At 40.2% G+C, this 1153433-nt stretch overlaps 9 protein-coding genes and 4 long non-coding RNA genes across 38 annotated transcripts; 6 read left to right on the forward strand and 7 right to left on the reverse strand.

Annotated features, from left to right (window-relative positions):
* Window positions 1-10620: 10620 nt before the first annotated feature.
* CDC123 (cell division cycle 123) lies at window positions 10621-42168 on the reverse strand. The gene is made up of 13 exons (XM_064656506.1): window positions 41979-42168; window positions 39941-40012; window positions 37847-37901; window positions 37047-37079; window positions 34780-34875; window positions 33963-34069; window positions 27520-27568; window positions 25835-25910; window positions 22748-22870; window positions 19412-19440; window positions 13924-14052; window positions 11996-12133; window positions 10621-11176 (listed from the first exon to the last, which is right to left on the reverse strand). Exons 1-13 carry the CDS (start codon window positions 42050-42052, stop codon window positions 11150-11152), a joined length of 1008 nt encoding a protein of 335 aa, XP_064512576.1. The 5' UTR covers window positions 42053-42168; the 3' UTR covers window positions 10621-11149.
* A 4437-nt stretch (window positions 42169-46605) lies between these two features.
* Window positions 46606-54333, forward strand: NUDT5 (nudix hydrolase 5). Its single transcript, XM_064656510.1, has 8 exons — window positions 46606-46857; window positions 48923-48990; window positions 50111-50163; window positions 50833-50940; window positions 51402-51497; window positions 52475-52585; window positions 53666-53719; window positions 53987-54333. Coding segments are annotated over exons 1-7 (501 nt in total). The 5' UTR covers window positions 46606-46794; the 3' UTR covers window positions 53668-53719; window positions 53987-54333.
* A 1467-nt stretch (window positions 54334-55800) lies between these two features.
* On the reverse strand, window positions 55801-71434 carry SEC61A2 (SEC61 translocon subunit alpha 2). Its single transcript, XM_064656507.1, has 12 exons — window positions 71180-71434; window positions 69624-69691; window positions 65784-65849; window positions 64273-64351; window positions 61791-61922; window positions 61543-61652; window positions 60789-60942; window positions 59662-59822; window positions 58458-58655; window positions 58064-58255; window positions 57850-57926; window positions 55801-56891 (listed from the first exon to the last, which is right to left on the reverse strand). The coding sequence occupies exons 1-12, from the start codon at window positions 71184-71186 to the stop codon at window positions 56705-56707; spliced, it is 1431 nt and encodes a 476-aa protein (XP_064512577.1). The 5' UTR covers window positions 71187-71434; the 3' UTR covers window positions 55801-56704.
* Window positions 71435-75197: 3763 nt separating this feature from the next.
* Window positions 75198-93522, reverse strand: DHTKD1 (dehydrogenase E1 and transketolase domain containing 1). Of its 2 annotated transcripts, none has more exons than XM_064656503.1 (17): window positions 93147-93522; window positions 91010-91165; window positions 90333-90544; window positions 88529-88723; window positions 87939-88208; window positions 84674-84845; window positions 82953-83151; window positions 81807-82119; window positions 80669-80753; window positions 79893-80032; window positions 79361-79511; window positions 79051-79157; window positions 78273-78437; window positions 77814-77896; window positions 76810-76979; window positions 76197-76282; window positions 75198-75748 (listed from the first exon to the last, which is right to left on the reverse strand). In XM_064656503.1, the coding sequence occupies exons 1-17, from the start codon at window positions 93505-93507 to the stop codon at window positions 75647-75649; spliced, it is 2967 nt and encodes a 988-aa protein (XP_064512573.1). In that variant the 5' UTR covers window positions 93508-93522; the 3' UTR covers window positions 75198-75646. The 2 variants fall into 2 exon arrangements, with proteins under 2 accessions (XP_064512573.1, XP_064512575.1); XM_064656505.1 differs by lacking the exon at window positions 93147-93522 and adding an exon at window positions 92174-92763.
* Window positions 93523-98486: 4964 nt separating this feature from the next.
* On the forward strand, window positions 98487-154442 carry UPF2 (UPF2 regulator of nonsense mediated mRNA decay). Of its 3 annotated transcripts, none has more exons than XM_064656501.1 (22): window positions 98487-98685; window positions 104206-104579; window positions 106216-106995; window positions 111273-111433; window positions 112452-112649; window positions 114224-114373; window positions 117741-117844; window positions 118162-118247; window positions 124498-124606; window positions 125267-125380; window positions 126097-126213; window positions 130435-130620; window positions 131137-131340; window positions 132042-132317; window positions 133639-133822; window positions 135521-135660; window positions 136776-136880; window positions 137778-137876; window positions 138612-138779; window positions 143314-143455; window positions 147134-147254; window positions 153237-154442. In XM_064656501.1, exons 2-22 carry the CDS (start codon window positions 104224-104226, stop codon window positions 153244-153246), a joined length of 3810 nt encoding a protein of 1269 aa, XP_064512571.1. In that variant the 5' UTR covers window positions 98487-98685; window positions 104206-104223; the 3' UTR covers window positions 153247-154442. The 3 variants fall into 3 exon arrangements, with proteins under 3 accessions (XP_064512571.1, XP_064512572.1, XP_064512570.1); XM_064656502.1 differs by lacking the exon at window positions 98487-98685 and adding an exon at window positions 99002-99117; XM_064656500.1 differs by lacking the exons at window positions 98487-98685; window positions 153237-154442 and having other exon boundaries at window positions 147134-147258.
* Window positions 154443-162861: 8419 nt separating this feature from the next.
* LOC135415026 (uncharacterized) lies at window positions 162862-163793 on the forward strand. The gene is made up of 2 exons (XR_010430942.1): window positions 162862-163590; window positions 163663-163793. It is a non-coding gene; the product is annotated as an uncharacterized LOC135415026 (long non-coding RNA).
* Window positions 163794-164468: 675 nt separating this feature from the next.
* Window positions 164469-188902, reverse strand: PROSER2 (proline and serine rich 2). Of its 2 annotated transcripts, none has more exons than XM_064656509.1 (4): window positions 188745-188902; window positions 179119-179334; window positions 169097-169349; window positions 164469-168267 (listed from the first exon to the last, which is right to left on the reverse strand). In XM_064656509.1, the coding sequence occupies exons 2-4, from the start codon at window positions 179251-179253 to the stop codon at window positions 167279-167281; spliced, it is 1377 nt and encodes a 458-aa protein (XP_064512579.1). In that variant the 5' UTR covers window positions 179254-179334; window positions 188745-188902; the 3' UTR covers window positions 164469-167278. The 2 variants fall into 2 exon arrangements, with proteins under 2 accessions (XP_064512579.1, XP_064512578.1); XM_064656508.1 differs by having other exon boundaries at window positions 169094-169349.
* A 16779-nt stretch (window positions 188903-205681) lies between these two features.
* Window positions 205682-214411, reverse strand: ECHDC3 (enoyl-CoA hydratase domain containing 3). Its single transcript, XM_064656534.1, has 5 exons — window positions 214253-214411; window positions 214032-214153; window positions 211809-211906; window positions 210780-210980; window positions 205682-209282 (listed from the first exon to the last, which is right to left on the reverse strand). Exons 1-5 carry the CDS (start codon window positions 214381-214383, stop codon window positions 208953-208955), a joined length of 882 nt encoding a protein of 293 aa, XP_064512604.1. The 5' UTR covers window positions 214384-214411; the 3' UTR covers window positions 205682-208952.
* Window positions 214412-214449: 38 nt separating this feature from the next.
* LOC135415035 (uncharacterized) lies at window positions 214450-235257 on the forward strand. 3 transcript variants are annotated; one of them, XR_010430946.1, is made up of 4 exons: window positions 214450-214891; window positions 215100-215307; window positions 215446-216218; window positions 233303-235257. It is a non-coding gene; the product is annotated as an uncharacterized LOC135415035 (long non-coding RNA). The 3 variants fall into 3 exon arrangements; XR_010430947.1 differs by having other exon boundaries at window positions 216070-216218; XR_010430945.1 differs by having other exon boundaries at window positions 215100-216218.
* A 100-nt stretch (window positions 235258-235357) lies between these two features.
* Window positions 235358-856617, reverse strand: LOC135415034 (uncharacterized). Its single transcript, XR_010430944.1, has 2 exons — window positions 856412-856617; window positions 235358-236348 (listed from the first exon to the last, which is right to left on the reverse strand). It is a non-coding gene; the product is annotated as an uncharacterized LOC135415034 (long non-coding RNA).
* USP6NL (USP6 N-terminal like) lies at window positions 236782-354108 on the forward strand. Of its 6 annotated transcripts, none has more exons than XM_064656513.1 (15): window positions 236782-236899; window positions 242014-242103; window positions 290018-290091; window positions 292490-292572; window positions 310193-310232; window positions 314630-314710; window positions 322640-322747; window positions 324963-325072; window positions 327688-327736; window positions 329391-329511; window positions 333762-333856; window positions 336424-336489; window positions 336577-336676; window positions 338741-338893; window positions 350508-354108. In XM_064656513.1, the coding sequence occupies exons 2-15, from the start codon at window positions 242100-242102 to the stop codon at window positions 351947-351949; spliced, it is 2526 nt and encodes an 841-aa protein (XP_064512583.1). In that variant the 5' UTR covers window positions 236782-236899; window positions 242014-242099; the 3' UTR covers window positions 351950-354108. The 6 variants fall into 6 exon arrangements, with proteins under 6 accessions (XP_064512583.1, XP_064512584.1, XP_064512586.1 ...); XM_064656514.1 differs by lacking the exon at window positions 236782-236899 and adding an exon at window positions 237274-237355; XM_064656516.1 differs by lacking the exon at window positions 236782-236899 and adding an exon at window positions 239771-239895.
* On the forward strand, window positions 381147-391110 carry LOC135415027 (uncharacterized). Its single transcript, XR_010430943.1, has 3 exons — window positions 381147-384272; window positions 386659-386852; window positions 387816-391110. It is a non-coding gene; the product is annotated as an uncharacterized LOC135415027 (long non-coding RNA).
* On the reverse strand, window positions 409901-968820 carry CELF2 (CUGBP Elav-like family member 2). Of its 15 annotated transcripts, XM_064656529.1 has the most exons (16): window positions 968687-968820; window positions 869227-869268; window positions 868487-868522; window positions 719239-719274; window positions 543069-543265; window positions 511707-511789; window positions 489048-489096; window positions 480357-480491; window positions 469842-469921; window positions 464746-464904; window positions 462403-462466; window positions 453234-453368; window positions 434133-434264; window positions 427272-427469; window positions 423811-423954; window positions 409901-418435 (listed from the first exon to the last, which is right to left on the reverse strand). In XM_064656529.1, exons 5-16 carry the CDS (start codon window positions 543244-543246, stop codon window positions 418308-418310), a joined length of 1485 nt encoding a protein of 494 aa, XP_064512599.1. In that variant the 5' UTR covers window positions 543247-543265; window positions 719239-719274; window positions 868487-868522; window positions 869227-869268; window positions 968687-968820; the 3' UTR covers window positions 409901-418307. The 15 variants fall into 15 exon arrangements, with proteins under 15 accessions (XP_064512599.1, XP_064512591.1, XP_064512593.1 ...); XM_064656521.1 differs by lacking the exons at window positions 868487-868522; window positions 869227-869268; window positions 968687-968820 and adding an exon at window positions 791094-791287; XM_064656523.1 differs by lacking the exons at window positions 868487-868522; window positions 869227-869268; window positions 968687-968820 and adding an exon at window positions 791094-791284 and having other exon boundaries at window positions 434145-434264.
* Window positions 968821-1153433: the final 184613 nt, after the last annotated feature.

Genomic DNA, 1153433 nt, shown 5'->3' on the forward strand with positions numbered 1-1153433 from the left:
CAGCTGCATTTTTTTTGTGAAAAACAATGGTTGGCTGGAAGAAAAGCAGAGTGTGAAATTAGTGCCTTCCCTATTAACCAACAGTGTAAGGGGCATAGTTGCCTGTTCTGCTTGTCCTTCTGGCTGACCAGATAAGAGCTGGCACAACTCAAAATTATCCCCAGGAGGTTGTGCCTTGCCTTGCCCATGACTGAGGAACAGAGAGAAGGAGTTTGATGATGAAAGGACACATGGAAGGGATGTGAGCTTAATGCAAGGGACTCTGTAGACACAGGGGATTTGGAGTTTGGAAAACAGACTTTGGTTTCCTATTTTTTGCAGTGTTTGTTTTAGCCTCTGCTTTGGCTCCTTCTGGTCCTTTTTCCACAGAGATACTCAGTCCTGCAGTTCTTCCCCATGAAGATCCTCTCCCTGCACAGCCTGGGTATTGTGGGTGCAAGGCATGTGCTGAAAATACTGACTCCCATAAAGGGATACTGCAGGATACCAAGAGTGAGATACAAAGGAATGTCCCACCAGGGAAGACCTCCTCCTCCTCCTCCTCCTCCTCCTCCTCCTCCTCCTCCTCCTGCTCCTTGATTATAGCTGTGGTTTTCAGCCCATCACCCCGGAGTCCCTGGAGGTCTTCCTGAGGATGAACACTTAGGTCTGTAAAGGGTGACCAAGACAGGCAGCACAAATTTCCCATCTGAGCTTCTGCATTTCTGCTGTGACTGAGAAATGCTGAAAGCCACTATTTTCCCTTGTTTTACAGCAGCATCTTTAGTCCTGGAGACCTGAACCTCAATGTAACACACTCATCCTGCCAACGTGCCTCCTCCCTTTCCCTGCTCTCCTTCCAGCCTCGAGATGGATGGGAGAAAAACCACTTGAGGAGGCTCCTGTTGCTGAAGGATATCCTTGCAGTGGGCACTGAGCATGAGGGAGAACCTTCTGCCTGGGAAGGACCTTTTGCAGGCAGAAGTCTTTGCTGGAGGAGCCTCAGAGGAAAATGGAGCAGCACAAGCAGGACACAGTGGTGTTCTTGGGCTCCAGAGGTTCCTGATAGCTGGTTAATGCCATTCCAAACAGAAACCTGTTTCTTGAGCTGTAAATGTCAGACACTAGACTGATGGTTACACGTGGCAGTTGCAGGTGTCTGGAACAACTCCAGTTAATGTATTTCAGGGTTGGGTCCTGTTTTTCCCCTATGTTAGATTTAAAGAGGGCTTTGCAACCACAAAGTCAATACAGCCCTGATCTCCTGACACATGAAAGCTGTAGGCTGAATAACTTATTAACACCCTCAGTAATGAAAAACACTTCAATATTTAGGACTAATGCAGATTTCCTACTGAAAAAAACAAATATCTGTAAACAGCATCTGCAGCCATGTGCTCAAGGTAATAATTAGGGAGAATTATCTTTGCTATATGTATTAAAACAACATAATTGAAGCTAAGAAATTATTTGTCCATATTAGAGAGAAGCAGATACTCTTTTGCTTAGGAAATTAACATCAAGTGGAGTAACTGCTTCCATACCTAGAAGAATCTCAGGCTGAGTAAGAAAAATGAGAACCAGATGCCCAAATATTACATACCAGTTTCTGTTCCCCACCTTGAGAGCCCAGCGTGGAGCAGTCTCCATCCTTGGCCAGCACTCCAGTTTCTCCCTTGAACGCACGAACATCAGAGGCTGTGAGGGTCTCAGATGTTCACAGGTTTATGGAAAAGGCCCTTTTTCCTAAAACACCAGGAAAAATGCTGAGCGTGATCTGAGGAGTGAAGCAAAAGGGTGGTTTCTTTACTGATTGCCAGGGTATTTCAGATGTTGAGTATTTTATTTAGAAATCCACGCTAATTCCCTAATAGCTTATCCAGTAAATAAATCACAATCACTGGAAGGAGTTATCATCAATTGCCACTTAGGGCCATACAGGCCCTACCCAAACAGCAGCAATTAGCACCCATTAGCACTTATTTTCAAGTCTTCTTCGTGGAAAAGAATCATCAAAAGCAACTCAAAAGTGTCCAAATTAACCCAAGTTGTTTGACGGTTTCATGTTTCTGACTCAAACTCAAACTGTTTCATGTTTCTGACTCAAACTCAAACTGTTTGTAGTTTACCTGTGAGGTAGCAGAACATAGGCAAGGCTTGTGCAGACTTGGGTTTGGGAATTTATTTCTGTAATGACTTATAAAAGAAATTTGTGCTGAAGGTTTTCCTGCCTGCAGGGCATTCACCACAGATATTTCTCATGGACTCATTACCCACTGCTAGAGAAACCACTACTGCAGCCTTTCCTTCAGGAGGGGCCTTTCAGAGCATCTCATTCATGCCCGTCTCTCCATTTATCTGCTTATTTTTGTGATGTTTGAGAAAGCTCTTGATCAAATTAGGTTAAAAATGGAGAGGAGTTGAGCAATAATTCCATCATATGTATTTTTCTATAATTAAGAATTGCCAGCAAATGATATTAGTGCCTTTCTTTTGTTTGTTCCTTTACTAGTGGTATTTACACTCCAAAGAACAGCAAATCCCACAAGGCAAACCCTTAGAGACAGAGGGCTTCCAGCACAACAATTTCCTCCCCTTTACATGCCTGATCCCATTCTGCATCTCCTTTTCAAAAGATCCTCTGTCCCTTTTCCGGTGTATGCAAGTACAAAGGATATCAGATGAGCTTTCTTCCCCTTGCTGTGAGATAAGAGAGAAAAACCTGTCTCCAGGCGATCAGAATCTGTCACCAAGCCCACAGGGTCTTTTTGCAGCTCAGTGGTGCCAATCAAATGGTTTCTATGAGAGACTAACTGCTATTCCTGGACTCTGGCTGACTCCTTGGTGTGGATCATTGCCTCCTGGAAAAGGGAGAAAACCCAAATGCAAACCCAGTGCTGGAGCTGAATTCCCCTTCCTCCTCATCCGTGTGCACTGAGGAGGGCTGACCCACCACATCCCCAAAAGGGATGGTGGCAGCCACGTGCACATAGGAAAGCACTGAGGGCTTCCATCTGGAATCAGTGAAATCAAGCAGGATACCACTTTGAAAGGGCCTGTGGCATCCACAGATGAGATCTGAAGTTTGAGGGGGGTTTGCCTCAATGAATAAGGCAGAAATTTTCACACCATCTGGAAGGTGAGAAATAGGATGAGGAAGGGTCTCATGGAAGACTGAGCATAAGCAACATTATTCCTGCAGACTCCCCAGACTCCCCTTGTATCTTGCCTTAGGGATGGGATTATTTTCTCCTCTGAGGTCTCACTCTGCTCATCTTTGCTATGTATTAGCTGATTTGATTTAGAAACAACATGGACCTCATCCCCTTATCCCACGTTGAAGAATTCAGATTTTGTCATTTCTAATGAATCACATTTTCTTGTGATAACAACAAACTGCCCCATGGGTGAAAAATGCATGGAGAAAAAAGTCCTCCCTGACCCTGGACTCAGGACACAAGGGGCACCTGCATGCTGAAAGAGCCAGAATGCCCATTTAGGTGCCTAAGCAGAGAAAGATGGGGAGAAACACAGAATCACAGAATATGCTGAGTTGGAAGGAACTCACAAGGATCATCGAGTCCAACCCTTAGCCCTGCACAGAACCATCCCCAAGAGTCACACCATGTGCCTGAGAGTATCATCCAAGTGCTTCTTGAACCCTGTCAGGCTTGGTGCTGTGAGCTGGGGAGCCTGTTCCAGTGCCCAACCACCCTCTGGGGGAAGAACCTCTTTCTAATATCCAACCTAAGGCTCTCCTGACACAACTTCAGGCCATTCCCTTGGGTCCTATCACTGGTCACCATAGAGATCAGTGCCTGTTCCTCTTCTTCCCCTCCCAAGGAAGTTGTAACTGCAATGAGGTCTCCCCTCAGTCTCCTCCAGGCTGAGCAGACCAAGTGCCCTCAGCCACTCCTTATACGGCTTCCCCTCCAGGCCCTTCACCATCTCTGCATTTGTGGAGAGCAGGGACTGGAGGCAGCTCTCAGTGCATTCCTGACCCCAAACCCAGGACACAAGGAGCATCTTGCTGTCACAGAATCAGCAAGCAATAATTTGGAAAAGCCAGCTGGAGAAGGCAGGTCAGCCCCTTTGCTGCCTTCTACCCTCCATTGCCCTTCAAAGATGGTATCACAGGCCAAGTTGTTCCTTCTGGGATTAGAGCCTGACATCCACTGCAGTTAGAAAAACATGTTCCATTATTACAGTAATTTTCTCAAAGCTCTTGGAGTTCACAGCTGTCCTCCACCTCTGGGGTGCTCCTTGAAGCAACCTGTCTGGCACTGGACCATGTCTTCTATGAGGAAAGGCAGAGAGAGCTGGGAGTGTTTCACCTGCAGAAGAGAAGGCTCAGAGACATCTCATGAATCTGTGTAACTATGGTAAGTTGAATATGAGTCGGCAGTGCCCTGGCAGCCAGAAGGGCCAACTGTGTCCTGGGGACCATCATGCCCAGCATCACCAGCTGGGCGAGGGAGGGGATTGTCCTGCTCTGCTCTGCACTGGGGTGGCCTCACCTTGAATATTGTGGCAGTTTTGGGCACCACAATATAAGGACATCAGACTATCAGAGTGTGTGCAGGATCCCTGGGGAAGTGCTCACAGCACCAAGCCTGACAGAGTTCAAGGAGAGTCTGGATGATGCTTTTAGTCACAGAGTTTAGTTTTTAGGTAGTTTGAGGAGCAGGGAGGTGGACACAGTGATCTTTATGGATCCCTTCTAACTTGAAGTATTCTGTGGTTCTTTATTCAATCTTTGGCCGCTCTCCAATGACCGAGGTATTTCTTGCAACATTGTGCCTAAAGTGACACATGGCAGCACACCATCCCCTCATCAAACAAAATAATGTCTCATTTCTTCCATCCCTCTCTCCTGCTAGCCCAGAATGACACCTGCCTTTATCCTCCCCCAACAGCTTATTATTGCCTTGCATTTAATGGTCTCTACTGTAACTTATCCACTCCCACTGTCCTGCTGCTCTGCCAGCTCTCACCCATTTCGTACTCGAATGTCTGATTTCTCCTCCTAACTACAGCTCTTTGCACTCGCCTTTATCAAATTTCTCCTCGTTATTTCAGGCCATTTTTCCTGTGGATTATGGCCATTTCGAATTCTGATACAGCCCTGAGTGTGTTCTCAAGTCCCTGCCAACCGCAGGGTTTTACACAGACTGTTTATTTCACTGCTCCAGCCATTAATGAAGTCACAGAAAAACACAGACCCTGCAATAAAGTGCACAGGGGTCTCACGATGCCCTCTCTGGCTACATACCAATAGCCATTCCAAGTGCAATTTTTCTGCTAAGTTGTGTTACTTTAGCTCATTTCCTTCTCTTTCTTGTAAAAAGGATAAAGGATACAGTTAGGCAAAGGAAACATTAACTGCATCAGTTTTCTCTGAATCATCCGTCGTTTTTTTCTCCATCCCCTCATCTTTTCACACTTAATCATGTGCCTTTCCTTCAGACTTCTGCAGTTTTCATTTTGACTGAGCCTTAGAAGCCCTCACTATGCCATTTTCCCTTCGCATTAGGAGATCTGCCATTAAAAAAGCACCTTCCTTGAGTTGTCCCACCTATCCTCTCCCAAATGGACACTGGCATCAACCCCCACACTTAGCAAAACTGCCTTTTGAGGTCCTTATTCTGCTTCTTTCATCTTCCTGCTTTCTCCACAGCACCAAATACCAACTCCACAGCCACTTTTTACCCAAATTACCTCTGAATTTACAAGTTTTAACCACATCAAATAAGCCTGACTGTAACCCAGAACAGCCAACTCCAGAATAACACTCTGTATGTTCTGAATTACAAACTGTCCTCTGGAAAAAAAAAAAATCTATTAACTCTTTGTCTTTTCAAGGCTTTCCATGTTAGGAACTTTCCCAACAGATACCCAAGTAGTGAATATCTCCCGTTTCCACCAGACTTCATTGTTTGGGAATACCGATGGATGAAAAATTGGGCACAAGCTGGCAATGTGTGTGCTCACATCCCAGAAAGCCAACTGTGTCCTGGGCTGCATCACAAGAACCACGGGCAGCAGGTTGAGGGAGGGGGTTCTGCCCCTCTGCTCTCATGAGACCCCACCTGGAGTGCTGCTTCCAGCTCCGGGGTCCTCGGCACAGGAAGGACACAGACCTGTCGGAGCAAGTCCAGAGGAGGCCTCAAAAATCATCCTAAGGCTGGAACACCTCTCTAATGAGGAAAGGCTGAGAGAGGTGGGGAAAGCTGAGGAAAGCTCTGGGGAGACCACAGTGCAGCCTTTCAATACTTAAAAGGGGCTTATAGGAAACACAAACAGAGAATTTTACAGGGCCTGTAGAGACAGGACAAGGGGCAGCAGCTTTAAACTGAAAGAGGGTCAGTTTAAACATTAAGTAAGAAATTTTTCATGATGAATTTGGTGAGACATAGGAAGAGGGTGCCCAGAGAAATTGTGAATGCCCCATTCCTGGAATTGTTTGAGGACTAGATGACTTTTAACAGTCCATTCCAGCTCAAACCATTTTGTGATTCCATGTTACCCAAGCTTTAGTACTACAGACTCTGTTGATGTTCAGCATCGAGCCTCCAGCCTTTTCTGAGCAAAAAGTTTCTGTTCCAGTGCTGCACTTTATCTCCTGAAGTCTCTGCAATGCCCAAAAATCATTTTTTACATATATTGACAAAGAGTTCCTCCTGTATACTCCTCATACCGGTGTACAGACGTTTTAGCTTCACATGGTGCCTCATTCTCTCTCCTGGATCTTACAGTCCCAGCTCCAATGAATAATTCATTTACGTCAAGGAACTGCAACAGTCTGTCAGGACACAGAGTTTCACAGCAGAAGCTAAGATAGAACCCAAAATTTCAAGCCCCTCCACCAGCTGCATTTAAGCCCTAAAGACTAGAAATAACAAGTATTGATTATTCTCTTTCTCTTGGCCAGTAATGCTGTTTAGGAGTCACAAATCTCTCCTGAAAGTTCATTTGTAACTAGCTTGCTTCCCTGGAGAAAGGTTCTGAGCAGTCAGCATTTCTGACCGACCAGCCAAGCAAACTTTCCCTACAAGCTGCCAAAACACATCCTTGGAAGAAGCCTGGTCAGCTATTAAGAAGACCTTAGAACAGTTAAAATAGTATTGGCACCCAGATAGTACATTGCTGCAATTGTTCACACAGACAAATACAGTGGGAAATCTCTCCCCTTAACTTCCCTCCTCCCCTTCCTCCAAAAATAGAACCAAAACCCCCAAAACCAGACTTACTGCAGTGCCAAAGTCCTTTTTACTATAAAAATCCATAATCACACATAACTGCTTAAGGGCTCTGTGTCTTTGAGAAAGCTTCAGGTCTCCACAAAACACCCCAGTTATGGCAACAAGTCTTACTTCAACCCTATATAATTTCAGGATGACCCCAAGTTGGAGACTTTCTCTTTACAGAGGTCATCAAATTCAAATAGAAATAAAACACTGTTAATTTAACATCCAGATAAGCTTTTGCTAAGATAGGTTTATTAAGCCTCTAAACATCAGTGTTAACAAGTATCCTTTTATACTCCCTGACAAACACCCTGTGGTCCACCAGTTTGTGAAAGCTGAACTCACTCATGCACAGAGGCACCAGAAGTATTTTTACACAGGTTTGTGCCTTGCTATTACCCATCTCCAGACCACCACTGATCTATTTTGGAGTCCCTTCACCTGAAAGCCTGAAACCATGGCAGTTGTCTAATGGTCTCTGTTGCTCAAATGGGCACTTGAACTGCATCTCACAGGGTACCTTTTTTTTCCACATCCTGGACATGAGCAACAGGGGAGTGCATGACAATGAGATACATGAAATTAATTCCTACCTAAGGGTGTCAGATGCAGTTATGTGCATTTTTCCAGGCCATACCCTGTGACCAGACTCCAACAAGCACTATTGATTTTACTGAGATCAGAGCTGGCTATTACTCCCCTACTCTTAGGGTTTGGGTTGGGGTTTTTTTTATATATTATGGAGCACCACTCAAAAACGTGTCTTTGTAAGAGCGAGAGAAAAGTGGACAGAAGGAGATTTTAAAATTCAGATCAGTATTATCCATGCTGCTGCTGCTGCCAATTCTGACCTTAACATTTACCCAAATAAGAGACTGGTGGGCAAGGAAAGACGTGGGCAACACTGGAGAAAGAAGGGTCAAAGGAGTACAAACAGAATGGACAGTCTGCAGCCCCGAAGTACAGGAGCGTTATTTCAAATCATGAACTAAGCCAGTACTGGTTAACAGATTCTACTTATGGGGTCACTGGAATTCTGACCCCCACTATCCATCTGGGAGATTAAATATCGCAAGCGTTGGCTGTGGAACAATCAGGATTTTCCTTGGCACTCCTGGCAGAGCTGCAGTCCAAGAACTGAATCTCCCTGCTCAAGCCATGAGACACAGACAGGCTTGTGAAGGGTTTGGCAAGCACAGGATCTGTATAAAATGACTGCACATTACCTCCCTCTAAAACTGTTCATGTTTGTCATCTAGATGAGATTGCAAGTGTCTTTATATAGTGTTTTAAGCATATAATTAAGAATATATAGTCTACAGTTGGCCCTCGCTCAGCAAACTCTGATCATACAATTGAATCATGTGAACAAGGACCTGAACAATTGGAATTCTGTATTTTTAAATTTCTGTATGATGGCTAGAGCCAGAAACTGCTTTTATGATGACCTGAAATAGAATTAGAACAGTGTCATATACCATTCAGTGTAAAACTGATCTGAAGCATTTTCAGTCTATCAACATGAGCTTCCTCGCCTCCCCAAAAGGAGTATGTTCATTCATTAGCCTTGCAGATCAAAAGGTCACATGGGATCAGAATTCTTTTAGAAGAGTATTCTTTAATCTAGCAGACAAACGAAATCACTATCTGGTTACCTGAAGTTGAGGAAAGAAGCAAAGTACATCTAAAGTAAGTATTTAAGCTGTAAGGATATGGTATTTTGGGGGACCTCATTATGTAGGACAGATTTTTACAGTGGGGACTGTTTCTGTACCAGGACCTGAACATGGGACTACTGTTTTTGCTCTGCTACCTTTTATGGCTCTTTATTGAGATTAAACCCAGAGGAAGTGGGAGAAGTTCCTGCAACTCCAAAATAACGTGGTATCAGTGTTTGGTAGCTTGGCTGAGCAGTCCATGAATTCAGATTTGGCATCTGTCAGCATATCACAGGGGAGAAAAACTCCAGCCTACTCACATAAAGGGACACTCCAAAGTGCAGAGAGTCCCAGCAAACTGGTCCCATCACTGTGTATGTTCTGGTGAATATCCATCAAAGAAAGCTGAGATAATGGTAAATTAATTTGTCGAGCCTACATGAAAGATTCAGGAAACTATCTTACAGCTTTAAACCAAGACTCTGTATTTTTAAAGACAATAATCTGTAGTTCAGAAGCATTTATGAATCCATTGGAAGTTTCAGGGCATCATGTGTATAAAGGAAGTGTGGTTAGATCATCACATCAGTTTAAGTTATGGCTAGAAACTTTAAAAGGAAAAGGAAAGCTTTGTTGATTTTTTTACACTTTGAAGTTCCTACCTGATTTAGAGACATTTATACTCAAATAATCCCTCTGATAAGGGTGAGAAACACTCATCCAAAGTCCTACAATATGGCAGGATTAGGTATAGCCCAGCCCTGAGTTAATGGTCATGTAATTTGTGTACAAAAAGCTCTTGAGAAGCAGGTTCCAGTGCTTCAAAGGCAGAGCATGTCCTGTACTGACTCCAGGAGCCTTAGTCTGTGATGTTCCACCGATGTGTTTCATAGAATGGGATTCTTAAACTGCATAACCTTCAACTAGAGCAATTTTTCATTCAAAAGTGAAGTGAAACAAAGACACTAAGTAATAATTTAACATCTAAGCTCAGATTTAACATCCAAGAAGAGATTGTAACCAAGCACCACTCCAAACTGACAGCAAAAGCAAGGCAAAGAAACATGAACTGCTTTATATACACAGAGAGTATCACATGACTGGTGTGAAACAAGAACCAATTTCCAGGGGCTCTGAGCATCTCCAAATGTCCCTTTTTTTTTTCAATGGGAACTCTGCACACTGTTAAGAAATGACTGATGCCATGCAAACACCTGTATCCAAAAGTCAACTGGTGCTTCATCTGAACCTGTTCCCCTCCCCCACCTCCCAAATCACAGCAATTGGTAACAAGAGCTTCTGTTTCCCCAAATTTAGCCAGGCTTCCACTTAGGCACAAAACACGAGCTGCCACCAAATGGATACAGCATTTTAAGAGCTGAAAGAGTAATCATGTTCTTAGGAAACTCAGAGATGTGATACAAAAGAAATAAGACTGAGTCTGAATATAAAATTACAGGCTGATGTTATGTTTAACTATGTAGACTGTCACAGATGATGTCTAGTATGTAACCCTGTTACAAAAACAGGTTTCAGGAAAGGTTTTCTATGCAAATAAAATGAAATTTCGTGAAGTTTAACAAATTTCATCGCTTTAGTGACTGTGATAACACTACTTTACTTGAAATGCATTAAGAATTTCCAAGTCCTGATATGCAAAATTTTCAAACCTTAAGTAGTCTGCTGTAGCTATACCTGTTCTCTGAAATGAAGTATTAGCCCTCAAAGAAAAAAAATCCTTTCTCCACTTTTTTATTTATTTCTTTTTTTACATAAAGGACAAGAAGTGCTCCCAAAAGAAATTCAATTTACAATTTTAAAAGGTTACTACAGATAAAAATGTACATTCCTTTTTCTTTGTGACTATATTTTCAGCAAGACTGTGCCTAAACTCAGAGGATGCTCGATGTTTTAACTGCACAAGCATTACATGTTGCCATATTTATCAGTGAAGAGTCCAAAGGCAGAGCTCAGTGGCATCAGTCTTCACAATATGAGATGGTAAAGCAGTTGTTCATTGCACTCAGACTGTTGCTTGCTTGCACCTGGAATCCAGCGAGAACTCACCCTGACCTTTCATGTTTCCCTGAAAAAGCTTTTCTACACTTTTATATAAACCAAGAGACACAGAGGATGAACAGCTCTTCAGTTCTTTCATTGACTATAAAAAGCACGTTTTCTTTAAATCAATAGTTTAATAGTTATACTAAATATAGCTTTAGCTGCATTTCTTGCTTGTAATTCAGTGTAATGCTTCTGGGTACCTCAGTCATCATCTTGCTGATTTCTCTTCTGTCAACAGAACAGGAGAGTTCATAATGTTAGGACACAGTTATCTGAAATAAGAGCACTAATAAATCATCACAAGTGTTTTCAGATACAATGGATTAGACAATGACTGCGTTTCTAAGTCATTTTTTGAATGCTGAGAGATAATGTTTCCAGAAAATGGAACAGAGCAATATCAGCTCTCATCCCAAACTACAGGATTTTATTTCCAGTAAAGAACAAGATTTGCCCTGTGCATTAACTAATGGAATATACAAGAACCAGAAAACATGACAGTGGTGGCAAGACCAATGATCAAGACGCAGATAACCTGCCCTCCCTTCCCTACCTCACAAAGACTCACATTTTCACATCACTGTTCATCAAAAGAATAAAGAAAGTGTATTGAAAAAGGAATAACTGTTTAGGGACTTTTCCTAATATACTTACCTTCTAACTTTTAAAGGGGTTCTTAAAAGCATTAGCTCCAGGCATTCAAAAAGTACATTTCTATTTGCATTACAGTTGTGTTTACATTTAAATTAGAAAAGAAAACATCTTTCTAAAAAATTAGAAAGAAAACATCTTCAGTAAGATGTGTCGAACTACATTTATTCCTTCCCATAAAGATAAAATCAATTAACTGAAGTGAGATCAGTATGAAAGCTTGCTCTCCATCACTTCAAAAACAATTAGCCCAACAATACATTGTGTGATGGCTTCATACATTACTTTTTCCATAATTACATAATCCGTGTTAATTACATAAGCACAGTTCCAGGGACTTTGATGTTTCCATTTGGCAAGGATGGCAGGTCAGGAATTTTTCCTGCCACTTCTTACCAGCTTAAGGAAGTCGATCAGTTTGTGAACATCCTCTCCTGTAGAAAGGTCCACGAAATCCTTGGGCAGTCGGTAGCTCAGGTACGGACTGGGCTGGACGGTGACTTTACTGTTCGTGCAGCGGAAAACTGGATAATCCTTTGGGAGAGACACCAAAATGTTTTGAACTCCTCTGTGAGACTGCCTGAGTCACGTTGCCAATGACTTTATTTGGCGTTCATTCAACTAAACTTGTGCTTCTAAAAATTGTAGTTTTCTTCTTAAAACCTCTGCCCACTCCAGAGCAATTTAAAATGTCAAACACATTAAACAGTCAAATTAACAGCTTTCATTCCCTCGCTGTAAAGTTCCTACAATGTATCAATTATTGATGTATTTAATATGCTGTGCTTAGAACAGTGCTGTAATAATGGAGCTGTAAGCAACTTCGGGCAATAGTAGCTACAAAAGTATCTGGATAGAGAAAAATCTTTTTGAAAGAATCCCCAAACTTGTCTTCACAGTTTCCTTGTTTAAACACATTTGCAACTATAACCTTACCGAAATTATAATCTAAACTTTCCAACCAATTTACTTACTGAAGGAAAAAATATCTCTATAAAAGAGCCAAAAATATCTCTAAATGCTCAACTGTAGCAACAGGTTTTGGGTAATTATATAATTTTCAGCTCAACACATTGACATGCAATTTAATTGCCCACTGTACAGCAATAAGGAGCTTCATTTTAAAGAGAGAAAATCAGTAACTTCACACCAGATTCTGTGATTGGATATAAGCTGAAACATGAAGACAAGTTATTCTGCTTTTCATACAGGCTTGCACTACAGAAAACTGTGTAAAGCGTCTGGCACGGAGAAAAAGAAATCCCAAAACAAAAATTTCGGTGTCCCACAGACAGCTCAAGAATTGGGAGTGTGTTTTAACAAAGGAGATGCAGCTTTTAGCAGGAAGATTCATGGAATGGGTTTTCATACAGTAACAGCCACAGTGTGAGACAGAGAAACTGGCCTGAACGACAGTCTGAGGAGTGGTGTTCCCTGTCAACGTGTTATGGAAATGGCCACAGGACTAAAGCAAAGCTCAAATGCTAAAATCAGCTCCAATAAATGACATTTCAGTTCCCTCTAATGCAGCTCAACAGCTAGAAACTAAAAGCCCACAGTGACTTAGATATCTCTCCTCAAAAACGACCAAGTGTTTCCCAAGATCTACTAACGCACTTCTTTCCATCTCCCATCCGGCTGTCAGAGCAGGTGTTAAGATGTGAGGACTCTGTCTCAAGCATGAGGAAAAAAAACCCTGGAATACAAAAAATGAAGACTATTCCTCCCTCTCTGTATGAATGGGAAGTTAACTTGTTTTTATGGAGGCAAGGCTGCTTGGAAGAGAGATGGAAAAGCCCTGCTCTGCAAGTCCAGGGAGTTCAACCAGAGGACGGGGCTTCCCTGAGGGTATTTGAGATGAGGGGGAGACAGAAGTTAAGCTTTTTTTTTGACTCCCCCCACCAGGCATGAAGCTGGAGATGTGGGAAACTGTATGACAAGACATCAGGAACAAAACAGAAGTTTGAAGGATCATATAGATAAGTAATACATTTTAAGAAAAAATTGAAAGGAGAGCATCAGAACTGCATAAAAGGAAGTTTCAGGGCGTCTTCTTTGCAAAGTGGTCAAAGCTGTGATATGGGTTCGTACTGTTTGAACTAAAAATTCCCTTGCAGGCATCTAAAACTAGCAGGTGATACTTGTGGGGATATAACTACTGGCTAATAAGGAAGATTCTGCTTTACAAAGAGTTTAGGTGTCATGAGTTAAGGACCTTCACTTACTTCAAAATGGGGTTTGCATCACAATTTGATTATAAGAGCAAAAAACAGGGAAAAAAAAAAGGCCATAACTGCTGTTGGACATTATTGAGCCTCCCTCACCTGTTCTGTTGCTTCCCCTTCACTCTGGTCTCCTTTCAGGTTTTTCCCAGAGGTCAGTTCTTCCCATGTAAAGAGCAGGGAGTCTGTTACTTCACCAAATGGGTTAAAATCTATTAACCAAATCTTACCCTGCAAAGGAACCACAGAAGAGTTAAAACAAATCACAGAATTAAAACAAAACAAAAGAACTAAAAAAAAAAAAAATCAGAATACACATACACTTGTATCATTACAGTGTGCTTAGTCTTTAGATAAAAAGATATCAAAACAAACTACCTGGTTTTAAGCACTTTAAATAGTCTAACATCTTTTACATTATACAGTTTTAAATCACAGCAAGCTATGATTTACTAATTTAAGTTTTTTTTTTAAAAAACAAAATATCAAATAGAGCTCAAATAAACTGCATTTAGTTCTATGCCAGGTGCCACAGAAGTTCTGTCTAATCTCCATGGTCCTCCAAGATCCCCAGACAGCATGAACAAGGAATAAGGGAGGACACCAACAAAAACAAACAAAAAACCCCAAAACACAACCAAACAAATAAACCTAAACCACCTAAACAAGGATTTTGCTTTCAATCAAAAGGCACTTCAGCCCTACTCTAAACTGAGTTTTCCACAAGAATTGCTGTTCTTGGTTTCTGAAGGGACTCCAAAAACACAGAGCAGGGTCTAAAAAAAGCTAATGGAGCTCATGGAAGCACAAAGATGCTCTACAAACACAGATTAATAACAGAATAACTTATAGGCATTTTTAACATAGCCATTACTAGTAGTCCAGACCAGTTTCTCGTGCCTGAACTTTAATCTTTTTGTGTTCCAAACAGTTGTGTAGTGTGCACAACAGCACTCCTGCTACACAACTGAAAAATGAAAGCAGAGACTGACATATTAAAGGTAACAGAGACGTGTGTGTGGGAGGAAGAAATTGGGTTCCCTAAGTCACCTCAAGAAACAACCCCCAGCACAGGGCCATCTTTCCTTACCCAAGGAAGTGTCAACTACTCTAACAAAACAAAATATTGTAATAAATTATAATGAAATTTGATTACAGCTGCTAGTAAGAATTTGCAAAACAAGTATTACATCTGGAAGAAACCACTTCTATCAAATATGGAAGGAAAAGGTTGCAGTCATATAAGCAGGACTGAAGAGTTTTATTGTGTTTATTAAAGATCAACTGGAATTGGAAAACAAACCTGAAGACTGTGTAGCTACTAGCCATTCATTTTGCTTTCTCTTCCTTTCCCTCATTACTGAAGGATCTTCTTTCTTTAAAAGATCTTGCCCACCTTGATTCAAACAGCAAATATCTTCAATGACTTACGCTACAGCCATCTGGTTTCTAACTCCCAGAGATGCTTTTGCAGCCTTCAGCACAGAGTAACATGGAGACTGCCTCTCCCACCCACACACCTAAGCCATCCCACAGGCACTAATACACTTTGGAAGAGGAAATGCACGGAAACCCATCAGATAGAGAACAGAAGGGCTCTGGCTGCTCTATTACCATCCACAGCCAGTTCCTCGAGCAGGTACAGGGAGTCCCAGCACAGGTGAAACCAGTGATATCATCTGCAAACTGGAGCTGAGCCAGCACCCGAGCAGCGGCTGTGTAGTTGCACACAGGGTTTCACAGGTCTCTCTCTCAGGGCAGGCCCACGGGGTACAGCTCCCCCAGGGCAAATTTTAAGAGGCCAAACCACGGCACCAGCAGTGTTGAAACCAGACAGCTACAAAAGAAACTGTGAAATGAGGGGGGTCAGTCCTGAGTGGTTTCTTCTTTGTTTTGGAAGGGTGAAGAAGCCCAAGTCTGCATGGCTGAGTTGCAACACCTCTGCACTAATAGTGACACCGTCAGTGCAGAGCCAGCAGGGCAAACATCTGCTGTCATTTCCCATCTTTGGTCCTCCTCAAAAGGCCATCACAAATTCTCATTACAAGCCATGCTTTACTTTTGCTAATGGGGATGTCTTGTTAGCTCCAAGGCAGCACGAGGACTAATCTGGGATTTTAGATTCACTCTATCACACTGGAAAAACAAGTTAATGAACCAATTTAATCACAGACAGAAGCAATGGCTGGCAAAGTTCGTTCATCGGTTCAGAGAATCTTTCCTTGGATCAGAAACAGTAATACTTAATACTTCCCTACAAAAGTTCTCAGAGATTCCTCTTCACCCCAAATACCTCAAATAGCATTTTCACAGGAACACAAGATCATTTCTCTAGAGAAGATATGTACCCTGGAAAAAACTGAAGATTGGGTTTGAGACTCCTGAAAGCAACACAGTTGCACCAGCAGTGTTCCTCCACCCCTGCAGGCAGCAGTGCCCCATCTACACCACCAGCTGTTTCCTTGAGAGGATCTTAAATCTGCACAGAGCTTTGGTAGCTGCAAATTGATGAGAAGTGGCAAAACAAACTAAATATCTCTTTTCAGGGCTCATTAAAAGGAGTATGTGTAACCCTGGGTCAGTAACCAAACTGTCTTTTCTTAAGATTAAATTCTCTTTCAACTCTTACATGCAATGTCATGATTTAAATGTTGTTTCAGATGACTTGCACTGTGTATCTAAAGAACAACAGTAAAGCTCTTTATCTGCCATCTTCTGCCTGTTTCTAGTAATCTTTGCCATGAGAAGTGCACAAGCCAGGAAAACAAAGTTGTGCATATCTGGAGCTGAAAAAAGAAATACATTTGTAATACATAAGATTTTTTTTCTCATCCTAAAAGGAGGAACCAATAGATTTACCACACCATGCCACTTCACGCTTTGTTTTACTAGAGCATTAAGCAGCACACTGCTGAAAGGAAGTGCCTCTGACACAGACTGCTTAAAGGAAGTTAAAGACAGATAAAATGCAAACTGAACTGTTACATCTCCCTAACTCCAGCTGCACCTTCCTGCACAGTGACAACACTCACAAGGCAGAGACACAAGCACTGGACTGCACGTTCACCAGAGCTGTGAGCCCACAGTGGGCTGGAGCCACTCACTGCATCTCCCTGCATTACCACAGTGACTTGCCTCAAACATGGTTCATTGGCCACACCTGGGAGACAACAAAGAACAACAGCAGAGCTGTCTCTCAGGCTTTGTCAGCTCTTGCACAGCCACTGGGAGCTTCCACCCTCCATCTCAGCGAGCAGGACCTGCGGCACCCAACTCCATCCAGTCTCCCAAGGAACTGAAGCAAGCACAGGAAGGAGGCTGCTCTCACTCACAACCATATCAAACAACAAGCTGCTTCTCCAAGCTGAATATTTAGAGCTGAAAGTATTTAAAACAAGCAGACAGTGGACATTTCTCTCATTCTGTAGGTGAGGTTGCTGTGCAACCAGCATGATGAGGAGCACGGGCTCTGGAAATTAATCACGCTCACAAACACTCAATATTCTTTTGCTGCCTGTAACTAACACACAAAGGGAGAGATGAATAATGCAGTTGCAAACCACAGAAGTATGTGTGAAAGGAGGAGGATCTGACACACAAAGGGCTATCTGGCAGTTTACAAAACCTGAGGGTAAAAGGCACCGAGAGACGTCTACAAACAGATATATTTTATCTTGACAGATGAAGAAACACTGCTCATTTGAGACCCCACAGGCTGAAATCTTTTACTTCAATAATCTGTTTTCATGCCTCAGCTATGAGGCAGAGAACCCAAAAGCAGAGTCTGGTTCAATGCTGAAGTGCTGCTCCTGATTTTCCCTGACAGCATCCTCATGTCTGAGGAGCTGAGCCTGGGCAGGTAATTTTCCTTTCAGCGTGGTTGTTCCCAGTCCCTACCTGGTTTTAGGTACCTTAAAAGCTGTGCTGAGAGACAGTACAGTAGTTGTTTTCCATGTGAGGAACCATCCTGTTTAGTTTCTGTTTTGCAAGCCATGGGCACGATTTACTATTAAACAATTCCAAAATAGTTTAGCAACATTCAAACTCAGAATCAGGAGTTACTACCAATACTCCCAACTCAACTCAAATAAAGGCTTTCTCCAATCCCATAACTGTAAACATGTTAAACAGTGAGACTTAGAAATATAGAGAACAAAAGTCTGTAGCCATTGTTTTTGCTTTTCTGGTTTAGGATTGGAAAAAAAATTAAGCAAAACTCTTAATTTTCACACACTAATGTGATTCCCTAAATCAGGTTTTCAGATTTAAGGTTAGGTAATGCATTTTTGGTTGTAGTTGCTTTTAAAACAATACATGTGTGCCTTTCAAGCACAATTCATCTGACCAAGTATTTCTCTCCACTGGCACTGGGAGAAGTCAAGGTGACTAACTCTGATATTGGCACGTGAAGTTCATAGAATTGTTAAGGTTGGAAAAGACCTTTAAGATCATAAATTCCAACCTTTAACCCAGCACCACTGCGGTCACCACTAAACCACATCCCGAAGTACCACATCTGTGTCTTTTAAATATTTGAGATGGAACATTTCTCCCCAACTCCATCACTATTTGGATGTTCAGGGTTCTGCCCACATCTCAGAACCACAGCTGGAGCAGCTGGAAAAGAAAAAATTGGCTTCCAGCTGTCACAAACTGGATATGTCACATTCATATTCCCTTTTCACAATTACCCCTTCATATCCTAGGCTTCCACGCATGAAGCACAAGTTACTATTTTCCAACCTCACACGGATAATCTGAAGAAATATTAATAAGTTCTGATGAGCTCAGATGCTATAGGGAAAAATAACACATGGTGGGAAAAAAAATAAAGCCCAGGGAAATATCTGTCTTAAAAGAAAATGCCCCAAATCTGTTTGTGTTTAAGAGACATTTGGACAATGCCCTTAATCAAAGAGTCACAGAACATCCTGAGTTGGAAGGGACTCACAAGGATCATCGAGTCCAACTCCTGGCCCTGCACAGAACAGCCCCAAGAATCCCACCATGTGCCTGAGAGCATTGTCCATAACATGCTTTAATTTTTGGTCAGCCCTGAACTGTTCAGGCAACTGTTCAGTTGGACTCAATGATTGTTGTAGGTCCCTTCCAACTGAAATAGTCGATTCAACTCTAAATTACTGCAGCAAAGACTCTCTGTGTCATAATGAAAACTAAGTTGCCTTCAGTAGATTCACAGAACCAACAGAATTGCAGCTGAAGCCAAAGTTCTTTGCTTTAGGACAGCTTCTCTGGAAGATACTAATAATCTGGAAGATGGTAAATAATTCACTGGCACAGTCATATTTACACCCCTAATCCTATTATTCTTTTACTGTAGATAGTGCTTAACACAGAAAAAGACCTGTGGAAAAGAATAACATCGAATAGGTTTGGGGGTTTTGTTTGGGGATTTGGAGGTTTTTTGTTTGGTTGCGTTTTATGTTTTGGTGGGATTTTTTTGTTTGTTTGTTTCTTTTTTTTTTCCCCCAAAACCACTTCTAGGAAGACAAAGCTATTATTTGCTTCATCTCAGCATTTCAGCGTTTTCACTGAATAAACAATTATATACAACCTATTGTTCACTTACCCTGCTGTCCCTGTACACATCAAAAACAACTGAAAAAGGAGAAAAAAAGTGTTAATCTTCAACAATATATATTTCAAGACATCTAAATCTGAATAGATACTTGTGTACACAGCACAATCTGCAAAGTCAATATGTCTAAAGAACTGCATGCCAGAATTAGGTTCATTTCCAAGAGGAGCTGAAACATTTCAGAACCACTGTTAATGCACTGGGAGATTGGCTGCCGGGTTTTTCCATTTAATGCTGGTTTCCTCTGTTGATTTTTCCCCCCAGTGAAGAACATTTGATAAACTCTAAGCCCAGAAAAGCTTATCTTTGACATTGCTGGTGTTTCATTTGCAGCAGAATGGAGAAATGGATCAAGACTCCACTGTGTTGGACATTGCACAAACATTTAACAAGAGAAAGTTCCTGCTTGAGGGAGATTAGGCCTTCAGCAGCTAAGAAGACAAAGAGGTTGTAGAACAAAGGGGTGGGTGCCACGTTTGATGTAACCCAGAGCAGACACAGCACACCTACTGATTACCAAGGACTCCTTCAAACAGCCCCCTTGACATGGTGACTGACACAAAGCTGCCTTGCCTGGCTCTGCTGCTCTTCCTCCCCTTGGCTTAATTAAACAGGAACCTCTGTACATGCAGCTTTCTATCAGCTGCTGTTCTGTGTGGTTAAACAAATCCTTGAGTTGTCTTTCTATTGAGCCAGGGAAATCCACAGATAAGCATTCAGGGCATGGCCACATGCAAAAGTTGTACCAGTTTAGCAGGAAGAAAAGGAAAAGAAAAAAACCCGAAAGCTTTAGAAAAGCCTCAGACAAATGCTGTATTGTCATTTCCTTCATGAATAAGGAAGGGAATATTTCAGCTAAGAGATTTCCCAATACATGTGGATAAACTAAACTCAGGATATGACTGCAGAACACTTGAGTCTCAGGAAGCTGCCCGTCAGGAACAGGGAATGTTGATTGATCACAACCATCCATGTAAGGCTTAATCTGACATTTCATGTGAGGTTGGCTGGGCTAAGGGCAAACCACAACTCCACAAAGCCAAAGTCAGGCACGTATCTGGTTCTGACCATCCAGCCTAAATATCCACACAGCTCCGGCACAAGCCCCGTTGCGTCAATTTAAAATGTCACTCGAGGATTAAGTGCTCTGCTTTCTCAGGAAGAGGAGCCCTCAGTGGCTAATTCAGTCATCAATGCAAAGAGGAGCACAGCAACCCCAGGACTTCTTCTCCAGCTGTGCAACTGAACTTGGTGTCTGTACCATGTCCTCTCATTAGTCATATCCCACTTGCATGGAACACTTGCATCTGAGCAAGCTTTTCTATCAAGTGAGGGCTGTCAGATTAAAGCAAGACCATGGCAGTCCATGAGAACAATGGCCTTTAGTGGGATCACATCCCTGGCAAGACTGCTGGCACGCTGGTGACTAGCTCAGGACACTCACAAACACTGAACAGAGGAGAAAACCTGAACTCTTCCCTCCTCTTAGGGGTCACCTCAGAGCAGGACTGTCCTGTGCCAGTGAGACTGGAGTAAAACTTCACCAGAAACTGCTCAAACAGAGGGTAAGCCAAGGCTCAGCTCTACAGCAAGTACCAATACCTCCAGAGCACTGTTTTACTGGGCTCTTATGAAAGGTATTTAGAAGGTTCTAACATAATTTAGAAGTATTTATAAAGCGTTCACCCATCTGTTATCCTACTGCTCTGACTCTGCAGTGTTTCAGCTGCTCTGACTCAACTCTTCCATCTGGAGATGGTACCAGACCAACTGGAAAAAGCAGAGCAAACAGCATCAAAATCCCCAACGAAACAAGAAGTCAGGAAAAAAAAAGCTGTAATACCTTTCCTTTTAAAAGCAAACAAACAAGCAAAGCCAGATTTTATTGTTAGCAACACATATGCTACCAGATCAAGGGAGATGATGGGGGATAAATGAAAGGTGGTAAAAAAAAAAACAAAACACAAAAAAACAGAAAACATTTTCTGCATGACATTTCTCTGCAGATGGACCAGCATTTAGTGCCTCAGAACAAAAGGTTAAGAAACCTTCATCCCAGAAGGTCACCCTGAAACCTCTTTTTCCCAGAAGGTAACTCAGATGCCATCCTTTACATAAGATGACACTTCAGACCTTTCAGTTCACCAGGCAGCAATTTCAGAGCCTAAATCTAGGCATCAATTTCCAAAAATAGTGCCCTGAATTCTTATCTATCAGTTGATTACATACCAGCTAAAATTACATTGGAACACAGAGGAAAATTAAAAGACAGTAATCAGAAATGTCAGATCTAAATGACTGATCTTACTTCAAAACACAAGCTTATGGACCTGTTAAATTATTGTACTGATTTCCAGACTGCTACTCTTCTCCAAGTAGTGGTCCTTGAGAACTTCTCTGGACGGAAATAAAGGAACTCTGCAGAGTTAAATTATTAAGAATTCTGATATAACAAATACTGGCACTAGAAGGTATCTTTTTCAAACAGTCAGAGGGGACAGATCTACTTGGCTGCCCTGGTGGCTCAGCAAAACAACTAACCATGTTCAAAACTTACCTAAAGGTTGAATTTTCAAAGCTTTAGAGAAGGCAACACAACTACCAGACGGCTCTTATGTTTATGTATTTTACTGAACTGAGGTTTGGTCCATGCCAGACCCAATTTAAATTTCTTCCCCATGTTTTTCACCACTACTGATCACCCATCACAATGGAACTCTATTCTATTCTCACTAAATCATGTCAAGAAACTATTTCCAGTAGAATTTGCAAAGGACTTAACTTTTAAAGAACAACACAATTTACTTGGGCTGCTTAGGTGTATCAAATACTGTGGCCTTTATTCAAAAGGTTCAGCACCTAGACTGGTGTACATTAATATTCTAAGAGAAATTATTAAAACTTCTTGAAACAAAATTTTAAAATACTTTATTCAAGAAATACACCAATAATTTAGCAGCAAACATCTGACAACATCTTTATAAACAAGTATTCTTCTTACTACTGAATGCTTTTTGTCGAGCATCTCCTACTTTACTTCTCAGGTACAAAATTTTTCAAGTATAAGGGCAAAACGTCTTAAAAAAAAATCATTATGCCTTTTGAAGGGATCTTTCACTCATTTACTGTGTTTTCCTGAAGAGCTCCAGCCTATTCCTTCAGGGTTTTTTTGCTGCCAATTTTATAGCCACTCCAAACCTCCGCTCCTCGAGATGCTAAAGCCACAAGAGCTGTAAGACTCTCCCAAGTTAAACAGGACCAAGCCCTGGGAAAGCAATAGCTGTGAAGAGAGAGATGCATATCCACAGATCTCCTGAAGATACTTACAGTCCTCATCCAAGAATTTATACTGTATGTGTTTCTCGAAGAACTCCTGGATGGCTCTGCAGATGTCCTCATGTTGCTTGGAGATGTGGTCGTAGTATTGGGTGTAGTCCCTCTGGGATATACCTGTCAATGATTTCAGCTGATTATAAAGGGCTCCAGGCATACAAAAAACCAAACCTGAAAAAATGCAGTTATCAGGCACATGCATGCCATCATTTATATTTCAGAAGATGGGGTTCTCCCAGGTTTCAACCACCACCAATGACTTACTCTTTAGCTTTATTCTCCTGTACTTAAAGTACTTCCATTAGGAATCTTGTCCTTGAACAGCCCTGTCCTACATTTTATGTGCACATTCTTTGACTATTTTTAAGTGAATTCCAGGAGGAACATTCACCTCTGTTTAAGTTTCTAGTTCCTGTCTTTTCCTTTCAGTTTTATTCCCGCTGGTTACTGTGGTCAAAAACCTTGTTCTGCACATCAGAGGTAGGGACCACAATTTGGAACCATGAAATGAAAGAGGTAGAGGCTAAGCTTGCACATTAGCAAGGATGATAGATCCTAGTGTACCACAGATTCTCATTTAACCAGTTTTTTAAGTGTGGAATAACAGATGCTTGTTTGATAAGGCACCACAGGTGAAATCTTAAATCCCCAAATCAATGAGATGGCACACAGTCAAGTACCTTGCTGCTCTCATTTACTCCCTCAAGGGCTTTCCTGCCTATCTGACACTTCCCAGCTACATCACAAACTCTTAATTTCAGACACTTGTTTGTCTACAAGACAATAGTTTAAAATGACATCAGCAGGATTATAGACTTGCATCCATCTTGAATGACAGTTCTCATACAGGATGTGTCAACACAGGCCATTGCAATACCCTGTTTCACAAAGCCAAATCCAAGAGCTGCCCCATCACTGAAGAATGAGTAACTCGGGCTAGTTACATACAGAAGAAGCCAGAATCCCCCCCAAAAGATTTATCCCTGATGTCAGTTTGCTATTTTAACCATATACAAAACACGGATTGTTTTACTGTAAGACAATGCTGACTCCCTCCAAAGATGTGCTCTTTCTAAAAAAGTTCATACAAAAAGTTTATGATGTCAGTGGAACTTGGACTTTTTAATACCAGTGCAGAGCTGAAGTTGAGTCTAAAAAACAAGAGGTGATGGCATCTCAGGGGAGGCAGATGTGTAACTGGAAAATCATTCACTACACTGCAACTATCACTCCTTAGCTTGACTGACAGGCTCATTAATTTTAAGAGCATGGGAACACATTATGAAAAATCTTGGAACTATCTTCAGAAATGCAGCTGGAGTGCTAGCTAAAAAAACCCCATATTGGCAGATCTACAGTTTCAAATCCTAGTCATGAAATGGACAGTTTTTAATTAGCCAGTGTACAAATGGTTTGAGGTATTTGAAAATAAATATTACTATGTATATTCTATAATAAAAATAAATTCAGATGTTTTAGAGGTTATTACAGTGATGTGTATCTCTGGCAGTTGTGGTGCTCACAGCATTACAGGACAGGACAGGATTCAGCTCTTCTCCCTTCAAAAAGCTCTGTCAGTAGCCATTAAGTAATCCTGACCTAATGGAGAATCCCTGCTAACAGCAACATAAACTCTGTTACAGAGAACTGTAATGAACCTGCACTTGGCATAAATGGAGAGAGAATGGGAAGACAAGTGTAGGAGCATCAGAAAAAACAGCCAAATAAAAGGGCTTAGGAGAATGGTATGTGTTGACAGCACCTGGATTAGCACAGCTCAAAACATCCATGTGCAGCTCCACAGGATGCTCAGATCGGGAAACTAAAACCAGGGAGTACATTCCTAGATTCACAGAGGTGGGACAGGATGGAGCAATGAATTACTGACAGCTTCTAACAGGTAAAAAAAGACACATCCAGAACAAGCCTACAGTCACAATGCTGAGAGGAAGACAGGAAAAACAATGAGGACTACACAGTTAATATCCCTTGTCTTCCATATCATCACAAGGTATCCTGCATAGATCACTTGTAGACATGGAGCTTGGGTTTGTGAATATGTAGGTATGAGACAGATAAAATGAGCAAACCTGGTTTTATCTTAAAGCAAAAAAAATCACCTTCCTTCCTGTAAAGTCTGGATTTGCTACATGACTGTTGTAACATTTCCTTGTTAGAAGACTTCAGGCAGAATGATTCAACCTTGGTAAGAACAACTGTGCACCAGTCCTGTGCTATTTGCATTTCTGTTCGTCTCTAAAGATTCCATGGTAGACCACACCAAAACCAAACTCAACCACAACAGTACTTAGCCTGAAATTAAACCACTCAATTCAAGCACCTGGGTGTGCACTCGATGTCTCAGCTCCTGCTGTAGTCAACAGAGAATAATCTACACAACCAGAAGAGTGTAATTCAGCTAAATTTACCCAATTACCCAAGGAGCTGCCTAAAATACATGCTCTAGCACAACCTACCTGTTCTCCAGCTGTCAGAAGTCTCCCAATGTGCCCACCAGCTCTTTGCATGCTGTGGAAGCCCTGGTTGTTCACTGCCACTTGAAATGTTTTACATTTAGGACTTCGAACCAGAGCAACAGAACAACAGGTTCTAAACTACAACAGGACTAAGCTACACTGATTATAACATGAATTCAGACACCTCAGACACCTGTGGAGATGTTCTGACCTCCCCAGCTTTCTGCATGTAATATGCACATGGGGTCATGTCTTAGCACCACAACACACAATTGGCTCTGTATTCATTCTGCAAGTCGGAGGTGTTGCAATTTGCTCCTGAATATAAAAGAATCACTCACAAAACAGCCTCTGGGTGAAGTTTCTGAATTAACAATTAAATTAAGAATATTCTCCCTGTAATGGTGAGCACGCTGTGCTCAGGCTTTCAAATACAATGGATAGAGAAATGCAGCATGCCACATTTTAAATTACAGAAAGAAACCATTCATTTCAGAAATGAGGTGTGACAAGCAAGATCTCTCTTCAGATTTAGCTCTCATCCAAGGAATCAGAGAAACTACTCAGAACTTCATCTAATAGATGTATCTAAGAACATCCTTACCTAAAAGCTTGTTTTCCTTGACAAAACACCTGAATTCTGCACCAGGGATTAGTTCACACCATTTGCGAAGAACAAGCTGCAGAGGGAAAACAAATGACAAAATATTGTCTCAGAAAGGTAACAGGTAACTTTTTGTCAACAGATCAACATCTACAGTTCTGCTGTAGTGGTAAGATGACCTATGATACAAGAAAGCAAAAGAACCTTAACCTGCAGTTCACATAACCATTTCAGCAAATACTTCCAAGCAATTAGACTTAATATCTGTTTCAGAGAATCACAGGATGCTTTCAGTTAGAAGGCACCTCTAAATACCATGTAGTCCAAACTAGTTTAAAGCAGAAAGATTCAGACTGCACATAAGAAATGTCTTCACCATGAGGACTGTCAAGCATTGGAACAGCTCCCTCACGGAGGTTGTGCAGCCTCCACCCACTGAGCTTTTCAGACCAGATTTGATAAAACGCCATGCAAGCCAATTTGAACTCTTACCTGGCTTTGAGCATGAGAATGAACTAGAGACCTCCTGAGGCCCTTTCCCACCTTAATTATCTTATGCTCTTCTACAGTATTTATAACAGTGAAATCGTTTATGAATCGACTTCCAAGTTACATTAATGATAAAGCATGGAAAATAAAAACCCTGCTGTACAACACAACAAATCTGTCATGGAATTGGCACAAAGTTGCTCCCTAGTCAAAGGAGCTGATGAGCAGAATTAAATTTATCCAAATCAACCTCTATTCTGGTACACACCCAAGCAGAGTTCTGTGACGCCTTTGAAGGCGCAAACCAGTTAAAACAAGGACACAGGACAGAAATAGAAAGCAAACTATTATAGTCCACAGGACAGACTGCCTGGTAATTAAAGCATCTCTCTGGCACTTCCTCAAGTTTCTGCATTTCCTAAGCTGAAGTATTCAGAAGGATTCATTTTTTTCAAGGCCCCAGTTACTGCTACTGGATACTGGAAACTCCCAACACCCATGGACTGCAGCAGAAAACCTTCAGTAATCAGAGATGACATTCCTAACTGCAGTGTAAACATGGAACTCTTTGTTCCAGCTTTCACATGTCCTGTATCTTTAAAGCAAACTAGATAGTGCTTTAAAAAAAAAAAAAAGGGTTCATTCACTTTTCAAAAGCCCTTTAAGCCCACAGGATGATGACAAATGTTATATTTACATAAAGACTATTATTAGAGAGATGACTAAATGTTACCATAAAAGCAGTAGCTCCACGCTAACAGTTTAAAGCATGTCTAGCTGAACATTTTAATCTGGTAACAAACATATGAAACAAGATATGACAGAACACCTCAGTTCAGGATGTCCCCAGCCAGTGCAGCGAGTTTCTCCCTCAGTAACCTCAGTGTGATGTTCACAAGCAGCACACCATCAAGGATTTATGACTTTCAGCTACTCAACTTGTCCTTCCTGTCAAAACCTGACAGACATGAGAGGAAATTGCAAGGAAGCTTCACAAGCCTGCACTTTAGCTCACCTGATCTGCAATTAAATGAACTACTTACGACCTGCAGTGCTTAACCACACTCCCCCCTCACTGCACAAGCAACACCAATAAAACAAACACAACAAATTTTATGGACGTGCACTCAGGCACAAATGGCACCCAGGCTGTGAGCATTTTTAAAATTACTTAAGAATCATGTAAAGAATCCTACCTCATAGTTCAGGGAAGGATCAGGGGAATCATCAGTACAGTGAATAAACCTGGAAAAGCAAGGCACGGGCATCAAAATCTGCTTTACGTGTAATATTTTAGCCACAGTGAGAAAAATAACCCCAAACTGTGAATCACAAAAACTACTGTTACATTGTTTCCAACATGTAAAAACCAAGTAAAGGCAATACATCAATAACAAACCTCTTTCTCACAATTATCGGGGTGGGGGGAGAAAAATCACCTCTTTTCTTCTACTGCAATTTAGAAGCACTTAAATCTGGACAGGGATGAGGCCAAAATGTGAGTGTTTATTCACTATTGATTTATTTCTGTTTGAATCAATAGTGCTGCTCCTTTCCCTTTGCATTTTTATGTTGGCATAACTGAATTCTCAAAGAACCAGATAAACTTGAGCAATCTAATCCAGTTTCATTGCAGCATGTTTTCCCGAGTACTTTTAATGTTTAACTTCCCAAACCACACAACAGAGACACATCATCATGCCTTACAGCAGCTCATTTCCATGAATAAAGGATGCAAAACAGCACTGCTGCTCTGCACTTCTGATTCCACAGCACAGGATCTTTCTAAATTAAGAGCCTTAAGAAATACTCTTACAAATCTCTTGAGAGAGGGAATAAACAAAACTATTTCCATAACTGCAAGCAGATGTCAAGGTTTTGTCCCTTGTGAGTAGCTGACTCTGTGTGTCTCCTTTCAGGAACTATCAAGAATAGAGGCAGTTATAACCCAAGTCAACTTCCATGTGCCTTTTACAGCAAACCTTGCAAAAATTCTGTAACTTCCAAAGGGAATTTGCAGAAGAACATGCATTTTCCTTCCAATTCTACTCCCCGACCTTGGCAACAAACTCCTCAGATGCACAGAACTGTGCAAAGGGTCACTGCTGAGCAATAGTCCTAAAGGCAACATTTATACCATCTCCTCTTGGCAGTGAACTTCACTGAGCAACCCAAAAGTCTCCCATGTCTCACATAAGCACTGTGTTTGTGAGACGTGGCTGCCCAGCCTTCGGTTTGAAGCAAAGCGCGACTGTAAGAGTTTGTTCTGTGAGCTGCCAGCAGAAATACACTTCACACGTTTTAGTTTAGACTTTAATATCCACAACACCCCGAAAAGTAGGGCAATAGCTTTCCAAAAGCTCTGTGATCAAACACATCATATATATCTGTAAGCCTGTGTAAACAGATAACAACCTTCAGCTCCAGTTAGGATTCCCCACAATTTAAGATCTGTCAAGGCAAGAGAACTCACAGTTTTGAGACTCAAAATTCCTCCCTTACTAGAATATATGCCTGTCATGCTCAGGAAAATATCCCCCCCCCCAAAGCCAAAATAAACAATATATAAAAAGGCAGCTAAAGTCCAGCACATGGGGGTTTACAGTCTCTGCACACTAGGACCTGCATTGCCTCTCAGACTTCCATATCTGAGACTGGGATACCTCCAATGTGCTTCAGTCCTACAACACACAGTCTTTTCCAGCAGTCAAAAAACTCCAGCCTAACGAACAATCAAAATTATCCTCTAACTCAACCCTCAAACACTTTGGACAAGAGCTGTGTGGGGAAGGATACTTCCTCTTTCCTTGAAAGTTAGAACATTAAATCCTTGGGTGCCACCCCAAGCCCCACAGACTGCTGCAGAATCAAGCAAACAGGCAAAATTATGAGTACAGGCAAAAACACTGCAAGATCCAGTACTTTTCTTGAGCCTCAATGACACAGGACTGAGTACAAATGAGGAAAAAATGGGAGAACACAGCGAAAGATAAAATAATGGTTTTGTAGTCTTATTTTCCTTATAACTAGTATCATGAGGATTTGTCAACAAAAGGACATTACTACCACTCCTGTTTTGGGGGTAAATTTTGGGCAACTTGAGGTTGCAATTTTATAGATTTTACCAGTTTCTTGTAGCATTAATTGTTTAGACCCATCTGAACTCATCTATTACAGGTGGCCCTTTGATCTCCAGAGGCAAAAGACTTAGTGGGGTTTCTTTAACCCACATCCTACTCGGGTCTGGAGGTAGTTGAAAGAACAATCAGAAAGACTTCAGGAACCCCAAATTGAGACATATCTGGGCTGTATTTTCTGAAACCTCTGAAAACTGTCATTTTCAATACTATTAAGGGTGAAGGGGTCAAACTCTTTTATTTATAGGCCTGTGCTGTGGTCAACTGCTTGTTTACAGATTTATACTTAGATGTCAAGAGCAGAAGGACCAAGGTCTCTTTACATGTAGCTGCTGCATTTAAACTCCAAATGCATATTCTCCACCACAGGACACATGACACAAAGCCACTATGTAGTTCAGTTCTCAACACTGAGAAAAGCAATTTCAAGAAAGTTTGCAAAATCCCCAGTACCTACCCTGCTAGGAAAGCCATGAACTCATTTGCAAATCACTGAGGGTATTCTGTGGATAATTAGGAACTATTATGAATATGATGAAAATTGTAAAATTTATTCTGTACCTGACACTTCCCTGCTATCATCTCATAGCTTATTTTAAAAGCTTAATTAAAAAAAGAAAAAAAAAATCAAAGGAGAAACTTCTAACAGCCTTTGAACTGTATCTTTATTCCTTGAATATTGAAACTTCCTGGAACTTTAAGGACTAAAAGAAATAGGAAATTCAAGCACCATTCAAAAGAGGATCTTGTACCACACTGTAAATTGCTCAGAAGAACAGGGTGAGAGTAAAACCTCAAGAAAAAAAAAAAAATCAAAGGCCTCATTTTCTACATCCTCTCATGTGTAATTGCCTTCCTTGAAACAGGTTATATTAAAGCCTAAGCCAACAGCTACTGTTCTGGCTAAAAGGTGTTGGAGTGCCAAGGCACATCTTGATAATCCAACACTGCCTCCTATGTTCTGTTAGGAGAACACAGGCTGTTACTCCACATCTCAGAAAAACTTCATCATTTCTTTACCATTTGGAATTCGATATTGAAAAACCCTCTTACAAACACCTAAATACATAAAAAAATAGATCTCATGCTGACTGAACGTCATAAGTCAAAGGGCAATCCCTGCAAAAGAAGTTCTCTGCATTAGTTTGCTCTTCAACAAGGCTAAACTTACAAGACTTTTTATTTCACCTCTATGGTTGTAATTATTAAACAACTGGAAAAATAAGAACACTTTAGCATTTAAACCATCCTGTAGAACAGGGACAATCTCTGGAAAAATTTTTAAGGTTTATTAATGAGCATGATATCAACCTTATCTTATAATTGAAGGGGCATTATCAGATCATTAGAAATATTGCTAATTTCTACCAGTCTCAAAGTGGGCAATCACTCATGTTTTAACAAAACATAGTCCACCCATTCTAACAATAAGGAAGAAAACTGTGCTCTAAACCAAAACACCCATCAAGGCCTTAAAGGGATTTTTGCTGAAAAGAGGAGTTTTAATCCCTCAACAGAAAACCCAGTTAGAAAGGGATTTTTTTATTAATCACACATCCACAACACTAAGTTTCTGAAAGCCCACATTAAAACCTGAAAAGTTAAGGATCACACCACCCACAAGATTTTTTGTGAACACAGCTAAGTAAAACACAATGCTGACTTTAAAGCAGAAACAACATCAACTACATTAATGAGTGCATTACTCTGAAGTCTTCGTTAATTTATACAAAATGAACAAGCAGAAAGTTGACTCATTAGTCTGAACTTTTCAACCAAAGTGTCAACATCATGAGAGAATCCAAACATTTAAAACAGTCAAAGCTTATCTGGTCATGCTCAGTACATCTGCATAAAGACTGTATTTTTGAATGGTTTGTACTGAAGTATTGCATGGCTGAAGTTTTCTCAGAACTCGAGATGGTTGAGAATCACAGCAAGGGCAGTTCCCTGACCTGAACAATGTACAGATTGACAGCAGGGAAGCAAACAGGAAATGGGAGAGGAAGGAGGAGGCAAGGAAAGCAGTTTGCCTTAAGTCTCACATCACTGGCTTAAAATTTCTGGATTAAAAAACAAATCTACAAATTGCCAGTGGAAAATGTTCATACAATTGAACAGAAAACAAAACTACAACAAAAAGAAGGGTATACAGCATTTCAGTTGTTACTTATGCAAGGCAAGAAACTTTTAGACCATGATGAGTATTAATGAAAGAAGCAGAAACAAAATGCATTTATCCTCCCTCCAAGTTGCCCTTCCAAGGGATTTGGATGTATTATGTATGCAATTTTCATTTGTTCAGCACTTCAGGTTCTTATGCCAGCTATATTTTTAATTTCTGCTTGCTAAGGACTAGGAAACTGGCAGCTAATCAATAGTATAATTAAGGAAGACCACTGTTCTGATTTAGCAATAATGATTCCACTGTTTGGGGACATTTTGTACCAATAACTTAGTAATTTAGAAATATCATGCACAGACTGGACAATAAGACATGTTTTGATCACGTACAAAATATTCATAAAATATAAGATACACAGAGATCAAAGTGATTGCCCACAGTCATGTCACAACCTTTACTTACTGACCACCCACTAGCCGAGCTGTGCTGTCTGGTGGGGTGTGTGGTCTTATCAGCCTGGACAAGGATCTCTAAATGGATTGAGCCCCTGCAATTTGAGCTGTTGCCTTTCTGCTGGAGGTTATTCTCCCACAGCAGGATCAGTAGAAGTGACTGTGCCTGTTCCAGGCTGCTCAGGCACTTCTGCTCTTAGTCTGCTGTGAACTTCAGGTGAAATCACTGATGGTTGAAGGTAACACCCACGCTGTGAACTCTTAGACCACAGGAACTAGAATGTCTTCACTGCCTCTACCACCAGGTCCATGCTGGCTGCAGAGGGCAAGGTGAACAGCTCAGCCACTTACACCTGATTGAAGATAAAACCTGACAGAAAATGCACTGATTTCAGTGTCAGTGAAGGTGGTCGGATCAGTTCATTCTGCCACACAAATGAACACACACACAGAGTTGCCACATCTTCAAGTGAGACTTGCTAAACACTTGGTTGCCTCTCAAACTCCCTAGGAAGTGGTTAACCAAACAGGAATTCTGCAAGGAGCTCAGGGTACTTTTTGCTGAACCTCTTTATACATGAGGATAGCAGAATACAAAACCTGTATTATTTAACATTCACGAAGGGTTGATACAAAGTGTGCAGTTCTTTGCAGATGCACAAAACTCAGTCCTGAAAGCCATGACAACAAAGAAGACATTAAATTTTAGCACTCAACCCTCTGAGAAAGCCATCTCCCAAGACAGTCCACTTCTCCTTAGAGGAACACCACGAAAAGCAGCTCCTTGGTGAGGCACCAAAGTCTTCTGAGAACCACTATTTACTCACCTCTGAAATGTAAACTGTAGATTTCTCATCTCCCCATCTCTTTCATTCCCTACAATCCCAGAATCATAAATTCTCAATCTCATAACTGGTTCCCAAGCCCAGCATACTTTTCAAACTGTCTTCTCACTCCAGCATCTTCTCCCCTCCTCCTCAGTCTCTTCTCCTGCACCTCACAATGTTGCAGGTTAGACATGCCATAAAACCTAACACCAGAATTGGCCTGGCAACCTCACCAGCACTCCACAAATGCAGAGGTAAGGATGACATGCTGCTACCTATCTCTTCTTGGTTTTATATGTATCAACAAACTGGGGTAAGAGAGTTGCAGGAATAAAAAAGAAGGCATGGCACTAATGCAACTGGTTTCACACTTTAAACAAGAAAATTTCTGTTGAGTCATAAACCACTTGACATGGGACTCTTACTCTTGGTGACCCTCCATAAGGCACCTGGAGCAAGGATTCTGCACTTGACTGAGTCTCCTAGATATTGCAGCAATACAAATAAGCATTGACTAACTACTGAAAAACAAGCTCTCAGATACCAAGCCATGGATTTCCCCTTTTCTTTGAAATTCTGCTTGTCTGAAAAAAAAATAGTAATCATAGTAACAGGAGTATTAAACTCCAGAAATTTCATTTTCTCTCAGAAAAATGCTGTATTTTAGAAATGAGTGGCATAAATCAATCAGATGCAGGTACTACAGGAGGAAACTGCTCCTATACAATTAAGTGCTCTTTTCATGTGAGCAGATAAAAATACACTCTAAGCACATCATATTTGTAATTTTATCTGTAACTGTTATCCTTAGTCACAGTTCCTGGAATGCATTTGTTCCAAGAGGTACAAGAACTTGGGTTCAGAAAGAGCTCTAGAAACATGTTAGCAGAATTCTCAGGCCTCTTCCAGGCAGCCACACAAACCTCAACAGCTTTAAAATTTGAAAGGGATATGGTAATCACTTGCTGTGGAAAGCAACTCAATAAAAATGGTTTTAGCCCACAATGTCATTTTGCATGTGCTACTTTATCATCTCCCTGGTTTGCCTTTGTTTTTTTGGCTGGGAACAAATAATTTTGTCACTAGGAATGTACTCACGGCTGAGTGAGGTCACGAGTAATGAAGTCTGAACTCTTGAAGAGGAGGAAGATGTCACTGAGAGCTTTGCATTTCAGAGAGCTGTTCATTGCTATCCAGTAGGCATCCTAAACAAAGAAGGAGATCATCCAACAATGCACCTTCATGAGCAGGAAGGAATGCAGCTGAAGATGTATCTGAATATTACACAACATTTGAAATACACACGGAAAATCGGTTTTTTATTTTGAGGAAAACTTCATTAGCTGTTAAAAGAGACATAATAGTTATTGTTTTTCCTACAGATACCAAGTTGAAAGCAGAGCAAATCTATTTTAAAAACTAAGTTTTTGCCTTACTGCTTCCAGGACCTTTCCTGGAATGCCTGATTGAACAGTGTCTCTTGAGAATACGATACAAAAACATTTGGGGGAACTCATCCCTATGGTATAGTTTGAGTACCTAAAAATAACTAGAGGGAAGTTTATTGTCTTTTTAAAAAATGTGGGATTTTTCATCTTCACCCAGGCAGTTTTCAACCAGTATCCTGAATAAGAAGAGCCTGATCATCACACTGTTATGTGTGATCAGGATACAGAGTTTAATGTAAGAAAGTCAGTGCTGCCTTGCATCAGCCTCACCAAATATGCACCACCACCACCTGGTCTTAATCCACCAGGACAGTCTGCTGTATCACACTCCACTGGTATCTTGTCTATCACTTCTTCCTTTATCAGAACCACTGGTCTCTTCTTCTTTTCAATGCATTGAGATAAAACAAACAAACAAAAAAATTCACATAACATCTGTTACAGCTTTTGGGAGTCAGCATTCTTACCCTTGGAGCACTCCAGTTAAGTTTAGGAAAAACACTTCCACCCAAGGAACTTATTGCTTCCTCAACTTTAGATGTGAACTCAGGGAATTCTGGTGCCTGAACAAAGAAAAACAACAAAAATATTCATTTCAACACATTTAATAGTGAACTGTAGCCATCTTCTAAATACCATTAGAAATACATACTGCAGAAGAAATAAACGTCCAAAATCAGTATGACCCCATAAAAAATAATGTCCTTGTGGAAATAAATTATTTAATAAACAAATCCGACATTCTTTCAATCAGAGAAAACTGAAGGTGTTTCCAGTTCTGACTCTCATCACTAACAAGTACCAGGAACTTCAGGAGAAAACCTGAAACTTTCTAACATAGATCATGAAATCTGCAACAGCAAAAAAAGTCAAAAAAACCCAAACCTTAATTACTTACCAGTTGTTTTATACTTAATGGTAGATTATTGTATACAAATAAGGCCCAATAATATTTAGACTTAAAAATTTATTTGAGAATTAAGCATCTCTATCAACTCACAGGCAATTTGAGTAACAGCTCCTCATTTAAGCCTTAGTTTTATAAACCCTTGTTTTATATAAAGTAATACCTTAACTAATCAGCTCTTAAATTGGGCCTTAAAACAGCTCCTTGACAATATATTGACTAAAAATAGAGGACACACTGCAAAGGTTGGACTAGAAAACCTTGCCTTGTAAAGAACATTGAAAACATAAGATGAGGGGGACAATTCCTCAGGATGCTCTAAACTCCACTCAGAATGTGGTGTTATAGAAAAAAAAACAGGTTGCTTACCTTCAAAATAATATGAAAGGATTTCAAGCATATATCAGAGATTTTTCATGAGATAAGATTTATAGCAAGAATACTGTCTGAGTACTTTTAAACTCAACTCAAACATAACTTCTAGGCTAAAGCTAATTGATGTCTCTAAAGCAACGAAGCCCTCACAGTCACACAAGTGATCAAAAAACCTCATGCATTTTGGCATCCCCTTACTGCAGCCTCCCCAAATGCAAACACTTAAAAAACCCTCTCACATTTTAGTGCAATGACCTGGACTGAACTTCAAATATTCTGAACCTGTCCTTGGTACATTACCTAGTCTCCCTGGGAAACTACACTTGGAAAAACTGAAAAAAAAAGTGCTCCTCTTATTTTTCATTATCTTTAGAGCTTCAGTCAATTCTAGAAATTGTTCCTGCAAGAAGTAAAACTCTTCATCCACTGCATTCTGATCCAATCTCCTCTTGTTTTGGCAGCAATCAGAAGTCCTACTATATAGGTAGTATCACACACTAAGCCTCCCTAGGGAAATGTTACCATCGTGTCATTTGATTAACACAAGGGAATAAATACACCCACGAGAGGAAAGTTCTATGCCTGCACAAACAATCCAGATTCTAATATTTCCTAAATTTTGAATGCCTGACATCAATACTAATGCAAGTTACTTCAAACACAGTACTTTCTATAATCCTGTATTCTAATTCTTCTTCAGAGTATAGAAGGGGCAAGGGAGACAAGTTCTACCTGACGACTCAAGTGGGTCATCAACTCAGAAAAATCCAATCAGAAAAATCCCACCTTTTTATCCTGCACCTAATCCAAGGTGATCAACCCCACCCATGAACGTTAGGGAGCTAAAGGGCTGAAGTCACAGTACTGATGGCAGAGAAGTGCCATGAGTCTGTTAACTCTGGCAGTGACAGGGCAACAGCAAGTTTCAAAAAAAATGCAAAAAAAGATCAAGGAAGCCTGGTTTGCATCCATCATGCTCCTGATTCTATGCCAGGCACCGTGCAAGGAGACCATAAAGACAGGAAAAATAAAAAAAAAATTATAGGAATAAATGTACTTAGGAGGAAATAATGGCACATTCAGAGAAGAGCTGTGAAAATTGAGCTGCAGGGGCTTCATTTCTTCTGCATCCAGCCTGATTAAATAATTGGGAGATACTCAAAGTGGTGAAAATGAAAGCCAGCTATATTTAGAGCTGCACTTCAGTTCATTTCCTATAGTCTAACAAGTGTGTGATTGTTGGGGATGAAGAAAAGCGTTTTATTTTTAGTTAAATTAAGCCAGCAAAAGTTTTTTGAAGTTACAGACACGTACACTGCCATCCATCCAGAATGGTCTGAGAGATGTCAAACACAGCAAGAGATATGTCTGACCAGCAACAAGTTTTGTATCACAAGGCTGCAAAAAGGAAAACTGCTGACAAACCCACGTTAGGCTTTTATAGGACCTTACCTTAAGTGTTGTAGTGTTCTCATCATCTGACCACTGTTAAAAACAAGAACAAATCAAAGGTTACTGGATTCCTGAGGCATCTTTTATAATTTATGAGACGATCAGGATTCATACAGCTCCTACAACACACAGATCAAATCACTACCCCAGAGAGCATAATCACCATCTTCTGATTATTTTGGCTGTAAATTAAGACAGGAGAAGTACTGTGTATTCAGCAGAAGTGTTATTCTAAAAGCATGAAAAAAAGACACCTATATATTTTAACTGTGATTTATACCACAAACTTGGGACATTTCAAAACTCAGTCTTGAAGCTTGTCTCCAGCACTTCCATCCTTAGACCCAAGACCCATTAGTTTCACTTCTATTTCTTTTTCATCGTTCTTCTGTCACCTTGTAATTACAACATCTTTCACTGTTTTTCTTCTAAAATGTTCTTCTGACTATGGCCTCAGAAACTTTCACTGGTTCCTGAAGTAACTCCTCCAAATGTAAGTCTAATTTCTCAGGGCATGAAACGGCATTAAGTTCAATTCCAACATCCTTCAAAATTCCTTACTCATTATTACAAATGCAATTATCAAGAAATAAAAAAAGTCTTCTGTGAAAGAGCACAGAAACATTTTAAACCCTCCCTGATGTCATAGCATAAATAATGATGTTTCCACGTTTTTCAAGGCAACTACCACATGATTATTATTTCTGTGAAGAACTCTCCTCACCTACAATTATGCAGAAAAGGTCATACATTTGTATTTTTCTCAAGAGACTTGACATTAAGCTGCATTTTACACTGACCTGTATTTCCTCTGTGTCATCACTCCCGTCCTGAGCATGACTTGGTGGATCCTCTCTGAAACAAAAAATTAACAGGAAAAAAAAATTAAGCACTGGAGTTTGACTTGACCATATCCATTATATTTCCACAGCATTTCCAGCTGTTGATCTCCAAATGTTTTCATAAGAAGAGTAAACCTCAAAATCCCTGGCAGAGAAAAATCAGAGCAAGTATAGAAAATTAAAGCCCGAACACCCTGCATTAGGCTGGGGCCCTCCCATAAACACTTTGCTTCTTTCATATTAGCAGATCATTTTTTCTTCTAAAAACACCCTAATCAAAGCTTTCAAAACCCTATTTATTAATGATTCTTTTCCAGGTTTACTGTACTCTGACAGAAGCACAAATTAAACTTTTTTTCTAACAAGTTTAGTTTAAATTATGCTTTGCCTCCATACTCCTTTTGCAATTAAAAATTCGTGAAACCTGAGTTTCAGATGTTGACCTGTGCGTTTCTGATTCTGAGAAGAAAATGTCCTCATACTCTGCTCACAGAAAAGAAAGTCCTATGGAAAGTGGATAAACAGCCATTAGTTTCTTCCTGAAAAGTTCCTTTTCCCACAAAGGTGAGATCTGCTGTAAACACTAAAATATATGTGAGAAAGCACCTGCCTGCAAATATTCCCTTGAAGCTTTGGGTGACTTTTGAAGTTCTTTAGCCAATATAACTGTGATCCTAAAGGATCTTAAAGGAGCTCTTGAAGACTTATTCCCATCAAACCAGGGTAGGATCAAATGTGTGTCCCTGCCAAAAGTCAACTCTAACAAGCTCAGTCTCTGCAGTCCCTCTGTGCAGTTCCATAAGGATTAAACTATCAGTCCAGCTTTTGAGATCTAGAGGTCAAATATTGGTTTACTGAACATCAGGAGTGATCTTGGCCTTGACTGCAAGAAGATCACACTCACTTCTAGGTAAGCAAGTTGAACTCAGATTAAAAATGGCTTCCAAAAAGGATTTTAAACTGGAAACATCTTAAATTTATAATTTAAGTCAATCATACAGCTGCCCATTATTCCATTAAGACAGCAGAAATTGTTTGTACAGCACAACTGTAAAGCCAAACCCTCAATTTCAGCTTTTCTGAAGGCTTATTAAAATAAGCAGCTGCTGCTAAGTTGCACAGTTCTACATGAGCAGGTGACAATACAACTTCTTATCCAAAATGGTTTAAAAAACAATTCTAATTTCCTTGATACCCTTTAATAAAAAAGAATTTAAAAATTAAAAAAGACCTTTCCTCTTTACAGGGTGCTTGAACAGCTTCAGTTTTAAATAAATTGATAGCTGATAAATCAGGCACAGCTCTGATTCCGCTCCCAGCCTGATTGGTTGGTCTGTGAGAGATGAACTACCAGTCAGGGAATTCTGGAGTGTGGGCTGATTTCTGTGTTTGATCATTAACAAGATGCATGCAACAACCATTGCACAAGGAAGCCAAAAGCAGAAAACAGAGAGCAAGGCCTAGTTTCATAACAACTTTTTCTTCCATCTATCCACCTCATTCTTCTCGATCCAAACTCTTGGCATGGGTACACACACAACACATTCAGCCATATCACATGCCTGGACTGTATGTGTGCAAATGCTTATATAAAATCTTAGGATTATTGAGTTTGTATACAGCTTATTTTATTGAGAATTAAACTCAGGTAATGTCACTTCACCCCTGGATAGGGCAGCTGGCACAGGGATGGCGTGGGACAGGTCGAGCCTCCAAACTGACCTGACCAGATCCAAGCAACCAAAGACAAACCAGCAGCTGAGCACCCCAGAGCCTGGGACACTCTGCAAGGAAAGGTGGGAAAAAATGAAAGGACTGTCTCCACTTGGTCAAGAATGAAGTTTATTACATGGATTTTAGAATCTGCTTCAGCAAACCAAGTTTCACTATCAACAGTCAGCCCATTCCCATGCTCGTACAGTGTGAGGTTTACTGCAGCCAGACTGGACAAATTTAAAAAACCTCATTATGCAAAATACAATGTGTATATATGCAAAACAGTGCTGTGAACACGAAATGGTAAAATGTAAAACGTAAAACATTTTTCTTTACCTTCCAGAAACCACGAGTGTTCCATCATCCAGCAAATATTCCTTCACGTTCTCTGGCAGGGGAAGTATAACACTGGAAGAAAACATGAAAATTTCTTTAATACCTTATTAATATTACTTGTTATAATAAAAAACTAGTTGAACAAAAGAATTTGGTTTTTTAACAGCACTTTTTTTTCAATAACACTATGTTTTGTCCTCTAACACTATGAAAAAACAACTGTCTTTCTCCCCTCTTATCCCTTACCCAAAGGGCAATGCCAATTTTCCCTCCAGGGAAGTACAGGACAAAGAGACAAAAGTTAGAGATGAAATTCATAAAAATGCCTCACTCCTTCAAAGCTCTAAGAAATTTAAAGTAAGTGTGTGGCGTGTGAAGAGAAACATGTTGCTCAAACTAAAGGTTTCCCTTCTGAGATCCAAACCAAAATTAGCCCATACCATCCTAATGCTCCAAAAATGCAGGACTATCATTAAACTGACCAAAAACAAGCCTGTGCTAAACCTTAAAAACATAGAAGACCAAATACTTTGATTATTAAAAGCCTGATGTCAGCACTTTTTGATCCCACAGGGCAGCTCCCTCAAGCTTGACTTTCCTGAGTTACTGGTAGTTCTTGTAACCATCCTGTGACCTGCAGCAGCACCTCAGAAACTGTGGGATTCCCTACGGCTTCCAGAAATACACAGAAACACAAAGTCAGCCACTTGGTTTGGATCTATTCAGACACAGCTTCTTCCAGGAGGAACAGCAGTGTGGATAGTTGGATGTGGATACTGGGAACAGTATGGCCATCAGTGGGTGCTCAGCATGGAATCCCACCAGGAGAGCAGGGAGTACAGGGTTTCTGGTGTGCCCCAGGGCTGCCCAAAACACCCCCTCAGCGTGTAGGGACAAGACCCCAGTTCTGGGGACTCCAGCTGATGGGTTGATCAAGCCTTCCCCACCTCCATCCCATATCTGCCCTGAATGGGTCCCCTCTGTTTCACCCAAACCTGTCCCAACAGAAGCCCATTTCCAACCCAGCCCAGCCCCACAGAATCACAGGTCAGGCTGGAACAGACCACAGTGGGTCGTCTGGGTCCAACCTCCCTGCTCAAGCGGGATCATCTTAAGAGCATATGGCACAGGATTGTGTCCAGACAGTTCTGGAATATCTCCAGTGAGGGAGACTCCACACCCTCTCCGGGAAATCTGTTGTACAGCACAAATCACAGTGCTCTTACTGCATGGCAAAGAAGTTCTTCCTCATATTCAGTTGGAACTTTCTGGGCATCAGTTTCTGCCCCATTCCCTCTTGTCCTACTGCTGGGCAACACTGAGGAGAGCCTGGTTCATCCTCTGACACCCTCCTTTAGATGTTTATACACATTAATGAGGTCCCCTCTCAGTCCTTACAGTACCTGAAGGAACAGATGGGGCAAGAGCATGTAGTGACTGGACAAGGGGGAATGGGTTCAAATTGAATCAGAGTAGGTTTAGATTAGATTAGGTTTAGATTTAGTTTAGGTTAGATATCAGGAGATAGGAGGGTGGTGGGGCACTGGTAGAGGTTGTGCAGGGAAACTGTGGATGCCCCATCCCTGCAAGTGTCCAAGCCCAGGCTGGACAGAGCTCGGCGCAACCTGGTCCAGTGGAAGGTGTCCCTGCCCAAGGCAGGGGGGTTGGAACGAGATGATCTTTAAGGTCTCTTCCAGCCCAGACCATTCAGTGCTTCTCGAGGCTGAACAGGCCCAGCTCCTCCCGCAGCCTTTCCTCGTAAGAGACAATTCCCTTCATCATCATCCCTCCAGCCCCTTCATCACCCTCACTCCCCTCCGCTGGACCCGCCCCAGGAGCTCAGCGTCTCTCTCGCACTGAGGAGCCCAGAACTGGACACGGTACCCAAGGAGACCCTCACCAGGGCTGAACGGAGGGGCAGGACCACCTCCCTCTACCAACACTCCTCTACCGCTCCCACCCAGCCCCACACACCGCCCACCCTCACCCCACCCCACTCCCCTACACCCCGCCTCCCCCAGCCCCGCACCGCCCTCACCTGCGGATGGTGACGGCCTTGAAGAGCGGGTACCACACGGAGAACTGGCAGTGCACCACCTGCTCCTTCTTCATTCTCCTCCTCCGCCTCCTGCCCCTCAGCGCGGCCGCTCCCGGAAGCTCCGGTTCAGCCCGGAACCTCCCGCGCAGCTCCGGGCGCCGCCCGGCGCCATCGCGGGCGCACCGGCCCCGCCCCGGCCCCGCCCCCGCCGCCTCAGCGCTGCCGGCGGAGCCGCCGCTCCTCCCTCGGCGCCGCTCTCCGCTGCCCTGCCCCGAGCCGCCGAATAGCTGAGTAACGTGTCGCTGTTTTAGGTCCTGCTGTCGTCTCTGTGCCTGTATGTCCCCCTGCATGGAGTTGTTTCGTGAAGTCATGGAGTGCAAACGGGTTGGAAGGGAACTTAAAAGATCTCGTTCCATGGGCAGGGACACCTCCCGCTCGACCAGGTTTCTCAAGGCTTTATCCGTCCTGGCACTGAACATTGCCAGGGTTGGGGCATGCACAGCCTCCATGGGCAACCCGTGCCAGTGTCTCGCCACCCTAATATCGAATTTCTTCCTAACATCGAACCTAAATTTCCCCTGTTTGAGTTTGTACCCATTACTCCTTGTCCTGTCACTACAGTTCCTGATGGAGAGTCCCTCTCTGGCTTCCCTGTAGCCCCTTCCGGTACTGGAAGGTGCCCTGGGGTCTCCACACAGCCTTTGCCCTTCCAGGCTGAACAGCCCCAATTCCTCAGCCTGTCTCCATAGGGCAGGTGCTCCAGTCCCCTTATCCCCTCCTCTGAACTTGCTCCAGCAGTTCCGTGTCCTTCTTATGTTGGGGATGCCAGAGCTGGACGCAGCACTGCATGTGGGGTCTGACCAGAGCAGAGCAGAGGGGCAGAATCCCCTCCCTTGCCCTGCTGCTCCTTTTGTCACAGTCCAGGACACTTTGGCTCTCTGGGCTGCCCGCTTGCACTGCCAGCTCATGTTGAGTTTATCATCAACCACTCTTTCCTTTTGTTTTGTCCCAAGTCAAGTAATAACTGAGTAATATGTTCTTTTTTAAGCCACGTGGTTCTGCTGTCGTCTCTGTGCCTGTGTGTCCCCTGCATGGCGTTGTTTCCATCGGGTATTTCCTCACACGCTCTCCCATCTGCTGTCTGGGGACGTCTCCCCCAGCTCTCACAGCTGTCTGGGAGTTCGATAACAACGTGGAGATACTGCCAACCCTCCTCTGCTCATGCGAGATAGTCCTTGTTGTTGCTGTTTGTCCTGCAGTTATTTTTTCATGTTTTACTTGGCACTGAGTGGGTCATGCGTGCTGCTAAATACTATGACAAAAATGAAACATTTCCCCCCCCCCCATTTTCTCCCTCTCCCTTTTTTTCCATCAACTTCTGCTAATTAATTCATTTTGTTTCTAGAATTCCTTTTTGTTTCAGCCACAAGTTTAAAGTGACTTGGGAGCTTTTAATGATGTTTGTCATCAGCACACATATCTCAAAGTGCTGTTGGGTAAATTGTGCATAAAACGCTGCCAGCGTCCCTTTTGCAGGTTATTTATAAGAAAACCTGTATTTTGTTTTATCTTGAGCTTGCTTTAGGACGTCATTGCTGAGCTTCCATTAAGTCTGGTTGCTGTCAGCTGGGATGTGTGTTTGGATCAGAGAATGTCTTCTGAAAAGTGATTTAGAAAAGCTAATCCGTATATTTAAGGGTTAATATTAAAGTTCAGTTCTGACACTTTGGCCTCTCTCTTGAGCTGAGTCATGGGCCTCAGTTGGCTTAAGATTTTTACTCCTGGGAAGAATAATTTTTGAACTGCAGAATGACTGGCTGTTGACTTCAAAGAAAGCCACTCAATAAAGGAATAAGCAATAGGAATAAAGTTACACATTTTATAAATGGCATGCCTTGTGCATGAGTTTGACCCCAACATGAAATAAATGGAAGAAGTAGCATGATTTGCCAGCAAAAGCCCATAACACTGTCCACAAAAATTGCTAGAGAAAGCAGAATTGGGCCAAACATTTGTTTTTCCCCATAATTTATAGTTTGAGTGCTGTTGGTTCATGTTAAGGCAGCTGATAAATGTGAGCACTGTGACATATTCTTAAGATTGCATTGATAACTATTAAAAATGTATATTCTTAGAGCTCATGTAATCCTAAATAAGCCAGCCAGGTTCCCAGGCTGCTGTGTGAGCTGCCTTGTGTTTTTAATTCAAATGATGCAGTGGGAATTTTGTGATAGAAGACAAACCTTCCTGTCAGAGGGCTGGAAGACAAGGTCTGTTCTGAAGCCAAACAGGGCTTTAGAAACCTAATGTTGTAGTGTTAAATTCAATTTTCAGTTGCAGCTAATGTTGTTCATGAACAAGAGGTGTTGCCACCCTTGACAGTATGACCAACGTGAGAAACCAGAACTGCAGCCCTTGTTTAACCAAATGGCATTTCAGCTTCATAACAGCAACGACTCTCACTTCTTACAGCCAACTGAATTTGGAAAAAATTACTTGTTGGTGGAACTTTTAAAACTGTCACTATACATAGAATTACTGCACCCACTTGTGGAGGAGGCCCGAACTACAGAAGCTGAGACAGAGCAGTTTCCTCTCTCTTTCAGGTGTTCACCCATTTTAGATTTTAGTGATAATTCAAACGACTGAAACTGTATATTTTTTGTTATTTTAAGTAGCAAGTCACCCTTGAATCTGTCAGCAGAGAGCAAGCTGTGTTGAAAAGCCATGAGATGAGGTTCTAGTATGTTTTTGTAACTGCTGTAGGTGAGTATTTATCCTGTTGAACAAACCATTACTACAGGTGCTTGTGGGATTTGGGGAACAACTCTGGTAGTCCACGTTTGAGAGAGATACACTGATACTTGTAAGCTTCTGCAGAAGGATTAGTGTGATCCATGGAACAGGATTTCCTGTGAGGGAGAAACTGAAAGAGGAAGATGTACTCAGTCCCATCCAAAAAAAAAAAAAAACCTCAACAAGGATATGGTTCTCTATCTACTCCTCTGGTGTATTTATATTGACAATGCAAAAGGCTGTAATTCTGTCCAAATGTGGGAGGTGAATTTGTTGTAGCTGGGTTTGTGAGGTTTTTATGTTTTTAAGGCTTTATACTTCAGGCATCACCCAGAGCCTCCTTTGTTTCCTCTGGGTGACCAGGAACCTCTTGGAACTGCTGTCCTGGGCTGCTTTTGCATAAGTTTGGTGGAAAGCTTGATCTTGTATTTGAGAGTCACAGCAAGAGGCCATGGCCATTGTCCAGACAAAACTCTTAAATCCCAAGTGAAGGGAGTTCCAGGCATTGCTGGCTCAAGAACAAATGGGTAACAACTGACTGACCTAACATGGGATAGAAATTGGAAGATAAACAAGTGAGGCTCTTGAACAGTTTTTCATACAAATAGGAGTAAGGTGGGTAATAAACCTGCATAGTTTTGAGTTGGAGCTTCACTGCTTTAAGAAAAGACTATAGAATGTATTTTTGAAGGAACAGTTGGGTTTAACAGGTCAGGGTTTCTTTTCAAGACTTATGTTACATAAAACCAACCTGAATGTTTGGCCTTGAATGTTTGGCCTGCTTCATCCAAAAACACTTTCTTGAGGAAGAGCCTGCCCTGTGTGCAGACTGAGGAAGTGGATTTACGTAGGTTAGTTTTACTCCTGCTGATAAACAGAAATGTTTAGTACTATCTATTCCTTTTAACTACTTCTTGGAATTAAATCCCAGTCCAATATTTAAGAAAGCTGATTGTTGCTCTTACATGTTTCACAAATGTGCAGTAGATGTTATCATAAAAGAATGAAGATGGAGTGAAAAATGAAACTGCTAAAATTTAGTGTGACAGAGAAGGTCTTCACACACTTCTGGTGCTCTTCATTGCTAGAGGCCACACAGCCTTATTAAACCATAGTTGGAGCATGGAAAGATTCCTGTTGACTTCATGGAAAGTTAATGGTATGGAGGATAGACATCTTTAAGATTATCTTGCCTCTCCTGGTGTTTAAACTGGTTGGCTGCTTCTCACTGGCTTTTGCTTTATGATTCATGATTTTCAAGACTTCAGGATTCCAACTTAACAGAGATGAGCTTCCTTGCTGTGTCTCTGTGCTGAAAGTGCTTTGGGCAGATGTTCAGCTGCCTTTTGCAGGGTGTTGGGCACATCATTCCCAGTGACAGACTGACCTGCTTTGATCACACCAGCTCCACATGCCTCCTGCACTTTCAACGTGTGGCTTTTTGACCTTGGTTTTTGGCGGAAGGTCGAGTCATGTCCGTGTTTATTTGTGATGTGTGTAAGGTGGAGGTAGGTTCTAGTTCTGATTCCTAATAGCACACAGTTTTCACCACTGAAATCCTCTTGGTATAAGGTTTTTTTTCCACTTCCACAGTGGAGTATGTGGTCCTGTTATCCACACACTGTTGGCAGAGGATTTGACCCAGATCAGAATGAAACAATTTGACTGAAGTGGATGAATTTTGTCTGTGTGTGTGTGTCTGACATTTGAATAGTTAAGAAGGGTGTCTTTGGCCAGCATAGCTACTCAGCAGCTGATAGGACTATTACAACTATGCAAGTCAGGGTTTTGATCCAAATTTACATTTCTCCATTGAGTTATTTGACTCTGAAAACATTGGGTGGAGCCGAAAATGTGAACTGAACTTGCCATCACACGTCCCTGGCTTCCCCCAGCAAGTTACATTTGTTACGTTAGAATGCAGAAATGAACCTTTTAACTTTACACCGAAATCAAATATTGACTTAGTTTCATATATATCTGGACTTTGCACAGGGGGGAAAGCCTGACATTCCGGAAAATGGCAGCTGAGAGATCCACAGAAGTTCCAAAAACAGCTAAACAATTCGTCGTTAAGGAACAGGTACAGAATGCCTGGGTTTAACGGGTGTTGTTGGAAATAACAATTACTTGAGACTGATCACAGTGTTTGTGAGTGCAGAGTACAAAATGCTGTAAAAATCTTTTCAATAGACAAAACACTTCTTGATGGTCAGAGAGTTTAAAAGGGGTGACATTTCTCTTTGTGGAAATAATCATACAGATTATCAACGGGGAGAGAGAAATCTACAGTATTTTAAGTTACAGTATTTTAAGCTGCTGCTTTTTGTTTCAGATTTTGCATCTGATTCTTGTATTGTCTGTTCAGGAGGTTTGCAATGTTCAGAAATAATGCTGATACCTCTGAGAGACCTTACAAATCAGTGGGTCATGAAACTCAGCCTTGTTTTCTGTTCCTTTAAGAAGAACCACTAAGGGTTTCCTTAACATTTAGGATTGTACCACCTTTCATGTTTTCTGAAAGGGTTTGAATTTAGATAATTGCTGTTCTAAAGACATGGGTGAGGAAGTAATAAGATTAATATCAGGTCCTGAGGAAGGATTCTGAAAGTACTTCTGGGTGCTTATTAGGAGCACTTTCACCCTAATTTAAGCTGCCTCTATTTGTTTCAGTTCCCTTTTAAGTGAATTCTTAAAAGTTAATCTTTGGTGTTAAGGCAGGTTTGGCAGCAGCCTCACGCTGTTGTTACAACACAGATGTAGTTTTTTCTGTTTGTTCTTCCGTGGAGTAAACACAGTCTTGTCATTTCTTTAGGTTTCAAGGTACAAAACCATTTCAGGAAATAAGAGATTTGTTTAGATTATATTTATGTCTTTTCCCTTGGATATTTTTTTAATATGAATATATCTCAAGCATTAAGGGGTTTCATTTTTGAAACTTTTTGGGTTTTCTATTAAGACCTGTTTTCTTGCAGGCAGAATTTTCATTTTATTCTCCTTTTTGTTTGTTTTTGTGGGGGGGTTTTTTGGTGGTTTTGTTGATTTGGTTTGTTGTTGTTTGTTTCTTTGTTTTCATAATGCCTCTTTGTTATCCTCTTTTGAAATATTGTATTTTTTGTGTCACCAGCAGTTTATAATTGGATCTTACATATTTTAAACCATTTAGGTTTTTCAGTCATTTTGTGGGCTTAATACAGGGAAGTATTTACCCTGCCTCTGCCACCAGCCTTTTTGTTAGAAGTGGTTCTGTAACTCAGCAGTAACTGTGTGGTCTGATGTTGGAATACCTTCTTCCATGAAAGTGGCAGCTGATTTTATTTCATTTCTCCTGTTTCTGGGAACACACAGTCAGGCTGTTGTAAGCAAAGCAGATGTTCTTTGCCCATCAAAGTAATACACAAAGCAATATAAATAACTCATTCGCAAACAAGTTACATTAAAAGAAGTAAACTGCTGGGCTAATACCTAGAGATTTTTCCCTTTTAAGTGAATTACATAAAAAAATGAGGAAACCTCATAGGGAAAACAAACTCATTCAGCTCAGAAAAGACATTTTGTCATGGTGTTAATGCAAAGAACTCAGTCAGCAGCTCTCAGAAATCCTGAAAGGACAGGTATGTATCAGTCTCACAGCTGCAGAAAACAGCAGTTACACAAGGCCACAACCTGAGATCAGGGAAAGGAAAGTTTCAGGATAGTTTGGGTTTCAGTCTTTCATTCCCAGCTGTTGGGCCATGCTCTCTGCTGAGTGGACACTCAGGAGCACCACTGTAGGTAAAGTCTCTTGCAGCCCAGAGACCCTTTTGCAGCTGGAAACATGACCCTTGCAAAATCCTTCTAAAAAATGAGGACTTTCCAGTACATAAAATCCCACTGAATTCATTGAAACTTGATTATAAAAGTCATATTAAGAAAAGTTATTTTCTTGGGCCTATTTTCTTTTTCCATTCAAGAACTTAGAGTAAATGTTTTTGGGTTTTTTTCCTGTATTAGCAACAGGAATGTTGTTGCACATTCCTGCATGTATTGTGATGCTGAAATTTTTTCCTCTAAAGAATCCAAAAATAGTTGTGTTATTTCTTCCAAAAAGCCCCCAAATCTTTGGGATTAATCTTATAATGTATTTAACAAAGAATTCTTTGTTTTAGGTAATCGCAGAAAGAAAATGGTTGAAGCTTGAAGAAACAACTTACACGGATCCCTTTGGGAAAACCAGGTAACTGCCTCTGTGGTATTTCAGATTCCTGTAACGTTCTCAGTTGTGCAGACTGGCCCCAGGCTAGAGAACATGAGCATTACAAAGCCATCACTCCACACAAGATGAGAGCTGTTCACTGTGCAGTTCCTTTAGAATTCCTGCTGTTCAGAGAAGGGAATCTCACCCCAGCAGATGTGCTGCCATGTGGGGTCAAATTTGGCTCCTAAATCCTCTTGGGCACATTGAACCTGGGATTATGTTGCATTTCCAGCTCCTTGTAAAGATGCTACACAGAAGCAGTTCTAGACTATGGCAGTCAGTCCATCCTGTGGCTTTTCTGGTTCTTCATTAAGGGCTCCTTTTTCCCTGCTGATGGCGCTGGATCTTGCATATTACTGACAAATTAATGTCCTCTTGTATAGTACCATGTCTGTCCAATTCTCTTGTACACTTTACTGTTGCTGTATTTATCCAGATGTGATACCATGGCTTTAGTTCCCTGCTCTTAATGTGTTAGACTCTGGACAGATATCTTTCTCTAATGCCTCTTAGTTCATCAGCAAAATATCCTCTTAAAAGTAGCAAGATTGGAGCTTCTGTAGAAGGATTTATATTGCTGGTGGGGTTTTTTGGTTTTACTCATCCCATTGCTTAAGTTGAAAGAGAAGCTTGTGTCTTCCTTACCTGTGTGCTCCTTATGTGCTCCAGCAACTGAGCTGAGAGTTCATAACTCACCCTATAAACCTTATGCAAAAGCAAGATAAAAGATGGAATTCACATGGTCTTGTTACAAAATTGTACTTCAAAATCTGACATGTTTTATACATAAATCGCTTTATTTTGCTCTTTTCCAAGATGACTTTTATAAGACTTGCCTGTTCTGTGACAGCCATTTATGCCTTTCCCTTGTTTTTAGTGATTTAAACGATCATTAATTATCTATTTTCTCTCTCTCTCTTTAAGTAGGCAAAACAAAATGATGCTACAGACATTTTATAGTATATGACAGGGTCTACCCAGGACCAGCTGCTTTCTTAGGAAGCCTCACTATGTGATGATATATTTTGCTTTTAAATGAGAGTAGCAAGGGTAGAAGACAAGTTACATATTCATTTGTTCTTTTCTCTGTGTTAAACAGAACTTGGGAAAGTGTAAAGCGGACTGGCAACAAGAAGGGAGTCACAGCTGATGGTAAGACATTGGTGGCTTTTATTTGGTGGCATTTTTTTCCTGTGGAAGTTCTGATAAACTCACAGTGCAGACAGAGCTGAGCTGTTTCTGAGCGAATGAGGATGAGGAGCAGGTAGCTCAGCAGAGCTTGCTATACCCCAGAGCTAATGAAATGCCAGCTTCAGTGCTGCACAATCAGATCCCAAGATCACTGGATTCACTTTAGGGTGATGGAGCAATTGCAAAGACATGATGGATGCCCTGATACAGAGCAGCTCACAGCCTGGTGGGTTGTTAGAGGGGCTGAGGACACAGTTGTCTTTGGGCACAAGAGGAACATGATTTAGCCATGAGAGCAGCATAGGAAGGTTCATAAGGTTCAATACAGAGGCTTCCAGAGAGTCTCTCCATGAAGGAGAGCCTTTCCCTAGATATTGATGGGCTGAGGGTGAGTCTTGCATCCTACATGTGCCTCTCATTTGCTGGGATGCTTTGAAGATGCCGTTTGGGGCTTTTATTTCACCTTGATATAAATGATATAAGGAGCCCAAATTCCTCATTCAGGATTCTGGAGCAGGCATCTAAATGTTTAATGCTCACAGTAGCAGTGCTTGGGTTCCTCTCCAGATCTAGCACTAAATACTCACTTTCTGCTGTACTCAGACTCTCTGTCCTCTGTGGCTGTTGCAGGGGTAGCAGTGATTGCAGTGCTGCAGAGAACTCTGCACTATGACTGCATTGTCCTGGTGAAACAGTTCAGGCCCCCAATCAATGGCTACTGCTTGGAATTCCCTGCAGGTAAGTGACTGAAACATTAGGATGAGTCACATATAGTTCAGTGTGTTTAGATGTGCTTAGAGTGTCAGCTGGAAACTGTGCTGAGCTCAGTGTGCTATTCCAAAATAGCAATATTTGATAATGAAGAAAACAAAATGAGCTTGTTGCAGCAAATTGGAGAAAATTCTCTCCACTTCTCCTTTCTCTAGGAGTCAAAGCATTCAGCTTCTTTCCCTCATGAGAATATTAGTGCCATTTCCTGGGAAGGTAGCATGATTCTGTAGATGATCAGTTAAGGATGTGAGGAGCAGCACGATGAATCCAGAAGCTGGAATCCTTCCTAATGCTTCAGTTTATCCCTCTGTAAATACAGGGCAGGGAGGATGTTTCACCTCTTCCATAACACTTGATTAGGTCTTGGGATGGGTATTGCAGTTAAGTGGTAGGCTTTTAATTATTCTTGTATATTATTTATCTCACAGGCCTCATTGAGGAAAACGAGTCAGCAGAAAGTGCTGCACTGCGAGAGCTGGAGGAAGAAACTGGGTACAAGGGGGAAGTCATTGAATGTACTCCAGGTCTTTGCTTTTTTTTTGTTTTCCCACCAAAGCTACTTCTGTCTTTGAAGGCTACTCTAAATGTCTAAAATGCTTTAAAGCATAGGTAAAATCTATGCAGCAAAGCCTACATAGATTAGCAGAGCAGCATCTCATGGCTGTACCAGTGGAACTTTGGTCCTTTTGTGAGTCAGTTGCTGAGCTTCTGCTAAACACACAGGTCTGAAGTAAAAGGTGGATGTCTGTAGGGAGAAAACTCAATTATTCAAGCTGTGATTTGGCATTTTAGTATAAATGTCTAAATTACTGGACTTCTGTGAACAGCATCTGAGAACTTAGGTAGAAAAAAAAAGCTGCATGATGCAGTGTGAGTGGAGGTCACGCTCCTGTCAGCTGTGGGGAGGTGACAGGACTTGGGTTTTCCAACTGGAAAGAAGGAGAGAATAATTGGAATAAATTCAGAGATCCTTTGGAATGTGATTATTGCCAATCCCATGTTTCCTACATAAAATGAAGGTAAAACAAGGATCAGAAATCAAACTTGACAAGGTAGAAAGGTAACTTAGATACGATTTCAAGGCAATGTCATTGCAGTTGAGACCTGATTCTCAGTTATTGGTTACAACTGCATGCTGGGCACAGAGAGGTGGAAGCAGGTGATAGCAAAATTAGACTCCAATAGACTTAGGAAGTCTGTAAGGGGTAGTTTGTAGTTAAATCTTCAGTTTATGGAATGGAAAGTAAACTTAGCTGCTGAAAACAAGTCTTACCAGGGATCTGAGAGTTACAGAAACATTTAATTTTACCTTTTCTTTTTTTTTTTTTTTTGTAATTTAATGTTACATTTAAGAACATGTGAAAGCAAAGTTTTCACAGAATGTATGACAAATATATGTTCTGTGGTATCAGATACATTTCTGTGAAAGCTTTTGTTACAATGTCAAGTTGCCTGACTCCTGCTTTGGAAAATGAACTCTCTCCACGTGCTTGTTTGGCAGCTCTATACTTGGACCCAGGTATGTCAAACAGCACCACACACATCGTGAATGTCATCATTAATGGAGATCAGGCTGAGAATACGAGACCTAAGCAAAAACTTGGTGAGTTTTGTACCACTCATTTGAAAATTTTGGGAAGATAACAAAAGGATGGGTTTAAAAGAGCTGACCCCATCACTGCATCTCTTCTGTCCCAGCTGATTTGGATGCTGCAGGTCCTTAAAATCACATCCAGCAGTGTAGATTAGCAGAGTGTGTCTCTATGTTGAATTCACTGGGGAGGCCCAGATGTGAAGTGTCAGCTGCTGGCACACTGAGAAGGAGACATTTTGGTGCCAAACTTCAGTGAGGGCCACTTGAGAACCTACATACTCCTCTTAGTTGTAGCTTCACTCTGGAAGTTATTACAGCATCAGTCAGCTATCAAAATGCTTTTTAATTGTAAACTCTAGTGTGTTTCAAATCCCTGACCTTACTACTTGTTTTTCACTTGCAGATGATGGAGGTACGTAACGTGGCTGTGCTCCCATTGGCAAGCGTGATCTTCAGATCCCAAGTTTTACTTAGAAAATGTCAGTTAAAACTGGTTTTTATTTGTGCTTGGTTAATCTCCTGACCCTAATCAAATGTGCCCGAGATTGACTTTGGCCTAGACATGAAAATTCCTGTGGGGCGTTATCACGTCAGTTAATCTTGCCAAGTATTGCACCTACAGCAGCAGCAGCTCGGGAAATACAAATCACTGAACCCACAAGAGCTGTAGGTCAAACCCCAAACACAAGTAATTCAGAGAGACAGGGGAGGTGTAAGCCAGCACAAATCCATCGTGAACAAACCCTTTTGTTTTGTGCTGATTTGATCTTGAAATGCATCTCCAATCCATTCCTGTATCAGTAGAAGCCAATCAAAAGCCCACTTCAGCCATGTATTTTCCGTTCTCAGAAGGGAAAAGGTCTCCTTTTAGCTGTCAGCTACACTTTTTTGCAGCTGTTTGCCAGCTTCTTTCTGCCAGATGTTTTTTAATGACCCCAGTCACTGCCTTCCCCCATTTAATCACCTTTTTCTGACATATGAAGGCTCACAGCTTTTGGATGGTGATGACTCAGTTTCTTTCCCCTTCTAAGTTGCAAGGAACAGGACACTGAGGGGAATTTCTCTCCTGTTCACTGATTTTTTTTTCTTCTCTCCTAGAATTTGTGGAAGTTGTTTCACTTCCAAAGAACGACCTACTGCAAAGAATTGATGGTAAGAGCTTTCTAACACATTAAATGCACAAAAGTGAGCTTCAGGCACCCACCCCTTAGCTTCTCTTCTCAGAGCTCCTCGTGGCATTTCTCATCCTAGAATACTGTATCTTAAGCAAAAAGCCATGAGAGACCTGACCAGGTATGAGAGTTGGCATTGAGAATTCCTGTCTGGAATGCTACACATCTTCATTTTAGTAAAGGACTTACATTTCTGTAGAGGAGATGTTTTGACAGCATCTCATGGTTTGTTTTGTTTTGTTTTCAGAACTAGTAGCAGAGCAACACCTTGCAGTAGATGCCAGGGTTTACACTTACGCCCTGGCTCTGAAATGTGCAACAGAAACACCTGTCCAAGTTCCCTTCATGAAGTTTTAAAGCTGGACAATGAGAAACTTAGTAGAAAACTGGCCAAGTCAGATGGCTTAGAAGCACAACTCTTCTTGTAATCAAGGTCCTTTGCTTTACTTGTAGAGCAAAAAAAAAAAAATTTGCAGGAATGATTCTGATATTTTTATTTGGAATTATGTAACTGACAAAAAGCATTTCTTTTAACTGCTCTATCCAGCCTTGACGGACTCTCCATAATAAAAATACTGTTTAATTTTCAGAATAGCTCATTTCTCACTGCATTATTTTCTGCACTTGTGGATGAGTATGAGGAAGACGCCAAGGTAACTGTGGTTGGTGTTGTACCACGTGTTCCAAAGGAGGCAAGTGGCAGGAAGAGCCACACTCTCTTGCCACACACACACACAAACAGCAGTACTCAAACAGCCTGGAGAAGGGGAGACTGAGACTGAGGGGAGAACTCATGGTGGTCTGCAGCTTCCTCATGAGGGAAGCAGAGGGGCAGGCGCTGATCTCTGCTCTGTGGTGACCAGGGACAGGACCCAAGGGAATGGCCTGCACTTGTGTCAGGGGAGGGGGAGGTTGGATATTAGAAAAAGGTTCTTCCCCCAGAGGGTGGTTGGGCACTGGAACAGGCTCCCTAGGGCAGTGGTCACAGCACCAAGCCTGACAGAGTTGAAGAAGTGTTTGGATGATACTGTGGGGTACATGGTGTGACTCTCAGGGATGTCCTGTGCAGGGCTAAGGGTTGGACTCCATGATCCTTGTGGGTCCCTTCCAACTCAGGATATTGTGCAATTCTGGGATTCTATGAACTAGAGGTAAGTCTCTGTGACAGGAGCAGTGACAGCAGCACAGGGACACTGTCCATGCTCTGGCTGCAGCATTTGAAATGGCAATTTCAGGAACCTCTTATTATGATTTAGTCCTGAAGATGCTGTTTCCTTCTCTCAGCCCAAACCAAACTATCCAGAAAGAAAAAATTGGTTTGTTGCTCTAAGAAAACAATGACTCTGACAATGAAGGTGACAACACCCATCCAGTAGTGCAAAACAGAACTGTGTGGGATCCAGCCAGGGATCCTGCTGAAGGTCTGAGGTCACTTACATGTCCCCAGAGTGCACAGCCTTGCAGTTTTCCCTCTCTGAGGAAACATCCACCATCGGTGTATTCAGGCTGCACCTTCATTCAGTCTGAGCCCTTCCTGGTAAATCTTTCCCAACCAACCTTCAGTGCATCTGCACACAGTGGGCTGCTTCTAATTATGTAAACAGCCACCACTGCTGAAAGGTCACGATCAGAGAGTTTTAATAAACACACGCCAGTATCAGCCTTGCCTCTGAAATGGATGAGGACAGGCATGAGTAATTAGGGAGATCTTCCCAGCTTAGAAAAGAAGCAAAAAACTTGCTTAAGATTTTCTTACCTTCACAAGCAACACGAAGTTACTTTCAAGTTAAGCATGAGAGAAGAAAGAAGAAATGTGACATCAAAGGGAAAAAGTAATTGATACAGTAGAGCAGAAGAGCTCAATGAATTTAAAAGGAGGAATCTTGAGGTTTGATTTTTTTAATTAAGGCTGCTAAAAACTAATCAATTATATTCTAGAAAGAGGAAGAATAAAGAGGAAAAAAGGGAGCTTTCCAAACCTACTTCACTATCAAGGCATGTTAGAAATGATCAAAAACTGCCTATGAATTACACCTGGCACAGATAAGACCCACGAGAGAGTTTAATTAAATAAGTTTATTGTCTAACGCGCACAGTTGTTACATCGCCGCTGTAAAGTGCGACAGGTTTCCAGCAGGAACTCCCCGTTCCCCTCTTCCCTCCTATGAACACACAGCTTCAGGAACCAGGCCTTGTTCTTTAGACTCACAAAAGCGAAGTGGACATGAAGTTTCAGTGGCACAGTTTTCACAAGTACATGTTTAAACAGAACTGCTGGGCCGCCCTGCCAGCGTGACAGGCGCTGCCAGGATGTCCCACAGGAGCCCAGGGCAGGAGCCCAACGTGCCCCAGGATGCAGCAAATCCACCCCAGAACCAGTTCACAGGTGAGATGAGTATCAGCCCGCGGTAAAATGTTTGCTTGCCCACCCTTGGAGCCAAGGGAAAGGTGCCTGGGTGGAGACACCGCAACGGAATAAGGAGTGCTGAGTTCAGTGATGGGGAAATGGGAGTTAAAAAAGTATAAAAAATTAATGTATAATACAGGTACAAATAAATTTTGTCAGGAATACTGGCACGTGGCAATCTGAACTCAGGTGGTTTTTTTTTTCCTATTAAGGGCAGGGAAATTAAATTAACATTTTACTGCTGTGTGCAAAGGCGTTTTTACCGCTCTCAAACTGATACATGTTACCATCTCACTGTAGTGTCTGAACAGCAAGGTAGATGAATTGTTTCCAGCATTACAGGCAACACTAGATAATAATACTTAAACAAGATAATGTAAACTTTATTCTTAAGGCAGCTGGTACTAATGCTGCACACAGGCATTGCTCAGTGCCCACGACAGGAATGGGACACGTAGCACTTGAAAACAAGTCAAAAGAAAAGAGCATTATTCGACTAAATGACGCATGTTGTCAAAATACCTTCCCTTTCACACAAACCATGAAATATTTGGACATCTAGAAAAATAATGCACCTACTCCTCCGACTTCAGCCTGTTCTTTTACAAATATTTCAAAATACTGATAAATAATAGTGACTGCAAGCAGGATGCCAGTGCCGGAGCCGATGGCTCCCAGAAAGTCGGCCAGTACTGAAAGGGCCCCGATGCACAAACCACCAAATGCAGCTGCCGTGGGGATATACCTGTACCAGAGGGAAAACAGGAAAGAAAAGAGTATTCACAACCATGGATTTTCATCTGAGGAGTCTACCAACATATCTACTACGAAAATGACCAACTAGAAGAAACTGAAAGAAAGCAGGGTTAGACTGGATATCAGGAAGAAAAATTCTATACTGTGAGAGTGGTGAGGGATTGGCACAGGTTGCCCAGAGGTTGTGGATGCCCCATCCCTGGAAGTGTTCAAGGCCAGGTTGGATGGGGCCCTGTAGGATGACACCTACACACCGTGTAGTGAGCAGCATCCCTGCCCACAGCAGGGGGGCTTGGAAGGAGATGATCTTGAAGGTCCCTTCCAACCCAAACCATCCTGTAATTCTATGAATATCAAGCAATAAATTTAGCATTGCAAATGCAACCCTGCCATGAGCTCTTACTGTCCTCCCGTAGAAACACAGTAGAAACTAAAATAAATACTCAGTGATAGGAAATCTGTGTGAATAACCAAACACAGGCAAAGCTTTTCAATTCACAGTTTGAACAACTTTACATGGATATGTGCCATGGAACCTCCACAGTACTATGAGTAACTGCTTTGACTTAAATATGTAGGGATCAATCTACCTTTCAATATAGCTCTGCAGGCTTTACTTGCTGTGTAAAATACAGCTTTGGTAGTGCCATGCTAGGTCAGTAATGGTAATAAATAAAACACTTGTGAAAATCAAGGTATCTTTCTTTTACAAACACAGAAGAGATTCAACTCAAATTCCCTCATTATGCCACTTAAAAATCGACACTACAGGTTTATCTCTATCCTACTGCTATAACATCTTGTGCTTAACTAGGAAAGACAGCTACATGGGAAGAATCTTCCCATTTGCAGTGAAAACAGGTCTCAGATTTTTCTGAGAATATATATTCTAGTTGACACTTCCCCTGCACTCCCAATCATACAGCTGGAAGTCAACATTTCCTTACCTGTTAAGCTCGTGAACCATTGAGGTATCCCTGTGGCCTCTCATCACCATTTGCTGTTCTTTGAGTTGCTTGGCAACCTGCAAAAAACATTATTTTATGAAACTGCTGCAGTGTTTCACAGTCACCTGATATTTAGTGAGGGTAAGAACTGATCAGTCAGTGGCTGGTCAGTTCTAAACCAGGGGCACTGTTTGAAAACAGGCAGAACACCTACATCTTTTGCTGATGAGCCAGACACCTCGATCCAAGTCTTGGAGAAGAACGCACAGGATCCCAACATAAATATTATATAAACTATTACATGGACAGGATCCTCAAATATTGCACCCATGGATTCTGGAGGGGACAAGTAGTAGCACAGGCCACCCACGGGGTACGAGCGAGCAGGGCCACCACCACTGACATCCTGGGAGGGGAAGGAAAAGGCAGCTGGTTATTTCTCACAGACCTCCCACATTCCTATCCTGTATTTATAGAGGAATTCCTCCTCCAGGTTTAAAACTGCTTTTATGTACAAATGTTAAAAAGTAAGTATTCCAGTTTTCTGCTGTTAAATACCAAAGTTTGACAATGCAGGAATACACACAAATAATTTTATAAGTACTTACTGCCCACTGTCCCAGTAAGTTCACCAGGAAGTTGCCACTGAAACGAACGGACAACATCTGGGAAATGACGTAGAGGTTGGAAACTAAGGCAGACTGCAGGATGATGGGAATGTTGGAGGTATAAAAGAGCTTGATGGGATAACTGCTGTACTGCCCACGGTACCGGGCAGACTTGATGGGCAAGTCCACTCGGAATCCCTGCGGAAAATAACACCAATGCACCAAGTTTATCTCCAGACAGAAGGTATTCCCAGTATGCCCCAAAGTTATTCCTGACCATGGAGTTCTTGCTAGATAAACAAGGAGGGCAAGGTCTGAGACAGCAAAGCCCAAGGGCTTTCAGCTACAGTCTGGATTACAAATTTTAAGGATTTTCTTGCTTGTATTACATTCTTTTTATATAAACATTATTTCTCATCTGCTAAATGATGCTCCTCCAAAATACATTTTATAGAACAGGGTTTGATAAAAGCCTGTCATGGCTTTTAACTGAACTAACCAGCAGGCTCTTGTGTCTTCTGTTTTCTGGGGCAGGATCCTCTCTCAGTAGACCCAAGAAAAACCACATGGACTTGAAAACCTGATAATTCTTTTTTTTCTTTTTTTTTGTTTTTTGGCCAGCACTCAGACACAACAACTTAAAAAAATCAAATTTTAGCCACACACACACACAAAATCTCAATATGGATCCTCCTTTAGTGTCCATTTTAGTAAATGCTTAGATTTACAAAGGAGCACTGGCTAAGTGTTTCAAGAAAATTAGGGAAAAAACAGTAAGCTATGCATCAATTACATGGCTGTTTTCTAGAACAAATCTGTGTCATACACACCTCAAAGAAGCAAAGTTCTCCAGCTCTGTCCAAAAGTATTCTTTGAAGTCAATGATGAATATCAAGCATATTATTGGTGTGATGCAACCACTGCAGTTCCAGAAGCCATTTTTAGTAAAAATATTCTCATAGTGTGTTTGGCATTTAATGGAATGTGAGATTACACACTGAGTACCAGTAGGCCTGGCTATAAAATTTAACAGCTGTGCTGTCACAGAAGAATGTTTCTGAAATAACAATACTGGAAATCAGAGCTCCTTACTCAAAGCTAAAACACTTCAGTTACTCTGCTTTAAACTTTCCCATCTTTTCCCAGTGACTGCAGCGTCCAGGGTCCATAAGCACTTCTACAGAGCTACCATGAGGAGTTTTACCTGGAAATATATGACCACAGCAAATACAAACACTGTAGCAATCAGGTTCATGAGATTGGGCAGGTTCTGTCGGTAAAAGGCCTCCCGCAGAGCCCGGACTTTGTCGGTTCGTGTAGCCAGGAGATGGAATAATGCAATCACAGCACCCTCAAACTCTGTTCCTGCAAGAAGCAAAAAGGGAAAAGAAACTTTCATTTCCAAGTTAAACACATTAAAACAAAAACCCAAACCCTTTCTTCTGGAAATTTTAAGAATAACATAAAAAATCTGGTACAACAGGACATAAATCCTGTTACAACAAATATGTCACAATACAGGATTTGCTTTAGCTTATGGAATGTAGAATGATCTACTGAAACATTATTCCCGGTTAGAAAAACCAAAATAAACATAAAAGTCACATTCATGAAAGAATACACTCTTCCTTTCTTTTCTGGGGGCAGGAGGATGATTGGAAGAAAGAAATAACAAATGAGGAGAAAAATAACTTTAGAGAAGCAGTAATAAAATGCAACAGAACTACTGAAAACCAGGTGCAAATGAAAACAAACTAAAAGCATGGCTCAGGATTTCAAATGAATGCAGTCACTAGTTAATTTCTTAATGCAGACAGGCTGTAGCTTAACGTGCCATTTCAGAGGTCTCAGGACAACCAGATGTTGTCAAAGACTGGCTGAGGACTGAAGAGATTGCAGCCTCTGAAGAATCAAACCAGCCTAAAGTAATTCAGAGGCACCAACTACAAAAGTGTCCTGTAGCCCCAAACAACAGCTGGAACATGAACAAGTCTCTGCATGTACAACATTTCCTATGTTCTCTTTCTATGGACTAAATGATGCTAAAAAACGAGACTATTTCAGTTTGGAAATCCAAAAATTTTCATTCAAGGGCCTTCCAGTCCCATTTGAATTTCTGCAATTCAAATCAGCAAAGGCAAACTTGTAGGTTATTAATATTCACATAAGTCAGACAACATTTCCATCTTCAGTGTTAATTGGACAACTGACTGCAGAAGTGAATCACTACACATTAAAACTTTTTTTGAATAGCCATCCAACCAACATCTGATAGTTCCTGTGTAGTTATACACCCCCTGAAACACGGTGTAACTGTAGCAGCACACGTACCTCTGCCAGTGTTGATGGTAGTGGGACTGAAAGCCTTCCAGACAATGGTTTCACAGATATTGGTAGCAATAAACAGGGAAATACCAGACCCCAAACCATAACCTTTCTGCAGCAACTCATCCAGCAGCAACACAATCAAACCAGCAACAAACAGCTGTGGGAAGAGAAACAAAACTCAGCAGAAACAAGAATAAATCAAGTCAAGAACTGTGTATTAATTCCCTGCTTCAGTATTTTTCATCGTGTTGGAGAGGGATCATTAAGTTTTTCATCTAAATATCATTTGTGCAGTAATTCTGCCACCTGCACATCTCACCTGGCCATGAGCCCTGGGACTTTTCAACGCAGAGGGAGCAAACAGATTACTCAGTAAGCACTTTTTGAAACAAAATGTTTAAGTTTGTGCATTTACTGCTTTGTTCTACAGGAGAATGTCTCAAAGCTGCACCTGTGCCATTTAGTGAGAAATCCTCCACGGCACTGAACAGCAGCTACTGCTTTCAAAGTCCACTGATTCCTGTATTTTCAATTAAGCAGCCACTCCTATCTGAAATACTTTTGGTATTAACTATCCCAGCTTTCTCCTCCTTTATGAAATATTTAGAATTTCTCATTTCTAGACAGATACAAAGGATGATGCTTTTTAGCATTAAAAGTAAATAAACAGAAGTCACCCAGACTTAGAAAGATTTTTCCTTCCAGCTACACTGTATCTAACCAGTCTCAGTTACACACAAAATAGCTCATTACAAACCTGAATTATAATAAGAAGACAAATTCCAGCACCCATTTCAGCAGGATCTCCATACATTCCAGTCATAACATACACAATGGCTTGCCCAATGGTAATAATCATCCCAAATACTAAAACAAGAGAGAAAGCAAATCCTTTAAAAAAATCTGCTGAAGTCACCTACCAAAGAAATCTCATTTCTAGTATCACTTGGCTGCTTTCCCAAGAATAAAAATATGCTTAATAATTTTGATTGGAGCAGTGCTTACATTTCTGAGCTCCATTGAACAGGGCTCTGTCTTTTGGAGTATCCCCAACTTCAATGATCTTTGCTCCTGCCAACAGCTGCATGATCAGACCCGATGTCACGATGGGGGAGATACCCAATTCCATCAAGGTACCTAAGCAGGAAGAAAAATGAATACAATTGCCATTCAAGCACCTCTCCTAAAGAATTGGGTCTCTTGAAAGGTTTCTGACATGTAAAGAATATTCTTCATAATGCTTCAAACATGCACATTCCTGTACAGGTATGACAAAACAAAGACAGTTATCCCCTCACAAAACACTGCTGGGTTAAAATCTCTAAGCTTGAAGGCAGCATGTAGCTTTTAACTACAAATATGTTTGTGGAATCATGCTAAAGGCTAATGCATAATGAAGCTCAGCTTTTGGCATATCCTCAAGAAACCAACCACTGAACAGCACCTTGTCCCTGGTTGTTTGTTCTGCCAGTGCTTCAACTGTCACATTTTCCCAAAGTTTAATTCTGCAGGTCACAAAAATATGTTGCAGATCCACAATGTCTGATAATGCCCATCTCAATACAGAATGCTTCTTCCATATCATCTTTCTGGAGCCACAGCATTCCAAGAAATTACTTTTTGAAACCTAAGTTGTCCTTCAGCTAATACCAGAAACTTTTCTCTTATCTGAAGACTCTTGCAAAACTAAAATGCTGAAAATGTGGATTAAAATTAAGCAATTAGAACTAGCAAGTGATCAAAATTCTCACATTTCTTAAGCTGGAATTTAAAAGAAAAAAAGTTTGGGTAAGAACACATTTTACAAGTTGAAAATTTAGTTAAGCCAGATCAAATTACTTGGTCTTTTCCATGGTCACTCAAAGGACCCAAATAATGCAACTTTTCTTTTCTGATGTTAAGTCACAATATCCACTAAGCAGATCCAAAAGAATCAGCTCACAATTCTTTTCAATTCTGTACATTTAAGTGCAACTCATGTGTAGTGCAGTAGTGTTCCATCATAAAATTACTCAGAAAAATAATAATAAACAATCATTTAGCCACTGAAGGCTTGTGAAGTCTCAAAGAGAACCAGAGACAGGGGAAGCATGGTCTGTAACATCCTACTGAAGATGAAAAGAAGTAGGAATATTCTATTTGTGGCACCTTACAGATCTGTTCAGACATTTCTTCTGATCTTTTCAACCAGTTCTTAAGCCATTAGGTTTTCCCTCTTATCCCTCTGCAGCTTAATTTTCTGAAGAGCCTTTAATAAATGATCTGAATTTCACAAAGGGGTTTTGAGCACCTCCCCTATTGTCTGGAGCCTTTTTTTCATTGCTGTCTAACTACCAGAGTTCTCACTTCAGCCTGAATTTTTAAGAAACCTTGAGCCTCATCACACAATTATTTTTCCTTTTTTTTTTTTTAAGTTTTTTTCCTGCTATCAAAATGTAAAATGTGAAAGCATTAAAGTCATTATTATAATTTAGTTCTTTCATACTTGTATGCTAGAGCTTACATGTTACATATTACATCATCTCTCATGGAAATATCTACTCCTCCAACAGCCAGAAAATTAGGATGTTGAAAAGCCTTTATCTCACATCCTCCAATGACTTCTAGTCATTTATTTAAATGAAAATTCACTTTCCCACTCCTGCTTTTTATTGCTTTCACAGTCTTTATGGTCTTTTCTTGGCCACTGTTCCCCTTCTGTCTGGGCAGTGGGCAGCATATTTAGTACCATACACTGCTAGTGAGACACAGACTTCTATGTGCAAATTCTGCAGCAGAGTTTGAAACAGAAAACCTATCGACCTTAATTTATTATCTTCACTGGTGTGCCAAAATTTGCCATTCCTAAATAAACAGCACCTTCAGGTTAGAGGGTTCCACTGATTTTCTTACTTCCAGCCAATTTTCCAAGCTACAGATGAGATCAGTGTCCTCATTTAGAGTCAGGCATGACAGGTCACTCATCTTAAGTTTCAGACTTCTAGCATTAGTTTGAGTCTTCTTATACATTTGGTTGGGTTCCACTTTACTACTCTAAAATTTAAACTTAGTTTGTTTTTGCTAAAATTCATGTCTAATGATCTCTGCTTTTAGCTTTCCCACCTATGAAAATTACTCACCCATAATGTTGCCAAACTATTATGAGGTATTTTCTAGTCAACACTCTCATATTGCATATCAGTGCTGCTCCTAACTGGAAAGCCAAAACATTCCCTGTCCCACATATTAATTAGAAAGAGATTCTCTATAATCCTAAACAGAATCATCCCAAAACTTGAGAATCAAGATTAATCTCATCTGCATGTCAAAAGAAATCCCACTCCTAAGGCGAAGTACTCCTCGAGTACCAGTTGTAATTACATTTGTGTTAAGAACGTTCCAACGTGTTTCACCATGACATCTGGGTTGGGTGACACTTAACAGCTGACTGTTTTTCTCCTGGTCTGTTTATCCTGACAGAAAACAGGGAGAGGAATAACCCACTAACCTCTGTTTGACGCAAGAATGACTCGCATCCAGTAGAAGGGATCTGCAGAATCTGATGACATGATTCCAAACAAGGGGATCTGTCAAAGTGCACACAAGTATCAAACAGAAACACACAATTAGCATGCATTAATGCAAACATCTTGACATGCAATGACTCAACTGTTACATTGTTTAATATCTTTTTTTTTTAATTAAACCAGCAGTACCGACACCATCTATTTTAATCCTCCAACTGGGATATGACTCAGAGGACTAAACTAAGACCCTTCTACAGGAAAAAGCAGAAACCTCTAGAAAGAAGACTAAATATTAAAGTTCTATAGCTGGAAATATGTTTTGAAATATCCCATATGGAACTGTCAAAGTTAGACAAGTTCATACAAAGCTTCCAATATTCTGTATGTCAATATTGAGGGATTTTGAGCTCTTCAAAACTCTTCTTAATCACAAAAAGAGCACCTCAGGAACCCAGGCAATCCCATAGATGAATTCCTGAAAACTCTGATCTGCACCACCTGTTTTCCTTATTCAACTCCTATAACCTTTTATATACGTTCAAAATTCTCATTGTACAAAATTCTCACTGAACATATATCCATCCAGTTCTAGGAAACACAGATAAATTACATGATCTTCCTGCTCTAGTGTCACTCCCACCTCCTCCTTCCAAAAAACAGGTAGGTACAAGAGCTGGGTTTTAGCCTTTAAACAGTCCTTCAGAGCTGAAAACAAAACCTGTTAAACTACTGCTCCACAGTCTGGAATTAATAAATATAAGCTAAAAAGATTTTAAATCTTCCAAGAGGTTCTAAATATATATATATCAGGTAATTATACATGGATTCTCACTTTCTTCAGTATTCTTTAAAGAAAAGCAAAAATACCTCCACTGTTTACAACCCAAGCACAGGTTCTAGGAACACCTACAACTATGAGTAATAAAGATCACATAAATGTTTACACAGACCTGCATTTTGTGGGGCTTTTAGCCAACAATTTTACCAGTACAGTCAAAAAAAAAAACCCAAGTTCTAAATGTCAACATAAACCACCTCCCAAAAACATTTTCCTACCATCTTTACAATCCATCACCTTGTTCAAGAGGAATTGGGTAAAACCAGTCACTTTGATTTCATTTTCACACTTGTCACTGCTAAAATTTAAATGTAGCTATGAATAGAGAATAAACAATGCATTGAATTGCTCAGTTTGTTTATGCTGCTCAGTAAATAATTAGATTGGCTGTTTACCCTGCAGCCACCACCATCATTTGATAGGACCCTTATTACAAGAAAAGAACATTTTGTATTTCAGACTCAATCAAAAGCATTAGTTTCTGAAGACATACATAATCAATAACAAAGACTATTTCAGAGAATCAGAACTGAACTTTAAATACTTAACCATAAAAATACATAACTGAAACTGGGTAGGTCAACGTGAAACAAGAACTTTTTGCACTTTTAGTGTATTTTGCATGCACAGAACACAGAAAACACTGGTCCCCACCTGGCAGCACACTAAGAAAATGAAGAGTGTGATGGCCGTCCATAGCACCTTCTCCCTGAACTGGATCTGCAGGACAGAGCGGAGAGGAACGTGTTCATTGTGGGTAGAACTTTCACTGCTCTCTCACATCAGCACTAAATGCTGCATCATTCAGAACCCAGGGCAAAGATACTGAACCAGAAGGCATCATTTCTCATTGGAATTAATTTTTAATATGATTTCAGATTACAGAGAGAGGCAAAGATAACTTTTGTGGGATCTGGCAGACAGCACAGTGACATTCAGTCAGTAGAATATATTTTATCTATACTATTCTAATACAGTGGGTATTTACAGAAAAGCAACAGTACACATACCAGAACAAACATGAAAGATTAATGCAAAAAACTTATCTTCAGTGATTAATGCTCTGGGCTACAACAGATTGGAGGCTCTTTTGTAAGGCTGGAAGTTATTAAATAAAGCACTGTTAAGTTTTTAAAGAGATTTAACTGCTGTGAAGACAAGTGATAAAAAACAGAAGAACCGTAAGTTTTGGACAGCAATTCAAAATATTTAGAATTAAGTTCTTCAAAGGGTGTTAGAGGAAGCTTAAATTCACCATTATGTTCATAGACACAGAGCACAAAATAATTTTTAAAGACTCTTTGTTTCCCTCCAAGATATTTTTATTGATGTGGAGTACACATTATTTTAAAAAGAATGCCCGATCAATGATCATTAGTCACTAATTCACTGAAGAGAATCTCAGGGTCACATCACCTGAGGCACCTCCAACTAGTGCCAGGTGCAGGAAGAGAAGAATCACAAGATTTAAATTCGAACCAGAGAATTACTCAAAGCATGAGACAGAAGGAAATGCACTTGAAGAGACCAGAGAGAGCTGAGATGCAGCATTAGGTTCAAGGTCCCACCTCTCCTCCACAGACTGTAAACCTTAGGATGAGTGTGTTCACTGTAGGCAAGAGCAGAGCAGCTACTACAACCTGACAGGAACTAAAATGCAAGAGAGAGAGAGCAGAAATGGTTGGAACCCTTTGCCTCCAACCACTGAATCTGCCTGTAGAGAAGCAACAAGATAAAGGATTAGTGCCTGGTTCTGTATGTACTGAACACCCACAAATGAGAAACTACAAACCAACACAGCAGCAGCAGCACAGCTCCTCAACCAAAAGAAACCCCAGAAGGTAGTTATGTCTTTGTAAGTGAAACCACACACTTAGAAGCAAAATAACCCAAGTAATTTAATTTATTTACTGATACTGCCTCACTCTTAAAAGAGAGCAGATGCTAAAAATACTTCAGTACGAAGTTATAAAAAGAAAAATAGTGACAGCACCAAATAAATCCAAACAATACCTTGTGTTAGTGCTGACCCATTTTACCAAGGGCTGTCTTGAATTCCACAATTCAGATTTTAAGCACAGACTTCCAAAACCAAAAATGCTTAACCAAATTATCTCTGCAGCCTCACAGTTTACCTTGGCTTTGGAGGCATCGATCAAGGTCTACAACTGCTCTGGTTCTCCCTACAGCTGTGGTGAATATGAGCATTAATGGAATTCTGCATCACCCAAATCACAGTTACTCACAAGGAAAACAGCCTCTGTGAGTCAAGAAGACAAAAAATAAAAAGGAAGCATCCAAATCCATATGCCAGGAACAGCCAAATACAGACTGGTACCGAAATATTCCAGCCACAAATGCTAACAAGCACAGGGACAGTACATTTCACCATCTGATCTGATTCAATTGGACATTTTCTTCCTTTGACATTTTCCTTAAATCGTGTGAAAATGAAGGGACTTAATCACCATCATCTTGGTGCTCTGAACAGTGTGTTCTATTTAGAAAATCTGTGCATGAGGGAAATGTGAACCCATACCAGTAACTACAAAAGTAGCAATTGCTTCTGTTAATCAAGTTGGCCAAAACACAAAAGCAACACTCCCTAGAGGCAGAAAAAACCACTTCACTCATCAACAATAATGGCAAAATGATTCAATGAGAGCCCAACTGAATCAAAACATCATCTTCACTTAACAATCAATACAGGTTTAATGAAAACAGATGTCTTCTTCTATTTGGTTATCTTCATTTCTCGTCCTGGCCTTAACCCATCCACTAAAACCATCACTCATCATGTCTGCCAGTGACAGCTTGCAAGGAAACAACAAATTACAAAGAATTACAGTTGTATGGAACGACCCAAGTCATTTGATAGACTACACACACGCAAGGAACATGACCTGAAGTGGTCAAAGGGCTCTTCAGCCTGGGAAAGATGTTCCCAATTGCATCTTCACTTCAAATTTGTACAAAGCTGGCAACTGGCAGCCATTGTCTAGACAGGGACCCAGATAGCAGCAAAGACAAAGTGACCCAAAGAGAGAGGACAGGAATCTTGGCACCTTTCTAGGCATCCTTCATCTGCTGGGGGAGGGCAAGGACAGACCAAGCATCTCTTCCTCTCAGGCAAACACCACCTGTCAGTGAGCTTTACAGAAACATCAGGATCTGTAGATTTGTTTCAGCTTTCTCTTCTCACTCACCTCACTAGACAGAAATGGGATGGCTGATAATCACAGATGTGCCATAAATCAGACCCAAACGACTGCACCAAGGTTCACCACTGCAGAGACAAACATGGGGACCTGCCATCCAGACCTGGTGCATCCAAACCTTAGCACAGGCTCTACTCTGGAGATTCCTGCTCTGAAAACACCTTTGTCTGAGCTAAATAATTTGTGTAGAAATCTGTCCCAAGATTGGAAGATGCTGGAAAGCAACAAGGTAAGACAGATGGAACAAACAGATCCCAATGTTTCTAAAAATCAATTCCAGAAAGGCAGAATCATCAGTTTTTACTGTATCTTCTCCATTCAATCCAGCAGGCTCAGCTATGGTCACTGGCATAAACCTCTCTGCATCCAATCCTAACCTTTGGGAATGTCTCATTAACAAAAGAGGATTCTCTTGGATGGTGTCATGTTCCCAGCTAAGCATTTCCTTGTAAGAATATAAAAACCAACATACAGCTTCAAAGGAATTTTCATGGAAGTCACAACAATGCATATTAGTTCAATTTGTTACTCTGATTAGAACATTTGTCACCTGAGCAGTAAGTACTTGCTTGAGTACTTGAGTTTTGGAAGTCAAAAATGGTATTTGGTTGGAGCTTTTTTGGGCAAGGCAGGTCTCTTTAAGATCTGTATGAATCATCTGATTTTAATCTAGAAAATGTGCCAAGAAATGGCAGGAGTTTCTGGGGCTGGAGGACTAGAGAGATGAGCTGTAAATGAACTTCAGGTCAAAGAGAAATGTCACATCCAGTGGGTAACAGGGAGCAGTTATCTGAACTTATCACACATCACCTTCCCACTTCAGCAAGGTGAATCACAGCTATGAGAGTAGGAAATAATATGTGGGAAAGGAAGAACTAAATTTGTGGTTCCTGAATTACAGTGCAATCCTTTTCAAAGTAATATATAAGCCAGCTCAAAGCCAACAGTGGTATCCACAGGAAAATAAAGCTTGAAAATTCTGCTTTAGTATATTAAAATATATCAAGTCACATGGAGCTGAAACTAAATAAACTCAGTCTAGAAATGAGATTTTTAAAAAGAAATAATTAGCATAGTTACTGAGGGGAACAACTTAAGAGAAGGCTGCTAAGAATTCATCAACATGGTGTTCTTTTACCTTAACATGGGTTCCCCCTCCTCCAAAGAATATGTCCTAATTTAGGGCCCACTATCTGTGTTAAAGTTAGAGCTTGGATAGAATATCACAACGTTCTCTTATCTGTGAACCAGCAAAAGAACATAACGTGGCACTCACTTTTCTTTCCGGTTTCTGGATTTCAGGCAACACTGCACAGAACGGCTTAATAACTTCTAAAAATTTTACTGTTCCAGAAAAACAAACACACACACAAAATAAGAGAGAGAAATACATTAATGAACCTTTATGCATTTATAAAACTTCATAGAACTTGATTTAGATTCCAAAACTGTCTGAAAACTAATACCCTCTTAAAAAAAGTTGAAAACAAGGCAAAAAAGTGAAAGAGAATTCTTGTTCTAATCAGAACTGACCCATTCCTTTTTCCACAGTTGGAATAATTTTAGAGAAGAAGAGGCACTGTATATATCACCAGAAGTGAACTAAATTGTATTCCATCTAAAAATAAGCGACCTAGTATCAGTCTGTGCTAGTTAAACACAGAAACAAAGGACTCTGACATGAAAAAGTATCCATGTAGAGATTAGAATCTTGTGTTTTAGAGAAGTATTTAGCTGGAAAAAATAATTCAATCGCTAAAATACATTTAGAAAATGTAATTTAAATCAGTGGGACACTTATTTTGATCACAACTTCAGGGGATTTTATTTTAGCACTCTCTTTGCTGTTTCTCCTTTAAAAACACAAAAAAGCTCAACAGTTTGAGCTCTTTTTCTGGAAAGAAAAATTAAATCAATTTTAAAAAAAAATATAAAATCAAACACACATATTTGGTGGGAAATTTGTCCTTCAAAACTTGGACATTGTTCCCAGCCCCAACACACTGGGACAGATAGAGAAATCAACCACCAGTTCCTCTTCGGAGAGTATACATTTATTACAGTGTAGAATGCGTTTATTACACTGTAAGTAACATTTGGGTCGGAATGCCACGTTTACATTTACACTTTGCTGTGACATTTCTCCCCCTATCCCAAGCCCTTGGAGAGCTCATCAGAAGGTGCACTTCACTCCCCAGAGGGTGCACGGCTCCACCTGAACACAGAATCCCAGTGGGTCAGGCTGGAAGGGACCACATTGGGTCATCTGGTCCTCCCCTGCTCCATGGGGCCATCCCAGAGCACATGGCACAGGACCGGGTCCAGACGGTTCTGGAATATCTCCAGCGAGGGAGACACTCCACACCCTCTCCGGGGAATCTGTTCCAGTGCTCGGTCACTGCACAGGAGAGAAGTTCTTCCTCACATTCAGGTGGAACTTCCCGGGCATCAGATTCTGCCCGGTGCCTCCTGTCCTACTGCTGGGCACCACCGAGCGGAGCCTGGATCCATCCCCTCGGCACCCTCCCTTCAGATACTTATATACACATATGTATGTGTATGCAGCATATAGTCTATACGCTATATATAAACTACACAGTGTGTATATAGATATAGACAGATACGGCAGGGCTAGAGGGGAATAAACCCCCCACAAAGCGGTGCCCGGCAGCCCCGCACCTGTGCGGGAGAGGCTCCCCGCCGCGCCGGCCCTGCCTGCGGCGGCACCCGGGGCACGGCGGCGCCTCCCCGGCCATCACCCGCGTCCTGCCCGCGCTGAGTGCCCCGCTGCCCCGGCCCCGCGCCCGCCGCCCCGGCCGTGCCCGCACTCACTGCCCATGGCGGTGGCGGCCCGGCCGCGGTCCCGGCGCTGTCCCCGCCGCTGTCGCCGCCGTCACGTGACGGGCGCTGCGGACGGGCCGTCCCTCCCCGCCCCGCCCGGGGCGGTATCGCCCTCACGGAGCGGCCCCTACGCCCTTCCCCCGGCGAAGGCAGCGGGATGGGCGGGCAGCGGGCCGGGATGGCCGCGCCGGGGGGATCGGGCTGCGGGCGGGCAGCCGGCGAGCAGAAGGACGGCGCTCCCGGGGTGCTCCGCGCGCCGCGAGGGGCGGGGGCGGCCCCGCACCGCCACACCTCGGCTTCTCCTGAGGGCGGGAAGCTCCCCGTCCTTCACCCGGGTCTTCTCGGACCCCAGGCGCTTTGGGGAGGTGTCCTCGGTGCTGTTGGTGCAGCAGCGTTCATGTGGAAAGCACAGGTTTAGTGGTTTGGCGCCGGAGTGTTTTATTAATACCCCAATCCACCCGTGTCGGTGGATGGACGTGGTAGTTTCTCAGGGGGAAAGGACATCGGGGCTCTGGAGCGTGTCCAGGGAAGGGCAACAGAGCTGGGGAAGGGTCTGGAGCACAAGCCCTATGAGAAGAGGCTGAGGGAGCTGGGGGTGTTTAACCTGGAGAACAGGAGGCTCAGGAGTGACTTTATCGCTCTCTACAACTCCCTGACAGGAGGGTGTAGCCAGGTGGGGGTCGGGCTCCTCTCCCAGGCAAGCAGCGACAGGACAAGAGGACATAGTCACAAGCTGCACCAGGGTAGGTTTAGGTTGGACGTTAAGAAGAATTTCCTCACAGAAGGGGTGATTAGACATTGGATTGGGCTGCCCAGGGAGGTGGGGAAGTCACCGTCCCTGGAGGAGTTTAAGGAAAGACTGGACGTGGCACTCAGTGCCCTGGTCTGGTTGACAAGGTGGTGTTCGGTCACAGTTTGGACTCGACGATCTTAGAGGTCTTTTCCAACGTAATCGATTCTGTGAATTGAACCTGACAGTGGAGACTGACTAGCAACGGGTATGATACCCATTCCAGTACCACCAAACCCAGTACCTTCTTCAGAGCCTTTAGTTACAATAGCCAGTGGTCTGTAAAATTAGGATTATCAGAATTTACTGCATTTAAATTTAGACAATTTAAAACAGTATTTATTCTCGGTAACTCACCCTATGCACAGGCTTGTATTCTTCCTGTGTTAGGCAAAGGTACTAAGAATGAACATGAGATATGTAAAGGATTAGGGCTCCTTCTCAAACTTGAATCTGTATATTGGTTTGTACTCTGCATTCCCTGAGAAATCCTCTGAACCAAAACCATGCTACAATATCTTTAAACAATTTTTTTCAATAGCTTCCCTTATCTGAAATCACTTCAAAGAGCTTTTTCTTCCAGTTTATATGGTCATAATTTTACAAATACTAATGAGCAGTTCTGCAGCAATTACTTTCACCCATAATTCTTGAATAGTTTGACAAATACCCATAATTAATAGGCCTCGCATCTTACTTGTAGATTATAATCTCCAAATAATTGCTGGGTTAATAGCTGAGTTTCAGGAAATTTCTTGTAATTAGCCTTTGTCCAGAATTTTAGCCATACTTATTTTAATTTAATGAACTTCTACAGGTCTTGTTAGCTCACTTCTCACAGCAAACTGTCCTAAGTCACTGGCCCGTGTTGTGGTGATTGATAAAAAGTCCATGAGGTTTCTTTAGTCCATACTGACACAGATGAACCACCTCAGGAATGCCGAACAAATATTTCTCTGTCACTCACGAGTGGGTTCTCAGTGACAGAAATAAAAAAATCCAAATGCAGTATTGTTTTCTTTGCTTATTCACAATATTACTGTGTTCAGAACTTTGAACCTTCAAAATTCAGGTTAGATTTTTCAAATCTAAACTAACATCCCCGTTATTAAAAAAGTTTTAAAATATTTGTTCTCCTGATGTGCCTTCCTCCTGTCACCGAGAATTTCTGCTGCTTTGAATGAGCTGCTCAACCTGAGAGCTCATTCCTTCAGTGCCTTTACTTTTTTTTCTTCTATTCTCACACTCCTCTGAAAATCCTGCCACACCACAATGCACGAGCCCTGTAACAGTCTCTCTTTTCAGTCAGCTCCTTCGCTACCTAACAGCACACAAAGCTTCACTTCTCCGTGTCTTAATAACCCACAACATTCTCCCGTCCAAGGACTGGGACCAGCTCTGCGAGCCACTCACCAAACTTGTGTACCGTTGCATCTGGCACTTCCCTGAGTTGTTTCCTGCACACTTGGGAAACTTGCTCCCACTGTCAAGCAGTGCTCACCCCTGGGGCTTCTGCAAGGAAAAGGTTCTCCAACCAAACGGTGGCTGGGCACTGGAACAGGCTCCCCCGGGAAGTGGTCACAGCCCCAAGCCTGACAGAGTTCAAGAAGCATTTGGATGCTTTCAGGCACATGGTGTGGTTTTGGGGTTGTCCTGTGCAGGGCCAGGAGTGGGACTCAATGATCTGTGTGGGTCCCTTCCAACTCAGAATATTCTACGACTCTGTGATTCTAATTTCTGCTTCTTTTCCCAAATGCTTTTTGGCGAAAGCACTCCAGCCCCGTGCAGGCAGAGCCACGCCTACCTGCAGAGCAGAGCACGGTGCACAGATGGAAAACAGCCTTGTGTGCATCCAAAATCGATGGGAGAAACAGCGTCAGCCCCTAAGTCAGCAAGTGCTTTGTGTTGCTCCTGGGAGCTGTTAGCCATCATGGAAGAGCAGCGTTCTGCAGGCAGTCTGCGTCAGCAATTCCGAGGAGAGCTCTCCCTTCCCACCCCAGTATCCCTGGGGAGCTCCATGGCACACCAAGGCTGAGCAGGGGGCATTGAGCTGAGCAGCTCTGCAGAAATAGCTGTGTCTCCCACCAGGAGCATCAAACAGGCTTGGAGCACCCGAGCATCCTTTGCTTGGTTGGATAACCTGACCTGCACAGCCTGTGGTGCACAGCAAGGTCAGGTCTAGGCCACGTGAAACTCAAAACACAGGGTCTGTTCTTCCCTTGTGTGCCCTGTCATAGTGAAAAAAAAATGTGGGTTTATGTAATCACCAGTCAAGGCTGGTGATTGTGCTCTACAACTTCCTTGGCTACAGCTGCAGCCAAAGCAATGTTTCTCTTCAGCCTCCTTTTTCTACTTATCAGCAGAAATTTAAACCAGAATATGCCTTGATTAGATAAAGCTGTTCAGGATGAGTAAGAAGTTGTGAAGTTTGCTAGAGCAAAGTGGGAGAAACATGATTTCACATCACAGGGATGGATGTGCTAAAGCAGTGACGTGAAACACCACAGAAGAGGGATTACAGAGGTTATTTCTGGGTCATATGGAGTTAATGAGTGAATGTGTGAATTAACTAGAACGAAACAGCAGAGCAGGCTTCAGAGATGATTTTGGGAGCTGCCTCCCCAGCTGAATGCACACCCTGCCTGAGATCTGCCCTTCTTCACCTGCCATGACTTTCTGTTTGGAAGTGTTGGTTAAACCCCACTTGCTTCTTTCCAGAGAAGTCTTTGGCTCACAGTGAGTTTGGATTACTCAACCATGCTCCCCCAGGTAACCTGGAGAGGAGCAGGGAGATGCCAACTTTACACTGAAACCTGAAAAAAAAAAAACTGCTGGGAAAAATCCTATTGGGATGGGAATGCTGCTGCGGGGCAGTCAACACTGGGGTCTGCCTGGCCAGCTTTTACTTCTCTCTTCCATCCAGCTTCATTATTCCCCTGCTTACTCTCAGTGTTTTGGTCATTTATCCTCTGTTTCTCAATTAAGACTGGTTTCTTTCCTTTCCCCAGATGACAGCTATGCTGAAACCTTCCCTCAGGGTTTCTCACCCTCCAGATGAGAAAAACAGTGGTGCCTGAAACCTTCAGGAGCCATCCTGCAAGGTTTCCCCCCAGAATCCTGCTTTAACAACTCAGGCACTAATAAGAGCACCAACAGCCACAACAGATTTCATTCCTGGCCCACAGGAAAAGAAAAAAGGGAAAATTCACAACACTCTGCTACAGAAATGGCTCATTCCCAGGCATGGGGAAGCATTTATTTGACCAAACAGCACTAACACTTATGTGGAAACAGAAGAAACAGAGCCTGTTTCCACGCATGCACCATCCCAGGAACTCTAAAGTGCAGATAAGCAGTGTGATATAAGGCATTATATAGTCACCTCACCAATCTGTCCCCTAGACTGGATTTTGGTTTTAACCTTAAAGAGACGTTTTGTAGAAAATACTACAAGAGAACAAGAAGTATCAAGAGTAACAGGCATCCTTTCTCATCATTAGGTTTTCCCCTACATGAAAAAATTTCTTCATCATTACCAAACTCATTCCACCCTTTTTTTGGTTTCCATTTTGGAGAACCAAGAGTTTTAAGGATCTGGCCTTTGTTCTTCTTCACAGGAGGAGGCACCAAACACGACTGGCAGCAGGAGCAGTCTGTCTGTTGAAAACTTAGATAAATGTCTTCCTCAGAACATCTTCCTGCTGCTGGTTGTGGAGGGTTCCAATGCCAACAGCTGGGGCTGGGAGGGGAGGTCTGCTCACAAGGCGGAGCTGAAATTGGAGTTGGGAGGAAATGATCAATGAAGCACAGGAACAGGGTTGTATCTTGAGGTCCTGATGCCATGGGGATATCTGCTGGCAGGTATCACCAGCTGGAAGGAATGCAGGAGGTTGTCCTCCATCTCCCACAGACCGTGGCTCAAAGGACATTATAGTGCATGATATGCCAGAGCAAATGGCAGCTTTGGATTCTTCTCCTACTCCAAGCATGCTGTTTCCTACCTGGGATCTTTCATTATCCTATCTACTTTGATTAAACACAGAGTAAAATAAGGCTCCAGTCTTGCCCATCACCAATGGTGCTATAAAGAGCAGAAGCAGCTTAAATTAGAAAGTGTTTGGTTTAGGCATCAGGATTAGGTTTTTGTGTAAGCACCACAGAATTTTGCATTTAAGGAGAACTTTGAACTTCATAACACTGGTGGACATCTTATCTTACCTTAAGCCCCAGCTGCTTTTCAAACCGTGGTGACACAAAGGACCATGGCCCCATGTTCTGTGGTTCTTCCTGACTCCAGATGAAGTCTAAAGGAAGGATAAGGGTACATTACAAATGCACATATTTATCTTTTCAGCAGCTCAAAAAGGACAGTTTTTTCCTTTTTTTAGCACCTCTACCTTTTTTGCCTTGGCACTACCTCTAAAATGAAGGCTTGCTAAATTGAATTCCCTTGCAGGTCCCAGCTTGCTGAATTCAAACCCAAAGTGTGTCCACCACAGGGGTACACTGTGTATATATTCAGTTTTTCTACTGCTGTTTTCAAAAGCTACTTAAAGGACTGAACTGCAAAGACCAATGCAAAAAAACATCCCAAATGGCTCGCTCTGATTTTCAGTCCTACTTTTTGGAAGCAGAGAGACAATAGCAAAGAGACAAGTTCTTTTAGCACAAGACAAACATTTGCATTATCCCACTCCAGAAACACTTGGATGTACGAGGGGAAGAGCAAACTGGAAAAAGCCATTACAGCTCTTTATCCTAAAAGGCAGGCAACAGATTCAGTTCAATACTTCAAAGACACCAGAAACACAAAGGTAAAAGTCTGGCTGACCTTTTGCTTGGCTGTATTTGCTCAACTCTTGCTGTAGAGCCTCCAGGGGGAAAGGACAGAGCTCCTCAAGTCTCAGAATAGCTGTGTTGTGCTGCTTCTCTCCCAGTGTCTCTCTTTGCTTCACCAGAGCATAGTAATGCTTTCCAGAACACAGCACCACTTGGGTGACACTGAAGAAAAACAAGAATGTTTCCAAGTTAAGGGTTTTACAGAAACTCGATGCAGAACAGCTTCACACTTCCAACAAATACAACCAGCCAAACTTCAAAGACAACTTTATGAAGCTGAATTGCTTCCCTAGACCATTCATTTCTCTTTTTTGCCTTCCATTGCCTCCCACTCCCCTTCAACCTTCTCACTCTCTACAGCTACCTAGAAGGAGGTTGTAGACAGGTGGGAGTTACTTCTGCCAAGCAACACACAACAGGACAGGAGGAAATGGCCTCAAGTTGCATCAGAGGAGGTTTAGATTGATATTAGGAAAAACTTCACTGAAAGGGTCAAGCACAGGAACAGGCTGCCCAGGGAAGTGGTGGAATGACCATCCCTGGAGGTATTTAAAAGTCTAAATGTGACACTTGGGGACATGGTTTAGTCATGGACTCAGTAATGCTGGGTTAAAGTTTGGACTTGATGATCTTGGGGGTCTTTTCCAGCCTAAATGAATCTATGATTCGGGTAACAGCTGCTCCCAGTGACTGTCAGCCAAGGAACATGGTGCAGAATAGTGCCCATCGGGTCAGTAACTACAGATTCAACCTCCCTGTGGGGGCAAGGGCCACCTGCCTGAACACCTCACTGTTTTGCAGACAGGTAACTACCTGGTAACTACCAACAATCACCAGAAGAAAAGGAGAGGAACAAGTAAAACTAAGCCACCACCCACAAAACAGCATTTGTCCCCCAAAGTCACCTCTTTCCTACCACTTCAAATTTGAGGTGTTAGGTGGGAGAAAGGGACAGGATATCCCTTCTGAGCTTCTCCTCTAAGCAAGTAAAGCTACCTTTTAGGATCTACTGAGGAGTCACCAATGACAGGCTTGAATGTTGTCCCTGGGGCCATTTCTTCAAAACTCGATACAGCAGCCTGCATGGGAGAGAGCTGGAAGTTACCAAGTCTTGCTACCTCTCCCTTAGGCCAGAGTCAGAAAGAATACTGAGACAGGGTTTTGGTAAGTACAAAATATAGCCTTCCCTCCCCCATTCCCACTCCCAGTGAAATGTGGAATGATAAGCTTCCCAAGAACACTGTCAGACCTAGAATCAACCCTACTTCTAGCTCACCTCCACTCAGCTTTAACCCTCAATCCATTCAGTCCCAAACAGGAAAAATCCCACTGATTTGACCCTAAAGCAGAGATCAGAGAACACAGAAAAACAACAAAAAGAAAGGGGAAGAGAATACAAAAGAGTAGGAAGAAAAAAAAAACCCAAAAAACCAGAAAAGGTATTTTTCAGCTTACTGGGAGCCTGAGTAACACTTTGGGAGATGCAACAATGAGAGGTTTCCTGAAGTTTCGGACCATTTGCCTCCGGAGTAAATGGAAATACTGTGCTGGGGTGGTGGGATGGACAACTGACATGTTGACCTGGTCCCCATCAACTCCCTCCTCTGAGCTGTCACACATCTGTAAAGGGGGGACACAGCAATGCCAAAGAAAGCAGTGAGACAAATATGCAAGAAAAAATCCAGGCACACAAGACACATCGACCTGTATAGGAAGAGGTGAACAAATATCCCAGTTCAGATGATTGCAAGGGAAGAACTTCAGAGAAGAAATGGCTTTAGCATTCAACTGGTAAGGTTACATCTGAATGCCTCCTTCCAGCACACTGCAACCAGGGCATGACAGATTTTTTAACAGGTCACGACTTCTTCATGAGAGTGGCAGCATCTCTCTAAAATGCTCCAAGCCCCTTTCTTTACTTAGATGAAACAGCTTTCATTTACTTACAACAGTCACAAGGGCACAACAATGAATTTTAAGATGGTTTTTTTTTTTAAATGTGCCACAGATTCACTGTTATTTAATAGTGTGCAGCCTTCTGTTTGTATGATCTGCGTCTAAAGGACAGATGCAACAGGAACCACAAGCACTTATCACAAGGTTCCATCACAGTCTTGCACCAGAGCAGGTACACCAGGAATCCCCACTTTGCATTTCTGCAGCACAACTCCCAGAGCACTGACTGCCAGTGCTGTGCTGGGGGACATGTGACCCCAATAGGGGTGGTGGGTACCTGCAAGAACCGTTCCAACCTGCAGGACGAGTGCTCAGGGCCTGCACCATCATAGCCATGGGGAAGAAGAATTACTATCCCACTCTGCAGAAGCCATTTGGCCTCACCTGGAAACACAGAATGAGGAGGAAGGGAAGAATGATTTCCACAGAACACATTACTTTGCAGAAACTACTCAGCAAAAAAGAACAGCTGATTTTCACATCATTAAATACAAGCCTGAAACATGCTGTTGGTATGCTGGATTTTCTAAAAATGTGCATAGTACAAATGATTCATTTTTACATGTATTATCTCCTTGTACACTCACCTCCAGAGATGAAAGTGTCAAATATTATCTGGGCTCCATTAAAGAAGTCTCCAAACTGAGCTTCCCAAATTGGCAGTAACTTGGGGCTCTCAATGCTCATTCCATATTCAAAACCAAGCACAGCTTCTTCAGACAAGGGACTGTTACTCACCTAACAAAAGGAAATTGTTGGGAGGGGTAGGCAAGGAAGAAGACAACCCAGGGTTAAGAACCCTCAGAACCAGGCACATCAGTGCGGGGCACACTGAGGACATGCACTGCTAAAGGCAACTGATGGTCACCTCTGTTTTGCTTTTGGCTGAAGACACTGAGGGGAAAAGAATAATACCTGATCTCTCAAAGAAAAGCAAAACCCCTTGTTAAAGTTGTTGTTTGTAACTACAAAGAACAGGAGTGCCCTGACAGTTGTCATGTCCCTGCATCTGGTGTTTGCCAGAACACACAGGCTACCTATGTGTATCCCAGCAGCCTTAAAACATGCATTGTTTCAGCACAACAGGAAGAAGGTGGTCTTGTGGACCACAGAACCCACCTCTAGGAAACCTTTCTGGTCTGGGGACATGTGATTCAGAGGAATGTAGGTATCATCTGTCTCTTGGCAAACCAACATCGCGTGTCGTTGGCTGAAGGTTCCTCTGCCAACATCTTGTCCACTTAGTCTGATATTAAACCCTTGCCAAGCAATAAACAAAACACTGAATTAGCAAGTCATGTAAAAAGGAAACATGCGGGACAACAACTCTCCATGTCCAAAATATTACAGCTCTTGTTCTGTCTCTTCTTGGATTTCTCTCATTAGCAACATCAAATCTGAGATTAAATTCTTAACCTGCAGCAGCTCCAACTCACAAGGACAGAGATGCTCTGACATTTCTCTTCTCTCCTCCCTGCAGCCAAGAATCATTTTGGGGTACATGGTTCAATTTACTGAAGCAAACTGCAAAAAAACATGCATTCTGCATCACAGGTAAATGGAGATAATGAATTCAGGCACGAGAGGAGGGAAAAGAAATAGTAGCATAAAACAGTGTACGTGGGAGCCCCACTGCTTTCAGGTGCATTGCTCACATGCTTAGCTCTAGGCACAAATATTTTTGGGGAGCGATAGGGAGCAACAATTCTTTGAAGACATTTAGAACTTAATCTACAAATATTAGTGACATACAGGATTCATATTTACCTTCTCTTGCAAATTATCAAATTTATACATCATATCAATCTTTTTACTTAGAAACACCTAACAAGTCTAATGTTATCCTTTATTGACATTAAAGCAAAAGTATTTTATTGTCTGCTGTCGCCTCTTACCTTGGCTCAGCAGAGAACCAAATGCTAAAGTTTCAGCTGTTGCCCAGTCCAGCTTTTTTCCTTCCTCCATTTTTTGAACCCTTGACTAAACAAGTAAAGAACAAGGAAAAGTTACTATTTTGCTTTTTTCCATCTGTAGTTCTTTTGGTGGCACAGACCAATAACAGAAGCTAGGAAAAAAAAAAAACCACTATGGAGAGAAAGGCTACATTCCTGCAGCCAGCTTAGGTTGGACTGGAATACACAGTCTTATTTAAGCACATCCTGAAGTTTGCCTGAGGGCCACAGAACCATGGATGATCCAGGTGTTCACCTACCAGTCAACAAACTGGACTGACAAATTAATCTTAGTCTGAAAATATTAAAAATCACAGCAGAGAGTGTAGTCTTGACAGAATTTTGGGTCTGTCTGGTTAGCAATGATGAAAGATGCCAGGTGTAAGTATTTCAGTCTCCAGAACTCGTCCCTGTTCTGCCCTGCAGAACTGCAGACAAATGATCACACCCAGCTGTGAAGTTCTTGCCTTGGGCTGGGAAGACAAGAACATCAGCCTTCTGAAATAATCAACTCACAGCCTCTCTACAGCTGCCAACCAGACACCTGCACATGCTCATCATTCATCAGAGGGAAACATTCACAACCCTAAACCAAGCCAAACCAAACACAAACTTAGGAGCTATCAAACCCTGGCTGTCAAACTTGGCCATGTGTTGTCTGATGTTTATATATATAAACCATAAAACACTCACTACTGGCTGTGGAAACTGTGTACGGGATTACCAGGTTCCTGACTCATTCTCTCACAAAATACTGATTCTAATCATAAAGTATATAAATGTTAGTCATTTATCATACCAGTTTCTATTAGTTGTAAGAATAATAAACTGTATTTTCTATAAGTTTTTTTCTTCATTGCAACAAAACATTGTTGAAATAACAAAATAATGTATAGGGTCAGATCTGGGGGGAGAAGACACGTCTTTCTTCAAACCTGGAGAAAAAATGGCATAATCTGAGCTTTGAAACAGTGAGCTGGTTTTTTTCCTAGAGAATACCATGCTACTCTCTAACTGGCAGTCTTACTGCATTTAGTACCTCTGAGCAATGGGACCAGAAACATCACCACCCTCTACTGACCTGCGCGTAGGTCTTCAGGAGGTGGCTGTGCATCTGGAGCTCTTCGGGCACCTCCACAGACTTGGCTCCGATGAACTGCAGCAGTGGCACAGGCATCCCTGTGTCCCAGGTGGTGATTTTAGCAGAGGGCTCCACGAAGCCTTTCCAGTGAGCCTGCAGGTTGGTGGCAGGTGGGCTGTACGACGTCATGTTGGCAAGGTGGTCGTTGAGTTTGGAATAGTACGTCGTCTTTATCTCGGACACTTCAGCCTCAGTCATGAGCCCAGCAGCTGTCAAGTGCTCTGCATACGTGTCTGGGATACTCTTACGGGATCTGTCAGGGAGGGATCAAACCCCATAGAGATGAAATCTGAAAACATTGTCACAGAACAAGAAAATACCACCTTACTACAGCCAGGTACCATGGAAAACAAAAATAAATGGTGTCCTGATGCATTACAGTCATTTGCATCAAGTCTGCTTTCCTGGGATTTTCAGAAAGATAACAGTTCTCTTGGATATGTATTTTACAGTCTTTTATTTTAAAAAAAAAAAAGGTGCCTAGAGTTGGCAGTTACAGGTAAAAATGAGTCCAAAACCCTTCTGTTTTACCATGCATATTTTCTTCAGAGAAATTCACAGCATTAGATGAGAATCAAGCCATCCATTCTATAAATGCTTTACCTAAAACACAGGAATTCACAGGCCAGTAAATTTTTGTGTATTTTGCTTTGGGGATAAGGATGGGATCTGAATACATTTAAATGCTCATGAAGATGAGCAGGACCAGGCAAAGACAAGACAAACATCACACTGGCTTCCTGCCCATTCTCCCACATTATCCACGCTTCCCCTTGGCACCCAGAAGACAACTTTGCCTCCTGATTACTAATGGTCACGAATTTGAAATCCAAGAGCTGTGTGCTCCAAGAGGCATCAAATTGCATATTTAAGAGCCAACACTAGTGATTACCCTCATTAACATCTCATTATCAGAGTCACACCTCAGTCAAGGCTGCTGACAGTGTAGCTGCACTTACATGAAGACCTGTCCATATGGTGGAGGATCTTAATTACACAGAAACTTCTGCTGCAGCAGCAATACTGAGTTGGTGTAGACCCAAGCACATTTCGGGTTCCCCACGAGGTGGTGGAACCCTCCCTTACCTGATGATTTTGTACATGCAGGGGTTGGTGAAGAAGGGCTCATCCAGCTCGTTGTGGCCCCACTGCCTGTAGCACAGCAAATCTACGATGACGTCCCTGCGGAACTGGCGCTGGTACTCGACGGCCAGGCGTGTGGCACGGACAACTTCTTCAGGATCATCCCCATTCACGTGGATAACTGCACACCCAATGATCTTACCTGCCCAGGGATTTGGAATATAACAGTAATCACATGAAACCCCTTCCAGAGAAAACAGACACCTACTCTGCTGAAATTACAGACAACTCATGCGAAGTGAATGGAACAACAAACGAACGACAGATGCTCTTTGTGATGGGAGCTGGGGTAAGGAGAGGAGTCTTCCCTGAGAGACAGTACAATTAGCCCAACCTCTTGAATTTGTGACAGTTTGAGCACAACTTCTTTACAAGCACTAAATTCCCAGAGGACTTTCTCTACACATTTCCTGCATGTTATTGATCTGGAAGTCTGCAGGGAATGGGAGAGAATTATTTGATCACACCTCTTTCAAACAAAAATTAAATTTTATTTCCTTCTTATCCTAAGCTATCACTACTATGATTTCATACAGGCCAGAAACAACCTTCTCCCTTGTCCCCTGTTCCAGAGAGGATTCTTCATTAAAGAAAACACTGCAAAATTCAAATGTATCAACACCCTCCCCTGTATGACAATTTGGCTGCAAATCCTCCCAGCAACAGTGCTCCTCCTGTACTTTATCTGTCCAAATTCTGGGAAATAAGGATATTTCAGCCATTCCTGTGTCAAGTTTCCCTCCTTAGCAAAATCCTGAAAGTCAAATGGTAACATCTTCCCTCCTACTGACAGGTAAGAAGAAAGGAAAATTGAGGATGGAGGAAAAAAAAACAACAACAAACAAAAACAACCCATAACACAAAACCAGCCCAGGGAAAAGTAGTACTAAAATATGCTATCTACCTTACCAGATTAATGAATCTACCTGTTTGGTTTGATGAAACCATAAAACAAACACAAATACTTAATGTTAAGTCTTAAAAACATACAAAAGTATATTTTTAGTTATAAGTGACATACACAAGAGAACTTACTACTGAGTCTCTAATCCTAGTGATAATACATCTGTTTATGACTAAGAAAGATCAATCCAAAACAAAAGACTTCTAGTTTAAGCTTGGAAAGGTCTTGAGCCTCATCTTTCCATTAAAAGCTCAACAAGCTCACCTGACAACAAACACAACAGAAAAATGAAGGAGTATCTGCCCTATAAATCTTGCTCAGAAAACACACTGGGATGATTTTGATGAAATTTAACAAGATGTATTTAAAATACATGTTACACACTCCATCGCAACACTTTTTTGAAAGCTGTCAATGACATGACAGAAATTAAACGAGTTACAGAGACTTCACAGTAATCTTGCAAATATTTCATAACATCCCGTGAAAATGTGATCAGGTTTTCCCTTGGTGTTTAGTCTTTGCCATAAGGCAGACGGGGGAGGGCATATTTTTAGCATCTGAATTGTTGCCAGTAGGAGGAAATAATCGATAATAATTTTAATTTCTACTCTATCATGAAACTGGAGCTATATTAGCACAACTCCCCAGAGCTGATAGGGACTTGCTATAAAAAGCCCACAGCACAGCACATATCCACACTGAAGTTAAAAATCCTTTCTGACACAACAGACAATTCTCCTGATTCAGCTCCACATACCAATGTCACTGCAGTACAGGGACGACCTTCCTCGCTCTGGAGGAGTGGTATAGCCCAGCTGGTTATTAACAATCAAGTGGATGCTCCCACCAACTCTGAAATGTGGTAGATTAGAGAGGGTCAGTGTTTCAGGAACAATCCCTTGCCCAGAGAAAGCAGCGTCACCATGAACCTACATTAGGGAAGATGGAAAAGTCTCATTAGGAAATACTGGAGGAACAGCAAAATCAAAACTGTAACTCATTAAGCAACACCTTTAAATTGAGTACATGGAACAGATACTATTCCAGCTGGACCCACTTCTTAAAACCTTTCAGACTACTGTTTTTATGATTTGAGACTTTATATTACCTTATCACTAACACAAGGCCATAGCAGCCAACGTGTGTACATGACTGCCTGATGTAATTCCTACCTGGAACTGACCTATAAACTCCTAAAATTGACCCACCAGTGTCCAGGTGACAGCAAGTGTCCTGGCTATGGCAAAGCTGCAGCAGTCAGCAGCAAGTCCCTGACCCCTGAACAAATTCAGCACTCTTTGCTGAATTTGGGTGAACTGGGACTTATGCCTACTCCTACCTTCCCAAAGACAAGAACAGACACAACAGGAGAAAAACAAGAGGAAAATTAACAGAAGCACTCAAAAGCAAATAAAAGCTTTCAGAAGGAAATAAAACCTAAATTCTTAGCTACATTTCAAAATAGGAATAGCAAATAAATGTTGCAAATAAAAAAATACTTTGGAAGGGGAGGGGAGTCCATTGTGATGTCCAAACCAGATTTCCAAAAAGGCTAGAGATACCAGCATGAGTATCATTTAGCATTCCAATGTTTCGAAACTAGAGATAGTTCTCCATTGGTCAGTATGATCACAGCTTCCTCAGAATGCAGACTCAGTCCTCTGCAGAGCAAAGTCACTATGCAAATTTATGTACCTTCTTATTGACAGTTCTACCTTCTAGCTATGGGATAGTGATGTCAAGCCTCAGGAGACTTTTGAGGTGCAAGTACACCTGCAAGGCAGTAGAGGTGCAACCAGTGAAATGGCAGCACTGGGTTTTATACAGTTCTGATATAGTTTTTAAGAGGTATCACAGAAAAACAAAGGTAACTACTGCAAGAGAGACAACCCAGCACCCCCACTCTATCCCTTGCCATGCTACACTTGCTCCTGAAGTGTTGGGTTTTCACTTTTCCTTCCTGTTTTTTTCTGCTGCATAAGAAGGCTATGTATCTCAGTGATAGCATTTCAATGAAGACCCTAGAACATCTGAGAGAACTTCATGGCCTTCAGCACATCCCAAAGCAGTAAAACCTACAGACAGTGTGGCTATCCAACCATACAAGACTCTTCATATCATCTCAAACCCCAGAAGATCCAATTCCTGTGGTGCAGGTAGGATTTTCCTCATTCTACCAGAAAGATGGAGACAGTTTTTGCTAGGACAGTCTTTTTTTCTGGGCTGCATTAGCAAAAAACATAAAAGCAAGGCCACCATTCATTAAACAGTGACCCTGACAGTAGAATGTCAAATTTGAAATTTATTTCTGGGAGATCTTATTCTCAAATTTCAGTTCAAATCATAAACATCAGTAGTTGCCTGATGTCCAGGAAGTAGAGTTAAGATATGTGAGAAGGTGAAAAATAAGCCACTCTCAGCAGAGATGGGCAATTAAATACTGCAGAGGTGTCCATGCAGAAGAGTTTTATAGTCTTCATATATTCTAAGCACACTGAATTTCCAAAAAAAGATTTTCAGACCTTGGACAACTAGGCTTACACTGGCACCTTAGCTGATCAGCACCTTAGCTGATCTTTACTCTTTTTCCCCTCAAGCTCTGCCCTCAGGCTAGTGGAAGGTCTATTCTAGTGGACAAACAGAGCAAGTGCCAGAGTAAACCTCAATTCAGTGTGTCTACACTTATATTTCTCAAGAAAAAGCACTGTAAAAACAGAAATCCCCAGAAAGCCCAAAGAGAAACTTCCAAACCAAGATTCTGAAAAAGGTGGCGTCTGCTTTCATCTCTTTCTTCTCAATTAGCTGAGTGATAGCAGTTAACAGTCATAAGTAAAAATTGGCCTTTTTTTTTTTTTTTCAATCTAACCCTTGGACCTCTTGAAGCCACAGTCACAATTCCATGAAACATTTTCTTTCTTTTAGGCATACTTTGAATCAGTTACTAACATGGAGGTCTCTAGCTCAGATTTAATGTTGTTCTTCTCTACTGTGCAACCCTTCCTACCACTTACCTGTACAAAACCCAAACAGTTAAATTTTTCCTGCATAGGGAAGGTCCATTTATCCTGAAGAATCTTTGTTTAAAGAGTTGCCGTACTCTCATTACTACATGGTGAAAATCTAACATTATTAGAATGAGAGAAAGAGAGAATCTAAGAAACAATAGTATGTTCTCAAAATGACACAACTGCACAGAAATATGAGGAGGAGACACAGTGGGCCACAAACACCTCCCTGAACTTGCATGCCCTAAACCCTTTTTTTTAATAAAAAAATATAAGAACCCAAACTTGCCCAAGATATTCCCATTTCTGCTTTTTTTCAATACCCTTTCCAGAAGGAAGCAAAACATTTTTTGAACTGAATTACGTTTTCATTTCTATATGTAACTTCCTCCATGTTGATTTAGGCTTCACAGGAGAACAGGTCTGCCCAACTCGTTTTTACTCCTGGCTTTAAAATGTGAAGAGTTTGACTCACTTGTTTTTCCAAGTTGAGCACAATGCAAGAAAATAAAATTTATCAAGGAACTATTTAGGATTGCCTCTACAACTATAAAAGTCAGGTCAAGGAGTAAAAACTAATTCCAGCAGAGTCTTCAACAGTACCATGATAAAATGACAAAATTCTAAATCCTCCTGAGGATTCTGCAACCTTGTTGACAGATCTTCTCCAAACCTATTAATTTAAAAGAAGGATTTTGGTGGTGGTGGTGGTTTAAATGCAAAAGTGGTCTGTGAGGAAAGGCACACATGGCTCCCAATGCAGAGTATTATTTAAAAAAAGGAAGATATCAGAAGCAGTTCTTCAGAAACCTTAGAAGTGCAGTTGTTTAAATGCCAGTATCATCACATATGGCACCTGGAAATCTTCCTTGCCCTCCTCTTTCCCCATAAACAGGATCCCAGTACTTGTCATTATACATCAAATCAGTGTTTTTCTGATATTTTTGTATACACTTCTGTTCACATTCTAGTCCAGCAAGTCTTACAAAGATCAGTTAGGAATTGTGAGCAAAATACCTGCAGGCAAATAACTTTGTCCCCGGGCTGTGCAGAGCTGTCTGGGGAGTAATCTCCATCGAGCAGGGTCTGCTGCCTCCCCCGTGTCTTGCCCACGGCCACTGGATTGATGGCTTCCAAATGGGAGGGGTTGGGCAGCAAGGTGACGTGCACAGGCCTGTGGGCACCGAAGTCGAGGTCTACAGAAGATGTCAGGTGGGAGAGAACATCCCCAATGGCTGCTGAATTCTCTGGGAACTCACTCAAACCACGCATCTTACGGAACATGAGCTGCATGGAAACAGATTTGGTCAAAACCCTTTTCTGATTCACTGACACGGTGAAAGAAAAGCATTTACTGAACCCCATGCTCTCCTTCTCCTGAAATTACAAGGGTGCTTCTGATAACAGCACAGAAAGCCCTGCATTAGAGTGATTTTTACAGCCTCCTCTGGACAGTTGGCTGAAGTGTTGACAGGAAGGGAAAACACTCTCACACAAGTTAACTTTTATGGCTCCAGCACTTACAACATGACAAACTTTTGGGGCTTTATTTCACCTCAAATAAACCAGGCATCAAGCAAGTGCTCATGAGATTATGAACCTCTTACCTCGGGTGGAAGCTGAAGCAGACCTGTGAGGAGATTAAGCCTTCCACGGTGAGGCATCCCAATAACAACATCCCTCACTCCGCTGTACGCACACATCTTGAACAGCTCGTGGAAGAAGCCCATCATACTCTCGGCCCCCTCGCCGCCATAGCGCTTCACCGTGGCAAACTTGGTGGCTAAGAAGTGATCAAACTCCTGTGAAAAACAGGACAACTTCAGCATTAGGCTATTTTAAGCAGCAGTCTTCTGTTTAGGATTTAGGTTTGTATCCTTAAGGCACACAAACCTAAAAACACTCCTTCAAAGTCTCGGCTCACTCTCCACCCACACAGTCTGAGACCAGAAGCTGTGATGACTACAAGAAATCAGCTCTTATCTCCTCCTAAGCAGAAAAATGTTAGGTTGAGGACCAAACTCTCTCTGTCTAATGTGGAAGGAGATGTATGAAGAACTGTAACACTAGAGCAATTTACAAATTACTTAACAGTTTACCTGTTTTAGGTGGAAATTAAGGAGTGGTGTTCTTTTACAGTATTAAACATAACTACCTTGAGATACAAAGTGCTAGAGAAGGACAGTGTTTCATTTTGATTTATATTTGGCACAGTCCTTAGTACACAGGTAGAATGCTTGAGAGAAGAAAAATAAATGGATCTGTATTTATTTCATTTTCTTCTCACTTCACTCCATTCACCTGTGCCTAGCCAGCTCTCATAAGTGACCAAGTTTTGGAAGCACTGGAAGTTTACTTAGTGTTTTGCAGCAGAAGACTGAAAATAAATGAAGTCTGTAACTGAGAAGACAGATCCACACCCAAAAATCAGAGCCAACTGCTGAACATCCTCTATTTAAGCAACATTCAGTTCTAAGGAATAAATGATACAAAAGTATTCACTCATAAAAGCAGTTTTTCTGTCAGGGTTAAATTCTACACTCTTAGTATAGTTCTGGTCATACTGAAATCAAAATAGGGCCCCAGTATCAACCTCTTGTGTCACTGTCAAATTCCTCTACCTTCCAAAGAGGCAACAAAATACAAAATGGACCATACACTTCTATTTAGTCATTGGTAAATATTACATTTAACACTCCTTCCACTTGGAAAACTGGAAACAGGGACAGTTTCACAGATCCTGCTCTTCTACCTTTCCAACCTTCACCGATCCTGCTCTTCTACCTTTCCATCCTTCTGGATAGCATGGGAAGAAAAGGGGAAAAAATTAAAATTTTTCACAGTACAGACGTATTGGAATCAATTTTCTCTACACATTTCGAAAGCACATAAATATTTCATTTCCTCACAGAATGCACTGAACAAAGGCTCCTTGCTGAAAAGCAAATTTGCCAGTGCTGTATCATAACACCTCAGTCCAGCTGTGATTTGTCCTCCCAAAACCTTGAGAGATACCATACTTTAAAGGCAGTAAAACAGATCAGCACCAGAACACTAAGATTTCACAGAGCTCTGTCCAGCCTTGTGTTCCCATCAGTAACATTTCAGTGAGCTGTCAGATCATTAGCCTCAGAGAATCTCACTTTTGAAGACTGATTACTCATGGGTTTGTACAAACCAAAATATGGCTCTTTGTTTCAATAATGGCTGCCAAGTAAATTCAGCAACAAACTCCAGTGAGATTGCTGCATTTGTGTACTGCAAAACCTTGTACCTCTTCCTCTTGCACACTGTCAAAGCCTTTCAGGATAGTGATTGTTCTTTTTCTGCATGAATAGTGTCCAGAGCAGTAAAGGATCCATGACAAGATTTCACGACTCTATTACAATCCAACAATGGGGAACAAGGTACCTGGGACTCCAGCATCAGTTTGCACAAGTGCTTTTTCTCTTCAGGTGTAAATGCTTCTTGCTTTAGCTCTTCAAACCTTTTAGCAAACCATTCCCTCTCCTCCAAAGTTGGAAGCTGGCTTGTTTCTATGGAAATATGCCCGCAGTATATATGGTCAAGGTAAGCCAGCACATCCTCTAGGGAAGATTCTTCTTTTCCCATGTTTAGAAGTCCTAGTGGGAAATAAATGTTATTAGTCACTTTGGGGGAGGAAGGGGAAGCACCAAGGCGTGTTTTGGAGAAAATAAAGCATGGAGAGAGACCTTCCTCTGTTCAAGGTCACAGCAACAGTCTAAGAGAGACAAGAAAAGATGAGTCTTGATTTCTGCCCTGTACTTTGACAGCTTCACTACAGTGTTAAGTATGTAAATCATCAAAGTAACAAGACATTAATGTTTAACATCAGTAACTGTAAGAACAAGTACAATTTTTCCTGATTTCCAAAGATGCTAGAAGGCAGCCACTCGTTGCACTGTGATTTCTGCAACAGACATAAGCAGGCCCAAGTTGACAATTTCTCATCCAAAAGTTCATTACTGATTGAACCACCACTCAATATTTGGTTCTTCCACAGAGGCCACAGCCTCCCAATAAACCACCCACGAACAGAACTCACTGTGAGCAGGCTGTGGACTTACCTGTAGTAACCAGAGGCCCTTGAAGAACTTCAGCCAGCTGTTGGATTTCAGGTACCATGTTCATAACAGCCTGGCCAGCAAACAGGGGGTTTATTTTGGCTGCTTTGTGGCCGTGTTCAGCGTACGCAGTTATTAAACGAGCCAGAGCATGGTCAACTGAAAGCAAAAAGAAAGCAGAACAGCATCACACATGTGCTCACATTTAATCCACTTACAGCACCAACACAGGAATGTTTTGTCCACTGGCAACTATCAAGGTTTTGGCTGGAAGGAGAGTATCTAAGCAGTTGGCTTCACCTTATCACCCTAAATACGTCCATCAGCAAACTGCTCGATCTGCTCACCCATCCAGTTTTCCAGCCAGTACGCTCTAGATTTTCCCCATGGCTCCCCTCATAAGTTAGGCTCCTGTAAACACATGCAGAACTACTTCACTTTGCTTTGAACAGGTGCCTCCACCTTGAGAACAGCACATCACCAGCACACAAAGTATTATTTCCTGAGCCAGCTCAATCATATCACTTATGCTTCCCTGTTCCTTGCTGGAATAACAGGAGGATTGGGTCTTAACAATAATTCAGGTCCCATGACTTCAGAAAAAAAGGCTGTTTCTGCAGGAGCCAAGAGCATGTGCTTAGCCAAATGTGGTAAAAATTATCAACATAGGCAAATGAGCAGCTGAAAGGTCACACACACACCTTACTGTCACTGAGCACAGACCACGAGCCAGGCTGATAAACTGCACACAATAAAATATACTGCAAGCAGAATCTGGTACAAATTAATTATATGAACCAGTTTACAATCCATTCCTAGTGCGGAGGGGTTTTTCATCTTGGTAAAGTGCTGACAGTATTCAAGTCTGAAGGCTTTCATTTTCCAAAACAATGCACTTCTGAGACCATTTCACTAAGTTATTTCTTTGACTTTTGTGTTTCCATTGCTGACACTCTGCTCCAGCCACTATGTTCACAAAGTCAGCCCATTCAAAACAGGCCCTTTTCTATAGTGGGTTCTGCAAGGGGGACATAACGCAGAACATAACTCTAACATTTCCCACAATGCTCTCAGCAAGAAAGCCATTTAAAATGTAACATAGAAATATGTTAACTATTAACAAGGAGGATACTTTGTGACAGGACTTGGTGTCCCTGAGCTACGAACCTGTTTCACTCCTGCTTCTGTCCAACAGGCTTAATTCACAAAAAAATCCCAGAATCATTATGTTTGGAAGGGACCTCTGGAGATCATCCAGTCCAATCCCTCTGCCAAGGCAGGTCACCTGGAGCAGGTGACATGAGAATGCATCCAGGTGAGTCTGGAATGTCTCCAGAGAGGAGACTCCATGCCCTCCCTGGGCAGCCTGTTCCAGTGCTCTGTCACCCTCCATGGAAAGTTCTTTCTCATGTTGAGGTAGAACTTCTTGTGTTTTAGTTTATGGCCATTGCTCCTCGTCCTGTTGCTGGGCACCACTGAAAAGATTCTGGCACCATCCTCCTGGCACTCGACTTGGAGATATTTATGTGTATTGATGAGATCCCCTCTCAGTGTTCTCCAGACTAAATAAGCCCAGCTCCGGCAGTGTCTCCTCATCAGAGAGATGTTCCAGACCTGCCATCAGCTTTCTGGACCCTTTCCAGCAGCTTCTTCTCTCTCTTGTCCTGTGGAGCCCATTCCTATCGAAGTCTCCCAAGCTGTTAACGCAGGGACCACACTCCTGCCCCGGAGAGTTTTGTGCACTTGAAATCATATTTCTGCACTATAAAACCGAGTTAAAATCACCACAGTTACCCCTGTGGGAGAGAGTTACCTGCACTGGTAACTATACGGCCAGTTCAAGCACCGTAATAGAAAAGGAAAACGACAAGCGCGGGGCAGAGGTACTTCTAGGGCAGCAAAACTGAAGTAACGTCGAATCGCTGAAGTAACTCCAGCAGCTGGTGCTGCCGGTGGCGCGGGGCCGGGCACCACAAGCTTCCCGGCCAAGGGCTCTGGGAGCGAGCGGGGCCCGCCGGGATCCCGCGGGGACGGGAGGCGGCGGGGACAACACACGGAGCCCCTCAGCCCGACCCCTCACGGCCCGCGGTCCCCGCCGCCCAGCCCAGCCCAGCCCAGCCCAGCGCCGGGGGTGTCCCACCTGCTCTGCCGGCTCCGCGGGGCTCCGCCGCCCGCCGCGCCGCCGCCTTGCCGGGTTTGTAGCCGTAGACGCCGCGCTCGGTGCGGTACCAGCGCTGCGGGCCGGGCGGGCGCAGAGCGCGGCTCAGGGCGCGGGCCCCCCCCGCCAGCGCCGCCATGGCCGCGGCCGCGCTGCCCCAACCGCCCGCGGCGCCGCCGCCACCGCCCCCCGGCCCGCCCAGAGCACCGGGGGCGGCGCCGGACCGGGGCCGGGCGGGGCTGCCCCGGCTGCGGACGGACAGAACAGGGCAGCGGGGAGGGAGATGGTGTGCTGGGCAGCGGGTGAGGAGCGTGTGGAGAGCTGTGTGCAGTTCTGGGCTCATCGGGACACGAGAGACCCCTCCCCACTGGAGAGGGTCCACAAAGCTGGTGAGGGGTCTTGGAACATCTCCCCTTATGAGGAGACACTGCGGGAGCTGGGTCTGTTCAGTCTGGAGAGAACACTGAGAGGGGATCTCATCAATACACATAAATATCTCAAAGGTGGGTGCCAAGAGGACGGTGCCAGACTCTGCCACGACGAGGAGCAATGGTCATAACCTAAACCACGAGATGTTCCACCTCAACATCAGGAAGAACTTCTGTCCATAGAGGGTGGCAGAGCACTGGAACAGGCTGCCCAGGGAGGGCCTGGAGTCTCCCTCTCTGGAGACATTCCAAACCCACCTGGATGCATTCCTGTGTCACCTGCTCCAGGTGACCCTGCCTTGGCAAGGGGGTTGGACACGATGATCTCCCGAGGTCCCTTCTAACCTTAATTATTCTGTGATTCTGTGAACCACCAGCAGGTTGGGGGAGGTGATTCTGCCTCTCTGCTCTGGTCTCATGAGACCCCATCTGGAGCACTGCATCCAAGTCTGGGGTCCCTGGCACAGGAAAGACATGGAGCTGTTGAAGTGAGTCTAGAGGAAGCCACCAAGATGATTACAGGGATGGAGCACCTTCCCTACAAGGAAGGGCTGAGGGAACTGGGATTGTTCAGCCTGGAAAAGAGAAATCTTTAGAGTGACCTAATTGTGGCCTTCCAATACCTGAAGGGAGCCTACAAGAAAGACTTTTTACAAGAGCATGTAGTGACAGGACAAGGGTGAATGGATCCAAACTAAAGGAGAGTAGGTTTGGATTAGGTATTAGGAGGAAGTTCTTTGCTGTGACGGTGGTGAGGCACTGACACAGGTTGCCTAGAGAAGTTGTGGATGTCCCATCCCCGGAATTGTTCAAGGCCAGGCTGGGTGGAGCTCTGAGCTGGATGGAGCTCTGAATTAGTGGAAGGTGTTCCTGTGCATGGCAGGGGAGTTGGAATGGGATGATCTTTAAGGTCCCTTCCAACCCAAACCATTCTGTGATTGCCAGCAGGTCCCCTCTACTCAGCAGAGGTGAGGCCACACCTGGAGCACTGTGTCCAGTTCGGGGCTCACCAGTACAAGGCAGACATGGACATACTGGGGAAAGTCCAGTGAAGGGCCACGGAGATGATGAAGAGACTGGAGTACAGATGAGGAAGGGCTGAGAGAACTGGGACTGTTCAGCCTGGAACAGAAAAAGCTCAGGAGGATCTTATCAATGTGTGTAAATACCTAAGGGAAGGTGCAGAGAGGACAGAGCCAGGCTCTGTTCAGTTTGTGCCCAATGACAGGACCAGAGGCAATGGGCACAAACTGAAACACAGGAGATTCCCTCTGAACATTAGGAGACAATTTTTTTCACTGTGGGTGACCAAGCACTGGCATAGAGTGAATAAATAAAATTGAATGTTGCAAAGAAGGCAAAAGGATACAACTATATGACAGTGGTCATGTGGCCAATACAGTGAAGTGTAACAGAAATTGAATATTAATTTTTTTTTCAATTAGAACAAAGGAACTTTGAAAATAATGCTGAAAGGTTATATGATTTAGTGAAGTTGACAGTAGAGAGGCATAAAGGGTTGATATAGTTAAACATTTCCATTCTATGCTTGGGGAAAAAGACAAATGTTGCAGGCACACTGCATGATGATTAAATACTTTTCCACAGTTCTTAAGCAAATACCAGTCGAATAGCAGATATCAATGTGGTTTTGCTTTAAATCAGACAGGCACTTAGCTGAATATTTCCCAATTAGCACTGATAGGAATAGGTTTGAATATTAAAAATTTTCCATTTTTTCCAATGACATGGTTCAGCCACACAATGTAGGTCTTGGAGAACTAATTAAATATTTGTATATATGAGTTCACTTACTGGTTCAATCAAGTCTAAGCAGGGGTTTATGGAATATATTTCTCATCAAGTCAAGTTGCTGGTTTTTTTCTGTGATTCGAAATCCAGTTAATAAAGATTTAAAGTCCTTTGCAGATTTGCCAGCATGCTCATCTTGTGTAGGACATGATTACACGTGGCAAAAGCCTTGCTGGAGCTGTATCTGGGTCAATAAAAGGTTTTGTTGACTTTGGCTCATATCTAAATGTGAGGAAGTGGTACCTGTGCCAGCAGAAACGCTGCTCCTGAGGATGTATCCAAGGGGACTCTCCTGGCCTGGCTATTCTGGCACAGAAAGCCTGTCCTAGAGAAGGCTCCTGTGTGAGGCTGATTCAGTACTACCTGATGTTCTCACCAAAAAAACAAGAAATGTTTCAAAACCAAGGTTGTATATAATAAATACTTTGTGTCTGACTATCTAGCAAATCTAAACTTGCAGTATTTTAAATAGAAAACCATAATCAGCTTGGAGTATTTCTGAAGGCATTATAGCCCTTGCCACTTTAGGAGTTATATCAACCCAAAAAAACTGTCCACAACTGGAGTCCTGAGGAAGATTGTGAGCTGGAGGTGTGTGGTGAAGAGAGGTTACCTTGGATCTGAGTGTCAGGATGGAGATAAACAAATGTGATTCATTGTAACAGGATAAGATGAAAGCTTGTACACCTTGAAAGAGTATGTGCACCAAAATGCAGTTCCTTTCCAGGAAATAGGGACCATAAATAATCTACAAAACTTGTGAGAAAAAAACCCAGACGGGTCTAAAAAAGTTATATCTGCTCACTTGACAAAAAAGGATGATTTCCTGGATTTAGCTACAAGGAAATAGTGAGTACACCTACAGATTCTGCATTAGGCCGGTATTTGGCACAATTTGAATCCTGTGTGCAAGTTGCATGACAGTAATTGAGGAAACATAGAAAAACTTGGGAAGAAGAGCTTCAGGAATTAAAAAAACCCCCTGCTTTATATCTGAGACTCAGGAAGCGAGATCTATGTGGTTTTGGTAAATCAGTAGAAAAGCTTGATCAGTGTGTGCACAAACCAAACAGGTGCTTTAGAAACAAAAGCTTTCTGAGCTGTCAGACAAAGGTAAAACCAGATCTAATTGTGTGGCCTTTACACCAACACAGTCAAAGGTGTGGAAGTGTGTGGTATAAACACACAAGGACCTTTGTTTCCTCTCAAAATTGTGGTGATCGTGCACTTTATTCATGTTAGAAAGGGCAGTGACATCATGCTTCAAAAGAAAATAAGCCAACATCTCCTGGTGTAATGCCACTGCCAACTTAAGCCTGATGTAACACTGAGCCTGCCTTTTCAAGCAGACTCAAAAATGAGTAATCCAAAGGCATCCATTGACATCCATTGGTGCCTTTGAAAAATTCAGTGCCAACACTAAAATGGATTTTACTGTGTCTAGGCCATGGATCTTCTCCGCCCCAGTGAATCAGTTTAATCAACTTGGTAACTCAAGATATTTTGGCAAGTAAATGAAATCTTTGTGTAGCAGGGACATATGAATGATCTCTGTCAATAACAAGCACGACTTTGTCCTTTCGAACTTATCCAGAAAGATCAGATATGTCTGCAAAATGAGCAGTGAAGTTAAACAAGAGAGAGGAGAAAAAAAAACTTGTCTAGTCCTGTCTAGTCCTGGCAGAGCACACCTACAACTCTGCATCAGTAAACAGTCTCCTATTGGGGCTGACTCCTGCCTCCAAATAAAAGGTGGCTTTAACAGCTGAATAATCTCATTATGCACATCAGGCCTGTGCCTGGTGTCACAGTCCAATATTGCTGAGGGCTTGTTCTAAGCCTAGAAGGGTTTAAATGCTTTCCCAACCTTAAGAAAAAGCTTCTGTCAGAGCCTGGATTCTAAATGTAAAATAAACACCAGATCCTCACTCTCCAGCTCTGGGCTGTGCCAGCTTTTCCCAGCTTGGGCAGCTTTAGAGTTGCTCCAGAGGCGAAGCCATGCCCAGACGTGCAGACAGGGAACATTTCAAATAAATTGGGGAATTCTGTGCCACTAAACTCACCACTGCAAAATGCCTTCTGTATCTCCAGGTGGAAACAGCGCCTGAGCAGGGGGGCAAAGTGCAAAGACCAGATTTAGACTAGAAAAGACACTCTGACAGAATCACAGTGTCATTAGGGTTGGAAAGGACCTCTGGAGATCATCCAGTCCAATCCCCTTGCCAAGGCAGGGTCATCTGGAGCAGGTGACATGGGAATGCATCCAGGTGGGTTTGGAATGTCTCCAGAGAGGGAGACTCCAGGCCCTCCCTGGGCAGCCTGTTCCAGTGCTCTGTCACCCTCCATGGACAGAAGTTCTTCCTGATGTTGAGGTGGAACTCCTTGTGTTTTAGTTTACGGCCATTGCTTCTCGTCCTGACACCAAAGAGAGTCTGGCACCATCTCTTGGCACCCACCTTTGAGACATTTATGTGTATTGATGAGATCCCCTGTCAGTATTCTCTTCTCCAGACTAACCAGGCCCAGCTCCCGCAGTGTCTCCTCATCAGAGAGATGCTCCAGACCCCTCCTTATCTCTGTGCCCTCCGCTGGACCCTCTCCAGCAACTCCTTGTTTCTTGCGCTGATGACCCCAGACCGGGGCGCAGCCGCGGACACCCGTTAACCCCCAATCCCGGTATCACTCGTTGTTAACCCGCCGCTCCCCGCGGTGTTTTGAGCGGTGACACCCGAGTGTCCCCCCGGCCGGTGTGGCACAGACACGTCACGGCGGTGACGTCAGGCGCGGGCACCGGCCGAGCCGCGCGCTGGGGCCGCCAAACAAGCGGCATTCTGAACTCATTCCTCCCATTCCCGCCGCGGCCGAGCCCCTTCCAGTTCCTTTACCTTTTCCCCTCCCCTTTCCCGCCCCATTCCCGTTCCTCTTCCCCTTCCCCGCCACTTCCGCCTCCGCAGGTCCCGGTAACCCGCCCGCCGCCAGGCCCCCGCGCGGGGCTGCCCCGCGCGCCGCCTGACCGCCGCCGCTCGCGAAGCGCCGCTCCGCGCCGTCCGCAGCCGCGGCCACGCCGCGCTTCAGCGGCGCCGCCCTTCCCTTCTCGCCCGGGCGCGGCGCGGCGGGCTCGGCCGGTGCGGCGCGGGCTCGGCCGGTGCGGCGCCGGGGCTCAGGCGGCGCCGCGGGCGGCCCCGCGACCGTGAGGGGAGCAGCGGGCGGGGGCCTCGGCGGGGCGGGGGAGGTGGAGGCGGCGACCGGGCCGGGCGGGCCCATGTCGGCACCGGGCACAGGTACGGGGGGAGCCGCGGGCGAGGGGGGCGAGAGCAGGGCGGCCCCACGGTGTGTGTGGGGAGCGTGGCCCTGGGGAGGCGTTGGGACGGCGCAGGGGCCTGGCGGGGCCGCGGGGAGGGGGGTCCCGGGGGTTCCCCGAGGCCGGGGCGGGGGGGTCGAGGCGGGGAGGGCTCGGGCGGCGGTGCCTGAGGGCGCGGGGAGAGGGCAGGGCGTGCTGCTGCTGCCAGCCGGGAGGGGCGGTGGGAGGGTGGGCTGGGAGCAGGCGTTGGGGTGTGCGGGAGCGAGCGGGGCCGTTCAGTGCCCGGTCTGTGGCCGCCGTTTGCCGGTGGAAGGCGCGTCCCCGCGGGTCTGACAGCCAAACTCTGAGTCCCGAGACGTGTGGAAGTGAAAGTAAAACCGCCCGGCTGTTCGCCAGGCCGGGCTGAGGATGGGTCAGTGCCGTGGAGTTGTGTCAGAGAGGATATCGGGAAAAGGTTGTTCGCCCAGAGGGTGGTTGGGCACTGGAACAGGGTCCCCAGGGCAGGGGTCACAGCACTAAGCCTGACAGAGCTCAAGAAGTGTTTGCACGATGCTCTCGGGCACATGGTGAGATTCTTGGGGCTGTCCTGTGCAGGGCCAGGATCTGAACTGATGATCCTTGTGGGTCCCTTCCAACTCGGAATATTCCGTGGTTCTGTGAACCTTCTGTGCCAGTGCATGGGGTGCTCCTCTCTCTGCACTGTGGTTTCCTGCTCTGCTCCTTGTCTCACCTTCCAAAACTTGTGGCTGAGTTTATTTTCTCCTCGTTGACCAGGGCATTTTTCTGCTCCACCTTCCTCGTTTTTCTAATGCACCTTCCCTTACTTTAAGAGAACCCTGATTACATTTCATTCCTTGAAACTTTTAGCTTTCCAGTGGTGTGATAACCAGTGATGGAGGAGTTTGTTGCTCTGTCAGATTTTTCAGCTGGTCAGAAGTGGGGACATCTTGCCTCATATCCCCTCATTTCTTTCGTAGTAGAATAGCTGCAAAAAGGACCATTTATGTGATCAATTTTATTTCCAGTGGCAGTAAAAACAGAACATGAAAAATCTCAATATGTTTAGTTTAATAGAGCTGTATTTCTTCCCCCCATATATATGTTTGCAAGGATTGAGATTCTGGATCATGTTAATGCAGACTGGGAGACCAGACTTTTTATTGACTTGAGAAGATTGATTTGAGGGCCACGGTGTTGGTGTTTATCCTTTATTCTGAATTGTGACTGGGTTAACGATGCTGAATACCTCATATGACTCTGGTTTCCTTGAGAGTAAGTACATAGATGCTTTTTCTTAAATGTTGCTTCTGTATCTCAAGACCTGTTTCTTAAGTTTCTGAGCTCAGAGTATCATGAACCCAGTCCCATCACTTTTTCAAATTCCAAGAATGGTATGAAGTTTAAAAAAAAGTAGAGATTTAGGTACACTAAAAATGTCTTAACCACATTTGTATGAGTTAAGGTGTGTCAAATATTGGAAAATTAATAGAAGTAGTTTTCTCTGAAAAAATAGTGTCTGTAGGCACTGAAACTAAGGAATGTCAAAGCTTCTGAGTGTCACTGCAGAAACAGGCTGCCAAAGGCATGTGGATGTTTGTCTTGTCTCTTTTTTTCCTCTGTCCTTCCTAATTTTCAGCTGTGAGTGCTGGTTTGTCTGTTGGCTCATGGAGTTCCTGTCATTATTGTGCCTTCTCATCAGTACATCTCTATTTAATAGAAGTTCTTTAAAGTTTCTGTGCCATCCCCTTAATTTGAACCAAACTGTATCTTGAATCTAATTCCCTCTGGAAATGAGACCCAGGCGAGCCTGCTGCCTGTCTTGTTTCCACTTGTCCCTGCTTCCCACATCTTTGAAGCCTTTCAGCCAGTTTCAGTTCAACAAGGCAGAAGTTCTGAAGGTCTGAACGTTCCACAGATCTTGTGATAACTGGCAGCTGAGGGAAAGTAGCGAGGTCTGGCTCACCATTCCTGCCCAGGGAACGGTGATGGACGCGCTCCCGGGACAGCTGTGGGGCAGTTCTGCACCGTCTGTCAGAGGGGGTTCCCCGCTGGATCAGCCTGGGGATCAGGGCTCAGTGTGTGTGTGGCTCGGAGGCAGCGGCTGCTCCGCCTCCTCCTGCCCGCGGGGGTTGGTGTAGGCACAAAGGAGCTGGCAGAGCCGTCGGAAAGGTTTGGGAGATAAGGAGCTGTACACGTAGCAGGCAGTGAGGAGTATTGTAACACACCTGTTCTGGGATACAGGACAGGAATCTGCTGTAAACAAGATTTTTTGGTCACCAGTGTTCATGGGAAAAAAGTGGGTAATACTGCCCTGTGGTTCAAATCATAATGTGCCTAATAATGCTCCATCCTTTACTTTTTATCCCATCTTCTCTGTTTTGCTTTTATACAAGCAAACGTCCCATACATCTCTAAAACAGAATTCTGAGTTCCTAAGTTTAATAAGAGCTTGATACCATAATGATTTTGGTGGTGACCCTGTTGTTCAAAGTCATACGTGTAGGTGGATATTTTGTTCTGTGGTGGGTTTTTGGGGTTTTTTGTTTGTTTTTTCCCAAATTGTAATTGAATTACCCTACTGACAATAGGTGGGGGGCAAAGATAAAAGCTGGAGTATGGGAATTCTGACATACTTTTCCAGCATTTCTTTAATCATAAACAACCTTTTTCTCGAATGTTTTCCTTTTGAACTTAGCTCCCAATTTTGTAGCTTTCGGAATCTAACGCTTTCTCTTTTTAAAATGAATGTGTTACTCTATTGTTTTTTTTCATTTAATTGGAGAGTCTCATGCATTGTTCTGTCTCACCTACTAGCGAGATATTATGTTGATGTTTAAATGCTGAAAGCTTTCCTTGCAAACCCCTTTTGTTAAAAATGGTGGGAGGGATAATTTAGCTGTCTCAAAATGATGGAAATTCCAATGTGGATTCATAGTGAGAAAAAATTCAAATAGTTATTGTTGATTTTAAAACAGGATGTGTAGAAGATTTTCATCTCCCAGGTGGAGCTGTGAGGAACAGGTCCCACTTGACTGGCCTGCAGAAATAGAAAAATTAGTTCAGACTTTAATATGAAGAGGTTTAGGGGGCTGGTTAGTTGTTTGGGTTTTGTTGACCCCTTCTCTCTCAGGTTAAGTACTGATTTCACAGTAACACTGTTTTAAGATGATGTAGTTCAGTGTTTTTGAAATCCAAGTAGTTCTAAGATCTTGAGATGTGAAATCTTTTAGTTGTAGGACATGCATTAGGGAGCCAAATTTGCTAGTGCTTGTTTAAGCAATGCTGATTTGATTTCCATAAATCAGTGTCAGAGACATTTCTTCTTTGGTGCTGTTGCCAATTGCTGTCAAACAGTCCTGAATAGGTTCCCAGTTGGTAAGTTGTCACTGCCTATATCTGAATACACTGTGAACTTTAACATTTTTTTCTGTAGAAGACCTGGACAAGCACCTTAAATATTGTAACACAGAGTTCCATATGGGTGGGATAGTCAGTATGTCAATCTGTCATCTTATTGTTTGGGAGGTGGGGGAGGAAATGTGAAATACTTACTTAGAAACAGAGATTTTCTTTAGTGTGGTGTCTTACTTATATTTCACAATAGTTAAAAATAATACTAGAAGCACCCTGCATTAGATTGGCATGCAAGTGTCTCATCATCCACTCCGAGTAGATGCAGGAAATCTGTGAATTTAGCACGTTTTCATCATCCAGTCAGAGTTAAATGTCAGAAAGGCAAAAGTCGGGGTGTCAGCTGGGAATCAAACTGGTGTTACTGATAAAAGCACTGATGGTTCTTCAGAAGGGATCACATGCAGTGGTGTCCCATCAGTCCCACCCATATATGCATTTAACTTGAAGCATGTGAACATGTGAAAACTATTTTTTGTTTTAAGAGATCTACGTAGCATGAAGTAAATAAAGCTTAGGTGGTTCTAATTTTCTCTTGTGGTCCTGTTTGGCCCATCTGATCCTGCCATGAGTCAGCAGAATGCCCTTCATTAGGGACAGCTGCATCTGTAGTACCAGGAGTTACCCATCAGGGTGAAGAAAGGTGAGTCTTCCCCCTCTATTTGGTACTTACAAAACCACATCTGGACATCACATCCAGGTCTGGATTCTCTGTTCCCAAGGAAGGCATTGACATACTGGAGTGCCACCAAGAACATCAGGAGGCTGGAAGACATGACAGGTTAAGAGAAACAGAGGGAACTCGAGGGTTTCTTAATCTGTGTGAATAAAAGGGGAAATCTTATTATTGTCTTAAAACAGTCTAACAGGAGAGGATAGAGAAGATGGAGCTGGCTTCTTCTCAAAGCTGCACCGGGATAGGATGAAAAGAGGCAGAATCAGGATAAGGCATAGCAAATTCCAGGGAAAGCTTTTTCAAAGTGTGGTTATTCAGGTGCTGCCAGAGGGGCCCAGAAGGGGCCTTTGCATCTCTGTCAATGGAGATACCAAAACCTTAGGTAGCCAATTCCTTGATCTGATTGGACCTGCCTGGAGAAGAGGGATGAAGGCTGAACTAGGTGCCCTCCACAGTTTCCTTTTGATCAAAATTATTCTGGGATTTTTACCCTTTCGTGTTCAGTATATGTTACCTCTTGTATCCTCAGCCAAGTGAAACCAAAGCTTAGAGGGCTGGAAACCCCAAAGAGGCTAAAGCTCCTACAAAATGTTGGTTGAGTAGAAGGAGAGAGGAACTGTAGCCTTGAATAACTCTTGATAATTGCAGCCTTTCTGATATTATTTCCATTTGTTCTGCTGACAGGGAGGTTTGTGTGTCTAGCATAGTCAGCACAGCTCACTCTGCAGCTGATACTTGTGCAGCTTGAGTGTTGGAAAAGAGTCCTGGAGATGGCTGGGGAAAGCTTGGGAAGGGTGAGGAAAGAAGGAAGCAAGTGGATGCCTTTCCAATGGCAGGCACTGGAGCAGGTTGGCCAGAGGGGTTGTGCAGTTCCCTTCCTTGGCAGTTTTCAAGGCTGGAGCTGGAGCAGTCCTGCCCGACCTCATTGCTGACCCTGCTTTGAGCAGGAGGTTCAACTACTTGAGGTCCCATCAAACCTGCATTATCCCAGGATCCTAAGCAGTGGAAGGGGGACTATTCTTACGAGATGTGTAGAAGGGTCAGTGAGGTGCAGGTGCATGCTGATGAATAAAATAATTATTTTTAAGTTGGGGATACTTTGCTTTCATCAGTTGTGTTGTTTTTGTAGGTTTTTTTCAGATGGGCTTCAGTATATATTCCAAGATCTTGTATTTCTTGGGTTGTAGAAACTTGAGATGCTTTTACTTTATGCTGAAGACAACTTTGCAGTACAACACTCCTACAAAATGGTTAGCTTTTACCTCTGAGGTCCATTCTGTAGTTCAGGAAAACTGAAACCTTTATTCTGATGAGTCAGGCATTTGTGAGTTAATTGAATATGGGTAGGCTGTGAAAAAATGACTAAAATATCAACAGCAATTTAAAAGTAGTTCTTTTCCTGTAATTCTGCAGGTTTGCCTGGGTAACACGATGCCAGCTGAGCGCAAAAAGCCACCAAATATGGAAGAAAAGGAATCTCAGCTAAATAATAAAGAATTTAGTGAAAGGAGACCAGTGAGCACCAGGGACAAGCCAAAAGAAGATGTCAAGGTTGGCATGAAGAGAGAGACTTTAAAGGTTCCTGAAGATAAAAAGAAGAAAATGGAAGAGGATAAAAGAAAGAAGGAAGACAAGGAACGGAAGAAAAAAGAAGAGGATAAAGTAAAGGCAGAAGAGGAACAAAAGAAGAAAGAGGAAGAAGAAAAAAAGAAACTTGAAGAAGAGGAGAAAAAGAAACAAGAGGAGGAAGAGAAGAAGAAACAAGAAGAAGCAGCTGCTCAACTAAAGTAAGTGGTCTTATAATGGTTGAATTGTGCCAAATGCTTTAGTTCTGCTACCAGGATTGTGGGCAGAGTTATAAAAAATGAACTGTTTGAGTTACTTTTAAGTTGCCTGTAGTGTTTTAAGTTTTATGTGGCTGGCTGAGTATGCTTTATGACTTCTACATCATTTTGAGTTTTCACTTGTAACCTCTGTTATTTTAGTCTCTGATATGGAGCTCTGTTAGTGTTCTGCATGTGATGACCATGTATCGCACAGTTATGCTTGAATAAATGTCTTGGTTTAACCCCAGCTGGCAACTCAGCCCCACACAGCCCCTCACTCCCCTCAACAGGATGGGGAAGGGAATCAGAAGAGTAAAACTAAGAAAACTTGTGGGCTGACATAAAGACAGTTCAATAGACAAAGGAAAAGCTGTGTGCTCAAGCAAAGCAAAACAGGGAGTTCGTTCCCCACTTCCCCTGGGCAGGCAGGTGTTCAGCCTTCCCCAGGACAGCAGGGCTCCATCAAATGTCACAGTGACTTGGGAAGACAAGCTCCATCACACTGAGCATCCCTCCCCTTCCTTCTTCCCCAGATTTATATGTGGAGCTGTATGGTCTGGGATGTATCCCTTGGGGCAGATGGGCTCATCTGTCCCAGCTGTGTCCCCTCCCTACTCCTTGCACACCCCCAGCCTCCTCGCTGGTGGGGTGGGGTGAGGAAAAGGCCTTGACTGTGTGTAAGCCCTGCCCAGCAGTAATGAAAACATCCCTGTGTTATCCACACTGATTCCAGCACAAATCCAAACCAGCCCATCAGGCCGCTGGGAAGAAAATTAATTCTGTCCCAGCCCAAACCAGCACAATACAGAAGCAGTTTCTTTTAAGATGGAGAGCTGTTAGCACCATAAATTTTGGAATATATACTATAACAGGTCTGCAGACCATAACAGGAGCAAATCTGCTCTGAGGGATGACTGTCATTTCTTTCAATCAAACTGATACCTGGATGGCAAACTCAGAATGTAACCTGACAGTTTAATATGTGATATTACTAAGACAGTGTTTTTTAATATGTTATCCAAGGGTACTGCTGTGTTGAAATGGCATCATTAGACTAATAAAGCTCAGATTCTGGATATTGTTATGTGTGTTAAATGTCACTTTTAAGACTGAGGCAATGTGATAGCCAAATTCTAGCTGGGACAGATATATTTCACCTATTTAAAATTTTCTGTGTAATTTCAGTAGTCTGGGAATAAAAGATTTCCCTTAACTGTGTAATACAGTGACATGTTGAAAGGCTGTTGTGTTCTTTTGTAAGAACTCCATCTCCAGTTGGAGTAAATGGAGTTCTATGTTTATATTTTTGAAGTCTGTTTGGATTAATATGTTCTGCCTAGAAGTATTTAAGAATTTTTTTTTTTGCAACAAGTAGTACTTGCCTTTTGCATTACAAAAATTAAACAGAATTTATAAAGCAGATGCTTCAGCTGTCTAGGATTAACTTGGTAAATATTTAAGAAGAGAGTATTAAAGGGAAATTTTTAGAATTGCTGAAAGGTTTCCAGCTATGACCTTTTTTCCTTTGAACTGATAACCTGCAAGCAACAAAATACTTTGTCCTGTAACAAAAATGACTAATTTTTATGTCTCTTAGGGAAAAAGAGGAAGCACATCAGCTCCATCAGGAGGCTTGGGAGCGCCACCAGGCAAGGAAAGAGCTCCGCAGCAAGAACCAGAACGCCCCGGAGAACCGTCCCGAGGAAAACTTCTTCAGCAGGCTGGACTCCAGCCTGAAGAAGAACACAGCTTTTGTTAAGAAGCTAAAAACCATCACAGAACAACAACGGGACTCCTTGTCCCATGACTTTAATAGCCTGAATTTAAGCAAATACATTGCAGAAGCAGTAGCTTCTATTGTGGAGGCCAAGCTGAAAATCTCGGATGTGAACTGCGCCGTGCACTTGTGCTCCCTCTTCCACCAGCGATACGCTGACTTTGCTCCTTCCTTGCTTCAGGCTTGGAAAAAACATTTTGAGGCGAGGAAAGAAGAGAAGACTCCCAACATCACCAAGTTAAGAACTGACCTGCGTTTCATTGCGGAACTGACAATAGTTGGGATTTTCACTGACAAGGAAGGTCTGTCTCTAATCTATGAGCAGCTTAAAAACATTATTAATGCCGACCGGGAATCCCACACCCACGTTTCTGTGGTTATCAGCTTCTGCCGGCACTGTGGAGATGACATTGCCGGTCTGGTACCCAGGAAAGTAAAAACTGTGGCAGAGAAGTTTAACTTGAGCTTTCCTCCTAGTGAGATAATTAGCCCAGAGAAACAACAGCCCTTCCAGAATTTGTTGAAGGAATACTTTACGTCTTTGACCAAACACCTGAAAAGGGACCACAGGGAGCTACAAAATATTGAAAGACAAAACAGGTGACACTTGAATGTTGTTTTTTATTTATGAATTAAAAATTAGTTTATTTATGAAATGCTTAGGTTTGTTGCAGTATTTATAAACAAAGTATGTTGTAGTCAGTGTGTAGAAGACAAGTGTGTTCTGCATTGTATCTAAAAAACTAAATTTGATCTGAATACTTGAAAAGCAAAGACAAAGCAGACTCTTCAAATATCTTTAAAGAAAAGGCAGGTTGACCTTTAGCTTTAATTCTCTTTATTTCCTTATCAGTGTGAGAGCAATGCTGCTTTCCCAGCTGGTACTGTCCTTTTCCAGTTGGCACAATCTGATTTTTCCCTTTCCACCCACATGTATCTAATGGAGCATATGCCACAATGGCTTGGCTTGTTTACTTTTTTGGTGTACCAGCATGGAGGACAAATTAGTTTACATTAACAAGGTATCCATTACACTTTAAGGTGGGCAAATTATATAGTATTATATTAAAATAGAGGGCATAGACAATTTGATTCGAATCTTCTTAGATATCTGTATATAATACTAATATTGCAGAGTATGATTATACACACCTTTGGGATCTGAATAATGTTTTTCTACAATGTTCACATTGTTTAATAATTATTTTCTTTAAGGCATCCTGAGTTCTCACTATTGGAGCCAGCCTAAACTCAGGTGCTGGTCTTAAAACAGAGTCATTCTTAAATCCTTTTGGAAGCACAGAAATGAACATGTTACTGGGTCTAGACCCAGGTTTCAGCTAAAAGGCTGGACATCAGTCCAGAGTTGTGTGTGTGGCTGGAATACATTAAAATTTCATGTTCCCCAGCCAAGGATCAATTGTGCCTGATGGATTTTGTGCTGCAGTCCTGTCTGGTCTCAGTCAAACAGGTGTTGTATTTCACAGGACTGTAAACTGACTTTTGAAGTACTGTTGTTTCTACAAGTACCTTATTAGTTTAAAGTGAGTTATCAACTTAGTTGTTATTTTTTTTGAGGTAATGAACATGAACCTTTATCCTTTCAATTGTAATTGGTTCTGGGCACGTCGGTTCTGGGTGGCATTTCAGTGAGTGGGGTTTGTGCAGCCTGTATGATAGGAAATGAAGGGAAAAAAGTTTCCAAGAGGTATAAAGTATGTTAAGAAACCAAGAAGAAGAAAGACTGTGAGTGATGTGAGAGAGGGAAATATACTTTAATATTTACTTGTAAAACTGGATAAAAGAGACTGGATGGAGCCCTGAGCAGCCTGGTCTGATCTCATCACTGAGCCTGCTTTGAGTACATCAGACAAGGGACCTCTTTATGCTCCTCCTCATCTGAATTATCCCCGGGGACATGGGTGCAAAGCTTTGTTTTGGGGAAGGAATGTGAAGAACTATCATTTATCACTGGATTAAGAGAACTCTATTATTTATCCCTCTGAACTTTAAGGTGTTTATTTTAACTTCTTAGTAAAATTGAGGACTAAGTTCTGTTAAAGAAACAAGCCATCAAAAAATTCTCCTACCAAATTTTATTCACTTACAACATGTTAGTAAGAGAGATTCTTGGCTTTTGCACAGTATGGAAATGCAAGTGAGGGCAGGACAGAAATTTGCCTAGTAGGAAGTCTGTGAATACTTCCTAAGCTGTGGATTTTGGGAGAGTCATTGTGCAGTTGGTTGGTTGCTTGCTTTTGTATTTTTTTCTGTGGATAGGTGTGGGGTTTTGGGATATTTTTGTTTGGTTGTTGGATTTATTTCTTTATTTATTTAACAACTAATAATCCTATTGGATAACACAGTTCTCCATGTAATAAAAGTCTGGTCCATTTTGCTGATAGCAGCAGTTTTTATTCATACTGTTGTTCCAGAATCAATGAAGTGAACAGGGAGTGAACTGTTCCCTCTTGTGCATCAACTGTGTCATATGTTTAGTTTATGACATTTTGTCAGGTAAATAACTCATAATTTTTTCTGTGTCAGGAGAGTGACTGTGAAATAACTCAAGCTGTGCAGATTGGTTGAGTTAATTGAAAATTAATATCCTAAATTAACAGTGCATTAGTCCTGTGTTATCTGCAAATCATTTAGGTAAAATTAAAGCATTATTATATACAGGGGTTTCTGGATAATTGGATGATTAGCAAAACTACCTTGTGTTATGCTTTGACAGTAGAACCTGGTGATCTTTTGGTTACACAGCTGAGAGCACAGCTAAACTTGTCAGGCTGTATCATTGGAAGGAAACAGCTTCATTTCCAAATTCTAGAGAGAGTTTTCAAAAATTAGTTAGATGTGGAAGAAACTTCTTTGGTCTAAATTCAGGATGTTTTTAAGCTGTGCTGAACTTGCCTTGTGGTGCTGTGAAGAGACACAAAGTAAGACAAGTGCTGTGTGCTGTGCTTTTAATTGTATTCAGAACAGAACTGTGCTTTTTAAAGTTTGCTTCGTGTGCTAGAGCTTCCTTGAATTTGTTAACACTTGTCTTCTGGGAACTGAAAATGAGAACTGAAACTCTTCTGCTGTTGTTACAGCACTTTGCTTTTTTGATTTTTTTAATAATAGCACAGAGCTTCAGTGCTCGTGTTTGTAAGGCTGCTGGTGTATTTTAAACTTAAAATATGTACATAATGGACAGCTGTCTCCATGGAAAAGCTGTGAGTTGGCACTTAACATGTTTCCCAAACCCAAACTGAACTACTGCACTTGAGAAATTGTCAGTGGTTATTTAATTTGTTAATTTTTCTTGCTCTACTTTACAGGATCAGGTAATACATTTTTATATAGGTGTCAGAGGGACAAGAAATAGAACTTTTGCCAGCATTGCTGCTTCTTGCCCTCTGGCCAGACACCTGTGTCCAGTTTTGGCTCTGAGCAGGTCTAAGGGATTTTGTTGCTCGCCCTGTGAATGTGTTGTGTACAGAGATGACTTTTGTTTTACAATTCAGCTGCAATTAGAAAAAAGCCAAGACTGATATCCCTCAACTTACGTTGCTTAAACTATTTTAGAATTTTTATGCCACAAAATATTTATCTTTTGGCAGGACTGTGACTGTAATGCCTATTGCTTGATGAGAGCCTATGGTAATGGGATCATACAAAGGATGATGCAGTGACACAACCTGCTTCAGGAATTGTGGCATTTGCACCTTTTTTCAGATTTCTGATGCTTTCATGTCAGGGCAGGGGGCCTTGTCAGTGGTTCCAGCTGGTTAGTCCAGTGTTGTTAACATTGTTCAAGCTACTGTAAAACAAATTGGAATCAGCTTCCCTTTGGAAGTCCATGTTTGATCTGAGCCCATTTGGATCTTGGCTGTAGTTGGCCTCAAACAGCTCATCTGGCCCAAAGTGTTCCTTGCTGGTAGAGAACTGAGTGTGCCTTGTCCTTGTAAGAACTGCTCCTGCAGAGGGGATGAATGGATCATGCCAGATGGGAGGAGCCAGAGTTCTGGATAAACTAGAACAGTGCTCATGAGCAACCAGATTATTCTGAGTTAACCCAAAATCAAGGATGACAGGATCAGACTTCTGTAGCAAGCTTTGGAGTACCAGAGATCAGTATACTTGTTAAATTACTGAATATTCTTGGTATTTTTGGTCAAAATATCAAGATGGTCTTAATTGTAGTTTGGTAAGAAAATACAGCTGTACTGTTCTGCCTGTTCTCCTGAAACTGCTTTATGGTGCACTTGTAAGCAAGTGACTGTTCCTTCAAAAGCAAGCTGCTTTTGACAACAGATCTCAGTTTTCAAAATGAAAATTTAAAACACGTATGAAGAGTTTCATAAAAGAAAACAAAGAGCAACTGAAAAAACCAAATGTAACTGCTCTTAGTTTGGAGCAATAGTCTTGAAATAACTTGGTTTGTTGGAAACTCAATGGGCTGCTTTTTAACATGCAATTTTTTTTGAGCCTGCTGGTGATAAAAGCCCATGTAATCATTTAAGCGATGTGGAAATGGATTGTTGCAGGTGCAAAGCAGTTTTTATCCAACTTTGATGTAAGTTGAATGTTCTAATTTAATACACAAGTTTTTTCATAGTGCAGGACTGTCACAGCATAATCATGGCAAAAAGTAAGTTGGCCTTTCTGTTTGGCCCTTGGGCTGTCCCATCCTCAGTGGGATTGAAGTTGGAAATTCGGCGTGGTTTGGAAAAATAACAGCATTGCTCAAATTGTTGCAATTGCAGTCTAAACTGGAATTCTCACAGTTCCCTTGAGCAGAGCAGGTTAACTTTGCTCAGAACAATTCACAGTGGTTCAAATACACTCTGAGGAAAAAGGTTGTCTTACTGTAACTTTGATTTTTGTAGGCGCATCCTGCACTCCAAAGGGGAGCTGAGTGAGGATCGGCACAAGCAATATGAGGAATTTGCAATGTCATATCAGAAGCTGTTGGCAAATTCTCAGTCTCTGGCTGATCTTCTGGATGAAAACATGCCTGACCTTCCCCAGGAGAAACCAACACCCGAGGGTAAGCCAGGTTCTAAAGAAGTAAACAGAAGCTGGGCTTGGCTTGGGTGTGGTGGGGAAACCAAGCAAACCTTCCCACTGAGGGGTTGTTTCTGCTGGTTTTGTTTCATTTAGGCTTTCCCCATGAAGGATATCAGTGAATGAATAATACTTCATTTTTTAATTAAAGTGATTAAGCCTAACACGAAACCATAACTATTATATATGCTGTGTGTAGTTATGGTAACTTTAGTAATATCTCTTTAGATTTGTTTCAGGTAAAACAGTAATAAATGGACAATGAAAAATGTTTTTAACCTGATCCTTTCCATTTAATATCACACAGTTTTTAGTATTTAAGAACTGTTAGAGTTTTAAAAGCTGATATTGTTCAAAAATAGGCCTGAAGTCTATTTTGGGCCATGATGTTATGAGCAGGAACATATTGTTAAGCCAGATAAGTGACTAGGTGTGGCTGTCTGACCTCCTGAGCACCAGTGCAGCTTTTAGCTGACACTGCTGTTCAGTGCCTTTAAAATTTGAGATTAATTGGGATGTTGAAATCCTAAGTGTATCTTTTGCCTAAAGTGATCTTGAGCTTAAAAAAGCTGTGTTTCTTGAATGCCTTTAAATTTAAAATTATTCCTTTAAAACTTCATTCTTAAAATTCAGTGGGGTACAGTTCTTCATACTCAAAGTGATTACTTTTATTGCTAATGACATTAAGTCTGTTATAACTTTCCTTTCTAATACCACATAATGTGCTGCTTGATTTTACTTGATTTGACTTTCACTCTGATGCCATCTGCATTTTCAATCAAAATCCAATTTACTATTTTAAGGTAACATCATGATATATCTGATATTAAGATGGAATTGTTAAAAACAGGTTAAAGTATACATTGCAATATTTAGGTGAAAACAGTGGTAGTAGTAAATAGATGAACATTTCTATGTGTATTTTTATCTTTAAGGAACCTTCCTGTAGAAGATCATAAATTTGTGTAAATAATTTTCTAATGGTTTTACTGTTTTTGCAGAACATGGGCCTGGTATTGATATTTTCACACCAGGAAAGCCTGGAGAATATGACCTGGAGGGGGGTATCTGGGAAGATGAAGATGCCAGAAACTTCTATGAGAATCTCATTGACTTGAAGGCTTTTGTGCCAGCAATTTTGTTCAAAGATAATGAAAAATATTCCCAGAACAAGGATTCCAGCAAAGATGAATCAAGAGGTAGGATGCTTAGATGAGTATTTATTTGAACATATCTTGTCCAACAGCTGTACAAATTTGATGGAAGTAATGAGTCTCTAATGGAATAATTTGTGGTGATCAGGACAGTACACCAGTTTGGATCAGTTTTAGGGAATAAACTTTATGGAATAGGGATTAGATGGGTATGGTATTTAAGGAAGAAAAGAAGTAAATGCATTTTAATATGGATATAATTTTTAATTTAAAATAAATGGAGGTAAACTAGTGTGTTGTAAACACTAACTTTTCTGCAGGAAGCATGAGAGTTTTCCTTCTCTGAAAGACATTAGTGTTTGTTTTTTCCACTGTTATTTTTTTTAGTAAACTGTTAATGGGAGCTGACTTTGTTGGTATAAAATTCCAGTAGATTAATAGGCCTGGGTGGTTCTTCTGACTCAACCCTCTGTTCACAGCCAGGCATTGGCCTTAGTTATCTTTAGTTATAAGAGGATAAAAATCAGTGGCTCAGAGTAGAACAGAAAGTACATGTTTGAATAGTTCTGAAATTTTCTTACAAGAATCTTTAAATGTTGGAGCAGCTTCCCCAGGGAGGCTGGAGTCTCTGTCTTAAGATATTTTTCAAAACAACTGGATAAATACCTGGGAAATATGATGTGAATAGTGTTCATCTACTTGGAGCAGAAGGTTGAACTGGAGACCTCACTAAAGTCCACTCCAGACTAATTTTGTCTGTGATTCTGAACAGGTTGTTTGTTTTGTGAGTCTGTATTTCCAAATGATGTGTGCACTGCTTAGTTGTCACATTTTTCTTTAAAAAGTTTAAGTATTTTAATAAGGTTATTTGCCTTGATATTTTTTGTTTGTTTTATGAAGAATAATTACAAATAAATGCTTGAAGGAGACTTGAAAGAATAGCAAAATACTTGAGGTGCTAATCTCTTGGAAAAATGTTCTATGTGTTGTGGTCAAAGAAAAATATTAGTTAGTCCTTTCTGAATCTTTATCTAGAGAGTTATAGATTGTTTTTAAGGAAAATATGGTTTTTCTTTGGCCTCCTGCATAGCACGTTATCTCTTCAACACCTTCCTCTGGTTCTGCTTTTTGCTTTTTTCTTCATCTCTCTAAAACACTTTCTGTTTACTTTGCTTTGTCAATTTTGTTACCAGCTCAGCTATGAAGAACATGCAGTGAAGACACGAAATTAGTATTTGTATGTTTGAAACTGGCTCTTTTTGAATAACGTTGGTGACACTCATTTACTAAAGGATGCTGGTTTTCTGTCTGACCTCCCCAGTATGCAAGTTGGGTTTTTTTGGCTTCACTTTCCATGTGATGGCCTGGCAATCCTTAACAATGCAGATAAATGTTTGCAGCTTTCCCATGGGTGAGTAAAGCTGTGTGAAGGATATCAAAGCACTGAAACCTAAGAGATGAGACAGTAGTCTCAAGAGATAGATATTCTTTGCCCATTTCTTTTAACAAGATAAGACACTAAAGAGGTGTAGGTTTAGATACCAGCATGATTATTCTTGCATTCTTATCATACCTGTGCATATTTAGCAATATAATGTTTTTACTTAACTTTTAAACAGATTCAAAAGATGCCAAAGATAATAAAGAAGCACCTGGGAGCGAAGATCTGGAGTTGGAGCTGGAGAATCTGGATATTAATGATGATCCACTGGAGTTGGACTGTGGAGATGAGGCAGAAGATCTTACAAAGAAGCTTCTTGATGAGCAAGGTAAAAAAAAATAGGTTTTAAGGATTCTTTTTCTTCCTTATTTGTTGGGGGTTTTTTGAGCTTGATAGTTTTTACTTCTTAGATTTGTAGAGTGCATTCAGGAGGAATGATTGCTTTATTTATTTATTATTTATGAGACTTGGTAAATAGAAACTGCTAGGATTGTGGTCAAAAATGCTTTTGTAACAGGTCAGTCAGATACCAGTGAAAGTGTTATAAACAGGTGTATGCAGTGAAAGTTACTGATTCCTTCATGCAGCTTTTAAAAATAATCAAATGTAAAGGCAGTTGCCTGAGAAGTGACTACAGAGAGGTTTGTAGACTTCAGTGCATAAATGATTTTTCTCATCCAATGCTTAAGGTTCTAATAAAATATTTTATGGTTTTAATTTCTCTTGAAATCTAAGATTCAGCTCTGCCTTTGTCTTGTTAATTGATAAAGATTTTTCTTACGATGTTAGATCTTTACAAAGCAGGATTTAAGAATTCTAACCTCTAATTACATGTAAAGGGCTGCAAATGGGATCTCTGAAAATCTGGCTGTGCTAGTTTTACTGGGGGAAACAGCAGCACAATGTTTCTTAAGACTTTATGAATTACAGAGTTTTCTTTTAGTAGTACTGAATAGGAAAAAAAAGAGAAAAAATCATAGAGGAGCAAGTGAGGTGTTTTTCTTTGAACCCAGTTTGTAAGACACATCAGGTTTGCTGCTTTGGGTTGCCAAGGACCAGTGGAGATGATTTTCTTTCATTTCTGAAACAGGAAACTTGTTGTATGTCTAAAATGTGAGGAAAAAAAAGAATCACATCTAGAGTCACTGGCTAGAGGTTCTGTGGCTTAAAACTGAAAATCCTACCTCATCTAGTGAATTTATAACTTAATCATCATAGAATGGTTTGGGTTGGAAAGGACCTTGGGGATCATCTAGTTCCAACCTCGTGCCATGGGCAGGGACACCTTCCACTACATCTGATCATCTTCCTCTGGACTCTCTCCAGCAGGTCCATGTTGTTCTTACACTGGGGGCTGGATGGCTCCAGCATGTTGACCACACCACACAGCTTGGTGTCCTTGGCAAAATTCCAATCCCGCTGTCCCAGGAAGAGTTAAACAGCACTGGTCCCAGTCCCAGCCCCTGAGGAATGCCAGTTGTCACTGGTTTCCATTTGGACACTGTTAAAGAGCAGAAATTTAAAAAAATACCTAAAAATATTAAGAAATACTTTGTGGACTTGTGGGACTGGATTCTGAAAACGTTCCTCAGTGAGGCTTTGATTCAACAGGATGTTTAACATGAGTTGTGCAGAGAAGGGGGATCCAGCCAACAGTTTGCCCCCAGTGTTGGTTTGTACCCCCTGACTGTGAGGGGTCCTGCATGATCAAATTCCTTAAGGAAACTCACCCCTTGGAGGAGGAGCTGCCAGCATTGCAAAGGCACTTCTCTTACCCCCACTGTGTGGGTGATACTGTACAAAGGAGACTGAAGCTTTCAGGCAGAGTTTCTAGGAGGGAGCCCTCTGGAAGGTTCTAGTTTTGTAGAAATTAAGATGTTGACAGCAAGGGAGTCAGGGGTTTCTCAGAAAATGTGTAGGGAGAATGGAGGGCAAGTGACTGTTGCCGAAGTAGAAGATTGTTTGGTACCAATTGTTGCAGGAAATGACTTCAGGAAGTCTTTATTGTCTTCTGATGCTTTTTCTGATGTGAAAATTGCCTGTATTTCTGATTAAATATAAAGGTGTTTGAAAAGAAAAAATACTGCTTTCAATTTCTACAGTGATCATACTGCTTTATTTGTTTTTCACTCAGATACACTATTACAGATAGTCTAACCATAATTGTTTAACATTACTACTTGTAGTAAATTTTTAAAAAGGGTTAATGAATTTTAAAATGTGATCATGATGAAAGACTGGAAAGCAAGAGGATCAGTGTGAAAAGCAAGAAATTAACTAATTTTTTGCATGAAATGCATACTTTGTTCTTTACCTTAGTGAAGGGAGCCCTGACCAGTTTAATTTCTTGTCAGTGTAAAATTCTTAATTTTCTGTCTGAAGTCCCAGACTTGCTTCAGGTACTGCACAGGAGCCTTTCTACTTGGAAAGGATCCACATACTGTTATCAGAAAATAGAATGTGAGAATATCTGTAGGTCTCCAGTGGAGGAGAGGACAGTGAAAGAAGAGATATATTTGGGGAATTGCTGAAATTTAATATGATAGCAGGACCTCTGGAAAGATTGTCTGGAAAAGTGACTGAATTATTAGAGGCTTTTTTTTTAAATTTATTTCAAGGCCATTGAGCCAGTTTCAGTAGAATACTGAGGTGAGACAACTAATTGCTGTAAGGGGAAAGGAAGGAGACAGAAAGGTGTGGCTATATATATTTAAATGGAAAAAGGCATTAAACCAAGATTTACAAATTGCTGTGTTTGGGCTGTTGCATGTTAGTGAACTCTAAATATATGAGTGAGAGAGTCAGGGTTCCATTAAACGTGTAAAACTTCATGAAGCTCTTTTGTCTGAGCATCTGGAACATCTTCCTTTTCTTCTTTTTACTCCTTCCTTAATGAACTCTTGTCTCTTGTTCTTCCAACTTGTAGTTCCTGTGCAAGAGGGGAGGAGATGTTTCTGCTTTGATCTCCAGCACCTTCAGGACTGGGTGGCTGGCAGAGCTGGCAGTGTCCCTTGGAGGAATTCATAGGGTTTCTCTACCTAAGCTCAGCCCCTGCCCCCAGCAAGTTCCAAAAAAAGGAGAGAAAGTCCTACAAGTAGCAACTTTATCTCTTCCTTGCAATAACTTCAAAAAGGAACTTGAGTCTTGCAGGATAAGGGTTGTTTGTACTGTGTAGCTTGTAAATGCAGAGTGACTCCACCAGGTGTTGGGTGTTTTGTAGTTTACTTGGGTGTGATTTCCACCCCACCATATTCTCTATGAAGTCTGTCTCCATTTTCCTTTTGGATCCCTCTGGTATCCTTGTTACTGCTGAGCATCCTCGAACTGAGACAAACCCAAACTTCATCATTCCTTTCTCAGGAAGCAATGTTCTCTTGGGTTGCTTTGGCCAAGGAAGGGTTCTTTCCAACTGTTGATGTTATAACTTGTTGTGTTATAGAGCAAATAAACTTTTCTCTAGGACTCAAAATATGGAAAGTTTCTGAAGCATACCACAAGTTTTGCAATTAGAAGGGAACTGTAGGGCAGTTGGTGTGGTGAGATCTTCATAGTTGATGTCAGAATTTTGTGTTCACCTTATATCTTACTTTTTTTCAATCTATGGATGAAGATTTAGCAACTAACCATTACAAATGCACTGTGTTTGGGGAATATGATGGTAAAGATGTCTGCTGCTTGTTTACTTATTTCTTTAGAACAAGAGGATGAGGAAGCCAGTACTGGATCTCATTTAAAACTGATAGTAGATGCTTTTCTTCAGCAGCTTCCAAATTGTGTCAACAGAGACCTCATAGACAAGGTACAGTCATAATTTTAATTTTTTTCCACTCGTAAAAGCTATAATGCTGGATCATATAGACCAGAAATAAAGATTTGAAGCTTTGAAATCTGTCAGTAGCTGGATTAAATTTTAATCAGTCTGTATTCCTGTCCCTGGACATGTTTTCTAACTGTGTCAGTTCCATACAAAAGTGAAGGTTTTATGATTGTTTTTAAAGCAGCTGCCTGTAGTAGGAATAGCTCTGTAAAAGCCACTTTTGAAAAGCATTTTCTACTGCTTTAAATAAAACCCACTCCATTAAAGGTGAAGTACTGCATTGACTTTTCTCTTTATAGGCAGCAATGGATTTTTGCATGAATATGAACACAAAAGCCAACAGAAGAAAACTTGTACGAGCACTTTTCATAGTTCCTAGACAAAGGTAAGAACTGAAGCTGGATCCATCCATTCATTATTTAACTTAGGTATGGATTTTTTAAAACCAATGTATATTCCAAGTTACATTTGCTTAGTCTACTTATGGAATGGCTTACCCTGGAGCACGAAAGGAATATTTAGGGTCAATGATCAGTGAATTCACCACAATATTTTGCCCAAAGTTAACATTTTTCTTAGTTAATTTATTTTTTCTTTGATACTTGGTGTTTATAGCAGATCATTTAATCACTTTTAACCATGAAAACAACAGCAAAACCCACCTCCTACCAGAAAGGGAGGATATATTTCATTCAGGACAAGTTGCACTTTTCAGTGTGGATAGTTAGAGCACAGTGTAGTTAAGGGAGGAGGATTTCTTGTGATATGTTAATTCTGATATAACACATAGCCTTTATAACAGCCTTGTGTCTGCTGGAACAGCCAGTCCTAGGCCAGCCAGTTTGAGCCTTGTTTGTCCATGTACATCAGTCCAGGCAGAGTTTTTGCTGTTACTCCTTGTCTCTCCTTGTGTAAGTGGGTTTCCTCCACTTACAGGAAGAGCCTTTCTTCCAAAAATGGTTGGAAATATTAAAAGAAACATTGAATTAGTTGGAAGAATAATACATTTCTCTGTTCTCTGGTAAACTTGGGCCTCAAATAGGTGAAATAATGAGGAAGTCACTTTTCTTGCTCCACCTTGCCCCATTTCTCATGATAAGTTGTTTGATGCTGCTTTTAGTTTGAAGTGTTTCATGATCATCTTGGAATTCCTGTTAGAGTTTCCACTGCTTTGATTCCATTCCCTTTTAACACTGGGGGGAAAAACATATCTTGAGTGTCTGTCTCAACATGTGTAGCTTTGAATAAACAGACTTTGGTGTTTGGTTTTCCTTACAGTTAATCACTGCTTGCACTGTGCTTTCAACCTTAATTCGAGCCTATTTCTACGTCCCATCTGTAATAAGCATCTGCTGTGCTAATAAATAACCCTTAGCTGTGTCAAACCAGTGGTTTGTTTGCTGACTGGAGCCATTAACCTGACTCTACATTAAAACTCATTTTTGCAATTAGAAGTGCATGTAATCTTTCATTCTCTTCTGTATTCTTGCCCCTATAAATTATGGGTTTGACACCTCAGTCTTTGGAGACTTTGATAGAGGCCTGATTGTGCCTGAAATATGAATTACTGACAGAGGAGACAGGCAGTTAAGTATCTTCTGTATTAGGTGTAAAAAGGTGCTCTTCAACCCAAATTTAAGTTGCAGAAGTAACATTTCTGTTCTCAGCCTGCTGATATTCTTGAAATGCATCAAAACACAATGTGAGAAGAACTTCTTTTTCACAGCCTAGAACATCTACAGCAGTGTAAATCAGCAGGACCACTTAGACTTTTGTCTTCAGCTCTCCCATAATAGAGATTTTTCCACGTTTGCAAAATGGAAGTGGCTTGTTGTGTGGTCTGTGAGCATAGTGTGATGTTTGTACCACAGCCCTGTATTTCTTCCTGAGGGTGTAGATTCTGGCTTGCTCAAACTGATCATTTACTCGTGGAACCTCTTTGAAAATCCATTATTTTCTTTGCATAAGCTACTGAAGTGTGCAGGTGATAATGACCTGGAGGAGCTTGTAGGCATTGTGCACAGCAAAAGGAGGTACTTTCAAACAGGGACAGCATAATGGCTTGTAAATTGAGCAGTGTGATTTCACAGGTGGCATGAAAGCAGAAGTTAAATTCCCAATATATTGTACTATTCAAAAAGTGTCTTTGATCAGGCTGTGATATGAACACAGTTAAGTTCCTAGAAACCTATTTAGTGTCTGCATTGCCACTGATTTCTTGTCTTCCCCATGGTAGTTCCATTATCCTACAAATTTCTTTTAAAAATAATAATTTGAAAGGATTAACTTTTCTGTAGGAAGTCAGTAGACCCGAATAGATGGTGGGGTTGGCTCGAGGGGCTGCCACCTTCATGACAGTTTTGGTCTCTAATAGCTGGGAAATGTTAACATTCCATGTACAATTCCTTTTTAATACCTTTTTCTGCTGTCTGCTCTGAGACCTACTGGACTAGTGAATCCTGGAGCTTCCAGCTGTAAGATGTTCAGTTGTATATATCTGCCTGCTTTAGTGATCCAGTGCTGGGCTACTTAGCAGGAGAAGCAGGATGTTGACTGAGATGCTTGTTCTGAACCACGAGCAGTTGCAATGTAAATACCAGCAGCTGAACTGCCCACAGATGGAGAGGATTTGAAAGGGCCATCTATCCTAATGTTTAAGTTACTGTACTACTTTAGTTGATAAAGGAGCAGTTCTGCTGTCTGTCTCGAAATCAACATTTATAATCCTTTTTGCTCTGTATTCTGTAGCACACTGCTTCGAGGCTTTGTGTGCTGTGATAACAGTGCTTGTGCTCTGGGTACCTCTTCACTGAGCCATGAGGGTATGTCTTGTCTTTCCATTATTGTTGTTCCATACTAGTTTTCACTAATTCCAGGTATTTCTACAGTATCTCTCCAGGATACCGTGGGAGAAGAAAGCTTGTTATGGTTGTGTTTTTGAGGAGGGTTTTTTGTGAAAGGTTCAAAGGAACAGTGTCCTTGTAGGATGCAGATAAAGCAGTGTGTTTTCCAGAAGCATTTAGTTTCCAAGAGTATTAGATAATGCTGTCTAAGTCTGCCTGTTTTGTTGGCAGCCATAATGAGGTATTTCAATAACAGAATAAAATTCTGTTTCTTCCCTTGAGATCACTTTTGGGAAATGTGCAGACATGACACTTTTACCAAGAAAGGGTAGAAGTAGTTTTATGTTTGAGGAGCAATACAGGCACTGTGAAATCAGTCATTATGTGATGTTGCCAGGGAGCTTTCCTGCTCCCACTAGGGCTGGATAGATTGGGACAGACCAGGATTCTTCGAGACAGAAAACTTAACTTGATAAAAAAGGCCATTTCTTCCTCAACTCACTGTAGATCAGTGTTAAAATACACCATCTTTGCCTTGTTCTCTTGAGTAGTGATGAATGGGTCACATTTACATTTTCAGCTGTGATTTGAACCTTCAACCCAACAGAACAGAAAGCCTTTTAAAAAGATTTTTCAGTGCTAGCATCCAAGTGGCTTTCAGATTTGCACTGGAGGATTGATTTAAAATTAAATATTAGCCTTTTAATTCAGTCAGTGAATTTAATGCAGGCAGTGAGTTAACCCATACTGCTTACAGCCTTAGGGCTTTTATGTGTAATTCTTTGCTGTCTAACTGAATTATCTTCCTGTACAGGTACACATAATTATTTAGGTTTAACTGCATGCTACAATTTTGTTTAATTTTTTTTAACTTCAGAGAGGGAAGTTTGAAATCTCTTTTTAGGCCTTAAATTCTAAACTATTCTACACGTATGCTAAGCAGTAAATAGGAACTGTGCTGGCTTCTGATATTTTTTGCCTTTCCAATCTATGGTGATCTGGGAAAGTTGCAAGTCTGCTGACCAAGAGATCAGTTGTTCCTGTGGAAATTTTTAGCATTCTTGTTGATTGTTCTGAATTCAGAAGTTAGCTGCTTCTTAAGGATTAAGGATTAAATACTTCTGCACATTTTAACTCACAAGTTGTAAACCTCCAATGCATCTCCCTTCTTTCTGCTCTTCATTCTGAGAATTCTCAGTGGCAAGGTCCTCTGTGTCCAATTGAACTCAGCAGTGTCTCAGTGGCCTGTCTCAGCTGAGGGTAAAATTCAGGGATGTGCTTGAGATCAAGGAGTTTATGCCAAGGCAGAGAAATAAAAAGCACTTCTCTGGTAGCATTCCCATTCCACAGCATCCTTCTCTTCCCATGGAACAGTGTGGGTGGCCCTTTGTACCTGTTCAGACCCTGTGAATGCACTGCTTTTGTCTGGATTATGATTATGCTGGTGAGGCAGGAGTTCTTGCTCCAGTGTTTTGTTCTTTGAGCTCTGTCCAAAAATCCCAGAAATGAAGAAATGTACAAAACACCCCTTCATTCTTTTTGGGTATAAAATTTTGGATGCATCCATTTTACAGAGATTGCTATTAGGACTTTAATTGAGAAAAGTTTTGGTGTGGGTTGTTTTTTGTTTGTTTTGTTTAAATAAACTAATACTTGAAATTCTACGAAGAAGACAGGCTCTTAGATATTTCACTGGAGTGCACTTCATGTGATCCTGAGATCCAGAGCTGACTGGATTTCAATCCACGGTATGTGGTTAAAATGACAGTGGTCAGAAATAGTGGTTTTTTACCATGGTGGTGTATATTCGGGGTGTTAGCACAGACTTCAGAGACTGACTCAACCCTGATGCCAGATCTTGCTTCATAATGTACCCCAGAGCAGGAAGAGAAAGCAATACTGTGGTGGGGGTTTTTTAGCTGATTTCTTCCCCTTTTCTCAAGAGGAAGAAACGCTTTTGGAGAAAACAAAGCACTGCAGGTACCAGTAGATGGTGCCACTGATACTGCCATGTCTCCACTGCTGAACGCAAACTTTGGTCTCCTCTGAGGGGGAACTGATTCAGTCTCTGATTGCCAATGTCAGAGTCATTGACCCAAGGCTTTGCTTTATTATATTTCACCTATTTAGAAATGCCTGGTCTTAGTGTGGTTCCCCATGAAGAGACCTTTTGTGTCCTGTGAGGGAATAACAACAATGTGCTCTAAGACTTTAATTTTCCCCTGGGTATGTTCAGTTTACAGAGATGAAATTATTTGCTCTCAGCAAGCAGGTACTTGTTCAGATCAGAATAAAACTTTCTGGTATTTGTCTCAAAAGAGATGCCATACAGAAATCCCCTCAGTTTGAATACACCCCCTCAGTTCAGCCACAAGTTTAGCTTTTGTATCTGTGTGTGAAGTAATGAGACTTACACTTCTTTCTGAGTTAATGGCTAAATACTTAATAGCATGTATGGTAGTAATTTGCTGTGGGTAGTCAGCCTTGAACTAGCTTGAAAAATGTAAATACTGCTTCAGTTATTAATTAACAAAAGAGATAAAAACTGTTAAATAGGTAACTGAGGTACCTGCAATGTTTCACCAGGAGTTCCATGTGTTATCAGGGGGCTGCTCAGCTATGCCTCTTTCAGAAGGTATATTCTGATGCTCCTAATCCACAATTTAATACCTCACTGTCTCCTTTTCTGCATGTGGATGTGCTCTAGTGACACAGAATTAGAAAGGTGAAAGGAGGCAGTCATGGATGCTTTGTTTTGGGGTTTTGGTCTTGATGCTTTTCCAGTTTTACTTTGTGCCAGGACAAGCTCTATGTATCAACTGTGCTTTTGGATTTTTTTGTCAGCGTTTTTTTTTCTTTTTCTTTTCCTTTCCTTAGCAGTAGGGAAAGCCTTAATCCTTCATAAAGTGTAAACTCAAGATCCATTTCTCCCTCACAGGCAATTTCTTACTTGAAGCATGAAAATCTAGGACGTTTCTCTCCACTGAAAAACTTAGGCTTGTTCTACAGTTCATCTGTTTAGTGCATTAACTCAGCAAGCTGAAAATAAACCAAAACTACTTCCTTCAGCTTGTTAAATGATATTATGAGGCCTCAGAGTGCAGTGGGTTTCTCTGCATGTAAAAGGGATGTGTGCACACAGCATGAATGGTTTGCATAAATGTGCAAAGGAAATGACTATGAAGGCATGTAATCAAGGAGAGAGAAAGGAAAGTGAGGGAAGTTCTATAGAAAACTTGGAAATGTTACCATTTGTGTGAGCTGAAGTTTTGGGTAAAGGGTGGCCACGTCACATCTGCTGAGCTTTGTTTTATGTAATAACTACTGCATTAATTTTGAAGTTTGCCACCTTAAAACTAAAGGTGTTCCTACTTTCCTGGTTATTTCTGCTGCTACAAAAAACATGTTAAAACCTTCCAGTAACCAATGGAGTTCTCTGTAAGGATTTTTTGGTTTTGCCCATTGAGATGGGTCTGAATTTTGTTGGTGTCTGGTAATTTATTGAAGGTCAAATTCTGTAGCTGAGATGGTATTTGGCATTTTACCTAAGGCAGTAGCTTCCAAAGGAAATTAACTGTGAAGGATTCCAGCAGGACCTGGTAGTTTACCTTTTTGTATTGTTTTTAAATTGCATTGCAATCTGAAGTGAGCCCAAAAAACTGCATGTGTGTAGTCCTGTCACTATATGCACATTCATTCTTTTCATAAATATAATGGTACCCACATTTGTAGACATAAATGCCTTTTTGTCTATAAATTAATTGTCTATTTAATCTTTTCCTTTGTTTGCAGGTTGGATTTGCTACCATTTTATGCAAGACTGGTTGCCACGTTGCATCCCTGTATGTCTGATGTGGCAGAGGATCTCTGTTCCATGCTGAAAGGGGACTTCAGATTCCATGTATGTTTTGATGATTTAGCTTTTTGAATTCAGATTAACCAATCTGATAAGTCATCCTTTGGTGAAAAAAAATAACATTTGGTGTTGTAATAGAGTATTTAATTCAAATTAGTTTTTACAATTTTCATCAATCAAAATTTTCTATTCCTCTTAATTGTATTTTTCAGTGTTGTTTCTCCTTTTTTCTTGAGTTTTGTACTCAAACTGGTTATGGTGCACAGAGATGATTTCTTCACCATATTCTGAGTTTTATGGCACAAATTTCAATTTTTGTTTCTAACACTGACATTACAATGTTATTTATTGCTCAGACTTACTTGAATCAACTATCTGAAGTTAACTGTTCTCAGAAAAACCTCTTTCTTTTGGGGAAATACAATTTTGTATTTTGTGGATTATGTTTAGACATGGATATGTATTTGTGCTTTGTTAGTAAAATTATGCTGGATGTCAGTAATTTAAAAAAAAAAAAGAAAAGTCTGCACATTATTAATCTGACTTGAAAAAGCCATCAATGTTTAATATTTCCTTGAGGACTATACAAGTGACCCATGTCAAACACTACTGATTTCCCAAACTGCTTAAGTATGTTCAGGTCAAAGTAAATTAGAAGAGCTGGGTATTTTCGAGGGCCTGAAATCAATTATTTTCATTTTTTAGGTAAGAAAGAAGGACCAGATCAACATTGAAACAAAGAACAAAACTGTGAGGTTTATTGGTGAGCTTACCAAGTTTAAGATGTTCTCCAAAAATGATACCCTCCACTGTTTGAAGGTTGGTTTTGTGATACTCCTGTGCTCCTGCATATTCTAATGTGTCCCCCTCCTATTCCCCCTTCATTTACCTATTGCTGATGTTTTCTGAACTTATTACATATGGTGTTTTAAACCCTGATGTCTGTTGTTACTTGTATGAGGAGACTTTTATAGCTGTTTATGGAAGTTAGAATGTTTTCATTTCTCTAATGGTAGGAATATATTAAAATAAATTTCCACCTTTGGACATAAACTGCTAACAATGTTCTTTGTAGGTATGGCAGACATTGCTGCTTATTAATCTGCTATAACTTGCAAAACTTTCATGATGTTGATTTCAATTAATGTTTTTGCAGAAAAAAATGATAGTAAGGGGGAGGGATTGGAGGCAAAAAGCTTTTCAGTGTTGCAAGGAGGGGCTTTTATGCCATTTTAGCAGGCGCTTTTGTTTGTTGAGGAGCAAAACAAATCTTTGGAAAGCATTGATCTCTGGGCACATCATCTCACTTTGCTGATAAACATGCAAACTTATCTTTGATGTCAAGTCCCAAATTAAAAAAATGTTTTTTAAAAATACAAGGTGTTTGAAGACTCACAGCTTAAGATCACTTTCTGTGAATAGTTGCTCTTCAATCAAAGCTGAATTCTTAAGACATTGTAATCATCACAACATAATGTTCTCTGCAGTTGAAAAAGATGTTTAACGAGCTGTGTTTTTATATCAATATATACCAGATGCTTCTGTCAGACTTCTCACATCACCATATTGAGATGGCATGTACCCTGCTGGAAACCTGTGGAAGGTTCCTCTTTAGATCACCAGAGTCTCATTTAAGAACCAGTGTTCTTTTGGTAAGAGAAAACTTGTCATCTTATGGGGGAGGGTGTCAGGCACTGACTTAAAGCAATTACTCCTTTTTGAAAGTATCCTGGAGAACTCCAGTCGACCTATAAATCTGTTCATGACTTGAAAGAAAATGTAAAAAAAGAATTGAATTTCTGAAGCAAAAAGCTATTGCTTTTGAACTACAGATAATTCAGAGATAGGGCAAAAGCAGAGGATGAGGTTGAAAGAATGTAGTAGCTGTATGTGAACATTCCTGAGATACAATTTGAGAGGACAACCAGACATGATTTCAACTGGAGGTGGAGACAATTGTGGAGGAGGTGGTTTCTATGTCCTGTGCAATGTCTGGGGTTTTACATTTGAAGAAAAAGTTAATGAAGGCACCAGAGGAAGCAGTTTTTGAAATAGAGATTGGGAATTAAGGTAAGAGTAGAATTGGGGTCTAGAAGTCTAGATAAGCACCGGCAAAGGCATAAAAATTAAAAGAATTGGCTTTGGAGCTTTTTTAATGGAATTGAGCCCTGAATAGTTCACTGGCTTGAGAGACAATAATAAAACTGTGTCCAAGGCAAGAGACTGAGTCAAACATGGTTGAAGAATTCCTTTAAAGATAGGTTCACTTTCTCTTGAACCTGCAGCCTCTCCTCTCAAGCTGTAGTTAATGGAGAAGCAGTTACGTACTTGGGTATATTGTACAATTTCTTTTTTCACAAAACACTTTCTTTCTGAACCTCTTTTGAATGTCATAACATCTGTTGGGGTGGTGTAGTCACAAGAGGAGAGAGATGGGCAAATTAACTGCAGGTTCTTGGCTCATGCTTTTTGTAGCAATGTACTTTGTATCTTGAAAGGTTTGAATCTCAATTTTCTAAAGGTTTGCCAGCTGACGTGTTTTATTGTTAAATATAGTCCTTTCCATAATCGAGTATTTTTCCCTTGAAAACACTATTCCATTATCTTTAAAAGACATTTTACTTGTTGCTGTCATCTTTTTGTAGTTAATAAAAATTTTAGAAGTCAGGAAAAGTTAAAAAGCTGCTTTTTGTAACTCACTGCTTTTAGTCTTATGCACTACAAAAGTGCTGGTTGTTAGCTGGGTTGCTGGAATCTGCTGGATGAATGCTAAACATGACCTAACTGTGAAGTGCAGGACAAAGCACAAACACTGTTAGAATAACTGAGGCTTAAAGCCTCACAAGGTTTCAGATAAGTAGTCTTCCTTATGCAGTGAGGAACCAGGAAAAGATGGAGGTGGCAAATAAGTTTGGAATCTCTATTGATTGAGATGTAAAATAAACTAAATAGATTTCTTTTCTGCAACCATCTCAGTAGCTACATCTTTTAACATTCCCTTAAACATAGAGATTAATTTTGACTTAAATAGTCTTATGCAAATTGGATCATAGTCTTATGGTACCAGTTAGTGTGAACTGTAGAAAAGATTACTCCTGAAGCAAGCTAATTACAATCTTGTGGTAAAAATCTAAGCAAATGTAAAGCTGATCTTCTCAATGACTCTTATGGGTAGAATTAAGGCTGTTGATCCTCCAAATAATTATTGGGCTTAGTCTTTACTGCTGACGATACATTATGTAATAAGATTCCAAACAGGCTGAGTGGCCCTCATTAAAGACAACATTGCTTTGTCCTGGTGTGGAAGAAAGTCATAGTTAAGAATGGATTTTAAAAGTAATTAGGGGAAAATTAATTATTGAGAAGTAGAGTGTTCTGTAAGAATGTTGCAAACTTAGTGGCACTAAGTGACTTAGTCTAGAGAAACATTTAATGGTCATATCCTGGTTTTGTAGAACTACTTCACGGTGTGCAAATTATTTACAGATTGTTTTATCAGGACAATGTTTATTTCTGTTAATTGTTCTTTTTGGCAAATCTTTCAAATTCAGTGTTCTTTATGTAACTTCAAATATTAACATAAAATTGACTTGGCCTTAGGATATTTGAATTGCATTATTTGAGTTGGAGCCTTGAAAGGAAGATCACCTTCATCTTGATCTATGTTTCTGTAATATAATCATGTTAAAATGTCAAATTCTTGTGTTATGTTGTCACGGTCTTGTTAAAAGGATATTTGAAGTTTTGGTATTAAAAGCCTCCTGGTGCATTTTTAATCATTTAACTTAGACAGTTGTCTTAAGCTTTAGGGCAAGATCACTTGTGTTTATAAATACACAGAACTGAAGCTACATGGTGGCTTCTTTCTTGTGTAGATGGGGTTGGAACTGTGGGAGATGTTGTTTCTACAGACAGAGCCTGTGACAAAGTAAATGCAGTTAATTTAGACTGTGTTAATTTACTATAACAATGGTGTGCTTCCAAGAAACTAAAAATTTTGATTTTGAGCTGTTGGAACAACAGGGATTGAGGTGGTGCATAATGTATCTTCTGGGAAGAAACATATTTTTAATTACAACCTATTATTTGCAATATAATGTATATCTTTTTGTAACAGGAAAATACACAAATTATGTAGGTTAGGTTTTTTTAAATTTTATTTGCAAGCCATTCTGCCATTTTCTCTAGTCTTTCACTTAATTTTCCAGTTTATAGTCAAACATGCTAAATGTCACTATGGCAGAAAATATGTATTTTCTCCTGATTCATCTAGAAAAGGTGAAAATTTTTTCAAAGGTAACATTAACATGTAGGACATGGTCAGGTTTTGGAACTTCCTGCTAGGAGTGGTTTTTCCCCACATACAGCAGTTCATGTGCTCAGTTGTCGAGGGCTGTGCATCTGTTGAGCACCTGTAGGAAAACTTGCTACTGCTTGAGAGAAATTTCCCATTTGGAAAGGAACAGTCTCAGTTAAGGAATCAGAGGAGGGGCCATTTGTGTCATGGAAAAGGTCAAAAATGCAATGCCTTAGGGTTGTTGTCAGATCAAGACCTTCCTGGTGAGAGATGACTAAAATCGAGGAGGAAAATGACATTATTAGTTGGGTTACTGAGTTACACAAAACTGCTCTTCCTCACTGAATTAGCAGCTGAAACTCAGGGTTAAGGAGCTGTTTGTGTGCATTGACATCTCAGTGGAACTGAACCACTGCCTTGGAAAAGAAATTTGAAATTACTCAAGTTTAGTGGAAAGTCCACCAACATTAAAAATTGTGCTTCTCCACCAATGATCCAAGCAGGTTTAAACTCTTGTGGTTGGTTTACTGGATGCATGAATGTATCTACTGATATTTGTGTGAGGGGATAAAACAGCACAGACATGTTCATTTTGTTTTATCTATTTGAAGCTGTACATTACTCTGTAGCCAACCTGTAGTAAATAATGAAGTCTGACTAGTACAGTTTCTTTTCCTGGTGAACCACCATAGGGTGATTTAGAATATATGGGCTATGATGATGTACATAAATATTTAATGCAACTTATATATATGCACATGTGTAATTCTGTGTATATATGTATATGCAAATAAATGCACAGATGCATATAGAAAGTATTTCATTATGGAATTAAGCTCACCCTCATCTTTACCTGTAAAAATCAGCAGCTTAGAACTGCTGCTTTAGTACAGTATTTTTAGGTAAAAGAAATTTTTAAAATCCACAAAGTAAACCATAACATACATATCCAAAATGAAATATGGAGAAAAGATTGTATTTAGTAAGGAAAATTAGGACAATCCTGACAATTAAGCACAGTAATTAGTGTTACTTGACTGATTTTTCCTGAAATATGACTTTATGGTAGGTACTGCTTCTCTTGCAGTGGATTCTGCTTGGGTAAACAGCAACAATGGAGCCTGGAGTAAAGAAAATGCCATTGCCTAAACCTTTGGGAATTCATGTGAAACCATCAAAATAGACTGGAATTGCACTGATGTGAAAAATAGATTGTCAGTCTTAGGAAGATTCACTGTGCTTGTGAAGACATCAGTGTTTCAGCTACTTTAGTTAAATAAAATAGCTGCTGATAATCTAAACTTTTGGATTTTGAGGTGAACTTTAAATACTTGTCTGAAACCTTTTTCACCCCAGGTGAACCATTATAAAAACAGGGACTGTAAAGAAAAATGACAGTGGAAAGAGCAACACAGAACCATATCTATGCTTTGTTCTTTCTTCTCTCTACCCAAGCTTTTAACTTATTTTCTGCAACCTTTCATGTTTCCTTCATCCCAAATGTAGCTGTAAAAGCCTTTGGCTCGAAAATGTGGCATGTCAGCATCTTTAACTGATCATTTGCATTTATTTCCAGGAACAAATGATGAGGAAAAAACAAGCAATGCATCTTGATGCCCGCTATGTCACAATGGTAGAAAATGCCTATTACTACTGTAATCCCCCTCCAGCTGAAAAAACTGTGAAGAAAAAGCGTCCTCCTTTGCAGGAATATATCCGTAAGCTTCTTTACAAGGATCTCTCCAAGGTCACCACAGAGAAGGTAAATCCTTTCAGAATCTTTAATAGAGTTTTTACTGAAAGTCATGCAGCAGTAACTTTGAAAGGGTTGGGGAGGGTTATAGTTTCTTCAGTTGCAAGGGATAATTTTTGTATCCCTGATGAAGATGGTTTCATTTATTTTATTGTCATGCATGGAAACTCCAACTGGGGACCTGCATCCTCTGGAGCACTAAGTGATGAACAAAGAGAGTGAGATGAAAATCTTTGTGTTGGGAGAGTAAGAGAAAAAAGGCTTTAGTTAAATAGACTGTAAGAGCAAGGAAATCATGGCACAGACTCGGACAGTTGATTAGTAGCTCAGGAGAGCAGTTGGGTTACATGCATAAGGTCTTCCATAGCAACTGCAGGTCTGAAGGATGCTTGGAAAAGGAGAATGAGGTTGTTTGCAGGTGCCTAGAGGGATTTCATCCCAGCCAGGAGAGATGGGGGGTGACAGAGGGAGCACCTTGATATTTTACCTGCTAAAATGTGAAGCTTGTCTTAAAATTTGGTTTAGGTCCTGAGGCAGATGCGCAAGCTCCCTTGGCAGGATGCAGAAGTAAAAGACTATGTTATATGCTGTATGATCAACATCTGGAATGTGAAATATAATAGTATTCACTGTGTAGCCAACCTCTTAGCAGGGTTGGTCCTTTACCAGGAAGATGTCGGAATTCATGTTGTGGATGGAGTTCTGGAGGATATTCGACTAGGAATGGAGGTAAACAACCAAGATCCCTGCTAAGCTGTACTCATTTACTTATCTTGAAAGGAAAACTAAAATAATCTTGCTTAAAGAAAGGAGTCCTTGGATTCTGGTTTTTTTTTTTTCTGATGACTTTTCTGCCTCCGTTGTTTGCTTTGTAAAAACAAAGGTTTATTTAAATTAACACCCCCCCAAAACCAAAAAAAAAAAACAAAAACAAAAACAAAAAAAAAAAAAAAAAAAAAAAAAAAAAAAACAAACAAAAAAAAAACAAAAACAAAAACCTAAACTAACAAGATCAATAGGACAGTTGTTTTGCCCCCCTTGTCATAATAAGAGCATACAATTTATTCTTTCACAGTGTAGACAGACTCATGCAACTTCAAGTAATTTTGGAAACTACTCCGTATTTTAATAGATGTTAAAATTACAAGAATTCTCTGGGTCATAAAAATTATAGATTTAAGAGGGAGTATGGACTAAATGTATTTGAACTTTATTATAAATACTAGTTGACCAGCTTTCATAACTACTTTTTAATGTTTACTTGTGTGTAATGCACTTAGTCATAAATAATCATCTTTTATTATAAAGAAATCCTATCAATTTTTCTATACCCCTTTTTTCTTTGTAAAAGGTTTGTTGGATGTGGGGTTTTTTAATGTTCTGTTGTGTCTGCAAAGTAGAGTGAATTTTCCTGTCCTTTTTTGATAAAGGTTAATCAACCAAAGTTTAACCAGCGGCGGATCAGCAGTGCCAAGTTCTTGGGGGAGCTCTACAATTACCGCATGGTGGAGTCTGCTGTGATATTTAGAACTCTCTATTCTTTCACCTCCTTTGGGGTGAACCCTGATGGCAGCCCCAGTCCACTGGACCCTCCAGAGCATCTCTTCAGAATCAGACTGGTCTGTACCATCCTCGATACCTGTGGGCAGTACTTTGACAGAGGATCCAGCAAACGAAAACTCGATTGCTTCCTTGTGTACTTCCAGGTATCCTGAATTTTATGGAGTTCTATGGAATTCTTTAGCAAGCTAATATAAGTCAATCTGGTGTATATTTTTCTCATTGTTCTCTAGCACTACAATGTTCAGAATCCTGTCTGTCTGATGGCAGTTTTATTTCCAAGTGATGTGTATGTGGAGTTACATTATACCAAAATGATCAGGAGGCTCTCAGTGCTCACACTGTGGGTTTGCTCAGCTTGGTGAAGAGAAGGTTATTTAGGTTGCTGTCCTCATCTGATAGTTCTTGTAGGGAAAGAGGCCTCCAATACTTCTCAGGCATGCATGGTGGAAGGGTCAGAGATAATGGGCACAAGCTGCAGCAAGGAAAGTTCTGACTCAATCATGTCATGAACTGGGGAGAGGATTTCATAACAAGCGTGTTTAAACACTGGAATGGGTTCCTCAGAAGATGGGGAATTTCAGCCCATGGAATTCATGCTAAAACTCTTCGCATATAATTTCTTTTTCTTTCTGCTTTTTCCTTCTAAATTATACTAAAACAAGCGTATTAAAAATTAAGGTGATAATGACTTGTATCAGACCTTCAGGATATGTTTCCTTTGCTGTATATCAGATGTAAGATTTTGTTTTGATGTATAGTCTAGTCCTATTTTTATAAACAAATTAAACTTTTCAGGGAAGAAGGTATTTTTGTTACACCTTATAATTTCAGCAAACCTTCCTTTTGACCATGTCACCTTTTAAGTAAAGTTTCTGTTCCACATACTTCATTTTCAGATGCAGTTTTTGCAGCACTTTTGCTCTCAGGTTGTACTGTTAAGTTCACTTAAGATCAGCACTTATTTTTTACAATGTCTCTGTAAGAAGTATCTGCAAACTTTTTATAAAGCAAACTGGATAAGGGACTTGAAGCTGGCTGCAGTCTTAAGACTTCTTGTGATGTTTCCCCCCTTTTCCCCAAAATATGCTGTTGGGGAATTCATTTTCTTGAAAATACATGGGGGGAGGAATTGAAAGCAGGCTGGTTGTTATGTGCTCATCTCTTTAGCAAGAGTACACTGAGCAAGGACTTTATTTTCAATGCTTTTTTGCTAAGTCTTATTTCTAACAGTACTTGTAATAGCAGAAGCATATTCTTAATGTTTGTGATATCCAGTGTTATCAATGTTCAGTGATATCAAAATATCTAACAGTTGTATAAAATAAGAAAGTAGTGATGTGAAATCTTTTGCATTTTCTGCTGTATAGACAGGGCTTTACAAACTTCAGTATTTTAACCTTCAATGGTTAAATAGTTTATAAATGTCAGTTTGCATATAATTTACTGGAATAATTTGTCTTCTAGCGGTATGTGTGGTGGAAAAAAAGTCTGGATGTTTGGACAAAAGACCACCCTTTCCCTATAGACATAGACTATATGATCAGTGATACACTGGAACTGCTGAGACCAAAGATAAAGCTCTGCAATTCTCTGGAAGAAGCTGTGAGACAGGTGCAAGACTTGGAACGAGAGTTCTTAATAAAACTAGGTAAGGAAATGTGCCCTGGATGTTAGGTATATTTGACAATTCCTGTAGTTCTTAAAATTGTCTCTTGTGTGGTGGTAATAGGTAACTATTGTTATTGTTTTATTCTCATGACAGAAATATTTCTGTAACTTCATTGTGTGTTTCTAATCACTACAGAGATCATACAGAATCTCCATAACTAAAGTAATTAAGTGTTTTAAAAAATTCAGTGTGAGTACTATTAATATAATGATATTTGGAGAGCAGAAGTGTGTGTGTATATCTTAGTTAATGGAGTCACATGGTGCAAGTGATGAGGAAGAAAATTTATGAGTTTAATCAGAAAAATGTAGGAAGCACACTTAATTTCAACCCACTTGGGAAAATATTGGTTAGTATCTAAAACTGTTATACAAAAGGTTAAAGGTTAATATGATATATCAGTTCTTACTACATATTGGATAGTACTGTGCTCATTGCTTGTTAATTGGAGTTGTTTTCTAATATCTCGTTTTTATTTGAAAAGAGGCTTGTTCATGAAAAGCTTTTATATGTAAATTTTACACTTTAGGTGTTGACTAGAGCCTTAATAGCACTTCATCTACTTGGACAAGTTCCATTTTTAAGAATAATCCTTTAATTCGTTGGGAAAAGTATGTACAATACCATGTAAAATGTTGCAACTTCTGGTTTAGGATGTCCTTATTTTTTAACATGCTGTCCATTTAATTGACATTGTATGTTAGAAGTTTGTCCTTTTTTTTACATTGGATGACTTAAATTTTGTAGAAGTGGTTCTCTAAAAAGAGATTTTTTTTTTTTCTGAATCAGAATCATGATCAATTCTTAACTATTTTCTCAGAAAACATTCTGATTGAAATTCTGTATGTGAGACTAAAGTGGGCAATGAAACACTGAAAAAAAGCTAAAACTTATTTTTCACTCCTGTGGAAATGGTATAGATAAGGGATGAATAAACATATCAGTGACACAGAGAAAGATATTTAGGGAAGGTATGTTTGACACCTTACACACAGAGTGAACTAAAATATCTTGAGGGACAGAGGTGGCAAGCAGGTCAGCAAGGAAAACTGCAAGATGAACTAAAACCACAGTGTAAGAATTGTCAGTCCTGTGTGCAAGGAGGATGAGCACACGAGAGAGCACTTCTGGAAGAGACTCTGCTTTCCCAAGGACTTCATACAGGCACCTACATCCTCAGAGGTTCAAGTGCAGGCTCAGAGCATTAGAAAAGAGTCTAAAGGTTTATTGCAGGCTGAGAAAACTGTTGTTTCAAAACTATTAATTGACAGGAAGTACTTGCAGCTAAGGCTGCAGGGGCTTGATGTCTTCTGGGTTCTGCTGCTTTAGTGATGCATCTGTAGCTTAGTGCTCATGTTTCAGTGCATGTTTCAGAAAGGTTCACATTTAGTTTGAGGATGTTTTGAAGCAGTTTGCACAGTGCAGCTTCTTGAGTGCTGTTTGCTGGGAGATTTTAAACTAAACCTTCTCTGTAATGTTTTCCTCCTTTCCTGGCAGGGAGGTTATTACCCAGTATGAGTAAGGTAACTATCTAGAAAATCTTTCATTCAGAAAGTAGAATATTATGACTCATGGGGGGTTTTAGTGTTCAGTAACGATGGGCTGTTGAAGTGATTTTCCACGTATAACCTGAATGGTTATATGTTCTGATGTTCTAAGTCTTTGTCCAAATTTCAGGAATTGTGAATGACAAAGATTCCAAAGACTCCATTACGGAAGGAGAGAATCTGGAAGAGGATGAAGAGGAGGAGGAAGGTGGAGCAGAGACAGAGGAACAATCTGGAAATGAAAGTGAAGTAAATGAGCCAGAAGAAGAGGTGAACTTAATCATTTACCTTACTTCATGTAAAAAAAGCATGAGAAATCAAGATTTTCATTGCTTGTTACTTTCTGAAGCCCTTCTAAGTCACAGAGCTAGTGGGTGAAACGTGGGCATGCACAGCCCAGTCAGTACTTGAGGATATTCCCATCCCAGTTCTGGGTATGTGGAAAACTGAGTACAGAGTTTCTGAGGCTTATTCCAGAGAATTTACAGCAGAAACTTGAACCTGACAACTTTGCTCAGGGTACGTACTGCTTCTCAATAAAAAGATGCCTTCAGTTTTTTGGCATGAAAAAAAAACACTTTAAGATTATTTTCTTTATCTGTTGTAGAGGCAAATGTATTGACTTGATGTCAGAGCAGACAGGTAGGAAAAATAACAGCTGTTCAGAGTATGCCTGTGTAATATGAATAAATAAAAGATTTATGGAGCATAGAAACCTTCCTTGTTTACTGTGCTAATAATATTTTGAATCAAAAGTGGTGGAGCCAATAAAAAAAAGACAAGTACATAGAAATTCTAACTTGTCACTATGACACAGCAAAGTTGATGTGATAATGGTGGTGTTATGAGAAAATGATTTCATCAAGGAAATAGGAAACAGGTTTTTTCCATATGCTTGGGTTGGTTAGTTTGCTAATAAGCCTTTTTCAATCTGTGTCTCTCAGTATTAAAGATCCCGAATTTTGGCTGGGTTTGTGCCTTTACCCACAGATTAGTACCATTAGAATCACAAACAGTTGTGGGGTGGGGAGGGGACCTCTGGAGATCTTTGCATTTCCCTTCTTTGAACCTGATGAGTTCTTCCCAGCCCATTCCTCCAGCTTGTGGAGTTCCCTCTGAGTGGCAGCACAACCATCTGGTGTGTTGGCCTCTGCTCCTAGATTTCTGCTGTACATTTTTGAAACTATCAGATAAAGCCCCGTGAGTTCAGACTGAACAGTAAATAAAAAACATAAACAGATTTACTAGAACTGAACTGAACAGGTTCAGATGGAGGGAGGGGAGGACAGGTGTGGAAAACGTGTGAGAGGAACCCAGGAGCAAGTGGTCCTTTTTTTTTTTTTTTTTTTCCCAAATGGTCAGCAGTTATTAATTGACTGTTTCAGGAGGGCTCTGACAATGAGGAAGAAGAAGGTGAGGAAGAAGAGGAAGAAAACACGGATTATCTTACAGACTCCAATAAGGAAAATGAAACGGATGAGGAGAATACCGTACGTATTGCAGCTGGAGAGGAGGGAACTGACCTTGGCATCTTTGGTTTTCTTTACTGAGTGTTTTTTGCCAATGCTGCTCAAAACATATCTGGGAAAACACAGCCAGAACACTCCCTGTTATTCTTTCAGATACATATTAGAGCTTATTTTCATGTTTGCAAACTTTGGTTATTACTTTCTGAAAATATTTATGCTGTCAACTTTACTACAACATGTTTTCGCAGGACTGTGCACTCTCACAGGTAGCTAGACTGGAAAATGTTGTGTAAGTGATGGTTTTGCAATGCCAGCAGTGGTAGCAAACTGATAGGATACAACAAGGTGAACTACTTACACTCCACTAGGTCTCAAAACAGAAAAGGGGACAAGCCAGGAAGTGCAAAATTCCTAAAATATGAATTTGGGATTGGCAGATTATAACATGCATCTGGTTGAGCCTGGATTGCAGTTAAATAGTAAGAAAATAATGAACATTACAGAAGAATGTGTTGGGATACTGACTTCAAACATTTTTGTTGTCATGTTGTCCTCTCCAAATACTTGAAGGGTAGTTGGTCTTGAAAATACCATCTAACTGTATGGACTTCATGGAAAAATGAGTTAAATAGGTATGTTAAGGATAGAGACTTTTCTTTGTATTGTTGCCACATCTTGAGTGTGTCCACACTCATCTGCACACGTACACACGAGTATGTCAGAATATTATGAGTGGCCAATAAATCAGGAAACACGTCTTTCAAGAAAATAATCAAGGCTGAAAACTTCTTTCTTGAACAATTTGGTTTTTAAACTTTTTATGTATGATATAGAAGCAATATTTTCCCACTTATTTCTAGACTGAATATTCACATTTTTGGAACTAATGTAATGGAAGGTTTTTTCCCATTGCAATAGGAAGTAATGATTAAAGGAGGAGGACTGAAGCATGTCCCTTGTGCAGAGGATGAGGACTTCATTCAGGCATTGGATAAAATGATGCTGGAAAACCTTCAGGTATAATAGTTACTTTCTTAACTTAATGTATAATTAACTGTAGTTGATTTTTCTTTAAAGTAAATAAGTGATTAGTGCTTAGCTTACCATACTGAAGAACATGGATGGGGTTTTTTGCTGTTATTTCCTCTTCTCTGCAGTTGGCATGTTTGGATAAGTGGCTTTTAGTAAAATAGCTGTTAATTGTATTGTTTGCCCAGTGAATATGCAACATGCTGACATATATTTTACCGAATCAATAATTACTGCAGCAGATACTGTGCAACACTTCTGACTTTATCCTAGGTTTTAATAAGTTTAATATGTTTAAAATGCAGATGCATTTAAATTTACATAGCCTTTAAACCTTTTTTTTTTTAGACACATCTGGTAAACATTTAAGTACTGAGTATACCAAGCCATGTATAATGAATATATTAATAAGATGTACCAAAAAAATCTTGAATGTAGAATGTCCATTCTTAAGTGTGTCTCATCAGATCTCTAGATTTCTTTCCATAAGAGGCTGTTATCCAAAATTCCTTTGTAATTTGAAGTATTCTGTGCCTGTAATATTTTTTTTCACAAGCAAGGAAAGCTAAAGGGAAATGTAATAAAGCCTAATAAATTTATTTATATGTTACTTGGTTCTCCTGGAAGGTTAAACCTTTTCTCAGTCATGGCAACCTGAGTGTTGCCATCCCCACTGACAGGGTCAGCATCTCAGCATTTATGGAATTGACTTTCCTTTGACAGCAACGGAGTGGGGAGTCTGTTAAAGTCCATCAGCTGGATGTTGCTATTCCTCTCCACCTCAAAAGTCAGCTCAAGAAGGGTCCCCCACTTGGAGGTGGGGAAGGAGAGTCAGAGTCTGGAGACACGATGCCATTTGTCATGTTAACACGGAAAGGCAACAAACAGCAGGTAAGAGTTTACATAAGGTAGAGATACTGTAAATAAAGAAATATAATCCTTCACTTTTTTGAAAGTCACACTCTTTAACTTTTGAAGTCACAGGATATTTTATTTCTTCATCCTTTTCTCAGAATTGGACACACACAGCTTAATTTTGATGGATAGAAAATACCACATGTAGTTGCTTGGAATTCTTGGTTGTTGGTAGACATGATGTAGAAAAATTCCATGATCAGATTATACCATTACTAATTACACTTGGTGATTACACCAGTAGGAGATTGTTATGTCTTACCTGTATTTTAAATATAGTTGTGGAAGATGAAGGTGCTGTGGTTGGTGGACTGCCAGTGAACACTGAAAGGAGTAGGAAAAAAAAAAGGAATATTCCAGAATCTTCAAGATTCTGCAGGTTTTTCTGAAAACACTTTCAGGTTCAAATCAAGATATATGGCATTTTCTAAATTCCATTTCCCAAGTAACTGCCACTTGGCTGAATTTGTTCAATTTGCAAAAAAAAAAAGTTATTGTCTCTGACGACATTTTTAGGGGACTATTTCAGAATGCACTGAGTGAGTCTCTTGGAGGAACTTAATTGGAAATGATGTTGATAAAACAAATAAACTCTTCATGCAGCCAGTCTGTGTGTTTGTCTTGGCCCTTTTCTCCAGTATATGTTTGAATTTTCCTAGCTCAGCAAATGCATCATGTGCAAATCAGTACCTCACATATTGCACATGCATTTCTCGCCAGGGTTTAGGTCTTTTAAAGAAACCTTTTCATTCTGGTTGTATAATTCAGTGATGGAAGTGAATGACACTGAGTTTATATGGAAAGCAAAAGCAAGGCATTGTTTCATTCCAAGCATCTGGGCCTTTCAAGTGTTTAGATCAATGTCATTACTTGGCTTTTACATTTGTTCCCTGAACTCTGACAGTAGTTTGACAGTTGAGGTGCATAAACCTGAACCTGTCTTTCTCTTCCCTCATATGAAAGACACTTTAAAAAAATCCATGTAGAAAGTGGTTGTTCTGTTTTCCTGGAACTTGAATGTTGTCTGCAAAGTTCTACAGAAGTTCTGAGTGGGGGATTTTTAACTGTTGTCATTGGTCTGAGAAGGGATCAAAGAGAACTCCTTTTGTAAAAAAATGGTGGTTAATATTTTCAGGTTAATTTACTAGGAGTATCTGTAGTTACAAAGAATTTTGGGATCTTCAGATTCCGTGTGAGGGGAAAATATTGCTGGTATGTGGCTTAAAAAGAAAGCAGAACTTGTTCAGGATTTTTCCCTGCTCCTCCCCCAATATTTGGTTTTGGGAGTAGGTTCTTCCTGCCAAAAGTCGTCTCAACGTTTCTAGAAATGTAGAAAACAGTTGCTTTATAGACTCCTTCAGCTCCTGAGTTAATGAAAGGCTTCTTTGTCCATGCTTCTGTATTCAGAAAAAAATGTGTCTTAGTAGTCAGTTTTAATAGAAAAATAAGCAGGAAAGAAGAGGTGGAGTTGAAAAGAAAATAATTATTCTGTCTTATGGTACTTTATTTGAAATCTGCGTGAGCAGAATGAGTGCAGAGTTTTGAAGTGATGGATGCACAGGTCACTGGTAAGGTATGGCTGTAAAGTTTCAGCTTTTTAAAAACTATCAAAAGAAGTTTGCAGCAACCTGGGGGGCTGTGAATAACTTCATCTGCAAAGTCACTGGAGTGACAAACATCACCTCCCTACACAGCAGCCTAATTTCTGCTCTGTTAGCAGTGGGTTTGGTCTCTGTGTTCTTTCTTAGTGGTACTGCTGAAACGAGAAATCTTCTTCACTGTTAGAAAGCACCTTCTGATGGGAATTGTTCATGCTGTGCTTCCTTCCAGAGGTTAATATTTGGTAGTTGAGGTCCAGTTGCCAAATACTCGGTTCACATGTCAGTGTCCAGCCAGATCTTAGTGCAGCATCGACAGCTAGTTTCTTGAAGCAACACAAGAACAACTGAGTGGTATTTACCAGCTGCAAACAACCTGAATTAATGGTCATTGCAGGCTGATGGGGACAAGGACACCATATTTTATCCTCAAAACTACTAGCAATAGAACCTGAAACCTAACATGGTTATTTGAAATTAGATAATAGCACAGTGAATTATTCATAAGCCATGAGAGAGCAAGGGGAAATAATGTTGTCATCATAAAGGATTAGAGCTGAGCTCTCTCTAATACCATTTGATTCTTTATGAAACCATCCAAAAAGTTTTATGCCAGGTAAGTGTAAACTGAAGTGAGGTTTAGACTGTAAAAAGAAAGTCACCAAGTGTCAAGAACTTTGGTTAATACTGAAGACAAAAGGTTTTCTTTTGCTTGAAAGATCTTTAGCAAGGCTCTGTAAAAGAATGATCATATTCATGGAATGGTCGAGTGTGTCCTTGAATATGAAATTCTTTATCTCGTTTATATCTTTGTCTCCTGATCTTTTTTTTAAATCTGTAATAATCTAGTCTTCTGAATAATCATTTTTGATCCTCCTTCAGTTTGCCATCTTCAGTGGAATCCTCTGTCCTGCCCCCACCTCACAGATTCTATAAGAGGTTTTTGGTGCCCCTCTTCACTGTGTGCAAATGGGAAGCATTTCAGTTGCTCAGTAATGATCACATCCTGTAGTAATTGTCATCAGTGACTTGATTTCAGGTGGCAGCTGTTTGCCTTGAGATAGTGAGTCACTGATGTTTTGATAATTACCAGGCTGTTGTTTTTCTGTATCTGTTTCTCTCATTTACAGTTCAGTTTTATTTTTTCTGCTTTAAGCATCTTGTCTGAAAACACCAATCCCATTAAGCTGATAAATCCATGGAACAGTGAAAATATAAAGGACATATTAAAATGGATGAGGAGCTTAATGGTGAAGCCAAGGAATGATTTCTATCATGAAATGCTGCTAATGGATTAGTTACTTGTGTAGTTCACATAAAGCTCATTTGCTGATATATGGGAACAGCCTGCTCAGCACTAAGTAACTAAAGCTTCCTTTGCTCTTGGAATTTCAACTCTCATTTTTATTCTTCCCCACACACCTTAATAACAAACTTGTACTTATATTCAATATAATATGCTATTACTCACAAAAAATATTGAATCTGGTTTTTCTCTTCTAAATACATCATCTAATTGGAAGGATTTAGGGAGTCACAGTACCCAGGCTTTTCTCAGGTCTTTGGAAGAGTTTGTCTTTACTGTTTCAAACAGGGTTTATTTTCAAATGCTGCATCTGAGTACTTGGAGTCTTCTCACACTCATCACTTGCCTTCTGGTAGTTGGGCACTGCTATCTGAGATACCTTGAGATTGCTTAGTAATTATTGCATTAAGTACTAACCACAGGCACTGAGGATTTTGGGTTTACTCTAAACCTTCTCAACAGAGGTTTTGATGATGTATCTTTCCATCTGCAGCTTTTGACAGTGTAAAGGAAAAGAACACTCAGGAATTTGTTTCTATTTCTGTGGAAATAGATCTCCCATGATGAGAACAAGCAGCAGGATTCAGAGCAGTTCATGAAATATTGAGTATTATTATCTTTAAATGCATTTCCCTTCTTAAAGCACAGAAATATTTATTTCTAATGGACATGCAGTTGAAGGAGGGAGTAAAATTATTATAAATATGTTCTCAGTCTTTAGCATTAAGGGTTTTCTGAGAGTTTTTGTTTCAGTTGCAGATAAGGTTAATAATCACTTCTCTGTTTGGGAACAATTGTAAAAAAGAAATAAAATCTGTGGAAATAACAACTTGGATTTTCTGAGTTTGGGGGAAAAGAAAACACCTTCTTTATACCTCTCTGAAAATCTCATCTGAATATCCAGAGAGAGGGTCCTTCTGTAGGAGTGTCAGGGTTACCTGATGTACCCTAGGGCAAATCAGATAAGGTGTTGAATGTATAGTGTGAATGAGGAAGAAAAGATTAAAATTGACACCACAGCTGTCTCCAGACTAATAAGAAGCACTGAGGAGCCAGAATTATCCATAAAAAGAAAAGTACTGGCCAAGGAATGTCAGTGGATACCTAAAATACTTGGAACATTTCATCACAAGGGATAGTAACAGGAATTCTGCTTGGGGGGCTTCATCTCTTGGGAGGGAAGAGACCTGGGGAGGGAGATGGATCTTTGTGAGCCAGCTAAGGTGTTTGCATCTCAAGACCAGTGTAATTCTCTCTTGGGCACATTGGCTGGTGTGAAGATAAGAAATAAAGCATTTAGTGGCTGTGCCTTCCTGGGGAAAGGCAGTCCCCTTTGCTCCCGTGGATACTCTGTCCAATAGCTTTTGGCCTCAGCCTTTTTTGCTTGTTTTCTGTGTCTTTGGGAGGTCTGAATGTTCTCCATTTTCTCCTGCTGCTTTATGTGAAGTAGAGCTTCAAAGCAAACCGACAAACAACACACTTTGCAGGAGAAGCTGCTGTAGAAAGTATCACAGTAACTACAGTAACTGTAATCTCTCAGTATTTTGGATGGGTTTGTGGTGTGTTTTTCCCTGATGTGTATTTAAAAGCTTGTTTTCATTTGCAGTTTAAGATCCTAAATGTGCCGATGTCTTCCCAACTGGCGGCAAACCACTGGAACCAACAGCAGGCGGAACAGGAGGAGAGGATGAGGATGAAGAAGCTCACTTTGGATATCAATGAACGGCAGGAACAAGAGGACTACCAGGGTAAGAAAATCAGCAAGGATTTAATTTTCCTTTTCAGGGCAACTTTCATGGATCTGCAGAAAATGTCATGTACGATGATCAGCAGCTGAAGTCCTGAATATTGATCTGCAGTACTTGGGGAAACCTGTATTTTGGTTTCAGTCATTCCTTGTTTACTCCCTGGTCTTTGCACCTGAAGAAGTCTTTATAGATCTTCCATGAAAGGGAGTCTTCAAGTGGGCCTCAAATTTCAGAATTTCCATTTATTTTTGGGAAAGGGCAAGAACTGAGATTGTTTCTTTAAAACTAAGATAACACAACATTAATCTGATGTTTGCTGCAAGACAATTGAGTTGAATACAAGGTGAATGAATTCTGTGCAACTTAAACTCTATTTTTAAGATATTAATTGGTATTTTAGATAGTAATAGTATTTAGACCCTTCATTAGTCTTGCTGTAATTTGCAAATACTGAGGTGACCTTCACTTGAGAAATACAAACTGTCACCTCAGCTTCATATTGTAAAAGTTCTAAGAGTCCTCAAATCCGGAGCATCAGAATATATTAAAATGAAAGTTTCGTACAAATGACATGATCTAATTTGTTTTTTGAAGATATGCAAGTCAGGCATTTTGGAACTTGGACAGTCTGAAGCAAACAGTTAATACAGCAAATCATGCAGTCCCTAAACCAGTGCATTTGATGTGCTGGGTGGTTTGGTTTGAGTTGTTTTTATTTCAGATTCAACTTCCTTTGATCTACACAGATAGTAACCAAAGCCAGACCAGTAGAACTGGTGATATTCAGCTCTTATGTTCACACTTGCATTGAACATCTCCAAAATTCTTGCTCTGTTTTTTTTTTTTTTATGAAGATGTTGCAGTCTGGAGGCAATCACAGTATAAGTAGTTAATTAGGAGGAAATCTCATTTAAGGTGTTTAGTGAAAGGTCGTTGTTCATCAAGAAATGGGAAATAACTAAATTAAAGCAGGTCTGATTGTACAAACACTATGGAATCCAGCACCACTTGCAGAACTTTGATAGTACCAGAACTAAACTTGTAATTGTAAAAGGGAGTATGTTCCAGAGTGTCTACAGAGCTCTCAAATGGTAACACAATATATTCTTAGTGTTAAACATGGTAATTAGCTTAAAACTGCTTTTCTGAGACAAGCTGCTCCTATAAAGCCCACTTATGAAAATGGAAGAGAAAGAGTAGACTCCAGAATTACACATTTAAGTGCTTTTCTCGGACTTTTTTGTGTGTTTTTTGTCATTAGATACTTCTGATACTTTTATTAGTCAAGGCATTTGGGTTTTATGCCCTGTTGTATGACTTTGTTGATATCTTTAAAATGAATCTGTTTGATCAGGGGTTTTATTGTGAGTAGTTGTGCTTCTTATCCAAAAAAGGAACACACTGATTAATTTTTGTTGGACATAATCAGACAACTGATACCAATTGATAACCAGTAATAGACAAATTTTTTTTATCATTTTCTCATGGGTTTTCTAGGTGTATAAACCATAGGAGGAAAATCAATGTAGAAGAAAAAGAGGTTTTCCACAGTTGACATCCCTTTTTAAAACAGCTGTTGGTTCATCTTATTAACCTGGGTAATATACAGAGTAAAACCAAACTAAAGAGGACCTTTTAATCAGGTTAAATTAAACAGACCAAATTACATTCCTTTTTGAATTACTTTTTATTTAGATTTTGAGCAGTTGATTGTTACTTTTGAAGAGTCACCTTGTCTGTAACAAGTAGGTACTTATCCACTGAAAGAAAGAGTTGGGTTTAAATTTCTGTTTCAAGCTTTGAAGTTACCAGAGGAGGAAGAAATCTCCATTTCTGGCAGAATGCCTGGGGGTTGTCCCAATGTTTGTACATACACTTGTGTTTTTTCATCTGCACAGGGCAGCTAAGAGCTGGAGATTCACCAGTGCACTTCAAAGTAGTATCAGATAATGATGTGATGCTTCAGCAAAGTTTATTGTATTACAAACATTATTTTAATTTAAAGAAATGATGGGAACTGGGTGGCTCTCTAGTTTAGACTGGTACTTTTCTGTGTAGGTTATTTTTTGCTTCAGTAAAACCAAAGAGGTTCAGTGCTCTGCCTTCAGCCTGGATGACACACTGTGCTTCCCTGCCATCTCTGCCTTCTGTTCCCTTCTCCAGGACTGACCTTCCCAGTTACTGACTCCTCCCAAACCCTGATACTTCCTTTCCCCAGTGCAGACATGCCTGTACTTGCTCATTCCCTGCTTCCAGCACCTGGCTGGCAGGGTACCCTCATCTGCTCGGATTTCCTTCCCGAGTCTCCTCATTGCCCCGGAGATCTCTCCTGGCACACAGGAGCGTTTGGAAGGAGCTGTTTCCTGATGTTTACAAACAGGGACTGTCAGTGTGTTCAGTGGCTTTCTTTGCCTTTGCCAGGTGTTGAACACAACACAGAGTATGAATACAAGAGCTATTGGCTGTTCACACCAATACTGGGGTTTAAATCAGTCGCAGTTCCCCAGTTAATGGAAGATGGGGTGGATAACTTACTGAGAGCTTCCCCTGCATTCCATGAGTAGTGAGAGAACCTCCTCAGAGCCTCTCGTTTTGCCTTGTGCAATTCAGGGAGAACAGTGGAAGTGTGTGTGTGGAGCAGATGATGGGTGTGTGTCTCCAATGAGATTACCAGAGATTAGAGAACCAGACAGAGCAGACTTTCAAACATAATCTGTTTAACAGCTTATTCCACTTTTCCCCTTCATTTATCCCATCTGTCTGTTTGCTGAGTAATGTAGATCCTTGCACAGGTGGACTGTCGGGAATACTTTCCATTAGGTGCACCAACATATGGGCAGGGGTTATGTGGTGGTTCCTGGGGTGTGTTTGTAATTGTATTGGCCACCTGATAACCATTAACTGAGCCTGGTAAAGAGGCATTTTTTACCGTTAAAAATTGAAATGCAATGTTAGAAATTAAGTTTTACTAAACCCCTAAATACAATACTTCTCTGGTTTAAACTGCCCAAAACTTGGCTGTCCAGGGCTAAACTGGATAGTGTGGCTGCTCTCTGCACACACCAGATTCTTCCTCCTGGTGATAAAGTGGAAAAACTCCATCCATGGGACAGCTGGTGCAATGTAGGTCAGCTGAGTCACCTTCTTCAGGTGCCTGCCTTCCCTAGGAAAGGATCCAATTATGCCAAGCTTAGACTTAAATACCTGACTTGAAATGCCTAATTTTAGGACGGGTTTCTTGCTGAGTCTTTAATTGGCAGCAGCGCTGTCCCCTTGTTACTATTTCAGGGAGGTTCGGTGTGGAAGGCCCCTCATGCCGCTGTGAGTCTTTGTCCCTGATCATCGATGGAGAAAGTGTTGGCTGATGTGTTTAGAGAGAAAAGGTCACAGGCCCTTTCTTAAGCACCTGTGATTAAACCCATTCCCGGCAGTTCCTTCTGTAGGAACACCTGGAAATGCAGGTTCATATTGCCGGGTAGTTTGGGTTTGTCAAAGCCGTCGATGCAATTTAGTAACTACTTTTAATTATCTCTTGTGGAATAACTTGAGGAGTGTTAACTCTATAACAAAGTGTAAGTAAGGTCTCTTTTACTAAATGTCAGTGAAATGTGCTTGTAAATTCCTCTGTAAAAAGATGCATAGAAAATGTACTTAACTTCCTTCTGCCTGCAATTCCAGAAATGCTGCAGTCTCTGGCACAGCGTCCGGCTCCAGCAAATACTAATCGGGAGCGGCGGCCTCGTTACCAGCATCCGAAGGGAGCACCTAATGCTGATCTAATCTTTAAAACCGGTGGGAGGTAGGACAATCTTCCTTTAAATGTGGTAATTCTGGTTCTAGGCAAGTAATTACCTTCATAATTGAAACAGATAATGATCTGTGTGGTCGAGTGGATTGGTTGTTCGTTTCCATTCTGAAGCATTCTGTTAAAAAACTGAGCAGTGTTTGGTGCTTCCAACACAGTGCTGTGAATACACAGCACTTGTGAATACACACCTCCTTGGCAGAGGTTTGGATGTGTCTGCAAATACCTCCCTGACAGAGGTTTGGAAGCCAGAGGATTATTTTTCAGTTGTGAAATGATTGGTAGAATCTGAGCCTCTTTTTGTAGGGGAAAAGATGCAAGTCTGCTTTCTTGGTGAGAGGGGGGAGAGGGTATTTTTGAGTATCTCGAAAAATTCCCATTATGCTCTTTTTGTTTGGGGAATTTGACAGCTATTCCTCTGTTTTTGATGCCCTGAATGGAAAGTAAATATAGTTAAAATGGGAGGGGGGAGGAGAACTTTCAGTTCATGGTGTGCAAGAGTGTACCAAAACCAGCATTAACACAAAAAGAATCACTCCAGATTGCCTAATAGTTGTTCTGAGGCTTTAATGTATCTCAGAGTGGCTTTTCTCACTCGGAGTAAGCTTGCAAATAAACCATTAAATTAACCCTGCAGCCCAAATTTGAATAGAGGGAGTTTCAGGTGAAACACAGACGTGCTTTCATGTTTCTCCTTTCTTTGCAAGTTCATTTTGGAGGTGGATGGATGGGAGCAGCAACTGGGAAGGGACGGTTTACCTGCTAATAGTTGTGTCTTTGTAAACTTCAGATAGGTTAATGTATGTGTTGATCCTGTGTTACAGCAGCATTGCCAACTTCATGGTACACATTTATAGTCATTTTATAGTGTCCTTATGATCACTCACTCCTCTGAGACCCCATACAGATACTGTTTGTACAAAAAAACCCCACCACCTTTTTTTTTAAAGAGATTGCAATTTAAAAGAAATGCTTTTTAGAAGTGAACCAGATATAACTCAATAAAATGAGCAGTACTTTCCATTTAGTTTTTTCATACCACTGTGGCCTAATGCTGTCCTAGAAATACAGACTGTTCAGTTACACTGAATTGCCACAATACTTGCAGGTGTCTCATAAATAACTGTGCAATCTTCTCTTCTTTGTCATCTTTCCCAAAGGCCTTGAACCTGCATGAGGAGCACACAGCAGTTATTCTTTGAATACAGCAGCCAGACCAGTAGATGTGATATTCGTAGATTTCTTTTAAATGCAGTTCTTTAGAAAACTTTTTGTTTTCAGATGTTCTGGGGAAAATATAATTCAGGACTTCACTGTGAAGTAGGTCAGACATTGTCCAGTTTGAGTAGCATTTGCCTGTTCAAATAGCTGGGCCACGTGCTTCCAATTCTGATGTAGTTTTATATTATGTAATTTGCTCTTTGTTCCTTTTAATCCATGAGCTCCTTAGAACAGAGAGCAGGAAGTTTGTTTCAGCAGGTATATTTTATTTGTTGGGTTCTGCAGTGCTCTGCCTCAGCTGAGCCATCTCAGCCCGCAGTGAGGGAATGTTACTTTTCCTAACTCCAACTGAAAGGTATTTAAGCAGAGATTTATTTACTGGAGGCTGTGGGTCCACCAGTGGCTTCCCACTGGCAGAGATAGTCATCTCCATTTTAGGGTTTCTGATTTATAGGATATATTGAAGATTGTCTTCTGCCTTTGCCTGGTGCACTGCAGTCTCTGCCCACACCACCCTCATGTTTCAGTTAAGTTACCCTGTGGATTCTGAGGACACTGGAGTATCTTGCTGGCAGCAAATAGGAACTGGGCTGTTAATTTTAGTATCTGTTTGCAGCAGGTTTCACATCCCTACATGGCAGAACCAACTCGTGTAATACAGATGTTACCACTTACATAAGTGAGCTGTGTTGTGTTGCTGCTTCTTTGTATTTGAAGACAACTGGGATGTTATTTTCTTGCAACAATAACTAAAACAATAACTAAAACTTGCTGTCCCTAAGGAGTGCAATTTTTTATTTTAAATTTCCTGAGATTAGGGATAATCTGAGCAAGTGAATTTCCTGGTTGATTCCAGTGTACAGGCTGACTGGTTCCCACAGCCAAGGTAGGGATGAGGCCTTTCTTGCATTTCAGGGAGTTAAGAGTAGAGAAATCAATTGGTTGTTTTTACCTTTGCTTTTGTGTTGCTAAACACATCCTAAGCACCGTGTTTCAAACACCTTTTAGAAAGTTAAATCCAAATCTACCTGTTGGAACAGTTGATTTCAGAAATTAAGGCAGGCTCGGGTTCTGCTTTGTTTTTGGCCTTGAAGGACTGGATCTCGTTAAGCAATTAGCTCTATATATTTAAAAAAAACCAAGAGAGAAATCTTCTGCAGTGTTCACTTTATTTGTCATCTGTTAGTGCCTTTTTTCTATATTGAAGTGAATGCAGTGAGATTTACAGGCTTTGTCAGATTTCTTATTATTTAGTATGTGCAAAAGGCTGGATCAAAAACTGGAGTGTATTGCTGTTTGTGTGGAATTGCCTCAGGTTTTGAGACCTGCTAATCGTGTAAGATAATTTACTCTGACTCCATTAAAAGTAGGGTTCCTTGCTTTGCTTCAGCAGCACGAGGAAGGCAATAATTTTCTCTCTTGCCTCCAGTTCTGTAGCATTTGTTGGGCTGTTAAACTGGTACCTTCAGGAAACACAAAATTTACTCAAGTAATTTTTTTTTGGTGATGGGTTTATCATGAAAATACACTTTTACAGTTATGAACAGACTCTCACTTCAAAAAAAGTGGATTTCCTTTGTTTGAAGAGGATTGAGATCCACTAAGTGGCTTGATTTTTAAAGTGAAATTAAAATAACCACATTATATAAAATGTATTTAAAAACATTGATTACCAAGAAAGAAAAAAATAATTACAGTGAGGAATTTGACTGTAGAGAAGCAGGACTTACCAAGGAGTTTTATCTCATTAAATCCCTCCTTATTAAAAGCAGTAACTTTAAAATTCACTGTTGCTTTGAAAGTATAGTAAAGAGGGGCCTGCCTATGTCCAGAATCCCTCTGGAGATGCAGGTGTAAGCTGGAAACTAAATGATATTCAAGTTAAGTGGTGATTTTAGGTCTCCTGTTTGCTTCTGACTCTTATTTCTCTTTAACCCATTTAATAAAGAAAAATGGAGCATAACAGTAATAACAGGATGCTGGGATTTTATTAGCTAAATATTCCCATCATATAATATTGCATTAATGCTGAAAAATCAGAGTACAGGTAATAAGGAAAAATGGGAATTTAACATGATTTCCTACTTCAGCTACTGGACAAACACATCTCATACATCACCTGTCATGCAGCTGATGCACTGACCAATACTATGTAATGAAACTTTGAATTCAGTTCTTACTGAGATGGGCCTTTTAAACACAGCTGAGAAATTCCAACCCTCCTTTTCAGCTGTTTTATGGGAGGAAAGTCCAGGGTGGGATATGGGAGCAGGGGCTTGGCTCCAAACCTGCATTTGCACATATCAGTGTGAGTCTGAGCCAGACAGAAAAGGTGGAGAGAGACCTGGTCACAGCTGTAGTTTAGAGGGGAAGGAAGGCAAAATTGTGTTTATTAGCCATATTCATTCATAAAGAGTCTGTTTTTAAAAGAGTTCTTTCAATATAAGTAAGAACAACAACAAGCAAACAAAACTCCCTGCAGTCTTGTGGCCCTCTGGAAACCAAATACCAATCCCCAAAACACCTTCCAGCTCCCAGCCCACTCTGCACACCATGGCTTTGACTTGACTTTGTCAGAGCATTTTATTTTTGATGAACAGATAACCTGTGCAAGTGATTTCATATTCTTAAGATTCTCTAACTTAACTGAGTCCAGCATTTGTGGGTTATTTGAATTTGTGATCTTCACAGTACAGAAATTTAGAACTGAGATTTGTTGGGAAATTCCATGGACACCTTGGCATTTTCTATTTCATGTTCCTGGTTTTGGTTAATGTGATTAGGGGAGAAAGAACAAAGAGCATCAAAGCTGGGATTAGTCACGAGAAGCAAAGCAGCGAGTGATGGGAGAGGAGGTGTTGGGAGAAGGAAGTTTGTGAAGGAATTTATGAAGAAATAAGGTACTGCAGAAATGCAGAGAGCCTTGGGATTGGAGGACACGAGGGGATTAGGGAGAAGTGTGAAATCTTAACTTCAAAGGTCTCTCATGTTAAGAAAAAGATGACTCTTGTGATCTTGTGATGTCAGCAACGTGCAGAAAGGGCTTGATTATTGATGTTCTCCTGGGCACTTCTCAGTTTAAACTGTGATGTCTTGCTGACTGAGCTCTCCCAAGTTCCCAGGGCAGTGAATCTGTGCTGTGATATTTGTGTCTGTTCTCACAGGTTCCATTTTCTGCTCCAGCCATGGTTTGGTCAGAGTGGTTCTGTGTGTTTCTCTACCACATGGAGTATGTGGGCAGTGCTAATGCTTAGTGGAGTGAGGAGCTGACTGTGATTTTTATACAAATTAATAACTCTGTCAGTAGCAGGAAGGGAAGTGGAAGGAGGAGAGATTGGAAAAAATTGAGTCCTTTTGTACATAGAGCTCAAGATGTTTTCAGTTACAGCTGTGTGCTAAGTCTGACCTTGCCAAAGAACAGCTTTGGATCAAGTTTACTAGTTCAGACAGAAGTGTGAAATACCTGGTTTGGGAAAAACCACTACCAAGATTTTTGGCAGCAACCCCTTTCTGTAACCACTGAAACACTGACCTGCCACCAGCGTGTCCTGGCAGCTGCTGGTTTGGGTGAGAGGCATTTGTACAAAATTAGACACGTGCAGCCACTCCCAGCTCTTCTCCTTCGCTCCTCATCAGCAGTAGAATTACTTTTTAATGGGAAATGGAGAGGTAAAAGCATGATCTTGCAATTCAATGATGTCTGAAGTTTCTTCTCAGTTGTAGCATTCTGCAAGTGAGATCTCAGGTCTACTAAAACTACCAAAATTAATTAAGGGTCCTTTCTATTGAAACCACACAGCCAGTGTTCCTGATACCCAGTGTGCCACAAAGATTTGGAATGTGACATTATTTTAACACTAAAAGGTACTTAAAACCAAATAATAGAAGCAGTTCTGCAGTGAGTTCTAGTGAGGCACTGACTCAGGACTTCCTGGCAAAAATACACAGTGTGTTTAAATAAAGCACACAAATATTGGATATCAAAGCAAAGCAGCACATACAAATACAGGATTAGTGTGAAAGCTTCATCTGGTACAAGAAATGCAGGAGTTACTGTGTCTAGTTAACATCCTTGCAATATTTTTCTTGCAAGACTTTAAGTAAAAACCAGGTTTAGGTGAAAGGACTGTTCAACAAGCACTGGAGGTTTATGCACTGGTGTAAAGAAACATGAACCGTTGTGTTTACATGGTAAAAGATCTGTGTGTCACCCTGGAGGTTTGTAAATGTTGAAGTTTTACTTGCTGTGTATTATTAATTTGTAGTCTAGAAATGAGCTGAAAACCAGCCCAGGTCCAGTAACTGGCAGTTGTTGTTAAGAGAAATAGAGGTGTCTTCTTGTGGGTAGAGATGAATGGGGGACAATGAAAGATTTTAATACAACTGCTGACTCTAAAAAGGTTCTAACTAATTATTTGCCTGTAAAAATCCCTCTGTAACATTCCTGCAGTACTTCCAGGTATTAAGAAACTGCACAGAAAGGTGAAAACTGTTTAAAATAACTTGTTTTTTAACAAATTCACAGCTCAGCTTCGATAGTTTAGCAGCTCATCCAGGAGGGTAAGATACAGGTTATCCACCTCCTTTTGGGTGATGTGGCCTTTTGAGATGTTTGTGCAGAAAACAGAAATGTGCACCTCACGTTAGAGGGTAAAGGGATGTCAGAGTGACTGGCAGGTGCTTTTGGTGGCCTCTGACTCGCAGGGTTTTGGTGCTCTCACACTGAACTGTTTCCTCTCCCCGCTCTTCCCGCAGGAGACGTTGATCCAGCAGCCGGTGTCATTTCATTAGGTCCTGTATCTCTGGTGTTGTGGAGTCCTCCAGCGATTAAACGAGAGCAGTGGACACATCTCAGCATGTCAGTCTAGAGCGTTCAGAAACCTGGGACAGGCTGGGGCCGTGGGGCAGAAAGAGCAGCCTCCCCTCTCCCTCCCCACCCCCCCAAAAAAGCTTTTTGTTATGGGAACCGCGTTGAGGGTTAATCTTCTCCTGGGAGCAGAAGTCCGAGGATGAGGAGGTGAACTTGGCCAGCTCGGTGAAGGCAGAGATCGGCCTGAAGGTCAGACGGACGACACTGGAACGGGAAAGGCCTTTGGCAGCTCCGCGTGCGGGAAAACAAAGCTCCGAACTCGCCGCGAGTTCCGTTCTCTCCAAATGGAGCACTTGGTGTTGGAAGGACGTTCTTTGGGGGCTGCAAACCTACAGTAGGAACACGTAGAGCCAACAGCAGAATCCAAAAGGAAACCCTGACGAGTGGGATAACTTATCAAACAGTCCTCAGCGAGGACGGTTTGGGTTAAGGAAGAGCCTTTTGCTGCCAGATGAGCGAGAAAGGGGGTGGGGAGGGGTGAAAACTGCAGAGCCAAGGAGGTAAAATGTCTGTTGGGGTCTAAAATAGAAAGTGAAGTTGATGAACACGGGGTGTTGACTCGTACTGCTTGGAACAGCCTGACACCAGCCTAAGGACAGGGATATAGTTGAGCCCATTGTATGTATCATTGAAAACCAAAACGTGCCAGTCAGCATAACAGGAGGATGTCAAGGAGTGGATCCAAATACCTTGTTGATCTTCATGGGTTGATAAGCCTCTGTGTCTATTGAAACCAACAAAAAAAGTTAAAAAAAAAAAAAGAGATTTAAGTCTGGAAACAAGTAGAATTTTTATTTTTTTCTAAGTAGAAATGAGGTTTCTTGGTCTGTTTCTGACAATCTGTTATTTATTAGCATAGGGTTTTGTTTGCTTTCAGGTAGAGGTAGTTCATGGAGTTAAGGAGCTCATCTGTATGTTACTACTAATTCTTTTTTCTAGCTCTTTTGAAATCCTTTTTACCACTGGTTTTGGTTTCTGCATGTAGGAAGAGACTTGTAAAGTTGTAACATTTCATACAGAAATGCCGCCCGATCTTCACCAGCTTCAGAAATCTGACCTTTGCCAATGCTGCAATAAAGTGTTGTAATTTAGAGTTGTGTCTGTCTCGTGACATTGACTTTGTTCTTTGGGAATGATGTTTGGAAGGGTTTGTGGTCTGTCCTGGGCTCTGGTTTGGACGGGAATTCCAGGTCTTTGATTCAAGTGTTGTGATGGTTTTCATATCATTTTTTTTTCACATGAAATCCATGGGTATGTTTATTAATCACATTTGTAACTCTGAGCTCCTCCAGAAATGTCTCCTACACCAGTGTGACCATATCCACTGGTCAAATCCAATTTCCACTTTCCTGCTGAACAATGCCTACAAATCCCTAATAGCAAATTAAGCATCTAATTGTGGTTCAAACTAAAGTCAACTTCCTTTTCTCAACATGCTGCTTAGTTTCAAAAGCATTTAATTTATCCAGCTTGAAGAACTGCATAAAAATAAAACATTAGCCCTGTTCTTTTTGTGTCGATCCAATGCCTTGGATGGAATTGGGATCAATGGAAATACCTTTATAAAATTATTCGCTAAAAATAGTTTGTGGTCAGCTGGGGATTTCCTTGACTTCAGACTGAAATCAAAAAACAATTCAGTGAAACCTTTTGAAGTTCAATTTTAATATTAATTATTCTCACGTCGTGCTGAATAAAACCTCGAAGACCATTGTGAGTGAAACAGGGTTGAACACACGAGGACAGACCTTTTACCAGGGCCTGTTGCAACAGGACAAAGGCTGATGGTTTAAACTAAAAGAGGGTTGATTTATATTAAATATAAGGAAGAGCAGTTTCACCTCTTGATCCACGTGCAGGTTGTTGCTGCAGGGATTGTGTGGCTCCCTCTCGTGTCATTAGAATCCTTTGTCTTCCTTTAAGGAGCGTTTAATTAAAACGATGGGGTTTGCAGCCTGGGATTAATGCAGGAATAGAGGAATAACCTATACTTTGGTCAGTGTCTGTTATCTATGGATGTTGCTGCAGGATGTTTATTTTAATTAATGAAATCACGTTTAATGTCATTGCTTCTCTTTCCCTCCAGTGCAGTGACCCTCAGGTGCACCAGGGCACTGGGGAAATCATCCCAAGTTCCGCCTGTGGCGCCGTCTGATGGGGCAGAGGATGTTCCTTGGGGAGCAATTCTCCTGGGATGCTGGTGGAAGGTGCTCTTGCCAAGAGCATTTCTGCAGCAGAGTTCCTGAGCCTGCATGGAAGGAGTTAAGTCTGGGAAAACATATGTAGGTGAAGGAGAAATTATGTCCTTGATTGCGTAAAAGATCCCAGTTATCGTTCTGTGGAAAGAATTTGGACTCGAGTCAGGCCCTGGAGTTGTGTCTTCACTGACATGAGGCTCCTCGAGCTGCCTCGCTGACAGACACAAAGTATTCAACAGTTTTTGTGCCTCAGTTTTCCATGGAAATTTCTCTTCCCACACCGCTCAAGCCCCTAAAGCTCCAGGCAGGGACTGGGGGAATTAAGTCCTTCCCATTGTAGGAGACAAGTTCTAGACCATCTGAGGAACCTGAACCATGTGTAAGTCCATGGGAAGCTGACAAGATGGCCCTGAGGGCATCCCAGAGGCTGGAGCAACTCTCCTGTGAGGAAAGCCTTGAGAGCTGGAGTGGTTCTGCCTGGAGAAGAGAAGGCTTCAGGGAGACTTGGAGCAGCCTTTCAGTACTTAGAAGGGGCTTAAAGAGAGAGACTCCTTAGCAGGGTCTGTAGTGACAGGACAAGGGGCAATGGTTTGGAACTGGAAGAGAGTAGGTTTAGGTTGGATGTAGGGAAGAAATTATTTCCTGTGAGGGTAGTGAGACGCTGGCACAGGTTGCTCAGAGAGGCTGTGGATGCCCCATCCCTGGAAGTGTTCAAGACCAGGTTGGACAGGGCTTGGAGCAACCTGGTCTGGGGATAGGTGTCCCTGCCCATGGCAGGGGATGGAATGAGATGATCTTTAAGGTCCCTTCTAACCCAAACCATTCTATGATTTATGGCACATCATTTGAAAGCCTGTTGGAGCTGAGGTGCTGTGTTAGCCCTTGCTCTGGGATGGAGCCAAGGTGGCTGGGAAGCTCCGAAACTGGAAATTGGTCCAGGAATGTCAGTACTCACATGCAACACCTTGAACCCCAGCTGGTGCTATCAGATGTCTCTCTACCTGCAGTGATGTAATGGGTCAAAAAAAGGAAAGGTAAGTCTTTTTTGTTTCTTTTCATGAATTGCTGAGTTTCCAGACTTGCTATAATTTCAACTTCCCAGGCCTTCAGTGAAAGAATTTTGTTGTGCTGCTGTTTCTGTTGTGCATAAAAATACTACATACAAGCACATCAATGCCACAGCACACACATAATGCAGATTTATGTATATTGAGGCTTAGAAAACCACCTCTGTATCGAGGACTCTGCCTGATTTCCTTACATTCTCAGCATTTTCCATTTGCCTGTTCCGGCAGGGCAGTCACTGTGTCCTCGGCACAGGAGCTGTGAGGAGCTGCCGTGTCCAGCTCCGGCACTTTGCTGACACAGCCGTCTCTGCTTTCCATGGAATGTGTTTGACTGAAGGAAATGCGGTGCTTGGGAAGTGCTGACTTGGGAAGCAGCCCTGGATGGGCTCTGTGGGCCAGCAGCACGACTTTCCCAGCCCGGACAGCTCATCCACATCGGCACCGGGGCCAAGGGCAAGCAATGAACAATCCGTGCGTGTTTGACCCAAAAATCCTCTGGCGCAGCTGGGAAGGGCAGCTTGGTGGGACCACAGTGGGGTGGGAGGTGTGAATGGAGGTCAGTAGATGAAAAAGTGAGTAAACAAACTCACTAATTACTATTATCCCCCAAAAGTGGTGCTGTAGTATTAGAACCACACGTCCTCACCAGGAGAGTGAACATTTTCCTAATAAATCCATCAATAATGTTGCCATGAGCCTGCTGTTGCCCCCTGGTAAATACATCAATCTTTTCTTTATTTTTTCCCCCTCTTTGAGCTTCATCACTAATTTGTTCCACACTTGAGGTTTTCCTCAGCTGCTCTGCCCTGCTGAAGATGCTCCTCTGAGATGACACTTTGCTCTCTCTTCGCAGAACTCCACTATAAATAGGTTTCTTTCCAACCACTCCTAAGGAGATCCCAGTGTACTGCAAGTAGGAAACTATTTGAACAAGAATCAAACAAATGAGCAAATGTCAAAATATTTACTTGTATTGTTTGAACTATAAACTTTGCTTTTAAGTTACTATTGTCGGGTTATGATTGTGCCATTGAAACACTTGGTGTTTATGATCCTTGTTAGAAGAACAAACAGTGTGCTGTAAAAAAGCCTCTCTCCCTCCTTCCTTCCTTCCTTCCCTCCATTACCTGGATCCAAGCCATCAGGCAAATAAAAAAAATGGTTGAGACACTTAAAAAGAAGGCAGACATTTAGATATTGCTGATGTTTATTTGTTCTTTGACATTTACCTGCAGGACAAAAAGTTTCTGTTGTGCGAGGGATAAAGGGGAGCAACTTTTCCTGCTGGGAACAAGTCAGACTTGAAAGCCCAGGAGCTTGAAAACTTTGTTTTATTTCACCCTTAATTCTTTTGGGGCCATTTTTTGCAATATTTTGGTTCTACCTTAGGGTTGCCTTGGTAAGGACACCCCTGTCACAGTCTCTTAATGTGTTTCACAGCCCTAATGCTCACAAGAGGGACCTGGAAGTGATCCCAGATGCTGGTGATGCTCCTCTCACTCCAGGTCCCTCCCAGCTCTGGAGAAAGGCAGGAGGTGCCATATTTTGGGTGCATGGTTGCAGTAGGTACCTGCCTGCACACTCTGCTCCATCCCTTTGCTGTCAGTCACTGAAGTACCCAAGGAGGCTGCTCAGGACTCTGTTTTCCCCCCTGCTGGTCCTACCTCCTGGGACTTACAGCCACTGATTAGTCCCGTAAAAGTCCCTTCTCTGGTTAATTTGGTTGAATCAAACCACATATCCTCATTTTGGAGATAGACATGAATTTACTTCTTGAAGGTCCCTTCCAACCCAAGCCTTTCTACTATTCTGAACCCTTGGCTTTCCCCTTGGGCAGCTCCTGGTTGAAAACAGCACTGCCATGGAAGAGCAGTGACTGGCTGACTGTGACCACCTCTGCTGAGCCCTCCTTGCTGTGCCAGTATCCCATTTTTTAAATTATATATGGGGTATATATTATAAATATACACACACCCCCCTCTGGTAGATCTGTTCACGGTGAGCAAAAGATCAGAAGTTCTCTCCTGGGAAGCAAGACTTGGACAAGTCAGGAAGGCTTTCATAACCCACCTGGAGGGAGGTCTGGTCTCCACTGTGCTAATCCAGTAAGTGGTTATTAAATTGCTACAGTTTGCTGGAAGTTGCATCCCTGGAGCGATGGAAATGAATATAAAAAGGTAGAGAGAGGGATCTGAGAGGCAGCTTTGGTTTCTATTATCTCTGCTCTGAGAAGCTTTTCATGTGGAGGTGCGGGCTGCGGTTTCCTCCTCGGGCTCAGGGCAGGAAGGGCCCTTTCCTGGGAGGAAGGCACAGCTTCAGTCCACCTCTCTCCGGGAATTCAGCCCAGCTGTTCCAGGCAGACACCGGTTCCTCATCCCTCCTGTGGCAGACTTTTTCCTCCAGTGTACAGTTGCATACAGCAGCAGGACATACACAGTCTAACCCTCCTACTGTAGTGCCCAAGAGCTGTAATTGTGGTTTATTATTCAGGCAGGTCCCAGATCCCACGCCTGTGAAACCAGGAGTTTGTTCCTGGCTGTGAGGCTTTACCTGACGTAAAACCAGAGCAGCTTTGGGGTTCAGAGGAAGCCTCAGTGCTGCCTGCAGGGTGACACTGCAGAGGAAAGTCTCCGCTCTTGGCACAGAGCCGTGGGGTTTATTATGGGATGCTCCAGGAATGGCTGTGCTGGGCACACAGTGCCCATTTCCTGGGCTGGAGTGCACTGGAAATCTCATGCCATAAACAAAAATTAAACCTAATCAGGCAAACAAAAATCCATTTAGGAGGCAGGAAATGTTCCATGGTAATGAAGTTTTGTGTCGTGAAGCCTGAAGACCCTGTTGATCCTCTACCCTTGTGCAGGGTTTGATATTGGAAATAGAAATGTGCTGACAACTGTTTCCTAATAGATGTTTAAATATGAAGAAATGACCTCCCTCCTGCCATGACAGCTTGTAGGAATTACTGTTTTCCTTCTGGTGTCATTCCACCCTCTGAGCATCAGTACAAGGGGTGGCTTATCTTTGTTAATCAGAGTATGAACAACTCATGGCACATGTGAGTCTGAGCTTCCAGGCTGATGAATTTTATCCTGGGCTGACAAGATAATTTAATGCTACCAAAGTGGTAGGTGTGGTGGTAGGAGAGGAAGGGTGATTCAGGATTAATGCATCAGCCTGGAAACCCGAAGGTCAAGCTCATCTCTGCTCTTTTTCCTTGGTTTAACATCATTGCCCTTGTTTCCCAGCTGGAAAATGCAGCCCTTGCCCTTCCTTGTGGGAATGGATAAACAAGCAGGGAACAGATAAAAAAATTACACAGTTTTCTGATGCTGGCAGTAACAGAAGCTGGGAGAGCTGAGAGCTTCCTTTGAAATGCTGGGAAAAAACACATCACGAAGGTTTGATGGTGAAGTTTGACCTCCCCAGCCCGGTGAGGAAATGAGCAATCCCGTTAGAACAGAGATCTCCGAGGCTGAATCAGACAGGGAAGTGACTTGCACGGGAAGCCTCTGTCAGCAGTGAGAGGGGGATGCTGTGATGGAGCAGGAGTGTGGCTGTGCCCAGCAGGGGCTGGGGCTCCAAGGCTCCCTGCAGCTGTGTGTGGCTCCCCAGGTTCGGGGAGGAGGCTCAGGCCCTGTCTCACAGCTGCACTGAGCTGCTGAGTCGCTCCTGGGCTGAATAAGCTGTGGCTCAAGGACCTGCCCTGGGGTCCCTGTGGGGCTTTGGCAGGGAGCGTGGGACACTGGGAGGTGGATGTGTTCTTAATGGGAGAGCTGGGAGTGGTTCTGTGCACCACGTCACCAAGAGAAATGTGATGCTCAGTAACCACTAAGCTGCTCTTCCCCCCAGGTCTGGCTGCTCTCTGGGCAAAGCATCCCTTGCCCGCCCCAGCCCTGTGTCCTTAGTCTGTGGGTCAGAGGCTTTTCCAGGAACTCCTGTAATCTTCTGTTTGTAAACTGGGAAAGGGAGCGGAAGGATGTCCTGGCTCCTCTGCTACAGCAGCACTCTGGGAAGGGAAAGACACTTTCAATGTGATGAAAGGCACTGGTTGGCCACACTTCCCAACCCCACCTGCTCCAGGTGCCTCAGAGCTCCACATGGGGCTGATAGTGAACAAACCAGGAGAATTCCACGATAGATAAGGCAAGACAACCATTTCCTCCTGCCCAGTGCAGTGTTCCACTGCTCAGGTGACTGCTGGGGCACGTGGCAGGGGCTGAACTGGTGGGAAGGGTGAGTTTGAGAGGGCAGACAAGGTGACACCACTGCAGGATCAGTGGGGACACTGCCCTGGGTCAGCAATGCCAGTGGAAGGACTAAAGCCAAAGTCTATGACAGACTCTGGGCAGCAGCTCAACAGCGTCCTATGGATGGCTGTAGCACAGGCTTTGGGACCTGGAGCTGCTCCCTAACTCAATGGTGAAGCAAAGGATTTAATATTTTATTTTAAATTCAAATATTTTATTTTAAATTCAAATTTTATTTTAAATAAAACTCTCAAACCCAAAACAGTTGGTCTTTGTTTGCCCCTGAGGTGAGGACACTGCAGCAGCTGCATCTCTTTATGAGGCAGAGACACCCATCTGAGGAGAAAATAATGGTCCTGGGTAGGAATTGCCTCAGCAGCTTTGGGAACCACTCAGAATTAGTTTGTGGTTCCTGGGGCTCTGTGAAACATTCATTAAAGCTCAGGGGCAGGTGCAAAGACCCATGAACAAGAGAAATTGAAGCTGAGTTGCTCCTTCAAGCTTGGCAGCTGGTTTATCTACCGATCCTTGTGCCTGTTCAGGGTAATCCTGAAGGTACTGAAGCCTCTCCTGGTTTTCTTTTTTTGGCCAGTTGCAAGTAGCAGCAGGTAATTATGGCCCAGTGGAAAAATCCTATTAACAAAAATAATCTTTCCTCGCGGTTCCCCTGAGGTAAGAACACATCTGACCATTTGGTGATGTAGTCAGGGATGCACCGAAGGCTTTTCAGGGAAGGCATTTCCTCATCTGGGAGGAGTCACCTCAAATGGGAAGAGAAACCCTGTTCTGAGGGGAAGAGAAAAGACCAAACAAAAACAAAACAACAACAAAAAAGGGTGTGTTCCCTGGGAAGGGCTTGGCTCCATCCAGTCTACGGACCCTCCTTACCTCAGAGGAAAAGATATTTATAGTTTGGGAGTCAATGCTGGGATGGACCCATCTGCCTTTGCCTCTCCATGGTGCAGGGATTACCTGAAAGCAAGAGCCAGTGCAGGTGGAGGGGGGATGAACTGGGTGACAGAGTCCCTTAGGAGACAATCCTGAAGGGCAAAGGAGTCCAGGAAGGCTGGATGTGTTTTAAGAATGAATTTTAAAGGTGCAGGAGCAGCCAAGGAAGTACACCAGCCTGGCTGAACAGGGAGCTTTGGCTGGAAAACTCAGGTCAAAAAGGAGAGTGTATGACCTGCAGAAGAAAGGGAGGTAAGTCAGGAGGACTACAAGGATGTGGTGAGGTTATGCAGAGCTAAAGCTTAACTAGAACTTAACCTGGCTACTTCATAAAAGCAAAAAGAAAAAGTTTCTATAAATACATCAGCAACAACAGGAGGGCTGAAGAGAGTCTCCATCCTTTACTGGATGCAGAAGGAAACCAAGTGACAAAGGATGAGGGAAAGGTTGAGGTACTTAATGACTTTTTATCCTCAGTCTATGATAGCAAGACCAGTTATTCTCTGGGTATCAGCCTCCTGAGCTGGAAGAGAGGGATGGGGAGCAGAATGAAGCCCCCATAATCCAAGGGGAAATGGTCAGTGAGCTGCTATAGTACTTATACATACACAGGTCCAGGGGACTGATAGGATCCACCCAAGGTTGCTGTGGGAGCTGGAGCCACTTTCCATCATTTACCAGCAATCTTGGCTCAGCAGGGAGGTCCCAATTGGCAATTGTGACCCTCACCTACAAGAAGGGCCAGAAGGAGGATCCATGGAACTACAGGCCTGTCAGCCTGACCTCGGTGCCCGGGAAGGTCAAGGAGCAGATCACCCTAAGTGCCATGGTACAGCATGTGCAGGACAAGCAGGGGATCAGGCCCAGCCAGCCTGGGTTTGGGACAGGCAGGTCCTGCCTGACCAAGCTGATCTCCTGCGATCACAAGGTGACCCGCTCGGTGGATGAGGGAAAGGCTGGGGATGTGTCTATCTGGACTTCAGCAAAGCCTTTGATACTGTCTCCCATGGAATTCTCTGGCAGCCCATGGCTTAGAGAGGTGCACTCTTTGCTGGGTTAAGAAGTGTCTGGATGGGGATGGTGGTGACTGGTGCCACATCCAGTTGGTGTCTGGTCTCTAGTCGTGTCCCCCAGGGATCAGTGTTAGGGCCAGCCCTGTTCAGTATCTTTATAGATAATCTGGGCAAGGGGATCAAGTGCACCCTCAGTGAGGTCACAGAGCACACTAAGTTGGGCAGGAGTGCTGATGTGCTGGAGGGGAGGAAGGTGGATCTGGACAGGCTGGATCAATGGGATGCTCCTCTCACTGGGCTGAGCAGTCACAGCCCTGCCTTCCTGCTCCAAGGCCCTGCCCTTGTAGCTCCACACCCCAGGAGCACGTTTGAGCTGTGCTTCCCTGGGCTCCTGCTCTGCCAGGAACAACAACGACCACGCAGCCAAGCTGAAGAATGGTTGGGAGTTGTAGCTTGGCGGGCTCAGTCACACAACACTTTGAGCTTCTTCAGGAGGGCTGGAACGGGCTCTCTGCTGAGGCACAAACAGGACTGAAAACTTGCTGGGCTAAAACTACCACGTGCGTTCAGCCTCCTGCCTTCCCTGACCTGTTTGTGGATAACACTTTCTGAAGTTGTTTATTTTTACGGGAGGCCCCAAATTTAGCGTGTGTGTATCAAACAAGCTCAGGAGTCAAAACACCAAAAGCTTCTTCCCAAAGCTGCAGCCACTTGAAAGGCTGCAGTCACTGAGCAGCTGAGTGAGGCTTTACCTTCGGCACAGGTGAGGCTCTGTAACCTGGTTTAAGTTTCATTACAGATTGAGCCAAGTTAAATTCTCTCTCTCTGGCTCCAGGCTGGAGCTGGACACAATTACAAGAGGCCACCTGCCCTGACCTGGTTGAGACATGTACTTGAGCCCTGAGGCAGCCCTGGAAAGCTCAGAGACAGACTGCTACACCTCCTGCTGCTTTTTGGATACCACCAACATCCAACCTCAGGGATAAAAAAGTGGCTCAAGCAAATGGGAAATAATTTTTTTTCCTAGAGCGATTTCTATTCTGTCTCTTATGATACCTGATACTTGGACAAATGTTCAACACCTGTATACTTAGAAAGAAATCCTTCTTCAAAGTCAGAAAGGCAGCAAACACAGATACACCTGCTCAGAAGGAAGGGATAAGAATATTCTCCAACAGGGAACTTTGACCTGTGCAACAAGAAAGACTTCAACATTCAGCAGGATCCAACTCTCGTATGGTAACAGCCTTGGAAACAAAGATGTGCTCCTCTTCTTTCACATATACAACATTCCTCTTGGAAAAGCCATTTTAATAATGAAAACATTGTGAGATAGGGGCTTTTTTCCAAGTCAAACACTGTTCAGGATGAACTTCATTCCTGCAAGGACCCTGGTCACAGCTCCAGCTGCCCAGCAGTGAGAATGCACATCTCTTGTCAGACACAATCCTTTTTTTTTGTTGTTGTCCCCTCCCCTCCCTGTTGTCCCAGGGTTGAGGTCTGGCTCACACACATCCACAGTTACAAAAAGAAAGGTTATTAAGGTTATTAAATTGGTATTAGTCATTAAGTCACCTCCCTCCTCCCAGAAGGATTCACTCTATGGAGTGACAAGAACCAAAAGGCCACCTGCCATCAGCAATCATTTCATTGGGTTTATCCCAGTTTAATGGATGATTTATCAGATTTGTGCAAGACAGTTACCTCTAACACAAAGGGAAAAAAGTAAAATCACAGCAACATATACACACAAAACAAGATACACAAAATAGAGCTAAATTTATATACAGGTTATTAGCAGCTAGACTTAACTTCATTTAGTACATGGCTTTACTTACTACAGTTTTAGGCACAGAGAAGAATTTATCAGTAGGATATTTGCTATAATGAAGGGCCACAATGAATACCTCGTTCCAAGTCCTCCCTGGGCAGAAACTGCTTTACCTAATGAAGATCTAACTCTCACTTCCCACCAGTTGAGGACACAGCCCTGCACAAAGGATGAAAGAACATGATCCAGCTAATTCAGCATAGGCAGCTTTATAATTTAGATATTAAACACCTAATTTGTTTTTTTTTAAATAGGGTTACATTACAGAGTTATTGAACTGGACTGCATTTCAATGAAGTAGTGTCAGGGTTCCCCCTCCACCCCCTGTCTGCTCAGCATGGACTCCAGCTGTAAACAACTCAAAGAGGAGCTGGCGAGGAATGATTAGATGTGAAGATTGCTTTGTACGCACTTCACATCCAGAATGAAGAATTTGCTTTACCAGGACTGAAAAGCACAAAGGTCATGAAACATTTAAATTTACTTAGCAGGTTATGTTAATAAATTATGATTCATCATCCACATGTAGGACTCCATGCCAGCCTGCAGTGAAGCACGTGCTTGGATGTATTTTCTGTGCTCCCCTGTCTTTCTGATTTAGGACTGGAGACTCAGAGCCCAGCAGAAGAAGCATGTGCTGTGCTCACAGCACACAGGCAGCCTTTTTTGTTCCAGCAGCACGTCTCACGTTCGGTTATGCACGCCTAAGTGCTCTGCCAGCCCAGGAATGGCCACATATTTTAATTACTGATTGCTTATGTATAGTAAGCCTCTCACAGTGAGGAACACGATCACTTCCCCAGTGAAAAGGCTGAAAAGAATAACTGCATAACAGAACCAGCCAGATACCGTAACAACACGATTAAAAATTAAAGCAGCAAGCAGATAATTAAAAAAAAAAAAAAAAAACACACACAAAAAGGCAAAAAAACTCCAACTTATGAGGCAGGTTGAGAATAACACAAAGGTTTTTCCTTCACAACAGCTTCATTTACAAGTAAAGCTCAGCAAGTTTGAAATACTTTATCACAAGAACTCCAAACTTGTTTATCACAGTTATGGCAGAGCTCCTGATCAAAGGGTGTGTCGGTTTCTGCTATAGCCACTCCCCTCCTCTTCTCCAAGGTTTATTGCTCAGCTCCTTGGGAAAAGGAGTGGGTTGCTTGAGGCTTAAAAAGTGCAGAGAATAAGTCAGCTTTTCCCTTTAGAAAACAAGCAAACACCGAAAACTCAAACATCGAGGAATAACAACAAAAAAACTGAGAGGGTTTGGAGTTTGGCATTTGATTTTGAAGTGGCCATTCTGGATGTTTTCAGGTATACAAAAAGGGAAGGAGTTTTAACATGGAAGAGCAGCTTTCCATATTAAAAAAAAATAAAATCATATCAACACACAAATATCTTTTGGGACCATCTTTAAAAGCATGTCTGTTGAACAAAGGCAAAATACCATCAACTTGGACCATTCAGGAATGACGTGCTCTTACACACAGCCCTCCTGTAACTCCACTTAACCTGCACGAATTTTGGCTGTAACTTGTTATGGATTGGCAGGGCAGAATCAAATAAGGCTGTGAACAAAGGATTCTGACTAGAGGAAGATCACATGACAGTTTTAGAAGTAAAAGAACTTACAATTACTCAGTGTAGTACAGCTACTGTTCAAAAAGGAACAGTTCCTTCCCAGAACCCCAACGTAAAAGACAAGACTTTTGACATCAGGGTCTTGCATTTGGTACAAAGTTAACTTGTTCCTATGGCTTCTCTGCTGTGAGACCATCCCTGGTACAGAACAGTTGGGGTCACAGATTGTCAGGAGGCTCTTTGGCTGTCAGTGTGAAAACCGGTGCATATCCTTGAGGCTTTTCTGGAGCCTTTCACTGGACACGTGGGTTGGTCGAGCATGACCAAGAAGCAGGTGGCTGGGAAGAAAGGCAAGACTTCAGGGGCAGCAGCAGAGTGGTGCAGTCACCCATTCAGAGCTTGGGCTGCCCTGTCCAGGAGAAGGTCAAAGCAGAAGCCACTCTGTGCACAGACTGGAGGGAAGCGCACGGAGAGCGAGGGAGCAGAAGACTCCACCACTGGGAGGGAACGAAGCCAAGCCAGATAACACAGAAAACAAAAAGAAGTCACAGAAGGGTGTCACACTGCTCAGAAATTTCAGCTTGGACATTATCTCGAGCTCCCACAGACAGACAGATAGACACGTGGGCGAGACAAACGGAGCTCTTGGTTTTGGCTTCAGAAAGAGCAGAAGGAAGAGTCGCCGCTCAGTTCGCTATGTACAACAATACTGCACTGTACACTTCATTAACGAGATGCTGCCTGACACAGTCCAGCATTAATTAAATAAAATTCCTCTTAGTCACAAAGAGCAACAGCTCAGTATCTCTGCAGGAAGGAGAGCCAGACCCCACTGCTGTACATGACCATACGTGGTGCCAGTCCCGGGATGAACACGAGTGGTCATTCCACAGTGCCTGGTACCTCCCCAGCTTGCCTGAAACAGAGAACTTTCCCTTTTTTCTTCCAATCCATCTGGTCCCAATTCTGTTGGGACTATTCCAGCACCAAGCCATGCCATGACTTCCCTCCCACTGCCACAACATTCCCATCCACGTTACGCCGTCTCTTTCAGTAGCCCCAGTTTCCGAAGGGCCTCTCTCCGAGCTTCTTCTGTTGAGCCACGGCCAGAAAACTTCACCGTTATCCCTTGGGATCGAAATCCTGAAGGTCTAGGCAGCGATCCTGATCTCCTCCTCATGTCCAGGCTTACAGCAGGCTGTTTGTAATCATTACAGCTTTTCTCTGTGTTCTGCTGTGCGCTGATGACCTTGTTAGTGGCAAGAGCGACCTCTGGTTTTATTGTTACAGTTTTGCCCATAGGAAGGAAAGGGCTGGGCTCTCTTTTTAAAGCCTCATGGATGTTTTTATATCCATTGGTAACAGCATCTGCCTGTTTGGACTGCACATCAACCTGCTGAGTGCTTGGGGCATGGTCCACTTGGTCCTGAGCTGGCTTTCCCTTAACTAGGCCGAGTTTCGTCAGGGCCTCGTATCGTGTTTGCTCGGAAGAGAGATCCCGTAAGGAAGAACTTCTGTTACGTGACAAGAAATCACTTTTGTGCAGCTTCTCCTCCAGCTCAGCTGCCAGCAAAGCTCCTCCATTGATGTTGGCCAGCACCTGGGCTCGCCGCTCCTGGACGTTCACGGCGGCTTTGGAAATCGTCTCATTGAACTCTTTGCCACTGACATTCGTTATGTTGATGTTGCTGGGGAACCGGTGCAGTTTGGGGGCAGGGGCAGGAGGGTGTTTTGGTGCCACGAAATGATCCCCATTGGCCACTGGGGTTTTCTTCCTGTCCGAATTCCTGTCCTTGAGGGCGCCGGGGAAGCGCGCCCTGCTCTCCGCCTGCTGCTCACACATCTGCTGGGCCATGATGAGGGGAGTGGGCACAGAGCGGAGCAATTTTGGGTGCTGCACTGGAGGAGGGGGTGGAGGAGGAAGAGGAAGTGCCTCAGACACTGGTGGTGGAGCAGGGGGATACGGGGGAAGGTCAGCAGGTACAGCTGGCTTGGGACTCTCGGCTCTCCAGGGAGCATCCAACACTAAAAACACAAAGCACCAATGATGCCATTAAGTCTTCACACACAGCAGAATGCAAGGCTTCCTTTCAGCATCATTTCTCCCCTCCCCCAGAAACTTTCCAACTCAAACTCAGCCCACATTGCCAGAAGAAACAATAACTGAGCCAGCAATGGCATCTTGTAGGCGACACTATAGGCCAGGTCACCACACTTACAATGCAGTCACTGGCAGCCCTCTTCCTGCCTGTCATTCACACTCTGCATGTTGCTTCACTGGGTTTCAATGGCTGCTCTTCTGCAAGAATTTTGCAGTTCTTATTTTTCAATCACAAGAGCCAGGAGAGGACGCATTACATCCCACTGGATGTACTGGCTGATACAGTGTCTTGGTGCAAACTTATTGGATAGGATTGCCTGCCTTTCAGTCCCACACAAAGTAACACTGCAAACAATCTGCCACCTTAAAACTCTTAGAGAAAGTCTTAAGAGGTCTTAGAGAAAAGCAGAGCATGAACAGACAGAATACTGTTTGCCTTGCTGCAATGACTGTGCACAACAGTGACAACTCAGTCACCAGGCAGAGGACTGAGATCACAGTCCAAAAACTTCATTATATGTGTGACCTCCATGAGAGATAAGGAAAAATGGAAAAAAAAAATGTTATACTAACAGCAAGAATTTCAGAAACCCCAGGGCAAATGAAAATCACAGTCCTTAGAGCTCCTGATGTGCAACAGTCATCCCGAGGCAGTAAGGAAGGTACAGAATTACTTTAGCTGTTTCCAATGAGAACTGGAATAGGTCAGGGATAGATCAAAGGGAAACCCACCCTTGCAAGAAATACAACTACCTGGCTCTGTATCTCTGCTAGAAGGGCCTTCATGGTCACTGCTCTCAGGTGTTGACTGCACTAAGTCGATGATATCTTCAGTCTCTGAGTGACTGGACACGTTTTCTTCTGTCGACCTTGGAGACTGGCAGTGGATGCCACTGTCACGTAGAGCCATCTCCTCCAAGTCATCTTCTAAGGCATCTATGGTTTCCTCAAAGAACATAAGAACATCCTGTTCCTCGTGAGTTAAGTATTTCAGGCTCTCATCATCCTATGGGGGGAAAAAAGAAAAAAAAAAACAGAAAGATTAATGCCTTCCCAAAGAGGCATCGAGGCACTACAATGCAAGAGGACAAAAAAATATTAAAAAACCAAAAGAGCAGCAACTGGTATTATGCCCTTTAAAATACCCAATCAGTTTTGTGTCAGATTCAGGGACAAGGCTTGGGGAGCAGCACTGGGGGGGAAAGGGTACACTCAGGACAGTCCAACAAATGGGCCGATTCCCATTTTGACGTAGTCCAAAATGGGATTGGCTTCTAGAGGCAGAGCTGGAGCTGAGAAGTGCCTCTACCACTACACACCATGAGTTATCCAGAGTTATGTGGCAGATTACAAAGAAGTAATAGTAAGGAGGGAGAGGGTTTCTAAAGATATTACCCTTTGAGTTATAGAAAGGAAAAATTAAGACTAAATATGAGGATGTGCTCCATGTGCTCCCTGGAAGTACAGTGCCTTGGGCTATTTTCTTTAGCAGGAAACGATCCTGTAGACCACAGAAGTGAGAAATAATCACCTGGATTATCCAGTCTTCATTTTCTCTGAGTCACTGCTCTTGATTAACTTGATTAACACAGTATCACTATGAGAAGCTGGGCAGCAGTGCCCTAACTCTTTTCCCTCCACCCTGGGAAACACTCACTTTTCCAGAAGCTTGGAGATGACAAAGAATGATTAAGAAAGGCACTACATTAAGACAATGGATACAGGAAAGACATTTCCCAAGAGAACTGTGTAAGTTCTGGAATGCAAGTAAGTATTGTTGAAATGTAAGTGAGGTTTTCCCTTTTCTGGATTGAATTTCCCCCCTGCCAGGCATATACTGGAAACTTTGCCCTCAGTAACTTCACAAGAAGCATCAGCAAAGCAATACAAGACTTTGTATCCTTTCTCATCTCTACTTTTCAATTCTCCAAGGACACCTGATTCATGTGCAGGCAAGGTAAAAAGGCTACTTCTCAATGGAGGGCTGGGAGAATTTAGGTAAATACATAAAGGTATGCAGTACAAATATCCAAGAGGAGCCACGTTCTTGCTAGGGCAGCACAACTTGCTTCAAACTCACCAGGCCTGTTCAGATCATCTTACAGTAGATTAGACTAAAAAAACCTGAGTGCAGCTCTACCTGTTAACTCCCTGCACAAACAAAGCTTTTATCCCCATCCTCAGCATTAAAAATAACAACAACGTACCTCTGCAGGAAAGTAACGCCTGTAGATGAAGAACTATAACGTGCTGCATTGTACCAAAATTGGTACCAAAACTGCAGCAAAACTGCTACAAAAGCTAGAATTTGGATGCCCTTTGCCAATGCCTATTTAAAGGGGATGAACTTCAAAGGCTGACGTATTCCACAGCTCGCACCCACCACATGTCAGAGCTTTCAAAGGCCAAGGAAAGTTTTACAGCTGCACTTGAAAAGCAAGAGGCAGACAAGCCTTCCTTTTTGTCTTTTTTTTTTTTTTCCCCTTAATGGATGTTGCAATCTCCTTCCTTCCCCACCCAAATACTCATAGGGCTGCTATGTCTAGTAGGCGAGAGAATGACAGGAAAGGAGTCCTTGTTAGGTAGGCCCGAGCTGGAGCTGAACAGGACTCCAAGAACCTTTTGTGGAGGGTGAGCTCATTGCAAGAGCCAGACTTCCACAGGCAAAGGAAAGAAAGAGGGGGTTATGTTTAAGAAATTCTCAGTGGCAGCAGATCCAGAGCGTGGCACAGTACAGGAATTACTGCACCACACTGTGCATCTAAAAAAACTGCTCCCACGTGAGCTTAACTCGCTTGATCAAGAGCTGAGCAAAACAGTATGTGAAGAGAAGCAAAGACTGCCAGAAGCCCTTCATTCCATCCTTTTCTATGCTGCAAGACTGAGCACTTTTCCATGCCAGGTAAGATTTGCAGGAGAGCTCCACCTGACTTACCATCCTCACAAATCTTGCTGAAATGAGCAGTGTCCCTTTAGGTGAAGGATGTGAACTGAGTAACTATCCCTTTGTGAACACATCTGCAGTAAGTGGCATACCAAGCTGTGAAAGGCCAACCCCATCTCTGTTAGCACTTCCATCTCCTCCCTCGTGCAGCTTCCCTTCAAGATGACCAATGGCACATTTCATCAGCAAAAAAGAGACAACAGCTCAGGAGAACGGGCAGTGTTAGGTCAGGTCGCTGTACTGAGATGCAAGGCATCCAGTCTGGCTGGAAACTCCCTCAGGCAAGGCATGTTTCAGTTTGCCAGACAAGGAAACAATCCCATTTTAGACACACAGGCACAGTGAAAAAAACCTACTCAAGCTGGTCAAACCAAAGGAGCTCAGAGATGCAAAGCAAGCAGTGACTTGATTTACCACTGGTCTGAGAACAGGGCTGTATTACAGAATTCTCACTTGGATTACTTGTATTATAGTGAAGCTTTCAGAGGGATGGGAGGAATTTTTTTTTGTAGTTAACAGGTGCCAATTTTAATTAAGGTTACCAAGTCTATTTGCAATTAGTTCATTTTTCATATATTCCAAGTACTGGAACAGTTCATATTCTTTCCAGGCTGGTTTTCCAGGCCTCCCTTCTCCTCCATGAATCTGGGTTTTTTTAGTAGCCAAAGAAAGGTCTTTTCAGCTACTTGAGTTATTCATCTCATACTTTCCATATACTCCCTACTCTTGATACACAAACACACCTTCCATAACTAAATTTCACCTACACCTAACACTACAGACTTTAAAACTCCTGTCAAAAGACAGGCTAAATTTGAAAGTTGAAAATTCTGCCTCAGCTTCAAATTAAATTAAATTAGGAGGATTAAAAAGATTGTTTGGACGGAAGAAATTTGGGATGCAAGCAGCTGAAATAGCTGAGTATGCTCAGCTGGCATTAATATTTTAGCTGTCTGTGCAGCCAAACATTTCCTGCTTACACCAAATAGGAAAGAGTCTGTTATGATAATGTCTGGTATAAAAGAGAGAAAAAAAAAAAGAAATAAGAAAGCAAGAAAAAATAAAAGAAGAATAGAATCAGTTTCATAGAAAAGATCCCTTTCCTACCTGTCCAAAACAGTAACTTAATATCAGAGGCCCACAATTTTTGACATGCATTTGGAGAAATTTCAGAACATCAAATGTAGACCTAGAATCCTAAGACCAGCACAGCTTTGACAGGAACAGAATAGCACAGGAAATCCCAAGACAACTGCAGTGCTTAAAAAAAGAAAGAAAACTCACTCTTCTGAGAACTGCTAAAGAACTAAACTTCAATTAGCAAAATAACAGAACACCAGATTCAACTGATTTATCAATCAGCTGGCAGCACCAAAGAACTAACAGGCACGATTCCATGGGAGAGAAATGACTGGATGCTTCTCAAAAAACAAAACAAACAAAAACAACAACAACAACAACAACAACAAATGAAGGGAGCAAACAATTGTAACATGCAGTAGAAAGGCTGATGTAGCACCACTTGGGCCCAGCCTGTTAATGACAAGGCAGTTCTACCTGTTAGAAAAAAGGGGTGCAAAGAAAGCCCTGTGTGCAGGAACAGTATCAGAACAGGTACAAAACACAGAAGGCAAGTACCTCTGACTAGATTTACAGAAAGGGGAGACAGAATGGATTATATTTGAGTTGGAAGCAAGTGCATTACAGATAACATGAACTATAATACAGGATCAGACCAAAAAGTCCCTTTAGCTCAGCATCCCCCAGCAGCCAGGGACACACAGCACAGGGGAGCGGGGCTGCAGGGGGAGAGCATTGCTGTAGGTTGGATGGATTGATATTTTTCTCCCCTCCATCCCTCCAGTTTCCAGCAATGCATGGCTTAAGGACTTCCCAGATGCATCTGTGTACTTAATAGCTCTTAATGAGCTTTTCTAGCACAAATTTGTCTTACTGTGTGAGCCCATGGAAACGACTGGCATGCACAGCATTCTGTGGCAGGGAGTTCCACGCTGTAATTGCGTGCTGTGTCAAAAAGTGCTTCCTCTACAACCCACTAGCTGATGATTTTGATAATACCATTTCATTTGGTGAAGAAGACTATAATACTGAATGTTGTTTTCTTCAGTTTATGAGCATAATTGTACCCATGTGCTTCATAATGGGTAGCAAACCATATAATCAATAGGTCCTAAGTGAGGAAACAAATTATCTACCAGTATTTAAAAGACAAACTAGATGAACCAAAGTCATAAACTGACTAAATTACTTCTAACCTATTTTTAAAAAAGCAAGCTGAAGATCTGCTTAAACTCTGAAAGCATCTTTTTGATAAACAAAGGCTGATCAGCTTGTAATTTCTTTTTTCCTTTAATTTCTATGTTAGAACAACCTTCAGAAAAATGGGGAGAAATTTCAGGCAAAAGCCACTACATAATTTTTACAAAAATCAAATAACTTCACACCAATTTCATTTCTCCTGAGGTGGTTACTGACTTGGCTGATAGGTATAAGCATGAGATGTCATATACCCAGATTTTATGAAATGGCCTCAAAAAATGCTCTCCCAGATGAATAAGGAAGCTATGCTGAGATGAAGTTACTGCAAGGTGCCTGTGTAATCTGTGATTCTCTCAGTTGCAGTGCCATAAAGAGGGAAAAAGGTGCCGTTCAGGTATGCAGAGCCCCTCCTGGGATATATTAACCAGGGTGATGACATGACAGCACATCCTCATTGAGAACACGGAGTTCAGCTTCAGCTGCTGAACTTTGGAAAGGATGCAGCCAAGCTGGACTGGGTCCAGAGCAAAGCAGGGAGTGCTGAGAGTTTAGCTGCACAGGATGGCTGAAATAATGGAGCATGTTTTATTTAAAACAGGGAAGAATGAATGGGTGGTGGGCAGAGGCAGCCCTGTGTGTAATTTAATATATAAAAAGCTGACCACCCTTATCACAGACAACAAATTTTCCCTACATGCACTGAAGGCGAGACAAGTGGAAGTTGGCTTTCACATGACAGAAACTCTAATCCAAGTATTCCAGGAAAAGTAGTGGAGCACAAAGAAAACACTTTGGAAGTTCAGGAATGCCTATCAGTGTGGGTTAAAGAGCAGACTTGCCCACCTGCTGGAATAGCCTTTATCTACCAGATCCTGCTTTGAAGCAGAATGGTGCAGTTCCTGCACAGAGCACAAATTGCCTTCAGGATCTATATTCTCACTAGCACATTTTACAGCAAGGTCATTCCTTGCTAGGAATCAGGCTCTTATTTTTCCAAGGCATACAGCTTCCAGGTCATACTAACATGAGTTTCAAGTGGATAAAGCATAGCATAGCTCTGTCCACACCCTGTAAGGAATGGTTCCACCTGCCCCATTACAGCTGTATCCACACAACACATCAAATTCTTCTCATTTTTTGTGTATTGTTATTTGGCAAAGTACTTGGACATGCTGAAAGGTCTCATAGTACAGCAAACCCTGTGGAGTATCAGTGTCAAGAGGGAAAACCACGTTCCTTTTATGAAAGGAATCTTTCTCGGCACTTTCCCTTGAACATACCTGAAAGTGCATCTCAGCATGACAGGATTCTGCACACTCAAATTGTGAGAGAACAAGGCAGCAGTGGGCTAACAGACACACCATCTGTCCTCTTCCAAAAGCCCTAAAACCACACTGGAATCCCTGGACCCCTTCAGAGAGGCTGGGGCAAAGAGATAGTAATGTGGTGCACTTAGAAAGCCAGGTCTGGTGTATTTAAATTATCTGTACTGATCCAAAAAGGACAAAGGTCATAACAACTAACTTTTAGGCTACAAGAGACATCATAACTACAAAAGAACCAGGTCAGCCCTGAGTTAAATGCTGAGTGTGTGCAACAAGACACTGAACCAGCTCAGACTACTCAGAAGATACTTGTTCTTCATGTCTATGTAACCAAAATTCAAAATGTCACCTGTACAATACAAGTGACAAACCAGCTCCAGTGACTGGATACCAAGTCTTGTTAGAGCCACAGAGGAACCTTGTCTGAAGAAATAACAAACAGAATAAGCAAAACATCTTTTTGGAATCATGGCCATCAGCCAGTTTAAGCCACTTGATTAGTGACCAAGTGAAACAGTCACTTGACCAAACTGTGGAGGTCACCACTGCCCCAAACAGAGTGGTGGTGGCAGTAACTGAGGATCTGTCTAACCCAAAGGTGAAAATAAGATAAAATTAAAAACTCAGAGTGTGACCACTGAGAATAATGAGAACTCACTATCCTTCAAACCTATCACTCAGTAAGGCATGTCCAGATACAGAAAGTACTGAAGTAGCAGCAACAGATCCCAGGCACTGACACAGCTTATTATTAGTGCAGTTGCAATTAGCACAGCTCCCTTCAGGTACGACCAGCACCTCTGCCATGGTTTTCACAGGTAACACTATTGTCCCAGCATGTTATCCCCACCTAGAAACTAAAGTAGTTACTCATGGCTGAGAATAGATACCCAGTCCAATTACCAGAGGGAAGCACTGAAAGAGAAGGATTGGCTCTTAAGAAGTCAATCTGGGCCTATTCAGTCAATGGAACAAGACAAATTGCTTCAAAAAAAGCCAAGACCCAGTTTTACCTCTGAATTAAGTGTCCTTAAATTGCTGCAACCGTATTGCATGGCAAGTTAATTCTTATACCACATGTCAGGGAGTGTCATTCAAGCATGGGGTTTGGAAGCCAGAATTGCCAAGAACAGAGTGTTTTTGTTTACCCTCTCCCTTGGATAGGGCAACCGATTCCATGTATTGAGAGAAGGTACACTTCTCTCATGCTTTTGCCAAGCAGATGTATGGAAACCACCTTTGTCAAAAAGAAACCAGAACATACATGCAAATTCATGTCCTCATGTATAACAGCCTCTGTGGTTATAAACGTTGGTGTGAGATGAAAATACCATGGCAAACATTCCTCCCATCTAAAAACAGTGTCCATCTGCTGTGTTAGATATGGCAGCACAAATCCAGATCCAAACATCCATCATTTCTAGGAAAATTATCCTGCAGTCAAGGCAGGATATCAGCACCTTGCTTTTCATTTCAAAAAAACCAAATTTGGCTTGAAGGCCTGCAATTGCCCAAGATCAGCTGAAAGCACCATGGCCTAGGTAAAAAGCAGCTGAGAAATCCGGCAAAATTAAACTGATGTGACAACAGGGAAGAATCACACACACAGAATTTTAAGACCTTTTCAGCACATGGCAGTTGATGTCCATGTCCTAGTCATTCCTAAACTGACAACCAGTTCCACAGCAAGCAATGCCAGCACAGACATGGGATGCACAACCAGCCAAGAGCCAAACCAGCTCTGAGCAGTCAGTGTAGGCTCAGGCCAGTCCAAGTGTTTGTCCCCATTATCTCATCTCTGGGTTTGTTTGACTTCCACAGATGCAATACAAAGGTTATATTTAGTGACTAATGCAGTGTGACACTGAGAAGAGCTTGCTTTTTTATAATCAAGTAGGAAGAAACCCGCAGAAGTACAGGCCTGACATAAGAAGCACTGCTACCCTGTTCCTTTCCAAGGCCATTACAAAAAAACAAACAAAACAAATCAAAATCGACCCTGACCTTCCTTGCTGTGTCTCTAGGTGAACAGACCCAGGAAAGTGATAAATGAAGAGGCAGATAAGTCTGTAGTTGCTTCTGTTTCAGGGCTTTGAAGGTCTGGTGTGCCTGAAAATACTCACCAGAATTTCCTTTCTCAGAATTTGTGTAGTAAGAAATTATTTGTCTACACAAAGTTATCTATCCCCTTCTTCTCATTAGGCCACCAGAACTTCTGCATCTTCTGAACTTTTATATCAAAACTACAGAGGCAAGAAGTTAACGTCTCTGGGAGCATGTTCCAGCAATTAGGCAGAATAGGCAGAATTTCCTTAATATTCAGTTCAACACAGACCCATTTGCAAACTCAGAAACTGAAATTCTGCCTATATTGAAGAGAGTTTGCACTTCTCAACCTATTATTCCACACATGCTAGCTGTCATCCTTATTGGACATGCCACCTACTACACTGCTGGAAGAACAACCACAGAAGGGGACCTGTGGCACCAGAATTAACTTGTCAGTACAGCTCCACTTTCTCCATGCACAAACTCAAACAAGACAAACTAAAGGCTCTTGGAACAACTTCTTCTAACACACAGGTCTGATGGGAATTGCCTAAATCTGCAGCCAACTTTTACTCCATCTATAAATTAGTGCATTACAGAGCAGGAAGGGATTCCAATTCCAGCTGATGCATCATCATATGGGTTATCACATGGCAAGATCCAGCTGGATTAAGGGAATCTACGTCATTTTCTGACACAGCAGACCCAGGATGAGACTGTACAAACAGACTGATTTAGACACAGCATTGCTATTCAATACTGATTTTGTCAAATGTCTAGCCTCATGCCTGCTTACTGCAGCTAAGAATAAACCCCATGGAAACATAACTGGCTACTAGTGTGATAACCTGGGAACCTAATGTTAAGAGTAATGAACAAAATTAACTTGTAATTCTGCATAAAATGAAGTTGTAATTCTTTAACAAAGTACCACTCAGACTGTAATTCTCTAAGATTCAACCAGTTTTCATGTAATAAACAACATACACTAACTACCTGAGTCCAAACAGTGTACTTGGCTCTTGACATCCCCTCACCCTGACCCTTCACAAATGTTTTCTAGAGCAGATCAGAAACAGTTAAGGGACTAAATTCCATAATACTTGTTTTGTGTTTTAACCAGCAACACAAGCTGAAGGATACAGCATCATATTAACAGAGCTGTATTTTCAGTAGAAACAACCAAGAGGGAACAGCTTTAGAGTTACCTCCAGCTGCCAAAAAGCTCACAAAGTAGCACAAAACCACTGAGCATTTCTGAGGTGCATAGATAAACAGAGGGGCCAACCTGCCAACTTACTCTCTCCACTTACTCTTCTACACAGAAAACTACTACATTAAAAGGCAGCTGGCAGGGAGGGCAGAGGGAAAGAGGTGGAAAGCCTAAATCCATGTTTAAGGCAAGACAGAGATTTAGATTTCCATTTAGGGAAGGCATGTTTACCAGAGTGCTCTTTCCCCAATTAAAAATGGATGCTTTTCAAATGGTTAGGATGATAAAAAAAAATCTGGAAGGAACCATACCTGCTTTCTAGGCTTAGCCTGTCACAGTACAAAGACTACTGTTGAGTTCAGTGCCTGATTCACCCTGCTAATTGGGAAAAATGCAGAAGTGCATCCTACTCCCTCAGTTACTCACACACAATTTAAATGGCCACACACTCATGCTCACTGATGTGAAGACAGCTTTGTTTGTGGTGATGCATTTGTTACTCATCTAATTAAGGTGGAATAAGTCGAGACCTTTATTCACAAGTGTCAACAAAGAGCTTAAGCAAAAAACAGTGTGTAGAACCAACACTATGCTTAAGTTCCTTTACAAGCTACTTAACAAAGCAAGGGCAGAGCTGTGCACCAAACTGTGCCCCAGTGAGGGTGACTGCACCGAGCAGCCCAGTGTAATGCCTGCTCCTTACCACCATTCCCAGCTCTCAGGGAGGAAGGGCTGGAGAGGAGCACCCTCCAAGCTCTCAGAGACAATCAGACCAGAATAACAAGCTCTTTTAACAAAGTACAGAAGTCATTTCTGGCCTTTGAGTTAAACAACCAAGACCACAAGCAACCACTCAGGACTAGAAACGGGAAAAATCACTCTTGATAAAACAAAAATCCTGTGATGTGAACAGAGCTTCTAATGTAATCTGTACCACCAAGCACAGGGCTCATTAAACACTTACCAAGGCAAGATTTCTGCACCTGGCTTGGCTGCCACGGTTCTCCACACTGCCAGCCCTCTCCATGCTCCCATGTGCGTGCTCTGGAGAGGTTTGGGAGGCCATTTCAGGAGAATCCGAGAGGAGATTTCTAGGCATCACACTTCCCTGGCTTATCAGTCCCGATGTAGCACAGAAAGCTGTCAGTGTGTTACGTGGGGCTGGTGGCTTTGTTCATGTCTGGAAACAGAGAACAACGTGGTACATTTAAATCTGCTTGTTAAAATACTCGAAAAGGAACAGAAAATAAGTGGTAAAGAAAGATCCCACACAAGTTAATAAAGGCCATATCTTTAATGCTCTGGAGCACATCTACCACTTACAGGCACCTTTTTAAAAAATGCTTTTATTCAAAAGGGTGACTTTGAAAAATCCATAGAAGGGAAAAAAGGATAGAAAGAAAGGTTCTGTACCCCCTCTTGTGTGCTTCCAAACCAGATGTATATAGGCAGCTACAAGCACAGACCCTGCATACATATTTCTATAGATTCAGTTTGTGTTTTCCAGTCTGACACATCATTAACAGTAATAAAATCCCATTGGCTGAGATATCAATTGGCCCAGCTCAAGTAGCTTTATTAGCTTTTACACAAGAATTCTATTTATTGGATCACACAAGGGAAACAGAACCCAGTTCATTTCCTAAGACTGCTGCAGATAACTCACATGTTACTGAAGCAGCTCTATGCCACCTACATCTGGTGAAAGATCCACGAGCAGAACTTGGTGCCACTTTTGCACCAACGTGTTACAAATCGCATTTTAAAGCTTAAAGAGCTTTTATTTCACTCAGCCATGAAGAAACAGTACTTGTACATTTGGAAGACACTTACTGGAACAGACAAATGCAGCAGCACTCACTGGAGCAAAAGCCCCCAGTTTTTTAAGCTATCCCAGTGCCCAGTTCTGTAACACCGCTCTGAATTGTCGTCATCTCCCAAAACACCCTGGCAGAACTTTTTCCTCTACTCTCAAGGACACAAAGACAAAAGTCATCTCAGTGCACTAACAGCATGAAGAGGGGGGTAGGCAAAAAGTAGAACCCAGCTCATTTCTCGCTCCAATACATTAAGACATCCTTTGCAACAAGAAATGGCCTTGTTTTCTAGCAGTCCATCTTTCCCCCCGCCCTGCCTGTGACCCGTGAACAGCAGTGACACGTTCCTCAAAACAGCTGGTACCACGTTATAGGCAGCCAGCTGGGAACTGGATCCCATTCCCCCGACACTGCACACTGAAATGAGATGGTCCTGCTTCCCAAGTGCTTCTCCCTTTATTATGGTTCGAGAGGCGACATGAGAAGCAGAGTCAAGCCCGCATTTCCAATTCAATCGGATTACTCCTCCTGGCTCCCCACCGCTGTGGGCTGAGGGCTGGGAAACCAGAGCCTTCTGGTAAGCTGATTAGTGTTTCAGAGCAGTGAGATAACATCTGCCAACACTGAGCAACAATTCCATCCCGCTGATCGCCTCCTCCCAGGAGAGGGCTATGACATTACCAGAGGTGCGTCGCCTACGCCGCAGCACCGACGTGTGTCCTGTGGGAAAGCTCCCACACAATGTAGCTAGGCTGCAGTCCAGCCAGTCTTGGAAGCACATCCACAATCCAGAGCGCTGGATTGCCACAACAAAAGTATCGGGTAGCTTTTCTTAGGAACATTAGGTCTAATGATCAAGAGTTAGCCATGCTTTTACACAAAAGGAACATTCTTCCTTCCCTCTATTAATAACATCAGCTATAAATAGATACAAAGCACCATCATGATGGGCTTTAGGTGATGACACAGCGGTAGAAACATGCTCGTGGTCCTGGTTTTCAGATCTGCAGGACAGAGAGACACGGGAGCACTGAGGCAGCTGCTGCACCTCTGGCTGCTGCATACCCAGGCAGAAGGATAAATGGGAAAAGAGCAGCCCAAGCCTAGAACACACTCTGCAACAGCAGCTCCATCTACAACAAACCCTGTGGTGCTGAACAGCCACACACAAACACACCCACAGAAGAAAACACGTCATTTTTAGAAGCCAACATTATCAGTGAAAATCTTGACCCCTCTGAAATCCTACACAAACACACACAAATACATATAATTTTTAGAAGGGAAGACTATCAGAAGAAATCTAGACACCTCTGAAATTCACAGAAAACTCCCACTGACTTCAGATTTCATCCTATGACTTTCAAGGTGATGTTCAGATGGAAAAGGAGCGAGTACTCCTACTGACATCACCATAAGGTAAACATTATTTATTTCTCATCAGCACTTTTAAGCTGCAGCACCCATTTTTATCCAAGTGTCCCCCATATAAACTGAACATACCATGCTTGTTCAGTCCCTCAGTGATATGTTATAGACTACTAGATTTCTAGATTTATACTCAAAACTGTGAACATTTTATAGACCACATTATGAGAGGTCATAGCTGCAGATTACAACAGATATCTGTTGTAATCCACATTTAAAGACCAACCACATGAAGATATTAATCCAAGTTACTAAGAAACCAGTCAACAGGCCCAAATTTTGAGGGAGAAGTATTTAAGAGTATTGTTCTTTTTCCAACAGCAAGACCTTGTATAACCAGGACTGAGTTTCATGCTGGGCTATCTGCATCCAGGACAGCAGGAACACCCACGTTCAGTAATAATAAACTTTAAAGCCACAAGTTCTAAATAACAACTAATAACTCTGCTCCCAGCAAGCTCCCATTATTCATCCTGGAGCTCCAGCTCAGATGTTTCATGAAGGTCCTGAACAATAACTAAAGGCAGGGAGAGTGACTGGTTCAGAGAGCTGCCCACACAAGAGCCAGTATCAGGAATTATGGCACCAGTCCTGCTTTTGTGTTGGAAGCTGTGGCTTCTTTGGGGGTTTTACTCATTTCAGAAGAGCTTGGGAGCAGTGCAATAGCCCATGAGCCTGCAGAAAGGGTGTGGGGGAAGATCTTTTTTCCTTTTTATCTCTCATATCATCTTCAACACTTCAAGGGTATGTGCCATTAAGATCATAACCCATTCATATACATTATTTCTTCTTCTCTTTCCGTTTTTTTTTGGTTTTTGTTTTTTTTTTTTTTTTTTTTTTTTTTTGTGCTTTGAGAAACTCCTACACCTTTGTACTCTAGCACAGCTCGAGCTGACGTGAGGCTGACTGGCACTGCTGCAATGCATACAGCATTTGCTTTACAGACAAATTCCCCTCCTAACCATTCCTAACACTGAAGTCCCTTCACCCTTTTCATGTCCCCTGTTATTATGTGAACAACTTTATATATTGAAGATAGAAACAGTCAAGAATCTAATGAGTTTCCAGACCCCATTGCCTGTTTCAGGAGGATTGCCAAGGAAACAAGAAAGGGTTCAAAACTAAGGTAACTGTGCTCAGAGAGAGCAGGAACAGCAGGATGACAGGCGGCTGTTCCTCCTGACCTTCGGAGAGGCATTAAATATGAAAGCTGGTCGCAATGGGATTTGTTGTTCAGTCATTGTAGTGAGGATTTTTTTAGCTTGGTTTAAGAGATGTGTGCCTGTACCACTAGGGATTCATAATAAAAAAATACCAGACCGTGACAGGAGTGCAGAAGTGTGACAGGACCAATGCTATTTGGAGAGATGATCCCAAATATTAAACCAAAAAGATATCTTAGGGTAGATGTGATTTTATCAGCCGAAGTAATTACTTCTTGCTTACACTGGAGGTAGCCTTCATGAGATATTTAAAACAATAAAAGTCACATATCACGCATGTTTGTCAGAGGATATCAGGAGGAAATTGAAAGATTCTGAAGTTAGCACTGAATTTCACCTCCAAAGATTTAATTTTGCTTTGACACAGGCACATAATTCAAACAGAATGTATTAAGTTGCCATCAAAGATAAGGTGAGGTCTGTCCTTCCAAAAAGGATATTTTTATAGTTTTGCTGACTAAGATCACTCCTTTGCTGAAGCTCACTGTTAGCATTTACAAGGGACTGTTTCTATAGTAGCAGGAGATTGAAAAAATTGTTTATTAACTATCCTGTTTGAAGACGAGCTTCATAGGCAAAGAGATCAATCCCACTAAAGTGCAAGACATTTAGATGCTAAAAAAAAAAAAAAAAATCAACTGCTACATAAGCCAAGAGCCAGCAGAGAGCATCATGCCATTAACTGCAAAATAGATTTAAGGTGAGTTGACAAAATTTACAAAATTATCATACATTTTTAAAAGGGCACAAGGCTAGTCTGTCCCCTTCACCACACACACAATTTCTAGAACACTCTTTGCATTAAATGTTTCTCAAGACAGGTTTCTAAGCCTCAACCATACTCTGAGCATCACATACACCTTGCCTGTTCTTAAGCAGCTGTTCCTTAGTGATACAACTGAAACAGAGGAACTGGCCAGTGAACTTCAAGGTTGGTTTGATGTGCCAGCTGTAAACAGACACAGCAATGCCACACTCAGCTCTGTGCACACTGTCACTCATCTTGCACTCTGTGGGGCTGGTGGAGTTTGGAGAGTTAAGCATCTGGAAAAAACATCTGGAAATACTCTGTGGTCATCTGATGTATTAACATGGGATGTTTATAAAACTGATGGTACAGGGCCAGACTAGAGACCTGTATCTCCATCAGCCTCTGACAGCTGGCAGCAGAGCACATAAAACAAGGCAAAGGAGAGCAGGAATTCATTCAGATTCCTGCGTGTTGTGGTCAGGAGACCACAGGGCTTCCCAAAACAGGCCAGGCATTTGTGTCTAATAACCTCATGAATTTTTCCTTGTATTAAGTGCTCCTGCAACATACCTTTGAACCTGCTGTACAAGACCAGGGCTAAACAAAACCAGCTGGTCCATGACATGTCTTCACTGAGCCACTGCTGTTCCAAACTCCTCGAAACTAACTGATGGTTAGTTATGGTTAGGGTGGACACATTTCCTCCTTCAGAGCTATCAGCAACTGAATTCTTCCTACCTTCCTCAGTATATGAAATGCAGAGTAAATCCTTGAGCTGCAGAGGTAACCCACGTCCTACTCTTGTGATATATAATATTTAAGCTTTCTAGTAGAAGAATAGACTAAGCAACAACTGCCTACAAAGGCCAAACCTCACAAACTCCAGGAGCATAAAGGATGGCCAAAGAGGTTTTGCTGAGCGCATGAAACCCAGAGTCAGATAGTAAATTTGTTCCTATAGAAAGAGTCAAAACAACACTTAAGTAACAATTGACATCACTTGATGTTTAGGAACCAGGGTTGTCCAGCATGGTTAAATTCTGACTTTTCTTCTCCATATCATAAATGTGGAAGCTTATGATAATGTGCTATTTTACTATGATTCACATTTTATCTCCTCATGAAAAATCCTATCTGCCTGATAGGCAGTCATGGCCATTTAACATCCAGTAACCAGGAAATGTTCCTGCCCTTGTTTGGAGAGGGAATGCCATCACAGCATGGTCAGACAAACAGAAATGCTGACCATTAATAAAAAAAGAAAAAAAATACACACACACACACAGAGACTATGACAGGATGGTCCTCTAAAGGAAAGCCAGGCCAACAGCATTTTTATAGACACTTCCTTAGACATCAGTGCTGATTGATATTTTCAGAATAGGTGACAAGTCAGATGGAAAAATGTTTAGCCAAGTATGAACTCAAGGTGCTCTCATGGCAGCCCATGACAAAACACGCAACTGCTTCCAAAGGAATTAGAGTGATAACAACCACATAGGACTCCCAGAATTCAATGCATGCAACACTGATATTTTGTTTTAAACTTTCTGGTTTCTGTGGTGCGCTTGTGACAATTCAAACTTTCCTCTTCAGGCTGGAGAGCTACAAAATCCGTTAGCTTTAAAGCTAAAAACAAAGATTCTCTCAGTCCTCTAAATCTGGAAGCTGGAGCCTCAAGAAACACACTGAATGTCATTCATAAAACTTGCGCTAGAATTTGTGAGAGCTGCCAACAGTGAAATAATTAATCCTGTGTACACAGGTTTTTAAAAGAACTAGATGGGCAAGGCACCAATTCAGTAAAACTGAAATCTGACTTCACCGGGACATTTCATCACATGCTTAAATGGTTCGGAGAATTGGATCTCAAATTAGATGTAGCAACCACTTAAAAAGAAAGGAAACAATCACAAACCAACATTTTCATTGCCCAAGTAATAATTCAATTACTTCACTGAATTCTCCAAATCATGCTTTGCTCAGAAACAATGCCTAAGGTCACACCTTTGACCACCTTAATCCAAGCCTCAAGATACCAGAAAAAGAGGATTCCATACCGTGCTGCATTCTTAACTGGTCTTTCTAGATTTTCAAGAACAGCTTTTTTACTTTTTTTTGAAACCCTATATTGTTACCTGCTGAAGACAGCCAAGCCAGCACAAGAGCCTAGATCATCAGTACCTCAATCCTTCTCTCTGCAGCATTTGGGAAACGCTGCTTCTTTTAAAGCAGACAGTGGAATACCAATGCAGGATTTGATGATGCTAAGAGTGCTGGTCCACCTCAAGACAAATCATCCGGGGAAAAAAAGCAACTGTGAAGCATGTTTTCACATGTCTTTGCCTTTTCCCTTGTAAGTAAACTCTGTTCTCAATTTACTGCATCCCCACAGCTTCACTGAATCCTGTTGCCCAAAGCAAAGGCCAGTGGCAAAGGTTCATATACAGCACTGTGGATGAAACCACCAAAGATCCCTGAAGTGCTCACATTTCCCACACCAACAGAATCCCTTCCTGCCCCAAGTAAAAATAAAACTACAGCCAGTGACAAGTAGTTACCTTTCCTCAGGTTAAGGTCTGACCCAAGGACAACCCTAAGGCTCCCACTGGTCCTTTCCAGCTGAGATTTGATGACCAGTAGCTGCTCAGTGGGAGAACTGCATGTGATACCCAGAGCTGTCTAGTCCAGTGTCATGCGGGGCTTTAAAGACATCCAGGTGATGGCTGAGCTCTCCCCTGATTCAAATGCCCTTATGCAAATTTCAACAAGGAAAGCTCCCATTCTTTTAAAGTTACTCCTTTCAAATCTCCCCTGTTAACATCAGGGTGGTGCTATCTGTGACAGCCAACACTTTAGAGACATCAAGTGTACATAAACAATTTCAGGCAGAGACGCCTCTGTAATTAGCCAACTTCTGTCTTGCTACAGGTGCAGCATCGCTGGGGTTTAGGGTTTCATTATGTAACTACTGCTACACTCATAGCAATGGTGAGCCAAATCCTGTTTTACAGAGCATTTAAGACAGCAAGATAATTTTTAGCCCCAGTATGGTTGTGTCACTGTCACAGCTGGATTTTAGGCTGCTTTCTTATGGTTTTTTTTTTTGTGACTGCTGTGCTGGTATAAGAAGGAAGGCAGACGTCATCTGAAGCACAAAGCAGAGGTGTTTACTTTAAAAATCAACTCATGTATGGACATTTCATTCCTATGTAAGTACATAAAGGTCTGCCTGCCCAAAATAAACAGAGCTGAAAAAAGCAATGGCAAACCAGAGCAGTAAAGTCTTGCCCTGGACTTTACTTGGTACAGGTTTAATCCATGCACACCCAGTTGAAAAGGATATATTTAAGCAGTTAGTTATACTGGAAATTAAAATTACTTGCTTTTATTTTTTAATTAAAAAAAAACAAAACAGAGGAGGGAGGACTTGGTAACAGTAACAGCCTGTCTAGCTGGCTTTGAAAGCCACATTCATATGCTCATTTATTTTCATGCTCCAGTATTTTAGAAGGTCAGTCAGCCTGAGACTTGTCAACTGCTCAGGAGTTAAGTTGTTCCAGTTACTATATCCAACTGGCAACCCCTCTGCCAACATTCTTGGTTAATATTTCTCTCAGAGGCACACAGAAAAAAATCAGCTATGACTAGCAGAGGAGAGGAGTTTTACTACTGACAAAACAGAGACACAATATAGAATCTCCCTGTTCCTTTCCAATGCCAGGCATTACTTGCACTTCTAGTCATAAAACTTCATTTTACTCATTCACTTTCCCTAGTAAAACCCCCAAACAAATCCTTGATAAGAAAGCCACTGCTGAAAAATCTATTCCATTTCTGAGAAATAATTAATATCTTCACTTCCTGGAAATCCAAGCGAGCAACACTTTTTCCCCCCTTTTTACTGTTTAAACACCAGTTCCCCCCTTATACAACAGTAATTACTGCAAAGGAAGGAGAAAAACCACAATCATTATTCTTTAAAGTAGTACCTGTACAAGGAAGTCCATCTGCAATGCTGCATTAGTCAAGGATCTGTGGCAAAGTCTTAAAATAATACCTTTTTATTAGCCTAAGCCAGAAATTGCAAAAGCTTTTAAAGCTAAGACTTAAGCTTAAGGGTTTGGAAAAAAGTCTTTTCCTTCTATGCCTTTCATAAAAGGAAGGGGAAAGGAAATAGCTGTTACATATCTGATACTTGTTATGGTTTAAAGTACTTGCAAAACCTTTGGAAAGATAAGACAGCCTCCCCCAAATCTCTTTCCCATTTCATCTGCATGCTTGTTACCGCAGGAATCATCTCCTGCTACACCCATGCACAGGACCAAGCACAAGAGCTCCACTTCCAGCAACCTCCTCTCGCTGCCACGCTAAAACAAAAACTATTCAGGAAACATGCCCTTGAGATCCTGGATTACTGAAAATCCCGAGAGTGTTTTTAAGGCTGTGCTTTCTCTTTGCACATACTAGACCTCGCCCGAACCACCTAAGATTAAGATCTTAAGGAGCACCAGCCATCTCATGCTTACCACCTCCAGATGGAAAAAGCACCTGACAGGGGAAGGGAGGGGGGAAAAAAAGTATTTTGAACTAGAATCTGCTGCTGTTTACACCAACATCTTTTCCAATGGTAACGTGTAATTGCAGAGAGTCAGAAAGCCAAGAGGAGGCACAAGGCAGGTGCTTCCCATCACCCTCAGTCCGTCAGGTACACCACACATCCAAAGTTTAACAGCGAACGGGTACAGAACCTTTACTTAAACATATTTCCTTTAAGCTGCCAATTAGCACAAGCAAATTGTTTTTAAGTTATCACGGGGAAGAACAAGAAACCCGTGACGGGGGGTTCGGGGGGGGTGTGTGTGTGGAATTCTTAACAGCTCAGCGGTGGGAAACCAAGCCTCACACAGAGCAGGGGAGCAGTTCGCTGAACCAAAACTAACCCAAGCCCAAAGCTGCTCTCCGGGGCTGTCCCCGGTGCCTTTCCCCGCTCCCTTGGTCTCTGTCCCCGGTCCCACCCAGAGCCCGCAAGAAGCAGCGCACGGAGCACCCGCCGCCCCGAACGCCGCTGCTCTGGGAACAGGAGGGAAGGATAATTAAAAATCCATTAGTGAGTAATAAGAGCAACGCCGGACCATTCCCCCGTCGCGGGCTGACAGGGGCGCGGAGCTCCGCGGCCTCCCCCCGAGGGGACACCGAGCCGGGGGCAGGCGGAGCGGGGAGAGATCGCCAGCGGATCCCAGTCCCGAGGGGAGACAAGCGCGGGAGCCGGGGACGGGAGGAGGGACTGAGGGAGGGAGGGAGGGAAGATCCGCTGAGCCGGGGGCTCCGGCGGGGCGAGGGGAGCTCCCTGAGGGGGGGCGGCACTCACCGGCGGCGGGGCCCGCGCCGCTCCCGGCGAAGGGCGAGCAGGTGCCGGGGCTCGGCCGAGCAGCCGCCCCGCTCTCCTGCGCACTGCGCCGGCCGCCACCCACGGCGGGCGGATAAAGCGGCCGGGCGGTGCCTCAGCCCGGCCCGGGGTGGGAGCGACGCCCGCCGCGGCCCCGCCTCGCCCGGGCGGCACCGCCGCCTTTGTCCCGGCGCTCGGGGCAGGGCGTGAGGGAGCGATTCCGCCCTCCGGAGGGGGCGGCGGGCGCTGCGCGGCGTGAGGGGCTGCGCTGCCACAGCACCCCCAGAGCGCTGCCCGAGGGGACCCCGGTGTGTGACAGATACGGAGGCGATCAGGGCTCTGGAGCATCTCTCTTACGGGGAAAGGCTGGGGGAGCTCGGCCTGATCGGCCTCGAGAAGAGGCGACTGAGAGACCTCATTAATGTATATAAGTATTTAAAGGGTGGGTGGCAAGAGAATGGATCCAGGCTCTGCTTGTTGGTGCCCAGCCCAGCCAGGCAACTGGCAGAAACTGATGCCCAGAAAGTTCCACCTGAACATGATGAAGAACCTCTTTATTGTGTAAGTGACAGTGCACTGGAACAGGTTGCCCAGAGGGGGTGTGGAGTCTCCCTCACTGCAGATACTCCAGAACTGTCTGGTCACAATCCTGTGCCATGTGCTCTGGAATGATCCTTCTTGAGGTTGAACCACATGACCCACTGTGCTCCTTTCCAACCTGACGCACTCTGTGATTCTTTGCCCCCCTGTGAGGGAGGAGAGCTGGGTGCCGTGGTGGGCGCAGTGCGGGGGACAGTGACACCTTTGGCTCCCTCAGAGAACCCTGAGGTAAAACCTTGCCCAGCCCCAGTCGTGCCCAGAAAAGTTGTTGCTGTTCCATCCCTGGAAGTGTTCAAGGCCAGGTTGGATGGGGCCTGGAGCAACCTGGTCTGGTGGAAGGTGTCCCTGCCCATAGCAGGGGGGTTGGAATGAGATGAACTTCAAGGTCCCCTTCCAGCCCAAACCATTTTATGATTCTATGAGGATAAATTGTGTTGGAGCTGGTGTCTGAGGCATTTTTCCCTCTGCTAAGGGAAGCTACTGGGAAATGATGAGGGTAAGAGATGGTAGAAAATGACTGTCCCAACCACCTGAGCCTGTGTCCTCAATGAGAAAAAGAGGTTTGTGTGCCTTGTTAATCTGTGCCACCCATATATTTAACAGCTCAATAACAAATATCACCTATTTGTACTCTTATTTATTGCTAATATATCATCATACTCACAGGTATTTATCAGGTGATGGTGTTCTCTCCCTCCTTCATTGTGCAAGGCCCTAGCAGCCATCAAATTAACAGTTTGACTTATGCTGTTAAAATTTCAAGCTGCTCTCAGAAATCATTGTTGTTCATCCACGCTGTTGTGGCTGAAATATTCATACTCAAAGTATGGAAGATGGAGATGTTTCAAAAAGATGCAATTCTACCCAAAATAAATGGCATAACAGGACTGGGAAGAGAGATCAGTGCAATGTGGGGCAGCGAGGGCGGGACAAGATTAGACTACCCCCAATCTGTAGCTTTCTCTTGAGCATTCTCCAGAGATACAGGAGCAGTGTCCAGGAGGAAAAAGAATGACTGAGATTCCAAAAAGAGACTTAACTTGGGTAATTTTTGGTTATGTTAAAGCTGATGTCTAATCTAAGCTGTTTGGTCATAGTGCAGCCAAGAGAGAGAGGTTATTTCCATGGGCTTAAGAGGAGTTGGACAAATCATGTTGTGAGGAAACACATCTCCAGTGGCTGTAGAGTGGTGCAGCCTGACCAGAGTTTTACATGTCTCTCTGGACTGGAGGGCCAGTTTAGGGCTTGCTAATGTTAGCCTAAATGAATCCCACCTCTATCTTTTATTCTTGGCTCTGCCAACAACTTGGTACAGGATCATATGACTGTTCCATGTAACACCTGTCACACAACAGCATGGGAGAGGAAAGTGCCTTATTTCATCAAGAAGCAAAATGGGAGTGGTGTCTACTGCATATAGTTAGCATGGACACCCTGGTTAAGGACAACATTTCTGTTCTGGAAACATTTAATTGAAGAATATACTTAAAGGCAAGTAGGTACTTTACCGATTTCCAGTGTGGGAACATCAATACACAGATGCAAAGGGCTTTGAGATTCAACAGTGTAGAATGTCAGATAACTTCAGTGTATTATTTTTACAATGTGTTATATGCTAACTCACCCTGCCTGAGCTACAGCTCTCCTTGCTAAGTAGGACATCACCTTGAGGAAGATACTAGACTTCTAGGGTTTTGTCAGCTCTACAGTGTTATTTTCTTTCTTTCTTCATTTGCTCTCATCACCTTGTAATATCAGGTGTAGTCCCCCATTAAAAATGTGCTCTGTTGACATTTTTCTCCCCCAGGTGCGTCCAAAAGAGTTTTTTGTCCTTTTGATCATCAATTGTGTGTTTTTTTTTCTTCTTTCCTCGTTCCTCAACATTACTGATAATCCCAGTACTGACTTTATTCTAGGAGAGCAACTGTGTGTTGACACATTCTGTCCTGAAGGTGGGGAAATTTATGGAGCACAGTTCCAAGTACACAGCCCATTACTATGTATTATAGAGAACTTGCCTCCTCTGCTCTGGTGAAAACTCGTTATACCAGTTTAAAAATATGTGAGGTATGCATCTCCTTCCCCTAACATTAATCATTAATTAACATGTGATACTGACATTTCTGGTTGCCACTTAATGTAGCAAAACAGTATTTTGTGTGTGTTTCCAGTTTCTTCTATCTCACTCCAACATCAGTGGAGTCTGACACATCCAGCTGTCAGTGTCAGCACAGTCCTGTCTGTGGGAAGCCCATTCTGCAGCCCCTGTGGAAATGCTGCCCAATCCAGAGCCACGAGAACAGGCCCGTGTTTGCAAAACTCCTCTTGCCAATCCGACTCCTTTCCCTTGTGTTACAGGCCAAAATTCAAGTTTCTTCTCACAGAATGTGCTTATTGTATTTGCTACTGCAAATAGCTGAGAATAGACACACTGAACTAAGCAACTGTGATCAAAGAGGATCTTATTCACCTGGTTTGGACTTCACGAACACTTTTCATTTTGGATCTGTCTTTTTTTTTTTTTTTTTTTTTATTCTGTATGTGGCCTGGGTTTGGTAAGAATTGGTAGAACTGAGAACTCAGAAAGAAAACACAGACTGACAGAAAGCTATCTGTTATTGACTTGCCTTTCAGTAGGCTTTGAAAGCCCCACCGTTAAAATTCAGTGTCCCTCGTGCAAGGCAGTGTGTGTAAAGTAAAAGAATAATCCTGTTTTAGAAAGCTGGTAGTTTACAGTTTGAACACAAGGCAACAGAGAGACAAAACAGGTAATAAATATGCACTGAGATATGAGATAACTGTGAAAGAAAGAGGGTTTAGCCAAAGTGAAGGTTGGGTTACATTTACGGTCATTATGGTTGTCTTAGTGTTGTGATGAACACGGTATCATCACGACTTGTTATTTGGATAAGAGCAGCCATAGGAAACCTCCAGACAAGACTGTGGCTTGTTGTACAAAGTCCTGTCCCAACAGCAGGTAGTGCACAGTCACTGTTATTGTTTGCAGTCAGTAATCCCACACAAGATGTGCTTCATGACTGATTCATACACCTTTGCCTCGTGATTGACCGTGTCCTTTTTTTTGGCAGGGCACTCACAGCCAGAGCCAAAGGGAGGCTTTGGTGTCACAGCACTCCTTGCTTTTCAGTGCCCAGCTGGCAGAAGGAATTTCCAAGCAGCACGATAAACTTACAGGAACCAAAACTTTGGGGTTTGCCTGTGACTCAGCAGCAGGCAGATATCCCAGCCCAGATGTCACTGCTGCCTCTCTCGTGCCAACTCAGTGGCTTTTATTTTGTGGCCATTCAGGTTTGTGTAGATTAAAACAAACAAGGCAAGATTGAAAGCTCCCTCCCCGAGTTTGCTGGTGACACTAAACTGGGCGGTGAGGTGGATGTGTCAGAAGTGACAGCCACCTCACAGAGACACCTGGATGGGCTGGAATAGTGGGATAGCAAGAACTGTATGAAGTTTAACACAGACAAGTGTAAGGTCCTGCTTCTGGGACAACATAACCCAGTAACCCATTAGGGGCCAGGCCACACTTGGAGTGCTGTGTTCAGTCCTGGTCTCTGCCATTCAGGTAAGGCACAGACAGACTGGAGAGGGTCCAGAGGAGGGTCACCAAGATCATCAAAGGTCTGGAGAATCCGCCCTCTGAGGAAAGACAGAAGGAGTTAGGTCTGTTCTCCCTGGAGAAGACTTTGGGGGAACCTCATCCCAGCATTCCAGTACTTAAAGGGCTGCTGTAGGGAGGGTGGATGCTCTGTCTTCACAAGGAGCCACATGGAGTAGGCAAGTGGCAATGGGTACAAGTTGCTCCAGGAGAAGTTTAATCTTTATGTAAGAAACACATTTTTTATGGTGAGAACAGTCACTCACTGGAACGACCTTCCAGGGAACTGGGTAGAGCTGGAGGTTTTCAAGATGTGACTGGGCAGGGTGCTGGATAATCTCACCTAGGCTCCCTTCCATCCTGGGCTGTTCTATGATCCTATGAACATTTTTGGAAGGAGCTTATATCTTTTCTTTGCCCAGATGTTTTTGCATTTGGTCTACAGTATCATGGGACAAACCCAAAACTTAGGTCGAGGAAGTCAGATAAAGCTGCAGAGAGCAACTTCCAGTCCTCCCCTGGGTGATGAGGGTACATCTGTGGAAAGTGAGAGATGAGTTTGAACAGAGACAATGGATTCTCCCAGATGGATGCTTCCTAGACAAGCACTTGAGATACCATCACTTGCTGTAAAAAATGGCTGAGATAGGATCTGTGGAGAGCAGAGACAGGCTGTATCTGGTACTCTCTAGGAATGCCTTTAGCATTTAGTCCTATTTGTGATTAAGCCAGAAGAATATCTGATTTCCAGGTTACATTATAAATTAATTGAGAAATAGCCCTGAAGCTGCTGTGGGCAGTGCCGTTCTGTCCCGGTATAGAAGCAGAGCTGGAGGCACTGAGAGCTGTGGTTATTAACTTCTCTCCAGCCAGCCTTCACAGTCTTCCTTTTGCCCTCTGGATACACAGATTCACCGCTGCCCCCTTCTCTCTTCTCTCCTGCCTGCACTGCAGAGGCCAGCTTGCTGTCCTCGAGCTGTTCCTTCTGCCTCCTTCCCCCCATCCCCACCCCACTCGTGCTTCTCGATGTACCCTCCTTCCCCAGAATTCTCCCCATTGCCCTTGTGGTTTCTCCTGCCTTCTCAGTCCATCCAGCCATGTTCCCCTTCCTTTCTGGCAGCTCCAAGAGCCTGATCTGATAGGCACACTAGTGAGTTGTCTAGGAAGCTGGACCTAATTTCTCTCCTCTCCTTACTTCTGGTGTTAGTGCACCTCACTGGTGAGACAAGATTTGCAGGTACAAGGAAAACTCTGCAGAGGAAGAAGTTATCTAATGAGTTGTGCTGCCTTCAGGCTTTGCCTGCAGTTTGGCTGGGGGGGTGAAGAAAAGGGAGCTGGGGTGTATTTTTGACATGCAGTATCTCAGTTTCATTTAAATTCTAGTTTTGGCTCCTAAATCCTCTGTTGGATCTAGTCTTTCATTTCTTCCTTCAGCAGACCCTGTTCTGAAAGCAAATATTTCACTTTTCCCGTGTTTTGTCTGTTTTGAGGGGGGTGGGATGCCTTTTACTGGTGTTGCAGTAGTTAGTTAAGAGTGGCCTGATTTTAATAGTTGTTCCTTGGCTTCTATTATCTAAAACATATGTTTTCTGACATTTAATAATAGTTTGTTCTCCCATACATCCCAGTGTGTATAAACAGCTGGTTATTTTCCAGTGTCAGTGAGTTTGAAATTAATGCAACTTATTTTCCTGTGGGGAATGGAGACATATGTCACTGAATTGCATTAAGTATTAATAGTAGTATTTCCAAAGGGGAGAAGTGCAACTAGAATAAAAGAAATATAGAAAATTATTTATTCCAAGAGAGCATAAAATACATACACTCAGAAATAAACCTGTCTTTTAAAAATGCTGTAGATTTTTGTGTTTTGGTTTTTTTCTCTCTCCTTTTTTTTTTCTTTTAAATTTCTTTTTTTCTTTTTTCTTTCTTAGTTTTTGGTTTTTGGGTTTTTTTGTGTTGTTGTTTTTTGTTTTTGTTTTTGTTTTTGTTTTTGTTTTTTCATTTCTGGTTTGATTCCTGTTAGAACTGCAAGTTAATTCTTCTAATGGTCTTCCATTGGCCCATGATATGTGCCTGGATGATCTTAATTCCAGTTCCAAGGACAGAGTGTCCTGTGATAGAGCGAGCTGTATTTGCATCGGAGCTGTATTTTCTGTTCCAGCAGAACTGAATGGTTTATGGAGGAGGAGAGCAGGGTGGAGGGATTCCTTATAGATCATGTTTGAGGGAAGGACTTGCCACTGTCACCCAGGATGTTCTGTAACTGCTCTGGAAAGGGATGCTGGTAGGGCTGTGGGCTCTGCCCAGGGTCAACTTCAAGTCAGTGGAACAAATCCTGGTAATTTCATTAGGAGCTGAATCAGGCCTCTACTAGATGAGGAAAGGGGTTTAGGCCTCTGTAGCAGAATGTAGATGGACTTTGGACATTCAAATTTCGTCTGCAATCCAAACAGTCTCTGCTTATCAGCCTCAAAACCCACTCCTGCCTTATCTCTGCCGGTGCCTCTCCGTTGGCCAGGAGGGTTCACCAGCCACACGTGCTGCACGAGGGCAACAGGAAAGTTCAGCACAAACTTCACCTTGTCCAGCATCGTGGCTCAGACATTTTCCATCCCCAGTGTCCCGCAGGCTCAGAGTGGCCACAGTGTGTCCAGGGACACTCAGGGGGTTTTACTCATGAACTGGGTTTCTGTGACTGCACCTTCATAAAAACTGGGCTGGTGGGTTCCCTTCATGGTTCAGAAAGTGAAAGCAGAGATAAAAACTTCTAATCAAGGCGTTCCAGCAAGAAGATGGAAGGAGGAAAGAGGGATGGGAATTGTCACCTCCAGACCTTCAGGGACAAATCATGTATTTTACATTGCCATCGATGGATAAAATGATTCCCCGTGGTGGCAATCCCCTAATCCCAGGGACAAGGCTATTAGAGGATAATCCTAGCCTAAATTGCAGCCCTATGCTTGAGCATTGGTTCTCCTAATGCTCTAGGATACAATTACAGAACAAGGCCTGGAAACCACAGCCTTTGTTCTGCCTTATTGCTTAATTGTTTAATGAAGTATTCAGTTCATCTAAGTGAGTGCTTTGTAATTTTGTACTTGCATGCAGCTGGCAGTGGCAAAGAACTGGCTTTTTTACAGAATAATTTGTTCTCTTGGTGAAATAAGGTACCATTAAAGACATCAGGCTCCAATAGTAAATAATTTGAGAAATCTCCCCATAAAAGGGAAAACTCACACTTGAAAGTGAGGAATGAAAGCACATTTGTTACTGCTGAGATTTTTTTTTCCCTCTTCCCCTTGGTACTGTGCAAAGACAGATGGAAGAGGCAGTGTGACAACTAGTACCAGATCTTGCACTAACAGGCAGTTTCTGAGGCCAGGACACTGCTACCACATGTACCTCTCAAGCTGGAATGGGAGAGGCCTCTCCAGCTGAAAAAAAATAATTACATAAATAAGATTTATGTCAAGCTAAGAGCAATTTCCAGGCCCTTAAGTAAGTGCAAAGTCACTATATACAAGTGCAAATAACATTAAAAAATATTATCATAAAAACTTCTGTGGATTTCAGCAGTGTCCTCTGTTCTACTGTTGAAAATATTCCTATGCTCAGGACAATGTGTCAGACTCTGGCTCCCAAGAAGTTCCCCGGTGAAGGTCAGATGCTCCAAGGCAACCATTTCCTACCAGCTAGTGGTAGGCAGCTCTGAACCTCCCAGCATTTTGGGTGTTTTGATCTTTTGAAGCTTTTATTTCTCTTTATAACTATAGAAGGAGCTTAGGCAATTAGCTCTGGGCTTGGATGGCATTTTTGGCTGGGGCCCTGAGCTCTGGACACTGGATATCAGAAGATTTGCAATAGGCTAGTGGGAGAATATGACCCTGGGAACAGGAGAAATTAATTTGAATGTTGGAGGCTTTTTTTGAGTTCCAGCCATGCAGGGTCTCTTGCAAATGCTAAATACCAAAGTAACGTTGCCAGTGTGTGATATCAAGTTTTTCTTTAATAGCTATGAAAGTGTTTTATGAATAACATCAGTACAAACAGAGCAGGTGAGGTAACCTGTGCACTAAGCCCTTCCTCTCTTGCCAGCCTTGCCTCTTGGGAGGTAATGCCTGTGGATGCTTTCCTGGTTCTCACAAGGAGGGGTGCTGCCTCACCGAGACCACACTGCAGAGGGAGACAGCAACAGGAGAGGTGGTTCACTTATTGCTTTCCATGCAGACTCTGCCAGTCCATGGAGTGCAGATGATGGGAAGGAAAGCATCACACATTCGAGGCATCAACAAACAGTACAGTATAGGGCACCTGTATGTATAGGGTAGATACAAATGTATGTAGTTAATGCACTATTCTTGGCCCCAAAAAAATGACAAAAGGATGACCTTTAACTGTTATGTTCCATTTGAAAGGCAGTACAGTGAAAACATTTTGTTTGTCAGGACACTTTGTAACTTGTTTTCATGCAACTGCCATTTTCAACATCATTTAACAAGCCATTATAGACCTTTTAATAAATTATAGTCATTAACCTTGCCTAGGGTAACCGAGGGCAGGATTTTAATTCAGGCAGTGGCGAGTCTGTCCTCTAGGCCTATGTTCAAGATCACAAGAGTGTCAGAGCCCACATCAATTCAAGGACCAACAGGAACACACCTGGCTCACAGCCATCTGTTGTACCTTTACAATGCTGCTGGTTCCTGCCTGTGCCAGTGTAGAGAGACTTCCCAGCCTGCTTTTATCCGTGCTCACTCCAAGCTGCCTCTGTGACCTGTTCTTGCAGTCGGAAGAGCTAAAGCGTGGGAAGCCCCTGGTTCCTTTGCCTTTAAGGATTTACCTGCCAGCTTCTCTGTAGGGAGTTTCCTGCACTGACACAGAGGCAGGGATCTGACTCATGGCAGCTGGAGACACCTCCTGGAAGAGCTGCCATGGAATAGCCACAGGCAGTCGTGATTCAGTCCTGAGCAGTCTCATTAGCACCTGGTTTCTTAATGGCATCTTGTATATACTTACCAGCTATTTTTGTACCCTCCGTGCAACCAACCACTGCCTTAACAGGAACTCTCTGTCCACATAAAAGTCTTTTGGTTTGGTTTGGGGTTTTTTTGTTGTTTTTAATCTATATGGAAATGCTTGCTTAAACTTTTGCTTAAACCCTTTAAAATTTAAACTTATAATTAAGAAAAAAAAAAACTTTGCTTAAAACCTGATGTTCTGTACCTTTTTCCTAAAACCTGATGTTCTGTGCCTTTTTCCTAAAGCCAACGCTTCAGCTTCTTTGAAGAAAAGATTCAAAAAAAAGGTTGCAAAAGTATTTATTTAGCACATTTTTGGCTTAAAGTACTGTCTTGCCAGGTCTGCTATTATTGCTGCTTATCGCTCTGAGGTAACATTTGCTTTTTGTTCCAAAAGTTTCAGGTGTTTGCTTTTAGGGATGTTACTGGTGGTGGCTCAATATCTGGTTACAGATGGCCAGAGTCTGACATGGCTCCTGCCTGAACCAGCTTCTCCGAGTCAGGGAAAGATCAAAAGTGGCAGAGGGGAACACAACCCCAAGGGCACAGGTCAGCTCTGCCTGGGCTGTGTGGGAGCACGCCTGGACAGGGGGATTGAGGCTGTCTGGTGGAAAAGGCTCTGAATCACGACTGACAGGGATGACTCTGGTCTGAGTGGAGCCTTTGTAGTGAAAACTGGCAAAGCACTTAAATGACATCTTCCACCCAGTCTGCTGGTGAGAGTTGCCCAGAAGCTGCCGGGCACAAAGCTGACATAACCTCTACCCCTTTGCTCCTGCAGGTCTGGCCTGGGCTGGACCCCACTTGCCACCTTGCTGCTTATCAGTGTGCTTGTTGACCTGGCTGTGTTCCCTGCATTCCAGAGCTGGTCGTTGGATGTTGTTTGTTTGAATTCCTCTGCAGCTTCAGCACAGCCCCATGTACTGACTCTTTTGCTGTTTGGAGTTGTAGCCTTCCATCACCGTGTCTTTGAACAATGTATGTGTTCCCCATCCTTCTTCTACAGCATGGGAATTTGGGGAGAATCAGCTGATTCCCTGAAATTCCAAATATTATTAATGGTATCATAGGTGGCCGTGCTCTCTTACTTTTCATGAAGCCAGGAGTAAAGCTGAAGCTCAGGTAAAGAGACACCTGGCATTTGTATTTGTTCATATTTACAATAGTCTAATGATTGCCTTCACAGGCTCCTGCAAAGTGTTCACCTGCCCAGAGGGATGGAAAGACTGCAGGATATCTGCATTACAATTGGAATATTGTTCCTGCTGGGAGAGGACTTGAGAGAATATTTTTATTTTTCAGCAGCTCCTGCTGTGCTTTGGCTTTTACAGTCCATCTGGACTAACACCTTCAGCAGTTTTTTCTCTGCCCAGCAGAGTCTGGGCCAGCAGTGACAAGCACATTAGTTCATCACCAAGCTGTGAGTAGCACAGTTGATTAGTTTTTATCATTCACTGCTTTTAGTGTGTCACACAGAACTTCAGAACTTCCTTTACGGGTGGGGAAACTGAGTCATAGAGAGAAGAGATGGTGCCACTTAGTTCACCTGTTAAGGAGGGTGGAAGAGGTGACACTGAGATCCTGGCTGGCTGAACTCTGGCTGGGAGACCTATCCTCTGGATTGCTACCTATTCCTGAAAATCTGGGGCATGAAGGCATGATTGTCACACTCCTCTCACCTCTTCTGCCTGGCTTGTGATGCAGTCTACTAGGAAGGCCTTTCTGAATCACTTGTTCCCCCCAGAACCTCTTACTAATCTACACAGACTCATCTGGATCTAAAACTAAGACTCCCTAGGAAAGCCAGAACAGCCAGGCTTTCCCAAACTGTGTTCTGCTGAACTGTCCAGGTCCCCAGACACAGCTGTATTTCTCACAGGTCTGTTTCTTAAAGCAGAAGAGGATCTCCTCTTGCTTTCAAAGACCTTCCCAGAATTTGGTACTGAGTCACTTGTCTTGAATCAGATTGCAACTGGTCCTCCAAGTGAGGATGCAAAGGCAGGGGCTGCAGGGAAAGTGGGAGAAGAGAGTTCAGCCCCCTGACTCGCAGGGCTTCCAGGAGTATTTTCTCACATGTGCTGTTCAGAGAGCTGCCCGAATAGACCAGGGGCTCATTCCCTGGGAGCACTGAAGTAGAAAAACAAGGCTGGCAGAACCGGCCGGACACATTACCCGGGAGCCGCTTCAAGCTGTGAGCTGTCATTGCCCTCTGCTGACAGTTTGGTGTATGGGGCCATCACCGTAAAATCGAGTGTTCTCTGGTCTAGAGCAAACAAGGGATTTCTGAGGATCAGCAGTAAACTCAAGGAACCTCCCTCAGACAGAGATTTTTGGGGTTTAGTGCTTGATTTTTTTATGTCCTTTCTCACTGTTGTAACTCATATGCTACACATCAATCGATCCATCACACATCAATCATCCCACACCAAAGACAAGCCCAGTGTAAGCTGTTGTGCCAGACATGCAGTGCACACAGAGTGAGACCCAAGTTTCCCCTGGAGTCCTTGTGGTGTACAGGGACAACACAGATAACGCATAGTAAAAAAAAATGATCAGCCCCATTTTACACTGAGATGCTGAAAAGTCCAGCTGAACCCAAAAAAGTTCAAAAAACCAAAAAAAACCCCCAAAACCCAAAAAACCCAAAAAACTCTGGTGCCCTGCCTGGAAGTCGGATGAATTCAAAGCAGAAATAAACTACAAGTCCTGACTGCAAGGAGAACAGATCACACCCTTTGCATCTTCTTTTTTCCTTTTAATTTTTTTTCCTCACAACGATAGGTAGCTCCTTAGGTCAACCAAAGCTGAAATTCAAATGCTGTTTGAGGGGTAGAGCAGGCCAGGAAGCAATGACCTATGATTAATAGGAGGTTGGACTGGACAGTCACAATTCTCTTCTGCCTCTGTCAGTTTGTCCAAGGTCACAGTGGAGTTATGTGAGAAAGCCAGAAAGTGAACCAGCAGTGGGGTTTTTTGTTTGGTTTGGTTTCTTGTTGTTTGGGGTTTTTTTTGTCCATGGCCTTAAAATATGTTTTCCGCTTATTTACATTTCAGAATTATCTAACAAATGACTATAGGAATGTCTTTAATTAAATATTATAGTGACAAATGGGACAGAAAGGTCTAGGACATTTTGACAAGTGTTTTTTCAGCCTATGAACTGCCACTGAACTCTTTACCAGGACTTTTCCTGTGGTAAATTTACTGTTTGGGTTCTGCTGGTTTGGTCCTTGTGAGTGCTGAACAAATTGGTGTTGCATTTCAACCACCCAGTGCCTCGTAAAGATTTCAGGCTGTCCATGGAAATATTCCTGGGTTGTCTGCTCTGAATAAATGCTCATGTGGAAAAAGACTAAAAGCTTACAGGAATATCCACAGACAGCAAAGAAAAAGGACTTTTATCTTTGGCAACTTCCATTTTACCATGCTGAGTATGTGGTAAGGACTAAGTGTGTTTTCACAGGCTCTGTAAAAGGATGAAAGTCTTCTCTTGCTGCCAGACAAATGCTATTCCCCCACTCAAGCAGCAAAGGCTTCTGATTTCAGCAGTTAAAAGCAGTTTCCAAGCCCAGCTATGGGGAGGAGACATCAAAATCTAAATTCCTGAACTGTAGTGGTGTCACTGCATTAAGTAGATTATAGCAAGAATAATAGCAACAATAAGTAATAGTGTTGATAATTAATAATTACCTCAGGCTAATGAATAAGGGGCTGACTGTCCTTGCATGGATATTCTTGCTGGTCCCAATGAAAAAGGGGTAAATTAGGTCAGTTTTCCACTCCTCTGTGTGGGTGCTCTGGAGAGCACCTCGGTGCTTCTCCTGAGGGGCCTCCTTTCAGAGAGCCAAATTCTCTCACTGCTCTGCTCTTTCATCCGTTACATCTCTTTCATTTCTTACAGGTTTTGCATTAAAACCTGATGTTTTCCCCCACAGCAGTATTTATGGCAGTGCTACCATGTTTTAAAGTATGATGTGGTATTTTGTACAGCTTTACAAATTTGTGTACTTGTAGAAAAATCTTGGCATTTGTTAAAAAAAAAAGATATTAAAATTAAGCCCCAAGGAGGGAGGGAAAAAGCAGAATAAGAATTCCATCAAAAACAACAACAACAGCAGACAAACAAACAAAAAAAATAAAAGAAAAAGCACACTAATTTAAAATATGTATAACCTAATCTAGTGAGGTCTTGAAAGAGAAGGGAGATTAGCTGAGAAGTATTCACCATGCCTATATTTATAGACTGTCCTAACACTCAGAACTGAGGATTTTGTTACATGATTAACTCTCTTAAACAACAGATGATAAAGTTTTAATAGCATGAAGGGTGTATTTCATTAAATGGGTACAGGGAGCAAAATATTAATTTCTAGACTGAAGAACACATTAGGAGGATGACTTCACGTGGTCACTTGCTTTTTCCTGTTCTCTCAACAGTTTCCTAATTCTTTATTGTTTCCTTCCAGAAGCATCACTCAATGTCTACACTGAGAATGATTTTGGGCCAGGAAGTGGAGAAGACGGAAGCAGGTATATCTATCACATTCTCCTTGATGCTGACAGGGCAGAGATGACAGGGAAAACATCACTCACCTTTCCAAACATGATTTCATCCACTGTAATTGTTTATAGGAGGACAGGTCTGGAATAAAACCCGAGTGCCACTTGGGAAGGCCTGACGCCTTCTCTGTCATCAGCAGCTGAGGCAGCCTGAATGTCAACATTCTCTTACTGCAGTTCATTTGTCCTTAAAAGCTCCTTCAGAAAGCAGATTATGGCTGGAGCTTCCACTCCCTGAGACATGGCCCATTACATCAGACTTCCTGACACGTGGCTCTAAAGGAGCCAAAATGTTGCCATCCATACCCATTCTGCCTTTGCAGGAGGGGATGTTCCTTCAGCACAGTCAGTGGATGAGATCAATACCTACAGCCATGGTAAGTCCAACAGGATAACTTGCACTGCTATGCAAGTTAGTTTAAAGAGTTGGTTTTGTTTTTACCTAGGCTGGAGGAATATTTATTTTCAGTGAACTTGGAGGGAAAATTAAAGTCTCTCATATTAAGCAGCTAGGAACAATAATCATGAATCAAACCCATGGATCTGGCTTAAATTTTAGTAGTACAAATTCAGTTAGTTATTTTATCACCTGGTTTTGTTTTCAATTTTTTTCTCTTAACATGATCAATAAAATATACAACAACCCTGTGATGCTCCCGTTATCACGACTCCAGGATACAAATATTCCAAATAAGTATTAATGTTTTAAAACTCATAGTGTGAAAATTACCACAGTTGGCCACATCGAAGTTGAACAAACTGTTTTTCCCCTTTCCAAATACACAGTGGTATTATGGGTACATGTCTGCTATTTTCTTTTTAGAAAAGCTATGGATTTGACAAAAATAATTGCTAATATTGACAAGCAGCCAGGAGATGGTACATTATACTATGGAGAGTGAGAAGGGTACACCTCTGATGGATTTTTCCTTCCTTTGTCAGTGTAAAACAGGATGGGATGCATTATTCAGTAGGGAAATTCAGAATTAGTATAATTGAGGTGCAATGCCAGTGGAATCAAGACAAATGAATCCTACTCGTTGCAGTATGAGATTTGTCCCATAGCTTTAGGTCTTCATGGAAATTTAACCATTTGTCTCTTCTCCTTATTGCTTAGAGAAGGCAGCCAGCATTTCCACGAGATTATTTAAATGTAGGATTATTAGAAAAGTTTGCAGCTACAGAGATAGATGGGTTTTACATAAAATCCCTGCTCTTTGTAGCAGCCGAGTGTGATATTGAGCAAGATAATGGTCAGAAAGTACATTGCCAGGATCCTAATGAGAAACTGTTGACAGTAGAATTACCCCAACATTCATCAAAAAGCCAATAAATGTCAAGCAAGGGGCCTTTGATGCAGTGGCTCATAATTCCTGTTCAGAAGCCTTTGCAGTCACTTCAGGGCACACAATCACCCTGAATTTCTGCTGATTTTACCAAAAACTTTGTTGCTGAAGAATTACAGGGAGCAGGTGTCAACGTTCCAAGTGCCCCTGTTCCAGTGCCACGGGCTCACCGTGAGACCTCAGGCACAGCTCATTTGGCCTCAATTTCCCCATCTGCAATACAGGAATGACAATACAGGAATTACCCAGAGGCATTTCTGTGAAGGACACGGCGTTGCCATCCAAATGCTCAGGAATCATGAGCTAGATGGGGAAAACTCAGATGCTGACTCCTGCCAGTGAGGTAGTCAGGCATTTTTAGTATTAACTGTGTCCCACTTTTGGGGCCTTTGTAGTTCATATTTTCAAGCTCTCTCCTCCACAGCTACAGGAGATTACTTAAAACCGATGTGGAACTAATTCTTACCCAGGTTGATGAATCCTGGGTTGGGCAGCCTTAAGGAAACTGCATGGAGTTCATATAAAAGCTTAGATAAACTGTCCTTTGGCTCTGTGGAACAAATACCTTGCTCCTCACCCAAGTGCTCTGTTTGTCTTCAGCATATATCCCCCAGGTGATGTGGTGAGGCAGGTCATTGCCTGGTCCATGAATTAGGAACAACCTTGTGCTGAGTGTTACTCTCCTTGTCTCTGGTCCCTGGCTTTAGGTTTGCCTTGTTCATGAGGGGAGCCTGAAGCTACATCACAAGTGACATGACCATATCCTCTAGATTTTGCCTGTATATATCTTTTCTAAGATTTGCAGGTAAAGGCTCAGAGCCATTCTTCTAAGGCCTCCCTGCATTCTGAGGTAGTTCAGTCCATTCATACTGGCAATTCCTTGCCTGCATTTTCTTGACTGGTTTCCATTCCAGCTGTTCCTGTCCATATGAACAGAAAACATGTGCCTGTTGGACATTTCCAGGGATAAGCTGCATCCCAGAGGCTGTATGAAGATGGGGTTGTGCTTAGTTTCCAGAGAAGGCTAAGTGTGTGCCACATGCTATTAGGGTCACTTGAAACTGGGCTAATTACCTGGCAGACATTGTTACAGAGAGATCCTTTAATAAAAATGAATGGGGTGACAAGGAAGAGGCTCCTTGCTATTTTGGGACAGACTCTTCCCTCAGGCAGCAGATAACCACGGTGGTAAGGCTCCCAATCCATCATTTGGTTTGCTGTTTCTTGGCTGTAGAACTTATTTAACAATTCTGGAACTGCTCTGTTTCCCAGGAATAGCTTGTAAGTCCATTAAATTAAACAATAAAGGCAGATGTGGGCAAAAATAAAAAACCCACACAAGTCCAAAATGAAAAATTGTTTTGTCAGTCTTCAGGGGCCAGTGCAGGAATGTTATAAAACCTGCTGAAGTTTTTCTGTCTAGTGGTTCAAGCAAGAGAGAAATGCTCCTGTGGATGCCACCATTTATGGAACTGATGATTACTAATTAAAAGGGCATGTAGTGACAGGAAAAGTAGGAATGGTTTTAAACTGAAAGACAGTAGGTTTAGATTAGATACTGGGAAGAAATTCTCTACTGTGAGGGTGGTGAGGCACTGGCACAGGTTGCCCAGAAAAGCCGTGGATGCTCCATCCTTGGAAGTGTTCGAGGCCAGGTTGGATGGGGCTTGGAGCAACCTGGTCTAGTGGAAGGTGTCCTGCCCATGGCAGGGGGGTTGGAACAAGATGATCTTTAAGGTCCCTTCGAGCCCAAACCATTCTATGATGATTCTATGATTCTATAATTACATAATTGCTTTATTGCATTAAATAGTACAAATATAGTGAAAACTGAGTTAAAACATATTTTTTCTACTCAAGGTCTGAAAGTACAAGACAAACATTTGTCATACCTGTGAATTAGACTGAAAAATACCACGAGCCTTGAAAAGAAGTGTTCTTTAGCATCTGAACTCAGTTGCCCAGATCATTGTATTTCCTCAGCTTCCACAGATTTGAACTGTGAAGGAACTCAAGACATTATAGTGCTCGGTCTTCTACAGGGAAAGCCAAGGATAAAGGTAACAGTCCTAACCTTTCCCTATCACATAACCAACCAGGACACCATTTCTGATAGTTAACTTCCCCTCCCAACATCATTTTGTCTTGCTCAGGTGTGCCTGTTCTTAACTTTACACAGCACTTCCATTAACTTCTGCCCATAGTGAAAAGCCTGAGGACACTTATGTGTCTTTGGAATATTAGTGTCCTAAAAGGCCATTCAAACTGAATGAATCCATGTGCAGGAATAATTTGATTCCACTGTGGTACAACTATTTCAAATGAAGTAATTATTCTTTTAAAATGCATTTTTTTTCCTCCAAAAATTGCAAGCATGAGTTAATAATAATAATAATAATAATAATAATAATAATAATAATAATAATAATAATAATGCCAAACCCCACCCAGTGTAGATGGCAATTAGCTGTAGAATAATTTCTAAATATCTGAAAGAATGTGCTCATCTAAACTGTCACTTATGCTTTAAGATGGCCAGTGAAACCATTTTATTACTGCAGTTAGTTGGAAAGAGCACTGTTCTGCAAAAATCAGATAATGTACTTATTTCTAAAAGCCTGGAACATAAGAGCCAGTTAAGATTTGCTGAGTAGTTGCAAGATAGCCATTAAATATAAATATTTTTTAAAACAATTTACTCTTTCCTAATGCTTTTAGAGCAGCATGTGGGAACAGAGTCAAAGTGCAGCATCTTACTGCATTAAAAAGGACATGATGAAGGTTATTGGGCTCCAGATTTAACTCTTCTATCTCTTAATTGCTCATAACAGTTCCTAACTTATATTAACTGTGTGAGTTTTTTTAATAAACTTACCCATCTTTACTGGTGGTAACAATAAAAATTTATATTTTTAAAACAACTAGTCCCAATATACCCCTTTTTTCTCTTTTCCATAGAAACAAACTACGTCCAGTGGTGAATTCAAGTTTAAGTTTCCATTCCTCAAAGTAAAAATTCCAGCAGAACTGAAAATTTCTTTCATTTCAACCTGTAGATGGGAAAGAGAATTGCTTTGTGGGGCTGGATATGTATGAATGGTAAAAGTATTTATGTCACTGGTTTCAATGAAAGGCCTATGGGGACAGTCCTGGGACTTTACTGGGGATCTGATTCACTCCAGTGAACTGAGGAATGAACTAACATTCAGACAGACAGGGAACCAAGGACATAGGTCCAACATACCTTAAAAAAATCCTTCCTGATTCATGATGCTTCCACATTTGGAGTTTTAGTAGCCATAGGCAGGATTAATTTGATCTAACTAAGTCATCTAGTGCTTAGCACTTTGGGCTACTTTTACTGTCAACAAAGAATAAAAGGCCCATCCATACAGTGATTCACCTGATCTTGCTTAGATGTCTATTTAAGGATGAGATGGATGAGCCTTCATGATTTGGCTGTGTGGAACTTCAGAAAAAATGCCTTTGCTGGGAGGCCATCCCATGTTGATCACCATGGATTGATATGAAGACTTGTATCACTCAGTATCACCATCAGTAACAGATCTTCAGCAAGTCTGCAGGTGATATGGGATTGAGGCAGTGACTGACACACCAAAGGGCCTGGCTTCAATCCCAAAAAACATAACCTAAGGAGAAATGGGAGTTTCTGCACCTGGGAAGGATAACCCCAGCACCAGTACAGGTGAGGAGAGGACTGGCAGAGCACAGTCCTCCTGGAACCAGGCTCCCAGTGGATGAATGGCTGCAGCAGAGCCAGCAGTGCCCTCTCATCCCAGACCAGACAAAATGCACCCTGAGCAGGACTCACTGGCCAGCACATGGAAGGCATATTTTGTTCTCTGCTCAGCACTGGTGAGGCCATATTTAGACTCCAGTCCAGTTTTGGCACAACCAGTAAAAAGGGATGTGGAGAAACTGGAACTGGTGCACTGCAGGGCTGCCAAGCTGGTTACCTAGAGAACCTGACCTACAAGGAGGGTGGAGGAAGCAGGGCTTGTTCAGTCTGGCACACAGGAGCATCAGTGTGGTGTAAGTGCAGCCTGTGACTGCTTGAAGACAGTAACACAGATAATGGAGTTGGAGTTTTCTCAGCAATGTCAGATAATGTAACCAGGGGCAATGGACAAAAAAATTCTGCTTCAAGGCTCAGACTGGACATTAACAAAAAATATTTCACCAGGAGGGTTGCAAAGCACTGTAAGAGATTACCCAGAGGAGCAGCTGAATCCCTGTTGTAGGAGGTTGTCAAGTCTGTAAATCCACAGCAGAACTGCTTCAGTGCTGGTAAAAGCCCAGCTCTGAGCACAAAGATGGACTTGCCAACTAATACATCCAAGATTCTGTGATAAACTGAACACATACAGCCTGAAAATTACAGCTGGGTCAAGTCACTGCCAGGTGAGGATCTCTGCTGAAGCCCATGGGGTGGCTTTTGCCCCAAGCCACGCTCATCCTCCCTGGAGTCAACAGCACAATTCTCTAGAGCTGGGAGAAGTGCTTGAACTGATAGTAGAAAATCAGGATTTGCTGTGGGATACATACAGTTCATAAGCAGATATATCCATAAGGAGTAGTGGATCACTATTACAGGCTTCTGTCTGTAACACCCAAACAGTCCTGGAATCCATTATGATATGTACTACCATCATCTCTGGAATGTGTCCAAGCCCTTCAATCTCTATTAATAAATGGAAATTCTCATCCAGAACTATGGGGAGAGGTACTGAACAGGACGATCTGAGCTCTCTCTCAGTCCCTGTGACTCCCTAAGTAGCCTGGGACATCTTAAACTGATTTTTGCAGCACAGAGTTCCTTCTAAAACCACAGATTAAATTCACTGCTGAGAAAACCCATTTTTTCTTTGATTTTTCTTAACATTTATTACATACTTAGAATAAATTTATTGTGTCTGGCATATGCAAGAAGACAAATTTAACTTTCAGTAAGAACAAAAATATAATTCCCAAAGGCAACTGTGTGAAGAATCATAAAGCACAGCTAAGGTTAGTTAAGAGGCAGGACTCATTTCTTCTCTTCCTGAGAGTGTGTCCAGACTGGCTTACGCTTCTGGATAAAGGCTTCGATACCCTCCTGCCCATCCCTCAGAGTCAGATTGTCTACCATGACCTGAGTAGTCATTTTGTAAGCAGTGTCCAGGTCCTGGGTTATCTGTCTGTAAAAGGTGGCTTTCCCCAGGGCCAGGACAGACTTGCTGCTTTCACAGATCTTGTGAGAGATTTTCATGGTCTCTTCTTCCAGCTTGTCTTCTGGTACCACCCTGCTGACGAGCCCGTGCATTAGTGCTTCGTGGGCAGAGAGAGGTTCACCCGTGAAAAGCATCTCCAGTGCCACCTGAGCAAGGACAAATTTTGTGTGAAGTCAATCCAGTGGCCTTACTGCTTTGCTTTGCTTGGGGAATTTCAGCAGCCTCCTCCTCTTCCAAGTACAAGTCACTCTTTTAACAAACATAAGATTTAACTCTTTTGGCCTCTTAAACTGCCAAGGACACATTAAGAGGGTTCAGCAAAGAGAAGGACTGAGTCTAAAGCTAGTCTCTTTAAACCTGCCTGCTGATCCCAGCTGTCCTAGGCTGACACCTCTGGCTTTCTATTCAAAAGCCCACAATCTCTACTGATTGCTGCAGGAATTAAGAGACGTGGGTCATCTACAATGTCAAATGACTGAACTTGGTATTTTAAGCTGGGCATATGTGCAGTTTTTGAAAACACCTGCCTTAGTTTTAAGTTTGGTATGGATGGTTTTAAATATGCACTTCACATAGCCACAGCTACTTCAGTCTCCTGCTGCTTCCAGCATCTGGTACTTGAGGTTTCAAATTAAAAAATCCCTCAAATACTCAGCGACTGTCCAATGTTATATATCAATAAGGATTTTTTTCCATGACTCCTCATGCAAATGCCTGAATCATAAGAGCTGATTATCCTCATTAGTATCTTTGAAACAATGGCAACATTTCACTTGTTAAAAGGTAAAACTGGCAATCCTGGGAACTGTAGGGAATGCTCTTGCTACTTTGAAAAGTGGCACAGGGAAAAGTATATCCTGCACATTTTAAAGAGGTAATCACACCCCCAAGAAATACTAATTCAGAAACAGTTACAAGTGTACACTACAGCAGACTTGGAAAAAAACCCATGGACTGTATTTGAACAGGATGGCCTTACAGATGGGAAATTTCAAGCTGAAGCTCTTATCCAGCAATGGGATTTGTGCTGCATCTCAGCAGAGCCCTGCTGGGCTTGGAGAGTCTGTCTGCATAAATCCAGCTGGATCAGAACTTAAAATTCCTGTTCTCAGTTACGGAAGCTTTACAGATCGTACCATTTTTTATGCAGTGAGAGATGTGCAGCCACAATCAGTAGGACATAAAACAGGAAGACAGTACAGGAGGGTTTCAGATGCTATTTAGAGCATCTTGATCTACAGCCAGGCAGATCACGCTGGCAGTGAAATGTCACTGCCTGGTGAGAATTGATACCTCGGTGGGATTGTTATCCTGAACTTGCAGGGGTTTCCTCCTCAGGGGAGAACATCATGGGCTAAAGCACAGAGCTGTCTGTTGGGAAGGAAAGGGATCACTGAGCTGTTGTGCTGCTGGGATGAGCTCGTGCTGGCTGGAATTGCATCAGTGGGAAACTGCTTTCCCTAAACCGAGTTCATCCCTTTATTATTTTTCCCAGTCCAAAGAGTTATGGAGATGCCTTTTGCAATAGAGTACTTTGAATGTTGTACTACAGGAAAATAAAGTTCAGGCAACGGAACTAAAACTCCTGACATGGGGACCTACTTCTTGCAAAATTACAAAGAATGTCTGGGAAGGCAGCCTACCTTTCTTGGAAGAGATCTGCCCAAGGCCACAGCTGGTGTGGAGCAAAACAGCCCAATGTTTACCCCCGGAGTAGCAAACTTGGATTTCTCACTTGCCACCGCGATGTCACAGCTTGCCACAAGCTGACAGCCTGCTGCTGTAGCCAAGCCGTTTACTTTGGCAATCACTGGCACTGGAAGCTTCTGGATTAAAGTCATAACCTGCATGTACAAAGAAAGAGATCGCTATCGAAATTTAGGAAGACACAATCCTGTTTTGGAAGCCCTCAAAAGTACCTTTCTCTCTCTACTGACCAAAAAAACCCCCAAAACTGTTGGATCTTGGCTCCTTCAGCCGTAGCTTTCACACATGGCTTTTACAGCATTCCTGAAGTATGGGTTTGGCAATGTGCATAGAGATCATTATTACTGCAGGAACTAGAACAAAGGGTTTCAAAGTACTTTCTGCTGTCACATTGAGCAGGATTAGGGATCAAATTCTAGTGCTGTCACAATCAAAGGGGGATTTGCCATTCCCTCCAAAGGCTCCTGGATTCACTTTAATATCTCAGCCTCCAGGACTGTGTCTTTGTAACAAGAACTTGGATGTTCTGCTGATGGGGCAACCTGTGAGTCAGATCTTATTTCCACATTGTCTATTTGACGTTTAAGCTGGTCTTGAGTTCCCAACTAGATGCTGGGAAACAACATTGGATCACACGTGATTTGAAGGTGCTCATCCCCAGATTTCTAGGAATGACATTGCCCAGCTACTCAGCTGTATGGAACACTGGCTAAACTAAGGAAAACACTGTGACTGTACCCATTGTTGGAGACATGCACAGTGTTATTGCAGCCCTTTTATTTACATGTAGAGAAATCCAGGGAAAACATAAATTCACCATTGAAATAGCAGAGCAGCAAAAAGCAAGGAATCTGGAGCAAAAGCCTGTGCTTTAGCAAGTAAGTGAGCAATGCTGTCCCTCCTCACACCAATGCTTCTTCTTAAATACCAAACACAACCAGTGTCACTCAAAGAGGACTGCTTACCTCTGCACATAATTCAAACACTTGGGAATGATGCTTCACATCATCTTCAGTTGACAGTTCCTTTAAATCATGGCCAGAACAAAATACAGGTCCTTCAGCTGCAAAGAATTTGAGGAAAAGTCAGTCTGAATTAATCAAGAAACCAGGGGCAATGGCACATCAATGCCCCAGCTAAAGGGATGTCAGTGAGATGTCCATGGTCAAAAAGGAGTTTGGGGAGGGAGTTTTGCACAGAGTTGGAAAATATTGTGTTCTGGGGGTTGTGACAACTTTAAATTGCCACAATGTAACATTTAACCACAGTAACACCCATAAACACTTTTCAAGGCCTAGTTTTACTTCCATTCCAGTTAACTCAGTTATATATAAGGCTCTGAACCCAATTTCTTGTAAGGATACTGTTCAAAACAGCTCCTTGGTACAACACAAACTGGTCAGCTGGAGCAAGGCTGGAGTGCTCTGCTCTCAGACTGATAAATACAGTTAGTTCCTATTTATTGTACCCAGAATTAATTATTAACGTTTGCTAAAGAAGCATCAATATTTTTAGTGTCATGGTGTTCGAGGTCAGAGTGGGGAAAAACAAAAAGAAAAAAGATTGTTCTGCTAGAGGAGAACCAGAAGGACTGCTGGGGTGTCTTTACTGCTAAAACTGTCATCCAGAGATTCCCAAAAAGTATGTTCAGGGTTTGGGCAGCAAACCAGCAGGTTTTTGTGGAATTAAGCTTTGGATTTGCTAAGATCAAAACACCTTTTGCAGGTATGCAATCCTTACAACAGTTTTCCTTTGTCATGAGGATATGTGCTATGAGAATAAACCAATGTGGTGCTTTTTAATCCTTCAGGACTTCTCAGATATTTGCATGGATATGACATTTCCAGCTACAACTGTGTAAGACCCAACCTGGACTTGTTTCTTAAGGATCAGAAATAAACACACAATTATTGTCAGCCAGCTCATGGGATCAGCAATATATATCTGGAAATTAATCACATCTGCATTTATGCCTCATTGAAGAAGAATCCACTGCAAAGTCTCTGTTAAAGACCCAAAGCATTCCCTGAGAAGTCTTTTATTTTCTTGAAATGTCTTCCTTTGCATGCCATTCAGCAAGGGAATTGGCAATCAACAGGAACATGCAATTCCTTTTTAAACTAAAACAAAAAAACCAAATGCAACTGGGCTCACCAAGTGCCACAGCATTGTACTCCCAACTTGTAACTGCTGTTGGAAATGCTGAATATGTGCATTTAAACTCACCCTTGTGGAGTCAGCTCACTTCCACTTGTGTGTGTGCACTAACACAAAGTGTTTCCCCTATATATAGGAAACAGCATCATCCTAAATTAATAACCAATTTCTCTGAGATGTTTGGAAGGGGGGCAGAGGAAGGTTATCTTAAAATAGCAAAGGAAAAAAGATGGCTTAAGAATGGCTCAGGTTCCATTATCTTCAAGAACTCTCCAGGTTAATACCTAAATGGAAGGAAACTGTAACAGGCTCCAAGAGAAACTGTTTTACATCCGTGGGTTATGGGTGACTTGTGGTATTGACATTATGGTCTCTCCTTCCTCTGAGAGTTTTAAAAATAGTTCTGACAAACCAGTGGCAATAATTTGGCTGATCCTGGCTCTGAGGAGAACAAAGCACTTGGTTTGCAGAACCCTTGTGAGCCCTGTTTACTCCAATCTGTATCTGTCACCAAAGGCAACAAGTGTCATCCCAGCTCAGCCTGTTTCTGCTCAAAACCAGTATCTGGGAATGTCACTGCTTTACTTTGGTAACTATTAGAACTCTTGTTCTGTTTGGCTTTTGGTCCGTTTAAAGTATTCTTCAGACGTAGTTTTAAAACAAATTATTTCACCTGCTGATTGTTTTTGCAAAAGTAAGCAGCTCACCAACTGTAAACACACTGCACAGCCCGACTGTGAAATATGGACATCCTGGGAGGTGTTTCTGCTTAGACATGTTGGTTAAAACCAAAACCGTAACAAAACCCAAGCGACTTGTTAATGCTGCGTTCGAGAACGGAGGAATTAAGTACATGAGAGCGGGAAGTGGGAGGAGTATACAGGAATATAGGGGGAGACCTCAGGGGTGCAGGAGACCACGGGGGTGGCAGGGACACAACCCGCAGGTCCCGTCCCGTCTCCTGCAATTCCGGGAGAGGTTCGGGTTTCAATCCCGCTGTGTGCCCCATCCCCGCCCGCGCCCCGCGGTACCCGCGATGACGATGACGCGGAGCTCCCGGCTCTTCACGTCGTGCAGCAGGTCCTGCCTCAGGCACCGCAGCATGGGCAGGGACAGCGCGTTCCGCCGCCGCGGGTTGTTCAGGACGATGGTGCTGCAAAACCCGGGAGAGACACGGCGGGGTTACCCTCACGGAGCGCCCCGGGCGCGCCCGGGCCCCGCCGGCTCGGTGCCCCCCGCCGCCCCCGCTCACCGCACGCCCCCCGCCTGCCGCCGCACCGTCAGCGGCTCCGCCGGCGGCTCCTGCCCGGGCCCCGCGGCCGCGGCGCTGCCGAAGGCGGCCGTGAGGGGCCTCCGCAGGCGGCAGAGCCGCGCGGCCGCCATGGCTGAGGGAGGGCGCCGGGCGGGGCGGAGCGGGGCGGGCGGGGCTGCCGCGCTGTGGCGCTGAGGCGGCCGTGTGGGAAAAGACCTCCCGGATCATCGAGTCCACCCCATGACCGAGCACTGCCATGTGAACTAGAGCAGGGCACCGAGTCTTTCCTTAAACACCAGGCCACGTCCAGTATTTCCTTAAATACCTCCAGGGACGGTGACTCCACCACCTCCCCTGGGCGGCCCATTCCAATGTCTAATCACCCTTCCCGTGAAGAAATTCCTCCTGATGTCCAGCCTAAACTCCCCGGTCCTCTTGTTGTGTTGGTGGTTGTCTGGGAGAAGAGACTGACCCCCACCCTCCCTTCAGGGAGTTGTAGAGAGCAATGAGGCGACAGAATCACAGAATTCACAGAATCACAGCGTCCTTAGGGTTGGAAGGGACCTCTGGAGATCATCCAGTGCAACTCCCCTGCCAAGGCAGGGTCACCTGGAGCAGGTGACACAGGAACACATCCAGGTGGGTTTGGAATGTCTCCAGAGAGGGAGATTCCACAACCTCCCTTGGGCAGCCTGTTCCAGTGCTCTGCCACCCTCCATGGAAAGAAGTTCTTCCTCATGTTGAGGTAGAACTCCTTGTGTTTTAGTTTATGGCCATCAGGTGTGTTGTCGTGTCATTCCCCCCCCCTCCCCCTGAACCTCCTCTTATTAAGGGTAAACACTCCCAGCTCCCTCAGGTGCTCGTCTTCAGACTTGTGCTCCAGACCCTTCCCCAGCTTCGTTCTCTTCTCCGGACACGCTCCAGCACCTCAATGTCCTTTGTGTCGTGAGGGGCTGAAAACTGAACGCAGGATTCAACGTGTGGCCTCACCAGTACCAAGTACAGGGGGATGCTCTGCCTCTTGTGAAAGATCGCTTCGAGGCCAAGAGTAACTGGTATGGGATGAAATTCAGTTCTGTGGGGCTTGGGGTCATATACTTAGGAATTAATAAGATTGTAGTTTACTCACTGGGAGCTCATCATCATAGTCGTGGTCATGGAGTAGACCTTGTGTGTTCTAATTGATTCCACAGAGTCAGTCTGTGGCCCCTATGATGCATGCAAGAAGAAGAAGAAGAAAGAAAGGCAAATATGATTTTAAGAGGTGATTTGGTGATTTTAAACTTCAAATGTGATTTTAAATTTCAAAGTATTTTAGAGATATATATCCACAGCTTAATTATTGCTTATGCTTCTGGTCGCCCACATTCCAGAAGCCAGGCTAAAAGAGGGGCAGAGAGAATGGAAACAGCACAGAACAGACTCTATTATGAGGGATGAGGGGAGTGTTGTTCCTTGAGTCCAGCAAGACAAATACGAAAGGATTTATGGCTGCTGTCTTGAGGACAAGCATTTGCCATCTGAGAAGACAAAGAGGAAGCTCAGGAGGCTTCTAAAGGGGGTTATATGATGTCCCTGCCTGGGTTACCAGAGGATTGGATCTGGGAAAGTGGGTCCCTCTGCACTGATATTTCTGCTGAAACCCAAAGCTCTCCTTTGCCAACTGCTGGCACGATGCATAGTAAGTCTTTCTAATTTGAGAAACACACGACTCTTTGCAGACCCCAATTACTCAAAATAGGTCTTCCAGAAAATGTCACTTTGCAATATAACCTCTCCCATTTCTTTCACTCTTCTGTTCTCTGTTCACTCCCAAGAGCAATGACCCCTCCCTGTCACACCTGGCTCAGGCAGTCTCCTGGGAAGGGAGCAGCTGTGCGCGTGAGGCAGCTGGTGAACAACCTCATCTGCCAGGAGAGATGCTGACAGGCCCAAACAGCAAGCAGCCTTGTTCCAGGAGTTACAGGTACCCTAAAATGATATATGCCCAGCATATGTTCCTTGTAAATATAGATCTGTGCTCCTGCTTCCTGACCTCCCTATTCTTGTGAGTTCTTGCCAAGTGCTTGTAGGTTCCCAGATGTGTCTCCAGTTTTCATCAGTGTCTGTTGAACCCCTGCAGTTTTTCTGACTCTAGTGGCAATGGAGGCTTCTCAGTTCTGAGCATCAGCCTCATAAAAGAACCACTTGAATTTTGTGTTTAATAATATATTTATTTATACAAACAGTACCTTAATGTGGAGATGCACTTTCTGCTTACTGATTTTATACTGTCTAACACAAGCCCTCGGATCACTGGCTTTGTGGCTCTAATGTGAGAGCAACAGTGGGTTTGTAAACCTGTTTCAGTGTTGAAGGACACTGACAGGCTTGAGAGCTAATTCTGCTCTGGCCTTTCCCCAGTTGCCCATCTTTGTTTTCTCATGGTTGTTCGTGCCTCATGGTCATTCATTGAAAAGTTTTCCCAAAATTTGCTTTTAATATGTGATAGGAATCTGTAGCCAAAAAAAAAAATCCATTTAGAAGCAAATGAGATCATCTTAAATAGATCCCAGCAGTGTTCAAAGTCCCTGCTTGGTGTGGCAAAGGCCATCACATGGAGAACACTCAGGGAAGAGTTCCCAATCCCCTGCAACTCCAACCAGTGACCTCTTTCAAGCTTGTGAATACAACCTTATTTTTTTTTTCTTCCAGTGCCTTCTCTTTCTCCATCTGCTTGTCCTTTTTCTGTCCATCTCCAAGGAAAGAAATTTTTTTGGTCTTCTCCAAAAAGCTTATTTTTATATAGTGTTTCCAGCTCCCTGGAAATTCTGTTCTTTTTCACTTTGACTGACAACCTCATGTTTCCTTTCACACCCACCCCCATTACAGACTGTTTTTTTGGCTGCAGCTTCCCCAACGCATTTAGCAGACCTGCTGCTGCCTTCTCTGAGAAAGTACTGAAAAAAAACTTTTCCAATTTCAGGCAGATTTCCTTTTTATAGCATTTGCCAGCAGCATTGTGGTTATGGCTGAGCTCACAGCTCCAACTGGAGACAATTAGGAGCCAGGGCTGCAAGTACCAGACAGGGCTTTTCTAACCTTTAGCTGTATTGATCCTTCATGTAAAATAAAAAGGGAGATGAGGAGGGATATGATCCTTACAGAAACTTTGAGGGTATCACACTGTGCAGGAAAGCATGTTTTGAGATTCAAGTGTGCTCAGCTGCTGGGATCTCCATTACAATGTTGCTGAATAGCCTGCATGGACAATAAAGATACAGGATCCCTTTCTTTATGAAGCACAGGTATTTAATTGGGTCTTTATTTCCTTGGCTTTCAGTGATCCCAGAAGGGACATGCATCTTGCAGGAGCACCTGCTGTTATAAATAGCAGCTCATCCCAGGGCAAAGGCAGAACTTGTTGGGATGTGGCTGAAATGTAAACCATGTCCACATGCACATGTGGGAATGGGCAAATATATCCATAAAGACACTTCTAGCTATCAGTTGGAGTGCTATGATGAAAAACTGGGACTATTCTATGGAACATGGGCAGACACATCCCTGGCTGAATTTCATGCAAATTATTTCTCATGAAACATTGGCATTCCCAGAGGATCTTGTGACCTGCTTTTCAACGCTGCTGAAGGCATTCAAATCCCACTGGGAGCCAGAAGGGTTCAGCACCTTTAGAACTTAAGTGCTGCTTAATTCTGGTCAGGAGTGTAGTAGTTCCAGGATAACAGGGAGAGCAGGGCCCTGTTCTTGCACCCAAGCCAAAGAAAATAATTTATTTTCCTGCTTTGTGAGTTCTGCTAGCAAAGAGATAGACAAGTGCATCATGGTCTCTCTGATATGGAACCCTCCAGCACTGACTAAAGAAAAGGTGAAAAAAGATTTTACATTTTTGCTCCCATTTAGCCAGAATTCTGAGCTGAGTCCCAGCACCACATGATGGGTGCTGTCCAGGTAATATTTTTTACTGTATCCTGAGACTATTTATGTTTTCTGTATTCGTGTTGGGATAGAAATAGTACAGAAACTTCAGGAAAATACCCACTTGGGCTGGAATTTTCTAAGAGCATGAAACTAAGGGCACTTTACTTTGTCTACACCTGGAATTCACAAGACTTTGCTACCAAACCTCCTTTGGGTTCTAGCCTTGTTTTTTTTCCTTTGAAGAGATATTATTATACTTTAGTTAGCGAAAGACTAAGTAATACCTCAACCTTCTCTTTAGAAAGGCTTTAATTACTAAAAGTAGTAATTAAAAACCAGTTATAGGATTAAAGTCTGGGAGACTATCAGAAAAGTTTAGTGTGAGAAAGTAATTTTTTAAAAAAGAAATTATTGATTATTCTGATAAAATAAAGGATTTGAATTCAGTTTTAACTCCATGACTGCTACTGAGAATTTTTTAGTAACCTGTGAACCAGGCTAAACACCTGCCACTAAGGCTCAGATGAGGTCCTTACCTGGCAGTACTGCTGCCTCCTGCCACTACATTTTGCATTCCTTCGGCAAACGGTCCAGTGTCCTGTTTGCTTTCGATATTAGACATAAAGCCCTCAGTGTCAGTTCTGCTGCAAATCTTCGCAGATGCTGCTCCTCTGTCACTGTGTGGCAGCACTGCTCCGTGGAATGGACGCTACTTATTTTCCCTTCAGCCTGCGAACCAGGTGAACGACCCTTTTGTCACTACACCCATCCCTGTTCCTCTTTATTTGCTGTTTTTCTCTTATCCTCCCCGCACTCATCTTTTATCCTTCACTGTCCTCACTTTTAAAGCAATTTATCTTTCCCTGGCGTTATCTTTAGATTTTTTTGTATGTGCCTTCCAATTGTGAGATTCTCAAGATGTGAACAATGATCAAAATTACAAACTATATGTGAGGCTATAACAGGCTTGGAAAAAAGGTGGCATTCATTCCTGCCCTCCCAGCATCTAACCTTAGGTTCCCAATTTAGATAGTTAATCCTGCAAGGCTCCCTACACGATCAATAGGGACGTGCTCTCCCCCGCAGGGCTGGTCGGAGTGTCTAAATTAGCCGCCTGCTCCCAGTGCCTCTCCAGGCTGCTTCCCGCTCTCCTGCTCTCTATTGATTGCACCAGAGTCGGGGTTTAACCCCCGCTGGCAACTCAGCCCCGCGCAGCTGCTCCTGCTCCCTTCCTCCGAGAGGACTGGGGGGAGGGTCGGAGGGGTAAAAGTGAGGAAGCTTGTGTGTTAGATACAGACAGTTCATGGGGAGAGCAAAAAACGCAGAAGGAAAATCAAACAAGGAATTCATTCCTTGGCAGGCAGGTGTCCAGCCACCCTCAGGAAAGCAGGGCTCCATCGCTTGTAATGGTGGCTTGGGAAGACAAACACCATCGCTGAACATTCCCCCCTCCCTTCTTCTCCCAGATTTACGGGCCAACCATGGTGTCATAAGGTCTGGGATATCCCCTGGGGCAGTTGGGCTCATCTGTCCCAGCTGTGTCCCCTCCCAGCTCCTTGTGGACCCCCAGCCTCCTTGCTGGTGGGGCGAGGAGCAGTAAAGGCCTTGAGTGTGTGTAAGCTCTGTCCAGCAATAATAAAAACATCCTTGTGTTATCAACACTGATTCCAGCACAAATCCAAAACACAGCCCCATACAGGCCACTGTGAAGAAAACTAACTCCTGTCCCAGCCAAAATCAGCACAGTTGGGAGCCGAGGCAAACGGGTCAGATACCTCTTGCAGGTGGTGTGAGCATTCCCCTCAGCCACAGTGTACGTTTTGTACATTGGATTTGTACAGAAAGGTACAAGCACTGATCTCAGCCCAGGGACTGGGCTGGAAGAACAGAGGGCCAGAATCCTCCCAGCCTGACAATCCTCTGAGTGTATCTCAGGATTCACTTCCAGGTGTCAGTGTCTCTCTGCTGTGGTTACAGACAAAACCACTGCTGTGAATGAAGAGGTAAATTGTAGCTGCTGTTTGGGGCTAAGAGCAAAAATTTGGCGTAAGTAGTTTATACCTGTGAACAGCCATCGTGGCCTGGCTTTGCTCTCAGCCCCTTCTGCAAATGACAGTTCTCACCCTCTACCCACCTTGTCCTTCCCTCTGTAAGTAACTTCTTTTCTGTAGCAAAATATGTTGAATTTTCTGGACTCTTCCCGTTCACCTGTTTCCTGCCCTTTGGCCAATTTTCAGCTCGTTTCATTTTCTTTCAATCCTTTTCATCTCATAACAACCATCATATTAAAACCGGGGAAAATATTTATTTCTCAATAAAATTGGACTTTTATCCTATAAGAATACTGCATGAGAAAGACAGAACCCTAATAGTTAATAGTTCCTTGGCGGCACCACCACCATCAGAAGGCCCACAGACAACATCCTTCTTGGGTAGAAAGGTTTACAAAGTCCCAGAAAAAATTAGTTCAGTCAGGAGCTGAAGCTGGGCATGTCCATGCCAGACTGGGACAAGAGGAGGAGGAGGCTTTCATGTGTCCTCAGGTGAAACATTTCTTGCAAGGGGCTTGACCCAGAATGCTGCTCATTAATGGGTTGGCAGTGACTTACCTATCTCAATGGCCTGTATTTTACTTTATCTCACCTTACATCTTATCTCCCTCGTGCTGTGACAGATGTGGCAGCCATGAGGCAGGACCAGGAGTCACCAGGGAAGCTGCCAAGTGCTCATGTGTATTTTCTTTATGGTAGGAAATGCCAGGCAGCAGTTTGGGCTCAGGGTGTGCAGCTGGCCCTGATACTCTTCCAGTGCCCTTTTATCTTATCAAGGCCACACATGTTAAATTCACAGTGTGCTGGCACTAAGGAGGGGGCAATGGCCTGATCCAACACAGCTGTCCCATATTGTGGAGAAACATCCTGTCACTCTCTGTGTCAAAGTGCTCGTGATTCCTGTTTCCAGGCAGAGGAAACATTAATACACGACGAAGAAAGAAAATTGTTCTGTATTTAGGGAATGCTAACCCACACATTAAAAGGGGCATTTTTATAATAAAGAATTATTTTACTTCCGAAGGAAAAAAGAAGCTTCGGCAAATTATGTCTGCCAGTCCCCCAGATCTGTCAAGGAGATTGGAAGAGATGTTAAAGGTTGCAGGAAAAATTATTGCTGAGGAGAAAAAAAGACAGAAACAAATGCTTACCCTGAGGGAAAGGCTGCAGCAGAAGCTCAGGGATCATCTCTCTTGTGTGACCTGCCGACCGATCCATCAGCACCTGTGTGTCCATCGATCCTCAGCTCCTGGAGCCAGACCCAGCCCTGCCTCTCACTCAGAGAGGAGTTATGGGGTGTGGAAGGAAGCTGAGACACAGGGGGTTTGTGTATGTGCCAAACAGACACACTGAGAGAGAGGGATTACATATAAGGGGAATTTAGGGTTACTGTGGCAGTGCCTGGCAGAATTCAAATTAGCAGTAAACAGTCTTTGCTAGTTCTGTAATTGGAGAAGGAACCTGTGTTGCTACACCCCTAACACAACAGGTGTCACCAACCCTCTCACTCCCCACCGTTCCTCCCGTTCCTCCCCACCATTCCCAGAGCACACGTGCTGTGGTGAGAGGAGTTTGGGGTTCTGCAGGTCGAACACAAAGTCTGTGGCTCTTCTCTTATTCGAGGTGGTGATTTGGGTCTCCAGTGTCTGTCCAGCCTTCGCTGTTCTCAGGAGAGGTGGATACTGAGGATCACTGAGAACCTCAACCTGCTGTCAAATGTAGCAGGAGACGAATAGTCTGATCACATTGCCACAGGAAACCAAGCTAAAATAACCTTCATGATCATGTTAAACTCCTACATTTAAAATTACACTGCTGTTTTCATGAACAGCCTCCTGCACAAAAACAACTACAGTAACCTAGAGATTTTCATCATTATTCATCTGTTTTATTGAGAGCTGAACCAATTAGTACTGCAAAGATTCATAATATGGCAATGGACTTACAAATTACCAGTGAATATTTTAATGAACTAATCCCATTAGTGAATTTTTAGACTTCCATTTATTTTAAACAGCCAACTGACTAGTTTATCTTTGTTTTTATTTTCACTTTTTCACACCACTCGTGATAGAAACTTTTGCTTGGGTTTCACAAGGCAGCAGAAGAGAAACGTGCAAGCCAATTTCCACCTCCCTTTTCACCAGAGGCAAGGAAATCAAATGCTTCCTCAATTTACATCCTACTTAAATAAGGGTACATGATTTGTCCAATTAGATCTGTACAGTATGCAAACACGAGGGTTTGGCTAGGTCTCTTCCAAATAATGTAGTTTAATATATCACCTTTTTTTAAACATGGCCACCTGCATTTCTCCTTCATTGGTATTTACGTGCTTAGTTCTGGAGCAGGCAAAAGAAGGCCATTTCTAGGTAGTAATTTATTTAAATTTGGACTGCAGTGATCATTGTGCTTGTGGGTCCCTTCCAGCTCAGGATATTCTGTGATTCTATGACTTTTTTTTATTTCTTCTTTCAGAAGTACCTTTTGTGCTTAGTGTGTTCAGCTCTAGGAACTTGAGCACCTCAGCTGACACTGCTATTCCCAGCAGGAACCTTCAGGAAGATGAACAGCATATATTTGGACATCTGAGGCAAATGAAATATGATTCTATGAATTAATTATGGCTGTGAAGTTTTTCTAGTTCTTCATGTTTCTCATGAACGTGCACATTTGGTTGTTGACGGTGGCACAATGTTTCATTTGGATTGCTGAAGGTAGAAGAGTTTCTGACTGTGCAAGCCAGCTGAATCTCAGTCCTGCCTGAAGCTGGTGGCTGGATTCTTATAGATTTTACTGGCACCAGGTGTCCTGGACCTGGCACAGCAATTTTCAAGCATTGATGCAGTGGCATCTCATGACAGTTCATGAAGACTTACTTTCAGCTTTTGGCTATGCAGTGCTATCCAAACTGCATTGGAACCAGATGATCCTTTCCAACCCAAACCATTCTGTGATTCTATGATAATAATATCTGTGCAATCTCAGAGCCATAACAGCACAAAATGGAATTCAGACAGCACCTTGTATCCCCAAAACTGCAGAGCAGCCTAAGTACATAATTGCACAGCTTTTTGATACTGGAACACCAACTACTTTTCTTCGGTGCACATCAGCACTAATCAGCTGCCTAGGTCTGGACCAACCTATAGAAGTGAAATTACAGGGACATTAGGATGGTAAATCATTTATTACATGAGTGCCTAAGGCTGACAAAGTACAAGGCTCCCCACTACAAGACACTGTACTCCCTGCTCCAAAAATGCTCAGAGCTGCAGAAAAGCAGCTGAATGTATTTGTAAAGTGAAGGTTGTAATTTGATAGCAAGCACGTAGGTTATGTAGTATCTTGGTGATGTGGGAGTCAATTTGAGAACACCAACAGAAAGAAGAGAGAAAGGAGAAGAGATTCTGAAAAGAGGATTGTTGGGAGTAACAGTCACAGGAGTGGAATGAAGCTGATGTAAGAGGTTTTGAGCACAGGGGCTGGAACAAACACCCAGTGAACGTGGTGAACATTGAGCCAGCACTGCAGAGTGGTTCTGGGGGTGGTTGTCAGTCCTGCCTCAGCAGCTGCTCTCAGGGCTTGTTCTTCTCCGTCTGAGACCTGGCTCCCCCAGAAATGGGGACTGCTCTCACTATAGATGTGAGACAGAACATCTATAGTTTATTTTTTTCTCTTTCTGACCTTCCTTTTTAAGCAGATTTAAGGAGTGAAACACACAGAGTACACAGAGCAATGTTTGCAGCAATATGTTGAAAATATTGGCCCAGATCTTCAAGTTTAGGTACTAAAGCTGGGTATACACAAGCTAAACTAGAGCAACTCTAATGCTGGTTTTAAAGTAAATCTGGCTGCTCACAGCCTCATTGATCACATGATAGAAAACCAAAAATGTTTTGATGTCCCCTCGTTTCTTCACTACATCAGCTCTAGGCCACCTCAGGACTTGTCCTGCGCTGGGGGAGTTCTCCTGTAACACACTGTTTGTTTCTTCCATCTGCTCTTTTCTGCTGGAGCAGGGATTAGAATTTGTCTTGAGGAATCCCCATTTTCTTTTTATAGCTTCACACTGATTCACCATGGGAAGGGGTTCAGGTATAAGGAATGTTGCAGGCTGTGAACTACATCCTGCTCAGCTGCACACCTACGGCTTCCACTCATTTGTAAAAAAAGACTGACATGCATCCAAGAGGATAATTTGGTTCTGTTCCTGTTATTAGACCTGCATGACTTGAAATTACTCAGAAATAGTTTTCTGGCTCTTGGACACCTGTTATTATCATTAGGAGACTTTATTACTGTTTGTAGGAAGAGGTAGGATGTAGATGAAGAATAATTCTCCTCTCCATATCTTCAAGTCTAATGTTCCCTTTCCAGTTATGTCCAAACATGACAGCTGGAACAATAAAAGCCAGTCTCCTTTCTTTGTATGGACAGGTAATTTGTAGCTGCATTCTGTCCAAGATTCGGAATAAACCAAGAAGTGTGGGGGATTTTTTGACCTATTTCTTTCATCCAAACAATTCCCATATCCCAAAAGGAAATCAAATATTGTCCAATCCTCAACAAAACCCATAAAGAACAAGAGATTATTTTAATATATTTTTAAAAAAGGTGTACTTAGAAACGTCAGGTATAGCTAATCCAGCTGAGGGCAGGAGAATGCAGTGGATGAGTCCATTTCAGTGTCCCTTCCAGTTCTGTTTTCTATGATAATATGATTGGGAAGAGGGTAATTATCAGCAATATCCAGTGTGAACACAGGAGCACATTTGGAGTGCTGCCTGATTACAAGGTATTTGTCTGACACTCATTGTCATTGTATGAGAATGCTTTAATTAGCCTTGAAAACATTTAGTTACATAGACCATCTCTTGCAAAAATAGACTGTGCCTGATGTTTTTTACTCTATATAAATGCTAAGTGTTTAGCACATGAGTACACAATGCCACCACCTGAAAGCACTAAAACCTATAAATCCTTGATTCTCATTTGCAACAGAAATACCAAGAATCTTTAGGATTGTCGATGTAAACATTTTCTTGTCAGGAAGGATGAACAATGACAAAGTGTGTTTTTACTACTAAAAAATAGAAAATGAGCTTATAATCATAAAAAGGACAAGTGATCCCAATCTATTTCTACAAAGGCAGATCCTGTTCTGGCATCTGAGCAGCTGAGTAGGAGGTATGTGTATATTTAAAGGCAAGATACCACACAGACAGAGCACATTCCTGTTTGGTTCTTATACAGGTTTATACTCAGTTCTCAGAGCACTTCAGATTATATTTTCCAAACACTCTACTTCTCTCCATTTGCTTCATCAAAGTCATTCAAATGTGGATTTTGAACCTGTGTTTCCACAAAGTTGGCTGGAAGCAGATTCATTTACCTAATGTAAAGGTTAGACTCAGCCAGCAGATTAAGACACCTAAATTTAGGTGTCTGCACGTAGGTGCTGACCTGGGATCTGGCTGTCACAGGCACTGGGGGCTTGTCAGCTTGAGAGGGCTCAGGATTCACTGACTGCTGCTCACACCTGAGCAAGGACTCATGGAGTTCTTTCCCAGTATAATCAATGGAGAGCTGGTCAGTGGAGCTTAGAGTGGAATCAATCCAGTCACCTGTAAGTGTTTTATAATGAGCTGCCTCGTGCCCTCAAGCCCTTTGAGTGCCCTCCAGCACCCAGGGTGGGAGCCCAGACACCTGGTTTGCATACAGGCACAGACATTGCAGACACCTCAGGTTAAGTGAGGTCCATCCCACCTGGAGTGGAGACTGGATGTGGAGATCCTCTGGGCTGACTTCCTGCAGGAAACAGGCTGTAGGACAGAGTTCAGCAGCCTCTGGACAAGCAGTGTCACAAAACCAGTGGTTAGATACACTTGTGGCCCCACATACCTACAGCTTCTCCAGAGCCTCTGCACATGCCAGGCTTTTCCCAGCTCTCCCACAGATTCTAGACAAGGAGGAAAAAGATCCTTTTATGCACAATAAAGGTGTTGGAGGGTCACCAACGATTCCATCTTCCTATGGAAAAGACTTGGGTGTGACTGGTGCAGGACACAACACGATTGTGCTTTTCTATCTCAATGCAGATGTTCCAGAACAAAATTACAAGGAAAGGCTGATGCAGCTTTTGTGACAGATATCCATGACTGTATGGCAAGTCCAGGATGTATTTGAAGTGACACATTTTGTGTCATTTAATTAACTGATACTGTGGCTATGTTGGTACTGCCAGAGGATTTCTAAACTCTTTGTACCAACTAATTTTAGGTTAGTTAGTTTTTTTAATTAAATTTTTAAAAAAATTAATTAGACATTATATATGTAATTAAAATATATAAAATTAGATATAGAATAAAAAAATTAATTAGACAGTACAATGAACTTACTCCATTTTCTATATTTTCCCAAATTCAGATTTCACCCTTTATCATAAGTGAAGCAGGAGCAGCACTATGTATTTTCCATTACCTCCTCCCTTGCTTCTAATAAAATTTCAACTATGGGTCAAATCCTTGGCTAGAAATTCTATACAGAGCAGGATCTGCCTTGTATAAAAAAGTTACAAAAACAGGATGTGTTTTATTTGACTGGAGTGAACTTGATGGTCAGGGGTCATTTTCATTTAAGACACATTTTTTCACATGGTTTTCAAATGTATTTTGTTTCTTAAATGACAGCAAAAATAAAATGCATTTTTCTCAGCATTTTTTCTTAAGGATCTCAAGGCACTTTGCTGGAAGTAATTTGCTAAATCTTGCAGCCTCCCTATATAGTGAATATGTCACTGCTGGCCTTATCTGCTTTCTCAGCTTTCAGGCTTATTTCCCTCCAGTGGGAGGGAAGACCCTGAGTGCTTTCCAATCTGGAATTATTAAGAGGACAGAAACACCATATATTTTTATGTACAACTTTTTTTTTCTCCCTATTACTTGTATTTTTCTTCATTTGTCTTCCCAAACTGAAAGCTTGGTAAAGGATTCTTCCTTTATTTCACCAGCATGTTGTTCTTTTCTCTCGTTTTCAGCTCCTCCCCAGCAAATCTCCGGTTTGCCCTGTTCCATTCATCCCCTCTGGAAGGGTTTTCAAGTCTTGAAAGTTCACCTCAGGAAGATTTCATAATAAGAACTTAAGGAAAATAATATAATCTTGCTTTAAAACACTTCCTTCCTCTGTTTTGCTGATGAATTATAACAATTCACAATACCATCTGGCCAGCAACTGGTACAGAACTTATTTCATTGTTTGAACTGTATTTGTGTCTTTTGGTTGTAGAGCACATACCATAACATGAGGATTCCCTCGCTGCTCTTTTGTGATCAGACGGACCCAGACTGCAACATGAGATCAAGATGTGCCCAAATGTCTGGAACTGGGCTAGAAAGAGCCTTGGCAAATGATCTGCAGCCTTACAGTGAATTAGAACGTGAGTCCTGTGGTGGAGGGCAGAATGCAGGTCTGAATTTTCAAGCTTGATCCATTTTCTAAAATCAGAGGAAAATATGAAGAGAAATCCAACCTTCTCCTTCTTAGGGGGATTTTGTAGAAACTTCTTAAGCTTGTAGATTGAATTCAAAATGAAAAGGAACCTGTTTTCTGAATCCAGTTTTGACATAACTCAGGATAATAAAAATAGAGCTGGACAAGAAGTCTTGAAGAACTTTCTACAGTCCCAGTTTTGAGGAACCTCACAGCACAGTTCAGGATTTGGGTGGTGCTCTGGCCCAAATCTAGGAAGGACAGCCTTAATTCCAAAACCTAAGTGACCAAATCAGCTCTGAATTTGATCACTCATGGATCAGGAGTGCTGGTGGTGATGTGGTGGGGAAGTACCACACCTGAGCTTCCCACCAGATCCCCTGAAGCACTTAATGCATGAGGTGAGTGAGACCTCAGGGCTTTCTAGATCCTCCTTCCAAGTACATTTGGAACACGTGAACATCAGACTTTCAGTACATAATTTGAGGCCTGATTCAATGTGGATCATAAGGTGGTGCAGTGAAACTACAACTTCTTGTCCTACAAAGTTAATTCAATTAACTTGTGCAGTTTTGAAAGACTGTGAAATGAAGAATTACTCAAAACAGTCTCTAGTGACTATGGATGTTCTTACAGCCCTTACTGGAAGGTGAATGTTATGGTGTAAATGTACAGACCATTCAGCAGCAGGCTTTCACTGTCTGCCCCATGAGCAGATAGATGTCAGTTCTCAGTGTCTGTGCTGCTCCAGGCACAACCTTGCTGACCAGCATTGTGTTTGCTGTTGATTTTTTGATACAAGATCTCTTGATTTCCAGCCTTTTCATAAGCTGTGGCCAGACAATAAGAGGCAAAGGCCAGCATCACATTAATGACAGAGGGTGTAAAGTTCTTAGAATTTATTTTTAGTTCACCAAACCATTCTAGGCCTCAGGGTTGGATTATTTAAAGTGAACGTTGCTGTACACCCAACACATGATATTTTCTCACATGTTGCCTCGCTCCCACATGCTCATGCACTTCCATGTGAACTCCAGCATATTGCAAAGCTGTGTCGTATTCTTTTAATTTTTACACTGAAGGATTTCAAATGGAACGTAACATAATTAGATTACTTGTAATCTCTTCCCATTTTGATCCCATTCTCAGGAGTGTTTGCAAAGGAGCTTACTCGAGTCTTAAATGCACAACTTTAAATCGCACTGACGGAGACGAACAAGAGCAGGACGCTCTTAGGAAAACATCCTGATGTGCAGGACAAAGCCCCGTGGCTTTATCCAGTGAAACAGGAGTCCCCATTGGCAGTGTCTGCTTCGAAATCCTCGACACACAATTTTTTAAACTTCTGCACAAAACCTATAACAAGTTGATTCTGAGTCTTTCCTTATCCATTTCTCCCCTGAATCAACACAAACTCCCATTAATACCTGCTCGTCCCGGGGCTCCCGCAGAGCTCTGTCGTTTCTATTAAGGTGTCAGCCATCGAGATAAACTGCAGTTCAGAAGGGTTTTCAAACAGCCATCACCTTTCTGGGAGTACATTCAAAGAGATTATGTGTTGCCAGACAGCAAGTCTTGTCAGGTCAGGGCAAAACAACATTTTAAGCCGATTGGCTCATATATCTCAAGGTATGTGTGTCCTTGCACAAATTCACTTTCCCCTCAACCCAGTATTTAAGAAAATCCACCTTTCATGATGTTGATCGATCTGAAGTGTGGTCAGACTGAATCCTGCTTATTATCTTGAGGTTACGGAAGGAGAAATAACTCCAGATGCGATAGTAAATTATTGGATTGTAAGGAAACTTCGAGAAAATAGCCTGTTCTTTGGTGGTTGATACCTCACCTTTCAGAAAGCTTTTCTTTGCATAAAAAGGATAAAGCATGCTTACACTCCAAAGGTATTTGCCAAAAGTTTGGGAAGCTTCACCCTGTTTTACAGACTAAAGCTGGCTTTGTTTGCCAAAGGTGAGGGGTGCCTTTATCAGCAACGGTGGTTGTATGCAGGGACTGTGGCTCCCTGAAACTGGGTACCTGGTGTAAACACCAGCCCCAGCAGGATCTGTGAGCACATCTCCTTCATGGGCCAGGAATGTGAGTTACCTCACGCCCCATGTTTGGGTATCCTGGGTGCCAGTTGTGCAATGGCCCCTTCCTGGGAAACAAACTCTGCTCCTCACAGGTGTGAAACAGCTTGGCCACCCTCTCCTTGGCTCGTTTCACTTTATGGTTCCATATGGGCTTGGTTAGGGAACAGATAAGTGCCATAGGACTTCCATTTCCCTGGCAAGCTATTCCTGCAGTTAAGGCTTCGTAGGAAACCTTCACTCTGCTTAACAGGAGGCTGGACCGAACACAGATGGCTCAAGGCAGAGGGGGAAGGAAAAAAGCAAAGCCCAACTTGCATCCCCCATTTCACGTTGTGCTACATAAATTCTGCATGAGCAGGGAAAAACTCTAAATGCCACATTGCTGGAAAAAATGATTTTGATCTTCCACAAGGAGCTTTACCTGATCGAACTGAACATATTTCTCCTCCATCAGTCATTTACTCTTCTCTGCTCATTTCAGCAGCAAATGGAAAAGGTCATAAAGATTTAACTTTTGCACTACATTAGACAAGTAATTACACCTTTTGCAGGATACACTATCACAGCACAGAGCATTGACACATTTTATTACAGGCTCCCATTTTCATTTGCTTGTAACTTCATGAAAATGAATCCCTTTGAGGATTTTAAATTTGTTGGTGTTTAAGAAATGACTCTATTTCTGTTAACTTTGAGTTACTTTTGACACGCTGGTGGTTATGGGTGACTGATAATAAACTTTAATAGTGACTGTACTCTGAACACTGACTCTATAAAATACTGTCATGAGACTCCTGGTTCTTTGTCTTGCTGTAACTCTACATCAGATCTGCAGTTTACAAAAACATATCTTTCAGCTACTGTCCTGGAAAACCACAAAAGATGAAGCTGATGCTTTGTTTTGTTGTGCATCATTGCCAATAAAATCTAATCTTCTGTCTTCTTATCCTTCCTTTTCTTCCTCTGTTTTATGTTCTACTTTTCCTTGATTTGAAAGCTGTATGATTTGATTACAGCTTTTCCCTCTCTTTCACCAAATCCCTTCTCCTTCTGCTGTGGGAGCAGGATGAAATCCTGTTAACAAGAATCTAAAATTCAGATTCAGGAAAATACTCCACTTCATGTTTTAAACCCATCCTATGCTTCAGTTTAGATACGGCCACATGTGCCTTCTTCAGCCAGGCTTTTGTATTTGCTGTGCACAGTCATCTTGTATTGTCTGTGTAGTCAATGCAGAAAAGGATCTCTGGGAAGTTCTATGATGTGGGATATACAGGGAAGTGACACATTTTTGGTGTTGGGCATTTTTTCAGTTCACTGAAAAACTACTTGGTATTAAGGAGACATTTTTAAAAGGTTTCTTTGTACTGTGTATTAAATGCTGTTCCATGTGTACTTTTCATAGATAAAGAGTATTGAAACCTAAATCAACATATAAAAGGGGAGAGAAAGAAATGAGAGAGTACTGATGTAACAGAAAGAATAAGACAGAAGGATGTAAATGGGAAAAGGCAAGAAAATGCTAGAAGAGACAGAAAATTTGGGAAAAAAGGAAGGAGATCAAGAAAATCTGACAGAAATATGCCCTTTCATCAGGCAGCAAGCACTGCACACATTCAAGTCTGATTCCCATGGCAGGAGTCACCAAAAGCAGGAAGAGAGGCCTGAATGGGTGAAACCTGAACCTCTGCAAACCAAGGGAGCCTGCAGACAATGGGACTGGGTGAGGGCAAGGGAACAACCCCAATGGAAAGGAAAACAGTCCTTTAGGCAGCCAGAAAAATGACATCAGCACTCAATAGTGAAGCAAAGGGCAAACCCTCCTGCTCCCAGTCCCACTCCCATCCCTGCTTCCAGCACAGCCCTTCCTGTGCAATGCAGTGTTTCCAGATCAGAGGGTGGCTGATGCTGTACAGGCAAACCTCTGCCTAAGTCATCAGTTTTGCTCCTGGAAATGTCCATGGCATGATCAGGCAAGTGATGGGCTGGAAGTAACACCTGAAACAGTCACCCACCACTTGCATTTTGGGGAAAGTAAATGAAAGCAAACCCGGCAGGTGGTACAGCAGCTGAGGGCATTTAAGCTTATAAAATATTGATGTCCTTCATGATACTGTAAAGAATAGCCATCTGCCAGCTATTGTTCATAGTCCTATAGCACTTCATCTCAAATCGGGTATTTGAAGTGATAGCCTTTGTAATGACTACAGTAGGTTTCAGAAGTGACAAGTCTCAGAGGTTGAACAGGCAGATGTTTAAATTTAAGACTAATAGACAGGTTTGTGTTTGTTGGATACCTGCAGGATCTTCTGAGCCGCTCACTCTCCAGGTACATGCCTGTGCATAAATGGTTCGTATTTTGAGTGACACAGAAAAACCCCCATTAGCTCATGTGCCTCGAAAACGATCTGCAAGCAGCAGTGGAAATGCCATATGCCACAGAAAATATGCTGGAAATCCTACACACCACAGAAACTAAGCCAAACCTATAGCACAAACACAGCTTGGAAAAGAATAGTCCAAAACCAGTTTTAAAAATTATTTTAGGACTAAGAAAATTCTACTAACTGCGGTCTTTTCGGTTCACAGAATGCATAATTTTGTAAAGCCAAAGTCAAGCTCTTCAGGGCTGTAGCTGTGCCACCAAATCACAGAATGGTTTGAGTTGGAAGAGACCTTAAAGATCATCTAGTTCCAACCCTCCACCATGGGCAGAGACATCTTCCCCTGGACCAGGTTGCTTCAAGCCCAGTCCAACCTGGCCTTGAACACTTCCAAGGATGGGGCATCCACAGCTTCTCTAGGCAACCTGTGCCAGGGCCTCACCACCCTCACAGGAAAGAACTTCTTCCTTACATCTAATCTAAATGTGCACTCTGTCAGTTTGAAGCCATTCCCTCTTGTCCTGTCACTCCATGCCCTTGTCAGAAGTCCCTCTCCAGCTCTCTTGGAGCCCCTTTAGGTACTGCAAGGGGCTGTAAGGTCTCTCCAGAGCCTTCACTTCTCTGGGCTGAACAACCCCAACTCTCTCAGTCTGTCTCCACAGGGGATATGCTCCAGACCTCTAATCATGTGTTCGTATGTGAATTTATATGTTTAGCCCAATGGACTGACTCAGGGAGGCTGCCTTAGGGTGCCTTTGCACCACAGGATGGTGCTCCAGAAGTTCTTGGGACTTCCAGTCCGCAATTGCCAATTCAAAGCCCGGGTCATCAAATTCATGCCCTTGTCCCATTGCTGGGCAGGCCTCCCAGGGGAGGAAGCTCATGGATACAGTGAGAGCAGGCTGTAATCACTACCTGCAGACAGACAGATTTAATTCCAGATGTTGCAGTTGGCTCACAGAACTCTGCACATGTGCTTTGTGTTCTGCTTAATTTTTTAAAATGCTGTTTTATTGAAGAGAATGGGTTTCATAAGCCTTGTAGCTAAAAATACCCCAGAGGGCAAAGCACACCGAGGAATGGCTGCTGATGGGAATCTCGTTGCTTTTGCAGCATGAATTCCTGTGTTCCTTTGGAGTCCAGCGGGTCTGTGAGGGAAAAGCTGTGCTGGGACTGGGATGGCACACGAGGAGACTGACCAGGACTGTCTTTACCCCCACCAGGTAAGTATTTTTTATTGGATATCCATGAGTGGATATCCACCTTCTGGGTCCCCCTGAGCGAGAGAGAGTGTGGCTTTGGGTCGTCACTGTTGTCTGTGCAGTAACAACATCCCTGACTGCTACACTGAACCTGTCAAACCTCACTGGAGTGGTGTTGTGATTACCACTGTGGTTAATTAGTTTTGGCCATTGGTTTTGGTGGGGACTTAAAGTTTGACTGAGTTGCTGCCTGCACAAAGCTGTCTCCCTGTACCCCTGTGGTGCATCCCAATGCACGCTCGGTGCAATGAGGTGTTAGTTTGCACCAGGTTCAGTATCTTCACTTCTGGGGCTCCAGACCCAGCTGAAGGTGGCTGCAATATCTGAACTTCAAGGTCATCTCCTGAGGTGACCCCTGAATGTTCCTGCCATTAGCAGATACTCCTGGTTCAGAAAGGAATTTTAAGGAAAGGTTGTAAATGTGATTCTAAATGTCTCTTACATGTTTCCAACTGAAGTTCACACTTGGTGAGCAAGCTGCAGGTTTTCCAAGTAGAGAGCAGATGGACTGGACCCAGGCAACTTCTCCACCGTGTATCCCACGCTGCTCACTCTGCCCACGTGACATGGAAGATAAATTGGTACGCTGGGAGTCTCATGAAGCCTGTCAGCATGGGGTCGGCTGGCAGGCTGCACACAGGACCAGTTTAAGGACAGTGTAGATACAACAGTGTAGATACAACATGGAGAACCATGTGAGGTTTCCCTGCTTCCCAAAGCACGCTCCTGGCAAAGAGCACAGGCACAGGCAGCGTCTCTTTATGTTCTTGGGATGCCACATGGACCTTTAAGCATTATAAATAACAGTGACTGGATACACTTTCTCAGACTAAGAACTGTGATAAAAAACAAAGTGTTGCTGGAAATGATATTGCAGGATTTGTATGTGGGAGTAGTGATAAAACAAGTATGATCCCACTGTCAGCCGCTTGGAAAGCTGTGATTTCAGAACTGTTCCACATCCCAGTTATAGTGGTGCAACAGGAAACAAAGAGCATATGGGGAAACAAAACCGATGATCTACAGTTTGAGAATGCATGAAATAGAAATGAGATGGTTCTGATGAAGCAGGGAGCTCCCTGTGGAAGACATTCATCTTAACTCATTAGCCATTTGGGGAGGAAACAAATCCCTAGCTGGCAGAAAGCTAAGTAATATTTTTATATCCCAACACCTTCTAAAATTTTTAAAAACACAATTAAGTCTTGAAATTGGAATAAGCCAGGTCCGACCACAGCATCCCTCTTGGGATCGATGGGATACTGATAGGTTAGTTAATCACAATTATTTTCTGAAATGTATTGCAAAGCAATACATTTCTGGTTTTTGTTACAATTTCTCTGCACAAGGAGAGGAAATTTGGACAAAAGCAATCTGGGCTGCTCTGTCTCACTGCCTTTGGCCTTTTTCTCCTACATGAAATGGGTGTCACATGCAGCCATGCTCATGCCCAGCATGTAGATTTCCCACATTCCTGGAGGCAGTGAGATGTGCTGGCATGGGGATTACGTGTACCAGGGGTGATACTTCCAGTTTTTCCAGAAGTAACACTATTCAAACTCTTTTTCATCTAAAATAAGAGAGAACTATGAGGACAGAAAGCCTATTAAAAATGGAAATATCTGTGGAGATTTACTGATCTTTTGCTAACCAGTCAATAATTATTTAACTCATCTAATCTGTCCTGGAGTAATGGAGTAATGTGTTCTACAAATTGTCATGAAATGTCCTAAGATTACAAAATTTAATAAAAATTAATATTGGAAGTCGAGAACCCCACAACTCCTAGTGCAAGTTGTCTGGAATTGCCTATTTTAAAGTGTTTATATTTTATAGATTATGCTAAATTCCTTGGTTAGTATTTGAATAGAAACTGTTTAAATATAATTGTGGCTCAAACACAGGATTGTTTAAAACACTCAAAACATTTATTTACAGGACATTGCTCTGTTTTTCTATCGTTACTGGACAACTTTTGGTACTACATTTTAGGCACTGTTTATTTTAATTCTGCTCTGAATGTAACACCCTATTTTATTGCCACTCCAAATTCCCTCTTAACCACAACAGTTTTGTTTTCAAACCAAGATTTAAACCCTTCTGGTCACGACACTGCTGTGGCATTTGAGATGTCAAAATGTTAGTTGCACTGCTGTGCTTTCTCCCTTCCAGTTTTGTTTGTGACCGGCTCCACTGCCCCATGCAAAGCACGGGGATGTAAATGCACCAGGAATTTGCACACAGGGAGTGGGAGCACTTGCTTAAGGAAGAGGCAGGGCTGGGATCAAAGCTCTTGTGATGGGTGCAGGATGCCAGGAGAGCTGGAATGAGCAATATAGCCCATCCCACAGAATCACAGAATGGGTCAGGTTGGAAAGGACCACAGTGGGTCATCTGGTCCAACCTCCCTGCTCAAGCAGGGCCATCCCAGAGCACACGGCACAGGATTGTGTCCCTGTGGTTCTTGAATATCTCCAGTGCAGGAGACTCCACAATCTCTCTGTCAATCCTGTGGTAGTCCTTGTCACACACAAGCCCGAGTTCAGCCATGGACCTGTGCTTCAACCCTCCTGTATCCAATGCTGGTGCTTTGCCAGAGAAAACCAAAACACACAACCACAGAATCGCTGGGGTTGGAAGGGACCTCTGGAGATCATCCAGTGCAACCCCCCTGCCAAGGCAGGGTCACCTGGAGCAGGCGACACAGGAACACGCCCAGGTGAGTCTGGAATGTCTTCAGAGAGGGAGATTCCACAACCTTCCTGGGCAGCCTGTTCCAGTGCTCTGCCACCCTCCATGGAAAGAAGTTCTCATGTTGAGGTGGAACTTCTTGTGTTTTAGTTTATGGCCATTGTTCCTTGCCCTGTCACTGGACACCACTGAAATGAGTCTGGCACCTGCCTTGGAGATATTTATGCATATTGATGAGATCCTCTGTCAGTGTTCTCTAAACAGGCCCAACTCCTTCAGTGTCTTCTCAAAAGAGAGATGCTCCAGACCCCTCATTACCTCTGTGGCCTCCGCTGGACCCTCTCCAGCAGCTCCTTGTCTTCCTTGTATGGAGCAGCCCAGACCTGGACACAGGAGAATGGGTTTCCATGATGGGGGTCTTCCATGATCTGGCAGCACAGCCACGATACATCTGAAGGCCACAAGACTTGCATTGTGTTTTCCCCCTTCTTTCCCCCACACGACGCCCTGTCCCGCTCTGCCCCGGCTCTCCCGGAGGGGCTCCGGGCGGACGCCTCGTCCCCAGCCCAAGATGGCGGCGGCGGGTCAGCCCTGTGGGAGGGGCGGGGGCGGGGAGGTTTCCATAGCGGCGGTGTCACACCGGGGCACTTCCTGGTCGGAGGCCGCCGGTCCCGGGGCAGCGAGCAGGGACGCGCCGCTGGGGAAGGCGGCGGAGGGAGGGAGGGAGGCCCCGGGAAGAGGAGGAAGCCGAGAAAAGGTAGGGGCGAGCCGGGACTTTGCTCCGGCCATTGTGCGGCCCCCGGGGTTGGCCGGCTGGACCCATCCATTGCCGGGGCGCGGGGGGGGGGGGCCGCGTGTGTGTGGAGATGCCGCGCCGGACCCTCCATTGAAACGGGCGGGTTCCTGCGGGCTGAGGGGAGGCGGGCGGTACCATCCTTCCCCAGGGGCGGGGGCGCGCACCCCCGCGGGGCCGGAGAGGTGGAAGAGGCGGGAGCCGGCTCCCGCAGGGTACTGGGGTGCTCCGGACTGTTCCACTCCCGGCGGAGGGGTTTGTGTCTGTGTGTGTCTGTCTTTGGAGGTTCCCTGCTGTGTCTGTTGGGGAGGGGGCAGCGTGCGGGGGGCTGTGAGGGGCCGGGACGCGGCTAAGCCAGGAGTGCTGAGGGAGCTCGGGGGAAGCCCTGTGGAGATGTCCCTGAGTCCCAGTGTAAGGCTGGTATGAGTTGAGGCGGCGGTGAGGGGGGCGCTTTCCTCAGGAGAGTGAGGGGCCACAGCCAGAGTGGGGCTGGGGCTGAGGGGCCTGGGGAGGTGTTTGGGGGGTCGGACACTGGAGGCCCCCTCGAGAAACCCCCTTTTCTGCCCAGGTGGGAGGCGGCAGTGCCGCCCCGGTCGGGAGCAGGGAGGATTTGGATGGCTGAGCCCTTGTTTTAATCTGACTTTCTGGCACCGCCGCTCTCCCTGTACCTGCTCCCTCTTCTGTTCTTTGTAATACTTCAGGTATGTGGTGGGAAGTGCCAGGCTGGCCGTGCTGGGTTGGGACAGAGGGGTCCAGAGTCCTGTGGGCTTCCCCTGGCTGTGCCGAGCCCGGGGGTCCGTGTCCCTCTCCCAGCCCGGGGTCTCCGCTGGGACTGCCAGCGAAGAGCCAATTCTCCGATGTTTTGTGTTCCTTCTGTGGCGTGGATGGCTGCTTGTAGGAAACCACCGAAGCCATTGAACTACCAGCTGAATAGAGTCAAGTGGTGACTTAAAAGTCGCTCTCTCCGAACTCCTGTACCAGTTGTTCGCCCTCGTATGCTCGAGAATAACTTTCTTTGTGCCATTTGCTGCTTGGAGGAGGCAGCTGCGCTGAGGGCTGGCTGCGAGGGGAGCCGGTTTTCAGCTTTCACTGAATTACAGTGGAGTGAAAAATCCCACATCTGCCCCGTTCACAACAAATGTATCTTGTGGAGGATCAGTTCAATTAGAATAATTCCATTAAATAATTGTTTTCTATGGTTTTCTGGCTTGCTGCCTGCCCTGCAATCTAGAGCTGCCGTGTGACAGTCGAAACTCCAGCTCTGCCAGGCGTGTGTGTGTATTAAACGCGGCGGCCAATGAGCAGCGCCTGAAACTAAAGGCGATTTGCCTCAACGCTTTGTAGTGTAAATATTCCTGCCACGAACAAAGGAGGGTGTGTCGCTGGACTTGTTTCATTTGTACTTCCATGTGCTTCCTCATTTGTGGCCAGTCAATGATTCTGTGTGGGTTCTGAAACAGTAGCAGTCTCACTTTGTTGTGAATTGTGCCCTTCGCGCTGGCTTTGGGTATTTTTCGGAGCTGGGATGCTCAGAATCTTGGTGCTGTGTTAGGGATTTTTATTGTGTTCTTTTTAACAGCCGTGCTCTGAAGTGACTTAGTTTTGCTCTTTTTAAACTTTTGTTGTTACTGATTAGGCTTTGAAGTTAACTCAACTTGGATGCAGTGTAAAATGAGTATTTAGTAGAGCTGCCTTTTAACCAGCTGTTCTTTTGCCCTCTGATTATACAGCACAGAAACCAGCAATTTCAGACTTAATGTTCTGCCAGCCAGCTATCTATACATCTCTAAAACATGTGCTTCTGAAATCTCTGTATTTGTTTTCTGTGAGGGGCCATAACATTTAATTTAAAGAAAAAAGTAAATGACAGTAAAATACTGATTTGTGCAAGGCAGGCTCTCTTCAGGCTATTTTGTCTGTGTCTTTAAACAGTGGAGGAGCACAGGAGCTGCTCCTGTGATTTCTGATTCTTGGGAACTGGGGATATAAATTCTTAGTGTTAACTCCTTAGCATCTAAGTTAAACAGATACTACAATAACATACACACTGGCTAGACCTGAATCTTTAATTGCCAATTTAAAGGGAAATCTTTTCTCTGGATCGAGTCATAGTGCATAGAATATGCTGTAATTTGCTTGCAATCTGGCTCATGCTAATTGTCCTGAAACAGAGTATTGGGTAAAGAAGGAGACCTGGCACTGGGTGTGGAAACAGGTCATTGAATGTCTTATTAGTGTGGGTGAATTTGAAGTCGCAAAGAGCTTCCCTCAGTTCTGGTGTTTCTTTCAAATCTCGGTTAAAATGCCAATAGTTTCACAGCTACTTCAGGTGAATCCCCCCGAGGGCTGGGAGATGTGTGTCAGTAGAGGAAACACAAGGCTTTGCTCTTCAGGAAAGGACAAGGATCAAAGTTATGTGTGGGTGGTTTTTTTCTTTTTTTCTTTTATAGCCTTGTTGATTGCAAGGGAAAGCACAGAGGGTGTCAGGCACTATGAATTAAAAGTTTTCCCAAGATTTGTCTTTCAGCAAGACACTCAACAAGTCATGGTTTGTCTTTCTCTGCTCTGTAGTGGTTGGTTGTGTTTCTGTGCAGGAGAAAACCCTCCATGCACTGGAATAAACCAGGTTGTTGGCTGAGAGAGCGAAGTGAAAACAGTTTAGTTTCTCCCACACTCCTTAGGAAAAGTGTTGATTTTGCAATGCAATATAAAGCAGGGACATTCTGATATTGACTTTCCAGTGCTGCTTGCTATTGCTATACTCAAAATTATAGATAAAAGATGAAAATTTCCTTTTATTTTTTTTTTGTGACTTAAGCACTTTCCAGTAGTCCAAGAAAATACCTGTCAGCGAAATGATCAAGTTGTTCACGAGGGAAATGGTATAAAGCACACAGGGTTTTTTTCTTTGAAATAACACTACCTGAATTAACCAGAAGTCTGCACTGGCTGATAAACAGGTACTGGCAATAGCTAAACAAACTATTTAGACACTGAAGGCACTGTGGGAGTAACACTTTATAGCTGGAAGCCGGAGTTGAGGTTGCTGTGGAGCGCTGGAACACTCACTTTTCATGGCCATGACACGTTTATAGGCAGCACATCACTGCTACATTCTCATCTCATTTCCTCGGTGTTACGTGACTAGGTTTTTATAAGAGATGTGCTGCATAATTATGCTATTATTAGCCTTAAGTGGTTTTCAGAGCTGCTGTTTTGTTTTTTCCTAATGAACAGCCTTTTCCTGTGCATACACACAGTAAAGTGTCGTGTAACACGATGTCTCAGAGCACAATATTGTTAGTTCATATTTGCAAAACTGAGGTGAGACTGTACCTTTGGAAAGTTGAGTAGGAGAGTCTGGTTTTTCATCTGGTTCTGCCTAAGAGTCAAGCAGAATTTGGGCCCAAAGACAGTGTGGGGCTCTGGTCAAAAGTGCTTTGGACCTGAGTTGAGGGCTGTCTGCTTGATGTCTTTGATGTTCTTAACATAAAAGCTGTTGTTAGTGCAGTAAATAATTAAACATCATGGAAGTTTTATTTGATCATTTTGACACCAGTAATCAAGAGGAAGCTGACAAGGCCGCAGTTTTAATGTTATGTTTTAACAGACACTTCATTTTTTATTGGGCTGTGTGTGCTTAAATATTGAATTTAGCAGCCATTCACACAGCACTGCCAGGGCTTGCAGTTCAGACTGTTCTTCAGTGACTGCAACTTCCCATGGCTTTGTGTTCCTCTCTGCCTGTTTAGAAAGTTTGCATATGGATTTCTCCAGCCATTTTCTTCCCCTGTTGAGCCTCTTCCCTCTGTTACTCATTCAATGCAAAAGGAATTGGTTGTAATTTTCAGTTTGCATCCTTACCAAAGGCTACCTTTTGGCAGTTGGATTTTTTTTTTTTTTGATGGTGTGTGGGTGGTTTTGTTTTTTAATTTTATTTTTATGTTTTTTAGAAAACTGGTTTTAGCAATTGATAGAGGAACCTTCTTGTGACGTGAATTCAGTCCTGGGGTAGTTCCTCTACTACTTTGCCACATGCTGTAAATCTAAATATTATGTGAAGACATAATTTAGGAAAATTAGATCACATATTTTGTCTTTTTGCATTTTATGTTGCTTTTTGTAAAGCATGAAGGGATCAGGAGAGTTGAGACTTGCAGTCTGAGTCAGCACAAGATATCTGGCTGAATTAGCACAGGTGGTCAGGTTCAGCAAGTTCTAAAAAGAGGAAATAAATCACATAATATTCCCTAATTTACAGATACTCTCTATTTGTGCAGGTATTAGAGAAGAATTCTTTATAGCTTAGTAGATATGTTTTTTTTTTTTTCATTTCAGCTGCGAGGTGAAGTTACTTTTGTTTAGCTGTTCTATCAGACTTGTATAAACTTGCTTTTAGCAGCAGGATGGAGATTATATAATAAATTTTTCAAGATGTACTTGCTGTGCTGTCGTTGGTGGAGATGAAGCCTCTGTGTTTGGCTTGGGGAGGGCCGGGTGTGTTGTCAGGGGATCCCTATCTGCCCTCTTTGGGTACCTGCCTTTCCTTGCCATCAGGAACTGACTGATCTGCTGCTTTGCAGTTGCTAGAAATGGCAACTTTTCCAGGTTTTGTTTCCGAGGAGGAAGTGTTTGGTGCTAATGCCAACCTGTGCTTATTTACTAAACTTAATTGCAGTTCTTGTGTTTTGAAGAGTGTTTTTATACCTCATCTTGCTGGCTGAGGTTGCTGAAGGAGAAAACACTGCTTTGGAATTTTCAGTTATTGTATCCATGTTGTGGTCTTGCACTTTTAACTTCTTAACTGCTCCCAAAAGATAACAAACAATATATTTTATAGCACCTTTTTGTAGCACATGCTCACAAGTTTATAATGTGATTGTTAGAAGGTACATGTTTTTATCCATAAGGAGTTAAGCTCTTCAGTCATAACAAACACATCTTTGTGTTCCTTTTTTTTTTTTTTTTAAGAAGGAGGATGAAAAGATAGTAGGAAAGACAGTGTATATGTAAACATATATCCTAGTGATTTAAAGTTGAAAAAATGATTTGTCTTTTTGTTTTCTTCCCACCATCAGGACATGTATACCTCTGAGAAACCTTCTCCAACAAGATACCTTGCTTCAAGACCTGTCTTGGATTATATACAAAGAAGTTTCCAGTCATGAGTGAGTAGATTTTTTTTTTTTTCTTTCAGAAAAAAAAGAAACCCTTATTTTGTAGTTTAGAAGAACTGTAACTTCTGTAGTAGGTTTTGGGAAGTGGTTATTCCTCAAAAATATTCATATTGAGTTTTGTCTCTTCAGTCCTTCAAACTAACCAAATGAAACTGAGACTTGGCAGATGCAATTCTTAATATGCAAATTTTTGATCACTGTGTGCTCTGTGAGACTCCTGTGTTGGTAGGCTGGTCTCATTTTCAAGAAGTTTGGTTCTGTAACAAGCTGATGTTTGTTTTTTTCAGTATAAATAAAACATGTAACTCTGAGGGGGAAATGTCTTGGGTTTGCTGAGAACTCCAAAATTTGTGGCTGCCTAGTGAATTAAAATAACTGGTAAAAATCCAACATAAAATGAAAGGACTTCATTTTGTAGAAAAAAAATAAATATGTTTCTCAAATTCCAGTACAGAGGTCTGATCCCAAAGGAATTTTGGCATGTATTGGAAAGATCTGAGCCATAGAAAACTGTGACCTAATATATCTGTTTTGGTGAAAAAAAACCCAAAACAGATGGAAGACACTATAAGTTTTGTTTTAGGTTGTATCTGATGGGTAAGGTGATCTCTTTTTAGTGAACTGTTCTGAGTGTTTAAAAGTCCCTTGTAAGTTTTGTGGATGTGAGACTTGATGTAATTGTTGGCAGCCACGTTCCCTGGCCTTACCTTGTGTAGAAATGAGGATCAAACTTCATGTGCCCAGGACCTGTGTTTAGAATGGAGCTCAGTTCCAAACCAACTGTACTGAATGTGCTGAAGAATGAGCATCTCATTCACAGGATAATTATATCCTGTGTTAGTAAAATAAGACCATTCGAGTTTCTGGGAGGAAGTGAGTAAAGAAAATGGTTGGTTAAATTTCTTGTCAAACTAAATGAAAAATGATTGTTGGTGACATCTGGAAGAAAAAAAAGGAATGGTGAAGGAAATGCTCACTAAATGCAGCAGAGGAAAAATTATACCAAACAAAGGGCTGAAAGAACTGCTGAACTCTAGAGTTCTTGCTGGTGTAGGTAGAACTACTTTAGTATTTATATATAGATTTATCTCTTTTATGTTGCTGTGTTGTGTAGGTGACAATTTTCCAGGCAGTTATTCAGGTACCGGAATGTCCTGATTTGTCCAACGCTGCTCTATTAATCCTCATTTGTTGTACAGAGCTTCTCATGTGCTGTCATTGCCCTGTGTGCAGCCTCAGACATTACCAATAACTGAATCACAGCTGCTGTGGTGTGACTGGCCAAGGTGCTGCTGGGATGGGGTTGCTTTGGGGACAACACAAACTGCTGTGGCTTGAGCAAAACACCATTGGCTTGGTCACATTTTGGGCTGATTCCAGGCTGGAGGGTTCAGCTGTTTGTTGGGAAGAATGAAGACCCTCATTCACATGCAAGACAGCACTTTGGCAGGACTTTTTGTGGTGGTCACTAATAATGCTCTGCAGTGCAGGACACCACGTTGTGGTGGGGGACTGGATGCTTCAGTCCCTGCTAAGTGATGGCCTTCAAGGGCATGATGGAAAGTGCCACTTGTTTGAAAATATGGTTTAAAGAAGATGAAATGTTTTATGTTCAGCTCATGTTGGATTTCTTAGTTTATGGTTTACTTGAGAGTAACTTGAACTATAAGCACAGTCTTTATTTTTAGTCTCCTCTCTCCTAAATATCTCATCACTAAGATATGTATCATCCTATGAAGATGTATTTACTTGCATCCCTCTGTACATGTGAGCTTATTCACAAAATCTGTGGGCACCTGTAATAGCTGGATGTGTTAAAAATGATGGGAGTCTCCAGTATTCCTAACATGTGCATCACCTAGTGTGATTCAAACCAAACATCTACCTAAAATTAGGGAATGTCAGCCTTAAGAAGGTTAGTAAAACTTCAGAATGCAGGCTACATTATCAAATCCTACTTGTTATTTGCTTGAGACACACTTGATGCAATATATATTTACATTGCTCTTTGTGAAGGGCTCTTCTACACTCTTAGTCCTAAAATGATTAAATCCCTTTTCTAATATCTGCCCTAAATTTATTCACAGGTAGTTCATATCTATTTTTTTTTGTTTGCCAACTTTATTAATCAGCTAAAGAAATTTTTACCTTATCATATTTGTTGTTTTACAAGTTTGTTACATAAAGCTTATATTTCATTGAAATAATTTGTAGAATTAAATCTGTATTATCTTGCTATTTAAGAAGCACACAGATGCTTATTTTTAAGCAAATGATCAGGTAATTTTTTTTTCAAAGTGAACAAACTTACTATTGTTACATAACTTTTAATAGTTACCAGGTGTGTAGGTAAATGCTTTGGATGCTGTTGTACTGGATCTTCCCTATTATCAGGGAAGAGCATTGACAGAATTGCAAAATTCACCATTCATGGTAGGTTTTTTTTGCTGGGCAATGCAAAGAATCAGATGGAACTGAGGCAGCCCCTGTTCAGGCTTTTATTTCTGTGGAATGCCTTTATAACTGTCTGTTTTCATAAATAAGGGTAAGACAGATCCGTGTTTGAAATTATACTTTTCCATTATATGCTCCATAGCACAGTGAGGTCATGTGCTTGAAGGATGGGGACAAGTATAAGTGAGATTGATTTTGATTTGTTTTGTATTTAAAGATAACTTGTCAAGGAGATCCTGGCTGGATAGAACCTGCCTAGAATGTCCCACCTCAGAGAGAGTTGGTTTCATCTTCCCCGTTTTCTCCAGATATTGACATTTAGCAGCTAAAAAATGTGTACTGTCGTGATAAATTTTTACTGTGCTCTCTATGTTTGGGAGTTTTCCTGTGCTTTTCTCCTTGGAAGAAAGGTCAGTTCAGTGAACTTTTTTGAGCTGCTGCAGTGAACTCTGTTTGCAAACAATTGCCCCACATGTTTGTACACTCCATTGCAGCAAGCTGGTAACATCTTCGATTTTCTTTTACCCCCTTGAATGTATAGTGCCAACTTATAATACAGAATATTTCTTTCCTGACCTTGTCTTTCTGCTTCTGGTTTTGTTTCCCACACCCTAAAAACTTAACAGTGTTCACAGTTGCGAAGTTCACCTGCTGTTCTTTGTGCCTCAGTATCATCTCTTCAGGTTTTCTTTGTCAGTGACTGAGGGTAGGAGCACGTTTTGGGTGTTTGAAGAGATGCTGTGCAATGAAATCTTACATTTTGGAAATGGTCAGTGTGGCCTGGTAATCACAGGGGGAACTTTTTGCTTCAGCAGTTCAAATCAAGACCACAATGGTGTGATTAAAGGCTGCCTCTGTTTGATGGTTGGTTATTTTTCTTGACCTCTCATTACAGCTGGCTTTCTAGTTTGTGTTCACAGGGGAACCTGAAAAAAATTTTTCCTGTCATTTTGTGTTCTTGTATTGTCTGTAAATAAATAGTTTTGGCTGTCAGTTTTCCTGTTCATGAGCAATAAACTTGGGAATCAAAACAAATATTAAGATCAGCCATAATAGATAAAGGCCAGGTTGGATGGGCTTGGAGCAGCCTGGCCTGGTGGAAGGTGTCCCTGCCCACCGCAGGGGGTTGGAACGAGATGATCTTTAAGGTTCCTTCCTACCCAGACCATTGCATGCATTATTATTCCTATATTTGCAACTGAGAAAAGTGTGTTCTGGGCTTCTCTAAAGCTTTCTGTGCTAAGGAAAGTCTGTTTGGTTAAGTCTGGCCCAATTTCCCCCCCTCGCCCCTAATCTCCCCTCCTGGGTAAACCAGAATGAATTTGCAGTGAATTAAGGACCAAGTCAAACTGTTAATAAAATAAATACTGGGAATTAGACTTTTTTTTTTGTGGTTTACCCAAAGTGTAGGTGGCTGTGCATTTTGTGTATTGTGGGTAAGGTGCTGAAAATAATTTTGAAGCTGATTGATTTGGTTTAAGGGGCTTTATATCATCAGTTCTTTGCTGTGAGCTGAGATTGAAAGAAAGGAAAAAGTCTAAGTTCTGATTCACACAGAAAACTGAATAATGGGGGAGGAAAGCTTAGAAGTAAACTAAAATGCTTTTACAATGAATTATAATAATGAATAACTAAAGGATGTCAGATTATTATGTTACATTTGAAGTTTTTATTTTTGGACCATGAACCCTGAAGGCCCATTCATAAAATGCAAGTTTGAAGCTACAGTTCGTGAGGTGTTTTCACAGTTGTTCTGATTTCACAGCACAATTATCTTCTAATCTATATAAATACTGAGACTTAAGAAATGGGGAAGAAATAGGGAAGAAGTTATGAGGTCTCCTGGGTTATCTTTACTGAAATTTGAAATAGTAATTCCTTAGGAAAAATTGAAGCTCTGAATGATAAAGATTTGTAGGACATAGGGGATAAAGAGCCATAATGCAGATTGGAAAAAGGTTGCTTTGAAAACTTGGGATGTGTTTAAAGTAATTTAGAAGAGTCAGATACTAGTAACCCCCCTGGAACTCAGCTATGTGAAATAGGGGGAAGCCCACAAGATTCTTAAATAGTAAACTACTGTGTATTAGTGACCCCCTAAAAATTGTTTCCTTGATAACATCAGTATTTATTTAGTGGTTCCACTGTTTTTTTCCTTGAAGCTGTCAGAGGGATTTCCCACTGTATGTGACTGTAGTGGCACGGGAGCACTTGGACCAGGAATAGTGTAGTAACTTTTTTTGTAGTGGGAGGTTGGAGCATGAAAAATAAATGTGTGCTGAGTTCTTTGGCTCCTGGACCTGGTGGTAGGAGAACCTGCAGGGCTGGGGATCAGTGAGCTGTGGCTGAGGCTGTGGTAGTGCTGCTTTCCCCTTGCTTGGAGTGGGCATGGAACTGTAGCTGAAGTTGGTCAGGAATGTGGTAATCTTGGGCTTCCTCTGTCCTAAGCAAGGAGAGGCATCTCCAGAGGGCTAATCAGATCTTACATGACCCAGTTTCTCACCAGTGCTGTAATTAAACTGCTCCTGTAAATACAGAGGGTGCCTGAGTAGCAATAAAATATAAACCCAAGTGCTTTGCACAGAACTGATGCATCACAGTGAGGACATGAAGGCATGTTAGTAGAAACTTACCTGCTGTTTTAATATTCCCATTTTATTATATTGGATTTCCTGACATAATGATGCACTTTCTCAGACCTTGTGGTTTTATTTTTTTTGCTGAAAGTACAGCACTTTAAATGTATCAGAACCCAGATGAAAGCTTTTTGAAATTTGTCTGTTTTTAAACAGATTTTAGTTTAATTTGTTTTTCATAATCCTTCCTTTATTTTTGGTCACTTTTTAGGATATTTAGGACTGATAAGTTGTGACTTCCCTTGTGCTTAGAATTTATTTTTAGATCAAAGGGGCAGATAAACACGTTTTGAATTTTGTTCTGTCACCTTTTTACCTGAACAAAGTAAGTCCTCAATCTCCAAAGACTGAAGTGAAGCCACTTCTTTGCAGGAGGTTGCAGCTACCAAAAATGTATTTCTCACATCCAGAAACCGTGCTTGCATGTGGTAGGTACAAGTTCAGTGGTGTCACTTTTTATTAGGCTTTGCTAACAAGCAGGTATTGTGGAATATTTAGTGTTTCATTTAAATTAATGTATAGTAAACCTAAATTTTTAAAACCCTTCGCATGTGTTTCATATACATTTATTGAAGATTTTTAAAAAAGGTGTTACATTTATTTTTTAATTTATTTTTCCATAAAGGGAACTTCAGATCTTCTTTTAGTTGGGCTTTTTCCCTGTGGGTTTAAATTGATGGTCAGGTTGATGGGGCTTCTCTAAATAAGTCAGAGCAACATGACACCTACTTTTAAAGCAATGTAATTTCTGTTTGTAAACCAAGATGTTGGCACTGGCAGGAAACTATTGTTAATTTTGAGCTGACAGGAGAGCTGTGGCAGGAAAATTGCCATCATGAATGTTATTGGAGGACCAGTCTTTTTGTATACACCCTTACTACTCCCTGAATGTGTCCTTTCTAGACACTTGCACTTCACATTTATTCTGTCATGTTTGCAATGAAAATAAAGGTTGGATTATTTCCAAAGTATTTACTTTATGACACTGTGTGTGTCCAAAACAGCAAGGATAATAGAAATATGGTTATTATATATATTTGATCATTCATTACATATTTCATTTGTTATAAACATTTTATGTAATTTTCTCTTTATATTGTAAATTATATACTTACATAAAATACATGACAGTTCTTTTATTTATGAGTTTATATGGAAAGCCATCTTTTAAAATTTCTCTGCCTCTCAGTGTTTTGATGGATGGCCAGTAAGGAGGGATGAATTATTGTGAGTAATTGGTGTACTCAGGAGTACATGCCTGTGGCATGATAATATTCTCCCATTACAGGGTTTTTTAGTCAAATCTTAGTCTTTGGGCCTCTCTCTGTGCTCCTTTATATAAAACATTGCACAATGATGCCTTTATGGTGGGTCTGTGGTGCTCCTGCAGCAGCAGAACAGTGTAACCTTGTTCTCTGGAGTGAGGATCAAATATCCAGCACTATGTAAGCAATTCATATTTCTGGGATCCTATTCACCCTGGGATAAGTTGAGGGTGGCACTCAAGTACATTCCAAAGGAGGAAGGATGCAGAAATTCCCAGGCAAAACAGAGATGAAAAGCAACAGTTCTACATGTAGATGTTTGGGTGGGCACCCCCTTCTCTGCCTAGGGCGCTGTGTAGACACAGAACGATGCTTTGGTGAGTGCAGGGAGGACTTTCCAGAGGCTGCAGTTCTGAGCTTCCTGGTGGTGGATAATAAATAGTTTTATTGACTATGGAATCAGAATTCTCAAGGCTAATGGATGGGATGAAGGATTAGAAATGGACTGCAGAAGAACTTTCCCAACAGCAGTGTTAAGTGAGATGTTCAGAGGACTTTCCTTGCCTCTTGTGAGTCATGTTGATTCTCCCTTTCCATATGAATAATTGGATAATATGCTCCACTGTGTAGGAAAAGTGAAGCTATTGCTGCTCACTGGTGTAAGTTCATCACAGATAAGAAAAATAACTGAGCTGCAGCCTCATTTTGTTATGTTATTCATGGTCACATTCAAGAAACAAAACACCTGATTTACAAGATTTGTGGTTATTTTAAGCTAAATTGATTGTGTTTCAAGGAAAACTACTCTGACATTCTTTATCCAGCTTCTGATAGGAAACAACTTCTTTGATTTGTAGCACAGACAGAAAATATTTGGGCTTGTTGCCAGAAGTGGGGTTATGCAAGTAATGTCAACCAGATTACTGGCTCCATACTTGTTTAAATTTAAGATCTTTTCTTTACTTAAACTGTCCAACCTGTTGTCCTTTAAGTGTTTAAAGGATGGTTGCAGATGTTTGTGTTAACGAAGTAGCTGCACTCAGATGATATCCTATCAATCATCCGATTATAAGGTTTGTTTAATCTCTCATTGCAAAAGACCCCCGCTATAATTAAGGTCTTTTAATTCCCAAAATTGTGTGGGAGACTGGCACTGGAATTTTTTCAAGGCTGTTGGTAAACCTGGACCTGTCCTGCTTGAATTTTCTGGAGCAAGCAGAAAGCTGGGTAGGACTGCCAGGCTGATTTGGGAACCTGGTGTGTTGTGTTTCTTTTTTTCTTTTTTTCTCCATCTTCCTTTTCCCCTGGTTTATTCTGTGGAATGTAATGGGCTCCGGAGTGGAAAGCTCACCAACACACTGTGGAATCTCCAGTGCTTTTGGGCAGTGCAGTCATTAATCTAACAGATCTCCAACGTAAAAGGGCACTTTGTTTGAAAAAAGCACTTTGATTTGCCATAGGAGAGGATTCCTGAATGCAGGCTTTCTGTTTTACCCTTGAAAAGCTCTTTGAAAACCTGCCTAATTCTGTGGTAGATGCTGAAAGGCTCACTCAGAGCTCCTTTGAGCAGGAGACAGAATTGCCAGAAGTTTTAGAGGCATAGGGAAATAAGTCTCTCACCAGAATATTCTGTTGCATTCAATAAAAAGCTTTTCCCTTCTCTTTTTTCTTTTCTTCTTTTTTTTTTTTGCAGTACTTTGTACAGCATTATCTGAGAAGTTTTATTTTGTGAGGCTGCTGTACCTGAGTTGTCCAAACCACTATGATGGCATAACCCAAACTCCAAATTTCCTGCCCTCCCCTCAAGTTGCTGTTGGAGGTGACACTTGTTGCTGCAGCTCTTGGTTCTTGGAGTGGTGCTGAGCTGCAGCCCTGCTTGTGTCCAGGCTGCTCCACAGCCCCTGCTTGTCTTGGGAGCCTCAGAACAGTTACAGTTCTGATTATTTTATATCTGACTGCACAAACTAGACAAGCTTTTAGCTTCCTCTCCCCCTGGTTACAGCATATTCCTGCAAGATGATTGAAGGATGTCAGGGTTGGTCTTGGAGAGCAGGAGAGACAAAATTAGGTCTATAGTTGGCTGTGAAAAAGTGAGGTACAAACTGCAAAGTGTCAATTTTGGTTTTTATTTCCTCCCCACTTCCTCCCCCCTCCCCCCACACTCTTTTTCTATGCCAGAAGCAATGACAAAAATATTTGTAGATTTTACTTTAAGTATGTGGTAGGAAAGTTTTCTTTTTAGAGCAAAGGCTAATGAGTCACTTATAGTGATATTTCAATATTTATTTATTTCCCGTGCATTAAAACAAACTAAAAGAAATAATACTTATGTGAAACTCACTGTAAGGTTCTTGAGTGTTTTTTTTTCCCCCTCTTTTTCTAATGCATAAGTCACTAAGTGGAACATTAATTTTGGAGAAGCAGCTCCATTTGTGTTTTTGTTTAATGGTGTATAATCAGAGGCCCTCCAGGATGATGTAGCAAGGCCCAGTTACCTGTGTTGTCCAGTGACACTGAACTGATCAAGGGTAAATCCCCTGCAGATGGGTGATGATGGCACTTCTTTTTCTGTTCCTGTAGCATTGGTGTAGCACCAGTGGGAGTTCAAATAGTGGGCTGCAGTCCCTGACTGTGATATTTTGTGCAGTGATGCCATTCAGTGCCTTCTTGTCCGGACCACGGGCAACTGTTGGCTGAAACTTGGCATGATTTTAAACTCCCTACTGCTACAGAGAGAGCAGGGAGAACTCCAGTCTTCCCTCTGCCAAAAGTGGGATTGTGTCATTAGGAGTCTGTGATTGCTCTTTCTTTGCTCATGGAACAGGTAGGTAAGGTGTCCTCCATTGGGACAGGGTGATTGTCTTCAGGTGAAGCTCACTAAAGAAGTCTAAGATGCCTGGGTATTCCCACCATTTTTTCATTGATGAGGAATACAAGAACTCTTTTCAGTAGTGGAGGCCTGTATATGTTTTATGGGAAACAGGATTGGATATGAAGTGGGAGGGACGTGCTTGTTACTAAATAATTTCTGTTACTAAATCATTTTTAAGAGCAGAGGCAAAACAGGTAACCATAAGGTAGCCACAGCCAGCCACTAAAGCAGGAAATGTCTCAAATATAACTCTGGCATTGACCTTAAGTAGTCACAGTTAACATGATGGTCATATCCAAGTGCTAAGCTTGGATTTTTAAAATACATTAGTTAAAATCTGCTTTAACAGACTGCATTTGCTGAGTGAATGTCCAAGGAGAGCAGGAGGCAGAAGTGTGACAGTGAACAGTCTCTCATTAGAACACAACTCAGTGAGCAAACAGAGCCAGGGACACTTCCTTTTCCAGGGGGGTGGATCTCTGCTGATCTGGGTGACCTGCACCTTCATTTCCTTCAGCTGCTTTTGAAATTCTTCCCTCCCACGTGTCTCTTTGTAACAGCTTCTCATCACTAAGGTGGGCTGGGTCTGTGGGAATAGATGCCACTTCAGTGTTAGATTACCCTGTTACAAAGTGCTCAAAAACTTGTTTTAAAAGTTTCCCTTTTTCCTGCAGCACAGAAAGCCCCACCATGTCCTGTTTGCTGCACAAACCACGCCTGCAAATACATGGGCTTAATAAAAGTGGTGTGTTTTGCAGGGGACTAATGAGGTTTGATGTTCTTCCTGGTGGCTGTGTACAGCTGCATTTTATTACTTGGATTAAATATCAGCATAGAAATGTTACATGCAGTGAAGGATTTAATCATGCTAACAAACAGCAAGGCAGAGAATTTTCTAGCTTTTCTTTGCCTCAGGGAGGTACAAGATTATTAGTCTCATTCATATCCTCTTCAAAAAGAAGCCAAGTAAGGGTTTAGATTACAGGCAAAGTTTTTATTTTTCTTCCTTCTTTGAATTGAACACACATTCACTTTTATCAGTCTTTCCTTGATTAAACTAATGAATTTACTTTTACTTCAGAATTAACACATGTAAGATAGTAATAGTTTTGATTTTTGTTTAATATTGCAAAAAGAAAGAAAAAGTATTTTAATGACTAGTGTGGCTTGTGTGTGCTTGGGTTTGACAGAATATTTAATAATATCCTTTAACTTGAAGATAAATCTGTTGATTAGCACTACAGGCATGACCCAAATCCAGGAGATGTAAAATTGCTGCATGTTCTATTTGAAATGCTGCCCGTGCAGGAAATGCTGCATATTGCTTGGAGAAAATCTTTTGCTGTAATTATAAATGTATAAATGTTTTATTTCTTTTTGGGACTTGTAGTGTAAAACTTTTTTTCTCAGAATAATTTTCATTTGAAATTAAATCTGTATTAAGATTTGGACTGTCATATGAGGAAGACTGAGAAGTTCTATGGGGTTTGTGCACTCACTGAGATGAGGATCTTGCACTGACATCCTCTTTCTTCCTCCCATTTAAAAAAACCCCAACAAACCTAATTTTATCAAATGTTTAAAATGGGCTTCCTAGATACAATTTTTTTTTTGCAAATGCCATTTGCTTTGTTGGTGCTTTTTTACCAGCTCCTGTGCCTTACCAAGTGGCCCTTTGGCCTTTGAAGGGAGGGCTGTGAGGGAGAGGAGAAAGAAATGGAATTAGTTTGAAGATCCGCAATAAGAACCTGCGGTTCTGCAGCTGCTCTTTGTCGTAACCTCTTTGTAACTTGCTTAACACAATCCCAAGCACACAGACCCAAAAGGCATGAAGTGCCTCAGTTGTATCTAAGGAGCTCTGTAGCCTGAGCTATTCTTTTGGATGAATCCCTACAGGTTAAATCTCTAAGAGCTTTTGGAACCCTTTGAACTGTTGCTAAATTGTGTGTTCCAGACACGCTTGTATGTCTGAATCTGATGGTACAGTTTTACAGAAAACACATGAGCAAAGACAAAGCAGTGCCCTTGTTTTGCTCATGGAGGTGATAGGTATAAACCCCACACTTATTGAGAAGAAGAAAAATAAATGATACATCTATACATGCTTGCTTTTTTTATTTTTAGAAGAGTGCATCAAGACGTGTTTGAACACAGCCTTCTGATGCTGCTCTCCATTAGTGTCTGTTTGTTATCAGGAGGGTGGTAAAAGTGATCCACAGGGGCAGTTCCCTTGGCTTCCTTGTGGCTCTCAGGGAAACTCCCTGTCTGCCTTGTTATAATCTAGATCCACTTGCAGAAATTGCTGTAGCAAGAGTTGAGGGGATAAAACCTGCTGGGAATTGAGTAAGAAGGGCAACAGTAAGAGTGTTGTGCAATGTGTAGTTTTCTTTCACTGTGGTCTGCTGAATGTGGCTGTGTGTTTTTCTGTCTTCCCTTTCCCCCAATTTTAGCATTTGTTTTTTTATTTTGGGTTCATAAATTTTTGCCCAGAACGGGCAGAATTAATTTCGTTGACCATTTATTGAAGTTCTCCACCTGAATTTAATGAACAGCTTTCTCCTATGTGTAAAGTATAAAGAAAAACAGACTTAAAAAAAATAGCTTTCTCTTCTCCAGCCTCTAGATCATGCTACTTTCTGCTCCCAGGAAGATGGCTTTTAAATGATGCTCAAATATCTACATCAGATTCTTTTAGAAACTGCAGCCAAACTTTCATGCTTTGAAATTGGTAGCAAACGTGCTAGAAATGAAGGAAAAAATATTCCTAAGTGGAAGCACATTCTATTGGATGAAGTAGTTACAGACTCTGTAGGACCAATGGGAAGACTGAGGATATTCATTTATTTTTTTGGATACTTTGCAAAATGCAGAGCCAAATGCAGTCAGTTGTGAAAAATGAATGCCTTGAATAGTAAAGGGAGTTGTATGAGTAGTGCAAACATTTTTATAGGAGAGGCTACCAGAATTTCACCTATGAATTCTTGACACCATTGGGGTAATCTTTTCATGGTTCAAAGAATGATCTGCAGAAAATAATGAAGATAAGAATTTAAAGTTTCAGAGATTTATGGGGGGTTAGTTATTGATCAGGAACTATACAGTTCTCCTCTTCCAGCTACAATAGATTGTTTAAAACTTAATGAAAACTGTAGGCTTCAGTTCACAAATTGGAAAATTAATTTAAATGTTAGTGAGAAGGAATAGATAACCTAATTTATATCTGCTTTAGTAATAATTTGTATCATGATATAGTGCCTGTCTTAACACTCAGTGCCTAATTCTTTTGAGATAACAATTTGAAGACCAGTTCTGACAGGAAAAGTCAGAGAGGAGTATTATAAACCAAAATATTTCCGTGGATACTTAGGGTATTGCCAGAACTTAGCTGCCAGGTAGACTTTATCTGAATTTATTATTTTTTGCAAGAAATAAGCAGTTTTTACTGTGAAGACACTATGCAAATGTTCTTTATAATATGCTCTTCCTTCTATTTGATACTTAAATAATCTTCTCCCAGCTAATGTGCCTTACTTGTGTTTCCTTAATCCTTTAATCTATTCTTGAAAACTTTTATCCTGCATATGAAATAGTTGTTCCTGATGAGAAAAATCTTCTTTGTTTTCTGAGCCTCTTTGCTAAGGTGGGAGGGAGGATGAAGCAGTTGTGCCACGTGTGGTTCCTGAAACTGCTGCTCTCAGAGCAAACATTCCAGTGGGTCGTTAGGAGCAGCTTCCCTGGCTCTTGGTGGCACCGGAGCTTTTATAGCCCCTGTGAAGGATGATCCTGCTGACTTTGACTTGCCAGAACACCAGCTGGGCTTTCCTGCATGGAAAGGAGTGGCCAAAGAGCAAACAGCCCCTGCTCTTGTAAATCCCCTTCTCCTGCCTCTAACCTCAGACTTTGCTCTCTTGCAGAATTAGAGGGAGCAGAATGAGTGTTTTGTGTATTTATCTGCTTTCTAGAGAATGTAAGGCTTGACCCCACTTCCATTAGAACGGGTAAAGCAGGGCTGCATCTCGGTCAGTGCCTTCCCGGCCATTTTGGGCTGGGCTCTCCATTCCTGGGGGTGTCAGGCCTGTAAGCTTGGTATCCTACCCATGTCTGGAGTCCAGCAAGTGGGGAAAAGGACACAGTTCTGGCTCTGGGGAGCTCAAGGGAGGATGATGAAGCCAAACCTGCCCGGGTTTCTGCAGAGATGTGAGGAGGAATCTGTGTGCAGAATATCTGAATTCCAGACAGCTCCTGTTGATGTGAGGTGGAAAAAGAACGGTGACAGTCACTTTGCAGCTCAGCTCAGGTGTGTGCAGGGCTGTTGTTCCTATGAATGGAAACCCTCAAGCCATTGTAGTGGGTTGGGGTTTTTTCTATTAGTAGCTTGTACATCTTTCTTTCTGTAAATGAGGGCACACAAGCAGGAGCATTTTGGGAAGCTGCAGTGCTGCCTGGGAATACCCTGAGGGTTCTTGATGGCTTTTTAATAGCCTAGACAGAATGCCATGAATATATAAACATTACAGATTAGAACAAGAGAGGGAAAGAGAAAATATTAAGTCTTCCTCAGATTTTGATCTCCCCCACCCCCAAGTGTCATTTGACAAATACTCACTGAGCCATACTTCTGCAGCATCTTTTGTGCTGTAAATATGTTATCTCCTGGCAATATGTTTCACAAAAAAGAACTGCTTCCAAAGATCAATTAATTATAATTATGTTAATGGAAGCATTTTTATTCTGAATTGTGATAGCTGGCTAATCAGGATGCAGGTCATATTTTTTTATTATGGTTAGGAGAGACCATGGTGATCCATAAAATCTCATCCTGGTTAACTGCCCCTGCTCATAGCAATGTATTTCCTTGGGTTGGTAACGTGCATGATTTCTGTATTCCCTGCAATTAAGGAAGAAAAGCAAAATCCAAGACCATCCTCAATCCCATATTGCTGAGCAAGCTCGGTGTCGAAGATGAGAAATGCTTGGCAGCAATCTGTTCTATGCACTGCATATGTCAGGCTGCTTTTCTCCTCAAACAGAATCGACTGACATGGTTACACTGAAGCCGTGACACAGTTTCTTTGTGGTTCACTCTGTTTGTTTGTGTCAGCACTGCTGTGACCTTCCGGTGGGTGTGTCTGTCCCTACCCATCTTCTCAGGATGTGGTCTGAGAGGTGGCACTTGGAGTGACAGATGGTGTGGAAGTATCAGTTGGTTCAGTATCACTCAGACATAACAGTGCACTATAACCAAGTTATGATTCATGAGTTACAGCTGAAATGACATGATTTAACTAGTTAGTGCCTTTTATTTCTCAGTAATGGTATTGCCACTGTTCTAAAGCAGGTTTAGTGTTATTGTCTTGGTGTATAGATTGATTTGGGGAAAGACAAACAGCAGCCACAAAGCTTGCTGTGTGATTCCTTGAAGTTTGAGTGATTTGTTTATTTGTTTATATGCCCGTGTCAGACTTGCACCACTTTCTCTCTGTTTCACACAGAATATTTAGTAAAGTGGTTTACATTTTCCTAAATGAATTTTAAGGCTTTGGTTTTTTTTCGGTTTCTTTCTATGTGCCAGTTGTCACAACAAAGAAGAGAGTGCATACCAGCTCTGGAGGTGATTTCATGTTGAGGAAGGCAGGTGTGTGTGAAAATGATTTCTAGTCCTGAAGTTCTTTGTGTGTCTCTCTTTTAAGAGCTCAGAGCAGCTTCAGCTGTTTAAAACCCCCCTGCCTCTGGTGGAGGGAGAGATCCTTGTGATCATAGGGGTGGAAGCCTTTCCAGTGGCTATTCTGCAAACTTTAGTAGGGACTGGTTTTGTGTTCTGACTACAGTCCACTGGACCTGCAAATCATCTAAAAGAGTCCTTTTCCAGTTAGTCATCTTTGTTACCAGCAGGACAAGGGATAGTTTGAAAGAAAAGGGAATAGGTACTGAAGTGCCCATCCTCTCCTTGTTCCAGCACTTGAGAACATTGCTGTAGAAATGAGATAATCAAGTTCAGTTAAAGATCAGTTCTGGGACCTTCAAGGTACACTCTTGCTTTGGAAGGCCAAGTGGATGTTGGTACTGAAGAGTTTATTCAACCTTACTCCTTTTTTTTTCTTGTTCCTCCTATCCATAATGTTTATATAAGGACCATCAAAAGTTTAGTAGTTCTGTAAAGGTAGTTGTGTTCTGTGATCCATAAACCTAGAAGCCAGTTTTTGAGGGGAAATTTGCAGTGTAATGCAGCTGCAAGTAATGCTGCTCCTTCAGGTTTGTGTCTTTGACTGGGGAACAGGTTGTTCGATTGCCCAACTAACTAAAGAACAAACACATCATGGCAAGATAATTGTGGAACAGTTTTTACAGCAGCAGTTTTGAGCACTGGATTATTAAGTAAAGGACCTCCAGGTAAACTTTACTGCGTAACCCTGCATTCTACATCTTATTTAAGTGTTCTGCAATTATATAGCTCTTCTAGAAAGTTCTGTTCCTAGTAATCTTCTCTGTGCCTCTCTGTGTATAGAGTCATTTGTCTTAAACCTGGAATTTAAGTTTAGGTCCAGGACTTAGAAATTATTCTTCATACAGAAAGTTGAGAGTTCTGTTTCTTTGCTGTGAAGAATCCTTTTTCAGGAAGGACAAGTTGCAGTTGCACAGTAGGTCTACAAGCTTCCTATTGGGTGGACACTTGAATGTTTGCAGGGTGGGAGAAGGAACTGGACAGCTTGGCAGAGAGAATGATTTTACTTGTCTTTGTTCTGCCAACCCAAATACAATAGGACTTTGGGTTGCTCTTACTTCTGGCAGAGATGGATTTATGGGCAGGCTGTAAAGGAGACTGACATAACAGAAGTGGTTTGTTGTGCCTGTGCTCTGTGTTTGAAGGGACTGACATGGATGTGGATAAATATGCCAGCAAATATAAAATCTGAAATGCTTGTGATGAGCAGCTGGGAATGGAAAGAGGTGACCTCTCGTCCCCCCACCCCCCATCTCACACTTAAGCAATGGGAACAGAAGGTCTAAAGGCCAGAGAATGTGGCCTGTGGTTTGTTTAAATGTTATGGTTTTCAGAACATGTAGTTGGCTTCCTAAATCAAATCTCTGTGTGTGCAAGGCCTCACAGTGCTGTGTAGGAATTTGGTTTTCCAAATTGTTCACAGAGCCCCTTCAGGGCTGACAGTTATTTAAGGTGATCACATAAAACATGATTCCTCAGGATTTATTTTTTTTTTTTTTGTTATCTCTGCAGAGGTTTTGGCAAAAGGCACTTATGAAGGGCCTTTGTACATTTTCCAGATGGCATTAAAAATGTTGGGGGGGGGCACATAGTGCAATCTGTCTGCCTAAAATTACCTGACAGAAGTAATCACAATGGCTTTGTTGAAATAGTTCTCTGGGCCTCTGGTGGTGGGAGAGAGAATGTCTGAAATACTCCCAGGATTTCCAGCCTCCCGGTGTGCGAGAATTCCCATCACGTACAGGGGTGTCAGGGGTTTGTGTTCAAGGGGGGAGAGAAGGAACTCAATGCCTGTTTCTAGCAGGAGCTCGCTTGTGCCTGATGGAGTTTTTGCAGGCTGGATTTGATTTCAGTCCTGTTGGTGGGTCTGATGTTGGCTCTGCGCTGCACCGGAGTCTTTCTGTGAGCATTACGTGGAATTCTGTGAATTGAGAGAGACTCGAAAGGAGGATACAGCCACTTCTTACTTACCCAGGGGAGCTGCTTCTGTCAGCAGTCACTGCAAGTGGGTTTTTTTTTTTCTGTAGCTACTTTGTGGCGTAATTACTTTATTACTTTAAACTTTATTTAGAGGCATCACTATGCGTTCTCTGTGGTAAATCATTTTAAAATGCTCTGTAGAAACACGTTCAGGACTGCTGGCAGTTTCTTTCCTCCTTGTGCTGAAGTCACTTTAAATCCATCACCCCAGCCTGTAGAGTCGTCAGGCAGAAATCTTCCTGTGAAGGTGGATGAGTTGTTCCTGCATCACTTTTGCTTGGGCATACTGAGGACAGCCATGTAATCAGGTGTAGTAATGAAACCTGTTGGAATTCTGGAGGAGCCCCCAGTCCCTTTGATCCTGCTGCCGAGCAATGATTCAAGTGCTACAGATTGTAAAGGATCTGGTGTCGCCAGCAAGACGGAGAACAGATGCTGCTAGGAAAGGTAAGAGCAGCACTGGGATGTATTCAGTGCTCTCAGCAATTTGCTGTAAATCAGAAATATTCTGGAGTTTGGTTGTAGTTAAATTAACTGTGTACTTGGTACTTAAACATGCTCTTTGTTGTGGCATGTACAGCTGCCACAATTTGGCTTAGAACTGTATTAAGCCTAATGATTATCGTTTCTGCAACTGCAGCTTTCCCAAAGAGAATCCTGGTGACGTTCGTTATGTGAGGATTGAGTTTGTCAGCATCTGTGACTGCTGCTGTTGTTGCTGTTGTTCTAAAGATCTTTTCCTTTTTTTTTTTTCTGTAGTAAAAATATTTTTGTTGTCTGTAGAGCTCAGGTTGTGAAAATAGCAACTGTATTCCGTGTAATCCCATCAGAACAGTTTTTAGAGTCTTAATGCTCTAAATGAGAATAAGAGCAAAAATAGGCTTCTGTAGTGCTTATGGAAATGAGAGACTGGAAGGACACAGCTGCACTGCTGGTTAGGTTTTACAATTAGATTATTTCTAGATTACAACTAACTTCAAAATCTGAAATGCCTCCTGCAAGTGTACAAAACATTACCTGAAATACTCAATTACTGCTTGAAATTAATTGATGGTAAATGCTGTTCTTGTTTACTTCAGTGTGTTGAACACTTTTTATTTTGCTAAAGTAGTGCCATCCTTTGTGGGATCTGGCACACTTATCCAATTATGAACTGATTAAACACTTCTTTCTTTTGTACTTTTACATCTTAATCATTTGCAACTGCTGAATAAATGGTTCATAGAGGAACTAAATGATTTGTAGAGATGTCTTAAAAATTTCATTCCTTTCTTGCTAAAATTAATTTTCTAGGGCCACTTTTTTTTGTATTGAATAGGTCATGAATAATTTAGGATCTACAGCATCTGTGTCTGCCTGTTACAGTGTCACTGTTCTGTTCTGCCCTTACATGTAATGTGTGGCTAAAGGCAAGTACCTTTATTTTAAATCACTCCTCTAATAACATCAGGCTCTTCTAATTTTAATGAGTCAGTTAATGAAACACCTCTGTAAGGAGACAAAAGGTAGAACTGGGCTCAGCTGTTACCTTCTTGTTCTGGAAAAAAAAGGGCAAACTTCCTAATTACTTCCTTAGATTTTGCAGTGATTGGTTGAACATCCCCCCAACAGTTGTATAATTTCATCACAGGGAATTACTCCACTTCAGTGCTGTTCACTGTTCATTTCTTGATTTGTGCTTCCACTCCACTGGTTCCAGAGAGGAATGAAGGGGCAGGAGTTCTGCTTGTCTGTTCTCCATGGAGCTCCCCAGTCAGGAGGCATTTTTGTAGGAGTACTGTAAGAACTGGGTTGAAAAGATGAGTATTTTTTATTTTTTTGGTGTTATTTATAGGAACAGATGCAGTAGAATTGGAAGGGAAAGCCTTGAAAAACATGAGGAAACGCTCGTTTTCTCAGTTCTAAAGCTTTGAGGTTTTTTTCTCTCCATTTGTTTTACTCCCTTGTTAAAAGACATTAATTTTGGGTCATTGTTTGGGTGGTATTCTCAAGCTGCTACTATCTGAGCTAATTAGATGTCAGCTCTTACAGGACTGAGTAGTGCATTTTGACAAGCAATGTTAAGATCTTAACATTAAAAAAATTCAAACATTCCCAAGAAAACATTTACAAAAGATGCAAAATGCTGCCAGACTTGTGTGATGAATACTGTCATTTGAGTAGGCATTATTATTTTTTTGCTTCACAGCATGCAACATCAGGCATCTGTGGTACGTGAAGGGCTGGATTCTGCAGAAGTGACTCATTGTTTTCAGTCCATGGAAAAATGTGTTTGTAGAGGAGGAGTTGCTGGGAAGCCCCCTGTGAATGCAGGTGAATCCATTGGGATGTGGGGGATGATGTGTGGAGTGTTCACCAAAGTGCTTTCAAACTGGAGTTACTGAACAGTGAAGGTTTAAACTCCCACTCCTCAGGTGCATCCTCTTCTTCCCCTTTAAAAAAGTGTTTATCAATTTATTGGGAGACAAATGTTGCAAAGGAACACAATGTATTGATGGTGTGTTTAATATGCAGTACCAAGTTTAAAACTTCTTTTTTAACACTGAATGTCCTAAGCATATAACTGTTTTTATAAATAGTATATAAGGTTGTGGGGGAAAGGACTCCTCTGGCCTCCAGTTTTCCCAAGATATATTTTCAGACTGAGACCTAGAAACAGGGTGAAGAGCCAAGAGAGTGTCTCTTTGCATCCATCATCTCACACCAGAAGCTTGTTACAAGGTCTGTGGTAAGAAGAGCTACTGTGGAGAAGAAAATTCAATCCCTGCAGAAGAAATTCCTGCGAAATGCAGTTTAAAAGAACCCATTACTACCATTTCATGGATTAAAATGTGGATTTAATGGGATAATTGAGCAGCCTGCCAGACGTGCCGAGTCTAATTTTGCTTTTTACAGGCCAGAGTTTTTTTCATTGTGGCCATGACCTCTGCCACCAGTTAAATTAAATTTAATTTTCTGTATCATAAGAGGGGGATAAATAGGTGGTTTACAAGACTAAATCCTGCCAAGTGAGGCAGTGTGAGGATGAGTGGCCACCTCATCTCCCAGTGGTGCTGGTTTTGTCTTCGCTCTTTGGCTGTTGAGGCTGAACAACAGAAAATCCTTTGGTAGCTTCGGGGTCTTCCTTAGTGATACAAGTGCAGGGAGCTAAACAGTGAGTTTAGAATGTCTCACTTTTCCATCCTGTTTTTTAATCTTGTGCTGTTTAAAAATTGAATTGTTTGAAGTGTAAGGAAAAAGGGCCCCATAACTGTGTTCCATAGTCTTCCAATTGCAGCCAAGCTGAGAGTGTAGAGTTTTTTGTCTGCTTTTTATGGGTTTTGTTTTTGGGAAAACCAGACCTTACCATATTTAGATAATACCAGGTCAGTTTAAAAAATTCCTCTAGTGCATTTATTGTCAAAGGGGTAACACTTTACATGCTCTAAGTCTGAAGGTGAACATGAAGTAGTAAAGAAATTTTGAAGAGGTTGCCATTATTTTATTTCATAATACTTGAATTTCTTTTAATGAATTATGAAAGTCTGTCTTCTTTGGATAAAATTCTAACCTATGCCAGTATAAAATTCTCTGGATAAGCATTCTAATGCAAAGCCAGACATTCTACAGGAGCTGAAAGCTTTCTGAATTTTAAAAAATAGTTCAAATGTTACTTCTCCTAGAGAAGTCCATGTAGAGCACAAATCTATTATTTATTTTCTTTTTTTCATCCCTAAAATCCTGGTTGAAATCCAAGTTGTTTAAAATTAAAGAAATACTCATATTTACTTCTTTCCTCCCTCCCTCCTCTTACAGATGGTCACAGCAGAACTTAATTGGCAACATCACCTTGATGTTAGGATATAAAAAGAGATGTTGTATTAAAATACTTCTGCCAGATGGGATAACTAAATTGAAATCACAGAAATAAAAAGGGATGCAGTGTTTCAATGTGAGAGAAAGGTGCCTGTAGAGAAACCGTTGGTTTGGTACTTTTTTTATGGATTGCAAGAGGAGGCACATGGTTGGTCACTGCAGTATTTGGGCCTAGGAGGTGTGTAAAGGTTGGGCCAGCCAAGGAGAACCAGGTTTTAACTCTCCAGCAATAGATAATGTGCAGTAACAAATCCAGCTGCTGATGCAGTTCCCACTTGGGAAGTTACTGCCTGGCTTCACGGTGGTGGAACCCTGGGTTTTGGACTTAGACCTGCCAAGAAATGGACAGTCTTTTTGGGCTTCTTTCTTTTGGCATGGACTAAGCTGATTAACTGCAAGATGGAGAAAATAAAAGAAAGGCCCCACATCAAGCAGCCTTGGTGTTTTCTTGTTCCCTTTGGTGAAAGTAGAGGAAAGGTATAATCAAATGCTTTCTCTTGAGGCAACTATGTCAGAAACTCTCTTCAGTCTCTTAATTTTTCTGTTTGTTACAAGCTCTTGCACAGGAGGCTGAGAATTTGCCTTTTATGGGAGGTTCCAGGGCTACCTGAATTTCTTTTTCATTTCTTCATATAATACTGTTATAATCCAGGTGGAGTATTTGAACTGATAAAAGCTGGATTAGAAGTAAGGGTTTTTGTAGACCTATCCTCAAATTGCTTTTCTTAAAGGTAGCCTGGACAGAAGAGCCAGGTTAATAAAAATTAACAAGTTCTTCAGTGAGCTGCCAGCAGGGAGGTTGGGTTCTTTTTTCCATTTAATAGGAAATTCTGCCCACAGCAGGCAAGATAATGTATTGTATTCTGCAGCTCCTCAGTACATGTGCAGCTTCAATTCATTATTTACCATGGCTCAGTTTCTACCAATGGGACAGAATTTAACTGTATTTCAACAGGTTCTTCTGACATTTGTATTAAAGTTTCAGCTGTGTTTTCACCAATAATTAATGCCAGCAGAAATGACTCCTCCTGCCTTGTTCTGCTCACTTTGTCTCCTCATCCCAGTTCAAATCCCCAGAGAGCTTCACGAGCCTTTGTGCAGCCCTGTAGTGATTTGGGTTGGGAAGCTGTACCTCTAGTTCTTGTGGAGTTCCCAGAATCCTGATTAACTGATGCAGTTGCTGCTGCACTTCCACAAAGGTTCATGTCAGCTCCAGGGAGGAGCCAGCAGTAGGATGTGAGTGAATCCATGGGACAACTTTCCTTCAGTGGTGCTGATGCTGGTGGGAAGTGCTGCTGGGGCTTCCTTCTGCAGGAGTGTGAGGGATCCACCTCAGGATGATCCAGACACGAGCAAGTAATAACACAGTTGGATCCCTGTAAAACTGGGCACACAGGGTAGTGTTTTTACCTAAAATACTCTTATTTCTGTGGCTGGCATTTGCTCTCTCTCACTTTAAGTAGTTAATACCTTTCATGGGGTGTACACACATTGTGGCTTTTCTGTTGCATTTCTTATCCTGACATTTTATTGCCTTTTTTACTTTATTTGAAGTTTTATTTTTCTCATTTGTGTGACGGCAGCTGCAGTGATTAGGAAAGGTCGTGGTGCTGCTTTGCCATATGTAGCTGTTAATGACTTACTTAAGTGCCTGTTTATTTGGTTATTAGGTAGGTGGCATCATTTAACAGAGTACGTAGATGTTGCATCTTGGGAATTGATCTGTGGCATAACAAAATTAATACAGACAGCTTGAATTCATTTAGCTATAGAGGAACTACAGGAAAATGAAGTACTGCATGTTCTCCTTTTATGCAACAATGTTAGTCACCTGAAATGAGCCAGTTACAAGCAGGTGAGCACAGGAAAGGCAACTCCTCTCCAGCTCCAGACCGTGATTTGTTATTGCAATAAGTGTTGGGGTTCTTTGGGAAGGTGTGACCCTAAACCTGTGAATCGTCAAGTGTAATATTCTCAATAATCTTAGAATACCATTTTAGCTTTCTTACTTGTAGCACCTGGGAAATGTGGGAGCTTAACATAAAATATTCCTGTAACAGTAGTTTTGAAAAAGAAGAGTAAGGAACAGTGCAGGGCAAAGCACAACAGGTTCACAGTGATGCTTCTGCCTGATGGGACAGAAATTCATTTTGGTATAAATCTGCTCAGCTGTGTCTGCATCCCTGAAGCTGATCTGACTTGCTGTGTGTGCTGTGGGATTTTTTGTGTTGTCTTTTTTTTTTTTTTCTGTAAACATGCACTGTAGTTGTTGTTTTCAGTCCGTGCCAGGACAGTCAAATGTAAAGTAAAAGTGATCTGCAAACCCCGGCCTGGTTTCACCACAACCCGAGGAACCTGGCAGCTGGGTGGAAGCAAGGTGACTTTACTGGGTTCCTTGAAAAGAGAGGACAGTTAGGGATTAATTCAAGTTTTTGCTGAACATTTGAGAAGGTTAATGGTTACGTGGTTTTGACCTTGAGCTGGTGGATGAGTAGATTTGGCTTTCTGGTTTCAGTGACTGAAGCCCAGACAAGGATTCTGTTCTGCCCGGGGCATTTGCCCACTGTTTGCAATAGAGCCAGATCTGAACGTGGCAAAAAGATGTGTGTCCTGTGCCTTTCCTTCTGGAGCAGCTCTTGTACTTCTTCACCCTGTGAATTTTACAGCTGGCAGCCCAGACATTGTAGTTTTGGTTTGGAGACTTTTGGGAAAAGGCCAAGAAGCTCTGTCTGAAGGACCTAGAAAAACAAACCTCATTCTGTGTCTTGCATTTTTGTATTTCAGGTGCACATATTTTTCTGCCTTAGGTTTTGGTGAGATGGCAATTGTGCACATGCTATTTGCAAGCACGTACAACTTTTTTCTTCTTGTTGACCCTCAAAGTGTAATGCTGATGTTATTTGACACAACAAAGTACATTCCTTTTCTTTAAGAAAAACTTGTGCCTTTGAGATGTGCACATTTAAGGAGTGAGGGATCATCTGATTTTTTTTTTTTTATGCCTTAAATTGTTAAGTTTCCAGTATTTTAGCCTCATACTTATGAAATTTGGAATTTAAAGTTAAATTTGAATGCTAGTCTCCGTGTTTTGGTTGTGAAGTTGTGAAGCTTGTACAGAATTTATTTAATACAGCTTGAAAAGGTGATGGTTTTGCTTGTTAAATTGGACTGGATAGGATTAAGCAAGAGTGTGGAGATAAATGCTAATAAGTTTGTATGTTTCTTTTCAATTACTTAAAATGTGGTGAATATTTCCAAGTGACAGGGTCCCAGCTGGACATTGTCTACAACAGATAATTACAGCACTTGGGTGGCTTAGCCAGTGCTTTGGTGTATATTGGCATTTCACAACTTGCCTGGATATCTTAGCTGGCTTCTCCAAGCATTGTTGTCCTGTTGAGCTTCTAGATCTTTTGGTACAGCTTGTAAGGAAAACATCCAGACTTCTCCAATCAGCTAACACAGCCAAGTTTTTTAGTTAATCCTGTCTAACAGCAAATAAAAATACTGGTTTCTCAGTGGATTAGATTCTCCCGTTTCATCCTTCTGGTTGTAAGTCCAGGCAGTTTCTTCTAAAGGAAATTATCTGTCAGCATTAGTATTAAACTATCCATAAAAATGTTAATTTGAATCAAATTCCAGATCAAACAGAAAACTTAATTCATGTCAGTTAATTAAATTCTTGGTGGAAATGAGAAAATAAGTACACAGATGCCTGAGACTGCTGCTGTCTCCTTGCTAATAAAGCAGCTAACGAAGCATTTTTAGCTGTACCTGGAGGGGGCAGGTCCTTGGTGGGAATGATTTCCTCAAGGAACAAATCCTACTGCCTTCTGCATCGTGTCCCAGGTGATGCAGGTTTTTTTTCCTCCTGTTGTTTTCTGTAGCATTATTACATGGCAACACACTCCAACAAAGGAAAGGATTAGATGTGCAGACACTTGACTGCAGACGCTTCTCTCTGGGAGAAGAGCCCAGACCCAGTGTCAGGGCTGTGGAGATGAAGGGGATATCAGGCTTGGAACCTGCCAGCCACGAGGGCTCCATGTGTGTGTGTGGGCTGTGCTGTAAAATGGGTCTGGGCTGAGTGGCCTCAGCTCCTGGGAAGACTTTTGGAGGTTTTGTAGCTTTAAAGCCAGGTATCATCTTGGTTCACACAGTTGACTCAGCCACATGTCCTTGGGCAGTGAAAGTTGTGTGCAGTAGTTGATATTTCTCTGTGTGTGTGGTGGTTGGTTTTGTTGTTTGTTTGGTTTGGTTTTTTTGCAAACAGTAATTTTTTGTGTGGCACTGTTGTGCTTTCAGCACGTTATCACAATCCAGATGCTCCATTTCTGTGGCACATTAGCAGCCTTTTTGGGACTATTATAGTGTAATGCAGATATTAATGAAGTGTAAGTGGGACTGGAATGAAAAGAAATCTCTTGATTTCCTTTTGGTTTAATTCATCATTGAAAAATAGGTTTCTACTTAAGAGTCTAAAAATCAAATGTCTTTTTCTCAGCATTCCTGTTAACAGTGGTGTAAGTGATGGCTGTGCCTTCCTCTCCTTCCACCAGTGCAGGCACCAGTCCTATCCAAATGTGGAATGTTCAAATGGAACCTTTCTGCCCTTTGTTTTTCCAGAAGCAAGTGGCAAAGGCCTGTGAGGTGTGGGTAAATCAGGTTGCACAAAACTTTCTGCCTTTATTGCCTGGCAAATATTTTTATTCCCTGGAAACTGAAGGGGGAAAATGGTTGTTTTTTCTTTTCCTTGTTTTTAGATGAGACATTTTTCTTTTGAGATTTAGCTAATATACCAGGCAAGATAAATGTGCAAATATTTGGAGGGGAACAAAACTGTGAATAGGCAGGTTTCACTATATCTGCTGGTCTATACTATGTGCTAGTTTTTCCCCCAAAATATTTTGACTAAAGGCACTCTCCAGTCCATTTCTTATCTCCCATGAGTCAGGAGTATCTTGCAGAGGTTAAGGCTAAGTTTCAGGCTTGTTTTTTGAAATCGATCCTTCAAAATTCTAATTTTTAATAATTTTGGTTCACTGATTCCTGTCACAGAATGCAAGTGCAGCTTTTGTTGCTAAACCTCGTTTTTGAGTGGGAAATAGCAATAGTCTGAAGGACATGGTTATAGTGCAGTTCACAGGTCTCAACTGGAATGTGAGAAGTTGCCTTGATCTGAGACTTCCTCTTGCTGATAGAAAAGGAAATACTGTTTGTGCTAATGAAGGGACTTCAGTAACTTGAATATGCTGTGATCTTTCCTAGAGAAATATTTTCTGTTTCGTTTAAAGTCACGTTTAAAGTCACGTTGTTTGGATTAGTGGAACAATTCTTCATCATTTTCAAGTGCTGGGTGTTTCTGGGATGCTTCCAGGGCTCCCCAGTGTGCTCTGTACTGCTGAGCTCAGGCGTTGCACTTTGCTGTGTGGTGGATAAATGGCTGCACCGTTGCTCTGTGTCCCAATTTTTCTCCTTCTATAAAGAAAAAACCTGACTAATCCTTTCCTTTTTCTGACGACAGCTGTACATTGAAAGGACTTCAACATGTTTTGCAAAATTTCCCCATCTATGCTGCAGCTGCACCAGGTCTTGAAGCCACTGTGTCACATCACTGGGTAAAAGAAAATGTTGTGTTCAGACTGTGGTGTGGAGCACACCCTGCCCAAGTCAGAGACACACAGATCAATAAAAATGTTTTTGTCAATTTTCTGCTGTAAATTGGTACCCTAGTTAGGTTTTAAAATATGTGGGATGAGTGCTACTCTAGAGCTTGCCAAATCTGTAGATGAAAGAGAAAATAAGCTACACAGACTCCAATTCCCATTACGATTTAGTTTATAGGCGTTGGAATGACCTTCTAATCTGTGCAGTGATAATTGCCTGTTTTACATAATGTGTAAAGCTTCACAGAAGACTATTTGTAGTGATGGAACATGTATTAAAAATCATTGTCTGGTAACTAATAAGAATGTAAAGCCATTCTATAAATAGTGCAGATAAGCTCTGAAGGGAAGAATGAGCAAACACATTTAACACAAATCAAAGGATGACTGCACTGAGGCCCAGGCTGTGCCTCTCACACAGGGAGATGTGTGGCAAGGAGTGTGGCACTGCAGGAGAGAGGAGAGCTGGGAGTCCAACATCCCTCTGTGCTTGGGCAGGTCTTCCAGGTCTAGCTCAAACCTGAGCCTTATTCTTTGGGCACAACATAACTTGGAGGTAGGAGTGTGTCTCAGATAGTTGAACCTGGAAGGATTCCAGTTTTGCATACTTCCAAGCCACTTCCCACCACAAACTGGAGAACAGTAAATAGAGATGATCTGGAGCTTTGCTCCAAAGCACTCTTCCAATTTACACTAAAATGCTATTTAGAGAATTGCATGGAACATCAGCAATCTTTTCCCCCAGATTTGTGATCTGGACATTGGATAGAATATCCTAATGAGGCTTTTCTTGGGAATAAGTGGAATTTCTGGTAGGGTTGATATGTCAGGGGCAGAAAGGGGATCAAGAGATTATGCATGAATGTATTGAAGACTGACATTTATGACCTGGGTTTGTATATGCTCTGCCTCTCGAGATTAAATGCTGAATTAATGGGAAGGTTTCTGTCTGGCCCCTGTATTGGCTTCCATGGCAAGGTTTTGGTAGCCAGGGCTGCAGACGTGGCCTGTGTCAGAACAGGTCAGGGGCTATCTCCTGTGCTGGACACAGCCAGATCCAGCCTGCTCCAAAACAGACCCATCCTTGGCCAAAGCTGAGCTCATCAGTGAAGCTGGTGGCACCTCCTGGGATAAGATATTTAAGCAAGGATAAAAACCACAGTGCAGCAGTTGTGAGAGAGGAGAACGAGAAAAATGTGTGGGAATCAACTCTGCAGACCCCAAGGTCAGTGAAGGAGGAGGAGGAGGTGCTCCAGGCCCCAGAGCAGAGATTCTCTGGCAGCCTTTGGAGAAGACCATGGTGAGGCAGCTGTCCCCCTGCAGAACATGGAGGGAGCAGAGATCCACCAGGAGCCTGTGGAGTCCCCCCTGCTGAGCAGATGGATGTGCCCTGAAGGGAGCTGCAGCCTGTGGAGAGCCCATGCTGGAGCAGCTCCTGGTCCCCGCAGAGGAGCCCACACAGGAGCAGGTTTTCTGGCAGGAACAGCAGCTGGTGGGAAGGGCCCACACTGAACAGTCTGTGAAGGACTTTGTCCTGTGGGAGGGACCCCATGCTGGAGCAGGGGAAGAGGGTGAGGAGGAAGGAGCAGCAAAGACCAGTTGCTATGGACTGACTGCAAGTCCCATTCCCCATCCCCCTGTGCCAGGGTGGGGAGAACACAGAAGGATTGGGATCAAAGGAATGAAGTTGAGCCTGGGAAGAATGCTGTGTTTCTCCCCATCTTATACTATTTTTAGCTGCCAGTAAATTAATTTCCCCAAGCCAAGTCTGTTTTGCTTATGAGGGTGATGGGTAGGTGAACTCCCTGACTATTTTGATCCATGAGCTTTTCTTTTTCCCTCTGTCCTGTTGAGGAGGAAGAGTGAGAGCAGCTTGGTGGGCACCTGGCACTCGGATAAGGATCAACTCATTACAGCAACGCTGAGGATGTGGACAGAGAGAAACTTTGCAGGCCTGTGTTCCTCTGGCTTCTCCCCAGTCCCAGTTCCCCCAAACTGCTGGGGATTTGTGATGGCAGTGGGAGTGCATCCAGCAGTTTGCCTGTTCCCCTGCTGGGTTGCAGGGCACTCACATGATCCTGTTCACCAGCCCTGCCCACAGCAGTAACTCCCAGCAGAGCTGGAGACAAAGAGCAGTGACAAGAGCTGTAAATCCAGGACTGGATGTCTGAGTGACATCCTCCTACATTTCCCTTTACACCCTCTTAATATACTACTGGATAAAATCTGTGCTAAAAAACAATTAAACATTTAATAAGCTGCTTAACATTTTTCAGCTACCGATGTTTATTAATTGGTTTTGAAACACTATTTATTGGTATGACAGTGGATTTTTCGGCAATTTTAGGTGGTAAGTGTTAAAACTACTAAAGTCATTGCTACCATTAGGAAACCTCAACATATCTCTCTTGCATCCTATCTACAGAAATGGCATGATAGGAGAAGCTTGGAGAAAAGACAATTGAATTAGGGTTAATGGGAATACACTTGAATGTGAGGTGGTTGCAGGGGGCAGGTGGATGAGGGGGACACAACATTTATTTGATGTATCTGAATGATTCCTGTTGCTGTAGAATTGTTATTTAATAGTGATTTGGTTTGAGGTTTGTTTATTTAACTAAGCTGCCTTTCTAGGCAATTTCTGATTACTTTTTAATTTAAAACAACTTTTCTGCATTATTTTGTATTTCTCATCTCCAACCTTTTTTTGCCTGCTTTTTATCTGTCATGCAGCTTTCATCAGTTGAGTTCATAGACTTCTGGTTAGCAGGAAAACAGTTGTTTCCAATTAAAAACTAAAAAAAAAAACAACTTACAGATTCATATTTGGGAATAATTTATTTTAATACAAAGATGTTACAAAACTGCTGTAACATGAAAACTGTTTCATTTCTTTTACTATTTTGAATGATTATTTTTTTTCCTCCACAATTAAAAAAACTGCAGATGAGTTTGTGTCCCAACCTGGGAAACAAAACTGGGAAACAAACTTCTTCATTCTGAGACAAATGTGAGCAGTCCTTTAATTAAAATTTGGTCTAATTCCTGCGGTCCCACATGAAAGGGACCTGTTGGGGATTCTATTTATATGAACTCAGAAGCTCCAACTTGAAATTCTGACGTATAAATGATATCTCAGGGAAGTGCCTGGTGTTGGGGTAGTAATGACATTCCAGTTGCACTGAGAAATAGTTACTTTTGAGGTCTGAATAAGAAATTTGCCTTGTTTGCCCTGAAGTGGCCACACAGTTGTATGTGGCAGTCAGGCCATGGCAGCAGGTTATAAATGTGCCACTTCCCTGTCTGTCTGGAATCCCTGGGGATTAACTTGGAGCTACCCAAAAGGCAGCTAGCATGTTTTTAAAGTGAAGCTAATTTAAGGTCACCTGACTTGTGCTCCTTTCGTGCTGATCAGTTTTCTCACAAGTCTCAGCTGTGTGGGCTTTGGGGGATAACTGTGCTTTTCTCTTTGTTTATGGGGGTTGTTTTTTTAGTTATTTGGAAAGTTATAGTTCACTAGACCCCTTCCCACTAACTCATGGCATAGCCTATTCTTATCCAACTGCTTCTGTTTCTTTTTCATCTTTCTAAGCATGTGCAGTTGTTTTGCATTCCTGTTTTGCCTTTGTGACTTTTCCTTTAGGCTTTTGACATTTTATTTTTTATTTTTACATTTCAGCATTGTCTGTCTATCCAGAGGGATAGAAAGTAGTGCTGATCTCATGTCTGGGTACAAGGCAGTGAGAAAATTGCTACTCAAACCTGATGGAATTAGTTCTACAACAAGGTAGTAAAAACTTAGAGCAGCTCAATAATTATTTTAAATTATTTAATTTAATATTTGGGTTTCTTACTTGTGGTTTTGTGCATTAAAATACCTATGATGAAAGATAGTTTTAAAATCCCTCTCTGTTGGCTTGAAGTCCCTTACCCCTTGCTGCTGATGACCCCTACATTAACTTGACAGCTTATTATATTCTAGAAGTTTTTTACATCATGCTCTTAAAATATCATTCCTTAAATAAAACATCATGCTTCCCCTCCCCTTCCCCCTCCCCCCCCCCCTTTCTGTATCCTCTTTTCATATTGTTTGCATTTGTCCTGTCATTATGGCTGACTTGTAAATTCTCTCTCTTCTGCTTTTCTAGTGCCAGGAGGTGTTAGGTTACCAGAGAACAATTCTCCGGGTCACTGCCCCGGCAGGGTGTTGAGGGGCAGGGTGAAGGTTGCAGTGTCCGAGCTGAGCCCCAGCCTGGGCTGTACCTGGAGTTCTGACTGAGTGTTCCAGCCCCACCTGCATCCACAGCACCCAAACAGATCTGCACCATCAAACAGCAGCAGCCCTTCAGGACATTCCCGCTAAAGATTTTTGATTTAGTAAAGCCTGATCAGCTGAGTGGCAAATCCCTGTATTTGTCTTGTGCTTTCACTTAAAATCCTGTGTGTTTATCTGAAAAAAAGGCCTTAGTCTGTGTTAGAGGTGATTCAGTGAAACAGCACCCAGGCTCAACAGCACCTGAAGAGAAATGGCTGTTTGTGGGAGTGTTTTAATGGAGGGGGAACTTCCCCGGGGTGTGCAGCTGACTCATTGCTCAGAGAATCCTGTCAATAATGACTCTGAGGTGGCCTCAATGTTACCCTGGGATTGAACAGCCTGTTGTGCCTCAGGTGCAAAGTACTCTCTGTAGCTTTTCTTTTCCTACGTGTTTATAGCACCCGTTATCACAGTGATGTGAGCTCTTTGTTCCTGTTGTCAATTTTTAGGTTTCATGCTCTTCCCAAACAGTGGGTGTTGGCAAATAAAGAGTACGTGTGAGTAATTTTATAGTGTTCAATGGTTACACCCCTGGATTTTCACACACCAGGGAAGAAAGTGAGGTAGGGAAGGAGAAAAGCAGTGAGCAGAATTTCTAGACTAAGTACACGAAGTTTGCACTGATGACTAACACACCCCAAGAGCTGTTATGTTTAGTGTGGATTATGGTAAAATAAATTTAAGTTGAAAATTATCTGTGCTTCTTCTCCCAGCCTTAAGGGAGTCTGAGTTGTTTATGAATTCTCTCAAAAACTTGCTGTCATAACAAGTTGTTTGTTGTTAAATTAACTGGTTTCAGAAAACTCAGACAGGAGAAATATTTGGTATTTTCCCCTCACATTTAGACTTCTGCGTTGGCAGATGACAACTGTACTGCTGAAGAGGGAAGAGTTGATGAAAGGCTTTTCATCAAGTTTGAAGCCCCTGGAGTAATAACTCCTAATCCTTCCAAAGTGCTGTAACTCAAGGAAATTTTATGATGTTCATCCTCTTCATTTCCTCTGCTATTGCCAGACCTCCTGGGAACACCTTAGCAGAGATGGTGCCTTAGTTTTACTGCATTACAATTCCTTGTTTCAAGGAGATGCTTTGGCTTTGTTTGTAGTGACATCAGAAATGCACGGTTGGGATTTCAATGTGTACTGAAGGAATGTTTTGGTGGTAAGAGGGAACCACAATTCATAACCAAGATGTTTTTCCCTTGCAAGTCATTTTGGGCTTATCTTCAGTGATGAAAATTTCAGGCTTGAATTTGCTGAACTTTCATGTGAAGTCGATGAATTTCAGAGTGAGTGTTGTACCCGGTGGGAAGGTTTCCTGCCTGACACTGTGGCTACATCTCCAGGTCAAAAGGAGGTTTTAAAAGCAGTTTGGGCAGACCAAGAGCTTTGACCTGTATGTGCAGCTGCTGGTGGTGCTTAGGGCTCAAAGCCATTCTCTTGTGAAGAGTCGAGTTCCGATGTTTGGTTGATGCCTGGAACCGGTGAGCCCTGTCACTCCTGGTCTGTCCAGGCTGCACAAATGAGAACTTGAACCCTCCCCGAAGTGCTGAATCCCCAAACTGCCTGTCTGTCCCAGTGCACACACGGGCTGGGTCCGGGTTTGGCTCAGCTGGGGCCTCACCGAGCACAGCCGGTGCTGTTCCCGCTCCCTCGTGGAGGGCGCAGCTCCTGCCCGCCCCTGGGGAGGGCTCTGCAGTCACTCTGCTTTTCCCAGGGTACAGGATGCTCCCTGCCAGATGCTGCTCCACAGGCTCGACCAAGGCTTGACTCGTCCTGTGGATTTTGATACTGTAAGGGATATGAGATTTGGAGAGTTTGACAGGGATCTTTTTTGAATGAAACAGGTTATTAGGATGGACTGAAATGTGTAAAAGGGTTTATTTGTGTATTTTCCTAGAGCTAACCCTTGTAACTTGGAATAGGTGTTGCCAAAGTATCATAGTGTTTGCATTAGATGAAGTAGACATTTTCTGTGTACTGAGTTCAGAATTGCTTTTTAGCCATTTCTGTTGAGATATGAGAGTCTGATAAATGGTCAGATTTTTCTGGGTTATGGGTGGTTTGCTTTTTTTTTTTTATTTTTTTAAACAGACTGTACTGGTTACAAAGTGGATCTTCATTAGTAGGTTTAATGCATTATTGACTTCAGCATTAAGAAATAAATGGATTTTTTGCTTGGTGCCTGTGCACCAGGCTTAGACTAAAATTAACCTCGTGTTTGTCTTGCAACAGAAAACTTGTTAAGGTGTTTGCAGTGTGTGTTTGTAGCTCTTCATTTTGCATCAGTACTTAGATAAAAGTACTGATTTTGAGCATTGAGTAGCATTGAAAACGTGACAGTGGGTTTGTGCTACTGAGGTACCTCAGCGTTTATCTTCCTCTCAACCAGTCAAGGGAAGTGTCAGTGATACGTCTGTTAATGGACTGATTACTAAAGTAATTGTTTCCATGCACCAGCAGAATAAATTAATAATTATTGTCTTAAGTGACTGCCAGATATTTGTAAAACATTTTCAGAATGAGCCAAATGGTGCCTCTCACTGTGATCTCATACTTGAAGGAGACTTATGACCTCTTTGGAACATTCTGTTCTGATCAACCTGTGTTATCTTTTCAAATCAACTGCTCAAACAAACGGCTTTTCATTTTTGTTTTGTGGTTCTGTATTACTACAGCTTTGTGCCTGACCTCACTGGTACTGGTGTCTCATGTTATCTGTGCTTAAATGCCAGACTGTCCTGAGGTGTGGGGATGAATTAAATCTAAAAACTAATTTGATGTTATGTTTAGCAAAAACTGATTGAAATAAAGGTGGTGATATAACTTAGGCAGAAGGTTTGTGTTACTGGTCCAATGTTTTGTGGATAAACTACCACAAAGTTTGAGGGATTGATCTTTTTTCCTTTGGATTATTTTAACCAAACTCTGAAGTTGTTTTATATTGATAAAGATTTTAGCTGATGCAAACTAGATGGAGGCAAACAAATTAGTACTGCTATTGCTAATTACCAGTGTGACTGTAACTGGCTTGGGATTTGGTGGGTATGGCTTTGGGATTTACTGCAGCCCCTCTGCTGTGCTTTCCCTTGGCTTCAGGCTGGGACCCAGACACGGGAGGCCCTAATTCCTGCTTCGCCTGGGAAATGCTGTGGCTGTTTACTTTGCTTTGTTTACCAGCCCTCAGTCAGTGCAACTGAAAACAACAGAACCTTCTTGTCTATCACCAACTTCCTTTTCTCGGAGCAAGGATGAAGAAACTTCCCCAGTTTCTGCTGCCGTTCAACAAACTTGTTTACCCTTCCTCTTGTTGTCTTTTACTCCTCCAGCGCTTCCTATAACCTCTTTATAAACATAAAAAACATGGATCTAGTGCATGGATGACACTTAAAATGATTTCAAATGTTCAGAGGGAATTTCAGTATTTTCCCCTGTCTCAAATGCCATTTTAGTTTTTAATTAAGTGACAGATATTAGAAGGAGCTGATGACTCAGGTTTTTTCAGAGCAGCCCCGTGCTGTGTAGACACGACTGATGTTACAAGCAGGCAGGTGTCTAAATTTGTCTTTGATGTCTTTCTGTGGACTTAGTGAAACTTATCCTAGTCACCAAGAGAAGGTTTAGTGTCATGGGAGCTTCTTGGTGCCATTCAGACTTCTCATAGGATTCGCTCAGAGGATCCTGTTTGTACTTAGGGTATTACTGCAGTTAAAATGTTTATCTGCTCAAAGATGAATAGCTCAGAGACAGCCATTGAAGAAAGCTGTTCAGCCACGGTGAGCAGAGCTGTAGTGTGTAACTCAGTACTTTTATTTTTGTGGAGACACTCTAAATATGTCAAGATTATAGTTAAAGTTGAATAGAGAAGGGCCTCACAGCTCCTCTGTGACTTCTACTGGTTTGTTCAGTGTATCCCAGTGGTAGATGGAGGGATGGGTGAGATTCACACTCTCTGGAATGGATCCCAAGAGCCTGTCCAGCAGCCTGGAGTAACTACAGTGACATGCTTTTGCTGGTATAAAGCAAGAAATGCCTTTTCATCCTGCCAGAATATTAGCAATACTTAAGATTTTATTTTCCTGATGTGTGTGTGTTGAGGTGAAACTGAGCTTATGGAAATAAATCCTGCCATGTGGAGGCTGTGCCCAGAGAGGCAGAGCAGGGACACTCAGGTTGAAGTGTGGACAGGGGCTCGGGCTGGTTTTTTGGGGGAAGGAGCAGCTCCTGTGCACTCCGTGCTGTCTCTTCCAGGAGAAGGCAGAAATTTCAGAGGCTGGCAGTGCATGTGCAGCTGGTGAGTAAAGGCTGGTGCTATCAGTGGCTGCTCATCCGCTGCTTGTTTGCAAACGCTTCCTTTTCCGTCTCACGGAAGGGCCGGCGAGCTTTGGGCAGCGCCGTTCCCGAGCAGCAGCGTGGGCTCAGCCGTAGGTCGGGGCTCAGCCTTAGGTCGGGGCTCAGCCTTAGGTCGGGGCTCAGCCGTAGGTCGGGCTCAGCCTCAGGTCGGGGCTCGGGCTCAGCCTCAAGTCGGGGCTCAGCCGTAGGTCGGGGCTCAGCCGTAGGTCGGGCTCAGCCTTAGGTCGGGGCTCAGCCTCAGGTCGGGCTCAGCCCCAGGTCATCGCGGAGGGCGCGGGGCAGGTCGGGGGGAGCCGCTCCTCCTTCCCGCGATGCTCTTCAAGTGCTGCTCCTGCCACCCCGGGTCAGTGCTGGTGTTTTTCTGAGCTGGCTTGGAGCTCTTTAGTCTTATGAACTGGCAGAACGGCGTCTATTACAAAAACAAACCCTCCTTTTCTTCCTGTTGTAATCAGTTAAATCGGCTGTGTAATTAAATGATGAGCTGGACTGTGGGTACGGCAGTGTATTCAAAGATGGGCTGTGTAGAGGAGCAAACCTCTTTGTTTTAGCCAGTAAATGATAGAGATGAATATCAATATAGATGAAATTTTGTTAATTGGGGAACTTTTGTAATTTCTCTGGCCCTACAGAAGAAATAAAACAACTTCCTCAAAAATGAAGACCCCGTTTTAAAAGTTTCTTCCAGAGTCTGTATGAGCATTGTTTTGGTGATGCTTTAAGGCTTCACATCATTAATACTAAATTTTAAAATATAATTATTGTTTGGTTCATTAATTTTGACTAATGCTGAGATAAAAATGAATAATCAGGAGACAACATAATTAGTGCAGTGTGGCAACTGACTACTTGATTGAGTCTGTTAATGTGGGAAGTATAGCTCTTGCTATGAAATGTTCTGCTTTTTATCAGGATCTAAAATATTAGAACCATTTTACTCTTTAAATTGATACTGCAAATTGCAGTGCTGTGAAAACATTCACATTCTACCACTAATGAAAATGTTCAAAACAGGAAATCTGAAATTATGTTTGAAAATAATGTCAAATTTTCAGAGAATATTTTTAATGTTCTTTTGATTTATGTTGCTGGAAAAAAAAGTGATTTTTGTTTGTCATCCTGATGTATGGCATTGGGAAAACGAAGAGGAAATTTATTGCAGGGAATGGTTGTGTTCAATCTTGCTGAAAGATTGTTTTGCCTGTATGTTTAGTAGCCTGTCACAGTTAAAAGAAGTATGAGCAGCCTCAGTGTGCAGAAGGGATATTTTAGTTTTCAAAAGCCTCTGGGAACTGCAGACATAATATACTTTTAAAGTACAAGGGATCAAAAAAAAATGGCATTTTCAGCTGAATTTGCTTATAAAATCATAACCAGTACCTGAAAAAACACTGGTATGAAAGAATGACTCGACTTATATTAGGTTGAGGGTAAAATTCCTGTAATCTTCCTGCTTTTTATCTGTCAGTACTGCTTCTGATGAGGTTAAGTGTCTGATCTTACTGTATAATGCAGCAGCTGATTTGCAGCATATTTTATTAAGACATTAATTATAAAGGCTGGGACTAGTGCTGGGAAAGGTCATGGATTTCAGGGGAGTGTGGGAGTAATGCTCATGGGCTGTAGATGAAGCAGATTATATGTTACAGCAGGATCAGTTCTAGCCACAGTAGGAGTTCCAGGAAATTTAATCTTTGGTGGAAGACCATGAAATAATTTCCATGTAGCAGAAACCCTCCTGTGTTTTTCCATGAAGGCTGGATCTTTGTCTCTCCATCGCTGCTGGGTTCTGAGGTGTTGCAGGAACAGCACTGGCTGTGTCTCCTGGAACTGTGAGATGCAGATCTGCTCCCATCACCACTGGAACTGTTCAGAGGGCTGGAATTCCTGAGCTCAGCAGAATATTTGCATCTCCTGACAGATGAAATGTGTAGGTGAGGGACCACTGCACTGGGGCCAGAACGCTGCTCTTTGACAGCAGTGAGGAAAACCAGCAGTGAACTAATGAAAAGGCCAGCTGCCAACTGCACCCTTGGGAAGAGGAGAACAAAGGATGACTTAGGCTCAGACATAAGGCATTAGGTAGTTGTTGCACAGGTCAGACCAGTCTTAACACACTGGCAAGCCCCAAATTATACCCAGCCCAAGTTTTTACATTGAAGTCTAAGAGCTGCCATAAATGTTTTTTTGGGTTGTGTTGACAGAGTCATGGGCAGGAGGGTGAGTTGGGTATTGTTTGTTTTTTTTTTCTCCTTTTCTTTCAAGAAAGCAGCATTGTTCAGAGCTGGGCTTACTCTTTTCAGCGTAGCTTGTCGCAAATTGGCAATTATGGTTTCTTCTGGCTTTGCAACTGATTATGTTAACCTTCAGCAAATTAATTATCTTCTGGCTCATGACTGCACACACAACACTTTGTGAAATGGAATTACAGTAGAACACTGCCAGATCTTGTCACTCCACTTTGTAACCCGTGTGGTGACATTCAGAAGGCTCAGTAGTGAGGTGATGACATGAGCATTCCAACTGGAGCTTCCAGCTGGTGAGTTGTAGGCAGAGCTGATGGAGATGATTCAATTTTCAGGTGTACTTATCCAGAAAAACAAATTGCAAATTAGGACTAAGTAAATGGACAAGTTGTATTCTATTAGATTATGTTCTCTTTCTGTTTTTTTTGCTGGTTTATTCTGAGTTTTTTTCTTTCAGTGCTCTATTAACTAATATGTATCAGTAAGGCTCTGTTACTAAAAATAGTGATAGACATGTTGCAGTAACTGATTAATATTGGTAGAATTCCTCTAAGTCCTTTCTTAATTGCTGCTTTAAAGTGAGATAGTTTGGGTAGTTGATTTAAATTCTCTGCAATATATAGGCTTCTAAATTCTCATTTCTTGTTTGGACACAGGTTTCTTCTGTGGAATATTGCTTAGCAGGGCTGCCTTGCTTTCCCTGCTCTTGCTTTGAGTCCTTTGGGGATCACTTTAAAATTGCTTTGAGGGAGTTTTCAGTAGCAGTTAATTCTACTCATTTCCAAAGTGACCATTTTCCACTGGTGACTGTGCAGCGTCTCAAAGGGGATGTTGCAATACTGCAGGTATTCTGCCATAGTGAAACTCGATTTTTTCACTAAGAGGAGAGTGCAGTCATCTTCAGAAAAGTTAAATCTTTACTTTCATTTCTTTCACCCATTACTCATGCTGTAAAACTACAATAGGGTCTACTCTGAAGACATGCTGATTAATGGGGGGAGGGTGCACGTATTTTGCTGTTGGCATAGGGTTTTTTGGTGCAGAGCATAGTGCAATATATTGATTTTACAAATAGCTTTGCCTTTTTTTTTTTTTCTTTGGAAGAGATAAAAAAATTCAGTTAAGCCAAAATCTTTCCTCTGTGTTAAGTCTACTTGAAAACACCCACAAAAATAGACATGCTAAACTTAAGAGATGTCAAAGAAGTGTCAGTATATACAGGTCTAGTGTAGCTACAGTGTGTGTGTGTGTGTATAGATATATATAGATAGATAGATATGTCTGTAATATGGCTTATTGCTGCCTGGGGGAAGGTGTGGTAGAAGAGCACCAGTGCTGTTAAAAAGCAGGTTGTTTTCAAGTGGTGAAGGTGTATCTGTGAGAGGGTTAACCTGGAACAAGTGCTTGTGTTCATTGAGTGAGAGTTCTTTTCATCCTCACCACAAATACCCTCTCAGGTAAAAAACCAGACAGTAGCTGGTTTTATAAAACCAGTTGAGCAGTTCTGCGATGAGCAAAGTGGAAGATTATTTCGGTCTAGCAAGAGGGTTGCTGCTGTGGGCATGGGGATGTCAGCAGTTACAGACTGCTTTGGAGGGAAATGTGCCTGGTGTTGGGTATGGCACTGGCTTAGTCTAAACTCACACTGAGACCAGGGACTAAACTACTGACACCTGGGTTTGGGTGGGATCCATGAGCAGCAATCAGTGGTAAAGACAAAGGAGCTGCTGCTCATTTCCAGGCTCGGTGCTCAGCCAGGCGATGTGGGGAGGAAGGTTAAAACAATTGAAGGAACTTAATTTTTTTTCAGTCTCTGGGGGAAAAAGAACAGTTTGACACACTTGATCAGATCTGTCTTGTGTTCCTGGCATTTTAGCACTTCTCAGAGCACAAGAAAACCACAGAATGGTTGAGGTTGGAAGGGACCTCTGGAGGTCATCTGGTCCATCCCACTGCTCGCAGAGCTGGTTACCCAGGATCATGTCCAGGTGGCTTATGACCATCTCCAAGGATGGAGACCCCGTAGCATCCCAGGGGAACCTGTGCCAGTCCCACTGATCATCTCAGTTGGCTTCACAAGCAGCTGGAAGCCCACCCAAGTCTTCCACGCTGGGGCTGGCAGCGTGTGTGCCCCGACTTCCTCAGGCTGGGCAATGGAACTGGCTGGCTCCTGGCTGCAGGCAGCAAACCCCAGCTGACTGGTTGTGGGAGAGAGATGTGTGAGGGCTAAAATCTATGCAGGAGAATGGCTTCGTGTGTGCCTGTCCTGGAATATTTGGCATGGAGATCTGTTTTCCAGGTTTTGAGGATGCAGATGAGTTCTACCAGTTTTAAATCTTGAATTTTTGTTCCTTTAGCAACAAAAATGTTCCTGTCAAATTCTGCCACACCAGGTATTTCAGGTCCCCAAGATATCCTGAACAATGAAGGAGTTTAGAGCAGAAAATATGTAAACTCTCCATTCTGCCCTCAGGGAATGCCAAACAGTTACAGAAATTGAAACTATTTTAGAGTTACTCCATTTCATAGTTTCTTAAGTAAGAAGCCAGAAATAGGGTACTTCAAGCCCCATTTCTAGTAAGTCTTTTCAGTGAGATGCTGTTCCTGCAGCGCTGGGTAAATACCAGTAAGAATTCTTAGCCGAGAGTGTCACAGGAGCCGCGGCCTCTGAAGCTGTTTGTTCCAATCCCTTTGTTTATTATGAGCTGGAATGCGGGGCTGTGGGCTGGGGTGGGAACAGCAGCGTGGTGCCTGCCTGACACTTCCAGTGACAAATGGCAGCTTTGTTTGAGGAGCTGCAGCTCGTGGAGCTGTGGAGGGGCCGTGGCTGGAAAAAGGAGCACGTGTCAAGTGGCTCAGTTGTGTGGAGCAAGTGCTGCGAGTGGAGGAGGAGAACTTTCCCCTGGTCATTTTTGGTAAACTAATTTAGAATATGGTCTAGAAACAAACAGGTTTGCTTCATGAAGACTAAAACAGAGCTCTACAAGGACTGGGAAGAAAATGACGATCTAAAGACTGGTAAAGCATTTTTATTTTGTGTACTGGTCTTTAATTCTGTATATTGTGCTTGTTTTACTTCTCTCTTATTTCAAATTAGTCATAACTGAGTTTTAAGTACTTAATACTACTAAGATAACGATGTTTAATTGTGGAAGAAATGTAGCTCAGTTAACTTCTGGAAATATGTATTTCTGAGGTGTTGCTACAGAAAAGGGATTGCTTTTCTAACTAACTAGTTCCCTTTATGTTAAAACTTTTTCTCTGTGTTAAAAGTTCTCTCTGCATGAGAAGAAAAAGAAAATATAACAAATTATGCTTAATCCCTTTTGTTCAGAGCGGGTTTAATGTTGATGTGCAGGTATTTACCAAGATTTTTCCTTTGGAACATCATGTACCCACAACAAAATACTACCAAGTGTACGTCATGGCTTTTCCTTCGTTGTTTATGGGAATGGACTGGAAAGTAAATAAACAGCCTGAGTATTTAAGGGACTTTCTGATATGACCAGAGACTTTGTTGCTCTGATATGTGCTTTGAATGTGTAGATGTGGAGCAGCTGGTGGTAGTGCCTGCAGACAGGAATTTGTGCCAGTGCAGCTCTTTGTGCACTGGAATGTGTAATGTGCAAACAAGCAAGAATTGGGGTAAAGTAATGGAAAACAAATTAGCATGTTTCAAGTCTTTTGGGCTTTTCAGAGTGCTCTGCTGTTGAAGAGACAGTATGGTAGGTCAGAGAACAAAAAAGGGAGAAATCTCTTTTCAGAATTTGGGATAAGGTTGTGGGGGATGCTGTTAATATATTGGGCCTCAGCTGCATGGGAAGAGGCATTATTTCTGTGGGTGCTGGTCCACAGCAGCTGAACATGAGCTGGAGTGTGCCCAGGTGGGCAAGTCCAGTGGCATCCTGGCTTGTACCAGCAGTAGTGTGGCCAGCAGGACCAGGGCAGGGACCATCTCCCTGTACTTGGGCCTGGGGACACCACACCTCAAATGCTGTGTTCAGTTTTGTGCCCCTCGCTCCAACAAAGACATGGAGATGCTGGATCTTGTCTGGAGAAGGGCAGTGGAGCTGGGGAAGGGACTGGAGCACAAATCTGCTGAGGAGCAGCTGAGGGAGCTGGGGGGGCTGAGCCTGGAGGAGGCTCAGGGGACCTTCTCGCCCTCTACAACACCCTGGAAGGAAGTTGCAGCCATGTGAGGGTTGGGCTCTGCTCCCAGGTAACAGGTGACAGGACAAGGGGAAATGACCTCAAGTTGCATCAGGGCAGGTTTAAATTGGATATTAGGAAAAATTTCTCCATAGAAAAGATGGTCAAGCCCTGGCACAGCTGCCCAGGGCAGTGGTGGAGTCACCATCCCTGAAGGTATTTAAAGATGTGTAGATGTGGCACTTGGGGACATGGTTCAGTGGTGGGCTTGGCAGTGCTGGGTTGGTGGTTGGACTCAATGATCTTAGAAGTCTTTTCCAACCTAAACAAATCTGTGATTCTTCTTAAATTTATGGCACATCTGTAAGAGGCAGCTTCTGCTGCTACTGATGCATAAGCACTTGTACCTGCTGCTCCTTCAGTACCTGTAAGGAGCTCTGAGGCTCTCGGTGGTACTTGTTTTGTGCTAGGGGTTTGTCCCTTGAGGAGGGAGTTGGTTCTTGGCTGTTGTTACCTTTTCCAGGTGAGGTGCTGTCAAGCCATTTTTTAGGCTGTTTCAGAGACCATATCACCAGTGGGTTTGAGTATCCCCAAAGACCATTCCTATAAGTTGTACAACTACTTTTGCAGCAACCAGAGGTGTGTGTGCTCGGTGCACTGCACATGGGGATCACTTGGAAAAACAGTGTGCCTTCCTGGTTTGCAGTTCTGGAGCTGAACAGGATTAGAAGCCGTGCAGGATTAGGGAGAGCTCAAACTAAAAGTACTCAGTAAACCTTGTAGAGAGCAGCTTTTCTCCTTGTGGGAAGGACCAGTGTTTTACTGTCTTTGGCCCTTCCTCCCTGGGCAGCAGCTCAGTCCTGTCAGGCTGTGATGGAGCCCAGGTGTAACTCTGGGCTCTTTATAAGTCACCCCTGACCAGGAGCAGCCAAGCTGCTGCCAGACTGTCACAGGCTGTTCAGCTCCTCCTTGACTGCTGGAAACACAAGGGATAGTGCTGCCATCTCCCCACTCTTTATTTTGGAAAACTGAGCTACTGCAGGGACTACAAGAAAAATCCTGTGTTTTTCTTGGTGATTTAAATGAATACAAAAATACATTATTGCTAAACTTATTTTTACCTTTTTTTTTTTGTCTTCTTCCCTACCCCACTTTAAAAAAAATGTATTTTAGGTGCATTATGGGGGGACCTTGGATCAGGGTTCCCTGGTGTCTGTAGATGCCTACATACATAGCTGCCATCCCTCCCTGGGGAACAGGAGGGAGAAGATGGCTCAAAGGCAAGAGTAAGACAGGATTGTTTCTTTGTTTTTGTTTTTTTTTTTCCAGTTCCATCAGATCTGCCAGACTGTAACTCTGCTTCTTGCAAAAATCTCTATCCTTGAGAAGGTTTACTACTACTCAGAATTTAATTTTTGCACGTATTTATAGGCCACAACCTTATTTTTTTCTTTACTAGTGTTTTCTTTTTACTTGGATCTGTTGTTTGGCTGTTGAATATTTCACTTATGGCAGTTGGTCCATTCCACTTAGTCTTGCATTCATTATAGAGCATAAAGTTATGTATTTTTTGTTTACATTGTGTCCATTAACATTATTAGTTCCTCACTTAAATGTACTGCATTTGCCTTTCTTCCTGTAGCATTGGAAGAATATGGAATTCTGGAAAAGTAAGGTGTTGTCCCCAGTATTCCTCACAAGCTGCAAGATACTTAGAATTGCAGCTTCTCAGTAGGAACTGAGAGTTCTCAGTTGGTTTTCCAGTTTGTGTAAGAAGCCTGTTTATTAATAGTCAGTTTTAGGAATTTATTTTAATTTTGTGTTATGTTTCTCCAATTTTTTGTATCAATTGACTGAGCTGGACAGTGTTTTTGAAATTTAAAAAAAAAGTTCAGCTTTAAAAATGTGGGTTTTTATTTTAAATGAGATTGTGATGCACAGAGAGACCATCTAATAGTGGATAACAGGATAACACCCAACATTCATCTGTAAATTTGTTCTTATGAAACAAAGCTGGTGTCTCCAGGTCACTCATTTCCTCTCAGAAAATACTGGAGCCTAGCAAGGATTGTTCCTTGTGTGGGACTGGGTTAATTTTTTGCCTGTGCCACAGTCCATCCTGTCAGCACTCTGTTCCTTTGCAATTCTTTGGTAACTGGTGAGGGCAGGAGAGACTCATTAGAGTGCCAGAGGAGGAAAGCTGCTACTGCTGCTGGGAGGGCTTCCACTTCCAAGGGCTGTGGCATCCCCAGGTGGCTGATTCAGCAGGCCTGCCTTTGGAGCAATTTCAAGGCAGGGAGCTGCAAAATAAACCCACTTCTAGTCCCACCCTTCAGTATGCCTTTGGAAGTTTGGATCTGGCAGTTTATCAGTCATCTCAGCAGCACTGACAAGTCAAACAGTCTGATTTCCAAGTGGAGCAGAACAGCAGGGTCTGGCTGTGGTGTTGGTCCTTTTTCACGTCATTGCAGGTTGGAGTTTTCTGTTTGAATTTCTGTTTCTAGTGATGCTTCAGTTCCTTTGCATGGTGCTGTTCAGAACTTACACATTTTGTAAGTGTGCACACATTTTGTGTGTAAATTTTGTAAATACAGCAAACAGGTCAGAGTGCTGAGGGGCAGATACTCTCTGATGGGGAGTGTTACAGGCATCAGGCAAACAGGTCAGAAAATGTTGTTCCTGGCCTTTCTTTCTAGGCTTAACCTTTCCAAGAGCTCCATGTGTGCCACCTCCCTTTTTACAAGGAGTCTCATGGAAAAGACAGGGGGGATGGTACAAATTACACCTCAGGAGATTTAGGACATATGGAAAAATGTTGACAATGAGAACAGCCAGCCATTGGAATAATCTCCCCAGGGAAGTGGGACACCTTTAAGATTCAGCTGAGCAGGGTGCTGGGCTATCTTATCTAGGCTGTGTTTTTGCCAGCTTGCACCAGAGGATCCTGGAGGTCCCTTCCACCCTGGCATTCTGGGAGTGCTGCTGGGCAGGGTTTTAACCACGCTGCTTGTGCCTTGTAAGCCTGATTGGTTTTTGGGGGGACTTAAATGTTCTGTTTACCTTGCCATCATTGGCAGATTTTGTCATCTCCTTATTGATAATATATTTCCTCAGTTTTTGGTTCAAGTCAGTTTTCTGTACTAGTTAATTTGCTATATATTAATGCCAACCTCATCTGAGATTGCATTGTTTCCTGTGTAATGTGCTGTTCATCATCTGTCCTGCTAACCTTTAATTAGAAAATTTAATCATACTTGTGTCACATCTTTAACTTTTCACTGAGATAACACTTACTGAATAAAACTGATAAGACTTTAGAATAACAGTTATTTGTCTTCAATTTTGTAGTGATGTATTTTTGTGCCTAGGAAGGTGTTTCACAAAGAATTTTCCTTGTTCCCATACTTAGCTTTTACTTTATCAGGAATCATTGTGCAATTTCTAACTTGGAGATATTTAAATATTTCCTCTTAAGAGAAAAACCATGTTTAATGCTTATCTCCCAAAATATAACCTCTTGTGCCCATCACAAGCTGTTTTCTGGGTTTTTGGTGTGGATGGATTAACGAAACATTGAACTATCTCAGTGCAGCTGGAAGGTTCAGATGGTTCTGGCAGAAAGCAAAGAGGATTACTTTAAAGGCAATGAATATGATAATTTCCACACTAAATGTAATTGAATTGTCATGAGACACAGAACGTGCCAAACCTTGATTCACACATTCCTTCTGCAGAAGAAGGGAAGGTAAGGCAAGGCACAGCCATGTTTTCAGCAGAAACCAGGAACTTGGTTTCTGGTGCAGATAACATTTTGCATTCTTTTAAGCAAAGATTTAAACTTTGTTTCAAATTATGCCACTTATTCCCTCTGTGGTGGTGAAGAGCTGTGCATGTCCTTTTGGGTACATTTTAAGATAAAGTTATAACCTATTTTTAAATTCTGTTAAAGTATTGGCTACATAGTCCTTGAATGTACCAAGTACTATAATAAATATTGTCTATTTATTATTCAGCCATACTCTTTCTCAAATCTAATCTCTCTTTTACTTGGAAATCAGTGATAGGATTTTTTTCCCCATGTCTGGAAGCTCAGCAGCAGGTGTACTTTAAACAAGGAAGCTTTTCCCCCACATCTTTCCATTGGAGAAGTGGTGGGTTGCTCAGCACTTGAATTCTCTGAAGGAATATCAGCTTTCTAAGCAGGTTTAAAGTTTACTTTTTAAAAACCCATAGTTGGTCTTCTATAAAGACTTGCTGTAAGCACAGATCTGTCTTAGAAAATAAAACACAATTTAATTTTAGCTATGGTTCCTTTAGCTTCTCACTTTGTAAATAGTACTAGGGTTCATCTACTGCTTTTTTTCAGTGTTGATTTTGTAGCTTTAGTGGATGTTGTCAGTTTAGTAGATACACTGTCAACTAGTAAAGGATAAGAACCAGATTGTTCTAATTGTGCTGGAGGGGCAATGTGGAGTTCAGTGGGTGCCCTTGGGGGGACCCAGGGCTGGGGAGGGGCTCTGGAGGGCTGTGCTTGGTGTGCAGGAGCTGTGTCGAGCTCACATGGACAGCTGGGGTGATGGAGTCCTGCAGTGGCTGTAAAGATGCATCAGAGAAAATCCAACCTGAAACCAAAGTGCTTTGTGTCTTATGCTCCTCTTTAAGCTTAGGAATAAAGGTGCATCCAGCACCTGAAGGAGCAGGAAGAACAGTGCTCTGTTTGGGCACACCAGAGTCTGAGCAATATGAAATGATTCCACTCACCCCTTGTCTTACAAGGAGGAAATTATTTATTAGTTTTGTGGCTCAGAGATGTAAAGCTTCCAGATACAGCAGATGGAATTATGATTTTTTTTTTCCCCCTCAAATAATTGTGTAATAAACACGTGTGTGCTGGTTCTGGTGCACACTGGGAAAAAATGACAGAGCATTGACATCCTCACTAATAAATGGGAGTAATAGGATTGGCAAATGGTGATGATAAGCAGAAGGGGGCCAGAACTGGGGGTAATGAAGTGTAACTCCTGGGGGTCATAAAGGAAAGCTTTCAAGAGGCAGTCAGGCTTTCCCTCAGGGGGAGCTTAGGACAGGCATTGCTGTTCCCTGAGTGTTGGTGTTTGTGGCTGTGCTGGGTCACACTGAGGTTCTCTCTGCGTTCCCCCAGAGAAAGTTCAAGTGAAACCAAGCAGAGACCATGCTAAATCTCTAACAGATGGCTTAGAAGGCACCTTGGCACAACTTCTTGTCTAAATGTTGAGAAATATGTAGGTAAAGTTTATTAAAGAAACACTGGGTTTGAACAAATAATTGTGTTAATGTCATGTGATAGAAAACTGTAATATCCAGTCTGTTTTTCTATTTCATGGCCCAGATGGTTGGTATGTACAATTCCTGAAGTTCATTATGCTGCCATGAACTAGATAGTGAGGAAAAAACACGTGCTTGGAGTTATTTTTATAACATGGTGTGCTTCAAAAATATTTCAAACCTTTTTAAAGCTTTGCTTTATCGAAAGTTCATTGCTTTTCAATAATAAAAACAAATTTAAAGTTTGTTGATTTTTAACAATTGAAACTCTTAAATCTTTCACAAACTTATTAATTAAAGCTGATTTGCCTCCTTGGTTTGACATAATCACACTTGGGATATCAAAGCTGTTGCTGGATATTCAAAGCAGCAACTCTTCCTTTATTTGATGTCCTCTTTATGTTCCTGTCCATGTCCTGGAGATGGTTTCTGCCAAAGGAACAGGACTTAGCAAGACTGTTACTCCACTGGTGTAGTGAATGCTGCATCTGCAGTGTCCTGGGGCTTCCCCACACATCCTTTTGTTCTTGCCTGTCAGCCTTCCTGTTGTCATATCCTTAGTCCAGCTCTGGGTCGCCCAAGTTGCACTTCTGACAATATGACAACATCCCTCCCTGATTTCTGAGAAGTAAGTCTGAGGCAATTTCTCAGATGAAGCCATGCAGTGTTTCTTCAGTATTCCAGTACCTCTCTACAAATCATGTAAATGGCTCACACTTCTGTTCTAAGCCAGTAGGGTACATTTTGGCTTTCTTTGACTATGAGAATGTTTGTGGAATTGGCAACTAGTAGCTTTTGCTATTTTCTTCAGTCTTTCAGTTAGTGGATTGTGAAGAATCATTATTTTACTGTATTTATTGGTGGAAAATCAGCATCATTCTAAACTTGGCAATTAAGATGCCATCCAATAACTGTATTTTACTCTGAACAATATTCAAGATGTGCACTGAGGTCATGTTTTACTTTGATACAATAGCTTTGGCATTTCTCCATCCAAATTGTCTCCCTGAAGTTGATTTTTCCAAGTATTTAGCTGCAGTTCTTTGTTCACAATGAAGCAAATCTGAACAGTGTTATTTTAATTCTCTACAGGTGCAGATGCTGAGCAGGATGCTGCTATCAAACTTGCCCAAGAACGAGCAGAGATAGTTGCCAAGTATGACAGAGTAAGTGAACTTGTTAATAATTTTAAAGACATTTTATAGTCAATCTTAGTAATATGTCTGTTTTAAAAAATGAATCGTTGTTCCAGCCAGCTGTTGTTTAAAATACTCTAGTACTAATCTGATGGTTTCATGATACACTGGCCTCTGGGTGAATTAAATTCTTCCTCCACGAGGGATATTCTGGATAATGACTCAATCAGCTAATTTTTCAGGTGCATGGCAAGTTGCTTTGGGGCTATTTAAGGGGGTGTATTGTATTAGAAGTAATGAAAGTGGGGGGGTTGAGGCTGCTTGGTATATCTATGAGATTAGAAAGACACTTTTTATTTCTTTAATTTTTGGTTATGATAATAGAAACATTTAAATCGTTACAGACAAAGTAAAAGATGAGTGAGCTGCATTGTTTGTCAGATTCTTGTGGGCAGCTGAAGTGCCCTGATCATATCCTGTTACTTCTTGAACCAGGTGTCAAGTAAAAGCCTGGCACAGAGTGTGCCTAGAGAATGCCTACAGTGTGTTCAGGTATTTTTGTAACACTTGATGACTTTGCAAGTGTTGTTGGGGTACTGGGCAATAGAGGAAGCAAAAAACTTGTTTGTAGAGTTCATGAAGCATTTTCCATGCCAGACTCACTGGTGGTTTGCAGTGTGCAGGTGAGTGGCTGTGGCTGTTTGAATAAGGAAAGACCTGCTCATGTGTGGCAGGTTGACCCTGGCTGACACCAGGTGCCCACCAAGCTGCTCTGGCACTGCTCCTCACCTGGGCAGGGGAGAGAAAATACAAGGAAAGGCTTCTGGATTGAGATGAGGGCAGGGAGAGATCCCTCACCAGCAGACCTGGCTTTAGGAAATGGGTTTAATTTATTACTAATCAAATTAGAGCAGGATAATAAGAGAATAAAAATTAAGACTTAGAACATTTTCTCCCCACCCCTCCCTTCTTCCTGGGCTTAACTTCACTCCCAGTTTTCTCTGCCTCCTCCACCCCAGCAGTGCAGGAGGATGGGGAATGGGGGCCCTGGTCAGTTAATCACATGTTGTTTCTGTGGCTCCTTCCTCCTTTGGGATTGGACTCCTCACACTCTTCCCTTTCTCTAGCCTGGGGTCCCTCCCACAGGCTGCCCTTCTCCATGAACTTCTCCAGTGTGGGTCCTTCCCATGGCTGCAGTTCTCCATGAGCTGCTCCAGTGTGGGGTGCTTCCACAGGGTGCAGTTTTCCAGGAACAGGCTGCTCCAGTGTGGGTCCCCTGCAGGGTCACAAGTACTGCCAGCAAACCTGCTCCGTGGGGGCTCCTCTCTCCGTGGGGGCACAGTTCCTGCCAAGGGCCTGCTCTGGCATGGGCTTCCCATGGGTTACAGCCTCCTTCAGGCATCCACCTGTTCAGGTGTGGGCTCCTCCAGGGGCTGCAGGTGGGTCTCTGCTCCTCCAGGGACTGTAGGGGGACATCCTTCCTCACTGTGCTCTGCACCACGGGCTGCAGGGAATCTCTGCTCCGGTGCCTGGAGCAACTCCTGCCCTCCTCGACTGACCTGGGTGTCTGCAGGGCTGTTTCTCTCACAGGTTCTCACTCCTCTCTCCAGCTGCATTTTCTGTTGTGCAGTTTTTTTCCTCCCTTCTGAACTCTGTTGTCCCAGAGACACAACCCCTGTTGCTGATGGGCTCAGCCTTGACCAGTGGCAGATCCGTCCCAGAGCCAGGCTGGCATTGACTCTGTTGGACAGGGCAGAAGCTTCCAGCACCTTCTCACAAAAGCCACCCCTGTAGCCCCCTGATACCACAGCCTGGCCATGCAGACCCAATACACTCTGTGTTCTGAGTGGTGGCCTCTCTTCATACCCAGTAACCTGTGCAGAGCCCACACCAGAAGCAGATACAGCTGAAATATTTTTAAATTTCTGCCAGCCTTAAGTAGATTGGCAATTGGAGTGGGAGAGAGGGACATGAATGAGCACTTCAGTGAGAGGAAAACTCAGTGCTGCATTCTGTCTGTGGGCATCAGCTCAGGATTTCTGCAGGATGTGCTGTTGCAGGTGATTGTTCAGGAAAGATGGACTTTGGCAATGAAATGAGTAGAAGGCACTTTGTGGGGACCTTAGTGGACTGTTGTGGAGTTTAACAACAGGTGTGGGATCACTACAAGTCTGTGGTTGAAATCAGTGGTTGAAATGTATTCTGTGACAAAAAGAGATTTCCTGTGATGAAAGTACTGTTCCCAGGGGCTGGGAGAGGTGTGCTGCAGGGCTGGCCTGGCCACTTTAGGACTAGTGTTCTCCTCCCCCTCCTCTGACCTACTACCAGCATGTCTCAAAGGTTATGCTTGGAGTGGCTGAATCCTGTCGTATGTGTCTTAGTTTATTGTGTCATAAAACATCAATTGGCTTTTTATTTTTTCCTTTAGGGACGTGAGGGGGCACAGATTGAACCTTGGGAAGATGCCGACTACCGTCTGTACAAAGTCACAGATAGATTTGGGTTTCTACAGTAAGTAGCAACTTTGTAAAGAAAATAAGATTAAGAGTTTGCTACTATTACTATTTATGCTTTTTATTGTATTGCCTATTTGGTGAAAGTAATATTATGCCTTTTAATAGATCTTCTGGAAGCTGCTGTGTGAGTGTTACTGCTTTCACTGTGCTTTTCAGTTCAGTTCCTATCTGTTTATTTATTTCTGTAACTTGATCCTGCATAGGGGGAGAAATGTTTTAAATTTTTTTGTTTGGGGGGAATGAAAGTTGACAGTCTACAAAAGAGATATTTCAAGCTGAATTGCAGTTGTGAATAACTTAGTTGGATATAAACAACCTTGAAGTTCTTGGAAGGATTTATAAAAATTTTGTTGAAGTGTTGATTTTTAAAAAGCTCCCAGCACATTGAGGTTACTTAATGGTCATGTATGAGCAAATGTATCCCAGTCCCTCAAAGATAAATATCATTTGACTTCATGTATTTAATAACCTTAGTGAAATCTCTGCTGATTTGGTACCTAATGTTGAATCCTAAAGTCAAGTCAGAAAATGCCAGAATCCAGATCCAGTTCCCCTCTAGGTACCTCCTTTGTAACACACTCTCTGTCTTTTGGCAAATAAAGGATTAGAATATTAAATGATATTAGGATTTTTGTGCTTGGCAGATGTAAATATTCAGTTTGTAGAAACTGAATACAAGCAGAGTTGCCACTTTTGATAATATCAGGACTCTGGTGTTCTTGTTGTTTGGCATTTATGTTTGAACACGTGAAATTCAGTTAAAATCCAGAAAAATCAGTGATAAGAGGAAAACTTATTAATAACTATGTAATTTATAGTATGGGGGAAGGATGTGTGTATGTTTTGGTTTTTTGGGGGATTTTTTCCCCCGTCTTCCTTTTCTTTTGCCATGTCATTGTTTTTATAAGCTGTCAGTTAAAAAGTCATCTTCACCTGCAGACTGCTTTTGCCTCACTGGAGCGAGTTAATTTGGGGTATGGCATCCAAACAGTTGTGTTTTACACAAGGAGGTCCTTGTGTGGGTAAACTACAGCTGCAGCACCACGTGCCTGGTGTTGGAGCTGCAGTTGGAGCATTTTTAATGGAGAATGGATGTCACAGTTATTCCTTGCGCAGGAGTAATGGGAACTGCTTCCGAGTTCACCACGGACTTTGGTGTCCTTATGAACTCCTGAACTTTTCCTGGTACTTGGTATTTTTGTGTGTTAGGCATGGAATATTGTTACTCCAGTCCTCCCCAGTTGCTGCTGCAGTCAGTTTTCAGGAATGTTGCTGTTCCACAGCTCCAATGCCTTGGCATGTTTGGGATGCAGTTGGGCACATCAACATGGCCCAGGCTCTGAGCTCTGTCCCTGTAACTCAGAGCTGCTGTGGGCACCCTCAGATCCCACTGCAGGCATTCCTGGGCTGTGCCAGGGGGATGGACCTCAGTCATGAGCCCAGACCTCCTCCCTAGGAACATCTTTACTCACAATGCAGAGTTAATTGTCGTTACAGTCAGCTTCAAGGGATGAAAACAGAGATCTATAATACATGAAGACTGCACAGGCTCACAGTGTATGCAGATAATCTCTTCACTAATTGTGTCTATTTGTAGCTCATCCATGTCTTGTTACAAGGCAGATTTCACCTGAGAGTGCTCAGGTTTGAGAGGCTGCTTTATGATTCTATAAGAGAAATCCATTGCAAATGATGTTTTTACTTTCCTGGGAAATAAAATCTCTCCTAATAGAAGAAATACACTCAGGATAACCATATCAACTGTCTTGCCCTGAAGAGACAGTTTATATGGCACTGGAGAGTTGAACTGTGGCCTGGGTTTGTGTGTGCTGCCACCCTGAGCCTGTGCCACCTGCTGTGTCTGAAAGAAGCTCCTGTTCTGTGAGACTTTGGGATCAAGCAGGATGTACCAACAGCTTCCAATGATTATCATCCCTGAGAGCCATAATTCCCTGTGGTCCATCAGGTGTTTAAAGTAAGTTAATTGTACATTGACAAACAGGCCTGATGCACATTGAAACCTGAAAATCTGGGGACAGCACCAAGCTTACTGTGCTCCAGTCAGAGTCCACAGTGATTTGCAATCGTTTGTATTGACATCTTAAAATACTCAGTAAAATGTCTTTTGTGTCAGAAGGCTGCTGGGTGTGAGGAACAGGATGGAAAATTAGGGCTTGTTTTCTCAATCACAATAGGCTTTTATTATCATCAGTAGTTTTCTTTTTCCTTGGCTGTGTCCTGTTTGCAGCTTTGCTGGACTCTGTGAAGGGGCTTTCAAGGTTCTGTTGATTGCTGATAAGGCAGAAAAGATAATTTTTGGGGAATGAAGCACTCAGGCTGCCTGTGTAACTTGCCACCTGTTTAAAGATGGGAGAACATAAAGGCTAGAGACACTCTAAGAATAGTTTTGGTCTAGGTCTGCACTACTTCTGGTGTCCCAGTGCCCTTATTTGTGTGTCAGGCTGGGAATTTGTAAACTTGGGGAACCTGAAGACACTTCAGTTGTCTTCCTGCCATAACAGTAGAAGTGGGCTCAGGTTTTCTTAGGAGAACACACAGAGGCAGAGGGAAGGTGCCTTTTTATTTGGAGAAATTGGGTGGTGATTGGAAAGTGATAGGACCTTTCCCTTCAAGTGAAATATCTCACTTTAACCTTCTTTTAAGACCCACAGCTGATGTACCTGATATCCCTGGTCAGTTCTAAGTGTTGTAGTATTTACTGTTTACAATAGTTGGGACCATCTTTACCCAGCACTGTCTTAAATTTTCAGTAGCTGCTGCCCTAAGAACACAATTTAATTTGTTTGCTGCAGTATTTTATTTTGGAGTTCTGCAAAATGTGTGGATGTTCTTGTTAACTTTTCGATATTAGAAGGAAATTGGTGTGGACAGGTTATTAAGATAGCTACTTAAAACAAAAGAAAAAAAATAGCTGAGTTAATACCTAATGAATTTAGGGAAAAAGAAAGGAAGTTCAGTGAGAAGTACCAAAGCATTATAATAATGAGACTTGTTTGAAATGAATAAAGAGAAGTTTTAGAGGGAAGTGTGATGTGAGAAGGTTTTCAGCAAAGCCAAGCTGTAAAATAACTCATGGGGGGCTGAAGGGTTCTGTCCCTTGAGATGTTTAGGACCAGAGTGTGCAAAATGCACCTATGGGGAGTTTGGTCTGTAGGACTGACTAAATTGTAACAGCTGCTCTACTGAAAACATAAACTGTACATGAGAGGTGTGCAGGAACCAGAAAGAGTGAAAATCTCATTATTGGCTAAAATGTAGAGAATTTGGCCTTACCAATTGCTGTTGTTGCCAGGCTGTGGTGGGTCGTGGTCTCTTTAAGCCATGTGGTTTGTGGCAAACCAGTCTCAACTTGGGGATTTTTTACATAATGTATTGCCAAAGAACACAGCTTGTGATTGCTGATTTGGATACAGGGGACACACACACTCCAAAACATGAAACTTTAACAGACACCTGAAGGAAACCCCTGTCTCCCCTCTGCCTCCAGGCCAAACTTCCCTTGCTTTGTGCTGTGGGTTACCCTTGGCTCACCCCAGTTCCTTTGCTGAGGCACAGGCAGTGCAGGAGGTCCTGCATGGAAAGGCTCCTTTCTGCTGCTCCTGGTTTCTTACTTGTTTTCATCTCCTGTTCCTTGTGTCTTATGTGTTTTCTTCTGCCCCAGAGTGGGTCTCCCATGGGCTCCAGTCTCCTTGGAGGTACATCCCAGCATGGTGTGCCTCCCTCTGGGAGTGTATCTCTGGCCATGTTCCCAGGATCTCCTTCCCTGGGTCTCTTCTGCCTCTCCAATTAGTATTGCTCCCTTTATTAATATAGATTTGTTTCTATCAAGTACTGTTGGCCTTCCTCACTGTCACTGGGTGCACATGGGGTAGTGCCTGTTAAAACTTTACTCTTCACTTCCATAATGTTTCTCTTGGAGAATCCCATGTCAGGGACTCATCTTGTCATGACCACGAGTATTGAGAGAGCAGATCAGTATATTTTATACAGGTGCACTGTGGTTACCCACAAACATAAAAATATTAAAAAAAACCCCAAAAAGACAGCAAAAAACCTTCAGGCATAGTCCTTGTTCAATACAATTTATTTCCAGTAAAACTCCTGCTGCATTGCTGATGTCACGTGATGGTGCAGGAATGCTGACCAGTAGGGGTGATGTGAAAAGTGCCACTCAATTTTAAAAGGAACATTTTTTTCCTCTGGGAAGTCCAGCACCAGTGTCTGTATGTACAGTCTGCAGGGTTTTGATAAGATCAGACACTCTTGTCTAGAAAGTGCAGGAGAGGGAGAGTTTGTGCTCTACCTGTAGTTGCTGGAAGCCCAGCAGGACATCTCAGGGGACTCTGTAGGGCTCAGATAAGCCTGAGTGTGTGATAGATGACTCTTGCAATCAAGTATTTTAGGAATGGGAGAAATGCCTGAGATCTCTTCACAGATAGTCATAACAAAAACTGGTTTAACTGTTTTTGGAAATGAAAAAGGCAGAATGTGTTTGGTATTCATAAAAAATAAGGGGTTTGTTAGTTGATTTTTTTTTTCCTTTTTTCTCCCATTTTTTGGTTGTTTTTTTGTGTTTGTTTTCCTCTTCTTGGTTATGTTGTGTCTTTTTGGTCAACATTGTGTCAAGCTACCTCTTTTTTTTTATTATTTTTCCTCCAGATTTAATCACAAGTTCGGATTTCATGCTCAGAATACATACACAAAGCACCAGAGTCTTGCAGTTAAAAAACCCAACAACCAAACTAATAGAAAACAAAAAATTAAACCCTATGCCCAAAAACCAAACTCCAAACACCCTGCACCCCCCAAAAAAGCAGTTCCTTTCTGTCCTATCTCAGAACCTGGCTAAATTTTAAAGTAAATGTTCTTAGAATTTTCACTGTGGACTGTTCTCTTCTCCACAGTTTGCCTTGTAGATACTTGTGTTTGCAGTTTTTCTAGCAGCAGTCATTGATAAGGGAATAACTTCAGGGAAAGAAACCTGAAGGAATTTCTGAGTGTCTTGAAGCTCATAGCAGGCATTCCAGTAATGCCTGGGATCTGGGATTTGACCCTTCCCCCTCCTTGAATTCTTTAGTTGATTTGTTACTGTTTTGGGATGGTTGAAAAAGCTGCTGAAATAAGTGTGTCATTCCTTGGGTGGGGGCAAGTTCCCTACTACAACGAGGGACATTTTCAAAGGTCTTTATTTCTTTAAGCTGACAATTTAAATAATATCTATATTAATTTGTCAATTTGGAAGTGACAATGATATGAATAATTTCTATAGTCTAAAAATTATTAAAGGTCTTAAAGCAGCAAAAGAAAGCAAGAAATCCAAATGAAAGTCAATAATTTGTAAACAAATAAGAATTTAAGCTTTATCTGAAGATCATTGAAGCACATACTTAAAGATTTTTTTTTTTGTGAATATATCCTTGTATTTATTTTTTGTGAAATTCTCCAGTTAGCTACGGGGACAAAATAACTTTATTCCTTCCCCTTGCTCCTTGCCCCAGATAATTTTAAGGCTGAATGACCATTGACTGACTGGGGTTTGCAAAACAGCCTAAACTTCGTATGTGGGCCTAAAGAAGGGTAGAAGCTGAGAACAGAATTTTGCAACTCTAAAGGTCAAGACCAGTGTGAAGAGCTGCTCCTCTCTGGGGCCTTTCAACCCAGGGAAAATCAGGGAGCAGGATGAGCCAAATGGCCTCTGTGTCTGCTTAGGATGGCTCAGAAAGCTGAGATTTGAGCACATGCAAACAGCTCAGAGGCATCTTCCTGTCCCAGGAGGATTTATATTGCCTGCTCTCTTCTAGGTGTCCTTGTGTGTATATTCTCAATGATTCTTTTGTGTTTGTCTCTGTGCATCCCCCAGATGTGAGGGAGGCATTTGCCTTTATAAAAAAATCTTTTCAAGGCCACAGTTGTGCTTTCCTAAGTAAGATGAAAATCACATTGCTTTTTGGAATTTGGGACAGGTACAGCTCAAGGCCAAATTTTATTACTCCTCATTGGAAAACATAGGTTCTGACTAAAATGTGCTGAGTAATATATTGTGGAAAGCATTGTAAGTGTCCAGATCTCAATAGATACGAAGTAGAGATAACAGAAGAAACTGCAATTTATTTACTGCAACTTTTCAAGAGCTTTTTTCTTTCTATTGTTCACTGATGAATGCCAGCAATGGAATTGTCCTGGTAACTTTTGCTCATGAGCTGTGGAAGTCATAAGCAGCCATGATACATTCAGAAAATTAAGAAGTTATTTCACTTCTCCAGCTCGCACTGTATGAGTTCTTTTCAGGCCTTGTTGTTGTCTGTGTTAACTTGTATTAATAATTATCTTATAGCAATAACCAATATTGTCAAGTTTTGTGTCTAACTTGGGTGATTCAGTTTAAACACTTTTTACTACCTGCTGAATAAATGGAAACTGGGGATGTATGTGCAGTGTGGCAGATGCTCTTATGGTGATAAATATCCTGGGATCAGCATAGTGATGTTGGAAGTTTGTTTGTTTGTTTTTTAGAGAATAAAAAGTTGTACAATAAAAGTACCAGTGGTAGAAAACCCAGATGTGGTCCCATTCATGAGGCTCCCTTCAAAATTCGGGTTAGATTTTCGTGCTGCTCTTACAGTAGCTCAGTGGTGATTCTGATGGAATTGTACCAATTCACAGCAGCTGAGAATGTGACTCATACTCTTAGTCTTAATCCCCTGAGTCTATTAGAGCACTGAACATGCTTTGAGAATAGTTTGCTAATGATGGAGATTACCACGATGCCAGAGGCACTTTTCAAATAGCAGAATTCCTTCTTTCCTTTGCTGAGAGAGACCTGCCTGCTCTTCTCCATCAGCTTCACTCCTTAAAACAGGTATTGCATTTTTATTAGCTCTGATGCATTTCTGCAGCATGCTCCAAAGAATGAGCTAGGGGAGCTAAGAAGTGGAGAGCTCAATCAAGGATTGTGAGATACTCTATTAAATGAAGCTATTGATTCTTTTTTTGTTGTTTTTGGTTTTTTTTCTTTTTTTTCATTAACCCTGAACTTTTTAATAGGGAGCAATATGATGAGCAACCAGTTATCTTCTCTCTCTCATTCTGTTTTTTGGTAGTTTGTATGTAGCCTTGCTGGAAAACAGTCCTTGTCTCTGAGGTATTCTCTGTGCATTCCTTAACATTTTCTCCAATGTGCCTGTTGCACCACATGTCTCAGAGCAGTAACTCTTGCACAGCTCACCCTGCTGATTTGGGTGGGTCCACAAGTGAGTTCTCTCCAGATAAGAGGTGTAAGGACTGGGCTCTGAGGGCTTTTGGCAGCAAAAGAAGTTATGCTGAGATTTTGGGTAATAGAAATTAAAGAAAGAAGCATGTTAGCTCTAATTTGATAATAATCAAAGTAGCATTAAACAAATTGAGATTTTATATTATTTTAATTTCAAATTTTTAGTAGAAAAGTTGTAGAATCATAGAATCATCAAGGTTGGAAGAGACCCTGAGGATCATCCAGCCCAACCCCTCACCACCACTGTAATCCCTAAACACATCACCCAGTGTCACATCCAGATGCCTCTTAAACACCTGACTCCACCACCTCCCTGGACAACCTGTTCCAGTGCCTGACCACTCTAATAGTGAAAATTTTTTTTTCTAATATCTAATCTGAATGTCCCCTGTCTCATCTTAGGGCCATTTCTGTTTAAGGCCATTAAATCTGCACCTCAGAGCTTAAGGAAAGAGCACCAAGGCTACTGGGAGAGTTCCACACTTGTTCCCAGTGACATGCAGCCACCATCCTTAATTTTCTTGGTGCAGTAAATATTGCCAAACCCATTACATGATCTTCTAAAAGTGCAACGAAATGTTTATTCTTAACAGTTCAATTATAAATGTAAATTTTACCGTATTTTATTTATCATGGTAATTCAGGAGGGAGTTGCTGTCATTTTCCTCTCCTCTTTTCTTCTCAGCTTTGTGAGACAGGGTCAGAACTGCTTGTCAGGAGAGTGGCTTAACCTAACTCTTCCCTCCCTTGGGAAGAAGTGTGCCAAGTTCAGCCTCTTTCAGCTGTCAAGGACAAAACTTTATTTAAAAAAAAGTTCAGATCTCAGATATTACAGAAAAGTCGTGTTTTTCTTCATTCTCTTTCTCCTAAATATATAAATGTGCCTCATTTTGACCATGTAGAGTTTTTCATGTGGCATTATAAAGATTTAACATGAGAACTCCACTGGAGTGTTATACTATGTGCTGTGGATTTTGCCCTCTAATATGTGATACACTTCTCTGGACTGATTGTGCTCTGAAATATTCATTGCTAATCATTGTATCAAGGAACTGCTGTAAAAAAAAAAAACCCCAACCACAAACTTCAGCTCTATTTAACATTCTTTCCTTTTGCCCTAATGTACACTGAGGATGTTATCTTTATTTAAGGAGAGAAGTGGAAGTTTTCCCGGGTTAGTAATTGAGATTCAAATTGCTTGTTTTAGATCCATCTTCCTGGCATTAGACAAATACTTTTTTTTTTTCTTTTTTTTTCTTTGCCTGCTTCCACAGGGAACTAGTTTTAAAAGAATATTTTAATTGCATTTCTGTATGACAAAACCTGTTTTTTGAAAACACAGCAAGACCACTATTTATTGCTTATGGAATTCCTGATAAGCTGAAATGAATCCCTGCTTACCATACAACTGTGAAGTGATGGGGCTGAGCTTGAGACCAAGGTCAACACACAGTTCTAGTTAAACATCACTTACAGTGGAAGGGCACATTGGACCTGCTGTAAAATTCACTTAGTCCTGTCCATTCTGGCTGAGTTTACAGCTCTGCTTCCGTGATGGACAGTGACCTTTGGCCTCTGAATTTGTCTCCAGTTATGGTGGTGGTTTTGTTGTGATCCTTCTCTCTGTGTTCATGCATTTGAACTCATGTCCAAAAGCATGAGATGTGTGTGGCAATTTGCTTCCTTAAAACGGTGTCTTATTTTGCAACAGCAAATGTGGTCAGACACGACGCTTTAAAAGGGGTTTTGGTTGCTACAAGGAACTTTTCAGTGCTTTTGTTGTTCACTTTTTCTCACACTTGCTGCTCTAAGAAGTATTTTTGCCAGCCTGATGGTGAAAGTGGTTGTTTATTCCAAGCTGTTTCATGGTAATTATCTAAACCAGACCCAGCAAAGGGACCTTCTCTCTTGGGTGGTCACTGGGAGCTTCACAGTCCTCCAGGGTCTTACAGTATTTGCACATCACTTGTGTTCCTGGTGGTAGGATTTCACCAGGAGAAGGTGGAAGTGCCTCACTCCTGGTTTTGGCCTGGTCACTGTCCAAGCCAGACTTACTTTAGCACCTCCTAAAGCCAAGGGGGCTGTTTGAACCCAGACTCACCTCATTTTGTGTGAGACTCGAGGTCATCTTGGACCATTTGAAGAGAAGCCAACGCCTGCAATTCAAACAGGAGCTGAGAAACCCCCTCCTGGGCTGGTATTTACAGCCACCAGAGGGAAGTAGGAGGACTTCAGGTGTACCTTGCTCTGCCAGTTTTTGTTGAGTTAATTTTGGATTCCATTGGGGAATAAGCAGCTTTGCCCACCTGCTGTGCTCTCACGGTTGCAATAATTTTTTAACATCTACGTCTCTACAAGTTACCAATGAATTTTTCAGTGATTTGGACTGTGAGTGTCAGTTCATGTACAAAAGTGTTTAAGATGTTCTTCTCTTTAATTCAGTTTTGTGCATCTTAGTTTAAATTGGATTGTTAAAGAATAACTTGAAAGGGGTTTTGGGTTTTTTTTTCCTTTTAAATTTTATTTTTCCTTTGTGTTATCACGGTGATCTAGTGTATGGCTTTTCTACTACTCTCCTTTCAGGCAGCTTCTTCCTGTGGAAGGAAGAAATATTCTGTTGTTATTTGCTATAATTCAGAATGGTGTGGACCTTTTTTCCCCTCAAACGGTGTCACAAGGGTACCCATTTCTTTAGCTTATTCTTAGGACTAGAATTGAAATTTGAATTTTAAATCCATTCTTTTAGCTGAGTTAGTCCAGGCTGTCACTTCAACAGTCCTCTGCAGATACAGAAGGTAACAAGGTGAATGCAACCCTGCAGATTTGATGGCAAACACAAAAATAAGCTGCAGGAAAATTCTGCCAACTAAGGACAAATAATGTGTTTTTGTTAACAGCTGCTGCTACTTGATTTGAGTAAAAGATCACCCACTGTGTACAAGGAATTCATAAAGTACTTCCTTGTATGGAAAGAGCTGTTAGGCAGCAGAACTGAAAAAAAAAAGATTGAATATGTTAATATGGTTTAATTTATACATTCATAAAGCAATACACGATGGCTTTGAGTTACTGCTTAAGCTCTAAAACGTGAGTATTCAGCATAATCATTGTTACCACATATATTTCCTACCAAATTTAGCATTTGTAGCAGATTGAAGTAACTGAATGTAGGGAATGGCCACAGTGTGTTTCATTGGCACAGATTAAGGATGCTGAAAGATGTCAGGGACAACAGTTTTTAGAAGTGCAAAAATGCTTCTACTCTCGACCCGATGAAGGACCCACCAAAATGGGGTTTGACAGCACCCAAGGTTATTTCCTAAAAGAACCAAGTGCAGGTTCCCAAAGCTTGGAGCTTCAGCAGTGAGCAAATCCATATTGCTGGGACCTCCCATCTTAGTTAGCTGGGGTTGAACATGCTCTGCACAGCACGTGAATTTTAACAGAGATGGAGCTGCCAGGCAGCAAAGCCTGGCTCTCCATGGATCTGTGGGGTGAGGGACCTGCACGGGAACTCCCTCCCAGCACGGCTGGAAAGCAGCAGATGTGTGTTTAAGGGGAAAGATCCCACGGGTTTTAGACATTAGCACATGTAAATTAGAGGCCAGGCAAAGAGGCTCCTTCTTTTTCATTTGTCTTTCAGACTCTTGAGAGTTTTGAGGTAGCTTAGACTAATTTTTATCTTTTTTTTAAAAACACTTGGCATTGGTTCTGGGAGGACCCTCTTAACCCCAGCGATCATTTATGCACCATTAAAGTGGCATCAAAAATCACAAGAAATGCTGATGTGCCCAATTAAGTGGATTATAGATTTTTCTCAAAGGTTTTGTGATTCCAAGCTGGGAAGACTTTAGAGTTTGCATACAGAACAAATCTCTTCTACTAAAGACTCAGGAAAGCACATATTTTAGCCTTTGGCAGTGAAATCAGAGAGATCTTTTTTTTGCTATGAATTTCCTGAACATTTTTCATATTGGCAATAAAAACTTTACAGTGAAGTCATCTTCTTCCAAGCAGCAAAGTACTTCACTAAAAAGTCACCATTTTAAGATTTAATTGAATTTGATAAAACTTTTGATTTTATTTTATCTTATTTTTCTGCACTACTTGAGACTTTCTGGACAGGAGCTGCATGTTCATGGCACTGTGCTCTGCATATTGGCAGCTACAGCCACAGAATCCACAAATAATAATTGCAACTAAAACCTAGTCACAAAATCACATGTGATCCATTTTTTTTGCCAGCATTAAATTCTTTTTGCAACATATTTCCTGATAATTATATTGTGGAATATCACATTGGCTGATCCCATATGTTAATTAATTGCTTTGGCTTGCTTAGGAATTTTAACAAAACTTCTGAAAGCTGTTTTTTAATCTGCTGTAGTCACCACCCCCATACTGTGCAGAGGTTGTTCAGTGAAAATTCAAAGTGGATGATTATAGTAGCAGAGCTCCAATTATTTTGAGAGACAGACACAATCAGAATTGTGAGTTATGTAAGTAAATTGTGAAATGGGAAGAAGTGAGTGAGCTGTAGAATTTTAGCTGTGGAAAAAAAGCAGTTTTCTTATTTTCTCCTTAATATTTTCAGAAACCTTTTCCATGTACTGTTGGTTTTGAAAATGACACTTTTGCCTTTAATTTCCTTTGAGAAGTTGGAAGATAAAAGCAATCATTCATAATCAGCATTCCTCTGAAAATTACCTTTTTGGACTAAAGGGTCTGAATTAAGACCAAGTTGTGCTTTAGATTTGTGCTATAAAGAGTAGAATAACTTAATCATAGGCCTAAAGAAGGACAAGACATTGAAATAATGTTTTATTTCTACTTAGAATGGTTAATGAGGTTTTTTTAGTTGGCTTTAGAAAAGAGTTTGCTGTGAGCCCACCCTGTGCCATACTGCAGACATAAACCCAGTCCTTACAGGGAATGATGCTGTTCCTGTGATCTCACAGTTGTCTTATTTATGTTCCCTTCTATCAGGTGATTGTCAAGCATTTTTCAGCTAACTTTAGAACAAAGATCAGTGTGCATATACTTAGAACAGGCTGTATGTATCTATCTATCTATCTATATTTATATATATATAAATAAGATGTGATTTGTGTTGCGAAGCACTGTTGTACGTATCCATAATACTGTGTATTGCCCTGACAGCTTTATGTGCCGTGGATCAGACCCTGAGGGGGAGGCAGACCTAACAAACACCTACTTAGTGTGTTTATTGCTGTAGAATTGGTTTCCCAGTGTGAATATACTCTTTTTTTTTTTTTGTCTAGTAAAGCTATAGACTCCTACAACTCACTTCTGACAAATTACACAGCCTAAAAACTGGTCTTACTTGGGAAGATTTACTCTTTCCCAATACACCTGGAGACTGTAAGGTTGCAATTTATTACTCAGCAATCTGAGTTTGATATTGTACAGCAAAACAACCCCATTTTTACTAAAGCTTTTTGTGTCCAGGTACTTCTCAAGTGAATTCTTCCCTTCTCATACCGTACCTGTGCATGAATTTATTTCAAGTCACTTTTGAGTTTTATGCCTCACTAATGGTTTTATGGATGTTTCACTCACAAATTTCTTAGTCATGAAAGTTTCAAAATTATACAAATGACTGCTTTTAAATTTTTTTTTAAAGAATTCCTTCAGACTAAGTCTTCTGAATAGTAGCAGGTGTGTTTTCTTCATGGATTTAAACACTTAATAGTGCATCACAAATGACAAACTGAATGCCCAGCATCTCTTTCTTCATGATTAACTCAATGAGACCGTGAAGATGAGTGTCCTGCAAGAAACTTTTCCCATATTATATTTACTGTGTGAAACAATTTTGCATAGGCACTGCACCACAGCCTTTATGAGGATCCAAGTTTTTTAACAGTCATGTTATACTGAGCTCAATGATGTAGGAATATTGAATTTAGTTGACTTTTTAATTAAATAATGACTTGCATGTATTACAGTTATTCCTGCAAATGTTTCAGGATAAAAAGCCTCAAATTCTTCACAGTGCACTGGCTAATTCTCCCTGGGGCAAGAATACAGCAAGTAGAGAGGGTTTTTAAGCAAGTGCTGTGTTTTGAAATAGAATTTATGAGAAATGAAAATAGAGCGTACCAAGAAATTTTGAACATAACAATTCTTTGGGCAGTTAAGCTTTGTAGTAAAGATTTTTAGTCTTATTGTGGTCAATTTTTGCCACTTTTTTTTTTCTGTTTTTCCCCAATGAAAAATTGATTGCCAGGCTTTATCCAATTTGTAACTGTGAAGAATTGAATAGATCCTCTGGAGTTTAGAGTTCTGGGGTGATCTGTGTATCAGGGCTGCTGATCATTGCACTAAACATCTTCCATCCTCAACTGAAGCTGCAGAGGATAGAGGAGGCTTTAGATTTCTTAAATTTAAGCCAAACTAGAAGCAGGAAAATGCTGTGATTTGAGCCAGCAGGGAACATACTTGGGATTTAAATACAAGTGTAAGAAAAGAGTAAATCTGATGAGTGGCTAATATAAGAACGTCTTTCCTCGTGATTGTATTGGACAAATATATCAAAGTGATGTTTAAAGATTTAAACAGCAGCAGTGGGTAGGTGACTTTAAGCTTGTTAAGTCTTAGGCTTTTCAATTCATTTAAGCTACCACTGTTACTCGAGGAAGCTAATTACAACACAGCTTAATGGTCAAAACCATAGATTGCATATTTAATGTTCTGAAGGGACAGGTATTTATGCATTTAAGATCATTATTTTAAGTTATCTTGAAACATTCATGAAACCCTGTGTTAGCCATCGTGGGGGATTTCAAGATGTAAAATCCATTCATCCCTTAAAATGCAACTTAAAAAATTTCATTTTCTATCAAGTCCTTGTTTTTCAAAATGAAATCTTGTTTCTTTGATCTCACAGCCATTCTCACCAGACAGTGGGAATAGTCCAGATGGAAAGATGGGAAGACAACTTTGGGCTGATGTTGCAGATCAGCACCAGTGAGGACCATGGGTAGAGGTCCTGAGTTCAGTCAGACCTTGGAAGGAAGTAAGCAGTAGATTCCAGTGAGATGGCTTTGAGGAGCCTCTTGCTAGAATTCCCAGCGTTCACCTGACTGGAACTGGGATTTGGACTTGCAGTGTTTTGCAGCTCCCAAACCTGGTGACAAGATCTTCACCCCTTTCTCTTAGTGCTGTGACTCCAGAGCTGCTTGGCAGTGTCAGAGCCCTGAGCTGCTGTTGGGATCCAGCGTGGGCTGCCCAGCCTGGAGCTGGAGCTCCTGCCTTCCTGCCAGAGGCACAGACCAGGGGAGTGATTCCTGATCCCTGGCTGATTCAATAGGTGACTTTGCCTAGTTTGGGTTTTTCTTTACAGTGGACAGTAGAGTGTTAAGATTTCGTTTCTGGTTAGTGAAACCTTATTTCCATGAGTTCAGTTAGAAGCATCCCTGTGACTCCTCTTTTGGATAACCAAGGATTGTGTGGTTCCAAGCTAATTACGTTAATCAGTTCTGTTCTCTCTGTATCTCCTAAATGAATATTACTTGAGCTATTAAAGGAAAACAGTCATCTTAGGGGCAGGATATTGCTATATTATGTTAATGTTGTTTACTACTTCACATTATTATTTGGTGAAGTGTGCAGATGAAAATCTGGAAAAATGCAAGTTTAAATAGACTGGGGATGATGGGAGAAGATTCAACGTTAAAAGAAATAATGAAGGTATAACAATGTTCGATTGGTTAGGCTGGGGAAGGAAGGGGAGGACTTGTCATTATAAAGAAAAAATAGAAGGTGCAATAAAATAACATTGATTAATAGGCATTAATTGATTTTGTGTCTGATCCCACCTAATCATGTAAAAAAAAAAATCCGTAAGGTTCTTCTGCACAGAAAACACATATGCTAAGGGGAAAGGTATTTATTTAAAATACCTTTAGGGACTTGAGAGAGTTTGTGTGCCCACTGTGCCTTTCTTCAGTCCTTGCAGGATAGATTTGAATATTTAGCTGGGTGAGCACATGGGTGTAGTTGGTGCCATCTCCTTAATTGAGAGGAAGATCTCCAGGAACTTGGTGCATTCCAGTCCAGGGAGTTACTGAGCAGCCCGGGGCGATTCCCTCGGCTGCTGCTCCTGCAGCATCATGGGGAATAAAAACATGGGGCTGGCTTCAAGTGCTCCTGTGGAATTCCAGTGGAGGTACATGGAATTAGGGCACAGCTGTGCTGCTCAAGAAATAACGAGGAATGTGGGCATAAATTTGCTGCTGGATGGATTTTGTGAAGGAGTGCAGTGTCTGCTTCCCAGGGCCTGCTCAGGAGGTTCAGCCATGCCTTTGCTCTGCATATTGATGGTAACTTGAAAAATTAGCTAGTGAATCATTGCAAAATACTGTGAAAAATAAGATTTGATTAATCTTTCATGTGATCAGCTTCCATGCTGGATCTGCCAAGGATAAGATAGCCTGTCAGGTGGTGCCAGTTAAGCAGAGTTGCTGCTGTGTCCAGTGAGTCCCCAGGGATGTGGAGCTGTCACACCCTTGTCCTGCACACTGCTGGCAGCACTGCAGGGAAAGGAGTTGGTTGTGTGCACAGCTGGGGGGACCTCAAAGACTGAGGCTGGTGGGGGGTGGGCAGGGCCTGCAACTGTCACTGAACAACTGGAAATTTTAAATGACGTGGAAAGGCTTAGAAATCTTTGTTCATCAAACCAAACAGCAACGACCCCAAGCAGGTTGTATAAAGTTGAATTTTTACTTCCCCTTTGTTTTTCCACCCACCCTTCTAATAAGCTGGATTTTTAGGTCATATTTGGCATACAAAGGGCCTACTTTCAGTTGTTTGGTTTAGTTATATGAGAATGTGGACAATAATTTGTAACATTAGAACCTCAGGTAGTGCTGAATATAGGCTGTTTCTGGTGTGTTAGATGGTAATCAAGAGTTTTTTTGATTTTGATGTTGCTTGCCAAGAAAACTTTTAGATACCTGGAAAGTGCTTCTAAATGCATGGACTGTGCTTTTTGCAATGCTGCTCAAAAGGAACAGTGTTTTGGTTTTAAAATTAGTCCTGGGCTGTGTGCTGGAAACTTTGACTTGTGTGTGTGGTCTCTGAAAAGGTGTTGATTGGAGCAAGCTTTTCGATTAGATGAAGTAATTCAAATGTGTTTCTTTATTCAAATATAACTTCTGAATCTGAAATGACAGCTTTTAAATGAGATAAATGAGATTGAATATAATTCCAGCCTTTTGCATCAGCCTGTGCTTGCATTAACATCTGTGGCCTTCCCCACTGTTTCATCCTGCACAGATTTGATCCAGGTCTAAAATACTGTGGTTTAATGGCCTTGCTGTGGAAGGCTGTAATGGTGTGGGTAGGAGGTTTTTTTCCATAATATCAAGACTCAGTAGGAATTTTTTTAGAGTGTTTCACATGGTTCCTGCTTGTTAGTCCTTTTAAAACACAGTTTTGATGGGTGTGTTATTTATCTGACCTCTGGAGCAGAAGAAGGGTGGTTTTGCTGCTTGCAGATGAGCTGCTGTGTTTTCAGAAGCTTTAAAGGAAGGCTCTTTTGGCATCAAAGTGGTCCAGTTACTTTTGATATGAAAAACACAAATCCCTTTGAGAAAAACAGAAGTTGGAGCCCTCAGAATGAAACTGGAGTTAATAAAAAGTCTGATTAAAAAGTCTGAACATGTATCTGTTCCAAGGTTTCTTTTTAAGCTTTCCATTCCTAAACTGCCTTTTTATACTTAGGCTAAGAAGTGTTTAAGGAAAAGAGTTTCAGTTTTAGTACTAATTGGATACCTAGTAACAAATCTGTTTTTTTTTCTTCTTCCTCCTTGTTACTGAGAGTGAGTTTTGTAGAGTTTTGAGAAAATGGAAGTTAACTCTCCTAAGTCAAGCAAAGTCTCAGCACCTTTCCTAGAGCACAGTAGTAAAGGAGGAAAACCTTTATTTTAATTGGTATTTCTCCTAATAATGATATGGTCAAATAAACAGAGTAAGTTTCAGTTCAGTACAGCACAGGGTGCTTTTACAGAAGAAAAAATGAGTCCTTGACTTTTATTAAGCTATGCAATGTTTTTCTTAAGCTATGCAACTATTTTGATTTAGAATCCTAGTTCTGTACTTAAAATATTATGAGTTTGACTTTGTTTGAAAAATAAATTCCGAGGATTTCTGTGTGAATCTTAGTTCTTTATAGTTCAGAATTCTTGTTTGCTAGTTACTATAAATTGCTGCTGTAAATGATGACTTGTAAGAACTTACACAGAAATGATTTTGTGCCAGCATTAACCAAGACTAACATGAACTTTGTCTTTGTTTTCAGTCCAGAGGAGCTTCCTGTCCACGATGCAGTGATAGAAAAGGTAAGTCCACTGCCTTCCAGGTTTTCTTACCAGGAAATAAAAGTTTACAGATTTTACAGCTTTTTAAAATATAAATCTTGGAGAAACGAGCTGATGAAGCATTTTATTGATTTGCATTGCCAAGGAAGCACGTTCCAAGTGCTGTAAGAACTGTCCTCCTTGAGGCCACATTAATTTGCCCACAGATCCCTTGGGGCCCCCTCATTGTTACATTTACAGCTGGTGCAGGTCAGAGTCCAAAATTCCTCCTGCTGCTGGAGGATTCTGCAAGAGCAGTTTGACAACTGATGTGTTGGGAACGTGGAAAGCAGTAAAAATAATGGGGAACTGAATTGCTGCTTGTCTGGGCCTGGTCACTGTTGGTATTCCCCCTTGGTCAGTCAGGCCTGGTGTTGTCTCCAAGATCCTTCTTGTTTGTTCCTATTAATAATCTGTATAATCAGGAAACTCAAGATAAACTATTTAAAGCTGTGTTTTTAAGTTACCCCTCTTGGCTGCACAAATCAGTGGAGTACATGGAAAAGGGATGGAATGACTTGTTCCAAGGCAGCTCAGCTCCTTGAGTATTAAGAGCAGCAAAATAAATTAATTATTGTAAGCTTCAATTATATCCTGAAACTAGTAAGAGATACTCTCTGTAGAAGAGTGGAACTTGTGAGTCCCTTTTGTTTTGTGTTGGTTCCTGTGTGTCCCTGCATACACAGCCTGGAATAGTTGTGTTTTCCTGCCATGTTTCATTACATTTAATAACACAGTGAGGGGATGTGTAATTTCATTTCCATCAGAAGGGCACAGCGGGGGGGAGGCTCTGAGCATAAATATTAGGCAGCTTGCAGTTGCTGTGGTGGGTGTGTTTTGAAGCTCTGATTCACTGTGGCTTTGTAGTTAGCCTTAAATTATTGAGGGAAAATTAGTCTTGGGTCTCTGTCCCATATTGTGTCTGTGCCGGCTCAGACAATGTGTCAGCACAGAAACTGTATTTATTGAGCCCGTGTTAAATTGCAAATCTGGAGTCTTTTCATAACCATCCAGTGATGCTTCTGTGTTAAACTCCTGGTTACACTCCTGATGGTATCCTGACCTCTGCTGGTCTGAGGTTTATCTGCCTCCTGTCAGCAGGATTTTCAGGATACCATTCATGGGATAATTAATGTGTCATGTTAAAGCAGGCTAAGACTAAAAGCTTACTGTACAATGCCTTTTGAAGTCACTTGGCAGAACTATTTATGCTTTCTTTTTGCCTTGCTTGTGAATTTTAAAAAATATTCTTAAGCCATGTTTTCATTTCATTTGCAGCTTAGGTAAAGGGTTGATATCCTGGTGAATTTTGAATCTTTGTTCTTCACACACACACACACACAAAAAAAAAAAAAAGCTTAAACTGGGTTTTCTGTGTGTATATTTGTTAATTTTTGGTCATAATACCTTTAGTAATTATTACTGTGAGTGTAGAGTAGTTTTGATGCTTCATTACCTTGCTGCACATTTGGTGACTTAAATGCATCAAATCATTGTCCTACATTATGAACTACTTAACCTTGAGATGAATCATCCAGCACATCTGAGAGAAAACCAGGGGAGGAAAGATTTTCTGGAGGAGGAAAGGAGAGAGAACTGACCTCAGGAAATCTGGAGTCTGTGTCTCACTCTGGATTTGAAGTGTTTTGAAAATGAATGTTTTGTAAGTAATTTTCAGTTTGTTAGGCTTTATCTTTTGTTTATTTGATTGTAAATTCTGTGGTGAACAGTTCAGCAAGTTCTGGTGTTGTCTGAGGCTTCTGCTCTCCAGGCAGGTGCAGTGCTGCACACAAGATGGATGCTTGCCAACTTAACTCCATGGTTCTTTTGCTTTCACTGGTGCATCATTTACTGACATCAAAATAAGAAACCCTCTCTGTTTCAATTAGGGATTCTGCTATTCCCAGTAGCAAAAGTGCTTCCAAGTGTAAAATGTACTCAAAAGACAGATAAATGGAATTTTTTTTCTTTTTTTTTGGTGACAACTACATGGAACTTGCCTGAAAGAGCAGCAGCAGCTCTGAACACTGAGCTGCCTCAGATCTGTCCATGTTTTCAGTGTTGTACCTGTTAGACATGAAAGGGAACATAATCCAGACTGGGAAAGAAAGAGCTAAAAATTTTCAACAACTGAACACAGAAATAATTGCTATTTTGACTACAATAGCATCACTTGAGAATGGGGATAAACTGACACAGAGACATGAAAGCTTGAGCAAACATACAATTGAAGCGAGCTCCTGGCTCAAAAGACCAAAAATCTTGAAAGCAGATCAAACATACAAACAAAAAGACTGTGGGAGCAAATAGGGTTTTATTTTTTCTTACCAATTATCTGAACAACCTGTTGAGGGCAGAGACCTTTCCTGACTTCCTGTTATTCCTGCAGGCTAAACTCTGCCTGGAGGACATCAGCTCTCAGAGATGGTAAAAATGCCCATTGCTTAAAGGGCTTGCGAGCGGGAAGGAGAATCAGCAACAGTGCTGTGAAAGTCATGACGTGTGGGAAGCAGTGGGTGTTCTACCCTTCCCCTCTAACCTAACTCTTAAGAAATGGCTTTTACAATTCTTTTTTTTAAGGGCAGGCATTTGAGATATTGCCCAGTCCAGCCAGAACAGGGACAGGAATGTGGATTGCAACGTGAACAGTTAGAGAAATTACGGTTGAAAGAGTAGAGGCACTTCTTTTCCCTACAATTTTCTTATACTTGTGTCAGGCTTACATCAGTTGAATTCAAACAAAAACAAGTTGGTTTGGGTTTTTAAGTTATTTCCAGGACAGTTCATGGACTGAATTGTGGTTGGGATGGACCTAAATGGTCATCAAGTGTTACTCCTGCTCATGCAAGGCTTTGGACTCCTGAATTAAAGAAGTTCTTTGCCCATTTTGTTGCACTAATATCCCAGAAAGAATGCACAGATTCTGATGGATAAAAGCTAGTAGTAAAATTAGGATTCTGTTGAGGTAGTAAGTAATAATTTATATATCCTCCCAAGATTTCAGGCTTTATAAATACTTAATGAAAGTATTAATAAATTTTCAATATCCTGCAGAGCTTTAAAATTAAACTTTTACATTGTTACCAGATTGAATCACTAACCATATGAATATCCTTCCTGTCTTTATTAAGCCCTTTACAACAAAACTAAATATTTGTTTATATTCACCTTTGGAGAGAAAGCAATAGCCACACACAGACATTTTTCTGCTTCAACTTTTCCAGTGTGGATCCTCAGCTCCAGAGCACTATGAAAGAGTTGGAATAGTGTCATTAAAAAAAATGTAAAACCACATAGTTAATAGTTAACTTTGTAACATAATCAGAGACACTTGTGAAATGTAAAACTGGGCTGTAAAAATGATACTAAAAATCTTATTGTTGGAACCAACAAAATACAGATTTTTGTCTGTGTAGAGCCAAAGTGCCTTGAAATTCCATGAACAAAGGTAGCTAATTCCAAGGGCTTGTTTGGTTCCCAAATTCTAGAAGTTGATGGCAACTGTACCGATATTTTCATAGACAGAATGGCAATCTCTAAGGTAGTAGGGTTGTCTCATGCTTTTAAAGCTGTATATAATAAAACTGAAGTGTGGAATTCACATATTTATTGTTACGCATTATACTACTTAATATAATGATTTATTTTGAGAAGATGGGGCTTGCTTTGTTTCGAATTCTCATTCTATCACCCTGTAACTGAAATATTCTTGCCAGTACTACAATTCAAGCAAACAGATCTTCAGAAGAAATCCCTGATGTTAAAATACAGGAAAATTTAGGTAAAAATGTACCAAGCCAAGGAAGAGAATTATGGCAAGGCTTTCCAGCTCTTAATGTCCAGAATTAGAGCTTATTCCCCCTTCTGCTCCTGCACTGTTGCTCTTGTGTGCATTTGTTTTTGTTCCTGTATTTTGTGCCCTTTTAAAGTTGTGCTTTTTAAGAAGGGGTGGTTTGTGTGGTCACTGGCAAACAGAAGCTGGTTATGTTTAGGGCAGGTCTGGGTAAAGAAGGTCATTTCAGAGGCAACTGATTTTTAAATGGCTTCAGCAGAAATTATTTGCCTGAAAACCTACTGAGTATAAAAACAAATGGAAGGCTTTTTTACCTGTCAAAAATGTGTAGAGAAGAAACTTTATAAATTTGTACTTAACTACTTCTTACAAAATACAGTTCTTCCATAGTGCTGAAAATAAGGGTTTCTGCTTATTTTCAGTTGGTTGTTTCAAGTGAACTGGTGTTACTCTTTGCTCTTCTGAGATGACTGGATAAAAAGTTGATGGTGCTCTGTTAAACTTTTTCTCAAGGTTTTTAGAAAAACATTAATCATTTAAAATGTATTCATTTTGAAAATACTGAACATTTCTAATTCCTTTTCAGCAAAAGCACCTTGAAATTGAAAGAACAACAAAATGGCTCAAGATGCTGAAAAGCTGGGAAAAATACAAGAATAGTGAAAAGGTAAAGTTCTGCATGGCTTTGGCACTGGTTGTCACTTCTGAATGGTTGGGTACCCTGAAATTAGATTGCCTGTGTTTGATACCTGAAAAACCCAAACCCCACAGTGAAAGAAAAAGGCTTTTCATTCTTCCAAAAAGCAAAATCCATAATAGCCCAATGGTAATAATAATGACCCAACAAAAGTGGTGGTCAAATGCAAGGAATTGTGTTCCCTTTGTTCATGTCTGCAAAACAGTCTGTGGAGAGAGTGGGTTGTGTCAGGTGGGCCATTGAACACCAAGTACTTTTACTTGCTTTAAAAACTGGCCAGGGACTTTGATGTGCATAGTTTATTTGCTGCAGTTGTAGTCATGATCATCTTAAAATTACAGAAAACTTTCAGCTGGGAAAAACTTGCTGGAGAGGCTGCATTCCCAACACTGTGTTCTGGGGAGGTTTTCATAGCTGGTCTTGTGGCTGTTTGGTGGCTAATGCACAGAATATGGAGTTCCCAAGTTCAAATTTCCTCTGCTTCTCAGTAGGGCTTAAAATTTGCATTTTCTGCTGGGGACTCTGTGTGTATATTCTGATGCTGCTGATCCAACTGTGTTTTGCTGAGGACTTGAGGACACCAGTTACCCACCCCAGGTTTCTGCAGATGACTGGCCTGCAGTGTTGCTTTACTCCCTTACTGGCCTTTAGCAAATTATCTGTGCAAAGTTGAAAGCTTTAAAGGGAGAGATTGAGCCCAGAATCCTTGTTAGCCTGCTGGGCAGGGAGCTGAGATACTACGAGTTAAGTACAGGGAGAAATTCTCTTGGCATGTCCCCTCATCCTGTCTGCTCACTGCCTGTGTTTTGGATGCCAGTAGCTGTGTTTGCACTTTGCTTTTGTTAAAAACCACAGCCAGTGGTTGATGTTTTTCAGGGTATAGCTAAGAAGCCATTTTAAAAGTCCATTTTATTAAAATATGACGTGAATCCATGAAAAATAATTATTTGTTGCTGAAGTTTTTCTTACGGTCCTGCTTTCTGTCCTGTCATCTCTTCTGGAAGGAGAAGCTACAGATCATAACACCTGTGACTTTGTTTCTTTACTGTGGCAATAAGGTGATTTGAAGATCAAATATGTATCCAAATCCAAAGGGATGATAAAAAAATGAAATCTGTGTAACAGCTGCTTCGTTTGCAAAGAGAATGGTAAATATGACCTTTCAGGTAACACAGTGACAACTCCAGCAGTGGTTGTGCTCTTCAACCATGGATGATGTGGGTCCATGATACACTGACTTAGGTGAATAATCCTCTCCTCACCAGGCATGCAGAAGGTGCAGCAGACCAGCTGAGCAGAAAGAGCTTCAGTTCATGTAACAAATTATAGGCTGAACTATAAATAGTGGCAGGAATAATTCAATATGTTCATAAAGGGATGAACTTTGCTTGAGGCTAGGAAAAATTCTCACTCATTGTTGAACTCTAGTGGAGCACATGAGACTTAAAAAACAAGGGTGTTTTCCTTATTCTTTCTCACATCTTGTGTGGTAAGTGAACCAGAACATACAGAACAAAGAATCAAAGCCAGACATTATTTGTCACTGCTCTTTATGAAAAGCCTGGCCACATTCTCAGGGTTGTGCAAAACTCACAATTAAAGACAGTTTTTATCTGGAGGTGTGTTGGAAGAGTGCACCAGTTTTCCTCACTCACATTCTTGCAGCACAGAAGCAACAGTCACAAGAACAGTTCCTGGCTCTTCTGTCTTCACTTGACTGGACAAAGTGGTTAATGTTAGAGGAACAAACTGCTAAAGCAAATGAACAGCCTGTGTGTTAGACTCACTTCACCTGACACTGCCATGGTTTCTGTGCAGTCAGGCTGCTCCTGAAATCAGTGTTCTTTAGAAATAGCACTGAAGGGAACATTGCAGGAGCAACAACAGTAATAATGTTGTAGGGTTATAGAATGTAATTGTAGTGATGACTTGGTTTTGGAAAATGGCATATTTGAGAGATGCTTGTGACCTTAAAAAGAGAACAAGGGAGACTCAAAGATGGTCCCAGGGATACAACAGGTATACACAAAATACAGGACTTTAGACAACCTGTTTGCAATGAGCCTTCATAATGTACAGCTGAGAGAGTTTTGCCTTGGAGGAGTCTATTCATAGTGTACACATACTGTAAATGAACCCATATATTTGGTTACATTATCCCAAACTGTCATAGGCTTAATTGCAAAATATAGTTTTCATTTAATACTCTTGCAGAGCTGCCTATAGGCTGCTGCCTTATTTTTTTCTCCTGTAACTTCACAAGAAGAATTAATGAGAAAACATTAACACATGTTAATGTGTGCACGTGAGGTGGTTCTATTTACATCTTTCCCTGACCTTTCTGGAAGAAGAATATCTCAAGAAAGAGATGAGGGCTCTGGGAACCTCACGCTGTTTGATCATGGACATACCTATAGGAGCTTGCCTTGCTGACCTTATGTCCTTGTCCAGTCTCTCTGGATTCCTCCCAGGCTGCCTGTCCTTGCTTCCCCCACACCCCACAGGTTTCCTTGTTCTGTTTGAGGTGGTCCATGCACTCCTTATTCACTCACAGAGGCCTCCTGGTGCTTTTGCCTCACTTCCTCTTTGTGTATAAAACTCCTTGATTCCTGTGTGATTATTTAGGCATCTTTTTCAGTGAAGTCATCATGATTCTTACAGACACCAGTGTCTGAAGTGTGTAACTGCCCTTGTGTCTTTGTGTGATTGATATTTGTCAAAACAAAGCTTTCATCTCCCCATCAGTCACTTCTTATGCAGGAAGTGTCACAGAGCAGCAAAGTTTGTGTTTCAGTGTGGTTTTCTCTAGCTTGTGCTTTTATTTCCTATTTGTATTCTACTGCTCAGTAGTCCAGGGTACAATCAACCACCCACAGATAGTAAATCCTTCCTGGCTTAGTATGATCATAACTTTCAGGAAAGATTAAATAAAACTGTTATATGTTGTATTCCCATTTGAGTATTTCCACCAAAGTATTTCTGTCTTTCCCTGTCTTTCCCTGTCTGCCTTCATCTGGCTGTGATTGAAGTTGCCTAAATTGAGAGGGAAAGGAAGAAGAGAAACAATCAGGGTAGCTGCCATTTCCAGCTGTTCTGGCATTCACACAGAGTGTAATAATCAAGTCTCCACTTCGTTTGGAGTCTGAACACAGAACCTTAATGAAGAACCCTCTTCGCATTCCTGGGAATTTTTGAATGAGGTGGAGCAACTGTTGTATTTGCAGTCTTTCTTCCTTTTATGCAACCCACTGAAGTTGAAGAACCTCTAAAGGCAGTAGGCTTTATAAATATATTTTCTTTTCATTATAAATATACTTTCTTGTGAGACTTCAGATTTTAATTCCTATGCTTGTCATCACTGATTCTTTTTGAGCTGCTTGTGCAGCTCTTCCTGACACAGCTGAGAAAGTTTGATTTTTAGGAAAACCAGTTTTACATCTTTCAGGAGCAGTGATGACACTTCCACTCTTCAGGCTGGTGCTGTGTGACAGTGGCCTCATTGGGTTCATAAGCTGGAGAGATGGGGGCAGGGGAAGGAAGGGGAGGTTCTATGTTTTCCAGGTTTTCTTCATAGAGGCAACATTGAATGTTGGAAGTTATGGACTTCATTATTTGAGATGATAGCTAGTTTGGAGTATTTCAAATTTGAGAGGGTTTATTTCCTTTTGATTTGTAAGGATTTTAGTTAATTCTGTATATTCTGTAAGTTTACAAGTGTGATTTCTTTTTGCATTAGAAGAAGCTCCTTTTGAATTCCCAAATGGTAGGGCCTCATCTAGTCTCCATTTGTCATATCCACTTCAGGATCAACAATATTAGTAATAATAGCAAGAGTTTACAACAATTGTACTTGGCTGAATATCATCTCAGATGTGATACAGAACTCGAACCTGTATTTCTTTGTATCCTGTGTTTATACAGCTACATGTATCAAGGATTACTTTCTTTTTTCTATGCCCTATGCTGATGGAAACATCCCAGATCCCATATCCCCATTCTTGGAATGATGCATGCTTTTATAGGTGTACATTTTTATCTGAACTCCAGGTTTATATACTTGTGTTTTGTTTGGAGCTAATATCTTAAGAAGGCCTAATTTTAAAGAATTTGTTGAAGATTGACTCGTTATTTCATCTTCCCAGAAGCAAAAGAAAAGAAAAAAGTTTCTGAATTTTCTACTTTCTATTTTAATTATTAATTCAGAGAGAGCAGAAGAGTAGATTAGGGTTCTGCAAGTATATAGAGCCAATCAGTATTTCTCAACAGAGTTTTCAACCTTGTATTACATAAGGAAATAAAAACCAGCAGAGGGCACTAGTATGGTGCTTATAGTAAAGAGATTGTTAGCTAATAATCAGTTTGCTCGTTTATATTTTGGTGACTGAATGGTTATAAGAAGTGAATTCTGCTGTGAAGTGTGTGTGGGTTCCCCCCCCCTCACTCCCCAGGATGTAGCACAGCAGTGTCATTTGCACAGAACTGCAGCATCAGGAAGGGTCACGCAAAGGCTGAGGCTGGAAGGGACCTCTGGAGGTACCTGGTCCAGCCCCCTGCTCAAGCAGGTCCCCAACAGCAGCTGCCCAGGACCATGTCCTGATGGCTTTTGAGTGTCTCCAAGGAAGGAGACTCCACAACCTCCCTGGGTGACCTGTGCCAGCACTTGGTCACCCTCACAGTGAAGAAGTGTTTCCTGATGTTCAGAGGGAATCTCCTGTGTTTGTTTGTGCCCATTGTCTCTGGTCCTGGGCACCCCTGAACAGAGCCTGGTCCTGTCCTCTTTGCACTTTCCCTTAGGTATTTACACACACTGATGGGATTCCCTGAGCCTCCTGTTCCAGGCTGAACAGCCCCAGCTCCCTCAGCCTTTCCTCACAGCAGAGGTGATCAAGTCCCTTCATCTCTGTAGCCCTTTGCAATATGTCCATGTCTGCCCTGTACTGGTGAGCCCTGAACTGGACACAGTGCTCCAGGTGTGGCCTCACCACTGCTGAGCAGGGGGGACCTGCTGGCAATCACAGAATCACAGAATGGTTTGGGTGGGAAGGGACCTTAAAGATCATCCCATTCCAACTCCCCTGCCATGCACAGGGACACCTTCCACTAGATCAGGTTACTGAGTAGAGGGAAAGGATCAACTCCCTTGACCTGCTGGGAATTCTTTTGTCTGACACTGCCCAGGCTACCCTTAGTCATCTTTGCTTCCAGGGCACTGTGCTGGCTCCTGCTCAATTTGGTGTCCACCAGGACCCACAGGTCCTTTTCTGCTTCCCAGCTGGGTGACCCCCAGCACGTTCTGGTGCCTGGGATTGTTCCTTCTCAGGTGCAGGACTTTGCACCTCTCCTTGTTGAACTCCAAGAGGTTCCTGTCAACCCCTTTCTCCAGCTTGCTGAGGTCACTCTGGGTGGCAGCACAACCCTCTGGTGTATCAACCACTCAGGTTTTTGTTGTGTATGAAATGTTTCACAGTTGTTTCCATGTTATTGTCTGTGCAGTGGAGCCTATGCCATGAAAGGTTCTGTTCTTGAGTGACTTTTCTCTCTCCTATATCAGATAGACAGTGAAAGTCTTTGGTCTTGTGTTCTCTGAGTCTCTAGGCAGGATCTGGTAATGACTTGGGATGACTGAGAGCTTTTTCTCTGCCTCAATAAAAGAGTAGTTGGAATAGCAGAGTCAGCTGAAGACAGATCTAAAATGGTTTGTAAGAAGCTGTGACTGTTATTTGGGTTTATTCTGTCAGGTAGTGCAATAATTCAGAATTTACCTACTGAAAATGTTTGCTTTCCTCCTGGGGTTTTTTTGGCATATCTGTAGTAGGCTGCTGGACTCTCTGTCCTTCCCACTCTTTTTAAAGTTATATTTGCAAACTCACTTTTCAAACTTTTCTGTAAAAAGCACCTCCACAGTTCTCTGAGTTTTTACCTACTGCTGCAAGGGCTCTTGTAGTGTTTGGCTGTTTCAATCCAGGCACCACAGAAGATGGGAAAACTGTAAATACCATAGACACCTCTGAAACTGGTGGTTCTTCTCCTTCAGTTTTATCTCCCTCAAAAAAACCCTGCAACAACCCCACACCTTGGATGGTTTGAATTATTTTGATTCTATTTGAATAAGAAGCTATTGTTACAAGGGCTTATTTCTGGCCTTTCATATCCACCTGATCTTCTCCCAAAACATAAATTTACAACAACAGTAATCCTGAGAATTTATTCTTCAGCCAGTTTTCTTCGTTAATAAACTTTTGTTCTTGAAGACATTTGAAAACAAGTTACAAAATTATAGTTCACTGACAAAAATGTTTGTTGTGAAGGTGCTCTGTTGCTGTGCCGTGGGGCTGAGGAATAAAACTACCTGTCACTGGGGACAAGATCACTGCTTTTTTTCTTGTTTGGTTTTCACAGGACTGAATTTTCTCCCACAGGCAGTTACCCCTGTGCCTGGGCTGACACACACTGAATTCTCAGTGTGACCTGAGCTCTGGGTATCCATCTACAGAGGAGCTGCTTTGTAGCTCTGTATGTTCTTTATCCTTACAGAAGAAACTGTACTGACATAACTGTGCTCACAGTACAAGTGTTGCTGCTTTAGCATTCTTAGCATTAAAGCAGCAAAGTTTTCTTTATAAAGCACAACATTTTTTTTTTGTGGACAGCCTCCAGGTTTGCTGTTGTCTCTTATACAAGTTTAAAAGTTTCATTTGAAAAGGAACAAGGGAAAAAAGTCATGACCTTACTTGTGCAAGACTTCTGGATTTTAAAATCCAGACACAAATCCTTGCTGGCATTAAAGACACCTTTAAAGATCTGATATATCCCAAGCAGCAGGAGGTTTGCAAATTTACTGCAACGAGGGGTTCATTAATTTTCCAAAACTGGAGATGTGAAATACGTGAAAAGAAAAACGATCCTGTCTTTGAGGAGGACATTTCTTTTAAAATATTTCTTATGTTGCAAACATAACTTCTATAAAAATGTTTGAAGGAAGTGATAACTTTTTCAATTGCAATTTTTAAGGTCTAACTTTCATTGTAGGGTAAATGCAAAGAATGAAGTTTTTGGAGAGCAGTTGTGTGTGTTTTATTCTCTTTTAAATCTAATTGTCTCCCTGTGTAACATTACAATGATGATAAAAACATAACTTCAGAAAGGTTCATTTTCTTTGTCAGAGTTCTCTTTTTTTATTTTCCTTTTCTTAGACATGTCTCCAGAAAGATAACATTTTTTTGGTGGTTTTTATATTGTTTTTGTGCAAATCCTTTAATGTGCATTTAGAAAACTGACTATTGGTTTAGAAATATCATCTGAGATTTACCAGCTTTAGAAATGGCAAATTCTGGTTTTTTTTGTGATCTCACAGTTTGTTTCGTTGCATACATACATTTCAGCACACTGCTGCAGTCCTACAAGCATTCGAAAATCAATTCTGCTTTTGTTTTTTTTACTGGTAATCTTTAAAGCTCTGTGATATTGCTGCTTGCTTTTCACCATTTCTGTTTACAGATTTTAATAATAGTGAGTTATTTGTGGCTTATCCAGAAATACTGTGTTGCTAAAAATTTGGGGGTTTTTTGGGTCTAAATTGGAAAATTTGCTCAGCAAAGGTGATACAATTTTGACAGACCTTCCTGCATGCAGAGGGTTTGTAAACATCACCTGCCCAGGTTTGGCTGTGTCCCCATTTTGTCCCTGTACTTCTGGATTCTGTCAGGAGGTCCCAGATGGAATCACCAGGCACCTTCACTCCCTAAAAGACACTTGAACTCTGCCCCCAGCAGGTCAGCCTTTTGCTGGGACAGCTGATGGAATTGCATTTTTCTCTTTAGCACGTTGTACCTCACTGTTCCTTTTGTTCAGAGCATTGTAGATTCTGCTGCATTCATATTTTGTTTTTCTTTTTTACAGTTTCATAGGAGAATTTATAAAGGGATCCCACTGCAGTTCAGAGGACAAGTCTGGTCTTTACTACTTGATGTCCCTAAAATGAAAGAAGAAATGAAAGACCTGTACAATGTGAGTTTGTAGAATTTCCACTTAATATTAATTAAAAAAATATCAAATACTGAAACTACAGCCTTTATTAAGCTTCGTTGTTATGCAACATTAAAAAATAAATTGAAAATTATGTTGTACTCTACTGCTTATTTTAGCTAGGGAAAAAGCTATGTGTTGAAAAGCGCTTCTCCAGCCTATTTTTTGGTTCTGAAATTCATGGAATTAATTTAGTCTTCTTTCCATTTCTTTTCCCATTCTCAAATACTTGCAAAAGCCCTTTTAAAATCAAAGCAAAATAAAGTAAGAGAAATCCCCTGTCAAGGTAAGAAGGCAGAACCCTTGGAAACTACAGCTCTTTGAAAATGTCTATTAAGGAAGTACCTTGTTAGCTGAATATCAGTAAAAGAAGTTTCAATATTCTGGAAGGGATGGTGCCTTAATCTTGGAAAAGCCAGAACAAGCTGGCTGTCTTTGTGCCATCTCATGTCCAGCTGAAGCTTAGCTTTCCAAAGCACTGCCTGGTTACTTGGTTGTATTCCCAGAGGTGCAACTGGTGACAAGGGTGTTAACCCCACAAAATTCCACAGGCATAAATCCATCACTTAAGTGCATCTCCTACTTGGAATATAAGGAAAAGAGCTGTTGCTGCCCAGCCCTCCTCCCTACCCTGAGTAGCAGTTAAAGGAAACTCTAAATTACTGTGGTTATGTTCCTCTAAATTTTTCCCTGCTACCTCTTAGTTTCTCTGTGGGTGTGACCAAGCTGTTGGCCATCAGAGCTGGACCTCAGACCCCAGAGTGGAGAGGAAGGTTCATGTGCAGGCTCGTAAGTTGGGCAGAAGGGGAATTGAGTCCCTTAAAAGTCTGACTTTTCCTCTCTGCTAAAGGATTATAGGAGAACTTGCCTAACAGAAAGGCAGTTTAGTATTCTAGAGTGTTTCATTTTTCTCCCCACAGCAATCTGAATGTTCACTGCCTTTTAAAGGAATAATGTCCAGAGTTTCAAGGAAATGCATTGCTGGTTTGATTTTGACATTTTGTAATTGCACTTTTTTGGAACTGTGCTTAGGATCTGAGTAGATGAGAAATCTTATATGGTCATGAAAGATGGATGTTGACATTGATGTTATCTAAATTTTGGTGTCTGTGATCTTCCTCTTAAATTATTTATTGCTCTTTAGTCTGACAGGTTGCTCTTTCTGACTTTCATGAGGTTTTTTAACTTCCTAAGTAAGACTAGTGGCAGATCCAAAAGGGATAAAACAGAGTTAATGCCAAATAATGTAGTTGTGGGGAAGAATGCTGAATAAAACTAGAAGTATTTAAAAATAGGTGAATTCATCTTCAGAAATGATTAATGCCATCTAATGATCAATGCAAAACAAAGAAATGTTTGTAGTTCAGATATAGAAGTAGAAAGAGTTTCTTCCATCATTATCCTGGGTTGTTTATTTGTGATAAGCTCATTTTGCTGCTCTCCGTTTTCCCATTGAATTCAGGGTCTTGTAAACTCAACTTTTAGGAACAGAAGTGAGAATAAATGAATGAATATCAAGAGAAAATTATCCTAAGTGCAGAAAATAAGGCGTCAATCTAACCTGTGCAGGCTTCCTAAGTATTCAATTACAAAAATGGATTTAATTATAAAACACTAAAGCAAGTGCTAAAGTAGACATATTCTACAGCTAAATTAGATTAGGACAGAAAGACAGGAAATTACTAGAGAAATGTCCATTATCTATACTTAGATAATAACTGGCAGCTCTGTAGCTACGACTTCTGCTTAGAGAAAAAGGCAGGAAAAGTATGAAAACCACACTAAATCATTTGCTAAAAGTCCAGTCTGGAGCACTTGGATCTCAGGTTCTTGTTCCTGAGTAGTAAAATTAATTTTCTGTCTTTCTCCAGTGCTGTACCTGCCTGAGAAATGGTAATAAGAAATTGGAAATGCTGAAACAGCCTTAAATATGGGTAGTGAATGATGTGTCAAAAAGAAGTGTGTTATGAGAATGGTCTTTTTACATCTCTGCTGTGTGGCTGTGTCTGACTCTATAGAGTTTGTGTATGTGTCTGCATATATTGGAAGTTAAAATTGGGATCTTGTGAGTTGCTGTTCTGTATTGTTATAAATCACGTTAGCAAATACTTCAGTATGGGCGTGCAGTCAGACAGGTTCCTGCTGTTTTAGAGCTCACAATTTTAGACTTAATCTGTGTTCTTTGCTGTTTTCCCAGAAATTGAAGTGGCAAGCACGAGGGTCTTCGTCTTTCATCAGGCAGATTGACCTGGATGTGAATCGGACGTACCGGGATCACATCATGTTTCGGGACAGATACGGAGTGAAGTGAGTACATGGAAAGGGTTTGTTGGGCTTGTCTTAAAAACGCCTTCTGATCTGCCCTGAGCCTCCTCTACCCGCTAAATGTGTGCTCCAGACTTTCAAAGCAGGGTTACTTGTGTGCAGTGATGTAAATAATTACTGTCACTAACACACAGCTAACTAGCTTTCCCTTACCACGAGGTGGTCAGTGGCCTTCCAAAGAAAACCATTTCTAAGTTGTTCTTATCTTATTTCATATTAAAAAAACTGTCTCAGGTATTATAAATACAAATGCATGGGAATTCCAAGCTAATAAATGAATTAAGATTTATTACACAGTTGTTTCATTTAACTATTCCTTTGCAAAAATAACTTCTTGCATCTCCAATAACATTTATCTTCCCAGAGATTTTAGCCTTCCTTTGGATTTTGTATTCCTCTTCTTCTATCTAACTCAGAACCAAATGAGGCAGTATTTTTATATGTGACCATTTAATTATTTACAAATGTAGGCCATAATGCTTTTGGATTTCTTCAACATGTTGGTTTGGTTTGGGTTTTTTTACTGCCATTGGATGAGGAATATTAGGCAGCTGTCATCTTTAAAAATGCTTAATAGTGAAAAATATTGTGGTGATACAAACATCAGCATTGTTGCTGGCTTGCAGCATCAGCACCCTGCAGAGATGAAGAGAGTATCTTCTCCCTTCTGTCCCTGTATTAGGCTCAGTTTTTAATCTCCTTTTCTTGCCAAGGCAGATTCTATGGTAGTCTGCTATTTTCCAAAAGCAGCACTCAGAGCTGTGCACTGTAATGTGATAATAAATGAAACATTTTCTTATATTATTATTCTAGGTATTTTTGTGGAAAAACTCTAAATCAGGGGAGTTTCTGTGATGGCTGTAAGGAAGGAGCCCAGAGCAGAGATTCCCAGGCTGGGCTGTTCTGTGCAGGGCTGTGTGTTCAGGGCTGCTGTGCCTCGCTCTGCAGGACTGCCACGGTGCCATCCCACAGTGCCTGTGCTCTCTGGGCCTCACTGCATTCCCACACACGCTTTTCCATGTCAGCAGAAGCTCGTTGCTCCATCAGTTTGGGGTTAACACAAGCAGAGCCAGCTCCAGTCCCTGTGGCTGTGCTGTAAGCATGCCCTCAGAGTCCACAGGAAAGCCTTTGGCTGCCTGAAGCAATTTCACACTTGGAATAGATCTTGGAATTACTGTACATATATTATACATTTCCAGCGATGCCTCGATGAAAAATTCAGAAATCATTTCACATAGCAGTGAAATAAAGTCCCCTGGGTATGTCAATAGCTTGTTTGACTTTTAAGTAGACTGTGTATCTTTGAAGGTTCGTTCTTTTACAGGTCTTTAGTGGTCTCATCTAGTGTAAATAGTACTAAAATTGCCATTATTTTATGTATGTTGCTGTGAACGAAATTGAGCTCTTATGTTAGGTTTCAAATGGTCAGCTGAGGATACAAGAGGTTCCTGTGTACATTTGGGACCTGTTAATTTGTCCTTGTAAAATAAAACTCTGGCTTAATATCTAGGACTTCAGGTTAAACTTTTCTTTGGTTCCTGAAGAATTGCCCTCTTCAGAATTCAAGTTTAGCCAACAAAAATGCCATAATGTAAAAGGTTTTGGTAAATTTTTCCAGGTGTACATCCTCTTCCCAGTATAAAATAAACACCTTTATATTTTCTTTTTTTTTAGCCTGCTAATATCTGTTTCCATACATTGATTAGTGTCAGGGAAGAAATTTCACTGGACAGGAAAAGGACAATATGCAAAACTCAGCAGTTATATTTTAGCAGTTTTACTTGCAGATGAAAGTAGGCATTCAGGTGTCCAAATTCTCCTGAACAAACCCCAAAAAGTGCGTGTCAGTTTAAAAATTCGTTATGAGAGCCCTCCACCATTACTTTGGTGGCCCAGCTGAGAAGAGCAGGGTTGTGTTGGATGGTTTCTTGGTTTCTGTCTTGTTACCTTCACAAGTTAGACAGTTTTACAGAAGGCAAAAGACTTTTACGAAGCTTTTTTCAAGTCTAACCCTGAAGTACTCGGAGATCAGCACACTCAGAGGACTGAGCACAGGATGCCAAGTCAGAGTTAATATTGCTTTTCTCCAGTTTGACAGTAGCAGCCACCAGAGCAGACTTTAATTTGGGTGCCAAGATTAAGACACCTTTGTGGCTGCTTTGTGCATTTCACATCTCCACTTCTACATATCAGTTTGGAATCAGTAACAGCTGTTAGTGTTGTGCAAGCACAGAAACAGTTCTGGAGGGTTTAAATTTTGGCATCCAGAATAAATCAGTGTTTGAAATGTAGCTCCTCCTGTGTTTCACTTTACCTGTTGGTAAAAATGATGATCTGACACCGTTGCCTTCTCAAAATTCTGTAGGTATTTTTTGAAACCTTTGAACATGTAAAACCTCATAAAGGTGCTAATTACAAAGTTAGCTTGAAATCACAAGTGCTTATCATTGTGAAGTGTGGTTTATCCTGTTCTTTAGTGCTGGACAAGTTGAATTGGGGAAACACATTTTCGAAATACAGTTCACTACTTCTAGGTTTTTGTGTTTTTACAAAAGACAATATTATAGTATTTTCCTTTTCTGCTCTTATTTCTCCAGGCAACAATCTTTGTTCCATGTTTTAGCTGCATATTCCATGTATAATACGGTAAGTTGTGTCCCTTCACACAAATCTGATTTCTCTGAATGTAAGATAATAACTTGCATCTCTATCTTCTTTCTCCCTTAAAAAAAAAAAAAAGCAAACATTTCAGAGGCCTTTGGAAGTGTACAGAAATGGATTATTTGCTTGTTGACATGTTTTGAGCTGAAGTTAAAATAAAGCATCTTGATTATGAGTATGTGATTGGACAGACTGCACTGTGCCCACAGTTGGGCTGAAGCTCAGTATCGTGTCCAGTAAGAGTAATGAATTTGTGCTGTGCTGGAGTATTATGCACTGATATTTCCCCCCATTGTATTATCTGCCTCCCATTCATTTGAATGATAGGGAGGAAAATACTGGAAAAAGATGCATGTTGGAGTTAACAGGCATATTTCATAACCTGAAAGGTTCCAGAAAATGGAAAATGTCTTTAAAGGTTACATCTTCTTTACATAAACCCTTGGTCTTGGCTGCAGTCCTGGATGGGGATTTAGTAGAGTGGGGTTTCTAGACTGTATCATAAGGGTTCAGAACTTATGTCTTTTGGCTGTATGCTAAAAATAGAAACCGAAATGCTGTTGTGTCCACATTTAACTGGGCTTTTAGTGTAATATCCCCTCATTCTTTGAGCCCATTTTGAGCATTTCCATACATCTTCCATTTTATATCCATCAGCAACTCCCTAGCATTCAGTGTGAAAATACAGAAAGTTCAGAAGAGGAAAGTGAAATTAAGCAGTTACTCAAATTAAATACCAGTTTGTTTGATTTGTTTGCAAAATTCCAAGAAATGTAACCTTTCTGTCTGGCCTTTATATACCTCCTGTAAAACATTGGACTGATGTTTTCAAGTTGCATGAAAAGTATTGTTTAAAATCAACCATCAAAGTGTAATGATGAGAATACTGCAGTGAAGTCTTTATTTTGAACTTATGTTGTTGCAACAGTGCAGCAGTTTTTATGCTTTGCTTTTATCTCTAGAGCAAAAGTTCTGCTAAGAACTTGTAAACTCGAAAAAAACTTATTCAACAATTAAGTCATTATCCTTACAAATACTTTATTGGTGGGGTTATCTGAGCAGCTGAATGATGTTGACAGTTGGTTCCTGCCATAAAAGTCAAAACTAATAGTAGAGGAAATACTCGAGTTCAGTTTTGGAACAATAAAATTTTTCTTTGGGTTCGTTACAGTTGCTGGTTATTGGGCTGCTAAACTTCAGCAGGTTTATAGCTACAGGTCACTCTTGACAGATCCTGTGCTTATCAGTAGTGCTCTGACTGTAAACCCAAACAAAACCAGATCCTCTCCTCCCCCTCAAAAAACCCAAATTACAACTAAATGGTAATATGTCCATTCAGAGAGTAAGATGATACAGTTACTTGAAGATATTAGTACTGACAAGGATTTTGTGCATCAGTAGTGAGTTCTAATGAACAATCAATACTTCCAGGTTACTTTTCAGCTGGAGGGTTGTGCATCATACCCTCTCTCTATCAGTATTTTGAATGTTTAAATATAAAGTGTGTTTGGTGGTGTTATAATTAGGGAACCTGTGCCATCAGGACAGGCATCTCCACTAACTAAGGGAAAAGATAAGAGCTCATGGTTACAAGGCTTTTGTTCCCAGCAGTTTAATATTTTCACTGTCTGATTCTCAGGAGGTTGGATACTGTCAGGGGATGAGCCAGATCACAGCTTTACTCCTCATGTACATGAATGAAGAAGATGCCTTCTGGGCCTTGGTGAAGCTCCTCTCTGGCCCAAAGCACGCTATGCACGGTATGGGTCCATGGCATTCAGTGTATTTAGGTTTCAACCTGTCCTTTCAAGCTGTAAATTATTCAGAAATTGAACTAAGCTGCTCTCTCTGATTGGTAAAAGTAAGACAAAATGGGAGCTTTATACTTGGGAGGGGTATTGGATGTTACTGGAGTTCTCACCCACAAGGGTAAGTAATTGTTTTTATATGTGATATCTTTCAAGTAATTGTAATGAAAATCAGATGGTTTCCTCTTCTCTTAGTCTCTCAGGGAATGTAACCAATTGAAGGCTGGTTATGCAGACATCTATGTGGTAATAAAATAGTAGTGGAAACCTAATACAGAATGTGTTAAATAATATTGCAGCTGTGCTATCACTTGGCAGAACAGGAATTGACAGTAAAAAATGGACTTGTGTCTAGGCATGAACTTTGGGTTTCTCAGTTTTATCTCTTCCTCACACAGAAATTCCTGCTCTTGTGCTATTGTTACTCTTAGGTTATCAGTAGTTCTCTCTTTCCTGCCAGATTTAGTGTGATCTATGCATGTTCCAGGGCTATTGGTATGGGACAAGTCCAGGAATTCCAGCATCTTTGTGATGTTACTGCTGTGGTGATTCAGAATAGCTGTAGTTATTGGAAGCCTGAAAAAGTAAATGTTGTTTAGAACTTGGGCTTTTTAGCAGATTTCCAACAACCTCCAGCTCTTTTTCCCTGCTCAAGACTTTCTCGTGCTGTGATACCTTCCTCAGCTTTTCAGTGTTCCTGGGTGTTCCCCACCCACAAGACAAAGGGCTAATTTGTTATTTTGCTGCTTATACTTCTGCAAAACTGTCACTTTTGGGAGGGGGAAAAAGTGTGATCTGATGTGAGGATCAGTGTCTTAAGTGAAATTTTGAAATCATCAAGTGTCAAAGACTTTCTTGAAGCTTTACAAGTAGTAACAGACTAAGAGCATCTTACAAAAAATCTATAGATTTAATAATAATCAGAACCTGTGCAACTGCAATTGTGTAGGATTTTGAGCTCTTCAAAGCTCGTAGGAAATTCTGGGTGTTTTTGGAAGTAAGTCAGAAGCAGCTCCTTATATACCAAATCACATGCAGGATGAACAAGAGGGTGAACACAGGAATGACGTGTTGCAGACCTCCCTCTCTCCCCTCGTTCCTGTCACACACCTGTCAAGTGATGGGAGAGGGAAGGAGGGAGCTTTGAGTAGCCCAAGGCTTGATGAGTTCCTTCTCCACAGGGCACAGGAACGTTTATGTTTTAAATGAGTTTTTGTCACTGTGCATCTGTAAATATCACTGTAGATTCTGGAAGGGAAACTTTAAAACTGACTTGACTGATATCATATAACTTTGCCCTTTTTCTGCATTCTTAGGGGAAAGTAGCTTAAAGCACTGTTTGCCAACTCTTTAAAGCCAAAATAATTTCAATTCTAAATTGCCAATATCCATGAAGAAAAACTTTTATAGTTACACTTGATGCTACTGACCATGAAATGGTTCTCTGAAATGGGCACCGCCCAGTGGAAATTATGGTAGGGGGCTGAGTAATTCAATTAGAATCATATTGACAAGAGTAGGGTGGTGAAAAGTTCTTGTTTTTCTCTTCTACCTGTGATCTGGAAACGTAGAATACTTTCTGGGTGCAGCCCATTAGCTAGACTTATTTCTAGCATAGCCCTGCTTGAAATCAAGAGATGAATTTGGCCTCTGTGATGTTTTATATTGTATGGATGATGTGAAGTCTCTAAATGATAAAATACAGATATCTGACCCTGAAAATTATCTACTTTTTTGGAAGCTCTTTCCATTGATCTTTCTGTAGTCTTAAAAATTCAAGATAATGAGTTGGTGTATATAAATTTGAAAGAGCAACCTTCCATGGAAAAAGCACCTTTGAATGTTATTGCAGACGGCAGATTAGCTTTGAAGGAGTCACTGTTTACAGTAAGAAAATACCAAATGCCTTGCCTATGTTAGTAGAATTTCCTAGTATGCAGCCCAGCATTTAAGTATGATACAAATAGAAATTCTGTCATTTGTATCTATGAAATACTAAACCTGTGTGAACCTGAGATAGTAAATTTTGGGTCTTAGTGGGCATGCACTGAATTCTGTAACCGGTAACTAGAAAGAGTTTGCTTTTTGGTTTGGGACTTCTTTAGTGATTCCTTTGTTCTCTTTTTACTGAAGTGACGTGTTCTTCCAGTTTCCATACTGCTTAAAAGGTCTTGGAGTTTTCTTTTGGTAGGCTTTTTCATCCTAAGAATGTGGAATTGCTGTACTAGCTCTGTTTAACCTGGTGTTCTGTCTGTGACAGTGACCAGCAACAGATGCTCAGTGAGGTGTCTGAAAAAAAAGCAACCAAAGATCAACACCTCCACCTCCTGGAAAATGTTCTGAAGGAACTTCTTGAGATGAAAATTTGTTTTGCCTGTAATATGGATTGTTCTTCCATTTGTGTTTTGGCTCTGCCACGTGACAGTTTCTCCTCGATTTGTCATAGAGAAGACGGTGAATGTTTGACCAGCTCCCTGCTGGCACTTGGTTTGTCACTGCTCTTGGCACAGAAGTGGTTGTATACCTTGACTTCTGTGGCTTCTTGCCTTTTCCAGACTTCCCAATAGTCCCTCAGGGTGGCCAGGACTTGACTGGTTGTTCACAGTGTGGACACATGGCACGTGTCATCAGGTCCCAGCACAGACTCCTGCACAACTTCATGGGCGAAGCCTTTTTGTCTTTTTGGTTTTGCTGTCTTTTAACCCATTGGATTGGCTGCTTTTGGAGGTGGGCTGGAGAGAGCAAGCTACTTTAGTGATAGAACCTATCAAGTACCTTTGCAAAGTTAAATAGGCAGTAGCCACTGCTCTCTGTGCCTGCATGCTCACTGATTCCTTCATGGGAGCCCGGTGGATTTAAGAGACGTGACCTCTCTTTGTAGAAACCATGTTGATTATTCTCTGCATTCATCCATCCGAGCAACCACCTGCCCCAACTTATCTTATTATGGTTTCTATCAGTCTTTTCTTGGAATAGTGATGTGAGTATTGCACAGATACTGGACTGAAAACCAGTTTAAGAAAAGCTGATGTCATTTCAGCCCTTCTCAGACTCATGGCAAGAGGTTTCATAGAATCCACATTTCGGGGAGTTCATCTGTCAGTTCTTTTTGAGCTGTTTAGGGTTTAGCAGGAACCTTTCCCCCATGTCTTCCATGCAGAAATTTAATTTGCTTTTAGTATTGACTTCATCTTCTCTGAGCACTTCTAAAAAAGTTCACAGACCTACAAGCTCGGTCAGACTTTCTGTTTCCAAGTGTTTGAAAATAGGTCCATTAGTATTTTTAATGTCTTTCGTGAGTTGTTTTTTTGGTGGGGCAGGCTTGCTTTTTCACATTTTTATACTGTGAGGGTTTGATCATCTCTGTTTTTCTGATCTGAACACACCTTCAGCTTTTTGAAGGATCTTTTGTGGATGGTTTCTTTTCCTGCTGTGTAGCTGTGCTAGCTTTCCTTTACATTTTTTTGCCTAGTATTATGTGTTTGCTCTGAGCCTGGTTTTTAACTCCACTGATAACTCAATGGAAAGGGGATCTTAGTGCTCTCCTTTTCCAGCATATGATCACTAAAACTACTAAAGATTTTTATATGCCCTCTGTCTTGGTTGTGTGAGCTCACAGTCTTTACTTATAGTGTATAATCATGATATTTGTCTTGGTAGAATATCCCTCTTGTCTTTTTTTTATGGTCTCTTCTTCAGTGCACACAGTCCTAGTAACTGCCCGTGCTGTTTGCCCTTCTGTCATGAATTTTCTGGGCAATAATTCCAATTTGTCTTTTTGCTTTTAAAATTTTTAATTGGTGTGGGTTGTGGTTCTTTTTTTGTGGGGTTTGGTTTGGTGTTTGGTTTGGTTTTTTTGGTTGGTTGGTTTTGGATTTGTTTTTTTTTTTTTTTTTAGAATAATTATAAATGTGTTTTCCACATGATCTTATATTGGGTAGACTAATGTATGACTGATGGATCTGCTGTCATTTGTCATTCTAATCTAATAATAGTCACTGAGGGGGAATGTATTGATGTTTAACTGTAGTTATTTAGGCAGAAGTATGTGCACATCTGTACATAGACATCATATTATTGTTATGAATATCTGTTTAGATCCAATGGTCTTATAGAAGGGTAATATTCTTGGAACCTCAATGCCTCTGTAATGTGATTTTTGTACCAAATACACCTTTTAAATGGTCAATTTCTTTTCTTAGGTTTTTTTATTGAAGGTTTTCCAAAACTGTTGAGGTTTCAAGAACATCATGACAAAATACTGAAGAAATTTTTGTCCAAGCTTAAGCAGCACTTGGTGAGTATTTATACTGCAATACAAACAATGCTGGTTTACAGCTTCCTACCTTGTTTCAGTTCAGGTGAACCCACTAGGTTGAGAATACTCAAACCTCAGAAAAGAAATGCAAAGCTGTAAGAGGCAGAAGTGCTGTTGTTTTCATTAGAGACAAAGTTGTGGTGCCCCTCAGCAGAGTTGTGATGAAATTGGATCATGAGAGTAAGTAAACTGGGTGCCTGTCTCACTTTGGACTCTGAGTTAAGGACAATATGTGGTTGTTCTGCTTGGCCTTGTGCAAACTGCTGCTGGTAAAACATTTTATCAAGGGTTTTTTATATGTAGAGCTTTGTGGTTCACAGAGGTGACTTTTTATGACCAGCCAGTTTTAATCTCTGTTTAAAAAATAACCTTTATAAGAGGAGTTAATGGTCCTTTTAAAATTTGCACATACTCATGAACCTAAATTTAGAGTTTTTTCTCTTCTAATGCTCTTAAGTAGGAAATAATATGCTGGTTTTTGGCTGTATTTATTCTAAGAAATATATAATTTTTCTAATGGGAGAAGAATGCCCTTCCAATAGTCATCAAGAATTTCCTTGTACAGTACATTGGCACTGCCAGAATCCATCTGCAGGTCTTAAAAGGTAATGTAAGAGATGCTCACTTGCAGCAACATCATCTGAGAGAGATGGCTGCTTACAAGCACTACCTTCTCAGGACTGTATTATTTTCTGCTTAGTGTGTTTCCCTCCCTAGAAAAAGAAAAAAAAAGACAATTTGGGAGCAAACTAGCACCTTGGCAATGGTGAATTGCATCTCATGTGTGCTTGTTGTATTACAAAATAGAATTTAATGTCTTTTTTAATTTATTTTTTTAACAGTGTGCTGTAAGAACTGCTCATAACAGGCAGTTAGGCAGATCTGATTAAAAAACCCCCACTCTTCTGTTAAAAGGTCAAGTCAGAATTAGTCATGCAAGATTATCTTTTCACATTAAAAAAAAATTCAAAACCAGTTCTGTAACTAATTTGACTCTGAAATTAAAATTGTAGGTTTAGTTTTTACAGTACGTGCAAGGTGATGATTTTGCTTAGAAATATGGTGTTATTCTCATTTTTGAGGTTGTCACATTTCAGAAAGAAAATATACAATAATCCCAAGAAGACAGTAAATGGTAAAAGGCCATTATACTTTCTAAAAATTCCAAAATCATAATACATGATTGAGATGATAGAACCTGAGGCTGGCACATTATTAAATTTTATATTATTGTTTATACACCTGTTATTACTGCAGCTAATAATCAAGAGCTTTTTTTTTGCCTGTCATCTGTCCCTGTATCACATCTCCCCCCTCTGCCTTGGGTCACTTGAAAAAAGAAAGTTTCAGACAAGTGTAGAAACTGCTTTTAGTAACTGAAAAAGCTAATTAAATTAAAATGCTTCCATAGCTCTCTTCTGAGGGAATTCTTGCCCATTTGTTTAGAGGGATGCAGAAAACATTCACTCTCCCTCTTTATTACATTTTTTCTTTTAAGTTTCAATTCAGAACTTAGTTCTATTTTTGTATGAATCAGTTTGGGGGGCATTGAATTTAATAGCAATTTGGTTTTTTTGGACCATTATATCTTATATTTCAGTAGGCTGATGGCCATTCTTACAGGTTAGAAAACTAAGGTTGTTTTGGTTCTGTTTGCTTTTTTCAAGACTCTCAACGTGAAAATCTCATTATTGCAGTTATATGAAGGATTGTTTTTCTCATCTCTTACTGTGAATGTGTCACTAAAATGAGCCCATGTTAACTTGCTGAAAGACAAAAGTAAAGCCTGCAGATAAACCAGAGGGATTGGTCCATTGCTTATTCAGTGTTTTATAACTGAAATTTTTGGAAAAGCTGAATCTGGCAAGCCTGGAATATGATATTACCCACAGTTAAAATTCAGGATTTCTTAACTTTTCATCTTTTCCTCTAACTATGCTAAGAACTTCGAAGAGCTCCATGGAACTGCAGAGAAACTTTAGCCATCTTTGAATGGGTGGCACACCACCTGGATTATCTGTGCTCTGGGGGAAATTAGGCCCTTTAATTAAGGAATAAAATCCCTTATGAGTCTAAGTCCTGTTTTGAGGCCCTGTGTTTGAATAATTTGATAGTTTTGTGCTGGTTTCTGGTAGTTAATGTATTTTTGTCACAAAATCTTTTCAACCTTTGGTGTGAATTGGCAGCCTTGCTACAGAGAAATAAAAGACTGGATGGACCCAGTGCCTGAACTTGGGTTGCTCCAGAATATGGGCTTATTTTCTTGATAGAGGATTTTATCCTCTGCTGCCTCTGTCCCAGGAACAAGATAAAGGTTGTGTTAATACCTCTGCATCTCTGTGTGCGTGTTCTTCAGGTGGTAAAGTTGATGAAGGAAAACTATAAAAGAAATTTGTTGGATTGAAGTAACAGTGTCTCATATGGTTAAATTAATTATTTATGGTGAATATTGGGCACATTGGCCTCAAGGGGAAAATGTTTCATAGACGGTGCAAGGCACTACTTGGAATTTTGTGAGTATTTTTGAACTTCTGCATTCTTTGCAGGACTCCCAGGATATGCCCACCAGCCTTTACACAACCAAGTGGTTTTTCCAGTGTTTTCTTGATCGTGTGAGTATGCTTTCCTTTCTGTTGCTGTTTTCAGTTGTGACTTGGGGCAGACTGTTTTCACAGCATCACCTGGTTCTGTCATTGCAGACTCCCTTTACATTAAGCCTCAGGATATGGGATATCTACATACTTGAAGGAGAGCGGATTCTCACTGCTATGTCTTACACAATTCTGAAACTACACAGAAGTAAGAAACCTCTCAAACATTTGAAACCTAAACAGAGATTCAGCAAGTTTTGTTCTCATTTGTGTAGTTTGACCTTTATGTGTGAAAATCTCAAGTTTCCAATTTGCCCTATGCTGCTTCTGCCAGGTCTATGCACAAAAAGTTAAAAACTTTTGCTTTATTTATGTCTGTGTATGTGGTGGGCTGACCTTGGCTGCATCCAGGTGCCCACCAAGCTACTCCCCTTCCCAGCAGGACTGGGGGAAGGAGAAATAAGGGCTGCTGTGGGGAAAATGAACTCCATCTCAGCCAGGCCCAATACAATGTGATTGTCAAAGCAAAGTATTTATGATAGTAAGAAAGTTATTTAAACATGGACATGAGGTGAGCTGTATTGCTGACTAAACAAGGGGGAATAACCTTGTAGGTCTGTGGTTTGGAAATGACTTACTAGCCCCTGCAGGATTTAAATTAATTGGAAAAGTGCACAAAGAATCCAGAGTGTGCCACTGACTGTTACCAACAAACAACTCAGCAATGAGGAATCACAAGTCTTCTCTCCTTATGCCATTGTTTATCCAAGAATGTAATTAAAATCCAGACTTTCTGTAGTCTGCCTGTGTGACCTTCTCTTTCATCTCTTGCCTTTGTGTAAAGTAAAATTTGAGATTTTCAATAGAAGAATTGTCTAAAGCACCTGTGCTTGGTTCCCTAAAGTGATGTAGCATCTTAAGTTCCAAAGGATTGAAAAAGCTTTTGAGGATGCATTTTAGGTTTGAATAAATTTGAACATTTCTCAGGGTGATACCTTTTAGCTCAAGTTGAAGACACTTTTACTGTGGGACTTTGGCTTTCTGAGTGAAGTCATTTAACTCTGTAAATTCAGGGTCTGCATGGAGCTGCAGAATTCATGTCGTAGTTTCCTTGCACGTTTATTCCTCTTGAACTGTGGTGATGCTCCCTCACTGTCTCACTGGGGTGTGCTCACTAGTTTGTTCATAAACTGCCTTGAAAAATGGAAAAGGTTCCTTTTTTCATTATTGCACTTAAGAAAGCTAAACATTTTGAGGCAAATAATTAGGCTTAGCATTTTGGTTTCTCTTCTTTCCTTGCAAATAAACATCTACCTGAATTTTTGTTTTTATTCACCGCTCTTTATGGGAAGACCTGAGGAAAGAGTCTGAGTGTGGATTTGCTTGCTTAGCAAGTAGCAACGTCCTCCATGATCAAACACTCGAGCAGCTCAGGGCAACAGAGAGGAGATGAGAGGGCTGGCAGAGAAGGTGGCAGAAGACAGATTCTGATTTGTTTTCCAGTTTCTTGTCTACCCTTAAAAACATTGATGGTATAGCTATCCAGTCAAAGTGTCACTGTGCAATACATGCCAAGGGCATTTTTATTATGGTGCAAAACCATCTTTTTTTATGGTTTCTGTATAGAAATTGTACATTCTGAAACTTTTGATGACATGCAAATGATTAAAGAAGCTACATAGGTATGCAGTTACAGCCTTGCAAGCCACATGGCCTTACTGCTGTGTAAAAAGGGAAAGAAAAATAACCTGATAACTGTAAAATGACTTTCAAAATATGACCTGAATTTTCAGAGAGCCTGAAGCAATGGTTCTGAAGTGTGAACTGCCATCATCATTTCATTGGGAGTTAATTCAGTTGTGAATGAGGATACTGTAAATAGCGACTTTTAAAATGTTTTACTGCCTTTCAGAGCTCCTGATTAAGAGAGATGATGTGTGTTGTACAGATCTGCAGAGTAAGTTGAGGATGCAGGGCTGAAAAATAAAGACCTGAAGCTGTTGGACATGAGAAAGCTGTTGTGAAGATGCCCCTCTTTGGAAAACACTGTCCTAAGCAGAGAATGATACATAGAAAGCATTTCCATAGTGATCTGCAAGTGAATTTTGGATGCATTTTACAGATTTCTGGTGTAGAAATCAGTTATCTGCATAATTAACCAGTATTTTTCATTCTACTTTGAAAACAAAAGCACCTAATGACGGAAATACGTTTTCCAGTGTTCATGATCAAGATATCTTAATGTATAATATAATATTTTCTCCTTATGTAGAGCATCTGATGAAATTACAAATGGAAGAGCTTGTAAAATTTCTGCAGGAGACTTTAGCCAAGGATTTCTTCTATGAAGATGACTTTGTAATAGAGCAGCTCCAAAATTCTGTAGCGGAATTGAAACGAGCAAAGCTGGATTTACCAGCAGCAGGTAAGAAACTTGAACATATGCACACTTAGATATTTGGAGCTATTTACACATTGTTCATTTTTAAAGTGTTAAGTAATGCTGTTGAAAATAATGCAGATGTTTCTCTCTTCATCACTGCATAGATTTTGGTTTTTTTTTACCCAGAAATACTTCACAGTTTAAAATCAAGACTTTTCCTTTCATGAATTTGTTCTTTTTTGGTATTTTGTTTTAAGCTAATGGCAAAGCACTTTGAAACATCCTGTGTTCTGATAATTTTATTAACTTAAATTTATAAAACCCTTCAGGTAGAAGTTCAAATATCAGGGTTTGAAATTTTTTGAAGCAACAGCATTGTCTGGGAATCCAGACTGTTTCGTAGCTTGATTAGATGTGGAACAAACTACAGGTCAAATAGTTTCTTCTGTTAGTCAAATCCAGATTTTTAATTGTGTGCAGGTGATAGCCCTGCTGGGTGTTTAATGGAATCATTTTCTTTTTTTCTTCTCCATCTTTGTGGGTTTGGTTGCAGAGCAGAGATGGTTGTTTTGTTGCATTGCTTATGAAATGTGTAAAATCTTTGTCCTCTATTAAGATTCTATTCTTTTTTTCTATCCCCACCTCCACAATGTTTAATTAGAATTTTTCTTGTAATTACTCAATGCTTCTTTTTTATCCTTTAATTGTAGAATAGTATCTGAGAGATGTATATTTTAAAAAAATTACAAGCCTTGCAGAAATTACCTTAAAGTAGCTTTAAATAAAGTTGCTGTGGTTTGCTTTCAGAAGTTAAGAAGTGTCAGAATAAAGGTTGCCTCTGTAGCATTGTTGTGATAATTTGTTCTTTCATTAATGATCTTAATTTTTCTATTTCTGTAGACATTATTTATTGCATTCAGTATTGGGCTGTGTCAACTGCCCACCACAAATAAATACCTGTTTCATCTGGTTCTTCAGCAGATCTGTTCCTGTGGAGTGCAAACTCTTTCTGTTTTTCATCATCTTGGCTTCTTGTCAACTTCCTGTTTCTCCCTATTCCTGTGTTTTGCCCTCTTTCTGAATTTCTGTACAATCTCTCCAGCTGACTTTCTTCCACCCACAATAGGCTGAAGTCCAGTTCCTGCCCTTGTCTTTTCATCTGTTCCTTCCCCTTTGTAATCGTAGCCTTCCCATCCCACCTTCTTTCCATCCTTTTCCCAAAAGCTTCAGTCTTGAGAAATGTTGTGCTGCTGAAGTTGTTCTTTCCATCACTGCTCTTCAGCCATGAGCTTTATCAGACACCTTGTCACAGCTGATGCTTGGCCAAGGTGAACAACTTCATCCTTTCCCATCAGTTCCACTCCACCACAGAATCACAGGATATCCTGAGATGGAAGGAATCCTTAAGGATCATTGAAGGCCCGTGGTTATATTTGAACAGTGAGGGGCTTATCTCAACAACTTCAGTAGTTTGTAGATGTGTAGATTTTTCATGGATGTGGTAAAGTTAAATTTCATCAGTGTTTCTACTTTCCAAACTGTGGTAGCTGAAGAATTGGGTAAGATTTTTATGGTGCTGTATCTTCCAGCCTAGAAAATCATATCCATGCAAGTCACATTGAGAGTTTCTGTGGAAAATACAGAATCTACTGAAAATTTTCTTGGTGCAGAAGGCAGAAAGTCTGTTCCTAACTTATTTATGTTTTAAGGCTTTTGTTTTTGGGGAATATAAAATGCCTTCAAGTGAAATTTTGTTTGAGAATACTCTGGATTTTCACAGAAAGTTTGAGGAGGCTTCAGGTGACGTGAGAGCCACCACCCCCCTTGGAACAGAAAGTGTGAGACTCAAGGAGTCTTCTTGTGGGTACCAGCAGCAAAGGACAGTGACTGTATCTTCTTGCCAAGGCAGTTTAGCCATGAAATGCAAGTTGTTTGGTTTCATACTGGGTACACTTCAGTGTGACTTCTGATATGACAAGCTGACAGGATGCTAATTGTTTCAAGCCATATTGGTTCTTTATATTGGGTAGCTAAAGCAACAGCAGTAACAAAATGTATTGTTTAGTTGGGTTTTTTTCCCATTCTACATGAATGTGGGAGGTTTAACTTTGAAACAGGAAAAGCAAAGCCAAAGTGAATTATATTTTGGTGCTGGATGAGAAACTGAGCTTTTTTCCTTCTTAATTTCAAAGTAACCTGGGAAAGCCTGTGTGTGGTATGTTTTTGTGAGAGGTAGAAGGGAACATTCCTTAACCTTTCACAGAATAAAAATAAAGTGCCTTCATCCTAATCCTTGGGAATCTGGCTGATTTGTCTACTGTTAATCTGTAGTTGGGTGAGGCTGCTTCATTTGTTCTTCATATGAATTTTACGAGCCTTTGGTTTTATTTTTAAAAATTTTTTCTCACTTAATTTTGGTTTTATTAATCACTGTCTTCAACTAATATTTTTTTTACAGGTTCTGAACAATTTCTAGACGTTCAGCTTTGCTCATATGTTGTGGCAGGACACCAGGTGTCCACCAAAACTGCTCTGTCACTGCTGTCCTCAGTTGGGCAGGAGAGAGAAAATACAAGGAAAGGCTTCTGGATTGAGATAAGGGCAGGGAGAGAACACTCAGCAGTTCCCATCATGGGCAGAACAGACTTGACTTGGGAAAACTAATTGAATTTATTACTAATCAAGTCAGAGTATGATAGTGAGAAACAGAACCAAATCTTAAAAAAACTTTTCCCCCACCCCTCCCTTTTTCCAGGGTTCAACTTCTCTCCCATTTTTTTCTATCTCCTCCCCTCCAGCAGTGCAGGTGGACAGGGAATGTGGGTTGTGGTCAGTTCATCACATGTTGTTTCTGCTGCTTCTTTCTCCACAAGGTGAGGACTCCTCACACTCTTCCTTTTCTCAAGCATGGGGTGCCTCCCACAGGCTGCAGTTGTCCATGAACTGCTCCAGCGTGGGTGCTTCCCAGGGGCTGCACTTCCTCACAAACTACTCCACTGTGTGTCCCTCCCACTGGGTGCAGTTTTTCAGGAACAGGCTGCTCCAGTGTGGATCCCCTATGAGGTCACAACTCCTGCCACCAAACCTGCTCCAGCCTGGGTTCCTCTCTCCATGGGTCCCCAGGTGCTGCCAGGAGCCTGCTCCAGTGCAGACTTCCCAGGGGGTTACAGCTTCCTTTGGGCATCCCCCTGCTCTGGTGTGGGGCCCTCCAGGCCTCAGGTGCTGCAGGTGAATCTCTGCTGTGGCACGTGGAGCACCTGCCCCTCCTCGACTGACCTCAGTGTCTGCAGGGCTGTTTCTCTCCCATGTTCTCACTCCTTTCTCCAGCTGCATTTGCTCTTGAGCAGGTTTTTTTTCTCCCCTTCTTAACTGAGTTATCCCAGAGGTGCTGCCACCATCCCTGTTGCGCTCAGTCTTGGCCAGTCCTGGATCCAGTTGGCATTGACTTTGTTGGACATGGGGGAAGCTTCTCCAGCTCCTCACAGAAACCACCCCTGTAGCCTCCCCTGCTACCAAAGCTTTGCCACACAAACCCAGTACAGATGTCTGTGTGACTCTACTGTCTTTACTACCTTGACTCTTACTATTTTTCTTCTAATTCTATCTAAAACATATGAAACCATTCTGTGTCATGCAGCCACAAAAATACCTGTTCGTTTAAATATTCGCTGTAGCCTGAGAAAATAGTGTTTATTTTTGTTTTCTCAGCTGAAATCAAAGCACTGCTTCCTGTCCTGTACTTTTTTTTTTTTTTTCCCTGAGCAACAATTACACCTTTAAGAACTAAAGTAAAAATGCATGTTAGGAAAAAGAAAAAAAATCTCCATCTTACAGTTGCATCAGTATCAGTCATCCAGGAATAGCAGTGAGCTAATTAAGCTCAGTGGAATTTTCCATCTGGCATCCTTTGTTAGGCTGTATAGATTTTCCTGCCCTAGTAGGGTAAGCTGCAGTAGGATATTAAAAGAGGTAATAACTTTTGTGTTACTTTAAAGTGGATGTCTGCTTATGTCTGATGTAGCTTTCCCTGGCTTGCTTCCTCCATGGCTTCTCCCAGTGAATTAAGGAGCTCCATGTTCCCTTCAGAGCACAGAAGGAAGACACTTTCTCACTGTTAAAACCCTTAAAAGGCTCAACCAGAAAACATGGATGTTAAGGGGATCTTGCTAATTTTGTATATCTGTTCTTGCCAATACTGGGGCTGTTTTGCAGAAAGCAGACCCTGGATTTTCCCTCCTCTTAGTGGTAATTTCTAGTCTTAGTGCTGGCCAGTGTAGGGTAACCTGTACTTAGCAACTGCAAGGTTCAGAGCATGGCATGCAAATCAAGTGCTGTTCCTCAAGGCAGGCATCCCTCTCTTCCAGTGACTCTGTGGAGACAGTGACTGTATGAATAAGAACATTTCTTACTGGGAAGCCAAGTGGTTATTGAGCCCTAGAGAGGCAGGCTGTGACAGCTAGACAGTAAAAACTGTCCTTTAAGGTATTTCTCCTCTGACACACCCTCAAGCAAATTTGGTAGGAAAGGCATTTGGTATTTTCTGGATTGCCTGGAATTTGGTGCAGGGTGTCCACACCACAGCTGGTTCCTGAACAGCACACTCACCTAACTCTGTATGGCTTCACATCTTCTCCAGCTGCCAGATCTGATGTAGGATGGACAATGTCTTCCTTAATTCAAGGATGATGTTTAGAGCATAATGAGAGGAATTTTCTTGGGGTACACCATTGGTTTCCAAAATTTCTTGATGCAGATTCTTTCCATGTCTATTATTTAAAACAGCAGCAAAATTCTTTAAGTGCTCACAAGATAGGGATAAAATTTCCAGCTTTGCTATAACTCATTCCTGTAGAACTACATGAATAATGCAATGCTTAATAAGCAATATTTATATATGAATAGATTTTTATAGTGTCTGACTTTAATAAACAGAAGTGCTTGCCAGTAAAAGTTTCATATTAAAAATACTTTGCTGAAAATAGTTTATTACTATTTTCCTTTGTAAACAAGGCAGCCAGGCCCACCTTCAAGACTTGGAGCCTCTCAGGTCTGTTCCTGAGACAGTTTCTCACCTGTGTTTTGATACAAGGTGTCCTGAAAAGGGAGGGCAGAGAGCTCCTGGGTTGGATTTTTTTTTGTAATGACTAAAAGTTTAATAGACCTAACAGCAGGCCCTAAATCAGACATAAAGCTCTTGTGCTTAATTTTAAAACAGTATTGGCAAATTTTAAAATCTGCTGCTGTTGTTGTGATCAATTTAACTACATTGGTGCATGATAACACCAGCTTTAAACTCTAACTCAGTTCTAGTTTTCCCAACCTTTTCTGTATTCAGGGAAAACTAGCAAAATTTGAATCTTGCATTTGCCATAAATTCTAAAGTGTTTATTTGATATTTATTTTTAAATTTGTATTTTATTAAATTTATTATTGGTATCTTTTATTCAATATCCATTTCACATATTCATTGGTGACAGTGCAGAAGTGTATACTGCATTAATAGAAATATTAATCATAATCTATTAAATAATGTCTATTCTCCCCTGTTCATGTGCCTTTTGACAGCCAAAACAATAGAAATACGTAAGTTAGCTTGACTTTCCTGTTTCTGATGGTGTCTTTCTTTTGGTTGTGTTTTGTTTCAGAGGTGTTTTGGATTTTTCACTTGTGCTTGAAGAATACCCAAGTAGCTATTTCAGACAGTGCATTTCATGTTTTAATCAACTAAACTGTTTTTTCTGCCTTGTTTCTTGTGTGGTACAACTACTTTACAATATGATGGACTAAAATAACATATGGAATTATACTAATATAATTAGTGTATATCTTCGGCAGTTTTAGACTTTGGATTTCCTTTGTTTAAAAACATTTACTGTTTAAAACTTCCATGATCTTTAAATATATGACCCAGATAGTTATGTTGGTCCAAATCTGTTAACATTTCCATTGTTTATCTGAATGCAGATGTTTATAAAGTAAGTTTTCCTTGCTGTCAGTACTACAAAAGTGACACAGCAGCAGAAAGGCAAACAGTGTATTTTGTTCTCCCTTCAAGTTGTCCAGCAGGATTTCATTTAGTAACTCCTTTGGCAGTGAAGGTGTATAAAGGAGGAGGAGCGAAGGTTGACTTACAGAGAGCACCCTGAGCTTCTACTGCAGGCACTTAAATTTCTTTAAAATTCTCTTAGACTTGTAAACCGCAGAAGATGGCATGTCACTGATGGAAAATAAACACAAAATTTCAAGATGTCATTTCAAGAGTTGTTTTTATGACCATTACCATCCTTGAAAATTGTGTTAGAACAGTCAAAGTGCATGTATTCTGGTGCTGAAATTAAGGACTAGACTGTTATTCACCGGAGAGAGCACTTAAAGCACTTTACTCCAATTATATGTCTGCTACTCGATGCATGAGGCTGTTAGTGCCTCCTGAAGCAATTATCTGGAAAAGTCTTGCAGTGGAGACCGACTTCCACTGGGTGGTGGCCAAGGCTTGTTTGAGCAGGAGGAAGTCAGGACACAAAGTTTCTTTAATATGACTTGAATGTCTTGTCTTTTGGGGAACAGTCAGACCTGCTCATATTTGCTCTGCTGCTTTTCATGTCAGGGAATATGTTTACCAACAACAAACAGGCACCTGATTCTTCTTGTTTTGCTTAAATTGTCTCCCTCTCCTTCCATTTCTCTCCTTCCTTACCCGTTTTTCACCCTGTATTATTTGTTTGCTTATTTTATGCTATACTGCATAGAAGCCAACTAAATCACTGCCTTTCTTTTAAAGGAAAAATAAAAAATCCTGTAGTTCCTGCTCTGTAGTTTCTGATAGAAGCTGATACAATGTTTGTCTTTGGGAAAAGCCAGTAACTAAACTGTCTAGGAACCTGTTCTGTTGAAAGAAGGGAGGGGAGAAGGATGAGAGCTAAAAGATTCCCATCTCACATAAATACTGGCAACTTGGGAAAAATCTGATAGCCCAGATCACTTCAGAGGACAAAGGCACATTCAGTGATTGCAGAGGTCACTGCCAGAACAGTCACAGCTGAACTAAACAGCTCTGCCTTAACTTCTAGTTTTAAAATGCTTATAAACCTTGTATCTAAACATCATGGATTTATAGAAAAGCCCTTGTCCCAAAAATACTTCTTGTAGAACTCAGTAGTTTTTCCCTTTTTCAGTACGACAGGTATGTCCAGACAGTGAATAAACTCAGATTTTGGATCAACAACACAGATATTCAATTGAATGTCCTTGAAAAGGCCCACATAAAATTTTTTCATGCTCAAATCTAAGGAGTTTGAACAGTGAGTTTAGTTGAAGTAGTAAAGATGGTTGAGAGCTGTGTGTGAGGCTTTAGGCAGATTTGGAGTGGAAAATTGGTAGATAAAAGAAATGTGGCTTGAAGGAATTGGTGCTTTTGCATGCTTGTCTGGCGAGCTGTGTTTGTACCTCTTAAGGCAGAGATGTTTGTTGTGACTTAGTTTCTTTTGTTTGCCTTTGCATTGTGTTTTCATTTCTTCAGCTTTTTGCTTTTATTACCTTCTTTCTTTCTTTCTTGCCAGCATGCAGCATCGTGGGTTTTGTGCTGTTCTTACTGACAGTTGGCTGGTTAAAGCACTCCCAAACTCAGTTTGCATGCTACTTGTGCATTTGAGGAATGTCCCATGGCAGTCAGGTGCATGGTGGTAATGTGGTTATCCTCTACCTGGTCAATTTTGTGAACTTTTTTTGAACTTCAGGAGTCTTTATTTGTTTTTTTGAAGTCCTTGGTAGTTTCAGTGTGAGTGACAGCTCTGTGCATGTGTGTATGGATATTTATGTATGAGCTGTATATTTCAACTAGAATTAAATATCCATTTTGCATTTTCAAACAATGTGGTTTTCCTTTAGAAGGTGACTGGTTTGCAGGGTTTCTATTTGCTGCAGCACTGTAGGTCCTTACACAGCTCAAGCTGGGTTTATGTGCTTTTTATGGCAGGAGGTGATCAGTGCTCGAGTGCTTTTGATCCAGAGCAAGGCCTGTGCTTGCTTCCTGAGTTGGTATCTCTGGCAATGTGGCCTTTCCTAGTTGCACATGCAGATGTGGCGACTAAACAAGGCTGTGTCAGTTGTTTCTGTCCAAGGTCAAGTTTTGTAAAGCCCCATGGCTAAAATTTAAAGCTGTATTTCTTCTTTTCCCCACTTGTTGTTCCATATTTTTGTTTTTCCTGAAAGCACAAAGCTTTGGCATTACCAGCCTATGAACAGAGTATCGTGCTGTTGCAATGCAGAGCTTTTCTTTGGAATGAACAGCTGTCTTGCAACGCTGTGCTTCTTACTCAGTACATGAATTAGTGTTGAGTTTTAACAATTTCACAACAAAGAGTTTTAACAATTTCACTTCCCTGATACTCATTTTACAGCCGTAATTCATGTTACCCCACACATAATCTAGAGCATGGAGTCCACATATGCCTGGTTGTAGTGTGTTCTTTTACCCTGAAATGAGAAGGAAAAGTGACAGAAAGTAGCCTTTAAAGCAGTCGAGGTAGAATCAATAAAAATATCTGCAGTATTCTCACTTGGGTTTATTAGAGCTTAATGGTAATTAAGAAACCTTAAGTGTGTGAAATTAAAAACCAAAAACTGACACAAACCCCACCTTTATTGTGCAACCAAGTATATTTAAAGGATCTCCTATTGCTCTGTAGGCATTTCTTAGAGTAAAAGCTGGAAGAAAAGAAATCAGTTTGTGCTTTTAACATCTCTGGCCAAATGAAGGAAGCATTGCAGCTGCTAGAGGAACTGGTCTTCAGGGTTTTTTGTATGTATAACTAGAATATTTTAACTTCAAGCATAGAAGAAAATAAACAATTTTTCTAAAACATTTCTTGCATGCAGGAACACAAATTAAAGAATTTGGGGATGTTGAGGAGCCATTTTCTTATAGTATCCCATAGCTGCTCCAGGTCCTCCTGGAGGTTATAAATGGATTGGCAGCATATACAAACTAGTTCTATATGATTTAGATGACAAGTTTTTGGTATTTACTTTGTTAATAACAAAGTATTGTATTCAGACTTCATGCTGTTTTAACATTCAAGACTGGTAAGATTGAAAGCACTGTCACATGTAGTGCCAGTATCAGGAATATTTATTATGGGCAAAATTCACTTTTGTTTAGAAGACAAGATCTTCAGCTTTGCCTAACACTGTGTGTGAGGAGGCAGATGGAATTAAATGGTACAAATGCCTCTTGCCAAACTGAAGCAAGTTCAGAAAGTGAACTCCTGTTCATAAAGACTAAAGGACAATTCTGGAGAGGCTGTTGCAGCAGTCAGTGTGTTGCAGAGCTGTTAAATCACCCTTTTGCAGCATCCATGCAGCTCGTTCCTCTGTCCTCTCCTCTGTTCCTCCACTGGTGTGCAAGGCTGCAAAGCCATGCTCCAGATTTTAACCTGATTTGGGAATAGCAGGGCCCTTCATTGGCAGAGACCAAACATGAGACTTACCATTCCAAGAGCCATTCCTTGGAGCCCAGTGCTGAGGCCCTGCCCTGCCGTGTGTCCTGCTGTGCTGTCTGGGGGGGTGTTCTCCATCCTGGAGTGTGCCAGGATGTGTGCACACATCCCAGTGTGCCAGGGGTATAACCCTGGGCTTTAACGTGGGGAATCTCCCCTCTGAAGACAAGAAATTGAGGAGAGGGCTCAGCAGGACGATCTGCCTTTGCCAGGTTGGTTGCAAGGTGGACAGTGAGTACCTGGGGTGTGAGAGGTTTGTGTATCTACGTCATTGTATGATCATGATTGAGAGGAGGATAACTGGGGGAAAATTGGAGTGGAGGGGTTTTCTACAGAAAGCCTGGGTATGCTGTGTGTGTTATATGTAAACTGAGGTTTCTGAAGTTATTTCTGAAGCAAAGGGTAGGTCCCCATATGACCTTTGGCCTCTTATGAAGAAAAATCAAGAAAAGGCTGGTTTAATTGTTTGGCCAAACCAGCCTGTTTCTGTTAAGTGCTTTTATGTAGTTATCTTGTCATGACACACAGCACCACTGTGTTCTTCCCTGCTGTCCTCCTGCTATGTCCTGGCTGGCACAAACTCTTGAGTTTTCATTTAGTTTATATAGCAACTGCTCCGTGGTGGTAGTTTGTTACACTGTTCCAATAAATAATACCGACCTTGGCTGCTGGCTTTCCTCTGTGCGTCTGTATCATGAACCAGTCATCAAAGATTGAACTGGAGCTCGTGCCTGTGTAAATGAACATCACTCACTTGTAACCACAACACTCGAGTCAGGGAGAGGGACATTGTATGTCTTAACTCCTTTGAACCCATATAGACAAAGAATTTTCATTACAAATAGCTAGAAGGTGAGGTGCTAACTTTATGATCTTCGATGGAAAAAGATTCTACAGCTCTTGTCATAGGAAGAAGGAGGGATCAAACCAGATTATTTTACCAACAACCATTTTGCATAATTTATTTTGTGTAACATTAGAGCAAGGGTAGCCATTTCTTTTTTTTCTCTTTACAACAGAGCTTCTGCTTAATAAATAGTTACACAGTGAGTACGATTTGTTTGGTTATGGTGACTTTAAAAGTTTTGTGGTTTTTTTTTAAATGCTGAAGATCAAATGAATTAAATCTAGATTAATACATTTAATGAGAAGTGTGTGACCTTTTCTGCTTATAATGGGAAAGTAATGGATTGCACAGTTAAATAAGTTATATGCAAGTGGATATGATAAAAGACTTTGGCTGAAATTATGAAGGGTGGTGACTGCTAAGGAGAAGGATTGCAGTGGAAAATTTGATGTGAATTTTTCTATGAGCCATGAAACACTTCTTTATTCTTTCTGTAGTGTCAGTTTGGGTTGTTTTGGGTCCCCACATAAGTAATGTTTACCACTGGCTATTGCAATGTGTTGAGCTCCAGTCTGGGGGAACTTGCCCTTCATGTCTGTGTTCTGTAAGTGATGTCCTTGTGTTTGGCAAAACTTGTCCGTGGAGTGCTCGACTGAAACCGTGGCATAGCCAGTATTAGTGTCAGCTATTTCAGTTGTTCTATATTGATAAAAAGCTGAACTGAAAAGAAAATTATTCTGTGTAGAGCCTTTTACTGAAGCTTTTTAATACTGAGGATGAAATTTCTAGGCAGGGGCTTAGGGGGAGCAAGTTCTTAACTGTGCAGATGTTAATGGGGAGCTCCAACCAAAAAGCAAAGTGAGAGAAAGTTTATAGTGTAGCTTGCCATAAGTGAACATTAAAAGATGAATGAATGGAAGATAATAGATGGGAGAGGGATATTGGGAAGGATTTTTAAGGTGGAGAAAAGTAGTTTGCTTAATGTGAGGAGGATTATGTACAGAGTAGGTACTGTAACCAAAATGTCATCTAGGAAAATCAGTTTTTGCAGCAGCAGTGTCTAGGTAGAGCAAAAGCTTGACAAGGTTGTGTCAGCTGTAGGAAGGAAGACTAGAATAACTGGTTGGGATGAGAGCCATAAAAAAAATCTCTGTTCAGTGTCAGTGTACAAAAGAACCTTGGAGGTGTTCAGCAGAATGGTGACCCAGAGAGAGACCCTGTTAATTTGTAATTATTTTTGCTTGCATGACCAACAGATCAAAGAAGACTTTTGGACGAAGGTGAATTTATGTTATTCCTGTTCTTTTTTTAGGTAAAGAAGATGAACTTCCAAAGAAGCCATTGGGGCAGATTCCATCAGAACCTCAGCCTTCTGTGCTTAACTCCACTCCAATGCTTAATGGACAGAATAGCACTGGTACACAAGCAGCCAGAAGGACAGAGAGGAGACCATCCATAGAAGAAGAACCAGGAAGTTCATCAAATGACCGAAAAAGAATTAATTCAGTGGAAAAGAAACCTTCCTTAAAACAGCAGAAGATTCAACCAATAGAGACACAAAACAGTTTGCCTAAGAACGAGGTGGATACCAGAAAAAAGCCTCAGCCAGCAGAGCCAGACACCTCGAGTCTGTACAATAATGCAGCTGCTAATCAAAATTCTAATGCTACTTCAAATACAAGAAGGGAATTTGTACCTAAGTGGAATAAACCATCTGATATCAAAATAATTGAAAAGACAATGCAACTTACTGCAGATGTGAAAGGGAGGCCCGTAAACCATTTGGTTTCAGGCCCACCACCAAGTCCTGGAGAAATGCAGGCTTTGAATGTAAAGCAAAAGATGAGGGTTTTGGATGCTGATGAAGGTAAGCGAGGGTCTAATGCATCTCAGTATGACAATGTTTCAGAAGATGAAACTGAGAATGAGAATGTTGTTGAAGAGATGCTTGAGAGAGCTCTTCCACAGAGCCCTAGGCATGTGGCATATTCCAATAGTCCAAGAAGGCAAACAGAAAAAGTACCGGCTCCGTTAAAAATACCCAATAATTACACCTTCGCTTCACAACCCAGGTCTCCAAAGTATGCATCTCAGTCTGATGGCCTACCTCATGGACTGAATGCAAAACAGCCACTGCCATGTTATAGTAATCCACCTACTTACCATGGGAATTCTCCAAAGCATGTTTCCAGTATAGGCAATGCAAGTTCTGTCCCTCTGCATTACCACGGGAGTCGAACCAGCCCCTCTGGGAGGCCATACGGGCCTTTTATGTCAGTAGATTATTCCCCCAATAAACTACCAATGAATTCCTATCCTGCCAGTCGACAAAATCCTCTTCCACCAGCCCCTGGTCACGTAGAAGTAGCCCCTGTTGATGCTTATACCAGCAACTCGAGGTCCTCCCCGGGTGTCAGATTCATAATCCCTCCAGCGGATTATGTGCCAGAGGATAGGAAGTGGCCGGATGCTGCCTATGCCTACAGACATGAGCCCTACAGGCAGCCCTGGAGCCAAGACCTTAACAAAGGCCACCTGGATAATTTCCAGAAATACCAGCATTTTCAGCCAACACCTTTTCAAGACCACAGTCTTCCTGCTGTTTCTGTGGATAGCCCGGTAAGATACAGGACTTCACCAAGCTTTGAAGAGAACGGCTCGGCGCAGTACCAATATTCCAGCCCGCCGGCTCCAGCCCAGCACTATCGGAACAGATCCGATGGATTGTCTGTGCACAAATCTGTGCTCCTCTGAGGAGCTGGCTGTGCTCAGTAAAGTGGCAAGAACCAAACCCAGTTGAATGTCACTGTGTCAGTGGTGGTCCAGCTCAGTTCTTCTCTGAAACGCGGACGGTTCACCTGAGTTTAGAAACAACCACACAATTTCAGAGATGTTTCAAACTTCGGCTGAAGGCTGGTGGAGTTCTTGGGCTTGGATGGGAGCTGTTGGAAGTGATCTGATGCACACAGACATAGCAATAAGCTCATACACACCATGTGGTTTATGCTGTCATCGCTCCTTACTTTTAAATAACTTGTGTTACAATCCTGCCTAAAACCAGTAAAACATTACAAGTTTAATTTTGACTGACATTGTTAATGCACTGTACAGATGTGTGTGTGCGTGTGAGAGTGTGCACTTACAATACACAAACTCATATGGAAAAGAGCTAAAGAGTTTAAATGTAAATGCATTTAACTTTGGGCAAAGCTTGTGAAGTACTTTTATTTCATATTAATTTTTCTTTGTAATTTATTTGAGAAGCCATTCATTTTGAATGGGAATTTCTGTCATTTTTATACAACTGCCTCAGCATCCCAGTATCTGTTCTGGGCAGGAGAGATGCTTTGGGATTATTAATTTAATCTTATATGAGAGTTAATTTCCTCTCCTTTGACTACTGTTTGTTATTTTCCTCAGCAGGAAGGAGCAGGCAGGCAAAAGCAGAAAGCCAAAAATGTGTCTCTAATCTGGCTAAGTAATGGTGCTTAAAATTCAGGGCAGTGTTTAGGGGTTTTTTTTAGGGGCATAGAAAGCAGAGAAGTTTTACCTTCTCACCCAAGTCTACCTTCAGAATGTCGTCCTATATGCAAAAATACTGGAGCAGAGTGAGAGTAATGCCTGATGCAGAAATGGTGCTGCACCCTTCCCTTTTTGCCATGCTGTGCTGTCAGACTAAAACTGGTTGCAGGGCCAAATCTCACAAGTGTCAGAGAATGACCAGCTCCTTGACACTCCTGTGAAGCGCACGCAGGAGTCCGAGCTTTGCTCAAGGCTTGATATTCCCAGAGCTGTGTGAGCATGCAGTGTCCCTTCTCTTGAGCTTTGTTGAGTCAGTTCTGTTCTGTTTTGCCCTTTTTTACCCCAAAGAGCCAGCAGGGTTGTGCCTGGTGGAGCATGTGCTGTTGGGCTGCTCACACTGTGCGGTGTTTTACACTAAGATGATCCCGACTGTTGTTAACAGGAACCTTAAACTCCTGGGGACATAAGTAATTTTAACCAGTGTTTGCAGCCTTTTCTACTTCGTGTTTTCCTTGCCTTGACTGTGAATTGGGGGTGATGAGAAGCAGGTGAAGTGGCACATTTGGGATGCTCCTCCTGGGAGCTGCTGGTGCCGTGTAGCAGGTGCTGGATGCACCGACCCCTTCCTGGGAGCTGAGGCACAGGAGGGTCTTGCCAGAAGAGGTCCTTGGAGTGCTGAACAGAGATATTTTTTTCTAATACTGAAGTACTAAACATTGGCATCAACACCAGTTTAGTATGGTTTGGAAGGTTGTCCTGTTGTCTTTTGTTCTGTAAGGTTTGTTTAACTGAAAACATAGAAATGGATTATTTTTTTTTTCCTTTAAAAAATGAGCTTTAGTGCCTATTATTGCTGCAGGTTGGCTCGGTAAGTTTTAAGGTACAGAAGTAAAACAATTTTTACGAATGGAAGTAACATTTACTTAGTATGTTTCAAAACATTTTTTTTGTGTGTATATAACGTGTCTGATGTAATTTTTAATAACTGGGCAATTTTATATTTTAAAAATTGCAAACTGCAGCGAAGTAACAGTTAGCAAAGCACTACACTGAAACTAAAATAAAATTGTGAAGATAAATATGACTTGGGCTTACTTTAGTTCTGATTGCTTGCAGCAGCTTAGAAATGTATGTATATAATATTGTGGCTAAGTGTAATAATCTCAGTGTTTAATGATGGTTCTGTAATTGATAACAAAGCTGTACAATTCATTTGTGCAAGCAACGCAAGGCTCCAAAATATGTATCAGCATTAGTAAATACTGTAGATTTTTATATATAAAATATATACACACTATTTTCTTATGTCATCTGCAACAGTTTTATAACTGTGTATCCTATTTTGATGTGACTGTATTTTTAACATGTTAAAATAATAATAATTAAGCTTATGTTGTTTTGTCTTTATTCTTAATTATTTTGTTAGCTCCAGACTCCAAACTTTTGCTCTTCTCGGCACAAATAATTGCTTTTCATAAAGGAATCATGTATAGATATGATGTATGTCCTATTTAATCTGTGTGTGTTTATTTTTAGACTAAGCAATACGGATACAATCTATATAGTGCTTTTGCATTATTACACAAGCAGGAAGGTTATTGACTGTAGTTTATTACAGTGCTAAACCTTAACCTGTCATTTGCAAAAGCTGGGAACATAAACTGTGATCGTAATTTTTTGGTTTTGTTCTGATAATCTCACCCAATACCAGTTTAAAAGAGGAGAATTATTGGCATGAAGGATTTGCAAAGTCCCATTGATCATAGTGCACAATAACAGCCTGACTGTGGCCGCTGTGTCTCACATGTTTGGAGGACTGGACAGAGTTGGGTATTTTTTAAAAAAACAGCCTTGTGTCACCTGTAGTGCAAAATACATTTTTATCTTCATTTAACTGGACAAACCAATCTAAAGGAACAGATTTGAGTCTGTCATTCGTACCAGAAGCAAAACCCCTCTTGATGTGGAGTGAAGTGAGACACAGCTGTGCCAGTGCCTTGCTGGTGCAGGGAATCATCTCAGTGTCATGGGTTAGGTGTCCTCGTAAGAGCTTTTCTGTCACTGTTTTCTTTGATCTGCAAACAGTGAAGCAGTAAGTATCAACATAAAATACTTGAGACCTTTTTTTTTTTTTCTTCCTATGATTTCATAATTTTCCAAAATCTGTCTGCTTTGAGCTGTATAAACTGTAGGTTTCTTGTCCAGGTTAGTTGTCACTGCTCTCCTTGTGGTTAGTGAGACACAATCAGGGTAGGGCTTTGGAGAATTAACACAGAAGACTGAGTAAGGAGAAGTGTCTAATTTATTTATGGCAAAAATTAAGTGGAATTAAACTAATTAGAATTAAAGAGGAAAAGGAGTTCACTTGAGTATATGCTGTGGTCTTCTGTGGTTGTTTTTCCTTTCACCCTGATGCCGTGCTAGATTAAATCTAAAGACTTCAGTGTTGGACTGAAGCATTTCAACCTTCTGCAGTACAAATTGTCATGGCCATGGAAGAAAGACAGGAAGGATTGTGGTGTCACTGGTACTCCCAGCCTTTTTGGTGAGTGGGATGTGATTACATGATCAAGCTGCTTATCTCTGTAATCAGGCCATGTGTTATGCACTGCAAGTGAAGACAGAAGCCATCTCTGCTCCTCCTTCCTCAGCTGACCCAGGGGAACATTCTGGCATCAGGTTTGGTGATGAATTTGAGTCTAAACATCCACTCTGTCAGGCAGCTAAGGAAGAGAATCTGACCTCAGGAAAATGCTCTTACCCCTTCCCTCTCCCCAGATCCATCTGTGGCCGGTCTGAACCGCTCCGGGGAAGGCAAAGAGAAAACCCGTTTAGGCAGAAGTCGATTAAGGAGAGTATTCCCTCCTAATCCTGCTAGTGACTGCCTAAAGCCTTGAAGCATGATATTGTTTGCAGTTGTTTCAAAATTATCAGACCTGTGTGGACAATCCTGTTTTTCCCATGGCCAAGGCGTGTGTAAATGCCTGTTCCCTCCATTATATTTGACAGCAGGATCAATCCCTTGTTGTAAAAATAACTGTTATATCCTCACTACCAATGAAAGTTTAAAGACAAATAGGGATTTTTAGAAATCTTAGAGGATGCAGAAGAGAAATACCTCACTGCTCGTCAAAGATACACCTTTGTAATAAACCACAGAATAATTCTGAATTTAGATGCAAAGAGTAAACAACATTGGAATGTCAGAAGACAGAACAGACTTCCAGTGTAGGGAAGCAAATCCAAAGCTTCCCTGAGGTACATACACATTTTCCGGGGAGATTTCTCTCAAGAATCCTATCCTGAATTTTACATCATCCTCGATATGACTTTGAAATGGACTTGCAAATTGCAGACTTTTTTTTTAATCTCCCCCTTGGGTGGCATTACACTGCATGCACAAAGAAGAATACTACTTAAAATATGCCATCAAACGCCCACCATTTCATTTCCAGCAGAGAACATTCCACTTTCAATACTTCAGCAAGAGGAAAATATAATCTTTTTTCCTAGTCCTTTAAATACAGAATTTTTTTAAAGTTCTGTAAATGTAGCACAGCTACTTAAGCAAGTGTGGTTCAGGCTCCTCTTTTGATGGCGTGAAGCTACTGCATAGTTTGCTGCGGTTTTTTTCTTTTGGGCAATATTAAGACAATCCAAATGCTTTTTAGTGGCAGAGTTGCAAGGAGGAGATGACTAGGCCAGCAGTTGAAATTGGAAATATAATTGCAGTCATTTCAGAGTAGCCTTTAAGTGGTTGCCAAAAGTGGTTGGGGAAAGACACCGTTTTCTGGGTTCTTTGTGCCAAGAGAACTTCTCACTGCAGCAGGGAATGTGTAGGTCCCTCTCCTGAGTGATTTGGTTCTGCTCTCACCAGCTGCCTTTCTTTGTGCTTATGGAGTTAATATGTTAGTAGAAAATCAATGGTGCTTTTAGAATGAATAATCAGAAAATGAACATATCTCGTTCTGACTTTTCTTTCTTTTTTTTTTTTTTTTTTGGTAGTTTGTTTGTTTTACTGGTTTCATTGTCAGCCTTGTCAAGGTGAGCTGTGTGTGACGTGATTCTTCTGTCTCCTTTCTCTGATAATGTGCCAGCTTGTGTTTTTCAGAGGTTTTGTGATGCCTTTTTGCTGCTGTTCATTGGGAACATGATAAAGCAGTTAATATCGTACCTCTGCAGCTTTTCCTTTCTAGACTATGTGCAAATTAAGAAAAAAAAATATTCTTAATATTGTGGTTGGTCAGAAATCCTCCAGGAAGGCTTTTTCCTGACAGAAGGCAATTTAATTTGGCAACTGGTGAAGGCTGCTTTAAGGTGGGGCTCTTGTACAGTTTTTGCAATCCAAACTCAGAGGGTACTTCTGCTCAGGATCAAGCATCAAAAGCTGTATTACACACAGGCCAACCAAGCATTTTTTGTAAAATGCTGTCTTCTGCCACAGGAATGTGCCAGCTTAGACTAGCAGGAGGGCAGATGGAGCTCAAATATGCTTGATTTGGTTAGGTAAATAACCCCTTGCTTCCTGATAATACGTTGCTTTTGTCAGATTTTCTTCTCAAAATGAGATGAGGCAAAAAATTGAAGCCTGAGCTGTGAACTCCTGTCTGATCTCCTTTCCTTCCTTAGGAAACCTGAAGTTGGCTTTTGGTTCAAACCATCCACTTCATTCATGGTGTTATTCTAGAATAATTTGTGATATTGTCCCTTAAGAAAAAACACCTTTCACTTGTTTGGTTTTGTGGTTTTTTTGTGTTTGGTTGGTTGGTTGGTTGTTTTTTTATAACAAGAGCTCTGTTAGATTATTTTGTCTGATGTGTACCTTCTTTTTAAATTTACCTGTTCCCAGAGAAAACTCGGATAACTGGGAGTGACACTAATGGTAGTAGGTGATCTCCAGTGCTACCATCAGGGGGGTTGAATGGTGTTTTCAGGCACGTTGGCACCCAGCTGTGAAAACAGGGTTTTGCTATACAGGTCAGTGGAAAAGCTTCACTGGCAGAAGCCTCCCTGTGTGTAATGTAATGTGTGCATTAAAATGTAATTAAAGCAGTAATGGGTGCTTTTACACTAAAACTCACAAATCTTGGAAGCAAAAGGGCTGGTTTTCAGACATGGTGATGCTGAACTGCCTTAACCTTTGGGAGTGGAGTTGGAATTCTGTACAAAGCCTGTTTCTAGCAACCCCTGGGCTTTCTTCCTCTGAAATTTGAACAGTAGCCTGACTGAAGCACATCATGGAGAACTCCTGCTCTCAGAAAAAGAGTTGGGTCCATTCTGCAAGTGAGCAGTTTCAAATTCCTGGACACATGCTCCATACAGGTAACCTAGAACAAATTGGGTATCACTGTGTTTAATAAAGTGGTTTTAAAACTGTCCTCTTGGCTTCAGCGTCCCTTAGAGGCAACTCACCAATCAGGCTTTCAGTCTCTAAAGCAAGTGACTGCGTCAGAAGATCTTTCTTTGATAGCAACTAATGCTCAAGGTGTTGAATGTCCTTCATTTGTTCAGACTTTGCGTCTGGAACTCCTGAAACCATTTGCAGCTCTGTCCCCTTCTGCTCCCCAGGTTTTGTTGTGTCAGATTGTTTCCATCACGGTTGTTTCAGTTCCAGTAGAGATGCCCACCTGTTTGTGCTTCTCCAGTGACTGAGTTTCCTTTCAGTTCTTGTGTCAGCTTGTCACAAGCTCCGTGCTCCTTGTCAGTTCCTTGCATTCTCCAATCCATCTCCAAGTCTGTCTTGAAGTTGCAGTGCTGTCACTTTGGTTTGGAGAAAACACTGGAAAGGGGTAAAGTGCCTGATTTGGAGATTGTAAAACAGGGAACATGAGTGTAAAAGCCAATCACAAGCACTTTAGAAGGGGCTGTGTGGTGGCTGTGCTGTGTGTGTATCACAAGTGATACAGGTGCTTATGTAGTGCCCAGTTAATTGGAAGGACTGGGATGATAAGTGACCTGCTGAGTTCTTTCCCTCGGCAATACCTTGTTTGTGTGGGAGGTTATGTCCATGATTTGACAACTTGATGCTGGTCAGCACAAAGGAGCAAGCCAGCCTTTATTGGATGGCTGAGCACAGTGCTCCCTGTAAATATTTCATCACATACGGTGAGTAAAGAAAGAATAGTCTCTCCCAGCCAAAGAATGAGTATGCTCACAGCTACAGGAAGTGGCTGCTGCAGTTGTACAGAGCGATACCTCAACCTTTTTGATGCTGTAAATTGTGGTTTTACTATGTAATATGTAAAACTGCAGCATTAACCTCCAGTGTGCCCTTTGCCATGCAGTTGTGCAGCCAGGTGGGCAGTGTCTGTCCTGCCTGTGGCTGTTCCTTTCCTGATGGGCTCAATTTCTTTGAGCACATCTGATCTGGCAGGGAAAGAAATGAGCCCCTTATGGCCTCTTAAGTATTCATGGCTCCTCCTGGGTGCTGGTTGTGGGGTTTGTTTATTTGTTTTGTGACAAAGCTGAAGAAAATAATTCAGTTTTCACAACATCTTCTGATCCTCGCTGCTCTGTCTGAATTATGCCAGATGCTAAAGGAGAGGGCAAAATCATAAATTCTGGAGTTAAACATCTGCAGACTTGACCTGCTGGAAGTTGTGCAGCTCTGCCCCCTCCCCACAGAGAAAAGTTCTGATGGTGGAACTTTGGGCAAGGAACAAAATAGTTTTGCTCTTTAAATGCCATTATAAACCCCCACGATTTCAGTGACTGGGTGGGGCATCACACTGGGCACACATTTATCATTGTAAATGTTATGTCTGAAAGGCTTTGAAATGCTTTCAGAACGTGTGATTTTGGGCACATAAGCTGATCACTTTTATTATAACCCTCTTGTTATACTCAGTAGGGTTGGTCAGGTGATGTTTCTCCCTGTTGATTTAAGTGGTTTCTTACAGAGGCCTTGGAGTTCCAGAATAACGTTCTGTGCAGCCCTGATAATTACTTTATTATTAACTCTAAGGCCAGACTCCCTTGTCTACCTCCCCTTTTCAAAGTGAATCATGTTCTGATATTAAAATGACCCTAAGCTGAGATCTCAAATTTCCTTTCCAGCTGGATTAATGGGGCTTGTAGGAGGGAAGCCAAACTTCCATGACTTCTAATTATCCTCAGATTGGATTAATAAAGGAAAATTACTTAACTACCCATCCAAAGATGGAAAGTTAACTTTACCTCTGAAAAGACTTGTCAGCTGCTAACAAGGTAGCTGAACTGGGCTTGTCTTTTTTTTTTTCCATACCTTTGGTATATCATCCTCTGAGTACCATATACGGAAGGATTCATCCTTGTGTGCACCATCTGTGGGAGGGGTTCAACAAAATCTTAGCTGGCAAGTTGGCCACCTCAGTAGGTGTCTCTGGAGCCAGACCAAGGACTGTGTTTCCATCTGCAAGCCTAACCCACAAGTTGTGGAGATCGTTGAGAGTCTATGTGCAACTTTTAAGGGGTTCATTTTCAGACAAGGAAGGTGAACTGCCTCAAGTCCTGTCTTGGCAATTCTTTTCTCTTTAAGCAATGGAGTTGCAGTCAGTTGCCACGGAGGTGGAATTTTTTCCAGCCACAAAAGCAAACAATGCTCCTGCAGTGCTGGAGGAGCACTCTCCATGGTGGTGCTCCTGGGAGGGAGTTGCACCCAATTATTTTAAAAGATTGAAGCATGTCAAAGAGCTTGTGTCCAACTTCTTAAGTGACTTAGCATCCACTATTCTTCATAGAATTTGAGCAGCCAAAGTCCACATTGCTTAGGAAGGCAAGAAAGAACTCCTGTCTTTATGTTCTTGGTGTTTAACATGCTCAGTTTTACCATTAGCCCATAGCTGAGCTACTTCATAAAACCTTCCTAGCCTGCATCTTCTGTCTGATGCTTCCTTGCTAGTGTTGTTTATAAGAAAAACCTGCAACCCTTTTATTTTTAACTCCTGTGTTAATGATGGCGATGCTTAGGGAGAAATTCCCTCTTTGCTTTTTTGCTTTTGCTGGGGAAAAATAATAAATGCTTGTCAGCCTAACAAGATTTCAGTTCCTAAGCATTTAATTCCTAAGGTGTCTTTGTAACTGCACTTTGTGCTGAACAGAATTTCTCAAATATTTTTAATCAAGCCATTTTGTGATAAGTCTGGTCTGACCTTTCAGACTTATTTTTGGGTTGAGGTATTGTTTTTCTGTCACTACCTGCTTTCTTTCTCTTCCAACTGAATGGACCCAGAAGATGCTGGTGGTGCTTTGAGGTGGGTATACCTGAACATCTCTCCCTGCAACGAGCTAACAAAGGAAAATGAGAATGGCTTTTTGAATTCAAAAAGATCTATTAGAATGTCAGCCAGAATACTTAATTATCTTAATGAGAATTCAAAGCGATGAAGAGCATTCTTAAATATTTAAGTGCTCTCTGCCCTTGTCCATTAAGTCTCTTCCAATGCAGATCTATTCCTCCAGGACTTAAGTCAACCCAGCCGTGTTTTTGGGGGCTGTTACAAGCTCTGGGCTGCCACTCTCATCCACGGAGAGTTGCCCCCGTGGGAAGTCCATTCCCTGCCTCTCTCAGCATGTTTTTAGTCTCTCTGCAACCCTGCCTAGTCTTTCATTGCCAAATTCCTGCTCTTGGCCCCTTCTGCTGCCATCCCACCCTCTGCTCCTGGAGCTCTGTCCTGTCGAAGGTCACAGGCAGCCCAGTAACCTCCATGCTCTGTTGCACTGAGCCCTGCCCACCCAATTGCTCTCCTTGGCCGTGCCAGCTGAGAAAACACTGTCACAGAACCACAGCAAGGGCTGGGACAGATTTGGATGGTTCCTGCCTGGTATCTGCCCAAGCTTCCCTGCTTCTTAGCCTGTGCTTGCTTGCAGCTGGAGAGTTCCTTCTGTCCTGGAGAGGAAAGCCTTCCACGAACAGTTCAGCCCTCCAAGGATAAATACAGAATGCACTGGGCTCAGCAGAACTGGAATATTTGTATGTGAGAGGGCTTTTCGTAAGCACAGCGAAAAACCCATCAGCCTTTCATGTTTGGTGCCTGAGATTAAAAATTTTGGTCAGGTCCTCATACCTGTTGGTGCTGCATTTCATGCAGGGTTGGCACGGTACAAACAATTCTTCCTGTGTCTGATTTCCATTTTTCTTTTAAATTACATTTCTTTAATTTCGTTCAGAGGTGTTGTGGTTGTTGGTTTCTTTTGCATGCACAGATGTGGGTTGATGCTTTTATGTCTGCTCAGAAGTACTGAACCGAGTTGGTTCTCTCTTGAGTTTCTGTGCAGGATACCAAATATTTTCCTCTCTTCAAGTTAGATGAACCTGTCACTCTGCAACACATTTATTAATTCACCTTGAAAAAACTTTTATTTTTATGGGAGTTTTTTTCTGTAAAGATATTGTTTAAAAGCAGGTATTTGAAATGAGATTTTTTATTGTAACTGCTCCAAGAGGCTCAAAACCCTCATAGCCTTGACATCTGAAGTCTTCCAGAAGAAGCTAAGTGGGCTCTGTGTTTGAAGTGGCAGCACAATGCAAAGATATAGCAGGAGGGAAATGTATTGTATTAATTCTAACAAACTTCAAGAAGCTTATTATATCTCTGAAAGTTTTTTACAGCTTTGGCTCAGAGGTCTCAGATACAAAGGAACATTGAAATCAAGGACGAAGATGCCAACAAAGGCTTGCTGAAGATGGAGGACCCAGACCTCCTGTGCAAGTGAGGCTTCTTCTGTCAGGCTTTTTTCAGAGAAATAATAATAATAATAATAATAAAAAAAGCACTCAACAACATCTCTGAACACAAAGGCTGAACAAGTCTCTGGCCTTTGAGACTGAAAGAATTATTTCATTGGTAATTAAACATAGTCACAGTTGTTATAGGAGGTTCAATCTGTGTTTGTGACTTTGGTTGCGTGGTAAGGTCATCAGTTGGCTGTGAGTGCCCATTATAGATCCATGCAGAGAAATTATTGACCTGCCTTGCCTGTGAGGGTTTTTTTTTTAGCAATATGTGATGTGAGTTTTATGGGTAACAAAAACTTTCAAGAATACATCTATTATTTGGCTGTAAAAATGGGAACAAATCAAGAGAACTTAGACATCTCCCAGTTCTCTGCTTCTAGTTGACTCATCTTAAAACTTGGAGCTGAAGAGCTTAAATATTGTCTAAAAGAATAAATTCCCAGAGTAGAGAGTGGATTTACAAGTGCAGTAACTTCCAAAGAGCATTTGCTGTCCTAAGTCTGCAAACTATTCTGGAAGTTTAACTGGTGTCTGTTCAATGGGTGAGTTTGTGCTACATATCACAGGTCTTTATGGGGGGGTTATTGTTCTTTTTAATCCCATACTCAAAGTATTTGGCTCAATAAGTGTGTTAATATGAAGTACCTGTAAAACTAAACTCTTGTTTCCAAGCAAAGGGCAGTTGAACTGAGACCCCTAGGACAGATGAGAATTCATAATACTTTAGCTTCTAATTCTTAGTTGGTGAAATCACAAAGTCCCCCTTCCTAGTTCCCAGGAGGATTTCCTTGTGTTTGGTTGTGTCTGAATCAATTTGCCTGTATTGTGACCTTCAAAAAACCCCCAAAAATAACAAAGAAAAGAAAATCCACCTCCAAACCTGGTTTATTTTGTAAAACTAATTTCTGATCATTTGCTACCGTCCCATCTGTTTGTCATCTACAAAGATTTTTACATGAACATCTAGAACATTGATAAAATATTAAATAATATTGAGCCAAGAGTTAGTCCCTGGGGAAATCTGCTGGGAAAAGCCCCACTGATTCATATCTCCCACTAATGCGATTACATGAAGTTGCCTTTTGATATCAGTGTTTACAATTTTAACATTAACATCCAACAATAAAGCTGTACCTGACACTTGGGATTTCTTTGTTTCAAGTTGCCTTCTTTATTATGCTGAATTCTTGAAGTTTATAAAGTTTTCATTGAATTCTGTGCTCTCCATTATTACTTGTCTATATTTTCAACCCCAGTGAAACTCTCTGCCATTTCCTGCTCTGCTTTTTATCATTTTTCTTTATTGAAGTATTTGTACTTTTAACTGGATGGATTTTTTTTGCAGAGCACAACTTTTTACGTGTCTGCTGGGTTTGGTGTTTTTTTTTTTTTCTTTGCTGTCAGGTGGAAGACCTCGAGCAATTTACTGTTTATGTATCTCCCACTCCAAATGTGCTGTTCCCAGTTAGTTATGCCAACAATTCCCTTATGCTTTGAAAAATTTGCCCTTTAAAATTTCCCAATAAGCCTGTGTTGACAGCATGTCTGGCTACACTCGGTGAGTTGCACCAAGTCACTATTCCCAGCACTGAGGCCGATGCTAATTTTGTATATCATGAAACTTCTTTTTTTTCTTTTTTTCCCCCCAGAAACTCTATATTTTGTTAGGTAGCCACGGGCTATGTCCAGCAATGCTTGCTCGTGATAGATTAGCTTTCCTTTCTCTATATTGTAGACAAGTTTTTGTCAAATAATTCGCTCTGTTGTCTCATGATATTTGGTTGTGTGCTCAAGTGCCAGTCCTGCATTGAGTATTTGATTGCCTTGGGGTCTGAGTCAGAATGTCTCAGAGGGCCAAGCTGTAGGGTGGGCACTTGCTCATGAGGAGCTGAATTACAACTTGATAATGATTTTGAGAGGAAAACAGCATTGAATGCATTTTCTACCTACCTGGGTAGGTGTCTTTTCGGCTGGTGGAGTTGTGCTAGGAAGCTTTATATGTGAGATGTTAGAAAAAATTATCTATTTCTTTACCTATTAGAGGTGTAAATGTTTTTAAAACAGTAGACAGGTGTATGGCTCAGCCAGCATTTACCTGGAATATTTTGCATAATAATTGCTGGCCTTATTTACACCCTCCCCCAGAGCTGTGCATCCTCTTGCAGACTGGTGCAGCCACTCAAGAGAGCAGTGAGTGTCTCTGTGGCAGGGTGGTGGCACATGTGAGGACCCTGAACCCTCATCAATGTTTTAACACAAACTTCAGCCATCAGCTGCATCTCTAGACCCTCTTCATCATCCGTTCTTCCTGGAAGCCCTTACTCATCCCTTCTCGCTGATGAAGTTTCCCGTGCAAGTTCCTGTCCTTGGAAGTAGGTGCTTGTTCTTCCTTCTTCATCTTGTTCTGGGAACGATCCCCGCAGCGTTTCCACTGAGTGTTTGACCTTTCCACACTGTCACAGAAACACCCTGAATTACCTTTTGGGATTTTCCCCTCTCTCTCCCTATAAACCTTTCTGTGAGAGGTTCCACGGTATTTGCTAACCAGCAGTGTCTGCACTTGCTGTTTGAATGCACAGACAGAGTTAACAATACTTGTGCCAGGAAGCCTTTCCTCTCCTCCTCCTATTGCCAAAGGATTTATTATCTTTTACAGTCAATACTTCATGTGTGTTGTTTAGCATTTGTCACCGAGGAAAGGCCAATTCCAGACGTGGCACTGCAGATTTGTGATGTCGTGCAAAGCCCGAGTTATTTTTCATAATTATTAATATTGCTTTGGTGACAGCCCAAAGGTGAGGTGCATCTGCTCATCTCCAAATGACCCTGTGAAGATGAGCAACATTTGCAATGACTTTGGTCAGTGGCTGCTTAACTGCTCTAAGTCATTTCAGAGCCCAGCCAAGGGATTTACATTTCCATAAACGGATCCCACTGTCAGAAACTCTCTGAGCATGAGGGATCTGGAAGAACTGGCTGTTCCTACCAGCATGTCCAGAGTTTCCAGCACAGGAATCAGTACAGCCTGGCTGAGAACAGGGAAAACACCCCGGGTGGTGACATATTAAAAGGACACAGAGCATTCCCTTTCTTTCAGAACATCTGTCTCTGCTGCTAGCATTGGGTGATGCACTATAAAGAGTCTGCTGGTCTTAAAAACAACAACAGTTGTTGGTCAGAAGTTTTTCTGAAATAATTTTGTCGACTGTATTTCACTAGATAAATTAAAAAAAACAAGCACCAAAATACCCAAATCACATATTTGTGGGTTTTGGTTTTCTTTTTTTTTTTTTTTTAATATGAACTTTTTTTTTTCTTTTGGTCAGAGTTACTGAAGGCTTTGTGGTGGGTGTTTTTTTTGGTTTTTATTCTTTATGTTTGTTTGTTTTCTTAGTGGCAGGGACAGCAACACAGGACACACCAGTCAGAGGATTTTAATTTTTAACCTTAAATATTACCAAGCTCAATAAAACCTTCTCAATGGGGACTGCAGGATTGAAAGAGGATCAGCTGAGCAGCCTTTACCTTTGCTGATGGGAACAGCTGTGGTTTGTTTCTGCTTCTGAATGATCTCTGAAGAGTAAATATTTCCTTGGAGCACTCCAAAAAGAGGGGGGTTTTTTTAGAGGTTGTCTAAGTTCTCTTTTAGGAAGGCTGGGTGATGATTTACCTAATGGGAAATGAAACCACTTGGAATTGATGGCACCCACCTCTGGAGAACAGACTGTGTTGCCTTGACTTGACCTCCCTGTTGCATCACCTGTTGCACTCCTTTGGAAGTACCTGATAGCCCAGTTCCCAGAGGCCCTGAAGGCAGGAGCAGAGGGAGAATGTGTGGCATTTGTGGCATGAGAGGAAAAGCAGGTGTTGCTGCAAGTCTTACAGTGGGAAATGTACCTGGAAGAACCTTTTCCAAATGTCCCAGGGATGCCAGATGTCCTGTATAAACTGATGGGATATTGAAGAATACCATGGGGTTGAGGAGGAATTGCTTGCTTTGGAGATTGCAGAAAGTTTAAAGCCTCATATCACCCCAAGCTCCTGGCATTTGCTGTCTTTGCAAATGTCCTGTGAAGAATGTGCTTTAGTACTGCCAAAAGGGAGGAAGACACCTGGGCAGTTTCTTTAGGATTCCTCCCCAGGGACAAGCCACACAGGGTAGTTAGCAATGCAAGTCCTCTCCTGTACCAGCAGAATGATAGAGATCCCCAGGAGAGGAGGCTTTGTAGTGTCTGCTTAGGCACAGAGCAGAACCAGAGTGGCTCAGTGGAGCTGTGTTAGGAACCACAAGCTGCTCCTGAGGAAGGCTGCTTGGAGAAAACATCTTCCCAGCAAGCATAACCACACCATTGCTCCATCAGGAGCTGGGTGGAAGCTAAAGCATGTGTAGGACTGAAACCACCTGCCCAATAAATAGAGGGGGGAATCTTGCACTGGATGTGATGGACAGCTCAGGAAAGAGAAAAGCTGTGATACCCCTGACCCACTTGGGGCTTGTTTTTCAGACCTTTGGGAGGATTTTAATTTGGAGACATTCACCCCAATATTTATATTTGCTATCATCTCACTTTCTTGCTTATAATTATTCATGGCAACTCAAGGATGGCTCCAGCCCCCTGGGTGCATGGTCAGTCCCCTCTGGAGGTGGCCCCACTGTTCAAAGCAGTTTTGTGGCTCTTGGGGAGCTCAGTACGATCCTGCATTTACACCTGTAAATTTCTGCATTTTAATTTATGTCAGATTTTTTTCTTTTTTTCTTTTTTTTTTTTTTGTTCTTTTTTTTTTTTTTTTGTACGTTGCCTTAATGTTCTCACGTGACGGTAGAAAAAAGAAAAACAAACCAAAATTTGTTTAATAATCATCCGAAAAAAGTTGAGAAATTTTTTTTTTTGCCAGACCCATCCCACAGGGAAGTTTGCTGTCTTCCTGGGGCCAGGGTGAGGGATATTACAAAAACACTTCCTAAGCTTATTCAACCCTCAGACTATTACCCGCTGTTGGTTGTCCAGGTTGGAAGTGAAGACATCAATAATAGGAGTACCAGGGTAATTAAAAAAGATTTTAAGGTTCTGACCCGATCACTTCATGGGACAGGAGCACAGGTAGTAATTGGCTCAGTTCCTGTGCTAGCTGGGATGAATGAAGAGATAAATGAGGAGAGGTTTAGGAAAGCACAGCTTACCAATAGGTGGCTTAGAGGATGGTGCTATCGTCAAAATTTTGGGTTTTTTGATCATGGGGCAAACTCCATGTTGCCTAGTCTCGTCAAACCAGATGGGCTTCATCTATCTGGGAAGGGCAAAAGAACTGTAGCCCGTAAGTTGGCAGGGTTAGTTAGGAGGGCTTTAAACTAGGTCTGAAGGGGGAAGGGGCGGCAACTGGGCTCTCCAGAAAAAAGCCTAAGGGTGTAGAGCCTGAGTTGAGAATAAAATCAATGGCCCAGCTGAAGTGCATGTACACCAATGCACGCAGTATGGGAAACAAACAAGAGGAGCTGGAAGCCATAGTGCAGCAGCAAAACTATGACATAGTTGCTGTCACAGAAACGTGGTGGGATGACGCACACGACTGGAGTGCTGCTATGGGGGGCTACAAGCTCTTCAGAAAGGACAGGCAGGGAAGGAGAGGTGGAGGGGTGGCTTTATATGTTAGAGAGTCTCTTGACTCTGTTGAAGTTGAGGTCAGCAGTGACAAGGTTGAGTGCCTGTGGACCAGAATCAGGGGGAAGGCCAACAAGGCTGACATCCTTGTGGGTGTCTGTTACAGACCGCCCAACCAGGATGATGAAGGAGATGAATTATTCTACAAGCAGCTGGCAGATGTCTCAAAATCTCCAGCCCTTGTGCTTGTGGGTGACTTTAACCTGCCGGATATCTGCTGGGAGCTTCATACTGCAGAGAAGAGGCAGTCAAGGAGGTTCCTGGAGTGTATAGAGGATAATTTCCTTCATCAACTGGTAAATGAGCCTACCAGGGGTAAGGCCCCACTAGACCTACTGTTTACAAACAGAGAGGGGCTGGTGGATGATGTAGTGGTTGGAGGCCGCCTGGGGCATAGTGACCACGAAATAATTGAATTTTCAATCCTCAGGGATGTAAGGAGAGCCATCATTAAAACCTCTACTCTGGACTTCCAGAGGGCAGATTTTGGCCTATTCAAAAAACTAATTCAAGGCATACCCTGGGAAACAACCCTTAAAGGCAAGGGGGTCCAGGAGGGATGGACATGCTTCAAGCAGGCAATTTTGAGCGCACAGGAACAGGCTATACCAGTGTGCCGAAAGGCCAGCCGGAGGGGAAGACGGCCGGCTTGGTTAAATAGGGAGGTTCTAAAAGAAATCAGGGATAAAAAGAAAGTTTACAGACTGTGGAAAAAAGGGCTGTTTACTTATGAAGAATTTACGAAGAGAGCTAGGTCATGCAGGAAAAAAATTAGGGAAAGAAAAGTGGAATTTGAAGTTAATTTGGCTAATTCAGTTAGGGATAACAAAAAGTCCTTTTATAAATACATTAATAGCAAAAGGAGAGGCAAGGAAAACCTCAGTTCTCTGTTGGACTTTGAGGGAAATATAGTTAACAAAGATGAGGAGAAGGCTGAGGTACTTAACACCTACTTTGCCTCAGTTTTTAGCAGTAAGACAGGTGGCCCTCAGGACAACTGGCCTCTAGAGCAGATAGACAGAGACAGAGACCTGAATAGCCCTCCTGTATTCCAGGAGGATGTAGTTAGCGACTTACTGAGCCAGCTGGATCCCAACAAGTCTATGGGACCAGACGGGATCCATCCCAGGGTGATGAGAGAGCTGGCAGAAGAGCTTGCCAAACCGCTCTCCATCATCTTCCAACAGTCCTGGCTCTCTGGGAAGGTCCCAAATGATTGGAGGTTGGCGAATGTCACCCCAATCCACAAAAAAGGCTGCAAGCAGGACCCTGGCAACTATAGGCCTGTCAGCCTGACCTCGGTGCCTGGCAGGGTTATGGAACAGATCATCCTGAGTGCAATCACACAGCACCTTCAGGATGGACAAGGGATTAGACCCAGCCAGCATGGGTTTAGGAGGGGCAGGTCCTGTCTGACCAACCTGATCTCTTTTTACGATCAGGTGACCCACCTGGTGGATGAGGGGAAGGCTGTGGATGTGGTCTATCTAGACTTCAGCAAGGCCTTTGACACTGTCTCCCATAATATACTCCTGGAAAAGCTGGTAGCCCATGGCTTGGACAAGTATACCCTCTCCTGGATTAGGAACTGGCTGGAGGGTCGGGCCCAGAGAGTGCTGGTGAATGGAGCTGCATCCAGCTGGCGGCCGGTCACCAGTGGTGTTCCCCAGGGATCAGTGTTGGGCCCAGTCCTGTTTAACATCTTTATAGATGATTTAGATGAGGGGATTGAGTGTATCATCAGCAAATTTGCTGATGACACTAAATTGGGAGGGAGTGTCGACCTGCTGGAAGGCAGGAGGGCTCTGCAGAGGGATCTGGATAGACTTGAGAGATGGGCTGATTCCAATGGGATGAAGTTCAATAAAGCCAAGTGCCGGGTCCTGCACTTTGGCCACAACAACCCCATGCAGCGCTACAGGCTGGGCACAGAGTGGCTGAAGAGCAGCCAGGCAGAAAGGGACCTGGGGGTACTAATTGACAGGAAGCTCAACATGAGCCAACAGTGTGCCCAGGTGGCCAAGAAGGCCAATGGGATCTTGTCCTGTATCAAAAATAGTGTGGCCAGCAGGAGCAGGGAAGTGATCCTACCCCTGTACTCTGCGTTGGTGAGGCCACACCTTGAGTATTGTGTTCAGTTCTGGGCCCCTCAGTTCAGAAAGGATATTGAGGTGCTGGAGCGGGTCCAGAGAAGAGCAACAAGGCTGGTGAAGGGACTGGAGCATAAGTCCTATGGGGAGAGGCTGAGGGAGCTGGGGTTGTTTAGCCTGGAGAAGAGGAGGCTCAGAGGTGACCTCATCACCGTCTATAACTACCTGAAGGGAAGTTCTAGCCAGGTGGGGGTTGGTCTCTTCTCTCAGGCACTCAGCAATAGGACAAGGGGGCACGGGCTTAAGCTCCGCCAGGGGAAATTTAAGTTGGATATCAGGAGAAAATTCTTTACAGAGAGAGTGATCAGGCATTGGAATGGGCTGCCCAGAGAGGTGGTGGATTCACCATCCCTGGAGATTTTTAAACGCAGATTGGACGTGGCACTGAGTGCCATGATCTAGTAAATGGACTGGATTTGGACCAAGGGTTGGACTCGATGATCTCGGAGGTCTTTTCCAACCCAATCGATTCTATGATTCTATGATTCTATGATTTATAGCACCCACTGGGGGCCCAGGCGCTTTCTGCTCCTGCAGTGGCACCAGGGATTTGAGGAGATGGTTTTTTTCCCTGGTGAAATAGATTGACTGTGTTTGACATTTAAATTGTCATCCAGAATTAACCTGCCACTGAGATAACAGGAGGAGGACAGAGCAGCTTTCTCTCCCCCACTCCTTGGATTTTCCTCCAGAGACCTGTATCTTCCCTGTATCCTTCTCCCTCTCCAACTTTGCATCAAGCCAGACCAAAAGATCAGCAGTTCCTATATGAACATTCAATTAGTCCCATATTTAAATCTTGTCACTGTGACCTAGTGAATTATGCAAGGGGCTGGATACCAGAAATCAATTGAGCTCTAATTCCCAGCCCTGGCATGGGATCTCTCTGCATATTGCTGTAGGCAAGTTATTTCAGCATGTTCTTTCTCTCTCCATTTCTGCCCTATAAATTGCACATGCTAACATTAGGTGATGTACTGGGATATTTGGGTGGAAGAATTGCACAGCACATCCCACTTTTACATTGTGTGTTTGGATCTTTGAATCAGATGTTTATTTGAAAATGCATCCATAGCGAAACATTTGCCAAACGCAGGATGATTCAGGCTTTGTCTTTTATTACAGACAGAAGGTCTAGGGGAAATCTTTGGAATTATCATATGAAAGACAGTTTAAGATGAAGAGAAGGTTACAAGAGAGTAAAATAGGCAGTATTTTCTACCCCAAAATGCTGGTGCTGAGTTATCACTCACACGCAGTCCAGTAGGACGGCAATTCAGAGCCACGGGGGTCCTTATCTCCCATGGCTCATGCAGAAATTATTGCAAATGCTGTCGACAAGAACAGACCAAATCCACCCCGAGAGGCTGCGGCAGCAAGGAGGGTGTTGTCATATGCAGGGCCTGAGGATTTTTGTGAAGTTTTTTCTCACCTTGATGGAAGTGTTTTTAAGAATGGTTTTGTGAAAAGCTGGCACCAAGTCTACAGTGCTCTCCAGTGATGAGTTTGTAATGCAAAGGAAATTTAAGTATGACAGAGGACAAAATAATTATTATAGCGGTTTACAGGCCTTTCACGTGTGTTTCTTAGAAACATTAATTGAGTACTTTGTCTCCTATTGCTCTCTTTTGCTACCCATCACACTGCACTCACAAGTTAATCACTACACTTTGGAGTTGTTATCCACTAATGGATGAGCACAAGCGATTTGTGGCGGAAATTTAAATGTTATTTTTATAAAAAAACTACTGGAAAAAAAATCTAGTTGGAGTCAGTGTTTCCTGAATGGTTTAAAATGTCATCTGAGACAAAGTTCTGTTCAGCTGTTCTTGACTGTGGTATTTTCGTGGTGCAACATTTGTAAGGCGTGGGAGAGCCAAAATGTGAGCTCACGAAAGGCAAAGTCTTTAAACTGCTTAGGTGGCTGCATACAGCATTTTAAAAAAGTACAGGGCGAGGGAAGAAGGATAAATTAGGTGGTTTAAATATCCTTAATTTTAGTTAAAGATGGCAGCACTGAAATTATAAAGGCATTTAGCTCCTGTCTAATGAAGCCTCCTTGGTGTGGCTTCTTGGGGATCTGAGTGCACCATTCACGTTGCTGAAACCTCTTTATGTCACACGGGGCTTGGCTGAAATCAACAGTTTATTATTGGCTCCAGCAACTCATGACCTCTTAATGCTGTCTTAATGCTACCTTGGTGAAGTTAAGCTGTTTGCACATCCTTTCCCTCCAGCCCTTAGTGGAAACTTTTATGTGCAATCATTCATCATAAGGTGATTCACTGGGTAGGATATGTAAAGCTCTCTTTGGTCTCCAGATGTCTCAGCCAGCTGATAAATAATCAAGAACCTTTAATGTTCCTTTTTCTGTCTGTCTGTCTCCTCTGCTTTGTTTGACCTGCAGGGATTGATTGGTGAGTGCATTAAAAGCCAGTCACTGGAATGTCACAGACATGAATTAACACAGTACTGTCTCTCATTTGGTGGCTTTGGCAATGCCAGGCAAGAGACTTATCCCAGGGCAGGGTGTGTTTGGGCTGTGCTGTTGTTGTCATTTTGCTTCTCTGCATTTCTAAGTGTCCTAATTAAATACTGAAAAAAATCAAAATTTTAGACATTCTTCCAAAATCCAAGTGCCATTCACAATGAGGGTTTTTTGGGTTGTTGTTGGATGGCAATAGCCCCTTTTTCCCCCCCAACCTTATAAGCTTAAGTCCAAACTTTTCAGTCTTGATTCCTTCATTATTGTTGTTTTCTGATTGACCAGGTGAGGGTGAATGCATTGTGTGTCTGTGGAGCCAGGTCCTTTGAAGGATAGCTCTGCAAATTGGGATTTCTCTTGGAAGGTCAGTTGCAGAGTCCCTGCCTAGGTTGGCCTCCCCTCCTTTTGCCTCCTGGCAGTGATTGCATGTCAAATGATTGCACTCTTGAACCGTGAACTCCAAGGCCTGTGCTCCCACTGCTGCTTGGCAGGAAGAAGTGATTTTCTGTATGGAATTAAAGAGCCTCCTCTCTTCCTCTGATTTAAAAAATCATTTTAAAAAGACTTTTCCACCCCACATCTTCTGAAGTTAGTGCTGCACCCTGCAAGGCTGGCAGCCTCTGAAAACAATTAGAAAGAGACTCTTGAAGGCAGGATCTGGACAATCTTGCAAGAGACATAATTTTAATCTCATAGAATGTCCTGGCAAACTGGGTGAAAACAGGCTTTGTCCCTGGGATGAAAAATGATTAAAGCCAAATTCTATCTTGCGGCGATTGTGGAACAGGCCAAAGTACAGCGGAAGGCATGGCTAAATTGGTTTTCTTAGTCCGTGCTCTAATAGACTCTAAAATGTCTCTCTAAATGGGGAGAGGGGAAATCACCCATTTGGGTGTCATCTGCATGCATGTCCTGACCACCTTGACCTGGCTTACATCCCAAGTAGCCTCTCCTTCCTCTGGCTTGGCTTTGGCCCACTGCCCTTCCTGGCACCTGTGGATGTCCAGCACCTGCTCCTGCCTCCATACACACACATAGACACTCTCTCTTCACTGCCCACTTGCTTCTCACTGCAGCTTCTCCCTTTGCAGGCAGATGGCTTTGGGTGGGACATCCCACCCTGCTGTCACCCCACTGTCTACACGCTCTATTACCTTATAGTCTTTAGGCACACACCTACATGCTACTGGCTCTATTGGCAACCTTTTAAAAAGCTCTTCAAGGACAAAAGAGAACCAAAGATACAAGAGACAAACCTAAACAGGAAAGCTCCCCTTCCACCCCATTTAATCTCATCCTCATTACACACCAGAGCGAATACATACCCTGGTACTGTAATTTTAACCTCTGCTTAATTTCTCCCCCAGAGAGGGGCTGCTGGGACTCTACCAGACCTGTGAAAAGCAGGAGGTTTCACACAAGGATCACACTTTGTTCCTGAGGCAGCAGCAAAGCATGCTGCCCTTGGTTTTTATCAGCATGATTAGCCAAAACTGTGGAATTTTGCAAAGGTGATTCAGGGGAGAAACCCCAGGATATTGTTGGTACAGTATTTATTTACATATTAAGTAGAGAGGGTCAGTTCCTAGGTGCCCAAGCAGAACCAAACACAACAAATGTCCCTGATTGAAGCTCCAGATCTCTTTTGTCAGCACCCCAACCTCATCTCACCAGGTTCACTGTCTGTCCCTTCCACACCTGAGAGTTAAGTGCTGGAGGATTTGGACTCCTTTAGCTGCCAGGCTCAGGTTTTATCCACCCTGTTCTGCAAAAACACTTCCCAAACACCTGGAAAACCCCTGCATCCACTAATCCTCAACTCAAGGAGTCTCAAATATGCCTTCATTTCAGGTGAGGATGTGCCTTTTTGTTCGTTGCACATGTGTCTGGACTTCAGTAATGAGCACATGCAAATCTGGGCTTTATAAAACTGTAAATTGCTTAAAAATGGGAATGAGGGAGCAGTTTTCCTAGTGGATGGCTTGACTTCTCCTTCTAGGTGGTAGTCTCTGCTTGCAGTCTGTCGTTCAGCCCAAAGCCATCTGTGCTGCACAGCTCGCTCTGTAGAAGAGGAGGTGAACTGGGGAGCACGGGCCAGGCAGAGGTACCACCAGGCATTTGATCTGATACAAACCAGTGTCCAAATTTTGCTTGTATGGGATATTCTTTTGTTGTTGTTTGGTTTTTGTAGGAACTCACGCAGATCTCAGTCATTTAGATCTGTCGCAGTAACTACACGGGGACAAACACAATCCAGAGCTCTGCTGTTGTGGCTGGACCCATTTAATGTGTCTGGCACCCTGATTTAGGAGCTGTTGTGTTTAGAAGCTGCTTGGCAATCAGCGGGTTAGTTTTCCTCGTGTTTGTGCCCGACAAGGGTGTGGGTGAGGGAGAGATGTGGCACTGAGATAAGGAGAAGCTTTTAATTCATTTCGTAGGTGACCTAAATTCAGGCCCTGTGGCCATCATGTCAATCCCACGGTCTTGTCTGCTGGATTACTGATGTAAGTAATGGTGACACGTGTATATATCGAATGTCCTTCTCTGTGGCTTCAGGAAGGACATCTCGGGGAGGGGGGAAGAAAGTTACTTGGAGATGTAATGATGCTTGTCATCAGTTCTGTTTTCTGAAGCCATGACCTCTGGTTTATCCTAGCACTGAGAGAGCACGTGACAGCGCATGTCACAAAATTATAACATATTTATCCTATGAGAGCGGCTTGTTCCCCTGTGCTTCATATCTCCATAAAATCTGAGACTGCTCAGGGAACTTAAGCACAGAAAGACCTAATTTGCAGATCTCAACAGGCATGTACATGACATAGATGCTAACCTGCGTGGTCCTGCTGAGATGACAACATTTCTGAGTGCAGGAGCAAAACTCCAGATAGCTGGGTAATTACAGTGGCAAAAATTATGTGTTTATGGCCCTTCAGGAGCCTCAGGTGATAAATGTTCTGTGGATTGCACTCCCACATTCGAGTGCCCAGACTCTGTCCAGGTATCCCGCAGTTCCTTGTGCCTTCAGTGGCACCTTGGGCGTGGTGTGTGCAGGCTGCTTTAGTTTGGAATTAACTTCTCCAAAGTAATCCCGGGTTTCCTGTACCCTTTCCACAGGTTGGGCCCAAGCTCAGCGTGACGGGAGCGCTGCAAGCAGTGACTCAGCAGCACACCTGCCCTTGCATACGTGACTGAACACCTCATGCTGTGTGTTTCATCCCCAGAATTGCTACTTCCTAAAGTTAGAAGCAAATAAAAGTCATGCTTAGTGAAAAATAAACCTTTATAATTTAGGTCTCCAGCACCACCTGGTCTTCCATCCTCTCCCCTAACCTCTTGCTGGATAACATTTCCCGTGCTGATTGTATTAGTGTAGCATGGAGTGAAGTACAGTCAAAGGCTAATCTTTTTGTGATTGAATATTAGATTCTTCATTTCAAGAGGCTCTTACAAACAGCTCTCTGTCAGACTGATGGAAGATGGCAGGGATGGAAGAGAACTTGAGGGGAAAGTACATGTCTCTTCCCAAGGGTTTTATTCTCTTTTCCATCATAGCTTTTACATTATGGCAAATGGTACAATTTAGGGTTGTAATTTCAAGAAACGTGTTCATTACTGAGGAGGCAGCTTGACCAAATCTTCCTCACAAGGCAGTTAATTGACAGTGTTTAGGACTGACAACACACCTGAGATTGGTCACCAGCAATTCATCCTTGAAGTAGAAGGAAAAGAACAGAAGGACAAAAAGGACAGAAAGAGAAAACTTGGAGGTGCAGGATCCAAAAGGAAGTAAACATGCAACTGAATAATACTGATCCTGTGCTTCCTGCACCACCTTTAATAGTGCATAAAATGACATGTAAGTAGTCATTTATTGCTATTTTTTGCAGGATGAAGATACAAGGCAAACACTGCTGCTCCTCAGGCAAAGCCTTTACGCCTTGTGCAGAAGGTGGGATCTTTCCAAGGTCCTACACTGCTGTATGAGCCATTGCAGGACCTGAAAACCCAGGTCAGGCCCCAGGATTTCCTGTTCCTATCTCAAGACAACCCTTTGCTGTTTCTTCCCTTGATCACTTTTAATAGCTCTATGAACTGCTCTCCTCTCCCTACCCCAAAAATAAAACTGATGGAGCCAGATGTTCACCATGTTTGCGTGCAGGGCAATCGGGGTGGTGTCCAGAAGGGACCTGGCAGTTAAGGCAAAATATGACACTGCAGCAAGTAAAATATAATGTAACAACACATAATACCTGTCTCCAACTACTACCCAGTTCTGGAGGTTTTTGCTTTGGTTATGTGTCTCTTTGCATTATGTGAGTCCTCTGTACCCACAGGTTTGCTGCTGTTCGGCCTCACCAGTTGTGCTTTTTTTGCCAGGTAAAAGCAGAAAAAACTCCAATCTGAAGTTCCAGTTACTTTTGTTTATCATGGGATGAGGGATTAAAGGTAAGGTAAATCCTTTGGGTTATCCAGCCTGGTAGCAGTTCTCAGAGCAAACTCAGTGGGCAGTGATAAGGCTGCTCAAAGATAGTGGTGGGATGTCCCTTCCTGAACACTTGGTAGTAGATACCAGTGTGGTTGCCATCCCTCATCCTTAAGGGATCAGATCTGCCATCTCCTGGAAGGGAAACTTGATTTTGCTTGAGCTGCTGTCCAGAAAATAATGTGGGATTTGGGGTGTTCATGGGAATATTGAGCCAGTCATCCCAGCAAAGGGTCTCTGTCACCTCATAGTTAAAGCTCTTGCTGGGAATTTGGGAGGTGAAAGAGGGAGTGACCAAAAAACCTTCTTCTGTTGCTTGTGTGCAGGTTGTGCTTGTGCTTAGCATAGGTTTTAACAGTGACATTCAGGAGAAAAGGAGGATTCTGTACAAAGACTCTGAGGAGATGAAGCTGCTTCTCTGCAAGCCTGGATGAGGAGCCTCCAAGAGAGGTGAGACTGCAGATGTGTCCCTGTGTGCAGCATCTTCTATGAGCTTGTACTGACACGACTTTCTGCTCTGTGTGTGTGTGTTTTTTTATTGGGGGGTTGTATTTTCCATTCCATCTCCGGAGTGCCCTGATCTCTCCCTGTAGCTGGAGGCAAGGCAGCTTCTGGATTTGCTCCCTGCAGTGCAAAAGTCTCAAAACAAAACACGATGTCACCTAATTGTGAGCGCTGAAATTATTTATGGACCTGGCCTTTGGAGTCAGAGCCTCAAACTTCTTTAATTACCTTTGGGGATCTGTGCACAGGATACCATGGTGATGAGAATAATATTTGGAATTCAAGTCTTGTCTAATGTGCTTTAGCAGCTGGAATGGGCAAGCAGCTGATTATGACCATAACAGAAATCATGCCAGAAACCTCCATACACAGAGTTTGGAGTGTTGGCTTTTTAATCAGATGTATAAAACTCTTGTTATCTTTCTTAAGCCCTTCTGGAAACAAAATTTGGAAGGAAAGCTCCTGTTCAATATTCAATGTCCCTGTGCAATGTGAATCTTTACCTATAAAGCTGCCTTTCAGACAAAGTCCTCACCAAAGGAGGAAAGACTAGAATGTAAATTGTTTTCTTGCTACTGCTGTCTGGGGCATTAATATACATCCACTAAGAAACAAAAACTGAACATGCAAATTATTCCCACTACAGATCCATACCAACATTGCTGGAATTAGGCTGAACCTGCCGTTGTTTGATTCAAACTCTGCAAACTCTCTGGGGTCAACTTAAATATTTGAGGTGATCTGTTTCTCAAGGGAAGCCCTCCAGGTTCGTTAGCAGCCCATGGCAATTGTCAGAACCGATGGTATCTGGAGGCAGTTGCTGCTTCTCAAACTCACCTCCAAGGACCCACTGAGGCACAGCTACACAGGACTGTCCATGGGATGATGTAAGATTTGGAACCAGAGGCAGCCCACATTCAGCCAGATCATAGCACAAGCCTATCGGCCCCAGCCACGTGGGATTCATCTGAGCAAATAAACTGGTTGTCTAGTCTTGCTTTGGCACTACAGGGAAATTGGCACATTCAAGGCATGATTCATCTTGCCCTAAAGCTGATATCTAAAATAGGTCAGCTGAGCTGTGAAAGTGCCTGTTTCCCTTCACGGTTACAAAGGATGGGAGGCTCAGTGAGGCACAGATGTCTCCAGCGTGGATGTTTTGAATTAGGCAAGATGAATCCTGTCTATGCTGTATTTTTTAAAAATGCTTTGTGTGATGGAAGTACAAGTCCAATTAAAAAATACAGTGTCCTCAAGGGCCCTCGATGAAACGTGTTTGCTCTGAGCTCAACTCTGACCCAAAGTATCTTTATCTGTAGTCACAAAGTATTTAGTGACTCTAACTTGTCAGACACTTCAGCATTTGGTCCTCTCTATCGCTTTTGTTTAGCAACCAAACTCAAAGATTTAATGGATGCTTTTAGAGTTTACTCCCAAAACTTTAAAATTATTTGGATCAGGTAGCATGAACATTTCCCCCTTCTTCAGAGCTCTAGGACTCATAGCAAATTCCTATTTTCTTCGATGTATTTGTTCCTTTGTCTTGTATCATCCATAATGCTGTGATTGTCCCACAGCTCAGAGGAGAAGATTTCTTGAGTAGTTTGGAGCATCTTGAACTTTGATTTCTAATCAATTTGCGCTAACAGCTCTGGAAACCAATATAACAAGCCAGGCCTTTTCTGTCTCTTTCTCTTTCTTACGTTTGGAAAAATAAATCTGAGCAGCGACGTGAGTCTTGTATAATTACTCTTCCATTTGTATTTCTAGACTTGTCAATCTGGCAAGCGTCACAGAGCGGGATTAAAAGCTTTCTCCTTCTCTCTCAATCAGAGACTTCATTTGCTTCCGTGTTTTACAGTAAATATAATCAGTTCAGCAGGAGATGGTTTTGTTCTCTGCAGTGATGTCTTCCTAGTCGAGGGAGCTCTTATTAGCAGCCCGGATGGGAAGTCAGTTGACAGGAGCCCCCGACACCGCCTGTTGTTACAGCTGTAGGCAGAGTGCTCTTGGCTGGAGTCCCCCTGGGGCACCTGGGAATGCGTCTCCCCCACAGGAAACCCAAAGATCTCTACTCCTTCATTTCTGGCTGGGGTTTAGGAGACTCTAAAGAGGAGTTGGAGTCAGACTCAACCACCCTCCATGTGGGAGCAGGGTGATGCTGTAAGTCTGCAGGGTGGCTGCTGGGCCAAGGGAAGATGGTGCAGATTAATCTTAACTCCCTATTAGTCCCAAACATGGGGGTTCTGGGAACCTCCTCCAACCAGGCACAGTCCACAGCCACACAGGGACTTCTGTTCATCTTTTGGGCAGGGATTGGCCCCAGTTTGGTGGGAAGGGGAAGTGCTGGAGCATGGCAAGTCTTGGCTGTGGGATGGAGGGGGCCAAGCTTGGTGGGGGCTTGGACTGAGGGTCACCAGTCAGGATTGCTAATGGTTTGACACTCTGTAGAGGACAGGAATAAAGGAATTTTCATTTAATGGAGAATTATTACTTGGGCACTTAGATATCTCTAAGTTTAGCAGCAGAGCAGGGAGTTTAAATATTGCTTTCCGTGCATTTAAGCACCTGAATTCCACTGGCACCTCATTTAGTTTGTCTTTGTCCTTTTTTTCACCCTGACTTGCAGGCTCTGTGCCTTGATTTCCAACACATAAACACAACACAAAATACAATAAAAAGAAATTGGAAACACTTTGGTTAAGCCTTGATGGCAGCTGGTATGTAAATGCAAAGACTTCAGACTGTCTCTCAGTACAGAGCAACCCTTAGCCCTTCATTGTTTATAACTTTTGCATGGTCAGAGCCACAGATGTACCAATATTTCAGTACTTTCACTGATTGCTTCATTTCCCAGTTCTGCACCTGAATTCAAGAGTGATGTCAAGTTTCATGCAGTGTAAGTCCTTTGCCAATCCTTCATTAAACAAACAGCAAACCTACCCTTAAGCTCCAAGGATTTGTTTTTTCACCCTATATCTTTCCCAACACTTTTAATCACTTTATGAGGACCAAATGTCTATTTTTTACCTAATGACTTTGCAAAAGTCAGCCCAAGAGTTGATATTTCTATTCTTTCCTGTTTTCACCCCTCATAAATATTCTGTGGTGGGGCCTGAGCTGACAGTTGTGATGAAGAGACGGGGTGGCACAGAAATACTTGGTCCTCTGTGGCTGTGCTGACAGCTGGTGTGGACTGGCACAGATCCAGTGGAGATCTGGCCCCTGGTCCTGGATTTGTACAGGGAATCTGCCTATAAAGGCAGGAGCCATTTTACAGGCTGCATTTTCCCTTAGCCTGACAGGTTTTAATAGCTGGTACGAGGGTGCTGTTGCATCCTAAAAGGCATTGTAGAAACTCATAATTAAGAGCAACCTTGCTGCATAAAGCTCTTAATTTAAGCTAAAAAAAAAACCAAACAACAAACAAAACAAACCAAACCCCAGACAAACAAAAAAACCCCCACCCACCCACTCGAGAAAATGGACACGAGAGGATGCAATGCACAGAAAAGCAGCCTGGTTTTCAAAGCAGGTGAGGCTTTCAGCGTTGTGCTGCCGGTATTCGAAGGGGAAATGGTCGTAGCGAGGACCTCGGGAGCGCTGATCTCCTGGAAAGCCGGGAGAGGCTGCTGAGCCAGCCCGGCTGAGCATCCCGCCCAGCGAGGAGGCTGCAAGCTGTTGCACAGCCCCTCACCAGCCAAGAGCAGGGCGAGCCAAGCGCCAGCCCGGGAGCCAAGCGGGGATCCAGCTGCCGCTTTCGGGGCGGGGAGGGGAGGATGGACTGGGCGACTTCCCTGGGCTTGGCACCGCATCCCGGCAGCCTGGCCAACCGTGCCCCTGGAGTGTGTGCGGCGGGAGCAGCGCTGCTGAGGCAGACAGATAAAGAGGTTGTACCGGGACCACTTTCCACACAGCAATTAACGGGAAGAGACGGCACCGAGCAAATATTCCAACCGCGGATCCAGGAGGTGCCAATATGTTTTGCCGTTCCACGATTGTGTTCTGGAGGCGGCAGCAGGGCTGTTACACTGAAGGGTCTGTTCAGTTGGCATTTCCACTATAAACCTAATTTTGGAAAGGGGTTATGATTCGGCCATTTTTAATTAACGAGGGGATTAAAGTTGGCACACGGGCGCTCAAGGGCTGTTTGTTGCTGGTTTAATTTATTTTCTTCTTTTTTTTTTTAATCCAATCTGTTAGGCCCATCTCAAATAATATTCTTTGTTTCCACTTGCTGGGGTTGACTTTAAAGATCTCTATGCATGTGTGTGGGCCTGTGTCTATGTATAAGAGAAAAGAGATTTATCAAGGTGAAGAGCCACGTCAGAGTAGGTGAGCAGGTTGCTGAAAGATCCCACATTCCCAAGGCCACTGTAACTCATACCAACTATGTGCTGAAGCAGAAGCAGTTGCAAATTTTTTTGCTGAATTTTGCAGAATTTTGTCCACTTGGGACGTGCAAAAAGTTTGCTCCAGACTTAGGCATCATTCTTATGCACAACATTTTGAAGCTGTGAGATACTAATATTTATTTATCAAAGTCTTACCAGGCAGCTTGTTGGTAAGTCACTGTTGGAATACATAAAATCATGTAAATACAATGACACTGTAAATAGTTACCTATTGTAGACTATATTATTGTAAATCCCCAAATTTCTAGGGCCATAAACCTCTCAATATCAGAAAAATTTATTCCAGTTCTCTACTATCCCAACCACTAGAAAGTTTTTCCTCATATCTAACCTGAATCTCCCTCTTCTTAACTTAATCCTGTTAATTCTTGTCCTATGTGCCATGGACATGGAAAACAGGCTGTCCCTTGCCTTTTTGCAGCATGCTTTTCATGTGTCAGAAGGACATTGTCCCTTGGTGGTTCTTACTTCTTTGGGCTTTCCAGCTTTCCCAACACAGCCTCTGAAAATTTAACTATATTTAAAAAAAAGGTGTCTTACCTCTTTCTAACTGGTCCAGCCTTCCTGGGAGTGATGAAGATTTTGGGTGAAGCTTCAACAGAACCCTTGGCACTGCTCCTTTGTGCTCAGCAATATTGCACCTCTCAGTCCCCCTGCTCTTTCACAAGTGTTTTCTTAAGCATCATTCAGAGATGACCACAACACATGGAGTGTGTACCTGGACTCACCAGGAGGAATGACAGCAAGTCTGGGTTTGTACAAGTGCTTCACCACCCTGTTGGCAAACACCCAGTGGGAAGGGTCTGTGGCTGGCTGTTTGAACCCTTGAGCTGGTAACTGGTGTGTCCTCTGTTGTTCACAGGGCCAGAGCTCTGAGGTGAGTACAGGGATGAGACTGAAGTGTAACTCCCTCCGGCTCTACACTGCACTTCTGAAAAGCCTGCTGGCCATCCGAATCACTTGCGTGGTTGACAAGGCCTGAGCTTCACAACACATGCATCCTTTGATCTCTCCAAAAGTCATATCCTGGCTCAACAAGCCTGCAGGTTTGTCCCAGCTTTGGCCACACTCTCTGAGCAGCTCCAGGAGTCACTGAGTTCATTTGGTAATCACTATGAACTTATCTGTGATGCCTGTCAGTTTGTTGGCCAGCAGCTACCCCAGCTGATGTCTGTCCATCCTGTGGCTGCTATCCCATCTTTGTGAATGGGCAAAATGGAAATCCTCAATACAAAGGGTATGGGTAACAAAGGATGAGTTGTCCTTCTAGTTCTGGGGGGCTTTAGTTCCTCTCTCCTGGTGGTGACTGGGTGGGAGACGAAGGACAAGAGCAGGGCATTCCCTTTCCTGTGTGTGCTGAGGGCTGGTTCTGATTTTGGGATTTGAGGAAGGGTATTTTTGCAGGAAGCATGGCAGTTTGTGTGGGCTGGGGTTGTTTGTCTCCTATGAATTGCTTTGCCCGGAGTGGTGAGGCTGCTGTTTGAGGGGGTGCAGCAATCACTGTTCCCTGGTGTGATGGGTTTGTCATCCACGGTAGTGCTGTTCCTGGGGTGTGTATATTTGTCAGCTGAAATTTTTCTGCAATTTCCTTGACAGGAGCAGTGAGTGACACACGTTCCCTCAGGAGGTATTTCCATGTTTTTACTATTCTTCAGGCTTCTGTGACATTTCCCAAGTCCAGTTGTTGGAGCCTCAGGTTCAATCATCTACACTGCCCAGGACCACATCCCAGCAGGGATAATTTGGCCCTTCAGCAGTGAATACATCGACTTCTGCAGCTCATGGTATGCACAGTTTGGTATGCCCATGGTACACGCCTTAAAACCCACACCGAAAACCTCCATCGTTTGGTGCTCAGTGGCACCAGGTCCAGCATAATTTTTCATTCCTGTGACTCCCAACAATGGCCTGAAAATGAAAGTTAAAAAGAAAACTAAACCTGCTTTTGCCTTCTTTCCAGGTAGAGGTGCGTACGAGACTGAAATTTTCAAGCTTTCAGTGAAACACCAAATGTGTGTGTACAATTCCAGGAATGCCGGCTCTCGGGAAAAGCACCGCTGACTGGGAGATTCCTGGTAAAATTGTGACAGTTGACAGCACTAAGCAGATAACACAGGCTATATAAAACAAACTGCTTCTTGTGAGTGTGCTAACACTCCTTGCACTTCTCTGGCCTGAATGTTTTAAATATCTGTGGTCGGCTGTGAATGTTTGCACAAATCAACTCTTACTGTCCCTGGACTTTAGAGGTCTCTGATGACCCCTTTTGAGACTGAGGGGCTGTTGATGGATAGATCATGGAGTTCCTCCATCTTCATCACAGTGAAAAGAGAGGATGTCATTGTTTGACCTCAGCTGGCAGCTGCTCATTCACTCCCATCCCCTGCCCCAATGGGGAAGAAAACCGGAAAAAAAGGTAAAACTCATGGATTGAGATAAGTATAGTTTAATAATTGAAACAAACTAAAATATAGTAGTCATATTAATTATAACAATGATAATAATAGTAATGAAAAGCAGAGAGAGATAGAGGAACAAAACACAAGAAAGAAAAGCGATGCCAAATACCACTGTTCACCACTTGGTGGCCAGCCTGTCCTCCAGCCAGGTTTCCCCCACAGTTTATATACTCAGTTTATATACTGAGTGTGATGTCCTGTGGGATGGAATATCCCTCTGACCAGTTTGGGTCAGCTGTCCTGGCCATGCACCACCTCACTGGCAGAGCCTGGGAAACTGGAAAGTCTTTGACTTGGAGTAAACACTACGTAGCAACAACTAGAACATCAGTGTGTTATCGACATTATTCTCATCCTAAATCCAAAACTCAGAAAGGAAAATTAACTCTATCCCAGCCAAAACCAGGACAGAGGAGAAGCCTCGTTTTTTTAATTCCCCCCCCCCCCCCAGCCAGAAAGTGCATTTACACCAATGGTTTGATTTTCAAGTTGCCCCAGGCCATCTGTGCTGTGCCAGTGGGTGTAGGTTCATTCCCCAGCTTTCAACCAGCTTGCAACCCTGAGGGTAGTTTGCTCCAGGAACCTCTTCTCACCTTTTCTCTTGACTCCACCAAGATTGGTCATCTCTGCCCTCATATCCCTCTATACCCCAAGGTAGACTTCACATATTTTCAGTAAACTGGGGTGGGGTTAAACTAAAATCTTTCTATTTCTGGCCAAAGGAAGAGAGACTTGTTACCAGGAACCCAAGATCTGTCACCAACCACTGTGGAAAAAGAGAACTCTGTCTTATCTATTATTGCTGCTTTTGTTATTGATATTGTTATTATTCTGAGAACCCACTGAGGCCCTCTTATTATGTTGTTAAAATCAACGTTTTCCCTGTGCACTTCATTCTCCCGCCTGGGAAAAATAAAGAATTTTTGATAAAGTTATGCTGATAATGCTGCTAATTAGTTTCTCATCTTTTAAAAATATGACTGCAGGCAACTGGAGCAAACTCTTTGTTGCAGGACATTGTATGCTGAAATGTCTATATGCTTGATATCCTCTGCAGGGCTCTCACAATATGCTAATTTGTCCTTGTAGCAGAGTTCGCTTTTTTAGGTCTTTTCCACTCTATTTTGCAAATCCATTATGTCAAAATATGATCAGTCATATGTGCACAAGATGCAGGCCTTCACCAACATATGGAGATATGTGTGTGTTTGTCTGCACGTTCACACATGAATAAGCTGAAAAAATAAATGCACAGATAAATGTGTATGAATTTATTTACGTACACACACAGATATATTTTTATTATTTTATATCATTTAATGAAATTAAATGTGTAGTGAAGTTAAATGTTAATTTTTTGTAATTATCTATAATATGTGCATACACATACACATGAAATTTGACATCTGTTTAGGAACTCATAGGGCTTAGCTCGTCTAGGGAACATTTACTCTCATTTCCCTTAAAATATATAGTTTATAGTCTCTATTCAGCACATAGAGTTTGCAAGCTCAAGTTGTATGCTTGCCTGTGCATTTCCTAGCACTTCCATCTGAACACTCATTATAATTTACTTTCAATAACTATCATCTGTCATTTTTAAAAGTTGCATAATAATGTGGTTGGTTCATATGAAAAGTGATGTTTGCTCTAAATTTGGCTACGATTTTGACATTGCTGTTAATATTTTTTGTAAGCTTGACACCCACAAGCTGAAAAGACAGGTGGTAAGTTTATTTTTTTAAACTTCCCTTTCAACACCTCCCCCCAACAATTAAAAAACAAAAAGTCACATTTTCAACACATTCACTGGAATTTCTGTGTTCCTTTCTAGCAAAATTTCACTGAGGCAAAGGAGAAAGATTAAGTTTTGTACCTATTTGGATTAAAAAATATTGTAGTTTTTGGGTCCTGAGACTTAAAAACATTCCTTATCCGATTAAAACCATCAGCTGAAACGCTGCTGTTTCTTCCCTGGTCCTGGTGTATGTCCTGGCTCCTGCAGGGTGGGTCTGGATCTGTGCATCATTCCCCAATATAATTTTTTTCCCCTCTCTCCTTCTCAAGGTGCTGGAGGGAAGTACCAGAAGGGGCTCGTGGTGTTGCATCTTCACGCAGCTGAGAAGCAGGAATGTCTTGTGAGCAGCACCTTGTGGCTCACAGAGCTACAAACTAAAGGACCCAAACACAGAGTCCTGTGGCAAAAGTCCCAAACATGGAGTTTTGGGGCAAAAAGTTGTATTCCTCTTGAAATGGCAAAAGTGGGTGGTTTCCCTCTCTGTCTTTTTGAATTTTGAAAATTGTACATGGAAAATAAGTGCTTTCTAGGGATTCAAAACCTGGTTTTAGAGCATTTTCAAGAACACATTTTGGAAAAGGAACCACGACAACTTTCATTAAAAACAACCCCAATAGTGATTTTGAATTTTTTTAAAAAAATTCAGTTTGTTTCAAGTTTTCTTTCTTTGTCCTGCTTTTGCCTCAGTTACTCTCCTAAAGAGCCAGCTGTAGCAGAAGGAAAAGTTTGCATATCTTTTCCTTCTTGTTTTCCAAAAGACATAAAACAGTTGTGAGTCACACTGACAAAGATTCTCAGTTTTCAGTGGTGGGGCCAAGACAAACAACAATCCTAAACGACGTTCTTTCTAGGACTGTCCTGAGCAAGAACAAACAAGCTTTGCTAATTAGACCAGTTCAGTCCCTGCTCAAAAGTGGTTTGAGATCACATGGAAGCCTTTTTATCACCCTTGATGGTGTTGCTTCTATTTGAAGTCTTAAAATGTTGTGTGACAGCAGAAAATTAGGGTATCTCAGAGAAGGAAACATTAAACACTTGTGGAGACTCTTTTTCTTTTCTTTTTTTTTTTTTTTCTTTTCTGATTTGGAACTCTTCACTGGATCCTACTCAAAACTGTAATTTCTTCTTTTACCAGTTGCTGCTCTTTTCAGGGCACAAAGTCTCCCCCTTCCCCAAGCCCATGGTCTTGTGGTGGGAAAGGTGGGAGGGTGTGCAGGTAAGAATTAGGGGCCAGAGGGGGGTAATTTCTGTGGGGCCAGCGTGAGTTCAGCAAAGGTTGGCTGTGACCTGGAGCAGTTGCCAGCCCTTCTGTCACAGACGTACAGAGAGTTGGTTGTGACATTTTTCATCTGTCAGGGAACACGCTATCCCAAATACCACAGGTAATTTTTTTTTATTTTCTATTTTTTTTTTTTTTTGCTAGCAGTTCCTTGTTTACTGTTGCAATGGCTGGGGACAAGGAAGCTCTGGTGCTGTACCCACATCCCCTCGGACCCAGGATGATCTGTGAGGATCGCGTGTGTCCCGTGCACGCATCACTCGCACCGAGCTGGTTTGAGTTGTCGGTGACCAGGAAGAGCCAAAGGAGTCCTGGGCAACCTTCTGGAAACCATCACAGGCCTGTCTCAGGCTGCCTGGGAAAGAGCTGCCTTTAGCCTTGCCTTCTCTTTCTTCCCTTAGCAGGTACAGAAGGTCAGGTCTTCCCTTCGTGCTTTGGTTCTTGCTATTTCTGCATCTGGTGAAAATGGTGTGGCTACTCCAAATTAACACAGATTCAGCTAAAATAACCTGTCTTCACAGGCAACTGCTTTTTCCCAGAGCTCCCTGAATGTATGGGAGCTGCAGAAATATGTGCTTTGTTCAGGGGCACATTTGCATTGATACCTTGTTGGTGATGTGATAAGTGGTGTCCCAATGGCACAGCAGTGAAAAACATGGGAGCATGTTGAGTTGCAGAAGCACTGGGTTGGCTTTGGATGGAGATGGGGCATGATTATTTGAATGCAGGATGGACTAGAGAGGATGAGAGTGGTTAGTGATGGGAAGGATGACTACAGGGAGAGATGGGTTAGATACTTGTAAATGATGAGGCTGCCAGTTGCAAAGGAAAAAGGGGCTTTTGGATGGAAAGGCAATTATTTAATCAAAGGGGAAGTGGAGGGAAGTAAATACCAGGGGAATGACAGACTGGTGCTCTGGAGTTGCCTCCTTCTGGCTGGTTGGACCCTGACTGCCTGTCCTGCCAGTCAGCTCTGTCTCATATCGACTTCCCTGCCACCTCTGCTGCTCAATAGCTCCTGCCCTTATTTCAGCCAATGGATCCTTGTCTTTAGATTGGCTGGTTGGTTGCCTGTTCTTCAGACCACCTCCATTAATTCCCACCCTCCAGCTTCCTGTCACCACATTCATTATTTTCAGTCCCCACCACCTCCCCTGCTGTTCTCCTGAGATATTTCACTGGCTCTGTTAGCCCTGAATTGCCAAATTCTGGCTTGGCTTTCACCAGACAACCACATTTTATGTTCCTACTAGCTAATCATACCCCATGCTTACATCCATATGGTTGAGGATGGGTGGGCAGGCACTGAAGGCCACGCTGGGTCCCCACAGGCACAGGAGGCTGGCTGGGCCAGGGACATGCTGGTTTGTGCTGAAACCCATCCCAGCCATTCATCTTGACTCTTCATTTTGACTCTGATACAGCTACAAGGAAAAACCAACATCTGGCCTCCATCAGTTGTGATGGCCTCTGCTCTGGATCCCTAAGGACCAGTCTTTGTACCTGAAAGCCAATTTGATATAAAAGCCTTGGGCAACTAAATCCATAATTAGACTAAGCACCCCTCTTCCCTCCTCTCCCAGTCTTGCTGAACTGGGGGCCAAGCCCACCTCTCTTCCAGGACAGAGGAAATGGGCAACTTCACAAGGAGGTGAAGTCTGCTGCAAATAGTGGAAAGCCTCTTCTAACAGTCACTTGCATTTTTTTCCAGCCATGAACCACCATCCTGGGCTCTCAGGGAGCCCAGCAACCCTGTGCCTGGGACAGAAGGCAGCTGTCTCCCTCACCATGGCCCTGGCACCACTGTGGGGCTGATTCCTGTGCCAGGCTTGGTGCCTAGTGTGGCTGCACACCTTCTTGGGCTCAGCCGGAGAGGAAGATGGGAATGTTATTTTTGCTTTGTGTTGAGGAGTCTCTTTCACCTCTGAATCGCCTTTTGCATGAGATTTTGTACTCAAAACTTCATCAGAGGAAAAAATCTGTTCTTCCTAGCACATCTCCCATACATGCACTCTGTAGATGACAACTCCAGCACTGCCTGACGTGGCAGAGAGTGTGGATGGTGGAGAGCATCCCTTCCCAGTGATGGGGCCACCCTGGGCAACCCACAGCCACCACCAGCAGCTCGGGGTGTTGTGTTCATAGAGGAGGAGAAGTCCTGGCAAACAACTATTGCTTGTTGGTTGTGCAGAGCAGGTAATTTTGCAGGTAATCTCTTAACAGCTAGAGGAAGGGCAGGAGAAGGTGTTTTTATCACTGAAGAGTGATGTGCTGTTTCTCCAGAGGGTTCCCTTGTGCAGCACACAGAGGCTCAGGGTTGGCTCACCTGCTTGTGAGCCCAGAGCAGGATGCTCAAAGATCCCAGAAATCCTGGCCAAAGGGCTCAAGCTGGGATGTTTAGTTATTTTCAGAGGGAATTTAACATATTTAAATGGATCTTGCCATGCACACTTCTCACAGATAAGAGGTCTCTTCCCTGGGCAGTGAGTCCATGGGGTGGTTGGGTAATGCCTGGGTACTAAAGGTGTTTTTGCCCAACTGCTTTCAGGGAGCAGGAGCTCTGCTGTGCTGGCTGAAAGCTGCCTAGGAGAGAATGTCTTTAATTGGTGCCAGATTAACCATGGCCATGGGTTGGTTGGTGTTTTTCAGGGCGTGAATGGCATGATATCAGGGCAGCCCACAGAGCCATGCACTCAGTGAATCTGGCTGTATCTGCGAGGCTGAGGGAGAAACGAGTCCTCCAGCTCACAGATTTGCATAATGTCTTTTATTTCCCTAAAGAATATACATTGTATTTGCCAGGAAACTCACCTGAGCTACCTTTTGTGTGAAGTAATGGATGCCAAACACATTAAATACAAATCATTTGCTCATCCCTGGAAGTGTTCAAAGTCAGGTTGGATGAGGCTTTGAGCAACCTGGTCTAGTGGAAGGTGTTCCTGCCCACGGCAGGGGGTTGGAACTAGATGGTCTTTAAGGTCCCTTCCAACCCAAACCATTTTGTGATTTTATAATTTATTTTCATTCTAAGCCTGAACCAATTACAATAACAAAATCAGAAGGTGGGATTCCACTAAAGTGGGATTTGGGAGGCCTGGGTTAACTGCTGGCCTTTGCCATCTCTTTCCACTCTTTGCCTGACTCATCTCTTTCAGCTCCAGGTTCTTCAGGATATGGGATATCTCTTCCCATCCATCTGCAGAGTGTCTTGAGGCTCATCCATGTGCAGTTAATGTTATAAGCAGCATTTCCACTGCACTGAAAACACTCTAAGTCCAACAGTATTTTCAGAAATAGGTTGAATCTAAAAACAGATGATAACATTTCCCAATGAATAACCTCCTTAAATATTTAATTTGAACTTGGTGAAAATATTTTGCTTCGAACCGTTCTTAACTGATAAAGGTCAGCCCCTTTTAAAATTTCTATTTTTATTTATTTATTTTTAATTTCACATAAAAATAATTTTCTGGTTAGGGAAATCGCTTTTGTTGAATTTCAACTACCATTTCTGTTGCATTGTGACCCCAAAACAGCTGCCTCTGAACTGCTTTTTGCCGTGGCTGCAGATGGCTGGGTGGCAGATGTGTTCTCATCCGACAAGTGGCTGAATTTTAGTAGCGAAGTGAGAGATCCCCAGTAGCCATTAAAGTCAACGTTCATCACCAGTTACTTTATTCTAGTGGCTTAGAGAGTGCAATTTTCATTTCTCGAAGAAGAAACTGCTGTAATCCTGTGTCTCCTCTGTCATATGAGAGCGTACTGGAGCTTCCATTAATCACTGTCAGTTGCTGAGAGATCATAGGCAGAAAAGCACTTGAAAGAACAAAATGTTACAAACTTAAACAAGAAAAACTCAAAATCACTATAAAAATCAATTTCAGAATTGAAAGTTATAATTATTTTATACTGCTTGTAACTGGGATCTTATGGATGGAAAAGAAGAGCAGGTTCAGCCTCTACTGGCTCACTGTGTTTTATTGATTGCTCTCTTTTAGCTCAAGCCAGTGTCATCCAAGATGTACCATCAAGAAGACATCAAAGATGGAATTCTGGTCAAAAGTGACCAAATCAAAATCCAAAAATCACATCTGAATTCACAATTTCAACTCTAGGCAGCAATGCTGCAAAACTCCATGGTGAGGGGAGTTGGAAAATCCTTCCTGATTTGCTCAGTTTTCTGGCTGGAAAAGACTTTTTAGAAGTTTCACTTCCTTAATGAAAAGAAGAGATGGAGGGAGGAAGATGGAGGTGGGGGAGAAATCTGAGATTGCTTAAATTGCCTAAGAACCCTTTCTTGGGATTACTTCTCCTTCAGGATGTGCTTTGTGGTTCCAGGACAGCAACGGGTGGTAAGGAGAAAAGATCAGCGGTAGGAGAATGGGAAACAGCAATATAGGAACCATACCCTTTATAACACACATAAAGAGATCCTTTATGCTGCAATGCCCCTGGGAGAGGGACATGTCATGCCTGTTATTTATCTACTTGATCAGGACATTGACATTTTTATTGCAGGAGTAATTTTCAGATTGTCCCTAAGAAGTCAGGAGGCTGTGGGCAGCACTGGAAATCCTGATCCGAGGGTCTTTTTCCAGAAGAAAACTGAGAATAATATCTGGAGGCACAATGCCTCCTTTCAAGATCCCGGGGCCAAAATTCATGGCCCAGTGCCAGGATTTGCAAAACCTCAATGGGAGAAGTTGGGCAATGTTTGAGTGTTTTAGTTGTCGGTTGTTTTTTTGTTGATTGGTTGTTGTTTTTTTTTTAAATTGCTTGCCCCTTTCTTGTGGGCTGAGCCTCGTTTAAACAAGTTTGTTATTCTGAAGAATCTGCTAAATGGGTTTGTGTGAACCCCCCCTTGGATTCAGCTCCTGTGGTGTTGCTGAGTGCCAGGCACCAAGCACAAAGTGCACCATTTGTGCTGTGTCATCAGCTTCCTCTGTTGCTGGGGATTATTGCTTCTCCATGGCTGGATGCTTCTATCTTTTAAAGCAGAATAATCAGGAGTAAAGAATGTCAAGTGAGAAATGAACTATGAAGGACAAATGTTTCAATTTCTGCACAAATAACCTGGCCTTGCTAGCCTTGGATGATGGCCTGTGTGAAAAAAAAATAAAAATCCAAGTACCTGGATAAGCAAAACATTGATTTCATGTTTATTTATTAAAAAATAAAGGCAACTCCTGGCCTGCAATCCTCAAAAGGATCGTTGTCTTATCTAATTTGGTCTCCTCTGTAGGAAGCCTATTGTTTCCACCCTGTTTCCTGTTTGAGGTTTTGTCAGGTTTCAACTTCCCATCATGGTTGGTTCAACCATGCAAATGAATTCCTACAGCTCTTCATGACATGTCAGTTATTAAAGATTACACTGGCAGGTCAGAAGCACTCAAAAGATCATGTTTTGTGTCAGGGTGTAAGCCTGAGCACAGGTTTTTGTGCCATCAGCTTGGTGGAGGTGGCCTGTCCTGTTAAGATTGAAGCCTTTTCAAAGATTGCAGGTTAGTCAGCCCTGGTCACCAAAAACATTGAAGTTGTTTGTCTGCATGCTTTGGAGTGACTGATGACAGGTCGATACAGGAGATAAAAAGATCTGTCTGGAGCTCTGGCTAATTAAGAATTTACTGAATTTACTACTGCATCTTTTGTACCAAGTGCCAACAAGGGCGAACACAACACGTGGTTAGTTTATGACATTGGGGTTTTCTTTGTCATATATGAGTAGCCAGAAATAAGCTTAAAAAAAAAGATGAAGCAGTGGTGCCAGGAATAATTAAATTACACTGAACTAGAGGCCGGTAGCTATGTGACATTGTTTCTGCTGAACTGGGTTTGGTCATTGATGATTTGTAAATACAAACACTGCTGACTCTGGGAGTTCTTTGTAAAGAGACCTGTTGCTTTTTTGCCACTGAAAGAATAATACGGGTAGATTTTGAACAGCTGGACTAAAACACAGTTATACCTGACTCCCAGGCACAGGATGATGCTCCCGAAAGCTGCACTGCAGGCTAACATTTGAATGAGGCTCTTATCTGGGAACAGAACAAACTAATTTCTCATTTTGCCATTTATTAGCCAGTTTTGTGGAACCATTATTCACGTTTTAATTCACTCTGCATTAACAGGGTGTTCATATTTCTGACCCTCAGGCCACATTCTGCCTTACTACTTTCATCTCTTCAAGGAAAGAATTATGAGTAAAATCTGCTTCTACTCTGAAAACAGGAGACAGAAAAGGCATGTTCCCACCTCTGTAAACCTGGATGCTTTGTGTGTGTTGGGGGTTGTGTTTCCTGCCATTTTTACTGCCCTCAGCCCTGGTGTACCAGCACAACACAGAAACTGGAGCCTTTTCTATCTTCTGCATCATCTGAAAGAATTGATCATTAATTTCTAATTGTAGGACACACGGTGTAATCCCACTGCTGTCAGACTGTGCTCTTGCTTACCCATGTGTAACCTCCAGGAGACACTTTATTACTCTTGATGGATGAGCCTGGAAGAGCTCATCTTGACTTTCAGATCCTAAGCTGCGTTTACAGCCCTGCAAGATGAGAATCCGGAGGAGAAACATTTTGCTAGTAAACAGAGCAAATGAACATACAATAAACCTCTGAGACACAGTAATCCCAGAAACCCATGACACTATTAATAATGGGTCCTTTTCAAAGTGAAGCCACACTTCATGCCCCAAAGCCTCCAGAATTATGTTTGGGTAAGCTGCAGACACCGCACTCCTTGGAGGGCAATAGCTTGTATCTTCCATTTCTCTGATGCAACCTATTTTTTTCCCTTTATCAGAGATGGATATGGTTCCCTTAAGAATCCTCATTTAAGTAGCTTCAATCTTTTCCAACTTTACACTTATTGATCTTCTGGGCAGAATGGGTATTCTGGTAAGTGGAAAGTCTTAGGATTTTGCAGTTAGTTTTTATTCTCAGGAAGGATTGTAGAATTACAGAATGGTTTGAGTCGGAAGGGACCTTAACGATCATCCAGTTCCAACATCCTGCCGTGGACAGGGACACCTTCCACCAGACCAGGTTGCTCAAAGCCCTAATGGAGCAAACATATGCTCAGGTTCCTGGCTTTACTGGCCAGCACAGGATTTTGTGACTGTGACATCCCTGGTAAGTGCTCTAAACCACTCTGGGGACCTGCCCATCTGAAGTGAGTTTTATCACACTCAATTTGAGTTTAGAAACCAAATCCCAGCTCAACCATCATGGCTAAGGTTCACAAAGCACAAGAGTTGCTTCCTCCCCATCCAGGCAGGTATGCACCCAGGAGCTGCCTGGTCCTTCCTTGGGAGGAGGCACAACAGCATTACAGATCCCATTCCCACATTTGGTGCTGCAATGCCCACATCCCATCTGAGGGAGCAGAGTGGGATCTACTGCAGCTGCTGAGTCTCCTGCCTGGACTTTATGGCTGGGACATTGGGCCACTGCTATAATTGTCAGTTTAGCAGTTTTCAATGCTTTAATAGACTATATTTCTGAAAATTTGCCTTCCTGCTCCACAAGTGTTATTGATTATAATGTTCGTCGGTTTGCAGCTGGAACTGTAATAGACTCATAAGGGATTTTTATGCGTTCTTTTGGGTTTTTTTAACCAGACTTGAGGGTTAAGTAGATACTACATTATGCCATTATTATAGCTACAATATTATTATTTTTCTTTAACTGGAACTGTTTATTATGCATGTATTGAAGCACAAATGTGGAACAAATGAATCTGATATCAAATTAATGCTGCGATCAGGTTCCCTCCCCTTCCCTCTTTAGTTGCCATAACAATCTGTGATCTTGAAGCAACAATAAAATTAGAATTGCATTAAAGGTGTTTACACCATGTACACTCTGTATCCCATTATTGTTTTTCACTGTAATAAAAGAATTGAGTGTTTTCTTTGGAATAGAACACCGTTACATCCCTTGCCTTGCCACGTCTCACGTTGCTTTTTGCAGCCAAAAGTTGTTTGTTTTTTTGTTTTGAGAAGAGAGAAGGGTATTCTGAGCTGGAACTTATGGAGGAGGGATGATTATGTTTTTTAAGATAATGTTTGTCTTTTACTTGTAGGATGCAATTTTGAGTGTGCTACCTCTGGATTTCAGAACTTCAAAGAATTGCATCTCTGCTCTTAAACATGTGGCAAATCTCCACCCCTACTGTTGTGGAAAGTACATCTTCCAGCTCTTCCCCTTACTGACCAAAAGGGAAGTAAAGGAAGACTCCGTCAGCACGTATCTGTGCGTGGGTGCACATGTGTGCGTACAAATGTGTGCATGGGACGGGATGTCATTAACTTCCCCTCCCCATGACTGCACAAGCTTCTGCCCCTGGGGACAGGATGAAAGGAAAAACATGACAGATGTTAGTCATATTGCCTAGTGCATAACTTGAAAGTGCTCTGGTAGTTCAGCAATGAGCGTTATGGCAAAACATTTGTGGAACAAAGAGGATGTTATCCCAGGATCTCGACTGTGCCGGGCATCACGGAGCCCCTTTGCTGCTGCTCCTATCCAGTCTGGCACATTATTCCTTGCTGTGACATCTTTCTCTGTAGCCTTTGTAGATAATCCTTGTGATAAACTTCCCTTCTGAAAAACGGTAGTTTTTCATTTTTAAATACATAATGTGATCACCTTATGCTGAGGCTGGACTTGAATAGAAATACCATGAGAAGATTTTCCTTCTCCAGCCGCTAAGCCTGCTGTTCTCAGATGCAAACTGTCCTTTGATCTATTTTTTTTTTTGCCAGTTTAACCCCTGTTAGGAACACAGGATCCATCTATTTATGAACATTGTCTGTGATTATTTCCCTGATCAATCTGAATATAAGATGTACAGCAACCATCTAATTTAAAGTCTTTCCTGGTGGCACTAGCACACCTTTGAATTCTTTATTTCAGATTCTGTACAACACAGAGGAGAATTCTTACACTGGGCACAGGGATTTGGGGGCGGGGGGCAGGATAAAAGAAAATAAAATTCCATGTAGGCTGAGAGAAGAATGTAGTTAGCTGTCATAAATCTCTGGAGACAAGATCTCTCCAGAGCTGGATTCATGTAGTGATCCCCTCCCTGACTCCAGTCCTAAAGATCAAAGAATAGTGGATTAAGTAGCATGTATTCTGCAGTGATGTGCTGCTGGGGATTAGCCAGGTAGGAATCACCTAAATAAAAGATCACAGCACCACAATGCAATTCTGGCTGGAAAGGACCTTGTGAGGTCCTAGTTCAACCCGCTGCTCAAAGCTGGGCCAACTTCCCTGTCAGATCAGGTTGCTTCAGGGCCATGCCTAGTTGAATTTTGAATGTGCCCAAGGATGGGGATCTTACCTCCTCTCATGATCCCCATTCCAGTGGTTTACTCATTCCATGGTGAAGTTTTCTTTCCTTTCCTTATATCTAACTGAAATTGCCCTTCCTGCAAATTCTCGTGCCTGTCTTGTCCATGTAGCTTTTTGTCCTTCTGTTGCATGTTCCTGAGAAATATCTCTCTCTATCTTCTTTAGGTTATTGCAGTCAGCCCCAATATCCTCCTCTTCCCCTGAAGCTGTCTCTTCTCCAGTGTGAACAGGCTGACTGTCTCAGTATCACAACACACATCATGTGCTCTGGCTCCCTCAGCATCTTGACCTACGACCAAACTGGACTCATTCCAACCAGCTGACAACTCTCTTGGTGGCCCAAAACTGGCCCCAGGACCCCATATGTGATCTCACAAGTACCAAATAAGAGTGAATAATCAATTCCCTTGACCTGCTTATAGAGCAAAGGAGATACTCTGAGATACCATCAATATTGATACTGCAGAGCCTTTTGGAGCCAGTGCCAGTTGTCAGTGCCAGTGACCTCTATAAATGTTGGCCTTAGGCCTTTTCTCACTGGATAAGATTCACATTGATCCAGGAAAAAAAAAAAATCACTATTTGTCTCAGAAGAGTCCAGAGACTAAGTGATGCTAGGTGGGGGCTTTTACTCTTTATTGTGGCCTGTCAGGATGAGAGCTAAGGTTTTTCCAGGCAGTTGAGAGTCCTCAGCTGCCAGTGACACTTCCTGGTCTGTTATGGTTAAAATTGCTATGAACATAGTAGTTGGCTGCAGGGGCTGCTGCTGGGGTAAGTCAGCAAAGTCACTTAGCTTTTGGGCATAGCTATCATGGTAACTCAGTGTAGGTTCTGGAAATAGGACCAGACCAGTTCTCCAACATGTTCCTACCAGGTTTTTCACCCTCAGGCATCTTCTCATCCCTTGATCTGGGGCTCTGAACTCACCCTCAGCATCATGCTGTAAAGAGAGGATAGGAACAGCTTGTGACATAGGAATGGGGGGTTCCTCACCCTGCTAGTGTTTGAGGGCCAAAAATCATCCCATAGGAAGCCTAAACCAAATTGCTGACCAATGTTCACACTGGCCTACCTGCTGTCCTCAGGCAGTTTGGGTATAGGGCAGTCTGTCTCTACTGCTCCTTATGAGGGCAAGGGAAACAAGGGGGCTTTGCTCTGGCCAGTGGAGCAGTAGCATGGCCAAGAGAGCTATTTTTAAGTTTTACTTGATGCTAATGAGGCTGTGAAAATGTCTTTGTGGATGTTGTCCTCAAGCTTTTCTTGTGATTGGTATTGGTGACTGGAAAGAGCCACCTGGGGCTAGAAAAGGAAGAAGAGGATGCCTTCTGGCTGGCTCTTGGCTTGTAACCTCAGGGGATGTACTCATGCTGTGTATCACAGTGCTACCTTTACGGTAGCTCCAAGATTACACGGTGTAGCCATATCAATATAGCTCTGTGCCCAAGAAATATCTTATTGGCTCCACTTTGAAGAATGGAAAACCTTTCAGATGTGCCTATATTGTCTTCAAGATCTGAAATTCCATCCTTGGGTGGTGGATCCAGCTCCTTGGAGGTGATGTGGTGGGTCACCATGCCATCTTCCAGTGCATGGTAGAGATGTGTCACTATCACACTTGTAAGCATCTACATTTTAGAGTAAATGCTTTACACTACGAGCATTTACTGTTTTGAGAAATCACACAAACCCCGCACTGGATACTTTTTGCTTTGTTCTTCTGATGACCCAAATCACAAGGTTTTGATGCAACATTTTGACATACTTGCTGCTGTACTTGTGCCTTCCTTTGGGTGACTTAGTGCTACACAGAGCAGCTCTGAGGGTACTCCAGTGATTTGTAACATGCTTCCTAGTTGAGGGCATGTATTTATCATGTTACAACAAATGAATGATTAATAGTTGCCATAGTGATAATGAGAACTTGAAGTCTTTGAGCACTACAGAGTCAAATGCAAGCCTTGGCACATCTTTACTGCAAAGCAATCATGGCTGTGTCTTAAAAATAAAGGCTCAGGAACCAGCATCACTTAATAACACTCACACCCTATGGAGAAAAACATTAGAAAAATCACATGCTTATTTAGAAATGTGAAAAAATGTGTGCGAAAGACTCACTTCAGGTTTTTCACTATAAGAAGACATTTGAATATTTTCACAGAATCTACTTTTTTCTATTTTTTAATACAATTGAAAGCTGTTGCTTTTTACTGCTAACCTTCCCCTTCTTCTTTCCCCTGGCACAACTTTGCTCATTGAAATGTTACATGGATAAAATCTCTGCTTTCCAAGGTCCTGCCAGTGCTTCTCTTTAATCCAGGGCACATAATAATTTCTCCTGAAATTTGCTCACCAGCCACCAACAAGAAACCTTTTCAGGGATGCACAGTTTTGCCCACTATTATTTCTTGATATTCTGTGGGGGAAAATGTCATTCAGACATCTGTGGGACACTGGGGCAGATGAGGAGCTACTGAAGATTATAATTGTTTGTTCAAGCCCAGGTTGGCCATAAGCCCCTCTGTGTTCAACAGCTTGTGCTGCATAGTGCAGTGGCCAAAGAGGAGCTTGTTAGTGATGGCGGATCCAAACCCAACAGCTGGTAAAGTTAACCCAGGTGATGTGTCCTGACAGTCTCAAACTGTTCCTCAAAAAATGCCAGAATTCATGAAGAGCTTTGACTTGGTTATCCTCCACTGGATCCTGTCACTTAGCTGCTGGAAGTGAAGACTCAGCAGAAGTATAAACAAAATGTTGAGGGTCAGAGTGGCAAAGCCCTATGCTTCTATGTTTGCCTCCTGAAATCATTTCCAAATGGGACTTTCATAACCCACAGGGGAAAAACAGAGAGCAGACTTGGTGGCCCTTAACTACTATGAGAACTAATCAAATGAAAGGAAAGATTCTAAAACCACTGGGACACCCAGAAGCTTTGTGTGGCTTGCTGGTATGCTGAGAAATTCCAGCTGAGGATCTGGAAGATGATCCACTGATTTATCCAGATCAGATAACGAGCAAGGCAGAAGGTACTGTGCCAAACTAAGGAACATGCACAATATTGTTTGGCATCAACGCGTGGCCATTATCCTCTGAGATGAAAAGTGATGAGAAGCCTTCCCCTTGTGTTACCTCTGCATCTCCCCACTCTCCTTGGGGCTTTTCCTGTGAACATCTCTGAAGCATCAGGATCCTGTACTGTAAAATTGATGTAAAACTGTTTTCCTTTCTTCCTGAGCCTATGATTGTGGGAATCTGAAATCCTGGTCAGCTCTTTGGAACACTGGGGTTTTGAAGACATAATCTGTGCCTGGGGACACTTGGCAGTCCTCAGCTCGAAAGCAGTAAATTAAAGAAAAGAGAACATGCAATGTGATAATAAAATAGTTTTGGTGTTACCAGGAAGTTACAAAGAATTAGTTATTAGTCAATATTGCTCTGCATACCAGTGTAAGATTTACAGATCTCTCCCATCAACTGACAGAACCAGCAGGTACCCAAAAAGCTTCGAGAACTGCAAGTCTCCATCACCAGGTGTTGGACTTCATGATTTTGGAAGTCTTTTCCCCCTTAATGATTCTGTGATTCTCTGAAAATAATCCTGAGACTTCACATAAGCAACAAGCTTGCATGCTATTCCTGAGCTATAAAACTTTCCAAAAAAAGGGTATGATGACCACTTCAGTGAAGTTTTCGGACAAGTTTTTGTTCAATTAACGCAACTTGATTTATTGCTGGCTGAACTCTCAAACAGCCTTTAATTACAGACCCACAACTGCAAAGTAGGAAGATTATGAAGGTTAAACATACCAAATCTTTGCATGAGGAGGAAGTGATCAATGAGGAAAAAAAAAAAAGTAGAGTTAACAAGAGATAAAAGGATTCAGGAGCATGGCAGATCAGTTCGTGCTAGGACACTCTGTAATGAGAGGAGACAGCACAGCAAATGAAAGCAGAAAACCTTGATTTTTCTCAGAGTGTCATTAGAAACTTAGATGTAGTCTTCACAAATAAATCTCATTTTAAGGGCTAGTGCTCTTTCTTTTCTGTCCCAAATTTACCTGCTGTGTTAATGCAGTGTCCTCTCACATTCGTTGTTGAGAATTAATTACTTGAGTAATAAGGAGATATAAAAAAATCTCTTCAAACAGGTTATAAAAGGAATTGTTTGCGCTGAAGGGAAGTTGCCCACTGCATTTTAAGTTTGCAGCATGAATAAATCTCTTTGTGTTCTCGTTTCAGTGCTTTCTCACACACTGTGTCCCACCATTGTGCCTAGGAGGGAGAGACAAATACAGTCTTTTGGGCTGACTAACCTTGTCCCAGAAGGATTCCTCTTACAGATAATTTTCTGCTCTTTGCAATCTTAAGTCCCATGGGAATAGAAACTTCCCATGCTGCCCCAGAGGCAGGCTTGCCCTCTATTACATTTCACTTTAAGGAAATATTTTCCTGATCTTCAGCCTTTATGTCTCACTTGCTTAATTCCTTCCCACTGCACCTAGTTAGATTCCCTTGTACAATCCTAAATAATTAATCACCTCCTTCATTCATTCCAAACACTTGTTGAATACAGAGCAGAGACCAAGAATTATTCACAGGAAGAAAAAGAGTGGGAAGTGGATGAGAGAGGACCAGTTGAGAGGCAAGGAACGGGGAAAGAGCAACGCTCCAAGCATAAAATCCAAGCTGCTGGTAAGAGTAAAAGGGATACAGGAGAGCTGCAGTGCCCTGTGGCTGATTCATGCTGCTTACTTTTGCATATTAATTTGGGAAGGCAAAATACAGTTCCTCATGGGGTCTGGAAGTGCTCTGCTCAGAAGAAGGTACCCTTTGATGCCTGTCAGTCGGAAACAGCAGCAGTGCACAGGCAGCTCCCCAGGCACGGCCGGGCAACCGAACGTGAAATGAGAGCAGCGGTGAGTGCACCATGAGCATAAGCCCTGCAGCCATTTGGGTGCCCAAAAAGCCTTTAGTGGGTGAAAGGTGCTGAGGTGAAGACAGTTCTGCATATGTGAAGAATCAGAACTAAGGAGAGCTTCCAGCATTCATGGTAATGCTCCTCACAAGCTCGCTCTCCCAAGGATATGGGTGAAACCCATTTTGAAGGGTTGTGTTGTGGTTTGGTTTGGCTTCTTTTTCTTCCTGGGTATTTTATTTCCTTATACCTTGAAAGCTGAAGATCACAAGTTTCTAGGCAAGTCCAGAAGTGCATTCCTAGAGCACAAGGGCTCCTTATTGCAGAAGGCATGTCCCAGTGCACTGTGTCCAGCTGCTGTGAGCTGAGCACCCAACCAGGAAGTTGAAGCCAGATCTCTGCACCAGAATCCTTTACTCACCCTCCTTCAGCAGAGAATGAGTGGCTTCTTCAGATACATAATAGGTCAGGCTGAGGTCTGCCCCACATCTGGTGATACCTCTCCAGTTTTCCCAGTAGGAGTACAGGGATGCTCAAACACCCAAGAACTTCAGTTAGCCCAATCCAAGGGCTGGACACACTAAAGCTCTTATGTCTAAGTAGGCAATTTGACACCAGTCCCCTGGGTTGAACTCTACAGCCCTGGGACAGTAGGTAGGACATATTTTTGTAGCTTGTCAAGGAGGAGAAGGGCAGTCAGCAAGCAGGGAAATGGCCAACTGTTCATGGAACGCAGTAAGGCTGAATGAGCTGAAGAAAACTAGCCTAGAAGAGAAGGGGGACACTGTGAACCCTCCTACTATGCCTGTTTTCCCTCCATAAAAAGCCACAATCCAGCTGGTTGGTGTTGCTTCTGTGAATTGTGCACTTTTTATTTATTCACACCTGGGAACACGACCTTTCATCCAGGAGCTCTGTTCCACCGAGAGTGGAATTTATGGCTGGCATCTGCTCCTGCACCAGGAACAGGGAGGTGATTTATGGCAAAGAAATTGCATTCTGACCCAGTGACAAGCCATTTTGCTGAGATGTTGAAGATATAAACAATCAGGCTGTGGCATAAGTGTGGGTACAATTTCAGTAGTTGTGATAGTACTTACACTGCCCAGCCCACCTCCCAGCTCCACCACTGGTGTTCAGAAGTTGGATGCAGCTATAACTCTTTTACAGGTAGCAGAAACACTAGAAGGGAAGCCCATGGGCTGAGATTGGGCAGTGCTAAAGTTTTCTTTTTATTGGGAAGTATGTCATGGCATAAATGAGAGCTGTCCAGGTAAGCAAGCATCCCCAGTCATGAAGGTGCTTGGAAGGGGACCAGGGAAGTGGAGCATCTCACATGGGAATTTGTTGTAGTACTTTACTATGTAAGGCCCATGGAGATGATCATGGGATCCACCGGATTGGCAGATGGCTTTTGAAAAAAAACCAAACAAAAATTGAAAGCAGCCCTATGGCATCATCTTCTAGGCTTGTATGCCCATGGTTTGGGACAGGAACCTGAGATGTGGGGAGGGGAGGAAAAGAGCCCTTAATGATCCCTCTGTCTTCCTGCACATAAATTGGTCAAGGTCTTTACACCTTTCTAGTCACCATGTTCTCAGTCCACAACAGAGTGGTGGTGTTACTATTTCCCCCTACCCCACCCACAAGACTGCTGGAAAACTGAGGTTTGCTGAGGGTGGGAGGTAGAAGGGTGAACTGCAAAAAAATCTGGGATCAAGACAGGAGAGCTGGAGGCCCCAAACCTTGTGACAAAAGTTGTGCTTGTGCCTGTGGAAAGGAAGAATATCTTTGGCTGCAGGCAGCAGACTGACACTGACTGACTAGGAAATGAGTGGGTGGATGCATTCCTGTCACCTGCAAGCACAAGGATCATGGTCATCCTGGCACTGCTGCAGCCATAGCCTTGACTTTGTCCCTGCTGTGGACATACAAAAGCACTGGTAGCTGTTTGGACCAGTGAAGCATTGCCCAAGACTGTGCTTCTCAGCAAGGTGGTGAGCAGAAATCCCAGTCCTGATACCCAGGGTGTGCTCAGAGGGGGCTGCGTGACTAGTTACATGTGCCTGCTAGAGAACAACCTGTTTTCTTTAATAGCACCTTCTGGAGTTTCCTTGGTTTTTATTTTATTCTCATTTTGGCATGAAAGTAAGAGGAGAGGGGAGTGGGTGAGATACCCATAATGTGCTGTCTGTCTCCTCAGCCTCCACTTGCCTTTGGTTCACTCACATGCAGAAGAAGTGCAACCCAAGGCAAGTGCAACATCCATGTTTCACACTACTTCATGTCCCACCCTGTGAAGTTTGCAGTTTTTGGTTCCTCCAGTACATGAAAGTAATGGACAAACTGAAGGGTGTTCAGGGAGGGACACCAGCATGGCTGGACAGGCTTAAGCTCTCACCTACCAGCAAAGGCTGATGGAGCTGGCCTTGTCCATCCTGGAGCAGAGACAGCCTGGGGTGCACCTAACAGCAGTACCCTCCCCTCGTATCTTTGGGGAACTTATCAAGAAGTTTTAGCAGGGCTTTTTGCAGTGGCATATGGCAGGTGTGAGAGGCAAGGGGCATGAGTTGCAACAAGAGAGGTGGATATGAGGCTGAATATCAGGAAAAATATCTTCACCATGAGGACAGTCAGGTAGTGCAACAAATTGCCCAAAGAGTCTGTGAAGGTTCCTGCTTTTTGTTTTATTACTCTTTTGAGCAGGAGAATCCCTGGTCTGGGGGTATGGGATGCTAAAATGTGTGGCACGATTACACCAGGATCAGAGACCAAAGTATCACTAACTATGTGACTTTGGCCACATCTACAACAAATATAAGGATAGAGATCCTCAATGCTAAAAGCTGAATAGGATGAAATTAATGACAGAGGTGCTCTATAGATCACGTCAGAACAAGTCCTTGGGGCTCTGGCTTTTCTGTCAGAGGGATAGTCTGCACATAGCTATCCCCTAAAAAGCAGTTCCACTGCAGTTGGTGGTTTTATTAGTACAATTCCCACTTAGGGCCTGTGGGACTTCACCTGGGGCTCATTTGTTAACAATAGGATTCACTGAATTTCACCTTCAGCCGTCTACAAATTAGACCCCTAGAGCTCAATTTCTCTTTAATAAATGCAGGAATCAATGCCATTTGAGTTGCCCTGGAGTATCAACATGGCCCAGGTTTAGGAAAGTGAATATAAGCCTTAAAGTGGGATTCAGCTCGCAGACTCATCCTTCTAAGCTTAGGGATCCTTAGCTGGGTATCTGGATGCACCAGCTCCTGATGCTTATATTATTTAGAGCCTTGAAATAGCCTAGGCTATCCCATGCTGGTGGTCACAAGTGTCCTACTCATTCTGCATCACATCTGCAAGCCCTTGGAATCATAGAATCTTTTGGGTTGGAAAAGACCTTTAAGACTATTGAGTCCAACTAATAACCCAGCACTGCCAAGTCCACCACTAAACCATGTCCCTAAGCACCACATCTACACCTTTGTGGAGGTTTTGGAGGTTATAGGACATCTCAAACAGCACTAGGTGCTTACATCTGGCAAAAAAATTCAGCTGTACTTGGCTACTTCAGGCCAGGCAGGATAACTCTGCTGCCATTTACTGCTGCCCAACATGGGAGCTGAGGCTTTGGTGTACCTGGGTCTCTGAGCTGGCTGAGCAAGTCATCCAGGGCCTGACTGAATGGCCTAAACAGGGGTGCCTAGTGCCTTCTGAGATACCTGCAGTACTCTGAAACACCCACACGGGGCTGGCAGGTATGACAAAGGACCTAAAGGACACCTGTGCTCTTCTGTTACAGTGGTTGTAGCTGACAGGGTATCCTTGGGCACTTGGGGCAATACTTGGTGCCTCTACTAAGAAAACTGAATTTTGCTCCTGTTGTCCTCTTACAGCCATTGGAAAGGCAGTGACAGCTTCAGACAGCTCCTTTACTCCCTGTTCTTCACATGGGAATAATTGTCTCCAGGCTGTATTTATGTTACCCTCTCCAGTAAAGATGTCTACAGGGTAAAGCAGTGGCCTGTGTCTGCTTTGAGGAGTGCTGGGCTGAGGCTGAGGTTCCTGAGCAGATGCATTGATATCTCAGCACCTCTAAGGTCTGTGGCCAGCATACCTGTATGGCAACATGTGGCCTGAAACAGCACCTGTGCCTATTGCATAGAACAGCACATCACCTTCCTCTGTTATTGCTGCTGCTTACCCCTTTTTAACTGTATGGTGTCAGGTCTGTTAGGCTAACTCAGGTCTCTTCTGATTTCCAAATGGCCTCTCTTCTCTAAGAGGTCCCAGGTATTCCCCACTCCCCAGGTTGATCCTGACCCTTCTGCACTGTCTGCTTCAAAGCCATTGGGCTTTAACTCCCATGTGCCCTAATGAAAGCACCTGTATCTGTTCAGAGGAGGATGATGAATGAAAAAATATTTTGCCTTCACCTATGCTTCCTATTGACCTTTAAATAATATAATATATACATATATATAATTATAAATAAACGTGTCGCCCTGTTGTTCTCTCTGTCAACTCTACCTGAGTGAGAAGGGCAGGACAACTGCAAAAATTTGTGAGTATGTTTATTTTATCATTGAACTTAGGCTTTTGGAGATGGGAAATCTTCTAGTCATGCTGCAGAAAAAGGGGAAATATCAAAAATTCTCTTCTTTCACATACTTACATGCCAGGAGAAGGCTCAAATGATTTCTGGTCCAACTCTGTAAAAGTCTACTTAGCTACTATTTTATTAAAGATATGGTAGGCCCAGGTCTAAGAATAGGGCAGAAAGCTCTGATCCATTGACACAGGCCCTTAGGAATATTTAAGCACACCAGCAGAATCCCAGATGGGAATGGGAAATGTGACATTCTCATGTTTGCACTCAAAAAGACAAGCAGGATGGCCCAGCCCATGGTTGGCTAGTTTGACATTGCTTTGGCAAAATAATGGACATATTGATATGGGCATAAAGACATTAAAGGAGAGGTAAACAATTAATGCCAATCAACATGTTTTTTAGGGGAGGAAGGGTTGTCAAACTGGATTTCATTCTTTGATGTGATTGTAGGTTTTGGCTGATAAAAGTAATTGCGAAGATGGAATATATTCTGACTTTTGTACGTTTGACAGCACAACAGATTCTGATTAAAAAATTAGCATTCTACTTTATCAATACAAGGCACATAAAATGGTTTAAGAATGGGCTGACATGTCAACAAAGAAGCTGTCAAAGGGGACTCACTGTAGGAGAGTATTTTTATAGAGGGGGTCTGAATGCTATTCAATATTTTCACTAATGAGTTGGAGGTAAATAGTCCTCTTCAACATTTTCCAATGTTATCAGCAGTTTTACTAAGAGCTGAACAAAAGGGCTCTTAGTGCAGTTGTGAGCAAGCTTTCAAGTTGAAGAACAGGCAAGCAGACCACACACAGAGGAACCTGGAGCACGACACATCTGAGAGGGATTTTGGCATACTAAAGGAGCAACTAAAATAGTTTCTGCCAGTATGGATTTTTGTTGCTTTTGCATGTCATTTTTGCAAGGACTGATGCAATCCCTGACTGTGTCATTCAGAGGAGTAGACTAGGGATGAAATTTTTAATTTCTGCATGTTGCATCACTTGAATTGATGTTGAAATAATGCATTTGGCTCTGGTGCCCCAAATTTAGAAAGAATGTTGGGGGGGGAAAGAAGCTGTAGAAATAAAGCACACAAATTATTCAGGGACTAAAAAACCACTATTGTGTGTAGATGCTTCCAGAGCATGATATATTTATTTTATGAGCGAGGGATGAAAAGCAACTTGAGACCTGCTTATGAGTGTCTTTGGGGGAAAATGGCAGATGCAGAAGGGCTCTTTAATGTAGCAGATCTGAGCAGAGCCAGAACCTACAGAGAAAACATCTGCAGAAGCACGGGCAGGGATTCAGCAGAACATGCACCTCTGGGAAGGGGTGGACTTTCACCCCAACTCCCAGCGCCTTCAGAATTAAGATTAAAATCTTTTGTTTGTGTATTTATTGGTTTGATCAAACATGAGGTGAGGGAGAAACTGTTGACCATGTGAAAAGCGAGACCTGGCGATTTGCTGGTCCCCTCTAGCTCTCTGCTGAAAGACATGGAGCTGTGAGACTGTCAGTTCAAGGAGATGATAAATCCATTCCTTTCTTTCCTACAGGGCTTCACCTCTGTCCGAAATCCCTCCCTTCCTCCCTCCCCTCTGTGGTCTCCATCCTGAGGCACTACACAATGCCAAAATTTTTCAAACCACTGGTTGGAGGGACATGAGATAATGCTGGAAGTTTTGCCTGGCATGTTGTCAGGCAGGTTTTCAGAAGGGAAAACACCAGCAAAACTTTGTACCAGAAGTCAGCCCACTTTCCAGACTGACTCTGTCCCCTTTTGCTGGCAAGTCACGAATTTATGCATGTCCTGTGAGTAAGAGTCCCCAGAGCAGCCGGGGAGGCTGGGACACCACTCCCTGAAGTACCGTCTTGAGGAAACAAGTCTGCAAGATTCAAATGCTCCTTTGTTTATGAAATAAAGTCCACCAGACCTACTGCCAATTGTTTATGCTAAAGAGCACACTCCCATTAATGCTAATGGTGCTTTGGAGCATAAATCCTTGCTAATTGATATAGGAATGTATCCCAGAAGAGTTTACTTTACTGCTGATTTAGCTGATAGATATAAATGTGTGAGAGGGAAATATTAGCATTCATGTAAAACAATTAGGTTATCAACAGGGGCAAATGATTCAGAAAATGACTGCAACTTTCTAGTTCCCTTTAATGGAAAAAAAGAAAGTCTGCTAATGAGGAAAATCAGAGGGAATACAAATATGAACTAATCATTGCTATTATTTAATATTTGTGTTACATCAGCAGCCCGTGAAAACCAGGGCTGGGTCCCTGCCTGAGCTCTGTGCAGACAAGGGATGGACAGGACCATCCTGCTGCCCACCAAGGTCAATCCTCTCTGTGGCCTCTCTCTGGTGGAGCAGTGTTTTGGGCTTACAAAGCTAACACACCTGGCCACTGGATGTTGGGCTCAGTAACATTTACTAAATACATATGAATAGAGGAGAATGATACAAGCAGCGGATAGATTTCCACAATTTAATTTTTTTTCCAGATAATATAATGGCATATGAAAAGTGAGGCAGTAATGCAGTTCAAAAGAAAAAAAAGAAAGCAACCCCTCTCCCCCCCCTTCCCTCATTCTCCTGGATCTTTCTGCCAAAGGCTGACATTATTGAAAGTTTGATAAATACAAGAATTACGGGCATTTCCATAAAAATCTGATTGTTTAAAATCTACAATTTTGTGGCAAATGTACAGCCATTGAAGGAATAATTTTTTCAGTGTACTCAACAGTTTCATCTATTCAATTCCCATTTAATTCATGGGTTTTGATGTGAAAATGTTTTCCTAAGAGAAGGCTCAGATACAGGAAATGTACAGTAAGCCACACATGTTCCCCCAAAAGATGCTTTGACCTCCAGTGTGGACTCTGTGGAATTTTGAGCATATGGGTTTTAATTTTTTAGCTCTAAACCCACCTAGAATGAGGAGGAAAAAAAGTCACACACCAAAAACTCTAGTATTGTTTGTGACAGTAATATTGTTTCATGACATTTTCTGATTCACATATTTTAGCTGTTTTTTGATTTTAGTGCAAAACCAAGCACATTTGCTTCTGCAAATACAGAAGAAGATCGAAATTTCTGTATTTTAGTCTCTTTTGCTGCAAGTCACTGAATGGTAAGACTTTTTCTCCCCACAGACTTCAGCAAGCCTAATTTTCAAAGTCTCTGTTATTAATGAAATATCAAGCAAATTAGGTAACATTTGCCTGGGCATGGTTAAAGACCATGCACCCAGTGAGATTTCATATAACAAAAAGCGCCCAACCCTAGAAACATTTTTTTTTCCATTTAATGCTCATAAAATTTTACAGACAACAGAATCCTTTCTTAAGCTTTATTTAAGAAATCGAATACTATTATAGTTCAATATATATAAGACACATCCAGTATTGTGTTCCTGATAGCAAGTGCATAGATTTTGTTAAGATATCATTTTTATATTTAATTTTTTTTTTTATTTGTTACTCAGTAGCACGTTTCATGATCACACGAAGGGATATTCCCAGTGATTTTGCTAAGAGCATGAGAGAAAAAACAGAACACAGCAAAGTAGTGAAACTACAACAGAGATGAGGAACAAAAACGATCAGGCAAACTATCAGTACAGTCGATTCCTGATAAGTGAATAATCTGATTGCTTGGTCACAATGCTTTATTCACTTATCAGGAATGATTCACACTACATTTTGTTAAACTGTTTTCCTTAGCCTAATACCTAAGAGTCACACTGGGCAAAGGCACACACACTCTGGCAGGCTATTCTTTAATCAGCAAGTCTTGTGACAGTTTGGTAATTTCCCATGGCGATACACATATAGCTAACAAAGAGACATTTTGCTAACACTGCAAGGTGCCTTACATAATTGAAATTAAAAGCATGCGTTTAAGCAGGACAAACTGTTCAGCTGCATTGCTTTAAGGAACTCGTTTTTCCCCATTGTTGAAATAAAATAACAAAAAGAATCAAAAAAAAGAAAGAAAACCCTGTATCTTTCAGCCCTGAGTATTTAAAAGAAACCCAACTGCAGTTTAAGTCTTTTTTTTTTTTTCAGTTGTATTTTTGGAAGAAAAGACCCTTCACAAAGCTCTAGTTTCTTTCCTTAAGACCAAGTTTGGAGGAAAAAAAAAGAGAAAAGAAAAAAAAAAAAAGCATCCACAGCAAGCTAAAAAAACCCAGAGAGTAATTCTGATTCATCATTCATGCAAGTCAAGACTTACTTAACTGAATCCACTGATGTCAAAATTATCCAAATTGGGATCATAAACTCTAGAATTGTCGAAGACCCAGGATACAGTCTGACCACTGGGTTCTGCTTTCCTGCCTGGGCTGTCTGCTACAGGCTCCTGTGGTTTTAGATTAAACTTAGGGTTGCTTGGACCCCTGACCTCTGACAACAGACCCTGCGAGATGACACTGGAGCTTCTCTGGGGCTCCAGACTCATTGTTTATTTGCTTCTCATGGAAACGGAAAAGTGAAAAAAGAATTAAAAAAAAAATGCATTGAGCAGTAACAACCAGGCCAACTCACAAGCCACCAGAAAATTTCAAAAGTCTTCCAAAGGCAGGAACCAACGTTGCTGCTGACACCACACGGATACACTCAGTGCGCCAGGACCAATAAGACGGTATTGAGGGGGGCTGTGTGTGTGTGTGAGCCAAAGCCAGAGTGCCAGAAAGACCAGGGGAGAGGAGACAAGAGGGAGGAGTGTCATTTGGGTCTCATAAGAGCACTTTTAAGTGGTCTTCGATTCCTGAGCATCACAGAAAGTGGGACAAAGGAAAGGGATGGGGGCGTATGGCTTGAATTCCAGAGAGCACTCGCCAGTGCTTCTCTCTCCTCCTTGGGTTTGGTTTGGTTGGTTTTGTTTTGCTTTCCCCCCCCTCCAAATTGTAAAGTTTGTATCTGCGATCAAACAGAGGAGAGAAGAGACTTTTTGTAAACCAGAACAACATAGATTTTTCTTTTGCAGCTTTTATTTCATCGTGGTAGACACCGGCTGGGGGAGAGCAGAGAGATTCTTGTGAGGAGAAAAAAATTATAGGAAATGAAAGAATAAAAAAAGCTAAAAGCCAACTGTAAAAAATAATGAGAAAAAAAAGGGCTATGGAATTTCTTTAGTCCCTTTTGAGATTTGTGTAATACTATCAGCCAATGCTGAGAATGATCTGCTTTGTAAGCCCACAGCAAAAATATCACCCATTGGAACAATGGGGGATCTTTTTTCAATCATTTATTTCTCCGTCCTTTTATTTTTGTGTGGTTTTTTTTTTTTCTTTACTTCCGCTGGCTTTAATAGAAAGTCTTCCTGTGCTCCCTTTATTTTTTAAAGTATTATATGTATAACTGCACATAACAAGCTCGATCACCTGGTAGGCTTTTGCAGGCTCTCACAGCCCTAGTTAAGACATGATTAGTTTCTAAGGAGAGTTTGACTAACGCCATATGCCATCAGATTACTGTGCAGTTTGGAAGAAATCCCAAGGCTATATCCTCCTTTTCTTGAATGTTTCATGTGCTTCTGCGAAGTAGTGGCAGAGTATTATTTTTTTTTTTAACAACTAGGAAGAACTGATCTCCATAATCCACATTTTCCAGACTGACTGAAATGTCACAGCAAAAAAAAAAGCAAAACAACTTTTCCCGTGACTTCTGTGTGTTTGTGTGCAGAAGGTTTTGCAGTTCGAAGGCTAACAAAAGCTACCTTGAATAGGACTTTGCAAGAAGCTCATTTAAAATGCTTCCTGCTCCAAGAGATTATCCAAGTGATAAGGCATGACTAGGGGGAGGAAGAGAGAGAAAAAAAAAAATCAAAGAAACCAGAATATGTCTAAAATGTACAAATCCTCTTTTGCCCCCCAATCAGCTATTCACTTAGGTGGAATCGACTGTATCTTTTGTACACAACCAACAAATAGAGAAAAAAAAAAACAGGCACGTGAAACAGTGAGGTGTGTAGATGTATTACCAACACAGAATGACCACCAACAATACAACACACAAAGTAGAGAGACAAGTATTAGGAAAATGGTTTAATATTGGAGACAGAAGCAAAAAACTGCATCACACAATAACATACGTTACAAAAATAAGTCTGACTGTTTCAACTACACGGTTATGTTCACAATGAGGACAGAAGAATCAGAAAAAACTCTGATCTAAACAGCAAAAAAGCAAACCCCTAACGTTTTAACTAATACATTTATCCACGCAAAGTGACCGAGTACTCCTAATTCTAATTACCTTATTGTGTAACTGCACGATACAGAATAAAAAGTGAAACTTACCGCTTTTGTTAAGACAAAATTCTAAACACTAGATATAAGCAAAGGGAAAAAAAGAAATCAAGCCAAAGTTTTGAATTCTCGAAACAAAACCAACTCTCTTTCTACCGTCCAGAAATCAAACTTGAAAATCAGTCATGATCGAGGGGGCCCACGAGAGTAAGCCACAAAAATTTCCATTTGTTTTTTAATCTCCAGTATAAAAAGTTCCACTGGTACAAAATGCATAAGTACAATCAAGTTGTAGAAATAGGAAAGCCTGCTTTTTTTTTTTTTTGTTCTTTTTTTTTTTTTTTTGGCTCAAATTCCATCAAACAACAAAATCCAAATGCATCAATAAAACAGAAACAATACTCAAATGGTCTTACAGTTTCCACTAGATTGCATTAACTTTGGCTTTTCTCAGACAATACTTAAAAACTAGTTTGTAATTCTAAACAAAATGATAGTATTATTAATCTACAAACAACAATTCTCACAGCACAAAAAGAACACAAATACATAGGTTTGTTTTTTTTTTCTTTTTGTATGACATTATCCAAAAAGGTAATGAAACTACAGGATATTTTTTCCTTTTGTTAATTAGCACTTAAGATAATAAAAACAGAAACAGTAAAATGATTCCAGAGTAGCACAAGCCAAGGAACTGTAACCCCTATGGTGAAAGAAAGATGAACTTGTTACTCCTTTGAGGACTGCCATTTCATTGCAATTAGCTAATTTGTTTGAAAAAACAACTAGTCTAGTCTTTTGATTAGAATTTTGTAAAGCAATTTCCCTTGTTTTACTTCCTCTCTTATTAGGCCCTTGCACCCTTGCAGCTTTATCCTTTCAATATTTTGAAAGAGAACTGGTACATAATTTGTCTCCCAGGAGGTGTACGTTTGGGTTTTTGGTTTCGTACTTGAATTTTATTTTATTTTTTAATTTTTTTTTCCCCCAAGATGGACTCTTTTCTAAGCAATGAGCCATCTCAGTTGCCTGGAAGTACAGAAACATTCCTCCTCTCCCACTGCTAAGCCAATGTCCTGTGGAGTGTAATTCAGGGCAGCCTGGTGCCGAATTACACTGCCTGAGGACCAGAAGCATCACCACTCTAACTGGACTGGTAAACCCACAGGACACACCAGGGCATCTAAAAAAGCTTTAGAAATTTAGACAGTGGGTACAATGAGAAATATTAGTGAAACAGTCTAAACAATCCAAATGATGATCTCATATTATATATATATATATGTACATATATATAATATAACGTACGTGAGATGATACTTTGAATACGCACAATTGCTGCAAGTAGTACAAAATAGCCCTCAAAGGGTGTAGGAAGGCCCCAGCAGTAGTAAAAACGTGAGAAAAGTGTAGATCATTTATTTATAAGTGCATGTGCTATAAGAAGGAAACTTTTTTGCATCACTAGAGGCTAGTCCTTTCCATCCCAGGGCTCTACGTAAAGAAGCATTTAAGTTGGGGATGAGAGACAAGAGTGCACCAGCTGATGTTGCTCATATAGGGCTTAGTTTTTTGAATTTGAGGTGGCTTCAAACAGAATTGGGTAGAACTAGGAGGTGGAAGAAGGTATGGCACTTTACGATCGGTAGCAGGTACTGCTGCTCACACGCATTGGGTTGGCAATGAATTCACTAGACCGGTGGCAAAGAACCGAATTTGGTTGTTGGTCACTACTTGTGCGGTAGAAATGCAACCTAATCAGACTTACAAGGCAGTGTAAAAAGGGCTACCAGCATCTCTTTTCTGGTTCCTCACACAGAGCTTCCTCCAGCAAACACCCACATCAGTCACCCAGATATTCCCATGGACTACTGGGACGAGTGAAGTCACTCCCCTCTGTATGAGTGTCTGCAGGAGTGAGCCAATATATTGCCGTGACAAATAATGGCAGATAACACCAAACATTACAGTGTATGTAAACTTTATCCACAAAAAGTAGTTTAACTGCAGTGCACACTGAATTTTCACCCAGGAAGATCTAGTGCATCTGATTTAAGCAAAAGTTCATTTATTTAAATTACAAAAATATTATTATTTTTTTTCTTTTTTTTTTTTTCCCCCTCAAGGTTTTCAAATGGTGGATTGACCGCTCCGGGCTGGGAGTGGCTCACACAATAGATAATTAAAGAATTGTTTTCTTTTCCTTTATTTTATTAATACTGAATAGCATATTCCAGCAGCATATTAAAAGCTCTTTAAGAAAAGACAAAATCCCCAAAATCTAAAAAGGAAAACCACAAGTTAATTACTGTTTTAAATAATTTTAGTTATAGATACAGAAGAAATTTAGACAGCAGTAAAATATTTTTGTCCTTCAGATCTGCCCTGTGCATTGTTCTGATTTCAACCATGTATTAAATAAACCACAAAAAACTAAGTATATATATATTTATAGATATAGATATATATATAAAAATAAACAGCAAAATGGTGAATGTATAAAAGGTATTAACACTCAAGACAGCTCTGGGTGGAAAGGGTTAAAAGTTCAAAACTTTCTCACCTTAGAGGTTTCCATACAATATGAAGAAAATACATAGTGAGGTTTGCTTTCACAGCATTGATGTGTGCAGAGTGGTTAAAAAAGTGAAACATGGGCACTTATACAATGTTTTACAAAAAACATCAAAGAGAAATAACAAACAATAACAATTTCAGGCAACAAGACCACAGGATAGCAAGTTAACAAACTTTTTAACCTCTTTTTTCTTTAAATATTAGGGATTTATACAAAACACATAATAAAATACCCATGTTATCAAATTACTTCACACAAGAAACACACTGAAGCTCTAGGAAGAAAGTACCTTTGGAATTTGGCACTATAGTTTCACTGATTTTTTTTTTTCTTTAAAAGAAAAACCGATCACATTTTGCTGAACACAAACACACCTAAATTGTTCACAATAAAAAAATGACATCAATGCGTCACAAGCCAACACAAACTTATTCTGGAATATTTTTTCATTTTTCACATGAAATTATTTTTTTTTTTTTTAAGCAAACAACTTTTTTTTTGTGTTTTTATTTTTTTGAATGTTGTTTTTGTTCTTGTTGTTCAAGTAAACCAATTTTAAACTCGTCTTTTTATAAACATAGAACACTTAAGACCATAAGACTCATGATGAAACCACAACTTAATTCACAGAAGCACCAACGTAACACATTTTACAGTAACCTTTCTTCTGTACATTGAAACAGTATAAAATATAGGTAATTTCATGTGCATTAAACCATGGATTGTCTAACTGTGAGTCAGTTCAGCAAAAGGTGACACAAGTAGGTAGCATTTGCCCTAAAACAGGGTAAATATTTTCTTATACTAATCTACAAAAAGTGGTTCTATATATATACTTTAATGAGAAAGTGAGCCACCTAAAATGGCCTTATCAAAAAACTTTACACTGCCTGAAAAATGTAAAAACTATTACAGACCTCTAGAGACTTAAAATCAGACAGTTTTATTTCTCAAACTGTTTTGGAAGTAGTCTGTTAGAAACCAACATTCTGTGCCTCTGGACACATATTGCTATTGTCACCAGTGACCAGGCAGAATGCCAATCCCTGTATAATACTTTCAAGTCTGTTTTTTTTTTTTATTTTTTTTTTACGAAATGAAAAAACGAAAACCAAAAACCAACCAAAAAAACCCAAAACCAAAATAACCAAACCAAACAAAAAAAGAAAACAAAACCCAAAACAAAAATCCCAAACAAAAAAACTCCAAGGAAAGAAAAAAACCAAAAACCAAAAGAAAAAAAAAAAGAACCGGAAAAAAAAAAAAGGAAAGAAAGAAAAAACATTTTGCCACAGGTTGTTTTTAAATCCTATCATTAATTTATCTAATAATAAATTTCAGTCTTGCATGAATGCAGCAATGTTTTTTCACATTGACTTCCCAGAATTCATAGCTAGATGAGGTCACATGCAAATTTCAAAGGTCAAACTAGGTCAGTAGGAGAACCAAATATGATGTGAGGTCAGAAAGACATCAGAAACAATGACGGGACGATGAAACTTTTTTTTTTTTTTTTTTGAGACGCCACAGGGACATGCTAGGCAAACGATGGGCTAACGGGCATGGAGATGTCTAGGGAAAAAACAAGGAAGAGGAAAAAAAGTTACACAGAATCTATGCAGCACAAACAAAATCACTTTTATGGGTGCAGGAGAAAACCAATGCAAATCTTTCATCAGTAGAGCCTATGAGCCGTTCACATAATTTGCATTAACTCACAATACTTGTCAACAAGAGCACAATGGAACCCCAAAAGGATCCATCTGAAAGGAGTCAGAGAGAATGGATTCCTCTTTGGGGAGAAAAGAGAGGAAAGAACCAGTTTCTACAAATGTAACAGAAAGGTACAGGGAGGGGAGGGAAGGGTCAGACAACCAAACTTTAAACTAGGTAATGGAAACTACAAACAAAATAACCAGACAAATACAAACAAGAGGATAAAAGTATGAACTGTAAAGGGTGGAGGGTTCAACAGTGAAAAAGCGCCCATTCTTGGCACAATTACTCTAGAGACTACTTCAAAGGATCTAGCTAGCATAGAGAGCTGCTCTTTAGGTATCCAATAAGTTAACAATAGGCAATAAATAAATTCCATTATTTCTGAGGCAGTAAAAATTTTGTATAAAAATAGAAATGCTTTTTACAAATAAAATTTACAGGCCTGTGGCTTTCTTTTTTTTTATTATTATTAAATTTATCTCTCAAGAAACATCAAGTATTGTCACTCATTTTATTTTATTTTTTTTTATTTTAAACCCTGTAGCTTTAGAAACAGATCTCTAAATCTTTTTTACATTAATCCTTTCCAAAAAAAACCAAGAACTTAAAAAAAATGAAATATAAAGACGACCAGTGTAAAATCAGACTAATATATAACAATACGTTGATTTGAACCGAAAAAAAAATCAAATCTTCTCAAAAAACAAGTTGATGTAGTGGAAAGACTTGTTTCAATTTTTGTTGCAAAGTAAGTGCTTCAAACTGGCATGAGGCCATTTTGTTTAACCTATAAACTGCTGGTGCCACCCTGGTAAAATACGATCCATCCATAGAAAACAACTTTTATTGTGTGCTAATGGCACCAGGGTTCACAGAGTTAAATTGCACATTTTTTGTGTCTGTGTGTGTGTGTGCTGTTTTGAATTTCAAGACGTTTATTTTTGTTTCAAAAAGGAGATAAATTATGCTGCAAAACAAAATACAGTAACACAACTCAGTAATTACTTGGCAAGGAAATGGGAGCCAAGTGTAATAAGGACAAGTGGGGAAATGGAAGTGGTAACTGTAAAAATAACTGTCTCTTGGTGAAGGTTGGCTCTATGTTCTTTCTTAACCCCCCTGCAGAGGACAGGTTTGCTCATGGGACTTACCCTAAGAAAGCTAAAATAAGAGCAGTAAGCATCTGGGGTTAAGATCAGTAAGGTTTGCTGTCATTTTTGGAGCGTTTCAGCTGAACCTTCAAGCGTTTCATGCCAATCTGAAAGCCGTTCATAGCCTGGATAGCAGCTTGTGCAGAGACTGGATTGTCATAGCTAACAAAACCTAGGAGACACAGAACAGAGGTGGGAGAGAAAGTCAACTACAGGTTAGAACAAATGTCAGATGGCATTTTGTTAGGTTTTTTATTATCATCACTATTTATTTGATACATTTACCTTGCTTTCAATTAGTTCTTTCAGCACATTTCATATCCCATTTCCTCTCCATTTCCTTTGCCTTCCCCTTTACCTTCATAATATTTCTTTACTAGCTGGGATGCAGTTGGCCTGTTCTGGTGCAATGCAGTTTTCAAGTCTGTTATTTATCTACCTACCTTAGAGACTGAAGATATTTATTACTGTGGCACTTTTCAGTGTAATATCTACATACCTCCTAGACTATTAGGAAACACTATTTAGGCCAACCTGCAGATAGGAAGCTAAAAGAGAAAGCCTGGTTACAGAATCAAACCCCAAACTCCCTATACCCATTGGTACACCTGGATGTGAGTTCACATGTGATATGGAACACTCATCTCCTTGGACTCAGCCTAGGACAGTTGCAATAATAATATTTTGTATTTTTACAGCTCCTTCCAGTTCAAAATCTTAGGGTACATTAATGTTTGTTAATTCAGCCTCTTGGTCCCCAAAGGAGTGTGCAAAAATCAAAATTAAGCAGCACCATACAGACCATGGCAGGGCTTGATGAGAACTCCAGATCTGCTCCTCGGTTGCGAGCACTAACTAGGGGGATAATGCTTGCTAAGGTAATTCAGAATGGCTGGCCTGGCTCAGCTTTCTTTTCCCTGGGAGACTAGAAATGCTCTGTTCATAATATACTCAAATCTCCCTGATTCTGGAAGCTCAACATTCATTTTCATATCTGGGCCTCCCACTTGTAATTGCACAGCTCGCCTAACTGCTGCTCTGCCTCAGCTCGGACTAATTATTGCTACACTCAGCCTGCTGTTATGCATCTGCTTTGAAATGCTCCCTCTTCTTTCCACTTGAATTTGCCTTAACACATATCCCTTCATTCTCCTACAGCATGGATGCCACACACTTTGTTGCTAACACACATGCTTTTCAGTGCCTCTCTTCCACAAACGAGCTTTATTCATTTGTGCTTAGTGTCTGCGTACTTTTTGGATCCATAACCTCTTTTTCCCATTACTTTAACCTATTCTTTTATGGCTTTTGCTGACCTTGCACTGCTGCCCTCTTCCACTTGCAGAGTCAGAATGTTACACTTTCTCCATTACAAAGAAAAAACCCTGTTATCAAGTCATCTGGTCCTTGTCCAGCTGCTCTCCTTCATAGACCATCCCTATGGCCTCACCTTAAATCAACTTCACCAAACTATTTAGCTTAAGATGCTTCTCTGAACAACTCAGGCTCAATTCTGTTCCTTCTACTCAGAAACACCTCCCACTTAAATCTCTGCAGACCTTCTCCTGGCCAAAGCCAATATGCTCTATCCATGTTGATTATTTGTTATCTCCTCAAGGGATAATAAATATTCCTCCATACCTTCCTTGGTTTTAGTAACTCTTGTCACTTACTTTCTCCACTAGGTCATCACTGCTTAATGTAACTGCCATATCCTAGGAGCTTCATCACTCTTTTTCTTCCTTCCTTTCCCCTATTTTCTTCTAGGAGATCCTATCTGTTACCGTGATTCCAATCACTGTCTTAGCTCTGCAGTCCTGTGTCTCCTTTCACAGCTCACAGATTTCAGCCTTGATCTCTAGGATTGCCTCAGGGACAGAAAAGTGAACTACCATGAGTTGGAAGGCAGCAGTAGCACCTTCCAGGTAGGTGCTCCACAACTGAGATGCAGCTACTCTCACCTACCTTGAGAATTCAGCATTTCCCTCTACAGCTTTCCTGACCTTCACTTTATTCTTTTAAATGCATTCAGAATGGTCTACTGCTATGAACTTCTCACCACCTTAGTTCCTTTTACCTAGTTTTATCCACCTTGAAGTTAAACTGGTGATTTACATCAGACACTTTGATGGTGAATGAAGAGAAAGAAGCACACTCAGAGGTGGCTTTTCCACCCACCATTCATGTCACCAATTTAGACATCTCCACTGATGACAGAAGAACAATTAGCTCAGGCTATGCTTACCTTCTAGGGAGGTGAGACAAGTCACCTGATTCTATGTCTCTTTAATAGCTTCCTTGACCCAGACACCCAATTCAAACACACATCTGTGCTGCATCAGTGGCATCAGCCCATATAATTCAATTGTTATTCTGATTCATAATTTCTCTCTTTACACAGAATGCTGTACCTGCATTAACCTGTTACACTCTCATCTTCTTCCTTATTGAGAACCTTCATTTATAAAGCTTACAGAGGAATTTGGCATTCCTTCTCTCTATTCATATTTTTCTGATTGCACCCATTCATAATTTTTTGTCTGAATTTTAAACCACAGGTTACATGAGGTTGGGATGATGTTTCTTCTCATTTCGTGAAGTCCCTGTCATGACAATTCTGATTTTGAGTATAGAGATACTCTAGGTATCTCTATAATCAGGATTAATATTTTTAATCATTCAAGCAGCAATTTTGCTATGAGGCAGACTGCATTTATGCACTGATGTCACTGGGTCTCCCATCTCCTGCCTTACTTTTACATATTACATTTTACTTATTCTAAGATTTATGAAAGGTGAGAGATAAGCTTGAGGAGTCAAACCCTTTGTCTGCTGAATCAACTAAAGCCCATGAGAACTCATGGAAGAGCACTCCCAGATGTAAATAGACTGTCCTGTCATCCATATCACCATTAAATCCTTTGAGCATTCATTTTGAGGTGGACAAGAAAGCAAAGTCCATTTTCTGCAAAGAAAAGGAATTTTTCATTCTGAGAGGCAGTGTTACATGGAAGTTCATCACTGTATGTCACTACCCTGTGACTCTCAGAATGCACCTTCCCTTCCCAGTTCTGCCAGTGGACAGACTTGGACAATCTTTACACCTTTTGGATGTTTAACCTGTTCTCATCTGCAATTTCATTTCCTCCTCCTTTGGGCAAGAGATTGGAAACTCCAGAGTAGAAAGCACTAAGCATCTGCAAACCATTACTATTATTATTACAAGGGAAAAAAAGACCAAAACAAAGCAACAAAAAGCCTCAAACTCAAACTGTACCAAGATCAATGACCATTAATGACACAGGAGAGAAATGGGTTCTTCAGCCCTGGTTTTTGGGTGGGAGGGCAGAGAAAAAAAAAATAAAGCGTTTTAAAACACAACTGTGAGACCGAAACAACAAATAATTCCTGCTAATAAAGCTGAGGAGGTACATACAGAGTATGACAGTATGTTAAAATAGCAGGATTAATTCTGGCTTTGCCTGTGATTGGCAGCATCACCAAGTTGTCACCTACTGAATCGGAAAACCTCAACTTCCTCTGCTACTTCACTACTTTTAGTTTTTAAAGCAGAACTCTCTCCCTAGTGGCAGAATATCTGTGAAGGAACAATGAGAAATGGAAATATCAGTGAAAGCTGCCTAAAACCAAAAAGACAGAGGATTGCTACATCCATTGGCTGTTGACATCTCCATTTTTCCTCAAAGAAGATAACCTTGGTGTATCACTCTAAGTTAGGTAAATTGTGTCCCATAAATCCAGACAAATATGTAAGTAGATAATCAAAGAATAAAAGGAAAACTATGAAAAGCAAGTATGGGAAGTGAGCTGATGAATTGAGCCACCTGCCCAAAGTAATTTACATTCTTTCAGCAGTCACCACAATTGCTGCATTTCGATTAACGTAGCTTGATTTGACATTTCATCAAGATTCCTGGAGACCTCAAAAATGATTTTGTAACCCCAACCTACTAACAGAACTGGCTCCAGATCAATAGGGAGTCCATTTCAATTCCACTTTTCAAATTTGCAACAGCCTGAGGGACTGTTTTAACCCACTGCAGACAAAGGCTGGACTATACTCATCTAGATATGAATAATTTTTTTGTAAAGCCTAAAGAGGTGAATGCTTCAAAAACAAATGGAAAGACTATGGGAAAATGCACAAAGAATGTCACACCCTTTCTATGAACCAAATCAACTTTCCAAGTGTACTAAAGGCTTGTCTTCAGGTGCAAAACACTCAGACAGTGACAAGGTATTGTGGTGCAGTAGGTACTTTTGAGTAACTTGATGAATCCTCATGTTTTAGTGCTGTCTGTTTAGTTATACTCAAATCCTTTCAAAACAGGTTAAAGCACAATAGCTGTGGGGCACTTGAAAAGCCCTGGGGAAGACAAAGCCTTAGACAGACACATTTTGGCAAAACTTAGATTTAAAAAAAATAGTAATGTTATGCAAGCTAATAAACATGTATTATGGTTAATGGGGACACTTCACATGGGGACACTTCAGAACCAAGGGAAGGTGTTGGGCAAAGAGCAACACTGGCAGTACAAAGGAATTTTGGAAACTAGGGGGTTTTCTGAACTGGTTACTCTTTTGTCATACATACAGCTGAATTCCTTCACTCCAGGAAAGAATTGTCACTTTTAAGGAAGCTCCAATACTTCACATCAAACCTTATAAAACTTATCTTTAAGAGAGTCTTTCCTATTCCTAGATCCTCCCTATGTCTTGCATAAGACCACAATTATTAGACCAATGTTCTAACAGATTGCCACTCACTTACATTCCCTACTCCACTCCATCAAAGCACCAAACTGAACTGGTCCATCTCTGCTATTCAAAAGACATCAGCCCTCTTAGTCAACCCTAAAACTACTTTAATACAAACATATCATCTTCTCCTCTGCTGTAATCTAATTTTCTGACAGCTCAAAGTATTCCCTGGGAAACCTGTCACTGACCTTGTGAGGCTCCCTTCATCCCTGCCCTAAGGTAAGGGGAGATGCCACCTTCCATAATACACTGGAATCCACCCACAACAGCTGGAGCTGCACATCTAGACATCAATTGTCTGCAAAATGTTCTGAACTACATGCACACACCATTCAGTCACTAATTGCAAAACCTTGTACTTAATTCAGAAGAAAGAAATTCCTGTAATGTAGAAGTAATGGGTTAAACATAAATGTTTTTAAGTGGCTCAGCTATACAATAGAGAATAATTAGGTATCCATAATAAGGCAGTTTAATAGTATACTAAATGACATTCCCTCACACAGGGTGTAATTACTTTCCTGTACTTGACACATTCATGTGAGATGTCAGACTGGAAGATTATTATTGTTTTTTCATATCCAATTTTTAGTTAGAAGTAGTTTGTCTGTGCATCTTCCTGCTCATTTGAGGATTAACAGTCCATTATTATTGGAACGAGTTTCCAGTATGACACTTCTCACATTGCTGCTAATTTTCTTTCCTGGCCCCTTTTCAGTATAGTGCATGTGGTTTTTACTATTTGATTTATTAAATTTGACATACCAAAGCACTTGCTCAGATTGGTCTGTTTGTCAATGAAGACTTTAGCAGAGATAACATTTCCAAAAGGCATGAACATCTGCAGAATGTCCTGGTCTCCAAACTCCTGGGGGAGGTGGTAAATAAAGAGGTTTGCCCCTTCTGGACCTTTAGGAAAATAAAATAAATAAAAAAAAAAAGAAGTATGAAAACAGCCATCACAAGTGCTACATTTAATCTATTTTTCCATAATACTTACTGAAGATGATGGTCAGAAAGCATTTCATTTTCCAAATTCAAAGGAACAAAAGCAAGTGGAGTACATCAAAGGAGTACAGCTGAAATGCGGCTCTTTAGAGCATCCTATCTTGAAAAGTGTTTACTATGAAAAGCACTTATTTTGTAATTCTACTACAGAAGTAATAAAATTCATTCCCTTTCTTCAATTTATATGAGTGTCTTGCAGTATAATTAGGGTTAGGAAAACATTGCTCTCTCAAAATACCCCAAGAACTGTACAAGGAGTCCTCTGCTGCCTCAAATGCCTGCACGGCTTTGTCGGTTTAATTCCAGTGGCAGGAACTTATGGAAAGGGAACGAGCTGAGCTCAGATTTCAGTACCACAGATTTAAACTCAAAGGGCAGGAAAATGGTGGAGATGGGAATAAAAGTAATAAGGCAAAGCACACCTTGTGACTTGGAAGTCAGTGAAGTCAGAGAGAGAAAGACACTCAGAATTAAATTTGTACTGACTCATTTCAAAATGAGCTTTTTTTTTTTTTTAATACAAATTCCCCATAGAATGCTCTGTCTCCTGAAAGAAACTTTGTAAATTAAGTATTTTAAAGTTCAAAATTACGTAGTTGGCTTGAAATTAAAGCAGCTTTAGATTGTTCAGTCTGCAAAGAGAGGTGCAAATTCAAAGGTGCTTTGGATATTTGTCTTACGGACAAAATTTGAGATATGCATTATTAAAGTTGTTGGTTAAAACATTCATCCTAGCACTAATAGGTTGTTTTTTTTCCCTAGCTCAAGTTTGCCTTTAGAGTAACATACTGGAAATGAGCAATGGATGCCAGGAAGAACATGATATATGATGGAGCCACACACGGGCCCTCTCCAGGCAGGCTCCAGAAGCATAAGTGGAACACAAAGGGAACAAACATTTCTGGAAAAAACATTTGTAGAACAACCTGATTAAGTATTTCTTTGCTTAATGGAACCTAACTGCGCTTTGGATGTGATGTCCTTGGTATTCTGGAGAGGGAGAGGAAAGCGAACATCAGATTTATGGGTTCCTTCTGCAACTGAGCCACAAAGCCTCACCTCTTCCATACAGAAGAACCAGGCTGGCTGCTCTCTCAGCCTGAAGGAAAAGGTTGCAGTGTTTGCCCAAAAGGAGGGGATAAATGGGTTAGGGGAAAAAAAAACCACAGCATTTTTTTGGGGGTGGGGAAAAAAAAAAGATGAAAAAAAACTTGTCTCCTGGAACTTATTTCTTCTTACCTCAAGTAAACTATAATTTCCAGTAAACAATATTTCTTAAAATAGTAAGAAAAAAACCTTATTAAACAATATTTAAGAGCAGATGCACGAGGTAGTTCACTATGCTTCAGCATTTAATGCTTATATAGCATTTTTCTCTAGTACTCGTCTATCCTCAGCCGCTCCAGACTCTTCATCATTCCATTAGAAATCATGGTAAGAGGCAAAACATTGTTGCCAGTATTCAATGATGGAATTTACTCACTTTGACTTCACTGATTACTGACAGATACAAGACATGTAACAAAAAATACTATATTTTAAAAGGCTTACTGACAATTCATAACAATAAAAAATAAGCCTAAATCTGATTTGAATGTTTCTAAAGAGAAAAAGATTAAAACAGAGAAAAAATCAAACTGCCCTCCACTGTGTATCTTGCAGTGACACCAAATAAAGAATTTTTTTCTGGTGTCAAATAGTCTATTGTCACTGACCAAAGTGAAAGACAAATGTAGAAAACATAAACAAAAAAAAGAAAAAACAATTTAAAAAACCCTTTCACTTTAAATAATCCAAGCTGTTAGCAGTAAATGAAGGAGAGACATCAGACAAAATACACATTTTAAGCCCAGTGTCCCTATCTGGGGGAATGCCAAATTTGTCTTCCTAGGAAACGCATCCCATAACAGTACAAGATACTATTTCAAAAGAGGATAAAAAAGATTTCTCTTGAGGATATTATACTAGGTTTATTTTCAAAGCGTACCCCTGGCAAGGAACAGTAGTGACAACACAGATAAAGTCTTAGAAAGCATGCAGCATTTTCCTGTCTTTCTAGAACTAACTGGAAATTAGGATGAGAGAAAGCCAGGAAAAGAGAAACAAGCCCCCAGAATGCCTGGGAAGTGTGCAAGGGAAGGGAAGAGGGGAAAAGGGTAAACTCATTTTCCTAAACCCCTTGTAATTAATATTCATTTATTCTCAGCAACGACTTCCTGAGGTTTATTTGCTGTTGGCGCTGGGAGAGGGGGCAATCATTCACTTAGTTGCTTCCCCACAAGACCCACAATTAAGCAAAGAACCACTCAAAGTGAAAACGGATCTTGTCATTAGCTCAAAACCTTAAACTTAATCAGATTAACTCCATTATGATGGAATTTGGAAACCAGAAGAGAAAATTGCATCCATAAAGGGATGTTTTTTGTTAGCAGCGCCTTTTTATATGGTAGTTGGTAAATGCTTTTATATGAGCTCAGCTGGTCAGAGCATAGTGCTACTAACACCAGGGTTGTGGGTTTGATCCCTGTATGGGCCCTTCAGAGTTGGACTCAATGATCCTTGTGGGTCCCTTCCAACTCAGAATATTCTGTGAAATGAGAGGATGCCCTTATAGAAGGAAAATTTCAAGCTGAAGCTCTTATCCAGCAACAGGATTTGTGCAGCTCAGTCACTGCATCTCAGGAGAGTTCTGCTGGGCTTGGAGAGTGTCTGCAAAAACACAGCCAGATCAGACCTTAAAATTTCTCTTCTTATTTAAAGAAGCTTTACAGGTCGTACTAATTTGAAGCCTGAGGTTAGTTCAGTTGGCCAGAGCATAGTGCTACTAACACCAAGGTTGTGGGTTTGAGTGCTAACACCAAAGGTGTGGGATTGATCCCTGTATGGGCCCTTCACTTAAGAGTTGGGCTCGATGATCCTTGTGGGTCCCTTCCAACTCAGAACATTCAGTGAAAGTGCAGTTTATTATTATTATTATTATTATTATTATTATTACTCAGAATATTCTATGAAATAAGAAAGGATGGTCGGCAAGGTGTAAGTTGAAGGACAGATGGTTAAAAAGCGAAGGTTAAAGAAGGCGACAACACTAAACAGGAGAAAACTGGAAGAAAACAAAAAGCCATAAATAAGACTACTCGAGGTCTTTCACTACGTCTCCAAGGCGAAAGACACCGCTGTGGCTTGGCTGTGGGTGACTCAGTGGTGTGGGCACTTACCTTCCTTCTGGCTGCCCGCGGCGCTTTGCTGCTGCAACAAGCTCTGGCTGTAGAGGGTGGGCAGCGCGGCGGCGGCGTACTGCTGGATTCCTGAGTAGGCCTGGGTGAGCGCGTCCATCGTGCCGGCCGTACCGTTCGTCAAGCCTGTCGCGCCGAGTCCTCCGTTCAGGGCCGCCATACCTGAGAGCATTTGAGCAACTTTACAAAAAACCCAACAATAGAGAAAAGAAATTGCACTTGTTCATTAGTGCTTTCCGAAAGTCGTTGGTTATTTATTTACGACACTTGACAACGACAGCGGTGCATGCAGCTCAGCACTCCACCAAAATGGGACTGAAAACAAAGAAACACGACTTTGGCGTCAGGGTCACTTCAGCACAAGGGTTGCACAGTCAAATGGACTCGCATGCAGCCTGCTACTGGCAAGTACTACAGCTTCTGAGAGCCTCTCTGCTCACCCTCCTCCACACCTGTGCTTCTGCTGTGGGTGTCTGAAGATGGGAGAGTGGGACCTATTTGACCTGTATCCTTGTAAGCTGGGCACTGGGAAAAGTGGTCTGCTAGGAAACCCACTCCTTCTGACCAGGGTCTTCAGCAACAGGCCGTGACTATACCATATCAGAAGTGTTTTACTTATCCAGAGTAAGCAGAAAACCCTGATTTAACCGCATTTTGAAACAACTTCTTAAAGGTCTTTTCCAACCTAAATGATTCTATGATAACCCTCTTTACAATTATGAGCTTTGTCCCTTAGGCTTGTGGTAAGAAGATGGACTGTGATGCTCTGTGCTTACTTCCACCCTCCTCCTCCACTTACTCCACAAGAGATGAACAGCAGCACATCTAGAGTGACTAAAAATGCTTCATCCAGACTAGGTATCTTTCATGAAGAAACAAAAGCATTTGTTTCTAGCAATGTCTTTCTTCTCATGGGAAGCAGAATCACTTCATTTTTCTTTTCTTTTTTACTTAAAGCGATTCTACATCCTGATAAATAACAGAGTAATTTAACTGGGATGGCTGCTAAAGAGGAAATTTCAGGTGGGATTGCTAGCTATGTGGAAAATGGCACCCCTCATTCCTTCAAACAGTGTGGTCTGCAGAAGGAGTTGTACTACTCTGATACAAACTCCTGGGCTGCAGCCTCTCTCCATTGCTTCTGTTTCTCAGTGTGGCTCCTAAATGAGTTATGCTGAAGTTAAAAGTCTTAACAATTATTTCAGAAATTCCAGAAAAGCGGATTTTCTGTTAGAGCTGCAGTCTCTTGAAGTCAAAAGCGTGGCAGAGTTCAGAGCCCTGCTCATCTTCCACATGCCCAGCTTGTGTCAACCTGAGCCCTAAGTGCCCATCAGGACTGAGAGGCCATGTTTTCTGCACAAGTAGCTATCCCATGCACCCCAGCTTCTAAGTGAGCAGCTCACAAACAACTTAAAGAGCTTAGTCAGGCCCCTTGAGGTAGAGCAGATCAGTCAGTAGAAAAATGGGGCATCCAGAATCACCAGAGATCATTTCTTGGATGTTGACTGTGCAGTGTTTTGGTTGGCAGAATGATGGGTGAAGAGGTGACTTCTTAATATGGTGGTGCCATATTAAGACTCCAAAACCAGGAACATGGACGAGAAAGAAAGGGCTTAATTTCAGAGCTGTAATAAGGGTTGGTATGTAAATTGGGGGAAAGTGGGGAAATTAGGCAGAAGACACTTTTAGTAAATTAACAATGAAACATATTAGACTGGGAAAAAATCTTGAAGGAAAATGGCATAAACCTTATCATATGAGCAATTTAGAGATAGTAAGAATACTGCAGGGAATTATCCTGCCTTGACAGAGGAGGATAAAGATGCTGACCCCAGTATCCTTCCATCTCTTATGTAGATTTGAAAAGCATATTCCTATGAGTCTCCAATAATCAGGACAATTGCTCAAGTGGCACCTTTCTGGCTCCACCAGAGTCTGTGCCAATTAAGAGAATTGTACTGCATAAATTATACCTTTTGATATTACTATAATTTGTGTGACTAAACACTTGACAGAGATGTGATATTCTTAGCCTTTCCTTAATAAAATGTCTCACACTTTGAAGATTTCTCTTTCCTCTCCACCCCACTTCAGAGCACCACTGTACCCTGATGGGAGGTACTGGCTGCCACTGCTTTGAACAAAAATCTCTGTCAGAGCTCAAGAGACCTGTGTATTTCTTGTATAATGGTTCCAGTTACAAAACTGTATTGGGCTTGTGTGGCAGTGGAGGGGTTGCAGGGGTGGTTTCTCTGAGAAGCTGCAGAAGCTTTTCCTGTGTCCCACAGAGCCAATGCCAGGCCAGCTCCAGGATGGACCCACCACTGACCAAGAGCCCATCAGTGATGGTGGTAGCACCCCTGGGGTAACATAGTTAAAAGTGGAAAAAAACCCCTGTGAAATGGGAACTGCAGCCACAGAAGAGGAGAGTGAGAATATGCGAGAGAAACAGCCCTTCACAGGTCAGTGAAGAGGGAAGGGAAGGAGGTGCTCCAGGCACCAGAGCAGAGATGCCCCTGCAGCCCGTGATGCAGCTCCTGGAAGTCCATGGAGGAGCAGAGGTCCACCTGCAGCCGATGGAGGACACCACACTGGAGCAGGTGGATACCTGAAGGAGGCTGTGATGCTGTGGGAAGCCAATGCTCCTGGGAGGACCTGTGGACCTGTGCAGAGAGGAACCCTTCTGCTCCACACTGGAGTATGTTTGCTGTCAGGACTTGCGATCCCACAGGGGATCCACACTGGCACAGCTTGTTCCTGAAGGAACACCTGTGGATGGGATACTCGCTGGAGTAGTTTGTGAAGAAGTGGGAAGGGACCCACACTGGAGGAGTTGGTGGAGAACTTGATGCTAGAGCAGAGGAAGAGTGTGAGGGGTCCAACCCCTGAGGAGGAAGGAGCAGCAGAGACAGCATGTGATGAACTGACCACAGACCTCGTTCCCCATTCTCCTGTGCCACTGGGGGAGAGGAGGTGGAGAATTCAGGAATAAAGTTAAGCTTGGGAGGAAGTTAGGGGCGGGGAGAAGGTGTTTTTAAAACTTGGTTTAATTTCTCATTACCCTACTCTGATTTGATTGGTAATAACTTAAACTAATTTCTGCAAGTCAGGTCTGTTCTACCCATGGTGGTAGTTGGTGAGTGATCTCTCCCTGCCCTTATCTCAACCCATGAGCCTTTTGCTGTATTTTCTCTCCCCTGCCCCTTTAGGAAGGGGAGTCATAGAGTGGTATTTAAAATATTATAATAACAAGAAAAATAACAACAATAACTTTTATAATAAATTATGTATAATATGCAATATATTACATATTATGTATTTAATACTACTGCTACTACTAATTTGATTCTGAGGCTGACCTTAATCTGCTCTGATGTTTTTGGACATAGGTTTGTGTTGCTGCTTGCATGGGGCTACACAGAGGGACGCTTAAAGTAGAGGTTCCTGATAAAGCAGCTTGTATCTCTCTTTTATTAGTGTTGAAATAACTTGATAACAGACATAACATTAGGATAACATGTTATCTTTCATGAGTCATCAGCCTATTAGATAAACATGCTTTGTGTTGCAGTGGGCAGCATGCTCCCCCTTCTCTCCCCAAGAATCAATAGCCCCTTCCCTCCAAGTGATTCCAGATTAGCAAACAGCCAGACAGCCCAGCTCGGGGCACTGCTTCTGGGAAGGGCACAGCCACTGCTGCCACAGTGCACGTGTCTAATACATCTCCCTTCTGAGCAAAACAGAGCTGCAGAAAGCTCTCCACGTTTTTTCTGTTCTGCCTTTTTACATTTTTATGACATCTACAAGGCCCAGCTGCAGTTACACATCTCTGCCATCTCTTTATTATCTCTACCAATGCACCTCCGTCTGACATTGAACTCTGGTCCCTTCCTCCCTGCTGTGAAATAACCTTTTGGAGCCTCTCATCTATGGCCTTCTACTTTTCTGAGTTTCTCTACATAATACAGAAGCAACAATGCTTGGCAAGTCCAAAGGTCTTTCAAAGTGTTTTCCAAGCACCTTCAAATCTGTCACGAATAGTTTTATCTCCATTTTACAGATGTAAATATGGGGGCAGAAAGGCTAAGTGATTGCCCTGGGGTCTCACACAAACACTGTGCCATAGCTGTTCAGTATACAGAAACTATGGTCTTCTTTCTTAATTGCAAAGAATCACTTCCTCCCTCTTTATTAATTTTTCCTCATTATTCATAATTCTTTTTGTTACTTAAAATTCTTAAATTTACATGCCCAAAGTAGATAGTCTAATGTTTTGCCATTTAAGGTTTTAGGTTCTTCAAGAACAACTGAGGGAAGACTGGGTGAATCCCCACATGTAGGTACCACTGCTGCAAAACCCTTGGAGACAGTTAAACTTACCATACTCCACTTTCTTTAATTTTTAAGCCTTCCAGACAGCTTTCTACAACACTTCACTCTCACTATCAGTCTCCATAGTCCAGCTTCTTTTTCATGGACCCAGACAGGATCCAGAAAACAGGTAAGAGTCTCTTAGTGAGCTCAGCATGGAAGACAATCTCCACATGATGCTCACATACAGAGCAGGACACCTCAATGCCTGAGCCCAGTGCTGCTCTCTGATTAGTTTTTGGGTTACGCTCCCACTGACTTGTGCTTTGGATTTTCTAATTCCCCAGTCAGAAGCATGTCACTCAGTTCCAAATTCTCCGCACAATTACTTCAGGAACATCCACGGCCAATGAATGTTTTTACTGGAGTACTTATGACCATGGCATAAGCCATGTCAGGGTGAAACATCAGACTTATTGAACGTGAGGTTTCCCGAAGGCAAACTCCCAGGCAGGTTTGAGTGGGAATGACTGGATCAGACATAGTCACTGGGAAAAGTCCTAGATTGTCATTAAAATGGACAGGGGAGGTTGCTGTAATTTGAACAAGGCCTCACTGTCATCAGCATCACAAGCACCAGAAACTGAAAATCAGTGTCATGCTTTTGGGAGAAACAGTGCCATAACACTGAGTTGTGCCATGGGGAAACAGTTTCCCCTCAGCTCTCTCTCTTATATGTACGTACATAGACAGACATACCCACGTACATTTGCAAGTGCTATACCCATGTCCATAAAAGCATCCATGAAGAAGATTTGGGACTGAAGTCACTGTTGGTACAAGCCCATGGAAGTCATGGTGGCTTAAAACAAGCTCAAATTTGGTACTAGGTTGCAAATACATCATTAATATTTCAAATGACACGTGTAGATAAGTTTGCACACACATCACCTCAGAATACTTGTTGAGAAAATGTAAACTCTGCTCGCAGCCTAGCAAGGAGTGTTAAAAGGAGTGCAACAGAAGGGTTCCTACACAAAGAGCTCACAGGTGATTCACTCTTGTTCAGTCTTGATACATTATGTTGGAGTGCTCCAGTATGCCCAGATTCTTACTACTTGTGAGAGGGAAGGAGTGGGATGCCATATTTTGCTCTTGATATTGTGACTTCTTATAAACCAAGTGAAGCACAATGACAGTTTATCAGGAAAGGTCATTTAATGATTTCTTACAACAGGGTAGCTCTCTACAAGTGCTCACGAGGGCAGAGGAGGTAAATTAGCTTTTCATGCTCACCATTTCCAGTGGCTTGCTTCAATACTAATGTAATCATGGCTAGGCTTCGCGAACGAAGACTTGGGAAGGCTCTATCCACATTTGTTACAGACTAATGTAACAATAAGAAAGGAAACTAACATCTGCCATTTTGGGACCTAATACTTACTTTTCTTTAGTTGTTCTTGAGTCGTGTTTACAGAGGTTGTTTGTGTGAAATATGCATGTCCTTGCCAGAAGCAAGTCCTGTTTTACACAAGACCCCATGCAACCACTCAACATTGGACATCCATAAGCCCCCTTCCTTCCCAGCTCCCAACAATGCCAACCACAGAACAAAAAGATTGGGCGAGCAGCCAAGTAACAGTAACAGAAAGAACATCATGCAGAGCATCAGAGTGAGCAAGAGATACTGAGGAGGACATCCATTCCTGAGGGTACATTATGACGGGTCATGGGCTGGCAGTGACCAAATAGATTCCTTGCATTGCAAAAGGAAATGCAAGGAGCAACGGCAGCTAAAGAAAAAAGAGGGAGGGGAAAAATGCAGCTAGACAAATCTCTTCCATTGCAGGCAGAGGTGAAGTCATCATAGCAGAAACAATTAAAAAAAATAAATCCTTCTTCAGGAAAATCTTGACCAAGGCTAAGAACAAGGAAGAATGGCATAACAGCTACAGGCATCTATTTAACTGGAGATGCCAGGGTTTGTGTAAGATGTCATAGGAAAGATGTGCATGCTCTGGCATTACAGGTTACTGACGGTATCATTCTCTTACACTTGCCAATTAAAAACCAAAGACTTGCCTTCATTTTTAAAGTATGTTGCTCTCAAATCAACTTGATAATTCCTACAGACATTTTAAAGGACTGCCTTGGTGGCAAACATCTTTCTTAGCACCACATTTCTGAGTGAGGCTTTGCACATTGGGGTGATATACCTGTTGTCAGACTCCCTCAATGAAAATGGGGCCTCTCCTATAACCTCGATAACCCAAATCTCTGGTGACATTTCTTTTACCTTCTACATATACTGAAAGAAAAGGAGTCTTTGTTCAGGCACTCACAGAACTTCACTTTGCAACACAAACAGTGTGAAACTAAAAGACTCCAGAACTGCATATATACCATGAATGGAACCGGATCAACTTGACTCCCTTGTCTGGTATATAGATTAAAAATCATCACTTTACAATTGATAGTTTTTGTGGCATGATTATTGGGGAAGGCTGTCCACCACAGCAAATAAATACTCACTGTTTACGGTACCTGCTAGTGCATTAATATTATTCAATCCAACAGTGGCTCCAGCCAGTCCTTGGAGAGTACCCAGAGAAGTCAAAGAATTCATGGCCGCACCAGCTGTGGAATTAGCAGTTGATGCAGCCACTGAAAGGAAAAAAACAAAGCAAAATTAAGGCCATATTTTGTTTATTTCAGTTGATCACAGAACAGCTTACAATAATGTGGAGAACAACAACAGGGCTACTCGCAAGAAGAAGAAAAAAAGAAAATGAGACCAACAGATAAACATTATTCAAGATATTAATAGCATGATTGTTCATGGAAAGTGTTGATAAGCCTAGAACTGCAAATACTAGATCACCAAATTGTACTATTATTTGCAAACATGATACTGAAACAGTAAGAATGGGATCAGGCACTTTTTCAAAAGTTTGTCAATCAACCTAGCATCCCTGACTAGGTTAACTAGGCTATTGGGATTTTGCCACACTTCAAAGTCCACCATTGAAAAAACAAGAATTACTCATAGTAATTTTTTCATAAAACAGCTTACTCTTCTGGGCCTCAAGTGTCCTAAGAGGAAGCTTAATTATTCTCAGTGAGACACTACGCTCTAGGACACTGTATGAATATAATTCAAAGACCTGAAGTTTAGAAAAAGAAGAATGACCAGGCAAATACAAAATGTAACTACCTTCCATTTTATTGCAGGCTTTTAGCCTGGCCTTTGTACATAGCTAGTCACGTACATGCACCCCAGTGGTATCTTATGTGTCCCCAAAAGCTCTGTCAGAGGGGAAAGGGTGGAGAAAATGTCCTTACTGCTACAATGTCAAGGGAGTGATGAAGGTGGGCAAGATGAATCCATTTAAACTACATGTTTAGGAACAGAAAGAGACTTACTCTCTTGTCATAGGAAAGTAATAAAGCACCTTGGAAAGAGTCATCTTTTAGGATAGGTCAGGTGAACTAGAAATACCTGTCTCTCTCACAGAAGAGCCCTGAATAACCAATGTAGATTAAACACTTAACTTACGGGTAGGTAAAGTTACACCAGATGAATCACACTCATAAAAGCTGCAGAAGCAATTAGGTTTTTAGCTTGTCTCCTGGGCCCTACTTTACTGTATCAATCAGAAAGACTTCCTTTCATTTCTGTTATAAAGTTGCATTATCTTCTGAAAAGTGAACATTTAAAGTCAGAGTTTTGCTGATGATGTATTGGAGGCACATCATGTCTACACCACACTTTTTGCTCCTATTCATTACCTGGCTATGAAATGGTTAAGAGCACTTTTATCTTGATGCTCTTTTGGGCTGTCAAACACATCAGATTACTCAGTGAACCCTCAAGAAAGTGAAGTCTCTAGAGCTGACAGCATCCAGCAAGGAAAGTAGAAGGCAACTTTTCCACTTTGTAGTTAAACCTTGAAGCTCTAACCGACAAATAACCCACCTTTACAACACTAAGACCCAGCAAAGAAAAGTCTTCAAACTCATGAGGCCTCAAAGTACAAAGAACATTCTTGGTGCGGGTGAAGAGAGATTTCCAGACTCTGTTATGCATCCCTCATCTCCCAGCATCTGCAATCTCAGCTTGAATAATTTTATATGTTGCAGATAGAAGCAGCTTTGATTATTCAATCTGGCCCCATAAAGCAATAAGAATCCAATAATGCCTTTGATTAAAAAAAGTAATAAAAACCAAGTAAAAAATCCCACTTTTGTCAGACAATGTGAGCACCAACAGAGAAGAGAGGACAAAACCAAAGTGAATTCCCTGTGACCAACACTGTTCTGTGTTTCTGTTAATGTTCATTAGCAAATCATTTAAATGAAGTATATAAACCTCAAATATGAAGGATCTGATTGGTTTTGACTGGACTAAATTCCATTTTCTGTTTCAGAGGATTTTTACTATTTTTTCTTGAGGAAACACATATACTTAAGAAACGAGAGAAATGGGGGCTAGGAAACTGCCTGTAAATTACATTCAAGCTGGGGGCAAATAACTCCTGTGAACAAGAGCCATATACTTATGGATTGTCAACACATCTGTTGGAGAGGGCAAAAAAAATTTGCTTAAATCCTTCCCTCTTGTGCAGCCCACAGTGTGTTGTGGTGCCCCTTATCATAGTCTGACTGTGAAACACACGTTCCAGGGATGGTCAGTATCTGGGGCCAACATCTCTTTTCTTCTTTTACTTGTATCAGGTTTCTCTATTGCATCAGACAAATACAGAGTAGGTGCCTCAGTGCTTCTCCCATTTGAAGCTGCAATGCAGATTATTTGCCTAAATAATGACTTGGCACATAATCAGTGCAGAATACTCGTTGGAGCACTAAAGCACCTCAGAAACCAGCATTTTGTTGTTGTGGCTATTTCTTCTGCTCAGCAGTGATCTGCCTCACAGATCCGGTGGGCCAGTGCTTTTTTCTCTTTGGCTTATTATTTCTTTGAGGAGAAAGAAACTGAACAAATTGTGTGGTTTCCATTATCTTACTGGACAGGGTGAACAGAAATGAAGGGAGAACAGAAATGAAGGGAGCTCCTTTTGCTAGGGCACTTGGGCAGATCCAGCACCTTCTTCATGAGGCTTCCTGAGAGACTCCACACTAGTTGATTGAGACCTGCTTGAAGATGAAGACAGTGCTGAACTACACTACTATCATAAAGGGGACAGAAAAGGTCCAAGTTATTAAGAGAGGTGAAAATTTCCAACAAAATGCTGTATAAAATCAACAGATGAAGCAACGGTATGCCTTGTCCCCCCCAAAATTAAAGGCAGATGAAACTGAAGTTAAGGGTCTTACAAGACGTGTGAGGGCTTAGACCAGCTGAAAGTTTTTACTTCACATGCTCCCAGAGTATGTTGAAATCCATCTATTGACAAGGACTATGCTTCCCCTGTCTTTTATCATTTTCTAGTTCCTTTCAAGTAAAAAATTGTAACATACATTGATATGAAGGGAAAGAAGAAAAATCACATGCCTTGTGGTAACAGCAGATGACTGCAGCACTTTGGGGGAACCTGTATAACTCTCCTGTGTCAGCAAAACTCTTGGGCTCCACAAATGCTCAGGGTAATGGCAAGGGAAGAATAACTCGTGCTGGAATACTGTTATTCTATATTTATGTCTTTTAGTTGTCCAGATGACAAAAGTAGATTGGATACCCACAGACTTTATAAACTGGTTTTTACCAGGTTGTCCTGCCACCAAATACATGAAAACACTTCACAACTCCCTCCATCCTCCACGCCAAAACATTGCTGTTCTGAAGTGGATCACTTCATAGTGCTGCTTCATAAAGAGTAGGCATCTCTCTCCAGGAACTTGAAGTATGGAGCTGTAGTGCCACCAGGAATTGCCCTCTGTGCTACTGGTGCACAAGCATTTGGTGCAACAGTGAGGAAAATCTAACATAAACAAATGCGAATGACTCTGACTTTTGGTGTCACTCAGTGTGGCACACCCTGCATCCACAACATTCGGTGGTGTATTGTTTTTCTCTTTATAGTGGGAATTTTATCCTTGCCTCCTGTGGTGGTGATACTGAAGCTAAGGGGAGAGACTGAGCAGACTGGAGATCCAACTGGTTGAATGCTGGCTGAAGATTCAACACTTAGTGAAGAAGAGAGATCCCTTTTACCAGCTGCACCAATCATTCCCCACTCACAATCTTAATCTCTGGATAAACATCAGAACATGAAAGATAAGATTTCTTCTACTCAAAGCAACCTTTTTCATTCTAATATGTGACATTGCAATAAGTTGATGACTTTCTCAAAGAGAGTGTTGCTCAATCAGAGCCTATTGGCAGGAGTTACAGGGTTGAATCTTTTGGCTGTTGCTGCAAGACTTCAAAAAAGATATTCATTGTATTCCCCCCACCTTAAAAATCTGTTAATATGTGAAAATAATATCACAGTATTGGCTAAAGAGGTCAGTTTAGACTTGTAAAAGTCAAGAGTTGCCCAGTAGCCTGTAGAAAAATCTGCTTTTTCTTACAGGTACACTGCATGTTGCCTTCTCCATCCATACCACATACAGAGACCCTACAGAACACTTTTGCATCTCCAACCGTGAAAGGTAAGAAGGTTAAAAGTGTTTATTTTACTATTAGAGACCTTACTGTTTCTTCTTCATTGACCTGTCTATTCCCACATTTCTGTGTCAGTCTCACACCCTTCCTCCTCCTTATTCTAAACTCAATTTCATCTTAATAAACACCTAGAAAACCTTGAAAAATAGAAATTACATTTTTAAGAAGCTCTGAAATGGAGAAGGGCAGGGCTGCAGCCTTTCCCCAAAACCCTCCCCAAATCAATTCCAATGCCAGCCATTTGATCTTACTGTGGTTCCTCTGTTTAACTGACGAAATTTTTATTACCAGCTTCGTTATGAATAAAGAGACTCGGCCTTTGGTTAATATATTCTCTAAAAGAGTTTTTATTGATGCAGAGAACACATTTTCATTTGGAGTGGTTGCTCTACACAATACAGATATTTGTGTTTAACCAGTAATGTTGCACTCAGAGATTTTTAAGGCTGGAAGGATCGGGCATTTTCAACTTTCTCCTCAAAGCATTTACTTCTGCCTGTAAAAGGTTATAACACCTTTTAGGTCAGAGATTTTTTTTTTAAACAGAAATCTAAACTAGCAATGAGCTATTTCCCTTTTAATTTAAATAACATTTCAATGCAATTCCTGTAAACTATGCCAACCTAGAAAAACAACCAGTATTAGCATAGAAACTTTTGGCCATTCTTTTGGCTAGCTAATGTCAATAGAGTCATGATGATTTACATCATCTGGATTTACCTCAGCTGGAAAACTAGATTCAGGATAACAGCATCTAGGAAAGGCAATGATGTGTAAATATTTCTTTGGCTTTGCTATGCACACTGTGGATAGAATTAATTTCCCCATCTTTGGCAGCCTTGTTGTTAGTTTAAGCTAGGCTAGTCAAAACTTTCCTTTTCAACTGCCTCTGAGATTTAAAGACCTCCAATTCAGAACCTTTAGATTTCTATCTCAGGTTGGGCTGAATTGCCCTTAAGAGCACAAAGATGAGCTCAGCTACCAGATGCTGTTGATGCCTTTCCCAGTTCTGCCTCAAGCTTCTTGTGCTGCCCTGGATAAAGCACTTGTTATGTTTTTTTGCTGCAAGACTTTCTGCTGCTTCTGCTGGTTTGTCTCAGAAAGCTGTATCTTGGGGGCAAAGGCATGTTTTCGTCATGTCTGTTTACTTTCTACACCTAAGACCAAGGCAGTGCTCTCGACAGGGTTTCTTGGTATACTGAGACCACAGACCTATGTCTGTCTGTAGTACAGCCTTGGGCAAATCCCACTCCTCTCATGTCTCAAGGCCATCTTACAAAATTAGTCATAGAATCATAAAATGGTTTAGGTGGGAAGGGACCTTAAGGTCACCTAGTCCAACACTCTGCAATCAGTGATCTCCAACAGGATCACGTTGCTCTGGGCCCCATCCAACCTGACCTTGACTGTTTCCAGGGACAAGGCACCTACTACCTCTCTGGGCAATCTGTGCCACTGTCTCACCATGTTCCTAGTAAAAAATTTCTTCCTTATATCTAGTCTAAATCTGTTCTCTTTCAGTTTAAAACCATCCCTCCTTTGTCCTATCTCTACAGGCCCTGCTAAAAAGGTTGTCTTGATCTTTCTTGTAGGCCCCCTTTAAGTACTGAAAGGCTGCAATAAGGTCTCCCCAGAGCCTTCTCTTCTCCAGGCTGAACAACTCTCTCAGCCTTTCCTCATAGGAGAGGTGCTCTATCCCTCTGATCATCTTCAGGAATCCTCTTCCCCATAGTGGAGGTCAGGATCCAGGGAGGCTGCCTGAGCACTTGGTGGTGAAACAAAGTACTAGATAACCCACCCTCTCACTGCTGCTCTGACGGAAAGGACCCATTCAAATCACACATGTGCTGCTATGACTTAGCAGAGAGGTGGTTTGCAGTGTGTAGTCAACCTCATTCTCTCCTTAACTTTTTGGTGAAAAAGAATTCCAGTGACTTCTCAGCAAAGTCATATACCACAGAAAAAAAAAAAAAAGAATCCCTTGGAAACTGCCTGTTATACATGCTAAATTGGCACTATTTATGTGTGGTGATACACAGTGGGCTATGCACTCTCTCCATTCCACTTTACCTTGTCCTGTTCCCTCCTTCCTCTCCCCACACTGGCATACTGTCTGGAAATGACACACAGTCAAACTGCAGGTCTTGGACTAAGATATTAAGAATATCAAAGACACATTTCAAACATTTTAAGTGAAGTTTCTTATTGGAAACATCTTTTTGTTTTTAGGGCAGGACTAAAGGAGATAATGGGCAAAGAAATGCAAGGGCAGCTTCAGCTCTTTGCCTGCATGGAAGGTTGCTATAGACCTTGCCAACCCCACCCATGTGAAGAGCAGCTAATCTTTCCGGAGCAGAAGGAGGTGCTGCAGGGCTTCAGGGCAGCTCCAGGCCTGGCTTAACTATGCTGGAACTTTCCACAGAGATACAAAGGTAACTGTGTCAGCCCTGCTGACGGTTTTCCTTTAGGCAGCTCTTGGTTGCACTCCACAATTGCCTGTCACAACACGGCACAACAGGAAGCTCAGTGTTTACTCCAGTATCAGCCACTTGTTTGCCACCACTCACCTGTGAACCACAACTTTTGTTCTTGTTGTTTTACTTAATGGAGAGTTTAAATGACTCGGTGTTCAAAGCACTTATTTTGCTCCAGTTAAGGTGATGTAGTAGTGCACCGGGGATCGATATTGCCCACAAATTTTAGGCTCAGTGTGTCTGTGACTTCATGCGTGAGATGTTGCAGAGAAAATGTTCTCTTTGGGAGGTGCTACTGTCAAACCTGTATTGGTGGTTGTCTGAGTCCAGAACCCTCTTTCTTGTACTGAATTTGGGTGTATTTCTTCCCAAGCCCTCTGACTACAAGGGCCAGACAAAATGGATCTGACCTAAACTGCTGCTGAGTAAATGGCTGACATCAGAGAGATGCAGATAGGCAGAATTTGCCAACAGGAACCTTATGCATTTAGCAAGGACAGATGTAAATTCCTGCACCTGGGGATGAATAATCCTTTTCAATAACACAGCAGGGGATGGATGGGCTGGGGAGAAGCTTTGCTGAAAAGGACTTTGGGGGCTCTTGGTGGAAGGTGACCATGAACCAGCAGCATGCACTGGCAGCAAACAAAGCAAACAGCATCTTGGACTGTGAAATAGGAGATGAGCCAGGAGATCCAGGTGATGTTTCCTCTTTACCCAGCGCTTGTTACATCACATCTAAGTATTATATGCAGATTTGGGCTCCTCATTGCAAGGAAAACATTGATCAGGTGGAGGGAGTTCAGTGGAAGGCCAGCAAGTTGGTCAGGGCTCCAACACTCATCCTGTAACAAGCTGGGCTTGTTCAGGCTGGACGAGATGTGGCTTCAGGTGAACCTAAAGCAGCCTCCCAGTACTTACAAAAGAGGTCATCCACTACACAGAGTAGTAGTACATGCTGGGAAGATGAAAGGTAAATTGAAAAAGGCGAGGTTCAGTTCAGATATAAGTAAAATCATTTGCACTGTGAGGATTGTCAAGCACTGGAACAAATTACCCAGATTGTCCCATCCGTGTCTTTGGAGGTTTTCAAGACTCATTTGGATCAAGCCCTAAACAACCTGATCTCACCTCCCATCTGACCCTGGTTTGAGCAGGGGGTTGAACTACAAACCTCCCAAGGGACCTTCCAACCTCAATTATTCTATGGGAATTAGAACAGTGTAGCAGAAAAGTAGAAAAAGTCAGGTCAGACTAAGGCAGAATGAAAGAAGGCTGAAGAATGAAGATGTGCTGGCAGAAAACTGAACAGATCTGGCTTCTGTTCTTGGGTCTGTTTACAGGAACAGAGTTTGACACTGAATATGCCACTTAACTCCGATTCTAGGCTGCCACAACTACATTGCATGCGCTAGATTTCCAGGGTCAGATCTACATCTAACAAAAGGGGGTTCTGACTTTGGATGATTCCTTGAGATTTTAGATTCCTCTCAGATTCAGCAATGCACAACAGAAAATAAAATCACAGTAGAAGGTGGTAAATAAAAGATATAAAGAAATTATACAAAGCAAGGAAAGGCAGTAAAAAAAAGAAAAAAATTATTTTAATACTTTTAACAGTTCCCCAGTCAGTGACATAGAAAAAAAATTATAAGGGTTTTATAAGAGAACTATAAGGAAAAAAGAAAAAGAAATATTAAACCCAAAGTAGAAATCTCTACTTTTAGCAAGCTGAATTTAAAATCTTTGTTTACTACACAAAATCTCTTGGGTAAACATAATATGCCTTTGTCCCTTGCTTAGTCCAAAAGGGATAATAAAGCTAAGAGACAACACTGGATTTAAGGATAATCAGATTAAGGCTGCGTTCTCTGTTTTCTTTCTAATCTTCAGTTAAAAAAAAAATGATGTTTGTAACTATGTCTTGCAAACTGTATCTAAACACAATGAACACCTGCTGACCTGAGTGAAAGACTAAATATATTGGACAAAGTTCAGCTGTGTTGGACAAAAGGCTGTGCAAAGCTTCAAACTTTGGCCTGATTTATAACATCTTATTTTAGCTGTTGTACTCTCTTAAACAGAGATGAACAGCACTCAGCTGTAGGAGGCTCTTATGTAGCTGGGAATCTGGACTACTGACCTGGAATTATGTGGGATTCTGGCCATGTCTGATCTTACATATTTAAGATCAATTGATTAAGGTTTGTTTTCTTTATGTAGCACTAACACTACCTGGTGTTTTTGAAGAGATGGAGGACCCAAACCTTCTCCTAAACACACAAATGAAACGTCTTATGGAAAAGGGGAATTATTCAAATGTAGTAATGCTGGAGCTTATGAAATGAGGATTATAAACATGGGCGTGGGGGAGAAGTGGGTAAGTCAATCACAGTGCCCATGTGACATTGCTCTCAGGAATTTGCAGCGGCATTTCTGTCTGAAATGAGCACACTACGGGCTCTGACTGCTGAAGGAACATTTTAAAGGGGAAGAATAATTAAGCAATGACAGAGGCATCATCATTATTAGATAATCACAACCCAGGGGCATTAACAAACGTTGAGTGTCTCTAATCCCATGGGGTCTAATTATTCTGTGATAATAACCACACCTCCAAGTTTTAATTTATTCTTGTGGAGAATCTGGAGGGGGAGGTGGGAGAAATGGGGGCATTTTAATATTTTTGCTAAAAGAAGATGTAGTTGGCCTTTCACTAGGGCTCATCAGTATTCTAATCTAACTAGCTTGTGTGATTGGCATTAAATTGTCTGCCCTTTACAGTGATCTCCAGCCAATCTGAGCATTCACCCTTGCACAAACTGGTGGTCTCCCCCTTGCTAACAGTACCAGCATGCACTGGTTCTATTTCTCAGGGTGATTTTTTGGCAAAGGAGAAGTGGATTTTCCTGGCCTGGAGTGGTTTATTTTCCATAAGGTCCTCTGACAAACACATTGCCACTGCTGTAGGGAAAGAAGCAACATTTTCTGGTACCTTGGAAGTGCTGTCTGACATGTCAAAGAGAAGATTCTAGTAAGTTTAAGTGCTCTGCTAGTGCTTGGATAGAATAAAATGAAAGTGACAAATGCACTCCAGGGAAAGAGCACCAGAAAAGCAAGAGAGCAAGAGAGAGTCGGGGGAAACAAGAATGACAATATAGAAAGACATATACCAATAGCACAGCCTTTCTCAAATAAGTCAGTGTCCCTCTACTTCTTCATTGCTCACAGGTGAACTGTTCCTGTGAAAGATTGTTCATATCTTCTCGAGGAACAGGGAAAGAGAAGCAGTAGTGAGCAAAGGAGGAGGGGAGAACATCATCCACTCAGTATCTGATGGCTTCTGTGTATCCGTGTGCATGCATGTGCAAATGAGAGTAAGCATGACAGAGAGGGAGCAGGAGAGAAGGAGAGGAAGGAGTCTTTCCCTATTGTGATATTTTGTTCTGTCTTTCTGAAAATAGCTTTAGAGCTTACAAAGTCCTTTGTGTAGATTGACTTATACAAGAATAAAAAAAATAAAACATAAAGAGGTAAATGAATTCACTCAAATTCTTTATGAATTCAGAAGCCAAGGTCTTCAAGAACTGGAGATTAACTTTAGACTCATATATCTGTACTATGTAATAGTGCATGGGTCTTTGAAAGTTAAGGGAGCTTGGTGAGCTCGGGAGAAGTGAAAATCAAGGTCACTTATTTTAATCATTTATAGTATTTATGTTAACACCTAACTTGATATTTATGATTGTCTTGAAATTACAATGGACTATGAACCTTCCACAGCAGTGCAAAGGAGGAAAAGAGAGAACATACAGAAGGACTACAGGGATGGAAGACAAACCTATCAGCTGGTTATTTTTGTAGTTTTCTAGTCTTCTGTCCCATAAGTTTCCTCCAAACCTATCTGTCTAACAGAAGGTATTTTAACAAACAAGGGTTTATTGATTGGGCATGTCTTTGTGAATCTAGGTTGGTTTTGTGAATCTTGGTGTTTAAGGGTATATTTTCCTGTGACATTATGAAGACAGAGAGAGAGAGAGAGTAAAAAGCAGTTAATATTCTGGGCCAACTCCACACTGATGCTTCGGTTTTGTTGAAATGGATTGCTCAGTGAAGACCATCCACCTCCAGTGGAAACTACAAGCTGTACTTCAGCACTGTGCCTCCAACATACTGTGCATTCTCCTCAGTAGAGCACAGTGATAAATCACCTTTGGTTTTGGATGGGAAGTACTTTAGAGAGACTTGGGAAGAGAATAATAAGGCACAATGAACTGACTTGAGTTAAACTTCATAGCTGACCATTAGATATTTCCAACTGTAACTCTTTACTGAAATCAAACCAAATTGAATCACCACAATATGAAGAAAACAAAGAACAATTACTGAGCATTTATGACTCTGTTTTACTCAGCGGGGCCAAGGGCTGTGGCTATGTTCATTGATGCACCACTGAGTTCACATCAAAACCATTTCTACAGGGAACTTCCAGCTGTGCTCTCATGTTTATTAGTGCTATCTCACACAATTTGGAGCGAGCTATTGCTCCAGGACTCATGCCCCGATGCTGAAATGACCTCCATGTGGAGCCACTTCAGCATACAGCCACTCCTAAATCACTCTCCGAAGAATTTCTGATCTAGAATCAATAAGGCTCTGCTTGAGGCCAGGATCTCCTGCCTGGAGTACAGGTTCCTCCCCATTGCCCCCCATGTACCTGCAACATCTTTCACACACTTTCAGCACTAACCAATGACAAACAACAAGCAGTAGCATCTCTCTCTCTCTCCATAAAAAAACTGAGTGTCGGTAGAGTCCAAGGCTACAGTTCAAGGTAACCAATGTCTTTGCTGTTTGAGTACTAACCACATGCATACACAGCAATTCAAATTCAAGTACCTAGGAGAGGATGGTCTGATTCATCTTCTTTTTCACCTCTCTCATACATCTGTCTTAAGATCAGGTAAAAAAATCCTTGGGGGTTGTTTGTCTTCCCACTGCAACAAGATGTTTCTAAAAGACTTGTTTACTTCAGACACTTAGGAGTCCTATCCGTGGTATTTCAGAATAGAGATGAGATAACTGTATACTGAAAATCTGAGCCTGCAGTTAAAGGAGTTATGAATCCCAAAAGTGCATGAATAATAATTTCCATGGAAGAAGGGATTTTTAGTGGGGTGTGCAAGTACAACCTTATTGTAATAGCACATCCACAGGATACAGTCATTCACCCCTGTAAGCCGCAGAACTCGAGGATTATCCTGCCTAATGTAAAATTACCCAGCCAGGTTCTTTGCAGACCATTTGTAAAGTCATATATAGCTCAATGTGACACTGGTTATTTTCATCCATACTGCACATTTTTGTCCTGTGCACAGCAAAGGCAGTTGAGGGTTTATCTTACTTGGTTTTAAACACATGCAAATGTTGCAGATATTTTTGTTTGGCCAATGCATAAAATGAATCAGTAGCCCCATATTCAAACAAATAAGTTCTTTTGAGAGAATGCTGAAAGAATTAGGTTAAAGACATTTATTATTATTATTGTTGTTGTTGTTGTTGTTGTTGTTATTTCTAATTATCCTGCCTTAGGGAAACGGACCAGGACTATCCATGGACCATGGACAAACACAAAACTGAGTAGAGGTAAAGGAACAGTGTTGGCAGTAGTAAACCTGAAATAGGTGAATGCTCCTTCAAATGCATGAATTTTTCTAAGAGTCACATTATTTCCTCGATATTATGAACTGCAGCATTTTCTGGGCTTAGTACTTTGTGTAAAATATATTATATATAAGCTCACATGATACCTGTGTAGGCAAGCTGATACTATCATGTTTTTTTAGTAGAAAGCAACTCTGAATGAACTTGAAATAGTGCTTCCAATGGAAAGAAAAATAGCCTTTTATACAAAGGGGGATTCTTGTAGCTTGAAATAGAGATTAAGGTGGGGTAGAGAGACACTTACAAAATATAATGTATTATAAGTATTATTTGTATACTACAAGCAAAGTAAATCCTGAAATGTGCTAAGGCAATGGATTTAATACTTTAGGAAGATGATAATGTACTAATGTTTAAAAAACAAACATGTCTCCTGTTGAATTAGATCCTACTAATCCATGGTTTAGTACTATATGTTGTTTCCAAAAAAAAAAAAAAAAAAAGGCAAAAAACAAACCTGAAGAATTAGCCAGCACAATGCTTGACTGCATACAATGACATTTATGCAATTCTGAGGAAACAGCTGGAGATCTCTGTGCCAAATATTTATAAATCGATAATGTTGATTCTAAAACAGATAAGGGAACTTTGGCAAAATGACTCCTTCTGCAGTTGTCAGGCATCCCAAACTGATGGACTGTCTGCTGCTATCAGCATTCTTCAGGTTATCACTGGTTCATTTTTCCAAAAGGGAGGGCAGGAAGAGACACAGTGCTGTACCAGGGAGGGTCCATGGGAATCCATCACCATTCACCTCTCCATTTACTGTACTGGGGCTCTGGGAGATTTTTAGCCACAATTCCCACTCTTTTCTTCTTCAGTAATTTAAGACATTTTGAAGCATTATTAAAAATACAAATATAGGTCAAAAATACATGCCCAGTTTCCTATTTTTGGCTCCAATTCCTGTTTGCATGCCTGCTTAAGGGTGACCTAATTATCAGATGGGCTTAGTACCAATATACCTCTCCAAGGAGTATCATAATCTCTGGGCACTAAGAGCAGTGAAAGTCAATTCACTTATTTAGAAGCCTAATCACAGACTCAGAAACTTAACACGATGTGGGTAAGACCAGCTGACTATTTCTCTCATCACATACCTATGTAGTCCCATAACAGGAGGTGGGCATGCTAAGGCAAGATTTTCTTCCATAGCTTCCTTGAAAACACATACTTCCAAAAAATTGGTGCTGAGATCAGGGTTAAGGCATTGCACTTCTCTGTCCTCCAAGCACTAAGATAAGGGTGCTAATTTTATAATTAGATTTAAATACAAAATTTAAAAACATACACTTGGGATGTTTAAGTGTGCACTGGATGTATAATGTATAAACCTTTATTTAAGCTACGTGTTATATTTATCAACTGTATCTTTATACTAAAAATAATGAACAGTTATACTTGGGAAGTTTTCTATGTTCTGCAAAACTAGCAAAGCTTATTTTAAATGACTTTACAATAATGGAACTTGCATTAATTCCACATGAAATGGTACAAAAATAATCAATTTGTTACTACAGTGTGACGAGTGCCATTCCGCATTTTAAACCGATCTTTTCCAACATGAGACAACTACTTCAATTCATTCTTTTAGCAAACTGTCAGACCTTCCTACACACCTACTGGTAGCATTATTTTTGCATCATCCTGGAAGCGAATCACAGCTATCTCAGTGGGTGCACTGGCCTCTAACAAAATGTCACGGTGGCAGCCTTGCACCGCTGATTGGAGAAAAATGTTTTGTACTGAAGTGAACAAAAAGCAAATCTTCTAAGAATGAGTATTTGAACATTCTTCACTGCTTCTCAGCTGAAGCATCTTGTATATTCTATAAAATTTCTAACATTTTGACAACTGTGTTCACAACATGAACACCTTCAACTAACAAAGACAATCCTCATCCCAGATTAGGGGGCAGAGAAAATAATGAGCCATGGATCATAGCTAGAAGTTATAATTCTCTGCTTTGAGAAGAGGGAAAGAATGAATTAATTCTTACAGGACAGGCAGTGTAATCTTTTTTCCTTTTTTTCAGTTTATTCTATACTTCACAGTCTTCTGTTTTTTGGGGCTGTTATTCTTCAATGTCAGCATCCGTCTGAAAATGAGTATTTTTAGACTTAGGAGAACTTTTTTTTCAACATAAGAGCTAATGGCTGAATACTGATACAAGATGACAAAAGCTGGGCTGGATTTTAAGAGGTCATTAAAAGAAAAAAGTCTACACTATCAGTTTGGGTTTTTTTCCAGAAATATTTCCTCTTAGGTTTACAGAGCAGATAAACCTAAAGAGTTTTTTACTGAAGCATGAATATCTAGTTCAGCTGTGTGAATAAATAATAGTTTAGAGAATCAAATAATCATGAAAATGTCATGGAAAATGAAGGCTCCCAAGTCTGAAACTGAATTAACTTCTGGTTTAGCAATTCTATCCCCCCACAGCTCAGAAATTATATTGTGTATGTTCATGCAGATAAATTTGGATATATAATTAGATGTTTCGTCTCTTCATTTGCACATAGAAGGGCTTCCCTACTGGCTACTGAAAAAACATTTGTGTATGAATTTTAAGACACAAAATTGAAATGAGCTCACAGAGGCTGTGGAATCTCCATCCTTGGAGATACTAAAACCTTGATGGGACGTGGCTTTCACCAGCCTGCTCTGACTGGTCCACGTTTTACAGAGCTGTATTAATCTTGTACCACCCAGGACAGTTAAAATACACGTTATTATCCTTGGGAAAATTAGGGTAGTGGGTCAACTGAGGCAAATTAAATGTCAGACGGTGTTAGAGGCAGATACTTTGATCCTGAGTTTGTATGTCCCTCCTTCATATCCACCTCCAGGCCTTCCCACCACCCACTGAATGAACCCTAAATCTCTGCAAGCTCTGGAATAGCAGCCTCCCTGCAAGCTCTTTGCTCAGTGATCCATTTGCAGGACGTGTCAAGGACAGTCTCTGGAGGAGAGAATAAGGTTCCTGACATTTGGCTGAGGTTCATCCTGCCCAAACTGGGAAATTTACAGTGTGGATACCTACAGCTGAGGGAGTCCCTCCAAAATCCCTTCCTAGTTAACAGGAAATGCAAAATTCCAAGGCCCAAGCAAAAGGGAATTGAGACAAACTGGATCAGACAACCTGGAGTCAGGTAAAAGCTACCCCAGCCCAACTCCTTGTTTTACTAAATACTACAAGTACCTGCCTTTAAAATGGTATGAAATACTACTGGTACCTCCCTTTAAAACAGAAAAAGTATCCTAAGCAAGTGAAGTGAAAATAAAGTGAAGAATTAATTAACTAAATAGAGGTGATTAAAGTAAATAAAGGAAACAATTATCATATCAAAATAAAAGACAAGAAACATGATTAAATGAGTCTTCAAAAGACCCATGAGAAACTCATGAAAGACATAATATGCATTTACCTGGCTTTTAGTCTTTCATGATTTCATTTTAATTTTTATTCACTACCATCTGATAATTGCAAGAAACAGTTACTTTAACCATAGGCAATTTAAACCATTTTAATTTTTTTTCCAGGGCCAAGAGACAAAAGAACCTATTTATTGCCTGAGGGGATTTTTACTAAAATGAAAGCTTAATCTTTCATGTTTTTTTAAGCAAAGGCTTTTAAAAAATCATTTCTAACAATGCTGTAGGGAGAGACTTCCATGGGTATGCAAAATTGAAATTATAAATTTACAATTATGAAAAAATTAATAGTTTGGGGGATTGTATTGTCTCTGTTCTTTCTGAATGAATAGTCTTTCAAGCATAAGAGAAAGCATTCAGCACATGGAGGAGAATGAGTGTCCTTAGACTCTCTTGCGGTCAAAGTTATTTAGTCAGAATGTAAGAGGGAAAGATCATTGGAGTTTAATTTGTTTGGAAATCCTCAAATATCAGATGTCCTGTTGGTTCCTCACTTCCTGGCCTGTTTTTCTGTGTTGCCAATGCATCAAAGTTGGTCTCACCATTATCCTCTCTGTACTAGTTTGATGCACCGAAGGTTGCTAAATATTATCTATGTAAAATCAGGCCTCAAGATCAATTTTAACTGAAATAACCACTTTTTGGGGTTCTTATGACACATTTACAAAGGACAGAACAAGAGCTCTTGGTCAAAGACTGATTCAGGAGAAACCTTCAGGAAAGACACATCTGGGTAGAGACATGGATATGATTTATGTGGCTGCCATGGTTTAAGGCATACTAGAAACACACACTTATGCCCACTCTGGTTCTGTGCAGTATGTTGCCTTTAACAGCATCAAGCAAAGGATTACATTTAAGCATCTACCTTTGCACTGCCCTAAATTTGGACTGTTTTCTCAACTGAGAAATATTAATTTAATACATTATCTGGAGAGACACAAACATTTCTTCCTAAGCTTAGTGCAGGCTTTGAAATCAGACAAAATAATTTACGCTTATAAAACACAACAAACTGAAGTGTTCTATTAAAAGAAAACTAGACCAAAAAAATATCCTCAAGGCCTCCAAACATCCACACACTAAAAGTCAGATTTAAATGCTTTCTGCCAACGTATCTCAAGCTTTAGTGGCAATTCTTTGAGATATTATGAAAAGCTTTATCAAACTAAATTCATTTTCCATAGAGCAGAGGAGGATCATTGAAGATATTATTCAGGTTTACAAAATATTTAACAGGGTGAGGAATGTGGAACCAGATAAGGAAGGTTAAACTGAAGAACATTTTAATAAGGCTGCATTTTAGGTTGGTTGTGCAATATAAATAGGTCAGTGGATCTATTAGATACACATTTTTCTTTGGCACACCAAAATGTCTAATATTAGAAACAATTGTGTACAGATACTATCTATAAGACTTTCAAAATCAACTGGCATAATGAATACACTATTTCAAAGGCTAAATATCCAGAAATTTTTGAAAATAAGAAGTTCAATGTGTTAGCCAAAATCTTTAATCTCATTGGAAAAAACCTGGTGCCTGCTCTACAATACCACCCTGAGCAATACAAAGCTGAGGTATCTGCCTAGCCCAGCTGAAGCACCTGGTTAATCACGGCCTCTGAAGACTTGGACATCAGATAAAAACACTTTCCAGGTACTCAAGAAGCCTCAAGACCATGTTAAGAGAGGGAACAGCAAGTCAGCCAGGCTGGATAAGAAAACTGTGTTGGGAGGGAAGGATGCAAATGTGGACCTTAAGGTTGAGTCCAAGCTCTGTGCTGACATGGCAAGACAAAGTGCATGACAGGAATGTTCTGGTGCCACTTTGCTGCAGAGCAGCAATGATTAAAAAAGAGTTAATTTGCAGCCCCTCTGCACCATAGCACCGAACACCGAGAAGTCTTGTCAGTATGGATCAAGGTATGTTGAGTGCATTTTGGGAGGACAGGCTGCTCAGACATTTAACAGCTAAACTACAGAGATACCACAGAACATCCATGAAATGCAACATTTCTGCTTCTGTAAATGGGTGACATTTAGACAGGAGAAACGTGGAAACATTGACACTGGGACTAGCCTTTTGCAAAGCGTTAAGTCCCAGCTCCAGGACAGAGGGGAGAGATTGCCCAGGTTCAAAAATACATATATACATATATCAGCAAGCCAAAATTATTTTCACCCAACCTGCCTCTCGGAGATGTTGCTACTAAATATTATTTTTAGGTCGAAATGAGGCTCATGCCAGAAACGGGAAAATTCTGCACAAACTAGGTATTAACCTCTGTCCCAAACAAACAATAAAACTGCAATTTAACGGAAAGCCTTGGCCAGTGCCAACACCCGGCACCACACTCGGTCCCAGTTCTATTGTGCAGTGAAGGCTGTTTTCCTTACTGATGAGCTCAAACCGTCTGCCATGAATTACTTTTTCACGGGGAATAAATACACACTTAAACAAGATTAAACACAAACGTTCTTTAGTGGTGTCTAAAATAATATGAATGTTTTTTAGAACAGCAATAAACACACTTCATGATGCAAATAATTACACCCTGCAGCCTTTATGTAACGATAAGTGGCCAGATTCTCCACTCAGTTACATCACTGTAAATCCAGAGTAACTACACTGAATCAATATCTCTCTCTCTCTGGATTCTGGAGATGCTGAAGTGTTGCTGAAGTGTTACTGAAGTTTGAATTTACCCTGATTTCTCTCTAGGGTTTTGCAGACATCAGACATTCATGGCTGGAAGTCCACAGGGTGGTCATGGAGGCATCCCCACCTCTTATCCTGTCCATTTTTCCCCCCATAAAGCTGTCTTTTGACTATTCTTTTGTCTGTGTATTCCTTGTGCATCTGATATCACTTCTGTGACTGTATACTCAGGATCAGAAGAAAGCTCAGTTGAGCTACAGTAAAAAAATAGAAGGAAAAAAAGGAGAGAATGTCTTCACCATGATGGGTAAAGGCAATTCCCAGCATGTGCTGGGAATCAAAGATCAGTCTCTCAGAACCATCTGAGTTGATTTTTCTGTAGACAGGAAGAATTTGTCATGTTCTGAAGTCTTCCTGAAAAGTTAATTTTAGTTTAAGTTTCCCATGCAATTGCAGTTTTCACACAAAATTTTGTGAGATGGGTCTGTTAGGCTTTAATGGCCCCTGAAATGACACGGGAAAGGTGAACATGTCCACATCAGACCACTTGAAAAAGTAGTTATTTGCTTAAAAACAACAGCAAGAAAAATGTATTCAGTAATTAAAGGGTCTCCAGAACGCATGTGGGCGTGGAACCTAAACACAACATGGAATCACCATTTTAACTCTCATGTTCCAATTTACCCCCATGTTGAAATCAAGCCCTCTGCTCTTACCAGGACTTGTGAGGGCTCCCAGAGCACCAGTCGTTGTGGAGAGAGGATTTGCATTGGTGGTGGTAGCTGAGGTCTGGGCGGCGGCTGCTGCGGCTGCTAAAGTTGCCAAATTCTGTAATTGTAAAGCGTTCATGCCTATGTGGAGAAGAAATAGGGTTAATTAAAACAGGTAATCATCATCATCACCATCATCATCATCATAATCATCATCATAATGAAAATAGTTAATGGATGTGGAGCTTGGGGTGCGCCTTGCCAAGAAACTCAATTCTTTTCACTCCCAAGACATCTATATTCTGGAACCACTTCCTTCACTTCCTGAATGGTATCTCTCACTTCTCTACCTTGGAGTTGAGAAAATGCAGCAAAGGCACCAGCCTATGCTTCAGGAAAATTAAACCTGGTTTGTGCTTCTTCTTGTAAGGGTAGTGCAGAATTAAAAGTCATTTAAACTCTGTGTGAAGCCCAGGCGCAATATTATTTCCTGACACAACAGGGGGTGTAAAGAAGATAACTAACATTTAAAACACATTCAGGACAGGGTCATATAATTGGGATGAACACAATTTGTTTCCCATGTCTCCTCTGAACATAACTACTAAGGTTACACTGCACAGTAACCAATAATTGTGCTCAATTTCCTTTCGATAGTTCATTTCTAAAAACATATATGAACTAAGTACATCATATTAGTATCAGCCTGACCACAGAGCCGTCATTGAGGCTCGGACTTTCGGGCTGTAAGCTCTGGACTGTGATATCAAGTTATTCAGTCATCTGTTGCTTCACTATTTTAGAAGATGCAGGGGAGATACACCTGCATTTTAGTGAGCACCTTCGAAAATGGAGGCATTTAAATAGCAAGGGGCTTTAATTTAGATTTTAACACAGCATGTTCCAACAGGCAGGTCAGGCCTCAGGTGAGCACCTGGTCTGGCTGAGGTTCTAATGTCTGTGCCTCAGTCAATACCCAAAGTCAGCTCAGATGGTGCTTTTGAAAATGTGACACAATGACAATTGTAGGAGTTAAGGTTTTAGCTGATCCAAGATACAGCCCTTCTTAGTCTGTAATCTGTACAGTGCACTTGGAGGAATTTTGTGACCAAAACTGCTCTTTCAGGTTTCTTTTGGAAGCTAATGACCATCTTAAAAAATAAGTCTTCTCTCAAACACTACCCACCCAAACAATTTTGCAAGATGCAATTCAAATTCAACTGTTGTGCCCATGTGGATGCAAAACAAATACCATCATTGCCTCATCCCACAAAACCTTTTTTTTTTTTTTTTTTTTTTTTTTAATATAGTGGGATGTTTCCTGTGGAAACACAAGAAGAACCCATCAATTTGACAAACGAGTTCAATGCCCGTAGAAGATGAATGAACAAGAGCTCAGTGGAGACAAAGTTGTCTCCCCATCTGATCTGTTTTACTGTAGACTATAAGACCCTGGCCACAAAACAGGTCTGCAGATGTTATAGGGTGTCAGCTTGGGTGCCTGAAGGAAAAAAAGACTCCTTGCTGTTGTCACACTTGAGCAAGAGCACCCAAATGTGACTGTCAGCAAGGGCTCATGGCACACACTGTCACCCAGCACGCTCTAGAGCTGATTTTGTCAACAGTTTTATCACTTAATATGCAACCTTTTTAGGATCCTCTGTCTGCTTAAACATCTAAAAAATAAGTCCTGTCATCACTGTTTCATGTTCCCCAGGCATTTTACCATCTCTGCTCCCTCTTTATTGGTTTCTCCCATCAACTTGTCAGGAGCATCAACGTCCCACTTGATAGGACGACCTCAGAGGAGGGAAGCCAAATGCTCTCAAGTCCCACTCCCAGAAAGTACTTTGCTTTGAACTGGGGATTTTGAGTTCAACTGAACTGCAGCTGAGGTACAGTTCTGTGGGATGAATCTGCTTTCTCATTCTCTCCCCTTTCACACACTCTGCACACATTTCACATCCTACAGTTTTTTCAAAGCAGTCCCAAATCCCGCAAGAGGGCTGGACCGCAAATGAGTAGATGGGTTTTATTTGAAAGCGCTGCTCACTCAGCAAATGCACCTCTCTCTGAAGAAATGCAAATTGCTTAACACTGAGGAACAGCCTCATAGGCAGAGCTGCACATGAAAAATGAAAATCCTGCCGTAGAGGAAAAAAACCTTCTGGGTACAGAATAACTCTTGATCTTCATGATGGAGACAATGTTGGGAATTAAAGGGAAATGATTAAAAAAACCAGAATCACAATACAGTTTGATTCCATTTTTAATAACATGTATTTACCAATGCACTATCAGCTTGGCAAATATTCAAGATCGCAAGGAAATTCAACTTTCATTTTGTCATTTGGCAGATTAAAAAAACAATTAAATTATGTACAAAACAGATGCACAGTATGTCTTGCTTGAAACTTAAGATTTTTCAAAAAAATTATTTATAAGGATAGGGGCATGAAAATTTAATTTAATGTTCACCTTAGGTAATTTTGTGTCTTATTGTTCACAGCAATTACCATAAATCTACATATCAATAAGCGAGAACAGATGTCAGTTGTTACAAGTGCTTGCCAATCAGGCCTGTTAAAAAGTGACAGATGGATGGTGATAGAACATTCTCATAAGGCCTATTAGCACATTCACAGGAAATTTTTGTAGTGCTGCACAGTCACAGATGCAGTTCTGTGAAAACACGGGGAAATTTGAGAGCACGAGATTTACATTTTACAACTTCTTGTGCTGCCTCTGACACAAACTTTCATACAATGAAGCAATTTGCCTCATTTCAGTCACTGCAGCGTTTCTCCTCTGATAACTGTAAATTTGAAATTATTGGGTATTTGTAGAGGAGGGAACAGAGTCACAAGCCGTTCCTGAAGACTTCTCAGGCCTCATCAGCTCTTGGGTTTCCAAAACCATAATAAAATCATATTAGGAAATAGCTGAGATTTGCTTGCTGAACAAATTCCTAAAAAAGGAAGGCACTGGCTACATTTAGTGACAACATATGCACAGAGAATTTAAAAGTCAGTGGTGATTATCAGAACCAAATCTGATAGCTCATAAGTAGTTCCCACTGACTTGACTTCTTTCTCTTTGGAAATTTTATCCTTCTCAATTACTAGGATTTATTCCTTCTGAATTAAATCCTCACTGCAGCTTAAAAAATGTGGATTAAGGTAAAATTTATCATCTCCAGGCCAAAAAGCAACTATTTGCTGACACTGACATCAGCCATTTTGGATGCTGATGGTACAAATGGCTGTAAAGCTGTGGAGCGCGATGTTATTCCAGCTATATTCTAAGAATTAAAATACACAGGGGACCTGAGCACTACCTCCATCAAACTGTATATATTTTGCCTAACTTTAGAAAAGCTGCTTAACTGAACAGTGCTTGAGGTACCCTGACCGGTTACAGTTTGATTTAGCAAAGCCCTTAAAACAACTTTTAAGTTCACATTGATTCTGCCCTATTTTAAGAGTACATGCTTAAATCTAACTGGAAGTTCATAGACTTATAGAATGGCTTGAGTTGGAAGGATATTAAAGATCATATAGTTCCAACCTCACTAGAGCCATTTGTTGACTTACGTGGGATTTCAGCCCATTTTCAGGTTACATATGCTATAAACACATCCTGGCAAGAAGTGTGCTTTTCTCAGTTGAAACTGCTCCAATCCTAGTGGGAAGGATTCATCTGATCTCACTTAATTCTAATAAAAGTTACTCTCTCAGGCTCTTGCTATAGTCTGAGAAGAGAGGGGGGCGGATGAATCATCTGATCCTAAAATAGAATCACAGAAGCATAGAATGGCTTGGGTTGGAAGGGACCATAAAGATCAACTAGTTCTCACCCCCTGCCATGGACAGGGACACCTTCCACTAGACCAGGTTGCTCAAAGCCCCATCCAACCTGACCTTGAACACTTCCAGGGATGGGGCATCCACAGCTTCTCCGGGCAACCTGTGCCAGGGCCTCACCACCCTCACAGTGAAGAATTTCTTCCTAATATATATAATATTTTCCTAATATCTATAAAATAGATAGATAACCTCAGCCTTTTAGGATGAATCGCTGCCTGGGATTGAGTCCCTCTTCACTGACATTGCAGGGAAACAGGATGACTACTTTCCAAACTGCTGAGGTTCTGTGGGATGAATTCCTTCCACAGAGGAGCCAAGGTAATAAAAAGCCCCTCACCCTCTTTTTACTGGTTATGGAAAGACAAGAGAGAGCTAGAGATCTTGTGCCCAGACTTGGCCAAGCTTCCATATCGTGCACTTTCAGCACCTGAATAAGCATCTCATCAACATCTCAGTGTTGGTTTTACTCTTAGGGTGCCTCTCCTTTTCCCGTGAGAAGGAACAACATGTGGATTGAGAACAGGCTCACTTGCTTCAAATTCTTCCTCCCCCAAAAATGCTAAACAGAGTTGTTTAATTTATTAGCTAAAAGAAAAAAAAAAAGCTAATTGTATGTGTTAAATTAACTAGGACTTTCAATGGAATTAGTATTACAAAAGCTCAATGTTTTTGGTCCCTGAGGTCAACATTTTTAAAACTGGTAGTTATCTTTAAGAAACAGCTATCTCCCCTGAGCTGGAAACAGTTTCTCAGTGACCTTTACTTTTAATATGATATCCCTAAAGAGGTCATAGCAGGAGAAACCCTCCTTCAGTATGGTTTTGCTGGAATGAAGCCATTCAAGAGTCAGAGGATATAAAGGATCCTTGGGCCAGTGCAAAAGTATAGAGCTTTCGTGCAGATGGTCCTGGCTTCCAACTGGTCCCTCCAGATCTACTGAGCCAATCCAACAATTAGAGGAAAATATTCAGAAAGCAGAACCTTGCAGAGTTTCTCTCACCCATCTGGTCCTACAGACTCTGCAACAGGAGGAAATCTGGCTTGGGTAGCAGAAGAAGGGTGGAATGGATTGAACTGGGCTCAGAAAGGGCCAGAAGTTCAACCCAAAATGCAACCAAACTATGAGAGAACTTGGAAAGGACTGGAAAAAAAAAAACATACATTGGAAAAATATGAAAAGTCCCAGCTGTAAAGGGTTTAGGGATCTTAATGCCAAAGAAGAAAAGCCAAAACCATGGTTTCTCCTCCTGTATAACTTCAGGAAGCAAAATACACTGTCTATTCAATGAAATTTAGAGATACCCTTTGTGTTTTTTATGAGTACTGCACGTTTTTATGTCCTGAATGGTCACACATATAGAAATATTGCTGTATGAACCAATATTTATTCCTGCCAAAACATTTGACATTAACGGACAATAGAAAATCTTCATAGATCATATATTTTTTATATATTGAAAACACTGAAATATTTTTTACAATCACCCTAATAACAGTAAACCTCCCTGTTTATACTGTCTGTATAGTACTTTACAGGCTCATTGGCTTAAATAACTGCAGCTTTTAGGACCTGATCTAGTGCCAGCCAAATTCAATGCAAACATTCAAGCAACATCAATCTCCTTTGAACTAAGCTTTCCATGCAATTTGTATATATTTGAAGGAGGAATTTCTGTTTGGTTGAGAGGTTGCTAGTGCTTAATGTAGCTTGCATTGTCTTTTAAAGTAAGACAATCAAATCCCATAATGTAATTCATCTACATTATTAGCCTTCCCCAAAGACAAAGTGCAGGCTAGACGCTGAGGCTGGAGAGGCATGTGAGAGGAAACATTGTCTTTAAATTAGCATGAGCAGATATCAGAGGAGGGGAGGAAAAGTGAGGAATTGCTCACTATAAAATATACACATGAGGATGGCATGTGCTTTCATGTTTTATACAGGACAATGAAGCAGAGTTTGGCAAGGAAGGGTTGGTGCCTCCCATCAGGACCACGGGATTACCATAACACCAAAGGCAGCACTGCCAACTCTCCCAACAAATTTATTACCAGTCTGAACATATTTACATTGTTTTCTTTGGCTTGACTCATGAAATAAAACGATTTCATTAAAATCTCTTTTCAATAAAAAGTCAGAAAAACCTAATCCGAGGAATTAAGTGTGGAACCTTAAAGCTTGGAAAGCTAAATGGCAATCTACAACTTTTTGTCTCTTATATTTTAGTATCTCAGATTTTAGTTAGAACAGTTTCATGATTTGCTTGGATTTCACAAAATGCTAAATATATAGCAGGGTCAGTGGGCTGCTACAGCTGCTTTAGAGCTGGTGCTGTGTGTTTAATGTCTGTATCTTACTGAGTTCTTGAGAAAAATCTCAATATTTCATTGGGCTGTATTCTCACTTCCAAACAAACAGAAAAACTCCAACACTCTTGAATCACAAATGTCTAAAAATCCCACTCCTTTCACCAAAATCAAAGAACCACAGCTTTTGCAACACAAAAACTACTTTAACCATATTGAGGCATAATAGTAGGGAAAGGGAATTTAAAACTCCACACTGAAGACCAGTGTCTTCGCTCTGCTGGCAAAGAAACTTGCTTTGATTCAAGAAATAATATCACTGAGCAGAGCAAATAATTCTTCACATGTGCAGTGGGGTGTGTGCTGTGTCCTTTTAGTTTTGTACCAAGACAACACAACTTCAGCAATACAAATAAATACTTGCAGAACCAAAGGGCCCTAATTTTGGACAAGGGGGTGGCTCTATCAGAAATCCTAATGTAGCAAACCATGACTTCATCAAAATTTAAGCACAAAAGAGATGCTAGAACCCTGGCATGCAAGTAAGAGTGGAATTTCCTTGGCTCACATGGCTTTTGATCAAACTTTTAGTGTCTGAATTCCATGGTATGCACACCCATTGACTTCAAGGATAAAAGCTGCACCCCTCAAACACAAAGTTCAAAGAACTTGAAAGCAGCAATGATGGATCTTCTTTAGCACCTTACTCAACTGTGTCTAGATTTTATTCCCCACTTGGAAATGTTATATCAAAAGGCAAACTATATGCAATATAAAATTACATGTTAGATTAATTTTTGTAAAATGAACCTGTACATCTTAAGTTAAAAAACTGTGGGCCTTTACAAATGTTCAAAGACAGCTTCAGCAGGTAATGTAAGCTCTTGCTGCAAACACAGGAGTATTTTCTATTCCTTTCACAAAACATAATATACAAATTGTTAATATTGGATGCATTGCATGACATAATACTGCCTGATTTCTGAGAAGAGAACATGAACTCCCAGTTCTAACAATGAAATAGTGCTTAGTCTTTGGCACTTTCATGTAGAGGTGCAGCTCAGAGAACAATTCAGTATCAATAATTTTACCTTGAACATAAACATTTAAGTTACATGTTTTGGGGAAAGAAAGGAGTGAACTTCAAGCTGTTTTGATAACATAAATATAAGCTATAAAATACATTTTTCCAAGAAAGGCAGTCAGTCATTAAATTATCCCATAGATGAGGGCACTAGCAATCTAATTTGTAGCCGAGAAGGTATATCCCTCGAGTAACAATGATGTGCCAACTGTGATTTCTTAAGATGACTTTCTCCTCGTCTCAAGACCATATGATTTTCAGAGAATAAATCACAGCATGGATTGAGAGCCCATCCTGAAGTTACTTGACTAAAATCCTTAGTTTCAACAGAGTTCTTGAAGACAGAGGTGAATCTACACTACCAGTGAAAACCAGACAAACAAAAACTTCTAAGGTGCTCATAATGCGATAGATATCACATTATTTTTCCTTGGTGTCTCAATTCTTTCATTTGGTAGACCTAACCGAATATGAAAGCATTAAAACACAATCTCTGAGCTCAAAACCACTTCCAAAACTGCCAAGTATAAAACTGTTACTGACCCGTTCTGTTCTGTTTATCATATTAAGATACATTTTTTTGATGAAAAAAATGCTAGATTGCAAGTGTAACATAATAGAAGCAGCAAGCACTGCCAGCAGGTCTGAGGAAGAGAGAATAATTCAGAGATATTGTCATCTGTAGGCCAATTTATATTGTCAGACAGCAGGTTCACATTAGTCTCTGATGTCACTGCAATAATGGCATAATGTAACGATTGAGCAAAGAATACCTGTGGGGTATAGCTATACAGTGAGGTATATCTATACTTGTTACAGAATTTCAGGCTTCATTCAAAGTAGAACGAGAAGAAGCAAAAGACTAGGAATAAAAAAAGAATGAGAAAATGGTGTTCATAAAGACTTCTGAATATTTTAGCCCTTGTTTTATGATGATGAAGCAAGCACAATGTTGTATCTCATTGATTCAGTGGGTTCATGATTAAAATAAACTAATGTAGCAATTTAGGGGTTTTGTGATTCTTTTTTTTTTCCCCTGTAACAAGAAAAAAAAGCTTTTTAACAGTTCCTCGCGGCAGGCATAATGTGCATCTGTGCTCTGATTTACTGCACATGCTGCCTTCTCTAGCATCATGTTAAGTTAGGATATCAGCATGGTAGGTCACACAGTGGGAGTGACCTTTTGCTAATCACTACACATCAGTTACTACTGGCACACAGCTCATTACTAAGAAACCCTCCAACTAGCTGGCTTTCAAATCCGCTCACGCTTTGATTCTTTTTTCCCCTTTCCTTTCTTTCTTCTTTTTCCTCCAGACTAAAGATTATACTTTTACATAAAATCTCTGTTGTGTAATTTCGCCGACTAGGGTTCCAAAGTCAAAAAGGCACCCAGTTAATTTTCCATGATTATAAAAGGAGCCTGAAAATTCATGCTGAAGGTAGGCCTGTAATCTTGGGTTTCATTAAAAAGGTCAGAACATTTTTCCTCACCACCTATTATTAAAATGTTTGAGGGATGCCATTAATTTGATTTTTCAGGACACAGAAATCTCACTGGAAATTAGAATGTAATCCTGCTGTTGCTTTCCTGACACTTTTCATAGGGCAGGACACGGCTGCAGGGACTAAGAGCTCTCCTGCAATTTACAATTGGTTACTTTGGCCAAATGGCAGGTGACTAATGCAAGACAAACTGTTTGCACAACCTGGGAGCACTGGGTTTAATTTCAGTTCTGAAAGAGGGGAGAAAGTGTTTCTATTGACGTTGAACCACGAGCTGTCCCCTGCCAATACATCTGCCACATTTAATAAACAACATGCCCCCCGCCCCCGACAATGTGATTATTAGAGGTACAGAATTCAATCGCTTAAGAATACAAAACATAGCTGGAGCAAAGTGAAATGGTTTTTAACTCACCGGCCATTTGCTGAATGCCGCTGAAGGCACCCAAGTTACTGGAGGAAGTTGCTTGCTGCAGAAGCTGCAAATGAACAACACAACACAGCAATCTATCTGACAGTAATGCAACAAATGAAGATAAAACTAAAATGAGCTATCATTTCACATTTGGAGTATTTCTACTTTCCTTTACATTTATATAGTCTCTTGCCTCTGTCTGCTGTTGGAATGAACATCCCTAGAGTCAATGCTGTAAATCCATATTAATGTCTAATCTCTATTAAGAAACACAGAGACACAAGGGAAACTCAATAACATGGCTGCTTTAAAACAATTAATCAATTTATTCTTTTTAACAACCAGGTGTTAAATCTATTTAAACCAACATAGTGTGACTAATTACAACCCTCTGTAGTCTGGTAGTTACCATAACTCATCTCTGTCAATCACAGTCCATTCTCCCCCACCTCTGTGAATTCAGTTTTTTCTTTATTATCTTTATGAATCAAGCACACAGATATTCATTAGACTGGTATTTGTATATATTAATTTAGCCTATCTCAGTATTAATTATCCTACCTCAGTATTAATACATATTTTTAATTGCTGGGTAAATTGCTGTTTATAACACTATACCAAAGCATTGTATGCACACAAATTATGTATTTATGCATACCTGGTACATATATACAGATACATATATTTCATAGAATCATAGAATCCTAGAACAGTTTGGGTTGGAATGGACCTTAAAGATCATCCTTTTCCAATTCCCCTGCCATGGGCGGGGACACCTTCCACTAGACCAAGTTGCTCCAAGCCCCATCCAGCTTGGCCTTGAACAGCTCCAAGGATGGGGCATCCACAACTTCTCTGGGTAACCCATGCCAGTGTCTCACTACCCTTACAGGAAACAATTTCTTCCTAGTCTAAACCTGCCCTCTCTCAGTTTAAAGTAATTACCCCTTGTCCTGTCACTAAATTCTCTTGTAAAAGGTCCATCTCCAAACTCCTTGGAGACCCCCTTTAGGTACTGAAAACTCTAAGGTGTCTCCAGAGCCTTCTCTTCTCCAGGCTGAACAACCCCAACTCTCTCAGCCTGTCTCCATAGAAGTGGTGCTCCAGCCCCTTGATCCTCTTTGTGTCCTCCTCTAGACTCACTCCAGCAGCTCAACATCCTTCCTATGTTGAGCTGTGACCCAGAGCTGGACGCAGCACTCCAGGTGTGGTTTCATGAGGGCAGAGGAGAGGGGCAGAATCACCTCCCCCAACCTGCTGGTCACACTTCTTGTGATGCAGGCCAGGACATGACGCAGGCCAGGACATGACTGACTTTCTGGGCTGCAGGCTCACATCCATGGGTCATGTTGAGCTTCTCATCCACCAACACCCCCAAGTTCTTCTCCTCAGGGCTGCTCTTGATCTATTCTCCTCCCAGCCTGTACTTGTGCTTGGGATTGCCCCAACCCAGGTTCAGGACAAGGCACTTGGCCTTGTACTTCATAGGGTTCTATTTGTCTAACTCAGAAGCATCAGGAACTCTCAAGTTATCCAAAAGCTCCTCAGCCAAACGTCTCAACTCCAGAGCCACAAAAGGCAGAGGTTCCCTCTCAGCTGAGCTGCAGGGCAGTCTCTCTTGGCCACCCATGACCTAAGACAGATTTTCCAGCAGGGACAGCAGCTAACACCTCATTCTCATCTTACAAATGGACCAAGGAAAATATAATTTTAAATTTATGAGAAATAAATGGCTTTTCCTGGCCACCTTCACTTTCTGTATGAGGCTGTATGAACCACACATGTTTAGCATTGACAGGACCATGCATTAAAGAAAAAGCCATTCCCAAATGAAAATGTGGACAATTAGATGATTGATCCACAACATTCTAGTTTAGAGGCTGCACCATATAGATATGGCCTCTACTGTAGGCCATACTGAGCTGCCTGTCTGTCCTCCCCTAAGGAAGAACTTAAATTTTATTCCAGCTATAAAAACCAGACTCTAACATTCAAAAACCCAATAAAACTAATGAAATCAAATTTTATTTATGGTGAAGGGGTTGGAACTAGACAATCTTTAAGGTCCCTTCCAACCCAAGCCTTTCTATGAATCTATGATTTATTTTGCAGCACGAGGGTACTTTAGATGCTTGCCTTTGACAACACTGACACATCTCTAAATGCTTATCTGGTTTCTATTCCTTGTTATTTATTTCTAGTCCATGTGATAAACATACCCAGAAGACACACTACGTATCCTGGAGGGCTTAGCAATTTATTGCAGGGAGTTTACTATATGGCTTACCACGGTTCTAAAATAAATACAGTATAACACAGCCACCGCCTCTGCAATGAACTTACAGCTAGATATTGTGGCGTGAGTCCTCCAAGACCTGTGAGGTTTCCCCAAGTGGCAGTATTGAGCTGTTGCATCTGCTGAGCCAACTGCTGCTGCAAACGCCGCTGCTCCTTGTCCTTTTGGGTGTCAGCAAACTTCACCACGATTGGCGAAGAGCAGCCCTGTGGTCAGACAGATCAGGAAAGACAGAAGGGTTAAATCACACCGAGTCATCCTCACACCCTGAGCTCAGCCATGTCCTGTAGGGCCACTGGAAATGGCACGACCACGTCGTTCAGCCTCTCTTTGTGACTGGCATTTGTAGGACCGCAAGGACTAAGATTTTCAGGTTCTTAGGAAAAGAGGCCATGAAGAAATTATTGATTCCCTGGTTCTTTTTATAAAGCACCTTTCCTCAGGCTCTCTTTTCCTTCCAGCTATCAAAATCGCTGCCAGAGACAGCAAAGTGTACCAGTCTGCTTTAATTAAGCTTCACCGCTGATGAGATGGACGTGATGCTTTGTCTGCAGTCTGTTTTCAAGGCATTGCCAAAGGGAGAGGTGTCCAACCTCTCTGCTGCCAGGGACCACACAGCCAACACCGCCCTGCCACCACGGTCTGGCTGTGCAGTCACACTCAGTGCAGCTGGGCTTGTGTGCCCTACACTGCCTTGTGTTCCCTGTGTAAACAGACTGTGAGCAGCAGCCTCACTGCATTACCCATCATCAGTGAGCTGCTGATGTGAGTTTTCATGTCAAGGACCCCCAGTCAATTCACCCACCTGTGGTCCGCTCCCAGGCACGCTTTGTATCAAGCACCCTTGAGATGTGAACAAAGGGCAGGATGCAGACCAAAGGTGACTAGTTCTGGTGATAGCAGCCCATTCCTGATTGCCACCATTTCTTCTATTGCTTCTATCAGCCTCTTGTTACATGATATGGGAGGGCTGTTAGACGCCTTAGGAAATAGAGAAGCTGTAAGAAAGAACTAGAGATCTGGTCTGCAGCCTACGCCTCACCCATGTCTGAGGGACTATAGGGAAGAAGTAGGAGGTCAAAGACCAGATGGACTTTTGAGGTAAGCTGAAATTACCCTTGGACTTCAAATTATGCATTCCTGGGCAAAGTCACTGAGAGAACGAGATGTGATTATGAAAGATGTCTTTGTTGATTTCTCTGTGTTTCTTTTCCATGCTAGGAAATGTTTCGTATTTTAACTTTTCAAGTCTTCATTTTTTTCAAATCAAGGAAGCAAACTATATACTGCAATGATTCAGTTCTTCAAATTAATTCAAGCATTTTATGAGTCATAGAAACTGTCAATCCATTTCATACTGCTTTTCAACTTCATAGGATCCAATGAATAACTTCCCTCCACCCGCCATGCTTTGTTATACTAATTTCTTGTCTAACTTCAATCTGAACACAATGGTAGGAGTGATAAGTGACTCAAGTCCAAAAAACACAGCAGTGCTTTAGACAAAGTGTATAGCGTGGGATGCGGAGCAGGGTTACACTTAACCTAATTCTTCCTGTGGCTGCCCTCACAACACTGTGAACATCTTCAGAAAAGATCCTGTCCTTGATTATTTACAAAAAGCAGCCATGTACCTTTTCCTCTGAAAAACCTCACACCAGGACAAATAATAAAAATATTCACAATCATCAGATGAAATGATGAAATAAACCACAATAACAATATCTCTTGTATGAAGATCTTTCATCAACACCATTCCTTTAGAATTATCTTGGAAAATCATCACTTGTGATTTATTATTCCACCTCCAATTCCTTTCCTGTGTGTTTCATTGTAAAAAGGTCTTTCAGTGTTTCAGTGAGAGAGAAAGGAGATACATAACACTCCAGCAATCAAATAAAGATTATGGAGGAGTTGGCTTGTTACACAATTACCTCTCTCTAGTGATTTTTATACTAATATTAAAAATAAGATAATTAAAAAAAAAAAAAAAGTAAAAGGAGCCAGGGGGTGGAGAGTACGAGAGAGATTTTTCGGGTTTTTCTAATAAAAAAAAGCAAGTTGTTTCTATTTATTACAAGGTTTGGTAACACCGGGTTAAGAACAACTGAAACTTACTGCCTTCTACTTAGATGTACAGGAGAATAAAGTCTATTTCCAAAGAAATAGAAATGAGTATCAAAGGAAGAAATATTATATGGCTATTTCAGTTTTCAGTTCAGCAGCTCAGCACTCGACACTACAGCTGACATATTTATGAATGCTTAAATGTCAGTAAATTGTATAAAAACAATATCTCTGCAATTTATGAATCTATAATTCCTTTTTTTCACTGTCTGCTCTATATTTCATCACTTCATCATTTTCAAGAAAGCAAACATTCTGAAGACTGAAATTATATCTAGCAAGTGGCTCTATATGAGAAAAGGGTTGTTATTGTTGTATCAAATTTACTCCATGATAACAAATTAGTGTCTTCTACTGATGCTGCATTTGAATGCCTTAAACAAACAAAAAACCTCCACAGAAATGAGATAGAAAAGCAAACACTCTAGAGCAGCAATTATATTTTTTAAATCAGTTGATTTAATCAGGTCAGTAAGTCAGGTGGAAAGAGCAGTAAGAGAATGTATCATTATATGACGTGTTCAGCTGGACTTAACATCCCCATTGTTCTTTCTTAGCCCACTTTGAAAATTCATCTCGGTCAATGATGCGTGCTAAAGAAGTGAAAATAATGAAATCAGAAAAAAAAAATCTGTAGTAATTGGGTTGAAATACAATTGTGTACTATACATGGTCCCCTAAGTCCACTTTTGTTTGCAAAAGAACATGAAACAAAAGTGTCCAAGGATGACTGTTTCAGGCTGAGAGTTGACATTTAATGCCAGTCAACCCAAGTTAACTTTCTACTAGAGGAGTCTTGGCAAAAGTGAGCAATATCTATTTTTTTTGCCTACAGGGTGATTTCTGTTTTATGCACTTCCATTTTCTATCTTGAGAGGAGGTTTCCAGCACATACACAAGGTGCATTTCCTTTCCTCTTTCAATGGCATGGTATATCCATATCATTTAGTGCCATTTTCTTCCCAACAATTTGTGCTGCCTTCATATTTTCCTGTGTCTTGTCAGGGCAGCAGGTACAGCCTCCAATGAGTCCCTCCCTCATGGAGAGGGAGCGTGTACGGCCTCTTTCCAAGAAGGGACTCCCAGCCTAAGCTCAACTGACACAAAGACCCAGATATTCAAAGTGCAAAATATTTGGAATTGCCTTGCCTATATGGAGATCTCGGTGATGATGTCTCTAAAGGTGTTGAGAAGTATTTTGGTCCAAGAGTCTATAGAATTGATCCAAGATTCTATAGAACTAATGACACTAGGATTATCCCGTCAAAACCCAGCCTCTTTTGGAGCGCTGCATACAACAGAGGAACGGGAGAATTTGTCTGGGAGGTGTTATGTCTTTAATTTTACCATCTTCTGAAGTAGAGCTGTGTAAAATTCATTTTGCTAGACAGAAAAATACATTAAAACACATGGAAAATATAGGTAAAACACAGTATTACCAATAAACATTTCCTTTTTACTTGGAATCAAACCCATCAAAACATATATATCTGAATTAAAGGAGCAGTGCATGGCAGACAAATTACTACAGGTATTATTTTGAGACTCAAAGTGGCAGTTTTTTCATAATATATACTATCAGACTGCATAGACTGTATAACAGCAGCTTTCTAGTAAATATAATTTCAATTATTCTCATCTCATTGGTAGATTCTCATCTAAAACTGTATACCCAGGGTCTAAAAATGCATTGCACTGAAAAGAAAACACATTGATTATAAAAGAAGCTCAACCAAATTCAAACGTGATGTTTGGAAAGACAATAGCTTTGCAATGCCGATATCATTACTTGTACTATACAGGAAACAGTTAGTGACAGTTTCATGCACTAGCTGGAATTTTATCTTCTGCTCCTTCTCCTCTGTCCACCCTCCCACCCCTGGTCTCCCCCCTTGGCTCGTTACACAAAGCAGCTCAACGACATGACGCAATAATGATTGTTTAGCACCCAGCATGCTTTGGGAGACTAGAGCATTGCAAAGGAAAATCACTGAGAGAAAAAAAATAAATAAAAAAAAATTGAAAGGTCCTGGTGGAAAAAGAAATAAAAAGGAAAAAAAAAAAAAAAGAAACAAGTGCACATAACATCAATGCCACCTCTGAGAAAAATCATCACTACACGAAGATACAGTATACATAATACAGTATAACATGCACTCTCCAATGATAAGCTAGAAGATCCAGAGTAAGTAAAGATTTCATACTTGTGCGGTTTTTTGTGCAAAATTCTGAAAGACCATGACAAAAATCACAGACTGAAAAAAGTTTTGAGATTGCCAGACAAGCCGTGGCATTCGATAACCACTCCAACGACCGGATCGTTAGCCTGCAGCTACAGTCACATTAAGTGAACAAGTTTAAAGTTTTGAGCTGCTCATCATGATAAAATCCGAGGCCATAGAGGCAGTTCGGAAGGGAATAAAGAATCTTGCTTGCGAGGGGCCAGCCACGACGGTGCTCTGCAGGAAGTGCCACACTTCAACATGCTCTGTCATCATTAGCATTTTTATTGGCTACATGAAGAAGGCAAAATTATATTAAGTTAAAAAGAGATTCTATTTGCAGAAAAACACATGCACTAGTAACTCAGCGTGGCCACGTTAAATCTCTTGAGTTTTTTTTCTCAGAGTAGTGCAAATCACAACACTTAGAAATCTATTTAAAAGAAACTAAGATTTTTCTTCGAGGGGGTATGTGTGCTAAAAATAGAGATAATTTACTCATCAGTTATACTCTGAGTACGACTGAGGAGTGGTATTCACAGCATTTTATTTTCTGCTGAATGCCACTGAAAACAGGATAGAGAGCTGTGTTTGGATACCACACAGCCACCCCATTGTGCGCTTTCAGGTGATTAAGAAAAATAAAGCTTCACAAAGACAAGTAGAGTGAGCTGGTAAAAAATTTAAATCTGTGATTGTCATGTGTCTGATCTGATCCAGGAGAGCATGGCTTTACCATTCGCAATCATTTGCACAAAGAAAACAAAGAAAGGGCAAATGATACAGTACTGTACCTCCATGGTCTGAGACTGGTGCATGGCTTTGATTGCATTCTGTGCCATTGCCCTTGTAGAAAATGTGACAAACGCACAGCCTGTGGGAACAAGGGGACAGGGAGCAGGAAAGACAAAAAACAACAAGACAAAAGGGTTGGACGCTTGTTAAACCAACACAGTCTACGAGAACGGCCACAAGACGACACTGTTCTCAGTAGTACATAAAAATAAACAACTTCTCTAGTTTATTTATCGACAGTGCTGACTTGCTAATCTGACCATAGATGAAAGAAAAAAAATTAGGTGGGGATGGGTGATGTGAAGGGTTTTTGTTTGGATTTTTTTTTTTTTTTTTTTTTTTTTTTTTTTTTTTTTTTTTTTTTTAGTTTTTGGTTTTGGCTTTTTTTTCATGTTGTTTAGTTTCTGTTTCTGTTCTTTAGCCACAGGGTTTGAAATAAGTAAGGCTTTTACATAGCCTTTGGATTGCATAGTTAAGTCTATTCAGACCATGCATTAACAATTGCTTGCTTTTGTGCAGGTAAACTGTGAATAAATGACTGGCATTACCGACAGCTGAATTGGGAATTTAATACAGGGGTCCATTACATCACACATTACTGTGATGCACCAAGAATGATCATACAAATTAGAATGAGAAAAACTCCACTGTGTAGCCTGTGACTATGTGTGAAAAGACTCAGACAAAATTCAGTAATGTAGGTGGAATCTCAACATTTAAGAAAATGACAAAAATAAAAATCTTTACTATTTTTGTTTCTCCGAGTCCTAGGTACAAGTGTAATTCTAAAGCTATCGCCATCTTGAACAATTCTGAAGCTATGTGCATGAACACCTGAAAAATCACTTTTTTTTTTCCTTCTCAGCCTTTTAAATCATAATGAAAAGCCAGTAGGCTAATGCCTGGGCTATTTTTCCACCCTTTTACTACTGTCGGCCATACCTACACTGGGCATGGTACAGTTCAACTTTTTTAGTGCATGACTCACTGCCCTTTTGGCTAATAAAAACACTGCCTCCTGAGATTTACATTTTATTCTTCATGCACCCTTGGGCATCTTAAAGAAAAAGACTGTGAAATTAATGCAGATTCAGGCTGATTTTGTAATAATACCATGGCACACTAAAAGCTTAGCTAAAGCAACACAGACTTATTTCACTTGTGATCTCTAATGACTTTAAAAGTGCATTGATTTTCAGCTCCCTTAGCCTTGCACAGTTTGAACTTAGGTTTCAGAGAATAATTTAGTGTTCCACTCAATTTCCTCAAAACATTATTATTATTACTACTTAAAAGATTTCCAAATGAAGCAGATCTAAGCACTGAGAGGCTAAAGCATATTGTCATTTGAGAGCTAATGCATGAAAGCTACATTCTGGCATCAAAAATACAATATTGTTGCCCCTGTGGCCAATGGGCAAAATAAACCATTTTGCAATCCAACAAGCAACAGATTGTTTGGTTTATGCAAATCAATTTGAGGCATAAAATACCTTTTCTTTTTAGTTCTGTGTGTACCTGGTAAGATTATCAAGTCAAGACTGTATTCACATTTTAATCAAACAACAGTAAGAGAAAGCAATGCCTGATCATTACCCAAAAGCACTACATCTAGTCATGAAAATAAAGTCAATGCATTTTTGCATCATGTGGTATTTTTTTTCCTCTTTATTGCAAAGGCCCTTGATTCAAGAGAACCTAAGCTGTCTTACGTACCTCTGGCTGATAGGTGAGCATCATAAAATCAGAAGTCATAATTCTTTTACCCAAACTTCACGTATTTCTTAGGTAACAAAACAGCTGATGATGTCTTACTACTGTTTAGCCACACTACATGTTGTTATACTGATCTTGTTCAGCAACAAATTTCTGTCACAGAATATGATGTAACAAACCAGCTTTCTGTACAGCAATCTAGACAAAATGTGCAGTAGAAAGGTGAATAAACCACAGTACCTCTGCTTAGATTCCATATTGCTGCTGTGCACTAAAATTAAAGAGGCCCAAATTTACCATCAGTCTCACAGTAATCTCTCTTAATACCATTTCTATTATTACCATTAACAGAGGAAATAACACCAAGGGTTTTCATTTCTCGTCTTGCAAATTCAATGGGGGATGAGCACAAATAGAGATATACTGGAGGGCAGGCAAGGAACCCCATACAGAGCCTTGAATAATATTGTTGATAATGGTCAAGAATGCTTCACTCGCTTCTTTGGCTCTCATTATCCAGGAGTGTGTACCATAGTGACAATTACTGAATGGAGGGTTCGAATGCATAAGAAGCATGTAAAAAGTCAACAAAAATCAATAAGACACAGTTTATGCATTTATCACAATTTCTCCCCAGTAGTTCTGCTGTAAGTAACTTACTGAGAGATGTTGCAATTAGCAGGTCTCAAAAGAAATGTGAATCAGCAGAGAAATAAGGCTGCATTCCTCTCAAGATAAAGCAGACTCTCCCTTCCCTCCCTTAAGCTTTTTCTCTTTTTAACCACAGAGCTCAGCTGCTGGGGACTTTCGGTGCCCAACAACACTGCAAAGCCTTCCTCCTCACTCCTCAGCCCAAAACCTTTTGCATGGGTCCCGTTGCCTTTGTCACGGAGCAAAAAGACCTTCGTAGCAGATTTCTGTACCAGTTTGAAAGAGACTTGTTCTGTGGGCAAGGGGAATGCCTGATGAATGAGGTTATGCAGCTTGAATATGAGCATTTGGAAACAGCATTCCACAGAGAGGATGGGGCTGCATTTTAATTAGGGTTTGCCAGCCAGAGGCTACAAGGTTAGGTCCCCTTGTTATCTCCAGTCAGCAGGCCACTTCCCACCAATGGACAGTGGCCATTTGCACAGTAAATACCCAATTTACCTCAATAACCATGGCAAAAATTCAGTAAACAAAGTTATTTCTAAATTATTTGAAAACCCAGACCTTCAGTGGTTACCATCAAGCCCCCCCAATTAAACTCTAGCTATATTTCCATTTAACTATCTTTCCAGACATTGCTACATGTATTCATATTCAAGGGTTATTTTTAAGCTACCAAAACTGGACACTCACACACAAAATTTGTATATTTATTATGTGTGTGTATACATTATGTTATGCATGAAGTATGGGATATTATACATTTTATTATGTGTGAACTGTGAAGTCCTTTCCTTCTTAACCAGACTGCCACACCAGAGGAGAGCTAAGTCTGTATCATAGGAATAGGTCTACTTAACTCTATCACTTGCATTCGTAATTAAGGTGGTCAGAAATTCTGCTCTGGGATCCTTGTATTCTCTGCCATGGCCAATGGCAGGACCTTGATTTTCCTCTATGGGGTACATGTGCATTCGAGGAGGATGGTTTTGTTGGGCACCTAGAATTTAATCAGAAGCTGACATCCAAGGAAACTGTATTTCATTTGTTTATGTTTCTAAAGGGTTGGGAAAACCCTTTCCAGCATACTCTCACTCATTGTATTGCGTGGACACAGGTGGTCTTTTGGGAACACACTGCCAGCTTTAGGGCTGTAAATCACAATTATAAGAGGACAAGACTAATCAGATTTCATGCCTCGTGGTGCAAGGAAACAAGAAAGATTTTCGTAGCCTCTTACCTCATCCTATGAAACATGGCATTGATTGGCATGCCGTGGGCTGAGGTCTTCCAGACCAATAGCTACAAGCAAACTATTTCTGTTCTACCACACTGAGTCCTGATACTTCAATTATTCCCTTCTTACTGGAGCTATGGAGCTCTCTGGGAGAAAAAATGTGGAGAAGGGGGTATTTATATAGCTAAAGCCTTGCAATGACTTCATTTTGTACCACCAGCAACCTAGTCACACCAAAAACTAGATTCTTCTGTAAATATAGTCATCTTGCACTTACTTTTCAGCTCTGGTTTCAAAATGTGGCAGAAGCAAAAGGGGAGGGAGAAAGGAGGTCTAAGAGTTTTAGCTGCTTCTCCAAGGCTGCTCTCTCACCCCCTACACCAGAAAAACAACTGACTGGGGAAAGGCTGCTGGAAGTAATTTCCTCCTGCAGGTGGAATTGGAGGCAGGCACCCAGCTCTGTCACAGGAGATGTGTTTTGGAGCACATTATCACATCTGCCATCTCTGTTGAGAGAACAACTAAACTCTCAGGGTTGCTCCTTACCCCCCTCCCACCACAAACTGAAAAAGAAATTTGAAAAAGGTGTGAAATTTGATAAGCCTCCTCCTTGATCCGTGCAATCCCAAACCTAAGGCTTGCTGCTTGGGTGATTGAATATTTGAAATATTTAAAAAATATCAGCTCTGTTCCATTTCAGCTCCTACTCCATGTGATTCTTCCCATCTCAAGCTTTCCTAGACTGTTGTGAAATGTTCAGTCAGCAGTTCATGCACAGTCTAACACAACACCAATACTTGCAAGCTGCAAGTGAAGTAGAACATTTTTAAGTATGGAATCCTCAGGTAAGGTTCATACCTACACAAGAAACTCATCCAACTACTGTGGTCTACCAGAGGTTTTAAAGCCCTCAGTGAAGCCAAAAGGAGATGCAAAACCCATAGACATTGTTTGGAAATTTAAAACCATGGTTTTAAAGAGCTGGAGATGAAAGAATGGCAGGTGTAAACAATTAAAAAAAAGAAGAAGAATATATACATATATATACAGTGACCATTCTGACACAGAAAAAGACTCAAGAGATTTTCAAAGACACCTGAGCAATCACAGTGCTGTGTGTGGTGGCTGTGCAGCTGGTGCTGGAATGGTTGCACCACAGCTTCCCAGTTCACCACAAACAAAGTTTTTCTTCAATTTCTGTGAAGAAACAATAGTGAAAAGCTGCCAAATACTCTTCCAAAGAGTATCTGGGATCCTCTGAGATGAAAGCCTCTATTTAAAGAAAAGATAAGGCTTGAATAAAAAGCTATGGAAATTGAAATGTGACAAAAATAAACTCTAGTTGGGTTAAAATATTTCCAGCTGAGATTGCAAAGTAGACTTTCCCTTTTCTACACTCTGCTAATACAAACCAATCTGAAGGAATGAACAGCCTGGGAAACAGCTTCCTAATAAAGACATCATACAAAAATCTGTCTTAGTGTTTAAAATACATTTAATCTACAAATTAAGACATCAAATTGTTTATTGTAGCAATGTTTGGTCATTAAGTATTACTTAAGACACACAACGACAGGTCTGAGACCAAGTGCAACAATTCAGCCCAAAGGAAATTGTTTTGAAAAAGTCACAGTGAAGCTTTTCAGTTTATGCATATCAGGCACATAAAGGTAACAAGAGGCATGTCCTGTAACCATGCCTGAGCTCTTCAGCTCTGCTGACTTGACTACTGACCAGATGACAGTTTCCTAGATTTTAAATTTCCTGAAGTCCGTGGTTCCCTCGAAGCATTTCTAATTGGACATTCAATTACCCACCCTGCAGAGTACAGACTCCAGTAAGTGGAATTTACACAAACACAGAATCAAACGGGTACCAAAGACCACAGTATCTAACAGTGCCTCGATGACCCTCTTGTTGGAATAAAAAATAGTAAATTATTTCATTTCAGACTTCCCCTCTGGGGAGGGATAGCTGCAAAGCTGCAGTAATGGAAATCTGAGATGTAGTTACTGGCCAAAGGCCAGCAGAGACGTTGGTCACTTGGATGTGTTTCTTCCTTCCCAGCTGCAAAAGAGTTTCAGCAAGGGAGAACTAAATTAAATGTGCCATAATGATTGGAAAAAATGAAAATGTTAACACATTACAGCAAAACAAATAAGGCATGGATGTGCTTCTGAAGAGCTATTAAAATACAGCACTTCCACTGTCCTTGTTTCCCACCACTTACTGATATACAACTCAGAAGGGGACCCCTAATCCAGGGTGTACCCATAGCTGGCACTTCATGGTACTTTAGCTGAGAAAGGAGCAGTAAATATCTATGAGGAAAAAAAAAAAGGCATAAAATCTCCTCACTTACTTTTCCCTGCAATTAATTGTGATGCAAATACTAATTTTCTTTTACTAATTCATCAAGAATATCCTTGAATCTGAAAGTTAAGAATGGATTTTAATGAAATTAAATTGCCTGATCGTGGTGTAACTCTCTATTTCTTTTCTAACCTGCTCTTAAAGCAAAGAAAGAGTGAAAAAAACAATCTTTGTAATCAATGTCTGCAGAAATGTTCGCTTGTCCCGTGTGCCTGGTGATGTTAAAAAATCATACAATTAGGAGCCTAGTAGATGTAGAAAAATGCATTTTGAGCTTTTTCACAATTTTCATAGTATATCCAACTGTCTCTACATGTTATTAGCAGGTTTTTTCAGTGCATGCTATTAACCCAGTTGACATCTTTTTTGTATCTGATATATAAATCTGCACTTAGCAATACAGCAGAATAATTTTCTGTGCGGTGCTCCAGTGATACGGATAAGAGGATTTTTTTTATCATCATTATAGATGGTAATAATTCCTAGAGTGATACAGAGATATCGATCCACTGATCTAAAAAAGTGTTTTACAAAGGCAGAGAAGTGTTGCTACCCTTATTTTAAGGAACAGGATAACAGAGATGATGAGAGACCAACTCACCTATGGTCAATACAGCACATCAGTGGCACAGCTACAAACCAAACTTGGGTATTTCTGGCTATTTTTGCACACTCCAGCTATCACTGCATGGCTGTCTGTGTTGGCATCTGTGGTCATGTAGACATTACACAGCATTGGAAGTCAGGAGGTCTGAAAGTTTCCTTAAGCCGTTTACAATAAGTGATTTAAAATCTTAATCATCTGAGGCAGTTCACTTCTGCTTTTTCATGATAATGAAGCTTAGCACATGATATCACAATCATGAATTTTTGTAAAGCATACTTAGCTCTTCAGAGAAAGTGCTGGATTAAACAACCCTGCAGGCTGAATCCTTCTCTTTGAATAATGAATATCGTACAGGCAGAGGCAAGCTTCTTTAGATAGTCCCACAAACCCTGCTAAAGCAAGGGCCAGCCTCCATGGCTGCTGGGTTTCTTTATCTCTACAGCCAACAGAGTATTTCTATTTTTTAATACCATCCACAGCTAGGAATTACTCTCTGCCAGCCAACTAATTTCACAGGGACTATCCCAAAGCCTTCAGAAAAGCAATGCCTTTTGGTTGCTGCCTATTCTTGAAGCTGATCGAAATATAACAAGTTACAGGTATAAACAATGGTTATTTCTTAGATGTAGGAGTGAATAATAACAGGGAAAAACATGACTCAGGGGAAAAAAAATCTCAGTGTCTTTAAAATGCACTGCTCCACCACTGGAGCTCTGTATCATTACTTTAGTCTCATTTTACAGCTGAGTTTCAAACAGCTGACAATAGGAATTTGGAGTTGAAATGCTGATGGTCCATTATCACTAGTGACAGCAGTGGGTGCGACTTTATTAAAGTTCTGTCAACTCTTGGCTAGAAACTACAATAGAAACAACTAGTTCCATCTCTCTCCCTCTCTCCCTTTATCTTAGCACTTATATCACACTCATCACAAAGTGTTACATTTTCTCTTGATGCCACAGGACAGGATTTCTCCTTGCTACTGGAGCCACATGGTAAACTAAAACCCTACATCTTGTCTATGAGCTGACAGCAGACTGTTACTCTACCAGCAGTGAGGCTGCTGTTGTAGTGTAGACATGGTCTAAAAGTCAAATGAAACCTTTATAGTTTTTACTAAGTAAAAAACAAACAAACAAACAAACAACCCGGCCCAAACCAAAACTGCTCTACTGAGCAGTGTGACCTGGAGCTATTCCTTCCAACTATCTGCTGGTAATGCAGATTATTTGCCTGAACCCTTTAACAAAGCTCAAAAGCTGGCACAAATACCAAGAAGATACTTTTCAAGCTCTTTTCATCCAGAGATCCCATGATGTGCACTTGTTACGCAATTGAAAAGAGATACCAAATGGAGTCTACTGGACCACATTTCCATCTCACTGCTGTGAGAACTGAGTCCCCAAAGGCTTTGGCATGGCAGGGTCAGTGTTTCCCTAAGACAGTGACTATTTTTCATTCACCTCTCTGAGTCTAGGAGGGAAGCACATCCAGACCGGTGCTGGGAAAACAAATACTGTTTGTGGCAAAGGGAATTAACATCTTGGAAATGGAAACATGAATTAAAACTTATTAAGGATTGGAACTCTTTACAAAGATTTAACTGTAAAAATTCTAACTCTTGCTTTGGTGAAGCAGTTTTTCACCTTGTAGTTTTTCAGTCAAGCTCCCTCCTCTGCAGATCTCCCTCACTACTTTTCATTTCAAGTGCGATACCAACCATTTTCCCAACACTTTGCCTTTGCTCATGGAGTGGTGGTTTTGTGAAGCTGATAAAAATCTGCCTGAAAACCTGGTTGGCGCAGCTGAACTCATTTTCAAGTGTGAACATGGGTGTGTAGAAAGCAATTCGAGTTTAACAAGGCATGATCCATGAGGGCATGATAGAATATCAGTCGTGATTGTGACTGAAATGAACCCGAGTGGCAGAGAGGATACAGCTCTGCTACGATTACTGGTGTGTGACCTACCTGGACTGAGATCTTCAGTCTCCAGCAGGAGAGAACAGCACATTAACTCTACAGCTGTGCTGGCCAGCAGAGGACACTGCCCTGCACAGCTGAGGAATCTCAGCTTCTGATTGTTGTGAGATTGCTATTCATGGCAGAACAAAACTACCCCACCAACCTCACTTACTCTGTTGGATTTCATAATTAGCTTTTCTATGCTCCTGCTATACTCAAAGTGTGTTGAATAAAAGCAAGTGTGCAGTGGGATTTTTGTGGATCCCAGGAAAGATCTATTTCTTTGTTGGGCGATGCTGACAAGTCAATTAAATCTTTTTTGGGGCTCAAAACATCTGATGCGCAGATCTTGTTATTTCAGCGGTTAATTAGCTCCTTTCCCACTTGTGTCTTCCATCACCCCTTCCCCGTGCTACTTACACAATGAAATCAGTGAAAATCAGAAATACTTATTTTGCCACAATGTTGGGTTTAGAAAGATAATGGCTTCACTCGACTCCATCAGTAAACATTCCTTACTGAGCTGCAAGAACCAACCTCAGACCCCTCCCCTAATCTTCCCCAAGGCAAAAGCTCTCCTCGCCTAAAGGGACTGCTGCATCCCAGCCCCAAAAGTGTGGGGATCACAAAGCATAAATGTAAGTGCATAATTTTCTTGGGACTCTCTATTTATTGCCAGAGTGTCTTTGCAACAAGTCCTTATTATTCAGAAGTAGTACAGTAAGTTCTTTCAAACAGTGTCATAAAATATATGAATACTTGCACTTCCCTTGCTGAAATTTATAGGTATTTTAAAGAAACTGGGCAAAACAAAACAAAACAACCCATGCACAAATACTGTGGATCCTACAGCCTACTGGAAACACGTAAATCCAAAAGCAAAGAAAGAATTCTAAATCTATATCCACGTCTATATGCAAAATGGGTGCTATTATTTTTTTCTGTGCCTTTTGAAAATGTAATAAAATGCATAAACTGTGCTTTCTATTTTTTTTTTCTATAGAAGTGATGTTTTTCGCAGATCCACACTTAAAATTACTTTATGCCCTGTGCCATTAAATGGCTATGGTAGGTACCAAAGCATCCTTCTGCACTGACAGATGGGACTATCCCTATTTTCTTTTCCACTCAGCAACTCTGGCACTGACATTTTGAGAAGGTTCACGGTCTCAGAATAAATTCAGGTCCATATACCATGGAGTTAATATGCACTCTGGGTCATCAATATAGGTTTATTTTTCTTTTCAATATGTTTTCAGAAGGCCTTTCCCCAAAAGGCACTTTTGCACTCAAAAGGGATCACTGGCTATTGAAGTCTGTGCTGCATTTCGTTTCCAAGTTCAGGTCGCCCACTTGACCACCCTTGATGGTGCTGCTTAACACCTCTCCCCTGGTTTTTGACTTGTGGTAGAGGCACAAGATTTGAAATTTCTTTTTACAAACTTTTGTCCAGACAAAGCTCTCAAGTTCAAGCTAACCTCTTTGCTTCTCAGTTACAGCAGACCTATGTTTTGCATATAGTTACAGAAAACACAGGAATGGAGGAGATAGATGGTGCTACAACGTGGGCCAGTTCCCATGACCTTTAAGCGGTCATTTACAGTCCTAACTTCTTTTTCTTTTTATTTTGGCCTTGTGCTACAAAGCAGAAATGGGGTCAGGGAAGCAACTTTGATTTTGTGAGAGCAGAAAACTGAGGGTGTTTTCTCAGGGTGCAAAGGAACCTTTCCAGCTGACAAACAGGGTGATAACACAAGTTAATACGTTGGCACCGAGACCTTTCTGACACTGGAAATAAAAGGTGATAATTTCAGTCACTGTGAAAAGTTCATGTGGATAACTTCATCACGTGGGACGTATTACAGCATAACCTCTCGCTGCAGACAGCGGCTCTGCCTACCTTGGCTGTGACACATAGCTCCCAATTAGCACTTAAGGAAAGCGACTTTACAGGCTGCACACTCACCTCTGCTCAGCCCATCCGGTCCCCGAAGGATTCGGCATTCTTCTATCTGGCCGAACGGAGAAAACATCACCCTGATATCATTCTCATTACACTTCTTCGAAACCATTCCTATGAACAATTTTCTGTCTTCCACAGCTAGAAGATAAAAATAATGAATGAGCAAAGGCCATTTCATCTTTTTCCTGTGATCAATGCTTCATTACCACATCAAACCAAGCTCCAGTCATGTGAGTCTGGCTCTGTAACTGAAGACAAGTCCTAAGGCAAACACTTTATACTTACAACCTCCCTTCCCCCCTTCCACCCCCACCCCAAATATCTCATTTTTCTTTCTCTCTCTCCTTTTTCTAGTGGTGCTTGCTGTTTATATAACATATTAATTGGCTGTCTTAGTCACTCTGCATACACCTCCCCATAACAGCTTCTAAAAGGAAAGCATCCTCTGTTAGAGGGACTTTTAAAGATATCTTTGCATAGATTCTAATTCAGATAAATTCCCTCACCCCTCTCATGTGTGAAAGAAATCATGATGGAGTGAGGGTGAAGAAGGGATTTTGCGTGTAATGATACAAGCTAATGAAAAATATTCCTGACAAATGTTTTGAGAGGGCAGCTCCTATCAGAGCTTTCAATTTCTGCCAACTTAATGCACAGCACTGGAAAGGCAGATGTGCACTGACTGCTCTGGAAAAAGAATGCATTAAATTTTTCTGCTGGTTTTTTTTTTCAGACTGCCACAGCCCTCTCCCCTTCAGGAGGACACAAGGCATATTCCGGGACATCACTTGAAGACCCTCAGATTTATAACGATGCTGAGTTTGCAAAAAATACCCATGAAAAAAGTGCTTTACCTGAAGTATTGGTAGATTATTTCCTGCCTGCACTGTCACCAAAACCAGCACAAGCTGGACTGCTGCAGCAGGATGCACACAGTCCTGTTAATCGAATTCAAATTTACAGGTCTAAAGCTGGGGACTCTTGTCAAAAATGAAAGAGGTCATCAAAACTTAATTCACTCTGGAAAGACTTAAAAATGTTAACGCACCCACCCATCTATATTAAACCAAAAATCTAAAGTGCTTATTATACAGTACATACACCAGTGCTTTCTTCTTCTCTGGAAATGGCATGTAAATCCAATTCCCTGTTAATGAGCAGACTGTCAGGGTTTGTGGGGAAGCAAAGAGAGAAGGAAAGCTTTTCTCCAGAGAGTCTGCACTGCACTTACTTATTTCTATTATTGTGCAAATTATTTTTGTAACGAAGTATTTTCATTTCTGGGCTTACAAAAAAAAATAATGAATCCTCCCTTGCTCTCCAACTCTGTCTCCTGTATTAGTATGAGTTTGTCAAATGGAATAAATTGCAGCTGAGGAAGAAGGAACCGCGTCCATTTTTTCTAGGATTTTATTTGTGTTATACTTCAACACATTCAGTGCATTTAATAATTTCAAGAATAACAAGAAGAGGTTCATGTTTATTGATCATGACAAGTGTTTGAAGTAATTTTCTCCTTAAATTGCTGACTTTAAAAAGTATTTGTAGCTTTTATGCAAGCAAGCACCAAAACTGTGCATTTTTTCAGAATCCAAAACAGAGACCAGCCCCTGCAACCCCAGCTTCTCACTCTAAAAGCTTGCAAGAAAATTGGCGTGAATTTAATACCCAGGGGAAGACGTTTTCCTCAGCAGAGATTCCTCAAGACTGAACATTTTCATTCACACTTTATATTGAGGTTCCACATGCAGGTGAACCCTCCAGAAAGGGTTAAAAAATGATGAATGCACGGGATGAGCCAGTTATGTACAGATCAGGAGCTGAATATGCGTGATTGCAAATAAGACCAACAAGTTGGGATATTTATGTCTTATTATGAAACTTTACATCTGATTCATAATACATAACTGACCTTGATGCTGTTAATAATTATTTTAAGGATGGGAAAACTGAATTGTCTTGCTCACAGCTACAAGAGGAGCCTAGGAAGCCACTTCTGCTGGTGAAAGGATGCCTGTAACTTGGCTTTTTACAATTCCTATACTGCATTGAGCAATCTTTTTGAGGAAGTTCCCTGACCAGCCTGTCCCGTCAACAACAGCCAAAGACTATGGGCAGGGTGCAGGAGAGGTTTTGAGACACAGGACCCAGCTGGGCTGCCAGGACTGAGTTTCTCCACATCACAGATCGAGGTCAGGCTGGAGGAAGCCTTGGTGCCAAGCACAGGCGCAAGGATTGCCTTCTGCTCTGTGTTATGAACCTCTTAATTTCTGTCTGTGTGTCAGCTAGTACCAGCCAGTTTAAACTTGGGTTGATTTTAGGCTTGAAATACAGCGTGCAGGTCTACCCTAAGGGTGATTAGGTTCCAACCCTCTTTGAAAAACAGCTGCTGGCAAAGTTGAACAAATGCCTACTTCAGCATACCAAAGGAGGTCCCTTGGGTCCTGCTTTGGTGCCAGGACAAAGAGACAAACCAAAGAGATTCATATGGAGATCCGAAAGAAATGAGATGCAACCAGAAGGCTTTAATTTTCCAAAGAGTAGCAGGCAACAAACTCCCCACCGGCCTCCTTTGGTTTCGCTGGTAAACCTATAAATATGCCATTTAACTAACATGATTTGCAGGTTTGCTGCTTGAGGGTGATTTTATAGTAAATTAAACATCCAGCTCCTGTGTACTGTACATCTTAAAAATGCAGATTTCATGAGAATGCTCAGAGTACAGAAAACATATTGATATGATGACGTGCTCTGCATTCAGGGCCATTAGTCAGTGCTGATCAGTGTTGAAGCTTAAGAAAATTGCTATTCTTTTTTTGGCTAGGGGCCCAGCATAAAAAACATTTAAAGTGACAATTGTCAAGATCATAATTACATGTTTTCACTCCATCTGATAGAACATCTGATATTATTAGGCTGAAAGAGTTTTTAACGATATATTCTCATACAGAGAAAGGAATGCTTTTCCACCTCGATAAGACTGACTGCCAGGATCTGTTTCTGCATTTTTGGTCAGCCACTTCTCTCTTTCTGAAATGAATTCTTACCTGTCAGGCAGGCAAGGTTTGAGAATCAAATAGACAACGGGCTGCAAGAAGTGTGGGTCAAGGGGGGTTAGAGGTTAGCAAACTTTGGATCTGGGAAGCCTGAGCATTTTCCTGTGCGTGTTGGCTTGCTCCCATGGACTGTAAAATGAGGAGCCCAACATTAAACACGTGATCCGGCCAAGTGTTGAGGTCAGGACAGGTGCTACGTGCTGCTAGTTGGGGAAAGGATGGCACTCTAAACCTGTCTCACCTAATTACAGCCAAGAGATCAGCTCGTCCAAAGAGTGACTGATCTCACCTCTCCCAGCAATATGGGCTGGGCTGTGCCATGGGACTCTATCCCCTGCTACTGACAGTAGATAGGGCTGTTATGTTCCAGCCAACCCCCAAATCTTGGTCATCCTGATAACACTAGATGTCCTGAGCTCCAGCTGCAGGGACAGGAGGAATAAATGAGCTTTGAGAAACTGGACAAAGCTTGGGAGCTGCAAGTGCTTTGGGCAATGAGAGCAGATAAGAGGAATGTTGGGGGGGAAGGATAACAATGCACAAGGGTCAGCACCTGTCTGCACATATCTCTTAAGCATTTCACTGCTGCTTGTTAACTCTCTCTCCCACATTTGGGGTCGGTTTCAATAATTCAAAATCCATAAAAATCAAATTTTTTTTGGCGAGTATTTGACATCATTATTTCTGAACCTTGCTCATAGGCTTATTTGAACTTTCTGACTATTTTGCACTGCTGTGTGGGAAGGAAGTAGATACAACCATTTGGAAGCAGCTGGTAGGATGGGGTGGCTGAGTACCCCTCCTTGATGGAGCAGAAGCAGCCAGAAGACCACAGTAAACAAGACCTGAAGTTCTAGTCACAGGAAGGGAGGTGTGAAGCTACACAGCATCTTGATTAACACGTTATGAGGTTCACCTTTAATCCATCCTAACATATTACAAACACAGGTTAGCTGTGCTGCCAGGGCAGTTGGAGTGACACATCCAGTGCTAGGCCTGCTGGATTTGGGGTGGGGTTTCCCAGAATGCAGGAACCCTGTGTGACAAGGTGCAAATACCTGTTTTAAAATGAGATGAATTGCTCTCATAACTCCATCAAGACTCGCTCTGCCATCACTAGCACAGGTGCCTGGGCACCGTGTTTGAGCCCAGAACGCTGCATTAGCCATCCAAGGTTATATGAGATGAAGTCTCTCTCTGCTGGGGGCGGATTTTTTCAAACCGAGCCTCCTGTCTTCTGACAGCACTGCATCCAACGTGCAGAATAACATCCTGAAGGGCCTAATTTTTTAGCTTTACTCAATTTGCTTCAGTAATGAGCATTTCTTGCAGGTTGTATTAGATCGCTTGTGCTAACCCAGGAGAACAGAGCAGTAGAGATTATTTTCTGAATGCTACAAAAGAATTAAACCCTGTAATAATCATGGGAAATCTCCCTAAAGATTTGACAAACATTTCTCTCTTCTAAACCCTCAAAATTCTGAAAAATCAAAATTATAACCCCTTATTATGCATTTCTGAGGAGTCCAGTAAGATAATGAGTACATTTCCTCCCCATTCCTCCCAGAAGTTGTCTTCTCTTTTGAGCAAATCAATAAACAGGTAATTATGTATAAATGGTGGCTTTTGTAGGTTTTTTTGGTTTCTTTTCCCAGACAGAAGGGAACAGGGGAAACCAGACTTTTTATCTCTATCTGTAAGCCTGTGAAAACCCCTTGTATACAATCTGTCAAAATCACACCTGGATCTGGAGCTGCCTGCATTAATTATCAACTTTTCTATGTGTTAGTGCTAACATATGGCATTTAATTACTCCCTCCAAATCGGCAAAGTTGTGCCACTTAGAATTTCAAAATTATTTTTTAACTTTTCACTAATAAAATAAATAAAAATAAATTATAAGATTTCTCGGCTACCCTCCTCCTTCCTTTTTTAATTTTTTTAAACAGAGAATTTAGTCATTTTCCCTGAAGTAGTGCTACTTTGATCCACTTTGGAGCATACTGTCCGTGGGATATGTGCCTGAAAGTTCTGACTGTGTTCAAATCCAGATCCAAGACACATTTAAGTATTTGCCAAATTGTAGCATGCTAATGGTCACAGATAACTCAGAGTCAAGCAGGTGTTCATGTGTTCTTTGGCATTAGAGTGCAGGAACCTCCTTTGTTTGAAAAAAGGGAAAATGCCCTTAAAAGGATAAATACTGTGAGTGATTAACAGTTGCAATTAATCTAGTAATGGTGGAGCCCTCAAAGTCAGACTCATGCTTTTCTGGAAGATAATCCTTAAACAAAACTTTGTAGATAAGTTAAAACAACCACCTAGGAGAGGTGGTCGGACTAGACCTACTGGGTGATCAGACCAGGACACACTACAAAATTCATCATCTGAAAATTTTTCAGAAGAGGTGTTACATTTCTCAACAATAAGAAGCTTTTCAGAATACTCCTGGGTAGACAAATTAATTAGATCTAAAGGCAAGTCTTGCCCCATCAACTCTAGCTGCTAAAAGTTTGATGGAAGAAATTAAGCTTTGCTTCATCTGCACGAGCAGAGAAATGACTCAGACGCGTTGTACCCAGGGAAGGAATCCCTGGGACAGGTATCCCAGAGAAGATGTGGCTGCCCAATCCCTGAAAGTGTTCAAGGCCAGGTTGGACAGGGCTCTGAGCAACCTGGTCTAGGTTAGTAACGTGTGGGCAGGAGGTGTCTCTTCCATACCCATCTCCCAGTTTCCACGAGGTGAGCTCGGTCCTTGGTGCTAAGGGACAGTGACGAACATATCTAAGGACAGGAAGAGTGATGGAGAAGGAGGAGCATTTCATCCTGGTATTCTCTGGCTTGGATGCTCATTCAAACCTTTTTAGCAAGGGATTCATTACAGGGAGGAGACATATCACACAGGAAATACTGTTCTTTGGAAACCTCTGTAAGTTGAATGAGAGGACATATTCCTCCTCCCCGTGGAACTTGAACAGATCTATCAATCCTTCACAAACATGTACAAGCTCAGAAGAATTGTAGTTTTTAATTGAGTGTTTTTAAATTGAGTGTTTAACTTCTGTATATCTGTCTACAAGATATCTGGAAATTTTGACCAAGAGAATTTTATTAACCTCTTCGAAAATGGAGTAACACTACTTTACCTACAAAATGTACTGGGATCCTCCCATGACTCAGAAATCAAAGGGTTTCAAGTATTCTCAAAAGCTCAAACACCACAGATCATGAAAACCAAGATGCCTTGGCATGTCTTCTTTCTTTTCCCCTTTGAACTTACCAATCTGGTTGAAGAGGTACAGTTTACAATTTGCTGTTGGCATGGATAATATACCTCCTCAGATGGATAGCCTGAGGCATATAGAAAACACGTGCCAAACAAGCCTCTACATCCCCCATGCTGCTGTTCTTTCTCTTTCTGGATCTCCAAGCTGCTTGCAAACTGTTACCTACTCCATGGACCCCACGCCTACACCCTGTCTTTCTGAGGAGCAGAAATACTGCATCACTGCAGTATTAGCTTGCCTTCTGTTTCTCCAGTCAACTAAAAAAAAAATAGTTCACCACCCCTAGAACATGCCTATCAAGTTCCTACACCCTCTAGGAGTCTAAATTTAAAAAGGTTTTTAATTTGACAATTGAAACCTCTGATCTGACAATTTATTTTCCCCAAAATACAAAAAAGGCAAGAAAAAAAAAAAGGGAAAAAAGACAATCCCTCATGATTTTCATGCTTGGAGTAGGTGCCAGAAAATAAGAGAGTATTCCCACAGTGCAGACAGGAGTTTCATGCAGATAACCCTGGACTAACAGCAGCAGCCAGGAGCTAATGTACCCTGCTTTTCAAGCAGGTGCTACTTGCAGAGTAAGACAGAATTTGCACAATTCCCCATAGTGTTTTGCCAATATGTTCAATCTCCTTTAGAAAGAAACACTTCAGACAATGAACAAGTAACTCACTGGGAGTCAATTTTGGCCCACTGCCTCTTATTTTTCCAATTTACTTAGGAAATTGAGGTGAAATTTGTCTTTGAAAGAAGAACTCATAGAGGCTACACTTAGTTGAGAGGGTTCAGGCCAGTGTTCCTGAGCCTAAGGGATAATTGTACCCACTTCTAGCACTAAATATCATGGTCTGGAGTTTGGATTCAAACAGCAACATTCTCCTGGACTGCAGTGGGCCCTGAAATGTTCAGTCCTTCTGCCCATGCTGGTGCTGTGGCCTCTATTCTGAGCATGCAAAACCAGCAAGAAATCACTGCTAAAACCTATTAGGAAAAGGTTCTTCACCCAGAGGGTGGGAGTGTGCATTGGATCAGGCTCCCCAGGGAAGTGTTCATGGCACCAAGCCCATCAAAGCTCAATGAGCATTTGAACAACACTCTCAGGCATGTGGTGTAATTTTTGGGACTGTCCCTGTGCAGGGCCAGAAGTCAGATTTTGATGATCCTGATTCTAACCTGAGAGAGAGAACACCCCTCCCTTACAAATGGGTAAGGGCTCATATTTCCTGTGCTCATGGCTACTTTTGTTTGGAAAGTTGTTATAATGGGAAACCTAGCATAATGTGAAGTTTTAATTTCATTCCAAACTTCCTAATCCTTGGAGGAGCCCGAAAAAGGGTTGCACTACAATTAGCTAAAAAAGAAGCCTTAAAAAAAGCCTTGCAGAGAGATTTAGAGCCCAATCATAATTTACATTTGCAGGTATGTAGATCTCTAAGTGCACGGCTTCTGCCCTGATTACTAATTAATGAGGTGCAAAGATGCCTGTTGGAGGAACCAGCTCTGATTATGTGGGCCTTATGGGAAAATGAAGCTCTTGCAATCTAAGAAGGCAGATGATATCTTTAACATATATTTTAGAAAATTACAGGAACAAATCAAGGGGCAAAATATACACATGTATATATTTTTAAAGAATCACACCCAGCCAGGTTGCGCTACCATTCGATTATCTTATTTCCTTGAATATATAAACCTGGCATGTTTAATAGATTTAAAATGCTGTCTGTTTTGCATGTCATATACATCCACTTAGACAGTACCCTGGTATTCCAAATGGATATTACTGTCTTTATAGCATTCATTTTTCAATCGTTGAGAGGAATAAGTATACAGAGAGCTGCAAAGTGGGTTTCCCAGTTCATAATGAAGCATATGATTAAAACCTAAATTTGGCTCGGATTCAGAACAGCCTCATTCTATAAAAAGGTAGTTTAGGCAAATGTTTAAGGCTGATCATCTGCTTACACAGTTTGTTAACACAGGAGAGTTTTTTTGTTTCCTTTATTTTTAAATTTCACCAGTAAAATTTCATCTCCACCTTATCAATATCAGGCGCTCCCACATCATCTTGCTGTTAGGAGAAACCAAGGGAGAGATGGATGCAGTGAGGTGGGTCGTGACACACAGGAGGTACAAGGAAGACCCTTTTTGAGAACATTTCCTTCCTTCTTTAACGCAGAAGATAAAAGGGAGTTCAGAGCAGCTCAATACCTTCCCCAACACATCAGGTGGAGCGAAACTACCTCATATAATTTTCACCACACAAGCACTAAAGCAAAACCTCTCACAATGTTGTGCTTGCTTTAGCTTAGAGAGAGTCACAATTAAGTAAAAATAAATTAAACACGTACCATTTGACTTTTCACTATCTGCGGGTTTCATCTGAATAGGATGATGCATCTAAAAACAAAAATGAAAGAGAGTAAGGCAGGTTGGATAGTCATAAAAAATCAAGAATCATGTTTAATTATATAAATTCAAAATAACACTGTATTATAGGCTTTTAAGAAAAAATAAAATGGTAAAGGAACATTTTATAACCAGGAAGATTAAAAAAAAATAGATCACTGGGCCCACAGGACTCCTATAAATCTTTAATTTGCTGTATCTAGTTTCAGAAGACCTCTAAAGTTACAGCCCTCATTAGTTTATGGCATGCTTGGTTTCTGTTTTACCAACTTTTTTTTTCCTCGAGTTCAACCACTGCCAAAACCAAGATGAAATTTTCAAGTAATTTAAGAACTAGCAAGCATTTAAAACGTACTCAGAGGACTTGAGTTTGACAAATGAACTTTGCTTGTAATTAAAAAAAGGATGCTAATTCTTTCAGGACTGAAGATGAAGAGAATCTTGCTTCTTACAATAGCTTCCTATAACTGTTCAGTATTTCATCTTTTTGTTTTAGGATACATGATACATTCATTCATAAAGCTTCCACCACAACATGGAACAATTCTAGGATCCATAAAAACTCCTAATCCTTTTTCCTTTTCAACCTCTTCCTCCATTCATGTCCCTCCTACTGCAAAGGAAATCTACCCCCGTTTGCAGTGTTCTGTGCTGAACATCTCACAGCATCCTAATGGTGTGTCCTCAGCTTTCTCTACTACATGATGCTGCTCCCACACCGAATTGTGGATAACTCCAACAAAATTTTTACAAATGGTGCTTTTGTTCTTTCAGGAATAGCAACACCACAGCAGTTGAGCTCCCTCTGATCAGGGTGTGTGGCTTTACCATGGACATTGGTTATAGCCAGCCACGTGGCCACTGTGGTGTACTCAGGGAAATTTTGTTACAGGTTCTCAAAAGCCTTCAGAACTGACCTCACATTGATATTCAATATGTGAAATTTTTAAGCTTGCAAAAAACCCCACTTTTATTTTCTTTCATAGGCTCTGTATAGTTGCTGAGATTTGACTGCACAAACCTTCCAGCAGCAGCAGGGCCACTGCTTTTTCTCTCCTCAGCAATTCCTTACCAATTCACGTGAGCAGATAAATAAATGTATGCTCTATCTGCTTTAGTATCATTTTTCAGTGCAGCAGAGCTGAGTACTGCCTGAAAATGTCAGAGGCAATTCCACTTTTCTAATAAAAGACTATTATGACAAACTTTGGGAAACAAAAACAGCTGAGCAGGAGAGAACATCCATGCCCTCATATCAAATGTGCTTTCAAAGCAGCACAGAAACCCAAATCTGTATTGCTTTTGGTGGAGCCACTTAGCCTCCAGGGAAAAAGATGCTGGATTCTTTAGAAAATATAAAGTATAGCTGTGAATGTTTCTGTAAGATTTACTCAAAGTCCAGAATGCTCCCTGGCCCTGCAAATCAATGCGTTGCCTGTGCTGCTTGCAAACTCCCCACTGTGCCTTAAGGAAAAGGCAAAGCCACAAGGTAGATGTAGTCACCAGGATGCATAAATTTGCTTCAATTTTAACAATTCTGTTCTCTTTGAATCATTCATTTCCTAAATGGACCTTAATAGCCCAGCACTTTTCTGCCACTCTTATTCGATCAAATTTATAGGAAAAAGGGAACTTCTATCGTACTCTGTCTTTAGTGCTTAATATTTATCCTGAAATCAACAATACATTGGGCACTGCAGGAGACTTAAAATTCATGGGAATGTGATGCAGTATGTCCACTCAGCAATCAAAAAGAGAAAGAAGAAAAAAAGTGTAACTTGCTCCATGAGCCCGCTGAAGGTTACTGATGTCTCTGAGGAGCAATGGAATGGTGAAAAAATAGAGGAAAGAAAGGTAAGTATTGTAAATTCAGGAATATGCAGATTATAACAGAAAAACCCAACCAAAATTCAGGCCTTTTGTAGACAAAGAATCTATTGCTCTTTATAGCTGCATTTATATGCTCCAAAGAGGAGATATTTTAAATAAAGGCAATTCTAACAATGTTAAAAACCTCTCACTTCTGAACTTCTCAAACTGTCTGAACTACAGAAGCCAACTTTAGACTGAATTCATGTGAAGAAGTTGTTTTTGCAGCCCATAGTCACAACATAAAGATCAGTGTTACCCAACAAACACATTTATTGCACCTGAAATTGTCCTCTTCTGTTACACATAATTACTCCAAGTTCATTAAGTCAGTAATCTGGTACATCCACGAAGCAAGAGGCAAGATTTAACAGGATGCTTCAGCTGGGTTTCTACTTGATTTCAAAGGTTCCTGCTGAAAAGTCATGGTCCAAACTCCCTTCACATCAGCAAGTTGAATTTGGGAGCGATGCTGTTGTGCTTAAAATTATATAGATGCAAAATCAACACAAGATCCAGCTCAGACCTGGAGAGTTTAAACTACAGAACACCCTGGAAAAAATAGATGCGATACACAAACCTGGCTTCAGTGGAAGAGGAAGGTGGAAAAATACCTTCCTGACAGTTTCCTAACATGAGAGGGCTCATGTTGAAGCTTGTTTAACCCTGACCATCACCAATTGATACGTTAACAACCTTTAACACTAGATTCAATAAAACATGCCATTTATAACCTGAAATGGGTTTTACAGAGTCACTGGTTCGCATCTCATTATTAAACTCATTGCTGACCTCTAGAGACAACTGCCGTGACAATACATATTATAAGCTCTCTACCCATAAAATATTTAAAGGTAGGTGTAAAAAAGAAAGGAAAAGAAAAGAAAAGAATGACTCTCAAAGAAGTGTGCAGTGAATAAGAAAATTAAAGGGGCAGAGACAAAAGCTAAATAGGTACTATCCTTTCACTCTACAATGAGCAAAAGAGAAAATAATCTGTGCGTTTTATATCTTCCTTGTATAACTGCAGGCTATAAAAATAATAAAATAGCTGCGCTTTCCCAGGCCCTCCAAAAGATTATAGATGATATAAACCTGTTTCAAATTAGATGCCACTCACTAGAATCATGTCATCTACTGAAATGAAGGATTTCATGTCTTATCAGAAACCTGTTATTGCAGCTATACATCACTTATGATCTCAAGGTAAGTGGTTTCTCAGTATGTCATGCTGTCACACAGAACAACAGGAAGCATTTTCTTCTTTGCTTGAAAAAATCTTTGTTTAAGAAAGCACAGTATTTATGAATGCACAGTTGCAATTAACAAATAGGCAAGAGTAAGAAAAATAACCGCAGCAAATACTTTACAGACTTGAACACTACCCTGTGCTCAGACCATACAGTAAAAAGAGAACAACACAGCTCTCAGGCAAGTTCTTTCTGAGCGTGGGCAGCTTCCCCTGGCAAGCACTGTGCACAGGGATATCACACCCAGGCTGGAGTACGGGCTGTAAGGAACAACATCTCCTTGTCAATATTATAGAGAGCTCACAGTTGGGCAGCAAGCACAGCACAACCTTACCTTTCCTACAGGCACCCTCTGTCCATAGGTCTCAAAACACACTGTGCCACTGTTTTACAACTGAGAGCAGGCAAGTGCCTGTTGCCCAAGGTTGCTGGTGCCTTGTGGCAGTGCTGGCAGCAAAATAGGGGCTTCATTGCTCTAACAGAGCCCACCCGAAGCCAGAGGCCAAGCAGATCACCACATCTCCTTGGGCACATCCCAAGCAGGGGTGCTGATGGTCCACAGGAATCAAAAAGGCAGAGAAACAGTTGTCAAACATTAAATCCTGAAAATCCCCTAAAATCAATGAGAATCTGGCTGCTGGCAATGTCCAGGGCAGCAGCAGGACCACGCCATGGCCTAGAATTACAATTGAATAGTTACCTCTTTTTCTTTTTTCCCCCTCTTTTTCCTGAGTACATCCCACTGTATGTAACTTCATCAGATAAAAAACCACAGCAGAACAACCCAAAACTTCTCAAGGCACACACCCTCTCCAGTTTTAGAGCCTCAAACTCATCTTTTCAACCACAATAATGCTTCCTATTTACATTCTTGTCAAAGCCATGTGACATCTGCATGGGAGAAAACAAGCCGGCTAAGAGTCTATTTCTGGCAAAAATATTGCAAGGAAATTAGATTAACCTGGGTGGAATTCTATCTGGGAATTTGGAGTCTGTCGTGGTGATTAAGTCATCATTTCTGTCAGATTACTCTAATCGGCTGTCAAATACGATTCCACAACCCCATCTGTAACTTGGCATCCTTGTTATTCAGTTGATGTTACCTTCTGTATACAAAACAAACACCAAACAAGGAGGTGTGTGCAGTCTAGCATTTAGCAGAGTCATTAGCTGTGATTACTATTGTGTGCTTGCACATTGCACAAGGCGATCAAGGTATGGTTTGTTTTGTTTAGTCAGGAGATGTTTCAAATCAGGTGTAATCTTTACCCTGAAGTGCTAAGGGTGAGTGGGGAAGAACTGTCTCCAGGCATGGATGAGGATGGGATTGGCATGGTCCAAGTTGCCATCGAGTCACCTGCAACTGCTTAAATCTCCTTTTGGAGTTGTCAGTATATTTGGTGGAAAGGCTTTTGGGCACCTGCTTTCCATCTGTTTTCTGAAGAGAAATGGGCATTCAGATGTTCTGGGTGGGCTAAAGACTTCCTGAGAGCAGTAATTTCTGTGAGTGAAGCAAGGTTTGTAGGAGGAGGAGGTTGGCACTGTAAATGGTCTGTATTGGCTGGTTTAATAAGAGGTATTTTGTTAAACATGTGAGCATGTTAGTCTTACAGAGGACTTTAGTGATTAAAAGCAGGAGCTGCTTTTCAGTGAAGATGAAGGAGCTGATGGGCTCAATTTGCTGCAGCTGTGTTGGGTCTGTGAAATTTGGGTACCTTCAGCACCTCTGAAACTCTACCCACATAATTAGACTATGAATACTCATTACTTTATGGTCTGTTGCAAAAACACCTTCATACATCCATTAGCAGCTTTTATTCTCCACTCCTGCCACTGCAGATGTGCCTTGCTCCTGTGATTCCTCATGCCTTGAGGAAAGAAAACCATTTGGCAAGAAAGGACTTGGAATGCACGTAAGCCTGCCCACACCTTCAGCCAGCTCAATATGGCACTGAAAGACCACCGCAAAGACCTCTGAAGTTAAGCACAGTGTGACTTTACACCATCAGAGTTGAGGGGATGCGTGTGGACAATGTTATACCTGACCCCTCACTGCTTACCATTCCTCTCATCATCTTTCTATAACCTTTTAAAGCTACCAGAAGATTTCTAGAGCTCTTAGCCCTTTTCAGACCTGTCCCTTTCCTCTCTTACCTGTCATCTGCCCTGGCTATAAGTTTCTAGCCATGACCCACCTCAGTTTGTCCCTTACCTGTCACTCTCACAAACCACACTGCAGGGAAACAATACAGAATGGAGCTAAACTTTCGCCCAAGCAAAGGGTAAATTTGAAGAACTTGGGTTACTTGGGTAATATCCAAACCAAACAGAAAGCAATAGGATTAAATGATGACAGCTTGCATGTATCTTGTCATTTCTAGCACTTTGGGACTTCTCCTTGCTGGCATTAATCACTGTTGAAGCCAAAGGGGACTTCTTTCATATTTTCTACCTCTCAGAATTGTAAAATGTCAGGAGAGAATGTGGGAGAGAGAGAAAGAGATGTCAGACCTTAATTAAACCCTAATATTCTTCTTGGGGGAAGGATTATAAATCCAGAGACTTTTTGAAATCAATAGAAGAACCAAAGAGAAAGAAAATATCAAGGAGCAGCAGGGAGAGGCTGAGGGCACAGGAGAAGAAATGCACCTAAAGAGGTACCAGCATGAAAGCCAGCTGGAAAAACTTATGTTCTTCATCTAACTCTGGTCTGGAAATGAATTCAAACCTTTCTCCAAGCTCCTGATCTAATTAGTGAGTGCAGCTTAATTAGACCAGCAGTCCGAGGAAAAACCGCATCTCTACTTGCCAGGCTCCTGAGCACCTTCACTGAGTCTGGAAGTCAGGAAGGCATGTATTGACCTACCAAAGGACTGGGGGAAGAAGAGAAAATGGTCCATAAGCACCAGAGAATTAAATGATTTTCAGTGTCTTCAGAGGTCATTGTTTTTCTGGATTATTATGTGCAGATACCTCTACACATACCCCCCAACCCCTCATTTCAGCTTCTAGCTCCCCAGTTTTTCTGTAGGATCCTTTCAGAGAAGCTCTTAAACACATTTCTCACAACACTTCATTGCCAACTGGTTTTGCTTTTTTAAACCCTTGTAACTCACAAGTAATACTAGTTTCCCAGAACTGAAAGAGGTGTATTTTCCTATCGAAAAGAACTGTTTAGAATGACTTCTCTAGGGTCAAACTAACTTGAATTACGCAGTCAATATCTGGCTACAGCTTCAGGGAACTTCTCTGGGAACCAGGGACAGTCTCTAAGGCCAAATAAATACTAGTGAATAAAAGAGGCAAGGGACTGCTCTCTGGCTCTTAAAAGAAGTGGCATGGCACAGCTTGCATTTATGCAGCCATACTTCTCCTTCCTCTCAAAACAGGATGTCCTTGTCCATAGTGCCTAGTGGGAACAGTGTCTAGCCCATGTTATTCCCCAGATATGCCCAGGCAGGAAAGCGCTAACCAGCACCATGCTCCTGCTTGCTTCACCAGCACAGGCAGAGCTTTGGATTCCCAGTATTGGTTGGAGTAATTTACCTTAGTTTATTCACGGGTAAAAGCAGGACAAATGTGCATCCATCACATAGACTCTCACAAATAAATGTAATGCAGTTGCTGTAACTGCCTGACTGATGGCATAGCTAGAAGATTGTTTGCTGTCATCCTTTCATAAATCCCAATTTAGGGGATTTAAGCTGTGTTAGGTATTCACACAATTTCTGTAGTAGAAGAATGTGGTCAGTTACTTGGCCTCCTAGATTACTGTCAGACATATATATATATATCTCTATACGCATATTTTGGAGAGAGAGAGAGAGAGGGAGAGGGGGGAGGGAAGGAGGAAGGGAGAGAAGCAAGAGAAAATGAATATTGCTGGTGGGTGCCAAATATAGTTCATGCAGTAATGCATAACATCATTATTTTCTATTTAGAGCACAGAAACAAGCATATAGCTTGCTTAAAACAAGTCGTTTCTTTTACCGGAGAACACTAAAACCGCTGAAATTCAATGGCTTTTGGAAGCTTTCCAACTCAGTCATTTGCAATCCACTACACTCTGTGGTTCAAATTCAAGTTAAATTAAACATTAGTTAGAGAGACTAAAAACTAAGCTGCGCTTTAAAATAATATTAAAAATTAAAAAAATAATAGAAATACTAATAAGAATGGAAGTAATAATACTAATACTAATAATTCATCTAGTGATCCCCTTCCACAGTCACCCCCACATCCTGCTGTTCCTCCTGTACATTTACTAATTAGGCTGTAGCACTCGGTCTCCTTTAAAAGTTGTATCCTCATATAGAAATTAAAAAGTTGGATGTCTTAGAAGAAATTCCCTTCCTAATGTACAAATAGCTAATGTTGCTCGGTTAGCAGTTCTCCTCCATTTATTTAATCCCTTCATTTCTTACCTCCCACACTTATGGCAACAACTCCAAGAGACAAGTGAGCCAAACAGAGTGGAGATAAAGAACAGGAGATATGGCCAAAAATTGTCTCTTCAAAATCACTTGGAAAGCAAAGTGATTAACTATCTTATCTTCACACAAATGAGGCTTCACAGAACCTATTCAATCCTAAAAATAGACATTAAGTGGGATTCTATACCTTGTTGGGAATAATGCCTTGGGGATATTTCATATCATCCATGCTTAAAAAGCAAATCCATTAGACAACTGAGCAAAACATGAGATATTATTTTAACAGTAAGAGTTATCCATCTCATCTGCAGCGGCAATAACTTCTGTTGACATTATGCCAATTGAAGTTTGCATGCCAACGGGGTGGGGCAGGAAGACAACAAAAGTCTCTCCGTGACATTAATTGCCTGGGTTTTAACACCCATTCGAGGCAACTGCAAGGAGCAAAAATTCCTGCCCAGGTTTCTGAGCGGAAAACGAAGCGCGGCGAGGCGGCGGTTTGCCCAGTGCCAGGCAGGGAAGCACTGCATGGGCCGGAATGACGATCCGAAGGGAGGGAGCCAAGCTGTCCGCACCACATCAGAGCCTGAGCTCCTCACGCTCTAATTGATTCCTCTCCTAACACCACTGCAAGGTACTTACCGCCGCTATCTCTTCTCGGCAGAAAGGAAGGTAATGGGGGAAAAAGGCATAGAGGCTATATGTGATTCATCTGGAGTTATTCCACAACTGAAGCACAGTGTCTCAATCCAAAAATCTTGTCATTTTATCATCAGATACAGGTAAGACATTAATTAGCGTGTGTACTCCACACAAGCATATTTTTTTTACAGTATTACTCCCTGGATACCCTACTCAAGAGGTAACATAAGAACTCGAAGCAGTGATCCAGGGCTGCTGGAGCAACCAAATGCCAGCCAAGCTGTTGTGCGTTTGGGATCTCAGCTAATAACTAATGCAGCCCTGTGCTGCATCGGGTGGATTTGCCCAGCATGACCTAAGATGCCACGACAATTCCCAGCATGACACAAGCTTTCCAGTCAATGTCCCACTGGACATGACTCAAGTGTTCTGAAGCCGTACTTTCTTCCACCTCCCTAGTTGGGTGTTTATTTCCTAAAGTCAACAGGACTTTAGGACTCAAAAAGGAGTACTTTTCCTTCAAATCTAAGAACACTCCCTTGCCCCACATCAGTATTTGGAAAACAGAGCCAGAGCAAAGCCAAAATGCGCTACCTATTAACTCATCTTTTGCGAGAAGTCCTCTCACCTCCCATGGGAATTAAACAAAGGTCCCTCAACCATCCCAAAAGGAGAAGGCAGCAAAGTAAGAGTTTGTACTTACTTGGGTGGTCTGCAGAGGCAGATTTCACATTTCTTCTCCCAGAAAAAGTCAGATTCCCTGCTTAGGAACCACTGACTCCTGAGGGCATATTCAGTGACTTTTGCCCTTCTCAGAATCTATGAAGGCTCAAGACAGTGTTCCCATTTTAAAAAAGACCTCTCTGCTGCCAAATGGAAATATTCAAGTAGCTCAGTCTGCGGTCACCATTTTAGGGTGCTAAGCTTCGAGCCTGGTCCGCAGGAAACCCCTCCCTTTCTACATAAATCCCTCTGACTTCACATCAACATCTAGGATGATTTTTAGAAATTTGTGAGGAAAACAAAGCAATTCTCTACCCTCTTCTTCTTCTCTCCCAAAAATACCATTCCAACAAAAAATGAAATAAATTCTCTTTCAGGCTACCAATGACCGTAAAGAAATTTAGTTTAAATGGAAGGTTTTTAAAAACATGCAATAGCTTTTGTAATGCAAAGCACAAACTCGTTTCTCAGTGAGGCCAAGGCTACCAGCATATTAAATGCTTGTTTTGCACAAGTTTTATTTTAAGATTTACGCCGTTCTGTGCTTGCATGTACTGTCTGCTCTATGAACTCTGCTCTGGGAAAACACCATGTGATTATGCTCATCAATATCCTCTACCTTTGCCAAGTTAAAATTCAGGAAATAACCCTTTAAAAGAGATGACTAAGAACAGCAACATTTCAGAAAGGCAAGAAAGTACAGTCAGGGGCTTCTCTGTTTCTTTCACAGCGTTATCTCATCTACACTTATCTTCTCAATTTTTTGCTTTCACTTAATAAGAGAGAAATCACCCTCAGCCACTCCCCCAGTTTCACATCACAGATTTTTCTGTTCATTTACTAAGCGGATCTTCTGCCTGACTCTTTCTGCAGCATGGAAGGTCACCTTGATCCAACAGCGCACTTGGGCTCCTCTTCTGACAGAAACTAGAGTCTATTATTTGGTACAAAACTCAGATTCTAGGCTACAGGAATTTTTTTTTTTTTATGTAAAGCTTTTTTAAAGTTCTGTTGGAAGGCTTTCCTATTTGCATTACAATGTACTAGCAAGAACATCTTATAGCTAAAAAGTGTGATTGAGGTAAGTCTGAAATAAGCCCCCAAAGCATCAAAATTATAACTTCTATTAAAATTCTACCTTTTAAATTAGAGCAAAGGGTACAACATATAGAGTAGGCATTGATGATGTGGGGCTGCTGCTGTTTTCACTTTTAGCAAAGGGGCAGAAAAGTTCTAAGTTTGGAATATATCTCTTGATTCACAATTCCCACCCCTCCAGAAGGCAGAAAGCAGTCAAATTCCCCCCTGTTACCAAAAAACAGACCAATCCAGATTTCTTTAAAGGGCAGATATGAGCCCCAAACTACTTGTCAACACGCATGCCTCTAAATATTGCAGGGAATAGCCAAAGCATTCAGGTAGAAAAGAGGTTTTGAATGAAGATGTCAAAAATCCTACTCTCCTGACTGAGATCAGCTGGGATAAGTAGTACAGTTTTATTGTTGAACAAGCAGAGCCATAATATTTTACGCCAAATGAGGATATGGCTCATAAATTCTATTTAAGCTCTCTATGAGCTGAAGTTACAGGAATTTTCCACGACTATCCAGTATCAGCATCCAAATAAAAGCTCTCAGTGTTATGCCAATACTCTGCAGTGGCAAAATAATCTGGCTGTGGAGAGAGAATGAAAAAGATACCTTGATATTCGATCCATCTATGAAAACAGAATGACACTGCAGTCTCCAGCCACAAGGATACACAAACACACACTGTCCACACCAAAATATGAACCTCTAGTTGTGTATACGTACAAACAACAGTAAGAATCACGTCAAGCAACCATGTTATTTTTAACCACCCTTTGTATGAACTCACTCTTTAATTTTTTAGCATCTCTGTAGCTAATGTACTCTGCTAGTGCTTTCTTTGGGATGAGGAAAGTGGTTTGTACTCAAACTAAACACACACAGTATATATTTATAGTGCTAATCTTTAGGAATTCTAAGGTATTTGAATGTTTCTGTCAATAGGTGTTTGGGAAGTTAAACAAACAAAAAATAAATGGACGACATTAGCAGAAACATATATTTTTGAAGAGTGAGTCAGTTCCAGCTGGCTGTGGTGTTTGGATCAAGCTGTGATTAGTAAAAGGGATGGCATCAGGAACAGTAAGTCAAAAACCAACCTGCCTCCACCCATCTGAACCAGCATCTGACCCCAAACGTGAACCTTAATGCCCGTGTCCAGAGACAGGGCCCCTTGATTCTCTTGAAAAAAGCAACAATATGCTTCATTTAGCGACTATAAATGTCAGTATGGGAAAAGCTGCCTTCCCTTACTTATTCTTTTCTGCTACTCAATTAGAAGTTTTCTCCACGTTGTGCCCCATGAGTAACATCTTTATGCGCGACTTGCCTAAAGGTCAAAGAAATCTCTTTGCAGAGATGGCTTCGGGTGGAACAGCTGGAGGCCACGGAGAGCTAGCAGGAAGGTCCTCTGATAAAACCAACTGAGCTAAAAGCTCTTACAACCATTCATCCTACCTGCTCCAAAGGTAGCATTTAGAGCTATTGGGAAGTCTTGAACTCCTGGTTTCTTGGCATATGCTATTTTTTTCTGAGAGAGGCTAATGCAGCCTGAGGGCTGTTGCAGTGCCAGCAAAGCTAGCAGAGGGCAAGAAAAGCACAGGGGAAGAGGAATGGGTGCAGAAAAGAAATTTCTGTCACACTCTCTATTTTTGGCTCTCATGTCAACAGGGAGGAAGACAAGTGGCAGACATGAGGGCTGTCAGCTATCAGGCCACTTTTAAACTGGGATAAACCCATGTCATTCTTTGCAAAATGAAAAGGGTCACAAGAGGCAAGGGACATGCCTGCCTGAGCAACCCTCAGAGCCCTCCAGACACAAGTGTATAAGCACGGCACTTAGACTGGTTGAAGCTCTTAGCAAGATCTTTCTTTTTGGCTAATCATATATTTTTGCACAAATAGGAGTATTCTATATTCACACAAGCATAGCAATTTCCTTCACTTCTTAGCAACTGGAGAAATGAGAGATGAAACAATCCAGTAGCTCATCTTGAACGACTTAATGCCAGTACAGGATTACTGCCTATGCCATATTTTCTAGTACTTTCCTACCCCAACCCTCCATAAGGATTGGGATTTAACTTTGTTTCCTTTAGAAGATTATTCTAATTGAACAGACACTGTTTATTTTTTTCCTGATACTTGATCTAAGCTTTATTTCACCTCTTATGATGGTAAATCCTCTGTTCTCTGTACAATCAAAAATAATTCCCATTTATCACTGGCATTTGGGCAGTACTTGGCCCTGAAGGAAATAAATGCACCATCTACATGGATGCTGCTGTGGATGCTTGGTGAGGTACTCCCACAACAGCACTTACAACTCTGTATTCTTTGCAATATCTGAAATGAATATACTGTATAATAACACAGCACATTTTCCTCCAAGGTATTGTCAGGAATTTGCCACAAAATAATATTAGTTGCTGTCTGGTGGATACTTGCTCAAGTGATGGTCTAGAAAACAAACTCCCTTCAATCATTTGAGCCATTCACAGCTGAATGGAAATATAAAGGTATCACATCCCTCGCATCTCTGCATGAGGCTTTAATCCCTCTGAGAGATCCTGGCAGTGGTAAGGAACACCGGAGTGTTGTGTTTATTTTCATGGTGGCATTGCAAGCTTCAGTTATGGAGGTTATCTGAATTTCAGTTTATAGAGTCATAGAATGGTTTGGGTTGGAAGGGACCTTAAGGCTCATCTCATTCCAACCCCCCTGCCATGGGCAGGGACACGTTCCACTAGACCAGGCTGCTCCGAGTTCTTAGTTTAAAACTAATCTTATCCTATGATTAGTGCCTTGTTTTCCACAATCTTACTTTCCTCAATGCAGAATCCAATGTTCTCTATCTTGAAATCAGTGATAAGGCTCTATTCATGCTTTCTTAAAGATCGTTACAGACTTCTAATTATTCCTTTCAGACACGAGCTTCGTTTTCAGTTTCTTTCTCCGTTTCTTTTTTTCCTGTGATTCTCCTTCAGAAGAGAAAATTTCCACTCGCTGCAACTTGTAATGTTTGCAAGTGGGAATGGGTGAGCATTCCTAGGATGAATGACAGAGGCAGTGTATTAATGAGATTCCCTGTTAAATTGCAAATTCCATTTGCAAAGAAGCAAAGTTGCTTATTGTAACCCCTGCTTGCGTATCCCCCCTTCCGCAACGGCCGATAGCCCATCTCTGAGCTACAATAGAGTGAGAGATGGGATTGACTGCAGACTGCTTTAATGCCACTCTTAATGACAACTTGTGAAGATCAGGAAGTTGTCAGAATCAGATATCAGCAAAAGCTCCAGCTTGCTTTGTGAAGTCAGTCTGAATTAATTAATGGGTAGCTTTTCTTTGATATTGCTTTGATATTTGGCTGCAGCTGGATAAAAATCAACCACAAAGGAAGCTACATTTTGTTTACCACTGCTTAAGACTGTTTAGCTCAATGTGGGTTTTTTTTTCTTTTGCAGTTTTTGCTTTTTTAACTTCCCTGGCACAAGGCAATAGAGATAAGCTTTTGCCAATAAATGGAGTTATGGTGGCATCTTTTTCAGTGACTGCTTCTCTGCTCCTGGAGATACTCAGGCTACAGTCTGGGAGCAAAGCCATCACCGTTTTCAGCAACAAAATGGACATTCCATCCTTTTTTTCCCACTCCTTCAGATATTATGGACCATTCCAAAAGTGAAACAAACATTAGCCTTGTCCTCTCTGGTAGTGCTTTTCCTGTTAAAAGGTATTTAACACTTTAATCACAGAATCATAGAAAGGTTTGGGTTGAAAGGGACCTTAGAGACCATCTAGTTCCAGCCCCCTTGCCATGGGCAGAGACACCTTCCACTAGAACACATTGCTTCAAGCCTCATCCTTCCTGGTCTTAAACACTTCCAGGAATGGGGCACCCACAGCTTCCCTGGGCAACCTGTTCCAGTGCCTCACCACCTTCATAGTGAGGAATTTCTTTTTAATATCTAATGTAAACCTACCCTCTTTCAGTTTAAAGCCATTCCCCCTTGTCCCACTAATAGATATTTGCTCTTTGCTTTAGAGGGTGCTGAACACTCGACCCACACACTGACAGCCTAAAATATAAGGTCTGCAACTATGAGTCTTCCATGACTGTTCGGGGTGGGAATTCTCTTTTTAGTGTCTCTAAAGGTTTTGGATGTCTACCACTACAATCAGATGAACAAGTCTGTACCCCAGATTGGTGCTTGCACCCAAATGAATCCCTGAGTATTTCCAGCAGCCCCAGGGACCCTGCTGGCAAGAGGAGGAAGGATTTCTCTGCACACCACAGGAGGAAGAGCAGACAAAGAAGTAGATCTTCCAGCTAAGCTGATGAAGATGATAATTCTTACAGAGAAAGAGCAAAAAATCAATTATCTCTCCGGATCTGCAAAGAGTGTTTTTAATTAGCCAGAATATGATTTCCAAAGTGTGTTATTGGAGCAGAAGGCTCAATCAAGCCACCCAGTTTCACCTGGTTTTCCAGTATTATGGGGTTTCTAATGACCACAGAGAGGACAGAACTTATGTTCTCTCTCTCATCGTGCACGTTGTCACATAGAACAGCATGCTGCACCTGCACAGTGTGGTTCATTACCTGACTCAGATGGGAGAAAGCTGGCTGGGGATACCTCAGCTTCCCTCACTGCCATGGGAATGCAAACATTAAACAAGACACCACTGCAACCCTTCAATAGCAATGGACCACACAGCACAAGGTGTTTGAAGGAGGCAGCACAGCTCACAGGGCTGGACACAATGGCAGGAGGATGCTGAACAGTCTCCCTGTGATAAACACACCATGAGGTCCAGGCTCTTTAGTCGTAACATAACTCAGATCCATGGGTGCCAAACATTGCTATCGAGGTAGGTAAATGGCATCCAAGGGCATCTCTAATGATGTTGCTTCCTGATGCCTGCAACATTGTTTACGATTTGCCTTTCTAATTTCACGATTGTAGGAGTAGTCAGACAGTTAGGAAGGCTCCCTGAACTAGTTTTTCATTACGAAGGCAATTTTAATAGCTCGTGTCGTGGTGCTAATGAGGCTGACTGAAGCACCTGTACTTTCTGTTCCAGATTACAGAAAACAGCTAACACCAGCAGAAGGATAAATAGCTGTTTAAGAGAGTGCCTGAGCTATTATCCTTAGGTAAGCATCCCACCTAAATCTTGGTGAGCTTTGCAATACCCTGGGGTACTCTAGTGATGGCCTCTTGATTTTCTTCAGAGCTTTCCATTCTGAAGTATGCAGCAAAAGGTTCTCTGAATCAGTGATTTTTGGGTACCCAGCTTGGAAGTGATATCCTGTGAACTGATCCTCCACCCTCGCTGAGTAAGATGTTCTAAGTTGGACAAAACAGTCTGGAGGGATTTTGCGAAGTGATGACCTCAACTGGTTGGAGTTCTGGAAATAGGAGGTAAATTCCAGTGTCACATGCCAGAACACTCTGTCCTTTTGGGGATGGGCTTCACATCAGTGAATTTTTCTAAGGTCAAGCCATTATTATGCATTACTTAATTTCCATCCCAATATTATTATACTGCAAAGCTGTGCAAAAAAATTCCCGAACTACTCCAAAAGAACACTCTAAAAAAGCTAAATGCATCTAACTGCATTTGCAGCTGGGCTAATGTGCTCCTGCTTCCCACCAGACCTGCTACACCATGGAAAAGCAACAGCCTGATAGGAATGTCTGGGGTCTAAAACAGCTCATTGATGCTCATGCCCTGTGCAGCTCTTCACCTTCCTGACACACCCAGGTTTTAGGCTGGGACATAACCCCCAAGTAATGCAGATCAAGGTTTGGCCACGTTCTCACGGTGCCTCAAGTCAATGGATCTTCCTGCATTTCCCCATTCTTGGAGAGTGTCTTCCAAATGTTTGAAGCTTTTCCAAAGAATAAAACACTTTCTAGAGCACAGACTCATATCCAGATATCACATTACTTGAGTCAGCGCCCTCAGCACTAGGCAACCAAGTGCTGTGACTTGCTTTCTTTCACCCCCACAAGAGTTTAACACTTTCATACACAGTGGAACAGCTTCAAGAGGAGAGATAGTGACCTCTAATCTCAACTAAGTCCAGTGGTGAAGGCTCTGTTAGGTCAATTCAAGTTAAATCCTTTCAACAAACAAGTCAGAGAGGATATGAGCTGCATTCTCCTGACATGCCAGAAAGTTATCCTAATGATCAGGCTGTACAGGAAGGTGAATTTGACCCCCCATCCTTCACTGAGAAAAAGGGACAATATAACTATGAATTAAATGTTTTGCTCAATTTAGAGAAGTTGTTTTCACTTGGTCAATATTCCCCTCTCCCTACACCTGCACAACACACACCATTCTGCCATTAAGCTGCACATTCAGCTACTTACAGGGATTTCATTGGGTTCCTAAATCACTTTTTTCCATTTTATGAATCCAAGGCTGGTGATCCATTAGGCGTTTCACAGCAATTGTAGGTGCAAACCCAGCCTTTCTAATAAGGTACCTGAATTTAGTGCAAATATTGATTTTTCATTGAAGTGACAAAGTCAGTGCAACATTTTTTGGAGGGGCAGAGGTGGAAGTGGTGTGTTTGCATAATAAAAAAACACTTTTCTTCTTTCTGAGCTGGGCAAAATTTATCCATTTGAACTGTATTTTAAGGGAAGGAATAGGCCTGATTCACTTTCTTAACATCGCTCAATGTCTTATAGCTCAGTTTCTAGGAATAGATGCTCCCTGGGAATTCTCTGCTTTCCCATCTGGTTATTTTTATAATTTAAACAGTTCTAGACTTTTTGGATCCTTCATTAAGCAGCATTTGGCCATGCTATATGGGTACTGAATTAGTTTAATTTGTCATCATAAATCAATCACTGCAATGCCTTAACTAACTTAATTGCTCTTTGAATTCCCTTTCTGTTTGTCAAAATCTCTCAAAATCATGGATATATCACATTCAGGCTATTATTCAAGTCGTATTGGATGATTACCTTTTTATTACAGGTAATTTTTACATGATGTTCCTATAATACTGACAAACCATAAGGCCTAAAGCAGAGAAGGGAGCTGGATATTAAAACACTACTCCAGAAAGGAGTATGCCAGGATAGTTATTAGAAAGGAGCTCATAATGTAAAGTGAAAATCAGAAATATATTTGGGGTTTTTGCTTCTTGTTGGACAGATGGTATTTTATCAGAAGCTGAATGAGGTTTCATAGAAACTTGTCATGGGTGCCTGCATCTGGCAAAAAAGGAAACCATGAATATTTTACAAAACAGATCCTACAAACTCCACCTTGCTGTTAAAATATTAAGAGCTTTCTCAAAACTGTATTTCTCCATCGTTAAACTCTTAATTAAATTAATTGATACAGCTAACATCCTAATTTCATGCCAGAACTTCACTACAAATGGTTTGCTGCTACTTGGAACATGTATATCCCAATTGAAATAAGAACCACGCAAACCATGAGTCTGTTAAAAGCATGGGAGTGCAGAGGCCTAAATAGGTGTGGGCTGTTAATTATTTCTGTGATAACCTTAGGTATGAGGATATATCAAAAAACGTACATAAAGGCAATAAACAATTGTTGTCATGTCCAATCTATCTAACTTCAACTACAGAGCAAAGACTCCAAAGAGTTTTAGGTGCAGATTTTACCAATGGATGCCCATTGATTCCAGACCTCAAACAGCCTCTGTATGAGATTAAAGGTACATTTATTCAGTTATTTGGCTCCGAGAATCCAACCAACATATGCTGTTCTTGTGTTACCTATCTGCACTTAACTCTTGCCAGGAAATCCTACCAGGTTCACTAGTTAGCAAACCAGAGCACGTTCTGTTTTTAAAATAAAGCATGTTAAAACTAAAACAAAGAAGAAATGTCAGTGCCATGAAGGCAGTTAAAGCAGTCCCTACATAAGGCTCTTTGAGGTTTGCCCTCTATACAGAAGCCAATTTTCACTAAGTAGCAAATTAGAGCATGGGGGAACCAAGATTATTACATCTAATGGAAGGTACAGAATAAATTTAGATGGGTGGAATTTATTGGATTATTCTGTTTAGGGAATAGAAGTTAAAACACCTCTAACGAAGCCATGAGATTCTTAATGAAGATGAGACTAGTTAAGGCCTCAGTTCTACATCTCAGCCCAAAGAAGCAGATTTCTAAGATCATTATTACATTCAAATTGAGGTTTTCCCTTTTCTCCCTTCTGCCTTTTAAAACAAAATCAAAATGAACACCACAAGAAAACCTGACTCTAAGCTGAACAATACAAACCGCATCCGTATGAGCTATGAGGATATCAGCTGTGTGCTTCCATGTTATATTTGAAAAGACACATCTGAAAAGTCATGTTGTTCATTTACAAGACATAAAAGCTACTTGTGATTCCAGCACCAAGTAAACAGAAGAGAACTGTCCCTGTTTCGTTGATCTGATTTATATATAACAATATGCCTGTATTTCTCAAACACTGCATATCTTCCCTGCCTAGCAGCAATCCTACATAACGAGTGATATCTAAATACATTTTTTGGGGAAGATAAAAGCTCCATTATATGACAAGGAATATTATGACTAACAGAGAGATTATACTAATCATGAGTAAGAAAGATGATGTTTGATCCTACTTGTGCAGAAAGTTTTTTAAAATTTTTTAAAAAAATCTTTTAAATGAATTTCTATCCTCAGGAAAATGATTAAAACCAGAAAAGCCTTGAGATGTCAGCTGGTGACATGTTTTTCTTCTTTATCTTTCTTTTTTGTTGTTGTTGCTGTGAAAAAAAAATATCTGAGAGAATACAGCAAAGTGCATCATTAACTTCTTATTAATTTTATAATACAAAGGCAATTCAGTTAAAATAGTAGTGCTGCAACTTTAAATTACAGAACTAGCTTGGTATTTAATGAGAGATTTAGCACAGCAGGGTTTCTGTTAAATTAAGTTGTGCCTTCACATCACAGTGGGAAAACAGGTGTATATTGGTTTAGAATTATGGAAATGTTGACTAATTCCAAGGCTTGTAATCAAACAGCAAGGCACCCTGCAATATTTTCTTCCAAGATCCTGCATTAATCATTTATATCTGGTCTTATTTTCTTCATGTCCACTAAAAGGGTGCAGCTCAAAGGAGCAGATCAAGCGCTTGTGTTTTCATGTCTCTGTTAAGGATGAGGTCCAGGCAAAAAGCAAAGATAGAGACAGAGCACTGCAGGCTTTGCTCAAATACCTACTTAAATTAAACTGAACATGCAGTCTTGGAAGGGGGATGAATTTCACACTAAAAAACCCACTTTTTTGGCTCCACTGGTGCCGATCCAAAACCTCCTTACTGAGCCACACGGAGTAGGTCTGCATTTAAGAAATGAAGAGACCACCCCAAAAATAATCTAGGCTCATTCATTTAATGAAGACAGAGGTATTTTCCTCCATGCCTCTGCAGCAGCGCAGGTTACACCTGAATGCAGGTAAAACACAGATGATTTCCAAGCACCACAGCATCCCTACAGCCCCCTGCTCCTGCCTCTGCCAGCTTTCCTTACCTTACACTAATAAATCACTTGCCTTTGCCTCGGATTTTCTTCCTGGGCTATTTAAGGATGCCTTATCTGATGCATGGTGGTATTACAGCAAAAGTGGAAGGCACAGATTCTTTTGTTTCCAGGAGATACCTTATTACTGAACCTCCTACCGACCATACCTCATTTACTGGAAGCAAGCTGACACTTGATGCCCAAATGAACCTGATCCAAATTCATCCCTTGTTGCAGCTCTGCCAGAAGATTGCTTCCATTTGCTCTGAGATTATTTCACACATGGACCCATCCACTACCAATTCCTGCTTGTTCAGTAAAAGCTGCTTAGCAGGCAAGAGGAACAATACAGAAATTGCTAAAATTCATATATGGAGAATCCTGCTAACGTGAAGTGTTTTCAGCACGTGTGCCACAACTTTAAAGCATGCTTAAATGAAGTTATTTTGGGCATACACAGATGCAGCATAACAGTATCTCCATATACGCTGAATGTCAGCATACTGCACGTGCAAAATATAGAATCTGTTATATAATATATGCTGAATCATCCTGAAGGACAAGTAGTAGATTTGTATTCAAGTTGCTTCTCTTTATTGGAGGTGTCCATTTAAAAAGTAGGTATAACAACTTATCTCAAAGTAAAATCTAAACATCTCTGGCTGTATCAGGCCCCAGAATCACAGGGATGCAATTTCCACATTTCCTTAAAAGGAAAGTTTGCAACCTCACAGTCAGGACATAAAAACTCATCTTGGAAAGACAAAGAACTAGAGAGAGCTTTAGAAAAACTATTATTTTTGAAATTTAAAAAAAAATCAAAAGGTACAGCAGTGCCTTTAACTGCTGCCTGCTCATTAGCTGTGCAAAAGTGAAGGAGAAAATGATGCACTGCTCAAGTAAGATGCAATGCAGAGCTGAGCCAGCTTTGCCATCTGAATGTGTAGAAGTCAGAGGAGGAGACTGCCTCTCCCCGTCACCCACTGAGATAACTAAGATCTCTCAAAACACAGCAACCAGCTTGAGGGGCTCAGGGAATAACAGAGGAGCAAAGAAAAGTGGCTGAGGTAGCTGGGGTTATTTAGCCTGGAGAACAGGAGGCTCAGGGGAGATTTTAATGCTCCCTACAACTACCTGAAAGGAGGTTGTAGCCAGGTGGGGGTCAGGTTCTTCTCCCAGGCAACCAGCGACAGGACAAGAGGAAATGGCCTTGAGCTTTGCCAGGGGAGGCTCAGATTGGACATCAGAAAGAACTTCACTGAAAAGGTGGTCAAGCATTGGAACGGGCTGCTCAGGGAAGTAGTGGAGTCACCATCCCTGGAAGTGTTCAAAAAACGACTGGACGTGGCACTCAGTGCCATGGTCTAGTTGACATGGTGGTGCTCGCCCAAAGGTTGGACTCAATGATCTCGGAAGTCTTTTCCAACCCTAACAATTCTATGTTTCTAAAAGGACCCTCTCTATTTCTAGGAGAAGTGATGTGTAGATCTTGCAGCAGAGCTTCAGGGATGCTGTCTGGGCAGGGTGCTGCTCCAGCAGCTCAGGACCACCTCCACTAGAGTGTCCATCCAATCTGCACAGCCATTTGACTCAAAGCATGTTGGAGAGCAGTTATTCAGTGAGTTGGTTTAAGTGCAACATTAGCTGAATTGGGTTAGAGCACTCGTCCAAGGGCTCGGCTTTTCCTGGCAGTGGAGATGGGAAACAACAAGGAAATCACCTTTCAGAGCCTTCATTTCTCTCTGAGGATGACACATCCCTCCCGTACAACCTTAATGTCAAGCCTGCTACTGGGAGGCTTGTAAGGTCTTGACACTGCCCCTTTTGAGAGCCAGTTGCTGGAAAACATCACTTGAATCTCAAGTGCCGCAAGTTTTCTCCTGTTTTCCTGTGGCTGGCCTACCTCTGCAGATTTCCTACCACCACTTAGGGCATTTACACCTGAAAATGACAGAGGACTTCCATTTTGCCTTGGTGAATTAGCAGGATTCACAGGTAACTGTCCCACGTACTTCTCCAGGCTGGTCATTTCCATGACAGATAAGGTGGCTTTCCTAACAGGAGTTGCATAAAGTGAGCTGGCCAGATGTGAATTTTTCAAACATATAGTGTCCAATTTCACATATAGCACATAGGAACTAAAGCAGATATTGGCCATATAACTCTCAGTCCAGTCAATGCTCTCTTCGTTTATACAGTGTATTTATTTATTTTCATGTCTGTAACCAGACACTTCAAACATATACTTCAACATTTCTCCTACATCAAGAGGGAATAAACCTCCATCCTTTATCTTTTTTTCTTTTCTATCCTCAAAATATTTGGCTGTGTTCAGCAGGAAAAAATGAAAAGTGTGGAACAAGAAAATTTCAGAGTTAAGACATGCAATTACCAGTGATATACTTCTCTCTAGCCCTGCAATTTAAATATAAACTACCATAGGAAAACGCAAGGAACACTTTGTACAACACAATCATGACTGTTTTGAGTGCTGGTGTGAGTTATCAGTGGGAGCAGGTGGTGAGGAGAGGTGGTGGCAGGGAACAGGATGACACTGTGCAAGCAGCAATGTGGCACCACGCTCTACAACATCCTGAGATGGGCAGCCACCACACCGATGCTTTCAAGTTGCTTAGAAACCATGTGAATAAAGGCTGCATTTAACAAAGCTGGCTGTTTCTTGTCTTTTGCTCCTCTCTCCCTTTTGAAACTTGAAGTCCTGTTGGCATAGTGTTTTTCTGCCGTATTTTTCCTCCTCTCTCTCCCTCCCTCCCCCTTAAATAAAAAAAAATTAGAAATGAATCTACATTGCACTTTGGTCACTGCCTTTAGTCAGCAGGTATCAGCACTATTTCCAGCCAAGGGACTTTCTACAGAAGAGCAGCTGCCCGTGGAAATGATGCCATTGCTACAGGACTGGCACTGGTACAGGACAGACCATCAGGTTTGCCACCCTCCTTGCAGAGATCAAGGTCATTTGGGGCACCAAGCAGGACCGAGAGTAAAAGGGCTATTTTTCTGGCAGTAAAATAATTAGGATCAAAAAATAAATGTACTCACCCCAGGTAAAGTTTTAATATTGTGCAGTGCATTCTGTGCCTCAAGAGCAGCTTTTCTTGTATAAAATGTTACGAAACAACAACCTATAGAGAGAAATGAAAAGCTTTCAGAAATTAGTGAGTACGATTTGTAAGAGTACAATAGGCAGGGAGAAAAAACAGTGGTTGAACAACACAATATGAAAGCTGGAAATGTGAATTATCCCGAGGCTGCCTGAATGACATGAATAAAAGAAAGCCTGTTTGGTTTAAAATAAAAAGTCCCCTCCTGTGCATTGCATCTATAGCACACCTACATTGTTAGTGAACTGTAATCACTTAGAAATTGTTAACCAAAATCCAATTGGCTTTGTACAGTGTAAATAAGGTTATATTTTTCTGAAGGCTCCCCATTATACTTTGAATATAAGCAACATGGCAAGCTCAAGCAGCAGGAATTCATTGTTGCATCCCAGGCAGAAAATCAGGTTAAAGCAGGACCTTATTTAAAGGGCCTTACATAAAAGAGCTAAGGTTGGTTCCCCTCCTTTTTGAAACCAGGCAGGACCGGAGGTAGGACACTCATCTCAGTTGCAAGAATGAAAAATAAGCTACAGGAGAATTCACCATGGTGGGATAATGGAGGCTGCTGATGGTTGACAGTGTAAAGGGAGGCTCTGCTCACCCTGTATCTGCCTAATCTTCAGTAAAGAGGGTGGGTTTAGTTGCCTTAATCCTGTGGTTTTCCTTTTGACAGCACGGTACAACTGGGTGGTCTGTGGGACGGGTTGCTGCCACTTTCTCCACTGCAAACATGTCAAGTAGCTTTTGCTGCAACACACACAACCCAGGCAGCTCAACAGCACCCCCAGGGCGAGGTCAGGGCTCACAGGTAGATCCCCAAGGGAAAGAGCTATAATGCGACAGGCGTGGGACAAACAAGGACCAGGATTTGCCTCACTGCAATCTGTAATGTCCCAGCCCTAATCCTGGGCGTGCACAGGGTTCATGCAGAGAACTTACAGAGGGAGGTCCTTGTTGCCAGTGAGATGTTCAACACAACATCTCAGCTTGTGACTTCAGCTTTATTTTCAGCGGGAGGGAAACCACTTTGAGAGCACCACTTGCCACACTTATGTCCATAACACAAGATTGCAGGTACAGACATAAGGAGAATTCATGCTGGGAAAGCTCCCATCTAGCACAGTAAATGCAGGAATACCCTTAGGGAATAATTGGTTGCTACTCTATCCACAGGGGAAATACGGCGGGGCTGAATCCAGCCCTTGTCCCACGGATATGGGCAGTCCCTGCTTTGGAACCGCAGTAAGGAGAGAACCCAAAGCTCCTATAGAGCTTGTGGATGAAGATGTGGTGTTTGGTGACCCAGCTACTATGGGGAGAGGGAAAACATGCTGGGGAATGCCGGCTTGGAGGCAGAAGTGGCTCCTGAAGTAAAAACCAACTTTGCATCGCACAAGATGATGCAGGTTTTACTGATGAATCAGAAAGCAACCCTGTTCTCTTAAGCACAGTCAGAGGTTTGTTACAACTCCAGAGAAATGTCAAAACCAATCAGTAAATAAAAGAAACCTGGGCTCACGAGCCTTGGTATTCCCTTGGAGCATGACACAGATAAAATAATCTGTGCTTTAGGCAGTGAGCAAAGATGATGTTTGCATCAGCTCCCTTATGTTGGCCAAGGTGAAGCATCCCAGCCCATCTGACATGCCCACTTGTGCTCAGCCATGCAGCATCCTCATAATGGCAAAGGAGACAAGGAGAGGGCATGCACAGCAGAGAGCAGAACACAGCAAACATTGTAAGTGACTGTGTAGAGGTGGTCCTTGGATGGAAGGGCTGAATCCAGAATGGCCCCTCTGCTGTCTCTTGCTTGGCTCAATCCCTGCATGGCACTGGGAATCCTCCCTCCAGCTCTGCAGCCAGACCAGCAACAATCATTACCTCCATAACAAGCAAAGGTGACCATGTATTCCCAGCAGGAATACAGCAAGTTTATCCCTGACACAGAAAATCACTTGCAGGCACTACAACACATGGGCAGGCAGGTAATGCAGACATAACACAGCTGAGAGAAACATTTTTCATACTGCCAACAGCTTCTTTAAAATTTCACACTTTATGATGGAGATGGTTTAATAATTATTTCAGTAAGTGGAACACTGTTCTCAGTGGCACAAACAGCCACAGCCTGTTTGTGCTTCTTGTGAGTGTTTGTAAACCTTTTATTTCACTGGAAAATTCTGAAAATTTGAATTATTTTTCTCCAGAATGAAAACAGGAAAAATAGAAAAATAGGAAACAAATCCGAGTTTGTGACATTTAATAGTGCAACTTTGAGACAACACTGCAGCATTTTTCTATCCTGCTAGCTAGTCCCAAAGCCTATCTTCTATTATTTCTTCATTTATTAGATTTTTAATATATAGCTTTTTAACCAGGAGAGAGAATTCAGAGGGGAAAATATCAAGCTGTAATCACAAGTTTGCAATTGCCATGTCCTTTTCCATGGGCCCGAAGAGTTTCATTTTAGATTTCAGCTCTGTGGGTTCATTCTGATAAGGAGAAGTTTGAAATCTATTGGTTTATCATTCTTGGCACTACTTGAAAGAACTGCACTTGAAAGATGAATATGCTGTGAAATACCCTTTAACTGGTCATTTTTGGGAAGTAATAGCTCAGGATAGAAAAATGTGTCTGTGAATGAGGGCTGGAAGAAAACAGTAGCTTAATGGGAAATATGCAGGTGTTTCAGGCAGGTTATCGGACCTTGACAAAAATGAAGACTTCTAAGCTCACAGACTGACACTTCTGAAAACGCACATGGATAAAAATTTTTCTCTGGACACATTTGGCTTGTAACTTCTTAAAAAAAACCAAACCCACAACAAGACCCAGTTTACTGTGGTTTGAGGAGAGCATGGACACCTTATTGTGGACACCTGAATCTGCTGCAGAGGTCAGGGCTGGACTCGAAAATAAGAAAACACAGAAGAACAGAAAAGGCAACAGAGCATGTGGTCCCCAAAGAAATGCTATCTCTCAGCCTATGGACTTTCCAGAGTTTCTTGCTGCCATGTTATGTAAACTGCATTGAAGATACCTTCAGTGTAAAATCTCTTTGGCTCAGTACATAAGAGAAAGTACCAAATTCAGTCTTTTCTGAAGAAATATTGGAAGGGAAGATACCTGTGTAAAAGGATATGGCTAATCTGTGCTTTAGGACTAGTAGCTGTCCCCTGCTGAAAGACCTTCCTCCCTCCATTTTCCCAAAGTAAACGTAATATTGCCAAAGACAAACAAATGGCCCAACTGGAAAAGAAAAAGTACGTTTCCTACTGAAAGAAAAACAAAAAACCGCAACCCTCCCCTCTCCAGCCTCCTGCACACATAATCTTGGCTTCATCACCAACAAACTCGACAGCAGCTTGAACCACAATGAGGCTTTTCTGACACCCAAATAACTCAAAGCCTGGCAGTGATAACCTTCTCCCCTCCTAGTCAGGGCAACTTAAAATGTGAATTGGTTTGTGGACATGGTTCTGCCAATCCTCAGCAGCCTGAAATACAGCCCAGTTTAACTCCACGTGGGTTAGTGTATTCTTGCCCAAAGGCACGGGAGCTTGTGCTGCCAGTCAGTGCCTCCAAAGCAGCAAATCTCCTGCGCTCTGCTAAGCTGGTTGTGCTCTACTTGGAACAGTATTTACTACAGCGTAAGACATTTCTTCTTTGTACCTTGAAAAAAATACTGAATGAATCATGCAGATCCCTACAGTCCCTTAAGGACATCGGCAACAACTTCATGGCTATCCTGCCAGATGCTTGAACAGACTGAATAAAACCTGCCACTCCGTGCTGCTCAGCATCTAATGGCAACAAATGGGATGCCTGAGAAACAACAGCAGAAAACAGCTCTACTTCTCAAGGCATCTGACAAGCAAACACTTCAGTGTGGACACTACAATGCTCAACTTCAACACCTCATAAAAAAAAAAAGGGAAAAGATCTTTTATTTCAGCTTGTTTTTTTTCTCTCTCTCTCTTCCCGCCCTCCCCACCCCCCCTTTTTTCTTTTTTTCAAAGGAAATTTAGTGCCAGAAAAAGACCTCAAGGTCCCAGCATTGGGAGAGAGTTGACACATTCAATTCTCCATGACACATTCAATTCACAAGCCCTTGCTCAGCCTGCCAAAGGCACCAATTAGCACCAGTGGTGGTGATTTTTTTTTATTTAATTTCCACAGAAACCTGTTTAGCAAGACAGTGACACGGGCAAAACACCTTGTGTATAGCTAGAAACAGCTTTATGTGAGTCACCGTCAAAGATGGCAGCGACAGATTACAGGGGGACCATGAAGCCACAGGTTCACTAAAGCAGTCATTTAGGAGTTAGGGAGGGGAGAAAGAAGAGCAAGTGGTGAGGGCTCTCACACCACTGCAGCCATGAATTTCTGCTGACAGAGAACCTGGGTTTTTGGAGGACACATGTGTGCATTGTGGAATTATGACAAATCGCAGTTTTCACCATGAAACTTCAAAAAAAGCCGTTCCTCCTGTAAGCAAGAGGGATTTTTTCAAACAGCTGTTAGTGACCTTATGCAATGGGACTTCTCCTCCCGTGTGACTTCTGCTCTATGGCCCACATTTACCTCCCAGCAGAGCAGTCATGTCTTTGTTAGGCTGTAAGATACAGCTGTGTGACATCGCTAGGAGCTCCGCCATGTCATTATTTTTATCACTTTCTCACAATTCAAACACAGACTAATTACTCCATGAGAGCTGTTTACATTTCTAATTTTGAACAACTAACAAAGGGAAGCTCTCCTCCACTCGGAGATGTGGCTTACACGGTCCTCATTGGCATTTAACGGCACTGGGATCTGTGTAAGAGGCTTAATCTCTCAGCCAGGATTTCATGCTTGAATGAATACAGCAACCTCCATCTTGCTTCGGGTGTGAAAAAGTCTCTCACAGCTCTATAAACTGACTATACAATTCCTAAGTTAAAGTTACCAGGAATTACACACATGCATCAACACGAGAAAATAACCCTTCGATGTGGACAGGAATTAAAACACATTGTTCTACAAGATGCTCTGAGGTTTTAATTTGCTTGAAGAAAAATATTCTGCAGTTTCTCTGGCCTGAAAATTTAACTTTTGGGAATTAAAAGAGAAAAGAGACAGGAGGAAAAACCCCCTCATATTTGTTGGTCTGATTTATTAGTTTCTATAGTTTTCAACTGTCAAAATTTGTCAGTTTGGATCTCTCTGCATTGTGCATATTATCACCTGCTGCCAGTATCTGAACCCTAACCATGGGGTATAGAAATACAAGAGCTTATCAGGGAGCCTGCAAAGCCTGCAACAACTTAAAAGTATGAAATTTGCTTTACCTTCTAGACTAATAAAATAAACACTTCAAAACAGCTATAATGATTATCTGATGATTGAACTCTGTATTCTTTTAGCAAGTAATGGAATCCTGGCAGACAAATTCAATTCAAAATACATTCACATTCAGGACATCAACAAAGTCATCATGTTGTGAATTGAAAATTCTTTTAAAGGCTGCGTTTGAATTCTAAGGGGCTGACAGATCAAGGGACTGAAGGCCCTGGAAGGCTAAATGAGTGAAGTCCCGCTATGTTTCTTTCTTTCTGTGAATGAAGCTCACTTTTGTGTGTGCATTTGCAAGCAGAACAGGTGCTGGCTTCATACAAGCCTGGAATCTCAATGGGGACAGTAGCTTCTTGTCAATCCAGTAGAGTTCAAGCTAGTTTAAGTTAAGGAGGATTTCTTTTTCTTGTTATTTTTTTTCCCCTCCAAATGTTCCTCTCCAGATTTCCACATTCGCTCCTCCACCACCAAAAGTTAAACATTAACACCACTCTGTAAATCACAAACAGCTGCCTGAACAGTGTGATTTGGAACCAAACCCACCACGACCTGTAATGTCATTTTCCAAAAGACAGTGAAGACATTAAAAATTCTTTTCCACTAAAGCCACTGAGAAGACCTATTGCAACAAGGAGTTCAGGTGCATGGTTGGGCAATGAGATTTTTCACATTTGTTACATTTGGTGCAGTGCAATGGGAGCCTTGCCTGGCAGTTTTTCTGTGTTACAGTTAGTGTGCAACTAGCTAACCTCCATCGAAGACACCACTCTAGTATTAGAAGAGGTGTTTCAAGTATTAAGAGATTTTTGTTGGCGGATTCCATAAAAAAACCAGAGAAAAACGTGAACTGCCTGAATAGCAAATACAGCCATTTCTGACAAAGGATTCCAGAAATAAAAATCCAACTGTTTTTAAAATTCTGCTGAACAGAAAAAGACAGGGATGCATTTTGATTCCTACCTGCACCATCCTCATGCCCTATTGTATATGGAGTCACTGGAGAGCACAATGGCAACGATTCTCTCCCGAAGCAATCCCTGACAGAATTGCCGAATACTGCAGAAATCAACCTTTAATGATGCCACCTCCCAATTAGCTCAGGTTTGCTAATAGTTTGATATAATTGGCACCCTGATGGAAACCGTATTACCAGTCCTGTCACCAGCCAGGAAACCTCATTGCCACTCTAATGACAGCACATATTATAGCAGTGCCACTTCTAATATTAATACATTAGCTGAATGTAGGCAGGGACTCACATGTGAGAAGGATTCACAACTGGGACGTGCCAAATTCCACCCCATGCTCTGTTTTCCCTCCTGCCTGTAAAATGCAGGGTGGCAGTGCCCCAGCCCCAGACTGCCCCCGTTGCCCCACTGGCATCGAAGCCCAAATGCTCCATGCTGGTAACAGCCCTGTAAATGGCCAGTGAAAAATGATCCCATGGAGCTCAATTTTTTCTCTCCATGCCTTGCAAGTTATGACGGCCTTTCTGTTAATTGGCCACAAGTCCTACTTTGCTGTCAGCCTTCAGCTGCACCGGGGAGCTCTTTTGGAGGAGTCGCACTCTGTCATTCCCGTACCCTTGTGAATACAAATGCTCTCTATAAATGTCCTCTGCCTACAAAATGGAAGTGTTTTTTTTTTTCTTTTTTTTTTTTTTTTTTTTTTTTTGACCTAGATTAGATCTGCTGCATTTTCAAGCCTTTTGGGAAAGCGACTAAGAACTAATATGCACCGGTTAGTGTGCCACAACACTTCCCTACCCATTATTATGTAAATTTTTACTAAAGTGTGACACAGATAGAAAAGATATCAAGGGCAAAATTGCCAGAATCTACTTTTCTTGCTCTCTGAAATAAGCCACTTATATTAAACTGTTTTAAATGGCTAATAGCTGTACATGTATCTGAAGAATTTCAATGTACGTTTTTTCATATAGGACAATGGCAGCTTTTGCAAATTCCTGAGTTCTCCTGCTGACTGTGTAATAAATGGAAAGCGAATGGCCAGAATTCTGGTACTCTCTGCTTTACTTCTGAAGGAAGGGGCCAACTTCCACATCTGCAGCTTGGCAATAATCATATGATACTTGCACTAGATGGTGATAAAGGAGGAAAAAAAAAGTAAATGCAGAATTAGATTCTATACATGGTGGCAGGGTAAATAAATACGCATAAATCAGGTTTACAGCATCAAGGCAATTTTATGTCATTACTAACTAATCTGTCCCTAAAGAAACCGTCACTGTGTGATGAGATGGAAGCTGAGCTTTATTGGTCTAGGCTGACTAGTGGATGAGAGACATTCCAAGACAAATTCAGAAAATGCTGTGAAGATAGAGCTGAGCAGTCGGTGCCATTGGACCTGCACATCAGCACTGCATCAACACCCTGATCTGCAGGTTGATGGAAACACCACTGGCCTGGCCTGGCCTGAGACGTTCCTCCTTTGCCAGCCCCTCCAACCACTCACCCCCAGTGTAAATCCCTAGGGAGAGTCACTGCTTTCCCAGCCCTGTGAGATGAATGGCTGTCAGTCAACCAACACCAGTGAGAAAATCAAAGCGGCTGCTCAGTGCCTCTTGTTGAGTCCAGGTTTGGTCCGTTCCCATTTCTAGATCTCAGGGGTGGAGAATAATTGGGATCTTATACATCAGTCCATACGGCTTACAAAAAAACCTGCTTGTCAGAGCTTTTGGAAAAGAAATTCTCAAGTAAGTAGCACAGCAGGGGGAGAGGGTGGGGACATGGCATTCCAGCCTTTAGCTCTGTGAGGGGTCTCCCATGGGAAGTCACTGCACTTCCCACTTGTAAAATATAGAAAAGAATATATGCAAAATACAAGAGATTTTTTTTTTATTTTGGGACATAGTTTTATACCTGGCCTGTCACTAGATATATACATCATATCACAACAAAATCTTGACACTGGGGAGACATCTAAGTAAAACTACAAAAAATGAAAATACAAAACCCTACTTATTTCTTGTGCTGCCTGCTCCTCCTTTCCTCTTTACCTTTTCTTTTCTTCTTTCCCTTCTTTTTCTTCCTGTTCTTGCATTAATTCTCCTTAATCTTTAATTCACTTTCTTGTTCCCTCACACAAAATTCTTACTCTTTGCTTCCTAGCAGATGGTCATTGTTTCCCTTTTCCTTGGCCAGGTAACGATTACTGATTTGAGTTTCCTGGCTTTAAAGTGAATTAACATGCCCTCTGTGCAAGTTAACCCCTAAATTTGACCATCTGCTAATTATATATTTGGATGTAGTAGAGAAAGAGGGCTCAGAGAACAGATGCTAAAAAAAAAATGGAAACACAAAATTAAGATGTCCTCCCTTATTAATCCATTCTTACAGCAGAAAACTGCTGTGACACTCTATTTCAATTCAAAAAGACTCTACAAAGATCATGTTTACATAAATTAACATAGGCAGGGACACATCTTTCCCTAATGACATTTCAAAAGCCCTATGGTCTCCAACTCTGGCATTCACTAGCAGCAAATCAAACTTCCCAGCACATATATCTTATAGTCCTGGATTTCCTTCTATTTCTTCTTTCACTTGAATGCTTGACAAAGATCACTGAAGACTGGCTTTTCCTGATAAGACTACCAGATCACTGCTCTGATGAAACCTCTAATTGCGCTGTGACTCCTGAGAAGCCACTCAAGTCCTAGTTCAAATAGGAGGCAACTCTGCAGTGAAAAATACTCACAATAGAATAGCTTTACCACAAAATTATCCCTTCAAAATCCTCAAATTTTTGAGAGTTAATTGTGATTTATAAACTTTCACTGTCACTATGAAAAACCTGTGTTCTGTATTGCAAATTATTTTCACCGGTTAAATGCCAATGGCATCCTGGGCTGCATCAGGCAGAGCACTGCCAGCAGGTCAATGGAGGTGATCCTTGCCCTCTGCTGAGACATATCTGGGGGGCTGGATCTTTTTCTGGGCTCCCCAGCAGAGGGATGTGGACATACTGGAGGATGTCCAGTGAACAGCCACGAAGATGAGGAAGAGGCTGGAGCATCTCTCATATGAAGAGAGACTGAGGGAGCTAGGACTGCTCACTCTGGAGAAGAAAACGCTCAGGGGGATATTATCAGTGTCTAAAAATGCCTGATGGAGAGGAAGTAAAGAAAATAGAGGTTTCTCAGTGGTGCTCAATGACAGGACAAGAGGCCATGGCCGCAAATTAAAATACAGGAAATTCAACTTAAAAATAAGGAAAAACATTTTTATTTTAACGGTGATCAAATGCTGGCATGGTTTGCCCATGCAGGTTTGTGGGCTCTCCATCCCTGTAGATATTAAAATCCTGCCTGGACACAGCCCTGAGAAACCTGGTGCAGGTGATCCTGCTTTGAGCAGGGGTTGGATAGGATGAATCCCAGAGGTTCCTTCTAACCTCAGCCAGCCTGTGATTCTGTGAAATGGCAATGAAGGAATTTAAGTAGCCTCTCCATGACATCCCTGCTAACATAGCTTAACTTTCACAGAAATATATTGCAAGCTTATTTAACTTTAGCAGACAACATCAGTTAAATTACTGTTTTATTGTTGTACTCATCAGTTGGGAACCAGCTCTCACTCACTAACAAATTTCACACACAAGATGAGTTTTTCGTAGCAGGAACACAGGAGTTAATTTTTTTTTCTTTTTTAAAGAAACAGAATCAGAGATCTTATAGCACCTTCTAGTACATAAAGGAGGCCTGGAGATGGCTGGAGAGGGACTTTGACAAGGGCCTGTAGTGATGGGAAAAGGGGGAATGGCTTCAAACTGAAAGAGGGCAGGTTTCTGTCAGGTATTAGGAAAAAATTCTTCCCTGCGAGGGTGGTGAGGCACTGGCACAGGTTGCCCAGAGAAGCTGTGGATGCCCCATCTCTGGAAGTGTTTAAGGCCAGGTTGGATGGGGCTTTGAGCAACCTGGTCTAGTGGAAGGTGCCCCTGCCCCTGGCAGGCAGGTGGAACTGGATGATCTTTAAGGTCCCTTCCAACCCAAACCATTCTATGATTCAATGGTGATTCCAGGAACATTCCAGCATGTTCCTTGTTGCCACAGGCACACAAGACAACAAAAATGTCTTGTGTTACACCTTGTTTTTAAAAAGATATCAACATATTTATGAGTTCATGATAACATGATGTATTTTATAAGTTACAGTTTATCCAGTCTTGTTGTATCTGACATGAAGTTTTGTTTAAATCCCTCTGACAGCTCTAAACTTTTGAGCTTGTGTCTTCTAAGGACAGCATAGGAAAGGCCAGAACTAGCAGTACAAAGAGACAAAAGAGGAAGAGGTCCAGAGAGTAGGAGTTATAAAAGAAGGCACAAGAGTGGAACGATTGCTGTTGCTGACACTTAACTCATTTAAAAAACAATAACAAAACCCCAACCCTAGCTTTTACCCAGACATTTGGTAAGAACATGGCATATTGGGTGGTTTCAACATTTAACTGGATTTGGAAGAGGTGAATATTATTTTTGCAAAACAATCTAAAATCTGACCTTGGATCACTCATTTCTAGGAATAGAGTGTTAAAGTTCTTCTGAAAATAATGTTCAATGCCCATCTGAATCTTTCACTGCCTAAATGCTTTTGAACAATTTGGCCTTTCATCTCCCTATGCCCTAGCTTTTCCCTGTAAAATAGAAAGAATAAAATGTTCTGAGCTCAAAGGAATACTCTGAAGAAATCATGAAAAAAAATAAAAATTGAGGTAAAAAGACACTGCAATTGTAGTGATGTGAGTAACAGCAGAGCAATCCTTGCCAGCATTGTTTCCATCTACCTCACTACAGTCTGGCATGCTTGCTCCAAAAGTTAGCTTATAGGAAATGGAAGAAATCAATACAAGGCATTTGAGATGGCTTAAGGGATGCTTAAGTAGCGTGGGGAGAAATTCTAGGTTAAATATTGCCTCAAAGTGCCCTGAACTTGAATCAACAGATACTTATTTCCCCCAACAGCCCCAAACCCTGTATTTTGCCACCTAATCAGAGGCTCCATTCTCTGCCAGTGGAAGAACTGACAAAACCTCCACTCGTAGTTGTGCTTTGCTACAACATACACACTATTTTCATGGAGCTAATTTTCAACTATTTGACTTGTTTTTTCTTAGAAATACTTTTCCCCATCTTTAAAACTTGCGTCTAAATCCATTGTCTGAATCCCTCTGCCCAAGATGCAGTCAAACACTTTCAACTCTTTCTTGACTTCAACATCATGAACCTTTACACATCTCATATTGATTTCCAGGCATTCACAGCTTCACTCTCACAGGGTCACAGCACATGTCAAATCTTTCCTACACTCTGTACACCTTCAAGCAGTGTTTCATCTAAGGAGCTTCGCTTTCCTTGAACTTGTTAGCAGTGACACACTTGTTCCCCAATTAAGCTTTCTTTATAATAATAATAAAAAAAGAAATTCAGGAAATTCCTGGCAACTTTTCTATCTTTCTAGTTGGTTGAAACAATTTTATGCAGATGAAGATGCAACTCCACAGAGCCTTTGAACTTTAAGCATCATCTTTACTGGGCTTTGAACTCTCAACAGGGCCCGTGATCTTTCAAAGCAATGTACTCTGCTGTGGAAACTTCAAACAAGAGGGAAAAAGGCATGGTTAGAAAAAAATGCAAAAGATGGGCTTTTTTAAATGCTTGATGCTCCTGGAAATAAATAAAAAAACCCAACTGAGTGGTATCTGAAGAAGTGTATTCGGCACTCAAGTGTTTCCCTAATTAATTGTTTAGATGAGTGCTAAAATAAATGCAGCAGCAGCAAAGATAAACAAACCACTTTAGTAATAAAGCCATATATTTGTGCAGACACACAAAAATAAATGGCAGCACTTAATGAGCACAAGCAATGAGAATGAAGAACACACTTTGTGTGGGGGATCCATGCTCAGAAAGCTCAAGCTCAAAGACATTTGAGAGGTATCTCACAACCACCTCCCAACCTGCCCCACGTTCGCCGCTTGCACGGCAACTTGTTTTGCACAGACTAACAGTGTAAAAACACAAAGTGCCCTGATAAAGAATTACAGCTCCTGTTTCACCTTGCCTGGGCAGCCTCACCAGAGAAAGGAAAATATCTACGGTAAGAGATTGTTATGCTAGTTAATTATTATTCTTCTTTATTTTTGTCTGATGATTAACTAACGTAAAATCAATGAAGGGAGATACAGAACAGATGTGTAACACCTGTACTTCCGAAATGAGAGCAAAAAGTTACGGTGATTCATACAGTCTTTTCCTTCTGAGTGGAAAATGAGCTAGTAAAGTAAAAATACTGGGGGAAAGTGTTATCTTGGATATCTAGGAAAGCAGTTTTAATAGAACTGTAAAACTGTTAAAGGCAGGAACATTCAGCTATGCTCCTCTGCCAGGAAGGACTGCATTATGCTTCCACATGTAATTCTTCCAGTGTTTTATCTTGCTATCCGTAGATTTCTCAGAATCAGACTTCCCATAATTTCTCCAGGAAACTATTTTGCAATCTCACAAAAATTAATTTTAAATACACTTTTCACAGTAAACACTTTCAGTTTTGATGAATTTCCCATTGCTATTTATGTCTTGAAAACCTTCCTAAATAGTGCTACTACTTATCTTTGCATAATTAATTCAATAACCAGAGCAATGCATAAAACCCCATGTACCATACAAATAAATATGTTATTCTCCCCCTAAGTCTTCATACAATTGATAGTTTGTTTCTTGCAACTATCACCATGTATGCCCTGGAAAACTGATTAAAAAATCTATTCACCAATATTAAATATCTATTCAGGGAAAGGAATATTGAGACTGTGTTGGACGACCCACAGGACACATATTAAGTCCTTTAATTAATACCAGTTCAGAGAAGTCCAAACAAGAGTACCACAATCTGTAGGTCCTATGGCTCTCCAAAGATCAAGATGTGGCATTTAATCAGATCAAGATTTAAAATAAATCTCCAGCAGCCTGTTTCCAAGTTATGACAAGAGAAATACTTGGCTAGAGAGGTATACCCTGTGTGACATGATTGGCAACTTATCAAGACAAGAAGAGAAAGAAGCTGGATGACTGGCAACTTAATCAGAGGGAGAAGGAAAAATAGAGAAAAGGAACAAAACTAGTGCCTAAACAGTGATGTGTTGGCTCCTGCGGCTGTCAAAGGTGGCCTTGAGCAGGCAGTGGCAGGAGGGCTTACACTGAAGCTTGTCTGCAAAGTAGATGAAACTATTCAGTGTTCCTTGGCATCAATAGCATGCGGCTCCTGAATGTATCTAATCACGTTTGGGGAAGCAGGATTCTGCATGGCCTTCTCCACAGGTCACCACGGCAGCCACAGGAACACGTCAAAATATCACAGATGTGCAGCTTTGCCACCGAAAAACTCACAGAGCTTTAGAACAAAGTCCCCAGTCTTAACCGCAAGCTCGAAAAAAACCCCCAAAATAAATTAACTTTATAGTGTGGCCTCGTATTTTATTCAACATGTTGTTTTGTAAAAATACCTATGTTGAGCAAAAACTATGCAAACTTTTCCTGAACAGAATCGATAAATGGTGGGTTACAGGTTAAATTGTCAAATGAGCCTTGCAGCCACCAGTTCTTACTGGGAACAAGCATCTCCTTGTCTTTTCAGAAAAAAACCTCCTGCTCATAGATTACTTGTATTTATCCACAGTACAGTGGGTTAACAGAGGAACTGCAGTTTGATGCCCTAAAATGTGAAGTTTCTTTTCCCACATGAGATGGGATAAGGATGTGCTTGGAGGGAAGTTAAGACTGAGACTCATATCTTGTACAATATTTTGGCTCCTGCTATGCCTTATTAGGGCAAATCTAAGGATATTTCCAAGCAATTTGAAATCCTCTATCAGACTTCAGCATTACTCACTCTTATATTTTGTATGCCAGAAAGATAAACCATCATGTATAGCAAAATTATTTCTGGAACTGCATATTGCACATTTTCACTATAAAGCATATTATAAGCTTCGACACAGAGATAACTAAGAGATTACTTGTCAACCTCCTCTCATTCCATCAGTCTTAAAAATTAGGATAAGAAAAGCTTTTCCTGTGCAACAACAGGCTACATATTAGTCCTGCAGAGTTATAAAAAATGTGGAACTAAATACGAGACAAGCCCAATTTAAAATGATGAAACACTTCTGAATTCTAAAACAATTAGGCTAATTTACAACACGTGGCCTGATACACTGGAAGTTTGAATCCTTTTATTTTGCTTTTTAAAGGAGGGGACATTTTTTTCATGCTAGTCATAAATTAGTTCAATCAGGATTTATTTCTTTTTCCTCTGAATACTGTTCGAGAGCAATTGTTACACCTCCTAAAGATGTTTGTGGAAGATTCATATTTTATCAAGAAGATACACATAGAGGTGTTGCAGAGAAAGGCAAATCACAGCTATAACTGAAGAACAGCATCATCTCCTTTTTCTGTGGCTTTTCAGTGATGCTGTGGTACAGATTTACTCAGTTTTCATTGCTAGGTCCCTCATTTCTGCTTATAAATCAGGGATGCTGGGGTGCTATGAAGATTAATCAGGTGGGGCTTGCAGTTTTCTCTTTCTGATGGTTGCTCCCAGAAAACACATGCACCTTGAATATTCCTGGTCCCACTGGGGATGAGATTTAAATTAACACTGGCATTGGCAATGCAACCCTGCTTGATCATGGTACTACAAAGTCATTATGTGTGTTTCAATACCCATTCAATTATTACCTGTCTTTTGAGATAAAGAGAAAACTAGAGAAACTCCTTTTCTTCTACCACAAGGCAATGCTAGTAATGGCAGCATCATTGCTCAAACCTCCTCTAAAGAATATTTTGGCTCCTTTCTTACAGAATACTGACATTTACAGGATAAAACATGAAAGATACAGGGAATTCACAACACTTTCAAGGCTTTCACTTTTGCAACACACATGGACAATGGATTTTAAAGGAAAGTTCTGTTTCTCTGTACTTAGGGGTATTAATATTTTAGTGTGACTGCATCTGTGAATGAAGACATTCAAAAAGCCATTATGTTTTCAACTTAAGTTAATAATAAGGCTATTTTTCCACCCACTCTCTGGCAGAGCTGTAATGTTCTTGGCTTCAAGTGTGAGGCAATGTGGAACAAGGATTAGCAAGATGGATGATATACAACATACAGTGCCAGTTCATATAAAATATTACTAGATTGGAAATGACTGTTTACTGTCTCAGTGATTATATGATCACTTTTTTTCCTTCCAAAGAACATACAGGATGTGGTGCTCCTCTATGCCAATAAAGCTTAGTGCATAGCACCTGGGTAATGACAAATTAATTTTTGAGCTAAGCCTGATGAAGGGGTCAGCCAAAATCCTAGGCAGAGTTTATCCCCAGTACTACTTTACATGACAGAAAATGCATCCCTCTTATTCATCAATATTAGTACAGAAGAGAGATTATACAACAGAAAATAAATAAAGCGAGGGGACCAAAATACCAAAAAAATGTTAGGACTGTGTGTGTGTTTACAGTACAATAATAAAATATTTAATCTTGTAGGAGGAGGGGGAGAATTGGAAAGAGCACCCCATGGTCCACTTCCAAATAAAACTGGACAAAACATTTAGGAATGCACTACACAGAACAAGCATGGATTTGGCAGACAATAAGCTGGATGAACTAGTAGGTCTTTTTTTCATTTAAGTTAGATTTCCCAACCTGAGAACTTTGCATGAAATCCCTTGCCTGATCTAGAGGCCCACCTCTCTTGGCAAAGGCCACAGCAGCTCCACCACCAGCAGCCAGGGATACTGAGCCCTGGACCCTGGCATGTTCGGGTATCATCACACCTCAAACCCACAAACCATGTGGGTCAAGTGTTATGTCTGATCCAGCCATAACACATCTTTTACCACAAAGTCAACACAAGTTGTTTAAGTAACGAGTGCTCAGACGTTCCCATCTCTTGGACTACTGGCTACAGACACTGCCAGAATATCAGCAATACTTCAGAGTTGAAAAATGTTTTCTTTAATAATTTTAGTGAGAGAGCACTTTCACGTGAAAGAGAAAAAGAAGTGTTCCTAAATGGCAAAATCATTTCTCATCCCTAAGCAAAGTTCCTCTGAAAGAACTGTTTGTACAATCCAAACACCTCCATTTTCATGTAAATAGTTTATTGATTTAGTAAAACATATAAACATTAATCCACCAGCTGCAGATGATCTAGATTCACTGAGCAAACTATTCCCACAAAAATATTTTCACTGAAATTAATCTTAATGTTCACTCCTCCTTCCCCCACAAGCCAACACTGAGGCACTTTGAAATGCACATTAGCTACTTCAATAAATAAGATGAGCAATTCTTGGTTTTCTTAACCACACAGGGCATAAGTGGATGATCTCTTTACATGCCCTGGATGATCAAAAAGACATTAAGTATTAGGATTTTTCCTGTTTGAGTAGCCCAGTGAAGGCAAGCCAAGTTTGCAGTCTTGCTCTCGCTGTCATTTCCAGAGTGTCAGACTTTCCATGAGCAGTGCCTCCCCCAGTCAGGTCACCAAAGCCTCAACCCTGCATGTCCCAGCCTTTTCTGTAGGGTTTTGTTCCAATACTGGGAGCAACTACCCAAAGTTTGAAAGTCTGCTCCTTTGACACGCTCAATTTGGCAACTGTAGAAGAAATGCTGTTTGATGAGAAGAAAAAAAAGACAAAAAAAAAAAAAAAAGGAGAAGTAGGCACATTCCCTTCTCCTACTCACTCTCTAATCATCTTTGTGCTGTTTTCTTATAATTCTCATTTAAAATTTCAGCCCTTTACAGTAAGATCAGCAAGAACAGACCTTTGCTTCACTAAAGATGCACAAAGCCCTTTTTGTTGAGGACACGGGTCCAAAACTGTGGCGCCTGGGCTGCGCCGCTCTCAGTGCAGGCACGCTGTCAATCCTTCTCGTCCAGCTCTGCCATCAGTGTTTCAGGACAAAGATCATTTTACCAATCTGTTTGTACAGCATATTGTACAATCTGTTACGTGCATCTGCAATACAAACAGTAAATGATAATAAGAGCATGTGGACAAGGCTGGAGCCCCAGATTTTGGGTCCCTTTGTTATCTGTGGCGCACAAACCCTAGTCCACAGCTGCACTTTTGACTTGCTGCGTGCACACAACGTACCATGGGCGCTCGCCATGAAATCTAAATACTGTCTATTCCCTATTAAAAATACCCAAATGGTGTTTTTCTCCCTTCCTCCTATTTCAAGGGAGTCATTCGAAAGTTAAAACCATGACCGTACCGATGGGAATGAGACATCAAATTACCTTTTGTAATATCCTCCTCAAATACAAAACAAAGCCATGAAACTTAGGGAGAAGGAGGAACAGCTCATGCCAGATGTTACCTAACAAAGGCTTGATCATAAACTCTACATTCAAATGTGTGAGAAAAAAAATCTCTACTTCTAAACAGACCGCTCCCCAAAATCACATCGATTTCAACATGTTTCTCATCCTCACTAAATATTTGTGGGTCTTTTTGAAGATAGCAAACTCTGCTGACATTTCTGCACAGAACTCTGCTCCTTGCAGCACAGATTGCCAGGCTGCTGCTTTACATGCTGATTTCTCTTTTGTGAACTGAGACCTTGAATACTTTCACGGGGGAGAAGCAGATCAATGATTTTTTAAGAGAGCTAAACAATTCCATGTAATGAACATCAGTTAACACGGGCAATTACTCTTTCTTTTTCTCCCCAAAAAACAAGCCCACGAAAACAAAGAGGAGATTGTAACTCCTTTGAATGGCATGTGCCTTACTGACTGTACCAGAATGCCACCCGCATGCAGAAACATAGGTGGGTGAAGTTAAGGAGTGACATATGGCTGATTAAAATATAAGATGTGTCAGTGAATAAAACCTTTTGCCATTTGATTCAGCCAACAATAAGGAAAGTTGCTGTAGAAACCACTCCACTGTTTCACAATTTTCATAAAAGAGTGGTTCAAAACCCTTTTTCTTGTTGTTGTTGTTGTTTTTGTTGCTGAACGAATGGAGAATAAAAGATTTTTTTGCTAGATTTCATGTATTTGCTTTTTAAAGAATGAATGTGAAAGGAAAATAAAATAATATCAAACATAAAGGAGATGCAGACTTCAATGGTTTTTTGACATTCAAAAATATTCTGCGAAAACATCCAGTATATCACATTCTCTCCTTAATGGTTAAAACATAAGAGTAGAGTCGGAAAACTATGGATATCTTTATCATTGGTTTGAAGCATGTCTCTGGCTATGTCACTGTGTTTCCACATTTCCGTTCATATCATGTGAATATGTAAATGCAGCTTATTTGCATTTCTGCTTTAATGTAGGAAGTCACACAAAATACCTTTCTGGATTCTCACTGTGGCATCTCTGCATAATGTGGGAGTGAGAGCCCTGCATTAATAACAGCATTAAAAATACCACCAGGATTACTGAATGAATCCCTCTGCCCTTGCCATCGGTTACTCCTTATTAGTTATTAGCAGAGGGCTCCGAAGCTCCAGCGTGGATCACCCCGACTCTCTCTTGTACACCCTGACTTGCTGCTTTTCTCCATCACTTGTGCAGCCCGTTATCCATGACAGCTACACTCAACCTAGGAAGGACAGTCATGCCAAAATCACACCTCCATTAGACACTTGGAAAACCACTGGTGAGAGGAGGCTCCATAAAGAGCCTTGTTTAAGGGCTCGGTGATTTCACACTGTGCACACACACCAATGCCTGTTCCCAGCTCCCAGCCTGTTCCTATTCAGCAAAGCAGTGAAAAAATGCTTTAATTTTAATCACTTGCTGAAGTCATCAGGACTGTGTGCTTAGTTGAACAGGGGTCTTTATGAGCCAAATATTATTCTTAGTAATAAGGAGACCTGGCAATACACTAGATGGAGCTTTTGATAGTAAGTAACATTAATTCAATTAAATCCTCTTACAGCACACACTCTCCAGCTAATGTAGTTTACAGTGAAATTTTCTCCTGCACTCATTTAAATATAATTGCTGCACTTATCTTGTCATGAGGAAATTTCTGAAGGTTACTTGTACTGTGCATGTGTAAACCTACAAGCTACGCTGACCTTTAGTTGTGAGATTTTTTTGAACTACTTAAACTGCAGCATCTAAATAATGATAATAATAATCATAGTAATAATAATAATAATAATAATAATTCCCTACATTCACACAGCACCTTTTAACTCAATATATACCCAAGTGAGAACTAGCAAGCAACACACGACAGAAAACCATTCCATGCTAACTGGAAAGTCAACACTGTTGGAAATGAAAAGGCTGGGAGATGACACATTTGGAAACCAGAATTTTTACAGAGTGTTTTGCACAGTTCTTCTGAAAAACATGAAGGTTTCTCTATGGAGATAATTTCATGTTTACCTTTCATACACAAACTAGCATTATTCATAGCTATGGGGCACTTCAGCATCATTCTGTGGTATCATCTTCTGTCTGAATCAGAACACAGGTTCACATCTATTGACCCAATTGACTGGTTTTGGTGACAGTCCCAGCTGTTTTCTTACAGGTAGCCCAGTGATACACTGGAAAACAGCCCCAGTTAGTTGCAGAATTGGAAAACTCCAAAGTGTCAGTAAAAAAAAACCAAAAAAAACCCAGCAAACAAACCAAAACTCACCCAAACACAAAGTAAAACTTCAGTGTGCACAACTACTCATAAGTCTAATGTCTTGAGAGTTTAATGAAATATGGAAAGGACAAGTGTAGAGATAGTAAAAGAAAACTGCTCCTTTGGAAAGAAGCATTTTGGAAAGCTCCACCTATACAGAGTGGACAATTCAGGCTCTTTTCTATGGTCAACCTTCCCCTACAGTTCTATCATAAGCTCTTTTTCTTATCTTCTCTTTCTCACAATGGAAGCATCCTCAAATTAAAGGTCTACTCAATTTTCCCCTTTAAAACAGGGAGGAAACAGTCGTTTTGAGCTACTCTGCGCCAAGCAGAGTGTAACCAAGCAATCTACACCTAAGTGCTGACAGCCATGGGAGGTAGGAAATACAAAACCTAAAGGGGAAAAACCAGCTTCTCAGACCACTCAACCTCAGCCCTGGGCTCAACATCGCAAAAGGAAACTGCTGCTTAATTTTTACTTCTCTATATGCATGGCCAGGTGCTTGGAAGGGTGGGAAAGATTTGACCTAATGCTGTTTATTTGGCCATCGAGACTCACCAAGACTTCATTTTGTTATTTTTATTTTTTTTTTTACTATTAAGTAAAAAGAGGAAACCAAAGACCTTGCTTTCCCCATTTCCATCCTCCTGCTCAAACTCAGCTGCCTGTCACATTAAGAAACATCAAGTGATTTTGTTCAGCTCTTCTGGCACACAATAGCAGACGTTCAAGGCAGAACGTGGGACTGCGAAGCATTTTAAAACTCTTAAATAAAATGTGGCCTACAGGAGGCTCTCATTCAGAAGGAACATTTTCCCTTCCACTGAGAGTTCCCCCACGCTCTGGTGAAGTGAATTAAAATTGACACTGAGAAAAATCTAATTGAGCCAGAGACAACACAACACTTTTCGCTATTGAAACTCAAGCCCTGGTGGAATTACTCGGTTTAATATAGTCCATTTTAAATCTACAATGATTTTTATATCCCATGATCTGCAAATAATAAAGGAAGCTTGTTGTTTAAGACTCATTGTATTAATTAAGGGGGGCATAGAAAGAGTGGGAGCCAGTGCCTATTAGTCTGCTCCACACGTGTTTTCTAACTGCAGTCCTCATCAGATCTGATTAATATGTGAACAAACTAATGCAGATCTCACCTGGGCAGCGCTAACATAACAAAATCTTTATGTCAACCAGCTCAGGGATTCATGCTCTGAAAACGAAGGGAGCAGATTTGATTTAGGCAACACAACACCAGCACAGGCAGAACGTTATTCTCTGCCTGCTCAAAGTGACTAAAAAAATTTTGGGAAAAGTCCCCTCAGGCCTCTGTATCTCAGTTTTTCCAGCTGGTAAAAATGGAGTGATGCTATTTTTCTCCCTTTGCAAAACACTTGGAGATCTCCAGCTGAAGCAGCAGCGGCTGCTCCTTACGGAGCTGTGCTCATCCTTGCAGCAAAAAGTTTCATGCAGCACATTATATTAATCTACTCCCTGTTGTGGTACAACTCCCTAAAACTGCAGTTGAAGGCATGACATCTTGAGCTACGAGGATAGTTTAATTATTGTTTGAAACATAAATTTTCCCAATTCAGTTAGGCAAATAAGAGACACGGTTTATTAGAAAACATCTTCCCTCTCCTTACAGCTTGTCTTATTCTTCTAAAAGAATGCATGACTCAGATGCAGTAGTTATCTTAAACTAAAACCACAAGGTAGTAGACACTGAAGTTTTCTCCTCCACAAATAATAATGAATTTATGCACCACAGAGTTTAATCTGCAGAGTGAAAGTCTAACGTCCCACTTAAAACTGCATACTCATGGGCATAGATTAGACAGTAATTAGGTTCAGTGAAAAACTGAAAAGATCCACTGGAAACATTCAAATTTAATTTATTCACTGGCTTGTCTCAGAGTGTTTTTATAAGCAATTAGAAAGACACAGATTCCTGAAAATGCATTCTTCCCCAAGACAGATGGACCAGGAGATTTATATTGCATATGCAGCCTTCTACCCACAGCTCACTGGCTTGAGTTAAGCTCAAACCAGGCTTAGAAGCCACTACCAGACTTTATCCTTGGGGAGTTATTTGCTATTCTTTTGAAATATGCTGATGGTTACAATGCACTATAGAACCGATGTTTAAAAAAAAGTAATACTACAACAGGCACAGAACATCCTTTTGTAGCATCTGTACCACTAAAGTCTGACACTGAGCAGGTTGTGGGTCCTGCCAGACCCAAAACATGATCAAATCTGTCCTTTTGCTACTCTGCTCCCACAAAAAAAAAGTACAGGGGGACAAGGTCTGGTGCAGGGAAGATGGAAGTAATGAACTAGCAATTAATTTACATTGCTATACATGTTACACATATCTACTTTGTAACATATTTCAAAATGATAAAGAATAACAGACAGCCTTTCAAGGCCCTCCTGGGGTTTAAATTTCATGTTAAGAACTAGGAAAATTGATGATATTTATGTTAAAATGTTTTATGTGGTCTTTAGCTTTTTATTGTGACCCATCATTGTATTATTTATGTCTCTCACATAATCTCAACAGTGACAGAGAAATTCTTACTGCCTTGGAGCCTCCTCCTCTATCTTTCAATGAGGAAAACTTCTTGCATTGTGAGTTTTAATTTTAGGCTTTTATTTATTTGTGCATACATGTGCATGGGCTCTTGTGACTGATTTTAATGGGGTAACAGGAGCAGAAGATGAGAGCAGTGAAATGCTGTTCTTGCGGTGGAAATGAGAGACCCAGAAGCTGCAGCACAGCTGAAATCCATCCTCATAAGGCTACTCCCCAGTAAGACTTCATTTTTGACAGTGCTCAATTGTCAAATTTTATCTTCCTTTGAGCTCCATGCCAAAGAGCATGAAGATTTCAGACCAGCTCCCAAATCCTTTGCAAAACCTCCTCATATGTTAGGAGCAAAAGCTTTGGATATTAGAAGTGAATAACTACATAATAAGAGAAGGGTTGTGTGGTTTGCTTTGAAGCCATTGTTCTTTAACAAAAACTCATATCATGTTTTATGTGACAAGCAGATAAACACTGCATGTTTATTCATTTAATAGAAAATTGGAAGAGGAAAGAATTTCAGTGCAACAACAATGTCATAAAAAGATTGAATCTCATTGATGTGAGCTTTAATATGCAACTAAAGAAACTGCCTACCATAAATCTCAAAGTGACAGTATCTTGCACCATTAGAGATGTATATATTTTAAATGTAGGCAGCAATCTTGAAAATACTTACACATGCATGTGTTTTATGTCTGAGTATTATATCCATTGATTAATTCTTGTGTGCAAGCATGAGCATGACTTGACTTAGATTTTTCCATGCATTGCAATTTTTGCCTTTGAGATTATATATTGGAAAGAGGTTTGGCTTATTACTCAGATTCAACAATGCAATTTGATTAGCTGCTTTTATAATTTTAATGAAAGTTCAGGCTGTTTTAACTGCCTGCCTATGTGTTTTTTTCTGATGTAACGATGTCACTACACAAAACAGATTACCCATTTATATTTTAGGAACATTTGAGACTTTTTTTGTAAAATTATTCTAAGATATTCTATAGGTAAATGCTGGGTGGTGTGCTGAAGATGTCAACTTATAGCTAAGAATTGCTTGCCTTTTTTAACTACGGTGACAGATATTCTTTCCAGCATTGTCTTGACATAAACCCCACTATTATTTAAGCCCTATAATTCTAAATCATGAATCTTCAATTGTTTTTATGTATAATTAGATGAACATATCCCTTCCTTCTTTTTTTGGTGTTCTTGTTTTTACTGAATTGTCAGGAAAATGGAATCCATATTTTCACCTGTATTTCTGGAGTTGTTGAAAATACTTGAAAAGCAACTATTTCATGCCTGAATCGAAACTCAAACAGCCCTTTTAAAAACATTCCTTTACCAAACTTGCCTTCTCCCCAAGTGTTTGTCAGATATGAACACTGGTGAAAACCACAACTGAAATATGAAGTCCTGCTCTTCTAATGGCTGGTCTGCACATGAGTTTTCTATCAATTTAACTAAATCAATTAATGTAGCTGAAGTTTATGCATTTCTTCAGCATAGATGTAATTAATAATGCGCTTATACAGTCTTAGCTTAATTTTTAAAATTCATATGCAGTTGTAACTCACAGTTAAGCTGCTCCAAAACTGCAGCCAATGAGCCCCAAAGCGATCTACTTTAATCCCTTAGAGATGTGTTATTTTTATTAACTTCTTACAGCAATACCTAGAGTCCTCATTTCTGGACCAAGCTCCCACTGTGATAAATACCATAAAACCATGGAGTAAAAAGATGCCTTAAAAAAAAAAAAAGGCCAAAAATCTTAATTCTGCTACAGCTCCAGTCATTCATATGCTGTAGAGGGGAACTTCAGAAACAAGGCTATAGAAAGGTTTATGTGCTATCTCTATATATAAATAATACAACTGAAAAATTCTCTTCCAGCCCCCTCTACTATCCTCTGCTCTTCCAGTTCTGCAATCACAACCCCCCACTCCTGTTACAGTGTCTTCACAAATATCTTCCACTACTTCTGAACCATCTGACTGGGTTGGGTTTGCTGTGACACTTTTTGGTATTTAAGGGGCTGATTTTCTTGCCATGGTAAATGAAAGGAATATACAGTGAGACTTATTTATGAGGGCAACAGGTTTGCAGTCAAGTATGCAATGGGGCGTTATCCTCATCTGCTCCCTCTCTTCAAAGCAAGGCAAAAATGCCATCAGACACCAATGTCAAACCCTCTTCATGCTGGACACAGATAAGCCACTGTCAGCTGTGTCCATCACAGCCTTGGCACCTTGTCCTGTTTATGGGGTGAAACTGTGCTTGGACATGGGCAGCAGTCATGTCATGTACTGCTCCAGATGCATTATTTCAAAATACTAAATGGAAGCACGCAAAAGGAAAACTTTCTTTTGGAACTTTTCTTACTGCTTCTTCCAGAAGCCATTCCCTGCTCTGCAAGTTTGACTTAAGAAGCTGAATTTTTTTTCCTGTTGGCCTGCTGTTTCTCAGTCTTAAGTCTACGCTGTGCAGTCGCTGGGTTTAATATTAATTGAAAGAGCTTATCTATTCCTGCTTTTGGTATGCACTTCAACATACCGTAGAAACTTCAATTGTATCCCCTTATAACTTTTTCTTTCCAAACCAAGGTGCAGTCCTGTATTCTTCCTTAGCTTTTCCCCTTTTAGCTTTCTTCTAAGTCAGTGTTTGAAGCCCTTTACAAGTTACCCTTCTTAGACCTTTTACCATGCCTTAACCCTTCCTGACTTCATACAAAATCATGCTGCTCTTCTCTGGACCTCTGCCCTTTTCTACAGAATGGTACTAAATATTGGTAACTGTAGTTTAAACATGATCAAAAAAATCCTTCTTTAAGTGGTGCAGTATTTCCTTGAAAGCTCTATTCAATGCTTCCATTTATACAGCTTCGCATTTTCTGTGTCTTTTTGACCACACAGATACAAAACATCACATCAGTCCTTTTCTGATACGTGCACTCTTCAAATCCTCTCCTGCTCTCAAATCTTTGAAAAAATACACTCATTCAACAAATGTGTTCACTCAAAACTCAGATTTACTCTTCTTGCTCACTATTCTTTTTACCCAGATGAATCTCTTTGTATTGGATTGTTTTCTCCTGGTTATCAGGTGGCTTTGCCCCCCATCCAGTCCCTTCTGCACAACCCAAAAAGTTGGATAACAAGTTGGTGGTTCATTCTGTCAAAGCCATTTACATAGAGAGTGAAAAAGTATTGATCTCCAATAACAGTCCCTGTTGCTCTCCAATCATCATCCCCTCTCTTCCCCTGGCCCATCACCTTTACCCATTCTAATCTGCCCTCCATCATCTAACCAGCTCCTTTCTCCATTTGAAAATGGGTCCTTCTCTGCTTCACCAGCAGCAGCATGGATTAGTCTCCCATGTGACACTGTGTGAAATGCCCCTGGGAAATCCAGCTTGATTATATACATGATTTCACACCTGCCCACTTTCACAGAAACTTCTTGAAAAACTCCATCAGATTTGTTGAATAAGAATTACCTTTTAAAAAAATCAGCTCACATCTATAATATATTTTACCATGCTACTTACGACCCATTTAAAATTATAGATTTAAGGTTCCTTCAGGTTTGAATTTAAGCATCCTAAAGTCAGAAACTCAGCTTTATCATTCATTCTTCCTCCCCACTGTATTTGTATTTAATGGCAACATCTGGCTTTTGCCAGTCTTTGTTGTGTGAAATTTCACATGGTGCACAATGCCCCTGCTAAAAAATAATATGCAAGGCACTTTTTGATTCAGTGCAGGAAAGATTGTAACAAAATATCTCTCAGCCATGACCACTAAGATTTAGTCTAACACACACATGCATAATGGCTGTGGTCACAAGTCCTTCTGTTTCGACAGCGTATGTGCTCATGATGCAACTCACCTGATCTCAAAAGCTAAACAATGTTCACATGGACCTGCGAGAGCATTCAAAACACAAAATAAGACAAAATACGTAGAGAAACGCTGACTCCTGGAGCGCTGCCTGAAAGGGAGCTTTTAAAGAGCATCTAAAATAGTTTTGCCAAACACAATGTGTTGAAATTGCCTGAAGGAGCAGGAGCTTACAATTGGCTGGGTGGTGACACAAGGGCAGGCAAGGAACAAGAAGCAGTTTGTCTTTGCTGCTGATTAGGACAGTGTGACAAGCAGATTGTCACAGCTCTGGTCCTGTGGCAGTCCTACAGGACTGCCTGAGCTCCCTTTTCTCCTCCTGCTGAGCAGCAAATGGGAGGGACCTGCTGGATGAGAGGAATCATCCTTCCTGCCTGCATCAGACTATTTCTGATTTTAGAGCTAAATTGAGGCTGAAATGGTACCCAAGCAAGCCAGGTAACTTCTCCTTCTCTATGCACATATGCCTCCTTGCCCATCCAGTCTCTCCTGTATGCAGCAGATGAATGCCTCATTATCCGATTCCTCTGCTTGCTTCCCGGTAGACTTAAATTACCATGTTAAATAGGATAATAATAAACACTGGCCTTTAACTACAGCACATCCTTGTTCACTCAGCAGCCTCCCTCTAATCTGATAAAGGGTCTGTAAAAGGCTACAAGGAAACACGGAGTTAGTTGTTACACGGGTGCCTCTCCCTGCTTTCTGCAGGTGATTACTACGGCATCACACATAGACTCACAAAGCTACTTTAGGGGATCTTGATGCCTACAAGAATTATCAGGTATCAAAACAGGGGCAAGGTACCAAAAGCACATGGTGGATCTGGCCCAAGACTCTTCTGCTGCATTTCAAAAGGCAAAAGTAGCCCTGTGCCATCTGCTTGCCTCAGCACTTGGACTCCAAAACCAAAGCAGCCAAGGAAATCTTTCCGGCTTAGGAAAACAGTGGGGAGGAAGAGAGATCTCGGTGGCAGTGTATGCTGCATTTGCACAGAGCTCACTGCATTTGAGGTATTAGAGAAGCTCTTTTTAACAACTACTCTGGAAAAAAGTCATCTATCCACCCAGAATAAATTAAATAAAGGGAGCGAACTGGATTGGGAACAAAGAGGGCTGATCTGCCCAGACTTTGAATCCCCTTTGCCCCCAGAAGCTGAAAGTGCCATTTATTTCACCGTTACAGGATTTCCTGCTTTTTTTGTTGTTGTTGGGGTATTTTTGTATTTAGTTTACCTAATCCCCCGGATTTCTCTTGTTGCAAAAAGAGGAAAAAGCATTACAAAACAACAGGGGATAAACACAAAGTCAAATTACTTTGCTGATCTCTTTCACACATTCAAAAGAAGCAGAGAACTGCAAACTCTGGAAATCACGAGGAGTTTCCTAGAGGATATTCCAACCATCACCCACTGAAATGCAGCCATTCCTGAAACTCCTAATTAATAAAGCCAAGCTTCAATGTTTGCACTAGTAGCGATGTATCTGTGGAATTCAGATGGCTTTCCTCTAGTTTTCCAAAGTGAGGAAAACTTGGCTTTCTACCTGTCTTCCTCCAGCTTCAGCTTTGCAGAGTTGGCAAGCGATACAAAAAAGGAGGAAAGACATGAACTAGGCCGTCTGTCGTTGGAGGGTATGAAAGACAGTCTGAATAACAGCAGGAGAGGGAGAAGCAGCCTATGGTTATTTTTGACAGAATTGGGAGAGACTCAGATTGCAGCTTCATAAACAGTTCATCAGAGAAAAATTCTGTTCAAATTGGAGGAGCCCCTTTGGCCAAGCTCATAGAAATACACAACCCGTGTCTGGGAAGAGGGAAATATTTCAAAAATCAAAATGGTTTTCTTTAAAGAACAAACCCAAACCGCCACCCCCTCGTGTGGTGTAGTAACACTAACTTGCATTCCTGTCATTGCAACTCATGGCTTGCAGAATATTCTCAGAAAATTTCTGGGTGGTACCAGGCTGTGAATGGTCTGCCTGACACAGAGTCCTGATCGCGTAGTGAAATGAAAAATGGACTTTTTCATGTGTCACCCAACCTCAAGGTCCCCTCGATGGACTGTTCTACAAAACTGGAGGTGATGCAGAGGGGCAGCAGGGAGAAAAATGCCTGCCATAACTCAAATCCACCCAGCTCAAATTAAATAAAAATGGTTGTTCCATGTATATATTTATACTGAAGAGGAACATGGAATTCACCTCAGACACATGTGATTTTTGGTGTTGACCTGCACAGAGCCAGGAGTTGGTCTTCATGATACTTAGGGCTCCCTTCTACCTCAGGTTATTCTATGATTCCACGACCTCTGAACAAAAGATGAAAACTCAGTTTCATAATTAAATGCCAATTAGATAGTATAGGTGAAGTATTTCTCATGCATTGTGATGAGAAGAAGACTGTAAGATGTTTTTCAGGGCAATTTTTTGGTTTGTTTGTTCCTAGCATTCTTAACAATCTCTCACACAGAATGCTTTGTGTGATTGGATTAAGAAAATAAAGATCTTTCCTACTCAGGAGATATCCACAAGAAACTCAAGAGGTTTCTAGCAACCTTGCTGGCAGATTCAGCCAGGAGGACGAATAGAGCCAGTGTGGAGATACAATCCTCCAAAGCTTCCAAGGGAAAAGCTGACCACTAGAGGAACTTGCTGCTGTTGTCAGGGAAAAGTAAGTCTGAAGGTTATTCTGTCTTTCTTCAGGATTAATTTCATTTGCTCATTAAAACACATAATGCCTGAAGTGACATGCATCATCTCTGGCTGAAGAGAGTCCAAGCAAAATGCATCCCCAAAACCCAACCACCTTTCAAAAAGAAGATTGTATAGCAGGACTACAAACCTTGATAATTAGTCTACAATGATTTGCATGACCTGTGCTTCTTCCTTATCCCTTCCAGCTGCTTGATGGACAGGTACAGTACAATGGAAAACACTACAGAAATGGGAATCAATGGGTTTCTTCTGTCTAACCACAATATCATTCTCACTTCATTTACTGCTTAGTGGGAAGGCATTTCTGTGGCCCAGGAATCAGCTCTTTCCAAATGGACGAGTCTCAAAGTTCAGCATTTTAGTGGTTTAAACTAAGTAGGAGTTTGCTCATCCATAGCAGCCTGGACTGCAGAAAATCCAGTTGTCTGACCTCTTAATGCTGTCTCCTATCCAGCATTACAAGAAAAGGACATTTGGTCAGGGCTCTGTACTAACACAGTAGGGGGGTACGTGCTACAATACATCAATCCTGGGGAATGGAGGGGGCTGGAAGCAGAACTACACTGAAACACTCCAACCAGAAACAACTTCTGCTTCTGAATCACAGAATCATGGAATGGTTTGGGTTGGAATGGACTTCAAAGACCACCTAGTTCCAACCCTTCTGCCATGGGCAGGAACAACTTCCACTAGACCAGGCTGCTCATCCAACAGAGCCTTGAACACTTCCAGGGATGGGGAAAGGAAAGAGCAATATAGTACGGAGACTTGATTAGCAGCAAGGTACAGTGAGATGAACCCCCCTCCCTGACACTGGTGTGACACTGATGGAACAAATCTCTTAACCAGAAGTGATAGAAGCAAACCACTATCCCTCAGAACACCAGACTGCTTAAACTGGGCAGCAAAGAGGCCACTGAGAGGATCCTCTGCCCTGTACCAGGGCAAGGAAGATATGCTGAGCCTTGGCAGTGCTTTGCTCAAAAGCACAGGCACACCTGAGGTTGTGCTGTGTGCTTCCCACAACTGCAGTCACCTCTCACCAAACTAGAAGTGCCCAGTGAGGGCTGTTTTGCACAGTTAGTTAGCTGCTAGCCCACAAAAATCATTTTATGATATTCTCCATAGCACGTGTGCTCTGAAGGTTTTTAGAAACAGTGCCAGGAGTGCAGTAAGAATGAATAACTGTCTAGTAACCTTACAGCCAGGCACACACATGCACATCTAGTTATGCCTCTGAGCTACACTAATTATTTGTAGCAATGCTTTCATGTACCAAACCTGAAGTATCAATAAAAATATACAGCTGTGTAGAAAAATTCATTCTGCAGAACAAAATATTCACTTTCAGTCTACACATAAGGACATGCTACATGTACACAGCTATAACACACAAAACTCTCACATGCCTAAATACACACAGATATACAGTGAAAGCAAGGAATATAGTTAGGGAAAAATACTTTACATATGTATAGAAAAAAATGCAGGAAGAAAAACCAACCCTTTCACTTAGAACAACATCAGTGCCAAAAATCAATCCTTTAACATGACTGCAGAAAAGAAATCAGATTTTGGAAAAAGGACTGTTTGTAATTTTTATTGCTTCTGGAGAAGTGACGTAGCAAGACCCCACTGCTATCATTTCTCCCTTTTGTATCCTTAAAATAATTCCCACCTGGGGTGCAAAGAGAGGAAACGAAAGGAAATAGAAAATTATATTTTTCATGAGCTAATCCTGGGAGGCAAATGCTCAGGTTTCCATGTTTCTGGGCAAGAATAATTTAAACAAGAACAGCAATATTTTGTTATTTTTTGCACAGTTGGAGTGTATGCTTCCAGATAACAGACAATTAAACTGCAATTTAAGAAGAGGAGGAAGACGGTATCTGATAGGATTCAGGAGTCCTCTCCTCTTAGGACTGCTGCATAGCTCAACACAGAATACTACAAAACAGACAGCCCAGATGCAAACCTCTTTGGAAATGCTGAAGGCAAGCAAGATCATCGGAAAAACAAACAAACTGAAAGCAAAGAGAGCACAACTACTGTACCTTTACTTTGGGGAGGGTTCTGACTTCTGTCTCGGAGAACATTAATCTGGTAGACAGCTCCATAAGGCTCAAAAAGTTCTTTTAACTCTTTTTCTGACCATGAACGGGGAATCTGTCCAACAAACATCTTAATGGCATCTGGGTCTGGTTGATCTGAATGATCCAAAGCTCCATTCATCTTGTTAGCTGTGCCGTTACTAGAAAGTGGAAAAGGAGATTGAAAAGAAGGCAAGTTAGGAGACTACGCAGTTTTCATGTGCACTAGATGCAGAAGATGATGTCAATTGGCACGAAGAAGGAAAAAAAAATCAGTATTTAATTAATAGCATAAGTATTACGAACAAAAAACAATGCTATTACATTTTTCATTGAGTCTGGTTTTCTCTGCAGGCTGCTACTTAATGTCATTATATAAGACGAGAGCGGCACAACACAACCCGGGACGTTTGCATTTTAAAGCAGACGATAGTTGCAAATAAGTGCAGATTTCTGTCCATGGCTGTTGTAAACAGAACTGCAGTGAATTCTCACTAAACTGGCTACTGGCAGAAACAAGGCAGTGTGTGTGTGTGTGTTTTGTAATAAAGTCACATGAAAGGAATATGAAACACTTGGCAATCTGTCAGATGACTAATGCAAGATGCCAGCGATGAATCTGCAGATTGTGTGAAGCATCCATGTGTGCATCAAATTAGTATGATATTGCCTAGAATGGAAAACACTCCAGCTATGTGGCTGGTTGCTGCCGATTAGTTGCCTACGCTCTTTAAAAAGGAAAAGCAGTCTGGAGTGCTCCAGTTTAAATCATGTTGTTTATTGCTGCCATAAAAAAAAAAAAAAAAAAGAAAAAAAGCACAATTCAAAAAGAGAAGACAGTGGCAAAATTGCCTACTTTGTTGTGAAAATTAAAATACTGCTTCAAAAACTTTTTCTCCCTGCCGAAGGAGATCAAAATTTTGAACATTTTCACCCCCTGTAAATTCTTACCCTATCTGATATCCAGATGTACATGCTACATCCAAGTTCAAAACAACCACACACTTTTGCAGGGGAAAAGAACTTAGTAACAAAAAATAATTTGATCTGGGAGACAAATGACAGGCTATGGTTTAGGAAGGGTCATACTCTTATATGGAAAAGAAATAATTTTAAATACTGAACAAAAGAAAAATACAACCCCACCTACCAAACTCATGTCACTATTGATAATTAAGGACAGTAGTTTCAACTAATTACTTGGCTAGAGATCCTGTAAGTGCTGATAATTTTTGGATGTTTCAGTTTAAAGAACGAACAGTAATGAGATGCGACTTTTTGAGCATCCTTCCCATCTTTCCACTGGGGACAGGGGGGAAATGGCCTGTGTGCAGCAGTGTCAGAAGTTGATCATGGCAGAATTCAGGCATTTCAAAGCCACCTGCCACTTCAAAAAAATTTGGCTTTAATTACAATTTCTCTGTTTGATGATTGTTCAGGAGTGAATGCCCACCGGAGGACTTGGAAGAGCTCAAAATCTGCACAACCAGATGAAAATCATATTTTACATGTGAAAAAAAAATAAATCTAAGAATGGCAAGGAGAAAACAACCCTGTGTAATTCCCCTGTCTCACAGCTATAACCGGTGTGAAGACAAATTATTTAGTTTCATGTGTTTCATCTCCTTGAAAGCATAATTCACCTAAACACATTAATATGCCCATATTAACTTTAGCACTTTCCCTGCTTACGGTGGAAAGGAGAAAGTTATATTAAAGGCACATTTTAAACCAACAACAAGAAGTTTGATCATCGCTTGTGAAGTGTTTTTAACATGGATCAGCAGACAACAGCATTTATCACACTCATAAATAGCTAAAAATCCTGTTTATTCTAGTGGGAGTCTTGCCTGAGTAAGAGACTCAAAGATTTGGTCCAAACTTTTATATCACATTTCATGCACAAATACCCTCTCAACTTACAAATGCTCTTCATTTTGAATAAGTTCTACAGGTCACAAGTACACCTGGAGATATAATGATTTCTCCAGGCTTTAGAAGGTGCATTTTCCATACATACACAACACTTAAGCCAAAGCAAACCAACCATCCAAAGAACCATCTCCACCCCAACCACCAAGAAACAGAAAAACCTTGACTGACTCACTTGAATGATACTCCATGGGAACAACTTTCAAGACTTTCAGTAAGCACCTACATGGCACAAACCTCTAGAAAATTACTCCATTATTTCTTTTGAATTCCCATTCCTTTATGTAAAACCCAATCTGTCAAAAAAAAAAAAACCTAGCAGAGAGGTTAAAAAATCCCTGACCCATAGCTTAAAATAACCGGGGAAAATGCTTTCACATTATTTTGGACCTGCAAAGACAGGAAAAGGTAGAAGCTTGGTAAAGCCCTCAACTTTGCCCTGGCCTTGGTCAGCTATTTTTTTTTCAGAAATTGGCTTCACTTTTCATTTCATTTATACTCTGTGTTGTTTACATTAACAAAATGAATTGAGTTCATTTTAAAATTATGCCCTTCATCTATTCTTTCTCTTGGATCCCTTCTCTAAGAAATTCATACATAATTGCTACTTCAGCCCAAAATTACAGCTAAGGTAATGTTTAATAAAAAATAACAAGTTAATTCCTGTGCTTTTTCCTTTACCAAAACCACCTTTACCACAAGGAGCCCCACAATTTCCATTGCTAATCAGCCAATTTTTAGGAAACCACAAAGCCAAACACTTATTTGTACCTATTTTCTCAGGTTAATGACCCCAACCGCATCAAGTTCTTGCTTTGAGCTACAGATTTAGGCACAGGCGAAGATCTCTTCTAATTTCACAAAATGCTTCAGCTCTTTTTCTATTTTGTTGGAACCAAAATTGAACTGATCATATTCCTTAAATGCTTTATTGGATAAAGACGGTTAAAGGCACTGATCCAGGAGTAGGCTACCATACGCATAACTCCAGGGGACAGGTTTTGTCACTCACTGCCTGCATTAACTTGGGCAAGTCATTAAAACTTCTCTGGACTAAATTTCACCATCCACTGACAGCTCTGTCAATCCACTAACTCCTGCAGATCTAGGAAAAAAAGAAGCACAATTTAAACTTTTCTTTATAATACTTTTCTACCACAAGGTAGGGGCTTGACTGAGCTGCCAACATTTTGGGGGGTTGATAGACAAGTTCAGGCCACAGAGAGGGCACTCATTTCTACAAGCACAGCTGGCCTCCTTCCTAAATTGCATTTCCTTTGATTTCAGTGCAAACTAAGGCTCTCAAGCACCTCAGAGGGATAATGCAAGTCTCACTGTTGGGATTTTGAGGAGCTCATGAACACTGTTGCAGCAATGACACTTCAGTAGCATCGTCACCCAGCTTCAGCAGTAGCTGTAGGATTAGAGCCAGTGCAGTCAAACTAAACTAGTGAATAAAACAACAGAGAGATAATAATGGAAAAAAACCACCCCTGTTTTATAGATTCTATGGATCTGATCCCTGCAGTGTACTTGAAAGTTCCACTGAGTAACAAAACTATACACCACACCTGCCTGATGGTTCAGTTGTCACAGAGCTTGTTGGGTCAATACAAGATCCATTCAAATATCCTTGATCCCTTGCAAATAATCTCTGCTAAAGATGAATTCCCTTATCCTCTCCCAGTCTTCATCTTCACCCAATAGACATTACTGCTCTGCACTAAGACCTCTTGGTCACCAACAGCTGCAGGGTTTTTACTAATTTCTCTCTGCCTCTCTTCCTCTCAGAGGAAGTGGCTTCTACCTTCCCCCATCTTCCCCTTCTCCTGTACCCAAGAAATAACAAGGCAAAAGAGAAACTATGCATAAAACTTTCCAAAAGAAGCAAAGCAGACGTTGTGAAAGTTTAGGACTATTTCTTGAAAGCACGAGCGTACAGAGATAGCTGTGTCTAGGGGACACTAATGAGAATGGGATCCCTTGACAATTACTGTCAGTACCCAAATGATGACACATATTAAAAAAAAAAAGGGGGGGAAAAAAATTCGATTATGTGGTTTGCTGGCTCTACATTGTAGCAATCCTTCCCTCCATGGCCAATTTAGCCCACTGGACTCAGGGGTGACCCAGCACATCATCTTCACTGACAAGGTGTCATCTATATCGTAGAGAGCAGCCTGAGGGCAGAGATTAAGCCACTGAGTCGCTGGCTGCTTGTGGTTGCTGCCAGAGCATCTTCTCTCTCAATTTGTGCCAATTTTCCTTCTAATAACCTAACTACCATTCCATCATTTCAGCAAGTTGACAGGACCACTCCTGAGGAGCTAGAGATTGTTTTAATATCCCTGCTGCTTCAGCAGGAGCACTGGAAAAACCTGGTAGATGCCTTCTCTGTCTCTTCCATTCATGCCTGTAATTACTGCAAGACTGCTAAAAGTGAACTGGCCACTAAGGACAGAGAGGGAGCCTTCAGAAACAATGTCTGGATCAAAAGGGACTCTCTTAAATTCATCACCGTTAAGAGCTTTGGTGTTAATCCATGTTCACTTCCATTAATGACCTCGGTGTCAAACCAGGTGCTGAAAAACAGCTGTTAACAGGGACCAAACAGATTTACATGAGACCTGTTTTTCAAATCTATTTTTAACCCTACACAGAACCTTCACGCTGTTGTTTTTTGGTTAATTCATGTTGCAACCCTCCTCCCATTTTAGTGGTTTTATCATTTTGCTGGGGATTTGCCTTTTTTTCATGTTCTACGCTTTAAGACATCTGAGCCAACAGAACAAGAACGTGATAACAAGCAGGTTCTAAGTGTAAAGACAACTAAATCCACCCCAGCACTGAGGCATTTGCAGGCACCAAGGTTTTAAAGTAATAAGTATTTACATCTGAGCCAAGGCATCACTGCCAGGATACCACACAAGCTGAAAAAAGAGACAACATCCGTTCGAAGGCCTCTGACTGCTATCAAGAGACACAACCAAGCATCACCTTACCGTACTCCAAAGATCATAATTGCTGGTTTACGAGCAAATTTTATCTGGAAGGACCCAAAAGGGCTTTATAAACTCATTGTTTAGAGAGGAATGACTTCATCATAAGGTGACAGACGGCAGCTGTTTAATGACATGGAGCATTATCGCACAACAGTTTCAGCCAGGAAGGGTAGAACAATACTGTACCCAATTGAAAACTGCAGGGGGTTGCGATTTATAGACACAGAAGGTAATTACCTACATTGGATTTTGGCCAGCAAAACAAGGGCCAGAACCTCTGACAAACAGAAAAAAGAAGCTGTGCAACATTTTTAAGCCGTAAATGACCATGTCTCTGTGGTTTTTTGGGGGGGAATAAAAAAAGTCATCTCCAGATGCTTTCTGGACCATCAGCATTTTCACAGCACACTTGCTCAAAAGCAGCTCAAAGGAAAGATGATGCTTCAAAAATCATTAACTGCTTCTACTGTAGTGTCTTGTACAGTTTTTGGCAGAACTATTACACTCTAATAACGCTAATAATTATTATTAAGTAAGACATATCCAGAACTGCAGTTCCTAAATGACCCTGACATCATGCCCAACGAACAAAACTCATATATGGCAGGATGTTCAGTCCTATGCAGGCAGTAAAGTCTATGAAATAATTTTCCCCAGGCTTCCCTGCACCCATCGGCAGGGCTAACAACTGAGTAGCTGTAAGACTTGCAATCCATCTTATAGCCCCATAAAGCCTTTAACAAAGAGCTGAGCAATTCTTCATCCACCCAGCAGAGAGCAACCGCACTTGCACTCACACACACACTAACTACATGAAAATCCTGATGGCTTTTAATACCTGACATACAATGCTCAGATTTTATTCTTCTCAGTATCTAATAATACTCAAGTGCTTGTGTAAGCACTTAAAGGTTAATTCAAAGATGTTTTTTCATGTGCTGCCTCCATGTTGGCAGAAATTATCTGTAAAAGTGTAATTTTTCTTAAGACAATGGGTTCCTTTTTACTGCCCTGATAATTTAAAATTCACAGTCATTTTCCTGGTGAAATTAGTGATTACTTGTAGCTCAGCTTTGCGAACTCTCTACGTATATTAGATCATACAAACCATGGCAAACCATTGTTAGTATAGGAAATACTAGTTTTCTGATTAATTCCAAATTCAGTATGTGTGATCACTTCAATGCCTCAAATGCAAATTTTAGGTAAGGTAAGGAGGAGGCATCTTGTCCCAGAGGAAAAAAGATTTGGAAATGTGATGGGGAAAAAAAAAAAAATTTCCTACCTTGAAAATGTTTTGATGGGAAGTAAATTTGGGCTGGGAGAAGAAGCAGCAGAGGGAAGCTGCCTTTCAAGCAGATAGGTCAGACTGCATGATACTAAGGGCAATATGAACTGGGAAAAATACCGAACAAAACACATACTAGAGAAACATCAGAAGAGAGCTGAGCCCACCTGAGATAAAACATGTTATTTCTTAGAGGCATACATGCAGATTCCTCACTACTATCACAGGAAGAAATCAAGGATACAAAAGGAAATCATAGTAAGAGCCACATTAAAATGCTGTTCCCTTTTCAGCTGGAGGTGTACACTGGAGCACATACCCTCCTCTGTGCTGTAGGGCTTCTTGAATTCCTAAAATCAGCCCTCAGTGTTCTGCTCACCAAAGCTAAACATTCACCTCCAGTGGCTGGTGCCTCTTCAGGTGGTCAGCCTCTGTGTTCCTGCACCCCCTCCATTACAAGTTTGATTTAAGGCTGGGGTTTCAACCTAAACCCTGGATACTCCTTGCACACATGTTTAAACCTACCAAATGATGTTGTTTTAATGTCCTGCTGTAGATAATGCTTTCTAGAACCCTAGAGTTAACAACAGTAACTTTGCCAAAGCTTTGTACATCTGTTACATCACACCTTCAAAACCCACTTACGTGCAAACACATCTTAAAATAAAAAAGTTCTTTGTGTCTCAGACCTGTCTCAACTTTTACTTCTGCTGTATGGACCTATCAAGCAAATTATTTTTTAGAACATGCACTACTGCTTAATGATGTGTATGTGCTGTGAGTGGAGCAACTCATACAAGTTAAAATATATGTAAACAAGAGTGAACGAGTGCAGAAGTGAAAGCAAACAGGGAGGGGAAGAGGTTTGTTTTTTTAGTCTTCTATTTTGGAAACCAATTAAATATCATTGCTAGTTCATCTAATAGCGGAAGCAAACAATTAAACACACCATCTGCACAGATCTGAACTGGGCAGCTTTTTGTTTATGCTGATAAAACTTACAATGGTCTATTTTCAGTATCTTTAAGGATTTGCCTACAGTGGCTTACAGACTTTACTAAACTGATATTAGTAGAAGCTCAACAGCTAGTGACAGACACCTGCCCTTTAATGGCTGAAGAAAGCAAAAGCCACCCCACCCTACCCCACCCCTGACTTTTGGATTTGCTTCCCCTCTTGTTCAAGTATGGATAGGGATCACAAATTTCTAGGGATATGTGATAAAAAAAAAGTGCCTGAAGATATAAAATAAGAGGCTATGTAGCCTCCAAGTTTTGTTCTTCCTATAGGCTTGGGAATATAACTAGTTCAAGGTTTGATGAGGTCTACCAAGTGATAATGTTCTGCAACATAAAGCTCAGCTTAGGCAACCACCCAATAATTAATTTTTGCTTTCTGGGCAGAACTCGTTCCATATATTAAACTCAAACAAGATTGGTTCTGACTTCATCAGGTGAAACGTAGGTGCATTTCTAAGAAAAGTACCACAAGAGTTAAGATATAGAATCACAGAATGGTTTGGGTTGGACGGGACTTTAAAGACCATCTAGTTCCAACCCCCTGCCATGGGCAGGGACACCTTCCACTAGACCAGGTTGCTCAAAGCCCCGTCCACCCTGGCCTTGAACACCTCCAGGGAAGGGGAAGACACAGCTTCCCTGAGCAACCTGTTCTAGTATCTCATCGAGCTTATAATAAAGAATTTCTTCCTAATATCTAATCTAAACCTGCCCTCTTTCTGTTTCCTGTGTCTAAACTAACTTGTATCATGGCAAGTACTGCAACTTACTGTTCCACTCTTCCTGTGCTCCTCAACAACTTTTTCATTTGTAATCTCTCTGGGCAGAGGCTGACCTTTTGCATTAATATCTGTGCTGTGTCTAAAAGGGGCTTTAATTGCAAAGGGGTTTGTTCTCTCTGTATCACTGTAAGCTGGACAGTAACACGAGAGTGCACTTATGTGCTTGAACAATTACATTATAGTTTTGGAGCATCGATTGATACAATTTTTCACATGAAGCTGAGACTGAAGTAGCTGACTGCTCAGTATTAATGGTGTGGATTATTAATGTCTTGCTTTACTGATTACACACATTTGCAGTGAAGCAAACTTCTTTCTGTGTGGCAGGAAACATTTATCGGTATAATTTTTTAAAAAAGCACAACAGTATTTGATTACACCCAAATGCTTATATATTTGTGACATGTCAACAACTGAATTAGAATAGCACCAAGCTTTTAAAATTCAGGACACGTAGGACCATCTGTTTTCTTGTCAACAACCTCAGTCTCTCTCTCCCCATTCCAAACACTTACTGCTCCAAATTTAAAAAGTTGTTACTCAATTCCCTTCTTCCTTTGCCCTCAAAAAAACTTCAAAGGCAGCAGTGAAGACTTCAAATATTTATTTTTTTTTAGTTGATAATTAATGACGTGACTATTTCAGCAAGTTTTATACCCAGGCTGGCAGTTACGTGCAAGTTCTTATGAGGTTTGCAAGGGCTTATCTAGTTTATGGCAGTGTCCTGGAGTTGGAGGGATGGTGGGCATGGGAAAGGTGTTCTGCAAACATTAGTTTTGAAATGCAGCCATTTCTGTGGGCTAAAATCAACCGATTATTGCAAGGAGTAATTTAAAGTCCAGTGTTATTCCAAGACTGGCATCCACGTGTATACACACATGCTCAGACCCAGCTGAGCTCCAGAAAGTGCAGGGAGTGATTTTTACAGGCCCAAAAGCCACGTCCAAAGAGAGGGAGGCCAACGGCTCATGCCTGACATGACTACTTTACCTAAATAGCTTCCTTAGAAAGGGAATGGATGATCACAGCCCTGCCTGTGTTAAGGGCTCAGCCAATTCTGTTTATCCAGTTTTGGTTAGATCTCAAATAGACCATTAAAGCAAGCTGTGACATTCAATTTTCTTACTTTAAACAAAAAATCCTATCAAGCTCACCCATGCTTCCTCCTTTTACAAATCTGAATGTAAGAAAAGATTATTGTCCAAAGCGTGATGCAATTGTGATTTCAACAAGTTGAGCATCATTATAGCAAAATCCCCCTCAGCTGATTCTTTTTTTTTTTTTAAGCCATTTCTTCATTTTTTTGACACCACATCTGGCATATAGAATACAGATGATCATTTGTTTATATATCTGTCTAAATGCCTTTTCCAAACACAGCCAGATGGAGCCTTTCAAAATCAAATTAATTTCAGATTAATTCACTCTGGACCCACTCCAGTTTCATGACTCTATGCTTTGAGGCACCATCTAAATTGATTTAGAGTCACGAACTTAAGAGAGCTCAAGTCCTTAGGTATAGAAAAAAGAGATCCTTCTTGCATACTGAAAGAGTCAGCAAATCAAAAGAGTCCATAATTGTAAGTTTTGGCTCCTTCAAAAAAACCCCCAAATCAACATAGGAATGCCTTAGTCTTTATAGTGCCAAAATCATATATAAAAAGGTTCACATTTCATCCCAGAAAAATCACTCTAGAATTTACATCTTCAATGCCTCCCTTGCTGAGTCCAATAAAATTTATTGCTCTAATTAAAAAGGAAAATAAAAAAAGCATTGCTCTAAACCTTGCAATAAGCAGTAGTCATAGAAAGATAGGAGACAGGTAATAAAAATCTCCACTGCAAGGGATTTATCTAAGGAACTATAAACAAATGTAGCCTGCAAACATTGTGGGCTTGCATACTGTCAATCCTCTGTGGATGCCTTTATTATCTCACTTGTTTCAATTGCAATTTGGGTTTCCATGGAGATGTAACAGTCAACTCTGGAAAATTATAAGATAAATGTCAGGCAGTGATAACGGTGTTAATGAAGCTTCATTGACAAGCAGAACTATGCTTCAAGTAATACGCATATTTCTATTAGCATATGTATAACCTGTCCAGAAAAAGAAAGGAAAAAACCCCAACAACAGGGAAAGACAATATTAAAAAATTAAAATGAAATTGTGTATACAGACGATACGAGACACACGACGGAACATTGCATCTATCTGAAAGCCCGAATTCCCAACAAAAACAGAGGAAGATGTGGATTCAAAATTTAATTGCCTGATTCCTCTTCAAAAATCTTTGCACTCAGCTCTCAGGCTGAAAAGGCACTCTGCTGACACGCGCAGACACCCTTCCTCACGGTGTGGCTCTTGTTCCCTCGCAGCGCGAGGCTGGGAGGATCTGCTTCACCAGGCACTTTGAAGCGTGCGATTCCACAATGCACAGATCCAGCTGCAGCGAGCTGTTAGAAAGATGCCGACCTCAGTGGAAACACTAACAGCCTACACGCAAACACGGCCCCGGCTACGGGAGCTCTCGGGTGTCGGACGTGCTCGGATCAGGGCGGCTCGTCCACCACGTCTTGATACGCGATGAGTTTAACGTGATACTGCCGGGGCAACCACCGTGGGCACTTCAGATGACAGCACGGTGTGGTCTTGACCTGCTTCTGCGCTAACCAAGCCTGTAAAACCTGGAGGAGCTGCCAGTCAGCTGTGAAGGGCCGTAGCTAACTTTTTTTCTTTCCACAGATGGAAAGGTTTTGGTGAGCTGGAGGTCAAAGGGGTGACAAAGCTGATTTCTGCAGCACAGAGGGAAAAGCAGCCTATTCTGCTTTACTTCAACAAATCAAGGTCTTTACTTGGGCGGGATGAACTTCCACCATGCCAGGGGAAGGAGTTTGGCTATTCCTGTGCTTGAGGGTTCATGCTGGCAGTGGAAGAGGGCAGGAGTGGGGCAAACCCACCCCACAGGACCGCATGGCAATTTTTGCAGGCGGATAAAACGTGCTAAGATGTTCAGTACCTATTCACGAGGTGATATTGCCTCTGCCTGGACAAGCAAGAGGTACTAGAGGTTGGTCCCATCTCTTCTCACCCCACTATTCAGTCTTGGAAATTTTAATCCCTTGCCTGCCTTCTAACTCTTTCAGGTAGAATCAATCCTCCTGTCTAGTGCCTTGGAAAAGAGGGTTCTGGTATTAATCCGGTGTTAGAGGGGCTACAGGTAAAGTAAAGAAGCTGAAAATCGAGGTCAGGCTTGGTTCAGTGGCAGAGGAGGGCGAAATCTTAAACTTACAAGCAAACAAAGGAGAAAATCTTTATCCTTCCCAGGGCTTGAGGGTAAAGTATGTGGGCAAGCAAAACTTTGGGAATTGTGGGAAAGCTCTTGAATGTTACTGGGATGAATAATCTCATGAAACTGTAGCTCAACTGAAGATCTGCATGCAGGGCAGGAGACAAGCTGGCTTTGCCATTTAGATGGAAAATATAGGAAGGGAGCAGGCCTTTAGTAAAGGAAAACAGGAATGTTGTCTGGAAAACACTTCCCAGTTCTTCAGGGAGGAGTCATCTTTGTCCACACAGGTTTTTGGGGGCAGAAAAGCGAGTTGGAAAAGTGCCCAGTCTTTCTTCAGAGCAGACCTCAGCTCTGATCAGATTGCTAGACAACAACAAAATCAATAGAGGTGGGTTTTTTTGAAATTGTATTACAGAGAAGCTTACAAAAAATCTAAAAGCTTCCCTTTTCTGAATCTTTTCTAACTACTCCTCAATACAACATACTAGAAAAATCTAAGTACCTCATTAGATTGCTACTAAAATGTCAATAGTTAGAAAGTGATTTTCCCCAGTGAGTTTCAACATACTTATAACTCACTCTAGTGATTCTTGGGGGAGGGGGAAAACCTCTGAAACCTAATATTAGTGGTAGTTCATTCTATGTAGGAGCACAAGTACTTCTACCAGCTTTGTGGAAGACAGAATAAAGAGTAAAACTGGAGCCTGGCTTCAGCTTCAGATGGGCAAGTTGTACATGCTTCTAGCAGCCCCAAAGGGTAGCAGAATGAGGTCCCACCAGACATACCACTAACCATACATGCAACCATGATACATAGATTAAAGAAGAGAAACTGGATGTGAAGGCACAACGCTCAGCAGTTTTTAATGAAAAAAACACTTGTGCTGGCTGGAAAGCACTGTCTTGTATGCACTGCAAAACAGGACAAATTGTCTTAATTTTTCACTTGTTGAAATCCCTAAATGCCATTGCAATGTGTGTTCTAACATCTTCAAAGGATTCATTTTCCTTTGTAATTTTGGGTTACCAACAGTTATACTTTGACATCCAAAGAGAGAGCTGTTATTTAAAAGGCTAATAGCACTGGTATACAAGTAGTCAACAACAAATCTGAGTTTTTAAAATAAACTCTCACTAGAGTATAAGATTTTATTTAGTCTCTTTTTTTTTTCTCTATTATTGCAAAAAAACTTATTTTGCTCTGGTGGTTGCATTGTTCTTTTGAAGCTCACAAGAAAATAAACAATTACACATAATTAGGAAAGGAGCAACTCCCCCTTTAAAGGCATCATTCAAACAAACAAAATGAGAAAAACTGGTTTAAATTTTCCTAATAAACATACCACGAAAAATGCCAACAAAAACATGCCCTAACACAAACAGTTCCCAAGTCATATGGCAGTCATTTATGGGGACACTTCTGACTTAAAAGATAGATCTCCATCTCCTGAGTTTACAGGGCACTTTATGTAAAAGAAGCATGGGGAAAACAGGAGAGGGCTGCCATTTAGATCTGTTTTGCCAAATGGAAAGGAAAATATAGCTTGAAAAGTTGCCAAAACCTGCGTTTTTAAGGTCATCTTAAATACCTCTAGCAGGAATTTAAAAGGATAACTTCTTAACTGTACCCTTTGGACAAAAGGTTATCCCGGTGGGTTATTATTTGCTCTGGAGGTTTCATTCACAAGCAAAAATGAACCCAGGTCTTAGGGACTTGCTGGCACTTTTACATAAGAAGTGGGAAAGGAGGAGATGGGAAAAAATAGGAATGACATCCACATAATTTTGACCACCCCATAATTTGCAAAGATTCCTAACTCCAATACCCTTGTGCAAGAGAAAAGGTAGTTAAACACTTGTGGGTGTATTTTTAAGCTCCCTGTAACATACTTGACCTGTGGAAACTCGGCCAGCTCAGGTTTGGCTGGCTGTCAGCAGCAGTGTGAAACGCAGTGTGATTTATAAAAATCTCTGTCATCACACCACAGGGTTAATTTCTTCCCCTCTTTTTTCTCCTTCCCTCCTCCCCCTGAAAGTGGAAAACTCTCATTTGTGATGACAAGTCTTTGGAAAGCTGGAGGATTAGTAACACCATGTGGCTCCCTAAGATCTCTAGCCCTATTCCAACTGTTTTTCCACATAACCCCTCTCTGTACGGTCATCGGCACCTTCGCTCAACAGATGGAAAAAGGGAAGAAACCTGCCCCAGGGCAGGTGGAGGGACCAGGATGCTGCCAATGGGAGAATACAGACTTGAAGCTTACAGGTCTCGATGGCTTGATACAAGAAACCAAGAGGAATCCAAGAACCAAATATGAGGTTTATAATACGAACATTTATTTTAATGATCTGAAGGCTGAACCTGATGGGCTTGTCACTGTAAGTAAGAGATATGGAGAAAAAAAACCATGAAGCCTGAATTTTCATTCTGACTGCCACCACTGGAGAGCTGTGGATTTGTGCTCATTTTGGTTTAAAGAAGGGAAGGATATCTGCACCCTGTGCCCACACAGTCACTCATGATAGACAGTGACCAGCCGGGCAGCAGGTCAGCTCTGAACACCTGACACAGAGCTTTACTCCAGCAATTTCAAATTCATTGAGAGGGGTATTACTTACAGATTATTTTAAGGCAAATCAGTTTTCTTGCTATAACCATCCTTCAGAGAAGACGAAATCTAATAGAAGAACAAAGCTGGGGAGTGTGTCTAATGGTAAAGAGCAGAGAACTATGCAACAGAGAAAGCTGTTTCTCAGCCTCACTCTCTCATAAGTCTCTTCCCTTTGCTGTGCTTATCTCCCTCACCTTTGAATTATGATCCCATCCCAGTGAAAAATTCTAAAACACTCAGAGGAAAGCACTATATAAACATTGAACCATTATGTTATTAAAGAAGCAGTGTTTAAAAATTATGTAATACAGCAGAAGTAAAGTACTTTTCAGAGCCACTATTACTATTTGCATTGCAGGAGCATCTCTGAGGCCCCAGACAATGCTGCCTGCTTTCTAAGTAGCAGATCTAATTTTATTAGTAAGCCCAGATGTTTTCCTACTATTTTCATATAATAGAAAACATGACACACTTTCAGACTATTTTAATACACAGTTAAGAAAAAAAGGGGACAAGTGGACACTGCAGGTCTGAGTTCACTTAGTGTACAAAGTCAGGGATTTTTAATTTACCCTAACCCTATCAAGCATCTTCATTAATGAGCCCAGGATCTGGAATGCTTCTTTAATTCTCTGTGCTTCCATCTTTCTGTGATTGGACTGAATGTTAGCACAGTTGGCTGAAACAGTTACTGTTTACTAAGAAGGGTCAGAGAATCTGGGGGTTAACATCAAGGGTTTCCTGGACAGAAAGGGAATGTATTCCCTGAAGTTGCAAGGTAGAAGAGAATTTCTGATGTGCCAGCTCGCATCTCGCATTAGTCCATATTTTCCAGGCATTTATCCAGTAGATCCCTTGCTATCCCTTCTTATTTAATTCAATGATGCATTCTTCAACAGACTTGCAATCCACTTGCTGAGACATTAATTAAAACTACCTTGAATTATTAGCAGCTACATAACATTTGATTGGTAGAAGAAAAATAGTTGGATATGAAAATTAGTATTAGCTTTTACATAAAATAAATTATTATTCAATAAATCTTAATTGCCTGGGGCATTTTTATGAACAACAGGGATTAGCAAATATAATGTATACAATACTTTGTATATGTAACAGAGAGAATAATCAAGCCTGACAGCATAGTTTTGCTTATTTCAGAACACATACACAGCTCACATGGAGAAGGAGCAGTTTACAAGGAGCTTTTCCTCAGCCACACACAGCTGTAAGAAGCTCGGAGTCAGCAATGGCAGAGCACTTACGGCTGCAGCCCCTGACAGTTAAATCAAAACTACACATCCTTGAGGAGTCATTTCGTCTAAACCACTGCTTCTGATTTCTCATCTTTCGTGGTCAATGGGCCTGCGTTTCTTAAAAATGGCAGTATTGGTGAAGGTAGGACTGAGGCTTCAGGAGAGCTGTTTTGCGAGCTCTATTCCACGAGTGCTGCAGAAATGTACACAAAGCTTTACAAATGACCTCATTTTTACCAGGAAAGGACAGCTCAGCTCTGTTCTATATTTTCCTGAACTGAAAGGAAGGCCCCACAGCCAAACTGTCATGTCTAATCATTGTGTTGCTGGAGAGTGTCTAAAACAAACAACTTTTTTCTTCTTGTTTATTTATTTATTTATTTTTTTTAAATACAAAGCCATGGAGCAATTGTTGTGTTTTGAGAGAGTGGGAGCTGTGTTTTCTATCACACAGCCAAGACACCAGAACAGCAGTTTTGCGCAGTTCGATGAATGAGCTTTATAAGGGTAAATTTTCACCTCATTAATGATCTGACCTGATTATTCCCTTCCCCCACTTTTCCTTTTAGGTCATGGATCAAATGTGACCCACTTTCCTTGAATGCTTTCCCACCATCTATTTTTTCCCATTAAGAGTAGAAAGCCAGTTGCTAAGGACACATTACAAAGCAGCCACGCAACCAGTAAATATCTGCCCCCCAAACACACACACAGACACACACACACACACACACACTTTTCTTCTGCCCTGCCTTTACAATATTTCGCCCCCTCTCATCATCCACTCTCAACAAGATCCTGCTTTACATTCAGGAAAGCCAACAACAGAACTGCTTATAAGGACAGGCTTAGCACGAGAATAGGATTTTCTAATGACTACAGAGACTCCTGGGGCCCTTCATATTTAAAAAAATATAAAGACAGCAGCCTTGGTTTTTAATTACTCCTAATTCTAAATCTCATGGCCTTAAACACAATAGCTCTTTCAACTCAGAAAAAAAATGACACTAATCAGTAACAGAGTCCCCTGCGCAACCTGCTAGTCCTCTGCTGGCATTGCAATGTTTGCACTGCTATGATTTTTCAAGGTTGACCAATGAGTCAGCAAAGCCAAGATGACTTAAAAGCATTAAATCATGCAACTAAACCAGTTTTTTCCCCATACAGCACTGGATGGATTGCAATTAGCAAGGGGAATCAGTACAAGGCAAATATTGTAAGAGCAGAGAGAGAGACAAATAGGGAATTAAAGGAGATGGTGTTCATTTTGCAACAAATGAGCCCCAGATGTTATGGTATTTGTGGTTTAATACAGCCCCTCTCACCAGCCAGGTAAGGAATATAATTAAAAAGCATTAAAGTTCCGTTGCTAAAGCTCAATAGAAACGAAATGAAGACTTAATTCATCTGCCCTACTTCCCTCTGAGTAGCTGACTAATATTTCTACTTGGTGCAAAGTCCTGTGAAATTGAAGACTTGTGTTGTTCTGCAATGCTTTCTATGAAAATCCTTCTCCTTGGCATTTATAAAAGAAAAGATATCGTTCCAAATGTCTCATTGAAAAATTAAACAGAAGTATGTAACACTGCAGCTACTTGGATTTGCCTGACTATTTCAGCTCCCAGTAGTATTGCACAACACTTTGGTGTTTCTATAACCAATACCTGACTTTTAGCAATTAGAGGTACACCATATGATTAAATCTTTCATGTATACAGATTCACATCTAAATTACAGTTACACAGTGGACAAGACTGAGGATTTGGTCACAACCTGTATTTGTACTTCATACCACCCTCTCTTTTTCCACAGTACCTCCACAACATGCTTCCTCCTAACTCTCCTACAGATGACAGAAATCATAACTGCAATGGGATTTTCCATTTAGCAGGACAATGAACACGTACATCAGGGCTGAACTGCACCAGTGACACTGTGGAAAGATTAAAGTCACCAGCATCCAAGCAAAATGAACCGTAAATACAATTACTGTTGAACTATCAACGAGCAAACTAAGCATGGGTTTCAAGCAGTGGCAGCCTAAGTAACAGCCTCCTGAGAAGAAGAATAAAATCTTTGTTGTTTGCAGGAGTCCCTAAATTCAGACACAAAAATCTCCAATTTTGAATTACAGGAATAATAGTCTGAATACCAGACTTTTACTCTCAATACCAACTGAGCTGCCCACAAGAAAGAGGACCCTGACATATGGCTGAGGCTTCCAGGCACCTCAAACAAAAAGCCCATCAAGCTCCTTAGATGTGCACTGAAAGCATGGAAAGCTTTCATTCCCTGGAGGGAATTGAAGGGAAAAGGCATCATTTGTCCATCTGCAACAGGCAACCAAACCTGTTTTTCTGGACATTCAAATAACTTTCTGTAAGTCTGACCACATTTTCTTCTTTACACTACCCCTATTCCTCCACTTCTCTTTGTATTCACACTTTCCCCCCCCCCATAATTTATATTTGAATTGTCCTTAAAACACCTCTTATTTACATTTAATGTATTTGTTCATCATTAAACTGACGATTCCACTAAAAATACACCATTAAGAAAGGCATCCATGGCAGCTGGCTCTTATTACTGCATCATTTCTGGACAATATTCCAAAAGCAGCAACTTCAAAGCATTTGTACATCAGGCTCCTAGCATCATGTTTTATCATTTTGGTACATTGCTTGGATTCCCAACAGCTCTCTTCCAGTCTGAATAACTATTCCCCAAAAATAAATGTGCTGTAAACTGTTGATGTCTTTTTCTCTTTACTGTTTTTGTCAAATTGCTTTCAAGCACCTGTGATATTCTCCAGCTGCCACCGCTTGTTGGTCCTCTGTTTAACTCCATAAGAAGAAACACATGAGTCAGATGCAGGAAAAAGTCATCTTATCCTTCAGTCCCTCCAGTAGCCAAGGCAGAGCTGTCCTCTGGAGTGCACTGGTTATCTGTTCACTTGATGAATTCTGAAAGATGCTCCACTTCCATATCCCCCAGTCCCCACCAGTGGCTGAGCTCCCACCAGAGCTCCTGTGCAAATCAAAGTAAGGACAGCTAGGCATCAATTTTCCCACTCAGTTCTATTCTGGAAGAGACGTCAGGCAGCAGCACTCAACTGCTCTATTTTGTCGTTTAGTGCCTCGCATCATCATTCCACTGGTATATACAAGCAGTGAGTGTTTTCCAAAGGGAGACATGGGGAGCCAGGTTACAATGCAGAGAAGAATACTCATTACTGTAAATTAAAATCCTTAAGCAAATCACCAGCAGTGAAACAATCTCTGCTTCGATTACGCGGTTAGCTGGCACATCAAGGCTTTTCTTACTTTGGCCAGAAATACTGAAGCAATGATTGATCTAATCTGTAATCATGTTGTTTATTTCAAATTAGAGGTAATATAAAAAGCATAACAGTGAGTATATATATATTCATAGTACCACTGCAGACATCCAAAAGGAACTCTATTTTATCCCTGCTGCTTTGCATTTTAGCCTCATTTCTTCCTTTTTACAGTCTATGGTAAATACAATATTTGCTCTTAGAGTTCTGACTCTCCAGGGATTATAAAGGAAACGTACTTAACACAGAGATTATCTTTCTGGTGTTGCACTGTATAAATGAAAATTGTTACATTAATGGTACTGTAGAGTCATGTTCAAACACCATTAAGTACCTCTCCAGAAAACCAAAGGAAGGGGAGTGATGAACTCCAGCATAGTTCTGCCTCAACTTGCAGGTCTATTTGTGCTTCTCCCTCCCTCACCGTGCAAAGGATTCTCTGGAAAGGAATTTCCAGACTTTCTTTTTCTTTCATTAACACTTTATAGCCCCCAGTAAGAGTAAAAAGAAATATTAATACTTAGGAAGCACAGACAGCAAATTCTCTTAGAATGCAAAGTCTATACAATTGATACAAAACTTTCCATTGAAATTCTGCCCAAATACGGATTTACATCATCAGCTCAAATTGGGACCCACTTTCAAACTTAGAAATCCAGACCTTGGGTGTCTCTGCTTTGGGTTTAAAAGTATGCAACAAGCTCCTTTCAAACAGACCAAGACTCACTACTTCGTTCTGTTATACATTACTCTTCCTCCATGGGTTTAAGGCTTATTTTTAGCTGCTTTAAATCTGTATAGGTCAGATGTATATCTGCTAATGAGTGCTGGTAATTAAGGTTTCAAACCACACAGCAGCAATCCAACACTTTCATGTTGCTGATATCTTTCTAAATTTGTGTATGTTTTCAGAGCAAAGTCTGAGAGTCCTATTTGATTTAATTTCATTAAGTTTTTCAAGACTAATGTTATTAATATTATTTGTGTATTTGAGTGTTTAGAAATACTACAGTAAGAACATTTACCTGCGCTGAAGAGGCTTGATTATAAAGCTTGACAAAACTAACTGGAGAAGCTGTAACCATTGCTCAGTTACTTTTGAGAAACATATTGGGAAAATTCAGCATATCTCACTTTTCCCTCTGATAATTTGGAGATATCTGTCTAGCTTTGTCAAGAACTTTGAAAGAGCATGTAAGAAAACGGTGAGTTTTACAGGTGCAAAACACGTAAAGGAATGTAAAAAGAAATGCTCTCCTTTCCCATAGATTTCAACTTCAGTTGTTCATAGGAGCAGCCATAGTGTTGTCTACTCTCCTGTATGGTTCTAAATCATGGGTCATCTACCGCCACCACCTGCGTCTCCTAGAGCACTTCCATCAACGCTGCCTCCGTACAATCTTAAACATCCACTGGTCAGATTTTGTGACCAACACATCTGTTCTAGAGCAAGCAGCTGTCACAAGTATAGAGGCCATGTTGATGAGAACACAGCTGCAATGGGCAGGGCACGTCTCCAGGATGAAGGACCACCGCCTCCCTAAGATCTTGCTTTATGGCGAACTTGCCACTGGCTGCTGCATTAGAGGAGCCCTGAAGAAAAGATACAAGGACTCCCTGAAACAACATCTCAGCCTTGGCCATATTGATCACCATAACTGGTCTACTCTGGCCTCCAATCGGGAGGCCTGGAGACACACCATCTATAACGCAGCTGTCTCCTTTGAGAACACACGCAGGATCACCCTCGAGGAGAAAAGGCAACGCAGAAAGAACCGTGTCTTGCAGAATACACCATCTAAGGAGTCTTTCTGCTGTGCCTTTTGCAATCGGATATGTCTGTCACATATTGGCCTCATAAGCCACCAGCGTGCCTGTAACAAATGTGGATAGAGCCTTCCCAAATCTTCGTTCGCGAAGCCCAGCCATGACGTTCATAGGAACTGGCCAGGCCTCCGTGAGGTCTGTTCAAACGTAATTTCATTTGTATGTGTCTGCTACCCCCTGCACAGTGCAGAAAATAAAGAAGAAAGGAAAGAAAGCCTCAGCATGATCCTGAAATTAATTTTCATGATAGGAGCAATTGAGTCCATCTACTAAGGTACTTATAATTACATTACATTGCTACTTGGAAGAAAAACGGCTGGCTATATTCTAAGAAAATATTAACCCCATCAGCCCAATCACAAATCACTACCTTTAATGTATTCTTCCTTTTATTAACACCCATGAGGTGCCCATTAGAGGCACCTTCACTGCCGTTCTAAATCACTTCTAATTATCAGACTAGCAAAAACACGATGGAAATGTTATTTCACATCTTCGAATGAAAGGCTCTTTGCTGTCCAAAAGACATGTCAGCACTGGATGATTTACTCCATGATTTTGTTTACTGCCTTCAACTTTCATTAGTGTTAAAAGTGCTAAGATTGTTTCCCTGACTGCTGAGATTCCCTCGGAGAGGAAAACCACGCATATACTGAACTCTCCACTGCCTGCAGTGGGCCAGGGAAGATAAAAGGTGAGATGCAGGGAGCAACCTCCCTTCACTTTGCTGTTTTGGGTTATGTTGTCACAGCACTGGCTTTCTAGGGAATGGAGAGGGAAAAGGGCAGAAGCTGTGCCTGCTTTCCCATGCAGAGTCAGCTGAGCCTGCCTCATCTTATTCCTGCCTTACCACCTGACCCATCTCCTGCGTCAGGTCTGGTTCAGACTCAAGGCCTTTAATATGTCCCACATTCCTGCCATCCCACAACAAAATAATCAGGAGGTTTAAACACATTAAGTGCCTGAACTGGTTCTTTTATTCCTGGTTAGGTGCCTCACTGAGGTTTTTTTTTAAAAGAATGATTGAAATCAATGTGTGATAAATTTTTAGTGAAACATATATCATTCCCTAATTTTAGCTCTAAGAGTTTGACTAAGCTTTCAGAAAAGACCAGGAGCATTTTGCAAGAGTAAAACCTTCTAGCTAAAGAAAACAACTATTCCCTAAATCATCAGTCAGTGCAAGGTTTATACATGTTTAATCCCATTCAGACACGCATTAATATCCTCTCAAACTAAAACAAAGAAGCAAAGTATGACAACAGCATATTACTAACAAGAGGGAAATAAAAGAATTAATCTGGTGTTTCTCTCTCGGAATTTTTGTGTGCAATGGCATGACAAGTCCCTGAGCATCCTGATCCCATTGGATCTGCTTTGAGTTAGGGTTTGGAACAGATGCCCCCAGGTCCAAACTTACATTACTCAATGGTCTAGACATCAGCACCCTGCAGAAAATTCACTGGAGAAGGAAGAAATAATTTAGGAAATAAAGTATATTTCCTTGGAGGAAATGGGATTTTTTTTAAAAATAGGACCTGATACAAATTTTTCTTTGTAATATCATTTATTCCCTAGTGGTGCCATTACGCATAAGCGAAGCCTGACTCCACAACCCAGACTCTACAACCCAGGGACTGATCCCTCCGAGTCCAAAAATGCTTCAACCTTCTAACATTTTGCATTTCAGCTCTGTGACTGCTGCTTGCTCAGTACACACATATTGCAATTTGCTCAGTGATCAGGAAGGCCATGATACCCATTCAATCATGGGAAGCAAGAGATGGAATTTCTAAGGATGGCAATAATTTTCTCAGGCATTGGATGAATCATAACCTCTCGATATCTAGAAGGGCTATGATTCTATCTATCTATCTACATCACAGATGTAACATACACCTTCTGTTTAGAAGCTCTGTACTTGAATCATTACCATGACACAGATAGATAAGAGATTCTATGGATTTATTATACAGGAATTGTACTGCGGTATGATATTTTACTAGAGGAAATGCAAACATTATTCTGCTAAACCTTCTCTGTGCCATTCTGCAATGTTGTTATTAACATTCACACACAACAATAAAAACTTATGGGCATTCACAGGCAGTTGTTATATCATTTATAAGACAATGATAAAGCTGAACACTATAATCGTAATTTGTCAAAATAGAAAAAAAAGGGTACAAATTAAACCAAAATCAATTATTTAAACCATGATGAGGTACCAAAAAAAAAAACAAAACACAAAACTTTGCTATTAAAATGATGCAACTGATGCACATGGAAATCCTGAAATCAAAAAGCCAAACGCTGAAGCCAAGACCATTGATCTGCACCTTCTCAGCCTATGTTGGAATGACTGATTAAGAGCTGACAATGAATGATTTGAGCTGATGTATTACAAACCCAAGTATATGAAAAAATACTGTAGTGCTTCCCACTCTCACTGCCCTCATATTGGTGGGTCAGAAAAAGAAGGAAGCCAGATTCCCCAAAGCCTCTCATTTTGATTGCAAACTAAAAACTTGACTCCCACAACCTCCTTTTAGCTTTTGGTCACTTGTCAATACTTCACAAGAAATGATAAATGATTTTAGGCTGAAATAATTCCTTGAAGACAGCAAGTAACAAGCTATGCAATTTAGTAACTCTCTTTCACCTCTGTTTCTCCAGGGCTGGCCTTCAGCAGGGAAAAAAACCCACTGCCAGAGAATTGACTCTTCTGAAGCCTGTGTACTACATGCAATTCAAGGGCCAGACCACGCTTCAGTCCAGAAAGCACCATAAGGGAATACATTCCCTGGCCTGATCTTCTATTTGAGCAGCTTGGGAGCCAGGAAAACCATCGTACTGGCTGTATTCCTTCTGCAGACAAACATAACGGACACCTCTTATGTATATATAAACAAAAGAAGGGTCTATAAATCGTGTTTTCTAAATATAATTTTGTAATCTGCTTTCACTTATAGTACACGGTTCAGTCCAAAAGTGAAAAGATATACCTCATTTTTCAAAAATGAAAGGCAGTGATAACTTATTTGTATTTAGTCTGTCGCTTACATTTTAGAAACCTTGTGAGCATGATATCCAAATAAATATTTATCACTGTAGTAAACCTTCCTCTTGCTGTTGGTTAGACTGTAAACCCAAACTATACCTTAGAAAGATCTGAACTATAAACAAGCATCTCAGCAGTTCACTCTGCATGGAAGCAAGTCAAGCAAAAACGAAATCAAGCATCTCCCATCTGAACAAAAATCTGGTGCAATTCACTTCAAACATGCTACTCTCTTGGCTTCTGAAACACCACTTTGCTGCTCTCTTCTCAGTCCCCAGTTGCCTCTTTGCCAAATGTAACACATATTTATGAGAGGTTAAAATAGAAACAAAACACTACCAACAACCAACCAAACAACCCAACACTGCATAAGGGGGAGGACAAACAGTGGAATCAGACGTAGCAGCTTGCTTTTACTGTCTCTTTGCTCTTGGGAAAATGTAATAGTGGCTTCTGAATATTAATTGAATAAGGAGCCGTGCAAATTCCAGCTGTTGCCCATGCAATTTGGTCTGGAAGACGGGTGTTTTCTCAGCCCCCCGTTTCATTCCCGGACTCCCAGAAACTCTGCACATATGTAGCCCTGCAAGTTGCACAATTTAATTCCCCAATCCATCTGTGAAACTCCAGCTTCTCAGACTCCAGTGGCCCATCAACATTATGGAAACTGTAACTAGGATAAGAACCATATTTAGGGAAACTCTCCCCAACATGTTGTGGGTACATATGGCAATAAAGGGACCAGGTTGTTACAGAAGAACATATGATGCAAACCCTGTTTTTGGGGGGATGTGTTTAACAAAGACGAAAGGCCATCAGGCAAGTCTGCCAGACAAGCACTGCTGCCCCTGATTTTCACGGGTTTGGTACTGAGTTACTTAAACACTTCAACACAAGTTATCACCGTAGGTGGCAGTTCTGTACTGCCAGCACCCTGGAGCAGTGATGTCCAACATAAAGGATCACCTGGAGGGACAGGGAAGGACATCACAACTGGGGACCAGTTACACCCAGCCTCAGCTTGAAGGTGTCAAACCTGAGGGAGCACAAATTTGGAAGAAGTGCTCACCACCTGCTTTATGGAAGGAAGGAAGGGGGGGGTAAAATGCAAAAGAGGTCCTTTCAGGTGTTCCATGCCAAGTCCTTGAGTCACTGACCAGTTTGAACCTTCAAGGACATGTGGAAGTACCAATAAGTGCAATTAGGGAGGTCTTTAAAAAGATTTTTTAAATGACCAGGGTCTTTATCATGTCACATTTTCTAGGCATTAGTACAATTTAATTTGATTTTAAACTGTACTGTTTGATGAAATGTCCTGTTCTTTAGTTCAGTGAAGTCAAGACACAATAAATGGATTTTTAATGGATGAGAGTTCAATTTCTCTGGCAGCAGAGGCACATGAGGAAAAGAGACACAATGTACAAATGATGCACTCTGTGCTGACTTCCGACCCCAACCATTTCATGACAGGTATAAAAATGAAATACTGGAAGCGAGAGGAGAGGGAAGAAAAAGGAGAAAGCTTTAAATGGCAGCAATGCTAAATAGCCAAACAGCATATAAATTATTTAGAAACAGAGGTTGATTTGGTTAGTACAGCCAAAACCAAGCTAAAAATGTTATTTTTCTTTTCTTAATCTGCTTTTTATAAAAGAGCTACTATTCCTATTTGGCTTTCTACTGCAGAGTGTGTGGCTTAGTAAAGTCAAGTAAGGTGTTTGGAGGGGGGAGAAATTTAATGATAATATTAATCTCTGTATTATGTGGCAGAATCCTTAGTAGAATACATGCAAATAATTCTCTCCATTGTTTTTATTCAGCAGAAAATTAGTTCACCATTAGAAACATGGTTCAAGGCCATGTTTCCTCAGTCCTGTTGGAGAAATGAATCAGGAAACAAAAATAGCTCTAATGGTGCCTGTATTTATCAGGGCATGACTGAGCTGCATTAATTAAATAATGAATCTTTAACTGGAAATATGATGCTCTGTATCTGAAGCTCTGAAAGACCATTACAAATTATTTGAAAGCTCCAAAAATACTTCAAAAATCAATTAAATGATATTAAAACTGAATACAAATTAAAGACCAAAGCACCCATTCCTGTCTATTTACCTCAGCTAGTTCAACGATCTCCAACTTCAAAATCTCTGCTCTCCTGCCAGATACAGATTGGGGCTTTTAACATACAATGTCAACAGATTGCAACTGCTTACTTCTGCTCCGTGGCTCTGGGCTAGAAAATGCTATTTTCAGCGTTTTCCCAGAGAGGAGGAAAGAATCAGTGTTTAAAGGTATCCCCACAAAGGTTTATATTTGAAGCACTGTTACTAGATCTGCTGGCAGAGGCCTTCACATGGCCTCACTGACTCATCATGAGGCAATATTTATCTTCCAGCTTCACCTGGGAGGAGATACACTACAGTGTCTGTCTTTGAATGCCACTTGTCATGTTAATTAATGAATTTCCTGTCACCCAGTGCTCCAGTGTGCTGCTCTGCCAGATGCCCCTGACCTCGTTGCTCCTCTTGATTCCAGTGGTTGTGGGGTTTTGGGGTTGGGTTCTTCCATCTCACCTGCTCTGCCTGTAGTCAGTGCCATTTCTGCCCCTCAAACACACCTGATTTATTCTCAGTGGACAAGACATGGGGCATATCCATCCTTGGGAAAGCTGACCTGAGGGGCCTCTCGTTGGCCACATGAGAGACGGTGGTGTCAATTCCCCTCTTCCATGAGTGCTGATGGCTTTTAAAGCATCTTCTCATCAAAACTTCTTGATGAGGGAGCAGATTTGCTGCTTTGAGACTGCTGAGCATGTCAGATCTGGAACAAACTGGGATTCTCTGCAGCGAACCTCAAAAGCACAAAGACAACTTAGGGAGCTCTTCTCTTTGCCTTGGGATCCCCTGATTACTCAAGATCTTGTGGTCATCACATGCCCCAAAGAGCACCCCAATGTTCCTGTGATTCCTATTTGTACAAAGGTCTGTTTTCACTACTTGACAAAAACATTTTCAGGTTTTTCAGTAGAAGACATATTTAGCCTTAAACCTTCATTTCCCTAGCAACTCCTTTGAATACATACTGTGCTCGATTACAGTAAACCCACAAACATGAAGTTCCCTTTTCAGATGCATTCATTTGCATCTTGCCTTAAATGGTTTATAATGGAGCCATATCATTCAAATGTTAACTGAAAATTATCATTCTTAGTTCTCTCACACCTTTATAAATTTTTCAGGTCACCTGTCTTCTATCATGAAATGTAATCTGGGTACCTTGATTTTATTTATAACCAAGAAAATGCAGAAAAGCTATGCATAAGCTCAGTCAATATTTTTATGAGGTTTCGTGCCTCCCCTTAGAGAAATTACTGAAGCTTTTTTTAATGTTCACAACTAACTACTTCACAGAGACAGTAATGTTTTTTCCCCTGCAGTCACAGCCAACAGCAACCTTTAAATTGCTGAGGGAAAGACATTTTAAGGTTTGAGAAACACATTGCAGAAGGCACAAATTGCTGCCATCCTTAGAATATCTTTGTATATCCTAACCACGGGGAGTTCAATCCTGAATTACTGCAGAAATATTATTCCAGGGGCTCTCTGTGGGCTTCTAGTCCAAAAATAAGTATTGATGTTGTAATGTGCACCTAAGAGTTGACAAAACGGGGGTGCTGTAAGTGACTGGAGCAATGGAGATTCTTAGAGATGCTCTGGCAGTGTTACAATATCTCTGTTTCCAGGCAGAAAGAGAGGGCTGCACAAAATGAAATAAAATATAACATTAGGCTTAATTATGAAGCAGGTTCTAAGCCTGTTGTCAGTATTCTGCAGACCACCACCATTTCACATTTGCTGTCATCCCTGATGAGAGGATCAGCTGGGAGAAACACTGAGTAGCTCCCCAAAATCTGTACTTTCACACATTTTTGGTTTAGAAAGAGCTTATAGTGGAGTCTTGCTCCATTATTACTTTGTTGTGCCATTTCCGTTTAAAGATGATGCGCATCCAGAACACTTAATGTAGAAAGGGAAAAAATGTAACACACTGTTGTAAATATTTCATCACCTTTAAAAATAAACAGATGGAAGAAAACCTGCACATCATTAATTCAGACTTAAATGAAAAACAATTCCTGAAGAGCTTTAAACATCCTTTCTACTGGTATTATGTTTTACTTTATATCTTCATCTTTCCAACTCTGAGAGGAAGGTGGGAACTGTATATCCAGGAAAAAGTGAAAGAGGTAATATACACACATTCCATAAATGCATTCAGTCCTTCCCTTTTAAGTGGGGGAGTGCTACATTAGCAAAGCCAGCAATTCCTACAGAAATTCAGCCAATGAGCACACTCCCCAATCTAAGAAAAAAGGAAATATTGATGAACTTAAAGTATATTTTTCTCCTAGTTAAAGGCTGCATGTGTTCAGATCTTTAATATCTGCATTCCCCAAAAGGACTAATTTTCTCTGGACCATCAGATTTTGGTTATGTGTTGCGCCACCTAAAGCATTCAAAGCACAGTAGTGTGTATATTCCACGAGTGGGTTTTCCATGCAATCAGATGTAGTTCAGATTAGCATTCTCCCAATTCTAAATGAGTATGCTTAACCAAACAGTCTCGATGTGGCTAACTGCTGGAAACATAAGCTCAGATCCAAATCCCACTAGTCTTTAGATCAAATAAGAAACAGGTTAAACTGGCATCCTTTATCACCAGACAGTGATAAACATAAGGATTTCTGTCCAGATTAATTCTAAGCTTTGCTAGACATAGCTATTGAAATATTTATCCAAGAAAGAAAATTAAACAGAGTGATCTGCTTCCAAGCTGAAGCCTATCCTAAATAAATCTGTATCTGAATTTTGCCCAGTTGTCTTCCTCGTGGCTCTGACACTTAATCCCCAAAGGTAGCTGAGTTAGCCTCCTCCTTGCACAAATACTGCATCTCAGAACAAAAGATGACAGTCTTCCATGCATGAAAAATACTAAATTTTTTAGCTCAGGAGACGATGCATGGAGCTTCTTAGAGGCAGTCAGAATGGGTAGAGCTGCTACCAGCAAGATGATGGAACCTTGGTAAAGTCATACAAACCAAAACCATTAAATCCGGGATGCCACGAATCCCAAACTTCTTTTTCTTCTGCAATGCAAGGTAGGACTGAGTAGTTTAAAGTCAGCACCTGCCCCTAACACATGATACATCTATGTGAAAAACATCTAAAAAGCCAAGTGTCTACAGGCAAGAGCCTTTTGGAATTACAGTAGCGAAGACTGTTATTGAGGACATATTCTCCCAGCACAATTTCTGCCAAGAATTTACTGAGATTAGAAAGTTGTTGGAAAGAAATTTATGGAGCAATTGCTTTTTGAGTCATCTTGAATTAATAAATTACAGGTACCTTTCTGCGATAGCTGTTTTAGAGCCACATACAGCTGTATGAAAACTAGCACTGTGGTCCAATTTATTTACCATTAGTTCCTCTCTCTCTCTCTTTAAATCTAACACACAATTTCAGACTACTGTGAAAGCCTCCTTAATTTGCTTCTGTATTGTGTAAAGCAGATGTCCTGCCTTTGCAAACTGATTAGTAAGTGGTTTATATTATTCCAGTGGTTGTCATCATTATTGCAGAAATGTTGAGCAAGGCTGCTGTTGGCTGCTTTTAAAAACATCTAGAATGACAGACTGTTTGTTTCAGAAGTGATACAGGTGTTCAAAACACACTTTTCCGGAGAAAACAGACCAAATAAAATTCTGTGAGATAGCCCATCATGTTTCAGGTAGAGGGGTATCTTCAGGATCATGGCTGATAGAGTATAAAAACAACACAAGCTCTGTGACCCAGAAGACCTGGGTCTTATTCCAGGCCCTTGCACACTACTAGAAATTCAGTCTTTGAGAAACTCTTTTGTTGTCATAAATCTTACATGTATTATCCTAGTAGCACCTAAAACATTTGAGGCAGTCTTCTATAGCACCCATTCTTCTGAAGGATGAACACTTAAGACAGCTACAATTGTCTACAAGATCCAACTGGGGTGGATCTTGTCAGGAGTTTCACAGGCAGATTAACATTCAAATTAATTGGTTTTGTTGGAGAGGTTGAAGCAAAGTCTGGGTCTCTTATCTGTTTGTTCACTGAGCAGCTGACCTTGAACAAGCTCTCTGAATAATACTGCAATAGAAATTGATGTTAATTCTAGCTTTAAAAGATTAGATATGTTAAATCTACTTCTAGATGTCCTGGCAGTCTGAAAAGCAGAAAGAAAAGTGGGCATTTAGTTCATTCTGAAGACGTATTTCACCACTAGCTCATCCCATTCCTTATAGGAACCAAGCAGTTCCTTTTCCATATCCAAAATTAGAGTGCAATGGAGGTGGGTACAAATACTTATTTCCTGCAAGAACCATGAGTTACTACTGCAATCATTGCAAAACACAGCCATGTGGTTTCTGCTTCTGCAGAAAGTGACATAAAAAATTCTAACTTGCTCACTTTTGTTCATGAGTTGTGCAAATCTCACAACAAGGGCATTCTGTTTGGGGTTTGTTGGGGTTTTTTTTGGTTTAACTTCACATAAATGGTTCTTAAAGCCGAGGAACTGACCTCTTCCCTTTTGTCAGCATTAAAATTTCATGACTATATTGTTAAACAGAGAAAGCCTGTGTCAGCATTGATTCACAGGGTAATTTTGGTTGGAAGGGACATCTTGAGGTCACCTGGTCAAGCCACCCTCAGAGCAGGGCCAACTAGATCAGGTTGCTGAGGGCTGTGCAGATATTTCAGTATCTCCAAGGACAGTCCCTCTGGATGTCTGTTACAGTGTTTGACCACCACAGTGGTGAAATTCTTTTTCTTTCCATGCTAAAACCTTGTGCCTGTTGCCTCCTGTCCTATGTGCTCTGTGCACCTCTGTGGAAAAAAAAAATCTTGCTCTGTTGCCTTTGTAACCTTTCCGTAAGCAGTTCAGGACAGTTTTATAACTTTCCCTTCCCCTTCTCTTCCAGGATAAGGAAGAGGCACTCCTTTTATGTCATGTATTCCAGATCCCTAGTTATCTTGGTGTCCCTCCACCAAACTCCTCCCAGTATGCCAATGTCTTGTACTGGGGACCTCAAAACTGGACATAGGGTGTAGATGTGGACTCAGAGGTATCAAAGAGAGAAATAATCCCCTCTCCTGGCCAGTTGTCCAGCCTTATGCTAGGACACCCCACTGTGCAGTATTCCTGTGCTGCCAGGGTGCAATGATGATTCCTATGTGATTTGCTGTCCAGCCAGACCCTCCCCCAGGGCTTTTCCTGCAAGGCAAACGATATTCAAGTCCCATGAAAAGACATACATGCATAAAAGTTAGACTGCTGGCAATCAATTTTGATTGTTAGAATCAAAATAAAACTACGAGCCCAGTCTGTATGATGAAATCAAGGGCAGAAGATCATGGAACCACAGAATCATTTGGGTTGGAAGGGGCCTTAAAGACCATCCAGTTCCAACCCCTCTGCCATGGGAAGGGACATCTTCCACTAGACCTGGTTGCTCAGAGCCCCATCCACCAGAGATGCCCTTACTTCCAGAGATATGTGGTCAACAACTTCTTTGGGCAACAAGATGCCAAGACAAAGCAAAGTGTGGCAACTTGTACAAAGCTCTAGATAATTACAGAAATATTGTAAAATCTGGACAATTTTTCCCACTGAATACCTCAAACACAAAAGATACAATTCAATTATCTTGTCTTCTCCTCTAATTTGACTCAGAAATACATAAGCTCTATTATTTCAAATTCACTTGAGGACAATAGTGTCAGGATAAATTATTCTTCTTAAGACAAAGCAGAAGACACTCCATCTCTAATACAGAAGTGAACCAAAGGCACAGATTCTGACACACTCTTCATTTCTGCAGATTTTCAAAGTACAAACACAGAGCCAAACTTGGCTTTTAAAATGAGTCACTCATAACCAGCAAACAGTTTACTGGATTTTTTATCTTGAAGCCTTTCAGAAGTATCTTAAAAAAAAAAAAAAGAAAAAGCATTTTCTAAAATACTTCAACAGAATTTTTATCTTGGGACTCCAAGAAAGCATTATAGGGTAAAATCTCAATTTTTCTACCACTACAAATGTCCTCTCCATTTTAAAGACAAACAAGCTTTCCAGTTACAGACAAACCCAATAACTCTAGTTGCTAAATCCAATTTCTGATACATAGGAAAATAATCTTCAAATGTATCAAAGCAAGCCAAATGAATGCAGTCCTGTCTGCAGAGCATTAGAAATACTTAAGAGCACTGTTGTTTACCTCAGATTACTAATTTTCTTTAGAAAACTGTTTTCGTACTCAGTGAGAGTATGAAACTGTCCACCTACTAAAGAATCAAATAAATAAATATATATTTTCAAACATTCCTTAATCAATTGAAATTTTGGGGTGGGTTTTTTTTTTGGTACTTTGATGCATGTTACAAAATTCTATTCATGAGCCGTTTTTCCTCTTCCCTTCTGTTGTTAGCAGCTAATCTGAACTAAGTCTCAGGACTGACACTAGATGTCTGCTCCTAATATTTTCCTAATCTAACTTATTTCAAGATCAGCCTCTCTGCATATGGACATAAGCATGTGCATATATGTGGTATAAAACATAGTCAAACAACCGCTTCTTACAAAATGCATACACCTTCTTGGCTGCCAAAATTCTGACCCTTTTTATTTAGGACTAGCAGAAAGCAGCTTTTCTCTTAGACATTCTTCTACTTTTAAACAACATACCTTTAATAAAAAAAGCCCTGAAATTTAAAGGCTGCAATAAAAAATTTCAACATTTTCACTACCCTTTTGTTTCGAACAGCACAAGTAGCCAGCCTAGACATTTCAGTGCAGCCATTAAAACCAAATGCCTTTTGAGGCAGAATTCTATGAATGCACTCTGGCTTATAAAAAATGTATTAGATGATAGCTCTGAAAAAGGCTCTGAGGCGTAACATGGTCTATCATGTTGTGCATGCATGAGTTAGCTTTTACAAGATCAGAACCAGAAGCGAAGATGAATGCTATTCATTGTAAGCCCAAAGCTTTGGAAGTTCAGTATCACAGCGCTCGGGGGTGAGCACTAGAGCTATTCAAAAAACAAGGACATTCTTTAAAGAATTGTCCTGTTTTTAAATGTTTGGCACATGTGCCCACCCTCAGTTCTTGATGGCGTGGGGCTGGGGTTGCAGAAGACTTCTCCCTGCTACCCCAGCCCCACTCAGCAGTGCTGAATGCATTTGTTATTAGAAGGTCAGCAGTATTGCTGTTAGTGGGTTTTAAAAAGTCAAATATCATTTGATGGAAGAAAAGCAATGACTTCACACTGGGTGTAAAGAGGAACAATTCTGGCAAGGACTCATCCACTTACTGTCAAAGAAAATTACATACAATTTACTATTTTGACATTGTGGAGTGTGTTCGACACATTATTAGGATTTGGAGGTCTTAAAAAAAAGCAATTCAAATGAGCATTAAACTAAATGGATTTTCTTTGACGAAATAATGATAAATAATAATATAGATGACTTTGGTTGTTTGCAAAATAGCGTGTACATAGTCAGCTGCCCACATTATTTTGAAAATATCCCAAAGCTCAGGACAAACTCTTTTTCTGCTGCTAGGAGCTTTAAGAAGCTAACAATGAGTTATTATTATTCAAACTATTATAAGTATTATGTGACAGCATGCCTGAACAATATTGCACAGAATCCTGAGAAAATGTACATTTCAAAAATTATCTTTGCATTTTGCTGCTGACTCCAAGTAACGCAGGGACGCAGTTGACGAAAAGTCCCAACGTGGCAATGTCCCCACAAATGTACCCTCCTCAGGCGTCTCCTCTGTGCTTTCCCTTCTGAGCCAATCGCTCTTCTTTGCCACCAACCTGAAGTGTCAGCTGTGACTTTCTGAGTAGCTTTGAGTAATGGGATCAGCTAATGTTCGGCACAGGGAGAAATTCCGTATCATTCTCCTCTCTAAAAATACCACCGGCTGCCGCTAGAGCCACTCAGCAGTGATGAATAGCTGAAGGAACAAGTAGGTCTCTAAATTTGCTTCATATCTGACAGCCCTTCATCAGATATGGGTAATGGATCCTACTTACTCCAAACTACTGTATACTGGAAGGCACTTTCCCACCGCGTGAATATATACACTCAATATGGGCTTCCTAATGATCGTGATTTTTTTCTTCCCCATTAAGTCAAGCTGATTACACATTAAAAAGCTGTTAGTAAATTTTGAAACATGTTACTAATTCAAGCAAAAAAAGGCACGTTTGGTCTTCAAATGCACCTCCATGCCTCTATCAGATAAGGTCTCAATTGACTTCTAGGGATTTGCCTCGAGTGTTGAAAGTGTGTGCATCTTATAAATGCACACAGCTAATTATCTTCAATGACTTTAGCTGATTTGCTCACTTAATACACGGGTATGTCTTTCCTGGGTATACAGCATCACAGAATTTTATTTCCTGAAGGTCATTTGATGACTTTATGTGATTTTTTTTTGGTGTTTGTGTGTGTGCATTTTTAATAAGGTCCCATTTCTGAATTGAGGAAAAGAGCATTCAGTGAGACAAAGCATATTTACTGCATATCTAGGGATCTCCAGATTGGCAATTATATCATAATTGTTTTTAAATTCTAAAAAAGGGGGTGGAGTGGGGAGGTAAGAGATAATTAAGTCACATGAACAGGGCCCAAATTGCATTTGCTCTCAGTTTTGTTGTGCACAATATCAGTTTAATTGAATCATCTGTAATTCTTCTTACTTATTTTTTTTTCAGCCTGCAGGAACGCGCACGAGACATTATGAGAGGCTGGCTGGCAAATTTCTTGAGAACAAGCATCCATAGGATTTGCCAGAAATCAGCAGGCAAGATATATCCATGTGTGTGTGTGAGTGCACAAATGTGCCAGGGAGGGTGGAGAAGAGGGATGGCCTCTGGCAAATTGATGTCTGTCAGCAAGTGAACCTTGATTTCACTATTAATGTCAAGGTTCACTGCACAAAAGCTTTCAGCCAGCATCAGCTGTGCTACACACACACACACACACATATATTTTTATATACATACACACTGGCTGCCTTCAGTCAAACCAGACTGTCATATTCAATGCATCACCGAAACAATGGAATGGGTAGAGCTTCTCCTAACTCAATTAGCAAAGCATTTTTTGGTAATAATTGATTTGAGTAACATTCATTTCTGTGTTTTTAATAGAGAGAAAATTTTCATGATTTAACTGGCTTGGGTTAAGGAAAAAGACCCTCCCCGATCTGAAATCAAATGAAGTCGCTTGCGGTTAACACTAGTACTACAGAACAAAACTAAGGAAATAATAACAGCACTTAACTCAATCCTCCTAGCGCAAAATGAAGGTTTACAGCATATGTGAGGGCTTCATGAATTGAAACACCATCCTTAAAAAGCCTGCAAAGAGTTAGAGCATTGGTGGAAAAGGGGTAGAACAACTGATGTCATCTACTGACGTCATCTACTTGGACTTGTGAAAAACATTTGATACTGTCCTGGACAACATCCCTGTCTCTAAACTGGAGAGATATGGATTTGATGGATGGACCAGTTGGTGGATAAGGAAGTGACTGGATGGTTGCACTCATTGACTCAATGTCCAAGTGGAGACCAGTGATGAGTGGAGTTTCTCAGGGCTCGGTATTGTGATCTTTGTTGGTGGCATGGACAATGGGATTGAGTGCAGTCTCACAGAGTTTGCTGACAACACCAAACTGTGTGGGTGTGGTCAACACACTGGAGGGAAGGGATGTCAGAGGGACCCAGACAGGTGGGCCCATGCAAACTTCATGAAGTTCAATGAGGCCAAGCGCAACATCCAGCATGTGAGCCAGGGCAATACTAAGCACAAGCACAGCCTGGAGAAAGAACGGATTGAGAGTAGCTCTGAGGAGAAGGACTTTGGGGCGTTGGTTGATGAGAAGGTCAACATGACCCGTCGATGTGTGCTCACAGACCAGAAAGCTCTACCATGTCCTGGACTGCACCATAAGGACAGGGACCTGTTGGAGCAAGTCAAGAGGAGGCCATGAAGATGCTCAGGAAGCTGGAGCACCTCTGTTACGGAGACAGGCTAAGAGAGTTTGAGTTCTTCAGAGGGCAGAAGAGAAGGCTCTGGGGAGACCTTCCTTTACTTAAAGGGTGTTCACGATAAAGCCAGAAGGGGACTTTTGACAAGGGCATGCAGTGATAGGATAAGGAGTAATGGCTTTAAACTGAAAGAAGTGGGTTTGGATTGGACATAAGGAAGATATTCTTTACTGTGAGGGTGATGAGTTGCTGGAATATGTTGTCCCAAAAAGTTGTTTCCCTGACCCTGGGAGTGTTCAAGGCCAGGTTGGATGGGGTTTGGAGCAACCTGGTCTAGTGGAAGGTGCCCCTGCCCACATCTGGAGGGTTGGACCTAGACAATCCTTAAGGTCCCTTTTAACCCAAACCATTTTATGATACCCTTAGAGAAAGCCATGCATAATTCTCCCTCTACAGACTGAGTAACCTGACCAAGGTAATAATGTAGGTCTGAGGCAGAGGAGGAAAATTAATCTGGGTCTGCTGAGTCTCTTAATAGCCCTGTAGCCACCAAACACTCTGTCCCTGTATCTTTTCAATACAAATCATTTAAAGTGCATGTATTCGACATTGGGCTGTGGCATTCTTTGTTCCCCAGACAGTAAACAGCAACTCAATGAAATTTTTAAAATAAAAAGTGCATTTCCTTCCTTTCCCTTGAAGAGCACTAAAGATTATGGGAATATTTTTACTTCCCATCTAAAACACTTTTATGGAAATTTTGCTAGTCATTGGATGTTTTGGTTTTTTATTTGATTATAGATATATGGGGCCAAATTTTGCTCTCCTTTACACCGAGATGAATTTATAATAACCCTCCAGGTTTCAAGACTGGACCAGACTGAGCAATATGCAAAGGAGAAGAGGTAATTTCTACCAGCTCTACCAGCCTCACTGCCCCAGGTAGATTAACATTGCTTCTGGCAGTCCTAGAAAACTGTGCAAAGCCAAAGTCCACACCATAAATAGCATCTGTGACAAAGGCTTTTTGTAAGTGACACCTTTAATGATCTGGCTATTTATAGGTTTCAAATCAGGACAGATGATGGATTCCTTGGCCGACACTTATCCTTACCCTTGCTTAGTGCATGGGCAGAGAGGAAGAGAAGGTCTAAGCATACTTTTTCACCCTTAGCCTCTGCTATCAGCTACTGAGCAAGGACTACCCACTGAGTGGACTAATGGTGAACAGGATGATGTGCAAAGTTTAGAACCCTGCCAGAATCACTGACATCCATACCAACAACCTGCATTTGGAAAACAAGAGATCCTGGAATGGGTTTTCAGTGGTGTTAAGCACACCCAGCCCAAGCTAGAGCCATCATGTTCAGCTGCCAATTAAGCCATCTGAAAGATGCAGTCAGGTTATCAGAAGTGTTCACTGTAAACAATCCCAACAAGATCAACTGAGTCTGTGGGATGCCATATGACCTGCAATACTAGGTTGCTTATTTAGGTGCCTAAATGCAAGCCAACAAACGACAGGCTCTTTTGAAGTCGAGCCCTTTAAGTCTCATTCTCTAAACCCTTAAAGAAATGATTTGACATATCTTTAGTTGCAACAAGGGAGCTCGAGGTGCAAGGAGTAAACTCATGAATGCTTCTGTGCTCTATAATCACCTGAGGGCTGATTTGTACAGATACTCCAGCCTATCAAACCCCAATGTAAAACTCCTGCCCTTCTCTTAAACTGATGTGCCGAAAATATTCCTCAGCTTTCTACAGTAACAAGTATCCAGTTGTTTCATTAGACAGGTCACTGTCTAGAAAAACCTCAAAGGACATTACTGTAAACATTCCTGAACGAACCCGTAGGATGGACAAAACTGGTCTGTGCAAGGAGAAACTACTGGAGTGAGTAGTAGTCAGGGAACAGCTGCAGAACAGGGCATTAAGTCAGCTCCATTGCAGTCAGAATGAACAAAGGCTTTTTGCTACACTCTAATACACACGCATAATATGACTCGCTTTATTAGAGTCTTTTGAAATCATGACCCTTCTAATACAAGGCAACGTTGCTCGGTAAGCAACAGAGACAAGAGCCCAAAAATCAAACAAGCACGCTTCTATATACTTCAACAGCAGCAAATAATTTGCCATTTTACTTAGCTTAATGAATTTTACAGTGCCTCGGAGAATAGAAATGATGGGTTATGAACTCAACGATATATCCACAGATCCCACTTAGAAAGGCAGACATGGAGTACTCTGTGCTTTTCTATGTTTATGTACATGCATTAAGTGTTATATATACAACCACATATATATTACATATGTGTGTGTATGCATATATATTCACATCAGAAGCCAAGTTCTAAATTATGAGATAAAAGGTCATTTGACCTGGTTACAGTACAAGCTTGATCTAACTTAGATACTGCAAACAACCCTCAAATCTCTCCAAACCCTGAATAACATTGTTCTTTTTAGTGCAATATGTAATACAGTTTAAATGGAGCTGGTAAGACAACAGTTACGGTGAACAGTCATAGTGGGCAGGATACACAGAATGTCAAAATAAAGGGAAATCAGAAAAGAAATCAGCCTGTAACAATCTACATTAATGTTTGCTTTTGCCTTTTTTTCTGTAGGCTAATGGAGATGCTGATACAGATCATTAATGCTCCTACGTTGTCATCACATTAAGGTCAGTAGTAGTGTATGAGCTTGTTTGATCATATCATCATAAATTGCTCCTGAAGTGTGCTGTACATTTTCTCTTTCTGAATGTCTGGTTTCATTCACCCCTGACCACCTCTGTTCTATTCGTAAATCATGACAAAGATGGATTGAGGGAGAATGAAACAAAGTCCAAAGACACACCTGCTGCATCAGATCCTTCAAAAGTGTTGAAGAGAATGTTCGTAAAGGCCCCTTAACTGCAAAAAAACAACAAATACACCCCTGTAAATTCCCCCTTGTTCCCCTTTTTGGTTTCTGAAAATGGAAAGTGCTTCCTGAAAAAAACATTTTAATCTACGGTTCCAATGATTTATAGGCTTTGCAGTCTGCTGCAAACCCTCCAAGTCTCATCCAAGAAGAAAGGAGTCAAGTCAAAGTGATCACTGGCTACAGAGAACCTGGGGGTTGCACTGTGGCTGGAGCAGAAGTTCCTGACACATTCAGGGAACTAAGGAAGGCAATTCCCAGCACATGAGAATGCAAAATGTCTGAAACAAGGTACATCTGCACTCTCAGGCTGCTCCTGTGCTCCTGTAAACAAGGAGACACAGCTCCCTGGGTGAAAAAGGGCACATTCGGGAGATGCTTCCAGCTGTGGTGGCAAGAGCATGACAGTCAACAGCAAGGGACAAGAAGGACAGCAGAGGACCACTGGGAAGAGCAGACATGAAGGAAGGACACTCTGAGAACCAAAGGGTTTCTGCAAATTTTCCAGGAACCCAGAAAGAACTGAATGAAAGAACTGAGCCCCATGGTGAGAAATGAAAAACATGTTTTTTGAATATAAAATTCAAAGTTTTGGGAATGCTTGCTTTAAACAGACAACCATCAGATCCCGATTGACTTGGGCTCACAACAGAGCAGCATTAGCTCGGTACTGAACTCACTACGTGTCGCTGGCTGCCATCAGCAGATGTATTTCACAGGTGTTCAGTTTTGCTCACCCACATCTAAGCAATTTCATGATTTAAAAATCAAAGCTGATTGACTGAAACAAAAAGTTTGAAAAAATCTCATTTTTCAAGCTCATTGCAGAAAAATACCTTGTCTTCTAGGAAGCAACTGGTAATATGCATAAACGATTCCCCCATTTCAGGAAAAAGGTGAAATCCCAAAGTGCTAAGAATTGCTTCTGATGGTCCAGAAGGCATCCCTTCTAACCCCATACTCATTTGTAACTGTAAAAGCCTTAATGAGTAAAGCATTATAATTTCCCATTTTAACCCCTCATTCTCTTCCCTGAGGTAAGAATACAAAAATAGCATCAGCTGGCTTCATCCGAAGTCTAGAAATGCTGCTTCTCTACATAATGCTGTATTACATTCATGATGATATTCATTCACCATCTTTGAGCTAAAAGGGGGTCACAGAACCCTAAGAAAACCCATAGTAAGACGAAGCACCACTACAATCCAGTCTGAGAAGGATCTGTCCAGTAATATTGCACAGCATTATCTCATTCAGTGGTTCCTCACTCTCCTTAAATAAAATACTCATTACCTGTGCTTTTGGAACTTTCAGCATCTCTAAAATTGCTGTGTTCAGAACAACCCTTGAGTTTTAAAGAAGGTGAAGTACTGTCATAGCTTCAAATATCTCGTCAGAGAAACATCCAGTTATAAGTGAAACCCCAGATAGTCTTTGCATCCAGTGCAGTGGACAGACAATCTCAACATAAAATGCATTATGCTGGTATTCAGCTCACAGCGTTATGGGGTGTAGAAAACAAAACTGGAAGCAAAGACAGGTAAAAACAATATGGAATTTCTATTTTCAAATTATGGGTTCTTTCCAATTTGCTACAGATAAACAAGTGACACTGGTTGGCTGGCAGTTCCCAGTGGTTTAATCACAGCTTAATTACTAGAACTGGGATGCAGCAGAGCTAGATTAAGCTATTTCAGTGTTATTTACTTCTGCTACAGAATTTTGCATGCAAATACTCAACTGTTATGTTCTTAAATTACTGTTGTGATAACCACTCATTCTTCTTAAAACTTGACGGAATTTCCCAGTTTGCTCCTGACATCCCTCCCATGTCTCCAGCCTCTACGTTCATTACTCATTCTTGTGATGTTGCTTCTGCTGGCTAGGATTATCCTGGAGAGTTATTTGGCTATAAGAAAGCAAATGAACTTGAATAAGAGGTCAAAGGCTAAGATTGACATAAACTGTCTTGGGTAAATGACATAACTTTATCTAACTAACTCTTTCTCCAGAGCAGTCGCAGCATAGATAGAACCATCTCATCCACCCTGGTCTAGCTTAGAACCAGACCCTCACAGCAGTTCGGGAATCCATTGCTTGGGCTCTACTTTCTTTCCTTGACTCTTCTTCCCTTGAAGTTCAAGGGTTTGCCAGGCTACCATAAAAACCATCCTGGGTCTGCTAGCTATGATAACCATAGGGGATCCTGAAGCATGACCAAACACAAGAAAAATGAACCAGAATTTGCAAATCTGTGGATGATGCTCTGAGAGAGAGAGAAAAATCGTTTGATTTGGGCTGTGCTTATCTCTGCTAGATAACTCCTGCTGTCTCTTTGAAGCAGCCAGCAGCTAACACACAACATGGAAAAGCTTCTGATAGCAGTGGAAGAAGAACTCAACCCCTGGTCCAGCCAGGGCGGCTCAAGCAAAACTAAAAGCTTGGAATCAAGCACACAATTCTCTAGGCCTTTCTGACTCAAGCTCAAACTGTTAATTTTAAAAGAGCATGACCAAATATCTTGTTCACAGATGATTTTCAGCTGGAGCCAGCAGAAAAAGGCAAAGGAAAACAAAATGTCAAACCTTTTGATTCATGTATCTCAGTAAACATATTTTGCTGTAATATCACTATTATTTCCAAAAACCCTGAATTTAACTCTTTCAGCTTCACCAACTTGACACAAAAAATAATGGTTTTCCTCCTGAAGATTTATTCTTTAATCAGCTTAGTTGCTACCTACTGTACAATCAGGAACGTGTCCCCCCATTGACACTCAAAGAACAATTGTACTATATAATTGTTGTTTACAGTATACCATTTCTCAGTAGAGGCATGGCAAATCTCTGGATGTAAAGAATCTGTGTGTATTACAGCATGTTATCTGTCTTCTGACCAATTGGCCAAAGGTTATAATGGCATGTAGCACCGTAAAAAACCAAATCAAATAAAAGAGGGCGGGTACTAGAATTAACTCCTTACACACCTTGCTTTTAGAAATCATTCCTAAAACACATTATCTGAACATGAATACAGCCTCGGTATACTTTGTTGGCAGTGACAGCCGAGATCAATATTGGAGACCAAATGCCAACAGTAAAAGGGTATGTCAGTCAGTATTTCACTGACTAACTGCCCTTATCTGAAGCTCTCATGCTTCACTGGGTGAAAATACAGCCATTGATCTTAGTGTCACAACTCAAATTCTTCATATATCAACTGGTTTTTCCCCCCCCTTTTCAGTTGAATTTCTGGGCCACTACTTATTTTTATGATCAATATTTCTATCACTCTCACATGAACTACACTTTTATTATATTAACCTTTAAGTACAATTTTTAACATATCTGTTTGGTGTAATGTCACATGTTTTAACTCAACATCTCTTTTACAATTGTCAGATATACAGCTGAAGTTCAGGTTTCTTAGAGCATTCGTGGCAAAACTACTCTGATTAGTAAATAAATCTACCCAATGCAGCGCTATCGAGGAGTTCTCTGTGGCTGTGGAGCTGTGCTTTCAAGGATTCAGCTTCCCTTTCCAGGAATCCACTGCTCAGCTGTAAGTATTTTTCTCTGAAGAGTTTTTCCTAGCAATTGATCTGACTGCTTTACCTTAAAGCATTTAAGTGCTGGAAATTAGCATGACAAAAATCCCTCCATGCAAATAGTCCTACGTCTTAAAGAGACTGTTCTGCTAAACAATCCGGGGTACTCAGAGAGGGTTTAATGTATACAGTGTATATGGATAAGGTCTCTGGCTTGCTTTGTAGTCTGTGAATTTAGCAGTTTTCCTGTTTGCAAATGGCAGATATGAAGTGCAACGTATTTTCGTTAATTCCTTTAGATTTACAAATCAATGAAACCATATTCCAGAAGTAGTAAATGTATTTCTCTGATCTACATTAAATGCTCTGTGAGATTACTCATTAATAAAGTAACTGAAGTTAAATGTTCCAACATCTTCAAATAAAAAAGCATTAGATGGACAATAAAAATATATATATAGACACTGTAAAACATATTACTGTCTTAAGGAATAAGTTTGAAACTAAGATTTTGAGGGAAATTATTGAAAAACAGAATAAAATTCTCTCCTCTGCTAGCATAACATAATGCCTCTCACTGAGCTCATTTACTCGGCTTAGTGAAAATTGCAGCAAATGGTCCATCTTGGAACTAATGCAAACAGGAGATTTATATTTGTATATATTTATTTGTATATAATTTCTTGATTATTTGATTATCAGAGAGAGAGAATCCTGGAGCTACGTGGGTTTTACTGTTCCAGAGCCCTTTTCAATCTCACTTTAAGAACTATCAGAAACTAAAATCAGTGAGAGACACTAAGCAATGTGGTCAAAGACTATTTTATTTTAATTTTTCAAATTACTATTATTTAAAGTTTCAGTGTGTTACGTTAGGACTACAATTTTAATGCAAGAGTTGATGTCTCCTAAAGGAAATCATTCTACCCCAAAATGTTTCATCAATTATTGCGTTGTTCCATCATTATCCAAATTGTCAAAGCAATTTCATTATAAATCCCACATAAAGTAGCACTAAGGGGTAATGGCAAAATGGCTTTGGTCCCTGTAGGACCATCTCAAGAAAAATAATTTCAGGCAAAGAGGAAACAACGCTTTGTTCTTGTGCTGTGGGAAGGAAGTTTTTCTTTCTTGGCTGTGCCTCCACAGCACGAAAAATCCGCACAAATGGGGACTGCTTCAGCAAAAAAAGCAGGGAAAACAGCATGCTATACACAAGTTAGTTCATTTAGGGATCCCACAACAAGAGTTTAATGATAACGGGACTGACTGGAGCTGGACATGTAAAGAGGCTTAATTTCGCAGCTGAAGAGAGCTCTTCAAGGGAAGAATGTGGTGGGAGGATGGGAGGGGAAAAGAGTGTGTGCCCACGGGCCTGCGTGCACAGACGGGTAGGATGGAGGCGCCTGTTTGAACATAAATAACCTCTCAGTTACAGCCAAAATTTTCCTCTAGCTGTCAAAAATTGCATATTTAGAATTAGTACATAGACTTCAGAAAGTAAGACGTCTGGGCTGCTTTCTCTAAGGGAAGGTAAAAAGGTATAAGGTTAGGGGATTTCCTTCATATGGGGGAGATGTAATGAAAATACTTCTTTTTTTTTTTAAATAATTCTGCAAAATTAAAATACTAATTGCATAGCATCTTTGTACACAGGTCGAGAGGACAAAACTAAGAGAGCTTATTTATGGCTAGAAACATCTTTTGGGGAAGGAGTGGCAGAAAAGGTGCAAAGTTGAAAGGAAATATAAATAAATAAAAGGGTAAGAAACCACAAAATTTCAGTAGAAACTTAAAACATATAAACATAAATATACAAAGACGGTGATTCTCTTTGAACTTATGAACACAAAGAGAGGCAATAGAGAAGCTGCTGGTTGGGAGAATTTTGGTTCTATTTCTGGCTCTTGCGGAAGGAAAATTACTTCAGTTGCCTGTGCCACAACAGAAGAATGTGAAAAGTGACTACAGAACTGCAAAGTAATTTTTGAGGCTTACTTAGCATTTAATGATGGGTTTGAGATTCTTGTTTGAACACCACCACAGCAACTAATATTTATAAAACTCATTGAAAACCAATTTTTATACAGCTGAATTATGACCTTCATGCAACTATACTTACTATAGTTTATTCCAAAGATATCTACTGCCAAGTTTACAAGTCACTCAAGTTCACTCTTTTAAAATAGAAGATTTTATTAAAATGCACTAATTAAATTTACCAGACTTGAGGTTTTTATTCCTGGTTATATATAAAAATTCATTTTATGTCAAGGTTCCATGCTGCAGAGAGCCTCAAGGTAAAACGAACACTAGATTCTTAAATGTTTTCTGCAGTTCTCTGTGCTTTACCAATTCAGTCTCTGTCCTTTTGCTGTACTCATATCCCATGATGGAGACATAGGATTTTAAAGCTAAGATCAGAGATAGCACTGCATTCTGGATGTAAAATACAACATCAGTGGCAACATCAATATATCAGGCCATCTCCTCAGCAAGTATTAAATAAATAGTAAAAATTAATGTGTAAATGGAGTAGTGATAAAAATTAGTCTGCTTGCTTTTCTTCTCCTTCTAGATAAAAAATACCTAATATGGAGAATAGGAAAAAAAGTCTCATTTGAGAAGAAAACTCTTACATTTTCTATTCTATCCTGTTGTCCATCTTTGGATGCCAGTAAACATCAATGTCTTGGTCTTACTGTCCCTCAGCCCATTGTCTCTGCCAAAGGCAGGGGGACCTCTATCAAGAGAAATACACAGAAGCTCCTGTGATTTTAAGCACAGTGTGGCTGCACCTTCAAGAGGACCGACAGAAACTTTTCTGCCCTTCCACCCAACAAGACAGGCATTTTATTTTGGCACAGATGTAGATAAAAAAAAAAAAAAGAAAGACCAAACCCTTTCTTTACCTCAGTTGTGCTGTACAAGTCCTACATGCCACTGTGCACACAGACTAACCTTCACTCAGCCCCCCCTTTCCTTTCAAGTAACTCTTCCTGTTTACAGAGAGAACAAGTATGAAACCAAACCCCAGATGCCAATCTTTTTGTGGACTACAGTGTTACAACAACACTCAATATTTTGCATATCAGCTTCAGTTCAGTTCTGGTTTTTTTGAGTCATTACGACTTTCTCTCACTGTGCTCAAGGCCTTGGTACTTGTTATGGTTGACTCTGTCACAAAGATAAATAATTAAAAAAACTAAAAATACGTATTATAGCTATAGGTTCCATAACTGGGGAGCAGATTCCCTGCTGATGATAGAGATTTACCATGGGCCTGGTACTACTACAGTCTCAGTTGTCCACTCCAAACCACCATGATTTCCATGAGTCTATGGATGCATTACTGAATCTCTCCAAAATGTCCACTGCTCTGGAACAGCTGAAAGGATCAACCATGGTTGATATTCCCCATTTACAGCAGCCAAAGAGCATCCTGATGAATACAGTTTAAATATAGGATCCACCAAGGGAGAGAGGGGAAAAAATAATTTATATCAAACCAGTTGACACCGTTCCTCAAGATGCTTCACATGATCCCCAAAAGCACAATTTTAAATGTAATACATGCAGCAATTAGATATCAGTAGCATGTGGCAGATCACTAACCAAGAGCAGATTGCAGTGAAAGGGGGAGAGAAGGGAAAGACAGATTACAAAATATCAATAAAAGTAATGTGACTGTCATTGATGGGATTAACTCTCTCTCAGACCAACAGCTGCAGCAAAAGGCAAAGTTGATATTGTATTTACTGTCAACTCCCCATCTGTACCTGTCACATGAAATGGTCGTTTTGCCAATCTTTTTTTGCTGGAAAAAATATTTTGAAGAACTAAGGAACAATGCTTCAAAGGGAAAAAAATCAATTCTGACAGTGGCAAGACAGGCCTCTGTCATGGGTGATAAGAAAAAGGACACTAAAAAAATGTAGATATTTATATCACATGACACAAAGCACTTTTTTACAGACATGTCCAATTTGAGTTACTTTATAGCACAGTTAAGGTGATGGCATATGTATTCATTTTTCCTGAAGAGCAGAAAGAGATACTTACATTTTGGCCTGTGAAATATGCTATCACCAAGCAGGTTGGAAGGAATCTATTCAATTTCTACAACCACATTTTCGTGAGTTGGCATTTCATGTGCCCTAAGCAAAGGGTGAACACGTTGAATTTGAAGGATTTCACTTCTCTGGTTACAGGTTTTTCAAATTTGTTAAAAAGAAGCACATAATACTAGTGATAACTTTTGGTCAAGTGGGGCACTGAATTTATTATATTTCCTTTTTAAAATAAATGAGTTTAAAACCTACTCTCACACTTATATCTAAGAATCCTGTAATGCTGGAATGTGTAGAATATACTCTATAAATCTATTTCTAAATGCAAAGCATGGAGAGGAAAACAGAAATCCCTTTAATTAGTTCTCAACTTGCTTTTTGAGTAACACATATGCAGGGGTTTCAATTGTATTTTCTCTTATTGTTAGTACTTGTGAACACTTGTGGTTCATTGACTGAGCCTCATTACCCCTGGAGATTGTTTGTTCATCTGTTTGTCAGAATTTAATTACTGGAGCACAACCACTGGTATAAGGATGTTCATGCAAGAGCCTAATATTTTTCTCTTCTCCATCTACCATAGGTAGTTCTATTTCCTCTCTAAAAATTTGTTCTTAATCAGCTTGTCACTGTGCAGAACAACAAATTTCTTGAGAAAAGGAAGGATTTATCAGAACACAAGTGTTCTTCAGCCATCTCTGAAAATCTACTTTCTCATCCAAATGGATAAAGAACTCAGCAACTCCTGACTTTCTTAATCAGAAACAGAAAGTCTGTGGTTCTGTTGCACTCTCTGATCACAAACTCTGTTTTCCAGCTGCATCACTGAAGCAGAACCCCTCTGAAAAATGTAAAGCAACACTCCAGATGACAGGAATCACAGCTGACTTCTCAGAGGCAGCAGCAGCAGTGAGCTGTATTGCCCACTCGCTCTTCATCAGTAATCCCTGCCCACACTCCCCCAAAAAAGATTCCTTACCAATTTAGCCCACAAGACACTTCACCTTTTTTCACCTAGGAAGAAAACCACAGCTTCACATTTCATATGGCTGTCACTCACCTTAAGTTATTACCTACAAATATGTACCACAAAAATGAGGGTAAGATATGTAAGAAGTTGCATAACATGTTTCAACTAATGGAATGGCTTTAAGGCTTGAATTTCCAGAGCTTAGACAAGATATATATTTTTATCAAATACCTTGAAAGACTATTTTCAAATAGTTTCAAAGCCTTTTTTCATAAGCATACAATAAAAATATATTAACTTTTTCCTCTTAGACATCCTTAACTAACGAAAGACACTAAATCTTAAAAGAAATCAAACTACAGAAAAACGATATTTCAGTAAGACGTAACTATTCTTTAGCCACAATTCTGACTGTATTCTAGGTAGGAAGATCCCTTTTTAACATTTGCTAGCCCGCCTTCAAGTTAACACAGGAAAATCAGAGACAGTACTAACATATACCAACAGGGCAAAGTGAACCTATTCGATATCCTCAGAAAGTATAGTTTAATTCTTTATTTTCTTTAGCATTTATTGTAGAAACATACCTCTCTCAAACTGAATCCAAACCAGTGTCCTGCCCCTGCTTTACAATGGCCATAAATGAAAATGGTCTCCTAGTATTGCTGTTTTAATGGCACTGCTTAGCAGCATTCAAGAGTGTAGAGTAGGACTCAAGAGGCTGAGCATCCTATTTAAATGCATAATAAAGAAGCATCTGAAGTTTTACTGGGTTTATTAAATTGTTTATGGCTATTCCAACAGTACCAGTTAAATTAATCATCTTAAAAAAATAAAAGAGAGAGAGAAAAGAATAGGTAACACTAGCTATTATCACAATTTTAATATGAGTCCAATAATAATGCTATGCTTTATTTTAAAAGCTCTGATTCCTGAAGTCCTATTGATATGGGTATCTTGGCTTTCATTTTCATACAAAACGGCTGTTGAATAAAGCTTGGAGTGACATGAATTGTTAAGGTTCAGATCAATAGGCAACTAAAAAGGATGCAACTATTTAAAAAAATTCTCAGTTTTTTAAGCCTCTGAAAATCTTGCGATGGCTGATTCATGAATTTCAGAGTGGCTACACTGACATCACCACTTCAAAGACTTCTTTTTTCACCATATATCTGGACTAGAAAAATTAATTTCCTGAACCTTCTGAGTCATTTCATTTAACAATTTAAGAAGACAAACAATGCAGACGGCCCTTCCACTGCCCGCTGTGGCGAGTCAAATTGTGCAGATAAACAAAACAATTATCAGGGCATGCAGGAGGGAGAGAGTCAAAGAGATGCCTTTACTATTGGTTAAAACCACAATCAAATTAATTGCTGAGCAGCTGTCTGCACTGCCTGGTATCAGGGCCACTTGGAAATATAAGGATGCAGTGTTATCCTCTGCTGGCTGGACTGACAGACATTCCCTTCACCTGGTGCACAGGACACACAGCACATCTCTTTGTGAGTGGGGACAGAGAGCAAGAAGGGTTTTTATTTCAGGTTTTTATTTGTTTTCTTAATAATTCAACCCACATATTTGTGTTTCTTCCAAAACAAAATGATATAAACTGGAAACATTTTTAAAAATTCTCCTCCACAGCTAATTACTGATGCTGAGGATTAACATTCTGTGGCACTTCAGCTTTAGTTACTTACCCTAATTAATGTCATATTTGCAAAGATCTATAAAAACACTGTTTAGGTAAATGATGTGCATTCATTAACTATTTAAAGCCTGTGCCTTTTTTTTTTTTTAATATTTGGAATGCCTCTTGAAATTTCTACAAATAACCTTTAAAGCCTCAAGGGGTCTGTAAGGGTTTTAAAGAAATGCCAAAATTTCATTATCTGTTCAGACAAAAGGTGCTTGTCTCCGATATGTTGAGGGCCCTTCAAAAATGCACACAAACATGTATTTTTAAATATTCATATGTGAAAAATTTGATCCTTGCATGCAAACTAAAAACTTCTGTTGTGCTAAGCAGTGACAACGTCTAACTTGCACCACATAGTAACAACATCTAAGCTGTTATTAATAGGAGTTTGTGGGTAAGGGTAGTTTCCTTGCTCTGGGTGGGCAAGAGAGATAGATATTCTTTTCCTCTACCACAGCCCATAATGTGAAGACATCTTTTCTGTGTTACTTTATGTAAACTATGAAACACAGAGAAGCATATTTAGTGACAGAGGATTTTCTGGAATCTGAGACATACAGATATTGCTACCACAATGCAGTGAGATGTATTTTTGAAGACTACCTGCCTATTTACAGCCCTCTAGTGGGCTTGGCTGTTACAGTTTGAGCACATGTCAGTAAGCCAGATGAACCACAGGAAACCCTCAGTACTTGTCCTGGCCTGCTCAGCTTAAAATAAATGTTGACATTCCAGTAAATGCCTTTCTTGAGAGGGTTAACAACTGGCATCACTACGGTCCCCTCAAGGCTAAGACATCCTTGGGAATTTTATAGCACACGTATCTTTTTGGCCATGTTTTTTCTCAAAATGGATTTTTATCATTGCCACAACAGACAGTGCTGCAAAGGGAAAAGCTCTACTGGGCATGAGGAAGGAGATGACAAAACCTATCCAGGACAGATGCAGTCAAGCAGGCTGGTTTTGAAGGCTGTCATGACATCAGCTCCCTTTGGGTCACGGAGCCAGACAGCGACCACAGGTACACGATGCACAGATGAGCATTGCAAACCTGAGTGATGGTTGTGTGGGGCATGTGCTCAGCTCTGCACAAGTCAAACACCAGACTGTACAACAAGTTTCTTTTATTTTTGAGGTTTTTCTAGGGGAAAAGCTGTGTGCACTCCCCAGCGTGTCCTGGGACAGGGGCCATAGACAGAGGAAGGAAAGTCACACTAGAGAGGTCCCCCTCTGTCCCCTCTAACTTCTGCCTCACTGCAGTGGTAAGCAAAACCTGTTACTATTTGGTAAAGAAGTAGCTGTTTTAAAGACAAAATTTTAGGACCAAATTCTCGGGCGAGATAAGACTGTAACCCCAAGGGTAAACCCACTTAACATCCAGCACTACCACCAAAGACAAGGAGACCACCATGAGATTAAAGAACACAACCTATGGGTTAGAAATACCTCTAGTGATAGCCTGTCAAACAAGCATCACAGCAGGATGGCTGGGGAAACAGGCTCTATGTGCCCTGTTGTCTTCTCCTCCAACTTAGTGCAACTCACTTTGTTTCATGTGAGTCCCCACCACCACAGCAGCCTGGTTTCTGTGTGAGAACTCAGCCATTACAAACCAGTTACAAACCAGTCAACATCGAGGGGCTGCAACCAGTTTTCCCTTCCATTCCTGCTCTGACTGTACACCAAGCTTTGTCCTGCATCAAGTGCACCCTGTTGTATATACTATATGTCACAAAGCAGGTCCTTCAGAGATTGCAAAAAGCAATAGCAACAAAACCAATTCTGGTGAGAAAAATTAATCCTATGCATATTTTGTAGGACTAGGTCTGAGTCCCATGCTATATAAGGTGTAGTTAAAAATGAAAGAAAATTAGTGAAAATAAGAACATGCACACTCTTAATTTTAAATCTTTGAAATATGTGGAAAATATTCTGTAAAGAATGGGATAATTTAGCAATTCATTTGAAATCTTAAATGCTTTCCTCAATAGAAACAAAGGACCAGTTATCACACTGAAAGGTATTTTAAAAGCAAGCAGAGCTTATGTCTGACCCAAGAAAGCAGGTAGACCTCTACTGCCTGTTAATCAAAGAGAACTGAATGAGCAAAGAGATAACTGTAGGAATAAGGGATAGATACAATTAATAGCTTGAAAGATTAAAAGCAGATCGAATTCAGTTATTACTTTTGCAGAATTATCAAAGCTTAATTATGCTGTTTTCACACATCATTATTTGACTTTCTGTGGAATTAAAATGAACACAATTAATAAATAAAAGTATTCAGTTAAAACAGAAGCATGGGGAACCTTTCTACAATTGGAGCTAAATTGTTGCAATGCTTTTTCTGCCCTCCTGTATCATTTGTATCTTGAATATATTAGCTTTGAGTTAGGCATAAAGAATTTCATTATTATCAGCCACATTATAAAAGCAGACTCTGTATAAACGTGTTGGATCACTCTGGCAGATATATATAAGATAGGCTGCAAAGATTCAAGTTCAGGATACAGAACAGCATGAAGCACTCTCCGTAAAACATTCTCCTCTTGTTCGCCATTTAATTATAGTGTCTGCTTGGTTTTCTATTCCTTTCCTTCTTCCATGTCTTTTATTAAAACCCTCAGTGCAACACATGGTTGTGATGGTTTTAGTGATACATTATTTGGCTTGGACCCATTTCTTAGTACTCAGCACTCCAAGGGACAGCCAGTCACACCCAGGAGGTGACGTTCACCTGCTTCAGCAAACTGGCACCATCATCACCGTGTTACACCACCATCACAGCCTTACAGATAATGAAGTGCACAGAAATGATCACTCTAACCTTCTGCTTCTACCCTCTCCTTCCACCAGCAAAAAGCAAACACCACATCTGACTGCCAAGCAAAGTATTTTCAAAAAGCAAAGGAAGCCTTTAAAAATATCTAAAAATTCAAATTTACTACAGTCACTTGAAACATATATGATCCAAAGGTATCCTCTGTTACTATAACTGCTGTTTTATTTAAAATCATTGGGACGTCAGTCTGACAACTGTAAATATACTTTTGTTTCTCAAAATGAGTCACAAAAGGCAGGAAAAAAAAGTCGAGGAAAAGAAAAAGAATTAAAACAACTTTACCTAAACTCCCTGAAAATCTCTAAATACATTTTCTTCTGCTTATTGGTTCTACTTTCAAAAATCCCGTTCTACTTTCTATGTTACAATAATACTCTCTTCTTGCCATTAATATTGTGTTCAGTGAAATGCTAATATTTTTCAGTTCACTGTCAGAGAGAACTAAATCTACAGCAAGCTAATCTGCCATAAAGTCATGTTTTATACACATGACTACAAATTGAGTTTTACACTCCATGGAAAGCAATCTTCCATCTTTAAGGGTATCATGAGACAGAGAATTAGATCTATACTTCTGGCATTACTAAATCATAAGATGAAATATAATTTGACGTGCAAATGATATTGTAAAGCCAACGCAATGAAGCACTGAGAATGTTTTTAGAACTAAACTTACTTGTTCATTCAGTATTAAGAGACTTTTTGAGAAAATTAGTCTCTATTTATAATGGAAACAGCATTACATAAACTTCTTTCCCATAACACAGGTCCTAGTCTAGAGACTGAGAGTCTATATAAATTTATTTCTAAATTGGGCATCTGAGTTTAAACACGTGTTTCTCCTCTTTTCAGCTCTGGAGATGTGAGCATTGGGAGTCAGTCTTCTTCTATTTCAGATACTCAGGGTAATGTTTTTTTGAATCTGGATGTATTTAGGGCTGCTTTCACTTGTCAAGTTTCCAAACAACTTAAAAATAACCAGCTAATGTATTTTTCTGTTTACACTGGGAACAGGGTTTGGGTGACTTGATCCTGCTGAATGAAGCACGGCAGTACTGGCAAAGTGCTTATGGAGATGATTTTTCAGGTAAAAAGAGATATCACTGGAAGGGTTGTAAAGTGCTGCCTCCTCACAATACTAGATGTTATCTTGGAAGATGGAAATGATCCCTCCAGCATCAACCTTTAGCAAGGCTTGGAGGGAGATCAGTTTTTCCTTGTAACTGCTTGTGTACTTGAACTAAACGCCTTAATACAGTGTTGTCCTCTCTCTTTTCATCATCAGTTAAAGAGATGCAAAGTTGTCCTGTGATATGCATATCCTGGCCTTGCTTAACTCTATTCTTTGCCAGTTTAAGCCCAGTAATCCCAATTTAAACCAGAAGGGTCAGTATCCCCTTTTGTATCACTATATCAGCATAACAAAAAAAGAAAAGGCTTTCTAATGCCTTTTCAAGATGCAAAAAGCCAACAGTATCAGTCAGACTGTTCAAACAACACAAATTTGGTCCTTCAGGATCTGTGGTTACTGGTTACCCTTGGTGTTTATTCCTTTTCAACCCAGATGAGGGACAAGGTACATCAAGTCCACCTTCTATTCTACTGTGTTGGCCTTCTTGCATGTCAGTGTTCTTTTCCATACTTTCAGAAGCAGCATCCACACTTGCAGCACGTCTACAGGGAAAGGGGCTCAATCCACTTTCACCAGAGGCTCAGATGCAGTCACAGCACACCATGGACATGGTACAGGTAAGGGGGTGTGGTGTCTTGTAAGCTGACCTTCAGCCACTGTATGTTAACTTCTCAATGCAGAGAGAAGTTAACTTCTCTTCATGACCCATCTTCCTCCTCTTCTTCCAACTGCCTCCTAAAAAAGCACTTCCTTGAAAAGAGGCATTAACCTGTAAACTGAGTAAACACTCAGTAAAACCTGCACTGAGTAAATGCACACAGTAAAAGCAGACAGACTGTTGCCATTCTGCAACTTGTCAAAGACAGAAGAGCCAGAGAAGCAATCAAGTTCATGTGGTTAAACCGAGACTGGACAGAAGTAGAAAATTTCAACAAATAGGATAAATACTAAAATGCACGTTAACCCATTTAACAACATATCACGTTTTCCACTCGCTTCATCTCTTTTTGGTAGTAGACAACTAGTGTCAACTCTTATTTGAACAAGTGGCCTTTTGTATTAACTTCTGAAGATACAATCCCTATATTTTGATAATCTCCCCCAACAAAAGACCAGGATGCTCCCACTTCTGGAGGTGATTGCAAGTGGCATTATCTAAAGACAGACGGGTCCAAGGATGAAAATCAACCAGTAACCCATTAGATCACAAACTGAACTGCAAAGCTCCAGCTGCTCTCCAGCACTGACTCCTGGCTCTTTTGGAGAAATCAGCCAGGCAGGGCAGTGGAGGTAGAATGACTACAAGTGACTCTGTACCACTTTGCATCCATTGCTAAACTAATTTGTGTACGGAATAGGAAATTATGGCCAATGTCAAACACTGCAACTTAGTTTACCCCACATACTGATATTGATGGAATTGTTTCACATGGCATCCAGATCACCAAACACATTCCTTTTAATGGAGAAATGAATGAGAAAATATTGCTAATTGAGACACAGGAGCACCTTATGGCAGATTAAACACTTGGTACAAACAGTTCTTTGATGTTTATATAAAGTATTTCTTCAAGAATAAGCAAGTTTATTCTTTCATTAAGAGTAACACTTTGAACTTAAAATAATTCCTTTCATCAGAAGACTGCGGAGCGTTTTACAAAGATGGTGAAGCATTATAAGTTTAGTTTTATACAGGGAAAAACTGAGGCCAAGAGAGATTAAGGGAGTTATTTGAATTTTTCTCAGACAGTTAAGAATACAACCCATTTATCCTGATTTGAAACTGTATTTCAAACAACTATACTGTGCTGATATAAAAGAAAAATTTCTGGCCAAAATGTACTACTGTTTGACACTGTCATAGAAAATTCTTTGCAGAAGTCTGAAGAAATAAAGCTCTAAACACAAAAGTTCTCCTCTTATTAAAACTTCTTAGAGGCAAGACCCATCCTTCACCTCTTTGCCAGAAGGCATTTTGCCTGTGGATATGATTAACATATATGTATTTAGGAACAGAGACACAACATGCAGGCTATTAAAAGACTGTGATACTTTATAGGTAGGTAGTATGCATTCACATGCAAAACAATTAAAGAAACAGAATTGCTCAAATACTGTGCACAGCAGATCTTGAAATAGGTCCAAATCTCAGGCTGTTCCTTCTTCAGCTCTGAAAAATGATGCATGTGTTCTCTTTTCTATTAAATTTTAAGGAAATGAATCCTGAGTACTCGATACAAAGGTTGGAGGAGGGACAGCGAACAAGAGGAAACCCGCCCTAAAGCTGTTCAGTTGTTACTCTGTAAAATCCTATCCACTCACACAAAACTGCTATTTTGGTGCTCCAGGTCACACAACAAAATCCTGGGGTGTTGAGAGCGTTTGGACACACGGAGGGGGGGAGAAGAAAGGTGGCAAAATGGGTGTGCAGGCAGAGATGAGAGGGCAATCAAATCTCATGCTTTCTACTGTGTAAGAGGAAGGATCAGCTTTGAATACAGCTTTACACTTCTGAAACTTCAATCAGCAGAACTTACTTTTAAGCATCGGATTAAGGTCACTACAATCACAAAAATATAAAAGGTACTGGTCCACTTCTGTAGAAAAAAAAAATTTCTTTTATTGTCCTCCTCACTCCAAAAAAAAAAAGTATCCTTTTTTAATACTGATGGCATTTAAATCAGAATATTTTGTATATTTTTTAAAAGTTAATAACTCTCCTATATTTCCTGTTGTTTGAACAATGAGTTCTAGAGTAATCATGGTATTTCTGAGCTGAAGCACGGCCTGCAACTATGGGTGTTAGAGCACTTCTGCTTATCTTACTGAAAGCATCGCATACAGCCTAACATGTTTTTCACAGATTTCTTATGCTGGTATATTTAAGTTGTAGTTGAGAAAAGCTGGTAAACAGGCGAATGCCATGTCAAATCACAGCTATGGTCTTTCGTAACTCTCACACTTTTCAAAGGAAGGCTTTGGGAAGAGCAAAAGAAGCAATCATTAGAATAAATTATAAATATTAAATTGTTTGGAATTCAGGGTATTTCTTGACTGCTCCTATTTTCCCCTGTCTATATTCCTTAAAGAAGGCTGCAGCTGCTGACTGCTTTATCTACCCGGCCAAAACTCTCAGGAAAAAAACCCCATCTACTTCAGGCTATAAATACATTAATTCCTTGATTCAAATAGAGACATTACAAATTAAAGGGAAAAACCCCCACAAACCAACACCGACAAACCCAAAAAAAGATGTCACCTTCTTCTCACAACAGTCTCTGTCCCACTTGTTTCAGTCCAGTTAATTGTTATTCATACCCATCCTTTTTCCATAAATATTTGTCTTGCATTTGTCAGGACTTATATTTAAAAAATGAAATTCTATTTGGGGTTTTACAGTACGGGAGGCTATTACATATACATTATCCTTATGTGCATGATTGGGGAGAATAGATGATTTGTGAAGTTATCTATTATGGGGAATAATCAAGATTAATGAGCCCTATGGCACTTGCTGAATGCCTCCAGAGATTTATTACTCAGGTTGTTCGTTTTTCTTGTTATGTTGGTGCTGTCAAGAGTCCTATAACAAATGCAAACACAGACGTGTATTAATTGCAAATGTGGAACAAGGCTACTGTGATGTTGCTAAATACTTACAGCTCTGCTGTTTGTACAGCATCCTCACTGGGTGGAGGATTTCTTATCTGCCAGCTTTCTGATTAACTTCCTAACTTCCTGTTATGGTATACGATGCAATACTTTTAAATGCAAAAAAGATAAAGTGGGGCAGGGTTAAAGAGAAAAGAGAATTCTGTTTCCATCTTGCTCTTAATGCAAACTTTGGGCGGAACTGAGTGACGGAGCCCTGGGCTGTTCCTGTGCAGCCAGCTTTGGAAGACCTGATTTTATCATGGGTACCTTTCAAGACAATACTTTTCAAACTCAAGTAACTGTGTCAAAAAATAACTTTCTTAAGAAACACATGAGCTCTGTTTTACTTCCAAGCCTGTCTAAAGATGCTGTTACAACATGCATCTGTCAAGATGCTAATGCTGCTTTCACCTGCTGACATTCCTGTTTTTCCATGGAGGTGCCAGCTGCCAGAAAACTTCATAGTATCAACACGAGGATCACTGTGACCCCTGAGCCTATTAAGATATTTACTAAAAGCTCAGTGTGTTCTGGGAAATTCAAGCAGATGGACTTCTCTGAATGCAAAAATATTCAAGAATTGCTCCTTGTTTATTTTAAGCAGCCTTTTTCCTATGCTGTATCTCCCCATCAATGCCATCGAGCTGCATACCCATCAGAAGCTGCCGTGCTTTACATACCCCATTCATCCTGAATGGAAAAAATTAAAATTTTTAAACCCCCCCAAAAAAGGCATTGGAAAAAAAATAAAGGGGAAGGATCAATGTCACCTTAAATATTCCCTGCACTCTGAATTCAAGTTCAACACAGACCTAAATTAACAGCAAAGTAGTTCATGAATGCTAAGGGAATAACAGCACACGTATCCCAGTGTCACAATAGCTGTAGCTTTACTCTTGGAGGAAGCAGTTGCTCTGCCAATTTTCTTCTTCATTAACACTGATATGGACAGACACCTTATCCCTTCCAGCCTCCTCACATGGGATTTGCACAAGGGCCAGTTCCCAACTGCACACATTCACAGGTCTCTCCTGTGCTCTCTGGTGTGAGTTCAAATCAGAAGGTGTAGAGCTTTCATGTTTACTTATTCATACACAAAAACACATTTCTACCTCCCAGGCAGATGTTTTTCTGATTCACCCTGCTGGCACCAACACAGAATGTGTGGGATGATGCTAATAACTCAGCACTATTAGTGTACAGGGGGGTATAATAATGTAGCAGCAAACAGTGATATCATGAAAATATATCTAGTTCTTCTCTCTCAAAATAGATCAGTGTATGAGGACCTAAAAGGACCCACCAAATTCTTCTCTGGTGGAAAAGAAATTAGCAAAAGCCATTTAAAACAAATGTGTAGATGCAACTTCAGGTTTGGGTCACCATGTTAGAGTTTGAAAACATCTGGGAGAGGCTATGGGAAAAAAAGAATAAAATCCTTGAGCACTTTCACCATTATTTTGTTTATTTTCACTTACACATTTTCTAGGGGCTTCTGTGGAATCAGGCTACTAGGCTGGGTCAACATTCATTTTGGCCCTGCAAAGCTGTTCACATGCTTTTACCCAGATAGCGCTGAAATTTAAATAGCTGTAAAAAAAAGATTTAATCCTCTTTTTTTAGTCATATCTTAAGTTAAAATGCATCAGTCTAGCTACAATGCATTGCTCCAGGAACAGAAGCTGTCTGTCTGTCTCATGGAAAATAATTTACCATAACAACTCAAATTCTCCTCTTTCTCTGTTCCCCACTCCTTACTTTCACAACCCTCCAGATTCAGAAGATAAACTCTTTTTTGGTGAAGAGGGTTTTTTTTGTTTTTGTGAAATCTGCAGGTGTGCTTTGGATGCAGCACAAGTAACATTAGCTGTAGAAACAAACATCTAAAAATAATAAATGTAGCAAGTCCTTTGAAAGGACTGGAAAGGATATTATTTTCATTAAATATGTACAAGTACTCATTTTAATTCTGATCAGAAGCAAAATACAGCAAAGGTTTGTTTCATTTAGGTCTGGAGTTGGTACCTAAGTAATTTGCCATGCTGGGGGAACAGGGTCGTGTAAGATTTAGAAATACAAATTAGAGTCAGCCCTGGCCAATAACGTGCTTTCATTTCTCTTTTAAGATTACCAAAAAAAAATTCGCAAAAACCTAGAGATACACAACAAGGAAATAACAGCATAGTCCCAAATGATTTTTTAAAAAGTTAGCTCAAATAGATGTGTATTTATTGGCAGATTTAAAAAAAAAACAAACAAAGAAAAACCATGTTATTAAATAGCTCAAGAACACCAATGCAATTCTTTGCCTTTGGGTGCTACTCTGCCTTGCAACGAAACAAGTTTTTGTGTACTTGCTGCCCAGACTGATAGGTACCGTCTGAACAACAATTTCCCCATTTCCTTAAGTGTTAACCATTTATAGCAGTAATTTGTATAACTTCAGGCAATAAGTTAACATGAGACAGCTCTTGCAGAGAAAATTCAGACATATGCAAAAATGGAGGCAACCATTCCTGTTTTTGTGTATGCAGTGTTAGCAACCGAGGGGAAACCTGTTATATCTGTTTAGAAAACCTGGAGCAGAAACAAGTCTCACTGCATCTATTAGCAGGCTGCCGATGGATTGTGGATGCCCAAAGGACTAAGGCAGCTTCAGTCATGAGACAGGCAAGATGTCATGCAATGCAGAATGGATTCCCTAAGTCAGAGACTAGAAGGGGGGACAGAATCCCTTAAATTCACACATACTGCCAGCTGGTAGAAATGAGAACACTTCTTCCAAAGGCTTCTCAAAGTGTGAAAAACTCCAGACCAACCTTCATTGATGAAATGGTGCAGGAATATCTACCAATATAAGAGCTTGTCCCTGTCTTCTCAATATCCTCCCATAAATACATGAAGGTTCCTCTGAAGCCTTCTCCTCTCAAGGCTGAACAAAACCAGGCCCCTTGCATGGCACAGCAGTGGGAAGACAACAAGTAACATATACAAGTTAAAAGAAGAGTCTCCCCCTGGATAGAAGGAAAAAATATTTTCCCCATGAGGACAGTCAACCACCAGAATAGGTTGCCCAGAAACACTGTGCAGACTCCATCTCGGGAGGCTGTCAAGACACAGGTGTATCAAACCCCGAGAAACATGGTCTGATTTCACAGCTGATCCAGCTCTGAGCAGGAGGTTGGACCAGGGATCTCCTGAGGGACCTTCAAACCTCAGCTATCACATGATCCTACTAACTACTACTAGCAGCAGGAGCAATACCTTATAAAAATGATATCAGAAAGCCACCACATCATGAAGGGATGAAAGTGAAATATCACAGAATAAGAAACAAGTGAAATCCAGGGACAGCATAACCTTATCTCATGCACCTCTGCAGCAGCTCAGTCTTATGTGACAGGATAGAAAGTATCAAAGTTTTTTAGTTTTGATAAATTACGCATCATCTACTAGCAAAAAGCAACTTTCTTGCTGAGGCTAAGATCACCAGATCATCTTTCATTCAAAAAACCTGTCCCACTTTGTTACAAGTAGTGATTTGCAGCAATTAGGGATTGAGATTTTTGTTCTCTGCAATGAGTAATGGATATTTCATAGTGCCTGATAACCTAGGCATCCTAAGAAAGCAGATACTCAATTTCTCTGTATCTGAAAACAGAGGAGAAAGCTCAGTGTAGGTTGTATCAAACTCAGCTGTCTGCTGACTCTTTAACGATGCCTAATAGAGCCATATATAATACATATGTATTTTTCAATTGGAAAGTTAATACAATTATAAAAAATGACCAGTGAAAGACAACAGCAAGTCAGCAGATGCAGAGGGACTATGCACAGAGCCCCAACTGTTTGCAAATATTCAAAACATAAACAAAGGTCCCTCCACCTTTGCTGTGTACATTAAAATGGATATTTCCAAGACTTGGCTTGAAATATTCAACTGCCTTCCTGAGATGCCCAACAATACTTCCTAAAAGGACTACTGCAGAAAGAAATATGGTTTTTCATTCTGTGTATGTCCGCACCTGTGCTATACTTTCAGGCTGTATATTGCAGCTTTTATAGCAAACACCACGCTGATCAGAATACCACCCTGTCTTTTAACTTTGCCTTTTTTCTCCAGGCATTCTGAACACAGAAGCAGTAAGGATCATGATTCCACTGTGAGACATAACCTACGTTTCACAGATGGAAAAATTAAGGCACTGATGCTCAGATGGATTTCACTGAGCTACAGAAGCCTCCATAAACACCACATTAGTAACCCAGACACCTTCCCTTCTTTCTACAGTCAATAATAAGAAAGAAGGGGACCAAACATCCCAGACAAAGATTTTTAGGTAAATGGACTTCTCTTTTGGCTTCTGTGAGGTGTGGAGAGTATTAACCCCATTTTACATACTTGCTGCACAGAAATGTCTCTAGGGAGAGTGGTACCATCAACCAGACACTCCTTCAACCTACCTAAAAATCTGACTTAGCCCCTGCAGGACTTTCTCCACTGATGTACAGTAGGACAAAAAGATTATTAAACTTGTAAACACACTCCATCAGAGACAAAGCGCTAAGTCACCAGCAGATAAAGGAATAAAAGCAGAACTCAACTGCCAGACTTCAGTTTCAAATGCCAGATCATGTATTTTTTAAATCCTCTTTAGCTTCTATATTCATCTTCATGCCAAATGGTAAGGTCTGACTGACATTGACCTTTCATGTATAGAGAGCTATACAGAGAGAAATGATGGGGAAAGTCATTAAATTCCTAGTTTCTAAAATTTTGGCTGGAATTAAGATCCAATATTAAGTCAGTTAAATAAGATTGTCAAAAAGAATGAAAAACTGACTAATATATATTGAAAATCAGGCCTTTTCTTCCACTTTTTTTTCCACAAGTTTTCTTATCTATTCTTGTCCGTTAGAAAAAGGTGGTAAACATAATTCACTATTTTCTCAGCAAAATCTATGTTCTCTGTCACAAAGTGAACAAAGGACATTTTTTCTCTCTTTCAGGTGGTTTGATAGAATAAAGAAGAAAAAGTCCTAGAAAATGTCTGCCTAGTACTGAAGTAGGGAAAAAAAATGTGGACAATACAAAGAAGAAGAGTATAGTGAAAGTGCTGCAGAGTCATTAAATGGCAGTCCAAGACTTGGAGCAAGAGCTTTGAGCCTGGTGCACACAGGTCAGTCAACACTTTCAGAACTTAAGAAAAGTATTCGGAGGGAGATGAAATAACTGTACAATGATACTGTGCCAGGCACTATCTGTTTCATTAGAGAAAGAGTTGAAAAATGTTTTGATCAAAGTTGTTTTGTCTTTCTACACTTGCTATAGCCACCAAAACACAGAACAGAAGGGGATATAGTCCTGGCTTGCTCAAACTGCAGCATTACAGAGCTGGAAGCATCAGTAAATTTTGATGATTTGGGGTGCTTTGCTGTTATTTTGTTTTTCTGTCTGTGGCTGCACAGGCTATGTTCAACTTGAATACAATTCTGCTAAATCTCATGGGGTAATAACATTTGTCTCTTACATGTACCACAGGTACCACAAACCAGGCAAAAAACCCCTGCAAACACCAACTGAATAATTCTCAGAGGACCCTTGGAGCTTTTACCACTGTCTGTAAGTAAATTGAGGCCCAGACACACAAAAAAGCCCTCCCTAAAGCCTTGTGAAGTCTGCAGGTGGAGCCACAAGTAGAACACACTGGGCACTTCTCTCCTGTTCATTATCCTGCAGGCTTCACTGTACAGGCTGTTTCCCGGAAAGTCATCCTCAAAAGCATAAATTTTCATAGCTTTTATTAATTTTTAGGCCTGGACTGTTTATATACACTAACCAAGAAAAAGATAGATTGGCAGCCTACCACACTGAGTGTTCACTGAAGCAACAATACAGGTGGTTCAGGAGTGGGACCACTGGGAGATGCAGAACTGGGATGCAGCATCCACTTCAATGCAGAGTGGATTGAAATATCCTGCACATATTGAACACATATCCAGCACATCTCCAAAGTGCTGGAGATGCTGGGACTGGTTTCAGAGCTGCACAAGGCAAGGTTATCATATACTAGAATTATAGAATGGTTTAGTTTGGAAGGGATCTTAAATATCATCCGGTTCCAACCCCATTGACATGGGCACGGACACCTTTCACTAGGCCAGGTTGCTTCAAGCCCCATCCAATCTGGCCTTGAAAACTTCCAGGGATGGGGCAACTACAAGTTCCCTGGGCAACCTGTTCCAGTGCCTCGCTACCTTCATGGGAAAGAATTTCTTCCAAATATCTAATATAAACTTGCTCTCTTTCAGCTTAAAGACATTTCCCTTTGTCTTATCACTACATGCCCTTGCCAAAAGTCTCTCTCCAGTTCTCTCCAGGACTCCTTTAGGTACTGGAAGGTGCTCTAAGGTCTCCCGAGAGCCTTCTCTTCTCCAGGAAGAAACAACCCCAACTCTCTCAGACTTTCCTCATAGGAGAGGTGTTCCATCCCTCTAATCATCTTGGTGTCCTCCTCTGGACTCACTCCAACAGGTCTATGTATCATGGTCTTCCCTCTCATCCCAACCTTTAAATACATGCAGCTACAATTACTCACTAAACCAAACTGCAACTCAGTTCCTGTTGTCTGTGGTGCCCGATACAACAGGACCTCAATCCCTTGTTTGAGCCCCTGAGAGCTACCGTAAAACAGCAGTTTTAATCTGTTTTATCCAGTTCTAGTGAATGAAGTTTTAGCAGGTATTTTTTGCCTGCTCTGCCAACTAGATACTTCATAAACTGAAACAGAATCTCTGCTTCCTTCAGGGCACCTGCTTTCAATTACAGGAAACATACGGCACCTTCAGATTTTTCAGCTTTCAACATCTGTGCTTTGCAGGTACGATTTGTTGCATTCAAATTACTGCTAAACCTGCAGAATGGTGTCAAGCTTTCAGGGACATGCTTGAGAAACACTAGAGATGGACAGAAAGTAATGGTATTTGCAATTGCTTTTTAATGACTGATTAATGCCTGTTCTGAACCAAATCCTTTAAGTTGTTTAGAAGTCTCACCTCGCTCCTCTTGCAAAGTCCATTCAGCCCCAGCTTGATTAGAAACATCACCTCTACCCTGTAGAAGACGAACATACTGGCATTGCTATCCAGCCAAATACACCAGTCTCACACCTTCCCCTGAAAGATAATGCTATAAATAATACCTTTAAAAGGAAAAACAGCCTGTTATATCAGTCAGGCACAGCTGGTCACCATGCTGAGATGAGACAGTGACAGCTACAGGTTTAATTCTGCATTAGGTTAAATATGTCAGTCAAGGACACACACATGCACACAGACTTGAACTCTCCCACCTTTTCCAAACAGCACTGGTCCATACAAACCACACCATCTCATCTGAGCAACGCCTCAGGATTTCTCCAGGCTGGTGCAGTATGACATAAACCTGGGTGTCTGTTCCTAGACAGACGTCCAGGTGCATTGATGGCAAGAATCTCAGATTAGCCATCACAGGCATCCTTTCTGCTCCTGCTGCTAACCTGCTGGCTCCTTATTTCACTGTCACCACGTCATAGCCCATGCTTGCCAAATCACATAAGCTAAAATATAACTTGCTTTACTGCTTGCTTCTACTGGGTCTAGATCAGGAAAAACTTGCTGGTCCTATGGAACACAAACCAGCAGCCCCGAGGTCTAATTAGGAGAGACAAAGAAGTAAGGAGAAGCAGCAGAGTGAATGATGAACAATACTGTTACAAGGAAGGAACGGAGGGAGCGTTATCTAATCTAGACCTGCAGGAACAGATTTTCATGGATGGATGCATGACAGATCTGTGGCAGAACAGGACTCATGGGAGTACAGTGTGGAATATACTCACCAGGATCAAATCCAGTTGCTTTACTATATAGTGAAGGCCACTGGTGTATTTAGGTATTTACACTATTATGTTTTCTTTTATTAATTATAACTACATTATCTTATTTCATATTTATTTACAAAGATCATCCTTCTGCTTAAGGTGAATTTAGATCCAATGCAATTTCACTGAGTTGTCTTAAAATCACAGGAGATCTGCAATGGAGGGATGTGTGCTGAGGGCTCCTACTTCACCTATTCATTGTATAAGCAGCTGCTAGGGCCATGTATGTGAGAGAAATTAGGAACAGAGAAGAAATCAACTATTATGCTTAGAGAAATCATGTCTTAAGAGGATATTTTTAGTCTTGAACAAACTTAAAAAAGGAAACTAGAAAACAACTTGCATTTAGCTAATATAAGGAGAATCACCCAAGTTAGTGCCACAAGTTCCATGAGCTCTGCATTCCAGGGGTCTGTTCTCCTACATCACATAATTCTGTGCAAGTTTGTACCACAATAATGAGTAGAACATTGTGGCATCTACTGTTTTCTTTTACACCTTTTAACGTGGATTCAGCTCTGGACTTCTCTCTCCTACAGTTCTACCTTCAGTAGGATGGGATACAGGTTCATCTTTGCATTCCAAGCAGGCTACACCTCCTACGTTTGGTTCAGGACTTTTTCTAATTTAATTATGTTTGCACTCGGGTGTAAGTTAAGTCACAACTCAACCATTAACTGTACTCTACTATGGCATCCACCCTCTATATTTGACTTCACTAACTGCCTAATGTTTTGCAGTGAGTTTTTGATAAGTGTGTGTTTGCAGATTTTCATGACAGACTAATAACACCAAAGGAGGCTCCAGGAATGTTTTAAGTAAATATTATGCGTATATTTTCTCAACAGTGTCTGCCTACCAGCACCTTCAGAGCTACATAATCTTATCTAGAATATGTTTGCATTCTGTTTGTCCTAACCAGTGTGGTCCATACTACTAAGCAAACTGTTATTTGATTAAAACATTATGCAGAACATAATTCCAGGACACAGTCACATGGCTCTGAAGAGGTAGCAGTTTCTATTCCTGTCTTTCAAAATCCTGCTTGCCATCATTAGGTATTTCTGCATTAATCAAAATGAAGAATGAGTAGATACGGACTTTTACCTGGGCCAGGAACATCTTAAGGTATTTTTAGAAACTATTTGTTCTCCTGCCTTTGTCCTCTCCCTTCGTTACTGCTATTCCTTATTTAGGCCTAGGATGGATGCCTGGAATGTAGGTCCAGCTGCAAATGATTTGAATTTTGCAACAGCTTCAGAGCAGGGATCTTCCCTTACTGTGTCAAGACATGACAGAACATCAATTCAGGGAAGATGCTCGACTTTGGTGGAGAGCAGATGTTAGGCATCTTAACTTTTTCTGGTAATTTATTATATTGTCATCTTTTCGGCTGCTATCAGCAGATGGTTTAACAGTTTGGAGCAGTAGCCAAACTGAAAAGAATTGAGTAGTGCCACTGACTGCATCAGATAGACGAGAACTGATTAGGGCATTATCTGCTCATCTGAAATATGAAAATTGAATTCCACACTCAGCCATGTGGACACGTCTCATTTGGTGTATAACAACAGTACAATCTAAACTATGGCAGTCACCTATATAGTCCATACATAAAATAAATTTAAGCTAAGCTAGTTACTAGTAACAGCTGGGAAAGCACAGAGTCTGAAACTCATCTGCTGCAGACAAATCTCTAATCTCTTTGGCTCAGATTTATTAAATTTATGTGTGCAGGATTTCCTGTTTAGTCCGTGAAGAGAAATAATCATTTTAGAGGGCAATTCAGACTTCAGGTGGACTAAAATGGAGGTGGAAATGTCTTCCCATTGACTGTAGAGGCATCCTAGGGCAACTGTAGCTAAATACCATCTATCTGTAAAGGAGGATAACAGCTTTTTCACAGCAATATCATGAAGATGAATAGAATACATATGGCTTAGAGTAATGACAGCAATTATCTACCTCAGTTAGATCAAATTTCTTGTTTTTTGTTCAACTTGTCTGCTAATACTACGCCAATATGCATCTGCTCTGTAAAGGCAAAGTATTCTCTTTCTATTTCAATAGTTTAAGGTGTTGCTATCAACCCAGAAAGGACATCCTGTGTCACCCAGCCAATATGGGTAAACCCAAATAATGATCTCATTCGTCACATTAAATTCCTGTAGCCCAGTGAGCATGGTGATGCTGGTGCCAGTAATGGGGCACAGACTTTGTGCTGAGCCTGCACATCCTCAGGGCATGTCAGGCTTGCCTATACTTGTATTGCCCAGCCTGGAGCTTCATTTTAGCTGCTTTAGCTGCAGCAGCAATTTCCTTAATGACCAGGTGGCTATTGCCTAATATATTTTACTTCTGCTTATCTTTGCATAATGATGTAGTTTAAGTGTAATTTTTATACAGAGAGTAGTAACAAGTAGTTACTATGCACAGGATGAAATATTTATGATCCCAAGATAATAAAAGAGTGCAGAGGAACACAGATGTGGTATCAGAGCAGAGAACTCGGAAGAGGCAACACATGATACAGTGCAGAGCAGTGGAGGCATGAGCTGGTATCAGACAGGGCACAGACTGACACTCAAGACCTCAGGGCTATGAAAATTCACCTACAGCTGTATAAAGAAATGCAAACCTGTGGCTTCAGGGTAAGAAAGAAGAAGTATCCAACACATTGCATACATATTGAATTCAGGGGTTACGTGGTGTTGCAATCCAAGGAAGAAAGGGCAAGGTGTAAAAGCATGTTAGAAAACATAAAAACCCCATCAAAATAGCCAGAAGCAGAACCTGGAATGAGGATGACAAAACCGCTGACATCAGCATCACGCTCCTCATGGCTAAGAGGAAGAAGAAACACCCCCTATGAAGGTACCCCTCCGAATGAAGCCCTTGGTATCTGACTATTTGCCATAACCACTCCCCAGCTCCAAAAATTAAAGCTCATGGAGTATGGATGAGCAAAACACCTTGGAAAGGAGTAGATATCAGAAACGTGTATATTTCAAATGTATTACTGAAGCTTTCCTTCCCCATAAAACACTATTTCTTTTCTCTTAATAAGTAGATCTGGACTAATAATAATAATCTTCGATGAGACCTTTAAGATTTCAATTACAAATTTTTGCCTTTTATACAGGCAGCACGTTTCATTTGCCTGTAAGATGATTTTGAATCTAACAATGTTCAATATTAAAGCTAATCTATCGCCTTCATTCCTCCTCCAAGACAGCAAGGCCAGAAACTCACAGCTCTGACCAAGAAAAGACAAAAATAAACAAAAACACTCTACAGATTTTTTAGCATGAATATGGCCAGTTTCTATCCATTACTGTCTTTTGCTCCACTGTAGCATTTACTCTTTCGGTTGGTTCCTGTGGTCATGCTCCTGTTAGGCACTGCAGAGCCTAATCAAGATGAATTCTCTTTAGCCTCAGCTTGTGGGACAGTCATGGCCTCTCACATCTTTTTTCACTGAGGAAACCCCAGCACAGAAAGAGAGTTTATACAGGAAGTTTACAGTGAGACTTGATCCGATCATTAAGAGGAAAAGCACAGCCATGAAAATTTTATGCTGATTTCAAATATTTGGTTATGCTAGAGATATTGAGTAGTAGCAAAGCGAGCTGCAATAATATAACAATCATGGTAATATGTTAATAGTTTTAATTGAAGTAATTTCTGTAGACAATAAGAATTATACCCTAATGTGTTAATTAATATGATTAGGAAATGTTGTGAAAATTAGTACGTAAAGTGATACCACACGATATCTGGAAAGGCTTGTGCAGGGGATGGTTCCTCCGAGCTCTCCTCAAGGTGAGATTTATGGACATTAACGCACAAGGCTCTGGCAAGGTAAACAGCTGTTTCGATTTTAGTTATAATGAACATTAACTCCACATCCCCATTTCTGCTTAATTAAACCTCCATCTCTGCAACTGATCAGGAGCAAACAGCAAAGGTAACAGGCACTAATTGGGCCCTGTGCAATTTCAGCCTCAGCTTGGAGCCCGAGTGGTCTGTCTGAATCACAAAAACTCCTGCAAAATATAAAAGTTTCTCTCCTGCTCCCCTCTCCAGCATGCCTAACATTTTCTTCACTCCAAGCCAAACGATGTATATGCAGCATACAAATAACAGAACATATGAAAGCACGGCAAAACATATAAAGTGAAAGAATAAATTAAATGCCTTTTTACTATCGTGCAGGTTGTCACTTCCTTATTATTTCTTATACAACATAAAGTAAAAAAACTCCAAAAAAACTAAGAAACTCACAAAAAGACTCTCAGGAACCCTCCTGCTGGACAGCTGACAGCCAGTTGCTGGGCTTTTTGATTAATCTTCACCCTCCCCTAGAGAGGATCATAAACTGTGTCAGCACGGAGTGAACCACTAAACCAGCACACGGAAGAGACAGAGAAGGAGGCAGCAAAGCAACCTGTTTTTTGAATGCACATGTCAAAACAGGAGATGCACCTACTAATAGAGAAAGCCTCGAGAACCTTAGTGCTGTGCCCCAAAAGTGTTTTGAAGAGCACAAAGCCTCCCCATACAAAATGTCCCCCTGTCCTTCTTGCAACACTCAGTCAGCGCCGAAGCAGCTTCATCTGAGAGGAACTGGACGTGACAGAGCACAGACTGCTCCTACGACACTTAATGAGAGAAAAAATAAAAATAGAGGAACTTATGCCCTAGAGGACACCAGATATTTTCACATTATTCTGTTAATTAATGTTTTAGGCAAGATAGGGTAAGAAAATGGTTGAAATACCTCACAGCCCCTTCGATCTGTAAGTGACAGCTGCAGCCTCTCTTGAAGCGCCTCACTTCATGAGCATGCTCCTCAAGGCTTCTTTCCGACCTACAACCTTTATCTGAGCTTCCTTTGTGGCTTAGTAATACAAAAACTGTCGCTTAAGCGCTGCACTGAAACCATTCGCTCTCTGGTTAACTTTTTTTTTCCCCCACAGCTGAAAGCTGCGAGTTCACAAACGCAGTAGGCAAAAGCTAGGGAAAATATCCCGCAGTTCACTACAAACACACAGTAACCTTTAATATAAAAACACATATTAACTTGCGGCGCAGTAATAGGCAGTTGGGATTTACATGCACAACGAGGTTCATCTTCAAAAAGCACCATTTTGTCGCTCTCTGAAGGAAGTGGTAAATACCGAGCACGCTCTCGCCCCTTCATGGGAGGCTTGCTACCTACACCCCGAGCTGAGAGCAGACCTTAAGCATAAATCACTTAATTGCTCGCTTTATTTGATACCCAAGTACTTCATGCTAATAAAGTTAAGCATTAAAGAATTACAATGTGACAAATTATACGCCCATCTCATAAAAGAAATATCACCGAAACAGAGCCAGATCTAAAAGGCTCTCAACAACGTACAGTGTAGGGCTAATTTTAGATGATTCCTCAATCACTGGAGAGTTTGCAGTGTACACAGCCAACCCAGCTCAATCAACTGGCTTCTATCTCCATGACTCCAGGTCACATTATCTCATGAATGAACTGTTATGTAGGTCAGTCAAGAGTCATCTAATTGAATGCACGTTTCAGCCTTGGCATTTATGCTCTACATATCAAGGCTGTAGACAATTGGGTGAATCAAAAGAAAATATGAAGGAAAGGGCTGTGATAATTAAGCTTTGTTTCAGACAACAGACATGGGAACAGATGCTAACAGAAGCTTGTATATAGCCATTTTCATTTTAACTGGATATAATACAGGTGGAAAGTGCAGGAGCAACAAGCTTGGTGGGGAGAGGCTTTGTTGGGTCACAGATTGGAATTTAGCCACAAATCAAGGGCTGTCCTGCTAACATCCCTCAGCTTGGCTGGGAGGTATATTGGTCTCTGCTGAGGCATGTGCCAAACATGTGTCTGCTTACTTGCAGTAACTGATACCAAAGACTCTTTTCACACAGGCTCCCGAAGAGTCATCAGGAACGAATATTTTTGGTTGTTCCCAAATCAAGGTGGATTGGAGACAACAAGAGAACTGAAAGTTTCCATTCTTCATTGCCAATCTGAACCATAGTTGTACCTACATGTTTTAAAGAGCAAGGTCTTCAGGGAGACTTCCCAATATTGCTCATGAACTGTTTATTGAACTTTGCAAGCAGAATGCTGATGTAAAATGCGCTGTAGTCCTGGCAATATTTGAGTAAAATGAAGAATATCAAACTGGAGATGCATGATGAAACTAAAGCAAGAGAGTTATTGCTTTACAGAAATGCTTTGATCAGACACTTCTTTTCACTTCCCATTCAATCCAAGCTATTCTAATTTAGATGTAAAAACAAAATTGCAGCTGATTAAAATTGGGTTGGCGGTAGTTCCCGTATGAGGAAACACACTGCTAACAATCAGATAAAAGCCAGGCTGTCTGAATGCAGCCCTGCCTGTACTTTATAATGGTGACCCAGCAGCTATTTACCAGTTATTTGTGTATTTTCAATAAAAAGTATTTTCTCCTCCTTTGTGCTCCCCCAAGTTTGACAATCATTTCTGGAGTGCAAAGGGTTAAAACTACTGAGGTGAAAGCAAAACGCCCAAGGCCAAGTTTTCCTGTAGCCTGTGTACTTGGTTGCATTTTCATCTCCTGTGTCCTGACAGCTGTTATCTTCAAGTGTGCTTCGACATGCCCACTGCTGTTCCAGCAGTCTTTATGTTCAATTCTGAGCTTGCTTTAAAAAAGCTTTAAAACCTTGATGCATGCAGGTTGTAGAAGGGGGATGCAAGAACTGGCACCTGTTATATGGGAGACATCTTCTGCCCTCTTATGCTCCACCTGCTGCAAAACAGGGATTTTTAAAAAGGTTTCAAAGTATCTTTAAAAAAACCCCAACAAACCAAAATAACTCAAAAAGCCCTTTGTAACCCCCTTCCCATCTCCAGAAACGCCTTTGCTCCAGTGTTCTCATGTTCCAGCAACAACTGCTTTGCACTCATGTAGCGTGACTCTTAGGAAGATGTGAAAGCAGTTACAAACATCTGTTAATTAAGTCTCAATTTGCACGAGATGGGTACTATACTAATTTTACAAATGGGTATTTTGAACCCCACAGCACTGGATAAAGCTGGCCAACACAATGATTGAGTACAAGCTAAAAGGAGGCAGATTGAGTTTCCTTGTTCTGGCTACTATTCTTGTAAATAAAATAAAAATAAAATAAAGGCTACATAAGTGCACCTGAGATGTTGATGACACTTATTTTGTAAAAGACAAAGTCATAATGATTTTCCAGAAAATAAACACAGATATCCACACAAACAAAAAAAACCACAAACCAGTTATTGATGAATAAAATTGCATCAGGCCCAACTTGCAAGACAGAGTATTAATGCATTTTTAATGGCTGAACCAAGGGAAGGTTATTATACAATGTTTTAATTCTAGTACATTAGTATTGCATTTATACATTAGCAGTTAATGTGATAATGTCAAACTCTCTACTAGTTGTGACATCGCAAAAAAATATGGGCTGTTTTAGTATTCTTTTGGATAAAAAAAATAATCAGAGCTATTATTAAGCTCCCCTTTCTCCAGCCATTGGGAGCATTGGGAGACTGTTTATCTTGCTGTATCATTTTTACATGCAAGATGAAAACAATAATGGGAAGACAACAGATGTGAAAAATGTAAATCTTTGGTAAAGTGCACAATCAACAAAGGCAGAGAAGGTTTTGCTGTTGTTTTTCAGCTGTTGTTAGCTTGTTTTTTTTTTGGCAAATGAAATAATTTTGATGCTCTTTGACCTGTTAGTGCCATTTTTAATGGAATGCAGGAAATAAATTAACAGAAGTGAAAAAAAAACAAAAAATGAATGTGAAAGTCAGCTTGAGGAAACAGCCTCTTCAGCAGAGTTGTTTTTTGATTCTTGAAAAGTCACGTGCAAAGTTCTGACACTCAGCACTGTTACAGTAGGCTGATGCTGCTCAAAGCTAATTTTGGGTTGTTCAGGAACAAAATTCAACGTGTTGGGTCCAGTGTGCAGACACTGTGTCTATCCACCAAAGACAAAGTATCCTCATAGGATTAGCACTTTACAGAACAGAGTATTTCCCTGAGCTTCCTTTACATGGCATGGTTGTTTATATTATGCTATTAAATTTTTAGCTTCCCTCCTCTCCAGCCCATATTACTCACTCACTTTCTACAAATTAACATTTAGCAACATGAAAATTTCCTGCAGTTAATTCCCTGGCTGCAATTCAAGACATTCATAAAAATTACAGTTTCCTTTGGCGAGGGGCTGAGCTTGGGATGGGCGGAGGCACAAACACAGGGCAACAGATCTGAAATGTGGAGCTTTCGAAGATGAACCTGTGCAGGCTCTGCCGCAGCCCTTGCTCTGCTTTTGACTCACCTCTTGTTTCCTACAAGTGCTTTTGCCCCTGTGTTTCTCAGGGGTTACATGCTGCCTCTTGGATTGCTTTTTTTTTGCCCCCAGAGCTATGGAACATCATCTGCTGTGTGGATGATACCACGCCCTGCACAGCTCGGCTGTTGGGAAGCCCTGTGGTGCAGTTGGGGCTCTGCAGGCACACGGTGGCAATTTTGCTAAACCACATCCTAATGAAAAAAGGGAAACCAAGTTACAGTCTTTGCTTTCACTAATAAGCAGGTGGGGTTTTTGTTTCATCCCTGACATTTTGTCTTCCCTGCACCTCTGTAACCTCTTCTCAGGGGTTGGCCTGATTCACCATTGCAACTATTCCACCTGAAGGCAGGTTTAGCTTTGCTGCATTCAGACTAAGCACCTTGGAGTGGTCAGGGCAGCATGGAGCTGATTAGAGCAGAGACCCTCAAACATTCCTGTAGCACAGTCACTGGTGACAAAGATGTCACCCAAAACTGGATCAAAGCCATGCTGGATCATGCCTGGGTTTCTACATCTTCAGATGGCTGCATCCGTGGCCTTCACTACCACTGATCACAGTCTTTATTATTTTATCTTTTTTTTATTAAATGGATTTCCCCCCCCCAAAATCCCTAAAAACTATTCATGGAAACCACATTAGTTTTCATTAAAGTTTACATTAGCTTTCGCATGATTTTCCTGCCCCGTTTCTTTTCTCCACACTGCTAAAAAACTGCCTTACCTTCAGTACAATAACTGTTTGTAAGCGTTTTATCTTTCAAATACTTTCTCTTTCCTCCAAGTTTGGGGGTTTTTTTTTGTTTGTTTTGAAGGCTGATGCTCATAGACTTATAGATACGGTGACATTGCATCAATGTTTTCAGGACCGTTTGAAGTCACTTTATCTGCATAGGTGAATGGAATGTTTCAAAGATGTCTTCCTTTTTAGGAGATATACAATGCTATCATCCCTTCTTTTAGGCACTGAACTCATGTCCCTATCACACTGAAGGATATTACACTAATTCTCTTGTCTGACAAAGTATGTAGGATTATGCAAAATAAAATAAAATAAAATACATCAGTAAAGAAGCAGCTGACATCATGGTGCCCACTAAACTATTAACTAAGCATGCAAATGGACAGCATACAATAAAAGACCTTCTTTTGGGACAATTTATGCAATTATGAATATGTAAGTTATTCTCATGTTGTGGTTTGACCTCTGCTTACTGAAATGTTGACAAGGACACATATTCTGATTGCAAGTCCTGTTTTCGATGCATCCAAAAAACCCCAGTACAAATCAAAATCAAAATTAGAAAGACAGAACCCATTAGATTACAGGGGATCCTCAGGCTTCCCTTTTAAAAATTGACAAAGTAAGTTTTCAATTCATGTGGCTTCAAAGAAAATAAATTAAATCATGAGACAAGAGTATCCTAGAGGTTTACGATTCCCAAGACAAAGAAATATATATGGTTAGATTTTTAGGTTTTCTTTCACAGAAATTTTGCATTTCTCCACCAAGATTTAAAGACTTTTAAAGGCATGATATTATTTTAATATATATTTTAATATATATTTAATGATCTGAACTTAGCAGCACCTTCCAATTTTGCAATTTGTTTTGTGTTTCTCTAAGCCCTTTGATTGTCTTAATTTGCAGGGACACGTGAATGAAAGTTCGTTTAACACACTCTAAGCTCAATCCAACACAAAGATCAGTGCTGTTTCATGCCAAAGTCTGAAGAGGAAGGTGTCCTGGTGGGACTCACTATGGAGGAATTGTGCATATTTTGCCCAGACTAGTTTATTTAGCTTTCAAGTACTCAGCTTGCTCGAAATGTAAAATTGCCCCCTGCACCCCCCCAGAAGCCAGCCTGAGGTTGCTGCAGCTCGGCTTCCAAGGCACTTGCATGCAGACCAAGAAAACATGGAGACAACAGTATAGGCTACAGAATGGTGCATCTCACTGATGATATCTCCAGCACTGAGATAAGCAAAGTGATTAATATCACATAAAAGAAATCAGAAAGCAAGAGGCTGAAAGAAAGGGGAATAAAATTAAAAACAAATAACCAAAAACCAAACCAAACCAAAACCAAAAAACCCCAAACCCCCACATTTGTCTGTCTAAGTCCCATTCAAACTCAAGTTGCCCAAATTAAGTCCTGGGCTCCTTTTTACTCTGAAAGTTTTACATCAAGAGCTATTTGTTGAACTGGGGAAAATGTAGCTGGAAAAGAGATAAGAAAGGCATGAAAATGGAAGGTCTTATGACAACCAAGCTTGGCTTTGAGTAAGGCTCACGTTACACTGGATAAATCAAGTGTAATGGTATGCGATAGGGGCAGGTAAAGACAGGAGCACTAAGGAGTTCAGCTGTGGTTTAATGCTTTCCTTGGCACACTGGCAGCAGGGCTTTGTTATCACCCTTGGCTCACTGACTATCACAAACCTGAGCCAACCAAGAAAAATTTCCATTAACGAATATTTATAGGGCAAAAGGTTAACTAATACAGAAGAGTGAGACTGAACTCACTGCGGAACACAGTTGGGAAAAGAAATTTGGAAAAGTCAAAAATGTTGAATTTTGGTACAGAGCAACTGCTGGAAACAAGCTAAAAAACCCCCAACATATCTGGGCTTGAAATTCAAACTGAAAGCACGAGGTTGCATGAGGACTTCTAGACAAAACTACAATTTCTGGGAAAAGATGAGATTATTGAATAACCAACCATTGTCAGCAGTAAAACCATGTAGAAGAATGAGATATTTTAAAAGGGCCTGAGATGAGTCTGAGCACTGTTTAATTGCTGTATGAAAACTGAAAAAAATTATGCAGCTTTTAAAGATCATATGCCATATTTTTAAGCTCTGCATTATTTTGGGAAGGGCAGAGATAATAATGGTGATTGTAGGGAATTATATTGGCAATTCTTCCCCATAACTAACAAGTTACATATAGGAAAAAATGATCAACTGTAATACAAGGAAAACTCTACAAAACTAGGATATTTGGGATTAGAAGCCTATTAGCAAATTGATTTTTAAAAAAATTCCTACCTTAAGCTCTTAAAAGCAGAATTGAATACAGCGCACTTAAGTCTATATTAGCCCATGACTTTTGACAGTTAATAAAAAATGGGGAAAATATCACATTTCTGTCTTCATCAAGGTGCTTATGCACTTGAAATAAACACAGGATACATATCAAACTCACTTTTTTCCTTCGCTATCTCAGTTGTTACCTTTTTTGTAAAGCCTATGATCTTACAGTGAAATCAATAAGCAGGAACATATTATCACATTTACCAAAAAGAAAGGTTTTAACTGATGAGACCTAGACAGGAAGTTTTACATTCATACTGTAGTTCGAATCTAAATGCTAAAAACAGGAAAGCAACTGAAAATTCATCTAGGTTGCCTTTTTAACACCTTCTTGCTAAGCCTAATAATTTTGCATTTTACAACAGGGAACTACTGGGCAACAACTGCTACACCATATACTGACAGATGAACATAAGTTTCAACACCAGTTTTTAAATTTCTGAATTTTCAAATACTTTACATATTGCTACATTGCCTCAAAGCTACTATAGTAAACTGAGAATTAGGTTTACCTGTGAGTGAAAAATCATAGAATTGTAATTGGAGATAGCTGTATTCATAGGAAAAAGGTAGAATTTATGTAAAAATAAAAGATGGAGAAGGACGAGCTGTTTACACGTTTTTACACTCCTGAGGTTTTGATGCAAAATTTGTCATTTTGCAGAGGTTCTGTAAGACTTTCCCACCATGCCAGTAGAGTGATCTTCTCTTGTCTTTTTTACCCAGCTCTGCAGACCTCAAAGCTCAAAATTAGAATAAATGCAGAGGAAAGACACATGCCCACTGTTGCAAACACCTGTGCTGTGTTTCTGTCTCCATGCTGTAACAAAGCTTCATGTGTGAAGGTCACAGCACACAGCAGCACGAGGCTCCTGTGATTCACCACCACAACAGCACTCTCCTTTTTGCTCCCAAAGCATTTATATTAAAGGAAAAGCAGTTCCCAATGCATTGTACACAACAGACCTGCTCCGTAAGTTGATCTGACATACTTTGAACAAGGTTTTATGCAGGAAAATACCCATGAGCTGAAACCTTTCTGGAGGCATGCACCAGGTCTTCCCTTCAGCTGCCAACAGGTCGGGAAGGTTTTGTAAGAGGGGATAATGCAGGTGTTTTCTAGTTCTTGGTATTTTCCTGTTGCTTCAGCAGGATTTCAAAAAAGACAATGCTTTTTCTTAGCTGCAAAAGCAAGAAAGTTTCTGGCCAGCTCTTTAGGAAAGAGAAGGTTTGCCATCCAACAAAATCCCAGCAAGAGCAACTCTGCCCCTCCCAGCCACACTGCTGCCTCTCCCTGTACTTTCTCCACCCTGCAAAATGCTCACACGTAAAAGTGTGGGAAACCATGTCCTAGAAAGAAATGCTGGAAAGGCATGAAGAGCAGAGAACTTCAATCTCTCCCATTGCACAACACCATCAGCTTTGAAAGACTCAAAAAACATGGAGGGAAAAATGAATCTGAAAGCTCAGAAATAAAAAAAGGGGGAAGCAACATGGAAGTATTAATTTCAAAACTTGAATATTTAAAGCATCACTCACCAACTTTTGTCCCTTCCAGTTAATGAAGGGACAGGCAAGGTGAGTTGCCTCTGCTGGAAGATGAAAATTTGGCAAGTCTCCTGGACTGTTGCTTCACCTGCAGGGCAGAGAGGACTCTGACCTCAGGGCCTGATCCAGCAGCTCTTTTTTCCTCATCTTAACAAAAACACCCAACAACTTATGGACATGAACATTTTTCTGACCTGCATACCTCCCACAAAATACTAACCTCACACTTACTACAGCTCCAGTTATCTGCTCTGAGCAGTGAGTTTTTGTACAAGTCCAGTCTAATACATCATGAAGCAACACAATTTTTAGCACAAGAGGAAAGTTCTTCACCAAATCCGGTCCAAAGAGTATTTCCTCCTACAACCAGACCAACTCGTACACCCTCATGTAAATACAACCTCCTGACACAACTTGAATGCTACTGCAAAAAGTCTGGCTGCCTCCACAGCAGGTGGTTAAAACTTAAAATGTCTGTTTCAGTGAAGGTGCATTAGGTTTATGCAGTAAAGCAAATGGCTGATGTTAGTAAACCTGCATTTCAAGAACTACCTGTAAAAATAAATAATGTGATTCAGTTTAAGTGAAAAAAACAGGCACAAAACCACAAAGGGACACAATCAACAAGCAAATAAAACATTCCTTGGTGAGTTAACATAGACTATAAAACAAAGCTACCATCCCAAACAGGTCCAAGGACCTCTTATCTCAATGGACCCAGACAGCAGCATCTGTCTTTGTCAGAAGCTGTGATCTAGCTCTCCCTGGTCCCTACCTGGAGGTAGCAGAGCAGACACATGCAAGGCCTGGCAGACAACTCTTCAAGAAATCGTACTCACTCCCAGCCTTCCAAAACCTCCCACTCTTTCCCCATAGGAAACTACAAGTATGACACTCACTCCTTGAAAATCCTTTTCCCAATACCGAAGTTTAGCCCTTCTAAGAAACACCCAGAGTAATATTGCTTCAGAAAGTGCAAGTAAATAACAAGCACTACCTTCCAGCCCACAGGGTAATAAGTTACACCCAGAATCCTATTTAGCACTTTACATAATTCACAGTTTCTCTGGTTACATACTTTGTCAAATATGACATCCAGCTGTGAAAGTTGGTCCACTTTATTGTCATATGGCAGTTGCTTGCTTTATATCATCCAAATATCAATTAAAAAGCAAAAACAGAGCTGTAAGGCAGCTACCTCTGTATTTTCATGTCACACTTGCATACATGCATACAAATACTTGCTGTCACTCAAAGAGGAAAAATAACCCTTCCTGAAATGTAAACCAACTTTACAGTGTTAGGTAGCAAGCGTGATTTCCAAAAACCTTGAAAAAGAGAACAATGAACAGACGTGCTGAAATTCTGCATCAGCTATTTTAGTGGTGCGGTTTTTCAGATAACAGAAATTAAACCATAATATGCTGTCAAATAACAGATCTGGATCCCAGAAGTCAACATGCCGGCGTTTTAAAAATGCAGCATATGGATATAGAGCCTTTGTGGATACGTATGCACTTAGCAAATATTAGAAAAATCAATCAGAATCAAAATGCAAACTCGCTGAAATGACTAGATGCCTTGTGTTATTAATTTCTAACCCTAATTGCTTGATTTCATTCATCAGGGTTTATATATGCACCAGTACACTACTGAGGCAGTTAAAATTAAACACATCCCATTTTTCCCCCAGAAAAGTAATGGACTTTAACAGTCGTTTTATTGCAATGAGAGATATTAACATATAATTCTGCTCCTAATTCCAGGTTATAATGTAAGTGCATCCATTGATCACTTGCAAAAGGCAATAAGAAGAAAGTTTTGCTTGATGCTGAGGGCAAATAAAATCCTGATCAGACTGTCTGTTATTCTCAGTGGAAATCCATCCAGTATCCAATGTATTACACAAATATTTTGCCAACAAGTCAGAATTGTGGCACACAAAAAGTAAAACTTCACCAGGAAGGGCCATGTAATGAATCTACACCTGTGCTGCACCAAGCCCATGTTGCTCTATGCGACTGTATCTGTGCTGGTTTAAAAGTAAACTGGCGGGAGAAATGAACCCGACTCAAGAGAGATTACATGTCAGAGTTACAATTTACTAAAAAGATTACAACAAATATAATGATACAGAAAAAACTGGTTTTAACACCCCCAAGAGAGATGTATAACCCAGAACCCTGAGACAAGAACAGAATAGTGTTTGTTAACTCCTGTGCTGAGCACTACGTGGCCCCTCCTGGGTGTAAAGTAAAAGCAAAGGAAAACCTGTTGGTCTGGGTCATGGTTGCAGTTCTGTTGAAGTAATGATCACAGTCTTACCCGGATTGGCAGTGGCAGCCCTGTTAAAGTTCTGGTCCTCCTCTAGATCGGAAGAGTGGTATCAGAAGTCCTAAAACCCCAAGATTATACATGCTCAAATTCAGGTGGGAATGCCCAGTACCTCCCCCAGGGTGGGGATTTAACTCTGTGAGTCGTGGGATATTTTTGGAATCTTTGATGGTCTAGGTGTTGCAGCTGCCTATTACCCCAGACCGTTGTGGCCCATTAGCAGAGATGACCTCTCAGGCTGGGTGTGAAGGTATTAATGCCTTTCCAGAGGGTAGTTATCACAGCTGAGTCATTGGTGTGAAATCAAAAGAACACCCCACTGCCTTGCAGAGTTTCTTTAATGCCCAGCTTGTAGCCTGAGGTGTCAGGTGTGCCCTGGACAGCTGCTGCAAACAATCCATTTATTAACAGTCCATCAAAAATGACATAGTGGGTGTAGAATACACAGTTTTGGTTATACCCACACAGTGATAAACTGCTCCCAGCCCCTGTTACTAGGACAGTATCCAACTCGCTATGAAGGATTTTAGCTCCCACAAAATAAGACAAGCATAAAAAAATCCAGAGGAAAAGATACATATCACAAGAGTTACCTGAGGTTTCTATACTATTTTTCATGCCTAGCTCTCACAGCAGGTTACAAGTGTAAGTGGAATGATCTGTAACCTACAGATGGAGGGAATAAGGTTAACTAGGGCAGCAGAGAAAGTCAGTGACTTATTCTACTGGAAAAAAATGCCTCTAACATGCACTGTATTAACAAACAGCCTTTAGAAAAAGTAAATTTGACACCCACGGGGGAAAAAAAAAACAATTCAATTAATTAGTGGGGTGTACCACTATCCATTTAACACATGCAGATCCCTACGGTTTAAATTTGAAGTTACATACGTGTACTGTATACACACAGAATGAGGCAGCTTAGAGGGGAAAAATGGAAATTAGATGAGGAAAAAAAAGTGTGCGCCTTAACTCAAGCACTAAAATCACTACAAAAGAGTAACAGCTATGAAATATTTAAGAGTCAACATTAATATCATTAGACTTCAAAGGATATCACCTTCTCAGCGCCAGCTTCTTGCATTGATCATCTGCAGAATGAGCAGCCTCACATCAGTTTGTTTGCAGATGCTTCTTCCCAACCACATCAGCTAGAAATGAAACACTTGAATTCTCTAAAAGCCATAAAATGCCCTTGCAGAGATCAGCTCTGCACCTTCTCAAGTCCACCCCTGGATTTCTCAGGAACTTTGTAAATAATTTAATATTTCCATGGGGAGAATAGGAACAGTCTTTAAGAACAAGAAGATATTAAATGCTAACAAGGAGATAAGAGGCTTTTGAACATGAAAGTTATATATTTGCAAAGTCTTCTTCCAGTTTTCACAGGCTCTTTTCTCCATGTGCAGCCATGGTGAGTAGAATAGCAGTAAACATTTAAACAGTATTGCATTATTGTGCATAATAAGAGCTTGACATTTTTATTTTCTCCAAGGAGAAGCACTGCCTATATGCTCTCTAGTGGATGAAAAGGGTTTTTACAAGGTCCCTCCTCCCCTCCCCCTTTAAATGTGATCGAATATGAATTGAAAGGCTTTTATTCTGCCAGAATCCCAGTCCAAGGTTTTGTTTCTCTAGCAACGATGACACACTAACAGCTGAAGCAGGGCAGAGAGCAGCTTCTCCTCCATCTCTCTACTGTGTCAGGTGCCAACTGTGTCAGGGGGAGCGGGAATACCACCCAACTTCTGACCTGGACATTGTCAAGGACCAAGAGGAAATGGATTAGTATTAAATTCTTTTAAGGCACGTTTTGAAGTGTAAGTTTGGCATGAGTATCCATACATAAAGTCCTTCAGAGGCAATTCCAGAATTTCACAAGTAACTGTACTTATCCAGAAATCAAACATCAAGTTACTGTGGCATGAATTCACCAAGGAGGACTTCTTCCCATGCTCCCTGCCTCACATCCCAACTGCACCACACTTCTCCAGTGCTCATAAGTCCCAGCTGCAAGGAAGGAGGTTGTTAACAAATTGTTTCCTCGAAAGACTTTGTTTTCCACACTGAAAGCATATTGAGGATGGATGCAAGAAAAAAGGACTCCAAAGTGTGACCTAACTAAAGGCCACCATGGTTTCACAAAAAACTGCACCTTCACATAGACAGCAAAGTAGCCAGTAGTTGGGAAATTCATATTTATGATCCATTGCTGCAAAAATAGTTATCTTTGCTTTAACTGTTTCTGGGCAAACCAAGGACTGTAGGTTCCAGGAGCAATGGACTTTCATCAACAATAAGCTAAAGCAAGTTACCCTAAAGATTATCAGAGTTTTCCGATTTTAGCAGAGGTATCCTGCAAGAAATCCTCACCCTTCCCAGACAGCAGGTGCAGAAGCTGCAAGAGCCCATTTTCCTTTAGATTAGCTGTATGCATCACTTCTTAAAAATTTATAAATCACTTAGCTTTCCAGGAGCCAAATTCCCAACAGAGTAGCTGGAATTACAGCTATGCTAGCAGTAAAGGAGGAGAGAGTTTGTTAGAGTTGGCATAATACAGTGAACTATACCATAAATTACTTTAGGAAATGGCTGCTAATGCCCTTTCTGTGCAGGCTTAGGGGATACCACTCTCCCCACAGTCCACTTCTGTGGAAATTAGAGAAGTTTAGTCATTTGAACAGAGAATATAGGCTTCTGCTCATCTGAAAGCATTTTTTCCCACCTAGAGGGCATAATCACCAATTACATCTAGAGAATATAATTTTAATTATTTTTATTAGCGAATATGGTTTCTATCAGCAAGGAAAGAAAATACACTCTCAGAACTATCATCAGAAATTAGCACATTCACAACAAGCAGCTAATCCCTACGAGGAGAAGAGACACTTCTTGGGACAGTTCCTTGGAGCCGACTGATGGAGAGGTCCTGAAGGAAGCTTTGATAAGCAGTAAAAGAACCAAAACAGAAACAACAAAGAAAACCCTGAAACCCTTCTTTGTTCCTTCTCAACTCACCTTTTCTTTTCTTCTTCCCTTTCCACCTTGACTCTGATTTCTGAATTTTTAAAAGTCTTCAAAAATATATTTTTATATATTGCACATTCTGTACACTGAAAGCTACGTATCTCCTCCTTTTTGCCTTTTGAAGTCTTGCAGTTTTGCAGACTGCCTTACTCTGGGACTTCAATTTTGCTTTGCTTTGAAAATATTCATTAGAACGGTACATTTTAAAAATGCCTCCCTTTCTTTGTTTCTACCCATATCCCTAGATCTCTCCACGTGTCATCTTGCCCCATCTCAGATGCGGGAAGTCCTGATGTCTGAGGCACTGTAGGTCATACTGTTGGCTCCTTCTCTAATCAGTGGACTGAAACTGGCCCTCCAAGGCCATTTATTCCATCTGCTGTACACCTGTGGCTCAGGAAGAGATGAACATCCATCCCTGGGGTGTCCCTTCTCCTCCACCAAGGGGCACAGAAGAACCCAAGGTTCCAGCCTCAGATTTCCGAGTCGGCTGCTTGAGCCAGGGCCAGTAATTCCTATTTTGACCCTTTTCAAGAAAATCTGACCTATAGCCTATGGGCCACTGTGATTCAGGGATCCATAGGTAGGAAGCCAGCTCTGTAGCACAACAAAGCATGGCATGGGGTCAATGCCTATAGCACTGCAGGTGTTGCAGCTGGGCAAGACGCACCAGCAGTACAGTGGGTAAGGTGCTAATTATATGAGTTCTGTTAATTATCACCTCAACATCAACCAGGATAGCAAAGAGATACTAATACTGGTATTCAGCATTAGCCACGGCTCTGCTGGGGCCTGGTACATGGGTGGTTCACCTTTTGGTCTCTGCCATCCTGTCTTTTGTTAGCACAACCCATGGCAGCCAGGATTAATGCCTGCTGGAGGTGTACCTGGGTGTGTTAAGTGCCAGGTACCACCCACTTTGCATTCCATTCTCTTGCAAACACAACCATCCATCAGGTTTGTCTTTTCCTTGCAAGCATCTCCAGGGGAGAGGTAGAAACACATGTGCTGCAGTGTGACCTTCCTCCAGCTCCAAATTTTTCCCCTCTACTTCTCCCCAGCTCTGCTTGGGAGAGGCTCTTGGTGCTGCCTGACTTGAGAGCTGCAACCAAAGCTGTGCTGCAGCACCTGTGTGCAGGGTGAATCAGCACCTTTCCCCCCAAAAAAAAAGCTGCTGGGAGAGCTGGGGCAGTTACATAAGGCTGCAGCAGCCCAGGAAAGTTGATGTCATAGAGATGAGCCAAGAGCAGCACCTGGATAGCTCGTCAGGAGACATGGATGCAAGAGGACTTGCCAGGTAACCCTTTACAGGGAAATGCACAGCCCGGGCTGAACAGTAAATCCCGTTTCTCATCTCTTTACAGAGAAGGACAAATGACTCCCAGCCCTGTGTGAGGCAGTGGAGTTGGAGCTCCCTTTCCACTCATGGCCTTCAAGTGCAGGAAGCAGCCACTAATTGTCTAGCAGCTCTGGGGTGATGAGGGGGGCTGACAACGCCTCCGAGGCATGTCCTGGCACCTCCACACACCGGTGAAACAGAGATGAATGGAACCAGGCTACACCTTGCTGTAGGAGCCGTGTTACTCCCTAAGCATCCCTGAAGGCATCGTTATATCCACTATCATTAGGGCTCTATCTCTCTGGGAAGGGAAAAGGTGACTAACGACTACCATAGGAGAACATCCAACTAAGTGCTGCACCTTACCCACCGCACTCCAAGCTAGAGCTGGATCATTTGAAAACACGGAAACTGTCAGCGCCCAATCACATATAATTTTAATTGACTGCCATTTCAGAAACCTCCTCCAACCTGGGAGTTTGGATCCTACTTCCAGTCTGCAAAGCTATCACAAATCCTCTTGAGCATTTTCCATTTTTCATATTCCTTCTCGGTTTTTAGGTTTTTGCATTTATATTTATTTCCAAAACCTCTTGCAAAGCTCCCCTCAAAGAGTCTGGAATTTGCTACTCAGAAGCACGGCATGCATATTTGTGTAGCAATGCTGACCACTTTCATGAGGGAGTGCTTGTGATCAGTAACACAAAAAAAAAGAGACAGGAGGGTTTTCCACATGCCTTTTTTTTCTGTATTGGTTTTGAGTGTTTTCGTGTATTGTTGTTTTTGTTTTAATCACAACATAGTAATCACAAACCCCGGGAGGAGATTTACTATCTGCATTACTGTCTCTGACACTGCCCTTTTTTGCACCTTTAAACACATCAAGAACACCCGTTCTTCACTCCCTGCCAGGATCTTTCTGCTTCACCACTCCCAACATATTCCTTTTTTTATCACTCCCTCCCCCCTTCCACTCATTTGTTTTAGTATTTCTTTCCCAGGACTCTGCAATTTTTCAAACTGTTCCTTTTGGAGGGCAGCACCTCCTTGACGACACTAAAATCCCTCCTGAAAACACATCTCTTGAACTGCATGGAAGAAATAAGTCCTGAAAATTGTGTCTCTCTTTATGTGCAGCTGTGTGCCAGTTCTCCAAGCCCAGATTCACCTACCCAGGAGCGCAGTCACCCTAAACTTCAGCTGGGAACAATGGAGAGAGGTGGGGAGGGGGAGAAACACCTCCAGAGGATCATTCTGAGCACCTAAGATTTAATGTAATAGAACTATTAATAATACATAAGAAAAGAATTATCCAGAGCTTTTTAGTCAGAAAAATCTACAGCTCAAGTCCCATCTGAATCAAAGAGAGATTTTTTTTCCTGTTCACTGGGACATGAATTAGTACCAAGTACATAACCTACATTTCCAGTTAAACGTGCAGTGTTGCATATAGCCCTCCCTTTATATTTTAGTTCCATTGTCCAAGTATAATCATCTTAAACTTGCACTGAAATGCACTTGTCATTTACTGCCCATTGTGACAACCATCAAGGCTTTTTTTTTCTAAATCCCGTTCCCTGTTCTGTTGTTCTGAGTCATTAATTCCATCTCCAATTTTAGTATTTACAGCCCTAAATTGGATGGATAGCTTGTTTTCAGCGCAGGAGCCCAGATTGCAATTGTTGGTGTCTCTCTTTCTCTTAATTTTCACACGATGTGCACAGGGTTGAATTCTCAAAGTGGTGGGAGGCAAAGTACTTAATGTACAAACCGGACCACATCCTTAGCCCTGGACTCAGTGGGGCCCTACATCATTAAAATTAGGCACTTAGTTAAACGCTTTGCTGAATCAGCGCCAACAGCCCAGAGCATAAAAGCCCTGAGCACCTTCTTTAAAAGCAGATCTTTGCCCCACCCCTATTCACTTCAGTGCAACCGAAAAGTTTCCACAGTACGTGAACTTATCTTTGCTTTCTCAAATGGTGTCTAATTCAAGTTTCTAATCTTTGGCTTTTTATCTTATTCATTGCTCCCTGAATGTGGAATTCACTATCTACTTTCAAAAAGGAAGTAAGTACAACCACTGTTTCCTAGACAACAGAAGAGCAAAATTAACTCTTCCCCCACCCCTCCCAAAACAGAGACAGAAATATTGAACTTTACTATCTGAACCACATTACAGAGGAGCTACCTCTAAAATAACTGAGGTTACAAAGCAATGCAAGAGGGGGAAAAAGAACGTCATGCTGCTACGTTAGGAAAACATGCCTTGCCTTTTGCTCCACACACTTTCCCAAGGAAAACACAATTAGCCTCAGCTACAGAATCTACAGACTCGTCTTGACTTATGATAATTAGAGCAGAGAAAAGAAATTCCAAAAATTTCACTTATCTAGCGTGGGTAAAAATCTCTGCTGTTTCAGAAGGGCACACAAACATAAAATTACAGTTGATTGTCTTTGCGTGGCATTTCTGTAGGCACCGATGCGACATAAATCACAGAGTTGCAAAGAAGCAAAGTGCAAATTTAAGCTGAATCTACCATGTTGGCAGCCCCATGACGGGTATTCATCCAGCTGGGTTACTGGTCTGGCTAAGCCTCTTTACCTTTATAACTGGAATCCAGTGGTGCCTCATCCTGAGGAACCTGCACCTGCTCTTATATTATTTCCTTGTAAAACTGCTGGGCTGCACCACTCCGAGGTGTCACTAAAGGGGAATAAGCATTTTTAGACACCAATAAAGCAAAACTATTTCAACTTGCTTTATATTTCAGTGCTTTATGATTAGTTTTACAGAGCCTTGAGGATCCTGGAGTCTTTTCATAGTTGTGTTTTGTAGCCATTTGCCTGGGTTCTGCCCGTGCACAGCCTTACAGCCCAGACCAGAGTGATCCCTGAGCCAAGCCACAATCAAATAAAAGTGACTGGGGGGGCATCATACATGTTTATAACAGATTTGAAGAAGAGATTAATTTTCTGTGATGGGGAAAACCCTGAAGGCACCGGAGAAGTCCTCTGCAAGTATGTGTTATGCAACAGCACAGTCTGCAAGCCTGACACATGAACGTAGCATGGTTCATGTAGCTCATGGATGTTTTAGTCTAAAACATCTATAGGCCAGAGCATTTACACAATGACTGGAACCAGCAACATCAGAACACTCCATATAATGGTATAGTTAAGAACTTGGTGACTGTAGAGTACATATAGGCATCTCTTGGGTTTCCCAGGAGTCAGGACCACATGGTACCTAGTGTGAAGAAGACAGATAACAAATCTCTTCCTTTAATACAGACATGCTTGGGGTACTTTACTCTCTTTCCCCAGCCCCAGTGTACAGTGCAGCAATCCATCATGCCTCCCAGGCTTTTTCCCCTCACCAAAACCAAAACTGCTTGTATTGAGTTGCATTGGTAAAGAAAGAAAGAAAGAAAAAAAAACAAAAAAGAAAAAAGCAAGTGTATATTGTGAAGGAGGGAAGAAAGAGGTTTCTTGATAGTTACCTACTCATGTAGTGCTTAAAGACATGCTTGGACACAACACAGTCACTCATATAAACTCTATTATAGTACTTGTACATATGTATGTTCAGGCACATTTTCCTCCTTTCCAGGCCATGCAGATCTGCAAGCTGCCCTGAATGTCAGAGACATCCAGGGAGAACTGCAGATAAGAATTTTAGACTTAAGAGTACAACTTACAAAATGCATTATTTGGCTGTCAAACCAGGACTTGCTAAATTAATGAAGCATTTTAATTCCCAGATCAACGGAAGCAAAGTTAATTTTGTGAAAGTGTGCTAGATTCCAAACCTATTACTATTAAGACTAACTTAAACCTCATCTACATTCTTCAGGGAACAGGAGAGGAGAATAAACAGAGGTGAAATTAAGCACAAATGTGAAGTGGTATTTTTTTTTGACTGCAGTAATTCTGAGGAAAGAAAGTTAGAGGCCTGTTAGCACTAATTCCTAGTAGACTGGTCCATTTTCCCACAGCCTAACAGATGCCATTTTCTTTATGCACACTTTTTTATTCCCTTTCGCCCTACAACAACCAGCAAATACATTTGGTTTTTCAGGGGTTAAGCTTATATTTCCCAAATTATCATTTGTCCTGTAGGATCTGTTGAGACCTTTCATGGATCAGGGTCCCCAGAATTAGGTTTTGTATAAACACAGTAGAAGGAAATGGTCTTTTCTCTAAAGATCTTGTAGAATTTCAGGTCTCAAATGAGTCTCAAAATGAGAAGCAAATCTACTCAGTAAAAGGAATTCAGGGCAGAGCTGAGCTCTTGACTCCCAGTGGTCACTCCATGGACCATCTTCTATGGCTTTTACAGTGCAGAGCTGCCTTTAGCTGTAGAGGATGTTAATAAGTAGTAACATTATGCCATTAATCACCAGAGGAGTGCAGAACTGGATGTATAGTCTTCCTTTAAAGGAATAATATTTTCTTTAAGGTTAGAAAAGGTATGTATAGATGAATTGGTTGTTGTAAGTCAATCTTGGAAAAGGGAGACAGTGATGATATGGGATGAGGCTTATGATCTCTACAGGCCAGGAAAGATTTAATTTTGAAGACCAGATTTGTCTTGCACTGTCCTTGTGAGTCCTGAGCTGATAGGTTTTGAGCAGGAGGGAGGGATGGGAAGGCCCTACTCTTTCCACCATTGCACAGGAAATCACCAAACAATTTGGCAGGCAGGTGACTTGGTTAACATGAAGGCACTGAGGTTCAAGTTTCTCACTCAAATCAGGTCAGTCTAGACAGTGGCTGGCTCGGTAGCTTCCTAGCTCACCTAGATCAATCTCTTTTTCACCTGCTTCCACCCCTGAGTGAAGGACTATTCCTTGACAGAAAGCTTGCAGAGTTCTACAAAACCAACTGCAATAACAAAGATTTCATGTTTTGCAATTAGAATATTTTCACTGGAATTTTCCCAAACCGCATAAACCTAAGTCTCCATCCTCGCTTTCAGCATTTGATAAAGAGGTTCTGAGACAAGCCTGCATTTGGGATGCTTTTGGTTTTCCTGAGCCTACTGCTTTCTAGTTGGCTCCAGGCCTCAGCCTGTACAAATGGGACCAGCCAATTAACACGACATTCTTCACCTAACTTGACTCCAATCAAGATGGATTACATAAAGACAAACCTGATGGAAAAATCTGGTCTCATTTCTGTGCAACACAAATGTGTTCCACCAGGCCCTTCAAAGGGGAAGGCTCACTCCTGAGTAGATATTTGACAAAACCAATATTAATCAGCCCCATTCAGGCATTTTATAGAGTTTGATCAATGAATCTCCCCAGGATAAGAAAAAGTGGGACCTGAAAGGACGAAAGTCCTTCATGTCGCAACCACGGAAGAATCGTAATCCTGGTATTCTGCATTAATCCCACAAAAGAAGGTACTCACAAAGCTACTTTTAGGCATAGGAATCCAGTGCCTTGGGTTCCCTCTACAGACACCAGACAAAAAGCCCTTCAGACAGAATGCAGAGCACCAACATTTGGCCTCAACAAGACATTTCAGAACTGGAGCCTCTCATTCTCCAGTGATTATGGAGGATGCCAAGAAAGATAATGCTCTTTACAAATACCTCCAAAGGCTCCAGACTGGGTTGAAAGGACAACAAAAGTTGTATATTAAGATAAGAGCACAGATTCAACTTCTCTGTGCTTCAATATCAAATTTTCTTTATCAAGACATTGACATCATAAAACTGTTCAGAGCTCCTCAGAGAAAAAGCACTAAGTTAAAACTAAACCATCATTACTTCCATAGAAAATGAATATGAGACTTAACAATATATTTCTGTGCTTGCAAAAAGGGGTAGGAAGACTAAAATAATTGGCCTGGTTTTCAGTGTCTAACTTTAGATACCCAAATTTGAAAATTTAGGTCGTGTGACAGTCTATACTATTTAAATCTCATCCCTTGAATTACTGCAATATGAAGCCACCTTTTATTCTTCCTCTAGTTGTGATTTTAAAATGAAAACTGTTCAGGGTAAGAAGTAGATCTTCCCTATTAAAATGTTCTGGAAACTACATCATCTTATTAATCAGCAGTAGGAACTACAGTGACTTCAAACTTGGTGCATTTTGTTTTAGAGAACTGACCATTAAAAAAGGCCTCTGCGTGCCTGGAAATGCAGAACCTTTGCCAAGTTTATCAATACACAGAGGCAAAATTGCTGTCAACCTGACCTGGACAACTGCAAAGAGTTCATTATTCATGCTCATTCAATTTCTGGCCGTTTTGCTGAGACAAGGATGATACTCAGTGCCAATTTAGATGGTGGTTTGGAGATGGACACTTTCCCACTATAAACTGGACCGCATCCACTGGCTTATTTCATGCACTGAACAGCTGTTGCAAGAAAAAAAAAATCCTGATCCAAGCCAGTGTCCCAGAGGTAAGGGATCCTGTAAAAAGAGATGGCATTGTGGCAGGATAGACTCACCCTGATAAGACCTAAAATCCAATCAAGCTATCATGCAAGATCAATTGCTGGAGCCAGGGTGTTTTCTTGGTGTTAATTATGCTAAAACCATCCTGGTTCACTAGATTTCCAACATACACCCTGCTTTTTGAAGTCTGATTTGACAGATAAGCTGATAGCTGGGCTGTAAATGTGTGACTAGCAGTCAATCACTTTACACCATAAAAGTCCAGTCCCCTCTCCTGCCATCATTATAACCTGGGGGACAAAGTGGTTTAATCATACCTCTATAATGCCTTTAAATTTAAACCATTAACACTGGGAGGCTAAGACAGGATTCAGCCACATCTAAACCCTTCTCTGAGAAGTTCAGAAAGCAAGGGAGTCCTTTCTGTACCTCGAGACTCACCAGCAAGGATTTGCTTTTTAATAACTTTGTCTAAGCCTTCCACTCCCACCCAAGGCAAGCCTTCAGATGTAATGTTCAGAAAATTATATTTCAATTTAAATATTGGTTTGGGGATACAGAAATACAAAGACTCCTTTTAACCCTTTGCATTCTAGCTTTGAAAATAGCCAAGCTCATACAACTTTGACCCCAAAACCCCAAACCTCAAATTGCCTTCTCATGCATTTGCTATGCAAAGTTTCAAGAAAAGTGGAGAGAAACTTTCCTGAGTGTGTAGCTAAGATGCAAGGGTAAGGAGGAAAAGTTAAGAATATCCTTATAAGTAGGAGGTTTGAGTGGTACTCTTAAAATTGCAGTTATGGTGAACTATAATTTAAAGGATGTGCCATTGCTATGTGAACATAATCCCAACTCTTTTGTATTGATTACATAATAAAGTTATGTGACAGCTTCTTGCAAACATTTGCATTCATTACTTCCCACTATTATTCAGGTCAAGTATCTTTATTACTAAAGCTGTAGAATAAACCTTATTTATTTTCATTCATCTGTTTGCTTCCTAGGGAGAAAACGGCACACACAATTAGAAATTTAAAAAAAAACCCCAAAACTATTTTGCTTGCATTTTCTGTGCTTATTTAGAGAACTATCCAAGAATACAACAGTCAGAAAATGGTGGAAATCACATTGCCTTTGAATCATTCATTAATTTCTATGCCTTGAACATAAACAATTTCTTCTTTAGTCATTCTTATTTATATAACAGACCACCTGTCATATTACAACAGCACCACAACAGTTTCCAGAAGTCCAGTAATGTCACAGACAGAGGAATCCAGCAATCCTCAGCTTGCCTCTTTACCTCGATTTCAGAAAGCTAAGTACACATGATGGAAGTGCAAAACGCCTGAAGTGAGTATTGCTGTGCTGGAAAATGCCCACTCCGTTGTGTACAGCCTTCTTACACTCTGGGTTTCATACACTTAGCTGGTCACTCATGTACAGCTGCCGTGGTAACACCTGCTCTAAAGTTATAGCCAAGGTTTTGTCTTTCTCTGTGAACTTTTAGGGCTAAAGAATTCTTGAGCAGCTGAGTTGCAGAAGGACTTTGAAAACATTTTAGTGATGTCCTTCCAGATGTCCGAGGACTTGATGGAAATAACTGGGACTAAGAAGCCAACAAGTGCCTTCTGAAGATGGGTTTGGGTCTCCTACACAGTTTCTGAGCTCCAGGAAGCACAGCCTTTATCTAACTGTGGTCACATATGGCTTTAACTTTCTGTACCTCTTTGCAAGGAATAACTATGCAAGAAAGCTTTAATTACCCTTGCAGCATATTGCATGCTTATATTAATGATGCCTTTACATCTGCAACACAAAAATAGGAGGCACGAAGAGGTTTAGAGGATTTCATATCACAGCATCAACATTACCACATGGTGATTTCTGAATAGACCAGTCACCAGCTCCTCAAAAACCCCACTCTGTGTTCCATCTTGGTGGCATCTGAAACTCAATGAAAAGGTTACTACCCCTTCTGAATTCAAAGACCCATATATGACATACTTTTGAAATGGACAGGAAAAAAACCCCAAGCTAAAACCACAAAAGATATTCCCTCCCCCAGCATCTGTCAGTTTGTTCATCTGCCTGTGCTTGAGCTCCTTGGCAGAAAGTCTCTGCAAAATATGAGGCATACAGCTAATGCTGTCAAAAATCAAACCAAAATCCAAGTCCATTGAGATGGCATGGGATCAAGAGGCTGGGAACCAGGCATCTCCTGGCCTCTGCCATCCAATGAGTCTGGATGCATCTCCTGTAATTCAGGTGTGCTTACATATAATTTTTCACAATCCAACAATTTTTTCTGCCTGTTTTTTATACCGTATGCTTGCTAATATAGTGACTTGTGAGTCTTTGCAGTATGCTTAGATAGGTTGAAGAGAAAAGGGAGCCCACAGGCAGCATGTGGCTGTCAGCATTCAAAATAATAGTTCAGTGCCTCCCAATATTCCAGTCCACCTTTACCAAGTAAGGATAAGTATCAGAAAATTCAGAGAAAAAGAAAACTTCTGCTCTTGGTTGCTCTAAAGCAATCACTGAAAGTGAAATTCAAACATATAGGGTCCTGGTTTCAGCTCAGATAGAGTTAATTTTCTTCCTATTAGCTGGTATAATGCAGTGCCTTGGATTTAGGATGAGAATAATGTTGATAACACACTGATGTTCCAGGTGTTGCTAAGCAGAATTTACACTAACTCACAAAGACTTTTCAGTTTCTTACACCTCCCCACCAGTGGTGGGGCTGGGAGTCACAGGAAGCTGGGAGGGGACACAGCAGGGACAGCCTACCCCAACTAGCCAAAGGGATATTCCATACTGTATGGCATTGTGCCCAGTGTATAAACTGGGGGGAAAGCTGATCGGGGGCTGCTGCTTGGGAAGTGGCTGGGCATCGGTCAGTTGGTGGTGAGCAATTGCACTATGCACCACTTGTTTTCTACATTCTAATTCTTTTACTGTTATTTTTTATTGTTGTTATTATTATTGTTATTCCTTCCTTTTCTCCCTTATTAAACTGTCCCAACCTACAGATTTTATCTTCCGACCCTTCCCCCTGCCCGCCTAATTCTCTCCACCACCCACTGGAGACAGGGAGCTTTGAGCAAGTGTCTGGTTGGTGTTTAGCTGCCTACCAGGTTAAACCGCATTCTGTAATTTGTCCCTTCATAGATTTGCAACGTGACAGATGTTATTAAGCCAGGAGAGAAAGAAGAGAAGCTACCACATCCCAGGAGCAATAGGTGCACAGGAACAGTTGCAATATACATGCTACTGGCAAGATTATCTTTAGGTCTCATATACACTCAGCTCAAAAGGAATACATCTTCCACAAATGTAATGTTCTCTTCCAGTGCTATACTTGTTTAACATCCACTGCTGTATACTGGTTGTTCCCCATGTATTATAATGACACAGTGCAGTTAAGTAAACACCACTACTGCACAAGAGGTTCGGTTTTAATACACGCAAATGAATTAAACTAGACATAAGCAGGTTATGAAATAATGAGAGAGTTGCCAAGAATCAAAGAAGAGATTGAATTTAACCATTATTAAAATGACAAAACTTGGGATCACCAACTGTAAACAATTTTCATCACCTAATTAAACAGCCCATTAGTGTTTTCAAAAGAGATGGCTGGCGGTGGCCACTCAGAAAAACTGTTGACTTTGCAATGGTTTGTGCTCCGAGTTAATGGAGTTGATTTCAAACAAGCACTTCCCCCATGCAATTCATTACAATCGCATCAGATCCTCTGTGCAATGCTGTTTCTCTCTGGAATCAAACCTGAGCCCACAGTGCCCAGCACTGGGGCAGCATCGGCTGCTGTGCAGCAAAAACCACCCTGGGGATGTGCAGAGCACAGGGAGGAGGTGAGAGCACTGCTCATCACCTCAACAACCTTGCTGGATTAAGATTACTTAGCATGCAGAGTAATTAAAAAAAAAACAAAAAAACCAAACAAACCCCAGAAGATGGGGTTAGGGGCAAGGTTAGTGGCAAGGAGCCACCACCACCCATCTAATTTTGTTTTTATTCTTACATTGAGTTAAACCACACACCTAGAAATGGCGAAGCAGAACCAAAAGCACGTTCGTAAAGATGTACTGCCAAAGAAAAATGAAAATTTAAAAAATTAAAAAAGTTAATTTCTATAAAGATTTTGAAGTATGTTGAGTCTCTGCTGACAGGGCATTTAGCAGTTGTGAAGAACTCTCCTGTTTGAAGTGCCTCGGAAGTCTCTCACCACCCACTGGTGTCAACTTAGAATCAATCATCAACCTTCCACTAAATCAGGTTGCTTAGAGCCCAGCCTGGCCTGAGGCACCCACAACTTCTCCAGGCAACCTGTGCCAGCGCCTCACCACCCTCACAGTAGAGAATTTCTTCCTAAAATCTAATCTCAACCTGCCCTCATTCAGCCTAAAGCCATGCCCCTTTGTAGTCCTGTCACTACAATGCCCTTGTTAAAAGCCCCTCTCCAGCTCCCTTGTGGTCCCTTTGGGTCTGCCCAAAGCCTTCTCTTCTCCAGGCTGAGCAACCCCAACAACCCTAGTGAAGGGCTTGACCAAGACTCCCCGAGTACATGTCCAACCCCAGTCACCTGCTGAAGTGATTTGCCAAATGCTTCAGTGTGATCTGTGGCAGAAAACTCAAATGCTACAATTCCCTTCTGCACCACCACCCATGCCAAGAAAGATGAGCAGAGCAAGATCTGCCTGCAGCTCGAATAAGAATTTGAACAAGGTTCCCCAGCTTCTATAAAGAAAAATTAAAGAGGGTGAAGATTTGTTGAACTGTTCTAAATTATTGTGAGTCATTGTTTAGAACAAGCTTCTCCCTGTCTTTATCGCTCTTAAATAGAACTGTATCTGAAAATATATTTGTTTATGCAAATTGGACATCCTTCTCCTATTTGAATTAGCACCATAAGTACATTCTGTATCAGTGCAGACATACTCGATGTATTTAATGTCAACACTACTAGCAATGATGGAGATTGGAAATATTGCTCTGCTTGTTGGCCATGGAATAAATTTGCCAAACAGAATCAGTGTAGCTCTAGAGTTTAAATTAATGCAAGCAACACTGTTATCAGTCGTCTTTAGCCTGCCACTCTTAGCTTCTAACAGAAACATTTAGGAATAGGAAGCATTACATCTGGCTACAGCTGCATATTACATGGTCCATTGAGACTTAGATGCTGATGGCTGAACTGAATAACAAACAGCTGGGTATAAATGCAAAGATCAGGGAATCATAAGAAAATGCTTGTATAGTATCTTTGAAGCCTCAAACACAATGATACTGTATTAGCACTCTTAGCATCACAGAATGAAATAGCCTGAGGATCAGCATTCAACTCTTCAGCGTGGGGAAGCGGCAACTTTCAGGCAGGTAGCAGCAGACTTCTGATTACTGTAATATTTAAATTCAAACAGTGTATTTTATTAAAAAGTTGGTTGTGAAAGTAACATCAATCCTGTCTGCAGTGCCAGGCAAAAGTCAGCCTGCCTCAGGAATATGGGACACACGTCCTCTCCATCCTTGGGAATGTCCTGAAAATCTTTTAAAATTAACAAACTTACTTTCAGTGCCACTGGAAATTTAAGACACAAATATCTAAAATGGGAGAAGCTTGATTCAGTGCAGCCACAAGTCAGTTTCCAGAAAACTGTGTTTCTCTCCCTCCATAGATCTAAAAATTGCCAAGAAAAACCAAATAGCACAGTTCTAGTGTGGCCACAGTGATGAGTGTTCTAAACCGACCTTCAGGTGTTCCCAGAAGCAGAAGCTGCTGTGCAATCCTTGCAACTCAGCAGCTTCCACTGAATGAGGATTTTATTTTTAAGATAAAGAACAAATGAGTGTTATTCTATTAAATTTACTAGACATATTGCACGTTGTCAGGAATGACACTAGACACAACTGTCTGGCCTACAAAGCAACAGTACAGAAAGCATCAAAAGGCATCTTGAAGGCAACTGAAGAGCAAAGACAAAAAAATTCTCAGTGTGTCAGAAGAGAAGACCTAAAACTTGTCACTAATTGGCATAAGGGAAGAAAAAATAGCTTGTAGTCTCTTTTATAAATAGACTTCTTGTTCAGTAAGTGAATGTGAGTGGTCTGGACTTGTAAAACCTAGAAACCTGTTTTCCTGCCTAACTGGACTTCCTACAGCTCACAGGGCATTTTGTTAACTCTTGTCCATCTGTATCAGAATTAGCAAGGAGGGGGATGCCTGGGGAAGGGGATAAGTACCCAAGCTGAGTGAATATAGGTATATAATAAGAAAGATTGAAGAGCACCACTCCTTGTAGCTCCTCTCAATAGAGCACGTCTCCCTGTACAAGTCTTTAACTCTCCTGAATGTTCCTCAGGAAGATGGCCACTCATATTTCTGAAGTAGCTTAAATACCAAAGAGATCTCCCCAAAGACTTCCTGAAAGCCTAGGGAGACATAGTTTTGATTCACCAGACAAGACTGATTAGGCTTGAAAACGCTTTTTGGATTCCAATGGAGAAACAAATACACTGGAGGATGGTGGAGAGGATTTGTTGAGCCAATGTAATGCTGAGCGGTGTTGGAAGGAGAGAAAGAAAATACATTTCTAGCCTGCCAGAGTTAAGATGGCAGACTTATAATGAAGAAGAAGAAAGAAAAAATAAATCTTTAAAAGGAAATGGTTAGCTATACGTACACATTATAGTTCTTGAGCCTCAGGAGCTGACAGAAAGGTGTGAGGTGACATGGTAATAATAATATATAATAATGGCCAGTCTTCGCAAGCGAAGATTTGGGAAAGGTCATAAACCCTTCGAGCCTGCGCAGTGGATTTTTTAGGTGAGACACAGCGTGCGCTGAACTGAGCCCACCCTTTAATCCTGAGGTTCATCTGCCGGGGCCGAGCAAAGCTTGGACAGTGGCAGTGAGGTCCCCAGGACGTAGCTGGATTGCCATACAAGGCTGACGAGCTCCAGCTGCCCGGGGGGCCGGGAATTGAACCCGGGTCTCAGCGGTGCGAGTCCTGCACTCTAACCACTAGAGGTATAGAAGAACATAATATATAGAAGAACATAATAAGCAGGCAGAAACACAGAACCTGACATTTTGACAGAAATCCATCATAAAAATAAAAGTAAAGTGGGTTATTTTCACTAATTGGAATACCAGTTCCTTTTTATCTGTCTGAGTCTTGATACTTTTACATAAGGAGAAACTCCCACCATGATGCTAAGATTAAAGTGGGTTTAACTTCAGCAAAGAAAGTTGCTTCAGTTTCTCTACTGGAAACACAGCCTCTGCCAATGTTGAAGATAGCTCTGAGAATTCAGGAGCATTAAAGAGGCTAATGTACTTGAGCTTTGTTCTAATTACTTTTCTTAATAAGTTTTGCTGGACCACTAAGAATAGATGCTGTCTTGGGAACTCCAGCACTCAATCACCACAGTGTTCCTGTGCATAACTTCCAGCAATCAGGGAGCAGAACTTGAAGGCAGAGTTACCAACTTGGGCAGCAACTGCATAAAGCATGTGGCTCTAATTGCCCTTATTGCCACCTGCCTTTAATATGAAGCTGCCCAGAGGCCCTTCCACATAAAGTTGGATGGTCATAAACAGATCTGTAGTGAGACTCATACTATTGCATCCAAATAATTTTTTAAATAGCTTTTAAAAATAACTGTGAACCTATGAAGAGCTATGAAGAGCATCCAAATTATTACTTTCTTTAGAATAAGAAAAAACAACCAGCTTGAAAAAAAAGCAATGAACACACACTGGTTTTAGCCCAGACTATTTGTGCTTCTAACAATAAATTCACTGACCTACATGCATGCACTTATTAATTCTCATGGATTTATAGGAATTCAGGACCATCCCTTATTTATCTATTTATTAACATTCATGTGATCATTCAAAACCTCTGTGCACACTCCTCAATGCAGTAAATTACAGAAACAATAACTGCATGTGCCTTTCTATTCAAATGCATTGATCTATCTGGGATCAAACTCCACTTTAAGAGAAGATTTAAATGCCCAACTTACTGGGGAGAAAACCTCACTCAAAATTGAAGTTCATAACAGGAAAATGAATGCATGGGTGTTATGAACACAGGTGATTGATATACTATGATTCCATTAATCTCCACCCTTAAAAGCACACTACAGAAGATGAGGATTAGCTGTCTCCACCTAGAAGGTTTCCTTTAAGTTTCCAGTGCTTATTTTACACAGAAAGTCAAGGATGTGTATTCTTTGTACATCTGGTTCCTCAGCTACTGGAATGAAGATGATAACACTTTGATGTAGGGAAGAGGTGCTTTATTTAGATGTGCAGTTTGAGCAGCAACACTAAAACTCCTTGGTGTCCAGGAGAACATCATGCAAACAGCATTTTCAGTACTATTGTTTTTCTCCTGAAAAACATGACTGTTTCACAGTATGGTGTGGTAGGAAGTTTCAACACCCACATTATGACCTGTCTAATAAATCTTTTGATGTTGCCTCCAATCATGAATAAAATCTCAAACCCATGAATATATTGTAAAAAAGTAAACAGACTAATTACTCAAACTTTATTTATACTGATGTGAATTACAAATTTTAGTTCAACTAGTTTCGAGAGCAAACTAGTAGAAATAATAGCACTAGCTTGATCACCAAAAGGCCAAAATTTTCATTGAAAAATACTCTACCACTGGCTAACAGTGCTGGTTTCCTGTATCTGAAAGCTATGGTACTAGGCCTTATAGTCTGATTTTTATAAGCCTTATAATGAGGGTGGAGAGGATATACATTCCATTCTTCAGCTGCATTTTTGTTCCACAAAGACTGCAATTTTCAGTCTCTTGAAAATGTAATTATAGATAATGTTTGCATCAGTGGCAAGAACACAATGAGCACATGGGGCATGAAAACTCCACTCAAATCACATCCTCTTAGGTTACGAAGCTTGTCTTCTGCCAAGAGTGGAGGCATTTCAACAAGCTAATGTTCAGTATGAAAAGGGCTGTGGTTTATACTAACCCATACATACATTCTGCTTTTACTTTTCCCATTATTCTACCATTTGCATGGGGAACCTACATCAACCAAAATGTACTATAAAGTAAAAAGTTTTTTACCATAAAGCAAAAACATAAATTGGACTTACTCTGAAAATTTCAAGTCTATAAAAAATTTAAAATACAGTAGCTAAAAATGTAGAGGTGTATCAGTACACCTTGTTCAAATGACCATGCACTTTGAAGTTGCAAAAGTAAACCAAGATCAAAACAAAATGATAGCAAGTGAAAAGGTATCAAGGTTGCAAGATGGGAAGTCACGTTGAGACAAACTAACCAGGTTCAGGTTAGAAATGAGACTGAAGGCTGCTTCAAAGCTAACATGATCATGAATTTCGGGAAGCTAAATCAAGCATTTGATTTGGTCAGAAGATCCAGCAGTTAATTATTTTAGGATAAAATAAAATATATGTACCTGATATTAAAAAAATAATCTGTTTGAGAGGAGTTCTGCTTCATGTAAGTTAATCATATCCTAAGCAAAAGTGATTTGTGCTTTTACATTCAGTGTCCACCTCAGTAGTAAACCAGAATCAGTCTGACATAAGTGATCTTGATGCTACTGTGGTGCTATTTTCAACATATCTATCCCCTTAGAGCACATTGAGCTCCTTCACTAAGAAAACCTTTTTAAAAACAAGGTTCTACACACAGAACAACGAGGATGCATATTTGCACATGAGAACAAAGAACCTTCGCAGCACCCCCAAATCCCACTGGTGTGGTGTGAGGGGCAGGCAGACCCAGAGCTTGATGCCACAGAGTATTCCAACCAGCACAAAGGGACGAGAACAGAAGATAGTCAGCCAGCAGAGAACCTCCTCTCACTAAAGCTCACAATTTAACTGCAAGTCTTTTGATGCCACTAAACTTACTGTCCTCACAGATCAAGATGACTTTTTTTAAAGGAAAAAAAAAAAAGGAGGATAAATTAACACCTTAAAACCCTCAAGGCACATTGAGATAACCCCAAAATACATTGTTGTCAACCATAACTTTCTCTCCATTTCACAGAGCACTATGATTCTTAGCACTAGGAACCAGCACTCGCACTAATTGTGAGTCCTATCATGCAGCTACCAAAATACTTGTCTTTCAGCAACCCCGGGGACAAGCACGCAGTTGTGTTTCATAAGCAAAGAGGAGAATCAGACTTAAGCTCTTGTCACACTGAATATGTCCAATCAACATAAATTCTTTGTCTTTATTTGTTCGCAGTGCTGTTTGGATCACAGATACAGAGTGCTTGGAAATCAAAGGGAGTCTGCCCATCGAGTCAACAAGCTTTGGATTCCATCCCTAATTTATTCATAACAACCAGTCTTTCTAGAATCTCTGAGCTGATTCTAAGCCTCTCATATTCAATAAGTTTTACCATTACTTTCATTGTATACAGTCAAGCAATTAAAGAAAAGGTTGTTATCTACAAAGGCCTCTATATGTCTTCCTGCTGCACCATCTAACTCAGAGCTGTATATTCTTCCTGGAAAGGGGAATGCTCTTAATAATAGAAGTTTCACCTGAACACCTCAACATTGAAGAAACTGTTCACACACAAAATCTGTCAAAGCTATAGTTCAGGAGAATTGCTTAAAATTTGATTAAATTTAAGTCCTACTGAGTTTAACCAGGTCTTCTTTCAATGCTCAATATTCCTGGCTGAAACTCCCAGTTTGTCACATGGAATTAACAGATGCCCTTGAGAAAGGCATATTACGTAGATCCACATGATTTGCATTGGGTAAGTAGGGCAACTTGTGGCTGTGGAAAAAAAAAACAACAAACCCAACATGATAGTATCGTATTTGGCTCACAACAGTAGTACAAGGTTGTTTAAAAAACAGAGCTGAGAGAACCTATCTAAAATATCCACTACAAAAATGCAAGAAAAACTACTATACTTTGTTAAGCAACATTTTTATCAGACAACAAATCCCTAGAAGACCTAGAAAATCATGGGCAGGGCTGATAATTCCAATATGCTGGGTCAATGAGCACAGACCGAAAAGGACGGTCACACTTTTAGGGACTTTCAAAACATGAGTCACTAGCTGGATAGTAAGAATATAAAATCATTAAGTACTTCACATCTAAATTCTAGGTGCTTCTTCAAGTTCAACAGGTTCCTTTTACTTATCAACAAAGGAAGAAAATAAAGCACACGTTTTGCAGATATTTACAGGAACTTCTTCCACCAGAGAAGCAGGGTAGGAATCACAGAGGTGTTTTTTTGGCTATTGAATGGGTGGTGATAAGGGAGAGCACAGCAGGGTAGTTCTTAACTCACAAGGTGGGAGAGGGCAGGAAAGGCTTCTTGCAGGCATGCAACGTGGATGAGAGCATGCTGAAGGCTCCCAGCATTTTAAACAAAGATAAGCAGGGCAAATTGCATATGCAAAGGACAAAGAAAAATATGGCATGAAGTGGTAAAAGACCAGAGAAGGTGTCTTAGCTGTGCTGGTGGATTTTTAAAGTGCTACATGCTAAGCTTCTTCACTGATAAAAAAAAAATCCAGCTCTATGAGGGTTTTCATTATTTACAGCATATTATAGAATTGAATAAAAAGGCTTTGTTTGCTGGTTCTTGGCAATGTGATTATTTGCTGTTAAATATTTACACCTTTTTTTTGCCCTAAGAGTTTTGGGAAAGGAGAGGGAAGTTGATTTATTTCTTTCTAAATTTCCATGAAGCCTTCCAGGTTCATGTCCAGAAACTATCAGCAGCAATTTTGCATTTTCTGGGATTTGAGGCTTTGCTGAGCTTAAAAATAAAATCTTCATTCCTGTTAACACGTACGATGCTCCACTTTTTATATATAAAATTAATTTTAAATTATTATTTTCTCTGGTAAACCTGAATTTGCATCTTTTATGAAAGTCTTGCCTAAATATATACCCTTCTCCCCTCAGTTTCTTCTGCACATCTCCCTTCCACAATATTCATCTTACCCAGATGCCTGGCATCTCTCAACTCCAAATTCACTCTATATATTGGCTTCATACCAAACAGGAAAATCAAGAGATCCAACTGGCTGAAGTCAGCAGCATTCCTCTCCATTGCCTTTCCCACTTGAGTAGGAATGGAGAGCCTAGGGGTGCTCAGAGACCTTTAAATCCTCTGAAGGCCAGCAAAATAAAGAAGTCTAAGTATGCCCTGATGTGGAGGTGAGAACAGAGGGAGCAAAGAGGCACAGAAACAGCCAAATAGTCTCTAGTTCCTTCAGAGCTTCCAGGTATCAATATGGGCATCTTAGCAAGCTGAAAATTGTTCCTTTCTGAATCCTGCTGTGGATCTCTCGCTATGATTGGTCTGCTGTTCATCAACACAGACACACAGGCAGCAACAATGCTGCTGCAGGACCTTTTTCCAAATCTGAGAAAACTGAAGGAGCCTGGAATAATACATTGAAAACACAGAGATCAGCCAGTGCTGTTGAAGACTGTTTGGGCCACACTAAGCCTTGTAAGCAATATTTCTGGCTGGAAAACAGGTCTCTTTCCTCTGTGAATGCTTGCTTCAAAGGAGAGGTTTGCACCGGACATGGAAGAGTTGCTGCTGTTTTACTTTACAATTACAGTAGGAACCCTATGTCAACAACCACATGGTAACAGTCACTGAAGGAAAAAAAGAGCTCAAAAATACCCAGAATCTGACCCTAAAGAAGATACTAAAACTGTTGAGCTTTTCCTGTTCTACACAGCCTTGTCTTGAAGATAAATAAATATGGTCTAGCAAGTGAGATACCAGGCTACACTTAGGCGGCAATGAAATCAGGCAAACCCAATTGTTTTAAAAATCCGTAATATAGTGCTGGACTTTCTTTGGCTACATCTGAGCACAGTTATGAAGCTGCTGCATTTACTCTTTTCTCCACAGACAACAAACCAACTTAAAATGAAAAGTTGTACTCTATCTTCTGTAGCCAGACAATAGAGATATTAGTGAAAGCTGAGAGCCCTCAGGCGTTGAGATGAATCTTTCTCTCTGGCAAAGGGGAAAAGGTTTGGCAAGAACAGAAGAACCCCCCTGCGCCAACCTGAGACTTGCGAACATCCCTCAAAAGAATACCTGCCCAACCAAAACTGACTTATCTTCCACTTCATCATCAAGACAGCAACTCCGTCAGAAAGGTAGAACAGTATCTGAAAAGTCAGTTGCCTCATGTTTCCATGCTGAAGTTCACTCTGAAGTGAGCAATGAGGAAAAGACTGCAAAAACCACGTATTCGACTGCAATTCATCGTTCAGAGCTGGACAGCCTGGCACAGGATGCAAAGCCCAGCATTATGCATTCCTCATTCAAGCCAAGCTCCTGGAAACCCATCGGAAGTTTGGCTTGAACACGGACTGCAGGCTATAGTTGGTAATAAAACATCAGATAATAGTGCTTTACGTGTCCAGAGAGGTTTTCTTTTTCTAAGAATTGCTTCACTTGTCATCGATTTTTCCACATCCTGCAAAATTAAATGCTAATTTTATTTCTTCCTCTTCCCCTTGGTCCCCTCCCACTCAATACTGATCTCCAGGAGGAGCTGGCAACACTGAACCTGCTGGAAAAAGCCAGTGCTCACCGTGCAATCCTAAAAATTCAGTTCTTCGAGGAAGAAGTTGCATTACATGGGTCAGTTTAGGACAAGGGGAATGACTTCTGCATTTTTTTTTCCTGGAGAGATTATCTCAACCTGTGTTTATCCCTTAATTTGGCATTATTGGTTTTGTGGTGAAATCTCTGAAGCAGACCGAACTGGGGTATTTTCAGGAATCAGTGTTAAAGACTAAATTCATACCTAGTGTAATAGTCACTGTGATTTCCTGAACTTTCTCTCTCTTTTTTTTTTTTTTTTTTTTTTTTTTTGGTTTGGTTTGGTTTGGTTTTGGACAGCAGGGGTTAAATGTAGTTTGGATAGATAAGGCAGTTAGAATATGAAAAGCTGGTTTCTAAGCAATAAGATCTTGGAATAAGAAATGAAACTGAAGTAAGAAAAAAACTGAAAGTTCATGCACTGACTGATGAAATTATCAGTTTTTCTGTATGTTAACACAGAGCCACTGCAGATAAAATGAAAGATTATTCTTATTCCCCTGAAAGACGTGACAAGGGGATCAAGTTTACTGAAACACACGGTGAAATCAAGACAAACCGCAGCCATCTGATGTGCAATTTCTGGAGCGTCTTGTGTGAGAACCAGGTATAGAACAGGGTTTTCTTTAAGTGATAGCCACCGGGCATGGAGTGTGTTTGACAACATTTCAAGCTCCTAATGCTTGCTCTACATTCCATCTGTGGTAAAATATAAAACAAAATATAAAAGCATTTATTGATAAAGGGCAGAACCAGATGTCTCTCTCACTAGCAATGAATTGCAGGTGAAGGCTGACAGAGCCAAGCAATTGAATGAGCCAGGAAAAAAAGAATTAAAGAGAAGAAGGGAATAGATCACTTGATTTTGTAGATTTTCAAATACAGGTATCGTCTGCCAGAAGCTAATAATTTTCAACTACCTGGGTCTGTTTCAGGCAAATGAAGTGCACTTATCTCACACTAGGCCAGGCAGCATCACTGGACCAAGTGACCCTGGAGTCAACAACACAAGTGGTGGGTCAGGCAAGCTGTGGATGTTTGGATTTTTTGCATCTCCGAGCAATTTAGAGGAGCAACAAATGGGAAGAGCCCTAATATATTAAGCAAGAAGACAGTGTCATGCCTTTGGATTAAGAGGATGATGGACCTTCATTATTTTTCAGGGTTATGAAACAAAAGATAGCTCTTGTCAGCTGTGACTTGCAATCAGACTGGAACTGCTTCAAAGCATATAGGATGTAGGAACAGAGTAGGAGAAAAAGCACAGTATAATCTGGGACAGAAAGGGTTTTAGTCCTCCTATCATGGAGATATCTAGCTACACACACCAGCTACAGGGACTGTGTATCTGGACATCCCTCTCTTACACATCCAAAATCTCCACTCTTATCTAGGGGCGAGTCCATCTGAGTGGAAAGAACCTGAAAAAGTTGTAAATTAGTGTTGCAATGAATTGCTACCTATGACTGCTGGGACATAGTCAGTGTTAGGCTTTTCTGTCAGTACTACATTTTTTGGGATGCTAACCTGCATGGAAAAATGAAAACAATAATAATAACAATAATTAAAAAAAAATCAGAAAGATTTTTTTTCATGAAAGTTTTCATGAAAGATTAATACCTGCATCTCTGGATAACCATGAGTGTAAACTCCAACACCCCAGGGTAAAATCCACAGAACTATTTATGAAATTAACAGGGATGTAAAAAACATAAACCAAAATGCTCAGGTTGCTGTTATTTTCCTGACAAACCTGAAGTGCCTCAATGGGCGTAGGTTGATGGGGAAATAAAAAGATGTGAATTCCCTGCATGTTCCTTTGCAGAGGATCAGTGCATCCCTGCTGCAGTGGGGAGCAGGGTGAGCTGGGCACAGCTGGGCATGGCTGTCTCCTTCCAGAGTAACCTGGGCAGAACTGGAGAGAATCATATCCCTTGCAGCCTAACCAAAGGCAGGAGGGTTGGTGCACTTACAGACATGGTGTAAGTCTTTCCATGGTACTAAGCCCTAACTCCTTCCCTCAGATGTGACAATATGCTGCCCCTGACAGTAAGCAATGGGTAAACTCACAAAATAACACTCAGAAGGGTCTTTCTCACAGATCTTGCACCCATGTTTCTTCTGGAGCATTGCTTTTGAACTTGGCTTTAAGTATTGCCACCATCTGACAGGCAAGGAAGAAGCTGTCCCAGGGCAGAGACCAGACTTAAGATACTCAGTCTTCTTCAGCTGAGTCGTAATAGGCAAGAGAACACAGCTGTTCTCTTCCATATAAACTATTTTTTTATATTTGTGTAAAACCAAAGGAAAAAAAAAAATCACCAAACAGGCACTATTGGTACAGTAGGCAACTCCTTTGTGAATTGGCTCATTTAGGCATTCATTTAAATACAGTAATTAAGATTTAACACAAAACAGAAGCTGCTTTCAGATGTCATTCTGAAGGCCAGATGATCTCCTCTTTATTAATATTATAATTTTAAACTATTGTCAGCTGATTTTTCAAGGATCAAGCTGTGAGCGAAGAGAACACACTACTGAAGTGTGTCCTATTTATGTAACAGTCTCAATGAAAATGAGAGATTGATTATAAATCTGTGATACAGGGGATGGCTAAACTGCACAGCTAAATCTCAAGGTGCTTAATCTGGACGTTAGGAGAGAATTTATACCTACAGCATCTGCCATTCACCTCTTCCATTTAACACCATATGGAAGAACACAACAGCGTTTAAGGCAACATATTTCTGAAAACCTTTATGAGAAAGCCAGCAGCTTACTGCAAATGAAAAATGAAATCCTGGAGGGAACACAAGCGCTTCTCTTCCTTTCCATAGGCATGCAGAATGCAGGAACGCGGGGGAAAGCAATTAAAGTATGATGATTCTAAAGGGGAATAATTATTTCACAATTACTTGAGAACATTACATTTATTGCTCCAATTAGTTTTTATTTTCCAAATAGGCATTCTTGTTCCTGCATTTTTCTTGTACCTGTGAACGTTTTTCTTGTTCTCCCACTTCTTTGCTAAGGAAAGCTCAGCCTCGCTCTCTACTTGTGTTCCCTATTTTGTGACTTCAGCCTCTGGTTAAACCTTGCCCTGCCACTAGTTTGTTTTAATAAAAGGAATCCATGTCAGGAGATGTAATATACTTTTCAACTATATGAACACACAAGAAATAACCCACTACAGGAAACATAGTGTGTGGAAATGAAGAAAAAAGAAACAAAACCAAAACATTATCTCTCCACTTCAGAAGAAAAGAGTTTTTCATATGCTTAAATTATAAAATAGTGATTTCTCTCTAGAATGTTGTCTTGCCAAAGTGTATTCCTTGCATTCTGGGAGCTTTTAAAAATTAAAAGATTTCGTACACCTTTACCCTATATTGGTTTGGTCAAATATTTTTATATTAATCTATGAATTAATTATGAAATTTGAATCGTCCAAATGCTCATAAGATATCAAACATCCTAAAATGCCAATGAAATATTTAGAGTTATCAAAGTTTTTAAAGCAATCATAACTGATGATTAATTTGGATGATGAATACATGTGGGGGAGGCTTAAAAACTTGTGAGATCATATCATAGGAAGTGAAAGATATATTTAAATATTGATGTGCTGAGAGTTATCATAGGTTAACTACTGAATGAGGTTCTAGAAAAGATGATGGGGAGAAGGACACCATGAGATTGTAATTATTTAATAGACATCCAAAGATTTATTTTCTTTTCTGAAGCTCTTTGGCGACAGTCAAGAATTTTCTTCTTCTTTTGCTTTGCTTTTCCTCTGTAGTGGCCCAAGGAATCTGTCATGCATGTAACTTAAGTAACAAGTCATAATACTTAAAGTAAAGCAATTACTGAATCAGAGTTAGGATAAAATGCCAGTATAAGGACAAGACTATAGACTTAGAAAATAGCTGATACCCAACTACCCATTTTCAGTTAGCAAATCGTGGTTTGATGTTCTAGGTATAAAAAAGACCAGACATTTGAAAAATTATTTTTGCGAGTAAGTTGAGTTTCCCTGCAGTGCAGTTTAAAAAAATAAATTTCTTTTCTCCAATTTATGCTAAAAAAAGTCCTGGTTTGCAGGTTCAGTGCAGAAAGGGAAGTTCTGGATTTTAAAGCGCAAGAATGCCCTGTGAGTGATGACATTCATTATTTACTAAACAATAAATACAAACAAACAAAAAGTATAAAAAAATTGATCTTCACTGGCTTTTTAATCAGCATAGTGCATGTATATCTGATTTTGACTCATCTTGGATTAAAAGAGGGAGGAATTCAAAGGCTAAATACTTTTACGCATAATTGCCACGCAACCCATGCAGTTGAATGCGCACTGTTTAAGCATAATATACTTTATTGGCATTACACTCAGCTACCAAAAATTAAAGTCAAATTTGAGTTTGTTTCAGTAGTAACAAACAGTGTTACTCATGTATATATTAAAGCTAAGCCCAGGCACTGGAATGTGTAACCTGGGATGGAAAAATCTTCAGTGGTATTGCAGAAATCAACATGGAGGGTTACAATGGTGAGTATTTAATCCTCAAAGCAACCACTTTACAATCATTCAGTTGGCATGTACATGTAAGCCAGTGAAATTACTGAGCAAATTACATTGAACTCAGATTTTATAACCTCACTTGCTATTAACCCTCTCCTGCCCTGTCCAAATATACACACACACAGTTCACCTATATATTTCACCTCCATACCCCTGTGTATTTTCTTAAGAATTGCTTCTTCCCCGCAGTGAGCACACAGAGACTATGCATAACAGCAGTCAAACAATTCCTGATCCTTCCTAGAGCACTAAACAAGCAGTCTCTTAGCAAGCATTTACTATGGTTAGAGCATCCAAATTGCCATCTGCCCTCAAGAACAGGAATTCATGCATCTTTATGCTTCATATCCTAGAGTATCTATTTTCCAATGCCATGTCATTAATTAACTTTTACTAGTACATTGCCATTCAGTTACTAACCAGGTACACTGATGCCATGCATACAGTTTAATTATACACAGTCATGCTCAACGTATCTGATGTTCTATTTTACTTCCATTTAGCTAGATAATAGCAGCAGCAAAATTTGAAAGGAAGCAACATTTAAGAGCGATTAACATTCTCACAGAGGTAGGAGCATTTTAACTTTGCAATTATCAAGCTGGCAGTTAACTTTCACTATAGGTATGCACTGAAAGTTACTCCTTCAAAATTCCCCTTCTCTGTTACTTGTTGAAAGAATGGATGATTCTGAAAAGAATTCCCTGTATAAGAACTTTTAGATGTGTAAAGAATGGGAAGTGCAAGTGATATTGTACAGTACTGATTTCCCAAAACATCTGATATGCCACCGGCACATTAAAAAAAAAACCCACAAACAAATCTAGTTTTGCCAATTTCTGCTATGAAACAGAAGTGTCATACATATATTTTGCTAACTGCCTCGCTCTGAAATAGGAAATTCCTTTCTGCTGCAGACTGAACAGAGTTACACTCAATGGCTGGAGCAGATGGCGAGGTTAAAAGTTTTGTGCAGCGTTGTAACTTGGAGCGTGCTCTCGGATGCTCTGTGCCACCCCGCTGAACACTGCCGGCAGCTCCCTGCACGCCCGGGGTGGGCCAGATAAAGGGGAAGGTGCATCGTGCCCCTGACCCCTTATGCGTAATCAAACCGCATTCTCGTCAGCACTGATTAGCCCAGAGAGTTGGGGACTTGCAAATAAATGCATGTCACCACTTGGCTGGGAAGGACGAAATAAAGATGGTTTTAAACAGTGAGTGACAGAGTTTTAGAAAGGCAGTGTGGCAAAGCTCCCCCACACAGCATTTAGTTTCAGGACTATTTTTGTTAGAAATAGAAGCTCCTTGAGTTAATGGCAATTTAGCCTCAATATTAATTTGCATGCATGACACATGATCCCTTGAAATCATACCATCTTCACAATCACTTAGATCAGCAGCAAAGCAAAGCTTGCTTAATACAAGGAAGCACATCACAACACGACCACTGATGATGCAGGAGGTAAAGGTTTTTTTTCTTCAAGAGATTACTAAGACCCCCCTGCCCCCCCAAATACATGAGGAACCAGCACCAAAAACTACAAGGATGTGTGTATTTAACAACTCCATTATCAAATTTCTGTATTTTGAGGTCCACTTAGAGGCTGATATTTCTCTAGAGGTTTTCTTTTTCCTTTGGACACACATTAAGATCTGTGTCTAATGAACACGGACTGTGTTCCAAGCTGTGTTAAAATATATTATGGATGCTTCCCTGAGAAAAGGAGCATGAAGAGGGCAATTCAGAGGCAAGAGTTTGACATGGTACTCCCCCCTCGAGGGGCAAGTTGGAGATAAAGTTATATAAGACTAAGTGACAACGGGGCATCATCAGCTACAGTTACTGGTGCCTTTGAGCTAGGAGATGTTTGTTAGCAGGATCTTTTCTGACTGCCTGGAAGGACAGCAGGTAGAAAGTGTAATCAAAGCTGAGATGATGAAAACAAGGGAAAGCTTGACTGTGGCAGGTCCCTACAGAGGGCTGCAAAGCAAGAGATAGGAATGTTCAGCTTCTACTTTGTTCCCCAACAGTCAAACCTATGCAATTTTTCTGCAAAAGGGGAGAACTGGCAGCACTTTTACCAAAATTGACTGACAGCAATAAAAACAGGAATCTTATCATGGGAAAACAAAACACAGCATAGAACTCTTTAGAATTTAAGACTACAAAATTAAGACAAGCAGCACCATTTACATTTACATCCTCCTCTGTCCTTCAAGGACTGTAAAAATAGTGTAAGTCACCCACACTAAGTATCTTCTCCCCTTGACTCTTGCCCCTCTCCCACACACTTCCTAAATCTCAGCTGCCTGAACAACTGGCCACTACCGAACATCACGCAAAACACTGCTGGTACAAGAGAAAGCACTCCACCTTAGAAGAAAGTTTGGTTGCCAGTAAAATAGGTAATAAAAGTCTGAATAGTCTTAGATGGGGGCACAGTGTTGCAACCTGATTTGTGCAAATCACAGGTGACACTCTCTGCTGCACACACGGGTTTATTTACACTTGTAACTTAAGCGCTGCCTCAACCAGAACAGCTCCAGTGCAGAGTCAATGCCAAACCCTCTCGCTTCATTTTAATGTAACTCAAACCACATTTGTCATCCTGATAAAAGAACAGAAAGCAACAAAATAAAAGATATTTTCGATACTGTAAAAAGGCAGCACAGTCTTCAGACTCCATATCTTTCAGCAAGTGACTACTTCCTAGTTTCTGGCTTTTATTTTTTCATATAAGGCTTAGGTTACCTGAAAATACCTGTCAACTGGTAATGCCCAGGAGAATGATAATAGAAACTTTCAGATCAAGATTAATGGAGCAGAGCCGGGCTAGGGGAATACTTCTCCTTCTGAAATTCCAGCATTCAGAGCCTTCCAATACATCTCATCCCCACTTTAACTGCACACGTAAAGCAATCATCCTCACCCTAATTAACACTAGCCGTACCAGGGCAGCTGTTGGGGACAGTATTGGAGAAAAAAAAAAAAAAAAAATAGCCAAATCCTTGCTATCTGCCTGATCTCACTCCCAATAGGTGCTTAGTATTTCATCTGAATTTGAAAACTGATGAAGCTTTCGCAGGGGGATTTTTATTCTGCCGAGAAGGAGAGAGGAGACATGGGTGGGTCCGGGCTGGGTGCAGGGGACAGGTGCCTGTGGACGGACCCGCTGGGCACGGAGGGGAGAGCGCTCAGCTACGCGCGACCGATGCGCGTTTCTTCCTCCACGTTGCATCAGCAGCAGCAGCAGCCGATAAACCCCCGCGCTCGCCCCGCGCCCGCCTGCACCGACCTGCCGGGACACTGAGCACCCTGGGAGGGGGGGACACACAGCATGGAGACCACCAAGTGACTTGGGAAAGGGGGGCTGGGGGCACGACCCCCCGCTTCCCCTCCCGCGGAAGGGCGGGCGGCGCGGGGGGGACGCGGCCGGAGCCCCGCGGTGGGGGCTCGGAGCCGGGCGGTACCCGGAGCCGGGGCGGGGTGGGGGGGACCGGCGGCAGCCCCCGCTGCCACTTACATTCTGTCAGAGACCAGCAAGCGGCCGTCGACCATCATCTCCGGAAGGAAATCCAGCTTGAACGAAGAAGTCATGCTGGGCTCCGGGGGCGCCGCGGCGGTCGGCGGGAGGATGCGGCGGGGCGCGGCGGATCCCACAACTGCGCCGGGCGGCGGAGCGGCAGGCACAGGTGCGGAGGCCTCCCCGCGGCAGCCGCCAGCCCCGGCAGTTGTCACATTTCTCTCCCCCTCTCGGTTTTTTCCGCCAATCCCCTCCGAAATCGACTGCTGAGGCAACTGTCGGTGGAGCGCCAGGTGCTGAGCGGGGAGGCGGAGCCATCTCCCCGCTGCGGCTCCCCGTTAACCCCTGCGCCCCCGCCGCCCCGGGAGAGGCCTATTGCCGCCGCCGGGCCGGGGGATGCCCGCCCGGGGCTCCGGGGCACCGCCTGACCCGGCCCCGGGGGCGGCGAGACACGCCCGGCGCCTCCGCGGCGCTGCGCGGCCCCGCGCTCCCAGCGGGGAGCTGAGCCCCGCACCGGCGGAGAACCCCCCGCTGACACTGCTGGGAGCACACGCGAGTGGTTAGCACGGGCACAGCTCTTCCCAGTACGGTGGGAGCCAAACTGGGAGCACTGGGATGGTTTGGGCAGGTTCTGAGTGCGGGTTCTCTCCGCTCAAAACTCCTGCCATGCAGACCTTGGCATCCTTTAAATGCTTAAGAGTGCTGTTACTGGCTGGTAGTAACTCTGTCCCCACTGATCAGAAGCAGGGATTTAAATAAGTAACGACAGCAAATCCTTTCTCAAGTCTGTAGCTTCCCAAAAACCCGTTCCCAACCCGCTGCTCTCCCGAGCTGGCCGCACACAGAAGTGTCACAAAGTCGAACACAAAATTCCTCACATACAAGTAGCTGGAGCCACCCCCCCGCCCCCTGAAAATCTGTATAAATTTTCCTTTCCATCTCCAAAACCTACTTCCCTCAATACAAAGCCGCTCCAGGCAAAAGAATATTAACATATTTACAAAGATTACTGGATGATCTGAGCAGTCTAGACAGACAGAACGTTCCTCTTCATTGTGTGTGCTTCTCCATCTGAATCTCTCTCCAGGTTTTATAATTTGATTTGTTCTGGGTAATCAACACTTGCAAAAAGTAACAAATGCAAATTAAAACCAACTACGCTTAAACTTTTCAAAGAGTATTATCATATAAAAATTAAAGTGACTCATAAATAAATATGCTATCAGGCCAAGTTTTTTTAAATTTTGACCAACGTTGATTTTATAATAAAAAATACAGACCAGGCAAATTTTCAGGGTCCAGTTTATTGCACTAAGAGACTTTTCCATTTTAAATAGTTAAAAGGATGAAAAACCCCTCAGGCTGCTAAAATTTTTGCCTACTTTGCAAGTCTAAAGAAAGAAAAGGTTCACTTGGCCCTCAGCGTAATCCCCGTAGGACAGCTGCAATCCTGAACAGTTATCTATAGTGTTATTAATCTGCTCTGTTCTATACGTTCACATACTGTCCTCATCACCATGGCACCTAAACATCCACGTAGAAAGGCACAAAGCAAAGCTATGGCTCCGCTTTACTAAATTCATGGTGATTCCTTTACGCCACCCCATCCATCACAGCGTAGGACTATACAGCGGATAAAAAAATTAAGTGCAAAGTCCAAATGAAAGGAGAAACCAGCACAACTTTCTCCAGCTGGATGTAGCCACCTGGGTTTTGATCTGAGGCCTCCATGGTGGTTAATCCGGCCCAGAGCAGAGTTGGATTAACTTTCAATTTCAAAATCTTGCCACTGCAGAAGGGACAGGTTTTAGCTCAGAAGAAATACAGGCAGCTCAGTGAGGATGAAGATATTCTTTTAAGTAAGAAGTCTCCACCCCCACTTCGCCCTGTGAGGCTGGATCTGTAGCCCTTCATCATCAGTTTTTTTGGTACGTGCTAAATCTAAGGGAGTTCAGTCTCACCAGCCTGTCGCTTTTAAGGACCACAGTCCCACTGCTGCTGACTGAAAAGTAAATCCACGCTTCGCACAGGATGCAAAGAGGGAGGAGGAGAGAATCACAAATAATTTTGCTTAAAATCTGCATATGGAATAGAGAGATCTTTATAAATTTGCCCCATTTTGCAAGGTGTAAGTGCTTAAAAATGCTTCATTAAAACGTATGTTCTTTTGAAATATTTATTTTCCTTTTAATTACATGTGAATTAGCTGGAAGAAGCTGTAGGGAAGCCCTCTTACTGACTTAAGCCTTCTCAGCAGTTTGTTAAATTCTAGCCTCAAATCCCTTGAGGGAATAGTGGATTCAAAGCAGCTTTTAATCATACTATAAGGAGGGTGAAGTAGTATGTAAGTAGGTCATAGAGAAAGCATTACAAGTGCATAGGTTATTGCTTTATTTAACAACTACAGTGTAACACACTTTTCAAAGCACATTTACTTTTGCCATTTAAAAGTTAGAAGCAGGAACAGGGTCAAATGCAAAAAGAAGCCCTCTCCATAAAAGATACTGAGATACGACTCAAGGAGAGCTTAGAGGGGAAAAACTGCATTCGAATAATTTGGTTCTCAGACATAAATTATGTAGTGGCTACGTATGAATTAACTCTCGATCGTAGAGGGTAAGTGATGAGAAACAAAAAACCCTGAATGTTTCACACACTGTTACAGGCTCATCTCTGTTATTTGTAACGTTAATGCCAGATTCCTGAGCAGCACATGTGCGCAAAATAGGAACTTTTAATTAAAAATTAAGGAAAAAATGGAAACTCTGCTCTGTTGCTACAGTACAGAGGGAAAAGAGGATGGAGAGTGGCAAGTGAAGCTGCATTAATTTTCACAGCATAAATCAGACAACGGCTCTAAACAGTGGCTTAGAGGAGCTGCATTATTGCTGTGCTATTGCTGCCTGCTGATATTAAGTTTTTTCAACTGGTGGTGCATATGGCAGTTTTGAGGAGGGAACCTGGAATTTGGAATCATCAGTTCTCGGGTTTTAATCCTATTCCAGCCACAAATGCTGCCTCCTATCCATCCTCCCCTCATTTCAGAGGCCCAGACCCTGCTTGCCCCTGCAGCCACCTCATTTACTCTTTGTGCCTTGGTTTCTACATAAGTCTAAGTGGGGCAGATGAAGCAATTCCACCTCACCTTTGCAGATTAGTCACCGTTCAAGCAGCTTTTCAAACACAGAGCTACATGCAATTTTTCCAAACAGCTCAACCTTTGAAAACCAAACACCTCTTCACAGAAAAAAAAACAAAAGAAAACTAAAAACCACACAAAAAGTTCGTCTGCAGAAGGCCAGGATTGAGCGGTGAGTTGCTGTCGCACGTATGAGCTCACTGTGACATCACTGGCCCGTGGCTTCATTCAGCAAGTGACAAAGAGAGCAGACGCCTCCTTCCCTTCCAGATCCCAGAGCCAAATTCACTGTGGAGCTCACATCACATCCCCTCTCCAGACCCCCTCCTCACCCTATCTGTAAATGCCATTTTTCTAATCAACTTGCCTCCCAGTATTGGGCCAAGGAAATGCTACTGTTGGAATCACTTCAAGGGAAAGTTTCCGAATGACTTCACTCTCTCCCAAGCCTGCAAGGCAGTATGAAGAGAGTTCAAATCCTCTGCTTTATTCCCCCCTAAGCCAATGAACATGCTCGGGATTCAGGTTATCTCTGGCATCAAAGCAAGTTTCTAACAGAGGAAGCAGAAGCAGAGCTCAGTGTCGGCGGTGTAAATTTGGAGCTGGCTCAAATGATTCAGTGGAATCATTCAGGATCTTCCACTAATGCGAGGGGGAAAAGGAATCTGGTCCAGCTAGTGTTAGTGAATGCAAATGAGGTGTTTGCTGTCTTTCACAAAGAAGTAACCTTCCAGGAAAACCACGAGCCTGGAAGTAGTAACATGACTAAGAGCAGACAATGCAGCATTTTGGTTTGTGCAGTGGGATGTGAGCCTACCTGCCTATAAGGGAGGAAGCCCATCAGCTTAACTTTTAGTAGCAGACTTTTGGAGGGGAAAGAAAGGGTGGGGGGAGAGGGAAGGAGCACGAAATAAAAAGCAAAGCAAAGCAAAACACAGGAACACAAGTTACACAAAGCATTTGGACAGAGCTAAAGAATGGAGTAAAAGTCATTAACAATTAAAGCAAAAAGTAGTGCATTTCTTTGGGTGGCAAAAAGTGGTCCCAATTCTGCACCATTTTACCATTTGTGTAGATTTTGATTACTTGTAGCAAAACCGTCTTTGTAAGTTAGGTCTGACATTGGAATACATTTTTGCTTATAAAGCCTTAACCTTTCAGTGAGGATTTTTTATTTACAAAGCCAAACACACAGTAGTCTTCCCTTCATCTTATTTTAAGAAATAAAATAGCCTGCATATATCTGAAACCCTTTTAAAAAGAAAATTAAAATATTGGCTAAAGTTGATCAATGGATTTTAAGTATTGAAATCTTAGCTGCTTGTTACGCCCCCTCTGCTTCTGTAGGCTACTGTAACTAATCAGTCATTTTCAGAAATAAACGTCATTTAAAATTAGCCCTGTGAAAAGCTACCTCAAATTAAGCATTTCTAGAGCTTTCACTTGAAGCACACTGATATTATGTAAACTTGGTTGCTATAGTAAAACTTCCCACTCACTTCTTTTTTTTTTTCCCTTCCTATTTTATACCACTGATGAGGTGATTTCATCCCACTGTGGGTATAAGGCCTTTGTTCCATTTTGTGGGTAATAACTCTATCTTTCCGAAAACGATTAGGCAACATTTTATGGCACAAGGCAGACACTACATGGGGTGGAGGGGTTTTAAGAAAGACCTTTAATTTGGAGGAACACCCTACTTTGTTAACAGCATGAAGATACTTGGGATAGTCAATCATCACCCTCAGGTCCAATCCTGCACTGTGCTAGTGCTGAGCAGAAGCTGCCCAGTACTGTTTGCTCCAGTTGGGCTGTTCATGACCTCAGCACTATATTTAGAGAATACTTAAGTAAAGTAGTAACAAGCAAATCTTTGGGGGACCAAGTCCTAACGTCCTGTTATTTATTTACAGTCCTATTGAAGAGCATCACTATTGATCTATAGGTGTTACCTTTGTGTTAGTGTCTTGAGCATATTGACACAAGACCAAGACTTTTGTCAGCCCAGTCTTATCTCCACTTGGCAACAGACATTGACTGTGGGGTTTTTTTGGTTTTCCTTTTTTCTTTTTTTTTTTTTTCTATGAACTACCTTATCTTCTCACCTGCTGACTGATTCTATCTACAACCACTACCCAAGAAGGAGAGAAACTGGGGTGCTGCAAGCAGTGGGTAGACCTGATTTCCTACTAGACAAACCACTTTCTAAACTTTCCTAGAAGAGGGAACTGAATATTCTTGGGTTTGGCTATTATATTATCTTCATGTGAAAACATATTATCTTGTATAACTTAGGATAGGAGGAATCACACATCTATTGCTCTTGGCTGTGTTGCTCCATACTCACAATATGCAAAAACCGCACTCAGGCCTTCACAGAGCAGGGGAAAAAGACAACTAACAAAAAAACTTCCTCCCTGCCATCCAGACCCACAGGAAGAACTACTAAGAGACACAAAAACCTCTCTCATTTTGTATAAATTTGAGTTATCTGGAGATTTTTGCCCACCTGAAGAGGCTGGTTATGGGGAGAGATGCAGGATCAGGGAAGTGGATGGTGAGAACGGGCTGAACACAGCAAAAGCCTGGATCAGGATGTGAGGCTGGAGGCAGCTCCAACTCCAAAAGCCACAGGCAAAGGTAAGTGTGAATTTCTAATGTGGCATCAGCAAAGAAAGAAGGTGGGTGAGCGACATCAAAAGAGACAAGAAGGCAAAACCAGGCTTATTTTTAAAAACAAAATGTAAAGACATCTGAGGGATTTATTACAATATCTGAATTAATCTACTGCACTCAACTCCAAACAGCAGGATCCTTATGAGCTTAACCTCCATCCTCCCTTCTCATTCACTTCTACCACTTTCTTTTCCATTGCAAATGACTGGATTTCACCTTAAATTCAAATTGCAACATCTTTAAGGTAGGACATTTCGCAGGTCTTTTTTTTTTTTTTTTTGGTGAAGTGCCTAGCATACATATCAATCCTCAAAAATAACTATTACCCTGAAAATATGTAAAGTAACTACCTTTGTTTGACATCATTATTTCCAACAGACAGAATCTCCATTAAAGATCAGTCATGAAGGACATAAAGAAAAGGCTCCTGCAGTACCTGAAAAGTATTTAGATGTGCAGAAAACTACACCATGCCTGGTTATGGTGGTTTGGGTTGTTTTTCCCTAAATGAACAGTGTAAAAATTGCCACATAGGTCAGAGCAAAAGGTCCACCTACTCCATGTCCCTGCCTCTGATAATGGATGGAAAGAGAAAGAGCAGGAGTATGGCAAGTGCACCATGATCCTTCCCACTTTCCAGCAACCAGTGGCTGAGGGACTTCCTCGAGTCAATGACAGCATCTGAACCAAGGTGTTTAACAAGCTCGAAATCACTAATTCAGTTTTTCCCACAAATTCTCTGTCTGAAAGGAACATTGATGAAGTCACATGTTTATTACTCCCAGAGATGCCTGTTAAATCTACTGTTCTTAACAGTTCCAGAGATTTGGGGTTCAGTACAACAAACAGGAACATTGATTTTCTTTTCTGAACCAAAACATTTAACCCAACTTAGTGTTTAACATAAAATGTTTCACTTTGAAGGGTCACAATAATTCATCTGCAACTTTTAAAGAGAAACACACCCCCTTGATACAATAGCTTTGTACGGGAAAAATGCCGAAACCATGAGGTTCCTAGGGCAGGCATCTAGTTTGGCATCTTTTTGTGAGAAAAGCTCTTTGGGAAAAATTTTGGTCACTTTGGTTGCTATATTCGGGGTGGGGGTTAACTGAGTTAAATGTATGTTCATCAGCCGTGCACAGACAAATCTCCATATGATTCATTGGAGCAGCACTGCAGAACACCTGGTGTTGCCAATGCAGTTCTGTTAGTGTTTTGTTATTTTTAAAGGGGGTTATATAACTCTCTCATTAAAATTAAATGTGGGCTGAAATGATGCAGGCAAATTCTCAAGCTTCAGAGTGAGCTTCTTCCTTGCAGTTTAGCAGAAGATAGATCTTTTTTTAGGAAGAAGAGAAGGAAAATGAAACGAGGAGTTTGTACAGTTGAATTGAGAGTCTCTAAAAATTTAAGTTTTCTGATAATTCACTGTTCTGTTTTTAGAGATCCTCAGTTCTTCAGATGCTGACCTGCAGCTTCCAGGGACGGCAGGTGCAGGATTTGAACCTTAAATTCACTCCATAGCACAGCTATCCTATCATCCACAGGTATCTACATGTGCAAGGTTCAATTTTCAGATGATCTGCATTTGGGTGTCCTTACTTTTCACTCCTCTGTTGCAAGCTTCCCTATCCTCTGTCTGATTTTCTAGAAATGGTTTTTCCCTCCTCCAGCTCTCTGCTCTGTCTTACTCTGGGTGACAGACTGTTGTCTGGCATCCTCAAAGGCTGCTCTTGAAGATGACCTGCTGATTTGCTGCCATGGGAACTCCAGAGCGAGGACAGGGTTTACCCCTCGCACACCGAAGGGCACAAGCAACAGTTCCCTGTCCAACTCTTCTTGCTGCTAAAAATTTGCCCTCCTCTATTCCACAAGCCTTGCAGGGACACTGGAAGGCTGTGCTTGAAATAACAAGAGTGTTACAGCCTCTCCAGCGTCCAGCAGCAGCTGAATTATTTGGAGGAAGGTGAAGAAGTCTAATAGACTGTGTGAGCATGCAAATTGCTTTTCAAAACTATTGGAGAAAAAGCTTGGGCAGCAAAGCATGAGAATTGAGAAAAACCCTCTCTCATGTAATGGCAGAAAACATTATCTTCATATAAGTGCCATATTTAAAACTTCCCGAGCAATTTTATTGGTAACCTTATTCCTTTGAATCAGAGAGAGTTAACTTAAAAATAGGTTATTCTACCCGAATAAGGGACACAGGCTAACACATCAGCCACTGGGCATGCTACATGGAGAGACAAGCAAGTAATTCTCCATTCCCCACCCCCAAGCACAATTTTGGGTGTTTCAAATGAAATAGAAGGATCATTTTTACTTGGCTGCATTTTACAGGGCAGCTTGTGATCCACACTGTGTCAGCCTTGTCAGTGCCCTGGCAGGTTTACAGCCCCATGGTACTTTCCTACAAGCACCAGCTCATAACAGCCCTAATCCAGTAATGTGGGCTTAATGCATAATATAATTTCATGAACCACCTAGAAAGTGAGTGCAAATCTAGGAGTCGATGCTTTCCAGAAATGTCATTTTAGTCATTAGTTTAGAAATGCTGAAGATGGATCTGGCTGATATTAGTCCACGGAATGGTCACTGATCCCTACACTATCAGAGAAAATAAAGTTGTGCGTGAGAACAGCTGAAATCCTTTTCACATCCTGCTTGAGCTGATTACTAGTTATGCTATCTCAGTCTCAAGAACAGAATGAGAGGTGAGAAAATTAGAGCCCAGACAAAGATTTACACAAAATTTGGAAAAATTCCTGCCCTCTTCCATCCAATAAAGATAGTTAACCTTCAGTGCATCATTAACTTGCCAAGAACAGTATTAAAGCGACTTTAATTGACACATTTACTTCTGCTGCAGGGTGAAATAACATAGAAGCAAAACAAGACATAAAAAAAAAAAAAAAAGCTTTTTGCCACAGCAAGAATGTTAGAGGGGGGAAAAAAAAATCCCGTTTTTATTTCCTCTGTGAGGATGCCAGCAGTCTTGTTTCATAAACTCCAGTGATTCATCACCATCCCAGGCAGCCAATCATTCTGCAGGTCAAGTAGAAATGGGCTGTAGAGCCAGCAACTCCTGCTGCCCCGATAATGCATGTCATTCCAGGCATGGCGACATGCTTTCTCAACAGCTGCCATTTTCAGTTACCTTTTCTATGCCTGACACACAAGTAAATGTGTTGGAAGCAGTAAAACAGTCATAGGAAAGCAGTTGCAAAGATAAATAGCACCTACACGTGATAATCTCTAATGTCATTAGAAAGGAAAGAAGGATGTGTTTTGAAATAGAATTTCTCTCTTCTGAAAGCATCACTTGACTTAGGGGGGGTTGTGTGTGTGTGTGTGTGTGTGTGTGTGTGTGTGTGTGTGTGTGACTGAGAGGGGTTTTTTTGTAGGGTTTTTTTTCTTGAATAAACATCCAGACGTTCGTCTTCGTTATAACCTCAATAGATATAACTAAGGAAACAGGGAAAAAAACCAACCAAACAAAAAACAAACACAAACCTCAAATACTCAGCATTTAATATAAAATCTTCTTGGAATTCACTTTTGAGAAAGATTTTGTACTGCTAGATTTTGGTTGAATTCAGTAATGCTGACTTTAAGGAGCACAACCGCTCTAATTGAGGGAAAAGGAAAGGATTTTCTTCGGTTACTTCTTTTCAGTCTTTATTCCTTATCAACTAACTTAAATTTCATGAACTACTTCTTCAATAACTGTCCTCTGAATCATATGTAGTTGAGCACTGTTTTGCAGATGGAAACCGAGTGGGAGTTTTGAGGTCACAGGATTATAGAAATACACACCTTCAATGAAAAGTGTTTAAACTTATGAGCACTTGTGTATGCATGCACACAGATGTATATCTGTACATCAGAAAAAAGCATGTGTAATTTATGTACATATATCGTGTGCCTGCACACAAATGGAGGGGAAAAAATGAAATAACTGTTCCAAATAACAGTGCTGGAACCAGATTTCAAATGCATAAGATTATCCATATTAATTTATGGTAATCTACAAATGAATGCTGCAGAAACAGTACAGGTTATCCAAAATGGTACTTGCATTTATTGAGAAACTACCACAAAATATCTTTATAACAGACTTAGTTGCATCTTCTAATACCCCCTGAATTAATAAAATGCAAAATACAAAGTACAAGCTATCTTTCCCCTTTGGAACAACTGGCTTTTGAAATGCCAAAGGAAAGCCAAGCATTTCTCTCCATACAAAGTCCTCTTAGACATCTTGCTTTCAGATTTCATCAACTTAGGTGTTTTCAGGGCTGTAAGCAGTGAACTTTCCATCAGCAGCATCTTCAGCTAATTAACCCTCCTGATTACAATAATTAGTATTGATTCACTCCTGAATGACTTCTTAAGTATTCAAGCACAATCTACACTTGCAGTAAAACTTCTAGATATGAATATTAATTGAACACTCGCCTTTGTTTTTCAGTCCCAAAGGTATAGTTTGCAATCTTATATAGAATCATGGAATCATAGAATGGTTTCGGTTGAAAGGGACCTTTAAAGGTCATCTAGTTCCAACTCCCCTGCAATGACCAGGGACAGCTTCAAGCAGATCAGGTTGCTCAGAGCCCTGCCCAGTTTGACTGTGAATGTTTCCAGGGATGGGGCATCAACCACCATGCAACCTGTTCCAGTGTTTCACTGTCCTCATTGGAAAAAATTTCTTCCTTATGTCTAGTCTGAATTGACCTTGTTTTAGTTTAAAGCCATGATCCCATGTCCTACTGCAACAGGCCCTGCTAAAAAAATCTTTCCTATAAGCCCCCTTTAGGTACTGAATGGCTGCTCTAACATCTCCCCAGGCTGAACAACCCCAGCTCTCAGCTTGTCTCCATAGAGGAGGTGTTCCAGACTAACCATTTTTGTGGCCCTGCTTTGGATCTGCTCCAATAGCTCCATGATTTTCCTTTATTGAGGACTTCAGACTTGGAAAAAGTACTCCAGGTGGAATGTCATGAGACTGTGGTAGAAGGAGAGAATTACCTCCCTTGACCTGCTGCCACCCTTCTCTTGATGCAGCCCAGAACACAATCAGCTTTCTGGGCTGGGGGTGCACATTGCCGGCTTGCGTCCAGCCTTTCAACCCCAAATCTTTCTCTGCAGGGCTGGTTTCAATCCCTTCATACATAAAGTTCATAACAGAAACACTTCAATCTCGTTCTCTTTTAACAAAGAAAATATTAACATGTTGGTGTTAGAGATTGTGATTCATGAATACGAAAAAAAATTAGACACACATACGCACACGCACACACACACACACACACACGCACATATAGAGAGACTCCAGACTAATAAATAAATAAAATTCACTTCCATTTCCTAGGGAAGCACAGAAAGCCAGGTCCCAGGTTAAGATCTATCTTACTCTTGCTCTAAGTAGGACTGAGAATGTTCTTTTTGACATTACACCTGGTCATTGCAAGAACAAATAACAACTCGTAGAGTCTGAATTACCTCTCTTAGCTCTGTTGTGGAAACAGATGTTGCCAAGTTTGACAACTGCAAGGCACCACATTGCTTTGTGAATGAGTGAGATTCAAAATAGGTAACACTAAGGACACCTCCGATGTTCAGGCATAAGATCTCTAAACCTATGCAGTCTCTCAAAAGCCAACACTTTCGTTAAACATGCTAAGAAATTACTTGTGTTACAGCTTTGCTTCACCCTCTTTGATGTCAATAATAGTTGCTGTGGCTCAAAAAGCAATATTTCAGTAAATATGCACAGACAGATTTTTTTTTTTTTGAGGAGAATTCACACAAACTAATTCAAAAATTAGTCTTTGATGTGAATGCAATGTCAGAAAATACCCTTGGAAAAGAACAAAGTAACTGGCAGTCCAAGACCAAAAAAATCATAGTATATGTATTTTATGCAACATTTTATCTGAAAACATAGAAACTACAGTAAGTTTGGTATGAACTCACCTGTGAGCAGAGCGCTTAGGAAACAGTGTTAGTATTGAATAGTCCTTAAAAGTGGTGGTTGGTTTTGCTGCCCAGGTGTCTGTTGGTGGCTGCTACAGAAGTGGCATTCACCCTGCTCTAGGCTGTCACTAAAGGGGCATTTCCACGTAACTGAGAGTGAGGGACTCACTGTATTGCCACTCACAAAGGGCAGTAGCTGCTAGAAAGCTCAGGCTGCTGGAACATGACATAATAAAAAAATAACTTTATAAAAACATGCCCCCTCTCCTCCAGTTCTGGCAGAGCAGAGCAGTTGTGAACGAGTTAATGTTTGTCTTGAAAGAAGTTCTTCCAAGGAAGTGAATTATAGCATGGTCCCATTATATTAAACACCATCCTTGCTTTCTTCGTGTTTATGCACAACACACAGCATGTAAAGTACTACCTGATAATACATAATCTCTACGCTTCTTGAGTATTTTATGTGATATTACCTTTTTTTCACATAAACTCTCTGCTATTGATTTACACCACCTCAACACACAAGCAAAGAAGATACAATGACAAAAAAAATACAAAACAGAATAGCAACTACTGAGAGTCTCCTCATAAAACATTTTTGTGTTGAAATACATGCTTTAGAGAGCTCTGACTGCTACCGATAAATCCTTACTGTCTTTTTGTTCTAATTAAGGGGTCCAAGAGACCCCTCAACCCATATAAATCATGCACTAGAATACAGTTCTAAAAAAAGCACAAAGCCTCTACTATTAATTGATTGAAGCAAAAAATAGAAACCACTAATATCTCTTTTCTCTCACAAAATGATTAAAGTTATTACTAAAAGCAATACATTTACTTAACATGTAAAGTATTTAAAGACTTTAAACAGTTTCAGAAACTCCCCAGACTGATGACAATACATTTTATTTAAGACACAAGCTGCTGCCCAAGTAGTAACTCAAAATTTTTCAAAAGCTTTGCAACAATTTCTTTTCACAATGCATAAGGTACACGAGTATTTTGCCAAATTTAAACCCAAAATTGCTAACTGTGTTAATACTAAACTATGGTTCTCTAAACAGAAAGATAATTTAAGGAATGTCATATGAATAATTTGTTTGATTTGGAGATGGGAATCATTCAGGTAAATTATTCTGCCTGACCTTAAAAATTCTAAAATATGCTAATAGCTGGATTATAAAAATGGAAAGTAGCATGGGCTCCCACTTTGAGATCTGATTTATCATTTTTATTGCATTTTCATTACCTAAACAGAATTAGAAACAGTATCTTCAAAACAGCAGTTAAAGTTGATACGATCGGGCATAAAATCAGGCAAGGGCACATTTGGCGAGTATGTGTTTGCCAGATTGACAGCAGTATTGTAAGCTTTCAGAATCAATAAGTTTTCTCACTACAGTTAAAGGAGAGGTTAGTAATAAATCTCCAACTTAATGCAATAGTCATAATTGTAAGACACAAGCCTCCCCCTCCCTGCACTATTAGCAGCAGATATCAAATGAAACAACCGGCACAAAACAGGCAACGCACTTCGTATTCTACCGTGTACACAAAAAGGTTGAGGGAAACGAAAAAGGGGATGAGAAAAGGAAAGAAAAAACCCCCAAAACAACCCAAACCACCCCACCGCCAGACATACATTAAGCTAGTTTGACAGCACCATTGTTCAGCTGTCCCATTGTCAGACCAAAAGATGTATTCAATACTACAATGTCTGCTAGCAAATAAACAAAAGACTACATTTTTCAAAGCGGGGTGCCAATTCCAGCATAATTCTGTGTGTATGTGCGTGTGTGCGTGTGTCTGCGTGTTGTGTGTCTCTGAAAAGAGTAGTCGATGCTGGCCCCCCGCTAAACCCGGGAGCATTATCAGAGAATAGATGTGTAATCCCACATATAGGAGTATTTAGATATTTTTAAAACATCTTCAAGTGGTATGGACTAGGTAGAGCATTAGTAACTATTTACATAGGCTAAGTGAAAATTAAAGTGGTATTTAGGGCACTAGCTCTAATATGGAGTCTCCCTGAGCTTTTTCCATGCTTATTCCATGCCCAGTGCATAATAATGAAGCAGGCAGAAATATTGCAAAGGAGGTGATAAAAGAAATACCAGCTCTCTTATAGAAAAAAAAAAAAAAAGATAAATATATTTATTTTTTTTCCCCTCCTTGCCCTCTCCGTACATTTGTCGTCATACATGAAACGTGCGGTTCGAACTAGTGGAAAATGCTACTTGCACCCAGCAATGCTTGTCTTTTCCTTTAAATAAGGGAAACTACTTAATACACAGCATGGTTATAGTTGCAGCGGGCCCAGGCAACTCGAAAGCACGCGTTAAAACAAAGGAGACAACATACCTTAAAAGCAGCTCCTCATTTCTCATAGTAACAGCGGATTTGGGACAGCGCATGCTTTCTGCACCGATATTCTCAACAAAAGCCAGTTCAGAAGTGCGCTCAAACATCAATGCCACAGTAGCTACTCACTAATGGCTACTCTTTCTCTCTTTCTCTCTCTAGTCAGACGCTGAGTGGTGGAGCAAAGGGGCCCCTGCAGATTCACTAAGCAGAAATAATCCTCTCTGACAAGTTATGTTGTCTGGGCATATTTTGCATTAATGCACTGTGCTGCCTATAGGGGTCTTGTTTGCGTTCACTCTAGCCTGGCTGGTGTTAGCTCTCTTAATTACCAGCCAAAAAAAAATTAGCAACATTACCCCCTCCATTAAAAAAAAAAAAATCTATATCTATTTCTATATATATAACTGAAAGAAAAGGGGATGAAATCTATGGGCAAATGAGGGAAATCTTTCCCCCTCTGGAAGGATGCATGCTCGATATGGATCTTTTGTTTGCCCTGCGAACTCGGTGAATACAGTGGCAAAGAGATACTGTGGCTTGTGAGGCTTGTGCACTTTAAGGGAATTGGGTTAGAGGCTCTTTCTGGGGCTCTGGAGTCGCAGCTGGAGCTCTTGCTCTCTCCCTCCTTCCCTTCCCTGTTCAAGGCTGAGTGGCTTTATGGGACCTGCCAGCTCACATCAGAGAGACTGGGGAGTATTAATGCAGGTACCTGGGGATCTTCTTCAAGTTTTCAGTTTCTCTTGACAATTTTAACCCCCTCAAAAGACAAGTTCAAAATCCCTCCAATTTTAACCCCTCCGAAACACAACTCGGTTACCAAGTAACTGAGTTTGCTTTAACCCAGACCCTTACTCTTGGCTTTCGCAGAGTTCTCGCAGATGGGAAAGGATGTTGCATTATTCAATGATTTACTCACTTCCTATGTATGAAAGGAACTATAGTGTAACACAGATTTCAGGGAAACAGCCTCTTTGGCCCTATTTGTGAGATCCACCATGTGATTTGTAGAAGCAGGTTGTGGTCTTCCCTGTTGCCAAGGTAGTCAAAGAGAGGTTTATTTTCATGTCTTGGTTTCAACTTCTGCAGTGTAAGTCCTTGAACCATGCAGCTACTTCTGAGGCAGGAGGATGGTTGGCTTTTTTTTATTTTTTTTTTATTTTTTTTAAATGTACATCGGATACTTGAGTAGGTGCTTATTTGGTAGACTGAAAAAGTCAACAAGCCATTGACGCTCTTTTCAGTCAAAGGCTTTTCTGCACCATTGTGGCAGTACAATGCACCTTAAAAATGATCGTAATTTCCTCTCAGGTCATGTTAACATAAGAAGGTACAAAACTCAATAAACACGAATTGTTCAAAATTGACAGATAGTCAAAAAGCCCAGTCAGGCTAAAAATCGATCTGGACCTCAAAATTTGAATTCAGATTCCATAGACTTCTGGCTATGTCTGGTTGGTCTGAATCTCTTTTCCTACATTATATATTACTGCCTCAAAATATATTGCCACAATGTCGTGATGCAGTGCTACTGCTGCTATTTCCATAACAGAAGTTGGCATTTAGAGGCTTAATCTTTTTGGTAAACTTGAGTCTGGGAATGAAAGCAAAGAGGAGAGCAATCACCAGTATAAATACACTGATAGCAAGATCTTGCCTTTCTGATGGCAGCTGTAAACTTCTATTAAGGTCATAAATTTTTTGCAACAGAAACGATCCTTTTGTTCTACACTTCTCATTGAGCACTGTGAGACCTCAGGATTAGTTTCAGTCACTCTGATATAGTATTTGTCAAGTGACCAAAAGACAAATTAAAAAACAAACCTGGGCATAGTCTACTTTTAATGATGTAGAGAGAAAGATGGTAGTTTAGGAAACATGGATATCATGAAGGACTGCAAGTCAAGAGAAGGCAGGTTTCAGTTTGCTTCCCTTTTCATGTGCAAAACATGACTGGGATTCTAGTTGGTCTTGCAATAAAAAATAATAAATCATTTTAATGATTAGCAGTTCAAACCAATTCCATGTTAAAATGTCATGCTCCAAGGTCAACTGAGACAACATAGCTTGTGGTTCATGCTAAAAATATCTGAACAGTCATGGAAGGCAGCCAGGAAAATACTCAACCAACATGACAAATCCCATACCTCCTGCCCCAAATGCTAAATCCATTACTACCATTTCAAGCATGGCCACCAGCACTCCAGATTCCTCCTCCTTTACTGTTCGCCTCCAAATGACTTGTGCCCAGCCTAACTCACCGTGGTGCCTGGGCAGCTCCAGACCAGTCTCGGGCTCGTGAGACTGGTGTATAAGAAGCAGCAAATACCAGAGAATGCCACAGAATACACAGCTGAACGGGAAGTGTCAAACAGTCTGATAAACTGCTACAGTTTTCCAAAAATATGGCAAGGATCAGCATCTTAAGACACTACCAGCTGAGGGAACAAAGCTTTCTTTTCAGGCTGGAGCAGAATGGCTCACACAGAGCCCTTTGGTGGTGAATCAATGGGCTTCTGTTGGGCAGCTCCATGCAGTTGCAAGTTCTTGATCATTTCTGTACTTAGAAAGAAGGAGAAGCAGCAGCAATAGGAAATAAAGTGAAGTATTATGGAAGGACTCATCTACAGTCAAAGGAATAAGTTTAAAAAAAAAAAAAAAAAGAAAAGAAAATCCACAAAGTGATAACACAGACAGACAAAAAGAACCTACACTTTCTATCACACATAATGAAACGTCTGACAGCACAACATCTGCAGAGGGATCACAGCTGCTGAGGATGAGAGGGAATATGAGTATTATTTTTCAGTTGTAGAGATGTACTAAGCAGGAGTGCCTTTAAAATAATATGGCTGAAGGGAAGATTAAACCAGATGCACAGGGCTATCTGGCTTCTTTCAGGATGAAAGTCCAGCTGTGGAGTTTAAATTCAACATTTAACATGAAAATTGATTGTAGATTCATAACTGATATGCATATATTGTAGAATGTTCTGCACAAATTACATACAGTGAAAATTTAATAGTTTCATTGCCCTGTATTTAATGGAAACCCAAGCCTTCCACGTGTGGCCTATGAGTTTGCTAAACTAATTATGTGATGCTGCAAATCCTTGAAAGGCCACAGGAATACCAATCATTTACACAGGTAAAATGATCAAAACTTCAGAGGCAAACCGGGAACAACAACTAACTTAGACCAATTCAAAATGTGCCTTCTGCTCTTGATTTCTAGTTCAAATTATTCTTTGACCAGTCCATTTGCTTACAATATTTTAAAAATATTCAGAAGCCCAAAACACGGTGGCATTTTGCTACACTAGAAAAACCAAAACTATCAGCCAAGCAATGGACTACATTTCATGACAGAGAAATGGTGGACAAGTGTCCAGGACAATGGACCAAAAATCATGAATGCAATCATGAGAGGAATAGAAAAGCTTGATTCATTTCCCCTTTCACCACATGTCCCCGTGTCAGATCTCACGCAAGCCAATTAACCTCTTGCTCACATCTCCATCTTTAAAATGAAAAAAAACCAATGTACTGCAGAGCAGTGTGACAATAATACAGAACACTACAAGATGTATAAACCAGTGTATTATTGTGAGTTGCACAATAAAATAAGCCTTCTCCTCACAAGAGGCGCTTGCAGTCTAAGTCAGTTATCTGCTGTTCTGCGCAGTTATTTAGGCTCAAATCACATTTGTCTTGTATAGGTGTGAAAAGCTACACTTTAATCTGATAGCATTTTACTGTTTTAGGTGGCTAAATCTCACCTTTGAAACTGAGTAATTAGTCTAAGCTAGTCATCTATGGTTTCTCTATTGTCACTGAGGGGAGATTAGTTATACTAAAGAGCATTAGTATGTCTCTCCGTTGACTACAAAGGGATTAGATTCCTAACTTTTAGACACATATATTAGGCAAGACAAATCCCACCTACCCCACCTCTGTGCCTGAAGCAAAGGTGAGAATTCCCACATCTCTGTTCCAGCATCACCAGCGTGTGTCCCTGTGCTCCACAGCACTGCCACCTCCCTGGGCACACTGTGACTGCTGTGTCAGGGCAGCCCAGAGACCTTGAGCCTGTCTGGCACTTCCAGGTAGCTGCGACCTGCCTGCAGGATGTCTGCAGCAATCAGGTTGCAGATGGGCAAGACTGCCAGGTCTGAAACAGACCTATCCAGAGGAGGGGCATGAAGATGCTCATAGGGTTGGAGCACCTTTCTTGTGGATACAAGCTGAGGGAGCTAGAGTTGTTGCATCCTGGAGGCAAGAAGGCTCCAAGAAGACTTCACCTTCAGCATCTGAGAGGGGCCTACAAGAGAGCTGGAGAGGGACTTGTCTCAAGGGCATGTAGTGATGTGACATGGGGTAATGGCTTTACAATGAAAGAAGGAAGGTTCAGATTGCATATTAGGAAGAAATTCTTTATTATGAAGGTGGTGAGGCCCTGGCATAGGTTGCCCAGAGAAGCTGTGGCTGCCCCATCCCTGGAAGTGTTCAAGGCCAGGTTGGATGGGGCTCTGAGCAACATGGTTTAGAATGAGATGATTTTAAGGTCCTTTTCAATGCAAACTATTCTGTGATTCTATGACCTATATGTTACACCTATGCAAAGTTTGAAGTAGAAAGATAATTGGCCTCAGCTTCGGAAGTGGAGCATGTGGAGTCTTTCCAGCAGGCTTTGAGAAAGCAGACAGTTCATTTATGTATCTCCTCCTCAAACCTAGGAAAAATGAGTAACTCATTGCCTGCAGCTTTTATGTTATTGGAAATAGTGGTACACAAGACCAGGTATTATTGCTAGAACCAGATCACTCTGGACTGCTTCATTGCTGAGTGTGAATAGCAAGAAATTGGCTGCAACTCAAAAGGCTGAATCTCATTAGGCTCTACCTCTGCTCTTATTGAAGTTTTTGTTCATTTTTACCTAGAACGAGTGATCACACTTTTGTCTCTGTTTCCTCTGTTGATTGTGGTTTTTATTTATACAGTCTTTAAGACAGTTGCAGATGGGAGATCAATTGTGGTCCTGAACTACAGCAACCCGACATCTAAGATACTACTTTTATCAGGGGAGCAGAAACCCTGTGATATTAACCAGTCTTGCATTTGCTATTTGTATTATGCCCATACATACAGGTGGAAAAGTTTCTTTGCTGCTACAGGCTATGAAAACACAAGATACAGAGACTCAGCTCAGCCCCTCTATGTACCTTAATACAATTTTGTGCTAAAATTTTATCAATCATCTTTAGTACCAATTGCACGTGTGCAGAGAACACTGTCTTCAGGACAGGTGCTGTCTCTGTATGCCTTGTTAAACATGCAGTATCTTTGTGTGCAGAAAAAGGAAAATTGTTTTCAAGCTCCTGCACTAAAGGTGCAAAATCACACTTTTTTTTCACTTAAGCAGACAACAAAACCAGTCTAACATTTGTCCATTCTCCTTTTGTCTGTTTTGGCAGATATTTTAGATTATATGGCTAGATTTTCTATATGAGTCATGGGGCTGGCTGTTACTTAGAGATTGTTCATCTGCATGATGCAAAAGGTCTTTTCCAGCCTTTTTCACTTGGGAACATCCAAGGAGCATCATGAAAATTAACAAGCACAGACAGAAAACACAGAAGTACAAAATGTTGTGTAGATGCTGAAGATTAATCCTTGGACAGCAGGGGAATAAAAAGTTTTGTATTTAAAGCATACAGCATGACTGGTACCCACTGCTTCTCTCTGACAGAAAAGATGAGATGCTGACTCTGCATCTCAGCATCTGGAAGACAGAGGCACCAGAAGGGGCAATCTCATCCTATTTGCCTAAACAATGTGCTCCAGTGCTTCCCTCAACAGGGAAAGGGGCAAAAAATCACAGCTTGTGCAGCTCACAAGTTCTAACACAGAAATGCACATCATTGTGTTTTTTAAAGACAATACATCACTCAAAACAGCTTACAACTGGTCAGACTGTGATTGCAGACATGGCTACTCTGCAAAGCACATAAATTATTTGGAACGATCTCCGTGTCCTAAGAACATCTGGCCTGCAACTAAAGGGAAGGAGGAGAAAGCTGATCAAGAGAACAAAGAGTAAAGAGTAACAGAAGAGGCAACAGACCACCAGATCTAAGAGAAGAAAAAGAAGGCAGAGAGAGAGAATAAACACATCTGGTTACAGAACCATTTGTTTTCTGCTTTAGTTTAAAGGCTATTTAAGGCATAAATAGTATGTAGAACCTGCTCTGTCTAAACAAGAATATGTCAAAATCATCACTTTAAGATGTGTCATGTAGGATATCAAGGATCTTGCTTTCTTGGGAACACAGTCTAAAGAAAGTGAACTTGCACAATATATACAAATATATAGGCTGTATGTATTAACACATATGCATGAACATGAAAAATGATGGTGATTACAGATGAGAATGTAATGGCTACTCATCCTCTTAAGCTAAAATTAGAAATAAAAGCACATTTAACATTTCTGTTGAGTCGATTTTAAAATGAGCTTATGGTGCTGTACACAGAAGGTTCATTTCACACATCCATGAGGTGTATCCAACACTAGGGATGAACGTGGATATTTAAAAACTAGCTCTCACCAGAGAGAGTGATGCTCAACAGAAACTCATGTGAAAATGAAAAAGAGCAAGGACTTTAATTTCTTGGATCGGGCATCTAGACAAGTGGGCACATCTACCTACAGAACCTTTAGCAATGAATGTGATGTGATAAGTGGACCTTACTCCTACACTATCCAACAAGAAATATAGGCTTACTGGAAAAACTCATCATCCACCAAGTTTCCTGAAAAGGTAGGTAATATGGCATTGTCCTATATGGAAGGGAAGCAAACTGAAAGTTGAATAATTCAAATCAGATCTTTGGTTATAAATACTGTTTAAGAACTCTTGATTCATTATCTGATAATATTTAGACTTTCCATTTACAAACGCTCTGAAGAGAAGGAAATTTATCAGTTTCTATGGAGTTGCCATAAATAAAACTAATAACTACAAAATAATTTTTATTATGCTATAACTGAATTGTCACAGACACTGATTTCATCAGCTGGTATCCTCAGTAATTAGTTTTATTGCATAATTGGAAAAAAAAAATCACCACACTTTTTTATAGCTTTAAACTTTTTACCTAACATTTTCTGTACGAAAGGTACTCTTCCTTCCTCTCTTCCTTTTTGTCTTTAAAAATCTATTAGCATTGATTAAAATGAAAGAGCTGGGATATAAATCTTCTGTTAGATTTACAACACATTTTTCTTTGACCTTTCTCATGTCATCCCACATTTGACAGTTTTGTGCAAGATGTTAAAGAATGACTAGTGATTTTTAGTGATTGTAAGTGCCTAAATTCACAGAGTTTTGTAGGGCCAGTAATTCAAAGTTAGGATGTTGATTTGTGGGGAGGAAGAAATAAGTGAGACTGTGAAAACACCCGGAAGATGGATTCATTGCAAAACCCTCGATGGAAATTCTGCCCAAACTGAAATTGTAGGCTAAAGAATTCCTTAAAATGTCAGAGCACAAATTTTTTGAAGAAAAAGGTGTCTTTGTCAAAGATCCTTATGAGGGGATCGAGTACACCCTCAGTAAGTTCACAGATGACTAAGTTGGATGGGAGTAGTGATCTGCTGGTGGATCTGGACAGGCTGGATTGATAAGCCAAGGCCAACTGCAAGAGGTTCAACAAGGCCAAGTGCAGGGTCCTGCCCTTAGGTCACAACAACCTCATGCAGCACTACAGGCTGGGGGAAGAGTGGCTGGGAAGCTTCCTGGCAGAAAAGGACCTGGGGGTGCTCACTGACAGCAGCTTGACATGAGCCAGTGTGTGCCCAGGTGGCCAAAAAGGCCAACAGGGTCCTGGCTTGTATCAGCAATAGTGTGGCCAGCAGGGCTGGGGAAGTGATTGTCCCCCTGTACTTGGCACTGGTGAGGCTGCACCTCAAATACTGGGTTCAGTTTTGGGCTCCTCATGACGAGAAAGAGTGTGAGGTTCTGGAGCATGTCCAAAGATGGGCAAAGGAGCTCAGGAAGGGTCTGAAGCACAAGGATGAGGTGCAGCTGAGGGAAACAGTGGCATTTAGTCTGTAGAGGAGACTGGGGGGTGACCTTGTTTGTCTCTACAACTACCTGACAGGAGGTTGTAGCTGGGTGGGGGTTGGTCTCTTCTCCCTGATAACAAGCAACACGATAAGATGAAACAGCCTCAGGTTGCACTAGGGGAGGTTTAGATGGATATTACAAAACATTTCTTCATGGAAAGGGTTGTCAAGCCCTGGAACAGGTTCCCCAGGGACATTGTGGAGGCAGGGATTTAAAAGATGTGTAGATGTGGCACTGGTGGGGCATGGTTTAATGATGGGCTTGGCAGTGCTGAGTTAATGGTAGGATTCAATGATCTTTTCCAACCCATACAATTCTATGATTCTCAGTTCAAATTTGCTTTTATTAGTCTGTCATGCAACTTAAACATACTTTTTTTTTATATTGAGCTAACTGGGGAAAATACTGCTTAAGAATATCTTGACAAGATGGAGTACCAAGATACCAAATCTTACTGGAGTAATGGAAGCAGCATAAAAAGCCAGGTAAGTCCACTCTCAAATAAGTTTTTGCAATTGCAGGTAGGCTGTGCCCATTAGCTGTCATGTTTTAGTGGATGGTGTAAATGTATCCTAAGCCCCAGAGAGAGGAAGGCTCATGCAAAACTAAGCTATGATCCCAGGTTGTGAGCAAACTGGATCCTAATTCTGAGTCTTAAAGTAACTGCACTTTGCATGCCCAAACTCTTTGTATAGGCAGTTCCTTCAGATATGCTTTGGTCTGATTAATGCCATTTAAGTTTGGGAACTTAACAAAGAAGCCCAAGAGCATAATCCCCTTTGACTTCCGATTAAATTCCAGTTAAACCCATCATAGGTCTCCCTCTGGGGAATGCAAGAAGCATAGGTGAACTAGGATCAACCTCAGCATCTCAGCTGAGCATCCATGTCTACTTTGTTCACAGATCCTGTTTCCAGAAGAATATTTAGCCAATGCCAACAGACCTGGCAATGACATCCTTTCTTGAAATGGGCTGTGCGGTGCTGCCCGGGGTTCTTTCTAAACCTGCTGTAACAAAGATATGTGTAACTACAGATGTACATGTGGCAGCTCCAAAGTGCCTTGGGATTACCCTCTGAGAAAAGATAGGAAATAAGAGACTCACTTTCAGGCACCTTCCATGCCATACAACTGATGAATGCTTTTCATTCAAAGAAAAAGGCCCAAGAGCAGCCATATACATTTTATCTACCACCTTACTGTAACCAACCACCACTGGACTTCTTAATATCTCATTTCCCATAACCAGATGCTCAGATAACATTTGTCAAAAACAATTTCTGTGTCGTCAGCAGTGGATTTCTCACAACACTTACCATGTTGGTCTCACATCAAAGGCTTGTGGAGCCCCAGGAGACTTTGTGAAATGAAATGGCAGCGGAGGAGGGCCTAAGGGGCACATGAAAAACTGAGTACTTTGCCTAAATTCCTCCCACTTCCGAGCTCAGTAAGGTGATGCCGTGGAGCTGTGGAGAGAGTTGTGCTTTTGGGATGTCTGGCTGTGTTCTTGAATCATTTGGTGCAACGCTTGGCCAGCACACGCAGCCTTGTGGGACTCCATCCATGTCCAGCCAGACATGGCCCTTCGGTGTTAGCAGTGTGCTCAGTGCTTCAGCAAAACCTGCACTCTGATCCTTACAAGTGCCAAGAAGTCTGTTAAGTGTTTATATATTGCAACATTAAATGCTTGGTAAATTGCCACATTGTTTTGTGCTTTCAGTGCTCCCAAATCCACATCATTCATCTTTCTCCTGCAAGGCCAAGCCCTGCCAAACTTGCTGAATGCACTTAACTGCAAATTAACACCCTGTAAAAACAGTTCCTCCCTTATTCTCATATGCTGTTATATGTAAAATCTACACCCAAAGTTAATTTCTTGCTGACCTTGTGCTGATTAATGCAAATTAAATTACATGCTAATTGCCCCAAATGGTTTGCATGCAGCCCAGAAATCAGTTCTTTTTGCTGGTGGTAAAACACATTTGTGATTTTTTACACAATTGTTACATTAAGTCATTGCTAGTCTTCCAGCATCTTAAAAAATCAGATGGTTTTGTGGCACCTTTTAGGAAGCAAGAAAAAAATAACCTAAAAAAGCATTATTAAGTTCTGATCCAGTCTTGCAGAAACCTTGCTTGTACCTCATGGGAGGAATTTTATGGCTCGTTCAGAGCTCAAGCTCCAAGATGCATTTTACAAAACCTTGAGCCAGTTTTGTTAAACCCGTCACTCCCTAATCCCCTTGTGCTTGTCAGCAGAGTACACAGGCACTTGATTTTGGACGTCTGATTTGATAAGGGGTGGGGGAAGAAGGGAGGGGAAACAGGGACTGCTATTTTAGATAGATCCTACTATATTCTTACAATTCATGAGAGAACAAGGAATATTTCAAACAGTTATACTGGGCAGAGAAGCTCTTAGAAAGGGGCTATGTATTGTGCTCCAGGGTGTCAGGGTTGTTTTGGCACTAAATCTGAATCCCAGTCATCAGACCTGATGTATGATGGCTTGCTGGGACTCTGGTTGGCAACTGGCATGGGGATCAAACGCAGCAGCAGGTAGTGCTTAGCCCTTCAGCAGTCCCCGGAGTGTCTGACATCTAGAGTACAAATGCACTTTGCATTTACATCCAGCAGTGGGGATAAAATTTGATTGATGTCACTGCGAAGCTAGGGGAAAAAAGAACCCCAAACATGGTGTTGTCCAAGAGAACAGTGGCTTTTTTTTTTCCCAGATGCAGTGAGTTGTCACACTCCACTCCATATTTATCCCAAAGTAGGTAAACAAGGTTATGCCTGTTTTATAGAAAAAATGGCAACACGGAAATGTGGATGGCCCATATTTACACATGCAGGATGAGGCAGAGCTGAAAACAGATTTTGCTGAGAGAAGATGGATGCACCCACCTGAGCACATAAGTCTAGAGAGGATTTAAGCCCCCTCTGTCCCGGTCACGAGCAATGTATGCCCAGACCATAAAGGCACACACCAGCTACTCCACATGCTCCCAGCTACACAGAATATCCTTAGCCTGACAACAGAACAAGAGACCTGGCAATAAACAGCCCAACTTCCACAAGGATATAAACATTAGATCATAGAAAGGACAAGGAAGGTTAAAGACACACACCATGGTTATTGCTATTCTAGTCATCCAAAGAATGATCAAGCAGGACAAACTGATGAAAGATGACATATATATAGTAAGCCTTAATGGACCTGATGCCTAAGAATGTTCATCCATTTGGGTTTCTATAGTCTTTTCCATTACTGTTCCACTTTTGATAATATTTCTCCCTTCCTTCCCATGTCCCTGTTTGACCCGATTTTGGTAGCAAGCCTCCTTTCTTAGATATTTTTGACTTTGACTTCTACTAGAAGCTGAGGCTGCCAAAATCCCAGCCCCCCTGCACTAGAGAGAGTACAATTCACTTGATTTTCACTATGAGTTCAAAGAAGCTTAATAAGCAATACCTGAGCACGTAAAACTCCTCAATTCAGAGACGAAAGTGTGACCAGCACCACCAAGAGCTCTCTGCTCCACAGCACCAGCCCTAAGGGGTCTGTGCTGTTGAGTAATAAAAGTATTCCCTCTCCGAAGTCTCTCCTGAGCAGAGATTGTCGTGTCACACTCTGTTAAATTATGTGTGATGGGTCTGTCGTTAGGATTACTCTGTAGAAGAGACAGCTTGGAGGCTGCCAGATTCATTAAACATCTTCAGTGGGACTTCATGGGGGCCTTTCACTTACCCTGAACAAACAACAAACACACCCTTTGTGCTCAAGAACAAAGGGAGTTTTTGCACTTTTGTTTGATGTCAGTCACAACTGGAGATTAAAGCTTCTGCTCTGTGGATTTCAAAGTTGTCTCCCCCCTCCAAAGCTGCTCCTCTCGATGTTTGCTAGGCACTTCAAAAAGGTTTACAGCTAAAAAACCCCAAACAGAACAATATTAATAACAATCAGCTTCAGAAACGCTAACGTATTTTTGGCGTTTGAATGCATTTCACTCATAGTTACGACTGAGGAAACGAAGTGCAGGAGTAACATATGCAGGAACTCTGTTGTTCTTAATTACTTCACATCAGGGACTAGAAAACTGGATTTGCAAAAAAGAATTTCTGTGTTCAGACTGAAGCATGGTAGGCCCTGACCCACTGTAGAAAGATGGAGAGCCTTACTGAATCTGGATTTGGGGAATAACTGTTTCTGTTTTCCTAGCAAAGGATGCAAATAGGGAAACTTGTATTGAGCCCCCCCAGAATCCCAGTCATGGCTTCTCTTGCAGTCTCCATGCTCTGATGAGGGTGAGAGATGCATGTTCACTGGAATCTACTACAGATGGCTTAATTTTGGATGCCTTTTCTGAACTGTGCAGTATGTACCAGTCACCGAACACTCATCTTTCAGAACAAGCATTCTAAACTGAGCAGGAAGATGTCTAGAGGAAGGTTACACCTCTTGTCATCTCAGGGACAACCCAACACACATTTCCGTCTAACAGGGAACCCTAGCAAGAGTCCACTACCCTCACATGTCACTTCAGGATATCTAAAGGGAAACAAGGTGGGCTGCTATAAAAGCTGTAAAAATAAGAGTAGGTATCGTGCATTTCAGGAAAGAAACAAGTCACATTCAGGAAATCAAAAGAACTCTCTGAAATGTCAGAAGGAGCAGTCAAACTTAATGCTTTGATTGTACGGGAACCTCTTCCTCACCTCTGATCTGTAAGGCTTAATAATTTAAAGTTTCACCTGCAAGGCAGAGGTCAGCAATCACCTCTCAAAACAGCCTGACTCGATTATGTGCAGTTTGATCCAGTCCAACCCTTCCCAATATGTGAAGACAAGTTTTTGCTAGGCTTCACTGTCCCTCTCCACACCTTCAGCTACAGAAGTCAATTAAATAGAAAATAAAATACAAACAAAACAAAACAAAAACCACATTCTGACACCTAAATCCTTCAGTACTGACAAAAGATGGATGGGACCACTCTGAACATAAGGGTGTCCCCTTAAAGCTGAGGTGTCAAACGTGAGATGGCAGAACAGAAAAGTGAGAAGGAGCCACAAGAGTGAGTGACCGATGGAAAATGCCTTTCAAAGCAAAGGACTAAGTGTTTCTATAGTTTATCTGTGCAGGAAGGTGAACATTTTAGCAGTGCTGGATGTAAAATCTCTTTAAGGACTGCATGGGTCTGAATTTGTGTTTCTTATAATCCTACCATAACGCATCAATAAGGAAAAAATGCCTCTGACTTCCACCTAAAATAACAGATTTTATGAAGCATGCTTTGTTGGTTTTTTACCCCTCAAATCATCTTTCTGTAGTGCATTTGAACTAGGTGCCTGTTCAGTCTTCTAGATCTTCTTCACTTTGACACCACACCCCCTGTATATTTATTTCTTAGAGAAGTTGAGACGTATGACTTGGTACATGCTTTTGACCAGATGCCAGAGCATGGCTGAAGAGAAAGCATATAGAAATGTGTGCAGTGATTTAAAATGTGCCAAATCAGAGGTTAATAGAAGCACATGTGTGGATTTGATTTCAAATTTACAGCCCTCTCTGTTCTGATCATGTTTAGAAGTGTTGAAAGAGTCAAAAATTGTGGTATTTGACACTTTTTCTGGGGCCTAACACAACTCTTTCAAGAAATAACACAGGAAGCTTTATAAACACAAGCAATTTGGGCATCCTGTGATTTGGACATGATTTTTGCTTGCCAGTTCTTGCAGTGGTCCATCTGATGGCACCCAAGTATCTTATTTAAAGCACAGGGTTTTCTGATAATGCTATATAAAGAACAAAACATATTTCAGGTTCTTTATGTTTGATCATTTAAGAGAATATTGTAAATTTAACAATTACTCAGAAGCCCACCTTGCTACACTTTCTTAGTAGCTCCAGTGTGAAATGATCTAATTATCACAAGCAGCAGTAAACATGGTTAATTCCTCGATTTTGTGTCAGCATACTCTCCTTTGGACATAAATTATGCAGAAAGCCTCACCAAAAGTTATGTGCTGATGTGGGTTGGTAGCACAGTGCTTTAATGCACACCAGCCCCATCATTAATATGAGGTTTGCTTTAAATAATGAAACAAAAATAAAAATGTTTCCCAGAGGACACAAACCATAAAGATGTAAAGTCGGAGTGTAGGCAAGAAAACAAGTTGTGTAGTTCAGAGCTTCTTCATAAGCATTAAGCAAGCAGCCAGGGGAGGTACTTGAGGGGTTTCTATTCCACAGGAGCTTTCACATTCACTTCTGTGTAGTCTAATATTGGAGTTGATCATATTGAAGTTCATATTGAACTTCATTGAAGTTCATTGTTGCAATCTAAGGCAGTTTTACAATCACTCATGTGCTGCAGTTTTCTTACTGCACCGAAATGTCTTCATCTCCTTATTTCCAGTTCATAAAGCTACACTGGGAGGGAGAGAGGGAAAGATCCTACTTACAAATGGCACCATTTCCCAGGGACAGCTGTTATAGGTATGGTGCTAGGAAACATGCCTGAACCCAAGTAGCCCACTGATGGCAATCCAAGGAAGGCAGATGGCAAGTGGAAGGAAGAAATGAGAGCACACACTCAGTGAGGGGTCGTATCGTGACCAAGTCAAGATGAAGCCAGGAAGAGTAGACAGATCTGGTAGGACAGAAATGCTCTGAGACCACACCATTTAAATGTTTGCTGGGGTGGAAATACAGTAGTGCCAGTAGAGACATTTTGCGAGTTTTCCCAGACCATGTATGATTTCTCTCATTAGCTTAGTCAGCTCTCATTGCTTCTACCCCACTGCACTGCCAACCCACGAGCAGAGGACACTCACACACAATAGATGAAAGCTGGCACCCAAAAATCAATTTCTATGTATCACCAAGTAGGCTTCAAGGTTGGGCCAGGTGACTGTCCCTCTGGGCTGAAATGCCTATGGCTAGAGGGCATCCAACTGCTCTCTGCTTTATCAGCTCTCAGGGCTGGAAAGAAAAACTTGCCAAATTTATGTGCCTGGATTGAGGCACAGTGCAAGGAAATGGGCAGACAACAGCACAGCATGGAAAATCCAATCCTTGGCCTTAGTGCCAGGCAGGATAAAAGACATTCTCTGCTTTTCCAGAGTCTGAAATTCATATACCATAAGTCACTTCAGGAAGTCAAAGGGTTCTGGCCTCAAAGAAAGGGTTATCTAACATTTCATAATAGTAAAAGAATCTGTTCCATATTCTGCCCAGCACAGTTCAACTTTGCTTCACTGCAAGGTTCTTTGAAGCCCTTGACCTCTACTTTCTGAAACAGAAGCAGAGTAGGAAAACATACGTTCAAAACAGATGATGATATTCAACTGCTCCTAGAAAATTCTCTATGCAGCACCAGTAGATCAAATTATTTTCATTATATCATTTGGTCACAAAGAATAGTGACATAATTAGGGAGCTAAATAGCAACAGTTTCCTTCTAGTAAATTTGCTGTAGCTAATTTTGTTAATAAGACTGATAATTGTTTTACGCTCATTCGATATGTTAAGTTTACCTAATACTAAAACCAATCAGAACCTTTAAATTAATTTTTGTTTCATTTCCGAAGGAATCAATGTCATTATTAATCATAAAAGGAGTGCCGAGTCAGAGGATGATAAATCTCCTTTGGGTTTATTTGACTTTCATATTTATGGTTTGGACAAGGTTATTATGAAGGAATTTTCAAGAAATGATTGAGGAGAAAAGGGAGGAGAGTGAGCTAGGAAATACTGTGCTTGGATGCTGTGCTACTATCAGTTTCAGGGGAATGCATGCAAACAGTTTGATTTCTTTAAGTTCTGCAGACTTAAGCATGGTGAAAGTGTTCAAAACAAAGCAAACTGCTCGGACTGCCAGGCTACAGAGCCCTAAGACATGCAATTTTCAAACCGATATGTTCAAGAGTGGATTTACAGGGAAACAGGAGAGGAGATCCGAGGCACAGAACTGACGGGATTTTGCATGCCTGGACCCAGCGGGTTTGCTTTTAGAGCATTTGGAAAAACATTCTCTCAGACTGCTGCTGCCTTTGTTGCATTTCTAGCTTCACTGCAAAAAACTTAGCAAGCAGCAGCTATTTTAGCTACACTTCTGCAAGTGTCTCTGTGGTAATGCAGTGAAACGTCCTAGATAAATGTGTCCAGTTTTCACAAAGCCAGTGTTGCCCACATCGCTTTCTACATGCTTTGACAGGATAAGGTCAATGCCCATTGGCTCTTCAAGGAGCACAGGATATCACTGATGTTGCTCCTGTCACAGTAACATTTCAGCTCAGCTCTGGGAGGTGGCAGTCCTTGGTCCCCGTGCAGAGGAGCTGCAAGCTCACACGCTCACCATCAGCTCCATGCTTTAAAAGACAGCACAAACAGTGCCCTCAATTTGAGTGCAGTACTGTATTTCACTATTGTCTTGAAAGGGAAAGCACATGTATGTTATGCTGAGATCTTGGTAATCAGATTTTTTTTCCTAGAATTTATCATGCCTTCTGCTGAAGAGGATTTTAATAAAACTGGAAAGCCAAACATGCCTGAATATGCATCTGAATTCTGCCTGTATCTTCCTTTGGTCACTGAAATAACCTCTCGAACTTTTAACTCCATCAAGTGTGCAGCAAATTTTCTTCTGCATCCCTACCACCTGAACACTGTACCCGGAGAAACAAAGCAACAAAACCCAGACACCGCCTCAACACTGTTTGTTACAGCTGCCTACCATCAACCTGGCTTTGAGCAACCTGGTCTAGTGGAAGGTGTCCCTGTCCATGGCAGGAGGGTTGGAACTAGATTATCTTTAAGCTCCCTTCCAACACAAACCATTCTATGATTCTTTCTTTCTGTGGAACATCAAGTAAATGTTTTCTGAAGATATTTGATGGAGCATAATTCACTGACAAAATATGCAAAATGTAAATTATTAAAATAGAAAAAAATTCATCATGATTTTTACAAAACTATCCTTTGTCTTTCCTTGCATCTTTTAAGAGACAAACCTATGAAAGGAAAATGTTATGATAATGTATTACCATGCTGAGTTAATTGTCAATTGCAAGTTACTTAAGTGTACTTTAATGATATGTTTAAAGCCTTATTTTCAACTCTAATAGCTATTAATGGTAGCAAGAGAAAATGAATCCAATTTTCCCTAACTTAAAGTGGAGCTCTATTAAGCATAAGTGAACAAAATTCTAAATATAACAAATTCTTTAGGTATTTCAGCTAATGGGAACCCACACGGTCCGTATTTCAATCTAGCTACATACTACTTTCCAGGCAGCACTTATATAAGATCACACAGTGTTGAGTATGTCAGTATTAGAGAAGTTGGATTCAGTTCTTCAAATGGTGTGAAATCATTCCCAAAGACCGAGGTGGCAGAACTGAAGGGAGAATGATGATCCCAAAGGATTAGTTCAGTTTCAAAACCCAAGGAGACATTAAATCTGTTTTTCAAGGACTCCTTTCTCCACAGGCAGGGAGTATTTCATAGATAGCTGACACAAAGCCAAATATAGCTTAAAAGTTCCTAATAGCATTCTGAACATCTAGAGTTAAGCTGAGGGAAATATTTTGGGTGCCAGAAAGTCCATCCCCAAATAACTTCCATTTATTTCAATTGCTCTACTACACTCTTCTGTCTGCTTCCAGCCAAATGAGTGGGGTTTGCCTGTCTTGTGTGATTTAAAAGAATATTACAGTCATGTTGTCCCATAAGTCAAGCAGTATGACCAATCTAAGACAGAAAAATCATTAACCTAGCTGTATCTTCTGTCCTGGAGATGCCACAAGTGTGAACAACTAATTGCAAGGTGTTTGCATGTTTTTCTAGAAAAGACATTCTTTCCTAACTCATAAATCAAAGTAAATACGATTGAACCTTCTATGGGAAATGGCACAGATGACAGCATGACATCTTCCACACTCTCCCATGCTGGTCTGTTAAACCTGATAATTTTATTAAGGTATTTAAGTGTCAAAAAATTTCTTAATAAAGCACACAGAGAAAATTGTTAGTAACGTGAAAATCTGCCCTTGTCAGTCATTACAGGTTCAGCAACTTTCCATGACACAAAAAAGTCTGTACTTTCATTACTGATTTGCTTCTTGCATTAGCACTTCTGAAAGAGGCGCATGAAGCCTAATTCCTTCCTATTCCGTTTTCATTAAGAAAAAAAATTGCAAGTCATCTTCTCTACCTTGGGAGCAAGGTACTCGTTAGGAAAAGCTGTTTCACTCAATCGTTGGGTTTCAATATTCTTAAATTAAGCTACTCCTAAATCTTACAGCTATATACTTCACTTCAGTAAAATCACTTGAAAGAGGGAGATTTTTAATGCCAGAGATGCTGCAGTGCTAAATCTTTTTTGTGACTATTTTGTTGTGCAAGATCCCAGAAATGGGGTACAAACCTGCCAAATGACAACACATACTTTTGTTTATGAATTTTTAAGGTTAAATTTTTTTTTTTTTTGCTTTTATGGCATTTAAAAGCAACCATCATATAGCACCAGACAAGCTTTATAACCAAATGTCTCTGCATCTCCACATCTGAAAGAACATATGTTTAGTTGTTTGTTGCCGCCCTCTCAACAAACAACATAAGCAGAAACCCATGGTAGAGTCCCTCTCTTATGTTTCCAAAGAACTTCCAAAAAGAAGACAAACTTCCCTGAACCTGAACAATCCTACCACATGCACGTGCTGGAGTCAGTGGTGCCTGGATGCAAGAGGAAATAATGAACGTGATTCCTAGAAGTAGAGGTATAAGCATTTTTTTTTTTCTTGGGAATGGGACTTTTTGCTGACTATTTTTCTCATGTAAATTCATTCAGATTAATGAAGTAGATAGTAGTCAAGCAAGACTTCCAGCATTAGTTCCCACACTGACCTCCACTTGGTAAGGAAGGTGTCACCTGAGCAAGAATTTGAAACTTGGATGTTCGTATTAAAAACCTGATGGTTTTGTTAACCAAGCCTTCCAGGTCCATTAGGACTGGATGGTGTGAGGCTGCAAAAAAATGGGTCAAAATTCAAATGTCCTTTCCTATGGGAGCCTTTAGTAAAAGGAGAATGATTTATACAATTTCAAGACAAAGTAGGGTTCACACTCACTGCTATTGTTATCTTTAAACCCTTGCCAAAAAAGCTGCAGATTTTCACTCATGAAGTGAAAGAACAGAAGAGAGGAAGGAGGAAATGTTATGCTATGTAAACAAATACTCTACCTGAAGGGGAATAAAAAAAGCACCAAAACTGCAGTCAAATATTTACACTTGTGAAGATTCAGGCAAAACATCAAATCAAGCTGTACTGTTAAGAGCCCTGTTCTCTTCCTCTTTTTTTTTTTTCTTTTTTTTCTTCCCTTTGTATGTCTTCTGCTGCTGCTCCTCTCTGCATCATGAGCTGCAGCTGCAAAGAAAGGTCATCTACAAAGCCACAGAGGTGGAGCTGGTGACTGACTGTGGACTCCAGGATGGCCAGTGATCAAGCCTTGTGGAAGGAGTTACACCATCCATGTTCCTAAAAACATATTCAAAATTTTTGGGATCCTAGATCTTTGTTTTCCTCCTTGTGTGTTTCATAAAGTGATTTAATTATTTGGGAAGCCCCATCATTCCTTCAAAGTAAATAGTTTGTAAGATCTGATTTTTTCATTGATTTTTGTTTTGTGGGGAAAATTAAATCCCAAATCTTTGGAAGTATGTCAGATTGCATTTCAACTAGACATTTAGTGCAGAAAAAAATCTGGATTGAAGGTGCTGAAAATACTGCAGAGTCTTAGGATCATTCTATAAAGTGTCTGTGTGTCTGATAATCACAGTAACACAAACACTTTCCTGCTGGAGTCTGTGTCTACCACCTAACTTCTGAATAATTGTTCCTCAGCTGGGGGAAAAAATAAAGCAAACAACTTGGTGTTATTATTATTTTAACACAAAGGCACAAAAATCAATATTTCTTGATAACGGTATCAAACAGTTCTTGACAGAGGGTTATACTCCCCTTGACCAAACCAGCAGTAGTAAATGGTTAAAATGGCCAAAATAATTTATTCTGAATATGTTTTGGGGAAATAAAAGAATAAACAAATATTTGCAGTTGTTTTCCATCACAATCTATTTATTTTCCTTACCACTGCTACTTTAGAATCATCACCAAATAATTAAAACATTCAAAAGAATATATTTAGGAGACTGTCACATAAGATGACAATCTTACAGAAAGGGACTTCTCTGTATATTCAGCTAATTGATAGTTTCCATACCACCAAGTCTGTCTGTGTGTTTACTCTGAAACAAAACCTAATTTCATAATAAGCAGCTAGGGCTAGAAATGAGTTTCAGTGGGTCACACTTAATCCCTTTTCATCTCTCACCAAATCAGTCACTTGCTTCAAAAAATACTTAATTGCCAAAACAAAACAATTAGCAATATCAAACAAAGCATTGTCTTTCCACACTCTCCTTCTGGTTCATCAACATTCATCCGCCTGCCTCACAGATTTTCAGATGCTCTGACCATCCACTCCTGTTAAAGATCAATGAAAGCATCAATCCTTCAGAAGATCTGAAAAATGAGGCCCAATTGGGCAGCCCTAATTAGTGAATACTTCTGAAATATGGGGCATTTCAGAAGTTTCGCAGGAACTGTGTGCTGCACAGTTGCCACACTTAATGAAAGTAAATATTTTTTTTTTTTACTTCTCATGTTTTAGTAAAGGAGAAACAACAGCTTCACCGACACTAGGGAAGTTAGGGATGGAATGGCTATCAGAATGCTGCTCTGGACAGAAGAGCTGCACACATACACTGATCTTTTTTTTTCCTCCCCAGCATAATAGTTGGGATTTTCCATACAGCCCCAACAGACCCAAAAGCAAAGCAGGAGCAGTGACACCAGTCACTACACAGCACACAAGTGTTCACAGCAGACATTTTTCCTGATCCACATTGACTGGCCCCAATCTGAACCCTTCCCCTGCAGATTTCCCTGAACCCTTCCCCCAGATTTCTCTTTGCAGAGAAAGGGAGGCCACTGTCCCTTCTACTTCTGCAGCAGGGACAAGGTAACTGGATTTTGTTTCATGTTGCTTTGAATAAACCCACTCCTATAATGGGCACCAGCACAATTTGGGGGTCACGCAAGCAAAGTCCTGTGCTCAAGCTTTCTTGTGATCACTGCAAAGCAGAAAACCCTTCTCAGCATTGGAATATATTATATATGGGCATTGTTCCCACACACACACATATCCCCTCTACGTTCCAGACATCGTGTGCAGAGAACTAAATATAGGTGTAAATTCTTTCCTACAGCTGCTTTATATTCCGGAGAGACATAGAAAAGACTTTAATGTAGAAGATAATCATCCTTTTCATTCCCACACTCGTGTGCATAACATGTGAACAAACTCCTGAGAAAAATGTGTTATGGATGCTTTATGTGTTGATCAGCTTTACTGTTACACAAAATGCAGCTTTACACCAGTGTCAATGATTTTCTTGGATATATTAGTTTTATTATTGTAGCTCCCATTGGACCTCCTCATGCACAAGGATCACCTTAAAGACCAAAGTGCCTACAATCTTCCTTAATTATATCAGTATAAATAAGATCAGAATTTTGTTCTGTTGCTTCATTTCCCAGTGCACTGTTAGTGTCAGTTTAGGTAACTTTTCAAGCAAGTGATTCTTCCACAATGAAATTCAATGGATTTATTTAAGTTCAATAGGTTTTAATATTACACTTTCAAGAAAGGAACAAGTCTTTTTCATCTGATGTGGTTTATTTTGTAGTAAATGGGCTATCACACATCGATGGGCGCAGTTTAACATCTGTATCAGTTACACAGACAGTGGAATTGAGTGCAGCCTCAGCAAGTGTGCCCACAACTGTGTGGTGCAGTTGACACCCTGGACACAAGGAATGCCATCCAGAGGGACCTGGAAAGGCTTGAGATGTGGAACTGGGTACACTTCATGAAGTTCTGTAAGGCCAAATGCAAGCTCCTGCACCTGTGTTTGGGCAATCCTATGCACAAGTACAAACTTGGTGGAGACTGGATTGAGAGCAGCCCTGAGAAGGACTTGGGGGTGTTGATGAGCAGCCCAGCATGACCCAGCAATGTGCACTCACATCCCAGAAATCATATCCTGGGCTGCAGATGAGAAATGTGGCCAGCAGGTCAATGTCCCATACTGGAAGTGTTCAAGGCCAGGTTGGACAGGGCTCTGGGCAACCCGGTCTAGTGGAAGTTGTCCCTGCCCATGGCAGGGGGGTGGGAATTGGATGATCTTTAAGGTCCCTTTCAACCCAAACCATTCTGTGATTCTATGAATTACGGCAATGTAATAAATGCAATGCTTTCACTTTCTGTCATAAAAAAAACAACCAAACAAAAAAACCCAAACAAACATTCCTTCCCTGAAAGCTCAGTTCCTCAACTCAACCCCCAGAATTTATATTCTCCCAATTATTCAAAGTTTTTCCAGGTATCCAAATACTTCACTACCCATGAAACCTAAGGGAAATTATACAGTGATTGGCTTCACAATTATTGCAATTTGACATTGTGCTTTTCAACCTCCAGGGTCTCAATTCTTCCTTGAATTACACAGATTAAGTATAGTGGCACTAATGAAATCACTGTCAGTTTTTAGAGGTGTAAAACTGAACTGATTCTGCCCTAGATGTAACCAGTACAGAGAAATGATCCTAACAGTGGAGACTGAACCTCTACTTGTACACCATTGTTATTTGGTAGACTAAATTGCTCTCAAATTGCAAAAACTCTGGTTTTAATTTTACTAATATAGATGGATGTAAACATTTAGGCTGTAAAGAGAGATTTGAATTATTAAATATTCTCCACTTGCTTAAAATCAGCTTAAGAAGAAGCATTACATCTTTTGAAGGCTGTTCTTAAGTGAAATAAGAATTATATATTTAATGCATCATCACACCTAATGGTTTATATAATGCGGTGTTCATTTCTTCAGATTTTCATGAAGTTAGAGAAAAAATCCCAGTCAGTCTCCACTTTTTACTACCCACCTTAATTGCTTAATACTTTCAATAGTCATTCCCTAGATCTTTTCATTCCTACCTGTAGCAATGAGGAGCAAAGCAGCCTATATTAATCTCATTCAGGTATCACTTACTGCCACTTATATAATTGCATTCTAGACAAGCAAAAGCATTTTGGAGTCTGAAAGTCATCAATATCTCATTTTTATCAGTGCTCCAGACATGAGTAGCATCACTATGCAGGGCTAAGAATACAACCAGCACTAGAAATAACAATCTGGCCTTTGGTCTGTTGCAAACCCTTCTCTGCAGAAAGGTCTGATTTTTGCTGTAATTCTAAAAATAGGTCCCTGAAGCATGAACCCCATTTAGATACCTGACGGGGAAAAAAAAATAAAAATAAAAATAAAAACACAACCAAAAAACCCAGCACACTACGGAGCAGCTACTACAGATTATTGTAGGTAGTCTAGGAGTAAATCCAGCACCAAGAGAGTGCAATTCCAGCATAATCACAGTGGGATTTGTTTACTCCTTCCCTCTCTGCATTCTGAAAAAAATGACATAGTAAAGTTCACAGAACTATCGAAAAACTTTAACAACTAGAAAGCGAGGGAGCAGTCTCAGGTATTGTCACTGACTTAGTAAAGTCTTACTTTTCCCTGAAGCATGTTGACTTCACTGACTATGTTGCACTCCCCAGGCTTTGATCCTGACAGCATCTCTCCAAACCAGGCTCCCTAATTTTACCAGATATGTGCATACATTCATCTTCAAACTGTTGATAAAGTACATGACTGTTGTCTGAATGCGATCTTAGATCTGCGACTTCTTTGTAGGGCAGGTTCGTATTATAACCATGGAAAACACCTTAGAAACAGTGTTTTGAAGAAAGAGATCTTAATAATTAATTCTGTCTATATAAGTCCCCTGCATCACTTGTAAAATCAGTGTATTAATTAGCGCTGTTTGTGGCAGTTTTACAGGAACAGCAGCTTTCTCTCCCCGGTGCTCTTGTAGGAAAGCCTCGTGCGTTTGCACATCCTTCCCTCCCGCGTCTGCATGCCCAGAACAGCTAAAAATTTTGTTTTAGAAAACTACGACATTGGAAGAGCAATGCAATGAAATTTCAATGCCCAGTTAGTAACTGGTAAAGATTCACCAGGGTTTAGTCATATACCTTCATATACCTTCACCTGCCTCCCTGCCCAAGACAGTAAGAATCACCTGAAAGACATTGTTACAGTACAAACTGGTTAGTAGCTAAATCAAAAATAGCTTTTATTAACTGTCATTTCAGAAGGATTCCATTTCAGCTGCAAGGACTCTCATGTTTATGAACATACTACAAAACCCTGAAACAGTTTATGTTTATTTATGTCCAGAAGTTGCTATAAATAAAAAAATTGCTTCTAAGACTTAACACTGCAACGGCTTTTTCAAGCAGCCTTCAAAAATCCCCAGCATTTTAATTGAAGATGCTTTTTTGTTTGGTTTGAGGTTTTTTTTAAGCTGCATAATGCAAGAGAAAGAAGTTGAAGGCAAAATGTTTACTCAGTTCAAACAGCAACACATGATGGTACGTTCAGGATGGCATGCCTTTGAAAAGGCACCGTCAAAAGTCTGAAGGCTTCAGTATATTCTTCATCTAATATCTGTTTTGGATGGGACTTACAAAAGACACTCTGAGCTTTGATCAGGGAGTTATATTTAGGACTACACGAGCCAAATTATTTTTCCAACAGATTCGTGCCTTGTTTTCTGTCCACTGACTATCCAAATAGGTCCTTGGATGGTGATAAATGAAGGCAGTTGCTTTAAAAAGCAGGAAGAAAAAAAGAAAGCATGGCCCATCACTAATCAGATAAAGCAAGAGATATTATTTATACTGAGGATGTAGTGTTTTCTCATAACTTCAGAGGCCTCAGTTTCTCAAAACACTGCGCTCATCTCTAAAGGCAGCGAGACAAACAAATGCTGACATGCTTTGCTGAAACATGGCCGTGAACCAACAGTCAAATTAAAAAAGTGCAGAAGACACCAGGCACCCTTTGATTTTTATTCCTACTTAATGGACAGACAGGCAGAGGAATAGATAAGATACGTGACTGGAATGTGTGAGGAGCAGGGAATACAAAACAGAGGATGTGGTTCCAACATCATCTGCAATACTCCTGGGCTGCACTAATTTTTTACTTATTTATTTTTTTAAATATATAACTCTATTATCATAAATATTCAATTTTATCACACTGCAGTGACCAGAAGATCTTCATAGAAATCAGAGAACTACTTCTTAGATTTTTAATCCAATGGTAAATGGTCAAGCTATCACCTTACCCTATTCTCCATTGTCTGAGATTTTTGTGGAATGTCAGGATTGCTGGAGTTTTTGTGGTCTGCAATCACATTGCTGACTGTTGCAGCATAGAAGGACAAATTTCAACATGACAGGTAGTCATCTAAGATAGGGTCTTCAGAGATGTCAGTGTCTGTCTACAAACCAGAATGCTAACATTTCCTATCTATGCCTCTGTGAACAGAACCTTGTCTTAAAAGTATTGCAGAGACCTGTTCTAGCCCATGAATCTTTAGATATATTTTTATTTTGCTATCTCTCTTTAGTCTTCTAATCCCGTGGATTCTTATAAAGACAGCTTTAAAAGATTTGAGATTTGGTTTTGTTTGTGGGGGTTTTTTAATTTAATTTTTTTACAACCATATTTAGCAAAATGAATAAGCCCCTAGAAACTCATCTGAAAACAGCATTAAACCACAGGTCAGAAATGTAAAAGATGAGTACAAGTAACACCAAAAAAAAATATTTACAATTTTCAAAGCCCGTGTCGCAAGAAATATTGACAGCACTTTCATACCGTATCTAACACTGAAATATGGTAGTGATTAATATATAAAAAGAAAACCCTTCAGTTACTCTAAAAATCAAATTATTTTTAAAATTATCTCTAGTATTTACTTAAATTTGTTGGCACACAGAAATCACCTGAACTATTTATTTTAGTGAAGCACCAACACTTCAGAGCAGCTCGAGGATGTGACAGGTACTAGGTCTATTATTTCACTTGAATTTAACCAGATAGAACAGCTTTCAAAGTACATTACTGATAAGGGGTGGTTTGATACGAACAGCCTAACTTTATTAGAGGCTCAGCTGATTCTGAGGCCCAGAAATAAGGTAGCTGAAAATCCACCCAATTCTTCAATGCTTTATAAGAACATGAGATTGATGAGATGCTGATAAATAACAACCAGCGCTAGAGGAAGAAAATCAGTTATGTACATTGTCGCAACAGGTTTCGCAGTTTTTGAATATGAGGATATTAACTTTCTAAATGTAGGCAGATTTGAAAGCCCAAAGCAAGGAAAACTTAAATATTTAGAAGCTCTGTAATCACAATATGGTATTAAAAAAGGGAACAGAACACCCCCTCTTTGTCTCAAACATTTCCAAGCTTTTATGACGGACCAGCTGAGAAGTTTCTTACCTTGCTGTCTTCACTGCACGTACCTGGGAGCTCAATTGGGTATGGTTATTAAATAGTTCCCACCTTTAACAATCAAAACTCCAAAGACCCATTAAACTGATGAAGTTAAAGACGACAACCTTAAGTGTGAAACATTAAAAAAAAAAAAAGGAAAAAGTTGCACTCTTGACTAAAGCAGACAGAGTTACTTACAAGGAAGGCTAATCCATTCGACCTGCTAAAGCTATATTTCACATTTGATTAAAAACATGCCACTCTAAGTACACAGAAAAGGCTGGAGCATGACGGAGTCGGGCCACTCCTGCTCTAGCCAATATTTTCTGTGAACTTGTGGGGAACTGGCAGAAACATTAATCTTCTTTCCATCCCTTCTCTCCCCCCGTTAAATCCGCGGCTAGGAAAACACTCTCTTGTGAAGCCCACAGGGAAGATGTCCCTGCTGAGACTGGATAAAAGACTCTTACATGACTCTTACTAGCCTGTATGGGTCCATCAGTGGCTCATATCCAGGAAAGCAATCTTATAGTCTGTTGATCTGTGAAAGAGCCCTCCACAGATTGCAAGCGACGAGCTCTGGCTTGTTCCCGCTATAAACACACCTTTGCAAAATAAACATGAAACTGGCTCTTTGTGGTGGTAGTTTACTGGATTCTGTTATCACTGCAATCACAGAGAGGTAAAGAGATAAAAAGGACTGTGGAGAAAAATATATAATCTTTCTTTTTTTTTTTTTTTATGCCGTGTACATTCTTAATTCTCTTTTAAATCCCCTGGTGTTGTAGGACGCTAAATGCAGTGGAAATTTAAATTGGCATCTAGCATCCAAATCACTGAAAGAAGAAGTGCAGTAGACTAGAAAATGAAAGAAGAAGCCAAAAGGCAAAAAAGGCTAAGCACAGCTGCTGGCATATTTCCCCCTTCTTTCCCGTGTTTTGCAAGTCACAGTATTTTCTAATTTGCAAGCAAAGAAATTAACCTGTAACAGAATGTCACAGTCTCCGCCACACAACAGGGGTTTATAGCATTTAAGCTTCAGAAAAAAAATTAATCCTAACTTGTAAATAAGAAGTGGATTCTCTTAATGATATGATGGGGTCAGCTCCTTTTCTTCTATTGAGTCTCTTAAGCAATGGAACCTATTTTACAAGCGCTAAGGAAACTTTTCGCAACAGTTGAAATACACTTTTTTCTTTTATTAATGGAGTGTATTTGGGCCACTTCATAATTTAACTTCTTGTTGCATTTCCAAGGCTTCACATCTTTAATCTGGTGTAGTAGTAGATTCATTTATTACTGGATAGTGCTGTCTTGAATAGAAAATTACAGCCCCTGGAGCATCTTTGCTTCATCAAATAGATGATAGATTTGGTGATAGAATCATCAAATGGTTTGGGTTAGAAGGCACCTAAAAGATCATCTAGTTCCCACATCCCTGCCATGGGCAGGGACACCTTCCACAGGCAGGAGAACCTTCCATTAGACAGGGTCGCTCCAAGCCCTGTCCAACCTGGCCTTGAACACAAAGGTTCAAAGGATCTTTCTCAAAATCAAGTTTTACATTTATTTGGCCTACACTGTCAACCTTAAAAAAAAGGACTAAAGATCTCAGCAAGCTGTTGAGATTGCCTGAGAGACAATGCACATGTTTTAAAATGGAGCTGATAATGCTTTGGAAACATGAATTGCCTGTATATGCCTAGTTGCCTTCAATGCCTTCGATCTGATGTGTTTCTGAATGGGTAAGATTCTACTGTCATATATGTGTTCATTTTTATCAATGCTACTGGGAATTTGTATGACTAGGTAAAAACACATACACACCCCCCTAAGCAACAACCCCCCCAAGACCCTGGCACGAGATGAGAAAATTCAATTGAAAGGTTCTCGTGGTCATCCTGTACTGCTTCAGGTTCTCAGAGCTGGAATAAGCTAGCCAAAGGTGGAATAATCATCAACTTCACCCCATTATTTAATTAGGCAAACATTAACAATGGGACCAAAGAAAGCAGTATATGAGGAATCTCAAAGATGTAAACCATCTGCAAAGGTCTCTGTTGCAGGGGTCCACAATACAAGTAGAAGAATTACACCTTCCTAAGAAACCACTCTGGACAAAGCCAACCTATGAGAACATTCTTTTGTGTATGTCTCTGATGTTTATTATTTGTTTAAGAATCTCTTTGACATAAAGTTTTCATCTATCAAAACCATCAGTGATACAGAAATGGGACAAAACTAACTCATAAAACAATTAAGAGATCTAGTTCTTTTGGACTTGTATGATTTTGTCTCCATTGTCCACTACAAAAGGTCTTGATTCCAGAATGCAGCCCCCCAATAAAGTTAAGGTCTTCTCTTTCTTCTATATAAGAATTAAAGGGTTGTGATTCAGCTATGAGTGCCTGTGAACAAAAGATGGATTTTTCGAAGGTACTTGGGTTGCTAAATCTTCTGGGAGCCAGAAATTTATTGGTAGTGACTAGGATACGAGCCCCTAAATGCTTAAATGTTTTTCTGCTATAAACACAAGTTGTTTTGAAAACTGTACTAAATCCAGTGCTTCCCTTTCCGTCTGTGAAAGGTAATTGCTACAGGCTCACTGGAGAGAGGATATTTACTGGGCCACAGTTTAGTAAGGCTTATCTACACAAACACACAGGTAAATTAAGGCGGTTCAACTTGGAAAAGAAACACCACATTTCAGTTTTGTCATTACACTTTCAAATAGAAGGTGCAGTGCAACACTGTGGGATGAAGCCAGTCCGTGGTTTATTTTGAAGGTATAGCAAACTGACAATGGAAAGAACTAAGGAGCAAAATAGTAGAGGGGGAAATTATGCATTTTGATTTGTGGCAGTTCTTCTGATGGGATAAATTCAGTCCACCACATCCTACTCTAAAAGTTTTTAATTTTACAAGGATGAGTAAAGACTGAAGTTTTTCATCAGGGCATGCTGTCAGAAAAATGATAACCCTGTGTATTCCCCACTCTACTTTAACTGCATTTACAAAATCCTGGTGTCATCACTTACCCAAACAGACTATATTGCAATACCTGAGATATTGCTGTGTCTTTTTATAGGCTTTGTTGCTCAACAGTCATTTTCCTCTAGCTTGTAAAGATTATCTATGCATTCATATTCCATAATTCTATCTTTCAGAGCTATAAAGAGTTTAATTTTGATTTCTTTGAAACCAACTTCATGAAAACTGTTTGACCATAAAAACTAATTAGTAAAGACTCTCAGTGTTAATCTTGTGCAATAGACTATAGCTGGAGGATGCAAAAAGACCATTTCTTCCATAGTAACTGCTGCATTCCATCATCTTAAGCTACACAGCAATGCAAAGGTAATGACATTTTTATTTTATCTTTTTATGATGGGACTCATCAATACCACTATCCATTTTCATTTTTTTTCTAGCATCTGCTTGCAATATCCAAGCAAAGCCTATAGAGAATCATACAATCATTTTCAGATGCTAGTACACTGAAAATGAGGATTTTGAGATCCCAAGAAGCATTAATGCCATGCAGTCTAATAATACAAACGTTAGCTCTGCCTTTGACTTATTTGCATTACAGGCAGTTAAAAAGACCTGCCAAGAATGGTGCAAGACAGAGGAGTTGCCTCCATTCTTTGAGGGAAGGGAAAAATATTCAATAATAAGGGAGCCCTCTGACGTGAAAAGCATCATAGAATGGCTTGCCTTGGAAGGGACTTTAAAGGTCATCTAGTTCCAAACTCCCTGCTGCGGGGGGTTTGCTCCATTTGTACCAACTTGATGAAACAACTTTCTAGGAACAGTCGAGTAAGAAAAGCTTGATTGGAAAACCTTATATGACTAACATCCTCAGAGACAAACAGTTTTGAGCAAATATGGCAATGTGATTCCTGGCTGACTTATCCTCTAAGAAAAACCAAAGAATAATGCTGTTTTGATCACAATCCTTCCGTGGCTTGTGTTGCCCTTGGTGATTTAAGGAACTAAAATCATCTAATGGTAGTTACCTGAAACTGCTCTTCTCATTCATAAAGACCAGCGCAGTCCAAATTTGAAATCTTCAGTGGTTAACTTAGTACTTGTTAGGGAAAATTCTGAGAAGCTTCACTAAGCATCATGCAAGTCAGATGTTGCTTGCAATCAATTCTTTTTATTGTTTGATATTTGCAAAGTACCAACAGTGTTCTGCACCAGCAGGTATAGGCATGAAGAGAATTTCCTTGTCACAAAGAGATTGCCATTTAGATACACTGTGTACAGACAAAGGAAAGCATAATGGGAAGCAAAGAGTGAGTAGAGTAATTGAATGATGCATTTAAGCATACATTTTGTTATCTCTGTGGGGTTTTATGTTTGTTTTCTTTTTAACTTATTGAATTTGGTGTTCATACTTTTCAATCATTCATTAGCTAAACAGTTCTCTTGTGGTTTGACTAGATTAGGAAATGAGGACTGGGACAAGCTAAAACTAGGGAAAAGGTGGGTATTTTGTTAAGCAGAGGCAGCTCACATCACTTCTGGAACACCTCTTGCTATTTACCCACTAACATTTACCAGAGAGCTGCCTGATGGAGGCTCTAACAGACTCTGCAGAATTAGTTTATTCTTAACCCCAGTTAGTGAAGCCTTTACAGACAAGGTGGTTTCCTGCTGATGCTGCAAGTTGGGCAGCCAAAACTCAGCCAACCAAATAGTTGGGATTTAGAACATAAAAAGAATATAGGTAGAATCTGTCTAATTAACTTGACAGATCATGGAAAATGGACCATCTTTTTAGCATCTGTCAGTCCACAGACATTATTCTTTGAGACACCATAATGGAATGGATTTATGGAAAGATCTATATTTTTTCCTCCCCATAAGGAGTCAAGGGACAAGTTGGAACAATCCATTTCACATTACTTTAGACCTCTTCAGAGAAGATGTCAACACCTGAACCACTAACTCAGACTCTGTGTGTTGCAAAGCCCATTGTCCCCTACTGAATAGGAAAAAAACCCCATACAACAACTTATTTTAAATATCTTCCTTAGGAAAAGTGCCTGCTTTTTTCTACTGACCATAAAAGAAGCACTGAACAGCCAGCCCAGATGAGGACATCTGCAGAGCTGGTATCAATATGCAGTTACAACATGTTTAGGATTTATTTAAAGTCTCAATCAGTACTCCATGGGAACCATGGATCAGCAAATGTTTCAGGCCCCCCAAAAATACCAAATCTACATAGATCCCTTGCAGTGGAGGTATTTAATAGGTATCCACTATGAACCTAGTGATGAGAAGGTATTTGAAATATCAATGTTAAGAAAGCAAGTAAAATTAAACACAAATAAAGCATTTAGAAAATTCCAAGTATTTAAATTTAGAGGTAGACTTTACATGATGCTGCCCTAATCTAAAGGAAGCTAACAGTACAATGAAGAAGTTAAGTACACAGAGCTAAGATGACATCACCGACTCACAGCTAGGACAAGAAAATACTTGCAAGAGTGATTTTATCCCATTTTTTAACAAAAATGTAAGTAAAATCTCTCCCAGGCAAGGCAAGCCAAGATTGGTTGCTGTTTGGCCCTTTTCTTCAATATGAAATGCAGAAAAAATAGATTCAGAAACCTTATATAGATATCCTCAATTAGCCAAAAAAGTTGTGCCTGTGACTATGGGTATTATAAACTCTTGGAGCAAAAATCACATCTCCTTGTGTCCTAGCCCCTTACCGGGAAAAAAAATATCAAAACTCACCAACCTGACTCTAGCTGGTTTTTACCATCCCACTATTAGAATATTGCCAATGAAAATAAAATCTACATTCTAAAAATATAACCACAGTGTACATTCAGGATTTCCAAAAGCAGTCAGTATTATTCCTTCCTTTTGAGGTAGAATTCTGTGTAAGTCTTATGTCCTCAGAAATGTCAGCTCAGATTCAGATATAACTTTTATACACCCATGATGCCCAGTCCTCTCTTCACTCTGCATTCAAGAAGCAAGAAGTTCTCAGGACAATACAGGTGATTTGGATACAGCTTAAAATGGAAGATGATGAAGTCACCTACATTTATATTCGATGTTGATGTAAACCACAGCAGGTAACATTTCCAGTTGCTACACACAAATCTGTTTGGACATTTGGTGAACTGTCCTGTCCATACCTTGTTTCAGGGGCCAATTATCCCTGGCAAGGTGATTGTCATTGTACGTGAAGAGGTCCTTAACTAGTGCATTAGACTGTATAAGTGGAAAAGCGTTCTTATATTTAGGGTAACAGTGTCCTTTCAACTATTCTTGCAATCTTTTGTTTCAGATGAACCCAGAAGTAAATCAGAAACCACAGAACATGCTTGTCCAATAGGTTTGGGACTTCTTCTTGGAGAATCAGTTTAATTAAGTGTGGGGGATTTTTTTTAATCTCATTTCATAACACTGGTTTTTTTTATGAAGAGGAAAAAAAATAACTTGCAAAACAAGTATCCCACATTCTGAAAGCTCTTTTTGGAACATATGGTCTTATCCTTCAGAAATTATGAGTTCTCTTGACACAGGCTGTGACAATCAAGTTGCATATGAAGTACTGCTATATTATAATTACTCAGTTATGCCAGGCTTTTCAACAAAACTTTCCCAGAAGTTCCTGTCACTCAATTTTGAAAGTGCATTCAGGGATTTGAAGCTTTAATGAGCTTTGATAGAGTTAAGGAGAGGTCCCACCCAGCCTGTGAAGGCAATCTCTGCTCCATGCTGAGTGTCTTGGCAACAGTGAGCCCCAGGCAACAAATACCAAGTCTCAGGCAATTTCCAGAGAATTCAGAAAGCTTCAAGCTAGAAACAAAGTCTCCCATGAAAATGACATCAACGCACTCCCATCTCCTGGGAACAGATGGATTCATCACGTAAAGCTTTGTGAAACAAGAATCGAGCCAGGCTGGAAGTGTGGTACCATGTTACAAACCCTGCTTACATTTCCTCAGTACCTTCCTATAAAAAGGCTCATTATTGACATTATGTTAATATATTTCATGAGGGTCACCTCATAGCCTCTTAACTTAATAATGGAGTGAATTTGGCTGGTGTATTAGCTCGTGCCCATGTGAGTAGCATTTTAAATCTAAATCTGAATTTAGTCCATATGGAATTTGCATCTCTTCCAGATCAATTCTGTACAACTGCAAACCCTGTGTTTTAAAGAGCTGTGCCCAGTCGCTTCCCAGTGCAGGGGTTTAGAGTTTCTCAGCTCTCTCTTTGCCATTTTCCTTCTAAAATCCAAAGATTCCTGTCCCAAGGTTGCAGAGAAAAAAATAAATTTACAGTGCTAAGCTCTGACAATTCACTTCAGCAAACAAATCTACATTAAGCACATACATTACCCTAGTGAAAAGTAAATACAGTTCAGGGCTGGGCATATTCAGAACATGCCTCTGTTCAGAGATACCACCCTGGCCCATGGACTGTAGCTGCAGAAAACAGTAAATCTTCAGCCACCCTCCTGACATCGCTGCAGCAAGCTGGATCCACAGATGGGAGCTCTTCATGGGTCAGCAGCCTCCAAACCTCCCGCTCCACGAGATGCAAATAGATCCTCTGAACACACCAAGGAGATTAGCAGAGAAATAATTCCAGCCTGTGGCCAGATATTCATCCTGGGGACCTGCCAGAATTTCCACTCAGCCAATCCATTTTTAAAGACAGCGTCTTATTAGCGCCTTACAGTTCTTGAATTACTTTGTCGAGTCTTTCTAATGAGACAGCAATCTGTCCAAGGCTATTAAGAGAAGTAAATGATAGACCTTTGCTTTCTGATTCGATTACACAGGTGTATTCAAAGGTTAGGGGAATGACAGCAGACTGGAACACCAGAAAACCTACTCAGAGCAGTCATTGGCTACATTATATGAGGGAACAATCTTGCAAATACTTGCATTTTGCCTTTAAAAAGAATGATGATCTTTTCTTCTACTTCCCCTAGCAGGTAATAGCCACAGTATCTTCACCTTTCCCTTTGAGTGAATGCCAGTACAACCTTCAGTCCTACATTGTAGAACTTTCTGTATTCATATGCAATCTAAACAAATTCAAAATATCTGCATCAGCTCTTTTTCTCCCATTTGCATTTTACTGACCTCTAATTAAACTGGTTCAGCAAGGTACAATCCTTAAATGCATTTTTCTAGTTCTGCTTCTGAACATACAAGTGATATCAAGAACTGTCAAATGCTTACTCCCAGAAAGGTAATTATATATATATTTCATTAGCCAAAATGTATTCATTAACAACTAATGCTCAAACCCACACAACACATTCTCCCTTTACCGTAGCCTTCAATTCATATGCCAAACTTTCGCCAAATGGTTTGCCAAATGGTACCACACAGTGGGACATGTACATCACTACAGTTCCTCCCCCTCTGTATTATTTGAAGAAAATTAAAATTGTAATCCCAGTCTCAATGACACAACAGCAAGTGAAAGTTTTCTCCCTTTACTTCACTTGTCTCCAACACGGACTTTTCCATGGGAACCCTGATGCGTAGGTGCTCTTTGAGTCAGCAGTGAAAACAGACAGGAATGATTCATCTCACTCCAATATGGAACCATAAAGGACTGTGGGATGAATCCCTTCACCTGAGAAGGTGGAGAGCTCCAGCTTGGCTTGTTTCAAAGCCAAGGAGGCATAACACAAATACCACATATGAGTCATACAAGTGGGGAACCACATGGAAACTCAACATGTTTCCAATGGAAATGAGGCTGTTTGGATTTTCACTTCCCTACCATAAAGTTTAGAATTTACATTTAAATTTTTTATTACATGCATTTCCCCTCTGTGCATACTTCCCATAGAAAAACCCAGTCAAAAACTTCCATTCATAGATGAACTACAAAGCGAAAAAACATCTTCAGGGCAACGATTTTGCACAAAGCACAAGAGAAAGAATACACCAAAACTTAAAAGCTTCTACAAGAAGAGCGTGAACAGGACCTTAGCTTTCACTCCTCCTGCCTAATTTGGGTTGATATGGTCCTGACACCTTCAAGAACAGGATCCTATCTGCAAGGGCTGTGCATTTGGGTTATGGCCACGAGGCATCATGGCTAAAACAGCAGACTCAAGCCAAGTTGCTGCTGCCTGGAGAGCTGTTTTGGAGCTATTAGGGATTTGTGAAAAAAAGACCATAAAAATCATTCCTAGCTGGCAATTTTCCTCTACCATTAGAAGTGCATTCAACATGCAAGAATTAGGTGAGCTTTATTTCAGTTTGTTTTCTGACTTTCAGAGTAGAACTGTGTGTTTCCTGAACTCAAGCACTTCCCCAGCAAACTCACATCATCTGAGTAGTATCACGTGGCTACCCTTCTTCCCTGGTCATGGGAACACAAGTCATAGGTTATAGCACTAATCCGTGCAATCTCTGTCCAACCTTACAAGACACACACAAACTCTGGAACAAAGAAACCACTCCAAAGCAGAGAAATCTCCCTGTGCCACATCCCTTTGATGCCCTCCATCAGTCCAGCAACATTTAGATGATAACATATTGCATATAGTCACAAAAAAATATACTTTAAATAATGGCCTTGTTACAAATCTGTAAACATAGCTAAGAAGCAATAATACCTCTCTTCATGCTAGTTTTTGGAACAGCTGCTGTCACTGTTGCAGACCATCTGCAGATAGGAAGGTAACTTAGCAAATACCCTCGAAATCCCTCTGCTTAATGAGCAGGTAAGGAGTGACAATCAAAACCAGAGCTGCAGCAAGAGATGCTCGAAATTCCATGTTCTCACACTTCTAGCTCTTAGGGTTAATTTAAACCTTTTGTTGGTGAATTCAACTTGATTGAAGTTGAACCACTGAAGCCAATGCTGCTGAGAACTGCCCTGCTGCTTGTGGAAGCATTTCCATGAGCACCAGAGGGATGCAGTCTAACTCAGTCACTCTCCCTTTAGTCTTTAAAATAAGTGTGGTTTTATTTTTAAATACGAAGCTCAGTCATTTGCTCCATCTAATGATCACTCTCCGAAGATCTAAATTCCCTGCTTGGCTTACTACCGAGCTTTCCTGAGTTCACCCTCCGGATTTTGATGCAGGGCAAGACATCCTGATGCCTTTGCGGGGAATTAGATGCAGACAAGCTCAAGGAAAGGAAAAGAGCTGGGATGTGTAGACAAGTGTTTGTTGTATGGGCAGCAGGAGGCAGCTCCAGGCGTAGGAGGTGAGAGAAGGCAGCACGCTGGGAGTGGGTGAAGGCTACAAAGAAAGTCAGCTCTGAGAGAGGAGAGTGAGGAACATAAGGAATATCACAGTGTGTGGGATGAGATGAGAACAGAGATGTAGGTTTTTGGAGAACTTTAAAACAATTATAGGTTTTTACCACGGGAGGTTCTGTTTGACTAGATCAGAGCACTTGCTTCCTTGTTACGTGCCTCGAATTGAAGCTTTCTTTGAAAGAGCTTGCTAACACTATTCCATACTTTCAATTAACATTTTATTTAAATGCTTTAAGATAGTTTCTAGATATATTAAAGACTTACTGATGAAATCTTGAATATAATTTACATATCTAAGTCATATTTGCATTCAATAACAAGACAGCTTTCCAGTATGGAGCATGCCCCCTTTACTAGCATCTTGCTGAATTTCCCTAGCTGCAGCATTAATTTCAAATTCAAAAGGCTACAGATTTAGCTGGGAAAAAAAAAAAAGAAAAAGGAGACAGTGGTATCATCAATGATCAATCATCTTTTCCAAATTTTAGGTGAATGCATTGCAGAACCATTTTAACATGGTTCAGCCACCACTTGGACATATCCTTGGGAGTTTTACAAGAGTTACAAACCTATTTTTTAATTTAATATTCTTTGCCAATTAAAAGGAGGGAGCAAATATTCATACTTTTCCTACAAAAAAAGACAAAGTGTCAGTATCTTTCCACAGTACATCTGCATGCTTCCGTGGGGAATTTTTCATTATAAAATCATATCTTGGTTATCAAGTCTCAGCACCATAAAGCACATATGGGATATGTGATAAAAAGGCCTTTTTTTTAACAGGAAATACTGGTAAAAGAGATTGGTGGTTGGAGCAGATTTTTTAAGGAAAGCATATTTTGAGAAGTTCTACATGTAAGGAAGTCTAAGAAACATGGTGAGAGAAGCAAATGATGACTGATGCGTTGATGCCTGAGAGCAGCAGCCCACTGGTGAGTGTTACAAAGGCAGTACTGGACAGAGGAAAATCATGTGCAACTGTCTCTAGTTACTCTGAGAGTTTCTTACACAGGCAGAATAATATCAAAGATGGGTTTGATGGAGGCTTTGGGCTTTTGTTTTGGTTTGTGTGTCTTTTTCTTATATTAGTGTGATTTTTCTTATATTAGATTTGATGCTTCACTGTAAGATTTATAGACATCATAAATCTTATAACCCTCTAGAAGGTCAGAAGAGACCAGCTCTGATGCATGAAGAGTACAGGTCAGGGGGAGATTGGGAGGAGAGAAGTAATTTGTGGCCTTTCCTTATTTATTGGTAATCCTTATTTCCTTATTTATTGTTTTTGTGAACTCTAGCCAAAGGAAGCATCACAGCTGAAAGTCAGGAGAAAACTGAACATTCATATCTCTTGAAATGGTAACTATTGGGCGTTATAAAAGCCATAAGAGCATAAAAAACAAGGATAGAAAACACCGTCTTATTTCTGTGAAAAGAGGTTTGGGTAGGGGCTGAGAAGATTTTCCTGCAGATATTTCTTTCCAAGTCTGCCTTTCTCAACTTTGCCAGCCTGTCTTACACAGCAGCTGCCCCATAATTCCAGATGAAGAGGCAAATCACTGGCTTCCTCCTGAACAACAACTCTTACACTGCTGTAAAGATAAACACCTCCTGCCCCATGTTTTCTATTGGCCAGCACCCATTACCAAGCCCTACAGCATTCCACAAGTTAAAAAAATATCACCTACCTAAGACCAAAATTTGAAAACTTGCTTTAGAACAGCAACCAAACTTGCATGCCAGATTCTAAACATCTGGCTGAGCTCTGAATTTTTTTTCCAAACGGGTGAATAACTAAAAATGTCTGTTATGTCCCTGGCACTATGAGACAAGTTCATGATGGGAATTTATTTCCCATTTATGTCACATTAGCTGATGGAGTTGCTGAAGAAAGTCAATCACTCACAAGATAAAATGGAAGGCAAAAGAAATGAGGTTGTCTCTGGCTGCCTTGCTCTAACTATACAGCAGTAGAAGAAGTACAGCTGACAAAGGTTTTCTTAGTTCTTTAAAGCAACTTTTAATTTATTTATTTTTTTTAATCTCCTCGAGTCCTTGCCATTCATCAGACTCGCTGTTTTTGCAGAAAAACTTCAAGCAATCAATCTAAAACCTCTGCATTAATTCTAAGAGGTTCAGAGACCAGAGAAGTACCGGGGTTGTGGCGCGAGTTCACACGTAGCTCAACCAAATCAATATCCCCTTTAAACCACATCACTCTTTTTCACCTTGCAACTTTGGAAAGAGAAGACATAAGTTGCTGCTTTAGCTGAATGTTTTAGTTATATGATTTCTTTTGCCATTTCTGCATGTGCTGCATTATCCCAAGGGATTCTGTGGGGTTTTTTTTCCTGCTCCAGCTACTGAACTGTTATTTCTAGAGGCATTCTCCATATCACAGAGGGAAAGCATCAGCACTGCATCATTTCTATAGGAGAAAGCTAACAAGAAATGCCAATTAAAAGTTTCTGCTACATTCAATTCTTAGTGAAATGAATACTGTCTTCGGAAGTAGGAGGCAGCTGTCAAACACAGCTCTGGACACAGTAGCGCAGCTCCTCTGAAGAACAGGTCACGGGGGGAGGAAATCAATAAATAAAGTACCTTCATCATTAATCATTTTCTGAATTTTTAAGTCAGCCAGAACATTTAGAAGTTGCACTTTGAGTTTCTTTTATTTTCCACTGCTCAGCTTGCAGCCTGTGCTTTGATTGCAGAAGTTTCTGCTGATGCCAGGGCCGGCTGCTGCACCAAGCCCGCAGCTCCTCTGGGGTCAGAGGGGCAATATCTATTCTGTTATTAGAGAAATTACTCAGAGCAATTTCACAGTTCAGCAAAACAGACTTATTGCTTGTATGCACTGTGTGTGCATGCCTTAACAAGCACTTAAAGTTTTTCTACTTCTTTCGTTGAAACATTCATCTATAACAGCTTCAGAAATTTTGGTAAGCACGGCTTCTTTTCCTACTTAAATTTAACAAGGAATTACTCCCTTGCATATAATAAGGTTTCTAAGGATACGGACTTCCCATTTCTGCTATAAATTCAGAAACAAAAAAGTAAATTTGATGCTTTAGATAAGAACCAAAAAATGTAACAAGTGGCTTTTTAGTAACATGATTACTTTTATTATTGCATTCTGAATATTCAGTGTTAGCAGCAACCACCTCTTCTTGCAGACTCCTTTCCAAATTCAATTGCTTTATCCAAGTTATCTCTGTTTATTTCTGCAGGGGCAGGACTGGGGAAAAGCAATGCTATTTCTGCAATATTTTATTTTATTTATTCTCAATGAAAATGAGAAGGTCTTTTCTACAGCTGCACAGCCTGTAGTGTCAGATCCAAGCAATCAGCTAAAAAAAAAAAAAACCCAGTCACTTTGCAGGTTTAAAATAAAAAATAAAAAAAACAGAAAAAAGAGAAATAAATCAATTCATGTTGTCACAGCCTATCTAGAGTCATATTGTCCCCAGCCATTGATACAGAATAAGAACATCTGGGGATTCAATTACTCATGACATGAATAATAATATTTCATTTTTGTTAAATAAAACTTTATAGTTGCAGGAACTTCTGCTTACTGCACCATGCAATCCTGGAATGAAAGTTACCATCAACTCTGACATGCCACAGTCTCTTTGGCATCCAAGAGCACATCAGTGCAGGTGCATCTGCATTCCCAACAGAAAATCCTAATAAAGAAAATAAATTTTGAACACCTAGTTAAAAGATGGGTTCCTGAGCTCCAAGCATAGCAGGTTTCTTAAATGTCACAGCCACCTTTTAAAAGCTTGAATTAATAGCCTGGTTCAAAAAGGCACACTTGTCCTTTGAACCAAACTCAGTGACACCTGCAGTTGTCCAGCACTTTTGATCAACCCCAATCATATCTCTAAATATTAGAATTGGAGCCATTTAAGTTCTTATTTTAAGCTTCCACTTTATGATTATCAGTTCACGCTTCAAGAGGACGCTACCAAAACCTAGTTGCTATGTATTTAATCTTTTTTTCTTGATCAAGTAGAGCTGCCTATAGTCTTAGTGGCAAAGTTGGGATCAAATCAGAGGATATTCATTTCACAGCAATGAGTAAGCAGCAATACTCATGCTAAAATTGCACTGACTTGTGCAATCACTTTGATATCAGCAGGACTGTTCTGCAAAATTAAGCACGTGAACCATTGTGACATTAACATCTAAAAGTTCAAAAGCAAAATATACAGAAAGGGCTGCAAGTTCACTGTTTTAGGGCTTTTTTTTCTGTATCAGGTGAAGCCTAGCCTTGTTTTCCCCCTTTCTTTCTCTATGGGCATTCATTAAGGTTAGAATACAGCAAACAGCCATGATTTGCATCCACTTTACAGCGTCATGTCTTTGCTAAGCCTTAAATGTCCCCTGTGGAAAATGGTGCAAAAGCTCTAAAAATCCCAAGAGTCTGGATGAAAAATATTTTCCATTATAGCCCAGAGAAGAGAAGTGCCGTGCTGGCACTTTGCTGTTGGAGAAGCGCTGTGTAGGGCACAACTTGTAAAATATACTGGGAGAATGTCCATAGAAAGTGGGGCAGGTCCTCAGTGGCTTCAAAGTGGCAAAACATCACCCATGGTAGGAGACTTACGACACCACTGTGACACACTGCTCCAAACGTGGGAGTTTGGGGCTCTGAGTCTTCTGCTGACCACAAGAAAATTTTAGGTGCTGCCTGCTTCTAATGGCAAGACGTAGACAGAAAAATTGTGATCATCTCACAGGAGGAATCTCAAGTCAGCACCCCCAAAAATGAAAAACAGGCACCACTTACTGCTTTGCAGGTCTCGGGTATGGCTTTGTGTAATGTTTCTAGTCCCACTGCGATCATTGCCTTTTAAAACTGTGTAACATTTATGGACTCCAGTAAAAATGTTTTTAATATAATGTAGATGAAGTATAAAGTGTTCGCATTGAACACCAGGGAATGTGTTAGGTTTCTTTTTTTTTTTTTTTTAAAGCTCTTTCAATAATTTACTGAGAATTGTCTAAGATTAGCTTGTAGTTCATAGCCAATCTTTTGGAAACATTCAAACAGTTGCAATTTTTGTAAACGTTACAATAGCAATGATTTCATAAATAAAAGCAAAGCTCAGACATCAGAGAATGTTGAAGAGAGCACGAAACCAGAATCTCTGCTTTTATAGGAGCATCAGTGTAGGTTTCCTGACATTGCTCCATCCCATGGATCTTACCTACTGCTTTTCTGGGACCAATGGTAAGGACGATATATAAAAATTCTGTATATGAGTAATTAATTTCTAACTATTCATAAAACATATAATACTTTATATTATATAATAATATAATGTATTATATTTGCCTTGTCCATGCTGTAGTAAAGATACTAAGAGAAAGCTTCTCAACTCTGCCACATTAACAAATCTTCCCTTGACTTCAGTTGCTGGTTTGCTTCTCCGGAAGATGATGTGTATACACTTCTTCCCCCTCCTCCCCAAATTGTATATGTTCATCAGAAGTTATTCCCACAGGTTTTATCCTTTGCATTGACTTTCTAAATAACATTATTCTGGTGGTCTTAAGTGCTAAAACCACAGTTTAGCAAAGGATACATACAAACGAATAGCTTTGAACTACGGCAACTAGTAGAAATTAATAGCTTGGAAGTATTTCAACTGAGCTGGAAAATAAAGTGAAGAGGGGAAAAAAGGCTTAGTTTTTTAAGTTGGTTTCCTTTTACTGTTTCTTATGTTGGAATGGTATCTCAAAATCCACCTGTAATGGTCCCTTTCTCTATCTTCATTCAAACTGCTTTTCAAAGGCTCATTTTCTGAGCAAACCCAAAAAATACTGTTCCCGTGTCAGTCAAATGTTCTCCACAGACCAATGTAAATTTAACTTAAGCCAGCAAGATATTGCAGTGCTATTAAGTGGAACAGATAATGAACCTAAATAACTGCTCAATCTTATTAGCGTAGCCCTCATACACCTTCCGTGTTTCTTCAAGCCCTGCTGCTTAGCATTCATACTGTCTGATTTGAGACTAAAATTAGATTATAGGAATGCGTGCATTTTACAAGAGGTCCTCTATTTGTTTCATGAAGTATTTAGTACTTTTTAGGCACTGTATAAATAAAAATAATCACGATCTTGGAATTCACCTTCAGGAATGGAAATGAAGAGATCTGAGTCCTTTCATTTCTACTGCACGTTATCCTCATCGGGCACGTTTAGCAATGCTTTGTAAAATGAGTTAAAACGATGCTTGGAAGTCTGGTTAAGGTGAATAACAGAAAAAAGAGTAAAGAAAAAAAAAAAGGAAGGGAATATGTCTCTAGTTTTAGAGTTGCACAATAGGGAATAAAAACAAAAGCTCTACCAGACTTTTAAGATAAAGGTCTGCTGTCAGATTCATTAACGTTTGTGAGAGCTGCTAACAAGTGATGGGGAAAAATGGTTGTGGATTCCAAAACCAGGACTCTGAGTAAAATTACTTACACCCATGTTAAGATTCAAAGGCTGTTTATAATTAGGAACCATTTCAGGATTTCAAGCCACGATTTCTGAGGACTCTGCTCTGTGAGAAGAGTTGCTGCATTCTGGATCAGAGCCGTTATCAATTCCAACAATCATTTCTGTCCGACTTTCCCCCCTCCTTCCCAGGATCTATATTTAGGACTTAAGTACCAAATATTGAAAGTTTTTTTGAGGTTAAGCATGCCAATGTCCTTAAAACTCCAGCAGGCATTAGCTTACATCACTTGGCACTTTAACACCTATAAAAGTTAGGCTGCTCACCTTAAATTAAAGCTCTCATCAGGTGAAACGTCTAGTCTATGCTATTCCCCCAGGCTCCATTTTCAGCAATGGAGAAAGAAAAAAGAATTCCCAAGGTTGTTCACCCTGCCCTGAGATGAGGTACCTATTTCTCTTCATTTCTCCCCTGGTTCTTTCCACAGAGGACTTTTGTGATAGCTAAATTTAGGCAATGTAGGCAATGTGAATAGTGCCATTGGTATCTTAGTAATTTTTGAATGCAAGTCATCAGTAAGCACATATGGATAATCACCTCTATGCTCCTTAGGCTCCTCTTAAGATTTTAAAAATATCTCTTTAGAAAGGAATCAGATTGCACATAACTGTGTTTTAAGATTAACATTAGCTGTAAAAAACATATTTCAAAATGGCTGTAAAACAAAAACAAACAAACAAACAAAAAGAAATGCCAACAAGTACTCAAAAGAATAACTCCATGTCACATTTTAAGGATATTGAAGCTTTACTCAGGAAAAATAAAGATCAGAATAGAGAAGAGACACTAAAAAAAATCCAGATTCGCTTACAATAACATCAAACTTGTTATTCCTCAAAAAAACCCAGATTCACTTATAATAACATCAAACTTGTTACCATCCCAAATGATTATTGCAATTTATATTACAGTGCCCCAGAAAGACCAAACACCATCAGGTCATTCCTCTACAGCAGATACAATGGGTAATAGGCAGCACTGTTTGCAGTGCAGGAAAGCAGCTCAAAAGTTAGATGAAAGAAAACAGTATTTAGAAATCAGCATCTGAGGCATAGTAAAAGGTCAAACATCAGATTTTGTTACTTTTTTATTTTAAAGGAGTGATTAGTTAAATTCAGGTCTCATTTCAAAATAATGACTTTCTTTAGAAAATAGCAGGCATCCAAATTATGGAAAATCTGCTCTTTAAGACAGTTGACTTGAGAACATTTAAATATCGAGGGCTGGAATCTTTTTCTTTTCTTTTTAATGATGTCGTTTAGTAAAAGATAGAAGATGATATCATTTCCAAAGACTAGCTCTGGATAGCTGCATATAGTTTGACATTCAAGATATTTTAATGTTATCAGCTAGCACTGCCTGCCATCCGGGATGAGTAATGTTTTCTTGACCAATTATTTATGTGCCTCTAAACAAGAGTGAGTTTCCAGAAGGGATTTATTTGAAGGTGGAAAGCAAAACTTCTGTGTTAGAAGAGAGGGCCAGAAATGGACTATGCCAAATCCCTGCTTTATTTAAGGGAGAATAAAGCTTCAGTAAATATCAAATGAAGGTATGGAAAATTCTGTCATAGTTTGGCAGAGACATTCATATGGTGTAGGCGGATGGGTGTTCAAGCCTGACATGACTGGCAAAGCAGCACTGGTGACATGGGAGGACATCCACATTACAGGAAACACGAGGGGTGAAAGGTATGACCTGGTGTTCTCAGGGGAAGAGAAATTGCTTGGCAGAAGACCTCACCTGGGAGGAAACAAAAGAGCAAACACAGAAGCTAAGCCCAGCTCCCACCGTCCATGCAAACCCAGTGAAGACAGCAATTGAGATGTCAAGCTGGTCTTCAGTCCATGCCCCTGTTACTGTCAGGAAAAATTCGTTTTCGCTTTTTAGTAATTAAAATGCTCATAGATGTTTTATTAACTCACTCTACAGAGCCACATAGATTTTATAATTCATCCAAGCACTTACAAGTAGTTACTTGTGTTAGGCTGTCAAGACAGAAATGATTCAAAGCCTTGTGTACTGAGCTTCTTGGAAGACGTATCATTCCCTAACACAATGGTATTAGAAAGACTGCTGACAGTTAGTGATCAAGAGATTTCATTTTGCTTGTCATATGGTGGGTTGTCAATTCTTCTTTTCCCTTCAGATAAAAGCTTAGTTGCATTAGATTTCAATAACGGTGCAGTTGCAGGTTAACGCTTTTCAAAAGTACCAAAGTGACTTCAGTACTTAAATTCTATTTTCAAAATGCTGTAGACACCCAAGAACAGAAGTCTGTACAGTAAATGGAACTTAGACATTACTAAAGAAATTTATGGAATGGTGGAGAATAAAACCCCATCTCAAGAGAGTTATAGTTTGTACCCTAGTCCAGACCACAGGTTTAAAATACATAAAGTTTGTAGATTACTAAAATTCTAGGACAAGACAAAGACTTACATTTTCATTTTTAACACGTTTACTTTCACATCGATGTATCCTTTGCAGATTTCCTCTAGTATTTCTAAAAAAAATTCTAAAAGACAATTTTAAGATGGTCCTCACCACAAAGTACAAGTTTTCCTGAGTTATGCTTAAGATTTAAACAGGGGCTGCAGGGATATTTCTACAAATTTGTCCAAGAAAAATATATATGCAAATTATTTGCCTTTTTTTTTCCCCAACAGCTTAGAGGAGGAAGTGACTGTTTAAACTTTGCTCCCCCCTTGAGTGAAATGTAAAATTGAGCCAGTACATAAAAGTGGAAAAGTAGCCCAGATTTTCCTTCTGTTAGTACTAACCTAGTATTAAGCAAATAAATAATCCATGTGGTTAGTCTATATTTAAAATATTTGTTCTTCTTTAAATATAAAGTAACTTTCACAGAAACAAACAGAAGTGGCTAGAGACTGAAATCATCCCTTTGATATTGAAGCTGAGTATTTTCTCCTTTAAGCTCCAAACATCATCTCCCTCATGCCCACAGGGCTTTCCCACTGTGCTCCAGCACTCCAGTGTTCTCATTCACTGCTCCCCTCACTGCTGAGCTCACATGATGGTCTGTGAAAGGGTGGTTACAAGCTTATGTTCCACGAGATTTCAGGAGCTTATCTTCATTCATTAATTGTTCTGTATTATGTTTAAATGGTGAATTTTTCAAGTTAAATTGTATTGCTTCTTATACTTTTAGTCTGCTGTTATTTCAGGTACCATCTATGAGATGTTGAGAACAAACACAGTTTGAAATAGAACTGCAATAGCAGCTATAGAACATCTAAAAGGCAAAAAAAATAGGCCAGACCTTTATTAAATTTTAAAAGTATGCCTTCGCTACACTCTTGTAAAGATCCAAATAGGGTATTCAAATCTCCAGAGATCACCAGTATAATTTCTTTATCATGTTCCATTTAAAATTTAATTATGTAGTCTACAACAAGAAGTATCTGAGTACTCTAAATAGGTCATGCTATGAACAACTTAATATTATTATAAAGTTTTCCTTCTGAAGATCTGTTCTTTGATGTGCTGTTGCGCACAGAAAGCCTTTCTTCGAAAAAACAATATACATTCATAGCTATAATAATGTCATTTAATATAAAAATTGTAAAGCTTCTTTATCACATTTTAAGTTTGAATTTTCAATTCTTTCTCTAGCTTGAGCTTCCTCAAATCATCAGGAATAACTGGTAAATTAGAATTGACACAGTATAATTGTGTTGAATATTTTTATATCTTTCTACGAGCAGAGTTAATCTATTAACTTTCCTTCTAAATGATGTCCACCAACTCACATTTTTCTGCTTTTGTCTATCAATGTTATGCATATTTCAGCAGAGAAGTAGTGTAATCTCTTCTTCCTCTTAAATATAATCAGTAGAGAACCATCAGCAGCATTTAATGGAAAATTACTATATTAAAAAGTCACCACTGACCAAGTCACTTTGTTATATTTGCTTTTTTTGAAAAATCTACACACGTGACTTTTCTTGGTTACTATAGAAGATGAAAAAATATTCACAATATTCTTTTCTGTAAGTTCTGACTAATTACAGGGCTTTAAAGGAGCAAATCCCTAACTCCTCTTCTTTAATTAATCTATGAAAAATTCAGGAGTTTTTGAGAATTTTCTTTTATTTTTTTTTTTATTTTTCTAATGACAACAAAAAACATTCGTGCCGCCAGTGCCTAAACTTTCCTGACAGCCAGACAAAATATTCCAAGTACAGACACATCTGTTCACACTTACATCATTTGCAGTTGAAAACCCCCTTTCACCAGGTTTACAAATGCTTGAAAAAGATTTGAGCAGTCCTGGGTACAAATACATCCACGAGTCATTACTGCTCCGAGAAAAGGCATCTTGTTTATCTGAGGATTTCTAGAGTTATAGGGGGCTTGCTCTGCCCCACTGCACAAAATACAACAAGCACAGTGATGATGGGAAAGTGGTTATTAATTTCAGCAAGGTGCAACACCTAGAATTTTCTGTGCTGTAACGTAGTTTCAGGGTGAAGATGGAAGAAGATGTGGTGTCGGTGGGGAAATTAGACTATTTCACTGTTATGAATTAATAATACCAAAGTGATTCTCTTGAAATTTGAAAGAACAAAAAATATTAGATTAGTACATCACACCATAAGATTAAAAACCCCAAAGAACTGCTTGTTTAGAGAGATGCAGGAACAGGTGAATCCTGAAGGCTGGAGGACAAGCCAACCTGCACCCAGCTGGAAACATTTGTTTTAAATCATGACAAGATCATTTGGTTTAATATTTATAACACAATTACAGTCCCTTGTGCACATTGCTGGTATAATCTGATTTTTACTTGTGACATCTTGCTACAGTTGAAATTAAAGCCTTGTGGTAATAATTCAAAAAGCACATTTAGACAATCATTAATGGCAAGTACAAAACAGGATGTTTATTCAAGCACTTATGTATCTCATTCTAACTTCAATTTGAAGTGGAATTCATTTCTGCAGTATAAGAACTTCATGTTTCCAGTATATTAGTCCTATAATACCTAACCAATTGGGGTATGCAGTCAAATTGGAAATATTTTAGCACTAAAGCCAGTAAAAGATACAGCTAAGCATTGATGTTGACATTCCTAATCAAGGACATGGCTACTCTGTTGAATCTCTCTTTTTTTTTTTTTTGGTAAGCATGAAGAATTGCAATTATATTGCAAGAAAGATTAAAAAAATCTTTTGTGTCAGGTAGGCCTGATCATTGGTCAGCACTTCAAACACTTGGCAAAATTTCACCAGCATATTTCCTTAAACAACTTTGGATATCAAGTGACAGCCATAAAAACAAATTTATCTATTAAATAAACTAATTACATAAATCACACAAGTTTGTACCAACAGAACAAATTGTTTACAGAGTGGGAAAAACATCACATATAGTGAAAATATACATTTTTACAGCTTATAAATATAAGCAAGTCAACTAGTATATACCACACACACCCTAAAGAAAGGCACGTATTTTTTCACTGCCTTAGAAGTAGAAATAACTTATATGTATTACCACGTTTAAAGAAAACTGACTTTCTTGTTGAAATATTCCTTTTACATTATATATTATCTGAACTACAACACTGCTTTTAATCAGAGGGTAACAAAACCCCCCAAAACCATGACATCACTAAAATCCCCTGCATCTCAGAGAGCAAAACTGGTGACAGAAGGTACAAGTGGATGGAGAACACCTTTTTTTAACTCACAGGCATCTCTCCTAAGTGACAGGTTACCATATCAGATTTTTGTGTTTCCCTTCTCTCCACCTTTCTGTATGATTACAGCATTTTATTGCACCCTCTGACAATATGTAGGCAGGTCTCTCTTCAAAAACCTCTCTCACAGCCTGGGAGTCTTGTCTAGTTCTATTATTTTATGAAAAGCTTTCTCAGCACAGAAGAATCTGGTCTAAGCTGCTTTCCAAATGAAAATGTCTTAAGATCACAGTGTTTCTTCCTCCTACCTCCAGGTTTCCCTCCCCTCATGCCTCAGGTGAAATGTAAAGCAAAAGCCAAACCACCTGCAATGGGTATAATTGCACAGCTGGAAGGAAGCCACAGCTGGGATTTTTCTCATCAGGAGCACAACTGTGCTGAGCCTCAAAGCCACTTCAGCATGTTGCTTTAACTGTGTGGGTTTGGCTGTGCCAGTATTTCAGTGTCTGTGGCATGCAGCCCCAGTTCTCAGTATCCCAGCAGTTTTCCTTAGGAAAAGGATCATGTTCTGGCTCAAAAGGTCGTGCTTCTTTCAGCACCTTCCAGACACTGACACACAGATGCAGTTTAGAGCAACTTGCTTACCTTGGTAATGTTCCAGATAACTCTGTGGCAGTCTCTCTGAAAGACACAAAGTGGGAAAAGATTAACTTGTGTTTTAAATAGCTATGAAATTTTAAAGAAGCCTTTATACTGCTTGTATTTTGTAGGAGTGCAGACACACGTACACGGCTTCGTACGCAAACGCGTCGCTTGCAGATGCGATGCCCCCATGATCGTATACAAAAGAATGCGAAAAAAACAGATGACGGAGTGTGATCTAAGGATTTCATCAGAATAAAGTTCTCCGTGGTACAATTACTCATTTTTTTAGGCATAAAATTATCACTATTTCAAATGCCAGCACTGCATGATCTTACATATCCAAAATGCAGCACTGGGCCAATTTCCCTGTGGAAAATGTTCCCTTTTTTTTCAAGTGCTGCAGCAAAAGCAAGACATTAGACAGTTCTACAATCATGTTATGCACTGAAAAAAATACCATGTTAATGTTAAATCTTCTTATGGTAGGTTTAAACTATAGTTATTTTCCAAATGCATGACTTCATATTTGGAAATGTTACTTGTCTGAAACTCTCTTGTGGGTTTGCAATTTGTTTGAGGGAAGCTGAGTGTGTGATGGTGAAAGCAGGCTAATGTAGTGGTATGTCACATTAAAGCACAATTAAATACATTATCATTAACTAAGTACACAGTCCTTAAAATACATCCCAGATCTACCATTGCTGTATGTCCTTGTTCCCCTCCCCAGCACATTTGCTTAGACCTTATCCAAGCATGAGGAAAACAGTTGGATAGCTCCTTTTCTCCTTTCTCTCCCATTTATAAGATCCTAAAAAAAACCAGCAAGGAGGCATAGGGGGGTTTGTTGCCCTAAACTGGACCAGAGGTCCATCTCATTTCACACTTTTCTCATCCAGGTATGAAATCTCTGCCCTATGGTTAAGTTTGCTGCATGAAAGGTAACAGGTTAGTTCATACCCTGTTTGCTTCAGCTGAGATACAAATTGCAAAATTTCACATCTGTAGCTTGGAGCTTTAGAACTGAGGAAGAAAAAATCCTTCCATCCACTTTTACATATGGGGGAGGGAATCCTTTTTATAAAGGGTGGTGGTAGTAATTAAGACAGGTCTCAAAATCTTCCTTGCCTTAACAATTTCCCAAACTATGGATCTAATGATCTCTTAGTATGGAACCAAGCCTATGCATTTTTGTTGCAAGGGTATAAACCTTATATATACAGTTTGAACCCCCAAGCCTAATTTATTTATGAATCCAAAGGAAAAAAACCACAAAGAAATATATTTTTGAAGGCTCTTCTAGAGTTTCACCATGTTCTGAAGTGACTTTTTTGATGAGGCAACTACAGAGTTATTTTCTTAAATACCACAATAACCCAGAGCTCCTCTTCAGGAGGTCTTTCTAGATCCCCTGTGCTCTTTGGCTCTATATGAACTATATGAGCAGCTACAAGGGTCTAATTTTTTTAATTATAATTTTTTTTTAATTGAGTGTCCCACAGTGACACCCAGGCTATTTCCTTAATAGTTACATTGGCAATTGCAGACTCTATTACAGTGTCAGAGAAGAAGAAATGGGCCCTCTAAACACGCATGGCTTTGCATTTTCCACTGAGTCTCCACCTCCAAACTGTGCAGTTTGCTGGTCACAGAAGGTAGCCTGAAACCTCCCAGTGTTTTGCTTCAAAGGGCACAGATCAGAACTGTGTTCAGTGGTTGCAAAGAAGAATAAGCAAGAAATAAAAAGATGGCTCACACCTTTTTTTTTTCACGCACCATTCAGCAGCAGACCAGCAGATATTTAAGCCACCTCAGAAGAGCTGGTTCCCACCCCATCTTAGGCAGATGGGTACGTATTTAGTAGGTGCCTCTGATGAACAAAGTCCATGATATAAATGACATCAAAGGTGAGAGACAGGAGCAAGAGGAAGTGAATGTGAAGAGATAAGAAAATTAAATTAGAGTGGGGCAATACAGACTTGGTTTCTATGGGATTATGTGATACAGCTGTACATTTTAGATATTTTATTTTCATTAAACTCCCGCACATTGGTATCATAGAGCCTTATTTTCCAAGCCCTACTCATGGCTTACACAGTTCAAAGAATTAATATCATATTTTTTATAACCTATCAAAGAACTGAATCACTAAATGATTCCAACAGTCAGGATTTTTTCCCCTTCCACTGCTAATCCCAGGCATCATCTCTTTTCACTGAAATGCCTTTTTTTTTTTGAGGGAAAGAATCTGGACTAAAAAGTCAGGCCGGACGTTTTTTGTTTTTTTTTTCTAAAGGGGTTCCATAGCATTTAGCTACCTATTACTGTTCTAATAGCAGAATAGCCCAAACCTTTTTGCTTTAGGGTGTGGGAGCACATTTTATAAAATAGCAGTTGCTCATCCAGCTTAAAGAGACAACCAGGCAAATCATAGGTGGGTACTGCAGGAAGCATCAAAGAGCAGAATCAGGTAGGTCTAAAAGAGGATGTTAAACTGGAACCACACTGTCGGCTTCTGAGCAGAGCAGTGAGTGATTGGTGCATTTAAATTTCTAAAGATTTTCATTTTTGTTAAATAACCCTCCCTACAAGAGATGTTAGAGTTGTGAAAACAGTTATTAAATAGTCGATATAGTGGTAAAAATTCTGAATGTGATCAGAATGTTAAACAAAGACACTGCAGGTCTTTAGCATATACATTTTTAATGTAATTAATTGTGTTGCCAGTTTCACATTTGGTCAGATCAAATTCCAATTTTAAGCAAAAATATGTAAGGTAATGATTTTTGAAATATAGATCCAACTCAAATAAAACTCAAACTTAAAGTAAAAGAGAAGTCTGATTACTTCCCAACTATCCAAAGATTTCACTGCTTCTCATCAACTCAGTAAACACTTACACCGTAAAAACAAATTAAAACTCCCTTTAGATGATGAAACTAAACATATTTTCTTAGAAAACAAACACAATTATCCCTGCAATGCCACTGGAAATAAATGGCATGTGGACTGCTGAAGATGGTGAATGTCCACTGTAAGTGTCCTATAAATATTAGGAATTGAAACACTGCTCTATAAATATATTTCATGGGAGTTTAAAAAAGAAAATCTTATGGAGCAAATTACTCATCAAGAAAACCCTTAAAGTTTATTTAAAGATAATGGATACCCATTCTGTAGTATTTCAAGAAACCGAAGCTAGACTTGTACAATCAATTTTCAGGCCCCTAGTACTCCCCAATGACACACACAATAAATATAACTCATAATTTACTGTATCTACAGGGAAAAAAACCCACTTGGATAAAAGCAAAAGAAGGATAATACTCAAAAGGAGGATGAATATAAGATCATGTATTTTCACATCCTGTCTATAATACGAAAAGATGACCTTGAAAAAGGGTGAGGATGGAAACTTGAATGCTTCATCGGAGCTGTCCCGAATTCCACTGAAATCAGTGCCAATGCGAATGGGATAAGCTAATGCACAACAAGGCTAAGGTCAGAAGAGGACAAGGCTATAGACCCTGGAAAAGCTGTTACATGGAGGGTGACATTACAGAAAAGCAGTCACAGCATTTCCAGGAAGGTCATTTGCAATTTCCAAGCATTTTGTGCTCAGCTACAAAGGATGGATCTGGGGCAGCAGAAATGGTACATATGGAAGATGAAGGCGCTGTTGGAACCAGGAGGGTGCTGGGCAGGAGGTCTACAGCCCAAGATGCTACACCCTCACATGAAGTCTTCCAAAGAAGCAAAATGCTGGCTTACAAATTGCTCATGAGACCCGCGAAGAGCTTTGACGTACCGAAGAAGCTCTGCACTCTCAAGTGAGGGCTATGTAGATATTATTAAAGCCCAGAAAGCATGAACCAAGCACCACACACACACTTTGTCATTTCTCTCTTCAGGCTGAGAAATCCTTCCCGTAGGATTGGAGTAGGATGTATACCAAAGCAGAAAAGTATAAATATTTTAGTCAAAACCTTATAGTGAAGTGGAAGTGGGAAGATCTGCATAAAGATCAGCAAACAGACTTCACTGCCTAATAGTTCTGTTTGAAGAGAGTTGTTTGGGAAAACTCTTCATAATATCTGGAAAGTGTTGTGTTTGTATTAAATGCTTTGTTCACTGAGAAATCATATGGTGCTCTGCTCTCAGAGGCTGACTGGCAGCTGCTGTTACCCACCTACATGCAGGATTTGGCACAACACAACTCTGAGGTTAAACTGTGCGATATTTTGCACAGTTTGCCAAGAGAAGTTGTGGCTGGCCCATCCTTGGAAGTGTTCAAGGTCAGGTTGGATGGGGCTTGGACTAACCTGGTGTGGTGGAAGGTCTCCCTGCTCATGGAAGGGCATTGTGATGATTTTTGCTGGGTTTAAGAGTCTATGATGTTCTTCTGCAGAGATGTAAACTGAAGCACAGGAGACAGGGAAGGTTCTAAAGGGCAGCTGAGGTCATCTTATATAAACTCTGCTAGTTGTATGCCAGGAACCTTAGCAAGTACCAAGTTCAAACCATACAAGTCAAGACCATGCACAGAAACCAGTTTTTCTTCTGCAGTATCATGACCCTTAATGATTTGGAAGCTGTAGGTCTCCACTGAGCACAAGTTTTTTTCTGAAAAGGAAAGCATATGGATTCTAGCTAAGCAATCTGTCAGGGTGCTGGGGAAGATGCAAAAAGAAAGGCAGCAACACATTCCTGCAATCGTGTCACCGTTCTTCCTTTTTCCATCTCACACTTTGGGGAGAGGATAAAGCCCGCCTACGGCACAGAAGGCACATGAGGATAAGGGCAAGGCTGGAGAATGGATCTGTACTCTGTGCTATTAAGAATGCAGTAAAGCCTCAAGATGCAGAATATGGGAGTCTTCAATTTTTGGCAAGAAAAACGTCCAACCCAAAGTCAGCAGCTGATATTTAACCAGGAGGGTTAGAAGGTCCTGTCTTTTCGAGGGCAGGAGAACATGACCCCTTTGATTCCCTGGGACGTGTAGCAGCAGTTAGTTCTATTACTTGTGCTCAATTTCCATGAAGTACAAAAAAAAACCCCAAAGGTTAAGCTGGTATTTCTGGTTTGGGTGAAACGTTCAACCCTTTACTAAACACAGTCTCAAAACTGACACAATCATTAATCTTACTGGAAGGGATATATTTGTAAACAGAAATAAGTACAAGCTGAAGAGAAATGAGGCATTTGGGAGGATCACTTGAAAAGTTATGGTTTGTTTTTTTTTTTTTCCATGAATATCCAGTGTGGGCATAGGTGGATGTGTCAAATGTGCTGATAAGATATGTGTAACAAACTGCAATCATGTTGATACCTAGGAAGTTCTACCTTGAATATTTTCATATATTGCATAACCATGAAGTTGTTCGTTGTGTTGCCCCAGTGCAAATCTGACTTGCCAGAAAAAACAACTCACTGGATGCTTTTAGCCACTTTTTCCTTGCTGTGCCTACAGGGAGACACTGCACCACTGACTCAGCTAAACAAGAAAACCAGGGTAGAGAGGGGTCCAAAACTTACCGTTGAACAACACCCCTCAGCTAGAGCGATGATGGCTCCTGTGACCACCAACTCAAAGAGATACATCCCATAACTTTCAGTGGCTTTTAACCAGACCATGAACAAACAGCTTTTTTAATTGTAGGGTTCATGCTTGCAGACGCTCGTTGCTCCTGCACAGACGTGCATCAGCAGCATGGCAAAAGATGGCCACTAATTGTCAGTATAAAGCAGAACTAAAGAAAAGTTTACAAAGGGATAAGAAGGATTTTCCACTTGAAGCAGGGGAGAACAGCTGAAGAGGAACTTTAAATTAGCTTTAAAAGCAAGGTTGTATCAGGAGGAATATAATTACTTTCTTGGAGTTTCACCAAGACTTGGGAGTCAATGCAGAAGGGTGTTGTGGGGTTTTTAATGACCACAAATGGTCAGGACATTGATTTCACATTTGAGGTGAAAAATGGCACCTTCAAAGACACATTGTTGTTTCTGCTCTTCCTAAAAATCACATGGGGGACTACGTCTGAGTTGACTTGGAAGAATTAATAGTGTGTATTGAAATACCATTGTGAGACACAAGATATTTCACTGGTCTTAAATTGGGTAGTTTCTCAGCTTTGTTAGAGCACAGAACATAAACAAGCTACGTTTGGATAAAATACAGGGTTTAGATTTTGAATTCAGTTTTGCTATGACTAATTTAGTGGATTTCAGAGAAGGCTTTGTTTTCTCTATATCACATGCTTTTAGCATAATTTTTTGGTAGAATTGGTCCCTATGACAACTAGAGATCAAAACGGTCAAAACCAATTTCATCTTTTAAAAAAAGTGAAACTATTAAAAACTATCAAGATTTCAAACTGATACTTCTGTAAGTATTTTATCTTTCACACAGTAAGCAGCAAATAAATACAATGCCATTTTAAAGCCTCACACTGAGCTTAGCTACCTAAGAAGGATCACACATTTACAGCAGAAATACTGCATAAACAGTCTCTGAATGTGCTATTTAAGTACAAGCTAAATACTCTTTTTTTAGGAAGTGATGTAACAAGTTCATATGTAAAAATCTATTTCTATGCAAGCTGACATTCTGCAAGATTAGCTGACTGAGATAAAGGACATGAGCAAACATGCTTGTTGTTTTCTCCCACGATTATTTTTTAAGAGCTGCATTTTTCACTATTCTAAATTTGCTACTTTTGAATTTTTTATTCCTCCTCAGGTGAGAGGAAAGAAATCTCTGTGTATACAGTGATAATCACCTGCCACCTAAACCATTCAAGTCTAGTGTAACCTGAATGCAAAGTCCATCATCCTGCATGTAAATAATACCCCAAATTGAACCTGCCCTCATCGTTGTGACTATTTTATATATTTTATAAAAAATTAAATTTTTATTTAACTCTCACCCCAACATCTTTAAAGACAGTAATATTATAACTTGCAACTTAAATAAATGCCAGCTTACAAGTTAAAGCATAATTCAGGCCAAATCCTCCCTCCTTGCAATTTAACTACAACTCCCAGCTAAGATCTTGGCCTCTTGTCTAACTACCCACCAAGGACATCAGATGAAAACTTCTCTCTCATATATCTTCTGCTCTGGTATTAAAGAGCAAGATAAAAATTAATAGGTGGAAGAAACACAGCAGTGTCCATTTTAGAGAGTGGTAATGGGGGCACGGATGGGATGCAATTCAGCCAGGGTCATCAGGGAGAAATGCCAGGGCGTGGAGAAGAAATGAAGAAAGATCCCACTCTGGTGCTTTGCTCCAAGGTCAGACCCTGCCTTCATGGATTTGCAGATATGGCTCTTGCAATACAGGAAATGCTGTTGCCATGTGTTTTCTCAGGGAAGTGCTTCATTTTGAAAGCTGATGGCTTGGAAATGAAGGAAGAAAGCACCACGGGTACAGAATTTGGCTCTCTGGCACACAGGAAGCAGCAGAAAGAACATGGGGGAGAATCCACCACGGTACCAACTCCTACACCATCACCCTGTTAGCACAGGGACAGAAAGAAGTGATGCACAGGCAACTGTCTTAGGGAGCTGTATGAGCTCAGTAGGAGGAAAATACCCTCTGTCTCTCTCCAAAATGAGAAGAAAGATCATCCAAAACAGAACAGATGTTCCTCCCCCATATGCTCATTGAACCTAATGCAACCTCCCAGAGTAGAAAATCTTACACATTTGGCACTTGACTGACCTGGAGCTCATGGTACCACTGCCCCTGGTGCAGTGATTATACTTTATCACCATGTCTTCTTACTGTACAATGAAAGGAGGGGAATCACACCCAAAGTCTCAACAGTAATTTGAGGTCAAACAAATATAGAACAAAAGGAGAATTATGGGTTATGTGCTAATTCAGTAGAATTATGGGGTCATAAAATGGTTTTTGTTGGAAAGGACCTTAAAGATCATGCCATGGGCAGGGATATCTTCCACTAGACCGGGTTGCTCAAAGCCCTATCCAACATGGCCTTGAACACTTCCAGAGATGGGGCATCCACAACTTCTCTGGGCAACCTGTGCTAGGGCATCGCCACCCTCACAGGGAAGAATTTCTTCCTAATATCTAATCTAAATCTATCCTCTTTAGTTTAAAGCCATTTCCTCTTCTCCTGTCACTACAGTCTCCAATAAAGGGTCCCTCCTCATCTTTCCTGTAGATCCTCTTTAGTACTAGATGGTGCTAGAAGGTCTGGCCAGAGCCTTCTCTTCTCTAGGCTGAGCAACCTCAAGAAGTCATACAATCACAAGGTTGCATAAGGTATATGAAGGAAGACAAAGAAATTATTCAAGTACTATAGATGATGATGTCCTAGATGATTTCCTTATTTTCTGGGATGTGGCACAGGGCTGCAGTAGGTATCTTTTGTTATGCAAGAATTTGTCATGTTTGTGTAGGGTGAGAGGCGCAGTTATATGTGTCATTTACACAAGTGTCTTTTATGATGTAGCAGCTGCTGGTTGGGTAAAATGCTGGTGTCTTCAGTGATGAATGCCAAAAAAAAAAGCCACCCAAACGACTGTTTTCTACTGAATACCCACACCTCACTCTTCACACCTATATTCCCCATCAAATTTTGCAATGCTAACAGTTCAAAACTTTGGTATTCCCTGCTGTCAGATGTTTTCACTAATATACACAGACTTCAAGCCACTCACAAAATTTGGAGGCTTTATTTAAACTTATTTCAGAGAAGTAACTCTTGGTTCTCTGCCAAGAAATGCCAAGCTTGGAAATGGCATCTCATACTGATCTCTAAATACTTTAGTGAAGCAGAACAACTTGAATACTTCAGCTATTATGTATTCAAGTAGTTACTCATTTTCTTATCCAATGCATACTGGGCTGAGATGCGCATTTGGGGATCTCTGAAGTTTTGTGAAGCTGAGGGACTTCTAGAACAAACTGTGATACTGAGGTATAGGTCCCCTAGAAGAACTAAGGTAAGTTAGGAAGGGGGTGGTCTTCTTTGCTCAATTCACAAAAACCCAACCCAACCCAAAACCACACAAAATCCAAACAAAACAAAACAAAACCCTCCCCCAAACAAAACAACAAAACAAAGAAACAACCCCCCTGAAAATCCCACAGACTTCCAGGCTTTGGGCGGGGTCTTTCCGCTTTCAGTTTTGAGGGCAATGCACTCTTGCCGTATTTTTCCAATCAGAAGGAACAAATACCAGAAATCCCACAAGATCAGCTTTTGCTGAAGTGCCACACAGTAGGAGGGATGCTGGACATGGCCACATGCTGTACCAGGGACAGATGCAAACTGCTCTACCTGCACTGCCTGCTATGGAAACAAACCTGGCCTGATAAACGCTGTTGCTACTTTAACCCAGCCTCAGGGGAAGCATTCCATGACTTTGGAAAAAACTGCTTTTCTTTAGCATCAGATAGGTACAGGAACTGCTGAAAACAGCTTGTCTCTACCTGGAACACCAGTGTTGCCAACATTTCCTTCAGACATCTGCCCATATTGTCTTTTCATCCACCTGCTGAAAGAGTTACTTCCTTTCTCCAGCTGGTAGTCAAGTATATAGATGGTAAGATTGACGGAGAGATAGACAACAGGTTACTAAAGGCATATAGTGCCTTCGGAAAGCTTCATAAAAGAGTTTGGCGAAATAAACACTTGAAGAAAAGTACAAAGATCAGTGTTTACAGAGCCATAGTGCTGTCTACTCTTCTATATGGATCTGAATCATGGGTCATCTACTGCCACCACCTGCAACTCCTAGAACGCTTCCATCAACGCTGCCTCCGTACAATCCTAAACGTCCACTGGTCAGATTATGTGACTAACACGTCTGTTCTAGAACAAGCAGCAATCACAAGTATTGAGGCCATCTTGCTGAAAACACAGCTACACTGGGTAGGGCATGTCTCAAGGATGAAGGACCACTGCCTCCCCAAGATCTTGCTTTATGGTGAACTTGCCACCGGCTGCCACATGAGAGGAGCCCCAAAGAGAAAATACAAGGACTCCCTGAAACAACATCTCAGCCTTGGCCATATTGATCATCATAACTGGTTTACTCCGGCCTCCAATTGGAAGGCCTGGAGACACACCATCTTTAACACTGCGGATGCTTTTGAGAACACACACAGGATCACTCTCGAGGAGAAAAGACAATGCAGAAAGAATATTCCACCTAAGGAGTCTTTCTGCTGTGACTTTTGCAACCGGACGCACCTATCTCACATTGGCCTTTTTAGCCACCAGTGCGCTTGTAACAAACGTGGGTAGAGCCCTTCCCAAATCTTTGTTCACGAAGCCTAGCCATGATGAGGAGTCAAGTATAAATTCATTGCTTAGTTCCTTTCTGTCCTGGCATCTCCTCCTTGTAATCTAAAATACAACGATGCCAGGTTGAAACACGGGATGGAATAGGAAAAATGCAGAAAGGACTCTGAACAAGGCTGCCAGCCAGCAGTCTGTGTCCCATTAGCTGCAGTTCAAAACAGTCCTCATATTTCCATAAATACTGCGGTATCTTCTGGAGTATCTCAGCACAAACTGCAACAGATGTTGGATGCTATTATTTCTTCATTCTTGCTCATTTCTTGTTCATCTGTTATTTTCTTGCCTCGTTTTTTTTTTTTCTCTTGCCACCTGTCCTCACACAAATCAGAAATGTTTAAAAAACCACCGTCAGGTTTTGTGCTTATTGGTCCTTCTACCGCTGCTCAAAATTAATGGGACAGGAGAAGAAAAGAGATTAAGATCTAACTCACTGTCTTATTTTTGACCTTAAAAGGATGAGTTGAGTTTATTTTTGACAACCCTAAACAGACCCGAGCTGACCACCTCGGGAAATTGAAGTACACAAGTACCATTATTCTCTAACAAGTTCATAAATGTTACTGAACAATATATAGATGGTGTTGTGAAATTACGATATAAAGTGTTTTAAAGTGTAAGTTACCAGTGATATAAATCTACAAGCAAGCCCTTTTCTCCCCAGCCACATCCAAACCAAAAGATGTTAAGATAGTTCTTTAATGGCAAAAACTATTAGGCTGCAATATGTAGCAGGTTCATCTATTAATCATCAGACCATTTATGTTTCGTAATTCTACCACAGTTAAATAACATGGACTACTAAGTACCTGAATCGGCTATTAGCAACCATTCCTGCTCATTAAAACTCACTTATTTATACTTTAGCAATGGTAAATGTAACCAGCCCTGGAGGAGTGTCACAGTGCTTGGAAATGGCACATTAAGCTTCATTTACCCAGCTACACTCCAAGGCAGAGGGGGAAGGGAAAAATACAGTGATGGTCCATAACAAAGCTCAGAAGCTTTTTGAAGCTGCATTAAGAAAATGACAAATCTTACAAAGAGAGCCATAAAGCTTCCGCAAGTACAACAGTTCTGCAAGGAGCTATTTATCATAGTTTGTTGAAAAGACTCCTACGTTTGATACTATTGGACTGTGAGAGACGATTATTAAATGTAATTACAGAAATAGCACAGAAATAATAGTTTATTGCAGAGCATAAGCAACACTGTATTAACAAAGAGGAGTGGGGAACATGTTCAGCATTTGCAATCGTATCATTAGCTTTTCTGGGAACACATACACAAATGTATACACATCTAATTCCATGTTGGCTTCTACTAACCAGAATTATCCTTCAAGAATTTCCGATCTGGGTCAGCGCATCCATCTATACTTGGAGCAAGAAAGCAGTAGCCAAAGTGGATTGTTATGTGGGTGTCAGCTTTTACTCCTTTTCTACTTAACACAGATTTATTAAAAAACAACCACAACCGGCTGTCAAAAAATACTGCTCACATTTGCTTATCAGCAGCCCTGTAACAGATACATTTTAGCTACACTGCTGCCATTTGAACTGAACGATTCATTTAGAACACACCAGTTACCACGAGATTCTCCACGCAGTAAAACAAGTTTTGATTTCTTATTGCTACCTGCAAGAATGAGTTTAACTTCTATTATATCTACATCTCTGCATGTTTGCTTGTGTGTTCAGTCATCCATTTTACCTTTTCTTTTTGCTGTGAGTGATTTTGCCCAATTTCTCGATGCCGCTTTTCACTCTTGAATATATCTGCCACTCACTTCTTGTGCGTCATTGTCCATCTTGGTGAACTTCCTTTCTTAAAAGCTCACAGTTCTTTCAGAAAGCTTTCTCTGCTGCTTTGGGGGAGACATCGACACTTTTCACAGGCTACAGAGCCAAACAAACTTAGAAGCACAGCTTCTTACAACTGGAGCTATAGTTTGTACCAGCAAATAGGGCAAAAAAATCAACCCTCTGTCAGGAGTTTAAAGGATCCCTTCTGATCTACAAAGTTTTAAAATTAACTCTTTTGCTGGCCCAGGTCTGAAACATTTTGCAAAAAGGTGTTTGGGAAGGAAGGCATTCAGTGACAGATGGGTTTTATTTATTTTTGGGTAAAAGGAACAGCTTAAAACAGGTTGGGAACATGGGAGAGGATTCCTGGCATGTCAAGACAAAGACTGAATGCATCTGAAGTACTGAAGAGATGCAGAAATTACCATCATAGGACCATGCACACGTTCATTGGTAGCATGGTGCTCATTGACCCCTGCTCCTTCAGCAATGATTTGTTTTGGAGTAGGAAACACACTGAGTACTTTTGAAGCTCAGCAGCCTCTTTTAAGCATCTGCACTCCCTCTCTAGTTCACTCTTTAATGACAGCTCAATGTTTTACAGGCGAAACTGCACTCAAAAACAGGAGCTGTGTGCACACAGCTGAAAAAAAAGTGAGGCTGTAAATCAGGTGCAAAGAGAAGAAATCAGTCTACCTTTAGGCATTCACATTCCTGAAAGCAGCGTTTTCACATCGGCTAAAGACTCACCGGTTACGTTTTTGAGGGTTTGAATCTAAAAAAACTTATAGATAGATTGCTAACAAAGATTTCCAACCATGCTGCAGAATCCTCAGGAGCTCGGCGCTGATTATACTGAGATGCTTCAGAAAAAAATCCTGCTAGCCATCCATCTGCATCAGTAGATACACAAGGGCATTCGAGAAAATCTCCCCTGGTCACACCACATCGCTGGTGTAAAAGAAACAAGTTTTCCTTTTGAAGGTTTTTGACTGGTTTGTACGCAGAGAAATCATTGCAGCAGCAATTTCCAGCTGACAATCATCTTGCCATAATAGCCATAAAAATAAAATAAAATCAACATGGATGGAATCTGAAGTAGGAGACCTAAATTATACGTAACTGTATTCATAAAACTACACCTCTGCTCAGAGTTGCTCTGTACACTACACATATGCCAGGATCTCTTAATCTGCTGCTGATGTGCTGCATATTGCAGTTGTGTGCAATTACAGTTAGCTATAATTAAGAACAATTACTGCTTTTATTTCTCCACTTGTTCTTTAAAAAGCACAGTTGTAATAAAACTTTTTTCCCTGCTTTTTTTTTTTTTTTAAAGGTGAATATAATTATACATCCCTATAACATCTCAAATAATTAGTTTGACTCAAGTTTCTTCTGGAACAATTTTCATTTTAACTGTCAGATCTGCCATCTATAGTCAATAGAACACATTGTAAAAAAAATTCTATCATTAACCTTTTTTCACCCCATAAATCTGCAAAAGAAGTTGAAGAAATTGAAAAGTTCATTGCTTAAATATTGAAAGGCCAAATTCAACTAACACCCCTTCCCCAGCAATACCTTCTTAATCATGCTGAAACATTATTGTTATTGAACTAGCTAACTATAACAATAATAAATTAAAACTGAATATAAAAGGTATTTGGCATCTCTCTATATTTTATAGGCTACTTTCCAGCCCTATTCTCATAAAAGAATCTCTCTACTGTATCTTTGTTTAGAATCTACCCATGATTACTAACCATGCAGACTGCAGGGAAAAGTAATTAAGTTTAATAGAAGCCACCCTCATTTTTGAAGCTGCCCTCAATTTAAGCCATAGAAGGAGAGTAATTAAATTTAATGTGTGCCACAGCTTTTAAATGAAGATATGGCATGTAAAATTCTCTCACTCTGTAACGCATCTTTTCCGAACGCTGCAAAATAAGTGTTGTGATGCAAAAAGATAGCAAATTACAACCACCAAACTGTGTTCAGCTCTCTTTTTCTACTGGCTGTCTCTTCTAAATGGTGAGGCCTTTGTATATATTAAGAACAACATAGTCTAAATCATGGGACTTGGGAAGCCTGCAGTCACTTATCCATTCTTTGCCTACGTTACCTTCTTTGATTAACTTTAGATGAAGCTCTTCTGGCAGGGTCCACCTCTTACACATTTTTAATAGATGTAACAAGTTTCCAGTTGCAGCACAAATGTCTAGCACAAACACTGTTCACCAAGAAAATCCTCCCTCAAAGTAGCTGCAGTAGAAGCAGGGATTAATGACATTAATTTCCAGACACAGCCACAGATCTCCCATGTATGTCTTCAGTCTTCAAGTCACCAGAAGAAAAAAACCCCAACAATTAAATTATCCATGGCTCAGTTATTTTCCCAAATAATAATCTTACTACTTTTACACAGAAACACAAATTAAAAACAAGAGATAATAAAAATATTTCACCCTTGCAAAGATGAACTTACTGAATGAGGAGCTCTGAGACTGAAAGAGAATAATTTCTCTGCCCCAGCTCTGCAGGCTCTCTGTGTATGTATAAATAAATATTTCTTTGCAGAGTATCACAGAAGTTTCATCAACTGATTTAAAACAAACAGGGAATTTGAATGCTTGAATTACTTTGCAAAAGGGAGGATAGATACCTGTCACTGCTGAGAAGAAGGTTGGACCAAGATACTAAACTCACAATTAGTTCACAAAAGGGCTCCCAAACTTCTTCCAGGCAGCCACCTCTCCTGAACACATAGTAGTATCTACTACTGGGGTTAAACAAAACTTCTGCACTGAAAATGAGAAGTTTGAATTGAAAAGACAAAACCTAGGACAAAATTTCAAAGGTCTTTGTGTCCAAAGGATCCCCCCAAATATAAGACAGTGGAAAAAAAAAGAGAAAGAAAGAAAGAAAAAAGGGGGACAGGAGGGGAAAAGTAGAGAGAGAATAAATAGAGCCTCTATTTTAATTTTAGACCCTACCACAAATCTGCCACATGCTTCCTCCAAGAGAGGGGTTGAATACTCAGTTTTAGCAGTGTAGAGAACTGATTCCTGTATCCCTAGTGCACACTCAGTGTTGCAGGAACCTGTCTGTACAGCAATGAGACACACGTTTCATCTGCCTTTCATTTCTTTACAAGATTCTCAAAAGTGAACATCCATAATAGCAAACAAGAGGCAGCCAGGGTTTCATGTCTGTCTGTCTCCCTGGCAAAGCCCACGATCCTATATCCATTAGCCTACAGACTGTTCAATAGGCAGATCCACACTTCAAATTGTGAAGCCACTGCTAATATAAATTGCAAGCAATCTGAGAAAAAGAGACTGCATTTGTAGGTATTTTTAGTTTCCTGAAAGAAAGATTTGTTTATCCATATCATGACTAAAAAAAGTTGAATTTTTTGGTTTTAACATAACAAAATAGTGACAAAATTGCTGCTTAAATTCTAATTTTTACTCAATTATATTTTAAAGTGATCCTACCAGATGCTGGAACTAAAGCAACATGATTTTGCTGTATTTATAGCTAAGCTGCAAAACATTTCAACATTTACAAAGAGAAGAAATCTCTCTGCTAATGCCAGGAGAAGAATAAGCTCAAATGCCATTGCACATGATGGCTCTTAATAGTTGGCACAAGGAGAGGAGAAATGTCTCTATAACAACAGTATCAAGGAAATGTGCACTGCAAATATCACATCATCGCAACAAGGAGAGTTAAAAAAAAAGGACTTGTGGAGAGTGTTAACACGAGGACACAACAACCATGTGCTCCCAGGTACTTGGGATGGATGTAAACCAAGGCAATCAGTGGTCTCTTTCCTCCTCTTCCCTAATCTGAAATCTCTCTTCCCATTCAAACCTGCTGTTCATGCCTTCTGCTTCCTCTTAGGAAGCAGTATCCTTTTCTCACATTTCCCAATCAATACTTCAGCCCTTTTGCTGTTGGTTACCAACAAGAAAACTCCCACTGTCCTCTAATATGCCCTCAGGACTTCAACAGAAATGTGGATTGTGGACTGGCTGGCCAGAAGATTAGGGAGAAAAAACTTAAACCGAACACAAAATCAAAGCTTCAGAAGCCTCTCTCCTCAATTCCCACACACAGTGATTGCTAGGCTCAAAATACAACCTTCATCCCTCATCTCATCCTCTCTTTGGAGGCTGTGGGTCTTGTGGGCTCCTGCTGCAATTTACAAGTGCTCCAAATGTTGGTGGGATGCAATTCAACCTGTGATGCCAGAGCAGCAAGGCTACCCCAGGGCACCAGCACACGCCACTCAACTGGTTAAAAATTGAAACAGAGCAAACGGGAAATTTTTTAACAAATGCTTTGAGATTATGGTGCACACGTTACAGCTGTAACCACCCACAGCTCCCTCCTACAGAACAGAAACACTGACAGCAAAAACCATTCACTGCAGAAGCTGAAAAATAACAAAAAATGCAGCAGTAATGATGAAATTAAAGCCTATGGGTATTTTCTGCAAGAACTTCTGCAAAGAAAGAGGGGAAGTTTGCAAGACACAGCAGAATAAGAAAACAGTCTTGGTTTGCAAGTTCATGAGAGGTGCCAGGACTGGTGCACAGGCCTGCACTAGATAAGATGTTACATCACCCATTTCTCACTATGAAGGAAATTATACTTTACTGTAAAATGGTGCAATAGTGGGCAGGATGGAAGGACAGCCTCTTCTTCTCATTATTAAAAATAACCAAACTAGACAAATCCTCAGATAACCTCAGTTAAAAAATTTTCCAAGTCTCCGAGGACAACAGAGCAAAGAGCAGGAATTCAACGTGCAGTAGAAAAAAGGGCTGAGCATTCTGAAACACTCTTGAAAAAGAAAAAGTAAAAGATAAAATAAAAGCAAAAGTATATGCTTTCCACCATGGAACTAATTTCTTGTGTTCACTACTGGCAGTGATCATTCAGCTCTATGGATCAAAAAAATCCTACTGCTACCAATGTGCGTGGTCAGTCAGCAGGATATTCTGTTTCAAATACAAGATCTGAAGTTGTTTCTTTGATTTTTTTTCAAAAGTACGACATAATTTCTCCCTTCTCCCAGTGCCAGTCATGTTCAGGTAAATGTTACAGCTTCTCGAAGTGCAAATTAAAGACAATTATAACCTGGCTAACCTACCCCCTCATTAAAATGCCTGGCACACCTCATTTGCCCGTGGAGTGGAGATTTGCTGCTTGATATTCACTTGAGTAGGGAAATACTCATCTTTAGATGCCATGGACATGCTGATTGCTCTGATCAGAGAAGGCAAAAATGGAAGTGTCTATTTGTCCCTTCAGGAAGGAGCACTGCAATATATATAGAAGAATATATGGAAGAATTTATTGTGGAATATATAGGAGAATTTATATGGAATATGTATAAAAATATATATGGAAGAATTTATTGTCATGTTAGTCAATAACACCATTTGGGAAAGCAGCTTCCATCTATTCCAGAAATAGCATCTCAACGCATGTGTGTTTAGGAAAATTAAAGATTTATCTTTCTAGTGCCAATTGCTTGCAGTGACCACACCTGCTGCACAAGAGGAAAAGTAGGACCAGTGAATGAAAGTGTTAAAGGTCTTAATACACACACCTTAGGGGGTACTGTACTTGGACCTGGTATTATGGACTCCTTATGTATGAGATCCAACTTAAGTCATTGCACCTCCACGATAGGTGGAAATTGGGTGCAACTCAAAGAGCTGTAAACAAATCAATGCCAAAGAAAAAAGTATCAAGAAGAAGAAAAATAACAATCAGCTGAAGTCCTTTAAAAGCAGTCTCAAACGCAGAGAACAGAAACCTCCAACCCTCCTGTCCACAGCAGATACCTCTACAACAGTTTATTTCCAGATGGGAAATCCATGTTAGTGAGAACTTCCTCTAGCTGCCTTATATTTTATATAAATTATAGTCTCTTTGTGCCAGAAGCAGCTCTTTTTGTAGCATTTACAGACAGCACAGGGCACAGCTACAGCTTTGAGGTGTTACTGTGTTTCAGTAGAAGAAAATCCACAAAGCAAAACCAAACAAAAAGGAATGTTTCAATTTTTTAAAAAAATCCTTATTGAAGTTTTACTCCATTTAAAATCCTTGCTTGTTTAGGTTTAAAACTTTATAGTAGGGACAAAAGTACAGGGACATTTTCCCCCGGCTCAATCCCTCAAGAAGGAGTAGAATCAGAGCAGCTCTGCCATCCCACTGAGAGGTGCAAAACTTTCTTGGATATTATTAGTTTATGAAGCCATGGGCAAGGCTCCTCAAACATGGAGGGTGTGGGAGAGCCTATTTGAATAACTGGGACAGATGAATGAGTCTCAACCACCTGAAATCCTTAATAAAGGCCTGAAATTCAAGGGTTGACCTCATTCACTTACATTTGTGGACCAGATTACCATCAGTGAAATTCAAGCCAGAAGACAAATCCCACAAACAAAACCCCCACTTCTTTTTCATTGAAAGATGACCTTTACATTTCAAGAAATGTGTGTCAACTTAAATCTTGTCAGCCCGACCCCAATCTGTCCTATTCCCTGATTGTGTGGAGTTTTTTGCAGAAGCCATTCCCGCCCCAGGCTACGATCTCGTCAGATCTCATAAGTGAAACGGGGCCAGGTCTTTCCAGGACCGTGGGAGACACCTCTGAGGGAACCCCAGATGCTTCAGGAAGTTCTTGCTGGTGACTCTCACAAGTAACACTCTTTGGGTTAATACTGAATCCACACCCCACAACAACACTAAGGCTATTAGGCTTCTAAAAACTTTGTGTTTTAAATGAGGAGGACTAGAAATGACAATCACTTTTATAAACTCCAGAGACATTTCCCCACATGCACAACAGTGACAGTTACATTATCATCTGTCAGCTATTGAAGTTCTCCCCTCACATGCTGGTATTATCAACATGCACAGGATTTTGCCCAGCTTTTTTAAAAAAAACCCAGAACCCAGTAAGAAAACCGACGTTCTTTCTTTTTCCCTTTCACTGCTGAGGTTTATCTCCATACTTCCACATCTTTTCCTGACAGAAGTCTCAGTGGCCCTTCCTTGTTTCACTGCCAGTAATGTGCCTTTTTAATTTTCTTCTATTTTTAAATCTCTTCTAGTCTGGTTTACTCCCAGCATTCACTTCACATTCACCTCCTCTTGCTTTTCACTTGTCTTTTATATCCTGTTCCTCTTCAACAGCTTGCTTTATTCTGGCAGTTCTGATCTGTCTGCATACCCTTGCCTCCAGAAATGCAGCCTCCTATTTCACCTCCCCTACTATCAATCTATAAAATTCAAACACAAATATGTTATCCGTTTCACACAACTTTTTAGTACATCGGGTCTTTTCCATAAAGCCAATTTTTCCCCCAAACCATGTAGAAGGTGAACCTGGAATATACATAACGACCTAGTGTACAAGTTACCAATATATGGCAATATTCAGCTATAACTCATTGCCATTTCACTTACTTCTTACTACACTCTTATTCATGTCTACGTGCCACAGACTGTTCAGATACAAGTTGTTTTGACCTGGACTGCACCCTCCCTCCTATTTAGCAGTGACAAGCACAGAGCATTCCTGAAAATAAGGCCAAGCATGAAATTGGTACATAAGGAATGGTCAGTAATTTTAAGTAAGATTCTCCAATATGGACTCAGCACAGGTATTAGCTGTGCTGTTAATGGTTTGAATCTTCAAGTGCTGTTTACCTGAAAAGGTTCTCACATCTCTGTCTTAGGGTGGAGAAAAAAGATTAAACTGGCTATTGTAACAGGTCTTGATCCTTTAAAGGAGATCTTTCAGTAGAAAAAAGAAAAACGTTGGAAAAAGACTGATTTTTGAAGTGAGCCATGGAAATCATAAATTCCTGTACTCTGTTTTAAAAGTGTTTTCTACACCAACAAAACACAGATCTGTCTTGTTGAGCTGTATAAAGCAAGCCAGCACATGTGAATTGGAGCTTTTTTAGCTATCGCTAAATAAGCTCTACTTGTTAGGTTTCTAATCACAGGCCTTCCGCTGTTTTCTTTGGTTATTATGTGAGATGCATTCACAGGGATCTCAAAGAACAGTTGGAGCACTACAGATATAGTACGTGTGTTCTCTGAAATTTCATTATGTATAGATTAACACCTCCAAACAGGCGCCATCTCACACAATGGCAGCCAGAAGCACAGAACAACAAAAAAAAAGCAAAGCCACAGATTTCAGACTGAAATATTTCCTTGGCTTAGATTCCTTTTTCGAGTTGAGTTCACATACATGAAGAATTTATACCTTTAGACTTTTTTTTTTTTTTAACAAGCTGTAGAGCTTTCTTTTCCCTATTATTTCACTGAAAATAAAAGAAGATTTTTATCCAGTGATTAGGAACTAAAAAGATAAACAAAAGCAGATCATGTCTTCACCAACCTCCTGTGTTTTCAATGGGAAAATCACTGAGAACTTCACAAAACTTGTGCTCTGCTGGGTGGTGGTTGCAAGAGCTGAGAAATAACTTGTCAAATAACAATATTAGCATTCACAGGAGGATCCAGAAATTACATATACACACAGAGGGTTATTTAACTGCACATTCTTTCATTTCCCCTGGATGAAATTGCTACCATGTTACAAAGAAATGTAATTAACTGGCATTGCAAACACACACACACAGGCAGCACCAGCCTGTTTGACCCGCTACCCTGCTCAACTACTTTAGGTGCACAGACCGTATAAGTGGGGCCATTTCCTTGCCTTCCCCATCTCCAAAGTCCATCCAGAAATAATAAGTGACTCTGAATTTAGTTTTCAAACTGCATTTTGTGTTCAATGTAACACTGTTACAGCTCACATTCATCTTATGTTGTAGAATTGTTGATGTTGGAAAAGACCTTTAAGATTATCAAATCCAACCACTAACCCAGCACTGTCAAGCCCATCACCAAACCATGTCCCCAAATGCCACATCTACACGTCTTTTAAATTCCTCCAGGAATGGTGACTCCACCACTGCTCTGGGCAGCCTGTGCCAGTGCTTGACAACACTTTTCAGTGAAGATTTTTTTATCATATCTAAGCTAAACCTCCTCTGGTGCAACTTGAGGCCATTTCTGCTTGTCCTATCGCTTGTTATTTGGGAAAAGAGACCAACCCCCTTCTGGCTACACCCTCCTTTGAGGCAGTTGTAGAGAGCTATAAAATCTTCCCTGAGCCTCTAATTCTTCAGGATAAATACCCCTAGGTCCCTCACCTGCTCCTCATCAGACTTATGTCTGAGATGCTTCTCCAGCTCTGCTGTCCTTCTCTGACACGCTCCAGCATTTCAATGTGTTTCTTGTAGTGAGGGGCACAAAACCGAACATAGGATTTGAGATGCGGCCTCACCAGTGCTGAGTACAGAGGGATGATCTTATTATTAAAGACTGAGGGAAAGAAGGCATTAAATATCTCAGTCTTTTCCTCATTCTATGTCATGATGTTTCCTCCTGCATCCAATAAAGGATGGAGATTCTCTTCAGCCCTCTTGTTGCTGATGTATTTATAGAATCATTTTTGTTGTCTATTACAGCAGCAGCCAGGGTTTCTAGTTGGGCTTTGGCCCTTCTGATTTTTCTCCTGAATAGCCTGCCCCTTTTTCCAAAGGTCCTAAATTCTCTTTTTTTTTTTTCCCCCAGCCAAACTCTCTGTTCAGTCAGGCAGTCTTCCCCATTGACTTGTCTTTCAACAGATGGGAACAGCCTGGTGGTGTGCCTCTAGGATTTCCTTCTTGAAGAATGTCCAGCCTTCCTAGTGAACTTTGCCCTTCAGGACTGCCTCCCAAAGGGTTCTCTCAACCATATCCTAAGCAGGCCAAAGCCTGCCCCACCTCAAACAGTTCTGTTGATCTCCCCTCCATACTTCAAGTATCGAAAACTATAATTTTGTGATCACTGTGCTCAAGACAAACTCTGACCATCACATCATCCACTAGTCTTTCTCTATTCACAAACAGTAGGTCCAGTGGGTACCTTCCCTAGCTGTCCCCCTCACCAACTGTGTCAGGAATTTCTTCCACACCCTCCAAGAACCTCCTGGACTGCTTTCTCTCTGCCATTACTGTGTTTCTGGTGTACAGCTGGATAAGCTGCAGTCCCCCGTGAGAACAAGGGCTAGTCATTGTGAGACACTCCCCAGCTGCTTAGTGAATACTTTGTCTCTCTCTTCATCCTGGTTGTGTGGTCTATAACTAAATCCCACATGCAAATCTGCTTTGCTGGCCTTTCCTCTGATTCCTACCCATAAACACCCCACCCTGTCATCACCAAGCTCCAGACAATCAAAACACTCCCTAATATACAGGGATACTCCACCACCTCTCTTTCCTTGCCTGTCCCTTCTGAACAGTTTATTGCCAACCATTGCAGCACTCCATTTGTGTGTGTCAACCCACCACATTTCTGTGATGGCAATTATGTCACAGTTTTCCTGCTGCTCCGTGACTTCCAGCTCCTCCTCTTTGCTGCCCATGTTGCAGCCATTGGTATAGACGCACTTCAGCCGGGCTATTGTTCCCACCACCCTTTGTGGAGAGCAGCCCTAATTCCTATGCAACCATTCTCAGGTGCTTCCATGGTTTCTAACACATCCATTGCATCCATTGCTGCCACATGGATTTCCATCCTCTGCCTCCACTAAGAAGGCAGACTCTCTAGCACATTATCCCTCAAGCTCTGGCACGCTAGCCCCAAGGCTTATCTCTAGCTAGCCTGGTTTTATCCCCTTCCCACTTCAGATCTAGTTTAAAGTTCTTTTACTGAGCCTTGCTAACTCCCGTGCAAAGATCCTGTCCCCTCTAGGAGACAGGTGGAACCGCTCTGTTGCCAGCTGGCCTGGTGTCATGTAAACAGATCCATGATCAAAACCCCCAAATCCTGCCAGAGACACCAGGCTCAGAGCCAGCTATTGATCTGCTGGCTCTCCTTGTTTCTTCCCTCATCATTGCCTGCAATTGGAAGGATATGGGAGAACACTACTTGTTCTCCTGACTCCTAAACCAGTTGTCCCAAGGCCCTGAAGTCTCTTTCAACTGCCCTCGGACTTCTTGTTCAAGCTTTATTGCTGCCTATCTGAAAAATCAATAATGAATAGTAACAGCAACCTGGCTTGTACAGACATAGTCTGTCCAGCAGAACTAGGGAACTTATACCCCTGTGCTTGGATGTCACCCCACAGGGTGCTCAGACAGAGAATTAAGCCATATGTGCTCTGAAGGATCCAGCTAAACATAAAGGTGGGAGAAAGACAAGGGGTTTGGTGAACAGAGAATCAAAGGGGTCTTGTTACCCATTAATTTATGTCTCAAAGCTGCCCTCCCATGCAAAGTTTTGCATACCTAATAAAGGTTGATCTGACTTTCCCTTGTAGAGTCTACTTTTTCTCCTCTGTAATGCCCTCTATTTTCACGAAAGTGGCAGAAATTAAATATATCTGAGACCTCTGCGCCTGTCAAATTTGGTTAACCTGTATTCAGTGGCGTAAAAAGCCACAGAGACAAGAGATGGAAAAATAAGGGCTGACAGACAATTCAACTATATCATCCTTGCATATTCAGTGAACGGGAAGGGAAGAAAAAAGAAAAGAAGTGCAGCAACCCAAAATCTGGCTCCCCCAACACGTTGGAAATAACCCCACACATTTTTCCTGTGGTCTGTTATTGCAAACCCTTCATTGAAAGGGTCAAAGGATGCAGAGCATCTTGCAGTGAACAAGGGCAATAAAACAAATCCAAATATGAGAAGAGCCAAAATTATCCAAAGCCGGATTTCAAATGCCACAGGAAACCCCAAAACTCTTCCATGACTGACAGCTGATAGGCTTTGGATCAAGGTGGCAATCAGCCTATGATCAATGCTCCAGGCAGACCATGGAGAGTATATCATCAAATAAAAAGAAATTAGAACAGTTACTACATGTTAACCGTGAACTCCAAACACCCAATATAGCCCAACAATTTTACCTGGGGACTCCTGAGCCTCAAATAATAGTGGCTACCAAAATCCCACTGATGTCCTTAATTTCTCTTTGCTTATGCTAGAAATGACAGTCAGACTTGCTGGATTTCACCTCTAATCCAACAAAGCTCTTAAACACGTGGTTAACTTTAGGCACTTGGCAACTGCAAATGAAGAGGAAAAAAAAATAAAAAATGCTTTTGCACTTAAGAGCTCATGATGTGTTAATCTTGCTGCTGCCTCTGGGCCTTTGTGAAGAGAAAAAAAATATGAAAGGAAAAAACCCACCAATTTTAATTCTGAGCTTCTCTATGAATATAAAGTTGGTCACTTTGAATTCTGTCATAAACCGTTACATTTAAGTATATAAAATTGTACACCAGGCGAACAGACTGCTTTATTCCCTCCACTTCCTGCAGATGTAAGCAGAGGATCCAGCCTGTGCATGGAGGTTCTGTGTGAAACCTCCCACCAGCAGCAGAACTCAAGCACTATTTTTCGATTGCAGTGGATCAGCAAGATGGTGGGAAAGCTTTGCTGATGCCATAGAATAAAAGAAAAAAAGGGAAAAAAAAAATCCAGGTATTTGAAATCCAAGCCTGATCCCAGAAAGCTGCAAGAATTTACCCCAATTTCAAAAGGATTTGCCAAACAGGCTGCTCGTGCCTCGGTTCAGCCTTGCATGCCTTGGCTGGGCCCAGACACACCATCTGGTTCCCAGCAGCACTTGCTGAAGTCCGTGGGAGTTCTGCCTCCAAAGTGACAGTGTGATATGACCCATTGTCCTCCACAAAGCGAGCGCCTACACTTCTAATGGATGTCATTTTAGACGGGTATTTTGGGTAAAACAAAAAATAAAAAAATAAAAAAAATCCTACTAAGTGAACTCAGTGCTGAGGATTTGATCTGCATTCATTAGTCATCAGCATTCCCAAAGAGAAAAAGATGATCCCCATTATCATAGAATCATAGAATCAACCAGGTTGGAAAAGACCTCCGAGATCATCAAGTTCAACCCTTGATCCAACACCTCCTTGGTTCCCAGGCCATGGCACTAAGTGCCACATCCAATCTCATCTTAAAAACCTCCAGGGACAGTGAATCCACCACCTCCCTGGGCAGCCCATTCCAATGTCTGATTACTCTCTCTGTAAAAAATTTCTTCCTAATATTAAACCTAAACCTCCCCTGGCACAGTTTGAGACCATGCCTTCTTGTCCTATGCCCTCTTGTTTTATGCTGCAGGAATTTTGACCTATCCCCACGCAAGTGTTGCATTACCATCTCTTATGTCTGCTTCATCTTAGTGGGAGCTTCCCTCTCCTCCATTCACTGAGAGAGGGGAAAAGTCCATTCAGGTACATTAGTAAACACAATGATTTAAGACATGCAGTTATATCATCGTGCCATTAGCTTCATAAATAATCTACAAATACTTAAGCTGGCTAGAAAATTTCCAGACAATGAATTTTATACTTCATTATTTCCAGGTAAATCTCTCAGAAGCAGACTGTTAGCCCACACAAACATATATCGTGCTGGTATAAATACATATGCTATTCTCCTATTAGATCAACTTCTAAGTCTATTTGAGTGGTGTAAATTATTTCAGTGAAGTATACATCATTACAAAGCACATTATGGGATTTCCTGTGTACCTAAAGCCAGCCTCAGGACAAAATGCCCTGTATGATCCTGCTTAGACACTTAGCAGTTAAACTCTCTCTCCCTTTTTTTTTTTTTAAATTTATGCTATACCATGTTCATTACTGCTTCCCATCAGTACAGCTGACATGGGTTATTGCATTACATATAGCAGCAGACAGACTCCTACCTCTTATAGACTGCTGCCTACATACTACAAATGTTTATTATTCTCAATGCACCAAGTGCCAGCTAAATCAATAGTTCAAAAGCCTTGTTCAATTCAAATGGACTTTACAAAGTACTGCACTGTAATAAACACACACGGGCAGAATGTTTCCCCAATTGCTTACACGACACAACTCTTATCACATAAAGTAGTACAACCACCACATTTTTCTTACTATGCAGAGTCCCAGTTAAGTCAAGAATGAAATTATCCTATTAATCACAGATGAACGAGGTGTATTGGCAATGACATATAGTAAATAAAGTGATAAAAGAGAAATACAGTGACAAAAATCATCACAGAGATCACTCCTAATGTGTTACACACTGTAGCGATTAGGGCTGGTCTTCATTTCTTACTCGGCAAAATTTCCCTGCATAAGTGGTTTTATAGGTTCCAGAGAGTTTAAAGAGCCATCAAGACAAAAACTGGCTACTAAACTGCAAGGAAAGTAATGAACTTGCTTCTCCTATGCTTATATCTCCTCCACATCCCCACTGATGGTCCTGCTTCACACCAACCATGCTGTTGGTTTGCATGAAATTTTACTGAACCAAGACCAGGACCCAGAGATATTCAGCACTAGGACAAGCACTATCATGAGTGAAATGAAGGAGCCAGGCATAAAGGTGAGAATTCCAATGTGACCATAGTCAGTCTGGCTTATTTATACAGAGATGATGGAAGGTCTTAAACTTTTGCCCTAAATCTTTTTACATCATTGAGCTCAATCCAGGTCCAAGCCCAACTGAATGTTTAAAGTGAAATAGATCACTCAGATCCTTAAAACTCAAGGATTTGCTAAAATTTATTGAGGCTTTAATAAAATTCCATGCAAAATAAGAATAATAATTACCACAGAGCAATTCATCATTTCTTTTTCCTGCTCTGTTAGCAGGATTCAGTCAAAACAGAGCAATGACTTCAGCTCTCTTAAAAAAGGTGGCAAAAGAGTTATCAGCCAGGGATGGTATTGTAAGTACCAGCCTGCCCACTTTCTATCAATCAGATACTACTGGCAGAGCAATAAAGAAAGAATGAGATAAGAAGGAAACATCTGTCAAGAAACAACCCTGACAGGCGAGAAAGAAGGAAAGCAGTCAGGAAAAAGAACAGGATAACAACAAAAAATTACTGGCAAGTAATTTTCCCAGTGTTGTACATTCCTTTTCTCCCACTCTTTGAATAGAAATTGGTCAGATAGACCCAGTAGCAGAGTTTGCTATTTGAGGCAACTTCTGGCTGAAAGGATTTTTTAGTGACAGATCAAGTCTGAGCAGCCACGCTGTGGCTGGTTTGACAGCTTTCAAGGCAGTTTCCCAGCACTCGAGCCACTTGAAGGAGTCATGACACTTCACATTTACAACTTACACGTTAGATAGCAGCGCCCAAGCCGATGTGCACAAACCTCAGCAGTCTTCCCACTCAGGAGAAAAAAATTACCTCAATGATTATGCCCTTTATCCAAAACTAAAGGCAGAAAAGGTGATGTTTGGAGGCATCTCTAACAGTTCTATGGAAAAAAAAAATAAAATCTTGCTTCCTGCAGATTGCTGTTGGTAGCCATAGGATGAGTAGGCTGTTGAATGAAGGCACTGGTTATTGTGAAACACCTTGGAGGTACTGGGAGTAGAGCTTGAGTCGTCCAACAAAAGAGATTAAATATTGAGAGCCTAAGAAAAAGAGGTAAACTTCATTCTGATGTATATGAAAAAGATAAATGTGACAGAGAGCTACAAAAGCTTCCAAGAGGTTAAACACTAATATTCTTTGAATTATCAAGCTCGTGTTACTCAGGTTTATCTATTTGCATAAGAAGCCATTTAGGACTGAACTTGGCATAACACAGGAAAGGTGGGTCTGATAAATAGAGGGAACTGTGCTTGCTACCTTTTTTCTTTTTTTAATAATTTTTCTTGACGTATTTTATTTTAAAACTAATAATTCCTAAATAAAGTCGAAAGAAAAAAAAGCATTATGTAATTGTCTGCTAAACTGGGGATAACATTAAATTCATGTCCCTTGCACTGTCTTCCTTCTAACACTGGTCCTGCCTTGAAGCAGCACAAAATAATCAGAAAAAGAAATCCACCTCAAATTAAGCAAAACCCTGCCATGCACACTGCTGAGTTTTCTCCAAAATTTGCTTTTGGTTGCGACACACTTAGACTGGAATCTCTTATGAGTATCACTCTGACTGTTTGCACATATAAATAAACTAAATGGGATTGAACTACAGAGGGGTTCTTGTCCCTTTCAGTTTATAAGGCAACATTTTGCCAATACTAGAAGAGATTTTAATTTAAAGATGACAAAACCAAAATATATAGCATACCTAAATTTGAACTGTCAGCTCACCCACACTGCAAGACAGAAACCACAAGAGTTTCAGGCTGGGTTTGAGTAAGACTTCGTGCTTACCCAGGTCAAAGTCATAAAATTTTTAAATGTATGTTTTGGAAAGACAGGATACAGGATTATCAGCTCCTTCACTTTTATTGCAAGTCCCATGGTAGCACTTAGCAGAATGTTTTTTTCTTTTGTTTGTTTGATTTACAAATAAGTTTCTAAGACTCACTTTAAGGGAGAGGGGAAAAAAAAAGAAACAACCCACAAATCAAATTAGCAGCTTAACATCTCTGTATACCCTGAAGCATTTGAAAGACCATCTTCCTAGTTTCTTCTGAGGGCCCATGCCATAATGTTTTGATGAGAGTCTCCTAAATGTCCGGCTACTTGTGCAGGGATTGATGGATTCCAGTCCTCATCCAGATAATGCCTGCTTTGCTCAGCACATTTTTGGCTCTGCCATCACCTGGGAGAAAAAGAGGTGTTCTTCACAGACACTAAAGGCAAGACAGCAGCTGTTTTTCTGTGTGACAGTATTGCAGGATGCACCCATGGCTGTGAAACCACCAACCCTGGAACTGAGTACTGAGGGACCTGGACCCCAGCTGGCTGCAGAATGGGTGCTGCTTGCAGGAGTTCAACAAATTCCAGCATCTGTTTACTCCTTGTTTAAGAGTTTCAGATTGCAATAAGCCATGAGTGGCTCTTAAGACACTCATTCCTTAAAGTTTACTGGATATGGATTGCTCCAATGTTTTCCACATCATGCATTTGCATGTTTTGATCTGTTTCCCACAAAAAGGCCACAGCTGGGAGTTAAAACATCCATTTGCCCCACTCCAACTCCTTGCCTCTGCCATCTTGGGGAGGGAAACAAAAGCAACATGGCACCTGAGAAAGTCCTTCATCCACGGGTCCCTCCCCTGGCTTTGGCTGCCTTATGGGAAGTGACTGTTTATTTTCCATTAGGAGGAAGTGCATTGCTGTGCATGGAAGGAATTAATTGCTTTCCTTTGATTACCTAAAGGCTGACCACCTGTGGGTACAATCAGCATTGTTTTCCTCTCTTGATGTAAACAAGAAAGTAATTGAAAGCCTGATGTGCATCCAGCACTAAAAAAAAACAAGAAGGAAGGAGCAGGTCTGTAGCAGCACACTTTGGCCTGTCTTATTCTCTCCAGTTGCTACAGATAAAGGATTTAGCATTTCAAACAAAGGAGAAATTTTCCAACAAATTGAGGTGATCTCAGTTAGCAATTTGACATTATGTTCTTGAAACTGTCTGAAGAAGCCCATCGTTCTCAGAGCCACAGTTGGGTTTAACCGTGGGCAGGTTGCAAAAAAATACTTCAAAGATCAACCCACACTCTTGTCCACTTGCAGCTCAGGCAGGATACCTGAGACCCTTGTCTGCACCTGATAAAAGGTAAGTTCACAAGCTTTTCAAAACTTTTAGCAAGTTTTTTACAAAGGAAATTACATTAGGGTCCTGAAGAATTGTAAGTTGTACAGAGGTTGCTGTGGGGCATTAGCTGTGAAATCTTGTATAAGCTGACACAAAAGAACGCTCACAGCAATAAAAAGAGCAAGACTGAATAGGTGGTAAGAAACCCAGCTCTGTTTCCTTCCTGGCTCCAGCCATGTAACCTATAGTCCAATCAAATTAAATGGCAAATTCAAGTGGCTGCTTCATGTCATAATCTGAAAGAAACTAATTTATGAAAAAATACAGATTTTACACAAAGAAGTATTTACTGACAAGCATTATTTACTCAGTCAAGGACCTTATCGTCTGTAGATATAGTATCTCAATACTGCCATCCCATCTACTGGACAATAAATTTTCAGTGCAATGAGAGAACGACGAGAACATTCTCACATGGAGATTTTTTGGGAGAAAGTCAATGTGTCTGGATATGCAGATAATGTCTGAGCACAGATTGGGTAACAGCAAAAAAACCCCAAACCACCCTTCTTTTATTGTCTCATCAGTCAGCCAGATGGATACTATCTCTCAACATATTCCATTCTGGATGCTTTTCTTGAGCCTTTCCAGCATCAACAGGGTCAGCTTCCAAAACACAGGCTAGGGGGACATGACTCAAAGTTTTGCAATACAGCAGATTCAAGGAGAAAACATCGGAGAAAAATTATCATCCAACTGGGCAATATTTATTTATTTTCATTACAGCTCAGAATAGCCAGGCAAGAGTTCTTTCTGCATGCAGTCCTAATGCACCACTGCAGTGTGGACATGGTGGGAAGACAGTCGTTTGTCTTGAAAGACACATACAGAGATGTGAAGGGGAGGGTGGAAAGACCACCTGGATCACAGGAAACATAAACACAAAGTCAGTGTCACCATATTTACACGGTCCAGTGGGAAATGGGATTTTTTGTTCCACAAAAGTAACCTTTAGCACAACACACTCTACCCAGTGCTGCTGAGGTTTCAGGCATCAAATTACCACAAAGTTATGAGACAACTGGAGAAAGCCCAGAGGAGAACAACAAGAATGGTCCGAGTTCCAAATGCTATGACCTACAAGTAGCAGAAAGGGGAAGAACTGAGGTTGCTGTGATGAACTGAAGAGTAGATGGGCAAGGGAAGCTTCAACTCTTCAAAAGCTACAGGTCTGCTTCTGTATCTTTCAAATACAGAAAAGGCTGCTGCAGAAGGAGGAGAAGAATAAGTTCTCCATGTCCAGAGTGAGAGGAATGCAGAATTCACACAGCTAGACATATTTAATGGCGAATGTCTGACTTGCATGTTACCAGTGTCACAGGTAAGCATAAAGATAAGATCTCAGTAAGCACTGACTTTCCTTATGGTCTTTTGGAGTGTCTCCTGGAGCTCTGTGGCACATGTAGAAGCAGGAAGTCAAATCCTACAGTCCAAGGAAAGGGTGCTGTACTATAAAAGGAATAGCAGCATCAGAAGAGGATAGTATTTAGGTTTGGCAGCTTAGTAGATGTAGGGAGACATCTATGACACAGGCAGACTGCAAGGGGAAGGGAAGAAGTAACTAATCAACTACAGCTCAAATTTTCATGTTATATATAGGACATGATTCAGAAGGAAGTGAAAAGTTACAGTAGTCTCTAATACCTTTTGGTTCGTGATGGCATGGGCATTTTTTTACTTTGGAAAACTAACGTACATGGGAGCTTAATCTTTACAAAGCTACAAAACACTTTACAAACTTCATAGAACATAATGTAGATTTAGAGGAGCAGTAAGAGAAATGTATAACACCCAAATGATGACAGAGATCTTAACAAGTTGCCATATACACAAGACGTAAAAAACATAGGTCAACAGTAAATAAATTTTTCTTTTTCCACAATTATTAAGGTGGTCTGGCTATCAATTTGTAGCACAGATTAATACAGATTCTGATCTGAAAATCTTTTTGTGCTGCTGAAGTAGTAACCATGAACAGGACAGCTGTGTTATTGCTCATGCTATGGCAAGTGCATACATCATATTTCACCTAGCGTGATTGTTCAGTGTTCTGTGCAATACTGCTCTCCTGCCAACATTGAATTTTTGCCAGTTATTTTTCCTCAGCTGATTTATTCACCCCAAAGCCAGATCTTTTACCTAAAACAAAATCAAAGTGAAATCATCTGCTTCTCACATTTCAACAGCTGTACATTGCAGTTTTGCAGGGAAGGAGGAGAGAAAAAACATCCTGCTGTTATCTACTAAAGGCAGGACACCTTACAGATAAGAAACACCTTTAGCAAGCATGGGTAAGTCCCTTATACTTTCTGGAAAACAATCTAGTGACAGGTCAGTGAATCAATGTTTTTTTCGTGGAGGTCAATACCGAGCAGTGTAGGATTTGTATAGGCAATCAGGTAGTTGATTAGATGCAGCAGTGATCACTAATGCTTAAACTATTTACCTTTGAGTGAATTCTCAGGGAGTGTTGCAAATTCTCTCTTGTTGGAGGGAATCATAGGGGAAACTGTTTATAAAACGCCCTTCTGACACCCTGTGCTTGGAACTTTGACTAAAAGTATTTTATATATTTTATTATTGAAATATCAAGATGAAACAGATTTTCATTCCCTTCTGGACTAGGAATTCAGAGGGCAGTAATATTTTAATAGATTGATGTGATTAGAAGAAAAAGAAACGGGCAAGTTCTGAAGCGTAAGATATATGAATATATTTAAGGTTTACCTCCCTTTTATCCCTACAGAGTAGCAAGGTTGTAGGCATCCCAGTTTAACAAGCAGAGCTATTGCTTAGGTGCAAGTAGCACCCTCTGAAACAGGTCTGTGTTGCAGCTGCATTCAAAAGTGGAGAAATTGAGGCACAGGAAATTAAATTATTCTGCACAGATCACAGACACTGTTGTGACATTTGACATGGAAACCTGACCTGGAGTGCCAGCCTAGGAACACGAGCCAAAAACTTAAGAAGGGCTTGGTAAGACTCTCAGCATGCAGGCGCTTACACGAGGGGACCTCTTCACCTTTGGAGGAGAATTACGGTTTTGGGTAATGCCTGTGTCCAATTTCTGCTGAAGTCAGTTACACACAAATAAATGACCCCTTTAGTTCCACCCAGAGGCTGGAAGGAGTTTAAAATAAGAATAAAAAGTGCGTGTTGATGGAAGGAAGACGAGGAGACAAAGGCCATCTCGTAGCACAAGGAAACAGAACAATTAAGTTTTACAAGCTCCCTTTCCCCCTGCACCCCCCATGATTAATGACCATGCTTTACTTGCCTTAAGGAGTGGGCCCAAGGCTTGTGTATCAGTTTTTACAATCTGTTTTTAATGTGGAAAGATAATAACTGTGCAAAATGGAGCAGGCTGTATAAAAATTCTCTCTGCAAATGTGATTACACATAAAACCCATAAAAATTGTACAAAGCGATAGATGAACCAAAACTGAACAGCTGTAGTTTTTCATTATTTTGGAACTGAGCAGAAAGAGAGTATGTATAGAGAATGACTTCAATTTTTTTAATCTTCTGGACTTAATTGAATTATACATCTGCTGGGAATTTAAAATTTCAGAAGGAATATCACATTTCTGCTAAATTGAATTCTATATTGCTGAAATGAAGAACTGTCTGTGAAATATTAGCAATAAGGTTGATATATTTCAATAAACCCCTAGCAGTATAGTTCAAAATAATGTGGCACAGTTATACAGAGTTACATACATATAAAACTTATTACAACTAAGATCACTGGTAACCTCAAGACATTTTAGCCCAAAGGACAAATTGAATAAAGTGTCATGGCTTTTATGTTTATTTTAGGCATTAGACAATAAATTACTTAACCACTTTGTGGCTGCTGCAGAACTAGTTCTTGCTCTGCTCTATTTTGTTAAACGTTTTTATTTCTGAAGAAGCAAAAAAAAAAAAAAAAAAGAAGAAAACAAAACCCCAAACCATGAATTTTTTTAGTTCTAATGCAGTTGAAATACTCAGTGTTAGTTAGGAGAAAAAAATAGAGAGAAGATATACTTGGGCAGTTCTCAACCAGTGCAGCACACAGATGAAAATCAAAGGATGAACTTTACAGGCAACACACAATTTTGAATGTGACATTAAGCACTACCACAAAACTATTTTTTGAAAGATGTATTGAGTTATTTTATGGTGTGAAGAAGTCATATTAAAACTGCTTAGTTTTATTTAAGAGAGATATAACATGGGGAAAAATGGAGAAGACAGATATAAACCACAGTGAGAGATTAACCACATGTATCAGGTGACAAAAATAACCTCCTGGATTAATTTGAATGCTACACCAGCTGCTCAAAGAGGCCCTGACCTTTGGAGGTTCTCCATCCCAATCTGCCCGTTTGGTACTACAAGGACCTCAAAGGTAATGGTTTACACACAATCTTGATAACCAGAATGATCTAAGGAGGAATTACTTAAAATCCTGCTGCTGACCAGCTCAGGGCTGAGGAATTCCCTCCCTTCTGTTTTTTTGAGGGAACACCCCAAAGGTGTTGTAGGCTTCAGAGGGAACATCACCAGCATGGGTACATTTGTGCCTGAAGCCAAAGCACTGCCCTTCTGGGGCAGTTGAGTAAAGGGCCTGATTGGACTAGTACAGCTAGACCTGATCTTTTGGGTATCAGGTGAATAAATTCCTCTCCTACCCCACATAACTGCTGTCTGAAACTGCCATAGACATATAGGAAACCGGGTTGAAACAAGGAAAACCACCCTCTAAATGTTAGATTATCTGCAGTGCATCAGTACAGCTGCTACAGACAGCCCAAATTGCGACACATCGTATTAAACACCCTGGCCAAAACCTAGTTCTCTTATCGTGTAGTGTTTAAATAGAAGATGTCACTAAAAGAGTTGTGTTTACTTGCTGAAAAAAAAGGCAAACAAATAATATAAAATGTTGCCAACGCTATTGTTAAACATGCCAATTTTTTTATTTTTTTTTGAAAGGGTCAAAAAAGCTTGCTAAATTCTCCCTGAAGACACACACACACCAAAATGAAGAAATTGCTATTGCAACAGAACAACTTAATTAATAAACATTGATTGTGCTCATTGACTGCTGCAAATTGTATTAAATATTAACGACAACATTTTGTATATTTTATACTACTCATGAAAGTTTTATACCTTTGCCCTACAGCAGCCATAGATTTTATATAAGCTTGCAACACAAGTGACAAACTATTAGGTAGTGCAGAGCACTTCTATAAATATTAGCTGTGCATTATTATATACAGATATAATGCCTTTACTTATATATGTCTGTACTGTGAGTGTGGGCAGGCCCTGGCACAGGTTGCTCAGAGAAGCTGTGGATGCCCCATCCCTGGAAGTGTTCAAGACCATGTTGGATGGGGCTTTGAGTGACCTGGTCTAGTGGAAAGTGTCCCTGTCCATGGCAGGGTGTTGGAACTACATGATCTTTATAGTTGTTACCAACCCAAACTATTCCATGAATATCTTCATTGACCTTCAAAGAGAGGAAGTTTCCAGGAAAATATCATAATTTTGGAATGTGGCTCCCTACCTCCAGACTTTTCATTAAAAATCGCTTAGAGTGTTCCTGCAAACAGCACAGCTTAACACACTCACCTCTAGAGGAGGTGGAAACAGCTGCTTAACAGCACACAGCCATGCAATCTAGAAAGAGCAACAAAAATACTGTATCTAATCCAAACTGTGAGGGAACTGAGATAGGGATATCTTTATATATTCTGGAACATTGCCAGGACATGGCAAGCGTGTGTATGTGTGTGAGAGAGTATGCTGGACACCCACCATCTTACTAAAATAAAGAGGAATTCTACTGATTACACGTGACCAGGCCTTAAAGTGTTCATGTCTTGGAGAGCAAAAGCTGAATGTAGTGGTTTTTTTTCTATCATCTTAGCCTTTATTAATGGTAGCAAATGGAAAAGTTGTGCTGCTAACAAGATTTTTTCCAAAGGGGTAGTGTTAATAGAGAATTAGTGGCATCAAGGTTTTATTAATTAGTTGGGAAAAACAATTTAGATGATGGGACATCTGCAGATGACAATACCTCATTTAAGACTGTCTACATAAATGGAAGGTTTGTGTCTCCTCTCTCTTCCCTCCAATATCTCTCACCCTTAAAAATTATTTTTCTCTTTATCTGTCTTTCTATTTTTTTTTAATATAATAGAGACCAAAGAATTCAAAACACACTAGCTTTAGGTGGAAATTATATCAATTAAAGTTTTTTGTAATGGGCACAGACAAGAGTCAAAAGCTTTTTCTTTAAGCAGTATAAAAACTTTGAAAATCAGACATGAGAGATTTCAAAACACTCAGGTAACTAGACAACGAATGTCACTGACTTTGGATCTTGGCTTTAAGCAAAATATAAGCTAGTCTCTTTTTTTTTTTTAAACACACTCCTGATCATGGTACTAATTCTCCAAAAAGCAGTTTTAATGTGACCTCCTCGTTAGAAATAGGACAAACCCCTGCCTTGGTGATGTGGGGATGTTTATAGTGTCTAGTTTGAGTTTTGACTTCCCTGTGCTTCATTTCAAAATCTGAACACTCCACTAGGGAACTTTTCATTCCTACTGTCCAAATTTAGACAATTACGCGTCATCTTAATAATCAGTTTTTATCACTTCTCAAGAGCACAGAGACAAAAAAAGTCATACCACACTTCCCCCTGAAAAAAACCCAAGCCCACAAAAACCAAAACAAAACTATAAAACACCAAGTAACCCCAGAAAGCCAAACTCTGTGTCCATTTCTGCTATTATGTGATTCATTATGTCTTTTACCTGCTCCACAAAAGAAATCATGAAATATATTACTCCCTACTGCTTGAGAACTGAATGGGAAGTGTTTCATATAAGCACATGTAGCAGACCAGAGGGCATGCTCATTCCTGCCAGAGAATTTGACAGGTTCAGTAAACTATTTATGTACCTGTACTCAACACCTCCAGACACAGACAGTGAACCAAGTGGATTCAACCATCCTTACTACTGGCCTGTAAGTAAATTAAATCTGCATCTTGACCATGTTGCCTGGAAGAGGTTATTCAATTATTTACAGGGCAATAACAGGTAACTGCACTTTACAGCAGTTTGTAGACAGCTACTGTATGGTTTTGAACAGAGAAAATATGGACTGTGGCAGTTAGGATATATTAAAAAGGAAGGAAAAGAAAAACTCCTGCAAGCCCAGAAGTATTTCTATGTTTTTCTCCAAGGCTCCTCAAGTCCCTGTGTCATAGCTATCCTTGTCATATAGTGAGCAGAACATGTAACATCTGAAAACAGGATATTGCTGGAATGCCGCCTGAATTTGAAGGTTGCCACCTTTTATCCTTAAAGTCTGTCTTCCAGGGCTCAGGTTACCTCTGTCTCCCCTTTGCCAACCCCTGGTCTCCTTTTTAAGCGTTTGAGTAAGTTCTCAGTTTAAAGTGTAGAGAAGCATTGGTATATGAGTAGAAAGAAACTGAAATCCTACCAGGTCAGGAATTTAAGGATCTGAAAGAATTTGGCAGGAATGTCACTTTAAATAGTCCTTTAGCCACCTGGACAAGTCCCCTTGGATGTTCTTGGCTTCTCAAGTTACATCTTCCTTAGAAAACAGTAAGGGAAAACCCACATTCATTTTCTTGTGTCTTCCACTCCACCACACCTGCTTCACTCTAGACAAGTATTTATCATCGGAAGATACTTTGGGACAGAGTTTGCATGAGAAATTCCAAGTAAAGCTGTGCTGTAGCATTGCTTAGTCAGGTAGGTGTCCACATGTCCACATTTAAACCAACGTGCCTCTACAGCAGCCAGCTGGAACAGGCCACTCAGGGATTTACAAAGTTCTTTGGGAATTAACACTCTGGTACAGGATGCGAGAATTACCAACCTATTAGGGCAGTGGAAACTGTGAATGCCCAAAGTCAGAAGGGGAGCTCAAGGTCCCCGCTGGCTTTCAGCCCAGGATTCAGAGCAGGGAAAAGAATCACATTAAACACAGTTAGCACAGCCCTGGCTGACAAGCAAGGGCTCCTTTTACTTACTGAGGGTTGCTGTTCAACAGCAAGATGCAAACAGATTAGGGTTTAAGATGTGGCTTTGGCTTCTCTTAATTAGATGTATCCCTTGCTGTACGTGACCACCACAACATCTGCACTCTACCAGCTTATACATAGAGCTCAGAGCTTACCCATGCTTGGCTTCCACCAGCTCGCTCTGTAGTGAGCCATTATGGACTTCAGCTTTCTTACCTTCAGTTTTTCAGCTTTATATTCCTGAAAGTGTCACTGGCTGGCATGAACTGTGGCTGCAATTCTGATCACAGCAGAATTCCAATCCTGCACATCACGTCACCTGCCATCTCTGTATAGTGCACTTAATTAAGGGGCATTGTGTGAAAGTAAGAGCTGGAAAAAAAAGAAGTTGAATTTGCCCTAATTGCACATCAAAATAAAAAATTATGCTTATTGAAAGAAATCAATGTAAGAGCCCTTTCTCTGAAGAGTGAACATGGGGCTAAATCCTTGGGCTCATTTATTTCAATCAGAAAGAGAAATGATTGTTAAACAAAGTTCCCAAAGTTCAATTTTTTTCACTTCCAGATAATAACATTTTATCATTGCTAGACGAAGCTGTGCAGAGGGCTTTTCCATATTATATTTCTTGGAAAGTTTATTTGCCCTTCAGAAAAAATTTTCACTGTCAGGAAGCTATTAGTTTACTGTTTGAGAAAAGATATGGTGAGTTTCCAGGGGGAAATAGATCCTCTGCTCTGTCTGACCACAGAGGAAACATCACCTTTTCAGCAGCACCACACCTTTACATACCTTAATTCTCACATGCTTGGCTTTTCTAGATATATTAGTGACACCCAAGGTGGTTTTTTTTTAAAGAATTTGAAACATATTTCAAGGACTTTAATTTGTACACATTTTCCTTTCCTGTACAAAATATTCACCATTCCCTTAGATCATATAAACCTTCCTCTCCCATCAGTAGAAAAAGCTCCCACCATGACCAACAGATTGTCACTTTGCCCAGCTGCAGCTGTTGCAGCTTGTTGTAACACTCCTTGGTTAAACACTCCTTGCTTTTTACAGAGCAAGCCAGAGAGTTATAAATCCAAATTTTGCAGTTCTGGAAAAGGAAAATGGAAGAAGTTTTACATGACAAGCTATGCCCCCTGAACACAAAAGCAGGCAAAGGTAATAGACGTGGTGAAGGCGCCACTGTAAAGCACACACTTCTGCCCTTTTGCCTTTCCAAAATCATAACAATGTTAAGTTAAAGTATCTAAAGTCTTTGAAGGGTTTTGTTTGGAAAAAACTAGAAAAATCATGCAACAGTTAGTGAAATCATTAATTAAAAGCCAGTGTCAGCGTACCTTTTCCTTGGTGTATTATAAGCATAAGTATTTAACCAACCCTTTACACTGATAAAAACAATGTTTTAGCTAATAAAATATTCCTCCTTCTCAGACAAGGTCCTCTATAGTGAGACACATCTCAGTTCTCAATTTAGACTATTTGGGTATGATATTGGAAATAAGTGCTGAAAACACAGTAATGAATTGAGCGTGGAAGATAAAAGACTATGTGGAGCCACGAGACTTGAACTTACTCTCTTTGCAATAAGATTGTTTTATCTGCCTGGATTCACAGGACTTGGTTAAGAGCCGGGTGGGCTTACAGGTGTTAAACTAGCCATTGGCAGGCTATCATGGCTTCTCCAAATGCAGAGGAAATATTTTTCCACTTCACAGCAGGAGCTGCATGCATGAAAAATCTCATGCAAATTGGATTTATCTGACTTTACTTCTCTTCTTCAGTGAAGATGTGGAAAGATGATGATTAAGCAAGCAGTTTCCTCCTACATTTTCATTCCAAATTGTTTCCACAGGCTCAAGTCTCAAATGACATGTGCCTTTTTTGGCTCGTCTAATGTTGGAGTAAGTAGATCTGTGCATCCCTCTTCACTCTCTGAAAGACTAAAATTAGGTTTCAGGGCTTGAGATTGCCTGGATGACTTAGATTCCACTTCAGCTTCTCTTTTGCATAGATAACTGCAATAAAGTTCTTTTCTAGGACAGGCTTGCTACTTTGAGTTTCTAAGACTCATCACAGAACTGAAAGAGAACCTTTACATTGAGTCCAAGACAGAAAATTTAGAGAAAAAAAATAAAACAACACTTGTCTTCAGATTGTTTGGGAGCAACTGCTGCAATTCCATTTTAGAGAGAGGACAAAAAAGAAGCAGCCTCTCAAATTGCAACACATTTTAAACTATTTGCCCTTTGGCCTGTTCGTAGATGCTGGATGTTATAAATGCAGCCACACAGGACAGCCCTGACAAACAGGCTGCAAGCCTGCTGAGGTCTGTCTCTGCAAACAACTTAAATGGTTCTGACTTTGCTTTTCCAATATATCAGCAATGATAAAAACAGACCTAAAAGTAAAAAAAAACAAAGAAAAAAAACCCAAAAAACCAAACCAAATCAAAAAAACCCAACCCCAAAAAAACCTAAAAGCCCACAACAACCCCCCCCATCCTAGTCCAATAAGGAATTTGATTTTCCTCTCTTAAACATAAATAGCTTTAAATCCCTCTCTAAACTGAAAATAAGCTGTAGGTAAAAAGTAAGAATAGGATTCACTATTAATGAATACTGCATGAAACTATTCTATTTTTTAAAATTCTCTCCCCCTGTCATGAGCAAGATTTTGTACTAAAAACATCCTTATCCTGAAAAAGATAAACAACACAATATTATGAATTAGTGGATTTTTACAACTGAACTGTGAGCACTTCAGCTCAGGAAATGAAAGCAAATACTATTTAATATTAAAACTCTTGTGCTGCTTAATGACTTAAGCCCAAATCTACATTTTAAAGCATCATATGAAGTCTTCACTCTGTCTGAAGTGGTGTTCATCACCTACTCATGTGCTTCATGTATTGTTATTGCACTATCTTGCTTCTTCAAAACTGAGTATCTGCCTCAAATTAGTTCTCCAGGAAGGGACACAGACACCTGTAACATGTTAACTGGACTCTTTCTTATACCCAGCTTGCATTCCTAGGAAACACCTTACAGCTACAAAAAGGACAGGCAGGGAAGGAGAGGTGGAGGGGTGGCTTTATATGTTAGAGAGTCTCTTGACTCTGTTGAAGTTGAGGTCAGCAGTGACAAGGTTGAGTGCCTGTGGACCAGAATCAGGGGGAAGGCCAACAAGGCTGACATCCTTGTGGGTGTCTGTTACAGACCGCCCAACCAGGATGATGAAGGAGATGAATTATTCTACAAGCAGCTGGCAGATGTCTCAAAATCTCCAGCCCTTGTGCTTGTGGGTGACTTTAACCTGCCGGATATCTGCTGGGAGCTTCATACTGCAGAGAAGAGGCAGTCAAGGAGGTTCCTGGAGTGTATAGAGGATAATTTCCTTCATCAACTGGTAAATGAGCCTACCAGGGGTAAGGCCCCACTAGACCTACTGTTTACAAACAGAGAGGGGCTGGTGGATGATGTAGTGGTTGGAGGCTGCCTGGGGCATAGTGACCACGAAATAATTGAATTTTCAATCCTCAGGGATGTAAGGAGAGCCATCATTAAAACCTCTACTCTGGACTTCCAGAGGGCAGATTTTGGCCTATTCAAAAAACTAATTCAAGGCATACCCTGGGAAACAACCCTTAAAGGCAAGGGGGTCCAGGAGGGATGGACATGCTTCAAGCAGGCAATTTTGAGCGCACAGGAACAGGCTATACCAGTGTGCCGAAAGGCCAGCCGGAGGGGAAGACGGCCGGCTTGGTTAAATAGGGAGGTTCTAAAAGAAATCAGGGATAAAAAGAAAGTTTACAGACTGTGGAAAAAAGGGCTGGTTACTTATGAAGAATTTACGAAGAGAGCTAGGTCATGCAGGAAAAAAATTAGGGAAAGAAAAGTGGAATTTGAAGTTAATTTGGCTAATTCAGTTAGGGATAACAAAAAGTCCTTTTATAAATACATTAATAGCAAAAGGAGAGGCAAGGAAAACCTCAGTTCTCTGTTGGACTTTGAGGGAAATATAGTTAACAAAGATGAGGAGAAGGCTGAGGTACTTAACACCTACTTTGCCTCAGTTTTTAGCAGTAAGACAGGTGGCCCTCAGGACAACTGGCCTCTAGAGCAGATAGACAGAGACAGAGACCTGAATAGCCCTCCTGTATTCCAGGAGGATGTAGTTAGCGACTTACTGAGCCAGCTGGATCCCAACAAGTCTATGGGACCAGACGGGATCCATCCCAGGGTGATGAGAGAGCTGGCAGAAGAGCTTGCCAAACCGCTCTCCATCATCTTCCAACAGTCCTGGCTCTCTGGGAAGGTCCCAAATGATTGGAGGTTGGCGAATGTCACCCCAATCCACAAAAAAGGCTGCAAGCAGGACCCTGGCAACTATAGGCCTGTCAGCCTGACCTCGGTGCCTGGCAGGGTTATGGAACAGATCATCCTGAGTGCAATCACACAGCACCTTCAGGATGGACAAGGGATTAGACCCAGCCAGCATGGGTTTAGGAGGGGCAGGTCCTGTCTGACCAACCTGATCTCTTTTTACGATCAGGTGACCCACCTGGTGGATGAGGGGAAGGCTGTGGATGTGGTCTATCTAGACTTCAGCAAGGCCTTTGACACTGTCTCCCATAATATACTCCTGGAAAAGCTGGTAGCCCATGGCTTGGACAAGTATACCCTCTCCTGGATTAGGAACTGGCTGGAGGGTCGGGCCCAGAGAGTGCTGGTGAATGGAGCTGCATCCAGCTGGCGGCCGGTCACCAGTGGTGTTCCCCAGGGATCAGTGTTGGGCCCAGTCCTGTTTAACATCTTTATAGATGATTTAGATGAGGGGATTGAGTGTATCATCAGCAAATTTGCTGATGACACTAAATTGGGAGGGAGTGTCGACCTGCTGGAAGGCAGGAGGGCTCTGCAGAGGGATCTGGATAGACTTGAGAGATGGGCTGATTCCAATGGGATGAAGTTCAATAAAGCCAAGTGCCGGGTCCTGCACTTTGGCCACAACAACCCCATGCAGCGCTACAGGCTGGGCACAGAGTGGCTGAAGAGCAGCCAGGCAGAAAGGGACCTGGGGGTACTAATTGACAGGAAGCTCAACATGAGCCAACAGTGTGCCCAGGTGGCCAAGAAGGCCAATGGGATCTTGTCCTGTATCAAAAATAGTGTGGCCAGCAGGAGCAGGGAAGTGATCCTACCCCTGTACTCTGCGTTGGTGAGGCCACACCTTGAGTATTGTGTTCAGTTCTGGGCCCCTCAGTTCAGAAAGGATATTGAGGTGCTGGAGCGGGTCCAGAGAAGAGCAACAAGGCTGGTGAAGGGACTGGAGCATAAGTCCTATGGGGAGAGGCTGAGGGAGCTGGGGTTGTTTAGCCTGGAGAAGAGGAGGCTCAGAGGTGACCTCATCACCGTCTATAACTACCTGAAGGGAAGTTCTAGCCAGGTGGGGGTTGGTCTCTTCTCTCAGGCACTCAGCAATAGGACAAGGGGGCACGGGCTTAAGCTCCGCCAGGGGAAATTTAAGTTGGATATCAGGAGAAAATTCTTTACAGAGAGAGTGATCAGGCATTGGAATGGGCTGCCCAGAGAGGTGGTGGATTCACCATCCCTGGAGATTTTTAAACGCAGATTGGACGTGGCACTGAGTGCCATGATCTAGTAAATGGACTGGATTTGGACCAAGGGTTGGACTCGATGATCTCGGAGGTCTTTTCCAACCCAATCGATTCTATGATTCTATGATAAATCTCTCCTGAAACACAACTTCTTATTAAGAAATTATAGGTTCTGTATTAGAAGATTTTAATAGCCTCATAACATACATATATTTTCTTTTTTTAAAGACATGAAACTCTCTACTTGTGCTGAAAGTGCTTCTAAGTGACAAATATGATTAATCTCCAAAGACTTTCACCTTTCACTTTTCAATCATTTCCTTATGCTCATTGCAGCTTGTTTTAAATAAATTGTAATTTGGACTGAATTTAGGTGCTTTTGCACAGATCCAGCACAAGGCAGATAGATTTGTCTGGGTTTTCTGAGCCTAGCTGTTTACATGAGAATTTATAGAAGGAGACACCCCATTTATGTATCTCTCTCCACTACTTTCCTGAAGTACCCTCAAGCAAAAAACAAAAAAAAAAATTACAAAGTAAAGATCTAATTTTAAAAAGGGTTTGGCAGAACACGCAACCACCAAATCACCCTCTTTGTATTAAGCTGTCTTCAGGGAATGGATTTTTTGTGACTGTGAATTACTGTTTTTAATATAAAACCATAATCGTGTTAGTTATTTGCACAGAGTAATGTAGTTCCATTCAATCCGAGGACAGTGTCCCTCATGTCCAAAAGCCTTTTGCACCTACCTTGTCTTTGGAACTGGAATAACCATCCATGGAAAAAACAAACCATAATAAACCCCACACCTAGTCTGTTCTTATTCTTAAAGCACATAGAGAACTGGACTCATTGGAGGACACACTGGATTTTGACTAAGTTTACCCTATTCATGAAATTAAGGCCACATCAGGAAAGTACTTTCATCTTCACAATACTCAAGCCCCATGCAAGTGCTAATGAGGTTTTTTTTTCATAATACTTCCATTACTATCATTCTGCTTTTCTAATACGGAACAGAGGCCTCCAAGATACTAAATTTCTCCCGGATCATGTTTGTTGCCAACTTGGAGTAGGATCTCTGATTCATATGGATTCCAAGTCCTATGCCTTGACCTAGTTCAAGGTATTGATTAACCATGGGGCTTTGTCTCTTTTTCAGTCAGATAAGCAATTAGGCTCTGGTCCTTACAATGAAAGGAGCTGAATACGGTTTAAAAACAATCAAATCATCCAAACTTATCTGGTTATTGTTTTTGATATTTGTTCTGAAGGAGTAACGAAAGCTGGAAACTGTAAAAGGACATCCCTTCTCTCCCACTTTAACCACTATATCAGACCACACATTAACACATATGAGACTCTTGGGCAGTTATACAAAAAACAATTGTATGGCATTGCCAGATTTTTACTCAACTGAAACATGAAAATCAGTTAACAAAATAAAAATCACAATTCAAGTACACTGCATGACAAAAGTTTGGACAAACAGGCTTGATTCTTCTTGACTAGGGCATTTGGGAGAGCTCTGTCATGAACAGGTTTCTTTTATTTATCTGCCCTTATTCTGCATCAGTTGAAATGCTAAAGCCAAACAATAATATTGACACTGATCAATTTTACTGTTATTCTGATACTGTTGCAGTCACAGTGGCTAAAGAAAGTCTTTCATGTGTAGTTGGTTTCCTCTGTGCTGCTTCACAAAGGTATATCATCTCTCTATAACACTGAACTTAGACAGTGTTTTACTTGTTGTGGGAGTTTTTATTTGTTTATTTATTAAACTTAACTGTTAAGAGCCATTGCTGCCAGCAATCTGAAAAAGAGAAAACCCCTCAGATTTTGGAAGCCCCAGGTCAGACCTGGAGAAAGGCTAATAGCCACTAAAGAAGTTCAGAGCCAGTACTTGAACCAGATGCCTTCTTTAGATTAAAGAAGTTTGATTTAATTTGATTTAGTTCTTGTTCAGGCTTCAGCTAGGTACTGCAAAGGGAGCCTTTCTTTCAGTTTTCTTTCAGTTTCATCCAAAGTCAGAAATAAAAGATCTGTATTCATGCTGGGGGGGAAATCTCCAAAGCAAGCAGACACAGACTCCTGTCAGGAGATGTCTCCTTGTACCTCTGTTTGTCATGCTTCAATCTGCTTTGCTTAGCTTTCACTGTGCAAAAATTAGATACATCCTTTCTAATTATTTTTCTCTAGCTTTTCACATCTGCTACAGAACAGACCAAGGCCCTTGCAGAGAGCAGGTCGAGTTCACCTAACACTTCCATGTCTAATTTAGGGAAATAAGAGTCATCCAAGAAAGAACTAGTGACTTATTCAGATTTTTAAATTCTTTCCCAAGTAGTAGAGATTATTTGTTACTTTTGGTTGTCATCTAACAATAACCAAATGACATGTTAGTCACAAGGCTAAGCAAATGTGAAGTGATGTGAATAGCTTTTCAATTGTTCATTGTCTGAATAATTGCTTGATACAGCAGAACTGCAATTACAGTTGGAATTTTGCTCCCTGTCCTTTGCCTACATTTTTGTCACCATGCCCCATTTGATCTGAACACTTTGAGCTCTCATGCCCTGGGATTTCTGGATTCCTACCCCTAATCACTTATAACTTCATGGAAGTCAGAAAGAATTGTGTTTGGTGGAAGTGGGCACACAAGTCCAGAAAAATACGACCTGGTTGTAACCTCTCTTGGTTTCCTTCTTCCATATCAGTCACAAAGCTTTGTCCCAACCATTGAAAACCAGCACAGACACCTGCCTAATTATCAGCCATTGTTGGAGCCATCAAAAATAGCCTGCATAGCTGTGGAGAAGCCCTGGCTTTATTCTAAAGTTTAATTTGATTTAGTGAAAGACTCACAGCTCTACAGCTGGAAGTTACTGATGGAGTCCACTGCTGAAACACCAGGGGCAGACAGCAGAGAAATGTAGCTAAAAGCTCTGACTTTTTGAGTAACTCATCCTTGGTCTTTCTTCTGAGGTAGGGAAACTATTTTTTGTGACTATCAACCTACGGGACAGGATTGAGACAGGCCCAATCCCTGGAAGTGTTCAAGGCCAAGGTTGAATGGGGCACTGAGAAACCTGGTCTAGTGGGTGGCATTCCTCCCCTGGCAGGGGTGTTGGAACTAGATTATTTTTAAAGTTCCTTCCAATGAAAACTAAATATGATTCTGTGAGGCATCATGTTTTTCACAAGGCCTGGGTTCTCTCCATCCAGCCTCTGGGAAATTGTCTCAGATCCATCAGCTTGTGAAACCTGTGATGGCTAAACCTCTCCAGCTGGTTTGGCTTGTGTTAGATACAAAGGAAGATGGTTGAATTAAAATACCTTCTGCTATTGATCTCCTCAAACACCAAAATACAACTGTAACTATTCTTCAAATAATACTATTGGACTGTTAGTGGTTTGAAACCAAATGTTCCATAATTGCTACTGACCAATCATATTTTTATACATCTCTGATAATTTCTTGCACCAGAATTTAGCACTCATACTGCTTCCTCACCTGCTGGCAAGGCCAGCACAACATACAGTACTTCCTACAGTTAACTCTGCACAGCATTTCGTGAAGTTCCTCTATAACAAAGACTTGCCTTCAGTGGAGCCTCTAAGCATCCTGAAATCCAGCAGTCCTGTTAAATTACTTTCAGGATCCATTCCACCAGGATGATTTTCTGGCAGCAACCAACCAACAAAGCAACAATGTCTTGTTGCCTGCAGATTTTGACGCTGACAACTGGAATCAAGTCACCTCCGGCTGGCTCGCTCCCAAACCACTCCAAAATCCTCTGTGGGATGAATGGCAGTGCACGGCCACACGGAGAGGAGGGCAAAGTGAGGAAATCACTGAGCTAAGACAGCCCTGGCACTGCAGAACTGAGGTCAAAACACAGACATTTACCAAAAGACATAAACTCTGCCTCTGTGCCAGGTTCTCACAGGGGCACAAGTGCCAGTGGGCCGTGCATGGACAGCCGGCACTGTGCCGCAGGAGGGGCCGTCTCCACTGTGGGAAGCCCATCTTATGTGACAGCTACGTCACTTCTGTGCCACATGCCTCTTTACACCTGATCACACTTTTTGACACACGTGCCAAGACAGAGCATTTGAACAGGTGAGAAAAGGGAAGGGGCCGGGTGCCTGTATAAACGAGGCTGCCAACGTGACATGCTGCATTACAGCAGGGGATCCAGAAGTCTTTCTCTGTGCATGTCCCAAGGATAAATAATATATATATATATGCACTGCAACTGCTGACATGTATGGCACTCACATGCCTGACTAAGACTGGCATGGACCGTCAAAGGTAAAGATCATCTGGCACCAAAAAAGAACTGACGTGCCAAAAGCAGCTAGACCTTATGAAGCCTATTTGCTTTCATACCAGTGTCTGAAGAAAAGTGCACAAAAACGGATAACAATTCCCTCAAGACGTCCTTCTCTGTGTATTACCTGCAGTGGGTGACAGACAACTCTGCTACAGATGGTGATTGGGTCTCAGAGAGTGTCCTATGTATTTTTGCCCGCTATCTACTAACATTCATTATTTGTAGGACAGTAGCTGCCCCCAGTTCTTATTCTCTATTGACAGTGAACAACACAAGAGCAGTGCCTTTTAGACAGAGAAGGATATCACTATGGATTTACCAGTTCTGCCCATTTGGGCACGCTTGACTACCTGCAAAGTTTTCCCCAAAATATATCGTACTGTTTTTTTCTTTTGATTCATTCTTCAAGCCCCAGAAGTATGTGCCCCTTTAAAAATGGACCAGGCAGCTGTGAGGTTGGTATTAACTAACACATTCAGCTTGATTTTTCACTGGGTGGTAAATTCCTCAATTTCTCTACATATCAAATTTCTCCACAAAGAATTGAAACAAAAGGAAAAATTCTAAAAATGAACTAGAAATCTCTGAGCCTAGCATACTCAAGTTAAAAGAGTCAAAAAATTTAAAACAACAATAAGTCATTTACTCTCTTCTCTCTCTAAGCCTGGCAGAAGACCTTCTTACTGTGCCACCCAAAGGACTAGAAACATTAAACTAAATTAAAGCAACTTTTCTTCCTTTCTCCCCCTGGATAAACATGTTTTCATAAAACTGGCTTCTAAACATTGCTAGTTTTCACCTAATAGTAGTCCTACAGATAAGATTTAATCTGTAGATAGATTTTGTTAACATTATAAAAAAAACCCCTACAAACAAAACAAAACCAAAGCCACAGTCATTCAGTGCACGGGCAAAAATCGTAGTTCCAAACCACAGATCTTGTAATTATATAGAATTTTATTATATGTAATTCTCTCTATATAATATGTTATTAAATAGAATCACCACTCAATGATTAAAGCATAAATTTTGGACTTGAAAGCCCACCTGACCAAAGGAGTGTATTCTGCACAGTAGCTCCATGTTATTCACCCCTGTGGGTGAAGGGAGTCTAGGACTGAGCTATTGAACTCCACATGTTAAAGAAATAATAGCAGTAGTAAGTAGGAATGTGTTTGGGATGCCTGGTTCTGCAAGAACCAGGTCTGATTGTGTTGAATGCTGCATAAAACGTATTGCAGGAGAATCTCCATTGTTTGCAATTTTAACGGAAAAGAAGCAAAAACCTGGAAGGGAAACAGAAAAAAAAAGAAAAAAGAAAGGTGAAGACAGTCACTACGTGATACGTACCAGGCAGAGGCTAAACCATGACTAGATGGAATAAAGGCAGCTGGGATTTTAAATCATCTATATTTATTAGATCATATATTGCTAAGATTACTGTCTCACGGGAAAAAGGGGTGAGAGACGTAATAACGCCAGTGATGATTAAAAAAAAATCCAGCTTGACATTCAGAGTCCAGGCTGAACATGCAGTCAAAATAGGAAACTGGTGTTCTCTTACATACTCAAATTCCTGCAGTAGCACAATAAGAAGTTTGAGCCATAGTACTTCATAGCGTCAAAAGCCTCCAGTAACTGTATTTTCCAGACACTAATACTGTACCATGACAGAAATTTTAGTGCCTGTGCAAACGACAAGGTGTTCCTGCAGTGCAGCTCATCATAAAACATTGAACCAAGATATTTAATTTGACCATCCTTTAAGAGGTGATTTCTTCACATCCTGAAGCCGAAATGGCCTAATTAAGCCTGTATTTTGGGAGTTCACTCTGTTAATCAGAAAAGGATCCCTTCTCTGAACCAAAAATGCAAATTTGAAAGGAAAACTTTGTTTCCTATGGGATTCCCTCCCAGCACAATAGAAACCTGTACACAGAAAGAAAATCCACAATTTTGCTAATTTTCTGGTACTATTGTCCTTCCTGTCGTGCAGCTATTAATTAGAGCAAACCCTAGGCATTGACTTACAAACAGATATAATTTAAACCTCTCCCTCTTGAGAAAAAACCAAACCTTCTCAGTCAGTTTTCAGAACAACAAAATAGAATAAGAGATCAAATAAAAGGGGCTTTTTACCTGACATGTACTTAATGGGGTGATTTTATATGAGAGAAAATTCATTTTACTTGCAAGGATTTAATCCAAACATACATACACAACATATAGCAGGAAACTTCATTCTTCAGATATCTGATAGCATGAGCGTGTACTACAGTGTATCCGTATGTCCAGAAAGCTCAGAGTATTTACTTTAAAATAGTCATAATTGGCCATAAAGTTAGACTTTAAAAGACGCCACAAAAAAGTCACAAAGATAACAACACAGCTTGGTATTACTTTAATTTTGATTTAACAACATGCAGCTTGGCACAAAATCTCATTCCGAATTCACTTCAGTAGTGCAGAACTTGTCATCTAATCTTACTTCAATAAAATATGCCTGACATCAAGATCCATATACATTGCTTTCAATACTGCCTATAAACACGTCTTTCTGCTTTGTTTTAAATGGAACCTCAGGGTACAAAGCAATACAACACAGAAATAATTGTGCCATTTTATGGTAGTGAAAGCCATGCAACGTTAAAAGCACAGCTCAACAAATTGGAATGATAAAAACATCTTTATTACATACAACTTTAAGATATATATATATATATTTTAAATTCATGCCCTCATGATGAAAGACCTAATGAAGAGATGAAAGGAAAACAGAGGTTATTTTCAGAGAATTAAAATGCTCAGCACGGCCCAGAAACAGCAATAATATAAAAATGTTCGTCTAGGGACTTAGTAAATTCACCTAAACAGGCTGGCATCTGCATGAATGGAAACACAATTGCTTTTAATATCAAGCCTTCAGCCTGTTGTGTTTCATAACGACAAAGGAAATTCAAACAAGACTCGAGAATCGCTTTGTAATTGCAGGGGTAGCGCAGGCAAACGCTGCCTCCATTTTATTCAGTACAAAACATTGCACAGGAGTATTTTCCATTCTGAAGAAGTTCAAATATTAAAAATTAAATTAATAATTTAAAAATTAATAGTAAAACCACCCAAAAAAACCCCAAACCAAAACCCCTCACAACCTAAGATGGACCTTTGAACTAACTGTCAGTAAGAGATATTTGTTCTACACACTGCCCATGGTCAGAAGCTTAGAGTTACTAATCCTTTTTGCCCTAGCACCTTTTTCTTGAATCATTATGTTACTAGAGGTAAAACCAATGCCCACAGCCCTGGAGGAAAGGGCTTAGCTGGAAAGCAGCAGCTAGAAGAGGAAGGATAACTTTGTGTGTATTGCAGCAGGTTTTTCTCCACAAGACCTAGATTACCATTTTCATTTTTGACAGAGGATTTCCATGTCACCTTGGGCAAGGTACCTAATTATACCCATTCATAACACAGTAACAACTATTCCCTTTCTCTTTTGCCTTCCCCAGTCATCCTCCCACACAGAGGAGTGTGTTGGACCATGCACATGCTCTGCCAAGCACCACAAATACCTTTGCCTACCTCCAATCCCAAGTGTCATGTTTTTGGTCATCAACTCACCTCTGTGTGCACTCAGGGCCAGTCAGGACAACTGCTGAAATATGTGCTAGACAAACTTCTTCTTGTCTTTTCTCTCTTCTTGTGTTTTTCTCTCTGGTTTACTATTTTTTTTTGTTTTCTTTTGTTTGTTTGTGGGTTTGATTTTTTTTTTCTTTTTTAAACTAGTTTGGTGGAATGAAGAACAATTAAAAAAAACCCCCAAACAACCAAAAAAGGACAAAATTACAAAGAACAAACTCTTGTGAAAATTTTGTGTGAAAATTGGGCCTCTCACTACAAGACAGACATTGAAGGCCTGGAGCACATCCAGAGAAGGGCAATGGAGCTGGGGAAGGGTCTGGAGCATAAGTCCTATGAGGAGCAGCTGAAGGAGATGGAGTTGTTCAGCCTGGAGAAAAAAGGAGGCTCAGGGGGACACCTTATCACCCTCTACAACTACCTGAAAGGCGAGTGTAGCCAGGTGGGGTCAGTCTCTTCTCCCAGGCAAACAGCGACAGGACAAGGAGAAATGGTTTGTGCCAAGAGAGGTTTCAGTTTGGATATTAAGAAAAATTTCTTCACTGATAATGTGGTTAAGCATTGAAAAAGGCTGCTTAGGCAAGTGGTGAATTCGCTATCCCTGGAAGTCTTCAAAAAAGTGGGATGTTTTCTCCCCAGTGAGGGATGTTTTCCCTCATTCATTTGCTCCAGAGGATGAGCATCTTACATATATAATCAATTCCTCTATAAAAGATAACTGAAACTTCTTTGAAAAAAAGAATCAGAAACTCACAAAATGAGAAGTTTCATGCAAGATGACATGCTGTCCCTCCCTCTCTTGGACTATACTTTTCTTAGACATAAACAAACTCCAGACTATAAGCTTTCCTTTTCACAGCCCACTCAAGTCCAAGAAATATAATTATGTGCAAAGTGTCTGTGATTTTTAAGTTTCTGACTATGCCATCATCCTTTGAAGCAAAATTGAGCTGTGTTTGCATCCAGCATCCCCCACAACTCTCATGAGTCAGTGGAAAAACTCACCCTGCATCCTCCCAGATCCTGCCCCATTTATCAATAATTTGTAGCCAGTTACACAGAAGATCCCTTTTTCCATTATCCCGCTAGGGACAAAACTGTTCAAGACACATTGATCAAATGTAGATGTGATAAAAGAAGTGACACTGTCTCTTTCACCACAATCCTCCGTACTGTTTAAATTGAAATAACTCAGATTTTCCATCTTAGATTTTCTTTTTCCAAGAGAAAGCAGCAAGAGAATCATTGTTTTGGCCTCAAGGCATTCATCAAGCCCTCTCATTTCTTTCTGGAGTTCAGCAGAGTAGCCACTTTATCTGCTGTGTGATTGGATAGATTTTTTTTTTTTTTTTCCCAGGAAGATACTTCATTTTAGTGTATATGGAAGGTATATTGCACATAGAAACCAGGGGAATAGAGTAGCAAGGCACTAAATCTATCTGCTAAAGAACATTTATTCAAAGACAACCACAAGGTTCAATCTAATTGACAATTTCTGCTTGGGGCCCATGATTAAAATACGAAGGCTGCTGCAGGTAAGAACAGGAAAGAACTAGCACTGCCATTGGCAAAAGCTTGCACAATAGCTGTCATGACCAGCAGTTATCACCAATTTGCTTTTAGCACCTAATATTAATCAAGATGTGATGGAAAAAGGCTTCAACTCAACAGCAGGGTGGAGCCCAGGGGAAAGAAGGTGTAATGGAGAGCAGGAACAGGGTTTTTCTTAAAAATATGCCCTGGAATGTATCCTAAATATGCATGTGTAAATTGTTGGGTTTTACAAAACATTTTAGACATGTGAACCCATACATTGTCTGTTACTGTTTTGTATGACCTTATCAATTCAATGAGATTCTACGTAAAGAATTTCTTTCCTTTGTGTCATCTCTGTAAAAAGAAGAAACAATAGGCAGAGGAGTTAAGAGTCTATTTCTGCTTTTGAAGAGTTCTCTATCAATTAACCCCAACAGATGCTAACTATGCCATGTATGTGCTGTGACTCACAGAGTGAAGCATTTTCTGAACCCAGCAGTTGAGACAGCAAATATTTAATATATTTTAAGCCAGCAATCAATGAAAAGGAGATGTGGTTCACTGACCACATTCATGCGAGGAAATTCACACACTTTCTGCCTGCACCAATGTCATATACTAGTGGAAAAGATCCTTGTGTGCAGCATGTAGTTTCTCACATGTGCCCCTCTGAGTGGTGCACCTTGGAGCAAATGGTGGTGTCCCCCCAGTTTAATGATGCATCTGCCTGGGCATCATCCCTGTAAAACTCCTTTTACAAGTAAATAGGTACAGCACAGGCACTAAAAATTCAGCCAGTCCTTCATGAGTTGAATCAAGCTTATTTAGATCTTAATGTATCCAACCTAACTGAAAATGGATAACAGTACTGATTTTTTTGGGAAGTGAAGAACTGAGCCTTGAGAAACTGTTCAAAAATTTGCCAGAATTTCTGGCAGATTTTGAAAATCACACTGAACTTAGTGGGGCCACTGCCTGCTTGGGCACCTCTCTAAAAATCACTGTAAATCATATACAAACAGAGACACAGAAAAAAAGCACCATGTAAATGAAACTCTTCTTGTATTCATGTCTTCATCTGACAGAAAGAAATTGCAGTCAGGTGTTTGGCCAATAATTACATGAGTACAAATCTCTAATACAGAGACTCTCGTAAAGAAAAAAACAATCTGAACTAGTATTGCACTAGAGCCCTGATTGCGGTTACAGAGTGGCTTCACTTGACCTAATTTAAAAGGTTTTTGTTGTTAGACAGACATATTTGTGTGTTTTCAAGTCTAACCAAGTTTAGACCAACATCAGAACTGATGTTGGTCTGCTTTTAATGGCAGTTTTGCTTTGAAAGTTTGGTGTCTCAGTCACCACTGAAATTTAGTCAGATGATCTTCCCTCTTTCAACTCCAAGTGTAAATGTCTGAAACTATAACAATTTCTTACTGTCCCTTGCATAAATCAGCTTGAGAGCTCTCCGTGTGTGACTGGAGACCAAATGGTTCTGCTCAGTGCCTCAGCTCTCCTTACAAGACTGATCTGTTTCCTCTGCTTGGCATAACACAGCTACTATAAACCCAAGCAGCCCTAAAAGATTATATTTAGGGGTCTGTCATGTGGATTCTGCTCCAATTTGTGGTTTAACATTAATTTCAATTAATGTTTGGAGAAGATGGACTAAGGATGGTGAGGAGATGGGGGCAGGGGAAGAGAGCCTTCCTGTCTAACTTCCCAGATCTTCAGTGATGAAGGCTATAAGGATGACCTGCTGGAGGAGAGGCATCTATGCTAGTAGGAGTTTCAAACCCTGAGAAAATGCCTTGTTAGCTTTATGTAGAATCTTCACTACACCTATCATCCTTTATTCCAGCTTCAAGACACAAATCAGGGTTTTATATCCCCTTTTCCATGTCTTTCATGTGAAAAGTTTAGCCATTTTAAAAGGTTTATAATTTTCTTTACTTTTACTTAGGGTGAACTGTTTAGAAAGTATAGATATCCTATTTATTGTGGTGTTTTTCCCTTAAATCGGGTTAGCTGCAAAATATATACACAAATAATATGTATCAAAACAATCAAAGCATGGAAAGTTTATCTCTGTACTCACTAACAGTTGCAACTATATTCATTCGTACACATTTTTGAGAGGAAACCAGTTATGTCACTGACTTACTTGCTTTTCTGAAGACTCACTTCTCTCAGCTCACAATCCTTGATAGATTATTTGAGGAAAAAGAGAGGGGCTTAGTTTGTGCCCAAGAGTACCACAGAAAGCTGGAAGGTGATTAGAGTGAGGTTTGAGAGTTCAAAGCAAAGTATGTTATTTGATACCATATAAAATCATTTATATTCAAAGACCTAATTAGGAATGTGTATAATGAATCCTACCTACTCTTCACAGAGTACCATTTAATTCAAAGTGTTTTTAAGGCTATTTGTGCTTTTCAGAAGTGGACTGGCACTGAAAAGACAGCCACAATCTCCTCTGGAAAATACATTTGATTATATTGCTGCTTAGAGACCCACAGCCTACTATAAATAGCATTTCTGGAACTACCATAATTCCACCTCATCTTTGAGCCTTTACATCATGTGCGTGCATATGCATGCATAACATGTTTAAATCTAGGAGCCAGAATTTATTTGTGCTTTGACAAGTGCTACATAACCCCACCTAAGGGGTGCCCTTTATCTATCTATCTATCTATCTATCTATCTATCTATCTATCTATCTATCTATCTATCTATCTATCTATCTATCTATCATCTATCTATCATCTATCTATCATCTATCTATCATCTATCTATCATCTATCTATCATCTATCTATCATCTATCTATCATCTATCTATCTATCTATCTATCTATCTATCTATCTATCTATCTATCTATCTATCTATCTATCTATCTGTAGGCTTGAATATCTGCTCATGTTTCAGCGGATCATTCATGGAGGTGCAAGGAGTTATTTAGACACCAAGGACATTCAGTTTTACCTTACTTGATTACCTCACATACTACTTCATGCTGCATTCACAAGGTCTCAGCAGCCCTGGTCTGGACAGGATATTGTGCTGGTCCATGTTGTGCCACTGCTGGCAGTTACCCATCTTGGGCATCACCAGCCAAAGCATTCCCCAAACATTCATTTCTGCCTATCTTCCTCAACTCCAGAACTCGTTTCACTTTCCAGATCTTTCCTCTTCTTCTTCTTCTTCTTCTTCTTCTTCTTCTTCTTCTTTCTAAGCCTTCTCTTCCTCTCCAAGATCACATCCTTCTAAAAAGACATCTTTTTAGCCTCCTCTTCTTTCTGGGCACCAGACTCCTCATTTATCAATGGATCTTTGAGCAACTTGGTCCTGTGGAAGGTGTCCCCACATGACAGGTGGGTTTGGAACTAGAGGAGTTTTAAGATCCCTCATAGCCCAAACCATTCTGTGATTCTGTGAAAAGAGTCTGTGTGCAGGACAAGAAGTGATCAGCCTGCTAAATGATGCATCAGTGCCATCTCTATTAATTAGAAGACTTAGCACATTCTACTTTTTCTTTAGTCTGGGTGTTCTCAAAAATCTACAACCAGTCTGCAGCAGTTGTTGTGAGGAAGCATCAAGCTTTTATGTGTGACAGTTCAAAAGTTCAAATCTGGACAGTCACTCCCCCACAAATCCCATTTATCTTGCCCATGTTAGCATTAATGATTATTTTTTTTGGCTGCGACTGTTGTCAAACATGTATTAACTCATCTCCTGCAAGTGCTTCACTGCAAAGTCACACGATTTGAAGCAGGATAATGATAAAAATCTATTTGTATACAACTACAACACTTGTTTACAGATTACATGTATGTTGATAAGATTGTTGTTCTCTGCTGTTTTTATTAGGAGGTGTAAGGCAGGCACTAATCTCCTGATTTGTGAGTATCGGCACTTTGCATTAACTCTCCCTCTGCTGGATAACCTGTTGAGCTGCTGCTACATTTCATAAGAATCCCCACAAGGCAGCAAGCATAACTCATAAGCTAGATACATCCCTCCCCTCCAAAATACCAAACGCATTTAATCATGCCCACAAATATTAGCTTTAGCTTTATAAGCCTCAAATGAGCACACAGATCTTACTATCGCTATCTGGAGTCTAAAACACTGGAAAGATTCCCAAGTAAGCCACTGTGATTTTGGAGAACACTAGGAATTTCAAGCAAAGCAGTAAAACATAACCTGCCCCAAACAAGCAAATATATTCCCCTGCCAAACCAAAGTTCACAGCAAAGTTAAACACAGTATTAGAAACAAGTGAGATTCACAGAGAAGAAAAGGCAGAAGTTCAAAACCCAATGACAACGCACCTCCCTAAACCAAGAGCTGTTTCCATAATATGCCAGTATAGAACTTAATCACCAACACTCTTTGAACAGTTAAAGGTGGAAAATACTTAGAAGGAGTTGCCTTAACAAGAACTGGTTTAAAAACTTCCCAACTAATGTCTTAATTTTGGACTGTGTAGATTGGGGAAAAAAAAAAAAAAAGGCAAACAGCAGGAAAAAGGCCAGACTCTCTTAGGAGCTCAAATGCCAAAAAATGAGAGCATGAAGAATTTTTTAAGCACTAGCCATCACTTTTCCTGTCTCAGCGAGTGCCAGTGAGCGAGAGGATAATTTGAAAACTTGGCTATAGACCCCTCATTCTCATTTTGTTTCTTTTAAACAAATACTTCAGCCTAACTATCTCCAGGACAAACACAGCTAAACGACAAAAGATCCCCACCCAGCACTCCCTGGTTATTAAGCCCTTGGTTTGGCATAGAGCTTTCTTCAACAAATAAAAGCATAAATATATTGTCTTCACACATAATTGGGGGACATGCAGCTAAGATTGATTAGCACTGGTATGTAGCCTTAAAAATAACAGGTCTTTGAAACAGCAAGCTATGAGCATGAGAATATAAAAGAAGTAAACTATTTAAAATGATTTAAAATCTTTCACTGAAGCACACTGTCAGAAACCTTTGCAAGCTGATGTCTTCTATGGGTGTTAGATGAGAGTTTTACTTGGTTTCTATAGTACACATTTGAAAGGACAACGAAAACTTGGCCCAGAAACAGGACTGATACCTCCCATTTGGAATCAGGAAACATTTATATCACATGTAGTCCAGAGTGAGAGGGAAACATGACAGCTGAAGCAGAAGTGAAAACTTGGTCTGAAGTTGATGTGGATTTTGGAAGAGTAATTTCTGTAGCATTGAGAAGTCAGAAATCCTTGTGCGGTTCCTGTTTCAAAAATTCATTGACTGGCGACCACAAAAGAATCGAAGATTTTAAAAACAAGTCCTAAGATTGTACAATAATCTTAGAGTGGATGTAAAGAAAACCTCATGATATGATTTTATATGTATTAAAAAAAAATTAGCAAATTTTTGCATTTTTACCTTCTGAATGAACAAAAGGTTATTGATCTTAAAAATCTTTGTCTACATATGAGCATCTGTGTGTGAAGACCAGAAATCCCCATTCACATAATCATTTTTCTTAGAGCCAATGAAATTTGAAACGATAAAAACTGACAGCACTGGATTCATTATCTGTACTCCTGAAGATTTCCCAACACTAGGATGATGGGCAACATCATATTGACCTGTGATTCAAATATCAGACTCATAATAATGTTAGGCTATTACTGCTGCTTCCCACCCCCTCCTGTCACTGACAACACTGCACAGAAAATTAAAGTTCACGATTTTTATTGGTGGTCTCTCAAAAAAAACAAAATAATAATCATTAACTGAAAACTTGAAGGGAAGAAAAGAAATAGTAAATCCCAAATTTTTTTGCAACTTTACCTGCCATGTTTGTGTAAAGTTTTGATTCTGTTTGAAGACAAGTGTTGTTCTTTTTCTCCTGGACAGAAAGAGGGAGAGTTCAAATTCAGCTATTTGCAAAGAAGGAAAGTAAAACTGCAAAGCAGCAGGAGTTTAAAGAGGTAATCGAGTTCAGGATCATTCCTGTAATTTGATTCAATTCACCACGAGCTTAAGAACCACTCAAAGGTTCAACTCAGATTTTGATTCGACCCCTCAAATTTGACATTTATGGACTTAAGTTGACTATTGCTGATTTCAAAATAAAGCGAACATTGTAGTCCCTTCCCACCCCCTTTAGAAATAAGATGTGTAAGTATAGGCAAATACAAATGTTAGCTTAATCCCTCCTACCTTTTTTGAACCTCTTGCTTACCTTCTGAGATGCTTGGCAAGAAGGTGGTAATCTCAAAAGTATTAAATTGTCTTAAGCCTCCTGACAACAGGCAGTCAGGTAAAGACAGAGAACCTTTCAAGTACATTGCTTCAACAAGGACACTTAATCCTCTATAACATCAATACCTCATCTTCCACTCCTCCAAAAAAAAAAACCTAAACCAAAAATCACACACATCCACAAATCCCAAAATAAAACCTACCCCAAATCAAATAAAATAACAAAAAAGAAACAAAATAATATTAATAAATTAATTAAAAAACCCCCCCACAAATATAAAAGAACTTTAACACTGAAACCACAAGAAACAGCAAAAAAGCCCAAAGCAGGAACTGCCCCTATCCCCAAATATGAATCTTCATCTGATTCAGCACAAGAGGATCTGACCAATACACACACACTATCTCTGAAGAGATAAAACAGATTTCAAGGATTTCAGGTCTTCCAGAGTAAATTTTTCAGCCTTAATGTGTAAAGATAACGTAGAGGAAAAATAACTTGCAATACCAAATGAATAAATCTTGGTTGAACATACAGGTTCTTCCACACAAAACCAAAATTAAATGAAAACCAAAAGTGTTCCAAATTGTATGAAGACTCTCTATGGACATAATACAGTTCTCCATCCATATATTTTCAGATGCACTATCCAACTTCAGAAAGTTTGAATTACAACCTACAAAAGATTTTATGATCTTGAAATCTTCAGGACTCTGTCTTTTCTGGTCAGTCTAATCTAATCCTTTACCTCAGAGAGATGTCTGCATTTATCTTTGATCACCACCACATCAAGCTCCCAGGAATTAAATGAGAATCTTGTTACATTAAAATAGAGTTGTTTATAATCAGCCAAGCACAAGCTGTTGGTATGGCTAGCTGCCACACAAATCAAGGTTAAAACAGGCCAGGCTTACAGCTGAAATATAACTAACATGACATTATTCCTTCAGACATTTGGTTGGGCTGACAAATTTGTAGCTCTGTAATTCACACAATGTCCCCATGACATGTGGCAGTACAGCTATTGTGTATGGAGATTTTTATCATGGGAAGGGGGAGGGAGGGAAGTGTACATTTTCCTCATGCAATTCTTTCTCATAACAATGTCAGAATGCATGCTGACTTGCTAAAGTATACAATTTACCTATCTGAGAGTACACTAAGTTCAAATGGTGATGGATAATTATTTTAATGCAATGTAAAATTACCCCACGGAACTCATTGGTCCAGAAAGTTGTTAAGGTACTGTATACAATACAGCAAATAAAAGTATATTCTTTAGTAACAAAAGGCTTGAAAGATGTGGTTTTTTTCTCATGCATTGCATCAATAAAGAAAATGTTGTTAGAATCCAGTATTAGGAAAGAAAATTCAACGAGTAGGATTTTAATACTCTTGTATAACACGGTAATTGTCTCTTTAGATCAGACAGGAGTTTATTTTTATGTGACCTTCCATCCTTAGGAGGTACAAAAAGCCTCCGTGGATAGAGATATGTTGCCAAATAAGGAAAGATTCTCCTCGATCTCAGACAGTAGTTGGCCAAAATGTGAGGACTTACATCCTTCTCATTCAATTTAATCCCATCTGATTGTAGATGTTCTCATCACCCATAAAAATATATTGTTTTTTTCCCAGTTCTAAGCATTTGGCCTCCATGGTTTCTACTGGCACAGTATCCTGTGAGCTAGTTGCCATGTGGGTTATTGGTTTTAAACATTTCAGAAGATTTTTTTTTTCTCTTTTGTGTTATGAAAACATTCAAACAACAAAAGCCTAAGTCAGAGTTTCTGAGAAGTGCTAGCTACTCTGTACAACTCTTTGCTTCTGTAATTAAATACTCCTCATAAGGAAGCCCTTCTAGGTCTGAAACGTTTAGCTAACTATTGCTGGAACCCCTCTGTTCAAGCAGAGTTTTTATCATCTTCCTGAAGGAATTCAGAATTGGCTGCTCCTGCCGAGACGACACAAAGATACCATATATAGGTAACTGCCCGGTTCCAGACCATCACATCTTAAGGAACTGTCATACATACTGATTATACAGCTCCCTCCCTGCAAAGCTGATTTTAGTCTGCAGTGCCACACTAAGTTTCCAGCTGCTGAAGAAATAAAACATGCCCAACCCTCTGCTGCAGAGCTAGTTCTGCTTTCCCATCCCACTTTCACCATGTAGATTTGTGCAAACTTCCTGTGTGGTCTGGCTGCTGGTGTGTATTATAAGAACAAATAGGGGAAAAGTAAAAAAAATAAATGCAGAACTTGTTCTTTCCTCCAGATTGTCACGTTTTGTGATGTTGCAACCTGGAGCCTGACGTTGTTTCATGCCCAAATCACAAGCTCACTGTATACATGGCTCATCTGCATCAACAGAACTTGTTTCCCCCCTGTTGTTATAGACTGTATTTTCATATTATCTGCTTAAATTTAATCCACAGTGTGAAGTGCCAATACAGGATGTACAATGAACTTTACAATAACTTGCTGAGACTTTAGCAGGAAAACAAGGCAACAACTAGTACAGTCAGACTGACACAGGTACACAGTACACTCAAGCTACGTTTCTGTACATTACAGGATATTTTGTTTCAAGGTGTTTTTCTTAAACAGTGGCTATGATGTTTTAGAGGGTTTTTTGCCTTTTTTTTTTGTGTGTGTGGTTTTTTGTTTATTTGGTTTTGTTCTGTTTTTTTGTTTTGTTTTTTTTTTTTCTCCCTCTGGAAATTAACTGAAATCTTCTCCTAGGACCTTTCTTGCTATGATGCATGTCCAGTAAACATCTGTAACTGTGGCAAAAATAATTCTGACAAAGGTAATTTCTCATGTGCATGTGAATAGGATAGAGTTGTGCCTCCTGGAACTGGACCTGCAGATTCATCCATGCTCATTCTTCTTGTTACTTTTACTCAACCACACAAACGTGAACAAAAGAAATTTTCTTTGCAGATGAAATTTTTTTTGTGCTCTATTATCATGGCAAGAATAATTGCCTGTTTTTGTTGTTGGACACTCTGCTGTGCCTGGTTGAACAGTATATACAGATAAGATGGAGAAGAAAGCATGTAAAGCAGAATATCTGCATCCCAGACTCATACAGATAGAAAAACTCAGATTGTGGTTTACTATAGAAACTATTGCTAGAGAAGGTACTTCTAAGTTAGAGGACCTCTTAATAAGAGGCTAACTTGCTTTTTCTCTTGGGCGTGGAGAACTGAGACTGCTTTTAAATTCTTATGAGAAGAATGAGAGCAAAGATGTAAGAGAAGACCAAGTCCACATAAAATAACAATCTAGCCAATTTTGAGGCACCTGCAGTTGTGCTTGTAATACCTGCATGCACAGTGTAAGCTCTCATTAATTACAGATTTTAATGAATCTCATGGTAAACAGAAGAGCTTTTGCAGGAATGAAGAAAAAGAAAAAACACTTAAAAGCCCCCACACCCACCTTTAAAAAAATCAGAAAACTTTCAGCTCAAAAAGGTAACAAAAAAAAAAGTTACTTTGCAATACGGAAAATGTGGCTTCTCCTGTCACCACTTCCCAATGATTAAAAGTTCATATGCAACTTATGTAGTTAGTTTACTCAGCTTGTCTTAGGTTTAAGTTTGTTAATAGATTATGGTAAATTTTTGTATCTACTTCATTGCTAACTAAAGAGCAAAGAGCTGGGTCATCTGTTTCTCCTTAACACAGGAAAAAGTAACTAGAAAATTAAAACTTAATGTAACTTTATTCCCAAGAGCTTTTTAGAGTCCAGACTTCAGACAGAGTAAAACTGGGCATCAACAGGCTGGAATTAATTAATACAGTAAGCACTTTGACCAAGACATTTTTTCTTCTATTAGATCCAGAAACTTTATGTATAAAAAGGAAGATGTCAAGTCTTCTGCAAAGCACATGGGTTCCAACTCCCAGTTACTCTAAATCAGTAGGTCTTTCTCAATGGAGCTTTGTCAGTTTGAGTCAGCTAGAAATCTAATCCCAAAAGTCACATAAAAGTCCCTGCCAATTAATTCCTCTTGGAGTCAATGAAAGTTTACATCAGTATTCAAACACTTTTCTCCCCATCACCTCATTTGAGACCTTTAATATCTACCTCCCCCTTCCAAGCACATAACTCTTCCCAGACTACATAAATCCTTGATTTTGGCATCTCCAGCCGAAACTTGACCCTGGTCAACAACATTTTGCAACTCTGGGCAAGGTCAGTTTTTCCAACAAGGGGGAAGTCTGAGGGCTACAAGGGACACCAAGCAGCCTCAGCAGTGCCAGCTACGGGTGGGGCTGAAGATCTACCCCAATACCACACCAGAGCAGAAAGGATGTCCAGCTGAAGTACCAAGTTAGCAAACATTCCCAGCCCCTCTAACGACAGGGCACATAAAAATTAACGTTCAAACACATAACACGGATCACGGACCCAGTACTTCTTGAAGGACGTTGTATGGAAAGCCACGCAAGCCTCACAGAGACTAGAAACCATCTCTGATTAATAAGCAGTAACCCCTTGCTTGCTTAAAACAAAGATTAATTACAGGCTAAGAGACTGAGAAGTTAAATTCATCCCACAAATGCTTGAAGGTGATTTTAGTTACTATTTGCAAAATGAGGTAGTCTCAGCTTGAGATCTGCCAGTGCCTCCCAGTTCAGGATTAGAGTAATAGGAAGAATAGTGCTCAGTTGACACACGAAGATTAATTACATTGTGGATTTATAACCTATTTGAGGAGAAAGATTATTAAGTCCACATATTTTTCAGAACTGAAATGTCCACTGCTTCAAAGACTCACCTAAGTCCTTCCTATAACATTACTGTTTTCTTTGGGATCTGGAAACCAAGATTTAAAACTAAAAAAAAAAAACCACAAAAAAACCCCCCACCAAACAAAAAAACCCTAACCTCCTTCCTCTTTAAAACTTTCCATGGTATCTTACAAATCCTTGAATGGAATATGCTTAATCAAATCACTCAAAAGTCGTACCAAGATTTTTAACCCCAACTAAGTTCTATTCATCTATTAATTTAATACAGAAATGTAGTCTGCTGTTCAGATGTGTTAAGCTGAGAATCAGTGTTCTACTATAGAAGACTATCGCAAAATTACCTGAAAAAGTAAATTAGTTTTTTAACAGATAAAAATTATCTTTACACAGCATTTCTGGAAGATAACTGGCTACAGCCAATTTAACTTGACATCTGGAAAAGAAAAAAAAATTCTGGGACAAGTTACACGACAGATTTTTCCAATCTGAAATCCATCCATTCCAGAAAAGAGGGAGACAGTACAATTGTGATAATCACTGGACCCCCCCAATATTTCTACCTTTAGAAGGTCTTCACTTTCAAAACTCAGTTGCATAAAAACAAATGAACTGCAACAAAAAAGCCAGTGTCTGCAGATCAACAGGTGTTCAGTAACAAAGTCGTTCACTAACACCAGCTGGGGACCAACTCAAGAACAGGTGTCCTAAAATCAGTGATCAGGACATCCCTCTGTTTCCAATGAATGCAAGGACTTACCCATATGAGGAAAAAAATGAGGAATTTCTTACACTTGCAATGAAACAGGGAGAAACACATACAATCAAAGAAAAAAAATCTGAGAAATTATATAAAAATGCAATTAATATGAAATTAAGTTTGAAGTTTTTTTTTTTTTAATTAAGGAAAATTAGAGTATAATCAGTAGAAGCTTGTTTAGCTGCTCATATAAAAAATGCTGCATGGTAACATTTAGGTTATGATAAGGGTTTTTTTAGTTCCACTGAGCATTTTCAGGGGTATTAGAGCTCCTGAAGTCTGAACAGATTCGTTGGGAGACAGTGATACACACCAGACAACACCCATAGGGAACAGTTAGAGCATTTTCCTAAGAGGTAAGAAATTCATCTCTGGCACAGGTCAGGCAAAGGAAAATCTTAGCAACAAAGACTGCAAATCTCTCTGCTTTCACCTTCCTTTGCTCCCTCCTTGGTACAGCATCTTGAGACTAGCAGGGGTGCAAGAGATCTTTAGTGAACCTTGAAAAAAACAAAGCCTAACAACTTCTTGGAAAAAAAGCTGGTGAGTGCAAGGAATTTGTGTGGCTTGTCCTTGGTGCCTTCTTGCAAAGACGGAAATAATGAAGTAAATGAGTAAGGAATTATTTGTCCTCAAAAGAATTAAATTCTAGTTTTAGTTAAATAAATTATTATTATGAGGGCAGGTGGTGAAAAGCCCAGCCCAAGGCTGAGCCCCGACTGCTGTGGCTCTATAGGACTGATCCATACATCTCTATAGCCGTGAAAAGTTTACAGCCAAAGTAGATAAGACAGGTATTAACAGGTCCATTTTACCAGTGGGAACTGAGGCACACAGAGATTAAGTAACTCGTCCAAACTGACACAGGAAGCCTGGGAAAAGCGTGAAATTATAACCTTATCTCTCAAGGCACAATGTAAGGCTGCCACTGCCCGGTTACCTTCCCTGTGTAAAGGCAATTTCGTCCTAATTTCAGTTCCACTGAGTGCAGAGGTAGACAGAGCTTAAAATTTGCAATGGGTTACTTATGAAAGAGCTGCCAAGATCTGCAGGAGTGCATTAGGACTGTCACTGATTTAAGAGATGAAGATGATGAAATGGTAGAAGAAAGTCAGCATCATTAAATAATGTGTGCAGGAAAGTATGATCCTGCTTTTACCTACATCCTGAAACATGTGCATCCGTGTAACTGGATGTCAGTAATCACCAGTCAGAAAAGAAATTATGGGGTATAAAAGATGAAGAAATGATACAACCTCCACCTCCTCTCAAGAGGAAGGAACCTAAAGTCAATGCCTGAAGGCCTTAGCAGGGAAACCTCTCCAAACAGCTTCCACATGTCCCAAAACATGGATGGAACACAAATTGACACGCAAAAGAGCTCTTCCAGTGCATTGCTTTGCTAGCATATGCAACCAGTGTAGCAAACCACAGAATTTATTTGCTGCAAGATGTTCTGGATTCAAAGTTAAAACTGCAAAGTCCATCAGATAAATCCATGGAGGAAGCAACCATCAGGGAAAAACCATTGCTGCTGGCATGGGAAGTCCCTGAACTGCAGATTACCGGTGGCTGGCAGAGTGTTACTACTCCTACTATCTTACTGGCATAGACTCTGGCTAGACAGCTGTGTTACTGGAGCAGTAATTTTATATTATGTTTTAGGAGTTAGGGCAATTTAAATAATTAGGCAAAGAAACAGAGCAGCAACAGTAAGTAAACCTCTTTGTGAGAGATCATTCATTTGAATTGGATGGTTAAATCCCCCATAAAGCACCTGGAAGATTTAACAACTCATGTCCAAATGAACGAGTTGTAATAAGCTTGTACACAGGCTTGGTATGAAAAGTGGATTGTTTTTAGCAAAATGGTGGAGAATAACCTCTTATTGAAAAGAGTGATAGTGAATTTTAATCAGAGGAAAAGAAAGGTACAAGAATAAATCTGCACAGGCTTAGAGGAGTACTAGATGACTTTCTCAGCCATCAACAATAAATGCAGGAGTGTATTACATCCTAATCTGTTATTTTCTGTTATCTTTACTTTTTCAATCACCCCATATATCCTGCCTTTTTAATGGCGTTAAAAAAAAAAAAAAAACAAACAAGAAAAACTGCCCATATTGTCCTCTACAAAGTGCAGAAGAAGCACAGATACAAAACATGAAAAAAAGATTAAAAATTCATGCTTCAAAATAGCTGGCCCTAATTTTTCATCCCAGTATGATTCACATGAGTGACTGTAGAGTTACACATTCAAACCGAAAGGAGAGGAATCCACACTATGTTTTGCTGCTCGTATTTATCCTATCAGAACTTGGCAACAGCCACTATGCCCTGGTGATTCTCATCTGTGTCACGACCTGGGACGTGTGTGACCCTCACTAACACCCCCTTCAATGCCACCTCTGACACCATCTGTATTTGTAGAGTGGTAAACTGGACAACCATTTCTCAAATGTGTTTTTAGTTATTACAAGATACACACACCCTCTTTTCATGCCTTTTTTTTTTTTTTTAAGTGAGCATATTGTGGCAATTATGAGGGAATTTGTATTCTCCACTGACATCCGAAATTCCATTATCTGTATTTCATGGTGGCGATGGAGTCCAGAATTATGTCCCTGGGCCAAACTTTCAGGGTTTGTTTTCTTTTGTTTTTTGAGTACTGGATGGAGAGAACATTGTCCAGGTCCTCAGAGTAAAGCACTCGTGAAATGTTTTCTTTTTTTTTTGCTCCTTTCTCTGAGCAGTTTTGTGCTGGGGGTCCGTGCATTAACTGATATGTTCAGATACTGAATACAACACAGGATGGCTTCTCTCATGCTTTGCTAAGATGAAAAAGCAAAAGCCAAAACAGAAACAAGGTTGGTATCACTATAATAATCTCGATTTTTTTTTCTTTGCCCACAACCAAATTGGAGCTGTTATGTCTACTTTCCTCCCCCTTCCCCAATTTGAACACTTTGAAGCTATTTAGCACCTCAATTCACAGGCAATCACAGGAACGGGGTGTGGGGATGGGACTATTTGCCCAAAATAGCTCATAATACAAACATCAACAAGGCTGAAATTGCTCTTCCTGGCCTGGACTGACTTGCCAAGCACGAAAAAACCACTTTTTTCCTGAAAAGCCAAGCCATTAACAGGCTGTTTGGATGGTGTTTGTGGTGGAAAAAGACATTTTGGAGAGAACATTTGAATTGGTACATCCGCCTGACACATGACGTGTTGCAAACAAGATGTTCCCAGCTCCATCAGCCAAGTTGGATGGGCCAGTTGAATAGGACTTGTGAAATTAGGATGATCTGCATGCAGAGCAGCAGAGCAAGATTTGCTGCTTCCCAGACTGTAACCTGACCACTCATCTGAGTGAAAACTCCTACTCTGTGCTTGGATTTCACCTTGAGGTTGTGAAGTCAAGTTAAAATCAACTTTAAATTTTTTTTCCCCTAGTAATATGCCATAGAAAGGTCACATATTTCTTCAGACAGGAATGCAAAGGGGTACAAGGTCTTCACGTGTACAGGTAACTCGTGGTTTATAGCACTGAATTTAGCCTTGCTGGAGAAAAATTAAGGGAGAAAAGCAACAGAGGAGACATGCCTTGAGGGATTACTTTTTTTTTCCTCTTCCTTTTTGTGTCTCCCCTTGACAGGCTACTGCTCTGCTTTTGCTGTTGTAGGGGCCCAGAGCACAGGTCTCTTCAGAAACAGTTGTCCCTGTCACATAAGAGGAACAAAACCACACCCTGGAAGCATAGAGGAAGTTCTGAACAGGGATTAGAGACTTTTCTGAAGTCACAGCAGCTGATCTTGGTCTCTCTTGTGCACTGAGGGGGCTTAACTCCCATCTCATTTTGGGGATGGGTAAAGGGGATTTCTGTGTCTGGGGAGGGCTGGATGAGCACACACCATTTGCTGGTAAGGCTCTGAAGGATTTTAAAAAGGTCTGAAGTTTTGCCAATCTCTCCTGGCTCCAAGGAATACAAGAAGACATGGTACTTATTGTAATCACACTATGAAAAGTGAGAAGGCATCTATAAGGGAGATCAGGCACTGGTATGTTAATGTCACAGCATGGATTTTATGCTGGGAGCTTATCCCAAAAGAGAAAACAGGAGGAAAAAAAAAAATCCATGGGCTCTCTTTCCAGTAACTTTAATATTCAGGTCGCTATCAAGAAATCCAGAAATGCACATTAAAATGTGTTGGAGCACTTGTGTTCCCCCCTCTTACTGTAACATGAACCCAGAGGGTGTTGAGACTTGCCAGAAATTATTGCAGCTCTCTCTGTCCTACCTCAGACAGACCCAACAAAAGAGGGAGGCCTGATGTAATACTATATATACACACATCATATTGCCATTTATTGGTTTAAATACCTCTGCTAGCTCTCCCAGCTCAGCTGGGTGAAGTCCAACAAAATCCCTGCCATCCTCCAACACCACCTCTCTCCCTCCTTTTAGGCTTCACCGCCAACCCCAGCCTTGCCTGTTGTTATGTTGCACCTTTATCTTCATTATTACCTTCATTCAGAGGTCAGAGGATGAGCTTCTAGTGGATTTGGGGAGCAGGGCAGAGGAGCCAGAGCTCAGCTGAGATGGGGGTAACCAACACTAAGGCAGCCCATAGCTGCTCTTTCCTCCTGGGAGTTACTAAGTCCCAGTGTAAGTATTCCCACCTGCTGCCTCCACAGGATCTGCATCGTTCAGTCTTTTTCCAGCTAAGCAGGTCTCAAACTGAACGAGTCCCAGAAAAAATTACAGGGGGTGCAGAAGGAAAACAAAATTGAGAATTTGCTGCTGTACTCTCTGGCTGATCGTGGCATTTGCTACAGCAACTCATTTGAGTCTGAAAGAATTGTTTTGTGCACCTAAAAGAAACACATAGAAACATTCCTCTATTTCTTATAAATATTAACTACAGGCTCCTTAGGTTCATGGAGGGGAGACACTAAAACCAGGAACCTCAGAGGCATGAAACATGTTGAAAATTAGCCTGCAGAAAAAGAACTAAAATATATAAGAAAAGGTAAAAGTGGCATTGCAGTGTAATAAGTCACAAGCCATCTGAGCTGCATGTTGACTTCTAGCTCTTTTTTTTTTTTTCTGTCAGTGATCATTCTACTTGTATTACATATTGCCTTTTCCCACCTCTTAACTGTCTGCATCCTGTAGTTGAGCTGCACATTGTCACATCTAGGCAGAGCTGCTGCTGTGATCACACACAGAAATATCCAGATATAATCACATCTTTGACTGACTTTGTCTCCATACAGTTGCAATCTCCAGATTCACACACGAAGTTGGGAAACTTCAGGCATGTTGTAGGGGAAAAGTGCCAGGGAGATATTTCTTCTACAATCATGTAAACACATAATTTTTCTAAGTAAACAGGATTCTTAGAGAGGGCAACGTTGTCTCCTCCTTAAATCTTCATGACTTTCAAGTCCTCTGTGTCACCCCTGAACTCAGCACAAACTTGGCATCACCTGACTTGTCTAGCAGAGCAATCAGAAATAGTCTCATAGAGCTAGATAAACTTAAAACAATTCCTAGAATAGCTTTTCTGGAGCACACACGCCGTAAAACAACACATATGGAGCTCTGCAAAAACACTTCACTGACATTCGTTGGTGGTGACTCACAAAAGTCACCCCGGCTCTGGGCTGATGCGGGGTGATCACCCAGCCCGGATGCCAATCACAGCCCCGCGCTCCACCATCCTGCAGAGCGCTACATTTGAGCCAACGTCCTCGCTGAACTTTTGGAAGTCAAATAGAAACTCATCATTCCGTGCCGACAGCCCTAAATGACTTGAAAAATAAAATAAAATAAACTTGCAATAAGCCCGCTGTGCCAAGTCTCATACCACAGACAAGGAGAGAGGATCCCAGTCCACATTCCTACACAGAAGCTCAGAAAATGGTCAGAGAATTTTAGACGTCTAAAATAGAAAGTTCAGTGAGGGGAAAAAAAACCTTAGTCATGTAAGTAGAGTTTATATTTTGACTTTGAAGGGTTGTTTTTCCCTCTCAGTTCAGAACACAGTAAGATCTTTAAAACGTTGTATCAAGAAGCTAAAGTATACTTTAAAATATTATTATTGCATACATATCATAGTAATATCACAATTCATACCCCCCCAACCCCTGCAGTTTACTCATTTTAAAAAAGATTATTAGGTGCAGCTTCATGCTTTACATAAAAGCCGAGGGAAATCTATGAAACTTTAAATTTAACTAATTTTATAATTTTGCCATCTACAGTCCCACATGTTTCCAATGTCTTAGTGAAGTTTCTGCGAACCATCTGCAAAGTTTTATATGTCCGGATTCTCAATAAAGCAACACCGGGCATTTACAGCAGGATTAAATACGGACATTTAACACTGTGGATCTTTCATATCTGCAGCAGGCATTAACGGGGATTTCCCCCCCCCTTATCCTTTTTAGCAGTTCAAGTTACCATTTTTCACTATGCAAATTAAAAAAAAAAAAAAAGCAGCGCTGAAGGTAAAAAAATAAAAAGGTAAAAAAGTAGCAACTTTTAAGTGCCAAACTCATGCCTTAGGAGAGACAACAAAGTGTGGAAGTTTCAACAACAACATGAAACAAGGACTTTAGTCCCCCTTCCTTCCCCCAAGACTATTTTCCACTTCTCGATCAACTTTCATGCTGTTTTTTTCGCTCCTCTGGTGTTTCCCACCCATTCCCATGCAGAGCACAGTGAGGGAAGCGGAGAGTTAATGCTGCAGTTGCAACTGGTGTGAGCCTTTACTATTAACTTGAATTTACGGAGCAATCTTTCCTTAAAAAAGAAATAATAATAATAATAAAAAAAACCTCACTGCACTGTAGGACTGAGAAGTATATTTAAAAAATCTCTCTCGAGTCTCTCTAAACATCTGCTCAAAGGTTTTGCTGTATCTTTAAAGGTCTCTAATTACTAGAAACTCCTTTCTTACTTAAGCCCAGGGCTCACATTTCGATTATAACTCAAGCTCCAGTTAATTTAGGTCTAAACCCAAAATGCCTGTACCAAACAGAAGAAAACATGGGCCTACCTTAAAACTTTCCAGCTTTTCAGAGGATCCAAGTCAGAGATTATAGACACCATTGTAGTAATAATAACAATAAAATATATATAAGTTAAAAAAAAAAAAAAGGCAGAACAACCACGGCAGGAAAGGCTAACCACAAAAGCAGCAAGTACTCTACTCAGTGTGGGAATGACAACAAACCCGGCACAGCTCTTCCTCCTTCTCAAGCTGATAAGCACTTGTCCCAGCTTCTCTCCACCCCCAAAATCAATCTTGTGCTATATTGCTTCACAGTCCCAGTTTCATTTCTTCACCACTACCTTTTAAAGCCCTTGTAATCTGCTCCAACTGATCAAATTTGACCTTTTTGTAGTCCACTTTATTCCAAGCACAGCCCTCAGTTAAATCTCTCTTTATTAACACCGTCCTTCTTGGCTTTCTTTTGGAACAAACACAGCTCAAGCTCGAAGCCTCCAGCCTTTGCCAGCAATCATTTACAGATTACTGCAAGCTGCAGTCTTCTCCTTTTGGGTATTTTCTTCCACCTCTGAGGTTTGCTTTTATATTATTTTCTGAAGGTTGTTGGGGGGGGGGGTCTCCCTTTCCCTGTTCTGTGCAGGTTGGAGCTTGACACTTTTAAAGGAGGGACATTCTAGTACAACTCCTCTCCCACCCTTCCCTCCTCCCCCTATCCCTCACCCCCATATAGAGAGATAGACACATTAAAAATAGTTCACAACCTTTTGTATAAAGAAGAATCTTTCTCCTCCTTCTTTATTTTTAAAATATCTTAGAATTTGAAGAACTTATACACTGAAGCTGTGCCTGAAAATAGTCTGATTTAAAGCAAGACTAGTATTATGGTGGAATAATAAAAGGTCTAATAATTCAAAGCCAGATGTAACCCTTTGGCTGTTTGAAAGGGGAAAAAGTGTCTATATAGTTCCATTAAATGCATTTCTTTTTTGTTGCTACTTAAAATATAAATGGTAAAGCATCCTCCAGATTACTATGGTGATGTGAAAAGTTGTGTAGCTGCTGTTAGTGTGTGTTTACTTACGAACATCTAGATGATTGGTTTCTTTTGTGTTTCTGTAACACTTTTGACATTGATTTCCCTGTATTTAAAGACTTCTCTTTTGCATTTTTCCCCCTCTAAATGTTTTCCATCCATCCTGTGAGCGAGTGTACCCTCTCCTTGAGCTCCGCAGATTCATTAGGATTCCTGGAAATTCCCAAATTAAAATTCTTTTTGGGGAAAAAAGCAAAACTGTACCTCATGAAGTGTTCAGTCAGAACCAAACTACCCCAAATGGCAGAAACTTCCACTTTGCTATTTATATCACAAGCATATGCTCCTAGTTTCCCTCTGCCACCAGTTCTCAAAAAAAAAAAAAAAAAAATTAAGATCAGCCCTTGTAAGTTACAAAGAAGCAGTAACATGATGGTCACATAGAGATTTGGGAGATTTGGCAGTGAGTGACACACTCATGAAAACATAATAAGGGGTATTATAAGACATAATAAACTTTTAAGGCTATTTTAAGTCTTCCACTGCCTCCTCCTTCGGTGAGTTAAAACTTGAGCTGTGTCTGAATTGTTTTAGGGCTCCCTGGTATGCTGTAGGCTGGGTTTGGGCAGCCTGAATCCCTCCTTTGCTGGTTGTACAAAGGCAGCACAGTCTTGCCCTTGCCAGAAGGTGACACTGACGCTTCCCACTGCCCAAAAAAGATAACGTGACCATTTAGTCTGCCAGACAGCAGCCTCGAGATAGTGGTCAAACAGAAACAACCAGTTTTAAACTACCTGGATACAAAACGCTTTCTTTGTTCAAAGGCCAGAGCTTCATTGACCCCTCATTTAGGAGAAACACTGAGTCATCTCCTGCCTGTCTCCCCCCCACAGCCAGGTGAAGCTCCTGGCTCAGCATGTGGGGCCCTATCAGTCGATCAGTTTATCAAGTCAGGCCTCAAGTTCAGACCTTGGAATTTTACATCCTCCCCTAGGCAACGCTTCCAACAGTTTTGCTTTATCTCCAAGGGGTGTAACAAGGATAAACACATCAGGGACAGCAGGTCGGTGAGATTGCAGGTGCAGATCTTGGGGAGGAGGGTGGAGGACAGCTGGAGGTTGCAGATGTTCCACCTCCCTCCCAATACCACTGTGGCACAGGGTGTTTGTCACCTGATACACACACATCTCTAAGCACTTCTGCAGAGATAGGGTTGTATCCAACTCTGGAAACTTTGGGCCCTACGTTTATTTACCTACAGCTGATGGGTTAGATGCTTGTAATGGAAAATTAAATTCAGTTGTTTCTTTGTGGAGCTGAGCTGATGGAAAGCAAATAGAAAGAGATTGGTCAGTGTCTCTGTTTCCTCCCAAAAGTTTGTAAACCACCCTTACACAAGTTAATCCCTCATTTGAGGCTGGGCAGGACATCAGTGGTTACAGCACAGTGCATTTTCTCTTTCCTCTCCACCTCACCGCCACATTTGTTGGTTTTAGAGCTAGAGTCACCTATTTTCCCATGTAAACTTCTCATAGAATATTTCATATTGATGAGGAGGCTGAAATTAAGAAAGGCTTCAAGCTTAACCTGCAAAGAACAGAACTTTCAAAATATCCTGTCCTATCCTGTCCTGTTGGCGAGCTCAGTTTGAGTCCTTTTCACATCCTATCTATACAGTGCTAGAGGTCAAAGCAAGAAAGGGGCAGATGTTTTGTCTTTATACCCCACTTGGAGAACCTAAGTTTTTTCAATTTCTGTGTGGGTCAGGAGTCTGAGAGCTACAAGGGTAAGAGACCTTTACATTAAGGTCAGAAGTTCTTGTCCCTAGACCTCAAGGACAAGACACTCAAGATGGAGTGGAAAAATATGGAAAAACCAAGGCCAAGAGAAACATATCAGCCCTGTCCTCCCTTTCAGATCACTGCTAGACCTCCCTGAGCTCCGGTGCATCAAGATCCTCAGTGTCTCTTAATCTGTTCATCAAAAAAAATCCACAAACTATATCTATTTCCAGAATTTTATCTCTAACAACTACATTTATACTTTCCCATATTTTTCACTATCTTCCCACAGAAAGCACTCTATTATTTCTTCCAACATATCCTTGTGAAAAATATACTGTAGGAACAAATATACTTGCGCCTTTCCCATTTCCAATTATTATGGTTATTTTAATTATTTTCATCTTAAACTTTTCGTGTCTGGAGCGAAAGCCATGTGTCCATTTTACTGGACCTGGCTGGCCTTTTGCCAGCTTTTCCTACAAGACTGAAGAAAGCCACTATAAGCTTTCTAAAAATAAAACTAGGAGATCAAGTTTAGTACAGAGAAACTTGCGACAGGCAACGGATTTTCCAAAACAGCCTCACGCATTTCATACAGTGTGTAGCTATAGTAGGAGAAAACAAATAAAACAGAAAAAAGACAGAAACCCTCTGTAAAATTATTTTAACTCTTGTGCTTAGATAGTGGACTTCATCCCAGCTTTTAGCTAAATGTTTTCTTCTGTTGGGGTTAAGGACTTTGCCTACAAAACTTTTATTTTTATGCTTTAAGTAAAGAAATTTCCTATGATCTTCAGCTTGTTTGCCAAGAAACCGCCAGCACATCTGTGAAATATTACTTAAGCAAATTTATTACAGTTAGCCAGAAGGCAAGTATCCTGAAAGTTCCTCTACCTGCTGAAATCCAGCCTATTGTATAATTTGGGTCTTTCGTGCCATAACATGTCCCCCCAGTGAGAGCTTATCAGTTCTCAGTTAATATGATAAAGAAGTACAAGCTTTCCAAGATTTTTGAGTCATGTTAAAGTAAATATATATATATGTACTTTTGAAAACAACATTACTGTATACACACATACACAAAAGGATCTCTAAGCAATGTCATCATCCTTAGTTTAGACAGCTGTGGAGTCAAAAAAGTTCCAGATCAGCTAGCTACAAACATTTGAAGGTCAAGTACAGGACAAAGCATTTAAAAAAGCATGAGGAATGATGGCTACTGAGGACTAGAAAGGTGACTTTATGTCATGAGATTTTTTTTTTTCCCCTCCAGGTATTTCTTTACCAGAAAACTATTGGACTGAGAACTTGATAGTCCTGGGCAGGATAATAAACCAAGTATAGTAAGTGGTTTGGGTTCGTTATTTCATCTTCTTTCAAGGGTGTTATCTCATTCAAAATATTTTAGGAGCCAAGGAAGGTCCGCCAAAGCACAACCTTTTAGCCAGGGTGCCCAGCAGCCTGGTTATCAGGCAGTAGTAGAGAAATAAATAACCTTCTAGCATCTTCCCAAGCCATATTTTCCATTGCTCTTTCATACAAAGCAATATTAAGTTATTTGAAAGAAATCTTGGTCTTTTACCAGGAAAACCTCATTCTCCCGAGGGAGCCTGTTGTTAAACAAAAGCTCAGCTATTAAAGAGTGGCCTCCAACTTCAGGGCTGCTGTTGGGGGCTGATAAAAGCTCTTCTCCAGACTGTCTCATGCTGTCCCTCTCCATCAGCCTTACCACCCCCCTGCCTCTCCTCCCAGTCCCTAATGCCTCGACTTTTAAGCAATGGAGTGACTAATTGAAAATGCATTCCAGCACTTTACAAGCAGCTTTTTCTTTCCTGCTGACCAGCCAAATGTTTTAAAGTTGGCAAGTTGCTGTTTTAACTTGGGAACTTGAGCACTTGTTCATGGCCTGGATGTATGAAAAAAATCTGGCTGAATTCGATAATTCTGCTGAATAAAAAAATAATTAAAGGTCTTAATTCTAGAACTGGTATAAGTAAATCCAAGTATTATTATGAATCTTCAAAGCCAGTCCATTCTCTCTTTGTGAAATACATCATTTGGGAGACAAGAAATTTTAAGTCTAAGAAATGCCTCAAATCGTGCACCAGTACTTGTACAGAACCAGAGGAAAACCAGTCACAAACAGATATAAATCCATCTGACAATTACGCTTTGGGAAAGAGAGAACTGTAACCAAAACACCCTGGAGACAGTAGTCGCTGATTCAGGGCGGGTCAATGGCCAACTGGGCTGGGATTCAGCACATCTTATCACACACAGTAACTTAGAAGTCAGCTTCATCCAGTAGCTGCAGAGATTGAAGGGTTTTGTTTCCTTGCTCATTGTACAAAGCCTGCACTTTAACAGTTAATCATTAATCTTAAATTGCATAAATGTGTCTCATACTTATCGACTTTTCGCTTCTACAGTCTGCAGAGACAAACTTTCAAGAGATGGTATTTTTTTAATACTGATGGTGATTTTAATGGATTTTCAAGTACTTTCAGGTTTTGCTCATGACAACTGCCGCAATACAAAGCCTTGTGAACAAAGATGTGTTTTGTGCCTATTCACCTAGCAGAAAATCACTATTACGACATACTTCATTATGAGAGAAATGCTTTCCAGCCTCTCTGAAGAGACAGTCATCCCCAAACTCCCATCAGCTTAATTGTTTTTAAGGTGTTCGTAGTTTGCTTTAAACAGCATACGAGCCCAACATTTACATCCTCTGCTAAATTTCTCTTTATTGGCCAGCAGGACGGTTTCTTCGTTCTGCAGCACTGACGGAGCGAGAACACTTCTGTAGTCCGAGGCAGGGCTTGCCCTTCCTAGCCCAAAAGAAAGAATGAAAGAGAAGAAAAGCTCCTTGTATTTGCCAGACATGTTCAAAAAGAGCTACTTGCACCCCCCAATCTGCTTCTTTCATTCCATTTGGCAGAGTCATGGGTCAAATTTGGTAGAGAAGAAAATAGCAGCCGTTAACCGTTCCGGCGCCACAGCAGACTGAGGAGCCAAAGCCAACACTGTCTGTCTTTGCATTTCCATTCTTTTGGTGTCAGGTCATACAGTGAGCACCAAGAGGTCCTTATGAAGCCTTATGAAAAGGTTATTGTTCAGGCTGCCTTCATAACATAGTCCAGAAAATAAAAACATCAATAATGACCTCAATAAGTGCTTTGTTGTGAAGGCCATGTTTTCACATGGACCACAGCTGCATTTCTACACTCCCAATGCCGTCTCATGCAGCAATGAAGAATAAATCTAAGAGTAATTAAGTTATGCTGAATGCATACTGTGAAATGTTTAGGAAACCATTTCCAAAGAGACAAAGGAAAATTAGTGGCTCCGTATCCATATCTGTCTTTAATAGACTGTTCAAATATTTACCTCTGGTTTTCTATCCTTCACAGAAGTCCAAGGAGTAGGATGATTATTGGTAAGGGACTAGGTGGAGATATTCAGTTAATTCCTCTCAATGTCTTTCCTTTTGACATTGAGAAAACTGTTTTTTTATCTGTGCCCTACTTTCCCATCTGGGAGGGACAGACACCACCCTAGCAATCTACAGAGCAGAATGTTAGGAACTTAATAGAAGACACAAAAATTGGCAGCTTTATGAAATTCCCTCCTTTTCAAGATGGTTTTAAGTCTAAATCAACTGAAATACTGGTTCGTCATTCAGTGTAAAAGAACATGATCTGTTGAGACAGATGGCTTCTACCACTTCAAAAATTTAAGAGTTGCTGTAGAAAAGTAAGGAACCCCTGAAGCTTTAAAAAAGTCACCTATACCATAGCCTTTAAAATGAAAATAATTGTAGAGCTCCAAAGTCCTAGAGGGAAACAAGGGAAAAAATAGCAAAAGGTAATAATTATGAAATTAAGAAAATGGTGAAATAAATCTCCCATTTCTGAGATTCATGTTTATCAAACTACATTCAAGCACATGATTTTGAAGGTGTCAACCACAAACACCTTCTTTATGCATCGAGCTTATGTATCTTTTAAACAGAGAGAGAGACACCAGGTCCCTTGTGACAGTGTGCTTTGCTATTGACCTAAAGATGATAACATGTGAGTTGGGAAGGAGAAAATGCTTCAGACTCTGCAGCAATCCCATACATATTTCATATAAAGGCGCAGAGGAGCATCCTTTTAGCCTGTGTATGAACTGCACCAGCACAGGCTGAGTTTACGTCTGATGCTGGTCAGGATCCGAGATTTGCTGTACTCACTAGAGATAACACTGTTTCATTTTCCCTTCCTATTACAGAGGCTGGGAGAGCTGACAAAATAGGAAGGCAACTTTTTGCCGTAACAGCTGGCAGGAGATTTTTACAGACATAAAAACCAATTAAGTGTCCTGATTCTGGGCATGTAACCCCCCAGAGCCTTTGTTTAGAAGTGCTTATCTTCTTGCATAGGCACAAGCATCTACAAATCCATGTACAGGTGTGTGTGTATCTAAACAAAGCACCACAGAGAGCACTGAAATAAGCTGTTGCTCTCCTGAGAAAAACCCCAACATGTTATCGCTGGGAAAACAGTACAGGAGAGAGTTTCATAACAGTACTGCTTCATCAATAGAAGGCTGCAATTAAATTCCATTCTAAAGGACAACTTATCCATAAAAAAGTTCACTTTAAAGGTCCTAATTCAGGGAAAATCAGAGAAAACTTTTTTTCTTAAATAGTGAATGCAGTTGTTTACCTTTATTACCTAAAGAAACTTTTATTTCTGAAAAAGCAGGCCCATGTTTTTTTCTGTTTCTGAGGACTACTCAATTTTAAAAAAAACATGACATAAACGTTCATTCATTCCCATGTTGGTGATTCCATTACTTCCTACATCCCTTCATGAAAGTTTTGTATCTTTCAAAGAGCATTAATAGCTATGGTAGCCCAGATTACATTATTTACATACAACAGGTCATAGTCACATGCATAGTTTGTTTACAGGAGATACTTCCTTTCTGTTCAAAAATACTCAAAGTCTCATGTCACAATTTTTTTTCCTTGCTGACCTCATTTACACAAGCCCAAGCACGTTAGTGATTTTTCTCCCAGACAAGGCCTAGGTTGTGATTCCAATAAAGACAAGCACAGGTCCCCATGTTGAAAATAAAACATTTTTATTGCTTTCTAAACCTCGGGCATAAACATTCATTGCTTCATCTGACAAAATCCAACCCATAAAGACTGAAAAAAGAGTGAGATTAATAGAACCAACTTTCTAGAACACTGCATTACCCTCAAGACACTGTATGTCCTGAAAATTGTATATCTTAAAGTTTGGCCCAAGGAGCAAGGAAAATACCGTTCTTTTCTCATTTGGGTGTTCAGTTGTTACACCTTAAACAAATCCACACTTCTCTGGAAACTGCAGGACCTAATAAGGGCTGAGTGCCCCAAGTCTGGATTGGATTGGTTGCTATTCATGGGGTGTCCTTGGGAAACTTCCTTCATTTCACAGGTTCCTGGTGTGCCAGGCAAGAAGAAATGAGTAAATCTGGCTTGGATTGGAAGAGGCTTTAAAGAGCATCTTGTTTTAGCCCCCCTGCCATGGGCAGGGGCACTTTCCACTAGAGCAGGTTTCTCAAAGTCCCATCCAACCTGGCCTTAAACACTTCCAGGGATGGGGCAGCCAAAAGTTTTCCAGATTACCTGTTCCAGTGCCTCACCACCCTCACAGTAAAGGATTTCTTCCTAATATCTATTTTAAATCTACTCTCTTTCAGCTTCCTATCTTAGATTTCACTGCTCCCCCATCTGACAGAACATTAGAGGACTGAATTACAAATTGTCTTTGTTGCTAATCATCCGGGAAGGATTTCAGTCTCTGCCTGAGGAAACCGTGAGGGCAAGATAGTGCTGCTTTTCATGATAGCTTCTTCAGATAATTCATATTTCTCTCTTTTAGTTTGCATCTTGTCTGCAAATGAGAAGTTCCAGCTGCTGCTGCTAATTATTCCCTACCAAGTAGTTTGAGAAAGCTTTTTCCTCTTGCAGAAATAGGTGTCTAGTCACTAACCAAGGTGCTTTTAGATACCCCCAAGCCTTCTTTTTTCCCATTTTCTTTTAGTTGCTATCTCCTTAAGAAGTAAGTAACCTTCTTTTCAAATTATGGAAGCTGCATCTAAAATTCAAGCTCATTTCATGATGTCAATAGTGAGTTCAGGCTTCATGTTGACATTATTGATGACAAAGCTGGGCCTAACATTTTTCCCAAAACACAATCATCCAGCTGAGGCCTGTTTGGGATATTAATTGGCCTGTGTTCAATCCAATAAACTGTGCTCTGCTGGTCATGAATAGACACAATCTTCCCTAGACTACCAGGAGACGCAAAGTTCAGAGCCTTTAGTGCTAATATTTTTCTATTGTATTGTCATAGAGGAACGGAATTTTTAAAGGAACTCCTGGTTTCCATTAGTAAATTATTAGTGTAATATTTTTTGGGCCAAACATTTTTTATCTTTTCTCTTATTTTCCCTTTTGTTGATGGATTAAGCAGCCCATGTGTATGTGGGGCAGCCCAAATGCCTTTTTTGAACTCACACAACCATGGCAAATAATGGTATGGCAAATAATAATTCCCTTTTGGTACAGATTAACCCAACCTACACATTTAAGATGATCCATTCCCAAGACATGATTCTAGCTATCTAAATTTCTACAAATTTGAAACCACTTTCATTATCCTTAGATGATATGAGCAAATAATTCCGCTGTATTTCAAATACAGAACCAAAATATTTGTCATCCAGGATCTAGAAAAACCCTTAGTCCACTTCTGTCTTTCATGATGTGCTATTAAAAACTTTATCTCTGGGTAGTAATGACCTATATCAAGAGTACATATACAAAAGGTGATGTGAAACTGCTTTAAAAGAAACTGTTTTAAAAGAATATTCAGCATGGAGGAGCAATGCCATTTTCCATCTCCAATCCTACATGATGAAAGTTTGCCAGATCTTGCTGAAGCAAATTCCTACTTGCCAGGTCCCATTTGGTCCCTCTCCCTCACCATCAGAGCTGAAAACCATTTTAGTGAATTCACCTGAACTGATATTTCAAACTCTGGTCTGAGCAAAATAACTGTCATGGGAAGCTGTCCTGACCTGGGTGACGGGAGAGCTTTTGGACACCTGGAATGAAAAAGCAACACTTAGACTAATATACTACAGATTCTTTACTTTCTGCTCCAGCTGCTGTAAAACCTGGCACAAGACTGGAGATATAGGAGCTGGAACTTCATCAGCCATAGAATGTGGCAGAAAGGAGAGCTCTACTAAGATCAATGAAGTGTTTCGGATAATGATTTATTCTGGAGGTCTGCTCAGAGGAGGACAAAAGGGAAGGTGCTCTCCCTTCTGCAAGCACTGCTTGTGGATTTATTGAGAGCTATCATCTAAAGCTGAGAAACTAAATTCAGTGTGTATGGACACTCTTTGAAAGACTGCCAAAGGCTTTAGAAATAAGAACATAAATTGAAGGTGAACAAAACTGCAATTGAAGCTATCTCCAGCAAATATAATTAAGAAAATAACCTAGTGAATGAAAAATACATTGGACTTTTAGAAATTATGTAATTTTCAATAATACAAGAAAAGGGTTCCTAAAGGCAGGAATTCCCAAATTAAAGAGTGATATAAGAACCACTTTGAAGTAAATAGGCCATCCCAGAGCCAAAGACTGTTACTGCCTTACCAGCAACAATACCAGTATGTGGCAATAAATGTTCACAGTCCCCTGAGCTATAGCACTGCTGTTTGCTCCTGGCACACCTTCAGCTTCTCCCCCTTGGTCTTAGTCCTGACAGCCACCTCCTGCTATGCCTCTGGCTTCTCTATTACAACCTTATATATTTCATAAATTTTCATTTATCCCTATTTCTCCCTTTCTTCTCTTGCTGTCTCTCTATCTGTCTTTAGTTGCTGTCCATACTACTGGGGTGGCACAAGCTTTTAGCCAAAGGTGTCTTCTTTCCTCACTGTGGAATTATGATAATCTAATAAAACCACGAACAAAGAACTTTCTATTTTCCAATCAGTTTCATTCAGAATTTTTCTCCTTTGTAAAATGACCTCTTTGAAAGCACCAGTATGTGTACGACCAGCAGGGACGTGCTCCGTTTACTGTACTGAATGTAATCATGTCACAATCGTTCATCCTTAGGCAGCCACTAACTTCCAGTTTAGTGACAAATTCATCTTTATCCAATATAATGAAGTCCAGGAGAGACTTTGTTCGCATTGAGCACAATATAATTTCTGTTTGAAACTGCTTTCCTTAAAAATCCCCCCAAAAATCATGACTGGTATTTTGCTACCGAGTTCATGGACACAGTAGCCCTGCCTCAGGAACTGAAATAATTGAATCCTAGAAAGATGTGAGTTGGAAGAGACCTTAAAGACCATTTGTCCCAATGGACAGTGACACCTTTCACCAGAGAGGTTGCTCGGGTCCTATACAATCCAGCCTTAAACATTTCCAGGGATGGGCAATCTCCCATCACACCTCAATTCTCCTCCTTATATTACTGATTGGTGCTTATGGAATAACACATTTTGGGATTTGACTTGTGTTTTTTGCTTGAAATAACTGAGTGGAGTGTGCAGGTTTTGGCCAAAACCATCACTGTGTCACATCACTGCTGATGTGCACTCTCACTCCTGAGCAGTACAGGACAGAGCACTCAGTACAGAGCACTGCCTTCCCTCTGATCCCGTGGTTCATGACCTTATGAACCTGCACAGACCTCCACAGTGCTAAAACTCTGAGCATCCCCTATTCCTTCCTTCCATCCATCCATCCATTAATTCCACAAATTATCTCAATTTCAAGCACTTTCTTCATGGCAAGTGTATTTAAATAGATCATTTTTTCAGGCTCATATTTGAGTAATGGGTTTGACTAGAGATCTTCTGAGGTCCCTTCCAAAAATCCTCTCCCCTCGTTTTATTTTTTCCCACTCCAGCACTTTTAGACTGTTAACGGGTAGAGATACTAACTTTGTTTATTCAAATCAGCAGTCTTTCAATGAGATAACTATATGAGATTTTCCTATATAAATTTCCAGTTCTCTCAGTATTTATTTATAGTACAGAAAGGAACTAACTCGTAAGCAATAAGAAAAAGTATTTCATTGCTGAACAGGTAACATTTTGAGTTTGGACTGCCTGAACCTTCACAGTACCTTACTAAACAAGGCAGTTTAAAGTCCTCTTGGATGCTGCAGCTATGATTTGACTGAAGCATTAGTATTGTGCTGTATGGTTCACAAGCTGAGGGTCAGGCTGTGCTAAGCACAACTTTCAACCAGCCCTGAGCACAGGTACCACAAGCTGTCTGGTGGTGAATGGGGGGAGACTGATCTCCAGTATGTCTCAGTCAGGTTATATCTTTCACAAACCTGTGCAACAGGCCTTTTCCCAACATGTCACAAGCACTGAAATATCTGCTGTACCATGACTGTTGCCTGCCAAAGCCATCCTGCCTGTCACACTCCAGCTTGCCATACTACTGAGATAATAGGGGGGCAACATCTGCTCCCCTGCATCCTTCCAGGGCTTGAGGAGCAAGACATGGTGATGAGATTATTTAAAAAAAAAGAAAAAAAAAAGAAAAAAGGAAAGCAATGGTGTAAGGCACACGTTGGGATCTTTGTATAGCAGCTGAGGCCCAGGGATCTGGGGGATGAGTCATTTAAGCCAGACACAAACTTTCCCCACCACCTCCCCACCTTACATGAAAGGAAAGGCGGTCGGAGCCAGACCATCTGGACAGCTCTGTGGGAGCAGAGCCTGCAGAGAGGATTGGGCCTCCTGCAATGCTGAGCTGAAAACAAAGCAAAACAACTTGCTCTGCAGACCTTCTTTGAGCAGCTCATCAGCAGCTATCAGCTGACTTTATATCAACGAGCGTTTGTGGTGATTAACCCTTCAAACGGGAAAGAAGATTAAACTAAAGAAGAAGAAAATATTATGAAGAAGATGACACTAAGGAGAAGGTGGCATTATGAGGAGGACAATATTAAATTAAACCTATGAAAGAGTTTCAGTCATTGCCATTGAAGCCAAATTTGCCACAGAACACCCAGCATTGGTTAGCGCTGTAAGCATTCGGAGTACTCTGCTGTTGTTGCAGCACTATACTATATTCACAAAGGGTTTAGAAGTTAAATTTGAAATGGAAATTCATAGGAGAGGCAACTAAACAAGCAGGATAATATGTCACCAAATATGTAGATGTACAGAGTTTGTCGATTTGTATGAAAATTCCAAGACAATTTCTTCATTGATCAGATTTCTATTGCTGCACAAATGGTCTCCTGTGCAAATTACTGTGAAGCAGTCAAAATTAACATTTGTTTCTTTATTATTAGACTACAAAATTTCCAACTTTTATAGCTTTCCCAATTATCACTTTCTATTAGCCCCATTACCCAATATAACTATTTTTCCCTAGGATGATTTCAGCATTTTTTCAGTTTTGAATCACTCAGCAGTAAAACATACAATGGAGAGAAATGGGCAATTGTTATGTAAGTTATTCTATTTACTCAGGAAAGTAGGAACCTACCTCATGCTAAATACAGCCTAAAAAGGAAAAAATTGGCTTAAAATCTCTGTTAATGTTACTAAACATGTTGCCACACCTGTTCCCACAAGAAACATATTCCCACAGTAGTATTTATTGCCTATGGAGACTGTTAAGGAAAGATTTATTCTAGTTGACACTAGTTAAGATAAAAACTGTTGGCTAATACTACAAAGTACTCTGTTTCTGAAAGGACAAAGGACCTTTCCACACAACTTAATATGTAGAATTTTTGATATGTAATTCCCATATTCATTTATTCCAAGTAGATGCATCTAAGTAATGGACTGTTGGTCTCATCAAAATTGTAATGTGTACTTAATGAGACCATGTCTCTTAATTTTAGCTCTTGATATTCAGGCTTTATGAAATGTATCTGTATAATTTCAGGAAATTACAACAGAGTGTGACAACCATCACTATTTTCCTCTCTGGGCTAGCTGCAGGAAGTGGCTGTGTCCACTTATAGCCATACAAGTATCTTTGGAATCTCTTGAAGTTCAAAAATCAATGGTAGGAAAATTGCTATATAAATTAAATAATATTTTAGTTACCTCTGGAATGATTAGTACTAAAAGGATTTTCAGGTACTATAAGGCTTTGGAGTTTTAAAACAAAGAGAATACAGAGCTCTGAAAAATAATCTTTACGTTAAATGAATGTCATAAGGATGTATTTATCAGAGAAAACATTGGTGGCTTTTTATACAAGTATCTTTCCTTCTAAGAGACGTGTTAAGTTATGATGTAGAGTGGGTCCCTGCTGCTCAATATACCAAGAAATAAAAGTTCAGATATGTGTCATGATAGAGATAAATTTCTGTTGTCTCTAATTTCGCAGAAATATAGGAAATGTAGAAGAGATGTAGATAGGACATAAAAGCCTCACTGTGAAGTTGGACAATAGTACAACCTCAAATCTTAATTAGTTTATTGATTAAGTCTATAAAGATGATGCTCTGTTAACAAAATGATATGTTATCCATCCTTTGCCTATTGTAGCTCCTGTAGCAATTCCTGCAAACTTAGTACATAGATTTATATACTTGTCTCTACAGTCCATTTGTATAAACAAGTAGCTCAGAGGATTTAGCTAACCCCCCATCTGGTTACTTTGAAAGCAGAAGTACAAAAATATCAAAGTAACAGAAATAAAAATGATTTTAACTGGTCTCCATCTGGCAATTTTAATAATGGAAATGCAAAGTTGTAAAATGTGCCAACTATCCAGGCTTTGTGCGAAAAGAAAAATTGTGATTAAAAACATTTTAGAAGTCAAGACAGGTTAGCTAAGACTTTAGATGAGGGTCGACTAAATTCAATATCACAGGAATCTAGGTCACAGTTTACCCTAGCACAGAAGAAGTACATTGTCTCATAAATATTGGGGTTTACAGCACTTTCCTCTGGGTTGGAAACTGAGGTTGAACAAAGATATTTCTAAAATACATCCTTCTGCAAAGATGATGTGACATTAATTTTAAATTTTACAAATCCTTTACATTCTGAGAAATAGTTTTTTTTAGTTTTAATATTTTGTAGCTGAAAGGGTTAAGGTGACTCAGGAAGGGCTTGATCTTGTGCTCATTTGAGAGAAGAAAAGAGAACAAACCCTCACTGACTACTTTTAGCTGAATTCTACAGACCAGACTTGCATATTCTATTAGGAAACTTGGATCCTGGAATCATCAGTGTTACAACATTTAATGCGTTTTATTTTCTAAGTTAGTCCAAAACCCTTGCACAGCAGGTTTGGAATTATTATGGTTTCCATTTTTCTTCTTTTTTTTTCATTCTTCCCACTTCTCACTTTTGTTTTGTTTCACTTTGAATACTTCACAGTGTTTGTATTTTGAAAGCTGGCCTATTTTCCCTCACAAAGCAGATTCAGTTTGTGGTATAAATGCTAAATCAGCATGTGTCAAACTTGTTAAACCTTTTTTATGCCAGGCCTTGAAGGACCTGATAAAATAAAGCTGTAAAGATATACATTTTAATAAAACATTATTCATGCACTGTTAGTCCACAAAATATTCTCATGTACTATATAGAAATGAAAAGCAACATTTCTCTGGCCTAAAGCTAACTTTTTATGACTCCCTTGGTAATTTTTCCTTCTTTAATATCACTTTATTTATTTATCTTACAATAAGCTTTCAGAAAAGGGGTGTCATTTTTCTCAACACTTTTGCGTGTGTTTTTTTCCCCCCCTGACCCTTTACATCATCTATAGAATAATTTAATAGGGATATGGAAATCAGACAGAGTAACTGCTGGAAGCAATATGCACTGATCAAAACCCAGAGAGAGCAGCTCTGTTGAGAACTGAGCTGTGGTTGTGTGGTTCAGACACTGGCCTGGGAGTCACAAGATCTGGGTTTTCTTCCTTAATCCACCTGACCTCCCTGAGTGATACCAGCTCTCTGTTTGCTCAGCAGGAATGAAAATATTTACATTCTCCATTCTTTTATCTATTTAGATGATGGGTGACTTGAGAATCCTACTGTCTTTTATAGTGATGGTACACAGTGCAGTTAATTCAGCTGATGGTTTTAGGTACCATAAGGTAAAAATACATGTTAGGGATCTAAGAATCCTTCCCTTGTGTGTGAGTCTGCCCTCTCATCCGAGAAAGAAGGCCCTGAGACAAGGAGGACTCCAGTGCTGGCTTGTAGGCAAAGCCAAGCCATTGTGTACTTAAATACTGGAGCATAAGGTTTTATATTTAACAGAATCATAGAATGATTTGGGTCAGGAGGGACCTTAAAGATCATTTGGTTCCAATACTGGCAGCATCCCATAGGCTTTCCAAAGATATTCACTAAAAGACACGCTGTATTCAATAATAGATACAGAGGTATCTCTTGCTCTCATTCAAGACATCTCTTTTGTAGTTCTGGTTTTCATTTATTTGGACTCTTTTCAAAGTTGTGACTCACATCTGTCAGCCATTCACTCATCTGTGTCAGTGAACATGAACACCAGGATACTCTCAAGACCATCAGCAGATTTCCAAGCTTTGTGAGTGTACAGCCATACAGGACCTCCAGAGTAGGTCCCCTGGATGTCTCCCTCAGTGACTGCTTTTCCTACAAAAGGCCCTCTGCTAGAAGAGCAGTTACCAGAGGTAATTCCAGCCCCACTAGATCTAAACTTTTTTTACACCCTCACAGCTGTGTGGAAATCAGTACAGTTTCCTCTTGTCCCTGATGGCTCATGGTGTGGATCACCATCATTTTCTGTACCAGACCCCAGATGTGTCACAACCACGAGGATCTATTTCAGAGGCTCTCAAGAATGCAAACTAATCTGAGGGTCAGCTACAGCTCTCCTTGAATCTGACCACGCTGTTGCTGACTGAGTGACCAGCGATCAAGATCAACATCTGCATTGAGAAAGGGTTCTTCAGGAACAAGTAAAGAATTTCTGTTCTGAGGCAGTAACAACCAGTTGCTGTGCAAATATCAAGGACTGTAACCCGGTTAACTATAGAACCATAGAAAACCACAAGGACTGCAGGAGATAATTATCTTTAATACAGCATGACAAAGTATAATTTTCTCTTATTATGCAAAAAATGAGGTGCAAGGAGAAAGAGGCAGAACTGCTGTTGGGAATGTAGTTCATCTCTTCCGCTGTAGGCACTGGTACCACAGAGCAGCTTATTCTTTCTTTTTCTCCCCATGCCTGAGAATATTTTTTCCTGTCTTGAAGGAGTCCCACTGTTCTTCCCTGCCTTCCACACCTGCTCTCTTCTTCTTTGCTGAGCTACAAAGTAAAACAATAAACATTCAAGGTACAAAAATTCACATTGTTTGGCTCCTAGTACTCAGAAACTGATGAACTAAGAAGGAAGGGAGGAGTTTTTTCTGACTGAGCCTTGAGTTCCTCCTTCAGCAGGATGAACTGCTCAAATATAAAAGTTAAATCCACATTCTACCATACTTAGAGGTATTCTGGACTGAGGATTTCAGTGGGATTCTTGCCAAAAGAGCAGGCAAACAGGGAGTGCTGGCTGGTTGTGCAAAAGTAAGAAGAAAACAGTCCCAGGGTTTGGGAGGTGGGTTTTGCTGCACTGGCATGCTGGGAGATTAATGCAAGCCACTTAGCATCTCCTTCCTCCCCTCTTGCTGTGCCCTAGGTTCAGGAGGAACGATGACATTTTTCTCCTTTGTACTGATTTGAAAGCTACTGATGAAAACTGCTACTTAAGCATTAGTTAGTAATGTGGAGAGGAAATTCTTCGGGGGGAGGGGGGGGAAGAACAGTAAATATGCTTTTCAGTCCAAATGTACTGCATGTTTTTAAGGCAGAAAAAAAAGCCTTTCTCAGAAAAAACAACATTTCCAGAAGAGATTTTCATTTTCATGCCACTTTTTTTTTTTCCTACTGAAAGAGCACGGATAGAAAATTTCCATCAAATTCTGAAAACAAATTAATTCCTTGTTTTGCTAAACATACTATGGCTATACAATTCACAAGCAAAGATATTCTGAAAAGCAAAGACTGGTTGGTTTACCATATCCCTGTCAGTAAAGCTGTTATTACCTCTGCTGCTGCTCAGAGAAATCTCAACAGGTCATAATGTTCCACTGTGTGTCTTAGACCTGAAGGAGCAAGGGAATTCTCATTCATTTAAAGATACTGCAGTACTGCCTCCATAAATCCACTCAATGGGACAAGATGTAGGCCCAGCTCGATGAGATAAAGGTAGTGTTTTACACCAAGTTTTCAAGCTTCGTTCTAAATAGCCATTGATTTCATGGGTATACATCAGATTTTTATGTTCTTCTGGATATCGCTGTCTACGATTTCATCCTTTACTTTAAAAAGGGCAGCAATTGACTGGCAACACCCAGAATACATCCTATGACATCCATCTACTGTGGTTTAGGATCTTGCTGCAACGCAATATAGCAGTTTTATTTCTTATAAAGAATGATTTATACTGAAGTTAATGCCTTAAGTGTAACACATCTACAGTGGGTAATGTTATCATACCATATATTTCTTCTCTAAGAAGTTAACCTACTACCCAACTTGCTTTTGCAATGAATGTTTGCATAATGTAAAACAGCCACTTTTATACTAATAGAAATAAATGGCTGAAAGAACACAAAAAATGGAGAGCTTTTGCTTACTATTTAAATTCTTTCAAATAGCAGTGCAGTGTGAAATTCTAATACACTCCCTCTGCAACAGTCAGACATTAAAATGGTCCAAAGATTAGAAAATCACTTAAAAATGTAATTAATACAGGAGCACAATTCTCTGTGGTTTGTAAGATATGATGCATTTAGTGTAGCAAATAAAACATAGCATAGGACAGTCATCCACGTGTATTATGCTTCTAATCCATTAAAATATGTACATAGATTTTCTGTATTTGCCTTACAAACTTTGTATTTTCTGGGCTGGATTTTGAAGAGTGACGTTTAATTTAATTTTACAGCTTCTTTGCTGTTGTTGAAGGTTTTTTATAGTTAATTTCTTCAGAAAATTCATAGTTTTGAGCTGACAGTAATAAACCTGGCAATTAAATACGTAAGAATAGAATACATCCTAAAAATATTTTCTAGGATTTCTAGGATCACAAGTGGAAAGGGACCAGAGGATGTTGTCTGCTTCAAACTCCTACTCAATCAAGGTCAAGTTTACTTTTCCATGGACAGTTTCTTGTTTTTGGTGCTTCAGCCTTCTTACTTATATTTGGATAAAGGTTCAAACCTGGAAAGATGCTCTTACTCTCAACAACCAGCTACACCCTGAGCAAATCTGTGCATTGATGCTTTGAAATGATGGTGTGTTTCCTCAGGGATCTCAACTTCTGAAGCCATTACTATGTTTCTGTCTGCTTCATGAAAGTTTTGTCATGAGACGGTGTTGTTTTGCTCATTTCAGAGGAACGCAGTTTTTAAGGATTTCAAAATTGTCAGCACTTCTGAAAATTTGACAGTTGCCTGAAGACACTTTGCATAAACATTTAGATGCTCTCACAGTTAATACACTAAAAACTTCAGGTCAAGGCAAAAAGTGTTTTGTGAGAGGTCTATAGCCATCTGGAACACACTATATAAACCTTGCACCTCTACTTTTCGGTCCCATACATTGGTTTTAATATTTTCCCTATCTTTTTATCCTATTATCCACTTTCTGAGTCCAGCAAGGAAGAGCAGAATCAAAATACTGAAAAGGTAGTTACTATAGTTCTCCTGACTCTCAGGCAGGAGTATTGTTATGAGTCCAAGGAAGACACTATGACACTAAGCTTAAAAAAATCACATTGAAGACTTTCATAATATCAATAAAGATGAAAGCCTCTGTAAACTTGATTGAAACAGAGTCTTCAGACCTTGGAGGTATTTATTCAGGCCAAGTAATCTTCCTAAAGACAGTGCCTGGCCAGAGTGATGTACAACAGGAAGTAGCTAAGACTTAAAAGGATAATATTTAAGACAACTAACTAGTCAGCAAAGAGGAAGAAAATTATTGGTGGGAAAGAAACTGAAAAATAGATGATGTTTGGGAAACCACAAATCATTATATATTTAGGACTGCACTTTGGGACTTACTATGTCAGAGTTATGACTGTTGTGACAAAGAGATGGGGTGTTAGTAAGAAGTAGAGTTAAAAGGAAGTAGAGACAGCTACTCAAGGGCTCTACATGGCAGAGTTAGTCCTGCACGGGGAAGCAGAGGTGGCTGTGGCACTCAGGGCAGCACGGTGGCCTCAGCAATCAGCAGGAGCAATCCAGTTGAGAGATGGAGTACTGTGCTCACACCTCTGCTCTGCTTCTGCTGCCCAAAGCTTTAAAAACCCCGAGGAGCCTGGTCAGAGATCACTGCTGAACCTGCTGTGAGCAGGAGCTTGGATGGGTGAGGTCCCTTCTAGGCTGAATTAACACATGAGCCAATGGTCTCAGGATCCCAAGACAAAATTGGCTTTGACATCCCTGTTTGGCACAAGGTTGGAACACATACATATGAACAGAAAGGCTATTTAGAGTTGCACCTGAAAGAGGAACAAGAGACAGGCAGTAAAGTATGTCCAAAGAGGCCTGTTTTCTTCTTTCTAACGATTTATGTGCTTTCAGACCTTAATTATAATATGTTCAATCCAACATTAATTCTGTGTGAGCTGCTGTGCAATGGGTGAACAACACTTTCCATTAAGGTGTTGGGGTCAATGGTAGCCAGCACTGTGGTTCAATACATTAATTTTCTCTGAAGCAGTAGTAAAACATATGTTGACTCTTGGTAACCTCAGTGTAGATGTTGCAACCTTGTAATGGATGTGGATGCAATAACCTGCTTGAGCTTGTCTGCTCGAGATGAGGTGTTTTCATAAATGATGATGATGAATGTTGTTCTTCTAGGGAGTCAGAGATCGTCATTAAACTAGCTAATATTTTGCTGCCCTCCCATGCAGAGCAAGCATTGCTAAAGGGCAGCAGTGCTGTCAAATCCTTATAGGCTTGAGCAGGGAATAAAGCAGAGAAAAAACAGGATGAAAAAAGCAGATAAAAGGCCTAAGGTGAATTCAAGCCTAATACACAGTACGTTGAGTTGTTTTGTTTGCTTGCTTTTTTCCCTTTCTCAGTAAAAGTAGTTCAATAGTTATGTTTTTTTCAGCAGCAGAACCCCTCTCAACTCTCTCCACACTCCTCAGTCACTAACAGAGTTCATTGTCTATCAATAAAAGCATTTCAGATCTCTCTAGACCTGGAGACACCAGGCAGAGTTATTAGTTCTTCTCCAGCTTATTCCAAGGTGCCAGAGTTCAAAATGAAAACGTACAGATTGCTGATAGCCATGCCAGAGCCAAAGAACTGCACAGATCTCTCCCTGCATCAGCCTCCCTGCAACTATATAAACACAAACCAGCACATCCAAGGATATCAAATTGAGAATAAATGCCTGTGCAAAGCATTTTTGTCTGTGACAGGCCCTTAGAAACTAGAGGGCAAATTCTCTGCTGATGTAATTAGCACAGTGTTGTTAAACTCCATGGACCTGTACCAGTTTAGAGACACATGAGATTTGACCCCATTACTTTATTTAGTGACACTTATAGTAATTTCAAATTGTCAAGTCTGCACTGCTGTATTCCAACAAGTAACACCTTTAAACTCTGCTAATAACTCTTCCTCCTCTAAAAGTCGTGCAAGCAATTGTCTTTCCTTTATGATCAAACTTAAACCTTGAAAGTAGACAATTTTTTAGTTATCTGTGCAGCAGTTTATATCCTGTGAGAATATCCACACAGTTTAGAGACTCTGAGGCTCAATTATCCACTTTGTGAAGACAACTGCAGGTGGGAGACAAACATATTTAAATAGGAAATATGGACAGTGAGGTTCCTCTCCTTGACCCTTTATGCAGGTGGGAGAATTAGTTTCTTCATTTTATATATTCAGTAAAACCCAGCAGTGTTGTGTTACATTTTGTGAATTGAGGAGAATAGATTTGTTCTTTGATGACTTGGAAGACAACATCAGTTACGAGGAATCACTGGTCTCTTGATGCATATAGGGTTTTTAACTTGTCCTCATGGTAAAGAGGTAACACCTTGGCTAATTCAAAAGACATGGTATCTGATCCTGCAGGGACTTGTATGTGGACACATATCCTGAGCTACATCAAAAGCAGCATGACCAGCAGGTTGAGGGAGGGAATTCTCCCTTTCTGCTCTGCTCTCATGAGACCCCACATGGAATACTGCATCCAGCTCTCAGTTCCCCAGCATAAGAAGGATGTTGACCTGTTGGATCATTGAGTGCAAATCCTGACCCTGCACAGGACACGCCAAGAATCACACTATGTGCCTGAAAGCATTGTCCAAGCACTTCTTGAGCTCAGACAGGCTTGGTGCTGTGACCACTTCCCTGGGGAGCCTGTTTCAGTACCCAACCACCCTCTGGAGGAAGAGTCTTTTCCTAATATCTAACCTAAACTTCTCGTGCTTCACCATCAAGCCATTTTCTTGAGTCCTGTCACTGATCATGAGAGTTAAGAGGTCAGCTCCTGCCCTTCTAGTTCCCCCTGTGAGGATGCTGAAGACCACAATGAGGTCTCCCCTCTGTTCTCCAGCCTGAACAGACCAAGTGACCTCAGCTGCTCCTCATATGGCTTCCCCTTCAAACCCTTCACAATCCTCCTTTGGACACTGTCCAATAGCTTAATATCTTTCTTACATTGTGGTGCTCAAAACTGTCACAATATTCAAGGTGAGGCCTTCCTAGTGCAGAGCAGAGTGGGACGATCCCCTCCCTTGCCCAGCTGGAGATGCTTTGCCTGATGCCCCCCCGGACACAGTTAGCCTTCCTGGCTGCCAGGGCACTGCTGACTCACATTCAACTTGCCATCAACCAGGACCCCCATGTCCCTTTACCAGCACTGCTTTCCAGTCTGTCTGTACATCCAGGGTTTTCCCATCCCAGGTGCAGAACCTGACACTTTCCCTAGTTGAACTTCATAGGATGGTGGTTGCCCAGCTCTCTAATTTGTCAAGATCTCCTGGTTTACTAGTTAGCATAGCCAGCACTATGAATAAGTATTTTAAACTATCTTTGCTATCATTTTGCCCATTCAGTACTGTCAAAAAATTTTCTGAGTAAACTTTAACCAGAGAAAATGGTTTTGTCATCTGCCAATGTCCTACTTATCCATTGTGCACAGCATTAGCAAATGCATTCAGTTCACAACTCTGAATGGTGATCCATTGTGCTCCATTGTGTTAATGTTTTGGAGAAACAAAATAAAAAAATGTGTGGAAGGAACATCAAGAGGCCATTCTTTCACTCCAGGCAGAATTAGCTCTCTCTGAACTATTCCTAACATGTGTTTATTTAAACTGCTCTTAAGGTCTTTGGTAGAGGAAATTCAGAACCTTCTCAGGCAATCTATTTCTCTACTTAATCATTCTTACCATTAAAAAGTTCCTCAAATGTCTCACATAAATATCCCTTTCTGCAATTTAGAGCACATTATTTCTTGTCGCATAGATAATGGGTACCTGTAACAATTCAATCTTTTTCCCCTTCTCAGCCACCTTTTATGTATTTGAAAACTACTAATCTTGTGTCTACTTGGTTTTTCTCTTGAGGAAGCAATCTCAACCCTTTGATTTCTAATAGGTCAAGTTTCTACACCCATAATCACTCTGCTCTTCCTGTACCTGATGCAAATATTTCTTGAAATGCAAACTAGGAGGGAACACCACACTTCAGCTACAGCCTCATTCGTGCCAAATAGAGCAGAAAGATTATGTCATGTATCTTAGAGAGATTATTTCTGCTTGTAAATCCCATAACAGTATTTGGCTTTTTTGCAAAAGTGTCACTTTGCTGATAGTATTAATTTCAGAGATCCTCTCTTATCTTACTCTCCATCACTGCTCTTTTTCTGCAGAGCCGCTGATTAGCCAGTTGTTCCCTGGAGTCATCCTAGATGTTTCAGATTCTATGTAAAAATTGTTGAGCTCATTTTGAATTCTCACCCTCTCAAGTGGTTGGACATCTTTTCAGTTAGTTCACATGTTCTGTCCTAATAAATATCCTTTATTTTCTTCCCTATGCCTTGAGTATAATTTTCCAGCCATTTCCCTACCCATATTATAGTAGTTTAATCCAGCCAATATTTTCTCTTTCTTTCTATGATAGTGTCAGATGAAACATTATCAGAAACCTCACTGAAGTCAAGACATACAGCATGTACTACTTCTGCCCTAACTACTGACCTGTTACTCTGTCAAAGGAGGAAATGAAGTTGATTTGACAAGATTTGTTTCTGTCTGTATTGGGCCTGGCTGAGATGGAGTTAATTTTCCCCACAGCAGGTATCTAGAAAGGTGCTGATAACACACACACAGTTCTGGAACTGCTGGGTAGTTCTAGCACAGCACCAGTGCTGTCTCTCCAACATTTCCACCCACCAGAAGCCAGAGGGTGGGCAAGATCTTGGAAGGGGACACAGCAAGGACACTGACCCAAACTGGCCAAAGGGACATTCCATAATGTCTGCTCAGCAATAAAAGCCAAGACAAAGGAAGGGAGGAACCACTACTCATACTGAAGCCCTGCTTTCTGGAAAGTGGCTGGGCATCACCTGCTAATGGATAGTGGAGAGCAAACCTTTTGTTTTCTTTCCTTCCATGCACAGCTTTTTCTTTTTCTTTATTTAGCTGTCTTTATCTTGGCCCACAAGGACTTTTTCCATCTTATTCCCCCTTGCCTCCTGCTGAGGAGGGGAGTGACAGGGCAGTTTGGTGGGCATTCACATCCAGCCAAGGTCAACCCAACACACTGACAAATCCATGTTGGCTGTCACTCATCTTTTTGTTATCTTCCAGGAGCTTACAAATTGTTTGCTTGGTTATTTGCTCCAGGATTTTTCTAGGAATTGAAGTTAAGCTGACAAATCCATCTCTTTCCCCCCCTTTTCTTAAAGATAGGCTCAATAATTGCACTTTTCCAGTATTCTGGACACCTCCTCCCATAAGCTGCACCAGATAACCACTGACAGCTCTGAAGATTGTCCTGACAGCTCTTTTTCTCTGATAGTGCTCACCTTGGGGTGGATTTCCTGGGGCTCAGTGACCATGAAAATATATAACTAATATAAGTACTTATCTTACTTACCATGAAAATATATAACTAATGTAAGTACTTATCTTACTTAGTCAGTTTTTCTCATTTGTTCATGCCTTTAATTGCTTTAGACATTTCATCACATCGATCTCTTTAGTGAAGGCAGAAGCAAAAGAGGCAGTAGAAACTGTACAGCTTGTTTGGATGTTTCTGTCCATAGATTTCCCACTCCATTTGGTAACAGAAAATATCTGTTTTTACTCTTCTTGAGTTCCCTGACTTTCTAACTCTTTACTCTCATACTGGATTCTGTCTTTGACCTGGATATTTCTGATTTAGCCCATGATTACTTTGTGTTGTTTTTTTAATAGCCTCCCATGAGGTCTCTGACAAAAGCTTTTGAAAAAACCAAATGGGTTATGTCAGTTGTGTTTATAGTAATCTGGTGTGATGATATTAAGAAACACTCGTCTGCCACATTTAAATAAAGAGTTAAGGCATTTCAGGCAGTGATATATTTCCATCTGATATCAAAAAGCATTTCTGATCACACAGATCTTCAAACATTTATTTATATTTACTTTTAATAAGCACCATAAAACCTGTTTCAACAAGAAGCAATTTAATTGCATCATTGCATTTGATCAGATGAGCATCCTGTTCGTAATAAAGCCTACCCTATAAATAAACATCGAAAATACAAATTAAACTTCCCCATTAAAATGCATCCAACTTAACGTCTCAATTCTTTCTTTACATGTTGTGAGCTGAATTTTTCTCTGGAATAATGTGCATGCTGAAATGTTGCTGTGCATATTTACATACTCATACAAATCCTGCTAATACATCCTCTAACTCAGGATGTGTCCCCATTTCAGCCATCAGCATTACTAAACTAATGTAAACCACTTGTATTCCAGCAAAGCTGATGAGGCAGCTGAAAACTCGAAGAAAACATAAATGAAATAGAATTCCATTTTGCTTATAAAATGGACATTTTTATTCAGTCCAAGTTTTCCACAAACATCAGTCAAAATTTCCAAATTTTAAGTTATTGACATTTCTATCCCCAAAGGACCAAATAATTTTTAGCATTCTGGTGCACTAAGCCTTTATCAATTGCAAGAGTTAATGTTAAAACATTTTTGCATTTTCTGCTCTCTAATTTGCATGGGTTGTGTGGGAAAGCCCAAACAACACAAATCTACAGTTTCCAATAGCTGTTAATGATGTGGAGTGAATACAGGAGTGGGACACTAAACTAATCAGTGCTATTGAACATTGGTGAGTAGAAACCACTATATTAGTGCCTAAACTGTGCAGTGATCCATGTCTTCTAATTCTGGGAGATAGTTATGTTAAATTGATTTGAAAATAAGTGGATAGAATCATTATGCCTACATTTATAGCTAAGCTGATGGAAATCAGATGGATTTTAGTTTTGCAATGCACCTCATAAATTGATGCTGAAAATCCCAATAGAGACTTCACTGCCTACTTTCTGTCCACCCAATAAACTCTGATTATTGGATCCTGATGACATTTGTTCTGAGCTATATTAAAATGAATTGACATAAACCTACAGAAAAAGCATGCTGAGGCAACTTGAATATGGAAGAAGCTCTAGAGTTCATCACCATTGACATATGTGGTACAAGGAAGGATTATCATGGAGCTATGAATATAAGCTGAAAAGCAAGGTTTCCCAAAATGCAAACTCAAACCCATGCCTAGGATTGCTTCTGGAAAATACATTCCTTTTATAAAAATCATTTTTCAGAACAGAATAAAGCACTGAGAGAGTCCATAAGAAAAGCAACAAAATGGAACACAGTAAGTCATAAAGGTGTGCCTTGTGGTGAGCGCCCGGTTTATTTCTGAGATGCCAAGAGATTCCTCACCGAGGAGCAGAGAAAGTGCTCAGTAGAAGCACTGGGAATTCCGGACTACAAACTGCCAGGCAGTGAATTAATGGTTTTATTAGGTGATTCTACCCAAATTCCTTGTCATAGAAAAGCCCATATGAAAAAATAATAAGGACAAGAAGCGTAAACAGTAAGACACAATTCATTGCAATATATAAATTTTCCTTAACAGTCATTGCTAAATTTTTACTGCTTGTATCAACTTCCAATTCAGGCCTATGCAATATGCAATATTCAACTCTTACTCTTGAAGAAACAGTGATTTAATAAATTTAAGGCATGAGGCTCCAGATCCACAGAAGAACTAAGGAGCCTTAAACCCCTGAAACAACAAATATCCTACTGGCATCAATATGGCTTAGGAATTCAGTTCCCTTGGGAAAGGGAGTGTGCTTAATGGGATATTCTTTTTTCTCTCAAGAAGTATTTTTTTCCAAATAATATATTTAAGCTTTTCCTCAATATACGTGGCCAGAAGAGAAGAATGTATTGAATTTTAGAACCTCTAATTTAATTGTTTTATTTTAATATAAGCAACAATTTAAAAAAGAGTCTTTCGAGCAAACAGTTTTTCTATTTCCTCTAGGCAGTCAACATTCAATGACTGTGATTTTCAAAGGAGAGAAATCAGTGTATAGCTCTGATAGAGATTTCCTTTAATAGAAGTGGCTATTAAAATTATTTACACTTCCTGCTCCTATATCCATCTCCTTCTTCTGGAACTTGTACTACCCGTAGATGACTCAGTGGTTGTGCCTTTGTCCAAATTCCTGCATCTGCTTGGGCTTGCACTTGGAAATTCTTGGGTCCGTGCAAAGAGCAGCTTCTTGGCCCAGACGTCTTCCTCCTTATCCATATCTCCAGAAACTGCTGATATTCCTTTGGTACAATTCATGTTGAAATTAATGGGATTCTATAATTTTGATTTCTGTGACATTTACAGTGCTAGTGCCACATCATATATGTCAGTTCATTAGCCTGGCAAGACAATTAGTTTCCAGCTCTCTAGCTGTTGAATGACAGCAGGGCTTTCCAGCTGTTTATACTGAGGAGCCCCTGAAGTCAGGTGCATGTCAGAAACTGCACTGGAATGAATCAACTGTTTTCAAAATTAGCTGAAGTGCTGAGCTAATCTGTTCTCTAATCCAATAAAAATATGTATTTTCAATAAGAGGACATGGAGAAACTCTTATTAGTTTAACCACATGCCTCAGACAGCATCTACCTCATTAGCAGTTTCGTATAACAGACGTAAAGTCATTGGAACAGAACATGTTTACAGGGTAAATATCTCCCACTTTGAAAATAAATATCTTGGCTTTGGCTCAGCATTTATTTAGCAGTGGGAAACTGCTGTCCTGTGACAGTGTTCCATTTCATTGACATTATCTCCTAATGATGTTATAAGTGGGGACAAGTTAACCTCAGAAGGTTCAGAGGTTCAATTTTCATTAGGATAAGCATCTAGAAACTTTGAAAATTTATGAACTATTCCAACTTGGGTTGTTTCTCCCGTTTTCTAATAAGCACTTGTTTATCTTGGTCCTAACCTCCTAAGTAATCTCCTCCCTGTTTCCCACTGGAAGATGTGGCTGATGTGGCTCCTGAGCAGGTTCTATCTGCTCAGGGCACTACGTTTTCCTGAGTTTTTCGGTATAATAAATGAGATCACAAAAGTAGTTTCTCTAAATAACCTTCAATCCCAGGCCACGGCACAGCCATTTCCTACAGCACACATGGCTGGTGACACACACAGATGGCCCAGGGCTGATGCCTTGGTTTCAGGCATTTAGTATAAACACATAATTTATATTCCCTTTGTAACCACCAGGAAGAGTCAGCTGATATTGGAAGGGACTCAAATTTACCTGACCTTGATGCAGTTTGTTAGGAAAGGTTTTGTCCTGCTTCTCACCTTTTCATTTCAATTAGGTTCATCTACTCCTCATGTTCTCCAGTGATCATTTCCTCTCTTGTGAGTCTACCTAAGCAGAACCACCTTTTTTTTTTTTGTTTTGTTTTGTTACATTCCAGGAAGATGACAGCCTTGAAACTACCTGCTACTCTGATACTATAGATAGTGGATTTCTTTTTCTTCCCCTAGCTAATGCCTTAACCTGTGTTCTTTCCCCCACCACAATACCCTTGCAGGGTGTACATTCTTTTGTTTTGAAGCAAATTTCAGAAGTTTCTTCCCAGCTGCTGTTTTCCCTCTCTTATTTCAAATCTTATTCTTTCAAACTGCCCATTTCAAGTCTCTATATCCTTGCTAATAGTTTACTCACTATTATTTTTTGTCACAAGTTGGAAGTAATTAGGCTTGAGAAAGACTGGTAATTTAGAGAGTCTCAATTCTTCAGATCCCAACTTGTGAAATCTAACAATTGCTCAGTACTTCTTATCCTGAGCAACAAGTCTCTCAAAGAGCCTCAAACTGGCTACCTCAGCCAGGGGTAAGCATTAAAAATACACGGGTCTTTTGGGTAAATTAGTCTACATAACTATTCACTTTATTTCTTCTAAAAGTTTTTCTCTCACGCAGATGTTTCACTCGTAGGGATGCATGCATTAATCAAAATAAACAGCTTGTGGATGGGGCACACGGACATAATAGATGTACTTAACTCCAATTAAACCAAGCAGTGGGCACTGTAACCTCTCTGTGCCGGTGCTGCAGCATCGCATACAAATTATGTGAGGCAGGTTTGCCTCTGACCATTCACTACAGTCTTTGGTTCTGAGCACTAAACACCAGTTCAGAGACCATGATCCTTGGCCTTTACAGATTAACAGGGAAAAAAATAAAGCAAAAAAAAAAAAAAAAGGCTTAAAATTTAATTTAGAGATCCCTAAATAAAAGTACGTACCTCGAAAGTCAGGGATGTGTTCAAAGACAACAAGTGCTGCCATCTAATCTTTGTGATGCATGACTATAAATTTATAACAATATTGCCAAGTCCTGTGATTTAATGTGAGTCATGAAAATTGAAAAAACCCTGTATTTTACTAAAACTATGAATTTTCAGATCCATAAGACCTTGAAGAAAAGCATGAAAATGTGACTTGAATGTGTGCTATAGATTCAAAAAACAATGAAAAAGTGAATCTTATGTTATGTCTTTAAGTCTTATGATCAATAAAATGCAGCAAACAGCATAATATTGTGTCAGTATATAGTATATATATATATAATATAATATATGTTCATAAGAATGAGACATTATTGGTCTGGTGGATGATCCGAGCATTTTCAAGCACTGTGACCATGCTACAGACTGATAACATCCTATTATTTTTATTTAAACTGCTATTTTTTTCTGTCACCTCACCTCCACCTCTTGTGTTTACTGTGAAATGTGGTCTCCTTCAGCAATAAAGATTCATATACCTGTGTTTATTTTGTCATTTATATGCAGTTCTATCATCACTTGTTTTAATCTCTGTTTTAGGCGATGTTCTGTTTTCTACACGGCAATGATTTTCGAATTAAGCTCAGCAAAAAGTGTTACTACATCAACTATATCTTTGAATATTTGAATATATTTGTTTGCTTAAACATTGGCTTAGTCAGACGGCTCTGAGGATTTGTTTTTAAGTACAATGTTTGCAATTGACAAATGACTTTTCTCTTGGTGGATTCTAATTGCTTGTAACCCAGTGGGAAAATGCCATTGTATATATTGATTTTTTCTTTTTTTAAACTAAGAAAGCAGCATTTTTAAAAATAAAGCAAGAATTAATACTTCATAAACCAGTGCTCCATCTGCAAACCCAGTTGGAAGCAATAGAACTATAAATTTAAAATTATGCCTGTAAGAAACAGACTCAGGATTGTTTGATGTGGTGTAACTCTTACCTGTAATACTTCAGATCCACTGTTATAAATGTAATGAAATTCTTAGTTATAATGCCCTGAAGAACATATTGAGATAGCAATAAAAACAATAAGAACAGTAACTATATGGAAAATACTGTTTTCAATATGGAAAGTATACCAAAGAGTTTCTTGTGTCTGCAGCTTTATACTTGTCCCTTTGGTCCCATCTTACTCTCCAAATGAGCTTTTTTAATTGCAGTGTGGTGATTGTGAAGAGTATTAAAAAATTATCATTGCACAGGATAAATTACAGTGCAAAAATAAGGTGCTTACAATGGTATGTAGCTCTTTACTAAGAAACCTTTGCTATTCCTCTCATTGATATTTTCTTTACAGCCATTAGCATAACAATAGTTGCTTTGATTTTTTGACACATGCACAGAGTTTAGTATAAGTACATATTGATTTCAATAATACTTGAAAATTCTGATCTTAATCAAGAAGAACATGCAACAGAACCAGTACAAATGGTCCAATAGTAACTAACTAAATCAGACTTCTTCCTCCTTACTTTCTAAAAATGTACATATGTGTTCCATCCTCAGATTTCAGAAACACAGAAAATAGAGAAAGTTCCAAACAAAAATTTGCATCAAATAGCAAAACAGAACACATTTAGGTGCTAGAAGAAAACATGCTGGAGAAAATAAACAGTGTTTTCTCTGCCTCAAAAACCAACAGCTTGATTTTCTTATAAGCACTAATCACACACATATTAGGTTATTGGAAGCAGAGACTCCTGGAATAGTTTATTTTGGTTACACATTTCCTTACTTAAACAAGAACCATTCTTTTCAGGATAACCAGAGTCAGAAATGTCAGATTAATTTTGAGTTTTGAGAGCTTTTATAGAGTAGTGGGAAGGTATGAAAAAAGTACTGGAAGTTCATAGTCACTAGCAAATCTTGTGAGCTCTATCACACAGACAAACTGTATTCTTAATCCCTCTATGTTCCATAAAAAGAAGGGCAAATATTCAGTTTTGCCTGAGGTTTTTTTAGTTACTGCAGGAAACATGCCTGAGATTCCTACAGGTATTCAGAGAAATGATGTCTGTCATTTCTGGAGGTTTCAGTGCCAGCTTGTAGTTTTTAACAAAGGGATGTGGCACCTTTTATAGACCCTGAGTCTAAATAGGAATTAAAAGGGATTTAGTGACTCCAGGACCCATAGGAACCAACACTGAACAGCATCCTGCTATATCAGGCAGCACATATGACACCTTCACCAATTCTAGCCTAACTAATGATGGATGAAGAGACAGGCAGGTGACAATGCCATGCTCTTTCACTCTGTCGCAGGGGCTACAAAAGCAGCTGTCATACACAGACGAACTTCCTGACTAATGCTCCCAGTGCCTATTTGCAGCTGTGTTCCACACAAATCAAATTGGTTTTACTGCAGGAAAGTTACTCTGATTGTATGTTCTGCTGAAGAGGATGTTCCCTAAACAGCAGCTGTTTCAGATCTGAAATAATTAAAGGTGCAGAGACGTAAAGTGGAAATGTCCACTGAAGAAATGAAAGCTGAATGGAACAGGAAAAAATCACTTCCATTTAAATAACTGATTGTCACTTTCAATTACTATATTTACCCTGTTTACATTTTATTCAAATGCTTTACCTCATGTTTTAAGGCACTGAGCACCCTCAAAATCAATGAGACTGAAGGTGCTGGAGAGAAACATTTTTCAGGAAAATTTATTGACAGGACAAAGGGGAATGGCTTCAGACTGAAAGAGAGGTTCAGATTAGATATAAGGAAGAAATTCTTCATTGTGAGCATGGTGAGACACTGAAACAGGCTGCTCAGAGAAGTGGTGGATGCCCCATTTCAACGGGAGTGTTCAAAGCCAGGCCGGATGGGGCTCTGAGCATCTTGGATAAGTGGAAGATGTCCCTGCCTGTGGTAGGGGAGTTGGAACTAAGTGATTTGAAGGTCCCTTCCAATCCAAACCATTCCATGATGATCCTATGATGATGACATCAGAAAAGGTATTAAATTCCTGCAGGATCAGCTCTTGGGGCTGAGATAACAGCAAAGCAAAAATGCTGTTAGCTTCATCACATTGCTGGCACTGTACAGGAAGTGTATTTAACCTTATGTTCTCCCTGAAATGCTGTTTCCTCCCCTACCAGTAGGATTTTTCATCTTTATATGGACCACATTTAGTAGAGAGGCAAGACTCATCCTGGATCACTGTAGTACAAGTCATAATCGAGTGTGATTTCTTGAGCAGAACATTTTGCATTTGAAGGTGAGTCATTACTGCATTATGTTCACATCCAAAAGTGCTGTCCATGATGAGAAATCCCTTATGCCAGGCACACACACTAAAATAGAGCCCTTTCATTGAAGTTTACAACTGATGTGGGTAAGACAGATTAGATGCAGGAAAAAAATATGTAAATCCAATATTGGATAAATCCTACTTTGTGCTGATGGCAGATTTTTGGATGGAGATTGTCTTGTTCAATCCAACAAGTTCATCCTTTGTTCCTTGTCTTAATGAGGCTTGAGAAATCTTGAACATTATCTTAGATAACTAAACTGCACTGAAGGAATACATATTGCACTTGCAGTGACAATTAGACTCTTACTGCAGGCATTTTTATCCCTGAAAATGCCCTGTCTAGTGTTAAGGCAGTTTAGGCTTCCTGAATTCCACAGTCTCATTTTTCATATACTTTTTCCTACATTTTAATGCCAGTCTGTCCAAAGCCTACAGTATCAAACCAGCTTCACTTAACATATCATAAAAGAGATGTACAGCTTACATTTTTGTTCCAGAACAAATAGACATATTCTAATGTATAGCTGCCTTCATTAAATACCTTTGTAAACCTAGGAAAACAGAGTTGATAAATCTCCCAGCCTGTCTATAAAATCTCACTGCAAGATGCATTATCTTAAATAAACCCAGCAGTAGCAGCTTTAGATTTTTTTTCCATTTCCAATTCAACTTTCAGAAATTAAAGCTTCTACCCTTTGACAGTTCATTTAAAGATCTTTAAAGGTGGTCTCCAAAGAAGACTTCCAGTTGGACCTGTACAAGGGTACTGGGATACAGAGTGTGCAATTGATAGGATTACCACTTCTCTCTAGCTATCCATGTTAAGACAATTAAAACAGGAAATAGTAAAAATAGAGTAAGGTAGAAGATCCAGGGAATAACCTCTCAGGCTTAGTTATAAAGTGTCTAACAGTTTCTCTGGTGTATGTTTTTCTATCCACATCTTTTCTGAACAAAAGACTAGACATAACCAACAGGCAGTTAAGTAATTTGTATCCTAAGCTGTAACACATCAGAGTGAGAGTGCAAATGGCATGCTTAGAGTACAAGAAGTGTCTGCAGGTAATGGGTGAGCAAAATTAAATGAGAGTCTTCCTGACTGGAAGGTGAGATCTCTTAGAGTCTCAAGAGCTTCCTCGGGGAGCTGGTGGGAACTCTGTAGCTAAGGTCATTTAAATCAGACTGAACATTTTAACAGAGAATATACTTCAGGGAGCCATCAGTGATATTTAAGACATCATTTGCAATACATCTAATACACCAGGATTTTGTAAAGCCAATATAAAATAGTGTGTGAGAGAAACCAAGAAATAAACCACCTGGAAACAAGATTATACAGGTCCCAGTTCAGCAAAGCACTGGAAAATCATGACCCCTCCTCCTTCCAACCAATTTACAAGACTGTTCTATAACTATAAGGCTATTTTAGCCCTTAGGGACCTGCCTGCACACCCTTGTGCTGTTCCAGACCTCACCAGTGAAGATGTGAAGAGTCCTGATAGAGCAGCAAGAAGGCTTGCACATATTCTGGCAAAAATATAAACAATTCACATATTTGACTAGGAAGGCTGGTCATGAGGTAACACGGAGTTGTAAAATTAGTAATTTATTTTGTGTTTTCCTCCCTGTTGTAGTAAAAGGGTATTCTGAAATGTGTTTGTTGCCTTACACCTCTAGAGAGGCTCTGATATTTCTTTGGGATGCAAATGGACCCAGATTTTGGAGGTAAACAAAGCTGTTCAAACCCTGCAATGCCTGGACAGATCACATTCAGAGTCCACACAGGCTTTTCTTCACCAAAAGCTGAACTTCTGCTGCAAAGTTTTACTTTTCCCATACAAATAGTCCTCTCAAAAGAGTACAAGAGAAGATCCAAAGCCTGGGCAGCACGTCATTGAGGTAAATTTGTGTACAGTTTAATTGGGCTTAAAAATAACCCAGTTAGGCATATTTCATGTACAGAACTTCACACATTAGGAATAGTCCTACTGAAGTCAAGGGCACGACTCCCAGCATCTTGTGTCTGTGGTAACTTCTGTAGGAATGGGATTGGTAATAGGATCTCTGTTTCCTTGGAGATCACATGCTTTGGAGGTGCTCAAGCAGTATCACAATCTTCTGCCTGTAATACCTTAATCGTTTCCATAGAAAACACTTAATATACTAAGATATCACATGAAGGATGAAGTCTTTAGATAACCAACAAATAACAGGGAGTTAATAACTTCTACCATTCTGGTTTCATGGGACTAAGGCTGAAGGAAAGAAAAATGGACCACGAAGCTGTTATCAGATTTTGCATGTTTTATGCTTGAAAACCATTTAATTTCAGATTTCAAAATAGTGCAGCATTTATAAATATAATCAGCAGAATATGCAGAAGATACACTTTTCAAAAGAAGAAATAAAAATGCATGTAAAATAAGTTCCTTTGAGAAACATTTCATCACTACTCTGAAGGTAAATTAATATTATTAATATCAGATGAGAAGAAAGTTACAATTTCTTGGTTTTCTTTGGGCACAGTCATATTATTAAATACCATAGAAAAATCTCCAGTGAACTCCTGTGTGAAGGAAGCTTATTTTGGCTTTCCAGATTCACATCCCTGACAGAAGTTAGGTGACTCAGAGAGTCCAATCAATCAGCCCAAGTTTTCTCACGGTTTCCTAGGTTGTGGGATATGGGAATCATAGCCGAGTTCAAGCATTTCCAGTTCATGAGAATTCAGACTCAGATATGGCTACAAACTTAACAGCTGCCCGAGGACTGTCTGCAAAACTCGAACACCCTCCCTCAAAGGGCAACTGATGTAATTGGAGCCCAGTGTGAAAAGGGTGACTTATTCACCGGCGCCTTTTGTCTGCAGTGTTTGGAGTCAAAGGCATGACCAAGGAAGATGTCCCACGGAGTCCAGATGTCTGGATTTGTGCCAAAAATTTACATTTGCTTACGTTGCTTATGGGAGAAAGGGCTGATATAACCTGTTATACAAAATGCATCGTATAAGGAGAGCTTGTTCAGAAAACAATTTCTCTTGCCTCGAGGAAAAAAAATAAAAGAATAGCAATTATTGTTTATGAAGAATTAATAAATATTTTTGAAAGGTTTCTGTATTTTTCAGGTTATGGTTGTAAACTAAAAATCTATTGTCTGTTTTTCTTCCTCCTAGCACAAATCTGCAAATTTACCCTAATAGGGACATTCCATTTCACAGAAAACAGCTTTCCATCAAAGGAGAGTTTCAAAAAAATTTTAACTGCTCTAATTAAACTCCACCAGGAATTATTCTAAATGTCTTATAGCTGCAGAAAATTACATTAATGAACACTTGGATGTTGTAGTCCCTCTCAAACACCCTCATATGCCCTCAGTGAAATAGGAGGAAGTTTTTATTCTGTCACTCGTTCCTGTGTATGACTACAAAACTAATTCTCTCATGGTGAAAAAATGCCATGGAAATCTAGTTAGAAATTGGTGTTAGTTGCTGGACTTCTTTGGCCAGATGTTAAAAACATTCTGGTTCCAACTAAAGGTCAAATTGGTCTCCAGCATCCAGTGGTCAGTTCCCAGAGATGATAACGGGAGAAGCTACAATGCCCGTACAGCACCCAGACTCTAATGTTTAGTGTTTCAGTGAGCCAGATGTGATGTCTTGATATTTTATACAACTTGAAAAATATATTTTGTTTCTAATTGGATGGCTTTCAAGGCATGATAACAGATATAGAATTATGGAAAGGTTGAGGTTTGAAGAGACCTCTGGAGGTCACCTTGTCCTATCTCCCTGCTCAAGCAGGGTCACCAAGAGATGGTTGCTTCCACCCTCTATATGCTTCCTTTTTGTGTTTAAGTTTGGCCAGGAACAACTTGTTGATCCATGCAGGCCTCCCGGCATTTTTGCCTGCCTTTATATTTGATGGAATGGAACTCTGTTTAACATGGAGGAGGTGATCCTTCAGTATGATCCATATTTCTTTGGCCCCCTTTCTCTCCAGGACCTCATCTCATGCAACTCTTTTGAGCAGATCTTCAGAGATGCTGAAGTCTGTTCTCACCAAGTCCATGACTGTGAGCTTGTTTTTCATCCTCCTTTCTGGTCTCAGGTCCCTGAACCTCAGCCAAGGCTGCCTTTGACCTTCAGATGACCAAAAAGCCCCTCACTGTTGGTGCTTATGGAGTTCAGTAGAACTCCTCTCCTCTATGGCTTCTCTATTGCTTGGAGAAGGAAGTTATGATCAGTATAATCCAGGAACCTCCTGAATTGCTTATGCCTGTTGTGTTGTCCCTCCAGCAGATAACTTCTCAGCTTACATTTTCTCTAAACTGGGGCTGTCATATTGTCAATTTTGAGGGTATTTCCCTGCTAAGAATAATCTTTTTGTAGAGACATGTCAGAACAGGAGTCATAGCCCTTGAAGAAGTTTTTTGTCTCAGTTTGGTGAAAGCAGTACACTGACAGTTTGGGAAAGGGCACAGTAGAACTAACCCCAATTAACAGGCACAAAAAGTAGTCTAAGCTGGGTAACACAGGAGGGATGCTATTTTTGATCAGTTCAGTAGACAAGGTAATTTTGCCCTCATGCAGAACTGTAGATAATTTTCAGTTTGTGAAGATAAATGGAGCAATTGGAAAGTTCAGTATGAATACCCCAAGCTTTCTGTCTTTTGAGGCATCTTATAGACAAAGTGAACATCTTTCTAATTGTGTCCAGAGAAGTGCAAAAGCAATTAAACAAAACTCCAGTATGATTCTGGCAATAAAGTTATGTCAAACTCACAAATAGCCCCACTAGAAGTGAGCAGGGGATATTAGAACCCCTAGGCAAGCCTGGGTTGCATCTGAGCTTGATTCAAATTCAGAAAACTTGGCACCTCTACTGCAAGTCTTTAATGGTACGAAAAATTAATTAGCGGGGGGGGAAGAAATATTAATGATTTTCAGAAAGTAAGTATTTCTCAACAGTCCTGATTTCCAGCCTGTTGGACTTGCATGTGGAAAACCAGACAGTCAGTCAAGCACTGTTATGTAAGTGCAGCTCTTTGAGAGCACTCCATATACAGTATAAATTCTGCAGGCAGAGTGTTTTAAGCACTTGGAAACTGCAGAAGATGGATATGAACTCTTTCTAAATCCATATACCTTTGAAAACAGGAATAAAAAGAAGTATCAGTGTAAGCAACGTTAAGAGGTGAAAGGCAAGGTTTATAGGGAGAGGTAATATCTTTTATTAGAATAACTGATAATGTTGGAAAAAAACAATCTTTTCAGAACAAAAGCCCCTTAAAGCTTGTCTGTTTCTTTTCACTTCAATTAGTTTGTTTCAGAAAAGACATTACTTCTTCCTACAAGCCCCATGTCTCTTCTGTGCTCAGACAATCGCTTAAAAGAAGGTATTTCACTTCATTTAAGTGTTTTTTAATAATCAAAGCTGTTTCCTGCTTGTCCAGGTTGAGTAAGAGTTTAAAATTAGAGTAGTCAGTACACAGACGGTTGTCATTAGAAAAGGACTGAGATCTGCCCTTTAAAGGGTAATGGGGAAAAAAGAAGGGTTAAAATGAATTTAAGAAAACCTCAGTTTTTCAGGACTAGTTTATCTGCCTCTAGGTAAAAAAAATAATTTTCACACACCATCACTCATCTTTGGAATTTCTTCGGAATTGTGGAGTCATTGAATTGTTAAGGTTAGAAAAGACCTCTAGAGGTTACCAAGTCCAACCCTTGACACAGTGCTGCCAGGCCCACCTCTAAACCATGTCCTCAGGTGCTACGTCTACGTGGTCTTCAGGGATGGTTACTCCACCACTTCCCTGGGCAGCCTGTTCCAAGGCTTGACAATCCTTCTGGTGAAGAAATTTTTCCTAATATCCAATTTAAACCTCCCCTGACACAGCTTGAGGCCATTATTTCTTGTACTATTGCTTGCTGCTTGGCAGAAGAGCCCACCTCCCACCTGGCTATAACCTCCTTTCAGGGTGCTGTAGAGAACAAGAAGGTCCCCACTGAGCCTCCTTTTCTCCAGGCTAAACACCTCCACCTCCCTCAGCTGCTCCTCATCAGACTTGTGCTCCAGACCCTTCCCCAGCTCCATTGCCCTTCTCTGAACACGCTCCAGCGCCTCAATGTCCTTTTTTAAGTGAGGGCCCCAAAACTGATCAGGGGATTTGAGGTGCAGCCTCACCAGTGCTGAGGACAGGGGACCGATCGCTGCCCTGGTCCTGCTGGCCAGACTTGTTCTGGATACAAGCCAGTAAAAGAAGGTACTGTTCCTCGTGAGGGAAAGCCTGAGTATCTTTCACCCACTGAAACTCAAAGCGTTTTGTAGAGATTAATTAATTGAATTCTGATGCCTGTCGCAGGTTTACAAGTGTTGTGTAAGTGACACCATGGTAACAGAAGTGCTGAAACCCATATTTCAAAGAACGTTACACAAGAGCAACAGAGTACACAAGAGCATATTCTCCTACTCACATGGCTGGATTAATTTTCCTGAGTTGTGGGGAATACAAAATCAAGCTTCTCACAAGAAAGGGGAAACTTTTCATGCTAGTATTTTTTGTGCATTTATTTTCTTTAACTTTCTAAGCAAACATAGTGTTTCCTAAGGTTGGGTTACAGCATCAAGGCAGGCTGAAAAGCTACGAATTGATGGTTACTGGGGTTGGCACACATTTTGTTTGCCTTTTCGTATTTGTCTGGTAGATGTCCACGTCTGAGCTGTCACCATAGACTCTGTCCAGATTTAATGGTAAGGAGCAGGTACTTTTAGGCTGCAGCTAAACCAAATCTATTTTAAAGGTTTATTTTCAGAAGAGTTAAATTGTGCCTGAGGAGCATATTTTCCTTTGTATTCTGTAAGGGTGGCAAAGAGTGGGGATGAATAGCTGAGATGCTTTCTATACACTGAGATGCCTACACTGATCAGATGAAACCCATCTTCTACTGCCAAACTACATCAGCCCATCAAGGAACGATTTCTTCTTTACAGCTCAATCCCTTTTCATCTGCTCTGTCTGTGGTATTCAAATGTTTTATGCACACTATGTCATCCCTCTGAAAACCTCATGAATGTTATCTTTTATTTATGCCTTCAGAATTGCTGCTGATTATATTATGGCAATGTCTTGAAGGCTTAAACAAGATCAGGGCCATCTCTGCTAGTCACTGTCCAAGTAGAGTGGCTGCATCAAAGGCAGGCATCCAGGATTTCTGAGCTCGAGGTCCCCATTTCACACTCTGGCAAGATCCAATTATGTGTAAAAACCCCTCCCCACATCTGCTGCCCTGGTTTCTGTAGGCAGGAGAGTTTGGGGCATAGCATGGCCCAGCCAGGGCCTCAAGGTAGGAGATTGCAACAACCTTGGTCTGCCACAACACAGTTATTCACAGCAGCTATGATATGGTTGGAAATGAGACTCTGCCCAAGAGAGAAAATGAGCTAAAAGATTGGATTATGTCACCCTGCTGCTTATGAGTAGGAGAAGATGAGGCACAGACAGATTGATCACCCCACAAAGTTGTTAGAAGGGTCTAAAACAGAAGTCATCTTTTAACATGCAAGGCATTCTTCTTTGATCACACATACATTTTATTGTTTAGTCTTAAACACTTTGCCCACAACCACGGAGCAGCTGCGGGACAAAGCCATAACCCAGGAATTATGACACAGAGTTTTAGCTGAGACTCGAGTTATAAAATCTGCAAACCTGTGGGAAAAGGATCTAAAACATATCAAGTGCATTCAATTCCTGCATTTGCTTTGAGAACTGAAAGTTGGAACAGAAAAAAATACTTCAGTAAGTTTCTTAAAAAATAATGGAAAAAGCCTATTCCTTTAAAACCTGTGCTGGTATATCAAAATGTGGAGTTGAGACCTGTGGCATGATGTATAGTGCACAGACATGAATGACTCTTCATATTTGATTGTTTTATTATTTCCATCTGAGCTAACCTTCATTACTTGGATTTTACAAATTTAAGGACTTGCCAGTATGCTTGCCAGTTAAATAAAGGGCACAGCTAAGGTCTCTGAACATCTGGTCCAAATACTTAATCATCTTGTTGCATGAAGGCTGGTATTTTTATCTCATACCCTGATTGGGTCTGCATAATTTTTTTTCACAAATTGGTATTTAAACCTCAAAACCTTTAGCTAACTACATCTGTCATTGATATTTTATTGTTTAATTTCTTTTTATAGAGCCAAATTACATCTCTCCCACATACAGCTTGCACTTTACATGTCTAATTTGTCGACATGTTCTATAATGATAATTTCATTGATTTAGAAAGTGACATTATGAGCAACATATGTTCAGTTTAGCAGTAAACCTTGTTAAAGCAATAATGTCCCATTCTTCCCCCCACTCTCCCCAAATTCAAATATAACCCACATTAGGAGGCAGCTGAATCATTTAACTGCTTTGATTCTTGTAAATATAGAAACCTGCTAGCTGTTTAGCTTTACACTTTGGCTGCATATATTTCCTACTTTGGGTTGAAAGGAAAGGACAGTGCAGAGATTAATTGCACTACAGTACTTTGTCTAAAAGCACGATACATGTTCATTTCCTTTGGAAAAGACACTCAGAAGGCAAAATTGCTCCCTTGGAAAAAAAAAAGGAAAAATAAAACAGGACATGCACATAAAAAGGATATAATTGAGGAACATCAATTCATAGAAAATAATGAGAAGATGCCCTATTACTTTCTCCCAATTATCCTTAATATAATCATCAAGAAACAGACCTATTTTCATATTAGTTGTGAAACAGCTGAGTAATAAAAAGGAATTATTTTTATGGACTCTAGAGCTAGTTGAATGCTTTGCCATCTGTACTGGTGTAGGGTCTTTCCCCAAAGTGTTTAAAAACTGACTATGTTTTGATCTGTTAAAACAGAGTTTAGTGATTTCAGGATAAGTCTGAAACTTCACACTTGAATCTCAGCTCAGTTTTTGCGAAGACATTTTACAAATACTTTACAAATAACTACAAAACCCACTGAAGCTTATAATGAAATTAGCTAAAAACCAGACAGATCTCTTCTGAAGAATGTAAAGAAAGGGAATAATAATACCAAGGAATTTAAATCTTGTTTCAATTTTGAAAAGGAAATCCACATTAAAAATAGCTACAGACAACAATTCTTGCAGTGTAGTGGTCCGAGGAGCCTGAGTCAGGGAACTCGTCAACAGAGACATTATCTCCATGTTGTGAACACACTGGACCTCAGCAGATCACTTTTACCACAGGTCAAGTGTCAAGGATGGATGACAAGAGCCCTTTTCCTCTCTTGATTGTCCCACTCTCTCTGTCACAGGTACAAAAAAAAAAAAAAAAAACCACAACAAAAAATTTCTCTGTTCGTTTTCTATATACAAATTCCCTTCAAGGGATTTTGTAAAGATCAGTTTTGGAATATACTTTAGAGGTGAAAATCTCTTTATGTATTTGTGAAAGCTTTTGCTCTGTGACTCTATTTTTCACTCTAAGTGGGTTGTTATTAAGTGAAACAGGCATGACTATGCTTCATTCACCATCTGGAGTAACATCATAAGTTCTCTTCTAAGATTTTCTAATCTTTTCACATTGCATTTGAATGGACTAATAACACACATATGGAGGGAATATTTCTCTAGATGCGGTTTTTGAAACTTTATTCTTGCTACTGAATTTTCAGATACATGAGATCATTGCACCTTGAAGTTTTCTTTATCCTTTTTCATTCAGTCTTTCTGTTTTTCTCTTTCTGCGTGTTTATTTTTCTTAATTGAATAGAAATAAAAATTCTAAATAAATTTGTTTTGTTTTTTTTTTCTTCCTCCCTGTAGAGAAAACAGTTCCAACACATATATATGCAATATCTATTTCTGTAAAGAAAAATCTACAATTTCTGGAATAAATCACACATTTCTTTTCACACTTCCTCTGAAAAGAAGGGTTTTGTTGGTCTAGAATGAAAGTAATAAAACATTTCTCCACAATGAAAAGAAGTGACTTTCATTATTTTAATATTAGGGGAGAAAAAGTGGTTTTACTTTATGGTAGCTAAAGCAAAGCAAAAATCTCAGAGGAAACAAGGCAGGCAGTGATTTTTACACTGAACCTGTCAGGCTGCTATCTTGCATGGAGATAGATGAACAGCCTTTTTCTTCATAAATTCATCTCAAATTAGTTGCCACATGTTAACAGGTTTGAGTAAAGCATCCCTCTTCTTCCTGACTAAAAGTGAGGCCTTTGAGAGCAGAACATTTCTCTCTATTTTTTTCTTAATTCAGGAAAGAAGAATAAAGTGACTTATTTGAAAGAGAAAACCATTCCTATTTCTGCTTTCCTACGTTTCAAATATTAGTCCCTAATAAGTAGGGTTAAGTCTGACTCTGAGGCAACGTATGCTGCAGTATTAGCAACATGTTTACATCCAGAATGCTTACAACTCTTTGGGTGCATTTATCAGTGCTCTTGACATTTTTCCCGGACTTTACTACATGAGACATTGAAGTCACATTGGCTTCTTTCTATTAGCATATACGTCCTCCCATTAACACAGAACCAATACTTCTTTATTAATAAATTGCCAAAATAGAACTTTCTACCGTGTTAAAAGCTGATGATTTAATTATTCAGATGTGTCTGAAGGGTCAAAGTTAAACACGAGGGAGATGAATACTTATTTGTTATCATATATGATGGTGGATGTAACAGATTGATGACACTGATTTCATAGAATCATTGAATAGCCTGGGTTTGAAATGATCCACAAGGATCATCAGTCCAACTCAAGGCACTGCAAAGGACAGAATCACACCCTCTGCCTGAGAGCATTGTGCAAATGCTTCTTGAACTCTGTCAGGCTTAGTGCTGTGACCACTTCCCTGGGGAGCCTGTTCCAGTGCCCAGCCACCCTCTGGATGAAGAACCTCTTTCTAATATCCAACCTAAACCACCCCTAACACACCTTCAGACCATTCCCTTGGGTCACCACAGAGAAGAGATCAGTGCCTGCCCCTCCTCTTCCCCTCCCGAGGAAGCTGTGACTCCCCTCAGTCCTCTCCAGGCTGAACAGACCAAGTGACCTCAGCTGCTCCTCCTATGGATTTCCCTCAAGGCCCTTCACCATCTTCACTGACTTTCTCTGGACACTTTCTAATACCTTTATATCCTTCTCATATTGACTTAATGGACAACAATATACAGTGATGCAGAAAACCAACCTTATGGGATCAGAGCAAGCAAATTGCCTCAATTTTTTATTTTGAGTTCTACAGGGTATCACTTAAAAATACTTTGGGATTTGTGGGCATTCTTCTGCAGGACTCTCTTTAAGCAGAGTTCTGCAAGTCTTTCCTGTAATCTCACATGCTCGTTTATATTGCTTGTTTAAGCCAAATGAAAAGTTCTTTCTTCTTGTTTCAGCTAGAAGAGCAATACAACTGTGAAAGCATGTTATTTTAAGAGCGTGAAAGCACATGATTTTTTGAAGGCATTGTGTCAAGGACTGTAATCCATCTGGGGTGCACAAAACTCTTTTGGAAAATGCCAGATTTGTAAAGCAGACCAAACACTTCAGTGGGAGACGGATTAACATTGGCTGTAGCAAAGCCTTTCACCCTGAGACAACTGATTAAAAACTTGGCTTGATAATGAAGAGGATACATTTTCACCTGAAACCTGTCAATGAGTTCTGCGTAAAATAAGTTAAATGTACTCAATAGGAGTCTTAGCAGACAGTTTTCCTCATTTCAAAAATATCACAATAAAAAGAGAAAAGCAAATGGATCTAGAGTCTGAGTCATTTTCCATGAAAAGATGTGATCCATTAGTTCAGGTTTGAAGAAAACAGTTTGGGACAACAGTTCAGCATCCAGTTCTGAAAGCTTAGGGGCACTTTGTGAATTATCAGTAACTTTTTGCTGCCATGAGGATCTGGATACATAAACGAGGCAAGGTATGTAGAGAGAAACAATCTTTTTTTTGGTCAGCTGATGTATTTCTGCTCACCTTTGGCTTTAACAACTCAGTAGAATAATCTTACCATTATAAACATACTGAATCTTCTCATAGACACATATTTTGCCAAGCGTAGAGGCAGCTGTATACATAAATGTTCACATTCAAATAAAACAGCTGAAGGCTGCCTGTCTTACAGTTCTTTTTTTGATTAGATGTGCTACTGAACACTAAACTTTTTCCAGAATACTCTGGTCACTGATTCTCTTATCTGTAGGAGATAATGCACTGCCTTTTCTTCAAGTGATAGATTTCAGAATCACAAACCTCATCATCAGTCAGTGGAACTCCTTATTTAAACTTTTTCATGGTATGTAGGAAAAATATTTAATGGGCTTACTGTTTATTTGGTGAAGTTGTCTAAATAAGATATCTAGTCATTATCCTTTGAAGAATATGGCTCCAACTCTCCATCACAGATCTTCAAAGTGCTCATATGATGGAGTGCTAGAGGGGGCTCTTGGGAGCCCCAGCTTAAGAAATCCTCCTCCACCTCAAGAGTAGGTGTGATTTTTTTTCTGTCTCTGATAGAGTCCACCCCCTCTTTGTCTACAGCTCACTCTTTGCCAGAGAAAACTTATCCTTGGGGTTTTGAAAAATACTTCTGAAGAGCAAATTTTTTTTGCCTTTGGAATAACCACACCACAAAGAAGGATTTTTGCTTCCTACCTTGTTTCAAAGTGCATAAGTGAATTAAGCAACATGTTTTACTGACAGGCAAAATAGTCATAAAGTGCATGGGTTTAATCTGCTTGGCAAGTGTTGTATTTGTATCATAGGTCTATCTCAGTTATGAGGCATTTTGTGCATGCCTGTGTGCATGTCTGTGTAGAAGACCTTTAAAAACTGGCAGGACACTTTCCATAAATCTGCACCACCTTGTGCTGTTCAAAATTTTTCTGTGATAGAACTGTAATTCTAGTTCAAAGATTCTTCCAGTTCCAAGAGCTTTGCCAGTTTTTCATATGTTGTATAACGAAAACACTAAAGTCTAATAGCTGTGTAGATAACTTACATGCAAAGGTCTTGTGGCATCTAAGTTACACTGTCAGCAAAATTTGTATCTCTTGGAATTTTTTAAATTCAGCACCCATGAAACATTTCAGACAAAGCGTGTTTTTATTAGAAAGATTACTAAACATATAGAACTTTTTCCTTGAGTTTTTAGCCAAGATCTTGTGTAATGGTTAGCTCCAATCATCTAATCTGAATGCTTTTAACTGAAAATCCTCAGATCAACTTGAACTTTGATTTACCAAGTCTTTCCAGCTGAATTCATTTGATGCCAGATCACATTTAGATAAGAGACTACTAAGGACAAACCAAGTAACTGAAGAGAGGTGTAGATGTTTGAGTATTTGCTATTATTACTTTCATCCCTTACCCACTGCTGCTTGGTGTGGAAAAGAGAGAAGGATGTCTGAATCCTTCTGTTGCATGACTGTGTCTACCATTTCTGTGTGGAATTTTTCCACAGGTCACTAAAAGCTACAAATGGAGTTTCATAATGCAGCTGATGTTCCAGTATCATGAGATGCAGTGCCTGGTCCAGCCTGTGGTTAGGCTGTGTATTAAGTTTCAAGCTCTTACAAAGTAGCTTTTATTTAAAAATCCATAAGGACCATTTGCTGCAAAGCATCTGCTTGCTTTCCAGCAGTGCACAGCTCCAAAAAAAGGACACAAAAATAGTTTTTCACTTGTCAAATCCTTTGGCCTCTTCATCCTCTTGTGTCATTTTGGGCAGTTTCTCTGCTGCTCTAACACATCTGTGGCTTGAATAGGTATCAGCAGACTTCCATTAACTTACCTGCACACCCCATTTCCATGTAATCTTTTGTCCTCATAAGATGGGACAGTTCCTTTCTCAGCCATCAGAAAGCCTGAATGGCATCAATAAATTATCTGTGTGCTTAAAAGGAGAAGAAAAATCATTGTGAAGTACCGGTTTAGTTTCAAAATTTTGGCACAAAAACTTTAGTCAAAGCCTGCAAACAGCAGCTCCAAGATATATTTATATGCATATATATATATGTATATATATATATATGTAAAAGAAATCATGTGTATAGCCTACATGGTTACTATTTCGTGTTTAGGGATAGAATGCTTTCAACTTCCCACTTATTTTGTTGTCAATTAACACAGATAAATTATAGTAACTACAAGTAGACACATAACTGATATTGTAATAGTTGTCTACATTTGAGTCTGGCCTAGGCTAGCCTCATTCCTTTTAAATAGAAGCTTTATTTTACATCTTTATCACGTGAAATATAACAGTTTTCAAACGGAGTGATTTTTATTAGATTTTTCCCTTGTGGTCTTTGAGACACTACAAAACACTTAAAAATCAGATCCAACCGAGTGTCCTTAACAGATTAATGTTCCAGATCTTCTACTGGAAGTGTTCAAGGCCAGGTTGGATGGGGATTTGAGCAACCTGGTCTAGTAGAAGGTGACCCTGCCTGTGGCGTTGGGGGTTGGCAGTAGATGATCTCTGACGTTCTTTTGAACAAAAAACATTCCATGATTCTGTGAACTGTCCCATCTCCCATGATGACAGTACTTTGTTTGTTTGCCTTGCATTAATTGGTGCATTCCGTGCATCTAAATTAAATTTCTAGAAAAACAATCCTTTTAGATGAAAGGCATCAATTCCTTACACAACCAGAACAAAAGTAGCACCACTACCTGTGAAAGGCTGTTTCATGCTGGAGCTGTGGCTTTGCACATTAAGCTGCCACGCTCTCAGCAGCTCCAGCTTTGCAGCAGTGTGCCTCTGCAGCAGGGACACCTTGATTTTCCCAGCTAGGGAAGAAATAGCAATGAAGAAATCTGCCGCTTCCTATGGGAGGGAAACTTTGTCAGCAGATGAAAAACAGTGACAGGAACTGCAGAAATCAACACCCAGATGAAAAGGAAGTTGGCTGTGTCAGCATCCGGACACACCAAACCCTTTCAGTCTGTAGGTACTTTGCTAATGAGTAACGCGGAGCACGATGCTTGAAGCAGAGTGTGAGCGGAAATCACAGCACATATCCACACCTGCAGCCTGCAAAGGAAATTGTCCTGGTATTTCTACCTTTTCAGCTCCACTATTCCTCGGGGAATAGTAGTCAGAAGGTCCCCATTCCCGTAATGCAAAGGATGGGAAACTGCACGTGGGTTGCATATGGGCTCCCCAAATGCATCCACTGCAAGTGGGCTCCCCTCTATATTGCTGCAAAGCCATCCCTCTGGAAGTTAGTAATATTGCATGTAGCCTTCAAGTCCCATGACTATTGCTGTCAAATTTGGGACAGGATCTTGATGTGCAGAGAGTATCTCATAGAATCACTGAATCATAGAATGGTTTGGGTTGGAAGGGATCTTAAAGATCATCCTGTTCCAACCTCCCTGCCCTGGGCAGGGACACCTTCCTCTAGACCAGGTTGCTCAGAGCCCCATCCAACCTGGCCTTGAAGACTTCCAGGGACGAGACATCCACAGCTTCACCCGTTCCAGTGCCTCACTGCTTCCACAGGAAAGAATTTATTTCTAATACCTCACCTAAATCTAACTTCTTTCCATTTAAAGCCATTACTTGCCCATCTCCTGAGCTGGGCATGCCTCCCTGACCCATCCAGCTGCCTCCTAGGCTGAATCCACATGGAAGAGCTGAAGAAGATGTGAGGGCATGGTGGTGCTCTGCTTCCATCAGCTTTTACTTAAATGTTACCCAATGCTTTTTCATCGTGTTTTCCTCCTGTTTACTGTTCATTGAAACATACAATCAATTTGTTCTCTACAGATAAAGGTGCTCATTTATTAAATGAATTGAATTGCTTAATTTAAGAGTAAATTGAAATGATGTCTTCAACATCAAGATGGATTTATACTCGTAGGAGATGCTAGGGGAACCTAGGATTACTCCTTCTAATACTGAAATCCCTGTAGATGTCAGGTCTCCTGCTCAAAATATGGATATACTTTTATTCCTCATACATATTGTATATATCTGCAGCTATCTAAATCCTTGGATGTCTCTTGAATTAAACAGTCATTTTGCATTATAATTCATGTACATTATACTTCTTATTTGCTGTGAAAACCAAACTCTCAAACCACTGTGAGATTCCTGCCTACCAGGGTATCAATGTTTTCTACATATCCCAGTGGAATAAGCTGCAAAATATTCCACCGTCTTCCAAATGAATAGGTTGAAGCACATGATAAATTATATATTTACCTGCATATCCATAAGCTAGAAAGACACCATGGCCTGAATTCTATCAGTGGGTGCTGTACAACTCATAATGAAAACTAGTTACAGGCCTGCTGAAAAGGGACAAAGACTTAAAAGTGATTTTCTAGGGCGATTTATTCATAAGTTGAAAACACTCTTTCATCAAAACTAGTCAGATACATTCTTACACTCTTCTGTCTTCCTAATCCATCAGTTCTTCCTCTAATAATTCCTGCTGATTTTATGAAGAGCTTTCCAGCACTTTCTTGGTATTGTGCAGCCTAGGAGGGAGAGAACTTCTCCACACTGCAATGTTTGCACAGCCCGCTTGCTGCAATCCAGTCTTGTTTACGTATTCAATGTGAAGTTTAGCACTCAAACAGTCTGAAATAAAGTGGCAAGACTATATGCAGGATCCTGCAGATGCTTAGACATGTGGAAGCTTTGAAGATTCACTTTGATCAACACTTTAATACTAATGCCCATAAAAGAAATACTTCCAGCATCTGGATTAAGTAACTTCATACACCAGAGGAGGGAATGGTTACAGCCTTTACAGATTATGCTCTATGAAGCTAATGTAGATATTAAGAAGTATTTATGGATTTTATTTTCATAGATGGTAGATATTACTGAGTTATGACTTGGCAGGCACAGTCTGATTTTGGCATTTTTATTTTCTGTACCACAATTTACATTTGCAGAGTGCCTAAGGTCTGAGACTGAGACCTTAATAACTCAGGGAAAAATCCATGTGAAATGAACGAAAGCCATAAAAAGTATTGTAAGAGTGAGATAGATCACTAATGATATAAAATCCTGTCTAAGTAGCAAAAGATAACTTCAAAGCACTGCAGAAACTTATTTTGAAAGGCAATGTTTTGTATGTTTGGCTACAATTTTTGGGAGTGATGTCCTTTTTGATAAATTTCCTCACCATAATTTCATTATGTTCCACTTTCCTTCTACCTCTCCAGCATGGATAAAGGAAGATTAGGTTTTTCACCCCTCAAAATTAGTGGAATAATAACACCCAGAGTGGGACAACAGCATGTTTTGCTATTTGCAACATCTCCAGTTACAGAGTGGAGAATTTATTTTCACGAGGCATGAAAATTCATCAGTGTACAGTATTGAATATTTTAGGATAAGAATAAATAAATACAAAATATTTAATCACTCTTAATATTTAAGCCAAAAATTATTATCTGAATATTGTATTTGTGCTTACATTTCTATATACATCTTGCATAGAAGTCCCAAGCCATGAATTGGCATGAGTTTAATGTTGTTTAGGGTGTGGCTTGCCAGTTATCTGGGATGCTGAAGACTACAAATGGGAACAGTCCATCTCTTCCTCCCATCACCCACCCAACTGGTGTGTTCCCACCGCTGATCTGGTAAGCAAGTTCAGGGGATGAATTTTAAACCAAACTGACCTGAAACAGAGTTTTACCTTGAATTCCCTCTCCAAACAAACTCTAGTCAATGAAGAGAAAGGGGATTTACTTGTGACAAGACAAGACAAAATGACCTCAAGCTGCACCAGGGGAGGTTCAGGTTGGACATCAGGAAAATCTTCTTCACTGAAAGGGTTGTCAAGCATTGGAAAGGGTGGCCCACAGAAATGGTGGAGTCACCATCCCTGGAAGTGTTCAAGAAATGACTCAATGCGACACTAAGTGCTGTTCAGTCAAAGGTTGGACTTGATGATCTTGGAGATCTTTTCCAACCTTAATGAATCTACAGTTCTGTGAATACATGATGAAAGAAGAATGATCCCTTTTGGTAGCAGCCCAGCTTAATTATTATATCAAGTCACACTAAAAGTTAGCAGTGGGCAAATACGTTGATTGGCTCTTAGCTGTGTAACACAGCAGTTTTAGCTAAGACACAGAAATATACTCAAAGGCACAGGTTCCAGTGATATGTATGAATGTAGGAGGGACATGACTTCCATTACTGTTAATTTAAAAATACAAACCAAAATAGTTTTCAATTTTGTCTCTGCTATTTGATTCAAAATCATGATAACCTGTCAAAAAACTGAAACCAGTCCTTTCCTCTCCTGTATCTCAGCCACATAAACAAAATGGGAGGCAAAGAAATTTGTCTCATCATTTTAGCTGTTAAAATATTTGGTGTTTCTTAAAAGGTTATTGCCTCGGCTTCCTCTGTAGTCAGTGGAGAGAGATAAACAACTTCAGAAGAAAATAATTCCATCTATATCAGGCATGTGATCAGCTGTCCCTGCAGAAAGCTTAGATTGCTCGTTTACTCCCCGTAGTAACTTCTGGATGGTTGAAGTCACAGTAAACGAATCCGAACTGAGTGGCTGTACAGGGGAGTTAATGAAGGTGTGTAAGCACAAAGCTCTGACAAATGCTCAGAGAAATACTGAAAGATTAAAGAGGGAGGTTTAAAAAATACATTAATCCTTCAGTTACGGGAGTCTAAGGTGTTATATGTAGCAAAAGCCGGGAGAAATGTAAGAAATGTTTTATCAACTTGACGGTGCATTTTAACAAGCTGGTATCATCTGCAGATCATCAGTGTTGACGATGTTCCAAAAGGCATTTTCAGTTCTGTATTTATTTTTTTTTTTGCACTAAACAATTTTTTTTTAAAAACTATAACAAAAATTAAATTAGAAAATATCTTGTAAAGAATTAAACCATCTGCTATTTAGAGTAGGAAAGTTCAACCAATTGTAAACTAAGATAAAGGTAATTATACTGGAAATAGGATATTTAAATTCTGATCAAGCTTCTTATAAACTTCATGTTTTCTGTATCTTTTCTTTCTGACAGGCAGAAGCACCATTATCCTTTGAGGACTGATGCAGAATAAGAATTCTATTATGCATTATATTTAAGCAAAGAAATATAATTATTTGGAGTACTTTTAGACCTAGAGCACAAATAGCATAGATGTTATCTCACCTAGGTTTTTATAAAAAAAAAACAAACCACCAATTTTTCGTCTCTACTAGCAAGAATTACTCATTTTAAGAATCACTATACAGTTGGATAAAAATAAGACTATCTTGCTGATATAGATGATGCCTGGAAAGGAAACCATCATGATACAAAGCATAGATTTTGAACAAGTTTCATCAGTTTCAATGAAATAAGGGAATGAGAAGCAATGACTGAGGCTGAGAAAATGCTGTTGCTTGCTTAGAAAGTAAATGTTCTGCCTGCAATTATGAAGAAGGACAAAGGTTTTTAGTATCCACTCTGACATGCTCAGTTAGATGGAAAGTGATCAAAGGCACAACAATAACTGAATCAAACACAGTGACTAACTAATGAACTGTGCTGGTCCAGAAGCCAAAATATCCTTAGGGAAAAAAGTCAACATTTAATTATAAATTAATATATCATGCTGGTTGGATGTGGTGGTGATTCGCAGTTAAGATTCTGATGCTCAAATTTCTCTCCTCATTTACACTCAACGGTATCCTACCACCCGCAGCCACTCAACCTCAGGAGTTGTCTTCTCAGCTCTTCCAGGCTTAGCGGGATGTATGGGATGTGCTGCTTGGTGACTGTGTGCACGACAGCCTTCTCTGTAAGACAAAGCACCAGAGTGGATGAATTTACCAGGCAGTCTGTTTCTCTGTGTCAAGCCTGAGGTAATGTCTATGTTATCAGAAGACAAGAGGCTGCTGAAAATGTCTTTAATAGGGAAGTGGAATGAAAAGTTGGCAACGTGTGGCTCTTAAAAATCTGCATCATTTAGTATGGAATACTGTATCTATATTAGATCCAGGATCCTGGCTGATTTCCAAAAGGATAATTAGATTCCTACTACCGAGACATAAGTTGCCTTCACTTCCCATCCTTAATGGTGTGGTTTGAGCAGCTCCCATGGTTTACTCTGAGTCAGTGGATGAAAAAGATTCCTTAAATATATAACCCTTGCTGACATGTTTCTGTGAAGATGCCTCACAGTTTCTTGATCCCATCTAATTTTAAGGCACTATTGGTTATCATAGTGTCATATAGGTATGAAAATCCTACCTGCATATGTCCCTGGATCTACCTACACGTAAACTCACATGCAGTTAATTATAGATAATGCTTTGGCACTGTGGTTCTGCAGCACGATGTCCATTAAGGATGGTGACAGGTATTTCTGTGAGTGTAGGACTTAGAAGGGAAAGGATTTGGAAAGAAAAAACTGTTAAGATCTAAGTTACCAACTATTACATGGCAATTTTACACCATCAAAGAAGTGGTTTTCACTTACTATGGCAGTGATGGGTCCTTCCAGACATATGTGTGTTAGTATAAACATGACCTGAGCAAAACCTTGTTGAAATTAGACAAGTGGCCTATTTTTTAAGTTTGGTTCCAATCAGATTAGAAAAATAAGCAAAATTAATAAAAAGAATATCTGGAGTGTTAGGACCTTCTTAGCAGAAGAATACAGAATCAGCAACAGACATATGTGGAAAGTGCCCTATTTAGAGACTTGAATTACTAAATTTAATGTCTGTAAAAGCACATGGGCCAACTCAGTTTGTTCCTGTTTCAAAACTCAGAAATGTACTGTGCTGCTCACCCTATGTACAGAGGGCAAGCCTTGCCCCAGGAAGAGTCTTTCCTGTGTAGCAACACTCAGTATCACAGAAGATATTTCTTTGCTGTGTCTAGTTATTGCACTAGACGTAGATCAACAGAGATGATTCTGTGTAGAGTCACCTAAAGAAACAGCAGAGAGGGAAACCTTTGGACTTCTAGGCTCTTTTCTAAACTTTTTCATAGATAGGTGCTACTTGCTGTCTGTCACCTCCTGATTGTGTCTCAGAAAAGTTTATGCAAAGCTCTATCCTACATCTCCACTGGGCTCAAACAAAAGGCAACTCAGGAGGAGGGACAGTGTTCTTGCTAAGATATCTGTCCCAATACTCAGCCTGCCTGTGGCAGTCCCATTGCATCTCATCAGCTGCATTTTTCTACACTGAAAGGTCATTGTTAATTACAGAGCAGAGCCCTGTAATTTTTCATCCAGGAATTAAAAAAATAATAATTGCTAAATATCACTTGGGAGGAAAAAGGGGAAGATTGAGTACATAAAGCCCATGCTTAAGAAACAGACCATATTTATTAAAGGAAATAATTCTGTGAAGTTATAACTGTATATAAAACCAGTGAAAACTTAAATGCTAGGTCTGACATGAATTGGTTTCCATCATAAATTCAGAGGGAAGAAAACCCATGAAATGTCCTATCTTCTGCCAAAGACAATTTTTAGATCTGGGTTTAAGAGAGAGCATTTTTACCATATGAGTCCTTGAAGAGCTGGTGGATCACTGAGTTGAAGGTATTTGAACATCTGTAATCATCTGGAATGCCTATTTTTTAGACAATTTAAGGATCCTATGTGAATTACTGAATTTCCCATACATGCATTATCTGCACAATAGAACCTCATTTTCAGGCTTAAGTTTCACTAAGGTTTTATAGGTTGCTTTTGCACAGCATTTGTAATGTGTATAGTTTGTTTCCCAACAGCATAGCTGGAGCTCTCATCTGTATCTCTGTTTCTGTTATACCACTTTTTTTTTTTCTTCTGAAATACGCCACGTTAACTTGCTTGTGTCCAACTGGAATGTCACCACGAACCTCACTTTCTGATTTGCCATTTTGTTACTATTTTTTTCCTTGCTGCATTCCCATGGATCCTGATGGAACCATTCCCTTCACTTTCACAGCTCTACATCACCTGCAGCCTTGCTTGTCTATCATCTCTCTCTTTCATGGAGCGGAATCTTGTTTCTGGTTACATAATGATTACACCTTCATCTTCTCTGCCCACATGTATGTATCCTCTTCTGCCCTCCCACCTTCACTGCCATACAAGTTTTAGAGCAAATTCACATAAATACAATTACCTTATTTTTCCTCCTTAAAAGTCAACTCTAACATATTTACAAAAAGCTTGTCACATGCTAACACAGCTGTTCAGCATGTTGACCAATACAGCCTCATTATTTTTCCATATTCCACTACATTTTTTTTAAAATGCATATTTCCTTGGTGGCATCAAGTGTCTTTTTGTTCTCTTTGTGATTTGCTTTGTACAGCAAGCAGCCTACTTTAAATGTTCTATTTGTTTTAACTTTCTGATGACTTTTACCTTCAAGTTCAGATAAAATACAGCAGAAAAGAAAATTGTTAGTTCTGGTTTAGGGCTGTCAGGGAGGACTCCTCCATTTGTATCACTATGTACTCAAATAGGACACCCATGAGTAAAGAGTTAGATATAATGCAGTGGAATCAGTCTGACCAGAATATCTAGTTACAAAATAGGAAATAGTCCACTGGGCCACCAAATCCAATCTGCTCATCATAGGTACCCACACCATATAATCCCTCTCAAAAACTATTTAATGCCCCTTCTTAAAACCAACTAGATTCCCCATTTCCTTTATTATTCTTTCAGGAAGACTGTTTCAGAACCTTACTCACCAGAGGATTAGAAAACTTTATCTAATTTCCAGCCTAAATTTATTCATGGGCAATTTATAACTATTTGTTCTTGGACCAACATTGTTCTTCAGTTTAAGCAGTTTTTCTCCCTGGTGTTTACCCACCTGATAAGTTTATAGAGAGCAATCACATCCTGTCTTCCTCTATGTTTTGCAAGGCTAAACAAGCCAAACTCTCTCTGCGTTCTTCTGCAAGGAAACTGCTCCTGTGCTCATCCTATGAGCCTGCTGATGTCTGTTCATGTTTGGGAGCACATTCCTCATACAGGAGGATCAGAGGTGCATTCTGTTTTCCTAGTGAGGCCTTAACAGTATGGCAGGGATAACAGAAATACTTCTCCTCACATCCTTTTTTTCATAGTTGAATTTAGCTACTTCAAAAATCCTGTTATCTCCCTATAACCTCTCACTGATGCCATTGTTGTTTCACTGTTTTACTCACTTTGTCTCTTTTTAGCTGACCTTCCTCACAGTTTTTTGTTAATTCCACCTTTTTCCAACAGGAATAATGATTTTTCATATATAACCAGAGGAAATAGTTTAGTGAATTTCAAATTCCTCCTAACTAGACAGTTGGCTTGCCACTGATAATACTGTATTTGTATAGCATTTTTTACTTTCCTTTTCCTTCAGAAATTATTGCTATTTTCTACAAAATAAGTTCTCAACTGTGATGTAATTTCAAATTTATTGTTTTACAAAATCTGTTTCTTAATTATAGAATTAATTATAGCTAGTTTCTACATCTATTGTACTTACCAGGCTTACCAGGTTTCTCATGTGTGATTGTACATGTTTGTACTATTGGAGTTGTGTGTTTGTAGTTATAACGAAATGGCCTCTCAGTTGGGGATTTGTTTCTCAACGTTTTCAGCTGCAACTATTAATTTTCAGATCATAATTTCCATTAATCAGTCTTTCTTTGCTTCTGTATTCATCCTCAAGACCTGGCTGGACAGGGGTCTGAGCAACATGGTAATTCTTGTGGTTAATCCTACCCTGAGTGGGAGTTTAGATTAGAGACCCTCTGAAGTCAACAGATGAGAACAAGATAAACCTCTTCTTAAACTCTCAGAGAGTAGAGAATATGTGAAGGCCACCACAAGCATTGGTGACAGTGCCCAGAGATCTGGACTGAAAGGTTCTGAAAAATGTCTGAAAAGACATTTGAAGATGATGTCTTGAAACTCAAACTTTCTTTAGCCTTTTTGAACCTTTCAACTCAAATCTACCACCAAGCAGGATGTCCAGTGGGTGGGATTTATTAGTCCCCAAATCACTTCTCAATCCACAAACCACTTCTTTTATGCTTATGTTAGATTGCTGAAATACTTCTGGGAAATGTGAGAAGCAAACATTAAGTTAGAATGAATTTTTCCACATGAACTTAATTAGGCCCCCAGATACTGAAGAGAAGTTAAAAAAGATGACCCCAGTGATACAGCTGAGTGTGAAGATCATAGAAAAATAGAAGGGTTTGGGTTGAAAGAGACCTTAAAGATCACCTAGTTCCAACCCCACTGCCAAGGGACACCTTCCACTAGATCAGGTTGCTCAAAGCCCCATCTAACGTGACCTTGAACACTTCCAAGGATGGAAGAGAGATGGTGACAAGGCCAGTGGTCACTTACTTCTCCATGCCTGGGATCCAAACAGATCTCAAGGTCTTGGGTATTTTGTGCTAAATAAGAGCTTTTATAAAGGCTTTTGTCAGATTTGTCTGGCAGTTGCTCAAGATGGTCACTTTATGCAAATATAGCACATAATTTCAAACCTTTTTTCCCCTTTTTAACCTGTGCAATGGACAGTGTCAAAATTTGACAAATATTTAATCTGATTCAGTCATAGACAGTGTATCAGGCATAGTCAGAATCAAGGAAAGACCCAAAGATGATTAAAAAGAGCAAAAATCTATCTGCTTTTTATTTATTTTATAGCTCTGCATTACTAAGTCAATACAAGAGGGACCTAATTTCTCCACTAACCTTGTCTAATGAAGATTGAAATTTAATAAACATGTAAGAAAGCTGTATCACCATGAACTAAGAGACTTCAAAATATGACATTTAGTTCATTATTTATTAACCTATCCCCCAGGAACATGACAGAGGGAATGCAGACTATCCATATTAAAAGCTGTTTCATCTCTAAGAGATAATGGAGACCCTATTTCCTTTGCACAAGATTTATATTCTAAAGAGGAAATGAGATCTAAGTTGCAAAATTTATACCGCTCATGATTTCTTTTTTCCCATGGAAGGTAGAAAGAACATTCCCTTATGGACTGAATGTGGTTAGTATCATGGACTTTAAAAGTACATGTTTATAAAAATCAGAATTTCCTATCCAGGAAAAAATTAACAAATGCACATGTGGTAGAACAAAACCAATAGAACAACGTCCCTTTAGACATTAAAATATTTTGCAAAATCCACAGTTTAAAGAATGGAGACTGGACACCTAAATGTGCCAAAACATCTCTGTTTACCAAAACTGAGAGAATAATTGAGCTATAAAAATCACCTCCAGACAGACAAAGAAATTACATCTCATATGCAACATGGCTACTCTTATTTCTCTTCAATGTATTTAACTTTCATTTCCTGGTTTAAAAGAAATTCAAGACCCACCCTGATGAGAATCACAGCTTATGGAGCGTAACCATAAAACAGAATAATTCCTGCTCGTTCTGGGATGACTCAGAATTTAAGTGTGTGACCAGGGTCAAAATCTGGAACACCCAATTAACTTCTGTATCTGTAACACTCTTTTCCAAATTACTGACTCTGTCCTGCAAACTGAGCCCAACTGGCAACCTCTGTGCCTGAAAAACTGCAGGAGTTTTGACAAGGAGAAGAAAAGCATTTGGTGAAGTGCATTAACCTGCAGATAGCAGCTCACACTGCTCAACATTTTTGGAAGAGATTCTGTGGTGCTGCTGAGTAGACCTGGTATCTCAAACAAAATATATTTTGCATCATTAAAATACAACTTCTAAAACATGAACTTGAGTGATTGGAAATGAGTTTATATGTACATATGTGCTGGACTTCCTTCTTGTTACAGGGAACAATCCACAAAATAAAAAACTCATTTCAGTAAACTGCTTTAATTCTATGGTCCATGATTGTACTTGGCTTACTTTTTCTCATTGACAATGAAAATGAGAGAGCAAATTAAAGGTACAATTGTAAGAAAAAGTTACAAAGGCAGGACACGAATTACTTTAATACCTTACCAACTGAGCCACTGGTACTTCACAATTCATGAACAAATTTTCTATTACTACAGAGTCATGCTTTTATTGACTGGTATAAATACACCATTTGTATCTTTTTTCATCCTGCTGTGTTTCTATTTTATTGGAAGTGTCCTGTAACAGGTATAACATCAGCTCAGATTACCAAGAAATCTATAAAATAGCTTCCTGCTACTACCTTTGGTGCAGATTGAAAGAATACATTATGATCCCACTGAGTAAATGATAAAAGCTGTTATTCACAGGCAAACATGATTTATCCTCACCTGTTCAAAATTCTGAATGTACCCACTTTATTATTAAATTATGAAAACATTTCACACACATTGATTAGGGACACAGTTACATTATTAAAGAGAGGCTATTAGGAAGCATGTGTTCCAAATTTAAGTTCTGAGATTTGTGACTCATGGTAGGACCACAAATATTTCATGTAAATGGGAGTGGACAGATACAGCTTCATAAATGTTCCATTGTGGCACCAGAAATACATAATAACATTTTTTTTTATTGATTATAAATTGGAAAATGACATTACCTGGTTCAAATTAAGTTTTCACTCAGTGCAGCTTGTACATTAAATACAGAGAAAATTGTAAAAGAAAATTGGATTTTAAAAAATTATGATTTCTATTTCTTTCAGAAGAGTCTTATTTTTTTTTCCTCTTTTGGTACGGTCTTGGATTATAAGACATCCCTTTTAAGACACCTTTTTCTTAAGACTAGTTACCAGCTCCAGGGATAATTTCTCTGTAGTGTTGCTGAGAATTTGCTCAACATCTAACATAATTAAGAAAAACCATGAAAGGTATGAACACAAATGGAGTCTATTGATCTTAAGACAATATATGATGGCTAAAATTGTGATAAGCACTTAATTTTAAACAAATCTTGCTCTTAATAAAATCAACAGGTGTTGATTTCAAACCTGTGAGGTTTGAAAAACCTCGCCATGGATACCTGTTAGTCACTGCCAGACTTAGCATATTTGTCCCTCTACTCACCAAATACAAGAGATACAATAATGCCATTATGCAGAGAATTGGACTAAACATTTGGATTAAATCTGTGTGATATTGCTCTCAAAGAGGCTCAGAACTGAAGGGTTCGTAGGAAGCATCTATAAGTGTGTGTGCTTGTATATATGTGCACATTTATTTTTTATATTAAAAATGGAAGCATGTGGAAGAATGCTATAGTGAATGCTGAAGCCCTGTGTGCTGAATAATTTATGTCCTCCCTGTCTTCTCCTGGTTCCCTTCACACTAATGACTGGTTTAACGCTGATGTACATCAATTTACAACATAACAATGTAGCTTTGGATTGCTTTCAAGTCCAGATTGCTTTAAAAAGCAATAAGAATACATGGAAGCATAAGAGCTTTGCAACTAGCAGTGACAGGATTCATACCAGGCCTTGGACAAACTCTACATTATTAGTTGTGAATTCTCTCCAGTTTTATTGAAGATATCTTTTTAATATTGCATTAGTTTTGAAGGATAAAATGTGAAAAATATTTTTTGTATTTTCTTTTACATAAGAGCTGCTCAGAAGCCGGCAGTTATATTCGCCTTAACTCCTTGCCTCCTACCTGACTTGTATTTAATATCATCAATCTTTTTTTTTGTTCTAAATGCTGCCAACTTTTAAAATTCTTCCCAGGTACTTAATGTAGATAAAATGATGATGTTTCTAATGCTCAGTGCTAAAACTTTATGAACACCCAAGCTACCTCTCTGTAATCTTCACAGCATTTACCTGTTGAACCCTGTTGACCATTTGCCTCTCCTGCTTTTTTGATGTGAAAACTTCTAAATCCATTTGATGGGAACCCTGGAAGTAACTGCCTCTTTGCAAATGCAAGATAAAAACCTTCTCTAATTCAACCAATAAAAGGCAGAAATATTACTCATCATTTAAAGGTTCATCTTTGTTATATAAAATCCTAACTGAGTTGATTTGTATCAACTGAGATGTATTATATTTACAATGATTTTATGGACCGTAGTAACAATTTATTGTGCCTTTGGTACTGTATGAAGAGAACACTAAAAGTCATACATAATGCTCAGAGTAAACCTTAATCTCTGAAAGTGGCTGGAAATATAATCTTGTTCATTTGATGATAGAGTAAAGTATATAGCTTATAGCTTTTAGGCTCATTTAATTCACTTGGCTTTTAGTAAAGAAGTCTGGTGAGGTGTCACTGCTTCTACAGCAAAAACATAAAAGATATATGTTTCTTCCAGTTTGGTAATGTGAATGCCATGGCAATCCTGCAGAAGACATCTATGAAACAGGTGGTGTAACCGATGCAAGTCTCTGCATCTTTAGCAGTTACATTTTGACTCCATTTAACCTATTTTCTTTTCTTTCAGAAAGACAAATGTCAGATTGCAAGCCTGCTACTGAAAGAAAAAAAAAGGTACACAGGTTTGGACAAGGCACTGCGTGTTGGTTTAAAAAGTGTTCAATTCATTGAGTACATCCTACAACTGAAGAGAAGCTGAAATATCCTCCCCCCTTGCTCCTTTCTGCCGTTGCCATTGTAGTTGTGTGATGCACATCTCAGTTCCTCACACCCCATCCCCTGAGAGCCCAGGACAATAGTCATTAACGTCACTTGAGTTTTTGTTTTGCTTTGCATCACAGAAAGACTCTGAGGGAGGACTGATGGAAGGCACAAGGTATCTGAGTTATTTCATGCAAAGAAAGGCTGAATGGAAGAGAAGACAGACTGTCTCAGAGTAGTGAACTTGCAACTCATACCTAAGGTTGATACTAAGCAGGGTGCTGAACTACAGTATTACCTTGTTATCATTCAGATATTTTTATATGACAGGAAAATTACGCTATTTAGGCTGGGGCAGTGCAGGAGACAATCAAGTTATCATTACTGGTCTCAGATTTTTTTATTATCTTTGGACTTATGTGGGAGATCAAGAATGCTCTTTCTGTGGGCTGAATTATTTACTGTGTGATCATTCTTTCATCATTATCTTCCCTCATGCTAGAGCAGTAGTTTAAATTTCATAGTTTAAAAAACTGTAATACCCTGTTGGCAAGGAAAATTCTTGTCTCAGTTCTACCTAAAAAATTACAGCATGGGTGCAATATTTCACATTCCACAGGGATGACAGTAAGGAGCTCATTGACTTCAAAAGGAGCTTTTGGAGCCAAATATTCAGCCAATGCAAGTCTGGCAGCACACACTTCAATGAAACAAGGCAGTTTATACAAGCTGAGGATCTTGCCTTTCTCAAAAGTGAATCTTTTCAGGATTATGTAACTTGGTAAATCCAGTTTGTTTATTGTCAGTGACAAAACTGAAGTATCTCTACACTACTGTTTCTAAAGATCTGAACAGAGAAGGGTGACTAAGAGCATATTTCTGTACTTGGAGACAGAAATCAGAGGAAATGAAGCATAAGTAAAAAAGACAAGTGGAGTATCCCAGGGGCCAGCAATGTGTTGCAGCTTAATTAATGACCTGGTTAATGGGACAAAGTGCACCCTTAACAAGTTTACAGGTGATACAGAACTGGGAGGAGTGGTGGATACAGCACTTAGTTCTGCTGCCCTTCAGAGAAACCTCATCAGGCCGGAGAAATGGAACAACATGGGCATCATGAAGGCATCAAAGGGAAATACAAAGTCCTGCCCATGGGGAGGAACAATTCCATATACCAATACACGCTGGAGTCCAAATGGTTGGAAAGCAGCTTGGAAAAGAAGGACCCAGGGGTCCTATGGGATTCCAAGTTGACCATGAGCCAATGGTGCACCCTCGTGGCAAGCAAGGCCAATGGCTTCCTCGACTGCAGTGGGCAGAGCATGTCCACAGGTCAAGGGAGGTGATCCTCTCCCTCTTCTCAGCACTGGTGAGGCACTTTTGGAGTTCTGTGCACACCTCCGTTTCCCAGCACAAGACAGACATTGACATAATGGAGCAAGCCCGGCAAAGGACCATTAAGATGCTTAAGGGATTGGAGCACCTCTTAAATGGAGAGAGGCTCAGACACCTGGGGTTGTTCAGCCTGGAGAGAAAAGAAGGCTCAGGTGACAGAGCAGGAAGCCATGAGCCCACACCGAAATACAGGAAATTCTATTTAAACTCTTATGCTGTGAGTGTCATCAAACACTGGAACAGGTTGCCCAGAAAGGTTGTGGAGTCTCCATCCTCAGGGAAAGTCAAAGCATTTCTGGGCATAATCTTGGGCAACCTGCAATGGCTGACTCTGCTTTGAGCAGGGGATTTCATAGAATAATAGAATCCTAGAATGGTTTGGGTTAGAAGGGACCTTGAAGATGATCTAGTTCCAACTCCTCTGCCATGGGCAGGGGCACCTTCCACTAGACCAAGTAGCTCAGAGCCCCATCCAACCTGGCCTTGAACACTTTCAGTTGAACTAGATGGTTTCAAGATCTCTTCCAACTTCAACTATCCAGTGATTCTTCAACACAAAATATTTTAGTGTGAGGAAAATAAGATTTAATTTTATCATCCCAGGTTTATTTCCTTCCTGCCAATGTTTTATTATCTGAAAGATATTTGTACTGCAGAATGTCCAAAGTAAAATCTGCCTGACTCATTACAGGTTTCAAACTCCCATATGCTGAAATATAGCAACATTCCTCTTTAAAAGGATGGAGAAAACACAGACCTGTACAAAATAACTTCTCTAATAGACAACATCAATGAAAATTTTAGAGATGTTAATGAAGTTTAGGATTACAATATCAGTTAATGTATAATTACAAACTGTAGAAAGCAGAAGACTTCATACAAGTTTAATTTTTTAGAAGATGTTTTGCAGCCATAGCAAATTTACTAGATGTATAGTCAAATTTGGTTAGAGTTAGATTAGGCATGCATCTTGATTCTTGGTTAAAATTTTTCAGCTGCTTCCTCTTAAACTTGTATAAGTAATAATAATAAAAAACCCAGTACAAGCTGAAGCCTGCAGCTTATATCCCATTATAAATTGCACTTCAGATTTTCTAAACTAATTGTTATATTTAGAATTAGCAATTAGTGCTGCACAACATTTACCAACAGAATTAACTGTATCACTTGGTATCAAGATGACATTTCAAGCTCAATTACATTTTCATATGTCCCAGACTGGTAGCTTTGATGCATTCTAAGAAAATAAAACCTAGAAATGGGCCAACGGCAAATTGTTGTAAAAAGATTCACAATATGAAATGGCCTTTTCTATTTCTGTTTCGGTCAAAAATGCAATCTTATTTGTTAAAAATGCAATGTTATCAGAACAGTCTGAAATTTTATCACAGGTTGGTGGAAATAGAATGCAAATAGTTACTTTGTAAGAGTTCCAGCATTTGAGAATTGTATTTAGCAACTTCAGAGTTTCCAAGAGTCCTTATTAGCAAGTACATTGGAGCCCTTATTAGCAAGTACATGAACATTACCAGGAGATGCTACCTGGTGTTACATTTTAGTGTGATAGGGTATGAATCTAAGAACTTCAAAAGATGCTTGCAACAAACAGCCAAACCTACAGAGAAACTCACAGCTGGATTTCGTGTTGTGTTTACTTAGCAGAGCCAACCCTTAGGAAGATTTTGCTCTGAAACTGTATAAAGACTAAAATTCAAAGCCACTTACTCCTGATAAACCATTCAGAAGCACAGAGTTGAACTAAATTCACTTGCTTTCAAGGCAGAAGGATGAAAGACCTTGAAGTTGCAATAAGATGAGCCAGTCATACTTTGATGCAATTATATCTACTTGCTTAATAGACTCTCAATGGAAAAGAGCTCTCTACAGTTGCTGTCGAGATATAATCCCATTATTCATCATAGATGTGGCACCACTCTCACCTGTACCCCTTCAAGCTGACTTTTGGGACAAAGCAAAACATAGAGGGAAGCACTTCATGTCAGTTTGGAAAAAGAGTAGAACTGTAGTTCAAAAAAAAAAAAAGGGTATAAAATTCCATTTGTCTTTGAATGAGAAGCTGGAGGCATTTGATAGAATAGTTCAGGTTGGAAGGGACCTCTGGAGATCATCCAGTCCAACCTCCCTGCCAAGGCAGGGTCACCTGGAGCAGGTGACACAGGTGGGTTTGGAATGTCTCCACAGAGAGAGACTCTACAACCTCCCTGGACAGCCTGTTCCAGTGCTCTGCCACCCTCAATGTGAAAAGTTCTTCCTCATGTTGAGGTGGAATTTATTGTGTTTTAGTTTATGGCCATTGCTCCTTGTCCTGTCTGGACACCACTGAAATGAGTCTGGCACCATCCTCCTGGCACCTGCCTTGGAGATATTTATGTGTATTGATGAGATCCCCTCTCAGTGTTCTCCAGACTAAACAGGCCCAGCTCCCTCAGTGTCTCCTCATCAGAGAGATGCTCCAGACCCCTCATCATCTTTGTGGCCTCTGCTGGACCCTCTCCAGTAGCTCCTTGTCTTTCTTATATTGAAATGCCCAAAACTGTACACAGCACTCCAGATGAGGCCTCACTAGGGCCCAGTAGAGGGACATGATCACCTGCCTTGACCTGCTGGCCACATTCCTCCCAGTGTACCCCAGGATACCATTGGCCCTTCTGGCTGCAAGGGCACCCTGCTGGTTTATGGTCAGCTTGTCATCCACTAAGACTCTCACGTCCTTCTCTGCAGAACTGATCTCAAGCAGCTCAGCTCTCCACCTGCACTGTTACTTGGTGTTATTCCTGCCCCGGTGCAGGACACTGCACTTGGTCTTGTTGAACCTCATTAGGTTTCTCTATGCCCAATCCTCCAGCCTATCCAAGTCCCGAATGCTGAATGGCAGCAGAGCCTTCGGGTGCATCAGCCATGGCCCCTGATTCCATACCATCAGCAAACTTGATGAAGTTCTATCCTTTCATCCAGGTCATTGATAAAAAAGTTGAATAGGAGTGGACCCAATATTGATCCCTGAGGAATGCCACCGCCTACAGGCCTCCAACTGGATTCTGCTCTGCTGATCACAACACTCCGAGCTCTGCCATTCTGCCAGTTCTTGGCCCACCTCACTGTCCATTCATCTAAGCTACACTGCCTGAGTTTACCTACAAGGATATTGTGGGAAACAGTGTCAAAAGCCTTGCTGAAGTCAAGGTGGAAACATGCACTGCTCTCCCCTCATCGACCCATCCTGCCATGCCATCATAGAACATACTAGATTGGTCAAGCATGATTTCCCCTCAGTGAATGCATGCTGACTACTCCTGACAACCTTCTTTTACATGCTTGGTGATGATCTCCACAATGACCTATTCCATCACCTTTTCAGGGATGGAGGAGAGGCTGACCGGCTGGGAGTTTCCAAGGTCTTCCTTCTCATCCTTTTTGAAGACGAGTAACATTTCCCCTCCCTCCAGTTGTTTGGCACCTCTCTCGTTCTGCATGATTTTTCAATGATGGAGAGTGGCACAGCAACAACATCTGCCAGCTCCCTCAGCACCCAGTGGTGAATCCCATCAAGGCCCATGGATTTATGGGTGTTAAATCTGTCTAGCCAATCTCTAACCCAACCCTCTAAGACCAATGGGAAGTCTTTCTTTCTCCAGCTTTCTTCTCTTACCTCTGAGGATGGAGATTACTGAGGGCCGACAAAATTTTCATTCTAAACTCTTTCAAGGTAAAGGACAAATCTTGTCCTAAGACTTGTTTATGCTTCCTTTTCATCTTCTACCATCCTTCTCCCGCTCTTGGTTGTATCAGGATGGTCCCAATGCCTGTGCCTCTAAACCTGTCACTCTTCAAAACCTCCACTTTCCTCAACTCCAGATCACTATTGAAAAAGAAATCTCTGCCTTCAAAGCTTTGAAATTCTCTTCCAGATCCTTTGCTGATTTTAAAAATCTATTCTCTCAAAATGAAAAGAAACCGTATGACCTTATGGATAACATCTTTTCACTTTTTCCCCATATATTTGTTCTTTTACCTATGACCTAGAACTTTTCCAGGATATGAACTTGGAGTACATTTTCAAAAAGAGGGATGGGATGCAGCTTCCTAACATTCAATAACTTAAAAGTACCCAAATGTGAGCACTCCAAAGCATAATCAACCTGTTCAGGTTCTGAGACCCTGAAACACTGATAGTACTTCACATATGACATGCTATTTTCATATTAAAGGTTTATTCAGGAGAAACACTCTCTACAATGTGTTCAAAATTTATTTCCTTTTTTTTTTTTTTGCCACTGCCTAACACAAGCTTTCTCTCCTGTATTAAAATAGCAAATGAATGACGCATGCAATACAATAAAAACCTCATTTTCTGTTATTCTGAAATGTCTTCTGAAGCATTATTGAGTTACATCTGGTTCTGTTCAACCCTTTTTAACTTGACAAGATGAAGAAGCTTGGCATAAAAACCTTTGGAATGTTATGTGATCTAACTTCAGGTGTCTACAGCGTCAGTATCTAAACTGTAGCTAATTTTCTGTAGCCCAACTTTGTGGTTACAGGGAAAAATAGACATCATTAGAATGCAGCTCATCTGTAGCAGTACATTACAGGAGATGAATCATGCCCTGCAAACAACTATATATACTTTTTTTTTTTTTTTGAATGTAGAGAGAACTGAGGGTAATTGTCCCAAGAAGCCTACAATTAGTCTGACAAATCCCTCCAGAAAATGTTAAAAGAATGGTCTTACCTAAGAGAAAAATGGTTTCAAAGAGGAAAAGACAAGATCTGTCAGGTGTTGTATCTAGACAGCACTCACAACTATTTGGGGAGCAAAATGCAAATGGGAAGTTGCAATTTTTGAAGGTCATCAGAGGTCTACTTTATGTATTTTCCTGAACTTCGAAGTAGTTACCAAAATTAGTGGTTTAATCTCTTAGAATCATTACACAGATAAAGAAGAGAAACAGGCTGTTTCAGAAAGGGATTTTGGCCCAGGACTTTGCCATAAAACCCTTCTCTGTTGAATGTATGAGGGATATTTTGGCATAACTTGGCAATTGGTTCAAATTAGATGTCTTATCTGTGGACCCGAGCCCCACCTCTAAAGTGTGTGGTGCAAACACCCCACAGGTTTTGCCATGAGTAGAGGCTGTTATTACTAGGATTTTTCCATCTGGGAATCATATACATATTCATAGTCTTATTTTAGTCTCTTGGAGTGTGAACTATGCTTTGCCAAAGTCAGGCTGTCTAGGAGAAGGCATCTGAGTCTCTCCATGCTGCACAATGCTACAGTTGCCTTCACATACCAGGCTAGTCATTATTATTATTATTATTATTATTATTATTATTATTGATCCTGTATATTTTTCATCCTATAAGGATGAAAATCAGAACTTCTGTGAAGGCCTTGCACACAAAGCACAATACTTCAGCTCTGCCACATAGTAGATGTGATGGAGACAATGGAGAGAATTGGGAGCATTCTGCTATAAGTGTAGGTGAAGCCCAATGAGGCTTGTTGTAAAGCTACTTGCATGCTCTTCTACACAATATACATCAGGATTTTCAGCCTATCATCATGACAAATATTTTATTTGAATACTGAGATTTTGTCAGAATATTTGAAAGACTTCAAAACCGCAAGCAGCAAAGAGTCTAACACATCTGTAGGGAAGATGTGACGGTTAATTACACTCTGAGTATCTTATTTCTACCTCTGAATTTGTCAAGCTTCATATTCCATTGCCTGGATCTTGTTATATATTTTTCTGCTAAATTAAAGAGTCAATGAATATCAGAAATTCTTCCCTCTGCAAGTATTAGACTCTGATCAAGTCGGTTAACTTCCCCTTATTAAGTTAAATAGCTTGAGATTCTCTCTCTTTAATTACTGTGCAAGCTCAGACTTTGCACTAAGCACCTGTTACAGCAATTCAAATCAATGAAAACCCCTGCAAAAATATGAACCCTGCAAAAATATGAACCCCTGCATACTAAGAAAATAAAGCAGAATAAGAAGAAAAGAAATCTTTCCTGACAGTCCATCTTCTCTTTTCTGAAGAGATGAAAGAGAAAAATGTATGTCACACAATAGAAACCACAACAATGACAATAAATGACACGGGGAAGTTTACAGTATACACAAACTAAGGAAAGGAAAGTCAAAATTACAGGTAGACAACACAGAAAAAACAATACGGTTTTCTATTCATGAATATTTTCTTCCCACTTAGGACACAATTCTACACCAATGAGCAAAATTTCCTGAGAACTCTGTTTTTCTTAGAAATAAAATTACAAGATACTGGAAAAAGCAAAAATACAATGTTGATTGAAATCTTAATAAATCAGATTTTTTTCAATCTGGTATCTAATAAATACATTTTAAAAAAATCTGAGAATAATGGGATGATTTAATGTTGATGATACAAGTTTGGTATGCCTTCAATATCTTCTGATGGATAGATAGATGAAGCTTAGGTTGACAAACTTAAAATTAGTGCCCTAACTCTAGTGAAATGGAACATGTCCCTGAGTTATTCAAGCTAGAACAGATAAACAGATGGGAATATGTGGTTACTGTTGTCTTGGTACCATTAGTCATATTTTTCATAGCCTTGGTTTATAAACCAGCAATGTATTTTCTGAAAATCTTAAAATCAGTCCAGATAATTTTTTATCCTCAGTTAAACCACGGCATGGGATGAATATTTGAAGCATGTTTTAAATTGAGTTTCATAAGTGGTTTTTTTCTCAATTTGTGCCCATTGTTGTTGGAATGAATCAAGAAGGAGAGTGCCTGGGTTACTAGGAGATACTGCAAATCAGAGAAAAACAGTTATATCTGAAGAGCACATCAGCACAGGGTGGAAACATCATCTGGAATCTCAGTAGGACGAGGGTTACCAAGTGCAGGTTTTCCAACGGCTGTATCCAGAGTCAACAGAAAGTAGTGGGAATCTTTGGTAAGTCCTGGTTTGGGAGTTTGGCTATTGGAAATGGCCAAACAAGCCTAAAAATCTATATTCATTTAATGTCTTATATCTTACAAACCAGAATTTACAACACAGTTAGTAAGGACAGCAAATGACTCGAAATCCCTCAAAATTCTGAGCCAGTTGAATTTTGGCATTCACGAGCAGCATAGCACTCCTTGACAGAGCTTTTCAGTGGCTTAGTATATGTTTGGATCAATGGCAAAAACCACATTTGAACCTGGGCAGCGTGTTGGCATTATGGTAATGAGCCTCCAGGAGCACCTGGGCAGTGATTTGGCTCATGGAGAGGGATGTTTGGCACTGAGCAGCCTCACATGGCTGACCTCATCTCGACGTGCACGTTACAAGCCACCATCAAATTTGACCGTAACCAAGTGCCAGGGTTCCCGACAAGCTGTTCTGAGGTTGTTCATTTTGAGTCCAAAATGAATGATTTTAGTGTGGCTCATTCCTACAGTGTCACGTATTTTCAAGCCACTAACATGATTTGTAGGAAATTTAAAACTGTACACAGTTGATCAAGTGCACTGGACTTCCTCCACTGTGTCAAGCAGAGTGATTTGTCGAGAGAGAAGATGTTGGACAAGGTTTGAAAGGAAGTTGCTGGTGGTCAGAAGACAGACTTACAGAGTTTCATGGGTTCATTCTGTGTCAGTATTTGATTAAAGTCTTTCCTACATCAAGCACTGATCAGCACAAATTTATCATCTGGATTTAATCATTAACAATATTTTCAAGACTATTTTTTTTTTCCCATCCCCAAGATTCTTTGGCATTCTCCCTGTCTGGGAAGAGCAGCAAGATTAATATGTAATGCGATGCTTGGAACTGCTGTTGGAAAACAATAGGAATCCAGATACTGCACCTAGAAGGTCTTTCTAGATGTTTTGTGACTGAAGAAAACACATAGATGTGTGATTTGCCTTCTATAGAAAAACAAGAGTTTGTTTTGACAGAAGCTTTGAGAACACTGGAGGAAATCTGAGGCACAGTAGACTGACTTAAAAAAAAGGTCAGTATTCACCTAATTGCATTATATTTAACAATGCAAGACAAACTGTCTTCGGCTTAAACTTTATGAAGCTGCTTCTTCATTTTTAATTGTGATAGAATAGACTGATTCCAGGTGCTGATGTAATAGGATGGTGTTAATTCTTTTATTATATGAGTACATGACACTAGGTTTCTCAAATAGTACTATATGTGAATGTATGGGCAAATCAAACTCAAAAGATCACATTTGGCTTCAGACTTAGACTTTTAATGTTGAAAGTATAGAAGTAATTCCATTAGGTGTGTTCCCATACCAGCCAGGGGAGAAATATTCAGTAGAGACAGTTCATCTTATGTGGGTGCAGTAGTTTTTAAGATACCCGTGTATCTTTCAGGTGTATACCTGAAAGCAGAATCTTCACTCACATTGAATGCTAATCAAAAGTTTGCCACAAACCAGATTGCATAATTTGCCTTAGTGTTTTCTCAGTGTACACAGACATTATTATTTTTATTCTAATAATTATTATTACTGATAATGATGATAATAATAATATTAATAATTCTCAAGCACCCTGTTCAGTTGGGGAACAGGAGATGTGTCTACCATGCAAAAATTATTTGTAGGCCGTTGTCAAACAAGCTTAGCCTTGATAAAGAGGTATGTTCAGTTTTTCTATTCAAAATACTCTCTGGACTGTCATTTTTCCATTGCAGTTGATATGCTAAGCTTAAAGGACAAAAATATTAGGTATGTCCTTGCCACTAATTTGATTTGCAGGTTTAGGTCCATCCTACACATATATCTTATTCCTACCATATGTCCATGATCCCACGTGCACAAAAACCTTTAGTAATAAAAATTATTATTAATAACAGTAGGCAGAGAAGAGGTTAGCATTAAGGGATATTTTGGTCAGAAACTGTGTTGCATTGGTGCCCAGTTGCAGCCTAAAAGAGAATAAATTTCCTATATAATAAGCTATATTAACAACAAAAACAAATATATCAAGTAAACATTCATAGATCATGGCTGAACTATGATAATGTAGAGCTGAGAAAATATGGTCTAGTCTGCTTAAAAATCTGGCCATGCTGCTGTGCACTTGCAAGTATCTCAAGCAGGAAATGATGGAAAGCTCCACTGATCTCAAATAACTCAATTGTTTTTCCTTTTCTAATCAAATATCTTCATAGTGAGGGACCAGAAATGCATCATTCAGCATGCAATGTAGTTGTGAAAGCATGAAATATGACACTTCACTCTTAATGCAATATTAAAGATTAAAAATGTTTATTACCTGTTATTCTTCTCTTAATTGTTTTGTGTAGAGAAAAATAGAAGTTGCTGCCTTAATGCATAAAAAAATCACAATGTGCATTCATAGAGGAGAGCAAAGTATTGGGGCTATGAAAATTATGTAAATGATGAATTCCAGTGAAAGAACTTTCAAACCCTTAGGGTCTTCAAACAGCATTAATTCAAGAAATTAGATACAAAATTTAACTTTTTCATGCTAATAATGATTTCATAAGGAAAAACTCGTTAGTAAAGGTGACAAATACGAAGTTCTATTGAACATTTAAATTCAGGAATCTTAGTATGCGCCCCTGGGATATATTTACACAGCCAATGACTCTGATGTTATTAAGTAATTTATTTGAGAAAGTCTCCATTCATGAGTTTACATAAGAACAATATCAGGTTTACAAAGGCTTGTGTTGTCAGTTTAGCAAATACCTAATTCACAATGACTTTTGCTTAAGATTTTCATTAGGTTGTTCACTATTGTTTGATCATTTAATGTCAGCTTCATGAGATCAAAATTTTCCCTATATGAAAAGAGGAAATTAAAAGGAGAAATAAATTAAAAAGAGCAAACTTAACTTAAATTTAAATCAACTTTGCCACAAAAGGGAGGAGAGCAGAGTCGGCACTTGAGATTATGCTTTGCTTGGGTATAAACTACCCACATTTGGCAATTTAAGGTTTTGCTGTAGTATATTTCTATGCCAGCAGTACCAAAAAAATGTATTGAAACATCTGGGATGTTGCATATGGTTCACTTGTTCAGGACCGATCTGTTATATGACAGTATCGATTTCTGGCAGCATTAGTTAGGGGTTCATCAATTAGATAGGAAACAAAACCACACTAAATCCCTTGATTTCGGTGCCTATTCATGCTGTAATCTATGGTCTCTGGCCAGTGTTTCAGGCAATGTGAAAAAATACCTAAAAATCACAATTCCTGCATCAAGGGTCAGAGTGGATATGACAGAGAGAAGAAGCCCAAAATCTGAAAATAGGGATGGTCAAAATTGTCAACAGAATATTTATCTTCTTACAGAAAATGCTGGTTCATCAATACAGAAATATTTCCCAGTAAACGAGCTGACTTTACTCAACTTTCTAATGAAATACAGGCAAATCTTGAAATTTTCATTGTCTCCTGGTTGGATCATTGACCATCATTCCTCAGAGACCTCCCTGGTCCCCAAGCTCTGTCACAAGGCTGTGCTGGAGGAGGCTTGATTCAATAAGTGTTTGAAATCACAGCTTGTTCCTGTTACAACCTGCCTCCAGCGCTTTTTCTCCTCCTCAGGATGGTCCTCGCTCACTCATCACCACGGTTCCTGCATTTTAGGTGTCTTTCCTCCTTTGCCTCTCCTACTCATTCAGGCTACAACAGCAACACATCAGCCTTTGTGATTCTGTGGGAGAGATCCAATCTGTGCTCCAAGGCTTGTCTCTATCCCTTCCAATATACTTCATTGCACATGTCCTAAGACAGCTGAATCTTAAAGGACAACTTGCCTTTGTGTTAAACATTTTGCTCTGCAGCGGCAGGGAACCCTGGCCCACACCTAACCGTAGGCCAAAAAGAAAACAATATTGAAATAAAAGCCCATATTGCAGCAATTACTAAATTGTGTCACATTTGACTGGAGTATGAGCTGCCTGGAGGGTCTAATTCAGACATGAGAAGGCAAAAGTGAATTTCCTGGCAACATCTCCCATGAGAAATTAAAATACGACTTACAAATAAAACATGCAGAATTATGCAGTGACTGTCTTGACCGTAACCTATCTTTCCACTAACCTAGATGACTATTTAATCTTTAACTTATGTTCTTTACTGAATATATATATAATGAGAGTATATAGGAAGGGGCAGGCAAGGTGAGGTTTGATCATATTTACTAACACGTGAGTCACTCAGATGTAACTGCACTTGTGTGTTCTCTGGCAGAGTGGTTCTCTGATGTTTTAAACACTTCTGAAATGCAGAAGGGCTCTAATCCATACAAAAATAAGCTCCATTAGTAGGTAGGATAGTCACAGGATAAGAGAAATCACGAAGCTTGAAAGGTAATGATATTGGAAAGGACTTTCTTGCAAGGTAGGACTTATCAAGAGGAAATTAAAGGTCCTTATTGGAAAACTAAGAAATAAGGAGATGAGAAATGATACAAAATTAGGCAAGGATTCACAAGTAAAGCCAGATATTGAAACTCTGAAGTTGTTTTATTGGATCAGTATTAAGGCGCAATCTGTCTGAGTAAAGGAGAGAAGGCAGCTAGGGATGACTTCCAGATACAGACATGAGAGACAAAGAGGGATTTGGCAGCATAATCTTGGAAAGAAAGTGAATAAGGGGAAGTGTCTGGAAGTAAGTAAAAAAAAAAAAATTTGTATATGTAGTGCTTAGAAATAGGTTACCATTCGCCAAGAAAAATTACCATCCATGTGATTAGTGCTGAAAAATAAAAATGGAAAGCAGGAAACAGAAATGGAATGGGTTAATATTTTTGTAATAAGAGCCATCCACATATTCAGAGGGATTGATTTTATTTCTCCAGGAATACCATTGAAGTTTTTATTATTAAACATTAGGTAAAACTGAAGTTTGCATCAGAAACTGAAGTAGAGGAACTGGTTTCATACAGGTTATCAGAGCAAAGGAGATCAGTTTATTCTGCATAATGATACAGCATCTGGGTACCTACAGGGATTGCAGAAAGAGGTAAAACCTCATGATTCCCTTCCCTTCTTGAAGACTAAAGGTTGATTATTTATGTACTGGTGGGATGTCTTTAAAAATCAGCATACATTTAAAATGAAGTCTTTTCGATGACTCTTTCTTAAATTTGAGTTAGATACAATGATGTGGGGGAAGATGCTTCCTCGTATTTATAAGTGATCTCATCCTTATGCTGTTCCAACTGGACTGTAAAGAGCTGCTCCTCAGACTCCAGGTGATAGAATGGATTTAAATGGAGGACATCGAGGCACAGTGTCTGACACATCCCTGTCCACAACAACTCTTCTACAGAGGTCCTGCATTGTAAGGATGAAAAAGGTGCTGGGAGGACTGAATCCTCCCTCTGAAACTGCTGAAAGGTTTTTATAGTTTTGTTTTTCCATATGACACTGAAATATTCATTGATCATAAGACAAAGAGGGAGAAGCACAATCCCTGCTAATGAAATAGAGCCACAGGAAGTGGAATATGGAGCAATTTGCAACTAAACATTGGACTGAGTCCATAGGTATCCTGGATCACAGTATCCTCAACCATTCATGATGCCTAAGTCTGCTTCTGATGTCCTGCATTAATCCCCTAGTGTCATTTGTTACCAAAATCATATGGGAAAGTTTACCACTCGAGTCCTCATGTTCCCAGAGAAAATTAAGGATTTCCCACACACACTTCATAGTTGTAGGTTGCTCCAGAAATCCATCCTGACTCCCTATAACTTTGTCCAGCTCCTTTTTAAAACACTGTGTATCATCCTCTTGCTTCAGCAACCTCCTAGTTGAAGGTAGTTGATGAAGAAATAGTATTATAACTGAATCTTTCACAGCAGTAAATGTCACTGTTTGATACAAAAGGCAATCTTAGAATATACAGTTAGAGAATTATGTCAAACTCTGATTTCTTAATAGTTGCACACAGTGTTTCTCTACTGTTCGACAGCAGTCTTGAAAGTTGCCTAGGAAGTATTATAGCTAAGGAAAGATAAAGAAAATGCATTTCTAGTTCCTAAAGGTGAGAAAAGCAAGTCTTATGTAAAATTTCTCTACCTTCAGATAAAACAAAACCCATCAGAAACACAAACAAGAATACACAACTGTATGTTACCTTTCCTAAATAAATTGCCAATTGCTTAACTGCTGATTAAAAAGCGGAACAGACGCAGTCAGGATCATATATTCATAACTTGAAAATTTTTTTTTATTATACTGTACACACTTTTTAAAGTCCTAGAACTGACATTGTTTACTCTTGACCTCTGGAGTCTGATGAATTTGACCTTGAAAGATTGTTTCCATTAGAGGGGGCAAGTCATTATATGGTTCAGGGATATTTTTAATGCTAAGTTGATTCTTTGTTTAGAACTATGGACATATATGCTCATTTCCAGGACATAAAAGGGTAAGACTAAAAAGGATATTTTTTTCTCAGAAATCTCCCATTCCAGATTTTTACCCACAAAAATCTTCCTTGTTTGTGCTTCAAAAAAAGAAACAGAACTTCTCTATATACAGCAAACAGATAATATAGGAAAAAAATATCACTCAGACCACCTGATTCTGATACAATTTTTCAAACAGCCCAATAAAAAGTGCTACTTTAGTGTAAGACCCAAAACCGAATCAAGCCCAGCAAGTAATGACCCCTCAGTCTGTAATTCAGTCACTTGGAAACCCAAAGTGTAAGAAATCATGTTTATCCATTGGACAAAGTTACCAAACATTTTCCAGCAAAATTAACCCAGAATATTTTCGGGCCACTTTCCCTCATTGGATAAGTCAGTTTGATTGATTGATTGATTGATTGATCTGTCTTTATTTACACACACACACACACACACACACACACACAATATGTTTATATATACACTCTCCTACTCGGGGTGCTGGGGTTTCCATGTAAAGTACATCAGCAAGTGTTTAGAGAAACATGCTGCTCGGTGGTTAGAGCACATCATTTAAGGAAATTAGCTATGATTTATAGCAGCAAATAAATAAGACAAAGCTTGTTTAACACACCTCAGCATTAAGTATCTGCTGCATTAATTGTCTCCAAAGTCTGTTCCATTTGTTATCTAACAAGGTATGCTCCATTATTATTTTTATTCAGTTCATTGCTTGATTCTATCTGTCCTTTCAAAATTAGCTTGTCTAATGAGAAACCACTTTGGCTGGTAGTTCATTTCACATAAAAAGGTGGAATTCTTGTTTACTGAGAAAGTGATTGGATTATAATTTTGAAAAGAAAGAAATATGAATTGTAATAAATTATTTCTTAAAAAATACACAGGAGCATGAAAACTAGCAAACCCAAGACAAATTAAAAGCTCTAATGAATGAAAAGGCTATAAATAGAATATGAAACTGGAAAGAATAATTTATCATTGTAACTTACGTACTCGTTGTTATTCTGTTGAAAAGAGCTGAATACCTAAGGAAAGAAGAAAAGATTTATGTATTTACCAAATGATGGTCAAGTAAATATTTATATTACCTCTCACTTTTCTTCTAGCTTGTCAGCCCTTATAAACCTAATTTCTTATAGAAAGAATAAATATAATTTAACCACAGTTGTGAGACCACAATTCTATTTGTTATTGATTAAATTCTGTTGATGAAGTTTTCATGATCATAGGTAGACTATACTAAAGTTGTATGCATCTGTGTATATTTAAATGAAGGGGAGAGAATGCAGAAATTATATTCAAAACTGGGCAGTATACTGGGGATGTTTCTACAGTTGATCTATCCCATATATTCTACTGCTTCTCAACATTTCAATTTCAATTCACACCAAACTTTATGGCTTTTTTCTTTTTTGTTTTACCACTTAAAAAGATTTTATTGCTAATCCTGTTTTTTTTTAGATTCTTTTTTAGCTAAAATCAGTAGATCGAGCATTAAACATATGATAAATTAATGAAACTAAATATGAAAATTGTCTAAAAGAAAATAAAACACATAGAAAAGAATGTGCAAAATTATTGTAAATAAGATTACAGAAGTCAGAAACAAGATCTGATAACTAAATTATAATCTTCTATTATAGATTTATTATATTACTATATTATAGAGAGTAGAAAATAGAGCAACTGTTATGAAATTCTGAAATGCTAGGGAAAACCTGACACTTACCTGTTCAGTTGATTAACACCTTGAGTTTTTCTATTTGTAGACCTAACAAGGAAAAATACAAAATTAAATTTAATACACTAAATTATGTGAGTGAAATTGTTATACATTGAAATACATTGATTTAGCCTGATTTTATTTATCCGAAAATCATCCAGGTTTTCCTTGTTGTTGAATTACATTTATGATACCAATTCAGGCTTTGATCTTAAATTACACGTTTGGGGCCTGAAGTAAAAACAATTTGGGATTAAAAGGATCCAGTTCTTATCTACATACCAAACAGATTGTTTATAGTTCAGCTTGTTCAGTGAGGATACTCAAATTTAACGCAGGGAGATTGATAAAGGTAAGCACTGAACACTGTGTTGCCTTAGAAAAAAGATGAAAGCAAAATTCACCTGACTCAGTAAAGATAGGAGTTAAATGCCAGATTATCCACATAAGTGTGTCAGTAGGAGGAATTTAATGCATGACAGATGCTAGAACGGGCATGAAGATGGTCAGGACAAAAATCATTAGGAGTTCCATAAAGCACATTGCTAAAGCATATGTAGAGTGTCACATTAAATTCTCTCCCACTTAAAAAGGTCTATTTGCATGCTCAAAGTCGTGCTTATACCTGAGAAAGATGAAAACATCACCCAATTTCTTAATACTCACTCAAGGTGTCTGCTCTACATTTAGAAAGCAGAAGTTTATCACGCTACCGATACCATGAAATTCAAAGGTGTTATAAAATGATTGGACTGAGTTTTATTTCTTTTGATCCCTGCTTTGTATGTAGCTGTGGAGGATGATTGCTATAACCCAGGTCCTAGGCAGGCCTGGCCCATCCAAGCTGCATGGAAAGGAAATTACTGAAGTACTGAGAGGTAGGTACTGTTAGTATCCCTATGGTGAGTGAGTTGGTGTTTCATCGCAGAAAATGATGTTATAGAATCATGGAGTCACAGGCTGGTTTGGGTTGGAAGATATCATTAAAGTTCATCTAGTCCAACTTCTCTGCAATAAGCAGGGACATCTTCAAGTAGATCAGGTTGCTCAGAGCCCCATCCAGCCTGGCCTTCAGTGTTTCCAGGGATGGGGCATTATCCCACTTGAGAGATGAAGTTTTGATTAAACCTGAGCCAATGGCTACTTAGTAGGATTGAATAGCATTTGGATATGAGCGACACAGAAAATCACTTTGTCCAGTCAACAAAAAATATTTAAAGCAGAGTATTTCCTTTTGTTAATCTAAATACAAAGTAGTGTTGCACCTGTTCTCCAGCTTCAGATCATATGACAAAGAAGTTTGACAGTGTTGTAGAGTTTCTCACGTTGCCCCAGTCATATGCTTTGTGTTTCTGATTCAGGACACTTGGGAAAGCATAATCCTACTTGAATAGTCCATAAAAATCTTCAGCTACGCATTGGTGATAGGAAAACCCCAAAATGCAGACAAGGTAAACCAAGACAAGTGCAACAAATGTTTGAAATTTTGCTGTTTATGTTAGTGAGATCCAACCTGAGCATGCTAAAAGCAACAGTGGAATTACCCAGGATTTTATTACTGAACAGGTAATATTAATCTTAAAATTATTGTCATATGTTTCTTAGATTGGTGGTTTTGTTTATTTTTGTGTCTGGATAGGCATTGTTGTGGCTTGAAAGACTCACAAAAAAAAAATCAAATATGTCCTTTTTAAAGTTGTCAAGCAGCTTATTCCCTTCAATTTTAGTAGTTTGATTATGACCGTGTAACAATTTAACCCTGTCAAGGCAACTCTTTATCAGCATTTCATCTTCTATCCCTGCTGCTCAAGTTCCATTCAGGTTTGGTACAGAGATCACTCAAGTACAATCACCTGCCCATCACAGTAGGTATTTAAACAAAATATATGCTAGGAATGAAGGCAATTCCTACTCAATCCACATAAGAAACAAGTGAGATGGGAAACTACTTCTGGTGTAGTGCCTATGAGTTTTTTCCTCCTTCATTAATTAAGCAAGCCATGAATCAAAAGTCCTTTTTCCTCCCCCAATGGCTCTTCACTTGATGTGTATCCTTTTCTTATCTTTCCTATTTGCCTCCTCCCTGTCTGCTGTGCCTTATAACCTCATGTGAAGTCCATCCCCTTCATTGCCTGCCCACACAGAACCAGGCTCTCAAATGGGCTCTTCAATACCAATGTAATGAAGATTAAACTGAGCTAATACCCCCCAAACAACTGTGAACTGATTACTTTGGTGCAGTCCAGGTTTTTGACCAGCTCACATCAGAAACTGGGTGAGAGCATAATTTATATCTTTAAAAAATTTAAATTAGATAATTTTTTTTTAAACCTAGATAATATGAGGCTCTGAGGATTCCTTGAACAGCAGCTCTACTACAAATTGACCTGTCTGCCTGCTACATTCAAAAAATTGATTTCCTTTTCCTGAATGGAGACTTTTCTTTGAAAAGAAAGAATTCAATTTGTGACACATGCTGTGAGCGTTCTGCATGTGATTCTGAGGTTTTAGAATTTTTTAGATCAATAACAAAATCATTCTAACTTGGCTTAACTTTGTAGAGCATATATACCTGTAATTCTCAATGAATATGAGATAAGGGAGTGTTACAGGTCCACTGAGTCATCTGCCTTCTAGTTTGTCTGTTTTGGGCTTCCCAGTCTGTCTGATCAGAAAATTCCTGGGTTTGAATCAACCTCCATAGTTCAGATGGATAGGGTCAGACTTTTGCTCAGAACTGCCAGAGGCCACCAGTCTATGAAGAAAAAGCACCATGTTATTATAAAATAGATACACTTCAATAACAAATCAGGAGATTTAAACCTATAAAGCTTGGGGCTATAACCTGTGTCCCTATAGCCTCCACCTCACCAATGAGTTCTGTAATATTCCTATTGCCACATCTCCTTCCTCAACAGTCTATTCTTGCTCCGGGTAAGCTTTAAGAGATTCTTCAGCAGCACTAAAAGCTACATGCAGTTCAGGGACATAACTGGGTAGCTAGTCTGGGCTGCAGGTATTCCAATATAACCCTTTTGTTCTGGCACCTTTTTCATTGGTGCCTGAAATACCTTTCCTTTTGTATAAGAGTTCCTTCACTTGAGAAGCTGGCAGCCCATGACTTGGACAGGTGCACTCTTCACTGGGTTAAGAACTGGCCCAGAGATTGGTGGTGAATGAAATTAAATCTAATTGTTGGTCAGTCACTAGTGGGGTTCCCCAGGGCTCAGTGTTGGGGCCAGTCCTGTTTAACATCTTTATTGATGAACTGAATGTGGGGATTGATGCACCCTCAGTAATATTGTGGATGAAAGTTGGGCAAAAGTGTTGATCTGTTGGAGGGTAGGAAAGTTCTTCAGAAGGATCTGGACAGGCTGGATTGATGGGCTGAGGCCAACTGGATGAGATTGAGTAAGGTGAAGTGTTGGATTCTGAACTGGGGTCACAACAATCCCAAGAATCACTACAGGCTGGGGCTAGAATGAAAAGCTGCCTGGTAGAAAAGGAACTGGGAGTGCTCATTGCAGCAGCTGAACATGAGCCAGCAGTGTGTCCAGATGGCCAAGAAGGTCATGGTATTCTGGCTTGTACCAGCAATAGTGTGGCCAGAAGGATTAGGGAAGTGATTGTCCCTCTGTACCTGGCACTGGTGAGGCTGTAGCTCAAGTGCTGGGTTCAATTTTGGGCCCCTCATGACAAGACACACGTTGAGGTGCCAGAGTGTGTCCAGAGAAGGACAATGGAAGTAGGGAAGGGTCTGGAGCACAAGTCCTCAGGGGGAGTTGGGGGTGTTTAACCTGGAGAAAAGGTGGCTCAGGGGTGACCTGATTTCTCTGTGTAACTCTCTGAAAGGAGGTGGTAACAAAGTGGGGATTGGTCTTTTCTCCCAACTAACAAGGGAAAGGACAAGAGGAAATGCATCAAGCTGCACCAGAGGAGGTTCAGGTTGGACATCAGGAAGAATTTCTTCACTGAAAGGATGGTCGAGCATTGGACAGACAGCCCAGGGAAGCAGTGGAATCATCATCCCTGGAAGTATTCAAAAAATGACTGATCATGGCACTTGGTGCTAGGGTTTAGTAGACATGTTTGGTTAAGGGTTGGACTTGATCTTGGAGGTCTTTTCCAACCTTAATGATTCTATGATTCTAAGATGCATTGTAACATCAGCATAGCGACCATTACTCCAGCTGAGATATTCTGGTTACTTTTGGCTATCAGAGTTCACTGTTTGCAAATTTTTGGTTCAATTCAGTCACTAAACTACATCATTCACAGAACTGCAGAGAAAAAGTTAGGGTGGAAAGGACCTCTGGAAGTCCTCCAGTCCAGTGCTCACATGTTGCTCACTGTACATGAATGATCTCTGATAAACTTGTGCTGAATTTGATGCTAAAGTGCATTTGTCACCTCTTGCAAATGCAAATTAAAACATGTTGAAGTACCCTGATGGTGATTTAAGACTATTTGCCTTGCTTTACAAGACTGGAGCATGCAGAAGGTTAGATAACATGGGTCAGTTGGCAAGAATTGTGTCAGCTGTGTGCAGTTGCCCAGGCACAGGCAGTCATATGAGTGTGTCTACAGCCAGCACCCAGGGAGTTTGAGTTCGCAGGCTACACACAAGCAATTTCATAGTGCTAATAATTCATAGCTGTTAAAGGTTAAATGTTGAAAATTGTTGTGATACTGTCCTTTATACTTTATTTAACTAATTGAATTTGTTTAATTAACAATTTAAACACCTGGAGAGATCTATTGTACTGTTTGGCATTGTGCTTAAACTAGGAGCAGCCTATACATCCTCCAGTGCATTTTAAGTGGGATTTTTTGGGACACAATTGCTGTTAAAAATTGTATAGGCTTTTTTTTTTCTTTGAGACCTCCATTTTCTAGACTAACCCTTCAGTAAATTTTTATCCTTACACAGAACTGACAATTAATGAAATCCAGAAAAGTAAGATTAAAGTATTTCTATTATTGATTTAAAACTGTGCTTCTCTGTGCATAACGTAAATTGTCACCCAGATACAAAAATGAGAGACAGAAATGTGCAAGCCTATTTCACATTCGAAGCATACACACCAGAGTCACAAAACCAGATTGTTTTGCCCATAACTGGAAGGCTGAAGAGAAAAATCTCATTAAGATCGGTATGTGGAAGGAGGTTTACAAGCCATGCATATCCATGAACAGGTTAGTTTAAATGCCTGGGAAATAGATGGCTTTTCAAATATGTGGCTGACAGTCATGGGTTCAGAAATACAAACTAAGATGAACTCAGAAGTTGATACTCAGAAAGAGATCTGTCTGGGAAATGGTGTTATGGAGAAACGAATCTCCACCCTAGGAAGACTGCTTCTTAAAACCAGTTCTGATCTTCCCATGATTCGGCAACAAGCGTTTATCCCTGGCATTCCGGTGGATTTGGGTCTAATGCATGTGTTCTCACATGGCAACTCTGAAAATCTGATTTGCATGAAGTAATGCTTGCCCAAGGTATTTAAAAGATTTGTCAACAGGAGGAATATTACTGCTGAAGGAATATTCAAAAGGCTTAGGCTTTCATGCAGTGTATTCCGTAAAATCAGACTTACATGCTCATAAAAGTAAAGCACATCTTTCCAGTGGTTATTTGCAATACCAGCTAGTTGGTACCATTTTCTAATTTTGTTTGGTTATAATGGTCTGCTACATATACATTTTTTTTGGCCCTCTTGCTTCCTAAACCTTCTCAATGTCATGTAACTGTGCACATGCAGAGGAGAGGAGGGAAATAATAGAAATTACCCTTGATGTAAAGGCAAAAAACCCAGGACCAGTTTCTTATGGTTTTGGTTTTATATTTTGGACTGGTATCTCATGGGTGGTTATCGGATAATAACCATCTGAAAGATGAAGAATTCCCTTATTAAATGAATCTCTGAGAAGTTAATTGTTGGCTGTATTCTATAAGACCACATTAGCCTTTTCTGCATACTGAAAACAGCATACATGTATGAATTCATTTATGTTTATTAATTCAAAGTTAGAGCACTAATACAAAAGTCAACACAGGCTATTGCTATGAAGATATTAAGCAACCAAAATATTCTAGTTTTAAACTGAATCAATTGCTAATGCACAGCACACAGAAGAACAAAAGAGGCAAAATCATTGCAAATTAGGCCTATTTTTCATTAATTTTGTCACATATGAACTCAGGTAGGTTTGAACCTTGCAGTTATTGTAGTGCATTCAAAAAATAATAATGCAAAAATTTCCATTACTTCAATAGAGTCCCTTTTGTATTAGTAAGCCAACTCTCCAGTGGCCAAAATAATATGTGTAAATGCCCATGAATTTTAACCCAAAATGTGGTAGCCTGGTATGATTAAAAGCTTTAGATTCTCAGAGAGCAACATGATTAAAAGAGGACTGTAGTCTAGAGTGGCACCTCACTGATTTCATTTGCCAGTATTGTTATTTTCCAAGGTAATATTTGATTTACAAGAAAAATGCTTTTAAGTCCCACAGTAAGTCCTACAATGTATCCACAAGTATAAAATCATCAAATTGCCTTCATTTGTCAAATGCTAAAGCCCTACCTGAGACTATTCAGTGGCAAAGTAGGAATCTAATGATGTCAGCGGGAAGGAGGGAGGTTAGATTTATAGAGGTTTTAGAGGCTGTACCTCTGGTCTCTCCTCTTTTGTCCCTCTCCTGACTCCCTTTAATTCAGCACTTTGACCACAGTAATGCAGTTAAGCTTCAGTTTATGACACAGATGTCTCATAAGTCCAGTCACCATGATTTTATTGAAAGCTCTCTAACGTTAGTAATTTGAATTGATTTTAAATTCCAAATTATTAGTGAAGACGATGAAATAGTGAACTTTAATGTTAACACCCAACTTTCCTCTTATGCTACGCTTTCCCTCCCAGACTGTCATGGTTTTTCCCTTACTTACACTATAGTTGCCTCTATTTTGTTTTTTTTTTCTGCATATCTAAGGTTCAAACACAGAGAATGAAGGCACATTTTAGACAGAAGTAATAAAGAATGCAACCTAGATTTGAAATAAATTAGAAGTGAATGTGAAAAACATTATGAGTAGGTGATTATCCAAAATTTTTACTTGTCTTATATAAATCCAAACTATCAAGTATTATCATTGAAAAAATTTTAGGTGGTCATACACAGATTGTGATCATCAGCTATTCTAATGCACGTCAGACTTCCTTTAAGTCAGTGTTGTCCAACAGCTGTGGACTGCTGGGTGCAAAGATGTGATTGTCCCACATAAGCCAAGTGTTGTTTTTGACAGTGAACTTCATTTTGTAAGGAACCTAGCTCAAGTACAATGAAGTTTTAGTCTACCATTTGTTTCAAGAATCTGGATCAGATCCTTAAATCAAAGCCAAATGTGAATAAAAGCAGTAAATTCTTTGGCAATAAATCCTCAGTAATCTGCATTACTCAAAGATGGGACCTGCTGTAACATCTTCATAACGCTCTTTTTCCTTCCTTCTCCTCAAGTGCAACATATTGCAGTAATCAATTAACATGATGGAATATTCCTGTGCTGAGACCTTCTTGTAACTCCCATATGGTCAGAATTTAATCTTAATAGCTTTGATTTTTTTTTTTTTTTTAAGAAGCTGAACTCCTCCTGTGCATTAGTGATCATGGAAAAATAAGCTTTCAGAGTGGTTTAGTAGTTTTCAACCTGTTGGTATTGAGGCTGAATATTTTGGGGAGGTCTGGTGCTCGGAGAGGATTGAGCATCATTTACCTGCATGTAAAACACCAAACTGGATGAGCAGAAATGGAGGTGCCCAGTTCCATCACTTGTACTTGAAAACACGGGCCTTATTGTACCTCTTTAGAGCAAACATATAAGCAAAGCTGTTGATTTCTTCACCTTGTTTCAATAATTTTTCCCCGCCCATCTCATGACACCCTTTATTTGCCTCTGTAACTCAAAAGACTGATTCCACTGTAACAAAGTAGGAAATTCTGGCTTAAACCTGAGTAGTATGAAATGGACCTTGGTTCATACAAAGGACAGTAGCTGATCTTGTGTCTCTTTCTGATTTTAAGGTTCTCTAGAGGGGTTTAGAAGTGGCGCAAAAAGTCACAACTGGAAGCTTGTTTAAGTCTATTCATACTGGTTATAAAGTTGAAGAAACCAAGAAATTCCCAGAGGTCCAGAACTCTGCAACCAGTAACACCAAAGCTCCCTGTCCAAACTCCAAGAAAACTCTCCATTGCCATTACTTCCTCTGGAAGAGTTGTAGGAACTGAAATTTATGTACTTAGTACACAATAGTCTTGTAATAAAGTTTATTACAAACAAAGTCAAAGCCTCCTTTTTTTTTTTTTTTTTTTAAAGCATAATGTCAAATTGGCCTTCCACATTCTTTATTTTTTTCCTATATTGGACAGGAAAATATAATACAATCCATACTGTTCTTTCTAAAAAGACATGGGGAGGTGGAGAAATTACTTGGTCCATGTATATTCCAGCAGAGGGTGGCAGTGCAGTACCACACTCCCACAGTAAAGGAAAAATTGTTCAGTACTATTTATGCCTTTTGTCTTCAAGGGAAGAATACATCCTGCAGATGAATATGTTTTGGGCTTGAGATGGGAATTGGACTGGGAAAATAATCCCCAAATCACTTCAGTGACCTTGCTCAATCCACTCAATCTCCATCTCTCTTTCATCTGAAATATTTTTCTTCCATAATTACCATCAGCTGATGACTACAAACCATTATAATGCTCCAGAGGATAATCGTCTATGAGAATGAATACTAGGATATCTGAAAATGGGAATCTCTCCTGATTAACTAATAATACCAGAACCATTAACTTCGTCACTAACAGCAGAACAGTCACCAACCGTGTGAGGCAGGAAAAACTCTAGAAGATGAAAGGAGACACGCTGTGGCAGGATGCATTTTCATGGCACTATGAACATGCTAAAAGTCTCCTTCCTTTCCTCAGTCCAGTTTTGCTACTTTGATAGCAGAATATTCTTCAAAATTTGAATTACCTTGTTGTTCCTTCAGCAGAATGTGCATTTCTCTGATACCTTCTTAGACTTCCCTTTTTCTTAGTCTTGTTTTTATTTTCTTCCTTCCTTTTTTTTTTTTTTTTTTAAAGTAGAAAGCAGCTGAGAAATTTCACTTAGGCCAGCAAAAGAGGCAGGCTTCATTTTTTCCCCCTTTGGAAATTTTTTGTAATCTTCTGGTTGATGGAAAAAGTAGCAACTCACACAGCCTACTTCAAATTACTCCAGTAAAAATAGTTTAACACATTGTCAAACTCCAGACCTTTGTGATTCGAGGCTATATGATTTTGGATGTGAAGAAATATTCCAGTATAAGAAGAAAGCAATGCATAATAGGAAGGAATACTCCCTCATTATGCAAATAATGAAAAATTATTTGTATACAGAACATGATTTCTTTAATGCGCTTTTATTTCCCCTCAGGAATTCGAACCAAAGGATTATGCAGGTCAAGAAGAACTTGAAGAACAAAAACCATTCATGATCAAGCTCTCAATATAGACTTACATTAGTAAAAACATTTGAATAACATTTTTATAATAGTAGTCTAAGTAGCTTATGTTAACTTCTCTAGCAACCAAAGCCAAGCATAATTTTCAGGCATTCTTTCAGATGACATTCATTATTTAAATATGTAAAATATGGAAGCAGCGTTCTGGAACTTCTTTCTATTAGGAGGAAAGAAGCTTGAAATGATGCCAGGAACTTTAGGTGAAGAATGACATGCTGCTTCTCAAAAATAAGAGACTTTTTTTCAAAGAATTAAGGGAATTAAATATTTCCAGTCAAAACTTGTCAATAATAATTCCTCACCTTAACCTACTTTAGTAGATTTCAGTGTTTATGACATTTAACAGTAACCTTCTCCCTGTAAGCAGCTTCCTCTATAACTCCTTGTAACATCCCCAGCTATTCCTCCAGGATGTGACACGCTTTTCAGCAGGTTTTTTAACTAGTAATTAACCAGCATAAAGAGATGAAATATGGAGAAAAAATTATGCAGTGTGATCAGAAGCTCCCAAGCCTGGTTATCATTTAGATTATTTTATATATCAGTTTAGAGGAAATACATTTCCCACAGCTAGGAAAACACCTGCCCTTAAAAGTCACTTCAGATTTTTGGCTGGTTTTGTAGGGACTATGGGATAAAATATCATCAATCACTGAGCTTGCTGCTAGCAAAGAGAGCTGATTTCCCCCAAGGGAGTAGAAAGGTGCCACAGAGAGATGAGCCATACTCTGGGCACCTTCATCTCTCAGATGTGCATGAGGCTGCAGAAGCCCTAGTAATGGATTCACTGGGAGGAATCTCTTTTTGGCATCCTTCAAGCATCTGACAGAACAGGGCCTAAACCTCAGAAGATGTTTGGCAAGCGTATCAGTCAAGGTAGAAACATATTTGCTCTTCATAGTAATTTCACCCCACAGCACTAATAGATTTTATTAGGCCAGTGCAACTTCCACAATAAATCACCAGATGAATGTCGTGGAGGATGATCTGCAGATGGTCCAGCTGCTTCCCATCAGGAGGTGTCTCCTGGGAAGACAGATGGCACAGGCTGCCTCTACAAGTGTAGTCCATGTCCACTGACAGATCAGCCCATCTTGGACACTCTCCTCTCCCTGTTTTGGGAGAGCGGACCTGAAAGTGGCACCTACATGAGAGGTTTTGCAGGACATAGGTGGAACAGAGGTGATAATATTTACAAGATGAAGTCAGTAGTAGCAGGATGATATTTTTATATCTTTATGTGGTGTTAGAAAGCTATAGGGGTCTTTGAGGGAGGGGGGAACAGAGTGTGCAGTGTTGGTGTGCTGGAGTCCTGAATGGCCAATCTACACTATTGAGTCCTTCCTGGTTAATAGAAAACATTGTAGCAAAATTTTATTAAATATTAAACTGGATTACAAGAGAAAAAGGAGTTGTTTAGAAGATTCATTTTAAAGAAATGAAAATAACGGGGAAAGATTGAGAATTTCTTGAGAAGAACCAGCTTCTCTCGGAGCAGAATAGATTTAAAATCTGCTTCACTGATATAACTCTGAAAACCCATGATTGAAAACTCTAGCCTTGAGAAGTTACAATACATCTTAAGAAAAAGGTGAGACAACATGTAATGTTTCAATTATAGGCTTCTCAAGAGTACACAGGTGGTGTAATAAGTAAGGTCATGGTCTTTCCATCAGCAGTATCTCCCCTACTTCTGCAGTTGCTATGAATGGGAAACAATAATATTTGTGATTGTTAAAAGACCAAAGTTCAGAGCAGTTTGATCTAATGTTCTGAAAGGTAAGTAGATAAAGATTTGTTAGGTAGTATAACTATAGTATTTATACTGGCTGGTCTGTCTCTGTGTGATGGTTGTCCAGACCATGAGGATGATCAGTACAGACAATAGTGGATAACAATGATATTGAAAATATCCTCCTCCCCACCTCCTCATCCAATTACGTTATTACTTCAAACAAGTGGTTTTAAGCCCAGAAATTACCTTTTTGTTTTTTTCCCCTCTCATTCTTGACTGGCTTGTGAAAGATCAACAAATTGAACAGGTTCCCAGTGTGGCCACCCACCAAACCTGCTAGGTTATGCCCTGAACTGTGAGCTTGTGGAGCTGATTCTATTCCCAGCTTTGTCATCATCTTTGCTTGTTAGGCTGTTCCCCACATCTTCCACATCTGTATTCCATTTCCCCAGCTTTTTTTCCCAGCTTTGCTTTCTCTATTTAGATTAAGCTCCTACAGGCTTGCACTAGCTCTTATCTTTTGCTGCTGTTGTGGCTTTGGCCTGAGCCAAAACTAGTGTTCAGAGCCCTGACAGGAGATTTCCACTAGGAAGAAAAAATGATTGTAAGTTCAGGTGCTTCCTTGATTTCTTCAGCTCATATGCAGCCATTACTAATGGCATGCTGAGCTAAACAATGTAGTAACCAATGTGATATGTATTAGTGATGAGACAGAGTTTTTTCTGGCACAAAACATATTCAAGAGTGGACTTTGCTCCAGTAGAACAGGAATGTGACTTTCAAGGACCCTGCAATAAAAGAATCACCTAGAGAAAACATCTGCTTGACCCTAGAAAGGCAGGAATAAACTGAGAAAGGAAGGGCTAGGGAATTTTGATTTTCCATTCCTATCTCATACTTCTTTATTGCCTAAGCGCTGAGGAAATTCCAAAACGAAAATCACCGATAGTGGGGGCATAACAAAACTGGCATTGGAGGAGCACAGGTTCACTTCAGGCACAAGCAACTCAACAAGGAGCTTTGCACTGGTGGTTCAATCAATGAGTCTGCAGCTACTTTACCCAAGGGCTGTACATTCCAAGCAGGAGACACTCATAGTGTCCATGACTATCCATCCACCATGGGGATCTATTTTTCTCTGAGCTCTTCTGCATCTCTTAACTCTAATACTAAACTGGCAAATCCTTTGAAGTGCAGCCTGTTCCTCTGCTTTCTTGATGTCACTTCTGTAGGGAGCTTCTGGAACGTGACTGCTCCACTTCTTCAGTGGACATGACAGATGGATAAAGAGGTCCCAGAAGGTTTGTAATAGAACATGCAACATCTTCAAGGAAAAGCCACAATGGCATTTCAATTTTTTTCTTTTTCAAAATGGTAAATACAAGAAAAATAGGATTTTCAAACTCCCTATACCTAGTCTGTTCCTAGCAAACGTAGTTGGCCCATTATATTGAGTGGATTTTTAGTGTATTCAGAGACAACATTTATCACTCAGGTTACTCACTGAAAACACACACCTGATATGGATTATTACTAAAGGAGCCTTAGCTTTTCCATTTCCTGGTCTTGTGCCTTAAAATTCCCAACTTTAATGTTGTATTAATGCAATTATTTTTTGTATTTTAATATTTTATCTCAACTTAAAATGCAGTTAAGTAAGTCACTGGGATTTATACAGTAAGCTAATAATATTGACAGATACATTCAGTGTCCTTTTACCTCTAGGGCTCCTCTGTAATGAGTCAACAAGTGAGAGGGTACTTTCACCACCTATTTAAAGCTACCAGAGGATTCTGAGAGTTAACTGCTGTTATATCACCATTCAGAACAAAGAAAAAATATTATTTTGTAATAATTGATCTTCTATATCACTGAATCCAGAACATTCTTAACTAGGTAGAAAACTAGATATGGTTAATGTAGTTGTGTGGCACTATCAGATTTTGCAGCTACTCTTCCCCTGCCTTGCCTGCTGCAGAAGGGGAACAAGTTTTTTCATTCAATGAAAAATGCCTATCAAAACCCAGAGAAAGCCAATAGAGATGCTGTTGTCCAACTTCATCTACCTGTCATTAAGAGTTTTGAAAAGAGACAAAAATGTTGAATTCCCTTTGACATATTCTAAATCATTACTGATTTGTTGACACTCACATGGTTACTGTGGTGGCAATAGAGGAAGATTTTCAAAGTGGTTGTCAGACAAGAGGAAGATGTATTTGTGAGTGGAAAAGACAAAAGGGAAAATAGATTTACAGAATATACAGAAAGTTCCTTTCATTTATTTTTCTCCTTCTCGTGTTTTTTTTTTTTAACTAAAAAAATGCCACATGTATTAAAGACCTGCACGAGCCAAATGCAAGCAATCTGCTTATAAAATTCCACTTTTTGTATTTCTGTTCCAGAGACACCTTCCTCATCACAGGAGTGTTAATTTCATCTGGTTGACAGCTATGGACTTAACCTACGTATTTAAGCAGTGAAAACAGAGGTAGGAACATTCATACAATGAATTCTATTTTCTATTTGAATCTAAAATCTAAGTGCTGTCCCTTTAAAGGAGACCTTGCTATCTTGATAAAGAAAACTAATGAGGTGGCCTTTCTAGGGCTAGTCACATAATAGCCATGGTGACAAGGACCTCTATCACGGAATAAAGCAGAAGATAAATGAGATTTTTCTAATATCTATTCCACCTATTGTTCACAAGTGTCATGCGATGCAGCTTCTATTTATCATGAGATAGTAGATACTGGGCACTATTTTGTAAAGGATGCCTAAATTGCAACATTGTGTTATTAATAGCCCTTAAATACTCTTTACTCCTTCCTGTTCTTTTTGCAACTGTGCAAAAACAAGTGGATTTTTTTTCTGGTTTTTTATTTATTTATTTATTTATTGGGCCTAAAAGAACTTTACTTATATTTATACTGGATGTCCACACAGCTTTTAACAACAAAAAGAAACTACATGCTTCAATCAGCTAGCCTGAAAACTAGTCCCACGTATCCCAAGAAGAAGGATGTTTCACCTAGATCTCCTTTTGTCAGCTCTTCAGCTTCCTTTTACAGAATCACAGTATGGGACCACAGTGGGTCATCTGTTCCCACCTCCCTGCTCAAGCAGGGTCATCCCAAAGCATGTTGCACAGAATTGTGTCCAGACAGTTCATGAGTATCTCCACTGAGGGAGACTCCACACCCCCTCTGAGCAATCTATTCCAGTGCTTGGTCAGTAAAGAAGTTCTTCCTCATGTTCAGTTGGAACTTCCTGTGCATCAGTTTCTGCCCGTTGCCTCTTGTCCTATTGCCCAGCACCTGGGCAGAGCCTGGACCCATCCTCTGACACCCTCCAGTCCCATCTTTGTTTCCCTCCACTGGACCCACCCCAGGAGCTCCATGTCTCTCCTGTACTGAGGAGCCCAGAACCAGACACAGCTCTCCAGATGTGGCCTTGTTAATGCTGAGTAGAGGGGCAGGATCATCTTTCTCAACCTGCTGGCAATGCTTTTCCTAGTACATCCTGGGATATCATTTGCCTTCTTGGCCCCCAGGGCACACTTCTGGCTCATGGACAACTTGTTGCCCACCAGGACCCTCAGGTCCTTCTCCACAGGGCTACTTTCCAGCAGGTCAGCCCCCAGTCTGTACTGGTGCCTGGGGTTATTCTTCACCAGCTGCAAGGGAAGGTGTTTGTTTTACACAACATTGTTAATCTCAAACTCTGGCATGGCTTTCACTTTTCCCCCTGTTCCAGCCACACCACACAAGGCAGATCAACCTCCTTCAGGGGCATTTTGGAGTGTGGGGAGTGTGGCTGATCTCTCTGCAAGTGTTCCCATTGGGTTCCCTTTTTCAGTTAGGAAATACTTGGTCTTCCCAGATGTACCTGGATGCAATTTATAATTTAAAAAAAAACTTAGAAAAAGGATTACATGCTATGATGACCTGCTAAACAGGAGACTGAATTCAATTGCTCTGGATGTGCCCTTCAGATTTCATGTTCCCATGGTATTATTTTCCTATGGTGTTTAGAACTTGCAGGTATTTATTTCCTCCCTACTCCTCTATGATATGGTAATGTACTGTTCCCAGGGGAGGTTTAAATTAAATTTGATTCCCCCCTCAAAAAAAATAAAACCCCAAAAAATTCGTTTCACTGAAACAGGATCAAAGAATGGCCGAGGTTGGAAAGGGCCTCTGGAGCTCCCTGTTGGAAGCAGGGTCACCTACAGCTGATTGGTTTTTAAGAGCCATGTTGAGTTGGGTTTTAAATATCTCCAAGGATAGAGACACTAAAATCTCTCTGGGCATCACGTTCTAGTACTCGGTCACCCTCACAGGAAAAAGCTGTTTTACTTATGTTTAAACAGAATTGCCTCTTGGCCTATCACTGAGCACCACTGAGAAGAATCTGTCCCCCTTTTCTTTGCTTCCCACCAGCAGATATTTATACACACTAATAAGATCTCCTTGAGCCTTCTCTTCTCTGGGCTTAACAGTCCCAGCCCTCTCAACACCTCATGTGAGAAATATTCCAGTGCCTTCATCAACTTCGTGGTCCATTCTTGGATGCACTCCAGTATGTCCATCTCTGTCCTGTGCTGGTGAGCCCAGAGCTGGGCAGCATCTAACATATCCCAGGAAGTCACTGGTATCATTTCTTGACATTGATTCATGGATAGTAGAAACAGATTACACTGAGTACCCAGACTTTGACTACTTTGAGAGCTGGGACAGAACACCTTTGATGAGTTAGATGCATTTGGTACCCATGAAATGCCACACAAAATTTATATCTCCTAGGAAGAACATTCATAAAATGTTTTGTGAGCACAGGTGATCCCACCTGAAGTTCCTGGCCTAGATCCAGTGACATACTATGTTTATATGGCTGGCAAGACCTAAGCATGCAAAGGTAATGTAACCTTCCATACAAATCAAGTTTATGATATTCAGTCTGTTACAATTCAGGCACTTCAACAGCCTGAAACAGTGAATCAGAAGTCTGAGCACCTCAATTTTAGCTTAATCTGTGGAAGTGAAGGAGCTATAGCGATACTTCAGTATCAGTGATATTAATTAGACATTGATCATTTTGGTGAATAGAATGGGGCTTGGCAGTAATAAGGAAATCCACTACATTTCAAAGGGAGAGAAGCACCAGGGAATGAAATGTGGAAGAAAAGAAATCCAGAAATAAGGGAAGTAGAAAGAGATGGCGAAGTGAAAAAGTAACCAAGAGGAACTGTGTGTAACGTGGTAACAGCAGTAAAATGTATAATTGCTACATTATGCCAGATTTGCCCCTTGATCTCTGTGCAGAGAGTGACAATGAAAGGAAGCTGCTGCGCAAAACAGGGATGATTTATACCCCAGTCCACTGACCCAGTTTCAAAATTTGATCTTCCTTCTCATCTGAATGGGCACGCTTTGTCCCTGGGGCTTTTCCAAACCCTTGGCACCTTGCATCAAGTACTGAGTTTCCTTCTGCTGCACCTTCCACTCAAATAAATGGTTGGAAAAGCTGTGTAAGATTTTGATTACTGTTTCAAAGGATGAAAGGCTCTGTATAATTTACAACCTGTGCAGCTTTACTTTTCTACGGTCACCTCTGTGGTGTCAGGCAGGCCAGCAAACTATCAGCAAACAGTTTTCGGCGTAACTTGAGAGAAAGGGAAAAATTCTAGCCATGGATATTGGCACAAATCCACTCTCTCATGAAAACTCCCACTAAATCTTTAATGTCCAGGGAGAACACCTGAGAAAGCCTGTGCTTAAAACACTGACTTGCAAATTGGATCCTTGATTTAGCTACAAATTTCCATTGTGACCACAGGAATTGTGCTTGATTTGTGTGTCTCTGATTCTCTAGAATGAGGATAAAGCTTTCTCTTTCCTGTTTGAAGCTGCAAGCTGTTGGCAGCAGGGGTGGAAAGTATTTTGCCCAAATAAAACACTTATAAAGATAACAGCAATAGCTGTCTCTCAGGTAATGCTTTTCATCTGAAGATATTAATGTAGTCTGCAAAGTATCATTATTTCAATTTATAAAAGCAGAAACTGAGGCACAGGAAGGGGAAATTACATGTCCAAGGTCATGACAGGAACATCAGTCTGATCTCCCAAGTCCCTCATTTCTGTGCTTTACTATGTCCCACAATGATGCCTTTCTGGCACACATGGAGCAATAGTGATGATAATGAGCAGATATCTCCTTTGAAAGGTCTCATCATATATCTGCCTGCATGCAACTCAATTTATACACCTTGGAAGGATGAAGGGTTGAGTCAATATAGCATTAATGCAATACCCTGATGGCTGTTAGCTTCAAAGACACCTTACCCCACTTTTCATGAGAAACAAGACTTTGAAAGGAGAGCAGTCACGATACACATAAGTGCCACCTTTTAAATTATGATCAAAGTTAAAAAGTGTTGTAAAGTTGCCAAGAGACCTATATATTGGTTTATAGACTGTATTTACTAGATCCATTTTTTCATGCACAGTGTTTCCAGCCTGCAAACCCATGGGATAGGTTAGCAGAAGAGGAATTGTCTGTTTTTTCTCTTGGGACATAAAATGGAACAAAGGGCAGTGATGCAGTTCAGATGCTATAATGAACAGAAGAGACTTAAGTAAGTTCCTAGTACTGACCTAGACTTGCAGGGAATTGCTGGCACATCTGTGGGTGTGAGATTCCTGACTATCTTTTGGATCTGGGCCTTAGCGACTTCTTTGTACCTTTGCTAAAGGCACTTTTCATTTATTTTCATTAAAAAATTGAATAATAGTATTTATTTTCCTACTAACAGGCTTACTGTGAGGATACATGCAGTATGCTTTTGTAGGCACCCAAATTCTACAGTTCTGGAGACAATGAATTGTAAAAGTGTGTGGGAAATGTCTTTTTTCTGAGTTGGGACCATCTTCACTTTACATCTTTTTTGGCAGACACTTGAACGATCTGGTGAGGACTCTACCCTCTTCCTTCTCAATTTATTCCAGATCTTTATGGTCTTCATTATTAGAAACTGCTTCTATTGTCTAATCTGGATCTTTCTGTCATAGCGTAAGCCTGCCGCGGCTTGTTCTGTTCTTTGCATCAGCTTCTGTTTCTAATAGCCTTTCATAACTTTAACACTTTCCATATGCCCTTAGAATTCACGGTTTTAGGTTAAACAAACCTGAATAAATTTAGACATTACCATCACTACCCTTTGGGATCTTTCCTAAAGAACTAAAATTGACCAAAGAACTGCAATTGAGATTTTTTTAAAGGTGTTATATTGTCCTTCAGAGTGGTTTCTGTCCCTCAGGGAGCTATGTCATCTGTAGTTTTAGTGGAAAGTCTTTCTTTAATCCCTTGTTGAGGTTTTAATGGAGACTTTCAATATAATCTAAAGCAGAGCTGAAATCCCTGGAAACTCTGCTTGATATCTCCCTCTAATTTGATAACAAGCTGCTGTTGATGAATAACTCAAATGATTTTGCACCTTACTTGTCCTAACTTTCCTTGTGAGAACATCACACAAGGCAATGTCAAAAACTGCATAAAAAGTCAAAAGATCTGCCTTCATCTGCTTCCCCTCTGTCCCCAAACCTTCCCTTTCCAGTGGGTGGCATCCAGATTGTTTTGACACAATTTCTGCTTGGTGAATTTATGCTTACATTTTTAAGTACCTAGATAAGCGTGTTTCCATCAAATAGTTCCTAGAGAATAACGATGTGGGAGATATTGTAGGTGTTGTCTTCAGCAGCTGGGCCTTGGAGGTTTTTAAGATTGTTCAGGAAGAGAAACAAATAGGAAGGGTGGTGTCAAAGCACTGCAGAGCAGCAGGGGAAGACAGGGTTTGGCATTTGTCCAGACTTAAGCTGGGTAAGGAAAAAGGATGATGGAAAACACATCTTGGGCTACTTTATCAGAGGAAACCTGAACATGTTTAGCTTTTCTGAAGAACATTATTTGAAAGGTAGTGACCAACAAAGAATGTGCTACAAGACAGACTGTGATTGCCAATGATGGAGTAAGTCTGAAAAGCTAGAGCTTGTGGCTGTATCAATTAGATGGAACTTCATTACTGTTCAGTATTTGAATCACAATCCTACATGAGCAAGAACCATTCCATGTGCAGTGTATGTTTCTTTGAACTTTCATCTTCTAACAAATGTATCATATAAATCATGTTTTCTGTACATGCACGCTGCAAAACATTCCACTGCACAAACCTTTAATTCTGAGAGAGGGCTGAACACAAAAATACAGAAAAAGTTAGTAATATTACTGCATTTGGGGCTGGAAAGCTCTCAGATACTGTGTTAGATGTATGGAACAGGAGTGCTGTTTACATTCCATTTCCAAAGAAAACTTCCCTGGGAAAAAAAATTAATAACCAAAATTGTTTGCAACTTTATCTAAGAGAGTTTGGAAGACATTGCCATAGTCAAAAATGCAACGCATCATGAATTGAAAACCATATTAGCCCTTAAAAACAAATCAAGATATTTAGGTGTTATATTTTGTTACTCAGTGAGACTTTCATAACTTTCATGCCAATCACCAAGAGACAATACAAAGAAAATAATATTTGCTTCTAGACAATACATATTTTAGTGATTTATGACTAATTATAAACCAAGAAATGTTCTGTATGTAACACTATTGAAGTTTATTCATCATAACAACATCAGAGAAAGCAATTTCTGGAAATCTATTTTGTTATTTGGTGTGTCTTGAGTTATAAAGTGGAATAGATAACTATTTCAGACCCCCTTCAGTTTGGACAGACTTCTGCTGAATACAGGCGAAATATCATTATGATTTGCATGTGCAATAGGATCCAAACAGGTTTCTTGGTAGGGCAAATGATCTCCGGGCCACTGCTGTGGGGCTGTTATGGCACAAAATGATCCATTTTAAAGCTACCTCTTGTGTGCCTCTCCACTAGCAGAGCATTGTTCAGTTTCCTCTCTGATCACAGGGTAGATAGGAGTAACTGTCCTTCCAGAGTGCACTACTGATGAAATAAAACAGTGTACATTGATATTTCAAGGTAAAAAAAAAAACACTTCTAGAAGGCTGCCTGGAGAATATTTAGTGTTGTCTGCATGTGATATTTGTCTCCATAGGTGGCTTACTGAGATTTGAACATCAGATGATCAGAACAGAGAATGCAAACTGCACTGGAGGAGGTGTGAAGGCAAAGCTCCATGTGTGCTGTAGCACATGGAATCATAGAATGGTTTGGGTTGGAAGGGACCTTAAAGAACATCTAGTTCCTACCTTCCTGCTGTGGACACTCTTGTCTCTCTACAGGGCATAGTACAGCATTTATTTACATGCATTCAATAGATTAAACAAATATGCACAGGATAGTAAAAAATGAAAACAGCATTCAGGTGCAATTTCATTTGAGATCATCATGCCAGGTAAATTCAGAGACATATTGCAAGATGCCAGTTAGAGTGGAATAAGAGAGAAAGAGTTCTTTCTGCACAGAGTTTGAGGCTGAGTGTCTTTTAAGAACTGACTGTTAAGAGAAAATAATGCTCTGTTAAAGAGGCAAACAAACGACACTGCTAACTGTCATGGTTTTATATCAGGTCTTGCAATATTTGATGGGGGTTTTTCTCTAGCTTAATGACTCCTGTGACTTGAAAAGAATATTTTCATTTCTTTATGGTTGTGGGAAAAATCTTTTCCCACCTCAAGAAACTTTAATATCTCAAGAACTGGGCAGGGAGCAAAAAGCCTGCAGACAAAAAGACTATTAAAAGAACTTTTTGGAGTGAACTCATGATTTTTTATTGCTTGGAGTCAGCAACATGGGGAGGTATTGTGTGCTTTTTCAGTACTAAGGAACGATTTCTTTCTGTACTAACCTGAGTGGTTTTTCAAGCTGCTGTGTCTGAAGCTGCTAATAAAGCATTATCCTCAAAAACCAAGTTAACACGTTCTAAAACTCCACTGCAATTACAGTCTTGGGGTTTAGTTTCTCTGAAAAATTCCCCTAATTTTGTTTTGAAGGAGTTAGGTGAAAGCCACAGCGCTGGTGTTTGTTTTGGCACTACAGTGGCTGGGATGCAACTCGTTTCTCTGGTGTGGAAGGGTCTGGAGCCTCCCCAGAGCAGCAGAGTCAGTGAGCCGCTGTGGTCACAGGGAGAGCCTGACAACCTGAAATCTGCTACGCATGGCTACATGGATGTTGTGAGGATTTAATTAACACTTGGAAAGCATTCTGAGGTCCTCGGATGACAAGGTTTACAGAACTCCAAATGACTGTTATTATATCCCCTCTGTGTTTGTGGTGGCAGATAGCCAGCAAGAAGAAACGTTCAACCAAAACCAGGCATTTTTCCCAAAACCTTTGTTATTCTAGGCTACTGTTGGAAAAAAAGGTGGATCTGTATCCAATTTAGTGAGTGCAAATTACAAGTGGCTTTGTTGGGATTCCTCTGTACTTTTGAGCATTATACATGTAGCCAACAGCAAGCTGTCTTACTGCCTGAGTATATGCTTATTACCCAGCTAAATTAGAGAACTGGTTACAAACTCCAATATTTGAGTATAATCCATCTATCTCTGACACTTCTTTGATAGTGAATACCATAAACAAATAATTTCCTCCATCTGCAACTCGGCTATTTTTGAAAACAGTGTTCATCTTGTCAGAGCCCAGCATATATGTTGAAAACAAAACTCAAACAAAATAAAGCCCTCTCAAAACAATGCACTGTATGTCACACTGGATTCTTCCCTAGGAGTAGTTGAACTATAAATTGCAGATCTTAATTAGGACCCTGAAGGTTTGATAGGAAAGGACCCAGATATTGTGGTGACAATAGCATTAGAGCTCCTCTGTAATAGATTCTTCTATTCCAGATGCATCTTCATGTATATGATCCTTCTGGGTCACTTGTGACTCGGGATGTTCAATGATTCTTTGATGTGTGCACAAGGAACATACACAAAAACTTTTCTGACTGGATAATCTATTCTATCAGGTGATTTCTGGGCTTTTAGTAGACGGATGCATTAGCCAGACCTAGCAGTACAACTAACCTCATGCATGGGTACTTGAGCCTTCTTTTTGAATGGCACAACTCTATTCACTAGCTAGGGGTTCCATAGGCGGTACTTATTTTCAGTTTTACTTTTTTGCAAAGTCTCAAGAGAAAAATTTAGTTAATGCACAAATATATGCCATTAGTACATGTATGTGGAGAGCATTAAATCCTCCTTTCCAGAAAACTTCCTCTCACAACTTATCCAGCTTAAGTGATATTGATGTGACTCATATATTTCTATTGTGTTTTTATGCTAAAAACATTTCTGCAGTGTAAACACATACAATTATATTACAGATGACTGATTTGTTGCTTTTTCCAAATTGATCTATACCATCGCCATGCAAGGCTATTAACATAACCAAACTCTGGATCTGATCTTATTGCAGAACTCAAAGCTGCTTAAAAATTAGATACAGAAATGTTAATATATTCAGCAGAAGGTATTTTAAATAAATATCTGTCAGATAGTTAAATCTGTGTCTCCCCAGTGTTAATTATGGAGCAATCAGAAGAGGACAGGGAAAGAATATTTATTGCAGGTTGAAAAGCCAGTTATTAGGTCTGTGTCACAGCAAGCCATGTGGACTTACCTGTAGAAACTGTCTTTCTGATGATGGATTGAGTTCTTTATAAATATTTTTCAACTCATATTTGAATTAAGGATAGTGATAACTGGCAGAGAACAATTCAAAAGCTATTAAAAACCATGGACAGATGAAATACTCATCTAGGGCAAAGGATGCAACCATTTGCCCAGCTATAAAGACAAAAATAAAATCTATCACAGTCAGTGAGAACACAACAAACTCTACTTTCATACAGCCCAAACACAAGGCATTTCGACAGCTAGATCCCATTGACTTCCATGGAACTTATGGCTACAAAGACGTGTATGGATCCTGGTGTGACACTTTGCTAGATCTGAGGGTACAAATGTGTTGGCTAAAGCTGAATTTTTCATCTGTTTCTAGGGGATTTTAGAATCTAATTCCCACTGAACCCTAAGAGGCATCGAACATTAAGTCACCATCTCTTCTCTGAAATCCTTGCATAAAGTGCTAAGTTATGCATGGACAGAATTGCAGAAAGAATGGTTAAATGTTCCTGTCTATCTTTACATGATATTTTTGCATATATATCCCAATGAACTCACAGGAATTAATTTGAAAATGCTGTGTACTAAGTGCCACTTGTCCATGATCTGCTTGTAGTTTATTAACAATGGGCTCTTACAATGCGAAAAAATCCAGTGAACAACAGAACATGAAAAGGCCAGCCAACAAAGGTGGCTCTGAAGGAGATATATCTGACTCATCTCATTTTAGACCTACTGCTCACTAACAAATTCACCTCTACATGAGTATCTATCATGCAGACATCTGCATGACCAGAACTAGATTTTGGAAATTAGGGGTAAAGTGGTGATTGTTGTGTAGTGTTTGTGATGAACAAAACTGATAAAACTTCTCACCTGCTCAAACGGAATTTCATTGTTACTTAACAAAAGGAGGCAGAAGCATCCAAAGAAAGGTTCTGCATTTACAGTCCCAAAAGTCCTATGTGCTGCCTATTTCTCCATCTATAAGCTTGCTACCAATTGTCCTGAACTGAGGAGGAAATCTGAGGATCAAATCCAGTGAGACATAAAAAAAAAAGATTTCTGGCAGAAATTGCAGGAAAAAAAAGTAGAGAGGTAGGGTTTTATTTTTGGAAGCTTTGTGATTTTTAAGAAATCAAATATTAAAAATGAAGTTATTATAATTGCTGTTTTCCCAGTGCAGTCCTGGTTACAGTGAAAAGCAAAGTGCCACATTTTTGTATGGTTAGAACAAGCACTGATATTAACAGGAAATGAAGTGCTGTCTTTGCATCCCAGTTCTCACCAGAAAATGAGTGTGGCTACAGTGACAAATGCGCTCTCCCAATCCTGCACATACATGTTTTTAAGACTGAAGACATGCAGTGAAAAAGACCTCTTTTTGCTTTCCCACTTCCATTACAGAAAAGTGTCATTCTTGAGTATTCTGCAGCATAAGAGTCACGACATTCAAAAATACTGTGTCCAAACCCATGAATATAATGCATAGTGATTTCACAGTGCATCCACACTCCAAAATGCTGATGCTGACAGAAAGTACTACACATATAGAAATGGACCAGACTGTAGGGTGCCTGATAGCAGCAACATTTGATGATTTTGGTCTTTCTGAGCACAACTTATCCCAGCTGATACATTGGTAAGAGCTTTTTACATTGGTAATGACAGTGCCTCTGTATTTTCTACATAATTCTCTCTTTCCCAAGGTAGAGGTCACATTAAAATAGATGTATAGATTACTATCCAGGCTTACTGTTCTTTTCATGTGACTTTTTCTCCATCATATTATCACAGGCCACTGTTCTCCCATCATGATCCAGTGTTGCAGCAGCCTGCTGATGGACTTCTTTACAACTCAAGGACTAGCAAAGCTCATTGTTTTACAGAGGCTGATTTTCCAGGTGTGCATTAGACATTTAATCTGATTTTCCAAGTGTCCATTTGAACACTGGCAGTAGGATGCTCCTACTGAAAGTTTTATTCACTCTCTTGCCCAGAAAAGCAACTGCTAGGAAGATCCCTGGCCACTTGCATTTTAAGGGACATCTCATCTAACGTGTAATTCTTCTATGATTAGTTGAATCTTTGCTGTTCTTTTTGTCCCATAAATGTCATAGTTCTCTGTAATGTGAGGGAGGGGGAGTTATACATCTCCAGGGCTGTCTAAGCAAACAGGCTGGGTGAGGCTTTGTGCATCCTGATCTAGTGAAAAGTTCCCTGCCCTTGGGAGGAGTGTGGGAATTGGATGATTTCTAAGGTCCCTTCCAACCTAAACCATTCATAGATTCTATGACTATGTGGTCACCTAAAGCTCCAGAAGCAGGACCCTACTGATGTTCCTAAAGGGAGTTACTTTCTAAGATGTTGCTCTGATATCAACTAGCTTAAACCAGAAATGTCTCACTAAATAGGGCAAATCATATTTGGGCCATAAAATAGTAGGGCAAGCAGATGGGAAAATATCTGCTCTTCCACTTGGCTGCTACATCAGCTAAATGTAAATCCCAGCATTTAAGTGAGAGAGAAGTTAAACCCTGTTTTTTCTTTGCTGAAGCACTACAGTCTCTTACAAAGTAGCAGCCGATTCAAGTCCCAGATAGGGGCAGAAACTATAATACAAGGAGAAGGTGGGGTTGAAGACTCTTAGGAAATTCAGTTTGACGTGAACATATCTTGCCTATTGCTTGAAATTAATTGGTTTGTGGATTTCAAAGCCATAGAAGACCAATATGTTGAACTAGTTCGACCTCTATCTAGTCTGAGTTCCTGCATAACACAGGCCTTCCTTCATCCAGGGATTTCTGTCTCAAGCCCAGCTATATGTTGTTAAACTAAGATGTATGTTTTATAAGCATATCTGATCTTGATTTAAGGACTACAATGACACATGGTAATTTGCCCCAGTAAGTTAGCTCATTATACAGTTAAAAAATAAATGAGTTTCCCTTTATTTCTCGTTTGAACTTTTTTGATTTCAGCATGCAATTACTAGACCTTTTCCTGCCTCTGTCTGCTAGATTAAAGGCTCCTTCAAACTCAGCATAAGTACTTGTGCAAATAGAGAGTGTGATTTAAGTTACTTTGAATCTGTTCATTTGAGCAACTATACAGAGAATTCCTTTGCTTCCAGTATTTAACTGGTTTCTATAGTGCTGTGGAGATAAGTGATTTTTTTCTGAGGTGTTTTGCAGAAAAAATATTGTTTCAAGGGACATGCTTTTGCCCCATTTACCAATTTTTTTTTTTTAAGGACAGATAGATTAGTCCAACAGCTTTCAGAAGAACTGTCACAATCATAGGCAACCTAAGGAGAAATTCTTAGATTATCTTATCCCTCTTCTAACACTGATAAGGAATGATATGAAAATATATTTAGAAATGTGGACCTTGTCTGTAGAGAATTAGATGACAAGCAGTTCATGTTACGCAAACCAAAGTTCAACCAGTTTTTGATATCGTATTTATCCAGTTGCAGACTGAGGCACTCAGATGTGCACTAGTTACCAGATCCTTCATGATAGTGATCTAACTAACAAAAACTATTTACCTAAGGTGGGATTCACCTGATAACGTGCAAGTATTTCTTGTGGGATTTAGTCTATGTCTGCCTAGACTCCAATGGCTGTATTTATTAAGAGTGGCTTGATCCATCTGCCCCCACACTGACATCGAGGTTACTGGGCATGTCACTGGTGCCTCATCTGCTCTTGAGCTGCCAGTCTGGTTGGACAAGTATCTCTCCTAAGTCCTGTATCAAAGCCAGTGACGTGTGAATGTCTAAGATACACCCCAGCAGCAGAGGCTGGAGAAGATATGTAGCTATGGGCCACTGGTGGCCATAAGAGCTGAGCTACCCAGCTCACAGCTACACAACTGCATGCTGACATCTGAATTTCACCGTCTTAATCTCAAACCTACTGAATCTGAGTTGCCTATCAAACCAGCACTCTGTGGAGCAAGAGTTTACCCCCCACCCATGTGCTGATGTCACTTGGGGTGGAATATATGTCCCCTAAAATCAGAGATAGAATTCAGATGCCTCAGATAGACATTTAGTGCTCATTATGCGTTGTGGATTATTTTGCTAGAGTCTTGTGGATCTTTAGCTAGAATCACAAAATCATAGATTCATAGAATGGTTTAGGTTGGAAGGGATCTTAAAGATCATATGGTTCCAAATGTCCTGCCATAGGCAGGGACACCTCTCACTAGACCAGGTTGCTCAGGACCCCATCCAACCTGGCCTTGGACACTGATAACTTCAAAGATCTTGGGGCTGCTGTGGGTTCTGCATCATCTCTGCCACCCCATGAGCATGTCTTGGATGCCAAAGGGCATCTCAAATAACCTTGAGGGTCTATTTTAAGCAGCTGAATCCTATCCTATGTATTTAAGAAGTGTGTTGTAGAGGTCTGAGCTGGACAATATAGGCTCTTTCTGGAGTCAGAGAGAAATGGGCACCTTCAGAGGATAATCACTTTGACTTTAAAAAATTTACTGTTTTGGAGAAAAAAACTAACTCTTAGGAAGCAATCCTTTCTTTCTGTACACTATGCAGGGAACATGCATAGTTCAGGTTTAAAAAAACAATTGTTAGAAGCCTAATTTAAGGCACATGAACTTTGCCCCATGTGACCCTTTGAGATAAAATGACATGCTTTATTTGAAAATGGCCCTAAGCAGTTTACAGAAGGTTTCTTTCTGTCCTTCCATGAAAAAGTGGTCATGGCATTAAGTGACAAACACAAGATTTGATTACAATCCATATTTGACATACATTAAAAACTAACAATAATAATTTGCAAGACAAAGCATGTTATAATAGGCTGTCAATATATTCAGTTTAACATGTACCACATATGAACAAAGAAAGCCACCTAGGGGATTATGCTGTCTGAATTCCTCAATAAAATGGCAGCCCTTAGATGTATTAAATATTACATTTTGGGGGAAAAAAAAGGTAAGAATGAAAATCTATAGCTAAGAGAAACACAAGCCCAGAGGGAGAATTCAAGATCTGTTTATGTGTAATTGGGTTTTGCTTTGTGAAAATCTTGACAGCTAGAGGAGCTGTCTTACTTGCATGAGACTGTTAATCACATTCATGGATCTACATGCTGCTAACTGCATACTAAATTCCTGAAGATTTACAGCCTTTGCTCTGGTTTTACCTCATTTACACCACACATTGCCCTATAGATGTAGCTCACCACATATGGGGGATTAAAATTTGAACATTATCTCAGTATCTTAATGACTAATCCTGAGTGATGAACCTGTGAGTCCAAGCACTGTTGCACGCTCTGAAGCAATTTAGATTGTGACAGTCTGTAATTCATACTGTAAATCAATGAAACTAGAGACATATTTTATAATTTGGCTTAGGCACATGTGTATGCCAGATTAGTAAAAATCAGTCCAGACAGATAAAATTTTGCATTAACATGTTATTTAGCATAGTTTCATAATCAGTAGTTTACAAGTTAAGTTATGGCACATTTGTAAAGAGAAGGCTGCAGCTTGAGCAGAAAATTAACAGCCCTGTGAAATATCAGCATATTATGTTCCTTCTGACTTCAGTAGCAAAAAAATAAGAGAACATCAATGAGATCTGGATTAGATACCAAGGAGCTTCCTGCTTTCGGAGTCCCACTGAGCTTCAAATTTGGGCTCTTCCCTTTCAAATTCTGCTGTGTTTTGCATCTCTGTTGTCCTTTCTTATTAGCATCTCCTTGCTCTGCCCAAAAGACATTACTTTATCACCACTGCCTAATCTGATATTTTGTTCCCCAGAATACTCCGAACCAGAATAATTAGGGTGTTCTGTGGTGTAGGTTTGAAATCCCTCAGGCTGAGGTTGTTTAACCACATTCTCACCCCCAAAATTTCTACCCAAGGCTCGTCTTTAAAAACAGCTATTCCAAATCATTACTTCAAGAGCTGTCAGCAGACAAAACCAGAAAATAGCAGATGATAGAACATGAGATTTGGGGGACTCATGATGGATATTTATTGTGAGAATTTCAATGTCAAATATTAGCGTTGTCTTATCAAACATTCGAGAAGGTAAACCTGATGAGAAAAGGAAGTGGAGAAGAGCAGAAAGCAAGTCCACCTTAGTTTGTACCCGATGTGCATGATTAATGGGGAGAGATCATTGCCTCTCAAAATGCAGAGCCTAGTTCAACTTTAAATGCCAAATTTTTAGAGTCTGGAGTGCTCTGAGCGAGAATATCATGGAGATGAAGCACTTTATGCACATTAGTGCAAGTCATGGGCCAGAAATTAGAGTTTATGAGGAAAGCTGGCTGAAAGTGGTTAGGCAAGGGATTTCCACCTTGCATTGGGAGTTGTTGTTCTTGTCTTTTGTTGTTACAGTAATGTAAATGGAGCAATGGAAGATATTCTCATCCAGAATGCTTCATGCCCTAATATTATGCAAAGCTGTGCAGCACACACACTACTGCAGTCCTGACTGTTTCCAGCCCGGAGGCCTCTCTGGGCACATCAGCACAGAGTACATGATTGATAAAATCAGAAATTACAGCAAGGGATGCCTTCCAACCCTGCACAGCAAGCATTTCTGAGCATATTTGGGCAATTAAAGTTAGGTACTGAGTAAGGAGATGCCTAATGAATGTTTGTATCTTTACTGGTGGACTCCCTGGAAATAAGGAAGACTGGATCATTGAGTGGGATTTAGGTTTTTGAAGCCCTAGTCGCAATTTAGGTGGAACAGGGATTTAGGTATTCCATTTCACACTGTCTTCTTAGACAGTAAGCTCCTCACAACAAGACTGATCTTCTGATCTGAAGACATCTGTCAGCATTTAACAAGTAAATAGGAAGCTCTTGGTTAAAACTGGAGGGTAAGAATAAATCCAGGATTCCACACTAGATGAGAAGGAGACTTATAAGATGCTGGATGTATATTCTGCCACACATCATCTGCCCAGCTTTAGAAAAGTCACTTTCCTTTCATATTTCTCAGATTCTATGTAGAGACTGAAGGAAAAATTTCATTCTTGCAAATGTTGTGTGTATAATATGTATTATTCTTTAGAAATACCAACACACTAGAGAGAAGAAGCTAATATAAAACCCTGGATGAAAAGCTTTTATGCTAAACAGAACTTCAGATTAGCCTCTATGCTTAAAATTCCAAGTGTAAAAAATGGAGATAATACTCTTGCTTATAGTCTACAAGGGATTTTGAGGTCTGTAGAGGATGCCAGCTTATATAAGTATGATATATGGGATGTAAACAGAGCCTACATAAGACTTTATGAAACACTTAGACCTACACACAGCAGGTAGACAGTGCCTTCATTTCCTCTTTTGAATTTCACACCAAACTATATAATTGGTGCCAATGCAGATTAAAATATTATTTTCCTGAAATCCATTAAAAACTAATTAAAAACTGGAAAAGACTTAAATTGGACAATCCTTTAATGCAATCAATTAATAGAATAAATCCAGAAGCTGTTGCTGCAATCGAGATTGGCAGCAATCCGTTAGCTGTGTTTTATTTCATACAATACAGTGTATTTGCTCTTTATCTCTGTTTTAAGAAGTGGACACTGACATTAAATCCTATTGCAGGAAGGGTGGGCAGAGTCTGAAGGAGAATCCAGTCCACTGCCTAACCCAAGACTAAGAAGTAGACTAAGACTATAAGTTAGCATAAAAAAACCCCTGCAAAAACCCAAACCAATAAAACCAACAAAAAACCGCTTAACAACAACAAAAAACCCCAAAACAATAACAACAACCAAAAACCAAAAAACCAAACAAACTTAATTTTTATGGAATTCAGTGCTTTGAGCTCATGAAAACAGTAAAATGAAAAAAAGAAATCACAGCAAATTGTCTGTTTATCATAAAATAAGAGCATAAGTTTCTACCTGAAACAGTATAGTGGGAAGAAAAACATCTGTGGTTTTGGGCTTTTTTGTCAGTTTATAGAGAGAGTGGTGTGATGCAAATATCTAATGAGTATATAAATTGTGCACATTTGTTGTTGGCTCTTTAACTCAATATACACCTAACATTCAAGATATTTACATGTAGATTTTTCTCCAAGTGAATACATCTTAATTGTACTATTAGAAAAGTTTGAAAAATACTCCTAAATATGAAAGGTTAGGTAAAAAGTGAAAAAACAGGAGAAGTGTCTATGGTGGGCTAAAAATCCTGCCAGAGTTTTAGGACAGTGTTAGGGAAGACTGCTCTAATGTCTTCAAAAGATATCTCTAGATGATGAATCCCATCTCCATATAAGAGTTTAAATGATTTGTTTTGTTGAGGTGCTTGTTGTTGACCATTGAACACAAAGGAAGCCCTACAGTAACACTCTGTGTAAATTTTGAAATATTATATTAACATCTGAAAGTCTAACTCAGCCCATGCTCTGTTGTGTTAGATGTTTTTAAGGACATACAGGACACTGAACACATCCTTGCTTCCCCAGGGAGCTTGGAGGATGAAGCCAGAGTAACTTGGGAGACATTCAACTTTGAAAGTGAAAGCTGTATTGCAGAGTTTGTTGAGAATCTTCCAATAAAATAAGTTTTCTCAAAAAAACCATACAATGCCTGAAATACACAGCAGTTTTAATAGGAAATATTCTTTCACAAAGCAAGTAAAAGTAAATGTCACTCCAAAACTGTTAATAATTTGGTGGCTAAGGAAGGAATCTGAGTTGCGAAAATTGAAGTTCAGATTCCTGATCTGAATTATGAATAGGGAAAATTTGCTTTTAACACCTTACTGGAATGCCCTATTACTGTCCTATGAGGTCTGCCTCTGTCTCTTTGAAAATCTTTACAGTTTTAGTTTAATTCTTTTTTGGAACACATAAATTTCTAGAATCTCATAACTTCTTTTCCCCAAGCACAGCTCCTGCTTGTTGTAGCCATAACTTATCAGACAGCCAACAAGGAAAAAAAAAAACCCAGTATTAAATTCCGCTGCAGCTAGACAAGAAATGTGTACTGGGACTGATCCAAAAGCCACTTTAAAGCATGAAACATTTTATGGGGTTGGATTGTGCACATATAAATTTCACATATATTCATACAATGCTTATAGATATACAATATGTAAGCTACACCAATATTTCCTGAATATTGAGATACATATCACTCTAATGGAACCATTCAGAATAGGAATAATTTCTTTTTTATGTTTAAATATCTCTGCACACCTAAAATACCATTCCAACAAGCAGAGATGACATGTTTATGCACAGCTATTTATGAAAGGAAGATGCCATTTGTTTATGCCAATGAAAGACAGGGAGAAGTACACATATGAACAGGTATATAAATTCATTAAACTGTTTTTTATGTGCACATCCTCAAACGTAAATTTGCAATTTGCCAATCCATCTTCTTCCAGACTCCCTCCAATATTGCAGCAGCAGTAAGAAATCCAGAAATCATTATCCAGCCTTCAATCAGTAGCTTACACGCCAGGGTAACTTGCTTTATCTTAATAGTAAGATAGTGACTGGCAAGAGCAATAACACTGAGATAAGACTGGATTCATATCGCTCCTTGTCAACATTCTTGGCACACCACTCGTTTTTTATTCTTGAATATAGACCCAATCAATCCTCACTCACAAAATTACTAGTGGCAATGCCTGAAATGTTGTAGAAGCTCTGTTTTAGAGATGTTTGGCCCTCATAACTTTTTATAGTACGGTTTGCTAAAGCTTATTTAATGCAGACAGAGAAACATATTTCATGAGGTGTTCCCACATCACTGAAGACATGTGTGAAAGACAGTTTGTCACTGTCATCTCTGCTTATTCCATATCAGGGGTAACACATCTGCCCTGTGTGTGATTCTCCCTTGAGGGATGGTCCAGGGGGAGAGTGAAATATTTGTAAATAAGATTTAAAGGTGAGTCTAAGTAGATGAGAACATTTGGCTCGTATCCTTCCAGCACCAGCGTCTTTAAGGATATAAAACATCTCCAGTCAAAGCAGACTATTCCCCAGTCTTGCAGCATGCCAGAGTTCTGCCTCCAAACCAGAGCAAATCTCCAGCTCTGGCACATTCCCTGCACCAGACCCTACTGCCATTGTCTCTGGGTGTCCAAGGGTGACACTTACACTCTTAGAGAGGTCATGCAATAAGCCCAGTCTATGGGTGCTGGTTGTAAACTTCATTAAATGACATTTTTTTTTTGGCTTTCCTTTTCTGAGGAGCAGCCAGGTACGTACTGCAGCCAATCTGATAGTGAACATTTAACAAGGCACACGTTAAGGGGGTGGAGACTTATTTGGCCAAATGCAAGGAAAAGAATAATCTCACTTGTTAAATAAATTACTCAAATGGTAGTCAAAATAAGGAACAGGAATACAGCATCAAGCATACTCATAGTCATCATGCCTGACTATGTTTCTGCTAAATATACAAGGTATATCCAGTTCCATTTACTTCAACAAGTTACACTTGTTTGGCATTCTGGAAACACATGCTAATAAGCCATAAAGGCAAATATACTACTCATATTTCTCACAAGGATTTTAGGATGGTAGACTCCCCTGGAAATTTTTAGGATGATGTTTTGTTTTATATATTCACCTTGTATTTGTTAATTAAACTTTTTTTTTCCTAAAAGAAAAAAGTCCTAATGACTTTTTGGTAGAAGCCAGTATTAGTCTTTCGTCATTTGAAAGGAGGGTAAAAGTATCTAGAAAAAATAAAAATGGATACAAGAGTAATCTTCCTAATTAAACAGTAAGACTGCAGTATAGAGTCTCACACCACATTGTAAATATGAAATTAGGGATCCTAGATGAAATGTCAGAAGCTTTTTCTTATGAGTTTATATCAGCAACTTGATTATCATATTGATTCTGCATATCAATGAGATAACATCCCACAGTGTTTATTCTTCACCCAATTGCTTTCTTGAACATAATAAAATTAAATCCAATATGATATTAAATGTAAACATACAGTGATATTATATGTAAATATCCATTTAAATATCTCTCTGCTTATTGATATTCAAATTCTCTCTGCAAGTGTAACATTGCTAACTACAATAATATATTTTTCAACCTTCATCCAGGGACTGGAACTAAAAAGAGGATAATCTATTTCTATTCCTTTCCATAATAACATTGCATTATTTATGTAGAAGAAAATGAAAATAGTAACTCTATTCTGCCCAAACTATGCTTCTTAGTTGATCCCTCCTGATTGGTCTTGGAAAGCAGAATGGAAAAAAGGATGTGATGCACATGCTAAACTGGTGCTGGCCAGACTGAGCAGACAATTTTTACCCTGCCCTCCACAAAACCAGAGCTATATTTAGACTGTAAACTCCTGACCCAGGCAGCCTTTTGTTCTATGTTTGCACTGAGACCAATACTATGGGGTCCTGTCCTTGTCACTGGCCTCTTGTGTAACACAGTTAAACAACTAAAAACAACATCCTTTCTGTTTTATAGAACTGGAGGCCTTGGCGTTATGGGTTTCATTTGTGAAATGACATTGTATATTCTCAGTATGTTCAGTGGTGACTCAGAATATGAACCTTTGCCATTAAGAAACCATCATTATTGGTGCTATTTGTACCCTCAGGTAGTTTTTTTTCTGAACTGGTACATTTGTCCTGTTATTTCTCAGTGATTTTATGTATTTACAGTCACCACCCTATGCTAGCTCCCTACAAAACCGTGTCTTTGTTCCTTCCATGTTGATTTGGATCTTCCATTACTAAAATAAAGGTAAAAACTTCATAGAATCACAGAGTGGTTTGGTTGGAAGGGACCCTGAGGATCATTTAGTTCCAACCCCCCTGCCATGGACAGGGAATCTTACACTAGACCAGGTTTCTCCGAGCCCCATCCAACCTGGCCTTGAACACTTCCAGGGGTGGGACAGCCACAACTCAATGTTTTTAATAAAACATATATAAGCCAATAATAACTATTCCAATTACCAAAATATTAAATGTTGCCAGCTAGTCAATAAGGGATAGATTTGACATTATATCACTCCAGTTTAAGGTAAACAATTCTCAGATAGTTTTATGATTGTTGGAGCTTTCTTATCCAATAAAGAGAACAGAATAAGTAATATTGAAATCTCTAACAAATTTTCACTTAATTTGTAATAACATGTATGCAATTGTTTAGCCAAAGTGCTCAAAAGATCACTAGAAATCTTGTTCCAAATAAAACAATTTATATCCCATTTGAAAGGATTGAATCTTTCTTACTCGAATTCCTCTTTGTGTTTCCTTTGTTTGTTGCATGGATAAGAGGAAAGCTGAATCAATCCATCAAAACTTTACAGTGCAAAACTAAGTAGCAAAGCTGTGGAGTAAATTTTATTTCCATTCAGAATTGAACCCAAGGAAAGTTAGTGATTTAAGAAGAACTAATCACAGAGCTGGAAAAAAATGTTTCTTTTTTTTGGTGTTATCTTATGACTTCATGTAATTACGCATCTGAAATAAAAATTATGGCTGTGGCCTCATGTTTGGTACTTTGCCTCTTAATACATGATATTACACTTGACTTCTCCTTTTGCAATTGTCAGTAGATAAGAACATAATTGCTTTCTTTGTCTAACTTTGCCTTTGTGTTCCAAGCTCTCCATATAACATAAGACTATTTTCCATGTTGTACCAGTCTACGTGTTGTTACTTTAACAGTCCTCACAGTTTGCTATCACTTGCTGCTTCATAACTACTGAATATCACTTTCTTTCAAATGCTTTATTTGATTGGTTACCTTAATTAAATCCTGTGAAATTAATATATAATCTGGATTTTGTTGTTAGCCTTGATGCAGTGATTTTTTAGCCTGAGAGCAGTTATTTTCTAAGAACATTTTCCCTATTGGAAACCCTTTCTTTGTTATAAACTGCTCCTTAAAAGTATTTGATGTTTTGTTTTAAGAGATAGCACCCTGTTTGTAAGTTCATGAAAAATGATAATGAGTACTTACTTAGAGCTAATTGCCCAGCTCATATGTTATATAATACAGAAACTCTGCTACAGAGAATCATTATTTGATGTTGCAGATTGTGTAGCAAGTGTTTGGTTGCTTTTTGATATTTATCAGAAGAATTTGAGTGGCAGAGGTAAATTTATTATCCCAACATATAATTAATGAAATAGGAGATGTTTGTTAAATGCTAGATCTCTGAAACTTAAAGAAAAAATAAAATAAAATTTAAGATGATTCCCAATGGTACAGTTTCCTTTTTATTTACTACTTTTCTATATAAGATTACCCAGATGAAAATGTATAATCTTTGAGGGTGATGAGGATACCTTAAATGACTGAAGGCAGCAAGAAAGAAATATGTCAGTATCGCAATCTGAACCACACAAGCTTAAAATTATAAAAATCTCATCTCCTATGTCCTAAATTTATGGTATCATATACCTATCAGAGGGAAATTTATAACAAAGAATTGATCCTAAATACTTTGGCTATAAGGAAGAAGTGGAAAGGGATTTAGTTCATGAAAAGCTTTGGTTTCATATTTTGATTTCAGCAAACAAAATAACCTCACCTGATCCCTCCACTTTCTCTGAAGAAGTCTTGACTGCCCACAGAATTGTGAGCATTATTGAAGGATTGAAACTTGATAAGGTGTGGGGGCTGGGGGCATGGAATGTTTGTCTGAGGAATATTGTGTGCTTAGAGATTCAGCTCAGGGTATCTGTGAGATGAGGATTGCTCTAGAAAACAGCCAGAAGTTTTGTCTCAAAATCTCAACTCTTTGGACTTCTGAAAGGTTGTGAACTTTTATTTTCTCCATTCCTGTCTCAAAAGTAGAATAGGAATAATTCCTTTTTTTTCTTTTTTTTTTTTTTTCCCCACAGATATGACTAGGCTGTGAGACTGGCTAAACATTGATGGTTTAAGCTGTAATGAAACTTAAAACTGTTTTCAATTGCACCCATTTCAGTTTTAGGAGAAGTGATTAAAAAATTGTATTGAAGTGTTTGAAAACTGATAGGCACAATTTTAAAAAATGAAATTAAGCTTGTGAAATGTGGTAAGAGCATTGAGGTCCTTAGGAATGTAGAGCTGAAAGAAAAATGTGAGAGGTACCTTGTGAAAGATAAAACATCATTCCACACTTCAGCTTGGGAATCCAGATCACAGTAATTCCAGCATAGCTCTGGAACATAAGGAATGGTTACTGATTACTGATATTTCCCCTCGTTCCTAATACCTCTCTGATGACTGGACTGAAAGGCCTCCCAAGTAGAGAAATAAAGGGCCAGATTTGAAAGCTAATACAGATTATTCACTAAGCATGGCTTAGTGACACAAGGTACAAATTCCACTCGCTGGCCTGTGGGATATAAAACATCACCAGGCAGCTATTACACTGTGGTTTTATCAACAAAAACCAAGGTAGTTTGGGAAAGAGGTCAACCATATTCAGTCAATGGGAAAGCTGGTGTTGGGACTTCAGCTATATGGTACTAACTGAAGTGGCTTTATTTGGATGAAACCCTTAGCTTAGATTTAAAAAAACACAGGGAAAATAATTCTCCCTGCAGTCTGTTGTCCTCTTTTTTCATTTTTTTACCTTTCAATGTTGTAGGAAAGCATCTTGGTATTTTCAGTATGATTAACACAGACACAGAATGGATTCCAAGTCAGAGGGTGGCTTGGCCTAAGATTGCTTTTAAAGCAGAACATGTATTGTTTTAAGGTGTCAGCAATGTCGTGCATCACACACTAAGCTCTTCCCTATCTTCCCTGTGTTTAAAGGGATTTGAGACTACAGCTGTTTTAACTTCAGCTGCAGAAGTCAGAGTTCGCGTGTACAGCAAAGTAATAATTTGCTGCAAGCTGGAAGAAGCCAAAATTTACAGGGAGATATCTTCTGGGAGATTTTACTGGGTCTAACAGATGCAGTGGCTTTAAAAGGTGAATGTAGAGTAGACATACTTGGCAGGGCTGGTATAAGAGCACCTTGGTTTGGCCTCTGTTTCTACTCTGTAGTCCAGACTACAGTCAAGTGTATAACTTGACCTTGTGCACATTCTCACCCCATGCCAAAACATGACCAGAACAGCTGAGTGTTTTCCATTAAGGCACTTTGGGAAAGATGGTAAAATATTTACTATTACACACATTTCAAAGGGAAAATCCTGCGCAGCCCTACAGAATGATTTTGGATTATGCCATTTTTATGCCTTGAAGTTTATGGTAGGTCTCATATGAAATCCCTAGAAGTAATGATTTCTATTGTAACATCTTCATTATAAGTTACATCGATAACTCCACTATAGGCCTGAGCAGACACAAATAAAAACTGAGAGAAAAAAGATAGCTGGTTTTGCACTACAGACCATATGACACTGCATAAATTAATGATTTTACATGTGTTCTCTAGCACCTGCTTCTCTCACCAGTAATAAAGGTTATAGATTTCTAAAATTGATTTGGTGAACATTTTATGCATAATTTCTTGGACATTAACAGGTATGAAATTCCACATGATCCAAAAAACCCAAGAAAAAACTGTCCTGTTGACATTAGAGTCAATCAACCAAACGATGAATTTATTTGAACACTCACAAATATAATATTTCCTTTCAGTTGTTTTTATTGAAATAACCTTTTGTGACTATTAATAGCTTTCATGTAACATCAGTTTCAGCAGCCTGACCTGACTCTAGACACAAAGCTAAATGTAAACTAATGAGCACTTAACTTTCCATTACATAAATGGACATTTATCAGATGACAAATTAAAACCAATAAGACACCAATACAAATGTGCTGTCAACAGCATTAAGATGGGTCATTTTCACTACTCCCCTCAACTGCACATTAATAAGCATTCCCTATTGCAGTACATTCAGGGCTTTGATATTGATTTTTACAGCAGTCCAACACAAGTCAAAGTTCCTCCACACAGCACGATGTTAAGTCCCTCAAGAGATATGGTAAATGTGAGTGTGTTTTTGAAGCCATGATGACTATAGAAGTCAAATATCTATAAAAGATATTTCAAGAGAACATGTAAAAACCACAGGGTTTTTTTTGCACATTATGTTCATTTTTAGGAATATGTCACCAGATATTTCAGCATTTTGAATATATTAAATATTCAGGCAGCACAGCAAGCACAAAAGTGAATCTTTGTGCTCTATTAAAAAAAAAACAACAAACAAAACAAGATAGTTTAAAATCATTTGTTTTAATTGGCTTTGCAGCTAATTGATTTAATGCATGCCTGGTATGGCAGTTTAACTGCTAACTTAGGAAGTTTACATTTTTATTTAACAAAGCCGTTCATTTCTTCAAGAAGCAAATTCCTCACAGGAGATGATCAGTTTAGTCATGCCTCTGAACAAGATTTTTAAAGACTGAGTATGCAACTCCTACCAATGTTAACCCTTGCCTGAATCCTGGGAATAACATCTCAGCCTTAATGAGGAAATGTCACATGTGATAACAAGCCTCTGATGATGAGCAGTAAAATATAAGTGACTAGGTTATAATTGAGCAATGAGATCTAACAGAGTGAAAGACATTTGTGGAGTGGATTGTGGATGCAGTTAATGATTCTTAGTGTTCACTGCCTGTGCTCATCATGCCATGAAGAGGCAGAGTTCACTGGCTGTCAGAAGCACAGGATAGAAAATGAAGATATGTGGGATTTCTGGTACTAACTCACTAAATGAACACGTGAAATCACTTAACCTGTAATTAACAAGGAACCTGTATGAACAGCCATCGAAATTTTGTAAGTTAGTGTCATAATTTAATACATACATTTAATACTTAGAAATCTACATATTGGTACTAGAAAAAGTGGGGAGAAGAAGAAGGCTGTAGTCAGCCTACATGATACTGAAGGACAGGGGCAATTTTGCTGTGTGGATGAAACCCAGGCACACTGAATAGATGAGACCTGAAAACACACAAAGACTGGTGTATCCATAACCAGCTACATCTGGCAGCATAAAGAATTCCCTTGTAAGGTGGGCAGGCAGAATTTAGGACCGGAGAAACCTTACCCTGGAGAAACAGCATAACTTCTAATTTCTACAAGAGGTAAAGAAGGAATATATATTTTTTAATTTTAAAGACTATAAATATATTAATTTATAGAGTTACAAACACAAACTGAGATTGATCTCACCAAAGGTGAGTGCGTGTCTGAGCTCACGCTTTGGAGCACTGAGGTTCCATGAGAGTCAGTGAAGACTAGGAGCAAGACATATAATGAAATGTAGCTGTCTAAAATAGGATGAGACACGTGGATGTATTGACTATCTCTCTCTACAAAGGGAGTTTGGAGTTTCCTGGTGAAATGCTGAAACCAATTTGTCTGTGTATATCCAGAAATCTCTGTATGGTTGGATGAATTCCACCCTGTGCAATACACACATAGTGAAAAAAGCCCAATGTTTTACATTTCTTTTGTCCTATAGATAACCCTGGAAAGATTTTCAGGAGCAGCTTGTACTTTTCAATTATTATTTACTGTATTTGACCTCAGACACTTCAGTGAGGCCCAATCACCAATGAGTGGAGACCCACTGTCTGTAGAAAACCCAGCTTGTTTAAGACACATAGATGAAGACAGTCCAGATTTTACAAGTGCCTGCAGGTTTACATATAAGCTGAATTAAGAGCATAAATAAAACCTTGAATGAGTTGCTGGAGTTTGAAACCACTCCCAGCTTTGTGTAGTTACGTACTGTATGAAAATCTTCTCTGTAATTTCAGTTTCAAAAAACCCTTCTTTCTATTTGAACTTTCATAGGAATAGATTGGTTTAATCTTAAAAATATTTGAGTGAGCATTCACAGAAAATAATTCCATCACTTGCTATGCATTTTTAAGCACTCAAGGTCTGTGTTTGACATGTGGGGATAGTGGAAAGTTTTAACCTTTTCTCTCTTAATCCCCCATGATAGTGAATATAGGAAACATTTCCTGCTCTCACCTCAATTCCTGTCAAACTTTAACCTCTCCCTGGAATTAATTAAGAAAATGTGTATAATTAGCCCTTCCTTGATAGCATGTTTGCAGAGGAGATGCTCATGTATCTGTTGCTGATGGGACAATATGACACAGGCTGGTACCTGGGTGGCTGTAGTGCAGTGGAAGCTATGAGCACTGTTTTCAGCATCAGGAGTTTGTGTTTACATTTTGTTGTTAGCCTGTTCTTTCGTTTGGAAAGATTTAAAAGGGACATTAGAATGAAATCAGTTTTTCCCCAGACTTTCTCATTTGTAGAAATGTAAGAAGTTGCTGACTGATGCCTTCTGCCCTTGGTCACTCCAGAAAAAAACTGTGAGGATGCTGCCTGTATGAAATGTAACACATTAAAATGAATATTTTTTTCTTTTACTTTATTTTGGAAAATTACACAGTCTGCCTAAGTGTTCCTTTATCTGGAAAAGGAGTCAAGTGTTTTTTAAGGAAAACCTCATGGTAGGGAAGTTCTTACCTCTGCTTTACATTAGAGTTCAATAAAACTTTCTATTCTTTAAATATTCTTTAATATTTTGGTCCCTTCCTTTATAGCAAGCTGTTTGTGCCCTGCCTATTGCCATTCACTACACTGGTTGAAATGTGCTGGTGAGTGTTCTTGCAAAGAAATTGTAATATATTTGATTTTTTAGCCAAACCTAAGACAGTGCTAGTGGCCTTTCTAGGGATGGGGCATGAAAAACCCTTCTGAAGAGCAAACATTTATCTTCTCAATAGGCCAGACAGTACTAGAAGTTAGGTGTTTTTAAAGATTCCCTGAGGGAATTTTTTGGGTGCTGTGGCTTTGCAGAGAACTTCCATTTCAATGAACACATGGCATTCACATTTGTGACCAGGAAACAAGTACCTCAGAATGCCTCTGGGGAAGGCTGAGCTCTCATGAAGGGATGTCTCATAGAGGATTTCTGCATCCCTGCAGAGAAGGTCAAGAGCATCAAGGCTTTGCATGGCTCTGCACTTTCCCAGGAATGCTTGGCATGTCCCTCTCTGCCTGTGGGGGACGTCTGGAAAAATAAACTCTTCTACCTTCTTTCCCTGCCAGGATAAACAAACCTACTGTTTGGAGTGCACTGGGGGACAAAGGAAGTTGGGCAGCTTTTTGCTACAGCTGTGGCAGAGCACTAGAGAGGGCAAGGATTTTGCTATTTCTCCAGGTTCCAGATCCTGTATTGGGCTCTGTACAAGCTGGTAATGCTTGGGATATGCTGCACAAGAAGCTCAGAAACTACCTGCCTTGCTCCTGAAGTACCTGCTTCCATCAGCCTTTCCCTGAACTGTTTACAAATGTTCACAAGCTTTTCTTTGAAGGACACTTTAATTCCTCTGTTGGCTTAGACAGCCTTTGAAAGGAGTAGGAAATGCTGCTGTCCTCTGGCTTTCAGGGTTTTCTGCTTCTCTCTTCCTTCAGCCCCTTTTTGCCCTCAGTGAGATCTGTCTGGTTTTTGCTAAGCTGTGTCACAGTTGAAAGGATCACTAGTACTGAATCTCTCTTTTTCTAATAGCATCACCTTTACTGCAGAAATGTGGTGTTACTTGCTAGATCTCACAGGCACATCTTCACAGGTTCTTCTGAGATGATGTCTCATCTCCACCATGAGTCCCCTCAGGACAGGATAATTGACCATTCCCAGCTGGCCATAATCAAGCAGGATTTGAGATTATGGACCAGCCACTGCCCTTCCTTTGGCTGGCTGTCTCACAGTAATGTCAATTATCCTAGACATCTGTTCTAGCACCCTGTGTAAAACCTGGAGCTGCCCCTTGTCAGCTGAAAGACTGATTTTGGTGATCTGAAGACCATCTCCATCCAAACATCAGTGATGCAACAAACCAGTAGAACAGGCAACGCGACATCTTAATTTTAAGTATTAGCATAAATTATCATGAACTCTAATTAATCACAAACTGTTAATTAGCTGTAACCTCCATGTGGCATACACACAGGTATCTCTTTTCCAGACCACTCTCCCAATAATCACGGAATCATAGGATCATAGAATGGTTTGGATTGAAAGGGACCTCAAAATTCATCTGGTTCCAATCCCCCTGCCATGGACAGGGACACCTTCCACTAGACCAGGTTGCTCAAAACCCCATCCAGCCTGGCCTTGAACACTTCCAGGGGTGGAGCATCCACAGCTCCTCTGCACAACTTGTTCCACTGTCTCACCACCCTCTGAGTAAAGAATTTCTTCCTAACATCTAATTTAAATCTCTCCTCTTTTAGTTTAAAACCGTTCCCCCTCATCACCTGCTGATACTGCTGTTTGGTGGAGCACCACTCATTTGTGGGACGTCCAAATCTCCCCACATTGGGCATGAACAGTGTGTCAAAACCAGAAGAATAACTTATCATAACCACATATTTTTGTGATCCTAAGCCTTCACCAATGACCTGGCTGTTTGTTTCTATTCTCCAAGAAAAGCTTACTAAGGAAAATGTATTTGAAGGCAAGACAGTAGAAGGGAACACAAGCCTTCATTGTGTGAACTGAAATCTGTATAATTTGCTGGATGTTCTGAACTGGCCACCAAATTGACATCATCTAGTATCTTGTCTTACCAAGACTGGTCTTTGACAGCTCCCCTGGCGGCACAGGAACAACTTCAGAGAGAAATGGGAAATGGGAGGTAATTTACTTTCTCCCAGACTCATTAATTTGCAAACAGATCTTCATTAGTGATGCCTGAAGCTCAAGATCTCCTCACCTCTCCTAAATATTGCTAGCATTTATTATTATTACTCTAGTTATTCTTGTTTGTTTAACACCATATCTAAACATCTCAAGTCAATTTTGGAGGGAGTGAGGATGGAAATGTGAGGGGTTTATTTATTTTTAATAAGGATAAGCTCAGGCACTACAAACCAACTGTGTTTTCCTAGTTTTCGTATCAGTCCCCAAGCATCCTCCTACCACCATCTTACAAACTCAGACTGACACTGAGCTGATAAATTGACAGAAAGTATCAAATGTCAGCTAGGGCTCTGATTCCCTCTGGATGCTCTTGGGAACAAAGTATGAACAGATTGTTCATGCCAGAATACCTCATTATTTTAAGCAAATTGACTTTCTTATTGACTACATTGAAAGGTTGTACACTAGTTATAATTACTAGTTCTACTTAATTTTCTTTTATAAAAAGGTCTGTACTCTCTACTTGACAGTATTATTTTGATTAACCTACTTTTTGCCCCAAGAGGCCATTTAATATTTAAAAAAGAATGGCTCGATTGTACAGATGTATAGCACATGCACATGATTATTGTTATAATCACCCATATCTAATCTGAATGGTGAAGTGCATTACACTGCATTTTGCAATGAACTATGAGATTCTGTAGTGATGGTGAGGTTAACAGCAATATGCACATTAAAAATAAAACAGTCCTGCAACTGCAGGAGCACAAAGAGCATTTTGCGCAATCTACCATAAAATACAACAGTGTGATGTGAAGCAAGAAGATTAGAGGATTTGTTTCACACCCCTTGATTTTAGCTCGTGACTCTTTTACGATCACTATATTTGGCTGATATTTTATCATTAATAATAATATGATATATTAATTTTTACATTCTCTCCTCTACTGCTCTCAAATCCAACTTTCTCCCACCTCTAGTTTCAAGATGACAGAGTAATATGAACTGCATACAGCTTGGCCTGTTCAGATATGGTCAAGGTAATTGTTGGAAACAGCTTCTTGGCTTTTTGAGATATGAGAGAGGGATTGAAAAGAACCTGCTGATGCAGAAACATCTACCTGGAATGAGGGCCAGTGAAATGTCACTTACAATCCCATTAAAGTGATCCTGGTTGGCTACCCCACACTGCCCTGAAGGAAGCATTTGCTCTCCACATTGGTTCATTGAAAAATAGGGGGGAAAATTATGACTGGTTCAATAAAAATGGTGCTGTCAAGAGTCTAAAGCCAAACATTGTACTCTCCTGTGTTCTTAAAAAAATTTTTCATCTTCTAGATTTTTCTTTCCTTATATTCTTACAAAGCAGTGTGAGTTCCTGCTGGCATTTGAGTCCAGTTCTGATGCTATTTCAAATTGATATTTCAAACCAAGGAATTTAAACCAGAACTTTCATATCTTTCACATATCAATTTTCTCTTGACACATTAACAAATCTCCGTGAAATGCTGTTATACTATGACACATGAATTCATAAAAGTGACCTCTTCTTGATCAGATAGTGGCCCTTACTATGTTTATCTTGTTGACAGGAAGAAAAGTCTCAATATGATTAAAGGAATAAAGTCAAAAGTGAAGACCAAATTAGAATGTATTCTCATCATTAGAAAGGCAAAACTCTGCTTGAAGAACCTTTATTACTGGTAATAAGACAAGAAGTAAGAAGAACCCCGCTTGGTTTTCGGATCACAGGCTGTGTTTGCAAGTGGGGAAAGAGAAAATAAGCATCTTTTCACTCATTAAGTGAGAAAATTGGATCTGGAATCCATTGGGAGAAGATATATAGGAACCTACAATGTCATTTTACTGTCACTTTTCAGACGACTAGTACTTTGGGGGAGCTCCAGTGAGAGCTGGAAGGAATGATCTAATAAAGGACATACACTCCATGGGGCTGTTGTGCTGGGGAATGAGTGACTGCAATTAAAATGACCCTAAGATGCTTCAGAATAAGATTTCAGAGATTTATGGAGAGAACACTTAAAAATGGTGGGCTGCTTTTCCTGCTGTAGAATGATTAGCTCCCTCCAGAGACAGGAAACAAGACATGAGTATGCCCCGTTTAAGTACAGGATTAACTGAAGACAGAGGACTGTCATTGAGATGTCAGAGATCTGTAGCCAGTGTACTGGCACAGATTTAAGAATTATATTACTTTTCTGGAACTATTTTGCCACAAAATTCTAGAAGCAAAATTTAGGAAAATACTTGCTTTCTGCTAATTCTTCATGGAAACGACACAAAATGATACGTATTGTACTTTCACACACTGTATGCATTTGATTTAATTTATGCAGTCAGCTAATAGAAAATCTGTGGAGATGATGCAAATCTGGAATTCAGTTATAACACCCGAAACATGGGGATCATAAGGGCATGTAGGGTAAGATTCAAAGCAAGCTGTATTAGGTTGTGGGTAAAATTTCTGTTCTGTGATGTTGTAGTTCAGTTCCTATCTATTTCTAAAGGTCTTAAATGCCATTCTTTGCAGAAAGTTATTTTGCTGAGGTGATTTCTCAATAGCTTGTAATTCTCCTTTTTGAACAAACCAGAAATAGCACGCAGAGTTATTTGCTGTGGACTATCTGTTGTCTAAAGTCTGTGTAAACTAATGGGACAATGTCTCAGCTCCTTCACTTGCCCAGGCTGATAGGTCCAAGAAGAGTGTATTTAACTCACACTGACATGAGGGGACTGCTCACAAAAACACATTATTCCATGTGTATATTTTTTAAAAGTTGCTGGGTTTCTTTTACAACTTTTTTTGTATTTATTGATCCCCTGGTCCATAGAGTTGAAAGAATCTGGGGAGTAATTCATCTCACCTGAAAACAGACAAAGATCAAGTTGATTAAACATAGGTTTCTAGTGCCACCTGATGCATCCTTGAGGATCTGATGTGCACCAGGAGACTGGCCTATATAACACAAAAACATATGATCTCTGGAGCTTTCTGGAGGAGTGTCAGGAGGACAGGCTGGATGCCTGACTCCATCCCAAATAGCACTCGATGTCTGTCTGTGGGAACTGAAGTTGGATCCCACATCTCCAATGAATACAGTGGAAGTTTAGGCATCCAGCTTACAGATAGATGCTTGTAGATCTCTGCATTCAGGAGTCCTGGCCTGAGCTGAATCCTGCTTGCCTTCTCGGGGTTTTGAAGCTCTAGAACTCCAAATGAACTGAGATGCTTCCCTGCATCTTTAAAACAGTTTTTTGGAGGAAGAGTTCAGTCAGATCTGTTTGGCTATGGAAGCTCTGGTAGGAGCCTGGCATTCACCTGGTGGGTGTTTTAAGCCTTGGAGCAGGCAGCAACATTCAGTCCACTGAAAAGTCTGTGGTGAAAATGTCTTAAATCCTACTTGTTGCTCTGAGTTTTATTGTGTATCTACGAAATGACGCTTTACTAATGCTAAAATATATTCTACAATTGCAGTTATGTTCTAACACATATATAAATATATAAAGTAAGTATATGAAAGTGAGCGTTCCTTATTGAATATACAGGAATTTATTGTCATCTAGGGTGCCTTACCACTTATATCTTGTATGTACCTCTATGTTGACCTATATATGAATATACAGAGGTGTGACTATGTATTTAAAAAGAGAGAAAGAGAGGTGCATGTGCAGTTGGCATAACTTTACATAAGAATTATTATGAGTTATGAAAAACTAATGTAAAAAACCCCATCTCTGCAGAAGCATAATGGAGCAGTAATAAATCAGCTTAGTGCAATTCATTGTGCTCGTGCATTGCTTTTTCAGCAAGACAGCCCTGGCTCTTTGTGCTTAAAATGTTAACGGGGGAACGACGCTTTTACTACATCTGTGGTCCAAAAACGTGTGTGCAGAGCAGCAGTTACATAACTCAGCAGCTCCGGGTGGGTCTGTGCATTCAAGCTCTGACAGATCTATCTGTGGTCTCCTCTTGTTGTGCCTGTGTTACACCCACACCTGTTACTTTCAGAGGGGTTTAGAAAAGAGAGAGGAAATAAAATCAGGTTTGCAAAAAAACTGCTGAAGAGACTAATCAACTCACTTTCGTTTACAAGAAAGATGGAGAGAGACTTTTTGCAAGGGCATGGAGTGACAGAAAAAGGGGGAATGGGTTTAAACTGAAAGAGTAGGTTTGGATTACATATAAGGAAGAAATTCTACATTGGTGGTGAGGCACTTGAACAGGATGCCCAGAGAAACTGTGGATGCCCCATCCCTGGAAGTGTTCAAGGCCAGGTTAGCTGGGGCTCTGAGCAACCTGTTCTAGTGGAGAGTGTCCCTGCCCATGACAGGGAGTTGGAAGAGATGAGCTTTAAGATCCCTTCCAACCCCAAAGCATTCTATGATTCTGTGATTAATGCAGAATCTGTTTCATGGACATATATCTGTACGTCAATGCACTGTACAGACAGAAAATGAGATTCTGTTGCGCATTTGTGTCTGGACATTATATAAGGTAGAAGCAGACATGCTGCTTACTTCTGGAGTGTCAGATCCTTGCTGTGCTCTGCAAGCCACGTGTATCCCACCACGTGCAGAGTTACCCACACCGGCATGTCAAAGCAGCTCAGCCTTGATATAAAGACACGGCCTCAACGGGACAAAATTAAGGTCACTTCCATCTTTGAGTGTTGAGAGTGGTAGCAGGAATTGCAGCAGAGCACATACCATGGTTACTGGGATGTTGTTCTGCCTACAGGGACGTGGACTGTTTAACTTACTTTCTTAAATGGCCAATAGACAGTAACAACTTCTGACTGACTCGTAGCTCTTGAGTTCCAAGTATCAATTTCTTGAGTAATCTGGTTCTTCATGCATTCATAAAGATGGTATCTTAGAAATGAATAAAAAATACCTTAAATATAATTTTTCGTTTGTTTGTTTGACTGTCATTAGCATCTTTTCAGAGACAGCAAAACTGGAGGTATCCCAGGGTTTGGAAATGCAGCAATTCCCTTTGCATTCAAAACATTTCATAGTACACAAAAAGCCTGTTATGGCATAATGGCCTTTTATTATGGGTACTTTCCCTGTTGTACAGTAAATATCTTGAGGACTGCCTTAGTACACCTATTTTTGTCAAGTGCAACATTGTGACCTTGCTTTCTGGATTCATCTCAGGAACTGGATTGGTACAGGTGAATAAAATGTAGCCCACCAAAAGGAAAGTATATGGTGGAAATATTCTCTTCAGGAACTGTGTAATTGGGAGATCTGTGAACTGGTCAGCAATGATTAGGCTCAGAAATGGTGTATTTCTGGCAGGAAAACAAGTTAGCGGGTACTAGATACACTTCTGGACTATAGTAAACTTTTTCTAAGGCAGGTTTTGTGGTTTCATTCCTTTCAGCTCAGTAATTGAGGCATCTTATTCTCTCTTTGAAAGCAAAAAATTCCCAGATTCAAATTGCGGATGAGCTGGTTCCATCACAACTGTCTTGAAGGCATTTAAATATCACATAGAAAAGTGCACTTTAAAATCCAGATGTTCCCTCTGAGTATTTGCAGGAGACATTTATGACCCCCGTGATCTCCAGAACACAAGGGAAAGTTCCATCAGAATCACATAGTATTTGACCAGGCCTACTCCTGTCCTACACCAAATTTCTGTAATTAAGAGCCAGTCATGTTCTTTGCCACAGCCATTCCCAACCTCTGCTTCAATTCCTGCGTTTGAGAAATATCCTGTATGGTTTCTGAACTTGTTTCACTCCTCCTTCTTCTTTCTGTCATTTCATGCAATTCATCTACTGGCTCAATCACAGATAAACTAGCACAAATCAATGAAAAAGATTTCAATCTTAATTGCCACTAATTCGTAATAGACTAATTAACTGAACATACTGTATCCTGCAAAGCTTCTCTCCTTTGTTCTGCAGTTTTACTGTGCCATGTTTAATTGATTCTGGTAGCAGCTTATAATGGACTGCACAAGCTCTCTTCATAAAATAATAAAATAAAAAGAAATTGTAAAAAGTTTTACTGAATTGCATATGAAAAAGGCACGTTTCCAGCAGCTGGATGGAACTGTAACTTGTAAATTTTACCTTGGCTCATAAAGCAAACACATCTTACAACAATCTGCTATAACACCCCCTCCTCCACAAAGCCAGCAGATAAGATTTATTGGAGAGATGTAAGAAAGAGATAAGGATGCATTTAAATTCCTCTGAACTAAACTGTGATCCTAATAGCAATCGTATAAAAAGAGACAAATGTCTGAAAGATGGCCCAGCATCATCAAAAGCACAACATGTTGCTGCTTTACCACATGCCTGCTCCTGTTACAGAAAAACCTGAGGAATTATTCATTCTTCTGAACATTGCATCAGTAGAAGGATAAATGATGATATTTTATCAGGGCACAGTGATTTATTAGGCATTTGGACTCTTCCATTGCTCTTTTATAGATTTTAGACAGCTCACTAAACTTTGCCTATAATCAAGTAAAGTTAGTTGTCACTCAGCACTGCGTTTTCTTTTGCTATTTGGCTGGTGCTTTACCCTCTTTGGTTGTGGCTTCACAACAGCTTGAAGATGTTCTTTTTTTCCACCAGTTTCCACCAAATTCTGTGCTCCAAGTTCTTTATTCCTTCCCACGTGTCACATTTCTCTCCATGTACCTCTGGAACTGTTGTGTGAGATTTCTTTCTTTATTTAATTATTTTATCTTTTGTTTGAACTCAGCTCATTCCAGAAATCTGAGATATAGTGCAAAAGCAGCACTGGTAGAACTGAGGGACTGACTTATTCTGGTGAGACATGGACTGGAGGTGCTCGGGGCATGATGGGGTAAGAAAATCTTATAGAGTTTTTTCAGCTAGAGAAAATGTACCATGGAATGACACAAATGAATCAGACAGAAAAAAAAAAAAGATGACGAGCTATTAGGGCTGTTGAAAGGGAAATTCAATTGACTGTCATCTTTATACAAATTGTGAGAGTCAGGCTTGAAGTTACAGTGAAGAGGTCTGAGAGAGCAGGGATAATACTGCTAAAGTGCAGGGTTTTTTGGCTGCTTTTTAGCATAGCCTTGTCCCATGTGTTAAATTACAGCCCTGTCCTACTTTCCTGTTGAACAGCTCCACTGAGATGCATTTTCATTTACTTGTTCTTTTGTAGCATGTAACATCCACTTTGTACAGAGATGCAAATAAATATAAAAGGTGCATGGAAATAATGAACCAGAATCTTTGTGCCTTGTTTTGAGCTGAAACCCTCTCCTTTCAAGCTTTGTTCCCTTTCTCTGCATGCCTCCCACCTTGTCATATTCAGATCATGCCTCATTTAGCTGAATTACTCAGGTCACCTTAGATTAATTGTGCAATTTGGCACTGATGCCGCTGATCTATCTCTATCTGAGTGCTGTGTCAGAGAAGTCATAATATAAGCAGGATTTAAGAAGATATCTGCTAGCAAACAAGAACACAGAATAGGAAATCTGGTATTTGCTATCACCTTGTTTTTTATGATGAATTAGTGGAGGTACTGGAGTAATAATCCTGTGTATGTGCAATTTTGCTCTATATTTTCCAAGCCCCATCCCTTCAGTTCAAACTCCCATCCTCATTAATTTTCAATGTGTGGTGCTGAAAATGTTTCCTTCCTACAGCAGCTTAGTCTGGTAAATCTATACTCTTAATTAAGAATTTTGCAAACAGAGTGGCAGTGGGATCATAGAGTGCATCCCAGTTAAAAAATAGTCTATCCTGAAAAAAACTGGCTTTCATTTACAGTTAAAATCAACTATTATGGGAAGAGATTCAACTGAAAAGAAATCCCAAATCTTTGCATTGAAACCTATGCTGTCAGAAAAAGACTTTGAATAAGAGAAATTGATGTTATTTAAAACATTATCTTCTTTTGTAGGCATTGCAAGTTAACCTGTCCCCAGAAACCCTAATCCAGCAACACATTTAGGCCTATACTTGCTTTAATCAGCTATGGTAGTGAATGGAATTCTTGAAATGTTTAAATTTCAGCATATACTTAAGTTTCACGCTCAGTTTAATTCCTGGTTTATTATGTCAATGTTAAAGAGTGTCACAGCTTAGAAAATCACAATCACGTTAAAACTAGATTCTTTTCTTTGCTTGCCTTTTTATTGTATGTTTAATATGTAACATTAATATTTATAAGCACATGGAAGGCATATTTACAAGCACTTCCCCGTAAATAAGATGCTTGGAATTATTATGGCATTTCTCGATTTTATTTTTCTTCATCATTTTATGGTTCCTTTTTCTGCTTTCATGATTTTTTCCTGAACTTTTCCACTATAGGTTTACCATTCCTTTAATACACTGAAAATAAGCAGCATCATTATTTCTTTTCTTGTTTTGAGCTGTTCTCTCTGTTTGTTTCCATTGACTTATTTAACTCTTTTTTTTCTCTTTTTGATCGTCAGCGTTTCTGCACTTTTGGCTTTCATTCAGGCTTTCTTTTACTTTCTCTTTTTCAGATCTTTCCCAATTTGTTTCTAGCTTCGTTGCTTTGCCTGGATTCAGATATGCATCAATGGTGACTAATAATGGGCAAACAGTGTCTGTGGCATTTTCTTTGCCAAAGACCACCAGAAGAAAGTCTAGTCTCTCAATATTTCTGACACAGAGGGCTTAGAAAATGGAATGCAAAGAACAATGTACCCGAAGGATACTTTTCAATGTCAGACCTGTAAACAGCCGCATATCTAAAGGAGTGAGGATTTTAATGTCAAAGCAGAATCTTTACCCAAAAAGAAGCACAGAAATTACCTAGCAGTATATATAATTCCTGGGGAATGCTTTGGAAACATTAGAGCCCACATCCACTGGTTTTACTCTTTGCTGCTGGAATTGAAACTGTGAATGTTAAAAAGTCTTAGCGTGACAGTGATCTAAAAAAGAGCTTAAAAAAACCCCAATGTGGTGAAGTTTGTTGTGTCATTTAAAGCTCTAACATCTGTAGGCTATTCTGTTAGGCTCTGAGGGAACAAGAACCCTTGTAAGGTAGTTTAATAGATGTTTTCAATGCTTATTCACTTGTCCTCATAAAATCAAGAAGAGGCAGAGATTTTTTACTGTGCTTTATGCTAGCAGTGATTAGAAATTTTTTGGACAGAGTTAACACGAAGAAATTAGTTCTGTCAGTGCAGACACAGCCCTCTGTGAGCCACCTCTGGTGCTGGTGTAGCTGTGAGGCAGAATAGCTCTTAAAGCCAGACACCGTGGAGATATGAGGTCCTCACTCCTGGGCCAGTCTTCCTGGGTGATTTGCCCTAAACCCAGGAATTTTATGAAATCTCTGCTGCAAGCCTGTAAATCCGATATCCTTGTAGAAATACGTGTAGCCAGGCTGCCAATTTCAATGCCTCTTGAGAGCTTCTGCTCTGCAGAAAATTCTGGCATAAAACATTTTCAGACCAATTCAGTCTTTTTCAAAAAAAACCAAGGATTTTTCCGCAAATTGGAAGCATTGACTTTTGTCTAAATTATCCTTAACACCACCCATTTGGAATCATATTAAAAAGAATAGAAGCAGCAGATCGTTCTCATACTATTCTTAAGGATGAGATGATAATTATGTATATTCCCAGGATAAAAAAACAGCAAACCTCTTATGTTCCAGTCCTGATCCTTCTTTTAATATGTCACATTACCTAGATTAAATTGTGTAACCTCTCTGTCCCTTAGATCAGCCTTCTGCAAAAGTATGGAATACCATGTTTTGAAATATTTTTCATTAGTGTCTAATGACAAAAGTATGATTTTTATGCTTCGAATTTCCTATTTTTTTTTTACAAGGGAAGGAGAAGAAGGTGTGGGAGGGATTTTTTTTTTCAAATTGACAAGATGGTAAGTCTTTCAGTGGAATCCTAATCTGAAATACTGGTTCTCTAAAGGGATCACTAGCTGCTGCAGCAAGCCTAATTAAAGCAAATATTGAATCAGACAAGTTTTAAATGGATGTGTAGTATATTGGTTTTTGATTATTCAACAAGTAGTTCAACTAACCTTGTTTTCACTGACCTGTAAGAAAAAATGCATTCCCTTTGGGTTTATTATATCATAATTCCTCATTTCTACACACGAATACCCACATTGTCCCTGAGAAATCCTTGTAATTTATGTAGAAAAAGGTGCCTTTCAAAGTTTGGGTTGAAACACACAAGGAATAAAAAATATTATATTCTTACTTGAAAAATATCTTGTGTTCTAGTTATGATTCTGCCTATGCCCAGGACAGCTATAAATGTTCTGACCAGGAATTCGATGTAAACTATGTCTTGAGTTGCAAGTCTGTCTTGTGATAATACCTGGGGCTTAGTCTGCCTGGCAGCTGAGGATAATCAAAGCCTTGCTTTGGATAGAATCAGAGAAACAATCTATATTTTGTCACTGATGCTTCAGTGCAAATAAGCATGTAGGACATGGAGGCAATGCTATCTTCATTTTAAAGGGTCTGCTTTAGAGCTGCCTGACACATCGTTTAACATCCATTCTGGAATGCAGCATTCTTTGCTTAACACTGAACACTCATTTCTGCCTGAGTCTGTCCCAGTTCTTTCTTCAGCCAAAAACTAACCTGTATCCCATTGTACTGGGCAAATGTAGAGTGCAGGTGTCTCTCACAAATGGACTCATTCCTTCAGAGCCTTATGCACTACCAAACAAAATAATCAGTGTCAGAGGTACAAGGCAATCATTTTTATCTAAAGCCACCCACTCCTCTTTTGTTTTCCTGAGAACATTGTGTGCTTTTTATTTTACATCCTCCTCTTCAGATCTGCAGATGTGAAACTTTAAATGCAGGGTATTAAAAAAAAACAACATGAAAATTACAGAGCTTTGCAGTCAAGCACTATGCGTCTGCAATTCTACAAGAGTAGAGATAATTTTACATGTTACTTACAGACATCCATGTGATAAAAAGAAAAAATAATAACCTTTTCCACAAAACAAAATTCAAAGATCGCTATCTGCATTTAATACCAAGTACTAGAAAATGAAAAGTGCATTAGTTCCTATGAAACAGATAAGCCTTTAAAATGAATCTCTAAAGGGGCATTTCTATGAATAAAGGAAACTGTAAACTGAATATCAGAAAATGCTTCTGAACTGTTAGATCCAGCACAGGTAGACACAAGAAATGACACAATATGAACTCTAAACTTATGAGAAATGGATACTGTATTGGCAAATCAGCCAGAGGAACAATCCATAAGAAAAATCCTCTAAAACCTAAACAGAGTCACCTCCGTGTCTAATTCTACAGTTATCTGATAAAAAACCTGGTACATTGCACCCTGCAGTCACACCTTGCTCTTTTTGGGTTTAATAATAGATTGCAGTTAAAATTGTGGCTACAAAACTCACTTTTTCTTCAATGGGCCAGAAATTCTCCCTGTGATAAAAAAGTATTCCTGACATAGGATATATTTGGCCTTATATCTAACATACTAAGAAATAAAAATGAGTAGCTTTTCTCTCTGTAAATGTCAGGTTTATTATAAGTCTAATATATTATTATTATTAATTGGTTTCCAATGGCACTTACAAATCCCATCAGAGACTGAAACACAAAGGCAGAGATATTCTTTGTGTCAGAGATCTGAAAGGATAGAGATGAAAAGGGAAACAAAGAAAGAGATTTGTCTAAGATTGAAATCAGTGAAAGGTCTTGCATGTGGCCCTAGGTGCCCTGATCCCCACGGATTTTCTGCAAACCACTATTTTTTTGTAGAAGTGTTTTGTGCCACGGAACAGTGAAATACAGATACTGGAGCAAGGTCTGGAGTTGAGGAGAATAAATTTACTCAGGGTTCAGGGAAGATAGAGTCAGATGTACAAGCATTCAAAAGGCAGACGTACCAAATGTACATTTATTTAGGCTCTCACATCCATTTACATTGACATAAGACACATGCAATGTTTAACACCTCAGGAACAATTATCATCTTGTACATGTATGTTTAGCATGAAGAAAACTGACTGCATAACTTTTCCATGGAAGAGAAACTCATTTACAGTGTCTCAAAATCAGCCAGTGATATGCTGGGTGGTGAGGCACTGGCACAGGCTGCCCAGAGAAGCTGTGGATGCTCCATCCCTGAAAGTGTTCAAGGCCAGGCTGGATGGGGCTCTGAGTAACCTGGCTTAGTGGAAGGTGTCCCTGCCCATGGCAGGGGGGTTGGAACTAAGTGATCTTTAAGGTCCCTTCCAACCCCAAACATTCTAGGATTCTATGACTCTATAAATATAAGGAAGAGCAAAACCTGCAAGACACAGAAGGATTCAGTTGCCTAAATGTAGTCAGGTAGTGCCATTTTAGACACCCTGAGACACCTGAGACCTCTTTATGACACAGAGGAGCTGTATTTGACTCATCCCTTTCTGAAGAGGAAGATGGAGACCAGGTGGGCTAAGCCTACACTCCCTGTGTGTGTATTAAATGGCCATATAAGAGCAGCACACAACTAAAGTGATTATCTCTGTAGCCTCTGTTCCAGATTTTGTATCTGGCATCTACACACCTGTTGTGCACAAATAAGTCTTCCCCAATACAGATGTTGGAGTTTAGGATGCAATTCATCTGGCCAAGAGCAAGCATCCACTACGTAATGAAACTCTTTTTGCCCTGAACGCTACTGGTTTTAAGGAGGTGATGAGCTCTCTGTTGGTGTAAAAGGAGCCTGTGGTGAGCTGCTCAGCTGTAGACAACCACATCATAGAAACTGGAACGAACTAAAATACCACCCAGTGTCCACATTTTGCTCACACAGCTGGGTCAAGCTAGAAAACCTCCGGAAGAGTAAGGAAATATGGTCAATGAGAAATGAGTGAAAGAAATTAATAACCTGTTGTGGGAACAGTAGCAATCTTCAGATACACAAATGACTGTTGCAGTGTGAAGGGGAGGAATCTATTTCTCAGGCCAGTGCTGGAAAGGATTAGAAATAATGAGTTTCAATCAAAGCAAAGACATTAAGGAAAAAAAAAAACCTAAACAAACCCTCTTTTAAACTGTGTGGATAGGGAAACATTGAGTGGACTGTCTGGAACATTGTGACTCCATCTCTGGAAATGTATGCAAAGACCTTAAACAAGCATCTGTCAGGACTAATACATCTGCTGTTGATGCCTCTTAGGGTAGGGGGATAGATGAGATGGCCTCTGAGATCCCTTCCAAACCATACGAAGCTATGACACAGAAATGAATAATTCACTTTTTATATTTGCAGAGATGTGGAAATAAATAATAACTGAAAGTCTAATCTTAGAAAAACTCACAAGACTGGGAAAAACATATATAAATCATTGGTAATCCTGTAAAATAATTTATACTGCATTGCAAAGGTGCTCAGCACCCAGAAAGTTAGGCAGCTTTTCATAATACCTCAACTACAATTCAAATGTCAAGTGAAAACAGACTTGCCAAGTCTACCAACCAACAATTTTGAGATTTTCCAGGTGAATTGCCATATGAATTTTGAAAAATAGAGCAAGTAAGGAGGAGAAATAGTCCCTTCTAACCTGTAAGGTATCAGATCTTTGACTGTACATGATCCATCATTGTGACAAACACAATATTGGATTAATTTACAGTCAGTTTTATTGCTGAATCTACTTACTGCATGGTCTGTGGTAAAATTTAGCTACCCAGGCACCCACACATAGGGAAGAAAAGGATATTTGAAGTATCTTTCCCCCAAAATAGTCCATGTTAGTTACTAACATCAGTACTATTTACTCTGGGAGCATGCACTTGAACAAAACAGGGGCTGCCTACAACAGATAAAAAGCAGATTAAAAACATTTATTTTTAAAAGGTTAAACTGAGTATGAATAATTTATTCAAAATGCTCCACATAATTAGCAATACAGGAATTATTTGGTAATAACTAAACCATTACTGTGCACTTTCTGCATTAACATAACAGCCTCTGCTACCAACCTATGAAAATGGAATAAAACTCAGCAGCAGTTTCTCAGATAACTGCTCTTGCACAGGCATTTTTGGTGCTGCTGAAACTATTTTGGCTCGATTAACAGCACCAAGTGTCCTATATACCAATATTATTTTTAATTGGTTTTAATATTTCTTTCACTGATTGGTATTAGTTCAAACACTTTCCTAAAGGGTTTGAACTGCAATACTTGTGCCTAAAGCTCCTTCCTTGTTACCTTCCCTGGTAACAGTTACCTTCGTTGGAGTGATGTCTAAATAATGTATTTCTTTTGCTGTCTTATGCCTATTTATCTCAGGTTCTGAAATGGTCTCTGTGTGAAATACTCGACATTTAAAAGCTTCTTTGTGTGATGGCCATCCACCCTTGGGTTTATGTGGCTTTTACTATGATACCCCATTAGAGGTATTGTTTGTTCTTTTATTCACATTCATTCAGTGCAGATGTGGGTGAAGGGGCTGACACAGACATTTGACTTGTTTCATTTGTTCCTGTCTATGCTTCCCAGAGTGTATAGAAGATCAGGGAGGTGAAAGAAGGGTAAGGACAAAGTACTGGTATGAAACCGTGGACAGAAATTTCTCAAGAAACAGCAAGTGGCAAAAGCTGAACTAGGGTTCAAGACAAATTCTTCCTTAAATATTTTCAAATAAAACTTCTAGTTCCAGATTTTTTTAATTTCTGAAATCTCACTGGATTATGAATACAGAAATTTCCAGATATTTTTTTCCATCTCCAGTTTAGTGTTTACCAAACTTAATTGAAGCTGTTTGTCTCAACACCACCAAAATCCTTTATTATTTGAGTGGATAATATGGGGCCTCAGGGAGAGTTTGCAAGATTCTAAATCTCAGATCTGTGGACATACATCAATGCCTAACTCTTGTACTTCAAAGGAACCTTATCTGGCATAGCATGTGGTTTGAAGATGGTGGAACAATGTCCAACAAGAAATTTAAAGCTCTCTACTTCACAGTGGAGATGTCTAGACACCAACATTGACCTACCAAAGGAAGACATTTGATTTAAAGCAGCATGTGTGTGAAAAGGGAAGGCAGGAAGGGAATGACAAAACATGCAGCATAAAAACAAGTGAGAGGTGGCAGGGCAAAACCCAGCCAGCTTCTCTGATTTTGATGTAGTGTAGCATAGAGGATTAGGCATTGGTATGAGATGCAGAAAAAAACCCCTTCCAAATCAGTCCAAATTGAGACCAAAACCTGACCTTTCACCTTAGAATCATGGAACGGCCTGAGTTGAAAGGGATCTTCAAGATCATTTAGTTCCAATCCCTCTGTCGTGGGCAAGACACCTTCCACTAGACCTGGTGGCTCAGAGCTCCATTCAGCCTGGCTTTGCACACTTCCAGGGAAGGGGCATCCACAGTTTCACTGGGCAACCTGTTCTAGTGACTCACCACCTTCACAGTAAAGATTTTTTTCCCTTAATATCTTATCTAAACCTACTCTCAGTTTGAATCCATTCCCCCTTGTCCTGTCACTCCACGCTCTTGTAAATGCTCTCTCCCATCTTCTTTCAGGCTCTCTTCAGGTACTGGAAGGCTGCAGTTGGGTCACTCCAAAGCCTTTCTTCCTCAGGCTGAACAATCTTCCCAGTCCTTTATCCAAGATGTGAGGACAGAAAAACAAGGATCAGTTGCTATCTATCTGCTAAGGTGCCATAAACTAAAAGTGTCCATATAGACACTTCTGAGCAGCTGTGAACTATTTTTTGCTCTTCCACTGTCTGTAAACTGAAAATATTTGGCCCTTGTTGCTTGGTTTTTTTTTACTCCTCCTAAAACTTACTTAAAGGATAACTCAGTGGGTAAACCTCTACAAAGATTTAGGATCAATCAGACTGTGCATTTTCTCAAACATCGTCAAAAAATTCTAACCAAACTTATTTAGGAGCTTCTTTGTTATCATCCATTACTCACTGGCAAGAAAGCCTGAAGAATACTTTGCAAGTATATGAGTTTTGCTGTTTGCACGCTAAGCTGAAACCATGGACTTAATTTTCAAAAGTAATGAGTATCTACACAGGCCTGCTGATTCCAGATGGTGGAAGAACTTTGGTGGTCTTTGAAAGTGCAGGATGAAGCAACCCACAGAACACACCAAAAAGAGGCACTGTTGAACACCACTGAAGTAGCTTTTCTCCTTATTTCTAAAATTCATGCCAATGATGCTCTTCTCTAAGGGACATGTATACTGATGAGCCTAAACTCTAAAATGTAGAGAACTGCAGACAACTATGATAAAAGAGGACCAAAGAAGACACAACAGAGCTCTCCCTTGGAAACGTGCAGTGTTATTGTGCATTATATCTTGCTGTCAGCTTTACATTTCAGAACTGAGTATGACACCTCAAGCATGCCCGCTAAACCAAATTTGAATAAAAATTCATATTACAGCAGTTCTGTTACCAGGAAACTTCTATTAACGATGTCCAATTTTGCTCCAATATACATACCCCATGCTTAAGTGTATTGCAGTCTGTATTATTTCTCTGTGTTTCTGTATGCCTGCTAAGATTTATAGTGTATAACCATTCAATTGACACTGCATTGGAAAAGAAAGCTCTGCAAATACAATGAATGTACATAAAAATCTCTCCTGTAAGAAAGCAGAGGAAAATTCTTTTTGCAATATATTGTATGTAAAGCAGATGCTCATGCTGCTTTGAATGTTTCATGGGGTTTTTGATAGCATCTAATTTGCCTGTACTCTTTACAGCACTGGTAAAAAACGTTCTTCATTTTACAAATGAAAAAGTGTCAGAGAACTAAGTCGTATGTTTGAGAATTGAGGAATTTTGCAAGTTCAGTCCCCTTGGTATTTTCAGGGAGATGCAATATAAAAAAAAAAACCTTAAGAAATAAAATCACGTTCACAGACTCCTTGTAATCACCTTTTCAAATCATCTTAGCTCTTCAGTTTGTGAGGTAGATAAATTTAATTTATTATGTGGGAAGGAGACTTTTAGAAAGAACTTTAGCCTCATTTCCTCTTTATGGTCACTCCTGTCTGGGTTCCTGAGCATTCTTCTGTGTTGAGGGAATTCTGTCACGTACTAAACATCCTGTTGAGTTTAGTGGGAGTGAAAAGGATGTTCATAGCCCCTTCTAAAATCAGGTTCTTTACATTTGGATCAGAGATAGATTTCAGGGCCATATCACAAATATAATTGTGCACACATACATATCTCCCTCAAAATACCTCATTACATGTCTCACCTCAGTATACCTCAGCTGGAATGACTTTCTGCATTCTGTGCTAAAAAGAGGGCTTTTTCAGATCATGTATTCATTGTTAGATGCAATGAAAATTATAAGAGTGGATTGTAGGCAATTACCAGATGTAGTCTGCAGTTAAAATATTAGCTGTTAGGTAATTTAAGATTCCAGAAAAAAATAAATAAAAAACCCTCAACCCTTCCTGCAAAGTGCTCAGTATAAGAAGAATGAAAACTTGTCTAATACAAGTCATATATGAGGGATGCTAAAAGTCTTTCTACTGAGAAACTGATCAGAAATACTAAGTGAAATTGTAATTTCTTCCTCTTCTAATTAACTTAATTCTCCAGGATGTCCTCATACCTTCAGCAACCCTTCCATTGCACTTCATTTAAGGTATCTGTTTCCCTACTTTTGTCACCTTAGATAGGTACAAAAGCACAGTGTACGTACTTGCTTTTTAAGAAGCTGCATATCTGTCCAAAATAAAATTAATATAACAATCTCTAGCTCCAGACTGGCGGCATGATTTCAATGGCTAAATTCCAGGTTTGCACTCAGAGCACAAAGCTTCAAACCTAAGTGACAAGGGATTAATTTCTAACAAGCATCGCCCTTTTCTAAATATTAAAGTATACTACACACAGTGACAAACCGCCCAAATGCTTCATCATGCAAGAGCATCTCACTCTTTTCTTACAACTTCCCCTCGTACTGTTAGTTTTCCAACTGTTCAAATAGAAACTCTGTTTTGGTAGCAGCTTGTTGAATGAACTCCGTGTTTTCCCAGTATGTACTTGAAGAAGATTAATGAGTCTCACTAACATGCCAAGTCAATCTGCTCCCTCCTGTCAATCAGCTCCCATAGAACAAGTATGTCTGTCTCACTGGCTATATTTTCATGCAGATACACTGCAAAAGTTTAATTAAAACACTAACCACAACTGATCATGAAATACACTCCAGAACACTATTTAAGAAATAATTGGATATGTATTAGATAAGCCTTTTTATGAAGAACTTTTCCTTCAAGGGGTCGGTGAGGACAAAGGGTAGAATAAACAATATGAATAGTTTGACAGAGTAATTCTTATGATTGAATTTTGGTTTCTGCTGTCAGCAGGTTCAGCTTATTGTAAAAAATGATATCGACTTGCAACATCCTACTTGACTATTGTCCAAGAATAAATAATTTACATTTAAAAAGAAGTACAGTATTGCTTTTAGTTTGACAACCTGGGGAGGGGGGAGAGGGAGAAATTTTGCAAGTTAGGAAAGCAGATGATAATTTTTGCAAGACTGACTTTTCATGTCAGCCAGCAATAAGGTATCAGCCCATTCTATTATATCCATTTTTAAAGAAAGAAATGAAGAAACAATATGGGAGTTTCTAATTATTTTGATTTCTGTGGAGTTCCAGTGTTTGGAAGATGCTGGCATCACTGGTGCAAGTGAGAAACTGTGGAGTAGTATAGTGTTGCCTACCCTACATTACACAAAATCTGGATAAGTGTAGACTTCAGGTCTCAAACAGATAAATCTGACATATTCCAGGTTAACTATGAGTCATGCAGAACATGGATAAATTAGCCAGCACAGTTAGAGATGATGTGATGATGGGAACAGTCCTTTGAGAAGGCAGTGATGGGAGGCAGGGGAACAGCCAAGGGGAAGCCAGGCATGTCAGGGGAAAAAACTGAAGGACTGTAGCAGAAGCAAAGACAAAGATGAAAAGTCATCTGTGGAAGACTGACGACCACTTGAAGAGGACAAAACCCTGAAATTCTGAGACCCAATTCTACTTTTATTACTCAAGTTTTTCAGTGATTAAGTGCTATTCTCAAAACACAAAATTAGAATAAATATGTAGGATGAAAAACATGTGTGTGTATATACATATATGTATGTATATTTCTAGAATAGACTGTTAATAAGTGTAATTTCTCTTGTCCACTGAAGTAGGTCAGCTTCTAATCTGGTTTCTAGTTAGAAAAATGATCCAAACAGAATGAAAATTCAGTAGGACCCAGAAAAACATAAAGAGTTAAGGCACCTCAGACACTTCTACACCTGAAACATTTATTTTTTCATAAACAGCAAATGTAGGTGAATTGATCTAATATGAGAACATTAAGAACAAGGAATGATTACACTTGCAGAGGTAGTACATCATTGAGGGAAAAATAACATCAGTCACATGCCCTGTTTTAGAGACTATACATGGAGTCTCTGAGCAGTCACTGGAAGAGGAGCCGGAGTACCCCATCCTTTCTAGTGGTTGAAGGCATAACCAAAATATTGAAAAAAGTTTCAGTGGACAAAATTCCTGCAGGGTCATGGGGCTTTGTCCTTTACCATGGCAGCTGCTGGTAGCAGCTCTGGCACTGTCCAGTTGCTTTTCTGGCTTTTTTTCTCTTACATTTATAGGCCAAGAACTTCTGATAGACCCAGCGTGTTCTCAGTGGACTTTATTAGGTTGATCTTCATAGTTCTTCTGGATGCAGGCTTTCACTTTAGTCCTCTAGTTGTCTTCCAGTTTCTCTGCCATATCATCTGCTTTTGGTCCATTTGAGCAGGTGGAACTTGTTTGGAACATGCACCGTGAAAGCCTCCTGGATTATTGTCTCTCTATATAGCTCTGAGAAGAAAACCAAATTAACAATCATCTAATTCATTTGCACGATCAGAAGGACAGAAGATAATACCCCACATCATCAATATGCACACATGGACTACTGAGACATTTACCCACAGGTCAGATTTTGTAACTATGGGGCCCAAACCTGATTGCCTTACCTTGGAGATCAAAGAAAGAACAGGACATCAGAAAGCTAAGAGTAGATATCTGAAAGTCTACCGGAAATGGCCAAGAACCTCTGGCATTTTGGTAATCTATAGGTTATGCTTTGGGGGATGGAGCAGGGAGTGATGGAGCTGATCTACTTTTGTGGTATGAATATATTATTTCAGGAAGAATCCATGAGAGACGAGGGTGAAACTGTGCTCCTGCCTCTCTTACACCCAGCAATGTTGTGCTGTTACCATCTCACTGCTCAGTTGCTTAGTAAAACTGCTGTCCAGTGAGGGTGGTATGCAGAAGTATTTCCAGACTTCAGGACTAATCTGGATCCTACCATAGAAAAGTTATGTAAAGGAACAAGAAAAATGGACATTCCTACTAATGTTCAATATCAGACCTGGGAATGTCAGCAGAAGATGGAGTTTGTTGTGCTGAAAGAGGTACATGAGAGGAGTCTAGACAGAGGGGAGAGAAATGGGGGTAAGAAAGGGTGGCTGCTGCTGTGTATTACTGAGCAAAGATCTAAATCTGCAGCTAATTGACTTCACGGACTTTTGGAACACAGGTTTCCACCTGTTAGGAGCTCTGGAGGTGGCCCAGTTCAGACATATATGTGGTGTTGGGAAAGGGAGACACAATAGGGCATTGCAGTCTGGTGTGTGTGGGGCTGGTAAACCTGGGCAGTAACATTTCTAGTCATGATACAGTTGTTTACTTGGAGAACTTCCACCTGGCTTCGTTGATGCCCCTCTGCTGCCCAGTGAAATGAGGTTTATGATTTTAAGTAGTTAGAGGTCCAGAGAAAGTTGGAAAAGGCATCAATTCCTGAAGTGATGGTGAGAAGATTTAAGACAAAAGGGAATATACTGCTGGTGCAGCTGCCATGCCCAGAGAGCCACATATGTCATCTGGATCCATGTGCCTCCCACTTATATGCCCCCTCTTCGTGTCCCCTCTACTAGAATGTACTCACCAGAACAATCTCTTAGGCTGTGGAAGAGGTCTGGCTGTGCCTGGAGAGGTCTGGGAAGATCATGTCCTGGACAATGCCACCAGATCCAAGTTTGGAAGCGGGATGAGCCTGAGGTGTGTTGAAGATCCCTTGATGAGGTGGCCCTGGGACTTCTGTTGGACACTCAGCTCTGCCGTGCTGACAAGAGTCTGTGAAAACTTCAGCACTCCCCGGTGTCCAACCATGCAAATACCTTGTGAAAACCATCTTAAAAGGAAAAGTGTATCTCACAGCTATAATTGGCTCAGACCTTTCAGAGTAAATCTTTCTTCACCTTTTGCTTTTGAACTGAGCACTGTTCTGCTGATAGAATCTTCAGTCTGGCTTCTCAAAGTAATGTTTAGTTTTCCAGAGAGCTTTTCTGGTCTTCTCAGACAGAACCGCACACCATGGTTCCAAGGGCCAGCCTCAGTCCTTTCTCATGACCTGCTGTAGCTGTAACAGTGGGTGGAGAGTTCCTTCGCAATTACAGTTCTTCTGTAGAGGTCTGCTGAAAGTAGGTAGTCTTAGGATGGGGGGACTGACAGAGCAAGAGAAGTTGTGATGCTGCTGTTACATCTACAGGACATGTAAAGACAGAACCTGAGAATAATGACCCCACCATGAAGAACTTATCCTCTCAACTTGCCTACCTAGGACACTGTGGGCTCGGGATGGAAAGCAAGAAATTGGGGAGTCTGGACTGCAGTGCAAACTGACACTTAAATGTGTGAATGGCTTATACACAATTTATGTTACTTGAGAGCCTGGTGGCGTGTGTCCATGGGGAACAACAAAGTGTTGTGTCCACGGGGAGCAACAAAGAGTTGTCTCTTCAGATGTCCCACGTATCAGGGATGCAGAGCAAGAAAAGGAGAACCTTAGAAGAAGCTGCAGAGTCCACAGCACTTTGCTGAATCCAGCAAGGGAGCAGTTTCCCTCCTGCAAGGTTCCCAGGACTAATTGGACTAGAAGAATTCTTCTCTCCAAGGTTTTAGTTCACCTATTTCCTTTAATATGAGCCGTAAAAACTTCTCTTACTAAGGGTAGAATGACATTTCATGAGTTTATTATGTAGGTGTATGTCTATATTTCTTCACTGAAGTTTCAAGTAGGACATCCTGAGAAAAGTCTTCAGAAAATTTGGTTCATTTGGTCTTTTTTTTTTTTTTTTTTTTTTTTTTTTTTTTTTTTTTAATATTTTTGATGCTTTAAACTGGGGCTTTTGCTGGCAATGCAGGAAATGCTCATATTGAAAATAATGCCCGAGGCACAGATCATTAAAAATGTCATATACATGAATAAAGAGCTTGATAATTTAATTGTGGCATTGAATAACTGTGGATGCCCAACACACACCTATATAAAATACATGTTTGTGTTGCACAGTGTGGTTAGGATATGTCTAGATATCTGGTATGCTATTTTAAAGTATAAACTGTTCTTTAAATTGTTGATTATATCCCTAGGCAGGTGCTAGTGAATTAATAGAACTTGTTGATTGGTAAAAAATAATTGTGAGTACAAGTTTGCACAGTGTTGCCAAACTTAAATATTTGCCTGAAAGGTAGTAAACTTTAAATGAGTGAGTTAAAAAACATAAAATATAAAGTATAATATGAAAAAAAACTAGGAAATCTAATTTAGCATTAGAACACTTCTGGGAAAATGGACACTTCTTTGTGCTCACACTATTCAACAGGGAAAGGACAGGTGTTTCTGAGTCATACAGCAGGTCATAAGAAGTATCCACTTCTCATCCCCAAACTGGTTCTCATTCTTCCTGGAAGACACTTTTTTTATAATCAAGTGAGATCAATACCTCAATTTATCTGAATAACACATTTAAGCAAGGCACAAAACTGTGATAGAAATTAATGAGGACTGAATGCAGGGGATTTTTAACATTTCATTTTTCTTTAGTGAGGTAAGAGAGGTTCTGATTAATTCTAGCTTTTCCTTCTCTGTCCTGTAACAGATCGAGTATATTAGATTGACACAGAATTACCTATTCTACTTAGAAAAAAAAAACCAGATATATTCTCCATTCACCTTACTGCATGATAAACAAGACAAAAACAATTCAGATGTGCCAGGTGCAAACTTCCTGCTGCTTTTCTGTGAAATTTAAAGACAAGACTTTAGTAAAGGCCACTCAATATATATCTGCTGAACCTAATCAGAGCAATTTTAACTCTGAAACTAGCTTTGCATGTCTGCAATGGAACAAACCTGATACCTGCTTATAGCACTCCAATGTTCCATGAGGTGTAACTTGCACAACTCTACTTGCTTAATAATTAAAGAAACGCCTCAGACTCTGTGCACATGCTCCAGCAGGAATGGTGCCACTCAGAAATAAATTGCATGTCTGCTTAAGATTCTTCCCCAGCAGTATTAGAATCTGTCCAGTAAAATGATACGAACTAAATTTGCCATAGTGCTAATTTACATTGCCATTAATGAGAACACAAGTTTTAAATCACAGACATGGAAGTACTATTGTGCATCCAGCTTATTTCAGCTCCACTCAGGGTGATAAGGCATTCTCTAGACAATTGTAATTATGAGTAATTTGTAAAAGTAATAAGAACTGCTTTTTATTACAGGCAATAAAAATCAATTCTTCATTCAATTATCTTTCCTGGCTATGATATGATAGCTGCCCTGAGTGAGTGCAACAGGAAAAAAAAGCTGAGCTAGGTCCTAAGGAAAAGAGCTATCAAAGAAAAAGACAATAGCATTATTAAAAAAGAGAATCTACCAAAATTTCATCTCCATTTCAACTTCTTGTCGTAAAGGCATGCTAATAAATGCCAGGTAATATTGCTATAATCCTTTTTCTTTAAGACACCAAATTCACATATATTCACATTATTTTAAACATAAGACCAATTTCATTGATTCAGTAGGATAATTCTCATGGTTAATGTGAAGCAAAAATGTAAATCTTTGTAGAATCAGGGTGGTGGTGAAGAAAAGCATTTTGGATGTGATCAGTTTCCATGCAATAAAGTTTGTTGAACTCAAACATTAGCTTCAATTTTGACATGAATTAGAGCTTAAAATCACACAGACCTTGTATTTAATAATACATGAGGCTTATGCAGGAATGTTTTTAATACAAGAATGTATCTGGGGACAAGTTCCGGTTTTTGATTTGTATTTTTCTTTTTTGTTTCAAACTTTTCTATTCAATTAGAGGAGTCTAGAAAAAAAACTAGTGAATTTGCCTAAAATGATTATTTAATGAAATAATTTTGTATACTTTGAGGGTTTTTTTCATACATTTTTGTTTTCAGAGGAATGGAAACTGAGGAGCAAGTGTACCAGATTTCATTTTGGAGGTGAAACCTCATTTTTGTTTATTATAATTTCCTCATCTGCTGGAGCTGTGAGATTTTCATGGAAGTGATAAAGTGATCCTCCCGTACCAGAGGATTTGAGGATGAGTCACTTTACCCCACTACATTTGCTCTCCCTTCTTAATAAGAACACATGATATATTTGCTTGAATTTTGATTTAGAACATCAGAAATGAAAAAAGACTGTTTAATGGACAAACTATTCAGGGATTAGATGAATTGAAAATGTTTTTGGGGAGCCTATTTTTTACAACCTCTCAAACATAAGACATCACCATTAAGACAGCAAAAATTTCTTTTTTTGTGGATATTTGGGACGAAGGAGTTTGTAGTGAAATTTTCATATCCTTTCCTGGAAAGAACTGTGTTAATTGGCAACCTGTGCCTATAGCAACAGAAATGCACATCCTTCAGTTACAATTTCCAACCAAGTTTTTTCTTGGGAAAAGTTCTCGAAGCACTGCTTTTAGAGGAATGTCCAATTCACAAGTAAAGAAGGAAGAAAAAAGAATCAGGGAATTCTGTATTGAACTGGAGGACAAATTTGCTGCCCACACCAGTAGATGCATCTTAGTTTCCTCTAATCCTTCACAAAATTCTGATTTCAATCAGGTAAATTTGGAATAAGACACCCACAAAACATCAGCATGAAATATTTAGGCTTTTAGAAAAAAAATAGGGTAAAAATGCTGTAGTGAATAAACTATTTTTCAGAGTGAGATGTGCCCAGCTCTAGTGTCAACAACGGGTTATGCTCTCCCGCCTTCAGAAGTGAGTCTGAACAGGACTGACATAACCTAACCCCAAAACCTCTCCAATGCAAATTTACTGCCATAAAAATGGGTGCTCATTATACTGACAAGATCCAGTTTTAATATTGGCAGGTGTAATGAAATCTTCCTCTGCATCACAGTTCCAGAGCTATACCATCCTTGTTATTGCACTCCTGAAACTCTCTTAAGTGGAGAACTTGGCATTTGCATAAATTCCCTGAGGATCTATGAAGAAAATGTTTCAAGGCCCTCCAGGGCTAAGTGTGTCTGGTGAAGTATATGAATAAATCTGTCAGTTTTGAGTCATTAGGAATGGATGGCTTTAGGGTTGGTTTTAAATGGGTGCCAGTATATCTCGGGGTTTTACTAAAGACAGAGGATGGGCAGGATAAGCTTATATTATTCTTCTTGTTTGGATAGGGTTAATGAGAGTGTTACCAGGGATTGTGTGGGAGTTATAGAATCACAGAATCATTTGGATTGGAAAAGACCTTTAAGATCATCAAGTCCAACTATTAACCCAGCACTGCCAAGTCCACCACTAAACCATGTCCCTAAGCTCCACATCTACAAAGTAATTTGTATGTACAAGTTAATCGTATTAACGTAGAAAAATTGACACTCAAGCAGTGTCTGCTGCATGCCATATTCATTTTTTCCCTATTTTATTGCAAGCAGTCTAGGTGGCATAAATCAGTACTGGCTCTGTTTGGATTTCTAAAATGACTAACAACTGTATCATACTATCTTTTTCCCTATGAATTAAAGATGAATCATATGGGTGGATAGAAGGCAACACTTTAAAGCACTGAGTTTAGGTATATATTATCTCAAGTGTATATGTTGTGGTCTTGTTAATGGGAATATGGACTATTGGTACAAGTCAGAGTAAAATAAATCCCTTATCTTCTCTTAGAAGCCCAAACTTTCAGACTTAATTACATAGACTATGGCCAAAATACCTTTCAGTCCCCAAGGAAAGGTCTTCTACTGTCAGTCTTAGCTTTCAATGTGATGTGCCTGGCTCTTTCTAAGATTCTGTTTCAGATCTTCTCTATATTTGTGTGAACAGACTCAAAAAAGTCCACAAGGTCCAGTACCATGACACCTTAGGTCTGATAGGTTCACATGTTAAGCACTTCAGTCTGCATATTATTTGACCTAAAGCAGAAAACATTTCTGAAAGTCAAAGTTGCTTGACTGTTGTAGGTTTCACAAAACAAAAGCAGCAAAAAGTCCCTCATTGTGTGCTAGCTTAGCTGCTCCAAAATGCTTAAACCAGCAGAGCTAAACACTGAAGTAGAATTACAGCTTGATCTGAAAGGCAAAAGACATAACTGGGGACAAGGAAAAATTCTTTGTCTTCTCTGGATTTCACTGGCACTCAGGAAGACCAGTAACACATACTTGCTGCTCCTTGCTATCAATATCTTTGTCTTAGACTCAATACACTGGGCCAATTATACTTAAATACTGTCATTCATGAGGCTTGCCAGGATGTATCCAGGGGATGTATCGAGAAGCTGTATTGTATAATGGTGGACTCATTAGGATACGATATCAAATGCATAAAGAATTTTAAAAACCTCAAAATCTGAGCTTTAGAAACAAAGGAGAGCACATAGATTGCCTGTGAAACTCTGTGTGTATTAATATTTTGTATAAGCAAATGACATCAAAGATCTTAGAGAATCATAGAATAATTTATGTTGAAAAAGACCTCTAAGATCATTGAATCCACCACTTAATGTAGCACTATGTTCACCACTAAACCATGTCCCTAAGTGCCACATCTGGATGTTTTTTGAACATTTCCAGGGATGGTGATGTTTACTTTCCTCCTGTTCCTTGTTACCTGGGAGGAGAGGCTGACCTGTACCTCCCTATGGCCTCCTTTCATGTAGTTGTAGGGACTGATGAGATCTCTCCTGAATCTCCTTTTCTCCAGGCTAAACAACCCCAACTCCCTCAGTTGCTCCATAAACCTTGCATAAACCTTGTCCAAGCACAAGTGAGCAGATCCTTTATTGTGTAGTAAAATGTTCAGGTATTCTAAATTGTCTAGAATATCCCTCAGCTGCTTCCCTGCAGCAGGTACAGGTTCACCTGCCAGCAGTCAGACTCGTAGATACAAACCACCTTGGCTTCTAAGAAAAACCCCATCCTGCTGCAAACAATAATCTGTTACAGTGACATGTCCATTAAAACTGCCTCAAGGAGCTAATCTAGAACAGCCTTTTGACAATTGTTCAGAAAGAAAAAGTACAATTCCTTGGAAACTGCACGGTTTTGCTAGAATCAGTTATTTTCCCCTCCTAGTATTGCCACATTGAAGACTCCATTTTCTTTAGGGAAACCTCAAGAGATAGTAATCTAGTTTTGAACTATTGCCATCACCTCTCTTAGCTGCCTAGATAACACTGCAGATTATTTTGTGATATTTTTGTTGTTTTAAATACATATAAAGTAAGCAAAAAACATAGGTGCTGGAAAACCAAGAACAATCTAGAGATGGCTGCAGTAACATTAAGTACTCTGAGCTTATCCAGTCTGGACTTTTCCTTAGGAACACAAATAGACAAAACTGTAATAAGAAATTTTACAATCATTTTTTTAGGGCTATTCTATAGCCTGTTTATTAGATCTCTCATTTTCAATAAAGATAACGTATTATAAATTAATTATATAATATAAACAAAATATCTGTGAGTTTCTGTGTATGTATTTTTTTTTACTATCCCTTAAATGGAGATTTCTCTTTTGACAGCTAGATTGCTAATTGTGTCCTGGCATTTTGGTCTCATCCACTTTTTCGAGTAGTTTGTTGCAGCTGTGAATTTCCTGGCAAAGCAGGTTTGGGTGGAAAAATGCCAATTCTTCTTAAATATGGCATTCTGAAAACATATCTCCTTTTTTTTTTTTTCTTGAAATTATACTAATGCAGGTTTCTATCTGAAATGAGCTTGGCTTCCTGCCAGATTATCTGAGAGATGCTCAGATTTTCTGTGGCTCTCGGAAGCCTCAGTGCGTCAACTGCCTTCAAAAGCAAAGGTGTTTGGGCTTTTGGCATTCTCTACTTTAGCACAGTCCAGGCATGTGGGCTGCTTTAGTAACAGGAGATGTAGAGTAACTCAAGGTTTTAAAAGGTTCTTCTCTTCTGAGGAAATGCCAGAAGTCTGACAACTTAGAGATGCTCCCCAAACATCTTAAGGACTGCATGGGACAGGAAATGTGAAGAAGGAAGGTAGACAAGAATGGAAGAGGTGCAGAGAGTCTATCTGACCTGGACAGGACAGAATTCATGAACTTGTCTTGTCCTGAGATTGAAAGCCCTGAACTTTCCCCATTCTTTTATCTCTTAAATCATCATGTGGTACCTTTCAGCTTTTCTGGAGTCCTGGAAATACAAGTGAGCCTCAAAGTCAAAAGCTCTGGGGCATCTCAGGCTCACAGAATCCCTTAGATTCTCCATACTCTTGTGCACAGAAGGAGTGGACACCCTTATTTCTACTCCATTGTTTGATTTAGGCAAATATATACAGATTCTACCTTTAGTTTTTAAAGTTATTTCTCCTTATAACAATGGAAAAAAAACAAAGGAAGAGGTAAATAGAAAAACAAGCCAGCCACTGGTGACTGATTAATTTTCCTTTTGACACACTGTTTTCCTAATGTTTTAGTGGAATAGGATAACATTTGCACGAACATGAAATTCACGAACACGGGCTTTTAATAATCAAACTGCTAACTTAAGTGTCATAGCAGTATTCAGGTGATTAATGAAAGGTGTTTATAGCACCACTTACTCTGTTTCGTTTCAGCAATTGTGCAAAACTCCTTCCAGGGTGTATGACATGTTGCTCCCTTTATAGAGCAGTCTCCATATGTTCATTAAGGTGGAAAAAAATAAGGAAGCTAACTGCAGGTGTCAGCTGAAACCTGCAGAGGACCACTGCTTCATTGAATTGTGCTTTCGTCTTTGATTTGCAATTAACATATTTCTGGACTTCAGACATATTTTGTCTGTTGTCCCTAGGGTATCACAGTTTCCTTTGTGTGGTTTGATTTCTTTCTTCCTTTGTATTTTTGCTTTTTAAGGATTACATTTTTACTTGCACAAAAGAAAGATGTCTGAAGGCAGAAACTATTCTGCTGCATTCAACCGCCAAGGGATGGCATATTAAAATGTTTGCTTCTCTCCCTGCTTTTTTTTAAAGCACACAGTTATCCTTATGCTAAGGACCTTGAAATCTCTTGGGAAGGCCATCTTAAATAGGGAATCAAAACAATTCAGGCTTCCCATCACAACTGCGAATCGAAAAATAAGCACTCGCACACCGTGTTCACTCACTTAGCTGGAGCTGTATTTAATGATGAAATGTGGAAAGTTTTTATATTTGTACAGGAAATAATGAGGTGCATTGCATGAGACTGAACTACTGCAACCATTACAAGATAATCCAGTATGGCAAAGTTTCAGAAAATTTCTGACAGCACGTTTTCCCTCTTGCCTCCTGCTTCCTGTTGTCTCCTCCTCCTCTCTTGGTCACCTCTGCTGTGTCACCACAAAGGAGTGAGAAATATTAATATAGGGGGGCTCCTGCCCTGACTTGTAAGGTTAAGAACCAGAGAAAAACTGCTTAAAACCATTTCTGTAGAGGGCTCCAATTTTTTTATCTTCATGCGAGTGAGTGGTGACAAAAACTGATGTCTGGACAGAGCTGCCACAGATCATTCTTTCTGTCTCTAAGCTGGCCAGAAATCCAGATGAGAAACTCTTTTGCATATTGGCAACACTTGTGGTGGTATTTGAAAGGAGGTAGTTGTCATGCTTAGCATTTGCATGTGCTCCTACACAGAGGGGGAAAGTTAGTCATCCAAAATCCTGGGGAGAGAGGGGAAGCTTGTTTCATTATCGGGAGCCAATATGCTAACCAAAAAACCATGGAAATAGAGAGATATGGATGGGTGCCATGGGTAAGTGAAGACATTTTTTCCGGATTCAGTGTTATCTCACAGACTTGCTACATCCTATACTGTTTATGCTGGTGGAAATGTCAGTACAGTAAATGGATGCATCATCCATTTCTTGGACATGATAATATCACTAGGGCTCATTTCTGTGTGCTTCACAGGGCTTGCTTTTGAAGATTCCTGCCTGAGACTGTTAATACCAGCTTCAGCTATAAATATGGGGCTGTATTACACACTCTCTTGTGTATGTACATGGCCTTCAATTCTTTTGCCATTCAGCTGACTTAATTGTTATGGCCAAGGAAGGGGGTCATAAGAATTATCCTCGTGTTTTCACTCTCAGGCCTTTTTCTTATCCAATGTAGTCCTAGATCTTCCTTAAAACATTAAAGAAACTGAAACCTGTCGGAGAAAGTATGAGCTACCCCTTTCTGAAACACTGTAGTCTTTTTCTAACTCCTAACTGTAAGGTAATTTAAGAGCTGAAGCTTCTAAGGGTCAAAATTTGCCTTGACCATTACTCATTATTGGCAAGAAAGCAATCAGGTGGACACATTTAAGCAGAATAAAACTTTAAAACTTTTTGTTTAAATACAGAAACTTGTTATGTTTTAGTTTGCATGCAAGTGGAATAAGGTATAGATGAACTATAGATGTTAGAATTCAACATTCTTATGTTGCACCTTATTTTTGTTTATATAGGGCAACAGTTCATACTGTAAAAAAACTGCTGTGGCTGCCATGACATGAATATGTAAGTATGGGGATACTCAGTATTCCATCTGCTTTTTGCACCCTATGTATAAGACCCTCCTAAATTAAAATATTAGGCAGCTGTTCTGGTAAGAGATCTGCTTGTCAAACAGCTGAGGTTGCAGTGGATTGGTGTATCTGTGGAGAGGTGCTTGCTGACAAAATGGGCCTATGTGCTAGTCTGGGGAATTTTCCTTCCTCCAGAGACAGTCTGGCCCATGAAACAGAAGATGTCTGAGCCTGGGTATTTTCCTTTTCTCAGCTTAACAGCAACAAACTTTGGAAATTATAGTTGCATATATGACAATAAAATGTTAAAGAACGGACCAAGCTCATTTTCCTCTTGAGGACCTTTCAAACCAAGCACTCTGAGGATGGCCTGATGGAAATCTACATATTCTCTATTGCATCTTTCAAGAATTGCTGTCCCTCTAATTGTGTTTCATGCTTCTTGTCATCTAACATCCCAGTTTAAAACAGTTTACCGATCCTGTGCTAAAAACCTTTCCATTTTCTTCTTTTCTGTCTTGATAAGGAAGGTGAGAATGCAAATGGAGACTAGAAAAAACTGTAAAAATGTGTTTTCAGACTATCTTTCCTATGGGGCAGAACTTGTTGGTCAATAACAGCTGCTGTTACAACTGCTGAAAAAATACAGAACATCTCTTTACATAACAAGGCCTTAAACAGATTTCAGAAATACTATTTGCAGGGAATAGTGTAAGCCTGGGTGCACTCAGCTGTCTGTATTACACTTTTCCTCTTTAAAACCAGTATTTAAATACACAGTGGCCACAGTAATTTATGGAGTAAACCCTGAAAAATTCTAAATCGGGATTAGTGTCTATTAACTCTATTAAGTTCTATTTGGCAGTCAACCAAAATGTCAACTGAGCTCACATTCCTCTTTATCTGGTAACTAATGCTGGAGAGGGCACATGTACAATATCAAGTGGAAAAAGGTGTCCGGGGTAATACTGCAACTGTCAGGCCAAATTCTCTGCTGGCACAACTCACAGTATTTCCAAGCCAGATCTTTCAGTATAGCCTGTCTGTCCCAAATTAATTTTTCGTATTCACTTTTTAATAAGCAACTTTCCAAGCAATGAGGGGCTTTTAGCTGCATGACTCCTATTAAAGTCAATAGGAGTCATGTAGCTAAAACCCTATGTGATGCTTGAATTTATTGGAAATTGGCATCTGCTGCTGAGAGCACTTCTATTGTTTGGTCTTCCTGCCCAATCATCGCTTTCTGCCTGGTCATGTAGCCCCTTGTGCTCCTACGTGCTGGAATCTCCATGCCTAACCTTTCTATTCCTTCCCCAATATCCTTTCACACTAAAAATAAAAGAGCCTCTTCTGTAGAATCATTATTGCCTCATACCCTTTTGTTTGGATTTTCTGTGTGCGGCCTCTTTGTTCAGCCTCAGCTGTTGCTGAACTTTGCTGTTGGCTGCAGTGAATCATTGCATTGTTCCTGCAAATCAGGTTTGCACAATACTTTGGGATCTGGTTAGATGAAAGGTGCTCTGCAAACAAAACCCTGGCTCCTTGCCATTTCATTCTGAAATGATAAGGGTTAAAATACCAAGTGGGTCCGATGTCATTGCTTTACTAAAAAGTGTGCTTCTGGCAGGAGTTATCAACTAATACCTGACAATTTATTGCTTTCCCAAAATAATGTTATTCCACTGAAATATATTCCACTGAAATTCCACTGGCAAGTTTTAACCAGTGTGAATATGGGCTGTAAAACCCAACCCTGGGAGCATTGCTGCAGGATTTACTCACAAACAACTGAAAGTAGCATATATTATATTAAAAATACCAAAACAAATTTTTGTTTGGTTCCCTATACATTTTACATAGACATGCATTTGGACAATTTTCTAATTTGTTTATGTATCACAGAATCATAAAATGAATGGGTTGGAAGGGACCTTAAAGATCATCTAGTTCCAATCCCCCCAGGGACACCTTCCACTAGACCCAAACCATTCTGTGGTTCTGTGATTCTGTGATGAAGATTTATTCTTCTCTCAAAGGTGGCTGTGAACACCTGAGTTTGAAAAAAAGGTTTTATTAAATGACAATATACTAGAATTTACACACAGTTTTAAGAACACTGTATAAGAAACTTGTTAATGATGGAGTTTGAGTATTGCACAGCTGTGTAATAAAGGATAGAGGCTGCCCAGGATGCTGAAGAGAAAGTGTAATTCAGATTCCTTCAGGCACTATATGTTTTTTAAAAATAATCTTAGGATTGAAAATCAAATCTATCAGGCATCACTAGTCAAGCAATTTGCCAGCCAGACTGGCTAAAGTAGAATGAAGATTATCTTCAAGGAAGATCTTGAAGAGCAACAGAACTCTGAATGAATGCAAAACTCTGGAACAGTTGCTGTTGAAAACCTCATTAAATCCTCATATTTTAACAAGGATGCACTATACAAGAAAAGGCCCAGTATTTCCATGAAAGAAAATTTTGCATTTAATTTTGCTATCATAGACTGAAAAAAATCTATTAAAAATCTTTTTTTTATTCGTTGAGTGGCTTTAGTTCTCATCTAAGGATGTCAGAGCTCCAGAAGCTTTGTTTGCCTATCAGAGGTGCAGCAGTTGAGGTGCAAATGTCAGTACTTGAACATTGCTCTTTGCCCTCATTATTTGGGGCTGTGCTTATAGATAAAGGGAGCCCTTTTCTCTTATGCTTCTTTCCTCTCCAGTCTTGCTTCCCTTACAGCCAGAATAATGTAAGTTAGTGGCAAGTGCTGTGGCCGTTTTTCAGGGTCTATCCTGGAAAAAATGGATTCTTGTTCTTAGTGCATTTTCTTGCTAAGGCTGCTGCTGCCCAAGCTAAATTGCAAGTGTGTTTCCATTTGACAGGGTTCAGAATGACTTTTGCTGTTTTCCACAGGATTTTCTGTGGAACATTTACCATAGCCATGTTTATCAAAGTAGGGGTTCTTTTTTTCAGATTGTCCACTTTTTTAGAAGTCCTTTTTAGTAAACAAAAGATGCCAGCAACTGTCAAAGGTAAAATGTGCAACATGAGCACATGCAACAAAAGTGCTAATAGTAATATTAACATTTTGGAAAGGGAAAGTGGATCAGACATTTATTTTTGAAGAAAAATAAAGAAACTTTTAATGAAAAAAGAGTCTATCTTGAGTAAATCTGATTTGAGCTAAATTTGAACCGCCCTGGAGAAAGCAAAAAACTGTGTCGCTCTATGGAATATCCAAATCAAGCAATCCTCCAGCTAAAAGATTTAGCACAAAGTTAGTTTTAAACCAAAGAAGACCAGTACTTTCATCTTTTTGCTTGATTTCCCTTTCGAATACAGTCATCCATTTAGCTCCCTGCTGTCCTCATGAAGAATTTCCTTACGATGAAATCAGGGTTCGAAAATTTATTATGCAACGAGCAGAGCAGGTTCAAGCTGATAAAGGCTTCCTGGGTGAGTGAAGGATGCTTAATGCCAGGAAAGATACTCTTTTAATGTGAGGTTCTTGACCATTTATTACATAAAAATGTTAATCTGATAGTGCTTTTAATCTGCTTGTTATCAGCGGTGGCTGCTCGGTGTTAAAGACAAGATAAAAGGGAGAGCTGAAGAAGCAGATTTGGGGAGCACTCACTCAGTTAACATGCCGGATACAACACACCTGCTTCCCATTTATCTGCTCTTCCAGAGTGAGGAGGAGAGGGCTTACGGCTGCGATAAGGCTCAGCTCTCTGGGCTGATTGGGCAGCACTGAAAGGACACAGCACCAGAGATAAGCTCTGATAAAGGCTGGGACAGTCATTTCCCAGGAAACTCTGCAGAGCGGAGGATTTGCTTTACATGCCATTTCGAGGGGTTCTCCAAATACAAAATATTTAATCCCTTCTTGCTGGTCCACATCCCCCTCCCACCCCACAAACTGCTCTGTGACCTGCAGAATTCATGAAGCCAAACTTCCTGCAGATTTTGCATCCCTGTTGTGCCTTGGGCTTGTTCCAGCTCATGTATGTGCTGGTCCTCACTGTGGAATCTTGGCAGGGAAGAGACATTGTGATTAGTCCTGGCTTTTGTGCATGCGAAACCAATTGTTGGTGTAAAATATAGTGTGGCTGTCAGACTGGGCTGAGGTGTCTCGTGGACTCAGGAGTTATTGGTGGCCTGGAGGAAAGCACTGTTATCATCTAAACCTTGCATTCTAAGAAGACCAAGATAAAGGTTATCTCTATCTGTGAGACAAAAATACAAACTTTTTTCTTGAGAGATTTGGCTCAGTAGTGAAGTTTTCAGGTCTGAGTTGACACAAATATCTGCAATCAGTCAAGTAGCTGGATAGCAAACATCTTGCCCATTTCAGAAATTGTGGGGGATTAAAGTCATTGACCTTAGGCTGAAACTATGACCAGTCTAAGCTTTTCTTGCCTGAGGAGACATCAACTCATCTTCTGCACTGAAACTCCCATATTTCCCACAATCTAGTAGACCACCATAGCAACCAGCCACATTTTACTTTGGGATGACTACTTTTTACCCAAACAAGATATTTACAGTTATCATTTATGTTGAAATCAATAAAAAATACTTCTTTGGCACTGCAAACTCACACTGTTTAGAAATTTCCAGCAATGTTGTGGGCCGAAGGTAAGTTCACACAACATTTAGTCTGCATTAATGCTGCCTTTAGGTTGAGAACTTCAATCTTTTCACCACAGCAACTGAGGAACCATGTGTCTAGTCAGGATGTGGTCACTGCTAAGCTGACTTCAAGTTGATCTGAAGACCTAAACCCCTATCATATTTTATTTGGGGAAACAAAACAAAAATCTGTCTAATGGTCACACCACCAGGCCTGCCAGAGTTCAAGAAGCATTTGGACAACTCTCTCAGGCACACGGTGTGATTCTTGGGCTTGACATTAGTTGGACTTCTGATCCTTGTGGGTCTCTCCCAGCTCAGGATATTCTATGATTCTATATTCTACCATGGCACAAACCTCTGGTCACAGGGAGAGGACTAACAAGATTGGTGATTGTAAAACAAACTGAAAAATGTCAAATAATGACATCCTATAGATTATCTCAGGTAAGCCTACATTCATTCCCCAGGCAATCATCTGACTAAATAGAATCTGTACCAGGCACTAAATGGGTTAAAATTAGTGGGGCAGCAGAAAATTTGTGGCAGGAGCTTTGATCCCTCTGAGTTAATGGGGACTGTCAGCAGATGGATCCCAACTGATCTCTAGTGGTAGGACATGGGAAGGAGCGAAGAAGAAGAAGAAAAACAGTCACAGGCACAAAACCTATGGCTTTAAACATCAAGTCCTACATCCAAAAGCAAATTGGAAGTCAGTGCAAGCTGCAGTGAATTGGTGTAATGTGTGTTGTTCGCCAGTTCTGCTAAGTAAGCGATCAATATATTTACTCCCTGGATAGAATACAATCTTGCTGTTGTGACAGTGCCACCTCTACTACCCTGTGAAGAAAAATGACTCCATGGAGTCTGTAATCCCTATCTGGTCAGAGTCTCCGCTCTTTGGAAGATATTTTTAAAGATAACCGAAAATCATAAAAAACAGACTTACTGAACATTTGCGGTGCACCAAAGCCAAGAAATTCAGGAGCACAATAAAAATTCAATGGCTAGTGATTAGCCCAATCTATTTCACTGAGATACTGCCAAGTTATCAGGATGGTTTCAGCAGGATGCAGCACTTCTGCAACGCTTACATGTAGCAGACAGAGTTTCGGAAGGATTCAGAGGAAATTCATCTTTTTGCCGAATTTCCTTTCATATGTATTGTTAAAGGAAAATTTTGTCAAGGTTGGGGTTTGTTTGGGGTTTTTTTTGTTTGTTTTTATTTTTGCTGTTCATGCTTATGCAGGCACCTGTTTTATTTTAATGTTACAAATGCAAATTCATCTACTCACAGAGCTCAGGTTCAGGCTAATTGGCAGACAGCAGTCACAAGATACTGTTCTGTCTCATTAGCTATGGAGAAGGGAAAGGAGACAGGAAGGTGGGAAACATAAGGAATGGACACTGACTTCCAGTTAGAAGTGAAAAGAAATCATGGTGATGAGTCATGCTTTTGCACCTCTACAGCTTGGCTAGGAATTTTCTGCATGCTCTATAGGATAGTATGGAAAGTTGAGAGAAACAGAAGCAGATAATCTCTTTGCTGGGAATCTCTTCAAATCATGGGAAAAACAGCCTAAAGAAATATTCTACTTTTTTGACCATTGCAGTTTGTTACTGGGAGATTAATGAGAAGACTTTGAAGCAGAAGATTAATGAGTTCTATTCTTATATCCTGCTCCCTTCCTCATAAATCTCCCAATATTACACATGCACTAAGCAGCATGTTGCTTCACCTTCTCTGAGACACAAGTCCACCAACAGTTCTCTTTCATTTGCTTCCCTGTACTTCCCAGAGGTCAATACTCAAATAATTCCTACTCCCCTCCAAACTAATACCCCTCCAAACTAATATCTTCTTCCTCTCCATCAATGCCTTACCACTACCAATGAACAGAGAGGCCAAGAAGGAAAAAAATAAATCAGACTATGGAATTATCCTCTTTGGATCAACTCTTGATCTGAGTGTATGGCTATTTAAATACTGTGTGGAAGTCGAACTGAAATAGTGCAAAATTAATAAGATGTTGATATTTGCTTCTCTGTCACAGTTAGGTTGTCTCCTTTTTGTCTTGGGAAATCTAGACAGCCTGTTCTTTCGTTCTTGATCTCTTGCTCTGAAGAAGTCTAAGTTAATATCACAGATGGGCACCACCACCTCAGCTGGCAAAGGGAATGCACCCAAAAGAGGAAGAGCTGACAGCCTAGGTGAAATCTCATGTGCTTTGGCTCAACTTCAGGAAGCATTGCAATTATAGCCCAAATACACAGCTGAGGAGACACAGCTATCTAAACACTTCGTCGTTGTGGGCAGCTTGTGTTCCCACGGTATGCCTGGGAGAAAAAGAAATCATACCTGTATTTTGATGTTATACAAAGATAAAAAACCATCTAGATGAAGTGATTTATTTAGGGTCACTCGGAACATCTCTAGTTGAATGAGAAACAGAACTTCAGTACCTGGAGCCCTGCTCCAGTTAACAGTCGTATCTGCCCAGGTGACAGACTACACTTTCACTCCACAGAATAACAAAATCAACTCTCCTGAATACACCCTGTTAGAAATGCTGTCCCCTGTAGCAAGATTGCAGGAGATTCACAATCCTCCTACGTGCACAGAGACCAGAACAACCCTGCCAAATGCTGTCCTAAATTATTCTTGTGTAAAATTTGTTGGGTACAGAGCAGGAAATAGTAGAAAAGGAGGGAGGAGATGAGCTGTTCTTGAAAGTTTTTCTTATTATGCAAACACGGAGTCCAAAGATTTTCCAGGGAATTGTTGTGTTAAATAGCCACAGTTGTAAATGGTGAATTCATAAATGAATACAAATGTGTAGCTGTCATAACTGGCAGATGACACTTCCTGAAGGATAAGCTTGTACTCTTCCCCAGCGAAGGCGGCATGCAAGAGTTTCATCTCCTGAGACTTCTAATGTACAAATTCTTTGGCAATTCTTCCTAAGGCGGAACTGTTTTTAATTTAGAAGACGTCAACCTACTTGTACTAGTGGGAGAAATTAATAAGCCAAGGATGCAGGTCGGCTGTACTGTAATACTGAGTAGATATGTCTCCATTAATTGCAGGATTGTCTGTGCTCACTTAAAAGCTGTTCTGTCTCAGAGCTTGATCCCGTTGCTTCTGCTCAGATAAAATTCCCTCGAGCTTCTAACACCTTTTCGGCTGCTGACCCCTCAGGGATGGGTTTGTTTCATGTCTGCATACATCACATGCTGAACCATATATTTCTTCTTGCTGTACAGCACGGATATGAATATAGATAACCATATGTCCTCTAATACTAAGCTCCATTTGCATTAATATGTCCTAGACTTTTAGAAAGGCAATTAAAGAGAATCTAAAAGTGACCTGGATTGTAAACAAGTCTTTGGATGCAACATTTTCTCCTGGTTGCTTTAACCAATCCCTACATGGGACATGACCAAAGCCAACTTTCTCCCCTGACCAGATATAAGCACTTCATGTTGCCTGAATAGAGCCTTGATAAATGGGGTAGAGTAATGCTGTGACAAAAAAAAAAATCAACAAAATAATTTAAGTTCACATTTCAACTCTTAGATTGGCACTTTTCTATCAACTTTATGACCCTTCTCTACTGCAACTCATCCAAAGACACTATGCAGGATAGATGGGGCATTTACTGGAGTTATCAACTGGACTTGCAAGTTGGAGGAAAAACCTGGTCTAAAGGACTAGATACAGTGTTTTAGCTTGCAGATATTCTTGCAGATTTGCAATGTGTGCATGTACATGAGAATAATCAAAGTCCCTCAGTTTCCTCTATCCACTTCTCTTCATGATTATTCCACCCCAGTAAGCAATTTATTGTCTGCTGGACTGACTTATTCCCCACATTTAGTAACTCTATTCACGCTATTAAGTGAATGATGCTCTCTAAATACCAGGCACATATTATGTACAATTAGGCTTCTTAAATCTGTTAGGGTAACAAAAACTTGACAGAATGAATGCTGTGCTCTCCAAACATAACCTATGTAAATGTTTCTAAATGAAATCATATTAAAAAAAAAAAAAGAAAAAAAGAAGCAGCTTTCATTGTTCAGTGAAATTCTGTACAGTCCAGAACCCTCCTAGACAGTGGGCACAGGTATTTTTTGCAGTGATTACCTTTTTTTCTGAATAGGAAGGAAGTTTTCCCCTGTGTACAAAAGCAGCAGATATTAAATTTTGAGTGGTGCTGTATTAAGGAACAGAATTAAGAAGGTGCACTAACAGCAGAAATTCACCAAGAGGTTTTGTTTAGGAGGTGAGTACCTTCTATCAGCTTAAGTATTCTTAGAATAGTGTAAGCAAATGGAAAACATGCTCTATTAAGTTGCAATCAACTGCTTTAGTATTATTTAAATATTTGTTTTAACTGAGGTTGAATTGAATTTCTAGTCATGTTTTGATCTTAGGTAGCTTAAAATATAGTCATTGAAGCTACCTCAGATTTCCACTGACATCAACAAAATAAATTTTCTCTTGTTTGGTTGGTTTGATTTCTGGCCACTGGAAAAACTCTGCATAAATGTTGGCGGCTATTAGAAAGGAAACAGTGTTATAACATAACCTTCCATTTATTACTTTAAAAAGAGTCTTTATAAAACTTACTTCTTTATGCTATAAGTTGTCTGAAGCAGGTGCAATCAGTGCTTCATGAAAATGAACCATATTCTCTTTTAAAAAAAAAGACCAACCTATCAGGTCTGCAATTATTTGAGCAACAGAGGGAATTTCACACTCCTAAGCAGGAGCTTACCATTGACTTACAATTATATCCTTTTATAAGCCAAAAGGAAGCATGGTCTAGTATTTGAGACGACACCAGACCAAGACTCAGATGTTTCACTGAATTATTTATGACCTGGGACAGATACACCTGCTCTCCTTGCCTTTCTCACTTCCCACTCTTTGTATGTCACTCTTTTTTCAACGGGACACTTTTTGGTGCAGATTTCTTTCTTTCTGTACAACACCAAGGACCAAAAAGCCTTGGCTTTAAGCAGAATCTCTAAAACAGGAATATCAACAATAAGCAACATCTACTACACAGTACAAATGGCTGCAAAATGGTACATAGAAAAGCAGTGTGGAAAAAATTAATTTGAGATATTTAAGGTTCAGAAAATTTGATGATTCAGTCTAATTGGGCGCATTAAACAAACTATATTCAAGGGATATGCTCCTGGCATGTTGTAAAAGCCTTCTTTTTCCCTTTTTAAAATGAGAAATCTGGTTAATTAAATTTACTTACCAAACAGCTCGTATTGCAACAGTAGAAAATGACAGATGTCTTTCATAAAATTAGTCATATTGTGGTAATTTTCCCTTTTCCCCCAAACATTGTGCGATTGTGGGCATATTTTCTCCTGTTAAAAAGCTATCTGTCAGAATTGCTAACGAATTCCTCGCAAAAACGTTCTGAAAGAAAAGGTGTTCTGCCTGAAATGGAGAAAAGTTTTTCTGTGACACATTTTCTCATTGCCACTTTATTCTGTGGGCCGCTTGCAGAATACTGCATAATTTTAAAGGCTTATACTTATAAAGGCCAATCATGTATTAATTCATTTGGTATTCATTGAGAGACCTTTAATCATGATGGATTAATTTATTATAAATGCGGATATAATATGTTATTTCATAATATCACAACTGTAATTTAGCAATTAAACAGTCTGTTATTATTTCAATCACTGCCCAGATCTGTATCATGATACAATGTTTTGCTCCACGGTGAATTATTTTACATTACATATAGGACAATGGATTTTTTTTTTTTTTTTTGGAGACTAAATCTTTGGGGAAGCAGAAATATATAAGATAATACTTGGCTGTGATATTCTGCTTTGTCTCTGAGATGATTCATCCTAAATACTTAGAGCCAGCTAGTCAGAGGCTTGCAGTGATGACAGATCTGATTCAAAGCTGGCTGAAGTCAATGATGCACTCAGCATCTTGGACCCTATTGTGAGTGGGAGGGGTGTAAACACTTAGCAGGAAAAGGATGCGGAGAGGGCAAAAATAAGGAAGGTACACTAGTTAAATGCAATCTAGATAACAGGTATAAATGGTTAGATACAAGAAAATGTAACCTGTTGTTTTTTGAAAACTGAGAAAGACTCCATGAGTGCTGACCTGTACTCCTGCTCCACCAGATAGACAAATATAGAGCTTTCCAAAGGGCCTGGATGATGCCATTATACCTCCATTCTTGAACTGCATTCTGTCACAATTCTTATGCCTTTTGATGCTTTCAACTCAGAAGAGGAATTGGGGCACATTTATGCTGATCCAATTTTACCAGTGTCAGATGTCCAAATGTTACTGTGACCCACATGGAATGGCCCCAGGGAGAATCTGGATCAGAAGTATAATTTCCATATGACAGATGTGCAAACTGTGCTGCTTGGAAAAGAGATACCTTGCTTTGGTACCTACAGTAAGTGTGTAAAGATAAGAGGTAGAATCTCTGGAAAACGATACTCAACTATTTCTCTCTGTTCTAAGCACTTGGCCTCTCTAGCACATGTTGTTGTCATGTTGGAATCAACACCACAGCAGAACTACTGCACCACTTACCAAATAGTCTAAAGCTTTTCTTTTTTATTTATTTATTTTGAGAGACAGAGAGGAAAAGATAGTGGAAGTTGCCAAGTCTGTATCTCTGACTGGACACTAGAGAACAAATTGATCTGTTACTTTGAGCCCATTTTTTAGCCTCCCTCTATTGACATTTAAGTAACTGATTCTTCTCCATCATTGTTAGCTGTCTTTTTTCCTGCCTGTCAAGAGCTTGCTAAATTAAGATTCACAGCCCAGGATAGTTTTCATATGAACCCAAAAGGAGTCAATATGTTTACTTAGATAAATGGTTATTTTACAAGGTAGTGTAAAATGCATAATTTTCTGTGGTATATACAGCTATGAAGCACAATCCATCATGAGTGACTCATTTAATCTCTGATGTATCACTGGATGCCTTCTTCAAAGAGCAATCTGGAATAAGTGATTCATATTAGGAAATCTGGAAAAAAGCTGCACAGAGAGCAAGTGAAGAGATCAGGATCAAAATGATGATAATGTATCCTCAATCATATGACAGAGATCACAAAATCCTGTTAAATCCTCCGGTGTATCACCCTCCCTTTTCAGGATTTACCCCCTCAAGAGCATTTTCTGCTGCTTTTCCTTCTCACACTTGGACTGGATAACAGAGCTATCTGCAACTGGAGATGAGGAGCATTTTTACAGGCTAACAAATCTACTAGAACCAATGGTTTTAATCTCTCCTTGGCTACAGAATCAAAGCCAAGTTCTCTGCAGGTGCAAATAGGATCTTCTCCACTGCCTTAGGTGGAGTTTCACTCATTTACACCACTAAAGAATTTGGCACTGAGAATGTTGAGATCAAAAGGTTCCAGTTGGCAAAGAGATGTGCAGAAGAGAATCTGTCTGGGGAAATATTCTGAGAAGACTTATCCCTCCTGTGAAAAGAGGACTTACCTCTCCTCAGAGGAGTCTGGTATTGATAAATCCAAATTATATTAAATTTTGGGACATCTCTTCTGACACTGTTAATTCTAAAGTGGCCAGTTTGGGAAGCCTGCCAAAACCCTGCAGAAGGAAAGCGCAGTGGTGTGCTACTCTATGTGAATTTTCACATCATCATATTATATGCATATTTTATGTTTTTATTTTCCACTGACACAACACTTACCGGGGTCTGTATTGTTCATTTAATAAAGCCAGGATTGGAACATGTCCTGCCATAGCTGCTTGCACAACACACACCAAAAGAAGTATCATTATTAGTAAATGTGTCTGCATGATGCCACTACTTCATTGCCAGAAGCAATTTCCACCTAATTTGGAGTTCCTGCATATGCAATGAAGCCTTTGCCATTATTGTTTCAGAGACAACTAAGAAAGATCTGTTTATTTGTTAATAACAATTTTGGGAAATACGGGAAGCAGTGAAATATCAAGACTCATTTACAAAAATTATCAAAACTAACATTTTTGGTGAGTAGAATAACATTCTAAAATGTTAGAATAACTACCGTTTAGGTGAGTAGTATGTTATTCTACCCACTCTACCCACTCCCTCACCCCCTCTCACTCTGGTAAATGTATGCAGCTGACTTTTCCAAAAGGACAGCATCAGTATATTTGCACTTTTATATCTTTGGATGCTTGTTCAGAGTCCAATTTGCTCCTGGACAAGGGTATATTGATGAGTACCTGGTGTGTTTATTTGGATGGATGTGCTTGGTCTAAAAGCCAGCTCCACTCCAGCAGCCCTCACCAGTTCTCTATAGCTCAGTGCCAACAGCCAGCCTTCTTTCCTCTAAGGAAGGGATAATTCTTGCCTCTGCCCACACCCCTTTATGTAGCAAGAGGATTCTGCACCAGGGGTGTACCAGGTTGGATCAGGTATTACTCCAAGTGTCTGTCCTGTGTCCATCAGTGGTTTACAGTGGATGCCTAGAGCAGGCTGTAAGAGTAAACCAAGTTTAATGTGCTATTCCTAGTTCAGGGGTGTTCTGTAGCTACATCAACACACTGAATTGCTATTACAAAGATTAGAAATATGCTTTTATAATTGAAAACATCCTACTGAATCTGTACATACACCTGCTAGCAATTATTCCCATCTCCTCTCTTCAGGTACCCTATAACAGGGTTGTAAATGTATGAAACTACACCTGGCTGAAGTTCAAACCAGAGACTATGAGTACCCTGGGCAGGAATGTCCCTTTGTTCTGCATTTCTATTAGTTATGTCTATACTAATAAAAAAAGACCAGGGATGTGGCTTAAGCACTATTGCCTGAGCATCAGACCTTTAGTTGATAGTCTGCTCTTTTGCAGAGTTTTGGGTTGTGCCAAATAACACTCTCCAAAAAATTCAAGCTTGGTTTGAGGGACAGCAGGTATCACAGAAAAGCTGGATGTTGCCAGTTCTGTCTGGGCTGCAGGGATTGTGTGCAGATGAATATGATTTACACCACAGCAACAGCACGTGGGGCTACAGGGTGGTCCCCGACTGTTTTATTCGTAGTACTGACAGAACCGTAGAGGTCCACAAGTATTGACCATGAAATAACATGAACCACTATCACCAGGACTTTCAAAACCAGTTTTATTACCTTCCTAAGAACAAGTTTTCTAGCTCTAGAAAATTAATCTTAAGACAAAGAATGAAGCTGAATAAAGAAAGTGTTGCAGTATGAGAAAATTAGCTCCTTTTGAAGTGTTTCCTGTCCTGCTTCAATGACATTTATTCTGTCCTAATGTATTTTGTGAAAGTTACTCAGAGAAATACATTCCTATAAGATAAACCACTAGTAAGGGTCATAGATTTCCATTTTGATTTTAATAAAATCTTTGAAGACTAACATACAATTTGTGAATAACACTTCATGAGAAAGGCTTGCCAGAGGTTTTTAATAGTTTGAGGTATGAAGTTGATGGGAAATAACATAATACTCTCTCTCTCATATTCAACCAGAGATAAGTAGCTACATCACAAAAGCATACTCTTTTAGTGATGAGAGAGAAGAACATAAAGAAAATTAAACTATGACAATGTTTTTCTTGTTTATGGTGCTCAGATTGTCTTCACGTACAGAAGGCATTGATTATCCTTGCACTAAGTTAAGCTTATTGCTTAGACAAACAGATCAACTGGTGATATTTCCATCTTTTTGCAAAAGTTGGTATCTGTGCAGTGGATTATGAAATGTTATGAAAGGCAAGAAAAATGCATCTGAAGGAAAGGACTACAAGGATGGAGCATTGCCTTCCAGAAAATCTCTTTGTTGGCTTATTTGGAATTATAATTTTCTATTCTGCTGCAAAGAAGCAGCAGCTGGATCACTGGATGTTAGCAGTTAGAACTGGGGTAGGTCTAATACAGAAGTACAGTACAGAACCCTATAGATGTCTAATGCTCATGTTCTTTATTATATCTGTTACTTCCTGTCTGCACAAAACTTTGAAATACTGCATCCACATAAGCAAGTTTGAAACCTCTAAAACAAGATAGGGTGCTTTGCTGCAGGAATACAGTTAACCTATGCTACAGCCTTGCAGAAAATAGTTATCCTTAGTGTAGGAATTCCTGGCTGGAATTAATTTGTCTGTGTGATGCTAAAAAGTTGTTCATGTTGGATCAGTAACTTCTGCCGTCCTTAAAGATTAGTCATGCTCTAGAGACTATTATTTGCCATTCTGGGGCAGATGCTCAGCAGACTTCAAGGGATCACTCTGATTTATATCAGCAGAAGGTCTGGCAGACTTATGTGAATGGAACTGAAGTTGTTCTCTAGAAAAAAAAGTGCTGAAATGAGCACTGTTGTAAAAAACTCCTGCATTTTAATGTAGCTCTGATGTTGGTATAAATACACTTGTGTGCCTGAAACAAGATAGTTGCTGGGTTTATTAAAGTGCGTCTATTTTTCTTTTGTTTACTCATAATTCATTTATTAATAAAGATTTCAGCTGTGGTAGAGTCTTTATCCTACCATAACAGGAGCTCCTGGCTTCATAACTTCACTGGAGCAACCCACATGATGAATATGAGCTGAAGAATAGAAGCCAAATCCTTCTAGGCTCTGTATATTTGTGCTTGCCAGAAAAATCATGGCCAGCCGAAGGAGCAGGAGATGGAAAGTAGCCATCCCTGTTTTGGCTCTTCTCAAAGTCCACTGAGGCAACCGTGCAAGCCTTTATATTTGGACCTACATAAGTACCTTCTGAAGTTGGATACAGGAATTGAGGGGCAGCAGAGACTGCTTATTTATGAGTTACTTAGCAGTCCCCCATGCAGCAGTTGCCATAAGGCACAGCCTCAGTGCAGCTTATTCATACTCCTGGCAAAAGTTATCCTCAGGGGGAGCTGTGCTTTTGGATGTTGCTGGCCAGAAAACAAGAATACTTTACTACTTCTCTCACAGAGTATGAGTATATTCACTCTGGGGGCAGTTTTAGCATTTGGCCCTATGCCTGGACATCATTACTATTGGGCACTTACACTGAATACAACCACGCTGACCAAAGTCTGTACTGAAAAGATTACATTCTCCCAAACCAATATTTTCAATTTGGCCCTCATGTTTCTGACAGCAGGAAACTTTTGGAAACACCATAGGCTGTGTTTGCTGTAAACAGCATTACCTGAAGAAATCCTGGTGAATGTCACAGGTTTCATGAAAGCAAGAGAATACAGAAATACAGTACCCTATAGTGAAATGGGATGAGCTGAAGCAAAGCAGTTAAGCAATATGTGCTCCACATGGCACAAAAGCTCAAACTGCCTTTAAGCAGCTCTTTTAAGAAAGCACCTGGTCAAAGAGTTTGGGACAAACAAGCAGAACTTATTTCAAATACAGAGAAGAATATTGTCCTGCTTATAACGCAGCTTTACTTTTTGTAAATTTAAAAATATTCTACTTTAAAATGGGACTGACAACAGGCAGCCGTACCATGTGTGAATGTACCCTGAATATAAGAGGGGAGGGAGGTTTGAGTTTCAAGCTGCAAGAATTCCTATTCATATCACAACTGGAGTAAAGTGTCTTTCTATATCTGGGCATAAAGAAGCATAAAGCAGCTAAAAAAATTGGGCACAAATTAGAATATTTATGGCATTTATGGCATCTCAAGGTTCTGGATTTCCAGAAAACTGTACTTGTTCGGTGTCTTGGCAGAGGCGTAAAAAAAAAAGTGATGATATTCCAGCATTTTCTTACTCACTGAGCTTAAAATACTTCTTTGGTTGCAGTGGCTTCTGTGGGACTATTCCCATACCATAATCTTAAGCACATAATTAAGGGCTTTACTGGATCAGTGCCTGAAAAAACAATGCTGATTTCTATTGAATGCACATTATGTTAGGGACCATTTGTAAGCTCATTAAAATGAACAGAAAGGATCCAGCAGACGCTGGACCAAGCCTCGTCTCAGGACTTTCATCAGAGAAACAACGTTTCCTCTTGTTTACACTTTCACAGGTCACTGAGTTCCCAGACTTGGAGTCATTGATTACATCGTATTATCAATGAAGTTAGAGATTTGCTGTCAGCTTAAATGGGTACAGGATAGGACATGAGGAAATAAACAGCAGAATCATGTACAATTTGTGATTCTGGGTATTGGGTACTTAAAAAGCAAACAAAAAAGCAGGCATGCTCATGAATTCATGGACACAGAACAGCTTCTGCTCTAGTGCACTATGTGTCACACAATGTGTTTGGGAATGTACATTGCATTTCTTTGGAGCAGCACTGGATACGACTCTTACCCTGCCTCCCCTTCCTTCAATGCCCAGACTAATAAATCTCCCATTTGTCTCACCTGTAGTTACAATAAAGCTGTTCTCAACGGTGTTAACATCTGCCATGGTCATTCTTCTGGGGTGAGAAAGGCAGAACAGTTTCATTGCTCGTTCATTTGTGAACACTACTTAAGTAAAGCTGTCACTTGTGTCCAATTATGGGTGAGGATTTTATAGCACAGTCTCCTTCCTAAAGCTAAACTGACACGGCCAAGCCCCATTTTATAGGCATTCTTAAATTCTTCCAAGCCATATTTAAAATCCTTATGCTCAGAGATGGCAGGTGCCATGTGTTTTCACATTAACAAATGCAATTTTGTGGCAACTTGACCATGCCAGTGAAGCAGTAAATTTCTGTAATCTCTGTGGTTAAGAATTTCACACAGGACTTTGCTGGGAATATATAAAGCCCATTAGTACAGGAGCATGATGAAGATAAAATTAAAATACCTTTACAGTAAAAGCCAAAAAAAAGAGTAAAGTCTGGGGATTTTTTTTTGTGCTGCTAGAGCAACGAAACGTGTCAGAGGAAAATGCTGAAATAGAAAAAAAAAAGCTTCACTGGGCTCACCCAGCCTACTCTTCAAATGACTGCTACCAATTTAGGTGAGAAGCAGTAATTTGGCTTACACAAATGCTAGCAGAGGCTTATCCTAAAGCATAACTGGGATGCAAAACTTTATAAATCTCTTTTTCAAATCCTTGCTCCTTGTTACATTGTCCTCACACCTGTTTTTTCAGGCTTAGGGAGATCGTAGCCAAAACTTTCCTAGTCCAGAGCACGTGCAAGTTGCAATGGTGTATCTGCACACCAGCTGTTAACTGGTTCACTCACGAGATCTGCATTTACCAGCATGAGCTTTGCTGTTGGAACTTGGTGTTACTCAGGGCAGCCACAGACCCCCCAGCTGCAGCATCTCAGCCACTGTGAGGGCTGGGAGCACATTGTACCACTTGCAAAGCCAGAGGGTCTGTGCAGCATCATTGGATCATGGAGTTAACCTGCTTTGGAAAGGGATCTATGCTGAAAAATGGGACTAATACCACTTTTCATTCTCCCCAACTCTTCATCAAACTCCTCAGGACTCCACAGTGAGTTTGAGAGATACCAATGCCAGAGGACAGTTTTACACACTGAAACGGAGCCAGGATTAGGTTTCTGGTCTGCAACAGATCCTGAGAAAGATGTTAGATTTTGCAAGAGAGTATCTCAGTTATCAGCAGAAAGCAGATGAAAAGTAGAAGTTAAATACTGCACAAATTCATACACTGTTTTGTTTGGTTTGGTTTTTATCTTTAATCTGTAAGTCATTTCAGTAGATATTTCCCAGATTTCCTATAAAATCATGTGAGCTATAGATTATTTTTTTTCTTTAAAAGAGAAAGATGTGATTCCAGCATAATCATCTGACTCCAGAGACTGGATCTTCTGGAAAGTAAAGAAAACAGCCTGCTCAGAACACAATACTAACCAGAGAGGGAATTGCATTATGGATTGCTCACAGACTACTTCAGGAGGTTTTACCACAGGGTTTGGGCAAAACTCTTGAAGAGTGTAGATCAAACAAGAAAACATCTTTGAATGCTTATAGTTTGTTGTGAGAATGTTTTGAAAGATACACTTAGCAGCTCACTCAATCTCTTAAGACTTCACGCAAGCATGCAAGGTTGGGGAGATCAGCTCAGACACTTCTGCATGCTGTGTGGCTGCAGTGATGCCAAAAAAGCTATTCACAGAGTGGCCCTTTGAAGTCAGTGGACTTTTGTCATTGATTTTGAGAGGCCTAGGATTTCATTTGCAGTGTGTAAGGTTAAGCATGTGTGTAAGTCCTTGCAGGATCAAGGCTTAAATGTGTAAACCTGTTCAGCGAGAGTATCCAGCCTTTAATGTCCTGTGAATGTAGTCTCTCTCACTTTGTGACACTGGGTAGGCAGCCTTTGCTCTTCACTTGAGCACAAAAGCTTAGTTTAGTATGCATAGATCCTTCATAATTGCAAGGGACTTGGGGTACAGGAAAAGAAAGATGTTAGTAGAACTGCGAGCTGCTTATTAATGGAGCGCCTATGGAAAACATTGACTGCATCACATTGATTAAGAGCCACTATTAATCTATACTTCTGTCTCCTGTTATCCAAGGTGCAGGCAGAGGGCCACTCGGATTGCTCACTCTGTCAGTGGCTCTTACAGTGCTTATACATTAATTACTGAACACAGCAAATGTGTGAGATGAAATCCTGTGTTCAGAGCTCCTTTGTTAACGTGAGCAGTTCTACTGTGTAGAAACGTGTTTTCTGCATGCTTCAAAATCCAGCCACTCCCCTTGTTTGAATAAAGAATATTTCTGCAAATCATTGCTAGGACCCAGGTCCAGAATAGAGCTACCTCAATGATGTCTGATGATCACAGAATCATTAAGGTTGGAAAAGACCTCCAAGATCATCAAGTCAAACCTTCTTTGACTGGACACACATGCCCACCAAATCATATCGTGAAGTGGATCATCAGCTGAGTGGGTGATCAACCATTTTATGCTTAAATGAATGGTAAAATCCAGTTTCCTTGACTTAAACTAAACCTACACTTAATCTTTAGGATGCTGAACACTACCTAAATGAAGAGAGAAATGAATCCTAAGGGACACAATGTTTGTCTGAGGTAGAGTGTGTCCATACTGCTGACTGTCTTACCTATCTAGTGTGGTCTTATGTGTCCAACAGTCATATTGTGTGTTTGTGTATATATCAATGCATATTTATGTGCTGACACAGTTACTTTTTAAATTAATCAGATTTTCCTTGAATATAAACCTGTCTGTGATGCTGGCTATGGTCATCCTTAGGTATCACTTCCTCTAGACCTTACAAACAAAGCTGCTCTGCCCCCGGCTCCCTCTGCCCCTTTCAACCCTCTGTTCAAGTGGGATGTGAGCCCATCAGCAACACCCACAACACTTCATATCACATATCATGTACTGGGGTATGAAAGCAAAAGTCTAGGGATCAAGCACAGGGCCAAGAGGACACAACTAGCTCGTCCACAGATGGCCAGGTGAGACACAGAGGTGAAGTACACTGTAACATTTGGGAGACAGTAATCTCACTGCAGCATATACTTTTAGGACTGTAAATGCAGTTTTAGTTGCAAAAAATTAGGAAGTAAAATTATCTGTCTGAAACCTCTCAAATGCATGTAGCTTCCTCTGGATAAGGGAATTTACATCTGGAACATCTACTCATTATAGTACTGGTGCCTAAATTAGGTAGACTTCATCATACTCACGGAGTTTCCCGACTTTTAGATTTTTTTAAAGCATTGCAGCATAACTTTTAAATGCCACTGGCCTGCTAAGTAGAACAAATGAACCAATCACAGCACCTCCTTTCACTAGATCAGTTCAGCCTAATAAAATTAACCGTGAGGAACAAGATTAATTGGACGTTAAACACATTGCCTGGAATGCACTTGTGACAGCTTCCCCCCAGCAGTCTTGGAGGACCAATGATATATGTGAGTGACATTATGTCAGTGATATATGTGTCTATGCAATCCAGTTCTAACTTCACTAGGATAAGCCTTGTTTTAAGACCACTGCCATGTGTATGCAGCTTGGTAAGTCAATGGTACTATGAGTTTTTTTTCAAGTTATATAATTTACAGAGTTTTAAGTCCTCTGTCTTCATGAAGTAGTCACAAGAGAAGTCTAAATTTATCAATGCAACAGTATGGTTAATTAAGAAAATCTGAGGATGAGAGGCAGTTAAATGGTCTGAGTTTTGAATGTGATGCCCTTCAGTGGGATTGAAAGAAAACAGACATTTAAAATAGGTCAAATAAATCACTCCCTGAAAGGACCTACTTGTTTACTCTGTAAAGGGAGCCAGAGGTGGTATGCTCAGATGTAGGTGTCTACACTATAGGTACCTATATTTGGATGAGGTGAATCCTACCTCTGGTGCCCAAATGCCATGACCAGAGAACACCTATATGGATAATACAGATGCAGCTGGAGTTTGAGAAAGCAAACTAAAAAAATATATATGCAGGGCTTTCGTTTTGCTCCCACTTTGTCATCATCCTCAAGGAAGGTGACCATACATGCCTTTAACAGTGTGAGTAGGAAAGATGTGGCTCTAAGAGCTCTCAAAGCACATCAGCCTTAGGACAGGAGCGGTTATCACTACAGGCCATGTGACACGCAAAACAAAAAAGGAACATTTTGGATGATGACAATTATAGTCTAGAACTGAGCTTTTTGGGCCTCTAGTTCATTCTCTTTTTGCTTTGTTTCCTTCTTACTGATATTTTACTGTTTACCTCAATAGATAAAATATTTATTTATATTCCTAATTCGTTTCTAATGATCTGACAAATAGTGTGAGCTCTATTGCCTTCAGAATGATGAGAGTAATTAGGAGCTATTAGATATTTTTAGGGTTTTCTGTACCCTACACAGGATTAGAAGCCCCAAGGAACCTACAGTGCATGTGACAAGGAGATGAAGGACATGTGACTGGCTGCCAGGTTGGTGGAAGAAATGTCTTGGCAGGTGTTGGCCCAATAGGTTATTAATCAGTAGTGAGAGAAGACCAGAGGCTTGGGGTCACTCTGAGCCCATGTACAATTTTCTCACTTCATTTGGGGGAGTTTTGAGAGTGGTTCTTGGTGAAGGAAGACCATAGCTAATGTGTTAAATCAAATGGAAACACAGCAAACCCCTTATAATGCCATAAATCATTTCCAGTTAGAAGAAAAATGTAAGAATCTTATAGGTGATGAATGGAAAAAAAAATCCTCAGAGGTTAAAATCTGAGAATTTTACCATGACTCTGTGAAACTTGTATTCAGCTGACCAGAAATGTAATGCTAATAAATAATCCCATTCAGGGGAAGAGATATTATGAGATATTCTTTAGTATTCCTTCAGAGTCCTGAGAAAAAATATTGGAATATGGCTTCTCCCAGGAGAAAGAAACTGATGAAATCCCACCATTATTGCCCATGGCAAGTCTGTGATTTACCCTAATTTTACCTGCTGTGTGCAACTCAGACCTGCAGTGACTTTATGTGAAATGTTAGAGATGTGGAAGAAATATAGAATTATGTCAGCTTTTTCTTGCAAAGGAAACTCATAGTTGTGTTATCAAAGTTTCTAATTATAAAATTTCTTTAATATTTTATTAATAGGAGGGGAGGGAAGATGCCAAAACTTATGGTATTTCACAAGTAAGATTATGGGCTGATTTCTGATTGGTTGGCAGGACCCAAATAATAAAACACATAATTTTATACTACATTCCTCTAGTGATGATAGAAATTCTTTGTGCATAATAGCACCATTTCTATTCAGGAATCTTGTTAACAGTTGTAAACTCAGATTATCATTTTTATTAGCCTAGTGTTTTCTTATTTCTCTGTTATTGACAGGAAATTACAGCAAGTTTTCTGGCTTGTTTTCTTTTTTGCTATAATGAAAACAGTTGCATTCAACTAGAAATTTCCAAGCACTGAATAGAGGACAGTATTGCTAGAAGTCAACAACAGTGTAAATGTAAAGTGCATAGATTAATTAAAAATAAATATATTTAAAGACTAAATTCAAAGAGAATGTAGACTGGTAGATTAGGTTAGGTGATGTTTTTAGTTTGTTTGTTTAAAGGTACGTATATCAGCTTTCTTATACTTTAAGAGTTTAGGAGCTAATTCTTGGCTCCAAACTCAGTGTCTAAACTTGACTGTACTGTTTCCATATTGCCTCACAACAGTAACTTTGACATCATCTTTGTAACCAAAGCCCCCTGGTTGTATTCAGTCTCTCCTTCCATGCAGCCTCACCCATTGCTGAGATGCTCAGCATGGACACTGGGAACCAACCACCATGGTCTTCTCAGGACTTTGGGTGATTAGGAAGCTCAAACGAGAGTATTGGTAGTTGTTTCACCCCATTAGGCCACTTTAGCATTGTAAAAGCACTATTTCTTGGAGAATGTGAGACTATAGCTGCATAATTTACCGACAACAGCCTACAGTTTATTCATATTACATCAGATACGCTTCTAACTGTCAGTTGATACTGAGTGAATAAAAACTTATTTCCATAACAAGAACACTGAATTCAACCCTTTTCTTCTCTGGTTATAAATGGATGGGAGTTCAGGATTACAAGGGACAAAGCCTAATTTTCTGGGCCTTGCAGACCTTGGTGTTGGGGTGGGGGAAGGCAAGTTGTCAGGGCAAAAGCAAGATGTGGGAGCTACAATGACCTCATTTAGCAAGACACCATCATTTTCTACACAAGCAAAGTAAACCTTCGAAGAGTATCACAGTGCTTGAAACTGAGGCTGAAATAGGGAGTGATGAACCTCTGCAAGTGCAGTACCCTTAACCCTCTGCCCAAACAGAGTGGCTGTGAAAGAATGTGATTTTCCATATGGCACTGGCACGTCCTCTCCTTTTCTCCACGGACACGAAAGGGACTCTGTGTTAAATCCCACTGCTCCCCATGTCCCCTCTCCTTGCACAACTTCTCTCATGCAATCACATTATGCATTTGGCAAAAAACACCTTTGGGTCTGGAAAGTCTGACGTATCAATCTGCAGATTGTTCATTTCACACCGCCTTTAAAAAAAATCAAAATAAGGCAAAGAGTTTTCAAGGAGTTAGAAGACTGAATTGCACTGGTTTTCTAACTCCACTCAATTTCACCAAATATTCCCATGCTATGTTCAAAAAGTTTTCATCAGCAAGACCACAAATCTGTGAACAACTAAGTCTAAGAGTAGTGTTTATTCTAAATACTGTAGTAAAAGCTACATAATCCAGTCTTAAGTGCAACAAGAACTAATTGCACTTAGAAAAAGAGAGGGAGTTCAGCAATGATAAGATCCAGTCCTGCCAGTATTCAGAAGCTTCCTCTTAAATACAGGACAAGCTCAGCCTTCCTGTTGATTTCAGTAGGTGTTGGAGCATTTAATACTTGGCAGAATTACATTCGGAAAGCCTGAAAAAAGCATGTCACCTTGTAAGTGTTATAAGAGTAAACACACAGCAAAAGCAAAACACATCTCATTTGCTAAAAAATAAAATGATAACATAATAGCATCAGAAAAAGACTAGAAAGGAGATCTCGGAAATCAGGGGACTTGCAAGGCAGGAACTGCAAAGAGTATAATACAGATCTGACTGTATCTGGCAGGCTGGTGTTCATAGGAAACGATCCACAGCATCAAGCTCATTCTTTACAAAAGCAGCTCTTGGTATTCCATCTCAAAGTTTGTCAGCTTCTTGTAATTAGCTACTACAATGGTATGGCAAGGTATGGAGTGGAACATCCCTTCTCCCCTTCTCTGGAACAACAACGCAAGGGACAGCAAGAACTTTACCCAGCACTGGACAACAATAAATCCTGGATACACTGACCCCACTTGATGCAAGAAGAATTTTAAAAAAAGTTTCAGTGTTGCACTTCCCTGCCTAGTAAACAGCTGAACAGGCAGGATGATACCCAAGACCATCTCCTCCACCCCCATCTCCACCCCCCTGTCGTATCAGTGCTTCAGGCAACATTCAGAGGGAAAAAAAAATCACACACACAAACCCCCCAACTCAAGTATCTGTTGTGATAAGAGCATGGAACAGTAACCAAAAAACAATCAAGTCCTCATTGTCATAGTGCGACAATCACAGCATCGGTTCTGTTGAGCAAATACTCAATTCACAGAGAGAAAAGCATCATGAGGACAGACAGGAAAGCTGTTATTACCCATTTTAAGTAATAGGAGAAGGTCACATATCAAGCAGTTACACCTTTTCAATACATTCTAACCCTCCACAGCAGGGGAACCACACTTATGACTGCGTTAGGTATACAAAAGCTTTCAGCTCCAAAAAAGGAGAAGAAAAGATGAGGAGAGGGAAAAAAAATAAATTAAATTCATCTTACCAGCACGTTACAGCACCAACTTGCTTGAAGGAACGTTGCCTTTACAGGTTTCTCTTTTAATTATCCTGGAAGCAGAAGGGGGAAATAAAAAGAAGACGACGAAGCAGGGTTGTTAAATTAGCGTGTGCTCGAATCTTTTCAGTTTGTCGCAGAGTAGAAAAATACCAAAAAAAAAAAAAGGGGAAAAAAAAAAGAAAGGGCACGCAAAGAAAGAAAAAAAAGCAAAAGAAAGCTCAGTAATTTAAATTTGCTGTCAGTTCAGGCAGCATCGCTCTGTCCCGCCCCTCTTCCCACTGGGTTCTACTACCTGCAGGGCTGCAACTGACAGCTACTGTGCAAACAAAAAAAAAGGCAAAAAGCATGCTGGGACCATGCTGTCTGCTGTCTGAGTCTCTCTCCACTTCTGATGACTGGAAATCATTAGTGGAAAGGTTCTGTTGTTGTTTGCTGGGATTTTTAAGTTGGGTTCTTTGCGTGAAATTTAATTTATTTTTAATTGATGCGACACGGCACGTGACAGAAACCGGTGGTTGTGTTTCTCAGCTCTCCTCAGAATGGAAACTAACCTGAACAGATTGATTTTAATAGTATGGTATACAGAGAACATACACAGGCTTCACTGTATTGCACTTTGCAGGCACGCAGTCAACCTTCCCTGTAACACCTTGTACAAAAATTCTTATTTGAATGGAAAGTCAAGAAAATTTTTCAACAGAAAGCAGTTAAAACTCTGGCAGTTGAAGAAAGTTGCCAGTATTGTTTTTGTTCTGCTTTTAAGTTTTCCTTCTAAACTTTTTCAAATCACTTTTGAAAACAAAAAGCAACAGAAGTCAGAGGCATAATGAGGCACAACACCCGTGTGAAAAGGACGAACTAATAATCCCAATACATAACAAGCTTTTTTTAAGCAGATGTTTGAAACCATTTTTGACAGTCTGTGCTAGTAGCTATTATCAGACTGCATACATCATATGACTGTGAAATATTTGATGAAAACTAACAAGAAAACAAGTACAAAGGCTATAAATAGCTTTTTTATATAACTATTTTAATTGTTGCTGACAGGCTTGTAGCAACAGGGCTAAAATCATCCTCCCAAAACAAAAAAACCCGTAATATATAACTTCTAACTATAAATGTACTCACCAAAATATGGTTCCTGCCTAATTATAAAATAAAATTAAAAGAGTGAAATGATGCTTTTCCTTAATACTGTAGTAGTAATTGCTTGGATCATGCCACAGTAAACATGCAACGTTTGTATTCAGTTATTGCTCTACTTATGTGTGCAACCATAAAATTAAAAGCTGAAATTTTAAACTTAATTGAATTAATCTTTGTTTTACTAGAAGTTTGCCATTTACACTGGAAGAGAAGCATGCTGAACATGCCTGCCATAGACAATTGGCTTCTAAATAGATTTTTGAAAACTCTGCAGAAACTAATTGCTACTGTGCCTCCATCCCTTCTGCAGCCTCTCCTCATCAATGTAGACCTGGCTGTCCTACCACCAGGAGTTGCACAACAGGGCTCAAGGTCTGCCTGCAGCCCTCTGAGGCTCCTGCTCATGAACACCCAGCCATGATAAATTGGTACCACAGCCAACTTCTAAGTTGTTTTTCTTCTCTTTTAAAGCCTCCAGACCCTTTTAAGAGGTGATGACCTGAAGCCATTTCTGTTGTTGGTAGAAATCTCCCACCATTACAGATATGAGGATTAAATTGGCATAGATGGCAACCATCTCTTTGCTAAGTTTACCAAGATCTCTCAGTGGACTTGTGCTGTCTATAAAACTTTTTGCTATCCCCTGTGGATTCAGTATCAGTATAGAGAGAAAAGATAGTATAGACTGTTATCTTAAAAATGGAAATACACAAAGACCATAAACATGATTAGAAGACGTACAACAGTAGATTCCCCAAGTAGTCACAGCAAAAATGCAGCATTTTTCCACTAGAATTTGATCTCATTTTCACTTGTGTGGCTTTAAAGCCCATTTTTGTGCTAGTAAAATATTTTAGTGTAAATTTTCATCCAAGCTTAGTGTCTCCTGATTGTCCTTTGTTTTAACTGTAAAACATTCCTTCTTTTTGTTCCTTGTTAAGAAATAAAAATGGTAAAAGTGTTCTTGATGATTTGACAGCATTTAATCCTTATTTTGGTATCTTCATGTACATGTACACACACACATGACCATTTTCAAAATTCCGTTAAATCCGACTAACTTATTATCCTTCTATATCTCCTTGCAAAAGTCAAGGGAGGACTGTTTTTAATGCACTTGGCGTTTTAAACAAGGCACTCAGACCTTCAAAAGACAAATAATTGAACTCTGCCTTTAAAGGAATACTGTGGTGCACTAAATAACGAAAACTGAAAAAGCTGGATTTAGTGAGGAGATACTTTCAAGGAAGCGATTTGACTAATTGGTTGAGAAAATGCACAAAAGCTCATAACATCAAGCATTTATAGAAACACCTTACTTGTGCTGTTAACTTCAAATAAAAATAGCGGTAAAATAAGGTATTATTTTTTTTTTCTCCTGTAATGTAGGCCATGAGAGTTCACAAGAACAAACACTGAGATGCTTAGAAGCAGTGGGTGGAATTTCATTCATTTTAGGATTTTATGATGCTGTATGTTAACATTAACCGTTCAATGTCTCTGCTAGTGTCTAATTTTAATTAAGGGTCATGGACTTTGGAATATAGAACATGGAATAGTTTGGATTGGAATGGAAAAGATAATTTTTTTTTCCCCATTCTTTAGTCAGTTTTTAATGAATCAGTTTTGTTAAAGAAGCAGTAATTAATAGAGGTTTCCTGCTATATAATGCAATAGAAAGTATCTAATTAACCTTTGTATCCTCTACAATACTATTGAATGAAGCATTTTTTGGTGTTGTTTTAGTCAGAAACATTTATGCCTTTAACTTCAGTAGAGTTACTGAGTAGTTTGAGGTTGGTTTGTTGTTTTAGGTTTTTATTGTTGTTCTTTGGGCTTTTTCTTTTTTTTTTCCCCACAAGTTTTGATGTCATTGATCTACAGATATTAGCTCCTAAAAACACCGAAACCATTTCTAAAATTTCCATTATTTAAAGAAGTAAAACAACCCCAAAACCAAAAAACACACAAACCCTTTGAATCTCTTTTTACACTATGTCTAAAAAGACTCTGCTATCTGTGATGGGAAAAGGGTTGAAGAAGAGGTTTTAGTATGAGATTAGTTCCAGTATTAAAATCAAGACTTGTAAACTTGGCAAATGCAAAACGAGATCAGAAAGACCCCTTTCTGGGGATGTGGGATCTGAAGTCTTTCTTTGCAGCTAAATCTATCTAAATGGCTTCACTTCAAATAAACAAACCCCTGTGCCTTCCTGCCCCTTAGAAGCGAAGGGGCTCACTCAGCTCTATTGAAACCCTTTGCCTGTGGAAAGGGAATTTAGAGAAGGTGTGAATTATACAGCTGAGAGAGATAAATGTAATTTTGTGTAAACAGCCAACTCCATTGTTAGAGGGAGATTTGGGAATAAACACGGGCCATACAGCCAGCTATGACTTTCAACCTTCAGTAGTGGCACATCTTAAGATTTACAACATGTATTAATTATGTCAAAGTAATACTCAGCCCCTGGTGACTTCATGTACCGTATTGCTTTGTGTACAAGCTGAGTCTTCTGTTACACTAATTGCTTTCTCCTGCAGCTTTAAATTGGGGGTGGGTTTTTTGTACATTTAATTGCTTTGCTCTGCAGCTCACAAGGAAAAGGTAGTTGAAGGTGGCTTCTAAACAAAGATATACAGTAATTAAAAGCTCTTTTAAAGAGAGCTTTTCTGTACAGCACCTGCTGCTAATGGAGTACTTTGTGTACAGTTCTGTGGGGTCTTTGAATCTAGTGCATTATTTCAGAAGTAGAGTGTTGTTGAAGGATTTTTACATCTGATGTGGTGACCTATATATGTTAATTATTGATGTTAGGAAAAAAAAACGAAGGAGACTTCTCCCTTCCCCCAGACAAATCCAGTCCATAAAAATGGTTTGGTAAAGTGCAAACTAAGGTTTTAAACTTCTGATTGCCTTGTGGATAACAATCAATTAATTTTATTTTTTTTCTCAGCTGAAAAAATATCTCGTTACAATTTTGATTAAAAGATTGTCATTTTGCTTACCACAATTTCTTCTCAAGGAAGAAAAAATTCAGTAGTTTATGTGATTTAATAAATGACAGTTACACATCTTAGTCCTTCCCTGTTGCCTTGCCTATGGTTGAATTCATTTTTCATACCTGTGTTTCTGTCCCCTTGGTACATCCTGTTGTCTTGCAATCAATGGTGGCTGACTTAAAAAAAAATCTCCATGGAATTTAGTGCTTTGATAAATTAATCCATCCTTGTGTGTTAGCCATCCAAACACTTGTGTCTTAAGAATAGTTCGTGGTGTGAAAGTAAAGCCCTAAGACAGGAAAGAGAGACAGATGCTGTGTATAAATTCCTGCTCTTTTCACAGGAGAAATAGTGTGGAAGATAAGGGTGCCAACTCTATTCATAATGTGTTTTGGGATTTGCTTTGATGTTTGGTTGCATTAAATGGGTGGCAAATGATGATTCCATGGAAATTCCAGGTGATGAAACTACGAAGAGTTAAACAAAGAAAGAAAATTACTCAGCAATTTTCTCCTGTTGCAATAACAGCCTTGTCGCCAAGGTGAAAAGGGATGTTTTCCATTGTGGTGTAAATAGGAGAAGGAGAGGAGATAACCACACTTTCAACACCAACATTAGGTTCAGGTGTTCATAACTGACTCTTATATTTTCTTCTTTACAGCCTGGGAGTAGAAAGGGACTTAATAACTGGCTCAGGAATTATTTGGACATTTCTTATTGCTATAGGCTGGGTAAAGAAATAAAAAAGGCATCTATGGCCATACTGAGATGGTCAACGCCAAATCTTTACAGAAGCTGCTTATCTTGTGTTTAGGAAAAGCCATAATAAATCAGACAGCAATGGACCTTAAACATTATAACGGGGCTTATCATGAATGCATATTTTATGTTTTTTTCTGATGCATAAACCCATACACCTCCAGAATGTGCACCCCAGAAGAAAACCTTTCAGACTCATTCAAGTGTATTTTCACAATAAACACTGATTAATAATTCATTCCTGCACCAGCACTGACTTATTGTTTTTTACTGAGATTCCATAAAATGGCTCCCAATGTTCAGATCTGATGCCTTACAATGCCAGTCCATCTATAGCTCCTTCCATTGAAAGAACTTGTCAGTTTGGAGACTGCGTGTTGCCTAAATACACGTTTCTCAAAGGTTCAAGCAACTTGTTAACAAAGCATTTGCAACTGCTTTAACCACACCTTTACTAGCCTGTAATTTCAGAGTCACTATCCCTTTAGGATTATGGAGCTTATTCCCTGGCAAACATCACTCCATCCTCTCAGACGCTAAATTAATGTCCAAGAATGTGATCACTTTGATGGGACCAGCTGTTTCTTCTGCTGCCAAAGCACTCCAAACACTTTGGCAGCTTCCCTAAATGTGCTCAGTAAATCCTGACAAGTGCCATAGGAGTGTGCTCTGTGAGCTGCTCCGCAAAAAGGCATCTGTGTGTGCAGCGCTGACCCTGACATTTGACTTCTGTGTTTGCACCTTATTGCGCAGATCTGGGAGGAATCCAACAGGAATTCAGGAAGTGCAGGCTGTCAACTCCTGAACGAACACCTTTTTAGCTTTTGAGTTTAAAACTTAAGAGGTGAGAAATATGCAAATACACAGACAAAGACGTGATTTGGTATTTATTGAGCCTGCCTGTGAAATCTTCTATATCTTTTGCAATCTTTACAAGAGGATCAAGGAATATCAGACCAGTCAAAAAGGTATTTTATTAGCAGGGCTAGGAACAGTGCTTGTCAAAGATTCACAGTGTTTCCTTTTACATAACCCTATTTACAGTTGCTTATGGCTGTTTATTACACTGCATTTTGGGGTTAAATTTTTCTCTTATGTGGGTCTACCTTTGATTGCTGGGAAACTTTGGTCAAATCAACCCAGGCTTTGTGGAAAGCCAGGCTGGGGGCAAAGCATCTTGAAATGGCAGCTGCTTTTTTCTTTCAGGAGGTCTGCAAAGATTGTGTTTCTTATGGGATTCAAGCAGGGGCTTGAAATTTGTCCATGGGATGACATTTATGTCAGGGACAGCAAAACAAAATATACATCCATAAAGAAAATTATTCAAATCAGGGCACTTCTGGAGAAGCAAGAAATAAACACAGAATGGACAAGCTATATCCTGCATGGTTTAGGGGATGGTGAAGCATGACTGGAATGACACGATAGTCCCTAATTTTGAGAGAAAAAGTTCAGGAGAGAAGGTTTAGGCCCAGAGAAGTTGTGGATGTCCCATCCCTGGAAGTGTTCAAAGCCTGGTTGGATGGGGCTTTGAGCAAGTGGAAGATGCCCCTGGCCATGGCAGAAGGGCTGGAATGGGATGATCTTTAAGATCCCTTCTGAAACAAACCATTCTATGATTCTCTGACTCTCTGATATGGATTTGTGACTGCTGCTTGGTCTCAAGGCTGACACCCACTTCACCAGCCACGGTAGATATGGCCATCTGAGCTTTGAAAGTAAAGACAAGAAATATAAGTGGCGTTACGTTAGGAGAGCAAATCTGGACTTGTGTTCAGGTGGACAGAAAGATAAAGGAGAAAAGAAATGCTCGGAAAAATAGAACTAAAACTGGAATGCTGCTGGAGAGGAAAACAGGTTGGTTATGCAGGTCTTCTTGCCTGGAAGCAAAGGGTGAGCAGTAAGTCAGAGGGGATGTTTTCAGACATGGAGACTGGAGTTGCACTGTTGGGAATTGGCTGGATGGGTGAAGAGAAATTGTGTAATGAGGGACACATGATTATGTGGCAGCGGACACTATGGCTTCAGAGGAAGGAGTGAATAGCACTAGTTATCTTAACTGTAGTTTTTCCTAACTTTTTGAAGTGCTTAGTTTCTATAAACAGCTATATTCTTCTTGGACAGCATTTTTTTTTGCTGGAAACTGTACAAGCTCCTAATGGTGTCTCTTGTTTGAGGTCTGTGGTGTTATTGAAAATATGAGTTAATTATAGTGAAAGAAAACATAATAATCAGCCAAATCCCATTAAACTCTTAACTAGTTTCTGCGCCTGCTACTTACTTAGTCCTCTGTGTCTCTTCTGACAGCAAAGCTTTGCCTTGAAGGGCAAGAACATCCCATCTGTTGAGCTCTGAGGGTGTAAATGCTCTTAAAAAGGAAAATATTTGTCTCTTTGGTGTATATGAGAGGCTGGAAGACCCGGCGTTGCCTGCACTGGAAATGGATAATCTCCATCTCCCTCATGGCTAACTGTGCACAAATTGTGTCATCTTGTACACAAAGGGCAGATCCGATTGGGGCATATGTTATCATATAGCTGCAGTCACACAGAGGCCCTCAACATGAATACTATTAAAATGTGAAATGCTCATAGATTATTTTAGGCTTCACAGAGAGCCATAACAGCTACTGCAATAAATTAGAGCAGTTGCCAGGCACTTATGTATCAGTGCACCCTAGCTGTCACTTTACAGGCTGCAGTGGATCTCTGCTGCGCTGTCGTATCCTATCCTATGCCACAGGCACATTCCCTGGGCCAGAGCTTGCATGTGTGGCTCCGTGGAGGAATTGCCTTCCAACGGAGTGGTGATGGTCTCCTGTACTGAGCTCGAGAGACACAGAAGAGTCAAAATATGAGCCAAAACCCTACTGCCTGTCTGAACAAACTGTCTTTGTAAACCTCACAAGATTTCAGCCTAACTCACTTCCCAGATCCCTTTATTGTCTAAAGAGGCAGGGACACAATGGGATTTTCCTGATGACAAGTGTGAGAACCAGTAATTAGTTTGCCTCACTCCTGTATTGGCAGAAATCCCTGTTCCTTTTATAGGATGTTAAATGACCATTTGCCATGAAGCAGAAAGAGCAATGACCTTTAGCCCAGACATTTCCAGGTACGACTGCACTGCTGCTCTATTGCAAATAATTTATGTTACCCGTGTTAAGATTAGGATTTTCTATGTTGCATTTAACATAACTAATGAAGTAGCAAGCGATTTTGTTTTTAACTCTATTTGTTTCAATTCAACTGGCTTTAGGTAACCCAATGGAACTAGTTAATAATTATTACAGCACTGAGGATAGATTTTATTAAAGATCTGGCCTTAAAAATTAAACTCATTAATCATTCTTAAGTATTGTACATAAAATAAACACCTCTCACTGAAATGATAGAAACTAGATTTGTCAGAGGGAAAAAAGCGCCAAAACCCAACGCATAAATTAGGCTTAAAATTTGATCAATCTGAAAATTGCTACTTACTGAGGAAAGTCTTCTGGACTATGAAATATTTAATAAAAAATCTGTCAATTCAGAGCTTTTGGAAGCAAAAAGCAGTAGTTTAAATGAATCAGATAATGTAGTAAATTAAAATGCAATATCAGTGTGTACATAATACTACATCATATAAAATATATCTCTGATGCAGAAGATTCCACACATTAACAGGAGATTTTGAAAATGTGTACTACTATGTCAATGCTACCAATATGTAAGGAAAGTCTAAAAGATATTAAATAACTTTTCTATAGAGATGAAGAAAGTCAGGGACAGGAAAAAAGATCGATCTCTGAACACAGAACACAATCCCTTGGAATGCACTACTGCTGCTTTATTTCCAAAGCTGTTTAGATGAAGCCATAAATACCAAAGCACCAGGGCTGATCTTAAATCATATCTGGTGATCTATCATATTAATTAGACTAATGTGACCTGTCCAAAAAAAATCCCTATCTTAATGAAAACACTGAAACAATCACCTTCAGGAGACCGGATGAATTTGAAACAAGCTTTCCTAGAAATCAAGTTTTATCCGATGGGAAAGCTTAAGTCAGTAGGAAATTGCACAAAATATAAGTGTGGAAGATCTACTGTACTATCTAGTTTACTTTCCAATTTTACCAAAGTTTATTACTGCACAGCTCTAAAATTGCCTGTTCCTTCCTTCAAATGCCTGAAGTGCTAAAGTTTATGTCTTCTCTGTGTGTGGCTGCTACACCGACTACTAGATCTTGATTTTGATCTCTTTAAATTCATCTCATTCTCTTTGGCCAACTACAATGAAAGTATTAGTAAAAGAGGAAAATATTTGTTTCCGGAAGTACATGCCCACTTTCACATCATTTATTCAAGCCCTCTTTTGCAAGACTTATTCAACAACTTCTTTATTGTGTCCTTAGAACAAAATTATCACTGAAGGGAATAAAAAAATGTCTTCACTCCTTGTACTTTGCCCTCTGGTACTGAGATGCTTTCATTTAGAGATGTTCTGCCAGATATTGCCATGCACGAAGCTACATCGTTTCATCTTGTTTTATGACACATGTGAATTTTGCCTAAGTCTTTAACTCAACAATATTTTTTCTTTCTGCTTCACACTGCAAATTTATCTCTAACTTAAAAGTTTTCTTTCACCTCAGATCTCTTTCAATAACTCTGCATTTCAGGCTCTTTTTACCTTCCTCCCTTTGCTACTCAACATTAATTATTTTTTCTCTGGTGGGATTAGCTTGCAATTTTCCAGGCTAAACACAATTTTGCTTTAAGCCCACATTCCTAACCTATTCAGGTCCTCTTGCATTATTTCACCAGGGTTGATAACCTTTACTGATTCTAGTACCATCTGCAACTTTCATTAGTATTCTGTTTACTCTTTTCCCCTGGACCAAAATGAAGACATTAAGGCCTGACCTGACTCCTGCAGTACCTGCTAGATACCTCCCAGCAATGTTCAACTTTGTTTTTCATTACCCATCATTTAGAATTCTCTAGACAGATTTCAATGTGAGTGACAGTAAAAAGATGTTTCTTCAACCTTAGAATATCTACTATAAACAGTGGTAAGTAAAACTAGAACCTCCCAAACCCTAATAAAATAGTCAGTAGACTTTGTCTTTGCATGGCTCACTAGCATATGTATTGCTTTGTCTCTTCAAAAAAAAAATCTTAAGTAGTAATACTCTTTCTGGCTGGAAAATGAACATTATCTAAGTTCTTCTTGTGATTTAACCCCAGCTCAGCCCCACACAGCTGCTCATTCACCCCTCCCAACAGGATGGGTAAAAGTGAGAAAACTCACGGATTGAGACAAAGACAGTTCAACAATGAAACAAAACCTGAAAGTACGAGCAAAACAAAACAAGGAATTAATTCACCACTTCCCATGGGCAGTGAGGTGTTCAGACATACCCAGGAAAGCAGAGCTCCATCGTGTGTAATGGTGACTTGGGAAGGAAAACATCATCACTCCAAATGTTCCCCCTTTCCTTCTACTTCTCCCAGATTTACATGCCAACCATGACAGCATGAGGTCTGGGATATCCCTTGAGTCAGTTGGGCTCAGCTGTCCCAGTTGTGTCCCCTCCTAACTCCTTATGCACCCCCAGCCTCCTTGCTGGTGAGGTGGGGTGAGTAGCAGTAAAGGCCTTGACTGTGTGTAAGCTCTGTCCAACAACAGTGAAAATATCCTTGAATTATCAACACTGTTTTCAGCATGAATCCAAATCATATCCCCCTACCAGCTACTGTGGAGAAAACTAACTCTACCTCAGCCAAACCCAGCACAGTTCTTATCAAATTACTCTGAAATGTGTTATACTACTGTGTGTTTACAGTATCTGTAAATATGATTTTAGTCAATAACAATATCTGAAGGCTCATTTGCATTTTTCTGTTGTAGAATGAGTTCTGGAAGTGCCTGGACATTCATCTTTGAAAGAACTTAAATTGGAAGGGAGTTGCTGAATGCTTCCAGAGGATCTGAGCCTTCTTCCAGAAGGCAGAGTGAGAAATTCCCAGTGGACCCTGTTATATTGCCCTTTGGCAGTACATGTAATGTCTTGATTGCCCTGACAGAAGAAGGAACGAGGTGTGTAGGGAGCACCTGAATTATGGTGCACTGTAATGTGAAATTTCCAAATGAATCCCCAACATTTCCTGTAAGTCTGTACAGTGGTCCTGTGCCCCTGTGTATCCTCCAAAATTAGTGAAAGGTTTAACTCTTCCAGTTTGGGAAGTGTGTGGATGCTCAGGACCAAGGGTGTACATATATTTCCCTTATGTCAGGGGCAAGTCCCAGTCAAGTTGGATTACATACAGCTCTAGATCAGACCAGCATATTCTGGTGGCTTGCTGCTGCTGCTGTAGGTTACCTTCCAGCTTTCTAGAAATCTCTTGCTTCTCAGCACACCCTCATATTGCACTGTTAGGATACTTCAGCAAGATGAAATGGCTTAGGGATCCTTTCAATCCATGATTTCTTCATCCATATAACCACCTACTTTGGAAACAGTACAAAGCCATCTATGTTGTCTTGGGCTGGAATGTTCAGATTTCTTTCATGGGGAAGATAATAAACTCTCATGTTAACCTCAGTCTTTACTATAACCTAGTCTGGCTTAACTCTTTTAGATGTTTAAGCCTGTGTGAAACAAGAAGTTGCCTTCTCAAAACAGAATTTGGGTCTGAAAGACAGTTTTTGGGTGTCTAGTTAGGTGCAAGGGAGGGTTAGTAGACCACAGCTTTATTGCCCTGCTGAGAATTCATCTTCATGCTCCCCATAACACTAGACCAGTTGGACCTTGCTGCTGACTCTCTCAAGAACAGCTTTAGTGGAAATGGGATATTAAATGCTAAAACCACTGTCTGATGGATGTTATCTCACTGGTCCATTTGCAGGAACAGCAGTGAAGAATCACTATAGCAGTAACTTCAGTCCAGACTTGCTATTTGTGAAAAACCAGAGTGCAGGTGGCTTTGGCAGAGGTGGAGAAAGCAGTTAATCTATTTTAAAACAGCCCTGTGTTGTTGACTGCTTGCCTAATAGTCAGGATTGTTTTGTAATATGTCATGTTGGGATGTATAACTGGTAGTTTTACAGGCTAAAGAAACAGAGCAGTCTTTACATGACTAGAGGCTGCAGTAGGAGAGGCTTCTTCTCCTGTCTCATGCAGATACACCAGTGATCCATGGCTTGACTTAATGTACCTGTGAGGCAGATGCCCATTAAGCCACCTGGAGTAGCTCAGTACTCTGGGATCCCAAAATTGGGTCTCCATGTTTCAGAGTCATCCTGGAGAGTTGAGGAAACTCTTTGCTGCTAAAGGAGCCTTGGGAGGCTTGTAGGTGACCCAAGGCTGTAAGTGTGGAGTTGCTGTCCTCTGAGAGCTGGCTGAGGAGACAGCAAGTTCACTATTCACAGCCTCTGTGAGTGAGGGGAGCAATGGTAGTCCTAGAAAATGGAAATATTTTCTTATATGTGTCAGAAATGCTGTATGAGGCATATGATGAAGCATAGCCTTTCTCCTGCTCAGAAGAGACTCACGCCTTAAATTCCACCTCTCCCCTTTCAAAGGAGAAAGTCAGAAGGAATTTCCCTAGCCATGCTAGGAATTTTATACTAGGCACTCTTGTTGTTTCCCTGGCTCCAAGTGAACTCCAAGTCAAAGGCTTCTAGGGCATGTGTGACCCTTTTTGAGACTGTCATCCAAAACAAAGTCAAGCCAAGCCTTACACTGATAGCTTAGAGGTTTTGTACCAAGGGAAAAACCCAAACAAACTCAACCAACCCCCCCTGCCCCCCACAATGTTAACTAGCAATAGCGTTGACTGATCTGTCTGTGAAAAATATAGAATAACTATATTACATATAGTTTTACAAATATTAATTAAAAAAGTAGTGAAATCCAAAAGCAAAATTTCCTTAAGTAATAGCAATGAGTGGTTTGTTTAAAACAGAATTTATTAAAATAAGAGCTGCTCTGGGTAATCTGTCATTAATATCCCTGTTAACCAATTTATTAATTTACCTATTTCCTAAACTCAATTAAATCACTTTTACATTTTACTGTTTTTAAACTACCATCTTGTAAACATTCACTTTTTGTTTGACCTATTTCTGGATGTAAAACTAAGTCTCTTCTGAAGACTCAAGGAAACTGAGGACAAATGTGACATGTTTTTGCAACAAGTTCTTCACCATACAGCAAGAAGCAAGAAGTGAACCTGCAGCACTTGTGCTGAGAGTAGCTTGGATGGAGCTGGAAAAAATGGCCATGTGTCCTCTTTATTCACTACACTGCCAGAGCTTGATATTGGTCGATAGGAGTCATGGGAGAAGAGTCAAAGATCACTCAAACAGATCTGATCCAGACATTAGTTTATTGAGTTTTCACCAGTAAATTTAGATATGTAAAATATTTAATAAGTACAGACTGATTGGTGGGCAATACTCTACTATTTACCGCAGCAAAAGTTAGTATGGGATACAGAGGTTATTGCTCAAGCTTACCATAAGTATATTAAATATTACATGCATGCAAAAAAGTGTAAATTACCAACCCATCAATGTTTGGGGTCAAGTAAGGGAACTCTCAGCCTCGAGAGTAAGCTTGAGAGGTGTTTCTACTCAAGAGGTGATCACTGCCATGCAGCTGCCATGGAGGGAGAGCTCAACAGACCCTGATGGCTGCAGATATTTATAGTGCAAAGTGGTTGATTTGTAGCCAGATTTTCTGATGTGTTAATGCAGTTTTGGCCTCTTATCAGCCCGTTCTCCAGTCTAAACATTTCTGTTGGAGTTTGGTCCTGTGTTCTCATTTACAGCCTCACATAATAGCATTAACTTTGATTAGCAGTTAGTTCAAACAGGGGGATTGCATCCATTACACTCTCCACCCCGTGACTGCAGTCAGCCCACTTTGCTTCACAGAGTGGTGATGGTCAATGATTTAATGTCCCAATGGATATTGGTGGCAGGTGGTGTCCTCAGGTGTCCATATTGGGACCAGTATTGTTTAATGTCTTCATCAATGACACAAACAGTGGACTCAGGTGCATGCTGAGGACATTTGCATATGACACCAAGCTGAGTGGCATGGTTGACATCACTGAGGGATGGGACACTGTCCAGAGGGACCTGGACAAACTCAAGAAGTGGACCCACGTGAATCTCGTGAGATTTAAGACTAAGAGAAAGCTGCTGTACCTGGGCTGGGGCAATCTCTGGTGTCAATATAGGCTGAAGGATGAGCAGAATGAGAACAGCCTTGATGAGAAGGACTTGAGTGTACTGGTGGATGAGCTGGACATGACCCAGCAGTGTGTGTTTGCAGCCCAGAAAGCCAATTGTATCCTGGGCTGCATCAAAAGTGTGATCAGTAGCTCAAGGAAGATGATTTTGCCCCTCTACTCCACTCTGGTGATACCCCACCTGGAGAGCTGCTTCCAACTCTGGGATCCGCAGTACAAGAAAGACATGGACCTTTTGGAGCAGGTCCAGAGGAGGGACACAACAATTATCAGAGGGCTGGAGCATCTCCTGTGAGGAAAAGCTGAGAGAGCTGGTGTTGTTCAGCCTGGAGAAATGAAAGTTCCAGAAAGACTTTATTGCAGCCTTTCAGTACCTAAAGGGGACTTACAAGAGAGATGGGGACAAACCCTTTAGTAGCAAAAGGCCAAGGATGGTTTAAGCTAAAAGAGAGTAGATTCAGACTAGATATGAGGAAGAAATTTTTTACAGTGAGGGTGGTAACACGCTGGCACAGGTTGCCCAGAGAGGTGGTGAGTGGCCCATTCATGAAAGTGTTCAAGGCCAGGTTGGATGGAGCTTGGAGCAATCTGGTGTAGTTGAAGATGTCCCTCCTCATTGCAGGTTGGGGTTGGATAGATGACCTTTAAGGGTCTCTTCCAACCCCAACTATTCTATGATAATATTATATCAAAAGAGGAGCTCCTAAAGTAATGTGGGAATATTCCTTTGAACATAAAAATTATGATCAGTCTCCAAAAACTGACAGTTTTAAAAGACTCTACTAGCTCTTTTTTCCAGGAATCTATACCTAAACATGCCAAAGCCAAATGCATCACTGTTGTAACCCAGTGTGACTGGGAGAATTATAGTGGAGAATAATAAGGCCCCTGTGCATTTAACAGAATTTCAAGAAAAAAAACACCTTGGAGAGATAGCCTTGTTTTTTTTATTTGGGTCTTTTTCTTTTTTTTTTTTTTTTTTAATTCCTGTCTCTGCTTTACATTGTAGAAATGATGAGGAAATTGCTTCTGTGCTATTTTACAAAACCTTATTTGTCAATCTCTTCAAAAAATCAGGAAATATTCGAGAAAGCCAGGGAGGAAGTTCATACCAGCTTTAGCTAATCTGCAGAAAATCCGGCCTACATGACTCCTGTGTCACTGCTGCTCCTTTCATCTATTCTTTATAAGGAATCTATTGAACTTTAATTAATATGAAAAATTCAGGTTTTCATCTGATTTAAATGTGACTGACTTCGTGCTGCTACTAAAAGTGGAACAAAGTCCAACTGTGGTGAAAAACAATGCTGAATATCTGGATTCAAGAGGGAATCTTGGAGCCCATAGAAAGTGTAATCTTACAGATCTTTAATGCTGTGTAACAGATAAGTAGGGGAATGCCAGAAACTCATTTATATAGATGTCTGCGATAAGGATAAGAGAATGACACATGAAATATCTTTATTATCCTTAGGCTGGAAAGTTTTTCGAGACCTAATCTCACTCTTTCTAGTCAGGTTGCAGCTTGTGAGAGGCCAGGATGTGAATTAATGCTGCCTGAGTTCTAAATAGAGAAGACAAATTCCATGGAATACAATGAAATACATCTATCCTCCTTTGAGGATGAGCAGCATGGGGACTTTTTAGGGTCTGAGATGTAGGAAGAATAAAATATCAGTGCCTGTGTTTCTAACTGCTGCAGAATCTATGATGTTGTAATGAGTTTGCAAACAAACCCCAAAATTTTGAGTTTGATACATATGAATGTAGGAAAACACTACAATTCCTGATCTACAGGAAAACACTAAACAATAGAATGATCTCTTTAGAAATTAAATACCTTAGTCAGGACTGCAGTTATGTGTCTGTGTCTCCACAGAGACCCTGATAAATGCTGTTCTGTTTTTTTTCCCCAGACAGGTAAGCACCTCAGATTTTATCCCCTCTCCAAGCTGTAGAGATTTGAATCATCATTTAAAAGTGACCTCTTTCAATTATGTTCAACAACAGAAAAAACCACCCAAAATCCTTGTATGATGGCATGGACATCTCCAAGTCAGCTTTAGTCTGACAGCTGTGGATCTCAGGAGGCACAGCTCTTCCAGCATACACACGCCCCATGTTTTCCAGGATTGTACAACTCAAAGGAAGTCCTCACCACCATGGAGACACATGGAGTGTGTCTGGAGTGACATTAATTTGAATATACCTACACAGGATAGACACCCACCTCCAGATTGCAGTGTAGGGGGAAACATGTACTTCAAAAGACAGAATTATTTGTTTTGATTTCTATTAGTTTCTTCCCATATTAAGTTCCATACATCTGTTTCTATAAGGACAGCTGGTGTGATGGTTGGCTGAAGCCAGGGAGAAAGTTGTGGAAAAATAAGTGTAAAAAAAGTAAACAAAGACCAGTGCTTAAAGTGAGTAACTGGAATCTACACCTTGGACTTCACAGCTGAGTATAATTTTTGTACAAAGAAAGTAGTGCTAAAATCAGACGAACTGCATCCTCAAAGTGTGTTTCTCTCTATTGACTGTATGAACCCCTAGAGTGATTTACAAGGTTTAGTGGTGGACTTGGCAGTGCTGGGTTAATGGTTGGACTAAATGATCTGAGATGTTTTTTTCCAACCTAAATGATTCTACAATTCTAATTGGTCTTGTGATATCAGTGGTGATTGCTGTAGCATTGAGATATTTCCTTCTGGAGGTGCAGGACCTGTTTCCCTGAAATGGAGCAGGAAAAAAAAAGGAAAAACGGTTTATTTTCTTGATCTTTACTTGCTAAATTCTTCAGTCATATTAGGACCCAGCATCTTCAGCCTATTTTCAATACAAAGAGCCATTACTTCAACGAGGTCTGAGCATATTTTAAACCAAGTACCTTTTGGCACATGCAAAGTGCTTTCCTAGAACTTTACAGATTGAAACAAGGATGAAACCTTCCACAGCCCTCAGATTTTAGCAGCAAAAGAAAGATTAATAATGCTCATGTAGATCTAATGCTCTGCTTTAGTTCATTTTCGTGATAAACCCAAGAGGATTTTGGACTCAGCAATTTATCCTATGATTGCCCATTTGGAACAAGATGTTAAGAGGCCTTAGTCCTTCTTTTCCTAGCAAAATCGACACCAAAGCTCCCTTATATCTGAGCTCGAGCTCAGTTTGGTCACAAATTCTGAAAAAATCTCATGATGAATTAAAAATGTAGAAATACACAGAGTGTAACTCCAGCACCTTGATACAGGATAAGAAGAAAAATAATGAAAACCTTGGCCTGTCCATGAGCAGTTCTAGGAAATGTTTTCTGCATACAAAGGTCTTAAATCTAAAAATTTGATCAGAAAATATCATTACCACCCTTGATTAATGCCACTTTTTCAAAAGCACACTTTACATATTTTTAATATTGTCCTGTCCATATTTTGAACTAATTCTCCAGGTTTTTTGCAGTCCTTTCACTTGTGTCTCAGACTCTTCCCATAGAACAAGAACTATCCTAACAAAGAAGGTCTTTATCTCCAATGCCTGACATAAGAAATACGTTTGCATAGTGGCCAACATGGTGGAAACATATTTATAAATTTTAACAGTTTTGTAGGTTTTTTTCCACAACAAAAAGGGCAATTTCAAGGTGAAGCTACTGAAAAAAAAGATAATTTGTAGTACTTATCATATATGTTTCCCAAACTGAGCAAAGCTATCATTTTGCTACTCTCAGGTAGGCATTAAAAAAATATTATTATTGGAATGAAATAAGACATTCAATCACAAAATATTTGTTTGAAGTGTCCAACAAAAACTCTCAGTTTAAAGAAAATCCATACAATCACACAGACACACACATATTAAAGTCTTGACTAAGATCTCCCCTCTATGCCTTTTCATTTGGGATGGAGAAAATCTATTCCAGTGGGAACAGTTTTAAAAAACTATTCTGCAGACACTTTTCTCTTGAAATGTCACAAATTATTCTTTTCTATGGCAGTTTAAATGCATAATTATAAAATATTTTACAACCAATAGAACTACTTTGAATTTGATTGCACTAAAGAATATCACTGTTTTACTTGAGATTGAAAACTAATTTTCTGATTTTCATTACATTCCCTTCCAGATACCACAATACATCAAGCCCACTGTTCCAACTGTCTGTTGGAAAGTTCAGAATGGGACAGGGCACCCCAAAGGAGCAGGGAGGGAGCCAAGGTCAGCTGCTGGAGGTGAAAGCCTTACACAATGACACCTGCACACGCATCAGTGGGTGATGCAAACCATCCTTGCATATCTCAGAATGCATGAACTTGCTCATGGTTGGCCCCAAGTTCTGGAACATTCTTTCTTCATAGCTCTTGCTTCATTCTTTCTTCTATCTCCCCTGAAGCATGTTGGCCATGGTGGTCAGCCTGCAGTGGAGCCCCTTTCTATCTGCCTGCTGTAACCTGGCAATAATTACAAGATCAGAGAATATTCAGGGTTGGAAGGGACCCACAAGGATCATCAAGTCCAACTCTTAAGTGAACATCCAACAAAGGGATTGAACCCACAACCTTGGCATTATTAGCACTGTGCTCTAACCAGCTGAGGTAGTTCATGGTCACATATACCCAAGCAGGAAAAATCATACAAAGATCACGTGCATAGTGATCATACAAAATACAAGCTTATTGAATTTTTGGGATTTTGGTAGAATTAGGATTTCTTTCATGGTGCTCACACAAGATGAGATGCAGGAGACTTCTTTCCAGATTTTCCTGCTGGAGCAAAAGGATAGGCATTTTAAAGTTAAATTAGTGTAAAGGTGAAGGCAGGATGTGCAGCTGATACTGTCTGAAATTCTGGGAGGGCTCAAATGGCTGCAGGATTCAGCAGCAAGAAGGTCACAGTTGCAGAGATGATACTTTGCAGACTTGTAAGTGATGTACTGATAGATTCAGGATGCTCTGTGGAAAAGCCTTCCTGGATAAATGGCCTATAGGTTGTCTATGGTATGTGTCGGGTTTGGGTATAGAACAATTCGAAGGATAATCCAAAGGCATCCTGGGGATAATGTAAAGAGGCAGAACCGGGTCTTCATTGCACCACTGTGGTTCTCCTGAAAAACAATGCAAAGGGAGATAAATGATCCTGTCAGTCTCCAGTTATAAAGTTATAAAATTGCCTTTCTCTGTGCTTGTTTAGAAATGTAAGGATCTGTATTGTGGAGAGAAGGATTCAAAGAACTGCAGGTCTCCTTAAAGAGTCACAGGTTATGTGAGGCAGAACCTACAGCGCAGGGAGGGTGGTGGTTAGATGACAGAGGCAGGATGCCTTCATATAATATGACAGCCATAGATGGGAAGTAAGTGCTAATGGAGGATTTTAAAAGTGTTTCAGACAAACCTTCATTGCATTTGCGTTGCATTGCATCCAAAGGTATAATCTTATTTTTATGCAGTGTGTTGTTAGCCACACAGCACTCAATAAAGTGCCTGTAGTTTTATCAAGAATGTGAAAAACTGTGTATGACTTTCTGGTGTCAGATTATTGTCCATCTCAGTATTGTACTGAAAGGCTCTTGCCAAAGGTGATGCCCCACACATTAAGCAAAGAGAGATCTCAGCATAAATTCACAAGATGGAGTGGAAGGTAAAATACTGCCTGCCAGGCCAGCAGGAGTGCAAGGATTATAACCAGCATCTCTGTTCCCCCCTCTTATGAGACTATTTCTTTCCCTAAGCATGTAACAGAATGTAATATCCAGCAGCACAAGGTTGGTCATTATCCTGCAAAGTCCTTTAGGATTGTTTCTCTTATTTGATAACTATGCCTATATATTTTGCAAGTGATGACGGATCCCCATGTATGCTGTGTTTTGTAGATTTGTTTAATTCGCCTCTTGTTGTTACTGAAAGCGTAATAGGGCTTCAGCAAAAATAAAACATCTGTGGTCCTTGACAAATTGACTTAAAGGGAAAGATGAAAGTTTTCAAGGCATGAAAGATGTAAGAGAATTAATTGAAACAGGTGGTTGCAGCTAAATGGTACTGTTTAAACTTTAGCATTTCATGGATCAGTAGGAAATTTTACCTGACTACAGTTTTAGACATGCTTCAGAAGGCTGAACCAGGGGCTTTAGTTGTAAGTCTTTGCTAGAATTTACAAACTAGTTCATACTTCTTTGCTGATATTTGAGCTGGCAAATAAGAGAGATAGTCAGACCACACTGTTTAGAAACAGAAATTAAACAAAACCTCCTTGCATTTTGTAATTTTGTTCAGTGCTAAATACTTTAGCAAATTTCGTTCTGTAATGGTTCTGAATTTTGACTCTCTTCATCCATTGTGCTGCCTGAAAAATTAGATATCTGCTTGCATGATTTAAAGGCACACAGAAAGGCCACTTTGCTACAGAATGTAATTTGTGTCTCTTATCTTTAATTGTGAACTTTCTAATACAGGTCAGAAAATGTCTGTTACCATTACTTGGCAATATTGGATGTTACAATCTTTGTGTAAACATAATGTAAGAACAAATACATTTAAACTAGAAAGAGTTACAAAACTGTAACTATTAGGGTAGCCTGGCTCTTATTTATAACAACAGGTTTGAAAATGGAGTTTAATAGATTTATGAATGGGATCATTTGACAGGGTCACCTAAAATCATAAGGGACTGTTTTAATGATGCAGTTTATTGTTCTCTTTTTATTATTGCAAGGACAGTGCACAGAATAAGGCTCCTGTTCATTTGACTTCCAGCATCACTCAATGTCTGAGCACTAGAACAATCAGAAGGGACACATTAAACAAGTTACAAGATATAAAGTCATCAATTATAATATATAAAGTAGATTTTAAAAATGGCACCAGGTGAGCTATTTAAAAATGATTAGTGTTGTTGGTTACTGTGAGGTGTATCTTGGTTTTGTGTGTCCACTTTGATTTACCAAGTGAAAATATTTGTTATCACAAATCTCTCCAGGGCTGGACAAATAAGATCGAGCCATCAAAAATGAATGGTCCTGTTTGCAATCTTCCCTGGAGCTGCAGGTGTCCATAGAATCAGAGAATGGCTTGGGCTGGAAGGGACCCTAAATATTATGTAGTTCCAACCCCCCTTCCAGGGGCAGGGACACCTTCCACTAGATCAGGTTGCTCCAAGCAACCTGTCCAACCTGGCCTTGAACACTTCCAGGGATGGGACACCTATAGCTTTTCTGGGCAACCTGTTCCAGTGCCTCACCACCCTCTGAGAATTTTCTCCTAATGTCCAATCTAAATCTCCCCTCTTTTAGTTTAAAACCATTGCCCCTTGTCCAATCACTATCTGCCTGTGTAAAATTACACCTATTGAAGAGACACATCCAGTCCTGCAAATAAAACTTGGTGTAACAAATTATTAAGGGCAACAAGGAGAGGAAAAACCAAATATTCAACCTTATAAACTGTTTTAAAGCCAACTCCCCCTCCTTGGATGCCTTTGAACATAGATGAGCTTTAGAGCTGCCTAAGTTATCCCCAGGCTAGAGTGTAGGCCAGACCTTAGGTGCTAAGGGAAGTGTATTGCCAACCCTTCTCAGGCTGCAGGAGCTTGAACAGACTTTATTTCAGGTGGGGAGGAGCAGCACTTGGGACCAGGCTTTAAAGGTCAAGTCAGCAGTGAAGGTTAAGTCCAGTGTCTTTCCGACAATCTGAGGAGCAAAAGCCTGTGTGAGCAGATAGGCCTTCAGCATTCCCTGGAAAGCTGCTTCCTGAGCTGATATAAGTCTGCTGAGTTACGCTGATGTCAGTGGGGTTATTCGTCAGCTGAGTCTTGGTCCCGTATGAGCAGCAAAATGCTTTGCTGGGCAGGAGGAAGGAAAAAGTTCCTTATCCAAGTTGTGCTATAAATCCCCCAGAATTAACTCCTTCCCATCAAAATCTAGAGGCAGCAGAGCAAATCTCCAGCAAGGACAATGCACACAGAGGGGCACTGAAATCAGAATTAGGATCCAACCCACAGCAAGACTCGCACAGCAATGAAAAACTTGAATGGCACCGGAAAGGAACTGGAAGCAGCTGTGAGCAGAGGTAGAAAAGGCTCCCTAAAAGATATTATGCGTGTGTCAGCAGGCAGCTTCATTAGGTAACAGATGTGGTCTGCAATGTTAATCAGGCCCACACAAGTAGGACAAGTGGATGAGTAGGGAAGGTCTTTGGAGTCAACATGAAATAGAGCCCCCGGCCAAGCAGAGGCAGTGGCTGCTGCAGCAGACAGGTGCTGAAAAAGGAGACTTTGTGTAGTTTGCCACCAGGCCCTGGATACGGGTTTGTCCTGAAATCACAGCACTCGTTTGCAGGAGGGCGAAGTTCAAATTCAGTTGCGGCATTTTCTGAATTGTAAATGCTCTGGCAGGTATCTTATGCTGTTTCAGCAGTGATAATGATATAGGAATTATTTATAAAATAACAGGGTGGTAAAACATAGCTGAAAATATAAACTAGACCAAGGGTTTTGACTTTCTCAGTGATCACACTGGTGAATAAACTTTTATAAATAACTGAACTGTCAGCTGTCTTCCCAATTATTAATTGGCATCCTTAGAGCTGATGGCCTTGTATGAGATCTTTTTTCAAAGACAATGCAAAGTTCAATTGAGAATGATCTTTTGGGTACACTTAGGGTGTTCTTCTGTGGTGTGTAAGGTTGCTTTAATCCATTTGAGGAGCTGTCTAACTTTAAAAACACTCTTCAAGGAGGACCAAGAGATAATGCAATGTTTTAATTCCACAATTAGCTGATCCAGCCAAACTCTATTGCTACTAGAACAAGAAAAGGCAAATTTATATAAGGAAAGAAGACATCACCTGATTTGGCTCTGTATTTTTTTAAGCTATTTCAGGGACAGGCTCCAAGCCTGTAAGGAAATAATCAACATGCCATTCTAGAAAATATGTCAGCTGTGTAATTGAATAATGTGGAATGTATTCATCATGCCTGTACACCTGGAGACACCTAGAAAAATGTGTGTTCCCTATGTGATGAACAGAAATATATTATTTAAAAAAAAAAACAAAAAACAAACCACAAAGATTCACGGCAAAACTTTTGTGGTGCCAAATATGCACTGTACACTACTGGCCCCTGGAGATATAAAAGTGTAAGTTACCAGCAGCATTATACCCGACAGCTCCAGCTGGTTCTATTCTGCAATGAATACTCCAGTTTAAGGACTTCACAGTGACAGGAACACAAGAAGTTGCCTTTTGTTATTTTAATAAAATACCTGGAAATACACTTGATTCTTTGAAAAGATTTTCCCTTTGATGATCCTTATCCACAATCACACAAAATGTCATAAAATTCAATAGTTTTTTATTGGATACAACAAGGTCACTACAGCAGTAGTTCTAAAATAAAAAATAATAAATAAAATAAAATTATTATAAATTATTATAATAATTATAATATAATTATATAATAATAATCATTATGTAATAATAATATAATTAATAATTATAAAATAATAAATAAAATAAAAAATATCTCCATTGCTTGCAAGAGAAGATAGGTCATGTTCTTTTCAATCGCCATCTCTTGCTGATGCACTGTGACACAGATAAAGGTGACCCAGGCCTGAAAAGTGCTCATAAGACTGAACATCAAGGGATTAGATTTTACGTTGGTGGTTCCCAAATATGAATTGTCTCCTTTTGCTTTAGCCTGGGTGACTTGTGTTCAAGATTAAAGCAGAGAAGGACAAAACCCAAACCAAAACAACTAGAGAGACAGGGAGTGGGGATATAGGAGATAAAAGCATATAAGGTTGAGATTTTCCATCGACTGTGACACCAAAAATCTATAGATAGTCACTCCTGTGAAAATAAGGTATCCGTTTTTTTCCCTCTAAGGTTCTGTGTTTTCAGTTTTGGAGATACCCAATACAGGGCACTTAAAACCCAAATTCAAAAGTTTTCTTGCATCACCTGAGAAGGTACCTGAGAACTGGGGATTGAGATGCTGAAAATAAATTCCTACCTATCTCCCCTCAGTTGTGAGAGAACCAATGAGTGTCCAGTCTCTGCTAGGAGATTTTTGGTGGACTTCTGAGCTCTACGCTAAAACAAATTGTCACTTCTGCTTACAATCCTAATTAATTCCAAGGGGGAGTAATTGGTTGTTGGCAAAATTAAGTCTTCTTCCTCAAATCCATTATGGATGAATTACATGCAAGAAAGAGTTCCCATCCTGAACAGACTCCTCTATTTGAATTGACACTGAACTGTTTCCTCAGGCAAGGATTCTTGGAATTAAGGTACAGGATAAGCCCTCACCATCACATTCATCCTCACAAATATGTAGTTACAGCTTGCTTGACAGCATCTTACGTTTTCAAGGTTTATGAGTGTAAACCTTGTTCAGGAAGGAAGTTTTTTATGATTATCCAGATTGCAACATATGTTAACAAGAATATAGGGTAATAATTAAAAAGTTCATTCTGCCTTATTCTTAGTTTCAAAGACACAAAGAAATACATGATGCAAAGTGCTCTGTTTAGACAATACCTGTTAGTATCATCTATTCCTCGTGCTTTCTTAATGTTGGAAGTATCACATTGCTATGATAATCAAGTCCATAGATGTAGAATTCCCACTAATTAGGGTAAAATTCATCCTGTGTGATATTGTCTGTCTCAAAATTAGACATCACTCTTAGCTGGTTTCTTGGTTATCCCAATAGCTGATGGAGAGAGACACCTCCAGGAGGTAGTTCATCCCAGTATCTCGGATAGTGATATGCTTCAAAGCTGTGCCACATATCTCAGCTAAATTCCCTGTGTTCTCTGAGCAGAATGAGAAGGTTTTAAAGATGAAGAAATGTCTCTCCTTCCTCCAAGCAGGAGTCTCTGCACTGTCTGACCCGTGATTTGCTTGGAGTCATAAAGGCCAAAGTAATCAAGTCCTTGCATCAAAGACCTTGTGAGTCAAAAGCTCTGTGGTTATGAGTCATTAGACCCCTGGGATGAGTGGCAAGTGTGGCTTTGTCAAACATAAGGTATCACAATAAGCAGATTTAGGGTTTTATTCTTAACATTAGGCACCCTGTTTTGAAAATGTTAGTTTTAGCCTCTAGTTTTCAGTCTAATCACCTATTTAATACTTCATCTGCCTACGTCAAAGAAGTGCTGTGAGATTTAATTAATTCTTGTAAAGCTCTTTGAGATCTTCAGATAAGAGGTACTATACTATATAAGTGCCAAGTATTACTACATTACTGAAGAGACTTATCACAGAAAAGGTTAAGGTCAATTAACATTTTCTTGCCATTTAGGCATATATTTTCAGATCACAAAAAGAAACCAGTGTCAATTTAGTTAATTTCGCTTGTATCCATTTTCAAATGAGTTATTTATAATTGATTTAAGTTGAAGCCTTACAGATCATCAAAATGGCAATAAATTATACCCTGCTTATAAGCTTCTAACACCCTATGGTTTTAGACTGCTTTGTTTTAATTGAAATGCGAGTATTTCAATTAGACATTATAATTAAAAAGTTCCAGGATCAAATTATACATCTTTTAAAAATGGCTCAGGCAAGTACCAAAAAAACCAACCCAAAACCTCTCCATGAGTCCTTGGAAATGTCTGAATAGGTAATGATTCTCTGGGGTTTTGAGTATCAAATCTACAGTTTAATTGAAGCAGCAAAAAGAGTTTTTTTCACAAAATGTGTTGCTTTAGTAGATATGTGAAAAAGAGACATTTAATTGACTAACGCTGAAGAAATCTCTTCTGAAAATCACGTTTAAGCACTTTGTTAAGCACACAGATGTACTCACAAGCATTACTGCAACCTTAAAGGACTTGGACTAAAATTTTTCAGAGAATGTCAAGACCCTCAAATCCTAAAAAAAAATCATCAGGATTTGTGTAGTTTTTAGATGAAAAAGCTGTGAGATTCAAATTGAGAGACATTTAGATAAAAGTAACCACACTGTAAATCACTCCATTACACATGGAATATTACCCTTCTCTAATTAAAACTATTTAATCTTGCCATCATATTGTAGCTAAGATCTTGCTTTACATTCTGGTCATTAGGGCTGCTTGGGTTAAAAAAAAAAGAAGAGGAAGAAGCTTAGTCAAGAACATTTTCATAAATAAACAATAAACACAAGTAATCAACATGCTGCTTCTAGAGGGGCCATGTTATTTGAGTCTTCAGTAAGCCAGGTGTTTTGCAAAAACGCTTTTGAATCCTGAAAGTATCAAGTATAAAGGTTTAAATGGATATATATTTGCTGTTTTCTATTACTTATTATTAATTCACTTCATTTGCCAAAACATTTTATGTAATTCTCATATGAATGAAGTGACTAGTCACATATCTGGATTTTAAGTCATTTTCTCTCCTTAAATTGGATTATAATCTCAGAAGATGCAAATATTAGTGTTGTTACTGATTTTATGATAGCAGGTCATAATATTTTGTTTACATTAGAAAAACTATTGAAGTTGGCATTTACTTAAGCAACTCATGCATCATAAAGAGTAGGAAAAGTCATTTAGTCCTGTAAAATGCTGAGATTCCCATGTTTTCATTGGCTTCACTGGAGAAAACAAACCTTGCTGAGTAGACCTTCAAATAAAAAAACCCTGGGTTTTATATTAGTATTTAATCAGCTCCAGAATAATTGATGCAATAAATAATATTAAAATTACCTGTGTAATAATTCCTTCATGTTGTTTTTTTGCTGACAGCCATGCAGAGGAGGCAGATAAAACTTTCAGCTCGTGCACTCTGACCCTCTGTACATCAGAAACCATTTAATTTTGCCTGAATTGAACCAAATTGCAGCTTGTTTGACTACCACAAAGGCATCTGTGCTTGACATGAAGACACCAGGAGACAGAGGAACAAACATTTCCATTGGCAATTTGTTCCAGTGACTAATCCCTTTCACTGTTTACAGCAGGTACCTACTTTCCAGTTGGAATTTGGCTTGGTTCAGCATCGCTCTGTTACAGCTCTCTCTGATAGATTTAATAGACATTTAAAACCTCTGATTTTCTGCTCCTGGATGCACTTGTCACATCACCTCTCAACCTTCCTTCAAGCTGTGGCTGTGCATGTGGAGTTGCTCCAAGGGAAGAGCATGTAGTTAATGGATTGAGGACAGCCGTGCACAAATTAACCTGGGAAGCTGTCCTGGGAAAAAAGCCATCCCACCTGTAGAAAAAAATTACCTTCAATGGGAAACAAAGTAATATGGTATTGATGAGAGCAGATTTCCTGTGGTTTGAGGAGTTGTGTCCTGTAGTCACATCCCTTCTCTCAGGGCACACAAACTCTTACCGGATGCATATAATTGTGGACTCAGCTAAAAGTAATGCTCTAACCCCTTTAAACAGGGAAATGAAAGCTGCTGCTTTCTAGTGTTTAAATACTTTTTCTAGATCCACCTTTACCCTGCCCAACAAGACCAAGCAAGATTATTTGGCAATTAATGCCACATAAATATTTAGTATCATGTTTTGCTTCTCCTCAAAGATTTACAATTGTCCTTCCAGGCCAATAACTTACTATGACTTTGTATTGAGTTCCTACTCAATATACACCACAATACAACATATAATTTTAGGGTTAGGGGTTCACCAGGGTGCAATTCCCAATTCTGTAATATCCTTCACTTTTATGTGTGCAACTAACTATATAGATGCAAATATCTGTGGGGGTTTTTCTTTGAACACACCCTGCTTGTCAGATTGCTCTGCAGGATTTCCTTGTCACTATCGTTATCTATCCTTCTGCCAATAATTACCCATTTTTTTTGGCAGCTGTATCATGTTTACTTCTGCATCACTATGGAAACACTGAATTTTCTCAACCCTAATATAGATTCCTGCAGAATCCTACTAGAAGTACTTTCACAGAGTGAAATGATTTCTGTAAGTATTTTCTCTGATGTCCACTTAATCTTCATTGTTTAACTGACTTTCTGTGAAGCTATTCTTTTATCATACTGTTTCTTGGTACTTTTAAAAGAATAAACCTGTGGGTATTTAGATGCCCATTTGAATAACTATTATGGACTTTGTCAGAGTTTGGGCACCTGAGTGCAAAAGAGCTACTCAGACTCTTATTGAAGACTGTGACATCACAAACCAGCACCTTCCTTATTTTCCTCCGGGAAATTTTTTCCCTTTTGAAAATACAGTGAAGATTTTAGATGCCTCTCCTCTCCCTCTTCCTCATGGTGGAGAACCAGTCTGTTCAAACTGAGCCGCTGTTTTGGAGACATTTCAGTTGATACTCCAAGTCACAGAACCCATCCAACTCAGAATATTCTATGAAATCTGCTGCAGTTAAGGTTCTTTGGAGATGCTTCAGCACCAAATGAACTTTGGGCTCAAAATGGGTGGCCAGGGCTGACTCAGAAGCTCTCACTTGCCAAAAGAAGGAATTCTGGCTTTTGTCATCTTCCCACCTCCCCTACGCAGTCCTTTTCCACACACTCCAGCTGTTTTCCACATGCAGGCTCTGACATTTGTCTGAGTTCTTGATGAGTCATTTCACCCATTAAAGCAGAAGAAAATGAGTCCAGAAAAACAGTGAATAAATTCAAGTTGGATTTTGCCAGCTGAATTAGCTCACCAAAGGGTCAATAAGCCCCACAGGTGACAGAAGGGAATGGCTTGAAACAGAAGGAGGTTGGAGAGGGGAGAAGAGAGGGGGGGCAGGATCAATACAGGCTCTTTAGGCAAAAGGAAACTGTTAGGCTGACTTAGAGGTCCTGTCTGCCTGCAGCCTTTAATAGCACCCTTACACAATTCTCTTGGACCAAGTATTTGCACACTGCCTAAGCCCATCTGATTCTATTAGGCAGGTGTTGTAAATCATCATGTGAGGTCATTTTAGGCATTGTAAAACCTAATTTGCATTTGTTTCATTTCTTAATTATCCCAACCAAACTCATAATCTCATCAAAGATGACATTCAAATTTGTAAAAGATATTTTTTTGCATTAATTAGTGCTGGCTGATATTTCATTCTTTGAATTTACATCCACTTAATTCCCATTTCTTTTTCACAAATTTTCCATAACTTCATGTCACTCTGACAACTCTGAAGCTTACCAGATGATTCCATGCATCCTTTCTGAATAGTATCACATTAGTATGTTTTTCAATCTTTATGTTTTTTTCTGATATTCTAGGTTCTATTATGAATATGTTATTAAGTGAAATTCAAGTAAATTAATAATTCATTGAATAACTGCAATGTGTGAGTTGTCTGTTGATATAAAAAGTAGTATGTATTAGGTGTTATTTTATGTACTCTTCAGTTATTAATGAATTAAAAAATGTTTCATCTTCCTCAAACCGAATATCTTATTCCATCATAATATTTTTAATTTCCCTAAACATCAGCCTATTCTTCTGAATGAATTTCAGCCTGGTTTTAAGACCTTGGAAACTTTATCCCGGGGGAAAATACAAACAAACCTTCAAAACATTCTCACAACTGAGAGGGAATGGCACTTCTCTTGGGTTTCTGTGGGATGAAAAAGGTAGTGATGGGAAATCAGAATATCTCTGGTTATTATTATATACCTTACAGAAATGATTGTATTTTGAAGGAAGAGTTATGCTGTTTCAGTCTATAAAGCATTAAGAAGACTGGTACAACAAGGAAAAAACTGAGATAGGATCAGGCCATGAGTAATTCCATATTGCACAATATTTCCAAATTAAGTCATATTACAGTGCAATGAACTTTTCAGGTCATTGATTTTCTGTTCTGTCTTGTTAAAATAGTGTAATATGTGGTCAGAAAGCCTCAAAACCAACAACAAAAATAACTGAAAAATGTTGTAATAATTACAGCAATCAGTGGCCCAATGAGCTACAGAACACTTTCATCTCTCCATGTTTTTCAGAGATTCATTACTTCAGACTGTTAGTAAAAGATGGGTGCAAACAATAGCGGATTCTTTTCAAAAAATACAGATCATAAAGCAGATTTTGAATGACCAGCAGCAAAAAACTGGTGATCATAATTTGCGAGCCATAATTCTTCTCAAAAGAACAGTGATATTTAAATACAACGACTTAACCAGGAATATCGTTTTCAAAGGCAAGAAAGTAGAAAGAGTATCCTTATAGTCCTTGGAGAACTTAAAGCACCACTTCTAAGCCTGCTCCCCCTTTCTACATTCTATCATAGTGTAGGAATTCCACAATGATTTATAAAAGGAAGATTTTCAAAGGCACAAATGGGAGTCAGGTGTCCGATTTTCATCAACTCAGGCACCCAACTCCCATTTGTATTTTCAGAAAATCTTCCCTTAGAGACATGAAATATAAAGTAGTAAAGTAACTTGTATTCTAAGGCCAGGAACATTTGCCTTAATTTTTAACACACAGTTCCATTTGATTTCTTTTGATTTGATATCAAAGCAAATAGAATTCTGCATTTTAAAAAAGAAAGTCTGGATGATCTAATATCTTTGACATTGCTGGTTTCTGTGGTTCTGTCATGCACACAGTGGGATGTTAAATATGAAACCAAGTAATTTAAAGACAATTCATCTCTTTCAGTCTGTCCTGTTATTTTGGCTTTTTTAAACAAATGTATAGTTTAAAAGGCATGTAAAACAAACCAGCTGACAACTTTGAAGTCAACTGCAGGAAAAGATGTAGACTAGGAGAATTGATAACTTGGCCAAACATTTAAACAAGTGTAATTGACGGTCTCTAAGAGATTTTTTTAAATTGGGATTATTCTGTTGTTGTTCTTGTGGTATTTTTATTTTCTTGACAAAGAAAATTTGCTAAAATGAGTTTGTTTTGAACTAAATACCAAATTTTTATTTTGAAAACTCTAATTTGTATTAACCATTTTTAACGAAACATATACACTTCAGAGTTTTTAAAAAAATGGAAAAGAAAAAAAATCCAATTAAAATACTTTTACCAGTTCCCTTCCTTTTTTTTAGGAACTCTACTAAATAGAGTCAACTGTAGTATGTCTAGGTCCAGAGATGGATTTCAGCAGTTCTCCCACATAGTCAAAGAAGGTGCAAAAATCACACTTTTTGTCTGAGATGTGCCTTCATTAACAAGTAGCACATTGAAAATCCACTAAAAATATTATGTTCAGGTCACTTCTTCAATTTTTTTTTTTTTTTTTTTTAATAGTTTTATTTTTTCCCTGCAAAACTGTTCAACAGGAGATGACAAAACAAAAAACATGCAAATGTTGGTAGAGCAATTTTATGTCCACATCGCATTCTGGTCTTGGTCCCCCCATAATTCTGCATCCACTCATAGGATTGAGGGTGGAAGGGAGTTCTGGAGGACATCTAGTCCACCTGTGTTGCCCAAGCAGGGGCACCTGTTCTGTTGCCTGGGACAACATCCAGATGCCTTTGAAATATCTCCAAGGATGGAGATTTCACAACTTCTCTGGTTACCATAAGTTAAAAGTTTTCTGTGATGTTCAGATTCACCCATGTCCCTCCTTTGGTGGGAACCAGTCACCTCCCTCTCGGGGGACAGCAGGATATAATTCAGATGATAGGTCTCTTCAAAAATCATGTTATGTAGGAAATATGGATGAAATCACACCTTATTTTGTCCTCTTCCTGCACAGTCCTTCAGTGTTACATCAGCAGGTTTATACCTCCCTTACAGCTCTCCATATCCAAGTTGTACAACACATATGCCTTGAATCTTTTTACAGAAACACTCTCTGACGAACTATTATGTGGTTTTTTTGTTGTTTCAGGTGTCTGAAACTGAAAAAAACCTCAAACATCCCGAACCTCTCTGAACAAATGAATAATAAATCTAATAATAAGCCACACTGTCCACAAATGACAGCCAGAACAAGAAGGCTGTGGATGTGGCAAAGCTTGGCATGTGGTCCATGTGGCTGTGGGACACCGGGATGAGGGCCAGAAGTTGCTCCCAGGATGAGGTGACTTAACCATGTAGATATAGCCTGGGAGGAGTAGGCAGATGATAGCAGGTCACTGATCTAACTGAACTCACTAACAGGTGTAATTCTCTACCCTAAAAAGGCCTGATATTTGCTTGGCTGAACTTTCTGTATAATCCTGCATTCTAATTTTTTTATTTTCCTTCTGTCAAAGAATACAAGAAGGACACTTTTCACTTGACAATACAACAGCCTGAGTCATCCCTACAATGAAGGAAACTTGAGTGCAGGAAGTAGGTGAAAAAAGTCTTTGGTGGGTGAATCAATTGTACCTTCAGTTCAAATGACTGTGATTAATTTGTGTGGGTCTAAAAAAGGAAGGGAATCCACTCAGGGAGTGAGGAAGTGTCAAGATAATGCACATATCTGCCTTCAGAGTAGTCTTGATGCTTAGAACTGCTGCAGATACGTGTAGTTGTCTCTTCTCCTCCTTGGTTTCTCTTAAGGGATGCAGAGCCTACATTTCATCAATATTAGGCCAATTCCATAAAAGAAGACTCTAAAAAATGCAACTGTGGCATTTGAAAAAGGTGTATTTTACCTTTGAAATATTAGACAAACAATGTTATTTATCACCCAGAATTCCACTGAGTTTGAAAGGAGACGAAGCGCAAAATAATGTCTTACCAACTCTTTTGTATGGAATAAAAGTGCCAATGGAATAGAAACTTGCTTTAATTCAGGGAGAGAGAGGCATCAACAAGAACAAGATCAAGACAAGAAATCCCAGTGCAAAGGTTGAAAGTCCTGAACACAAGGGAATAAACCCTTACATTCAGAAGTACATTTTAAAAGGAGAAAAGATGCTAACAATGTGCCCCAAAACAATTTGAAATCAATAAGTGTGTCAGACAAAGGACGGGATGGAAGTCATGGTGTTTTATATATTACATTAAAACAGCAGTAAAATCTGAAATTTTGATCCTTTTATAAAACAATACAGGAATTGATTTTTCTTGTAAGGAAAAAAATGAAAGAGAAAAAGGAAAAAAAAAAAAGAAAAAACCCACCAGCTGTTTCCTGGCCAAGGAAACCACAGGGGCTCTTGCTCTGTAGTACAGTAAATGGCCAACTTCCCAGGGTAGTTTGAGTCCCCTGCAGCCTGCAGTGTCAGCAGAGTTGGTCATTTACGAAGCAGTGGGGTTTTGTTAGAAGTTTGTTTATCTTTCAATGAAACCACCCGCCTTGCAGTTGAATTGTTTGAGCTATAAATAGAGGAGCAGTGCATCAAATTCTTTCAGAATGAAACACAAAAATACGGGTAGAGGGAAGGGCAAGAAAGAAGGTGCAGGTCATTTTTTTGACAATGAGAAATAAAGGTTGGGAAATATTCTCTCTATTTTTTACAATGTAGAATGTGGAGTGGGCAAACATCCAAAAGAAGCATTCCTCACCCACCCTCTGTAAGGCCACATTTAGATGGTGGGGACTCTACAGAACCTGACCTCATTCCTTTGTTCGTTTTCTTCCTTCCATATTAATGAGTTGGTCTGAACCCTAAAGGGCAATTTTGTAGACTCTGTTGAAAATATAGGTATTTGAATTCTTACCAAGTGAGTATGTTTCTAACTCTATAAAATGCCCAACAGTGTTTTAAACTCTACTAAAAAATTCTTTGTTTCTAACAAGGCAATGAGTCCTACTGGCCAATCCTGCTCTTTCTGCTTGTTTATTTAATCCAGAGTGCTCCCTCCCATTCATTTCACACTGCTTGCCTTTCAATTTCACAGTGCCTTCTAGTTGAGCTTGTAAAGTTGCCACTAAGGAGCCCTGGTCTAAGTCTTTCCATGGAAAGACAACAGGAAATGTTCACAGAATTCACACTCTTTTCCCACGGCAACATATCCTGGCAGAAGTGTTAGTTACCATAGCAACAATTAAGACTAGCTTTTTCCCTTTTTTTTTTTTTAATAATAAGAACTATCAGTAGTGGCTGAAATATTTTCAAATTAATTCATGTCTCAGATTTAAATGGTACAATGTAAAGATCTTCTTGGTGATGTGTGTTCGCTAATACTTGAAAGGCTGGACTATAAGAAACTGTAATTTGGATGATCTGCACCTTTTTGTTTTCCCACAGATCCAGAGTTACATGGCACTGGTTTGTTTCTGATGATGTAAAGTAGAAGAGCTGGGAAGGGGGAAGGCTGATGCCTCCTCCAAAAATAAGAAAATAAGAAAAATAAGAAATAAGAAAAAAAATATAGCCCTTCAGTGTCCATACTCTAGAGAATTTAAATGAGGGTCAAAAACTGAAGGCCTGTTCTCTGAGTTGGAAAGGTGAGTATATCCATATAGAGAATATGGAGTGTATCTCAAACTTCGTCCATCTCCACAGCTATCTTAGAAGTCTTCATGTTGTTAAGCTCTTGAACCACACATCAATGACAGCAAATGCAAATTTTTATGGCTGTACTGGACTCCATGAAGCTATTTCAGATATATACTACTGCAAATAGGAGGAGAATTGAAAGGTAATTCTAGTAAAAGTTATTGTTCTGGAAAGAGACAATGTTGATCAATTATGAAACAATAATTGAAAAAGGAAACACTATGAGCTGAATCAAGAAGCCAGACATGGATCAATGACTTCTACAGGAATGCAGCTCCACTCAGGTCACAGATCATGGACTCAAGTGTTCAAAAAATGTGTGAGTGTGGTGTTTAGGGACATGGTTTAGTGCTGGACCTTACAGTGCTGGCTTGATGCTTGGACTTGATGATCTTAGAGGTCTTTTCCAACCTTAATGATTCTATGATTCAATCTGGATATAAGGGATCCAGCAGGTATTCCAGTCCTACCATGTCCCAGTAACTCCAGAAGTGCTTGTAGCCACATCTGCAGCCTGATTCCTCTTGCCTGTTCTCTGTTTGCTTTATTTTGTGTACAGGCATGCAAGGTGTCCTCTTTTGACAGGGCTTGACTTACTATCAGCCCAAATTAATCACCATCCCCTCCCATACCAAGTTAAGGCCCTCCCCAGCAGTTGGGCAAGACATTGGGAAGAGATGAACAAATAGATCCTGTCTTTTGCTAGCACTCCTCATTCCTCAAAGTATTCCAGGCACTGCACCTAAAGAAAAGCTCATTTTCATTTCTTCATTCTGCTGTTTTGCTTAGAAAGAAAGAGAGTGACTTGGTAAAACTGTTTCTTGCCTTGCAGCAACAAGCACCATGTAATTGTATATAGATAATCCTGTGAATGCCAGCACAAATGGAAATATGAATCTGTATTGGGATTGTGATGGAGAAGTATAGTCATTAATTAGATGCCACAATTCTTTAGTGCCAGGGAGAACAAGCCATTACTGAATTTGAAGTGATCCTCGTATTTCCTACAATAACACCATGTGGCTGAAAAACTCGGCTTGTATCCAACTAATAGCTTCTGAAAAAAGAGACGACATCTTTTTTAACCTTTCCAAAACACGCTTGCTAACATACTCTAATGCTTGAAAGTATATAAGGTCACCTGAAACAGCAGCCTTTACATTTAAAACAGATGTGGCTATATACAGCAGTGAAGGAATGTACAGCTCTGGGTTTTGCGTAACAAGCATCAGTGCTTTCCAGCCCTTTGCCATTTTGACACTTCCAGCTCACACACAGGGATGTTTTGGAGTCAGATATTCAGCATGTATTCATAGAGATGATTAGAAAAATTACTTTATGCACAGCTGTTAGTAAAGGCTGGTGCATAAAGATAACCACCCTAAATGCATTATCCTTCACAGTCTTAATTTTCCCCTTTTCCTTACTTAGTTGCACCAGAGAAAGGTAGAACTGAAGTTTCCAGCACACCAATGTTACCCTTGTCTTGCCAGTTCATCACCTCTGGGACTACCTGCTGTGTTATGTAGCGAGCAGTGAAGAAGTTATTCCACAGCCTTTTTTTGCCCATGTTCTGTGCTAAGCTGAGGTTGAGTGGGCACTTGGCTTTTTTTATTGTGTGTGCCTGAACCCAGTTTTTGAGTAGCCACAGATTAGACATACAGGGGAAAACCAAGTTATAACACAAACCTTCCTAGAATCATAGAATATCCTGAGTTGGAAGGGACCTGCGAGGACATTCAAGTCCAACTCCTGGCCCTGCACAGGAGAGCCCCAAGAGCCCACACCATGTACCAAGTACTTCCTGGAGTGTTGTCCAAATACTTCCTGAAATCTGTCAGGCTTGGTGCCATGAGCACTGCTGAGGGGATTCCCGTGCCCAGCCACCCTCTGGGTGAAGAACATTTTCCTAATATCCAAATTAAACCTCCCCTGACACAACTTTATGCTGTTCCCTTGAGTCCTATCACTGGTCATCAGAGAGAAGAGATCAGCACCTGTCCTTCCACTTCCCCTCACAAGGAAGCCTGTTGGAACTATGATTCACCATTTATTGAAATTTCCCAACCATAATAAAACATTCCTGTCTTCTGCTTCTCTAACACCACAAGAGGACATTTTCAAATACTTCCAAAATCATGCTCACACCAGCATCTTCTATAGTGATGATGAAGATCAATCCTGCCTGTTCCAGGTGTGTTTACTGGAGGAAAGGAGTAGCATGTGAGCCTTGGGAGGCTCGAGGTTGGTAGAGCTGCATTACCATGGAGGTAGTCCTCTGAACAGGCACAGATTCTCCTCCCTTTAGTGGTTTAAACTGATGCCATAAATCAGAGCACGAGAACAAACCTCAGAGAAGAACTGTCAGCACAATGCTGGTGGCACTGCCAGTACCTTGGTTTTCTCTTATCTGATGCAGACCAGTTTGGTCTCTTGAAGATAGATGATTAAAAATATGATTAATGAACTAGGCTCAGCTCCACGTGCTGGTGAGATGTACACACCTAATAAATGCAGAAGGTCAGAGTGATTTATCAAAACATTCTCCTGGACATAAGAACCAGACACCCATTCAGCAATGGAGTTGTTTCTTTGTGCAGTGGATGTTAGACAGGCATCTCCTCCCATCTGTGCATCTGTGAGTCCATCCAGCTCCTTGGTGCATGTGTGATGATGCCAACCCAAAAATTCACACTAGTGCTCACAGGGATGGAATCTTCTCTGGAAACACATAGAAAGGCTCAGGACAGCTCTTTGCAGACCCAAAGGGAAAGAAGATATTCATACAGAAAACTTAGAATTATTCTTCAAGGCATTTTACACTACACAATATAGCAAAGATAGTCCTGTGAGATTCATCTGGGGTGCCAACTCTTCCTAGAGACAAAAGGTCTACCATGAAAACTGGAAATTTCATGATTCATACACAACTTCTAGCAACCAATTGAGTTTTATATATAAAATCTACAGTCTGAGCATACCTTTAATATCTTGGATAGGATGTTTTGGCTCCTTGGCCCCAAATCAGTTCTCTTTCTCTTAGGTGGCCTGGAAGTGACTGCTAAAATTTATAGCAGTGAAATTTTGTTTTGGCTGCTTTATCAATGTCAGAGGAACTAATGTTGTGTTTAAAGTTAACTAAGTCTGTTTGGATTGTGTGCAGTTTTTGGGCTTAGTCCATAGAAATGAAGATAAGCACAACAGCACAATACAAGGAGAAAAATTATGCTGGGACAAAGTGAGAGTGAAAATGAAATGAAATATTTCTTAACTGGTTCTTAAAAGCTTTTAAGGAAAGTTAGGTGATATCCTAAGAAAGAAAGAACAAAGGCAAGAAAGCAAAGCAAGGAGAGCAAAGCAGCAGGAGCAATAGAGGCTAAGGCATCACTTTTTCTTTGTCAAGCTATTACTGTCTCTCTGTGGCAGAAGGACTGAAAGAATAAAAGTAAATGTCAGATCAGTTATGCTGATTTCTGTCTATTGCAGATATTTTTCTGGTATTCATTATCATAGTATCATAACACTTTCCCATCTAACTATTTATCCTCACGACACCTCTCTGAGGCAGGGCACTGCTATTATTTCTATTATACAGCTGGAGTGAGGCTTGGGTAATGGAGCAGATTCTTAGGCAGCATAAATTGTCACAGCTCCATTAACTCTGGTGTGAGAGGACTTTGCAGAGTTGAGGATCCCCCACTAAATGAATCTCTCTTTCCTCTGGAAGCCAGGGGAAGAGAGGGGAAGCAAACCCCCAAGTTTCCCAAGCCCTTAATTTACATCTCTGCCCAGAAGACCATCCTACCTCTCCTTAGATAATCTGTGATCTCTGGGATAAGCCTTGCTGGCTTTATTCTTGCAAGAAAAGTCAATGAAGTCTACGTGGTATTATTCACACAAAGCCTGCAGGACACAGCTCGTTAGGTGGGACAGATTAATCACCACAGAAAGGCTGAAACTACGGGTACACACCAAGTACACCCACGTGTCTGATGCTAGGGAATGGCAAGAATGGAGCCTGCATGGAGCTGTCAAGCAGCAGTCAGTACAGGATGGAAGAGAGAAGGAGCACAAAGAAGTGTGCAAACACACGGGGATTCTGATGTGGAATTAAACCACGACGCACTCCGAAAGTTTGAATAACAGCACACAGATTATTTACTTTCCTCGAGCCTAATTCAAACAGATCAACAAGACAAGAAAATTGAAAGGAGAAAAGGCAGTAGGCTGTATCTCTCACAATACAGGTGTCTCAACTCTAATGAGTCTACAGGATTCGAGCTGGTATCATGAATATCACCGGGAGTGATTATAGCTTGTAAAAGCAGACCAGAGAGAGATGTGCCTCTGTGTGTCTTGGGCTGTAATTAAAGCCATAAGCCATCGGCAGCAAAGAGGCCAGCTGCAGCATTTCAAACCTTTCCTACCCTAGCATTAAAAATAGATTGTGGCACAATAATAATAAAAAATTTTGTACCCAAAATAATTCCAATAAAAAAAAATTTTTGCACATTTGATTACTGTAATTGATTTCTCTTCTAGATATGAATAAATGACCCAGGCTAAATGCCAGTTCCTTGCAAAGAATTTCATTTAAGCTTCAGTGAATTGAAAGGCTCAACCAGACTCAACATTTCCAACTTCCTAGCAAGTAGCAGAAAATCTACCTGACAGTTGCCATGGAAACACGAACAGGAAGAGCTAACCACCAGCCTATAAATCCACAGAGAAACCTTTCTTAATTGGAAGGCCTTTAACCCACACATTTTTCTCATAGCTGCAGAGCTTATTTCTAAAGAGATTATTAAATTCCTCAATTGACTTATGAAGGATGCTTCCCACTATATTACTGTGCTCTGGGTTGCTCATTCTTTATATCTGTTTCCAAAATTACAAAGCAGAGTAAGGATGATAAAAGTTAACACAGATGTTTCAATGAAAAATCCATATGATGTTCTGAAAATAACTTCAGTGGTAATGTTCTACCAAGAAAAATAAACCAACCAACCAACCAAAAAACCAACAAACAACACACCAGAAAGCCTACCATAAAAATAGTAAGTTCAAGAATTGACATGGCATTAAAGAGATGAGATATCCCGACATGCTCTGCTTTGGGTTCTAGGAAAGACTTTTTTTTTTAAATGGAAGACTTTCAGTGAGAAATATAACTGAAACTATGTGAGGAGTCATGTGTTTAAGCCTATGAACGTTAATTATATAAAGGTCCACACACATGTGCACACATGTTGTCCCATTAGCAGGTATAAGTGCAAAATAGTCTAATTTTAAAGAAAGCAGGAATTGAGTTGCTCATGCTTATGTGATTTCCTTCAGCATTTTGAAGATTTCATCAAAGTTTTGGCAGAGAAAACCACACATTAAGTAGTTTCTCTGCCTTGCCTCTTTGCATTACCATTTTCCTAACCAGGGGTGGCTGAACTTTTTGAAGGGCTGGCAGCTCCTTTGGGGCTAAGACTGTTGCCTCACTTCCAAGAAATTCAGCAGCCACATGCAGTCAAATGCAATTCTCTTCTCCCATCTTCTCTTGAATAGGGAGAGAACAATCAGATGCAGGTCCAGAAAGCCTTATTTGGTTGGGTTTCTTAGGTAGTCAAATATTTGTTTTATTTGGTTAAGTGGGCAGATTCCTCTTTTTCCCTGCATTATGCCACATTTCAGTATTTTTATTCCTTATCTCCAAATTCTAAAGACAATAGAAAAAAGAAGCATGTATTACATACCAAGGACTTATTCCTGATGCAGTCGATGGGAGCACAGTTGATTCCTGCTGATTTCAATTGAATTAGGATTCTGCTCAGTTTGTGCTTGCCATCTTTTTTTTTTTTTAAAGCCTGCCTAGAATTTGGATGAAATATTTAGCCCTTGCTCCTCCAGTATTGTGCATCTGTTTGAGAAACTGCAGGGCTATGGGGCAGGGCTAGCAGTCTCAGATGCTCTTCCAAGATAGCACTAAAGCCAAAATACCAGTGTAGCAGTGTGGAATGGGAACCAGCACCACTTCAGAGTGAGATTTACATGTTCATCACCTCCACCATGCTCTGGCTCCTTATGCAAACAGAACTCCACTTTGAAGCCTGAAATTCTGGAAGGTCCCACTACTGGGAGCATCAGAAGAAGGAAGTTAGATCAGGCCTGTAGCAAACCTATTTTCACTACCCAACTGGGTGGACTCAACTTTCAATTAGATTTATTCACTCCAGGTGACCCTCATGTAACTCCCACATTCAACCTGCATATCTGGTACAAACCTTGCATGAATGAACCCTCTGCTTTGAGTAAATTCCCTTTACCCCAAGGGATGGTTGACACCCTCATTCTGTTGAGCCTTTACATGACATGTCAGCACCTATGTAGGGGAGAAACATGGATGCTTCAAATAGGTTTAACACAACAGTAGACTCTCAGTTCCCTATTCTTTCTGTGACAGTCTTAGAAGAAAATCTGAGTTTCCCAGAGATCATGCAGGGAACTTGGATGCTGATGGTTACTGGCAAAGAAGCATCTCTCCCAGTCAGGATCAGAGATACACAAAGCACTGAACAGTCAGAGGGCAAACCACTACCACTAAAGTACTTCCATACTCCTTGTTTTAACCTCAGTTAAAACCTCACCTCAGTTTTAACTTGCTTTATCTTTCTCCTTGTACCTTTTTCTAGCCCTGAGCCTCTCTTGAGTGAATAGTCAGCCATAACAACCAATATTTGCCAGCAGTGTGTATAGTAAGTGAAGAGCCAAATGAATTTGTTTCATGGAAGAAAAAAAAAGTCCCATATTTTCAGTTGTGAAAAAGGATTAAAACATTAAACTGTTTTCCTACCTGCTCCAAATGAAACTCTGAATACTTCTTATGATGTTACCATATTCCTTATATGAAAGGGACCGACTGAATTTCATTTCTTAGTGCCAAGTAGCACTGTGTAAATACTTTGGAGTATTAACACAATAAACACTATATTCTATTGCCTGAATTGTTGTTTTCTTCCCCTCCCCATATCACTGGTATTGTTAGAATTGTTGTATGACTGAGGGAATCTCTCAAGGGACAGTCTTGCTTTAGTTAACAACTACTTCTCCAAGTCCATCTGGCTGGCAACTGCAAAACTGTGATTCGCTTAATAAAAGTTAAGAGAAAATTATAAAGTGGATGGAAGATATTAAAGGTGCTGTGAAACAAAACCATGATTGGGTAATGATATTCCAGTGATGACAGCTAGAAAGCATCTGCTCCCTGCAGCATCCTAAACTGTTTGCAAAGTCTGCAGAATTCTACAAAAAAATCCACAGCCATGTAGTCTCCATGCCTACAGGGATTTGCAATACCCTGGAGAGTTTTTAAGGGATTTTTAAAGTGACTTAACTGTTATTTTTATTCCCCCCCCCGCCCCATCTCTCTGTCTTGTTCTCAAATCTGGGTGTCATGTTCAGCAGATCGCTGTTTTCTGTTGCTCTCTGCACACCTGTTTCCTATGACATAAGGTACGGGGACTTCATAAACCTTAAAGAAGACAAGATTTCTTTTACAAAGAGCTTGTTCTCGAAGGGCCAGACTCTCAAGCCACCTGACACTCTGGAAGTGTCCATTCTCATCCGTGCAAGCAATGGGACCCAAGGGAACAAACACAGTGAAGTTGTGTCAGGGAAAGTTTAGGTTAGATATTAGTAAAAAGTTCTTCACCCAGAGGGTAGTTGGGCATGGAACAGGCTCCCCAGGGCAGTGGGCACAGCACCAAGCCTGACAGAGCTCAAGAAGTGTTTGGACAATGCTCTCAGGAGCAGGGTGGGATTGTTGGGTTGTCCCGTGCAGGGCGAGGAGTTGAACTTGATGATCCTTGTGACTTTCTTTCAAGACAACATATTCTATGATTCTATGATAATTCCTTGGCTATTTCCCAGACAAAACTCCAGATTAATTCTCTATCTTGCAGATATTATTCAAAGAAAAGTGGGTCCATACACTCCTTTTGACCACAGATGGTTACTTGGCTTATATCCAAATCTGCAGCACTTGTGCTGTCAAGACCTGTAGGTTGTTGTAAGAACTTGTAGCTCATCACCCAACATATGGTGGTAATCTCCATTTTCCTCCAGATTAGCAAGGAAGTCCAGGCAGCTTCATGTTTTCTCTGTTAATCTGAAAAATAAAAATCCTATGTTGGATGCTGCTTGATGGCAGGGACTGAAATGTCATTGTTTTCTTTTCCTTCCTCAACACTGAGCTCTAGCAGAAATCCCTTCAAAGCACAGGAACATGATGTATATAATAAGCAGAGGAAAACATGGCCTTCAACATCTCTAAATTCACTGCAAAACCCGTCACTGAACTATCTGAGACAGGAATTCCACTGATTTTCAGGATTAGGTAGTTTTTAAGTTTGTGATTTTAGATGCTTTGGCCATTGGTACTCAGGAAGGGATGGTACTGGGACAGGCTACAAGGGCTGAGCTTTATAGGTGGATTATTTACTCTTCTTAAACCTTCACCTAGCAGAAATTATTTCAGTCTTACAGTTCATCTGCTGGGAAGAGAAGCAGTGGAGCACTGAAAGGCTCTGCTGTACCTTTGTGATGGGTAGACTGTTGGCTGGACACCAGGTGCCCCTGAAAGCTGCTCTATCACTCCCCTCCTCAGCTGGGCAGTGGAGAGATAATAGAATGAAAGGCTCTTGGATTGAGATAAGGGCAGGGAGACATCACTCACCAACTACTGTGCAGTAACAAGTATTACAAAACAGACTCGGCTCGGGGAAATTAATTGATTTTATTACCAATCAAATCAAAGTAGGGTAATGAGCAATAAACACCTTCTCTACACCCCTTCCATCTTCCAATTTCAACTTCCCCCCTCATTTTCTCTACCTCCTCCCCCACAGTGGCATGGGGGTAGGAGGTAGAAAGGCAGGGGGACAGGGAATGGGAGGTCAGTTCATCACACATTGTCTCTGTGGCTCCTTCCTCTGCAGAGGGAGGACTCCTCACACTCTTCACCTGCTTCTGTGTGGGGTCCCATCTGAGAGAGAAAGTTATCCATGAACTTCTTCAGTGTGGGATCCTTCCCACAGGGTGCAGTCCTTCGGGAACAGGTTGCTCCAGCATGGATCTGCTGTGGGGTCACAAGTCCTGCCAGCAAAACTGCTCCAGCGTGGGCTCCTCTCCCCACAGATCCACAGGTCCTGCCAGGAGCATTGGCTTCCCACAGGGTCACATCCTCCTTTGGGCATCCACCTGACCCAGTGAGGGGTCCTCCATGGGCTGCAGGGAATTTCTGCTCCAGCACCTGGAACACCTCCTACTCTTCCTTCTTCAGTGACCTGAGTGTCTGCAGAGCTGTTCCTCTCATAGATTCTCACTCTCCTCTGCTGATGTGAAGCAGTTTTTCCCCCATCCTTCACCATGTTGTCACAGAGGCACTACTACTGTCACTGATGGGGTCAGCCTTGGCCAGTGGTGAGTCCAAGTGACATTGGTTCTATCAGATATCAGGGAAAATTCTGACAGCTTGTCACAAAAGCCACCCTTGTAAACCCTCTGCTACCAAAGCCTTGCCATAGAAACCTAATATAACCATCTAGATTCCCTTCCTGCCCTCCAGAAAAAAAGCTTAAACAGGAAAGGAGTTTTCCCCAAGTTATTTCCAGCTGAAATTCAATGGTGTTGCTGTATTTCAATAGCACCAAGAAGGTGGAATAGAATTTATATTCTTGCCTAAGAACATGAGAAAGATTTAAAGTAGCAATTCTTAAAAAAATTAATAAAATGTTCAGAAATAAGAGAATGGAAAAATAATGTGATGTGCATAGAGGCAATTGTCTATGATACTTATTTTTTGTTTCCTGCTATTAAATATTTGGCTGGATCTCTATCACTTCTTGCACAGAAAAGAGGTTGTTATCTACTGGCACTAATTATAATAATTTTTCTCCAGGCTACTGTTTGAATAGGAGTCCCAGATATTCACTTTTTTATTACCTGACGGGTGACTTCCAGAAAGAGTTTACATTTCTCTCTCTTCTCCTCAACTGCAGTTCAGCTTTGTTTGATATTTTCAATGCCTTTTAATGCATCCTGCTTCTAATTCCAACAAACTGTGGAAAAACTTCTGGACTCAGTCTTTAAATATTTCTCTTCTATCAACAAGGTCAGACGCAAGGCTCAGGGAAAGAAGGAGTAAGGAGGCAAGAGCAATTTTGCAAGAGTGACTTTTTGGAATCACAGAACTACTTGGATTGAAAAGGACCTTTAGAGGTCACCCTGTCCAACTCCCTGCAATGAGCAGGGACATTTTCAACTAGAGCACATTGCCCAGAGTCCCACCCAACCTGATCTTGAATGTTTCCAGAGATGGGGCATCCACCACTGCTCTGGGTAGTCTATGCCAATGTTTCACTCTCCTCAGAGTAAAAAACTTCTTCCTCGTATCAAGTCTGAATTGACTTTTTTTTAGTTTAAAAGCATTACCCTTTGTTGTGTCACTACAGACTCTGCTAAAAGTTTTGTCCCAATCTTTCTGATAAGCCCCCTTTAAGTACTAAAAGGCTGCTCTAAGATCTCCCTGGAACAGGCTGAAAACCCCAGTTCCCTCAGCTTTTCCTCACAGGAGAGGTGTTCCAGCTCTCTGATCACCGCTGTGTCTCTCCTCTGGACCCACTCCAACAGGTCCAGTCTAGAGTAAACATTAGGATAGTTGGGTTCACAATAGGGTAGTTTAAAAGCTGATAGTATGAACAAATGTTTAGATAATTATGAGGCAATAGTCACTCAAGAGAGGGTAGATGGACTGTAAGCACAGAAATTTTGGAGGTTGGTAATCTTTTCATGTTAGAGCACCTAGGCTTTTCATATTTCAATGAAATGCACTAAAACCATCATGTACAGGAGAATAAGAGGAATGCTGAACATTTTCTCTCAAATATACAAAATATGCTCCTGAACTGTGAGATGCTTCAGTATGTAAATATATAACTTGGAGGAAGAGGTTGAAAAATGTGATTTTCTCCTGCTGGAGCTCTGTAGCATTCCTCCATTTTATTCCCAGCTTTCTGAATGCTTCCAAGTGATCTGTCTAAGGAAATCAATGTGTATTGACAAGATCTGTAATTACATTTACAAGCCAAGATTCCTCGCCCTCTGACACTTATTTGAACGATTACATAATTTCTAACCTGTTTTTGCTAATGATCACCAATATATCAATCTGAGCCAAAAATCAAATCCTATCTCAAAACACTCTCTTCCATTTCCACATAACAAGGTTGTGACTTAGGACCCTTGCACTGTGATACTGAAATAAGAGCTGACAAACACCACTGGGTGAAAACCACAGCTGATTATCACAAACCTTTCTTTCTAATTAATGCTGAATTTGCCATGTGGGTTTGGCTGGGATGGCAGAGTTTGAGCTTCAATCACACATCAGTCCTAGAAAGGGGTCGTCAGTCTTCTTTTTATCTCATAGATCTGTCTGTGGCTGGAATAAATATGTAGGAGGAGGGAAAACAATAGCCAGAGTAAACATTTTCACACATTTCTTGCCATACAGAATATTGTCTGAAGCACCAGACCTGTGTTGCTTTGAGGGCGCTATCTCAGCTGTCCTTGTTGAAGCCATTTTGTGTTGTACGAAACACTTTAAATGGTTTCTTAAATGATGAAAAATAAGATGGTAGCTGGGTGATTAGGGCACTGAACCAGAACTTGGGACAAAGGCCTCAGTTTTTATTTCATTAAATGTTTAAATTTCATAGATTAAACAAAACCTTTCAATAGGCCTTTTAGTATCTGAAGGGAGCCTACAAGAGAGCTGCTAGAGGGACTTTTTACAAGGGCATGTAGCAACAGGACAAGGGGAAATGGCTTTAAATGGAAAGAGGGCAGGTTTAGACTAGACATTAGGAAGAAACTGTTCACTGTGAGGGTGGTGAGGGACTGGCACAGATTGTCCAGAGAAGCTGTGGATGCTCCATCCCTGGAAGTGTTCACAGCCAGGCTGGATGGGGCTTTGAGCAATCTGGTCTAGTGGGAGGTGTCCCTGCCCATGGCAGGGTGTTGGAATGAGATGAGTTTTAAGGTCTCTACCAACCCAAACCATACTGTGATTCTATGGTTCTGTGATTCTATGAAAAGCTTCAGCAGATACACACTCAGTACATAAGAGTTACATCAGAATAACAAGTCTGGGTTACTCTCTGCTGGGGTGTGAAACCTCATAAAAAGAATTGGGAGTTGATACCTCTGATAGCAGCTTTGGTCACTCTGCCTTTGGATAGCAGCATCATCATACAGAAGCTGTCAGCTTTGCCAGTCTAGTCCAGTGTATTTTGTTAAATTAGATGATAAAATTTACTGGGAAGAAAAAATCTGACAGAAGAATTTGAGTTCTCATTGACTTTAAAAAGCTCAGTGTGTATTTCTAGTAGCAAGCATTCAAACCTCTTGGTAAGTTCTATCTTCAGTCATAAAAATAAAAAAATGCTCTCAATATTGATCCATGTTTTATTGACAAAACTTCCAAAAACTCTTCCAAAACATGTGCATGAAAACCTCACTCCTGCATGGTCCTCAGGTAATGTGATTTTTCTACTGATCGCTGCCCTTCTGACACTCATTAACTTCATCTAAATGTAACAGAAACACACTAAATTCCACATGCTTTAGCTCTGAGTCAGTGGAAAGAGTGAAGCCTGTGACAACAGATGATGAGAGAAACACGAATATTCTAAATACCTGGTAGCATCTGCTACCAGCAACAGTTCCTGCACTACCTAGCAACTGCTGCTAAAGCTCTTTCTGCTTAGTAACTCTTACTACCTAACAGCATCTGTTGCTCAGTGTGCAGACTGCTGATTCTGTTTGCCATAAGTGAAGCTATTGTGTAGGAGGAAAAATAAATTATTACATGTTTTTGAGTTTCATTAGGTTTTCTTTACTTTCCTACATGAAGGTTTTTGTAGAATTCCAAAGGAAGTGTTTTTTTCTTTTTATTTTTTTTTTAAATATTATTGTTTTAAACATAAAGAATTGCTTCAAACAGATGCTAAATATTTGAAAATTTGTTTCATGAAGCCAGAGGATTACTAAGCTAATTCCTGTATGGGAAACTTCCCCCCCAGCAACCACTATGTGCTGCCAATAAGTCACAGGTGTCCACAGTCCATAAGAAGGTGAAAGAAATAAAATGTGATGTTTGATAGCTTTGAGATGTGCAAGCCTGAGTGTGTGTGCCTATACATTTGGCAAGTCTACTTGTCTTTTCAGAGATCTGCAAGACTGAAAAGAAATCCACCCCTAACATAAACCTGAAAAGAAACTCACTGTTGTAAAGGAGGCTCTGTGGACTCTGCAACCAAGCTCACAGGTCTTTCACAAATAGGTATTTTGTGCTCTCTTCTCCTTCTGTTGGTGAATGTAACAAGGGAAATATGATAGAGAGATAAGGAGGTGGGTTAGCAGCCTGCTCTGAGACTTGACAACACAGTGAGGGGAGTGAGATGCAAAAAGGAATGGTAAGAAGGGACAATCGAGAAAGAAACATACAGGAGACCAAGGGTACAACCTGACCCCTTTTGAAGTGAGTGGACACTTTACTGCTCACTATAGCAAGTGCAGCATTTAACTCTACATTTGCTGGTGCAATAAGACCCCTCATTAAAGTTGCTACAACAAAATACAGATTTGTTCCTTGTTTTTAAGTCGTTCTTGTCCTGAGCTTGTTGCTTCCTTTGCATCCTTATTTTTCCCCCTCAGCATTGCTAAGCTGCCTCATATGGAAACATCATGGAGGCTGGTTTACTTGGTTTACTTTCAGTGTGAAAGGGTTGACAAAGACTTCTTAATGAGCTCATCTGAGATGGGATCGTTCACTTAATGCCTGCAGTGAGAGTAGGTGTTTGCTCTGCATGATGACACCACTGACCACTTCACTTTTTTAATACATTTTGGTTCATTAAATGCTTTGGAGTTGCTGATGGGATCCTGTCTGCTGTGGAAGGCAGCCTTCAGTTGTGCCTGGAGCCAGGCTTGCACACCTGCCTTGTCAATGGAGACTAAAGCTGATCTTAAATGTAGCCTTGGAGGCTATGGCTTTAATAGGAAATTAAATGGTCCAGGGACCATTCTGGTGCATTTAGATGAACTTATTCTGTCTGCCCACAGCTGGATTGCTATGTGCAAGCTGGCTGTTAAAAAATATTCCTGCCTAAGCTAAGCCCTGCACCAAGCTTGGCTGTTGACTGGGAGAAGGCAATTTGGACAGGAAGAATCATGCCAGAGTCTGTGCTGAGAATTTAAAGGAAGGGCAATGTCTGAAATGTGGGTGCTTGTGCCTTGGACATAGCTCTGTTCACTTGATTGGTATAGTTACAGCCAGAGCATCCCTCTCTCTGTGTCATATAGAATTACCTACAACAAACAATTTCCTGTTGCCTTGCGTTGCTTATAATGGTAGGAAGAATTGAAAATTTAACTATCTTTTCCCTCAGGTCATCAGCCATTGCCTATGACAGAAAAAAAATAAAAGGAGTAAACTAAAAGGTGAAAAAACTCGCTTTATTTAGAGCACAGTAATTTCTCTAATCAAGATGTAGGTTTTTTTCAGATTGAGGAAAAAGGAAGTTTCTTGATTAACATTTTTATAAAAAAACCACAGAATTTTCAACAAGTAAAAAATAATGTATTATTTTATGTAATGGCTTTAATGTTTTTAGAATTAAGTCAGACAAGTTGAGATGAATTTATAAACCACCTAGGCTGTACTGAAATTACAATTTTTTAGTGCAAAGAATTTGACCCAAAGCTGCTCTCCATCTTATGTGCAAAATTATATTGCCTGATAATTGGAAATATCACTATTTCAATAACTTTTTTTCATATTATGCCAACTGATCGAATGTGAAGACCACCTCAAGTGCAAGTTAAATGTTAATGCTTTATCTTTTCATACATTGGCTTTCTGAACATTTACAGAGCAGATGTATTTCCTTACATTTCAATGATAAGTTGAGCTATTTCAAAAGAAAACATAATCAGTTAAGGACTTCCCACATTGGTTTAGATTGGTTTATTTTACACACTGCACACTGTGGTGAGGGGGAGGAAAAGATGCAACACCATCGCTGTGAGCCTGTAGTTTGCTGCTTAGTCTCCACAGTAGGGCATGTTTCTTTTTGAAATCTCCACTTTGCCTCTGGTTAGGTGAAAACCCTTTCTTGCAGATGGGATATGAGGCTTCATGTCCTTCTATGCCTTGGTCTCCCTTGGATGTATTGCCTCTTGTTGAAATCTTCAATCCCGTTCATGTCTTGCATTTGTTTATTTCATATTTTCCTGTTGCATCACCATTTCAAGAGTCACTTTGGACCATCCCACTAAAATTTTAGCTCAAAGTTAATCTCTCAGGTTTACCTTGAAATGTTTGAGATTCTCCTCCAGCTCCTCAGAGATGATACTTCTGCAGATTAGACTCACCACCTCCAGCTTCTTCAGCTTGAGTTACTTTGTCACTCACTAACACATCCTTCTGGTCAAGTGTACTCCACCCCATGGCAAAAACAAACAGAAAAAAAAAATGCTTTGAAATCAGAGAAGGAGGTTGTTTTCTTCTTTGCTGTTTCTCAAGGATGTTTTACTTTCCCTCTGAACAACTTTGGCTCATGGCCATGCCCGATTTGACACAGGTGCAGAGAGTAGCTTAAAATGGGATGTTAGCACTCGACCTGGGGAAAAGTTTGACACAGATCTGAACTCCTGAGACTTTTTTTCCTTGCAGAACACACTAATGTTTCAGTCTAGGTGTAAATATGGACAGCCAACACCACGTGCTGGCCCTTCTCTATTAGAAACAACAAGTCACGCAACTATTTTATCTCTCTGTATTCTAGTGGGGTGTAAACTTCTCAAGAAGTTTATACAAATTAAACAACTGAATTTAGCCATTTTATTTTGGTCTAGTTTTGTGCTACTTTATTTTATTTTGCTCTATTTATTTATTCCTATTTTATTGCATTAAATTTTCCATCACACTTGTGGCAAGGCTATCTGTGTAATGAGCCAGACATACACCACAGAGAGAAATTTGCCAAATTTCAAAGGTGTATCTGTTGGGAACTTTGTTTTTTGCTGTGTGCATGGACAGTAAACATGCCTGTTCCTTTGGTATGGAAATCATCTTCAGACTGTACCATCAGTATTCATCCCATATCACACCAATTAACAAACTGTGAATAACTGGGAACTAAACATGAATGCCTGAAGGACCACGATCACCCAGGTAGTCACTAATAAGGACTTGTTTGAAGTAATCACACACAAATTTAATTTTAATTTTAATGTGGTTGGTTTTGTTTTGTTTTGTTTTGTTTTGATTTTTTTTTTTTAATTTTCCAGAGAGGCATCTCAATGTTAATTAAACAATTTAGCCCATATTATTTCTTTTTTTAGAAAAGTGCAATTGTTTTAAAAATCTGCCTTTAATCAAAAGAACATATTTTTCAATCAATAACAAAATGCTTGATTTTGCTAGTGTCATACTCTGTACGTAAAATGATGTTTTAAATACCTTTTATACATTTCAATATAATCAAAATGATGCTTTGTATTTCAGAATTACTTTTCTTCTTGGATAACATTGTAAAAAGAAAAAGCATCAAAATTACTAAACAAACCTAAAACCCTCCAGAAATTGCTTGCCTGCTCTATTTCTTTGCATTTATATCTCACAACAGCTTCTTCTTTCAAATTACAAACTGAAGGCATGTAAATAGCATGGTAAACAGTTTTTTGTGGTTTTTTTAGAACCTTCACAATTTTCTGGAGTCCCAGCTGTAGCTCAGCACAGTTTATATGTAACAAGACTAAAGCAGGCAGTTCTGCACTTTGAGTGCGATTACTTCCCACAGCTTTACCTTCAAAGAATGAGACCTGATATACCAGGAGTCTTTCTCTAAATAAATGTTCAGATGCATCAGATTTATCATAATTATTTAACTAATCAGTATTTTCCATTTTTAATTGGCTTCATATTTAAGCAAAGCACAGGTCCCAGTTCTGGCCTTAAAACAAGTATCACCACGTCTCAGTTTTGCCATCAGGCACACAAGGTATTTTTAATGGTACAACAGTTTGAATCATGGAACTGTGTGAGGACTGCAATCTCTGTTTTTTTTCCCCTTTTAATTATTTTTTTTAATGATTGTTTTTAACTTATAATTTGAGAGTTGAAGCTTTGATGGTTTTGCTTTATATTTTAAATCTTACATTTTACATGCTATATTGAATATCTTATATATTGTAGTCTTAATATTTTATATACTTTTATATTTTAATGCTGTATTCTACATTTTATATCTGATTTAATTTCAATTAATAATTTCACTTAATTTCATTATTTTATTTTTAGTTTTGCTTTTTTCTTGTGTTGTCTAAAATACTTAAAACAGATTCTTTGTTTTTCAGCTGTACTGTTTCAAAAGAAGTTACCCTGAATAGACAGAGATCTTCCAGTCAAAACCTGGCCAAATAATGCAGCTTTCTCTGTCCCAGCCTTGGAAAGCAGGAATACAGAGGAGCCAGCTATTCCAAAATGTCATAACATTTGATTGCTTTCAAATGAGTTTTGAAAGAGCTCACAACAGTATTTTTTTTAACAGTGCCAATTGCTAAGGCTTTGATGTCAGAGATTTTTACTTGATACTGAACTAAATCCAGAGCATTGACCTAGAGCTTACAGTACATTTCCCTCCCAGCATTGGCTTTAGTAGCCAGAACAAATGGGCAAGTTTTATAAATTTGGGAAATATTGCCCTCCCAAGAAGAAGGAAACTTTGAAAATAGATTTGAAGCAGAAAATAGAAGGCTCATTTTGAAGTTTTTATTGACTTATTCCAAACTAACGAGTCAGATGTGTAACTGTACTTTGTCAGGCCACATTAGAAGAGATCAGATGGTGACCAGCATCACAGTTCCTGAGCTGCAAGGAAGGGCAGATAGAGAAGATAGAGAAATCTTAGGAGAAGTGCTCTCAGGATGTACCAAGCTGCAGAAATATTCAGGGCAGAATGAAAATGTTAAAAGGAAAACAAGTTGCAACTACTCTCGACAGACTCACCAGTGAGAGAGGGAGCTGGAAAGTAGGAGGTCACACTAAAGTGAGGAATTTGGAAGAGATGGTGTAGAACAAACAGCAAGAAAATGTCAAAGAAAAACAGGTGCTTGAGGAAGGGGAACATGTACAGATCCAGATAACAACCAGCATCTAGAAATAAATACCATTTTGCAAGAGTTTTCAGGCTGGAGTAGCAGGAGCAAAACATCTCATGACTTTCTGCTCAGGAGAGCAGGGAGTGACAGGCTGTGCAGGGACAGGGACCATCTTCCAACAGGCCAACTTAGACAGCCAGAAAAGGAAACAAGCTCTTGTACACACAGACCTTCTTCCAGGGGACAAAGCTGACAGTGACAAGGTGGAGTTCTGTGTGGGGCTTAGCTGAAAAATGCTGAAGCAAAAAATTATTTTTTCATTAAAAAATAATGAAATGCTTATAAATTATAAACTAAACATAGATCACTCTGAAAAAAATGAATAGGAAATGTAAATACATAGAGGAAAGACAAGTATAATTGAGAATGCACAGCATGAAACTAATTCTCAGTAAAGAATTACGTGATCTGAAGTTTATCTTTAACTGGAACTGATCAAGTCTGTTATAGTCACAGGAATAAAAAGGCAATATTTGTTTTAAAAACACGTTTGCTGAGTTTGAGTTAGAGAATGTACAGACTGAAGAAACTTAGAAAATGTAATAATGCAAATATAAGAAACAATTATCCAGTCTCAGAAACAATAGAGAATAAATTTTCAGGGACTGCAGCAAAGGATGAGGCATTGCAGGAAACCTTCAAGGCTATCAGTGTAAGATGGCATGGGAATTACAAAATATATCCACTGCATCTTTCTCATTTAAATGAGAATTTTCTGTAGCTGATGATGTAGTGCTCAGAGGTACTGGATCCCAGACTCCAAATTATGATAACCTGACATGATTCATGATTGCAGAGAAGTGCAAAAGACAAAATGATATGTTGAGCTATGAATTGCTTGGTTTAGTGTTTAATGCCTCATCCCTACAAACACAAAGGAGTCCAGAGGCAACAGGGCAGGTGGAGGAATCCCAGTACTCCATTCAGAGAAAGGATCTCCTGCCCTCCCAGGGCTGTCCCCAGAGAACATCACCCCCATGGTCTGGAGAGGATATCCATCATGGATCAATGAGAGGAGCTTCTGGATCACCTTGCAGACCAGCAGGGTCATGGAACTCACTATCCAAGTCAGGGGAGGGGCATCTGGGACTCATTCAGGATTTATTATAGGATGGAAAACAACACTTAAATACTGAATTACTATTGCCACTAACGTGAGATTGTATTATTGAGAAGTCTAACATGAAATTAAGTCACAGGCAGAATTAGAGACCTATTTAGCAAATAAGGTACTATAGAACTGTCTGTAATCAGGATGGTCTGCAGCTTTATAGGAAGGACTTCAAAACATTAGGGAATTATATATTCAAAAGTAGAATGAGGCACACAAATGTACTTATTAAATTGTCTGGCAAAAAATAAAGTTATATTTAGAGTGTTTCTAATTAAATTTTTGAGATCTCAAAGAGATCCATAGTTTGCTCTTACAAACTTAGCCTTTAAAAACTGCAGTGAAAGGTTGTTTTTCTAAAAAAAAAAAAAGACACAGTTTTTCCTGGTTTCCTTCCACCCACAGCAGAAGGCAGAGCAGATCTTTTAGACGCATCCAAGACCTCTGGTAAAGGGCACATTGAAACTTTATTATTGCCAGCTTTGGTGTCTATAGGGGGGGAGCTGGCATGCAGAGTGGTGCTGTGAGGTTTCAGGAGGGCGATTTCTCCTTACTTTCCTGAACTACTCAAGCCATCAGCACTCCCTCTCCTGTGCTGAAGGACAGTGCCAGGAAATGAGCCAAGTCAATGTTATAAAGGAGGAATCTACAAAGAGACAAAACATGATTGTGCAGAGCCACTAAATATCAGTGAGGAGCAGTGATGGGGAGAGAGAGGCAGAACTGATTCTCAGGAGCCCAACCAGAACCAGTTCTGACAGACTTAGTGACAACTGCTTGGTCTGTGCTGTAATAAACTGGAACCCTTAATAACTACCTGCTGTAAAACAAAAGGTTGCCTGGAAAAGTTGTGGATGTCCCGTTCCTGGGAGTGTCCAAGGCCAGGTTGGATGGGGCTTTGAGAAACCTGGTTTAGTGGAAGGTGTCCCTGCTCATGGCAGGGGGGGTTAGAAGGACATAATCTCTAAGGTTTCTTCCAGCTCAAGCTATGATTCTATGAAAAACAAAAGAGGAGAGGAATGTATTGAAAATGACATTGTTCCTTAGAGCTGAGCTGTGAGAACAGATGTGAGAAGGTAACATACCAAAAAAAAACCCCTTTTTGTTATAGATGCAGTATGAAGTCTTGGTATTAAGAAACCTTGACCACACATGGGCCATTTTTTTATTATGCTGAAGGTGATGTAAGTTGCCACTTGCTAGGAATACTGGGGTTTAATATGATTTTGAAAACAAACCTCTTAACTGGGAGAAGTGTACAATCTAAGTCCCCTGGAAACCAGGGCATGGTAGCCAGTTTGGCAAGCTGGTGGCTCTCCTGAGCCAGAACTTATTTTGGCCTCTTCCAAGGAAAAAACTCTGATGAAAAATGATGGCAAAAACATCTCAAGGGGAGGACCATGAGGTTGGTGGAAAATGTTTTAACAGTGGGGGGGAGAAACTGCAACATTTAAAGCAAGTGACATATGAGCAGGTGGATAAAGAGAGGAGATCTGAGACAGTAAATGAGGAAAGATATGCTCTAAAATGGACAAAATCAGTGCTCTGGTCATTTTTTCAGTGTGAAGGTGAAACAAAGCTGCTATAAAGTAGTTGAACAGGCCATTGGCTTCTGGCTGCTCTGTGCTTGGCATAAAATAAAGAGAGAAAACAGTGACAGGTCTTGGCTTATTTGATGTTGTAATAGCTCAGAATCTTCTGAGCCGCAAAGATCAAACATTATTCTTATTTTCATTCTTTTTAGTGCTTCCTTGGTTTCTATTCCCCCTTGCAGAGCTTAAATAGACCATAAACCAGAAGAGCCAGACAAGCCCTCCTCTCCCCCCACTCCCCTAGAAGAAGCCATTCCTAATTACTTGGCACGTACAGGCAAAGTACAACTACTTTGGATCTTCATTCGAGGTGAAGCCTTTGAAGACCTAAATTGTCACATCAAGCCTATAACTATTTTCTCTCTCTGGCCACCCTCTCACGTTACTGCCACTCAGTCCCACCCTCTCCCCTTGAAAGGCTCAAAAAAAAGGGTGGAAGAATCTGTCATTTCTAGAAAACCTGGCAGAAATGTTAAAAGGGGGGGATTCTGGCAGCTCCAGTGCCTCCCATTTCCATCCCTCCCACTTTTGTGTTCCTCTCCCAGCCTGTCAGATCACACAGGAGACAACAATAAAGAAGAAGGAGTTTTCCACCCTCCATGGCACCTTCCCTGTCACCATTGCAGGAAGAGGTTATTAGAGTGATAAATCATGCAAACCCAAATCAGCCAAACAAAGCTATAAAAAGACAGCAGAGGCATCAGAATGGGGAAGGGAAAGGGTAGGGAGAAGTTAAATAACCAATTGTCCAAAGGAGAAAACAGATAAAATGACAACAGAGAGAGAATAAAAAAGACTCAAGCAGGGAGGTGCTTACAAGCCAGAGGCTTCACAAACAAAGAAATCTATAAAGGAATATAGAAATATACTCTCTGCATTTCTAGTCCTGTTTTGTTTTATTTTGTCCTGTTTTGAGCATTGTAGCTAATTCAGTGAGTTACTGAGTACCTCTGTCTTCACTTTTTTCCCCTGCAAAGTAAGAATTAGTGGTGGAGGGAGGGAAGATAATGAACTCATCTAAATGAATATTGTGATACTATGACTTGATTTCAAGGGATACAGATATGCTAATGAATAAAATGGACCTAAATCTTGGCATGTGGGTGGAACACACAGAATAATAGAATCATTAAGGTTGGAAAAGATCTCTAAGATCATTGAGTCCAAACATTAACCCAGTACTGCCAAATTCACCACTAAACTATGTCCTTAAATGCCACACCTACATGCCTTTTAAATACCTCCAGGGATGGTGATTGCACCACCTCCCTGGGCAGCCTGTTCCAGGGCTTGACAACTTTTGTGGTGAAAAAATTTTTCCTAATATCCAATCTAAACCTCCCATGGCACAATCTGAGGGCATTTCCTCTTGTCCTGTTGCTTGTTACATGGGAGAAAAGACCAACCTCCACCTCACTACAACCTCCTGTCAGGTAAAGGGCAATAAGGTCCCACTGAGCCTCCTTTTCTCCAGTTTAAGACCCCCCCAGCTTCCTCAGCTGCTCCTCATCAGACTTGTTCTGTAATTCCTCAATCATTGGTATGATTACACATTCTACATCACCCAAAGCAGGATGGTTATATCCAGATTTTTTTACTGTCCATCATGGATCTGTCCCTAAGCTGGGCATGGGCATCTTCTGTCAATACTAGTTTGCATGAGTCAACACTGGTCAAGTGTATCCCTACAATTAAATGGCAGGGATGGTTATTCATCAGTCTTTGAGCTTGTGCCACAGTCTTGTTTTATTTACTTGTACTGAGGTGGCTGGTAAGGACAGCAGTGAGAACGCAGAAGCAAAAGTGGGATGACTACTACACACCAAGATATGGAAATGGAAATTATGAAGAAACAAAAACTCAGAGGGTTTAAGAGAAGTCAGAGCGACCTGATGTGTCTGAATTGCAAAACAAGAAGTTGCAGAGCCAGTAGCACAAAATCTCTAAGGCATAGGTAGTTGAAGCTGTGAGGATTCTTTTCAGAAAATAGAAATAAAAAGGAACCAACTCACTACAGGCTTGTAAGTCCTACCTGAACAATATAAAAATTCAAAGCAAATCTCAAAGGAAAAAATAAAAATATTCAGGAAACTGATATAGAGTTAAATGAAATTTGGGGTCCCAAAGGTAGTTCTTGCTGGAGTAATCTGATTGTTCTTCATTTATTAAAAGAACCCAAACTACACTGATTTCCTTGGCAAAGTTGCATGAACTTCAGCTAAACCATATAAAAGTTAAAGCTGATGGACAAACCTGGAAGATGCTAAACAGTGAAGAGGAGGGAGGAGTGTGGAGTTGCCCATAGACCATTTAGCAAAAAGTACTGCTGTGACCGGAAATTTTCAGTCTGAAGGACAGCTGACAGAGGAGCCTTAACAGCACTACTAATTAATACTTTCACTAGCAATCCTGGCATAAATAAAGCTTGCTGATGATACAGAGAGGTTCAGAGCATCTGCAAGGGGCAACTGCATGAGTCTGAAAACTGGAGTAATAGAAATGGAATGAAATTCAGTAGTACAGAGGGCAAGTGCATGCATCTGGGGACCAATAACATGAATTCTTCCATAAATGCTGTGTTCATCTGGAAATGACCAATGGAAGTTGATATGGCCATGAAAACAAATACTACTCAAACATTTATTAGATGTGTAATGCCATGAAACAGGGCACTGCTGACATATTAGGCACTGCTCTCATATCTCAAAAAGAAGAAATATATTTCCCAATTATAGGAGCAGTGTGGACGTCTGAGGAACTTAGGTCTGGGGAAAGCTTCCTGACTGACTGTGGGCAGTCACTAGTCATTCTGGAACTTGCTAGTTCATTCTAAAACTATTTTAATTGGAGTTAATCCTGTAAAAATGTTGCAGAGACAATATAAGTGTTTAAATAAAGCCTAACCATGATTTGGTTTTGGAAAGCTCTGTTTCCTAGAAATATAGAACATCAACAGGTCTTGAGAGGATCAGGTTTGTCCCACTTATTGGTGAGCTGGACTATGGATAAGTTGGTTATGGTTGCCTGTTTCTGAAGTGGAGATGGTGGTACTTTATTACCTGTATATTTAGAGATTCACTGCTAAAGAGTAGCCTCTTAGGTGTTATTACTTTTATCAGAACTGCAAGTATCTCAGTTATCTGCAGGGAATGTACTGTAACATTTCAAAGGCTTTATTTTTTAAACTTGTTCCTCACCTAGAAGTCAAGTTACTTCCCTGAGACATGTCCATATCCATCCAGGCAATTAAAACAGAATTAAAAACAGCTTTCAGTCCTCATGTAACCTACAGAATTCTCCCTCATGTGATTTTTGTCCTGTGCTGCTTAAGCCTCTCCCAGCAGTAGAAGGGACACTATATGTTAGGAGCCAATCCCCACAGGCAGTTTGGATATAATCACTCTATTTGGTGGGGTGAAAATATGCATGGTGTGAATGTGAGGCATACACTCTGTCTCAGCAGCACGAAATGGTCACAGAGCTGTTTTATTCAGTTATATAGATACAACTACAGTGTCCAGTGCCAGGCATCAGAGATGTCCTGGTTGTCCTAGCAAGGTCATGATGTTGTACCTGAAATCCTCACCTGTGTTTCCTCGACCCACTTGGGGCTGGAGGAGTGTTATATCTATAGGAACAGAAATATCTCTACTGCATTATCACGTGCAAGAAATGTCAAAAGAAACTCTTAAAAAGTATTGAAAACCAAGAAAAATGAGCGTGACAGATGTCAAAAGTCTCCACTATCCTTTAAGCAGGGGGGTAGCTTTTAATGCCAGGCCTCAAGCAAGAGATTGCTTGCCTAATTAGCAAAGAAAGTGAAAGCAGCTGCTCTTAAAGACTCAAAGTTAAAGGCAAATGGTGAATTGAGGCATGGAGGAGTTAAGTGGTTTGCCTTAGGCCACAGAGTGAAGTGGTGTCAGACCCAAGATTGGAAATCTCAAGTTTTTCTCATACATCTCTAAGCTCAGATCACTAAAGGGTACCATCTGGACATGCACAGATAACTATTGGGGTCTGTCTATCATTCCTATCCATCTCTAAAATAAACTCATATCCTCTTACAGTGTAATATAATTTCCAGGCAACTGCTATTTTAAGTGTAGTTTCTTGCACAGCTAATATTTCAGAAAAATAATTCAGGATTAATGTGGTGCCACAGCCACTGGAAACAGTTATGTTTCAGCAAGTAAGGATTTGCTTTTTTTAAACTGTAAAACAAATGCTGTTTAGTGCAAAATGATAGAGAAATAGACACAGGAAGTGTCTTCAGCGAGTCATCTTCAGCTTGTTATTGAAGTAGTAGTTTTTGAAATATTGGAAGGAAGTGGAGAGAAATGAGATAGGAAACTTTTGTAATGCAGTAATTTAGCACGGAGCAGCAACAAAAAAACCCTCCACTACAAATACAGTACAGAACTGCGGAACAAAATAAACTCGAGAGTAATGCTACCTCAAAACACTCTCCATAGTAACATAACATTTTTATCCCTATTACCACTGTCAAGGGCTTTGTGGTTCCAAAACAACATAAACTCACATGAAAAAGACCAAAAGCAATCCTTGGACCCAGCTCCTCAACCTTTTTGTCCTAGTTTTGCTTGAGGGTGACATGCACTGGCCTCTTGGACCCATTGCCATGGGCATCCTTTTGTCATCCAACATTTATGAGGACTCTTTCATTGCCAAAATCTACTGCCACAATTCCTCCCTTATGTTTAAAGTCCTTTCTTTATGGCTTACGTGCTACTACGGCAGGGTAAAAACCTTTGAGCACAAATAAATTCTTATGAATGGAGAGATGTTTGGGTAATAAGGGATGAGATCTGTTCATTTTCTGCATGAAACTTAGGAAGAAAACACAAACAAGCTTTAATTCAATACTTTGATTCTTTTAGTTCAGTTCATCTCATGATGTAAATCTGTTACAGACCTGCTCTCATCTAAAGGTTCTGTGCTGGTTTTGGCTGGAGTAGACTTAATTTTCTTCACGGTGGCTGGTATGGGTATATGTTTTGGATTTGTGCTGAACATGGGTTTGATAATATCGAGATGTTTTTATTACTGCTGAGCAGAGCTTACACAGATCCAAGGTTTTTTCTGCTTTTCACACTGCCACTCTGGTGAGGAAATTGTGAGTGTATGGGAGGCTGGGAGGAGAAGCAAGGACAGGTCACTCCAAATGACCAAAGGGGTATCCCAGACCATATGAAATCAAGCCCAGTATATAAAGCTGGGGTGAAGAAGGAGGAAGAAGAGGGGACATTTGGAGTGATGGCATTTGTCTTGCCAAGTAACCATGATACGGGGTGGGGCTCTGCTCTCCTGCCCATGGGAAGGAGTGAATTAATTCATTGCTTTATTTTACTTGTGTGCATGGCTTTTCCTTTCCCTATTAAATTGTCTTTATCCAAACCCATGATTTTTCCAGCTTTTACCCTTCCAATTGTCTCCCTGATCCCACTGGCGGGGGAGTGAGCAAGCAGCTGAGTGGGGTTTGGCTGCTGGCTGGGGTTAAGCCACGCCAGGTTCTTATGCAGAACACAGAACTATATAGCTTGAAAATTGTATGTAAGTGTTGAGCACAACATCACTTAGATGTGACATATTGATGGCTGGTGTCAGGATCTCCCAACGCTGCAGAAATAGCCAGTGACAGCCTGGCAAATGTAACAACAAAAGCATCTCCCTGAAAAAAAGGGGAGGATGCAGCTGGAGAAACCAGTGAGCTTTTGCAGTTCTCTATTATCTTATGTGATGGATGGATTTTCAGCGACCTGTTCTGGGTAATAAAGGCACAGCAGCTCTACATGTATTGCTCATTTGGGCACATGTAGGCACACCTGCAAGCACATACACACACCACCCTTGATAAATGCAGGTATATAAACCCCAGTTCCAGGATGTAATCTCAGTGCAGCAAAATGCTTAAGCATTTACTCAAATCCCATTCCAGTATAAAGCTGTTGCTTAAAAAATTTCCCAAAATTGTGGCTAGTAGCACGTATCATTATCATTGCAGTCAGTCTTCCTATTGATTTCAATAAGCTTTAGGTGGATCCCTCGGTATCAATATTGTGGATCTACGCTCAGAGATGGCATTGCAAAAACAAAGCCTAAGAATTTCTTCTCTCCCACAGTTCTCAAGAGAGAAGTTCAACTAATCACTAGATCAGAAACAGCAACACACAATTTTTCTCTTCATAAATGCAATTAACTGGAGCATTTTATGAGTCAGAAAGGTAGTGTGAAAAAAAACCAACAAAGCACCATCCCCATATATATATATACAAACATATATATATACACATATATACTCTTCATCTTCCAAGCAGAACATTTTTCAAACTGTTAGAACATTTTATAAAATTGCTCGTATTGTTTCAACATTTTACAGCCTCACAGATGATTTTTTTCTGAGTTGGGGAAAATATGAAAAAGCAAAAACAAGACAAACATTTTACTGTTTATAGTTTAACAGGCTCGGTTTAAATTGGAATTACTTTGCACATAGTTTGAGCACTTAGAATATTTGCAATGCTGTAAAGGTGCTCAGTGACAGGAAAATGATACATAGCTGCCTGCCTGTGACAACATTTTAGTAATTTTTTGAGGCATTGGAAATAATTTTAATGCTACATCCTGCAGCAACAGTCCCTCAGAGGGTATTTACAGTGTAGGTACCTAAGGTAGGAGATTTGTATACTTTGGCTCTCTTTATACTGACTGGGGTGAGAAAGCCTTCTCCAGAGAGCAGTTCTGAGGAGAAGCAGAGTTTAAGTGCCCTGAATGTGCTGGCAAAATCATTCCCAACAAAAACATTAGAGAATGTTCTGAATTGCAGCAGTTATTTAAAGGTTTGGAGTGTGGAATTGAAGCACACAAAGGTGAGACAAAAGTTTCTTCTTATTTCTGCACTAAATCTCTGCTTCTCTTGAGAATGTCATTTGGTCTTTATTGACTGTGTGGAATACTGACGTTCTTAGTTTTTATGCAAGTTCTTTTAAGGGCTAAATATTTTCTGTGAAGTGTTTTGTAAAGTTAAAATGCTGAAGCATAGTTGGGTTGTTTAACTCTGTGACTCAAGTAAAATGTCTCAATCTCAGAGCATCCACTCCAAAATGACAAAGGACAGAACTGAAGTTGCCTGAATCTCATTTGAACCTCAAGCAACATGTTATGTGAAGCTACTGCTTAATCTGATGCTTCATCTTTCTTCAGAGAAAATATTTGTCCATTGCTTACTGTCAACTGCCTACCAATACATTTTGAGGATCACAGCCTATTTTTTACAAGGAGAAAAAATGTGCTTTTGTCCAACAGCACGTGTTGGGAGTGGTAAAACTGTTGTTAGCTTGGAAATTCAGAAAATCTCACTCTAGCATAAACAGAAATCAAGACATTTCCTAAATGTGAATCTCAGGACTGTGAGCTCTTTGTAGTCTTATATGGAGCTACATAAGTCCAAAAACCTTGGCATAATTTTTTTTTACTTATATTCACATAAAGAAAACTAGAAAAGAATTTAGAAAGTCATAAACAACAACAGGAAAAGTAGTGAGCATGTGAAGAAGGTTATGAATTCAATGTTACTTGAGGAATGTCCAAAGATTCCAGCAGTAACCAGAGTCCCACTGTTAAAAGCATCTTCTAATGTTTAGCCCATATCACTACAAATTTACTAATTTTGCTTTTTATGTGGAGGTTTAGATGTGGTAATAATTTACATGTGTGTTTCTGATATATAAATAAGTAAACCAGAGTGAGTTTGGGATAAATGCTGTAAGTACAGTCTAAACGAAGAGAAACATCCATAAATCACACATTTAAGGAAAAGCCCACAAACAACCCGATACAAAAAATCCACCTGACAAACCTACACAACAGAAGGAATAACTGGATTTGTTACTGAATGAAAAGCGTATCAAAATCCATCAGAAAATATTACTAAATGAAGTACATCTTCCTTTGAACTGTATATCAACATCTGCAACTCTGTAATGTAGTAAATGACACATATCACCTGCTGATTGAAACACATCACCTAGTAAAATAACAATCAATCTATGCATACAAAACACATCTCTTCTAATAAATTAAATGCAGAGCATGTTAAAGCTGATGCAGCAGTTACAAATTATGCACGGGGAGGACTGAACTCATTTTACCAGCTACTGGCTCTGAAACCTAAAGTGCTGAAACTGATACAGCCCATCAGACACATCAGCTTTCTGGGAAATGCCAATCATAGGGGCAGGTTGAAGCTGCTGTCAGAAAATGTTTGGGTCAACAACTGCTCTCAGTAACAGCCATTTGCTACAGCTGATGGCAAAGGTTCAGGAGCAGGGCACGACTGCCAAGATCCCAAACATCTGGAGTTTGATATTCATGCCTGTGCGAGTGCTCACTGTAGAGGGAGAGGTGTTGAAAGATTAATTTAAACATTCTTTAGTTTAATGGAGCTGGGGAGAGCAACCTGTTGTATTTTTTAACTAACTGAAGATGGGTGGGATGAAAAGTAGTGGGATAAACAACTGTGTGGTTTTAATTTTTTTTTTTAAATTAGGGGATCTTTTAGTCATACAAGTAACATTGGTGCCATTCACATGCGAACTTTACCTCTTTCCACATCTTGTGAAATGAATACATATACATACATGAATATGTATATGTACATATATATACATGTACATAAAGTAAAGGAAAAAGCCTCATATTTGGTTTCATGTTCTCCAAATACTGTGGGAAACTCTGACATCAAAATGAATGCAAAACATCTTTCTACTTGAGTTTCTGGAAAGGAAAGCAGTTTTGTAGCTGCAGCCAAGTAGGAAGTCCCACACCTGAGCAGACCACCAGCAAAGGTGCCTGTCAAGCAGACAGTCCTCCCTCTTTTGGTGCAACAGACTCAGAAAGAAGAAAGAAGATTCAAATCGTAGAATGGTTTGGGATGGAGGGGACTTTAAAGACCATTTATTTCCATCTTCACTGCCGTGGGAGGGCAGGGACAACTTTCACTAGACCAGGTTGCTCAAAGCCCCTTTCAACCTGGTCTCGAACCCTTGCAGCAATGGGGCATCCACAACTTCTCCAGGTAACCTCTTCCAGTGTTTCATCATCCTCACAATGAAGAATGTCTTCCTAATGTCTAATCTAAACTTGCCTTATTTCAGTTTAGATCCATTTCCCTTTGTCCTGTCACCACATGCCCTCGTAAACTGTTGCTCTCCAGCTTTCCTGCAAATCCCGTTCAGGTACTGAAAAGCTGCAATAAGATCACCCTGTACACTTCTCTTCTCTAGGATGAACAATCCCCATTCTCTCAGCCTTTCCTCAAAAAATTCTGTGGACAGTTTCATTCTTGATACCACTCAATGTCCAGTTTTGTCGAATTTTTAGTTAATTATTTTTGCTTGTTGAAATGCAATGTGTGTGCAAAATAAGTTGGTTATATGAGCCAATTGACTTGGGCTGCTTTTCCTCCCTCTGACAACAAATGTTGATTTAAGGAGCTAGTTAAGTGTAAGTCAGAGTCTATTAGGAAAATTTGCTGAAGTCATTGACTACTTGACCGATCAATAAAACTGAAAAATATCAGGGCTATCATTTGCTGAAAGACAAATTCCTGGATCCCAAATTACACTGAAGAGAAGCTCCAACAAAACTATAAGGTGTCTGTGTCCTGAGTCTACATAGGTCTGTCCTCAAGGCTTCTAATTAAGATTAATATTGTATGTTTCATTAAAGTAAATTAAGAGTAATTCCAGTAAAGTGGGGGATGCTGAAGGGAAAAGATAGCCTTGAATTAATTTACCTTTAAAAAGGCCTGAGGAGGGAAACAAAGTTGCTTAGTTCCATTGAGCAAGGATGGCATGTTTAAAAGGAGTTTTGTTTCTCTGGAATTCACATAAAGAGTCTAATCAGACTTCTGGCTTCTGTCACATTAACCTAAAATTCACAGGATAAAAGTCACCTTACCTTGTTTGTACTTCTGACAATATACAACTGGCAGAGAAGCTGACCCTTTAACAAGCACAGAGAAGATTCCTTTAAGGGTCTTGGCTCCAGCTGTGGATAATGGTACAGTGTTTTCTCCTTCCCAAAGCCTCAGCACCAGCCTGGGAATGTTTGGGACAGGTAAAACCTCTACAAGGCTCTATGAAACAGCAGGAGACCTTCAGCATCTCCAGTGGTTTCACAAATAAAGCATGAGTCACATTCCCCTTGTGATTTTATTCTGGTTTAATTATTTCTGTGTTTTTGCAGCAAAATTTGAAAGGACAAATAATGGGACGTTCCAGATGCTACTAATTTTCAGGCACAGTTTTTGTGCTTTGAAGCAGCTAGGCATCAAAATCCCACAGCAATTGATAGCTGCTAAAATGCCTTTGAAATACGACACCTCCAGCTCATTTTAGGCACATCCTCTGGCCCAATGGCTGGGAGAGGGGGAGCTGTGAATGAGACTGTGATCCTCCAAGTCTCAATCTGCCTCATGGTCTTCTTCTCACCCACAGAAAATGCACCATGCAGCTTCTCCCACGACTTCAGCTCCGCCCCGTGCATGGATGGAGGTGGGAGGAGACAGATCTGACCCATTTCACTCTTCCTTTTATCAAGGATGTACAAAAAGGGGCAGGAGGACAGAGGAGAGAAGGGATGGCTTTCATTCAGGAAAGTGAAATACCACATAGATAAGGAAGAAGGTCTGATTGTGGTTCTGTCTTCCTGACAGGTATCAGGGGAGTACCCAGCACCTTCCAGGACAGAGCCCAGAGAGAGCACCATGAGCTGAAGCAAAGCAAATGAGTGAGAAGGATTATACATTTCCATTTAACTGGGAGCTAGACACATCCTCGGCAACACAGAAAAGGATTTACAACTTTTAACGAGCAGCACTCTGTAAAAATAAAATTACTTCAAACATAGCATTAAAGCTTTTCTCAGAAAAGCTCTAATGTAAATTTTATATGGAGCACACTACTGTTCGTGCATTTGTTATTTGAATTTGTTATTTTATTAAAAAGTAGAGCCTAATCAGGATTGCCTAGTTCTGGGGAGAAAAGGAATGGGATTAAATATGAAATAACAGTTGGTTCAGGATTCCTACCCACTCAGGAGGCTTCAGAAATGTTCTGTCATTTTCTAAAGATTTATATATTAAAAGTGTCTGCCCCATCATAATCACTTAACATGCTTTAAAAAGCACATAAACACATGGGGGGGTTTCATTATGGCATATGGGAGAGAGATTCTTCTCAGCATTGGTCCAATTTTACTCACATTATAGTCAAATGCTAAATGTCCCATGGACATCAAGGGGAGCCGAGCCTTTTGAGAAAAGCTGTGCTTTATAAAAGGCATAAAAGCAGGCAATCTGCAACAAATATAGATTTCCAGTAAGCCGGGGACAAGGTCTAGATTCAAACAAATAATATCATAAGGTACATCCCATCAGGAGAATTTTTTTCAGTGGCAAATACAGAGACAAAGTTCAGATGCAGAGTTTGCTTTCTCGAGACTGAACGGGGAAACTTTTTCTTTTTCAATGGCCCTAATTTTGAAGAGGTTGTGCCAGTTCTTTATCACCTCTCTTATTCTGCCTTCAATTCCTCTCTTCTCACACCCACACAGAGGACTTCTAAACCTCAGCACGAGTCTGATAATATCTTCTCCTCTTTAATGTATGTTTCTGTGGAAGGAAGAAGCAGCAGCTATTAGCAGCCTGTGACTGAATGCTGCATGAGGCTCTCTTTGTAGTATTCAATTGCATGGGAAAACACAATTTAACAGACAACATTGTGGAATTCATGCTGAATGTACAGAGAAGCATCATCCCAGTCAGTGGTGGGTGAGACCGTGGTCATGCTTAAGGTTTCCTCACTGGCAGATGTAGTTGGGAGCAGAGTCAAACACTAGATCCATGGTTTAGGTATGTTAAACAATTTTTTTTTGCTCCTACATCATAACCAATGCTCTAAGCATAAGGGTTTCATGTCTTGCATCTAGTTTTTGGCACTGCCATGATGAAATTCCATTTTATGGCTTGAAAAACCCATTGGCTCCTTGGACCTCCCACATAAGAGTCCTGTGAAGGGTCACGAGTCCTATAGGGAGTGAGTGAGGGAGCTGGAGGGGCTCAGCCTGGAGAAGAGGAGGCTCAGAGGTGACCTTATTGCTTTCTACAACTCCCTGAAATAAGATTTCAGCCAGGTGAGGGCTAGTCTCTTCTCCCAGGTGACAAGGGACAGGGCAAGAGGAAAGGGACTAAATTGAACTAGGGGAGGTTTAGTTGTATATTAGGAAAAATTTTGTCATGAAAAGGGTGGTCAAGTACTGGAACAGTCTGCCCAGGGCAGTGATAGAGTGACCATGCCTGGAGGTCTTTAAGAGATGTGTAGTTGTGGCACTTGGGAACATGGTTTAGTGGTGGATTTGGCAGTACTGGGTTAACAGTTGGACTCAATGACCTTAGGGGTCTTTTCCAATATAAATGGTTCTAAGATTCTATAACACAAAATGATGCACAGTCATTTCTGTGCTAAGCCTACCCAACGACTTCTGGCTGAGTTAAAGAAGATCTTTCAGAAAGATAGTGATGTTTGATTTTAAAGTCTTCAAAGGGAGAAAAAAACAGGACTTTTTCCTATGAAGTCATTCTGATGGTTTTTAGCTTTATTGTTAAAGTCCTACTGTATCTCTCATTTAAATTTGCCTTGCTTCTGTTCCCAGTCCTGGAATTTTGTTATGTCTTTAGTATTAGATTAAACCTGCACTTACAGAAAGCCATGTAGTCAGAGCTTGCACTATAGCACTGATATTTGAATCACAATTTTTGTTGCCCACTCTGCAATTACAAGACCTTTTATCAGGGGCTTGGACATCATTTACTTCAGCCACTGTAACCAAAACCTACCTGTTGAAAGGGAGTCTTTAAAAAATGACATGGTTGGTCCTTTTCTGTTCCTCACTGGTGGCTGAAAAACAGATATAGCATGAGGGGTGTTCTGCTCAACCTCACACGGATGACAGAGTCAGGACCAGATGGCTCAGAAAGGAAATCCATAGTTGCATAGACTGTAATTTATGCTGGGAATCTCAAATCTGATCAGACAAGGGACAAATGGAAAATGCCTAGTTCCCTTATTTTTTCTAAAAGTGACTAAAAGCAATTAAAAATATGCCCCAGTTGTGCATTTAGCATTTGGCCTTTATGTTAATTACCCATTTCTGAGAAAACTAAAGGAGAATGCATTGATGTGGCAAGTTTAATGGCATGTAGCTTAAAAAAAAGTAAATGCAATTATTTCATTCCAGTTCCTTATGAGTGTAAAATAAGAGAATAAACTTACTGGAGGGAAGCACACTAGTGAAAATATGAGCATTTCCCTAGTGCAGATCAGTTGGGTGACTCTGGATTTATGTACGGATGGAGGGAAATAAGGATGATACCAGCACTGAATTTGATCTGTAAAACATTTCAAAGTGACATCCAGACCATCATGTGGTAGAGTACAAATTTACTGACAGAAATGAACTATTTCAGTTTGTCTCAAGGGGCTTTGCACCTGACCAATAATGTCTAATAAAATGGTGACTTTTCCTCATGGACTACCCAACATATTTTGAAATCATGTACTTTCCTACAATACAACAGTTCCACTAATGATGTTACTGAGAACTGCTGTATTTAGGAATGATGAAAGTGGTTTGTTTGCATTTAAGTGATATTTCCAGATCTAAGAACCTGGAAATTCACTTGCTACTTTTTGAGAGCCTTTTTCATTTGTAGAAAAATAAAATGCATGTCTTCCTCATGCAGATACTAGATGGATGCTTTTGAGATGATGAGATATTGCAGTGGCCACCAATCTCAGAAGAGAGAGAGAGAATATGGAGTCATCCAGCACAGCGGCCTTTGGAAATGAAATAAATTCTGTCATTTATTATTTGTGTGGCAAAAACATCTGGATGCTGTGATAAGGGATCCGCTATGTGACGGAGCTGTAAGCAGTGTAATGGAAAAACTGTCCACCCCTGTATGAGGTTTGTTTCCTGGATTTAGAGAGGTGGATTTGGAAAACATGGAAGAGTATGAAAGAACAGCAAAATGTTTATGTCTAGCAAGGTAAGTAGAGATCCCAGTCAAAGCTGCAGAAGCTCTTTTGGAGCTCATTTGGGACACTTGTTACACTCGATCTCTACCACACCTCTTTGGTTCAGCGTCTACAACAGAGCCAGGAGCAGGGTGGTCAGGTGAGGTCTGTGTGGGCCTGGTTTGTTGTGCTAAATGACACTTCATGTTTGTGCAGGTGTCTGTACAGGTGTTTACAGACAGACCTGTGCTTGCTCCACATGTGGTGTGGGTGACCACGTGTTTGCACCCTTGAAGGTGCTGATTTGATGTGATCCATCAGCTGTGCCACAGGCCTGGTGTGCGGACAAAGCTAAGCAGCTTTCAGGTGAGACCTTTCTCATCTGTCTACGTGCCATTGGGCAACAGCAGGTGTGTTTGCAAAACAATGTGTGACCTTACCATGTCAGTAAACTTTCCTTGCAGATATGAGTTGCTCATTCTAGTTCAGAAAGCAAAACCTCATGGAAAAGAAAAAAAAAATGAAAAAAAATGAAAGGAAAAAAAAAGGAGAGAAACAGAAAAGCAATTGCTGTTACTTGTGGAATATAGACGACTTAAAAAGATTTTTTCCATTGGGAGAAAAGTAAAAAATTACAAACAACCCCACCCTATAATATAAATACTAAGTAATACTTACTTATGTGTAATTTTCAAGTGGGCTTTGCTTTATGTTCAGTTGAGCTATGGATCCAGATGCTTTGACATCCAACTGAAATGCACCATGCATAAAGATTAGAGGACCTTTCCCAGCAAAATGCTCAAGAGCCCTTCAACTGCTGCTTGCTTGACTTGCATCTCCTACTTAATATACCCTGTCTTACTACTCCTTACTCTGTATTCATCTGAACTTAGCATCAGGCAGGTTCTTTTTCTGCCCTTTTACGTGGCTTTACTTGATAAATCTACAGAACCAGCAGCTTGGGAGAGTGAAAGTGCAACCACAGACTGTTGAGAGTAAATGGCAGTGGGTAGCACTTTGGGCTGGGGCGATGAGAGTTCACTGTAACAGAGCACAAATTGACAGAAAGGTGTTGGCAGTTTATCATTGCTATGATAGCTGCTATAAAAGTATGTTTCTACGTGCAAGAAACACTTAATGAAATGCCCTGACCTGTGTTATGTAGGAGGTTGGATTAGATTAATGTAACAATGTTTTAAGAATTAGTCTATGAACTATAGATATTGCCATGAAAAAGACTTATGAACATAAATGGAGAATGATAACATCCCCCAGAATGAACAGTAAAAAGCAGACTATAAATCTCTTTAACAGGATACTCTGTTCTATTATCTAACTTTACCAGCATCTGTTGAATTCAATATATTTCTCAGCTTTAGGTTTCTATAGTCAGTCTTGGATTTGTGATGCATTTCCCAAATTGGTGAAATAAAAATGGATTGGCCCAAATGAGAAACAGCATATAAGACTACTAATTATCAACTATCTATATTTTAGCATCAGATTTACTGGGGCAATTTCTTCCCCCTACTGCTCTCATTCGTGGCAGCAATGCAAAGAGAAATTATATTTAAGGAGTTTAGCTTTATCAGTAACAAAATTTTCCTGATTGTAATGAAGATACTTGTTGAATATTGATATAAAATAACATTCTATTTTTCTTTATCTTTATTGTGATGATGGAAATTACTAAATTTAGGGAGAAAGTGGAGTCTATCTGAAGGTTTCATTGATGTCTGAATATTATCTAAAAAATTTGTATCTGTTCTAAAAGAAACCTTCAATACTTGGAACAGACAGGATGATGGTGTAATTAAATTAATTCCTCTGCTGACCCTGAAAGTATATTGATAATGTACTGCGTGATTATTTGAGATGTCATTATGAAAATGAATTTTATTAAGGTTTTATACTGCCATCTAGTACCTAAGCACCTCCCTCATGTATTCAATGTTAATAGAGAAATGCCTTCTTTGGATTTTTGGAGTAGCAGCCACTTGGTTTTTGGAGACAGGAGTATCTAGATTCAATTCAATTGGATATATTGGAATATAAGAATTTTTCTTATCATTTCAATGTTACCACTGCAGTTTGCATTGACACTCTTTTGCTATAGAGCTTTTAAAAACCAGGGGCCACATCCTTCCATGTCCTATACAAGTGAATTTTTTCATCTTTCAGGATTAAACCCTAATCTGATTGGATTAAATTGCTGGTGATTCGGATGGGATTTGAAAGATTCCTTGGTATCACCAGTCCGAGAAAAGCTAAATGACAAACTACATTTTTCCAAGAAATGGGTGTTAAAGTGGGTAAAATCAGTAAAGTGAAGGGACCAGACTCTTCAAACAGTTCAGTTTCTTAATCCTTCACTGACATAATAAGAAACAAAAGTCTTCATTTTATTCCTGGTTTACATGCAGACCTCCTGAACTTAAAGTGAATAGTGAGTGGTGAAACTTTACTGGCCATATGACATGGCTGGCTAATCAGTGCCTATTATACTGTAAAAAGCTCTGCTGATGTGCCTCTTACAGTTTTACCCAATAACACACCTACCATCTGACACTGTGCAATTAGCCTGCTCTTCTAGAGCCCGCCAGAAACAGCAATAATACTGCATCAGAGGAAGATCATTATCCAAGGCACCTCACAGACACTAAATATGCACAGTTCTGCTGCATTTGCAGCCCACGAAGGATGAAGGCACCAATAACTGTGTGGTGTTCAGGCATTCATTTGCATTGTTTCAGGGAAAGCCTGGCCTGTCAGGAGTTCCCACTAGCAGGCATAAAAGAAAGAATAAAAAATGAAAAACCACCAATGTTTTAGGCTTCTTTTTTTTTTTTTTTCTTCCTTCAGAAATAATGAATTAGTTCATTCGTTTGTGGAAAGTGAAACATCAGTATCAGCAGAGCGTGGCTGGGTTCTCTCGGTGTGAGTCAGTGTTATTCAGACCCTGGACTGTGTTTTTAATGCTTTTACTCACACAAAAGACACAAACTTTCCTTTAGTGCTCACTTTGCCAGGAACTACTCTAGGTGAGAAGCGAGAGCCCTGGGAGGAGGATGATGCCCTCAGATGCTGCAGGATGAGTGAGGGTGGTGCCAACTCCCAAACCTGTTTATAAGAAGCTCCTGTGCTGGTGCAGAGGGCTTTATCCCCACGTTCAGTGCAGTGCAAATAACAGTCTGAAGCTTTCATTCACCAGTTTATACAGCATCCAGTCTGCTCCAATTCAAAGAGTATCAGCAAAAAATATTCCCTTTGTGCTTCCAGATCTTGGTGTACTCTGCAATGGTGTGTTACCTTTGATTTCCATGATTGCAGAACAAAAAACAAGGAAAAAGCAATCCCTGAAAACATTACTGTGGGCTAAAATGTCAACACATTTTCCCACTTGTTTAGCAAGAACCATCAGCTTCCTTACCTGAGAAAATCCTTGCTGCAATCAGCCCTGGGATATTCACTGGAGGTCCTTGCTACCTCTGTGATGGAAACTAGAGTCTCTTATGATCATTTTTTTGCTGTGCTGAGGATAAAAAAGGCAAAAGCAGAGGATTATAGATATATGTACAGCAATAGTTAATCTAACTTTCATTAACAGTTAAAAATCTTGCGGGGGAATATATGAAAATTACTGCTTTCCAAGTAGATTTGTTAATTATTATTAGTCAGTCTACTTATAAGGCGCCGATGGAAACTTGGGACTCAATGAGTACCTATTAAAGTATGTTAGAGAACACCATATTAATGTTTAATATAAAAACTGCATGAATCATCTGTTCTTTTAACACTGGGTCATATATTCAGATGGTATGAATCAGTCCAACGCCAGCAAGAGAGCTGGTCAGTTTACCAGACCAGGATCTGGTTTAATATTTGCTACATGAAAAACAGGATGACATTTCCTTTCTTTTAACTTTTTACAGAAATTTGAAGTTTTTTCCCTTTTCTGTCACCCATCTGGCAGAATTGTAACTAACAGAATTTAGAGCCACGACACTGAATCTGTCAGACAGTCACACAGCCAGGCGGATTTGCAGTGTAATTAATAGATGCAGAGGACATGATCTGTTTCAGATCACAGGGACTTGGATGCAGCAGCAAACTCAGATAATTCAAGCTCTGCTGTCTTGTGTCTAAATAGTGCCCTGTTTTAAAAAGGGCATCCTCCTATGTACTCTTTATACTTAAATCTGTAGCTGTGTTGGGACAGAACATACAGCGATAAGATCAACATCCTACAGCCTGATCAAACTTTTAGCATCCTCGTTCATGACAGTGTAGACAAGCTCTTACAGGTCAAGCAGGAATAGCCTGAGAAGTTATTGCTTCTGAGTTCCCACCCATCAGCTGGAATGTGCTCTTGAACATCCACAGTTTGCTCAGTGTAACATGTATGATGTCCTGGCACAGGGTGCCCAGAGAAGCTGTGGATGCTCCATCCCTGGAAGTGTTCAAGGCCAGGTTGGATGGGGTTCTGAGCAACCTGGTCTACTGAAAAGTGTCCCTGCCCATGGCAGGAGGGTTTGGAATTAGATGATCTGTAAGGTCACTTCCAATCCAAACCATTCTATGACTACATGGTTCTTTGACAAATCATCATCCATTCCTGCACTTCATTCAGCCACTTCAGATCAACCTTAAGAGCTTGCCTTCCTGTCCTAAACTGTCCTGACATTCTGACTCCAAAGGTGGGATGCTTTCCTTTAAGAATTTAATCCGTATTAACTCAATGAGAGGTAAATACTTGTAATTTTACAGCTCCGTTCAGGGATTGTGACCTTACCAGCTGTGAGCTGAAGACATTTGTCAGAATTCCATGGCTATGTATTTTTCATCAACAATTGCACAAATCATTTCATTATTTTCTCCCTAGTTCATTTATTTATGACAAGTTCAAAGGGAAAACATTAAGTTCTGTCCCTGAGATCTCAAATACAACAAGCACACAGAGAGTAAGCTGTGCACAAATACATTCATCCAACTGCAAATATATGCCTTTGTACATGGAGCCCAATCCTAGTTTGTGCATAATATATTTCTTTAAGCAATAATTTTCATTAGGGCAATAGTTGCAGAGCCCTGCTTGTAATGAGGGATGGTGTATGGGCTTTGTAAGAAAAGCAAACAAAACCAAAAACTTGAACTATTTATTCTGGAGGACAGTACTAGAACAAAAAAAAAAAAAAAAAAAAAAAAGAAAAGGAGTCTGTCTGATTTATTCAGTTTAATTTAAGGACTACAACTGAGGGATCTAATTTAAGAGTTTAGCAGTTTTAGGCTTCCTGTAAGGTTTATGTAGAGAAAGGCTCTTACAAAGTGTGATTTGGGCCCTACGAAATCTGAATAATCCTCTAATGAAGAACATCTCCTGGCTTTGAAAACAAGAGGGATATGTAATGACTAAATTCCTGACATATGGATACCTCAGTGAGTACTCAACATTAGATGAACCTCACAGATCAGTCACTAAGTTTAGGAGAATTATTTTTCTGAGAACAGTGAATCTTGATTAACATCTAAAGAATCCAAGAAGCACAGAATACTTAAGGTTGAAAGGGATTGACCTCTGGAGTTTACCTGGTCCAAGTCCCCTAATCCAGCAGGGCCAACTACAATCAGTTGCCCAGGACTGTATCCAGACAGTTTTTGAATATCTCCAGGGCTGGAAAAAATCTGTTCCAGTGCTTGGACACCCTCACAGTGAGAAGGGGTTTCCTAATGTTCGAATGGAAACTCCAGTGTTTCAGTTTCTGCCCATTTCCTCTGGTCCTGTCACTGGGCACCACTGAACAGAACCTTGCCCTCCTTGCACCCTCCTTTCAGGTATTTACATGCATTGATAAGATCTCCTCAATAATCTCTTCTCCAGGCTGAACAGATCCATCTCTCTCAGACTTCCCTCACAGGACAGATGCTCTTAATCATCTTCATGACCTTCACTGGACTCTCTCCACTGGTATGTCCATGTCTCTTGTGCTGGTGAGCCCAGAACTGAACACAGTGCTCTGGGTGTGGCCTCACCACTGATGAGTAGGAGGAAGGATCACCTCTCTCAGCCTGCTGGCAATAGTTTATCTAATGCAGGTCAGGATACCGTTAGTCTTCCTTTGCTGCAAGGACACCTTTCTGACTCCTGTTTGCCTTGGTGTCCACAAGGACCCACAGGTCCTTTTCTGTCAATCTGCTTTCCTGCTGAGCAGCCCCCCAGAGTGTACTGGTGTCTGGGATTGTTCCTTCCTTGGTACAGGATTTTGTACTTGCTGAACTTCAAGAGGTTCTATCATCTCATTTCTCCACCCTTCAAGATCCCTCTGGATGGCAGCACAATCCTCTGGCGCATCAGCCTCTCCTCCTGATTATCACCTGCAAACTTGCTGAGAGGACACTGTCTCTTTATTCAGATCAGTAACGAAGATGTTAAACAGGACTGGAGCCAGTGTTGACCCCCAGGATACACGGCCAGTTACTGGCCTCCAACCAGACTTTGTTCCACTGATCCTCACTCCCTGGACCTGGCCATGTAGACTGTTTTAAACCCACCTCACTGTTGGCTCATCCAGCCGCATATCAACAGCTTAGAATCATAGAACTGATTCCCCAAATTCTCTGTTGACTGGATCAGTATAAGCCTGGTGGACCCCAGATGCTAAATATGCTGCTTTATTCCACTCAGCCAAGCTGTCTCTTTGAAAAGGTTTGAGTTTCCAAGACAATTTATTTTAGTCAAAACCACATATTTTTTAATGTTTAGCAGTGTCACTGGCCATTTTCAGAGATTTATTTCAAAATCTTTGTGCATATATAAATGGGGAATTCTAGTATCAAATATGGAGAAAGAAAATGACATAAAATGCAGTTTAACAGAAATATTGACCTTGGGAAGTAATCAAATGTGCATTGCCAACCTCTCTGGTCGTCAATGCTATGGAACTGCTTTGTTTATATATTTCATGTCATGAACTTCTAAATGATTAGCTATAGAGAAACAGACAAATCTGTAATGAACAGATGTGTGAGATGATTCTATGATTCTATGAGAGTAGCATAATTAGAGAAAACCTCTCAACCCTCTTAAAAATAATCATCATATAAGTGGTTTCCTCTTAAATCAAATGTTTTGAGAATATATACGTGTACTAGATATTTGAATATATATATAAAAATACTATAAAGAGACCAAAGCGTTTCTTTATCCAGAGTCTCAACTTCAATTTCAAATGCCTTCTTGCTAAAGTGTTTCTTCACTTTTTGCTTTATTAGTTGCTGCATGTCAGTTTGAGTTGGTCAAATATTGGGTGGAAAACAGGAAGGAAACTGTTTCAGAGAGGCTGGATTTGAATCCTACTCTGTGCTGAGCTCTTTCCCAACTCCCTGAGCCTGGAAGCAGACCCTTGGTGGACAGGATGGCACAGTATCAGGCTCAAGCCTAACACAGGGAGCTTGAACAGCGATCTGTAAGAAAATCAGGTACTTGACTGACTCATTTTGACAGTGCTGTGGCAAAAATGGTACAAGCAAGGAAAGGTCATTCTTAGAACTAAAATAAACAACTTTAAAAATAAAAGTAAAATAAAAATAAAAGTAAATTTGTTACATATTATGCTGGTGAGCTAAATTTAAATTATCATTGGCTTCTTTAAACCATTTTAACACATGTAGATCCACCCATGTGTGTGTTTCCAGGGTGATGCTCTCAGTTTGAGAGTCATGTTTCATGACCTCCAGCCTTGCTTGTCCCTTCAGTGTGCAGCTGTTATTGCATCCTGAACTCATGATGCCTCTACCTCTGTCCTCGGGAGGCTGTAACTCCACTGAGAAGGAAATCCAGTTCATGTTCTAATAGGAACAAACCAGAAGAGCAAGAAGGGGAAGCAGCCATGCAGTAACTTTTAACACCACCAGATACATTAGCACAATTAAAAGGCAACTGTGCTTTGGGAAGACCAAATATTTATTTCTGGAAAGAGAGACATGATTTGTTCTAATTCAGTAAATTAAAAAGTCACTATGAATGATTCCATCAGTTAAAAGCTGCACAGAGAAAAACCTAATGCAGTATAAAAGCCTATGAAAGGCTTCTTTTATGAGCAACAGTAAAACATTCTCAGTTTACGCCAAAGAAAAGCTTACAGGCTTTTTGAGGAACAGCCTCCCTTATCTCAGCCTCCCAAGGTGGACTGGACTAGCAGGATTAAGAGAGTCACTTTGTGGCCTTGCATGATGGATGGTGTCTGGGTTATATATCTGCTTGCAGCCTGTTGGGCATCGGATGTTACTCTGTTATAAATGGCTGAGGGGAGGCAGAAAGAGGAAAGATGCCTCTTGGCTTTGTTTTGGCTCCAAACATGAGCCTCAAGGGGGAAGGTTGAGCTCTTCAAGAAATGTAAGGGCTGAGGGGATGGAGAGAAAGGCTTATAAAGACAGGGAGAAGACACAGACACAGAGGCTCTTTGAATGTGGCCTACTGGGAGAAAGAAGGTGCACACCATCCAGACCTTAGTGGGGAATGGAAAAAGGACTTCTTGGGGACCCAGGAGGGACAGGATGGAATATGCTGCAGCTCAGCTGCTAAAGAGCCTGAAACCAGGAATGTCTTCCACAGGGAGAGTTATCTTTACAGGAGAGAAAAAAAGAAATCATGCAACTAGTTTCTTTTGTAACAAAAACTTGTTCCAGGGCTTACAGAGCCTTCTGATGCTTTTGGAAAAGCACCCTTAAGGAAATCAAGCCTAAAAATTCAGTCTGAGTCCATGTCCCAGTGAAAATTCTTTGCCACTTTTTGCCTTAGCACTTCCATCTGGAGAATGGGAATTTAACAGCTGCATAAGGCTGCTGCAAATAGAATTAATTGATGTTTGTACAGTGTTTTGCAAGGCTAGCATTTTATTGTTGCTTATTTGTTTATTTATCAACTCATGTTACTCTTTCATCCCAGTAATAGTACTCTGCAAATAGTACATCTCTTCAAAGAGGATAAAATCAGGACATTGAGGGTAAAACCAGACTACTAACCTGTGTTGACCAAGGGAAGACTGTTTCCAGACATTTGCATAAACATGTTAGGGAAAATAAAAAAACAAAACAGTATGAAACCTAGTCCAGATCTTAAACGAAAAGTCATATCGACTTTATTTTGACTTAAATCCCTCTTAATTTAAAAAAAAGTGACAAGGAGTTTTTAACACAAAAATATAGGAAAAAACGATTAGTGACCTGAAGCAAAATGAAATTGCACTGGTCACCATCAGTGGGATTTATTTCTCCTCTCTATGCTGTCTACAGGTGCAGTGTCCAACCTCCATTAGTCGTCCATGCCAATGGAAGCAGGCACTTGGAGGGGCTATTAAGCCCATTTCCTTTAGACATGCTGTGTTTTGAGAGGTCCTTGAGACAGAGCTTTAGATCAAAAAGATAAATAGTTCTTAGTGTTTATTAATAAGAGTGCATTTGAACCACACAGAAACTGAATCCATAGGCAAACTCAAAGGGAAAGTGTTGAGTGTGTTCTCTCTCAGAACGCTGTGTTGGAGCAGCCATGGCAGCATCCCGTGTTTGATGTCAGTCAGATGGATTGTCCTGCAATCACACAGAAACAGACAGTGTTTGTAAGCAACCTGAATTCAGCCCAAACTGCCAACATGTTTAATAACGCATATAATTGTGTCTCAGGAGCATAGCAGACTTCAGCCTGCTCCTAGAGTAAGCCAGCTCAAAAGCTGTACAGGAGTCAATATAGGAATTCGATTTCTCATTATTTTTTCACTCTTTTCATTATACTATTAGTTTTTCTTTAAACCTCCTAGAATTTTTAAAGGGTTTTTATTTGTTGTTTGTTTGCCTGCTTGGTTTTGGTTTTGTTTAGCTGTTTTGGTTTTTTTCTTTTCATTTCTGTATGGTTTCTTGAACTGTGTATTCTAGTGGAGTTTAACAGAAGAAATGTTACCCTTCTCTATGTATTCTGTATTTCCTGCTATCAATTCATGGACTGTACTAATATTTAACTACAATAACAACCAGGACTTCCACACAGATGACAGTCTGTTATGCTCCCAACTTCCCACTATAGGATTCAATAGTTAGGCACAAGCTTTCCTTGTAACACTTCTATGTCCTTGTTGTCTGTACTCTTCTGACCAACTGATCAAACAATCAAGGTCACTTTGTTTCTGTGTACCTGTAAAATTACCTGGGATCATTTCTTCCCCCCGCCCTTGCCCAACCATTAGATGGTTTGCAATTCAATTACTCTGTATTAAAACTTGTAATATATTGTATTAACAGCTGTAATACAATTATGATTCTGATTCAAAATCAATTAATACCTATGGGACTGTCAGTGCACCATGACTGTAAGAGCTTAGATCCAGATCCTTAAAGGGGCTGGTAGGAAGGACATGTCTTTTAGGGGTTTATAATTGTTTATTTTTACTGCTTATAGCAGACTTCTATCACCTAATGTGGGCCTACAAGAAGGATGGAGAGGGACTTTTTGCAAGATCATGTAGTTACAGGACTGGGGGAATGGCTTTAAACTGAGAGTGTATATTAAGATTAGATATTAGGAATAAATTCTTTACTGAGAGGGTGGTGAGGCACTAGACCAGGTTGCCCAGAGAAGCTGTGGATGCCCCATCCCTGGAAGTGTTCAAGGCCAGGTGAGACGGGGCTCTGAGCATCCTGGTCTAGTGAAAGGTGTCCCTGCCCATGGCAGGAGGGTTGGAACAAGATGATCTTGAAAGTCTCTTCCAACCCAAGCCATTCTGTGCTTCTGTGGTCGACAGGATTAATACTGTGGAACATACCCATGAATTATAGATCTCAGCTTTTCTATTCAAACTTCAGTTCATAGTCCCAAAATAGATTTTAATTATTTCATAGTTTTAAGAAGTGGAGTATTCATTTTAGACTCAACCTCTTCTGACAGCTTGAGGAAAACACACCAGTTTGTAAGTTATAATGGGAAAAGGACTGCTGTTGGATTGTGGAGCTGTTTTTATTATTTCTAATCATTAGCATGTCATTTAATCCTGTGTCCCTACCAAACTATAATTCTTTCCACTGATGTCAGGTGCTAGAGGCTATTCCATAACTCACAGTCCATGAACACCAGAAACTGGGCATCATTCTTTTCACTCAGAAGCAGATGACAAAAATCTGCAGATAATTGTTGGCAGTGGATTCAGAATCTGTGTTTTGTTTCCCACTGATAATACAGGATCAAAATCAATGGTTTCACCTGTTACTTTTAAAGTCGACTTCACACACAGCACTTACACTTGAAAACCAACACTGCTCCTTCTTTACTGTTGTGTTGGGGATTCCCACTGAAACACCAAACTCACTTTGTTGGGAAAATATAACTACAAGATCTGACAGAAGCATTGCTCAGGCTGGTTTCCTTTTAGATTTGATCTTAGGAAAACAATGCACATTATAACAATGCAAAAATATCATTCTTCTGAGAACATTATTGATTTTTTCCTAGAAAATACAGAAGTGTACCAGAAACTTCTAGGTTTTCACATTTCAGAATATAGGTCATACTGTATACAGTAAAGATAAAAAATGCAGGAAGAAATCAATTCTGTTATCATTTTAAATGTATGATTCACTACAAGTAAACATATGTTTCTCTTTCCCCTTTTTTTGTGCACTGTAATGAAGTTTTAGGTAATAAAATGTGTTGCCTGAAGATAAGGAGTACTATCTAAAACACATTTCTGTCAATTAAATTGTCTTCTATTACTTCCATTGAAGCACTAGCGGACTTCTGATTCGACTGATTTTTAAGAATACTGAAGAACACAAGACATTGGAATTGGAATGCTCAGTGCTAATTTATGGTGTTTAACCATAATGGAGATAGCACATAATACTTGGGAAATTGCTTTTTATTAGGAATGAATTCTTAGCATTTAACTTATGCTTTTTTATAAAGCTATATCTGCCACAGAACCTTCCATTTTAACTTGTAATACTGTTTGTCTTCTTATTTAGTGTTTTGTCCCAGTAATTAACTATAAAACTAGCAATGAAATAAGACTGAAGAACTATCTTCCCATACATTCAGCTCTCTTTAATGACCTCATTGAGACAAAACTCAATCCAATACTTAAGTGCCAATGAAGTTAAGATGTTTGTGTTTTAAAGGTTATAATGAACCAGTACTTATTTAAATGCACACTGTGGCAAACAGGCATCCTTGCAATTGTGTAACTCATATATTTACCATAAGCCAACCAGCCTAGGAAAATTAATTGCCACAGACTTTGAACACTGTGCTGCATGAACATTTCCAGACAGTTCAAGTAACACACACATATTTTTCCTCTGGCTTTAAATTCTCTCTCTGTTCAGTTTCAATAATTCAGAAACCTCAAAGGAATTGTTGTGTCTTTACATTGGTGTGACAGAGGAAGAGTGGTCTTCGGTCTGGTTCTCTGTGTGCTCCCCTGGAGAGCACATGAAAAGCTTCACAGTCTAAAACCTGAAAATGATAGTGTTGGTCAATGGCTGGCAAAGGGAACTAATCTTTTGAAGAACACATGATTTTTGGTTCTGTGGGCCGGTTGGTAAAGCCCAGATTAGTCTCACTTAATTTTAGCTGTCTGGAAATTAGAAACAGATTAATAGATTTAATAAATCTATTAAAAATAAAGGTCTAGATCCAAGCTAATCACTGTCATTAGTGGAAAGAAATACTTCTAATACTTCAATCTTTCTGTATGTGAGAGAGTTTGGACTCCCCATACCTAGAAGTGTTCAAGTCCAGGTTGGATTGGACTCTGAGTTACCTAGTCTAGTGAAGGGTGTCCCTACCCATTGCAGGGGATTAGGATGGATGAGCTTTAAGGTCCCTGAAAACCCAAACTATTCTATGATTCTATGATCTATACTGGGAAGAGAGGAATCAAAAGCTCACGTTCTTTCTATTTGCAATAAAAGAAATCTGCACAGTCACCTAAGGTAAGGACACCTACATTGGAACTGTGTGCATTTCCTCAAACAAAGCCAATACTTAGTGTCTGCTCTAAATTGGAGACTGAGCTCTTTTTGTAGCAGACAGGACAATTCATTTCACACAGCGCTTGTTTTAGAATTAATACCAATTGTAGTATAGGATGAATCACCTTTGGAACTGCCTTTTTTTATCATCTATAGGAGGAGCCTCGATAGTTGGCTTAGGCTGGGTTATTTTAGATACCTATAATTAAATGAAATGAATCTCAGCCTAGAGGACATCGCCTACAGACTCGAAACACAATGAGTATTTCATGTTTCTGTTGGTGGCAGCAGGTGACCTAAAGATCAGAAAGATACAATCCCTTCCCTGCCCTGATTTTGCCTATTACAGCAAAAAAATGGGCAGAGCAGGGAGGAAGAGAGGTGGAGGCAGGCAGGGGAATAAGCAGTAAAGGTATAAAATTGCTCAGGTCTACTGTGACCACCCTCAGTTGTGGTACAATTGCAGCCTGAGGACTGCAACAAAAGCTGTGAATAGTTGCTCTGTCTCTGTGGTAGCAGATGGTGGGGATTATGGTTCTCTCAAGTGCTGATGGCTTCCCTTGAGCAACACCTTTTTAATTTTTTTTATGTTACAGAAAGCAGGCATTTATTTTAAGTGTGCAAAAATGTAACCTTCCTTTCAACTTCGAAGGAAAGGGGCAGTAGGATCACCTCATTATCTTGTGTGAATATGACTGGAGGAGATATTTGCTATGTATATATATATATAACAAGTGAGTACTTGTTCATGTATTCCTTCTCCTTTCTGCTCTCCCTCATTATTTTCCTTGTGCTTTAAAAATAAAGAAGAACACAGAAAGGTAAGTTCTCATTTGTTACTCAGGCTCTCATAATAGATAAACAGAAAAAAAAAAAGAAATTAAATTTATTTTAAAAGTGGTATTGCAAGTCTTTTCAAATCCTTACTGGTACATATAGAAGATTTTTCTTTTAACTTTATTAAAAAATAGAATATTGCATAGTTAGATTTTATGCATCTCCAAATAAACAAACATCTTAGAGATGTCTAGTTTTCAGAAGACAGAAGACTGTCTGTTTTCCATTGGAAAATGAGACTGCTTAAGGTATCTCAGTCTAGGCCCCTTAGGGCTTCTCTATTTGTATAAGTAAAAATCAAAACAGTGGAACTCAGTAGGAAAATTAGGAATGTCTAGAGAAAATGTTAATATTAGAGACTCAACTAATCTAAAATGTTATCAGCCCACAGGATGTGACAGCTTATGTAAGCTGGGAGTCTTTCCTTTTATCTTTGTGAAACCAACACTTTGAAGGCAATTTAATCAAGTTATTGCAAGAGCACTGTTTCAGGAGTGAGCATAAATTAAAATTTGGCCAAAAAGAGAAATTTGAAAATAACCTGTTGCAAGCTTAGAGTGTAGACAACTATTAAAAAAATTATCAATCAAGTTATAAAATTTTACATTTATTTTCTCAGAAGTCATTAACTGAAGAATAGTAACATTGAATTTTAAAAAATTGCTGAAGGAAACATCAAGGAATAAAATAGGAGGCAAAAAAAGGAGCTTTTTCCCCTTTGCAACCGACAGAGTTTTATAACAGAGTTATGTAACAAATATGTTATAAATGTTAACATATAACTTAACATAATGTTATATGATGCAACATTATGTAGCTTCCACAGGTTCATGCAGGCTCTTCCCTATCAATCACACCAACAGGGCTGAGGGATTATACAAGGTACACACTGTGATCACATCTACTTCCTCTTCTTACCCCTCAATATCTGCTTCCTTCCTTTTCTCTCCCCTGAAATCCTCAAGAAATTGGTTACTCAGACATGATCTCAGCAGAAAAAGGTCTTACCATAATGGATGACCCTTTTTAGCTAAAATAGTGTAACCCGCTTGATTCTCTTCACTGCAAACTTTCCAACAACAGCTCTGGAGTAGCTATGTGGCTCAGGGAATAAAAGAAGCTGGTGTATCCAACTGGTGGTAGCTTTGGGCTCTTCCTCCCTGTTGGCTTTTCAATGCTATACATGACATGAGCATCAGTTCATCCACAGCTGGGCAACTTACTGGCCCAAATGAACAAAAGCAGGAAGGCTCAGCAGAGATGAATCAGGATTGCATGTTCAGCAGGAATCCAGAATCTCTGAGTTCTCTTTCCAAGCAGACTTGTTCACTGACAGAATTTTTACTGTCCATGTCCTTCAGTTGACCCCAGGGCGCTCAGTCTCAGATGTAGTGAGTTAAAATATTCCAGAAACATTAAAGTTCCAAAGAAGAGTTTTGTACCTATGTATAAGTTATTAAGTTTAAGTATAAATATTTACAAAGGACATTAGTCTTGCTTCCCTAAACTGCTTGATTTAAAGGGAGCTAATAGAACAGATGGAAAGTGACTTTTTACATGGGCAGATAGGACAAAGTTTTAAAATAGAAGTGGTGAGATTTAGAATAGGTGTTAGGAGGAAATTCTTTACTCAGAGTTTGGTGGGGCACTGGAAAAGGTTGCCACAAGAAGTTGCAGATGCCCCATCCCTGAAAGTGCTCAAGGCCAGGTTGGATGGGGCTTTGAGTAACCTGGTCTTGTGGAAGGTGTCCCTGCCCACAACAGGTGGTTTGGAAGTAGATGATATTTCAGATCCCTTCCAACCCAAACTATTCTATTATTGACTCTGTGATTCTGTGGAGGAATAGATGCAACATAATTATGGGTATTATTCAGTTTCCCTTTCCTCCATTCAGCAACTATACAAGTTTTTTAAGGTTAATTGAGTAAAGGTGGCAAGAAATCAGAAAAACTTCCAGGTTAATACTCCCAAGGACTGAAAAGATCCTGAAAAGCGTAGGAGGAAGACTGGACTTTGAGTTTTGCAGTGCAACTGTGAGTTCTGAAACATTCCAGCTTCTATCTCTCCTTCAGTTCATGGGGAGCTGTGAGGCAGAGAATTGCAGGATAGAAAGCTTGGAATCATGAATTTCTAGGATAAATACTGGGAGAGGGATACTTTCACAGCAAGCTACTAAATCAAAATTTTTTGGAGAAAATTGCTAATTTCAGCTATCAGGTTCATGCCAAGGAATAGGGAAAGAAGCAGCGGGGGACCTACTGGTCCTGCTGCTGTTTAGAAGACTCCTTGAGTCCTTCTTGGAGCTCAACAGATTTTCACAAACTTTTGCCATTAAGGTTTGAGTTGTACAATGTGTCTGAATATTAGTGTGGAATACGGGTAGAAGTTTTCATTGTTTTAGGTTAGCTATACCAAAAATGATGGTGAATACGTGATGGCAAATGCATGCTAGCGTGTAACATGAAGGCCTGACAGGTTTCTATCACCTTCCTTTGTGCACATATAACATTTCCTGTTTCCTTCTGACATTTTAAATACTCGAATAATCTAAAATTGTCTTCCTACCCATTACTTTGAGTACAGAACAGGAATTTTCAGTGGCCTGAACTGCATTACTGTTCTGATGTACTCTTTACCACTTCTTCCCTCTGTGTTACTCTCTTTCCTCTTGGTGCCTTGAGATACTTTTAACTAATTGTATTGAATTCAGAAGTAATCATGTAGTTTGGTGAAAATGCAATTATAAAACAATCTCATTGTACTTGTGCTATTTTATTCTGAATTTAGCAAATAAATATCCACACATCCTTTGGGTCACGATGTTATGTGTGATCATGGCACTTTTCTCTCAGAGTTTCTACAGCTCACAACAGACTCCAAATCTTAATTTAAAACAAAATCATGCTCATATAGCCTTGGGAAATATCTTTTCTATCTGTGAAAAATTGTACTTATTAAAATATTGATTAGATTATAGCCCAAAGACATATATAGCATAAACTTTCCAATGGGTATCTATGTAGAGACTGAAACATCAGACACCGCTGTAAACTCAGGATGTCAAGCTCATCTCGGTGTGTGTAGCTCTCCAGCTGTGTATGTGTCTACATCTGAACTGTGTGGTCCACTATGCACCTGAACTTCTTTATAGTCACAGAGAGAACAGGTAGTTAAATTACAAGTTTCATCTGTCTTATCATGAATGTCTACCTCAGGATGAGTTAAGTGCCCATTTCTCTCCCAGGTCTCTTAGAGTCGAAAAACCCTCTACCTAGTTCAGGCATAGGCAATTACTTTGTAGGCATTTGAAATTAGGTGAGTGGAAACCTGCCTGAGGTGCCTGAAAGTATGAATGAATTTTTCCTTACAGCCTCTATTCTTCAGGAGAAAATTGTTATCCCTGACATAGAATAATATTAGATTTCGTACATGGAGAATACAGATATAAAGAATTAAAGGTTCAGTTCCAGAGGTACTGGAGTTCTAATACTCTACTTCCTGTGAATGAAAATCACACGGGAAAGTACTTCACAGAGATCTATGGGATATCTAAGATCTGACTGCCCAGAAACAGCCTAAAAAACTAAACTAAAGCCTTGCGTTGACCTCATGCTCTACAACTCAGTACACTATTTTAGCAATATGATGTACAACATGTGATGATCAGCAGGCAATGAGCTGGGAACTAAAACTATGTAGAAGTAAATTTTAAAAGATGTACATGAAAAACTAGTCTTAACTTTTCCATATTCAATGTTAAAATCGGTTGTTGCCATTGAGGAATGTGATCTTGAAATTGCAACAAGTAGTTCTATAAAAAAGTTGGCTCAGTGGTTAGCGATGGTCAAAAGGTTAATTGCAAAAGTAATTAAGAATTATTAGGAAAAGAATTTAAAAAGCAATAAAAAAGACCTAAATCCCACCATAAAGCACAGTGGAGTTACCCTTCATACAACATGCAGTAAATGGTTTCACTGTGTGTGTCCGATTCATAAAGCTTGTAATGGTTCACAAATTTTGATTAGATAGCTCAGACACAGAGTATTGTTTCTTTCTTTGATGGAAAAAGCATAAAGGATGAAGATTGCAACATGAAAATGCATGATGTTACATGGAAAATTAATTTGCACATCAATGTAAGTTAAAAAATGCTTGCTAGTCTTTCTCTTAATTTCTCCTAGAACATCGAGACAATAATGGTGAAAATAGTAATTAATATTAGCAGACATTGTTCAGTGTTGCATTTGACCAATATTCTGAAAACCTTTCTCTTGTCAGCTGCATGTGTATTAATACTGGATATAATTTTTTAAGTCTTCCAGTGCTATGGTACATCATTCTGTTTTCCTTCATTTTAAGTTTTTTTGACTTTGGATTACTCTAAGGAAACAGTGTAAGATTCTCAGGTATTGTAAATTTATACAGCAAGGCTGGATTCAGTTGTAATTGACCAACTGACACTACTGAGAGTTTGCTAGACATTTATATTAATTTCTCTTATTTTGTCACAAATTTTATACCCATGTCTGTAAACACGGCATTCTCACAAAGAAAGTGATGTAATCTTGTTCCTTATCCACATCCAAAGGACTACTTTGTCTTAGGGTGCTATTTTACTAAAATGAGGGAATTGTGCATTACATCTCATGGATGTTCTGTGTAGCTTCTGTGTCAACCACAGCTGTAGCTTACTGTGCTGTTATTTGGATACCCCAAATGAGGACCTACCATGGTCATGTCAGAACATGAAGAATACAGTTCCCAAAACCAATAAAGAAGGAGCAAGTCACTTCTGGTTATTGACACTGTCTGGTGGACTCCCATGAAGAAGCCAGGAACACTTCAGCATCCATTTGATGTTGAGAATTTTTTCTTCTCAGGTGGGAATGAGATAAGAGCTCTAGCCAATGCTTTGGCAGGTCTTTTTTTTTTTTTTTTTTATGCAGACTGAAGATATTTCAAATGTTTTTCACTTGTGTTTCTCCTTCCCGTTGGCCAATGCTTTCCTGGCCCCAAGGCCAGGTCAGATTGTGGTGTTTCCTCCAAAGTAGATGCACATGTGGATTTCTTCCAGCAACAACCAGGTGGAAGGGGCAGGATGGAAACTTCAACATGTGCTAGAATATACTCACATGGAGGCAGCTGTAAACCCAAATGGTGTTATGGCAGAGATGCATGTCCTCACCTCAACAGGGAGCTCCTGTGACCAGGTTGTGCATAACACATGAGCACTGTGGAGTACCCACTGTGACCCATCTCACAGCATTCACCATGCCAAAGGAATAATGGCACAGAATCCTTTTACTTCTATAAAATGTTCAGAGCTAAAACTCGTAATTTTGGTACCATTACATTTTATGCAGAAGTCATAAAAATTTCATCATTTCATCCTTACATGCTAATGGTTGGTAATACTGCACATAGCTGTAAAAATAAAATGAAATAACACCTAATCCACGAATTGGATCAATGGTAATCACATTTTAGTATTACAAACCAGCACGGGAGTGATGTGAGGTATTTGTCCAGCTTTAAGCAGGTCTTTACAACATATAAAAAAGATAATATATAAAAAAATGTGTGAGTGCATTAGAGAGATCAGAATAAAAAAAAAACATAAATATCTACATTTATTAGAAATACTATAATGAATAAAAAAAACCCCATAAGCTTAAATTTAAGTGTGAATTTAAGCACTTTGCTGAACTAGGGTTTTAATAACTAATTTTGACAAAAGTCATGATTGTCTGGATAGGTCTATTCTCATAACTCTGTATAAAAACCATTAGTAATTAACAGAATCATAGAATCGTTTGGGTTGGAAGGGGCCCTTAAAAGTCATCTACTCCAACCCCCCAGCAGTGAGAGATCATCAACTAGATCAGATTGCTCAGAGCTTCATCCAACCTGATCTTAAATGCTGCCAGGGATGGAACATCCACCACGTCTCTGTGCCAGTGTTTCACAACTCTGATCACAAAAGTATTTTTTCCTCATATCAAATCTGAATCTATCCTCTTTTAATTTTAAACCACTGACCACTGTTCTCCTCTGGCTTTTTTTTGTTTCAAAACCTTCCTTATCACTTGCCAGCAGAATGACAAACTAATGAGTGACATTTTTAAATGTGTTGACAAAGGACGCAGGAATAGAAAACTAGCAGACACTTCATAGAATCTTAGAATATAGAATGGGAGGACTGTCTGGAGGTCTTTATCCTTCATATCAGAGCCATCTATGAGATTTGATCAAGAGGCTTAGGACTTTGCCAGGCAGGTCTAGAAAAGCTCCAAGGACAACCTGATTCAGAGCCTGGCTGTCCTCATTTCTGCTGAACCTCTCTTTGTCTGGTATCCACAATTTCTTGTCCTGCCACCATGCTCACAAACCTGACTTTGTCTTCTTGATGACCTCATTGTAGGTGTGGACATGATGCTGTCACATCCTCCTAAAGCTGTCTCTTCTCCATGCCAAACAAGGGCGGCATCTTCTGAAGGTCAATTACTCCAATTCCTGCCTTCTCCCACCTCACTTATTAATGGCCCACCACTGAATTCATACGAGTTTACCAGTGCCTTTCTCTTTCTGGAGTCCAAAACTAGATGCAGTATTGTAGCTGTAAACTAATGAGTGTCCATCAGAGAGGAATAGTCACTTTTCTCCAACTTCTGTCTCTGTTCCTGCATCAGCAATACAGAACACTTTGCTGAGAGTGTCTTTCTCAGCAGAGTAGCTCCCCAGCTGTGCAGTGGTAACTCATATAAGGTGCAGAATATTGCATTTTTTTCCCCATTGAATTTCATGAAATTCCTGTTAGCCCTGTACTACAACCTCTCTAGATTCCTCTGAGTGGCAGCCTTGCCCTTGATCCCAATGACTGGTCCCCAGTTTGAAGAAAAAACTCATATTAATGGTACCTTAGAACATTTGTGAAATTGATTTTTTTGGTATAGTTTTCAACAAAAATAAAAATAGCTATATAGTATTGTTTATTATTTTCTGTAACAAAAGTTATTTGACATTTTTTCACACAAAGCAGCATTTTTTACACAAAGTAAACAGTCCTTAGGTGAGGCGTTACAGAATTCCTGGTTTCAGAAGGCTTGCATTTCGGTTCAAGCCCTCTCAGCTCACTAGCTGAGCTTGGCTTAAAAGCAATAGGTAGTGACTATTGCTCAGAGTAACTCCAGAAATATATTTTTAACAGCACCAAAAAAAAGAAAAAAAGGTTCCAAGAAAAAATACTTGGCTTCTCTCCTGCAGCCACTGCTGAAGCGAACAGTGAATAAAAGAGAAGAAAACAAAGCATCACAAAGGAAAAATCAGCTCCTCTTATGTCTTCATCGTAGCTGACTAAAGTTGGATTTCAAAGTACTTTTCAAGCTGTTTGGATACACATCAACTTGTAAGGGTAAAGGGAAGAAAAAAGGAAAGGAAAGAAGCTCACTAGCTTTTCAGCCCTAAGCACCAATGAATTATATTTTTTCCCCATGTTTCTTTGCAAGTCTGCTCTCTCTTTTTTGTGCAGTTTTATTTATGTGGCAAAGTATTAGCTCAGCAGTAAGCTAACAGCCACATGGAGTTATGAGAGGACACATTTGACTTTTCTGCTGAAACACAATATTCTTTATGAAACAATAGTTTGTACAGAGGAAATAATGATTCCTGGGAGACCAAATGTCTCAGGGGGCTGGGATGTGCAACAGGGCTTTCAATTTCTACCTCAGCACTTTGCAAGTCGACGGGATTAGTAATGACCTGAAATTTCCATCTCACACCACAGCAGTTCCTCCTGCTTTGCCATTTTTAAGGGAGCATTGGGAATGGACTGCTGCTTCTCATTTAGGGAACAGAAGAAAAAATAATTTTTTTTCCCCTCTTATTATAGAACTATAGAATTGTTAAGGTTGTAAAAGACCTCTAAGATCATTGAGTCCAATCATTAACCCAACACTGCCAGGCCCACCACTAAACCATGTCCCCAACTCCACATCTACATGCCTTTGAAATACCTGCAGGGATGGTGACTCCACCACTGCCCTGGAAACCCTGTTCAAGTGCCTAAAAACTCTTTCAGTGAAGAAATTATTCCTAATATCCAATCTAAGCCTTCCCTGGTGCAAATTGAGACCATTTCCTCTTGCCCTGTCCCTTGTCACAGGGGAGGAGAGACCGACTCCCACCTGGCTGCACCCTCCTTCCAGGTATTTGTAGTGAGAAGGTGCCCCCTGTTCCTTCTTTTCTCCAGGTTAAACAACTCCAGCTCCCTCAGCTGCTTCTCGTAGGAATTATGTTCCAGAGCCTTTCCCAGCTCTGTTGCCCTTCTCTGAACACGCTTCAGAACATCAATGTCTTTCTTGTCATGAGGGACCCAAACTGAACAGAGGATTTGAGGTGTGGCCTCACCAGTGCTGAGTACAGGGGGACAATCATTGCCCTAGTCCTGCTGGCCACACTATTGTTGATACAAACACAGATGCCACTGGTTTTTCTCGGCCACCTGGTCACACTGCTGGCTCATGTCCAGCCTCTGTTAACGAGCACCCCAGGTCATTTTCTGCTGGGCAACATTCCAGCCACTCTTCCCCCAGCCTGTATGGTTTGTCCTCACCCAAGTGCAAGACCTGGTTACACCTTGTTACACCTCATACCATTGGCCTTGGCCCATCGATCCAGCCTGTCCAGATCCCTCTGCAGAACCTTCCTACCCTCCTGCAGACCAACACTCCCGCCCAACTTACTGCCTGCAACTTACTGAGAGTGCACTTGATCCCCTTGTCCAGGTCATTGATAAAGATGTTAAACAGAACTGGCTCCAGCTCCCTGGGGAGCACAGCTTGGGAACAGTCACCAGCTGGATTTAACTCCATTCACTGTCACTCCTTGGACTCAGCCATTCAACCATTTTTTTACCCAGTGAAGAGTACACCCATCCAAATGGTTGTGCTGCAGTACAAGTAAAAGCCTTTCTTTTACTGCAGTTTAAACCCTCAAGTCCCCAAGGAAAATCTCTGAATGCTCTCATGTGACCATTTTGCTGTTCTCCTGCAGAACCACGTCCTGACCATGGCATTATTAGATGCTTCACCCACCAGTTTCCCAGTTTTACAAAATACAGTATGAAAAAGTAAGCCTAAGGTCATTCAGCAAAGCTATTAGCATAGTCGAAATAGGCCTGTTACTGGCAGAACATGAGGTTTGTTATCATCAGAATTGACTGAAGTGATAAATCCTGAATCCTGCAAAAGGATTTTTACTAAAAATCATGTATAAACTTAACAGCACTGAACTATTCAAAACCATCCATCTGTCTGGACTGTCCATGTGTGCAGTGCCTTTTAGATAGTTTGAGGTGTTTTATAAAGGATACACAGAGCAGTAGTTTAAAAAAAATATTAAGAGTAAGTGTCTGTAACCTGCAAGTAACCTTGCTATCAGGTGGCCTGTTTACCAGCTGTAGTACAGAAAGGGCTTTTAGGTTTAGTCTCACAGTGTTCCTGTTATATTTAGCTGCAACAGGAGCTTAAATTTAGTTATTCTGTAGGGAAACATTTGGTATAAGCTCCTTTTGCAATCCATGGAGAGGCAGAGAGTTATTCCAGAGTATGTGCCTTAATCCAAAATAAATGTTCATTGTGAGCAGGTTCATTTGCCCTCTGGAAGCAGTTATCCCTTTCCATTTCCTAAAGAAAGAGTACAGACAATTGGCACAGACAAAACAAAAAACTTTTATATAGTTTCTATGAAATGAGATGAGATGAAACTCAATCACAGCTTCTCAAAACTTGCATTGTGGCACTGAAGTCCCTTCTGCCTTGCAGAGCCACCTCAAAGGAAATTCAAGGCAGATTGGTGTTTCACAGACAATGTTAACTGGCCTCAATGGTATAAGACCAAAATACAAAATTGCATTTTTTATCTATGTAATGGAAAGGAAATACACTAGACAAAGAGAATTCATGATGGGCAAAAAGCGGACAAAGATCTGCAAAGCAGTGGAACAAATACAGGGAAGAGTCATGGAACCTCAGGTGGTTTTCAGTACTTTTGAACATCCAGAACTCATTGTTACAGTACGGATTTTCTCAGTGTAAGACACACCTCCCTGCTACACAACTTTCTGCATGACAGAGAACAACCTGCCAGTGGTGTTGATCCAAGACCTCCGTGTCTGAGTCCTGTAAAAGGCACTTGTAATTTTGGTTGAGGAATCCAAGCCTTATTGACTGTCTCTTGAGTTTCCCAAACTTTTGAGAACAAACCAATACCAGTAACAAGATGGGAATGTGGAATACCCCTTCAGTAACTGGCAGCCTGGAGAAGTTGCTAGGAAAGTGTTTATTCCCCAGTGATATGGGAAAATCACAGCCCTTGTAAAAGTGAGGCAGCCCCATATAAGCATGTTTCATTTAAGTTTTACTAAACAAAAATCCATCTTTTTAATAGCCTCCTCAAGGTCTTTCTAAATCTTCATGCTTAAAGGTTTTCCTTTTACCCCATCCACTTCTTTCTCCAACCTTGGTATAAATTTTTCTTAATATCAAACTTGCCTGGTAATTACAGAGGATACATTTCACAAAAGGATTTTGAAATAAGGGAGGAGAAGAGTTGAAAAGATTTTATCCTCTTCCCATCTCTCAGTACCTTTTACTGAGACATCTCTCAGAGAGGACCACCCCTCAGCCTGATGGTGAAACACCCCCTTAACATGGCAGAAATAGCAGCAAACAGATTATATTTCTCCAATAGTGCTTGAATACCTGGTTATAATAGAGCTAAATTTTATCTCTTGTAGTGTCCTGATGTGTATATTGACTTGTTTTCCTTTGTGCCAAGAACTTTCATGGTGTCTTCATTATCAACGCTTGCGGAACAGGGCAACAGTTCCTTGAAGTCAGTCCGTGCCTTTGAATTTGTCAGGCACAAGAGGACAATTGCACAATGCTGTTCTTCAATTTTAAGTGACAGTAGGTATGTTCAAACTGTGTGTGTGATCTGGATCAGAACCAAGGGCTTTGTTCTTTTCTGTCCAAAGTTGTCACCACATTTAGAGAAATCTAAATGTGTCGCAAAGACATTCAAAATGATTAACAATACCCACAAGTAAGTGATAAAAGTCATTATGTCCAGGCTCCCTATCTTCTCCTGAGGTAATAGCTGCAGGAGCAGATTGCTGACTGAGTTGAAAAGGCAGTAGATTCTCAGTGTGGTATGGCAGGGAGACAGAAGGAGCAAAATTCCTCCCTATCCCCTTGTTCCTTGATTTTCTACCAGTATAAAGAGTCATTTTCAGATGGATCACAGAGTGCTCCTCCGTGACAGTGTCCCACATCCTATTGTGATCTTTTTTGATGTGGGAAAGAAGAGCTCTTTACCCTCTAGGCTGACATATATCTTCCAATTTTTGGTTATTTGCCTTTGCTGAGGACACAGGTCTCATTGTTCCCACTGTTTTCTTCCTCACTGAGATTCAGATCTCCTCTTTTTAGTATTTTTCCTTAAAAGAGAGGTGTTCTGCCTGTGTCCCAGCTGCATGCAAAAGCCTGTACACTCAATACATTAATAAAGAGAAACAGATTTAGCCTAGATGGTTTGAATTGTCCTTTAGCAATACTTGAATTCCTGAGGGAATCAATACCTATAGATATTTGACACAGGAAGACTTGACAAAATCCTATAACCACTCTCTTCATAGACCACTCCTAGACCTGAGAAATAAGGTACTTGTCTTAGAATGGGTGGACTGGAACCTTCAGGATTATGCACCTAAAATTCCATCTCCTGTCAGTCCAAGGTAGATAATGGTGCAAACATTAGATCTTCCTCTATGTTGTATGATACAGCTCTAGTTTTTGAGGCTGGAGGAAGAGTCATGAGCTTCATTCCAAACCAACAAGAACCTTATCATAATAATCCATAATTCCACAGATTGCACTGCGATAACTTGTCGCTATCATAAAGCTGTAATTTTGTTATTTCTTGTAAAAAAAAAGGCACTGTAGGTTTTCAAAATTTAAGATTTCCCAGCCTCCCCAATTTGTCTTGTCATTGTTAAATCTTATCTCCACTTCTTTGTTTCCACCATTCTTTTTAAAGAATCATAATTGGTGTGATTATCCTTGCTATGAGAATAATTAGCTAAAGCTTTTTGACACATTAAATGGGGAACATTACATTTTAAGCAGCAGGCACTGAAACACTAAACAATACAGCTTTGAATAGGACCACAGAGAAGAGGCTCAGGTGAAATAATTGCTAATTTTAGCAACTTGAACTTTATACCTTTGTAGAAGAAAATTAATCTCACAGTAGTTTTTTGGCTGTGAAATAGACAAAGCACTTTGGCCTCTTTAAAATAGACCTTTGATATTTTCGGTGATTGAAGGTGGTTGCACAGTGAGTCATCCCCTGATGTGTCCAAAAGAACCTTGCTCTTACAATAGGAAGAAAGTGCTTGATTCCTCTCCTGTGTGGCTGGATAAATCTTATGCCATGTAAGTCTTATACTAATGAAACGACCATTTCCAGCAACACTTGCATTTTAGATATGAAATCTCTCAACAGAGAACTGGGCAAAGTGACATCTCAAAAAATAAAGGTGACTGAATTGTAAGTGATCTAGCACAGAAAACTCTCTTCCAAGTTTAGCAAAACTAACTGTAGGGAACAGGTACACACAGGTACCTCTATGATATTTGAGCAATGTCGGGTTAGTCTTGGTACCTGCCTAAACATCCCTCCTCTATTGAATGTAATAAGAGTTTATATTTTCTTGACAAGACCGTTTTGAGACAGCCAGATCACCTTACTGAGGTATTTTAGTTTTTCAGAAAGGCCACCAGAAAAACTCTAGGCCTAAGAAGGTTTCTTGGGATAAGTGGATTACAGGGATGAATTGGTCTAGTAATCATCCTATTAACAGCATGGCTGTGATGATCCTTTTTCCTTAGTTAAAGAAGAGAATGAAGATGTGAGAATTCTATTGAAAAAGGAGGTTTTAACTGTTTGCTAGTACTGACTTTAGGCAGCAATGAGCTGCAGTGTTATTATAATAATATAATTCAGTGATGGAAATAACTGCTACAATTAACATAACTGTCACCTTAATACATTGGAAAATAACATTAAGGAATTTTAAAAACCAACATGTTTAAATTAAAAATGTAAATTAAAAACAGTTTAATTAATTGACCTTTGCAGCTTTTCCCAGATTGTTGTTTCTGCCAGGAAATGTAAAGTTAGAGAAGACAAAAAATTACTTGGATTTCAGTAATAAAGAACACTGACTTCATTTCTAGTTAAATAAACCTCTGACTTCTATGCTGTGTTTAGGATGACCCATGTGAAGCAAACCTAGTAAAGCTAAGAGGTGTTATTCAGACCCTGATTAAACGGAAAGCTAATATGGGCTTAAATAAAGACCTTGGGATTTAAATTCCCAAAACACGCTTAAAAGAGCTTCAGCCATGGGTTAGGACTTACAAAAATTAATTCATTTCTTACCATCCTGGTTTCTTCAGCTATGTGCAGTGGTACCTCAGCAGTCCAGGTAAGAAACACCTCCTCAGGGAACATCTCAGGGCTTCAAGCATCCTTTTTTTGTCTAAATGTTTTGGGTTTTTTTTAATCTAAATATTTAGCAGAAAAGAAATCCAGTGTTTACCCTGCACTATTCACATAGTTATTAACAGAAGAAATAGGAAATGACAGTTGATTTGAAGCATATTACAGGACTGAGAAATATTTGATCAATTCCTGGAATTACTTCATCTGTTGTTCTCAAACTTGAGCAGATTATTTGATTCTTTGTGTCTTAATGACTGCAAGTGTAACGGGGGGCAAATCTTGTTTTAGTCTCAAGTAAGATTACATATCCCCGAAGCAAGTCTTCAATTCTTTGCTCATCATAGGTAATTGTACTGCAAATTCTGTAGTGCAAGGATTAATTATTATTATGTGCTTTTTATCTGGCACATTGGGCCATAACTGTGCTACCAGAGTATAAACAAAGTGCAGCAAAATTACAGGTACTTTACATCCCCAGAAGAAGACTAAAAATTTAGCAAGTGTTCTTGATTCTTAATTTTGCTTCATTCTGCCAGATACTTAACTCCATTTTGATCTGCCAGAGTATTTCCCACTTCCATAACTCTCTCCCATTTTGGTTAAATTGTATATTTGTTAATTATCTCAGACATTCTACATCCACTGACGATTGTTCCACGAAGAAATGTGCAGTTTACACGACTGCATGCCCAGGTGACTGCCCTTCTAAACCAGACATTACCAGAATGAGTGCCATATCATTAAGAGGCCACTGTTTCAGAATACAACTGCAAATGCCTTGCCTTTTTCCTTTCTTTGGAAGGTGTGTTCACGGTTCTCCCCTGTTAGCAATGCTTTTCAACTTCTGTCACTATTTTGACATTTTGATGCATCACTGGGGAATGCTGAAATAGTTGGTTTGACACTGGTGTCACAACCTTCCATCTTTGCGTGAAAGCATCTATTACTGTATTTCCACATCTAACCACAATCTAGACACTCATGACAAACCACAATAGTCATGTTAGCCCAAGTGAAGGGAGGAAAAAGAAAATCTTCACAGCTCACTGGCAAATCACCTCCACTCTGCTAAAGCAAGATGTGAGCGCTGATATTGCACAGAGTCCCTTGGAACAAAAGCAACTCTCCATGCCAAAGGACAGCGGCATATGATGTGAAAAAAATAAGTGAGCTTTTTGGGTATCTGGGGAAAAAGAGTTGCAGAAAGAATGGTTATGCACTGGAACAGGTTGTATGGATTTGTGGAATCTCCATTCCTGGAAATTTTGATAACTCAGCTGGAAAATATTCTAGGCAATGTTATCTGGTGCCAGAATTAATGTTCCATTGTGCATGGGGGTTGGACTAGAAGAGCCACAGTGATTCCCTCTGCCTAAAATATTGTATGATTTCAGGATTTGTTCTGCCTGTCTCTCTTGTTGGGTACAGAGGACACTTCCATGACTGGCTTTGACTGCACGTCTAACTTTTAGATGATTAGACTGAGATATATCCCATTCTAAGGCTGAGGGACCTTGGAAGAATATAAGGGAAGTGTGGGAATTAACACTAGGAAACAGATACAGTTCAATTATCTTGTCAGTAAACTATGTGCTCATGCATGACAGAGGCCACCAGGAAACCCAAAATTCAGATAAGTTTTTCAGAAAATTGGGTGTGGAGAATATACACTGTGATTTCAGGTACCATTACCCCTGGAATTAAATGACAGGAAAAAGTATGATGAACAATTATTGTACATGGCACCACAAGGCTTGTATCAAAGCCAGCTTCTACAGCAGCTGAGATGTGTCTCGTCCTCTTGGCAGATTTGTGTCTTCCTGGTGAAAAAAGTAATTTATTCCTATTTTATTCCTATTTTAAGGAACGTATGTTTCTTTGAAGTCAGTTTAGTTTAGCTTCTCCCTATAAAAGCAGCAGAGAGATAAAACCATCTCAACAGCACAGTACAGTCCATTTAACATCTGTCTTTCCTTCTGGACATACCTCTTTCTACCCATTTACCACATGGGGAAATTAAGACAACCATGATTCTGATTTAATTCCCTTAGGAACACAGAGGGAGATACACCAAAGGCCACTGTCTGCATTAAGAATTTGTGCAGGGCAGCTACTTTGATATCACTTCATATCCTTAGTGAACATTGATTTTTCCATGAAGGTTCCCCTCGAGCTCTCCATGTTTCAACACTGTGTGAATAGTCTTGTGTAATAGTCTTGAAGTAAATTGTATTTACCAGATGACATGTAAAGGAATGTAGCTAAAAAGGTGGTCTACAGCTATTAATTTGGAAAGTAAAATTGTTCCTTAATTTTTCAGTCTTCTAAAAAAATTCAGATTTTTTTTTCCCCTCAGTACTTATTTATGGGCTTTTATTTGACTGTTATACACTCAGCAGTGTTTCTATGGTTTTCTTCCTGGTACTTTTTTGGAATATATTTTGGAAACTTGGCAGCCATACAGCATTTCTTTATATTGTGCATGCTAACTATCAGATTTTTAATGAGATGGTTATGAAAATCTCAGTAGCAAAGGCATAGAAAAACTACTGCTCAGAATTCTGCCTTCTCTCATAAAAAGCAGAAAGAGTGCACATCCTGGATATCACTCAGTTTGTAAGCTCAGGCTGGATAATCACAGGCATATTTTTAAGGCCCAAACTCAGCCCCTGCTTTCTCTACTACTGCAACTTGCTGTCACTCATTACAAGAGAAATAAAATTATTTGGCAAGATCCTTGGGCCAAGAATTGTTTATTTGTTCTGCAAAGTCCCCAGCTAACCAAAGTAGCTCGATTGTACAATGATGTTGGTGAGAGAGTCGGTGGCTTTGATACAACCAGTTCTCTGTCCGAGGGAATTGTTTGCAAATCCATAACCATACTTTGTTTTAGCACAACATCATAGAGTATTTTACTGTACTGCATTCTAGAAAGGGATGAGATATATCCATGATATTGAACACTATTTTATGTATTGCTGTTTTCCAGCTCCTAAAAACTCCCCTTCATTAAGGATTTTCCTCTGCTGGTGTTTTAACTGACTCACCTCCACCTCAGGTATAGGCAGCAACAGAAGAGTCTGATTGTACCCCATATAGACCTGTCTGCTCCAGCTTTATTTCAGATTATCTTGCTGAAAATATAACTGAACAGGCAGGATCATCCTCTTCCTTAGGAGAATGACATCTTAGAGACTCCTGATGTGGTTCTTGCCTATGCTGAAACCCAGGCAGCTGCATTTTCTCTGCTGCTGTTATCCAATTTTCTAACAATTAAACAATTGGTTAATTATCTGATTAACTAACTGTAGATGACTCTCTGTACTACAGCCATTCCTTCATTTTACTATGTGTAGAGTAGACATAGCTTATTGCTTTTAGATTAGGTTGCATTCCCCCATTGGGGGTTTATCTTTATGACTGATGTTGCCTGAATTCAGTGCTGAGGTTTCTTCAAAATTCTGCATATTTTAGCCAATATATTTTCCCAAGCCACAGTAGTGTTTACCACTGCCTATTTCATCTAAGTGTGACTCCAACCAGGCATCAGTCCAAAAGTGGGAAAGATTCTGATTCACACTCCTGAGAAAACAACTAGCATTTGGAATTTGTCTTTACCTGGTTCATCTGGAATAACGTCTCCTAGTGGAATTCACAAGAATATGAGATTTCTTGGGTACTAATTCAGTGTATTTTTGGCACTTAACATTCAACTGCAGTGATTCTGTATTCAGATGCACGGAGTTGCAATTACAGTCATCGTAGGAGATAAAATATTGATCTTTCTCCATGTGCATGCTGCTACTTGATTTTGGGAATCTGTTAATGTGGAAGATCTCAAAATGATGCAGTCAATTGCAGAGGTAACAATTGGTGTCTTCTGTTTCCTAATTCTGTATTTCTTTGTGAATAGTCTGTGATTATAGAGGAAGACATCAATTCTTTCCTTTTCCTTTCAGTTGTAATACTGTATGTTGCTTAAAACAGTTGTCAATATTAAAAAGAAATGGTTAATGCATTCCTTGCTGTGTATTTCAATAGCTACTCACTATTAAATTCCTACTGGTCAAATTGTCCTTTGGTATATTGGCTAAAGCATTTGTTAGACTGACAGATATGGACATAATTTATAGATTTCTAAGTAAGCAAACAGGGAACATGCATAAATATAGATCTCTACAGTACAAGTCAAGAGTGTGAGCCAATGAATGGATGCACTTTGATACACTCCTGCAAAGTCCTGGTGTCTTCTTAGCCACAATTATTTGATGAAGGTTTTCAGCTTTTTAAACTAATATTCAGTATTCTAATATTGACTGTGAAACCAAGAGCAGCTTGGGAAAGGAAGGGAAAGCAATAAACAGCACCTGTTTTACTGAACAATCTCCTGCAATGAAACTCTCATTAATGTATAGAAAATGACCTGGAAATTTATCCAGCAAAAACAACAAAAAAGTACTCAAAGATGATTAATTTTATTAGTCTGTTGCACTAGCTCTGATTCTCAAGGGAAAAAAGCTTCATATTGATATTTGACAAAGTTAATTTCAGTAACTGATAATTGATGGATGTTTTTCTAGTCTAACCTGGTTTCCTGATCTCTTGATCTCTGCTCTGTCTCCAAATAGGGTCCATTTATTTAATTTGACCCAGCAGCCCGTTTATGCACCGTAAGCGTATTTCCATTAATTAAAATTTGAAATGTCTAATGCTTTCTGTGTCCTTTTGCTAGAGATATAAATGCAAAAGAATTCCAGACTGGCACAGTACCAGAGGGTTCAGAAAATCACCCAGAAATACAGAGATAAAGTAAAGCACTTATATTCTCCCAATTGACTAGAACTCCTTAGGTGGAACCTTTACCTTTGAGTAGGCAGATAGTAAGGAGGACTGGACCCAATGTCAAGAGATCTGATTTATAAACTGAGAAGAGTTTGTTTTGTTTTGTTTAGTTTTCAAATGGAAGAGGGAAGAACAATTAACAGACAGTGAAATTGGGAGATATGGGGGACAGGCAAAGAAATAAAATATGTGTAGATGTGGCACTTAGAACATGGTTCAGCAGAGGACTTGGCAGTGTTGGGTTTATGGTTGCACTCAATACTCTTAAAGTTCTTTTCCAACCTAAATTATTCTATCATTCTAGATCCTCCTTACTGGTACCTGCCCCAACCCTTGACAGTCAGAGCCTTTAGGAGTTTCTGTGGGCAGATTTCAGGCTTTCATGTTCTCAGTGTGACAGTTTCCTGGACAGGACTGAAGGGGAAACCCTCCTGTCCTGCCCCACATTTTCCATGGATCCTGCTTGGTTCTGTTGCATAACCAAGGCATGAGATTTACACTTCAGCCTCACCAGTGGGAGATGCACAACATGTCCTGCTCTTTCTGTGAAGATGTCAAAAGGGCTTTATGCAGGAGCTCATTTAACTCTATGAGATCAGTGAGATTTTCTTTAATCAGGGCTAAGTACCCCTTTTTCTGTGGTTTGAAGTGGAAGCTCTTTGGAAGATGATTTTTACTGTGTTGCTATCATTACTTAAGTAAGGGCACAGACATGTTAATGATAGAAAGTAAATTCTATTAAAAAGGAGGCCAGGCACTGTAAGCAGGCCAAGCTTCAAGTAGCAATTTTAGTGAAAATATTGTGAATAATAATGGAATAAAAATCTGAACCCATACAAGTAACAGAATACATTTGCAGTGGGGGATAGAAGAAGGAATTTCAATGTTTGAGAAGCAGCCGTTCTGCTAAGATCAGACTAGAACTTTTGTTGGCATTTGTCCATTGGCAGAATGACTGATAAATTTTCTAGTTTCCACTGAAGTGGCCCTTACCCCCTATATACTTATTGCAGTTTGAATGACATTTTGAATGAAAACTTGTGGCTGGGGACATGACTCAATTATTGCTTCACAGCTCTGTTAATAGGTGTTAATAAGTTGCCCCCGCAGTGCTGATGAACTGAAGGAAAACATGTTGGGGGTTGAAATGCGGAGGTCTCTCAAAAACCTATTTTACTTGGGTCTGTGCATGCTCCTGGCCTCACACAGGTAAAATGGCATCACTTGAACAGTTGTGTCTCAGCCAAGAGCCTGAGTCTTTTAGCTAATATTTTAAGATAGTCAATTTTTTAATTACAGTGAAAATATTGGAAATAATTGGCTAAATCCATAAATTAATAAAAACCCCTAGAAACTATTTAAAATTTCTGAATACAACTTAGGACTTTAGTATTTTCCCCATTCCTTCTCTTTATTCTTTCCCTTCTCCTTTCTCTATATTTTTCCCTCTTTTCCTCAGTTATTGCTTCTGTGGAAAAAAAAATCTCATTAAAAAAAATTCCCTGCATTTCTTTTTCTCTTACCAAGGATTCCTGGTAAGGAAAGGACAGAACAGAAACAAATGGGGGAAAATTATACCCATAACCTGAAAATTCCAGGTAACCAAAATATTGCTGTCTCAGCTTTAAGCACAATTTGAGATTGTGTTGAAATTTTTTAGAGAAAGGAGTTTTCAACAGGTTGTGAATTTTTAGTTCCAACCCAGAATAAATCAAGTAAATCAGCTTAAGTAGTGGGAACATTATTTTTAATTTGAAGTGATTTTTTTAGACTAAACCACTGGATTTTAATTGAGAAACCACCATAGAATTTATTTCATTTTATTTTTTATGCAAACTGAAATAAAAAAATACAATACTAACTGAAATAGTTGACTTATTTATCAGAGTGCAACAGCTTCTTTTTATTTTTATAATAGAGTTTATGTTGAACTTGAGGTTACTTTTCTGAATCTATCATTTTACTGTTACAAAGACACTGGGAAAATTAGTAAAGCCATTTTACATGAACTGAGTAATATATACAAAAAGGATTAAATTTTCTTTTAAAAAATGTACAAAAAGTTAACCTCTTGAATGATAAAGGACACCTTATAAGGGTCAACATTTGAGGTGGTTCGGTTGCTAGGAGACCATCGCTAAAGATGATCAGGATAGCAAAGGTTTTATTTCAAATACAAAGTTAATTAGTGTGCAGGTAATATACAAAGATAACGGGTATCTGTTGATGTAAAAGTATATGTGAAAAAGAACAGGATTGAGTTAAAATTTTTAGTGGAAATCAAGAAGCCTCAACATGTACATGGAGTTCTTTTCATTGCTTAAAATGTATCTATAAAAGAAAAAAATATTAATAAGGAGTCTAACCCTGATGAAAGATTCATTTTGCTTGTTGTAACATTCATTAATGGTGTTGCATAAAAAACACAAAATAAAAGACTTCAGTTCATGAAAACCACAGCTGCAGACTTGATCATGCATGTGAAGACTAGAACTGTTCAAAATGACTTTGGAAAGAAAAGAAAGTATATTAATAGGAAAAAGAAAAAGGATGAATTCTCATGCATAGTGACTGCACAGTGAGAGAAGTTTGAGCATACACAATAAAAATTGAGCGAGGCTGCAAAACTAGTCCAGGACTTGAAATTCTTTATAGTTTGGGGGTACAATCCCATGCCAAGATTATAATTTCTCCTTTGCCAAAACACACAACCTCACCAAACCCCTCAGTGAAGCCTCCTTCCTCGGTTGTTTAAACCATCAGCACTTTGATGGGGTAATTAGGATGTCACAAAACGTTGGGGAGGGGTTGCCACTCTGGGAATGGCATCCTGGAATGATGGGGGCTCTTGCAGAGCCACACCGAGATTGCAGCTCAGGCTGGGAGAAAATGACACCTGAAATGCATCTCATGTTCCAACTGGGAGAGAAGGCAGAACAGGGAGGAGAGGAAACCAAGTACACATCTTTCAAATCTGACACTGATGAATGATTTAAATCCCTTCTTGTCCTTCAAAAATTAAATGTTTAAGGGGAATTTTAAAAGTGCTTTCTGGCAAATGGCTTCTAGTAACCTTCATAAATGACATTCAAGCTTTACTCAATTATAATATTTCCATGTTTATTTACTAGATATAATGTTGCATGTTCGTTGGTAAATTCAGAAAAAATGTGATTTATAAAAGTTTTCTGGGGTAGAATTGTTAAATATTTAATTCTCATTGTTGACAACACCCTTTCCAACCTATAAAATACACTATTTGCAAGTCCCAACACAAATCTAGCAAAACTAGTAAAAAATAAAATTCCCAAATCTGCACTGTTTAAGCCATTCCATTTTAATAAGAACACTTTAGAAAAGATTCCCCTGTTTTCCTCCAAATTCCAAAGACCGTAGGCTTTCATTAAAATCTCCTTGAGGCTTTAAAAAATCTGCGTAAAATTTAATAGTGCAAATGAATGGAAGTTTGCAATATTTGTATCACAAAGATTTCTGTCAAAAAAACCTGCAGTTGGAAATAACATGCTGTTTGTCGTGTAATTGTTACTATTCACTAAAGCAGAAAAAGCGAGTGCAGAGAGCTAAAGAACTGACAGCCTAGTCATTTAAAACTACAGGTTGTCTCCTGGATGACAATAGTTTTCCAAGTACAGCCTAACCCATGCCGAGAAGTTGCTTGCTGGAAGTATATATAGGGTAATATTTTAACACTTTAGTTGAATAGAGATTTTTTTTTTCTTAAAAAGTAAGGAAATGCTGCTCAGGAAATGCGGAGAATGCAAGAATGGTATATTTTCTTGTTCATTTTTTACTTCGCAATGTTTTCTTATGCACAAGTTCTAAATTCTAGTTAATTATGGAAGTCGATTTAAACCTGAGCTGTGAAGCAGTAGAGTGGAATTTAGGAGAAACCAGTTTTCTGTACTGGAAACCCTCTTTAACTTAATTCTGAGCAGTAATCTCCCACCTTTAAAATGAAGATAATAATTCCTGCTTGTCTCTTAGGTAAAATTAGAACTGGGAAAAAAAGAAAGCATCATATTTATAAGGTTGTGGAAATGGGTAAATGGCAGATGAAGTGCCTATTTTTTACACATAAGTGAGAAGAAATATGTGCTTTTTTTCACTAAAATACTGAAGAGACAGCCCTTATTTTTCCATCTGATAATATTGAAATAACAATACTCTGTAAAATCAGATACTCAGGTTGGCAATATTATGACCTGTAGCTCTTTATTAGCATGAGCATACCCCCAAACTGAAGCTGCAGGCAAGTGCTTTTGCCTGATTCACAATGATTCTATTAAAATTGTTAAGGATTAGATCTAGTTGTTCAGCAGTGACTGAGTAGAATTAACATTTTTTATTGCAGTTGGATAATTAATGGTTGAAGCCTGGATCTGCACAAAGCCAGCCAGATCCCCCACTGAAACCCAAACAAAGGGAAAGCATCAGCAAGGGTGAGTTCATGTAGCTCAAAGAGAGTTTGAAGAGGTTTAACAAAACCTCAAACAATAAACCAGAGCTTTGGAAAAATACTATTCCTAGGATTGCAATGAAAAAAAAGAAAAGCCCACCTTCTTTGAATAGATGGCATTTTTTTGCTTTGTGCTAACAAAGCACGTTGTATTAACAAATCTCTGGAGATGCTGTAGTAACTCCAGCTCGATTTGAAGGTAAGAAATAAGGCACATTAGATTTCAAGAGGATTTGCAAAGCCTTCAGCAGTTTTGTCCCAACTGCTACTACTATTTATTTTGTGTATTTGCTGTTCCTGGTTCATCTCATCCAGCTTTAGGCACTTAAATTAAACTTCTGGTCATAAGGCAGGTTTGTGTCTTAGGTGCACTAAATTGTCCTCTGAAGTTGCTGATCTTTTTCTGTTGACCAGAGAGAAAGCTGGAGCTCCTTCCTCAGGTACGTCATTTTAAGTGACAGATCCAATCTTTAGTGGTTTGCTCGTGGTTATACAGGTCAGAGGTTCTCGATGAACCTTGGTTTTATTCATGCATCACCTGTCTATATTTTTCATTAGGTGTTGCAGTAAATGTAATGCTTGTTTCAAGTTCTGTTGGTGTTTGTATTTCATTTCAGTATTTTATGTGTCTGTGAATTCAGACCTCTGAAACTAATAGGTATTTTAGCGTTGACTTCAAGGGCAGCAAGGTGAGATCCTGCCCATCCTCTGAGCTTTCAAGCCCTCTAAAAATTAAACAAATAATTAACAGCATAAGAATAACAAAGGATAATTTTTTTGATCATAAGTGAGAGCAATATGCAAGATTCCCTGAGCTTCATGGACTTTTGTCTCTGATTTTAATGAAACTTGGATTTGATGATAACTGCATTTTCCTGTCTGCATTTGTGCAAACACTGTCGTACCAAACACAGGGAATTTACTGTGTGCACCAGGAATTATGGACTTGGGTCTGCTTGGGAGGTGCACAAGAGTGCTCTTGTCTGTCTTGGCCAGGTGTTATTCACAGAGTTAAATTTGGATTTCATCAATAAATAAATGAAATCTGCATAATATAGCCCTGTACTGTATCAATAGTGCAAACAGAACACTGCTCATCACTTAGTTATGAAATATTTCAATAGCAAAGGCTGTTTTTAATGGCTCTTTAAAACCATATATGTGTATGTCTGTCTGACCAACAAATAGAGAGATACTGGGTAGCAAATAATTTTTTCTGTATAACATCAGACCTTACAGCAAAGTAAAAAAATGACTGACATGGCTTCACTTATTACAAGTGTCGAAAAAATATTTCTATATAATTAATTCTGAAAGTAAGGTTTATATCTGTTACTAAAGACAAGACATTCATTCTCTGCTTTATTCTATATATTTCTTTGCTTTCAGCTAGTAATCTTTCTTTGAAATACCATGGAAACAAGCAAATATGCCTCATTAAACTTTCCTTGCAGGGAAGAAGAGGAAAAAAAAAAACAACAGAAAAAGCAGAGAATTTTTAAATCATGGAGCAGGAAAGAATAAAATAGAAAGGGTGATTAGATTGCTCTTCTTAATTCTCCCAGGCATAGTAGGATAATTTGCTGAGGAAAAAAAGCACTGCAACAACTTACTTCTTGATTCTCCTCTCTCTAGTTGGACTGTTTTCCAGTATATTGCATTATTACTTCAGATTTTACAGTTCTGCTCATCACCATAAGATATGAGTCACAGCTGATACACAGCAGTCCCTTAGTATAGTTAAAATAATGCCTTTTTAATTATTTTTAAAAGTTTTTTTTAAAATTCCTATAAAATTGACTTTTAAAATGCACACTTTGAATAAATTAACATCTAGCTGACTTCTTATACAGAGATATGTTTAGAACTATTTTCTTGCTATCAAAAAGAGGGTCAGAATGAAACACCACTAAATTCAGTAAAGCTATGCTGATATATAGCTGTTGAGGACTCAGATAAGGAAAAATTATTAAACCAGAATTTGCAACTTTACTCTTTAATAAGGGATTTAAAATTGCTTTGTACTTAGAAGCAATTTCAGCTTTCAGCAAATATATCTTGCTCTGCCTTCATATGTCATTGAGATCCTACTGAATTGCATGTGGAAGATCCACACACCACTGTCAGAATCTCCCTCCAGGTTTGCCTAGTACTTGTCCTGTAGCTTTAACCGAGGTGATTTCTAAGGGACATGCCTTGAAATTAAACTCCACTCTTCAGAATATCTCCACAATCTTAAAGTCAACTTGGTAGTGAAAGGGATATTGATTTAGCTGAGTTAGTATTTTGCACCCTGAAATCTACTTTAACAAAAGAAAGATCAATAAATGACTTTCTTAGAGGCGTCTGTGTTTTTATTTAGCTGGCGGGCGGTGTAATTCATTTCCCAACGTGTTAATTTCTAACAGTGCAAAGACAAAGGCTCTCAAGACCCTTTTACACCGAGACAACTCAAATCTAAAAGGAGAAATAATGCCAGCTGCAAAGCAGCGTGAGCCTGGAGGCAGCCAGAGAACAGCACACATCCAGAGACTGAGCAAACACGAGCCATCTACACAGTGCATAAAGACTGTAGGAACAAGCGGATCCCTACTGCTCCTTGTATCTTGTCCCCATTTAGGACAGTCCTGGAGTATCCAGACCCCATGGTTGGTTTCTGCACCCCTTTAAAAAAAGCTGAGAAGACCAAAATGGGTGAATTAGGTGGATGAGGAAGAGGCACATTTCGTCCGTGCATGGCCTTCCTCATGATGGTGTTCACCTTCCTCACCTCCAGAGAGATGCCAGTTCATAGCATCCCACTAGCTGGAGCTCTGCTGGAATTAAACACCATCCTGAGAGTTTTTTACCAATGAATTCTCCAATTTTTATCTATATGAAGTAGATTTATGCAAGTAGTTCTGTGATCCAGTTCCTATATTAATCCCAGATCATTTTCAGAGGAATACAATGGGTGAAGGGTAACAGATTCAGCAAAATATACTGATGAACTAAATCTAGAGTTTGATTTCCAATGAAATGTTTAAAAAAAACCAAGGAAAAATTCCCCAGGAAGATCAGAAATGTAATAGCATTAACAGTGTGCCAAGGAAAGTGATAGATCCTTAGGTGATTGCCTACTCAAGCAAAGAAATAAGTCATGTCAAAAAAATATCCACATTTTGAAAATAATTTGGTAAAGCATCTCAAGCTGTGCAGTCCTGCTGCAGCCACATTGCTAATGGGAGGTAAAGGCAATAATTGTCTAGGATTTGCTGCCATGTCACTGCCTTTTTGCTGACCCACAAAATCCAAAATGCCAGTGTCTCCAGGAGGGAAATAAGTATCTATAACATTCTCAAGTGGCAGTAGGGCAGGAGAGGACTGTAAGTACAGTACAGCCCAACAAGTCATTAAATATTTGGTGAAAAAGAATGTTGTGTCGGGGTTTTTTCCACCAGAAAATTATTCAGATTTTATAATTCTATTTCTGTGATTGAAAATCACAGTTATCTGAGGGAGAAAGAAAATTCATCGGTACCTTCAGCGAAGGTTGTTCTTTCTGAAAGGCAAAGGTGTTAGTCTAAAGATTTTAATGGCAAAATGTGTTATTCTAGTTATCTGACTTTCTACATGACAAATCTCTCTTTATAACCCATGCATTTAAGCTTGATATTTTGTGGTTGAACTAGAGCACATCCTAGTGGAAAGACTTCTATTCTTGATGGGAAAAATTGAAGTGATGGAGACAAAGAGAAGCTGAGAAGCCTTCAGCTGTTCAACCTGGAAAGAGAATAAGGGGGTCTTACCATTGTATAGAAATACGTGATGTGGAAGTAAAGAAGACAGAGCTGGACCTTCCTCGCTGTTGATCAGTGACAGCAAAAAAGGTAGAGAGTACAAATTCAAATACAGAAAATTACATTTAAATGTATGAAAAACAGTCTTATTACATGGGTGGTCAAATGCTAAAATGATTGCCCATATTGGAAGTCCCTGTCCTTGGAGATACTCAAGTTGCATCTGGATACAATCCTGAACAACCTGTAGATGACTCTTTGAGCCAGGGGCTTGGACAAGATGTTCTCCAGAGGCCTTTTCCACCTTCAACCGTCTTGTATTTCTGTATCAGCCTCTTTTCTGTAATCTAATAACCACCAGCAAATAACAGCTAATTACCCTCCAGAGTAAAAATCGGCATCTATTTCCCATTTAATTTTATCTTCAATTTCTAGCTGTTGGATCTTGGCTCGTGTCTGGCCACTTGATTAAAGAGCTCTCTTCTAGCCGCTCTTTAGATACTCTCAGATCAAGCCACCTGTTAACCTTCTTTTTGATAAGCCAAAGGGTATTTCCACAAATAAATACTCCATGTTCTCGGTTAAAATGGAAATTGAGCCCTTAATCTAGCCAATTTGCAGAAACAGGTACTTTACTGTCCAAGAGCTATCTGTACAGATTCTGACTGCTGAACTCACATCTTTCATTGTTTCTTACAACTTGTAATGAGTCAAGACAACAAAATGTAAAAAAAAAAAATAATCTGCCAAAACCCTCCCTTCCCCAAAAATGACCCCTACTTCAAAACCAGCAAGGGATGCTAAATATTATAGTAGAAGTCTCTTTAAGATTCTGGAATGATGTACAGAGGACCTGGAAAACAGTCAGCACTGAAAAAGGTCAATCTTTAGGACTAAATTGCAGAATCTACATGACCCATCTTTTTAATACTTAATTTTTTTTTCATTTTTGGTAAGAAATATATTTGGACTGTTACTGCCTGTCTAAAATAGTGCAAATAGAGAACAGTAATTAAATATATTCCCAGTTTAATGGGATAAAGATTTAATACAAATTCAAAAAAGAATTTGCAACTGTTGGTAAATTGATTTGCCATTTTACACTAGAAACACGCTGCAATAAAGTTTCTGAAATCAGTGGTGCTATGCAGCTTAAATACCTGAAAAATTCAGCAATGCATCAAGACCAACAGATGACAACAAGAAAGATCCAGAAACAGGGAGATTCCTTTAGGTGTATACTGAGTTTGTCTCCCTGTTTCCATGAGACAGGCATATTGCTGGGTTCTTTTGTTTAAAGGGCCCTGGTTGCTAGAGAAAAATAAAAGTATTTTGAGAATATATTTTGTTTTAGCTGTAAACTGTGTTCAATTAGTGTTCATAGCAAATTTTGGATGTGCTGTTGATTGATGTCAGCAATGAGGTGATGCAGGAACCTCACTGTCAGTTCCTCTCTGAGTTCACTCCTAATTTCCACAACCTTATTACTCAAAGTTTTATGCTCTGAAATTTGAGGGCTTATGCCGTGAACAATAACTAATACTTACCAAAGCAAGGTTTAATCAGTTTCCTCCACCAAATTTTCTATATTATTTCTATCCTACTTTTTATTTCTTCTCCTATTCCTTAACCTTCACATAATTTCTGACATAACAAGAGCAACAACGAATAATTCAATGGTTAATCATAACCTTGGATCAGTTATTTTTGTTTCTCTTTATCCTCCCAATATGGTGGGAGTTTTGTTTACGTATTTGCCACTGTCTATTGTTCCTGCACCTGTCTACTCCTCTCTGAAAATGGAGTTTATTGTTTTCTTAGCTTCTTTGTTTAAAAATCCAAGCTCAAATAGATTACCTTTTCAGAAATGATAGAAGATATAAAAGTACAGCTGCTTAAGCAATTAGCAGAGCAGCATGACATTTGCAAGCCTAGAGCTATTGGAAACTCACCTGGCTTCAGATGCCATTATAAACTCTGAGTTTGGTTCGGGTCACTGCGAGGGACAGGAAATGTTGGAGCAGAATCAAACTTTCTCTCTTTGGCAGGAACAACTTTTAAGCCCTGATTATTTAAAATACATCAATTCAAACATTTGGGGTGAAATCCATCACCAGGCTAAGAAGTGTAAATGCAAGTATCTACATGTTGCTCTCTAAACATTGATGAGGTGTGTACACTTGCATCACCTTTGGAGCAGATCAAGCCAATATGACAGCCTAGAAAATTAAATATTCAGCTGGCCTACCTTTGTGTGTCTAGTTTTAGGAGAGCTGAACTGCACAGGGTACTTAGGAGGTGGCATCTGGAGACTAAATTGAATGACCTCAGGGTGTGTTAAATAGCATCAAACCTCCATATCAGGGGAGCTGAACAGACCTTTTTTTTTTTTGGTTTGTTTCCTGGAATCAGTTTTACCATGTTCCACTCGTGTGGAACTTTCCTACCTAACCTGGCATTAGCCTTAATCCAGTTTTACCTTACACATCAGCAAGATCAGAATTATTCAGTGGTGAGCATCATGGATAATCTAATACACATTTTATTATAGGAGATTCCCTCAGATAAGCACATTCACATGATGAAGCTTATGATCTTCCCCAACCACTTAGTTTCCTTCACTGGGGACTTTAACTTGTCTATCTAATTCTAAGAGAGATAATAAACAGTGTCCACAACTGAAAAGATAACAAATCTCATAATAAATTAATAAAGAAAGAAGTCCCCCCGTTCTCATTTAACAGAGAGTGGAAAAGGACAGAGAACAATTAATGAGCAGTGACACTTAGGAGATTTCCAGGTATCCAGAAACAGAATTGAGTCCTTTGAAACCTGTTTTTCTGCCTTAGCCACCAGCCTGTGTACTTCCTCATCTCCTAAGTTTCTCAGCAGTAACAACAATTAGAAAAAGCACAGAAATCACTTAATTAATCTCCATAGAATTTTTTGTTGTTTGGTAGGATGTGGGAGAGAAGAAATAAGAAAAGGAAGAGCAGAACTGAAGGAAGAAAAAACACGATAACCAAATGTTTCAGGCAGTGGTCTAAGCTCTGAGGAACACAGGTTAAGTCACTGCTTGGCATAATTTACAGTAACTTGAGGTGAAAACCTCTTCAGGCAAAGTGAATATCCATGAATCCGACCTCCTCTGCTTTCAGGATAGACAGACTTGCATTTAGGGATAATCTTCTGCAAAAATGTGGTTCTTATAAAAAAAAAAAGGAGGTGACAGGGGACCTAAGATAGTTTCATAAACATGAAATTGTTGTCCTCCATTCTTATCATCAGTGCTGAGCTCTGCTACCACAGAAAAGATGAGTTTGCAGCACCTCCCATATATACTTATTCTAAAGCTTGTACTAGGTCATCTGCTGTTCTCAGCTACAGATATATATTGCAGTGGCAGCCAAATAAAGGTCATTTGTCAGAGCACGGTGAGAGTGGGATGATTATTGGGCCTTGATTACAACTGTAATACAAATAAAGAATATTAATAAGCTAAATTACATTCTGACTCCTTTTACTGTAGCTTTGCAAGAAGAAAAAAAAAGCCTACTAGATTGTGAAGGCATTTTACTAATGGTTAATGAATATTTATTACTTTTGAAGTAGAAGACTGTGTCAGGATGCCACATAGCCCTCTGTATGAATGGTTTATTCTCGTATTTTTCTTTCCATCAACAGTCTTCGTCATGATCTGAAAGAATTATTCCTTCTTTTAATTTCAGGCTTCATGGATAACAAAGATTCTGTTTGGAAAGGCCTGGGAGAGAGCACAGCGTTTCCAAACTTCCTGATAAAGCTGGTGAAAAATCCCAAACATCCCACTCTGTATTTGGACCACTGGAGATTGAGGACACTGGAAGGCAAAGTGACATTCCCAGTGGTTCATTAGATCTAGGGGTAGGTAGAGGCTGTGCTGGTTTTGGCTGATGTGGAGTTAATTTTCCCCGCAGTAGCTTGTGTGGGGCTGTGTTTAGGATTTGTGCTGAAAATGGTGTTGATAACACAGGGATGTTTTTGTTATTGCTGAGCAGAGCTTACACAGAGTCAAGGCCTGTTCTGCTCCTCACCCCACCCCACCAGTGAAGTGGTTGAGGTACATCAGGAGCTGGGAGGGGACACAGCCAGGACAGCCAATTCCAACTCACCCAAGAGATATCCCAGAGCAGATGATATCATGATTGGCATGTAAATCTGGGAGAAGAAGGGCAGGGAGGGTATTTGGAGTGATGGCACTTGCCTCCCCAGCTCATGGTTACATTTGATGGAGCCCTGCTCTCCTGGGCATGGATGAAAACGTGTCTGCCCATGGGAAGTGGGGAATGAATTCCTCGTTTTGCTTTGCTTGAGTGAGGCTTTGCTTTACCCATGAAACTGTCCATATCTCAACTCACGAGTTTTCTCACTTTCACCCTTCCAATTCTGTCTCCAAACTCACTAGCAGGAACTCGAGTGAGCATCTTGTGGGGCTGAACTCTCAGCTGGGGTTAAACAATGACAGGACAAAAAAGGTCCTTTGCCATTGGCACCTTCAGGAATAATCCAAAAAAGTTATCATATGAGCACATCTCTCCAGAACTATCTCTTATAAATATTTTAGCAGAACAGGAAGAGTTGGTGACCCTTGACACCTTTTCTTGGAACTAATAAGCTGTCAAAAGCTTTTTTTTCCCCTTCAGTAGGAATTAGGTTTCCAATTTCCAGTGACTCAATCTTTCCGGAGAGTAGTCTTTTCTTACTGTGCCTGGATTGTCTCTTTGCATTGGATTTAAGATCTGATGATTTTGGGGAAAAAAAACCAAAACACCAACAAACCAACCAACCAACCAAAAAAAACCCAACCCACAAAAAACCCCGCCAAAAATAAAAAGGAGGGACTGTACTGGAGATAAAAGCAATTTTTAAAGTTCCATTTTCAGGTTTTGCATAGAAGGAACTAACTCGAAGTCAGCTTTAATTTTTCATAGTATAAATGGAAGGAAAATATAACCCATAGTATTTTTGTTCATACTTGTGTACTCGTTAATGTGCCTTTGTCTTAAAGGCAGAAGAGATGCAAGACTCACAGAAGATCTGTTTTGTTATCGATCGCATATTTTTTAATCTTTCCTTTTTTAAAGAGTTCATAAAAGGTTAGTGCTTTTTTTTCCCAGTCTACTTTAAAGTTGTCTGTAGAAAAGCTGATTTTCTTTTCTTGCTTGGGATTTCCAGGTACAGATTGAGATTTCTTTAATTAAAATACTAAGAGAAAGAGACAGAATTAAATTTCTTGAGTTTTACCTTTCATAAACACCAGTTTATTAGATACTTCAAAACAACCACTCTTTGCTGTGTATTTCAACATTTTACTTTTCCGCATAACTGTCTTATGCAGTTGTTTATGATCTCTAAACAGCAGCAATTTCCTTTTGCACATACACTACAAATATATCACTCAACATTATAAACCCATGCAGTGAAAGAGCAAGTTCCAAAGCCCAAAGAACTTGAATTCCTGAAGTGAATAAGCAAAGTGACCAGTGGAATATCATAGAAGATGAGAAGGTAGATCTGCAATATGCACATGTGCCAGGGAAGGTTGAAAATTCTCTTCAGCACAAGTTAAATGATGTAGTAGAAACACAGAGTTCAGCATCAATGTTTTCTACTGAGAAGGCCATTTGAGCACCTACGTCGATATGTTGGATAATCAGAAGGGATATTCAGCTCTGTCCAGGGACTGACTGTACCCAGTTCCCACTCTGCCTGATGTTGCAACTGTGACTCTTGGGGATCCTCAGTTTGGGCCCTGACACCTACTGTATAATTATTATTCATGCACATTTCCTGATTTTGCTCTAAAGAGTTGCTTACATGACCAGGAAACTGCTGGCTGCAAAAAACTTCTGACAGCTCTCAGATCATCACAAAAGAGATTTTTAAGGATGATACCTTTACGATCTACTTAGATGATTTTTAATGCACTTACAGGAATTTTGTGTATTTTCAGTCCCACATGTCTGCTTGGATGTGAAGGGTTGTGTTGTACATAGAAACATCCAATTCTAGTGTTCTAGTACACGTTTACTCCGTCAGGCCCAGTTCCAGACATTTACTGAGGCTGACAGTTTGTATTCTACACCATAAGAACCTGGACATGTTAGGTGGGCACAGAAGAAAATATCACTTCCAGAATATTACTTTTTTAAGAGAAATAGGTCTTAAGCAAAAATGTTTCTAGAGTTTAGAAACTTTCCTATTGGCTAAATCATATCGGTGATCCTCTCAGTTTTAGGGAACACTGTAAGAAACTTACTAGTTTGTACTTTAAATTTTTATGATTCTGAATCAACTTCAATTATCCTCTACTTCTTGCCTTCATCCTTCCTTCCCAAAACCACCAAACAAATGCTCTCTTCCCACGACAGCTCGATATTGAGGGCGCTTGTCGAAAATATGACTAAAGCCCCTCTGTAGTCCATGGAACTTTAGCACATGTTTAACTGCTGTACTAAATTGCATTGTATGGATCTGATCCAAAGCCTATTGATGTCAAAGGAAGAAAAGCTCCCATTGACTTCAGTTAGATTTCGATCAGGCTTTTTTTAAGGGAAAATGATATGCACTTTTACTTTTAAACATTTATGATGAAAAGTGTCAGCAAATAAAAATTTATGAATAGACCCCCACAAAACAAAATTGTCAGGAGCTGAAATACTGGGGCAGATGGGCTTTCAAGATCTGTCATTCCATCAGCATTGTGCAGTTTAAAGGCACCACATGTACTCGATCTTCTGAGAGGGTTTGTGGACAAGAAACTGTTCTCATTCATTATTTTTCTAGCAAGAGAGATTTGATCTTGGAGCCAGATGATGACTGGGACCTTTTGCACAATGTTTTGTGTTCATCATTCGTTGCACTGATATAATCCTGGTAAATTTTCTGAAAGAAAATTTTATGCCTTTAATGTACTGTGCATTCCTGTTTAAAACTAAGAAATTCTTAGCTAAGATTCTACCATGTTTTAGGGTTAAAATAACTTCTTTCTCACGCATGGCTTAAATTTTTTAATATAATTTTTAATATAATTTTTAATATAATTTTTTAATATAATTAAATAAACTTGAAAGAGCTTTAAGATAGAAATCCTGATTTGCATGAATGCATTAATGGCATGGAAATGTGTAATGGCATGAAGCTGTGTCAGGAGTGAATTAGGCTGGATATTTGGAAAAGGCTCTTCACCCAGAGAATGGTTGGGTGCTGGAACACAGGGAAGTGGTCCCAGCACCAATCCTTCCAGAGTTCCAGAAGCATTTGGACAACACATATAGTGTGATTCTTGGGGTGTCAGGAGTCAGGAGTCAGACTTTGAGGATCTGTGTTGGTCCCTTCCAACTCAGTATATTCTATGATTTTCTAAATCAGAAGGAGATCAGGTTGGCCAGCAGAAGAATGGGAGATGTTTATGTTGAGCTTCACACCCTAACTTCCTGAGAACATTCCTTATTGTATTTAGCACACTAAGGCCAATTTTTTTCTCGTCTGATTTCAAATAGAACTAAAATGCTCAGTTTAGGAGTGTAGTCAGGTAAGGTTGTTCCTGTGGGCTGCTCACGCATCCCTCCTAATGAGGTTATCTTTCTTCATCAGCCATAAATATGATTGCACTCTTTGGGCCTTAAAGTGCTGAAAAATACACAGGATATATATGGGGCTAAGTATTTGCAATATATACTTTCAGGATAAGAATGCTTATAAGAAAAAAGGATCACCTTGAATATTGCCCACAAAGTAAACAAAAAGGGTTTAGGGAAGGACAAAACCCATAGACTGGGAAGCCAATTTCAGTGGTGGAAGCCATCTTCATAGCTGTGGAGCTAATGAGAAAATTTCTAAACACTGTTAGAAATTTTCTTTTCCAATTGCTCCAGATAAAGATTTTTTTTCCTGACTTATATTTCCATGGAAATAAACATTTTCATACACCGAAGTTGTGCAATAGCTGTTATCTAACCAAAAATTTAAATCTGTGAAGAGTTTGTTTCCTATGCTCTCTCCAATATTAACTTTGAGCTATTTTTATTTGTTTTCCTTTGGAGGGTTGCTTTTTAAAACAATTTTAGCAAGACTGTGATAAATTGTAGGAAGTTAAACAAGATACAGGATACTCTTATCTTAATACAGTAGAAATATTAAAGTAGCTGCATCTTAATGATATATGTATTTATTCAATGCCTACAGAATATGATAATTAAAAAGACAATATTAGAAGTGTGTGTGCAACAGGCCCTGTAAGAATTTTTTAAAGTGGTGACATTTATAGCTACAATTATTGCAGGAAAAGATGAAAGAAATGAATAATGGTTGAAAACAATATTTAAGTCTTTTAAGTAATTTTAGATATCTGAATGGAAAATTGTGTTGATTAGAGTCAAGGTTTCTATAGAATTTTTGATATTCATCTGTATTTAGCAGTAGACAGTGTATGAACTGCTATAATATCCTCATCTGCTCATCATTTTAATGCTATTATTTTCAAATTCATTTAATTCAGCTTCTTTTTAGTATTTCTCCCCGATTGTCTGTACCATGTTATGTAATTTATCATGCTTTAAATTAATCAAAGGAACTCTTTCTCTATAAATACACGTTTATATGGATCACTTCCCTCTTCATAATACAAGATAAGTTTTTAAATTTACTGCAATACAAAATGTTATTTTTCACTCTGTATTATAAACCACTCCCTGGAATATAACATAATCTTGAACTCCCTTTAGCAGTTTTCAACATCCACATCAATCTTGTACCATAGAAAATATGACAGAATCAATATTGCGATGATAAACTGTAAAAAATTGCTTTTGTCTGGATTTAGTAGAAATCACAAGTGATCTGATTCAGCATGGGAACACTGGAACCAACTTCTTAAAATGAACAGGCTGTTCCAAAGTAAAACTAAGTTTGTGTTAGGTGAAAGTGAGTTTATTTCATCTTTGTTATTAACCAAACTTTTTATTCTCTTGCCCTTACACAATCTCCCCAACTGGATCAAGATAATTTTCCCTGCTAATCAGGTTAATTTGGGATGGTAACTGATACACTGCAGCTAATTTCCAGCATAAAACAAAATGTCCTAGCAGTATTCTATATGGAAATCCTCTGCATGGACTTTGGAACATGTTCTGACAAATATTGAAGTCCACTGTGGCTAAAATACAAGTGAGTGACTTGCCCCTTTTAAAACTAATAAAACCCAGTAGATTTGGAGTCTGGGATATGACTCTTACATTATTGATCTACTGGAAAATTGTTACTAACCAAGATTACTTGTTATCCATACAGAAAAGACAGAATGAATAGCAGTTTCAGGAACTATACATGTCCAGGAATGCTTAGTGACAGAGCAACGCAAGATTGAGAGCAACCATTCTTGGGGTCCATGATCCATGATCTATGATGGATACTTTCAAAATGCTCCTAAGCATCTTAAAAACCTCCAGGGGCAGTGAATCCACCACCTCACTGGACAGCCAATTCCAACGTCTGATTACTCTCTCCACAAAAAATTTCTTCCTATCAGATGATGCTGAAGGGGCTCTGATCCCCAGCTCTGTGCTGAGCTGTCAGGACAAAGACAATGTGCAGAACTGGGGCTGTTCTAATGATCCAGTATATTTCCTATGTGACTCGGGATACATTATGCAATATGAGCTCGTTGAAAATGCTAGTTCAGGTATTTTCTGTTCCAATGACCTTAGGTTATCTCCATTCAAATAGAGATGATATGTAGCAAATCCTTCTGTTTATTCTCTGAATGATTTACAGGACTTAATTTGTACTGCTTCTGTTTTGTTTCTAAGTTATTTAAGGTGAATTAATCTCACCTAATTTAGATATCTTATACCTGCAGCTAAACTAGATGTCCAGACTTCATTTAATATTTCCATACAAATCCACATTTTTGGAACATGTTTATGTGGCTTATTACAACACATGTTTTAGGATTAAAATAAACTTCCTGAAAACAGCAGTTTCTCCTCACTTGTTAGAAATGAGAATAAATACACAGCTCAGATGGATATAAGTGTCTGAAGTTAGACGAGATTAAAACTTCCCTTTAAGTTTGGCCTTTGCAGTGGTCTAACCATCGCACTTCATGAACTGCTGACTTGGCTCATCACTTCTGTGACCAGCAGATGAAAAGAAAGGAAAACGAAAACGTCACTGAAGTCGCTAAAGGGTGACAGAGGGAAATTATATTACTTGCCTTTTAATAATGAGTGACATTACGTGCTGACTCTTACCAGCTCTTTTTCAGGAATCAGTACAGCATAATTTTTTCTTCTCTTCTTTCATATCACAGTTAACCTATGTGCAAACAGGGAATAATCTAAAACTCTACAGAGACCTTGTGGTTATTTCACTGCTTGCATAGTCATGACAGCTCGTGCTCTGGGACTTGCGTATTAGCAAGGTTAAGACAGTCTTTTTTTCCAAGGGTAAATGTGGATGCCAGCAGCATGGAATCTCAGAAGATTCAAAAGAAGTCTGTAATGATGACAAAATGGAGGCACCTTGTACTAATGTGTTCCAGACCATTTATACTGTTTAGAGACCTGAGGAAATTACTTTATTGTGTTGATCTAAAATGGGCCGGTGGAGCTACAAATCTAGAAAGGATAGAGAAATCTTGAAAACTGGATTAAAATGTGAACATCAAGTATTTAAACCAGAATTCTGAGTTAAGTTTCCTATGAAACATAAATGAACCTGAGAAAATCCCTCTAGAGGTACAAAAAAGTATTTTCCTGTCCTCCAAAAGTTGCTTAAATTAGAATCATAGAAACGTAGGATATCCTGAGTTGGAGGGGACGCACAAAGATCATCGAAGTCCAGCTCCTGGCCCTGCACAGGACAGCCCCAAAATTAGGTTAGGTTAATAGGTTTTTAAAGTGCCTATTGGCTGTAGAAGGATCCTAGATAATCAAATGTGATGTCAAACTCTTAGAAGGATATGGCTGGCAATTGTGTAACACCCATGGTTTTGATGATGATATATGAAAAGGTTTTATCAGTAACTCATGGAGACCACAGTTGCTAAATAGACATAACACAAGACAAATCCATGTTCTGACATCAGGCTATAGGCTTTCACAGTCCTACACACAGCCTTTGGTTTATATTCTAGGAGCCAGCATGAAACCAAGTGTGCTAATCCAGTGGAAAATATTCATAATGCAGCTAAACACTTAGAGAAAGCTCTACCACAGGTCAGAATCTGGAATTGTGATTCCTTACCCATGTGCATAATGTGACTGAGGTGATCCATGACAGCTGACAGCACCTTGTAAGGTAAGGAAATATGTGGTCCCTGCTTCCTTTTAGGTTTGGTGAATCCCATATCAATCTCCCACTTGTGTTCAGCTGCCTCAGAGAGAGCTACACACCATCGAGGTTTTCCCTATGGATTTGAGCTGCAGCACTGGAGAAGAAAGACTAATGAGCCAACAACAAGGCAAAAAAGAATGTTGCCTGTGGAAATGTACAGCTCCTCCAACAGGGCATGCACACATCTCTGTGCTCAGTAATCTAAAAAGTACAAGCTCAGTTTTATGGAAGCATTGAGGTGACTTCAATTTGCTTTTGGGTGTGAAAGAATGGATTAATTCCGTGAGGTTTATGTGCTGCACCAGTTAATGAAATAGTTTTCGCAAACACGGATGGTCAGTAAAGAAAGAGCTTGTAAAAAAAAAAAAAATCCTTTCAAATCCAAAGAGCATGAAAAATAAAGACTCATGACAAAAGGAGAAAAAAACAAAGTTTATCTGTAAGTGAAATACATGCAGGCACTACTGCAAAGGAATTTAAATGTGTATATAATGAGCAGCTACACATGCACAAAAGTAGCTGTCACACACTATATAGTATGCATAAAAGCTCCAACAAGTTGCACAGTGTGAGGAATAGTTGCTTGTGGATCAGTGCACAGTCATTTAGTAGTCCTATCAAGCTGACAGCGAGCGTACCGGGCCTGATACACATGACTGCCCAAGAAGAGTGTCTCTGGATGTCAGCCTTGTGTACGTCAATGAAACAAGAGTAGAGCAGAATCAAAACAAGTTAACAAACCAGCAGTGAGCTTGTTTCTGCTGCAATAACAGAACCATAGGCTAACTGAGGCTTTCTTTATAAAACTTGTAAGACTATGTCAGTGACCTCAGAAGCAATGACCCACGGATGCTGGATACAGTGAGGATGAAAGGGTTGGTTTTCTTTCTCTTTTTTTTTTTTTTTTTTTTTCATTCTGAATTTCTGGGTGTCTAGCGCTGTTCTGAAGCGACTGAAATGCTGGTTATTGTTCTCTCTCAACCCTCACAATAAATCCTTCTTTGTTTGCCATGTTGGTTAAACACCGTTCAAGATCTGCGCTAATGAGCGTTGTGGGGTAGTCACTTCTGATCATTTTAATGGTCTTTGAAGGCTTGGATTAATTTTATGGTTTTAATGTTCTCTATCTATCAGAAGATCAATTGTCTGCAATACTCTGGTTGTTTAATGTATATCAGTTACTATCACTGCAACCAGAAATCTTAACTGGACCATTTTTACAACAGGCTCACAAAGTGAGGATATAGTTTAGTTTGATTAACAGATATATTCTTGCAGGAATGGAATATGGCCAGGTCACTTTAGGGAAAATGTGCTACGAGTTTGTTTTTTGGTGGCTACCACTATACACAGCCTACTACCAGAGTGGGAACCAAAACTTGTCACCTGGTAAGGCTGTTTGGCTGGAAGGAATTTTCCTTCGGAAATCGATATTTGGGAATTAAATTTTTCCCATATAATTTTCTAAACAAACAATTTCATTTTCACACTGGACAGCTGTAATTATGCCTGGAGCAGAGGTGCCTGAACCAGCTGTAAACAAGTAGCTTAACATTTAGTTCAGCACAGACTAACTGCTCAGAGCTCAGGACTCTGTAGGCATAGCAGGCAGCCCACAATGAGTTCTCCAGCAGCAGAACTCCTGCTAATATCAGTTTGGCAACTTCAAAGCTATGTCAAGAATTGAATTGCAGTGCCACAGTGACCTCTAATTCAGCTGATATGTATTTTTAATGTTTTCCTCTCCTGAGAATGTGCACTCCCTCTATTCACTGTCAAAATGCTCCCTGGCCTCCCAGAAGCTCACTGCAAAAGTCAGAATTGTTCAAATTAAGTCCTGATTTTGAATTTGAGCTACTAAAATGCTTGTAAATGTACAGTGAAGAGTCCCCAAAGCCTGAAGTTCTAACAATATAGTCAGCAGCACATCCTCCTCTGTATTCAGCTTTTATGAATTTTAGAAGGGACAAATTAAAAAATAATGTGCTATGCACATTGATTTTATGTGCATTATGATTTTAATGTTGAAAGCACACAGGAAATGCACAGGGCACCTTGCTCATGTGGGAAACACTTTGTTTTAAGGTCTATTAAAGAATTTAAGATTAAAAGGATTCTTATAAGTTCAGACTGATAGACACAATCACAAATACATCTCCACATCTGCTCCATTTTCACAACTGAATTAAGGAACATTTTCCCCCCAATGAGTTTAATTAACTTTAAGAACAAGCTAAATTAGTTTAAAAGGCAATTAAAATGCAAGCGTATAAATTGTAATTAAAACTGCATGCTGTTTATAGATATTTTTTCTAAATATTTAAAGAAGATATTTTCCAAATGAAAAAACAGAAGTTCTACAGTCAGTAAATAATTCAGTTCAGAAAAATACAAAAAGCTTTTCTTACACATATAAATTTTAAAAAATCTAATTTGTTAGAAATTAATATTGCAGAATATTGTATCAGCATCCCACTGGAAAATAATGATAATTTGCTTTTCAGATGCATTTTTTCCAATGGTGAGATGAGATTGGTTCATTGTTTTATTGGTTTTGAGGATATGAGATTTATTGGCAGTTGTTAAGTATGTCTGAGTCAGTTTTGCCTGAACTTTACTTCTGGCAGTGTTGGGTCAATGGTTGGACTCAATGGTTTTGGAGGTCTTTTGTAACCTGAATGATCCTATGATTGATGTGGTCGATGCTTCTCACTGGGCACTTCCTTTTTACTTCTATATCTTCTTTTCCTCCATCTATGTTCATTATATTCGTTATTTATTGGTGTCCTCAAAGCTGTATAGTTAATCCAACCAGCTTTTAAGAGATATCTTTTCTCTCTTCTGTCCCTTTGAGCAGCACAGATGACTTGAATGGAGGACACAGTGGCCCTGACCTCCAAAACAGGTGCCACTGTTCTCTCCCTGGCTCTATACCTCACATATTCGAGTCACACAGGCAAATTCTTTCACCTCTCTATGTTCACCTTGCCTTCTGGCCAAAACACATTTTGGTGAATTGACAACTACCTCTTACTGTTTGGAGCATTCCTGAGAAAATCAACCTCTAGTCCCAGTCATAGGCATAAGGTACAGCAAACAGAAATTACTACAAGTGGCAAAAATTCTACAGGAGTGAGTATAAATATGTGACATAACATGAATAATTGCACGAATATCCACTGTAAAAATATGACACTCTGGGGATTTCTAAACGTTTTGCTTGGATATCACATAACCTGGGGGGGTTGTCTTTGTGTGAGTAATGGTGATCACATAGTGTTGCAAAATAAAACATTGTGTTATTTGTTCCCTTGCTGCTTAATATTGTCAAAAGGAAAATTCCTATTGAATACATGGCAGATAGGATTCAAACATCACAAAAGAGGGCCCACAAGTTTGTGGTCTTCAGCTAAGAAATAAAATACATGGTTAATAATGGCTATTTAACAATCTGAGTTTCAATTACAAGAATTAATGTGAATAACTGAAGCTTAGGTTTGGTTTTGATTTTGTTTTGAGGTTTCAAAATTAAAAATATACTTAAGCAGTCTCACCTAAACCTTGTGAAACTACTGAGATAGATTTCTGACCACAATAGACTATATTCAGCCAAACCCATTTTCATGTGAGAGTGGGATTTTTTATTGAAAATCAGAAGTTCAAGTTGCAAAAGTACACTTAAAATATCTATCACAGTTCCAAATTTTTACAGCTTTAAGTGACTAAAGTTCTTGAAAGTGTAGGAGTTCCAAAGGATTTGAGACAGTTTAAAAATCTGTCATTTGTTAGCTTTCAAAAAGAAAGATACATGAATATAAAGAATAAGATAACAGCACAAAAGGGCTTTGTAACTGCCAATGAAACAAAACTGCATATTTCATCTGAGATATAAATGCTACAGTTTTAAATAAAAAATGGATAGAAAATGAATGACTTGTTCTTTCCCTCTTCAAATTGGTGGATTTGAAGGGGTTAGTCTTGTTTCTAACTCCAGAGAATCTTTCTTGTTTGTCTTATATGATAAAAAAAAAAAAGATAAGAGCATTCAGGTGGAAAGATGTCTACTGTGTATAATAGGAATAGTTGGATTTTTCAGCACAACCCTTATTCATAGCAGGGATACTTCATAAGAAGCTTATGAATTCCTGTTTTGATCCAACGACCAATTTCCATTTGCGACTATTTTGTGAAATAACACAAGAATTCCGCTCTAGAGCCGGTTCCAAAAAATACTAAATATGCCAAACTAATTGTGACTGGGCTGTGATTTGAGTCGCACCTGTGGTTTGTGGAACTTGTCACCAGGAAGAATGTTAAAGCTGGTCCATCTTTAAATAAAACCAATCACTCAGGGCACACACACAGACCACCAGGAAGGAAAAGTCCTAATTGCTTTAGCTTGTTGACAAGTTACAGGACATGTAAAGAGAATCAAGCATGTCTCAGCTGCCCTAGGGAAAACCCAGTGTAGACTCAAGGAATAATGAAGCAATGCCAATATTATTTATGCCACGGCAAAAGAAGAAAGAGGTCTTATGCTTTTATTTACTCTAGGGACAAAATTATATTCTTGCTTAATATCCATTTTTTTTTTTTGTTTACTGGATATTTGGACAGGAATATTATTGGTAAAGTCACTGTTATCTTATGAAGCATCAGATATTGGGCATTGTCCAGCATAAGTAATCTGATAGCCTGAATGACTTGTAACATTTTTCATATCAGTGTTGTATCTTACAGTATTATGTACTGTAATTAACTTAACAATAACATATTCCTTTTTGTTTATTATTATTTCTCAGACTTGGGGAAAACCTTTGGAATATTTTCTAAATCTCATATCAAAAAGTTTGTTACCATCAAAATGTTGTTTCTCTGTGCAGTTCACTAAAAAATAATTTTTGCTTAAAAATTAAGTTGTGAAATCTAAAGAATAAAAGAAAAAAGGAAAACTAAGGAGAAAAATTGGTCAGAAAATTAGATTAATATTGTATCTGTGATTAAATACAAAAAGTTGGCAAATTTTACAGCTGCAGCTTTATTTCTTTATTTTGCTCATTAATTTCATATATCCTGGGATATCTGTATTAGCTTCATCCACTTCTTTAAAATCTGATGGAAAAGTAAGGATGAAGTAATGGTTTTATATTTCCAAGAGGTTGAAAATGTCAAATGTTCTGAAGTTGTCCCCTCTAGTTGCCGGAATCTCTTTGCTTAGGGATTTTTATTAGGGACCTTTTGTTTCACAGTGAGCTTGTAATTGTAAAAATAAAAATGTCCCCTTGACCTTCATCTGACAAAGTGAAAGTTTTGACAAAGACCTCAGAAAACTGACATGAGAACACCTCTATAATAGTAAGCATGTATCCATTCATAATTGAGAGAAAACCTTCATTTATTCAGAGCCTTATTTAGAATCTCATTATCTTCTTCTAGCCTTTGATAATAGGGTCATGGGTTTCTAGAATACACTTTGAGTTTTAAAGTAAAATGCAAATTAACAGTGTGCTTTCTCTCACCGTTTATGTGAACTTTATTCCTACAAGCACACCACAGCTTCCTAATGACTGCTGCTCAGTGCCCAGAGAAGTTTTCATCCTGTGTGAGTAGAGACAATTGAACCAAAAGGCCTAAATGAAAGTCATTTAGTGGAAACAATCCCACTGATTCCTGTGAACTTCAGGAGTGTGATCTTAAATCATCACATTTATGTACGGAATTTGCTGAGTACACACTGGAAAGAGGCTCCTGGTAATAGAAGACAAATTGGCTCACTATTGTGGTGCTTTTTGTACAATTAAAACTTTGGAGTGCCAATTATATGTAAGAAGTGCTTCTTCCCTTGCAAAGCTTTAATTTGTCAAGTTAAATGGTTTTTTGAAAAATGAAAATAAATTTGCTTTTCATTGAGAAGCTTTGAACTCAGTGAGACCTAAAGAAGAGCTTATGTGCCCAGAAACCTGTCTATTTTTTTCCAGCTGTGTCAGCTGGGGTGATAAGAAATATTATCTCTCAAGACTTATTTGAAGAGCAACCACAATGTCATACAGTGGGAAACTGGGAATCTCCATCTATTTAGTTCTTTGAAGAATAGATTATTTGCACTCTTTATGCACAGAGAGAAGATATTTTTCGCAGTAAATAACTCACTAATCTAGCATGTCAAGATCCAATAGCTGGAAGCTGAAACTAGATAGATTCAGATTGGAAATAAGACATCCATTTTTAAGAGTTAAGAGGAATTGTATCAGTTTCCAGAGTGAGATAGGTATTTAAGATAAGAGGGATGAATCATGCTCTGGAGATGTGTCTCTCTCCTTTGGTTGTTGGGAGACCCCAGATAACTGGGGTGAATGTCTAACTTCCAAATGGTGATAAATCTGAATTTATTAAAGTGGGACTACATTCTATGTGTTTCCTTATTGTGTAATAGTCAGAACAAACAGTAGTTTAGCTGTAAAACTTTTAAAAATTACTCTGGAATATTGCAGTGCCTTTAATAACTGAGACAACTTTAGGAAGAATTAAAAGTCCCAAAGTATTTATCTGCATCTGTGTAATGCAATGAATTCAGATAGAAATGAGAATGACAGTCCTTATGATTTTTAAGCCACTCTTCAGCTTACCTCTAGAGCGAGGAAGATCAGATTTGCTAAATCAAATCATCTGACTGGTATTTGCATGACTGATTTCTAAGAGCATAAAATTGACAGAGAAGGGAGCATCAGTTCTGCATTTAGTACAGATGTGATAATGATAGTGATAGCCACACAACTTTCACATTATGCACCATGGAGAGACTGCTCATGATCTTACCATTTTTTTTTCCTTTCAATGATTCTTTTTCAGGACATGAAGATGGAGAAATATCACAGAGGCTCAGCAAATATATGAATATGAAAGATTGTGTAAGCCTGAAGGAAAGTTCTCACACAGTTTGGATGACTTCTGGCAAGGAATTTTGAGAGAGACCTTAGAAGTTCCCTGTTTGGTTTCTACAACAGGGGAAAAATGCCTATATTTACATATGTTTTGTGATTATTCTCTACATAGTTGACCCAAACCATGCACATAAGTACAAAAAGTATTTTAACTTCACTCCTATATGAAAGTCTTCCATGTGACACAATCCTTGATTATAACACAGAAACTATTTCAAGGGTTGTAAATCAGTTCCCTCTCCCCCAGAAGAGATTTCTTGACAACCGTGTTAAAAAATCAGGCTCCTCACTATGTGTTGACTTCATGACTGTTGTTTCTTTGGTCATCCATATCCCAAGTTTATAACCTTGTGGTTGGAAAAGTGCCCTAGGAAATTGAAAATGTGTATAGGAGATTTTGTAAGTTTAAGAGAATTGAAACTCCCAGTTTTGGCAGGTAACAAACTGGGCTGCATAACTTTAAGGACACCAAGAAAAGTCTCTCCCTTTCTATCATGCCAAGTGCCTAAATTCCAGAAAGGAATGAGAAGTCAGGTACATGTGCTATTAAATGATTGTAAACAGCCTTGTCTCTAGGCTTGGCAGGCTCCTTATAGACAGCAAATTTTCTGTGTTTTTTGTATGAGGACATTTTGTGTCATGGTGCAAACAATAATTTTATTCACACTAAATATAACTAAATATGAAACATTCATATATGATTTTTTTTTTTTTTTTTTTACTACATAGCTTTTGATATTCTTTACTTTGGCATCTGAAGTCTCCTTTTGTGTCTGGTTCCCTGATACTACAAGCTGCAAACCCAACACAGACTCTGAGCCTTCTCTTGTCTCCATTCTGTAGTCATGGAATAAAAATGTTAAACTGGCCATTTGGGGCCAGGTTACTCTTCTAATAGTAACTGTATCATGGATTATTTAGAAAAATATGTCTTTAAGATGATTCTGCTTACAGTGGCCCATGATAAAGAGAAGATTGTTTTAAAATTATTATCAATTTGGATTTTCTAAATAAAGGCACTTGAAGGTATCCTGCTTTTCAGAGAACAGGACTTCACAGTCATCTAAAAGTGGAAATACCTAAAGTCAACAGTCTATTTTCAATACTTAGGCCTGACTTACCAAGGAAAACAATCTTTATGAGCAATAATGTTTGTTAAAATAAATCTTCAAAGCCTGCTGAGATACTCAGAATTGTTTTTCTTTCAGCCACTTAATTCATGTAGCCAAAGCCACAGCAGTTGGCTGATGCAAGATTTGGAATAGTTTACTTCTGTATGGTTTTGCAAACAGCCTTTATATTTATATTGAAGTTCTGATTATTAAAGCCCTGTTGTATGTGGAAGGTTCCTTCTAAGAGACTTCTACCATCTCTGTGGTGAGGACCTGAGATGGATATGAAGAAGCTTCCATAGTCAGTCACTTGCAGAAATGATTTGTAGTCATTATCGGGAATGGTCACAATTTCCCTATGCTGTGAATAGTCTTTGAAGCATCTTGTATGTAAGTAAAGTAATAATATATGAGAAAACATTACCCCCACGGTATGTCACATGGAATTTTTTTCCTAACAAAGAAAATGTTTTGTGAAAATGCATTAGAAGTGGCTTTCAATAGGTTGAACAAGGCACAAATCACAGGGAACATCAGGATGTAATTACACACTTACAGAGAAGTCTACCATGAAAAAGGAAAGGTTTCGTTATGTTGTTTTTTTTTTCCCTCTGAAAAATAAAAATGACAAGCTCAAATTATGAAGTCTACTATGCACAATCAAGTGTGAGGAAGTATCAGCTTACGAATCATTAACAGCCCCAGTTTCATGAACAGAGAATTATCAGCTCTGAGAGTCTGAACAAAGCAATTGTCAGCTGCCACCCTTTCTCAACTAGACAATTAAAAATTTCATGTTGTGCAAAGTGAAAAAGTGAGATCAAACTCAGCAATTGCTCTTGCTCAGCTGATGCAAAAAGATCCATCACCCTGCCAAAGTGCAGCCTCTTCCAGAGGACATGCAAAAAGATCTGTATTAATATTCAGGGGAGGGTCTGGGTAGAGGTCTGAGCATGGCCATGAGGCCGTTTGGGTGCTCTCTGTGCACTTGAGGAAGGGTATTCTGGACAAGCCCTGCTCTGCTGATGAGGTGAGGGCAAAAGGAGTGGAGCAGAGGCAACATCTGCTTTGAACTTGTGCCAGCTTGGAGAACACGAAAAAAGAGGAGTTTTGAGGCAGATGGGACTCATTTTACTGCTGTTTAAAAAAGAATGAGTGGTTTGTTGGGAAAATGTTCATTGGCATCTTTGTTACCTGTGCAGCTCAGCAGAAAAGAGGAGCTGGTTAACCACACTTTTCCGTGGGCATGCTGTAAGTGTAAATGCATTTGTAGCTGCAGTCCTATTGTATTTTCTTGTATAGATTGTCTTTCCTGCTAAGGGAGAAAAAGCTCTCTGCTGCTTAATTCCCTAAAATATCAAAGCACAGCACCAAACAGGATCTAGGCCTTACCTTACTGCGTTCAAGTTTATCCATCTGTGAAATTAGTATAATAGCATTGTTCTGCCTCACAGGGATATTGTGCGTCTGCTTGTTGCTAAAGTGATGCTCCAGGCATGTTTTGAAATGCTTTCTGTTTCCAAAGTGCTTTGTTGGCCTTGGACAATAAAAAAAATGTGTTCACTTCGAATGGCAAAGACAATAGATTCCTGCACTGGGCTATGAGAAAGAAAGGATGATGTGAGGCAAGGGCTGAGTGAGAGCTGGGAGAGCTTTGTTTGGCTGCTGCAGGGGAACAGTCATAGAACCAAAGAATCAAAGAATGCTCTGGATTGGAAGGGACCTTAGAGATCACCCAGTTTCAATCCCCTGCCATGAGCAGGGACAGCTCCAGGCCGCATCGAACCTGGCCTTAAACACTTCCAGGGATGGAAGTATTCAAGCATCCACAGCTTCTCTGGGTAATCTGTTCCAGTGCCTCACCACCCTCACCATGAATAATTTCTTCCTAATATCTAATCTAACCCTGGCCTCTGCCATTTTAAAGGCGTTTCAGTCTCAGTGCTGCTCCCATCTCACATGTGCATTAACATGGGCCTTTTGCAGATAAAGTCAGAGGCTTTGTAGACCTTCCCTCTTCTTGTGCAAGAAAGCTTTGAAGCCCCTTAGGAAACAGGATCATAAAGTTGAATGCTGAATGGAGAATTACAAGGTTTTTGGCAGCCATCACTGCAGGAGAGCATGTGAAAAACCCCAATATCAACAAAAAGAACATTTTTTTTTACTTAAAAAATAGGTTAGAACCACCTGTCACTTAGTGAGTTGGCTCTATGATTCAGCCTCATTTCCTGGTAAGTGTTTTATATTACTAACATTCAATTACACTGGAAGTTATTTAGGACAGAATAGATGTTTATGCCTATGAAAGTTTAGTGCAGCGAGACGCTTGTTCTGAAGCTACTGGAAGAAGAATAATGATGCTAATAACAATAACATATTTAAATCAGAAAGTGCATTTGTTCTTTTGTATTCTTAGATCTCTGATCGTTGCTTCTCAAGAGCTTCTCGCTCCATATTTTTACTTAATGGAACTGTATTCCTCAGACAAGCTGCTCTGAAGGCTGTTTACTTAATAAGTGAGTTGCCTGACTGAGTCAGAGCTGAGAGAGAAAAGGAGAGAGAGAAAACACCAGCCAGCTGAAAAGCCAAGAGAAAGCAGCAGAAAAAGATGGTTTTGTAACCCATCTCTCCCTTTGGGCTATTCATGCAAAATTGTTTATTTCACTTCTGCAAAAGTGGGTCTCCTTTTTTTGGAATGACATTTCTGCTGATTTCAAGGTATTTATAGCATGCAGACACTGTTTGATTCACTCTGTGTTCCTTATTGACACAATAATGCTGATCTCCTTGGTATTTAATGTAAGAACAACCTGTGGGTTTCTCTTTGTAAGTTGGGGAGCTCAGCATCAATAACCTCATCAAGGGATGAGTCTGTCCCCTTCTTGAAAGACAATGTTCAGTGTAAAAAAAAAAAATCAGATTTTCTAAGCATGACAGAACCACAGAACTAATTCTGGTTTTTTTCCCATCTTGCTTTAAGTGCTGTATTACATTTTCAGACTTTTTTGTGTATGAGAAGAAGCAGAAGCTAATCTTTCACTAAATAAAAATTGATTCTTACATAACAGGGCTCCTGGAGCTCGGCGTGTTGGAATAAAATGCAAACTTTGAGCCTCATCAGCATCAGTAGCATCATATCATTAAATTCATGTCAGCTGAGGGTTTGAAGTAATATTTCAAAGGAACCTAAACTTTCTAAGAGACTAAGTTCTATTAATGAAAACAATTAGATGTTTATGTAGCATTTGTGTTTAGGAGAAAATTAGGGACACAAGCATTTTCCTGGTAGATATGAGCTGTGTGGTTTTTGAAGATTTTAGTTAACAGTAATATGCTGCTGTAGCCATCTCTGTAAATCAGACCCCATGTCATTTTTAAAATGGAAGTTTAATGGTTTTGATTATTTATCCTTGGCATCATGGATTCTCAGCTTGATCATAATTTTATATTTAATTCTAATTAGTTCCAAAGGCTGCCAGTGAACTCTCAGCGTGGATAGTCAATATCCCACCAATCAGCATCCACTGAGCACCCAGTTTTAAACTTGTTTAAAGCATTTTTGGAGTGACTCATGCCCAGTGTCCAAGCTTGTTTTCCTCTTTAAACTTTTAGGGGTTTTTTTTGGTGTTAAGCTAAGCACAGAAACACTAGAATCTTCAAATTGCATTTTCAGCCTGAGCCTTTTTAACAAGCCACCCAAACCCCTTTGTTTTGGGTGGCTTGTTAAATTAGGGATTAAGATTTAAATACAATTCACAGCAAATACCACATACAGCACATACCTACTCTAATGTTGTGTACGGGTGATAAATTATAAAGATGGAATGGTAGTCGAGCAGTTCTATCTGTTCAAATGACTAATAATTGCCCTTTTGTAGCCAGACTGTGTGAATTTTCAGTTCTTCACTTTAGGCTTTCTTGACATTACATCTGTTTTGTGTGAATTTTTCCATATTCTATTTTATCCTCAAAATCTCAGGACAACCATCTTAGACTGCAAAGTAATCATTTAAAATATTGCTTTTATTTTACCTGGATTAGTGGTAAAGCCATATTTGCTGAACTGAAGTGTATTAATCAGATCTCTGAGAACTTTTTTTTTTTTTGCCTGTAGGATCTGCATATTTAAATTTCATTTGCTCTCTGGGAAACCTGTCAAAGTCTCTTATTATATCCTTAACATCCTTTCACTCAAATTAAAATATATCCCATTATATCTTCAGTGCAGTAGAAATACTCCGAGACTTGCACAAGTTTTAATTGAACATTTTTAACAGTATATCTGAAGCCAAAAAAAAAATTGGTTTAAGTAACAGATTTCTTTTTTTCAGTAGTAAAAATAGCTCCTGGAAAGATAAATTCTTGATTGTCCAATAGGGTCAATTTAAAAGTTTTCATCTCACAGGGCATGAGTCCTGGATCTCTGAAAATAATCTCAAGCTTCTATCCCAAATTCCTAAACATCTGTACTAAGCAGTAAATGATGAAAACTAAAACTCTGATGTTTAAATAATTTGTTTAAATTAGATCCTAAATATGTTGCTAGTGCATTTAAAAATGAGCATCTGGAGAATGCACCAGGCTTTCTTCTATTGCTCACATCTTCCAGTTTTTATAGTCTGATGCATGTCTCTCACTGTTGATCAGGAGAATTAGGGATCATCAAAAAAGGAATTTTGAAAAAAGCTGGAAAAACCCCATTCTCTATCTCATCTCCTTTGTGAAATTCTTTAATTAAAATATTTACCAGCAAAGCTACCCAAATCAATATGAAATTATAAATATTTCATGCACTGCACACAGGCTTTCCAAAAATGCACTTTTCCTTAATATTTTGGGAATATTCATTAAGCTTGTGATAAATATTAAATTCCTAATGTAAGAAAGAGAAAATATTCAGATAACTGACATATTTCCTATGTAAAGAAAACAACCATCTCAAGATGAACATTTGTTTCAGAGACTATACTTGGTGCCCAGTGATGGGACCAGAGGCAATGGGTGTAAACCAAAACACAGGATGTTCCCTCTGGACATAAGGAAATATTTTTTACTGGGAGGGTGACCAAGCATTAGCAGAGGTTGCCTGAGAGGTTGTGAGATATCCCACCTTGGAGATATTCAAAAGCCCTCTTGACATGGTCCTCAGTCACTGGATCTAGACAGCCCTGTTTGAGCAGGAGGATTGGACCATTTGTCCTCCCAAGGTCCCTTCCAAATGGAACCATTCTGTGATTCCTTTAATGTGCATCCCATAATATAACAGTCATATTTTATGCCTCCATTCAAGTAGTGCAAAGCAAAGCAAAAATATCAGAATAGTCCATTGCTCTTGGATTTAATCATAGAAATAGAAAATCAAAGAATCAGAGAATAGTTTGGGTTGAAAGGGACTTTAAAGATCATCCAATTCCAACCCCCTGCCATGAGCAGGGACACCTTCCACTAGAACAGGTTGCTCAGAGCTCCATCTAACCTGGCCTTAAACACTTCCAGGGATGGGGCAGCTACAGCTTCTCTGGGCAACCTGTGCCAGGGCCTCACCATCCTCACATGAAAAATTTCTTCCTAATATCCAAACTAAACCTACTCTCTTTCAGTTTAAAGTCACAACTTTTTGCATTTTGGAAGCTTTCTCTGTATCCTCAGATGATAAATTAAAATTTTATTACATGAAGGCTCTATTTTGGCTAATGCTGTATAAGCACAGAGTGCCTGACTTTCCCAAGAGTTCTTCTGTGCCCTGCCAAGGATCACGCAAATATTTCATGGCAGAGCCAACACAAACACAGGAAGACCCGTTTCATGATTCACTAAATGCCTAAATTGCACTTTATTGTGGTAATTTTGTAATGTTAATGACTGCCTACCTTCAACTTTGCTTTGCCCTTCAATGAGCTCCTCAACATTTTACACTGGGTCATTTTATTTATGACTTCTACTGTAACATTTACACCTTCTTCCTTCCCCCGTAAACAACTTCCACATGTTAATCCTTATTGTGAAATTATGACAGTCCTACCCCAAAAACTGAGACATGGGGGCACTGCGGGCTGGAGGCACAGGGATGTCTCCTGAGCTGCCAAACTGATGAGCATTTAGGGACCTCTATTTGGTGCATCAAGAGATGTGTGTCCAAGAGTCACACTCATAGCACCAGTTTGTTATCAATCTACCTGAAGCACATGGAAGAAGAAACAGGACAATTGTGACATAAATCTTCAGCCTTTCTCATCTCTGGACCTTTGGCTACTGGCTGTCCAGCAGGAAGAAATCCACTGGGAATTCATATTTCATGAGTGAGATTCATCTCACCTAACTTTAGACATGGAAGAGTGAGAGTCTGCTAGTCACTCAGGAATAGGAGAGAGTTTTTTCTTTAAATAAAGAAACAAAATGCAGTTCCAGAAGGCAATTTAGACAAGTGCTTGGGGTAGCTGGAATAAATCACACACTGGAAATGCCCATTTCTATCCATTCATAAGAGGAGACAGCTGAAAGACTGTTTTAGGAGTGAGCTGGGTACCCTTGATTCCCTTCACAGACAAGGGAGAAAAATAAGCCCTTTTTAAATGCAATTCATCTAACCAAATGTGCACAGATGATTCACAGCCTGCATGTGCTTTTCCTCAATGAATGGTCAGGAGCCTGGGGAGATTGGCTCAAAGATATCTGTGCCTCAAACCTTCATTCACTTAATGAATCCCATTAGGACTCTTGACATGAATTGGGCCCAGAGTTACCCTACTTTTTTTCCTCTTTTTTTTTTCTTCTTTCTTTTTCTTTTTTTTTTTTTTTTTAAATTTTCTTCTTTTCCCACTCAAACAGGAGAATGTGGTTCAGCTAAATATGATACCCAGAGTTCTTGGCTCCTAAAGTAATGTCTCAACACATTCTGTGTTGTTTTCACTTTTTCTTACTCGTCCTTAAGTCCTGCTGCTGCCACCTCACAGGGTTCATTTCTCTCTACTCAGTGACCTTATGAATCATGTACTTTCAGCAGCCATACACATTTCCTCCCTAATCCTGTCATCCTGCACATCCAGTCCCATCTGCAGTCCTCTCTCATCTCCATTGTTCAATCACTCTATACCAAACTTTTCCACATTCACTCAGATCTTCTGGTGTACCCCACTTTGACCCTTTTGTTGATTTTAGAAAAATCTTCACCCATATTTCTCTCACATTTCCTCCTCTCCTTTTGCACCAGTTGTCTCTAAATCATTGCATAGATCTCAGACCTCGTAGTCTGGGAACACAATGTATGTACAGAGGCTGAGATTAACCTTGTTTCCACATGACATGCACCATCCAAATCAAAAGTTAGTCTCTATCTTTGATTACAGAACACCCAAATAATATGATAGGCTTCAGTTGGGATAGGATGGTAGAACCACTGAAATAAGTCTCGAAATTTATGGTCTGAAGAAAACTAAATAAATTAATAAACCCTAAATATGCTGAGAGTTGGCTTCTTTCCTTTAGAAATAAAAGACTGCAGTTGGTTTCACCTCAGATATGAATATATGTGTCTGGAAATATTTGAACTACAACAGTCTCCTCTCTTTCCTCTGTTATGCACAGAAGAATAATTTGCAGTTCTACATTTTCACTCATAGGTGGCGATAGAAAATTGATGTATTACTTACCATGCTTTTGTTTAAAGATGCTCCACGGAGAGTAGAGAAAGAATAATGAACTTTTGCAGGCATTTAAAGTGATGGATTTTTTCTTGTTTTGTGCACCAGGACATTTGTAGAAGGTCGTTTTAAATTGTGTCTGCACATCAAACATACCTGTGTGTACCTCTCCAGACACATACGTAGAAAGAAGTCAGCCTCTGCCTCCTTAGCTTGCCCTTCCTTCTTTCCTTCTTTCCTTCTTTCCTTCTTTCCTTCTTTCCTTCTTTCCTTCTTTCCTTCTTTCCTTCTTCTTTCCTTCTTTCCTTTTTTCTTTTTTTTCCTTCCCTCCTTCCTTCCCTCCTTCCTTCCTTCCTTCCCTCCTTCCTTCCTTCCTTCCTTCCTTCCTTCCTTCCTTCCTTCCTTCCTCCCTCTCTCCCTCCCTCCTTTCCTCACTTCCCCCCTCGCTCTTATGTATTTTATGTCATTAATTTTTCTTTCAATCTTTTATTTCCTTTATTTCTTTTTTCTTATTTTTCTCTCTTTCTCTCTCCTTCCTCCATACTCACCTGCCTGCTTGCCTTCTTCCTTCCTTCCCTCCCTCTCTCCCTCACCATGCTTTCCTCCTTATTTTTTTTCTTCTTCTTCACTCCCTCCCTCATTTCTCTATTAAAAAAAATATAAATCACCAATGTGTCTAACTGTTTTGTCCCTCTTGACTTCCAAATGTGATGGATCCAAGGGATCTCTCTGACTGTGCCTGTGTGTGTGCACACAGATGCTGGTACCTTTCCTAACACTCCCTGTCCCACATGTATCAAAGGACGCAAATGGTAGTTCCCAGTGACAATTCCAATATGTTCACTTTCCTATTCACAGCTGTCAGAGTGATGCAATAAAAAATAAACTGAACTTTATGGTAAATGCCTCAGGGTAAATGCAGCTCACATGTGCCATTACAGTATCTCTTTGTTTCGTTCCTTGAAATATAAATGCCTTCATCTTGAAATACCTTCGTATTATCATCAGCTCAGAAAAGAAAAGGCAAAAAATACTCTTTTAAGCAAAATACCTTGAGTCTGCATGTGCTACCTAACAAGTGATTATGCTGGAAGGTATTCACAGGGCTTAAATTAGAACATTTCACTTAGGCTGGAAATTAGACCATAGACTTCCTTATGGTCAATGTACTTTTTGATGATTGAACTTGCCCTCTGGAATAGTCATGTAGCCCAGCGGGAAAAATCTGTCTATGTCACATCAAGAAAGTTAAAAGGATTTATTTGAATGTATAAATATACCTTCATAATTTTGGAATATTAGTTAGAACATTAGACAGACACAGATCTATTGGTGTTTCACTAAGGCATACAAGTTAGAACAGTAATTGTACGAATCTCCTTTTACAGATGATAGATAGAGATTTTAAGAGAGCAAGTCAGACCTGATCGGACTAACTCAAGTTTCCAGCTGATCCAGCAATTAGATATGCACAAATAAAGAAAAAATACATCAAATTTTATCTTCCATAAGCAGCAACTTGTAATAGGCAAAGCATTTTCATTACCACTGTTCTAGTTCTTGCATTAATTTAAAGATTCAATCTTCTTGTTGCTAAACCAGAACACATCTGACAGATAAGTTAGTTTGGAATCTTATTTCCCACTGTGAACAACACAGGAAGTTTTATAATGAAGAGGGCCTATCAGACTCTATCAAAACCTTGAAGAAAATTTTCTTCCTGACAGTACTTGGCACTGAAGACTGAATTGGTCTTACTAATTTTCTCCTCAATGGTACACTAAAACTCTTTTGTGGAAGGTTTTGTTTCAGCTTTGTTTCTTTCTTCCTGCAAAAAATATTGTGTGATTCAATTTTCAAAGCATGAATGAGATGATAAGAAAATATTCCTGGGGTCGACTTTGCTCTCCAATGTCTCCTGAAAACAAACAATCCCAGACTCCTGTAAGGGAGTTCTCTCAGCCCTTAGTGGCCATCACTTGCCCACTCCAGCTGTTCTTTGGTCCTCAACTACTTCTCAGACCAATTTTAGGGCAGCTTAGCAAGTTTATGACTGTTTTGATTAGTGGTGCAATCACTTTTTTTGAAAGAGCTCATGGGAAGTCTATTTACATGCATCTTGGTGTGGAGTATCGACTCCAAGATAAAACAAAACTCTGCTGGAGAAGCAGACAATACACAAATACCTACCTACAAAAAAATGTGCATAAACTGTGCTCTCACTGGGGCTCATCAGCACAGTCCAGCTGCTTCTTGTTTACAGTGAGGGCAACATTTTCCCTTACTGGAATAAATATGGCCAGTCTTTTGTAACAAACATAAGAACTCCCAAGGGCTCTTTCAACAAATATTTAGAAAGTCATGGTATGATAAAGAGTAAAGCTAGAACTACGAAATAAATCTGAGGTGGGGTTTCTGCTCTGCTCTTGAGTTCAAGACTGATATTTTGATTTCTGCTTCTGGTGCATCTCTAGAAAAAGCTGCTCTGGTGTTCGAGCTGAGAACATAATTAGCAATATTTTTTCCTCAGCTATCATATTCATCTTTCAAACTTATGAATGTACAGATAATGAAAGTCTTAAGTGAACTCATTATTCACTTATTAATATTAATGTATTTCTTCAGCAAACAACTTTTATCAGTGTTTTGTCAAAATAAGGAATGGTGAATATTAATACAATATAAATGATCTTTAATTTGGGCCAAACTACTTACCAGCTATGACTAGAAAGAAAAAAAAGTCTGAAAAGGGGAGGACAAAGATAGAATGAAATGGATTCAGTGAAGAAATTATGAAATTTTAAGCACTGTTTTCTAATTCCTCCCCCACTTCCAATCCATTGTTCTTTCTCTTTTATGTTTCCTCATTTCTCTACTTCAGAATTAGGAAAAATCTGGATTAAAAAAAAATAGTTCACTTTTCTCAAAAGTTTTGTAGTTTTTCCTGCATTCTTAGGAAAAGCATCATTTTTTAGCAACAAGTAAAAAGAAATTATTCCCAAAAAATGTAAATGCTTGACTACAAAATATCACTCAGTGAAGAAATTTCAGCTTCCTTTCACACTCACGGGCTTCAGATCACTGGAATATCTGAGTAAAACAAGTATATAAGAAATATGAAGATCTAAAAATTTAAATTTACCGTCATGTATTGCTTAGTATCGAGGAAGCCACTTGGTGACTTTTCAACTTTTCATTTAGTTCTGAGGAAATCACTGTATTTTTGTTAAAATTATACCTTTACTTCAGAATCTCCATCACCACAGTATTTTTTTAAGTCATAGTGTTAAAAAAGCAGCACAAAGTTCCCCTTTCAAGGACTGCAGGAGTTTCCATAGAGGTGAGAGAATCATCTTTGAAGGTTTATTTGGGTTTTTTGTGACACCATATTTTCTCAGAGACCTTCAGTCCTTCTTCTGAGATAAAGGAGGTGAGACCATTCCACTGCAGCTGAAATCACAAAGGTCCAGACCACAACATTGTCATATCTCAAGATTTCATCTTTAATGTAATGATATTTGTCTGGTTTGGGTTTTTTTATATAAGCTTCTGCTTCTCAGTTTTTGTTTCAAGAGAACTAAGTTTCCTGACCCTCTGGAATACAGGGAGACCTTGGAAAATATGAGTTATTGGTGTCTCAGCAAGTCAAAAGACAAACTAAAATGTCTCATGCAAGTTATGTTTAAGCCACATTTTTAATCTTTAGGCTGTATTTCAGTGATACTGAGCTTCTGACCTTCCTTTAGTTGTGAACAGGTACTTGAGAAGGTTAGTCTATTAATATCAATAAGTCCAACATTCATTTCAATGAAAACCCTTTAATACAATTTTGATAATGTGTAGAATCTTCTGTTAAGATAAGAAGTGAAAAATAAAGAGCTAGTCCAAAGATGTGCTTAGCTCATGTTCAATTAGAACATGTGTTTTTAAGGAAAGATTTTCTTCCTTCTATTATAAAATAGACCCAGATTTACCACTAGGAAAGAACTCTTTGGGTATTTTCCTATATACACTTTATCCCTGCAAATTGTTCTCAGGTTTTGTACTTGGTTTTCAAAAAATTAAATTCCAAATTTCCAAAAATCTACATGCTTTAAGGTATGAACTGTCAAAAGAGGAAAGAAAAAGAGAGGGTTGATCTGTGAAAATGACTCATGTAAATGTTTAAATGTTAGGTTTGCTTCCTGGTTGTGTGGGAAACCAGACCATCAAATTCATCTTAATTACATGTAGGTGTCTTGATGTTTTTTGGGAATTTGAACCCACAGGACCTTATTCAGGATTTAAAAATCCCTGTCAGGCTTCACTGTTTAATGGAAAAGTCCATGGAAAAAACAGAAGAGGACTTTTAAAACCAAACATGGGCACCTTTACCCTGATAAGAGGGTGGAAGACTTATCAAGAACCTTGCTTATGTCACACTCACACACTGTAAAGTGACCATAAGTCATGTAAAAAGCAATCTCAAGCTGTGTCTTGTCCTGAAGAGATAGATTCCCTGCTTCAGGAATTGGTCAATGACTGACTGAATTTCTCACGAAGCATTAGAGGAAGGGCTCCCACGACAAAAGGTTGAAATTAAGAGACTCCCTTGAGGTCTTCCTCTTCTTTTTCCTTTGGTAACACATTTACTGAAACACAAAACTCTTCAGGGTGGAGACTGCACTTTTGCAAATGTGCTGGCCTTTCCAAACTGAGCAGAAATGTGCAAATTTTAGAAGTGACAAAGCACCTGCAATAACCGCTAAAGCTGAAGGAACCCGTGGGTGTTCGGCATTTGTTTTACATCTTCGCTTCCATTGAAGTTTCAACAGTGTAAGTGCTATTTGAGGCACCCAGAGGGAGACTTTCAAAAGTACTTTTACTATACGTAGGAACAGAACACTGACACAGAAGCTGACAGGATCTGTGTTTCTAAATCTCTGGCTAGTTTACATTAAAACTTAAAAAAATCTCCACCAAAACCAAACCCCCAAAACACCTGTAAGTTTTACCTGCAGTTAATCAAAGAAAAGTGATGATTAGACCCAGCAAACACAGAGAAGGAGGAGGTTGCTAATGAGATTATGGTAAAAACACAGAAAAAGAGAAAATTTCATGTCTTCAGCAAAATTCAATGTACCATTTTGCTAAAGGGGTAGAGAGATGAAGGGAGCTTTGAGTGTGACCAGAATAAGGAAAAGGGAAAGGAGACCCTTGTGAAAGGTGTCGCAATCAGAGATCAGCAAATGCAAATGACAACTTCATTTCTGAGTTGCAGCAGAGATTTCTCCTGATCATGTTCCGTGTTGTCCCCAGTCCCGTGTACATCTAATTAAAAGCCGCTAATTTAAATACATCATAGTTGATTTATACCAGATAGGGTCAACCACAGCTGCTGAAGCCTTTTGTACAATTTAGCCTACAGCAAAATGTTAGAATTCATGCCCCCAGCGTTTCTGTAGTCAGGGATATCTTGGGTTGCTATTATGTCAACATGATGAAAGTGTTACAGATTTGTCTTTAATACTACAAAGTTACTCTAAAAAGACAATTATTTAACTGGAAGAGGTTACATTCATGTTGGCAGAACAGTGATAAAATGGGTAAAAAATCAAGAAGCAACTTAGAGGCAAGTATAATATTTTCTCTAAGAAAATAGAATTAAAAATAAAATTGCAAGCTCTGGAGCCTGGTTAAGCTGAGTTAGAGTCAATAGAACTTATTTTCATAATCAAAGAAAAATGTAAGAAGGCAGAAATTGTGACAATAATTTGAAAAATAAGAGTTTTTAGCTGGAACTGGAGGTACACAGCTGAAAAGCTCCTGTAATAGAGTTGGGTAAGGAATGGTGTGGGAGAGAGGTGTCAAAGACACACTGGAAAGACACCACCAGAAGCCAATGCATGACAATGCCAGGTGACTATAGCTGTGACCCAGACTGTTAAAATGAGAAGGGAATTAGGCACCAATATTCTGTTGAAATTCAATTTCATCCGAGTTTACCTTCTCTTCATTAAGGCTCTTCTAGTTATTGCTTTTTTTGTTTACCCTTTCTTAGAAAAAAACACAGTGTTTGAGTTGATCTGAATTGAGATAGTTTTTTTCTTTCTTGTTAAAAGTCAAACAAAAGGTTTGCCTCATCTAGAAACACAGTGTTTTCCTTTTAAAATTAAGTCATGAATCAGAAATGCGACAGTAGCTGAGTCTTGTCTTTCACTTGCAAGCACAGAGTATTAGATAATTTGTTCACTTTTCTTCTTCACTAACCTGAATCATCCTGTCCATCCTCTTAGGGCAGGTCCACCATGAAGTTGACTGTGCTGAAGTCACCTCTTCTCAATTTTTTGCTGTTTTCCTCCACATGCATGAATGACATTCTCAATGGGCTACAGAAAAAAAAACAAAACAAAGAGACTTCCATCGTGCTGCTGATGGGACTTTCCAAGAAAGTCTTCCAGGAAACGTTTCTTCAAAGAAAGGGTGATTAGACACTGGAATGAACTGCCCAGGGAGGTAGGTGGTGGAGTCACCATCCCTGGAGGTGTTTAAGGAAAGACTGGATGTGGCACTCAGTGCCCTGGTCTGGTTGATGTGGTGGTGTTGGGTCATAGTCTGGACTTGATGATCTCAAATGTCTTTTCCAACCTAATTTATTCTGTGATTCTATGGGATAAAACCAATTCTTATTGTCAATCTGATCCTCAGATACACAAGATGGGGTACTCTGAGAAATTTCATATATTGATATAATTAAACATGGAGGTCTCAGAATAGTTTACCTGCAGGTGTCTGCACAGCTAAGCACCTGGTAAAGTTAAAGGAAATGTGGGAAAAATTCAATGGGTTCTAGAACTCAGTTACTTTGTCTAAATGAATGTGTCTGTTGTCATTTGAGGTCCCACTTGGGTCTCACCTACATTTTCAGTAGGGCTTGTGTCTCTTGCAAGTACCGTGTCATGTTTGTCCAAAACATGTTTGTACATGTTTCAAATGCTCCAGGATGTCTCCCTGACTGAAAGCAGTGATGTTTGTGTTGCTCAGATTATCAGCTCTCCCTTAAGTAGTTATCTAGGACAGCATCCAGTTGTCTTCCGTAATTTTAGATTCTGACAAATATCCTGCATGGCCTCTAGCTGCTGCTTCACAATGGTGTCACTTCCCATAAATCCTACATTATATTGGTCAGTCCAGTAGGAATGCCTTAGGCATTTCTAAAGCCCCCAGCCATTTAAGTTTCAGTAAGCTTAAATAGTTGAATTCTGCTCTTCATGGCTGGTCAGCTAAGTAGTTACCCTGGGTACAGTGCTTGTTGGCTGTACCTGTCAGGAGATTAAATACTCAGCTCACACATGGACACTTAAATATATGTTATTCAGTCTTAAAAACAATCCCTCCCTAGGAATCACTCATTGATTGTTAGAATTTTATATGTTAATCTTGAGCATGTTGGCTACCAGAAAAAAATTCTTTTCATTCCCTTTTCCAGCAAAGCTCTTGTTTGAGACACCCTGATCTCAGTGAAAATTCAGAAATTGAAGTGTAATGACTGAAACAAAGGTTTATACAGATCATAATTAATTTCTTAGCAACAGAACTATTGTAGATCAAGAGAAACTTGTAAACAAAGTTTCACTGAAGCTCATCCCTGATGATGGGAAACCAATGTCAATAGTAAACCATTTATCAGGACTGCATGTTTGCCACTTATCTTAGTGAAAATCTTCTAAATAATATATAAATAAGTAAACAAATATTTGAGGGAGAAAATGTGCACTTTGTGTGAAATGTCAAAGAGTGGGATTTTGCTCATCACCCATTTTTGATGGAAAAATCAAAAATTGCCTTTTTCAATATCTATTGCATTTAGATAGACTTGATCCCTCCTGAGCCAGTGTCACTGATACCTAAAATGTCCAATGCATCATTCTCACATGGATGTTTTTCCTCTTCTTTCAATATACTCAGCAAAAACTGAAGAAAGTATTTTGGAATCTATTGGTGATTCTATCCAGACATTCATCACTGTCAAATGTCCCATGACAAATGAAGCTGGTGGAGAAACCAGCCAAAGTCTACTATAAAATTGTAAATCAAAGCCATCGTTTTGACTTCACATCAGGATATGCCATTGGAAACATTTACTATCTCGGATACCTGTGTCCCCCCTGTTAAAGAACAAAGGGCAAACAACAGTGCTACTCACTCAGAAATTTTGCTTTTGAGACAGTATTGCCTCATGTGACAGATTAGGGTCAGCAAGTTTATGTAGTTTTTTTGGCATAAATCTAAAATTAGATCCTGATCACTCAAAGAACAAGACATCTTTCTTTAAAACAACTTTCTTGAAATCCGGTATTTAAAATTTAACAACAGAAGCAAAACTGGAACCTTGAAAAAATCAAACATTTCTCTTTCTTTTCTCCATAGGAGATAAGAAGACAAAAGCACCCTGATCATGAAAAAAAAAAATAAATCAGATATAGACTTGGATGGAATAGAATAGATTCTATTTGGACTTGGATTGAAAGAGGTAAAACAGTCTGAATTTGAAGGAAAGTTGTGGTCTTGGAACAAATTAAGAAAGAGAACATTATTGGAAGAAAGATACAAGTATCTTTCAAAGGGAGCTTTGTAATATTTGGAAGAATAAAAGAATCATTCAATACTTAACTAAAATGGATTGAGATTCCAGCCCTTTTGAGTCTTGTCTATCTCTAGCCTTAGTTACTGTGAAATTCCTTGACAACAGTAATAAAGCATTTACACTGAGAGTCTTGACTTTTGCCCACCTGAAACATTCTTCTTCTATTGACTTAGAAAGCTTTGGGGCCAAAAATTGTGTGAAGCAATGAGGCTATTCAATATTAGACAAAGGGATAAAGCATACAATACTGGAGACATATTTTCCTTTTGCCTATGAAATGTTTCAAAGAAAACTGCTTCTTTCAACACTGCAGACCTTGTGGGAAATGACCTGTACACTGGATAAGTTGACAGGCACAGTAGGGGATTTCATTACACCTCAGAATTTGACTGGCACAACCAGCTCTCTCTGGCTCTCTATAACCCCTGGCAAGTGCTTGGAATTGAATCTGTAAATGTTAATCAATATTTCAGGCCTATTAAATAAAGAAAGGCATTGTGGAAATCAAAGCATAACGGCTAGCATGATGCTGTACAATGACTTCCAGGCCATCAAAAACCTTGTAGGGAGCAAAAGAGCAAATATTTTAATAAAACAATTACCTCTACAATTTCAAACCTGCAGAGGAATGTTACATCTCCAACCCTATCACACTAACTTAATTTTCATTTCAAACAGGTCAGTGAACATGAGCAACTCAATACAGATATTTAATGAGTCTTTAAGATGCTGTCCTAAATCTTAGGACAGTAAAAGCCCACCATGTGTTTAAAACATCTGCAGGCACATCTATTTCTTCTCAAAGATGAAATGGGGCAGAACTGTGCCCAAAGCCTAAGGGATTTTCACCATGGATTTCAGTGGATACAGGCACTGATTGAGATTCATGGGTGGGACTGATTTAACACAGTTGTAGACAGCCTCACCATAGGCAGCTGTGGTTGTGCTGGTCACCTGAGGCTCACTTTGGAGAGAAATGAAAATTTCTCAAGTGCAATTTATTTCATGCTAAAGCCAATGTCTAAAATAGGTCAAATGAATTGTGCCTTTAAAACCCTCTGGTCTGTGAAGTGATTACAAAGAGAGCCACAGGTAGCCAAAGCGACTGAGCAACAGGCATCCAAAGTCAGAGGAGATGAATCACTACATCCCCATGTACTTGTGATGCATGGACAAAACCAGACTGCAAAAGGCAAGTGAACTTGTGCTTCCCTCAGGCAAGTGTGTAGAAGGGTAACATAACAAAAAAAGAAAAAGTTAAATAATTTCAGGATTTTAAAGTATTTCCCTATTGTGAGGTTTGAAATGGATCGATAGGAGTATATGTGTCTATATCAAACATCCACTGAGTGAAAAGTTATCTCTAATTTCTTTTTCCCTCAACAAAGCAAAACAAAAATCCATCTGTTTAACCACAAAGTGGTAACTTGCTGCAGAATGAAGTAGTAACTCTTGGTTTCTTCAGAGTTCTGGTAAATGTGGGAGCTGAATGTTGATAGGGACAAGACTAGATACTGCTTGTCAACTTTGCAATCTTACCCTGCCTCTGAGATGGGAAGCAGCCTCCAGTTTCTTTGCTTTGCCTTCAAGAATTTCAGGAGAACCATGTCCTATGAGCAAATACCATGTTCAGAAATAATTAATTGCAAGTCTGCCAGTTGTTATTGAGCAAAGTGTCTCCTGCAAAATTAATCCTCACTTCTTGGCAAAGCAATTACCATGAAGTGTTGAAAAAAAGCGGAGAAAGTTTCAAATTCTTTCAGAATTAACTTAAAAAATAAAGTTGCCATTGGCAGTTCTAAGATGTGTCTATCTCATTCTGACCAGTGAAGACAAGAGTAGATTAACAATTCTTTTCTAATATTGTATTAAAGGAAATATGAAATAAAAAGAAGAAGAGTACTACTCTTTTATTATGATACCATGACAAAAGTAAAGAAACTGGTGATTGATGGAAATGTGTAATTGTTGGATACCTATGTTATGCTGTCCCTGTGAACAACTTCACTGTAAACTCAATAAGAATTTTCTTGGTTATTTATATAGAGCTAAAATCTTCATAGGCATGTCCTCCTTTTCAAGAAAACAATTTATGAAATTGAATTTGATGGTAGATCATGTTCTGTTCCTTGGAGTGGTGGAACTAGTTATTTTGGTGAACGAGGTTTTCTTGATGTTTTTTGAAGGTGGAGAGGAAATATCAAGACTTCTCAGAAGAGTCACAAAAGCTCTACAGTCTATCACTCAACTCAAGCATTGATTTTCTGAACATGTGGAGATGTGTCTTAGACCCTCAAAGATGTCCTGTGTGCCAGAGGCTTTGGGCCATCTCAGAAGTTTTTTCTCCAGGAAACAGAGCCAAGGCCATCACACATGATCCAGTAGCTCCATGAAATGCCATTTGTCCCAGGTTGTGTGTGACAATACTTGTCTGTCCTTGAAGGAATACTGTAGGTCCTGAAGCTGGGGAAAACTACAGTTCCTTGCAAGGATGGACACATTATGGCAGAACTTTGCAGGGTGGAGGAGGTTAGTGTTCATAGGAGACCTTCAGACCTCCTGCCTATGAGCCTACAGACATCCAAAGGGACAGAAAGATGTAGAGCACCACTCTTCCTTGTCATAGGCTCAGCCTCCAACACTCTTAGTGAAACTTTAGTCCTAATAATTTCTTTTCATTTCATTTTCCTGTTCTCTCTCCCTTGATAAATAAAGCACCTGTTATTTACAGCTCTCATCAACCTGCTCCCAATCTAATGAGACTGCAGAAAGTTTGCCTGAAAACTCCCACTCCTTCTGTCAACTTGATTATCTGGGGATGCCTTGTGAAGCTATTCATGCTCTATCACCACCTCCTGCTTCCTCACCTTCCTTCCCCTCTCCTTAGCTGAGGCATGTGCTTGCCTGTCATCTCTCCTCACGTCACTCCTGCTGGGTTGTGTAAGATACAAAAGCTACAAAAGTACCTTTAATTTACTAGTGTTGTAACATGGGCCTTCCCCCACCTTGATTCGACTATCCCCACTGTAATTTGAGAATCTGTCATATTCTCGCAATGACAGAGCAAGTTCTCCCAGTGGTGCTCTGGCTTTCCTTTCTCTTCAAGTTTTGATGAAAAATAGGAAATCTGGCAAACGTAACGTTAATTCCCAGTAAACAAGAAAAAGTTTGGAGGCTGTGCAATCAGAGTAGATCTTGCAGCTAAGAGAATTAAGAGAATATTCCTTCAAGAGGACTGAGTCACTGAGGGTGTCTTATATGAAACTGCTTCACAGGAATCAATGTAAAATGTTCTCACAGGAAAGCTGTTGATGAAAATGCCATGAGAATGGTTTCTGAAAAGTTTGGTTTATGAAAGGGGACTGATGCAATGATAAGTACAGAAGCTGAACTGTAGCAAGTCATAGAATCATAGAATGGTTTGGGTTGGAAGAAACCTTGGAGACCGTCTGGTTTCAAAACCCCTGCCATGGGTAGGGACATCTCCCACTAGACCAGTTTGCTCAGAACCTCATCTGACCTGGCCTTGAACTTTTCCAGAGATGGGGCAGCCACAGCTTCTCTGGGCAACCTGTCCAATGCCATAGACCTTGGGGGCCAGGCTTGGAACCTGGGAATGTTGTCTCTGAACTCCAGGAGACACACTGTGTGTGAGGAGTTCAGCAGTGTCATGCTGGCTGTGATGAAGATTTTACTTACAGACCACCCTCAAACCCACAAAAACCTTGACAATGTCATGTGTGGACTGTTCCATGGGGTATTTGGAAAGACCTGCAATGTGAACACAAGCACCATTACAAATGAGAGGAGGTACTCAAGTTTTCATGAACCTGAAATACTTGAGGTGAACATTTTTAGAGTCAATAAATGACTGGTAATGTTGGCATCAGGGTGGTAAGGCTCAAAGAACAAAATGTTTATGCCATAATAATAATAATAACAATTAACAGATGTTATTAACCCATCAAGAGCTGTTGCAGCACAACAAAGCTATTCCTTAGCATGCTGCACACAATATTCCTCTACAAACCAGTCTTAGACCTGATCATTCAGCTCTCCCTGCCTGCCTAGAATTCATGTTCCTCCTTTCCACCACCTATCCCTCTAGGACTTCTTGCTTGTCCCAAGCTTGCCTTCAACCTGGTGCCTGACCTGATTTAAGATGCTGGCATCCAAATTTGTCTTTCTCCTCTCTTCTTCTTTTGCTGCCTACTGCAAAACTGCAAATGTGTAAAGTCAGTACTTTTATTTCTCTTAAGCTGTAAGTTCACAAATCTCTATTTTGAGTTGCTTGGTCTGACATAGTCTGAGCATTCCTACAGCAGCAGAACTGTCTGGCCAAGTCAGGTGGAAGTACTTGGACAACAGACTGGATGGAGAACCACTTTTTTAAGAACTTGGGTTTTACCATGCTTGGATCATTTGTCTTCAAGCACATAGAAAGATAAGTAGAATTGTAAAATGGGTGAAGTGGTAAATATTGCAGAAATGCTGTCAAATTCCGTGGGATATACTGGGGCTGTAAGTCTGCATCCCTCCTCAATTTCAGTTTTGAATAACATCCCTCCTCTCTTTGTGATTTAGACTGCTGAAAGAAGGACTTCATAAAATAGATAGCATCCTCCTTGGTACCAGGGGTGGTTATGGTACACAAATCTTCCATTGCAAGACTAAAATGTGCCTGCAGCACTTAATTGGAGATCTGTTTATAGAAGCATTTGGGTTTAAATTCTGATTTGTTCATATCAACAAGGAATAAGACCCTCAAGGTGAGAGTAACAGCTAAGGGCCACCGGGATGAGTTTAGGTGAAGAACAGATTTCTGTGAAGGCTGGGGCTATGCTAAGCAGGCTTGAAAAATATGAAGTTTCATTTTTTTAACTGTAAAAAGTTTACACAAGGCAGTGTTTATGGAGAAGAAGATCTAAAGCTGTGTCCTTTCCTGATTTCTCCATAACTCTCATGTTTGATGCTTTTGCAAAGTGAATATTAGCTCTCCAATAGGATGATTGCCTAAAAGGCTTTCTTTTTATTTAGAATTTACACATCTTTCTGCTGTTTTCAGAAGGATGGCCTACAAAATGAAGTCTGGAAGGAAGAGAGAGGCAAATTAGGCAGCACTACTCATGTTCAGCAGGGAATATAGAGAGATGGTGCAAGGAACTCTGATCTCTTTACAAAAAACCAGTTTCACATGACACATTCTAAGAATATTCCCAAGGGTTTAGTGGTCAGATTTGTCCTCTATTTGATTCTACACTAGTCTTTATAATCCTAAAGGATCGTTCTTTTTGTATTTACATATCGAGTATCATTTGGGTTTGTCGAACAAATTTTTTTGGAGGGCTTGTCCTCATAGACCTTACACAGACCAAAAAAAAAAAAATCTTCTTACTGCTTTTAGCAGTCTGAATCCTAATATTCCAGAAGGAAATGAATCAACTAATTGATGCTCAAAGTGCCTCCTGTTCCCAGGCTCTCCAAAAAATATTGCTGGCAGTTTTGTTCATGGTAAACCCAGGCCTTCCTCTCTTATTTGGCTTGATCTTTGAAAAATCGTGGTAAAAGTGGTAACCTGGGACAAGACCCCAGCTTATTGATGCACACTGAAGGACAATGAGATCTAAATGTCTAATTAACTGTAAAGTATTCCCCTATCTGTAATTTAATACAAATATAAGGGATAATGTGTAACCACAGAATACAATCCTGTTGCTTCAAAAATAATATCAGAAATATGAGATCCAGAATAGTTACTTGTAATTCACTTTAAAATGTTGAATATTGCGACCTGGACAAGGACTTCGTGGATTAGAGCGGGTTATTAAGAAGTTACTTCATCATTAAAGGCATAAGCTTCCTTTCCTTAGGAAAACAGATTTTTTAATTATTTTTGCTTCAGAAAGCTGCTGAGTGAAACTCATATAATGGCACCAACTGTCAAACTTATCATGTCTCAGTTATATTAACACCTTCTTTTGAAGTTCCTAACATGTAAAATGCAATTTACTATAAAAGGTTTCAACACCTACTGAAAGGAATTCAAGAGTAGAGAAATGCTGCATTTCAGCATGAGCTTTGGAGAGTTCAGGCAGTTTCTCTGCTACTGCTTAGAAATCTTTCATGCTGGGGAAATTGGTGGTGTGTTCTCCTGTCTTAATAATAGAAAAAGAGAGAGAAAATATCACTGTTTATTTGAGAGGTTTGGAAATGATCAAGCGTAACATGGATGATGATCTGGAGAACAGTTAGCACAAAACCAGCCTCTACCAAAATGTAGTAAAAAAACTTCAGTGTGGTTTAAATTCAATGTCATTGTATGGACTGTGATTCTTATCTTTGTCTTTTGCCCCTTAAACCCCAAAGAATTCTGCTGAGATGACAGGGAAAAACATCTTTGCAAAACTTGCTCATGGCAGGGGTTTTATCCCGGTTTTTGAAAGTTAAACTCCTTTGAGTAGGTTTTCTCTCTGTCTGGAGCTAATATGTAAGGTTTTGTAAACATGCAAAACTTCAGCATTTCAACTATGTTACTGTATTGTATATATGTATTGCATATAATTGAAATGATTACACTCATAGGATGTGTGAATGTCCCATCCCTGGAAGTGCTCCAGGACAGGTTGGACAGGGTTTGGAGTAATGTGGTCTTGTGGAAGGTGTCCTTGCCCATGGTGGGGGGGTGGGCTGGAGTGAGATGATCTTTAATGTCTCTTCCAGCCCAAATCATCCTATGATTCTCTGTAGTTGAGTACACCTTTTTCATATTTGTGGAAATAGCTTTATCAGTGTTTTAGTTTCATACCAGTATAACTGATATCAAACACAGTCATAACAGTATCACCATAAAGGTGGCCTAGTTTCTGATTTCCATGTTTCAGTAGTTAGGCTCCTATCTGAAATCCTCTTCTGAGGACAAAATCAATATTTACAACAGGTCACAAATTGTTACTTGGATAATTCACAGGAAATTTTTCAAGATTTCTTTTCTTTACCTCCATTGTATTTCAAAGGCCTAAATTATCCCACATGAATATGCTTCTCCATCTGCAGCTGCCACTCATTTTCTCCTAGGCAAGAATTTTCTGTTCTTCCCTTTCTAGATGGTTGACAGGGATGTCTGGCTTTCAGGGGGCTGGAAATGCTTAGTATTTTTAAGGGCTCCTTTCAGATTCATTCCAAGTGGGACACCTAAAAAACCCACAAAGGTATTCAAATCCCAGAGTAATTTTGGAAATCTTAGCAACGTGCTTTTAACAACAAATGGCACGAATCTAGTTTTAGAGAGCCTTCTTCCAATCGTTTCTACCTGGAAGTCATGATTCTGCAATTGAAGTGAAAGCTCTCTGAAAGCTATTCTTCTCCTCTCTAGGTACAAATGAGCTATTTATTTATGACTGAAGAAGTGTTTTCCTGTTCAGCTATCATTTTTTTATAGTTAAGTTATAAATAACTATTGTAACAAAGCCTTAGGCTTCTGAGCTCCAGATAAGGCTGAATGCACTTTATGAGACGCAGAACATCTTTGGACAAAATGCCTGGAATGGAAACAACAAAGACGAGTGGATTATATAATCTGAACACAAACACTCCTCTTCCCCCCCTTCCTATCGCTGTCCACTGAATTCTGCATCATGCACAAAGCACAGCAGGCATTCAAACGAAGCTCTAATGTGTCATTGTCATTACCACAGCATTATTTACTACTGCTATGTAAGATTTCTATGGGGAGAATTTCACAGCTGAGAAAGATCTTGTTTTATTGTGAGCAAATGTAAAGTAATTTTTGTTTCCAAAGACTAAGGAGAATAAAACTAAGAGTCTGAGTTTTTCCCGTCTAATTATCCCCACGTTTCCCCCCACACACTCCCCTTTTTTTCACAGCTCTTCAAATAAGATCAAGATTAAGACTGCTGAGCTGATAAAGGTAAAGTTTACTTTTATATAAAGCCATGATTTTACTCTCCTAAAAAACCATCCAGTTATTCATAAATATTAGATAACCTTGATCTCTCAATATAATCCTATGGTCTGGGGGCATGGAGCAATTCATACTGAAAAACAAACCAAACTCTCTACCTTTAAAAGCACTCTTTGCTTGTAAATATATTTCCGTGACTTTGATAAGTTTCTCTAAATAACAAATTCTGACCATGTTTCTTTATGTTTGCCTCTAAGTTTAGCAAATAATTGTGTATTTAAACATTAAATAAATGGTAGACCATTTCAGAAGTTTCATGAGTTCTCTGGCTGGTAGAAAGAAGCATGAGACACTATTTATTACTTTGAAATCAGCAGAAGTGCATAAATCCTTTTGCCTTTGTTTTCACTGAGCCTTGACAGCAGAAGTTTTAGATAACTGATGAACTAAGCAGTTGCAAGAGGTTTTAGCATCTACAGATGACCACATAACTTAGGGAATGCAATAGATAGAGTTATCATTGTGAGTAGATAATAAACAGGAAAGGCAGGAATTAATGTCATAGAGTTTTCCCTGTTATTATCACTCCTAGCTTTGTTGCCTCTCCTAATCTGCATTGCAGTTGTATTTTAGCTGGAAAGTGCCCATTTCCCTACATTACTGTGCCTGATTTTTTGCATCCAGGAAAATTTCAATAGAAAATGCATAGTGAATTTAGGGGCATGTAGTTCTGGAAAGGAGATATGATGAACTGGGGTTTTAGGCAGATTAATTCCTGTTTAGTATCATCAAAGGGGGACCTGATCCTTTTGTGTAAATGTGTCCTTTAGTCTGTACATAAAACTGGTAATCCACAAAGATTATGAATTTGAAAAATGCAAGTACAATGGATACCTTTAATAACAGGTGTAATGGACCTGGTGAACCCCCAAAGTGTCTGCAATGTGGGGTTGACTATTACATAGCTCAGGAAGATGGTCAGGACATGGGCCATTTAGCAGCACAGTCAGAGCTGAACGAGGTATATCACAAAATCCAGCTACCAGTAGGATGTTCTGGGATGGGATCCAGACAAAGCTGCAACATCTAGGAGGGAAACTAAGATCTGCCTTTGTGTACCTTTACCTCAAAAGTTCATTAACTTGACCATTACCTGGGGATGGCTTTATGCTGGCTTCTGAGCTCTGTATTGTAGCACTTTCGCTAAACCTGAACTAGCTAAATGACAAAAATCTATTTAACCTAAAATCACAAGAGCAATAACTTGTATTGGTATGTCAATACTATGATAAATGCACTTTTCAAATGGTTGTACTCTCAAGTGATTTGATCTCTGGCTTTTCTTTTTCCCATCTAGGACGGTTGAGTTGTTTGCAGGGCATCCACGATTGTGTTTTCCAGCCCTTTTTTTGCCAGCGAAATAAAAGACAGAATTCTGACAGCACACGCTCAAAGCACTGTTCAGACATTAATTAACAAGCGAGAGATGATGAACAAGTGGTGAAAAGTTTCAATGCTTCTGTCTCGCCTTGAAAACCTGAGCAGAATGGCCCAAGCTTCCATGGACCAGCCAACTATAAATGCCAGCCGGGAACAGCATGACAGTGTTCAGACTCGAAGTCTGCAGTCAAACTGTCAGTGGCATCTAATTAGCGAAGTTCTAGATCAAGAATAAAATGTGTTTGACTCTTTATAAATATGATGTGTAAAAATGTTACATAATGACATGCTGCTGCTCTACATCCCCCTTAATGTTTTGACAAGGGGCGTCAAGTAGTGAAAAACTGCAAAGTGCCAAAGTATTTCAGCTACTTCATGTTAGAGGCTGAATTCTCCATTTCAATTTCTTCTGTGCCGGGGTCCAGAAATGGGCCAGACTCTGGGGATAAGTGAAGGTTGTTTAGTTTTATGATCTGTTAGATTTTTTTTTTTATTATTTTTAGCAAAAATTTGAATATCTAAAACGTGTTAGAGAGGAGATTTTAACTGACAGAGGCAGTTGAAATCTCTCTGCAGAGGACCCAAGCCCAGGGTTACTTCTACAGGACACATTCCATGTTCTTAGGCACACTGTTTAAAACGAAATTCCTGCTGTTGGGTATTAAATGTGCGTTTCACACTTTGTGGGTGCTTGGTACAGGGTCTGCAGGTCATCTGCTTTGAAGAAATCAGAGAGTTCACAAGTAAAATTGATTATCAGACTCATTCTTTCAAGAAAACAATAAAATGATGGAAACAGATGCACTTTATAGTGGTCTTTTTTTTTTTCATTACCAGAAAAAAATAAGCCTTGCATAACTCCCTGGTAAATGGGAACCTTAATCTATCCCTGTGAATTTTCAGCAGTATAAGTTAGAATCAGTTTCCTTTTGCTCCTTTAGTAGCTGAAACAGAGAGGTACCCAGTCAAAATCTGTGCTGTTCTGCAGATCTTGCTTCCTTTAACTGACAACAGATCAAATCTGAAATTATTAGGCTGTTGACTTAGGTACCAGAGTTATGCAACTAAACTAAGTGAGGTAAAACCAGGTCAACCTTTGCCTCTCCTTCTCCTTCTCTGAATAGTATAAACTCTTTGTCTAACTGAAGTGCTATGCACAAAAATTCAATAATCTTTGCGAAACCCATGGATGTTACAAAAGAGAGGCAGTGTGGAAACGCTGGGAAGAAATCAATCATTCTGTCTTCGGAGCAAAGTCTGAATATTGTACAGTAAATGAAGCTTGAGAAGATTGAATGAAATCAAAAAAACAAAGTATTGTCTTGCTGTTCATCAGTAGCTGACTGTCCACTCTGTTCTCTAAATGAGGCTGGGGCCTCGTAGAAAAACAGTCATGTACTTAAAACAAAAGAGACAGGAGGGGCAAGCAGATGATTTTTTTCCCTAAGCTTTAAAGGACTGACTTTTTAAGCATGAATTTAGTTTAAAGATTTTTTTTTTTACAACTATACATATATGCAATATATAAATGTAGTTTTCCTCTGATTATATTTATTCATCATGAAACAATTTCTGGTGAATTGCTGGAACATGTAACTGATGTAAGAATATTAATACATTAGTAATTTAGGCATTGAAGAGGCTGAGATGCAGGTGGCTATGTCTGTGGAATATAAATGCCAACTAATGCAGCACAAAAGTGCAGAGTGACTAACTAAAATTACCTAAGTGTTACAAACAGGTCTCCACAGCTATAAAGCAAAGATCTGAATCTTTGCTCATTTACGTGAGTTTTATGCTTTGGGAGCTCCTAATTTACACAGATGTCAGAGGAAAGAGAATCAGTCCAATTATAGTCTGAATTTATTGTGCCATCACATTAGCCAATTTAGCTATTTCAGTGATGACCACATCATTAACATCTTTTCAGGACAGCAATAATGGAGTCATTTTTATTGCTGTAATTAATATTGATGGCAATGAAACAAGCAATATAGGTACTTGACTCATATATATTGCAGAAAAGTATTGCAAATGTAAGTAACTTCCTGATAATTTTTTCCTGTTATTGCTAGTTATACAAGCTCATACTTGTCAGAGTTATTTCAGGTAATTCCATATAATTTATGCTGAAATATATAAAAAAAATTATCCTCAAAGTAAATTTCAGCCATAGCACAAAAAATCTTTCATGAGTCACAGACAAGTAACCCTGTCATCTGTCTTAGATAAAACATCTAACTATTAGAGTTTCAGGGTTCCCTAAGGAAACTTGGGATAGAATAATAGAGATATAAAGAAGGAAAACTATCCCAAACATTCATTTTGGAGTAATCCCTAAAGAAAAAAAAAATCCTTCACTTGCAAAATATTATCTAGCAGAAGAATGTAGCAAGTGAAGGGTATGTTTTTGTATCACTCTAAAAAATAAGGGAAGTTGGGAGAAAACTTCAGTGATAATTTACTTTTATAACACAGAATCATACATCACCTGTACCTCACTTCTTTTGTCTCTCACAATAAAAAAAAAAAAAAGAAAAAAAAAAGAGAAAGACTTTTTAGGATATATTGTAAAGCTTATTATTTCTCTCATAAATATGAAGCAAATTTGCAGTTGCCTGATTTTAAATGTGATAGAAAAATCCATGACTTATAGATGAAGAAATTTTTTTCAATAGGGTCACCATTCCAGTTTCCATGGCATGACAAAACTTCCCTATAAAATCTACAAGGAAAGACAATACTTTCTCCAAGTCAGAATTAGGTAGCCCAAATTCTTACTTGCCTACACATGTGTACATTCATGAAAATATGGAAATTGTCAATTTATGACCCATTCAAACTACTTCCCATTAGGATCCGTTGGTTCCTGCCCTTAATACAACTGATATTTCTTTCACTCTAAAAACTTCTTCCAGCTTCTTGTACTGATAACTAGCAGACGTTTCCAATGGGAAAACATTGTCAAAGATTTCAGGGAGTATATTTAAAAATATTAAAAATACGGACCTGATCCTCAGCTGATGAAGATGTTCATGGCTACACTGAAAGTCATTTTGTTCCACCATTTTATATCAGTCAGGGCTTAGAAACTAAAGCCTAGTTTTTGCAAGAGGCTTTGAGAGAGTGAGATCTTTTAAACCATAAAGGACCAAATTCTAATTTGATGAAACAGAGGAATCAATTTTTATAGGGAGATAACTCCCCTATAAATCCTGAAAACTGTTTATAAAACAGTTTATTGTATGTGTGTATTCTCCTTTCAAATACAGTGACAAATGGTTATTTTAAAGTGGAAATTAAAGTATTTCGAGAAGAAAATTTGCAAATTCCTCTGCATCCTCTGCTGTACTTTCATTTTGAATAATCACTAAGTAAAAAAAAATAAATTGTAACTACAATTCTCTAGGAAAAGAGCAGAGATTAGTATCAATGATTTAACCAGTACTGAGCTATTAAACTGGATTTTGGAGGGGGACCCATACTTATGGGTGAATTCCAGGATAAATGTCTTTTGCACTTTCCTTCATTTTTCAGACTTTTCCTTTTACTACACTGGACCAACTTTTGCAACAGAGGAGAATTTATTCACATAATTTCCAATGGAAAAGAAACCATCTGGGTATGGTTTAAAATTTCTTAGGATGCCCACAAAATGGATAGGGGTGTTACAATTTCAGTTTAATGTAAAAATTGTCCTCTTTTCTGGAGTGAATTAGATGTGTTGTTCTCAGATGATGTATGTTCTCAAAAAATCTTTCCCTGTTTATTTTTTTTTTCCATTGCTTACAGTCTTTGTTTTCTTCTTCAGTGTTAAATAGAGAGAGAGGGAGATCTTTTAAACCATAAAGGACCAAATAAAGGACAAATAAAACTGGTGGGGAAAGAATCAGATTCAGCAAGATCATATTACAAGGCCAATGGCAAAATCAGCATTAAAACTCTTCAACTAAACTGGGATAAAGTAGATATTACCAAAGAGATGATTAAAATTGGTAGAAAAAATGCTTTAAAAAAGGCTAAAAACCCCAAAATAATGTTTTAGGTGCAAGGTTTCAGGGAACACATATTTTTCAGTTAAGATTTTTCTTACCATTTTATTTCCAGACTATCAGACTGTCTCCGAAGTGGTTCAGAATGGCATAATGCTTTATAATGTACATAATGTTTTATCTATATATGATTTAAATAAAATTATGACCATTACAAATGATCCAACTGCTATAACAGGGTTTTATGTTTGTCATAAATTTTTAACACGTAAGAAAATGAATCAAAATGTATCTTCCCTATGGTCATTAAATAGTAACTCTGCATTGCCTATCATACTTAGGTATCCTATTTTAAAACCTTGTGAAGAAAAGGCATGTAATTAGGCTGATAGATATTTTTGATAAGGGAATAGTAATGTCTTTTGCAATGATAATGCAAAAGGATGAAATTCCATCTACTCATTCTGCTGACTTTTATTACTCAGGCATTACAAAAATGCAGTTTGGGGAAATGAACTGAAGCAGCCTCAAGTGAATATTTGGAGAAAAAATGAGTGATCAATGTGGTGACAAGAGGTAACGATATGTTTGATGCCTCAAATGCTTTCCCATGCTGAGGTGAGGAGAACATCAGCAGTAGAAAAAGTGGAGGACAGTACTGCCTAAGCAGTAACCATGCTGCAGACCTGCTTATGCACCAATTTTAAGAAATTTTATTTGAGGGTAGCGTGAGTTTCACCGCTTTCTTAATATCCCTTAAGCTTTTTAAAAAAGACTGGAACGAGGCAGAGTTAATTTATTCTAATGCTGACGCCTGCATGTTTCAGTGGGTTGGGTGGCCACAGTTCCTTATACCTCTTTGAAAAATTTGTAGCATCCGTGGCTCTTAAATTCAAATTTTAAAAAAGGAAAATACCCCCATATTTGTAGTAGGATAACTTCACAACTGCTTCTGTAGTGTTCATACGTGGCATTGTGGGACCTCACCTGAGAATGCACCTTGACTTGTGGTGTTTGCAGGTTTGGATACAGTGAGGTAAGCACGGTGCCACTGTCCTTAGGTACTGTGGGTTTTCCAAAATGTTTAGAGTGAAACATCCTCATCTGACAAATGTCAAAAGAATTCACAGAATTACAGAATCACAGAAAGGTTTGATTTAGAAAGGACAATAAAAATATCATCTACTCCAAACCCCTGTCCATGAGCAGGGACACTTTTCACTACATCAGGTTGCTCAAGCCCCATCCAGTTTGACCTTGACTGATGAGGAATAAGCCACAACTTCTCTGAACAAGCTGTTCCATGGTTTCATTCCCCTCATTGTGAAGTATTTCCTCCTTATGTTCCACCTAAATCTACCCTCTTTCACTTTGATGGCATCATTCTATATAGAGAGCATTTTAAATGTGGGATCAGCTCAGTTCATTGATCAGTGGAGAATCCAGCCAGCTAAGTGTTCACTGGTTTTCTACGAACACCTAAGTGTCTGATTAGGTATGTTTTCATCTGTAGAAGTGGGAAGGAAAAATTGAATCAAAATACAAACAGTGAATTTTACAATATTTTTATATTTTAAGTAACTCAATTTTCACAAATAATTCCCAATTAAATAGAAAGAAAAACCCCACATCAGTTATGTGCAGATGAATGCATAAATTACTTGGTTTCAAAAATAGTCTTGTCCAGATATTTCTCTGCTGAAATTAGCAGGAGGTTTTCTACCATCATCGTTGTGAAGTCAACCAGAACTTTCAAAATTCCCACACTGAAAGTTGAAATAGCTGGGCCAGGGAGGTAATTTTTTTTAAAGACATATCTGGGTGACAAGATATAGGAATAATATAGTTTTTAAAAGAATGAGCAATTCTCTTTGCAGTCAGTGGAGAGAAATAGGCATCCAAGAGACATTTCAGCCTAAACCAGGTAACTCAGGTCACATGAATGATCCTTAGAAGCATCTTTTCCTTTCATTGACTACAAATTAACATCCTGCCTATGCTGAGTAGTTCAGAAGTTGGTGTCTAATTTTTAAATGCCTAAAGTTTAGTGCAATGAATTCCATCCTTGTGGCCAAAGTTTGATTAAAAAAACCCAAACAACAAAACTCTAATATCTTCTTATTGTAGCTATATATCTTTGTAAATGGAAAAAAGACGGATTTGAAAATTGCACTTGGTTTCTCAGAATCAAAATAACTGAAAAGATTCACTCAAAGACAACCATCTTTTTTGGTGCTTTGTTCATTTAGATAACAGGAGAGAAATTACTCTAAAGAGATGTCAGTTGAAATTTAAGAAAATAATCACCTAAAATGCAATGAGATGCTTGGCAAATTTTTACTGTCAGAGGCAGAAAAAAGTAAAATAGGAAAACAAGTGTTTTCAATAAACACTTGCTTACACACCCAGTGGATACCTCAAAATTACTAGATTAGGGGATATGTGATGGAATTAGATAGTGGATACCAAACCTTATAGAAGTGTTACTATGCTACCTTTGAAAAACGAGGTTAATTTATACTTTGTAGATTTGCAAAGGTCAGGTTGTTTGTTAGACAAATCAAAGAGTTGTTTTCAGAGTTTCCTCATTCTAGGTTAACACACCGTTAAAGAAAAAAATTTAACACATTAGAAGGTCTTGTAAAAAGTACTAAAAAATAATAATAAAATAATTTCTATAGTGGTTTCTGGTGAGATAAAATTTGACACTGAATAATTAAAATTGTTTTCTGGCAAAAACCTTAGAACTTCTTAGTAGCTGTACAGGAATTTTTTTCAAATTTACTTATTCTAAATTTAAAATATTTTCTGTGATTTTTGATGAACGAGCATTTAATAAATTATTGTTAATTTTCTTCCTAAGACAAATTGTAAATATTGTTAATTAATTAATTTCAACTAATATATAAGTGTGATTTTCATAATCAGAGTTGAAGTAATCAGAAAGTTTTTCAGAAATTTCCCTGAAAGTTAAGAGCTCCAGTTTGCATGTTAGTTTCTCACAGCTTATAAATTAGAGAATCATAGAATCATAGAATGGTTTGGGTTGGAAGGGACCTTAAAGATCATCTGGTTCCAATCCCGCTGCCTTCTGGGGGAATATATCACTTTCTTTCCATACAACAGCAGTTGTGATTCTGCTCCAATCTGAGGCACATTTCAGGTCATATCCCTTGAACTTGACTAAGAAAATGTTATATTTTCTTGGAATGTGAGCTTAACCCTGTCCTTAGCTGGAGATTCACTGACAAAGTGGCCCGTGGTGGGAGCTCACTGTAAGACATAAGTCCTCTCCTCCTCAGGTTTTTTTTTGTATGGCCAACCCAGGAAAATAATAAAATTATGAATGCAACATCATAACCCAGACTAGATTGCTCAAATTTCATTGGTTTGTCTAGGGATTTGTAATTTAAAAATTAAAATAAATAAATAATAATAAAAAAAGGTGCACCTACAAAACAATCTTTATTGAAACTGCAGAGATATTTCAGTTCTCAGTGTCATCCAAGCCAGTAGTTTCATAGTGATATTTATAAACTAATGAGAGATGATTCTAGAGAACCTTCCTAGATAAATTAAAACTATGATTTGTAGTCAGGGATTTCTAAATTTAAAATCGTAGAAATAATATAATTATGGAATAATTTGGGTTGAAAGGGACCTTAAAGATCATCTAGCTCCAAACCTCCTGACGTGGGCAAGGATGGCAGAATGTGTTGAAAAGCTGATGAAGTTCTATGACTCAAAGTCTGATTAACCCAAGATACAGGACTTTTAGAACTTCCCTGCTTTCTGTACTTCTCTAATGACTTTAAAAGCCACTGGCCAATTTGACAAGATGGTGGTGTCTCAATATATGAAATTCCACAGACAAAGACAGAGGAAGGCTTATTTTCAGCAAAAGTACAAATTCAGCAGCTCTCATTGTCTGTCCAACGAGTTGAGTTAATGAGGGATGGGACAGTAGCAGCATCCCAACATGAGTGGTCCTTGCTTGGAGAGGGTTGGAGGACTTGGGGTGTGTGGGGACTTTGGTGGTACTGCAGGAAAGAAGTTATACTGCAATGGTTCTACACCATATTTTAATGTGGAGAAGTGCAGAGAGGCAGGACCTCAAATTGCAGAAAATCAGGTCTCATTAGTCCCACTGTACAAAGGGCAGCTGGTTTTACATCGGGACAGTTACCAGGAAAAGTGCTTGGGCTTTATAGTGTGGCATTATTAGCAGTGGACTAACACATGTAGGCCCAATTTTATTTCCAGTTCCACTGATGTGATTAGTGGGCTTCTAATTTGCAGCAGAATAACTAATATTTGAGTCTGAGCTTCTCTGAGATCCTAAGAAAAAGGACAGTAATTTTTTTCTGCATTTTTCTTATTCAGTGGAGTCTAATTATGACTCTTGGCTACCTTGTAATGAAGACCATGCTATTCTGTAGAACAAACTTATCAGCAAAATAATAGAGCTTTATTTTGTGTATGTTTTCTTTGAAATGTAGAGTTACTCTGGGGTTTCTTTTACCCTTCCCCCATCAAGTATTTATACATAAATATGTACAATTTGATGTTTAACCAAAGCCTAGATTAATAATTTGAAAACATTTTGGAACTCATCCTTTTAATTATAAAATGCTGAAAATGAGGAAAACCATAATGATTTAGTCTGGTCAACATTTGAAAGTAAAAATAAGAAAATCAGACTATGTTCTGTAAATTCACAGTGCTTGTTGCCTTCAGCTATGCTTTTGTATGCTTACTCACTGACTTTGAATTTCAGAAGTTTGAAACCTTTGGGGAACTTGTTTGTATTTGAAAATGTTGTGTTGTTCCTAGGAATAATCATAATGGCACCTTGCTCTTGCATACCATGGAGCATTGCATACTGATGTAAATACCTGAGTTAATTATTCCTCTCTATAATCCCATCCAACATTTCTGACACTTTGATTTTTGACAACATTTCCGACACTTTGATTTTTGACAACATTTCCTCTAGTCTTAATATTACAAACAGGACTAGTGGTGAACACTCAAGAAGGCATTTTTCCACTGAAATAATTGATTATATTAAAAAAAAAAGAAAGGAAGCTAATATCAGCACTACTCTTCCTCTTTCAGTGCCATCTTCAGTGCCAACTTTCATCTTTCAGTGTCGATATTCAACGTTTAAAACATTTCCTTTAAACCCAAAGTGCATTAAAAAGAAGGCAGATAAATATAATATTTAAAAAAAAGTCATTAAATTATTTTTAATTTATTTGCTCAGGATAGAGATGTTTTGGTAACTCTGATCATTTTTTAGAATTTTGACTTTTTTCCCCTTTACTTGAGGATCCCAAATGTTCCTCTCTGCTTCTGGCTGTACTCTCCCTACTGTCACTGTGCATGCCAATAGAGAGATGACTGCAACCAATGCCTCAGAAAGTTTTTTTCCAAACATCCAATGAAACAAATTAGAATGAAACTGAAAATTAACATCAATAAAAAAGAGCACACACTCAAGATGAGCATCAATCTGATTCTTCACATGCATTTCTTTATTAGACATGTGTCAAGTTAAAAGAGGGGAGACCTGCAATTTGGCAGTGCAAGTGCAAACCTTAAGTCCCACTTGATCTGTGAAAGTGTTTGTGATTAAGCACTAAATTGGATGCTCAGAATACCCAGGTGTGACTCCCAGGTCATTAGTTTTCAGTCATTCACTGGATCACTTTGTTCTCAGGTCACCTGCACAAAATCAGTAAGTCTCCATAAATATTTAGATTTTTGAAAATCTGTTGGGGTCTATGTCTTCACAAAATAATTCCCAGCATACCTGGTAGTCTCTGTGCTGTCTCCAAAGCTGCCACCACTTTGGCAGGGCTCGATGTCTGACTGCCAGCTCTGTCCAGGACACAGCAGCAAAGCTTTCCTGTATCACACATCCCTTGGGGCCCAATGTGATGAGCACACTCAGAATAAGAACATTGATTTTTTTCACTGTAAAGCAGAGCTGGTGATAGGCATTTTTCTTCAAAATACCAGGAGGAGGAGGAAGAGGAGGAGGAGGAGGTGACACCTACATTTATAAAGGGCACAGAAAGATGTGCAAGACTTTTAAAAGCAAAAAGCTGAAGTGAATCAAAATCTCTTGGGGTCCCATCCTGGAGTGGGGATTTCTCCATTTCTGCTTCAGGTGCTGTTTATTCAATTTATTCAGTGCGTGCTTCCCGTAAAAAAAATAGACAGCTAAAGTATCAAGAAGCACATTATCTACCCATAGCTAATACTTTTGACTCATTTGTCTGAACCCAGATATTTCTTTCACTGTGTTAATTAGCAACTACCCCCTCACTAGTTCCCAGAATGTGGCGTATAAAGCACCGTTACAACAAGAAGGAGATCTGGGACTAGGTTTGGGATGTAGCAAGTAATTGTGCTCAGGACTACCAGTACTATTGTGCCAGAGATCCTGTAGGACACCACTGTGCAGGAGGCACTAGGGCAACCCAGAAGAATTATGTTATGTTTTGCTGTTGGATCTAGTGAAACATGTAGGTATGTCATTTTGCTTTAAGTTTGCCTTTATGCAGCATATAGGCTGGGGTACTCTGAAGCTGCAGAAAGTTTTCCCCCACTGAGGAAATATTTTCAATATCCTGCTATTATTATCTAAAATAATTATGAGGGAAAAAAGCTTGTCTTACCCCTGCTTCATGACAACTTTGATGCTGAAGAAGGGATTTCTTGAAAATACCTAATTAAAGGGAGCAGAAAAGGGCAATGAATGAATTATCCCTGTAGTTTTATGAAGTCAAAAAATAATCAGTGCCAAATTAGGAAGTTATCCTTTGTATAATTTTATAATTATAGGGGAGACTTACACCAACCTGCCCCTGGCATCAACTTTGTCTGCTATTTCATCACTTAGACTTTAACGCTGTCTTTTCCTTTCTATGCTAAACAACCAGGAATATCTCTCATTTTGGAAGACAATCAGCATAAGCTGGTAAGAGGGTAGCCACAAATTTTTCAGAAATAATGAGTAGAGAATTTATGCATTGTCTAGGCCCTGCAGTGACTGAATGATGCATTCAAGGTCTTTGCTTTTGCCTGTTTTTTTTTTGTTTCTTTGGTTGGTTTTACTAAACAACTCAGCCCAAATTACAAAAATTACTTCAGAGGAGATATTATGCTCTGCTGCATGTTGATGCTCATGAACCCACATGCAAAAGCATATGTGTGTTGCAGCTCCTCTTCTCAACTTTGGCCGACTTTGTTCCCTTTTATCCTTGGATCCCATGTTCTGATCATAGGCTCCAACATTTGGACTCCAAATGCACCTTTTGCTCAGATCTCTATTCTCACTCAGTGCAGCAACTCCTGCTTTTCTCCATCACAAGGGCCAAGCTCATCCCATCCTGGATTCGTTTCTGTATCTGGAACAGGAAGCCTAAATTTTGACTCTGTCTGGGCTGTTATCAGCAATGTTGGCTGGAGAACTGAGATCTGATGTTCAAAACAGAGGCAAGTCACTGCTGGTGCTCGGGTGCTCACTGTCTGCACAAAGGCTTAACATCAGATGAGGGAAGGAAGTCATCACAGAAAGCTTGGAGTTGTTTTTGCATGACAATTTGAGGTGTTTTATACACCATTTGTCTCTGCTGGGACATTTTTTAATTATATCCAAGTGATTTATGAGATCTTACTAAGATGCAGAGCCAAATAAACAGAAGCATTATAGTAAAATTAAACACTGAATTTCTCATCAGTTTACTCAGATTGTACATATTAAAATCTAGAAATGCCTTTTGAAAAGGTATAGTTGGATAATTTCAGTATTACCATGTCAAATCTTTTATGGATCTCTTGAATTTTAACAGTTCTATGGACAATATGTTAATTCCCACTACATTTGCCACACCAGGTCTGCCACTGACTACAAATATTTTGGAAATTAATGTTCATATGCTAGTTGTATTAGTCCAACTGCAAAACAGTTCTGGTCTGTAAATGAAGCTCACTTTTTTATCATTAGATGACCATAAAACGGATTGAAATCATCAGCTAAAAGCAATTCAGAGGATAACTCTCATTTTCAAAATGCTCTTACCAAATGAGATGCTTTGCCCATACACATAACTATGTTAAGCAAGGGAAAAGATATGATTAATGTCATTTGTATTATGGCAAATTGTGGAAGTCCTGTGAGATGAAGACCCTTTTCTGTGTATAGCAAAGCAAAATAGAAAAGTCTTTTGAAGCCAGGAAAACAGCTGCTTTCAGAGTATGGAATGACTTTTGAAGTGTTCACAGTTGTCTGGCAGGAAAACTGGGAAGGCAGTTCCAAGGCTTCTGGATTTCCAAACCACTGTCCTGTCATCCAGAACATAAATATTCATATTATTATCATAGCAGTCATGTACCACTGCCATTTGTTGGCTGCAGTGCACATTTGGTGACAGGGGCTTTTCAGAGGAGTTAATGGAGTGGAATTTTGGTGCTGGAGGTTAAAAATCTGTATCTGCCTGACCCAATGACTCCTTCACCCTTTTTCCTCCACAGACGTTACACGAGTAGATGGAAAGAGAGTAAAATGGTTTATCAAAACTTAAATAGTTATATAGTCTGTCAGTTTAAATATTGAGAAGTTCCTAGTTAGATGCTTTGGTTTTAAAATTTCTGTATTTGGGATTTTGAATTGTTTTTTTGTTTGTTTGTTTTTGTTTGTTTGTTTGTTTGTTTTGGTTATTTATTGTTGGTTCTGTTTTCATTTGTGTTTTTTTTTCTTTTTTCCTGAACTTATCTGAGTTCTTTTAGCTTATTCTCCTATGCTTGTCATGTGCTCACCGAAGAAATGTTTTGTGTGTTCACGTTTTTCTCCTTTCCAGCCCCGAAAATAATTACAGAAACTTAAGCCAAATTCAGATTCAAGAAACCAAGGGTTTATTGAAGATAAGAAAATGTTACTGATATTATCATATAATTGGGAAAAAAAAATTGTGACGGTGGTGATGTACCAGCACAGGTTTCCCAGAGAAGTTGTGGATGCCCCATCCCTGGAAGTGTTCAAGGCCAGACTGGACAGGGCTTGGAGCAACCTGGTCTAGTGGAAGGTGTCCCTGCCTGTGGCAGGGTCATGGAACAAGATGATCTTTATTGTCCCTTCCAGCCCAAACTATTCTATGATTCTGTGATATTGAACATGCACACTGGGATGCTTTGACTTAAGTGCTGAGATGTGCTTTTCTATATGTGAACCAGGTGTCTCAGCTCTCACTACAGAATATATCATGTATGTCTTACATTAAATTATGTCAGTTAGGACTAGAAAGCTATTGAGCAGCTCAATATATACGTCTACTTTGGAGTGAAGTTAGTTTCCAGACTTGAAGTTGGTTTCTGGACTCCATCCAATGTGTTGGCTAGAGTACAAGGTTAGACTCCTAGCAAATATATAGGCATATGAACACATGAACGAATCAAATAAATATATGAATTCTAACTTGCACGAGTATGAGAAAGGATAAATTGATAACACTTGTTAATTGAAGTTTTCAGAGGTGATCACAACAGCCTAAACACTTTGCAATATCAAGATACGGGTAGTTTCTACCTATAAGTAGGAACCAGTTCTACTTCTGATTCCTGCTGTCACTGAAGAATGACTGTAGCAATGAAGAATGTGTTGTGTTTAATCTGGTTTGAACTTTATCAACAGTAGACTTAATTAAGATCTGGTGACAGAACTTCTCACTGGAAGCAATATAGCAGTCAGGGTGAACATGGCTTGGCATTCCTGAATGGATGTGTCAATCTGGCATCTTCCTGTGCATAACAGAAACACATTTATCCTAGAGATAACTGAGCCATAATATAAATGGATCCCAATATGCTTTTAAGGTTATTTTCCAGAGTAAAAACATATTTGTTTTATTAGTATTTCTAAAGAATTATGAAAGATCTACAGAAATTATGCCAAAATAGATTCACTTTTGTGTGGATTAATGATTAATACTGAACTTCTTGGCTCTTCTCTGTCAAGCATCACTTTAAACATACATTTAGGTGATTAATTAATTACCATAATCTCAGCATCTGTACATCATTTTGATATGCATTGATCTGATCAATTTTACGCTACAAAGTAAATTACACCTTTTCTTAAATAACACTTTAAATACAAATTAAGACCAAGGGGCTGACACAATTCTAATTTTTAGTTCTATGCACTAATTAAATTTGTTCAACTCAAACATCTGTCTCTGACTAGAAGACTAATTCTTTCCAGGTAATTTTCAGGAGGGAAAGGGAGATAGAATGGGATTGAAGGGAAAGTTATGAACAGGGAATGTGATAAATAAAAGTAACCAAATTTACCATATTTATTCTGTAGGCTTAACCAAGAGGCGTCACACTGGACTAGACAAGCTGAACTGGGGTGAATGTTGCACGAGGAAAGGAAGAAAGTTTGATTTGGTGCTACTGTGGAGACAGAAGGAGCAGCACGAGCCACAGAGTAGTGACACCAGCGGATGAATTCAACAAGCAGAGAAAATGTGTCTGCTTATGAGTGACAGGGCAGATGCAGCTCCTTTCTCACAGTTAATGTTGCTGTTACCCAGCGTTTCCACCTCTGCAGCTGACTGAGCAGATATGCTCCTAAATTTCCTTCCTGGTATCCGAGTGCTTTTCTTGTTGAGTTCTGCATGTGAACATACTCTGAGAATCATTCTCTCTGCAAGGCTTGCCAGCAGCTCTCTGCTCACGAGGTCCTGGGGCTGCACCCTGACCCCTGCTTATTTCAGCACTCTTTTCAATTCCTTATACCTAACATGCCCAGGAATGAGACTCCAACAGAGTTTAAACTCAGAGTAGTAGAAAGATTTCTGAATAATACAGCTGGACAAAGGACAAAATCAAAAAACATTGGTCAGTCTTGACCCTACATTTGAAATCAGGGGTGTCCTGAAGCACGGAAGACTTTGAGACTTGTGTCTCATTCAGGGAACTAAAATAGTGGCTGATATTATATGGGTTACAGCTCCAGCACTGGTTTCCTATAAATAACTCACAGATGTCATTTGAATTACAGTCTTCTGCAAATAAGGGGGCTGCAGGCATACCCAGGAGCCTGTTAACAAGGAGATGACAAGCTTCAGGCATCTAATTGCTTTAGCTCATCACCAGTAAGACACTTGCAGTCTTACAACTAATCTGACCAGGAATTGACTGAAAATTGAATCTAAACCAGGAGAGTTGTTTCACTGACTTCAAAGGCCTGTCCACTTCCAAAAAGAACCCCCAACCCTTTATCTGTTCAGGCAGCTGCTATGCAAGAGAGCCAAAAGCTTTTGTGAATTTTCTTAGCACTCATTTCTTAGCACCCAATGTCTGCACAGAACAGTCCAAACATATGAAGCTAAATGCATTTTCAAATACAATACGGACAGATTATGAACATATCTTAAAAAAACCCCAAGCAAACCAGACCTTGTCCTCCAATTTTGAGAAGCAGAATAAGGGAACAGGACCAAGCATGTATAATCTAACATTTTGTTATATTATAGTGGCTCTAGCGAGTTACACTGAGATAGGATCCTTGACTGAGTCAAGCAGGATTGACATTTCAAGGGTGTGTGCTCTTTTTCTCCGGAAAATATCACTACAAGATTATCCTGAAACCATGAGTCTTAAGAACTGAGTGAATCTTTCTTCTTGCACAGATGTGACGAGGATGCTTTGAAGCCAAAACCATGTAGATATGAGAATGATAAAGAGTAAATAACTTTTAAATTTCTAGGGGAGAAACTTTTAAATCACTGCTGGAGAAGACTCAGGTCTTCAACTTCAGTCCTGTCCTATTACCACTGACCTCATGGGATTTTCTTCCTCTCAGAGGACTCTTCCCAGTGAAGATGGTTAGATACATGGGATAACTGAGGTAAAACATGGGATAACTGAGGAGCTTTCTCAACAACCTGTAGGATCTCTCATGTGGCCCTAGGACTAAGGAAACAGGAAATATGATGCTTTGTGTGTATTGTTCAGTTCTGTCTCTGTCTTGAATGTAGTTCAGTCACTAAGAGGCCAAACCCGTGGGCAGACTTCTTGGATACCAAGGTTGCTGTGGTTTGGCAAAGTCAGAGCCAGGAATCCTGGTGAAAGCAAATAATGGGAAATGCTTTATGACAAGCTTGTAGCACAGCTTGAAGAAACCGCTTTTCTGTTTCTCGTATCTTCCAGGTCTGGAAACTCTACAATATGGACATCACCTAGTTGAGATAACCTCCTAGGCCAGGCAGCACTGGATCTCTGAGATTTCTATGAGATCCAGGCACCCTTATCTTGCTCAAGCATCTGTTTCAGTCGTATAGGTCAGTGTTGCAGGCATTGCCCCTCTTTGTTCTGAAATGCACCAAGCATCCCCAGGTAAACCACACGGCATTGTTTAGTTTCAGTAACAGGAGGAGAGCAGATGTATTAGAGTTGGATATGCTTTGGGTTTTAGAACATGGACTGTGATATTCTCAGGTGAGCAGAAAGGTACCAGAGGGGAAGAGACTGTTGAGGGACACAGGATATGTTCAGCAGAGTTGGTCATGGCCTCTTTGTATCCAGGTGAAAGTCAGTGGGATTGCTCAGGGAAGAGGGTACCTTTCCCAGTATTTTAAAATGATAATAAACTCATGCTCACATAATTTTGCTGCTGAAAATAATGCCTGTTTTGAAATTTTTAAAGACAAATGTTGCAATCTAGTTTTTACCCACAAGAGTAAGAATTTCCTGAAGCCTAATCCCTTTGTCCTGGAAATTGCTTCTCTTCAGGATAATCAAGTGTATGCCTCATTTCCACTGTAAGTATCAGATTGGGCAGCAGAACACCAAGCATGTGTCTAATTTAAACACATAAGTGGTCCAGCTGAAGTGAATTGGACTTTTGAAACACCTCATGCTTATGTGTTAGAAGTATAAGAACTACTTACAAGTATAAGCACTTGCATGATCCTTCTTCTAGTCCATGTCTTCCTAACTCCAGTTTTCTCACAAAAAGAGGCTTATTGGATGTATTATTTTCCTACTGCTGAATATCCTGAAAGCCCGAGGAAATTATGCCACAAACTCATTGAAATCCTTTGTTGCTTTCAGTGACCCTGTTCTTTATTCACAGTGAGGAGCTAAAAGGGTAAACATTCTGCCTCAAAGAAATTAAGATATGTAAACACATTCATTCCCCATCAACAGGCTTTGCCTGTGAACCCAGAGAACATTTCTATATCAATAGAACTGCACAAATGTCTCCCTTTCTTTCCGGCAGTGCAAACTTAGCTTCTATCATTTTCATCATTCTCAAATACATGAGGATATTCAGTACAATGCCTTTGGTTCACTGCGCTGCTCAGAGACTCATTGTTACCTTCCACGTTGAGTAGCTGGGGCTCTTCAGAAAAAGGAAAGGACACAGAAGAAGCTGGAACATGTTCATAAGGGATGAGCATGGTCAAAAAACTTTGATATAAAAAAATAAACACTTCTATTTAGCAAATGTTTCACTAGCTGGTAGAAAAGTCTCTTTCAGGGCAATAAGAAAGCAAGAGCCTATCTCTCTTTCTTGCAGACTTTGATGGGAAAAAGCAAAGAAAGCTTCCTTCAGGTTTTTAAAGTTCCTAATAAGAACTGTTTGAATGTCTATTGTAATTTGAACAAATGTCTTATTGTCTAAATAAAACAGACTCCATGAGAAACACTTCCTCTATTACGAATTTTTCAAACACTGAAGGTGATTTTTCCCCCCTCTTGGCTATATCTGTTGTCCTTCCTTCAGTATTAATACTGACACTTCTCTATTAACTCATTAAGGGCTTGTGACACTGGATACAAAGACTCCATAATTACTATCCTTGCAATTCCACTTGAAGATTTCCACCAAGGCTGAAGTGTCTTGTTTTAGACACTGTACAGACAAAGGAAAAACAGTCCCTGTCCCAGAGAGCATTGTATTGGAAAGGACAAAGCTGACACAGCCAACAAAGAAAGAACAAAGACTTAAATAGATTCATCCAAGATCATACAACAGGGTTGGGGTTTTGGGGGGTTTTCTTTTGTTGTTTTTCTTTTGCAGAACAGAGGTCAAACCCAGGTCTGTTGACTTTCCATTAGCTTCTCATCTACCTTTTCATAATCCCATGCAATTAGTCTTCTTCTATTTCAGAAAGTTTGCACTCTCAGGTCACATTCTTACAAATGGCTTCTAATGGTCAGGCGGCACCTTATGGAATTGTGGCCTGCAAGGCTGGAAAAAAACTATGGAAAAAAACTAAGTCAAAGAAGTATTGAACTATGGCAATGTCCAACCAAAACTAGCATGCTGTAGTCTTATTATCTTCCAGAGAAGAAAGTTTCACAGGAGAAATCCACTTGTTAAAGAAAAGAAAACCTTAACTTCTATATATTTATCCAAGTGTTGTGGTGCTGTGCTGCTAACCAGTGTCATGTTGCATTGTCATGGGTCATATAGAGAGCACCATCCTTCAAGGCTGTGAGGTCAACACTAAAAAAATGTAGAGGTTTTGGAACTACTATGTTAGGACTAGGAAGTTGCTTTTGTTTAGCTATATGTTAAATACAACTTTAAATATTTAGTTCCCTGTGCCCACTGTTGCTAAGCAGATGGGCTGCAGGTGGTAGGTGGGTTTGTGGAGATCCCTGTATTTCAGGCTCTTTATCCACTATTATTTGCCAAAGAAACTCAGGATAACACTTGTCAAGAGATACAGCTCTCAGCAATTAGGCAATTAACATTACTTCCTTACAACCAGGATCTTGCAGCTAGAGATGCTCATGACCTCACTTTCCCCCAATCTGTTGGGTGAAAGATGCTTGAAACGTGCAGTTGAGCCTTGGGGAATGATTGGCCAGGAGGGAAGCAGCAGGATGATTACCTTGTGCCAGAGCATTCAGAGTTTGACTTTCCCTCTGCGAGTACAAAAATAAGAAAACTAAACAGAAGTAATAGTTAATTTACAATAATAATCACAATCCTCTCTTAACACGAAGACTAAGGTGGTAGTTGGTTTGACATCCCATATGACTCTGGAACACCAAGGAAATATTGGGAGACTATTTTGGCTTAGACTGCAACCCACAAAGGCATGACTTTACTAATTTAACATCATGAGAATCAGTAGTGGCACAAGCTCTTCTAATGTTCACCTTGATAAGAATTTTATGCAGAGTTCAATCAAACCCTGCACACAGTCACAAGGAAAGAGCAGAGTTGAAGTTTCCAGGGTTTCCATGGCTGGGTAACTCGTAGTGAGAGTTTTAGTTCTAATCTCATATCATGGGATTTTATTCTTTTTGATGGGCATGTTCAGTATTCAGTCAGAGGTTGGTAAGATGTGTGCAGTTTAATAGCCAGCTACATGTTGGGATAATGCATTTTGCTGCCAAGGCAACTGATCATCCAGGATTGCAAAAGGATTTTAAATGGTGGACAATGATAACAACCTGAAACAAATAATTTGGATGCTGAGAGATGTGTCATATCCTTTGATGTGCATCATCTCCACAGTACCTCCGCTTGTCTTCACTCAGAACTTGGCCTGAGACCCTTGTTCTGGTCTTGATTTTGACCGGACATCAGCAGCGGGTGGTGCAAATCTTTCATGCCAATGAGAACTGGCAGAGTTGTCTATCTACCTCTGGCATTTTGGCCCATTATTCCTAACCAGCTTTGCAGATGGATGCACATAAACACTGAGAACAATAACTGATATAAAAAAAGGTAAAGGAATGCCAGAATTGTGTCAGGAAAAAGGCATTTTTAAAGGAAAACATTTTACCGGTTTGCAGAGGGATCAAAAAATGTGTAAATAAGACATGCAATGGAAGAAAAAGGAAAGGTGGGAGATGGTGCAGCTCTCAGGACTCATCTTAATCTCACCAAAATCTGTAAGGCTCTTACTATGATTGTTACTCTAGTACTTTGTCATGTTGTCTTAAAGCCAGTGTATGAGCACAGAGGAAGTAGAAAAGAGTTTTCAGGAGAAAAACTGATAAGAAATTGTTAATTCAAGAGGAAAATTGTTTCTAGGCTGGAAGATAATACTGAAGAATTAGTAATCATCACCTTCTTTGGTGGTGACTCTTCCAGATCCTGAAAAAGAATGTCTGGATGCAAGAATTCTGTACTAGGGGAAAAAAATACTTGAGAGGAATGTTAGGGGATGGAGATGAAAAAAGATGGAGTAAAATCTATGAAGTGGATAGAGAAATCAGATACTAGGAATTTGCAGAGAGGCCAAAGATCTATGGAAACAGGAAGCCAAAGCAATTCACCATCACTGATGTGAAAATTTACTTGTGGAAACCATGGACTGAGCCTTAGTAGTAATTCCTTTTTTTTTTTTCCCCTTGGAAATGCTAAGTGATAAAGAGCATAGAAATGATTTCCAAGGGACGAGAAAGATCTCAGGTTGCATTGAATGTTCTCTCCTCTCTAGTGACTTCCCTCAGAATTGATGTTTGGGTCCAGGTCCTCAGCTCTCATTCCCCAACCAGCTCCATGTCTCAAGTGCAAACTGTTTTGACTGTGAGTGGAAAGTAATAATGTCACCTCACATGTACAGGGGAGCAATTTTAAGCAGACAAAGAGAAAGAAAGAGGTGTGGAATGAATCTGTGAAATGAACTGACTCACAATTATTATGCACCTCATTACTCTTAGCTTGGAGTGTGGGGTCTTTGGCTTTGTCTTGGCTTTCCTCAGCACAGAGGATGTAACAAGCTTTCTAAATAATAGTCCCATTAAATGACATTCAATCCACAGATTTGTCCATCAGCAGAAAGGCAGAAGAACAAATAACACCCAAAAGATTAATTTCTTAACTAATCAAGGGAAGGCTCAGGCTTCAGGTACTTGGACTGGAGACAGGATCTCCCCCACCAAAAAAAATCTCTGAAAAATCAAAGTGCCCTTCCAAATTTTACTATCCTTTGCAGCCATACCTCCTTCTGCTCCACTCTGGGATGCTTCTGGTCTGAACACTTCAAATTCCTGATGGCTGTGGCCCCAATCTGACAAAGTGTTTGAGCACATGTTATTCATCAGCATTGTAGAAAGTCATGAGTTGGTGTGATGGTGCCCAACATCCAAAAATACTGTTGTCTCTTCAGCCTTTCTGTTTGGACTAATTCTACTACTTAGACTCATTTTACCAATAGTGTTTCTCCCTTAACATTACCATGATGCAAAGAACCCCCCCAAAAAAATAAAAAGCTGAACAACTGGATTAATGGAAGTACTTGGTTTTCATTGGTTTCCAAGAGAAGGGAAAGAAAAAAGCATATTTTTGGCTTGGTATCCTTTTTTCCTATTTTCTTCAGCCTTTTGCAACAAAATAATACCACTGAATATGCTACCATCTGGGAAATAGTAAATCATGGCTTTTTAAAGTGATGCTACTTAATTTTAGAAAATAAAGTTATAAATAAAATAAAATAACAATCCTTCCAAAGAGAAAGAGCTTTTCTAGAACTCAGTGTAAGTAATACAAGACTTCATTTTGATACAAAGATAAGTGATACTTATAACAGCCTGGCCAGATTGCAGACAGATGTTGGTAAAAACCGAATCTACTATTAAATTAATTTGCCTTTTCACCCCCAAGAGACTGTAGACCATAAAGCAGATATATCTGATAAAAATAAAGTTTTCCAAAATGGTTCAGCACTGGAGCACACGCAATATGACAGTGCCAGAATCATCTTCTTGTCACTGATCAGAACACAATTGATTTAACATCCCAATCTGAAGAGACTGTAGTCACAAGTGGTTTTAGGGGCAAGTGATTGCCCAGCATGGGACAATTGTAAGGAGAAACCAGCAAAGCTGATGGCTTTACATATCAATCTGCTCCCAGCTGATTGACAAGCCCGATGACTAGTTAGTATAGATTGTGATATCCAGGATTAAAAATATGGTTTCAAAGGTGTGATCCACCTGTTAGTGCAGGAAAAGATTTGTCTTAGATCATGGAGTGGGAATGGCACATGATACTGTTGAGCATTTCTGGGTGTTTGGGAAGAAATCCCTTCTGCTGCGAAACTGAGCTGCAATTTGTCACTTTTAGTGTTCTTTAGGATAAAGTGGAAGAAACCAGGGAAAATTCACATGTGCTTAAGAATCGATTTTATGCCTACCAGTATGTGATTAACAGGCTATAGCAACACTCTTATTGCACATGTTCAAACAATACAAAAAGAAAATGTAAATATGATGTTCAGTGAACAACCAGCTCATAGAGTTAGACAAGGAACTAGCACATCATGGTGCATAAGCCTGTGTGCTCAGCTGGCACAAGCTTGATGTGAGCTGGGAAGAAGAATAAACCATAGAATGTAGGATCTTTTAGATTGGAAAAGATCTATGAGGTCATCAGGTCCAACCATAAAAGAGATCTCTAATTCAGCTGTAGGGACATAAATATCTGCTACTGTATTATTATTTATTTTCTACTTCCCATCACAAGTGATGTTCACCCACTTCCCGGGAAGCAGGGCTTCAACACGTTTGGCTTCTCTGGAAGGCAAACATTGTAAATAACAAATGCCCTTCCCCCTTCTTCCCCTTTTTCTTAGCTTTTATATCTGAGCTGGTGTGCTGTGGTATGGAAGATCCCTTTAGTCACTTTGGGTCAGCTGTCCTAGTTGTGTCTCCCCCCAGGATCTCGCCCAGCCCAGTGATGGGGGGAATGTTGGACAGAGCGAGCTGATGCTGTGCCAGCACTGCTCAGCAGTTCCAAAACACTGATGTGTTATCAGCACCTTTCCATCTACCAATGTACAGCCCAGCTCTGGTAGGGCTGCCGTGGGAAAAAGAGCTCCACGTCAGCCAGGCCCAACACAGTTCTAATAGTCAAAACTCAGGCTGCAGTGATTCTTGCATTTTGTAGTGCTACTTCAGCTAGACCCTTAAGCATCTGTCTAAGGGAAGTACATGCTTAACCCCCAAAATACCAATGGGATGACAGCTCATTTACATTTTCACTCCAGTAGATCTTTCAAAACCACTTTATTGATCTCTTGGATTGTGGTAGTTCACAGGGAAGCAACAATGTAAACGCCGTAATTCGGGTAACCATGCTGGCATCTGTGGTTTTGTATTTGTAATCCATTTTACCAGGAGCCCCTTTAAAATCTGGACTTTCAATTTGAACTGAATTCTTGCAAAGTGATACAATGCTTCTGAAGGGCTGCATATGGCAATGCTCTAGGGATGAAAAAAAAAGTAAAATAAAAAGAAATCATTTAAAATGTTGGCTAGGAATAGGACAAAAGTGTATTCTGACAAGTAATAAGATTTTAAAGATCACATTCGGGCTGCTAGGAAGGATTTTTATTTTAATGAAATGATGACTGGGGGCCAAACTCATTATTTCTATCTTTCTTCTGAGCAAAAGCAGCAAGGAAGATAGAAGTGGGAAACTCTTTTTCCTCTTTCCTTCCTGCCAAGAAGTGAAGGATGAGAATGGAGGCCTTGAACTGTCTCTCTTCAACCTTTCTATTTGCTCCAAGAGTTCAGGCCATCAGCATCACAAAATACCTATGAGCTGGAAGCAACTCTGGAACTGACAACTCCCGTATCCTCCTGCCCGGCCAGAACACACAGGGCTTTGGAGCCTCTTGGAAACAGGCTTTTTCCAGAGAGCCATGACCATCCTTGGTTCCATTAAGACTAAATTAATGTGATAGCAGCCACCTGGTGTGGCTTACACCTCCCTCTTTGCATCCAAATACATCCAATAAATGTCTTTCAAGTTGTTGAGCTGTTGATTTCTTTGTCCTTATTTATTTATTTACCTATTTACTTATTCATTTTAATTTCTAAGTGCCTGAATTCTAAGAACAAAGTTGAAACTTCAAGTATTGACTGGATTTTGGTATTTTTCGTTCCAGTCTCGTGCTCTCAGGAATGGTAAGTACATCCTGTAGGATGTTGCAGTTTGACTTACACTCATCTGGAGTGAGTTGCTGCTGCCTGGATGCTGCTTTCTTGCACAGATGCCACCCTGGGAGCCCAGAGACATTTCAGACAGTATTGATTATGATAATAATCAGTTCACAAGACTGGGCAAGATCATTATAATTTGAAAACACAAATTTCTTCTCACTGCCATTGATTCATAAACTGCTGTTTATGAACTCACCAAGACCTAAAATCTGAATAACCCTTACATTATTTTAGAAGAAGAAACAATAATAAAAACTTTCTATTCTCTTCAGAAATGTGCAGTTTTATTTTAATAATGTAATGAGCCCAGAAAGACTTATGTTCCTATTAGAATATAAAATAAACCAAATGGAACCATTTATAATCAGGATTTTATCTGAGCAATGTGCTGCCTGTATCACCCACTGCCTACAAGATTGTTTTCCATTATATTACAGCAGTAATAGGAAAGAAACTAAACTATTTGCATCAACAATAATGCAACCAATTTTCAAGACTTGCATGTCAAAAATCCATTATTCCAGACATGATTACCTGGAACTGCCGATAACAATTGTCACCAATTACACTTTTTCTACAATGTAGAAGGATTTTCATTTCTTTTTTCCCCACCCCATCTTCGCTTCCTCTTTCTTTTTGTCTTTTTTTTTTTTTTCCTCTCCAAAGGGGTGGGGTACTGTCTCCATTACTTAGATTAGAACATCACATTTAGTACAAGCAGCAGGTGTTAATATGGAAACACAGAACATCTCAATTTTCGCACTGTTAATTCAGCTTACTGAGCCAATTTCACAATTCTCACATTCCTCTAGTCCTAAGAGAAAATGCTAATTTAGATTGTTAAAACTGACACAGGTTAGGGTATAAAGGATAATTAGCATAAGATCCTACACAAAGTGTTTTTAGCACCATTAATCAACTCCCACCTATGCATGCACTTTTTTAGACAGAAGTGGTGTTGAATAGGTTCGAAAAAAATCTCTAAAATATTCTTGTACTAGTTAAAAAAAAAACACCCCAAAAAACCCTTGCAAAATTTGGTTGGAAGCATTTTCCAGTGAAAGTACCTAAAGTGCAGCTAAAAGAGAACTTTTATTTTACACATGAGAATTATTAAAAGCTCATAAAAGTATTCTAGAAAAACTATCTGTATGATTTTTAGGTTGTAGGGGATGTGCTAAAATGCAGAAATATGCCAAAATGCATTAACTGGTTTGGAGTTTTTCCACCTTCACATCCTGAACACCAGAAAACTTAGTCAGAGTTATATAAAAGAATATAATTCTGCATTGCACTCAATTTCATTTATACACATAGATTTCAAGTAAATTAGGTTTTCATTAGTACAGAATGGTTTCATTTTCCTTGAAAATATTACCTAGGATGAGAAAATCCAATATAATTTTAGAATGCTTGATCTAGGAGTAATTCTACATAAAATCCATTTTATAGTTACAGTCCATATGAGATATTTTAAATGATTCAAAGCCATCATACAAACTACCCTGGAAGGGATTCCTAAAATTAATAAATGAAATGAAGATATTAGGAATATTAGTTTAAGAATGAGTAGAGTTCTACAATTTGGTTGACCTTCTTGTTGATCATTGTATTAAGTTCTGTTAAAAAAAGTGTGTTTCTTGAGTCAGACAAGCATAGAAATAGAAATTCCAGCCACCAAGGATACAGAGTTTTAGGCATTTTAATGCTAAAGCAGACAAGTCAAGTAATTATTGTCTCTAATTGGCACTTCCACAAGACGTAACAATTTTTACAGTACCCATAGCCAAGTGGCACTTAAAAAGGTGAGAAATTATTTCCTGCCTTGGGAAAAAGAAAAAAAAAGGAAAAAAAGAAAATCACATGCTTTTCTAATCTGAGCTTTGCAGAGTGAAAGACTGGCCAAGCACTTCAAGGTCTGAATCAGCAAATCACTTAAGCACACACTGAATTTTAAGCATATGCATATTAACACTTGCCTAGGAGGCTGTTTTTAGTCTCTGACTGACATGCTTACCTGCTTTATTGTTTCAGTGTGTGCCCAGTTTAAGTGAACACCTTGTTCTGGGTGGGATTAATCTCCAGATTTCGACACTTAGCTTTGACCTTGCAGGGGCCTCCGAGAGAGCTGGAACTTGCTACTGCTGCTGCACACAGCACATACACAGGGATCCATATGGATTCAGCTGTCTAACACACATCTAATGACATTATAGGTAACTCAGGCCGTCTGACATCCACCTCCTGCTAAACAGGGACCTGAATCTTCTTGAGGTCTGTGTCCCATGTGCCAGACCTGCAGGTGTCAAGGGATTGATTATTTTCCAATACAGCCAGAGGGGTTTGAATCAGTTGTCCTTGTTTTGACATGTCCTGCCAGTTGAGATACAACAGAACATCCCATCTGAGTACCAGCTGCTCCTTCAGAAGGCAAAAGTCCCTGTGTGTCATATGTCATATATGTAGGCACCATGAGAATATCTTAAATACACTCAAGCATCTCAAATAATAATAAATGTTATGTGGTCAACTAAACTGAGCTCAATGGAGAGGAGAGTTATCCAGCTGGTCCCTCATTTGGCGAGATGAAAAGTCTCTGTAGACAAAAAAGGGAGATTAGAAACCTATTCAGTTGTGAACTCTACACACTAGACACCTTGTCTGAATCTGGAACTGCATCCAGTCCTCAGAGATACATTCAGTTACCTGTGAATAGACATCTGGTGCCATTTCAGATGCCAGGGGCTACACACAACATCTGTACAGCCCTGACAAACATGATGCAGGACCTAAGGGAGACCTGTGACCTTTAGGAATGATATCTGGAAGCCAGAACACGCTTATGTTCAAGTAATAGAATTGAATTTAATGCCATATTAACAAGCTTACACAGAAAAATCTATTAATACATCTTGTTAAATAAGACCTGAGCAATTAATAGCATCATTTCCACTAGAGGTATGAAATTCAGAGAAGGACTCCAAGGGGAGAAAATATACAAATTGTAGTTCACAAAGTACCGTCCACATCTTCTGCTGTTTGTAGGCTAAGCTAGATTTTCATTAGACAAATGTTTCTGGAGGAATAAACATAGATATTGTAGATAAGGCTGAGCTTGTTTTTCACTCTTTTTTTGCCACTCACCAAAAGAAACACATGTGCTTCCCCAAAACCAGAAACATTTATTTGTCAGAAATAATCTATGCTCCAAGAGACTTTTTAACTACCATGCAACTGCTTTATTCCTTATAAAGAAACTCTTATTGACTACAGCAAGCTCAACTTCACAATGGACAATGTCCAAAGGACAGACACTTTATACTGGAACCACTGATAGATATCATGATGAGGTCTGTGCTGAGAGAAAGAGCAAACCATCAAACTAATTTACACATTGAAGCTTTTAGTGTGATAAATAAACCAAAGGTTGAAAATTCTCAGTATCCAATGGACATCAGACATAGCTGGACCACACACAGAGATTAAACCTAAATTTATTTTGGTAGCCGTGCACATTGGTCCATGATGGGACGAACAAGGAATGTATTGTTTTGGTTTTTTTTTTCTTAGTGGACAGTGAATTTGCTGATTTACTGAAAAATAAAGATTTAAAGGAGAAATATAAAATCACTCGAAAATGTAACCAAGTCATTAATTATTTTGAGCCATGAAAACAATGAAAAATGAAGGAAGACCTTCGAGAAAGTCGTAGTATTTTATTTCAACTGTCCCAGAAGAGAAGAGAAGGAGTTGTTTCCTTCTTGTCTCTTTATATCTGAGCTGACATAACCTGATATGGAATACTTTATTGGTAAAATATACATCAGGTGACCTATCCTAGTTCTGTTTGGTTACAAACCCATTACAATATCTTGTACGTAAACCAATCATCTACACTGACAGAAAAAAGATCAAGTAATAACATCAACTAACCCCCGAGAGAAAATGAATAAATTTATGTGTTCGTATTGATGAAACACGGGGGCAGAAATAATTGTGCAATTTTTTCTTTTTAGTTTTGCTGAAACATTTTACTGAACCAAATTTCTTCACCTTTTTTTTGTGTGGTTTGCCTATCAAACAGAAAAGAAACTGAATTATTCACCCAGCCCTGGTGCCAACAACTATGTTGGTTAGTGTTAAGTATAGTAGTATTTTTTTTTATTCAGCCATATGTCCACTTTGGCTAGGATCGAGGCCAGCTGCTAATTTTATACAAGATATAAACAGATGCTGAGTAACAAATTTTGATGTTTCCTTGCCTAAGATAAAAACTACACATTGACAAGGAAAATTCTTTCTTTAGTGATTGTTCCAGGTCAACCATGTCTATGGTAATGACCATTTAAGACAAATCCACTTTTGTAGACCTGCTTTCATGGATGTTTTTTCTTTTCACTTCCTTCTACATAGCTTATAAAGGAGGCAAATATCCACGGGCATGTACTTGAGAAACAATTATTTTTTCTGACTCATCACAAGCAACTCCCTGAATCCTGTTTCCAGATGGAATACAAGGCACTCTTGAATAGATTTTCATGTATATTCTGGTCCTTTGCCAGACCTAGAAACGGAAGAGTTCCTAAGTGGATGCAGTATCCAGAAATATTAAGCCATTAGGTAGATCAATTTTCTTCTCAGCCACCTGCTTGGTGATCTTGTACAAACATTGCCCCCTGCACACTGCAGTACACAGACCATTTGTTGTCTTGAAAAACTCATCATGAAACTATTTATCCTTGTTTATACAGACTACAAAACTTTCAGAGTCTACTTGTTTTTAGTGCAGAACAGTCCTGGGACTAATTTCCCATTCTCTGTGTTTAAAAGCATCTTGCAAAAAAAATCCTTTTCTCTGCAAAAGCTTAATGCTCAAGCTTCCCAAAGAAATTAGTTATATAATGATGTTTGACTTCCATATCTCATAATTAAATGCTAATTTAAACAAATGTAAAATAATCTTATAGTCTTCCTTCCCCCCCTCTTCTTTTTCTTTTTTTTTTTTTCTTTTTTTTTTTTTTAATAAACAAGAGCTAGTCTGCTGCAGAGCTGACACTTTTAGGACTACACTGATGTGCTAATCTCTCATAACTATGGATTTGGTACTTATCTTTGTAAAGAATATTTGGAATGATAACCTGGTTGTACTTCACTGTGTGTTTAGCCTCATGCAAAAGTCAAATCAACTGCCTTTTTCTAAATTACTTCCTCTCTTGATATATGGACCTTATTTACAGCCTCCCTTTGTGCAACCATAACACCATCACACAGGGCTTAGGTTCTGAAAACCGTAGCAATTGCCTGAAAATTGATTTGATGTCTTTTGCCCGTCCCTCCCTCAGGTCCCTCAAGACATTTTAATATGAGCCATGACATTATGATGGATGAAATCTGGCATTTTACTGTAGCAATGCTACTCCCATGTGGAAAATAACAGCTTGTTCAAAGCCCATCTTCCAGCCAGATTTAGGATATACACTAAGCCACATCTTCAGTCTCCCCCTTCTCTCTACTCTTTCACAGTATCCTTTGCAAACAGCTTCATTTTGTACATCAAACCTGTCTCAGTACCAGGTTCTTGCTAATCCTCACCACTCTGTGAGGCTTGAAGCACACAGCCTACAGCTGCACCCTTTCACTCCCA

The sequence above is a fragment of the Pseudopipra pipra genome, chromosome 5, assembly GCF_036250125.1.
Source record: "Pseudopipra pipra isolate bDixPip1 chromosome 5, bDixPip1.hap1, whole genome shotgun sequence".
Classification (NCBI taxonomy): domain Eukaryota; kingdom Metazoa; phylum Chordata; class Aves; order Passeriformes; family Pipridae; genus Pseudopipra; species Pseudopipra pipra.

What these genes read in the sequence shown, in the direction of transcription:
- CDC123 (XM_064656506.1), bottom strand. Translation starts at nt 42,052, where the DNA reads ATGAAGAAGGAGCAGGTGGTGCACTGCCAGTTCTCCGTGTGGTACCCG. An exon ending in TTAACTGGAGTGCTCCAAGG is followed by an intron (nt 34,070 to 34,779) that starts GTAAGAATGCTG and finishes TTCTTTGTTTAG; the next exon opens with GATGCCTACTGGATAGCAAT. An exon ending in AAGGGGAAGCAACAGAACAG is followed by an intron (nt 12,134 to 13,923) that starts GTGAGGGAGGCT and finishes TCTCTCCCAAAG; the next exon opens with GATTATCCAGTTTTCCGCTG.
- NUDT5 (XM_064656510.1), top strand. Translation starts at nt 46,795, where the DNA reads ATGGCAGCTGAGAGATCCACAGAAGTTCCAAAAACAGCTAAACAATTC. An exon ending in AATTCGTCGTTAAGGAACAG is followed by an intron (nt 46,858 to 48,922) that starts GTACAGAATGCC and finishes TCTTTGTTTTAG; the next exon opens with GTAATCGCAGAAAGAAAATG. An exon ending in AGTCATTGAATGTACTCCAG is followed by an intron (nt 51,498 to 52,474) that starts GTCTTTGCTTTT and finishes CTTGTTTGGCAG; the next exon opens with CTCTATACTTGGACCCAGGT.
- SEC61A2 (XM_064656507.1), bottom strand. An exon ending in CTGGCTCATCAGCAAAAGAT is followed by an intron (nt 57,927 to 58,063) that starts GTAGGTGTTCTG and finishes TGTTTTTTGCAG; the next exon opens with GTTGCCAAGCAACTCAAAGA. An exon ending in ATGGTTCACGAGCTTAACAG is followed by an intron (nt 56,892 to 57,849) that starts GTAAGGAAATGT and finishes CCTCTGGTACAG; the next exon opens with GTATATCCCCACGGCAGCTG.
- DHTKD1 (XM_064656503.1), bottom strand. Translation starts at nt 93,507, where the DNA reads ATGAGCCCAGAACTGCACACAGCTCTCCACACGCTCCTCACCCGCTGC. An exon ending in AACTGATGCTGGAGTCCCAG is followed by an intron (nt 88,724 to 90,332) that starts GTACCTTGTTCC and finishes TGTTTTTCACAG; the next exon opens with GAGTTTGATCACTTCTTAGC. An exon ending in TGCTTCAGCTTCCACCCGAG is followed by an intron (nt 88,209 to 88,528) that starts GTAAGAGGTTCA and finishes GTTTCCATGCAG; the next exon opens with CTCATGTTCCGTAAGATGCG.
- UPF2 (XM_064656501.1), top strand. Translation starts at nt 104,224, where the DNA reads ATGCCAGCTGAGCGCAAAAAGCCACCAAATATGGAAGAAAAGGAATCT. An exon ending in AAGGGGACTTCAGATTCCAT is followed by an intron (nt 124,607 to 125,266) that starts GTATGTTTTGAT and finishes TTCATTTTTTAG; the next exon opens with GTAAGAAAGAAGGACCAGAT. An exon ending in AAACGGATGAGGAGAATACC is followed by an intron (nt 136,881 to 137,777) that starts GTACGTATTGCA and finishes CCATTGCAATAG; the next exon opens with GAAGTAATGATTAAAGGAGG.
- PROSER2 (XM_064656508.1), bottom strand. Translation starts at nt 179,253, where the DNA reads ATGCCTAGAAATCTCCTCTCGGATTCTCCTGAAATGGCCTCCCAAACC. An exon ending in GGTGCAGAAATCTTGCCTTG is followed by an intron (nt 169,350 to 179,118) that starts GTAAGTGTTTAA and finishes TTCCCCCCATAG; the next exon opens with GATGATGAGAGCCTGAAATA. An exon ending in CAGAGATACAGAGCCAGGTA is followed by an intron (nt 168,268 to 169,093) that starts GTTGTATTTCTT and finishes TTGTGTTTTTAG; the next exon opens with TGTTGGATGCTCCCTGGAGA.
- ECHDC3 (XM_064656534.1), bottom strand. Translation starts at nt 214,383, where the DNA reads ATGGCGGCCGCGCGGCTCTGCCGCCTGCGGAGGCCCCTCACGGCCGCC. An exon ending in CCGCGTCATCGTCATCGCGG is followed by an intron (nt 211,907 to 214,031) that starts GTACCGCGGGGC and finishes AATTCTTTGCAG; the next exon opens with CTGAAGGACCTGTATTTTGT. An exon ending in TGTTTGAATTATGTGCAGAG is followed by an intron (nt 210,981 to 211,808) that starts GTAAGCAGTCCT and finishes TTGTACATGCAG; the next exon opens with GTTATGACTTTAATCCAGAA.
- USP6NL (XM_064656517.1), top strand. Translation starts at nt 259,416, where the DNA reads ATGATTCAAGTGCTACAGATTGTAAAGGATCTGGTGTCGCCAGCAAGA. An exon ending in AACAGATGCTGCTAGGAAAG is followed by an intron (nt 259,489 to 290,017) that starts GTAAGAGCAGCA and finishes AATTCTCTACAG; the next exon opens with GTGCAGATGCTGAGCAGGAT. An exon ending in GTGTTGTACAGATCTGCAGA is followed by an intron (nt 338,426 to 338,740) that starts GTAAGTTGAGGA and finishes CTCCTTATGTAG; the next exon opens with AGCATCTGATGAAATTACAA.
- CELF2 (XM_064656519.1), bottom strand. Translation starts at nt 669,564, where the DNA reads ATGTTTGAGCGCACTTCTGAACTGGCTTTTGTTGAGAATATCGGTGCA. An exon ending in AATGAGGAGCTGCTTTTAAG is followed by an intron (nt 543,266 to 669,457) that starts GTATGTTGTCTC and finishes TCCACTTTCTAG; the next exon opens with TAACGGCACAGCTAACAAGA. An exon ending in ACTAGCAGGTACCGTAAACA is followed by an intron (nt 427,470 to 434,132) that starts GTGAGTATTTAT and finishes TTTTTTGTAAAG; the next exon opens with TTGCTCAAATGCTCTCAGGT.